Raw genomic sequence first — 1,153,433 nt, 5'->3', positions numbered from 1 at the left:
TCAAAATTAACTATTTTTTGCCAGGCATTCATTGTGGAACAAAAGTGATTTTCTCGGCGAGTTAAGCGTTTTGAGTAATTTGCCGATTGGTTTCAGAAGGGCTTGCATCAAAATTGACTATTTTCTGCCAGACATTCATTGTGTGATAAAAGTGATTTTCTCGGCGAGTTAAGCATTTTGAGTAATTTGCCGATTGGTTTCAGACGGCTTGCATTGAAATTTACTATTTTTTGCCAGACATTCATTGTGGGAAAAAAGTGATTTTCTCGGCGAGTTAAGCATTTTGAGTTATTTGCCGATAGGTTTCAGAATGGCTTGCATTGAAATTGACTATTTTTTGCCAGACATTCATTGTGGGTAAAAAGTGATTTTCTCGGCGAGTTAAGCGTTTTGAGTAATTTCCCGATTGGTTTCAGAACGGCTTGCATCAAAATTTACTATTTTTTGCCAGACATTCAGTGTGGAAAAAAGTGATCTTCCCGGCGAGTTAAGCATTTTGAGTAATTTGCCGATTGGTTTCAGAACGGCTTGCTTCAAAATTAACTATTTTTTGCCAGGCATTCATTGTGGAACAAAAGTGATTTTCTCGGCGAGTTTAGCGTTTTGAGTAATTTGCCGATTGGTTTCAGAAGGGCTTGCATCAAAATTGAGTATTTTCTGCCAGACATTCATTGTGGAAAAAAAGTGATTTTCTCGGCGAGTTAAGCATTTTGAGTTATTTGCCGATAGGTTTCAGAATGGCTTGCATTGAAATTTACTATTTTTTGCCAGACATTCATTGTGGGTAAAAAGTGATTTTCTCGGCGAGTTAAGCATTTTGAGTTATTTGCCGATTGGTTTCAGAACGGCTTGCATCAAAATTAACTATTTTTTGCCAGACATTCATTGTGGAAAAAAAGTGATTTTCCCGGCGAGTTAAGCATTTTGAGTAATTTGCCGATTGGTTTCAGAACGGCTTGCATCAAAATTTACTATTTTTTTGCCAGACATTCATTGTGGAAAAAAGTGATTTTCCCGTGGAGTTAAGCATTTTGAGTAATTTGCCGATTGGTTTCAGAACGGCTTGCTTCAAAATTAACTATTTTTTGCCAGGCACTCATTGTGGGAAAAAAGTGATTTTCTCGGCGAGTTAAGCATTTTGAGTTATTTGCCGATAGGTTTCAGAATGGCTTGCATTGAAATTGACTATTTTTTGCCAGACATTCATTGTGGGTAAAAAGTGATTTTCTCGGCGAGTTAAGCATTTTGAGTTATTTGTCGATTGGTTTCAGAATGGCTTGCATTGAATTTTCATATTTTTTCCCAGACATTCATTGTGGGAAAAAAGTGATTTTCTCGGCGAGTTAAGCATTTTGAGTAATTTGCCGATTGGTTTCAGAACAGCTTGCATCAAAATTAATTATTTTTTGCCATACATTCATTGTGTGATAAAAGTGATTTTCTCGGCGAGTGAAGCATTTTGAGTTATTTCCGATTGGTTTCAGAACGGCTTGCATCACAATTAACTATTTTTTGCCAGGCATTCATTGTGGGTAAAAAGTGATTTTCTCGGCGAGTTAAGCATTTTGAGTTATTTGCCGATTGGTTTCAGAACGGCTTGCATCAAAATTAAGTATTTTTTGTCGGACATTCAGATTTGAGAAAAAGTGATTTTCTCGGCGCGTTAAGCATTTTGAGTAATTGGCCGATTGGTTTCAGAATGGCTTGCATCACAATTAACTATTTTTTGCCAGACATTCATTGTGGAAATAAAGTGATTTTCTCGGCGAGTTAAGCATTGTGAGTTATTTGCCGATGGATTTCAGAAAGGCTTGCAACAAAATTAACTATTTTTTGCCAGACATTCATTGTGGAAAAAAGTCATTTTCCCGGCGAGTTAAGCATTTTGAGTAATTTGCCGATTGGTTTCGGAACGGCTTGCTTCAAAATTAACTTTTTTGCCAGACACTCATTGTGGAACAAAAGTGATTTTCTCGGCGAGTTAAGCGTTTTGAGTAATTTGCCGATTGGTTTCAGAATGGCTTGCATTGAAATTTACTATTTTTTGCCAGTCATTCATTGTGGAAAAAAAGTGATTTTCCCGGCGAGTTAAGCATTTTGAGTTATTTGCCGATTGGTTTCAGAACGGCTTGCATCAAAATTAACTATTTTTTGTCGGACATTCAGATTGGAGAAAAAGTGATTTTCTCGTCGCGTTCAGCATTTTGAGTAATATGCCGATTGGTTTCAGAATGGCTTGCTTCAAAATTAACTATTTTTTGCCAGACATTCATTGTGGAACAAAAGTGATTTTCACGGCGAGTTAAGCGTTTTGAGTAATTTGCCGATTGGTTTCAGAATGGCTTGCATCAAAATTAACTATTTTTTGCCAGACATTCATTCTGGGAAAAAAGTGTTTTTCCCAGCGAGTTAAGCATTTTGAGTAATTTCCCGATTGGTTTCAGAACGGCTTGCATCAAAATTTACTATTTTTTGCCAGACATTCATTGTGGAAAAAAGTGATTTTCCCGGCGAGTTAAGCATTTTTGAGTAATTTGCCGATTGGTTTCAGAACGGCTTGCTTCAAAATTAACTTTTTTTTGCCAGGCATTCATTGTGGAACAAAAGTGATTTTCTCGGCGAGTTAAGCGTTTTGAGTAATTTGCCGATTGGTTTTAGAAGGGCTTGCATCAAAATTGACTATTTTTTGCCAGACATTCATTGTGGGAAAAAAGTGATTTTCCCGGCGAGTTAAGCATTTTGAGTAATTTGCCGATTGGTTTCAGAACGGCTTGCATCAAAATTTACTATTTTTTTGCCAGACATTCATTGTGGGTAAAAAGTGATTTTCTCGCCGAGTTAAGCATTTTGAGTTATTTACCGTTTGGTTTCAGAATGGCTTGCATTGAAATTTACTATTTTTTGCCAGACATTCATTGTGGGAAAAAAGTGATTTTCCCGGCGAGTTAAGCATTTTGATAAATTTGCCGATTGGTTTCAGAACGGCTTGCATCAAAATTTACTATTTTTTGCCAGACATTCATTGTGGAAAAAAGTGATTTTCCCGGCGAGTTAAGCATTTTTGAGTAATTTGCCGATTGGTTTCAGAACGGCTTGCTTCAAAATTAACTTTTTTTTGCCAGGCATTCATTGTGGAACAAAAGTGATTTTCTCGGCGAGTTAAGCGTTTTGAGTAATTTGCCGATTGGTTTTAGAAGGGCTTGCATCAAAATTGACTATTTTTTGCCAGACATTCATTGTGGGAAAAAAGTGATTTTCCCGGCGAGTTAAGCATTTTGAGTAATTTGCCGATTGGTTTCAGAACGGCTTGCATCAAAATTTACTATTTTTTTGCCAGACATTCATTGTGGGTAAAAAGTGATTTTCTCGCCGAGTTAAGCATTTTGAGTTATTTACCGTTTGGTTTCAGAATGGCTTGCATTGAAATTTACTATTTTTTGCCAGACATTCATTGTGGGAAAAAAGTGATTTTCCCGGCGAGTTAAGCATTTTGATAAATTTGCCGATTGGTTTCAGAACGGCTTGCTTCAAAATTAACTTTTTTGCCAGACATTCATTGTGGAACAAAAGTGATTTTCTCGGCGAGCTAAGCGTTTTGAGTAATTTCCCGATTGGTTTCAGAACGGCTTGCATCAAAATTTACTATTTTTTGCCCGATATTCATTGTGGAAAAAAGTGATCTTCCCGGCGAGTTAAGCATTTTGAGTAATTTGCCGATTGGTTTCAGAACGGCTTGCTTCAAAATTAACTATTTTTTGCCAGGCATTCATTGTGGAACAAAAGTGATTTTCTCGGCGAGTTTAGCGTTTTGAGTAATTTGCCGATTGGTTTCAGAAGGGCTTGCATCAAAATTGAGTATTTTCTGCCAGACATTCATTGTGGGAAAAAAGTGATTTTCTCGGCGAGTTAAGCATTTTGAGTTATTTGCCGATAGGTTTCAGAATGGCTTGCATTGAAATTTACTATTTTGTGCCAGACATTCATTGTGGGTAAAAAGTGATTTTCTCGGCGAGTTAAGCATTTTGAGTTATTTGCCGATTGGTTTCAGAATGGCTTGCATTGAAATTTACTATTTTTTGCCAGACATTCATTGTGGGAAAAAATGACTTTCTCGGCGCGTTAAGCATTTTGAGTAATTTCCCGATTGGTTTCAGAACGGCTTGCATCAAAATTAACTATTTTTTGCCAGACATTCATTGTGGGAAAAAATGACTTTCTCGGCGCGTTAAGCATTTTGAGCAATTTCCCGATTGGTTTCAGAACGGCTTGCATCAAAATTAACTATTTTTTGCCAGACATTCATTGTGGAAAAAAAGTGATTTTCCCGGCGAGTTAAGCATTTTGAGTAATTTGCCGATTGGTTTCAGAACGGCTTGCATCAAAATTTACTATTTTTTTGCCAGACATTCATTGTGGGAAAAAGTGATTTTCCCGTGGAGTTAAGCATTTTGAGTTATTTGCCGATAGGTTTCAGAATGGCTTGCATTGAAATTTACTATTTTGTGCCAGACATTCATTGTGGGTAAAAATTAAGCATTTTGAGTAATTTGCCGATTGGTTTCAGAACGGCATGCTTCAAAATTTACTATTTTTTGCCAGGCACTCATTGTGGGAAAAAAGTGATTTTCTCGGCGAGTTAAGCATTTTGAGTTATTTGCCGATAGGTTTCAGAATGGCTTGCATTGAAATTGACTATTTTTTGCCAGACATTCATTGTGGGTAAAAAGTGATTTTCTCGGCGAGTTAAGCATTTTGAGCTATTTGCCGATTGGTTTCAGAATGGCTTGCATTGAATTTTAATATTTTTTGACAGACATTCATTGTGGGAAAAAAAGTGATTTTCTCGGCGAGTTAAGCATTTTGATTAATTTGCCGATTGGTTTCAGAACGGCTTGCATCAAAATTAATTATTTTTTGCCATACATTCATTGTGTGATAAAAGTGATTTTCTCGGCGAGTGAAGCATTTTGAGTTATTTCCGATTGGTTTCAGAACGGCTTGCATCACAATTAACTATTTTTTGCCAGGCATTCATTGTGGGTAAAAAGTGATTTTCTCGGCGAGTTAAGCATTTTGAGTTATTTGCCGATTGGTTTCAGAATGGCTTGCATTGAAATTTACTATTTTTTGCCAGACATTCATTGTGGGAAAAAATGACTTTCTCGGCGCGTTAAGCATTTTGAGTAATTTCCCGATTGGTTTCAGAACGGCTTGCATCAAAATTAACTATTTTTTGCCAGACATTCATTGTGGAAAAAAGTGATTTTCCCGGCGAGTTGAGCATTTTGAGTAATTTGCCGATTGGTTTCAGAACGGCTTGCATCAAAATTTACTATTTTTTGCCAGACATTCATTGTGGAAAAAAGTGATTTTCCCGGCGAGTTAAGCATTTTGAGTAATTTGCCGATTGGTTTCAGAACGGCTTGCTTCAAAATTAACTATTTTTTGCCAGGCATTCATTGTGGAACAAAAGTGATTTTCTCGGCGAGTTAAGCGTTTTGAGTAATTTGCCGATTGGTTTCAGAAGGGCTTGCATCAAAATTGACTATTTTTTGCCAGACATTCATTGTGGGGAAAAAAGTGATTTTCCCGGCGAGTTAAGCATTTTGAGTAATTTGCCGATTGGTTTCAGAACGGCTTGCATCAAAATTTACTATTTTTTTGCCAGACATTCATTGTGGAACAAAAGTGATTTTCTCGGCGAGTTAAGCGTTTTGAGTAATTTGCCGATTGGTTTCAGAGTGGCTTGCATTGAAATTTACTATATTTTGCCAGACATTCATTGTGGAAAAAAAGTGATTTCCCCGGCGAGTTAAGCATTTTGAGTTATTTGCCGATTGGTTTCAGAACGGCTTGCATCAAAATAAAGTATTTTTTGTCGGACATTCAGATTTGAGAAAAAGTGATTTTCTCGGCGAGTTCAGCATTTTGAGTAATTTGCCGATTGGTTTCAGAATGGCTAGCTTCAAAATTAACTATTTTTTGCCAGACATTCATTGTGGAACAAAAGTGATTTTCACGGCGAGTTCAGCGTTTTGAGTAATTTGCCGATTGTTTTCAGAATGGCTTGCATCAAAATTAACTATTTTTTGCCAGACATTCATTGTGGGAAAAATTGATTTCCTCGGTGCGTTAAGCATTTTGAGTAATTTCCCGATTGGTTTCAGAAAGGCTTGCTTCAAAATTAACTATTTTTTTGCCAGACATTCATTGTGGGAAAAAAGTGATTTTCCCGGCGAGTTAAGCATTTTGAGTAATTTGCCGATTGGTTTCAGAACGGCTTGCATCAAAATTTACTATTTTTTTGCCAGACATTCATTGTGCGTAAAAAGTGATTTTCTCGCCGAGTTAAGCATTTTGAGTTATTTACCGTTTGGTTTCAGAATGGCTTGCATTGAAATTTACTATTTTTTGCCAGACATTCATTGTGGGAAAAAAGTGATTTTCCCGGCGAGTTAAGCATTTTGATAAATTTGCCGATTGGTTTCAGAACGGCTTGCTTCAAAATTAACTTTTTTGCCAGACATTCATTGTGGAACAAAAGTGATTTTCTCGGCGAGCTAAGCGTTTTGAGTAATTTCCCGATTGGTTTCAGAACGGCTTGCATCAAAATTTACTATTTTTTGCCAGATATTCATTGTGGAAAAAAGTGATCTTCCCGGCGAGTTAAGCATTTTGAGTAATTTGCCGATTGGTTTCAGAACGGCTTGCTTCAAAATTAACTATTTTTTGCCAGGCATTCAGTGTGGAACAAAAGTGATTTTCTCGGCGAGTTTAGCGTTTTGAGTAATTTGCCGATTGGTTTCAGAAGGGCTTGCATCAAAATTGAGTATTTTCTGCCAGACATTCATTGTGGGAAAAAAGTGATTTTCTCGGCGAGTTAAGCATTTTGAGTTATTTGCCGATAGGTTTCAGAATGGCTTGCATTGAAATTTACTATTTTGTGCCAGACATTCATTGTGGGTAAAAAGTGATTTTCTCGGCGAGTTAAGCATTTTGAGTTATTTGCCGATTGGTTTCAGAATGGCTTGCATTGAAATTTACTATTTTTTGCCAGACATTCATTGTGGGAAAAAATGACTTTCTCGGCGCGTTAAGCATTTTGAGTAATTTCCCGATTGGTTTCAGAACGGCTTGCATCAAAATTAACTATTTTTTGCCAGACATTCATTGTGGGAAAAAATGACTTTCTCGGCGCGTTAAGCATTTTGAGCAATTTCCCGATTGGTTTCAGAACGGCTTGCATCAAAATTAACTATTTTTTGCCAGACATTCATTGTGGAAAAAAAGTGATTTTCCCGGCGAGTTAAGCATTTTGAGTAATTTGCCGATTGGTTTCAGAACGGCTTGCATCAAAATTTACTATTTTTTTGCCAGACATTCATTGTGGAAAAAAGTGATTTTCCCGTGGAGTTAAGCATTTTGAGTTATTTGCCGATAGGTTTCAGAATGGCTTGCATTGAAATTTACTATTTTGTGCCAGACATTCATTGTGGGTAAAAATTAAGCATTTTGAGTAATTTGCCGATTGGTTTCAGAACGGCTTGCTTCAAAATTAACTATTTTTTGCCAGGCACTCATTGTGGGAAAAAAGTGATTTTCTCGGCGAGTTAAGCATTTTGAGTTATTTGCCGATAGGTTTCAGAATGGCTTGCATTGAAATTGACTATTTTTTGCCAGACATTCATTGTGGGTAAAAAGTGATTTTCTCGGCGAGTTAAGCATTTTGAGCTATTTGCCGATTGGTTTCAGAATGGCTTGCATTGAATTTTAATATTTTTTGCCAGACATTCATTGTGGGAAAAAAAGTGATTTTCTCGGCGAGTTAAGCATTTTGATTAATTTGCCGATTGGTTTCAGAACGGCTTGCATCAAAATTATTTATTTTTTGCCATACATTCATTGTGTGATAAAAGTGATTTTCTCGGCGAGTGAAGCATTTTGAGTTATTTCCGATTGGTTTCAGAACGACTTGCATCACAATTAACTATTTTTTGCCAGGCATTCATTGTGGGTAAAAAGTGATTTTCTCGGCGAGTTAAGCATTTTGAGTTATTTGCCGATTGGTTTCAGAATGGCTTGCATTGAAATTTACTATTTTTTGCCAGACATTCATTGTGGGAAAAAATGACTTTCTCGGCGCGTTAAGCATTTTGAGTAATTTCCCGATTGGTTTCAGAACGGCTTGCATCAAAATTAACTATTTTTTGCCAGACATTCATTGTGGAAAAAAGTGATTTTCCCGGCGAGTTGAGCATTTTGAGTAATTTGCCGATTGGTTTCAGAACGGCTTGCATCAAAATTTACTATTTTTTGCCAGACATTCATTGTGGAAAAAAGTGATTTTCCCGGCGAGTTAAGCATTTTGAGTAATTTGCCGATTGGTTTCAGAACGGCTTGCTTCAAAATTAACTATTTTTTGCCAGGCATTCATTGTGGAACAAAAGTGATTTTCTCGGCGAGTTAAGCGTTTTGAGTAATTTGCCGATTGGTTTCAGAAGGGCTTGCATCAAAATTGACTATTTTTTGCCAGACATTCATTGTGGGGAAAAAAGTGATTTTCCCGGCGAGTTAAGCATTTTGAGTAATTTGCCGATTGGTTTCAGAACGGCTTGCATCAAAATTTACTATTTTTTTGCCAGACATTCATTGTGGAACAAAAGTGATTTTCTCGGCGAGTTAAGCGTTTTGAGTAATTTGCCGATTGGTTTCAGAGTGGCTTGCATTGAAATTTACTATATTTTGCCAGACATTCATTGTGGAAAAAAAGTGATTTCCCCGGCGAGTTAAGCATTTTGAGTTATTTGCCGATTGGTTTCAGAACGGCTTGCATCAAAATAAAGTATTTTTTGTCGGACATTCAGATTTGAGAAAAAGTGATTTTCTCGGCGAGTTCAGCATTTTGAGTAATTTGCCGATTGGTTTCAGAATGGCTAGCTTCAAAATTAACTATTTTTTGCCAGACATTCATTGTGGAACAAAAGTGATTTTCACGGCGAGTTCAGCGTTTTGAGTAATTTGCCGATTGTTTTCAGAATGGCTTGCATCAAAATTAACTATTTTTTGCCAGACATTCATTGTGGGAAAAATTGATTTTCTCGGTGCGTTAAGCATTTTGAGTAATTTCCCGATTGGTTTCAGAAAGGCTTGCTTCAAAATTAACTATTTTTTTGCCAACATTCATTGTGGAACTAAAGTGATTTTCTCGGCGAGTTAAGCGTTTTGCGTAATTTGCCGATTAGTTTCAGAACGGCTTGCATCAAAATTAATTATTTTTTGCCATACATTCATTGTGTGATAAAAGTGATTTTCTCGGCGAGTGAAGCATTTTGAGTTATTTCCGATTGGTTTCAGAACGGCTTGCATCACAATTAACTATTTTTTGCCAGGCATTCATTGTGGGTAAAAAGTGATTTTATCGGCGAGTTAAGCATTTTGAGTTATTTGCCGATTGGTTTCAGAATGGCTTGCATTGAAATTTACTATTTTTTGCCAGACATTCATTGTGGGAAAAAATGACTTTCTCGGCGCGTTAAGCATTTTGAGTAATTTCCCGATTGGTTTCAGAACGGCTTGCATCAAAATTAACTATTTTTTGCCAGACATTCATTGTGGAAAAAAGTGATTTTCCCGGCGAGTTGAGCATTTTGAGTAATTTGCCGATTGGTTTCAGAACGGCTTGCATCAAAATTTACTATTTTTTGCCAGACATTCATTGTGGAAAAAAGTGATTTTCCCGGCGAGTTAAGCATTTTGAGTAATTTGCCGATTGGTTTCAGAACGGCTTGCTTCAAAATTAACTATTTTTTGCCAGGCATTCATTGTGGAACAAAAGTGATTTTCTCGGCGAGTTAAGCGTTTTGAGTAATTTGCCGATTGGTTTCAGAAGGGCTTGCATCAAAATTGACTATTTTTTGCCAGACATTCATTGTGGGGAAAAAAGTGATTTTCCCGGCGAGTTAAGCATTTTGAGTAATTTGCCGATTGGTTTCAGAACGGCTTGCATCAAAATTTACGATTTTTTTGCCAGACATTCATTGTGGAACAAAAGTGATTTTCTCGGCGAGTTAAGCGTTTTGAGTAATTTGCCGATTGGTTTCAGAGTGGCTTGCATTGAAATTTACTATATTTTGCCAGACATTCATTGTGGAAAAAAAGTGATTTCCCCGGCGAGTTAAGCATTTTGAGTTATTTGCCGATTGGTTTCAGAATGGCTAGCTTCAAAATTAACTATTTTTTGCCAGACATTCATTGTGGAACAAAAGTGATTTTCACGGCGAGTTAAGCGTTTTGAGTAATTTGCCGATTGTTTTCAGAATGGCTTGCATCAAAATTAACTATTTTTTGCCAGACATTCATTGTGGGAAAAATTGATTTTCTCGGTGCGTTAAGCATTTTGAGTAATTTCCCGATTGGTTTCAGAAAGGCTTGCTTCAAAATTAACAATTTTTTTGCCAACATTCATTGTGGAACTAAAGTGATTTTCTCGGCGAGTTAAGCGTTTTGCGTAATTTGCCGATTAGTTTCAGAATGGCTTGCATTGAAATTTACTATTTTTTGCCAGACATTCATTGTGGGAAAAAAGTGATTTTCCCAGCGAGTTAAGCATTTTGAGTAATTTCCCGATTGGTTTCAGAACGGCTTGCTTCAAAATTATCTATTTTTTGCCAGACATTCATTGTGGAAAAAAGTCATTTTCCCTGCGAGTTAAGCACTTTGAGTAATTTGCCGATTGGTTTCAGAACGGCTTGCATCAAAATTAAGTATTTTTTGCCAGACATTCATTGTGGAACAAAAGTGATTTTCTCGGCGAGTTAAGCGTTTTGAGTAATTTGCCGATTGGTTTCAGAGTGGCTTGCATTGAAATTTACTATATTTTGCCAGACATTCATTGTGGAAAAAAAGTGATTTCCCCGGCGAGTTAAGCATTTTGAGTTATTTGCCGATTGGTTTCAGAACGGCTTGCATCAAAATTAAGTATTTTTTGTCGGACATTCAGATTTGAGAAAAAGTGATTTTCTCGGCGCGTTCAGCATTTTGAGTAATTTGCCGATTGGTTTCAGAATGGCTTGCTTCAAAATTAACTATTTTTTGCCAGACATTCATTGTGGAACAAAAGTGATTTTCATGGCGAGTTAAGCATTTCGAGTAATTTGCCGATTGGTTTCAGAACGGCTTGCTTCAAAATTAACTATTTTTTGCCAGGCATTCATTGTGGAACAAAAGTGATTTTCTCGGCGAGTTAAGCGTTTTGAGTAATTTGCCGATTGGTTTCAGAAGGGCTTGCATCAAAATTGACTATTTTCTGCCAGACATTCATTGTGTGATAAAAGTGATTTTCTCGGCGAGTTAAGCATTTTGAGTAATTTGCCGATTGGTTTCAGAATGGCTTGCATCACAATTAACTATTTTTTGCCAGACATTCATTGTGGAAATAAAGTGATTTTCTCGGCGAGTTAAGCATTTTGAGTTATTTGCCGATGGATTTCAGAAAGGCTTGCAACAAAATTAACTATTTTTTGCCAGACATTCATTGTGGAAAAAAGTCATTTTCCCGGCGAATTAAGCATTTTGAGTAATTTGCCGATTGGTTTCAGAACGGCTTGCTTCAAAATTAAATTTTTTGCCAGACACTCATTGTGGAACAAAAGTGATTTTCTCGGCGAGTTAAGCGTTTTGAGTAATTTGCCGATTGGTTTCAGAATGGCTTGCATTGAAATTTACTATTTTTTGCCAGTCATTCATTGTGGGAAAAAGGTGATTTTCTCGGCGAGTTAAGCATTTTGAGTTATTTGCCGATTGGTTTCAGAACGGCTTGCATCAAAATTAAGTATTTTTTGTCGGACATTCAGATTTGAGAAAAAGTGATTTTCTCGGCGCGTTCAGCATTTTGAGTAATTTGCCGATTGGTTTCAGAATGGCTAGCTTCAAAATTAACTATTTTTTGCCAGACATTCATTGTGGAACAAAAGTGATTTTCACGGCGAGTTAAGCGTTTTGAGTAATTTGCCGATTGTTTTCAGAATGGCTTGCATCAAAATTAACTCTTTTTTGCCAGACATTCATTGTGGGAAAAATTGATTTTCTCGGTGCGTTAAGCATTTTGAGTAATTTCCCGATTGGTTTCAGAAAGGCTTGCTTCAAAATTAACTATTTTTTTGCCAACATTCATTGTGGAACTAAAGTGATTTTCTCGGCGAGTTAAGCGTTTTGCGTAATTTGCCGATTAGTTTCAGAATGGCTTGCATTGAAATTTACTATTTTTTGCCAGACATTCATTGTGGGAAAAAAGTGATTTTCCCAGCGAGTTAAGCATTTTGAGTAATTTCCCGATTGGTTTCAGAACGGCTTGCTTCAAAATTAACTATTTTTTGCCAGACATTCATTGTGGAACAAAAGTGATTTTCTCGGCGAGTTAAGCGTTTTGAGTAATTTGCCGATTGGTTTCAGAGTGGCTTGCATTGAAATTTACTATATTTTGCCAGACATTCATTGTGGAAAAAAAGTGATTTCCCCGGCGAGTGAAGCATTTTGAGTTATTTGCCGATTGGTTTCAGAACGGCTTGCATCAAAATTAAGTATTTTTTGTCGGACATTCAGTTTGAGAAAAAGTGATTTTCTCGGCGCGTTCAGCATTTTGAGTAATTTGCCGATTGGTTTCAGAATGGCTTGCTTCAAAATTAACTATTTTTTGCCAGACATTCATTGTGGAACAAAAGTGATTTTCATGGCGAGTTAAGCATTTTGAGTAATTTGCCGATTGGTTTCAGAACGGCTTGCTTCAAAATTAACTATTTTTTGCCAGGCATTCATTGTGGAACAAAAGTGATTTTCTCGGCGAGTTAAGCGTTTTGAGTAATTTGCCGATTGGTTTCAGAAGGGCTTGCATCAAAATTGACTATTTTCTGCCAGACATTCATTGTGTGATAAAAGTGATTTTCTCGGCGAGTTAAGCATTTTGAGTAATTTGCCGATTGGTTTCAGAATGGCTTGCATCACAATTAACTATTTTTTGCCAGACATTCATTGTGGAAATAAAGTGATTTTCTCGGCGAGTTAAGCATTTTGAGTTATTTGCCGATGGATTTCAGAAAGGCTTGCAACAAAATTAACTATTTTTTGCCAGACATTCATTGTGGAAAAAAGTCATTTTCCCGGCGAGTTAAGCATTTTGAGTAATTTGCCGATTGGTTTCAGAACGGCTTGCTTCAAAATTAACTTTTTTGCCAGACACTCATTGTGGAACAAAAGTGATTTTCTCGGCGAGTTAAGCATTTTGAGTAATTTGCCGATTGGTTTCAGACGGCTTGCATCAAAATTTACTATATTTTGCCAGACATTCATTGTGGAAAAAAAGTGATTTTCCCGGCGAGTTAAGCATTTTGAGTTATTTGCCGATTGGTTTCAGAACGGCTTGCATCAAAATTAACTATTTTTTGTCGGACATTCAGATTGGAGAAAAAGTGATTTTCTCGGCGCGTTCAGCATTTTGAGTAATTTGCCGATTGGTTTCAGAATGGCTTGCTTCAAAATTAACTATTTTTTGCCAGACATTCATTGTGGAACAAAAGTGATTTTCACGGCGAGTTAAGCGTTTTGAGTAATTTGCCGATTGGTTTCAGAATGGCTTGCATCAAAATTAACTATTTTTTGCCAGACATTCATTCTGGGAAAAAAGTGTTTTTCCCAGCGAGTTTTTGAGTAATTTCCCGATTGGTTTCAGAACGGCTTGCATCAAAATTTACTATTTTTTGCCAGACATTCATTGTGGAAAAAAGTGATTTTCCCGGCGAGTTAAGCATTTTGAGTAATTTGCCGATTGGTTTCAGAACGGCTTGATTCAAAATTAACTATTTTTTGCCAGGCATTCATTGTGGAACAAAAGTGATTTTCTCGGCGAGTTAAGCGTTTTGAGTAATTTGCCGATTGGTTTCAGAAGGGCTTGCATCAAAATTGACTATTTTTTGCCAGACATTCATTGTGGGAAAAAAGTGATTTTCCCGGCGAGTTAAGCATTTTGAGTAATTTGCCGATTGGTTTCAGAACGGCTTGCATCAAAATTTACTATTTTTTTGCCAGACATTCATTGTGGAACAAAAGTGATTTTCTCGGCGAGTTAAGCGTTTTGAGTAATTTGCCGATTGGTTTCAGAGTGGCTTGCATTGAAATTTACTATATTTTGCCAGACATTCATTGTGGAAAAAAAGTGATTTCCCCGGCGAGTTAAGCATTTTGAGTTATTTGCCGATTGGTTTCAGAACGGCTTGCATCAAAATTAAGTATTTTTTGTCGGACATTCAGATTTGAGAAAAAGTGATTTTCTCGGCGCGTTCAGCATTTTGAGTAATTTGCCGATTGGTTTCAGAATGGCCAGCTTCAAAATTAACTATTTTTTGCCAGACATTCATTGTGGAACAAAAGTGATTTTCCCGGCGAGTTAAGCGTTTTGAGTAATTTGCCGATTGTTTTCAGAATGGCTTGCATCAAAATTAACTATTTTTTGCCAGACATTCATTGTGGGAAAAATTGATTTTCTCGGTGCGTTAAGCATTTTGAGTAATTTCCCGATTGGTTTCAGAACGGCTTGCTTCAAAATTAACTATTTTTTTGCCAACATTCATTCTGGAACTAAAGTGATTTTCTCGGCGAGTTAAGCGTTTTGCGTAATTTGCCGATTAGTTTCAGAATGGCTTGCATTGAAATTTACTATTTTTTGCCAGACATTCATTGTGGGAAAAAAGTGATTTTCCCAGCGAGTTAAGCATTTTGAGTAATTTCCCGATTGGTTTCAGAACGGCTTGCTTCAAAATTAACTATTTTTTGCCAGACATTCATTGTGGGAAAAAAGTCATTTTCCCTGCGAGTTAAGCATTTTGAGTAATTTGCCGATTGGTTTCAGAACGGCTTGCATCAAAGTTAAGTATTTTTTGCCAGACATTCATTGTGGAACAAAAGTGATTTTCTCGGCGAGTTAAGCGTTTTGAGTAATTTGCCGATTGGTTTCAGAGTGGCTTGCATTGAAATTTACTATATTTTGCCAGACATTCATTGTGGAAAAAAAGTGATTTCCCCGGCGAGTTAAGCATTTTGAGTTATTTGCCGATTGGTTTCAGAACGGCTTGCATCAAAATTAAGTATTTTTTGTCGGACATTCAGATTTGAGAAAAAGTGATTTTCTCGGCGCATTCAGCATTTTGAGTAATTTGCCGATTGGTTTCAGAATGGCTTGCTTCAAAATTAACTATTTTTTGCCAGACATTCATTGTGGAACAAAAGTGATTTTCACGGCGAGTTAAGCGTTTTGAGTAATTTGCCGATTGTTTTCAGAATGGCTTGCATCAAAATTAACTATTTTTTGCCAGACATTCATTGTGGGAAAAAAGTGATTTTCCCAGCGAGTTAAGCATTTTGAGTAATTTCCCGATTGGTTTCAGAACGGCTTGCTTCAAAATGAACTATTTTTTGCCAGACATTCATTGTGGAAAAAAGTCATTTTCCCGGCGAGTTAAGCATTTTGAGTAATTTGCCGATTGGTTTCAGAACGGCTTGCATCAAAATTGACTATTTTCTGCCAGACATTCATTGTGGGAAAAAAGTGACTTTCCCAGCGAGTTAAGCATTTTGAGTAATTTCCCGATTGGTTTCAGAACGGCTTGCTTCAAAATGAACTATTTTTTGCCAGACATTCATTGTGGAAAAAAGTCATTTTCCCGGCGAGTTAAGCATTTTGAGTAATTTGCCGATTGGTTTCAGAACGGCTTGCATCAAAATTGACTATTTTCTGCCAGACATTCATTGTGTGATAAAAGTGATTTTCTCGGCGAGTTAAGCATTTTGAGTTATTTGCCGATGGATTTCAGAACGGCTTGCAACAAAATTAACTATTTTTTGCCAGACATTCATTGTGGAAAAAAGTGATTTTCTCGCGCGTTAAGCATTTTGAGCAATTTCCGATTGGTTTCAGAACGGCTTGCTTCAATATTAACTATTTTTTGCCAGACATTCACTGTCGAACAAAAGTGATTTTCTCGGCGAGTTAAGCATTTTGAGTAATTTGCCGATTGGTTTCAGAACGGCTTGCTTTGAAATTTACTATTTTTTGCCAGACATTCATTGTGGGAAAAAAGTGATTTCCTCGGCGAGTTAAGCATTTTGAGTTATTTGCCGATTGGTTTCAGAACGGCTTGCATCAAAATTAATTATTTTTTGCCATACATTCATTGTGTGATAAAAGTGATTTTCTCGGCGAGTGAAGCATTTTGAGTTATTTGCCGATTGGTTTCAGAACGGCTTGCATCACAATTAACTATTTTTTGCCAGACATTCATTGTGGAAAAAAAAGTGATTTTCTCGGCGAGTTAAGCATTTTGAGTTATATGCCGATGGATTTCAGAACGGCTTGCATCAAAATTAACTATTTTTTGCCAGACATTCATTGTGGAAAAAAGTCATTTTCCCGGCGAGTTAAGCATTTTGAGTAATTTGCCGATTGGTTTGAGAACGGCTTGCATCAAAATTGACTATTTTCTGCCAGACATTCATTTGGAAAAAAGTGATTTTCTCGGCGAGTTAAGCATTTTGAGTTATTTGCCGATTGGTTTCAGAACGGCTTGCATCACAATTAACTATTTTTTGCCAGACATTCATTGTGGAAAAAAAGTGATTTTCTCGGCGAGTTAAGCATTTTGAGTTATTTGCCGATGGATTTCAGAACGGCTTGCAACAAAATTAACTATTTTTTGCCAGACATTCATTGTGGAAAAAAGTCATTTTCCCGGCGAGTTAAGCATTTTGAGTAATTTGCCGATTGGTTTCAGAACGGCTTGCTTCAAAATTAACTTTTTTGCCAGACACTCATTGTGGAACAAAAGTGATTTTCTCGGCGAGTTAAGCGTTTTGAGTAATTTGCCGATTGGTTTCAGAATGGCTTGCATTGTATTTTACTATTTTTTGCCAGTCATTCATTGTGGGAAAAAGGTGATTTTCTCGGCGAGTTAAGCATTTTGAGTAATTTGCCGATTGGTTTCAGACGGCTTGCATCAAAATTAAGTATTTTTTGCCAGACATTCATTGTGGAACAAAAGTGATTTTCTCGGCGAGTTAAGCGTTTTGAGTAATTTGCCGATTGGTTTCAGAGTGGCTTGCATTGAAATTTACTATAATTTGCCAGCCATTCATTGTGGCAAAAAAGTGATTTTCCCGGCGAGTTAAGCATTTTGAGTTATATGCCGATAGGTTTCAGAATGGCTTGCATTGAAATTGACTATTTTTTGCCAGACATTCATTGTGGGTAAAAAGTGATTTTCCCAGCGAGTTAAGCATTTTGAGTAATTTCCCGATTTGTTTCAGAACGGCTTGCATCAAAATTTACTACTTTGTGCCAGACATTCATTGTGGAAAAAAGTGATTTTCCCGGCGAGTTAAGCATTTTGAGTAATTTGCCGATTGGTTTCAGAACGGCTAGCTTCAAAATTAACTATTTTTTGCCAGGCATTCATTGTGGAACAAAAGTGATTTTCTCGGCGAGTTAAGCGTTTTGAGTAATTTGCCGATTGGTTTCAGAACGGCTTGCATCAAAATTTACTATTTTTTTGCCAGACGTTCATTGTGGAAAAAAGTGATTTTCCCGGGGAGTTAAGCGTTTTGAGTAATTTGCCGATTGGTTTCAGAACGGCTTGCTTCAAAATTAACTATTTTTTGCCAGGCATTCATTGTGGAACAAAAGTGATTTTCTCGGCGAGTTAAGCGTTTTGAGTAATTTGCCGATTGGTTTCAGAAGGGCTTGCATCAAAATTGACTATTTTTTTGCCAGACATTCATTGTGGAAAAAAGTGATTTTCTCGGCGCGTTCAGCATTTTGAGTAATTTGCCGATTGGTTTCAGAATGGCTAGCTTCAAAATTAACTATTTTTTGCCAGACATTCATTGTGGAACAAAAGTGATTTTCCCGGCGAGTTAAGCGTTTTGAGTAATTTGCCGATTGTTTTCAGAATGGCTTGCATCAAAATTAACTATTTTTTGCCAGACATTCATTGTGGGAAAAATTGATTTTCTCGGTGGGTTAAGCATTTTGAGTAATTTCCCGATTGGTTTCAGAACGGCTTGCTTCAAAGTTAACTATTTTTTTGCCAACATTCATTGTGGAACTAAAGTGATTTTCTCGGCGAGTTAAGCGTTTTGCGTAATTTGCCGATTAGTTTCAGAATGGCTTGCATTGAAATTTACCAATTTTTGCCAGACATTCATTGTGGGAAAAAAGTGATTTTCCCAGCGAGTTAAGCATTTTGAGTAATTTCCCGATTGGTTTCAGAACGGCTTGCTTCAAAATTAACTATTTTTTGCCAGACATTCATTGTGGAAAAAAGTCATTTTCCCTGCGAGTTAAGCATTTTGAGTAATTTGCCGATTGGTTTCAGAATGGCTAGCTTCAAAATTAACTATTTTTTGCCAGACATTCATTGTGGAACAAAAGTGATTTTCCCGGCGAGTTAAGCGTTTTGAGTAATTTGCCGATTGTTTTCAGAATGGCTTGCATCAAAATTAACTATTTTTTGCCAGACATTCATTGTGGGAAAAATTGATTTTCTCGGTGCGTTAAGCATTTTGAGTAATTTCCCGATTGGTTTCAGAACGGCTAGCTTCAAAATTAACTATTTTTTTGCCAACATTCATTGTGGAACTAAAGTGATTTTCTCGGCGAGTTAAGCGTTTTGCGTAATTTGCCGATTAGTTTCAGAATGGCTTGCATTGAAATTTACTATTTTTTGCCAGACATTCATTGTGGGAAAAAAGTGATTTTCCCAGCGAGTTAAGCATTTTGAGTAATTTCCCGATTGGTTTCAGAACGGCTTGCTTCAAAATTAACTATTTTTTGCCAGACATTCATTGTGGAAAAAAGTCATTTTCCCTGCGAGTTAAGCATTTTGAGTAATTTGCCGATTGGTTTCAGAACGGCTTGCATCAAAATTAAGTATTTTTTGCCAGACATTCATTGTGGAACAAAAGTGATTTTCTCGGCGAGTTAAGCGTTTTGAGTAATTTGCCGATTGGTTTCAGAGTGGCTTGCATTGAAATTTACTATATTTTGCCAGACACTCATTGTGGAACAAAAGTGATTTTCTCGGCGAGTTAAGCATTTTGAGTTATTTGCCGATTGGTTTCAGAACGGCTTGCATCAAAATTAAGTATTTTTTGTCGGCCATTCAGATTTGAGAAAAAGTGATTTTCTCGGCGCGTTCAGCATTTTGAGTAATTTGCCGATTGGTTTCAGAATGGCTTGCTTCAAAATTAACTATTTTTTGCCAGACATTCATTGTGGAACAAAAGTGATTTTCACGGCGAGTTAAGCGTTTTGAGTAATTTGCCGATTGGTTTCAGAATGGCTTGCATCAAAATTTACTATTTTTTGCCAGACATTCATTGTGGAAAAAAGTGATTTTCCCGGCGAGTTAAGCATTTTGAGTAATTTGCCGATTGGTTTCAGAACGGCTTGCTTCAAAATTAACTATTTTTTGCCAGGCATTCATTGTGGAACAAAAGTGATTTTCTCGGCGAGTTAAGCGTTTTGAGTAATTTGCCGATTGGTTTCAGAAGGGCTTGCATCAAAATTGACTATTTCTTGCCAGACATTCATTGTGGGAAAAAAGTGATTTTCCCGGCGAGTTAAGCATTTTGAGTAATTTGCCGATTGGTTTCAGAACGGATCGCTTCAAAATTAACTTTTTTGCCAGACACTCATTGTGGAACAAAAGTGATTTTCTCGGCGAGTTAAGCGTTTTGAGTAATTTGCCGATTGGTTTCAGAATGGCTTGCATTGTATTTTACTATTTTTTGCCAGTCATTCATTGTGGGAAAAAGGTGATTTTCTCGGCGAGTTAAGCATTTTGAGTAATTTGCCGATTGGTTTCAGACGGCTTGCATCAAAATTAAGTATTTTTTGCCAGACATTCATTGTGGAACAAAAGTGATTTTCTCGGCGAGTTAAGCGTTTTGAGTAATTTGCCGATTGGTTTCAGAGTGGCTTGCATTGAAATTTACTATAATTTGCCAGCCATTCATTGTGGCAAAAAAGTGATTTTCCCGGCGAGTTAAGCATTTTGAGTTATATGCCGATAGGTTTCAGAATGGCTTGCATTGAAATTGACTATTTTTTGCCAGACATTCATTGTGGGTAAAAAGTGATTTTCCCAGCGAGTTAAGCATTTTGAGTAATTTCCCGATTTGTTTCAGAACGGCTTGCATCAAAATTTACTACTTTGTGCCAGACATTCATTGTGGAAAAAAGTGATTTTCCCGGCGAGTTAAGCATTTTGAGTAATTTGCCGATTGGTTTCAGAACGGCTAGCTTCAAAATTAACTATTTTTTGCCAGGCATTCATTGTGGAACAAAAGTGATTTTCTCGGCGAGTTAAGCGTTTTGAGTAATTTGCCGATTGGTTTCAGAAGGGCTTGCATCAAAATTGACTATTTTTTTGCCAGACATTCATTGTGGAAAAAAGTGATTTTCTCGCGCGTTAAGCATTTTGAGAAATTTCCGATTGGTTTCAGAACGGCATGCTTCAATATTAACTATTTTTTGCCAGACATTCACTGTCGAACAAAAGTGATTTTCTCGGCGAGTTAAGCGTTTTGAGTAATTTGCCGAATGGTTTCAGAACGGCTTGCTTTGAAATTTACTATTTTTTGCCAGACATTCATTGTGGGAAAAAAGTGATTTCCTCGGCGAGTTAAACATTTTGAGTTATTTGCCGATTGGTTTCAGAACGGCTTGCATCAAAATTTACTATTTTTTTGCCAGACGTTCATTGTGGAAAAAAAGTGATTTTCCCGGCGAGTTAAGCATTTTGAGTTATATGCCGATAGGTTTCAGAATGGCTTGCATTGAAATTGACTATTTTTTGCCAGACATTCATTGTGGAACAAAAGTGATTTTCACGGCGAGTTAAGCGTTTTGAGTAATTTGCCGATTGGTTTCAGAATGGCTTGCATCAAAATTTACTATTTTTTGCCAGACATTCATTGTGGAAAAAAGTGATTTTCCCGGCGAGTTAAGCATTTTGAGTAATTTGCCGATTGGTTTCAGAACGGCTTGCTTCAAAATTAACTATTTTTTGCCAGGCATTCATTGTGGAACAAAAGTGATTTTCTCGGCGAGTTAAGCGTTTTGAGTAATTTGCCGATTGGTTTCAGAAGGGCTTGCATCAAAATTGACTATTTCTTGCCAGACATTCATTGTGGGAAAAAAGTGATTTTCCCGGCGAGTTAAGCATTTTGAGTAATTTGCCGATTGGTTTCAGAACGGATCGCTTCAAAATTAACTTTTTTGCCAGACACTCATTGTGGAACAAAAGTGATTTTCTCGGCGAGTTAAGCGTTTTGAGTAATTTGCCGATTGGTTTCAGAATGGCTTGCATTGTATTTTACTATTTTTTGCCAGTCATTCATTGTGGGAAAAAGGTGATTTTCTCGGCGAGTTAAGCATTTTGAGTAATTTGCCGATTGGTTTCAGACGGCTTGCATCAAAATTAAGTATTTTTTGCCAGACATTCATTGTGGAACAAAAGTGATTTTCTCGGCGAGTTAAGCGTTTTGAGTAATTTGCCGATTGGTTTCAGAGTGGCTTGCATTGAAATTTACTATAATTTGCCAGCCATTCATTGTGGCAAAAAAGTGATTTTCCCGGCGAGTTAAGCATTTTGAGTTATATGCCGATAGGTTTCAGAATGGCTTGCATTGAAATTGACTATTTTTTGCCAGACATTCATTGTGGGTAAAAAGTGATTTTCCCAGCGAGTTAAGCATTTTGAGTAATTTCCCGATTTGTTTCAGAACGGCTTGCATCAAAATTTACTACTTTGTGCCAGACATTCATTGTGGAAAAAAGTGATTTTCCCGGCGAGTTAAGCATTTTGAGTAATTTGCCGATTGGTTTCAGAACGGCTAGCTTCAAAATTAACTATTTTTTGCCAGGCATTCATTGTGGAACAAAAGTGATTTTCTCGGCGAGTTAAGCGTTTTGAGTAATTTGCCGATTGGTTTCAGAAGGGCTTGCATCAAAATTGACTATTTTTTTGCCAGACATTCATTGTGGAAAAAAGTGATTTTCTCGCGCGTTAAGCATTTTGAGAAATTTCCGATTGGTTTCAGAACGGCATGCTTCAATATTAACTATTTTTTGCCAGACATTCACTGTCGAACAAAAGTGATTTTCTCGGCGAGTTAAGCGTTTTGAGTAATTTGCCGAATGGTTTCAGAACGGCTTGCTTTGAAATTTACTATTTTTTGCCAGACATTCATTGTGGGAAAAAAGTGATTTCCTCGGCGAGTTAAGCATTTTGAGTTATTTGCCGATTGGTTTCAGAACGGCTTGCATCAAAATTTACTATTTTTTTGCCAGACGTTCATTGTGGAAAAAAAGTGATTTTCCCGGCGAGTTAAGCATTTTGAGTTATATGCCGATAGGTTTCAGAATGGCTTGCATTGAAATTGACTATTTTTTGCCAGACATTCATTGTGGGTAAAAAGTGATTTTCCCAGCGAGTTAAGCATTTTGAGTAATTTCCCGATTTGTTTCAGAACGGCTTGCATCAAAATTTACTACTTTGTGCCAGACATTCATTGTGGAAAAAAGTGATTTTCCCGGCGAGTTAAGCATTTTGAGTAATTTGCCGATTGGTTTCAGAACGGCTAGCTTCAAAATTAACTATTTTTTGCCAGGCATTCATTGTGGAACAAAAGTGATTTTCTCGGCGAGTTAAGCGTTTTGAGTAATTTGCCGATTGGTTTCAGAAGGGCTTGCATCAAAATTGACTATTTTTTTGCCAGACATTCATTGTGGAAAAAAGTGATTTTCTCGCGCGTTAAGCATTTTGAGAAATTTCCGATTGGTTTCAGAACGGCATGCTTCAATATTAACTATTTTTTGCCAGACATTCACTGTCGAACAAAAGTGATTTTCTCGGCGAGTTAAGCGTTTTGAGTAATTTGCCGAATGGTTTCAGAACGGCTTGCTTTGAAATTTACTATTTTTTGCCAGACATTCATTGTGGGAAAAAAGTGATTTCCTCGGCGAGTTAAGCATTTTGAGTTATTTGCCGATTGGTTTCAGAACGGCTTGCATCAAAATTTACTATTTTTTTGCCAGACGTTCATTGTGGAAAAAAGTGATTTTCCCGGGGAGTTAAGCGTTTTGAGTAATTTGCCGATTGGTTTCAGAACGGCTTGCTTCAAAATTAACTATTTTTTGCCAGGCATTCATTGTGGAACAAAAGTGATTTTCTCGGCGAGTTAAGCGTTTTGAGTAATTTGCCGATTGGTTTCAGAAGGGCTTGCATCAAAATTGACTATTTTTTTGCCAGACATTCATTGTGGAAAAAAGTGATTTTCTCGGCGCGTTCAGCATTTTGAGTAATTTGCCGATTGATTTCAGAATGGCTAGCTTCAAAATTAACTATTTTTTGCCAGACATTCATTGTGGGAAAAATTGATTTTCTCGGTGGGTTAAGCATTTTGAGTAATTTCCCGATTGGTTTCAGAACGGCTTGCTTCAAAGTTAACTATTTTTTTGCCAACATTCATTGTGGAACTAAAGTGATTTTCTCGGCGAGTTAAGCGTTTTCCGTAATTTGCCGATTAGTTTCAGAATGGCTTGCATTGAAATTTACCAATTTTTGCCAGACATTCATTGTGGGAAAAAAGTGATTTTCCCAGCGAGTTAAGCATTTTGAGTAATTTCCCGATTGGTTTCAGAACGGCTTGCTTCAAAATTAACTATTTTTTGCCAGACATTCATTGTGAAAAAAAGTCATTTTCCCTGCGAGTTAAGCATTTTGAGTAATTTGCCGATTGGTTTCAGAATGGCTAGCTTCAAAATTAACTATTTTTTGCCAGACATTCATTGTGGAACAAAAGTGATTTTCCCGGCGAGTTAAGCGTTTTGAGTAATTTGCCGATTGTTTTCAGAATGGCTTGCATCAAAATTAACTATTTTTTGCCAGACATTCATTGTGGGAAAAATTGATTTTCTCGGTGCGTTAAGCATTTTGAGTAATTTGCCGATTGGTTTCAGAACGGCTAGCTTCAAAATTAACTATTTTTTTGCCAACATTCATTGTGGAACTAAAGTGATTTTCTCGGCGAGTTAAGCGTTTTGCGTAATTTGCCGATTAGTTTCAGAATGGATTGCATTGAAATTTACTATTTTTTGCCAGACATTCATTGTGGGAAAAAAGTGATTTTCCCAGCGAGTTAAGCATTTTGAGTAATTTCCCGATTGGTTTCAGAACGGCTTGCTTCAAAATTAACTATTTTTTGCCAGACATTCATTGTGGAAAAAAGTCATTTTCCCTGCGAGTTAAGCATTTTGAGTAATTTGCCGATTGGTTTCAGAACGGCTTGCATCAAAATTAAGTATTTTTTGCCAGACATTCATTGTGGAACAAAAGTGATTTTCTCGGCGAGTTAAGCGTTTTGAGTAATTTGCCGATTGGTTTCAGAGTGGCTTGCATTGAAATTTACTATATTTTGCCAGACACTCATTGTGGAACAAAAGTGATTTTCTCGGCGAGTTAAGCATTTTGAGTTATTTGCCGATTGGTTTCAGAACGGCTTGCATCAAAATTAAGTATTTTTTATCGGCCATTCAGATTTGAGAAAAAGTGATTTTCTCGGCGCGTTCAGCATTTTGAGTAATTTGCCGATTGGTTTCAGAATGGCTTGCTTCAAAATTAACTATTTTTTGCCAGACATTCATTGTGGAACAAAAGTGATTTTCACGGCGAGTTAAGCGTTTTGAGTAATTTGCCGATTGGTTTCAGAATGGCTTGCATCAAAATTTACTATTTTTTGCCAGACATTCATTGTGGAAAAAAGTGATTTTCCCGGCGAGTTAAGCATTTTGAGTAATTTGCCGATTGGTTTCAGAACGGCTTGCTTCAAAATTAACTATTTTTTGCCAGGCATTCATTGTGGAACAAAAGTGATTTTCTCGGCGAGTTAAGCGTTTTGAGTAATTTGCCGATTGGTTTCAGAAGGGCTTGCATCAAAATTGACTATTTCTTGCCAGACATTCATTGTGGGAAAAAAGTGATTTTCCCGGCGAGTTAAGCATTTTGAGTAATTTGCCGATTGGTTTCAGAACGGATCGCTTCAAAATTAACTTTTTTGCCAGACACTCATTGTGGAACAAAAGTGATTTTCTCGGCGAGTTAAGCGTTTTGAGTAATTTGCCGATTGGTTTCAGAATGGCTTGCATTGTATTTTACTATTTTTTGCCAGTCATTCATTGTGGGAAAAAGGTGATTTTCTCGGCGAGTTAAGCATTTTGAGTAATTTGCCGATTGGTTTCAGACGGCTTGCATCAAAATTAAGTATTTTTTGCCAGACATTCATTGTGGAACAAAAGTGATTTTCTCGGCGAGTTAAGCGTTTTGAGTAATTTGCCGATTGGTTTCAGAGTGGCTTGCATTGAAATTTACTATAATTTGCCAGCCATTCATTGTGGCAAAAAAGTGATTTTCCCGGCGAGTTAAGCATTTTGAGTTATATGCCGATAGGTTTCAGAATGGCTTGCATTGAAATTGACTATTTTTTGCCAGACATTCATTGTGGGTAAAAAGTGATTTTCCCAGCGAGTTAAGCATTTTGAGTAATTTCCCGATTTGTTTCAGAACGGCTTGCATCAAAATTTACTACTTTGTGCCAGACATTCATTGTGGAAAAAAGTGATTTTCCCGGCGAGTTAAGCATTTTGAGTAATTTGCCGATTGGTTTCAGAACGGCTAGCTTCAAAATTAACTATTTTTTGCCAGGCATTCATTGTGGAACAAAAGTGATTTTCTCGGCGAGTTAAGCGTTTTCAGTAATTTGCCGATTGGTTTCAGAAGGGCTTGCATCAAAATTGACTATTTTTTTGCCAGACATTCATTGTGGAAAAAAGTGATTTTCTCGCGCGTTCAGCATTTTGAGAAATTTCCGATTGGTTTCAGAACGGCTTGCTTCAATATTAACTATTTTTTGCCAGACATTCACTGTCGAACAAAAGTGATTTTCTCGGCGAGTTAAGCGTTTTGAGTAATTTGCCGAATGGTTTCAGAACGGCTTGCTTTGAAATTTACTATTTTTTGCCAGACATTCATTGTGGGAAAAAAGTGATTTCCTCGGCGAGTTAAGCATTTTGAGTTATTTGCCGATTGGTTTCAGAACGGCTTGCATCAAAATTTACTATTTTTTTGCCAGACGTTCATTGTGGAAAAAAGTGATTTTCCCGGGGAGTTAAGCGTTTTGAGTAATTTGCCGATTGGTTTCAGAACGGCTTGCTTCAAAATTAACTATTTTTTGCCAGGCATTCATTGTGGAACAAAAGTGATTTTCTCGGCGAGTTAAGCGTTTTGAGTAATTTGCCGATTGGTTTCAGAAGGGCTTGCATCAAAATTGACTATTTTTTTGCCAGGCATTCATTGTGCAAAAAAGTGATTTTCTCGGCGCGTTCAGCATTTTGAGTAATTTGCCGATTGGTTTCAGAATGGCTAGCTTCAAAATTAACTATTTTTTGCCAGACATTCATTGTGGAACAAAAGTGATTTTCCCGGCGAGTTAAGCGTTTTGAGTAATTTGCCGATTGTTTTCAGAATGGCTTGCATCAAAATTAACTATTTTTTGCCAGACATTCATTGTGGGAAAAATTGATTTTCTCGGTGGGTTAAGCATTTTGAGTAATTTCCCGATTGGTTTCAGAACGGCTTGCTTCAAAGTTAACTATTTTTTTGCCAACATTCATTGTGGAACTAAAGTGATTTTCTCGGCGAGTTAAGCGTTTTGCGTAATTTGCCGATTAGTTTCAGAATGGCTTGCATTGAAATTTACTATTTTTTGCCAGACATTCATTGTGGGAAAAAAGTGATTTTCCCAGCGAGTTTAAGCATTTTGAGTAATTTCCCGATTGGTTTCAGAACGGCTTGCTTCAAAATTAACTATTTTTTGCCAGACATTCATTGTGGAAAAAAGTCATTTTCCCTGCGAGTTAAGCATTTTGAGTAATTTGCCGATTGGTTTCAGAATGGCTAGCTTCAAAATTAACTATTTTTTGCCAGACATTCATTGTGGAACAAAAGTGATTTTCCCGGCGAGTTAAGCGTTTTGAGTAATTTGCCGATTGTTTTCAGAATGGCTTGCATCAAAATTAACTATTTTTTGCCAGACATTCATTGTGGAAAAAAGTCATTTTCCCTGCGAGTTAAGCATTTTGAGTAATTTCCCGATTGGTTTCAGAACGGCTTGCATCAAAATTAAGTATTTTTTGCCAGACATTCATTGTGGAACAAAAGTGATTTTCTCGGCGAGTTAAGCGTTTTGAGTAATTTGCCGATTGGTTTCAGAGTGGCTTGCTTTGAAATTTACTATATTTTGCCAGACACTCATTGTGGAACAAAAGTGATTTTCTCGGCGAGTTAAGCATTTTGAGTTATTTGCCGATTGGTTTCAGAACGGCTTGCATCAAAATTAAGTATTTTTTGTCGGCCATTCAGATTTGAGAAAAAGTGATTTTCTCGGCGAGTTAAGCGTTTTGAGTAATTTGCCGATTGGTTTCAGAGTGGCTTGCTTTGAAATTTACTATATTTTGCCAGACACTCATTGTGGAACAAAAGTGATTTTCTCGGCGAGTTAAGCATTTTGAGTTATTTGCCGATTGGTTTCAGAACGGCTTGCATCAAAATTAAGTATTTTTTGTCGGCCATTCAGATTTGAGAAAAAGTGATTTTCTCGGCGCGTTCAGCATTTTGAGTAATTTGCCGATTGGTTTCAGAATGGCTTGCTTCAAAATTAACTATTTTTTGCCAGACATTCATTGTGGAACAAAAGTGATTTTCACGGCGAGTTAAGCGTTTTGAGTAATTTGCCGATTGGTTTCAGAATGGCTTGCATCAAAATTTACTATTTTTTGCCAGACATTCATTGTGGAAAAAAGTGATTTTCCCGGCGAGTTAAGCATTTTGAGTAATTTGCCGATTGGTTTCAGAACGGCTTGCTTCAAAATTAACTATTTTTTGCCAGGCATTCATTGTGGAACAAAAGTGATTTTCTCGGCGAGTTAAGCGTTTTGAGTAATTTGCCGATTGGTTTCAGAAGGGCTTGCATCAAAATTGACTATTTCTTGCCAGACATTCATTGAGGGAAAAAAGTGATTTTCCCGGCGAGTTAAGCATTTTGAGTAATTTGCCGATTGGTTTCAGAGCGGCTTGCATCAAAATTTACTATTTTTTTGCCAGACATTCATTGTGGAAAAAAGTGATTTTCTCGCGCATTTTGAGCAATTTGCCGATTGGTTTCAGAACGGCTTGCTTCAATATTAACTATATTTTGCCAGACATTCACTGTCGAACAAAAGTGATTTTCTCGGCGAGTTAAGCGTTTTGAGTAATTTGCCGATTGGTTTCAGAACGGCTTGCTTTGAAATTTACTATTTTTTGCCAGCCATTCATTGTGGGAAAAAAGTGATTTCCTCGGCGAGTTAAGCATTTTGAGTTATTTGCCGATTGGTTTCAGAACGGCTTGCATCAAAATTTACTATTTTTTTGCCAGACATTCATTGTGGAAAAAAGTGATTTTCTCGGCGAGTTAAGCATTTTGAGTTATATGCCGATAGGTTTCAGAATGGCTTGCATTGAAATTGACTATTTTTTGCCAGACATTCATTGTGGGGAAAAAGTGATTTTCCCGGCGAGTTAAGCATTTTGAGTAATTTGCCGATTGGTTTCAGAACGGCTTGCATCAAGATTTACTATTTTTTTGCCAGACATTCATTGTGGAAAAAAGTGATTTTCTCGCGCGTTAAGCATTTTGAGCAATTTCCGATTGGTTTCAGAACGGCTTGCTTCAATATTAACTATTTTTTGCCAGGCATTCACTGTCGAACAAAAGTGATTTTCTCGGCGAGTTAAGCGTTTTGAGTAATTTGCCGATTGGTTTCAGAACGGCTTGCTTTGAAATTTACTATTTTTTGCCAGACATTCATTGTGGGAAAAAAGTGATTTCCTCGGCGAGTTAAGCATTTTGAGTTATTTGCCGATTGGTTTCAGAACGGCTTGCATCAAAATTTACTATTTTTTTGCCAGGCGTTCATTGTGGAAAAAAGTGATTTTCCCGGGGAGTTAAGCGTTTTGAGTAATTTGCCGATTGGTTTCAGAACGGCTTGCATCAAAATTAATTATTTTTTGCCATACATTCATTGTGTGATAAAAGTGATTTTCTCGGCGAGTGAAGCATTTTGAGTTATTTGCCGATTGGTTTCAGAACGGCTTGCATCACAATTAACTATTTTTTGCCAGACATTCATTGTGGAAAAAAGTCATTTTCCCGGCGAGTTACGCATTTTGAGTAATTTGCCGATTGGTTTGAGAACGGCTTGCATCAAAATTGACTATTTTCTGCCAGACATTCATTTGGAAAAAAGTGATTTTCTCGGCGAGTTAAGCATTTTGAGTTATTTGCCGATTGGTTTCAGAACGGCTTGCATCACAATTAACTATTTTTTGCCAGACATTCATTGTGGAACAAAAGTGATTTTCTCGGCGAGTTAAGCATTTTGAGTTATTTGCCGATGGATTTCAGAACGGCTTGCAACAAAATTAACTATTTTTTGCCAGACATTCATTGTGGAAAAAAGTCATTTTCCCGGCGAGTTAAGCATTTTGAGTAATTTGCCGATTGGTTTCAGAACGGCTTGCTTCAAAATTAACTTTTTTGCCAGACATTCATTGTGGAACAAAAGTGATTTTCTCGGCGAGTTAAGCGTTTTGAGTAATTTGCCGATTGGTTTCAGAACGGCTTGCATCAAAATTTACTATTTTTTTGCCAGACATTCATTGTGGAAAAAAGTGATTTTCTCGGCGAGTTAAGCATTTTGAGTTATATGCCGATAGGTTTCAGAATGGCTTGCATTGAAATTGACTATTTTTTGCCAGACATTCATTGTGGGTAAAAAGTGATTTTCCCAGCGAGTTAAGCATTTTGAGTAATTTCCCGATTGGTTTCAGAACGGCTTTCATCAAAATTTACTACTTTTTTGCCAGACATTCATTGTGGAAAAAAGTGATTTTCCCGGCGAGTTAAGCATTTTGAGTAATTTGCCGATTGGTTTCAGAACGGCTTGCTTCAAAATTAACTATTTTTTGCCAGGCATTCATTGTGGAACAAAAGTGATTTTCTCGGCGAGTTAAGCGTTTTGAGTAATTTGCCGATTGGTTTCAGAAGGGCTTGCATCAAAATTGACTATTTTTTGCCAGACATTCATTGTGGGGAAAAAGTGATTTTCCCGGCGAGTTAAGCATTTTGAGTAATTTGCCGATTGGTTTCAGAACGGCTTGCATCAAGATTTACTATTTTTTTGCCAGACATTCATTGTGGAAAAAAGTGATTTTCTCGCGCGTTAAGCATTTTGAGCAATTTCCGATTGGTTTCAGAACGGCTTGCTTCAATATTAACTATTTTTTGCCAGGCATTCACTGTCGAACAAAAGTGATTTTCTCGGCGAGTTAAGCGTTTTGAGTAATTTGCCGATTGGTTTCAGAACGGCTTGCTTTGAAATTTACTATTTTTTGCCAGACATTCATTGTGGGAAAAAAGTGATTTCCTCGGCGAGTTAAGCATTTTGAGTTATTTGCCGATTGGTTTCAGAACGGCTTGCATCAAAATTTACTATTTTTTTGCCAGGCGTTCATTGTGGAAAAAAGTGATTTTCCCGGGGAGTTAAGCGTTTTGAGTAATTTGCCGATTGGTTTCAGAACGGCTTGCATCAAAATTAATTATTTTTTGCCATACATTCATTGTGTGATAAAAGTGATTTTCTCGGCGAGTGAAGCATTTTGAGTTATTTGCCGATTGGTTTCAGAACGGCTTGCATCACAATTAACTATTTTTTGCCAGACATTCATTGTGGAAAAAAGTCATTTTCCCGGCGAGTTACGCATTTTGAGTAATTTGCCGATTGGTTTGAGAACGGCTTGCATCAAAATTGACTATTTTCTGCCAGACATTCATTTGGAAAAAAGTGATTTTCTCGGCGAGTTAAGCATTTTGAGTTATTTGCCGATTGGTTTCAGAACGGCTTGCATCACAATTAACTATTTTTTGCCAGACATTCATTGTGGAACAAAAGTGATTTTCTCGGCGAGTTAAGCATTTTGAGTTATTTGCCGATGGATTTCAGAACGGCTTGCAACAAAATTAACTATTTTTTGCCAGACATTCATTGTGGAAAAAAGTCATTTTCCCGGCGAGTTAAGCATTTTGAGTAATTTGCCGATTGGTTTCAGAACGGCTTGCTTCAAAATTAACTTTTTTGCCAGACACTCATTGTGGAACAAAAGTGATTTTCTCGGCGAGTTAAGCGTTTTGAGTAATTTGCCGATTGGTTTCAGAACGGCTTGCATCAAAATTTACTATTTTTTTGCCAGACATTCATTGTGGAAAAAAGTGATTTTCTCGGCGAGTTAAGCATTTTGAGTTATATGCCGATAGGTTTCAGAATGGCTTGCATTGAAATTGACTATTTTTTGCCAGACATTCATTGTGGGTAAAAAGTGATTTTCCCAGCGAGTTAAGCATTTTGAGTAATTTCCCGATTGGTTTCAGAACGGCTTTCATCAAAATTTACTACTTTTTTGCCAGACATTCATTGTGGAAAAAAGTGATTTTCCCGGCGAGTTAAGCATTTTGAGTAATTTGCCGATTGGTTTCAGAACGGCTTGCTTCAAAATTAACTATTTTTTGCCAGGCATTCATTGTGGAACAAAAGTGATTTTCTCGGCGAGTTAAGCGTTTTGAGTAATTTGCCGATTGGTTTCAGAAGGGCTTGCATCAAAATTGACTATTTTTTGCCAGACATTCATTGTGGGGAAAAAGTGATTTTCCCGGCGAGTTAAGCATTTTGAGTAATTTGCCGATTGGTTTCAGAACGGCTTGCGTCAAGATTTACTATTTTTTTGCCAGACATTCATTGTGGAAAAAAGTGATTTTCTCGCGCGTTAAGCATTTTGAGCAATTTCCGATTGGTTTCAGAACGGCTTGCTTCAATATTAACTATTTTTTGCCAGGCATTCACTGTCGAACAAAAGTGATTTTCTCGGCGAGTTAAGCGTTTTGAGTAATTTGCCGATTGGTTTCAGAACGGCTTGCTTTGAAATTTACTATTTTTTGCCAGACATTCATTGTGGGAAAAAAGTGATTTCCTCGGCGAGTTAAGCATTTTGAGTTATTTGCCGATTGGTTTCAGAACGGCTTGCATCAAAATTAATTATTTTTTACCATACATTCATTGTGTGATAAAAGTGATTTTCTCGGCGAGTGAAGCATTTTGAGTTATTTGCCGATTGGTTTCAGAACGGCTTGCATCACAATTAACTATTTTTTGCCAGACATTCATTGTGGAAAAAAGTCATTTTCCCGGCGAGTTACGCATTTTGAGTAATTTGCCGATTGGTTTGAGAACGGCTTGCATCAAAATTGACTATTTTCTGCCAGACATTCATTTGGAAAAAAGTGATTTTCTCGGCGAGTTAAGCATTTTGAGTTATTTGCCGATTGGTTTCAGAACGGCTTGCATCACAATTAACTATTTTTTGCCAGACATTCATTGTGGAACAAAAGTGATTTTCTCGGCGAGTTAAGCATTTTGAGTTATTTGCCGATGGATTTCAGAACGGCTTGCAACAAAATTAACTATTTTTTGCCAGACATTCATTGTGGAACAAAAGTGATTTTCTCGGCGAGTGAAGCGTTTTGAGTAATTTGCCGATTGGTTTCAGAATGGCTTGCATTGTATTTTACTATTTTTTGCCAGTCATTCATTGTGGGAAAAAGGTGATTTTCTCGGCGAGTTAAGCATTTTGAGTAATTTGCCGATTGGTTTCAGACGGCTTGCATCAAAATTAAGTATTTTTTGCCAGACATTCATTGTGGAACAAAAGTGATTTTCTCGGCGAGTTAAGCGTTTTGAGTAATTTGCCGATTGGTTTCAGAGTGGCTTGCATTGAAATTTACTATAATTTGCCAGCCATTCATTGTGGCAAAAAAGTGATTTTCCCGGCGAGTTAAGCATTTTGAGTTATATGCCGATAGGTTTCAGAATGGCTTGCATTGAAATTGACTATTTTTTGCCAGACATTCATTGTGGGTAAAAAGTGATTTTCCCAGCGAGTTAAGCATTTTGAGTAATTTCCCGATTTGTTTCAGAACGGCTTGCATCAAAATTTACTACTTTGTGCCAGACATTCATTGTGGAAAAAAGTGATTTTCCCGGCGAGTTAAGCATTTTGAGTAATTTGCCGATTGGTTTCAGAACGGCTAGCTTCAAAATTAACTATTTTTTGCCAGGCATTCATTGTGGAACAAAAGTGATTTTCTCGGCGAGTTAAGCGTTTTGAGTAATTTGCCGATTGGTTTCAGAAGGGCTTGCATCAAAATTGACTATTTTTTTGCCAGACATTCATTGTGGAAAAAAGTGATTTTCTCGCGCGTTAAGCATTTTGAGAAATTTCCGATTGGTTTCAGAACGGCTTGCTTCAATATTAACTATTTTTTGCCAGACATTCACTGTCGAACAAAAGTGATTTTCTCGGCGAGTTAAGCGTTTTGAGTAATTTGCCGAATGGTTTCAGAACGGCTTGCTTTGAAATTTACTATTTTTTGCCAGACATTCATTGTGGGAAAAAAGTGATTTCCTCGGCGAGTTAAGCATTTTGTGTTATTTGCCGATTGGTTTCAGAACGGCTTGCATCAAAATTTACTATTTTTTTGCCAGACGTTCATTGTGGAAAAAAGTGATTTTCCCGGGGAGTTAAGCGTTTTGAGTAATTTGCCGATTGGTTTCAGAACGGCTTGCTTCAAAATTAACTATTTTTTGCCAGGCATTCATTGTGGAACAAAAGTGATTTTCTCGGCGAGTTAAGCGTTTTGAGTAATTTGCCGATTGGTTTCAGAAGGGCTTGCATCAAAATTGACTATTTTTTTGCCAGACATTCATTGTGGAAAAAAGTGATTTTCTCGGCGCGTTCAGCATTTTGAGTAATTTGCCGATTGGTTTCAGAATGGCTAGCTTCAAAATTAACTATTTTTTGCCAGACATTCATTGTGGAACAAAAGTGATTTTCCCGGCGAGTTAAGCGTTTTGAGTAATTTGCCGATTGTTTTCAGAATGGCTTGCATCAAAATTAACTATTTTTTGCCAGACATTCATTGTGGGAAAAATTGATTTTCTCGGTGGGTTAAGCATTTTGAGTAATTTCCCGATTGGTTTCAGAACGGCTTGCTTCAAAGTTAACTATTTTTTTGCCAACATTCATTGTGGAACTAAAGTGATTTTCTCCGCGAGTTAAGCGTTTTGCGTAATTTGCCGATTAGTTTCAGAATGGCTTGCATTGAAATTTACTATTTTTTGCCAGACATTCATTGTGGGAAAAAAGTGATTTTCCCAGCGAGTTAAGCATTTTGAGTAATTTCCCGATTGGTTTCAGAACGGCTTGCTTCAAAATTAACTATTTTTTGCCAGACATTCATTGTGGAAAAAAGTCATTTTCCCTGCGAGTTAAGCATTTTGAGTAATTTGCCGATTGGTTTCAGAATGGCTAGCTTCAAAATTAACTATTTTTTGCCAGACATTCATTGTGGAACAAAAGTGATTTTCCCGGCGAGTTAAGCGTTTTGAGTAATTTGCCGATTGTTTTCAGAATGGCTTGCATCAAAATTAACTATTTTTTGCCAGACATTCATTGTGGGAAAAATTGATTTTCTCGGTGCGTTAAGCATTTTGAGTAATTTCCCGATTGGTTTCAGAACGGCTAGCTTCAAAATTAACTATTTTTTTGCCAACATTCATTGTGGAACTAAAGTGATTTTCTCGGCGAGTTAAGCGTTTTGCGTAATTTGCCGATTAGTTTCAGAATGGCTTGCATTGAAATTTACTATTTTTTGCCAGACATTCATTGTGGGAAAAAAGTGATTTTCCCAGCGAGTTAAGCATTTTGAGTAATTTCCCGATTGGTTTCAGAACGGCTTGCTTCAAAATAAACTATTTTTTGCCAGACATTCATTGTGGAAAAAAGTCATTTTCCCTGCGAGTTAAGCATTTTGAGTAATTTGCCGATTGGTTTCAGAACGGCTTGCATCAAAATTAACTATTTTTTGCCAGACATTCATTGTGGAACAAAAGTGATTTTCACGGCGAGTTAAGCGTTTTGAGTAATTTGCCGATTAGTTTCAGAATGGCTTGCATTGAAATTTACTATTTTTTGCCAGACATTCATTGTGGGAAAAAAGTGATTTTCCCAGCGAGTTAAGCATTTTGAGTAATTTCCCGATTGGTTTCAGAACGGCTTGCTTCAAAATTAACTATTTTTTGCCAGACATTCATTGTGGAAAAAAGTCATTTTCCCTGCGAGTTAAGCATTTTGAGTAATTTGCCGATTGGTTTCAGAATGGCTAGCTTCAAAATTAACTATTTTTTGCCAGACATTCATTGTGGAACAAAAGTGATTTTCCCGGCGAGTTAAGCGTTTTGAGTAATTTGCCGATTGTTTTCAGAATGGCTTGCATCAAAATTAACTATTTTTTGCCAGACATTCATTGTGGGAAAAATTGATTTTCTCGGTGCGTTAAGCATTTTGAGTAATTTCCCGATTGGTTTCAGAACGGCTAGCTTCAAAATTAACTATTTTTTTGCCAACATTCATTGTGGAACTAAAGTGATTTTCTCGGCGAGTTAAGCGTTTTGCGTAATTTGCCGATTAGTTTCAGAATGGCTTGCATTGAAATTTACTATTTTTTGCCAGACATTCATTGTGGGAAAAAAGTGATTTTCCCAGCGAGTTAAGCATTTTGAGTAATTTCCCGATTGGTTTCAGAACGGCTTGCTTCAAAATAAACTATTTTTTGCCAGACATTCATTGTGGAAAAAAGTCATTTTCCCTGCGAGTTAAGCATTTTGAGTAATTTGCCGATTGGTTTCAGAACGGCTTGCATCAAAATTAACTATTTTTTGCCAGACATTCATTGTGGAACAAAAGTGATTTTCACGGCGAGTTAAGCGTTTTGAGTAATTTGCCGATTGGTTTCAGAATGGCTTGCATCAAAATTTACTATTTTTTGCCAGACATTCATTGTGGAAAAAAGTGATTTTCTCGGCGAGTTAAGCATTTTGAGTTATATGCCGATAGGTTTCAGAATGGCTTGCATTGAAATTGACTATTTTTTGCCAGACATTCATTGTGGGTAAAAAGTGATTTTCCCAGCGAGTTAAGCATTTTGAGTAATTTCCCGATTGGTTTCAGAACGGCTTTCATCAAAATTTACTACTTTTTGCCAGACATTCATTGTGGAAAAAAGTGATTTTCCCGGCGAGTTAAGCATTTTGAGTAATTTGCCGATTGGTTTCAGAACGGCTTGCTTCAAAATTGACTATTTTTTGCCAGGCATTCATTGTGGAACAAAAGTGATTTTCTCGGCGAGTTAAGCGTTTTGAGTAATTTGCCGATTGGTTTCAGAAGGGCTTGCATCAAAATTGACTATTTTTTGCCAGACATTCATTGTGGGGAAAAAGTGATTTTCCCGGCGAGTTAAGCATTTTGAGTAATTTGCCGATTGGTTTCAGAACGGCTTGCATCAAGATTTACTATTTTTTTGCCAGACATTCATTGTGGAAAAAAGTGATTTTCTCGCGCGTTAAGCATTTTGAGCAATTTCCGATTGGTTTCAGAACGGCTTGCTTCAATATTAACTATTTTTTGCCAGGCATTCACTGTCGAACAAAAGTGATTTTCTCGGCGAGTTAAGCGTTTTGAGTAATTTGCCGATTGGTTTCAGAACGGCTTGCTTTGAAATTTACTATTTTTCGCCAGACATTCATTGTGGGAAAAAAGTGATTTCCTCGGCGAGTTAAGCATTTTGAGTTATTTGCCGATTGGTTTCAGAACGGCTTGCATCAAAATTTACTATTTTTTTGCCAGGCGTTCATTGTGGAAAAAAGTGATTTTCCCGGGGAGTTAAGCGTTTTGAGTAATTTGCCGATTGGTTTCAGAACGGCTTGCATCACAATTAATTATTTTTTGCCAGACATTCATTGTGGAAAAAAGTCATTTTCCCGGCGAGTTAAGCATTTTGAGTAATTTGCCGATTGGTTTGAGAACGGCTTGCATCAAAATTGACTATTTTCTGCCAGACATTCATTTGGAAAAAAGTGATTTTCTCGGCGAGTTAAGCATTTTGAGTTATTTGCCGATTGGTTTCAGAACGGCTTGCATCACAATTAACTATTTTTTGCCAGACATTCATTGTGGAACAAAAGTGATTTTCTCGGCGAGTTAAGCATTTTGAGTTATTTGCCGATGGATTTCAGAACGGCTTGCAACAAAATTAACTATTTTTTGCCAGACATTCATTGTGGAAAAAAGTCATTTTCCCGGCGAGTTAAGCATTTTGAGTAATTTGCCGATTGGTTTCAGAACGGCTTGCTTCAAAATTAACTTTTTTGCCAGACACTCATTGTGGAACAAAAGTGATTTTCTCGGCGAATTAAGCGTTTTGAGTAATTTGCCAATTGGTTTCAGAATGGCTTGCATTGTATTTTACTATTTTTTGCCAGTCATTCATTGTGGGAAAAAGGTGATTTTCTCGGCGAGTTAAGCATTTTGAGTAATTTGCCGATTGGTTTCAGACGGCTTGCATCAAAATTAAGTATTTTTTGCCAGACATTCATTGTGGAACAAAAGTGATTTTCTCGGCGAGTTAAGCGTTTTGAGTAATTTCCCGATTGGTTTCAGAGTGGCTTGCATTGAAATTTACTATAATTTGCCAGCCATTCATTGTGGCAAAAAAGTGATTTTCCCGGCGAGTTAAGCATTTTGAGTTATATGCCGATAGGTTTCAGAATGGCTTGCATTGAAATTGACTATTTTTTGCCAGACATTCATTGTGGGTAAAAAGTGATTTTCCCAGCGTGTTAAGCATTTTGAGTAATTTCCCGATTTGTTTCAGAACGGCTTGCATCAAAATTTACTACTTTGTGCCAGACATTCATTGTGGAAAAAAGTGATTTTCCCGGCGAGTTAAGCATTTTGAGTAATTTGCCGATTGTTTCAGAACGGCTTGCTTAAAAATTAACTATTTTTTGCCAGGCATTCATTGTGGAACAAAAGTGATTTTCTCGGCGAGTTAAGCGTTTTGAGTAATTTGCCGATTGGTTTCAGAAGGGCTTGCATCAAAATTGACTATTTTTTTGCCATACATTCATTGTGGAAAAAAGAGATTTTCTCGCGCGTTAAGCATTTTGAGAAATTTCCGATTGGTTTCAGAACGGCTTGCTTCAATATTAACTATTTTTTGCCAGACATTCACTGTCGAACAAAAGTGATTTTCTCGGCGAGTTAAGCGTTTTGAGTAATTTGCCGAATGGTTTCAGAACGGCTTGCTTTGAAATTTACTATTTTTTGCCAGACATTCATTGTGGGAAAAAAGTGATTTTCCCGGGGAGTTAAGCGTTTTGAGTAATTTGCCGATTGGTTTCAGAACGGCTTGCTTCAAAATTAACTATTTTTTGCCAGGCATTCATTGTGGAACAAAAGTGATTTTCTCGGCGAGTTAAGCGTTTTGAGTAATTTGCCGATTGGTTTCAGAAGGGCTTGCATCAAAATTGACTATTTTTTTGCGAGACATTCATTGTGGAAAAAAGTGATTTTCTCGGCGAGTTAAGCATTTTGAGTAATTTGCCGATTGGTTTCAGAATGGCTAGCTTCAAAATTAACTATTTTTTGCCAGACTTCATTGTGGAACAAAAGTGATTTTCCCGGCGAGTTAAGCGTTTTCAGTAATTTGCCGATTGTTTTCAGAATGGCTTGCATCAAAATTAACTATTTTTTGCCAGACATTCATTGTGGGAAAAATTGATTTTCTCGGTGGGTTAAGCATTTTGAGTAATTTCCCGATTGGTTTCAGAACGGCTTGCTTCAAAATTAACTATTTTTTTGCCAACATTCATTGTGGAACTAAAGTGATTTTCTCGGCGAGTTAAGCGTTTTGCGTAATTTGCCGATTAGTTTCAGAATGGCTTGCATTGAAATTTACTATTTTTTGCCAGACATTCATTGTGGGAAAAAAAGCATTTTGAGTAATTTGCCGATTGGTTTCAGACGGCTTGCATCAAAATTAAGTATTTTTTGCCAGACATTCATTGTGGAACAAAAGTGATTTTCTCGGCGAGTTAAGCGTTTTGAGTAATTTGCCGATTCGTTTCAGAGTGGCTTGCATTGAAATTTACTATATTTTGCCAGCCATTGATTGTGGCATAAAAGTGATTTTCCCGGCGAGTTAAGCATTTTGAGTTATTTGCCGATTGGTTTCAGAACGGCTTGCTTCAAAATTAACTATTTTTTGTCGGACATTCAGATTGGAGAAAATGTGATTTTCTCGGCGCGTTCAGCATTTTGAGTAATTTGCCGATTGGTTTCAGAATGGCTTGCTTCAAAATTAACTATTTTTTGCCAGACATTCATTGTGGAACAAAAGTGATTTTCACGGCGAGTTAAGCGTTTTGAGTAATTTGCCGATTAGTTTCAGAAGGGCTTGCATCAAAATTGACTATTTTCTGCCAGACATTCATTGTGGAACAAAAGTGATTTTCTCGGCGAGTTAAGCGTTTTGAGTAATGTGCCGATTGGTTTCAGAAGGGCTTGCATCAAAATTGACTATTTTCTGCCAGACATTCATTGTGTGATAAAAGTGATTTTCTCGGCGAGTTAAGCATTTTGAGTTATTTGCCGATTGGTTTCAGAACGGCTTGCATCACAATTAACTATTTTTTGCCAGACATTCATTGTGGAAAAAAAGTGATTTTCTCGGCGAGTTAAGCATTTTGAGTTATTTGCCGATGGATTTCAGATAGGCTTGCAACAAAATTAACTATTTTTTGCCAGACATTCATTGTGGAAAAAAGTCATTTTCCCGGCGAGTTAAGCATTTTGAATAATTTGCCGATTGGTTTCAGAACGGCTTGCTTCAAAATTAACTTTTTTGCCAGACACTCATTGTGGAACAAAAGTGATTTTCTCGGCTAGTTAAGCGTTTTGAGTAATTTGCCGATTGGTTTCAGAATGGCTTGCATTGAAATTTACTATTTTTTGCCAGTCATTCATTGTGGGAAAAAGGTGATTTTCTCGGCGAGTTAAGCATTTTGAGTAATTTGCCGATTGGTTTCAGACGGCTTGCATCAAAATTTACTATATTTTGCCAGACATTCATTGTGGAAAAAAAGTGACATTCCCGGCGAGTTAAGCATTTTGAGTTATTTGCCGATTGGTTTCAGAACGGCTTGCATCAAAATTAACTATTTTTTGTCGGACATTCAGATTGGAGAAAAAGTGATTTTCTCGGCGCGTTCAGCATTTTGAGTAATTTGCCGACTGGTTTCAGAATGGCTTGCTTCAAAATTAACTATTTTTTGCCAGACATTCATTGTGGAACAAAAGTGATTTTCACGGCGAGTTAAGCGTTTTGAGTAATTTGCCGATTGGTTTCAGAAGGCCTGGCATCAAAATTAACTATTTTTTGCCAGACATTCATTCTGGGAAAAAAGTGATTTTCCCAGCGAGTTAAGCATTTTGAGTAATTTCCCGATTGGTTTCAGAACGGCTTGCATCAAAATTTACTATTTTTTGCCAGACATTCATTGTGGAAAAAAGTGATTTTCCCGGCGAGTTAAGCATTTTGAGTAATTTGCCGATTGGTTTCAGAACGGCTTGCTTCAAAATTAACTATTTTTTGCCAGGCATTCATTGTGGAACAAAAGTGATTTTCTCGGCGAGTTAAGCGTTTTGAGTAATTTGCCGATTGCTTTCAGAACGGCTTGCTTTGAAATTTACTATTTTTTGCCAGACATTCATTGTGGGGAAAAAAGTGATTCCTTTGCGAGTTAAGCATTTTGAGTTATTTGCCGATTGGTTTCAGAACGGCTTGCATCAAAATTTACTATTTTTTTGCCAGAGATTCATTGTGGAAAAAAGTGATTTTCCCGGGGAGTTAAGCGTTTTGAGTAATTTGCCGATTGTTTCAGAAGGGCTTGCATCAAAATTGACTATTTTTTGCCAGGCATTCATTGTGGAACAAAAGTGATTTTCTCGGCGAGTTAAGCGTTTTGAGTAATTTGCCGATTGGTTTCAGAAGGGCTTGCATCAAAATTTACTATTTTTTGCCAGACATTCATTGTGGGGAGAAGTGATTTTCCCGGCGAGTTAAGCATTTTCAGCAATTTCCGATTGGTTTCAGAACGGCCTGCTTCAATATTAACTATTTTTTGCCAGACATTCACTGTCGAACAAAAGTGATTGTCTCGGCGAGTTAAGCGTTTTGAGTTAAAAGCCGATAGGTTTCAGAATGGCTTGCATTGAAATTGACTATTTTTTGCCAGACATTCATTGTGGGTAAAAAGTGATTTTCTCGGCGAGTTAAGCATTTTGAGTTATTTGCCGATTGGTTTCAGAATGGCTTGCATTGAAATTTAATATTTTTTGCCAGACATTCATTGTGGGGAAAAAAGTGATTTTCTCGGCGAGTTAAGCATTTTGAGTAATTTGCCGATTGGTTTCAGAACGGCTTGCATCATAATTAATTATTTTTTGCCATACATTCATTGTGTGATAAAAGTGATTTTCTCGGCGAGTGAAGCATTTTGAGTTATTTGCCGATTGGTTTCAGAACGGCTTGCATCACAATTAACTATTTTTTGCCAGACATTCATTGTGGAAAAAAAGTGATTTTCTCGGCGAGTTAAGCATTTTGAGTTATTTGCCAATGGATTTCAGAACGGCTTGCATCAAAATTAACTATTTTTTGCCAGACATTCATTGTGGAAAAATGTCATTTTCCCGGCGAGTTAAGCATTTTGAGTAATTTGCCGATTGGTTTGAGAACGGCTTGCATCAAAATTTACTATTTTTTGCCAGACATTCATTTGGAAAAAAGTGATTTTCCCGGCGAGTTAAGCATTTTGAGTAATTTGTCGATTGGTTTCAGAACGGCTTGCTTCAAAATTAACTATTTTTTGCCAGGCATTCATTGTGCAACAAAAGGGATTTTCTCGGCGAGTTAAGCGTTTTGAGTAATTTGCCGATTGGTTTCAGAAGGGCTTGCATCAAAATTGACTATTTTCTGCAGACATTCATTGTGTGATAAAAGTGATTTTCTCGGCGAGTTAAGCATTTTGAGTTATTTGCCGATTGGTTTCAGAACGGCTTGCATCACAATTAACTATTTTTTGCCAGACATTCATTGTGGAAAAAAAGTGATTTTCTCGGCGAGTTAAGCATTTTGAGTTATTTGCCGACGGATTTCAGAACGGCTTGCAACAAAATTAACTATTTTTTGCCAGACATTCATTGTGGAAAAAAGTCATTTTCGCGGCGAGTTAAGCATTTTGAGTAATTTGGCGATTGGTTTCACAACGGCTTGCTTCAAAATTAACTTTTTTGCCAGTCACTCATTGTGGAACAAAAGTGATTTTCTCGGCGAGTTAAGCGTTTTGAGTAATTTGCCGATTGGTTTCAGAATGGCTTGCATTGTATTTTACTATTTTTTGCCAGTCATTCATTGTGGGAAAAAGGTGATTTTCTCGGCGAGTTAAGCATTTTGAGTAATTTGCCGATTGGTTTCAGACGGCTTGCATCAAAATTAACTATATTTTGCCAGACATTCATTGTGGAAAAAAAGTGATTTTCCCGGCGAGTTAAGCATTTTGAGTTATTTGCCGATTGGTTTCAGAACGGCTTGCATCCAAATTAACTATTTTTTGTCGGACATTCAGATTGGAGAAAAAGTGATTTTCTCGGCGCGTTCAGCATTTTGAGTAATTTCCCGATTGGTTTCAGAATGGCTTGCTTCAAAATTAATTATTTTTTGCCATACATTCATTGTGTGATAAAAGTGATTTTCTCGGCGAGTGAAGCATTTTGAGTTATTTGCCGATTGGTTTCAGAACGGCTTGCATCACAATTAACTATTTTTTGCCAGACATTCATTGTGGAAAAAAGTCATTTTCCCGGCGAGTTACGCATTTTGAGTAATTTGCCGATTGGTTTGAGAACGGCTTGCATCAAAATTGACTATTTTCTGCCAGACATTCATTTGGAAAAAAGTGATTTTCTCGGCGAGTTAAGCATTTTGAGTTATTTGCCGATTGGTTTCAGAACGGCTTGCATCACAATTAACTATTTTTTGCCAGACATTCATTGTGGAACAAAAGTGATTTTCTCGGCGAGTTAAGCATTTTGAGTTATTTGCCGATGGATTTCAGAACGGCTTGCAACAAAATTAACTATTTTTTGCCAGACATTCATTGTGGAAAAAAGTCATTTTCCCGGCGAGTTAAGCATTTTGAGTAATTTGCCGATTGGTTTCAGAACGGCTTGCTTCAAAATTAACTTTTTTGCCAGACACTCATTGTGGAACAAAAGTGATTTTCTCGGCGAGTTAAGCGTTTTGAGTAATTTGCCGATTGGTTTCAGAACGGCTTGCATCAAAATTTACTATTTTTTTGCCAGACATTCATTGTGGAAAAAAGTGATTTTCTCGGCGAGTTAAGCATTTTGAGTTATATGCCGATAGGTTTCAGAATGGCTTGCATTGAAATTGACTATTTTTTGCCAGACATTCATTGTGGGTAAAAAGTGATTTTCCCAGCGAGTTAAGCATTTTGAGTAATTTCCCGATTGGTTTCAGAACGGCTTTCATCAAAATTTACTACTTTTTTGCCAGACATTCATTGTGGAAAAAAGTGATTTTCCCGGCGAGTTAAGCATTTTGAGTAATTTGCCGATTGGTTTCAGAACGGCTTGCTTCAAAATTAACTATTTTTTGCCAGGCATTCATTGTGGAACAAAAGTGATTTTCTCGGCGAGTTAAGCGTTTTGAGTAATTTGCCGATTGGTTTCAGAAGGGCTTGCATCAAAATTGACTATTTTTTGCCAGACATTCATTGTGGGGAAAAAGTGATTTTCCCGGCGAGTTAAGCATTTTGAGTAATTTGCCGATTGGTTTCAGAACGGCTTGCGTCAAGATTTACTATTTTTTTGCCAGACATTCATTGTGGAAAAAAGTGATTTTCTCGCGCGTTAAGCATTTTGAGCAATTTCCGATTGGTTTCAGAACGGCTTGCTTCAATATTAACTATTTTTTGCCAGGCATTCACTGTCGAACAAAAGTGATTTTCTCGGCGAGTTAAGCGTTTTGAGTAATTTGCCGATTGGTTTCAGAACGGCTTGCTTTGAAATTTACTATTTTTTGCCAGACATTCATTGTGGGAAAAAAGTGATTTCCTCGGCGAGTTAAGCATTTTGAGTTATTTGCCGATTGGTTTCAGAACGGCTTGCATCAAAATTAATTATTTTTTGCCATACATTCATTGTGTGATAAAAGTGATTTTCTCGGCGAGTGAAGCATTTTGAGTTATTTGCCGATTGGTTTCAGAACGGCTTGCATCACAATTAACTATTTTTTGCCAGACATTCATTGTGGAAAAAAGTCATTTTCCCGGCGAGTTACGCATTTTGAGTAATTTGCCGATTGGTTTGAGAACGGCTTGCATCAAAATTGACTATTTTCTGCCAGACATTCATTTGGAAAAAAGTGATTTTCTCGGCGAGTTAAGCATTTTGAGTTATTTGCCGATTGGTTTCAGAACGGCTTGCATCACAATTAACTATTTTTTGCCAGACATTCATTGTGGAACAAAAGTGATTTTCTCGGCGAGTTAAGCATTTTGAGTTATTTGCCGATGGATTTCAGAACGGCTTGCATTGTATTTTACTATTTTTTGCCAGTCATTCATTGTGGGAAAAAGGTGATTTTCTCGGCGAGTTAAGCATTTTGAGTAATTTGCCGATTGGTTTCAGACGGCTTGCATCAAAATTAAGTATTTTTTGCCAGACATTCATTGTGGAACAAAAGTGATTTTCTCGGCGAGTTAAGCGTTTTGAGTAATTTGCCGATTGGTTTCAGAGTGGCTTGCATTGAAATTTACTATAATTTGCCAGCCATTCATTGTGGCAAAAAAGTGATTTTCCCGGCGAGTTAAGCATTTTGAGTTATATGCCGATAGGTTTCAGAATGGCTTGCATTGAAATTGACTATTTTTTGCCAGACATTCATTGTGGGTAAAAAGTGATTTTCCCAGCGAGTTAAGCATTTTGAGTAATTTCCCGATTTGTTTCAGAACGGCTTGCATCAAAATTTACTACTTTGTGCCAGACATTCATTGTGGAAAAAAGTGATTTTCCCGGCGAGTTAAGCATTTTGAGTAATTTGCCGATTGGTTTCAGAACGGCTAGCTTCAAAATTAACTATTTTTTGCCAGGCATTCATTGTGGAACAAAAGTGATTTTCTCGGCGAGTTAAGCGTTTTGAGTAATTTGCCGATTGGTTTCAGAAGGGCTTGCATCAAAATTGACTATTTTTTTGCCAGACATTCATTGTGGAAAAAAGTGATTTTCTCGCGCGTTAAGCATTTTGAGAAATTTCCGATTGGTTTCAGAACGGCTTGCTTCAATATTAACTATTTTTTGCCAGACATTCACTGTCGAACAAAAGTGATTTTCTCGGCGAGTTAAGCGTTTTGAGTAATTTGCCGAATGGTTTCAGAACGGCTTGCTTTGAAATTTACTATTTTTTGCCAGACATTCATTGTGGGAAAAAAGTGATTTCCTCGGCGAGTTAAGCATTTTGTGTTATTTGCCGATTGGTTTCAGAACGGCTTGCATCAAAATTTACTATTTTTTTGCCAGACGTTCATTGTGGAAAAAAGTGATTTTCCCGGGGAGTTAAGCGTTTTGAGTAATTTGCCGATTGGTTTCAGAACGGCTTGCTTCAAAATTAACTATTTTTTGCCAGGCATTCATTGTGGAACAAAAGTGATTTTCTCGGCGAGTTAAGCGTTTTGAGTAATTTGCCGATTGGTTTCAGAAGGGCTTGCATCAAAATTGACTATTTTTTTGCCAGACATTCATTGTGGAAAAAAGTGATTTTCTCGGCGCGTTCAGCATTTTGAGTAATTTGCCGATTGGTTTCAGAATGGCTAGCTTCAAAATTAACTATTTTTTGCCAGACATTCATTGTGGAACAAAAGTGATTTTCCCGGCGAGTTAAGCGTTTTGAGTAATTTGCCGATTGTTTTCAGAATGGCTTGCATCAAAATTAACTATTTTTTGCCAGACATTCATTGTGGGAAAAATTGATTTTCTCGGTGGGTTAAGCATTTTGAGTAATTTCCCGATTGGTTTCAGAACGGCTTGCTTCAAAGTTAACTATTTTTTTGCCAACATTCATTGTGGAACTAAAGTGATTTTCTCCGCGAGTTAAGCGTTTTGCGTAATTTGCCGATTAGTTTCAGAATGGCTTGCATTGAAATTTACTATTTTTTGCCAGACATTCATTGTGGGAAAAAAGTGATTTTCCCAGCGAGTTAAGCATTTTGAGTAATTTCCCGATTGGTTTCAGAACGGCTTGCTTCAAAATTAACTATTTTTTGCCAGACATTCATTGTGGAAAAAAGTCATTTTCCCTGCGAGTTAAGCATTTTGAGTAATTTGCCGATTGGTTTCAGAATGGCTAGCTTCAAAATTAACTATTTTTTGCCAGACATTCATTGTGGAACAAAAGTGATTTTCCCGGCGAGTTAAGCGTTTTGAGTAATTTGCCGATTGTTTTCAGAATGGCTTGCATCAAAATTAACTATTTTTTGCCGGACATTCATTGTGGGAAAAATTGATTTTCTCGGTGCGTTAAGCATTTTGAGTAATTTCCCGATTGGTTTCAGAACGGCTAGCTTCAAAATTAACTATTTTTTTGCCAACATTCATTGTGGAACTAAAGTGATTTTCTCGGCGAGTTAAGCGTTTTGCGTAATTTGCCGATTAGTTTCAGAATGGCTTGCATTGAAATTTACTATTTTTTGCCAGACATTCATTGTGGGAAAAAAGTGATTTTCCCAGCGAGTTAAGCATTTTGAGTAATTTCCCGATTGGTTTCAGAACGGCTTGCTTCAAAATAAACTATTTTTTGCCAGACATTCATTGTGGAAAAAAGTCATTTTCCCTGCGAGTTAAGCATTTTGAGTAATTTGCCGATTGGTTTCAGAACGGCTTGCATCAAAATTAACTATTTTTTGCCAGACATTCATTGTGGAACAAAAGTGATTTTCACGGCGAGTTAAGCGTTTTGAGTAATTTGCCGATTAGTTTCAGAATGGCTTGCATTGAAATTTACTATTTTTTGCCAGACATTCATTGTGGGAAAAAAGTGATTTTCCCAGCGAGTTAAGCATTTTGAGTAATTTCCCGATTGGTTTCAGAACGGCTTGCTTCAAAATTAACTATTTTTTGCCAGACATTCATTGTGGAAAAAAGTCATTTTCCCTGCGAGTTAAGCATTTTGAGTAATTTGCCGATTGGTTTCAGAATGGCTAGCTTCAAAATTAACTATTTTTTGCCAGACATTCATTGTGGAACAAAAGTGATTTTCCCGGCGAGTTAAGCGTTTTGAGTAATTTGCCGATTGTTTTCAGAATGGCTTGCATCAAAATTAACTATTTTTTGCCAGACATTCATTGTGGGAAAAATTGATTTTCTCGGTGCGTTAAGCATTTTGAGTAATTTCCCGATTGGTTTCAGAACGGCTAGCTTCAAAATTAACTATTTTTTTGCCAACATTCATTGTGGAACTAAAGTGATTTTCTCGGCGAGTTAAGCGTTTTGCGTAATTTGCCGATTAGTTTCAGAATGGCTTGCATTGAAATTTACTATTTTTTGCCAGACATTCATTGTGGGAAAAAAGTGATTTTCCCAGCGAGTTAAGCATTTTGAGTAATTTCCCGATTGGTTTCAGAACGGCTTGCTTCAAAATAAACTATTTTTTGCCAGACATTCATTGTGGAAAAAAGTCATTTTCCCTGCGAGTTAAGCATTTTGAGTAATTTGCCGATTGGTTTCAGAACGGCTTGCATCAAAATTAACTATTTTTTGCCAGACATTCATTGTGGAACAAAAGTGATTTTCCCGGCGAGTTAAGCGTTTTGAGTAATTTGCCGATTGTTTTCAGAATGGCTTGCATCAAAATTAACTATTTTTTGCCAGACATTCATTGTGGGAAAAATTGATTTTCTCGGTGGGTTAAGCATTTTGAGTAATTTCCCGATTGGTTTCAGAACGGCTTGCTTCAAAGTTAACTATTTTTTTGCCAACATTCATTGTGGAACTAAAGTGATTTTCTCCGCGAGTTAAGCGTTTTGCGTAATTTGCCGATTAGTTTCAGAATGGCTTGCATTGAAATTTACTATTTTTTGCCAGACATTCATTGTGGGAAAAAAGTGATTTTCCCAGCGAGTTAAGCATTTTGAGTAATTTCCCGATTGGTTTCAGAACGGCTTGCTTCAAAATTAACTATTTTTTGCCAGACATTCATTGTGGAAAAAAGTCATTTTCCCTGCGAGTTAAGCATTTTGAGTAATTTGCCGATTGGTTTCAGAATGGCTAGCTTCAAAATTAACTATTTTTTGCCAGACATTCATTGTGGAACAAAAGTGATTTTCCCGGCGAGTTAAGCGTTTTGAGTAATTTGCCGATTGTTTTCAGAATGGCTTGCATCAAAATTAACTATTTTTTGCCAGACATTCATTGTGGGAAAAATTGATTTTCTCGGTGCGTTAAGCATTTTGAGTAATTTCCCGATTGGTTTCAGAACGGCTAGCTTCAAAATTAACTATTTTTTTGCCAACATTCATTGTGGAACTAAAGTGATTTTCTCGGCGAGTTAAGCGTTTTGCGTAATTTGCCGATTAGTTTCAGAATGGCTTGCATTGAAATTTACTATTTTTTGCCAGACATTCATTGTGGGAAAAAAGTGATTTTCCCAGCGAGTTAAGCATTTTGAGTAATTTCCCGATTGGTTTCAGAACGGCTTGCTTCAAAATAAACTATTTTTTGCCAGACATTCATTGTGGAAAAAAGTCATTTTCCCTGCGAGTTAAGCATTTTGAGTAATTTGCCGATTGGTTTCAGAACGGCTTGCATCAAAATTAACTATTTTTTGCCAGACATTCATTGTGGAACAAAAGTGATTTTCACGGCGAGTTAAGCGTTTTGAGTAATTTGCCGATTAGTTTCAGAATGGCTTGCATTGAAATTTACTATTTTTTGCCAGACATTCATTGTGGGAAAAAAGTGATTTTCCCAGCGAGTTAAGCATTTTGAGTAATTTCCCGATTGGTTTCAGAACGGCTTGCTTCAAAATTAACTATTTTTTGCCAGACATTCATTGTGGAAAAAAGTCATTTTCCCTGCGAGTTAAGCATTTTGAGTAATTTGCCGATTGGTTTCAGAATGGCTAGCTTCAAAATTAACTATTTTTTGCCAGACATTCATTGTGGAACAAAAGTGATTTTCCCGGCGAGTTAAGCGTTTTGAGTAATTTGCCGATTGTTTTCAGAATGGCTTGCATCAAAATTAACTATTTTTTGCCAGACATTCATTGTGGGAAAAATTGATTTTCTCGGTGCGTTAAGCATTTTGAGTAATTTCCCGATTGGTTTCAGAACGGCTAGCTTCAAAATTAACTATTTTTTTGCCAACATTCATTGTGGAACTAAAGTGATTTTCTCGGCGAGTTAAGCGTTTTGCGTAATTTGCCGATTAGTTTCAGAATGGCTTGCATTGAAATTTACTATTTTTTGCCAGACATTCATTGTGGGAAAAAAGTGATTTTCCCAGCGAGTTAAGCATTTTGAGTAATTTCCCGATTGGTTTCAGAACGGCTTGCTTCAAAATAAACTATTTTTTGCCAGACATTCATTGTGGAAAAAAGTCATTTTCCCTGCGAGTTAAGCATTTTGAGTAATTTGCCGATTGGTTTCAGAACGGCTTGCATCAAAATTAACTATTTTTTGCCAGACATTCATTGTGGAACAAAAGTGATTTTCACGGCGAGTTAAGCGTTTTGAGTAATTTGCCGATTGGTTTCAGAATGGCTTGCATCAAAATTTACTATTTTTTGCCAGACATTCATTGTGGAAAAAAGTGATTTTCTCGGCGAGTTAAGCATTTTGAGTTATATGCCGATAGGTTTCAGAATGGCTTGCATTGAAATTGACTATTTTTTGCCAGACATTCATTGTGGGTAAAAAGTGATTTTCCCAGCGAGTTAAGCATTTTGAGTAATTTCCCGATTGGTTTCAGAACGGCTTTCATCAAAATTTGCTACTTTTTGCCAGACATTCATTGTGGAAAAAAGTGATTTTCCCGGCGAGTTAAGCATTTTGAGTAATTTGCCGATTGGTTTCAGAACGGCTTGCTTCAAAATTGACTATTTTTTGCCAGGCATTCATTGTGGAACAAAAGTGATTTTCTCGGCGAGTTAAGCGTTTTGAGTAATTTGCCGATTGGTTTCAGAAGGGCTTGCATCAAAATTGACTATTTTTTGCCAGACATTCATTGTGGGGAAAAAGTGATTTTCCCGGCGAGTTAAGCATTTTGAGTAATTTGCCGATTGGTTTCAGAACGGCTTGCATCAAGATTTACTATTTTTTTGCCAGACATTCATTGTGGAAAAAAGTGATTTTCTCGCGCGTTAAGCATTTTGAGCAATTTCCGATTGGTTTCAGAACGGCTTGCTTCAATATTAACTATTTTTTGCCAGGCATTCACTGTCGAACAAAAGTGATTTTCTCGGCGAGTTAAGCGTTTTGAGTAATTTGCCGATTGGTTTCAGAACGGCTTGCTTTGAAATTTACTATTTTTCGCCAGACATTCATTGTGGGAAAAAAGTGATTTCCTCGGCGAGTTAAGCATTTTGAGTTATTTGCCGATTGGTTTCAGAACGGCTTGCATCAAAATTTACTATTTTTTTGCCAGGCGTTCATTGTGGAAAAAAGTGATTTTCCCGGGGAGTTAAGCGTTTTGAGTAATTTGCCGATTGGTTTCAGAACGGCTTGCATCAAAATTAATTATTTTTTGCCATACATTCATTGTGTGATAAAAGTGATTTTCTCGGCGAGTGAAGCATTTTGAGTTATTTGCCGATTGGTTTCAGAACGGCTTGCATCACAATTAACTATTTTTTGCCAGACATTCATTGTGGAAAAAAGTCATTTTCCCGGCGAGTTAAGCATTTTGAGTAATTTGCCGATTGGTTTGAGAACGGCTTGCATCAAAATTGACTATTTTCTGCCAGACATTCATTTGGAAAAAAGTGATTTTCTCGGCGAGTTAAGCATTTTGAGTTATTTGCCGATTGGTTTCAGAACGGCTTGCATCACAATTAACTATTTTTTGCCAGACATTCATTGTGGAACAAAAGTGATTTTCTCGGCGAGTTAAGCATTTTGAGTTATTTGCCGATGGATTTCAGAACGGCTTGCAACAAAATTAACTATTTTTTGCCAGACATTCATTGTGGAAAAAAGTCATTTTCCCGGCGAGTTAAGCATTTTGAGTAATTTGCCGATTGGTTTCAGAACGGCTTGCTTCAAAATTAACTTTTTTGCCAGACACTCATTGTGGAACAAAAGTGATTTTCTCGGCGAATTAAGCGTTTTGAGTAATTTGCCAATTGGTTTCAGAATGGCTTGCATTGTATTTTACTATTTTTTGCCAGTCATTCATTGTGGGAAAAAGGTGATTTTCTCGGCGAGTTAAGCATTTTGAGTAATTTGCCGATTGGTTTCAGACGGCTTGCATCAAAATTAAGTATTTTTTGCCAGACATTCATTGTGGAACAAAAGTGATTTTCTCGGCGAGTTAAGCGTTTTGAGTAATTTGCCGATTGGTTTCAGAGTGGCTTGCATTGAAATTTACTATAATTTGCCAGCCATTCATTGTGGCAAAAAAGTGATTTTCCCGGCGAGTTAAGCATTTTGAGTTATATGCCGATAGGTTTCAGAATGGCTTGCATTGAAATTGACTATTTTTTGCCAGACATTCATTGTGGGTAAAAAGTGATTTTCCCAGCGTGTTAAGCATTTTGAGTAATTTCCCGATTTGTTTCAGAACGGCTTGCATCAAAATTTACTACTTTGTGCCAGACATTCATTGTGGAAAAAAGTGATTTTCCCGGCGAGTTAAGCATTTTGAGTAATTTGCCGATTGTTTCAGAACGGCTTGCTTAAAAATTAACTATTTTTTGCCAGGCATTCATTGTGGAACAAAAGTGATTTTCTCGGCGAGTTAAGCGTTTTGAGTAATTTGCCGATTGGTTTCAGAAGGGCTTGCATCAAAATTGACTATTTTTTTGCCATACATTCATTGTGGAAAAAAGAGATTTTCTCGCGCGTTAAGCATTTTGAGAAATTTCCGATTGGTTTCAGAACGGCTTGCTTCAATATTAACTATTTTTTGCCAGACATTCACTGTCGAACAAAAGTGATTTTCTCGGCGAGTTAAGCGTTTTGAGTAATTTGCCGAATGGTTTCAGAACGGCTTGCTTTGAAATTTACTATTTTTTGCCAGACATTCATTGTGGGAAAAAAGTGATTTTCCCGGGGAGTTAAGCGTTTTGAGTAATTTGCCGATTGGTTTCAGAACGGCTTGCTTCAAAATTAACTATTTTTTGCCAGGCATTCATTGTGGAACAAAAGTGATTTTCTCGGCGAGCTAAGCGTTTTGAGTAATTTGCCGATTGGTTTCAGAAGGGCTTGCATCAAAATTGACTATTTTTTTGCGAGACATTCATTGTGGAAAAAAGTGATTTTCTCGGCGAGTTAAGCATTTTGAGTAATTTGCCGATTGGTTTCAGAATGGCTAGCTTCAAAATTAACTATTTTTTGCCAGACTTCATTGTGGAACAAAAGTGATTTTCCCGGCGAGTTAAGCGTTTTCAGTAATTTGCCGATTGTTTTCAGAATGGCTTGCATCAAAATTAACTATTTTTTGCCAGACATTCATTGTGGGAAAAATTGATTTTCTCGGTGGGTTAAGCATTTTGAGTAATTTCCCGATTGGTTTCAGAACGGCTTGCTTCAAAATTAACTATTTTTTTGCCAACATTCATTGTGGAACTAAAGTGATTTTCTCGGCGAGTTAAGCGTTTTGCGTAATTTGCCGATTAGTTTCAGAATGGCTTGCATTGAAATTTACTATTTTTTGCCAGACATTCATTGTGGGAAAAAAAGCATTTTGAGTAATTTGCCGATTGGTTTCAGACGGCTTGCATCAAAATTAAGTATTTTTTGCCAGACATTCATTGTGGAACAAAAGTGATTTTCTCGGCGAGTTAAGCGTTTTGAGTAATTTGCCGATTCGTTTCAGAGTGGCTTGCATTGAAATTTACTATATTTTGCCAGCCATTGATTGTGGCATAAAAGTGATTTTCCCGGCGAGTTAAGCATTTTGAGTTATTTGCCGATTGGTTTCAGAACGGCTTGCTTCAAAATTAACTATTTTTTGTCGGACATTCAGATTGGAGAAAATGTGATTTTCTCGGCGCGTTCAGCATTTTGAGTAATTTGCCGATTGGTTTCAGAATGGCTTGCTTCAAAATTAACTATTTTTTGCCAGACATTCATTGTGGAACAAAAGTGATTTTCACGGCGAGTTAAGCGTTTTGAGTAATTTGCCGATTAGTTTCAGAAGGGCTTGCATCAAAATTGACTATTTTCTGCCAGACATTCATTGTGGAACAAAAGTGATTTTCTCGGCGAGTTAAGCGTTTTGAGTAATGTGCCGATTGGTTTCAGAAGGGCTTGCATCAAAATTGACTATTTTCTGCCAGACATTCATTGTGTGATAAAAGTGATTTTCTCGGCGAGTTAAGCATTTTGAGTTATTTGCCGATTGGTTTCAGAACGGCTTGCATCACAATTAACTATTTTTTGCCAGACATTCATTGTGGAAAAAAAGTGATTTTCTCGGCGAGTTAAGCATTTTGAGTTATTTGCCGATGGATTTCAGATAGGCTTGCAACAAAATTAACTATTTTTTGCCAGACATTCATTGTGGAAAAAAGTCATTTTCCCGGCGAGTTAAGCATTTTGAATAATTTGCCGATTGGTTTCAGAACGGCTTGCTTCAAAATTAACTTTTTTGCCAGACACTCATTGTGGAACAAAAGTGATTTTCTCGGCTAGTTAAGCGTTTTGAGTAATTTGCCGATTGGTTTCAGAATGGCTTGCATTGAAATTTACTATTTTTTGCCAGTCATTCATTGTGGGAAAAAGGTGATTTTCTCGGCGAGTTAAGCATTTTGAGTAATTTGCCGATTGGTTTCAGACGGCTTGCATCAAAATTTACTATATTTTGCCAGACATTCATTGTGGAAAAAAAGTGACATTCCCGGCGAGTTAAGCATTTTGAGTTATTTGCCGATTGGTTTCAGAACGGCTTGCATCAAAATTAACTATTTTTTGTCGGACATTCAGATTGGAGAAAAAGTGATTTTCTCGGCGCGTTCAGCATTTTGAGTAATTTGCCGACTGGTTTCAGAATGGCTTGCTTCAAAATTAACTATTTTTTGCCAGACATTCATTGTGGAACAAAAGTGATTTTCACGGCGAGTTAAGCGTTTTGAGTAATTTGCCGATTGGTTTCAGAAGGCCTGGCATCAAAATTAACTATTTTTTGCCAGACATTCATTCTGGGAAAAAAGTGATTTTCCCAGCGAGTTAAGCATTTTGAGTAATTTCCCGATTGGTTTCAGAACGGCTTGCATCAAAATTTACTATTTTTTGCCAGACATTCATTGTGGAAAAAAGTGATTTTCCCGGCGAGTTAAGCATTTTGAGTAATTTGCCGATTGGTTTCAGAACGGCTTGCTTCAAAATTAACTATTTTTTGCCAGGCATTCATTGTGGAACAAAAGTGATTTTCTCGGCGAGTTAAGCGTTTTGAGTAATTTGCCGATTGCTTTCAGAACGGCTTGCTTTGAAATTTACTATTTTTTGCCAGACATTCATTGTGGGGAAAAAAGTGATTCCTTTGCGAGTTAAGCATTTTGAGTTATTTGCCGATTGGTTTCAGAACGGCTTGCATCAAAATTTACTATTTTTTTGCCAGAGATTCATTGTGGAAAAAAGTGATTTTCCCGGGGAGTTAAGCGTTTTGAGTAATTTGCCGATTGTTTCAGAAGGGCTTGCATCAAAATTGACTATTTTTTGCCAGGCATTCATTGTGGAACAAAAGTGATTTTCTCGGCGAGTTAAGCGTTTTGAGTAATTTGCCGATTGGTTTCAGAAGGGCTTGCATCAAAATTTACTATTTTTTGCCAGACATTCATTGTGGGGAGAAGTGATTTTCCCGGCGAGTTAAGCATTTTCAGCAATTTCCGATTGGTTTCAGAACGGCTTGCTTCAATATTAACTATTTTTTGCCAGACATTCACTGTCGAACAAAAGTGATTGTCTCGGCGAGTTAAGCGTTTTGAGTTAAAAGCCGATAGGTTTCAGAATGGCTTGCATTGAAATTGACTATTTTTTGCCAGACATTCATTGTGGGTAAAAAGTGATTTTCTCGGCGAGTTAAGCATTTTGAGTTATTTGCCGATTGGTTTCAGAATGGCTTGCATTGAAATTTAATATTTTTTGCCAGACATTCATTGTGGGGAAAAAAGTGATTTTCTCGGCGAGTTAAGCATTTTGAGTAATTTGCCGATTGGTTTCAGAACGGCTTGCATCATAATTAATTATTTTTTGCCATACATTCATTGTGTGATAAAAGTGATTTTCTCGGCGAGTGAAGCATTTTGAGTTATTTGCCGATTGGTTTCAGAACGGCTTGCATCACAATTAACTATTTTTTGCCAGACATTCATTGTGGAAAAAAAGTGATTTTCTCGGCGAGTTAAGCATTTTGAGTTATTTGCCAATGGATTTCAGAACGGCTTGCATCAAAATTAACTATTTTTTGCCAGACATTCATTGTGGAAAAATGTCATTTTCCCGGCGAGTTAAGCATTTTGAGTAATTTGCCGATTGGTTTGAGAACGGCTTGCATCAAAATTTACTATTTTTTGCCAGACATTCATTTGGAAAAAAGTGATTTTCCCGGCGAGTTAAGCATTTTGAGTAATTTGTCGATTGGTTTCAGAACGGCTTGCTTCAAAATTAACTATTTTGTGCCAGGCATTCATTGTGCAACAAAAGGGATTTTCTCGGCGAGTTAAGCGTTTTGAGTAATTTGCCGATTGGTTTCAGAAGGGCTTGCATCAAAATTGACTATTTTCTGCAGACATTCATTGTGTGATAAAAGTGATTTTCTCGGCGAGTTAAGCATTTTGAGTTATTTGCCGATTCGTTTCAGAACGGCTTGCTTCAAAATTAACTATTTTTTGTCGGACATTCAGATTGGAGAAAAAGTGATTTTCTCGGCGCGTTCAGCATTTTGAGTAATTTGCCGATTGGTTTCAGAATGGCTTGCTTCAAAATTAACTATTTTTTGCCAGACATTCATTGTGGAACAAAAGTGATTTTCACGGCGAGTTAAGCGTTTTGAGTAATTTGCCGATTAGTTTCGGAATGGCTTGCATTGAAATTTACTATTTTTGGCCAGACATTCATTGTGGGAAAAAAGTGATTTTCCCAGCGAGTTAAGCATTTTGAGTAATTTCCCGATTGGTTTCAGAACGGCTTGCTTCAAAATTAACTATTTTTTGCCAGACATTCATTGTGTGATAAAAGTGATTTTCTCGGCGAGTTAAGCATTTTGAGTTATTTGCCGATTGGTTTCAGAACGGCTTGCTTCAAAATTAACTTTTTTGCCAGACACTCATTGTGGAACAAAAGTGATTTTCTCGGCGAGTTAAGCGTTTTGAGTAATGTGCCGATTGGTTTCAGAAGGGCTTGCATCAAAATTGACTATTTTCTGCCAGACATTCATTGTGTGATAAAAGTGATTTTCTCGGCGAGTTAAGCATTTTCAGTAATTTGCCGATTGGTTTGAGAACGGCTTGCATCAAAATTAACTATTTTTTGCCAGGCATTCATTGTGGAACAAAAGGGATTTTCTCGGCGAGTTAAGCGTTTTGAGTAATTTGCCGATTGGTTTCAGAAGGGCTTGCATCAAAGTTGACTATTTTCTGCAGACATTCATTGTGTGATAAAAGTGATTTTCTCGGCGAGTTAAGCATTTTGAGTTATTTGCCGATTGGTTTCAGAACGGCTTGCATCACAATTAACTATTTTTTGCCAGACATTCATTGTGGAAAAAAAGTGATTTTCTCGGCGAGTTAAGCATTTTGAGTTATTTGCCGACGGATTTCAGAACGGCTTGCAACAAAATTAACTATTTTTTGCCAGACATTCATTGTGGAAAAAAGTCATTTTCGCGGCGAGTTAAGCATTTTGAGTAATTTGGCGATTGGTTTCACAACGGCTTGCTTCAAAATTAACATTTTTGCCAGTCACTCATTGTGGAACAAAAGTGATTTTCTCGGCGAGTTAAGCGTTTTGAGTAATTTGCCGATTGGTTTCAGAATGGCTTGCATTGTATTTTACTATTTTTTGCCAGTCATTCATTGTGGGAAAAAGGTGATTTTCTCGGCGAGTTAAGCATTTTGAGTAATTTGCCGATTGGTTTCAGACGGCTTGCATCAAAATTAACTATATTTTGCCAGACATTCATTGTGGAAAAAAAGTGATTTTCCCGGCGAGTTAAGCATTTTGAGTTATTTGCCGATTGGTTTCAGAACGGCTTGCATCCAAATTAACTATTTTTTGTCGGACATTCAGATTGGAGAAAAAGTGATTTACTCGGCGCGTTCAGCATTTTGAGTAATTTCCCGATTGGTTTCAGAATGGCTTGCTTCAAAATTAACTATTTTTTGCCAGACACTCATTGTGGAACAAAAGTGATTTTCTCGGCTAGTTAAGCGTTTTGAGTAATTTGCCGATTGGTTTCAGAATGGCTTGCATTGAAATTTACTATATTTTGCCAGCCATTGATTATGGCATAAAAGTGATTTTCCCGGCGAGTTAAGCATTTTGAGTTATTTGCCGATTGGTTTCAGAACGGCTTGCTTCAAAATTAACTATTTTTTGTCGGACATTCAGATTGGAGAAAAAGTGATTTTCTCGTCGCGTTCAGCATTTTGAGTAATTTGCCGATTGGTTTCAGAATGGCTTGCTTCAAAATTAACTATTTTTTGCCAGACATTCATTGTGGAACAAAAGTGATTTTCACGGCGAGTTAAGCGTTTTGAGTAATTTGCCGATTAGTTTCAGAATGGCTTGCATTGAAATTTACTATTTTTTGCCAGACATTCATTGTGGGAAAAAAGTGATTTTCCCAGCGAGTTAAGCATTTTGAGTAATTTCCCGATTGGTTTCAGAACGGCTTGCTTCAAAATTAACTATTTTTTGCCAGACATTCATTGTGTGATAAAAGTGATTTTCTCGGCGAGTTAAGCATTTTGAGTTATTTGCCGATTGGTTTCAGAACGGCTTGCATCACAATTAACTATTTTTTGCCAGACATTCATTGTGGAAAAAATGTGATTTTCTCGGCGAGTTAAGCATTTTGAGTTATTTGCCGATGGATTTCAGAACGGCTTGCAACAAAATTAACTATTTTTTGCCAGACATTCATTGTGGAAAAAAGTCATTTTCCCGGCGAGTTAAGCATTTTGAGTAATTTGCCGATTGGTTTCAGAACGGCTTGCTTCAAAATTAACTTTTTTGCCAGACACTCATTGTGGAACAAAAGTGATTTTCTCGGCGAGTTAAGCGTTTTGAGTAATGTGCCGATTGGTTTCAGAAGGGCTTGCATCAAAATTGACTATTTTCTGCCAGACATTCATTGTGTGATAAAAGTGATTTTCTCGGCGAGTTAAGCATTTTGAGTTATTTGCCGATTGGTTTCAGAACGGCTTGCATCACAATTAACTATTTTTTGCCAGACATTCATTGTGGAAAAAAAGTGATTTTCTCGGCGAGTTAAGCATTTTGAGTTATTTGCCGATGGATTTCAGAACGGCTTGCAACAAAATTAACTATTTTTTGCCAGACATTCATTGTGGGAAAAAGGTGATTTTCTCGGCGAGTTAAGCATTTTGAGTAATTTGCCGATTGGTTTCAGACGGCTTGCATCAAAATTTACTATATTTTGCCAGACATTCATTGTGGAAAAAAAGTGATATTCCCGGCGAGTTAAGCATTTTGAGTTATTTGCCGATTGGTTTCAGAACGGCTTGCATCAAAATTAACTATTTTTTGTCGGACATTCAGATTGGAGAAAAAGTGATTTTCTCGGCGCGTTCAGCATTTTGAGTAATTTGCCGATTGGATTCAGAATGGCTTGCTTCAAAATTAACTATTTTTTGCCAGACATTCATTGTGGAACAAAAGTGATTTTCACGGCGAGTTAAGCGTTTTGAGTAATTTGCCGATTGGTTTCAGAAGGCCTGGCATCAAAGTTAAGTATTTTTTGCCAGACATTCATTGTGGAACAAAAGTGAGTTTCTCGGCGAGTTAAGCGTTTTGAGTAATTTGCCGATTGGTTTCAGAGTGGCTTGCATTGAAATTTACTATATTTTGCCAGACATTCATTGTGGAAAAAAAGTGATTTCCCCGGCGAGTTAAGCATTTTGAGTTATTTGCCGATTGGTTTCAGAACGGCTTGCATCAAAATTAATTATTTTTTGTCGGACATTCAGATTTGAGAAAAAGTGATTTTCTCGGCGCATTCAGCATTTTGAGTAATTTGCCGATTGGTTTCAGAATGGCTTGCTTCAAAATTAACTATTTTTTGCCAGACATTCATTGTGGAACAAAAGTGATTTTCACGGCGAGTTAAGCGTTTTGAGTAATTTGCCGATTGTTTTCAGAATGGCTTGCATCAAAATTAACTATTTTTTGCCAGACATTCATTGTGGGAAAAAAGTGACTTTCCCAGCGAGTTAAGCATTTTGAGTAATTTCCCGATTGGTTTCAGAACGGCTTGCTTCAAAATGAACTATTTTTTGCCAGACATTCATTGTGGAAAAAAGTCATTTTCCCGGCGAGTTAAGCATTTTGAGTAATTTGCCGATTGGTTTCAGAACGGCTTGCATCAAAATTGACTATTTTCTGCCAGACATTCATTGTGTGATAAAAGTGATTTTCTCGGCGAGTTAAGCATTTTGAGTTATTTGCCGATGGATTTCAGAACGGCTTGCAACAAAATTAACTATTTTTTGCCAGACATTCATTGTGGAAAAAAGTGATTTTCTCGCGCGTTAAGCATTTTGAGCAATTTCCGATTGGTTTCAGAACGGCTTGCTTCAATATTAACTATTTTTTGCCAGACATTCACTGTCGAACAAAAGTGATTTTCTCGGCGAGTTAAGCGTTTTGAGTAATTTGCCGATTGGTTTCAGAACGGCTTGCTTTGAAATTTACTATTTTTTGCCAGACATTCATTGTGGGAAAAAAGTGATTTCCTCGGCGAGTTAAGCATTTTGAGTTATTTGCCGATTGGTTTCAGAACGGCTTGCATCAAAATTTACTATTTTTTTGCCAGGCGTTCATTGTGGAAAAAAGTGATTTTCCCGGGGAGTTAAGCGTTTTGAGTAATTTGCCGATTGGTTTCAGAACGGCTTGCATCAAAATTAATTATTTTTTGCCATACATTCATTGTGTGATAAAAGTGATTTTCTCGGCGAGTGAAGCATTTTGAGTTATTTGCCGATTGGTTTCAGAACGGCTTGCATCACAATTAACTATTTTTTGCCAGACATTCATTGTGGAAAAAAAAGTGATTTTCTCGGCGAGTTAAGCATTTTGAGTTATATGCCGATGGATTTCAGAACGGCTTGCATCAAAATTAACTATTTTTTGCCAGACATTCATTGTGGAAAAAAGTCATTTTCCCGGCGAGTTAAGCATTTTGAGTAATTTGCCGATTGGTTTGAGAACGGCTTGCATCAAAATTGACTATTTTCTGCCAGACATTCATTTGGAAAAAAGTGATTTTCTCGGCGAGTTAAGCATTTTGAGTTATTTGCCGATTGGTTTCAGAACGGCTTGCATCACAATTAACTATTTTTTGCCAGACATTCATTGTGGAAAAAAAGTGATTTTCTCGGCGAGTTAAGCATTTTGAGTTATTTGCCGATGGATTTCAGAACGGCTTGCAACAAAATTAACTATTTTTTGCCAGACATTCATTGTGGAAAAAAGTCATTTTCCCGGCGAGTTAAGCATTTTGAGTAATTTGCCGATTGGTTTCAGAACGGCTTGCTTCAAAATTAACTTTTTTGCCAGACACTCATTGTGGAACAAAAGTGATTTTCTCGGCGAGTTAAGCGTTTTGAGTAATTTGCCGATTGGTTTCAGAATGGCTTGCATTGTATTTTACTATTTTTTGCCAGTCATTCATTGTGGGAAAAAGGTGATTTTCTCGGCGAGTTAAGCATTTTGAGTAATTTGCCGATTGGTTTCAGACGGCTTGCATCAAAATTAAGTATTTTTTGCCAGACATTCATTGTGGAACAAAAGTGATTTTCTCGGCGAGTTAAGCGTTTTGAGTAATTTGCCGATTGGTTTCAGAGTGGCTTGCATTGAAATTTACTATAATTTGCCAGCCATTCATTGTGGCAAAAAAGTGATTTTCCCGGCGAATTAAGCATTTTGAGTTATATGCCGATAGGTTTCAGAATGGCTTGCATTGAAATTGACTATTTTTTGCCAGACATTCATTGTGGGTAAAAAGTGATTTTCCCAGCGAGTTAAGCATTTTGAGTAATTTCCCGATTTGTTTCAGAACGGCTTGCATCAAAATTTACTACTTTGTGCCAGACATTCATTGTGGAAAAAAGTGATTTTCCCGGCGAGTTAAGCATTTTGAGTAATTTGCCGATTGGTTTCAGAACGGCTAGCTTCAAAATTAACTATTTTTTGCCAGGCATTCATTGTGGAACAAAAGTGATTTTCTCGGCGAGTTAAGCGTTTTGAGTAATTTGCCGATTGGTTTCAGAAGGGCTTGCATCAAAATTGACTATTTTTTTGCCAGACATTCATTGTGGAAAAAAGTGATTTTCTCGCGCGTTAAGCATTTTGAGAAATTTCCGATTGGTTTCAGAACGGCTTGCTTCAATATTAATTATTTTTTGCCAGACATTCACTGTCGAACTAAAGTGATTTTCTCGGCGAGTTAAGCGTTTTGCGTAATTTGCCGATTAGTTTCAGAATGGCTTGCATTGAAATTTACTATTTTTTGCCAGACATTCATTGTGGGAAAAAAGTGATTTTCCCAGCGAGTTAAGCATTTTGAGTAATTTCCCGATTGGTTTCAGAACGGCTTGCTTCAAAATTAACTATTTTTTGCCAGACATTCATTGTGGAAAAAAGTCATTTTCCCTGCGAGTTAAGCATTTTGAGTAATTTGCCGATTGGTTTCAGAATGGCTAGCTTCAAAATTAACTATTTTTTGCCAGACATTCATTGTGGAACAAAAGTGATTTTCCCGGCGAGTTAAGCGTTTTGAGTAATTTGCCGATTGTTTTCAGAATGGCTTGCATCAAAATTAACTATTTTTTGCCAGACATTCATTGTGGGAAAAATTGATTTTCTCGGTGGGTTAAGCATTTTGAGTAATTTCCCGATTGGTTTCAGAACGGCTTGCTTCAAAGTTAACTATTTTTTTGCCAACATTCATTGTGGAACTAAAGTGATTTTCTCGGCGAGTTAAGCGTTTTGCGTAATTTGCCGATTAGTTTCAGAATGGCTTGCATTGAAATTTACTATTTTTTGCCAGACATTCATTGTGGGAAAAAAGTGATTTTCCCAGCGAGTTAAGCATTTTGAGTAATTTCCCGATTGGTTTCAGAACGGCTTGCTTCAAAATTAACTATTTTTTGCCAGACATTCATTGTGGAAAAAAGTCATTTTCCCTGCGAGTTAAGCATTTTGAGTAATTTGCCGATTGGTTTCAGAATGGCTAGCTTCAAAATTAACTATTTTTTGCCAGACATTCATTGTGGAACAAAAGTGATTTTCCCGGCGAGTTAAGAGTTTTGAGTAATTTGCCGATTGTTTTCAGAATGGCTTGCATCAAAATTAACTATTTTTTGCCAGACATTCATTGTGGGAAAAATTGATTTTCTCGGTGCGTTAAGCATTTTGAGTAATTTCCCGATTGGTTTCAGAACGGCTAGCTTCAAAATTAACTATTTTTTTGCCAACATTCATTGTGGAACTAAAGTGATTTTCTCGGCGAGTTAAGCGTTTTGCGTAATTTGCCGATTAGTTTCAGAATGGCTTGCATTGAAATTTACTATTTTTTGCCAGACATTCATTGTGGGAAAAAAGTGATTTTCCCAGCGAGTTAAGCATTTTGAGTAATTTCCCGATTGGTTTCAGAACGGCTTGCTTCAAAATTAACTATTTTTTGCCAGACATTCATTGTGGAAAAAAGTCATTTTCCCTGGGAGTTAAGCATTTTGAGTAATTTGCCGATTGGTTTCAGAACGGCTTGCATCAAAATTAAGTATTTTTTGCCAGACATTCATTGTGGAACAAAAGTGATTTTCTCGGCGAGTTAAGCGTTTTGAGTAATTTGCCGATTGGTTTCAGAGTGGCTTGCATTGAAATTTACTATATTTTGCCAGACACTCATTGTGGAACAAAAGTGATTTTCTCGGCGAGTTAAGCATTTTGAGTTATTTGCCGATTGGTTTCAGAACGGCTTGCATCAAAATTAAGTATTTTTTGTCGGCCATTCAGATTTGAGAAAAAGTGATTTTCTCGGCGCGTTCAGCATTTTGAGTAATTTGCCGATTGGTTTCAGAATGGCTTGCTTCAAAATTAACTATTTTTTGCCAGACATTCATTGTGGAACAAAAGTGATTTTCACGGCGAGTTAAGCGTTTTGAGTAATTTGCCGATTGGTTTCAGAATGGCTTGCATCAAAATTTACTATTTTTTGCCAGACATTCATTGTGGAAAAAAGTGATTTTCCCGGCGAGTTAAGCATTTTGAGTAATTTGCCGATTGGTTTCAGAACGGCTTGCTTCAAAATTAACTATTTTTTGCCAGGCATTCATTGTGGAACAAAAGTGACTTTCTCGGCGAGTTAAGCGTTTTGAGTAATTTGCCGATTGGTTTCAGAAGGGCTTGCATCAAAATTGACTATTTCTTGCCAGACATTCATTGTGGGAAAAAAGTGATTTTCCCGGCGAGTTAAGCATTTTGAGTAATTTGCCGATTGGTTTCAGAACGGCTTGCTTCAAAATTAACTTTTTTGCCAGACACTCATTGTGGAACAAAAGTGATTTTCTCGGCGAGTTAAGCGTTTTGAGTAATTTGCCGATTGGTTTCAGAATGGCTTGCATTGTATTTTACTATTTTTTGCCAGTCATTCATTGTGGGAAAAAGGTGATTTTCTCGGCGAGTTAAGCATTTTGAGTAATTTGCCGATTGGTTTCAGACGGCTTGCATCAAAATTAAGTATTTTTTGGCCAGACATTCATTGTGGAACAAAAGTGATTTTCTCGGCGAGTTAAGCGTTTTGAGTAATTTGCCGATTGGTTTCAGAGTGGCTTGCATTGAAATTTACTATAATTTGCCAGCCATTCATTGTGGCAAAAAAGTGATTTTCCCGGCGAGTTAAGCATTTTGAGTTATATGCCGATAGGTTTCAGAATGGCTTGCATTGAAATTGACTATTTTTTGCCAGACATTCATTGTGGGTAAAAAGTGATTTTCCCAGCGAGTTAAGCATTTTGAGTAATTTCCCGATTTGTTTCAGAACGGCTTGCATCAAAATTTACTACTTTGTGCCAGACATTCATTGTGGAAAAAAGTGATTTTCCCGGCGAGTTAAGCATTTTGAGTAATTTGCCGATTGGTTTCAGAAGGGCTTGCATCAAAATTGACTATTTTTTTGCCAGACATTCATTGTGGAAAAAAGTGATTTTCTCGCGCGTTAAGCATTTTGAGAAATTTCCGATTGGTTTCAGAACGGCTTGCTTCAATATTAACTATTTTTTGCCAGACATTCACTGTCGAACAAAAGTGATTTTCTCGGCGAGTTAAGCGTTTTGAGTAATTTGCCGAATGGTTTCAGAACGGCTTGCTTTGAAATTTACTATTTTTTGCCAGACATTCATTGTGGGAAAAAAGTGATTTCCTCGGCGAGTTAAGCATTTTGAGTTATTTGCCGATTGGTTTCAGAACGGCTTGCATCAAAATTTACTATTTTTTTGCCAGACGTTCATTGTGGAAAAAAGTGATTTTCCCGGGGAGTTAAGCGTTTTGAGTAATTTGCCGATTGGTTTCAGAACGGCTTGCTTCAAAATTAACTATTTTTTGCCAGGCATTCATTGTGGAACAAAAGTGATTTTCTCGGCGAGTTAAGCGTTTTGAGTAATTTGCCGATTGGTTTCAGAAGGGCTTGCATCAAAATTGACTATTTTTTTGCCAGACATTCATTGTGGAAAAAAGTGATTTTCTCGGCGCGTTCAGCATTTTGAGTAATTTGCCGATTGGTTTCAGAATGGCTAGCTTCAAAATTAACTATTTTTTGCCAGACATTCATTGTGGAACAAAAGTGATTTTCCCGGCGAGTTAAGCGTTTTGAGTAATTTGCCGATTGTTTTCAGAATGGCTTGCATCAAAATTAACTATTTTTTGCCAGACATTCATTGTGGGAAAAATTGATTTTCTCGGTGCGTTAAGCATTTTGAGTAATTTCCCGATTGGTTTCAGAACGGCTAGCTTCAAAATTAACTATTTTTTTGCCAACATTCATTGTGGAACTAAAGTGATTTTCTCGGCGAGTTAAGCGTTTTGCGTAATTTGCCGATTAGTTTCAGAATGGCTTGCATTGAAATTTACTATTTTTTGCCAGACATTCATTGTGGGAAAAAAGTGATTTTCCCAGCGAGTTAAGCATTTTGAGTAATTTCCCGATTGGTTTCAGAACGGCTTGCTTCAAAATTAACTATTTTTTGCCAGACATTCATTGTGGAAAAAAGTCATTTTCCCTGCGACTTAAGCATTTTGAGTAATTTGCCGATTGGTTTCAGAACGGCTTGCATCAAAATTAAGTATTTTTTGCCAGACATTCATTGTGGAACAAAAGTGATTTTCTCGGCGAGTTAAGCGTTTTGAGTAATTTGCCGATTGGTTTCAGAGTGGCTTGCATTGAAATTTACTATATTTTGCCAGACACTCATTGTGGAACAAAAGTGATTTTCTCGGCGAGTTAAGCATTTTGAGTTATTTGCCGATTGGTTTCAGAACGGCTTGCATCAAAATTAAGTATTTTTTGTCGGCCATTCAGATTTGAGAAAAAGTGATTTTCTCGGCGCGTTCAGCATTTTGAGTAATTTGCCGATTGGTTTCAGAATGGCTTGCTTCAAAATTAACTATTTTTTGCCAGACATTCATTGTGGAACAAAAGTGATTTTCACGGCGAGTTAAGCGTTTTGAGTAATTTGCCGATTGGTTTCAGAATGGCTTGCATCAAAATTTACTATTTTTTGCCAGACATTCATTGTGGAAAAAAGTGATTTTCCCGGCGAGTTAAGCATTTTGAGTAATTTGCCGATTGGTTTCAGAACGGCTTGCTTCAAAATTAACTATTTTTTGCCAGGCATTCATTGTGGAACAAAAGTGATTTTCTCGGCGAGTAAAGCGTTTTGAGTAATTTGCCGATTGGTTTCAGAAGGGCTTGCATCAAAATTGACTATTTCTTGCCAGACATTCATTGTGGGAAAAAAGTGATTTTCCCGGCGAGTTAAGCATTTTGAGTAATTTGCCGATTGGTTTCAGAGCGGCTTGCATCAAAATTTACTATTTTTTTGCCAGACATTCATTGTGGAAAAAAGTGATTTTCTCGCGCGTTAAGCATTTTGAGCAATTTGCCGATTGGTTTCAGAACGGCTTGCTTCAATATTAACTATATTTTGCCAGACATTCACTGTCGAACAAAAGTGATTTTCTCGGCGAGTTAAGCGTTTTGAGTAATTTGCCGATTGGTTTCAGAACGGCTTGCTTTGAAATTTACTATTTTTTGCCAGACATTCATTGTGGGAAAAAAGTGATTTCCTCGGCGAGTTAAGCATTTTGAGTTATTTGCCGATTGGTTTCAGAACGGCTTGCATCAAAATTTACTATTTTTTTGCCAGACATTCATTGTGGAAAAAAGTGATTTTCTCGGCGAGTTAAGCATTTTGAGTTATATGCCGATAGGTTTCAGAATGGCTTGCATTGAAATTGACTATTTTTTGCCAGACATTCATTGTGGGTAAAAAGTGATTTTCCCAGCGAGTTAAGCATTTTGAGTAATTTCCCGATTGGTTTCAGAACGGCTTTCATCAAAATTTACTACTTTTTGCCAGACATTCATTGTGGAAAAAAGTGATTTTCCCGGCGAGTTAAGCATTTTGAGTAATTTGCCGATTGGTTTCAGAACGGCTTGCTTCAAAATTAACTATTTTTTGCCAGGCATTCATTGTGGAACAAAAGTGATTTTCTCGGCGAGTTAAGCGTTTTGAGTAATTTGCCGATTGGTTTCAGAAGGGCTTGCATCAAAATTGACTATTTTTTGCCAGACATTCATTGTGGGGAAAAAGTGATTTTCCCGGCGAGTTAAGCATTTTGAGTAATTTGCCGATTGGTTTCAGAACGGCTTGCATCAAGATTTACTATTTTTTTGCCAGACATTCATTGTGGAAAAAAGTGATTTTCTCGCGCGTTAAGCATTTTGAGCAATTTCCGATTGGTTTCAGAACGGCTTGCTTCAATATTAACTATTTTTTGCCAGGCATTCACTGTCGAACAAAAGTGATTTTCTCGGCGAGTTAAGCGTTTTGAGTAATTTGCCGATTGGTTTCAGAACGGCTTGCTTTGAAATTTACTATTTTTTGCCAGACATTCATTGTGGGAAAAAAGTGATTTCCTCGGCGAGTTAAGCATTTTGAGTTATTTGCCGATTGGTTTCAGAACGGCTTGCATCAAAATTTACTATTTTTTTGCCAGGCGTTCATTGTGGAAAAAAGTGATTTTCCCGGGGAGTTAAGCGTTTTGAGTAATTTGCCGATTGGTTTCAGAACGGCTTGCATCAAAATTAATTATTTTTTGCCATACATTCATTGTGTGATAAAAGTGATTTTCTCGGCGAGTGAAGCATTTTGCGTTATTTGCCGATTGGTTTCAGAACGGCTTGCATCACAATTAACTATTTTTTGCCAGACATTCATTGTGGAAAAAAGTCATTTTCCCGGCGAGTTAAGCATTTTGAGTAATTTGCAGATTGGTTTGAGAACGGCTTGCATCAAAATTGACTATTTTCTGCCAGACATTCATTTGGAAAAAAGTGATTTTCTCGGCGAGTTAAGCATTTTGAGTTATTTGCCGATGGATTTCAGAACGGCTTGCAACAAAATTAACTATTTTTTGCCAGACATTCATTGTGGAAAAAAGTCATTTTCCCGGCGAGTTAAGCATTTTGAGTAATTTGCAGATTGGTTTGAGAACGGCTTGCATCACAATTAACTATTTTTTGCCAGACATTCATTGTGGAACAAAAGTGATTTTCTCGGCGAGTTAAGCATTTTGAGTTATTTGCCGATGGATTTCAGAACGGCTTGCAACAAAATTAACTATTTTTTGCCAGACATTCATTGTGGAAAAAAGTCATTTTCCCGGCGAGTTAAGCATTTTGAGTAATTTGCCGATTGGTTTCAGAACGGCTTGCTTCAAAATTAACTTTTTTGCCAGACACTCATTGTGGAACAAAAGTGATTTTCTCGGCGAGTTAAGCGTTTTGAGTAATTTGCCGATTGGTTTCAGAATGGCTTGCATTGTATTTTACTATTTTTTGCCAGTCATTCATTGTGGGAAAAAGGTGATTTTCTCGGCGAGTTAAGCATTTTGAGTTATTTGCCGATTGGTTTCAGAACGGCTTGCATCAAAATTAAGTATTTTTTGTCGGCCATTCAGATTTGAGAAAAAGTGATTTTCTCGGCGCGTTCAGCATTTTGAGTAATTTGCCGATTGGTTTCAGAATGGCTTGCTTCAAAATTAACTATTTTTTGCCAGACATTCATTGTGGAACAAAAGTGATTTTCACGGCGAGTTAAGCGTTTTGAGTAATTTGACGATTGGTTTCAGAATGGCTTGCATCAAAATTTACTATTTTTTGCCAGACATTCATTGTGGAAAAAAAGTGATTTTCCCGGCGAGTTAAGCATTTTGAGTAATTTGCCGATTGGTTTCAGAACGGCTTGCTTCAAAATTAACTATTTTTTGCCAGGCATTCATTGTGGAACAAAAGTGATTTTCTCGGCGAGTTAAGCGTTTTGAGTAATTTGCCGATTGGTTTCAGAAGGGCTTGCATCAAAATTGACTATTTCTTGCCAGACATTCATTGTGGGAAAAAAGTGATTTTCCCGGCGAGTTAAGCATTTTGAGTAATTTGCCGATTGGTTTCAGAGCGGCTTGCATCAAAATTTACTATTTTTTTGCCAGACATTCATTGTGGAAAAAAGTGATTTTCTCGCGCGTTAAGCATTTTGAGCAATTTGCCGATTGGTTTCAGAACGGCTTGCTTCAATATTAACTATATTTTACCAGACATTCACTGTCGAACAAAAGTGATTTTCTCGGCGAGTTAAGCGTTTTGAGTAATTTGCCGATTGGTTTCAGAACGGCTTGCTTTGAAATTTACTATTTTTTGCCAGACATTCATTGTGGGAAAAAAGTGATTTCCTCGGCGAGTTAAGCATTTTGAGTTATTTGCCGATTGGTTTCAGAACGGCTTGCATCAAAATTTACTATTTTTTTGCCAGACATTCATTGTGGAAAAAAGTGATTTTCTCGGCGAGTTAAGCATTTTGAGTTATATGCCGATAGGTTTCAGAATGGCTTGCATTGAAATTGACTATTTTTTGCCAGACATTCATTGTGGGTAAAAAGTGATTTTCCCAGCGAGTTAAGCATTTTTAGTAATTTCCCGATTGGTTTCAGAACGGCTTTCATCAAAATGTACTACTTTTTGCCAGACATTCATTGTGGAAAAAAGTGATTTTCCCGGCGAGTTAAGCATTTTGAGTAATTTGCCGATTGGTTTCAGAACGGCTTGCTTCAAAATTAACTATTTTTTGCCAGGCATTCATTGTGGAACAAAAGTGATTTTCTCGGCGAGTTAAGCGTTTTGAGTAATTTGCCGATTGGTTTCAGAAGGGCTTGCATCAAAATTGACTATTTTTTGCCAGACATTCATTGTGGGGAAAAAGTGATTTTCCCGGCGAGTTAAGCATTTTGAGTAATTTGCCGATTGGTTTCAGAACGGCTTGCATCAAGATTTACTATTTTTTTGCCAGACATTCATTGTGGAAAAAAGTGATTTTCTCGCGCGTTAAGCATTTTGAGCAATTTCCGATTGGTTTCAGAACGGCTTGCTTCAATATTAACTATTTTTTGCCAGGCATTCACTGTCGAACAAAAGTGATTTTCTCGGCGAGTTAAGCGTTTTGAGTAATTTGCCGATTGGTTTCAGAACGGCTTGCTTTGAAATTTACTATTTTTTGCCAGACATTCATTGTGGGAAAAAAGTGATTTCCTCGGCGAGTTAAGCATTTTGAGTTATTTGCCGATTGGTTTCAGAACAGCTTGCATCAAAATTTACTATTTTTTTGCCAGGCGTTCATTGTGGAAAAAAGTGATTTTCCCGGGGAGTTAAGCGTTTTGAGTAATTTGCCGATTGGTGTCAGAACGGCTTGCATCAAAATTAATTATTTTTTGCCATACATTCATTGTGTGATAAAAGTGATTTTCTCGGCGAGTGAAGCATTTTGAGTTATTTGCCGATTGGTTTCAGAACGGCTTGCATCACAATTAACTATTTTTTGCCAGACATTCATTGTGGAAAAAAGTCATTTTCCCGGCGAGTTAAGCATTTTGAGTAATTTGCCGATTGGTTTGAGAACGGCTTGCATCAAAATTGACTATTTTCTGCCAGACATTCATTTGGAAAAAAGTGATTTTCTCGGCGAGTTAAGCATTTTGAGTTATTTGCCGATTGGTTTCAGAACGGCTTGCATCACAATTAACTATTTTTTGCCAGACATTCATTGTGGAACAAAAGTGATTTTCTCGGCGAGTTAAGCATTTTGAGTTATTTGCCGATGGATTTCAGAACGGCTTGCAACAAAATTAACTATTTTTTGCCAGGCATTCATTGTGGAAAAAAGTCATTTTCCCGGCGAGTTAAGCATTTTGAGTAATTTGCCGATTGGTTTCAGAACGGCTTGCTTCAAAATTAACTTTTTTGCCAGACACTCATTGTGGAACAAAAGTGATTTTCTCGGCGAGTTAAGCGTTTTGAGTAATTTGCCGATTGGTTTCAGAATGGCTTGCATTGTATTTTACTATTTTTTGCCAGTCATTCATTGTGGGAAAAAGGTGATTTTCTCGGCGAGTTAAGCATTTTGAGTAATTTGCCGATTGGTTTCAGACGGCTTGCATCAAAATTAAGTATTTTTTGCCAGACATTCATTGTGGAACAAAAGTGATTTTCTCGGCGAGTTAAGCGTTTTGAGTAATTTGCCGATTGGTTTCAGAGTGGCTTGCATTGAAATTTACTATAATTTGCCAGCCATTCATTGTGGCAAAAAAGTGATTTTCCCGGCGAGTTAAGCATTTTGAGTTATATGCCGATAGGTTTCAGAATGGCTTGCATTGAAATTGACTATTTTTTGCCAGACATTCATTGTCGGTAAAAAGTGATTTTCCCAGCGAGTTAAGCATTTTGAGTAATTTCCCGATTTGTTTCAGAACGGCTTGCATCAAAATTTACTACTTTGTGCCAGACATTCATTGTGGAAAAAAGTGATTTTCCCGGCGAGTTAAGCATTTTGAGTAATTTGCCGATTGGTTTCAGAACGGCTTGCTTCAAAATTAACTATTTTTTGCCAGGCATTCATTGTGGAACAAAAGTGATTTTCTCGGCGAGTTAAGCGTTTTGAGTAATTTGCCGATTGGTTTCAGAAGGGCTTGCATCAAAATTGACTATTTTTTTGCCAGACATTCATTGTGGAAAAAAGAGATTTTCTCGCGCGTTAAGCATTTTGAGAAATTTCCAATTGGTTTCAGAACGGCTTGCTTCAATATTAACTATTTTTTGCCAGACATTCACTGTCGAACAAAAGTGATTTTCTCGGCGAGTTAAGCGTTTTGAGTAATTTGCCGAATGGTTTCAGAACGGCTTGCTTTGAAATTTACTATTTTTTGCCAGACATTCATTGTGGGAAAAAAGTGATTTTCCCGGGGAGTTAAGCGTTTTGAGTAATTTGCCGATTGGTTTCAGAACGGCTTGCTTCAAAATTAACTATTATTTGCCAGGCATTCATTGTGGAACAAAAGTGATTTTCTCGGCGAGTTAAGCGTTTTGAGTAATTTGCCGATTGGTTTCAGAAGGGCTTGCATCAAAATTGACTATTTTTTTGCCAGACATTCATTGTGGAAAAAAGTGATTTTCTCGGCGCGTTCAGCATTTTGAGTAATTTGCCGATTGGTTTCAGAATGGCTAGCTTCAAAATTAACTATTTTTTGCCAGACATTCATTGTGGAACAAAAGTGATTTTCCCGGCGAGTTAAGCGTTTTCAGTAATTTGCCGATTGTTTTCAGAATGGCTTGCATCAAAATTAACTATATTTTGCCAGACATTCATTGTGGGAAAAATTGATTTTCTCGGTGGGTTAAGCATTTTGAGTAATTTCCCGATTGGTTTCAGAACGGCTTGCTTCAAAATTAACTATTTTTTTGCCAACATTCATTGTGGAACTAAAGTGATTTTCTCGGCGAGTTAAGCGTTTTGCGTAATTTGCCGATTAGTTTCAGAATGGCTTGCATTGAAATTTACTATTTTTTGCCAGACATTCATTGTGCAAAAAAAGCATTTTGAGTAATTTGCCGATTGGTTTCAGACGGCTTGCATCAAAATTAAGTATTTTTTGCCAGACATTCATTGTGGAACAAAAGTGATTTTCTCGGCGAGTTAAGCGTTTTGAGTAATTTGCCGATTGGTTTCAGAGTGGCTTGCATTGAAATTTACTATATTTTGCCAGCCATTGATTGTGGCATAAAAGTGATTTTCCCGGCGAGTTAAGCATTTTGAGTTATTTGCCGATTGGTTTCAGAACGGCTTGCTTCAAAATTAACTATTTTTTGTCGGACATTCAGATTGGAGAAAATGTGATTTTCTCGGCGCGTTCAGCATTTTGAGTAATTTGCCGAATGGTTTCAGAATGGCTTGCCTCAAAATTAACTATTTTTTGCCAGACATTCATTGTGGAACAAAAGTGATTTTCACGGCGAGTTAAGCGTTTTGAGTAATTTGCCGATTAGTTTCAGAATGGCTTGCATTGAAATTTACTATTTTTTGCCAGACATTCATTGTGGGAAAAAAGTGATCTTCCCGGCGAGTTAAGCATTTTGAGTTATTTGCCGATTGGTTTCAGAACGGCTTGCATCACAATTAACTATTTTTTGCCAGACATTCATTGTGGAAAAAAAGTGATTTTCTCGGCGAGTTAAGCATTTTGAGTTATTTGCCGATGGATTTCAGAACGGCTTGCAACAAAATTAACTATTTTTTGCCAGACATTCATTGTGGGAAAAAGGTGATTTTCTCGGCGAGTTAAGCATTTTGAGTAATTTGCCGATAGGTTTCAGACGGCTTGCATCAAAATTTACTATATTTTGCCAGACATTCATTGTGGAAAAAAAGTGATATTCCCGGCGAGTTAAGCATTTTGAGTTATTTGCCGATTGGTTTCAGAACGGCTTGCATCAAAATTAACTATTTTTTGTCGGACATTCAGATTGGAGAAAAAGTGATTTTCTCGGCGCGTTCAGCATTTTGAGTAATTTGCCGATTGGTTTCAGAATGGCTTGCTTCAAAATTATCTATTTTTTGCCAGACATTCATTGTGGAACAAAAGTGATTTTCACGGCGAGTTAAGCGTTTTGAGTAATTTGCCGATTGGTTTCAGAAGGCCTGGCATCAAAATTAACTATTTTTTGCCAGACATTCATTCTGGGAAAAAAGTGATTTTCCCAGCGAGTTAAGCATTTTGAGTAATTTCCCGATTGGTTTCAGAACGGCTTGCATCAAAATTTACTATTTTTTGCCAGACATTCATTGTGGAAAAAAGTGATTTTCCCGGCGAGTTAAGCATTTTGAGTAATTTGCCGATTGGTTTCAGAACGGCTTGCTTCAAAATTAACTATTTTTTGCCAGGCATTCATTGTGGAACAAAAGTGATTTTCTCGGCGAGTTAAGCGTTTTGAGTAATTTGCCGATTGCTTTCAGAACGGCTTGCTTTGAAATTTACTATTTTTTGCCAGACATTCATTGTGGGAAAAAAGTGATTTCCTTTGCGAGTTAAGCATTTTGAGTTATTTGCCGATTGGTTTCAGAACGGCTTGCATCAAAATTTACTATTTTTTTGGCCAGACATTCATTGTGGAAAAAAGTGATTTTCCCGGGGAGTTAAGCGTTTTGAGTAATTTGCCGATTGGTTTCAGAAGGGCTTGCATCAAAATTGACTATTTTTTGCCAGGCATTCATTGTGGAACAAAGTGATTTTCTCGGCGAGTTAAGCGTTTTGAGTAATTTGCCGATTGGTTTCAGAAGGGCTTGCATCAAAATTTACTATTTTTTGCCAGACATTCATTGTGGGGAAAAAGTGATTTTCCCGGCGAGTTAAGCATTTTGAGCAATTTCCGATTGGTTTCAGAACGGCTTGCTTCAATATTAACTATTTTTTGCCAGAGATTCACTGTCGAACAAAAGTGATTGTCTCGGCGAGTTAAGCATTTTGAGTTATTTGCCGATTGGTTTCAGAACGGCTTGCATCAAAATTTACTATTTTTTTGCCAGACATTCATTGTGGAAAAAAGTAATTTTCCCGGGGAGTTAAGCGTTTTGAGTAATTTGCCGATTGGTTTGAGAACGGCTTGCATCAAAATTGACTATTTTTTGCCAGACATTCATTGTGGGGAAAAAAGTGATTTTCTCGGCGAGTTAAGCATTTTGAGTTATATGCCGATAGGTTTCAGAATGGCTTGCATTGAAATTGACTATTTTTTGCCAGACATTCATTGTGGGTAAAAAGTGATTTTCTCGGCGAGTTAAGCATTTTGAGTTATTTGCCGATTGGTTTCAGAATGGCTTGCATTGAAATTTAATATTTTTTGCCAGACATTCATTGTGGGGAAAAAAGTGATTTTCTCGGCGAGTTAAGCATTTTGAGTAATTTGCCGATTGGTTTCAGAACGGCTTGCATCACAATTAACTATTTCTTGCCAGACATTCATTGTGGAAAAAAAGTGATTTTCTCGGCGAGTTAAGCATTTTGAGGTATTTGCCGATGGATTTCAGAACGGCTTGCAACAAAATTAACTATTTTTTGCCAGACATTCATTGTGGAAAAAAGTCATTTTCCCGGCGAGTTAAGCATTTTGAGTAATTTGCCGATTGGTTTCAGAACGGCTTGCTTCAAAATTAACTTTTTTGCCAGACACTCATTGTGGAACAAAAGTGATTTTCTCGGCGAGTTAAGCGTTTTGAGTAATGTGCCGATTGGTTTCAGAAGGGCTTGCATCAAAATTGACTATTTTCTGCCAGACATTCATTGTGTGATAAAAGTGATTTTCTCGGCGAGTTAAGCATTTTGAGTTATTTGCCGATTGGTTTCAGAACGGCTTGCATCACAATTAACTATTTTTTGCCAGACATTCATTGTGGAAAAAAAGTGATTTTCTCGGCGAGTTAAGCATTTTGAGTTATTTGCCGATGGATTTCAGATAGGCTTGCAACAAAATTAACTATTTTTTGCCAGACATTCATTGTGGAAAAAAGTCATTTTCCCGGCGAGTTAAGCATTTTGAGTAATTTGCCGATTGGTTTCAGAACGGCTTGCTTCAAAATTAACTTTTTTGCCAGACACTCATTGTGGAACAAAAGTGATTTTCTCGGCTAGTTAAGCGTTTTGAGTAATTTGCCGATTGGTTTCAGAATGGCTTGCATTGAAATTTACTATTTTTTGCCAGTCATTCATTGTGGGAAAAAGGTGATTTTCTCGGCGAGTTAAGCATTTTGAGCAATTTGCCGATTGGTTTCAGACGGCTTGCATCAAAATTTACTATATTTTGCCAGACATTCATTGTGGAAAAAAAGTGATATTCCCGGCGAGTTAAGCATTTTGAGTTATTTGCCGATTGGTTTCAGAACGGCTTGCATCAAAATTAACTATTTTTTGTCGGACATTCAGATTGGAGAAAAAGTGATTTTCTCGGCGCGTTCAGCATTTTGAGTAATTTGCCGACTGGTTTCAGAATGGCTTGCTTCAAAATTAACTATTTTTTGCCAGACATTCATTGTGGAACAAAAGTGATTTTCACGGCGAGTTAAGCGTTTTGAGTAATTTGCCGATTGGTTTCAGAAGGCCTGGCATCAAAATTAACTATTTTTTGCCAGACATTCATTCTGGGAAAAAAGTGATTTTCCCAGCGAGTTAAGCATTTTGAGTAATTTCCCGATTGGTTTCAGAACGGCTTGCATCAAAATTTACTATTTTTTGCCAGACATTCATTGTGGAAAAAAGTGATTTTCCCGGCGAGTTAAGCATTTTGAGTAATTTGCCGATTGGTTTCAGAACGGCTTGCTTCAAAATTAACTATTTTTTGCCAGGCATTCATTGTGGAACAAAAGTGATTTTCTCGGCGAGTTAAGCGTTTTGAGTAATTTGCCGATTGCTTTCAGAACGGCTTGCTTTGAAATTTACTATTTTTTGCCAGACATTCATTGTGGGGAAAAAAGTGATTCCTTTGCGAGTTAAGCATTTTGAGTTATTTGCCGATTGGTTTCAGAACGGCTTGCATCAAAATTTACTATTTTTTTGCCAGAGATTCATTGTGGAAAAAAGTGATTTTCCCGGGGAGTTAAGCGTTTTGAGTAATTTGCCGATTGGTTTCAGAAGGGCTTGCATCAAAATTGACTATTTTTTGCCAGGCATTCATTGTGGAACAAAAGTGATTTTCTCGGCGAGTTAAGCGTTTTGAGTAATTTGCCGATTGGTTTCAGAAGGGCTTGCATCAAAATTTACTATTTTTTGCCAGACATTCATTGTGGGGAAAAAGTGATTTTCCCGGCGAGTTAAGCATTTTCAGCAATTTCCGATTGGTTTCAGAACGGCTTGCTTCAATATTAACTATTTTTTGCCAGACATTCACTGTCGAACAAAAGTGATTGTCTCGGCGAGTTAAGCGTTTTGAGTAATTTGCCGATTGGTTTCAGAACGGCTTGCATCAAAATTGACTATTTTTTGCCAGACATTCATTGTGTGAAAAAAGTGATTTTCTCGGCGAGTTAAGCATTTTGAGTTAAAAGCCGATAGGTTTCAGAATGGCTTGCATTGAAATTGACTATTTTTTGCCAGACATTCATTGTGGGTAAAAAGTGATTTTCTCGGCGAGTTAAGCATTTTGAGTTATTTGCCGATTGGTTTCAGAATGGCTTGCATTGAAATTTAATATTTTTTGCCAGACATTCATTGTGGGGAAAAAAGTGATTTTCTCGGCGAGTTAAGCATTTTGAGTAATTTGCCGATTGGTTTCAGAACGGCTTGCATCATAATTAATTATTTTTTGCCATACATTCATTGTGTGATAAAAGTGATTTTCTCGGCGAGTGAAGCATTTTGAGTTATTTGCCGATTGGTTTCAGAACGGCTTGCATCACAATTAACTATTTTTTGCCAGACATTCATTGTGGAAAAAAAGTGATTTTCTCGGCGAGTTAAGCATTTTGAGTTATTTGCCAATGGATTTCAGAACGGCTTGCATCAAAATTAACTATTTTTTGCCAGACATTCATTGTGGAAAAATGTCATTTTCCCGGCGAGTTAAGCATTTTGAGTAATTTGCCGATTGGTTTGAGAACGGCTTGCATCAAAATTTACTATTTTTTGCCAGACATTCATTTGGAAAAAAGTGATTTTCCCGGCGAGTTAAGCATTTTGAGTAATTTGTCGATTGGTTTCAGAACGGCTTGCTTCAAAATTAACTATTTTTTGCCAGGCATTCATTGTGCAACAAAAGGGATTTTCTCGGCGAGTTAAGCGTTTTGAGTAATTTGCCGATTGGTTTCAGAAGGGCTTGCATCAAAATTGACTATTTTCTGCAGACATTCATTGTGTGATAAAAGTGATTTTCTCGGCGAGTTAAGCATTTTGAGTTATTTGCCGATTGGTTTCAGAACGGCTTGCATCACAATTAACTATTTTTTGCCAGACATTCATTATGGAAAAAAAGTGATTTTCTCGGCGAGTTAAGCATTTTGAGTTATTTGCCGACGGATTTCAGAACGGCTTGCAACAAAATTAACTATTTTTTGCCAGACATTCATTGTGGAAAAAAGTCATTTTCGCGGCGAGTTAAGCATTTTGATTAATTTGGCGATTGGTTTCACAACGGCTTGCTTCAAAATTAACTTTTTTGCCAGTCACTCATTGTGGAACAAAAGTGATTTTCTCGGCGAGTTAAGCGTTTTGAGTAATTTGCCGATTGGTTTCAGAATGGCTTGCATTGTATTTTACTATTTTTTGCCAGTCATTCATTGTGGGAAAAAGGTGATTTTCTCGGCGAGTTAAGCATTTTGAGTAATTTGCCGATTGGTTTCAGACGGCTTGCATCAAAATTAACTATGTTTTGCCAGACATTCATTGTGGAAAAAAGTGATTTTCCCGGCGAGTTAAGCATTTTGAGTTATTTGCCGATTGGTTTCAGAACGGCTTGCATCCAAATTAACTATTTTTTGTCGGACATTCAGATTGGAGAAAAAGTGATTTTCTCGGCGCGTTCAGCATTTTGAGTAATTTCCCGATTGGTTTCAGAATGGCTTGCTTCAAAATTAACTATTTTTTGCCAGCCATTGATTATGGCATAAAAGTGATTTTCCCGGCGAGTTAAGCATTTTGAGTTATTTGCCGATTGGTTTCAGAACGGCTTGCTTCAAAATTAACTATTTTTTTCGGACATTCAGATTGTAGAAAAAGTGATTTTCTCGGCGCGTTCAGCATTTTGAGTAATTTGCCGATTGGTTTCAGAATGGCTTGCTTCAAAATTAACTATTTTTTGCCAGACATTCATTGTGGAAAAAAAGTGATATTCCCGGCGAGTTAAGCATTTTGAGTTATTTGCCGATTGATTTCAGAACGGCTTGCATCAAAATTAACTATTTTTTGTCGGACATTCAGATTGGAGAAAAAGTGATTTTCTCGGCGCGTTCAGCATTTTGAGTAATTTGCCGATTGGTTTCAGAATGGCTTGCTTCAAAATTATCTATTTTTTGCCAGACATTCATTGTGGAACAAAAGTGATTTTCACGGCGAGTTAAGCGTTTTGAGTAATTTGCCGATTGGTTTCAGAAGGCCTGGCATCAAAATTAACTATTTTTTGCCAGACATTCATTCTGGGAAAAAAGTGATTTTCCCAGCGAGTTAAGCATTTTGAGTAATTTCCCGATTGGTTTCAGAACGGCTTGCATCAAAATTTACTATTTTTTGCCAGACATTCATTGTGGAAAAAAGTGATTTTCCCGGCGAGTTAAGCATTTTGAGTAATTTGCCGATTGGTTTCAGAACGGCTTGCTTCAAAATTAACTATTTTTTGCCAGGCATTCATTGTGGAACAAAAGTGATTTTCTCGGCGAGTTAAGCGTTTTGAGTAATTTGCCGATTGCTTTCAGAACGGCTTGCTTTGAAATTTACTATTTTTTGCCAGACATTCATTGTGGGAAAAAAGTGATTTCCTTTGCGAGTTAAGCATTTTGAGGTATTTGCCGATTGGTTTCAGAACGGCTTGCATCAAAATTTAGTATTTTTTTGGCCAGACATTCATTGTGGAAAAAAGTGATTTCCTTTGCGAGTTAAGCATTTTGAGTTATTTGCCGATTGGTTTCAGAACGGCTTGCATCAAAATTTACTATTTTTTTGGCCAGACATTCATTGTGGAAAAAAGTGATTTTCCCGGGGAGTTAAGCGTTTTGAGTAATTTGCCGATTGGTTTCAGAACGGCTTGCTTCAACATTAACTATTTTTTGCCAGAGATTCACTGTCGAACAAAAGTGATTGTCTCGGCGAGTTAAGCATTTTGAGTTATTTGCCGATTGGTTTCAGAACGGCTTGCATCAAAATTTACTATTTTTTTGCCAGACATTCATTGTGGAAAAAAGTGATTTTCCCGGGGAGTTAAGCGTTTTGAGTAATTTGCCGATTGGTTTGAGAACGGCTTGCATCAAAATTGACTATTTTTTGCCAGACATTCATTGTGGGAAAAAAGTGATTTTCTCGGCGAGTTAAGCATTTTGAGTTATATGCCGATAGGTTTCAGAATGGCTTGCATTGAAATTGACTATTTTTTGCCAGACATTCATTGTGGGTAAAAAGTGATTTTCTCGGCGAGTTAAGCATTTTGAGTTATTTGCCGATTGGTTTCAGAATGGCTTGCATTGAAATTTAATATTTTTTGCCAGACATTCATTGTGGGGAAAAAAGTGATTTTCTCGGCGAGTTAAGCATTTTGAGTAATTTGCCGATTGGTTTCAGAACGGCTTGCATCACAATTAACTATTTCTTGCCAGACATTCATTGTGGAAAAAAAGTGATTTTCTCGGCGAGTTAAGCATTTTGAGGTATTTGCCGATGGATTTCAGAACGGCTTGCAACAAAATTAACTATTTTTTGCCAGACATTCATTGTGGAAAAAAGTCATTTTCCCGGCGATTTAAGCATTTTGAGTAATTTGCCGATTGGTTTCAGAACGGCTTGCTTCAAAATTAACTTTTTTGCCAGACACTCATTGTGGAACAAAAGTGATTTTCTCGGCGAGTTAAGCGTTTTGAGTAATGTGCCGATTGGTTTCAGAAGGGCTTGCATCAAAATTGACTATTTTCTGCCAGACATTCATTGTGTGATAAAAGTGATTTTCTCGGCGAGTTAAGCATTTTGAGTTATTTGCCGATTGGTTTCAGAACGGCTTGCATCACAATTAACTATTTTTTGCCAGACATTCATTGTGGAAAAAAAGTGATTTTCTCGGCGAGTTAAGCATTTTGAGTTATTTGCCGATGGATTTCAGATAGGCTTGCAACAAAATTAACTATTTTTTGCCAGACATTCATTGTGGAAAAAAGTCATTTTCCCGGCGAGTTAAGCATTTTGAGTAATTTGCCGATTGGTTTCAGAACGGCTTGCTTCAAAATTAACTTTTTTGCCAGACACTCATTGTGGAACAAAAGTGATTTTCTCGGCTAGTTAAGCGTTTTGAGTAATTTGCCGATTGGTTTCAGAATGGCTTGCATTGAAATTTACTATTTTTTGCCAGTCATTCATTGTGGGAAAAAGGTGATTTTCTCGGCGAGTTAAGCATTTTGAGTAATTTGCCGATTGGTTTGAGAACGGCTTGCATCAAAATTTACTATTTTTTGCCAGACATTCATTTGGAAAAAAGTGATTTTCCCGGCGAGTTAAGCATTTTGAGTAATTTGTCGATTGGTTTCAGAACGGCTTGCTTCAAAATTAACTATTTTTTGCCAGGCATTCATTGTGCAACAAAAGGGATTTTCTCGGCGAGTTAAGCGTTTTGAGTAATTTGCCGATTGGTTTCAGAAGGGCTTGCATCAAAATTGACTATTTTCTGCAGACATTCATTGTGTGATAAAAGTGATTTTCTCGGCGAGTTAAGCATTTTGAGTTATTTGCCGATTGGTTTCAGAACGGCTTGCATCACAATTAACTATTTTTTGCCAGACATTCATTGTGGAAAAAAAGTGATTTTCTCGGCGAGTTAAGCATTTTGAGTTATTTGCCGACGGATTTCAGAACGGCTTGCAACAAAATTAACTATTTTTTGCCAGACATTCATTGTGGAAAAAAGTCATTTTCGCGGCGAGTTAAGCATTTTGATTAATTTGGCGATTGGTTTCACAACGGCTTGCTTCAAAATTAACTTTTTTGCCAGTCACTCATTGTGGAACAAAAGTGATTTTCTCGGCGAGTTAAGCGTTTTGAGTAATTTGCCGATTGGTTTCAGAATGGCTTGCATTGTATTTTACTATTTTTTGCCAGTCATTCATTGTGGGAAAAAGGTGATTTTCTCGGCGAGTTAAGCATTTTGAGTAATTTGCCGATTGGTTTCAGACGGCTTGCATCAAAATTAACTATATTTTGCCAGACATTCATTGTGGAAAAAAAGTGATTTTCCCGGCGAGTTAAGCATTTTGAGTTATTTGCCGATTGGTTTCAGAACGGCTTGCATCCAAATTAACTATTTTTTGTCGGACATTCAGATTGGAGAAAAAGTGATTTTCTCGGCGCGTTCAGCATTTTGAGTAATTTCCCGATTGGTTTCAGAATGGCTTGCTTCAAAATTAACTATTTTTTGCCAGCCATTGATTATGGCATAAAAGTGATTTTCCCGGCGAGTTAAGCATTTTGAGTTATTTGCCGATTGGTTTCAGAACGGCTTGCTTCAAAATTAACTTTTTTGCCAGACACTCATTGTGGAACAAAAGTGATTTTCTCGGCGAGTTAAGCGTTTTGAGTAATGTGCCGATTGGTTTCAGAAGGGCTTGCATCAAAATTGACTATTTTCTGCCAGACATTCATTGTGGAACAAAAGTGATTTTCAGGGCGAGTTAAGCGTTTTGAGTAATTTGCCGATTAGTTTCGGAATGGCTTGCATTGAAATTTACTATTTTTGGCCAGACATTCATTGTGGGAAAAAAGTGATTTTCCCAGCGAGTTAAGCCTTTTGAGTAATTTCCCGATTGGTTTCAGAACGGCTTGCTTCAAAATTAACTATTTTTTGCCAGACATTCATTGTGTGATAAAAGTGATTTTCTCGGCGAGTTAAGCATTTTGAGTTATTTGCCGATTGGTTTCAGAACGGCTTGCTTCAAAATTAACTTTTTTGCCAGACACTCATTGTGGAACAAAAGTGATTTTCTCGGCGAGTTAAGCGTTTTGAGTAATGTGCCGATTGGTTTCAGAAGGGCTTGCATCAAAATTGACTATTTTCTGCCAGACATTCATTGTGTGATAAAAGTGATTTTCTCGGCGAGTTAAGCATTTTCAGTAATTTGCCGATTGGTTTGAGAACGGCTTGCATCAAAATTTACTATTTTTTGCCAGACATTCATTTGGAAAAAAGTGATTTTCCCGGCGAGTTAAGCATTTTGAGTAATTTGTCGATTGGTTTCAGAACGGCTTGCTTCAAAATTAACTATTTTTTGCCAGGCATTCATTGTGGAACAAAAGGGATTTTCTCGGCGAGTTAAACGTTTTGAGTAATTTGCCGATTGGTTTCAGAAGGGCTTGCATCAAAATTGACTATTTTCTGCAGACATTCATTGTGTGATAAAAGTGATTTTCTCGGCGAGTTAAGCATTTTGAGTTATTTGCCGATTGGTTTCAGAACGGCTTGCATCACAATTAACTATTTTTTGCCAGACATTCATTGTGGAAAAAAAGTGATTTTCTCGGCGAGTTAAGCATTTTGAGTTATTTGCCGACGGATTTCAGAACGGCTTGCAACAAAATTAACTATTTTTTGCCAGACATTCATTGTGGAAAAAAGTCATTTTCGCGGCGAGTTAAGCATTTTGAGTAATTTGGCGATTGGTTTCACAACGGCTTGCTTCAAAATTAACATTTTTGCCAGTCACTCATTGTGGAACAAAAGTGATTTTCTCGGCGAGTTAAGCGTTTTGAGTAATTTGCCGATTGGTTTCAGAATGGCTTGCATTGTATTTTACTATTTTTTGCCAGTCATTCATTGTGGGAAAAAGGTGATTTTCTCGGCGAGTTAAGCATTTTGAGTAATTTGCCGATTGGTTTCAGACGGCTTGCATCAAAATTAACTATATTTTGCCAGACATTCATTGTGGAAAAAAAGTGATTTTCCCGGCGAGTTAAGCATTTTGAGTTATTTGCCGATTGGTTTCAGAACGGCTTGCATCCAAATTAACTATTTTTTGTCGGACATTCAGATTGGAGAAAAAGTGATTTACTCGGCGCGTTCAGCATTTTGAGTAATTTCCCGATTGGTTTAAGAATGGCTTGCTTCAAAATTAACTATTTTTTGCCAGACATTCATTGTGGAACAAAAGTGATTTTCACGGCGAGTTAAGCGTTTTGAGTAATTTGCCGATTGGTTTCAGAGTGGCTTGCATTGAAATTTACTATATTTTGCCAGCCATTGATTATGGCATAAAAGTGATTTTCCCGGGGAGTTAACCATTTTGAGTTATTTGCCGATTGGTTTCAGAACGGCTTGCTTCAAAATTAACTATTTTTTGTCGGACATTCAGATTGGAGAAAAAGTGATTTTCTCGTCGCGTTCAGCATTTTGAGTAATTTGCCGATTGGTTTCCGAATGGCTTGCTTCAAAATTAACTATTTTTTGCCAGACATTCATTGTGGAACAAAAGTGATTTTCACGGCGAGTTAAGCGTTTTGAGTAATTTGCCGATTAGTTTCAGAATGGCTTGCATTGAAATTTACTATTTTTTGCCAGACATTCATTGTGGGAAAAAAGTGATTTTCCCAGCGAGTTAAGCATTTTGAGTAATTTCCCGATTGGTTTCAGAACGGCTTGCTTCAAAATTAACTATTTTTTGCCAGACATTCATTGTGTGATAAAAGTGATTTTCTCGGCGAGTTAAGCATTTTGAGTTATTTGCCGATTGGTTTCAGAACGGCTTGCATCACAATTAACTATTTTTTGCCAGACATTCATTGTGGAAAAAAAGTGATTTTCTCGGCGAGTTAAGCATTTTGAGTTATTTGCCGATGGATTTCAGAACGGCTTGCAACAAAATTAACTATTTTTTGCCAGACATTCATTGTGGAAAAAAGTCATTTTCCCGGCGAGTTAAGCATTTTGAGTAATTTGCCGATTGGTTTCAGAACGGCTTGCTTCAAAATTAACTTTTTTGCCAGACACTCATTGTGGAACAAAAGTGATTTTCTCGGCGAGTTAAGCGTTTTGAGTAATGTGCCGATTGGTTTCAGAAGGGCTTGCATCAAAATTGACTATTTTCTGCCAGACATTCATTGTGTGATAAAAGTGATTTTCTCGGCGAGTTAAGCATTTTGAGTTATTTGCCGATTGGTTTCAGAACGGCTTGCATCACAATTAACTATTTTTTGCCAGACATTCATTGTGGAAAAAAAGTGATTTTCTCGGCGAGTTAAGCATTTTGAGTTATTTGCCGATGGATTTCAGAACGGCTTGCAACAAAATTAACTATTTTTTGCCAGACATTCATTGTGGGAAAAAGGTGATTTTCTCGGCGAGTTAAGCATTTTGAGTAATTTGCCGATTGGTTTCAGACGGCTTGCATCAAAATTTACTATATTTTGCCAGACATTCATTGTGGAAAAAAAGTGATATTCCCGGCGAGTTAAGCATTTTGAGTTATTTGCCGATTGGTTTCAGAACTGCTTTCATCAAAATTAACTATTTTTTGTCGGACATTCAGATTGGAGAAAAAGTGATTTTCTCGGCGCGTTCAGCATTTTGAGTAATTTGCCGATTGGTTTCAGAATGGCTTGCTTCAAAATTAACTATTTTTTGCCAGACATTCATTGTGGAACAAAAGTGATTTTCACGGCGAGTTAAGCGTTTTGAGTAATTTGCCGATTGGTTTCAGAAGGCCTGGCATCAAAGTTAAGTATTTTTTGCCAGACATTCATTGTGGAACAAAAGTGATTTTCTCGGCGAGTTAAGCGTTTTGAGTAATTTGCCGATTGGTTTCAGAGTGGCTTGCATTGAAATTTACTATATTTTGCCAGACATTCATTGTGGAAAAAAAGTGATTTCCCCGGCGAGTTAAGCATTTTGAGTTATTTGCCGATTGGTTTCAGAACGGCTTGCATCAAAATTAAGTATTTTTTGTCGGACATTCAGATTTGAGAAAAAAGTGATTTTCTCGGCGCATTCAGCATTTTGAGTAATTTGCCGATTGGTTTCAGAATGGCTTGCTTCAAAATTAACTATTTTTTGCCAGACATTCATTGTGGAACAAAAGTGATTTTCACGGCGAGTTAAGCGTTTTGAGTAATTTGCCGATTGTTTTCAGAATGGCTTGCATCAAAATTAACTATTTTTTGCCAGACATTCATTGTGGGAAAAAAGTGACTTTCCCAGCGAGTTAAGCATTTTGAGTAATTTCCCGATTGGTTTCAGAACGGCTTGCTTCAAAATTAACTATTTTTTGCCAGACATTCATTGTGGAACAAAAGTGATTTTCACGGCGAGTTAAGCGTTTTGAGTAATTTGCCGATTAGTTTCGGAATGGCTTGCATTGAAATTTACTATTTTTGGCCAGACATTCATTGTGGGAAAAAAGTGATTTTCCCAGCGAGTTAAGCATTTTGAGTAATTTCCCGATTGGTTTCAGAACGGCTTGCTTCAAAATTAACTATTTTTTGCCAGACATTCATTGTGTGATAAAAGTGATTTTCTCGGCAAGTTAAGCATTTTGAGTTATTTGCCGATTGGTTTCAGAACGGCTTGCTTCAAAATTAACTTTTTTGCCAGACACTCATTGTGGAACAAAAGTGATTTTCTCGGCGAGTTAAGCGTTTTGAGTAATGTGCCGATTGGTTTCAGAAGGGCTTGCATCAAAATTGACTATTTTCTGCCAGACATTCATTGTGTGATAAAAGTGATTTTCTCGGCGAGTTAAGCATTTTCAGTAATTTGCCGATTGGTTTGAGAACGGCTTGCATCAAAATTTACTATTTTTTGCCAGACATTCATTTGGAAAAAAGTGATTTTCCCGGCGAGTTAAGCATTTTGAGTAATTTGTCGATTGGTTTCAGAACGGCTTGCTTCAAAATTAACTATTTTTTGCCAGGCATTCATTGTGGAACAAAAGGGATTTTCTCGGCGAGTTAAGCGTTTTGAGTAATTTGCCGATTGGTTTCAGAAGGGCTTGCATCAAAATTGACTATTTTCTGCAGACATTCATTGTGTGATAAAAGTGATTTTCTCGGCGAGTTAAGCATTTTGAGTTATTTGCCGATTGGTTTCAGAACGGCTTGCATCACAATTAACTATTTTTTGCCAGACATTCATTGTGGAAAAAAAGTGATTTTCTCGGCGAGTTAAGCATTTTGAGTTATTTGCCGACGGATTTCAGAACGGCTTGCAACAAAATTAACTATTTTTTGCCAGACATTCATTGTGGAAAAAAGTCATTTTCGCGGCGAGTTAAGCATTTTGAGTAATTTGGCGATTGGTTTCACAACGGCTTGCTTCAAAATTAACATTTTTGCCAGTCACTCATTGTGGAACAAAAGTGATTTTCTCGGCGAGTTAAGCGTTTTGAGTAATTTGCCGATTGGTTTCAGAATGGCTTGCATTGTATTTTACTATTTTTTGCCAGTCATTCATTGTGGGAAAAAGGTGATTTTCTCGGCGAGTTAAGCATTTTGAGTAATTTGCCGATTGGTTTCAGACGGCTTGCATCAAAATTAACTATATTTTGCCAGACATTCATTGTGGAAAAAAAGTGATTTTCCCGGCGAGTTAAGCATTTTGAGTTATTTGCCGATTGGTTTCAGAACGGCTTGCATCCAAATTAACTATTTTTTGTCGGACATTCAGATTGGAGAAAAAGTGATTTACTCGGCGCGTTCAGCATTTTGAGTAATTTCCCGATTGGTTTAAGAATGGCTTGCTTCAAAATTAACTATTTTTTGCCAGACATTCATTGTGGAACAAAAGTGATTTTCACGGCGAGTTAAGCGTTTTGAGTAATTTGCCGATTGGTTTCAGAGTGGCTTGCATTGAAATTTACTATATTTTGCCAGCCATTGATTATGGCATAAAAGTGATTTTCCCGGCGAGTTAAGCATTTTGAGTTATTTGCCGATTGGTTTCAGAACGGCTTGCTTCAAAATTAACTATTTTTTGTCGGACATTCAGATTGGAGAAAAAGTGATTTTCTCGTCGCGTTCAGCATTTTGAGTAATTTGCCGATTGGTTTCAGAATGGCTTGCTTCAAAATTAACTATTTTTTGCCAGACATTCATTGTGGAACAAAAGTGATTTTCACGGCGAGTTAAGCGTTTTGAGTAATTTGCCGATTAGTTTCAGAATGGCTTGCATTGAAATTTACTATTTTTTGCCAGACATTCATTGTGGGAAAAAAGTGATTTTCCCAGCGAGTTAAGCATTTTGAGTAATTTCCCGATTGGTTTCAGAACGGCTTGCTTCAAAATTAACTATTTTTTGCCAGACATTCATTGTGTGATAAAAGTGATTTTCTCGGCGAGTTAAGCATTTTGAGTTATTTGCCGATTGGTTTCAGAACGGCTTGCATCACAATTAACTATTTTTTGCCAGACATTCATTGTGGAAAAAAAGTGATTTTCTCGGCGAGTTAAGCATTTTGAGTTATTTGCCGATGGATTTCAGAACGGCTTGCAACAAAATTAACTATTTTTTGCCAGACATTCATTGTGGAAAAAAGTCATTTTCCCGGCGAGTTAAGCATTTTGAGTAATTTGCCGATTGGTTTCAGAACGGCTTGCTTCAAAATTAACTTTTTTGCCAGACACTCATTGTGGAACAAAAGTGATTTTCTCGGCGAGTTAAGCGTTTTGAGTAATGTGCCGATTGGTTTCAGAAGGGCTTGCATCAAAATTGACTATTTTCTGCCAGACATTCATTGTGTGATAAAAGTGATTTTCTCGGCGAGTTAAGCATTTTGAGTTATTTGCCGATTGGTTTCAGAACGGCTTGCATCACAATTAACTATTTTTTGCCAGACATTCATTGTGGAAAAAAAGTGATTTTCTCGGCGAGTTAAGCATTTTGAGTTATTTGCCGATGGATTTCAGAACGGCTTGCAACAAAATTAACTATTTTTTGCCAGACATTCATTGTGGGAAAAAGGTGATTTTCTCGGCGAGTTAAGCATTTTGAGTAATTTGCCGATTGGTTTCAGACGGCTTGCATCAAAATTTACTATATTTTGCCAGACATTCATTGTGGAAAAAAAGTGATATTCCCGGCGAGTTAAGCATTTTGAGTTATTTGCCGATTGGTTTCAGAACGGCTTTCATCAAAATTAACTATTTTTTGTCGGACATTCAGATTGGAGAAAAAGTGATTTTCTCGGCGCGTTCAGCATTTTGAGTAATTTGCCGATTGGTTTCAGAATGGCTTGCTTCAAAATTATCTATTTTTTGCCAGACATTCATTGTGGAACAAAAGTGATTTTCACGGCGAGTTAAGCGTTTTGAGTAATTTGCCGATTGGTTTCAGAAGGCCTGGCATCAAAGTTAAGTATTTTTTGCCAGACATTCATTGTGGAACAAAAGTGATTTTCTCGGCGAGTTAAGCGTTTTGAGTAATTTGCCGATTGGTTTCAGAGTGGCTTGCATTGAAATTTACTATATTTTGCCAGACATTCATTGTGGAAAAAAAGTGATTTCCCCGGCGAGTTAAGCATTTTGAGTTATTTGCCGATTGGTTTCAGAACGGCTTGCATCAAAATTAAGTATTTTTTGTCGGACATTCAGATTTGAGAAAAAGTGATTTTCTCGGCGCATTCAGCATTTTGAGTAATTTGCCGATTGGTTTCAGAATGGCTTGCTTCAAAATTAACTATTTTTTGCCAGACATTCATTGTGGAACAAAAGTGATTTTCACGGCGAGTTAAGCGTTTTGAGTAATTTGCCGATTGTTTTCAGAATGGCTTGCATCAAAATTAACTATTTTTTGCCAGACATTCATTGTGGGAAAAAAGTGACTTTCCCAGCGAGTTAAGCATTTTGAGTAATTTCCCGATTGGTTTCAGAACGGCTTGCTTCAAAATTAACTATTTTTTGCCAGACATTCATTGTGGAACAAAAGTGATTTTCACGGCGAGTTAAGCGTTTTGAATAATTTGCCGATTAGTTTCGGAATGGCTTGCATTGAAATTTACTATTTTTGGCCAGACATTCATTGTGGGAAAAAAGTGATTTTCCCAGCATTTTGAGTAATTTCCCGATTGGTTTCAGAACGGCTTGCTTCAAAATTAACTATTTTTTGCCAGACATTCATTGTGTGATAAAAGTGATTTTCTCGGCGAGTTAAGCATTTTGAGTTATTTGCCGATTGGTTTCAGAACAGCTTGCTTCAAAATTAACTTTTTTGCCAGACACTCATTGTGGAACAAAAGTGATTTTCTCGGCGAGTTAAGCGTTTTGAGTAATGTGCCGATTGGTTTCAGAAGGGCTTGCATCAAAATTGACTATTTTCTGCCAGACATTCATTGTGTGATAAAAGTGATTTTCTCGGCGAGTTAAGCATTTTCAGTAATTTGCCGATTGGTTTGAGAACGGCTTGCATCAAAATTTACTATTTTTTGCCAGACATTCATTTGGAAAAAAGTGATTTTCCCGGCGAGTTAAGCATTTTGAGTAATTTGTCGATTGGTTTCAGAACGGCTTGCTTCAAAATTAACTATTTTTTGCCAGGCATTCATTGTGGAACAAAAGGGATTTTCTCGGCGAGTTAAGCGTTTTGAGTAATTTGCCGATTGGTTTCAGAAAGGCTTGCATCAAAATTGACTATTTTCTGCAGACATTCATTGTGTGATAAAAGTGATTTTCTCGGCGAGTTAAGCATTTTGAGTTATTTGCCGATTGGTTTCAGAACGGCTTGCATCACAATTAACTATTTTTTGCCAGACATTCATTGTGGAAAAAAAGTGATTTTCTCGGCGAGTTAAGCATTTTGAGTTATTTGCCGACGGATTTCAGAACGGCTTGCAACAAAATTAACTATTTTTTGCCAGACATTCATTGTGGAAAAAAGTCATTTTCGCGGCGAGTTAAGCATTTTGAGTAATTTGGCGATTGGTTTCACAACGGCTTGCTTCAAAATTAACATTTTTGCCAGTCACTCATTGTGGAACAAAAGTGATTTTCTCGGCGAGTTAAGCGTTTTGAGTAATTTGCCGATTGGTTTCAGAATGGCTTGCATTGTATTTTACTATTTTTTGCCAGTCATTCATTGTGGGAAAAAGGTGATTTTCTCGGCGAGTTAAGCATTTTGAGTAATTTGCCGATTGGTTTCAGACGGCTTGCATCAAAATTAACTATATTTTGCCAGACATTCATTGTGGAAAAAAAGTGATTTTCCCGGCGAGTTAAGCATTTTGAGTTATTTGCCGATTGGTTTCAGAACGGCTTGCATCCAAATTAACTATTTTTTGTCGGACATTCAGATTGGAGAAAAAGTGATTTACTCGGCGCGTTCAGCATTTTGAGTAATTTCCCGATTGGTTTAAGAATGGCTTGCTTCAAAATTAACTATTTTTTGCCAGACATTCATTGTGGAACAAAAGTGATTTTCACGGCGAGTTAAGCGTTTTGAGTAATTTGCCGATTGGTTTCAGAGTGGCTTGCATTGAAATTTACTATATTTTGCCAGCCATTGATTATGGCATAAAAGTGATTTTCCCGGCGAGTTAAGCATTTTGAGTTATTTGCCGATTGGTTTCAGAACGGCTTGCTTCAAAATTAACTATTTTTTGTCGGACATTCAGATTGGAGAAAAAGTGATTTTCTCGTCGCGTTCAGCATTTTGAGTAATTTGCCGATTGGTTTCAGAATGGCTTGCTTCAAAATTAACTATTTTTTGCCAGACATTCATTGTGGAACAAAAGTGATTTTCACGGCGAGTTAAGCGTTTTGAGTAATTTGCCGATTAGTTTCAGAATGGCTTGCATTGAAATTTACTATTTTTTGCCAGACATTCATTGTGGGAAAAAAGTGATTTTCCCAGCGAGTTAAGCATTTTGAGTAATTTCCCGATTGGTTTCAGAACGGCTTGCTTCAAAATTAACTATTTTTTGCCAGACATTCATTGTGTGATAAAAGTGATTTTCTCGGCGAGTTAAGCATTTTGAGTTATTTGCCGATTGGTTTCAGAACGGCTTGCATCACAATTAACTATTTTTTGCCAGACATTCATTGTGGAAAAAAAGTGATTTTCTCGGCGAGTTAAGCATTTTGAGTTATTTGCCGATGGATTTCAGAACGGCTTGCAACAAAATTAACTATTTTTTGCCAGACATTCATTGTGGAAAAAAGTCATTTTCCCGGCGAGTTAAGCATTTTGAGTAATTTGCCGATTGGTTTCAGAACGGCTTGCTTCAAAATTAACTTTTTTGCCAGACACTCATTGTGGAACAAAAGTGATTTTCTCGGCGAGTTAAGCGTTTTGAGTAATGTGCCGATTGGTTTCAGAAGGGCTTGCATCAAAATTGACTATTTTCTGCCAGACATTCATTGTGTGATAAAAGTGATTTTCTCGGCGAGTTAAGCATTTTGAGTTATTTGCCGATTGGTTTCAGAACGGCTTGCATCACAATTAACTATTTTTTGCCAGACATTCATTGTGGAAAAAAGTGATTTTCTCGGCGAGTTAAGCATTTTGAGTTATTTGCCGATGGATTTCAGAACGGCTTGCAACAAAATTAACTATTTTTTGCCAGACATTCATTGTGGGAAAAAGGTGATTTTCTCGGCGAGTTAAGCATTTTGAGTAATTTGCCGATTGGTTTCAGAAGGCCTGGCATCAAAGTTAAGTATTTTTTGCCAGACATTCATTGTGGAACAAAAGTGATTTTCTCGGCGAGTTAAGCGTTTTGAGTAATTTGCCGATTGGTTTCAGAGTGGCTTGCATCAAAATTAACTATATTTTGCCAGACATTCATTGTGGAAAAAAAATGATTTCCCCGGCGAGTTAAGCATTTTGAGTTATTTGCCGATTGGTTTCAGAACGGCTTGCATCCAAATTAACTATTTTTTGTCGGACATTCAGATTGGAGAAAAAGTGATTTACTCGGCGCGTTCAGCATTTTGAGTAATTTCCCGATTGGTTTAAGAATGGCTTGCTTCAAAATTAACTATTTTTTGCCAGACATTCATTGTGGAACAAAAGTGATTTTCACGGCGAGTTAAGCGTTTTGAGTAATTTGCCGATTGGTTTCAGAGTGGCTTGCATTGAAATTTACTATATTTTGCCAGCCATTGATTATGGCATAAAAGTGATTTTCCCGGCGAGTTAAGCATTTTGAGTTATTTGCCGATTGGTTTCAGAACGGCTTGCTTCAAAATTAACTATTTTTTGTCGGACATTCAGATTGGAGAAAAAGTGATTTTCTCGTCGCGTTCAGCATTTTGAGTAATTTGCCGATTGGTTTCAGAATGGCTTGCTTCAAAATTAACTATTTTTTGCCAGACATTCATTGTGGAACAAAAGTGATTTTCACGGCGAGTTAAGCGTTTTGAGTAATTTGCCGATTAGTTTCAGAATGGCTTGCATTGAAATTTACTATTTTTTGCCAGACATTCATTGTGGGAAAAAAGTGATTTTCCCAGCGAGTTAAGCATTTTGAGTAATTTCCCGATTGGTTTCAGAACGGCTTGCTTCAAAATTAACTATTTTTTGCCAGACATTCATTGTGTGATAAAAGTGATTTTCTCGGCGAGTTAAGCATTTTGAGTTATTTGCCGATTGGTTTCAGAACGGCTTGCATCACAATTAACTATTTTTTGCCAGACATTCATTGTGGAAAAAAAGTGATTTTCTCGGCGAGTTAAGCATTTTGAGTTATTTGCCGATGGATTTCAGAACGGCTTGCAACAAAATTAACTATTTTTTGCCAGACATTCATTGTGGAAAAAAGTCATTTTCCCGGCGAGTTAAGCATTTTGAGTAATTTGCCGATTGGTTTCAGAACGGCTTGCTTCAAAATTAACTTTTTTGCCAGACACTCATTGTGGAACAAAAGTGATTTTCTCGGCGAGTTAAGCGTTTTGAGTAATGTGCCGATTGGTTTCAGAAGGGCTTGCATCAAAATTGACTATTTTCTGCCAGACATTCATTGTGTGTTAAAAGTGATTTTCTCGGCGAGTTAAGCATTTTGAGTTATTTGCCGATTGGTTTCAGAACGGCTTGCATCACAATTAACTATTTTTTGCCAGACATTCATTGTGGAAAAAAAGTGATTTTCTCGGCGAGTTAAGCATTTTGAGTTATTTGCCGATGGATTTCAGAACGGCTTGCAACAAAATTAACTATTTTTTGCCAGACATTCATTGTGGGAAAAAGGTGATTTTCTCGGCGAGTTAAGCATTTTGAGTAATTTGCCGATTGGTTTCAGACGGCTTGCATCAAAATTTACTATATTTTGCCAGACATTCATTGTGGAAAAAAAGTGATATTCCCGGCGAGTTAAGCATTTTGAGTTATTTGCCGATTGGTTTCAGAACGGCTTTCATCAAAATTAACTATTTTTTGTCGGACATTCAGATTGGAGAAAAAGTGATTTTCTCGGCGCGTTCAGCATTTTGAGTAATTTGCCGATTGGTTTCAGAATGGCTTGCTTCAAAATTAACTATTTTTTGCCAGACATTCATTGTGGAACAAAAGTGATTTTCACGGCGAGTTAAGCGTTTTGAGTAATTTGCCGATTGGTTTCAGAAGGCCTGGCATCAAAGTTAAGTATTTTTTGCCAGACATTCATTGTGGAACAAAAGTGATTTTCTCGGCGAGTTAAGCGTTTTGAGTAGTTTGCCGATTGGTTTCAGAGTGGCTTGCATTGAAATTTACTATATTTTGCCAGACATTCATTGTGGAAAAAAAGTGATTTCCCCGGCGAGTTAAGCATTTTGAGTTATTTGCCGATTGGTTTCAGAACGGCTTGCATCAAAATTAAGTATTTTTTGTCGGACATTCAGATTTGAGAAAAAGTGATTTTCTCGGCGCATTCAGCATTTTGAGTAATTTGCCGATTGGTTTCAGAATGGCTTGCTTCAAAATTAACTATTTTTTGCCAGACATTCATTGTGGAACAAAAGTGATTTTCACGGCGAGTTAAGCGTTTTGAGTAATTTGCCGATTGTTTTCAGAATGGCTTGCATCAAAATTAACTATTTTTTGCCAGACATTCATTGTGGGAAAAAAGTGACTTTCCCAGCGAGTTAAGCATTTTGAGTAATTTCCCGATTGGTTTCAGAACGGCTTGCTTCAAAATTAACTATTTTTTGCCAGACATTCATTGTGGAACAAAAGTGATTTTCACGGCGAGTTAAGCGTTTTGAGTAATTTGCCGATTAGTTTCGGAATGGCTTGCATTGAAATTTACTATTTTTGGCCAGACATTCATTGTGGGAAAAAAGTGATTTTCCCAGCGAGTTAAGCATTTTGAGTAATTTCCCGATTGGTTTCAGAACGGCTTGCTTCAAAATTAACTATTTTTTGCCAGACATTCATTGTGTGATAAAAGTGATTTTCTCGGCGAGTTAAGCATTTTGAGTTATTTGCCGATTGGTTTCAGAACGGCTTGCTTCAAAATTAACTTTTTTGCCAGACACTCATTGTGGAACAAAAGCGATTTTCTCGGCGAGTTAAGCGTTTTGAGTAATGTGCCGATTGGTTTCAGAAGGGCTTGCATCAAAATTGACTATTTTCTGCCAGACATTCATTGTGTGATAAAAGTGATTTTCTCGGCGAGTTAAGCATTTTCAGTAATTTGCCGATTGGTTTGAGAACGGCTTGCATCAAAATTTACTATTTTTTGCCAGACATTCATTTGGAAAAAAGTGATTTTCCCGGCGAGTTAAGCATTTTGAGTAATTTGTCGATTGGTTTCAGAACGGCTTGCTTCAAAATTAACTATTTTTTGCCAGGCATTCATTGTGGAACAAAAGGGATTTTCTCGGCGAGTTAAGCGTTTTGAGTAATTTGCCGATTGGTTTCAGAAGGGCTTGCATCAAAATTGACTATTTTCTGCAGACATTCATTGTGTGATAAAAGTGATTTTCTCGGCGAGTTAAGCATTTTGAGTTATTTGCCGATTGGTTTCAGAACGGCTTGCATCACAATTAACTATTTTTTGCCAGACATTCATTGTGGAAAAAAAGTGATTTTCTCGGCGAGTTAAGCATTTTGAGTTATTTGCCGACGGATTTCAGAACGGCTTGCAACAAAATTAACTATTTTTTGCCAGACATTCATTGTGGAAAAAAGTCATTTTCGCGGCGAGTTAAGCATTTTGAGTAATTTGGCGATTGGTTTCACAACGGCTTGCTTCAAAATTAACATTTTTGCCAGTCACTCATTGTGGAACAAAAGTGATTTTCTCGGCGAGTTAAGCGTTTTGAGTAATTTGCCGATTGGTTTCAGAATGGCTTGCATTGTATTTTACTATTTTTTGCCAGTCATTCATTGTGGGAAAAAGGTGATTTTCTCGGCGAGTTAAGCATTTTGAGTAATTTGCCGATTGGTTTCAGACGGCTTGCATCAAAATTAACTATATTTTGCCAGACATTCATTGTGGAAAAAAAGTGATTTTCCCGGCGAGTTAAGCATTTTGAGTTATTTGCCGATTGGTTTCAGAACGGCTTGCATCCAAATTAACTATTTTTTGTCGGACATTCAGATTGGAGAAAAAGTGATTTACTCGGCGCGTTCAGCATTTTGAGTAATTTCCCGATTGGTTTAAGAATGGCTTGCTTCAAAATTAACTATTTTTTGCCAGACATTCATTGTGGAACAAAAGTGATTTTCACGGCGAGTTAAGCGTTTTGAGTAATTTGCCGATTGGTTTCAGAGTGGCTTGCATTGAAATTTACTATATTTTGCCAGCCATTGATTATGGCATAAAAGTGATTTTCCCGGGGAGTTAAGCATTTTGAGTTATTTGCCGATTGGTTTCAGAACGGCTTGCTTCAAAATTAACTATTTTTTGTCGGACATTCAGATTGGAGAAAAAGTGATTTTCTCGTCGCGTTCAGCATTTTGAGTAATTTGCCGATTGGTTTCAGAATGGCTTGCTTCAAAATTAACTATTTTTTGCCAGACATTCATTGTGGAACAAAAGTGATTTTCACGGCGAGTTAAGCGTTTTGAGTAATTTGCCGATTAGTTTCAGAATGGCTTGCATTGAAATTTACTATTTTTTGCCAGACATTCATTGTGGGAAAAAAGTGATTTTCCCAGCGAGTTAAGCATTTTGAGTAATTTCCCGATTGGTTTCAGAACGGCTTGCTTCAAAATTAACTATTTTTTGCCAGACATTCATTGTGTGATAAAAGTGATTTTCTCGGCGAGTTAAGCATTTTGAGTTATTTGCCGATTGGTTTCAGAACGGCTTGCATCACAATTAACTATTTTTTGCCAGACATTCATTGTGGAAAAAAAGTGATTTTCTCGGCGAGTTAAGCATTTTGAGTTATTTGCCGATGGATTTCAGAACGGCTTGCAACAAAATTAACTATTTTTTGCCAGACATTCATTGTGGAAAAAAGTCATTTTCCCGGCGAGTTAAGCATTTTGAGTAATTTGCCGATTGGTTTCAGAACGGCTTGCTTCAAAATTAACTTTTTTGCCAGACACTCATTGTGGAACAAAAGTGATTTTCTCGGCGAGTTAAGCGTTTTGAGTAATGTGCCGATTGGTTTCAGAAGGGCTTGCATCAAAATTGACTATTTTCTGCCAGACATTCATTGTGTGATAAAAGTGATTTTCTCGGCGAGTTAAGCATTTTGAGTTATTTGCCGATTGGTTTCAGAACGGCTTGCATCACAATTAACTATTTTTTGCCAGACATTCATTGTGGAAAAAAAGTGATTTTCTCGGCGAGTTAAGCATTTTGAGTTATTTGCCGATGGATTTCAGAACGGCTTGCAACAAAATTAACTATTTTTTGCCAGACATTCATTGTGGGAAAAAGGTGATTTTCTCGGCGAGTTAAGCATTTTGAGTAATTTGCCGATTGGTTTCAGACGGCTTGCATCAAAATTTACTATATTTTGCCAGACATTCATTGTGGAAAAAAAGTGATATTCCCGGCGAGTTAAGCATTTTGAGTTATTTGCCGATTGGTTTCAGAACGGCTTTCATCAAAATTAACTATTTTTTGTCGGACATTCAGATTGGAGAAAAAGTGATTTTCTCGGCGCGTTCAGCATTTTGAGTAATTTGCCGATTGGTTTCAGAATGGCTTGCTTCAAAATTAACTATTTTTTGCCAGACATTCATTGTGGAACAAAAGTGATTTTCACGGCGAGTTAAGCGTTTTGAGTAATTTGCCGATTGGTTTCAGAAGGCCTGGCATCAAAGTTAAGTATTTTTTGCCAGACATTCATTGTGGAACAAAAGTGATTTTCTCGGCGAGTTAAGCGTTTTGAGTAATTTGCCGATTGGTTTCAGAGTGGCTTGCATTGAAATTTACTATATTTTGCCAGACATTCATTGTGGAAAAAAAGTGATTTCCCCGGCGAGTTAAGCATTTTGAGTTATTTGCCGATTGGTTTCAGAACGGCTTGCATCAAAATTAAGTATTTTTTGTCGGACATTCAGATTTGAGAAAAAGTGATTTTCTCGGCGCATTCAGCATTTTGAGTAATTTGCCGATTGGTTTCAGAATGGCTTGCTTCAAAATTAACTATTTTTTGCCAGACATTCATTGTGGAACAAAAGTGATTTTCACGGCGAGTTAAGCGTTTTGAGTAATTTGCCGATTGTTTTCAGAATGGCTTGCATCAAAATTAACTATTTTTTGCCAGACATTCATTGTGGGAAAAAAGTGACTTTCCCAGCGAGTTAAGCATTTTGAGTAATTTCCCGATTGGTTTCAGAACGGCTTGCTTCAAAATTAACTATTTTTTGCCAGACATTCATTGTGGAACAAAAGTGATTTTCACGGCGAGTTAAGCGTTTTGAGTAATTTGCCGATTAGTTTCGGAATGGCTTGCATTGAAATTTACTATTTTTGGCCAGACATTCATTGTGGGAAAAAAGTGATTTTCCCAGCGAGTTAAGCATTTTGAGTAATTTCCCGATTGGTTTCAGAACGGCTTGCTTCAAAATTAACTATTTTTTGCCAGACATTCATTGTGTGATAAAAGTGATTTTCTCGGCGAGTTAAGCATTTTGAGTTATTTGCCGATTGGTTTCAGAACGGCTTGCTTCAAAATTAACTTTTTTGCCAGACACTCATTGTGGAACAAAAGTGATTTTCTCGGCGAGTTAAGCGTTTTGAGTAATGTGCCGATTGGTTTCAGAAGGGCTTGCATCAAAATTGACTATTTTCTGCCAGACATTCATTGTGTGATAAAAGTGATTTTCTCGGCGAGTTAAGCATTTTCAGTAATTTGCCGATTGGTTTGAGAACGGCTTGCATCAAAATTTACTATTTTTTGCCAGACATTCATTTGGAAAAAAGTGATTTTCCCGGCGAGTTAAGCATTTTGAGTAATTTGTCGATTGGTTTCAGAACGGCTTGCTTCAAAATTAACTATTTTTTGCCAGGCATTCATTGTGGAACAAAAGGGATTTTCTCGGCGAGTTAAGCGTTTTGAGTAATTTGCCGATTGGTTTCAGAAAGGCTTGCATCAAAATTGACTATTTTCTGCAGACATTCATTGTGTGATAAAAGTGATTTTCTCGGCGAGTTAAGCATTTTGAGTTATTTGCCGATTGGTTTCAGAACGGCTTGCATCACAATTAACTATTTTTTGCCAGACATTCATTGTGGAAAAAAAGTGATTTTCTCGGCGAGTTAAGCATTTTGAGTTATTTGCCGACGGATTTCAGAACGGCTTGCAACAAAATTAACTATTTTTTGCCAGACATTCATTGTGGAAAAAAGTCATTTTCGCGGCGAGTTAAGCATTTTGAGTAATTTGGCGATTGGTTTCACAACGGCTTGCTTCAAAATTAACATTTTTGCCAGTCACTCATTGTGGAACAAAAGTGATTTTCTCGGCGAGTTAAGCGTTTTGAGTAATGTGCCGATTGGTTTCAGAAGGGCTTGCATCAAAATTGACTATTTTCTGCCAGACATTCATTGTGTGATAAAAGTGATTTTCTCGGCGAGTTAAGCATTTTGAGTTATTTGCCGATTGGTTTCAGAACGGCTTGCATCACAATTAACTATTTTTTGCCAGACATTCATTGTGGAAAAAAAGTGATTTTCTCGGCGAGTTAAGCATTTTGAGTTATTTGCCGATGGATTTCAGAACGGCTTGCAACAAAATTAACTATTTTTTGCCAGACATTCATTGTGGGAAAAAGGTGATTTTCTCGGCGAGTTAAGCATTTTGAGTAATTTGCCGATTGGTTTCAGAAGGCCTGGCATCAAAGTTAAGTATTTTTTGCCAGACATTCATTGTGGAACAAAAGTGATTTTCTCGGCGAGTTAAGCGTTTTGAGTAATTTGCCGATTGGTTTCAGAGTGGCTTGCATCAAAATTAACTATATTTTGCCAGACATTCATTGTGGAAAAAAAATGATTTCCCCGGCGAGTTAAGCATTTTGAGTTATTTGCCGATTGGTTTCAGAACGGCTTGCATCCAAATTAACTATTTTTTGTCGGACATTCAGATTGGAGAAAAAGTGATTTACTCGGCGCGTTCAGCATTTTGAGTAATTTCCCGATTGGTTTAAGAATGGCTTGCTTCAAAATTAACTATTTTTTGCCAGACATTCATTGTGGAACAAAAGTGATTTTCACGGCGAGTTAAGCGTTTTGAGTAATTTGCCGATTGGTTTCAGAGTGGCTTGCATTGAAATTTACTATATTTTGCCAGCCATTGATTATGGCATAAAAGTGATTTTCCCGGCGAGTTAAGCATTTTGAGTTATTTGCCGATTGGTTTCAGAACGGCTTGCTTCAAAATTAACTATTTTTTGTCGGACATTCAGATTGGAGAAAAAGTGATTTTCTCGTCGCGTTCAGCATTTTGAGTAATTTGCCGATTGGTTTCAGAATGGCTTGCTTCAAAATTAACTATTTTTTGCCAGACATTCATTGTGGAACAAAAGTGATTTTCACGGCGAGTTAAGCGTTTTGAGTAATTTGCCGATTAGTTTCAGAATGGCTTGCATTGAAATTTACTATTTTTTGCCAGACATTCATTGTGGGAAAAAAGTGATTTTCCCAGCGAGTTAAGCATTTTGAGTAATTTCCCGATTGGTTTCAGAACGGCTTGCTTCAAAATTAACTATTTTTTGCCAGACATTCATTGTGTGATAAAAGTGATTTTCTCGGCGAGTTAAGCATTTTGAGTTATTTGCCGATTGGTTTCAGAACGGCTTGCATCACAATTAACTATTTTTTGCCAGACATTCATTGTGGAAAAAAAGTGATTTTCTCGGCGAGTTAAGCATTTTGAGTTATTTGCCGATGGATTTCAGAACGGCTTGCAACAAAATTAACTATTTTTTGCCAGACATTCATTGTGGAAAAAAGTCATTTTCCCGGCGAGTTAAGCATTTTGAGTAATTTGCCGATTGGTTTCAGAACGGCTTGCTTCAAAATTAACTTTTTTGCCAGACACTCATTGTGGAACAAAAGTGATTTTCTCGGCGAGTTAAGCGTTTTGAGTAATGTGCCGATTGGTTTCAGAAGGGCTTGCATCAAAATTGACTATTTTCTGCCAGACATTCATTGTGTGATAAAAGTGATTTTCTCGGCGAGTTAAGCATTTTGAGTTATTTGCCGATTGGTTTCAGAACGGCTTGCATCACAATTAACTATTTTTTGCCAGACATTCATTGTGGAAAAAAAGTGATTTTCTCGGCGAGTTAAGCATTTTGAGTTATTTGCCGATGGATTTCAGAACGGCTTGCAACAAAATTAACTATTTTTTGCCAGACATTCATTGTGGGAAAAAGGTGATTTTCTCGGCGAGTTAAGCATTTTGAGTAATTTGCCGATTGGTTTCAGACGGCTTGCATCAAAATTTACTATATTTTGCCAGACATTCATTGTGGAAAAAAAGTGATATTCCCGGCGAGTTAAGCATTTTGAGTTATTTGCCGATTGGTTTCAGAACTGCTTTCATCAAAATTAACTATTTTTTGTCGGACATTCAGATTGGAGAAAAAGTGATTTTCTCGGCGCGTTCAGCATTTTGAGTAATTTGCCGATTGGTTTCAGAATGGCTTGCTTCAAAATTAACTATTTTTTGCCAGACATTCATTGTGGAACAAAAGTGATTTTCACGGCGAGTTAAGCGTTTTGAGTAATTTGCCGATTGGTTTCAGAAGGCCTGGCATCAAAGTTAAGTATTTTTTGCCAGACATTCATTGTGGAACAAAAGTGATTTTCTCGGCGAGTTAAGCGTTTTGAGTAATTTGCCGATTGGTTTCAGAGTGGCTTGCATTGAAATTTACTATATTTTGCCAGACATTCATTGTGGAAAAAAAGTGATTTCCCCGGCGAGTTAAGCATTTTGAGTTATTTGCCGATTGGTTTCAGAACGGCTTGCATCAAAATTAAGTATTTTTTGTCGGACATTCAGATTTGAGAAAAAGTGATTTTCTCGGCGCATTCAGCATTTTGAGTAATTTGCCGATTGGTTTCAGAATGGCTTGCTTCAAAATTAACTATTTTTTGCCAGACATTCATTGTGGAACAAAAGTGATTTTCACGGCGAGTTAAGCGTTTTGAGTAATTTGCCGATTGTTTTCAGAATGGCTTGCATCAAAATTAACTATTTTTTGCCAGACATTCATTGTGGGAAAAAAGTGACTTTCCCAGCGAGTTAAGCATTTTGAGTAATTTCCCGATTGGTTTCAGAACGGCTTGCTTCAAAATTAACTATTTTTTGCCAGACATTCATTGTGGAACAAAAGTGATTTTCACGGCGAGTTAAGCGTTTTGAGTAATTTGCCGATTAGTTTCGGAATGGCTTGCATTGAAATTTACTATTTTTGGCCAGACATTCATTGTGGGAAAAAAGTGATTTTCCCAGCGAGTTAAGCATTTTGAGTAATTTCCCGATTGGTTTCAGAACGGCTTGCTTCAAAATTAACTATTTTTTGCCAGACATTCATTGTGTGATAAAAGTGATTTTCTCGGCGAGTTAAGCATTTTGAGTTATTTGCCGATTGGTTTCAGAACGGCTTGCTTCAAAATTAACTTTTTTGCCAGACACTCATTGTGGAACAAAAGTGATTTTCTCGGCGAGTTAAGCGTTTTGAGTAATGTGCCGATTGGTTTCAGAAGGGCTTGCATCAAAATTGACTATTTTCTGCCAGACATTCATTGTGTGATAAAAGTGATTTTCTCGGCGAGTTAAGCATTTTCAGTAATTTGCCGATTGGTTTGAGAACGGCTTGCATCAAAATTTACTATTTTTTGCCAGACATTCATTTGGAAAAAAGTGATTTTCCCGGCGAGTTAAGCATTTTGAGTAATTTGTCGATTGGTTTCAGAACGGCTTGCTTCAAAATTAACTATTTTTTGCCAGGCATTCATTGTGGAACAAAAGGGATTTTCTCGGCGAGTTAAGCGTTTTGAGTAATTTGCCGATTGGTTTCAGAAGGGCTTGCATCAAAATTGACTATTTTCTGCAGACATTCATTGTGTGATAAAAGTGATTTTCTCGGCGAGTTAAGCATTTTGAGTTATTTGCCGATTGGTTTCAGAACGGCTTGCATCACAATTAACTATTTTTTGCCAGACATTCATTGTGGAAAAAAAGTGATTTTCTCGGCGAGTTAAGCATTTTGAGTTATTTGCCGACGGATTTCAGAACGGCTTGCAACAAAATTAACTATTTTTTGCCAGACATTCATTGTGGAAAAAAGTCATTTTCGCGGCGAGTTAAGCATTTTGAGTAATTTGGCGATTGGTTTCACAACGGCTTGCTTCAAAATTAACATTTTTGCCAGTCACTCATTGTGGAACAAAAGTGATTTTCTCGGCGAGTTAAGCGTTTTGAGTAATTTGCCGATTGGTTTCAGAATGGCTTGCATTGTATTTTACTATTTTTTGCCAGTCATTCATTGTGGGAAAAAGGTGATTTTCTCGGCGAGTTAAGCATTTTGAGTAATTTGCCGATTGGTTTCAGACGGCTTGCATCAAAATTAACTATATTTTGCCAGACATTCATTGTGGAAAAAAAGTGATTTTCCCGGCGAGTTAAGCATTTTGAGTTATTTGCCGATTGGTTTCAGAACGGCTTGCATCCAAATTAACTATTTTTTGTCGGACATTCAGATTGGAGAAAAAGTGATTTACTCGGCGCGTTCAGCATTTTGAGTAATTTCCCGATTGGTTTAAGAATGGCTTGCTTCAAAATTAACTATTTTTTGCCAGACATTCATTGTGGAACAAAAGTGATTTTCACGGCGAGTTAAGCGTTTTGAGTAATTTGCCGATTGGTTTCAGAGTGGCTTGCATTGAAATTTACTATATTTTGCCAGCCATTGATTATGGCATAAAAGTGATTTTCCCGGGGAGTTAAGCATTTTGAGTTATTTGCCGATTGGTTTCAGAACGGCTTGCTTCAAAATTAACTATTTTTTGTCGGACATTCAGATTGGAGAAAAAGTGATTTTCTCGTCGCGTTCAGCATTTTGAGTAATTTGCCGATTGGTTTCAGAATGGCTTGCTTCAAAATTAACTATTTTTTGCCAGACATTCATTGTGGAACAAAAGTGATTTTCACGGCGAGTTAAGCGTTTTGAGTAATTTGCCGATTAGTTTCAGAATGGCTTGCATTGAAATTTACTATTTTTTGCCAGACATTCATTGTGGGAAAAAAGTGATTTTCCCAGCGAGTTAAGCATTTTGAGTAATTTCCCGATTGGTTTCAGAACGGCTTGCTTCAAAATTAACTATTTTTTGCCAGACATTCATTGTGTGATAAAAGTGATTTTCTCGGCGAGTTAAGCATTTTGAGTTATTTGCCGATTGGTTTCAGAACGGCTTGCATCACAATTAACTATTTTTTGCCAGACATTCATTGTGGAAAAAAAGTGATTTTCTCGGCGAGTTAAGCATTTTGAGTTATTTGCCGATGGATTTCAGAACGGCTTGCAACAAAATTAACTATTTTTTGCCAGACATTCATTGTGGAAAAAAGTCATTTTCCCGGCGAGTTAAGCATTTTGAGTAATTTGCCGATTGGTTTCAGAACGGCTTGCTTCAAAATTAACTTTTTTGCCAGACACTCATTGTGGAACAAAAGTGATTTTCTCGGCGAGTTAAGCGTTTTGAGTAATGTGCCGATTGGTTTCAGAAGGGCTTGCATCAAAATTGACTATTTTCTGCCAGACATTCATTGTGTGATAAAAGTGATTTTCTCGGCGAGTTAAGCATTTTGAGTTATTTGCCGATTGGTTTCAGAACGGCTTGCATCACAATTAACTATTTTTTGCCAGACATTCATTGTGGAAAAAAAGTGATTTTCTCGGCGAGTTAAGCATTTTGAGTTATTTGCCGATGGATTTCAGAACGGCTTGCAACAAAATTAACTATTTTTTGCCAGACATTCATTGTGGGAAAAAGGTGATTTTCTCGGCGAGTTAAGCATTTTGAGTAATTTGCCGATTGGTTTCAGAAGGCCTGGCATCAAAGTTAAGTATTTTTTGCCAGACATTCATTGTGGAACAAAAGTGATTTTCTCGGCGAGTTAAGCGTTTTGAGTAATTTGCCGATTGGTTTCAGAGTGGCTTGCATTGAAATTTACTATATTTTGCCAGACATTCATTGTGGAAAAAAAATGATTTCCCCGGCGAGTTAAGCATTTTGAGTTATTTGCCGATTGGTTTCAGAACGGCTTGCATCAAAATTAAGTATTTTTTGTCGGACATTCAGATTTGAGAAAAAGTGATTTTCTCGGCGCATTCAGCATTTTGAGTAATTTGCCGATTGGTTTCAGAATGGCTTGCTTCAAAATTAACTATTTTTTGCCAGACATTCATTGTGGAAAAAAGTGATTTTCCCGGGGAGTTAAGCGTTTTGAGTAATTTGCCGATTGGTTTCAGAACGGCTTGCATCAAAATTAATTATTTTTTGCCATACATTCACTGTGTGATAAAAGTGATTTTCTCGGCGAGTGAAGCATTTTGAGTTATTTGCCGATTGGTTTCAGAACGGCTTGCATCACAATTAACTATTTTTTGCCAGACATTCATTGTGGAAAAAAAAGTGATTTTCTCGGCGAGTTAAGCATTTTGAGTTATATGCCGATGGATTTCAGAACGGCTTGCATCAAAATTAACTATTTTTTGCCAGACATTCATTGTGGAAAAAAGTCATTTTCCCGGCGAGTTAAGCATTTTGAGTAATTTGCCGATTGGTTTGAGAACGGCTTGCATCAAAATTGACTATTTTCTGCCAGACATTCATTGTGGAAAAAAAGTGATTTTCTCGGCGAGTTAAGCATTTTGAGTTATTTGCCGATGGATTTCAGAACGGCTTGCAACAAAATTAACTATTTTTTGCCAGACATTCATTGTGGAAAAAAGTGATTTTCCCGGCGAGTTAAGCATTTTGAGTTATTTGCCGATTGGTTTCAGAACGGCTTGCATCCAAATTAACTATTTTTTGTCGGACATTCAGATTGGAGAAAAAGTGATTTACTCGGCGCGTTCAGCATTTTGAGTAATTTCCCGATTGGTTTAAGAATGGCTTGCTTCAAAATTAACTATTTTTTGCCAGACATTCATTGTGGAACAAAAGTGATTTTCACGGCGAGTTAAGCGTTTTGAGTAATTTGCCGATTGGTTTCAGAGTGGCTTGCATTGAAATTTACTATATTTTGCCAGCCATTGATTATGGCATAAAAGTGATTTTCCCGGCGAGTTAAGCATTTTGAGTTATTTGCCGATTGGTTTCAGAACGGCTTGCTTCAAAATTAACTATTTTTTGTCGGACATTCAGATTGGAGAAAAAGTGATTTTCTCGTCGCGTTCAGCATTTTGAGTAATTTGCCGATTGGTTTCAGAATGGCTTGCTTCAAAATTAACTATTTTTTGCCAGACATTCATTGTGGAACAAAAGTGATTTTCACGGCGAGTTAAGCGTTTTGAGTAATTTGCCGATTAGTTTCAGAATGGCTTGCATTGAAATTTACTATTTTTTGCCAGACATTCATTGTGGGAAAAAAGTGATTTTCCCAGCGAGTTAAGCATTTTGAGTAATTTCCCGATTGGTTTCAGAACGGCTTGCTTCAAAATTAACTATTTTTTGCCAGACATTCATTGTGTGATAAAAGTGATTTTCTCGGCGAGTTAAGCATTTTGAGTTATTTGCCGATTGGTTTCAGAACGGCTTGCATCACAATTAACTATTTTTTGCCAGACATTCATTGTGGAAAAAAAGTGATTTTCTCGGCGAGTTAAGCATTTTGAGTTATTTGCCGATGGATTTCAGAACGGCTTGCAACAAAATTAACTATTTTTTGCCAGACATTCATTGTGGAAAAAAGTCATTTTCCCGGCGAGTTAAGCATTTTGAGTAATTTGCCGATTGGTTTCAGAACGGCTTGCTTCAAAATTAACTTTTTTGCCAGACACTCATTGTGGAACAAAAGTGATTTTCTCGGCGAGTTAAGCGTTTTGAGTAATGTGCCGATTGGTTTCAGAAGGGCTTGCATCAAAATTGACTATTTTCTGCCAGACATTCATTGTGTGATAAAAGTGATTTTCTCGGCGAGTTAAGCATTTTGAGTTATTTGCCGATTGGTTTCAGAACGGCTTGCATCACAATTAACTATTTTTTGCCAGACATTCATTGTGGAAAAAAAGTGATTTTCTCGGCGAGTTAAGCATTTTGAGTTATTTGCCGATGGATTTCAGAACGGCTTGCAACAAAATTAACTATTTTTTGCCAGACATTCATTGTGGGAAAAAGGTGATTTTCTCGGCGAGTTAAGCATTTTGAGTAATTTGCCGATTGGTTTCAGACGGCTTGCATCAAAATTTACTATATTTTGCCAGACATTCATTGTGGAAAAAAAGTGATATTCCCGGCGAGTTAAGCATTTTGAGTTATTTGCCGATTGGTTTCAGAACGGCTTTCATCAAAATTAACTATTTTTTGTCGGACATTCAGATTGGAGAAAAAGTGATTTTCTCGGCGCGTTCAGCATTTTGAGTAATTTGCCGATTGGTTTCAGAATGGCTTGCTTCAAAATTATCTATTTTTTGCCAGACATTCATTGTGGAACAAAAGTGATTTTCACGGCGAGTTAAGCGTTTTGAGTAATTTGCCGATTGGTTTCAGAAGGCCTGGCATCAAAGTTAAGTATTTTTTGCCAGACATTCATTGTGGAACAAAAGTGATTTTCTCGGCGAGTTAAGCGTTTTGAGTAATTTGCCGATTGGTTTCAGAGTGGCTTGCATTGAACTTTACTATATTTTGCCAGACATTCATTGTGGAAAAAAAGTGATTTCCCCGGCGAGTTAAGCATTTTGAGTTATTTGCCGATTGGTTTCAGAACGGCTTGCATCAAAATTAAGTATTTTTTGTCGGACATTCAGATTTGAGAAAAAGTGATTTTCTCGGCGCATTCAGCATTTTGAGTAGTTTGCCGATTGGTTTCAGAATGGCTTGCTTCAAAATTAACTATTTTTTGCCAGACATTCATTGTGGAACAAAAGTGATTTTCACGGCGAGTTAAGCGTTTTGAGTAATTTGCCGATTGTTTTCAGAATGGCTTGCATCAAAATTAACTATTTTTTGCCAGACATTCATTGTGGGAAAAAAGTGACTTTCCCAGCGAGTTAAGCATTTTGAGTAATTTCCCGATTGGTTTCAGAACGGCTTGCTTCAAAATTAACTATTTTTTGCCAGACATTCATTGTGGAACAAAAGTGATTTTCACGGCGAGTTAAGCGTTTTGAATAATTTGCCGATTAGTTTCGGAATGGCTTGCATTGAAATTTACTATTTTTGGCCAGACATTCATTGTGGGAAAAAAGTGATTTTCCCAGCGAGTTAAGCATTTTGAGTAATTTCCCGATTGGTTTCAGAACGGCTTGCTTCAAAATTAACTATTTTTTGCCAGACATTCATTGTGTGATAAAAGTGATTTTCTCGGCGAGTTAAGCATTTTGAGTTATTTGCCGATTGGTTTCAGAACAGCTTGCTTCAAAATTAACTTTTTTGCCAGACACTCATTGTGGAACAAAAGTGATTTTCTCGGCGAGTTAAGCGTTTTGAGTAATGTGCCGATTGGTTTCAGAAGGGCTTGCATCAAAATTGACTATTTTCTGCCAGACATTCATTGTGTGATAAAAGTGATTTTCTCGGCGAGTTAAGCATTTTCAGTAATTTGCCGATTGGTTTGAGAACGGCTTGCATCAAAATTTACTATTTTTTGCCAGACATTCATTTGGAAAAAAGTGATTTTCCCGGCGAGTTAAGCATTTTGAGTAATTTGTCGATTGGTTTCAGAACGGCTTGCTTCAAAATTAACTATTTTTTGCCAGGCATTCATTGTGGAACAAAAGGGATTTTCTCGGCGAGTTAAGCGTTTTGAGTAATTTGCCGATTGGTTTCAGAAAGGCTTGCATCAAAATTGACTATTTTCTGCAGACATTCATTGTGTGATAAAAGTGATTTTCTCGGCGAGTTAAGCATTTTGAGTTATTTGCCGATTGGTTTCAGAACGGCTTGCATCACAATTAACTATTTTTTGCCAGACATTCATTGTGGAAAAAAAGTGATTTTCTCGGCGAGTTAAGCATTTTGAGTTATTTGCCGACGGATTTCAGAACGGCTTGCAACAAAATTAACTATTTTTTGCCAGACATTCATTGTGGAAAAAAGTCATTTTCGCGGCGAGTTAAGCATTTTGAGTAATTTGGCGATTGGTTTCACAACGGCTTGCTTCAAAATTAACATTTTTGCCAGTCACTCATTGTGGAACAAAAGTGATTTTCTCGGCGAGTTAAGCGTTTTGAGTAATTTGCCGATTGGTTTCAGAATGGCTTGCATTGTATTTTACTATTTTTTGCCAGTCATTCATTGTGGGAAAAAGGTGATTTTCTCGGCGAGTTAAGCATTTTGAGTAATTTGCCGATTGGTTTCAGACGGCTTGCATCAAAATTAACTATATTTTGCCAGACATTCATTGTGGAAAAAAAGTGATTTTCCCGGCGAGTTAAGCATTTTGAGTTATTTGCCGATTGGTTTCAGAACGGCTTGCATCCAAATTAACTATTTTTTGTCGGACATTCAGATTGGAGAAAAAGTGATTTACTCGGCGCGTTCAGCATTTTGAGTAATTTCCCGATTGGTTTAAGAATGGCTTGCTTCAAAATTAACTATTTTTTGCCAGACATTCATTGTGGAACAAAAGTGATTTTCACGGCGAGTTAAGCGTTTTGAGTAATTTGCCGATTGGTTTCAGAGTGGCTTGCATTGAAATTTACTATATTTTGCCAGCCATTGATTATGGCATAAAAGTGATTTTCCCGGCGAGTTAAGCATTTTGAGTTATTTGCCGATTGGTTTCAGAACGGCTTGCTTCAAAATTAACTATTTTTTGTCGGACATTCAGATTGGAGAAAAAGTGATTTTCTCGTCGCGTTCAGCATTTTGAGTAATTTGCCGATTGGTTTCAGAATGGCTTGCTTCAAAATTAACTATTTTTTGCCAGACATTCATTGTGGAACAAAAGTGATTTTCACGGCGAGTTAAGCGTTTTGAGTAATTTGCCGATTAGTTTCAGAATGGCTTGCATTGAAATTTACTATTTTTTGCCAGACATTCATTGTGGGAAAAAAGTGATTTTCCCAGCGAGTTAAGCATTTTGAGTAATTTCCCGATTGGTTTCAGAACGGCTTGCTTCAAAATTAACTATTTTTTGCCAGACATTCATTGTGTGATAAAAGTGATTTTCTCGGCGAGTTAAGCATTTTGAGTTATTTGCCGATTGGTTTCAGAACGGCTTGCATCACAATTAACTATTTTTTGCCAGACATTCATTGTGGAAAAAAAGTGATTTTCTCGGCGAGTTAAGCATTTTGAGTTATTTGCCGATGGATTTCAGAACGGCTTGCAACAAAATTAACTATTTTTTGCCAGACATTCATTGTGGAAAAAAGTCATTTTCCCGGCGAGTTAAGCATTTTGAGTAATTTGCCGATTGGTTTCAGAACGGCTTGCTTCAAAATTAACTTTTTTGCCAGACACTCATTGTGGAACAAAAGTGATTTTCTCGGCGAGTTAAGCGTTTTGAGTAATGTGCCGATTGGTTTCAGAAGGGCTTGCATCAAAATTGACTATTTTCTGCCAGACATTCATTGTGTGATAAAAGTGATTTTCTCGGCGAGTTAAGCATTTTGAGTTATTTGCCGATTGGTTTCAGAACGGCTTGCATCACAATTAACTATTTTTTGCCAGACATTCATTGTGGAAAAAAAGTGATTTTCTCGGCGAGTTAAGCATTTTGAGTTATTTGCCGATGGATTTCAGAACGGCTTGCAACAAAATTAACTATTTTTTGCCAGACATTCATTGTGGGAAAAAGGTGATTTTCTCGGCGAGTTAAGCATTTTGAGTAATTTGCCGATTGGTTTCAGAAGGCCTGGCATCAAAGTTAAGTATTTTTTGCCAGACATTCATTGTGGAACAAAAGTGATTTTCTCGGCGAGTTAAGCGTTTTGAGTAATTTGCCGATTGGTTTCAGAGTGGCTTGCATCAAAATTAACTATATTTTGCCAGACATTCATTGTGGAAAAAAAATGATTTCCCCGGCGAGTTAAGCATTTTGAGTTATTTGCCGATTGGTTTCAGAACGGCTTGCATCCAAATTAACTATTTTTTGTCGGACATTCAGATTGGAGAAAAAGTGATTTACTCGGCGCGTTCAGCATTTTGAGTAATTTCCCGATTGGTTTAAGAATGGCTTGCTTCAAAATTAACTATTTTTTGCCAGACATTCATTGTGGAACAAAAGTGATTTTCACGGCGAGTTAAGCGTTTTGAGTAATTTGCCGATTGGTTTCAGAGTGGCTTGCATTGAAATTTACTATATTTTGCCAGCCATTGATTATGGCATAAAAGTGATTTTCCCGGCGAGTTAAGCATTTTGAGTTATTTGCCGATTGGTTTCAGAACGGCTTGCTTCAAAATTAACTATTTTTTGTCGGACATTCAGATTGGAGAAAAAGTGATTTTCTCGTCGCGTTCAGCATTTTGAGTAATTTGCCGATTGGTTTCAGAATGGCTTGCTTCAAAATTAACTATTTTTTGCCAGACATTCATTGTGGAACAAAAGTGATTTTCACGGCGAGTTAAGCGTTTTGAGTAATTTGCCGATTAGTTTCAGAATGGCTTGCATTGAAATTTACTATTTTTTGCCAGACATTCATTGTGGGAAAAAAGTGATTTTCCCAGCGAGTTAAGCATTTTGAGTAATTTCCCGATTGGTTTCAGAACGGCTTGCTTCAAAATTAACTATTTTTTGCCAGACATTCATTGTGTGATAAAAGTGATTTTCTCGGCGAGTTAAGCATTTTGAGTTATTTGCCGATTGGTTTCAGAACGGCTTGCATCACAATTAACTATTTTTTGCCAGACATTCATTGTGGAAAAAAAGTGATTTTCTCGGCGAGTTAAGCATTTTGAGTTATTTGCCGATGGATTTCAGAACGGCTTGCAACAAAATTAACTATTTTTTGCCAGACATTCATTGTGGAAAAAAGTCATTTTCCCGGCGAGTTAAGCATTTTGAGTAATTTGCCGATTGGTTTCAGAACGGCTTGCTTCAAAATTAACTTTTTTGCCAGACACTCATTGTGGAACAAAAGTGATTTTCTCGGCGAGTTAAGCGTTTTGAGTAATGTGCCGATTGGTTTCAGAAGGGCTTGCATCAAAATTGACTATTTTCTGCCAGACATTCATTGTGTGTTAAAAGTGATTTTCTCGGCGAGTTAAGCATTTTGAGTTATTTGCCGATTGGTTTCAGAACGGCTTGCATCACAATTAACTATTTTTTGCCAGACATTCATTGTGGAAAAAAAGTGATTTTCTCGGCGAGTTAAGCATTTTGAGTTATTTGCCGATGGATTTCAGAACGGCTTGCAACAAAATTAACTATTTTTTGCCAGACATTCATTGTGGGAAAAAGGTGATTTTCTCGGCGAGTTAAGCATTTTGAGTAATTTGCCGATTGGTTTCAGACGGCTTGCATCAAAATTTACTATATTTTGCCAGACATTCATTGTGGAAAAAAAGTGATATTCCCGGCGAGTTAAGCATTTTGAGTTATTTGCCGATTGGTTTCAGAACGGCTTTCATCAAAATTAACTATTTTTTGTCGGACATTCAGATTGGAGAAAAAGTGATTTTCTCGGCGCGTTCAGCATTTTGAGTAATTTGCCGATTGGTTTCAGAATGGCTTGCTTCAAAATTAACTATTTTTTGCCAGACATTCATTGTGGAACAAAAGTGATTTTCACGGCGAGTTAAGCGTTTTGAGTAATTTGCCGATTGGTTTCAGAAGGCCTGGCATCAAAGTTAAGTATTTTTTGCCAGACATTCATTGTGGAACAAAAGTGATTTTCTCGGCGAGTTAAGCGTTTTGAGTAGTTTGCCGATTGGTTTCAGAGTGGCTTGCATTGAAATTTACTATATTTTGCCAGACATTCATTGTGGAAAAAAAGTGATTTCCCCGGCGAGTTAAGCATTTTGAGTTATTTGCCGATTGGTTTCAGAACGGCTTGCATCAAAATTAAGTATTTTTTGTCGGACATTCAGATTTGAGAAAAAGTGATTTTCTCGGCGCATTCAGCATTTTGAGTAATTTGCCGATTGGTTTCAGAATGGCTTGCTTCAAAATTAACTATTTTTTGCCAGACATTCATTGTGGAACAAAAGTGATTTTCACGGCGAGTTAAGCGTTTTGAGTAATTTGCCGATTGTTTTCAGAATGGCTTGCATCAAAATTAACTATTTTTTGCCAGACATTCATTGTGGGAAAAAAGTGACTTTCCCAGCGAGTTAAGCATTTTGAGTAATTTCCCGATTGGTTTCAGAACGGCTTGCTTCAAAATTAACTATTTTTTGCCAGACATTCATTGTGGAACAAAAGTGATTTTCACGGCGAGTTAAGCGTTTTGAGTAATTTGCCGATTAGTTTCGGAATGGCTTGCATTGAAATTTACTATTTTTGGCCAGACATTCATTGTGGGAAAAAAGTGATTTTCCCAGCGAGTTAAGCATTTTGAGTAATTTCCCGATTGGTTTCAGAACGGCTTGCTTCAAAATTAACTATTTTTTGCCAGACATTCATTGTGTGATAAAAGTGATTTTCTCGGCGAGTTAAGCATTTTGAGTTATTTGCCGATTGGTTTCAGAACGGCTTGCTTCAAAATTAACTTTTTTGCCAGACACTCATTGTGGAACAAAAGCGATTTTCTCGGCGAGTTAAGCGTTTTGAGTAATGTGCCGATTGGTTTCAGAAGGGCTTGCATCAAAATTGACTATTTTCTGCCAGACATTCATTGTGTGATAAAAGTGATTTTCTCGGCGAGTTAAGCATTTTCAGTAATTTGCCGATTGGTTTGAGAACGGCTTGCATCAAAATTTACTATTTTTTGCCAGACATTCATTTGGAAAAAAGTGATTTTCCCGGCGAGTTAAGCATTTTGAGTAATTTGTCGATTGGTTTCAGAACGGCTTGCTTCAAAATTAACTATTTTTTGCCAGGCATTCATTGTGGAACAAAAGGGATTTTCTCGGCGAGTTAAGCGTTTTGAGTAATTTGCCGATTGGTTTCAGAAGGGCTTGCATCAAAATTGACTATTTTCTGCAGACATTCATTGTGTGATAAAAGTGATTTTCTCGGCGAGTTAAGCATTTTGAGTTATTTGCCGATTGGTTTCAGAACGGCTTGCATCACAATTAACTATTTTTTGCCAGACATTCATTGTGGAAAAAAAGTGATTTTCTCGGCGAGTTAAGCATTTTGAGTTATTTGCCGACGGATTTCAGAACGGCTTGCAACAAAATTAACTATTTTTTGCCAGACATTCATTGTGGAAAAAAGTCATTTTCGCGGCGAGTTAAGCATTTTGAGTAATTTGGCGATTGGTTTCACAACGGCTTGCTTCAAAATTAACATTTTTGCCAGTCACTCATTGTGGAACAAAAGTGATTTTCTCGGCGAGTTAAGCGTTTTGAGTAATTTGCCGATTGGTTTCAGAATGGCTTGCATTGTATTTTACTATTTTTTGCCAGTCATTCATTGTGGGAAAAAGGTGATTTTCTCGGCGAGTTAAGCATTTTGAGTAATTTGCCGATTGGTTTCAGACGGCTTGCATCAAAATTAACTATATTTTGCCAGACATTCATTGTGGAAAAAAAGTGATTTTCCCGGCGAGTTAAGCATTTTGAGTTATTTGCCGATTGGTTTCAGAACGGCTTGCATCCAAATTAACTATTTTTTGTCGGACATTCAGATTGGAGAAAAAGTGATTTACTCGGCGCGTTCAGCATTTTGAGTAATTTCCCGATTGGTTTAAGAATGGCTTGCTTCAAAATTAACTATTTTTTGCCAGACATTCATTGTGGAACAAAAGTGATTTTCACGGCGAGTTAAGCGTTTTGAGTAATTTGCCGATTGGTTTCAGAGTGGCTTGCATTGAAATTTACTATATTTTGCCAGCCATTGATTATGGCATAAAAGTGATTTTCCCGGGGAGTTAAGCATTTTGAGTTATTTGCCGAATGGTTTCAGAACGGCTTGCTTCAAAATTAACTATTTTTTGTCGGACATTCAGATTGGAGAAAAAGTGATTTTCTCGTCGCGTTCAGCATTTTGAGTAATTTGCCGATTGGTTTCAGAATGGCTTGCTTCAAAATTAACTATTTTTTGCCAGACATTCATTGTGGAACAAAAGTGATTTTCACGGCGAGTTAAGCGTTTTGAGTAATTTGCCGATTAGTTTCAGAATGGCTTGCATTGAAATTTACTATTTTTTGCCAGACATTCATTGTGGGAAAAAAGTGATTTTCCCAGCGAGTTAAGCATTTTGAGTAATTTCCCGATTGGTTTCAGAACGGCTTGCTTCAAAATTAACTATTTTTTGCCAGACATTCATTGTGTGATAAAAGTGATTTTCTCGGCGAGTTAAGCATTTTGAGTTATTTGCCGATTGGTTTCAGAACGGCTTGCATCACAATTAACTATTTTTTGCCAGACATTCATTGTGGAAAAAAAGTGATTTTCTCGGCGAGTTAAGCATTTTGAGTTATTTGCCGATGGATTTCAGAACGGCTTGCAACAAAATTAACTATTTTTTGCCAGACATTCATTGTGGAAAAAAGTCATTTTCCCGGCGAGTTAAGCATTTTGAGTAATTTGCCGATTGGTTTCAGAACGGCTTGCTTCAAAATTAACTTTTTTGCCAGACACTCATTGTGGAACAAAAGTGATTTTCTCGGCGAGTTAAGCGTTTTGAGTAATGTGCCGATTGGTTTCAGAAGGGCTTGCATCAAAATTGACTATTTTCTGCCAGACATTCATTGTGTGATAAAAGTGATTTTCTCGGCGAGTTAAGCATTTTGAGTTATTTGCCGATTGGTTTCAGAACGGCTTGCATCACAATTAACTATTTTTTGCCAGACATTCATTGTGGAAAAAAAGTGATTTTCTCGGCGAGTTAAGCATTTTGAGTTATTTGCCGATGGATTTCAGAACGGCTTGCAACAAAATTAACTATTTTTTGCCAGACATTCATTGTGGGAAAAAGGTGATTTTCTCGGCGAGTTAAGCATTTTGAGTAATTTGCCGATTGGTTTCAGACGGCTTGCAGCAAAATTTACTATATTTTGCCAGACATTCATTGTGGAAAAAAAGTGATATTCCCGGCGAGTTAAGCATTTTGAGTTATTTGCCGATTGGTTTCAGAACGGCTTTCATCAAAATTAACTATTTTTTGTCGGACATTCAGATTGGAGAAAAAGTGATTTTCTCGGCGCGTTCAGCATTTTGAGTAATTTGCCGATTGGTTTCAGAATGGCTTGCTTCAAAATTAACTATTTTTTGCCAGACATTCATTGTGGAACAAAAGTGATTTTCACGGCGAGTTAAGCGTTTTGAGTAATTTGCCGATTGGTTTCAGAAGGCCTGGCATCAAAGTTAAGTATTTTTTGCCAGACATTCATTGTGGAACAAAAGTGATTTTCTCGGCGAGTTAAGCGTTTTGAGTAATTTGCCGATTGGTTTCAGAGTGGCTTGCATTGAAATTTACTATATTTTGCCAGACATTCATTGTGGAAAAAAAGTGATTTCCCCGGCGAGTTAAGCATTTTGAGTTATTTGCCGATTGGTTTCAGAACGGCTTGCATCAAAATTAAGTATTTTTTGTCGGACATTCAGATTTGAGAAAAAGTGATTTTCTCGGCGCATTCAGCATTTTGAGTAATTTGCCGATTGGTTTCAGAATGGCTTGCTTCAAAATTAACTATTTTTTGCCAGACATTCATTGTGGAACAAAAGTGATTTTCACGGCGAGTTAAGCGTTTTGAGTAATTTGCCGATTGTTTTCAGAATGGCTTGCATCAAAATTAACTATTTTTTGCCAGACATTCATTGTGGGAAAAAAGTGACTTTCCCAGCGAGTTAAGCATTTTGAGTAATTTCCCGATTGGTTTCAGAACGGCTTGCTTCAAAATTAACTATTTTTTGCCAGACATTCATTGTGGAACAAAAGTGATTTTCACGGCGAGTTAAGCGTTTTGAGTAATTTGCCGATTAGTTTCGGAATGGCTTGCATTGAAATTTACTATTTTTGGCCAGACATTCATTGTGGGAAAAAAGTGATTTTCCCAGCGAGTTAAGCATTTTGAGTAATTTCCCGATTGGTTTCAGAACGGCTTGCTTCAAAATTAACTATTTTTTGCCAGACATTCATTGTGTGATAAAAGTGATTTTCTCGGCGAGTTAAGCATTTTGAGTTATTTGCCGATTGGTTTCAGAACGGCTTGCTTCAAAATTAACTTTTTTGCCAGACACTCATTGTGGAACAAAAGTGATTTTCTCGGCGAGTTAAGCGTTTTGAGTAATGTGCCGATTGGTTTCAGAAGGGCTTGCATCAAAATTGACTATTTTCTGCCAGACATTCATTGTGTGATAAAAGTGATTTTCTCGGCGAGTTAAGCATTTTCAGTAATTTGCCGATTGGTTTGAGAACGGCTTGCATCAAAATTTACTATTTTTTGCCAGACATTCATTTGGAAAAAAGTGATTTTCCCGGCGAGTTAAGCATTTTGAGTAATTTGTCGATTGGTTTCAGAACGGCTTGCTTCAAAATTAACTATTTTTTGCCAGGCATTCATTGTGGAACAAAAGGGATTTTCTCGGCGAGTTAAGCGTTTTGAGTAATTTGCCGATTGGTTTCAGAAAGGCTTGCATCAAAATTGACTATTTTCTGCAGACATTCATTGTGTGATAAAAGTGATTTTCTCGGCGAGTTAAGCATTTTGAGTTATTTGCCGATTGGTTTCAGAACGGCTTGCATCACAATTAACTATTTTTTGCCAGACATTCATTGTGGAAAAAAAGTGATTTTCTCGGCGAGTTAAGCATTTTGAGTTATTTGCCGACGGATTTCAGAACGGCTTGCAACAAAATTAACTATTTTTTGCCAGACATTCATTGTGGAAAAAAGTCATTTTCGCGGCGAGTTAAGCATTTTGAGTAATTTGGCGATTGGTTTCACAACGGCTTGCTTCAAAATTAACATTTTTGCCAGTCACTCATTGTGGAACAAAAGTGATTTTCTCGGCGAGTTAAGCGTTTTGAGTAATTTGCCGATTGGTTTCAGAATGGCTTGCATTGTATTTTACTATTTTTTGCCAGTCATTCATTGTGGGAAAAAGGTGATTTTCTCGGCGAGTTAAGCATTTTGAGTAATTTGCCGATTGGTTTCAGACGGCTTGCATCAAAATTAACTATATTTTGCCAGACATTCATTGTGGAAAAAAAGTGATTTTCCCGGCGAGTTAAGCATTTTGAGTTATTTGCCGATTGGTTTCAGAACGGCTTGCATCCAAATTAACTATTTTTTGTCGGACATTCAGATTGGAGAAAAAGTGATTTACTCGGCGCGTTCAGCATTTTGAGTAATTTCCCGATTGGTTTAAGAATGGCTTGCTTCAAAATTAACTATTTTTTGCCAGACATTCATTGTGGAACAAAAGTGATTTTCACGGCGAGTTAAGCGTTTTGAGTAATTTGCCGATTGGTTTCAGAGTGGCTTGCATTGAAATTTACTATATTTTGCCAGCCATTGATTATGGCATAAAAGTGATTTTCCCGGCGAGTTAAGCATTTTGAGTTATTTGCCGATTGGTTTCAGAACGGCTTGCTTCAAAATTAACTATTTTTTGTCGGACATTCAGATTGGAGAAAAAGTGATTTTCTCGTCGCGTTCAGCATTTTGAGTAATTTGCCGATTGGTTTCAGAATGGCTTGCTTCAAAATTAACTATTTTTTGCCAGACATTCATTGTGGAACAAAAGTGATTTTCACGGCGAGTTAAGCGTTTTGAGTAATTTGCCGATTAGTTTCAGAATGGCTTGCATTGAAATTTACTATTTTTTGCCAGACATTCATTGTGGGAAAAAAGTGATTTTCCCAGCGAGTTAAGCATTTTGAGTAATTTCCCGATTGGTTTCAGAACGGCTTGCTTCAAAATTAACTATTTTTTGCCAGACATTCATTGTGTGATAAAAGTGATTTTCTCGGCGAGTTAAGCATTTTGAGTTATTTGCCGATTGGTTTCAGAACGGCTTGCATCACAATTAACTATTTTTTGCCAGACATTCATTGTGGAAAAAAAGTGATTTTCTCGGCGAGTTAAGCATTTTGAGTTATTTGCCGATGGATTTCAGAACGGCTTGCAACAAAATTAACTATTTTTTGCCAGACATTCATTGTGGAAAAAAGTCATTTTCCCGGCGAGTTAAGCATTTTGAGTAATTTGCCGATTGGTTTCAGAACGGCTTGCTTCAAAATTAACTTTTTTGCCAGACACTCATTGTGGAACAAAAGTGATTTTCTCGGCGAGTTAAGCGTTTTGAGTAATGTGCCGATTGGTTTCAGAAGGGCTTGCATCAAAATTGACTATTTTCTGCCAGACATTCATTGTGTGATAAAAGTGATTTTCTCGGCGAGTTAAGCATTTTGAGTTATTTGCCGATTGGTTTCAGAACGGCTTGCATCACAATTAACTATTTTTTGCCAGACATTCATTGTGGAAAAAAAGTGATTTTCTCGGCGAGTTAAGCATTTTGAGTTATTTGCCGATGGATTTCAGAACGGCTTGCAACAAAATTAACTATTTTTTGCCAGACATTCATTGTGGGAAAAAGGTGATTTTCTCGGCGAGTTAAGCATTTTGAGTAATTTGCCGATTGGTTTCAGAAGGCCTGGCATCAAAGTTAAGTATTTTTTGCCAGACATTCATTGTGGAACAAAAGTGATTTTCTCGGCGAGTTAAGCGTTTTGAGTAATTTGCCGATTGGTTTCAGAGTGGCTTGCATCAAAATTAACTATATTTTGCCAGACATTCATTGTGGAAAAAAAATGATTTCCCCGGCGAGTTAAGCATTTTGAGTTATTTGCCGATTGGTTTCAGAACGGCTTGCATCCAAATTAACTATTTTTTGTCGGACATTCAGATTGGAGAAAAAGTGATTTACTCGGCGCGTTCAGCATTTTGAGTAATTTCCCGATTGGTTTAAGAATGGCTTGCTTCAAAATTAACTATTTTTTGCCAGACATTCATTGTGGAACAAAAGTGATTTTCACGGCGAGTTAAGCGTTTTGAGTAATTTGCCGATTGGTTTCAGAGTGGCTTGCATTGAAATTTACTATATTTTGCCAGCCATTGATTATGGCATAAAAGTGATTTTCCCGGCGAGTTAAGCATTTTGAGTTATTTGCCGATTGGTTTCAGAACGGCTTGCTTCAAAATTAACTATTTTTTGTCGGACATTCAGATTGGAGAAAAAGTGATTTTCTCGTCGCGTTCAGCATTTTGAGTAATTTGCCGATTGGTTTCAGAATGGCTTGCTTCAAAATTAACTATTTTTTGCCAGACATTCATTGTGGAACAAAAGTGATTTTCACGGCGAGTTAAGCGTTTTGAGTAATTTGCCGATTAGTTTCAGAATGGCTTGCATTGAAATTTACTATTTTTTGCCAGACATTCATTGTGGGAAAAAAGTGATTTTCCCAGCGAGTTAAGCATTTTGAGTAATTTCCCGATTGGTTTCAGAACGGCTTGCTTCAAAATTAACTATTTTTTGCCAGACATTCATTGTGTGATAAAAGTGATTTTCTCGGCGAGTTAAGCATTTTGAGTTATTTGCCGATTGGTTTCAGAACGGCTTGCATCACAATTAACTATTTTTTGCCAGACATTCATTGTGGAAAAAAAGTGATTTTCTCGGCGAGTTAAGCATTTTGAGTTATTTGCCGATGGATTTCAGAACGGCTTGCAACAAAATTAACTATTTTTTGCCAGACATTCATTGTGGAAAAAAGTCATTTTCCCGGCGAGTTAAGCATTTTGAGTAATTTGCCGATTGGTTTCAGAACGGCTTGCTTCAAAATTAACTTTTTTGCCAGACACTCATTGTGGAACAAAAGTGATTTTCTCGGCGAGTTAAGCGTTTTGAGTAATGTGCCGATTGGTTTCAGAAGGGCTTGCATCAAAATTGACTATTTTCTGCCAGACATTCATTGTGTGATAAAAGTGATTTTCTCGGCGAGTTAAGCATTTTGAGTTATTTGCCGATTGGTTTCAGAACGGCTTGCATCACAATTAACTATTTTTTGCCAGACATTCATTGTGGAAAAAAAGTGATTTTCTCGGCGAGTTAAGCATTTTGAGTTATTTGCCGATGGATTTCAGAACGGCTTGCAACAAAATTAACTATTTTTTGCCAGACATTCATTGTGGGAAAAAGGTGATTTTCTCGGCGAGTTAAGCATTTTGAGTAATTTGCCGATTGGTTTCAGACGGCTTGCATCAAAATTTACTATATTTTGCCAGACATTCATTGTGGAAAAAAAGTGATATTCCCGGCGAGTTAAGCATTTTGAGTTATTTGCCGATTGGTTTCAGAACTGCTTTCATCAAAATTAACTATTTTTTGTCGGACATTCAGATTGGAGAAAAAGTGATTTTCTCGGCGCGTTCAGCATTTTGAGTAATTTGCCGATTGGTTTCAGAATGGCTTGCTTCAAAATTAACTATTTTTTGCCAGACATTCATTGTGGAACAAAAGTGATTTTCACGGCGAGTTAAGCGTTTTGAGTAATTTGCCGATTGGTTTCAGAAGGCCTGGCATCAAAGTTAAGTATTTTTTGCCAGACATTCATTGTGGAACAAAAGTGATTTTCTCGGCGAGTTAAGCGTTTTGAGTAATTTGCCGATTGGTTTCAGAGTGGCTTGCATTGAAATTTACTATATTTTGCCAGACATTCATTGTGGAAAAAAAGTGATTTCCCCGGCGAGTTAAGCATTTTGAGTTATTTGCCGATTGGTTTCAGAACGGCTTGCATCAAAATTAAGTATTTTTTGTCGGACATTCAGATTTGAGAAAAAGTGATTTTCTCGGCGCATTCAGCATTTTGAGTAATTTGCCGATTGGTTTCAGAATGGCTTGCTTCAAAATTAACTATTTTTTGCCAGACATTCATTGTGGAACAAAAGTGATTTTCACGGCGAGTTAAGCGTTTTGAGTAATTTGCCGATTGTTTTCAGAATGGCTTGCATCAAAATTAACTATTTTTTGCCAGACATTCATTGTGGGAAAAAAGTGACTTTCCCAGCGAGTTAAGCATTTTGAGTAATTTCCCGATTGGTTTCAGAACGGCTTGCTTCAAAATTAACTATTTTTTGCCAGACATTCATTGTGGAACAAAAGTGATTTTCACGGCGAGTTAAGCGTTTTGAGTAATTTGCCGATTAGTTTCGGAATGGCTTGCATTGAAATTTACTATTTTTGGCCAGACATTCATTGTGGGAAAAAAGTGATTTTCCCAGCGAGTTAAGCATTTTGAGTAATTTCCCGATTGGTTTCAGAACGGCTTGCTTCAAAATTAACTATTTTTTGCCAGACATTCATTGTGTGATAAAAGTGATTTTCTCGGCGAGTTAAGCATTTTGAGTTATTTGCCGATTGGTTTCAGAACGGCTTGCTTCAAAATTAACTTTTTTGCCAGACACTCATTGTGGAACAAAAGTGATTTTCTCGGCGAGTTAAGCGTTTTGAGTAATGTGCCGATTGGTTTCAGAAGGGCTTGCATCAAAATTGACTATTTTCTGCCAGACATTCATTGTGTGATAAAAGTGATTTTCTCGGCGAGTTAAGCATTTTCAGTAATTTGCCGATTGGTTTGAGAACGGCTTGCATCAAAATTTACTATTTTTTGCCAGACATTCATTTGGAAAAAAGTGATTTTCCCGGCGAGTTAAGCATTTTGAGTAATTTGTCGATTGGTTTCAGAACGGCTTGCTTCAAAATTAACTATTTTTTGCCAGGCATTCATTGTGGAACAAAAGGGATTTTCTCGGCGAGTTAAGCGTTTTGAGTAATTTGCCGATTGGTTTCAGAAGGGCTTGCATCAAAATTGACTATTTTCTGCAGACATTCATTGTGTGATAAAAGTGATTTTCTCGGCGAGTTAAGCATTTTGAGTTATTTGCCGATTGGTTTCAGAACGGCTTGCATCACAATTAACTATTTTTTGCCAGACATTCATTGTGGAAAAAAAGTGATTTTCTCGGCGAGTTAAGCATTTTGAGTTATTTGCCGACGGATTTCAGAACGGCTTGCAACAAAATTAACTATTTTTTGCCAGACATTCATTGTGGAAAAAAGTCATTTTCGCGGCGAGTTAAGCATTTTGAGTAATTTGGCGATTGGTTTCACAACGGCTTGCTTCAAAATTAACATTTTTGCCAGTCACTCATTGTGGAACAAAAGTGATTTTCTCGGCGAGTTAAGCGTTTTGAGTAATTTGCCGATTGGTTTCAGAATGGCTTGCATTGTATTTTACTATTTTTTGCCAGTCATTCATTGTGGGAAAAAGGTGATTTTCTCGGCGAGTTAAGCATTTTGAGTAATTTGCCGATTGGTTTCAGACGGCTTGCATCAAAATTAACTATATTTTGCCAGACATTCATTGTGGAAAAAAAGTGATTTTCCCGGCGAGTTAAGCATTTTGAGTTATTTGCCGATTGGTTTCAGAACGGCTTGCATCCAAATTAACTATTTTTTGTCGGACATTCAGATTGGAGAAAAAGTGATTTACTCGGCGCGTTCAGCATTTTGAGTAATTTCCCGATTGGTTTAAGAATGGCTTGCTTCAAAATTAACTATTTTTTGCCAGACATTCATTGTGGAACAAAAGTGATTTTCACGGCGAGTTAAGCGTTTTGAGTAATTTGCCGATTGGTTTCAGAGTGGCTTGCATTGAAATTTACTATATTTTGCCAGCCATTGATTATGGCATAAAAGTGATTTTCCCGGGGAGTTAAGCATTTTGAGTTATTTGCCGATTGGTTTCAGAACGGCTTGCTTCAAAATTAACTATTTTTTGTCGGACATTCAGATTGGAGAAAAAGTGATTTTCTCGTCGCGTTCAGCATTTTGAGTAATTTGCCGATTGGTTTCAGAATGGCTTGCTTCAAAATTAACTATTTTTTGCCAGACATTCATTGTGGAACAAAAGTGATTTTCACGGCGAGTTAAGCGTTTTGAGTAATTTGCCGATTAGTTTCAGAATGGCTTGCATTGAAATTTACTATTTTTTGCCAGACATTCATTGTGGGAAAAAAGTGATTTTCCCAGCGAGTTAAGCATTTTGAGTAATTTCCCGATTGGTTTCAGAACGGCTTGCTTCAAAATTAACTATTTTTTGCCAGACATTCATTGTGTGATAAAAGTGATTTTCTCGGCGAGTTAAGCATTTTGAGTTATTTGCCGATTGGTTTCAGAACGGCTTGCATCACAATTAACTATTTTTTGCCAGACATTCATTGTGGAAAAAAAGTGATTTTCTCGGCGAGTTAAGCATTTTGAGTTATTTGCCGATGGATTTCAGAACGGCTTGCAACAAAATTAACTATTTTTTGCCAGACATTCATTGTGGAAAAAAGTCATTTTCCCGGCGAGTTAAGCATTTTGAGTAATTTGCCGATTGGTTTCAGAACGGCTTGCTTCAAAATTAACTTTTTTGCCAGACACTCATTGTGGAACAAAAGTGATTTTCTCGGCGAGTTAAGCGTTTTGAGTAATGTGCCGATTGGTTTCAGAAGGGCTTGCATCAAAATTGACTATTTTCTGCCAGACATTCATTGTGTGATAAAAGTGATTTTCTCGGCGAGTTAAGCATTTTGAGTTATTTGCCGATTGGTTTCAGAACGGCTTGCATCACAATTAACTATTTTTTGCCAGACATTCATTGTGGAAAAAAAGTGATTTTCTCGGCGAGTTAAGCATTTTGAGTTATTTGCCGATGGATTTCAGAACGGCTTGCAACAAAATTAACTATTTTTTGCCAGACATTCATTGTGGGAAAAAGGTGATTTTCTCGGCGAGTTAAGCATTTTGAGTAATTTGCCGATTGGTTTCAGAAGGCCTGGCATCAAAGTTAAGTATTTTTTGCCAGACATTCATTGTGGAACAAAAGTGATTTTCTCGGCGAGTTAAGCGTTTTGAGTAATTTGCCGATTGGTTTCAGAGTGGCTTGCATTGAAATTTACTATATTTTGCCAGACATTCATTGTGGAAAAAAAATGATTTCCCCGGCGAGTTAAGCATTTTGAGTTATTTGCCGATTGGTTTCAGAACGGCTTGCATCAAAATTAAGTATTTTTTGTCGGACATTCAGATTTGAGAAAAAGTGATTTTCTCGGCGCATTCAGCATTTTGAGTAATTTGCCGATTGGTTTCAGAATGGCTTGCTTCAAAATTAACTATTTTTTGCCAGACATTCATTGTGGAAAAAAGTGATTTTCCCGGGGAGTTAAGCGTTTTGAGTAATTTGCCGATTGGTTTCAGAACGGCTTGCATCAAAATTAATTATTTTTTGCCATACATTCACTGTGTGATAAAAGTGATTTTCTCGGCGAGTGAAGCATTTTGAGTTATTTGCCGATTGGTTTCAGAACGGCTTGCATCACAATTAACTATTTTTTGCCAGACATTCATTGTGGAAAAAAAAGTGATTTTCTCGGCGAGTTAAGCATTTTGAGTTATATGCCGATGGATTTCAGAACGGCTTGCATCAAAATTAACTATTTTTTGCCAGACATTCATTGTGGAAAAAAGTCATTTTCCCGGCGAGTTAAGCATTTTGAGTAATTTGCCGATTGGTTTGAGAACGGCTTGCATCAAAATTGACTATTTTCTGCCAGACATTCATTTGGAAAAAAGTGATTTTCTCGGCGAGTTAAGCATTTTGAGTTATTTGCCGATTGGTTTCAGAACGGCTTGCATCACAATTAACTATTTTTTGCCAGACATTCATTGTGGAAAAAAAGTGATTTTCTCGACGAGTTAAGCATTTTGAGTTATTTGCCGATGGATTTCAGAACGGCTTGCAACAAAATTAACTATTTTTTGCCAGACATTCATTGTGGAAAAAAGTCATTTTCCCGGCGAGTTAAGCATTTTGAGTAATTTGCCGATTGGTTTCAGAACGGCTTGCTTCAAAATTAACTTTTTTGCCAGACACTCATTGTGGAACAAAAGTGATTTTCTCGGCGAGTTAAGCGTTTTGAGTAATTTGCCGATTGGTTTCAGAATGGCTTGCATTGTATTTTACTATTTTTTGCCAGTCATTCATTGTGGGAAAAAGGTGATTTTCTCGGCGAGTTAAGCATTTTGAGTAATTTGCCGATTGGTTTCAGACGGCTTGCATCAAAATTAAGTATTTTTTGCCAGACATTCATTGTGGAACAAAAGTGATTTTCTCGGCGAGTTAAGCGTTTTGAGTAATTTGCCGATTGGTTTCAGAGTGGCTTGCATTGAAATTTACTATAATTTGCCAGCCATTCATTGTGGCAAAAAAGTGATTTTCCCGGCGAGTTAAGCATTTTGAGTTATATGCCGATAGGTTTCAGAATGGCTTGCATTGAAATTGACTATTTTTGCCAGACATTCATTGTGGGTAAAAAGTGATTTTCCCAGCGAGTTAAGCATTTTGAGTAATTTCCCGATTTGTTTCAGAACGGCTTGCATCAAAATTTACTACTTTGTGCCAGACATTCATTGTGGAAAAAAGTGATTTTCCCGGCGAGTTAAGCATTTTGAGTAATTTGCCGATTGGTTTCAGAACGGCTAGCTTCAAAATTAACTATTTTTTGCCAGGCATTCATTGTGGAACAAAAGTGATTTTCTCGGCGAGTTAAGCGTTTTGAGTAATTTGCCGATTGGTTTCAGAAGGGCTTGCATCAAAATTGACTATTTTTTTGCCAGACATTCATTGTGGAAAAAAGTGATTTTCTCGCGCGTTAAGCATTTTGAGAAATTTCCGATTGGTTTCAGAACGGCTTGCTTCAATATTAACTATTTTTTGCCAGACATTCACTGTCGAACAAAAGTGATTTTCTCGGCGAGTTAAGCGTTTTGAGTAATTTGCCGAATGGTTTCAGAACGGCTTGCTTTGAAATTTACTATTTTTTGCCAGACATTCATTCTGGGAAAAAAGTGATTTCCTCGGCGAGTTAAGCGTTTTGAGTAATTTGCCGATTGTTTTCAGAATGGCTTGCATCAAAATTAACTATTTTTTGCCAGACATTCATTGTGGGAAAAATTGATTTTCTCGGTGCGTTAAGCATTTTGGGTAATTTCCCGATTGGTTTCAGAACGGCTAGCTTCAAAATTAACTATTTTTTTGCCAACATTCATTGTGGAACTAAAGTGATTTTCTCGGCGAGTTAAGCGTTTTGCGTAATTTGCCGATTAGTTTCAGAATGGCTTGCATTGAAATTTACTATTTTTTGCCAGACATTCATTGTGGGAAAAAAGTGATTTTCCCAGCGAGTTAAGCATTTTGAGTAATTTCCCGATTGGTTTCAGAACGGCTTGCTTCAAAATTAACTATTTTTTGCCAGACATTCATTGTGGAAAAAAGTCATTTTCCCTGCGAGTTAAGCATTTTGAGTAATTTGCCGATTGGTTTCAGAACGGCTTGCATCAAAATTAAGTATTTTTTGCCAGACATTCATTGTGGAACAAAAGTGATTTTCTCGGCGAGTTAAGCGTTTTGAGTAATTTGTCGATTGGTTTCAGAGTGGCTTGCATTGAAATTTACTATATTTTGCCAGACACTCATTGTGGAACAAAAGTGATTTTCTCGGCGAGTTAAGCATTTTGAGTTATTTGCCGATTGGTTTCAGAACGGCTTGCATCAAAATTAAGTATTTTTTGTCGGCCATTCAGATTTGAGAAAAAGTGATTTTCTCGGCGCGTTCAGCATTTTGAGTAATTTGCCGATTGGTTTCAGAATGGCTTGCTTCAAAATTAACTATTTTTTGCCAGACATTCATTGTGGAACAAAAGTGATTTTCACGGCGAGTTAAGCGTTTTGAGTAATTTGCCGATTGGTTTCAGAATGGCTTGCATCAAAATTTACTATTTTTTGCCAGACATTCATTGTGGAAAAAAGTGATTTTACCGGCGAGTTAAGCATTTTGAGTAATTTGCCGATTGGTTTCAGAACGGCTTGCTTCAAAATTAACTATTTTTTGCCAGGCATTCATTGTGGAACAAAAGTGATTTTCTCGGCGAGTTAAGCGTTTTGAGTAATTTGCCGATTGGTTTCAGAAGGGCTTGCATCAAAATTGACTATTTCTTGCCAGACATTCATTGTGGGAAAAAAGTGATTTTCCCGGCGAGTTAAGCATTTTGAGTAATTTGCCGATTGGTTTCAGAACGGCTTGCTTCAAAATTAACTTTTTTGCCAGACACTCATTGTGGAACAAAAGTGATTTTCTCGGCGAGTTAAGCGTTTTGAGTAATTTGCCGATTGGTTTCAGAATGGCTTGCATTGTATTTTACTATTTTTTGCCAGTCATTCATTGTGGGAAAAAGGTGATTTTCTCGGCGAGTTAAGCATTTTGAGTAATTTGCCGATTGGTTTCAGACGGCTTGCATCAAAATTAAGTATTTTTTGGCCAGACATTCATTGTGGAACAAAAGTGATTTTCTCGGCGAGTTAAGCGTTTTGAGTAATTTGCCGATTGGTTTCAGAGTGGCTTGCATTGAAATTTACTATAATTTGCCAGCCATTCATTGTGGCAAAAAAGTGATTTTCCCGGCGAGTTAAGCATTTTGAGTTATATGCCGATAGGTTTCAGAATGGCTTGCATTGAAATTGACTATTTTTTGCCAGACATTCATTGTGGGTAAAAAGTGATTTTCCCAGCGAGTTAAGCATTTTGAGTAATTTCCCGATTTGTTTCAGAACGGCTTGCATCAAAATTTACTACTTTGTGCCAGACATTCATTGTGGAAAAAAGTGATTTTCCCGGCGAGTTAAGCATTTTGAGTAATTTGCCGATTGGTTTCAGAACGGCTAGCTTCAAAATTAACTATTTTTTGCCAGGCATTCATTGTGGAACAAAAGTGATTTTCTCGGCGAGTTTAGCGTTTTGAGTAATTTGCCGATTGGTTTCAGAAGGGCTTGCATCAAAATTGACTATTTTTTTGCCAGACATTCATTGTGGAAAAAAGTGATTTTCTCGCGCGTTAAGCATTTTGAGAAATTTCCGATTGGTTTCAGAACGGCTTGCATCCAAATTAACTATTTTTTGTCGGACATTCAGATTGGAGAAAAAGTGATTTACTCGGCGCGTTCAGCATTTTGAGTAATTTCCCGATTGGTTTAAGAATGGCTTGCTTCAAAATTAACTATTTTTTGCCAGACATTCATTGTGGAACAAAAGTGATTTTCACGGCGAGTTAAGCGTTTTGAGTAATTTGCCGATTGGTTTCAGAGTGGCTTGCATTGAAATTTACTATATTTTGCCAGCCATTGATTATGGCATAAAAGTGATTTTCCCGGCGAGTTAAGCATTTTGAGTTATTTGCCGATTGGTTTCAGAACGGCTTGCTTCAAAATTAACTATTTTTTGTCGGACATTCAGATTGGAGAAAAAGTGATTTTCTCGTCGCGTTCAGCATTTTGAGTAATTTGCCGATTGGTTTCAGAATGGCTTGCTTCAAAATTAACTATTTTTTGCCAGACATTCATTGTGGAACAAAAGTGATTTTCACGGCGAGTTAAGCGTTTTGAGTAATTTGCCGATTAGTTTCAGAATGGCTTGCATTGAAATTTACTATTTTTTGCCAGACATTCATTGTGGGAAAAAAGTGATTTTCCCAGCGAGTTAAGCATTTTGAGTAATTTCCCGATTGGTTTCAGAACGGCTTGCTTCAAAATTAACTATTTTTTGCCAGACATTCATTGTGTGATAAAAGTGATTTTCTCGGCGAGTTAAGCATTTTGAGTTATTTGCCGATTGGTTTCAGAACGGCTTGCATCACAATTAACTATTTTTTGCCAGACATTCATTGTGGAAAAAAAGTGATTTTCTCGGCGAGTTAAGCATTTTGAGTTATTTGCCGATGGATTTCAGAACGGCTTGCAACAAAATTAACTATTTTTTGCCAGACATTCATTGTGGAAAAAAGTCATTTTCCCGGCGAGTTAAGCATTTTGAGTAATTTGCCGATTGGTTTCAGAACGGCTTGCTTCAAAATTAACTTTTTTGCCAGACACTCATTGTGGAACAAAAGTGATTTTCTCGGCGAGTTAAGCGTTTTGAGTAATGTGCCGATTGGTTTCAGAAGGGCTTGCATCAAAATTGACTATTTTCTGCCAGACATTCATTGTGTGATAAAAGTGATTTTCTCGGCGAGTTAAGCATTTTGAGTTATTTGCCGATTGGTTTCAGAACGGCTTGCATCACAATTAACTATTTTTTGCCAGACATTCATTGTGGAAAAAAAGTGATTTTCTCGGCGAGTTAAGCATTTTGAGTTATTTGCCGATGGATTTCAGAACGGCTTGCAACAAAATTAACTATTTTTTGCCAGACATTCATTGTGGGAAAAAGGTGATTTTCTCGGCGAGTTAAGCATTTTGAGTAATTTGCCGATTGGTTTCAGACGGCTTGCATCAAAATTTACTATATTTTGCCAGACATTCATTGTGGAAAAAAAGTGATATTCCCGGCGAGTTAAGCATTTTGAGTTATTTGCCGATTGGTTTCAGAACGGCTTTCATCAAAATTAACTATTTTTTGTCGGACATTCAGATTGGAGAAAAAGTGATTTTCTCGGCGCGTTCAGCATTTTGAGTAATTTGCCGATTGGTTTCAGAAGGCCTGGCATCAAAGTTAAGTATTTTTTGCCAGACATTCATTGTGGAACAAAAGTGATTTTCTCGGCGAGTTAAGCGTTTTGAGTAATTTGCCGATTGGTTTCAGAGTGGCTTGCATTGAAATTTACTATATTTTGCCAGACATTCATTGTGGAAAAAAAGTGATTTCCCCGGCGAGTTAAGCATTTTGAGTTATTTGCCGATTGGTTTCAGAACGGCTTGCATCAAAATTAAGTATTTTTTGTCGGACATTCAGATTTGAGAAAAAGTGATTTTCTCGGCGCATTCAGCATTTTGAGTAATTTGCCGATTGGTTTCAGAATGGCTTGCTTCAAAATTAACTATTTTTTGCCAGACATTCATTGTGGAACAAAAGTGATTTTCACGGCGAGTTAAGCGTTTTGAGTAATTTGCCGATTGGTTTCAGAATGGCTTGCTTCAAAATTAACTATTTTTTGCCAGACATTCATTGTGGAACAAAAGTGATTTTCACGGCGAGTTAAGCGTTTTGAGTAATTTGCCGATTAGTTTCAGAATGGCTTGCATTGAAATTTACTATTTTTTGCCAGACATTCATTGTGGGAAAAAAGTGATTTTCCCAGCGAGTTAAGCATTTTGAGTAATTTCCCGATTGGTTTCAGAACGGCTTGCTTCAAAATTAACTATTTTTTGCCAGACATTCATTGTGTGATAAAAGTGATTTTCTCGGCGAGTTAAGCATTTTGAGTTATTTGCCGATTGGTTTCAGAACGGCTTGCATCACAATTAACTATTTTTTGCCAGACATTCATTGTGGAAAAAAAGTGATTTTCTCGGCGAGTTAAGCATTTTGAGTTATTTGCCGATGGATTTCAGAACGGCTTGCAACAAAATTAACTATTTTTTACCAGACATTCATTGTGGAAAAAAGTCATTTTCCCGGCGAGTTAAGCATTTTGAGTAATTTGCCGATTGGTTTCAGAACGGCTTGCTTCAAAATTAACTTTTTTGCCAGACACTCATTGTGGAACAAAAGTGATTTTCTCGGCGAGTTAAGCGTTTTGAGTAATGTGCCGATTGGTTTCAGAAGGGCTTGCATCAAAATTGACTATTTTCTGCCAGACATTCATTGTGTGATAAAAGTGATTTTCTCGGCGAGTTAAGCATTTTGAGTTATTTGCCGATTGGTTTCAGAACGGCTTGCATCACAATTAACTATTTTTTGCCAGACATTCATTGTGGAGAAAAAGTGATTTTCTCGGCGCGTTCAGCATTTTGAGTAATTTGCCGATTGGTTTCAGAAGGCCTGGCATCAAAGTTAAGTATTTTTTGCCAGACATTCATTGTGGAACAAAAGTGATTTTCTCGGCGAGTTAAGCGTTTTGAGTAATTTGCCGATTGGTTTCAGAGTGGCTTGCATTGAAATTTACTATATTTTGCCAGACATTCATTGTGGAAAAAAAGTGATTTCCCCGGCGAGTTAAGCATTTTGAGTTATTTGCCGATTGGTTTCAGAACGGCTTGCATCAAAATTAATTATTTTTTGTCGGACATTCAGATTTGAGAAAAAGTGATTTTCTCGGCGCATTCAGCATTTTGAGTAATTTGCCGATTGGTTTCAGAATGGCTTGCTTCAAAATTAACTATTTTTTGCCAGACATTCATTGTGGAACAAAAGTGATTTTCACGGCGAGTTAAGCGTTTTGAGTAATTTGCCGATTGTTTTCAGAATGGCTTGCATCAAAATTAACTATTTTTTGCCAGACATTCATTGTGGGAAAAAAGTGACTTTCCCAGCGAGTTAAGCATTTTGAGTAATTTCCCGATTGGTTTCAGAACGGCTTGCTTCAAAATTAACTATTTTTTGCCAGACATTCATTGTGGAACAAAAGTGATTTTCACGGCGAGTTAAGCGTTTTGAGTAATTTGCCGATTAGTTTCGGAATGGCTTGCATTGAAATTTACTATTTTTGGCCAGACATTCATTGTGGGAAAAAAGTGATTTTCCCAGCGAGTTAAGCATTTTGAGTAATTTCCCGATTGGTTTCAGAACGGCTTGCTTCAAAATTAACTATTTTTTGCCAGACATTCATTGTGTGATAAAAGTGATTTTCTCGGCGAGTTAAGCATTTTGAGTTATTTGCCGATTGGTTTCAGAACGGCTTGCTTCAAAATTAACTTTTTTGCCAGACACTCATTGTGGAACAAAAGTGATTTTCTCGGCGAGTTAAGCGTTTTGAGTAATGTGCCGATTGGTTTCAGAAGGGCTTGCATCAAAATTGACTATTTTCTGCCAGACATTCATTGTGTGATAAAAGTGATTTTCTCGGCGAGTTAAGCATTTTCAGTAATTTGCCGATTGGTTTGAGAACGGCTTGCATCAAAATTTACTATTTTTTGCCAGACATTCATTTGGAAAAAAGTGATTTTCCCGGCGAGTTAAGCATTTTGAGTAATTTGTCGATTGGTTTCAGAACGGCGTGCTTCAAAATTAACTATTTTTTGCCAGGCATTCATTGTGGAACAAAAGGGATTTTCTCGGCGAGTTAAGCGTTTTGAGTAATTTGCCGATTGGTTTCAGAAGGGCTTGCATCAAAATTGACTATTTTCTGCAGACATTCATTGTGTGATAAAAGTGATTTTCTCGGCGAGTTAAGCATTTTGAGTTATTTGCCGATTGGTTTCAGAACGGCTTGCATCACAATTAACTATTTTTTGCCAGACATTCATTGTGGAAAAAAAGTGATTTTCTCGGCGAGTTAAGCATTTTGAGTTATTTGCCGACGGATTTCAGAACGGCTTGCAACAAAATTAACTATTTTTTGCCAGACATTCATTGTGGAAAAAAGTCATTTTCGCGGCGAGTTAAGCATTTTGAGTAATTTGGCGATTGGTTTCACAACGGCTTGCTTCAAAATTAACATTTTTGCCAGTCACTCATTGTGGAACAAAAGTGATTTTCTCGGCGAGTTAAGCGTTTTGAGTAATTTGCCGATTGGTTTCAGAATGGCTTGCATTGTATTTTACTATTTTTTGCCAGTCATTCATTGTGGGAAAAAGGTGATTTTCTCGGCGAGTTAAGCATTTTGAGTAATTTGCCGATTGGTTTCAGACGGCTTGCATCAAAATTAACTATATTTTGCCAGACATTCATTGTGGAAAAAAAGTGATTTTCCCGGCGAGTTAAGCATTTTGAGTTATTTGCCGATTGGTTTCAGAACGGCTTGCATCCAAATTAACTATTTTTTGTCGGACATTCAGATTGGAGAAAAAGTGATTTACTCGGCGCGTTCAGCATTTTGAGTAATTTCCCGATTGGTTTAAGAATGGCTTGCTTCAAAATTAACTATTTTTTGCCAGACATTCATCGTGGAACAAAAGTGATTTTCACGGCGAGTTAAGCGTTTTGAGTAATTTGCCGATTCGTTTCAGAGTGGCTTGCATTGAAATTTACTATATTTTGCCAGCCATTGATTATGGCATAAAAGTGATTTTCCCGGGGAGTTAAGCATTTTGAGTTATTTGCCGATTGGTTTCAGAACGGCTTGCTTCAAAATTAACTATTTTTTGTCGGACATTCAGATTGGAGAAAAAGTGATTTTCTCGTCGCGTTCAGCATTTTGAGTAATTTGCCGATTGGTTTCAGAATGGCTTGCTTCAAAATTAACTATTTTTTGCCAGACATTCATTGTGGAACAAAAGTGATTTTCACGGCGAGTTAAGCGTTTTGAGTAATTTGCCGATTAGTTTCGAATGGCTTGCATTGAAATTTACTATTTTTTGCCAGACATTCATTGTGGGAAAAAAGTGATTTTCCCAGCGAGTTAAGCATTTTGAGTAATTTCCCGATTGGTTTCAGAACGGCTTGCTTCAAAATTAACTATTTTTTGCCAGACATTCATTGTGTGATAAAAGTGATTTTCTCGGCGAGTTAAGCATTTTGAGTTATTTGCCGATTGGTTTCAGAACGGCTTGCATCACAATTAACTATTTTTTGCCAGACATTCATTGTGGAAAAAAAGTGATTTTCTCGGCGAGTTAAGCATTTTGAGTTATTTGCCGATGGATTTCAGAACGGCTTGCAACAAAATTAACTATTTTTTGCCAGACATTCATTGTGGAAAAAAGTCATTTTCCGGGCGAGTTAAGCATTTTGAGTAATTTGCCGATTGGTTTCAGAACGGCTTGCTTCAAAATTAACTTTTTTGCCAGACACTCATTGTGGAACAAAAGTGATTTTCTCGGCGAGTTAAGCGTTTTGAGTAATGTGCCGATTGGTTTCAGAAGGGCTTGCATCAAAATTGACTATTTTCTGCCAGACATTCATTGTGTGATAAAAGTGATTTTCTCGGCGAGTTAAGCTTTTTGAGTTATTTGCCGATTGGTTTCAGAACGGCTTGCATCACAATTAACTATTTTTTGCCAGACATTCATTGTGGAAAAAAAGTGATTTTCTCGGCGAGTTAAGCATTTTGAGTTATTTGCCGATGGATTTCAGAACGGCTTGCAACAAAATTAACTATTTTTTGCCAGACATTCATTGTGGGAAAAAGGTGATTTTCTCGGCGAGTTAAGCATTTTGAGTAATTTGCCGATTGGTTTCAGAAGGCCTGGCATCAAAGTTAAGTATTTTTTGCCAGACATTCATTGTGGAACAAAAGTGATTTTCTCGGCGAGTTAAGCGTTTTGACTAATTTGCCGATTGGTTTCAGAGTGGCTTGCATTGAAATTTACTATATTTTGCCAGACATTCATTGTGGAAAAAAAATGATTTCCCCGGCGAGTTAAGCATTTTGAGTTATTTGCCGATTGGTTTCAGAACGGCTTGCATCAAAATTAAGTATTTTTTGTCGGACATTCAGATTTGAGAAAAAGTGATTTTCTCGGCGCATTCAGCATTTTGAGTAATTTGCCGATTGGTTTCAGAATGGCTTGCTTCAAAATTAACTATTTTTTGCCAGACATTCATTGTGGAACAAAAGTGATTTTCACGGCGAGTTAAGCGTTTTGAGTAGTTTGCCGATTGTTTTCAGAATGGCTTGCATCAAAATTAACTATTTTTTGCCAGACATTCATTGTGGGAAAAAAGTGACTTTCCCAGCGAGTTAAGCATTTTGAGTAATTTCCCGATTGGTTTCAGAACGGCTTGCTTCAAAATGAACTATTTTTTGCCAGACATTCATTGTGGAAAAAAGTCATTTTCCCGGCGAGTTAAGCATTTTGAGTAATTTGCCGATTGGTTTCAGAACGGCTTGCATCAAAATTGACTATTTTCTGCCAGACATTCATTGTGTGATAAAAGTGATTTTCTCGGCGAGTTAAGCATTTTGAGTTATTTGCCGATGGATTTCAGAACGGCTTGCAACAAAATTAACTATTTTTTGCCAGACATTCATTGTGGAAAAAAGTGATTTTCTCGCGCGTTAAGCATTTTGAGCAATTTCCGATTGGTTTCAGAACGGCTTGCTTCAATATTAACTATTTTTTGCCAGACATTCACTGTCGAACAAAAGTGATTTTCTCGGCGAGTTAAGCGTTTTGAGTAATTTGCCGATTGGTTTCAGAACGGCTTGCTTTGAAATTTACTATTTTTTGCCAGACATTCATTGTGGGAAAAAAGTGATTTCCTCGGCGAGTTAAGCATTTTGAGTTATTTGCCGATTGGTTTCAGAACGGCTTGCATCAAAATTTACTATTTTTTTGCCAGGCGTTCATTGTGGAAAAAAGTGATTTTCCCGGGGAGTTAAGCGTTTTGAGTAATTTGCCGATTGGTTTCAGAACGGCTTGCATCAAAATTAATTATTTTTTGCCATACATTCATTGTGTGATAAAAGTGATTTTCTCGGCGAGTGAAGCATTTTGAGTTATTTGCCGATTGGTTTCAGAACGGCTTGCATCACAATTAACTATTTTTTGCCAGACATTCATTGTGGAAAAAAAAGTGATTTTCTCGGCGAGTTAAGCATTTTGAGTTATATGCCGATGGATTTCAGAACGGCTTGCATCAAAATTAACTATTTTTTGCCAGACATTCATTGTGGAAAAAAGTCATTTTCCCGGCGAGTTAAGCATTTTGAGTAATTTGCCGATTGGTTTGAGAACGGCTTGCATCAAAATTGACTATTTTCTGCCAGACATTCATTTGGAAAAAAGTGATTTTCTCGGCGAGTTAAGCATTTTGAGTTATTTGCCGATTGGTTTCAGAACGGCTTGCATCACAATTAACTATTTTTTGCCAGACATTCATTGTGGAAAAAAAGTGATTTTCTCGGCGAGTTAAGCATTTTGAGTTATTTGCCGATGGATTTCAGAACGGCTTGCAACAAAATTAACTATTTTTTGCCAGACATTCATTGTGGAAAAAAGTCATTTTCCCGGCGAGTTAAGCATTTTGAGTAATTTGCCGATTGGTTTCAGAACGGCTTGCTTCAAAATTAACTTTTTTGCCAGACACTCATTGTGGAACAAAAGTGATTTTCTCGGCGAGTTAAGCGTTTTGAGTAATTTGCCGATTGGTTTCAGAATGGCTTGCATTGTATTTTACTATTTTTTGCCAGTCATTCATTGTGGGAAAAAGGTGATTTTCTCGGCGAGTTAAGCATTTTGAGTAATTTGCCGATTGGTTTCAGACGGCTTGCATCAAAATTAAGTATTTTTTGCCAGACATTCATTGTGGAACAAAAGTGATTTTCTCGGCGAGTTAAGCGTTTTGAGTAATTTGCCGATTGGTTTCAGAGTGGCTTGCATTGAAATTTACTATAATTTGCCAGCCATTCATTGTGGCAAAAAAGTGATTTTCCCGGCGAGTTAAGCATTTTGAGTTATATGCCGATAGGTTTCAGAATGGCTTGCATTGAAATTGACTATTTTTGCCAGACATTCATTGTGGGTAAAAAGTGATTTTCCCAGCGAGTTAAGCATTTTGAGTAATTTCCCGATTTGTTTCAGAACGGCTTGCATCAAAATTTACTACTTTGTGCCAGACATTCATTGTGGAAAAAAGTGATTTTCCCGGCGAGTTAAGCATTTTGAGTAATTTGCCGATTGGTTTCAGAACGGCTAGCTTCAAAATTAACTATTTTTTGCCAGGCATTCATTGTGGAACAAAAGTGATTTTCTCGGCGAGTTAAGCGTTTTGAGTAATTTGCCGATTGGTTTCAGAAGGGCTTGCATCAAAATTGACTATTTTTTTGCCAGACATTCATTGTGGAAAAAAGTGATTTTCTCGCGCGTTAAGCATTTTGAGAAATTTCCGATTGGTTTCAGAACGGCTTGCTTCAATATTAACTATTTTTTGCCAGACATTCACTGTCGAACAAAAGTGATTTTCTCGGCGAGTTAAGCGTTTTGAGTAATTTGCCGAATGGTTTCAGAACGGCTTGCTTTGAAATTTACTATTTTTTGCCAGACATTCATTGTGGGAAAAAAGTGATTTCCTCGGCGAGTTAAGCATTTTGAGTTATTTGCCGATTGGTTTCAGAACGGCTTGCATCAAAATTTACTATTTTTTTGCCAGACGTTCATTGTGGAAAAAAGTGATTTTCCCGGGGAGTTCAGCGTTTTGAGTAATTTGCCGATTGGTTTCAGAACGGCTTGCATCAAAATTAACTATTTTTTGTCGGACATTCAGATTGGAGAAAAAGTGATTTTCTCGGCGCGTTCAGCATTTTGAGTAATTTGCCGATTGTTTTCAGAATGGCTTGCTTCAAAATTAACTATTTTTTGCCAGACATTCATTGTGGAACAAAAGTGATTTTCACGGCGAGTTAAGCGTTTTGAGTAATTTGCCGATTAGTTTCGGAATGGCTTGCATTGAAATTTACTATTTTTGGCCAGACATTCATTGTGGGAAAAAAGTGATTTTCCCAGCGAGTTAAGCATTTTGAGTAATTTCCCGATTGGTTTCAGAAGGGCTTGCATCAAAATTGACTATTTTCTGCAGACATTCATTGTGTGATAAAAGTGATTTTCTCGGCGAGTTAAGCATTTTGAGTTATTTGCCGATTGGTTTCAGAACGGCTTGCATCACAATTAACTATTTTTTGCCAGACATTCATTGTGTGATAAAAGTGATTTTCTCGGCGAGTTAAGCGTTTTGAGTAATTTGCCGATTGGTTTCAGAAGGGCTTGCATCAAAATTGACTATTTTCTGCAGACATTCATTGTATGATAAAAGTGATTTTCTCGGCGAGTTAAGCATTTTGAGTTATTTGCCGATTGGTTTCAGAACGGCTTGCATCACAATTAATTTTTTTTTGCCAGACATTCATTGTGGAAAAAAAGTGATTTTCTCGGCGAGTTAAGCATTTTGAGTTATTTGCCGACGGATTTCAGAACGGCTTGCAACAAAATTAACTATTTTTTGCCAGACATTCATTGTGGAAAAAAGTCATTTTCGCGGCGAGTTAAGCATTTTGAGTAATTTGGCGATTGGTTTCACAACGGCTTGCTTCAAAATTAACATTTTTGCCAGTCACTCATTGTGGAACAAAAGTGATTTTCTCGGCGAGTTAAGCGTTTTGAGTAATTTGCCGATTGGTTTCAGAATGGCTTGCATTGTATTTTACTATTTTTTGCCAGTCATTCATTGTGGGAAAAAGGTGATTTTCTCGGCGAGTTAAGCATTTTGAGTAATTTGCCGATTGGTTTCAGACGGCTTGCATCAAAATTAACTATATTTTGCCAGACATTCATTGTGGAAAAAAAGTGATTTTCCCGGCGAGTTAAGCATTTCGAGTTATTTGCCGATTGGTTTCAGAACGGCTTGCATCCAAATTAACTATTTTTTGTCGGACATTCAGATTGGAGAAAAAGTGATTTACTCGGCGCGTTCAGCATTTTGAGTAATTTCCCGATTGGTTTAAGAATGGCTTGCTTCAAAATTAACTATTTTTTGCCAGACATTCATTGTGGAACAAAAGTGATTTTCACGGCGAGTTAAGCGTTTTGAGTAATTTGCCGATTGGTTTCAGAGTGGCTTGCATTGAAATTTACTATATTTTGCCAGCCATTGATTATGGCATAAAAGTGATTTTCCCGGCGAGTTAAGCATTTTGAGTTATTTGCCGATTGGTTTCAGAACGGCTTGCTTCAAAATTAACTATTTTTTGCCAGACATTCATTGTGGAACAAAAGTGATTTTCACGGCGAGTTAAGCGTTTTGAGTAATTTGCCGATTGGTTTCAGAGTGGCTTGCATTGAAATTTACTATAATTTGCCAGCCATTCATTGTGGCAAAAAAGTGATTTTCCCGGCGAGTTAAGCATTTTGAGTTATATGCCGATAGGTTTCAGAATGGCTTGCATTGAAATTGACTATTTTTTGCCAGACATTCATTGTGGGTAAAAACTGATTTTCCCAGCGAGTTAAGCATTTTGAGTAATTTCCCGATTTGTTTCAGAACGGCTTGCATCAAAATTTACTACTTTGTGCCAGACATTCATTGTGGAAAAAAGTGATTTTCCCGGCGAGTTAAGCATTTTGAGTAATTTGCCGATTGGTTTCAGAACGGCTAGCTTCAAAATTAACTATTTTTTGCCAGGCATTCATTGTGGAACAAAAGTGATTTTCTCGGCGAGTTAAGCGTTTTGAGTAATTTGCCGATTGGTTTCAGAAGGGCTTGCATCAAAATTGACTATTTTTTTGCCAGACATTCATTGTGGAAAAAAGTGATTTTCTCGCGCGTTAAGCATTTTGAGAAATTTCCGATTGGTTTCAGAACGGCTTGCTTCAATATTAACTATTTTTTGCCAGACATTCACTGTCGAACAAAAGTGATTTTCTCGGCGAGTTAAGCGTTTTGAGTAATTTGCCGAATGGTTTCAGAACGGCTTGCTTTGAAATTTACTATTTTTTGCCAGACATTCATTGTGGGAAAAAAGTGATTTCCTCGGCGAGTTAAGCATTTTGAGTTATTTGCCGATTGGTTTCAGAACGGCTTGCATCAAAATGTACTATTTTTTTGCCAGACGTTCATTGTGGAAAAAAGTGATTTTCCCGGGGAGTTCAGCGTTTTGAGTAATTTGCCGATTGGTTTCAGAACGGCTTGCTTCAAAATTAACTATTTTTTGTCGGACATTCAGATTGGAGAAAAAGTGATTTTCTCGGCGCGTTCAGCATTTTGAGTAATTTGCCGATTGTTTTCAGAATGGCTTGCTTCAAAATTAACTATTTTTTGCCAGACATTCATTGTGGAACAAAAGTGATTTTCACGGCGAGTTAAGCGTTTTGAGTAATTTGCCGATTAGTTTCGGAATGGCTTGCATTGAAATTTACTATTTTTGGCCAGACATTCATTGTGGGAAAAAAGTGATTTTCCCAGCGAGTTAAGCATTTTGAGTAATTTCCCGATTGGTTTCAGAAGGGCTTGCATCAAAATTGACTATTTTCTGCAGACATTCATTGTGTGATAAAAGTGATTTTCTCGGCGAGTTAAGCATTTTGAGTTATTTGCCGATTGGTTTCAGAACGGCTTGCATCACAATTAACTATTTTTTGCCAGACATTCATTGTGTGATAAAAGTGATTTTCTCGGCGAGTTAAGCGTTTTGAGTAATTTGCCGATTGGTTTCAGAAGGGCTTGCATCAAAATTGACTATTTTCTGCAGACATTCATTGTGTGATAAAAGTGATTTTCTCGGCGAGTTAAGCATTTTGAGTTATTTGCCGATTGGTTTCAGAACGGCTTGCATCACAATTAATTTTTTTTTGCCAGACATTCATTGTGGAAAAAAAGTGATTTTCTCGGCGAGTTAAGCATTTTGAGTTATTTGCCGACGGATTTCAGAACGGCTTGCAACAAAATTAACTATTTTTTGCCAGACATTCATTGTGGAAAAAAGTCATTTTCGCGGCGAGTTAAGCATTTTGAGTAATTTGGCGATTGGTTTCACAACGGCTTGCTTCAAAATTAACATTTTTGCCAGTCACTCATTGTGGAACAAAAGTGATTTTCTCGGCGAGTTAAGCGTTTTGAGTAATTTGCCGATTGGTTTCAGAATGGCTTGCATTGTATTTTACTATTTTTTGCCAGTCATTCATTGTGGGAAAAAGGTGATTTTCTCGGCGAGTTAAGCATTTTGAGTAATTTGCCGATTGGTTTCAGACGGCTTGCATCAAAATTAACTATATTTTGCCAGACATTCATTGTGGAAAAAAAGTGATTTTCCCGGCGAGTTAAGCATTTCGAGTTATTTGCCGATTGGTTTCAGAACGGCTTGCATCCAAATTAACTATTTTTTGTCGGACATTCAGATTGGAGAAAAAGTGATTTACTCGGCGCGTTCAGCATTTTGAGTAATTTCCCGATTGGTTTAAGAATGGCTTGCTTCAAAATTAACTATTTTTTGCCAGACATTCATTGTGGAACAAAAGTGATTTTCACGGCGAGTTAAGCGTTTTGAGTAATTTGCCGATTGGTTTCAGAGTGGCTTGCATTGAAATTTACTATATTTTGCCAGCCATTGATTATGGCATAAAAGTGATTTTCCCGGCGAGTTAAGCATTTTGAGTTATTTGCCGATTGGTTTCAGAACGGCTTGCTTCAAAATTAACTATTTTTTGCCAGACATTCATTGTGGAACAAAAGTGATTTTCACGGCGAGTTAAGCGTTTTGAGTAATTTGCCGATTGGTTTCAGAGTGGCTTGCATTGAAATTTACTATAATTTGACAGCCATTCATTGTGGCAAAAAAGTGATTTTCCCGGCGAGTTAAGCATTTTGAGTTATATGCCGATAGGTTTCAGAATGGCTTGCATTGAAATTGACTATTTTTTGCCAGACATTCATTGTGGGTAAAAAGTGATTTTCCCAGCGAGTTAAGCATTTTGAGTAATTTCCCGATTTGTTTCAGAACGGCTTGCATCAAAATTTACTCCTTTGTGCCAGACATTCATTGTGGAAAAAAGTGATTTTCCCGGCGAGTTAAGCATTTTGAGTAATTTGCCGATTGGTTTCAGAACGGCTAGCTTCAAAATTAACTATTTTTTGCCAGGCATTCATTGTGGAACAAAAGTGATTTTCTCGGCGAGTTAAGCGTTTTGAGTGATTTGCCGATTGGTTTCAGAAGGGCTTGCATCAAAATTGACTATTTTTTTGCCAGACATTCATTGTGGAAAAAAGTGATTTTCTCGCGCGTTAAGCATTTTGAGAAATTTCCGATTGGTTTCAGAACGGCTTGCTTCAATATTAACTATTTTTTGCCAGACATTCACTGTCGAACAAAAGTGATTTTCTCGGCGAGTTAAGCGTTTTGAGTAATTTGCCGAATGGTTTCAGAACGGCTTGCTTTGAAATTTACTATTTTTTGCCAGACATTCATTGTGGGAAAAAAGTGATTTCCTCGGCGAGTTAAGCATTTTGAGTTATTTGCCGATTGGTTTCAGAACGGCTTGCATCAAAATTTACTATTTTTTTGCCAGACGTTCATTGTGGAAAAAAGTGATTTTCCCGGGGAGTTCAGCGTTTTGAGTAATTTGCCGATTGGTTTCAGAACGGCTTGCTTCAAAATTAACTATTTTTTGCCAGGCATTCATTGTGGAACAAAAGTGATTTTCTCGGCGAGTTAAGCGTTTTGAGTAATTTGCCGATTGGTTTCAGAAGGGCTTGCATCAAAATTGACTATTTTTTTGCCAGACATTCATTGTGGAAAAAAGTGATTTTCTCGGCGCGTTCAGCATTTTGAGTAATTTGCCGATTGGTTTCAGAATGGCTAGCTTCAAAATTAACTATTTTTTGCCAGACATTCATTGTGGAACAAAAGTGATTTTCCCGGCGAGTTAAGCGTTTTGAGTAATTTGCCGATTGTTTTCAGAATGGCTTGCATCAAAATTAACTATTTTTTGCCAGACATTCATTGTGGGAAAAATTGATTTTCTCGGTGGGTTAAGCATTTTGAGTAATTTCCCGATTGGTTTCAGAACGGCTTGCTTCAAAGTTAACTATTTTTTTGCCAACATTCATTGTGGAACTAAAGTGATTTTCTCGGCGAGTTAAGCGTTTTGCGTAATTTGCCGATTAGTTTCAGAATGGCTTGCATTGAAATTTACTATTTTTTGCCAGACATTCATTGTGGGAAAAAAGTGATTTTCCCAGCGAGTTAAGCATTTTGAGTAATTTCCCGATTGGTTTCAGAACGGCTTGCTTCAAAATTAACTATTTTTTGCCAGACATTCATTGTGGAACAAAAGTGATTTTCACGGCGAGTTAAGCGTTTTGAGTAATTTGCCGATTGGTTTCAGAGTGGCTTGCATTGAAATTTACTATAATTTGACAGCCATTCATTGTGGCAAAAAAGTGATTTTCCCGGCGAGTTAAGCATTTTGAGTTATATGCCGATAGGTTTCAGAATGGCTTGCATTGAAATTGACTATTTTTTGCCAGACATTCATTGTGGGTAAAAAGTGATTTTCCCAGCGAGTTAAGCATTTTGAGTAATTTCCCGATTTGTTTCAGAACGGCTTGCATCAAAATTTACTACTTTGTGCCAGACATTCATTGTGGAAAAAAGTGATTTTCCCGGCGAGTTAAGCATTTTGAGTAATTTGCCGATTGGTTTCAGAACGGCTAGCTTCAAAATTAACTATTTTTTGCCAGGCATTCATTGTGGAACAAAAGTGATTTTCTCGGCGAGTTAAGCGTTTTGAGTAATTTGCCGATTGGTTTCAGAAGGGCTTGCATCAAAATTGACTATTTTTTTGCCAGACATTCATTGTGGAAAAAAGTGATTTTCTCGCGCGTTAAGCATTTTGAGAAATTTCCGATTGGTTTCAGAACGGCTTGCTTCAATATTAACTATTTTTTGCCAGACATTCACTGTCGAACAAAAGTGATTTTCTCGGCGAGTTAAGCGTTTTGAGTAATTTGCCGAATGGTTTCAGAACGGCTTGCTTTGAAATTTACTATTTTTTGCCAGACATTCATTGTGGGAAAAAAGTGATTTCCTCGGCGAGTTAAGCATTTTGAGTTATTTGCCGATTGGTTTCAGAACGGCTTGCATCAAAATTTACTATTTTTTTGCCAGACGTTCATTGTGGAAAAAAGTGATTTTCCCGGGGAGTTCAGCGTTTTGAGTAATTTGCCGATTGGTTTCAGAACGGCTTGCTTCAAAATTAACTATTTTTTGCCAGGCATTCATTGTGGAACAAAAGTGATTTTCTCGGCGAGTTAAGCGTTTTGAGTAATTTGCCGATTGGTTTCAGAAGGGCTTGCATCAAAATTGACTATTTTTTTGCCAGACATTCATTGTGGAAAAAAGTGATTTTCTCGGCGCGTTCAGCATTTTGAGTAATTTGCCGATTGGTTTCAGAATGGCTAGCTTCAAAATTAACTATTTTTTGCCAGACATTCATTGTGGAACAAAAGTGATTTTCCCGGCGAGTTAAGCGTTTTGAGTAATTTGCCGATTGTTTTCAGAATGGCTTGCATCAAAATTAACTATTTTTTGCCAGACATTCATTGTGGGAAAAATTGATTTTCTCGGTGGGTTAAGCATTTTGAGTAATTTCCCGATTGGTTTCAGAACGGCTTGCTTCAAAGTTAACTATTTTTTTGCCAACATTCATTGTGGAACTAAAGTGATTTTCTCGGCGAGTTAAGCGTTTTGCGTAATTTGCCGATTAGTTTCAGAATGGCTTGCATTGAAATTTACTATTTTTTGCCAGACATTCATTGTGGGAAAAAAGTGATTTTCCCAGCGAGTTAAGCATTTTGAGTAATTTCCCGATTGGTTTCAGAACGGCTTGCTTCAAAATTAACTATTTTTTGCCAGACATTCATTGTGGAAAAAAGTCATTTTCCCTGCGAGTTAAGCATTTTGAGTAATTTGCCGATTGGTTTCAGAATGGCTAGCTTCAAAATTAACTATTTTTTGCCAGACATTCATTGTGGAACAAAAGTGATTTTCCCGGCGAGTTAAGCGTTTTGAGTAATTTGCCGATTGTTTTCAGAATGGCTTGCATCAAAATTAACTATTTTTTGCCAGACATTCATTGTGGGAAAAATTGATTTTCTCGGTGCGTTAAGCATTTTGAGTAATTTCCCGATTGGTTTCAGAACGGCTAGCTTCAAAATTAACTATTTTTTTGCCAACATTCATTGTGGAACTAAAGTGATTTTCTCGGCGAGTTAAGCGTTTTGCGTAATTTGCCGATTAGTTTCAGAATGGCTTGCATTGAAATTTACTATTTTTTGCCAGACATTCATTGTGGGAAAAAAGTGATTTTCCCAGCGAGTTAAGCATTTTGAGTAATTTCCCGATTGGTTTCAGAACGGCTTGCTTCAAAATTAACTATTTTTTGCCAGACATTCATTGTGGAAAAAAGTCATTTTCCCTGCGAGTTAAGCATTTTGTGTAATTTGCCGATTGGTTTCAGACGGCTTGCATCAAAATTAAGTATTTTTTGGCCAGACATTCATTGTGGAACAAAAGTGATTTTCTCGGCGAGTTAAGCGTTTTGAGTAATTTGCCGATTGGTTTCAGAGTGGCTTGCATTGAAATTTACTATAATTTGCCAGCCATTCATTGTGGCAAAAAAGTGATTTTCCCGGCGAGTTAAGCATTTTGAGTTATATGCCGATAGGTTTCAGAATGGCTTGCATTGAAATTGACTATTTTTTGCCAGACATTCATTGTGGGTAAAAAGTGATTTTCCCAGCGAGTTAAGCATTTTGAGTAATTTCCCGATTTGTTTCAGAACGGCTTGCATCAAAATTTACTACTTTGTGCCAGACATTCATTGTGGAAAAAAGTGATTTTCCCGGCGAGTTAAGCATTTTGAGTAATTTGCCGATTGGTTTCAGAACGGCTAGCTTCAAAATTAACTATTTTTTGCCAGGCATTCATTGTGGAACAAAAGTGATTTTCTCGGCGAGTTAAGCGTTTTGAGTAATTTGCCGATTGGTTTCAGAAGGGCTTGCATCAAAATTGACTATTTTTTTGCCAGACATTCATTGTGGAAAAAAGTGATTTTCTCGCGCGTTAAGCATTTTGAGAAATTTCCGATTGGTTTCAGAACGGCTTGCTTCAATATTAACTATTTTTTGCCAGACATTCACTGTCGAACAAAAGTGATTTTCTCGGCGAGTTAAGCGTTTTGAGTAATTTGCCGAATGGTTTCAGAACGGCTTGCTTTGAAATTTACTATTTTTTGCCAGACATTCATTGTGGGAAAAAAGTGATTTCCTCGGCGAGTTAAGCGTTTTGAGTAATTTGCCGATTGTTTTCAGAATGGCTTGCATCAAAATTAACTATTTTTTGCCAGACATTCATTGTGGGAAAAATTGATTTTCTCGGTGCGTTAAGCATTTTGGGTAATTTCCCGATTGTTTTCAGAACGGCTAGCTTCAAAATTAACTATTTTTTTGCCAACATTCATTGTGGAAAAAAGTCATTTTCCCTGCGAGTTAAGCATTTTGAGTAATTTGCCGATTGGTTTCAGAACGGCTTGCATCAAAATTAAGTATTTTTTGCCAGACATTCATTGTGGAACAAAAGTGATTTTCTCGGCGAGTTAAGCGTTTTGAGTAATTTGCCGATTGGTTTCAGAGTGGCTTGCATTGAAATTTACTATATTTTGCCAGACACTCATTGTGGAACAAAAGTGATTTTCTCGGCGAGTTAAGCATTTTGAGTTATTTGCCGATTGGTTTCAGAACGGCTTGCATCAAAATTAAGTATTTTTTGTCGGCCATTCAGATTTGAGAAAAAGTGATTTTCTCGGCGAGTTAAGCGTTTTGAGTAATTTGCCGATTGGTTTCAGAATGGCTTGCATCAAAATTTACTATTTTTTGCCAGACATTCATTGTGGAAAAAAGTGATTTTCCCGGCGAGTTAAGCATTTTGAGTAATTTGCCGATTGGTTTCAGAACGGCTTGCTTCAAAATTAACTATTTTTTGCCAGGCATTCATTGTGGAACAAAAGTGATTTTCTCGGCGAGTTAAGCGTTTTGAGTAATTTGCCGATTGGTTTCAGAAGGGCTTGCATCAAAATTGACTATTTCTTGCCAGACATTCATTGTGGGAAAAAAGTGATTTTCCCGGCGAGTTAAGCATTTTGAGTAATTTGCCGATTGGTTTCAGAACGGCTTGCTTCAAAATTAACTTTTTTGCCAGACACTCATTGTGGAACAAAAGTGATTTTCTCGGCGAGTTAAGCGTTTTGAGTAATTTGCCGATTGGTTTCAGAATGGCTTGCATTGTATTTTACTATTTTTTGCCAGTCATTCATTGTGGGAAAAAGGTGATTTTCTCGGCGAGTTAAGCATTTTGAGTAATTTGCCGATTGGTTTCAGACGGCTTGCATCAAAATTAAGTATTTTTTGGCCAGACATTCATTGTGGAACAAAAGTGATTTTCTCGGCGAGTTAAGCGTTTTGAGTAATTTGCCGATTGGTTTCAGAGTGGCTTGCATTGAAATTTACTATAATTTGCCAGCCATTCATTGTGGCAAAAAAGTGATTTTCCCGGCGAGTTAAGCATTTTGAGTTATATGCCGATAGGTTTCAGAATGGCTTGCATTGAAATTGACTATTTTTTGCCAGACATTCATTGTGGGTAAAAAGTGATTTTCCCAGCGAGTTAAGCATTTTGAGTAATTTCCCGATTTGTTTCAGAACGGCTTGCATCAAAATTTACTACTTTGTGCCAGACATTCATTGTGGAAAAAAGTGATTTTCCCGGCGAGTTAAGCATTTTGAGTAATTTGCCGATTGGTTTCAGAACGGCTAGCTTCAAAATTAACTATTTTTTGCCAGGCATTCATTGTGGAACAAAAGTGATTTTCTCGGCGAGTTTAGCGTTTTGAGTAATTTGCCGATTGGTTTCAGAAGGGCTTGCATCAAAATTGACTATTTTTTTGCCAGACATTCATTGTGGAAAAAAGTGATTTTCTCGCGCGTTAAGCATTTTGAGAAATTTCCGATTGGTTTCAGAACGGCTTGCTTCAATATTAACTATTTTTTGCCAGACATTCACTGTCGAACAAAAGTGATTTTCTCGGCGAGTTAAGCGTTTTGAGTAATTTGCCGAATGGTTTCAGAACGGCTTGCTTTGAAATTTACTATTTTTTGCCAGACATTCATTGTGGGAAAAAAGTGATTTCCTCGGCGAGTTAAGCGTTTTGAGTAATTTGCCGATTGTTTTCAGAATGGCTTGCATCAAAATTAACTATTTTTTGCCAGACATTCATTGTGGGAAAAATTGATTTTCTCGGTGCGTTAAGCATTTTGGGTAATTTCCCGATTGGTTTCAGAACGGCTAGCTTCAAAATTAACTATTTTTTTGCCAACATTCATTGTGGAACTAAAGTGATTTTCTCGGCGAGTTAAGCGTTTTGCGTAATTTGCCGATTAGTTTCAGAATGGCTTGCATTGAAATTTACTATTTTTTGCCAGACATTCATTGTGGGAAAAAAGTGATTTTCCCAGCGAGTTAAGCATTTTGAGTAATTTCCCGATTGGTTTCAGAACGGCTTGCTTCAAAATTAACTATTTTTTGCCAGACATTCATTGTGGAAAAAAGTCATTTTCCCTGCGAGTTAAGCATTTTGAGTAATTTGCCGATTGGTTTCAGAACGGCTTGCATCAAAATTAAGTATTTTTTGCCAGACATTCATTGTGGAACAAAAGTGATTTTCTCGGCGAGTTAAGCGTTTTGAGTAATTTGCCGATTGGTTTCAGAGTGGCTTGCATTGAAATTTACTATATTTTGCCAGACACTCATTGTGGAACAAAAGTGATTTTCTCGGCGAGTTAAGCATTTTGAGTTATTTGCCGATTGGTTTCAGAACGGCTTGCATCAAAATTAAGTATTTTTTGTCGGCCATTCAGATTTGAGAAAAAGTGATTTTCTCGGCGCGTTCAGCATTTTGAGTAATTTGCCGATTGGTTTCAGAATGGCTTGCTTCAAAATTAACTATTTTTTGCCAGACATTCATTGTGGAACAAAAGTGATTTTCACGGCGAGTTAAGCGTTTTGAGTAATTTGCCGATTGGTTTCAGAATGGCTTGCATCAAAATTTACTATTTTTTGCCAGACATTCATTGTGGAAAAAAGTGATTTTCCCGGCGAGTTAAGCATTTTGAGTAATTTGCCGATTGGTTTCAGAACGGCTTGCTTCAAAATTAACTATTTTTTGCCAGGCATTCATTGTGGAACAAAAGTGATTTTCTCGGCGAGTTAAGCGTTTTGAGTAATTTGCCGATTGGTTTCAGAAGGGCTTGCATCAAAATTGACTATTTCTTGCCAGACATTCATTGTGGGAAAAAAGTGATTTTCCCGGCGAGTTAAGCATTTTGAGTAATTTGCCGATTGGTTTCAGAACGGCTTGCTTCAAAATTAACTTTTTTGCCAGACACTCATTGTGGAACAAAAGTGATTTTCTCGGCGAGTTAAGCGTTTTGAGTAATTTGCCGATTGGTTTCAGAATGGCTTGCATTGTATTTTACTATTTTTTGCCAGTCATTCATTGTGGGAAAAAGGTGATTTTCTCGGCGAGTTAAGCATTTTGAGTAATTTGCCGATTGGTTTCAGACGGCTTGCATCAAAATTAAGTATTTTTTGGCCAGACATTCATTGTGGAACAAAAGTGATTTTCTCGGCGAGTTAAGCGTTTTGAGTAATTTGCCGATTGGTTTCAGAGTGGCTTGCATTGAAATTTACTATAATTTGCCAGCCATTCATTGTGGCAAAAAAGTGATTTTCCCGGCGATTTAAGCATTTTGAGTTATATGCCGATAGGTTTCAGAATGGCTTGCATTGAAATTGACTATTTTTTGCCAGACATTCATTGTGGGTAAAAAGTGATTTTCCCAGCGAGTTAAGCATTTTGAGTAATTTCCCGATTTGTTTCAGAACGGCTTGCATCAAAATTTACTACTTTGTGCCAGACATTCATTGTGGAAAAAAGTGATTTTCCCGGCGAGTTAAGCATTTTGAGTAATTTGCCGATTGGTTTCAGAACGGCTAGCTTCAAAATTAACTATTTTTTGCCAGGCATTCATTGTGGAACAAAAGTGATTTTCTCGGCGAGTTTAGCGTTTTGAGTAATTTGCCGATTGGTTTCAGAAGGGCTTGCATCAAAATTGACTATTTTTTTGCCAGACATTCATTGTGGAAAAAAGTGATTTTCTCGCGCGTTAAGCATTTTGAGAAATTTCCGATTGGTTTCAGAACGGCTTGCTTCAATATTAACTATTTTTTGCCAGACATTCACTGTCGAACAAAAGTGATTTTCTCGGCGAGTTAAGCGTTTTGAGTAATTTGCCGAATGGTTTCAGAACGGCTTGCTTTGAAATTTACTATTTTTTGCCAGACATTCATTGTGGGAAAAAAGTGATTTCCTCGGCGAGTTAAGCATTTTGAGTTATTTGCCGATTGATTTCAGAACGGCTTGCATCAAAATTTACTATTTTTTTGCCAGACGTTCATTGTGGAAAAAAGTGATTTTCCCGGGGAGTTAAGCGTTTTGAGTAATTTGCCGATTGGTTTCAGAACGGCTTGCTTCAAAATTAACTATTTTTTGCCAGGCATTCATTGTGGAACAAAAGTGATTTTCTCGGCGAGTTAAGCGTTTTGAGTAATTTGCCGATTGGTTTCAGAAGGGCTTGCATCAAAATTGACTATTTTTTTGCCAGACATTCATTGTGGAAAAAAGTGATTTTCTCGGCGCGTTCAGCATTTTGAGTAATTTGCCGATTGGTTTCAGAATGGCTAGCTTCAAAATTAACTATTTTTTGCCAGACATTCATTGTGGAACAAAAGTGATTTTCCCGGCGAGTTAAGCGTTTTGAGTAATTTGCCGATTGTTTTCAGAATGGCTTGCATCAAAATTAACTATTTTTTGCCAGACATTCATTGTGGGAAAAATTGATTTTCTCGGTGGGTTAAGCATTTTGAGTAATTTCCCGATTGGTTTCAGAACGGCTTGCTTCAAAGTTAACTATTTTTTTGCCAACATTCATTGTGGAACTAAAGTGATTTTCTCGGTGAGTTAAGCGTTTTGCGTAATTTGCCGATTAGTTTCAGAATGGCTTGCATTGAAATTTACTATTTTTTGCCAGACATTCATTGTGGGAAAAAAGTGATTTTCCCAGCGAGTTAAGCATTTTGAGTAATTTCCCGATTGGTTTCAGAACGGCTTGCTTCAAAATTAACTATTTTTTGCCAGACATTCATTGTGGAAAAAAGTCATTTTCCCTGCGAGTTAAGCATTTTGAGTAATTTGCCGATTGGTTTCAGAATGGCTAGCTTCAAAATTAACTATTTTTTGCCAGACATTCATTGTGGAACAAAAGTGATTTTCCCGGCGAGTTAAGCGTTTTGAGTAATTTGCCGATTGTTTTCAGAATGGCTTGCATCAAAATTAACTATTTTTTGCCAGACATTCATTGTGGGAAAAATTGATTTTCTCGGTGCGTTAAGCATTTTGAGTAATTTCCCGATTGGTTTCAGAACGGCTAGCTTCAAAATTAACTATTTTATTGCCAACATTCATTGTGGAACTAAAGTGATTTTCTCGGCGAGTTAAGCGTTTTGCGTAATTTGCCGATTAGTTTCAGAATGGCTTGCATTGAAATTTACTATTTTTTGCCAGACATTCATTGTGGGAAAAAAGTGATTTTCCCAGCGAGTTAAGCATTTTGAGTAATTTCCCGATTGGTTTCAGAACGGCTTGCTTCAAAATTAACTATTTTTTGCCAGACATTCATTGTGGAAAAAAGTCATTTTCCCTGCGAGTTAAGCATTTTGAGTAATTTGCCGATTGGTTTCAGAACGGCTTGCATCAAAATTAAGTATTTTTTGCCAGACATTCATTGTGGAACAAAAGTGATTTTCTCGGCGAGTTAAGCGTTTTGAGTAATTTGCCGATTGGTTTCAGAGTGGCTTGCATTGAAATTTACTATATTTTGCCAGACACTCATTGTGGAACAAAAGTGATTTTCTCGGCGAGTTAAGCATTTTGAGTTATTTGCCGATTGGTTTCAGAACGGCTTGCATCAAAATTAAGTATTTTTTGTCGGCCATTCAGATTTGAGAAAAAGTGATTTTCTCGGCGCGTTCAGCATTTTGAGTAATTTGCCGATTGGTTTCAGAATGGCTTGCTTCAAAATTAACTATTTTTTGCCAGACATTCATTGTGGAACAAAAGTGATTTTCACGGCGAGTTAAGCGTTTTGAGTAATTTGCCGATTGGTTTCAGAATGGCTTGCATCAAAATTTACTATTTTTTGCCAGACATTCATTGTGGAAAAAAGTGATTTTCCCGGCGAGTTAAGCATTTTGAGTAATTTGCCGATTGGTTTCAGAACGGCTTGCTTCAAAATTAACTATTTTTTGCCAGGCATTCATTGTGGAACAAAAGTGATTTTCTCGGCGAGTTAAGCGTTTTGAGTAATTTGCCGATTGGTTTCAGAACGGCTTGCTTTGAAATTTACTATTTTTTGCCAGACATTCATTGTGGGAAAAAAGTGATTTCCTCGGCGAGTTAAGCATTTTGAGTTATTTGCCGATTGGTTTCAGAACGGCTTGCATCAAAATTTACTATTTTTTTGCCAGACATTCATTGTGGAAAAAAGTGATTTTCTCGGCGAGTTAAGCATTTTGAGTTATATGCCGATAGGTTTCAGAATGGCTTGCATTGAAATTGACTATTTTTTGCCAGACATTCATTGTGGGTAAAAAGTGATTTTCCCAGCGAGTTAAGCATTTTGAGTAATTTCCCGATTGGTTTCAGAACGGCTTGCATCAAAATTAATTATTTTTTGCCATACATTCATTGTGTGATAAAAGTGATTTTCTCGGCGAGTGAAGCATTTTGAGTTATTTGCCGATTGGTTTCAGAACGGCTTGCATCACAATTAACTATTTTTTGCCAGACATTCATTGTGGAAAAAAGTCATTTTCCCGGCGAGTTAAGCATTTTGAGTAATTTGCCGATTGGTTTGAGAACGGCTTGCATCAAAATTGACTATTTTCTGCCAGACATTCATTTGGAAAAAAGTGATTTTCTCGGCGAGTTAAGCATTTTGAGTTATTTGCCGATTGGTTTCAGAACGGCTTGCATCACAATTAACTATTTTTTGCCAGACATTCATTGTGGAACAAAAGTGATTTTCTCGGCGAGTTAAGCATTTTGAGTTATTTGCCGATGGATTTCAGAACGGCTTGCAACAAAATTAACTATTTTTTGCCAGACATTCATTGTGGAAAAAAGTCATTTTCCCGGCGAGTTAAGCATTTTGAGTAATTTGCCGATTGGTTTCAGAACGGCTTGCTTCAAAATTAACTTTTTTGCCAGACACTCATTGTGGAACAAAAGTGATTTTCTCGGCGAGTTAAGCGTTTTGAGTAATTTGCCGATTGGTTTCAGAATGGCTTGCATTGTATTTTACTATTTTTTGCCAGTCATTCATTGTGGGAAAAAGGTGATTTTCTCGGCGAGTTAAGCATTTTGAGTAATTTGCCGATTGGTTTCAGACGGCTTGCATCAAAATTAAGTATTTTTTGCCAGACATTCATTGTGGAACAAAAGTGATTTTCTCAGCGAGTTAAGCGTTTTGAGTAATTTGCCGATTGGTTTCAGAGTGGCTTGCATTGAAATTTACTATAATTTGCCAGCCATTCATTGTGGCAAAAAAGTGATTTTCCCGGCGAGTTAAGCATTTTGAGTTATATGCCGATCGGTTTCAGAATGGCTTGCATTGAAATTGACTATTTTTTGCCAGACATTCATTGTCGGTAAAAAGTGATTTTCCCAGCGAGTTAAGCATTTTGAGTAATTTCCCGATTTGTTTCAGAACGGCTTGCTTCAAAATTAACTATTTTTTGCCAGACATTCATTGTGGAACAAAAGTGATTTTCCCCGCGAGTTAAGCGTTTTCAGTAATTTGCCGATTGTTTTCAGAATGGCTTGCATCAAAATTAACTATTTTTTGCCAGACATTCATTGTGGGAAAAATTGATTTTCTCGGTGGGTTAAGCATTTTGAGTAATTTCCCGATTGGTTTCAGAACGGCTTGCTTCAAAATTAACTATTTTTTTGCCAACATTCATTGTGGAACTAAAGTGATTTTCTCGGCGAGTTAAGCGTTTTGCGTAATTTGCCGATTAGTTTCAGAATGGCTTGCATTGAAATTTACTATTTTTTGCCAGACATTCATTGTGGGAAAAAAAGCATTTTGAGTAATTTGCCGATTGGTTTCAGACGGCTTGCATCAAAATTAAGTATTTTTTGCCAGACATTCATTGTGGAACTAAAGTGATTTTCTCGGCGAGTTAAGCGTTTTGAGTAATTTGCCGATTGGTTTCAGAGTGGCTTGCATTGAAATTTACTATATTTTGCCAGCCATTGATTGTGGCATAAAAGTGATTTTCCCGGCGAGTTAAGCATTTTGAGTTATTTGCCGATTGGTTTCAGAACGGCTTGCTTCAAAATTAACTATTTTTTGTCGGACATTCAGATTGGAGAAAAAGTGATTTTCTCGGCGCGTTCAGCATTTTGAGTAATTTGCCGATTGGTTTCAGAATGGCTTGCTTCAAAATTAACTATTTTTTGCCAGACATTCATTGTGGAACAAAAGTGATTTTCACGGCGAGTTAAGCGTTTTGAGTAATTTGCCGATTAGTTTCAGAATGGCTTGCATTGAAATTTACTATTTTTTGCCAGACATTCATTGTGGGAAAAAAGTGATCTTCCCGGCGAGTTAAGCATTTTGAGTTATTTGCCGATTGGTTTCAGAACGGCTTGCATCACAATTAACTATTTTTTGCCAGACATTCATTGTGGAAAAAAAGTGATTTTCTCGGCGAGTTAAGCATTTTGAGTTATTTGCCGATGGATTTCAGAACGGCTTGCAACAAAATTAACTATTTTTTGCCAGACATTCATTGTGGAAAAAAGTCATTTTCCCGGCGAGTTAAGCATTTTGAGTAATTTGCCGATTGGTTTCAGAACGGCTTGCTTCAAAATTAACTTTTTTGCCAGACACTCATTGTGGAACAAAAGTGATTTTCTCGGCGAGTTAAGCGTTTTGAGTAATGTGCCGATTGGTTTCAGAAGGGCTTGCATCAAAATTGACTATTTTCTGCCAGACATTCATTGTGTGATAAAAGTGATTTTCTCGGCGAGTTAAGCATTTTGAGTTATTTGCCGATTGGTTTCAGAACGGCTTGCATCACAATTAACTATTTTTTGCCAGACATTCATTGTGGAAAAAAAGTGATTTTCTCGGCGAGTTAAGCATTTTGAGTTATTTGCCGATGGATTTCAGAACGGCTTGCAACAAAATTTACTATTTTTTGCCAGACATTCATTGTGGGAAAAAGGTGATTTTCCCGGCGAGTTAAGCATTTTGAGTAATTTGCCGATTGGTTTCAGAACGGCTTGCTTCAAAATTAACTATTTTTTGCCAGGCATTCATTGTGGAACAAAAGTGATTTTCTCGGCGAGTTAAGCGTTTTGAGTAATTTGCCGATTGCTTTCAGAACGGCTTGCTTTGAAATTTACTATTTTTTGCCAGACATTCATTGTGGGAAAAAAGTGATTTTCCCGGGGAGTTAAGCGTTTTGAGTAATTTGCCGATTGGTTTCAGAACGGCTTGCTTCAAAATTAACTATTTTTTGCCAGGCATTCATTGTGGAACAAAAGTGATTTTCTCGGCGAGTTAAGCGTTTTGAGTAATTTGCCGATTGGTTTCAGAATGGCTAGCTTCAAAATTAACTATTTTTTGCCAGACATTCATTGTGGAACAAAAGTGATTTTCCCCGCGAGTTAAGCGTTTTCAGTAATTTGCCGATTGTTTTCAGAATGGCTTGCATCAAAATTAACTATTTTTTGCCAGACATTCATTGTGGGAAAAATTGATTTTCTCGGTGGGTTAAGCATTTTGAGTAATTTCCCGATTGGTTTCAGAACGGCTTGCTTCAAAATTAACTATTTTTTTGCCAACATTCATTGTGGAACTAAAGTGATTTTCTCGGCGAGTTAAGCGTTTTGCGTAATTTGCCGATTAGTTTCAGAATGGCTTGCATTGAAATTTACTATTTTTTGCCAGACATTCATTGTGGGAAAAAAAGCATTTTGAGTAATTTGCCGATTGGTTTCAGACGGCTTGCATCAAAATTAAGTATTTTTTGCCAGACATTCATTGTGGAACTAAAGTGATTTTCTCGGCGAGTTAAGCGTTTTGAGTAATTTGCCGATTGGTTTCAGAGTGGCTTGCATTGAAATTTACTATATTTTGCCAGCCATTGATTGTGGCATAAAAGTGATTTTCCCGGCGAGTTAAGCATTTTGAGTTATTTGCCGATTGGTTTCAGAACGGCTTGCTTCAAAATTAACTATTTTTTGTCGGACATTCAGATTGGAGAAAAAGTGATTTTCTCGGCGCGTTCAGCATTTTGAGTAATTTGCCGATTGGTTTCAGAATGGCTTGCTTCAAAATTAACTATTTTTTGCCAGACATTCATTGTGGAACAAAAGTGATTTTCACGGCGAGTTAAGCGTTTTGAGTAATTTGCCGATTAGTTTCAGAATGGCTTGCATTGAAATTTGCTATTTTTTGCCAGACATTCATTGTGGGAAAAAAGTGATCTTCCCGGCGAGTTAAGCATTTTGAGTTATTTGCCGATTGGTTTCAGAACGGCTTGCATCACAATTAACTATTTTTTGCCAGACATTCATTGTGGAAAAAAAGTGATTTTCTCGGCGAGTTAAGCATTTTGAGTTATTTGCCGATGGATTTCAGAACGGCTTGCAACAAAATTAACTATTTTTTGCCAGACATTCATTGTGGAAAAAAGTCATTTTCCCGGCGAGTTAAGCATTTTGAGTAATTTGCCGATTGGTTTCAGAACGGCTTGCTTCAAAATTAACTTTTTTGCCAGACACTCATTGTGGAACAAAAGTGATTTTCTCGGCGAGTTAAGCGTTTTGAGTAATGTGCCGATTGGTTTCAGAAGGGCTTGCATCAAAATTGACTATTTTCTGCCAGACATTCATTGTGTGATAAAAGTGATTTTCTCGGCGAGTTAAGCATTTTGAGTTATTTGCCGATTGGTTTCAGAACGGCTTGCATCACAATTAACTATTTTTTGCCAGACATTCATTGTGGAAAAAAAGTGATTTTCTCGGCGAGTTAAGCATTTTGAGTTATTTGCCGATGGATTTCAGAACGGCTTGCAACAAAATTTACTATTTTTTGCCAGACATTCATTGTGGGAAAAAGGTGATTTTCCCGGCGAGTTAAGCATTTTGAGTAATTTGCCGATTGGTTTCAGAACGGCTTGCTTCAAAATTAACTATTTTTTGCCAGGCATTCATTGTGGAACAAAAGTGATTTTCTCGGCGAGTTAAGCGTTTTGAGTAATTTGCCGATTGCTTTCAGAACGGCTTGCTTTGAAATTTACTATTTTTTGCCAGACATTCATTGTGGGAAAAAAGTGATTTCCTTTGCGAGTTTAGCATTTTGAGTTATTTGCCGATTGGTTTCAGAACGGCTTGCATCAAAATTTACTATTTTTTTGGCCAGACATTCATTGTGGAACAAAAGTGATTTTCACGGCGAGTTAAGCGTTTTGAGTAATTTGCCGATTGGTTTCAGAAGGCCTGGCATCAAAATTAACTATTTTTTGCCAGACATTCATTCTGGGAAAAAAGTGATTTTCCCAGCGAGTTAAGCATTTTGAGTAATTTCCCGATTGGTTTCAGAACGGCTTGCATCAAAATTTACTATTTTTTGCCAGACATTCATTGTGGAAAAAAGTGATTTTCCCGGCGAGTTAAGCATTTTGAGTAATTTGCCGATTGGTTTCAGAACGGCTTGCTTCAAAATTAACTATTTTTTGCCAGGCATTCATTGTGGAACAAAAGTGATTTTCTCGGCGAGTTAAGCGTTTTGAGTAATTTGCCGATTGCTTTCAGAACGGCTTGCTTTGAAATTTACTATTTTTTGCCAGACATTCATTGTGGGAAAAAAGTGATTTCCTTTGCGAGTTAAGCATTTTGAGTTATTTGCCGATTGGTTTCAGAACGGCTTGCATCAAAATTTACTATTTTTTTGGCCAGACATTCATTGTGGAAAAAAGTGATTTTCCCGGGGAGTTAAGCGTTTTGAGTAATTTGCCGATTGGTTTCAGAAGGGCTTGCATCAAAATTGACTATTTTTTGCCAGGCATTCATTGTGGAACAAAAGTGATTTTCTCGGCGAGTTAAGCGTTTTGAGTAATTTGCCGATTGGTTTCAGAAGGGCTTGCATCAAAATTTACTATTTTTTGCCAGACATTCATTGTGGGGAAAAAGTGATTTTCCCGGCGAGTTAAGCATTTTGAGCAATTTCCGATTGGTTTCAGAACGGCTTGCTTCAATATTAACTATTTTTTGCCAGAGATTCACTGTCGAACAAAAGTGATTGTCTCGGCGAGTTAAGCATTTTGAGTTATTTGCCGATGGATTTCAGAACGGCTTGCAACAAAATTAACTATTTTTTGCCAGACATTCATTGTGGAAAAAAGTCATTTTCCCGGCGAGTTAAGCATTTTGAGTAATTTGCCGATTGGTTTCAGAACGGCTTGCTTCAAAATTAACTTTTTTGCCAGACACTCATTGTGGAACAAAAGTGATTTTCTCGGCGAGTTAAGCGTTTTGAGTAATTTGCCGATTGGTTTCAGAATGGCTTGCATTGTATTTTACTATTTTTTGCCAGTCATTCATTGTGGGAAAAAGGTGATTTTCTCGGCGAGTTAAGCATTTTGAGTAATTTGCCGATTGGTTTCAGACGGCTTGCATCAAAATTAAGTATTTTTTGCCAGACATTCATTGTGGAACAAAAGTGATTTTCTCAGCGAGTTAAGCGTTTTGAGTAATTTGCCGATTGGTTTCAGAGTGGCTTGCATTGAAATTTACTATAATTTGCCAGCCATTCATTGTGGCAAAAAAGTGATTTTCCCGGCGAGTTAAGCATTTTGAGTTATATGCCGATCGGTTTCAGAATGGCTTGCATTGAAATTGACTATTTTTTGCCAGACATTCATTGTCGGTAAAAAGTGATTTTCCCAGCGAGTTAAGCATTTTGAGTAATTTCCCGATTTGTTTCAGAACGGCTTGCTTCAAAATTAACTATTTTTTGCCAGGCATTCATTGTGGAACAAAAGTGATTTTCTCGGCGAGTTAAGCGTTTTGAGTAATTTGCCGATTGGTTTCAGAATGGCTAGCTTCAAAATTAACTATTTTTTGCCAGACATTCATTGTGGAACAAAAGTGATTTTCCCCGCGAGTTAAGCGTTTTCAGTAATTTGCCGATTGTTTTCAGAATGGCTTGCATCAAAATTAACTATTTTTTGCCAGACATTCATTGTGGGAAAAATTGATTTTCTCGGTGGGTTAAGCATTTTGAGTAATTTCCCGATTGGTTTCAGAACGGCTTGCTTCAAAATTAACTATTTTTTTGCCAACATTCATTGTGGAACTAAAGTGATTTTCTCGGCGAGTTAAGCGTTTTGCGTAATTTGCCGATTAGTTTCAGAATGGCTTGCATTGAAATTTACTATTTTTTGCCAGACATTCATTGTGGGAAAAAAAGCATTTTGAGTAATTTGCCGATTGGTTTCAGACGGCTTGCATCAAAATTAAGTATTTTTTGCCAGACATTCATTGTGGAACTAAAGTGATTTTCTCGGCGAGTTAAGCGTTTTGAGTAATTTGCCGATTGGTTTCAGAGTGGCTTGCATTGAAATTTACTATATTTTGCCAGCCATTGATTGTGGCATAAAAGTGATTTTCCCGGCGAGTTAAGCATTTTGAGTTATTTGCCGATTGGTTTCAGAACGGCTTGCTTCAAAATTAACTATTTTTTGTCGGACATTCAGATTGGAGAAAAAGTGATTTTCTCGGCGCGTTCAGCATTTTGAGTAATTTGCCGATTGGTTTCAGAATGGCTTGCTTCAAAATTAACTATTTTTTGCCAGACATTCATTGTGGAACAAAAGTGATTTTCACGGCGAGTTAAGCGTTTTGAGTAATTTGCCGATTAGTTTCAGAATGGCTTGCATTGAAATTTGCTATTTTTTGCCAGACATTCATTGTGGGAAAAAAGTGATCTTCCCGGCGAGTTAAGCATTTTGAGTTATTTGCCGATTGGTTTCAGAACGGCTTGCATCACAATTAACTATTTTTTGCCAGACATTCATTGTGGAAAAAAAGTGATTTTCTCGGCGAGTTAAGCATTTTGAGTTATTTGCCGATGGATTTCAGAACGGCTTGCAACAAAATTAACTATTTTTTGCCAGACATTCATTGTGGAAAAAAGTCATTTTCCCGGCGAGTTAAGCATTTTGAGTAATTTGCCGATTGGTTTCAGAACGGCTTGCTTCAAAATTAACTTTTTTGCCAGACACTCATTGTGGAACAAAAGTGATTTTCTCGGCGAGTTAAGCGTTTTGAGTAATGTGCCGATTGGTTTCAGAAGGGCTTGCATCAAAATTGACTATTTTCTGCCAGACATTCATTGTGTGATAAAAGTGATTTTCTCGGCGAGTTAAGCATTTTGAGTTATTTGCCGATTGGTTTCAGAACGGCTTGCATCACAATTAACTATTTTTTGCCAGACATTCATTGTGGAAAAAAAGTGATTTTCTCGGCGAGTTAAGCATTTTGAGTTATTTGCCGATGGATTTCAGAACGGCTTGCAACAAAATTTACTATTTTTTGCCAGACATTCATTGTGGGAAAAAGGTGATTTTCCCGGCGAGTTAAGCATTTTGAGTAATTTGCCGATTGGTTTCAGAACGGCTTGCTTCAAAATTAACTATTTTTTGCCAGGCATTCATTGTGGAACAAAAGTGATTTTCTCGGCGAGTTAAGCGTTTTGAGTAATTTGCCGATTGCTTTCAGAACGGCTTGCTTTGAAATTTACTATTTTTTGCCAGACATTCATTGTGGGAAAAAAGTGATTTTCCCGGGGAGTTAAGCGTTTTGAGTAATTTGCCGATTGGTTTCAGAACGGCTTGCTTCAAAATTAACTATTTTTTGCCAGGCATTCATTGTGGAACAAAAGTGATTTTCTCGGCGAGTTAAGCGTTTTGAGTAATTTGCCGATTGGTTTCAGAATGGCTAGCTTCAAAATTAACTATTTTTTGCCAGACATTCATTGTGGAACAAAAGTGATTTTCCCCGCGAGTTAAGCGTTTTCAGTAATTTGCCGATTGTTTTCAGAATGGCTTGCATCAAAATTAACTATTTTTTGCCAGACATTCATTGTGGGAAAAATTGATTTTCTCGGTGGGTTAAGCATTTTGAGTAATTTCCCGATTGGTTTCAGAACGGCTTGCTTCAAAATTAACTATTTTTTTGCCAACATTCATTGTGGAACTAAAGTGATTTTCTCGGCGAGTTAAGCGTTTTGCGTAATTTGCCGATTAGTTTCAGAATGGCTTGCATTGAAATTTACTATTTTTTGCCAGACATTCATTGTGGGAAAAAAAGCATTTTGAGTAATTTGCCGATTGGTTTCAGACGGCTTGCATCAAAATTAAGTATTTTTTGCCAGACATTCATTGTGGAACTAAAGTGATTTTCTCGGCGAGTTAAGCGTTTTGAGTAATTTGCCGATTGGTTTCAGAGTGGCTTGCATTGAAATTTACTATATTTTGCCAGCCATTGATTGTGGCATAAAAGTGATTTTCCCGGCGAGTTAAGCATTTTGAGTTATTTGCCGATTGGTTTCAGAACGGCTTGCTTCAAAATTAACTATTTTTTGTCGGACATTCAGATTGGAGAAAAAGTGATTTTCTCGGCGCGTTCAGCATTTTGAGTAATTTGCCGATTGGTTTCAGAATGGCTTGCTTCAAAATTAACTATTTTTTGCCAGACATTCATTGTGGAACAAAAGTGATTTTCACGGCGAGTTAAGCGTTTTGAGTAATTTGCCGATTAGTTTCAGAATGGCTTGCATTGAAATTTACTATTTTTTGCCAGACATTCATTGTGGGAAAAAAGTGATCTTCCCGGCGAGTTAAGCATTTTGAGTTATTTGCCGATTGGTTTCAGAACGGCTTGCATCACAATTAACTATTTTTTGCCAGACATTCATTGTGGAAAAAAAGTGATTTTCTCGGCGAGTTAAGCATTTTGAGTTATTTGCCGATGGATTTCAGAACGGCTTGCAACAAAATTAACTATTTTTTGCCAGACATTCATTGTGGAAAAAAGTCATTTTCCCGGCGAGTTAAGCATTTTGAGTAATTTGCCGATTGGTTTCAGAACGGCTTGCTTCAAAATTAACTTTTTTGCCAGACACTCATTGTGGAACAAAAGTGATTTTCTCGGCGAGTTAAGCGTTTTGAGTAATGTGCCGATTGGTTTCAGAAGGGCTTGCATCAAAATTGACTATTTTCTGCCAGACATTCATTGTGTGATAAAAGTGATTTTCTCGGCGAGTTAAGCATTTTGAGTTATTTGCCGATTGGTTTCAGAACGGCTTGCATCACAATTAACTATTTTTTGCCAGACATTCATTGTGGAAAAAAAGTGATTTTCTCGGCGAGTTAAGCATTTTGAGTTATTTGCCGATGGATTTCAGAACGGCTTGCAACAAAATTTACTATTTTTTGCCAGACATTCATTGTGGGAAAAAGGTGATTTTCCCGGCGAGTTAAGCATTTTGAGTAATTTGCCGATTGGTTTCAGAACGGCTTGCTTCAAAATTAACTATTTTTTGCCAGGCATTCATTGTGGAACAAAAGTGATTTTCTCGGCGAGTTAAGCGTTTTGAGTAATTTGCCGATTGCTTTCAGAACGGCTTGCTTTGAAATTTACTATTTTTTGCCAGACATTCATTGTGGGAAAAAAGTGATTTCCTTTGCGAGTTTAGCATTTTGAGTTATTTGCCGATTGGTTTCAGAACGGCTTGCATCAAAATTTACTATTTTTTTGGCCAGACATTCATTGTGGAACAAAAGTGATTTTCACGGCGAGTTAAGCGTTTTGAGTAATTTGCCGATTGGTTTCAGAAGGCCTGGCATCAAAATTAACTATTTTTTGCCAGACATTCATTCTGGGAAAAAAGTGATTTTCCCAGCGAGTTAAGCATTTTGAGTAATTTCCCGATTGGTTTCAGAACGGCTTGCATCAAAATTTACTATTTTTTGCCAGACATTCATTGTGGAAAAAAGTGATTTTCCCGGCGAGTTAAGCATTTTGAGTAATTTGCCGATTGGTTTCAGAACGGCTTGCTTCAAAATTAACTATTTTTTGCCAGGCATTCATTGTGGAACAAAAGTGATTTTCTCGGCGAGTTAAGCGTTTTGAGTAATTTGCCGATTGCTTTCAGAACGGCTTGCTTTGAAATTTACTATTTTTTGCCAGACATTCATTGTGGGAAAAAAGTGATTTCCTTTGCGAGTTAAGCATTTTGAGTTATTTGCCGATTGGTTTCAGAACGGCTTGCATCAAAATTTACTATTTTTTTGGCCAGACATTCATTGTGGAAAAAAGTGATTTTCCCGGGGAGTTAAGCATTTTGAGTAATTTGCCGATTGGTTTCAGAAGGGCTTGCATCAAAATTGACTATTTTTTGCCAGGCATTCATTGTGGAACAAAAGTGATTTTCTCGGCGAGTTAAGCGTTTTGAGTAATTTGCCGATTGGTTTCAGAAGGGCTTGCATCAAAATTTACTATTTTTTGCCAGACATTCATTGTGGGGAAAAAGTGATTTTCCCGGCGAGTTAAGCATTTTGAGCAATTTCCGATTGGTTTCAGAACGGCTTGCTTCAATATTAACTATTTTTTGCCAGAGATTCACTGTCGAACAAAAGTGATTGTCTCGGCGAGTTAAGCGTTTTGAGTAATTTGCCGATTGGTTTCAGAACGGCTTGCTTTGAAATTTACTATTTTTTGCCAGACATTCATTGTGGGAAAAAAGTGATTTCCTCGGCGAGTTAAGCATTTTGAGTTATTTGCCGATTGGTTTCAGAACGGCTTGCATCAAAATTTACTATTTTTTTGCCAGACATTCATTGTGGAAAAAAGTGATTTTCCCGGGGAGTTAAGCGTTTTGAGTAATTTGCCGATTGGTTTGAGAACGGCTTGCATCAAAATTGACTATTTTTTGCCAGACATTCATTGTGGGAAAAAAGTGATTTTCTCGGCGAGTTAAGCATTTTGAGTTATATGCCGATAGGTTTCAGAATGGCTTGCATTGAAATTGACTATTTTTTGCCAGACATTCATTGTGGGTAAAAAGTGATTTTCTCGGCGAGTTAAGCATTTTGAGTTATTTGCCGATTGGTTTCAGAATGGCTTGCATTGAAATTTAATATTTTTTGCCAGACATTCATTGTGGGGAAAAAAGTGATTTTCTCGGCGAGTTAAGCATTTTGAGTAATTTGCCGATTGGTTTCAGAACGGCTTGCATCACAATTAACTATTTCTTGCCAGACATTCATTGTGGAAAAAAAGTGATTTTCTCGGCGAGTTAAGCATTTTGAGGTATTTGCCGATGGATTTCAGAACGGCTTGCAACAAAATTAACTATTTTTTGCCAGACATTCATTGTGGAAAAAAGTCATTTTCCCGGCGAGTTAAGCATTTTGAGTAATTTGCCGATTGGTTTCAGAACGGCTTGCTTCAAAATTAACTTTTTTGCCAGACACTCATTGTGGAACAAAAGTGATTTTCTCGGCGAGTTAAGCGTTTTGAGTAATGTGCCGATTGGTTTCAGAAGGGCTTGCATCAAAATTGACTATTTTCTGCCAGACATTCATTGTGTGATAAAAGTGATTTTCTCGGCGAGTTAAGCATTTTGAGTTATTTGCCGATTGGTTTCAGAACGGCTTGCATCACAATTTACTACTTTTTGCCAGACATTCATTGTGGAAAAAAGTGATTTTCCCGGCGAGTTAAGCATTTTGAGTAATTTGCCGATTGGTTTCAGAACGGCTTGCTTCAAAATTAACTATTTTTTGCCAGGCATTCATTGTGGAACAAAAGTGATTTTCTCGGCGAGTTAAGCGTTTTGAGTAATTTGCCGATTGGTTTCAGAAGGGCTTGCATCAAAATTGACTATTTTTTGCCAGACATTCATTGTGGGGAAAAAGTGATTTTCCCGGCGAGTTAAGCATTTTGAGTAATTTGCCGATTGGTTTCAGAACGGCTTGCATCAAGATTTACTATTTTTTTGCCAGACATTCATTGTGGAAAAAAGTGATTTTCTCGCGCGTTAAGCATTTTGAGCAATTTCCGATTGGTTTCAGAACGGCTTGCTTCAATATTAACTATTTTTTGCCAGGCATTCACTGTCGAACAAAAGTGATTTTCTCGGCGAGTTAAGCGTTTTGAGTAATTTGCCGATTGGTTTCAGAACGGCTTGCTTTGAAATTTACTATTTTTTGCCAGACATTCATTGTGGGAAAAAAGTGATTTCCTCGGCGAGTTAAGCATTTTGAGTTATTTGCCGATTGGTTTCAGAACGGCTTGCATCAAAATTTACTATTTTTTTGCCAGGCGTTCATTGTGGAAAAAAGTGATTTTCCCGGGGAGTTAAGCGTTTTGAGTAATTTGCCGATTGGTTTCAGAACGGCTTGCATCAAAATTAATTATTTGTTGCCATACATTCATTGTGTGATAAAAGTGATTTTCTCGGCGAGTGAAGCATTTTGAGTTATTTGCCGATTGGTTTCAGAACGGCTTGCATCACAATTAACTATTTTTTGCCAGACATTCATTGTGGAAAAAAGTCATTTTCCCGGCGAGTTAAGCATTTTGAGTAATTTGCCGATTGGTTTGAGAACGGCTTGCATCAAAATTGACTATTTTCTGCCAGACATTCATTTGGAAAAAAGTGATTTTCTCGGCGAGTTAAGCATTTTGAGTTATTTGCCGATTGGTTTCAGAACGGCTTGCATCACAATTAACTATTTTTTGCCAGACATTCATTGTGGAACAAAAGTGATTTTCTCGGCGAGTTAAGCATTTTGAGTTATTTGCCGATGGATTTCAGAACGGCTTGCAACAAAATTAACTATTTTTTGCCAGACATTCATTGTGGAAAAAAGTCATTTTCCCGGCGAGTTAAGCATTTTGAGTAATTTGCCGATTGGTTTCAGAACGGCTTGCTTCAAAATTAACTTTTTTGCCAGACACTCATTGTGGAACAAAAGTGATTTTCTCGGCGAGTTAAGCGTTTTGAGTAATTTGCCGATTGGTTTCAGAATGGCTTGCATTGTATTTTACTATTTTTTGCCAGTCATTCATTGTGGGAAAAAGGTGATTTTATCGGCGAGTTAAGCATTTTGAGTAATTTGCCGATTGGTTTCAGACGGCTTGCATCAAAATTAAGTATTTTTTGCCAGACATTCATTGTGGAACAAAAGTGATTTTCTCAGCGAGTTAAGCGTTTTGAGTAATTTGCCGATTGGTTTCAGAGTGGCTTGCATTGAAATTTACTATAATTTGCCAGCCATTCATTGTGGCAAAAAAGTGATTTTCCCGGCGAGTTAAGCATTTTGAGTTATATGCCGATAGGTTTCAGAATGGCTTGCATTGAAATTGACTATTTTTTGCCAGACATTCATTGTCGGTAAAAAGTGATTTTCCCAGCGAGTTAAGCATTTTGAGTAATTTCCCGATTTGTTTCAGAACGGCTTGCATCAAAATTTACTACTTTGTGCCAGACATTCATTGTGGAAAAAAGTGATTTTCCCGGCGAGTTAAGCATTTTGAGTAATTTGCCGATTGGTTTCAGAACGGCTTGCTTCAAAATTAACTATTTTTTGCCAGGCATTCATTGTGGAACAAAAGTGATTTTCTCGGCGAGTTAAGCGTTTTGAGTAATTTGCCGATTGGTTTCAGAAGGGCTTGCATCAAAATTGACTATTTTTTTGCCAGACATTCATTGTGGAAAAAAGAGATTTTCTCGCGCGTTAAGCATTTTGAGAAATTTCCGATTGGTTTCAGAACGGCTTGCTTCAATATTAACTATTTTTTGCCAGACATTCACTGTCGAACAAAAGTGATTTTCTCGGCGAGTTAAGCGTTTTGAGTAATTTGCCGATTGGTTTCAGAACGGCTAGCTTCAAAATTAACTATTTTTTGCCAGACATTCATTGTGGAACAAAAGTGATTTTCCCGGCGAGTTAAGCGTTTTCAGTAATTTGCCGATTGTTTTCAGAATGGCTTGCATCAAAATTAACTATTTTTTGCCAGACATTCATTGTGGGAAAAATTGATTTTCTCGGTGGGTTAAGCATTTTGAGTAATTTCCCGATTGGTTTCAGAACGGCTTGCTTCAAAATTAACTATTTTTTTGCCAACATTCATTGTGGAACTAAAGTGATTTTCTCGGCGAGTTAAGCGTTTTGCGTAATTTGCCGATTAGTTTCAGAATGGCTTGCATTGAAATTTACTATTTTTTGCCAGACATTCATTGTGGGAAAAAAAGCATTTTGAGTAATTTGCCGATTGGTTTCAGACGGCTTGCATCAAAATTAAGTATTTTTTGCCAGACATTCATTGTGGAACAAAAGTGATTTTCTCGGCGAGTTAAGCGTTTTGAGTAATTTGCCGATTGGTTTCAGAGTGGCTTGCATCAAAATTTACTATTTTTTTGCCAGGCGTTCATTGTGGAAAAAAGTGATTTTCCCGGGGAGTTAAGCGTTTTGAGTAATTTGCCGATTGGTTTCAGAACGGCTTGCTTTGAAATTTACTATTTTTTGCCAGACATTCATTGTGGGAAAAAAGTGATTTCCTCGGCGAGTTAAGCATTTTGAGTTATTTGCCGATTGGTTTCAGAACGGCTTGCATAAAAATTTACTATTTTTTTGCCAGGCGTTCATTGTGGAAAAAAGTGATTTTCCCGGGGAGTTAAGCGTTTTGAGTAATTTGCCGATTGGTTTCAGAACGGCTTGCATCAAAATTAATTATTTGTTGCCATACATTCATTGTGTGATAAAAGTGATTTTCTCGGCGAGTGAAGCATTTTGAGTTATTTGCCGATTGGTTTCAGAACGGCTTGCATCACAATTAACTAGTTTTTGCCAGACATTCATTGTGGAAAAAAGTCATTTTCCCGGCGAGTTAAGCATTTTGAGTAATTTGCCGATTGGTTTGAGAACGGCTTGCATCAAAATTGACTATTTTCTGCCAGACATTCATTTGGAAAAAAGTGATTTTCTCGGCGAGTTAAGCATTTTGAGTTATTTGCCGATTGGTTTCAGAACGGCTTGCATCACAATTAACTATTTTTTGCCAGACATTCATTGTGGAACAAAAGTGATTTTCTCGGCGAGTTAAGCATTTTGAGTTATTTGCCGATGGATTTCAGAACGGCTTGCAACAAAATTAACTATTTTTTGCCAGACATTCATTGTGGAAAAAAGTCATTTTCCCGGCGAGTTAAGCATTTTGAGTAATTTGCCGATTGGTTTCAGAACGGCTTGCTTCAAAATTAACTTTTTTGCCAGACACTCATTGTGGAACAAAAGTGATTTTCTCGGCGAGTTAAGCGTTTTGAGTAATTTGCCGATTGGTTTCAGAATGGCTTGCATTGTATTTTACTATTTTTTGCCAGTCATTCATTGTGGGAAAAAGGTGATTTTATCGGCGAGTTAAGCATTTTGAGTAATTTGCCGATTGGTTTCAGACGGCTTGCATCAAAATTAAGTATTTTTTGCCAGACATTCATTGTGGAACAAAAGTGATTTTCTCAGCGAGTTAAGCGTTTTGAGTAATTTGCCGATTGGTTTCAGAGTGGCTTGCATTGAAATTTACTATAATTTGCCAGCCATTCATTGTGGCAAAAAAGTGATTTTCCCGGCGAGTTAAGCATTTTGAGTTATATGCCGATAGGTTTCAGAATGGCTTGCATTGAAATTGACTATTTTTTGCCAGACATTCATTGTCGGTAAAAAGTGATTTTCCCAGCGAGTTAAGCATTTTGAGTAATTTCCCGATTTGTTTCAGAACGGCTTGCATCAAAATTTACTACTTTGTGCCAGACATTCATTGTGGAAAAAAGTGATTTTCCCGGCGAGTTAAGCATTTTGAGTAATTTGCCGATTGGTTTCAGAACGGCTTGCTTCAAAATTAACTATTTTTTGCCAGGCATTCATTGTGGAACAAAAGTGATTTTCTCGGCGAGTTAAGCGTTTTGAGTAATTTGCCGATTGGTTTCAGAAGGGCTTGCATCAAAATTGACTATTTTTTTGCCAGACATTCATTGTGGAAAAAAGAGATTTTCTCGCGCGTTAAGCACTTTGAGAAATTTCCGATTGGTTTCAGAACGGCTTGCTTCAATATTAACTATTTTTTGCCAGACATTCACTGTCGAACAAAAGTGATTTTCTCGGCGAGTTAAGCGTTTTGAGTAATTTGCCGATTGGTTTCAGAACGGCTTGCTTCAAAATTAACTATTTTTTGCCAGGCATTCATTGTGGAACAAAAGTGATTTTCTCGGCGAGTTAAGCGTTTTGAGTAATTTGCCGATTGGTTTCAGAATGGCTAGCTTCAAAATTAACTATTTTTTGCCAGACATTCATTGTGGAACAAAAGTGATTTTCCCGGCGAGTTAAGCGTTTTCAGTAATTTGCCGATTGTTTTCAGAATGGCTTGCATCAAAATTAACTATTTTTTGCCAGACATTCATTGTGGGAAAAATTGATTTTCTCGGTGGGTTAAGCATTTTGAGTAATTTCCCGATTGGTTTCAGAACGGCTTGCTTCAAAATTAACTATTTTTTTGCCAACATTCATTGTGGAACTAAAGTGATTTTCTCGGCGAGTTAAGCGTTTTGCGTAATTTGCCGATTAGTTTCAGAATGGCTTGCATTGAAATTTACTATTTTTTGCCAGACATTCATTGTGGGAAAAAAAGCATTTTGAGTAATTTGCCGATTGGTTTCAGACGGCTTGCATCAAAATTAAGTATTTTTTGCCAGACATTCATTGTGGAACAAAAGTGATTTTCTCGGCGAGTTAAGCGTTTTGAGTAATTTGCCGATTGGTTTCAGAGTGGCTTGCATTGAAATTTACTATATTTTGCCAGCCATTGATTGTGGCATAAAAGTGATTTTCCCGGCGAGTTAAGCATTTTGAGTTATTTGCCGATTGGTTTCAGAACGGCTTGCTTCAAAATTAACTATTTTTTGTCGGACATTCAGATTGGAGAAAATGTGATTTTCTCGGCGCGTTCAGCATTTTGAGTAATTTGCCGATTGGTTTCAGAATGGCTTGCTTCAAAATTAACTATTTTTTGCCAGACATTCATTGTGGAACAAAAGTGATTTTCACGGCGAGTTAAGCGTTTTGAGTAATTTGCCGATTAGTTTCAGAATGGCTTGCATTGAAATTTACTATTTTTTGCCAGACATTCATTGTGGGAAAAAAGTGATCTTCCCGGCGAGTTAAGCATTTTGAGTTATTTGCCGATTGGTTTCAGAACGGCTTGCATCACAATTAACTATTTTTTGCCAGACATTCATTGTGGAAAAAAAGTGATTTTCTCGGCGAGTTAAGCATTTTGAGTTATTTGCCGATGGATTTCAGAACGGCTTGCAACAAAATTAACTATTTTTTGCCAGACATTCATTGTGGAAAAAAGTCATTTTCCCGGCGAGTTAAGCATTTTGAGTAATTTGCCGATTGGTTTCAGAACGGCTTGCTTCAAAATTAACTTTTTTGCCAGACACTCATTGTGGAACAAAAGTGATTTTCTCGGCGAGTTAAGCGTTTTGAGTAATGTGCCGATTGGTTTCAGAAGGGCTTGCATCAAAATTGACTATTTTCTGCCAGACATTCATTGTGTGATAAAAGTGATTTTCTCGGCGAGTTAAGCATTTTGAGTTATTTGCCGATTGGTTTCAGAACGGCTTGCATCACAATTAACTATTTTTTGCCAGACATTCATTGTGGAAAAAAAGTGATTTTCTCGGCGAGTTAAGCATTTTGAGTTATTTGCCGATGGATTTCAGAACGGCTTGCAACAAAATTAACTATTTTTTGCCAGACATTCATTGTGGGAAAAAGGTGATTTTCTCGGCGAGTTAAGCATTTTGAGTAATTTGCCGATTGGTTTCAGACGGCTTGCATCAAAATTTACTATATTTTGCCAGACATTCATTGTGGAAAAAAAGTGATATTCCCGGCGAGTTAAGCATTTTGAGTTATTTGCCGATTGGTTTCAGAACGGCTTGCATCAAAATTAACTATTTTTTGTCGGACATTCAGATTGGAGAAAAAGTGATTTTCTCGGCGCGTTCAGCATTTTGAGTAATTTGCCGATTGGTTTCAGAATGGCTTGCTTCAAAATTATCTATTTTTTGCCAGACATTCATTGTGGAACAAAAGTGATTTTCACGGCGAGTTAAGCGTTTTGAGTAATTTGCCGATTGGTTTCAGAAGGCCTGGCATCAAAATTAACTATTTTTTGCCAGACATTCATTCTGGGAAAAAAGTGATTTTCCCAGCGAGTTAAGCATTTTGAGTAATTTCCCGATTGGTTTCAGAACGGCTTGCATCAAAATTTACTATTTTTTGCCAGACATTCATTGTGGAAAAAAGTGATTTTCCCGGCGAGTTAAGCATTTTGAGTAATTTGCCGATTGGTTTCAGAACGGCTTGCTTCAAAATTAACTATTTTTTGCCAGACATTCATTGTGGAACAAAAGTGATTTTCCCGGCGAGTTAAGCGTTTTCAGTAATTTGCCGATTGTTTTCAGAATGGCTTGCATCAAAATTAACTATTTTTTGCCAGACATTCATTGTGGGAAAAATTGATTTTCTCGGTGGGTTAAGCATTTTGAGTAATTTCCCGATTGGTTTCAGAACGGCTTGCTTCAAAATTAACTATTTTTTTGCCAACATTCATTGTGGAACTAAAGTGATTTTCTCGGCGAGTTAAGCGTTTTGCGTAATTTGCCGATTAGTTTCAGAATGGCTTGCATTGAAATTTACTATTTTTTGCCAGACATTCATTGTGGGAAAAAAAGCATTTTGAGTAATTTGCCGATTGGTTTCAGACGGCTTGCATCAAAATTAAGTATTTTTTGCCAGACATTCATTGTGGAACAAAAGTGATTTTCTCGGCGAGTTAAGCGTTTTGAGTAATTTGCCGATTGGTTTCAGAGTGGCTTGCATTGAAATTTACTATATTTTGCCAGCCATTGATTGTGGCATAAAAGTGATTTTCCCGGCGAGTTAAGCATTTTGAGTTATTTGCCGATTGGTTTCAGAACGGCTTGCTTCAAAATTAACTATTTTTTGTCGGACATTCAGATTGGAGAAAATGTGATTTTCTCGGCGCGTTCAGCATTTTGAGTAATTTGCCGATTGGTTTCAGAATGGCTTGCTTCAAAATTAACTATTTTTTGCCAGACATTCATTGTGGAACAAAAGTGATTTTCACGGCGAGTTAAGCGTTTTGAGTAATTTGCCGATTAGTTTCAGAATGGCTTGCATTGAAATTTACTATTTTTTGCCAGACATTCATTGTGGGAAAAAAGTGATCTTCCCGGCGAGTTAAGCATTTTGAGTTATTTGCCGATTGGTTTCAGAACGGCTTGCATCACAATTAACTATTTTTTGCCAGACATTCATTGTGGAAAAAAAGTGATTTTCTCGGCGAGTTAAGCATTTTGAGTTATTTGCCGATGGATTTCAGAACGGCTTGCAACAAAATTAACTATTTTTTGCCAGACATTCATTGTGGAAAAAAGTCATTTTCCCGGCGAGTTAAGCATTTTGAGTAATTTGCCGATTGGTTTCAGAACGGCTTGCTTCAAAATTAACTTTTTTGCCAGACACTCATTGTGGAACAAAAGTGATTTTCTCGGCGAGTTAAGCGTTTTGAGTAATGTGCCGATTGGTTTCAGAAGGGCTTGCATCAAAATTGACTATTTTCTGCCAGACATTCATTGTGTGATAAAAGTGATTTTCTCGGCGAGTTAAGCATTTTGAGTTATTTGCCGATTGGTTTCAGAACGGCTTGCATCAAAATTAACTATTTTTTGTCGGACATTCAGATTGGAGAAAAAGTGATTTTCTCGGCGCGTTCAGCATTTTGAGTAATTTGCCGATTGGTTTCAGAATGGCTTGCTTCAAAATTATCTATTTTTTGCCAGACATTCATTGTGGAACAAAAGTGATTTTCACGGCGAGTTAAGCGTTTTGAGTAATTTGCCGATTGGTTTCAGAAGGCCTGGCATCAAAATTAACTATTTTTTGCCAGACATTCATTCTGGGAAAAAAGTGATTTTCCCAGCGAGTTAAGCATTTTGAGTAATTTCCCGATTGGTTTCAGAACGGCTTGCATCAAAATTTACTATTTTTTGCCAGACATTCATTGTGGAAAAAAGTGATTTTCCCGGCGAGTTAAGCATTTTGAGTAATTTGCCGATTGGTTTCAGAACGGCTTGCTTCAAAATTAACTATTTTTTGCCAGACATTCATTGTGGAACAAAAGTGATTTTCCCGGCGAGTTAAGCGTTTTCAGTAATTTGCCGATTGTTTTCAGAATGGCTTGCATCAAAATTAACTATTTTTTGCCAGACATTCATTGTGGGAAAAATTGATTTTCTCGGTGGGTTAAGCATTTTGAGTAATTTCCCGATTGGTTTCAGAACGGCTTGCTTCAAAATTAACTATTTTTTTGCCAACATTCATTGTGGAACTAAAGTGATTTTCTCGGCGAGTTAAGCGTTTTGCGTAATTTGCCGATTAGTTTCAGAATGGCTTGCATTGAAATTTACTATTTTTTGCCAGACATTCATTGTGGGAAAAAAAGCATTTTGAGTAATTTGCCGATTGGTTTCAGACGGCTTGCATCAAAATTAAGTATTTTTTGCCAGACATTCATTGTGGAACAAAAGTGATTTTCTCGGCGAGTTAAGCGTTTTGAGTAATTTGCCGATTGGTTTCAGAGTGGCTTGCATTGAAATTTACTATATTTTGCCAGCCATTGATTGTGGCATAAAAGTGATTTTCCCGGCGAGTTAAGCATTTTGAGTTATTTGCCGATTGGTTTCAGAACGGCTTGCTTCAAAATTAACTATTTTTTGTCGGACATTCAGATTGGAGAAAATGTGATTTTCTCGGCGCGTTCAGCATTTTGAGTAATTTGCCGATTGGTTTCAGAATGGCTTGCTTCAAAATTAACTATTTTTTGCCAGACATTCATTGTGGAACAAAAGTGATTTTCACGGCGAGTTAAGCGTTTTGAGTAATTTGCCGATTAGTTTCAGAATGGCTTGCATTGAAATTTACTATTTTTTGCCAGACATTCATTGTGGGAAAAAAGTGATCTTCCCGGCGAGTTAAGCATTTTGAGTTATTTGCCGATTGGTTTCAGAACGGCTTGCATCACAATTAACTATTTTTTGCCAGACATTCATTGTGGAAAAAAAGTGATTTTCTCGGCGAGTTAAGCATTTTGAGTTATTTGCCGATGGATTTCAGAACGGCTTGCAACAAAATTAACTATTTTTTGCCAGACATTCATTGTGGAAAAAAGTCATTTTCCCGGCGAGTTAAGCATTTTGAGTAATTTGCCGATTGGTTTCAGAACGGCTTGCTTCAAAATTAACTTTTTTGCCAGACACTCATTGTGGAACAAAAGTGATTTTCTCGGCGAGTTAAGCGTTTTGAGTAATGTGCCGATTGGTTTCAGAAGGGCTTGCATCAAAATTGACTATTTTCTGCCAGACATTCATTGTGTGATAAAAGTGATTTTCTCGGCGAGTTAAGCATTTTGAGTTATTTGCCGATTGGTTTCAGAACGGCTTGCATCACAATTAACTATTTTTTGCCAGACATTCATTGTGGAAAAAAAGTGATTTTCTCGGCGAGTTAAGCATTTTGAGTTATTTGCCGATGGATTTCAGAACGGCTTGCAACAAAATTAACTATTTTTTGCCAGACATTCATTGTGGGAAAAAGGTGATTTTCTCGGCGAGTTAAGCATTTTGAGTAATTTGCCGATTGGTTTCAGACGGCTTGCATCAAAATTTACTATATTTTGCCAGACATTCATTGTGGAAAAAAAGTGATATTCCCGGCGAGTTAAGCATTTTGAGTTATTTGCCGATTGGTTTCAGAACGGCTTGCATCAAAATTAACTATTTTTTGTCGGACATTCAGATTGGAGAAAAAGTGATTTTCTCGGCGCGTTCAGCATTTTGAGTAATTTGCCGATTGGTTTCAGAATGGCTTGCTTCAAAATTATCTATTTTTTGCCAGACATTCATTGTGGAACAAAAGTGATTTTCACGGCGAGTTAAGCGTTTTGAGTAATTTGCCGATTGGTTTCAGAAGGCCTGGCATCAAAATTAACTATTTTTTGCCAGACATTCATTCTGGGAAAAAAGTGATTTTCCCAGCGAGTTAAGCATTTTGAGTAATTTCCCGATTGGTTTCAGAACGGCTTGCATCAAAATTTACTATTTTTTGCCAGACATTCATTGTGGAAAAAAGTGATTTTCCCGGCGAGTTAAGCATTTTGAGTAATTTGCCGATTGGTTTCAGAACGGCTTGCTTCAAAATTAACTATTTTTTGCCAGGCATTCATTGTGGAACAAAAGTGATTTTCTCGGCGAGTTAAGCGTTTTGAGTAATTTGCCGATTGCTTTCAGAACGGCTTGCTTTGAAATTTACTATTTTTTGCCAGACATTCATTGTGGGGAAAAAAGTGATTTCCTTTGCGAGTTAAGCATTTTGAGGTATTTGCCGATTGGTTTCAGAACGGCTTGCATCAAAATTTAGTATTTTTTTGGCCAGACATTCATTGTGGAAAAAAGTGATTTTCCCGGGGAGTTAAGCGTTTTGAGTAATTTGCCGATTGGTTTCAGAAGGGCTTGCATCAAAATTGACTATTTTTTGCCAGGCATTCATTGTGGAACAAAAGTGATTTTCTCGGCGAGTTAAGCGTTTTGAGTAATTTGCCGATTGGTTTCAGAAGAGCTTGCATCAAAATTTACTATTTTTTGCCAGACATTCATTGTGGGGAAAAAGTGATTTTCCCGGCGAGTTAAGCATTTTGAGCAATTTCCGATTGGTTTCAGAACGGCTTGCTTCAATATTAACTATTTTTTGCCAGAGATTCACTGTCGAACAAAAGTGATTGTCTCGGCGAGTTAAGCGTTTTGAGTAATTTGCCGATTGGTTTGAGAACGGCTTGCATCAAAATTGACTATTTTTTGCCAGACATTCATTGTGGGAAAAAAGTGATTTTCTCGGCGAGTTAAGCATTTTGAGTTATTTGCCGATAGGTTTCAGAATGGCTTGCATTGAAATTGACTATTTTTTGCCAGACATTCATTGTGGGTAAAAAGTGATTTTCTCGGCGAGTTAAGCATTTTGAGTTATTTGCCGATTGGTTTCAGAATGGCTTGCATTGAAATTTAATATTTTTTGCCAGACATTCATTGTGGGGAAAAAAGTGATTTTCTCGGCGAGTTAAGCATTTTGAGTAATTTGCCGATTGGTTTCAGAACGGCTTGCATCACAATTAACTATTTCTTGCCAGACATTCATTGTGGAAAAAAAGTGATTTTCTCGGCGAGTTAAGTTTTTTGAGGTATTTGCCGATGGATTTCAGAACGGCTTGCAACAAAATTAACTATTTTTTGCCAGACATTCATTGTGGAAAAAAGTCATTTTCCCGGCGAGTTAAGCATTTTGAGTAATTTGCCGATTGGTTTCAGAACGGCTTGCTTCAAAATTAACTTTTTTGCCAGACACTCATTGTGGAACAAAAGTGATTTTCTCGGCGAGTTAAGCGTTTTGAGTAATGTGCCGATTGGTTTCAGAAGGGCTTGCATCAAAATTGACTATTTTCTGCCAGACATTCATTGTGTGATAAAAGTGATTTTCTCGGCGAGTTAAGCATTTTGAGTTATTTGCCGATTGGTTTCAGAACGGCTTGCATCACAATTAACTATTTTTTGCCAGACATTCATTGTGGAAAAAAAGTGATTTTCTCGGCGAGTTAAGCATTTTGAGTTATTTGCCGATGGATTTCAGATAGGCTTGCAACAAAATTAACTATTTTTTGCCAGACATTCATTGTGGAAAAATGTCATTTTCCCGGCGAGTTAAGCATTTTGAGTAATTTGCCGATTGGTTTCAGAACGGCTTGCTTCAAAATTAACTTTTTTGCCAGACACTCATTGTGGAACAAAAGTGATTTTCTCGGCTAGTTAAGCGTTTTGAGTAATTTGCCGATTGGTTTCAGAATGGCTTGCATTGAAATTTACTATTTTTTGCCAGTCATTCATTGTGGGAAAAAGGTGATTTTCTCGGCGAGTTAAGCATTTTGAGTAATTTGCCGATTGGTTTCAGACGGCATGCATCAAAATTTACTATATTTTGCCAGACATTCATTGTGGAAAAAAAGTGATATTCCCGGCGAGTTAAGCATTTTGAGTTATTTGCCGATTGGTTTCAGAACGGCTTGCATCAAAATTAACTATTTTTTGTCGGACATTCAGATTGGAGAAAAAGTGATTTTCTCGGCGCGTTCAGCATTTTGAGTAATTTGCCGACTGGTTTCAGAATGGCTTGCTTCAAAATTAACTATTTTTTGCCAGACATTCATTGTGGAACAAAAGTGATTTTCACGGCGAGTTAAGCGTTTTGAGTAATTTGCCGATTGGTTTCAGAAGGCCTGGCATCAAAATTAACTATTTTTTGCCAGACATTCATTCTGGGAAAAAAGTGATTTTCCCAGCGAGTTAAGCATTTTGAGTAATTTCCCGATTGGTTTCAGAACGGCTTGCATCAAAATTTACTATTTTTTGCCAGACATTCATTGTGGAAAAAAGTGATTTTCCCGGCGAGTTAAGCATTTTGAGTAATTTGCCGATTGGTTTCAGAACGGCTTGCTTCAAAATTAACTATTTTTTGCCAGGCATTCATTGTGGAACAAAAGTGATTTTCTCGGCGAGTTAAGCGTTTTGAGTAATTTGCCGATTGCTTTCAGAACGGCTTGCTTTGAAATTTACTATTTTTTGCCAGACATTCATTGTGGGGAAAAAAGTGATTCCTTTGCGAGTTAAGCATTTTGAGTTATTTGCCGATTGGTTTCAGAACGGCTTGCATCAAAATTTACTATTTTTTTGCCAGAGATTCATTGTGGAAAAAAGTGATTTTCCCGGGGAGTTAAGCGTTTTGAGTAATTTGCCGATTGGTTTCAGAAGGGCTTGCATCAAAATTGACTATTTTTTGCCAGGCATTCATTGTGGAACAAAAGTGATTTTCTCGGCGAGTTAAGCGTTTTGAGTAATTTGCCGATTGGTTTCAGAAGGGCTTGCATCAAAATTTACTATTTTTTGCCAGACATTCATTGTGGGGAAAAAGTGATTTTCCCGGCGAGTTAAGCATTTTGAGCAATTTCGGATTGGTTTCAGAACGGCTTGCTTCAATATTAACTATTTTTTGCCAGACATTCACTGTCGAACAAAAGTGATTGTCTCGGCGAGTTAAGCGTTTTGAGTAATTTGCCGATTGGTTTCAGAACGGCTTGCATCAAAATTGACTATTTTTTGCCAGACATTCATTGTGTGAAAAAAGTGATTTTCTCGGCGAGTTAAGCATTTTGAGTTAAAAGCCGATAGGTTTCAGAATGGCTTGCATTGAAATTGACTATTTTTTGCCAGACATTCATTGTGGGTAAAAAGTGATTTTCTCGGCGAGTTAAGCATTTTGAGTTATTTGCCGATTGGTTTCAGAATGGCTTGCATTGAAATTTAATATTTTTTGCCAGACATTCATTGTGGGGAAAAAAGTGATTTTCTCGGCGAGTTAAGCATTTTGAGTAATTTGCCGATTGGTTTCAGAACGGCTTGCATCATAATTAATTATTTTTTGCCATACATTCATTGTGTGATAAAAGTGATTTTCTCGGCGAGTGAAGCATTTTGAGTTATTTGCCGATTGGTTTCAGAACGGCTTGCATCACAATTAACTATTTTTTGCCAGACATTCATTGTGGAAAAAAAGTGATTTTCTCGGCGAGTTAAGCATTTTGAGTTATTTGCCGATTGGTTTCAGAACGGCTTGCTTCAAAATTAACTATTTTTTGCCAGGCATTCATTGTGGAACAAAAGTGATTTTCTCGGCGAGTTAAGCGTTTTGAGTAATTTGCCGATTGGTTTCAGAAGGGCTTGCATCAAAATTGACTATTTTTTTGCCAGACATTCATTGTGGAAAAAAGAGATTTTCTCGCGCGTTAAGCATTTTGAGAAATTTCCGATTGGTTTCAGAACGGCTTGCTTCAATATTAACTATTTTTTGCCAGACATTCACTGTCGAACAAAAGTGATTTTCTCGGCGAGTTAAGCGTTTTGAGTAATTTGCCGATTGGTTTCAGAACGGCTAGCTTCAAAATTAACTATTTTTTGCCAGACATTCATTGTGGAACAAAAGTGATTTTCCCGGCGAGTTAAGCGTTTTCAGTAATTTGCCGATTGTTTTCAGAATGGCTTGCATCAAAATTAACTATTTTTTGCCAGACATTCATTGTGGGAAAAATTGATTTTCTCGGTGGGTTAAGCATTTTGAGTAATTTCCCGATTGGTTTCAGAACGGCTTGCTTCAAAATTAACTATTTTTTTGCCAACATTCATTGTGGAACTAAAGTGATTTTCTCGGCGAGTTAAGCGTTTTGCGTAATTTGCCGATTAGTTTCAGAATGGCTTGCATTGAAATTTACTATTTTTTGCCAGACATTCATTGTGGGAAAAAAAGCATTTTGAGTAATTTGCCGATTGGTTTCAGACGGCTTGCATCAAAATTAAGTATTTTTTGCCAGACATTCATTGTGGAACAAAAGTGATTTTCTCGGCGAGTTAAGCGTTTTGAGTAATTTGCCGATTGGTTTCAGAGTGGCTTGCATCAAAATTTACTATTTTTTTGCCAGGCGTTCATTGTGGAAAAAAGTGATTTTCCCGGGGAGTTAAGCGTTTTGAGTAATTTGCCGATTGGTTTCAGAACGGCTTGCTTTGAAATTTACTATTTTTTGCCAGACATTCATTGTGGGAAAAAAGTGATTTCCTCGGCGAGTTAAGCATTTTGAGTTATTTGCCGATTGGTTTCAGAACGGCTTGCATCAAAATTTACTATTTTTTTGCCAGGCGTTCATTGTGGAAAAAAGTGATTTTCCCGGGGAGTTAAGCGTTTTGAGTAATTTGCCGATTGGTTTCAGAACGGCTTGCATCAAAATTAATTATTTGTTGCCATACATTCATTGTGTGATAAAAGTGATTTTCTCGGCGAGTGAAGCATTTTGAGTTATTTGCCGATTGGTTTCAGAACGGCTTGCATCACAATTAACTATTTTTTGCCAGACATTCATTGTGGAAAAAAGTCATTTTCCCGGCGAGTTAAGCATTTTGAGTAATTTGCCGATTGGTTTGAGAACGGCTTGCATCAAAATTGACTATTTTCTGCCAGACATTCATTTGGAAAAAAGTGATTTTCTCGGCGAGTTAAGCATTTTGAGTTATTTGCCGATTGGTTTCAGAACGGCTTGCATCACAATTAACTATTTTTTGCCAGACATTCATTGTGGAACAAAAGTGATTTTCTCGGCGAGTTAAGCATTTTGAGTTATTTGCCGATGGATTTCAGAACGGCTTGCAACAAAATTAACTATTTTTTGCCAGACATTCATTGTGGAAAAAAGTCATTTTCCCGGCGAGTTAAGCATTTTGAGTAATTTGCCGATTGGTTTCAGAACGGCTTGCTTCAAAATTAACTTTTTTGCCAGACACTCATTGTGGAACAAAAGTGATTTTCTCGGCGAGTTAAGCGTTTTGAGTAATTTGCCGATTGGTTTCAGAATGGCTTGCATTGTATTTTACTATTTTTTGCCAGTCATTCATTGTGGGAAAAAGGTGATTTTATCGGCGAGTTAAGCATTTTGAGTAATTTGCCGATTGGTTTCAGACGGCTTGCATCAAAATTAAGTATTTTTTGCCAGACATTCATTGTGGAACAAAAGTGATTTTCTCAGCGAGTTAAGCGTTTTGAGTAATTTGCCGATTGGTTTCAGAGTGGCTTGCATTGAAATTTACTATAATTTGCCAGCCATTCATTGTGGCAAAAAAGTGATTTTCCCGGCGAGTTAAGCATTTTGAGTTATATGCCGATAGGTTTCAGAATGGCTTGCATTGAAATTGACTATTTTTTGCCAGACATTCATTGTCGGTAAAAAGTGATTTTCCCAGCGAGTTAAGCATTTTGAGTAATTTCCCGATTTGTTTCAGAACGGCTTGCATCAAAATTTACTACTTTGTGCCAGACATTCATTGTGGAAAAAAGTGATTTTCCCGGCGAGTTAAGCATTTTGAGTAATTTGCCGATTGGTTTCAGAACGGCTTGCTTCAAAATTAACTATTTTTTGCCAGGCATTCATTGTGGAACAAAAGTGATTTTCTCGGCGAGTTAAGCGTTTTGAGTAATTTGCCGATTGGTTTCAGAAGGGCTTGCATCAAAATTGACTATTTTTTTGCCAGACATTCATTGTGGAAAAAAGAGATTTTCTCGCGCGTTAAGCATTTTGAGAAATTTCCGATTGGTTTCAGAACGGCTTGCTTCAATATTAACTATTTTTTGCCAGACATTCACTGTCGAACAAAAGTGATTTTCTCGGCGAGTTAAGCGTTTTGAGTAATTTGCCGATTGGTTTCAGAACGGCTTGCTTCAAAATTAACTATTTTTTGCCAGGCATTCATTGTGGAACAAAAGTGATTTTCTCGGCGAGTTAAGCGTTTTGAGTAATTTGCCGATTGGTTTCAGAATGGCTAGCTTCAAAATTAACTATTTTTTGCCAGACATTCATTGTGGAACAAAAGTGATTTTCCCGGCGAGTTAAGCGTTTTCAGTAATTTGCCGATTGTTTTCAGAATGGCTTGCATCAAAATTAACTATTTTTTGCCAGACATTCATTGTGGGAAAAATTGATTTTCTCGGTGGGTTAAGCATTTTGAGTAATTTCCCGATTGGTTTCAGAACGGCTTGCTTCAAAATTAACTATTTTTTTGCCAACATTCATTGTGGAACTAAAGTGATTTTCTCGGCGAGTTAAGCGTTTTGCGTAATTTGCCGATTAGTTTCAGAATGGCTTGCATTGAAATTTACTATTTTTTGCCAGACATTCATTGTGGGAAAAAAAGCATTTTGAGTAATTTGCCGATTGGTTTCAGACGGCTTGCATCAAAATTAAGTATTTTTTGCCAGACATTCATTGTGGAACAAAAGTGATTTTCTCGGCGAGTTAAGCGTTTTGAGTAATTTGCCGATTGGTTTCAGAGTGGCTTGCATTGAAATTTACTATATTTTGCCAGCCATTGATTGTGGCATAAAAGTGATTTTCCCGGCGAGTTAAGCATTTTGAGTTATTTGCCGATTGGTTTCAGAACGGCTTGCTTCAAAATTAACTATTTTTTGTCGGACATTCAGATTGGAGAAAATGTGATTTTCTCGGCGCGTTCAGCATTTTGAGTAATTTGCCGATTGGTTTCAGAATGGCTTGCTTCAAAATTAACTATTTTTTGCCAGACATTCATTGTGGAACAAAAGTGATTTTCACGGCGAGTTAAGCGTTTTGAGTAATTTGCCGATTAGTTTCAGAATGGCTTGCATTGAAATTTACTATTTTTTGCCAGACATTCATTGTGGGAAAAAAGTGATCTTCCCGGCGAGTTAAGCATTTTGAGTTATTTGCCGATTGGTTTCAGAACGGCTTGCATCACAATTAACTATTTTTTGCCAGACATTCATTGTGGAAAAAAAGTGATTTTCTCGGCGAGTTAAGCATTTTGAGTTATTTGCCGATGGATTTCAGAACGGCTTGCAACAAAATTAACTATTTTTTGCCAGACATTCATTGTGGAAAAAAGTCATTTTCCCGGCGAGTTAAGCATTTTGAGTAATTTGCCGATTGGTTTCAGAACGGCTTGCTTCAAAATTAACTTTTTTGCCAGACACTCATTGTGGAACAAAAGTGATTTTCTCGGCGAGTTAAGCGTTTTGAGTAATGTGCCGATTGGTTTCAGAAGGGCTTGCATCAAAATTGACTATTTTCTGCCAGACATTCATTGTGTGATAAAAGTGATTTTCTCGGCGAGTTAAGCATTTTGAGTTATTTGCCGATTGGTTTCAGAACGGCTTGCATCACAATTAACTATTTTTTGCCAGACATTCATTGTGGAAAAAAAGTGATTTTCTCGGCGAGTTAAGCATTTTGAGTTATTTGCCGATGGATTTCAGAACGGCTTGCAACAAAATTAACTATTTTTTGCCAGACATTCATTGTGGGAAAAAGGTGATTTTCTCGGCGAGTTAAGCATTTTGAGTAATTTGCCGATTGGTTTCAGACGGCTTGCATCAAAATTTACTATATTTTGCCAGACATTCATTGTGGAAAAAAAGTGATATTCCCGGCGAGTTAAGCATTTTGAGTTATTTGCCGATTGGTTTCAGAACGGCTTGCATCAAAATTAACTATTTTTTGTCGGACATTCAGATTGGAGAAAAAGTGATTTTCTCGGCGCGTTCAGCATTTTGAGTAATTTGCCGATTGGTTTCAGAATGGCTTGCTTCAAAATTATCTATTTTTTGCCAGACATTCATTGTGGAACAAAAGTGATTTTCACGGCGAGTTAAGCGTTTTGAGTAATTTGCCGATTGGTTTCAGAAGGCCTGGCATCAAAATTAACTATTTTTTGCCAGACATTCATTCTGGGAAAAAAGTGATTTTCCCAGCGAGTTAAGCATTTTGAGTAATTTCCCGATTGGTTTCAGAACGGCTTGCATCAAAATTTACTATTTTTTGCCAGACATTCATTGTGGAAAAAAGTGATTTTCCCGGCGAGTTAAGCATTTTGAGTAATTTGCCGATTGGTTTCAGAACGGCTTGCTTCAAAATTAACTATTTTTTGCCAGACATTCATTGTGGAACAAAAGTGATTTTCCCGGCGAGTTAAGCGTTTTCAGTAATTTGCCGATTGTTTTCAGAATGGCTTGCATCAAAATTAACTATTTTTTGCCAGACATTCATTGTGGGAAAAATTGATTTTCTCGGTGGGTTAAGCATTTTGAGTAATTTCCCGATTGGTTTCAGAACGGCTTGCTTCAAAATTAACTATTTTTTTGCCAACATTCATTGTGGAACTAAAGTGATTTTCTCGGCGAGTTAAGCGTTTTGCGTAATTTGCCGATTAGTTTCAGAATGGCTTGCATTGAAATTTACTATTTTTTGCCAGACATTCATTGTGGGAAAAAAAGCATTTTGAGTAATTTGCCGATTGGTTTCAGACGGCTTGCATCAAAATTAAGTATTTTTTGCCAGACATTCATTGTGGAACAAAAGTGATTTTCTCGGCGAGTTAAGCGTTTTGAGTAATTTGCCGATTGGTTTCAGAGTGGCTTGCATTGAAATTTACTATATTTTGCCAGCCATTGATTGTGGCATAAAAGTGATTTTCCCGGCGAGTTAAGCATTTTGAGTTATTTGCCGATTGGTTTCAGAACGGCTTGCTTCAAAATTAACTATTTTTTGTCGGACATTCAGATTGGAGAAAATGTGATTTTCTCGGCGCGTTCAGCATTTTGAGTAATTTGCCGATTGGTTTCAGAATGGCTTGCTTCAAAATTAACTATTTTTTGCCAGACATTCATTGTGGAACAAAAGTGATTTTCACGGCGAGTTAAGCGTTTTGAGTAATTTGCCGATTAGTTTCAGAATGGCTTGCATTGAAATTTACTATTTTTTGCCAGACATTCATTGTGGGAAAAAAGTGATCTTCCCGGCGAGTTAAGCATTTTGAGTTATTTGCCGATTGGTTTCAGAACGGCTTGCATCACAATTAACTATTTTTTGCCAGACATTCATTGTGGAAAAAAAGTGATTTTCTCGGCGAGTTAAGCATTTTGAGTTATTTGCCGATGGATTTCAGAACGGCTTGCAACAAAATTAACTATTTTTTGCCAGACATTCATTGTGGAAAAAAGTCATTTTCCCGGCGAGTTAAGCATTTTGAGTAATTTGCCGATTGGTTTCAGAACGGCTTGCTTCAAAATTAACTTTTTTGCCAGACACTCATTGTGGAACAAAAGTGATTTTCTCGGCGAGTTAAGCGTTTTGAGTAATGTGCCGATTGGTTTCAGAAGGGCTTGCATCAAAATTGACTATTTTCTGCCAGACATTCATTGTGTGATAAAAGTGATTTTCTCGGCGAGTTAAGCATTTTGAGTTATTTGCCGATTGGTTTCAGAACGGCTTGCATCAAAATTAACTATTTTTTGTCGGACATTCAGATTGGAGAAAAAGTGATTTTCTCGGCGCGTTCAGCATTTTGAGTAATTTGCCGATTGGTTTCAGAATGGCTTGCTTCAAAATTATCTATTTTTTGCCAGACATTCATTGTGGAACAAAAGTGATTTTCACGGCGAGTTAAGCGTTTTGAGTAATTTGCCGATTGGTTTCAGAAGGCCTGGCATCAAAATTAACTATTTTTTGCCAGACATTCATTCTGGGAAAAAAGTGATTTTCCCAGCGAGTTAAGCATTTTGAGTAATTTCCCGATTGGTTTCAGAACGGCTTGCATCAAAATTTACTATTTTTTGCCAGACATTCATTGTGGAAAAAAGTGATTTTCCCGGCGAGTTAAGCATTTTGAGTAATTTGCCGATTGGTTTCAGAACGGCTTGCTTCAAAATTAACTATTTTTTGCCAGACATTCATTGTGGAACAAAAGTGATTTTCCCGGCGAGTTAAGCGTTTTCAGTAATTTGCCGATTGTTTTCAGAATGGCTTGCATCAAAATTAACTATTTTTTGCCAGACATTCATTGTGGGAAAAATTGATTTTCTCGGTGGGTTAAGCATTTTGAGTAATTTCCCGATTGGTTTCAGAACGGCTTGCTTCAAAATTAACTATTTTTTTGCCAACATTCATTGTGGAACTAAAGTGATTTTCTCGGCGAGTTAAGCGTTTTGCGTAATTTGCCGATTAGTTTCAGAATGGCTTGCATTGAAATTTACTATTTTTTGCCAGACATTCATTGTGGGAAAAAAAGCATTTTGAGTAATTTGCCGATTGGTTTCAGACGGCTTGCATCAAAATTAAGTATTTTTTGCCAGACATTCATTGTGGAACAAAAGTGATTTTCTCGGCGAGTTAAGCGTTTTGAGTAATTTGCCGATTGGTTTCAGAGTGGCTTGCATTGAAATTTACTATATTTTGCCAGCCATTGATTGTGGCATAAAAGTGATTTTCCCGGCGAGTTAAGCATTTTGAGTTATTTGCCGATTGGTTTCAGAACGGCTTGCTTCAAAATTAACTATTTTTTGTCGGACATTCAGATTGGAGAAAATGTGATTTTCTCGGCGCGTTCAGCATTTTGAGTAATTTGCCGATTGGTTTCAGAATGGCTTGCTTCAAAATTAACTATTTTTTGCCAGACATTCATTGTGGAACAAAAGTGATTTTCACGGCGAGTTAAGCGTTTTGAGTAATTTGCCGATTAGTTTCAGAATGGCTTGCATTGAAATTTACTATTTTTTGCCAGACATTCATTGTGGGAAAAAAGTGATCTTCCCGGCGAGTTAAGCATTTTGAGTTATTTGCCGATTGGTTTCAGAACGGCTTGCATCACAATTAACTATTTTTTGCCAGACATTCATTGTGGAAAAAAAGTGATTTTCTCGGCGAGTTAAGCATTTTGAGTTATTTGCCGATGGATTTCAGAACGGCTTGCAACAAAATTAACTATTTTTTGCCAGACATTCATTGTGGAAAAAAGTCATTTTCCCGGCGAGTTAAGCATTTTGAGTAATTTGCCGATTGGTTTCAGAACGGCTTGCTTCAAAATTAACTTTTTTGCCAGACACTCATTGTGGAACAAAAGTGATTTTCTCGGCGAGTTAAGCGTTTTGAGTAATGTGCCGATTGGTTTCAGAAGGGCTTGCATCAAAATTGACTATTTTCTGCCAGACATTCATTGTGTGATAAAAGTGATTTTCTCGGCGAGTTAAGCATTTTGAGTTATTTGCCGATTGGTTTCAGAACGGCTTGCATCACAATTAACTATTTTTTGCCAGACATTCATTGTGGAAAAAAAGTGATTTTCTCGGCGAGTTAAGCATTTTGAGTTATTTGCCGATGGATTTCAGAACGGCTTGCAACAAAATTAACTATTTTTTGCCAGACATTCATTGTGGGAAAAAGGTGATTTTCTCGGCGAGTTAAGCATTTTGAGTAATTTGCCGATTGGTTTCAGACGGCTTGCATCAAAATTTACTATATTTTGCCAGACATTCATTGTGGAAAAAAAGTGATATTCCCGGCGAGTTAAGCATTTTGAGTTATTTGCCGATTGGTTTCAGAACGGCTTGCATCAAAATTAACTATTTTTTGTCGGACATTCAGATTGGAGAAAAAGTGATTTTCTCGGCGCGTTCAGCATTTTGAGTAATTTGCCGATTGGTTTCAGAATGGCTTGCTTCAAAATTATCTATTTTTTGCCAGACATTCATTGTGGAACAAAAGTGATTTTCACGGCGAGTTAAGCGTTTTGAGTAATTTGCCGATTGGTTTCAGAAGGCCTGGCATCAAAATTAACTATTTTTTGCCAGACATTCATTCTGGGAAAAAAGTGATTTTCCCAGCGAGTTAAGCATTTTGAGTAATTTCCCGATTGGTTTCAGAACGGCTTGCATCAAAATTTACTATTTTTTGCCAGACATTCATTGTGGAAAAAAGTGATTTTCCCGGCGAGTTAAGCATTTTGAGTAATTTGCCGATTGGTTTCAGAACGGCTTGCTTCAAAATTAACTATTTTTTGCCAGGCATTCATTGTGGAACAAAAGTGATTTTCTCGGCGAGTTAAGCGTTTTGAGTAATTTGCCGATTGCTTTCAGAACGGCTTGCTTTGAAATTTACTATTTTTTGCCAGACATTCATTGTGGGGAAAAAAGTGATTTCCTTTGCGAGTTAAGCATTTTGAGGTATTTGCCGATTGGTTTCAGAACGGCTTGCATCAAAATTTAGTATTTTTTTGGCCAGACATTCATTGTGGAAAAAAGTGATTTTCCCGGGGAGTTAAGCGTTTTGAGTAATTTGCCGATTGGTTTCAGAAGGGCTTGCATCAAAATTGACTATTTTTTGCCAGGCATTCATTGTGGAACAAAAGTGATTTTCTCGGCGAGTTAAGCGTTTTGAGTAATTTGCCGATTGGTTTCAGAAGAGCTTGCATCAAAATTTACTATTTTTTGCCAGACATTCATTGTGGGGAAAAAGTGATTTTCCCGGCGAGTTAAGCATTTTGAGCAATTTCCGATTGGTTTCAGAACGGCTTGCTTCAATATTAACTATTTTTTGCCAGAGATTCACTGTCGAACAAAAGTGATTGTCTCGGCGAGTTAAGCGTTTTGAGTAATTTGCCGATTGGTTTGAGAACGGCTTGCATCAAAATTGACTATTTTTTGCCAGACATTCATTGTGGGAAAAAAGTGATTTTCTCGGCGAGTTAAGCATTTTGAGTTATTTGCCGATAGGTTTCAGAATGGCTTGCATTGAAATTGACTATTTTTTGCCAGACATTCATTGTGGGTAAAAAGTGATTTTCTCGGCGAGTTAAGCATTTTGAGTTATTTGCCGATTGGTTTCAGAATGGCTTGCATTGAAATTTAATATTTTTTGCCAGACATTCATTGTGGGGAAAAAAGTGATTTTCTCGGCGAGTTAAGCATTTTGAGTAATTTGCCGATTGGTTTCAGAACGGCTTGCATCACAATTAACTATTTCTTGCCAGACATTCATTGTGGAAAAAAAGTGATTTTCTCGGCGAGTTAAGTTTTTTGAGGTATTTGCCGATGGATTTCAGAACGGCTTGCAACAAAATTAACTATTTTTTGCCAGACATTCATTGTGGAAAAAAGTCATTTTCCCGGCGAGTTAAGCATTTTGAGTAATTTGCCGATTGGTTTCAGAACGGCTTGCTTCAAAATTAACTTTTTTGCCAGGCACTCATTGTGGAACAAAAGTGATTTTCTCGGCGAGTTAAGCGTTTTGAGTAATGTGCCGATTGGTTTCAGAAGGGCTTGCATCAAAATTGACTATTTTCTGCCAGACATTCATTGTGTGATAAAAGTGATTTTCTCGGCGAGTTAAGCATTTTGAGTTATTTGCCGATTGGTTTCAGAACGGCTTGCATCACAATTAACTATTTTTTGCCAGACATTCATTGTGGAAAAAAAGTGATTTTCTCGGCGAGTTAAGCATTTTGAGTTATTTGCCGATGGATTTCAGATAGGCTTGCAACAAAATTAACTATTTTTTGCCAGACATTCATTGTGGAAAAATGTCATTTTCCCGGCGAGTTAAGCATTTTGAGTAATTTGCCGATTGGTTTCAGAACGGCTTGCTTCAAAATTAACTTTTTTGCCAGACACTCATTGTGGAACAAAAGTGATTTTCTCGGCTAGTTAAGCGTTTTGAGTAATTTGCCGATTGGTTTCAGAATGGCTTGCATTGAAATTTACTATTTTTTGCCAGTCATTCATTGTGGGAAAAAGGTGATTTTCTCGGCGAGTTAAGCATTTTGAGTAATTTGCCGATTGGTTTCAGACGGCATGCATCAAAATTTACTATATTTTGCCAGACATTCATTGTGGAAAAAAAGTGATATTCCCGGCGAGTTAAGCATTTTGAGTTATTTGCCGATTGGTTTCAGAACGGCTTGCATCAAAATTAACTATTTTTTGTCGGACATTCAGATTGGAGAAAAAGTGATTTTCTCGGCGCGTTCAGCATTTTGAGTAATTTGCCGACTGGTTTCAGAATGGCTTGCTTCAAAATTAACTATTTTTTGCCAGACATTCATTGTGGAACAAAAGTGATTTTCACGGCGAGTTAAGCGTTTTGAGTAATTTGCCGATTGGTTTCAGAAGGCCTGGCATCAAAATTAACTATTTTTTGCCAGACATTCATTCTGGGAAAAAAGTGATTTTCCCAGCGAGTTAAGCATTTTGAGTAATTTCCCGATTGGTTTCAGAACGGCTTGCATCAAAATTTACTATTTTTTGCCAGACATTCATTGTGGAAAAAAGTGATTTTCCCGGCGAGTTAAGCATTTTGAGTAATTTGCCGATTGGTTTCAGAACGGCTTGCTTCAAAATTAACTATTTTTTGCCAGGCATTCATTGTGGAACAAAAGTGATTTTCTCGGCGAGTTAAGCGTTTTGAGTAATTTGCCGATTGCTTTCAGAACGGCTTGCTTTGAAATTTACTATTTTTTGCCAGACATTCATTGTGGGGAAAAAAGTGATTCCTTTGCGAGTTAAGCATTTTGAGTTATTTGCCGATTGGTTTCAGAACGGCTTGCATCAAAATTTACTATTTTTTTGCCAGAGATTCATTGTGGAAAAAAGTGATTTTCCCGGGGAGTTAAGCGTTTTGAGTAATTTGCCGATTGGTTTCAGAAGGGCTTGCATCAAAATTGACTATTTTTTGCCAGGCATTCATTGTGGAACAAAAGTGATTTTCTCGGCGAGTTAAGCGTTTTGAGTAATTTGCCGATTGGTTTCAGAAGGGCTTGCATCAAAATTTACTATTTTTTGCCAGACATTCATTGTGGGGAAAAAGTGATTTTCCCGGCGAGTTAAGCATTTTGAGCAATTTCGGATTGGTTTCAGAACGGCTTGCTTCAATATTAACTATTTTTTGCCAGACATTCACTGTCGAACAAAAGTGATTGTCTCGGCGAGTTAAGCGTTTTGAGTAATTTGCCGATTGGTTTCAGAACGGCTTGCATCAAAATTGACTATTTTTTGCCAGACATTCATTGTGTGAAAAAAGTGATTTTCTCGGCGAGTTAAGCATTTTGAGTTAAAAGCCGATAGGTTTCAGAATGGCTTGCATTGAAATTGACTATTTTTTGCCAGACATTCATTGTGGGTAAAAAGTGATTTTCTCGGCGAGTTAAGCATTTTGAGTTATTTGCCGATTGGTTTCAGAATGGCTTGCATTGAAATTTAATATTTTTTGCCAGACATTCATTGTGGGGAAAAAAGTGATTTTCTCGGCGAGTTAAGCATTTTGAGTAATTTGCCGATTGGTTTCAGAACGGCTTGCATCATAATTAATTATTTTTTGCCATACATTCATTGTGTGATAAAAGTGATTTTCTCGGCGAGTGAAGCATTTTGAGTTATTTGCCGATTGGTTTCAGAACGGCTTGCATCACAATTAACTATTTTTTGCCAGACATTCATTGTGGAAAAAAAGTGATTTTCTCGGCGAGTTAAGCATTTTGAGTTATTTGCCAATGGATTTCAGAACGGCTTGCATCAAAATTAACTATTTTTTGCCAGACATTCATTGTGGAAAAATGTCATTTTCCCGGCGAGTTAAGCATTTTGAGTAATTTGCCGATTGGTTTCAGAACGGCTTGCTTCAAAATTAACTATTTTTTGCCAGGCATTCATTGTGCAACAAAAGGGATTTTCTCGGCGAGTTAAGCGTTTTCAGTAATTTGCCGATTGGTTTCAGAAGGGCTTGCATCAAAATTGACTATTTTCTGCAGAGATTCATTGTGTGATAAAAGTGATTTTCTCGGCGAGTTAAGCATTTTGAGTTATTTGCCGATTGGTTTCAGAACGGCTTGCATCACAATTAACTATTTATTGCCAGACATTCATTGTGGGAAAAAAGTGATTTTCTCGGCGAGTTAAGCATTTTGAGTTATTTGCCGACGGATTTCAGAACGGCTTGCAACAAAATTAACTATTTTTTGCCAGACATTCATTGTGGAAAAAAGTCATTTTCGCGGCGAGTTAAGCATTTTGATTAATTTGGCGATTGGTTTCACAACGGCTTGCTTCAAAATTAACTTTTTTGCCAGTCACTCATTGTGGAACAAAAGTGATTTTCTCGGCGTGTTAAGCGTTTTGAGTAATTTGCCGATTGGTTTCAGAATGGCTTGCATTGTATTTTACTATTTTTTGCCAGTCATTCATTGTGGGAAAAAGGTGATTTTCTCGGCGAGTTAAGCATTTTGAGTAATTTGCCGATTGGTTTCAGACGGCTTGCATCAAAATTAACTATATTTTGCCAGACATTCATTGTGGAAAAAAAGTGATTTTCCCGGCGAGTTAAGTATTTTGAGTTATTTGCCGATTGGTTTCAGAACGGCTTGCATCCAAATTAACTATTTTTTGTCGGACATTCAGATTGGAGAAAAAGTGATTTTCTCGGCGCGTTCAGCATTTTGAGTAATTTCCCGATTGGTTTCAGAATGGCTTGCTTCAAAATTAACTATTTTTTGCCAGCCATTGATTATGGCATAAAAGTGATTTTCCCGGCGAGTTAAGCATTTTGAGTTATTTGCCGATTGGTTTCAGAACGGCTTGCTTCAAAATTAACTATTTTTTGTCGGACATTCAGATTGGAGAAAAAGTGATTTTCTCGGCGCGTTCAGCATTTTGAGTAATTTGCCGATTGTTTTCAGAATGGCTTGCTTCAAAATTAACTATTTTTTGCCAGACATTCATTGTGGAACAAAAGTGATTTTCACGGCGAGTTAAGCGTTTTGAGTAATTTGCCGATTAGTTTCGGAATGGCTTGCATTGAAATTTACTATTTTTGGCCAGACATTCATTGTGGGAAAAAAGTGATTTTCCCAGCGAGTTAAGCATTTTGAGTAATTTCCCGATTGGTTTCAGAACGGCTTGCTTCAAAATTAACTAATTTTTGCCAGACATTCATTGTGTGATAAAAGTGATTTTCTCGGCGAGTTAAGCATTTTGAGTTATTTGCCGATTGGTTTCAGAACGGCTTGCTTCAAAATTAACTTTTTTGCCAGACACTCATTGTGGAACAAAAGTGATTTTCTCGGCGAGTTAAGCGTTTTGAGTAATGTGCCGATTGGTTTCAGAAGGGCTTGCATCAAAATTGACTATTTTCTGCCAGACATTCATTGTGTGATAAAAGTGATTTTCTCGGCGAGTTAAGCATTTTCAGTAATTTGCCGATTGGTTTGAGAACGGCTTGCATCAAAATTTACTATTTTTTGCCAGACATTCATTTGGAAAAAAGTGATTTTCCCGGCGAGTTAAGCATTTTGAGTAATTTGTCGATTGGTTTCAGAACGGCTTGCTTCAAAATTAACTATTTTTTGCCAGGCATTCATTGTGGAACAAAAGGGATTTTCTCGGCGAGTTAAGCGTTTTGAGTAATTTGCCGATTGGTTTCAGAAGTGCTTGCATCAAAATTGACTATTTTCTGCAGACATTCATTGTGTGATAAAAGTGATTTTCTCGGCGAGTTAAGCATTTTGAGTTATTTGCCGATTGGTTTCAGAACGGCTTGCATCACAATTAACTATTTTTTGCCAGACATTCATTGTGGAAAAAAAGTGATTTTCTCGGCGAGTTAAGCATTTTGAGTTATTTGCCGACGGATTTCAGAACGGCTTGCAACAAAATTAACTATTTTTTGCCAGACATTCATTGTGGAAAAAAGTCATTTTCGCGGCGAGTTAAGCATTTTGAGTAATTTGGCGATTGGTTTCACAACGGCTTGCTTCAAAATTAACATTTTTGCCAGTCACTCATTGTGGAACAAAAGTGATTTTCTCGGCGAGTTAAGCGTTTTGAGTAATTTGCCGATTGGTTTCAGAATGGCTTGCATTGTATTTTACTATTTTTTGCCAGTCATTCATTGTGGGAAAAAGGTGATTTTCTCGGCGAGTTAAGCATTTTGAGTAATTTGCCGATTGGTTTCAGACGGCTTGCATCAAAATTAACTATATTTTGCCAGACATTCATTGTGGGAAAAAAAGTGATTTTCCCGGCGAGTTAAGCATTTTGAGTTATTTGCCGATTGGTTTCAGAACGGCTTGCATCCAAATTAACTATTTTTTGTCGGACATTCAGATTGGAGAAAAAGTGATTTACTCGGCGCGTTCAGCATTTTGAGTAATTTCCCGATTGGTTTAAGAATGGCTTGCTTCAAAATTAACTATTTTTTGCCAGACATTCATTGTGGAACAAAAGTGATTTTCACGGCGAGTTAAGCGTTTTGAGTAATTTGCCGATTGGTTTCAGAGTGGCTTGCATTGAAATTTACTATATTTTGCCAGCCATTGATTATGGCATAAAAGTGATTTTCCCGGCGAGTTAAGCATTTTGAGTTATTTGCCGATTGGTTTCAGAACGGCTTGCTTCAAAATTAACTATTTTTTGTCGGACATTCAGATTGGAGAAAAAGTGATTTTCTCGTCGCGTTCAGCATTTTGAGTAATTTGCCGATTGGTTTCAGAATGGCTTGCTTCAAAATTAACTATTTTTTGCCAGACATTCATTGTGGAACAAAAGTGATTTTCACGGCGAGTTAAGCGTTTTGAGTAATTTGCCGATTAGTTTCAGAATGGCTTGCATTGAAATTTACTATTTTTTGCCAGACATTCATTGTGGGAAAAAAGTGATTTTCCCAGCGAGTTAAGCATTTTGAGTAATTTCCCGATTGGTTTCAGAACGGCTTGCTTCAAAATTAACTATTTTTTGCCAGACATTCATTGTGTGATAAAAGTGATTTTCTCGGCGAGTTAAGCATTTTGAGTTATTTGCCGATTGGTTTCAGAACGGCTTGCATCACAATTAACTATTTTTTGCCAGACATTCATTGTGGAAAAAAAGTGATTTTCTCGGCGAGTTAAGCATTTTGAGTTATTTGCCGATGGATTTCAGAACGGCTTGCAACAAAATTAACTATTTTTTGCCAGACATTCATTGTGGAAAAAAGTCATTTTCCCGGCGAGTTAAGCATTTTGAGTAATTTGCCGATTGGTTTCAGAACGGCTTGCTTCAAAATTAACTTTTTTGCCAGACACTCATTGTGGAACAAAAGTGATTTTCTCGGCGAGTTAAGCGTTTTGAGTGATGTGCCGATTGGTTTCAGAAGGGCTTGCATCAAAATTGACTATTTTCTGCCAGACATTCATTGTGTGATAAAAGTGATTTTCTCGGCGAGTTAAGCATTTTGAGTTATTTGCCGATTGGTTTCAGAACGGCTTGCATCACAATTAACTATTTTTTGCCAGACATTCATTGTGGAAAAAAAGTGATTTTCTCGGCGAGTTAAGCATTTTGAGTTATTTGCCGATGGATTTCAGAACGGCTTGCAACAAAATTAACTATTTTTTGCCAGACATTCATTGTGGGAAAAAGGTGATTTTCTCGGCGAGTTAAGCATTTTGAGTAATTTGCCGATTGGTTTCAGACGGCTTGCATCAAAATTTACTATATTTTGCCAGACATTCATTGTGGAAAAAAAGTGATATTCCCGGCGAGTTAAGCATTTTGAGTTATTTGCCGATTGGTTTCAGAACGGCTTGCATCAAAATTAACTATTTTTTGTCGGACATTCAGATTGGAGAAAAAGTGATTTTCTCGGCGCGTTCAGCATTTTGAGTAATTTGCCGATTGGTTTCAGAATGGCTTGCTTCAAAATTAACTATTTTTTGCCAGACATTCATTGTGGAACAAAAGAGATTTTCACGGCGAGTTAAGCGTTTTGAGTAATTTGCCGATTGGTTTCAGAAGGCCTGGCATCAAAATTAACTATTTTTTGCCAGACATTCATTCTGGGAAAAAAGTGATTTTCCCAGCGAGTTAAGCATTTTGAGTAATTTCCCGATTGGTTTCAGAACGGCTTGCATCAAAATTTACTATTTTTTGCCAGACATTCATTGTCGAAAAAAGTGATTTTCCCGGCGAGTTAAGCATTTTGAGTAATTTGCCGATTGGTTTCAGAACGGCTTGCTTCAAAATTAACTATTTTTTGCCAGGCATTCATTGTGGAACAAAAGTGATTTTCTCGGCGAGTTAAGCGTTTTGAGTAATTTGCCGATTGCTTTCAGAACGGCTTGCTTTGAAATTTACTATTTTTTGCCAGGCATTCATTGTGGGAAAAAAGTGATTTCCTTTGCGAGTTAAGCATTTTGAGTTATTTGCCGATTGGTTTCAGAACGGCTTGCATCAAAATTTACTATTTTTTTGGCCAGACATTCATTGTGGAAAAAAGTGATTTTCCCGGGGAGTTAAGCGTTTTGAGTAATTTGCCGATTGGTTTCAGAAGGGCTTGCATCAAAATTGACTATTTTTTGCCAGGCATTCATTGTGGAACAAAAGTGATTTTCTCGGCGAGTTAAGCGTTTTGAGTAATTTGCCGATTGGTTTCAGAAGGGCTTGCATCAAAATTTACTATTTTTTGCCAGACATTCATTGTGGGGAAAAAGTGATTTTCCCGGCGAGTTAAGCATTTTGAGTAATTTGCCGATTGGTTTCAGACGGCTTGCATCAAAATTAACTATACTTTGCCAGACATTCATTGTGGAAAAAAAGTGATTTTCCCGGCGAGGTAAGCATTTTGAGTTATTTGCCGATTGGTTTCAGAACGGCTTGCATCCAAATTAACTATTTTTTGTCGGACATTCAGATTGGAGAAAAAGTGATTTTCTCGTCGCGTTCAGCATTTTGAGTAATTTGCCGATTGGTTTCAGAATGGCTTGCTTCAAAATTAACTATTTTTTGCCAGACATTCATTGTGGAACAAAAGTGATTTTCACGGCGAGTTAAGCGTTTTGAGTAATTTGCCGATTAGTTTCAGAATGGCTTGCATTGAAATTTACTATTTTTTGCCAGACATTCATTGTGGGAAAAAAGTGATTTTCCCAGCGAGTTAAGCATTTTGAGTAATTTCCCGATTGGTTTCAGAACGGCTTGCTTCAAAATTAACTATTTTTTGCCAGACATTCATTGTGTGATAAAAGTGATTTTCTCGGCGAGTTAAGCATTTTGAGTTATTTGCCGATTGGTTTCAGAACGGCTTGCATCACAATTAACTATTTTTTGCCAGACATTCATTGTGGAAAAAAAGTGATTTTCTCGGCGAGTTAAGCATTTTGAGTTATTTGCCGATGGATTTCAGAACGGCTTGCAACAAAATTAACTATTTTTTGCCAGACATTCATTGTGGAAAAAAGTCATTTTCCCGGCGAGTTAAGCATTTTGAGTAATTTGCCGATTGGTTTCAGAACGGCTTGCTTCAAAATTAACTTTTTTGACAGACACTCATTGTGGAACAAAAGTGATTTTCTCGGCGAGTTAAGCGTTTTGAGTAATGTGCCGATTGGTTTCAGAAGGGCTTGCATCAAAATTGACTATTTTCTGCCAGACATTCATTGTGTGATAAAAGTGATTTTCTCGGCGAGTTAAGCATTTTGAGTTATTTGCCGATTGGTTTCAGAACGGCTTGCATCACAATTAACTATTTTTTGCCAGACATTCATTGTGGAAAAAAAGTGATTTTCTCGGCGAGTTAAGCATTTTGAGTTATTTGCCGATGGATTTCAGAACGGCTTGCAACAAAAGTAACTATTTTTTGCCAGACATTCATTGTGGGAAAAAGGTGATTTTCTCGGCGAGTTAAGCATTTTGAGTAATTTGCCGATTGGTTTCAGACGGCTTGCATCAAAATTTACTATATTTTGCCAGACATTCATTGTGGAAAAAAAGTGATATTCCCGGCGAGTTAAGCATTTTGAGTTATTTGCCGATTGGTTTCAGAACGGCTTGCATCAAAATTAACTATTTTTTGTCGGACATTCAGATTGGAGAAAAAGTGATTTTCTCGGCGCGTTCAGCATTTTGAGTAATTTGCCGATTGGTTTCAGAATGGCTTGCTTCAAAATTAACTATTTTTTGCCAGACATTCATTGTGGAACAAAAGTGATTTTCACGGCGAGTTAAGCGTTTTGAGTAATTTGCCGATTGGTTTCAGAAGGCCTGGCATCAAAATTAACTATTTTTTGCCAGACATTCATTCTGGGAAAAAAGTGATTTTCCCAGCGAGTTAAGCATTTTGAGTAATTTCCCGATTGGTTTCAGAACGGCTTGCATCAAAATTTACTATTTTTTGCCAGACATTCATTGTGGAAAAAAGTGATTTTCCCGGCGAGTTAAGCATTTTGAGTAATTTGCCGATTGGTTTCAGAACGGCTTGCTTCAAAATTAACTATTTTTTGCCAGGCATTCATTGTGGAACAAAAGTGATTTTCTCGGCGAGTTAAGCGTTTTGAGTAATTTGCCGATTGCTTTCAGAACGGCTTGCTTTGAAATTTACTATTTTTTGCCAGACATTCATTGTGGGAAAAAAGTGATTTCCTTTGCGAGTTAAGCATTTTGAGTTATTTGCCGATTGGTTTCAGAACGGCTTGCATCAAAATTTACTATTTTTTTGGCCAGACATTCATTGTGGAAAAAAGTGATTTTCCCGGGGAGTTAAGCGTTTTGAGTAATTTGCCGATTGGTTTCAGAAGGGCTTGCATCAAAATTGACTATTTTTTGCCAGGCATTCATTGTGGAACAAAAGTGATTTTCTCGGCGAGTTAAGCGTTTTGAGTAATTTGCCGATTGGTTTCAGAAGGGCTTGCATCAAAATTTACTATTTTTTGCCAGACATTCATTGTGGGGAAAAAGTGATTTTCCCGGCGAGTTAAGCATTTTGAGTAATTTGCCGATTGGTTTCAGACGGCTTGCATCAAAATTAACTATACTTTGCCAGACATTCATTGTGGAAAAAAAGTGATTTTCCCGGCGAGTTAAGCATTTTGAGTTATTTGCCGATTGGTTTCAGAACGGCTTGCATCCAAATTAACTATTTTTTGTCGGACATTCAGATTGGAGAAAAAGTGATTTTCTCGGCGCGTTCAGCATTTTGAGTAATTTCCCGATTGGTTTCAGAATGGCTTGCTTCAAAATTAACTATTTTTTGCCAGCCATTGATTATGGCATAAAAGTGATTTTCCCGGCGAGTTAAGCATTTTGAGTTATTTGCCGATTGGTTTCAGAACGGCTTGCTTCAAAATTAACTATTTTTTGTCGGACATTCAGATTGGAGAAAAAGTGATTTTCTCGGCGCGTTCAGCATTTTGAGTAATTTGCCGATTGTTTTCAGAATGGCTTGCTTCAAAATTAACTATTTTTTGCCAGACATTCATTGTGGAACAAAAGTGATTTTCACGGCGAGTTAAGCGTTTTGAGTAATTTGCCGATTAGTTTCGGAATGGCTTGCATTGAAATTTACTATTTTTGGCCAGACATTCATTGTGGGAAAAAAGTGATTTTCCCAGCGAGTTAAGCATTTTGAGTAATTTCCCGATTGGTTTCAGAACGGCTTGCTTCAAAATTAACTATTTTTTGCCAGACATTCATTGTGTGATAAAAGTGATTTTCTCGGCGAGTTAAGCATTTTGAGTTATTTGCCGATTGGTTTCAGAACGGCTTGCTTCAAAATTAACTTTTTTGCCAGACACTCATTGTGGAACAAAAGTGATTTTCTCGGCGAGTTAAGCGTTTTGAGTAATGTGCCGATTGGTTTCAGAAGGGCTTGCATCAAAATTGACTATTTTCTGCCAGACATTCATTGTGTGATAAAAGTGATTTTCTCGGCGAGTTAAGCATTTTCAGTAATTTGCCGATTGGTTTGAGAACGGCTTGCATCAAAATTTACTATTTTTTGCCAGACATTCATTTGGAAAAAAGTGATTTTCCCGGCGAGTTAAGCATTTTGAGTAATTTGTAGATTGGTTTCAGAACGGCTTGCTTCAAAATTAACTATTTTTTGCCAGGCATTCATTGTGGAACAAAAGGGATTTTCTCGGCGAGTTAAGCGTTTTGAGTAATTTGCCGATTGGTTTCAGAAGGGCTTGCATCAAAATTGACTATTTTCTGCAGACATTCATTGTGTGATAAAAGTGATTTTCTCGGCGAGTTAAGCATTTTGAGTTATTTGCCGATTGGTTTCAGAACGGCTTGCATCACAATTAACTATTTTTTGCCAGACATTCATTGTGGAAAAAAAGTGATTTTCTCGGCGAGTTAAGCATTTTGAGTTATTTGCCGACGGATTTCAGAACGGCTTGCAACAAAATTAACTATTTTTTGCCAGACATTCATTGTGGAAAAAAGTCATTTTCGCGGCGAGTTAAGCATTTTGAGTAATTTGGCGATTGGTTTCACAACGGCTTGCTTCAAAATTAACATTTTTGCCAGTCACTCATTGTGGAACAAAAGTGATTTTCTCGGCGAGTTAAGCGTTTTGAGTAATTTGCCGATTGGTTTCAGAATGGCTTGCATTGTATTTTACTATTTTTTGCCAGTCATTCATTGTGGGAAAAAGGTGATTTTCTCGGCGAGTTAAGCATTTTGAGTAATTTGCCGATTGGTTTCAGACGGCTTGCATCAAAATTAACTATATTTTGCCAGACATTCATTGTGGAAAAAAAGTGATTTTCCCGGCGAGTTAAGCATTTTGAGTTATTTGCCGATTGGTTTCAGAACGGCTTGCATCCAAATTAACTATTTTTTGTCGGACATTCAGATTGGAGAAAAAGTGATTTACTCGGCGCGTTCAGCATTTTGAGTAATTTCCCGATTGGTTTAAGAATGGCTTGCTTCAAAATTAACTATTTTTTGCCAGACATTCATTGTGGAACAAAAGTGATTTTCACGGCGAGTTAAGCGTTTTGAGTAATTTGCCGATTGGTTTCAGAGTGGCTTGCATTGAAATTTACTATATTTTGCCAGCCATTGATTATGGCATAAAAGTGATTTTCCCGGCGAGTTAAGCATTTTGAGTTATTTGCCGATTGGTTTCAGAACGGCTTGCTTCAAAATTAACTATTTTTTGTCGGACATTCAGATTGGAGAAAAAGTGATTTTCTCGTCGCGTTCAGCATTTTGAGTAATTTGCCGATTGGTTTCAGAATGGCTTGCTTCAAAATTAACTATTTTTTGCCAGACATTCATTGTGGAACAAAAGTGATTTTCACGGCGAGTTAAGCGTTTTGAGTAATTTGCCGATTAGTTTCAGAATGGCTTGCATTGAAATTTACTATTTTTTGCCAGACATTCATTGTGGGAAAAAAGTGATTTTCCCAGCGAGTTAAGCATTTTGAGTAATTTCCCGATTGGTTTCAGAACGGCTTGCTTCAAAATTAACTATTTTTTGCCAGACATTCATTGTGTGATAAAAGTGATTTTCTCGGCGAGTTAAGCATTTTGAGTTATTTGCCGATTGGTTTCAGAACGGCTTGCATCACAATTAACTATTTTTTGCCAGACATTCATTGCGGAAAAAAGTGATTTTCTCGGCGAGTTAAGCATTTTGAGTTATTTGCCGATGGATTTCAGAACGGCTTGCAACAAAATTAACTATTTTTTGCCAGACATTCATTGCGGAAAAAAGTCATTTTCCCGGCGAGTTAAGCATTTTGAGTAATTTGCCGATTGGTTTCAGAACGGCTTGCTTCAAAATTAACTTTTTTGCCAGACACTCATTGTGGAACAAAAGTGATTTTCTCGGCGAGTTAAGCGTTTTGAGTAATGTGCCGATTGGTTTCAGAAGGGCTTGCATCAAAATTGACTATTTTCTGCCAGACATTCATTGTGTGATAAAAGTGATTTTCTCGGCGAGTTAAGCATTTTGAGTTATTTGCCGATTGGTTTCAGAACGGCTTGCATCACAATTAACTATTTTTTGCCAGACATTCATTGTGGAAAAAAAGTGATTTTCTCGGCGAGTTAAGCATTTTGAGTTATTTGCCGATTGGTTTCAGACGGCTTGCATCAAAATTTACTATATTTTGCCAGACATTCATTGTGGAAAAAAAGTGATATTCCCGGCGAGTTAAGCATTTTGAGTTATTTGCCGATTGGTTTCAGAACGGCTTGCATCAAAATTAACTATTTTTTGTCGGACATTCAGATTGGAGAAAAAGTGATTTTCTCGGCGCGTTCAGCATTTTGAGTAATTTGCCGATTGGTTTCAGAATGGCTTGCTTCAAAATTATCTATTTTTTGCCAGACATTCATTGTGGAACAAAAGTGATTTTCACTGCGAGTTAAGCGTTTTGAGTAATTTGCCGATTGGTTTCAGAAGGCCTGGCATCAAAATTAACTATTTTTTGCCAGACATTCATTCTGGGAAAAAAGTGATTTTCCCAGCGAGTTAAGCATTTTGAGTAATTTCCCGATTGGTTTCAGAACGGCTTGCATCAAAATTTACTATTTTTTGCCAGACATTCACTGTGGAAAAAAGTGATTTTCCCGGCGAGTTAAGCATTTTGAGTAATTTCCCGATTGGTTTCAGAACGGCTTGCTTCAAAATTAACTATTTTTTGCCAGGCATTCATTGTGGAACAAAAGTGATTTTCTCGGCGAGTTAAGCGTTTTGAGTAATTTGCCGATTGCTTTCAGAACGGCTTGCTTTGAAATTTACTATTTTTTGCCAGACATTCATTGTGGGAAAAAAGTGATTTCCTTTGCGAGTTAAGCATTTTGAGTTATTTGCCGATTGGTTTCAGAACGGCTTGCATCAAAATTTACTATTTTTTTGGCCAGACATTCATTGTGAAAAAAAGTAATTTTCCCGGGGAGTTAAGCGTTTTGAGTAATTTGCCGATTGGTTTCAGAAGGGCTTGCATCAAAATTGACTATTTTTTGCCAGGCATTCATTGTGGAACAAAAGTGATTTTCTCGGCGAGTTAAGCGTTTTGAGTAATTTGCCGATTGGTTTCAGAAGGGCTTGCATCAAAATTTACTATTTTTTGCCAGACATTCATTGTGGGGAAAAAGTGATTTTCCCGGCGAGTTAAGCATTTTGAGCAATTTCCGATTGGTTTCAGAACGGCTTGCTTCAATATTAACTATTTTTTGCCAGAGATTCACTGTCGAACAAAAGTGATTGTCTCGGCGAGTTAAGCGTTTTGAGTAATTTGCCGATTGGTTTCAGAACGGCTTGCTTTGAAATTTACTATTTTTTGCCAGACATTCATTGTGGGAAACAAGTGATTTCCTCGGCGAGTTAAGCATTTTGAGTTATTGGCCGATTGGTTTCAGAACGGCTTGCATCAAAATTTACTATTTTTTTGCCAGACATTCATTGTGGAAAAAAGTGATTTTCCCGGGTAGTTAAGCGTTTTGAGTAATTTGCCGATTGGTTTGAGAACGGCTTGCATCAAAATTGACTATTTTTTGCCAGACATTCATTGTGGGGAAAAAAGTGATTTTCTCGGCGAGTTAAGCATTTTGAGTTATATGCCGATAGGTTTCAGAAAGACTTGCATTGAAATTGACTATTTTTTGCCAGACATTCATTGTGGGTAAAAAGTGATTTTCTCGGCGAGTTAAGCATTTTGAGTTATTTGCCGATTGGTTTCAGAATGGCTTGCATTGAAATTTAATATTTTTTGCCAGACATTCATTGTGGGGAAAAAAGTGATTTTCTCGGCGAGTTAAGCATTTTGAGTAATTTGCCGATTGGTTTCAGAACTGCTTGCATCACAATTAACTATTTATTGCCAGACATTCATAGTGGAAAAAAAGTGATTTTCTCGGCGAGTTAAGCATTTTGAGCTATTTGCCGATGGATTTCAGAACGGCTTGCAACAAAATTAACTATTTTTTGCCAGACATTCATTGTGGAAAAAAGTCATTTTCCCGGCGAGTTAAGCATTTTGAGTAATTTGCCGCTTGGTTTCAGAACGGCTTGCTTCAAAATTAACTTTTTTGCCAGACACTCATTGTGGAACAAAAGTGATTTTCTCGGCGAGTTAAGCGTTTTGAGTAATGTGCCGATTGGTTTCAGAAGGGCTTGCATCAAAATTGACTATTTTCTGCCAGACATTCATTGTGTGATAAAAGTGATTTTCTCGGCGAGTTAAGCATTTTGAGTTATTTGCCGATTGGTTTCAGAACGGCTTGCATCACAATTAACTATTTTTTGCCAGACATTCATTGTGTGATAAAAGTGATTTTCTCGGCGAGTTAAGCATTTTGAGTTATTTGCCGATTGGTTTCAGAACGGCTTGCATCACAATTAACTATTTTTTGCCAGACATTCATTGTGGAAAAAAAGTGATTTTCTCGGCGAGTTAAGCATTTTGAGTTATTTGCCGATGGATTTCAGAACGGCTTGCAACAAAATTAACTATTTTTTGCCAGACATTCATTGTGGAAAAAAGTCATTTTCCCGGCGAGTTAAGCATTTTGAGTAATTTGCCGATTGGTTTCAGAACGGCTTGCTTCAAAATTAACTTTTTTGCCAGACACTCATTGTGGAACACAAGTGATTTTCTCGGCGAGTTAAGCGTTTTGAGTAATGTGCCGATTGGTTTCAGAAGGGCTTGCATCAAAATTGACTATTTTCTGCCAGACATTCATTGTGTGATAAAAGTGATTTTCTCGGCGAGTTAAGCATTTTGAGTTATTTGCCGATTGGTTTCAGAACGGCTTGCATCACAATTAACTATTTTTTGCCAGACATTCATTGTGGAAAAAAAGTGATTTTCTCGGCGAGTTAAGCATTTTGAGTTATTTGCCGATGGATTTCAGAACGGCTTGCAACAAAATTAACTATTTTTTGCCAGACATTCATTGTGGGAAAAAGGTGATTTTCTCGGCGAGTTAAGCATTTTGAGTAATTTGCCGATTGGTTTCAGACGGCTTGCATCAAAATTTACTATATTTTGCCAGACATTCATTGTGGAAAAAAAGTGATATTCCCGGCGAGTTAAGCATTTTGAGTTATTTGCCGATTGGTTTCAGAACGGCTTGCATCAAAATTACCTATTTTTTGTCGGACATTCAGATTGGAGAAAAAGTGATTTTCTCGGCGCGTTCAGCATTTTGAGTAATTTGCCGATTGGTTTCAGAATGGCTTGCTTCAAAATTATCTATTTTTTGCCAGACATTCATTGTGGAACAAAAGTGATTTTCACGGCGAGTTAAGCGTTTTGAGTAATTTGCCGATTGGTTTCAGAAGGCCTGGCATCAAAATTAACTATTTTTTGCCAGACATTCATTCTGGGAAAAAAGTGATTTTCCCAGCGAGTTAAGCATTTTGAGTAATTTCCCGATTGGTTTCAGAACGGCTTGCATCAAAATTTACTATTTTTTGCCAGACATTCATTGTGGAAAAAAGTGATTTTCCCGGCGAGTTAAGCATTTTGAGTAATTTGCCGATTGGTTTCAGAACGGCTTGCTTCAAAATTAACTATTTTTTGCCAGGCATTCATTGTGGAACAAAAGTGATTTTCTCGGCGAGTTAAGCGTTTTGAGTAATTTGCCGATTGCTTTCAGAACGGCTTGCTTTGAAATTTACTATTTTTTGCCAGACATTCATTGTGGGAAAAAAGTGATTTCCTTTGCGAGTTAAGCATTTTGAGTTATTTGCCGATTGGTTTCAGAACGGCTTGCATCAAAATTTACTATTTTTTTGGCCAGACATTCATTGTGGAAAAAAGTGATTTTCCCGGGGAGTTAAGCGTTTTGAGTAATTTGCCGATTGGTTTCAGAAGGGCTTGCATCAAAATTGACTATTTTTTGCCAGGCATTCATTGTGGAACAAAAGTGATTTTCTCGGCGAGTTAAGCGTTTTGAGTAATTTGCCGATTGGTTTCAGAAGGGCTTGCATCAAAATTTACTATTTTTTGCCAGACATTCATTGTGGGGAAAAAGTGATTTTCCCGGCGAGTTAAGCATTTTGAGCAATTTCCGATTGGTTTCAGAACGGCTTGCTTCAATATTAACTATTTTTTGCCAGAGATTCACTGTCGAACAAAAGTGATTGTCTCGGCGAGTTAAGCGTTTTGAGTAATTTGCCGATTGGTTTCAGAACGGCTTGCTTTGAAATTTACTATTTTTTGCCAGACATTCATTGTGGGAAAAAAGTGATTTCCTCGGCGAGTTAAGCATTTTGAGTTATTTGCCGATTGGTTTCAGAACGGCTTGCATCAAAATTTACTATTTTTTTGCCAGACATTCATTGTGGAAAAAAGTGATTTTCCCGGGGAGTTAAGCGTTTTGAGTAATTTGCCGATTGGTTTCAGAACGGCTTGCATCAAAATTGACTATTTTTTGCCAGACATTCATTGTGGGAAAAAAGTGATTTTCTCGGCGAGTTAAGCATTTTGAGTTATATGCCGATAGGTTTCAGAATGGCTTGCATTGAAATTGACTATTTTTTGCCAGACATTCATTGTGGGTAAAAAGTGATTTTCTCGGCGAGTAAAGCATTTTGAGTTATTTGCCGATTGGTTTCAGAATGGCTTGCATTGAAATTTAATATTTTTTGCCAGACATTCATTGTGGGGAAAAAAGTGATTTTCTCGGCGAGTTAAGCATTTTGAGTAATTTGCCGATTGGTTTCAGAACGGCTTGCATCACAATTAACTATTTCTTGCCAGACATTCATTGTGGAAAAAAAGTGATTTTCTCGGCGAGTTAAGCATTTTGAGGTATTTGCCGATGGATTTCAGAACGGCTTGCAACAAAATTAACTATTTTTTGCCAGACATTCATTGTGGAAAAAAGTCATTTTCCCGGCGAGTTAAGCATTTTGAGTAATTTGCCGATTGGTTTCAGAACGGCTTGCTTCAAAATTAACTTTTTTGCCAGACACTCATTGTGGAACAAAAGTGATTTTCTCGGCGAGTTAAGCGTTTTGAGTAATGTGCCGATTGGTTTCAGAAGGGCTTGCATCAAAATTGACTATTTTCTGCCAGACATTCATTGTGTGATAAAAGTGATTTTCTCGGCGAGTTAAGCATTTTGAGTTATTTGCCGATTGGTTTCAGAACGGCTTGCATCACAATTAACTATTTTTTGCCAGACATTCATTGTGGAAAAAAAGTGATTTTCTCGGCGAGTTAAGCATTTTGAGTTATTTGCCGATGGATTTCAGATAGGCTTGCAACAAAATTAACTATTTTTTGCCAGACATTCATTGTGGAAAAAAGTCATTTTCCCGGCGAGTTAAGCATTTTGAGTAATTTGCCGATTGGTTTCAGAACGGCTTGCTTCAAAATTAACTTTTTTGCCAGACACTCATTGTGGAACAAAAGTGATTTTCTCGGCTAGTTAAGCGTTTTGAGTAATTTGCCGATTGGTTTCAGAATGGCTTGCATTGAAATTTACTATTTTTTGCCAGTCATTCATTGTGGGAAAAAGGTGATTTTCTCGGCGAGTTAAGCATTTTGAGTAATTTGCCGATTGGTTTCAGACGGCATGCATCAAAATTTACTATATTTTGCCAGACATTCATTGTGGAAAAAAAGTGATATTCCCGGCGAGTTAAGCATTTTGAGTTATTTGCCGATTGGTTTCAGAACGGCTTGCATCAAAATTAACTATTTTTTGTCGGACATTCAGATTGGAGAAAAAGTGATTTTCTCGGCGCGTTCAGCATTTTGAGTAATTTGCCGACTGGTTTCAGAATGGCTTGCTTCAAAATTAACTATTTTTTGCCAGACATTGATTGTGGAACAAAAGTGATTTTCACGGCGAGTTAAGCGTTTTGAGTAATTTGCCGATTGGTTTCAGAAGGCCTGGCATCAAAATTAACTATTTTTTGCCAGACATTCATTCTGGGAAAAAAGTGATTTTCCCAGCGAGTTAAGCATTTTGAGTAATTTCCCGATTGGTTTCAGAACGGCTTGCATCAAAATTTACTATTTTTTGCCAGACATTCATTGTGGAAAAAAGTGATTTTCCCGGCGAGTTAAGCATTTTGAGTAATTTGCCGATTGGTTTCAGAACGGCTTGCTTCAAAATTAACTATTTTTTGCCAGGCATTCATTGTGGAACAAAAGTGATTTTCTCGGCGAGTTAAGCGTTTTGAGTAATTTGCCGATTGCTTTCAGAACGGCTTGCTTTGAAATTTACTATTTTTTGCCAGACATTCATTGTGGGGAAAAAAGTGATTCCTTTGCGAGTTAAGCATTTTGAGTTATTTGCCGATTGGTTTCAGAACGGCTTGCATCAAAATTTACTATTTTATTGCCGGAGATTCATTGTGGAAAAAAGTGATTTTCCCGGGGAGTTAAGCGTTTTGAGTAATTTGCCGATTGGTTTCAGAAGGGCTTGCATCAAAATTGACTATTTTTTGCCAGGCATTCATTGTGGAACAAAAGTGATTTTCTCGGCGAGTTAAGCGTTTTGAGTAATTTGCCGATTGGTTTCTGAAGGGCTTGCATCAAAATTTACTATTTTTTGCCAGACATTCATTGTGGGGAAAAAGTGATTTTCCCGGCGAGTTAAGCATTTTGAGCAATTTCCGATTGGTTTCAGAACGGCTTGCTTCAATATTAACTATTTTTTGCCAGACATTCACTGTCGAACAAAAGTGATTGTCTCGGCGAGTTAAGCGTTTTGAGTAATTTGCCGATTGGTTTCAGAACGGCTTGCATCAAAATTGACTATTTTTTGCCAGACATTCATTGTGTGAAAAAAGTGATTTTCTCGGCGAGTTAAGCATTTTGAGTTAAAAGCCGATAGGTTTCAGAATGGCTTGCATTGAAATTGACTATTTTTTGCCAGACATTCATTGTGGGTAAAAAGTGATTTTCTCGGCGAGTTAAGCATTTTGAGTTATTTGCCGATTGGTTTCAGAATGGCTTGCATTGAAATTTAATATTTTTTGCCAGACATTCATTGTGGGGAAAAAAGTGATTTTCTCGGCGAGTTAAGCATTTTGAGTAATTTGCCGATTGGTTTCAGAACGGCTTGCATCATAATTAATTATTTTTTGCCATACATTCATTGTGTGATAAAAGTGATTTTCTCGGCGAGTGAAGCATTTTGAGTTATTTGCCGATTGGTTTCAGAACGGCTTGCATCACAATTAACTATTTTTTGCCAGACATTCATTGTGGAAAAAAAGTGATTTTCTCGGCGAGTTAAGCATTTTGAGTTATTTGCCAATGGATTTCAGAACGGCTTGCATCAAAATTAACTATTTTTTGCCAGACATTCATTGTGGAAAAATGTCATTTTCCCGGCGAGTTAAGCATTTTGAGTAATTTGCCGATTGGTTTCAGAACGGCTTGCTTCAAAATTAACTATTTTTTGCCAGGCATTCATTGTGCAACAAAAGGGATTTTCTCGGCGAGTTAAGCGTTTTGAGTAATTTGCCGATTGGTTTCAGAAGGGCTTGCATCAAAATTGACTATTTTCTGCAGACATTCATTGTGTGATAAAAGTGATTTTCTCGGCGAGTTAAGCATTTTGAGTTATTTGCCGATTGGTTTCAGAACGGCTTGCATCACAATTAACTATTTTTTGCCAGACATTCATTGTGGAACAAAAGTGATTTTCTCGGCGAGTTAAGCGTTTTGAGTAATTTGCCGATTGCTTTCAGAACGGCTTGCTTTGAAATTTACTATTTTTTGCCAGACATTCATTGTGGGAAAAAAGTGATTTCCTTTGCGAGTTAAGCATTTTGAGTTATTTGCCGATTGGTTTCAGAACGGCTTGCATCAAAATTTACTATTTTTTTGGCCAGACATTCATTGTGGAAAAAAGTAATTTTCCCGGGGAGTTAAGCGTTTTGAGTAATTTGCCGATTGGTTTCAGAAGGGCTTGCATCAAAATTGACTATTTTTTGCCAGGCATTCATTGTGGAACAAAAGTGATTTTCTCGGCGAGTTAAGCGTTTTGAGTAATTTGCCGATTGGTTTCAGAAGGGCTTGCATCAAAATTTACTATTTTTTGCCAGACATTCATTGTGGGGAAAAAGTGATTTTCCCGGCGAGTTAAGCATTTTGAGCAATTTCCGATTGGTTTCAGAACGGCTTGCTTCAATATTAACTATTTTTTGCCAGAGATTCACTGTCGAACAAAAGTGATTGTCTCGGCGAGTTAAGCGTTTTGAGTAATTTGCCGATTGGTTTCAGAACGGCTTGCTTTGAAATTTACTATTTTTTGCCAGACATTCATTGTGGGAAACAAGTGATTTCCTCGGCGAGTTAAGCATTTTGAGTTATTGGCCGATTGGTTTCAGAACGGCTTGCATCAAAATTTACTATTTTTTTGCCAGACATTCATTGTGGAAAAAAGTGATTTTCCCGGGTAGTTAAGCGTTTTGAGTAATTTGCCGATTGGTTTGAGAACGGCTTGCATCAAAATTGACTATTTTTTGCCAGACATTCATTGTGGGGAAAAAAGTGATTTTCTCGGCGAGTTAAGCATTTTGAGTTATATGCCGATAGGTTTCAGAAAGACTTGCATTGAAATTGACTATTTTTTGCCAGACATTCATTGTGGGTAAAAAGTGATTTTCTCGGCGAGTTAAGCATTTTGAGTTATTTGCCGATTGGTTTCAGAATGGCTTGCATTGAAATTTAATATTTTTTGCCAGACATTCATTGTGGGGAAAAAAGTGATTTTCTCGGCGAGTTAAGCATTTTGAGTAATTTGCCGATTGGTTTCAGAACTGCTTGCATCACAATTAACTATTTATTGCCAGACATTCATAGTGGAAAAAAAGTGATTTTCTCGGCGAGTTAAGCATTTTGAGCTATTTGCCGATGGATTTCAGAACGGCTTGCAACAAAATTAACTATTTTTTGCCAGACATTCATTGTGGAAAAAAGTCATTTTCCCGGCGAGTTAAGCATTTTGAGTAATTTGCCGCTTGGTTTCAGAACGGCTTGCTTCAAAATTAACTTTTTTGCCAGACACTCATTGTGGAACAAAAGTGATTTTCTCGGCGAGTTAAGCGTTTTGAGTAATGTGCCGATTGGTTTCAGAAGGGCTTGCATCAAAATTGACTATTTTCTGCCAGACATTCATTGTGTGATAAAAGTGATTTTCTCGGCGAGTTAAGCATTTTGAGTTATTTGCCGATTGGTTTCAGAACGGCTTGCATCACAATTAACTATTTTTTGCCAGACATTCATTGTGTGATAAAAGTGATTTTCTCGGCGAGTTAAGCATTTTGAGTTATTTGCCGATTGGTTTCAGAACGGCTTGCATCACAATTAACTATTTTTTGCCAGACATTCATTGTGGAAAAAAAGTGATTTTCTCGGCGAGTTAAGCATTTTGAGTTATTTGCCGATGGATTTCAGAACGGCTTGCAACAAAATTAACTATTTTTTGCCAGACATTCATTGTGGAAAAAAGTCATTTTCCCGGCGAGTTAAGCATTTTGAGTAATTTGCCGATTGGTTTCAGAACGGCTTGCTTCAAAATTAACTTTTTTGCCAGACACTCATTGTGGAACACAAGTGATTTTCTCGGCGAGTTAAGCGTTTTGAGTAATGTGCCGATTGGTTTCAGAAGGGCTTGCATCAAAATTGACTATTTTCTGCCAGACATTCATTGTGTGATAAAAGTGATTTTCTCGGCGAGTTAAGCGTTTTGAGTTATTTGCCGATTGGTTTCAGAACGGCTTGCATCACAATTAACTATTTTTTGCCAGACATTCATTGTGGAAAAAAAGTGATTTTCTCGGCGAGTTAAGCATTTTGAGTTATTTGCCGATGGATTTCAGAACGGCTTGCAACAAAATTAACTATTTTTTGCCAGACATTCATTGTGGGAAAAAGGTGATTTTCTCGGCGAGTTAAGCATTTTGAGTAATTTGCCGATTGGTTTCAGACGGCTTGCATCAAAATTTACTATATTTTGCCAGACATTCATTGTGGAAAAAAAGTGATATTCCCGGCGAGTTAAGCATTTTGAGTTATTTGCCGATTGGTTTCAGAACGGCTTGCATCAAAATTACCTATTTTTTGTCGGACATTCAGATTGGAGAAAAAGTGATTTTCTCGGCGCGTTCAGCATTTTGAGTAATTTGCCGATTGGTTTCAGAATGGCTTGCTTCAAAATTATCTATTTTTTGCCAGACATTCATTGTGGAACAAAAGTGATTTTCACGGCGAGTTAAGCGTTTTGAGTAATTTGCCGATTGGTTTCAGAAGGCCTGGCATCAAAATTAACTATTTTTTGCCAGACATTCATTCTGGGAAAAAAGTGATTTTCCCAGCGAGTTAAGCATTTTGAGTAATTTCCCGATTGGTTTCAGAACGGCTTGCATCAAAATTTACTATTTTTTGCCAGACATTCATTGTGGAAAAAAGTGATTTTCCCGGCGAGTTAAGCATTTTGAGTAATTTGCCGATTGGTTTCAGAACGGCTTGCTTCAAAATTAACTATTTTTTGCCAGGCATTCATTGTGGAACAAAAGTGATTTTCTCGGCGAGTTAAGCGTTTTGAGTAATTTGCCGATTGCTTTCAGAACGGCTTGCTTTGAAATTTACTATTTTTTGCCAGACATTCATTGTGGGAAAAAAGTGATTTCCTTTGCGAGTTAAGCATTTTGAGTTATTTGCCGATTGGTTTCAGAACGGCTTGCATCAAAATTTACTATTTTTTTGGCCAGACATTCATTGTGGAAAAAAGTGATTTTCCCGGGGAGTTAAGCGTTTTGAGTAATTTGCCGATTGGTTTCAGAAGGGCTTGCATCAAAATTGACTATTTTTTGCCAGGCATTCATTGTGGAACAAAAGTGATTTTCTCGGCGAGTTAAGCGTTTTGAGTAATTTGCCGATTGGTTTCAGAAGGGCTTGCATCAAAATTTACTATTTTTTGCCAGACATTCATTGTGGGGAAAAAGTGATTTTCCCGGCGAGTTAAGCATTTTGAGCAATTTCCGATTGGTTTCAGAACGGCTTGCTTCAATATTAACTATTTTTTGCCAGAGATTCACTGTCGAACAAAAGTGATTGTCTCGGCGAGTTAAGCGTTTTGAGTAATTTGCCGATTGGTTTCAGAACGGCTTGCTTTGAAATTTACTATTTTTTGCCAGACATTCATTGTGGGAAAAAAGTGATTTCCTCGGCGAGTTAAGCATTTTGAGTTATTTGCCGATTGGTTTCAGAACGGCTTGCATCAAAATTTACTATTTTTTTGCCAGACATTCATTGTGGAAAAAAGTGATTTTCCCGGGGAGTTAAGCGTTTTGAGTAATTTGCCGATTGGTTTCAGAACGGCTTGCATCAAAATTGACTATTTTTTGCCAGACATTCATTGTGGGAAAAAAGTGATTTTCTCGGCGAGTTAAGCATTTTGAGTTATATGCCGATAGGTTTCAGAATGGCTTGCATTGAAATTGACTATTTTTTGCCAGACATTCATTGTGGGTAAAAAGTGATTTTCTCGGCGAGTAAAGCATTTTGAGTTATTTGCCGATTGGTTTCAGAATGGCTTGCATTGAAATTTAATATTTTTTGCCAGACATTCATTGTGGGGAAAAAAGTGATTTTCTCGGCGAGTTAAGCATTTTGAGTAATTTGCCGATTGGTTTCAGAACGGCTTGCATCACAATTAACTATTTCTTGCCAGACATTCATTGTGGAAAAAAAGTGATTTTCTCGGCGAGTTAAGCATTTTGAGGTATTTGCCGATGGATTTCAGAACGGCTTGCAACAAAATTAACTATTTTTTGCCAGACATTCATTGTGGAAAAAAGTCATTTTCCCGGCGAGTTAAGCATTTTGAGTAATTTGCCGATTGGTTTCAGAACGGCTTGCTTCAAAATTAACTTTTTTGCCAGACACTCATTGTGGAACAAAAGTGATTTTCTCGGCGAGTTAAGCGTTTTGAGTAATGTGCCGATTGGTTTCAGAAGGGCTTGCATCAAAATTGACTATTTTCTGCCAGACATTCATTGTGTGATAAAAGTGATTTTCTCGGCGAGTTAAGCATTTTGAGTTATTTGCCGATTGGTTTCAGAACGGCTTGCATCACAATTAACTATTTTTTGCCAGACATTCATTGTGGAAAAAAAGTGATTTTCTCGGCGAGTTAAGCATTTTGAGTTATTTGCCGATGGATTTCAGATAGGCTTGCAACAAAATTAACTATTTTTTGCCAGACATTCATTGTGGAAAAAAGTCATTTTCCCGGCGAGTTAAGCATTTTGAGTAATTTGCCGATTGGTTTCAGAACGGCTTGCTTCAAAATTAACTTTTTTGCCAGACACTCATTGTGGAACAAAAGTGATTTTCTCGGCTAGTTAAGCGTTTTGAGTAATTTGCCGATTGGTTTCAGAATGGCTTGCATTGAAATTTACTATTTTTTGCCAGTCATTCATTGTGGGAAAAAGGTGATTTTCTCGGCGAGTTAAGCATTTTGAGTAATTTGCCGATTGGTTTCAGACGGCATGCATCAAAATTTACTATATTTTGCCAGACATTCATTGTGGAAAAAAAGTGATATTCCCGGCGAGTTAAGCATTTTGAGTTATTTGCCGATTGGTTTCAGAACGGCTTGCATCAAAATTAACTATTTTTTGTCGGACATTCAGATTGGAGAAAAAGTGATTTTCTCGGCGCGTTCAGCATTTTGAGTAATTTGCCGACTGGTTTCAGAATGGCTTGCTTCAAAATTAACTATTTTTTGCCAGACATTGATTGTGGAACAAAAGTGATTTTCACGGCGAGTTAAGCGTTTTGAGTAATTTGCCGATTGGTTTCAGAAGGCCTGGCATCAAAATTAACTATTTTTTGCCAGACATTCATTCTGGGAAAAAAGTGATTTTCCCAGCGAGTTAAGCATTTTGAGTAATTTCCCGATTGGTTTCAGAACGGCTTGCATCAAAATTTACTATTTTTTGCCAGACATTCATTGTGGAAAAAAGTGATTTTCCCGGCGAGTTAAGCATTTTGAGTAATTTGCCGATTGGTTTCAGAACGGCTTGCTTCAAAATTAACTATTTTTTGCCAGGCATTCATTGTGGAACAAAAGTGATTTTCTCGGCGAGTTAAGCGTTTTGAGTAATTTGCCGATTGCTTTCAGAACGGCTTGCTTTGAAATTTACTATTTTTTGCCAGACATTCATTGTGGGGAAAAAAGTGATTCCTTTGCGAGTTAAGCATTTTGAGTAATTTGCCGCTTGGTTTCAGAACGGCTTGCTTCAAAATTAACTTTTTTGCCAGACACTCATTGTGGAACAAAAGTGATTTTCTCGGCGAGTTAAGCGTTTTGAGTAATGTGCCGATTGGTTTCAGAAGGGCTTGCATCAAAATTGACTATTTTCTGCCAGACATTCATTGTGTGATAAAAGTGATTTTCTCGGCGAGTTAAGCATTTTGAGTTATTTGCCGATTGGTTTCAGAACGGCTTGCATCACAATTAACTATTTTTTGCCAGACATTCATTGTGTGATAAAAGTGATTTTCTCGGCGAGTTAAGCATTTTGAGTTATTTGCCGATTGGTTTCAGAACGGCTTGCATCACAATTAACTATTTTTTGCCAGACATTCATTGTGGAAAAAAAGTGATTTTCTCGGCGAGTTAAGCATTTTGAGTTATTTGCCGATGGATTTCAGAACGGCTTGCAACAAAATTAACTATTTTTTGCCAGACATTCATTGTGGAAAAAAGTCATTTTCCCGGCGAGTTAAGCATTTTGAGTAATTTGCCGATTGGTTTCAGAACGGCTTGCTTCAAAATTAACTTTTTTGCCAGACACTCATTGTGGAACACAAGTGATTTTCTCGGCGAGTTAAGCGTTTTGAGTAATGTGCCGATTGGTTTCAGAAGGGCTTGCATCAAAATTGACTATTTTCTGCCAGACATTCATTGTGTGATAAAAGTGATTTTCTCGGCGAGTTAAGCGTTTTGAGTTATTTGCCGATTGGTTTCAGAACGGCTTGCATCACAATTAACTATTTTTTGCCAGACATTCATTGTGGAAAAAAAGTGATTTTCTCGGCGAGTTAAGCATTTTGAGTTATTTGCCGATGGATTTCAGAACGGCTTGCAACAAAATTAACTATTTTTTGCCAGACATTCATTGTGGGAAAAAGGTGATTTTCTCGGCGAGTTAAGCATTTTGAGTAATTTGCCGATTGGTTTCAGACGGCTTGCATCAAAATTTACTATATTTTGCCAGACATTCATTGTGGAAAAAAAGTGATATTCCCGGCGAGTTAAGCATTTTGAGTTATTTGCCGATTGGTTTCAGAACGGCTTGCATCAAAATTACCTATTTTTTGTCGGACATTCAGATTGGAGAAAAAGTGATTTTCTCGGCGCGTTCAGCATTTTGAGTAATTTGCCGATTGGTTTCAGAATGGCTTGCTTCAAAATTATCTATTTTTTGCCAGACATTCATTGTGGAACAAAAGTGATTTTCACGGCGAGTTAAGCGTTTTGAGTAATTTGCCGATTGGTTTCAGAAGGCCTGGCATCAAAATTAACTATTTTTTGCCAGACATTCATTCTGGGAAAAAAGTGATTTTCCCAGCGAGTTAAGCATTTTGAGTAATTTCCCGATTGGTTTCAGAACGGCTTGCATCAAAATTTACTATTTTTTGCCAGACATTCATTGTGGAAAAAAGTGATTTTCCCGGCGAGTTAAGCATTTTGAGTAATTTGCCGATTGGTTTCAGAACGGCTTGCTTCAAAATTAACTATTTTTTGCCAGGCATTCATTGTGGAACAAAAGTGATTTTCTCGGCGAGTTAAGCGTTTTGAGTAATTTGCCGATTGCTTTCAGAACGGCTTGCTTTGAAATTTACTATTTTTTGCCAGACATTCATTGTGGGAAAAAAGTGATTTCCTTTGCGAGTTAAGCATTTTGAGTTATTTGCCGATTGGTTTCAGAACGGCTTGCATCAAAATTTACTATTTTTTTGGCCAGACATTCATTGTGGAAAAAAGTGATTTTCCCGGGGAGTTAAGCGTTTTGAGTAATTTGCCGATTGGTTTCAGAAGGGCTTGCATCAAAATTGACTATTTTTTGCCAGGCATTCATTGTGGAACAAAAGTGATTTTCTCGGCGAGTTAAGCGTTTTGAGTAATTTGCCGATTGGTTTCAGAAGGGCTTGCATCAAAATTTACTATTTTTTGCCAGACATTCATTGTGGGGAAAAAGTGATTTTCCCGGCGAGTTAAGCATTTTGAGCAATTTCCGATTGGTTTCAGAACGGCTTGCTTCAATATTAACTATTTTTTGCCAGAGATTCACTGTCGAACAAAAGTGATTGTCTCGGCGAGTTAAGCGTTTTGAGTAATTTGCCGATTGGTTTCAGAACGGCTTGCTTTGAAATTTACTATTTTTTGCCAGACATTCATTGTGGGAAAAAAGTGATTTCCTCGGCGAGTTAAGCATTTTGAGTTATTTGCCGATTGGTTTCAGAACGGCTTGCATCAAAATTTACTATTTTTTTGCCAGACATTCATTGTGGAAAAAAGTGATTTTCCCGGGGAGTTAAGCGTTTTGAGTAATTTGCCGATTGGTTTCAGAACGGCTTGCATCAAAATTGACTATTTTTTGCCAGACATTCATTGTGGGAAAAAAGTGATTTTCTCGGCGAGTTAAGCATTTTGAGTTATATGCCGATAGGTTTCAGAATGGCTTGCATTGAAATTGACTATTTTTTGCCAGACATTCATTGTGGGTAAAAAGTGATTTTCTCGGCGAGTAAAGCATTTTGAGTTATTTGCCGATTGGTTTCAGAATGGCTTGCATTGAAATTTAATATTTTTTGCCAGACATTCATTGTGGGGAAAAAAGTGATTTTCTCGGCGAGTTAAGCATTTTGAGTAATTTGCCGATTGGTTTCAGAACGGCTTGCATCACAATTAACTATTTCTTGCCAGACATTCATTGTGGAAAAAAAGTGATTTTCTCGGCGAGTTAAGCATTTTGAGGTATTTGCCGATGGATTTCAGAACGGCTTGCAACAAAATTAACTATTTTTTGCCAGACATTCATTGTGGAAAAAAGTCATTTTCCCGGCGAGTTAAGCATTTTGAGTAATTTGCCGATTGGTTTCAGAACGGCTTGCTTCAAAATTAACTTTTTTGCCAGACACTCATTGTGGAACAAAAGTGATTTTCTCGGCGAGTTAAGCGTTTTGAGTAATGTGCCGATTGGTTTCAGAAGGGCTTGCATCAAAATTGACTATTTTCTGCCAGACATTCATTGTGTGATAAAAGTGATTTTCTCGGCGAGTTAAGCATTTTGAGTTATTTGCCGATTGGTTTCAGAACGGCTTGCATCACAATTAACTATTTTTTGCCAGACATTCATTGTGGAAAAAAAGTGATTTTCTCGGCGAGTTAAGCATTTTGAGTTATTTGCCGATGGATTTCAGATAGGCTTGCAACAAAATTAACTATTTTTTGCCAGACATTCATTGTGGAAAAAAGTCATTTTCCCGGCGAGTTAAGCATTTTGAGTAATTTGCCGATTGGTTTCAGAACGGCTTGCTTCAAAATTAACTTTTTTGCCAGACACTCATTGTGGAACAAAAGTGATTTTCTCGGCTAGTTAAGCGTTTTGAGTAATTTGCCGATTGGTTTCAGAATGGCTTGCATTGAAATTTACTATTTTTTGCCAGTCATTCATTGTGGGAAAAAGGTGATTTTCTCGGCGAGTTAAGCATTTTGAGTAATTTGCCGATTGGTTTCAGACGGCATGCATCAAAATTTACTATATTTTGCCAGACATTCATTGTGGAAAAAAAGTGATATTCCCGGCGAGTTAAGCATTTTGAGTTATTTGCCGATTGGTTTCAGAACGGCTTGCATCAAAATTAACTATTTTTTGTCGGACATTCAGATTGGAGAAAAAGTGATTTTCTCGGCGCGTTCAGCATTTTGAGTAATTTGCCGACTGGTTTCAGAATGGCTTGCTTCAAAATTAACTATTTTTTGCCAGACATTGATTGTGGAACAAAAGTGATTTTCACGGCGAGTTAAGCGTTTTGAGTAATTTGCCGATTGGTTTCAGAAGGCCTGGCATCAAAATTAACTATTTTTTGCCAGACATTCATTCTGGGAAAAAAGTGATTTTCCCAGCGAGTTAAGCATTTTGAGTAATTTCCCGATTGGTTTCAGAACGGCTTGCATCAAAATTTACTATTTTTTGCCAGACATTCATTGTGGAAAAAAGTGATTTTCCCGGCGAGTTAAGCATTTTGAGTAATTTGCCGATTGGTTTCAGAACGGCTTGCTTCAAAATTAACTATTTTTTGCCAGGCATTCATTGTGGAACAAAAGTGATTTTCTCGGCGAGTTAAGCGTTTTGAGTAATTTGCCGATTGCTTTCAGAACGGCTTGCTTTGAAATTTACTATTTTTTGCCAGACATTCATTGTGGGGAAAAAAGTGATTCCTTTGCGAGTTAAGCATTTTGAGTTATTTGCCGATTGGTTTCAGAACGGCTTGCATCAAAATTTACTATTTTATTGCCAGAGATTCATTGTGGAAAAAAGTGATTTTCCCGGGGAGTTAAGCGTTTTGAGTAATTTGCCGATTGGTTTCAGAAGGGCTTGCATCAAAATTGACTATTTTTTGCCAGGCATTCATTGTGGAACAAAAGTGATTTTCTCGGCGAGTTAAGCGTTTTGAGTAATTTGCCGATTGGTTTCAGAAGGGCTTGCATCAAAATTTACTATTTTTTGCCAGACATTCATTGTGGGGAAAAAGTGATTTTCCCGGCGAGTTAAGCATTTTGAGCAATTTCCGATTGGTTTCAGAACGGCTTGCTTCAATATTAACTATTTTTTGCCAGACATTCACTGTCGAACAAAAGTGATTGTCTCGGCGAGTTAAGCGTTTTGAGTAATTTGCCGATTGGTTTCAGAACGGCTTGCATCAAAATTGACTATTTTTTGCCACACATTCATTGTGTGAAAAAAGTGATTTTCTCGGCGAGTTAAGCATTTTGAGTTAAAAGCCGATAGGTTTCAGAATGGCTTGCATTGAAATTGACTATTTTTTGCCAGACATTCATTGTGGGTAAAAAGTGATTTTCTCGGCGAGTTAAGCATTTTGAGTTATTTGCCGATTGGTTTCAGAATGGCTTGCATTGAAATTTAATATTTTTTGCCAGACATTCATTGTGGGGAAAAAAGTGATTTTCTCGGCGAGTTAAGCATTTTGAGTAATTTGCCGATTGGTTTCAGAACGGCTTGCATCATAATTAATTATTTTTTGCCATACATTCATTGTGTGATAAAAGTGATTTTCTCGGCGAGTGAAGCATTTTGAGTTATTTGCCGATTGGTTTCAGAACGGCTTGCATCACAATTAACTATTTTTTGCCAGACATTCATTGTGGAAAAAAAGTGATTTTCTCGGCGAGTTAAGCATTTTGAGTTATTTGCCAATGGATTTCAGAACGGCTTGCATCAAAATTAACTATTTTTTGCCAGACATTCATTGTGGAAAAATGTCATTTTCCCGGCGAGTTAAGCATTTTGAGTAATTTGCCGATTGGTTTCAGAACGGCTTGCTTCAAAATTAACTATTTTTTGCCAGGCATTCATTGTGCAACAAAAGGGATTTTCTCGGCGAGTTAAGCGTTTTGAGTAATTTGCCGATTGGTTTCAGAAGGGCTTGCATCAAAATTGACTATTTTCTGCAGACATTCATTGTGTGATAAAAGTGATTTTCTCGGCGAGTTAAGCATTTTGAGTTATTTGCCGATTGGTTTCAGAACGGCTTGCATCACAATTAACTATTTTTTGCCAGACATTCATTGTGGAAAAAAAGTGATTTTCTCGGCGAGTTAAGCATTTTGAGTTATTTGCCGACGGATTTCAGAACGGCTTGCAACAAAATTAACTATTTTTTGCCAGACATTCATTGTGGAAACAAGTCATTTTCGCGGCAAGTTAAGCATTTTGATTAATTTGGCGATTGGTTTCACAACGGCTTGCTTCAAAATTAACTTTTTTGCCAGTCACTCATTGTGGAACAAAAGTGATTTTCTCGGCGTGTTAAGCGTTTTGAGTAATTTGCCGATTGGTTTCAGAATGGCTTGCATTGTATTTTACTATTTTTTGCCAGTCATTCATTGTGGGAAAAAGGTGATTTTCTCGGCGAGTTAAGCATTTTGAGTAATTTGCCGATTGGTTTCAGACGGCTTGCATCAAAATTAACTATATTTTGCCAGACATTCATTGTGGAAAAAAAGTGATTTTCCCGGCGAGTTAAGCATTTTGAGTTATTTGCCGATTGGTTTCAGAACGGCTTGCATCCAAATTAACTATTTTTTGTCGGACATTCAGATTGGAGAAAAAGTGATTTTCTCGGCGCGTTCAGCATTTTGAGTAATTTCCCGATTGGTTTCAGAATGGCTTGCTTCAAAATTAACTATTTTTTGCCAGCCATTGATTATGGCATAAAAGTGATTTTCCCGGCGAGTTAAGCATTTTGAGTTATTTGCCGATTGGTTTCAGAACGGCTTGCTTCAAAATTAACTATTTTTTGTCGGACATTCAGATTGGAGAAAAAGTGATTTTCTCGGCGCGTTCAGCATTTTGAGTAATTTGCCGATTGGTTTCACAACGGCTTGCTTCAATATTAACTTTTTTGCCAGACACTCATTGTGGAACAAAAGTGATTTTCTCGGCGAGTTAAGCGTTTTGAGTAATGTGCCGATTGGTTTCAGAAGGGCTTGCATCAAAATTGACTATTTTCTGCCAGACATTCATTGTGTGATAAAAGTGATTTTCTCGGCGAGTTAAGCATTTTGAGTTATTTGCCGATTGGTTTCAGAACGGCTTGCATCACAATTAACTATTTTTTGCCAGACATTCATTGTGGAAAAAAAGTGATTTTCTCGGCGAGTTAAGCATTTTGAGTTATTTGCCGATGGATTTCAGAACGGCTTGCAACAAAATTAACTATTTTTTGCCAGACATTCATTGTGGGAAAAAGGTGATTTTCTCGGCGAGTTAAGCATTTTGAGTAATTTGCCGATTGGTTTCAGACGGCTTGCATCAAAATTTACTATATTTTGCCAGACATTCATTGTGGAAAAAAAGTGATATTCCCGGCGAGTTAAGCATTTTGAGTTATTTGCCGATTGGTTTCAGAACGGCTTGCATCAAAATTAACTATTTTTTGTCGGACATTCAGATTGGAGAAAAAGTGATTTTCTCGGCGCGTTCAGCATTTTGAGTAATTTGCCGATTGGTTTCAGAATGGCTTGCTTCAAAATTGTCTATTTTTTGCCAGACATTCATTGTGGAACAAAAGTGATTTTCACGGCGAGTTAAGCGTTTTGAGTAATTTGCCGATTGGTTTCAGAAGGCCTGGCATCAAAATTAACTATTTTTTGCCAGACATTCATTCTGGGAAAAAAGTGATTTTCCCAGCGAGTTAAGCATTTTGAGTAATTTCCCGATTGGTTTCAGAACGGCTTGCATCAAAATTTACTATTTTTTGCCAGACATTCATTGTGGAAAAAAGTGATTTTCCCGGCGAGTTAAGCATTTTGAGTAATTTGCCGATTGGTTTCAGAACGGCTTGCTTCAAAATTAACTATTTTTTGCCAGGCATTCATTGTGGAACAAAAGTGATTTTCTCGGCGAGTTAAGCGTTTTGAGTAATTTGCCGATTGCTTTCAGAACGGCTTGCTTTGAAATTTACTATTTTTTGCCAGACATTCATTGTGGGAAAAAAGTGATTTCCTTTGCGAGTTAAGCATTTTGAGTTATTTGCCGATTGGTTTCAGAACGGCTTGCATCAAAATTTACTATTTTTTTGGCCAGACATTCATTGTGGAAAAAAGTGATTTTCCCGGGGAGTTAAGCGTTTTGAGTAATTTGCCGATTGGTTTCAGAAGGGCTTGCATCAAAATTGACTATTTTTTGCCAGGCATTCATTGTGGAACAAAAGTGATTTTCTCGGCGAGTTAAGCGTTTTGAGTAATTTGCCGATTGGTTTCAGAAGGGCTTGCATCAAAATTTACTATTTTTTGCCAGACATTCATTGTGGGGAAAAAGTGATTTTCCCGGCGAGTTAAGCATTTTGAGCAATTTCCGATTGGTTTCAGAACTGCTTGCTTCAATATTAACTATTTTTTGCCAGAGATTCACTGTCGAACAAAAGTGATTGTCTCGGCGAGTTAAGCGTTTTGAGTAATTTGCCGATTGGTTTCAGAACGGCTTGCTTTGAAATTTACTATTTTTTGCCAGACATTCATTGTGGGAAAAAAGTGATTTCCTCGGCGAGTTAAGCATTTTGAGTTATTTGCCGATTGGTTTCAGAACGGCTTGCATCAAAATTTACTATTTTTTTGCCAGACATTCATTGTGGAAAAAAGTGATTTTCCCGGGGAGTTAAGCGTTTTGAGTAATTTGCCGATTGGTTTGAGAACGGCTTGCATCAAAATTGACTATTTTTTGCAAGACATTCATTGTGGGAAAAAAGTGATTTTCTCGGCGAGTTAAGCATTTTGAGTTATATGCCGATAGGTTTCAGAATGGCTTGCATTGAAATTGACTATTTTTTGCCAGACATTCATTGTGGGTAAAAAGTGATTTTCTCGGCGAGTTAAGCATTTTTAGTTATTTGCCGATTGGTTTCAGAATGGCTTGCATTGAAATTTAATATTTTTTGCCAGACATTCATTGTGGGGAAAAAAGTGATTTTCTCGGCGAGTTAAGCATTTTGAGTAATTTGCCGATTGGTTTCAGAACGGCTTGCATCACAATTAACTATTTCTTGCCAGACATTCATTGTGGAAAAAAAGTGATTTTCTCGGCGAGTTAAGCATTTTGAGGTATTTGCCGATGGATTTCAGAACGGCTTGCAACAAAATTAACTATTTTTTGCCAGACATTCATTGTGGAAAAAAGTCATTTTCCCGGCGAGTTAAGCATTTTGAGTAATTTGCCGATTGGTTTCAGAACGGCTTGCTTCAAAATTAACTTTTTTGCCAGACACTCATTGTGGAACAAAAGTGATTTTCTCGGCGAGTTAAGCGTTTTGAGTAATGTGCCGATTGGTTTCAGAAGGGCTTGCATCAAAATTGACTATTTTCTGCCAGACATTCATTGTGTGATAAAAGTGATTTTCTCGGCGAGTTAAGCATTTTGAGTTATTTGCCGATGGATTTCAGATAGGCTTGCAACAAAATTAACTATTTTTTGCCAGACATTCATTGTGGAAAAAAGTCATTTTCCCGGCGAGTTAAGCATTTTGAGTAATTTGCCGATTGGTTTCAGAACGGCTTGCTTCAAAATTAACTTTTTTGCCAGACACTCATTGTGGAACAAAAGTGATTTTCTCGGCTAGTTAAGCGTTTTGAGTAATTTGCCGATTGGTTTCAGAATGGCTTGCATTGAAATTTACTATTTTTTGCCAGTCATTCATTGTGGGAGAAAGGTGATTTTCTCGGCGAGTTAAGCATTTTGAGTAATTTGCCGATTGGTTTCAGACGGCTTGCATCAAAATTTACTATATTTTGCCAGACATTCATTGTGGAAAAAAAGTGATATTCGCGGCGAGTTAAGCATTTTGAGTTATTTGCCGATTGGTTTCAGAACGGCTTGCATCAAAATTAACTATTTTTTGTCGGACATTCAGATTGGAGAAAAAGTGATTTTCTCGGCGCGTTCAGCATTTTGAGTAATTTGCCGACCGGTTTCAGAATGGCTTGCTTCAAAATTAACTATTTTTTGCCAGACATTCATTGTGGAACAAAAGTGATTTTCACGGCGATTTAAGCGTTTTGAGTAATTTGCCGATTGGTTTCAGAAGGCCTGGCATCAAAATTAACTATTTTTTGCCAGACATTCATTCTGGGAAAAAAGTGATTTTCCCAGCGAGTTAAGCATTTTGAGTAATTTCCCGATTGGTTTCAGAACGGCTTGCATCAAAATTTACTATTTTTTGCCAGACATTCATTGTGGAAAAAAGTGATTTTCCCGGCGAGTTAAGCATTTTGAGTAATTTGCCGATTGGTTTCAGAACGGCTTGCTTCAAAATTAACTATTTTTTGCCAGGCATTCATTGTGGAACAAAAGTGATTTTCTCGGCGAGTTAAGCGTTTTGAGTAATTTGCCGATTGCTTTCAGAACGGCTTGCTTTGAAATTTACTATTTTTTGCCAGACATTCATTGTGGGAAAAAAGTGATTTCCTTTGCGAGTTAAGCATTTTGAGTTATTTGCCGATTGGTTTCAGAACGGCTTGCATCAAAATTTACTATTTTTTTGGCCAGACATTCATTGTGGAAAAAAGTGATTTTCCCGGGGAGTTAAGCGTTTTGAGTAATTTGCCGATTGGTTTCAGAAGGGCTTGCATCAAAATTGACTATTTTTTGCCAGGCATTCATTGTGGAACAAAAGTGATTTTCTCGGCGAGTTAAGCGTTTTGAGTAATTTGCCGATTGGTTTCAGAAGGCCTGGCATCAAAATTAACTATTTTTTGCCAGACATTCATTCTGGGAAAAAAGTGATTTTCCCAGCGAGTTAAGCATTTTGAGTAATTTCCCGATTGGTTTCAGAACGGCTTGCATCAAAATTTACTATTTTTTGCCAGACATTCATTGTGGAAAAAAGTGATTTTCCCGGCGAGTTAAGCATTTTGAGTAATTTGCCGATTGCTTTCAGAACGGCTTGCTTTGAAATTTACTATTTTTTGCCAGACATTCATTGTGGGAAAAAAGTGATTTCCTTTGCGAGTTAAGCATTTTGAGTTATTTGCCGATTGGTTTCAGAACGGCTTGCATCAAAATTTACTATTTTTTTGCCAGACATTCATTGTGGAAAAAAGTGATTTTCCCGGGGAGTTAAGCGTTTTGAGTAATTTGCCGATTGGTTTGAGAACGGCTTGCATCAAAATTGACTATTTTTTGCCAGACATTCATTGTGGGAAAAAAGTGATTTTCTCGGCGAGTTAAGCATTTTGAGTTATATGCCGATAGGTTTCAGAATGGCTTGCATTGAAATTGACTATTTTTTGCCAGACATTCATTGTGGGTAAAAAGTGATTTTCTCGGCTAGTTAAGCATTTTGAGTTATTTGCCGATTGGTTTCAGAATGGCTTGCATTGAAATTTAATATTTTTTGCCAGACATTCATTGTGGGGAAAAAAGTGATTTTCTCGGCGAGTTAAGCATTTTGAGTAATTTGCCGATTGGTTTCAGAACGGCTTGCATCACAATTAACTATTTCTTGCCAGACATTCATTGTGGAAAAAAAGTGATTTTCTCGGCGAGTTAAGCATTTTGAGGTATTTGCCGATGGATTTCAGAACGGCTTGCAACAAAATTAACTATTTTTTGCCAGACATTCATTGTGGAAAAAAGTCATTTTCCCGGCGAGTTAAGCATTTTGAGTAATTTGCCGATTGGTTTCAGAACGGCTTGCTTCAAAATTAACTTTTTTGCCAGACACTCATTGTGGAACAAAAGTGATTTTCTCGGCGAGTTAAGCGTTTTGAGTAATGTGCCGATTGGTTTCAGAAGGGCTTGCATCAAAATTGACTATTTTCTGCCAGACATTCATTGTGTGATAAAAGTGATTTTCTCGGCGAGTTAAGCATTTTGAGTTATTTGCCGATTGGTTTCAGAACGGCTTGCATCACAATTAACTATTTTTTGCCAGACATTCATTGTGGAAAAAAAGTGATTTTCTCGGCGAGTAAAGCATTTTGAGTTATTTGCCGATGGATTTCAGATAGGCTTGCAACAAAATTAACTATTTTTTGCCAGACATTCATTGTGGAAAAAAGTCATTTTCCCGGCGAGTTAAGCATTTTGAGTAATTTGCCGATTGGTTTCAGAACGGCTTGCTTCAAAATTAACTTTTTTTGCCAGATACTCATTGTGGAACAAAAGTGATTTTCTCGGCTAGTTAAGCGTTTTGAGTAATTTGCCGATTGGTTTCAGAATGGCTTGCATTGAAATTTACTATTTTTTGCCAGTCATTCATTGTGGGAAAAAGGTGATTTTCTCGGCGAGTTAAGCATTTTGAGTAATTTGCCGATTGGTTTCAGACGGCTTGCATCAAAATTTACTATATTTTGCCAGACATTCATTGTGGAAAAAAAGTGATATTCCCGGCGAGTTAAGCATTTTGAGTTATTTGCCGATTGGTTTCAGAACGGCTTGCATCAAAATTAACTATTTTTTGTCGGACATTCAGATTGGAGAAAAAGTGATTTTCTCGGCGCGTTCAGCATTTTGAGTAATTTGCCGACCGGTTTCAGAATGGCTTGCTTCAAAATTAACTATTTTTTGCCAGACATTCATTGTGGAACAAAAGTGATTTTCACGGCGAGTTAAGCGTTTTGAGTAATTTGCCGATTGGTTTCAGAAGGCCTGGCATCAAAATTAACTATTTTTTGCCAGACATTCATTCTGGGAAAAAAGTGATTTTCCCAGCGAGTTAAGCATTTTGAGTAATTTCCCGATTGGTTTCAGAACGGCTTGCATCACAATTTACTATTTTTTGCCAGACATTCATTGTGGAAAAAAGTGATTTTCCCGGCGAGTTAAGCATTTTGAGTAATTTGCCGATTGGTTTCAGAACGGCTTGCTTCAAAATTAACTATTTTTTGCCAGGCAGTCATTGTGGAACAAAAGTGATTTTCTCGGCGAGTTAAGCGTTTTGAGTAATTTGCCGATTGCTTTCAGAACGGCTTGCTTTGAAATTTACTATTTTTTGCCAGACATTCATTGTGGGAAAAAAGTGATTTCCTTTGCGAGTTAAGCATTTTGAGTTATTTGCCGATTGGTTTCAGAAGGGCTTGCATCAAAATTGACTATTTTTTGCCAGGCATTCATTGTGGAACAAAAGTGATTTTCTCGGCGAGTTAAGCGTTTTGAGTAATTTGCCGATTGGTTTCAGAAGGCCTGGCATCAAAATTAACTATTTTTTGCCAGACATTCATTCTGGGAAAAAAGTGATTTTCCCAGCGAGTTAAGCATTTTGAGTAATTTCCCGATTGGTTTCAGAACGGCTTGCATCAAAATTTACTATTTTTTGCCAGACATTCATTGTGGAAAAATGTGATTTTCCCGGCGAGTTAAGCATTTTGAGTAATTTGCCGATTGCTTTCAGAACGGCTTGCTTTGAAATTTACTATTTTTTGCCAGACATTCATTGTGGGAAAAAAGTGATTTCCTTTGCGAGTTAAGCATTTTGAGTTATTTGCCGATTGGTTTCAGAACGGCTTGCATCAAAATTTACTATTTTTTTGGCCAGACATTCATTGTGGAAAAAAGTGATTTTCCCGGGGAGTTAAGCGTTTTGAGTAATTTGCCGATTGGTTTCAGAAGGGCTTGCATCAAAATTGACTATTTTTTGCCAGGCATTCATTGTGGAACAAAAGTGATTTTCTCGGCGAGTTAAGCGTTTTGAGTAATTTGCCGATTGGTTTCAGAACGGGTTGCTTCAAAATTAACTTTTTTGCCAGACACTCATTGTGGAACAAAAGTGATTTTCTCGGCGAGTTAAGCGTTTTGAGTAATGTGCCGATTGGTTTCAGAAGGGCTTGCATCAAAATTGACTATTTTCTGCCAGACATTCATTGTGTGATAAAAGTGATTTTCTCGGCGAGTTAAGCATTTTGAGTTATTTGCCGATTGGTTTCAGAACGGCTTGCATCACAATTAACTATTTTTTGCCAGACATTCATTGTGGAAAAAAAGTGATTTTCTCGGCGAGTAAAGCATTTTGAGTTATTTGCCGATGGATTTCAGATAGGCTTGCAACAAAATTAACTATTTTTTGCCAGACATTCATTGTGGAAAAAAGTCATTTTCCCGGCGAGTTAAGCATTTTGAGTAATTTGCCGATTGGTTTCAGAACGGCTTGCTTCAAAATTAACTTTTTTTGCCAGATACTCATTGTGGAACAAAAGTGATTTTCTCGGCTAGTTAAGCGTTTTGAGTAATTTGCCGATTGGTTTCAGAATGGCTTGCATTGAAATTTACTATTTTTTGCCAGTCATTCATTGTGGGAAAAAGGTGATTTTCTCGGCGAGTTAAGCATTTTGAGTAATTTGCCGATTGGTTTCAGACGGCTTGCATCAAAATTTACTATATTTTGCCAGACATTCATTGTGGAAAAAAAGTGATATTCCCGGCGAGTTAAGCATTTTGAGTTATTTGCCGATTGGTTTCAGAACGGCTTGCATCAAAATTAACTATTTTTTGTCGGACATTCAGATTGGAGAAAAAGTGATTTTCTCGGCGCGTTCAGCATTTTGAGTAATTTGCCGACTGGTTTCAGAATGGCTTGCTTCAAAATTAACTATTTTTTGCCAGACATTCATTGTGGAACAAAAGTGATTTTCTCGGCGAGTTAAGCGTTTTGAGTAATTTGCCGATTGGTTTCAGAAGGCCTGGCATCAAAATTTACTATTTTTTGCCAGACATTCATTGTGGGGAAAAAGTGATTTTCCCGGCGAGTTAAGCATTTTGAGCAATTTCCGATTGGTTTCAGAACGGCTTGCTTCAATATTAACTATTTTTTGCCAGACATTCACTGTCGAACAAAAGTGATTGTCTCGGCGAGTTAAGCGTTTTGAGTAATTTGCCGATTGGTTTCAGAACGGCTTGCTTTGAAATTTACTATTTTTTGCCAGACATTCATTGTGGGAAAAAAGTGATTTCCTCGGCGAGTTAAGCATTTTGAGTTATTTGCCGATTGGTTTCAGAACGGCTTGCATCAAAATTTACTATTTTTTTGCCAGACATTCATTGTGGAAAAAAGTGATTTTCCCGGTGAGTTAAGCGTTTTGAGTAATTTGCCGATTGGTTTGAGAACGGCTTGCATCAAAATTGACTATTTTTTGCCAGACATTCATTGTGGGAAAAAAGTGATTTTCTCGGCGAGTTAAGCATTTTGAGTTATATGCCGATAGGTTTCAGAATGGCTTGCATTGAAATTGACTATTTTTTGCCAGACATTCATTGTGGGCAAAAAGTGATTTTCTCGGCGAGTTAAGCATTTTGAGTTATTTGCCGATTGGTTTCAGAATGGCTTGCATTGAAATTTACTATTTTTTGCCAGACATTCATTGTGGGTAAAAAGTGATTTTCTCGGCGAGTTAAGCATTTTGAGTTATTTGCCGATTGGTTTCAGAATGGCTTGCATTCAAATTTAATATTTTTTGCCAGACATTCATTGTGGGGAAAAAAGTGATTTTCTCGGCGAGTTAAGCATTTTGAGTAATTTGCTGATTGGTTTCAGAATGGCTTGCATCACAATTAACTATTTTTTGCCAGACATTCATTGTGGAAAAAAAGTGATTTTCTCGGCGAGTTAAGCATTTTGAGTTATTTGCCGATGGATTTCAGAACAGCTTGCAACAAAATTAACTATTTTTTGCCAGACATTCATTGTGGAAAAAAGTCATTTTCCCGGCGAGTTAAGCATTTTGAGTAATTTGCCGATTGGTTTCAGAACGGGTTGCTTCAAAATTAACTTTTTTGCCAGACACTCATTGTGGAACAAAAGTGACTTTCTCGGCTAGTTAAGCGTTTTGAGTAATTTGCCGATTGGTTTCAGAATGGCTTGCATTGAAATTTACTATTTTTTGCAAGTCATTCATTGTGGGAAAAAGGTGATTTTCTCGGCGAGTTAAGCATTTTGAGTAATTTGCCGATTGGTTTCAGACGGCTTGCATCAAAATTTACTATATTTTGCCAGACATTCATTGTGGAAAAAAAGTGATATTCCCGGCGAGTTAAGCATTTTGGGTTATTTGCCGATTGGTTTCAGAACGGCTTGCATCAAAATTAACTATTTTTTGTCGGACATTCAGATTGTAGAAAAAGTGATTTTCTCGGCGCGTTCAGCATTTTGAGTAATTTGCCGATTGGTTTCAGAATGGCTTGCTTCAAAATTAACTATTTTTTGCCAGACATTCATTGTGGAACAAAAGTCATTTTCACGGCGAGTTAAGCGTTTTGAGTAATTTGCCGATTGCTTTCAGAACGGCTTGCTTTGAAATTTACTATTTTTTGCCAGACATTCATTGTGGGAAAAAAGTGATTTCCTTTGCGAGTTAAGCATTTTGAGTTATTTGCCGATTGGTTTCAGAACGGCTTGCATCAAAATTTACTATTTTTTTGGCCAGACATTCATTGTGGAAAAAAGTGATTTTCCCGGGGAGTTAAGCGTTTTGAGTAATTTGCCGATTGGTTTCAGAAGGGCTTGCATCAAAATTGACTATTTTTTGCCAGGCATTCATTGTGGAACAAAAGTGATTTTCTCGGCGAGTTAAGCGTTTTGAGTAATTTGCCGATTGGTTTCAGAAGGGCTTGCATCAAAATTTACTATTTTTTGCCAGACATTCATTGTGGGGAAAAAGTGATTTTGCCGGCGAGTTAAGCATTTTGAGCAATTTCCGATTGGTTTCAGAACGGCTTGCTTCAATATTAACTATTTTTTGCCAGACATTCACTGTCGAACAAAAGTGATTGTCTCGGCGAGTTAAGCGTTTTGAGTAATTTGCCGATTGGTTTCAGAACGGCTTGCTTTGAAATTTACTATTTTTTGCCAGACATTCATTGTGGGAAAAAAGTGATTTCCTCGGCGAGTTAAGCATTTTGAGTTATTTGCCGATTGGTTTCAGAACGGCTTGCATCAAAATTTACTATTTTTTTGCCAGACATTCATTGTGGAAAAAAGTGATTTTCCCGGGGAGTTAAGCGTTTTGAGTAATTTGCCGATTGGTTTGAGAACGGCTTGCATCAAAATTGACTATTTTTTGCCAGACATTCATTGTGGGAAAAAAGTGATTTTCTCGGCGAGTTAAGCATTTTGAGTAATATGCCGATAGGTTTCAGAATGGCTTGCATTGAAATTGACTATTTTTTGCCAGACATTCATTGTGGGTAAAAAGTGATTTTCTCGGCGAGTTAAGCATTTTGAGTTATTTGCCGATTGGTTTCAGAATGGCTTGCATTGAAATTTAATATTTTTTGCCAGACATTCATTGTGGGGAAAAAAGTGATTTTCTCGGCGAGTTAAGCATTTTGAGTAATTTGCCGATTGGTTTCAGAACGGCTTGCATCAAAATTAATTATTTTTTGCCATACAGTCATTGTGCGATAAAAGTGATTTTCTTGGCGAGTGAAGCATTTTGAGTTATTTGCCGATTGGTTTCAGAACGGCTTGCATCACAATTAACTATTTTTTGCCAGACATTCATTGTGGAAAAAAAGTGATTTTCTCGGCGAGTTAAGCATTTTGAGTTATTTGCCGATGGATTTCAGAACGGCTTGCATCAAAATTAACTATTTTTTGCCAGACATTCATTGTGGAAAAATGTCATTTTCCCGGCGAGTTAAGCATTTTGAGTTATTTGCCGATTGGTTTCAGAACGGCTTGCATCAAAATTAACTATTTTTTGTCGGACATTCAGATTGTAGAAAAAGTGATTTTCTCCGCGCGTTCAGCATTTTGAGTAATTTGCCGATTGGTTTCAGAATGGCTTGCTTCAAAATTAACTATTTTTTGCAAGACATTCATTGTGGAACAAAAGTGATTTTCACGGCGAGTTAAGCGTTTTGAGTAATTTGCCGATTGGTTTCAGAAGGCCTGGCATCAAAATTAACTATTTTTTGCCAGACATTCATTCTGGGAAAAAGTGATTTTCCCGGCGAGTTAAGCATTTTGAGTCATTTGCCGATTGGTTTCAGAACGGCTTGCTTCAAAATTAACTATTTTTTGCCAGGCATTCATTGTGGAACAAAAGTGATTTTCTCGGCGAGTTAAGCGTTTTGAGTAATTTGCCGACTGCTTTCAGAACGGCTTGCTTTGAAATTTACTATTTTTTGCCAGACATTCATTGTGGGAAGAAAGTGATTTCCTTTGCGAGTTAAGCATTTTCAGTTATTTGCCGATTGGTTTCAGAACGGCTTGCATCAAAATTTACTATTTTTTTGGCCAGACATTCATTGTGGAAAAAAGTGATTTTCCCGGGGAGTTAAGCGTTTTGAGTAATTTGCCGATTGGTTTCAGAAGGGCTTGCATCAAAATTGACTATTTTTTGCCAGGCATTCATTGTGGAACAAAAGTGATTTTCTCGGCGAGTTAAGCGTTTTGAATAATTTGCCGATTGGTTTCAGAAGGGCTTGCATCAAAATTTACTATTTTTTGCCAGACATTCATTGTGGGGAAAAAGTGATTTTCCCGGCGAGTTAAGCATTTTGAGCAATTTCCGATTGGTTTCAGAACGGCTTGCTTCAATATTAACTATTTTTTGCCAAACATTCACTGTCGAACAAAAGTGATTGTCTCGGCGAGTTAAGCGTTTTGAGTAATTTGCCGATTGGTTTCAGAACGGCTTGCTTTGAAATTTACTATTTTTTGCCAGACATTCATTGTGGGAAAAAAGTGATTTCCTCGGCGAGTTAAGCATTTTGAGTTATTTGCCGATTGGTTTCAGAACGGCTTGCATCAAAATTTACTATTTTTTTGCCAGACATTCATTGTGGAAAAAAGTGATTTTCCCGGTGAGTTAAGCGTTTTGAGTAATTTGCCGATTGGTTTGAGAACGGCTTGCATCAAAATTGACTATTTTTTGCCAGACATTCATTGTGGGAAAAAAGTGATTTTCTCGGCGAGTTAAGCATTTTGAGTTATATGCCGATAGGTTTCAGAATGGCTTGCATTGAAATTGACTATTTTTTGCCAGACATTCATTGTGGGCAAAAAGTGATTTTCTCGGCGAGTTAAGCATTTTGAGTTATTTGCCGATTGGTTTCAGAATGGCTTGCATTGAAATTTACTATTTTTTGCCAGACATTCATTGTGGGTAAAAAGTGATTTTCTCGGCGAGTTAAGCATTTTGAGTTATTTGCCGATTGGTTTCAGAATGGCTTGCATTCAAATTTAATATTTTTTGCCAGACATTCATTGTGGGGAAAAAAGTGATTTTCTCGGCGAGTTAAGCATTTTGAGTAATTTGCCGATTGGTTTCAGAATGGCTTGCATCACAATTAACTATTTTTTGCCAGACATTCATTGTGGAAAAAAAGTGATTTTCTCGGCGAGTTAAGCATTTTGAGTTATTTGCCGATGGATTTCAGAACAGCTTGCAACAAAATTAACTATTTTTTGCCAGACATTCATTGTGGAAAAAAGTCATTTTCCCGGCGAGTTAAGCATTTTGAGTAATTTGCCGATTGGTTTCAGAACGGCTTGCTTCAAAATTAACTTTTTTGCCAGACACTCATTGTGGAACAAAAGTGATTTTCTCGGCTAGTTAAGCGTTTTGAGTAATTTGCCGATTGGTTTCAGAATGGCTTGCATTGAAATTTACTATTTTTTGCAAGTCATTCATTGTGGGAAAAAGGTGATTTTCTCGGCGAGTTAAGCATTTTGAGTAATTTGCCGATTGGTTTCAGACGGCTTGCATCAAAATTTACTATATTTTGCCAGACATTCATTGTGGAAAAAAAGTGATATTCCCGGCGAGTTAAGCATTTTGGGTTATTTGCCGATTGGTTTCAGAACGGCTTGCATCAAAATTAACTATTTTTTGTCGGACATTCAGATTGTAGAAAAAGTGATTTTCTCGGCGCGTTCAGCATTTTGAGTAATTTGCCGACTGGTTTCAGAATGGCTTGCTTCAAAATTAACTATTTTTTGCCAGACATTCATTGTGGAACAAAAGTGATTTTCACGGCGAGTTAAGCGTTTTGAGTAATTTGCCGATTGGTTTCAGAAGGCCTGGCATCAAAATTAACTATTTTTTGCCAGACATTCATTCTGGGAAAAAAGTGATTTTCCCAGCGAGTTAAGCATTTTGAGTAATTTCCCGATTGGTTTCAGAACGGCTTGCATCAAAATTTACTATTTTTTGCCAGACATTCATTGTGGAAAAAAGTGATTTTCTCGGCGAGTTAAGCGTTTTGAGTAATTTGCCGATTGCTTTCAGAACGGCTTGCTTTGAAATTTACTATTTTTTGCCAGACATTCATTGTGGGAAAAAAGTGATTTCCTTTGCGAGTTAAGCATTTTGAGTTATTTGCCGATTGGTTTCAGAACGGCTTGCATCAAAATTTACTATTTTTTTGGCCAGACATTCATTGTGGAAAAAAGTGATTTTCCCGGGGAGTTAAGCGTTTTGAGTAATTTGCCGATTGGTTTCAGAAGGGCTTGCATCAAAATTGACTATTTTTTGCCAGGCATTCATTGTGGAACAAAAGTGATTTTCTCGGCGAGTTAAGCGTTTTGAGTAATTTGCCGATTGGTTTCAGAAGGGCTTGCATCAAAATTTACTATTTTTTGCCAGACATTCATTGTGGGGAAAAAGTGATTTTGCCGGCGAGTTAAGCATTTTGAGCAATTTCCGATTGGTTTCAGAACGGCTTGCTTCAATATTAACTATTTTTTGCCAGACATTCACTGTCGAACAAAAGTGATTGTCTCGGCGAGTTAAGCGTTTTGAGTAATTTGCCGATTGGTTTCAGAACGGCTTGCTTTGAAATTTACTATTTTTTGCCAGACATTCATTGTGGGAAAAAAGTGATTTCCTCGGCGAGTTAAGCATTTTGAGTTATTTGCCGATTGGTTTCAGAACGGCTTGCATCAAAATTTACTATTTTTTTGCCAGACATTCATTGTGGAAAAAAGTGATTTTCCCGGGGAGTTAAGCGTTTTGAGTAATTTGCCGATTGGTTTGAGAACGGCTTGCATCAAAATTGACTATTTTTTGCCAGACATTCATTGTGGGAAAAAAGTGATTTTCTCGGCGAGTTAAGCATTTTGAGTAATATGCCGATAGGTTTCAGAATGGCTTGCATTGAAATTGACTATTTTTTGCCAGAAATTCATTGTGGGTAAAAAGTGATTTTCTCGGCGAGTTAAGCATTTTGAGTTATTTGCCGATTGGTTTCAGAATGGCTTGCATTGAAATTTAATATTTTTTGCCAGACATTCATTGTGGGGAAAAAAGTGATTTTCTCGGCGAGTTAAGCATTTTGAGTAATTTGCCGATTGGTTTCAGAACGGCTTGCATCAAAATTAATTATTTTTTGCCATACAGTCATTGTGCGATAAAAGTGATTTTCTTGGCGAGTGAAGCATTTTGAGTTATTTGCCGATTGGTTTCAGAACGGCTTGCATCACAATTAACTATTTTTTGCCAGACATTCATTGTGGAAAAAAAGTGATTTTCTCGGCGAGTTAAGCATTTTGAGTTATTTGCCGATGGATTTCAGAACGGCTTGCATCAAAATTAACTATTTTTTGCCAGACATTCATTGTGGAAAAATGTCATTTTCCCGGCGAGTTAAGCATTTTGAGTAATTTGCCGATTGGTTTGAGAACGGCTTGCATCAAAATTTACTATTTTTTGCCAGTCATTCATTGTGGGAAAAAGGTGATTTTCTCGGCGAGTTAAGCATTTTGAGTAATTTGCCGATTGGTTTCAGACGGCTTGCATCAAAATTTACTATATTTTGCCAGACATTCATTGTGGAAAAAAAGTGATATTCCCGGCGAGTTAAGCATTTTGAGTTATTTGCCGATTGGTTTCAGAACGGCTTGCATCAAAATTAACTATTTTTTGTCGGACATTCAGATTGTAGAAAAAGTGATTTTCTCGGCGCGTTCAGCATTTTGAGTAATTTGCCGATTGGTTTCAGAATGGCTTGCTTCAAAATTAACTATTTTTTGCCAGACATTCATTGTGGAACAAAAGTGATTTTCACGGCGAGTTAAGCGTTTTGAGTAATTTGCCGATTGGTTTCAGAAGGCCTGGCATCAAAATTAACTATTTTTTGCCAGACATTCATTCTGGGAAAAAAGTGATTTTCCCAGCGAGTTAAGCATTTTGAGTAATTTCCCGATTGGTTTCAGAACGGCTTGCATCAAAATTTACTATTTTTTGCCAGACATTCATTGTGGAAAAAAGTGATTTTCCCGGCGAGTTAAGCATTTTGAGTAATTTGCCGATTGGTTTCAGAACGGCTTGCTTCAAAATTAACTATTTTTTGCCAGGCATTCATTGTGGAACAAAAGTGATTTTCTCGGCGAGTTAAGCGTTTTGAGTAATTTGCCGATTGCTTTCAGAACGGCTTGCTTTGAAATTTACTATTTTTTGCCAGACATTCATTGTGGGAAGAAAGTGATTTCCTTTGCGAGTTAAGCATTTTGAGTTATTTGCCGATTGGTTTCAGAACGGCTTGCATCAAAATTTACTATTTTTTTGGCCAGACATTCATTGTGGAAAAAAGTGATTTTCCCGGGGAGTTAAGCGTTTTGAGTAATTTGCCGATTGGTTTCAGAAGGGCTTGCATCAAAATTGACTATTTTTTGCCAGGCATTCATTGTGGAACAAAAGTGATTTTCTCGGCGAGTTAAGCGTTTTGAGTAATTTGCCGATTGGTTTCAGAAGGGCTTGCATCAAAATTTACTATTTTTTGCCAGACATTCATTGTGGGGAAAAAGTGACTTTCCCGGCGAGTTAAGCATTTTGAGCAATTTCCGATTGGTTTCAGAACGGCTTGGTTCAATATTAACTATTTTTTGCCAGACATTCACTGTCGAACAAAAGTGATTGTCTCTGCGAGTTAAGCGTTTTGAGTAATTTGCCGATTGGTTTCAGAACGGCTTGCTTTGAAATTTAATATTTTTTGCCAGACATTCATTGTGGGAAAAAAGTGATTTCCTCGGCGAGTTAAGCATTTTGAGTTATTTGCCGATTGGTTTCAGAACGGCTTGCATCAAAATTTACTATTTTTTTGCCAGACATTCATTGTGGAAAAAAGTGATTTTCCCGGGGAGTTAAGCGTTTTGAGTAATTTGCCGATTGGTTTGAGAACGGCTTGCATCAAAATTGACTATTTTTTGCCAGACATTCATTGTGGGAAAAAAGTGATTTTCTCGGCGAGTTAAGCATTTTGAGTTATATGCCGATAGGTTTCAGAATGGCTTGCATTGAAATTGACTATTTTTTGCCAGACATTCATTGTGGGTAAAAAGTGATTTTCTCGGCGAGTTAAGCATTTTGAGTTATTTGCCGATTGGTTTCAGAATGGCTTGCATTGAAATTTAATATTTTTTGCCAGACATTCATTGTGGGGAAAAAAGTGATTTTCTCGGCGAGTTAAGCATTTTGAGTAATTTGCCGATTGGTTTCAGAACGGCTTGCATCAAAATTAATTATTTTTTGCCATACATTCATTGTGCGATAAAAGTGATTTTCTCGGCGAGTGAAGCATTTTGAGTTATTTGCCGATTGGTTTCAGAACGGCTTGCATCACAATTAACTATTTTTTGCCAGACATTCATTGTGGAAAAAAAGTGATTTTCTCGGCGAGTTAAGCATTTTGAGTTATTTGCCGATGGATTTCAGAACGGCTTGCATCAAAATTAACTATTTTTTGCCAGACATTCATTGTGGAAAAAAGTCATTTTCCCGGCGAGTTAAGCATTTTGAGTAATTTGCCGATTGGTTTGAGAACGGCTTGCATCAAAATTTACTATTTTTTGCCAGACATTCATTTGGAAAAAAGTGATTTTCCAGGCGAGTTAAGCATTTTGAGTAATTTGCCGATTGGTTTCAGAACGGCTTGCTTCAAAATTAACTATTTTTTGCCAGGCATTCATTCTGGAACAAAAGGGATTTTCTCGGCGAGTTAAGCGTTTTGAGTAATTTGCCGATTGGTTTCAGAAGGGCTTGCATCAAAATTGACTATTTTCTGCAGACATTCATTGTGTGATAAAAGTGATTTTCTCGGCGAGGTAAGCATTTTGAGTTATTTGCCGATTGGTTTCAGAACGGCTTGCATCACAATTAACTATTTTTTGCCAGACATTCATTGTGGAAAAAAAGTGATTTTCTCGGCGAGTTAAGCATTTTGAGTTATTTGCCGACGGATTTCAGAACGGCTTGCAACAAAATTAACTATTTTTTGCCAGACATTCATTGTGGAAAAAAGTCATTTTCGCGGCGAGTTAAGCATTTTGAGTAATTTGGCGATTGGTTTCACAACGGCTTGATTCAAAATTAACTTTTTTGCCAGACACTCATTGTGGAACAAAAGTGATTTTCTCGGCGAGTTAAGCGTTTTGAGTAATTTGCCGATTGGTTTCAGAATGGCTTGCATTGTATTTTACTATTTTTTGCCAGTCTTTCATTGTGGGAAAAAGGTGATTTTCTCGGCGATTTAAGCATTTTGAGTAATTTGACGATTGGTTTCAGACGGCTTGCATCAAAATTAACTATATTTTGCCAGACATTCATTGTGGAAAAAAAGTGATTTTCCCGGCGAGTTAAGCATTTTGAGTTATTTGCCGATTGGTTTCAGAACGGCTTGCATCCAAATTAACTATTTTTTGTCGGACATTCAGATTGGAGAAAAAATGATTTCCTCGGCGCGTTCAGCATTTTGAGTAATTTTCCGATTGGTTTCAGAATGGCTTGCTTCAAAATTAACTATTTTTTGCCAGACATTCATTGTGGAACAAAAGTGATTTTCACGGCGAGTTAAGCGTTTTGAGTAATTTGCCGATTGGTTTCAGAATGGCTTGCATCAAAATTAACTATTTTTTGCCAGACATTCATTGTGGGAAAAATTGATTTTCTCGGTGCGTTAAGCATTTTGAGTAATTTCCCGATTGGTTTCAGAACGGCTTGCTTCAAAATTAACTATTTTTTTGCCAACATTCATTGTGGAACAAAAGTGATTTTCTCGGCGAGTGAAGCGTTTTGAGTAATTTGCCGATTGGTTTCAGAATGGCTTGCATTGTATTTTACTATTTTATGCCAGTCATTCATTGTGGGAAAAAGGTGATTTTCTCGGCGAGTTAAGCATTTTGAGTAATTTGCCGATTGGTTTCAGACAGCTTGCATCAAAATTAAGTATTTTTTGCCAGACATTCATTGTGGAACAAAAGTGATTTTCTCGGCGAGTTAAGCGTTTTGAGTAATTTGCCGATTGGTTTCAGAGTGGCTTGCATTGAAATTTACTATATTTTGCCAGCCATTCATTGTGGCAAAAAAGTGATTTTCCCGGCGAGTTAAGCATTTTGAGTTATTTGCCGATTGGTTTCAGAACGGCTTGCATCAAAATTAACTATTTTTTGTCGGACATTCAGATTGGAGAAAAAGTAATTTTCTCGGCGCGTTCAGCATTTTGAGTAATTTGCCGATTGGTTTCAGAATGGCTTGCTTCAAAATTAACTATTTTTTGCCAGACATTCATTGTGGAACAAAAGTGATTTTCACGGCGAGTTAAGCGTTTTGAGTAATTTGCCGATTAGTTTCAGAATGGCTTGCATTGAAATTTACTATTTTTTGCCAGCCATTCATTGTGGGAAAAAAGTGATTTTCCCAGCGAGTTAAGCATTTTGAGTAATTTCCCGATTGGTTTCAGAACGGCTTGCTTCAAAATTAACTATTTTTTGCCAGACATTCATTGTGGAAAAAAGTCATTTTCCCGGCGAGTTAAGCATTTTGAGTAATTTGCCGATTGGTTTCAGAACGGCTTGCATCAAAATTTACTATTTTTTGCCAGACATTCATTTGGAAAAAAGTGATTTTCCCGGCGAGTTAAGCATTTTGAGTAATTTGCCGATTGGTTTCAGAACGGCTTGCTTCAAAATTAACTCTTTTTTGCCAGGCATTCATTGTGGAACAAAAGTGATTTTCTCGGCGATTAAAGCGTTTTGAGTAATTTGCCGATTGGTTTCAGAAGGGCTTGCATCAAAATTGACTATTTTCTGCCAGACATTCATTGTGTGATAAAAGTGATTTTCTCGGCGAGTTAAGCATTTTGAGTTATTTGCCGATTGGTTTCAGAACGGCTTGCATCACAATTAACTATTTTTTGCCAGACATTCATTGTGGAAAAAAAGTGATTTTCTCGGCGAGTTAAGCATTTTGAGTTATTTGCCGATGGATTTCAGATAGGCTTGCAACAAAATTAACTATTTTTTGCCAGACATTCATTGTGGAAAAAAGTCATTTTCCCGGCGAGTTAAGCATTTTGAGTAATTTGCCGATTGGTTTCAGAACGGCTTGCTTCAAAATTAACTTTTTTGCCAGACACTCATTGTGGAACAAAAGTGATTTTCTCGGCGAGTTAAGCGTTTTGAGTAATGTGCCGATTGGTTTCAGAAGGGCTTGCATCAAAATTGACTATTTTCTGCCAGACATTCATTGTGTGATAAAAGTGATTTTCTCGGCGAGTTAAGCATTTTGAGTTATTTGCCGATTGGTTTCAGAACGGCTTGCATCACAATTAACTATTTTTTGCCAGACATTCATTGTGGAAAAAAAGTGATTTTCTCGGCGAGTTAAGCGTTTTGAGTAATTTGCCGATTGGTTTCAGAATGGCTTGCATTGAAATTTACTATTATTTGCCAGTCATTCATTGTGGGAAAAAGGTGATTTTCTCGGCGAGTTAAGCATTTTGAGTTATTTGCCGATTGGTTTCAGAACGGCTTGCATCACAATTAACTATTTTTTGCCAGACATTCATTGTGGAAAAAAAGTGATTTTCTCGGCGAGTTAAGCATTTTGAGTTATTTGCCGATGGATTTCAGAACGGCTTGCAACAAAATTAACTATTTTTTGCCAGACATTCATTGTGGAAAAAAGTCATTTTCCCGGCGAGTTAAGCATTTTGAGTAATTTGCCGATTGGTTTCAGAGAACGGCTTGCTTCAAAATTAACTTTTTTGCCAGACACTCATTGTGGAACAAAAGTGATTTTCTCGGCGAGTTAAGCCTTTTGAGTAATTTGCCGATTGGTTTCAGAAGGGCTTGCATCAAAATTGACTATTTTCTGCCAGACATTCATTGTGTGATAAAAGTGATTTTCTCGGCGAGTTAAGCATTTTGAGTTATTTGCCGATTGGTTTCAGAACGGCTTGCATCACAATTAACTATTTTTTGCCAGACATTCATTGTGGAAAAAAAGTGATTTTCTCGGCGAGTTAAGCATTTTGAGTTATTTGCCGATGGATTTCAGAACGGCTTGCAACAAAATTAACTATTTTTTGCCAGACATTCATTGTGGAAAAAAGTCATTTTCCCGGCGAGTTAAGCATTTTGAGTAATTTGCCGATTGGTTTCAGAACGGCTTGCTTCAAAATTAACTTTTTTGCCAGACACTCATTGTGGAACAAAAGTGATTTTCTCGGCTAGTTAAGCGTTTTGAGTAATTTGCCGATTGGTTTCAGAATGGCTTGCATTGAAATTTACTTTTTTTTGCCAGTCATTCATTGTGGGAAAAAGGTGATTTTCTCGGCGAGTTAAGCATTTTGAGTAATTTGCCGATTGGTTTCAGACGGCTTGCATCAAAATTTACTATATTTTGCCAGACATTCATTGTGGAAAAAAAGTGATATTCCCGGCGAGTTAAGCATTTTGAGTTATTTGCCGATTGGTTTCAGAACGGCTTGCATCAAAATTAACTATTTTTTGTCAGACATTCAGATTGGAGAAAAAAATGATTTTCTCGGCGCGTTCAGCATTTTGAGTAATTTGCCGATTGGTTTCAGAATGGCTTGCTCCAAAATTAACTATTTTTTGCCAGACATTCATTGTGGAACAAAAGTGATTTTCACGGCGAGTTCAGCGTTTTGAGTAATTTGCCGATTGGTTTTAGAAGGCCTGGCATCAAAATTAACTATTTTTTGCCAGACATTCATTCTGGGAAAAAAGTGATTTTCCCAGCGGGTTAAGCATTTTGAGTAATTTCCCGATTGGTTTCAGAACGGCTTGCATCAAAATTTACTATTTTTTGCCAGACATTCATTGTGGAAAAAAGTGATTTTCCCGGCGAGTTAAGCATTTTGAGTAATTTGCCGATTGGTTTCAGAACGGCTTGCTTCAAAATTAACTATTTTTTGCCAGGCATTCATTGTGGAACAAAAGTGATTTTCTCGGCGAGTTAAGCGTTTTGAGTAATTTGCCGATTGCTTTCAGAACGGCTTGCTTTGAAATTTACTATTTTTTGCCAGACATTCATTGTGGGAAAAAAGTGATTTCCTTTGCGAGTTAAGCATTTTGAGTAATTTCCCGATTGGTTTCAGAACGGCTTGCATCAAAATTTACTATTTTTTGCCAGACATTCATTGTGGAAAAAAGTGATTTTCCCGGCGAGTTAAGCATTTTGAGTAATTTGCCGATTGGTTTCAGAAGGGCTTGCATCAAAATTTACTATTTTTTGCCAGACATTCATTGTGGGGAAAAAGTGATTTTCCCGGCGAGTTAAGCATTTTGAGCAATTTCCGATTGGTTTCAGAACGGCTTGCTTCAATATTAACTATTTTTTGCCAGACATTCACTGTCGAACAAAAGTGATTGTCTCGGCGAGTTAAGCGTTTTGAGTAATTTCCCGATTGGTTTCAGAACGGCTTGCATCAAAATTGACTATTTTTTGCCAGACATTCATTGTGGGAAAAAAGTGATTTTCTCGGCGAGTTAAGCATTTTGAGTTAAAAGCCGATAGGTTTCAGAATGGCTTGCATTGAAATTGGCTATTTTTTTGCCAGACATTCATTGTGGGTAAAAAGTGATTTCCTCGGCGAGTTAAGCATTTTGAGTTATTTGCCGATTGGTTTCAGAATGGCTTGCATTGAAATTTAATATTTTTTGCCAGACATTCATTGTGGGGAAAAAAGTGATTTTCTCGGCGAGTTAAACATTTTGAGTAATTTGCCGATTGGTTTCAGACGGCTTGCATCAAAATTTACTATATTTTGCCAGACATTCATTGTGGAAAAAAAGTGATATTCCCGGCGAGTTAAGCATTTTGAGTTATTTGCCGATTGGTTTCAGAACGGCTTGCATCAAAATTAACTATTTTTTGTCAGACATTCAGATTGGAGAAAAAACTGATTTTCTCGGCGCGTTCAGCATTTTGAGTAATTTGCCGATTGGTTTCAGAATGGCTTGCTCCAAAATTAACTATTTTTTGCCAGACATTCATTGTGGAACAAAAGTGATTTTCACGGCGAGTTCAGCGTTTTGAGTAATTTGCCGATTGGTTTTAGAAGGCCTGGCATCAAAATTAACTATTTTTTGCCAGACATTCATTCTGGGAAAAAAGTGATTTTCCCAGCGGGTTAAGCATTTTGAGTAATTTCCCGATTGGTTTCAGAACGGCTTGCATCAAAATTTACTATTTTTTGCCAGACATTCATTGTGGAAAAAAGTGATTTTCCCGGCGAGTTAAGCATTTTGAGTAATTTGCCGATTGGTTTCAGAACGGCTTGCTTCAAAATTAACTATTTTTTGCCAGGCATTCATTGTGGAACAAAAGTGATTTTCTCGGCGAGTTAAGCGTTTTGAGTAATTTGCCGATTGCTTTCAGAACGGCTTGCTTTGAAATTTACTATTTTTTGCCAGACATTCATTGTGGGAAAAAAGTGATTTCCTTTGCGAGTTAAGCATTTTGAGTAATTTCCCGATTGGTTTCAGAACGGCTTGCATCAAAATTTACTATTTTTTGCCAGACATTCATTGTGGAAAAAAGTGATTTTCCCGGCGAGTTAAGCATTTTGAGTAATTTGCCGATTGGTTTCAGAAGGGCTTGCATCAAAATTTACTATTTTTTGCCAGACATTCATTGTGGGGAAAAAGTGATTTTCCCGGCGAGTTAAGCATTTTGAGCAATTTCCGATTGGTTTCAGAACGGCTTGCTTCAACATTAACTATTTTTTGCCAGACATTCACTGTCGAACAAAAGTGATTGTCTCGGCGAGTTAAGCGTTTTGAGTAATTTCCCGATTGGTTTCAGAACGGCTTGCATCAAAATTGACTATTTTTTGCCAGACATTCATTGTGGGAAAAAAGTGATTTTCTCGGCGAGTTAAGCATTTTGAGTTAAAAGCCGATAGGTTTCAGAATGGCTTGCATTGAAATTGGCTATTTTTTGCCAGACATTCATTGTGGGTAAAAAGTGATTTCCTCGGCGAGTTAAGCATTTTGAGTTATTTGCCGATTGGTTTCAGAATGGCTTGCATTGAAATTTAATATTTTTTGCCAGACATTCATTGTGGGGAAAAAAGTGATTTTCTCGGCGAGTTAAGCATTTTGAGTAATTTGCCGATTGGTTTCAGAACGGCTTGCATCAAAATTAATTATTTTTTGCCATACATTCATTGTGTGATGAAAGTGATTTTCTCGGCGAGTGAAGCATTTTGAGTTATTTGCCGATTGGTTTCAGAACGGCTTGCATCACAATTAACTATTTTTTGCCAGACATTCATTGTGGAAAAAAAGTGATTTTCTCGGCGAGTTAAGCATTTTGAGTTATTTGCCGATGGATTTCAGAACGGCTTGCATCAAAATTAACTATTTTTTGCCAGACATTCATTGTGGAAAAATGTCATTTTCCCGGCGAGTTAAGCATTTTGATTAATTTGCCGATTGGTTTGAGAACGGCTTGCATCAAAATTAACTTTTTTGCCAGACACTCATTGTGGAACAAAAGTGATTTTCTCGGCGAGTTAAGCCTTTTGAGTAATTTGCCGATTGGTTTCAGAAGGGCTTGCATCAAAATTGACTATTTTCTGCCAGACATTCATTGTGTGATAAAAGTGATTTTCTCGGCGAGTTAAGCATTTTGAGTTATTTGCCGATTGGTTTCAGAACGGCTTGCATCACAATTAACTATTTTTTGCCAGACATTCATTGTGGAAAAAAAGTGATTTTCTCGGCGAGTTAAGCATTTTGAGTTATTTGCCGATGGATTTCAGAACGGCTTGCAACAAAATTAACTATTTTTTGCCAGACATTCATTGTGGAAAAAAGTCATTTTCCCGGCGAGTTAAGCATTTTGAGTAATTTGCCGATTGGTTTCAGAACGGCTTGCTTCAAAATTAACTTTTTTGCCAGACACTCATTGTGGAACAAAAGTGATTTTCTCGGCTAGTTAAGCGTTTTGAGTAATTTGCCGATTGGTTTCAGAATGGCTTGCATTGAAATTTACTATTTTTTGCCAGTCATTCATTGTGGGAAAAAGGTGATTTTCTCGGCGAGTTAAGCATTTTGAGTAATTTGCCGATTGGTTTCAGACGGCTTGCATCAAAATTTACTATATTTTGCCAGACATTCATTGTGGGAAAAAAGTGATTTTCTCGGCGAGTTAAGCATTTTGAGTTAAAAGCCGATAGGTTTCAGAATGGCTTGCATTGAAATTGGCTATTTTTTGCCAGACATTCATTGTGGGTAAAAAGTGATTTCCTCGGCGAGTTAAGCATTTTGAGTTATTTGCCGATTGGTTTCAGAATGGCTTGCATTGAAATTTAATATTTTTTGCCAGACATTCATTGTGGGGAAAAAAGTGATTTTCTCGGCGAGTTAAGCATTTTGAGTAATTTGCCGATTGGTTTCAGAAGGGCTTGCATCAAAATTGACTATTTTCTGCCAGACATTCATTGTGTGATAAAAGTGATTTTCTCGGCGAGTTAAGCATTTTGAGTTATTTGCCGATTGGTTTCAGAACGGCTTGCATCACAATTAACTATTTTTTGCCAGACATTCATTGTGGAAAAAAAGTGATTTTCTCGGCGAGTTAAGCATTTTGAGTTATTTGCCGATGGATTTCAGAACGGCTTGCAACAAAATTAACTATTTTTTGCCAGACATTCATTGTGGAAAAAAGTCATTTTCCCGGCGAGTTAAGCATTTTGAGTAATTTGCCGATTGGTTTCAGAACGGCTTGCTTCAAAATTAACTTTTTTGCCAGACACTCATTGTGGAACAAAAGTGATTTTCTCGGCTAGTTAAGCGTTTTGAGTAAATTGCCGATTGGTTTCAGAATGGCTTGCATTGAAATTTACTATTTTTTGCCAGTCATTCATTGTGGGAAAAAGGTGATTTTCTCGGCGAGTTAAGCATTTTGAGTAATTTGCCGATTGGTTTCAGACGGCTTGCATCAAAATTTACTATATTTTGCCAGACATTCATTGTGGAAAAAAAGTGATATTCCCGGCGAGTTAAGCATTTTGAGTTATTTGCCGATTGGTTTCAGAACGGCTTGCATCAAAATTAACTATTTTTTGTCAGACATTCAGATTGGAGAAAAAGTGATTTTCTCGGCGCGTTCAGCATTTTGAGTAATTTGCCGATTGGTTTCAGAATGGCTTGCTCCAAAATTAACTATTTTTTGCCAGACATTCATTGTGGAACAAAAGTGATTTTCACGGCGAGTTCAGCGTTTTGAGTAATTTGCCGATTGGTTTTAGAAGGCCTGGCATCAAAATTAACTATTTTTTGCCAGACATTCATTCTGGGAAAAAAGTGATTTTCCCAGCGAGTTAAGCATTTTGAGTAATTTCCCGATTGGTTTCAGAACGGCTTGCATCAAAATTTACTATTTTTTGCCAGACATTCATTGTGGAAAAAAGTGATTTTCCCGGCGAGTTAAGCATTTTGAGTAATTTGCCGATTGGTTTCAGAACGGCTTGCTTCAAAATTAACTATTTTTTGCCAGGCATTCATTGTGGAACAAAAGTGATTTTCTCGGCGAGTTAAGCGTTTTGAGTAATTTGCCGATTGCTTTCAGAACGGCTTGCTTTGAAATTTACTATTTTTTGCCAGACATTCATTGTGGGAAAAAAGTGATTTCCTTTGCGAGTTAAGCATTTTGAGTTATTTGCCGATTGGTTTCAGAACGGGTTGCATCAAAATTTACTATTTTTTTGCCAGAGATTCATTGTGGAAAAAAGTGATTTTCCCGGGGAGTTAAGCGTTTTGAGTAATTTGCCGATTGGTTTCAGAAGGGCTTGCATCAAAATTTACTATTTTTTGCCAGACATTCATTGTGGGGAAAAAGTGATTTTCCCGGCGAGTTAAGCATTTTGAGCAATTTCCGATTGGTTTCAGAACGGCTTGCTTCAATATTAACTATTTTTTGCCAGACATTCACTGTCGAACAAAAGTGATTGTCTCGGCGAGTTAAGCGTTTTGAGTAATTTCCCGATTGGTTTCAGAACGGCTTGCATCAAAATTGACTATTTTTTGCCAGACATTCATTGTGGGAAAAAAGTGATTTTCTCGGCGAGTTAAGCATTTTGAGTTAAAAGCCGATAGGTTTCAGAATGGCTTGCATTGAAATTGACTATTTTTTGCCAGACATTCATTGTGGGTAAAAAGTGATTTCCTCGGCGAGTTAAGCATTTTGAGTTATTTGCCGATTGGTTTCAGAATGGCTTGCATTGAAATTTAATATTTTTTGCCAGACATTCATTGTGGGGAAAAAAGTGATTTTCTCGGCGAGTTAAGCATTTTGAGTAATTTGCCGATTGGTTTCAGAACGGCTTGCATCAAAATTAATTATTTTTTGCCATACATTCATTGTGTGATGAAAGTGATTTTCTCGGCGAGTGAAGCATTTTGAGTTATTTGCCGATTGGTTTCAGAACGGCTTGCATCACAATTAACTATTTTTTGCCAGACATTCATTGTGGAAAAAAAGTGATTTTCTCGGCGAGTTAAGCATTTTGAGTTATTTGCTGATGGATTTCAGAACGGCTTGCATCAAAATTAACTATTTTTTGCCAGACATTCATTGTGGAAAAATGTCATTTTCCCGGCGAGTTAAGCATTTTGAGTAATTTGCCGATTGGTTTGAGAACGGCTTGCATCAAAATTTACTATTTTTTGCCAGACATTCATTTGGAAAAAAGTGATTTTCCCGGCGAGTTAAGCATTTTGAGTAATTTGTCGATTGGTTTCAGAACGGCTTGCTTCAAAATTAACTATTTTTTGCCAGGCATTCATTGTGGAACAAAAGGGATTTTCTCGGCGAGTTAAGCGTTTTGAGTTATTTGCCGATTGGTTTCAGAACGGCTTGCATCACAATTAACTATTTTTTGCCAGACATTCATTGTGGAAAAAAAGTGATTTTCTCGGCGAGTTAAGCATTTTGAGTTATTTGCCGACGGATTTCAGAACGGCTTGCAACAAAATTAACTATTTTTTGCCAGACATTCATTGTGGAAAAAAGTCATTTTCGCGGCGAGTTAAGCATTTTGAGTAATTTGGCGATTGGTTTCACAACGGCTTGCTTCAAAATTAACTTTTTTGCCAGTCACTCATTGTGGAACAAAAGTGATTTTCTCGGCGAGTTAAGCGTTTTGAGTAATTTGCCGATTGGTTTCAGAATGGCTTGCATTTTATTTTACTATTTTTTGCCAGTCATTCATTGTGGGAAAAAGGTGATTTTCTCGGCGAGTTAAGCATTTTGAGTAATTTGCCGATTGGTTTCAGACGGCTTGCATCAAAATTAACAATATTTTGCCAGACATTCATTGTGGAAAAAAAGTGATTTTCCCGGCGAGTTAAGCATTTTGAGTTATTTGCCGATTGGTTTCAGAACGGCTTGCATCCAAATTAACTATTTTTGTCGGACATTCAGATTGGAGAAAAAGTGATTTTCTCGGCGCGTTCAGCATTTTGAGTAATTTCCCGATTGGTTTCAGAATGGCTTGCTTCAAAATTAACTATTTTTTGCCAGACATTCATTGTGGAACAAAAGTGATTTTCCCAGCGAGTTAAGCATTTTGAGTAATTTCCCGATTGGTTTCAGAACGGCTTGCTTCAAAATTAACTATTTTTTGCCAGACATTCATTGTGTGATAAAAGTGATTTTCTCGGCGAGTTAAGCATTTTGAGTTATTTGCCGATTGGTTTCAGAACGGCTTGCATCACAATTAACTATTTTTTGCCAGACATTCATTGTGGAAAAAAAGTGATTTTCTCGGCGAGTTAAGCATTTTGAGTTATTTGCCGATGGATTTCAGAACGGCTTGCAACAAAATTAACTATTTTTTGCCAGACATTCATTGTGGAAAAAAGTCATTTTCCCGGCGAGTTAAGCATTTTGAGTAATTTGCCGATTGGTTTCAGAACGGCTTGCTTCAAAATTAACTTTTTTGCCAGACACTCATTGTGGAACAAAAGTGATTTTCTCGGCTAGTTAAGCGTTTTGAGTAATTTGCCGATTGGTTTCAGAAGGGCTTGCATCAAAATTGACTATTTTCTGCCAGACATTCATTGTGTGATAAAAGTGATTTTCTCGGCGAGTTAAGCATTTTGAGTTATTTGCCGATTGGTTTCAGAACGGCTTGCATCACAATTAACTATTTTTTGCCAGACAATCATTGTGGAACAAAAGTGATTTTCACGGCGAGTTAAGCGTTTTGAGTAATTTGCCGATTGGTTTCAGAAGGCCTGGCATCAAAATTAACTATTTTTTGCCAGACATTCATTCTGGGCAAAAAGTGATTTTCCCAGCGAGTTAAGCATTTTGAGTAATTTCCCGATTGGTTTCAGAACGGCTTGCATCAAAATTTACTATTTTTTGCCAGACATTCATTGTGGAAAAAAGTGATTTTCCCGGCGAGTTAAGCATTTTGAGTAATTTGCCGATTGCTTTCAGAACGGCTTGCTTTGAAATTTACTATTTTTTGCCAGACATTCATTGTGGGAAAAAAGTGATTTCCTTTGCGAGTTAAGCATTTTGAGTTATTTGCCGATGGATTTCAGAACGGCTTGCAACAAAATTAACTATTTTTTGCCAGACATTCATTGTGGAAAAAAGTCATTTTCCCGGCGAGTTAAGCATTTTGAGTAATTTGCCGATTGGTTTCAGAACGGCTTGCTTCAAAATTAACTTTTTTGCCAGACACTCATTGTGGAACAAAAGTGATTTTCTCGGCTAGTTAAGCGTTTTGAGTAATTTGCCGATTGGTTTCAGAATGGCTTGCATTGAAATTTACTATTTTTTGCCAGTCATTCATTGTGCGAAAAAGGTGATTTTCTCGGCGAGTTAAGCATTTTGAGTAATTTGCCGATTGGTTTCAGACGGCTTGCATCAAAATTTACTATATTTTGCCAGACATTCATTGTGGAAAAAACGTGATATTCCCCGCGAGTTAAGCATTTTGAGTTATTTGCCGATTGGTTTCAGAACGGCTTGCATCAAAATTAACTATTTTTTGTCGGACATTCAGATTGGAGAAACAGTGATTTTCTCGGCACGTTCAGCATTTTGAGTAATTTGCCGATTGGTTTCAGAATGGCTGGCTTCAAAATTAACTATTTTTTGCCAGACAATCATTGTGGAACAAAAGTGATTTTCACGGCGAGTTAAGCGTTTTGAGTAATTTGCCGATTGGTTTCAGAAGGCCTGGCATCAAAATTAACTATTTTTTGCCAGACATTCATTCTGGGCAAAAAGTGATTTTCCCAGCGAGTTAAGCATTTTGAGTAATTTCCCGATTGGTTTCAGAACGGCTTGCATCAAAATTTACTATTTTTTGCCAGACATTCATTGTGGAAAAAAGTGATTTTCCCGGCGAGTTAAGCATTTTGAGTAATTTGCCGATTGCTTTCAGAACGGCTTGCTTTGAAATTTACTATTTTTTGCCAGACATTCATTGTGGGAAAAAAGTGATTTCCTTTGCGAGTTAAGCATTTTGAGTTATTTGCCGATGGATTTCAGAACGGCTTGCAACAAAATTAACTATTTTTTGCCAGACATTCATTGTGGAAAAAAGTCATTTTCCCGGCGAGTTAAGCATTTTGAGTAATTTGCCGATTGGTTTCAGAACGGCTTGCTTCAAAATTAACTTTTTTGCCAGACACTCATTGTGGAACAAAAGTGATTTTCTCGGCTAGTTAAGCGTTTTGAGTAATTTGCCGATTGGTTTCAGAATGGCTTGCATTGAAATTTACTATTTTTTGCCAGTCATTCATTGTGCGAAAAAGGTGATTTTCTCGGCGAGTTAAGCATTTTGAGTAATTTGCCGATTGGTTTCAGACGGCTTGCATCAAAATTTACTATATTTTGCCAGACATTCATTGTGGAAAAAACGTGATATTCCCCGCGAGTTAAGCATTTTGAGTTATTTGCCGATTGGTTTCAGAACGGCTTGCATCAAAATTAACTATTTTTTGTCGGACATTCAGATTGGAGAAACAGTGATTTTCTCGGCGCGTTCAGCATTTTGAGTAATTTGCCGATTGGTTTCAGAATGGCTGGCTTCAAAATTAACTATTTTTTGCCAGACAATCATTGTGGAACAAAAGTGATTTTCACGGCGAGTTAAGCGTTTTGAGTAATTTGCCGATTGGTTTCAGAAGGCCTGGCATCAAAATTAACTATTTTTTGCCAGACATTCATTCTGGGCAAAAAGTGATTTTCCCAGCGAGTTAAGCATTTTGAGTAATTTCCCGATTGGTTTCAGAACGGCTTGCATCAAAATTTACTATTTTTTGCCAGACATTCATTGTGGAAAAAAGTGATTTTCCCGGCGAGTTAAGCATTTTGAGTAATTTGCCGATTGCTTTCAGAACGGCTTGCTTTGAAATTTACTATTTTTTGCCAGACATTCATTGTGGGAAAAAAGTGATTTCCTTTGCGAGTTAAGCATTTTGAGTTATTTGCCGATGGATTTCAGAACGGCTTGCAACAAAATTAACTATTTTTTGCCAGACATTCATTGTGGAAAAAAGTCATTTTCCCGGCGAGTTAAGCATTTTGAGTAATTTGCCGATTGGTTTCAGAACGGCTTGCTTCAAAATTAACTTTTTTGCCAGACACTCATTGTGGAACAAAAGTGATTTTCTCGGCTAGTTAAGCGTTTTGAGTAATTTGCCGATTGGTTTCAGAATGGCTTGCATTGAAATTTACTATTTTTTGCCAGTCATTCATTGTGCGAAAAAGGTGATTTTCTCGGCGAGTTAAGCATTTTGAGTAATTTGCCGATTGGTTTCAGACGGCTTGCATCAAAATTTACTATATTTTGCCAGACATTCATTGTGGAAAAAACGTGATATTCCCCGCGAGTTAAGCATTTTGAGTTATTTGCCGATTGGTTTCAGAACGGCTTGCATCAAAATTAACTATTTTTTGTCGGACATTCAGATTGGAGAAACAGTGATTTTCTCGGCGCGTTCAGCATTTTGAGTAATTTGCCGATTGGTTTCAGAATGGCTGGCTTCAAAATTAACTATTTTTTGCCAGACAATCATTGTGGAACAAAAGTGATTTTCACGGCGAGTTAAGCGTTTTGAGTAATTTGCCGATTGGTTTCAGAAGGCCTGGCATCAAAATTAACTATTTTTTGCCAGACATTCATTCTGGGCAAAAAGTGATTTTCCCAGCGAGTTAAGCATTTTGAGTAATTTCCCGATTGGTTTCAGAACGGCTTGCATCAAAATTTACTATTTTTTGCCAGACATTCATTGTGGAAAAAAGTGATTTTCCCGGCGAGTTAAGCATTTTGAGTAATTTGCCGATTGCTTTCAGAACGGCTTGCTTTGAAATTTACTATTTTTTGCCAGACATTCATTGTGGGAAAAAAGTGATTTCCTTTGCGAGTTAAGCATTTTGAGTTATTTGCCGATGGATTTCAGAACGGCTTGCAACAAAATTAACTATTTTTTGCCAGACATTCATTGTGGAAAAAAGTCATTTTCCCGGCGAGTTAAGCATTTTGAGTAATTTGCCGATTGGTTTCAGAACGGCTTGCTTCAAAATTAACTTTTTTGCCAGACACTCATTGTGGAACAAAAGTGATTTTCTCGGCTAGTTAAGCGTTTTGAGTAATTTGCCGATTGGTTTCAGAATGGCTTGCATTGAAATTTACTATTTTTTGCCAGTCATTCATTGTGCGAAAAAGGTGATTTTCTCGGCGAGTTAAGCATTTTGAGTAATTTGCCGATTGGTTTCAGACGGCTTGCATCAAAATTTACTATATTTTGCCAGACATTCATTGTGGAAAAAACGTGATATTCCCCGCGAGTTAAGCATTTTGAGTTATTTGCCGATTGGTTTCAGAACGGCTTGCATCAAAATTAACTATTTTTTGTCGGACATTCAGATTGGAGAAACAGTGATTTTCTCGGCGCGTTCAGCATTTTGAGTAATTTGCCGATTGGTTTCAGAATGGCTGGCTTCAAAATTAACTATTTTTTGCCAGACAATCATTGTGGAACAAAAGTGATTTTCACGGCGAGTTAAGCGTTTTGAGTAATTTGCCGATTGGTTTCAGAAGGCCTGGCATCAAAATTAACTATTTTTTGCCAGACATTCATTCTGGGAAAAAAGTGATTTTCCCAGCGAGTTAAGCATTTTGAGTAATTTCCCGATTGGTTTCAGAACGGCTTGCATCAAAATTTACTATTTTTTGCCAGACATTCATTGTGGAAAAAAGTGATTTTCCCGGCGAGTTAAGCATTTTGAGTAATTTGCCGATTGCTTTCAGAACGGCTTGCTTTGAAATTTACTATTTTTTGCCAGACATTCATTGTGGGAAAAAAGTGATTTCCTTTGCGAGTTAAGCATTTTGAGTTATTTGCCGATGGATTTCAGAACGGCTTGCAACAAAATTAACTATTTTTTGCCAGACATTCATTGTGGAAAAAAGTCATTTTCCCGGCGAGTTAAGCATTTTGAGTAATTTGCCGATTGGTTTCAGAACGGCTTGCTTCAAAATTAACTTTTTTGCCAGACACTCATTGTGGAACAAAAGTGATTTTCTCGGCTAGTTAAGCGTTTTGAGTAATTTGCCGATTGGTTTCAGAATGGCTTGCATTGAAATTTACTATTTTTTGCCAGTCATTCATTGTGCGAAAAAGGTGATTTTCTCGGCGAGTTAAGCATTTTGAGTAATTTGCCGATTGGGTTCAGACGGCTTGCATCAAAATTTACTATATTTTGCCAGACATTCATTGTGGAAAAAACGTGATATTCCCCGCGAGTTAAGCATTTTGAGTTATTTGCCGATTGGTTTCAGAACGGCTTGCATCAAAATTAACTATTTTTTGTCGGACATTCAGATTGGAGAAACAGTGATTTTCTCGGCGCGTTCAGCATTTTGAGTAATTTGCCGATTGGTTTCAGAATGGCTGGCTTCAAAATTAACTATTTTTTGCCAGACAATCATTGTGGAACAAAAGTGATTTTCACGGCGAGTTAAGCGTTTTGAGTAATTTGCCGATTGGTTTCAGAAGGCCTGGCATCAAAATTAACTATTTTTTGCCAGACATTCATTCTGGGAAAAAAGTGATTTTCCCAGCGAGTTAAGCATTTTGAGTAATTTCCCGATTGGTTTCAGAACGGCTTGCATCAAAATTTACTATTTTTTGCCAGACATTCATTGTGGAAAAAAGTGATTTTCCCGGCGAGTTAAGCATTTTGAGTAATTTGCCGATTGCTTTCAGAACGGCTTGCTTTGAAATTTACTATTTTTTGCCAGACATTCATTGTGGGAAAAAAGTGATTTCCTTTGCGAGTTAAGCATTTTGAGTTATTTGCCGATGGATTTCAGAACGGCTTGCAACAAAATTAACTATTTTTTGCCAGACATTCATTGTGGAAAAAAGTCATTTTCCCGGCGAGTTAAGCATTTTGAGTAATTTGCCGATTGGTTTCAGAACGGCTTGCTTCAAAATTAACTTTTTTGCCAGACACTCATTGTGGAACAAAAGTGATTTTCTCGGCTAGTTAAGCGTTTTGAGTAATTTGCCGATTGGTTTCAGAATGGCTTGCATTGAAATTTACTATTTTTTGCCAGTCATTCATTGTGCGAAAAAGGTGATTTTCTCGGCGAGTTAAGCATTTTGAGTAATTTGCCGATTGGGTTCAGACGGCTTGCATCAAAATTTACTATATTTTGCCAGACATTCATTGTGGAAAAAACGTGATATTCCCCGCGAGTTAAGCATTTTGAGTTATTTGCCGATTGGTTTCAGAACGGCTTGCATCAAAATTAACTATTTTTTGTCGGACATTCAGATTGGAGAAACAGTGATTTTCTCGGCGCGTTCAGCATTTTGAGTAATTTGCCGATTGGTTTCAGAATGGCTGGCTTCAAAATTAACTATTTTTTGCCAGACAATCATTGTGGAACAAAAGTGATTTTCACGGCGAGTTAAGCGTTTTGAGTAATTTGCCGATTGGTTTCAGAAGGCCTGGCATCAAAATTAACTATTTTTTGCCAGACATTCATTCTGGGAAAAAAGTGATTTTCCCAGCGAGTTAAGCATTTTGAGTAATTTCCCGATTGGTTTCAGAACGGCTTGCATCAAAATTTACTATTTTTTGCCAGACATTCATTGTGGAAAAAAGTGATTTTCCCGGCGAGTTAAGCATTTTGAGTAATTTGCCGATTGCTTTCAGAACGGCTTGCTTTGAAATTTACTATTTTTTGCCAGACATTCATTGTGGGAAAAAAGTGACTTCCTTTGCGAGTTAAGCATTTTGAGTTATTTGCCGATTGGTTTCAGAACGGCTTGCATCAAAATTTACTATTTTTTTGGCCAGACATTCATTGTGGAAAAAAGTGATTTTCCCGGGGAGTTAAGCGTTTTGAGTAATTTGCCGATTGGTTTCAGAAGGGCTTGCATCAAAATTGACTATTTTTTGCCAGGCATTCATTGTGGAACAAAAGTGATTTTCTCGGCGAGTTAAGCGTTTTGAGTAATTTGCCGATTGGTTTCAGAAGGGCTTGCATCAAAATTTACTATTTTTTGCCAGACATTCATTGTGGGGAAAAAGTGATTTTCCCGGCGAGTTAAGCATTTTGAGCAATTTCCGATTGGTTTCAGAACGGCTTGCTTCAATATTAACTATTTTTTGCCAGACATTCACTGTCGAACAAAAGTGATTGTCTCGGCGAGTTAAGCGTTTTCAGTAATTTGCCGATTGGTTTCAGAACGGCTTGCTTTGAAATTTACTATTTTTTGCCAGACATTCATTGTGGGAAAAAAGTGATTTCCTCGGCGAGTTAAGCATTTTGAGTTATTTGCCGATTGGTTTCAGAACGGCTTGCATCAAAATTTACTATTTTTTTGCCAGACATTCATTGTGGAAAAAAGTGATTTTCCCGGTGAGTTAAGCGTTTTGAGTAATTTGCCGATTGGTTTGAGAACGGCTTGCATCAAAATTGACTATTTTTTGCCAGACATTCATTGTGGGAAAAAAGTGATTTTGTCGGCGAGTTAAGCATTTTGAGTTATATGCCGATAGGTTTCAGAATGGCTTGCATTGAAATTGACTATTTTTTGCCAGGCATTCATTGTGGGTAAAAAGTGATTTTCTCGGCGAGTTAAGCATTTTGAGTTATTTGCCGATTGGTTTCAGAATGGCTTGCATTGAAATTTAATATTTTTTGCCAGACATTCATTGTGGGGAAAAAAGTGATTTTCTCGGCGAGTTAAGCATTTTGAGTAATTTGCCGATTGGTTTCAGAACGGCTTGCATCAAAATTAATTATTTTTTGCCATACATTCATTGTGCGATAAAAGTGATTTTCTCGGCGAGTGAAGCATTTTGAGTTATTTGCCGATTGGTTTCAGAACGGCTTGCATCACAATTAACTATTTTTTGCCAGACATTCATTGTGGAAAAAAAGTGATTTTCTCGGCGAGTTAAGCATTTTGAGTTATTTGCCGATGGATTTCAGAACGGCTTGCATCAAAATTAACTATTTTTTGCCAGACATTCATTGTGGAAAAATGTCATTTTCCCTGCGAGTTAAGCATTTTGAGTAATTTGCCGATTGGTTTGAGAACGGCTTGCATCAAAATTTACTATTTTTTGCCAGACATTCATTTGGAAAAAAGTGATTTTCCCGGCGAGTTAAGCATTTTGAGTAATTTGCCGATTGGTTTCAGAACGGCTTGCTTCAAAATTAACTATTTTTTGCCAGGCATTCATTGTGGAAAAAAGTCATTTTCCCTGCGAGTTAAGCGTTTTGAGTAATTTGCCGATTGGTTTCAGAAGGCCTGGCATCAAAATTAACTATTTTTTGCCAGACATTCATTCTGGGAAAAAAGTGATTTTCCCAGCGAGTTAAGCATTTTGAGTAATTTCCCGATTGGTTTCAGAACGGCTTGCATCAAAATTTACTATTTTTTGCCAGACATTCATTGTGGAAAAAAGTGATTTTCCCGGCGAGTTAAGCATTTTGAGTAATTTGCCGATTGCTTTCAGAACGGCTTGCTTTGAAATTTACTATTTTTTGCCAGACATTCATTGTGGGAAAAAAGTGATTTCCTTTGCGAGTTAAGCATTTTGAGTTATTTGCCGATGGATTTCAGAACGGCTTGCAACAAAATTAACTATTTTTTGCCAGACATTCATTGTGGAAAAAAGTCATTTTCCCGGCGAGTTAAGCATTTTGAGTAATTTGCCGATTGGTTTCAGAACGGCTTGCTTCAAAATTAACTTTTTTGCCAGACACTCATTGTGGAACAAAAGTGATTTTCTCGGCTAGTTAAGCGTTTTGAGTAATTTGCCGATTGGTTTCAGAATGGCTTGCATTGAAATTTACTATTTTTTGCCAGTCATTCATTGTGCGAAAAAGGTGATTTTCTCGGCGAGTTAAGCATTTTGAGTAATTTGCCGATTGGGTTCAGACGGCTTGCATCAAAATTTACTATATTTTGCCAGACATTCATTGTGGAAAAAACGTGATATTCCCCGCGAGTTAAGCATTTTGAGTTATTTGCCGATTGGTTTCAGAACGGCTTGCATCAAAATTAACTATTTTTTGTCGGACATTCAGATTGGAGAAACAGTGATTTTCTCGGCGCGTTCAGCATTTTGAGTAATTTGCCGATTGGTTTCAGAATGGCTGGCTTCAAAATTAACTATTTTTTGCCAGACAATCATTGTGGAACAAAAGTGATTTTCACGGCGAGTTAAGCGTTTTGAGTAATTTGCCGATTGGTTTCAGAAGGCCTGGCATCAAAATTAACTATTTTTTGCCAGACATTCATTCTGGGAAAAAAGTGATTTTCCCAGCGAGTTAAGCATTTTGAGTAATTTCCCGATTGGTTTCAGAACGGCTTGCATCAAAATTTACTATTTTTTGCCAGACATTCATTGTGGAAAAAAGTGATTTTCCCGGCGAGTTAAGCATTTTGAGTAATTTGCCGATTGCTTTCAGAACGGCTTGCTTTGAAATTTACTATTTTTTGCCAGACATTCATTGTGGGAAAAAAGTGATTTCCTTTGCGAGTTAAGCATTTTGAGTTATTTGCCGATTGGTTTCAGAACGGCTTGCATCAAAATTTACTATTTTTTTGGCCAGACATTCATTGTGGAAAAAAGTGATTTTCCCGGGGAGTTAAGCGTTTTGAGTAATTTGCCGATTGGTTTCAGAAGGGCTTGCATCAAAATTGACTATTTTTTGCCAGGCATTCATTGTGGAACAAAAGTGATTTTCTCGGCGAGTTAAGCGTTTTGAGTAATTTGCCGATTGGTTTCAGAAGGGCTTGCATCAAAATTTACTATTTTTTGCCAGACATTCATTGTGGGGAAAAAGTGATTTTCCCGGCGAGTTAAGCATTTTGAGCAATTTCCGATTGGTTTCAGAACGGCTTGCTTCAATATTAACTATTTTTTGCCAGACATTCACTGTCGAACAAAAGTGATTGTCTCGGCGAGTTAAGCGTTTTCAGTAATTTGCCGATTGGTTTCAGAACGGCTTGCTTTGAAATTTACTATTTTTTGCCAGACATTCATTGTGGGAAAAAAGTGATTTCCTCGGCGAGTTAAGCATTTTGAGTTATTTGCCGATTGGTTTCAGAACGGCTTGCATCAAAATTTACTATTTTTTTGCCAGACATTCATTGTGGAAAAAAGTGATTTTCCCGGTGAGTTAAGCGTTTTGAGTAATTTGCCGATTGGTTTGAGAACGGCTTGCATCAAAATTGACTATTTTTTGCCAGACATTCATTGTGGGAAAAAAGTGATTTTGTCGGCGAGTTAAGCATTTTGAGTTATATGCCGATAGGTTTCAGAATGGCTTGCATTGAAATTGACTATTTTTTGCCAGGCATTCATTGTGGGTAAAAAGTGATTTTCTCGGCGAGTTAAGCATTTTGAGTTATTTGCCGATTGGTTTCAGAATGGCTTGCATTGAAATTTAATATTTTTTGCCAGACATTCATTGTGGGGAAAAAAGTGATTTTCTCGGCGAGTTAAGCATTTTGAGTAATTTGCCGATTGGTTTCAGAACGGCTTGCATCAAAATTAATTATTTTTTGCCATACATTCATTGTGCGATAAAAGTGATTTTCTCGGCGAGTGAAGCATTTTGAGTTATTTGCCGATTGGTTTCAGAACGGCTTGCATCACAATTAACTATTTTTTGCCAGACATTCATTGTGGAAAAAAAGTGATTTTCTCGGCGAGTTAAGCATTTTGAGTTATTTGCCGATGGATTTCAGAACGGCTTGCATCAAAATTAACTATTTTTTGCCAGACATTCATTGTGGAAAAATGTCATTTTCCCTGCGAGTTAAGCATTTTGAGTAATTTGCCGATTGGTTTGAGAACGGCTTGCATCAAAATTTACTATTTTTTGCCAGACATTCATTTGGAAAAAAGTGATTTTCCCGGCGAGTTAAGCATTTTGAGTAATTTGCCGATTGGTTTCAGAACGGCTTGCTTCAAAATTAACTATTTTTTGCCAGGCATTCATTGTGGAAAAAAGTCATTTTCCCTGCGAGTTAAGCGTTTTGAGTAATTTGCCGATTGGTTTCAGAAGGCCTGGCATCAAAATTAACTATTTTTTGCCAGACATTCATTCTGGGAAAAAAGTGATTTTCCCAGCGAGTTAAGCATTTTGAGTAATTTCCCGATTGGTTTCAGAACGGCTTGCATCAAAATTTACTATTTTTTGCCAGACATTCATTGTGGAAAAAAGTGATTTTCCCGGCGAGTTAAGCATTTTGAGTAATTTGCCGATTGCTTTCAGAACGGCTTGCTTTGAAATTTACTATTTTTTGCCAGACATTCATTGTGGGAAAAAAGTGATTTCCTTTGCGAGTTAAGCATTTTGAGTTATTTGCCGATGGATTTCAGAACGGCTTGCAACAAAATTAACTATTTTTTGCCAGACATTCATTGTGGAAAAAAGTCATTTTCCCGGCGAGTTAAGCATTTTGAGTAATTTGCCGATTGGTTTCAGAACGGCTTGCTTCAAAATTAACTTTTTTGCCAGACACTCATTGTGGAACAAAAGTGATTTTCTCGGCTAGTTAAGCGTTTTGAGTAATTTGCCGATTGGTTTCAGAATGGCTTGCATTGAAATTTACTATTTTTTGCCAGTCATTCATTGTGCGAAAAAGGTGATTTTCTCGGCGAGTTAAGCATTTTGAGTAATTTGCCGATTGGGTTCAGACGGCTTGCATCAAAATTTACTATATTTTGCCAGACATTCATTGTGGAAAAAACGTGATATTCCCCGCGAGTTAAGCATTTTGAGTTATTTGCCGATTGGTTTCAGAACGGCTTGCATCAAAATTAACTATTTTTTGTCGGACATTCAGATTGGAGAAACAGTGATTTTCTCGGCGCGGTCAGCATTTTGAGTAATTTGCCGATTGGTTTCAGAATGGCTGGCTTCAAAATTAACTATTTTTTGCCAGACAATCATTGTGGAACAAAAGTGATTTTCACGGCGAGTTAAGCGTTTTGAGTAATTTGCCGATTGGTTTCAGAAGGCCTGGCATCAAAATTAACTATTTTTTGCCAGACATTCATTCTGGGAAAAAAGTGATTTTCCCAGCGAGTTAAGCATTTTGAGTAATTTCCCGATTGGTTTCAGAACGGCTTGCATCAAAATTTACTATTTTTTGCCAGACATTCATTGTGGAAAAAAGTGATTTTCCCGGCGAGTTAAGCATTTTGAGTAATTTGCCGATTGCTTTCAGAACGGCTTGCTTTGAAATTTACTATTTTTTGCCAGACATTCATTGTGGGAAGAAAGTGATTTCCTTTGCGAGTTAAGCATTTTGAGTTATTTGCCGATGGATTTCAGAAATGCAACAAAATTAACTATTTTTTGCCAGACATTCATTGTGGAAAAAAGTCATTTTCCCGGCGAGTTAAGCATTTTGAGTAATTTGCCGATTGGTTTCAGAACGGCTTGCTTCAAAATTAACTTTTTTGCCAGACACTCATTGTGGAACAAAAGTGATTTTCTCGGCTAGTTAAGCGTTTTGAGTAATTTGCCGATTGGTTTCAGAATGGCTTGCATTGAAATTTACTATTTTTTGCCAGTCATTCATTGTGCGAAAAAGGTGATTTTCTCGGCGAGTTAAGCATTTTGAGTAATTTGCCGATTGGGTTCAGACGGCTTGCATCAAAATTTACTATATTTTGCCAGACATTCATTGTGGAAAAAACGTGATATTCCCCGCGAGTTAAGCATTTTGAGTTATTTGCCGATTGGTTTCAGAACGGCTTGCATCAAAATTAACTATTTTTTGTCGGACATTCAGATTGGAGAAACAGTGATTTTCTCGGCGCGTTCAGCATTTTGAGTAATTTGCCGATTGGTTTCAGAATGGCTGGCTTCAAAATTAACTATTTTTTGCCAGACAATCATTGTGGAACAAAAGTGATTTTCACGGCGAGTTAAGCGTTTTGAGTAATTTGCCGATTGGTTTCAGAAGGCCTGGCATCAAAATTAACTATTTTTTGCCAGACATTCATTCTGGGAAAAAAGTGATTTTCCCAGCGAGTTAAGCATTTTGAGTAATTTCCCGATTGGTTTCAGAACGGCTTGCATCAAAATTTACTATTTTTTGCCAGACATTCATTGTGGAAAAAAGTGATTTTCCCGGCGAGTTAAGCATTTTGAGTAATTTGCCGATTGCTTTCAGAACGGCTTGCTTTGAAATTTACTATTTTTTGCCAGACATTCATTGTGGGAAAAAAGTGATTTCCTTTGCGAGTTAAGCATTTTGAGTTATTTGCCGATTGGTTTCAGAACGGCTTGCATCAAAATTTACTATTTTTTTGGCCAGACATTCATTGTGGAAAAAAGTGATTTTCCCGGGGAGTTAAGCGTTTTGAGTAATTTGCCGATTGGTTTCAGAAGGGCTTGCATCAAAATTGACTATTTTTTGCCAGGCATTCATTGTGGAACAAAAGTGATTTTCTCGGCGAGTTAAGCGTTTTGAGTAATTTGCCGATTGGTTTCAGAAGGGCTTGCATCAAAATTTACTATTTTTTGCCAGACATTCATTGTGGGGAAAAAGTGATTTTCCCGGCGAGTTAAGCATTTTGAGCAATTTCCGATTGGTTTCAGAACGGCTTGCTTCAATATTAACTATTTTTTGCCAGACATTCACTGTCGAACAAAAGTGATTGTCTCGGCGAGTTAAGCGTTTTCAGTAATTTGCCGATTGGTTTCAGAACGGCTTGCTTTGAAATTTACTATTTTTTGCCAGACATTCATTGTGGGAAAAAAGTGATTTCCTTTGCGAGTTAAGCATTTTGAGTTATTTGCCGATGGATTTCAGAAATGCTTGCAACAAAATTAACTATTTTTTGCCAGACATTCATTGTGGAAAAAAGTCATTTTCCCGGCGAGTTAAGCATTTTGAGTAATTTGCCGATTGGTTTCAGAACGGCTTGCTTCAAAATTAACTTTTTTGCCAGACACTCATTGTGGAACAAAAGTGATTTTCTCGGCTAGTTAAGCGTTTTGAGTAATTTGCCGATTGGTTTCAGAATGGCTTGCATTGAAATTTACTATTTTTTGCCAGTCATTCATTGTGCGAAAAAGGTGATTTTCTCGGCGAGTTAAGCATTTTGAGTAATTTGCCGATTGGGTTCAGACGGCTTGCATCAAAATTTACTATATTTTGCCAGACATTCATTGTGGAAAAAACGTGATATTCCCCGCGAGTTAAGCATTTTGAGTTATTTGCCGATTGGTTTCAGAACGGCTTGCATCAAAATTAACTATTTTTTGTCGGACATTCAGATTGGAGAAACAGTGATTTTCTCGGCGCGTTCAGCATTTTGAGTAATTTGCCGATTGGTTTCAGAATGGCTGGCTTCAAAATTAACTATTTTTTGCCAGACAATCATTGTGGAACAAAAGTGATTTTCACGGCGAGTTAAGCGTTTTGAGTAATTTGCCGATTGGTTTCAGAAGGCCTGGCATCAAAATTAACTATTTTTTGCCAGACATTCATTCTGGGAAAAAAGTGATTTTCCCAGCGAGTTAAGCATTTTGAGTAATTTCCCGATTGGTTTCAGAACGGCTTGCATCAAAATTTACTATTTTTTGCCAGACATTCATTGTGGAAAAAAGTGATTTTCCCGGCGAGTTAAGCATTTTGAGTAATTTGCCGATTGCTTTCAGAACGGCTTGCTTTGAAATTTACTATTTTTTGCCAGACATTCATTGTGGGAAAAAAGTGATTTCCTTTGCGAGTTAAGCATTTTGAGTTATTTGCCGATTGGTTTCAGAACGGCTTGCATCAAAATTTACTATTTTTTTGGCCAGACATTCATTGTGGAAAAAAGTGATTTTCCCGGGGAGTTAAGCGTTTTGAGTAATTTGCCGATTGGTTTCAGAAGGGCTTGCATCAAAATTGACTATTTTTTGCCAGGCATTCATTGTGGAACAAAAGTGATTTTCTCGGCGAGTTAAGCGTTTTGAGTAATTTGCCGATTGGTTTCAGAAGGGCTTGCATCAAAATTTACTATTTTTTGCCAGACATTCATTGTGGGGAAAAAGTGATTTTCCCGGCGAGTTAAGCATTTTGAGCAATTTCCGATTGGTTTCAGAACGGCTTGCTTCAATATTAACTATTTTTTGCCAGACATTCACTGTCGAACAAAAGTGATTGTCTCGGCGAGTTAAGCGTTTTCAGTAATTTGCCGATTGGTTTCAGAACGGCTTGCTTTGAAATTTACTATTTTTTGCCAGACATTCATTGTGGGAAAAAAGTGATTTCCTCGGCGAGTTAAGCATTTTGAGTTATTTGCCGATTGGTTTCAGAACGGCTTGCATCAAAATTTACTATTTTTTTGCCAGACATTCATTGTGGAAAAAAGTGATTTTCCCGGTGAGTTAAGCGTTTTGAGTAATTTGCCGATTGGTTTGAGAACGGCTTGCATCAAAATTGACTATTTTTTGCCAGACATTCATTGTGGGAAAAAAGTGATTTTGTCGGCGAGTTAAGCATTTTGAGTTATATGCCGATAGGTTTCAGAATGGCTTGCATTGAAATTGACTATTTTTTGCCAGACATTCATTGTGGGTAAAAAGTGATTTTCTCGGCGAGTTAAGCATTTTGAGTTATTTGCCGATTGGTTTCAGAATGGCTTGCATTGAAATTTAATATTTTTTGCCAGACATTCATTGTGGGGAAAAAAGTGATTTTCTCGGCGAGTTAAGCATTTTGAGTAATTTGCCGATTGGTTTCAGAACGGCTTGCATCAAAATTAATTATTTTTTGCCATACATTCATTGTGCGATAAAAGTGATTTTCTCGGCGAGTGAAGCATTTTGAGTTATTTGCCGATTGGTTTCAGAACGGCTTGCATCACAATTAACTATTTTTTGCCAGACATTCATTGTGGAAAAAAAGTGATTTTCTCGGCGAGTTAAGCATTTTGAGTTATTTGCCGATGGATTTCAGAACGGCTTGCATCAAAATTAACTATTTTTTGCCAGACATTCATTGTGGAAAAATGTCATTTTCCCTGCGAGTTAAGCATTTTGAGTAATTTGCCGATTGGTTTGAGAACGGCTTGCATCAAAATTTACTATTTTTTGCCAGACATTCATTTGGAAAAAAGTGATTTTCCCGGCGAGTTAAGCATTTTGAGTAATTTGCCGATTGGTTTCAGAACGGCTTGCTTCAAAATTAACTATTTTTTGCCAGGCATTCATTGTGGAAAAAAGTCATTTTCCCTGCGAGTTAAGCGTTTTGAGTAATTTGCCGATTGGTTTCAGAAGGGCTTGCATCAAAATTGACTATTTTCTGCAGACATTCATTGTGTGATAAAAGTGATTTTCTCGGCGAGTTAAGCATTTTGAGTTATTTGCCGATGGATTTCAGAACGGCTTGCATCAAAATTAACTATTTTTTGCCAGACATTCATTGTGGAAAAATGTCATTTTCCCTGCGAGTTAAGCATTTTGAGTAATTTGCCGATTGGTTTGAGAACGGCTTGCATCAAAATTTACTATTTTTTGCCAGACATTCATTTGGAAAAAAGTGATTTTCCCGGCGAGTTAAGCATTTTGAGTAATTTGCCGATTGGTTTCAGAACGGCTTGCATCACAATTAACTATTTTTTGCCAGACATTCATTGTGGAAAAAAAGTGATTTTCTCGGCGAGTTAAGCATTTTGAGTAATTTGGCGATTGGTTTCACAACGGCTTGCTTCAAAATTAACTTTTTTGCCAGACACTCATTGTGGAACAAAAGTGATTTTCTCGGCGAGTTAAGCGTTTTGAGTAATTTGCCGATTGGTTTCAGAATGGCTTGCATTGTATTTTACTATTTTTTGCCAGTCATTCATTGTGGGAAAAAGGTGATTTTCTCGGCGAGTTAAGCATTTTGAGTAATTTGCCGATTGGTTTCAGACGGCTTGCATCAAAATTAACTATATTTTCCCAGACATTCATTGTGGAAAAAAAGTGATTTTCCCGGCGAGTTAAGCATTTTGAGTTATTTGCCGATTGGTTTCAGAACGGCTTGCATCCAAATTAACTATTTTTTGTCGGACATTCAGATTGGAGAAAAAAAAATTTTCTCGGCGCGTTCAGCATTTTGAGTAATTTTCCGATTGGTTTCAGAATGGCTTGCTTCAAAATTAACTATTTTTTGCCAGACATTCATTGTGGAACAAAAGTGATTTTCTCGGCGAGTTAAGCATTTTGAGTTATTTGCCGATGGATTTCAGAACGGCTTGCAACAAAATTAACTATTTTTTGCCAGACATTCATTGTGGAAAAAAGTCATTTTCCCGGCGAGTTAAGCATTTTGAGTAATTTGCCGATTGGTTTCAGAACGGCTTGCTTCAAAATTAACTTTTTTGCCAGACACTCATTGTGGAACAAAAGTGATTTTCTCGGCGAGTTAAGCGTTTTGAGTAATTTGCCGATTGGTTTCAGAATGGCTTGCATTGTATTTTACTATTTTATGCCAGTCATTCATTGTGGGAAAAAGGTGATTTTCTCGGTGAGTTAAGCATTTTGAGTAATTTGCCGATTGGTTTCAGACAGCTTGCATCAAAATTAAGTATTTTTTGCCAGACATTCATTGTGGAACAAAAGTGATTTTCTCGGCGAGTTAAGCGTTTTGAGTAATTTGCCGATTGGTTTCAGAGTGGCTTGCATTGAAATTTACTATATTTTGCCAGCCATTCATTGTGGCAAAAAAGTGATTTTCCCGGCGAGTTAAGCATTTTGAGTTATTTGCCGATTGGTTTCAGAACGGCTTGCATCAAAATTAACTATTTTTTGTCGGACATTCAGATTGGAGAAAAAGTGATTTTCTCGGCGCGTTCAGCATTTTGAGTAATTTGCCGATTGGTTTCAGAATGGCTTGCTTCAAAATTAACTATTTTTTGCCAGACATTCATTGTGGAACAAAAGTGATTTTCACAACGAGTTAAGCGTTTTGAGTAATTTGCCGATTAGTTTCAGAATGGCTTGCATTGAAATTTACTATTTTTTGCCAGACATTCATTGTGGGAAAAAAGTGATTTTCTCGGCGAGTTATGCATTTTGAGTTATTTGCCGATGGATTTCAGAACGGCTTGCAACAAAATTAACTATTTTTTGCCAGACATTCATTGTGGAAAAAAGTCATTTTGCCGGCGAGTTAAGCATTTTGAGTAATTTGCCGATTGCTTTCAGAACGGCTTGCTTTGAAATTTACTATTTTTTGCCAGACATTCATTGTGGGAAAAAAGTGATTTCCTTTGCGAGTTAAGCATTTTGAGTTATTTGCCGATTGGTTTCAGAACGGCTTGCATCAAAATTTACTATTTTTTTGGCCAGACATTCATTGTGGAAAAAAGTGATTTTCCCGGGGAGTTAAGCGTTTTGAGTAATTTGCCGATTGGTTTCAGAAGGGCTTGCATCAAAATTGACTATTTTTTGCCAGGCATTCATTGTGGAACAAAAGTGATTTTCTCGGCGAGTTAAGCGTTTTGAGTAATTTGCCGATTGGTTTCAGAAGGGCTTGCATCAAAATTTACTATTTTTTGCCAGACATTCATTGTGGGGAAAAAGTGATTTTCCCGGCGAGTTAAGCATTTTGAGCAATTTCCGATTGGTTTCAGAACGGCTTGCTTCAATATTAACTATTTTTTGCCAGACATTCACTGTCGAACAAAAGTGATTGTCTCGGCGAGTTAAGCGTTTTCAGTAATTTGCCGATTGGTTTCAGAACGGCTTGCTTTGAAATTTACTATTTTTTGCCAGACATTCATTGTGGGAAAAAAGTGATTTCCTCGGCGAGTTAAGCATTTTGAGTTATTTGCCGATTGGTTTCAGAACGGCTTGCATCAAAATTTACTATTTTTTTGCCAGACATTCATTGTGGAAAAAAGTGATTTTCCCGGTGAGTTAAGCGTTTTGAGTAATTTGCCGATTGGTTTGAGAACGGCTTGCATCAAAATTGACTATTTTTTGCCAGACATTCATTGTGGGAAAAAAGTGATTTTCTCGGCGAGTTAAGCATTTTGAGTTATATGCCGATAGGTTTCAGAATGGCTTGCATTGAAATTGACTATTTTTTGCCAGACATTCATTGTGGGTAAAAAGTGATTTTCTCGGCGAGTTAAGCATTTTGAGTTATTTGCCGATTGGTTTCAGAATGGCTTGCATTGAAATTTAATATTTTTTGCCAGACATTCATTGTGGGGAAAAAAGTGATTTTCTCGGCGAGTTAAGCATTTTGAGTAATTTGCCGATTGGTTTCAGAACGGCTTGCATCAAAATTAATTATTTTTTGCCATACATTCATTGTGCGATAAAAGTGATTTTCTCGGCGAGTGAAGCATTTTGAGTTATTTGCCGATTGGTTTCAGAACGGCTTGCATCACAATTAACTATTTTTTGCCAGACATTCATTGTGGAAAAAAAGTGATTTTCTCGGCGAGTTAAGCATTTTGAGTTATTTGCCGATGGATTTCAGAACGGCTTGCATCAAAATTAACTATTTTTTGCCAGACATTCATTGTGGAAAAATGTCATTTTCCCTGCGAGTTAAGCATTTTGAGTAATTTGCCGATTGGTTTGAGAACGGCTTGCATCAAAATTTACTATTTTTTGCCAGACATTCATTTGGAAAAAAGTGATTTTCCCGGCGAGTTAAGCATTTTGAGTAATTTGCCGATTGGTTTCAGAACGGCTTGCTTCAAAATTAACTATTTTTTGCCAGGCATTCATTGTGGAAAAAAGTCATTTTCCCTGCGAGTTAAGCGTTTTGAGTAATTTGCCGATTGGTTTCAGAAGGGCTTGCATCAAAATTGACTATTTTCTGCAGACATTCATTGTGTGATAAAAGTGATTTTCTCGGCGAGTTAAGCATTTTGAGTTATTTGCCGATGGATTTCAGAACGGATTGCATCAAAATTAACTATTTTTTGCCAGACATTCATTGTGGAAAAATGTCATTTTCCCTGCGAGTTAAGCATTTTGAGTAATTTGCCGATTGGTTTGAGAACGGCTTGCATCAAAATTTACTATTTTTTGCCAGACATTCATTTGGAAAAAAGTGATTTTCCCGGCGAGTTAAGCATTTTGAGTAATTTGCCGATTGGTTTCAGAATGGCTTGCATTGAAATTTACTATTTTTTGCCAGTCATTCATTGTGGGAAAATAGTGACTTTCTCGGCGAGTTAAGCATTTTGAGTAATTTGCCGATTGGTTTCAGACGGCTTGCATTGAAATTTACTATTTTTTGCCAGACATTCATTGTGGGAAAAAAGTGATTTCCTCGGCGAGTTAAGCATTTTGAGTTATTTGCCGATTGGTTTCAGAACGGCTTGCATCAAAATTTACTATTTTTTTGCCAGACATTCATTGTGGAAAAAAGTGATTTTCCCGGTGAGTTAAGCGTTTTGAGTAATTTGCCGATTGGTTTGAGAACGGCTTGCATCAAAATTGACTATTTTTTGCCAGACATTCATTGTGGGAAAAAAGTGATTTTCTCGGCGAGTTAAGCATTTTGAGTTATATGCCGATAGGTTTCAGAATGGCTTGCATTGAAATTGACTATTTTTTGCCAGACATTCATTGTGGGTAAAAAGTGATTTTCTCGGCGAGTTAAGCATTTTGAGTTATTTGCCGATTGGTTTCAGAATGGCTTGCATTGAAATTTAATATTTTTTGCCAGACATTCATTGTGGGGAAAAAAGTGATTTTCTCGGCGAGTTAAGCATTTTGAGTAATTTGCCGATTGGTTTCAGAACGGCTTGCATCAAAATTAATTATTTTTTGCCATACATTCATTGTGCGATAAAAGTGATTTTCTCGGCGAGTGAAGCATTTTGAGTTATTTGCCGATTGGTTTCAGAACGGCTTGCATCACAATTAACTATTTTTTGCCAGACATTCATTGTGGAAAAAAAGTGATTTTCTCGGCGAGTTAAGCATTTTGAGTTATTTGCCGATGGATTTCAGAACGGCTTGCATCAAAATTAACTATTTTTTGCCAGACATTCATTGTGGAAAAATGTCATTTTCCCTGCGAGTTAAGCATTTTGAGTAATTTGCCGATTGGTTTGAGAACGGCTTGCATCAAAATTTACTATTTTTTGCCAGACATTCATTTGGAAAAAAGTGATTTTCCCGGCGAGTTAAGCATTTTGAGTAATTTGCCGATTGGTTTCAGAACGGCTTGCTTCAAAATTAACTATTTTTTGCCAGGCATTCATTGTGGAAAAAAGTCATTTTCCCTGCGAGTTAAGCGTTTTGAGTAATTTGCCGATTGGTTTCAGAAGGGCTTGCATCAAAATTGACTATTTTCTGCAGACATTCATTGTGTGATAAAAGTGATTTTCTCGGCGAGTTAAGCATTTTGAGTTATTTGCCGATGGATTTCAGAACGGATTGCATCAAAATTAACTATTTTTTGCCAGACATTCATTGTGGAAAAATGTCATTTTCCCTGCGAGTTAAGCATTTTGAGTAATTTGCCGATTGGTTTGAGAACGGCTTGCATCAAAATTTACTATTTTTTGCCAGACATTCATTTGGAAAAAAGTGATTTTCCCGGCGAGTTAAGCATTTTGAGTAATTTGCCGATTGGTTTCAGAATGGCTTGCATTGAAATTTACTATTTTTTGCCAGTCATTCATTGTGGAAAAAAGTGATTTTCCCGGCGAGTTAAGCATTTTGAGTAATTTGCCGATTGGTTTCAGACGGCTTGCATCAAAATTAAGTATTTTTTGCCAGACATTCATTGTGGAACAAAAGTGATTTTCTCGGCGAGTTAAGCGTTTTGAGTAATTTGCCGATTGGTTTCAGAATGGCTTGCATTGTATTTTACTATTTTTTGCCAGTCATTCATTGTGGGAAAAAGGTGATTTTCTCGTCGAGTTAAGCATTTTGAGTAATTTGCCGATTGGTTTCAGACGGCTTGCATCAAAATTAACTATATTTTGCCAGACATTCATTGTGGAAAAAAAGTGATTTTCCCGGCGAGTTAAGCATTTTGAGTTATTTGCCGATTGGTTTCAGAACGGCTTGCATCCAAATTAACTATTTTTTGTCGGACATTCAGATTGGAGAAAAAAAAATTTTCTCGGCGCGTTCAGCATTTTGAGTAATTTTCCGATTGGTTTCAGAATGGCTTGCTTCAAAATTAACTATTTTTTGCCAGACATTCATTGTGGAACAAAAGTGATTTTCTCGGCGAGTTAAGCATTTTGAGTTATTTGCCGATGGATTTCAGAACGGCTTGCAACAAAATTAACTATTTTTTGCCAGACATTCATTGTGGAAAAAAGTCATTTTCCCGGCGAGTTAAGCATTTTGAGTAATTTGCCGATTGGTTTCAGAACGGCTTGCTTCAAAATTAACTTTTTTGCCAGACACTCATTGTGGAACAAAAGTGATTTTCTCGGCGAGTTAAGCGTTTTGAGTAATTTGCCGATTGGTTTCAGAATGGCTTGCATTGTATTTTACTATTTTATGCCAGTCATTCATTGTGGGAAAAAGGTGATTTTCTCGGTGAGTTAAGCATTTTGAGTAATTTGCCGATTGGTTTCAGACAGCTTGCATCAAAATTAAGTATTTTTTGCCAGACATTCATTGTGGAACAAAAGTGATTTTCTCGGCGAGTTAAGCGTTTTGAGTAATTTGCCGATTGGTTTCAGAGTGGCTTGCATTGAAATTTACTATATTTTGCCAGCCATTCATTGTGGCAAAAAAGTGATTTTCCCGGCGAGTTAAGCATTTTGAGTTATTTGCCGATTGGTTTCAGAACGGCTTGCATCAAAATTAACTATTTTTTGTCGGACATTCAGATTGGAGAAAAAGTGATTTTCTCGGCGCGTTCAGCATTTTGAGTAATTTGCCGATTGGTTTCAGAATGGCTTGCTTCAAAATTAACTATTTTTTGCCAGACATTCATTGTGGAACAAAAGTGATTTTCACAACGAGTTAAGCGTTTTGAGTAATTTGCCGATTAGTTTCAGAATGGCTTGCATTGAAATTTACTATTTTTTGCCAGACATTCATTGTGGGAAAAAAGTGATTTTCTCGGCGAGTTATGCATTTTGAGTTATTTGCCGATGGATTTCAGAACGGCTTGCAACAAAATTAACTATTTTTTGCCAGACATTCATTGTGGAAAAAAGTCATTTTGCCGGCGAGTTAAGCATTTTGAGTAATTTGCCGATTGGTTTCAGAAGGGCTTGCATCAAAATTGACTATTTTCTGCCAGACATTCATTGTGTGATAAAAGTGATTTTCTCGGCGAGTTAAGCATTTTGAGTTATTTGCCGATTGGTTTCAGAACGGCTTGCATCACAATTAACTATTTTTTGCCAGACATTCATTGTGGAAAAAAAGTGATTTTCTCGGCGAGTTAAGCGTTTTGAGTAATTTGCCGATTGGTTTCAGAATGGCTTGCATTGAAATTTACTATTATTTGCCAGTCATTCATTGTGGGAAAAAGGTGATTTTCTCGGCGAGTTAAGCATTTTGAGTTATTTGCCGATTGGTTTCAGAACGGCTTGCATCACAATTAACTATTTTTTGCCAGACATTCATTGTGGAAAAAAAGTGATTTTCTCGGCGAGTTAAGCATTTTGAGTTCTTTGCCGACGGATTTCAGAACGGCTTGCAACAAAATTAACTATTTTTTGCCAGACATTCATTGTGGAAAAAAGTCATTTTCGCGGCGAGTTAAGCATTTTGAGTAATTTGGCGATTGGTTTCACAACGGCTTGCTTCAAAATTAACTTTTTTGCCAGACACTCATTGTGGAACAAAAGAGATTTTCTCGGCGAGTTAAGCGTTTTGAGTAATTTGCCGATTGGTTTCAGAATGGCTTGCATTGTATTTTACTATTTTTTGCCAGTCATTCATTGTGGGAAAAAGGTGATTTTCTCGGCGAGTTAAGCATTTTGAGTAATTTGCCGATTGGTTTCAGACGGCTTGCATCAAAATTAACTATATTTTGCCAGACATTCATTGTGGAAAAAAAGTGATTTTCCCGGCGAGTTAAGCATTTTGAGTTATTTGCCGATTGGTTTCAGAACGGCTTGCTTCAAAATTAACTATTTTTTGTCGGACATTCAGATTGGAGAAAAAGTAATTTTCTCGGCGCGTTCAGCATTTTGAGTAATTTTCCGATTGGTTTCAGAATGGCTTGCTTCAAAATTAACTATTTTTTGCCAGACATTCATTGTGGAACAAAAGTGATTTTCACGGCGAGTTAAGCGTTTTGAGTAATTTGCCGATTGGTTTCAGAATGGCTTGCATCAAAATTAACTATTTTTTGCCAGACATTCATTGTGGGAAAAATTGATTTTCTCGGTGCGTTAAGCATTTTGAGTAATTTCCCGATTGGTTTCAGAACGGCTTGCTTCAAAATTAACTATTTTTTTGCCAACATTCATTGTGGAACAAAAGTGATTTTCTCGGCGAGTTAAGCATTTTGAGTTATTTGCCGATGCATTTCAGAACGGCTTGCATCAAAATTAACTATTTTTTGCCAGACATTCATTGTGGAAAAAAGTCATTTTCCCGGCGAGTTAAGCATTTTGAGTAATTTGCCGATTGGTTTGAGAACGGCTTGCATCAAAATTAACTATTTTTTGCCAGACATTCATTTGGAAAAAAGTGATTTTCCCGGCGAGTTAAGCATTTTGAGTAATTTGCCGATTGGTTTCAGAACGGCTTGCTTCAAAATTAACTATTTTTTGCCAGGCATTCATTGTGGAACAAAAGTGATTTTCTCGGCGAGTTAAGCGTTTTGAGTAATTTGCCGATTGGTTTCAGAAGGGCTTGCATCAAAATTGACTATTTTCTGCCAGACATTCATTGTGTGATAAAAGTGATTTTCTCGGCGAGTTAAGCATTTTGAGTTATTTGCCGATTGGTTTCAGAACGGCTTGCATCACAATTAACTATTTTTTGCCAGACATTCATTGTGGAAAAAAAGTGATTTTCTCGGCGAGTTCAGCATTTTGAGTTATTTGCCGATGGATTTCAGAACGGCTTGCAACAAAATTAACTATTTTTTGCCAGACATTCATTGTGGAAAAAAGTCATTTTCCCGGCGAGTTAAGCATTTTGAGTAATTTGCCGATTGGTTTCAGAACGGCTTGCTTCAAAATTAACTTTTTTGCCAGACACTCATTGTGGAACAAAAGTGATTTTCTCGGCGAGTTAAGCGTTTTGAGTAATTTGCCGATTGGTTTCAGAATGGCTTGCATTGTATTTTACTATTTTATGCCAGTCATTCATTGTGGGAAAAAGGTGATTTTCTCGGCGAGTTAAGCATTTTGAGTAATTTGCCGATTGGTTTCAGACGGTTTGCATCAAAATTAAGTATTTTTTGCCAGACATTCATTGTGGAACAAAAGTGTTTTTCTCGGCGAGTTAAGCGTTTTGAGTAATTTGCCGATTGGTTTCAGAGTGGCTTGCATTGAAATTTACTATATTTTGCCAGCCATTCATTGTGGCAAAAAAGTGATTTTCCCTGCGAGTTAAGCATTTTGAGTTATTTGCCGATTGGTTTCAGAACGGCTTGCATCAAAATTAACTATTTTTTGTCGGACATTCAGATTGGAGAAAAAGTGATTTTCTCGGCGCGTTCAGCATTTTGAGTAATTTGCCGATTGGTTTCAGAATGGCTTGCTTCAAAATTAACTATTTTTTGCCAGACATTCAGTGTGGAACAAAAGTGATTTTCACGGCGAGTTAAGCGTTTTGAGTAATTTGCCGATTAGTTTCAGAATGGCTTGCATTGAAATTTACTATTTTTTGCCAGACATTCATTGTGGGAAAAAAGTGATTTTCCCAGCGAGTTAAGCATTTTGAGTAATTTCCCGATTGGTTTCAGAACGGCTTGCTTCAAAATTAACTATTTTTTGCCAGACATTAATTGTGGAAAAAAGTCATTTTCCCGGCGAGTTAATCATTTTGAGTAATTTGCCGATTGGTTTCAGAACGGCTTGCATCAAAATTAACTATTTTTTGCCAGACATTCATTTGGAAAAAAGTGATTTTCCCGGCGAGTTAAGCATTTTGAGTAATTTGCCGATTGGTTTCAGAACGGCTTGCTTCAAAATTAACTATTTTTTGCCAGGCATTCATTGTGGAACAAAAGTGATTTTCTCGGCGAGTTAAGCGTTTTGAGTAATTTGCCGATTGGTTTCAGAAGGGCTTGCATCAAAATTGACTATTTTCTGCCAGAAATTCATTGTGTGATAAAAGTGATTTTCTCGGCGAGTTAAGCATTTTGAGTTATTTGCCGATTGGTTTCAGAACGGCTTGCATCAAAATTAACTATTTTTTGTCGGACATTCAGATTGGAGAAAAAGTGATTTTCTCGGCGCGTTAAGCATTTTGAGTAATTTGCCGATTGGTTTCAGAATGGCTTGCTTCAAAATTAACTATTTTTTGCCAGACATTCATTGTGGAACCTAAGTGATTTTCTCGGCGAGTTAAGCGTTTTGAGTAATTTGCCGATTGGTTTCAGAGTGGCTTGCATTGAAATTTACTATATTTTGCCAGCCATTCATTGTGGCAAAAAAGTGATTTTCCCGGCGAGTTAAGCGTTTTGAGTTATTTGCCGATTGGTTTCAGAACGGCTTGCATCAAAATTAACTATTTTTTGTCGGACATTCAGATTGGAGAAAAAGTGATTTTCTCGGCGCGTTCAGCATTTTGAGTAATTTGCCGATTGGTTTCAGAATGGCTTGCTTCAAAATTAACTATTTTTTGCCACACATTCATTGTGGAACAAAAGTGATTTTCACGGCGAGTTAAGCGTTTTGAGTAATTTGCCGATTAGTTTCAGAATGGCTTGCATTGAAATTTACTATTTTTTGCCAGACATTCATTGTGGGAAAAAAGTGATTTTCCCAGCGAGTTAAGCATTTTGAGTAATTTCCCGATTGGTTTCAGAACGGCTTGCTTCAAAATTAACTATTTTTTGCCAGACATTCATTGTGGAAAAAAGTCATTTTCCCGGCGAGTTAATCATTTTGAGTAATTTGCCGATTGGTTTCAGAACGGCTTGCATCAAAATTGACTATTTTTTGCCAGACATTCATTGTGGGAAAAAAGTGATTTTCTCGGCGAGTTAAGCATGTTGAGTTATTTGCCGATTGGTTTCAGAATGGCTTGCATTGAAATTTACTATTTTTTGCCAGACATTCATTGTGGGAAAAAAGTGATTTTCTCGGCGAGTTAAGCATTTTGAGTAATTTGCCGATTGGTTTCAGAACGGCTTGCATCAAAATTAACTATTTTTTGCCAGTCATTCATTGTGGGAAAATAGTGACTTTCTCGGCGAGTTAAGCATTTTGAGTAATTTGCCGATTGGTTTCAGACGGCTTGCATTGAAATTTACTATTTTTTGCCAGACATTCATTGTGGGAAAAAAGTGATTTTCTCGGCGAGTTAAGCATTTTGAGTAATTTGCCGTTTGGTTTCAGAACGGCTTGCATCAAAATTACCTATTTTTTGCCAGACATTCATTGTGGAAAAAAAGTGATTTTCTCGGCGAGTTAAGCATTTTGAGTAATTTGCCGATTGGTTTCAGAACGGCTTGCTTCAAAATTAACTTTTTTGCCAGACATTCATTGTGGAACAAAAGTGATTTTTTTCGGCGAGTTAAGCCTTTTGAGTAATTTGCCGATTGGTTTCAGAATGGCTTGCATTGAAATTTACTATTTTTTGCCAGTCATTCATTGTGGAAAAAAGTGATTTTCCCGGCGAGTTAAGCATTTTGAGTAATTTGCCGATTGGTTTCAGACGGCTTGCATCAAAATTAGGTATTTTTTGCCAGACATTCATTGTGGAACAAAAGTGATTTTCTCGGCGAGTTAAGCGTTTTGAGTAATTTGCCGATTGGTTTCAGAACGGCTTGCTTCAAAATTAACTTTTTTGCCAGACACTCATTGTGGAACAAAAGTGATTTTCTCGGCGAGTTAAGCGTTTTGAGTAATTTGCCGATTGGTTTCAGAATGGCTTGCATTGTATTTTACTATTTTATGCCAGTCATTCATTGTGGGAAAAAGGTGATTTTCTCGGCGAGTTAAGCATTTTGAGTAATTTGCCGATTGGTTTCAGACGGTTTGCATCAAAATTAAGTATTTTTTGCCAGACATTCATTGTGGAACCTAAGTGATTTTCTCGGCGAGTTAAGCGTTTTGAGTAATTTGCCGATTGGTTTCAGAGTGGCTTGCATTGAAATTTACTATATTTTGCCAGCCATTCATTGTGGCAAAAAAGTGATTTTCCCGGCGAGTTAAGCGTTTTGAGTTATTTGCCGATTGGTTTCAGAACGGCTTGCATCAAAATTAACTATTTTTTGTCGGACATTCAGATTGGAGAAAAAGTGATTTTCTCGGCGCGTTCAGCATTTTGAGTAATTTGCCGATTGGTTTCAGAATGGCTTGCTTCAAAATTAACTATTTTTTGCCAGACATTCATTGTGGAACAAAAGTGATTTTCACGGCGAGTTAAGCGTTTTGAGTAATTTGCCGATTAGTTTCAGAATGGCTTGCATTGAAATTTACTATTTTTTGCCAGACATTCATTGTGGGAAAAAAGTGATTTTCCCAGCGAGTTAAGCATTTTGAGTAATTTCCCGATTGGTTTCAGAACGGCTTGCTTCAAAATTAACTATTTTTTGCCAGACATTCATTGTGGAAAAAAGTCATTTTCCCGGCGAGTTAATCATTTTGAGTAATTTGCCGATTGGTTTCAGAGTGGCTTGCATTGAAATTTACTATATTTTGCCAGCCATTCATTGTGGCAAAAAAGTGATTTTCCCGGCGAGTTAAGCATTTTGAGTTATTTGCTGATTGGTTTCAGAACGGCTTGCATCAAAATTAACTATTTTTTGTCGGACATTCAGATTGGAGAAAAAGTGATTTTCTCGGCGCGTTCAGCATTTTGAGTAATTTGCCGATTGGTTTCAGAATGGCTTGCTTCAAAATTAACTATTTTTTGCCAGACATTCAATGTGGAACAAAAGTGATTTTCACGGCGAGTTAAGCGTTTTGAGTAATTTGCCGATTAGTTTCAGAATGGCTTGCATTGAAATTTACTATTTTTTGCCAGACATTCATTGTGGGAAAAAAGTGATTTTCCCAGCGAGTTAAGCATTTTGAGTAATTTCCCGATTGGTTTCAGAACGGCTTGCTTCAAAATTAACTATTTTTTGCCAGACATTCATTGTGGAAAAAAGTCATTTTCCCGGCGAGTTAATCATTTTGAGTAATTTGCCGATTGGTTTCAGAACGGCTTGCATCAAAATTAACTATTTTTTGCCAGACATTCATTTGGAAAAAAGTGATTTTCCCGGCGAGTTAAGCATTTTGAGTAATTTGCCGATTGGTTTCAGAACGGCTTGCTTCAAAATTAACTATTTTTTGCCAGGCATTCATTGTGGAACAAAAGTGATTTTCTCGGCGTGTTAAGCGTTTTGAGTAATTTGCCGATTGGTTTCAGAAGGGCTGGCATCAAAATTGACTATTTTGTGCCAGACATTCATTGTGTGATAAAAGTGATTTTCTCGGCGAGTTAAGCATTTTGAGTTATTTGCCGATTGGTTTCAGAACGGCTTGCATCAAAATTAACTATTTTTTGTCGGACATTCAGATTGGAGAAAAAGTGATTTTCTCGGCGCGTTCAGCATTTTGAGTAATTTGCCGATTGGTTTCAGAATGGCTTGCTTCAAAATTAACTATTTTTTGCCAGACATTCATTGTGGAACAAAAGTGATTTTCACGGCGAGTTAAGCGTTTTGAGTAATTTGCCGATTGGTTTCAGAATGGCTTGCATCAAAATTAACTATTTTTTGCCAGACATTCATTGTGGGAGAAAATGATTTTCTCGGTGCGTTAAGCATTTTGAGTAATTTGCCGATTGGTTTCAGAACGGCTTGCTTCAAAATTAACTATTTTTTTCCACACATTCATTGTGGAAAAAAGTGATTTTCACGGCGAGTTCAGCATTTTGAGTAATTTGCCGATTGGTTTCAGAACGGCTTGCATCAAAATTGACTATTTTTTGCCAGACATTCATTGTGGGAAAAAAGTGATTTTCTCGGCGAGTTAAGCATTTTGAGTAATTTGCCGATTGGTTTCAGAACGGCTTGCATCAAAATTAACTATTTTTTGCCAGTCATTCATTGTGGGAAAATAGTGACTTTCTCGGCGAGTTAAGCATTTTGAGTAATTTGCCGATTGGTTTCAGACGGCTTGCATTGAAATTTACTATTTTTTGCCAGACATTCATTGTGGGAAAAAAGTGATTTTCTCGGCGAGTTAAGCATTTTGAGTAATTTGCCGTTTGGTTTCAGAACGGCTTGCATCAAAATTACCTATTTTTTGCCAGACATTCATTGTGGAACAAAAGTGATTTTTTTCGGCGAGTTAAGCCTTTTGAGTAATTTGCCGATTGGTTTCAGAATGGCTTGCATTGAAATTTACTATTTTTTGCCAGTCATTCATTGTGGAAAAAAGTGATTTTCCCGGCGAGTTAAGCATTTTGAGTAATTTGCCGATTGGTTTCAGACGGCTTGCATCAAAATTAGGTATTTTTTGCCAGACATTCATTGTGGAACAAAAGTGATTTTCTCGGCGAGTTAAGCGTTTTGAGTAATTTGCCGATTGGTTTCAGAATGGCTTGCATTGAAATTTACTATTTTTTGCCAGTCATTCATTGTGGGAAAAAGGTGATTTTCTCGGCGAGTTAAGCGTTTTGAGTAATTTGCCGATTGGTTTCAGAACGGCTTGCATCAAAATTAACACTTTTTTGTCGGACATTCAGATTGGAGAAAAAGTGATTTTCTCGGCGCGTTAAGCATTTTGAGTAATTTGCCGATTGGTTTCAGAATGGCTTGCTTCAAAATTAACTATTTTTTGCCAGGCATTCATTGTGGAACAAAAGTGATTTATCGGCGAGTTAAGCGTTTTGAGTAATTTGCCGATTGGTTTCAGAAGGGCTTGCATCAAAATTGACTATTTTTTGCCAGACATTCATTGTGGGAAAAAAGTGATTTTCTCGGCGAGTTAAGCATGTTGAGTTATTTGCCGATTGGTTTCAGAATGGCTTGCATTGAAATTTACTATTTTTTGCCAGACATTCATTGTGGGAAAAAAGTGATTTTCTCGGCGAGTTAAGCATTTTGAGTAATTTGCCGATTGGTTTCAGAACGGCTTGCATTGAAATTTACTATTTTTTGCCAGACATTCATTGTGGGAAAAAAGTGATTTTCTCGGCGAGTTAAGCATTTTGAGTAATTTGCCGATTGGTTTCAGAACGGCTAGCATCAAAATTACCTATTTTTTGCCAGACATTCATTGTGGAAAAAAAGTGATTTTCTCGGCGAGTTAAGCATTTTGAGTTATTTGCCAATTGATTTCAGAACGGCTTGCATCAAAATTAACTATTTTTTGCCAGACATTCATTATGGAAAAAAGTCATTTTCCCGGCGAGTTAAGGATTTTGAGTAATTTGCCGATTGGTTTCAGAACGGCTTGCTTCAAAATTAACTTTTTTGCCAGACATTCATTGTGGAACAAAAGTGATTTTTTCGGAGACTTAAGCCTTTTGAGTAATTTGCCGATTGGTTTCAGAATGGCTTGCATTGAAATTTACTATTTTTTGCCAGTCATTCATTGTGGAAAAAAGTGATTTTCCCGGCGAGTTAAGCATTTTGAGTAATTTGCCGATTGGTTTCAGACGGCTTGCATCAAAATTAAGTATTTTTTGCCAGACATTCATTGTGGAACAAAAGTGATTTTCTCGGCGAGTTAAGCGTTTTGAGTAATTTGCCGATTGGTTTCAGAATGGCTTGCATTGAAATTTACTATCTTTTGCCAGTCATTCATTGTGGGAAAAAGGTGATTTTCTTGGCGCGTTAAGCATTTTGAGTAATTTGCCGATTGGTTTCAGACGGCTTGCATCAAAATTAAGTATTTTTTGCCAGACATTCATTGTGGAACAAAAGTGATTTTCTCGGCGAGTTAAGCGTTTTGAGTAATTTGCCGATTGGTTTCAGAGTGGCTTGCATTGAAATTTACTATATTTTGCCAGACATTCATTGTGGAAAAAAAGTGATTTTCCCGTCGAGTTAAGCATTTTGAGTTATTTGCCGATTGGTTTCAGAATGGCTTGCATCAAAATTAACTATTTTTTGCCAGACATTCATTGTCGGAAAAAAGTGATTTTCTCGGCGCGTTAAGCATTTTGAGTAATTTGCCGATTGGTTTCAGAATGGCTTGCTTCAAAATTAACTATTTTTTGCCAGACATTCATTGTGGAACAAAAGTGATTTTCACGGCGAGTTAAGCGTTTTGAGTAATTTGCCGATTGGTTTCAGAATGGCTTGCATCAAAATTAACTATTTTTTGCCAGACATTCATTGTGGGAAAAAATGATTTTCTCGGTGGGTTAAGCATTTTGAGTAATTTGCCTATTGGTTTCAGAACGGCTTGCTTCAAAATTAACTATTTTTTTCCACACATTCATTGTGGAAAAAAGTGATTTTCCCGGCGAGTTCAGCATTTTGAGTAATTTGCCGATTGGTTTCAGAACGGCTTGCATCAAAATTAACTATTTTTTGCCAGACATTCATTGTGGGAAAATAGTGATTTTCTCGGCGAGTTAAGCATTTTGAGTAATTTGCCGATTGGTTTCAGACGGCTTGCATTGAAATTTACTATTTTTTGCCAGACATTCATTGTCGGAAAAAAGTGATTTTCTCGGCGAGTTAAGCATTTTGAGTAATTTGCCGATTGGTTTCAGAACGGCTTGCATCAAAATTACCTATTTTTTGCCAGACATTCATTGTGGGAAAAAAGTGATTTTCTCGGCGAGTTAAGCATGTTGAGTTATTTGCCGATTGGTTTCAGAATGGCTTGCATTGAAATTTACTATTTTTTGCCAGACATTCATTGTGGGAAAAAAGTGATTTTCCCGGCGAGTTAAGCATTTTGAGTAATTTGCCGATTGGTTTCAGACGGCTTGCATCAAAATTAAGTATTTTTTGCCAGACATTCATTGTGGAACAAAAGTGATTTTCTCGGCGAGTTAAGCGTTTTGAGTAATTTGCCGATTGGTTTCAGAATGGCTTGCATTGAAATTTACAATTTTTTGCCAGTCATTCATTGTGGGAAAAAGGTGATTTTCTCGGCACGTTAAGCATTTTGAGTAATTTGCCGATTGGTTTCAGACGGCTTGCATCAAAATTAAGTATTTTTTGTCGGACATTCAGATTGGAGAAAAAGTGATTTTCTCGGCGCGTTAAGCATTTTGAGTAATTTGCCGATTGGTTTCAGAATGGCTTGCTTCAAAATTAACTATTTTTTGCCAGACATTCATTGTGGAACAAAAGTGATTTTCACGGCGATTTAAGCGTTTTGAGTAATTTGCCGATTGGTTTCAGAATGGCTTGCATCAAAATTAACTATTTTTTGCCAGACATTCATTGTGGGAAGAAATGATTTTCTCGGTGCGTTAAGCATTTTGAATAATTTCCCGATTGGTTTCAGAACGGCTTGCTTCAAAATTAACTATTTTTTTGCCAACATTCATTGTGGAACAAAAGTGATTTTCTCGGCGAGTTGAGCGTTTTGCGTAATTTGCCGATTAGTTTCAGAATGGCTTGCATTGAAATTTACTATTTTTTGCCAGACATTCATTGTGGGAAAAAAGTGATTTTCCCAGCGAGTTCAGCATTTTGAGTAATTTGCCGCTTGGTTTCAGAACGGCTTGCTTCAAAATTAACTATTTTTTTGCCAACATTCATTGTGGAACAAAAGTGATTTTCTCGGCGAGTTGAGCGTTTTGCGTAATTTGCCGATTAGTTTCAGAATGGCTTGCATCAAAATTACCTATTTTTTGCCAGACATTCATTGTGGGAAAAAAGTGATTTTCTCGGCGAGTTAAGCATGTTGAGTTATTTGCCGATTGGTTTCAGAATGGCTTGCATTGAAATTTACTATTTTTTGCCAGACATTCATTGTGGGAAAAAAGTGATTTTCTCGGCGAGTTAAGCATTTTGAGTAATTTGCCGATTGGTTTCAGAACGGCTTGCATCAAAATTAACTATGTTTTGCCAGACATTTATTGTGGGAAAATAGTGATTTTCTCGGCGAGTTAAGCATTTTGAGTAGTTTGCCGATTGGTTTCAGAACGGCTTGCATCAAAATTACCTATTTTTTGCCAGACATTCATTGTGGGGAAAAAGTGTTTTTCTCAGCGAGTTAAGCATTTTGAGTTATTTGCCAATTGATTTCAGAACGGCTTGCATCAAAATTAACTATTTTTTGCCAGACATTCATTGTGGAATAAAGTCATTTTCCCGGCGAGTTAAGCATTTTGAGTAATTTGCCGATTGGTTTCAGAACGGCTTGCTTCAAAATTAACTTTTTTGCCAGACATTCATTGTGGAACAAAAGTGATTTTTTCGGCGAGTTAAGCCTTTTGAGTAATTTGCCGATTGGTTTCAGAATGGCTTGCATTGAAATTTACTATTTTTTGCCAGTCATTCATTGTGCAAAAAAGTGATTTTCCCGGCGAGTTAAGCATTTTGAGTAATTTGCCGATTGGTTTCAGACGGCTTGCATCAAAATTAAGTATTTTTTGCCAGACATTCATTGTGGAACAAAAGTGATTTTCTCGGCGAGTTAAGCGTTTTGAGTAATTTGTCGATTGGTTTCAGAGTGGCTTGCATTGAAATTTACTATATTTTGCCAGACATTCATTGTGGAAAAAAAGTGATTTTCCCGTCGAGTTAAGCATTTTGAGTTATTTGCCGATTGGTTTCAGAACGGCTTGCATCAAAATTAACTATTTTTTGTCGGACATTCAGATTGGAGAAAAAGTGATTTTCTCGGCGCGTTAAGCATTTTGAGCAATTTGCCGATTGGTTTCAGAATGGCTTGCTTCAAAATTAACTATTTTTTGCCAGACATTCATTGTGGAACAAAAGTGATTTTCACGGCGAGTTAAGCGTTTTGAGTAATTTGCCGATTGGTTTCAGAATGGCTTGCATCAAAATTAACTATTTTTTGCCAGACATTCATTGTGGGAAGAAATGATTTTCTCGGTGCGTTAAGCATTTTGAATAATTTCCCGATTGGTTTCAGAACGGCTTGCTTCAAAATTAACTATTTTTTTGCCAACATTCATTGTGGAACAAAAGTGATTTTCTCGGCGAGTTGAGCGTTTTGCGTAATTTGCCGATTAGTTTCAGAATGGCTTGCATTGAAATTTACTATTTTTTGCCAGACATTCATTGTGGGAAAAAAGTGATTTTCCCAGCGAGTTCAGCATTTTGAGTAATTTGCCGCTTGGTTTCAGAACGGCTTGCTTCAAAATTAACTATTTTTTGCCACACATTCATTGTGGAAAAAAGTGATTTTCCCGGCGAGTTCAGCATTTTGAGTAATTTGCCGATTGGTTTCAGAACGGCTTGCTTCAAAATTAACTTTTTTGCCAGACATTCATTGTGGAACAAAAGTGATTTTTTTGGCGAGTTAAGCCTTTTGAGTAATTTGCCGATTGGTTTCAGAATGGCTTGCAATGAAATTTACTATTTTTTGCCAGTCATTCATTGTGGAAAAAAGTGATTTTCCCGGCGAGTTAAGCATTTTGAGTAATTTGTCGATTGGTTTCAGACGGCTTGCATCAAAATTAAGTATTTTTTGCCAGACATTCATTGTGGAACAAAAGTGATTTTCTCGGCGAGTTAAGCGTTTTGAGTAATTTGCCGATTGGTTTCAGAATGGCTTGCATTGAAATTTACAATTTTTTGCCAGTCATTCATTGTGGGAAAAAGGTGATTTTCTCGGCTTTCAGAAGGGCTTGCATCAAAATTGACTATTTTTTGCCAGACATTAATTGTTGGAAAAAAGTGATTTTCTCGGCGCGTTAAGCATTTTGAATCATTTGCCGATTGGTTTCAGAACGGCTTGCTTCAAAATTAACTATTTTTTGCCAGACATTCACTGTCGAACAAAAGTGATTTTCTCGGCGAGTTAAGCGTTTTGAGTAATTTGCCGATTGGTTTCAGAAGGGCTTGCATCAAAATTGACTATTTTTTGCCAGATTTTAATTGTGGGAAAAAAGTGATTTTCTCGGCGAGTTAAGCATTTTGAGTTATTTGCCGATAGGTTTCAGAATGGCTTGCATTGAAATTGACTATTTTTTGCCAGACATTAATTGTTGGAAAAAAGTGATTTTCTCGGCGCGTTAAGCATTTTGAGTCATTTGCCGATTGGTTTCAGAACGGCTTGCTTCAAAATTAACTATTTTTTGCCAGACATTCACTGTCGAACAAAAGTGATTTTCTCGGCGAGTTAAGCGTTTTGAATAATTTGCCGATTGGTTACAGAACGGCTTGCTTTGAAATTTACTATTTTTTGCCAGACATTCATTGTGGGAAAAAAGTGATTTCCTCGGCGAGTTAAGCATTTTGAGTTATTTGCCGATTGGAGGGATAGATAGATAGATAGAACGATTGATATAAAGATAGATAGAACGATAGATAAATAGATGTATACATAGATAGATAGATAGAGAGGTAGATATATAGAGTGATAGATACATAGATCGTTAGATTGATAGATAGATAGATCGATAGATAGATATATAGTTAGGTAGATTGTTGGATAGATAGATAGATAGCCAGAAGACTGGAGGATAACAGTCCCCTTGTTCAAGAAGGGGAGTAGAGACAACCCCGGTAACTATATACCAGTGAGCCTTACTTCTGTTGTAGGCAAAGTCTTGGAAAGGTTTATAAGAGATAGGATGTATAATCATCTGGAATGGAATAATTTGATTAGAGATAGTCAACACGGTTTTGTGAAGGGTAGGTCGTGCCTCACAAACCTTATTGAGTTCTTTGAGAAGGTGACCAAGCAGGTGGATGAGGGTAAAGCAGTTGATGTGGTGTATATGGAATTCAGTAAAGCATTTGATAATGTTCCCCACAGTAGGCTATTGCAAAAAATACGGGTGATTTAACAAAGAACAAAGAACAAAGAAATGTACAGCACAGGAACAGGCCCTTCGGCCCTCCAAGCCCGTGCCGACCATACTGCCCGACTAAACTACAATCTTCTACACTTCCTGGGTCCGTATCCTTCTATTCCCATCCTATTCATATATTTGTCAAGATGCCCCTTAAATGTCCCTATCGTCCCTGCCTCCACTACCTCCTCCGGTAGTGAGTTCCAGGCACCCACTACCCTCTGCGTAAAAAACTTGCCTCGTACATCTACTCTAAACTTTGCCCCTCTCACCTTAAACCTATGCCCCCTAGTAATTGACCCCTCTACCCTGGGGAAAAGCCTCTGACTATCCACTCTGTCTATGCCCCTCATAATTTTGTATACCTCTATCAGGTCTCCCCTCAACCTCCTTCGTTCCAGTGAGAACAAACCGAGTTTATTCAATCGCTCCTCATAGCTTATGCCCTCCATACCAGGCAACATTCTGGTAAATCTCTTCTGCACCCTCTCTAAAGCCTCCACATCCTTCTGGTAGTGTGGCGACCAGAATTGAACACTATACTCCAAGTGCGGCCTAACTAAGGTTCTATACAGCTGCAACATGACTTGCCAATTCTTATACTCAATGCCCCGGCCAATGAAGGCAAGCATGCCGTATGCCTTCTTGACTACCTTCTCCACCTGTGTAGCCCCTTTCAGTGATCTGTGGACCTGTACTCCTAGATCTCTTTGACTTTCAATACTCTTGAGGGTTCTACCATTCACTGTATATTCCCTACCTGCATTAGCCCTTCCAAAATGCATTACCTCACATTTGTCCAGGTTAAACTCCATCTGCCATCTCTCCGCCCAAGTCTCCAGACAATCTAAATCCTGCTGTATCCTCAGACAGTCCTCATCGCTATCCGCAATTCCACCAACCTTTGTGTCGTCTGCAAACTTACTAATCAGACCAGTTACATTTTCCTCCAAATCATTTATATATACTACAAAGAGCAAAGGTCCCAGCACTGATCCCTGTGGAACACCACTGGTCACAGCCCTCCAATTAGAAAAGCATCCCTCCATTGCTACCCTCTGCCTTCTATGGCCTAGCCAGTTCTGTATCCACCTTGCCAGTTCACCCCTGATCCCGTGTGACTTCACCTTTTGTACTAGTGAGTTTAGCAGTTTGGATCAGAAATTGGCTAGCTGGACGAAGACAAAGGGTGGTGGTTGATGGGAAATATTCAGCCTGGAGTCCAGTTACTAGTGGTGTACCACAAGGATCTGTTTTCAGGCCTCTGCTGTTTGTCATTTTTATGGGCGTAGAAGGATGGGTGAGTAAATTTGCAGATGACACTAAAGTCGGTGGAGTTGTGGACAGTGCGGAAGGATGTTACAAGTTACAGAGGGACATAGCTAGTGGATGAGTGGATGAGCAGAGAGATCTCGGTATCCATGTACATAGATCACTGAAATTTGCCACCCAGGTTGAGAGGGTTGTTAAGAAGGCGTACGGTGTGTTAGCGTTTATTGGTAGAGGGATTGAGTTTTGGAGCCATGAGGTCATGTTGCAGCTGTACAAAACTCTGGTGTGGCCGCATTTGGAGTATTGCGTGCAATTCTGGTCGCCGCATTATAGGAAGGATGTGGAAGCATTGGAAAGGGTGCAGAGGAGATTTACCAGAATGTTGCCTGGTCTGGAGGGAAGATAATATGAGGGAAGGCTGAGGGACTTGAGGCTGTTTTCGTTAGAGAGAAGAAGGTTAAGAGGTGACTTAATTGAGGCATACAAGATGATCAGAGGATTAGATAGGGTGGACAGTGAGAGCCTTTTTCCTCAGATGGTGAGGAGAGATAGATATAGGACAAATGTCAGAGGTAGGTTCTTTACTCAGAGAGTGCCCTGCCTGCAACAGTAGTGGACTCGCCAACACTAAGGGCATTCAAATGGTCATTGGATAGACATATGGACAATAAGGGAATAGTGTAGATGGGCTTTAGAGTGGTTTCACAGATCGGCACAACATCGAGGACCGAAGGGCTGTACTGCGCTGTAATGTTCTATGTTCTATGTTCCACATGGCGCCCATTTGTTGTATCAGAATCAGTGCAGGTGTAGCGCCAATTTTTCTCTCATGAAAGTCCACACATGCTCTGTGTGGCGCCAACACGTAGGGCTGGCTTCTCCAATTGATGATTGCGCATTCGGCGATCGGCCGGAGAATCAATTTTGACGCTGGAATCGGGGGCGGCGCTGATTTACCGATGCTTCGCCCCCTCAAAATCCCATGCCGTCGGGACAGCCTCAGGACGTCACCTGAGGCCCTCCCTCAATGCTCCGCCCCCAATGAGCCAAGTCCTCCCTGGCGTGGGACACGTGTCCTCACAACTTTTGGGGATCTTGCGTGGTAGCTGCGGACTGTGTCCAGCACCGCCATAGTCAGAAGGGAGCTGTTCCACTGGCAGTGAGGCTACGGTGGGGAGGGGGATACTGGTGGGGGGTGGTCCAGGGTGTGTAAGGGGGTTACAGGTGGGCGGGTTTTGGCAGGCCGGGTCCATGCAAGGCGGCCACAGGCCACCACCGTGTGCATGCGTGGCCACGGACCCGACCATTCTGCAGGGGCTTTACGCGGTGCAGCTGCTAGCCCCCCACCGGGCGGTGGATTGGTCCGGGGGTGCTGATGACTTTCTGGTCGTAAGACCAGCCGGATCCTGCAGACATAGCTGCAGAATCAGAGAATCCAGCCCTTAATCTCAGAAATGGAGAATCCAGCTCAGGGTTTTCTTCATCTATTTTGCCCACATTTTACTACTGATCAAGCGTATATAAAGTTAATGTTGATTCGACCAAATGTTTTTGTTCAGTGACTGTACTAAGTGGTGATGTCTGAAATATGTTTGTTCAATGAGTGTAATTAAAAGGAATGGTGATGTTGCCTAATTGTGCCTCTGGGACTTTGACACTTTATATAAATAATATCCTGAGAATGTTCAATAACACAACTGCCAGAACAGCAGATTGGAACAGAAAATGCATGCTCCACCCAAAGGCCTGGTTTATGCCATTTACTACACTGGCCTTGCTGTTATCGCTGTGCCAGGTAAAATATTCCAGCAGCTTCTTCCTCATTCTTATGTATGAGAGTTTAAGGGTACTTGCAACGGGTTGACAGTGTGTTTCTGGTGATGGAGGAATCAGACCCAAAACCTCTCCCGAAAATTAGAGCAAATGTGAAGTTCTTTGTGACTGAGACTGGGGTAAAACCGCCTCCAGAATGGAAAATATAAAAACTAAGGTCGATAGATTTTATTGGAAATGGGGTGAAAGGAATGAAGTGAATGGAGCCAAATGAATATCATAAGTTTTAATTGATGCTTAATTGAATGGTGCAGCAGGTTGAAGGCTCTGTTTGGATGATTCTTGCTACTAATTTCATCATCTGTGAAACAAACAGTGAACTATCGGGAAATTATGTATAAAATGTAGAAACCTCGCCCACTGTTCAAAAACAATTTTTAAATCTCCCAGGTGCAGGAGAATGTGCTCTTCCACCTTCTCAAAGTGGTTCAATGAATAGACATGTGGTTGCCGAATTGATGTTGAAACAGGGACAATATGAATTGAGAGATGTTGTGCTGAGGTAGAATGGGTTGTCATTAGTGTACATTGTGAAAATTAACATTATACCATTGGGAATGATGTTATGGAGAGTAAAATGTAGAACAAAGATAACAGGGAGGCAAGTACTTATGAAAGATGGAACCACATTTCTGAGAAAACATGTGAAAGGACTTTGGCGAGAAAATGGATCTTTACAATAGGTGGTAGTTTTCATGGATGATGGGGTCAAATGTTTCTATTTTTAGGAGATGGTGGCATGTTTAAAGGAGAGACTGACAACACCCAAGAGTAGAAGTTAGCCCATTAATAATATGGGCTGACAGAGAAAACAGGAGCGGAGATTGGTGGTCAGTTTATTGAGAAGATGATTGAAGGAACAGGAGGTGGGTTCCATGGAAAAGAATAATGTTCAGAGAGGCCATGAGATCAGTTAAGAGAGGGACACAAGAATTATGTGAGTTCGAGGCTTGGGAGCGGGTGGTTTGCCAAATGAAGAGAAGAGAAGACACAGCAATGACAGATGATCAGCTAGTTTCAGTATAGTGTTAAGGAGACCCTGAGTGAGCATTAAAACAATATTTGCAAAAGAGCATGAAGTGCAGGATCTGCTATAATTGCATGTCAAGTTAAACCAATGCTCCATTTGGGGGGGGGGGGGTTGAAGAAGGGTCAACAAGCAGCCTGGTGCATTGTATTTTTCAGGACCAGATGCTTATTGGCCCAGCTATTTGTGGCACCTGGCCCGTAACAATTAATGAATTACTTCTTCTGGGAGTGCAATATGTAACTGTTCTCTCTTTCATTCTCTCTCCTCTCCCTTCCATCTCTTGTAGTTAATTTAGTAGCGATTATAATACTCTCCCAAGGAAGATGTGGTCTCTCCAGATGTATCACTCGGTACCTGGTCTCCATGGCAGTGACTGATCTCCTGGTCATCATCACCGCAGTGCTCTTAAATCGGCTTCCTGCTATTTACTTTCCAGGTAGTTTGCTCTCCATTACTCCTGTCTGCAGTCTGAGCATTGCTTTAATTTATGCATCCAGAGACACTTCCATCTGGTTAACAGTCGCATTCACCTTTGATAGGTTTGTGGCCATTTGTTGCCAGACTCTGAAACTGAAATACTGCACTGAAAAAGTGGCAACTGTGGTCATTGGAACTGTCTGTTCACTGGGCTGTTTGATCAATATCCCTTGGTATTTTATGCATGAACCCATATACATAATTGACAACATCCCATGGTTTTGCAAACTGAGGGAAAACCGGTACACTTCACCAATATGGGCAGCATTTCATTGGATTGACCGCATTGTAACTCCTTCCGTTCCATTCTTTCTGGTTATATTTCTCAATGTTCTAACTGTTAGAAATATTCTAGCAGCCAACGGAGCCCGCAGGAGACTCCGGGTACACACCAATGGTGTGACACAGAGTGACACAGAGATGGATAACAGGAGAAAATCCATTATTTTACTCTTCACCATCTCGGGAAGTTTTATCCTGCTATGGATGATGTATGTTGCATACTTCTTTTTTGAACGATTTGTAAAAGATTATAAATTCAAAGACTTTAGCGACCCAAAATTTATTTTCCTTGAAAGTGCAAATATGCTTCAGCTGTTGAGCTGCTGCACAAACACATTTATTTATGCAGTGACTCAGACTAAATTCAGGGAACAATTAAAAAATCTACTGCAACATCCACTGCTTTGAAAAGCTGCCCTGTTGAAATCATTTAAAAAAATCATTCCAGTAATATTTTGCCTCTCTGAATAATTATAGTCTGCTTTATATTTGGAAAACAGATATTGTTCGCTTGAAGGTTATGCATGGGAGTGGAAACATTCGCCGAGTTGATACCTGCAGGAAAGATTACTATTTGGACCATCTGGGCCCCATCACCTCAGGTTGCCTGAGTGCCTCTGGGGACGGGGGGGGGGGGGGGGGGGGGGGGTGACCCGGAGCAAACCCCTTACCTCCTGGCACTGCCAGTCCTGAAGGTCCAAGCAGGGGTGGTGCCAGAAAACCAGTGTCTCAGACTCCCCCTCCTATCCCTGGCAGCGTACATTGCAGGGTACAATTGGTTACTTCTATTTCCTGGTGCTAAGCAGATTCTCCATGCCGTTTGGTCCGGATGATTTTAGTTTGTCCTGCTGGTCTGGCTCTATGTTTTTGCTATGACTTTTGTTTTGGAGCAGTAGAGCTAAGCTGAGTCTTTTTGAGACTCACACCAAGAAGAGGAGAATTCTCTCTCAAATCTGGACCTCTTTTCAGGTGCACAGAGCAGTTTGTGAGTACTCAAAGCCTGAAGACAGAGTTGGGAGAAGGGGAACTTTCCGGGTTCCTCTCCCATTAAAGGCCTCGCAAAAACTGCTGCACTGATATTCTACTTCATTGAGACAAGCTGTGGTCAGTTTTCTGAAGCTGACCATATCTCAGAAAATGAGCAGTCCTGAAGTGCATCTTTCCTGGGTAAGGCTCAGCCCAACATAGGTTAAAGTGTGTCCCCCAAAGGCCAGTCTTGGCTTGTTAATTTCTCAAAAAACCCAAAGAATAATTCTACTTCTTTCTCTTCAAATTTTGGGAGAGCCTGAAACATATCACCACGAAGTTCTGTTCTAGGACTAGGCTCCCCTCTATATTTTGGTAACTTTTCACTCATTCTCAGTGTCTTTAGCTGGAAGTCTTTTTTCTAATTCCAGCTTCCCTCATTGCCATCTCCATAGAACATTACAGCGGAGTAATGTTCGGTCCTCGATGTTGCGTCGACCTGTGAAACCACCCTAAAGCCCATCTACACTATCAGCCATATGTCTATCCAATGACCATTTGAATGCCCTTAGTGTTGGCGAGTCCAACACTAAGGGCAGGCAGGGCATTCCACGCCCTTACTACTCTCTGAGTAAAGAACCTACCTCTGACATCTATCTCCCCTCAATTTAAAGCTATGTCCCCTCGTGCTAGACATCACCATCAGAGGAAAAAGGCTCTCACTGTCCACCCTATCTAATCCTCTGATCATCTTGTATGCCTCAATTACGTCACCTTTTTCTCTCTAACGAAAACAGCCTCAAGTCCCTCAGTCTTTCCTCATAAGATCTTCCCTCCTTACCAGGCAACATTCTGGTAAATCTCCTCTGCACCCTTTCCAATGCTTCCACATCCTTCCTATAATGCACGCAATGCTTCAAATGCGGCCACACCAGAGTTTTGTACAGCTGCAACATGACCTCATGGCTCCGAAACTCAATCCCTCTACCAAAAAACGCTAACACACCGTACGCCTTCTTAACAACCCTCTCAACCTGGGTGGCAAATTTCAGGGATCTATGTACATGGAAACCCTCCCTCCTACACCAGCTGTTTAGCCACGTGTTTAGCTGCTCTATCTTCCTATTTCTAGCCTCACTGGCACGTGGCACAGGGAGTAATCCCGAGATTACAACCCTAGAGGGGTCTTTTCACTTTCTGCCTAGCTCCCTGAACTCCTGCTGCAGGACCTCATGCCCCTTCCTGCCTATCCCTTCAGGATGCCCTCTACCCGTTCGGAGACATCCTGGACCCTGGCACCAGGGAGGCAACATACCATCCTGGAGTCTCCTTCACGTCCACTGAAGCGCCTATCTGTGCCCCTGACTATAGAGTCCCCTATTACTATTACCCTTCTGAACATCAGAGCCAGCCGTGGTGCCACTGCTCTTGACTCTGCCTCCCGAATGATCCTCAGTTCATCCAGCTCCAGCTCCAGTTCCCTAATACTGTCTTTGAGGAGCTGGAGATGGGTGCACTTCCCACAGGTGAACACAGCAGGGCCACTGACGGTGTCTTTCACCTCGAACATCCTGCAGGAGGAACACTGCACTGCCCTCTCTGCCATCCCTTCCATTTATCCACTTGACAATTACAGAGAGAAAGGAAAACGCTTACCTGATTTTCACACTCCCCGCAGGTTAGAGGTTGTGGAAGGGTGGAGAGAGGAAGAAAGAAAGAAAAGCTTATCTCACCAACCCACCACTCAGTCTTTTTTTTTTTGGTTAGAGGAGGAGGATGGGTGGGAGACACTACCTGTGTAGTGTCTCGGGTTTAGCCACTGCCTGAAATATATTAGTTCTAGAAACTCACCCGACAGCAGCTTTCCACAATTCGCTCCCCGCAACAGCCAATCAGCGTCGCCGCTCTGCCGCCCTCTGCAGGACTTATTCCATACAAAAGGAAGAGACTATGTTCTGATAATCGACTATTTCTCCAACTTTCCAGAAGTGATGAGACTTCCAGATCACCTCCACGTCAGTGATAAAGGCATGTAGGGAAACTTTTGCGAGACACGGAATTCCGCAAACCGTTATGTCAGATAATGGTCCTTGCTTCGCGCGTTGGAGTGGACAGACTTCTCAAAAAGATATCATTTTAACCATGTAACCTCAAGTTCGCACTTTCCTCAGTCTCACTTAATAAGCAAGGCGAATGGATTCGTAATCCGATATTCACTAGGCTTTACTTTCATAGAGAGCCTCACCATTAAGCTCAGGGCTATCTCCGGCTCAAATGCTTTTTAATCGTGAAGTGAGAACAACGCTACCCATGATACAAAGTGCTAATCCAGATCAATCAATGTTGAACAAAATAAAGCAACACCGCAACAAGCAACGAGACTACTATGATCGACATGCGACAACACTGCAACCACTACAAACTGAAGATACAGTGAGACTTCGACATCCAGAAAGAGAATGGTCACAAACCACCAGTAATCACACAAGCAGCACCACATTCGTATGTTGTCAAAACATGGGTGTACTACTGCGACGTAATCGGAGAGACCGTTTAAAGATTCAAATTCCTCAACCTGTTTTCCCGACATTGAATTTGCATTAATCTTTGAACCAGCTGAACTTGCATACAAGTAAACCAGCTCACAGTGAGCAGAAAGACATCAAGAAATCAGCTACTCCACAGCAACTAAGAAGATCGAGTAGATGAAGAAGGAAACCAAATTGTTTAAACCTATTGGATTGGATTTGTTTAGTGTCACGTGTACCGAGGTACAGTGAAAAGTATTTTTCTGCGAGCAGCTCAACAGATCATTATGCACATGAGAAGAAAAGGGAATAAAAGAAAATACATAATAGGGCAACACAACATATACAATGTAACTACAAACGCACTGGCATCGGATGAAGCATACAGGGTGTAGTGTTAATGAAATCAGTCCATAAGAGGGTCATTTAGAGTCTGGTGACAGTATGAACATTTAACTGTGTGATTCACTAACTCTGTAAAATACATGACAAACTGCATCATTTCTTTTGTACAATTTTTTTTACTGCATATAGAAAATATGTGACACAAAAAAAGGGGGATGTAGTGATCTCTATATATGTTAATACATAAAATGTTAATGTGTAGTCAGTACAGTCAGATAATCACTAGAGGGAAGCACTAACAAGGAGGTATATAAACAACCACAATCTGTTTACCAACTCTCTTTGGATGTGTTTTAGCTGGAGGATAGACGTATAGAAAGCTCAGAGTACAAAGTATATATTTCATTGTTTATCTAAATCTACCTTGTTTAATTCAAAACCGAATATAAATATTGAAGAAAAGAACTCACAATAAATTGATTAGCTTCCCAGTAAATTATTTGTCATCACCTGGACGACTTTGAGTATTCATCATCTAAGTTAAGTTCAACTGGGCAGAAACAAATGAGTGACAAATATTATGCCTCAGTAATATAACAAGAGGTAGGGTCTTTACAAGTGATGGGTGCATGGGTGGAGTCAGAGTCATTCGGGACATTTAAGCGACTCTTGAACAGGCACCATGGACAGCAGTAAATTGAAGGGGTGTAGGTTAGGTTGATCTTAGATTAGGATAAATGGTCGGCACAACATCATGGGCTGAATGGCCTGTACTGTGCTGTACTGTTCTATGTTCACAGGTGGGGCTGGTGTCTGTAGTCTTCTAAATAGGAGTGCCATCCACAGGTCTGGCTAGGAGCCTACTTGCGCAGGCAGAGAGATTTGCCGCCATCGACGACATGGGTCCAGGCGGTGATCTTGGCAGAGAGAGAACAGAAGCATCTCCTCACAGAACTCAGGGCAAAATAGAGCTCTTCACCTGCTCAATTGATGGTCACACGTGAACATTCATCGAGTGGAGCCCCTTTTGGTTTAGATAGCTGCCTATCTTCTGTCGGTGCTCAAAGGCGACATGCATCCCGTTGATCACCCCCTGGACCCGGCCATATCGCCGATGGCAACAAACCCTGGTGGACTCGGTCCACATTGAAATGGATGCATTGTGCCGACTGGGCGTCTGGAGCCTCCATGACGGTGTGGATGTGCCTGTGCACCAAGCTCTGTGAGATCGCGGATATGTCCCCACTCAGTACCTGGAAAGAGCCTGTGGCTAGAGGTCTAGGGCAACCATTACCTTGGCGGTCACAGGGAGCAGGTATCTTCCACTCCCCCACGGTGCCTGGTGCGCCATGATTTGGCAGATAAGTCGCACTGTCCACCTGCTCAGCTGGAGTGTTCGACAGAATGTTCGGTTGACAAGTCCTCGAATGACAGGCACTGCTGGTACACACGAGGCCTCATGCGGCACATCCTTTTCATCGGCCTGTTGGGCGGATAGCTGTTCCTCTGGGGCAGGCTCCGATGCTGTGGCGTCCTCCTTCTCTTATAGCCACAGTGCATCCATGAGGGCTGCGGCGACTAGCAGGAAGGCGACCACTGCTGGTTGTATTCCAATATCCATTGTCTGCATAGAACATAGAACATACAGTGCAGGAGGCCATTTGGCCCATTGAGTCTGCACGACCCACTTAAGCCCTCACTTCCACCCTATCTGCGTAACCCAATAACCCCTCCTAACCTTTTTTGGTCACTAAGGGCAATTTATCATGGCCAATCCACCTAACCTGCACAGTCTTTGGACTGTGGGAGGAAACTGGAGCACCTAACCTGCACAGTCTTTGGACTGTGGGAGGAAACTGGAGCACCCAGAGGAAACCCATGCAGACACGGGGAGAACGTGCAGACTCCGCACAGACGGTGACCCGGCAGGGAATCGAACCTGGGACCCTGGCGCTGTAAAGCCACAGTGCTAATCACTTGTGCTACCATGCTTGCCAGTGGTATGCTCCGTGGCCCCCATCCTTAGCCCACCTATAGAGGCTACCATGGGCATTGCCATTGGGACAGCTGCGTGATGCCCCACCGGTAAGTGGTGGCTGGGTGTGGGAAGTGATAGTGGTGAGGGGTGACGGTGTGGAGGTGGGATGGGGGCACGCAATGCTTGTCTCACTCTGCGAAACCAGTGGTAGCAAGATGGCTGCCTTGCAGGTCACGGCAATGGCGGTCCATAGCTGGGTACCGCCCCAATCCCTCGGGGGTTCATCCTGCCTCATTGCCCATCCCGCCGACATCCTCCCGCACCCACAGCTCTGGCAGGGCTGACCCCAGCCAGACCGGCCAGCGTCAGTGACAGCAGCCTATGGTCACGCCTCTTCTCTCTCCCTCATCAGCCACAGTTTCACGACTTTTAAAACACAAGTGAACCTCACCATCGGTAATTCTCCCCAGCGAAGGCAGAGAATCGCAGAGGCTCCGGTGAATACCGGGTGGGGCCCGCTAATGATATGCCAGCACCGCTGTCGAGGCACTGGAGAATTGCGATTTGGGGTGAACCCGGCACCCGCCACGAATTTGGCGTCAAAACCGATTGTCTGCCCAAATTGCGTTTCTCGATTCCGGCATAGGCCGACGGAGAATCCCACTTGTGATGTTTTTGATCATGTTCAACAATTCTGAATGTTTTGTGAATTTTGTGAATTTTTTTTTCCTCACGCCCTGCTGTTTTTCTGAGGCTTCAACAATTTTTGGTTCATTTGTGAAAAGTTTTAATTTTGTGGTTAAGTAGCCCGTTGCGACATTATGGGCACAGTGCCGAGAAACATATGGCTATACAATGCAATTCACGTTGTATAAGGGGCCTGAACAGGGAACGTGCGGATGAGGCCGTTTTGTACAGTGGGGAGTTCCTCTCGTCAGAACTCCTCATTGTAGCGAGAGATCAAGATGTCATTTTTAAATGGCGTCTTGATTTCCAAGGCCCCCAAAGTGATCCCTGCCACCCCAGTCCAACCCCAACACACTTTGCAAGTGTCCCCGGCCGCCACTGCCCCAAGGCCCACTCCACGCACCCTGGCCAGATCAGGTATGGACAAAAATGCCAGCTTGGCACAACCAACCTGGTGCCATGGCAGTGCCCATGCAAGTTGGCAGTGCCACCTGGGCACGTTGGCAATGCCAGGCTGGCACCCAGATGGCACTGCCAGGGTGCCCAGGAGGCCCAGGCAGGTGGCATCAGCAGTGCCAGGGCACCACGCTGCCCAAATGGCATGCAACTGGGAGCCTCCAATCCCCTGGGAGATCTCCACGAGTGCCGTTCCATCCGGTCCTTGTTTGTGGGGAACAGTGCTGAATGGCGCTCACCTGAGATCTCTGAGGCAAAGGGGATGAATCCTAATGTCTCAGGTATCTGCACATTAGAGTGAGGCTTACTGCCAAAAAGTGATCCCGCCTACAATGGGTGGGATTTCCATCGCAACTTCTCTTGAGATCGCGGTGAATCTCGCAAAGCGTGGCGAGCCAGGTAGATTCTGGCAATGGAGTCTCTTGGTTTTCATCGGCAATAATGCGCCGCAGTGAGCTGCTTTTCCGGCGCAGCGTAGCCATTGCATCGCACCCCATATGAAGCTCAAAGAATTTTTGTGTTCACCCATAGAAATTCCTGACATTTGCATCTGAGGATCCAAATCTGGGTTAGATGATGAGTTCACAAAGCATTTGTGTTCTGAACTTGTGGAAATATGATGAAGGTCCGAAAGTTTTGTCAGCCACTTAGCATTTAATGAGCCTTTTTCACATCAACATACACCATGTGTCAGTACATGACACAGTCAAGAAACCCAATCCAGATCACCACATAATTGTGCAGTTCTTCCAGTCCATCCTCCTGATGTGGAGCTTCCATACAGTTTACATTCCAGCACCATCCATAGCAGCTGCAATCTCATACAGTCTCAAACATTTTACCTTTGTCCGAGAGAAGTCCAAATACACAAAAATCAAAGTAAGCTTTGGAGGATGACTCCCTCCTCTGTGCTGATTCCATGTCACTGCTCAGCAGAAGGGAGGGGCTTCAGGGACTGTCGTTGGGTTCCATCAGTACAGGTTGGTCATTCATCAGGTTCAGCGCTACACTCACAGTCATCCATCAGATAAGCTTCTGCCATCTCACTCGCTGTCATTGCCAAGAAATCCGACTCGCTTGCCAGTTGATGGGCTTCCAGCATCTTAACAAGAGAAGCAGAGATATGAGAAATACAACATGCACAATAACTGCCCCAACCCCATTGGTCAACTGCAGGAAGTAGGTAAGAGGCTGGTTCTTCTGACCTTAAGGAACACCTAGGTCCTAAGTTCAAAGTTCAGGACAAATGAATCAAAGATATAAAAGTAAAGTGCTGGGAACAGATATGGCAGCAATTGTGGAGCGAGTTCATAGCACAGTGGTTAGCACTGTTGCTTCACAGCATCAGGGTCCCAGGTTCGATTCCCGGCTTGGGTCACTGTCTGTGCGGAGTCTGCACGTTCTCCCTGTGCCTGTGCGGGTTTCCTCCGGGTGCTCCGGTTTCCTCCCACAAGTCCCGAAAGACATGCTGTTAGGTAATTTGGACATTCTGAATTCTTCCTCCGTGTAGCCGAACAGGCGCTGGAATGTGGCGACTAGGGGCTTTTCATTGCAGTGTAAGCCTACTTGTGACAATAAAGAACATTATTGTTAGTATACGGCTTATTTGGACACTTCAGAGTCAATGAGGGGAGTACAGGTGACTCTAGTGCCTCAGCAAAGGATAGTGAAAAAAGCTGTATTGGGGAACACTCAGGCTAATCACAATCTCATCATCAGTGACAGGGTAACCTGGAAATGTAAAGAAACTGATGAATTGGCAACACATTAACTCTACACAGCATATGGATCACACATTATACAGGTCACTGCATCTTTTAGATTGTGATGTGAGGAGTGCCAGGGGGCAAAGACATCACTCTATATTTCTACAGCTAATTTATGAAATCTTAAAACAAGTATACCGTTTTGGGTACTGTTGAGGGAGATGGCTCACCAAGGGAAAGCACCAGTAGCCAGGTCCATGGCACTGTGGCTGGCTCTGCTGCGCAGGAGGGATAGAAAAAGAGTGGCAGAGCTTTAGCGATAGGGGATTAGATTGTAAGAGTAGTAGACAGGCGTTTCTGCGGACGCAAACGAGACTCCAGGAACGTATGTTGCCTCCCGGGTGCAAGGGTTCTGAATGTCTCAGAGTGGCTGCAGGGTATTCTAAAGGGGGAGGGTGAACATCCAGCTGTCGTGGTGCCCTTAGGTACTAACGATACAGGTAAAAAACAGAATGAGGTCCTACATGCTGAATTGAGGGAGTTAGGAGCTAAACTAAAAGATAGAATCTCAAATTTCAGGATTGCTACCAGTGCCACGCCACGTGCTGGTCAGAGTAGGAATGACAGGATAGACAAAGAACAAGAACAAAGAAATGTACAGCACAGGAAGAGGGCCCTTCTGCCCTCCAAGCCCGTGCCAACCATGCTGCCCGACTAAACTACAATCTTCTACACTTCCTGGGTCCGTATGCCTCTATTCCCATCCTATTCATGTATTTGTCAAGATGCCCCTTAAATGTCACTATCGTCCCTGCTTCTACCACCTCCTCCGGTAGCGAGTTCCAGGCACCCACTACCCTCTGTGTAAAAAAACTTGCCTTGTACATCTACTCTAAACCTTGTCCCTCTCACCTCAAACCTATGCCCCCTAGTAATTCACCCCTCTACCCTGGGGGAAAAGCCTCTGACTGTCCACTCTGTCTATGCCCCTCATAATTTTGTAGACCTCTATCAGGTCGCCCCTCAACCTCCGTCGTTCCAGTGAGAACAAACCGAGTTTATTCAACCGCTCCTCATAGCTAATGCCCTCCATACCAGGCAACATTCTGGTAAATCTCTTCTCTCTCTAAAGCCTCCACATCCTTCTGGTAGTGTGGCGACCAGAATTGAACACTATACTCCCAGTGTGGCTTAACTAAGGTTCTATACAGCTGCAACATGACTTGCCAATTCTTATACACAAAGCATGCCGTATGCCTTCTTGACTACCTTCTCCACCTGTGTTGCCCCTTTCAGTGACCTGTGGACCTGTACTCCTAGATCTCTCTGACTTTCAATACTCTTGAGGGTTCTACCATTCACTGTATATTCCCTACCTGCATTAGACCTTCCAAAATGCATTACCTCACATTTGTCCAGATTAAACTCCATCTGCCATCTCTCCGTCAAGTTTCCAAACAATCTAAATCCTGCTGTATGCTCTGACAGTCCTCATCGCTACCACCAATTCCACCAACCTTTGTGTCGTCTGCAAACTTACTAATCAGACCAGTTACATTTTCCTCCAAATCATTATAGTATTACACTATAGTATTCTACCGTATTCCATGTACCTATCCAATAGCTGCTTGAAGGTCACTAATGTTTCCGACTCAACTACTTCCACAGGCAGTGCATTCCATGCCCCCACTACTCTCTGGGTAAAGAACCTACCTCTGACATCCCCTCTATATCTTCCACCATTCACCTTAAATTTATGTCCCCTTGTAATGGTTTGTTCTACCTGGGGAAAAAGTCTCTGACTGTCTACTCTATCTTTTCCCCTGATAATCTTATAAACCTCTATCAAGTCGCCCCTCATCCTTCTCCATTCTAATGAGAAAAGGCCTCGCACCCTCAACCTTTCCTCGTAAGACCTACTCTCCATTCCAGGCAACATCCTGGTAAATCTCCTTTGCACCTTTTCCAAAGCTTCCACATCCTTCCTAAAATGAGGCGACCAGAACTGTACACAGTACTCCAAATGTGGCCTTACCAAAGTTTTGTACAGCTGCATCATCACCTCACGGCTCTTAAATTCAATCCCTCTGTTAATGAACGCGAGCACACCATAGGCCTTCTTCACAGCTCTATCCACTTGAGTGGCAACTTTCAAAGATGTATGAACATAGACCCCAAGATCTCTCTGCTCCTCCACATTGCCAAGAACTCTACCGTTAACCCTGTATTCCGCATTCATATTTGTCCTTCCAAAATGGACAACCTCACACTTTTCAGGGTTAAACTCCATCTGCCACTTCTCAGCCCAGCTCTGCATCCTATCTATATCTCTTTGCAGCCGACAACAGCCCTCCTCACAACAGCCCTCCACCAATCTTCGTATCGTCTGCAAATTTACTGACCAAATTCAACTCCCTCATCCAAATCATTAATGAAAATCACAAACACCAGAGGATCCAGGCTGAATATATGCCATCCACCACCACTCTCTGACTTCTATCGGTTAGCCAGTTCGTTATCCAACTGGCCAAATGTCCCACTATCCCATGCCTCCTTACTTTCTGCATAAGCCTACCATGGGGAACCTCATCAAATGCCTTACTAAAATCCATGTACGCTATCCAAGTTGGGTGCACTTCCCGCAGGTATAGTCAGCGGGGACACCGGAGGTATCCCTCACCACCCACATCCTACAGGAGGAGCATGCACGTGACCTAGCCTCTATCCCCTCTTACCTTACAGAATATAGCTGCCCTGTGGACCAACTGGACCTCCGCCCTCCGACTCTGCTCCCAGTCAGTTGCACTCTCTGTAAACTCCAATCTCCAATCTCGCTCTTTGCGGAAATGTAGGAAACAAAATGGATACGGGCCTCCTTTGCCAATATATCCTAGGACACCTGACATTACACAGACCCTACGACCATTAAAAGATCTATTAATGATAATACATCCAGTTAGCCATTTGGCTATAGGTAATTAACCAACCATAAATGACAGAATGACACATGCCGTCCTTGACCGATAAGAGAATTTCATATATATATATATATATATATATAACGAGAAGGCATCTTAGCAGAAAATCACACCAACACATTTTCCTGCTGACCCCACTTCGGGGTGAGAGTCAGTTCTGTTCTTAAAAGCTTGTCTCGTCAGACAAAACCACGGGTGTTGTAAGTATGGTTTTGTATAACCTCTTAGAAATGTATTAAGGAATTGATAGGAGATACTTTAGGATTTTTCATGTTTCAGATATCTCATTCTATTGAGAGAAGTTAGCGCATTAACAGACAATTAAAGACTGTTATTTGATTTATATTTTAACTCTGCAATTCTGTATCTATCGGGAGTATTTTTTATAATAAAGATACTTTGATTAAAATTATACTGTGTAGACTCACTCACAAAGTCTGAAATCTTAGACACTCATTTAGGAAGTCTTAAATTACTAAGGACCAACGACGTTGGAGGTAAAGATTTAGTTATGAGTGACGAATCTGAACTTTTCCCATAAAACGTAACTGAGATCCTGTTTAACTGTCTGAGACCCGGAAAAGCATTCTCCCTTTGTGAGATCTATTCTAAGTCTCAGCAGAGAAACAGGTTTCCCTCTTTTGTGGGTTAACCTAGAGCATAGGTTATTAATGAAGTATTATCAGGTCCGGAATAACCTAAATCCTTCACACTAGCAAATAGCACTGCAGGGGCATTGGACAAAATCACGGCCAAAATGGTTGCCACACGAACGATAGAACTACAAAATAGGATGGACTTAGATTTCATGCGAGCAGGTAAAGGAGAAACTTGCGCCCTAATAGGGTCAGAGTGCTGCACCTATATACCAGATGCCTCAGAAAACGTCACAAACCTAGCTGCCCACGTCAGAAAGGAGACAGCCAAAATGCATGATGGGTCTCCACGGGGAGGTTGGGACAATTGACTGGAAGATTTGTTAAGAGGCCTGGGCAAGCCCGTATTGCAAGGCATTATCCTAATAGTGGGGCTATGCGTTTGCAACTTGGAATCACCATAAAAAATTGCTGCCGCGTGGCAACCAAGAGCACAGATCCCCTGCCCACCACAATGGCCCTCGCTGTTGAAATACCCCCAGAAGGCCTGTACCTGACTGAACTGAAAAGAATGATACCAGACTGGTGTTGTCATAAATATATGACAAAAGGAGGGATTGTGGAAACCTAAAATGACCAACTAGAGCATGATGGGAACCTGACATAAAGATTTAAAGTGGCCCAAAGAAATTGCTGCAGTTACTTCATTAATACAGTCAGCAGACAAGTTGTAAGTTGATTCCACTGTCTGGAAACTGATCGGTTTCCTGACAAGATCACCCTCCCCTTTGTATTGTGACACACACACCATTGTCTATAGCAGAGTGCGATGACATCAATTGATCACCTTGGCTTTTGTATTGCTAATATATCTATCTCTGTAGAATTACCGCAGAATGCATTGACGTCATCTGATGACTTCTCCTTTGTATCAAAATTATACCTTTGTCTTAGTCTAAGCCAACAGAAAGGCTCAGAAATTATTGATGTCACGACCTGTGGGTGATGCTTCTTTTTGGTGCATAAAGATCTGTTCATCCCTTTTGTGTGTCAGAGTGTGCTTGGCTACGACCTTGGATTGTACTGGCCACTCTCATTGCGCAAGTAAAACTTAATAAACTTAACTGTGTTGTTACCCTTTACATTTTCAGTCTAAAGTCTTACTTGGAGGTCGAAGTTTTCGACAACATCAACAGCATTATCCTTAAGAACCCTTAATGTTACCTTCTCCTGATAGACAAGTCTCCTGGCCCTGATGGAATGCATCCCAGGATGCTAAAAGAGATGGCTAGAGAAATTGCAAATGCACTAGTGATAATTTACCAAAATTCACTAGACTTTGGGGTGTTCCTGGCGGATTGGAAATTAGCGAATGTGACACCACTGTTTAAAAAAGGAGGTAGGCAGAAAGCGGGTAATTATCGGCCAGTTAGCTTAACTTCGGTACTAGGGAAGATACTGGAATTCATCATCAAGGAAGAAATAGCGAGGCATCTGGATGGAAATTAAGCCATACGCAGCATGGGTTCATAAAGGGCAGGTCGTGCCTAACTAATTTAGTAGAATTTTTTGAGGAGACATTACCAGTGCGGTAGACAATGGGGAGCCAATGGATGTGGTATATCTGGATTTCCAGAAAGCTTTTGACAAGGTGCCACACAAAAGTTTGCTGCGTAAGATAATGATGCATGGCATTAAGGGTAAAGTAGTAGCATGGATAGAGGATTGGTTAATTAATAGAAAGCAAAGAGTGGGGATTAATGGGTGTTTCTCTGGTTGGCAATCAGTAGCTAGGGCCCACAATTGTTCACAATTTACATCGATGATGTGGAGTTGGGGAACAAGTGCAATGTGCCCAAGTTTGCAGATGACACTAATATGAGTGGTAAAGCAAAAGGTTCAGAGGATACTGGAAGTCTGCAGAGGGATTTGGATAGGTTAAGTGAATGGGCTACGGTCTGGCAGATGGAATACAATGTTGACAAATGTGAGTTAATCCATTTTGGTAGGAATAACAGCAAAAGGGATTATTATTTAAATGCTGCTGTGCAGCGGGACCTGGGTGGCCTAGTGCATGAGTCGCAAAAGGTTGGTTTACAGGTGCAACAGGTGATTAAGAAGGCGAATGGAGTTTTGTCCTTCATTGCTAGAGAGATGGAATTTAAGACGAGGGAGGTTATGGTGCAACTGTGTTAGTGAGGCCACACCTGGAGTATTGTGTTCAGTCTAGGTTAATCCCAGAGTTGAGGGTGTTGGGTTACGAGGAACGGTTGAGTAGACTGGGACTGAACTCGTTGGAATTTAGAAGGATGCGGGGAGGATCTTATAGGAACATGTAAAATTATGAAGGGAAGAGATAGGATAGATGCGAGCAGGGTGTTTCCACTGGCGGGTGAAAGCAGAACTAGGGGGCATAGCCTCAGAATAAGGGGAAGTAGATTTAGGACTGAGTTTAGGAGGAACGTCTTCACCCAAAGGGTTGTGAATCTATGGAATTCCCTACCCAGTGAAGCAGTTGAGCCTCCTTTATTAAATGTTTTCAAGATAAAGATAGATAGTTTTTTGAAGAGTAAAGGGATAAAGGGTGATGGTGTTCGGGCAGGAAAGTGGAGTTAAGTCCACAAAAGATCAGCCATTGAATTGCGGAGCAGGCTTGGAGGGCCAGATGGCCTACTCCTGCTCCTAGTTCTTATGTTCTCAAAAAACTAGAGCAAGATAGTTAAACACTATTCCCTCATTAGAAATCCATGTTGGCTCTTCCTAATCAACCCACATTTTACCATTTGACTACTAATTCTATCCCAAATAATTATTTCGAAGATGTGATAAAGTGTCTGGATATGCACCTCAAGTGCTGTATCCTGCAGGCCTGCGGACCAAATGTTGAAAAGTGGGATTAGCCTGGTGACTTAGTTTTCAGCCAGTGCAAACACAATGAGCCAACTGGCCTCTTTCTATGCTGTAAACTTTCTACATTTCTAATGATAATGGGGAGGCAGTTCCCCATGACACATGTGTCAACAGATCCCCCCAAACCCCACCCTCGCCCCCACCATCTCCTCACCCCCACCCCACCCCACCCCACCGGAAACTCCCCCCCACGCGCCCCCCCCCTCCCACACTGGCCCACGGTCTAGTCATGCATCTTGTCTTGTGTCTTGCAGGACCTGCTGGGGTGGGTCCATCCAGTGCCCCCAGGCAATGTCACAGCTGGAGCCCTCCATCCGGCGAGCACCGACAACGAGAGCAGCTCAGACGGCAGCCATAAACCAAAGATTCAGGACACTCCGGAGCTCGTGTCTGAGGAGACTATCACAGCTGTCTCCAAAACCCTCCACCATCCCAGAGACACTCACCTCGGTTAGGCACTTTAGACCATAAGACCATAAGACCTAGGAGCGGAAGTAAGGCCATTCGGCCCATCGAGTCCACTCCACCATTCAATCATGGCTGATTTCAACTCCATTTACCCGCTCTCTCTCCATAGCCCTTAATTTCTCGAGAAATCAACTTTAGTCAAGAGGTTCTTGGAACACTCTCTGTTGCACACCACACAGCTGATCCAGTACAGCAGGCGGAGGTAGGAACACCCGAGGGGGCGGGTGGACGGTCAGAGGGCCCTTCTAGAGCACCCGAACTGCATCTTCAGGCTGTCACAGCATTGCTCGAGCATGCTCCTGGTCGCTGCATGGTATTGCTGTCGCGGGTCTCTGCTTCAGTCTGTGGCCTCCAGGTCAGCGTCATCAGCCACAACCGCAGCGGATAACCCCTGCCACTCAGGAGCTAGCCCCACAGATGGGGGGGGGGGGGGCATGTGTAACATGTCAGGAATCAACGGGTGTGTCAGGATGAAGGCGTCGTGCACACTGCCTGGGTATCGGGCGCAGACGCCTTTAATGCAAGAAGTATTACGGGTAAGGCATACTTGGAACTATGATGTTGTTGCCATTACAGAGACCTGGTTGAGGGAAGGGCAGGATTGGCAGCTAAACGTTTCAGGATTTAGATGTTTCAGGAGGGATAGAGGGGGATGTAAAAGGGGTGGCGGAGTTGCACTACTGGTTAGGGAGGATAGCACAGCTGTACTACGGGAGGACACCTCAGAGGACAGTGAGGCTATATGGGTAGAGATCAGGAATAAGAAGGGTGCAGTCACAATGTTGGGGATTTACTACAGGCCTCCCAACAGCCAGCGGGAGATAGAGGAGCAGATAGGTAGACAGATTTTGGAAAAGAGTAAAAACAACAGGGTTGTGGTGATGGGAGACTTCAACTTCCCCAATATTGACTGGGACTCACTTAGTGCTAGGGGCTTAGACGGGGCAGAGTTTGTAAGGAGCATCCAGGAGGGCTTCTTAAAACAGTATGTAGACAGTCCAACTAGGGAAGGGGCGGTACTGGACCTGGTATTGGGGAATGAGTCCGGCCAGGTGGTAGAAGTTTCAGTAGGGGAGCATTTCGGGAACAGTGACCACAATGCAGTAAGTTTTAAAGTACTGGTGGACAAGGATAAGAGTGGTCCTAGGGTGAATGTGCTAAATTGGGGGAAGGCTAATTATAACAATATTAGGTGGAACTGAAGAACCTAGATTGGGGGCGGATGTTTGAGGGCAAATCAACATCTGACATGTGGGAGGCTTTTAAGTGTCAGTTGAAAGGAATTCAGGACCGGCATGTTCCTGTGAGGAAGAAGGATAAATACGGCAATTTTCGGGAACCTTGGATAACGAGAGATTGTAGGCCTCGTCAAAAAGAAAAAGGAGGCATCTGTCAGGGCTAAAAGGCTGGGAACAGACGAAGCCTGTGTGGAATATAAGGAAAGTAGGAAGGAACTTAAGCAAGGAGTCAGGAGGGCTAGAAGGGGTCATGAAAAGTCATTGGCAAATAGGGTTAAGGAAAATCCCAAGGCTTTTTACATGTACATAAAAAGCAAGAGGGTAGCCAGGGAAAGGGTTGGCCCACTGAAGGATAGGCAAGGGAATCTATGTGTGGAGTCAGAGGAAATGGGCGAGGTATTAATTGAATATTTTGCATCAGTCTTCACCAAAGAGAAGGAATTGGTGGATGTTGAGTCTGGAGAAGGTGTGTAGATAGCCTGGGTCACATTGAGATCCAAAAAGACGAGGTGTTGGGCGTCTTAAAAAATATTAAGGTAGATAAGTCCCCAGGGCCTGATGGGATCTACCCCAGAATACTGAAGGAGGCTGGAGAGGAAATTGCTGAGGCCTTGACAGAAATCTTTGGATCCTCACTGTCTTCAGGTGATGTCCCGGAGGACTGGAGAATAGCCAATGTTGTTCCTCTGTTTAAGAAGGGTAGCAAGGATAATCCAGGGAACTACAGGCCGGTGAGCCCTACTTCAGTGGTAGGGAAAGTACTGGAGAGAATTCTTCGAGACAGGAACTAATTTGGAAGCAAATGGACGTATTAGTGAGAGGCAGCATGGTTTTGTGAAGGTGAGGTCGTGTCTCACTAACTTGATAGAGTTTTTCGAGGAAGTCACCAAGATGATTGATGCAGGTAGGGCAGTGGGTGTTGTCTATATGGACTTCAGTAAGGCCTTTGACAAGGTCCCTCATGGTAGACTAGTACAAAAGGCGAAGTCATATGGGATCAGGGGTGAGCTGGCAAGGTGGATACAGAATTGGCTAGGTCATAGAAGGCAGAGAGGAGCAATGGAAGGGTGCTTTTCTAATTGGAGGGCTGTGACCAGTGGTGTTCCGCAGTGATCAGTGCTGGGACCTTTGCTGTTTGTAGTATATATAAATGATTTGGAGGAAAATGTAACTGGTCTGATTAGTAAATTTGCAGACGACACAAAGGTTAGTTGAATTGCGGATAGCGATGAGGACTGTCAGAGGATACAGCAGGATTTAGATTGTTTGGAGACTTGGACGGAGAGATGGCAGATGGAGTTTAATCCGGACAAATGTGAGGTAATGCATTTTGGAAGGTCGAATGCAGGTAGGGAATACACAGTGAATGGTAGAACCCTCAAGAGTACTGAAAGTCAGAGAGATCTAGGAGTACAGGTCCACAGGTCACTGAAAGGGACAACACAGGTGGAGAAGGTAGTCAAGTATGCATACGGCATGCTTGCCTTCATTGGCCGGGGCATTGAGTCTAAAAATTGGCAAGTCATGTTGCAGCTGTATAGAACCTTAGTTAGGCCACACTTGGAGTATAGTGTTCAATTCTGGTCGTCACACTACCAGAAGGATGTGGAGGCTTTAGAGAGGGTGCAGAAGAGATTTACCAGAATGTTGGCTGGTATGGAGGGCATTAGCTATGAGGAGCGGTTGAATAAACTCGGTTTGTTCTCACTGGAACGACGGAGGTTGAGGGGCGACCTGATAGAGGTCTACAAAATTATGAGGGGCATAGACAGAGTGGACAGTCAGAGGCTTTCCCCCAGGGTGGAGGGGTCAATTACTAGGGGGCATAGGTTTAAGGTGAGAGGGGCAAGGTTTAGAGTAGATGTACGAGGCAAGTTTTTTTACACAGAGGGTAGTGGGTGCCTGGAACTCGCTACCGGAGGAGGTGGTGGAAGCAGGGACGATAGTGACATTTAAGGGGCATCTTGACAAATACATGAATAGGATGGGAATAGAGGGATACGGACCCAGGAAGTGTAGAAGATTGTAGTTTAGTCGGGCAGCATGGTCGGCACGGCTTGGAGCGCCGAAGGGCCTGTTCCTGTGCTGTACATTTCTTTGTTCTTTGTTCTTTTTGATACACAGCTGATGGTCACATATCAGCTGCGCGTTCATCAAGTGGAACTGCTTGCAGTTTGTGTCGAGCGGCCTGTCATATGCAGGTGTTCGTCTGGGGACTTGCATCCCGTCGATCACCCCCTGGACCCGGGGCATCCTGTCGTTGGCGGCGAACTCCACTGCTCGGGCATCCTGGTGGGCTCGGTCCACATTGCGCTGCCTGGGCATAAAGGGCATCCGTGACGGCGCGGATGCACCTATGCACTGAGTTCTGTTAGGTTCCCCACTCGGCACCTGGAAGGACCCCGTGGCGTAAAAGGTCAGGGCGACCATCACCTTGATGGCCATCGGGAGCGGGTGTCCTCCTCCATACACCCGTGATGTAAGGTGCACACTTTGCGTCACACATGATCTGGTAGATATATCGCACTGTCTCCTTGTTGAGCTGAATTCTTCGACGACCTGCCCTGTCCGGCAGATCCTTGAATGACAGGCACTGCCAGTACACACGAGGCCTCATGCGGTGCTCCTTTGCACATCCTCCTCCTCCTCGGCCTGTTGGGCGGTTGGCACTGCATCCTGGGATGCTTCCTCCTGTTCCTCTGGGACACGCTGTGCTGCTGCAGCTTCCTCCTCCTCCTTGAGCAGCTCCAGTTTTTACAGCCGCAGGACGTCGCCAGGGCTGTGGCAATGAGCAGGAAGACCACAACTGCTGGTTGAATTCCAATATCCATTGTCTGCAAGGGGTGAAATTGTTGGCATGATGCGTACCGCCATGTCCAACGGGCTACATCGTAGTCCCGGTTGGCACTGCGGGCTCTGCCCCCAAATGTCCACCTCCCCCTCCATCCCCGCACCCCTGCCCTGTCGGTGCCTGGTACTGTGGGGACCTTTAGCTCTGCCGCCTCTCCCTGATGCCAGGGGTTTCATCAGCTGGCACTGCCCTTGCCAGCGGTATGCTCTGTAGTCCCCGCCCGGCGCCCCCTGTAGGGGCTTAATTGGGCGTTGTCCTGGGTGGGTCGTTGATGCCCCGCCATCGGGTGGGGGGGGGAGGTATGGTGGAGTGTGGGGTGCGGGGGTGGGGGCACCCATACAGCTGGTGTCACTCTGCAGAACCAGGGGCCAAGGTGGGTGGTCAGTGGGATGCGCAACAAGATGGCTATCTTGCAGGTCGCAAAATGGTGGTTGCGCCTCTCTGTGTCTCTCCCTCCCTCATCAGCCATGACGTCAGTTTCACGATTTTTAAAAGAACAAGTGAACTGCAGAATTGGGAACTCGGCCCATCGGAAGCGGAAAATCGCAAAGACCCCGTAGAATACCAGGTCAGTCCCGCTAATTATATGCTGTACATTCTGTGCATTCTGGATCACATTGACACCGCTGGCAAGGTGACGGAGAATTGCGGTTTGGCATTAAATCAGCAGCTGCTGCGATTTTTGCGTCAGAACCTATTCTCTGCCCAATCACGTTTCCGGAATTCAACTTCAGCGAATGGAGAATCCCAGTTTATTTTCCTTTTGTGTTCCATTTCATTCAAGATTAAAGTGTTGGGATACTGAAAGTAGATTAATTGGTTTCATGACTATAACGTCATTGGACTCCGAGAAATGCCCAAATGGCCTGAGTTTGCCATTGGCATCCATGACGCTCACACCAGAGGTTGCAGCAAGTAAATAAAAAGCAGATATCTGAGATCTGCTGACAACTACACAGAGAACGACGACCTTCAGAACGTCTGACACATTGACTGATCGTTCACGTTACTAATTAGAACACAGAACATACAGTGCAGAAGGAGGCCATTCGGCCCATCGAGTCTGCACTGACCCACTTAAGCCCTCACTTCCACCCTATCCCCATAACCCAATAACCCCATCTAACCTTTTTTGGTTACCAAGGGCAATTTATCATAGCCAGTCCACCTAACCTGCACGTCTTCGGACTGTGGGAGGAAACCGGAGCACCTGGAGGAAACCCACGCAGACATGGGGAGAACATGCAGATTCCGCACAGACAGTGACCCAGCAGGGAATAGAACCTGGGACCCTGGCGCTGTAAAGCCACAGTGCTAATCACTTGTGCTACCGTGCTGCCCTCTAACATTGATTGTCAATGTTATACTGTTCAGGAATTTTTGATTTCGAGTGGGAGGAAATGTTGTGTATTCCTAGTGTTTTTAGTGTTTCTTCATAAGCAGCCTTGTAGTTGAGCAAGGACTCTTAAGAGAACGATGGCATGATGTGATCGACCATCTGCGTGGGCAAACAAGCAGTCTTGAATGCACCACAGCATCAGACACCACCTGTCTGATACCACATTTCTGGGTATGTCCTGTCCTACCGGTCCTGTGCAGACACAATAAAGGTGGTAGCAAGGTGATATACAGGAGGGAGCCCTGGGAGTCCTCAGTACCAGCTCTGTACCCCATGAAGTCTCCTGGCGTCAGGTCACACATAGGCAAGAAAATCTCCTGCTGATTTTCACATATTTCCCCCCTTAGCTGAGAAATCAGTACTCCTCCATGTTAAACACCACTTGGAGGAAGCACTGAGGGTGATAACGGTGCAAAATATACTCTGGGTAGGGGTTTTCAATGTCCTTCACCAAAAGTTGCTCGGTAGTACCACCACAGACTGAGCTGGTCGAGTCTAAAAGGACAAAGCTGCTGGGCTGGTGCAGGTGGTGAGGGAACCAACGAGAAGGAAAAACGCTCCTGGCCTCATCTTCACCAATCTGCCTGCTGCAGATGCATCTGTCCATGACAGTATTGGTAGGAGTGACCTCTGTGTGGGAACACCCCTTTGTAGTGACAAAGTCCCATTTTCACTTTGAAGATACGCTCCATCTTGATGTGCGGAACTCCCACTGTGCTAAACGGGGTGGGTTTAGATTTAGCAACTCAAAACTAAGGCACTGTGGCTGATCAGCAGAAGCAAAATTGTACTCAGCCACAACCTCATGGCCCGGAATATCCCCCACTCTACTATTACCGCCAAGCTAGGGGATCAACCCTGCTTCAATGAAGAGTGCAGGAGGGCAAGCCAGGAGTAGCACTACCGAAAAATGAGGTGTCAACCTGGTGAAGCGACAACACAGGACTACTTGCATGCCAAACAACATAAGCGGCAAGTAAGAGACAGAGCTAAACAACTCCTCAACCAACCAATGAGATCAAAGCTCTGCAGTCCTGCCACATCCAGTTGTGAATGGTGATGGTTAATTAAGCAACTCATGGAAGAGGAGGCTCCACAAATATCCCCATCCTCAATGATGGAGGTGCCCAGCAAAAGACAAGGTTGAAGCATTCGCAATCATCTTCAACCAGAAATGCCAAGTGGATGATCCATCTGGATCTCCTCCAGAGGATCCAGCATCACAGTTGTCAGTCTTCAGCCAATCTGATTCACTCCACGTGATATAAAGAAATGACTGAAGGCACTGGATACTGCAAAAGCTATGAGCCATAACAATAGCCCTGAAGACTTGTGCTCCAGAATTTGCCATGCCCCGAGCCAAGCTGTTCCAGTACAGCTACAAAACTTGCATCTATGCATAAATGTGGAAAATGTATGTCCTATGCACAAGAAATAGGATAAATCCAACTCGGCCAATCTCCACCCCATCAGTCGACTGTCAATCATCAGTAAAGTGATGGAAGGAGTCATCAACAGTGCTATGAACCGGCACTTACTCAGCAATAACCTGCTCACGGACGCTCAGTTGGGCTCCACCAGAGTCGCTCAGCTCCTGACCACATTACAGCCTTGGTTCAAACATGGACGAAAGAGCTGAATGCCAGAGATAGAACATAGAACATAGAACGATACAGCGCAGTACAGGCCCTTCAGCCCACGATGTTGCACCGACATGGGAAGTAAAAAAACAAAAGCCATCTAACCTACACTATGCCATTATCATCCATATGCTTATCCAATAAACTTTTAAATGCCCTCAATGTTGGCGAGTTCACTACTATTGCAGGTAGGGCATTCCACGGCCTCACCACTCTTTGCGTAAAGAACCTACCTCTGACCTCTGTCCTATATCTATTACCCCTCAGTTTAAGGCTATGTCCCCTCGTGCTAGCCATTTCCATCCGTGGGAGAAGGCTCTCACTGTCCACCCTACCTAACCCTCTGATCATTTTGTATGCCTCTATTAAGTATCCTCTTAACCTTCTTCTCTCCAACCAAAACAACCTCAAGTCCATCAGCCTTTCCTCATAAGACTTTCCCTCCATACCAGGCAACATCCTGGTAAATCTCCTCTGCACCCGTTCCAAAGCTTCCACGTCCTTCCTATAATGAGGTGACCAGAACTGTACGCAATACTCCAAATGCGGCCATATCAGAGTTTTGTACAGCTGCAACGTGACCTCATGACTCCGGAACTCAATCCCTCTACCAATAAAGGCGAACACACCATAGGCCTTCTTCACAACCCTATCAACCTGGGTGGCAACTTTCAGGGATCTATGTACATGGACACCGAGATCCCTCTGCTCATCCACACTTCCAAGAATTTTACCATTCGCCAAATATTCTGCATTCCTATTATTCCTTCCAAAATGAATCTCCTCACACTTCTCTACATTAAACTCCATTTGCCACCTCTCAGCCCAGCTCTGCAGCTTATCTATATCCCTCTATAACCTGCAACATCCTTCCACACTGTCGACAACACCACCGACTTTTGTGTCGTCTGCAAATTTACTCACAAACCCTTCTGCGCCCTCCTCTAGATCATTTATAAAAATGACAAACAGCAACGGCCCCAGAACAGATCCTTGTGGTACGCCACTTGTAACTGAACTCCATTCTGAACATTTCCCATCAACCACCACCCTCTGTCTTCTTTCAGCTAGCCAATTTCTGATCCACATCTCTAAATCACCCTCAATCCCCAGCCTCCGTATTTTCTGCAATAGCCTACCGTGGGAAACCGTATCAAACGCTTTACTGAAATCCATATACACCACATCAACTGCTCTACCCTCGTCTACCTGTTCAGTCACCTTCTCAAAGAACTCGATAAGGTTTGTGAGGCATGACCTACCCTTCACAAAGCCATGCTGACTATCCCTACTCATATTATTCCTATCTAGATGATTATAAATCTTGTCTCTTATAATCCCCTCCAAGACTTTACCCACAACAGACGTGAGGCTCACCGGTCTATAGTTGCCGCGGTTGTCTCTACTCCCCTTCTTGAACAAAGGGACCACATTTGCTATCCTCCAGTCCTCTGGCACTATTCCTGTATCCAATGATGACAGAAAAATCAAAGCCAAAGGCTCAGCAATCTCTTCCCTGGCTTCCCAGAGAATCCTAGGATAAATCCCATCAGGCCCCGGGGACTTATCTATTTTCAGCCTGTCCAGAATTGCCAACACCTCTTCCCTACATACCTCAATGCCATCTATTCTAATAGCCTGGGTCTCAGCATTCTCCTCCACAACATTCTCTTTTTCCTGAGTGAATACTGACGAAAAATATTCATTTAGTATCTCGCCTATCTCTTCAGACTCCACACACAAATTCCCATCCCTGTCCTTGACTGGCCCTACCCTTACCCTAGTCATTCTTTTATTCCTGACATACCTAAAGAAAGCTTTTGGGTTTTCCTTGATCCTACCTGCCAAATACTTCTCATGTCCCTTCCTTGCTCGTCTTAGCTCTCTCTTTAGATCCTTCCTCGCTAACTTGTAACTATCAAGCGCCCCAACTGAAACTTCACACCTCATCTTCACATAGGCCTCCTTCTTCCTCTTAACAAGAGATTCCACTTCTTTGGTAAACCACGGTTCCCTCGCTCAACGTCTTCCTCCCTACCTGACCGGTACGTACTTATCAAGAACACGCAGTCGCTGTTCCTTGAACAAGCTCCACATATCCAGTGTGCCCAACACTTGCAGCCTACTTCTCCAACCTACCCCTCCCAAGTCATGTCTAATGGCATCATGATTGCCCTTCCCCCAGCTATAACTCTTGCCCTGCGGGGTATACTTATCCCTTTCCATCACTAACGTAAACGTCACCGAATTGTGGTCACTGTCCCCAAAGTGCTCACCTACCTCCAAATCTAACACCTGGCCTGGTTCATTACCCAAAACCAAATCCAATGTGGCCTTGCCTCTTGTTGGCCTGTCAACATATTGTGTCAGGAAACCCTCCTGCACACATTGTACAAAAAACGACCCATCTAATAAAAGAACTATATCTTTTCCAGTCAATATTTGGAAAGTTAAAGTCTCCCATAATAACTACCCTGTTACTTTCGCTCTTTCCCAGAATCATCTTCGCCATCCTTTCCTCTACATCCCTAGAACTATTAGGAGGCCTATAGAAAACTCCCAACAGGGTGACCTCTCCTTTCCTGTTTCTAACCTCAGCCAATACTACCTCGGAAGAAGAGTCCCCATCTAGCATCCTCTCCGCCACCGTAATACTGTTCTTGGCTAGCAGCGCCACACCTCCCCCTCTTTTGCCTCCTTCTCTGAGCTTACTAAAACACCTAAACCCCGGAACCTGCAACAACCATTACTGTCCCTGCTCTATCCATGTCTCCGAAATGGCCACAACATCGAAGTCCCAGGTACCAACCCATGCTGCCAGTTCCCCTACCTTATTTTGTATACTCCTGGCATTGAAGTAGACACACTTCAAACCACCTACCTGAACACTGGCCCCCTCCTGCAAAGTCAAATTTGTGCTCCTGACCTCTATACTCTCAATCTCCCGTACCCTAAAACTACAATCCAGGTTCCCATGCCCCTACTGCATTAGTTTAAACCCCCCCAAAGAGCACTAACAAACCTCCCCCCCAGGATATTTGTGCCCCTCAGGTTCAGATGTAGACCATCCTGTCTGTAGAGGTCCCACCTGCCCCAGAAAGAGCCCCAGTTATCCAGAAATCTGAATCCCTCCCGCCTGCAACATCCCTGTAGCCACGTGTTTAATTGCTCTCTCTCCCTATTCCTCATCTCATTATCACGTGGCACGGGCAACAACCCAGAGATAACAACTCTGTTTGTTCTCGTTCTGAGCTTCCATCCTAGCTCCCTGAAAGGCTGCCTGACATCCTTGTCCCCTTTCCTACCTATGTCGTTAGTGCCAATGTGGACCACGACTTGGGGCTGCTCCCCCCTCCCCTTAAGGATCCTGAAAACACGATCCGAGACATCACGTACCCTTGCACCTGGGAGGCAACATACCAAACGTGAGTCTCTCACGCTCCCACAAAATCTCCTATCTGTGCCCCCAATTACTAATGCTCTGCTCCTCTCCCCCCTTCCCTTCTGAGCAACAGGGACAGACTCCGTGCCAGAGGCCCGTACCCCATGGCTTACCCCTGGTAAGTCGTCCCCCCCACAAGTATCCAAAGCGGTATACTTGTTTCTCAGGGGAACGACCGCAGGGGATCCCTGCACTGACTGCTTCTTCCCAGTCCCTCTTACAGTTACCCATCTATCTCCAATCTTTGGTGTAACTAATTCCCTGAAGCTGCTATCTATGACCCCCTCTGCCTCCCGAATGATCCGAAGTTCATCCAACTCCAGCTCCAGTTCCCTAACTCGGTCTTGGAGGAGCTGGAGATGGCTACACTTCCTGCAGGTAAAATCAGCAGGGACACTAACTCTCACCTCAAACATACTGCAGGAGGAACATTGCACTACCTTCCCTGCCATCCCTCTAACTTCCAACCAAGTTTTGGTTAATAAATAAATTAAAAAAATAAAAAATAATAATAATATAATATGGCACTTACCTCACACCAATGGGTCTTATTATTAGGTTAGAGGAGGAGGGCGGGTAGCAGACACTACACGTGTAATGTCTCGTGTTTCCTCTCCACCAGAATTTATTGGTTGCTGGGGGGGGAGGGAACCTTCCCAGAGGTCCGCGGGTCGAACTTCCGGTTCCCGCCTTATATTAAAAAAATAAAAAATAAAACAGAAAAGAAGAACAGAATCGGGACCAGGCAAGTGTTTTTAAATCAAAAACTTACCTCCCGACAGGCCCCTGCACTCTGCTCCCGCCGAAATTCTGAGGACTGCTCCTGTAAGGCAAGTGTTTTTAAATCAAAAACTTACCTCCCGACAGGCCCCTGCACTCTGCTCCCGCCGAAATGAGGTGAGAGTGACTGCCCTTGATATCAAGGCAGCAGTTGATTGAATGTGGCATCAAGGAGCCCGAGCAAAACTGGAGTCAATGGGAATCAGGAGGAAAACTCGACACTGGTTGGAGTCATACCTAGCACAAAGGAAGATGATTGTGGATGTTGGGGGTCAGTCATCTGAGATCCAGGGTATCACTGCAGGAGTTCCTCAGGGTAGTTAATGTCCGAAGCCCAACCATCTTTAGTTGCTTCATCAATGATCTTCCTTCCATGATATGGCCATAAGTAGGGATGTTCGCAGATGATGCACAATGTTCAACACCATTCATGATGCAGGCCAGTGCTGACAAGTGGCAAGTAACATACATGCCATAAGCAGCATGTAAATTAATCCTGAGACCCAGGACACCCCGGAGCTCGCCTCCGAGGATGACACTAACATCCCGCCACAACTGTCTCCAACACCCTCACCATCCCACAGACACTCTTCTCGGTTGGGCACGTTAGTGAAGGGGCCCCTGTGCTCTGGTACAGCAGGTGGAGATAGGAACTCCCGAGGGGGCGGACGGTCAGAGGCCTGGCCGACCCCAGGACTAGTTGCCATCCAGACGGATTGGAGGGAGCTGGACGTGGCCCTTGCGGCTAAAGGGATTAAGGGGTATGGAGAGAAAGCGGGAGTGGGATACTGAATTTGCATGATCAGCCATGATCATATTGACTAGCCATGATGTGGAGATGCCGGCATTGGACTGGGGTGAGCACAGTAAGAAGTCTTACAACACCAGGTTAAAGTCTAACTGGTTTGTTTCAAACACTAGCTTTCGGAGCACTGCCCCTGAGGAGCACTGCTTCTTCCTCAGGAGCAGTGCTCCGAAAGCTAGTGTTTGAAGCAAACCTGTTGGACTTTAACCTGGTGTTCATCATCATAGAATCCTAGAATTTACAGTGCAGAAGTAGGCCATTCGGCCCATCGAGTCTGCACCGGCTCTTGGAAAGAGCACTCTACCCAAGGTCATCACCTCCACCCTATCCCCATAACCCAGTAACCCCACCCAACACTAAGGGCAATTTTGGACACTAAGGGCAATTTATCATGGCCAATCCACCTAACCTGCACATCTTTGGACTGTGGGAGGAAACCGGAGCACCCGGAGGAAACCCACGCACACACGGGGAGGATGTGCAGACTCCGCACAGACAGTGACCCAAGCTTCATCAATGATCTTCCATAAGTAGGGATGTTCGCAGATCAAACCTGGGACCCTGGAGCTGTGAAGCAATTGTGCTATCCACAATGCTACCGTGCTGCCCCGTGTTGTAAGGCTTCTTACCATATTGAATAGGTTTAAGGTCCGTGGATAGGATGGGTATAGAGGGAGACGGTACAAGAAAGTGCTGAGGGTTTTGGCGAATGTTGGTATCATGACCGGTACAGGCTTGGAGAGCCGAAGGGCCTGTTCCTGTGCAGTATTGTTCTTTGGTCTTTCTTTGAATGGTGGTTCAGGTTCAAAGCACCGAATGGCCTATTCCTGCACCGATTTTCTGTTTCTACATTTTGGGCTTCGGGGACAGATAGTCTCATCGATTGTGGAGATGCAGTTGCAGAGCCAGGGACTGCATGAGGGGTTGTTGCCGAGCATCCAGCACCTGCAGGTGCAGGTGGAGGAGACCGACCGCTTGCAGGAGCAAGAGGTGGTGCCTGCCATGCGTGCCACTCAAGCCAACATCGCACGGGTGACATCCGAGGTGGAGACCTTGGGGGCAAGGGTTTCGACTATAGATCAACATACCCAAAGCATGGGGTACTCTGTGCAGGCGGTGGCTGATGCTCAGGGAAGGGTTGCCCTCACACAGGCAGCCATGTGCCAGAGCCACCTGGACATTGCAACATCACTCCTAAGAGTGGCCCAGTCACACCGGGCCATGGCTGATAGTGCCGGTGGAATTGTCTTGGCACTGGCCGACGTGGCACAGAGTCAGAGGAAGATGGCACAGTCACTGGCAGATGTGGCACAGACCTGGAAAGGTGGTGGCACAGTCACAGCATGATGTGGCGCAGTCCCAGACGGTAGTGGTTCACTCCAGGTGCTCCTTGGCCATGAGCATGCAGACCCTGGTTCAGGCGGCAGGAGGCCTCCAGGACTGGCAATGCCAGGTTGTGGGGGACATCAGGGGTTAGCTTCCCTTGCACTCCCATCCCGTAGAGTAGCACGGGGGCCATCAGGTACCCCGAGGTAGGAGGTGATGGAGCCCGTGCCGGTGATTCCCGCAAGGGAGGTGTCGGAAGACCGCAGCACCTCAGACTACCCCCACCTCAGGTCCCTGGCGACTCTGCAGGGCAGCGGGTAGAATAATGTGGCACGCCACCTGGGACATCTGAGTAGCATCAGGCCCATCGAGGCCCAGTTGCCTGCCAAAGGGGACACAGGTCACTGGGTGGGAATTATAGCTCTTGATATATTCACTCTTGATGTACCGTTTGGGGTCAACTTTGACGTAGCATTAGGGCCCGTAAGGCCATAAAAGTAGACATCAGTTAAGTTGGCGATAGTTCAGCGATAGCAGCTAGGCCACAAATCTGTATATATGTTTTCACATTAAACACCTGTGCATAATGCTCTCTCAGAAGGGTGTGAGGGGTGGGCTGGTCGCAGAGGGTGTGCAGGCGGAGGGTGTGCGGGTGGAGGGGGTGGTGGGCGAATGGATGGACATTTGGCATGGGCTTGGCTCAGGGACCACAGTTCAGCCAGCGCTAATTGCTCCGGTGTCCCAGCGCCCCCCACCGTCCTCACCACTGCCACCCCAGGAATTTGATGGGATCGTGTGATGGAATGGCCAGCTCGGATGTAGGGATCACCCAGGTTGACAGTGGAAAGTGCTACTGTGGGCAGACGTCAGACGTTGTCAAACAATGTGGAGCACCAGAGCCCATCGCAGAGCAGGTTGCCATCTTCCTCCATCCCATGGACCATACCCACTTTTACAGTCAATTCAGGGCCCCACCACATAGTGTGGTAGGTATGTATCACTGAGTGGGTTGCAGGCGGGTGCTGGCCGTGGAGGCGTGGGGTGGGATGCGGTGTCCGTGCCCCTGGCCAGTCCCCACCTAGTTGGTGAACCTGGAGGCAATCAGAGCGTCCTGTGCGCAAGGGGCCTTCCCCCCACCACCAAAGCCCTGGCAGGGCCCCCATCCTCAGCCAGCCTGGCCAGTGACAAGACCGGCAGCCCTCGGTCACGCCTCTACGTGTCAAAAAACAAAGAACAATACAAAGAAAAATACATCATGGGAACAGGCCTTTTGGCCCTCCAAGTCAAGATACCAACCTCGGCCAAAACCTTAAGCACTTCCTTGTGCCGTATCCTTCTATACCCATCCTATCCATGTATTTGTCAAGATGTCTTTTGAACGCTGTTAATGTATCTGCTTCCACAACCTCCCCTGGCAACGTGTTCCAGGCACTTACTACCTTCTGCGTAAAAAATCTTCCTCGCACATCTCCTTTAAACTTTGCCCTACGGACGTTAAACCTATGCCCCCTGGTGACTGACCCCTTCACCCTGGGAAAGTGTGTCTGGCAATCCACTCTATCCATGCCCCTCATAATCGTGTAGACCTCTATCAGGTCACCCCTCAACCTCTGTCTTTCCAATGAAAACAATCCGAGTCTATTCAGCCTCTCCACATAGCTAACACCCTCCAGACCAGGAAACATCCTGATAAACCTCCTCTGCACCCTCTCCAAAGCCTCCAAAACCTTCTGGCAGTGTGGCGACCAGAATTGTGTGCAATAATCCAAATGCAGCCTTACCAAGGTTCTATACAACTGTAGCATGACTTGCCAGTTTTCATACTTATACTGATAAGCACAAGAGACCCTTGCCATCGGGAATTCCCCCAGTGGAGGCAGAGAATTGCGGGGGCCCCGGAGAATACCGGTTCAGGCCCGCTAATGATATGCCAACGGCGTTTACTGTACGTGTGGAGTGGAACGCATTGACGCCACTGTTGAGGCACTGGAGAATTGCGATTTGGAGTCAAACATGATTTCAGCATCAAAACCGATTCTCTGCCCAATCGCGTTTCCTGATTCCAGCGTCGACCAACGGAGAATCCCACCCATCATCTTTCCTTCACTGTCGCTGTATAAAAATCCTGGAACTCCCTCTCTAACAGGACTGCAGGTGCACCTACACCACAGGGACTGTCGCAATTCAAGAAGGCACCACTGGCTTCTCAAGGGCAATTAGGGATGGGCAATAATTTCATGCCTAGCCAGCTAAACCCACATCCCATAAATTCATCAAAAATACAGATGGTGCAAGCTACTCACCTGACCTTGGATGTGCGAGACCTTGTCTGGTCGAGACCAACGGAGCTCCATGTTCACCAGTGAAGTCAAGCATTTCAAATTCCTCCTTGAACTCATTTTCATAGGAAACCCTGCAATGGCATGATAAGGTCAGAGTGTCAGGTTGTCAAGCAATCCCCTGTAGGGTCAGTATCCTTTAAATTACCATTTAGACAATGCAAAATCAATGCACAACATAAATTCTCTTTAAGAAACTTGACGTAGCAGCCACTATCTCACTATCTCGCAACCGAGCAACACATCTATTAGGATAATGTATTCCCGATGAACCAGCCCCAATTAGCAGCTTAAAAAGAAAGTTGGGGATGAATTCCATGTAGAGATGGAATAGTTTGAAGCTTCAGGATTTCTAAACCACAATCTGAAAATAGTGGGACAGATAAATCATTAACATTTAACACCCACACTACAATGTAGCCTCAATCTCTACATTCACAACAATACACAGGAATGGAGTAATTTCCTGAAAGGTGGAGACTATACTGCAATCCTATCACGATAAAATGCAGCCAAAGTTAAATGCACAGCTCCCTTTCTGCCAAGAACAATACCCAGCTGGAGAGCTATACGTTTATTTTGCTTTATTTTTCCATGCGATGTGGGTGTTGCTAATGAGGCCTACATTTATTACCCATTGCTAATTACCATTTAAAGATCAGTCAAAGTCAGCCACATTGCTCTGGGTCTGGAACCAAAGGGAAAATGCTGGAACCCTCAGGGATCAGTGTTGGGCCCACAATTGTTTACAATTTACCTAGATGATTTGGAGTTGGGGACCAAGTGCAATGTGTCTAAGTTTGCAGACAACACTAAGATGAGTGGTAAAGCAAAAAGTGCAGAGGATCCTGGAAGTCTGCAGAGGAATTGAAGTGAATGGGTTAGGGTCTGGCAGATGGAATACAATGTTGACAAATATGAGGTTATCCATTTTGGTAGAAAAAACAGCAAAAGGGATTATTATTTAAATTATAAAATATTTGAACATGCTGCTGTGCAGAGGGACCTGGGTGTCCTAGTGCATGAGTCGCAAAAGGTCAGTTTACAGGTGCAACAGGTGATTAAGAAGGCAAATGGAGTTTTGTCCTTCATTGCTAGAGGGATGGAATTTAAGATGAGACGCTGCAACTGTATAAGGTGTTACTGAGGCCACACCTGGAGTATGTGTTCAGTTTTGGTCTCCTTAGCTGAGAAATGACGCACTGCCGCTGGAGGGAATGCAGAGGAGATTCACTAGGTTAATCCCAGAGTTGAGGGGGTTGGATTACAAGGAGAGGTTGAGTAGACTGGGAATGTACTAGTTGGAATTTAGAAGGATCTTATAGAAACATATAAAATTATGAAGGGAATAGATAGGATAGATGTGGGCAGGTTGTTTCCACTGGCGGGTGAAAGCAGAACTAGGGGGCATAGCCTCAAAATAAGGTGAAGTAGATTTAGGACTGAGCTTAGGAGAAACTTCTTCACCCAAAGGGTTGTGAATCTATGGAATTCCTTGCCCAGTGAAACAGTTGAGGCTCCTTCACTAAATGTTTTCAAGATAAAGATAGATAGTTTTTTGAAGAATAAAGGAATAAAGGGTTATGGTGTTTGTGCGGGAAAGTGGAGCTGAGTGCACAAAAGATAAGCCATGATTTAATTGAATGGCGGAGCAGGCTCGAAGGGCCAGATGGCCTACTCCTGCTCCTAGTTCTTATGTTCTTATGTTAAAATCTAAGCAGATCTGGCAGCATCTGTAGGGAGAGAAAAGAGCTAACGTTTCGAGTCCAGATGTCCATTTGTTGCTGCCAGACCTGCTGAGATTTTCCAGCATTTTCTCTTTGGTTTCAGATTCCAGCATCCACAGTAATTTATTTTTATTGCTCTGGGTGTGGCATTCCACAGAAGCCAGACTGGGAAAGAATTGCAGATTTCCTTCCCTAAAACAGACCAGTGAAGCAGATGGCCTTTTACAACAATAACAGTTGTCATGTATGGAATAATTGAGACTAGCTGTATATCCCCCATATCCAGGATCTATTTCCCCAATATATTGATTGATTTGTGAGGGTGGGGTGTTCTATGGGATAGAGTGTGTATGTGAAGTTGGATGGGTAAGTGTGTATGAGGGTGGGGAGTTGGATGGGCTGCAGTGTGTGTGAGAGGTGGGGAGTTGGATGGAGTTCAGTGTGTGGGTGGGGAGGTGGATGGGGTGCAGTGTGTGTGTGAGGGTGGGGAGTTGGATGGGGTACAGTGTGTTTGTGTGAGTGTGGAGTTGTATGGGGTCCAGTCTGTGTGTGAGGGTGGGAATTTGGATGGGGTACAGTGTGTTTGTGTGAGTGTGGAGTTGTATGGGGTCCAGTCTGTGTGTGAGGATGGGAAGTTGGATGGAGTTCAGTGTGTGTGTGTGGTGGGGAGGTGGATGGGGTAAAGTGTGTGTGTGTGGGTGGGGGGTGGATGGGATACCGTGTGTTTGTGAGGGTGGGGTGTTGGATTGGGTACAGTGTGTGTGTGAGGGTGAGGAGGAGGATGGGGTGCAGTGTGTGTGAGAGGGTGGGGAGTTGGATGGAGTTCAGTGCGTGTGTGAGGGTGGGGGGTTGGATGGGGATCAGTGTGTGTGCGTGGGTGGGGAGATGGATGGGGTACAGTGTGTGTGTGTGGGTGGGGAGCTGGATGGGGTGCAGTGTGTGTGTGAGTGGGGAGGTGGATGGGGTACAGTGTGTGTGTGAGGGTGGGGAGTTGGATGGGGTGCAGTGTGTGTGAGAGGGTGGGGAGTTGGATGGGATACAGTGCGTGTGTGAGGGTGGGGAGTTGGATGGGGTGCAGTGTGTGTGTGAGGGTGGGGAGTTGGATGGGATACAGTGCGTGTGTGAGGGTGGGGAGTTGGATGGGGGACAATGTGTGTGTGTGGGTGGGGAGGTGGATGGGATACAGTGCGTGTGTTAGGGTGGGGAGGTGGATGGGGTGCAGTGTGTCTGTGGGTGGGGAGGTGGATAGGGTGCAGTGTGTCTGTGGGTGGGAGGTGGATGGGGTGCAGTGTGTGTCTTTGGGTGGTGAGGTGGATTACGTGCAGTGTGTCTGTGGGTGGGGAGGTGGATGGGGTGCAGTGTGTGTCTCTGGGTGGGGAGGTGGATGGGGTGCAATATGTGTCTTTGGGTGGGGAGGTGGATGGAGTGCAGTGTGTGTCTGTGGGTGGGGAGGTGGATGGGGTGCAGTGTGTGTGTGGGTGGGGAGGTGGATGGGGTACAGTGTGTCTGTGGGTGGGGAGGTGGATGGAGTGCAGTGTGTTTCTGTGGGTGGGGAGGTGGATGGGGTGCAGTGTGTCTGTGGGTGGGGAGGTGGATGGGGTGCAGTGTGTGTGTGTGGGTGGGGAGGTGGATGGGGTGCAGTGTGTGTGTGTGGGTGGGGAGGTGGATGGAGTGCAGTGTGTGTGTGTGGGTGGGGAGGTGGATGGGGTGCAGTGTGTCTGAGGGTGGGGAAGTGGATGGAGTGCAGTGTGTGTGTGGGTGGGGAGGTGGATGGGGTGCAGTGTGTGTGTGTGGGTGGGGAGGTGGATGGGGTACAGTGTGTGTCTGTGGGTGGGGAGGTGGATGGGGTGCAGTGTGTGTGTGGGTGGGGAGGTGGATGGGGTACAGTGTGTCTATGGGTGGGGAGGTGGATGAAGTGCAGTGTGTTTCTGTGGGTGGGGAGGTGGATGGGGTGCAGTGTGTCTGTGGGTGGGGAGGTGGATGGGGTGCAGTGTGTGTGTGTGGGTGGGGAGGTGGATGGGATGCAGTGTGTGTGTGTGGGTGGGGAGGTGGATGGGATGCAGTGTGTGTCTGTGGGTGGGGAGGTGGATGAGGTGCAGTGTGTGTCTGTGGGTGGGGAGGTGGATGGGGTACAGTGTGTCTGTGGGTGAGGAGGTGGATGGGGTACAGTGTGTGTGTGGGTGGGGGGGTGGATGGGGTACAGTGTGTCTGTGGGTGGGGAGCTGGATGGGGTGCAGTGTGATCTCGCCAACATTGAGGGCATTTAAAAGTTTATTGGATAAGCATATGGATGATAATGGCATAGTGTAGGTTAGATGGCTTTTGTTTCGGTGCAACATCGTGGGCCGAAGGGCCTGTACTGCGCTGTATCGTTCTATGTTCTATGTGTCTGTGGGTGGGAGGTGGATGGGGTACAGTGTGTGTGTGTGGGTGGGGAGGTGGATGGGGTGCAGTGTGTGTCTGTGGGTGGGGAGGTGGATAGGGTGCAGTTTGTGTGTGTGAGGGTGGGAGGTTGGATGGGGTGCAGTGTGTGAGTGAGGGTAGGCAGTTGGATTGGGTACAGTGTGTGTGTGTGAGGGTGAGGAGGAAGATGGGGTACAGTGTGTGTGTGTGAGGGTGGGAGGTTGGATGGGGTGCAATGTGTTATGACGGTGGGAAATTGGACGGGGCACAGTGTGATTGTGAGGGTGGGGAGTTGGATTGGATGCAGTGTGAGTGAGGGTGGGCAGTTGGATTGGGCACAGTGTGTGTGTGAGGGTGAGGAGATGGATGGTGTAGAGTGTGTGCGAGGGTGGGGACTTGGATGGGGTACAAAGTGTGTGTGTGTGTGAGGATGGGGAGTTTGCTGGGGTACAAGCTATGTGTGAGGGTGGGGTGTTGGATGGTGTACAGTCTGTGTGTGAGGGTGGGGAATTGAATGGAGTTATATGTGTGTGCGAGGATGGGGCGTTGGACAGAGTACAGAGTGTGTGTGAGGGTGGAGAGGTGGATGGTGTAGAGTGTGTGCGTGTGTGTGTGAGGGTGGAGAGTTGGATGGGGTACAGTGTTATGGGCCAGGGCTTAGAAATCTCCAAAGTATATCATGGAGTTCACCTGCCCTTCAACTGTTTATTCATTTTGGTTACGGGGAGCACAAGGGCCTGTCTTTCAGGTGTTATTCAACAGCGGCCTTAAGTACTTTTAATCAAAAACAAACTGTATTCGACAAATGCAATTAAATTTTTATAAACAAACACAGTAAACAGTTTTAATCACAGTAAACAGTGACAGTAATCTATGTATCACCCTTAATAAATTTCCCCCCTTAACTGTTCCAATAACCCATAAACCAGAAATCCCTTTTCAAAGGTATGTCCCAATGCACGGCATTCTTACTATCTTTTAAGACTTGGTATTGTCTCCCGCTCCCCGATATATACAGTCTGATCCCCCTTCTTTGGAATTCAACAAAATTGAATTCATGTAACAATCGCTGCTAATGATAAACCATGTACCTCTTTGTATGTGATGCTGCTGTTTTAAATTTTGTACTGTATACAAGTTCTTGATATTCACCAGCAGCATGAGAGTAGCTTAGATAGCGTTAGCTAGAGACCAACAGTGCGGATAAATTAAATGTTTTATAGAGACCTGATTATAGTAACCGTTAGAGATAAATTGATTTCTGAATGTATTGATGGAATATTAGGGAAATGACCCAAACAATAAGATAGAGTAGAGTAGAGTAGAGCACGGTAGCATAGTGGTTAGCAGAATTGCTTCACAGCTCCAAGGTCCCAGGTTCGATTCCCGGCTTGGGCACTGTCTGTGCGGAGTCTGCACGTTCTCCCCATGTGTGCATGGGTTTCCTCCGGGTGCTCCGGTTTCCTCCCACAGTCCAAAGATGTGCAGGTTAGGTGGATTGGCCATGCTAAATTGCCCTTAGTCCAAAATTGCCTTTAGTGTTGGGTGGGATTACTGGGTCATGGGGATAGGGTGGGGGTGTGGGCTTGGATAGGGTGCTCTTTCCAAGAGCCGGTGCAGACTCGATGGGCCGAATGGCCTCCATCTGCACTGTAAATTCTATGAAAAGAACCTTGCCTTGACCAAGGGTGACCGGGCCACCAAGGATGAACAGGGATCAATAGTGTGATCCACCACGCTTCGCATTCAGGATCAAGATGTAGCAGGAGGAACCCTACAGGAAATGAAAACAGCCATATTAGATACCATCGGGTATAACAAAGGAGATCCAGTCGAGCGCTTAAATCACTGCAGGCAAAAGAAGGGAGGACATCCAACCGCGTTTGCTGGTCGCCTATGGATTCATTTCATGGTAGTCTACGGACAATTGAATCGCGCACACCTAAATGAGGAGGACACCACTAAATGGCGGGACGCACCTTAGTCTCGCATGCCACAGATGCAGGTCAAAACTACGAGCTTGTGTAAACTACGAGCCCGCAGACCCACACACACAATGAGGTTTGGGTATTGAAACGACTTTCTAGAGCATGGGAACAAATCCTACACCTGACAGACAAATCAGGATGATATAGAAGCAAACATGCACCCAGTTAGGACTAGCCAGGACCCAGCATGGATAAACGAGGGTAGACACGAGGGACAGCGCCCCAGAGCACAGGCACCACAAGGTTGTTACAATGGTGGCCACGTAGGACATTACGCTCGCGATTGCCGACAAAACCCCCGAACCATCAACGATACCAACAACCAAACCCCCCCACTCAGGAACAATGTTAGGCCCATGCACAATGTTAGTGCCTGTTCAGATGACTTAGCGTTGAACTCCACAGATTGACGGTGTTCGGACTCCCCAACTTGGGTCTGTGACACATGCTGGGACAAATCAGGCAGACCAGTAGTTACAGGCACAGTCCAGGGATGTACAGTCTATTTTCTTTGGGACACAGGAGGATCCCGCACCACTTTGAACTCCTCCACCATGTTTCAACAAGACAAATGGCCCACCACAGACACCATCACCCTGAGTCAATTCACAGGCCGCATACAACAAGGATATATCACAGCTCCCATACCCATCCAGATAGGGAACATCAGCACCAAACACCCCAGCGTTTTAGTTGACTTCCCCCAAACCGCAGAGCACATTTTAGGCATTGACTTTATGAGCTCCCATAACCTTTTGTTTGACCCAGTAAACAAATGTGTCTGGCGAATGGCTAAAACAGCTAGGGCTCCCGCTACGCTCACAGTAGGGTATTATGAAAACAGGATTTGCTCAATAGGGAACTATTGGTTTAATCCGCAAACAATTAGTGCAGACGAGACGATTAGAGAGGACCTCAGGAATCACAAAGCTTCGTTCGCACAACACAAACATGACTGTGGGAAGATCCCAGGTACAGTAAAGATTTAATGCGCGATCCAAAGCCGCAAAAGTAATACGGTTTCCCACAGCAAGCCGAGGGTGAGATTTTGAAGGTTATTGACAGTTTTTTAGACCAAGGAGTTATTCGACCCGCAGCTTCCACAAATAATGCCCCAATTTGGCCCGTAAAGAAGCCCGATGGTTCATGGCGACTGACGATCGACTACCGAGAACTAAATAAGGTAACCCCTTCAGCAGCCCCCACTGTTGTCACGAGTCCCATGCTCAAACAGGGAGTACAGGCAAAATATTTCACAGCAATGGCTTTTGGTCCATCCCGTTAGACAGGGCCTGCCAGTATAAATTCGCATTTACGTTTCAAGGGCAGCAGTACACGTGGACATGTCTCCCACAAGGATTCCACAACTCCCAACATTTTCCACCAACAATTGGCCAACGGACTTTCTACATTTTCCCGACCCGAATGTCTGATACAATATGTAGACGATTTGCTCTTGCAAACGGACACAAAAGAGGAACACGTAGAGCCCTTATCAGAATTACTAGGCCTACTGCAATCAATCGGATGCAAGGTAAACCCCCAAAAGGCCCAGATTTTAAAGGAAAAGATATTTATTTAGGCACGATCATCACCCACGGGAAGAGAGAAATTGAGCAAAAACAAATCGAGTCCATCGTTAAATTGCCCCTGCACCAAAATGTCACTGCACTCCGGTCATTCCTCGTTTGGTAGGATATTGCAGAAATCATATTGATGATTTTGCCACCAAAGCAGCCCCAATCTCAGATCTCCTTAAAAAGAACATCCCATGGGAATGGCTTCCGCAGCACACAGATGCCATTGATGATTTAAAACGCGCCCTAGGCACAGCCCCCGCTTTACAAGTTCCAGACCCAGACTTGCCCTATGCCGTAGAAGTAGCAACCACCGACCGAACCTATCAGCGGTGCTCCTGCAAGAACGACACAATCACTTCAGATGAAGTTGAGCCTATGCCTCAAGAGTATTAGACCCCGTAGAGCAAGGATTCTCATGCTGCGAACGGCACTTGCTTGCAGTCTTTTGGGCAGTACAGTACTTTGCATACATCACAGGCCTTAACCCAGTCACGATCTTGACCGAGCACACCCCCACTCACCTATTACTAGACGGTAGATTAAAGGACCATTCAGAGCAGCTCGCTGGACATTACTGTTACATCACGGTAAAATGCACCAAGACCCACACATTTCTGGCCGATAATCTCCAATATGCAAGGACCCCACATGAGTGCCAGATCATAGCAGCCCGACACCACACAGGACCCTTTATCCCAAAGTCACTACATCCACGAACAGGCATAAGACACAGAATTCCCAAACCACAGGGGGTTCTTTAAAAATGTATGTAGACAGTTCCTCCACAATTGAAAATGGAGTTAGAATTACTGGTTGTGAAATTTACGCGGAAGACGCGCAGGGACGCCCACTAGAAGAGAACACTTTAAAATTGCCCGGCCACCTAGGTTCACAAGTAGCAGAACTCGCAGCCATGGCCTATGTAATTCAGCACCCCAACTCTTTTCCAACCCCCGCAGACATACACTCCGACAGCCTGCATGTGTGCAACAGTTTAACAGAATTCCTGCCCCTGTGGGAATCTCAAGGTTTTATTTCAGCCGGTGGAAAACCCGTACCCTCTGCCCCATTGTTAAAGCACATTCTCAAGACAGCCTCAGATTGCACATATGGTATCATTAAAGTAAGAAGCCATCATCATTCCTCCCCACCCGGGAATGTTAAGGCAGACGCCTTAGCCAAAGCAGCATCACGCCATGGTCACTTCTGACAGCCACCCGAAAGCGAACCGATACACAGTCCAGGTTTCCCAGACCAATATTGAGGATCTATCCCAAGCCCAAAAAGCAGACGACACCCTCAAACAGGTTTTAGACGGCAACTTCCCAGCCCCCTATGATAAATGCAAGGACCCACTGACTGTACAGGATGGCATAGTTTAAAAAAACGGAATTTATGTGGTCCCACCGAGATCATAAACCAGCTCATTTACCAATTTCATGACGGACATGGACATCAGGGGATAGACATTACCATTGCCCATTTAAGACCTTTGTGTTGGCAGCCCGATTTAACAACCCATTATGTTGAGAATTGCCTTATCTGTGCTCAAAACAATCCTGAACATTACTCAAAGATGGACAATTACGTCACACCTGACCTGTGAATGGCCCTTGGACAAATTTGCAAACCAATTACATTGGCCCCCTTCCCTCTTGCAGAAACGGTTTCAAGTACATGCTGGTTGTAATTGACACCTTTACTAAATGGGTAGAAGCATTTCCCTCACGGACAAACACAGCAAAGGCCACCGCTCAGATTTTGACCCAACAGATATTTACACGCTGGGGTCTCCCCGCAGCATTGAGCCAGACCAAGGCTCCCACTTCACCGGCTGAGTCATGCAAAATGTTTCAACAATTTTTGGGATCAGGCAGAAATTCCATATAGCATATCACTCCCAATTCAGTGGCATTGTCGAGAGAATGAATCGAACTCTAAAAGCGACCATTCGGAAGATGGTGCAACAGGACAATACCGCATGGGACACATCCTCCCATTTGCTCTCATGTTTATTCGGAACACCATTTCCAGTTTTCACCCCCCACACTGTCATGACCGGACGGCCCGTGAAGGGTATTGAATATTTCTTAGGCCTCAATCTGGCAAGCCCTACAGTAACCGCCCTCACCCACGAAAAGCAGTCCAACAGGTTACAGATAACATTAAAGCGGCACAACTCGCTGCAGCTGTCCGATTAGGCGCTAGAAGGAAGCAGAGTAAAGCCTGCTTTGACAAAACCGTCCACCCCGTAGAGTACACAGTCGGTCAGCAAGTAATGGTTTCACTTTACAGCCCCAGTTCTTTCCTATCCCCCAAATTTGCAGGACCCTACTCCATTTCTGACAAAGTGAGCCCCTCCGTGTACAAGATAACATACCCCAACAGCAAAACTGGTTGGTTCCACATCAACCAACTCAAAGTCTACAGATCACAATGTAGCCACTCCTACCACAACTCTCTATAAATAGGAGATAATTACGCCCATCGACAACCTAGACCGACCCCTACGCCAACCCACCCCCAGCCATGTCGGCATTTATCCCTTGTCTACACCCACAGACCCGAACTTGTCTCCGCCCACAGGTACAGACTTTCACCTTGAATTTGACTCCGACGACAGCGAGAGCCTCCCGGATTTGATTACTATCCCTGAACACTGGCGCGATCTCTCTTCCCCCAGTCACCACAGCCCCCGGAACCACGACTTAGATATCTTTGACCCCTTATATGCCCTCCCCCAGCCACCGCCACAGCCCCGCCCGACCACAGTAACTTGCCCTCCACTCCCACCGCCCCGACGCCTCATGACAAACAAGCCCCTCTTTGGCACCGCGACAACTCTTGCAGACTAGTAAGGCAAGATGATTTGGACCATCCAACGGCCCACGCGGCCAAGGCACAGAAACGGCAGACACGAGTCTGGCAACCGGGAGATTGCCTGAATGCTTGTAGTATACGAATTAAGGTTGATGGCGCAAATCATCGTGAATGACTATGATTTAGTGGCCATTACTGAAACATGGTTAAAAGATGGTCACGACTGGGAGTTAAATATCCAAGGGTATCAGACTATACGAAAGGATAGAAGGGACGGTCAGGGCGGTGGTGTAGCTTTGTTGTTTAAGGATGGCATCCAGTCAATAGTAAGGGATGATATTGGTGCTATGGAGGACAAGGTTGAATCAATTTGGGTGGAAATCAGGAATAGTAAGGCGAAAAGGTCACTGATAGGAGTAGTCTATAGGCCACCAAATAGTAACAGGATGGTAGGGCAGGCAATAAGCAAAGAAATAACGGATGCATGTAGAAATGGTACAGCGGTTATCATGGGAGATTCTTTTTAAAAAAATATATATTTTATTCAAATCTTTCGGTCAAACAAAGAAAGTACAAAATTTTCCCCTTTTACAACTTTAAAACAATATAAATAATGATGATGACCTTTTTTTTAAAGAATAAATAATATATTAACTAGACGGCAACTGCCAGCAACAAAAATAAAAACTAGCCAATATCCAAAATAATAAAGTCACAAAAACCAATATAAATAACTCATATACAAAACCCCTGAGGGCCCGGATGGGCCCTTCCCTTCCCCCCTCCCCCCCGGGTTGCTGCTGCTACCATTCCCATATCCCTTATCGTTCTGCGAGATAGTCGAGGAACGGTTGCCACCGCCTGGTGAACCCTTGAGCCGAACCTCTTAGTGCGTATTTTATCCGCTCCAGTTTTATAAACCCCGCCATGTCGTTTATCCAGGCCTCCACGCCTGGGGGTTTAGCTTCTTTCCACATAAGTAATATCCTTCGCCGGGCTACTAGGGACGCAAAGGCTAAAACATCAGCCTCTCTCGCCTCCTGCACTCCCGGCTCGTCCGCAACCCCAAATATCGCCAACCCCCAGCCTGGCTCGACCCGGACCCCCACCACCCTTGAAAGCACATTCGCCACCCCCACCCAGAACCCATGCAGTACCGGGCATGACCAAAACATGTGGGTGTGGTTCGCTGGGCTTCCCGCGCATCTCCCGCACCTATCCTCCACTCCAAAAAATCTACTTAACCTTGCTCCAGTCATGTGCGCCCTATGTAGAACCTTGAATTGTATCAGGCTGAGCCTGGCGCATGAGGACGAAGAGTTTACCCTACTTAAGGCATCGGCCCACAGCCCCTCCTCAATCTCTTCCCCTAGCTCCTCTTCCCATTTTCCCTTCAGCTCCTCCACCATCGTCTCCCCCTCGTCTCTCATTTCTCTATATATATCTGACACCCTACCATCCCCCACCCATGCCCCCAAAATCACTCTGTCCTGAATCTCTTGCGCTGGGAGCCGCGGCAATTCCCTCACCTGTTGCCTCGCAAAAGCCCTCAGTTGCATATATCGAAATGCATTCTCCGGTGGCAACCCATATTTTTCGGTCAGTGCTCTCAGACTGGAACACAAAAAGAAACTGCGGAAGGACCACCATTTTAACCGCCTGCACCCTACCCGCCAGTGACAGGGGCACCATGTCCCATCTCCTAAAGTCCTCTTCCATCTGCTCCACCAATCTTACTAAATTTAGCTTATGCAAGGTTCCCCAGTTCCTGGCCATCTGGATCCCTAGGTACTGAAAATCCCTTGTTACTCTCCTCAACGGCAAATCATCTATTCCCCTGCCCTGTTCCCCAGGGTGCATCACAAACACCCATATTCAATTTATATCCTGAAAATTCCCCAAACTCCCTGAGTGTCTGCATTATCTCGGGCATCCCCTCCACTGGGTCCGCGACATACAACAACAAATCATCCGCGTATAGTGATACCCGGTGCTCTTCTCCTCCCCTAAGTACTCCCCTCCACTTCCTAGAGCCCCTCAGCACTATGGCCAGTGGCTCAATTGCCAACGCAAACAGTAACGGGGACAGAGGACATCCCTGTCTTGTCCCTCTGTATAGACGGAAGTGGTCAGATCTCTGCCTATTTGTAGTCACACTTGCCACCGGGGCCCTGTATAGAAGCTGAACCCAACCAATAAACCCCTCTCCAAATCCAAATCTCCTCAACACTTCCCACAGGTAATCCCACTCCTCTATCAAATGCTTTCTCTGCATCCATCGCCACCACTATCTCCGCCTCCCCCTCCGGCGGGGGCATCATCATCACACCCAGCAGCCTCCGTATGTTAGTGTTCAATTGTCTCCCCTTAACAAACCCCGTTTGATCCTCGTGAACCACCCCCGGGACACAATCCTCCATCCTCGTCGCCATCAAAAGCTTGGCATCTACATTCAGGAGGGATATGCAGCGGGTCTTTGTCCCTTTTCAAGAGCAGCGATATCGTCGCCTCCGACATAGTCAGGGGCAACGTCCCCCTTTCCCTGGCCTCAGAAAAGGTTCTCGTCAGAAGCGGGCCAGCAGGTCCGCGTATTTCCTATAAAATTCCACCGGGATCCCACCCGGTCCCTGCCTGCATGCTCCCAATCCCTTTTACCACCTCCTCCACCTCAATCTGTGCTCCCAGTCCTGTCCTCTCCTGCTCCTCGACCTTCGCAAATTCCAACTGGTCTAGGAAGTGCATCATTCCCTCCTTCCCTTCCGGGGGCTGAGCCTTATACAGCCTCTCATAAAATGCCTTAAACACCCCGTTCACCCTCTCCGCTCCCCGTTCCATCTCACCCTCCTCGTCCCTAACCCCTCCAATCTCCCTCGCCGCCCCCCTCTTCCTCAGTTGTTGGGCCAGTAACCAGCTCGCCTTCGCTCCGTACTCATACTGCACTCCCTGTGCCTTCCTCCATTGTGCCTCCGCCTTGCCCGTGGTCAACAAATCAAATTCCGTGTGCAACCTTCGTCTTTCCCTGTATAGTCCTTCATCCGGAGCCACCGCATACTGCCTATCCACCCTCAAAATTTCTCTCAACAATCTCTCCCTCTCTTTGCTCTCTTGTTTCCCCTTACGGGCCCTTATGGAAATCAGTTCCCCTCTGACCACCACCTTCAGTGCTTCCCAGACCACTCCCACCTGAACCTCTCCGTCGTCATTAATCTCCAGATACCTTTCGATACATCTCCTTACCCTTACACACACACCCTCGTCCGCCAACAATGGGAATAGAAGGATACGGACCCAGGAAGTGTAGAAGATTGTAGTTTAGTCGGGCAGTATGGTCGGCACGGGCTTGGAGGGCCGAAGGGCCTGTTCCTGTGCTGTACATTTATTTGTTCTTTGTTAATCCCATATCTAATCTCCACAGTGGGTGCTGTTCCTTTTCCTCTCCTACTTCCAGATCTACCCAATGTGGGGCATGGTCCGAAATGGCTATAGCCGAGTACTCCGTCCCGGCCACCTTCGGGATCAGCGCCCTTCCCAGGACAAAGAAGTCTATCCGAGAATACACCTTATGGACATGGGAGAAGAAGGAGAACTCTTTACTCCTAGGCCTAGTAAATCTCCAGGGATCCACTCCTCCCATCTGCTCCATGAAGTCCTTAAGCACCTTGGCCGCTGCCGGCCTCCTCCCGGTCCTAGACCTGGACCGGTCCAGCCCTGGATCCAGCACCGTGTTGAAGTCTCCCCCCATTACCAACTTTCCCGCCTCCAGGTCCGGGAAACGCCCCAGCATACGCTTCATGAAGTTGGCATCATCCCAGTTCAGGGCATATACGTTCACCAGAACCACCGCCTTACCTTGCAATCTGCCACTCACCATCACGTATCTACCCCCACTGTCCGCCACTATGGTCCTCGCCTCAAACAATACCCGTTTCCCCACTAATATTGCCACCCCTCTATTTTTCGCATCCAGGCCCGAGTGAAATACCTGTCCCACCCATCCTTTTCGTAATCTGACCTGATCCGCCAGTTTCAGATGCGTCTCCTGCAGCAGGACCACATCTGCCTTTAATTTCTTTAGGTGCGCAAGTACCCTTGCTCTCTTAATCGGCACTTTCAGCCCTCTCACGTTCCCCGTGATCAACCGGGTTGGGGGGCTCTTTACCCCCCACTCCCTTTTTTAGGCCAGCTCCTCACCCGGTTCCCACGCACCCACTTGTCCCCCCAACGGTGTCCTCCCGTCCCGACCATCCCATCCCGTAGCAGCTCCCCCTTCCCCTTAACAGCAGCAATCCAGTTACCCCCCCCCCCCGCTAGATCCCCCTCTAGCGTGATTGGTCCCCCCATGTTGCTTCCAGAAGTCAGCAAAATCTGGCTGACCTCGGCTTCCCCCGTTTATCCTCAGCCTCCCATTGTGTAAGGCCCCCTCCTTCCTGCGCCCCCTTTTCCCGCCACAATTACCATAGCGCGGGAGCAAAGCCCGTGCTTCCCACTCGGCCCCACCCCTAATGGCGCAGCTCCCTCTCTCCTTCCCCCTCGGCGCCCACAGTTCACCATACCCCCCCCCCATCGAGGGGAAAGAGAAAATTTCCCCCCCCTTCCGATTCCCAGTCCCATGCAATCACACCACTGCTTTATTACAAAAGTTCTTTCTCTCTCCAGACTAGTCCAGCTTCTCCTCTTCAATGAATGTCCACGCCTCTTCTGCCGTCTCGAAGTAGTGGTGTTTCCCTTGATGTGTAACCCACAGTCTCGCCGGCTGCAGCATACCAAATTTAACTTTCTTTCTATGGAGCACCGCCTTGGCCCGATTGAAACTCGCCCTCCTTCTCGCCACCTCCGCACTCCAATCCTGGTACACGCGGATCACCGCGTTCTCCCACCTGCAGCTCAGTGTCTTTTTCGCCCATCTTAGGACCATCTCCCTGTCTTTATAGCGGTGAAACCTCACCACTATAGCTCGAGGTATTTCTCCAGCCTTCGGTCTTCTCGCAAGGACTCAATATGCTCCCTCCACTCCCAAGGGGCCCGTCGGGGCCTCCGGTCCCATTAAGGAATGAAGCATCGTGCTCACATTGGCCCCGACGTCCGCACCCTCTGCACCTTCGGGAAGACCCAAAACTCTTAGGTTCTGCCTCCTCGAGCTATTTTCCAGGGCTTCCAGCCTCTCCATACACCTCTTATGCAGTGCCTCGTGTGTCTCTGTCTTCACCACCAGGCCCTGTATTTCGTCCTCATTTTTGGCAGCCTTTGCCTTCACGCCATGAGGCTCCAATTCTTGGGTCTTCTGCGCCTCCTTTAGCCCCTCAATCGCCTGCAGCATCGGGGCCAGCACCTCCTTCTTTAGCTCCTCAACACATCTCCGAAGGAACTCTTGCTGTTCCGGGCCCCATACCAAACGGCCTCCCTCCGCCGTCATCTTGCTTCATGCTTCCCTTCCTTGCCGCTGCTCCAGAAGATCCTCTGCAATCCGGCCACTATTATCTCCTTTCTCCATGTACATCCGGGGGGATTCCCTTCTGTTTCACCGCACAATGGGTTTAGCCATCAAAAATTGCCGTTGGGGCTCCCAATAAGAGCCCAAAAGTCCGTTCAAACGGGAGCGGCCGAAACGTGCGACCTAGCTGGTCATCGCCACACCCGGAAGTCGTATCATGGGAGATTTTAATCTGCATATCGATTGGTTTAACCAGGTTGGTAAAGGCAGCCTTGAGGAGGAGTTTATAGAATGCGCCCGGGATCATTTCCTGGAACAGTATGTAATGGAACCTACAAGGGAACAAGCGGTCCTGGATCTGGTCCTGTGTAATGAGGCAGGATTGATTAATGATCTCATAGTTCGGGATCCTCTTGGAAGGAGCGACCACAATATGGTGGAATTTAAAGTACAGTTGGAGGATGACAAGGTAAAATCAAACACTAGTGTTTTGTGCTTAAACAAAGGCGATTACAATGGGATGAGAGAAGAACTAGCTAAGGTAGACTGGGAGCAAAGACTTCATGGTGAAGCAGTTGAGGAACAGTGGAGAACCTTCCGAGCGATCTTTCACAGTGTTCAGAAAAGGTTCATACCGACAAAAAAGAAAGACGGTAGAAAGGGGAAAAATCGACCTTGGATAACTAAGGAGGTGAGGGAGAGTATCAAATTGAAGGAAAAAACATACAAAGTGGCAAAAATTAGTGGGAGACTAGAAAGTCTTTAGGGGACAACAGAAAGCTACTAAAAAAGCCATAAAGAAGAGTAAGGTAGACTATGAAAGTAAACTGGCTCAGAACATAAAAGCAGATAGTAAAAGCTTCTACAAATATAGAAGACAAAAAAGAGTGGCTAAGGTAAATATTGGTCCTTTGGAAGATGAGAAGGGAGATTTAATAATAGGAGACAGGGAAATGGCTGAGGAGCTGAACAGGTTTTTGGTCAGTCTGCAACAGAGATCTAAAATATTATTCAAACAAAACAATGTTTATTCTATTAATCCAGTTAACATGTTATAAACCCACAGTAAACATCTTACCAACTACCAACACAGATAACCCCCCAAAAAGACACAGTATTCTATAGGTAGCCCTTAGTAACTTTCCTAACAACATCCATAAGCCAAAACACGTTTTAAACAGACAGTCGGTTTGAATTCTCTATAGAGAACAGTTGTCACTTTTAAATTATCAAGTGCTATAAACACCTACAGAGAGAGACCAGTATACATCAGCTTGGTTTGAATGCAGCTCTCCAACTGAAAGCGAAACTAAAACACAGAGCCAAAAAGAGCTACCAGCTCAAAACGAAAGTAAAAAGTAGAATCTCATTCATTCCAGCTCCACCCATACAGTGACATCACTGCAGCCATTTGATAAAACACACTTTTCTTAAAGGGATTCTCAAATGACACCTCCCCCCAAGAAAAAAAATAAACCATCAACTTCAAGATGGTTTCATTTTTCACCTTTTCACTATCCGTTAAGAAATATTGACAGTAAATATACTTTTTTTTTCCAAAACAAAACACGCAAACATTTATAATAACATAGTTTATTTTAGTTCTTCTTCCTCCAACTGGAATCCCTCTTGATTGACAGTCTCTTTGGACAAGAAGGTCTCTGCACGATCCATCCATTTCTCTACGCCTCGGCTTTTCTTTTTAAGGTCAGATACTTTAGTTCAATCCGATCACAGAGCCCCTTGTAATTCTCCAACACAGGAGCATTGGATATCATAGCCTTTAGGCCTTCAAATGCCTGTTGACACTCTGCTGTCCACTGAACTATGCGACATTTCTTCAGCAAGTCCGTCAGTGGAGCGACCACACTGCTAAAGTTCGGAACAAATTTCCGGTACAATTCACTAATGCCAAGAAATCGCATTACTTCCCTTTGTGTCGAGGGTATTGGAAACTCCCCAATAACTTTTGTTTTCACATCCCGTGGAACCAATCGATTCTGTCCGATTGTATGGCCAAGGAAAGTGACTTGGGCTTTCCAAATTTAATTTTGGCTAGATTTACCACCAAATCCGCTTCCTGAAGTCGATCGAATGACTCCATCAGATGCTTTAAATGTTCTTTCATGTCTGACTGAAAATTATCAGATCGTCGATGTATCCTGCACAATTGGGTAATCCTGAAACAACTTTTTTTTCCAGAACATTAGAACATTACAGCGCAATACAGGCCTTTAATGTTGCGCCAAGCTGTGAAACCAGTCTAAAGCCCATTTACACTATTCCATTGTCATCCATATGTTTATCCAATGACCATTTAAATGCCCTTAATGTTGGCGAGTCCAATACTGTTGTAGGCAGGGCATTCCACGCCTTTACTACTCTCTGAGTAAAGAACCTACCTCTGACATCTGTCCTATATCTATCTCCCCTCAATTTAAAGCTATGTCCCCTCGTGCTAGCCATCACCTCCGAGGAAAAAGGCTCTCACTGTCCACCCTATCTAATCCTCTGATCATCTTGTATGCCTCAATTAAGTCACCTCTTAACCTTCTTCTCTCTAACGAAAACAGCCTCAAGTCCCTCAGCCTTTTCTCATAAGATCTTCCCTCCATACCAGGCAGCATCTTGGTAAATCTCCTCTGCACCCTTTCCAATGCTTCCACATCCTTCCTTTAATGCGGTGACCAGAATTGCACGCAATACTCCAAATGGGGCCGCACCAGAGTTTTGTACAGCTGCAACATGACCTCATGGCTCCGAAACTCAATTCCTCTAGCAATAAAAGCTAACACACCAGATGCCATCTTCACAACCCTCTCAATTTGGGTGGCAACGTTCAGGGATCTATGTACATGGACACCGAGATCTCTCTGCTCATCCACACTACCAAGAATCTTACCATTAGCCCAGTACTCTGTATTCATGTTACTCCTTAGAAAATGAATCACCTCACACTTTTCTGCATTAAACTCCATTTGCCACTTCTCAGCCCAGCTCTGCAGCTTATCTATGCCCCTCTGTAACCTGCAACATCCGTCCGCACTGTCCACAATGACTTTAGTGTCATCTGCAAATTTACTCACCCATCCTTCTACGCCCTCCTCCAGGTCATTTATAAAAGTAACAAACAGCAGTGGCCCCAAATCAGATCTTTGTGGTACACCACAAGTAACTGAACTCCAGGCTGAACATTTCTCATCAACCACCACCCTCTGTCTTTTACAGCTAGCCAATTTCTGATCCAAACCGCAAAATCACCCTCAATCCAATACCTCCGTATTTTACGCAACAGCCTACCGTGGGGAACCTTATCAAACGCTTTACTGAAATCCATATACACCACATCAACTGCTTTACCCTCGTCCACCTGTTTGGTCACCTTCTCAAAGAACTCAACAAGGTTTGTGAGGCACGACCTACCCTTCACAAAACCGTGTTGACTATCCCTAATCAAATTATTCCTTTCTAGATGATTATAAATCCTATCTCTTATAAGCCTTTCCAAGACTTTGCCCACAACAGATGTAAGGCTCACTGGTCTATAGTTACCGGGCTTGTGTCTACTCCCCTTCTTGAACAAGGGGACAACATTTGCTATTCTCCAGTCTTCTGGTACTATTTCTGTAGACAATGACGACATAAAGTGATTCATTTTGGAAGGAATAACAGGAATACAGAGTACTGGGCTAATGGTAAGATTCTTGGTAGTGTGGATGAGCAGAGAGATCTCGGTGTCATAGAACATAGAACATAGAACAATACAGCGCAGTACAGGCCCTTCAGCCCACGATGTTGCACCGAAACAAAAGCCATCTAACCTACACTATACCATTATCATCCATATGTTTATCCAATAAACTTTTGAATGCCCTCAATGTTGGCGAGTTCACTACTGTAGCAGGTAGGGCATTCCACGGCCTCACTACTCTTTGCGTAAAGAACCTACCCCTGATCTCTGTCCTATATCTATTACCCCTCAGTTTAAGGCTATGTCCCCTCGTGCTAGCCAGGCTCTCACTGTCCACCCTATCTAACCCTCTGATCATTTTGTATGCCTCTATTAAGTCTCCTCTTAACCTTCTTCTCTCCAACGAAAACAACCTCAAGTCCATCAGCCTTTCCTCATAAGATTTTCCCTCCATACCAGGCAACATCCTGGTAAATCTCCTCTGCACCTGTTCCAAAGCGTCCACGTCCTTCCTATAATGCAGTGACCAGAACTGTACGCAATACTCCAAATGCGGCCGTACCAGAGTTCTGTACAGCTGCAACATGACCTCCTGACTCCGGAACTCAATCCCTCTACCAATAAAGGCCAACACTCCATAGGCCTTCTTCACCACCCTATCAACCTGGGTGGCAACTTTCAGGGATCTATGTACATGGACACCTAGATCCCTCTGCTCATCCACACTTTCAAGAACTTTTCCATTCGCCAAATATTCCACATTCCTGTTATTTCTTCCAAAGTGAATCACCTCACACTTCTCTACATTAAACTCCATTTGCCACCTCTCAGCCCAGCACAGCAGCTTATCTATATCCCTCTGTAACCTGCTACTTCCTTCCACACTATCGACAACACCACCGACTTTAGTATCGTCTGCAAATTTACTCACCCACCCTTCTGCGCCTTCCTCTAGGTCATTGATAAAAATGACAAACAGCAACGGCCCCAGAACAGATCCTTGTGGTACTCCACTTGTGACAGAACTCCATTCTGAACATTTCCCATCAACCACCACCCTCTGTCTTCTTTCAGCTAGCCAATTTCTGATCCACATCTCTAAATCACCCTCAATCCCCAGCCTCCGTATTTTCTGCAATAGCCTACCGTGGGGAACCTTATCCAACGCTTTGCTGAAATCCATATACACATCAACTGCTCTACCCTCGTCTACCTGTTCAGTCACCTTCTCAAAGAACTCAATAAGGTTTGTGAGGCATGACCTACCCTTCACAAAGCCATGCTGACTATCCCTGATCATATTATTCCTATCTAGATGATTATAAATCTTGTCTCTTATAATCCCCTCCAAGACTTTACCCACTACAGACGTGAGGCTCACCGATCTATAGTTGCCGGGGTTGTCTCTGCTCCCCTTTTTGAACAAAGGGACCACATTTGCTATCCTCCAGTCCTCTGGCACTATTCCTGTAGCCAATGATGACATAAAAATCAAAGCCAATGGTCCAGCAATCTCTTCCCTGGCCTCCCAGAGAATCCTAGGATAAATCCCATCAGGTCCCGGGGACTTATCTATTTTCAGCCTGTCCAGAATTGCCAACACCTCTTCCCTACGTACCTCAATGCCATCTAATCTATTTACCTGGAGCTCAGCATTCTCCTCCACAACATTATCTTTTTCTATTTGCTATTCTCCAGTCTTCTGGTACTATTTCTGTAGACAATGACGACATAAAGTGATTCATTTTGGAAGGAATAACAGGAAGACAGAGTACTGGGCTAATGGTAAGATTCTTGGTAGTGTGGATGAGCAGAGAGATCTCGGTGTCCATGTACATAGATCCCTGAAAGTTGCCACCCAAATTGAGAGGGTTGTTAAGAAAGCGTACAGTGTGTTAGCTTTTATTGGTAGAGGGATTGAGTTTCGGAGCCAAGAGGTCATGTTGCAGCTGTACAAAACTCTGATGCGGCCGCATTTGGAGTATTGCGTGCAATTCTGGTCGCCGCATTATAGGAAGGATGTGGGAGCATTGGAAAGGGTGCAGAGGAAATTTACCAGAATGTTGCCTGGTATGGAGGGAAGATCTTATGAGGGAAATTTGAGGGACTTGAGGCTGTTTTCGTCAGAGAGAAGAAGGTTAAGAGGTGACTTAATTGAGGCATACAAGATGATCAGAGGATTAGATAGGGTGGACAGTGAGAGCCTTTTTCCTCGGATGGTGATGTCTAGCACAAGGGGACATAGCTTTAAATTGAGGGGAGATAGATACAGGACAGATGTCAGAGGTAGGTCCTTTACTCCGAGGGCATGGAATGCACTGCCTGCAACAGTAGTGGACTCACCAACACTAAGGGCATTCAAATGGTCATTGCATAGACATATGGACGATAAGGGAATAGTGTAGATGGGCATTAGAGTGGTTTCACAGGTCGGAGCAACATCGAAGGCCGAAGGGCGTATACTGCGCTGTAATGTTCCATGTTCTAAAGACTCTGCAATTTCCTCCCTAACTTCCCAGAGAATCCTAGGATAAATCCCATCCGGCCCAGGGGACTTATCTATTTTCACACTTTCCAGAATTGCTAACACCTCCTCCTTATGAACTTCAAAATCTAGTGGCCTGTATCTCGGTATTCTCCTCGACAACATTGTCTTTTTCCTGTGTGAATACTGATGAAAAATATTCATTTAGCGCCTCTCCTATCTCCTGGGACTCCACACACAACTTCTCACTACTGTCCTTGACTGGCCCTACTCTTACCCTAGTCATTCTTTTATTCCTGACATACCTATAGAAAGCTTTAGGGTTTTCCTTGATCCTACCTGCCAAGGACTTCTCATGTCCCCTCCTGGCTCTTCTTAGCTCTCTCTTTAGGTCCTTCCTGGCTAACTTGTAACTCTCAAGCGCCCCAACTGAACCTTCACGTCTCATCTTTACATAAGCCTCCTTCTTCCTCTTGACAAGTGATTCAACTACTTTAGTAAACCACGGTTCCCTCACTCGACCACTTCCTCCCTGCCTGACAGGTACATACTAATCAAGGACACGTAGTAGCTGTTCCTTGAACAAGCTCCACATTTCAATTGTGCCCATCCCCTGCAGTTTCCTGCCCCATCCTATGCAACCTAGGTCTTGCCTAATCGCATCATAATTGCCTTCCTCCCAGATATAACTCTTGCCCGGCGGTATATACCTATCCCTTTCCATCGCTAAAGTAAACGTAACCGAATTGTGGTCACTATCACCGAAGTGCACACCTACCTCCAAATCTAACACCTGGCCTGGTTCATTACCCAGTACCAAATCCAGTCTGGCCTTGCCTCTTGTTGGCCGATCTACATACTGTGTCAGGAAACCCTCCTGCACACATTGGACAAAAACTGACCCATCTAAAGTACTCGAACTACAGCGTTTCCAGTCAATATTTGGAAAATTAAAGTCCCCCATAACAACTACCCTGTTGCTTTCACTCCTATCCAGAATCATCTTTGCAATCCTTTCCTCTACTGCTCTGGAACTTTTCAGAGGCCTACAGAAAACTCCCAACAGGGTGACCTCTCCTTTCCTGTTTCTAACCTCAGCCCATACTACCTCAGTAGACGAGTCCTCATCAGACGCACTTTCTGCCACCGTAATACTGTCCTTGACTAACAGTGCCACACCTCCCCCTCATTTACCACCTTCCCTGAGCTTACTGAAACATCTAAACCCTGGAACCTGCAACAACCATTTCTGTCCCTGCCCTATCCATGTCTCCAAAATGGCCACAACATCGAAGTCCCATGCTGCAAGTTCACCCACTTCATTCCAGATGCTCCTGGCATTGAAGTAGACACACTTCAAACCACCTTCCTGCCTGCCGGTACACTCCTGCGACCTTGAAACCTTACTCATGACCTCCCTCCTCTCAACCTCCTGCACACTGGAGCTACAATTCAGGTTCCCATCCTCCTGCTGAATTAGTTTAAACCCTCCCGAAGAGCATTAGCAAATTTCACCCCCCCAGGATATTGGTACCCCTCTGGTTCAAGTGTAGACGATCCCATTTGTAGAGGTCCCACCTACCCCAGAATGAGACCCAATTATCCAGGTATCTGAATTCCTCCCTCCTGCATCATCCCTGTAGCCACGTGTTCAACTGTTCTCTCTCCCTATTCCTCGTCTCGCTAGCACATGGCACGGGTAACAACCCAGAGATAATAACTCTGTTTGTTGTAGCTCTAAGATTCCACACTAGCTCCCTGAATACCTGCCTTACATCCCCGTCCCTTTACCTACCTATGTCGTTGATTAACCATTGAAATGTGGCTGGAGCATTTTCATGCCAAATGGCATAACTTTGAATTGGTATATACCATCTGGAGTCACAAAAGCTGAACTCTCCTTCACCCTTTCAGATAATGGTACCTGCCAGATACCTTTAAATAAATCCAGTTTGGAAATAAAAGCTGATTGTCCCACCTTCTCAATGCAATCCTCCAAACGTGGGGCAGGGTAAGAGTCCATTCTTGTAACTGCATTAACCTTTCTATAGTCCACACAGAACCGTTGGGTACCGTCCGGTTTCGGTACCATCACTATGGGTGAGCTCCATTGGCTGCAACTCACTTCAATTATGCCATTTTTAAGCATACTTTCAATTTCCTTGTTAACCTGTGCCAATTTTAAAGGGTTAAGTCGATATGGATGTTGTTTAATTGGAACAGCATTTCCCACATCTGCATCATGTATAGCCATTTTAGTACTACCCAACTTATATCCACAAACTTGCCCATGTGATATCAATAACTCTTTCAGGTCAGTTTGATTTTCCTCTGGAAGTAACTCAACAATTTAGCCCAATTTTTAAGACCATCCTCGTTTTCCAATTTAATTTGAGGGTTGTCAAATTCAAAGTTATCTGGATTTGGTTCCTCACTTTGAATTAGAATCATTAAAACCTCCTCCTTTTGCTCTCCTTCCCTTTCAAAGTACCTTTTAAGCATATTCACATGACACACTCGGTGAGTTTTCCTTCTGTCTGCCGTTCTTACCACATAATTCACCTCACTTAATTTCCTTTCAATCTGATAAGGTCCACAAAACCTTGCTTTTTTAAAGGTTCACCTACCACTGGTAACAATACTAAAACTTTATCTCCACTGGCAAAACTACAAACTTTTTCTTTCTTGTCCGCTGCCCGTTTCATCACATGTTGTGCAACTTTTAAATACTGTTGAGTCAATTCCCCAGCTCTATTTAATCGTTCCCTAAAATTTGACATGTAATCCAATAATGTAAGTTCTGATTTCTCACTCACCAATTTTTCCTTAATCAATTTAAGTGGTCCTCTTACCTCATGACCAAAGATTAGTTAAAAAGGATTTAATTTGGTTGACTCATTAGGTCCATCCCTAATTGCAAACAGTATGAATGGAATTCCTTTATCCCAATCCTCTGGATAATCTTGAAAATAAGCCCAAAACATTGTCTTTAAGTCTGATGCCACTTTTCTAGAGTGTTTGCTAGAGCTGTTGGGGAGAGTTTAAACGAATGTGGCAGGGGGATGGGAACCGATGAAGGAAGTTGGAAGGTAGCAAAACAGGGACAGAAACAAAAGGCAGTAAGGGGGAAAGTGTAAGGCAGAGAAGACATAGTCAAAAATCAAAAAGGGCGACAGTACAAGATACAGTGACTGAGGGGAGCTCAGTGAATAGGACCAGGAATACTAAAAGGAATAAAACTGGAAGTAAAAACATAAATGGAAAACGACGCGGCAGGTTGTTACATGAAGATATGGGTTCAACGACAAGGCAAATTAGGAGAAAAGCGAAGAGGAAAAATAACTTAGGAGAGGTTACTGATCAAGGTGTTAAGATTCAAAACAGAGGTATAAAAGCCAACATAAGTGTACTTTACCTGAATGCTCGTAGTATTCGGAATAAGGTAAATGAGTTGATGGCGCAAATCATCGTGAATGACTGTGATTTAGTGGCCATTACTGAAACATGGTTAAAGGATGGTCACGACTGGGAGTTAAATATCCGAGGGTATCAAATTATTCGGAAGGACAGAATGGATGGCAAGGGAGGTGGTGTAGCTCTGTTATTTAAGGATGACATCCGGGCAACAGTAAGGGATGACATCGGTGCTATGGAGGATAAGGTTGAATCCATTTGGGTGGAAATCAGGAATAGTAAGGTGAAAAAGTCACTGATAGGAGTAGTCTATAGGCCACCAAATAGTAACATTATGGTGGGGCAGGCAATAAACAAAGAAATAACTGATGCATGTAGAAATGGTACAGCAGTTATCATGGGGGGATTTTAATCTACATGTCGATTGGTTTAACCAGGTCGGGCAAGGCAGCCTTGAGGAGGAGTTTATAGAATGTATCCGCGATAGTTTCCTAGAACAGTATGTAATAGAAACATAGAACATAGAAAAAATACAGCACAGAACAGGCCCTTCGGCCCACGATGTTGTGCCCAAACTTTGTCATAGATTATCATTGAATTTACAGAGCAGAAGGAGGCCATTCAGCCCATTGAGTCTGCACCGGCTCTTGGAAAGAGCACCCTACCCAAAGTCAACACCTCCACCCAACACTAAGGGTAATTTTGGACACTAAGGGCAATTTATCATGGCCAATCCACCTAACCTGCACATCTTTGGACCATGGGAGGAAACCCACGCAGACACGGGGAGGATGTGCAGATTCCGCATAGACAGTGACCCAAGCCGGAATCGAACCTGGGACCCTGGAGCTGTGAAGCAATTGTGCTATCTACAATGCTACCGTGCTGCCCTTAAGAACAAATAAATCTACACTACATCATTTCACCGTAATCCATGTACCTATCCAATAGCTGCTTGAAGGTCCCTAATATGTTTCCGACTCAACTACTTCCACAGGCAGTGCATTCCATGCCCCCACTACTCTCTGGGTAAAGAACCTACCTCTGACATCCCCCCTATATCTTTCACCATTCACCTTGAATTTATGTCCCCTTGTAATGGTTTGTTCCACCCGGGGAAAAAGTCTCTGACTGTCTACTCTATCTATTCCCCTGATCATCTTATAAACCTCTATCAAGTCGCCCCTCATCCTTCTCCGTTCTATTGAGAAAAGGCCTCGCACCCTCAACCTTTCCTCGTAAGACCTAATCTCCATTCCAGGCAACATCCTGGTAAATCTCCTTTGCACCTTTTCCAAAGCTTCCACATCCTTCCTAAAATGAGGCGACCAGAACTGTACACAGTACTCCAAATGTGGCCTTACAAAAGTTTTGTACAGCTGCATCATCACCTCACGGCTCTTAAATTCTATCCCTCTGTTAATGAACGCGAGCACACCATAGGCCTTCTTCACAGCTCTATCCACTTGAGTGGCAACTTTCAAAGATATATGAACATAGACCCCAAGATCTCTCTGCTCCTCCACATTGCCAAGACCTCTACCGTTAACCCTGTATTCCGCATTCATATTTGTCCTTCCAAAATGGACAACCTCACACTTTTCAGGGTTAAACTCCATCTGCCACTTCTCAGCCCAGCTCTGCATCCTATCTATGTCACTTTGCAGCCGACAACAGCCCTCCTCACTATCCACAACTCCACCAATATTCGTATCATCTGCAAATTTACTGACCCACCCTTCAACTCCCTCATCCAAGTCATTAATGAAAATCACAAACAGCAGAGGACCCAGAACTGATCCCTGCAGTACGCCACTGGTAACTGGGATCCAGGCTGAATATTTGCCATCCACCACCACTCTCTGACTTCTATCGGTTAGCCAGTTCGTTATCCAACTGGCCATATTTCCCACTATCCCATGCCTCCTTACTTTCTGCAGAAGCCTACCATGGGGAACCTTATCAAATGCCTTACTAAAATCCATGTACACTACATCCACTGCTTTACTTTCATCCACATGCTTGGTTACCTCCTCAAAGAATTCAATGAGACTTGTAACCCAAGATCTACCCCTCACAAATCCGTGCTGACTATCCCTAATCAAGCAGTGTCTTTCCAGATGCTCAGAAATCCTATCCTTCAGTACCCTTTCCATGACTTTGCCTACCACCGAAGTAAGACTAACTGGCCTGTAATTCCCAGGGTTATCTCTAGTCCCTATTTTGAACAGGGGCACGACATTTGCCACTCTCCAATCCCCTGGTGCAACCCCTGTTGACATTGAGGATGAAAAGATCATTGCCAACGGCTCTGCAATTTCATCTCTTGCTTCCCATAGAATCCTTGGATATATCCCGTCAGGCGCGGGGGACTTGCTATCCTCAGGTTTTTCAAAATGGCCAACACATCGTCCTTCCTAACAAGTATTTCCTCGAGCTTACCAGTCTGTTTCACACTGTCCTCTCCAACAATATGGCCCCTCTCATTTGTAAATACAGAAGAAAAGTACTCGTTCAAGACCTCTCCTATCTCTTCAGACTCAATACACAATCTCCCGCGACTGTCCTTGATCGGACCTACCCTCGCTCTAGTCATTCTCATATTTCTCACATATGTGTAAAAGGCCTTGGGGTTTTCCTTGATCCTACCCGCCAAAGATTGTTCATGTTCTCTCTTAGCTCTCTTCATCCCTTTCTTCAGTTCCCTCCTGGATATCTTGTGTCCCTCCAACGCCCTGTCTGAACCTTGTTTCCTCAGCCTTACAGAAGTCTCCTATTTCCTCTTAACAAGACATTCAACCTCTCTTGTCAACCATGGTTCCCTCACTCGACCATCTCTTCCCTGCCTGACAGGGACATACATATCAAGGACACGTAGTACCTGTTCCTTGAACAAGTTCCACATTTCACTTGTGTCCTTCCCTGACAGCCTATGTTCCCAACTTATGCACTTCAATTCTTGTCTGACAACATCGTATTTACCCTTCCCCCAATTGTAAACCTTGCCCTGTTGCACGCATCTATCCCTCTCCATTACTAAAGTGAAAGTCACAGAATTGTGGTCACTATCTCCAAATTGCTCCCCCACTAACAAATCTATCACTTGCCCTGGTTCATTACCAAGTACTAAATCCAATATTGCCCCTCCTCTGGGCGGACAATCTACATACTGTGTTAGAAAAGCTTCCTGGACACACTGCACAAACACCACCCCATCCAAACTATTTGATCTAAAGAGTTTCCACTCAATGTTTGGGAAGTTAAAGTCACCCATGACTACTACCCTGTGACTTCTGCACCTTTCCAAAATCTGTTTCCCAATCTGTTCCTCCACATCTCTGCTCCTATTGGGGGGCCTATAGAAAACTCCTAACAAGGTGACTGCTCCTTTCCTATTTCTGACTTCAACCCATACTACCTCAGTAGGCTGATACTCCTTGAACTGCCTTTCTGCAGCTGTTATACTATCTCTAATTAACAATGCCATCCCCCCACCTCTTTTACCACCCTCCCTAACCTTATTGAAACATCTATAAACAGGGACCTCCAACAACCATTTCTGCCCCTCTTCTACCCAAGTTTCCGTGATGGCCACCACATCGTAGTCCCAAGTACCGATCCATGCCTTCAGTTCACCCACCTTATTCCTGATGCTTCTTGCGTTGAAGTATACACACTTCAACCCATCTCCGTGCCTGCAAGTACAATCCTTTCAGTGTTCCCTTCCCCACTGCCACATTACACGCTTTGGCGTCCTGAATATCGGCTACCTTAGTTGCTGGACTACAAATCCGGTTCACATTCCCCTGCCAAATTAGTTTAAACCCTCCCGAAGAGTACTAGAAAATCTCCCTCCCAGGATATTGGTGCCCCTCTGGTTCAGATGCAACCCGTCCTGCTTGTACAGGTACCACCTTCCCCAGAATGCGCTCCAATTACCCAAATACCTGAAGCCCCCCCTCCTACACCATTCCTGCAGCCACATGTTCAGCTGCACTCTCTCCCTATTCCTAGCCTCGCTATCACGTGGCACCGGCAACAAACCAGAGATGACAACTCTGTCTGTCCTGGCTTTTAACTTCCAGCCTAGCTCCCTAAACTCATTTATTACCTCCACACCCCTTTTCCTACCTACGTCGTTGGTACCAATGTGCACCACGACTTCTGGCTGCTCCCCCTCCCCCTTAAGGATCCTGAAGACATGATCCGAGACATCCCTCATCCTGGCACCCGGGAGGCAACGTACCTTCCGGGAGTGTCGCTCGCGACCACAGAATCTCCTATCTATTCCCCTAACCATTGAATCTCCTACAACTATTGCTTTTCTATTCTCCCCCCTTCCCTTCTGAGCCCCAGAGCCAGACTCAGTGCCAGAGACCTGGCCGCTAGGGCCTTCCCCCGGTAGGTCATCCCCCCCAACGGCATCCAAAACGGTATACTTGTTTTGAAGGGGAACGGCCACGAGGGATCCCTGCACTGTCTGCCTGTTTGTTTTTTTCCCCCTGACTGTAACCCAGCTATTCTTGTCCTGTACCTTGGGTGTGGTTACCTCCCTGTAACTCTTCTCTATCACCCCTCTGCCTCCCGGATGATCTGAAGTTCATCCATCTTCAGCTCCAGTTCCCTAACACGGTCTTTGAGGAGCTGGAGTTGGGTGCACTTCCCGCAGGTATAGTCAGCGGGTGGTATCCCTCACCACCCACATCCTACAAGAGGAGCATGCAACTGGCCTAGCCTCCATCCCCTCTTACCTTACAGAATGTAGCTGCCCTGTGGACCAACTGGATCTCCGCCCTCCAACTCTGCTCCCAGTCAGCTGCACTCTCTGTAAACTCCTGGCTCTCTTCTCACTCTTTGCGGAAATGTAGGAAACAAAATGAAAGGAGCACCTTACTCCCTCCTCACCTAACTCCCTCAGTCACCAAACTCTCACTACAGCACTCAAATGCACCAAATTCAGCACTCCCTCAGTCACCATAATCTCACTATAGCACTCAAATGCACCAAATTCAGCACTCAGTGCAAACAAAGTCTGCACTGTAGGGGATCACTTTTATACTGTGAATCTAGCCTCTGAAAACTGGCCTAATCCAATTAATTAATTAACAAGCTCCAGCTGCAAGTGCCTACAAGTAGAAGCTTTGTTTAAAGCTGATTGAAAATTCACCTTCTTCTAAACCAAACAGCAACTTTTAAGTTAATTAACTAAATAAAAGAAAGACTCGACATTAGATAAAAATGAAGCCTTATACTCCCTCAGTCACCAAACTCTCACTACAGCACTCAAATGCACCAAATTCAGCACTCAGTGCAAACTGAGTAATGGAACGTACGAGGGAACAAGCGGTCCTAGATCTGGTCCTGTGTAATGAGACAGGATTGATTCAGGATCTCATAGTTAGGGATCCTCTTGGAAGGAGTGATCACAATATGGTGGAATTTAAAATACAGATGGAGGGTGAGAAGGTACAATCAAGCACTAGTGTTTTGTGCTTAAATAAAGGAGATTACAATGGGATGAGAGAAGAACTAGCTCAGGTAGACTTGGAGCAAAGACTTTATGGTGAAACAGTTGAGGAACAGTGGAGAATCTTCCAAGTGATTTTTCACAGTGCTCAGCAAAGGTTTATACCAACAAAAAGGAAGGACGGTAAAAAAAAGGGAAAATCGATCGTGGATATCTAAGGAAATAAGGGAGAGTATCAAATTGAAGGAAAAAACATCCAAAGTAGCAAAGATCAGTGGGAGACTAGAGGACTGGGAAATCTTTAGGGGGCAACAGAAAGCTACTAAAAAATCTATGAAGAAGAGTAAGATAGATTGTGAGAGTAAACTTGCTCAGAATATAAAAACAGATAGTAAAAGTTTCTACAAATATTTAAAACAAAAAAGAGTGGCTAAGCTAAATATTGGTCCTTTAGAGGATGAGAAGGGAGATTTAATAATGGGAGATGGGGAAATGGCTGAGGAACTGAACAGGTTTTTTGGGTCGGTCTTCACAGTGGAAGACACAAATAACATGCCAGTGACTGATGGAAATGAGGCTATGACAGGTGAGGACCTTGAGAGAATTGTTATCACCAAGGAGGTAGTGATGGCAAGCTAATGGGGCTAAAGGTAGACAAGTCTCCTGGCCCTGATGGAATGCATCCCAGAGTGCTAAAAGAGATGGCTAGGGAAATTGGAAATGCACTAGTGATAATTTACCAAAATTCACTAGACTCTGGGGTGGTCCCGGTGGATTGGAAATTAGCAAATGTGACACCACTGTTTAAAAAAGGGGGTAGGCAGAAATTGGGTAATTATAGGCCAGTGAGTTTAACTTCGGTAGTCGGGAAGATGCTGGAATCTATCACCAAGGAAGAAATAACGAGGCATCTGGATGGAAAGTGGCCCATTGGGCAGACGCAGCATGGGTACATAAAGGGCAGGTCGTGCTGAACTAATTTAGTGGAATTTTTTAAGGACATTAACATTGCGGTAGATAATGGGGAGCCAATGGATGTGGTATATCTGGATTTCCAGAAAGCCTTTGACAAGGTGCCACACAAAAGGTTGCTGCATAAGATAAAGATGCATGGCATTAAGGGGAAAGTAGTAGCATGGATAGAGGATTGGTTAATTAATAGAAAGCAAAGAGTGGGGATTAATGGGTCTTTCTCTGGTTAGCAATCAGTAGCTAGTGGTGTCCCTCAGGGATCAGTGTTGGGCCCACAACTGTTCACAATTTACACAGATGATTTGGAGTTGGGGACCAAGGGCAATGTGTCCAAGTTTTTAGACGACACTAAGATGAGTGGTAAAGCAAAAAGTGCAGAGGATACTGGAAGTCTGCAGAGGGATTTGGATAGGCTACGTGAATGGGCTAGGGTCTGGCAGATGGAATACAATGTTGACAAATGTGAGGTTATCCATTTTGGTAGGAATAACAGCAAAAGGGATTATTATTTCAATGATAAAATATTAAAACATGCTGCTGTGCAGAGAGACCTGGGTGTGCTAGTGCATGAGTCGCAAACGTTGGTTTATAGGTGCAACAGGTGATTAAGAAGGCAAATGGAATTTTGTCCTTCATTGCTAGAGGGATGGAGTTTAAGACTGGAAGGTTATGCTGCAATTGTATAAGGTGTTAGTGAGGCCACACCTGGAGTATTGTGTTCAGTTTTGGTCTCCTTACTTGAGAAAGGACGTACTGGCACTGGAGGGTGTGCAGAGGAGATTCACTAGGTTAATCCCAGAGCTGAGGGTGTTTGATTACGAGGAGAGGTTGAGTAGACTGTGACTGTACTCGTTGGTATTTAGAAGGATGAGGGGGAATCTTATAGAAACATATAAGATTATGAAGGGAATAGATAGGATAGATGCGGGCAGGTTGTTTCCACTGGCGGGTGAAAGCAGAACTAGGGGACATAGCCTCAAAATAAGGGGAAGTAGTTTTAGGACCGAGTTTAGGAAGGACTTCTTCACCCAATGGGTTGTGAATCTATGGAATTCCTTGCCCAGTGAAGCAGTAGAGGCTCCTTCATTAAATGTTTTTAAGATAAAGATAGATAGTTTTTGGAAGAATAAAGGGATTAAGGATTATGGTGTTCGGGCCGGAAAGTGGAGCTGAGGCCACAAAAGATCAGCCATGATCTCATTGAATGGTGGAGCAGGCTCGAGGGGCCAGATGGCCTACTCCTGCTCCTAGTTCTTATGTTCTAACCCTCCCTGCGATTCTGGATGGTACACAGTGGATTTAAATTGTTTTATTCCTAACTTCTTTGAATAATCTTGAGGTAAAATTTGATCCTTGGTCCGATTGTATTTCTGTGGGTAGTCCATATCTAGTAAAGAATTTAAGTAACTCCTCCACAATCTTTCTTGCTGTAATATTGCGTACGGGAATGGCCTCTGGAAACCTAGTCGACACATCCATCATAGTCAAAAGATATTGATTCCCACTTTTTGTTTTAGGAAGCGGTCCTACGCAATCAATTTAGACACTTGTAAAAGGTTCTTCAAATTCTGGAATGGGTATTAAGGGCGCTGGTTTTATCACTGCTTGAGGTTTCCCTATCACTTGACATGTGTGACATGATCGACAAAATTTAACTACATCTTTATGTAGTCCAGGTCAATAAAATGATTTTGCATTTTAGCTTGAGTTTTCCTTACTCCCAAATGACCTCCCACTGGTACCTCATGTGCTCCTCGCAACACCTCATTTCTATACCCCACCGGCAATACCACTTGATGAACCTCTGCCCATTTTTCATCCACCTGCATGTGTAAAGGTCTCCATTTTCTCATCAAGACATCACTTTTACGGTAATAACATTCTGGTATACACTCAGATTCCTCCTCCGTGTATGCTTTCTGATACATCTGTTTTAGTTCTATATCTTTCTGTTGTAACTCCGCCAATTTTCCTGAACTAAAAATATCCACCTCATCCTCCACCTGATCTTGTTCTTTTCCAACCATCTGATCAAAAATTGTTTCTGAACTTCAACTTTATCTTCACTCTTTGATTCCTCCTCTTGTCTTAACCTGTGACTTTGCAATCTTGTTACGACACAATCCGGAAAAATCCCAGGATATTCATCCTTCAACACTTCAGTTGTCTGATTTTCCACTGGCTTATCAACCACAGTAGGCATCACTCCCACCTGCGATCCAGCTATATCATTACTCAAGATAAACTGTATTCCTGGACCAGATAGTATCTCTATTACTCCTACTACCACTTCACAACACTTCATTGGACTTTCCAACCTTACCTTATATAATGGAACACTACTCCTCTCACCCTGAATTCCACATATTACCACCTTTTCTGGCAACATTCCTCCCAAACTACACAACTCTCATCTCTTACCATCAAAGATTGACTAGCTCCCGTATCTCTTAAAATTGTGACTTCTTTACCTACTCCTCCTGGTACGCATGAGTAAACTTTACCCACACAAGTAAATTCTTTGAAGAGATCTGGCACCTTCTTATCAATCACCTCTTGATCAGGCTGTACAATCTTTTGCACCTCCTTCGCTTCACTTGGACTTTCCTTTACCACTTTAACAAACCCCACTGACTTATCCAGTTTTATCACATCAGCCTTCCCAGTGCTTTTCTTCAACCGCCAACACTGTGACATTACATGGCCTAGTTTATTACAGTGAAAACATTTGAAACTTTTCATTTCTCTTCAACCTCCTAGATTTCCTTTTTAACCTGAGGTACTCTCTCCTTATTATCTCCCATCAGATCTCCTTCATCTCTACCACTTGAGTAGTTCTCTTTTCCCCAGTTTCTATCCCTCACAGGTTGAAACTGATGTTGGAAACCAAGCTTTGATTTATGAACTAATTCATAATCATCTGCCATTTCTGCTGCTAACCTCACAGTTTTAACCCTCTGCTCTTCAACATGAGTTCTCACTACATCAGGAATTGAAGCTTTAAACTGCTCCAAAAGTATAATTTCTCTGAGAGTTTCGTACGTTTGGTCTATTTTCAAAGCCCTCATCCACCTATCAAAATTACTTTGTTTGATCCTTTCAAACTCCATGTATGTTTGACCAAACCTTTGTCTGTAGGCTTCAGGCACTAGTTCATATGCACCCAAGATGGATTTTTTCACCTCCTCATTCGTCCCAGATACCTCCTCTGATAGTGATGCAAACACTTCACTAGCCCTACCTACCAGCTTTGTTTGAATCAGTAATACCCACATGTCCTGTGGCCATTTCATTTGTTTAGCTACCTTCTCAAATGAAATGAAAAAGGCTTCCACCTCCTTCTCATCAAACCTTGGCAATGCTTGGACACATTTAAATCGATCCCCATGAAGCCTTTGACTATGACGCTCTTTCACTTTAACCTCATCACTATCCTCAAACTGTAAGTTTCCCTTAACATCCCCCAATTTTAACTGACTGTCATGTTTCATGGCCATTTTCTGAAGTTCAAACTCTTTCTCTTTTTCCCTTTCCTCTTTCTCCTTTTCTTTTTCTTCTCTACCTCTATCTCTCTCTTTTTCTTTTCCCTGATCTGCACCTCCCTTTCTTGTTCTTTTTGTTCTGCCAGAGCTATTCTTTCTTTTTTTCTTTCTTCTCTCTCCTTTTCTTTCATTTCGTATTCAAGCTGCTTTAATTCTTTTTCCTGTTCAAGTTGCTTGATTTGTAACTGAACTTTTGCCATTTCCAATGAGTCCGACTGTATCTCAGGCTATTTTAAGCGCTCAGCTACCACTGTAAGTACATCATCTTTTCGTATTCTGTCAGGTAATGTTAACTGCAATGTTTTTGCCAAATCTAAAAGCCTGTTTTTAGTCTTTGTTCATAAGGTATTGCGTGTGATCAACGCCACCCCCAAAAACTTCAGAGCCTCTGAAAGCGCCATTGTCCACAATACACTCCCTCCTTAAACTGGAATACCACGCCTGAAAAGCAAACACAAATATGCTCACCCCTCACTGCCTTTAAGTTCACTAAGCTAACCCAATCACGAAAGATAGCCTTTTATCCCACGAGCCCCCAATTTGTTATGGGCCAGGGTTTAGAGAACACCATTGTATATCAAGGAGTTCACTTGACCCACTACTTTTAATAGATTTTGGTTATGGGGAGCACAAGGGCCCACTTTACGGGTGTGATGCAACAGAGACCTAAAATATTCTTAATACAAAACAATGTTTATTCTATGAATCAAGTTAACATTTTATAAACCCACAGTAAACATCTTACCAACTACCAACACTGATAACCTCCCAAAAAGATACAGTACTCTATAGGTAACCCTTAGTAACTTTCCTAACAACATCCATAAGCCAAAACACTTTTTAACAAAGACAGTAGGTTTGAATTCTCTACAGAAAACAGTTATCACTTTTAAATTATCAAGTGGTCTAAACACGACTTCCGGGTGCGGCTATGCAGAGCTAGGTCGCATATTCGGCAGCTCCCGCTTGGAACGGACTTTTGGGCTCTTTTACAGGGCCCCCACGGCATTTGTTTGACATTTCCCGGTGTGGGAAGACGGCTGCAGCATTCCCCTGACAGTGTCCCCCAGGAGTGTTGTGTCTTTTGGCTACCAGACCCGGCAGAAACAGTGAAAGATTTGGCTTGAGCTGCAGCAGTAGGCGAGGGCCTCTTCCAGCATGCAGGCGGGGGAAGGGCAAGCTTAAAGCTGCAATCTGGCTTGACTCTATCAAAGGTGAATTCTAGCAGCAGAGGGAACAACTGTGAAAAGATCTACCAGGGCCATTGAAGAAGCAGGGACGAGGCTTCTGGTGGCGGCCATGGAGGAGTAGGTCGCGCATTCGGCAGCTCCCGTCTGGAGCCGACTCTCAGACCTTTTTCAGGAGTTTCCATAGACTTTTTGGGGCAGACTGGTGAAGCAAACACTGTCAACTTCTATGAAACGGACCAGAAGTGTAACGGCCAAAGGAGAGGCACTGGAGCAACGGGAGAAGCGAGGGAAAGAAAACAAAATGGCAGCGGCCAGGGACAAAGGGGAGCTGCAGGAGTTCATCAAGCGCTGCTTCGAGGAGCAGCGCGAGGAGATGCGCAAAGAGATGTTGGCGCCTATGCTTTCGGCAATTGAAGGACTCGGGATCACGCAGAAGGCCCACGAAGCTAAGATCCAGGAGGTACAGAAAAGAGTCAGTCAGAACGAGGACGAGCTCGTGGGCCTGGCGGTGAGAGTGGAGCAGAACGAGACGCTACACAAGAGGTGGGCGGGAAGACTCGAAGACCTGGAGAACAGGTCGAGGAGAAAGAATCTGTGAATCCTGGGTCTCCCTGAGGGAGTGGAGGGGGCTGATGCCGGGGCATACGCGAGCACGATGCTCGAGGCGATGATGGGCACGAAGGCCCCTTCGAGGCCGCTGGAGTTGGACGGGGCACATCGGGTGCTGGCGAAGAAGCCCCAGGCAAATGAGCCGCCAGGGGCGATGGTGGTGATGTTCCACCGGTTCACGGACAGAGAGTGGGTCCTGAGATGGGCCAAGAAGGAGCGGAGCAGTAAGTGGGACAATGCAGAGATCCGAATATACCCGGACTGGAGCACGGAGGTTGCAAAGCGGAGAGCGGGTTTCAACCGGGCCAAAGTGGCGTTGTACCGGAAAGAAGTGAAATTCGGAATGCTGCAGCCAGCGCGACTGTGGGTCACATACAAGGGCCAACACTATTACTTCGAAACACCTGAAGAGGCGTGGACCTTTGTACAAGCCGAAAAGTTGGACTCTGACTGAGGGTTTGTGAAGGTGGGGGGGGATGTTTTGGGGTTTGATGTGTGATGGTTGTTGTACATAGGGGGTCAATCACGCGCAGGAAATGTTACATGGGCTGTGGGAGAGAGACAAGGAGCTGTGCCAGAGGGGGCGGAGCGGGCTTTGGAAAGCGCGGGGAGAAGGGCGGGAAGGGGAACGAAGGAATGCATATGGATTGGGAGACTCCCACATGGGGAGGTCAATGGGACGGCGGGGGAAGCCGGGGTCAGCAGGCGTCAGCTGACTTACGGGAGTGACATGGGGGGAGCAAAAAAGCTAGACAGGGGTCTAGCGGGGGGGAAGGGAGGGGGGGAAGGGGGGGGGAAAGGGTTGCTGCTGCACTGGCCGAAAGGGAATGGGACACAGAAGATGTGGTCGGGACGGGGGTCCCCCCTGTGGGGGACTGGAGGGTGAGGGAGGCATGGACACGGGACTGGCCCAGAAAAGGAGATGGCTAGTTGGCGGGGCGTGGGGGGGGGGGGGGGCCTCCAATCCGGCTGATAACGTGGAATGTGAGGGGCCTGAATGGGGCGGTGAAGAGGGCTCGAGTGTTCGCGCACTTAAAGGGACTGAAGGCGGACGAGGCCATGCTCCAAGAGACACATCTGAAGGTGGCGGACCAGGTCAGGTTAAGAAAGGGATGGGTAGGACAGGTATTCGACTCGGGACTGGACGCGAAGAACAGAGGGGTGGCAATATTGGTGGGAAAGCGGGTGTCATTTGAGGCCAAGACTATTGTAGCGGACAATGGAGGGCGATATGTAATGGTGAGCGGTAGGCTGCAAGGGACGTGGGTGGTGTTGGTAAACGTATACGTCCCGAACTGGGATGATGCAGGATTCATGAAGCGCATGTTGGGGCGCATTCCGGACCTGGAGATAGGAGGCCTGATAATGGGAGGGGACTTCAATACAGTGTTGGATCCAGCACTGGACCGCTCCAAATCAAGGACTGGAAAGAGGCCGGCGGCGGCCAAGGTACTTAGGGGGTTTATGGATCAGATGGGGGGAGTGGACCCATGGCGGTTTGCAAGGCCGCAGGCCAGGGAATTTTCTTTCTTCTCCCATGTACACAAAGCCTACTCCCGGATAGATTTCTTTGTTCTGGGTAGGGCGCTCATCCCGAGGGTGGAGGGGACGGAGTATTCGGCTATAGCCGTTTCGGACCATGCCCCGCACTGGGTGGAACTGGAGCTGGGAGAGGAGAGGGACCAATGCCCGTTGTGGCGGCTGGATGTGGGACTGCTGGCGGACGAGGTGGTGTGTGGGAAGGTGAGGGGGTGTATCGAAAGGTACTTGGAGGCCAACGACAACGGGGAGGTGCGGGTGGGGGTGGTACGGGGGGGGGGCGTTGAAGGCGGTGATCAGGGGAGAGCTCATTTCCATTAGGGCTCATAGGGAGAAGACAGAGGGTATGGAAAGGGAGAGGTTAGTGGGGGAGATTTTGAGAGTGGACAGGAGATACGAAGAGGCCCCGGAGGAAAGATTACTTGAGGAAAGACGACGGCTCCAGACGGAGTTTGACCTGTTGACCACAGGGAAGGCGGAGGCACAGTGGAGGAAAGCGCAGGGGGCGACCTACGAGTATGGGGAAAAGGCTAGTCGGATGCTGGCACACCAGCTCCGTAAGAGGATGGCAGCGAGGGAAATGGGGGAGTCAAAGCTGGAAGGGGAGCCACGGTTCGGAGTGCAACGAAAATAAACAAGGTATTCAAGGCCTTTTATGAAGAGCTGTACAGATCCCAGCCACCAGCAGGGGAAGAGGGGATGAGTCGATTCCTAGATCAGCTGAGATTCCCGAGGGTGGAGGAGCAAGAGGTGGCTGGTTTGGGGGCACCAATTGGGTTGGAGGAGCTGAGCAAGGGTTTGGGGAGCATGCAGGCGGGGAAGGCCCCGGGACCGGACGGAATCCCGGTGGAGTTCTACAGGAAGTACGCAGACCTGTTGGCCCCGCTACTGGTGAGGACCTTTAATGAGGAGGGGACCCTGCCCCCGACAATGTCGGAAGCGACAATTTCTTTGATCCTAAAGCGGGACAAGGACCCACTGCAATGTGGATCGTACAGGCCGATCTCGCTCCTCAATGTGGATGCAAAGTTGCTGGCAAAAGTGCTGGCCACGAGGATCGAGGACTGTGTCCCGGGGGTAATCCACAAGGACCAGGCGGAATTTGTAAAGGGCAGGCAACTAAACACAAACGTGACAATGATGCCATCGGAGGAGGGAGAGGCGGAGATAGTGGGAGCTATGGACGCGGAGAAGGCCTTTGACCGAGTAGAGTGGGAGTACCTCTGGGAGGTGCTGCGTAGGTTTGGGTTCGGGGTAGGGTTCATCAATTGGGTCAAGCTCCTTTACAGAGCCCCGATGGCGAGTGTAGTGACGAACCGGCGGAGGTCGGAGTACTTTCGACTGTACCGAGGGACGAGGCAGGGGTGCCCCCTGTCCCCCCGGTTGTTCGCATTGGCGATCGAACCATTGGCCATGTCATTGAGGGAGTCTAATAAATGGAGGGGGGTGGTCCGAGGGGGAGAAGAGCATCGGGTGTCGCTATATGCGGATGACCTGTTGCTGTACGTGGGGGATCCAATGGAGGGATGGTGGAGGTCATGCAGACTCTAAGGGAGTTTGGGGAGTTTTCGGGCTATAAGCTCAATGTAGGGAAGAGTGAGCTCTTTGTATTACAGGCGGGGGACCAAGAAAGAGGGATAGGGGACCTACCGCTGAGGAGGGCGGAGGGGAGCTTTCGGTATCTGGGGATCCAGATAGCCAGGAGTTGGGGGACCCTACATAAACTGAATCTGACGAGGTTGGTGGAGCAAATGGAGGAGGATTTCAAAATATGGGACATGTTACCGCTCTCGCTGGCGGGTAGAGTGCAGTCGGTCAAAATGATAGTCCTTCCGAGGTTTCTGTTTGTGTTTCAGTGCCTTCCCATCGTGATCACTAAGGCCTTTTTTAAGAGAGTAGGCAGGAGTATTATGGGGTTTGTGTGGGCAATAAGACCCCGAGAGTAAGGAGAGGGTTCCTGGAACGCAGTAGGGACCGAGGAGGGTTGGCGCTGCCAAACCTGGGGAGCTACTACTGGGCAGCAAATGTGGCGATGATCCGCAAGTGGGTGATGGAGGGAGAGGGGGCGGCATGGAAGAGGATGGAGATGGCGTCCTGTAAAGGAACGAGCCTGGGGGCGTTGGTGACGGCACCGCTGCCGCTCTCGCCGACAAAGTATACCACGAGCCCGGTGGTGGCGGCAACGCTAAGGATCTGGGGCCAGTGGAGACGGCACCGGGGTGCAATGGGAGCATCGGTGTGGTCCCCGATCAGGGATAACCACCGGTTTGTCCCGGGGAAGAAGGGCGGAGGGGTTCCCGAGCTGGCATCGGGCGGGGATTGGAAGAATGGGGGACCTGTTCATCGACGGGACGTTTGCGAGCCGAGGGGCACTGGAGGAGAAGTTCGAGTTACCCCCGGGAAATGCCTTTAGATATATGCAGGTGAGGGCTTTTGTAAGGCGACAGGTGAGGGAATTCCCGTTGCTCCCGGCACTAGAAGTTCAAGATAGGGTGATCTCGGGTGTATGGGTCGGGGAGGGCAAGGTGTCGGAAATACACCAGGAGTTGAAAGAAGAGGGGGAAGCGCTGGTAGAAGAGTTGAAGGGTAAATGGGAGGAGGAGCTGGGGGAGGAGATAGAGGAAGATCTGTGGGCTGATGCCCTAGGTAGGGTTAATTCCTCCTCCTCGTGTGCCAGGCTCAGCCTGATACAATTTAAGGTGGTCCACAGAGCGCTCTTGACGGGGGCGAGGTTGAGTAGGTTCTTTGGGGTAGAGGACAGATGTGGAAGGTGCTCAGGGAGCCCGGCGAACCATGTCCATATGTTTTGGTCATGCCCGGCACTGGAGGGGTTCTGGAGAGGTGTGGCGGGAGCAATATCTCAGGTGGTGAAAGTCCGGGTCAAGCCAAGCTGGGGGCTAGCAATATTTGGAGTAGTGGACGAACCGGGAGTGCAGGAGGCGAAAGAGGCCGGCATTCTGGCCTTTGCGTCCCTAGTAGCCCGGAGAAGGACCTTGCTAATGTGGAAGGAGGCGAAGCCCCCCAGCCTGGAGGCCTGGATAAATGATATGGCTGGGTTCATAAAGTTGGAGAGGATTAAGTTCGCCTTGAGAGGGTCTGCGCAGGGGTTCTACAGGCGGTGGCAACCGTTCCTAGACTATCTTGCGGAGCGTTAGAGGAAGGTCGGTCAGCAGCAGCAGCAACCTTGGGGGGGGGGGGGGGGGGGGGGGGAGGGGGGGGACTGCCTGGGAGGGTGGATGAGCAAGAGATAACATGAAGGGTTGGGGAAACTGGCACGTACGGGTGAGGGCCAGTGTACAAAGCTGTGTAAATATCATTTTGCCATGTATATATCTTGCTCTGCGCGATTTCTCGTTTTTTTTTGTTAAGGTGGGGGGGGGGGGGGGGGGGGGGGTTATTGTTTGTAAGGGAGAAAAATTGTGTTAAAAAACTTTAATAAATATTTTTTTTTTAAAAAGTGGTCTAAACACCTTGTTTAACATACAGAGAGAGAGACCAGTATACATAAGCTTGGTTTGAATGCAGTTCTCCAACTGAAAGCGAAACTACAACACAGAACCAAAAAGAGCTTCCAGCTCAAAAAGAAAGTAAAAAGCAGAATCACATTCCAGCTCCACCCACACAATGACATCACTGCAGCCATTTGATAAAACACACTTTTCGTAAAGGGACTCTCACATGACACTAGAGCGATTGCAAGTATGACCATCCACTAACACGACTATCTCCTGACACACGAAGTACAGAGTCACGTGGTAGTTCTGTACTGCCACCTGCTGGGTTCCTTTCCTGGCTTGCGTCACGGTCTGTGCGGTGTCTGCACTCTAATGATCTCTGTATATCAATATACATGATCAATATATGTAATGCTGGTACAGTCAATTGACCACTGGATGTCTCACTGTCAGGACCTATTTAAATAGTTTCCCTCTTTCTGAAGGAGTGTGTATCAGGAGTGCAGAGAGAACAGACATAGGAAAGCTAGAGAGAGAAGAAGTTATTAGTTTTCAAAATATCATTTAGTTAGTTATATTTATGATTGCTCATTTGTTTTACTAGTTGAGTATTAAGTAAAAAGAACTCACAATATTATTTATATTACTCAATAAATTAGTTTATCTTTACACGAAGACTACGGCTCATTCCAACAACTCGGCTGGTTCAAAAGAGAAATATATATATTACGCAAAGTAATAACATGGCACCAGGATAAATTAGGCTTTTAAGATTGATTAGTAAAGGAAATTTGAACAAAAATAAGAAAAATCGGAATCAACTATTCGACTGGTGAAGTCATCGCAACTTCAGAATCCTCAACAAAAACATAGTTTTGATGGACCAAGTCCAAGCTCCCAGACATCTAAAGACCACTGGTAATCTCAATTTAAATTGGAAGTTGTTCAAACAACAATTTCAGCTCTATCTAGAAGCTAGTGATTTTAATGCAGCGTCTGAAGCAAGACTGACCGCTTTACTTCTGTCCCTAGCAGGACAGCAAGCAATTGAAATATGCAATTCGTTTAATTTTACTGATGGTGAAGATAAGTCAAAGTTTGAACAAGTAATTGCGAAATTTGATGACCATTGTAAAGTGCAAACTAATGAAATTCTAGAAAGATTCACATTTCGCAGATGCAGCTTGATGACTCCAGCAAGCTCCTCTGTACCTTCAACACACCTTTCAGAAGGTATTGTTTCATCAGAATGCCCTTAGGAATCATTTGTGCATTTCATTCTATAAGGTACAAATGACAGAGAATATTGAAGGTGTTCGTGTTTATGTCGATGACATAATCATCTGGTCTACAACTCCAGAAGAACACATGAGTCGTCTTCGAGAAGTGTTCAAAAGAATACACAAATTCGATTTAAAGCTGAACCAAGCTAAATGTATGTTTGCCACCTCTTCTTTGAAATTCTTAGGTGACAACATTACAGTCAATGGTATCAAGCCGGACAAAGACAAAGTACAAGCCAAAAATCAATGTAAATACCGCAAGACAAGAAAGCAGGCTTTCGCTTTCTCGGATTTGTTAACTTTCTAGGGAAGTTCATCAAGAATCTTTCCAGTAGAACAACTGCATTATGTCAGCTAATCAGAAAGAATACTGATTTCAACTGGACTCAGAGTCATACTGAAGAATGGACAGATCTGAAACAACAGTTGATCCAAGTTCCCAGCTTGTCCTTCTTTGACCCGACCAAGCCCACTAAAATTTCACCTGATGCTAGTCAGAATGGCATAGGTGCAGTTCTACTTCAACAAGACCATTTCAATAATTGGGTTCCCATTGCCGACATATCCATATCCATGACTGCGACTGAGTGTAGGTTCGCCCAGATTGAAAAGGAGTGTCTTAAACTTGTGACTGGAATTACCAAATTCCACTACTACGTTTATGGTTTACCAAGGTTTACTGTAGAAACAAACCATGGTCCACTTGCACACATCACTGAAAATAATTTAAATGAGATGACACCAAGGCTACAAGGACTTATGATGAAATTGTGCAATATGATTTTAATCTTATATACACTCTAGGTAAAGATTTAATCATAGCTGACACTCTATCCAGATCCATCAACACTGATATTCTTCAAGAGGAATCAATCAATGACATTGATTCTCACCTGCAACTTTTCAGAGGGTTACTTCCAGCCTCTGATTCAAAGCTTCAACAAATTTGCATAGAAACACAGAAAAATGTCTCTTTGACCAAAGTTATACATCATTTACAACATGGTTGGGCAAACGGTCATTGTCCACGATACCAGAGCATACAGTCTGAACTGACTATCTTGAATGGTATTTTGCCGAGACAGGATCGAATCGTCATTTCAGACAGCATGAAGTCAGAAATGCTTACTAGGCTTGACGAAGGTCATCTCGGCGTAGAGAAATGTAAATGCCGAGCCAGACAATCAATCTTATTGGCCAGGTATTAATAAAGATATTTCAGACATGATCTCATCATGTTCAACGTGTCAGACACATCAGAGGCAACAATGCAAGGAATCATTGCAACAGCATGACATTGTTACGTCACCATGGGTGAAAATAGGTATCGATCACTTTAATTTCTTTGGCAAGGATTACATGGGCTTTTCACAGTAACTTCATACCTGTGACAATAAATTATTATTATTATATTAGTCATTGACTATTATTCAAATTTTCCTGAAGTCATGAAGTTTTTTTTAAAGAACATTACAGCGCAGTACAGGCACTTCGGCCCTCGATGTTGTGCCGACCACTCTAAACCACTCTAAAGACCATCAACATTCTTCCCTTATCATCCATATGTCTATCCAATGACCATTTGAATGCCCTTAATGTTGATGAGTCCACTACTGTTGCAGGTAGGGCATTCCACGTCCTTACTACTCTGAGTAAAGAACCTACCTCTGACATCTGTCCTATATCTATCTCCCCTCAATTTAAAGCTATGTCCCCTCGTGCTAGACATCACCATCCGAGGAAAATGGCTCTCACTGTCCACCCTATCTAATCCTCTAATCATCTTGTATGCCTCAATTAAGTCACCTCTTAACCTTCTTCTCTCAAATGAAAACAGCCTCAAGTCAGCTTTCCCTCATAAGATCTTCCCTCCATACCAGGCAACATTCTGGTAAATCTCCTCTGCACCCTTTCCAATGCTTCCACATCCTTCCTATAATGCAGCGACCAGAATTGCATGCAGTACTCCAAATGTGGCCGCACCAGAGTTTTGTACAGCTGCAACATTACCTCATGGCTCCAAAACTCAATCCCTCTACCAATAAAAGCTAACACACCGTACGCCTTCTTAACAACCCTCTCAACCTGGGTGGCAAATTTCAGGGATCTATGTACATGGATTCCGAGATCTCTCTGCTCATCCACACTACCAAGAATCTTACCATTAGCCCAGTACACTGTCTTCTTGTTCTTCCTTCCAAAATGAATCACCTCACATTTTTCTGCATTAAACTCGATTTGCCACCTCTCAGCCCAGCTCTGCAGCTTATCTATGTAACTTGTAACATCCTTCCGCACTGTCCACAACTTCATCGACTTGAGTGTCATCTGCAAATTTACTCACCCATCCTTCTACGTCCTCCTCCAGGTCATTTATAAAAATGACGAACAGCAGTGGCCCCAAAACAGATCCTTGTGGTACACCACTAGTAACTGGACTCCAGTCTGAACATTTCCCATCAACCACCACCACCTCTGTCTTCTTCCAGCTAACCAATTTCTGATCCAAACTGCTAAATCACCCTGAATCCCATGCCTCTGTATTTTCTGCAACAGCCTACCATGGGGAACCTTATCAAACGCTTTACTGAAATCCATATACACCACATCAACTGCGTTACCCTCATCCAGCTGTTTGGTCACCTTCTCAAAGAACTCTATAAGGTTTGTGAGACATGACCTACCCTTCACAAAACCGTGTTGACTATCTCTAATCAAATTATTCATTTCCAGATAATTATACATCCTATGTCTTATGAACCTTACCAAGACTTTGCCCACAACAGAAGTAAGGCTCACTGGTCTATAGTTACCGGGGTTGTCTCTACTCCCCTTCTTGAACAAGGGGACAACTTTTGCTATCCTCCAGTCTTCTGGCACTATTCCTGTAGACAAAGATGACTTAAAGATCAAAGGCTCAGCAATCTCCTCCCTAGCTTCCCTGAGAATCCTCGGATAAATCCCATCCGGCCCAGGGGACCTATCTATTTTCACACTTTCCAGAATTGCAAACACCTCCTCCTTATGAACCTCAAGCCCTTCTGGTCTAGTAGACTGTACCTCAGTATTCTCCTCGACAACATTGTCTTTTTACTGTGTGAATACTGATGAAAAATATTCATTTCGCACCTCTCCTATCTCCTCGGACTCCACGCACAACTTCCCACTACTGTCATTGACTGACACTAGTCATTCTTTTATTCCTGACATATCTATAGAAAGCTTTAGGGTTATCCTTGATCCTTCCTGCCAAAGACTTCTCATGTCCCCTCCTGGCTCTTCTTAACTCTCTCTTTAGGTCCTTCCTAGCTAACTTGTAACTCTCGAGCGCCCAAACTGAACCTTCACGTCTCATCTTTACATAAGTCTCCTGCTTCCTCTTGACAAGTGTTTCAACTGCTTTAGTAAACCACAGTTCCCTCGCTCGACCACTTCCTCCCTGCCTGACAGGTACATACTTATCAAGGACACGCAGTAGCTGTTCCTTGAACAATCTCCACATTTCCGTTGTGCCCATCCCCTGCAGTTTTCCTCTCCATCCGATGCATCCTATGTCTTGCCTCATCGCATCATAATTGCCTTTCCCCAGATATAACTCTTGCCCTGCGGTGTATACCTATCCCTTTCCATCAGTATAGTAAACGTAATCGAATTGTGGTCACTATCTCCAAAGTGCTCACCTACCTCCAAATCTAACATCTGGCCTGGTTCATTACCCAGTACCCAATCCAATATGGCTTCGCCTCTCGTTGGCCTATCTACATACTGTGTGAGGAAACCCTCCTGGAGGAATGTGAGGAAACCCACATTGGACAAAAATGGACCCATCTAAAGTACTCGAACTATTGCGTTTCCAGTCAATATTTGGAAAGTTAAAATCCCCCATAACAACTACCCTGTTACTTTCACTCCTATCCAGAAACATCTTTGCAATCCTTTCCTCTACATCTCTGGAACCTTTCGGAAGCCTATAGAAAACCCCTAACAGGGTGACCTCACCTTTCCTGTTTCTAACTTCAGCCCATACTACCTCAGTAGACGGGTCCTCATCAAACGTTCTTTCTGCCACCATAATACTGTCCTTGACTAACAATGCCACCCCTCCCCCCTCTTTTACCACCTTTCCTGAGCTTACTGAAATAGCTAAACCCCGGCACTTGCAACAACCATTCCTGTCCCTGCTCTGTCCATGTCTCCGAGATGGCCACAACATCGAAGTCCCAGGTACCAACCCATGCTGCAAGTTCACCCACTTTATTCCGGATGCGCCTGGCATTGAAGTAGACACACTTTAAACCACCTTCCTGTCTGTCGGTACACTCCTGCAACTTTGAAACCTTAATCATGACCTCACTACTCTCAACCTCCTGTATACTGGAGCTACAATTCAGGTTCCCAATCCCCTGATGAACTAGTTTAAACCCTCCCGAAGAGCATTAGCAAATATCCCCCCAGGATATTGGTACCCCTCTGGTCCAGGTGTAGACCATCCCATTTGTAGAGGTCCCACCTACCCCAGAATGAGCCCCAATTATCCAGGAATCTGAAACCCTCCCTCCTGCACCATCCCTGTAGCCATGTGTTCAACTGCTCTCTCTCCCTACTCCTCGTCTCACTAGCACGTGGAACAGGTAACAACCCAGAGATAATAATTTTGTTTGTCCTCGATCTAATTTTCCACCCTAGCTCCCTGAATTCCTGCCTTACATCCCCATCCCTTTTCCTACCTATGTCGTTGGTACCTATGTGGACCACGACTTGGGGCTGCTCCCCCTCAAGGATCCCGAAAACACGATCCGAGACATCGCGGACCCTGGCACCTGGGAGGCAATACACCAACCGTGAGTCTTTCTCGTTCCCACAGAATCTCCTATCTATCCCCCTAAGTATGGAGTCTCCAATGACTAATGCTCTACTCCTCAGGGGGTTGGATAGGGTGGACAGTGAGAGCCTTCTCCCGCGGATGGATATGGCTGGCATGAGGGGACATAACTTTAAACTGAGGGGTAATAGATATAGGACAGAGGTCAGAGGTAGGTTCTTTACGCAAAGAGTAGTGAGGCCGTGGAATGCCCTACCTGCTACAGTAGTGAACTCGCCAACATTGAGGGCATTTAAAAGTTTATTGGATAAACATATGGATGATAATGGCATAGTGTAGGTTAGATGGCTTTTGTTTCGGTGCAACATCGTGGGCCGAAGGGCCTGTACTGCGCTGTATTGTTCTATGTTCTATGTTCCTCTCCTCCCTTCCCTTCTGAGAAACAGGGACAGACTCTGTGCCAGAGACCTGTATCCCATGACTTACCCCTGGTAAGTCGTTCCCCCCAACAGTATCCACAGCGGTATAATTGTTACTAAGGGGAACGACCACAGGAGATCCCTGTACGGACTGCTTCCTCCCAGCCCCTCTCACCTTCACCCATCTATCTTTATTCTTCGGAGTTACTACATCCCTGAAGCCTCTATCTATAACCACCTCTGCCTCCCGAATGATCCGAAGTTCATCCAGCTCCAGCTCCAGTTCCCTAACACGGTTTTTGAGGAGCTGGAGATGGGTGCACTTCCCACAGATGAAATCAGCAGGGACACTGGCGGCGTCCCACACAAGTTGAGTGATCTTACATCCAATACTGTAATCAAAGCATGCAGAGAAATATTTGCCAGGCATAGTATTCCTCGTACGGTCATGTCTGACAATGGCCATATTTTTGGAGTTATGAGTGGAAAGAATTTTCAACAAATTACAATTTTGACCACATCACCTCAATCCCTCATTTCCCACAGTCCAATAGGAAGGCTGAGAAAGGCCTCTACATCATACAACATTTACTGAGCAAATCAAAAGATTCACAATCTGATTTCTATGTAGCACTACTTCCTTATAGAACAAAGAAAATTACAGCACAGGAACAGGCCCTTCGGCCCTCCCAGCCTGCGCCGATCCAGATCCTTTGTCCAAACCTGTCTTCTATTTTCCAAGGATCTACTTCCCTCTGTTCCTCGCCCGTTCATGTATCTGTCTAGATGCATCTTAAATGATGCTATCGTGCCCGCCTCTACCACCTCTGCTGGCAAGGCGTTCCAGGCACCCACCACCCTCTGCGTAAAAAACTTTCCACGCACATCTCCCTTAAACTTTCCCCCTCTCACCTTGAAATCGTAACCCCTTGTAATTGACACCCCCACTCTTGGAAAAAGCTTGTTGCTATCCACCCTGTCCATACCTCTCATATTTTTGTAGACCTCAATCAGGTCCCCCCTCAACCTCTGTCGTTCCAACGAAAACAATCCTAATCTACTCAACCTTTCTTCATAGCTAGCACCCTCCATACCAGAACTGCACGCAGTATTCCAAATGTGGCCTAACCAAAGTCCTATTCAACTGTAACATGACCTGCCGACTCTTGTACTCAATACCCCGTCCGATGAAGGCAAGCATGCTGTATGCCTTCTTGACCACTCTATCGACCTGCGTTAACACCTTCAGGGTACCATGGACCTGAACTCCCAGATCTCTCTGCCCATCAATTTTCCCCAGGACTCTTCCATTGACCGTATAGTCCGCTCTTGAATTAGATCTTCCAAAATGCATCACCTCGCATTTGCCTGGATTGAACTCAATCTGCCATTTCTCTGCCCAACTCTCCAATCTATCTATATTTTGCTGTATTCTCTGACAGTCCTCCTCGCTATCTGCAACTCCACCAATCTTAGTATCATCTGCAAACTTGCTAATCAGACCACCTATACCATCGTCCAGATCATTTATGTATATCACAAATCCTGACCACGGATCCCTGTGGAACACCACTAGTCACCTTTCTCCATTTTGAGACACTCCCTTCCACCACTACTCTCTGTCTTCTGTTGTCCAGCCAGTTCTTTATCCATCTAGCTAGTACACCCTGAACTCCATACAACTTCACTTTTTCCATCAACCTGCCATGGGAAACTTTATCAAACGCCTTACTGAAGTCCATGTATATGACATCTACAGCCTTTCCCTCATCAATTAACTTTGTCACTTCCTCAAAGAAATCTATTAGGTTTGTAAGACATGGCCTTCCCTGCACAAAACCATGCTGCCTATTTTCTTCCAAATGTGAATACATCCTATCCCTCAGTATCTTCTCCAACAGTTTGTCTACCACTGACGTCAAGCTCACAGGTCTATAATTCCCTGGATTATCCCTGCTACCCTTCTTAAACAAAGGGACAACATTAGCAATTCTCCAGTCCTCCGGGACCTTACCCGTGCTCAAGGATGCTGCAAAGATATCTGTTAAGGCCCCAGCTATTTCGTCCCTCGGTTCCCTCAGGAACCTGGGATAGATCCCATCCGGACCTGGGGACTTGCCCACCTTAATGCCTTTTAGAATACCCAAAACTTCCCCCTTCCTTATGCCGACTTGACCGAGAGTATTTAAACATCCATCCCCAGCCTCAACATCCGTCATGTCCCTTTCCTTGGTGAATACCGATGCAAAGTACTCATTAAGAATCTCATCCATTTCCTCTGACTCCACGCATAAATCCCCTCTTTTGTCTTTGAGTGGGCCAATCCTTTCTCTAGTTACCCTCTTGCTCCTTATATATGAATAAAAGGCTTTGGGATTTTCCTTAACCCTGTTAGCCAAAGATATTTCATGACCCCTTTTAGCCCTCTTTATTGCGCGTTTGAGATTTGTCCTACTTTTCCGATATTCCTCCAAAGCTTCATCAGTTTTAAGTCGCCTAGATCTTGTGTATGCTTCCTTTTTCATCTTAGCTAGTCTCACAATTCCACCCGTCATCCATGGTTCCCTAATCTTGCCATTTCTATCCCTCATTTTCACAGGGACATGTCTGTCCTGCACTCTAATCAACCTTTCCTTAAAAGACTCCCACATTTCAAATGTGGATTTACCCTTAAACAGCTGCTCCCAATCCACATTCCCTAGCTCCTGCCGAATTTTGTAATTCGTGGCCTTTCCCCAATTTAGCACTCTTTCTTTAGGACCACTCTCGTCTTTGTCCATGAGTATTCTAAAACTTACGGAATTGTGATCGTTATTCCCAAAGTAATCAACGACTGAAACTTCAACCACCTGGCCGGCATCATTCCCCAATACCAGGTCCAGTATGGCCCCTTCCTGAGTTGTACTATTTACATACTGCTCTAAAAAACTCTCCTGGATGTTCCTTACAAATTCTGCTCCATCTACGCCTCCAACACTACACGAGTCCCATTCAATATTGGGGAAGTTAAAATCTCCCTTCACGACCACCCTATTGCTCCTACATATTTCTATAATCTGTCTCCATATTTGTACCTCTACTTCACGCTCGCTTTTGGGAGTCCTGTAGTAAAGTCCCAACAATGTTACTGCACCCTTCCTATTTCTTAGCTCTACCCATATTGCCTCAGTGCTCGAATCCTCCATCGTGCCCTCCTTAATCACAGCTGTGATATCATCTCTGACCAGTAATCCAACTCCTCCACCCCTTTTACCTCCCTCTCTATCCCACCTGAAGCATCTATACCCTGGGATATTTAGTTGCCAGTCTTGCCCTGCCCTCAATCAAGTTGGGCTGAGAGGTGGCAAATGGAGTTTAATGCAGAAAAGTGTGAGGTGATTCATTTTGGAAGGAATAACAGGCAGACAGAGTAGTGAGCTAATGGTAAGATTCTTGGTAGTGTGGATGAGCAGAGAGATCTCGGTGTCCATGTATATAGATCCCTGAAAGTTGCCACCCAGGTTGAGAGGGTTGTTAAGAAGGCGTACTGTGTGTTAGCTTTTATTGGTCGAGGGATTGAGTTTCGGAGCCATGATGTCATGTTGCAGCTGTACAAAACTCTGGTGCACCGCATTTGGAGTATTGCGTGCAATTCTGTTCGCCGCATCATAGGAAGGATGTGGAAGCATTGGAAAGGGTGCAGAGGAAATTTACCAGGATGTTGCCTGGTATGGAGGGAAGATCTTATGAGGAAAGGCTGAGGGACTTGAGGCTGTTTTCGTTTGAGAGAAGAAGGTTAAGAGGTGACTTAATTGAGGCATACAAGATTATCAGAGGATTTGATAGGGTGGACAGTGAGAGCCTTCTTCCTCGGATGGTGATGTCTAGCATGAGGGGACATAGCTTTAAGTTGAGGGGAGATAGATATAAGATAGATGTCAGAGGTAGGTCTTTACTCTGAGAGTAGTAAGGGCGTGCAATGCCCTGCCTGCAAGAGTAGTGGACTTGCCAACACTAAGGGCATTCAGATGGTCATTGGGTAGACATATGGACGATAAGGGAATAGTGTAGATGGGCTTTAGAGTGGTTTCACAGGTCGGCGCAACATTGAGGGCCGAAGGGCCTGTACTGCGCTGTAATGTTTTATGTTCTAAGTCTCAGTAATACCAAAAACATCATATTCCCAGGTACTAATCCAAGCCCTAAGTTCATCTGCCTTACCTGCTACACTTCTCGCTTTGAAACAAATGCACCTCAGACCACCTGTCCCTTTGCGTTCATCATCTCTTCCCTGTATACTCTTCCCCTTAGTCACATTGAGTTTATTATCTAGTACCTTACTGGCTTTAGTTGCTGCCTCTTTACTGACCTCAAAATTCCTAATCTGGTTCCCATCCCCCTGCCACATTAGTTTAAAACCTCCCCAACAGTGTTAACAAAAGCACCCCCTAGGACATTGGTTCCAGTCCTGCCCAGGTGTAGACCATCCGATTTGTAATGGTCCCACTGCCCCCAGAACCGGTTCCAATGTCCCAAAAATCTGAACCCCTCCCTCCTGCACCATCTCTCAAGCCTCGTATTCATTCTGACTATTCTTGAATTTCTACTCTAACTGTCTCGTAGCACTGGTAGCAATCCTGAGATTACTACCTTTGAGGTCCTACTTTTTAAAACTTATCTCCTAACTCCGTAAATTCTGATTGTAGGACCTCATCCCGTTTTTTACCCATATCATTGGTGCCTATATGCACCACGACAACTGGCTGTTCACCCTCCCCCTTTAGTATGTCCTGCAGCCGATCTGAGACATCCCTGACCTGTGCACCCGGAAGGCAACATACCATTCGGGAGTCTCATTTTTGACCACAGAAACGCCTGTCTACTCCCCATTACGATTGAATCCACTATGACTATAGCCCTGCCAGTCTTTTTCCCGCCCTTATGTGCAGCAGAGCCAGCCACGGTGCCATGAGCCTGGCTACTACTGCCATCCCCTGGTGAGTCATCTCCCCCAACAGTATCCAAAACGGTATACCTGTTTTGGAGTGAGATGACCGCAGGGGACATCTGCACTGCCTTCCTGCTCTTTCTCTGCCTTTTGGTGACCCATTCCCTGTCTCCCTTACCAATCCTAATCTGCAGTGTGACCAACTCACTGAACGTGTTATCCACGACCTCCTCAACATCGCGGATGCCCCAAAGTGAGTCCATCCGCAGCTCCAGAGCCATCATGCGGTCTAACAGGAGCTGCAGCTGGACATACTTCCCGCACATGAAGGAGTCAGGGGCATCGGTCGCGTCCCATAACTCCCACATTGAGCAAGAGGAGCATAACACTGGGATCTCCTGCCATTTTTACACTCCCAACAGTAAGTTTTAAAAAAAAATTTAACTCCCCTTCTCAGCAAGCACTCACTTAGCAACCACTGCGCCCCGCACGATAACACCACAGGGAAAAGAAAGACTACTTACCAGTCACAGCCAATCACTTACCTGCAGGCTGTGACGTCACGGTTCAACTTCTTTCTACTTCTATCTGCCCTCGAATCTCCCTCTTGATCTTTACTTGACTGGGATCCTTACAGTGATTGTCTTTTTTTTTTGGTTAGAGGAGGAGGTAGGGAGGGAAACACTGAAGAAGTGTTTCGGGTTTAACTGTCACTTCTTCCTCGCAACAGCCAATCAGCAGCTCAGCTCTACTGCCCTCTGCTGGATGCTTGCCTTGACTTGAACACCTAGGGTGTCTTGCTCAGGTACACTTTCTGGATGCCGTGACCGCAATGCACGGATGCAGATTTTCCCCGCAACAGCCAATCAGCAGCACCACTCTACTGCCCTCTATAGGTCATCACCTTTATCATCAAGATTATCTCCAGCTCAGATGTTATTTAACAGGAACACAAGAACAACTCTACCTCAGCTACAAATTTCTGATCCTGAACAACATCTTGCTGTGAAGAAACTTCAGCAACAACGATTGAAACAAAAACAGTATTTTGATCTACACGCAAAAGATTTGTCAACTGTAGCAGAAAATGATACTGTTCGATTCAGACTTCCTGGAGGACGTTGGTCTGACGTTGGCCTGGATGGCCATCATGTCTGAAGTTGAACAACTACAATCTAATCTGACAATCGACAAGGACATTAAAACTGCTTCATTACCTTTGAGTACAGTAAGACGTCTTACAACACCAGTTTAAAGTCCAACAGGTTTATTTCAAACACTAGCTTTTGGAGCACTGCTCCTTCCTCAGGTGAACGAAGAGGTATGTTCCAGAAACATATATATAGACAAATTCAAAGATGCAAGACAATGCTTAGAATGTGAGCATTTGCAGGTAATTAAGTCTGGATCTGCACCAGACGGAGCTCTGGACAGAGCCTGGCAGCATTACCTGCTTAGTGCCTTGTTATTTGCGTTATTTATGTTTGGGTTGTCAGTTGATGGGAAGAATATGGTTGTATTGAATGGTGAATCTGTCGGTCTGCTCTGTGACGATTCTGCCTCGTCCCCTCGAGCCTCTGATTTACTGAATTGTAATGGTCGCTGGCTCGTGATCTGATGCTGAAAGGAACCACTTCTGTCCATTGGGTAGGAATCAGCTTGTTCTCCAAATAGTCCTCCTGTTCTCTGTAAAGACAACATTTAAACCTGATTGTGAGAACAGTCACAACTGAAATGAGCCAATTATCACATACTTCCAACAAAAACTAAATCTATTCTCAAAATCTATTTCTGTTTTATTAATAATAATAATAATCTTTATTGTCACAAGTAGGCTTATATTAACAGTTATATGAAGTTACTGTGAAAAGCCCCGAGTCGCCACATTCCAGCGCCTGGTCGGGTACACAGAGGAAGAATTCAGAACGTCCAAATTACCTAGCAGCACGTCTTTATGGGACTTGTGGGAGGAAACTGGAGCACCCGGAGGAAACCAATGCAGACACAGGGAGAACATGCAGACTCCGCAAAGGCAGTGACCCAAGCTGGGAATTTGAGCCTGGGACCCTGGAGCTGTGAAGCAATAGTGCTAACCACTGTGCTACCATGCTGCCCAGCTTTTGAATTTGCTAAAGAATGCACATGACAGTGACTGCTAGAAAGAGCAAAGTCACATACTTTTACTCATTTAGATGGCCATGTAATCACTATGAACTGTTTAGTTTCATTATTACTCACTATAACTACTTGGGATTTTTCATTGATCACTTTGAATCACTGCTGCTTATTCTGAGTTATCACTGCCATATCCAAATTATCTGGCATTTCACAATGTCATGGAGTCACTCCTGATGTTATGAGGGCATCGTCATTGTCAGTCATTATTCGTCTCAGTTAGAGTGATCAGTGAGTTAGGTTGTTCGAGAGTCTTCTCTCCACTCAGGGGAGGTGTCAGAGGACTGGAGAATTGCAAATGTTATGTCCTTGTTCAAAAAAGGTTGTAAGGATAGCCCCAGCAATTACAGGCCAATCAGTTTAACATCAGTAGTGGCACGCTTCTAGAAAAAAAAGATTTGGGATAGAATTAGTAGTCACCTGGAAAAATGTGGGGCGATGAGGAAGAGCCAGCATGGATTTTGAGAGGGGAAATCATGTTTAACAACTTGCTGGAGTTTTTTGAAGAGGTAACAGAAATGGTCGATGAGGATAATGCTGGTGGGGCAGCACGGAATTTTCACCGGTTTAGTCCATACATAGACACCCCCCCACCCTCGGCCCTGGCAGGACCCCACCCCAGCCAGTGCCAGGACTGGCAGCCCATGGTCGCGCCTCTCCCTATCGTACCTCCTCTCCCTCCTTCATCAGCCACGGAGCCTGTTTCTCGATTTTTAAAAGCACAAGTGAACCTCGCCGTTCACCCCCCCCCCCCCCCCCCCCCCCCGCCCCCCCCCGCCCCCACCAGGTCTGGCAGTGCCAGGTAGCCTCAGAGGTTAGCTCACCTCGCACCCCCATCCCATGGAGTAGCCCGATGGCCATCCAGGCCAACCTGTCCCAGAAGATGGCCACCAAAGGGGACCCAGGTCATAGGACGGGAATCGCAGCAGGCCTCCTCCACTCCAGGTGTACTGCCTGGGGATCCATCTAGGCATAGCATTCGGGGCCGTAAGGCCAGACAGGTGGACACCAGTTAGGTTGATAGGGGTGCAGGGCACTGTATAGCAATAGGGGCTAGGGCACAAAGCTGTATATATATATATGTTCACATTAAACAACTGTGCACAACATTATAACCTGCCTCGGTGCTCTATCAGAAGGGTACTAAGGATGGGATGGGCTGGCCGCAGAGCGGGTGGAGGGGGGATTGGCAAACATTATTGGGTTACGGGAATAGGGTGGAAGTGAGGGCTTAAGTGGGTCGGTGCAGACCCAATGGGCCGAATGGCCTCCTTCTGCACTGTATGTTCTATGTTTGTTCTATGAACCTTTAGGGAGCAGTGACCACAATATGATAGAATTTACCCTGCAGTTTCAGAGGGAGAAGCTGGAGTCAGATGTAACGGTATTACGATTAAATAAGGGTAACCACAAAGACATGAGGGAGGAGCTGGCCAGAGTTGACTGGAAAAGGAGACTAGCAGGGAAGACAGGGGAACAGCAATGGCAGGAGTTTTTTGGGGGTTATTTGGGAGGCACAGCAGAAATTCATCCCAAGGAGGAGGAAACATGTTAAGGGCAGGGCAAGTCATCATTGGTTGACGAGGGAAGTCAAGGACAGCTTAAAAGCAAAAGAAAAAGCATACAAAGTGGCAAGGATTAGTGGGAAGCCAGAGGATTGGGAATCATTTAAAAGTGAGCAGAGGACAACTAAAAAAGCAATAAGGGGAGAGAAGATGAAATATGAGTGCAAGTTAGCAAGTAATATAAAGAAGATAAGAAGAGTTTCATTCAACATATAAAAGGTAAGAGAGAGGCAAAAATTGGACCACTGGAAAACGTGGCTGGAGAAGTAATAATAGGAAACAAAGAAATGGCAGACAAACTGAATAGTTACTTTGCATCAGTCTTTCCGTTGGAAGACACCAGTGGGATGCCAGAGCTCCAGGACAATCAGGGGGCAGAGGTGAGTGCAGTGGCCATCACTAAGGAGAAGGTTCTGGGGAAACTGAAAGTTCTGAAGGTGGATAAGTCACCTGGTCCGGATGGACTATATCCCAGGTCCTAAAAGAAATAGCTGAGGAAATTGTAGAGACATTGGTAATCATCTTACAGGAATCACTAGAGGCAGGAAGGGTCCCAGAGGACTGGAAAGTGGCTAATGTAACATCTCTGTCTACGAAGGGAGGGAGGCAGAAGACGGGATATTATAGGCCGGTTAGCCTGACTTCGGTCATTGGTAAGATTTGAGTCTGTTATGAAAGATGAGATCACAAAGTACTTGGAAGTGCATGGTAAAATAGGACAGAGTCAGCATGGCTTTGTCAAAGGGAGGTCACGTCTGACAAATCTGTTAGGAGTTCTTTGAGGAGGTAACAAGGAAGTTTGACAAAGGAGAACCAGTGAACATGATTTATTTAGATTTCCAGAAGGCCTTTGACAAAGTGCCGAGAGGAGACTGTTAAATAAGTTAAGAGCACATGGTGTTAAGGGTAAGATCCTAGCATGGATAGAGGATTGGCTGACTGGCAGAAGGCAGAGAGTGGGGATGAAGGGGCCTTTTTCAGGATGGCAGCCAGTGACTAGTGGTGTGCCTCAGGGGTCTGTGCTGGGACCACAACATTTCACAATATACATTAATGATCTGGAAACAGGAACTGAAGGCACTGTTGCTAAGTTTGCAGATAGCAAAGGCAGCACGGTAGCACAAGTGGAGAGCACTGTGGCTTCACAGCGCCAGGGTCCCAGGTTCGATTCCCCACTAGGTCACTGACTGTCTGCATGTTCTCCCCGTGTATGCGTGGGTTTCTGCCGAGTGCTCCGGTTTCCTCCCACAGTCCAAAGACGTGCAGGTTAGGTGAATTGGCCATGATAAATTGCCCTTAGTGACCAAAAGGGTTAGATGGGGTTATTTGCGCGGATGAGATGGAAGTGAGGGCTTAACTGGGTCGGTGCAGATTCGATGGACCGAACGACCTCCTTCTGCACTGTATGTTCAGGGGTTATGGAGAGAAGGCAGGAGAATGGGCATGAGAGAATATCAGCCATGATTGAATGGCGGGGTTGACCGATGGCCCGAGCGGCCTAATTCTGCTCCTATGTCTTAAGGTTGTTGAACGATGCGGAGGTCATCCTGTGGGCAAGACACACTGTCACTGTCAACCCAGGGCCTGCATCCCGTAATGAGGCAGGTTGGATTTAAGGAGGAGGTTGCAAGGGAGCGGGGTTGTGCAGGGAGGGTGTTCATGGGAGGGGATGGTCAGCGGGGAGGGCCCTGGGGTGAGATGTCCCTGCCGCTGGCCAGATCCCCTAGTCGGTTAACCTGGAGGCGATTAGAGCGTCCCATGAGCACCGGCCCAGGGACACACGGTGTGCAGCCTTCCACACCTGCCCAGGCCCCATGCCCTGCCCAGCCCCGCCCTCCTCGTCGTACAAGGACTGGCATTAATCCCCGTCCTCCAGCTCTCCGCCCCTCTGCTACGCGATGTTGTGGAGGTCGCAGCAGGCCACCTCTCAGCCAGATGTGCGCCTCAAAGAGGTCAGGAACCGTTGAGTGTGCCAGGATGAAGTATGGGTCCATGATGCGCATCTCATGGTCACACACCATCTGCACGTGAAGACAAGCCTGTCATGCGCCGGTGCTCATAGGGGGACTTGCATCCCGTAGATCATCCCCTGGACCCGGGGCATCTCGGCGATTAAGCCGATCCCCGCTGCCTGGGCATCCTGGTGGGCTCGGCTCACATTGTATTTGATACATTGTGGCGATTGGGCATATAGAGCTGCCGTAATGGCACAGATGCACCTGTGCACCGAGCTCTGTGGGATTCCAGACAGGTCCCCACTCAGCACCTGTTGTGTAAAAGTTCAGGCTGACCTTGACGGCCACCAGGAGCGGGTGTCCTCCCCCTTTCCCTCGTGGTGCCATGATTGGCAGATATGTCGCAGAGACCCCTGCTCAGCCGGAGTCTTCACTGGCATGCCTGGTCCGGCAGGTCCGCAAATGACAGGGGCTGCCGGTACTCACGAGCCCTGATGCAGCAACTCCTTCCCACTTCCTCCTCCTCCTCAGCCTTTTGGACGCTGGCTCTCCACCCTCACCAGCTACCTCCTGTTCCTCTGGGTCCTACCTGGGCAGCTCCAGCCTGTACAGCCTCAGTGCATCCCCCATGGCTGCCAGGATGAAGGCCACCATTCCTGGGTGAATTACAAAGTCCATTGTCTGCAGGGGTGAAAGTCAGACATGGTCGCATGGTGCATCCACTTGTGCCCAACCTGGTCCACTGAGCTACATGGTGGCCGATCTGCACTGCAGCCCCTGCTCACATTTCCCCTCCCGGCCCCCATCCCCAAACCCACCCCCAACCATTCCCACCGGCACTCTGTCCACCTGTCCACCGCACCCCTGGTCCCGTTGTTGCCCGGCGCCGTGGGGGCCTCTGTCCCTGGCGCCCCTCCTTGCTGCCATTGGCTTGCGCTAACCGTGCCAGCAGTATGCTCCATGGTTTTCGGCTGGCACTCTCTTGCAGGGGCTACTGTACCCATCTGCCCTTGGGTAGGCCGCTCGCTGCTTCACAGGCGGTGTCGGCCGGTTGTGGATGGTGGTTGGGGAGGCGGGGTGACGGGATTGGGGTGCAGGGAGTGGGGGAACACAATGTCGGTGGCACTCTGGACTACCAGAGGACACGGAGGGTGATGGGGTGCGCAGCAAGATGGCTGCCTTGCAGGCCACGGCAATGGCGACTGTTGCCTGGACGCCCAGGTCCTATGGTGGGTCACCCCGACCCCACGCCCATCCCCTGGCACCTCCCATCACCAGCTGCTGGCGGAGGCCCCCTCACCATCCCGGTCGTGCCTCTGATGTCCTATCTCCTCTCTCTCCCTCATCAGTCACGGCATCTGTTTCCCGATTTTCAATAACACAAGTGAATTGCGGGAATTCCCCCTGGCGCAGGCAGAGCATCGCGGTGGCCTGCTAATGATATGGAAATGGCATTTACTGTACGTGCGGCGTAGAATGCATTGACGCCGGTGTCAAAGCACTGCACCCGCCGCCCGCCACGATTTTGGCTTCACAACCGATTCTCCGTCCAATCACCTTTCCTGATTTTGGCGGCGGCTGACGGAGAATCCTGCCCAGAACTTTTTTCATCAATGGGGAGCTAAACGCAGAAAACGAGCCGGCATTTTGACAGGGTGCCCCGATCTCCAAGTGAGCTTGTGGGTCCATAGAAACCCCACCCATGGGCAATGTCACCCCACACACACACGTGCATAACCCCATACCCTGTCCCAACTGAGGACACCCTGCAATGGGGTCCCTGGGCCCCCCCTTCTTCAGGCCATTTCATGTCCCCTTACAGGCCCCGCCCCACCTCCAAGACCCCCACCCAATATCCCTACGCCGTCCTCCAGGACCCCCACCCAATACCCCCGATGTCCCAGAAGTTCCTTCTTACCTGCCCTTCACCCCGCCCACCCGCACTTCAAACCCCCCCTCCATGGTCCCCTTCCTTCCTTTCATGGGCATGGTCTCCCTCGGGCCTTGACCTTTGCCCGTGCCTCCTTGGAACCCTTATACTGCCACCCTGGCAGTGCTCCTGCTGCTTGGCACTGCCATCCATACACTTTGGCAGTGCTATGGTGGCAGTGCCAAGTTACCCACTTTTCATGGGAAGGGCCGGGGTCACCCTGCACTGTCCCTGAATACCCTGGAGCCTCCGATGGCTTGGGAGATGTACCAGTGCGGTTCCGCCTCACCCACGTTTGTGTGGACCAGTACTGAATGGCACCCGGCTGAGGACTGCCTGGGGAGGTCATTAGATGTCGGAAGGCGAGTAAACACAGAGTGAGAAGGCATTAGTAGGTTTAAGGCCTACTTAAGCGAACGCTGCTTGGTCCCGACCATTATGGACGGGTTTTTGCTCATGCCGCCTTGCGGAACTTGGGTAGATCCTGAGAGACATAGTGGCTGCCAGGAAACCCACGGGGGGCTTCACCCAGCATCTACCGGCCATGCCACGCTCCCAGTCGGGCGTGATGTGGCCAGTAGATTGCACCCACTGTATATGCTTTATCAATAGAGGCATAGAATACAAGAGTAATGTGCTGGCATGGATTGAGAATTGGTTGACAGTCAGGGAACAAAGAATGGGAATAAATGTGTCTTTTTCCGAGTGGCAGGCAGTGACTATTGGGGTACCGCAGGGTTTCAGTGTTTGGGCACAATATTTAGAAATGACCAGGATGAGAGAACCAAATGCAACATTTTCAAGTTATAGAACATAGAACATAGAACAATACAGCGCAGTACAGGCCCTTCGGCCCACGATGTTGCACCGAAACAAAAGCCATCTAACCTACTCTATGCCATTATCATCCATATGTTTATCCAATAAACTTTTAAATGCCCTCAATGTTGGCGAGTTCACTACTGTAGCAGGTAGGGCATTCCACGGCCTCACTACTCTTTGCGTAAAGAACCTACCTCTGACCTCTGTCCTATATCTATTACCCCTCAGTTTAAAGTTATGTCCCCTCGTGCCAGCCATATCCATCCGCGGGAGAAGGCCCTATCCAACCCCCTGATCATTTTGTATGCCTCTATTAAGTCTCCTCTTAACCTTCTTCTCTCCAACGAAAACAACCTCAAGTCCATCAGCCTTTACTCATAAGATTTTCCCTCCATACCAGGCAACATCCTGGTAAATCTCCTCTGCACCCGCTCCAAAGCCTCCACGTCCTTGATATAATGCGGTGACCAGAACTGTACGCAATACTCCAAATGCGGCCATACCAGAGTTCTGTACAGCTGCAACATGACCTCCCGACTCCGGAACTCAATCCCTCTACCAATAAAGGCCAACACTCCATAGGCCTTCTTCACAACCCTATCAACCTGGGTGGCAACTTTCAGGGATCTATGTACATGGACACCTAGATCCCTCTGCTCATCCACGCTTTCAAGAACTTTACCATTAGCCAAATATTCCGCATTCCTGTTATTCCTTCCAAAGTGAATCACCTCACACTTCTCTACATTAAACTCCATTTGCCACCTCTCAGCCCAGCTCTGCAGCTTATCTATATCCCTCTGTAACCTGCTACATCCTTCCACACTATCGACAACACCACCGACTTTAGTATCGTCTGCAAATTTACTCACCCACCCTTCTGCGCCTTCCTCTAGGTCATTGATAAAAATGACAAACAGCAACGGCCCCAGAACAGATCCTTGTGGTACTGCACTTGTGACTGTACTCCATTCTGAACATTTCCCATCAACCACCACCCTCTGTCTTCTTTCAGCTAGCCAATTTCTGATCCACATCTCTAAATCACCCTCAATCCCCAGCATCCGTATTTTTTGCAATAGCCTACCGTGGGGAACCTTATCAAACGCTTTGCTGAAATCCATATACACCACATCAACTGCTCTACCCTCGTCTACCTGTTCAGTCACCTTCTCAAAGAACTCAATAAGGTTTGTGAGGCATGACCTACCCTTCACAAAGCCATGCTGACTATCCCTGATCATATTATTCCTATCTAGATGATTATAAATCTTGTTCCTTATAATCCCCTCCAAGACTTTACCCACTACAGACGTGAGGCTCGCCGGTCTATAGTTGCCGGGGTTGTCTCTGCTCCCCTTTTTGAACAAAGGGACCACATTTGCTGTCCTCCAGTCCTCTGGCACTATTCCTGTAGCCAATGATGACATAAAAATCAAAGCCAAAGGTCCAGCAATCTCTTCCCTGGCCTCCCAGAGAATCCTAGGATAAATCCCATCAGGTCCCGGGGACTTATCTATTTTCAGCCTGTCCAGAATTGCCAACACCTCTTCCCTACGTACCTCAATGCCATCTATTCTATTAGCCTGGGGCTCAGCATTCTCCTCCACAACATTATCTTTTTCCTGAGTGAATACTGACGAAAAATATTCATTTAGTATCTCGCCTATCTCTTCAGACTCCACACACAATTTCCCATCCCTGTCCTTGACTGGTCCTACTCTTTCCCTAGTCATTCGCTTATTCCTGACATACCTATAGAAAGCTTTTGGGTTTTCCTTGATCCTTCCTGCCAAATACTTCTCATGTCCCCTCCTTGCTCGTCTTAGCTCTCTCTTTAGATCCTTCCTCGCTACCTTATAACTATCCATCGCCCCAACCGAAACTTCACACCTCATCTTCACATAGGCCTCCTTCTTCCTCTTAACAAGAGATTCCACTTCCTTGGTAAACCACGGTTCCCTCGCTCGACGCCTTCCTCCCTGTCTGACCGGTACATACTTATCAAGAACACGCAGTAGCTGATCCTTGAACAAGCCCCACTTATCCAGTGTGCCCAACACTTGCAGCCTACTTCTCCACCTTATCCCCCCCAAGTCACATCTAATGGCATCATAATTGCCCTTCCCCCAGCTATAACTCTTGCCCTGCGGTGTATACTTATCCCTTTCCATCATTAACGTAAACATCACCGAATTGTGGTCACTGTCCCCAAAGTGCTCTCCTACCTCCAAATCCAACACCTGGCCTGGTTCATTACCCAAAACCAAATCCAACGTGGCCTCGCCTCTTGTTGGCCTGTCAACATATTGTTTCAGGAAACCCTCCTGCACACACTGTACAAAAAACGACCCATCTATTGTACTCGAACTATATCTTTTCCAGTCAATATTTGGAAAGTTAAAGTCTCCCATAATAACTACCCTGTTACTTTCGCTCTTATCCAGAATCATCTTCGCCATCCTTTCCTCTACATCCCTAGAACTATTAGGAGGCCTATAAAAAACTCCCAACAGGGTGACCTCTCCTTTCCCGTTTCTAACTTCAGCCCATACTACCTCGGAAGAAGAGTCCCCATCTAGCATCCTCTCCGCCACCGTAATACTGCTCTTGACTAGCAGCGCCACACCTCCACCTCTTTTGCCTCCTTCTCTGAGCTTACTAAAACACCTAAACCCCGGAACCTGCAACATCCATTCCTGTCCCTGCTCTATCCATGTCAAAGAACAAAGAACAAAACAAAGAACAAAGAAATGTACAGCACAGGAACAGGCCCTTCGGCCCTCCAAGCCCGTGCCGACCATACTGCCCGACTAAACTACAATCTTCTACACTTCCTGGGTCCGTATCCTTCTATTCCCATCCTATTCATATATTTGTCAAGATGCCCCTTAAATGTCCCTATCGTCCCTGCCTCCACTACCTCCTCCGGTAGTGAGTTCCAGGCACCCACTACCCTCTGCGTAAAAAACTTGCCTCGTACATCTACTCTAAACTTTGCCCCTCTCACCTTAAACCTATGCCCCCTAGTAATTGACCCCTCTACCCTGGGGAAAAGCCTCTGACTATCCACTCTGTCTATGCCCCTCATAATTTTGTATACCTCTATCAGGTCGCCCCTCAACCTCCTTCGTTCCAGTGAGAACAAACCGAGTTTATTCAATCGCTCCTCATAGCTTATGCCCTCCATACCAGGCAACATTCTGGTAAATCTCTTCTGCACCCTCTCTAAAGCCTCCACATCCTTCTGGTAGTGTGGCGACCAGAATTGAACACTATACTCCAAGTGTGGCCTAACTAAGGTTCTATACAGCTGCAACATGACTTGCCAATTCTTATACTCAATGCCCCGGCCAATGAAGGCAAGCATGCCGTATGCCTTCTTGACTACCTTCTCCACCTGTGTAGCCCCTTTCAGTGATCTGTGGACCTGTACTCCTAGATCTCTTTGACTTTCAATACTCTTGAGGGTTCTACCATTCACTGTATATTCCCTACCTGCATTAGCCCTTCCAAAATGCATTACCTCACATTTGTCCAGGTTAAACTCCATCTGCCATCTCTCCGCCCAAGTCTCCAGACAATCTAAATCCTGCTGTATCCTCAGACAGTCCTCATCGCTATCCGCAATTCCACCAACCTTTGTGTCGTCTGCAAACTTACTAATCAGACCAGTTACATTTTCCTCCAAATCATTTATATATACTACAAAGAGCAAAGGTCCCAGCACTGATCCCTGTGGAACACCACTGGTCACAGCCCTCCAATTAGAAAAGCATCCCTCCATTGCTACCCTCTGCCTTCTATGGCCTAGCCAGTTCTGTATCCACCTTGCCAGTTCACCCCTGATCCCGTGTGACTTCACCTTTTGTACCAGTCTACCATGAGGGACCTTGTCAAAGGCCTTACTGAAGTCCATATAGACAACATCTACTGCCCTACCTGCATCAATCATCTTAGTGACCTCCTCGAAAAACTCTATCAAGTTAGTGAGACACGACCTCCCCTTCACAAAACCGTGCTGCCTCTCACTAATACGTCCATTTGCTTCCAAATGGGAGTAGATCCTGTCTCGAAGAATTCTCTCCAGTAATTTCCCTACCACTGAAGTAAGGCTCACCGGCCTGTAGTTCCCGGGATTATCCCTGCCACCCTTCTTAAACAGAGGAACAACATTGGCTATTCTCCAGTCCTCCGGGACATCCCCTGAAGACAGCGAGGATCCAAAGATTTCTGTCAAGGCCTCAGCAATTTCCTCTCCAGCCTCCTTCAGTATTCTGGGGTAGATCCCATCCGGCCCTGGGGACTTATCTACCTTAATATTTTTTAAGACACCCAACACCTCGTCTTTTTGGATCACAATGTGACCCAGGCTATCTACACCCCCTTCTCCAGACTCAACATCTACCAATTCCTTCTCTTTGGTGAATACTGATGCAAAGTATTCATTTAGTACCTCGCCCATTTCCTCTGGCTCCACACATAGATTCCCTTGCCTATCCTTCAGTGGGCCAACCCTTTCCCTGGCTACCCTCTTACTTTTTATGTAAGTGTAAAAAGCCTTGGGATTTTCCTTAACCCTATTTGCCAATGCCTTTTCATGACCCCTTCTAGCCCTCCTGACTCCTTGCTTAAGTTCCTTCCTACTTTCCTTATATGCCACACAGGCTTCGTCTGTTCCCAGCCTTTTAGCCCTGACAAATGCCTCCTTTTTCTTTTTGACGAGGCCTACAATATCACTCGTCATCCAAGGTTCCCGAAAATTGCCGTATTTATCTTTCTTCCTCACAGGAACATGCCTGTCCTGTATTCCTTTCAACTGACACTTGAAAGCCTCCCACATGTCAGATGTTGATTTGCCCTCAAACATCCGCCCCCAATCTATGTTCTTCAGTTCCCGCCTAATATTGTTATAATTAGCCTTCCCCCAATTTAGCACATTCATCCTCGGACCACTCTTATCCTTGTCCACCAGTACTTTAAAACTTACTGAATTGTGGTCACTGTTACCGAAATGCTCCCCTACTGAAACATCTACCACCTGGCCGGGCTCATTCCCCAATACCAGGTCCAGTACCGCCCCTTCCCTAGTTGGACTGTTTACATATTGTTTTAAGAAGCCCTCCTGGATGCTCCTTACAAACTCTGCCCCGTCTAAGCCCCTGGCACTAAGTGAGTCCCAGTCAATATTGGGGAAGTTGAAGTCTCCCATCACCACAACCCTGTTGTTTTTACTCTTTTCCAAAATCTGTCTACCTATCTGCTCCTCTATCTCCCGCTGGCTGTTGGGAGGCCTGTAGTATACCCCCAACATTGTGACTGCACCCTTCTTATTCCTGATCTCTACCCATATAGCCTCACTGCCCTCTGAGGTGTCCTCTCGCTGTATAGCTGTGATACTCTCCTGAACAAGTAGCGCAACTCCGCCTCCCCTTTTACATCCCCCTCTATCCCGCCTGAAACATCTAAATCCTGGAACGTTTAGCTGCCAATCCTGCCCTTCCCTCAACCAGGTCTCTGTAATGGCAACAACATCATAGTTCCAAGTAGTAATCCAAGCTCTAAGTTCATCTGCCTTACCCGTAATGCTCCTTGCATTAAAACATATGCACTTCAGGCCACCAGACCCGCTGTGTTCAGCAACTTCTCCCAGTCTGCGCTGCCTCAGAGCCACACTGTCCCTATTCCCTAGTTCTCCCTCAATGCTCTCACCTTCTGACCTATTGCTCCCGTGCCCACCCCCCTGCCATACTAGTTTAAACCCTCCCGTGTGACACTAGCAAACCTCGCGGCCAGGATATTTATGCCTCTCCGGTTTAGATGCAACCCGTCCATCTTATACAGGTCACACCTGCCCCGGAAGAGCTCCCAGTGGTCCAGATAACAGAAACCCTCCCTCCTACACCAGCTGTTTAGCCACGTGTTTGTCTGCTCTATCTTCCTATTTCTAGCCTCACTGGCACGTGGCACAGGGAGTAATCCCGAGATTACAACCCTCGAGGTCCTGTCTTTTAACTTTCTGCCTAGCTCCCTGAACTCCTGCTGCAGGACCTCATGCCCCTTCCTGCCTATGTCGTTAGTACCAATATGTACAACGACCTCTGCCTGTTTGCCCTCCCCCTTCAGGATTCCCTCTACCCGTTCGGAGACATCCTGGACCCTGGCACCAGGGAGGCAACATACCATCCTGGAGTCTCTTTCACGTCCACAGAAGCGCCTATCTGTGCCCCTGACTATAGAGTCCCCTATAACTATTACTCTTCTGCGCTTTGACCCTCCCTTCTGAACATCAGAGCCAGCCGTGGTGCCACTGCTCTGGCTGCTGCTGTTTTCCCCTGATAGGCTATCCCCCCCGACAGTATCCAAAGGGGTATATCTGTTCGAGAGGGGGACAACCACAGGGGATTCCTGCACTGACTGCCTGCCCTTTCTGGTGGTCACCCATTTCTCTGCCTGCACCTTGGGTGTGACCACACTTACATAACTGCGATCTATGACGCTTTCCGCCACCTGCATGCTCCTAAGTGCATCCAATTGCTGCTCCAACCGAACCATGCGGTCTGTGAGGAGCTGCAGTTGGGTGCACTTTCTGCAGATGAAGCCATCCGGGACACTGGAAGCCTCCCGGACCTGCCACATCTCACAGTCAGAGCACAGCACCCCTCTAACTGACATTGCGTCAATTAATTAAAATTAAAATTTGTCTTTTTTTTTTTTTAATACTTTTTTTAAATTTCAAAGTTACTGTCAACTATCTGTTTCCTAGCACTAGATTTCTAATAGAAATGCGATAGCTAACTATAATATTCTCCGATCTCTGGCTTAGATATCCTCTAAATTATAATTAAGTTATTATGTTTAATTAGATCCCAAATACTCAAAAAAATTTAGGTTAGAATCCCAACCAGCCACTCAGGTCACAGCTTTTCTGTGATGTCACTTCAGTTTCCCCCCGACACACACAATTTGAAAAACAGGTATAAAAGTAAAAATCACTTGCTTACCTTCTGAGATGTTCTCAGGTTCCCTCGCTGACAGAGACTGCTCCTCCACCTCCAATCCTTGACCTGCACAATGCTAATAATATAATAATATAATATGGCACTTACCTTACACCAATGGGTCTTATTATTAGGTTAGAGGAGGAGGGCGGGTGGGAGACACTACACGTGTAGTGTCTCGGGTTTCCTCTCCACCAGAATTTGTTGGGGGGGGGGGGGGGGGGGGCACTTGCCAGAGGTCGAACTTCCGGTTCCCGCCGAAATCCAAAGGGCTGCTCCTGTAAAGGTAAGTGCTTTTAAACTAACTACTCACCTCCCAGAAGGCCCCTGCGCACCGCTGCCGCCGAAATCCAAAGGGCTGCTCCTGCAAAGGTAAGTGCTTTTAAATTCACTACTCACCTCCAAGAAGGCCCCTGCGCACCGCTGCCGCCGAAATCCAAAGGGCTGCTCCTGCAAAGGTAAGTGCTTTTAAACTAACTACTCACCTCCAAGAAGGCCCCTGCGCACCGCTGCCGCCGAAATCCAAAGGGCTGCTCCTGCAAAGGTAAGTGCTTTTAAATTCACTACTCACCTCTCCGAAATGGCCACAACATCGAAGACCCAGGTACCAACCCATGCTGCCAGTTCCCCTACCTTGTTTCGTATACTCCTGGCATTGAAGTAGACACACTTCAAACCACCTACCTGAACACTGGCCCCCTCCTGCGACGTCAAATCTGTGTTATTCCAGGATTGAGAAAATTCAGTGACAAGGATAGATTGGAGAGGTTGGGGTTGGTCTCCTTGGAGAGAAGAATGCTAAGAGGAGATTTGATAGTGATGTTCAAAATCATGAGGGGGCTGGGCATAGTAGATGGGGAGAAACTATTCCCACTCGTAAAAGGATCAAGAACGAGAGGGCACAGATTTAAGGTGATTTGCAGAAGAAGCAAGTGAGAAAAAACTTCTCCACACAGCGAGTGGTTGGGGTCTCGGATGCACTAGCTGGAAGTGTGGTGGAGGCAGGTTAAATTGAGACAATCAAGAGGGCATTAGATGATTATCTGAGCAGAAACAATATGCAGGTGAATGGGGAAAAGGTAGAGAAATAGCTCAAAGCCATGGAGAGCCATGCAGACATGATGGGCTGTAACAATTCTGTGATTCTGTGACATGATCTGATGGAATACACAGAATCTCCGCTTGGAATGGTCCCAAGTTCCAGAAGACACCCTGGAATGCCTCACCAACATTGCAACAATGACCTACCCTGTAAATTGTTTCATCCAAGCCACTGTCCTCCATTGTTTGGTCTCCCTCCTCTTCAAGCGGCAGTTCTCCAGATACAGTTCGATGGAGATTATCACCAACCTCCTCCTTAATACTGCGCAATCCAGCCTAATATGGGAGTAGAATAAAAGGTCAAGTACCATATAAAGCTCTTCAGACATCACTTTAATCCTTTAAATCTCCCACTGAAGCTCTAGTTCACCAGCTTCTACCGAAGCCCATCATTCTAATCCCCTGGCTATTCCACAGATGCCCAGAACTCTAATCCCTTTCTCTCTCATCAAAATCCACCCTTTTTATCCTTAAAATCTTCCATTGAATCCCGTCCCACAAATCTAACTCCGAACAAATTCCTTCACTTTAAGTGCCATCTTCTATTGAGCCCTTTGTTTATATTGCCTTCTCTCTACTTTCTTACTCCTTTGAACATAAGAACATAAGAACTAGGAGCAGGAGTAGGCCATCTGGCCCCTCGAGCCTGCCCCACCATCAAATGAGATCATGGCTGATCTTTTGTGGACTCAGCTCCACTTTCCGGCCTGAACACCATAACCCTTAATCCCTTTATTCTTCAAATAACTATCTTTATCTTAAAAACATTTAATGAAGGAGCCTCTACTGCTTCACTGGGCAAGGAGTTCCATAGATTCACAACCCTTTGGGTGAAGAAGTTCCTCCTAAACTCAGTCCTAAATTTACTTCCCCTTATTTTGAGGCTATGCCCCCTAGTTCTGTTTTCACCCGCCAGTGGAAACAACCTGCCCGTATCTATCCTATCTATTCCTTTCATAATTTTATATGTTTCTATAAGATCACCCCTCATCCTTCTAAATTCCAACGAGTACAGTCCCAGTCTACTCAACCTCTCCTCGTAATCCAACCCCTTCAGCTCTGGGATTAACCTAGTGAATCTGCTCTGCACACCCTCCAGTGCCAGTACGTCCTTTCTCAAGTAAGTAGACCAAAACTGAACACAATATTCAGGTGTGGCCTCACTAACACCTTATACAATTGCAGCATACCCTCCCTCGTCTTAAACTCCATCCCTCTAGCCATGAAGGACAAAATTCCATTTGCCTTATTAATCACCTGTTGCACCTGTAAACCAACTTTTTGCGACTCATGCACTAGCACACCCAGGTCTCTCTGCACAGCAGCATGCTTTAATATTATCATTTAAATAATAATCCCTTTTGCCATTATTCCTACCAAAATGGATAACCTCACATTTGTCAACATTGTATTCCATCTGCCAGACCCTAGCCCATTCACGTAGCCTATCCAAATCCCTCTGCAGACTTCCAGTATCCTCTGCATTTTTTGCTTTACCACTCATCTTAGTGTCGTCTGCAAACTTGGACACATTGCCCTTGGTCCCCAACTCCAAACCATCTGTGTAAATTGTGAACAATTGTGGGCCCAACACTGATCCCTGAGGGACACCACTAGCTACCGATTGCCAACCATAGAAACACCCATTAATCCCCACTCTTTGCTTTCTATGAATTAACCAATCCTCTATCCATGCGACTACTTTCCCCTTAATGCCATGCATCTTTATCTTATGAAGCAACATTCTGTGTGGCACCTTGTCAAAGGCTTTCTGGAAATCCAGATATACCACATCCATTGGCTCCCGCACTGGTAATGTCCTCAAAAAATTCCACTAAACTAGTTAGGCACGACCTGCCCTTTATGAACCCATGCTGCGTCTGCCCAATGGAACAGTTTCCATCCAGATGCCTCGCTATTTCTTCCTTGATGATAGATTCCAGCATCTTCCCTACTACCGAAGTTAAGCTCACTGGCCTATAATTACCCGCTTTCTGCCTACCTCCTTTTTTAAACAGTGGTGTCACGTTTGCTAATTTCCAATCCGCCGGGACCACCCCAGAGTCTAGTGAATTTGGTAAATTATCACTTGTGCATTTGCAATCTCCCTAGCCATCTCTTTTGGCAGTCTGGGATGCATTCCATCAGGGCCAGGAGACTTGTCTACCTTTAGCCCCATTAGCTTGCCCATCACTACCTCCTTGGTGATAACAATCCTCTCAAGGTCCTCACATGTCATAGCCTCACTTCCATCAGTCACTGGCATGTTATTTGTGTCTTCCACTGTGAAGACCGACCCAAGAAACCTGTTCAGTTCCTCAGCCATTTCCTCATCTCCCATTATTAAATCTCCCTTCTCATCCTCTAAAGGACTAATATTTACCTTAGACACTCTTTTTTGTTTTATATATTTGTAGAAACTTTTACTATCTGTTTTTATATTCTGAGCAAGTTTACTCTCATAGTCTATCTTACTCTTCTTTATAGCTTTTTTAGTAGCTTTCTGTTGCCTCCTAAAGATTTCCCAGTCCTCTTGTCTCCCACTAATCTTTGCTACTTTGTATGCTTTTTCCTTCAATTTGATACTCTCCCTTATTTCCTTAGATATCCACAGTCGATTTTCCCTCGTTCTACCGTCCTTCCATTTTGTTTGTATAAACCTTTGCTGAACACTGTGAAAAATTGCTTGGAAGGTTCTCCACTGTTCCTCACTGTTTCACCATAAAGACTTTGCTCCCAGTCTACCTTAGCTAGTTCTTCTCTCATCCCATTGTAATCTCCTTTGTTTTCGCACAAAACACTAGTGTTAGATTTTATCTTCTCACCCTCCATCTGTATTTTAAATTCCACCATATTGTGATCGCTCCTTCCGAGAGGATCCTAACTATGAGATCATGAATCAATCCTGTCTCATTACACAGGACCAGATCTAGGACCACTTGTTCCCTCGTAGGTTCCATTATATACTGTTCTAGGAAACTATCATGGATACATTCTATAAACTCCTCCTCAAGGCTGCCTTGACCGACCTGGTTAAACCAATCGACATGTAGATTAAAATCCCCCATGATAACCGCTGTACCATTTCTATGTGCATCAGTTATTTCTTTGTTTATTGCCTGCCCCACCATAATGTTACTATTCCTATCAGTGACTCCTTCGCCTTACTATTCCTGATTTCTACCCAAATGGATTCAACCTTATCCTCCATAGCACCGATGTCAGCCCTTACTATTGCCCGAATGTCATCCATAAATAAGAGCTACACCACTTCCCTTACCATCCACCCTGTCCTTCCGAATAGTTTGATACCCTTGGATATTTAACTCCCAGTCGTGACCATCCTTTAACCATGTTTCAGTAATGGCCACTAAATCATAGTCATTCACGATGATTTGCACCATCACCTCATTTACCTTATTCCGAACACTATGAGCATTCAGGTAAAGTATACTTATGTTGGCTTTTTAACCTCTGTTCTGAATCTTAACACCTCGATCAGTACCCTCTCCTAAGTTATATTTCCTCTTAACTTGTCTCCTAATTTTCCTTGTCGTTGAACCCATACCTTCATGTAACAACCTGCCGCGTCGCTTACTATTAATGTTTTTACTTCCCGTTTTATTCCTTTTAGTATTCCTGGTCCTATTCACTGAGCTCCCCTCAGCCACTGTACCTTGTACTGTCGCCCTTTTTGATTTTTGACTATGGCTTCTCTGTCTTACACTTTCCCCCTTACTGCCTTTTGTTTCTGTCCCTGTTTTACTGCCTTCCAACTTCCTGCATCGGTTCCCATCCCCCTGCCACATTAGTTTAAACTCTCCCCAACAGCTCTAGCAACACCCTAGGACAACGGTTCCAGTCCAGCCCAGGTGCAGACCGTCCGGTTTGTACTGGTCCCTCCCACCTCCCCCAGAACCGGTTCCAAAGCTCCACGAACTTGAATCCCTCCGTCTTGCACCATCTCTCGAGACACACATTCATCCTATCTATCCTGACATTCCTACTCTGACTAGCTCGTGGCACTGGTAGCAATCCTGAGATTACTACCTTTGAGGTCCTACTTTTTAGTTTAACTCCTAACTCCCTGAATTCAGCTTGTAGGACCTCATCCCGTTTTTTACCTATATCGTTGGTGCCTATGTGCACCACGACAGCTGGCTGTTCACCCTCTTTCCCCCCCCCCCCCCCCACCGCCCCCCCCCCCTCCCCGCCCAAATGTCCTGCAGCCACTCTTACAGGAGTGCTCATCTGTGCAACCCATTCTGCACTTCATCCCAAGTACACATTGTCATGATCTCATGAGTTCATAAGATATTAGGGGGGTGGGCACTGGAGCAATAGGTTAGAAGATGAAAGTATTGTGGGAGAACTAGGGAATAGGGCCAGTATGGCTCTGAGGCAGAGCAGACAGGGAGATGTTGCTGAGCACATCGGGTCTGGTGGCCTGAAGTGCATATGTTTTAATGCAAGAAGTATTACGGGTAAGGCAGATGAACTTAGAGCTTGGATTAGTACTTGGAGCTATGATGTTGTTGCCATTACAGAGACCTGGTTGAGGGGAGGACAGGATTGGCAGCTAAACGTTCCAGGATTTAGATGTTTCAGGCGGGACAGAGGGGGATGTCAAAGGGGTGGCGGAGTTGTGCTATTGGTTAGGGAGAATATCACAACTGTACTACGGGAGGACACCTCACTAGGCTACATGGGTAGAGATCAGGAATAAGAAGGGTGCAGTCACAATGTTGGGGGTTTACTACAGGCCTCCCAACAGCCAGCGGGAGATAGGGGAGCAGATAGGTAGACAGATTTTGGAAAAGAGTAAAAACAACAGGGTTGTTGTGATGGGAGACTTCAACTTCCCCAATATTGACTGGGACTCACTTAATGCCAAGGGCTTAGACGGGGCAGAGTTTGTAAGGAGCATCCAGGAGGGCTTCTCAAAACAATATGTAGACAGTCCAACTCGGGAAGGGGCTGCACTGGACCTGGTATTGGGGAATGAGCCCGGCCAGGTGGTAGAAGTTTCAGTCGGAGAACATTTCGGGAACAGTGACCATAATTCAGTAAGTTTTAAAGTGCTGGTGGACAAGGATAAGAGTGGTCCTAGGGTGAATGTGCTAAATTGGGGGAAGGCTAATTGTAACAATATTAGGCGGGAACTGAAGAACCTAGATTGGGGGCGGATGTTTGAGGGTAAATCAACATCTGTCATGTGGGAGGCTTTCAAGTGTCAGTTGAAAGGAATTCAGGACCGGTATGTTCCTGTGAGGAAGAAGGATAAATACGGCAAATTTCGGGAACCTTGGATAACGAGAGATATTGTAGGCCTCGACAAAAAGAAAAAGGAGGCATTTCTCAGGGCTAGAAGGCTGGGAACAGACGAAGCCTGTGTGGAATATAAGGATAGTAGGAAGGAACTTAAGAAGGAGTCAGGAGGGCTAGAAGGGGTCACGAAAAGTCATTGGCAAATAGGGTTAAGGAAAATCCCAAGGATTTTTACACGTACATAAAAAGCAAGAGGGTAGTCAGGGAAAGGGTTGGCCCCACTGAAGGATAGGCAAGGGAATCTATGTGTGGAGCCAGAGGAAATGAGCGAGGTACTAAATGAATACTTTGCACAAGTATTCACCAAAGAGAAGGAATTGGTGGATGTTGAGTCTGGGGAAGGGTGTGTAGATAGCCTGGGTCACATTGAGATCCAAAAAGACGAGGTGTTGGGCGTCTTGAAAAATATTAAGGTAGATAAGTCCCCAGGGCCTGACGGGATCTACCCCAGAATACTGAAGGAGGCTAGAGAGGAAATTGCTGAGGCCTTGACAGAAATATTTGGATCCTCACTGTCTTCAGGTGATATCCCGGAGGACTGGAGAATAGCCAATGTTGTTCCTTTGTTTAAGAAGGGTAGCAAGGATAATCCAGGGAACTACAGGCCGGTTCGCCTTACGTCAGTGGTAGGGAAATTACTGGAGAGAATTCTTCGAGACAGGATCTAATCCCATTTGGAAGAAAATGGACGTATTAGTGAGAGGCAGCATGGTTTTGTGAAGGGGAGGCCGTGTCTCACCAACTTGATAGAGTTTTTCGAAGAGGTCACAAAGATGATTGATGCAGGTAGGGCAGTGGATATTGTCCATATGGACTTCAGTAAGGCCTTTGACAAGGTCCCTCATGGTAGACTGGTACAAAAGGTGAAGTCACATGGGATCAGGGTGGACACAGAACTGGCTAGGTCATAAAAGGCAGAGAGGAGCAATGGAAGGGTGCTTTTCTAATTGGAGGGCTGTGACTAGTGGTGTTCCACAGGGATCAGTGCTGTGACCTTTGCTGTTCGTAGTATATACAAATGATTTGGAGGAAAATGTAACTGGTCTGATTAGTAAGTTTGCAGACGACACAAAGGTTGGTGGAATTGCGGACAGCGATGAAGACTGTCAGAGGATACAGCAGAATTTAGATTGTTTGGAGACTTGGGCGGAGAGATGGCAGATGGAGTTTAGGGGTCTGTTCAAGGACCACAACTTTTCACAATATACATTAATGATCTGGGAGAAGGAACTGAAGGCATTGTTGCCAAGTTTGCAGATGATACAAAGATCTGTAGAGGGGCAAGTAGTATTGAGGAAGCAAGGGAACTGCAGAAGGTCTTGGACAGATGAGGAGAGTGGGCAGGTGGAATACAATGTGGAAAAGTGTGAGGTTATGCACTTTGGAAGGAGTAATGGAGGCATCGACTATTTTCTAAATGGGGAAATGCTTAGGAAATCAGAAGCACAAAGGGACTTGAGGGTCCTTGTTCAAGATTTTCTTTGGGTTAACGTGCAGGTTCAGTCAGCAGTTACGAAGGCAAATGAAGGTTAGCGTTCATGTCGAGAGGGCCCGAATACAAGGCCAGGCATGTACTTCTGAGGCTATATCAGGCTCTGGTCAGACCCCATTTGGAGTATTGTGTGCAGTTTTTGAGTTCAGAAGGATGAGGGAGGATTTAGTTGAAACTTACAGGATACTGCGAGGCCTGGCTAGAGTGGATGTGGAGCGGACGTTACCACTTGTAGAAAAAAAACTAGAATCAGGGGCGAAATTCTCCGACCCCCCCGCCGGGTTGGAGAATCGCCGGGGGCTGGCGTGAATCCCGCCCCTGCCGGTTGCCAAAGTCTCCGGCACCAGAGATTCGGCGGGGGCGGGAAACGCGCCGCGCCGGTTGGCGGGCCCCCCCGCTCGATTCTCCGGCCCACATGGGCCGAAGTCCCGCCGCTAAAATGCCTGTCCCGCCGGCGTAAATTAAATCACCTACCTTACCGGCGGGACAAGGTGGCGCAGGTGGGCTCCGGGGTCCTGGGGGGGGCACGGGGCGATCTGGCCCCGGGGGGGTGCCCCCATGGTGGCCTGGCCCGCGATCGGGGCCCACCGATCCGCGGGCGGGCCTGTGCCGTGGGGGCACTCTTTCCCTTCCGCCTCCACCACGGTCTCCACTATGGCAGAGGCGGAAGAGACTCCCTCCACTGCGCATGCGCGGGAATGCTGTCAGCGGCCGCTGACGCTCCCGCGCATGCGCCGCCCGGAGATGTCATTTCCGCGCCGGCTGGCGGGGCACCAAAGGCCGTTTCTGCCAGTTGGCGGGGCGGAAATTCGTCTGGCGCCGACCTAGCCCCTCAATGTTGGGGCTCGGCCCCCAAAGATGCGGAGCATTCCGCACCTTTGGGGCGGCGCAATGCCCGTCTGATTTGCGCCGTTTTGGGCGCCAGTCGGCGGACATTGCGCCGTTTCCGGATAATTTCACCCCAGAGGTCACAAATCTCAGACTAAAGGTACGATCCTTTAAATCAATCAGAGATGAGGAGGAATTTTGTCAGCCAGAGGTTGGTGAATCTGTGGAATACTTTGCTGCAGCAGGCTGTGGAGGCCAAATCATTGAGTGTCTTTAAGACAGAGATAGATAGGTTTTTGATCAATAATGGAATCAGGGGTGATGGGGGGGAAGGCAGGAGAATGGGGATGAGAAACATATCAGCCATGATTGAATGGCAGAGCAGACTCGATGGGCCAAGTGGCCTAATTCTGCTCCTATGTCTTATCTTGGATGCCGCCAAACAAAGGGAAACTTCGGATGTAGGGGCACATCCACATGCTGAATATCGCTGTCTCCGCGGGAGGAGGGCAAGGGGGGGGGGGGGGGGTCAGAAACCCCCTATTAGGATAGTCACCTGCAATGTCAGGGGACTTAACGGCCTGGTGAAAAGACAGAGTCTTCGCCCATCTGTGGGCTAATGTAATCTTCCTCCAAGAAACACACCGAGGGAAAAAGGCCAACTGAGGGCAAGAAAGAGCTGGGTAGGACAGACGTACCAAGCATGCTACGGGACGAGGACTAAGGGAGAAGCCATACTGCTTAATAAGAGGATGGCATTAACTGCAACAAAGACGGTTACTGACTCGAGGGGATGGTATGTTATGGTTAGCGGCGTCCTGGAAGGGGCACCAGTGGTGCTTGCAAATGTACACCAGGACAATGCTGACTTTAAAAAGAAAACCATGGCAGAAATCCCAGACATAGACATCCACTTACTCATTGTAGGGGGGCAAACGTCAACCGTGAACTGCACCCACAGACGCACAAATCGGGGAAACAGTGAGACATGGTGAGGGAAGTAATCGCCTTTATGGAGCCTTTATGGGCAGCACAGTAGTTACTACTGTTGCTTCACAGCACCAGGGCCCCAGGTTCAATTTGGGTCACTGTCTGTGCAAAGTCTGCACATTCTCCCAGTGTCTACGTGGGTTTCCTCCGGGCGCTCCGGTTTCCTCCCACAAATCCCGAAAGACGTGCTGTTAGGTAATTTGGACATCCTGAATTCTCCCTCAGTGTACCTGAACAGGCGCCAGAGTGTGGCAACTCGGGGCTTTTCACAGTAACTTCATTGCAGTGTTAATGTAAGCCTACTTGTGACAATAAAGATTCTTATAAAAAGATGGGGGCAGTGGACCCATGGAGTTTCACATACCCAAGTGAGTGGGACCTACTTCTTGCAGGTCCACCGGGTCTACACCAGAATCCACTTCTTTGTCATGGGAAAATCAGTGCTTCCAGGAGTGGTAGGTGCGGAATACTCTGCAAACGTAATCCCCGACCACGCTCCATACTACGTGGATGTGAGGCTGGAGACTGGCCGGATCCAACGTGCCCCCTGGAGGCTGGACTCATCCTCTCACAGAATGCCTTGGCGGTGAGGAGAGCTATCACAAGCCATCAATGGGTATATCACCTGCAACCAAATTGGGGAGGTCTTACCTCCACATTCTGGGAGGCACTGAAGGCGATGATAAATAGGGGAGATTATTGCATACAGGGGGCTCAGATAGGAAGGAGTGGGCAACTAGTTAACAGCTAACCGACTCTATACTGGAGGTGGATCAGCAGTACTCCATCCACAGCCCCGACCGTGGAACTACTGTCGGAAAGGAAGAAAACTACAAATGGTGTTTAACCTAGTCTCCACCAAGAAAGCAGTGAACCAGCTTCGCCAGACACGGGGACCTTCTATGAGCATGGAGCCAAGGTCAGCCAACTGTTGGCTCACTAGCTGAAAAAGCAGGCAGCCACAAGGGGAGTAGTATAGATAAAGGCAAACTAGTTGCAGCGCTAGACGAGATTAATGAGACTTTTGCGACTTTCTTCCAAGAGCTGTACACCTCCCAGCCCTCAGAGGGGGATTCGGGAGTTGAAGCGGTTCCTCGACGGACTGGACAAGCTGGTCGTAGGGGTGGAAGAGACAGAGTCTGGAAGCACCAGTGGAACTGGAGGAAGTCATGGAGAGAATCAACTCCATGCAGGCAGGGAAGATACCGGGGCCGCACAGGATTTCTACAAAAAAATCGCGCCAGCCCTGGCCCCGCACCCTTGGCACATCAATTAAGGCGGGGAGAGGTGGAGAGGGAGATTGTTCAGGCTAGGGACCGGGAAGGTAAGTTGGTCTCTGGTCCGGAGAAGGTGAATGGTGTGTTCATGACTTTTTATGAGAGATTGGATTGGTCGGAGCTACCAAAAGATGGGTGAGTGATGGTGGAGTTTTTGCGCGGTCAGCCTAACAAATTTCATAGAATCATAGAATTTACAGTGCCATTCAGAGGCCATTCAGCCCATCGAGTCTGCACCGGCTCTTGGAAAGAGCACCCAAGCCCAAGTCTCCACCCTATCCCCATAACCCAGTAACCCCACCCAACCTTTTTGGACACTAAGGGCAATTTATCATGGTCAATTCACCTATCCTGCACGTCTTTGGACTGTGGGAGGAAACCCACAGGGAAAATGTGCAGACTCCCCACAGACAGAGACCCAAGCCAGGAATCGAACCTGGGACCCTGGAGCTGTAAAGCAACTGTGCTAACCACTGTGCTACCGTGCTGCCCCAAAATTTGATTGAATTTTTTGAGCATGTAAGCAAGTGTATAGATGAGGGTAGTGCAGTAACAAATAGAACACAACATAGAACATTGGGCCGCCCATCGAATCTGCACCGACCCAATTAAGCCCTCACTTCCACCCTATCCCCGTAACCCAACAACATCTCCTAACCATTTTTGGTCACTAAGGGCAATTTATCATGACCAATCCACCTAACCTGCACGTCTTTGGACTGTGGGAGGAAACCGGAGCACCCGGAGGAAACCCACACAGACAAAGGGAGAATGTGCAGACTCCACTCAGACAGTGACCCAGCAGGAATCGAACCTGGGACCCTGGCGCTGTGAAGCCATAGTGCTAATCATTTGTGCTACCGTGCTGCCCCGTTGATGTAGTTTACATGGATTTCATCAAAGCCTTTGAAAATACTTTTTAAGAAGGTAAATGCACATGGGATACAGGGTGATTTGAGAAGGTGGATTCATAACTGGTTTAGCAGTAGGAGACAGGAGGTGATTATAGACGGCTGCTTTAGTATCTGAACGCCAGTGAGCAGTCGCGTATCACAGGGGTCCGTGCTGAGCCCCTATTGTTTGTCATTTATATTAATGACACAGATAATAATAATAATCACTTATTGTCACAAGACGGCTTCAATGAAGTTACTGTGAAAAGCCCCTAGTCACCACATTCTAGGGGCTGGTTTAGCACAGTGGGCTAAGTAGCTGGCTTGTAATGCAGAACAATGGCAGCAGCGCGGGTTCAATTCCCATACTGGCCTCGGTGGCGCCGGCGCCTGTTCGGGGAGGCTGGTACAGGAATTGAACCCGCGCTGCTGGCATTGTTCTGCATTGTAAACCAACTTTTAGCCCACCGTGCTAAACCAGCCCCTGGCTGGGGGTAGGATCAGAAAGTTTGCAGATGACACAAAGATTGGCCGGGTGGTTAACAATGAGGTTGAGTGTCTTAGGTTACAGGATGATATAGACGGGATGGTTAAATGGGCTGAAAAGTGGCAGGTAGAATTTAATCCTGAAAAGTGTGAGATGATACACTCTGTAAGGAGCAATTTAACAAGGAAGTATACTATGAAAGGTCTGACACTGGGAAGTTCCGAAGAACAAAGGGACCTTGGCGTGTTTAGCCATAGATCTCTGAACGCAGAAGGGCAAGTGATGAAAAAGTCATATGGGACACTCACTTTTATCAATCGGGACATAGATAACAAAAGCAGAGAGGTCATGATGGAGCTTTATAGAACTTTGGTGAAGCTGGAGTACTGTGTGCAATTCTGGTCGTCACGTTATAGGAAGGATGTAATTGCACTAGATAGGGTGCAAAGAATATTCACCAGAATGTTGCCTGGGGTGGAACAATTAAGTTGTAAAGAGAGGTTGGATAGGCTTGGGTTGTTTTCTCTGGAGCAGGGAAGACTGAGGGGTGACCTTATTGAGGTGTACAAGATTATGAAGGACTTGGACAGGGTGGATAGGGAGCAGCTGTTCCCCTTACTTGAAGGGTCGGTTACGAGGGGATACAAGTTCAAAGTGAGGGCTGGGAGGTTTAGGAGGGATTTGAGGAAAAATGTTTTTACCCAGAGAGTGGTGATGGTCTGGAATAGACTGCCTGGGACGGTGGTAGAGGCGGGATACCTCACATCCTTTAAAAAGTACCTGGATGAGTACTTGGCAGGTCATTATATCTAAGACTATGGGCTAAGTGCTGGCAATCCCCAAGTGGGATTAGGTGGGCAGGTCAGGGCATGCGCCGGTGCAGATTCTCTGGGCCGGAGGGTCTCTTCTGTCCTGTAGTATTCTGTGATTCTATCTGGAATTTCCCAAGGTGGGGGAGGAACTTCAGGAGGAATTGGAGACCCTGTTCTGTTTGGAGGAGATCCAGGGAGCGCTGAAACAGATGCAATCAGGGAAAGGACCAGGGCTGGATGGGTTCCCGGTGGGAGTTCATGGATTAGTTTGGTGCGTTGCTGATTGGCATGTTTAGAGATTCTTTGGTGCGGGGCACTCTCCTGGAGATATTGGGGCAGGCATCCATCTCGCTACTCTTGAAAATGGACAAAGAGCCAAAGAGTGTGGATCATATTGACCGATTTGTAGATACCAAATTGTTGTCCAAGACAAGAGTCACACCTCAAGTCAAACAGGGTTTGAAGGAGCACGGTAGCACAAGTGGATAGCACTGTGGCTTCACAGCACCAGGGTCCCAGGTTAGATTCCCCGCTGGGTCACTGTCTGTGCGGAGTCTGCACGTTCTCCCTGTGTCTGTGTGGGTTTCCTCCGGGTTCTCCGGTTTCCTCCCACACTCCAAAGACGTGCAGGTTAGGTGGATTGGCCATGATAAATTGCCCTTAGTGACCAAAAAGGTTAGGAGGCGTTATTGGGTTACGGGGATAGGGTGGAAGTGAGGGCTTAAGTGGGTCGGTGCAGACTCGATGGGCCGAATGGCATCCTTCTGAACTGTATGTTCTATGTTCTGTGAGCCGAAGCTGTCAGCGAACGTACGGCGATTGTTTAATGTAGTCCTTACTCCTGCAACCAGTCTGGTACCGGAGAGCATTGTATCGCTGGATGGGGATAAGGCATTTGACCGGGTAGAGTGGGGATACCTCTTTACGGTAATGAAGAAATTTGGGCTGGGTTCGGGGTTTGTGTCCTGTGTACGGCTGCTGTATGCCGTTTGTTAATGTTTGCTGTAATAATATGACCTCGGAGACCTTTCGGTAACGTTGGGGCATGAGGCAGAGATGTCCGTTGTCTTCTTTGTTGTTTGTGATACATAAAATCCCACTCAGCCCATCAAGTCTTCACCTACCCTCTGTAAGAACACCCTACCTCTGCCCAGTCCCCTGTAACCCCACCTATCCTATGTATCTTTGGACACAAAGGCCAATCCACCTAACCTGTACATCTTTGGACTGTGGGAGGAAACCTGATAACCCGGAGGAAACCCATGCAGACAAGGGGAGAAAGTGCAAACTACACACAGACAGTCACCCAAGGCCGGAATTGAACCCGGAACCTGGCGTTGTGAGGCAGCAGTGATAACTACTATACCACCGTGCCGCCCATTCGATTGAACCATTGGCTATGGCGATGAGAGCCTCGAAGGAATGGATTGGGATAGTTAGAGGGGGTTTGGAGCATAGAGTAATGACATATGCTGACAATTTGTTTTTATACATGAGGGATCCGGAGGCATCTATTGAGAAAACTGAGATATTGCGGTGATTTGGGGTTTTCCCTGGGTAGAAGCAAAATATAGGGAAGAGTGAATATTTTGTGATAGGGACATCGGGGCGGAGGAACTGGATTGAGGGAATGCCGTTTCATTGGGCAGAGGCCTGCTTCCGGTACTTAGGGGTACAGGAGGCAGAGACTGGGGACGATTATGGAAGCTGAACTGTACGAGCTTAGTGGAGAGGGTGAAGGCAGACCTGCAGAGATGGGACAGTCCCTGCTATCGCTGGCAGGCCGAGTTAGGTTGGTTCGACTGAATATATTACCTAAATTCCTATTCCTTTTCCGGTGCCTCCCACTGTTTCTGCCGAAGTCATTTTTTCAAGAAGTGTGTCCACTTATTACTGGATTTATCTGGGTGGACAAGGTCCTGAGGAATAGAAAGGTGGTGTTCTAGAGGGAGAGACAGGAGAGGGGTCTCACACTGCCAAACCTATGATACTACTATTGGACGGTTAACGTGGAAAAAGTGGTGGGGTGGCGGGGGGACCCGGGATTCCCTTTGGGTATGGATGGAAATGGAGTCAGTTAGGGAGACGAGCTTGGGAGCGGAAGTGGCGCTGACGAAATATTCCACAAATCCAGTGGGAGTGTCCGTACTTGAAATCTGGAGGCAGCTCCGGCAACATTTCGAATTGGGGGCAGCCTCACGGCTGGCTCCCCTTTGTACCAATCACCTATTTGAGCTGACAAAGCTGGATGCCACATTTAATGCATGGAAGGAAAGTGGGTTGGAGAAGGTAGGGGCCCTATTTTCAAAGGGGCGGTTCACCAGTTTAGAGGAGTTAAAGGCCAAGTAAGAGCTTGAGGATGCGGACGGGTTCAGGTAACTTCAGGTGCGGAGCGAGGTTAAGCTGTTGTTGCCGGTCTTCCCTATGGTTCAGTCGTCCATTTTGTTGGAATGGATCTTATCCTGCACAGGATCGGTGGAAAATAGTTAATACATTCTTCAGATATCTTAGAAGAATTAGGCCATTTGGCCCATCGAGTCTGCTCCGCAATTCGATCATGGCTGATCCCATCCTGGCCTTGACTCCACCATCCTGCCCGTTTTCCATAACCCTTCAACCCATTACCAATTAAAGATCTGTCTAACTCCTCCCAGCATCCACCACACTCTGGGGTAGCGAATTCCACAGATTCACAACTCTGGGAGAAGCTTCTCCTCAATTCCGTTTTAAATTTGCTATCTCCTATCCTAAGACTATGATGTTCAGAATAGACCAGCGAATAGCAGGAGAGGAGTGCAGTTCAGTTGAGGTGGTGAAGACGAAATGGGTGGAGAGGTTGGGGCCGATTCTGGAAGAAGGGGAGTGGAATGAGGCATTGAGGAGGGTGAACGCGACTTTGTCATGTGCAGGGCTGAGCCTCATTCAGTTAAAGGTAGTTTTTCAAGCGCACCTCACTAAAGCAAGGATGAGCCCCTTTTTTGAAGGGACGGAGGACAAGTGTGAGTGCTGTCCGAGAGGGCCCGCACACCATATACATATGTTCTGGTCATGCTCCAGGCTGGAGGAGCTTTGGCGGCCCTTTTTTGTCATCGATCCTGAGTGTGAAGATGGAATCCTGTCCACTGGTGGTGATTTTAGGTGTCTCCCGGAACTGAGAACGGGGCTAGGGTGAATGTCCTGGCCTTCATTTCATTGATAGCACGGAGGCGCATCCTGTTGGGCTGGAGGCTGGTACAGCCACTGAAGGCTTCAGTGTGGACTGGTGACTTGATGGAATTTCTGCACCTCGAGAAGGTCCAATACGCTGGAAGGTAACCGATGGAGGGATTCTATCGTAGAATTGGTCACTGCTAGTTATTAAGGGTTGGGGAGGTTTTCTCATTATTAGGGGGTTAGGTTGGGTAAGGAGGGATGGGAGGGTGGGAGAAAGCAGGGATGTATATTTTGTATCCTGTAAAAAAGTATTTTGTCATCTTTTGTATGAAATGTTTTTTAAAAAAATCAATAAAAATGATTTCCAAAAAACTATATATTTCAGAAAATTTGTGCAAGGTGGAGTAGGTAAGGAGATTAAGATCTGATGTGATACAGGAGCAGGTGTTAATATGTGGGATTGCGAGAGCAATAGTGTGCCACAATGTAAGGTAAGAATGGAGAGTCCATTGAAAAGTGGTGAAGTGGTAGTAGGAATAATAGAAGAAATACAATTCCCAGGGGTACAATTTAACCTAGGTAATTATATAGCTGGATCACAAGTGGGAGTGCAGCCGACTGTAGTTGAAAAACCAGTAGAGAGACTTCCGGTGGCGGCCATGGTGTGAGTGGTCGCACATTTGTTTGTGACGGTGTTTTTGGATCTTTTCCCTGATTAACGGGCAGATGTTTGCATGGCAAAAGATGCAGGAGTGCGGGAGGAAGAGTTTGTTCCACTGGTGGATGGATCCGTGGAGAAGAAGTGGTTTTAGGCGAAAGGAGCTGTTGGAGCAATAACCCTTTCCTGCGACACAGGGGAAGATGGCAGTGGGTAAGGGACCAGCCCTACCATCTCAGTGGTCTATGGAACAGCTAGTGGACATCTTGAACGAGAAGTTCACCCAACAGAGGAACGAGTCTTTGCTGACGATGGTAGATCCGCTTAAGGTGGGGATCGACCGCGTGGAGATGGGGTTGGAATCTCAAAGCCAGGCGATCCAGAAGGTGGAAGAGATGGTGGGGGAGCACGAGGAGCAGTTTGCTTCCTTGGTGGCCTAGATGGGGGTGATACGAGATACCCTGAGGCGGCTGCAGGAGAAGGTGGAGGATCGGGAGAACTGCCCCCGGACACAGAATCTGAGGATCGTGGGGCTGCCAGAGAGCATTGAGGGAGTGGACGTTGGCTCGTATATGGGCAAGTTGCTGGAGAAATTGCTGGGAGAGGAGGTCTTCAAACGACACCTAGGTGGACCGAGCGCACAGGGTGCTGATGTGGAAGCCACAGGGCAATGTGCCGCCGAGGGCGATGGTGGTGCGTTTGCACCGGTTTATGGACAAGGAGGGATCCTGAGGTGGGTCAGGCAGACGAGGCAGTGTACCTGGGAGGACAGCGAATTTCAAGTATACCAGAACCTGGGTGTGGAGTTGGCCAAGAGGAGAGTGGGTTTTAACAAGTGAAGGCTGCCCTCTTTAAGAAGAGGGTGAAATTTGGGATGCTGTACCCGGTTCTGGATGGCCTACAATGGTCGAGAATACTAGTTTGGGACACCGGAAGAAGCGATGGAGTTTGTGAGAAACAATGGACTGGCAGGAGAAGGAGGACATTGAACTTTGGAGGAGGAGTTTCTTTTTCTCTGGGGGCCATTGTCCTTTGTTCTTCTGTGGGGGTTGTTCTTGTCTCTTTCGGTCTTTGAATGTTGATGTTTCCATCAGGAGATTGTTGGTGTGGGGTGGGGGGGGGGGGGGGGGAATAAATAGGGGGTAGGATGTTAGGCACCATGGGCAGGGGCTGCCAGGCTAGCTGGGCGGGCTCATTCATGGAAGCACAACAGGGGGTAAGGCTGGACCAGGAGGGGCTATGGTTGACTGGTGGGGGAGAGGGAGAGGGGGTGCAAGGTGTCCCCTGACCAGGCTGATCACCATGCAACGTAAGAAGGCTGAATGGGCCGTCAAGAAGACCCGCGTGTTCGCGCAGATTAATGGCGGATGGGGCATTTTTACAGGAAACGCACCTGAAGATCGAGGCTCAGACTAGGTTCAGGAAAGGGTGGGTTGGTCAGGTCTTCCATTCGGGCCTGGATTTGAAGACTAGGGGCGTGGCGATCTTGATAAATAAACAGCTAGCTTTTGAAGTGGGGAACATAGTGGCGGACTCCGGGGGAGGTTTGCTATGGTGAGTGAGAAATTAGAGGGGATGCCGGTGGTGTTAGTGAATGTTTATGCCCTAAACTGGGACAATGTAGAGTTTATAATAATCTTTATTGTCACAAGTAGGCATACATACGGCATGGGGTGGATTCTTCGCCCCGCCGCGCCACATTTTTGCCCTGACCCGCCAGTGGGATTTTCCGTTATGTCGGCCGGTCAATGGGGTTTCCCATTGTGGGGCAGCCCTACTGCCGTCGGGAAATCTCGCTGGCGGAGAATCCCGCCCCACGTCTTTCAGGACTTGTGGGAGGAAACCGGAGCACCCGGAGGAAACCCATGCAGCCACAGGGAGAACGTGCAGACTCCACACAGACAGTGAGCCAAGCCGGGAATCGAACCTGGGACCCTGGAGCTGTGAAGCAACAGTGCTACCTACTGTGCTGCGAGTGCGGAGCAAGATCCCAGACCTGGACTCGCACCGGTTGATAATGGGGTGGGGGGTTTTAACATGGTCCTGGAACCAAAATTGGATCGGTCAAGTCTGAGGTTGGGGAGGGTATCAGCGGTGGCCAGGGAACTAAGGGGGTTTATGGAGCGCATGGGGGGGCAGGGCCCGTGAAGGGTTGGTCAGTCGAGAGCAAAGGAATTCTCGTTTTTCTCCCATGTGCACAGGGTGTACTCCCGAATCGACTATTTTATGTTGGGCAGGATGTTGTTGCCGGGAGTGGTCGGTTCAGAGTAGTCGGCAATTGTGGTTTCGGATCATGCGCCGCATTGGGTATTGGGTGGACTTGTAGGTGAATCGATGGGGCCCAGCGTGGAATCATACCTGGGACCCTGGCGCTGTCAAGCCACAGTGCTACCCAAACTTTTCATCGAATTTACAGTGCAGAAGGAGGCCATTCGGCCCATCGAGTCTGCACATTCTCTTGGAAAGAGCACGCTACCCAAGATCAACACCTCCACCCTGTCCCCATAACCCAGTAACCCCACCCAACACCAAGGACAATTTTGGACACTAAGGGCAATTTATCATGGCCAATCCACCTAACCTGCACATCTTTGGACTGTGGGAGGAAACCGGAGCACCCGGAGGAAACCCACGCACACATGGGGAGAACGTGCAGACTCCGGACAGACAGTGACCCAAGCCGGAATCGAACCTGGGACCCTGGAACTGTGAAGCAATTGTGCTATCCACAATGCTACCGTGCTGCCCATGAGCTGCTACCATGCCAATGCTACCGTGCTGCTTTTGTAAGAGATAAGAAACTTTTATAAGAGATTGTACGAGTTGCAGCCCCTGGCCGGGGTGGAGGGAATGAGGTGTTTTTTGGAGGGGTTCGAGTTCCCTAGGGTGGAGGAGGACCTGGTGGAGGAATTGAGAACCCCCATTGGTGGAGGTGGTGGAGGGTATGGGGGTGATGTAGGCGGGGAAGGCCCCAGGCCCAGACGGGTCCCGGTGGAATTACATAGAACATAGAACAGTACAGCACAGAACAGGCCCTTCGGCCCTCGATGTTGTGCCGAGCATTGTCCGAAACCAAGGTCAAGCTATCCCAGTCCCTGTCATTCTGGTGTGCTCCATGTGCCTATCCAATAACCACTTGAAAGTTCCGAAAGTGTCCGACTCCACTATCACAGCAGGCAGTCCATTCCACACCCTAATCACTCTGAGTAAAGAACCTACCTCGGACACCCTTCCTGTATCTCCCACCCTGAATCTTATAGTTATGCCCCCTTGTAACAGCTACATCCACCCAAGGAAATAGTCTCTGAACGTCCACTCTATCTATCCCCCTCATTATATTATAAACCTCTATTAAGTCGCCTCTCATCTTCTTCCACTCCAAAGAGAAAAGCCCTAGCTCCCTCAACCTTTTCTCATAAGACCTATCCTGCAAACCAGGCAGCATCCTGGTAAATCTCCTTTGCACACTTTCCAATGCTTTCACATCCTTCCTATAATGAGGTGACCAGAACTGCACACAATACTCCAAATGTGGTCTCACCAGGGTCATGTACAGTTGCAGCATAACCCCGCGGCTCTTAAACTCAAGCCCCCTGTTAATAAACGCGAACACAGCTTCACGGCTCTATCCACTGGAGTGGCAACCTTCAGAGATCTGTGGAAATGAACCCCAAGATCTCTCTGCTCCTCCACATTCCTCAGAACCCTGCCGTTGACCCTGTAATCCACATTCAAATTTTTTCTGCCAAAATGAATCACCTCGCACTTATCAGGGTTAAACTCCATCAGCATTTTTCGGCCCAGCTCTGCATCCTATCAATGTCTCTTTGCAGCCTACAACAGCCCTCCACCTCATCCACTACTCCACCAATCTTGGTGTCATCAGCAAATTTACTGACCCACCCTTCAGCCACCTCCTCCAAGTCATTGCTAAAAATCACAAATGATGTGTTGTGTGCTCGGGATCCGTGGAACACATACAGGCCACCAACACTTAAAATAGTGCAACACTATTTTATTAAGTCAGAAACTGTTGAACATACTTTCACTGTGGGTTAACACGATATTAGATTGAACTAAAGGCCTATGCCTTGTCCTAACCAGTCTATGCACTCAGCACATGGTGAAGATCTGTGCTGCAAGCTGTAAGCTCTGTCCTACTAAGAGGCTGCATCTCGAATGAGTGGGAACTCTGATGCCCCCTGTCTTTATAGTGCGTGTGTTCTAACTGGTGATTGGCTGCAGTGTTGTGTGTGTTGATTGGTCCCGCTGTGTGTCCATCAGTGTGTGCGCATCTGCACCATGATATACAGAGGACCCAGCGTGATCCCTGTGGTACACCGCTGATAACTGGTCTCCAGTCTGAAAATTTTACATCCACCACCACCCTCTGTCTTCTATGTGATAGCCAGTTACTTATCCAATTGGCCAAATTTCCCCCTATCCCACACCTCCTTACTTTCTTCATGAGCCGACCATGGGGAATCTTATCAAACGCCTTACTAAAATCCATGTATACGACATCAACTGCTCTACCTTCATCTACACACTTCGTTACCTCCTCAAAGAATTCAATCAAATTTGTGAGGCAAGACCTACCCTTCACAAATCCGTGTTGACTATCCCTGATTAAGCTGCATCTTTCCAAACAGCCATAAATCCTATCCTTCAGGACCTTTTCCATTATCTTCCCGACCACCAAAGAAAGACTGACTGGCCCATAATTACCAGGGTCATTCCTATTCCCTTTCTTGAACAGAGGAACAACATTCGCCACTCTCCAGTCCTCTGGCACTATCCCCGTGGACAGCGAGGACCCAAAGATCAAAGCCAAAGGCTCTGCAATCTCATCCCTTGCCTCCCAAAGAATCCTTGGGTATATCCCATCTGGCCCAGGGGACTTGTCGACCCATGCTCCCCACTACTCTTTGCCTTGGCTATAGAGCTGGTAATGGCGCTGAGAGTGTCGAGGTATTGGCGGTGATATGCAGGGAGGGGGGTGGACCATAGGGTCTCGCTGTACGCGGACGATCTGCTGCTCTACATTTCAAACCCGTTGGAAAGTATTGGGGGGATTATGGGTATATTGGAGGAGTTCGACTGGTTTTCGGGATATAAACTGCATATAGGAAGAGCGAGGTTTTCCAATTCAAGCGAGGGGGCAGGAGAAGAGGCTGGGGGAGTTGCTGTTCAGAGTAGTGGGGGCAAGCTTTCGGTATTTGGATATTCAGGTAGCATGGGGGTGGAAGCAGTTGCCAAGTTGAATCTGGCGCTGTTGGTGGAACAGATTCAGGGGGATTTCGGGAGGCGGGATGTGCTCCCGCTGTCGCTGGCAGGACTGGTGCAATTGGTAAAGATGACGGTTCTCCCGAGGTTCTTGTTTGTGTTCCAGAAGCTCCCGATCTTCATCCCGAAGGCTTTTTTTAGTAGGGTGCATGCACTGAGCTGGGGGTTTGTTTGGGTGGGCAAGGCACCACCGGTGAAAAAGATGCTGCTGGAACGGGGTCAGGGGGGGGGGGGGGGTTAGTTCACCCAAATTTGATGAATTACTATTGGACGGCGAATATAACCATGGTTGGGAGTGGGTAGTGGGGGAGGGGTTAGTATGGGAAAAGATGGAGACAGCCTCTTGTAAAGACTCGAGTTTGGGGGCAGTGTTGATGGCACCTTTACTGTTCTCGCCGGCCAGCTACCCCACAAGCCCAGTGGTTGTGGGGACAGTGGCGGCAGCTCTTGAGGCTGGAGGGGCACTGATTTGTGGGAATCATGGATTTGCTCTGAGGGATTTGATGGGGAGTTTTGGGGGTGGAAACGGACAGGGATTGAATGGTTTGGGCACCTATTCGTGGGGGGCAGCTTTCTGGGTTTAGAGGGATTGGTGGAGGAGTTTCAGTTTCCCGTCGGGAATGGGTTCTGGCATTTGCAGGTGAGGGATTTTGTCCAGAAGCAGGTACCGTCCTTTCCTCACCTGCTGCCCCAGGGGCTACAGGACAAGGTGCTATCAAAAACAGAGTAAAGTGTCGGAACTATATGAGGAGTCGATGGATTAGGAGGGAGCCCCAATAGGGTAGTGAAGGATAAATGGGGGAAAGGGTTGGGGAGGGAGATAGAGGCTGGGGTGTGAGAGGAGGCTTAAGACGGGTGAACATGTCCTCGTCTTGTGCTAGGCTTAACTTTATCCAGTACAAGGTTGTCCACAGGGCACACATGACTGTGGCCAAGGTAAGCAGGTTTTTTGAAGGGGTGGAGGATAGGTGTGGCACTATCCGGGTGGGCCAGAGAATCATGCCCACACGTTTTAGGCCTGTCCAAAGCTTGGGGGATTCTATGTTATGTTGGAGGTCTTGAAAGTAAAGGTGGTTCCAGAGTCCAGACGTAGCGATCTTTGGAGTGTCAGAAGACCCGGGAATCCAGGGGGTGAGAGAGGCCGATGTCTTGGCCTTTGCCTCCCCGGTGGCCCGGAGGCGGATCTCATTGGAATGGAGGGACTTGGGGCCGCCAAAACCGGGGATGTGGCTGAGTAACCGGGCAGAGTTTCATCAGCTGGAGAAGATAAAGTTTGCCTTGAGAAGGTCTGTGGAGGGGTTTGTCCGGAGATAGCAGTCGTTCATCGACTTCTTTGAGAACAGTCAAGATGTCAGCAGGTACAGAAAAAGGAGGTAGGGGAGTTGGGGAGTAACCATAAAACAGAACAAGTTGCAAATAATCAAACCAACTAAATACCTGACACCCCCATCATCCCACCTCCCGCTCCCCACCAAACATAAAGACACCACACAGCTACAGTAATCTATGTGTATAACACTTAATTAATTCCTCCTTAGCTGTTCCAATTCAATAACAAAATCCAATTTAACCAAAACCCCGTTTTAAGGGCCCAGCACACTGCATTCTCACTTGAATGGGACTGGTCTTTTTCTGACTCATTCTCAGCCAGCAGATTCAAACTCCTTCCGGAAAGCAAACAGTATCTTTTTAGTTACCAAGCAGTTTACTTCCAGCCACAACCTGTTTACTTCTGGTACAGGTTTTAAAATGAAAATATAGAAAGACAGGGAAAAACACTTCTTTCTCCTCGAGTCCACAGCAGTCAAACTGAACTGAAACCAAAACACCTCACAGCCACAGCCCAGCTCCACCCACAAAATTACACCACTGAAGCCATGTGATAAGGTAAAAACATTTCTTCAGGAGACACGCACACGATAAAAGGTATGGAGACTATCATCGAGACCACCTTTATGTCTGATAATATCAGGACTACTTGGACAGAACTAGTGAAAAACTTTCTGAAAGAAATGTGATTGCTGATGCCCTATCACGACTGACAGTGGACTATATTCATAATAATATAATCACTTATTGCCACAAGTAGGCTTCAATGAAGTTACAGTGAAAAGCCCCTAGTCACCACATTCCGTCGCCTGTTCGGGGAGGCCGGTACGGGAATTGAACCCGTGCTGCTGGCCTTGTTCTGCATTACAAGACAGCTGTTTAGCCCACTGTGCTAAACCAGCTGCTGTGATGTTTCATGTGACGTTTTGAGTGTTTAAAAATGAAAAAAGTCTCGTATAGAATGTGAATTGTATGTAATCTTAAGATACGTTAAAAATTGGTAAAAGGGTACACAAATTGAAGCCATCTGTGTATACTGATGGTTCATTTTCTCTCCAGGAAAGGAGAGAGATATTAGTCTATTGGGACCAAAAATTGGATAAAAGATGTAGCAGGCAATTTAAGGGTTAAACAGGCTGAGGGGAAAAAACTGCTCGCACAGAGTCAGAGGAATTAGTGGGAACTCTCAGGATGTTCAGCAAGGGTGAGTCACTCAAGATCCATTGTCCTTCGGGACACTCCTGTCTGACCTACTATTAGGCCATTACAGAATCTATGTTCTCTTTGCCTGTCAATGAGGGGTTAGTTGCATATCAATAGCATGCTTCTGTTCTTTTATATAAACAGAATGGGCAATCAAACAGCCAAGGTAACGATGATGGTTACAAGTCTGCAGAGCCCAGGAGACAAACTTTGTTTGAGGGGCGAGGTGGAGCTTCGAGAGAGAGAGAGAAAGAATCCGGTTTTAAACAGGTACAGGGAGAAGGCTTGGGAAAGTGACCGGGAGAGGTCATGAAAGTTGCCAGTCTTTGGAAAAGAGTTCTGAAAGAACTTCCCTAACAGAAGAAAAATTGCTTTGTGAATACAAGTATCATCTTTGCCTTCCCGTGTAAGTGGAATGAGAGCTGCATGTTCATTTAAAGTGTTGTTTAATGGGAAATTGTGTCTTAAAGTTAAGAAACCGCACATAATCTGTTATTGTTAGGGTTGAAGTTTAAAAGTTTAAATATTTTTTCCTTTTGCTTCAATAAAGTTTGTTTATAAAACAACAAGGCCTTCTTTCTTATGACATCACTCCTGGAACAAATCAATCTTTCCACACCGCCAGAAAACTTAGAGGTTGCAGCTCTGGTCCAGTATGTTAGCCACTGCTGAGAACTCATCAGGCATCCATAACATGTCCCACCAATGGCCCTCTGGACCTGATGCATCCCAGTGATGGCGACAAATCCTGCATCTTGGGCCTGGTCAAGGTCAAAGTGGATGTACTTGGAGGCCCGGGCATACAAAGCATCCGCCACTTTCTGGAAGTACTTGTGGGCTGATGATTGAGAGATGCCACTCAAGTCGCCACTCGAGGTCTGGAATGACCCAGTTGCATTGACGTTCAGCCTGCCATGAGCTCCACAGCCACCGGTAGGGGGTATTCCTCCTCCTCCAAGTGGTACCAGGTTCGCACGGACATGGTAGGTGTGCCGCACTGTCCTCTTTTTTCACCTGGAATCTTCAGCGTCAACGGGCCTCCTGGCCCAGTAATTCTCCAGTTCTTCAGGGGCTAGAATGACGCCGGAGTGCTGTGCGTTGCTCCGCCGCCGAAAGCCTGCCCTGCACGTGGTGGCCGTCTCCGTGCCGGCGGGGAGCAACATGTCGCTGACCGAACAGTGGGCCTGCACGGAAGGAGGTAGGCCCCCTCCAGATTGCGGCCGCCCGCCGGTCGGATGCCCCCAATCGCGGGCCTGAACCCCGTGGAGGTCCCCCCGGAGTCAGATCCCCCCAACAGGACGTCAACATCGGCTGCGGCTCCCACTGGGGACAATCGCTGCGGGGGCGATTGCCACCGATTCTCCGGTCGCCGGTGAATCGGCGGCCCGGCGTCGGAGCGGCATGGCGGGATTCTGATGTGATTTATTGTCACATGTACTGAAGTACAATGAAACGTATTTTTCTGCGGCCGAGGGAACGTACACAGTACGTACATAGTAGACAAAAGAATAATCAACAGAGAACACTGACAAATGGTACATCAACAAAGTGATTGGTTACGGTGCAGAACAAGAGGCCAAACAAAGCAAACACATGAACAAGAGCAGCATAGGACACCGTGAATAGTGTTCTTACAGGGAACAGGTCAGTCCGAAAGGGAGTCGTTGAGGAGTCTTGTAGCTGTGGGGAAGAAACTGTTCCTATGTCTGGATGTGCGAGTCTTCATACTTCTGCACCTTCTGCCTGATGGTAGGGTCTGGAAGAAGGCAATGCCTGGGTGGGAGGGGTCTCTGATAATGCTGTCTGCATTCCTGGGGCAGCGGGAGGTGTAGACAGAATCAATGTGGGGGTGGCAAGCTTGTGTGATGCGTTGGGCTGAGTTCACCACACTCTGCAGTTTCTTGCGATCTTGGACGGAGCAGTGATGACCAGGCTGTGATGCAGCCAGATAGGATGCTCTCTATTGCACATCTGTCAAAGTTTGTAAGAGTCGATGCGGACATGCAAATTTCTTCAGCTTCCGTAGGAAGTAATGACGTTGTTGGGCTTTCTTGACTGTTGCATCAACGTGAGTGGACCAGGGCAGTGTTGGTGTTGGTGACCCCAGGAACTTAAAGCTATCAACCATCTCCACTTTGGAGCCATTGATTCAGATGGGAGTGTGTGTCGTGCTACGCTTCCTGAAGTCGATGATCAGTTCCTTGGTCTTTCCAACATTTAGAAAGAGGTTGCTTTCGGTACACCATGCAACCAAGTGATTTATCTCCCTCCTGTAGTCTGATTCGTCGTTGTTTGAGATACAGCCCACCGCAGTCGTATCTTCTGCAAACTTACAGATTGAGTTGGAGTTAAATCTTGCCACACGTCATGTGTGTATAGGGAGTACAGTAGAGGACTGAGCACACATCCTTGCGGGGCTCCGGTGTTGAGGACTATTGTGGAGGAGGTGCTCTTGCCTATCCTGACAGATCGTGCGGACTGTTGGTGAGGAAGTCGAGAATCCAGCTGCACAGGGGCGGGTCAAGTCCAAGATTGCGGAGTTTGGTTATTAATCTTGTTCTGATAAAGGTGTTGAAGGCGGGCTGTATTCTATGAAAAGCAGTCTTACATAGTGTAGCCACCTGGGTTGGCCACTTCCCGACTTTAAAATGGAGATCCGCTAAGAATGCAGGGACATTCAGTCAAACGCAGGAAAACAAGCACGTGCAAAGTTTCCTGTATATCAGAACTTGCAGGAACCCAGACAGCACTGAAACTAACAACCATCTACATATTGATGAGCCTGGGAACAATTGGAAACAGTGAAGGTAAACAAAGCCAAGCCAGACTCCTCGGCGCCAGCAGGAGCCAAGACAAAGGAAGGCCAACGGACACTTAGGAACCGCCCAGCGATCAGGGAACAGCTCCAGTATTGGAGAAATCGATCCAAGTGATCAGAACTTAGTCCAATCACTTGGAACCAGGTACGGGGTCCGCCCAAAAGGGCGCGAAGCCCCTGGGGACTATAAGATAGAATCCCCAAGTTCAATTTGTCCTTCTTGGCAGAGTCTCTCAGCAGCTTGCAACAACCCTTGACCATGACCTGCCTAGTCGCTGCACCAACCAAGTAAGTCTCCAGTCAACGCACGCTACGAGATAGGCGCTCCTCGCTACCAGTCTATACCAGCTTTGAAGCCTGCAGACTCAGAATCGAACAAAAGGCCATTTGATCCCCTGACCTGGTGGGCCAGTTCCAAAGCTAAGTATAGGCCTTTTAGTGTTAGAGATAGTCTAGTAAGTAGAGTTTGTACATGAGTAGTGATTGACTGTGTATAATAAATGTGTTTTGATTTGAAACTTACTTACTGGTGTATTGAGTTATTGATCAGCACTTGAACTTGAACCTCGTGGTGATATCATAAAGATACCTGGCGACTCAGAGCAAAGGTTATAAAACAGAGCAACTTAAGAAAAGACACAACGAGCAACATTTACTGGCGACTCCTGACGAGACCCGACTTAGAAGTGGCCTAATCACTCCGGGAGAACCCAAAATTTGAATTGAGAATCCAATTGGGAACGGAAACATTCACAAGCAGTTCTGATCAATCCTCATAATTCGGAAGCGTGTTAATGCATGCGTAACTAACAGGGCTATTAGGTAAAACTGATAGATTTTGTTGCGAAAAACTGTCGGGAGTTTGTATTCCGGAAAATAGCGAACGCCGTACCCGTGTTTACAGCACCACCTTTGTACCCCTCTTTCAAAATTTAAAAAAAGAGAGCATTCAGACAGGAAAAATGGCAATGAAGGCAATGGAACGCCTCATGAGCCCTCAAGAATTCGTGGTCGCAGCGACCAGCAGCAGAGTAGGTCAGTGTCCCGTTTGGGAAGTTGAGATAAGAAGGTACCTCAAAAGGGAAGGGATGGCCCCTTTGGAGTGACTTTTGTTCAAATGAGGAAACCGGTCCCAGGAGTATAGGACATACTTGGTGGGAGAACCTGAGCGAAATCCATAAGAAGAGCTTTGGGTAAGCTCGCAAGCCGATAGCAATCGTGTCCTGTCTGGCACAATTGCGAGGCACAGCGGAGGTCGTTTGGACGCTCCGCAAAGAGATAGTAGAGAGACATCAAATGAGCAAGGTCGATGTTAGTGAGATCGAGAGAGAGAGAATGTAGAATTGAGAAGGAAGTTGGCAGCAAAGGACGGAGAGGTGGATGATGACAAGTGGGCACACCAGTTTTGTCTAGCGCATCTGAGCAGCTTCCAAACCCAAAACGATAAGGCCTATCAGGACACGCAACAACGTGCAGTCCTGGAAGAGAAGAGACAGAGAAACAGGTAGAGGCATTGCAAAGGCAGTGCAGCGATCTAAAAGCAGCCTTAAGAGCACTCCATGCTGCCACCATGGAGCACAGACAAAGCTCAGTGGATCATGCAAAATGCTGGAAGCAGATTGCGGAACTGCAGTCTTTGCTTTCAGTGCAAAAGTGCAAAATGGGTTTCAAAGCACCTTTGGATCCCAAATAGAAGAAGAAGACGGCCCTGATTGGAAAGAACTAAACGAAACCGCGCATAGATATGTTCAGGGAACAGGTGCGCAAGGAAAGCCCCAAAGGAGAAAAGCACCCCAACCCCCCCCCCCCCCCCCAGAGCAGATAGATCAGGCACCCATGAATCCACTAACTACCCACCGCACACTCACATCGGACGGAGACACGGAATTCCTTTAACCCAGACCCAATTACGGGACGCGTGCAAAAAGATCACACCGTTCCTCCCCATCTCAGACCCCCACCACTTCTTTGCTAGAGTGAAGCAGCAGGCGACCATGTACGGCCTGGATGAGCATGAGCAAGTGAAGCTCACAGTTTTAAGCTTAGACTCTTCTGTTGTAGCAGCCCTTCCCGCCCCACAGAATGTAGAGATGTACACGGCGATCCTAGACGCGATCGGTTATAACAGAGGTGACCCAGTAGAAGGCCTGAATAAGTGCAGGCAGAAGAAAACAGAGCCCCCCCCCCCCCCAGCGTTTGCTGGACGCCTGTGGATCCATTTTACTGCCGTTTGCGGAAACTTAGACAGTGCCCATTTGTCCCCAGACAACATGGCCAAATGGACCCGCACCCTTATCTCCCATGCCACAGAGGCAGGACAAAAAGCTTGAACTAATTATAACCCCTCGGAAGAAACGCACAACGAAAAGTGGGTTTTAAAAAGGTTGTCCCTCAATTCATAATGCTGAAGTGCAAAGGGACTTGGGAGTCCTAGTCCAGGATTCTCTAAAGGTAAACTTGCAGGTTGAGTCCGTAATTAAGAAAGCAAATGCAATGTTGTCATTTATCTCAAGAGGCTTGGAATATAAAAGCAGGGATGTACTTCTGAAGCTTTATAAAGCATTAGTTAGGCCCCATTTAGAATATTGTGCTCAATTTTGGGCCCCACACTTCAGCAAGGACATACTGGCACTGGAGCGGGTCCAGCGGAGATTCACATGGATGATCCCAGGAATGGTAGGCCTAACATACAATGAACATCTGAGGACCCTGGGATTATATTCATTGGAGTTTAGGAGGTTGAGGGAGATCAAATAGAAACTTACAAGATAATGAATGGCTTAGATAGGGTGGAAGTTGATAAAATTAGCAGGGGAGACTAGGACCCGGGGGCACAGCCTTAGAATAAAAGGGAGGCACTTTAGAACAGAGATGAGCAGAAATTTCTTCAGCCAGAGAGTGGTGGGTCTGTGGAATTCATTGCCACAGAGGGCGGTGGAGGCCGAGACGTTGAGTGTCTTTAAGACAGAAGTTGATAAATTCTTGATTTCTTGAGGAATTAAGGGCTATGGAGAGAGCGGGTAAATGGAGTTGAAATCAGCCATGATTGAATGGTGGAGTGGACTTGATGGGCCGAATGGCCTTACTTCCGCTCCTATGTCTTATGGTCTTATGGTCCCGTGCCTGGGAACAATCGGTCCACAACAAACCCGCGATTAGAAAACCCAAAGAACAGCAGGCAGAGGCAGATATTCAAGCAGTTAAAGCGCACCAGAACCCCGCATGGGTGAACAAAGGCATGAACAGCCCCCCACAGAAGTGTTACAACTGTGGACAATCAGGTCACTTTGCACGAGAGTGCAATGCCCCATGAAAGCCACAGAGAGCCCAGCAGGCAGGCACTCTGAATAGAAACAGGACAAAGCCCACACATAGTGTAAGCACCCGTTCAGACCAGACAGACATGGACAGAACTGACTGACGGTGTTCGGGCTCCCCCACCTGGGTCTGCGACACCCTTTGGGATAGGTCCGGCCGACCAGTCGTTGCAGCGAAAATGCGGGGGCAGCCCATCGAGTTTCTCTGGGACACAGGAGGGTCCCGCACCACAATTAATTCTTCCACTATGTTCCAAAAAGCCACGTGGCCCACTACAACCACAATCACCCTCAGCGGCTTCACAGGCCACTCACAACAGGGACACATCACAGCCCCTGTACCCATTCAAATTGGCAACATTACAACAAAACACCCCATAGTTTTGGTTGGTCTGCCCCACACAGCAGAACACATTTTGGGCATCGATTTCATGAACTCCCACAACCTGTCATTTTACCCAGTAAACCAATGTGTCTGGCAAATGACAAAGTCAGCAAGAGCCCCCGCAACGCACAGTAGGTGAGTATGCTAATAAGATTAGCGCAGTCGGCGATTTTTGGTTTGACCCGACCACAGTTCGCGCAGACAAACAGGTTAGGGCAGTTCTCCAGAAAAACAGGACTGCATTTGCAAGTCATAAACATGACTGCAGCAGGATGGCTGGTTCAGTTCAAATAACAGGACCTGACCCTAGACCCCAGAAGCAATATGGATTTCCCCAAGAGGCAAAGGGATAAATCTCAAAAGTTATTGATAGTTTATTAGAACAAGGCATACTTAGATCAGTAGTCTCTACTAATAATGCCCCGATTTGGCCAGTGAGAAAACCCGATGGATCATGGCGACTGACCATCGATTACCGGGAACTCAATAAAGTCACCCCCGCAGCAGCCCCCACGGTAGCCACAAGTCCCGAGACCATCCTCAAACAGGGACTCAACTCACGATATTTTACGGTTTTGGACATCAGTAACGGATTCTGGTCCATTCCATTGGCAAAAGCGTGCCAGTACAAATTTGCCTTCACTTTTAAAGGACAGCAGTACACATGGACATGCCTTCCACAAGGATTCCACAACTCCCCCTCCATATTCCACCGACAGCAATCAAAATTTTCTCGTCCTGAATGTCTGGTCCAGTACGTAGACGACCTATTGCTGCAGACAGGCACCAAGGCAGGGCACATTGCGCTTCTGTCCAAACTCGTGGAACTCCTACAGCGAATTGGATGTAAAGTGAATCCCAAGAAGGCCCAAATTTTTGAAAACAAAGTGGTATATTTGGGAACGATTATCATGCATGGTAAACGCGAGATTGAGCATAAAAGAATTGACTCGATTGTCAAATTACCCCTTCCCCAGAATATTTCCGCCCTCCGGTCGTTTTTAGGACTGGTTGGCTGCTGCCGAAACTATATTGACAGTTTCGCCACCAAAGCAGCACCCCTCTTGGAACTCCTAAAGAAAGGAGCCCCTTGGGAATGACTTCCGCGGCACACGGATGCTGTAGATGTTTTAAAGCGCGCACTCATTGCAGCCCCCACACTACAGGTTCCAGACACGCTTTCCCCTTATGCTATAGAGATCGCTAGCACAGATCGTACCCTTTCGGCCGTGCTCCTCCAGGAATGGCACGAACAGTTAAGACCCGTGGCTTACGCCTCCAGAGTTTTAGATCCTGTGGAGCAGGGATTTTCGGCCTGTGAAAGGCACCTGCTCGCAGTTTTCTGGGCAGTTCAATACTTTGCATATATCACCGGACTAAACCCCATCACAATCCTCACGGAACACACCCCCACCCAACTTTTACTCGATGGACGACTTAAGGACGGTACAGTAAGCCAGATCAGAGCAGCCAGATGGACCCTTCTTTTGCAGGGACGGGACGTCACTGTTAAAAGGACCAAGACTCACACTTTCCTAGCTGACAACCTTCCAGTACCAAGGCACCCCCCACGAATGTGAAATGCTCTCCCCGCACCACAACACAGGCCCCTTTATCGCGAAACCCCCCCCCCCAAAAAATAGGTAGTTCACCCCAGAGCCCCCAGCACACAGACATGTGCGCACCCTTGAGAATATATGTGGATGGTTCTTCCACTATATTAAACGAGAAGCGCATTACAGGATGCAGCATCTATGTTGAGGACGCGCATGGACGCGCCCTAGAAGAAATCTCGTTAAAACTGCCAGGACACTTAGGCGCGCAGGCGGCAGAACTAGCAGCCATTGTGTACATTGTAGATCACCCAGATTCCTTCCCCAGCCCAGCAGACATATACTCGGACAGCCTCTATGTCTGTAACAGCCTCCCAGAATTCCTACCCCTGTGGAAAGCAAGAGGATTTGTTTCCGCGGACGGAAAAGCCCTCCCTTCAGCCCCATTGCTCCGGCACATTTTGGACAAAGCACAGGACAGGATATTTGGTATTATTAAAGTATGAAGTCACCACCGTTCCTCCCCACCTGGAAATTTAAAAGCTGACGCACTGGCTAAAGCAGGTTCCAGACATGGATATTTTTGGAACCCCCCGAAAGTGCCCCAGTGAATGCAGTTTAGGTCTCACAGACTAATCGAGGATTTAGTGCAGGCCCAGAAGCAAGAGTAATCTCAGGGAGATTTTAAAAGGAAGCTTTCCAGCCCCATACGATAGGTTTAAAAATGCACTGACCACACATGATGGTGTGGTCCTAAAAGACACCCTTCATGTGGTTCCTGAACAGGACAGGAATCAGCTTATTTGTTTGTTCCATGATAGTCATGGGCATCAGGGAATTGACCCCACTACAGCCCACCTCAGGCAGCTCTGTTGGTGGCCGAATTTAAAGGAAGACGTCACGCACAATGTAGAAAATGCCTTATCTGTGCCCAAAACAATCCGGACAGATATGCGAAGAAAGCTCAGCTAAGCCACACTCGCCCCGTTAATGGCCCTTGGACGAACCTCCAGGTAGATTTTATAGGACCATTGCCCCCTTCCAGGAATGGTTACAAGTATGTCTTAGTCGTTATAGACACCTTTACGAAATGGGTAGAAGCATTCCCATCTAGAACAAACACGGCAAAGACTACAGCTAAGATTCTAACCCACCACATCTTTACGAGATGGGGACTCCCTCGCAGCATTGAATCCGACCAAGGTTCCCATTTTACGGGACGTGTCATGAAGAACGTCCTCACGATATTTGGCATTACCCAAAAATTCCACATTGCATACCACCCCCAGTCAAGTGGTATCGTGGAGCGAATGAATCGGACCCTAAAAGCAACCCTCAGGAAAATGGTCGAATAAAACAGCACCACTTGGGATTCAGTTCTCCCTTTTGCACTAATGTTTTTGCGTAACACTGTTTCGACATCCACAGGATACACCCACACACTCTCATGACCGGACGCCCCATGAAAGGCACAGGATTTTTATTAGGACTTGACTTGACCAGCCCCAAAGTGACGACCCTCACACACGAGAACGCAGTGAAACAATCAGTAGAGAATGTAAAAATGGCTCAGCTAGCAGCCGCAGTAAAATTAGGCACCAGGAAGAAACAGAGCAAGGCCTGTTTCGACAAGACAGTGCATGTGACTGAGTTTGATGTCGGACAGCAGGTCATGCTCTCCATTTACAACCCCAGCACGTTCCTGTCACCTAGGTATTCGGGTCCGTACTTCATTGCGGACAAAGTAAGCCCCTCCGTTTATAAGATTAAGTACCCCAACGGGAAGACCGCATGGTTTCATATTAACCAGCTCAAGGCATATGGCTCGCAGTCTAACCACGCACACCACGTCATGCTCGATGCAGCAGACCATGCCCCGCCCACAGCCAACGTATCCCTACCCTCCCCCAACAAGTCCACCCCATCCACAGACTCGACCTCGACTCCACCCCCGAACTCTAGATTCCGCCCGGAATGCCCACAGACAGCAGCAGCAGCGACAGCGACTGTGGCACAGACGATAGCCACAGCACGCCTCCTACTATCCCCATGCAACAGGCCCCACACCCAGCGAATCTGAACACTATTCGAGTGATCCCTTGCTGATTCCATTCCTTAACATACCACACCAAAGACCACCGCCCTCCGATGACGATCCCGACTCCACCTCCACAGAATTAGACACGACTATTTGGCACCGTGAGAATTCGTACAGGCTCATCCGAAACGACGAGATGGACCCTAAGTCACACCATGCAGCTTTAGCAACCCTCATCCATTCAAGAGTATGGCATCCGGGAGAAGATGATGACATTGAGTCTGACTCCCAAAACGAGAACCCCTTTGCGACCCTGTTCGCAACGGATAACTGAGGTGTCCAGATGAGGTTTTAAACGGAACCACTTGGGAGAAACGGTGTCCTTTCTGATGGAACCTGCACCATGTTTGTTGAATGTTTGTTCGTTAGTGTTATCATTAAGTGTGGTGTGTAAACTCGGAAAGTTTTTCACGACCCCCTTTGACGGCAAATGGCTGTTAGAGGATCTAGTTTGTCCCCAGAAACTTGTTAATGGAACAAGTTTGTCCCAGACAATAGTTCAGAGGAACTAGTTTGTCGACATAACCCGACTCATAGTTGCTCTCCTAATTTGAGAGGCAGCCACCCACGACGACCACATTCTTACCCGTTCTTGCCGGTTGCTCAGGCAATGGAGAAATGGCATTGGTCCTCGCCCTGCCCGAGGACCCCCCTCTGGTCAGCTACGCTCGGGTAGAGCACATACGGCATTGGTCACCATCCTACCCGGGGATTCCATCCAAATCTTACCCGCCGCGGCCCATACGCACCCCATTTTGGCTCGTTACCTTCAAAATTCTTTTGTTTGGTTTTGGCAACCCTTAAAGTTGCTTACCTATGCTATTTACATCCTCAAACACTGGGATGGTAAATCACAGGCTGCGAGACAGCACACAGTACGGCAGTATTTTCTTAGATGTCTAGTCCAAATATTTTTAATTTTTTTTAAATGAGGGGGGTCACACATGGTGACCAATTAGAAACGGAAATTGGCACTAAAAGACAGACATGCTAATGTACAAGATATTAAACAAGATAGTAACAAAAGCTATGCTTGATCCACAGAATTCCAGAAGCTCCAGGAAGAGAGAAGAGACGAAAAGGAAGAGAAGAGAAGAAAGAAGAGAACAATGAAGTTACCATACGTGTTTTTCGTTATCAAGTATAGGCCTTTTAGTGTTAGAGATAGTCTAGTAAGTAGAGTTTGTACATGAGTAGTGATTGACTGTGTATAATAAATGTGTTTTGATTTGAAACTTACTTACTGGTGTATTGAGTTATTGATCAGCACTTGAACTTGAACCTCGTGGTGGTATCATAAAGATACCTGGCGACTCAGAGCAAAGGTTATAAAACAGAGCAAATTAAGTAAAGACACAACGAGCAACACCGCCATATTTATAGCCATTAAAAGATAGCAACAATAGGCGTCCTTGTTGTCGAGGTGTTCGAGTGTTGATTGTAGAGCCAGGGAGATAGCATTTGCTGTGGACCGGTTGCGGTGATAGGCAAACTGCAGTGGATCGAGACGGTCTGGGAGGCTGGCAGTGATCCGTTTCATGACAAGCTGCTCGAAGCATTTCAGGATAACAGATGTTTGGTAGTCGTTGAGGCAGGCTACCTTTTTCTTAGATGTCTAGTCCAAATGTTTCCTTTTTCTTCTTTGGTACTGGTATTATGGTGGTCTTCTTGAAGGAGGTGGGGACCTTAGAACGGAGGAGCGAGGTGGTGAAGATATCTGCGAATACACTCGCCAGCTGATCTGCGCAGGCACTGAGTGCTTGCCCAGGGACTCCGTCGGGGCCCGTCGCTTTCCGCGGACTCACTTTAAAGAAGGCAGCTCTTACCTCGGAGGCTGTAATAGTGGGTATGAGTGTGTCCAGGGTTGTTGGGGCAGGTGGCACTGATACATTGGCTGACTGCTCAAAGCGGGCATAGAATTTGTTCAGATCATTGGGTAGGGATGCTCCAGTCCCAGATATTCCACCTGGCCTTGCTTTATAGCCAGTGATCCTGCCATAGTCGTCTTGAGTTAGTGTCGTTGGCCTGGAACTCTGGTTTGATGCGGTATTGTCTTTTTGCATCCCTGATGACTTTCCCTACGTCGTACCTGGATTTTTTATATAGGTCAGGGTCGTCAGACTTCAACGCCTCCATCCGGTACTTCAGCAGGGAGTGAACCTTTTGGTTGAGCCAGGGTTTCTGATTGGGGAATACCCGTATGTCTTCTTTGGTACACAGTCCTCGACACACTTACTGATGAAGTCTGTGACGGTGGTTGCGTACTCGTCCAGGTTAGCTGCCGCGGCCTTGAATATGGACCAGTCTACAGTCTCCAAGCAGTCGCGGAGGATGTCCTCAGATTCCTCGGACCAGCACTGCACGGTTTTCTTGACTGGCTCAGCACGCTTGAGTACTGTTTGTAAGCCGGAAGTAGGAATACCGACTTGTGGTCGGATTTGCCAAAGTGAGGTCGGGGAATGGACCGGTAGGCTCCTTTGTTGCTCATGTAGCAGTGGTCCAGGGTGTTTGCACCTCGAATGGAGCAGGAGATCTGTTGACGGAGTTTGGGTAGGATCTTCCTGAGCTTGGCCTGGTTGAAGTCTTCAGCCACGATTGTCAGGGCTTCGGGGTGATTTGTTTTTTGGTTGTTGATGGTGGAATGTAGTTCATCAAGTGTTTTCTTCACTTCTGCCTGGGGTGGGATGTAGACTGCTGTGATGAGTTCAGAGGTGAATTCACGTGCGAGGTAGAAGGGACGACACTTCACGGTTAGGTATTCTAGGTTTGGGGAGCAATGGAATGCTAGGGACACCACACACGAGCACAGTGTTGATCAGGAGGCAAATATTTGGACATCCCACGATCAAACTGATGTCATGTCTTCACACTTAAGACATCTAGGCAGCCACTGCATGTCCTATGACAAAGCCCAATGGCGTGTACCATATTCACCCCCCTCCCTCCTCCACCATTACTGTCCTGCCTTCTCTCGCTGGGTGACATGGAGCCAGCCCCTTAGGCTTATTATTCCCTTACCCCAAAATCAGGAGCGCCGCTCCACCAGACTGGCAGACCATTGGCTGCCAAACACTGGGGGCTTCTTCTCAATTCTCTGGTGCACAGCCTGAACAGGAAACACCTGAGAATACCTGGACAATCTAGGAGAGGTCCGCAGATGATTTTCCCAATGCTGCCTGAAGGGAAGTAAATGCGTCTTTCAAACAAAAGCTGTAAGAACACAAGAACTAGGATCAGAATAGGCCATCTGGCCCCTCGGGCCTGCTCTGCCATTCAATAAGATCATGGCTGATCTTTTTTGGACTCAGCTCCACTTTCCGGCACGAACACCATAACCCTTAATCCCTTTATTCTTCAAAAAACTATCTTTATCTTAAAAACATTTAATGAAGGAGCCTCAACTGCTTCACTGGGCAAGGAATTCCATCGATTCACAACCCTTTGGGTGAAGAAGTTCCTCCTAAACTCAGTCCTAAATCTACTTCCCCTTATTTTGAGGCTATGCCCCCTAGGTCTGCTTTTACCCGCCAGTGGAAACAACCTGCCTGCATCTATCCTATCTATTCCCTTCATAATCTTATATGTTTCTATAAGGTCCCTCCTCATCCTTCTAAATTCCAACGAGTACAGTCCCAGTCTACTCAACCTCTCCTCGTAATCCAACCCCTTCAGCTCTGGGATTAACCTAGTCAATCTCCTCTGCACACCCTCCAGCACAGTATGTCCTTTCTCAGGTAAGGAGACCAAAACTGAACACAATACTCCAGGTGTGGCCTCACTAACACCTTCTACAATTGCAGCAAAACCTCCCTAGTCTTAAACTCCATCCCTCTTGCAATGAAGGATAAAACTTCATTTGCCTTCTTAATCACCTGCTGCACCTGTAAACCAACTTTTTGCGACTCATGCACTGGCACATGCCAAGTCCCTCTGCACAGCAGCATGTTTTAATATTTTATAATTTAAATAATAATTCCTTTTGCTGTTATTCCTACCAAAATGGATAACCTCACATTTGTCAACATTGTATTACATCTGCCAGACCCTAGCCCATTCACTTAACCTATCCAAATCCCTCTGCAGACTTCCGGTATCCTCTGCACTTTTTGCTTTACCACTCATCTTAGTGTCGGCTGCAAACTTGGATACATTGCACTTGGTCGCCAACTCCAAATCATCTATGTAAATTGTGAACAATTGGGAGCCCAACACTGATCCCCGAGGGGCACCACTGGCTACTGATTGCCAACCAGAGAAACACCCATTAATCCCCACTCTTTGCTTTCCATTAATTAACCAATCCTCTATCCATGCTAATACTTTACCCTTAATGCCATGCATCTTTATCTCATGCAGCAACCTTTCGTGTGGCACCTTGTCAAAAGCTTTCTGGAAATCCAGATATACCACATCCATTGGCTTCCCGTTATCTACCGCACTGATAATGTCCTCAAAAAATTCCACTAAATTAGTCAGGCACAACCTGCCCTTTATGAACCCATGCTGCGTCTGCCTAATGGGACAATTTCCATCCAGATGCCTCGCTGTTTCATCCTTGATGATAAAGATTCCAGCATCTTCCCTACTAACGAAGTTAAGCTAACTGGCCTATCATTACCCGCTTTCTATCTACCTCCTTTTTTTAAAACAGTGGTGTCACGTTGGCTAATTTCCAATCCGCCAGGACCACCCCAGAGTCTAATGAATTTTGGTAAATTATCACTAGATCATTTGCAATTTCCCTAGCCATCTCTTTTAGCACTCTGGAATGCATTCTGGTACCAGCCTCCCCGAACAGCAGCCGGAATGTGGTGACTAGGGGCTTTTCACAGTAACTTCATTGAAGCCTACTCGTGACAATAAGCGATTTTCATTTCATTTCATTTTCATTAATTACCTTTAGCCCCATTAGCTTGCCCATCACTACCTCCTTCGTGATAACAATCCTCTCAAGGTCCTCACCTGTCATAGCCTCATTTCCATCAGTCACTGGCATGTTATTTGTGTCTTCCACTGTGAAGACCGACCCAAAAAACCTGTTCAGTTCCTCAGCCATTTCCTCATAGAACACAGAACAGTACAGGCCCTTCGGCCCACGATGTTGCACCGACATGGGAAGTCAAAAAACAAAAGCCATCTAACCTACACTATGCCATATAGTGTATGTATACTAACATACACTAAGCATCCATATGCTTATCCAATAAACGTTTATATGCCCTCAATGTTGGCGAGTTCTCTACTGTTGCAGGTAGGGCATTCCACGGCCTCACCACTCTTTACGTAAAGAACCTACCTCTGACCTCTGTCCTATATCTATTACCCCTCAGTTTAAAGCTATGTCCCCTCGTGCTAGCCATTTCCATCCACGGGAGAAGGCTCTCACTGTCCACCCTATCTAACCCCCTGATCATTTTGTATGCCTCTATTAAGTCTCCTCTTAACCTTCGTCTCTCTAACGAAAACAACCTCAAGTCCATCAGCCTCTCCTCATAAGATTTTCCCTCCATATCAGGCAACATCCTGGTAAATCTCCTCTGCACCCGTTCCAAAGCTTCCACACCCTTCCTATAATGAGGTGACCAGAACTGTACGCAATACTCCAAATGCGGCCGTACCAGAGTTTTGTACAGCTGCAACATGACCTCCTGACTCCAGAACTCAATCCCTCTACCAATACTCCATAGGCCTTCTTCACAACCCTATCAACCTGGGTGGCAACTTTCAGGGATCTATGTACATGGACACCGAGATCCCTCTGCTCATCCACACTTTCAAGAACGTTACCATTAGCCAAATATTCCGCATTCCTGTTATTCCTTCCAAAGTGAATCACCTCACTCTTCTCTACATTAAACTCCATTTGCCACCTCTCAGCCCAGCTCTGCAGCTTATCTATGTCCCTCTGTAACTTGCAACATCCTTCCGCACTGTCGACAACACCACCGACTTTAGTGTCGTCTGCAAATTTACTCACCCACCCTTCTGCGCCCTCCTCTAGGTCATTGATAAAAATGACAAACAGCAACGGCCCCAGAACAGATCCTTGTGGTACACCACTTGTAACTTAACTCCATTCTGAACATTTCCCATCAACCACCACCCTCTGTCTTCTTTCAGCTAGCCAATTTCTGATCCACATCTCTAAATCATCCTCAATCCCCAGCCTCCGTATTTTCTGCAATAGCCTACCGTGGGGAATCTTATCAAACGCTTTACTGAAATCCATATACACCACATCAACTGCTCTACCCTCGTCTACCTGTTCAGTCACTTTCTCAAAGAACTCGATAAGGTTTGTGAGGCATGACCTACCCTTCACAAAGCTATGCTGACTATCCCTAATCATATTATTCCTATCTAGATGATTATAAATCTTGTCTCTTATAATCCCTCCAAGACTTTACCCACAACAGACGTGAGGCTCACCGGTCTATAGTTGCCGGGGTTGTCTCTACTCCCTTTCTTGAACAAAGGGACCACATTTGCTATCCTCCAGTCCTTTGGCACTTTTCCTGTAGTCAATGATGACATAAAAATCAAGGCCAAAGGCTCAGCAATCTCTTCCCTGGCTTCCCAGAGAATCCTAGGATAAATCCCATCAGGCCTCGGGGACTTATCTATTTTCAGCCTGTCCAGAATTGCCAACACCTCTTCCCTACGTACCTCAATGCCATCTATTCTAATAGCCTGGGTCTCAGCATTCTCCTCCACAACATTCTATTTTTCCTGAGTGAATACTGACAAAAAATATTCATTTAGTATCTCGCCTATCTCTTCAGACTCCACACACAACTTCCCATCCCTGTCCTTGACTGGCCCTACTCTTACCCTAGTCATTCTTTTATTCCTGACATACCGATAGAAAAGCTTTTGGGTTTTCCTTGATCCTACCTGCCAAATACTTCTCATGTCCCCTCCTTGCTCGTCTTAGCTCTCTCTTTAGATCCTTCCTCGCTACCTTGTAACTATCAAGCGCCCCAACTGAAACTTCACACCTCATCTTCACATAGGCCTCCTTCTTCCTCGGAACAAGAGATTCCACTTCTTTGGTAAACCACGGTTCCCTCGCTCGACGCCTTCCTCCCTGTCTGACCGGTACGTACTTATCAAGAACACGCAGTAGCTGTTCCTTGAACAAGCTCCACATATCCAGTGTGCCCAACACTTGCAGCCTACTTCTCCAACCTATCCCCCCCAAGTCATGTCTAATGGCATCATAATTGCCCTTCCCCCAGCTATAACTCTTGCCCTGCGGGGTATACTTATCCCTTTCCATCACTAACGTAAACATCACCGAATTGTGGTCACTGTCCCCAAAGTGCTCGCCTACCTCCAAATGTAACACCTGGCCTGGTTCATTACCCAAAACCAAATCCAATGTGGCCTCTCCTCTTGTTGGCCTGTCAACATATTTTGTCAGGAAACCCTCCTGCACACATTGTACAAAAAACGACCCATCTAATGTACTCGAACTATATATTTTCCAGTCAATATTTGGAAAGTTAAAGTCTCCCATAATAACTACCCTGTTACTTTCGCTCTTATCCAGAATCATCTTCGACATCCTTTCCTCTACATCCCTAGAAGTATTTGGAGGCCTATCGAAAACTCCCAACAGGGTGACCTCTCCTTTCCTGTTTCTAACCTCAGTCCATACTACCTCGGAAGAAGAGTCCCCATCTAGCATCCTCTCCGCCACCGTAATACTGTTTTTGACTAGCAGTGCCACATCTCCCCCTCTTTTGCCTCCTTCTCTGAGCTTACTAAAACACCTAAACCCCGAAACCTGCAACAACCATCCCTGTCCCTGCTCTATCCATGTCTCCGAAATGGCCACAACATCGAAGTCCCAGGTACCAGCCCATGCTGCCAGTTCCCCTACCTTATTTCGTATACTCCTGGCATTGAAGTAGACACACTTCAAACCACCTACCTGAACACTGGCCCCCTCCTGCGAAGTCAAATCTGTACTCCTGACCTCTATACTCTCAATCTTTCGTACCCCAAAACTACAATCCAGGTTCCCATGCCCCTGCTGCATTAGTTTAAACCCCCCCAAAGAGCACTAACAAATCTGCCCCCCAGGACATTTGTGCCCCTCAGGTTCAGATGTAGACCATCCTGTCTGTAGAGGTCCCACCTTTCCCAAAAAGAGTACCAGTTATCCAGAAATCTGAATCCCTCCCGCCTGCACCATCCCTGGAGCCACGTGTTTAATTGCTCTCTCTCCCTATTCCTCATCTCATTATCACGTGGCACGGGCAACAACCCAGAGATAACAACTCTGTTTGTTCTCGTCCTGAGCTTCCATCCTAGCTCCCTGAAAGCCTGCCTGACATCCTTGTCCCCTTTCCTACCTATGTCGTTAGTGCCAATGCGGACCACGACTTGGGGCTGCTCCCCCTCCCACTTAAGGACCCGGAAAACACGATCATCTCCCATGATTAAATCTCCCTTCTCATCCTCTAAAGGACCAATATGTACCTTAGCCACTCTTTTTTGTTTGTTATATTTGTAGAAACTTTTACTATCTGTTTTTGTATTCTGAGCAAGTTTACTTTCATAATCTATCTTACTCTTCTTTATTGATTTTTTAGTAGCTTTCTGTTTCCCCACTAAAGATTTCCCAGTCCTCTCGTCTCCCACTAATCTTTGCCACTTTGTATGCTTTTTCCTTCAATTTGATACTCTCCCTGATATGGGGCTGGTTTAGCACACTGGGCTAAATCGCTGGCTTTTAAAGCAGACCAGGGCAGGCCAGCAGCACGGTTCAATTTCCGTACCAGCCTCCCCAAACAGGTGCCGGAATGTGTCGACGAGGGGCTTTTCACAGTAACTTCATTTGAAGCCTACTTGTGACAATAAGCGTTTTTCATTTCATTTTTTCATTTTCATTTCCTGAGATATAACCAGTCGATTTTCCCTCTTTCTACCGTCCTTCCTTTTTGTTGGTATAAACCTTTGCTGAGCACTGTGAAAAACAGCTTGGAAGGTTCTCCAATGTTCCTCCATAAAGTCTTTGCTCCCAGTCTACCTTAGCTAGCTCTTCTCTCATCCCATTGTAATCTCCTTTGTTTAAGCACAAAACACTAGTGTTTGATTTTACCTTCTCACCCTCCATCTGTATTTTAAATTCCACCATATTTTGATCGCTCCTTCCGAGAGGATTCCTAACAATTAATCAATCCTGTCACATTACACAGGACCAGATCTAGAACCGCTTGTTCCCTCGTAGGTTCCATTACATACTGTTCTAGGAAACTATCGCGGATACATTCTATAAACTCCTCCTCAAGGCTGCCTTGACCGATCTGGTTAAACCAATCGATATGCAGATTAAAATCCCCCATGATAACTGCTGTACCATTTTTACATGCATCCGTTATTTTTTTGTTTATCGCCTGCCCCACCATAATGGTACTATTTGGTGGCCTATAGATTACTCCTATCAGTGACTTTTTCGCCTTATTTTCCTGATTTCCACCCAAATAGATTCAACCTTATCTTCCAGAGCACCAATGTCATCCCTTACTATTGCCCGGATGTCAGTCATCCTTAAATAACAGAGCTAAACCACTCTGTCCTTCCGTATAGTTTGATACCCTTGGATATTTAACTCCCAGTCGTGACCATCCTTTAACCATGTTTCAGTAATGGCCACTAAATCACAGTCATTCACGATGATTTGCGCCATCAACTTATTCCGAATCCTACGAGCATCCAGTAAAGTACACTTATGTTGGCTTTTATACCTCGGTTTTGAATCTTAACACCTTGATCAGTAACCTCTCCTAAGTTATTTTTCCTCTTAACCTTTCTCCTAATTTGCCTTGTCGTTGAACCCATATCTTCATGTAACAACCTGCCGCATCGCTTTCCATTTATGTTTTTACTTCCCGTTTTATTCCTTTTAGTATTACTGGGCCTATTCACTGAGCTCCCCTCAGTCACTGTACCTTGTACTATCGCCCTTGTTGATTTTTGACTATGGCTTCTCTGCCTTACCCTTTCCCCCTTACTGCCTTTTGTTTCTGTCCCTGTTTTATTACCTTCCGACTTCCTGCATCGGTTTCCATCCCCCTGCCACATTAGTTTAAACACTCCCCAACCGGTCTAGCAAATAGCCCCCCTCGGATATCAGTTCCAGTCCTGCCCAGGTGTAACCAGTCCAGTTTGTGCAGGTCCCACCTCCCCCAGAACCCCGGTCCCAATGCCCCAGGAATCTGAAACCCTTCCCCTGACACCATCCCTTCACCACGTATTCATCCTATATATCCTGACATTTCTACTCTGACTAGTAAGATACTTGAGTTACCAGGTGGATAAAGACGGCTTGCACCCAGTGGAGGAAAAGGTCCAGGCCACAAAAGGAGCCTCGACTCTACAAAACACCACGGAATCGAGATCATTTCTAGGATTCCTAAATTATTACGTAAAATTTATTCCGAATTTGGCCACCCTGCTGGCACCACTTTGCTTCCCGTTAAAAAGGATCCAAAAGTCGGCTTGGGGAACTCAATAGGAGATATTCGCAGGAGTGAAGACAGCTGTCATATTCCCATTACTGGCCCACTGTGATCCTTCCCGGCCGCTCATTCTCACTTATGATGCCTCTCCATATGGCATTGAGGTGGTGATATCCAATTGATAGCACAGAGCACCCCACTGCATATGTTTCCAGAACCCTGGCAAATGCAGAACGCCGCTTTGCCCATATTGAAAAAGAAGGCTTGGCTGTGATACACGCAGTACAAAAATTCCACAAATATCTCTGGGCGACATTTTTCATTATCACAGAATAAGCCACTGCTGGGTCTTTTTATGGAGGACAAGAGGATTTCCCCCATAGCCTCTGCTCAGATTTAGCACTGGACTCTATTACTGGCGGCGTATGAATAAATATTTCAACGTCATTCAGGGGTCCAAACAACACATCCTCTTCTGTCTGCGAGTCGCCTCCAGTGGTGGACAAAGTCGTGGTGACTTTAAATTTCATGGATACTCTGTTAGTACCTCCATAGTCTCATGAACCACTCCTTAGCCAAGGAATGTAACCCGCTGCAGTCTAGAGCCCATGCCGTCCAAGATGATGATGCCGACCCAATTAAGGGGCAATTTAGTGTGGCCAATCCACTTACCCTGCACATTTTTGAGTTGTGGGGTGAGACCCACCAACACACAGGGAGAATGGCAAACTCCACATGGACAGTGTTCAGGAGCCGGGATCAAACTCGGGTCCTCAGCGCAGTGAGGCAGCAGTACCAGCCACTGCACCACCACTTTCATCCTTACCTGAAGTGCAATTTCATTCTGATTCTGGTTCTTCTTTGACGGGAGAATTCCATAATATTCTTCCTGACGCTTCTTAAACTTCCGGAAATGGTCTTGGATCAGGAATGTGGCATAGAACTTGCCAACTGTCACCTCATCATCTGAACAGAAAAAGTTTACATTCAATTATTGCCATGGAAACAACCAGATCAAAGAAAGCAAACATTCCACTGAAATAAACCCTTGAGTTCTGGCCATAATTCACTCTATAACAGAGTCTCACGCTAAACAGCATTATGAAACTAGGTCTCTGAACCAACATCTGATACATGGCACTCACCTCCAATTGGGGGGATCACTTGGTCCAGCAATTTCATACTTGTTCGTTTCCAGACTTTTTTGATAATTGCTCTCAGTTCCTCATTGGACTGTTCAAAATTCCCTTTAGACAAAAAACAGTTAACCATATATCCTTGGAACGTACCAACCAACCAATCAACTCTTAACTTATGGCTCAATAAAAGGGTTTGTGTAAACCAGTCCCTTCACCCAGTGTTCACCGCAGACACATTCATAGTACAGAAGGAGGGCATTTAGCCCACCTTGTCTGCGCCCACCAAAACAGAAACTAGTTGTTCCATTGTTTGAGAAGGGCAGCAGAAATAATCCAGGAAATTATAGGCCGAAGAGCCTTACGTCAGTGGTAGGGAAACTATTGGAAACGTTTCTTTGAGATAGAATTACTCACATTTAGAAACAATTGGACTTATTCATGATGGACAGCATGGTTTTGTGAAGGGGCGGTCGTGCCCCAGTAATTTGATCGAGTTTTTCGAGGAAGTGACAAAGATGATAGATGAGGGAAAGGCAGTAGATGTTGTATACATGGACTTCAGTAAATCCTTTGACAAGGTGCCTCATGGTAGACTGGTACAAAAGGTGAAGTCATATGGGATCAGAGGAGAGCTGACAAGTTGGATACCGGACTGGCTTGGGCACAGAAGACAGAGGGTAGCAGTAAAAGGGTGCTTTTCTGAATGGAATCACTAGCAGTGTTTCACAGGGATCAGTTCTGGGGCCTTTGGTGTTTGTGGTGGAAATAAATGATTTGGAAGAAAATGTAGCTGGTCTCCTCAGTAAGTTCGCAGCCGATATAAAAATTGTTGGAGTTGCGGATATTGAAGAGGATTATCAGAGGATACAGCAGGATATAAACTGGTTGGAGTCTTGGGTGGAGAAATAGCAGATGGAGTTTAATCTGTACAAGTGTGAGGAACTTTGGAAGGTCCAATGCATATAGGAATTACACAATAAATGGTATAACTTATGCAAGTACTGACATGTCCACCAATCACTGAAAGTGCAACGCATGTGGATATGGTGGTCAAGAAGGCATACAGCAAATTGTCCAAGTGCGGGACAGGGCAGGGAAGTTGGTGGTAGCTCCAGATCCGATTAACAAGGTCTTTAAGAAATTTTATGAGAGGTTGTACAGGACAGAACCACCTGGGGGAGGCCGGAAGATGCAGGAATTTCTAGATGGGCTGGAGTACCCGAGGTTAGGGGAGGGGGACAGGGCTACATTAGAAGGGGTGACAGTGGAGCAGGGGATAAAAGATGGGATTGGGAGGATGCAGTGGGGGAAGGTTGCAGGATGGGTTCTCGGTGGAATATTATAAAAAATTCAAAGATAAGCTGGTACCGCTGATGGTGGGGATGTTTAAGGAGGCGATAGGGAAGGGGGTGTTACCACAAACTTTGGGGCAGGCATCGGTTTCCCTGTTACTTAAGAAATATAAGGATCCGATGGAGTGTGGATCGTATAGGCCCATATCACTTTTAAACGTGGACGCAAAGATATTGGCGAAGGTACTGGCAGGTAGGCTAGAGGAGTGCCTCCCGAAGGTGATAGGTAAAGATCAGACAGGGTTTGAGAGAGGGAGGCAGCTTTTTTCTAATATTAGGAGGCATTGATCGTGGTTATGGCACCGGCGGAGGGGAAGGAATCAGATGTGATTGTGGCATTGGATGCCGAGAAAGCGTTTGACCGAGTAGAATGGGGGCATTTGATGGCAGTTCTGGAGCGGTTTGGGATTAGACCAAGATTTGTGGACTGGGTGAAGCTACTGTATAAGGAGCCGAGGGTGTGTCCCCACACTAAAAACATCAGCTCAGAATACTTTCCTCCACCGTGGGACTAGGCAGGGATGTCCTATGTCCCCCTGCTGTTTGCACTCGTGATTGAGCCATTGGCCAACGCGTTAAGACGTTCGGGGGTATGGAAAGGGTTAGTGCGGGGGGGATAGAGCACAGGGTGTCATTATATGCCAATGACTTGTTATTATATGTGTCAGAACAGAGTGTGTCAATAGAGGAATACTGGAGCTGCTTCGGGTGTTTGGGTCTTTCTCGGGGTACAAATTAAACCAAGACAAGAGTGAATATTTTGTGGTGCCTCGGCTAGGGGTGGGGGCAGGAGTTGGGGGGCAGCCATTCCATAGGGCAGGGACTCATTTCCGATACCTGGGGGTGCAGGTTGTTCGGGATTGGGGGGGGGTTCCGTAGGTACAACATTTCTAGTTTGGTGGGGAGGGTGAAAGCTGATCCGGCAAGGTGGGATGGTCTCCCTCTGTCACTGGCGGGTCGGATACAGGCAGTTAAAATGAATGTGTTGCTGCGATTCCTGTTTATTTACCAACGTCTGCCGGTTTTCCTGCCAAAGGCATTTTTTAGAGAGATTGAAGGGATGATTGCCTCGTTCATATGGGGAGGGAAGGTGGCCAGAAATAGACAGGTGCTGCTACAGAGAGGAAGGCAGGCAGGGGGTTTGGGTCTTCCGAACCTGATGCATTATTACTGGGCAGCGAATGTGGAGAAGGTACGGAGCTGGGTTAGAGGGGTTGACTCCCAATGGGTCAGAATGGAGGAGAGTTTGTGTAGGGGGTCGGATTGAAGGCACCAGCAACCGCGCTGCTCCCGGTGGCCCCGGGGAAATACTCAGGGAGTCCGGTAGTAATAGCTTTGTTAGAATTTGGAGGCAGTTTCGCCAGCACTTCAGGTTGGGGGCAGGGTCAAGGGAAATTTCGATTTGGGGGAACCATAGATTTGAGCCAGGGAAGTGGGATGGAAATTTTCAGAGATGGGAGGAGAAAGGAATTAGGACACAAAGATTTGTTTCTTGGGGGTCGGTTTGCAGGATTGAAGGAGCTGGGAGCAAAGGTGGGCTGGAGCAGGGGGAAATATTTAGATACATGCAGGGTCGAGACTTTGCCAGAAAGGAGATACAGAGCTTCCCAGTAGAGCCGGCCTCCACATTGTTGGAGGAGGTGCTGAAGACAGGGGGACTGGAGAAGGGAGTAGTGTCAGTGGTTTACGGGACTATTTTGGAAGAGGAGAAGGCGCTGGAAGGGATCAAGGCAAAGCGGGAGGAAGAGTTGGGAGAGGGTATGGAGGAGGGATTCTGGTGCGACATGCTTTGGAGGGTGAACGTCTCCACCTCATGTGCGAGGTTGGGGCTGATACAGCTGAAGGTGGTATATAGAGCATACCTTACAAGGGTGAGGATGAGCCGGCTCTTTGAGGGGGTAGAAAATGTGTGTGAACGTTGCGCGGGGGGGGGGGGGGGGGGGGGAGGGAAAGAGAGCAAGCCACGTTCATGTTTTGGTCCTGTCCAAAGCTACAGGATTACTGCAAGGAGGTGTTTAGTGTAATCTCTAAAGTGGTGCACATGAAACTGGACCCGGGCCCTTGGGAGCCATATTCGGGGTGTCGGACCAGCCGGGATTGGAAACAGGTGCGGGGACAGATGTTGTAGCCTCCGCCTCATTGATCACCTGAAGGCAGATCCTGTTAGGGTGGAGATCAACCTGTCCACCCTGTGCCCTGGCGTGGTGGGGGGACCTGCTGGAACTCTTGACTCTTGAGAAGGTAAAATTTGAACTGAGGGGAAGGATGGAGGGATTCTACAATTCATGAGCGTTATTCATCATGCACTTTCGAGAATTGGATTACATTGAACATTAGGGGAGGTGCGGCTGGGAGGGTTGGGGGAGGGTAACTGTCTGTGTTAATGGTGACTATGGGTGATTCCGGATTCCTTTTTGTCATTTGTTTATGTAAACATACGGGCTAATATCTGGGGTTTGGTTGGAGGATAGGATCGTTGTCATTGATATGGGGATTACATTTGTTACTGATTATTGGGTGTAAATTTGGAAGAAAATGTGAAAAAGGAGGGTAAAAATATAGATTTTTTTAAAAAGGCATACGGCATGCTGGCCTTTATCAGTCGGGGCAGTTAATATAAAAATTGGCAAGTCATGTTGCAGCTTTGCAGGACCTCAGTTAGACCACATTTGGAATATGGTGTACAATTCTGGTCGCCACAGACCAGAAGGATGAGGATGCTTTGGGGAGGGTACAGAAGCGGCATTCTCGGATGTTGCCTGGTATGGAGGGCATTAGCTATGTGGAGAGGTTAGATAAACTCGGTCTGTTCTCACCGGAACAACGGAGGTTGAGAGGCGACCTGATAGAGGTCTACAAGATTATGAGTATCATGGACAGAGTGGATAGTCAGATGCTCTTTCCTAGGGTAGGAGAGTCAAGTACCAGAGGATATAGGTTTAAAGTGCATGGGGAAATGTTTAGAACAGATGTGGGAGGCAAGTTTTTTTTACACAAGAGGGTGGTAAATATATGGAACGTGCTGCCTGGGGAGATGGTGGGAGCAGTTACGATAGTGGCATTTAAGGGACATCTAGACAAATATATGAATAGGGTGAGAATGGAAGGATACGGACTCCGTAAGTGCAGACGGTTTTAGTTTAGGCCGGCACCATGGTCGGCGCAGGCTTGGAGGGCCGAAGGGCCTGTTTCTGTGCTGTATTGTACTTTGTTCTAGTGCTCATTTTAATCCCACTTTCCAGAACCTGGTCCATGGCCTTGCAGGTTACGCCACTTAAGATATAAGCCAAAGTACCTTTAAATGAGTTGAACGTTTCAACCTCAACCACCAACGTAGGCAGTGAATTCCAGACACCCAGCACCCTCTGGAAGAATAAATATTTCCTCATGTCTGTGACAATTGGAAGATTTTAGTAAATCGGATTATAAGTGTTGTGGCAATTTAAGGGTTAAAAGCCTGTGGTTAGTGTGGTGTGACTGGGGAAGTCCCTCGAGAGGTAATGATTTGCTGCCTGCAGAGATACTGGGCGGGATTCTCCTCTTCTGAGACTAACGCTAACACAGAATTCGTGGACTTTCACGACAGAAAAACTGGCACCACATTTGGCCTGATTCTGCTCCTGCTAAGGGGCTCGCACATGGAACACAATCAATTCGAATGAGAAACAGTACCAGATTCGCGATTCGCACTCAAAGGCTAACAAGCTGCAGCCGCATAAACTTCACTCCCCACTCACACCATCCCAGCCAATAAGATGGCAGCAAGGAGACATCTCCCCCATCACCAGCAGGTCCTGCAAGACACAAGACAAGATGCGTGATTTGACTGCGGGCCGGGGAGTCACTGCCCCCCAGCCACTGCCACAGGCAGGGCCCCCCCATGAGCCGAGCAGACAAAGAGAGCAGCTTGGACACCAGCACTCCGCCCAGGACTCAGAAGGCCCCGGAGCTCGGGTTGGATGATGGCACAGATGCAGAGTTGGAGACCATCTTGGACACGGTAGAACAAGGCGGATGACCTTGTACCTTGGCCCGGGAAGGAGGCACCCAGCTGCCGCCATTCGCTGTGCCTGGGCGCAGGAAATAGAGGCTGTGAGTGCCGTCAGCGACAACATCCGGACGGGACAGCAGTACCGGAAAAATCTTCACGGCCTCCTCAGGGCAGACAGCGTGAGTAAGCAACACTGTACCCCTGGAACTAACCCGCGTCCCATACACCCATAACCCGACACCCCCCCACCAGGACGGTGGAACCCTGACACTGCCCCACATGCCGGTACCCATACCGGCGGCTACTGAGGCCACCAGCTACCCATCCCCTGGGCTGCATGCACCGGACTGTTGTACACTGTCTTTTTCCGTCCCCATACCCCACCCAGGAGAAGGCTGCCGGGAGAGGGATAAGAGAGGAGGGGGACCGCCTCACCGTGACCGAGCAGAGGACCCTGGACATGGTCAGCAGGCTCAGAGGAACGAGGTGGTCGCCGGGGTGGAGCTCAGCCGCGAGTGAGGAAGTGAGACCCTGCTAAATTGCGGTTCCCCGTAACACTTTTGTCAACACCCCCCCCCCCCAGCTCCCCCCCCATACCACCCTCACCTCACACCACCCACCCCTACCCACACCCACAAGCCCAGCCCCACTCCCCACCCAGGCCGGGGTCGAATCATGCATCTTGTCTTGTGTCTTGCAGGACCTGCTGGTGATGGGGCAGATCGATCACTAGCCACTGCCACAGCCTAGGGCCCCCCATGAGCCAGGCAGTGATGAAAGCAGCTTGGACACCAGCCCTCCGCCCGAGACTCAAGAGACCCCAGAGCTCGGGTTGGAGGATGACACAGATTTCCCGTCACACCTGTCTCCAACACCCTCCACCATCAGTGGACCTCAGTTGGGCACTTTAGTGAAGAGGCTACTGGGACGCTATCTGGTGCGCACCACACAGTTGACCCGGTACAGCAGGTGAAGGTAGGAGCACCCGAGTGGGTGGATGGTCGGAGGGCAGGCCGACCCGAAGAACTAGCTGCCGTCCAGACGGGTCTTGAACTTCTGGAACAAACGGTTCCATCCATGGTGGAGATGCAGTTGCAGAGCCAGGAACTACATGAGGAGTTGTCGGCGAGGATCCAGCACCTGCAGGTGCAGGTGGAGGAGTCTAACTGTGTGCAGCAGCAGGAGGTGGTGCCGACAATGCGTGCCACCCAGGCAACACCGCACGGGTGACGTCCACGGTGGAGGCATTGGGGGCGAGGGTTGGGGCAATGGATCAGCATGTCCAAGGCCTGGGGCATTCTGTACATGCGCTGGCCGAGGCCCAGGACAGAGTTCCCGCCTCACAGGTGACCATGTCCCATAGCCACCTGGAAATCGCAGCGGCGCTCCTGAGCGTGGCCCAGTCACAGCAGGCCATGGCTGGGAATGCTGGCGGAATTGCCAGGCGCTGGCCAACATGGCATAGACACAGAGGGAGGTGGTCCAGTCCCAGAGGGAGATGGCACAGTCACTGGCTGAAGTGACTCAAACCCAAAAGGTGGTGACACAGTCAATGGATGATGTGCCACAGTCCCAGACAGAGATAGTCCACTCCCTGTGTACCATGGCCGTGAGCATGCGGATCCTGGTCGAAAATAAGAGCGGGTCTCCAGCTGCCAGGTGGCAGGGTGGCTTCAGAGAATAGCTCCCCTTGCACCCTCATCCAATGGAGTAACCCGGGTGCCATTGGGCACCCCAAGGGAGGAGCTGGTGATCGGGCCCATGCCGGTGACTCCCGCAGGTGAGGTGCTGGAACACTCAGCAATTTGGACTCCCCTCCCCGTCCCCTCACCCCCTCCTGCCCCTGGCGCATTTGATGGGCAGCAGGCAGAATGGGGCAGCACCATGCCACCTGGGACACTCTGGCCCATCCAGGCTCGGTCGCCCCAGAAGACGCCCGCCAACAGGGAGTCAGATTGCAGGGCAGGAGTCACAGCAGGTCGTCTCCACTCCTGCTGTACTGTCTGGGGATCCACCTCGACGTAGCATTAGGGCCCGTAAGGCCAGGAAGTTAGGCACCAGTTTTGTTGGCAGGGGTGCAGGACACAGTTTAGTTATCGGGGCTAGGACAATAATCTGTATATATTCACATTAAACACCTGTTGCAACCGTTACAACCTGCCTCGGTGCTCTATCTGACGGGTGTGAAGGGTGAGCTGGGCTGGGCGCGTTGGGGGGGGGGGGGGGGGGGGAAGAAATGGACGGACCCTGTGGGTGGCCCGGGCACCCACCACCAACCGTCCGCACCATCGCCACCCCAGGGATCCGATGGGACCGTGTGATGGAATGGCCAGCACGCATGCAGGGATCACTCAGGTGGACGGTGGGAAGTGCTATCGTGGGCAGGATCGGACGTTGTCAAACGATGCGGAGCACCAGAGCTTATCGTAAAGCGGGTTGTCATTATCCTCCATCCCATTGATCAGACCTGGAGTTACTGCCAACAAAGGGCCCCTGCCCGTAGTATGACGGGTATGTATCACGGAGGGAGTTGCGGGAGCGGGGGGGGGGGGGTAAGGGAATGAGAGGTTGAGATGCGATGTCCTCATCTTCCATCCCATGGACCGCTACTGCCACCGCAGGGCCCCCACCCCGTAGTGTGATGGGTACGTATCTCGGAGGGAGTTACAGGCGGGGGGTGGCGAGGGCGGGAAAGAGAGGGAGTATGGGGCTGGGATATGGTTTTCGTGCCCCTGGCCAGTCCCCCCTCCTCCGTCCCACCCTGGTCGGTCAACCTGGAGTCGCTCAGAGCGTCCAGACGCGTTGCCCCTGGCGCACTTGTCATGCAGGCTCCCGTGCCTGTCTGGGCTCCATGTCCTGCCCACCCTCACCCTGCCCTGCATCCTCCTCGTCGGACGAGGCCTGGAGTTCCTCCTCCTCCTCCAACACATCACCTCTCTGCTGTGCGATGTTGTGGAGGACGCAGCAGGCTGCCACAATGCGGGCGACCCTCTCAGCATCATACTGGAGGGCCCCTCCAGACAGGTCTAGGCACCTGACCGGCATCTTCAGGAGGCTGGAGCACCGCTCGATTATGGACCTGGTTGGAGTATGGGCTTTACGACTGCAGTGGATAACACCCGTTTCCCAGGAGCCAACCCCCCAGCCAGAGTGCTCCTCGAACATGTCAGGAATCGCCGAGTGTGCCAGGCTGAAGGCGTTGTGCACACTGTCTGGGTATCGGGCACAGACGTGTATGATGCACAGCTGATGGTCACATTGATATGCTGCACATTCATCGAGTGGAACCCCTTTCGGTTTCTGTCGAGCGGCTTGTTATCCGCAGGTACCCATAGGGGGACATGCATCGGTCGATCACCCCCCTGGACCCGGGGCATCCCGTCGATCGTGGCAATCCCTGCTGCCCGGGCATCCTGGTGGGCTCGGTCGACATTGAACCGGATCAGTGGGCCTTCTGTACATGTGAGAAAAATGAGAATTCCCGATCATGTGGATGCCGGATTCTCCACGGGTCCGCTCTCCCCACTCTGCTCCACGAATATTCGAAGCACTGTCGCCATCTCTGAGAGAGCCAGAGGCCTAGGCCTTGATCGGCCCATTTTGGGTTCCAGCACACAGTTGAAGTCCCCCTCATCCGAAGACCAATCGATGTGTGTCCAGATCAGGGCTGGAGGCTAGCAAACATTTGATAAATGCAACATAGTCACGAAAAAGGCACTCGCTTATTAATCAAAATTGAGGGCAGCAGTGGTAGCACTGTAGTCTCACGGCGCCGAGGTCCAAGGTTTGATCCCGGCTCTGGGTCACGGTCAGTGTGGAGTTTGCACATTCTCCCAGTGTTTGCGTGGGTTTTGCCCCACAACCCAAAGATGTGCAAGGTAGGTGGATTGAACACGCTTAATTGGAAAAAATGAATTGGATACTCTAAATTTATAACAAAAAAAAATTAATCAAAATTGCTGCGTCTCTACCATCGAAGCCCGAGTGGAGCATGTGCCTTACCCACCCCGTCTGGAAATCTAGTCTGATCCTGCATCGCAAGTCCAAAATGATCCTAGCTGTGGATTCAGAGGATGAATGGTGAGCAGTGATGAAGGTCAACCACTGCCCCATCCAGTTCAAGCTGGACACAGGTGCCTCTGCCAACCTCCTCTCACAGGCAGACTTCAGACGCATTAAAAAGCCCCCCACGGTCCTTCCAGCTGCCTGCAAGCTCCTGGATTACAACGGGAATGCCATCACAGCACTGGGATCCTGCCATCTGCATGTATCCAACCGACACACACAAGCACGGTTATGCTTTGAAATTGTTAAACCGGACAGGGCATCCCTACTAGGGGCGCACGCCTGCAAGCAGCTCATTCAAAGGGTTTACACTACGACATCCTTCCACGTGGATCTTCAGGCCGGCATCGACGACATCCTCGCCAGTATCCAGATGTGTTTAAAGGGATGGGCACGCTGCCGTATCGATACAAGATTCTGCTACGGCCTGATGCTAAGCCAGTGGTCCACGCATCACGACAAGTCCCTCCTCCACTGAGAGAGCGCCTGAAGGCACAGCTCTTCAGAAGGATCTTCAGCAAAAAGGCATTATATCCAAGGTCACCGAACCGACTGACTGGGTCAGCTCGATGGTGTGCGTAAAGAAGCCTTCGGGGGACCTGCGCATCTGCATTGATCCTAAGGATCTCAATAAGAATATCATGCAGGAACAGTACCACATCCCGAAGCGGGAGGAACTCACGAGTGAGATGGCAGATGATGGAAGGGGTTCGCGTGTACGTGGACGTCATAATCATATTGTCCACGACCCCTGAAGAACATGTGTCCCATCTCCAGAAGGTATTCCGCCGTGTACATGCCAATGGCCTAAAGTTAAACAGGTCCAAATGTGGTTTTGGCACATCGACGCTCACGTTCCTAGGTGACCAGATCTCCCAGCATGGTGTGCGCCTGGACACAGACAAAATCAAGGCCATCAAGGCGATAAAGGTCCCAGAGGACAAAAAGGCGGTGCTGCGCTTCTTGGGTATGGTCAATTTTCTGGGCAAGTTGATTCCAAACATGGCCACACACACACAAACGGCCCTACGCAACCTGGTGAAAAACTCAACTGCTTTTGAGGCAGTTAGACTGAGTTACTAGATTTAGATTAGCAGAGTCGAACTGATTGAGAACTGTGCTAATAGTTCAATAAAACACATTGAACTCACTTTAAAGTCTGGAGCATCTTTTAATCAAAACTGCATCAAGTGGCAGCTTGTGTTATTCCAAATTACATAACACAACATCTAACACCCTCCAGACCAGGCAACATCCTGGTAAACGTGCTCTGCACCCTCTCCAAAGCCTCCACATCCTTCTGGCAGTGTGGTGACCAGAATTGTGCGCAATATTCTAAGTGCGGTCTTACTAAGGTTCTATACAACTGTAGCATGACTTGCCAGTTTTTATATTCGATGCCCCGTCCAATGAAGGAAAGCATTCCGTATGTTTTCTTGACTACCTTGCCCACTTGTGCTGCCACTTTCAAAGATCTGTGGACCTGCATGCCCCGCTCTCTCTGACTTTCTATATTCCAAAGAGTTTTGCCATTTACGGTATATTTTCCCTCTGTGCTAGACCTACCAAAATGCATTACCTCACATTTGTCTGGATTAAACTCCATTTGCCATTTCTATGCCCAAGTCTCCAACCTATTTATGTCCTGCTCTATCCTCTGACAATCCTCAACACTATCTTCCACCCCACCAACCTTGGTTTCATCCGTGAACTTACGAATCAGACCAGCTTTATTTTCCTCCAAATCGTTTATGTATACTATAAACAGAGGCCCCAGCACAGATCCCTGTGGAACACCACTAGTGACAACCTTCTATTCAGAAAAACTGCTACCTTCTTCTGTGACCGAGCCAGTTCTGTATCCACCTTACCACCTCACCTCTGATCCCATGTGACTTCATCATTTGTACCAGTCTGCCATGAGGCACCTTGTCAAAGGCTTTACTGAAGTCCATCCACCGCCCTTATCTCACCAATCATCTTTGCCACCTCCTCAAAAAACTCGATCAAGTTAGTGAGGCACGACCTCCCCTTCACAAACCATGCTGTCTATTGCTAATGAGTCCATTTGTATTCAAATGGATATAAATCCTGTCGTCGAGAGAATTCTCACCAATAATTTACCGACTACAGATGTGAGGCCCACTGGCCTATAGTTTCCAGGATTATCCCTGCTTCCTTTCTTAAACAGCAGAATGTGAGTCAAGGCCCCAGCAATTTCCTCCCTTAGTATTCTGGGGTAAATCCCATCCTGCCCAGGAACTTATCTACCCGAATATCATTTAAAAGACCCTGGGCGGGATTCTCTCACCCCGGGGCTGGGCCGGAGAATGGCCGGGACCACCGCTATCTCTCCTGAAGCATCTATATCCTCCAAAGTTCAACTGCCAATCCTGCCCTTCCTTTAATCACATTTTTGTGATAGCCACATCATAGTTCCAAGTAATAATCAGTGCTCTAAGCTTATCTGCCTTACCTGCTATACTTCTGGCATTGAAACAAATACACTTCAAACCACTGCGTTTGAACAGACAGGGTGATGCGGTTCACTTCTTTTTGTTCTCTATTTCCCCTTCAGCTATTGCACTTTCTAAGCTAGCGCTCTGGTTCCCATCCCGCTGCCATACTAGTTTAAATCCTCCAGAGTGACCCTAGCATTACACTCGCATAGTGCTTGCTTCCTATTTTGCGCCACAGTGCTCCTTGGCCCATTGCAGGACCTTCTCCTTATCTCGAAAACTATGAAACCGAATGACCAATGCACGAGGTGGCTCATTCGGTCGAGGCTTCTTACTGAGCATCTGATGGGTCCTGTCAAGTACCGTGCAGGAGAGACCACTATTTCTCGCCATCTTCCAGAACATCTGTGATGAATACTCGGTGGGATTCGGGCTCTCCATTCCCTCCGGTAATCCCACAACTCGGAGGCTCTGCCTCCGTGACCAATTTTCCAGATTGCCGACCTTCACCATCAATTTTCATCGGCCACCACTGTCAGAATATACACTCATGCACATCGTGAGGTAAAGACAGGCAGTGACAGACACCCAGGTTAGCCAATCAACATACAAGACAGAACACAACCAATCACCAGACAGAACACTAGAGGGGGGCTTCCTACTATAAAACACGAGGCATCAGCACTCCGCCTCTTTCCACTGGTGACAACTGTCGTGACAGTCAGGGTGTATGACAGTCAGACAGTTAGCACCTTCTACACCTGGCTCAGAGCTAGTTTGTTAGAGTTAGCACACTTCGAATAGTACAGTGTCAACCCACAGCAAGCTGTGTGCATTGTTACAGAAGTTCAATAAATCGTACTGAACCAACTTCTAAGTTTGGTGTCTGCTTTCCAGTCCAACTGCGTCCAGTTGCAGTCCGTGTTACCCCAGGGTTAATAACACGTCATACATCACCTTGCAAATGGTTGGCAGAAAGGGCAATGCCCTCAGTTCTTTAATGTTAAGGACGACAGTCGTCGAGCGGATCCTCCTAAAGCTAGATCGTATCGTTATTCCTCGCAGCCTCCAGAGCTTAGTGCTCAAAAAAATCCACGAGGGACACCTCGGTGTCGAGAAATGCAGGCGCAGGGCCCAGCAGGCTGTCTATTGGCCTGGAATCAACCAGGACATATCCAACATGGTCCTCAATTGTGCGACCTGCCAGCATTTCCAGCCTGCTCAGCCCAAAGAAACATCCCAGTAACACGAGATCGTGACCTCTCCGTGGTCTAAGATTGGAATCAACCTTTTCCACGCCAATGGGCGTGACTACGTGCTCATTATCGATTACTTCTCGAGTTACCCGGAAGTGGTGAAACTGTCCGACCTCACATCAAGGACGGTCATCAAGACCTGCAAGGAGACATTTGCCAGGCATGGTATTCCGCTCACTGTCATGAGTGACAACGGGCCCTGCTTCCACAGCCAAGAGTGGTCCAACTTTGCCAAGCTGTACCAGTTCAAGCACATCACCTCAAGCCCGGATTACTCGCAATCTAACGGGAAGGTCGAAAAATGCCGAGTCTGCAAGGCTGCGGACTCGGCATCTGACTTTAACCTTGCGTGCTGGCATACAGGGCAACCCCTCTGTCCACCGGTATGTCTCCAGCACAGCTCCTTATGAATCGAGACCTGCGGACGACTGTTCCGGCCATTCATTTACCAGACCTGGATCACCTCCCAGTGCTGCAAAAGGTGCAGCAACTCAGGAACCGGCAAAAGCTGACATACGATGCTTATGCTATTGATTTGCCTGTATTCTCTCCGGAAGATGCTGTTCGCATTAAGTTACCTGATGGAGGCTGGTCAAGCCCCAGCTGTGGTTGTTCGATAAGATGCTTCCAGGTTGTTAGTGGTTTGCATGGCTGACGGCTCCATCATCAGGCACAACAGAAGGGCACTACGCAAACTTGCCTGCCCACCACCGAATCTCACTTTTCCAGCTGTTGTTATGCCTTCTCCGGACACCTCGCTTCACGAGGTCACCAATCTGCCTGCAATCCCACCTGTCAAGGCGCCGTCATCCCCACCTCCACCTCTCAGGCGATCGACAAGGGTCCAACGCCAGCCCCAAAGTTTGGACTTACAGAACAATATGTACAAAAGAAATGTCTATATCTGCACGCTAGACACCTTCCATGTACATATGCACTCACTCACCATTTGCTGTAAACAGTTATATCTGTATATATGCCGTATGCTATAAGCAACCGACAATTTTAAAAAACAAAGGGGGGGGGGGGGATGTCATAATATGCACTCATGCACATCATGAGGTAAAGACAGGCAGTGACAGACACCCAGGTTAGCCAATCAACATACAGGTCAGAACACAACCAATCACCAGACAGAACACGAGAGGGGGGCCTCCTACTATAAAACACACGAGGCATCAGCACTCCGCCTCTTTCCACTGATGACAACTGTCGTGACAGTCAGGGTGTATATATCAGTTAGGACCTTCTACACATGGTTCAGAACTAGTCTGGTCTAGTTAGTTAGAGTTAACACACATAAGAGTGGTAGAGTGTCAACCCACAGCAAGCTGTGTGCATTGTTACAGAAGTTCAATAAATTGTATTGAACCAACATCTAAGTTTGGTGCCTGCTTTCCAGTCCAACTGCATCCAGTTGCAGTCCGTGTTACCCAGGGTTAATAACACAACAACCACTACCACCTTGGCCTCTAGCGACGCATGTTGGTCCTCGTGTCTCGTAAGCACCTCCTTGACACCCTTCAGAGCCTCGCCATTCTTTTTACCATCCTGACAACTTTGTCGAGCTCCACCCGAAACTGGCCCAGAGCTTCTTGATTTACATATTCTGTCCGATATCAGCAACCACTACCTCTCAAAGTATAAGTTAAACTGTTGAACTCCTTGACTAACACGACCGAAGGCATGTCTAGCTTGATCAGAGCTGCTGCTGACTGCAGCTATGCTGTCGCCCTCCGTCAAAAGCAGATCTATTTTGCGTATCCTGGTCTCGCTTCCTTTTCTTTTGGACATGGGATTGGCGTGGGCGGAACCTATTCCACTGGTCAACAATGTTTTCTGGTGACTATCACCTGAAAAGAATGGGCAAAAATGCAAAAGAAATGTGGGTCCTGACCAGAGCTACCGGACGTGCGACCTCCCTTTTACAAGTCGCAAGCCTGGAGTAGTAACGTTAAGTTGTAATTGTAAGCTGTTCACTTCGGGTGTGAAGTTAAAACCAGTTTAATATTGTGATTCAGAATAAAGTTTTGTTCTAAAAATAACCAAGCCTTATTTCTTCATGCTCACGCCTGGAGTGAATCATTTTTTCCGCAGTTGTGCAAAATAGATTAAAATATTGGGGTTTCGGTCCAGTATCCGAGCCATTGTTGGGGCCTGGTCGGAAATTGTAATATGCCCTCTCTAACCCTTCTACCAATCACCTTAAATCCCCTTAGAAATTGACCCTTGCGCGAAGGGACACAAATCTTTCCGGTGTATCCCATCAAGCCCCTCATGATTATGTGCATCGCAATTGGGTCATCCCTTAGCTTCCTGTTCTGAGGAAAACAATCCCAGCCTATCCGACCTTTCCTCATAGTTGCAATTTTCAAGCCCTGGCAACATTCTTATGAATCTCCTTTGCACTCTCTCCAGAGCAATTATGTCCTTCCTGTAATCATAGAATCATAAGAATCCCTACAGTGCAGAAAGAGGCCATTTGATCCATCAGGTGTGCACCGACCCTCTGAACCATTGAACATAGACCATACAGTGCAGAAGGAGGCCATTCGGCCCATCGAGTCTGCACCGATCCACTTAAGCCCTCACTTCCACCCTATCCCCGTAACCCAATAACCCCTCCTAACCATTTTGGTCACTAAGGGCAATTTATCATGGCCAATTCCACCTAACCTGCACATCTTTGGATTGTGGGAGGAAACCAGAGCACCCAGAGGAAACCCACACAGTCACAGGGCGAATGTGCAAACTCCACACAGAGACTCAAGACTGGAATTGAACCCGGGTCCCCGGCACGGAGAGGCAGCAGCACTAACCATCGTGCCGCCCCCAGTACATGATCAGAACTGCAGACAAAACTCCAGCTGTGATCCGAACTAGTGTTTCATACAGTTCCAGCATTACATCCCTATTTTTATATTCAGTGCCTCAACCAATAAAGGATGAAATTTAATATGTTTACTTGACCACATTGTTTGCCTGCCCTGCCATCTTCAGGGACCTGTGGATATTCACTCCAAGCTCTCTCACTTCCTTCACCCCTCTCATTTCTTCCCATTCATTGAGTTTATTAAATGTTCCTTTGCTTTTTTGCCCTCCCCAACACCTCACTTTTCCCGATTGAATTTCCATCTGCCCACTCAACTAAACCATTGATATCATTCTGGAGTCGGCAGCTATCCTCTTCACTATCAACTGCACGGCCAATTATTGTGTCATTAGCAAATTTCCCAATCATGCCCCTCACATTTAAGCCTAAATCATTAATATCCACAATAGACCGCAAGGGCCCAAACACCACGGGAAACCGCTTTCCATGCATTAAAGCATTCATCTTTGCTTCTGGTCACTGACCCAATTTTGAATCCCCTATAGCCCATGAGATTTCATTTTTCAGAACCAATGAGTAAAGGGCTAAACCCAGATAAGGATTCCCTTAAGAATGTGATCCGTATGACTAATTAGTGAGAATAAGTTTAGCCCTCGGAGATCTTTGAAGCATTCATGTAAATTACTTTTAAAAAGGCCTTTTGTCGAAATGACTTAATTTGTAAATCTGGAGTCACTTTTGTCTTGAATTTATTTGATTTCACTCCTCAATGTCTCAAGGACTTCCAATGTATAACAGAGAGTTTGTCGATTTAATTTTGTGCAAATATACCAAATGAATTCTTAAAGAAATAAAGAGTACTTTATACACCTCTTCAACCGGACTGAATGCCTTACCCATGAGCGACAGACAAGAGGAATCTTTCACCAGGGTTCCGGGTAAACACATTCCTTTTAGAATTAAGGGCAAGGCTAGTAGAAGGGTGAAACGCCGGAGGTCGTAGTACACATAGGCACTAACGCCATAGGCAGGAGGAGCGGTGAGGTCCTGCAGAAGGAGTTCAGGGAGTTAGGCAGTAAGTTAAAAAGCAGGACCTCCAGGGTTGTAATCTCAGGATTACTCCCTGTGCCAGTGAGGCTAGAAATAGGAGGATACTGCAGCAAAGCACATGGCTAAACCAGTGGTGTCGGAGGGCGGGTTTCAGATTTCTGGACCATTGGGATCTCTTCCAGGGCAGGTGGGACCTGTACAAGAAGGACGGGTTGCATCTAAACTCGAGAGGCACCAATATCCTTTGGGAGGTTTGAGAGTGGCACTCGGGAGGATTTAAACTAGTATGGCAGTGGGGTGGGAACCAGAGCGTGAGCTTAGAAGGTGTCATAACTGAAGGGGAAATGGAGAAACAAAATAAAAGATCAAAATAAAAGAGCAAAAAAGGTGACAAGCGTGAGAAGGGAGGTGATCAATGCAGGACTGAGGGTATTGTACCTTAATGTGCGCAGTATACAGAACATGGTAAATTAACTTGTTGCGCACATTGAAATTCGGCGGTATGGTGTTGTGGGCATCACAGAGGCGTGGCTGCAAGGGGATCAGGATTGGGATCTAAATATACAAGGATATGTGTCCTATCAAAGGGACAGGCAGATGGGGAAAGGGGACAGGGTTGCATTATTAGTAAGGAATGAAGTTAAATCGATAGCAAGGAGCGATATAGAATCAGATCCCAAGAAAAGGAATTTGTGGAATGTTTGAGGGATATTTGTTTGGAGCAGCTTGTGGTCGAACCCACTAGGGAACAGGCAATTCTGGATTTGGTGATGTGTCTTGAGACAGACTTGATTAGGGATCTTAAGGTGAAGGCACCCTTAGGGGGCAGTGACCACAATATGATAGAACTTACGCTGCAGTTTGAGGGGGAGAAGCTGGAATCACATGTAACGGTATCACAATTAAATAAGGGTAACTACAAAGACATGAGGTAGGAGCTGGCCAGAGCTGATTGGAAAATGAGCCTAGCAGGGCTGATATTTTCTCATCCCCATTCTCCTGCTTTCTCCCCATAACCCCTGATCCCCTTATTAATCAAGAACCTATCTATCTCTGTCTTAAATACACTCAAGTGATTTGGCCTCCACAGCCTTCTGCGGCAAAGTGTTCCACAGATTCACCACCCTCAGGCTGAAGAAATTCCTCCTCACCTGTTTTAAAGGATCGTTCCTTTCATCTGAGATGGTGTCCTCTGGTTCTAGCTTCTCCTATAAGTGGAAACATCCTCTCCATGTCCACTCTATCCAGGCCTTGCAGAATCCTGCAAGTTTCAATAAGATCCCCCCTCATCCTATTAAACTCCAACAAGTACAGACCCAGAGTCCTCAACCGTTCCTCATACGGCACGTTCTTCATGCCAGGGATCAGTCTTGTGAACCTCTTCTGGACACTTTCCAAGGCCAGCACACCCTTCCTTCGATACGGGCCCCAAAACTTCTCACAATACTCCAAATGGGGTCTGACCAGAGCCTCAGAAGTACCTCCCTGGTCTTGTATTCTAGCCCTCTTGACATGAATGCTAACATTGCATTTGCCTTCCAAACTGCAGACTGAACCTGCACGTTATCCTTAAGAGAATCGTGAACAAGGACTCCCAAGTCCCTTTGTGCTTCTGATTTCCTAAGCATTTCCCCATTTAGAAAATAGTCTATATATAAATTCCTCCTTCCAAAGTGCATAATCTCACACTTTTCCACATTGTATTTCATTTGCCACTTCATTGCCCACTTTCCTAACTTGTCCAAGTCCTTCTGCAGCCCCCTTGCTTCCTCAATACTACCTGTCCCTCCACAGATCTTTGTATAATCTGAAAACTTAGCAACAGTGCCTTCAGCTCCTTCTTCAAGATCATTAATGTATATTGTGAAAACATGTGGTCCCAGCACAGACCCCTGAGGCACACCACTAGTCACCGGTTGCCATCCTGAAAAAGAATCCTTTATCCCCACTCTCTGCCTTCTGCCAGTCAGCCAATTCTCTATCCATGCCAGGATCTTACCTTAACACCATGGGCCTTTAACTTATTTAACAGCCTCCTGTGCGTCACCTTGTCAAAGGCCTTCTGGAAATCTAAATAAATCACGTACACTGGTTCTTCTTTGTCTAACTTCCTTGTTACCTCCTCAGAGAACTCCAACAGATTTTTGAGACACGACCTCCCTTTGACAAAGCCGTGCTGACTCAGTCCTATTTTACCATGCACTTCCACATACTTCACAATCTCATCTTTAATAACAGACACTAAAATCTTACCAATGACCGAAGTCAGGCTAAACGGTCTATAATTTCCCATCTTCTGCCTTCCTCCCTTCTTAAACAGTGGTGTTACATTAGCCACTTTCCAGTCCTCTGGGACCCTTCCTGGCTCCAGTGATTCCTGAAAAATCATCACCAATGCCTCCACAATTTCCTCAGCTATCTCTTTTAGGACCCTGGGATGTAGTCCATCTGCTCTAGGTGACTTATCCACCTTAAGACCTTTCAGTTTCCCCAGAACCTTCTCCTTAGTAATGGTCACTGCACTCACCTCTGCCCCCTGGTTCTCTGGCATCCCACTGGTCTCTTCCACCGTGAAGACTGATGCAAAGTAACTATTCAGTTTGTCTGCCATTTCTTAGTTTCCTATTATTACTTCTCCAGCCACATTTTCCAGTGGTCCAATGTCTATTTCTGCCTCTCTCTTACCTTTTATATATTGAAAAAAACTCTTCCTATCTTCTTTTATATTACTTGCTAACTTGCACTCATATTTCATCTTCTCCCCCCTTATTGCTTTTTTAGTTGTCCTCTGCTCGCTTTTAAAGGCTTCCCAATCCTCTGGCTTCCCACTAATAGTCGCCACTTTGTATGCTTTATCTTTAGCTTTTATGCTGTCCTTGACATCCCTCGTAAGCCATGGGTGCCTTAGCATGTTTCCTCCTTCTTGGGATGAATTTTTGTTGTGCCTCCCAAATAACCCCCCAAAACTCCTGCCATTGCTGTTCCACTGCCTTCCCTGCTAGGTTCCTTTTCCAATCAACTCTGGCCAGCTCCCCCCTCATGTCTTTGTAGTTACCCTTCTTTAATTATAATACCGTTATCCAAGTTAGGAATTCCATTGGAATACATTCCATGATAATTTTATTCCAATTCTAAATTGAAGAAGATCTTTCAATAATCCAGGAACAGAGGATGTTCTTCTGTGATGGAAGTTTGGATATCATACAGCCTTTTTTCATTAGTGTTCATAATTCTCCTATCTGGGAGCCCCAGAATTAGGAACAAATTATAAGGCCGTACGAATATCTTCTCAAGTTATTAAAGCACACCAGACCAGTAGGATTTAATTTTGACACAGGACCACACACAATGTTATTATAAAACCCCACTGATGTTATGCGTGACAGTGTTCCAACCTGAAGCACTGTTTTCACGTGATGTATTATTTTTTGGATATTAGTGAGAAAAGTTTGCGAAATAGTGAGAACTCAAACCTTTCTTTCATTAAACAACAATAAAAGTATTTATTAAGGTCGAAGAAAGATAATGAAACACTACAAAGAACAATCTTACACATCGGCACATCAACAGTAAGCACTTAGTCCCTCAAAGACTGGAAACCCAAAAGCATCTGTTTCCCCCGTAATCATAAAGTCTACTGAGACCCCTCAGTTTCGCAACCAACAACCATAAATCGATTAGTCAAATCTGGCCAGTAACTACCACACTATATCATCTAAGTGACCAGGACTTGAGAATCATCTTCGGTTCAACAAAGAAAACAATCATTTGCACAAACTGGCTTTTTCCCTTCAGCACTTCATCTCTAGCTGATCTGTTTCCTGAGGTTGGCTGCCTCTCTCTCTTCAACACCTCATCTGTAACTAGCCTTATTCCTGGCTCACAGCACTCTGACTACTAAGTGTATCAATTACAAAGAACACCCTGTTCCCTATTCTTTCCTGTCGTTTCCTTTCTCTTAGTTGCTGCCCAGACATGGTTTACAAAATAGATGGCAGTTTGATTTAACTTGTGCAAAAAGACATTTTAATAGCATCCTACCATTTTGTTACAATGTGTGCAGTCTTCCTTGACAACCTTGCGTTGTTGGCACAACGAGGATATAGAAGGCTCAAACCTGTGTCTCAAGGTTGATGTTATATGACAGTGTAATATTTTGAACGGATTCTCAGTTCTATTTCAGACTGAGATTCTATTGGCATTTTCCTATATATTACCCCAAGTCTCATCATCAATATTCACTAATATACTTATATAGGATATTGAACTTAACATTTCATAAAAAAGAACAAAGAACAATACAGCACAGGAACAGGCCCTGCGGCCCTCCAAGTCTGCGCCGACCATGGTACTTGCCTAAACTAAAACTGTCTGCACTTCCGGAGTCCACATCCTTCCATTCTCATCCTATTCATGTATTTGTCTCGATCCCCTTAAATGCCCCTATCATACCTGCTCCCATCACCTCCCCAGGCAGTGCATTCCATATATTTACCACCCTCTGTGTAAAAAGCTTGCCTCACACATCTGTTCTAAACTTTTCCCCGCGCACTTTAAAACTATGCCCCTAGTACTAGACTCTCCTACCCTAGGAAAGAGCATCTGACTATCCACTCTGTCCATGCCACTCATAATCTTGTAGACCTCTATCAGGCCACCCCTCAACCTCCCTCATTCAAAAACTTGTTGATTATTTGCTTAGGTTCAGTGACGGTCAAGATTTCTTTGACTGGGAAGACAGAAGCAACAAGATGCATAGTTGTTTTATGAAGGATAAATTCTCTGAGTTGAAGATATTTTAAAAAGGAGTACCTTGGGATATCAGATTGTTGATGACAAGAAAGCACCATTAAACATGTCCAGCCGACAAATACCTCTATTCCTCCAGATAACGAATCCATGGTTCATAAAACCTGGTGGGAAATCTGGATTACCCTGAATGGAAGTTCATTTTGATCTCCCTTCCAGCTGACAGACCATCCTCCATGCTTTTAGACAATTATAGGATTTTCGCACTTGATAGACACAGCCTTGAAATCCCTGTAAAACAACAGGGTCTGTAAGGCGCATACAGACTGGCCTGTGTCAATGCCAAACCAAATGGAGAAGGGGTCCTCTCTGACCCAATCTCTTATGAATCTGAGAGGAGAAGCTAACTCATACATTTTAATATTTGGCATTGCATCCGCCCCCCCACCCCCCTTCACCACATGCCGCCCCGCCCCTCCCACCCCACGCAGTTTGGCCAGCTTCCAGCAAGGTTTCTTTTTGTTCCATGTAAATTAACTGAGTATCCCGTTGATTTCCTTTAACCCGTGGAAGACCAGAAGATTGGCAGCATCTGTAATAGACACAATAACCGAGACGGCACAGTCACCTTAATCCGTGCTATCCTGCCAACTATGCTATTGATCAGGAGGTCCAACAGTGCAGGTCCAACCTAATAGACGCGAGTAAAGTGGGGAGGTTTGTCCCATACAAATGTCCAAAGGAGGTGGTAACCACAGTACCTAGGTAAGTAACTCCTGAAGGGGTCCATCTAAATGGAAAATTAGCAAAGGGGACAGATCTCCCTCTAATTCCCCCAAACAGCATAGTCTCAGACTTCAGAAAATTTATTTTATAATCCGAGAAAAGGTTAAACGTACCTACCAAACAAGAATAGTGGGAACAGAAACATCCAGCTTAGATGCAATTAGCAACAGGTCATCTGCGTACAATGTAATTTTATGTTGCTTCCCTTGTCATCCAAAATCCGAGTGATCCTGTCTAATTGCCTCCGTGAGGGGTTCAATAGCCAGTGTGAACAATAACCAGGATAATGGGCAACACAGCCGAATGCCTCGCTGGAGTCAAAAATCATCAAACCTATAATTGCCAGTTATAATTACCACCTGTGGACTTTTATAAAACACTTCTATCCACTTAACCTCCCCTCCCAACCCGAACATCTGCAGCATATAAAATCAATAATTTCATTCCACACAGTCAAAAGCTTTTTCTGCATCCAAAGAAAGCACCAATCCATGAGCACTGAGTGCTGAATTTGGTGCATTTGAGTGCGATAGTGAGAGTTTGGTGACTGAGGAAGTGCTGAATTTGGTGCATTTGAGTGCTATCGTGAGAGTTTGGTGACTGAGGGAGTTAGGTGAGGAGGGAGTAAGGTGCCAACGACGTAGGTAGGAAAAGGGGTATGGACGTGATAAATGAGTTTAGGTAGTTAGGCTGGAAGTTAAAAGTCAGGACAGACAGTTGTCATCTCTGGTTTGTTGCCGGTGCCACGTGATAGCGAGGCTAGGAATAGGGAGAGAGTGCAGCTGAACGCGTGGCTGCAGGAATGGTGTAGGAGGGAGGGCTGCAGGTATTTGGATAATTGGAGCGCATTCTGGGGAAGGTGGGACCTGTACAAGCAGGACAGGTTGCATCTGAACCAGAGGGGCGCCAATATCCTGGGAGGGAGGTTTTCTAATACTCTTCGGGAGGGTTCAAACTAATTTGGCAGGGGTATGGGAACCGGATTTGTAGTCCAGCAACTAAGGTAGCCGATATTCAGGACGCCAAAGCGTGTAATGAGGCAGTGGGGAAGGGAACACTGACAAAGGAGAGTACTTGCAGGCACGGAGATGGGTTGAAGTGTGTATACTTCAACGCAAGAAGCATCAGGAATAAGGTGGGTGAACTTAGGCATGGATCGGTACTTGGGACTACGATGTGGTGGCCATCACGGAAACTTGGATGGAAAAGGGGCAGAAATGGTTGTTGGAGGTCCCTGGTTATAGATGTTTCAATAAGATTAGGGAGGGTGGTGAAAGAGGTGGGGGGTGGCATTGTTAATTAGAGATAGTATAAAAGCTGCAGAAAGGCAGTTCGAGGAGTATCAGCCTACTGAGGTAGTATGGGTTGAAGTCAGAAATAGGAAAGGAGCAGTCACCTTGTTAGGAGTTTTCTATAGGCCCCCCAATAGTAGCAGAGATGTGGAGGAACAGATTGGGAAACAGATTTTGGAAAGGTGCAGAAGTCACAGGGTAGTAGTCATGGGTGACTTCAACTTCCCAAACATTGAGTGGAAACTCTTTAGATCAAATAGTTTGGATGGGGTGGTGTTTGTGCAGTGTGTCCAGGAAGCATTTCTAACACAGTATGTAGATTGTCCGACCAGAGGAGGGGCAATATTGGATTTAGTACTTGGTAATGAACCAGGGGAAGTGATAGATTTGTTAGTGGGGGACTTCCGGTTGCGGCGATGCGGAGCTAAGCCGCACGTTTCGGCAGCTCCCGCGACAACAGACTTTCGGGCTCTCCAGAGGAGCCCCAACGGAACTTTTTTGAATTGATCCCGTGTGGGAAAGTGCAGTAAGGTCCCCCCTTACGATATATGGCCGAGATCAGCGGTGGAGCGGCGAAAAAAAGAGGCTCTGGAGCAGCGGCAAAATTGAGGGGGGAAAAGCAAGATGGCGGAGGGCAGAGAGCCAGCAGCATGGGGGCTGGACCAGCACGAGTTCCTGAAGCGCTGTGTGGAGGAGCTGAAAAAGGAGATGCTGGCGCCAATGCTGTTGGCGATCGAGGGGCTGAAGGAAACCCAGAAGACCCAGGCGGTGGAGCTTCGTGAGGTGAAAGATAAAATGAATGACAACGAGGACGAGATCCTGGGCCTGGCGGTAAAAATGGAGGCGCATGAGGCGGTGCACAGGAGGTGGGCCGAGAGAATTGAGGTCCTGGAGAACAGGTCGAGGAGGAAGAACCTCCGGATTCTGGGACTTCCCGAAGGAGTGGAGGGAGCTGATGCCGGGGTGTATGTGAGTACGATGCTCCATGCGCTGATGGGAGCGGAGGCCTCTCCGACCCCCCCTGGAGCTGGAAGGGGCTCACCGGGCCATGGCGAGGAGACCCAAGGCTGATGAGCCGTCAAGGGCGATAGTGGCAAGGTTCTATCGCTTCGCGGACAAAGAAAGTGTGCTGAGATGGGCCAAGACAAGCAGTAGATGGGAGAACGCGGTGATCCGCGTTTACCAGGATTGGTGTGCGGAGGTGGCGAGGAGGAGAGCTGGCTTCAATCGGGCCAAGGCGGTGCTGCATAAAAAAAAGAGTCAGGTTCGGCATGCTGCAGCCTGCGTGACTGTGGGTCACTTATCAGGACCGACACCATTATTTTGAAACGGCAGAAGAGGCTTGGACGTTTATTCAGATGGAAAAACTGGACTCGAACTGAGGGGATGTGGTTGTGGGGGGAGATGTTGGTTGTATATGGGGTTGTAAATATGGGTAAAGAATAATTCATGGGTGGGATGATGGATGGGGATGTGGGTAGAGTTCTGGTTCAAATTCCTAAAATTTCCCTTTTTTTTTTCTTTTCTGTAGACGAGATGATGACGATGGGGAATGTGGGCGTCGGTGCTGGAGGGAGGTGAGACTCGGGGATGAGGGAGCTGGGATAATGGCTGCAACAGGCGCTGCGCCACAGGGGGCGGGGCTGGTTCAGGAAAGCACGGGGGTGGAGGAAGGCAAGGAGGAGGAGAGACTTCCACACGGGAGAGATCAATGGAAAAGCGGGGGAAGCCGGGGTCAGCAGAAGTCAGCTGACTCTCGGAAGTAATATGGGGGAGCAAAAGAGCTAGATGTGGATCTAGCAGGGGGGGGGGGGGCGATTCCAGAGTTGCTGCTGCACTGTCCGAGGGGGAACTGAAAATGGAAGAGGTGGTCGGGGGCGGGGGTTCCCCGCCTGGGGGACTGGAGGGTGCGGGAGGCGCGAGCACGGGATTGGCCTAAGATAGGAGATGGCTAGTCGGCCGGGTGGGGGGGGGGTAACGTGGAATGTGAGAGGCCTAAATGGGCCGGTTAAGAGGGCCTGAGTGTTAGCGCACCTAAAGGGACTGAAGGCAGATGTGGCCATGCTTCAGGAGACACATCTGAAGGTGGCAGACCAGGTCAGGTTAAGGAAGGGATGGGTGGGACAGGTGTTCCATTCGGGGCTGGATGCGAAGAATAGAGGGGTGGCAATACTGGTGGGAAAGCGGGTGTCGTTTGAGGCCAAGAACATAGTAGCGGATAAGGGAGGCCGATACGTGATGGTGAGTGGTAGGTTGCAGGGGACTGAGGTGGTACTGGTGAATGTATATGCCCCGAACTGGGACGATGCTGGATTCATGAATCGGATGTTGGGGCATATTCCAGACCTGGAGGTAGGGAGCTTGATAATGGGTGGGGATTTTAACACGGTGCTGGACCCAGCATTAGATCGCTCCAGATCTAGGACGGGGAAGTGGCCAGCTGCGGCCAAGGTGCTTAGGGGGTTTATGGACCAGATGGGGGGAGTAGATCCGTGGAGATGTGCCAGGACTTTGGACAGAGAATTTTCTTTTTTCTCCCTCGTACATAAGGCCTACTCCCGGACAGATTTTTTTGTTCTGGGCAGGGCATTGATCCCGAAAGTGAAGGGAACAGAGTATTCGGCCATAGCCATATCAGACCATGCCCCGCATTGGGTGGAGTTAGAGTTGGGGGAGGAGAGGGACCAACGCCCGTTGTGGAGGTTGGATGTGGGACTGCTGGCAGACGAGGAAGTGTGCGGGTGGTGCATTGAAAGGTATCTGGAGGCCAACGACAACGGGGAGCTGCAGGTGAGAGAGTTAATCCCCATCAGGGCTCATAGGGTGAAGAGATAGGGCAGGGAAAGGGAGGTTAGTGGGGGAGATTTTAAGGGTGGACAGGAGCTATGCAGAGGCTCCTGATGGGGGACTACTCAGGGAGAGACGAAGTCTCCAGACGGAGTGCGACCTGTTGACCACAGGGAAGGCAGAGGCACAGTGGAGGAAGGCACAGGGGGCGATATGAATATGGGGAGAAGGCGAGCCGGATGCTGACACATCAGCTCCATAAGAGGATGGCAGCGAGAGAAATAGGCGGAGTCAAAGATGGCAGGGGAACTACGGTGCGGAGTGCGGGGAAAGTGAATGAGGCTTTTAAGGCCTTTTATGAGGAACTGCATAGGTCCCAGCCCCCAGGGGGAAAAGAGGGGCTGCGGCGATTCTTGGACCAATTGAGGTTCCCAAGGGAGGAGGAGCAGGAGGTGGCTGGTTTGGGGGCACCAATTGGGGTGGAGGAGCTGGTTAAAGGACTGGGGAGCATGCAGGCAGGGAAGGCCCCGGGACCGGATGGGTTGCCGGTGGAGTTTTATAGGAAGTATGTAGACCTGTTAGCCCCATTGCTGGTAAGGACCTTCAAAGAAGCAAGGGAGGGGGGGACCCTGCCCCCGACAATGTCAGAGGCGACGATCTCTTTGATCTTGAAGCGGGATAAGGACCCACTGCACTGTGGGTCGTATAGGCCAATTTCGCTCCTTAATGTAGATGCCAAGTTGCTGGCAAAAATGTTGGCCACGAGGATTGAGGACTGTGTCCCGGGGGTGATTCACGAGGACCAGACGGGATTCGTAAAGGGTAGGCAGTTAAATACTAATGTGCGAAGGCTCCTAAATGTGATAATGATGCCATCGGTGGAGGGAGAAGCAGAGATAGTGACAGCCATGGACGCGGAGAAGGCCTTTGATCGGGTAGAGTGGGAGTATCTCTGGGAAGCGTTGAGGAGGTTTGGGTTTGGGGGAGGGTTTATTAGTTGGGTTAAGCTCCTGTTATAAAGCCCCGGTGGCGAGTGTGGTCACGAACCGGCGGAGGTCGGAGTATTTCCGGCTGTATCGAGGGATGAGGCAGGGGTGCCCCCTGTCCTCTCTGCTGTTTGCATTAGCAATTGAACCTTTGGCCATGGCGTTAAGGGAGTCAAAAGAACAAAGAACAAAGAAATGTACAGCACAGGAACAGGCCCTTCGGCCCTCCAAGCCCGTGCCGACCATACTGCCCGACTAAACTACAATCTTCTACACTTCCTGGGTCCGTATCCTTCTATTCCCATCCTATTCATATATTTGTCAAGATGCCCCTTAAATGTCCCTATCGTCCCTGCCTCCACTACCTCCTCCGGTAGTGAGTTCCAGGCACCCACTACCCTCTGCGTAAAAAACTTGCCTCGTACATCTACTCTAAACTTTGCCCCTCTCACCTTAAACCTATGCCCCCTAGTAATTGACCCCTCTACCCTGGGGAAAAGCCTCTGACTATCCACTCTGTCTATGCCCCTCATAATTTTGTATACCTCTATCAGGTCGCCCCTCAACCTCCTTCGTTCCAGTGAGAACAAACCGAGTTTATTCAATCGCTCCTCATAGCTTATGCCCTCCATACCAGGCAACATTCTGGTAAATCTCTTCTGCACCCTCTCTAAAGCCTCCACATCCTTCTGGTAGTGTGGCGACCAGAATTGAACACTATACTCCAAGTGTGGCCTAACTAAGGTTCTATACAGCTGCAACATGACTTGCCAATTCTTATACTCAATGCCCCGGCCAATGAAGGCAAGCATGCCGTATGCCTTCTTGACTACCTTCTCCACCTGTGTAGCCCCTTTCAGTGATCTGTGGACCTCGGGGAAATGGAAGGGGGTGGTTCGAGGGGGAGAGGAACATAGAGTGCCACTGTACGCAGACGACCTGTTGCTGTACGTGACGGATCCAGTGGAGGGGATGGTGGAGGTAATGCAGATCCTACGGGAGTTTGGAGATTTTTCGGGCTATAAGCACAATGTGGGAAAGTGTGAGCTCTTTGTGATCCAGGGAAGAGGGATACACAAACTACCGTTGAGGAGGGCGGAAAGGAGCTTTCGATACTTGGGGATTCAGGTAGCTAGGAGCTGGGGGGCACTGCACAAACTTAATTTGACGCAGTTGGTGGAACAGATGGAGGAGGATTTTAAAAGGTGGGACATGTTGCCACTCTCGTTGGCAGGTAGGGTACAGTCGGTTAAAATGGTGGTCCTCCCGAGATTTCTTTTTGTATTCCAATGCCTCCCAATGGTGATTACTAAGGCCTTCTTTAAGAGGGTAAGCAGGAGCATTATGGGATTTGTGTGGGCGAGCAAGACCCCACGGGTAAGGAGGGGGTTCCTGGAACGCAACAGAGATAGAGGAGGGTTGGCGTTGCCGAATTTGGCTGGTTACTATTGGGCAGCCAACATGGCAATGATCCGTAAGTGGGTGATGGAGGGAGAGGGGGCGTCGTGGAAGAGGTTGGAGATGGCGTCCTGCAAGGGAACGAGCCTGGGGGCGCTGGTGACGGCACCGCTGCCGCTCTTGCCGACAAGGTACACCACGAGCCCGGTGGTGGCGGCAACGCTAAAGATCTGGGAGCAGTGGAGACGGCACAGGGGTGCGACGGGAGCCTCGGTGTGGTCCCCAATCAGAGACAACCATCGGTTTGTCCCAGGAAGGATGGACGGGGGGTTTCAGAGCTGGCATCGGGCAGGGATTAGAAGAATGGGGGACCTGTTCATTGACGGGACGTTTGCGAGCTTAGGGGCACTGGAGGAGAAGTTTGGGCTACCCCCGGGAAACGCTTTCAGGTACATGCAAGTGAGGGCGTTTGTGAGGCGGCAGGTGAGGGAATTTCCTCTACTCCCGGCACAAGGGATTCAAGATAGGGTGATTTCGGGCGTATGGGTCGGAGAGGGCAAGGTGTCGGCGATATACCAGGAGATGAAAGAAGAGGGGGAGGCTTTGGTAGAGGAGCTGAAGGGTAAAAGGGAGGAGGAGTTGGGGGAGGAGGTTGAGGAGGGGCTATGGGCTGATGCCCTAAGTAGGGTTAATTCCTCTTCCTCGTGTGCCAGGCTTAGCCTGATACAATTTAAGGTGGTTCATAGAGCGCATATGACGGGGGCGAGGCTGAGTAGGTTCTTTGGGGTAGAGGACAGATGTGGGAGGTGCTCAGGAAGCCCAGCGAACCATGTCCATATGTTTTGGTCATGCCCGGCTCTGGAGGGGTTCTGGAGGGGAGTGGCGGGAACAATATCTACGGTTGTGAAAGTCCGGGTCAAGCCAAGCTGGGGGCTAGCACTATTTGGAGTAGTGGACGAGCCGGGAGTGCAGGAGGCGAAAGAGGCCGGCATTCTGGCCTTTGCGTCCCTAGTAGCCCGGCGAAGGATCTTGCTAGTGTGGAAGGAGGCGAAGCCCCCCAGCATGGAGGCCTGGATAAATGACATGGCTGGGTTTATCAAGTTGGAAAGAATAAAGTTTGCCTTGAGGGGGTCTGCGCAGGGGTTCTACAGGCGATGGCAACCGTTCCTAGACCATCTCGCGGAGCGTTAGATGAAGGTCGGACAGCAGCAACAGCAACCGAGGGGGGGGGAGGGGGGGGGGGTTTCTCTGGGGGGCATTTGAGCAAGAAAACACATGAATGATCCGGAAACTGACCTGTACGGGAAGAATTCAATGTACAAAGTTCTGTATCTTATTGACTTGCCATGTTCATGTCTTGCCACGCGAGTTCTCTTTCTTTTCTTTTTTACGGGGGTGCGGGGGTTGTTTGTAAGGTGGAAAATATTGTTGAAAAATTCTTAATAAAAACATATTAAAAAAAAAAATAGATTTGTTAGTGGGGGAGCATTTTGGAGATAGTGACCACAATTCTGTGACTTTCACTTTAGTAATGGAGAGGGATACGTGCGTGCAACAGGGCAAGGTTTGCAATTGGGGGAAGGGTAAATACAATGTTGTCAGACAAGAATTGAAGTGCCTAAGTTGGGAACATAGGCTGTCAGGGAAGGACACAAGTGAAATGTAGAACTTATTCAAGGAACAGGTACTACGTGTCCTTGATATGTATGTCCCTGTCAGGCAGGGACATACATATCAAGTGGTCGAGTGAGGGAACCATGGTTGACAAGAGAGGTTGAACGTCTTGTTAAGAGGAAAAAGGAGACTTATGTAAGGCTGAGGAAACAAGGTTCAGACAGGGCGCTGGAGGGATACAAGATAGCCAGGAGGGAACTGAAGAATGGGATTAGGAGAGCTAAGAGAGGGCATGAACAATCTTTGGCAGGTAGGGTCAAGGAAAACTTCAAGGCCTTTTACACATGGGAGAAATATGAGAATGACAAGAGCGAGGGTCGGTCCGATCAAGGACAGTAGCGGGAGATTGTGTATTGAGTCTGAAGAGATAGGAGAGGTCTTGAACGAGTACTTTTCTTCTATATTTACAAATGAGGGGCCATATTGTTGGAGAGGACAGTGTGAAACAGACTGGTAAGCTCGAGGAAATACTTATTAGGAAGGAAGGTGTGTTGGACATTTTGATAAACTTGAGGATAGACAAGTCCCCTGGGCCTGACGGGATATATCCAAGGATTCTAAGGGAAGCAAGAGATGAAATTGCAGAGCCGTTGGCAATGATCTTTTCGTCCTCACTGTCAACAGGGGTGGTACCAGGGGATTGGAGAGTGGCGAATGTCGTGCCGCTGTTCAAAAAAGGGAATAGGGATAACCCTGGGAATTACAGGCCAGTTAGTCTTACTTCGGTGGTAGGCAAAGTCATGGAAAGGGTACTGAAGGATAGGATTTCTGAGCATCTGGAAAGACACTGCTTGATTAGGGATAGTCAGCACAGATTTGTGAGGGGTAGGTCTTGCCTTACAAATCTTATTGAATTCTTTGAGGAGGTGACCAAGCATGTGGATGAAGGTAACACAGTGGATGTAGTGTACATAGATTTTAGTAAGGCATTTGATAAGGTTCCCCATGGTAGGCTTCTGCAGAAAGTAAGGAGGCATGGGATAGTGGGAAATTTGGCCAGTTGGATAATGAACTGGCTAACCGGTAGAAGTCAGAGAGTGGTGGTGGATGGCAAATATTCAGCCTGGATCCCAGTTACCAGTGGTGTACCGCAGGGATCAGTTCTGGGTCCTCTGCAGTTTGTGATTTTCATTAATGACTTGGATGAGGGAGTTGAAGGGTGGGTCAGTAAATTTACAGACGATACGAAGATTGGTGGAGTTGTGGATAGTGAGGAGGGCTGTTGTCGGCTGCAAAGTGACATAGATAGGATGCAGAGCTGGGCTGAGAAGTGGCAGATGGAGTTTAACCCTGAAAAGTGTGAGGTTGTCCATTTTGGAAGGACAAATATGAATGCGGAATACAGGGTTCACTGTAGAGTTCTTGGCAATGTGGAGGAGCAGAGAGATCTTGGGGTCTATGTTCATACATCTTTGAAAGTTGCCACTCAAGTGGATAGAGCTGTGAAGAAAGCCTATGGTGTGCTCGCGTTTATTAGCAGAGGGATTGAATTTAAGAGCCGTGAGGTGATGATGCAGCTGTACAAAACTTTGGTAAGGCCACATTTGGAGTACTGTGTCCAGTTCTGGTCGCCTCATTTTAGGAAGGATGTGGCAGCTTTGGAAAAGGTGCAAAGGAGATTTACCAGGATTTTGCCTGGAATGGAGAGCAGGTCTTACGAGGAAAGGTTGAGGGTGCGAGGCCTTTTCTCATTAGAATGGAGAAGGATGAGGGGCGACTTGATAGAGGTTTATAAGATTATCAGGGGAAAAGATAGAGTAGACAGTCAGAGACTTTTTCCCCGGGTGGAACAAACCATTACAAGGGGACATAAATTTAAGGTGAATGGTGGAAGATGTAGGGGGGGTGTCAGAGGTAGGTTCTTTACCCAGAGAGTAGTGGGGGCATGGAATGCACTGCCTGTGGAAGTAGTTGAGTAGGAAACATTAGGGACCTTCAAGCAGCTATTGGATAGGTACATGGATTACGGTAAAATGATATAGTGTAGATTTATTTGTTCTTGAGGGCAGCACGGTAGCATTGTGGATAGCACAATTGCTTCACAGCTCCAGGGTCCCAGGTTCGATTCCCGCTTGGGTCACTGACTGTGCGGAGTCTGCACATCCTCCCCGTGTCTGCGTGGGTTTCCTCCGGGTGCTCCGGTTTCCTCCCACAGTCCAAAGATGTGGAGGTTAGGTGGATTGGCCATGATAAATTGCCCTTAGTGTCCAAAATTGCCCTTAGTGTTGGGTGGAGGTGTTGACTTTGGGTAGGGTGCTCTTTCCAAGAGCCGGTGCAGACCCAATGGGCCAAATGGCCTCCTTCTGCACTGTAAATTCAATGATAATCTATGATTAATCTAGGACAAAGGTTCGGCACAACATCGTGAGCTGAAAGGCCTGTTCTGTGCTGTATTTTTCTATGTTCTATGTTTGCCACATGTCGTTGTTTATTTGGACAATGTGTTGGTTGCGGGAACTTCGGATCAAAAGCATTTGGGCAGCACGGTAGCACAAGTGATTAGCACTGTGGTTTCACAGCGCCAGGGTCCCAGGTTTGATTCTCCGCTGGGTCACTGTCTGTGCGGAGTCTGAACATCCTCCCAGTGTCTGCGTGGGTTTCCTCCGGGTGCTCCGGTTTCCTCCCACAGTCCAAAGACATGAAGGTTAGGTGAATTGGCTATGATAAATTGCTCTTATTGTCCAAAAAGGTTAGATGGGGTTATTGGGTTACGGGGATAAGCCTCAGGCTTAGGTGAGTTGGTGCAGACTCGATGGGCCGAATGGCCTCCTTCTGCACTGTATGTTCTGTTATCTGTTATCTGGACAATCAGAAGGCTGTGTTAAAGCACTTCTTGGACGTCTGTTTACGCCGTGCAAAGTGCATTTTTCAGGTGACGGTTTGATCTCCCCCAGTTATAGGTTGGACTGCGAAGGTTTGCACCCCGTCGCGGAGAAGGTGCAGGCCCCTGCCTTCGGGAGGAGGGACCACCCACCTGCAAGGGGCACCTTGTACTGGGGAGAGTATAAAGACAGCCCTAGGCTCAAGGTCTGCACTTAGCTTTGGGAGGAGAGATCACCGGAACAGCCTTCTCATGGCTCAGGAGCTGTTCAAACAGCGCACTGGTAAGCTGATTGGTTGGTGAGTAACTGATATTAGGGACTGTGTATAAATAGCTATAACTGAAATAACTGGAAAAGATGACAGTTAGGAATCCAAGTTTAGAGAATCTTTATTCTCTATAGCAGAACCAGGAAATCAAAAGAGCTAATTAGGTGAGTACAGTTATAAATTCTATAATAAAAAGGAGCAGAGAAGTAGGAGTAAGAGCGGGAGGAGATGAGAGTTTGAAAGAGTGTGAGAAGAGAAGGATAAATACAAACACCAGTTCAGAAAGTGGCATGGGACACTAAAACAACTGATTGAGGAGTAGGTCCAGGTGAGGTTTTTTTTTTTTTCAATCTTTTAATCAAATTCATTGCTCAAAACTTAGTTGGGACTAAAAATAAATAAGTAAATTAAAAGGAGTACAGGTCCGTACTGTACAATCACAATAGAAGTGTCAACTGGAAACAAGGTCCTAGCTAATGTAAATAAGGGCCCGAGCTGATGTAATTTTTCTTTTCAGGGAGTAACTAGCTTAATCAAGAAGGACATCATGGCAGGAGACCTCAGACCTGTGATAGGCTCCTTGTGCTCAATGTGGGAAATGAGGGACACATCCAGCATCCCTGGTGACCATGTGTGCAGAAGGTATGTCCAAATGCAGCTTCCAGCTAATCAGATTTCAGAGCTGGAGCTTCAGGTGGACTCACTATGGAGCATCTGCGATGCTGAGGAAATCGTGGATAGCACGTTTAGCAAGGTGGTCACACCACAGGTGAGGATTGCACAGGCAAGATGGGAATGGGTGACCATCAGGATCAGGAATAGACTCAGGAAGGCAGTTAAGGAGTCCCCTCTGGTCATCTCCCTCTCAAACAGACATACCGCTTTGGATACTGTTGGGGGGGGGGGGGGGGGATGGTCTCTCGGGGGAAAGCAGTAGTAGCCAAAACCACAGCACCGTGGATGGCTCTGCAGCTCAGACTGGTGAGAGAAAAACAAGTGGCAAGGCTATAGTGACAGGGGATTCAATGGTTAGGGGCATAGACAGATGCTCCTGTGGTCACAAACGTGAATCAAGGATGGTATGTTGCCTCCCTGATACCAAGGTCCGGATGTCACGGAGCGGCTGCAGGGCATTCTACGGAAGGAAGGTGAACAGCCAGTGGTTGTGGTACACAATAGTCCCAATGACATACATAAACTAAAGTATGAGGGCCTGCAAGCCGAGTACAGGAAGTTAGAAGATAAACTAAAATTTAGAACCTCAAACGCAGTAATCTCAGGATTACTCCCAGTTCCATGCACTGGAGAGAGCAGGAATAGGAGGATAGATCAGATGAATGAGTGGTTGGAGAGATGGTGTAGCTGGGAGGGATTCAGATTCTTACAGCACTGAGACATGTTCTGGGGCACGTGGGACCTGTACAAACCAGGCAGGTTGCACCCAGGCAGAGCTGGGACCAATATCCTCGCTAATTCTGTTGGAAGGTATTTAAATGTGTGTGGCAGGGGGATGGGATCCCAGGAGTAGGATCAGATAAGTCAAACTCAGATCAGGAAAATGGAGGTAGAATCTGAGCTAGTGATTTCATAGAATTTACAGTGCAGAAGGAGGCCATTCGGCCCATCGAGTCTGCACCGGCTCTTGGAAAGAGCACCCTACCCAAGGTCCACACCTCCACCCTATCCCAATAACCCAGTAACCCCACCCAACACTAAGGGCAATTTTGGACACTATGGGCAATTTAGCATGGCCAATCCACCTAACCCGCATATCTTTGGACTGTGGGAGGAAACCGGAGCACCCGGAGGAAACCCACGCACACACGGGGAGGATGTGCAGACTCCGCACAGACAGTGACACAAGCCGGAATCGAACCTGGGACCCTGGTGCTGTGAAGCATTTGTGCCATCCACAATGCTACCGTGCTGATGTAGAAGATATAGTGATAGGCTTGGAATGACACGAGAAGCAAAGTTTTTAAAAGTGTCCAGCAAGACAAAATGGTGGGGTTAAATTGTTTACACTTCAATGCAAGGAGTATTACAAACAAGGTTGATAAATTCAGAGCACAGGTAGACATATGGCAGCATGAAAGATCTGTCAATCTTAATCCCATTTGCCAGCACTTGGCCCATACCCTTGAATGTTAAGACATGCCAAGTGCTCATCCAGGTACTTTTTAAGATACTAAGAGGCAATTTAGCATGGACAATCCACCTAACCTGCACATCTGTGGGAGGAAACTGGAGCACCTGGAAGAAACCCACGCAGACACGGGGGAAAAGTGCAAACTCCACACAGAGAGTTACCGAAGGCCAAAATGGAACCTGGGTTGTTGGAGATGGCAGCCATGGGCACCACTGCTGTGCATGGGTGGGCTTGGGCATGGTATTGTGCTTGGTAGGGTGGTGGCATGGTGGCCCATGCTGGCTCACCTGTGCAGCCCAGTGGACCTTCTTACGGAACTGGGTGCCGGTCCTCTTGGTGACACCTTCCAAGCTGATGGCCGCTGCCACTTCCTCCCAGGCGGTACTGGCTGACCCTTCGAGTCCCTTGGGAGAACAGGGCATCCTGTCTGCACTCCATCACGTACAATATTCGGGATCCCTGAACCATGCAACTGGTCTGTGCAGTGGCATGGCTGTGTACTGTCTGAGGTATCGGTGTAAGTGCTGCTCCCCCTTGTGACGAATGTGATATAAAATAATTGTTTGAGAGATATTAGTTACTGTAATGTAGAGATAGGCCAGTCTCATTTTGGTGAGTACACAGACAAAGGATTTCAGAACGCATGGCAAAGCAAGGAGGAGGTGTGTCCAGCTACAGAGGGGAAAAGGATGCTGGGTAATAGGGGGCCAGAGGAAGGGATTGGAAGTGAGCCAATTAGGATGTATGGCCAGGTCAGGAGGGGTATAGGATGACCTATGAGAATCGTGTATGTGAAACTTGATGCCATTTGTGTGTATCAGTAGAGATTCCTTTGTCCTACAGACTCACATGATTCCGGAGGTACAGAAAGCAAGATGTGTTTTGTACCGCTGTGAACTGAGTCAGGCTTGCAAGTCAAATAAAATAACTAATGCTGTACCTGCAAATCCATCTCGACTTTTATTGAGGCCAGACTGACGGGTAAAGAAATTTGTGTTTTGTCACTTGTTTGTGGGAAGCCGGGTGGCACGGTCCTAGTGAATCAGTCGGCGGGACATTTGCGGTGTGAAGCCCATGGGCCTCATTAAGTGGCCAAATTAACATTTGTTACCGGTGACAGCCTCGTCGGGTCGACCTTTGTGAAGCTCACGGCAGTTCCCACTCGCTATCACATTTCGAATTTTTTCCTTTAAATCGTGCCCTCTTTTTTTTCCTTTTACTTACGATTTTCACCCCTCTCATCCTCTTGTGTTTATCTGTCTTGTGTGTGTCGAGGGTGGGGGAAAATTACAGTGGGGGATTAGGAATTAGATAATAGTTAACAGTTGTGTTCGCTGCATATTTCATTCTAGTCCTTGTTATAAATAAACAGTAATACTTCCGGTGGCGGCCATGGAGTAGGAGGTCGCTTATTTGGTAGCTCCCACTTGTGGCAGACTTTTTCTCCCGACTTTTGTGGGATTTGATCGGTAAAATTGAAGGCCGGTGAAGCAGAGACGAGGAATCCACGATCAGTTTTTAAAAATTTTTTTAAAAAAATAAAAATAAATTTAGAGTACCCAATTCATTTTTTCCAATTAAGGGGCAATTTAGCTTGGCCAATCCGCCTATCCTGCACATCTTTGGGTTGTGCGGGCGAAACCCACGCAAACATGGGGAGAATGTGCAAACTCCACACGGACAGTGACCCAGAGCCGGGATTCGAACCTGGGACCTGGCGCCATGAGGCAACAGGGCTAATAACCCACTGTGCCACCGTGCTGCTCCTCCACGATCAGTTTGTGGAGACGTGGACCAGAAGTGGTCTGAAAAGAAGAAATTGCCGGGAAAAGAAGAAGGATGTGGAACCTACAGCACAGGAGAACATGGCGGAGGTACAGGAGCTGGGATTGGCGGCCCAGTGCTCAACGGAGCAGCTGTTGAAATTTATACAGGAAAGTTTTGCCAAGCAAAAGCGGGAATGTTTAGACCCGATTAAGACAGGGATTGATCGGGTGGGACAACGACTAGAAGCCCAGGGACTGGCGATCCAGAAGCTGGAAGAGAAGGTGGCTGAGCACGTGGACCAGCTAACCGCGATGGAGGCGGAGATGGGGCTGTTGAGGGACCACCAGAAAAGGCTGCAGGAGAAGGTGGAGGATCTGGAGAACAGGTCCCGCAGGCAGTATCTGAGCATCGTTGGCCTCCTGGAGGGCATTGAGGGATCAGACGCAGGGGCATACGTGGCGCACCTGTTTGAAAAGCTGCTGGACGATGGGGCGTTTGCTCGACCCTTGGAAGTGGACAGGGAGCCGCGCCTGAATGAGGCGCTGAGGGCGATGGTGGTGCGAATGCACCAGTTCCTTGATAAGGAGCAGATTTTGCGGTCGGCCAAGCAGACAGGGAGCTGCAAATGGGAAAACAACGAGCTGCGCATCTATCAGGACTTGGGCACGGAACTGGCCAAAAGAAGAGCGAGCTTTAATAGGGTAAAATCGGCCCTCTTCAAGAAGGGAGTGAATTTCGGTATGTTGTGTCCAGCTCATTTGTGGGTCACCTACGATTGTGAAGAACATTATTTTGGATCGCCGGACGAGGCGATGGACTTTGTTAAGGACAAAAGACTGGCAGGTGATTTAGGACATTGAATTTGGGGGCGAGTAATGCCGGGCCTGTGCTGTTAAATTTATTTTCGTTTTTCGCTGTACGTGGAGTGCTTTTTGTATCATTTTTGGGCTGTTGCTCAGTTTTGTATGGAGTTAACTTTGTCTACGTGTGAGCAAGGAGGGTAGTCAGCGCCCGCAATGGAGATTGGATGTAGGACTGTTAGCGGATGAGGGGGGGTGCAGAAGTGTGAGGGAGGCCATCCAGAACTATTTGGAAATAAACAAACGGGGGAAGAATCGGCAGCAATGATGTGGGAAGCGCTGAAGGCAGTGATTAAGGGGGGAGCTAATTTCGATACGGACCCGGAGGCAGGGTTATTAAAGGAGCCACGGAAGCTACAGAAGGAGTTTGGTCGGTTATAGAACATAGAACAGGACTGCACAGAACAGGCCCTTCAGCCCTCGATGTTGTGCCGAGCATTGTCCGAAACCAAGATCAAGCTATCCCACTCTCTGTCATTCTGGTGTGCTCCATGTGCCTATCCAATAACCGCTTGAAAGTTCCTTAAGTGTCCGACTCCACTATCACAGCAGGCAGTCCATTCCACACCCTAATCACTCTGAGTAAAGAACCTACCTCGGACACCCTTCCTGTATCTCCACCCTGAATCTTATAGTTATGCCCCCTTGTAACAGCTACATCCACCCAAGGAAATAGTCTCTGAACGTCCACTCTATCTATCCCCCTCATTATATTATAAACCTCTATTAAGTCGCCTCTCATCTTCTTCCACTCCAAAGAGAAAAGCCCTAGCTCCCTCAACCTTTTCTCATAAGACCTATCCTGCAAACCAGGCAGCATCCTGGTAAATCTCTTTTGCACCCTTTCCAATGCTTCCACATCCTTCCTATAATGAGGTGACAAGAACTGCACACAATACTCCAAATGTGGTTTCACCAGGGTCATGTACAGTTGCAGCATAACCCCGCGGCTCTTAAACTCAAGCCCCCTGTTAATAAACGCGAACACAGCTTCACGGCTCTATCCACTGGAGTGGCAACCTTCAGAGATCGGTGGACATGAACCCCAAGATCTCTCTGTTCCTCCACATTCCTCAGAACCCTGGCGTTGACCCTGTAATCCACATTCAAATTTTCTCTCCCAAAATGAATCACTTCGCACTTATCAGGGTTAAACTCCATCTGCCATTTTTCGGCCCAGCTCTGCATCCTATCAATGTCTCTTTGCAGCCTACAACAGGGAAGGTGGTAGAGCAGCTGAGACAGCCGAGGTGGCGATATGCGAGTCTGGAGAGAAGGCCAGCAAGATGCATGCACACCAGCTAAGGAAAAGGGAGGTGGCCAGGGAGATAGGAAGAGTGAAGGACGGAGGGGGGAATACGGTCTTGGACCCAGTAGGGGTGAACGGGGTGTTTAAAGAGTTTTATAGCCGGCTGTATGAGTCGGAACACCGGCTGGGGTGGATGGGATGAGGCAGTTTTTGGAAGGGTTGGAGTTTCTGAAGGTGGAGGAAGGGTTGGTAGAGAGGTTGGGAGCCCCGATCAGGATTGCATACATAGTAGAGGGATTGGAGGCTATGCAGTCGGGCAAGGCCCCGGGCCCGGACCGATACCGTGTGGAATTTTATAAGAGGCTTTCTGGGCTTCTGGTGAGGGCATTTAATGAGGATAGGGAATGGGGTGCCCTTCCCCCAACAATGTCGCAGGCCTCAATCTCACTGATCCTGAAGCGGGAGAAGGGCCCAGAGCTATGTGGGTCAAACAGGCCAATCTCCCTACTGAATGTTGATGCCAAACTGCTGGCTAAAATCTTGACCTCAAGGATAGAGGACTGTGCTCCGGAGGTGATGGGGGAAGACCAGACGACGTTTGTTAAAGGCAGGCAGCTAACGGCCAACATTAGAAGGCTCTTAAATGTGATCATGATGCCCTCCGAGGGGAGGGAGATGGAGGTAGAGGTCGCTATGGACGCGGAAAAACACAGACTACCTGCTCCTATATATTTCCAGCCCGTTCGGGGAGATTATGCGGATCTTAGGGGAATTTGGCCGGTTCAAGTTGAATATGGGTAAAAGTGAGGTGTTTGCGATCCAGATGAGGGGACAGGATAGGAGATTGGGGGAGCTGCCATTCAGAGTGGGGGGAGGGAGTTTCCGTTATTTGGGAATTCAGGTGGCACAGGGATGGGAGCAGTTACACAAGTTAAATTTAACCCGGCTAGTTGAACAAATGAAGGAGGACTTACGGAGGTGGGACATTTTTCCGTTGTCACTGACGGGGAGTGTACAGACCGTAAAAATGACAGTCCTCCCGAAGTTGCTGTTTGTTTTCCAGTGCCTGCCTATTTTTATGCCAAAGGCCTTTTTTAAACGATTGAATAGGGTGATCTCTGGTTTTGTGTGGGCGGGTAAAACCTCGCGAGTAAAGAAACTGCTGCTGGAGTGGAGTCGAGGGGTAGGTGGGCTGGCACTGCCGAACTTTAGTAACTACTACTGGGCGGAAAATATAGCCATGATCAGGAAGTGGGTAGTTGGGGAGGGGTCAATGTGGGAGCGAGTAGAGGCGGCAACGTGTAAGGACACTGGTAACGGCACCTCTGCCATTCTCGCCAGCCCGGTACTCCACAAGCCCGGTGGTAGTGGTGGCCCTGAGAGTCTGGGGGCAGTGGAGGAAGCATATGAGAGTGGAGGGAGCATCGGTGTGGGCTCCAATTTGTGATAATCACTGGTTTGTTCCAGGGAGGCTGGATGGGGGGGTTTCGGGGACGGCAGAGAGCAGGGATTGAGAGGATTTATTGATGGGAGCTTTCCTGTTTGGAGGATTTGGAGAAGTTTGAATTGCCGGGAGGGAATGGTTTTCTATATCTGCAGATAAAGGATTTTGTGTGAAGGCAGGTTTTGACCTTTGCGCTCTACCACCTCAGGGGATACAGGACAGGGTAGTTTCTAGGCCAGGGGAGGGGAGGGTTTTGGATATCTACAAAGAGCTTATGGAGTGGGAGGAAATTCAGATAGATGAGCTAAAGGGTAAATGGGAAGATGAGCTGGGGGTGGGGGGGGGGGGGGGTCGAGGCGGGTCTGTGGGAGGATGCTCTGAGTAGAGTCAACACGTCCTCGTCATGAGCCAGGCTCAGCCTGATACAATTCAAGGTGGTTCACCGGGCACGCATGACGGTGTGCAGGAGAGCCAGCAAGTGTGTGTGAGGTGTGCAGGAGGGCTAGCAAACCATGTCCATATGTTTTGGGCATGCCCGAAGCTTAGGGGTTACTGGCAGGGATTTGCGGATGTCATGTCCACGGTACTTAAAACAAGGGTGGCGCCGAGTCCAGAGGTGCCGATTTTTGGAGTGTCGGAAGATCCGGGAGTCCAGGGGCCGCGAGAGGCTGATGTTTTGGCCTTTGCCTCCTTGGTAGCCTGGAGAGTGATATTGTTAGTGTGGATGGACGTGAAGCCCCCAAAATCAAAGGTTTGTGTTAGCAACGTGGCTGGGTTTCTCAGACTTGAGAAAATTAAGTTTGTGAGAGGGTCAATGTTGGGGTTCGTCTGGAGGTGGCAGCTGCTTATCGACTTCTTCGGGCAAACTAACTGTTCGCAGAGGCAATAAAGCGGGGGGGGTGGTGAGAAAGGTTACATTGTGTTTAGGGTAGGCGGGATTAGTGAGAGATGTTTTTTGCACTATGTTTATATTTGTACTGTTTATTGTTTTAAAATTATAAATTCCTTAATAAAATGTTTTAAAAAAATAAATAAACAGTAATTGTGTTTAAACTTACAAACCTGGTGACTGTAATTATTGGGCAGCCACGGGCCAAAGGCTTCCGGTATTTTTCTGAGAATTATAGGTTAATTCACTTGTGTTGTGATTCCGCGTTGCTGTTTGTCATTTTTATCAATGACCTAGAGGAAGGCGCAAAAGGGTGGGTGAGCAAATTTGCAGACGACACTAAAGTCGGTGGTGTTGTCGACAGTGTGGAAGGATGTAGCAGGTTACAGAGGGACATAGATAAACTGCAGAGCTGGGCTGAGAGGTGGCAAATGGAGTTTAATGTAGAGAAGTGTGAGGTGATTCACTTTGGAAGGAATAACAGGAATGCGGAATATTTGGCTAATGGTAAAGTTCTTGGAAGTGTGGATGAGCAGAGGGATCTAGGTGTCCATGTACATAGATCCCTGAAAGTTGCCACCCAGGTTGATAGGGTTGTGAAGAAGGCCTATGGAGTGTTGGCCTTTATTGGTAGAGGGATTGAGTTCCGGAGTCAGGAGGTCATGTTGCTGCTGTACAAAACTCTGGTACGGCCGCATTTGGAGTATTGCGTACAGTTCTGGTCACCGCATTATAGGAAGGACGTGGAGGCTTTGGAGCGGGTGAAGAGGAGATTTACCAGGATGTTGCCTGGTTATGGAGGGAAAATCTTATGAGGAAAGGCTGATGGACTGGAGGTTGTTTTCGTTGGAGAGAAGAAGGTTAAGAGGAGACTTAATAGAGGCATACAAAATGATCAGGGGGTTAGATAGGGTGGACAGTCAGAGCCTTCTCCCGCGGATGGAAATGGCTGGCACGAGGGGACATAGCCTTAAACTGAGGGGTAATAGATATAGGACAGAGGTCAGAGGTAGGTTCTTTACGCAAAGAGTGGGGAGGCCGTGGAATGCCCTACCTGCAATAGTAGTGAACTCGCCAACATTGAGGGCATTTAAAAGTTTATTGGATAAGCATATGGATGATAATGGCATAGTGTAGGTTAGATGGCTTTTGTTTCGGTGCAACATCGTGGGCCGAAGGGCCTGTACTGCGCTGTATCGTTCTATGTTCTATGTCAGTGGGGCTGGAATTGACCACACACTGGACCAGGGTGTCGTGACAACACAGACGCTCACCCAAGGCCGGAATTGAACCCGGGTCTCTGGTGCTGTGAGGCACAGGGCGAACCACTGAACCATCATGCTTCTGATAATCCCGCTAACGAATAGGTCTCCTCCATGCCAAATATTTGCCCTCTACAATAATGGCTTCATTTTCTACTTCAGATAAAGTGGGCCCACAGTTCAGTATCACTTTAACTAGACCATACACGATATGGTGCGTCAGTAATCTCATCTTGTTTCACCTCCCCCTTGTTCTCAGATAAGTCTGCACTACTTTAGGGTAGCACGGTGGCGTAGTAGTTAGCACTGCTGCCTCATGGCGCCGAGGTCCCAGGTTCGATACCAGCTCTGGGTCACTGTCTGTGTGGAGTTTGCACATTCTTCCCGTGTTTGCATGGGTTTCGCCCCCCACAACTCAAAGATGTGCAGGGTAGGTGGATTGGTCACAATAAATTTCTTCTTAATTGGAACAAATTAATTGGATACTCTAAATTTATTTTTTGAAAGTCTGCACTTCTTAAAGACTGTTGATCTCTTTTAACTGAACTGCAATGGGAGCTTAACTTCTGGACCCAGCTTCATTCAAATCACCTTACCAAGCTGAAATCTAATTAACTTCATCGGGAATCCGCTTAATCAAAACAACATTCCATTAGCTCAAGTATTTTACGATGCTTTGATTGCACCCCTGGCTCCCAACCTTTCAAAACTATGATTTTATTCAAAACTTGATTGCAGCAGTCAAACAGACTTCCACCCAGGCTTTTAACCCTTAATGCACCAAATACATATATTATAATACATCTGAAATTCCTACATTCATCATACTGCCTTGCTCCATCTTCAATTCCCTATTTAGGAAGGGACATTCAGTGTGTGACCCGTTTCTCCTGTCAGTAAAAGTACTCCTACCGTCAGTTTTAATTTTGAGGGCTGTCCGAACCAATGCGAAGAGAGTAGCATTAAAGGTGACTGTGCCATCACTGTTCATGGGCATGTTCATGGAGACCAAACGCTGGAAAAGGTACAGAAAATCAAGAGATCAGGGAGTTAGCAAGGCACTGCTCAGAAACACAGACACATAGTTCAGCATAAAGCTGTCCAAGTGGATGTTAACGTTCACACAGTAGTACTGGAAGAGGAACAGTGAAGTATCCCAGTGTCCCTGACCAACATTCTACCATCAATCAGCATCATTTAAAAAAAATCAAAATCACAGGTTACCTGTTGGAAATTTGTGGGATCTTGCTGTCTGCAAACTGGTTGTTGTGATTACCCTGTGTTTTCATTTGATACCACGTTCGGAATTAACAATCTTTTCAAGGCAAATATAATTAGACGCATGGGGGAAGTAAAATTTGACTTAAAAAACTAAGGGGAGAATAAGTGTTTCGCTGAGTTATTGCCACCCAGGAACAAGAATCTCCCACCTGCTTTGCTGGAAGCAAGGGTATCTGCAGAAGTTCAACAAACCCCAGCAAAGAATACCCCTTGGCAGGAGACTGATTTGTGGTTGGGTCTGGCCAGTCAGTTTGAGGCTAAAAAGAAACCCAAGATGGCCTTCTGCTCTGCAGCCTGTGAAAAACTGTGCCTGTCCATGGCTGCCTCTCATCAGAGGAGACTGTATAAAAGACCCAGGCACCCTCTTCCCATTACAGTCAGGCTGATACGGAGGGTGTAATGCCACACCCGCCTCAATACATCTCATGGTGACCTCTGCTTTTCAGACTGGAAATGGGGATCCTCTTTCACCTCATCACTAAGATAAATGATCCACAGGTCAATACTGGATGCAGATATTTGTCCCAGAGTCCTCATGCTGCTTCACTCAGTCCAGGGATCTTTCCCAAGAATGTTTCCCATATCTCACAAAAAGGCAGACATAGCTAAGACCTATGAGGGTTCATTTCGTGACGCCTTTTAGAAAATCTTAATGGGATCAGGCAGAGTCAATATGGGTTTTGTGAAAGTGAAATCATGTTTGACCAATTTATTGGAGTTCTTGGAGGAGCAACATGTTTAAACCCTAACCTGTAGATGTGGTGTACTTGGATTTTCAAAAGACATTTGATAAGGTGCAACATCCAACTTTACTAAATAAGAGCTTATGGAGCATCAATAAAGAATTGATTACCTACCAGGAAACAGAGGGGATAAATTGGTCATTTTCAGGTTGGCAAGATGCAACAAAGGTTTCAGTGCTGGGACCTCAAATATTTACAATCTACTTCAATTACTTGGATGAAGGGACTAAATGTATGGTTGCTAATGTTATGGACCAGGGTTTAGAAAACTCCAAAGTATATTATGGAGTTCCTACAACTGTTTATTGATTTTGGTTACAATGAGCATAAGGGCCTGCCTTTCAGGTGTTATTCAATAGAGTTCTCAGGTACTTTTAATCAAAAAACAAAGCTTTATTCTAAGAATTTAGTTAACATTTGTATAAAAACACAGTAAGAAATTGTATCAATTACAAACATAAAGACCCCACACAGTTATAGTAATCTATGTATAACCCTTAATGAATTCCCTCTTAACTGTTCCAATTCAATAACAAAATGCAAGTAAAACCAGAAACATGGCATTATTTCTTAAATAGGTCTGTTGTCATTGATATTCTGCGCCCCTTTTCAAAACAGCAGATTTGAATTCCTGCCAGAAAGCAATTAGCGCTTTTAAGTTATCAAACAGTCTGGAAACAGATTTTAAAATGAAGATAGAGAAACACTTCTTTCCACCTGTGCAGTTCAAAACCAGCCCAAACTCAAAGCAAAAGTAAAACCCAGAGCCAAAACCCAGCTCCACCCAAACAATGACATCGCTGAAGCCATGTGATAAGACAAAAACATTTCAAGGGACACTCCCATGACACTAAACTTGATGATACTAAAGTGGGAGATTAAGTTGCGGAGAGGACATAAAGATCCTGCAAAGGGATACAGATAGGTTAAGTGAGTGGATGAAAATTTGGCAGATGGAGTATAATGTTAGAAAATGTGAACTTGTCCACTTTGGCAGGAAGAATAGAAAAGCAGCAAACTATTTAAATGGAGGGAGATTGAGGAACAATGAGTACAGATGGATCTGGGTGTTCGGGTACATGAATCACAAAAAGTTAATATGCAGGTACAGCAAGTGATTGGGAAGGAAAATTGAATGTAGGTGTTTATTGCAAGTGTGAAGATTGGAGAATTTTAGGAATATTGGCTTCTAAATATCAGGGCAAGTTAAGAATGAAAAGTCTGGGGGTATAGTTTGTGGCTGCAGTAGTCATGGTTTTAAAAAGGATTTTGTTTGTACAGGGCTAGGAACATTTAGCAGCCAGCAAGTGAAATTGACAAAAGGAATGATGTTTTTCAGTCTGGGCTTATGTATCGTGGTTTGCCTGGGGAAGTCACTGGGGAGTTAATGTTCTTTTACAGCCTGCAGAGCATTTTTGTTTTTTTTCCAGTTTAGAGAGAGCAGGGGTGGGATTCTCTGTCCCACCGCACCAGCTTTCTGGTGCGGCGTGTCCCCACCGACAGCGGGATTCCCCATTCTGCCAGCCGGCCAATGGGGTTTCCCATTATGGGCAGCCCCATGCTATCGGGAAATCCCGTTCATGGATGCACTGCCAGCATAAAGGAGAATCCCGCCAGCAGAGAATCCAGCCCCAGGTGATTGCTGGATGGAGATCAGGAAGTCAAAGAGACATTTTTTTTTCAGAAGCTGTGGAGAGAGACAATTTTAGAGAAAGCTGTTAGACAGACAGGGTTTTTGGAGAAAGGTTTTTGGAAGTGAAGTCTGATCTCTGATCTGGCCACCCGTGTCTTTTTAAACCACAAGTAAAAGCAGTTTTCTTTCCCAGTAGGAAAGTTTAAAACCAAGAATAATAATGTTTTAAAAGCAGAGCAGTCTTGTCTGAACACAAGGAAGACACTGAAACAACCCAGTTGAACCAGCTATTTGAAGATATCCAGCCAGAGTCTGACGGGCTTCTAACCAGAGCCAGAGTCTGTTCTGTACCCCCATGTATTCCTTTTAGCCCTGCTAAATTTAAGCTGGATTAAGAGTTGTATGTTTCTTTTCTTGTTGCTTAATGGGAAATTATGTTTAGGAGTAATTGTGAGCTATTCTTTTCCGGCTGTGAAGTTAAAAGTTTAATATTGTATTTATAATAAAGTTTTGCGTTAGAAATACCAAAGCCCTGTTTCTTTTATGCAATCACTCCTGGAGTGAATCATTCCACACCATCTTATAATTAAAACAAAATATTGGGGTTTCGGTCCTGAATCCAAGCCACTGTTGGGGTTGGGTCAATGGAATATAAAAGTAGGCATATTTTGCTATAGTTATATAGGACCTTGGTGAGACCAAAGTTAGAGTACTGTGTACTGAGAAAGGTATAATTGCATTCAAAGCACTCGAATAATTCCTTGGAAACAGCAATTATCCTATGATCAAACGACAGGCTGGGCTTTTGTCCATTGGAGTTTAGAAGAATAAGAGGTGATCTTATTGAAACTATACAGTGGAATTCCCCATCGGTGGGATCCTTGGGTCCCCCGGTATCACACCCATGCCCATGGTTTCCCGGGGGGGGGGGGGGACACAAAGGAATACACGGTTTGTGGATTGGAGAATCCCACCCATAATATCCTGAGGGGATTTTACAGGGTGGATGCTGAAAAGATGTTTCCCCTTGTAGGAGAGACTAGCACGGGATTCTCCGTTTGCCAACGCCAAAATCGCAAAACGCCATTGGGCGGGGAATAGCTTTCGATGCCAAAGTCGGGGCAGGCAAATCGGGCAAGCAAGTGAGACCCTACTGAGATGCGGTTGCACATGACACATGTGTGGGCACCCCTCCCTCACCTCACCTCCACCCTCCTCAGTCCCTCACCCCGCACCCACACTCCCTCACTGCCATCACCACCGCCCCCCCCCCCCCCCCAAACGACCTGTTTCTGGCTGCTGTTGAGTCAAGATTCAAGAGTTCTGCTCCTTTTCACAAACACGTTTATTTTCCATGAACACACTCTGTACAAAACTCTATCACCACATCACATGGTAACAAGGGCCACCTGCAGCCTCTTCACACATCAGTGATAATTATTCGATACTTAACATCAATGAGACATCTAATTCACCCACAGTCACCCTTCCTTGGAGAAAAAAAAATAATTTGGTGAAAACAAAATTACAAGAAACTCAAAAACACATGCCATTTCCCCTCTTTTCTTTTCATTTTTAGAAGGGATAAAAAACAATACAACCAGTCACAGAAACAGGCGCACTTCATCACCAATATCCAAAAGTTTCTGTGAACTAGACCCTCTTTTGGTAAAACAATCGGACAATTGATAGCTAATGTCGACTCATTTAATTTTTGCTATCTCCGCTCTGTCCAACATCTGCTTCAAACTTGAAAAGTCTATCCTTAACCTTTTCTCATTCACACTTTTTGTAGAGTGCACCTTTTCCCACAGGGATTTATTGTCAATGTGACTCAATGGGTATGTTACCCAAATCCCCCAATCCCAAAATGTCTGTCAATATCTGAGATATATAAAAGGTCATATCCACAAGGCTTAACGTCTCAGCGGCCAAAGTGCTTTTGGCCACTCTCCTTATTTTCTTTGTTCACAAGAGGGCAACATTTAACAATGTTCCCCAAAAGCAAAATTATAAAACATCCTGCGCTTGAAACCCCATCACATAATTTTGCATAGGACACATCACTATAAACTATGGCCGGGATTCTCCAATCCCGCGGCCAAGTTCTGACGAGGGCGTGAACCACTCCGGCGTCAATGGTCCTCAATTGTCCGGTATGCTCCCCTTCCTAGGGGGCTAGGTCGGCGCCAAAGTGGTCTCTGCAGCTCCGGCATGTCCGGCACGAGTTTGCGCATGGCACCACGGCCGACGTGCTTCTGCGCATGCGCGTGGGTTCCCGTCTCCGCGATGGCCCCTGGGTAATATGGCGGAGCCCTACAGGGGCTCGGCGCGGAGGAACTTAGGTCCCCACGGAACCAGCCCACCCGCTGATCGGTAGGCCCCGATCGCGGGCCAGACCACCGTGGAGGCCCCCCCCCCCCCCCCAGGGTGGGATTCCCCCGCAGTCCCACCAGATGGCCCCCACAGACACAGCTTCCAGGTCCCGCCACATGGGACCATACGTGACCCACGCCGGCGGGACTCGTCCGAACTAGGTGGGCACTCGTCCCGTCGAGGCCTGGAGAATCGGCGGGGGGGGGGGGGTTGCTTTCAACGGCCCCCGACTGGCGCTGCGGCGATCCTGCGGGTGCCTGAGAATCGGCGCCGGAGAATTGGGGGGCCGGCGTGGCGTGATTCTTGTGCCCCCCCCCCCCCCCCCCCGGGATTCTCCGACCCAGTGTGGGGTCGGAGAATCCCGGCCTATGAGTTTCAAGTGCCTGAAATCACCTAAAACCGGAACCTTAAAACACACTCCTGCATTTTTAGTTTGATCAACGCTTTATTTGCTCTCATTATGTCTTCCACTTTAGGATCATTCATTTTTGTACACAAGTCTTAAGACATCAAAACTAATGTCCAGTCTAGTCTGTCTACCAAACCAATTCAGTTGCCCAATTAAGCTTTGCAGTTGCTCTTCTTCCATCTTTGAAACCACTGCGCCTTTTTGTGAAACACAACCACGACTAATTGCTATTGGGCTGATGCTCTCCAAATAAAATTGCTGATGTAAAGTTGCCCCTAACTTAGTCTGTCCGATTTCCAGTCCAATATATTTAAAGGCACCGGAAGCCTGACTTACAACCCTAAATTCTTTCCTCAACCCAGAGATTACAATAGCTTCAAAATCACTAGTCCCACCCCACAAAAAATAATCGACATGCATCATAAAGATGCCATAAAGATTTCCTTTATAGTGCCAGTAAAACATTGCCGGATCTGCTTTCAACTGGCAGCAGCCTAACTTTAACAAAACTGATCTTACCGAAAAATACCAGACTCTAGACGCATCATTTAATCCATATACACATTTGTTCAACTTCCAGAGTGCCCCTTCTGTGTTGGCTGTGGAGGAGGGAGAAAATGTTTCTCTGGAGCTGATACTCCTGCAAAAAGGCAGCTTTTATATCTATAGACTTGCATTCCCATGCCTTTGTGGCTAATAGAGCCAGGAAGATCTTTAAAATAACCTTTCCTGCCAAAGGTGAATCTACCCTTAAATCCTGATCTTCTAAGTTTTCTTCAAATCCCCTTGCCACAAGCCTGGCCTTTGCCTTATAAGTTCCATCTGGAAGAACCTTTTCCGTGCAAATCCACCTGTGGGTTAGAGCTCTTTGTCCCCTACTTCGATGTCCGGTACTTCCACGTATACCCCAAATTCACTCCAACTATGCAGTTCATGCTGCTTGGCACCTTTGATAGCTTTTTCAACTAATTTAGTGGAAGCCACCAAAATCTCATGGGCTTCTACTCCTAGTAGTATTCGTAGTCTTACCCATGTTCCGAGACAGACCTTGACAAACTACGTCCCCTATCCCACCGGGTATCTCGTTCTGTACTGCTAGATCTTTCCCTTCTTCTGTGGGATGTCCTTTCAATAGTTCTCGACCTTTTCCTGCGAACCTGCTCACTATCCGATGTACTATCTGAACTGGCACTGCATTTCTGTGCCCTCCATTTTTGAATTTCGTGTTCCCAATCCATTTCCAACCCTCCCCTGAATGCTGTACATGCAACCAGCGTTTATACTTTCCAGTGGCCTTCCCTGCTCTACTAATAACAGTTGCATCCTGCCATTGACTAGACCCTTCGGCAAGTATGTCACTTTTGTACCAACTTTTGGCAGTTGTCCTTTTGGAAAAATGGCCTCTTCTAATTCATCAGAAGTATTGTGTTCCTCTACAGAAACCCTGCCTATATCAGTTAATTGGTCCTCATAGTTCTGTAACACGTGCGTACCAGATGACCCTGGTTCCTCATCACATCTGTCTGCTCTGTCTAAATTTGTAATCTGTACTCATTATCCTTGATGAATGTACCCTAATAGTCTGATTGTTGCAAAATAATTGCTCTTTGGGGGGGTTTAAACTAATGCAGCAGGGGCATGGGAACCTGGATTGTAGTTTTAGGGTAAGGGAGAATGAGAGTGTAGAGGTCAGGAGCACAGATTTGACGTCGCAGGAGGGGGCCAGTGTTCAGGTAGGTGGTTTGAAGTGTGTCTACTTCAATGCCAGGAGTATACGAAATAAGGTAGGGGAACTGGCAGCATGGGTTGGTACCTGGGACTTCGATGTTGTGGCCATTTCGGAGACATGGATAGAGCAGGGACAGGAATGGATGTTGCAGGTTCCGGGGTTTAGGTGTTTTAGTAAGCTCAGAGAAGGAGGCAAAAGAGGGGGAGGTGTGGCGCTGCTAGTCAAGAGCAGTATTACGGTGGCGGAGAGGATGCTAGATGGGGACTCATCTTCCGAGGTAGTATGGGCTGAGGTTAGAAACAGGAAAGGAGAGGTCACCCTGTTGGGAGTTTTCTATAGGCCTCCAAATAGTTCTAGGGATGTAGAGGAAAGGATGGCGAGGATGATCCTGGATAAGAGCGAAAGTAATAGGGTAGTTATTATGGGAGACTTTAACTTTCCAAATATTGACTGGAAAAGATATAGTTCGAGTACATTAGATGGGTCGTTTTATGTACAGTGTGTGCAGGAGGGTTTCCTGACACAGTTTGTTGACAGGCCAACAAGAGGCGAGGCCACATTGGATTTGGTTTTGGGTAATGAACCAGGCCAGGTGTTGGATTTGGAGGTAGGTGAGCACTTTGGGGACAGTGACCACAATTCGGTGACGTTTACGTTAAGGATGGAAAGGGATAAGTATACACCGCAGGGCAAGAGTTATAGCTGGGGGAAGGGAAATTATGATGCCATTAGACGTGACTTGGGGGGGGATAAGGTGGAGAAGTAGGCTGCAAGTTTTGGACACACTGGATAAGTGGAGCTTGTTCAAGGATCAGCTACTGCGTGTTCTTGATAAGTATGTACCGGTCAGGCAGGGAGGAAGGTGCCGAGCGAGGGAACCGTGGTTCACCAAAGAAGTGGAATCTCTTGTTAAGAGGAAGAAGGAGGCCTATGTGAAGATGAGGTGTGAAGTTTTAGTTGGGGCGATGGATAGTTACAAGGTAGCGAGGAAGGATCTAAAGAGAGAGCTAAGACGAGCAAGGAGGGGACATGAGAAGTATTTGGCAGGAAGGATCAAGGAAAACCCAAAAGCTTTCTATAGGTATGTCAGGAATAGGCGAATGACTAGGGACAGAGTAGGACCAGTCAAGGACAGGGATGGGAAGTTGTGTGTAGAGTCTGAAGAGATAGGCAAGATACTAAATGAATATTTTGCGTCAGTATTCACTCAGGAAAAAGATAATGTTGTGGAGGAGAATGCGGAGCTCCGGGTAAATAGATTAGATGGCATTGAGGTACGTAGGGAAGAGGTGTTGGCAATTCTGGACAGGATGAAAATAGATAAGTCCCCGGGACCTGATGGGATTTATCCTAGGATTCTCTGGGAGGCCAGGGAAGAGATTGCTGGACCATTGGCTTTGATTTTTATGTCATCATTGGATACAGGAATAGTGCCAGAGGACTGGAGGATAGCAAATGTGGTCCCTTTGTTCAAAAAGGGGAGCAGAGACAACCCCAGCAACTATAGACCGGTGAGCCTCACATCTGTAGTGGGTAAAGTCTTGGAGGGGATTATAAGAGACAAGATTTATAATCATCTAGATAGGAATAATATGATCAGGGATAGTCAACATGGCTTTGTGAAGGGTAGGTCATGCCTCACAAACCTTAGAGTTCTTTGAGAAGGTGACTGAACAGGTAGATGAGGGTAGAGCAGTTGCTGTGGTGTATATGGATTTCAGCAAAGCGTTTGATAAGGTTCCCCACGGTAGGCTATTGCAGAAAATATGGAGGCTGGGGATTGAGGGTGATTTAGAGATGTGGATCAGAAATTGGCTAGCTGAAAGAAGACAGAGGGTGGTGGTTGATGGGAAATGTTCAGAATGGAGTTCAGTTACAAGTGGAGTACCACAAGGATCTGTTCTGGGGCCGTTGCTGTTTGTCATTTTTATCAATGACCTAGAGGAAGGAGCAGAAGGGTGGGTGAGTAAATTTGCAGACGATACTAAAGTCGGTGGTGTTGTCGATAGTGTGGAAGGATGTAGCAGGTTACAGAGGGATATAGATAAGCTGCAGAGCTGGGCTGAGAGGTGGCAAATGGAGTTTAATGTAGAGAAGTGTGAGGTGATTCACTTTGGAAGGAATAACAGGAATGCGGAATATTTGGCTAATGGTAAAGTTCTTGAAAGTGTGGATGAGCAGAGGGATCTAGGTGTCCATGTACATAGATCCCTGAAAGTTGCCACCCAGGTTGATAGGGTTGTGAAGAAGGCCTATGGAGTGTTGGCCTTTATTGGTAGAGGGATTGAGTTCCGGAGTCAGGAGGTCATGTTGCAGCTGTACAGAACTCTGGTACAGCCGCATTTGGAGTATTGCGTACAGTTCTGGTCACCGCATTATAGGAAGGACGTGGAGGCTTTGGAGCGGGTGCAGAGGAGATTTACCAGGATGTTGTCTGGTATGGAGGGAAAATCTTATGAGGAAAGGCTGATGGACTTGAGCATGTTTTCGTTGGAGAGAAGAAGTTTAAGAGGAGACTTAATAGAGGCATACAAAATTATCAGGGGGTTAGATAGGGTGGACAGTGAGAGCCTTCTCCCGCTGATGGAAATGGCTGGCACGAGGGGACATAGCTTTAAACTGAGGGGTAATAGATATAGGACAGAGGTCAGAGGTAGGTTCTTTACGCAAAGAGTAGTGAGGCCGTGGAATGCCCTACCTGCTACAGTAGTGAACTCGCCAACATTGAGGGCATTTAAAAGTTTCTTGGATAAACATATGGATGATAATGGCATAGTGTAGGTTAGATGGCTTTTGTTTCGGTGCAACATCGTGGGCCGAAGGGCTTGTACTGCGCTGTATCGTTCTATGTTCTATGTTCTATGCCATCTATGCCTATGATCTTCCCTGGGCGTTTCCATTCATTACAATTGTCTCTCTTACCGTATACGATGTTCCCTTGCTGAAAAAAGGTATTTGATGGCCGTACATTATGCCTTAAAGCTCTGCGAATTCGTTCAGAGACTTCTGCTTCCGAAAAAGTTTTTCTACTGCTGTGTAATGCATTTAGATGCTCAGCAAAGGTCGAGCTAAATGTCCATTCCCAAGCTGGAGGTGGGTCATCCAAAATGGACGGAATTTTAGGATTTCTACCGAACACTAATTGATAGGCCCCAAGCATCTGCAATGAATTCTTTGCATGTACCGCCCATGCTAAAGCTGAATTTAACTTGCAATTTAGTCTATCTGACAACATTTTACAGAGCATGTCATCTATTACAGCATGGTTTCTTTCACACACAACAATACTAAATGGGCTTTCCGCAGCCTTAATCATAACTGTGATATTCACGTTTTCACACATATCCCTAAACTCATCATTAGCAAATTCTGCCCCATTGTCTGAAAGGAATTTTGCCCGTGGGCCTATTCCTGTCCCTATCTATTTTTCCACGATTGGATCCAGAATTACTCTCTTTTCTTTACTTCGTACAACAGTTGATTGACTAAATCTGGTTGCTAAATCTACAAAATACAAAATAATTATATTGTTGGCTTTATCCCAGATCTTAAGGTCCATGGCCATAATGTCGTTAAAATCCCTGGCCAAAGGTAGGGTCGTGATGGTGTACTTCTGTACTTCCTACAAACCTCATAGCGATCACTAACCTGTTCTACCAGCTGAGTAGTCTTCAGCCCTTATCCCTGCATCCTTTGATACATTTTTCAGCCTCCGAGGAGACGGATGCACAAATTGTCTCTGCAGTTTAATACAACAATCTTTTTATCAGCTAAAGACCCATTTCCAGCTGCCTTAACAGCTGCACCTGAAATATTATTTGTCAGTAATGGAATACAATAGTGTCCTGACTGTGTAAATTGTAAGTTCACCGTCTTTCCAAAAACTGTTGTCTTATCCTGTTCCATATCCAGTTTCATGTGCGCTTTCTTCATCGACGCTCTGCTCAGAAGTAAAGGTATCTCACTTGATACAACATCCGTGCTAATGAAATGATTCACTCCAGCAATCTTGCAAGGGATCACCACTCTTTTCAGCGACTTCAGAGTATTATCATCCCCAAACCTGAAACTTGTGGAACTTGCAAATTTGTTAACCTTGTTACGATTTTCAGCATTCAATGAGTCCAGGTAACATTTTAGCCAGTCAATTCCACACACAGTAGATGTGCAGCCACTGTCCAATACAGCATAATTGAAGGATTCTGCAACCAACACTCATTACCAGAGTAAACTGCTCATTAATAGGATAATGCCTTCTTTCTAGTCACTATCTTTGTCCTCTTCCGACTCTTCCATGTCATGTGTAGCTTCAAACACTCGGTGTTGGACAGTTGAAAGCATGAGACACACCGAAAAGGTTAATTTTCCTATTACCATTCTCCATGTCCCTCCTCCTGTTATAGGTTTTAAATGGGTTTCTGTCCTCATAATTTCCAGGTCCCGATCTCCTTCCATACTCTCGTAACCTGTTCGTAGCCGTACGATCTCGCCATCCTGTCAGTAGTGTATCTTCCATAGTCTGTTTTATTGCTGACTGACCCATTTTTGTCATAAGAGCCACAGGAATTGAATGTTTCCCCAGGAACTTCTTTAAGGCCTCTATCATCTGATCAAATAAGGTACCATTATCTGCAAACTTAACTCCTGTCAAAACTAGCAGCCTATCAATATTGGTCACTCTAACACAGTCCAGTAACTTAAATGCCAACACAGATTGTGGAAATTCCAGGTGGTGTTTGTGCAGCCTTTTGTATAGTCTGCTAAATTCCATTATATAGTCCTCAATAGAGATATCCTCTGTTTACCGGAATCTATCAAATTCTGACCAGGCTTCATACACACTTAAAAAGTCATCCTTTTGATAAATCTTATCCATAAAATGCAATAGAATCTCCAGACCTTCTTTTGAGTCTAACTTTTCCAATCCCAGTTCAGAAAACACTTTGCTTCGGATTTTACTCTCATAAGGTAGAAAAGTACAACAAAGAACAAACAAAGAAATGTACAGCACAGGAACAGGCCCTTCGGCCCTCCAAGCCCGCGCCGACCATGCTGCCCGACTAAACTACAATCTTCTACACTTCCTGGGTCCGTATCATAAGAACATAAGAACAATAGAGTATCCCTCTATTCCCATCCTAGTCATGTATTTGTCAAGATGCCCCTTAAATGTCACTATCGTCCCTGCTTCCACCACCTCCTCCGGTAGCGAGTTCCAGGCACCCACTACCCTCTGCGTAAAGAACCTGCCTCGTACATCTACTCTAAACCTTGCCCCTCTCACCTTAAACCTATGCCCCCTAGTAATTGACCCCTCTACCCCGGGGAAAAGCCTCTGACTAGCCACTCTGTCTCTGCCCCTCATAATTTTGTAGACCTCTATCAGGTCGCCCCTCAACCTCCTTCGTTCCAGTGAGAACAAACCGAGTTTATTCAACCGCTCCTCATAGCTAATGCCCTCCATACCAGGCAACATTCTGGTAAATCTCTTCTGCACCCTCTCTAAAGCCTCCACATCCTTCTGGTAGTGTGGCGACCAGAATTGAACACTATACTCCAAGTGTGGCCTAACTAAGGTTCTATACAGCTGCAACATGACTTGCCAATTCTTATACTCAATGCCCTGGCCAATGAAGGCAAGCATGCCGTATGCCTTCTTGACTACCTTCTCCACCTGTGTTGCCCCTTTCAGTGACCTGTACTCCTAGATCTCTTTGACTTTCAATACTCTAGAGTTCTACCATTCACTGTATATTCCATACCTGCATTAGACCTTCCAAAATGCATTACCTCACATTTGTCAGGATTAAACTCCATCTGCCATCTCTCTGCCCAAGTCTCCAAACAATCTAAATCCTGCTGTATCCTCTGACAGTCCTCATCGCTATCCGCAATTCCACCAACCTTTGTGTCGTCTGCAAACTTACTAATCAGACCAGTTACATTTTCCTCCAAATCATTTATATATACTACAAACAGCAAAGGTCCCAGCACTGATCCCTGCGGAACACTACTGGTCACAGCCCTCCAATTAGAAAAAGCACCCTTCCATTGCTACTCTCTGCCTTCTATGACCTAGCCAGTTCTGTATCCACCTTGCCAGCTCACCCCTGATCCCGTGTGACTTCACCTTTTGTACTAGTCTACCACGAGGGACCTTGTCAAAGGCCTTACTGAAGCCCATATAGACAACATCCACTGCCCTACCTGCATCAATCATCTTAGTGACCTCCTCGAAAAACTCTATCAAGTTAGTGAGACACGACCTCACCTTCACAAAACCATGCTGCCTCTCACTAATACGTCCATTTGCTTCCAAATGGGAGTAGATCCTGTCTCGAAGAATTCTCTCCAGTAATTTCCCTACCACTGAAGTAAGGCTCACCGGCCTGTAGTTCCCGGGATTATCCTTGCTACCCTTCTTAAACAGAGGAACAACATTGGCTATTCTCCAGTCCTCCGGGACATCCCCTTAAGACAGTGAGGATCTGTCAAGGCCTCAGCAATTTCCTCTCCAGCCTCCTTCAGTATTCTGGGGTAGATCCCATCAGGCCCTGGGGACTTATCTACCGTAATATTTTTTATGACACCCAACACCTCGTCTTTTTGGATCGCAATGTGACCCAGGCTATCTACACACCCTTCTCCAGACTCAACATCTACCAATTTCTTCTCTTTGGTGAATACTGATGCAAAGTATTCATTTAGTACCTCGCCCATTTCCTCTGGCTCCACACATAGATTCCCTTGCCTATCCTTCAGTGGGCCAACCCTTTCCCTGGCTACCCTCTTGCTTTTTATGTACGTGGAAAAAGCCTTGGGATTTTCCTTAACCCTATTTGCCAATGACTTTTCGTGACCCCCTTCTAGCCCTCCTGACTCCTTGCTTAAGTTCCTTCCTACTTTCCTTATATTCCACGCAGGCTTTGTCTGTTCCCAGCCTTTTAGCCCTGACAAATGCCTCCTTTTTCTTTTTGACGAGGCCTACAATATCTCTCGTTATCCAAGGTTCCCGAAAATTGCCGTATTTATCCTTCTTCCTCACAGGAACATGCCGGTCCTGAATTCCTTTCAACTGACACCTGAAAGCCTCCCACATGGCAGATGTTGATTTGCCCTCAAACATCCGCCCCCAATCTAGGTTCTTCAGTTCCCGCCTAATATTGTTATAATTAGCCTTCCCCCAATTTAGCACATTCATCCTAGGACCACTCTTATCCTTGTCCACCAGTACTTTAAAACTTACTGAATTGTGGTCACTGTTACCGAAATGCTCCCCTACTGAAACATCTACCACCTGGCCGGGCTCATTCCCCAATACCAGGTCCAGTACCGCCCCTTCCCTAGTTGGACTGTCTACATATTGTTTTAAGAAGCCCTCCTGGATGCTCCTTACAAACTCCGCCCCGTCTAAGCCCCTGGCACTAAGTGAGTCCCAGTCAATATTGGGGAAGTTGAAGTCTCCCATCACCACAACCCTGTTGTTTTGCCTTACCTTGTTTTCTCTTTACCAAGACCTCAGTCCACATAACAACTTCACTTCTCCATTGGTCGTGCAATCCTCGTTCAGAAAATAATGGCGGATAGTCATATCCGGACACCTTTATTCTCGGTTCAGCCATATATATATTTTTTTTCCCCCTCTTCACTCACTCCTTAGTTGATCTTCTAACCCTTTACATTTGCACAGCAACCATTCTCTGCTAGTATTGTCTGATTCCGGCTGCTGTTGAGTAAAGATTCAAGAGTTCTGCTCCTTTTCCCAAACACCTTTATCTGGATCACCACATCACATGGTAACAAGGACCACCTGCAGCCTCGTTACATATCAGTGTCAATTATTTGATACTTAACATCAATGAGACATCTAATTGGAATGTCTCTTAACCCATTCCTTAACACCCCCCACCCCCCACTACGATGTCTAATCATACATGACGTCTTGTGTCTTACAGGACCAGCCGGAGATGGGGCCAGCCCATTCAGTGCCCCATCCTGTGCCAGAGCTCGTGCCCCCCAGACAGCCGAGCACTGACGGGGAGAGTAGCCCGGACACCAGCCCTCCGCCCGAGACTCAGGACACTCCGGAGCTCAGATCGGAAGATGTCACTGACTTTCCGTCACAGCTGTCTTCTACACGCTCCGCCAGATTAGAGACTATCACCTCGGTTGGACACATTAGTTAGGAGCCTCCTGGGACACTATCTGGTGCACACCACACATCTCATCCAGTACAGCAGGTGGATGTAGGAGCAGCCGAGAGTCTGGACGGTCGGAGGGCAGGCCGGCCCAGGAACCAGCTGCCGGGCGTCTGGGACATCCAAACCCAGCCACAGTGCAGATGCAGTCAGAGACCCAGGCGCAGGTGGAGAGTCCATCCACGTGCAGGAGCAGGGTGCGGTGCCAGCCATGCGTGCCACCCAGACCGACAATGCACGGGTGGCGTCTGCGATGGAGGCATTGGTGGCGACGGTGTCAGATATTGGTCAGAGTGTCCAAGACCTGAGGCATTCTGTGCATGGGCTGGCCGAGACTCAATTCAGGGCTGCCCTCTCACAGGCAGTCATGTGCCAGAGCCACCTGGACATTGCAGCGGCGCCCCTCAGCATGGCCCAGTCACAGCAAGCTATTGCTGGGTAAATCGGTGGCATTACCCAGGTGCTGGCCAGCATTTCGCAGACACAGAGGGAGGTGGCCCAGTCCCAGTGGGTGATGGCGTAGTCACTGAACCAGAAGGTGGTGGCACAGTCGCAGTGTGATGTGGTGCAGTCCCAGTCGGAGATGTTCCACTCCCTGTGCTCCATGGCCGCGAGCATGCAGACCCTGATCGAGACCAGTGCAGGCCTCCAGGACTGGCATCCCCTCAGGGGATGGATCCACTCGCACCCCCGTCCAATGGAGTAGCCCGGAGGCCATCGGGCACCCCGAGAGAGGGGGAGGTGATGGGATCCATGCCGTGAGTCCCACAGGGGAGGTGCTGGAACACCCCCCCCCCCCCCCCCCCCTCTCCTGGTGCATCCAGTGGGCAGCAGGCAGAACAGGGTTGCACCAGGGTCACACCTGGAGATGTGCGCCAATGGGGACCCTTGTCGCAGGGCAGGGGTCACAACAGGCCGCCTCCACTCCTGCTGTACCGTCTGGCGAACCACCTAGGCGTAGTGTTAGGGCCCGTAAGGCCAGAAAGTTAGACACCGGTTAGGTTGGCACAGGTGCAGGGCACAGTTCAGTTATAGGGGTTAGGGCACAGACTCTATGTATTTCTTCACTCTAATCATCTGTTAACACCGCTAAATCCTGCCTCGGTGCTCTGTCTGATGGGTGTAAGGGTGGGCTGGTCCGGGCTGGCCCATGTGCCGGGGAGGGTGGCGGGGGACCAGTCCAGGCCATGTGGGTGGACCGTGCTCCCCACCCTCCCTCCCCCCGCCGTGCCCCGACCATCCCCAGCACCCACATCCTAGGGATTCGACGGGACCGTGTGATGGGCTGGTCAGCTCGCATACAGGGATCAACCAGGTGGAAGGTGCTACTGTGGGCATGAGTCAGACATTGCCATACGTGTGAAGCACTGGAGCGCATCGCAGAACAGGTTGTCATCATGCTCCATCCCATGGACCAGACCCGCTGTCACTGCAAAACCAGTGCCCCAGCCCATAGCATTGCAGGTATGTATAATGGTGGGATGCAAGGCAGTGTGTGAGGTGAGGGGGTGAGATGTGGTGTTAATGCCCCTGGTCAGCAACCCCATCCCCCTCCTAGTCGGTGAACCTGGAGGCGATCAGAGCGTCCCGTGCGCGTTGGCCCTGGCGAAAACGTTGTGTGGCCTCCCCTGCCTGCCTGGGCCCAATGTACTGCTCATCGTCCCCTCCCCCACATCCTCCTCCTCGGATGAGGCCTGCCATTCCTCCTCATCTTCCTCCTCCAGCACATCGCCCCTCTGCTGCGCGATGTTGTGGAGGATGCAGCAGGCCACCGCGATGTGGGTGACCCTCTCAGCATCATGCTGGAGGGCCCCTCCAGAGCGGTCCAGGCACCTGAAGCGCATCTTCAGGATGCTGAAGCATCGCTCGATCACACTTCTGGTCGCTGTGTGGGCATTGTTGTAGCTGTTCTCTGCGTCGGTCTCTGGCCTCTGGACAGGCGTCATCAGCCACGGCCGCAGCAGGTAACCCCTGTTTCCCAGGAGCCAACCCCTCATCCGGATGCCAGGACGAAGGAATCGTGCACACTGGCTGGATACCGGGCAAAGGGGTGAACGATGCACAGCTGACGGTCACAGACCAGCTGGATGTTCATCGACCGGTACCCCCTTTTGGTTGGTGTAGAGCGGCCTGTTATCCACAGGTGCCCGTAGGGCAATGTGCATCCTGTCTATCGCCCCCTGGACCCACGACATCCCAGCGATGGCAGCAAACCCCTGGTGGGCTCGGTCCACATGGATCTGGATGCATTGAGGTGCCTGGGCATACAGGGTCACTGTGACGGCGCCGATTCACCTGTGTGCCGAGGCCTGTGATTTCCCGGACAGGTCCCCACTCGGCGACGGGAAGGGCCCGTCACGTAGAGGTTCAGGGCAACCGTCTCCTTGACGATCACCGGGAGCAGGTGTCCTTCCCCATACCTCTGTGGTGCCAGGTGTGCCATCATCTGGCAGATGTGTCGCACTGTCTCTCTGCTCAGCCGGAGTCTCGTACGGCATGCCCAGTCTAGCATGTCCTCAAATGGCAGACGGTACCGGTACACGAGGCCTCATGGGGCGTCTCCTTGGCACCTCGTCCCCCCCCAGCCAGTCTGTGCAGCCGCCACCTGCCCCTCTGCAGCCCGTTCTTTTGCAGCCCGGGCCTCTGCTGCTGCCCGCTCTGCTGCTGGCCTGTCTGCTGCTGGCCGCTCCGCTGCTGCAGCCTCCCCCTCCTCTCCGATCGGACCCAGCTCACATGGACCGCAGGGCATTTGGAAGGGCTACGACCATGGCCTCGGCAGCCAGAATTTCAGGTTGAACGCCAAACGTCATTGTCTGCAAGGGGTGAAAGGCCAACATGTTAACCTGGAGCATACTCCCATGCCTAGCCAAGTTCCATGGGCTACACAGTGGCGCCGGTTGTCTCTCCCCCACCCCGGCACCCCTGCACCATCAGTATCCAGCGCCATGGGGGCCCCCGGTCCTGGCGCCCATCCCTGCTGCCAGGAGTACCATTGGCTGGCACTGCCCTCACTGGGGGCTGCCATGGTGTTGCCCAGGGTGGTCCACCAATGGGTGACAGCCAGTTGAGCGGGGTGTTTGGGGCGTTGGGGGGGGGGGGGGGGGGGGTGTGCTGTGGCGAGGAGGTGGGGTGCGGGGATGGGCGCATCCATACGGCCGGTGTCATTGTGTAGAACCAGGGGGTGGGATGGGTGGTCAGTGGGTGTGCAGCAAGATGGCTTCCATAATGGCGGTCGGTGCCCGGTCTCCGCCCCAGTCCTGTGGGAGGGCACTCCGACTGCCCGGCCCGTTCCCCCTCCTCCCCCGGCCCTGGGAGGGGGGCCCTCCCACTCCAGCCAGCACGGCTGGTGTCCGGGCCCACAGCCCACAGTCACTCCACGCCATTTCCTACCTCCTTTCTCTCGTTCAGCAACCACAATGCCAGGTTCACGATTTTTGAGACAACAAGTGAAACATGCCGTTGGGAACTCGGCCCATCGGAGCCGGTGAATCTCGGGGGACCGGAGAATAGAGTGTCAGGCCAGCTAATGATATGCCTACTGTACTTTTACCCCGCATGGCGAGCGCTGCATTTACGCCATTTTCGGGGTGCATCACGATTTGGTATCAAACTGGCGCCTAGCCCGATTTTGCCGTTGGAAGCTGTTCTCCGCCCAATCGCGTTTTGCGATTTCGGCATCGACAAACGGTGAATCCCGCCCAGTGTGTTCACACCAATGTAGAATTTGTGGACATTCACGACAGAAGAACTGCCACCACACCTGGACTGATTCTGCTACTGCTAAAGTGCGAGCACCAGCGCCACATGGAACACAATCGATTCTAATGAGAAACGGTGCCGGATTCGCGATTCACACTCAAAGGCTAACAGGCTGCAGCCGCATATACACACTTCATTCCCCACACACACCATCCCAGTCAACAAGATAGCAGCAGGAGAGCAGCCCTGACATTTACCAATGCCATGCTCAGACCCTCGTGGACGCGGTGGAGGAGCGGCAGATGACCTTGTAACCCAGCCCAGGAAGGAGGCTGCCGGCTCTCGTCATTCTCTGTGCCTGGGCACAGGTGGCCGAGGCTGCGCGCACACTATCCGAATCGCCCAGCAGAGCTGGAATAAATTGCACAACCTCCTCAGGGCGGTCAGGGTGAGTAGGCAGCCCCTGGCAGTAACCCGCGTCCCACACATCCGTAGCCTGACTCCCAACAGGAGTACGGCCGAACCCCACCCTGCACTAGCTACCTATCCCCGGGGCTACATGTGTCGAACTGTCTAACACTGTCGATTTTTGTCCCCCACCCCAGGAGAAAGCTGTTCACAACTGCTGTGAATGGGTGAAAACAGGAGGGGGACCGCCGAACCTGCGGTCCCTCACTGTGGCCGAGCAGAAGGCCCTGGGCGTGGTCAGCAACCCAGAGGAACGGGAAGGCTCCGAGGTGGAGCTCGACCATGGACGAGGACGTGAGACCCTGCTTAGTTGTGGTTTCCTGTGACACGTGTGCCAAACCCCCCTTAATTCCCCCACCACCCTCACCCCACACCACCCTCACGCCAATACCACCACCCTCTACTCCCACGCCCACTCTCCCCGGCCCCCGATCTAATCATGCGTCTTGTCTCGTGTCTTGCAGGAGCAGCTGCTGATGGGGCGGGTACATCTGGCGTCCCCTGTCCCCAGCCAGTGCCCGTGAGCCGAGCAGTGACACTGAGAGCAGCTTGAACACTGAGAGACTCTGTCTGAGACTCATGACACCCCGGAGCTCGGGTCAGAGGATGACCCTTCACCATCCCAGAGACACTCAACTCGATTGGCCGCTTTAGTGAAGAGGCTCCTGGGACGCTATCTAGTGCGCACTACACAGTTGACCCAGTACAGCAGGTTGAGATAGGAGCGCCCGAGGTGGTGGACGGTCGGAGGGCAATCCTATCCCAGGGACTAGCTGCCATCCAGGTGGGTCTTGAGCTTCTTAAACAAACAGTCCCATCCATAGTGGAGATGCAGACGCAGAGCCAGGAGCTACATGAAGAGTCGTCAGTGATCATCCAGCACCTGCAGGTGCAGTTGGAGGAGTCCAACCGCTTGCAGGAGCAGGAGGTGGTGCCGACAATGCGTGCCACTCAGGCCAACACCGCACGGGTGATGTCCGCGGTGGAGGCATTTGGGGCAACGGTTTTGGCCATGGATCAGTGTGTCCAGGGTCTGGGGCACCCTCACCCCACACCACCCTATACACCCTATACAGAAGTACATGCACTGGCCGAGGCTCAGGACAGAGTTGCTGCCTCACAGGTACCATGTCCCAGGGCCATCTGGAAATCGCAGAGGTGCTCCTGAGCGTGGCCCAGTCACAGCAGGCCATGGCTGGGAATGTCGGCGGTATTGCCAGGCACTGAGCAACATGGCGCAGACACAGAGGGAGGTGGCCCAGTCCCAGTGGGTGATGGCGCAGTCACTGGCTGATGTGACACAAACCATAAAGTGGTGGCACAGTCGCAGCGTGATGTGGCTGATGCACTATCAATTACCACAAAGACGAGAATAGTGGAACAATCGAGGCTTTATTGAGCAAGATGTTGTGCCTCCTGTAGCTGGAACCAGAATGGCTGCAGCACAGAAGAGCACGCACATTTATACGCCGGCTACTGGGCGGAGCCAGCAGGCAGGGATTTACCCTTATACCTCTAATATACGGGCAGTGCTGTAATACATATAACATACTACTAGTGGTCACTACCACATTGGTGGAGTCCCAGAAGGAGCTGGTCCACTCCCTGTGCTCCATGGCCGCGAGCGTGGTCGAGATCAGAGCGGGCCTCCAGGACTGGCAGCGCCAGATGGCGGGGGAGTCTCACAGGAAAGCTCCCCTCGCACCCCCGTCCCATGGAGTAGCACAAGGGCCATCATGCACCCCGAGGGACGAGAAGGTGATGGGTCCCGTGACGGTGACTTCCGCAGGGGATGTGCTGGAACATCGCAGCACCTTGGACCCCCCCTCCCTCTTGTCCCTGGTGCACTTGATGGGCAGCGGGCAGAACAGGGCGGCACCACACCACCCGAGCAGCAGCAAGGCCCATCCAGGCCCAGTCACCCCAGTAGACACCCGCCAACAGGGAGCCAGATTGCAGGGTGGGAATCACAGCAGGTCACCTCCAATCCTGCAGTACCGTCTGGGGATCCACCTAGACATAGCATTAGGGCCCATAAATCCAGGCGTTCGCACGGGTGCAGGCCACAGTTTAGCTACGGCACAAATCTGTACATATTCGTTCGCATTAAACACCTGTTGCCACCATTACAACCTGCCTCGGTGGTCTGTCTGATGGGTATGAGGGGTGGGCTGGTTTGGGCTGGCCGGCGGCGGGGCGGAAATGGGCCGACGTTGGGGTGGGGGGGGGGAGGGGGAGCGGGGAGAATGGGCGGACCCTATGGTTGCCCAGGATCCCCACCTCCCCGCCACATCTCCCCCTCCCCCCCCCCACCCGACCGTCCCTACCACCGCCACCCCAGGGATCCGATGGTACCATGTGATGGAATGGCCACTCTAGGATGGTGGAAAGTGTTACCGTGGGCAGGGGTCAGACGTCATCATACGATGCGGAGCACCAGGGCTCATCACAAAGAGAGACGAAGTGTGGGGTTGGGATGTGGTGATAATGCCCCTGGTCAGTCCCCTCCCTAGTCAGTGAACCTGGAGGCGATCAGATTGTCCTGTGCACATTGGCTCTGGCGGACATGTCGTGCGGACTCCCTGCCTGCCTGGGCCCGTGCCCTGCACACCCCCACCCGCATCCTCCTCGTCGGATGAGGCCTGGTGTGCCTCCTCCTCCTCCAACACATCACCCCTCTGCTGTCCGATGTTGTGGAGGACGCAGCAGGCCACCACAATGCAGGTGACTTTCTCAGCGTCATACTGGAGGACCCCTCCAGAGCGCTCCAGGCACCTGAAGCGCATCTTCAAGAGGCTGAAGTACCACCCGATCAGACTCCTGGTTGCTGCATGGGCTTCGTTGTAGCGGGTCTCTGCGTCGGTCGTATGGTGGTGGTCTGTCCTGTGGCCTCTGGATAGCTGGCATCAGCCACGAACGCAGTGGATAACCCGTCACCCAGAAGCAAACGCCCCCCCCCCCCCCCACCAGCTAGAGACATGTCAGAAATCGCCGACTGTGCCAGGATGAAGGCGTTGTGTATACTGCCCAGGTACCGGCACATACGTGTATGATGTGCATCTGATGGTCACATATCAGCTGCACGTTTATCAAGTGGAATCCCTTTCGGTTTGTGTAGAGCGGCCTGTTATCCATTGGTGTCCCTAGCAGCACATGCATCCCGTCGATTACCCCCTGGACCCGGGGCATTCCGTCGGAGGTGGTGAGCTCTGTTGCCCGGGCATCCTGGTGGGCTTGGTCCCCATTGAAGTGGATATATTGAGGGCCTCTGTGATGGCACGGATGCACCTGGGATATCAATGATATCCAGGACAGGTGTCCCCATCGCGTAAACATTCAGGGCGACCTTCACCTTGACGGCCACTGGGAGAGGGTGTCCTCCCCCATATCCCCATGGTGCCAGGTGCTCCATCATCTGGCAGATATGTCGTACTGTCCATCTGCTCAGCCGGAGTCTTCGATGGCATGCCCAGTCCGGCAGGTCCTCAAATGGCAGGCGGTGCCGGTACACATGAGGCCTCATGCGACACTTCCTTGGTACATCCTCCTCCTCGGCCTGTTGGGCAGCTGGCTCACCAACCTGGGCATCTCTTACCTGCCCCTCTGCTGCCTGTTCAGGCTCAGTGGGAGATAAAAGTGTCAGATGTTTGGCCTCAGCTAGGTAGAAATCAGTATGCCAGACTACTGCACCCCCCCTTGTCAACAGTTTGATGCAGATGTCGGACCTGAGAGAATGGATTTAAAGAGAGACATTTTGGAGTGAACGATGGGAGCAGAGAAATTGAGATGACCCATGACACACCATCTCAGTCAAAAAACCTCGAGATGGTGGGGGCAGACAAGTCCAGGTGGAGGGAGAATACTGGACATGGGTAAAAAGATTCACCAGGGGAAGGACGAAGTGGGCAGAGAAGCAAAGGATACCGAAAAGGTGCTCAGCCTTGTGCTGAGCTCGGAATTCATTGAGGTGGTGATATAAGGGGATGAAGCGGAGACCTTTGCTGAGGAGTCAGAGAGTGGAAAGTCAGTGAGTATCTAATATTATGAATACACAGGAAGGGGGTGTGATTCAAATAAGGGATGAGTTGGAGGGAAGACAAGGAGAGGAAGGATCTGGATCTTGGGTCCCATAAATTAGTGAAGCTTGCGATCCTTCATATCTGAAAGGAAGATAAAAGATTTTTGATTAAGTGCTGAATGAGGCGCAGGATGAAATGAAACTGTGGGTCAGCACAGCTTGAAGTTGAGTAAACTGAAGTTACTTAAAAGAGAATGAGTGTGAATGTGGCAGTGCATGATGTTGAGAGTCATTCTTAGGAAGAACAGCATTAACAGCAATTCTAGACCAGGTGAGCTACATGTTGAATTGAAGGAGAAGGAGGTTGCGGTAGAGAGAGTGACCATGGTTCTGTGCACACATTTGCTGCTCATGGGCCAGCTTGGGTTAGCTCAGGATCAGTGGGTTGAGCTCGGGTCCTGGGTAGGTGAGCTCAGGTCGGGGAGCGGGGGCGGGGGGGTGGGGGGGGGGTCGGGGAGGCAGACACTGGGGCAGCACAGGCTATGAAGACTATGTTCCTAGCCAGGGGGCGGGTGGGAGTGGAAGACAGTCTTGGGGGGGCTGCCATTGGCATAACTTTGAGAGGGTATGGTTTGGCCCTTGTAATAACCCTCAACAGGGAGTCAACAGGGAGATCCCAATTGATCTCTCTGTGGGACTCGTGGAATACGAGCATGGGGTTATGTTGCTTTTGGAGTATTGTGTGCAGTTCTGGCCACCACTTTATCAGAGGGACGTGGAAGCTTTGGAGTGTGAAGAAGGTTCCCCAGGCATCTTCCGGTTAGGCACGCTACAGCCTTCCGGCCTGATCATCGAATTCAACAACTTCAGATGATCAGCCCATTTGTTTTCATTTCATTTTAACTGTCTTTTACCATTTCTTTCTTTCTTAATATACATTTTATATTTCCCCCCCCCCCAATCTTATCCACCTTTCCTGCACCTTTCTCCTCTTTGCTTCCCCCTTCCCCTCCCCCCACACCTATAGTTCATCCTCTGATGTTAGTTTCCCTGCTGTTTGACCTTTCACATCTTTTGTCCTCTCTGGGGACTGCCATTAGCACTCTTTCCCCTTGGTTTCTGTGGCCATTAGCACCCGGTTTCCCTGAGTTTCTGTGGCTATGACTCATCTTTCATTCTCACTCCACAGTATAAATATTTCCCACTTTCTCTGTCTGTTAGCTTTGACAAAGAGTAATCGGACTCGAAACATTAGCTCTTTTCTCTCCCTACAGATGCTACCAGGCTTGCTGAGATTTTCCAGCATTTTCTCTTTCGTTTCAGATTCCAGCATCCGCAGTAATTTGCTTTTTTTCCCCAGGATGTTGCCTGGGTGTTGGCTATGAGCAGTGGTTGGATAAACTCGGATTGTTTTCACTGGAAAGCTGGATGCTGATGGGAGACCTTTTAGAGGTCTAGAAAATTATCAGAGGCAGACAGGGTGGATAGTCAGAGGCTTTTTCCAAGGGTGGAAGTGTCAATTACAAGGGGGCACAGGTTCAAAGTGAGAGGAGGAAAGTTTAAGGGAGATGTGCGGGGTAAGTTTTTCACACCAAGAGTGGTGGGTGCCTGGAATACGCTGCCAGAGGATGCAGGCACATTAGCAACATTTAAGAGGCATCTGGATGGGTACATGAATAGGGAGGAAATAGAGGGATACGGACTGAGTATGGGCAGAAGGATTTTTTTTTTAGTTATGGCATCATGATTGGCACAGGCTTGGAGGGCCAAAGGGACTGTTCCTGTGCTGTACTTTTCTTTGTCCTTTGTTCCCTGCTAGTGGGCGGAAGCCCGCCAAGCTGGAGCTTGTTACCTTGCTCTGTAAAAACCGGCTGGGACAGGGACCAACATTGTGGTAGTTCCGGTGGGGACTTATTGTGTGTCTGCTGCTGTAGCGACCGCTTTCTATGACTATAATAAATTTGTGTTTATTCACCGACAAGGGCCTCCTGGGTCTTCATAGCCCCATAAAGGGGGCATTTTCAATGAAGGGCAATAAAGTCACTAACAAATCTCACCCACCCTGAGTCTGGAATCCACAGCTCAAGGGCCTGTGCAACCTGAGGGGCCCTGATACTGGGCCAGGAAGCCTGGAAAGCTGGGCTGGGTGGCTGGGCAGCCATAACGCCTAATTAAAACAAAGCACAGGAACAGGCCTTCGGCTCTCCAAACCTGCGCCGACCATGCTGCACGTCTAACCTAAAACCGTCAACATTTCTGGGGTCCGTATCCCTCTATTCCAATCATATTCATGTATTTGTCAAGGCGACCCTTAAACGTCACTATTCCATCCTGGGAAAAAGCCTTTGACTATCCACTCTGTCCGTGCAACTTTGTAGACTTCTGTCAGGTCACTCCTCAATCTCCGTCACTGCAGTGAGAGCAAACCAAGTTTATCCAACTCTCCTCAAAGCTAATGCTCATGTTATGGGCGAGGTGTTTTCAGAACCCCAAAACGTATCATGGAGTTCAACCAACCTCTTCCCTTTAATGGATTTGTTGCTTTTCTGAGCACACGACTTGTTCCCCAGGTGTGATATTACAATTATGGACACGTGGGGCGAAATTCTCCTGAAACGGCGCGATGTCTGCCGACTGGCGCCCAAAATGGTGCCAATCAGACGGGCATCGCGCCGCCCCAAAGGTGCGGAATGCTCCGCATCTTTGGGGGCCGAGCCCCAACATTGAGGGGCTAGGCCGACGCCGGAGGAATTTCCGCCCCGCCAGCTGGCGGAAACGGCCTATGTTGCCCCGCCAGCTGGCACGGAAATGACATCTCCGGGCTACGCATGCGCGGGAGCGTCAGCGGCCACTGACAGTTTCCCGTGCATGCGCAGTGGAGGGAGTCTCTTCCGCCTCCGTCATGGTGGAGACCGTGGCGGAGGCGGAAGGGAAAGAGTGCCCCCACGGCACAGGCCCGCCCGCGGATCGTGGGTCCCGATCGCGGGCCAGGCCACCGTGGGGGCAACCCCTGGGGCCAGATCGCCCCGCGCCCCCCCCAGGACCCCGCCCACGCCGCCTTGTCCCGCTGTTCAAAACGTGTCCACGCCGGCGGGACAGGCAATTTATCGGCGGGACTTCGGCCCATCCGGGCCGGAGAATCGAGCGGGGGGGGCCCGCCAACCGGCGCGGCCCGGTTCCCGCCCCTGCCGAATATCCGGTACCGGAGACTTCGGCAACCGGCGGGGGCGGGATTCACGGCAGCCCCCGGCGATTCTCCAAGCCGGCGGGGTGTCGGAGAATGACACCCGTGGTTTTTAAACACAAAACAATGTTTATTCTATGAACTCAACTTAACTTTCTAAATAAACATTGGATCCCTTAACACCCCTCACTTCAAAGATAACCCTGAAAATAATACACCACTAAATAATCCCTCAAAATGTTCCTTCAAACATCCAAAAGGCTTCAAACCTTCAAAACAGTAACACCCCAGGTCACAGTTAATGTATATTTTCTGTTTTATGGCAGACATATATATGCTTGGTTGACTTCAGCTCCAGCACCTTGCTTTCTTCCTGCAGCTCTCTGGAAACACACAGACACACCCAAGTTGCTTTTTCAAACTGGCTTTCTCCCTTCAAGCAGATCACAGCAAACCAGAACTTCTCAAACTGGCTTTCTCCTTTTAATCAGCTCACAGCAAAATAGCTAGGCACTTTTAAACTGCTCTCAGCAAAACCAGCCAGGCACTTTTCAAAACTGAAACTTCAAAACTGCAAAACTTCAAAACTGAGCTCAGCCCCACCCACTCTCTGACATCACTGTTTTCTTAAAGGTACACTGCTTAAACATCCATGTCTTAAAGGTACTCTCACATGACACTCTCCATGCCAGGCAACATTGTGGTAAACCTCTTCTGTATCTTCTCCAAAGCCTCCACATCCTTCTGGTCGTGCGGGAGCCAGAATTGAACACTGTGGGCGTGATTCTTGGAAAGATTTCTAAGTGTGATAGCAAGCGGGAATTGCCGCGAGTTTCCCGGCGCTCGGCTGAAAGAGGCCGGCAACATTATTCAACGTTAATTGGTCTACTTAACGAGGCCGAGGGGGCTTCTCAGCACAATGAAGGCTCACCCAGCTGATTCGCCGGCCCCCCACTAACAAGGTCGAGCAGCACTTAAGCAGCACTTGCTCAGCCAACCCCAGCCAGCTCACAACAATCGTGCCAAGGAGATTTGGTGCGCTGACCTGAGAGAGAAGGCTGCGAGATGCAGTGAATGCCAGGAGGGATGTCCTGTTCCTCCGGGGTCCAGGAGGGTTAGCCATAGGGCAGTCAGTGCTGCCTGGGGCGAGGTGACGGTGGCTGTGAGCGCTGGGAGTGTGCCAGAAGGACTAGCCTCCAGTGAAGGATGAAGGTCATTGATCAAAACCAGGCAGCACGAGTAAGTAGACACCTTTGCTACCCACTCTACCATCCCATGAGACCTCTCTCACCCGCCCACCCCCACCCCCAGCATGAGAGCGTCTACCCGCCTTCCCCTTCAACCCCCCAACCCTTCCTCCACCCCCACCACCTTCAGCGTGGTATGGCATTGGGGAGAGTTATAGAACAAAGAGATCTAGGAGTACAGGTTCATAGCTCCTTGAAGGTGGAGTCGCAGGTGGACAGGGTGGTGAAGAAGGCATTCGGCATGCTTGGTTTCATTGGTCAGAACATTGAATACAGGACTTGGGACGTCTTGTTGAAGTTGTACAAGACATTGGTACGGCCACACTTGGAATACTGTGTGCAGTTCTGGTCACCCTATTATAGAAAGGATATTATTAAACTAGAAAGAGTGCAGAAAAGATTTACTAGGATGTTACCGGGACTTGATGGTTTGAGTTATAAGGAGAGGCTGGATAGACTGGGACTTTTTTCCCTGGAGCGTAGGAGGCTTAGGGGTGATCTTATAGAGGTCTATAAAATAATGAGGGGCATAGATAAGGTAGATAGTCAACATCTTTTCCCAAAGGTAGGGGAGTCTAAAACTAGAGGGTATAGGTTTAAGGTGAGAGGGGAGAGATTCAGAAGGGCCCAGAGGGGCAATTTCTTCACTCAGAGGGTAGTGAGTGTCTGGAATGGGCTGCCAGAGGTAGTAGTAGAGGCGGGTACAATTGTGTCTTTTAAAAAGCATTTAGATAGTTACATGGGTAAGATGGGTATAGAGGGTTATGGGCCAAGTGCGGGCAACTGGGACTAGCTTAATGGTAAAAACTGGGAGGCATGGACTGGTTGGGCCAAAGGGCCTGTTTCCATGCTGTAAACTTCTATGATTCTATGATTCTATGAATCACCGGGCTCCACCCAGAGGACCTGTCAAACATGAGTTTTTATTGCGTTACTGATTGACCCATCCCTCCCACTGACCACATGACCATTCTCCCGCAGGTCCTCCAGCCAAAGGCGCTGCCCCATCCCAGGCGGCACCCTCTCTAGCCTCCAAGGAGACCACCTGGGAGGAGAACTCTGAGGATGCCACCATAATAGTCGCAGGACAGCCGTCATCCCCACCTTCCACCAACGTAAATAGACACACCTCGGTGGGAAATGCTAGTGGTCAGGCATCTGGGGCACAATCTGGTGAGCACCAGACTGTTGCAGTGAATTAAACACCAAAATAAAAATAAAATATTGCGGATGGATAGAAATCTAAAATAAAAACAGGAAATGCTAGAATTACTCAGTGGGTCAGGCAGTATCTATTAAGAACAAAGAGCACTACAGCACAGGAACAGGCCCTTCAGCCCTCCAAGCCTGTACCGGTCATGATACCAACCTTTGCCAAAACCCTCAGCACTTCCTTGTGCCGTATCCCTCTCTACCCATCCTAGCCATGTGTTTATCAAGGTGGCTTTTGAACGCCGGTAATGTATCTGCTTCCACAACCTCCTCTGGTAACGTGTTCCAGGCACTCACCACCCGCTGCGTAAAAAACCTGCCTCGCAAATCTCGTCTAAACTTTGTCCCCTGGACCTTAAACCTATGCCCCCTGGTGACTGACCCCTCCACCCTGGGAAAGACTGGGAAACACTTTATCCATGCCCCTCATAACCTTGTAGACCTCTATTAGGTCGCCCCTCAACCTCAGTCTTTCGAATGAAACAGTCCAAGTTTATTAAGCCTCTCCACATAGCTAACACCCCCCAGACCAGGCAACATCCTGATAAACCTCCTCTTCACCCTCTCCAAAGCGTCCACATCTTTCTGGTAGTGTGGCGACCAGAACTGTGCACAATATTCCAAGTGCGGCCTTACCAAGGTTCTATACAACTGCAGCATGACTTGCCAGTTTTTATACTTGATGCCCAGTTTAATGAAAGCAAGTATTCCGTATGATTTCTTGACTACCTTGTCCACTTGTGTTGCCACCTTCAAAGATCTGTGTACCTGCACAGCCAGTTCTCTCTTACTTTCTATATTCCTAAGAGTTTTGCCATTTACGGTATATTTCCCCTCTGTGTTAGACCTACCAAAATGCATTACCTCACGTTTGTCCGGATCAAACCCCATTTGCCATTTCTCTGCCCAAGTCTCCAACCTATCTCTGTCCTGCTGTATATTCTGACAATCCTCAACACTATCTGCTACTCCACCAACCTTGGTGTCATCCGCTAACTTACTAATCAGACCAGCTACATTTTCCTCCACATCGTTTATGTACACTACAAACAACAGAGGCACCAGCACAGATCCCTGTGGAACACCACTAGTCACAACCTTCCATTCATAAAAACACCCTTCTACTGCTACCCTTTTCCTTCTGCGACCAAGCCAGTTCTGTATCCATCTTACCATCTCACCTCTGATCCCATGTGACTTCACCTTTTGTACCAGTCTGCCATGAGGCACTTTGCAAAGGGTTTACTGAAGTCCATGTAAACAACATCCAGCGCCCTCCCCTCATCAATCACCTTTATCACCTCCTCAAAAAACTTGATCAAGATAGTGAGGCACAACCTCCCCTTCACAAAACCATGCTGTCTATCGCTTACGGGTCCATTTGTTTCCAAATGCGTATAAATACTGTCCCTGAGAATTCTCTCCAATAATTTACCTACTATGGACATGAGGCTCACCAGCCTATAGTTTCCAGGATTATCCCTGCTACCTTTCTTAAACTGCGGTACCACATTTGTTATTCTCCATTCCTCTGGGATCTCACCTGTAGCCAATACAAATATGTCAGTCAAGGCCCCAGCAATTTTCTTCCATGCTTCCCTCAGTATTCGGGAGTAAAAACCATCCGTCCCAGGAGATTTATCTACCTTAATATCTTTTAAAAGACCCAATACCTCCTCCGAAGAGAGTGTGTCTCTTCACAACTTTTTAATTTGAACTTCAACATCTCTGTTAACAGCCCCAAAATATTTTCTGGCATTTCAGGGATTTAAGTTAATGCTTACTAAATTTTAAAAGAGCTGTTTTGATACAGTGTGTCGAGCATGTGTGACTGGATTACACTGTCCAGCAAACCTCTTATTTACCGATTGAATGAAAGGAGATCAAAGTGGCTGAATCCTACCTTACAAGCCACACGGTGTGGACAGAATTTTCCAAATCCCAGAGGGGGCTGGATACGACGGAGCAGTGTCACCACATCCAGATGTTTAATCCTCCCCCTATGGAGAATAATCAGAAAAACTATCATGTAGGTATGTATGTGTATATGGGTGTGTATATGTGTACATGTATTTTTGTGTGTGTTCAACAAACTTACTTGGCTTCAGGATCATACTCGGCCCAGATCCTCTTAAATTCATCAAGATGGTGAGGGCCCAGAATAGACCAATCACGTGTCAGGTAATCAAAGTTGTCCATAATTACAGCCACAAACAGATTAATAATCTGCAAAGAGAACAAAAGTGTATAATATACAAGCCAGGTACAGACAGTGCCAGCACAAAGCTTACTGCCCACTGTATAGAACTGAGTCCCCTCTAACTCGGGCAGCACGGTAGCCTTGTGGATAGCACAATTGCTTCACAGCTCCAGGGTCCCAGGTTCGATTCCGGCTTGGGTCACTGTCTGTGCGGAGTCTGCACATCCTCCCCGTGTGTGCGTGGGTTTCCTCCGGGTGCTCCGGTTTCCTCCCACAGTCCAAAGATGTGCGGGTTAGGTGGATTGGCCATGATAAATTGCCCTCAGTGTCCAAAATTGCCCCTCGTGTTGGGTGGTGTTACTGGGTTATGGGGATAGGGTGGCGGTGTTGACCTTGGGTAGGGTGCTCTTTCCAAGAGCCGGTGCAGACTCGATGGGCCGAATGGTCTCCTTCGGCACTGTAAATTCTATGATAATCTATGATAACTGGGGCACCTAATTCCATATACTTTGACAAATGTGAAAAAACGCACCCGAACCACTGCCCCCCCCCCCCCACCCCCCCCAATTTACTAAATCTCTCATCATAGGACATAGCCCTCATCCCAGACTAGTGAACCTTCACTATACCACTTCCAACAAAAGTACATCCTTCCTTAGAGAGAGGTACAAAAGTGTGCACATTATTCCAGATGTAGTCTCATCAAAGCCCTGTATAATTACAGCATTGCTGGCTTATTCTTGTGCTGCAATTCTCTTGCAATAAAGGCCAAAGTGCTATTTGCCGTCTTAATTGCACCTACACAGGTTTCTATGGAAGAAGTCTTACAACACCAGATTAAAGTCCAACAGGTTTGTTTCGAATCACTAGCTTTCGGAGCACTGCTCCTTCCACCTGAGGAAGGAGCTGTGCTCCGAAAGCTAGTGATTCAAAACCAACCTTTTGGACTTTAACCTGGGGCGACATTCTCCGTTATCGGCGCGATGTCCGCCTACCGGCGCCAAAAACGGCGCAAATCCCACCTGCATCACGCCGCCCCAAACGTCGCAAAGTCTCCGGCCCGGAATGGGCGAGCAGCGACGTGACGCTATCTGCGCTGGCTGACGTGGTTCACGCCGCACAGCGTGACGGCTCATAACACGCGCTGCTCCCCCCCACCCGACCAGAAGACCCGACCGGATGGCCGCCCGCCGCTCAGCCCCGAGGTTCCAGTCCCGCGATATTGAGGCGCTCCTGGATGCAGTGGAGCAGAGGAGGGAGGCCCTGTATCCCGGACACGGCCGCAGATGTCGCCCCACGCCACAGCCGCCGTCTGTGGAGGGAAGTGGCAGAGGCCGTCAGCGCTGTGGCCCTGACACCACGGACAGGCACCCAGTGCCACAAGAAGGTGAACGACCTCATCAGAGCAGCCAGGGTGAGCCTGCCCGATATCCATATCCCCCTCCCCAGATCCCCCTCCCCATATCCCCCCTCCCCCATATCCCCCCTCCCCCATATCCCCCTCCCCAGATCACCCCTCCCCCATATACCCCTCCCCCTAATCCCCCATATCCCCCTCCCCCATATCCCCCTCCCCCATATCCGCCTTCCCCCATTTCCCCAAGTGAATCCAGCCCTAACCTCAACCTCTGCAATATACGCGCAACCGATGGCGTGCATTCATATACCTGTCCCCATATCCCCCCTCCCCCATATCCCCCCTCCCCCATATCACCTGATCACTGCCTGCGTGTCTAACCATGCATGCTTCATTGTGTATCGCAGGAGCAAACATCGAGGCACCCATCCCCGCAGATGCAGACCGCCCGCATGATGCCCCTCGGAGACCACGGGAGACGGAGAGACCTGGACCCTCTGGCATGCGACGCCCGCACAATGCCTCTCGGAGACCACGGGAGACGGAGAGATCTGGAGCAACAGGGAGACGACGCCCCCGTCTCGTGCGGGTGCGGCGACGCAGGCGTGTGCCACCCAGCGACGAGAGGGGCAGCCACAGGCCCCCGTCACAGCCGAGCCACGAAACCACAACCCAGGACACCCCTACCCAGGACACCCCTACCCAGGACACCCCTACCCAGGACACCCCCACCCAGGACACCACTACCCAGGAAACTGAAATACAGGACAGTGACACAGATTGGATGGGCGGAGACGAACCGCCACCCCAAAGTGCCATGGACTCAGAGTCGGACGATGCGCAGGACACAACGCCACTGCTGTCACCAACACCCTCCACCATCGCAGAAGCACTCACCTCGGTTGGGCACTTTAGTGATGAGGCGTCTGGTACACTCACTGGTGCGCACAACACAGCCGTCCCGGTACAGCATGTGGAGGTAGGAGCAGCAGAGGGGCCGGGCAGTCGGAGGGCAGCCCGGCGCAAGCGAACATCTGCCGCCCAGATGGATCCCGGGTTCCTGGAGTTACCACACCCACCCATCGCTCCGATGCAACCACCGAACCTGAGACGAGCGAAGAGGGTGACGGCCAGCTTGCGGCGGCTGCAGTCGCAGGTGGAGGAGTCCACCCGTGTCCAGGAGCTGGCAGTGGTACCGGTCATGCGTGCCACCCAGGCCGACACCGCACGGTGGCGTCCGCGGTGGAGGCAATAGGTGCGACGGTGTCAGACAAGGGGAGCGGTTTGCGAGGCCTGGGGCTTTCCGTGCAGGCGGCGTCTGTGGCCCAGGACATGGCTGCCCTCTCACAGGAGGACATGAGCCAGCGCCAGCGGCAGATGGCAGAGGTGCTCAACGCCATGGCCCAGTCTCAGCAGGCCATGGCCCAGTCTCAGCAGGCCATGGCCCAGTCTCAGCAGGCCATCGCTGAGGGCATCGGCGCCATTGCCCATGTGCTAGCCGGCATCGCACAGTCACAGACAGGGATTGCTAACTCCCTGAGCTCCATGGCTGCAGACCTGCAGACCCTTGTCGATACCAGCACAGGCCTCCAGGACTGGCAGTGCCAGATATCGGGGGGGGCGTCGGATGGCCAGTCCGTTCGCATCCCCCACCCATGTAGAGGCCTGGGGGCCATTGGGCACCCCGAGGGAGGAGGAGGTGCTGGGGCCTGTTCCGGGTCCCATTGTAGGGGAGGTCCCAGAACACCTCAACACCTCGGGCAGGCAACCCTTCCGTCCCAGGTGCATCGGGTGGGCAACGGGCAGGACAGGCTGGCAGCTCGCCATCCCAGTCGCCCGGGCCGCAGCCTGGCCCATCTAGATCAGGACGCCCCAGGAAACGGCCGCCAAAGGGATCCCGTGTCAGAGGGCAGGAATCACAGGGGTCCACCTCCAGTTCTGCTGTACCGTCTGGGGACCCACCTAGGCATAGTCAAAGGGCTCGTAAGGCCAAACAATTAGACACTGAGTAAGTTGGCACGGGTGCAGGGCACAGATGAGTTTTAGGGGCTAGGGCACGTGCATGAACTCCTTTCGTTATTAAAGTCAATGTTACACCTACAGAAGCTGCCTTTGTTCTCTGTCCAAAGCGTGCGGGGGTGTCATGTACGTTGAGCGCAAGTGTGTGTGTGAGGGGTGGTCTTACCTCAGCCCCAGGTGAGTCTGCTCCCTTCCCCCTGGGCCGCCATCAACATCCCCCCGGGCAGAGGACGGGACGATGCGCTGCAGTGTCACAGCCGCATGCAGGGATGGTCCGGGTGGATGGTGGTACTGTGGCCATGGGTCAGACATAGTCCAACGATGTGGAGCCAGGAGCTCATCGCAGGGCGGGTTGTCATCATCCTCCATGGCCTGCAATAGACACGTGTCCACCCGCAACTGTGTGAGCCCGGCCATTGTGCTGCAGGTGGATCGGCAATGGGGGGGGGGTGGTGTGCATGCGGGTGGGGTGGGTGGGGTTGGGGAGGGGGGTGAGGGTGCTGGGTGGGTGGATGGGTGGGGGGGTGTGGGTGGTCGGGTGTTGCCATGGTGTGCGGTCTGTGGCCATACTACCCGATTCCCACGCCCATCTAGTCAGTGAAGCGGGCGTCTATCAGCCTGTCCCCTGCCCGCTGGCCCAGCCGGTAATGGTGGACAGCCACCCGCCCGTGCCTAGCCCGTCTGCCCTGCCCATTGCCCCCATCCCCCTCCTCTGGGGAGGACTGCGCCTCTTCCTGCTGCTCCTCCACTCCGCCGTCCTCTGCCTGCGGCACATCGCCCCTCTACTGGGCTATATTGTGAAGGACGCAGCACACCACAATGATGCGGCCGACCCTATCTGACCGATACTGGAGGGCGCCCCCAGAGAGGTCCAGGCACCTGAAACGCATCTTCAGCACGCCAAAGCACCTCTCTATCACTCCCCTTGTCGCTACATGGGCATCATTGTAGCGGTTCTCCGCCTCATTGCGTGGCCTCCGTATAGGCGTCATTAGCCACGATCGCAATGGGTAGCCCCTGTCGCCCAGCAACCAGCCCTTCAGCCGGGGATGGCGTCCCTTGTACATGCCGGGGATGTATGACCGCGACAACACGTATGAGTCGTGTACACTGCCCGAGTAACGGGCGCAGACGTGCAGGATCATCATGCGGTGGTCGCAGACCACCTGTATGTTCATCGAATAGGTCCCCTTCCTATTGGTGAACACGGCCCTGTTATCTGCAGGTGGCCGCACGGCGACGTGCATCCTATCAATCGCACCCTGGACCATGGGGAACCCGGCCACGGCAGAGAAGCCCACGGCCCGGGCATCTTGGCTGGCCCGGTCCACAGGGAAGCGGATGTAGCGGTGCGCAATGGCATATCGGGCGTCTGTCACTGCCCGGATGCACCGGTGCACCGATGTCTGCGATATGCCGGACAGATCCCCACTCAGTGCCTGGAATGACCCCGTTGCATAAAAGTTCAGGGCCACCGTAACCTTGACGGACACGGGGAGAGGGTGTCCCCCGCCAGTGCCATGCAGTGACAGGTGCGCCAGCATGTGGCAGATGTGTGCCACAGTTTCCCGGCTCATCCGGAGTCTCCTCCTGCATTCCCGGTCCATGAGATCCTGGTATGACAGCTGGGGCCGGTACACACGGGGCGTCCTCGGGTGCCTCCGTTGCCGTGGGGCCGCGACGTCCTCCTCCCCCTCCTCGTCCTGTTGGTCAGGTGTCTCTCCAGCCTGGTCGGCTGCCGCCTGCCCCTCTGCGGTAGCCTGCGCCGCCTCTCTGGCACGCTCCTCCTCCTCATCCAGGGCAACATGGACATTAGCGGCTGCCGCCACGGCGGCCAACATCGCTGGCTGACCGGAAAACATGACGGCCTGTGCGGAGGGGGGGGGGGGGGAAGGGAACGACGACGTGTCATCATTGCCCATACCCCCTCCTTCCCCCAGCCAGGTGGCATGGACCGCATGGGTCCGACTGTTGGAGGCTGGCACCTGGCCAGGTGGACCAACTCACTTGCCCTCGCACCCCCCTCCCCAGCACGGAACCCCGCCCCCGTCCCCCTCCCCGGCACGCACCTCCCCTCCCGTCCCCTCCCCGGCACGCACCCCCCATTCCCGTCCCCGTCCCCGGCACGGACCCCGTCCCCCCCGGCACGCACCTCCCCTCCCGTCCCCTCCCCGGCACGCACCTACCCCCCCGCCCCCTCCCCGGCATGCACCCCCCATCCCCCGTCCCCCTCCCCGGCACGGACCCCCGTCCCCGTCCCCCTCCCCGGCACGGACCCCATCCCCCCCGTCCCCCTCCCCAGCACGGACCCCGTCCCCCCGTCCCCCTCCTCGGCACGGACCCCCCACCCCGTCCCCCCCCCGGCACGGACCCCGTCCCCCGTCCCCCTCCCTGGCTCGACCCCCCCCCCATCTCCCTCCCCGGCACGGACCCCGTCCCCCTCCCTGGCAGTCATCCTCCCGTCCCCGGCACTCACCCCCCCTCCCGGCACTCCCCCGGAGCCCAGCCCACTCTTACCACCCACCCCCGCCGCACACACTCACACACAACCCTACACACACCTCTCCCCCACACATACAGACTGCGGCCACGCCATCGCCTCTCCACCGGCCAACCCCCCAGGCCGTCACCCACCTCCACGCTGGTCGGCGTCAACCTTGAGCACTGGTTGACGCCGATTGAAGGTTGGTTTGATTTACGCCGACGTGCCCATCTGGACGGGAGAATATCGGCAGCCCCGAAATCCATTGCCTCGAGCCCACCCGTGCTATTCTCCGAGACGCCCCGCCGACTTTTCTCCCTTCGGAGAATTCGGCGGGCGGCGGGGGCGGAATTCACGACGGCCCACGGTGATTCTCCGACCCGGTGGGGGGTCGGAGAATCTCGCCCCTGGTGTTGTAAGACTTCTTACTGTGCTCACCCAAGTCCAACGGCAACATCTCCACACCAGGGGTGAGATTCTCCGACCCCCCGTCGGGTCGGAGAATCGCCGGGGGCTGGCGTGAATCCCGCCCCCGCTGGTTGCCGAATTCTCCGGCACCGGATATTTGGCAGGGGCGGGAATCGCGCCGCGCCGGTTGGCGGGCCCCCCCCCGCGATTCTCCGGCCCGGATGGGCCGAAGACCCGCTGCTAGGATGCCTGTCCCGCTGGCATGCGGGACAAGACGGCGCGGGCGGGCTCCGGGGTCCTGGGGATCTAGCCCCGGGGGGTGCCCCCACGGTGGCCTGGCCCGCGATCGGGGCCCACCGATCCGCAGGCGGGCCTGTGCCGTGGGGGTACTCTTTTCATTCTGCCTTCGCCACGGTCTCCACCATGACGGAGGTGGAAGAGACTCCCTCCACTGCGCATGCGCGGGGTGCCGTGAGCGGCTGCTAACGCTCCCACGCATGCGCCGCCCGGCAATGTCATTTCCGCGCCAGCTGGCGGGGCACCTCCGCCAGCTGGCGGGGCGGAAATCAGTCCGGCGCGGGCCTAGCCCCTCAATGTTAGGGCTCGGCCCTACAAGATGCGGAGGATTCTGCACCTTTGGGCGGCGCGATGCCCGACTGATTTGCGCCGTTTTTGGCGCCGGTCGGCGGACACCGTGCCGATACCGGAGAATTTCGCTCCAGGTTTCTATGTGTAAGAGGCACTAAAGAACAGATTGGGGGATGGCAGTGTGACGAATGGAAGATTTTAAGAAATTGGGTTATAAATGTCAAGGGTTAAAAGCCTGCAAGAACATAGAACATAGAACAATACAGCGCAGTACAGGCCCTTCGGCCCACGATGTTGCACCGAAACAAAAGCCATCTAACCTACACTATGCCATTATCATCCATATGTTTATCCAATAAACTTTTAAATGCCCTCAATGTTGGCGAGTTCACTACTGTAGCAGGTAGGGCATTCCACGGCCTCACTACTCTTTGCGTAAAGAACCTACCTCTGACCTCTGTCCTATATCTATTACCCCTCAGTTTAAAGTTATGTCCCCTCGTGCCAGCCATTTCCATCCGCGGGAGAAGGCTCTCACTGTCCACCCTATCCAACCCCCTGATCATTTTGTATGCCTCTATTAAGTCTCCTCTTAACCTTCTTCTCTCCAACTAAAACAACCTCAAGTCCATCAGCCTTTCCTCATAAGATTTTCCCTCCATACCAGGCAACATCCTGGTAAATCTCCTCTGCACCCGCTCCAAAGCCTCCACGTCCTTCCTATAATGCGGTGACTAGAACTGTACGCAATACTCCAAATGCGGCCGTACCAGAGTTCTGTACAGCTGCAACATGACCTCCCGACTCCGGAACTCAATCCCTCTACCAATAAAGGCCAACACTCCATAGGCCTTCTTCACAACCCTATCAACCTGGGTGGCAACTTTCAGGGATCTATGTACATGGACACCTAGATCCCTCTGCTCATCCACACTTTCAAGAACTTTACCATTAGCCAAATATTCCGCATTCCTGTTATTCCTTCCAAAGTGAATCACCTCACACTTCTCTACATTAAACTCCATTTGCCACCTCTCAGCCCAGCTCTGCAGCTTATCTATATCCCTCTGTAACCTGCTACATCCTTCCACACTATCGACAACACCACCGACTTTAGTATCGTCTGCAAATTTACTCACCCACCCTTCTGCGCCTTCCTCTAGGTTATTGATAAAAATGACAAACAGCAACGGCCCCAGAACAGATCCTTGTGGTACTCCACTTGTGACTGTACTCCATTCTGAACATTTCCCATCAACCACCACCCTCTGTCTTCTTTCAGCTAGCCAATTTCTGATCCACATCTCGAAATCACCCTCAATCCCCAGCCTCCGTATTTTCTGCAATAGCCTACCGTGGGGAACCTTATCAAACACTTTGCTGAAATCCATATACACCACATCAACTGCTCTACCCTCATCTACCTGTTCAGTCACCTTCTCAAAGAACTCAATAAGGTTTGTGAGGCATGACCTACCCTTCACAAAGCCATGCTGACTATCCCTGATCATATTATTCCTATCTAGATGATTATAAATCTTGTCTCTTATAATCCCCTCCAAGACTTTACCCACTACAGACGTGAGGCTCACCGGTCTATAGTTGCCGGGGTTGTATCTGCTCCCCTTTTTGAACAAAGGGACCACATTTGCTGTCCTCCAGTCCTCTGGCACTATTCCTGTAGCCAATGATGACATAAAAATCAAAGCCAAAGGTCCAGCAATCTCTTCCCTGGCCTCCCAGAGAATCCTAGGATAAATCCCATCAGGTCCCGGGGACTTATCTATTTTCAGCCTGTCCAGAATTGCCAACACCTCTTCCCTACGTACCTCAATGCCATCTATTCTATTAGCCTGGGGCTCAGCATTTTCCTCCACAACATTATCTTTTTCCTGAGTGAATACTGACGAAAAATATTCATTTAGTATCTCGCCTATCTCTTCAGACTCCACACACAATTTCCCATCCCTGTCCTTGACTGGTCCTACTCTTTCCCTAGTCATTCGCTTATTCCTGACATACCTATAGAAAGCTTTTGGGTTTTCCTTGATCCTTCCTGCCAAATACTTCTCATGTACCCTCCTTGCTCGTCTTAGCTCTCTCTTTAGATCCTTCCTCGCTACCTTGTAACTATCCATCGCCCCATCTGAAACTTCACTCCTCATCTTCACATAGGCCTCCTTCTTCCTCTTAACAAGAGATTCCACTTCCTTGGTAAACCACGGTTCCCTCGCTCGACGCCTTCCTCCCTGCCTGACCGGTACATACTTATCAAGAACACGCAGTAGCTGATCCTTGAACAAGCCCCACTTATCCAGTGTGCCCAACACTTGCAGCCCACTTCTCCACCTTATCCCCCCCAAGTCACGTCTAATGGCATCATAATTGCCCTTCCCCCAGCTATAACTCTTGCCCTGCGGTGTATACTTATCCCTTTCCATCATTAACGTAAACGTCACCGAATTGTGGTCACTGTCCCCAAAGTGCTCTCCTACCTCCAAATCCAACACCTGGCCTGGTTCATTACCCAAAACCAAATCCAACGTGGCCTCGCCTCTTGTTGGCCTGTCAACATATTGTTTCAGGAAACCCTCCTGCACACACTGTACAAAAAACGACCCATCTATTGTACTCGAACTATATCTTTTCCAGTCAATATTTGGAAAGTTAAAGTCTCCCATAATAACTACCCTGTTACTTTCGCTCTTATCCAGAATCATCTTCGCCATCCTTTCCTCGACATCCCTAGAACTATTAGGAGGCCTATAAAAAAAAACTGTTTTTTATCTTTGAGGTCAATGATAGGATAAGCTAAGAGCCATTTTGTGAGAAGTTGTAGAGAGAGAAGCAAATCAAGCAAATCAGCCATTTGAAGACTTTAAGATAGAGTAAGAAAGGACTTTCATTAGAGCTAGGATTCGCTTTGTAATGCGAGTATCATTTGGAGACTTGCTTCTTTAAGCTGGATTGACAGCATTCTGTTTATTTTCTTGTTGTTTAATGGGAAATTCAATGGTAGTTTTAAGTTGTACGGATTTGTTCTTTTCGCAGTTAAAGTTAAAAAGGTTTAATATTGTCATTCACAATAAATTTTTGTTTTAAAAGATAACCATGCCCTATTTTTTCATGCAATCACTCCTGGAGAGAATCAATCTTTCCACATTGTTATTGCCCGATCGGAGGCCACGGAGTTTGTACCATTAGGTTCCCTATGGCCTCATCTGAATACGGGCCGGGATTCTACGACCCCCCTGCCGGGCCGGGGAATCGCCGCCCCCGCCGGGCTGCGTGAATCCCGCCCCCGCCGGCTGCCGAATTTTCCAGCACCGGGGTTTTGGCGGGGGAGGGAATCACGCAGCTGGCAGCGGCCTCCCTGGCGATTCTCCGGCCCACAATGGGCCAAGCGGCCGTCCGTTTTAGGCCAGACCTGCCGGCGTAAATTAGACCGGCAGGACCTGCTCTGCGGGCGGCCTACGGGGTCCTCGGGGGGATCTGGCCCCGGGGGGTGCCCCCACGGTGGCCTGGCCCGCGATCGTGGCCCACCGATCCGCGGGCGGGCCTGTGCCGTGGGGGCACTCTTTCCCTCCGCACTGACTGCTGTGGAACTCCGCCATGGCCGGTGTGGAGATTAACCCCCCTGCGCATGCGCTGGGGTGACGCCAGCACTCGCTGCGCCGGCCGGCGGAGGCCCTTCGGCGCCAGTTGGCGCGGCACCAACCCTGCTGGCACCGGCCTAGCCCCTGAAGGTGCGGAGGATTCCGCACCTTCGGGGCGGCCTGACGCCGGAGTGGTTCATGTCACTCCTCGGCGCCGGAGTGGCCCGCCCCGCCGGTTCGCGGAGAATCCCGCCCACGATCTTTCTCAATGAGGAGGGCAGAGCACAACCCTTAACCACGGGAGTCATGGGACATAAAACACAAGTCCGGGTTTGAGCCGGGCGCATGAGACCCTTTGGGGAGTGGAATGTGTAGCTGAGTAAGTCTTATTAAAGCTTTATGTTCCAATCCAACATCACTTCTGTCGAATCTAACGGGCGAAAAACACTCATCGGATGCATGGTAGGATACAAAGAAAGACATTTATTAAGACACACAACTAAACTCCCCCACCCCAAAGGGTCATCCTCCTCGACCTGCCCCCAGGCCGGAGTTTTTATATTGTGGGGCGTTACTTGTTACGTGGGAAGCTCTGCCCCCAATTATCGGGGAGTTCATACTCGTTACGAGTTAGTGGGAATCGGATGGTGCATACTTCCTTTCTTCCCAATGGGTCATAACACCCATTCCCAGCTCCAAAGTCCGGAGAAATGTCACAGCATCACAGAATAATACAGTGCAGAAGAGGCCATTTGGCCCATCGATTCTGCACCGATACATAAAAAGCACCTGACCTGCCCACCTAATCCCATTTGCCAGCACTTGGCCCATAACCTTGAATGTTATGGCTTACCAAGTGCTCATCCAGGTACTTTAAAAAAAAAAATTTAGAGTCCCCAATTCTTTTTTTTCCAATTAAGGGGCCACTTCACCTATCCTGCACGTGTTTTTGGGGTAGTGTGGGGTGGGGGGGGGGGGGGGGGGAGGGTGATGAGACCAGGTACTTTTTAAAGGATGTGAGGCAACCCACCTCCAACAGCCTCCCAGGCAGTGCATTCCAGACCATCACCACCCTCTGGGTAAAAATGTTTTTCTCAAATCCGCTCTAAACCTCCTGCCCCTCACCTTGAACTTCTGTCCCCTCATAAATGACACTTCAACAGAGGGGAATAGCTGCTCCCTATCCACCCTGTCCATGCCCCTCATAATCTCGGTCAGGTGGTCCCTCAATCTTCTCTTTTTCAGCGAAAACAACCCACGCCTATCCGACCTCTCTTCATAACTTAAATGCTCCACCTCCACCCCCGAGGCGATACCCGATCGGTGAATGACACATCCGCGGCGAGGCTGGACTGGTGGGCCTGATGTCGGAGGAGGAGCGGGTGTGGGTATCGCCGTGGATATCGATGGCCGTCATTCTACGTCATCCTGCGGCTGGACATCCACATCGGAGTCAGTGTCAGGATTCAAGAAAACGGCATTGAGCATCTCAACCTCCTGGCTGTCGATGGTTGGAGGCGAGGCTGGTTGCGGCGGAGGTTGGTGCTGGGGGATCCATGGAATCTGGACGCCAGCGGCGAGCGCTGGCAATTCTGGAGGCAGCCGCAGATATGGTCTACATGATGGGTAGATTCCCGGCCTAATGCCCGTACATAGTAAGATACCCGCCCGGTTTGGAGCAGCACGATGCCCAAGCTCCACGTGGCTAAAATCGCCAAAATTCTGGACATAGATGGAATCCCCAGGAGTAAAACCGCGGAGCAGCCTCCAATATCCCACGGCGGCTTCGGACTGCTCTTGACCCTGCTTGATTTTCTTCCTGGTGTCCAGAATGATCAAGCTTAACCGAGTCCAGAGGCATGACCCATGAATACCTCAGCCGGTGCCACCTCTGTGGTTGCATGAAGTGTGGTCCTGTAACTAAACAGAAAACAGACCAATTGGCTTTCCCAGTTTCAATTGGTCAGCTTCTTCATCACCCTCATAAATGTTTGGACTGCACGTCAGCCAGTCCATTTGAGGCCATGTTATACGAGGCGATCTTCATGTGGCAGATCCCATTCGCGGCCACGAATGTCTCGAACTCTGCACTAGTGAAAGCAGCTGTCGGACACCATGGGCGAAATTCTCCCCCAACGGCGGGATGTCCGCCGACTGGCGCCAAAGACGGCACCAATCAGACGGGCATCGCGCCGGCCCAAAGGTGCGGAATGCTCCGCATCTTTGGCGGCCTAGCCCCAACATTGAGGGGCTAGGCCGACGCCGGAGGGATTTCCGCCCCGCCAGCTGGCGGAAATGGCGTTTGTTGCCCCGCCAGCCGGCGCGGAAATGCGGCGCATGCGCGGGAGCATCAGCGGCCACTGTCAGTTTCCCGGCGCATGCGCGGGAGCGTCAGCGGCCGCTGTCAGTTTCCCGGCGCATGCGCGGGAGCGTCAGCGGCCGCTGTCAGTTTCCCGCGCATGCGCAGTGGGGAGAGTCTCTTCCGCCTCCGCCATGGTGGAGGCCGTAGCGGAGGCGGAAGGGAAAGAGTGCCCCCACGGCACAGGCCCGCCCGCGGATCGGTGGGCCCCGATCGCGGGCCAGGCCACCGTGGGGGCACCCCCCGGGGTCAGATCGCCCCGTGGCCCCCCCCAGGACCCCGGAGCCCGCCCACGCTGCCTGGTCCCGCCGGTAAATACCAGGTTTGATTTACGCCGGCGGGACAGGCAATTCCTGGGCGGGACTTCGGCCCGTCCGGGCCGGAGAATCCAGCGGGGGGTCCCGCCAACCGGCGCGGCCCGATTCCTGCCCCCGCCCAATCTCCGGTACCGGAGACTTCGGCGGGGGCGGTGGCGGGATTCACGGCGGCCAACGGCCATTCTCCGACCCGGCGGGGGGTCGGAGAATGACGCCCCTGGTGTGCTGAAGGTGTAATGCAGGCGTTCCACAGTCGCTCTTGCAGTTTTTGCCTGCATCCTGTGGACGTCGTACCACTTTGAGTGTGCGTCTTCAATGATCCCCTGAAAAGGACCGGCAAAGTCTATGTGAAGGCTAGCCATTCCCAAGGGTGCATTGGCACTGCTTGTGGAGCCTTGAGTGAGCTTTGTGCACGAGCATAGAACATAGAACATAGAACAATACAGCGCAGTACAGGCCCTTCGGCCCACGATGTTGCACCGAAACAAAAGCCATCTAACCTACACTATGCCATTATCATCCATATGTTTATCCAATAAACTTTTAAATGCCCTCAATGTTGGCGAGTTCCCTACTGTAGCAGGTAGGGCATTCCACGGCCTCACTACTCTTTGCGGAAAGAACCTACCTCTGACCTCTGTCCTATATCTATTACCCCTCAGTTTAAAGTTATGTCCCCTCGTGCCAGCCATTTCCATCCGCGGGAGAAGGCTCTCACTGTCCACCCTATCCAACCCCCTGATCATTTTGTATGCCTCTATTAAGTCTCCTCTTAACCTTCTTCTCTCCAACGAAAACAACCTCAAGTCCATCAGCCTTTCCTCATAAGATTTTCCCTCCATACCAGGCAACATCCTGGTAAATCTCCTCTGCACCCGCTCCAAAGCCTCCACGTCCTTGATATAATGCGGTGACCAGAACTGTACGCAATACTCCAAATGCGGCCGTACCAGAGTTCTGCACAGCTGCAACATGACCTCCCGACTCCGGAACTCAATCCCTCTACCAATAAAGGCCAACACTCCATAGGCCTTCTTCACCACCCTATCAACCTGGGTGGCAACTTTCAGGGATCTATGTACATGGACACCTAGATCCCTCTGCTCATCCACACTTTCAAGAACTTTACCATTAGCCAAATATTCCGCATTCCTGTTATTCCTTCCAAAGTGAATCACCTCACACTTCTCTACATTAAACTCCATTTGCCACCTCTCAGCCCAGCTCTGCAGCTTATCTATATCCCTCTGTAACCTGCTACATCCTTCCACACTATCGACAACACCACCGACTTTAGTATCGTCTGCAAATTTACTCACCCACCCTTCTGCGCCTTCCTCTAGGTCATTGATAAAAATGACAAACAGCAACGGCCCCAGAACAGATCCTTGTGGTACTCCACTTGTGACTGTACTCCATTCTGAACATTTCCCATCAACCACCACCTTCTGTCTTCTTTCAGCTAGCCAATTTCTGATCCACATCTCTAAATCACCCTCAATCCCCAGCCGTGGGAGAGCAGTGGGAGAGAGGCCACATCCAGAGTGAGACCATAGGCAGAATGAGTTTAAGCTTTAAACTTGGGAATTTGAAGCAGAGTGGGGTTTGAATTGGAAAGTCTATTCATTTTAATTTTCTACAACTTTCATTTTCTATATGTTTAGTTATCCTGTTAAAAGGGTTAATAAGGAGCTGCCCCAAACAGGGCAGCATGGTAGCATTGTGGATAGCACAATTGCTTCACAGCTCCAGGGTCCCAGGTTCGATTCCGGCTTGGGTCACTGTCTGTGTGGAGTCTGCACATCCTCCCCGTGTGTGCGTGGGTTTTCTCCGGGTGCTCCGGTTTCCTCCCACAGTCCAAAAATGTGCAGGTTAGGTGGATTGGCCATGATAAATTGCCCTTAGTGTCCAAAATTGCCCTTAGTGTTGGGTCGGGTTACTGGGTTATGGGGATAGGGTGGAGGTGTTGACCTTGGGTAGGGTGCTCTTTCCAAGAGCCGGTGCAGACTCTATGGGCCGAATGGCCTCCTTCTGCACTGTAAATTCTATGATTCTATGAAATAGCTGAGTGTCAGTTTTCTGTCATTCTCCTGAAATCTGATTAGCAGGCAAGAGGTGTTGATTACATAATTTGAACCTTTACTGGTGTGTCAGTCACCTACAAGGATAATCCAGGTAATTACAGGCTAGTGAGCCTTATATCAGTTGTAGAGAAATTATTGAAGAGGATTCTTAGAGACGGAGTTACTCCCACTTTGAAATAAGTGGCTTCCGAACAAACACCAGCCTAAATTGCTCGATAAAAGCTTGCAGCCTGGACAACGACATCACTCAGGTAGCTTACAAGGGAGCAGGGGAATACTGTCTTAACACCTCCCTGAAACAGTATCAGTATGGCACAACATATTGCAACATTACCAACAGTACATTCTGCATTAAACCAGACATACTGGCCAGAGTGGGCCTCATCCAACTGATAGACATTTACAAGAGGTGGATGTAAATGCCACTGATGAGCTCCAACAGACTCTAGGGGAGTACTATGAGGAACTCCTCAGACCTAAAACCCCTACCAGAGGAATTACACCAGATTTGAATAAAGTTGTCTACCACCCACAGAACTTTCACTAAAGTAATACAGCAGACCCAAGAGGTAAAAAGGCTATTTAAAGAAATCAAGGCCACCACCTGGTGGGATGATTTGTGGAACTGTGGCACAAACATCCAAATACATTCATTCGCCTCATATCACACCTGGCTGTATTACTGATCCTGTTTACTCTGATAGATCTTATCATCCTCAAAGTCCAACTCCACCAATGGAAAGCAAAGATTACACAGTGGAAAAATGTAGGACCCACGCTCGAATCGTGGTCCCCACTAATCCACCGAGATGGCTGGTTTAGCACAGTGGGCTAAATAGCTGGCTTGTCGTGCAGAACAATGCCAGCAGAGCGGTTCAATTCCCGTACCGGCCTCCCCGAACAAGCGCCGGAATGTGATGACTAGGGGCTTTTCACAGTCACTTCATTAAAGCCTACTTGTGACAATAAGCGATTATTATTATTATAGTATTATTTGCACGAATGTACAATTAATACCGGAATATGCCTCAGACCCGAATGTTTATTGTAATGTTTCTATGAGTAGCAGTAGAATGTTTAATTGATTGTAATTCTAAAATTAATATTGGAATGTTTGCCCTTTTGTAAATACGCAATAGGAATTCATTACAATGTAAGTGCCTGGTGCTGCTGAATGACTGGGGAATGCCTGACAAATATTGGTCCTGAATCTGTGATACATCATGCTTCGTGTCCAGGATCAAAAGGAGGGACATGTGGCTGAACGGCCGCCTAAGATGGCGTTCTGCAAAGTATAGAGGGATTGAGTTCCGGAGTCAGGAGGTCATGTTGCAGCTGTACAAAACTCTGGTACGGTCGCATTTGGAGTATTGCGTACAGTTCTGGTCACCGCATTATAGGAAGGACGGTGGTGCAGAGGAGATTTACCAGGATGTTGCCTGGTATGGAGGGAAAATCTTATGAGGAAAGGCTGATGGACTTGAGGTTGTTTTCGTTGGAGAGAAGAAGGTTAAGAGGAGACTTAATAGAGGCATACAAAATGATCAGGGGGTTAGATAGGGTGGACAGTGAGAGCCTTCTCCCGCGGATGGAAATGGCTGGCACGAGGGGACATAGCTTTAAACTGAGGGGTAATAGATATAGGACAGAGGTCAGAGGTAGGTTCTTTACGCAAAGAGTGGTGAGGCCGTGGAATGCCCTACCTGCAACAGTAGTGAACTTGCCAACATTGAGGTCATTTAAAAGTTTATTGGATAAGCATATGGATGATAATGGCATAGTGTAGGTTAGATGGCTATTGTTTCGGTGCAACATCGTGGGCCGAAGTGCCTGTACTGCGCTGTACCGTTCTATGTATAATGGGGAAATTAGCCAAGTGTAAGGACAAGCAGACTGCTGTATAAATTAATATTGATGAGCAGGCAGCAGCCTGGAATTGCAATATGCAGGAAATAGGCCATCTCCAGGTGTTCCCAGGGACAAAGAAGAACAAAGAACAATACAGCACAGGAACAGGCCGTTCTACCCTCCAAGCCTGTACATGTCATGATACCAACCTTTGCCAAAACCCTCAGCAGTATCCCTCTATACCCATCCTATCCATGTGTTGTCAAGATGCCTTTTAATGGGCAGCACGGTAGCATAGTGGTTAGCACTGTGGCTTTACAGCGGCAGGGTCCCAGGTTCGAGAGGGATAGGTGTGTGGAACAGGGTAAGGTTTACAATTGGGGGAAGGGTAAATACGATGCTGTCAGACAAGAACTGAAGTGCATAAGTTGGGAACATAGGCTGTCAGGGAAGGACACAATTGAAATGTGGAACTTGTTCAAGGAACAGATACTATGTGTCCTTGATATGTATGTCTCTGTCAGGCAGGGAAGAGATGGTCGAGTGAGGGAACCATGGTTGACAAGAGAGGTTGAATGTCTTGTTAAGAGGAAGAAGGATACTTATGTAAGGCTGAGGAAACAAGGTTCAGACACGGCGCTGGAGGGATACAAGATAGCCAGGAGGGAACTGAAGAAAGGGATTAGGAGAGCTAAGAGAGGGCATGAAAAATCTTTGGTGGGTAGGATCAAGGAAAACCCCAAATCCTTTTACACATATGTGAGAAATATGAGAATGACTAGAGCGAGGATAGGTCCGATCAAGGACAGTAGCGGGAGATTGTGTATTGAGTCTGAAGAGATAGGAGAGGTCTTGAACGAGTACTTTTCTTCCGTATTTACGAATGAGAGGGGCCATGTTGTTGGAGAGGACAGTGTGAAACAGACTGGCAAGCTTGAGGAGATACTTGTTAGGAAGAAAGATGTGTTGGGCATTTTGAAAAACTTGAGGATAGGCAAGTCCCCTGGGCCTGACGGGATATATCCAAGGATTCTATGGGAAGCAAGAGATGAAATTGCAGAGCCGTTGGCAATGATCTTTTCATCCTCACTGTCAACAGGGGTGGTACCAGGGGATTGGAGAGTGGCAAATGTCGTGTCCCTGTTCAAAAAAGGAAATCGGGATAACCCTGGGAATTACAGGTCAGTTAGTCTTACTTCGGTGGTAGGCAAAGTAACGGAAAGGGTACTGAGGGATAGGATTTCTGAGCATCTGGAAAGACATTGCTTGATTTGGGATAGTCAGCACGGATTTGTGAGGGGTAGGTCTTGCCTCACAAGTCTTACTGAATTCTTTGAGGAGGTGACCAAACACGTGGATGAAGGTAAATCAGTGGATGTAGTGTACATGGATTTTAGTAAGGCATTTGATAAGGTTCCCCATGGTAGGCTTATGCAGAAAGTAAGGAGGCATGGGATAGTGGGGAATTTGGCCAGTTGGATAACGAACTGGCTGACCGATAGAAGTCAGAGAGTGGTGGTGGCTGGCAAATATTCAGCCTGGAGCCCAGTTACCTGTGGCGTACCGCAGGGATCAGTTCTAGGTCCTCTGCTGTTATAGTGAGGAGGGCTGTTGTCGGCTGCAAAGAGATGCAGAGCTGGGCTGAGAAGTGGCACATAGAGTTTAACCCTGAAAAGTGTGAGGTTGTCCATTTTGGAAGGACAAATATGAATGCGGAATACAGGGTTAACGGTAGGGTTCAGGGCAATGTGGAGGAGCAGACAGATCTTGGGGTCTATGTTCATAGATCTTTGAAAGTTGTCACTCAAGTGGATAGAGCTGTGCAGAAGTCCTATGGTGTGCTAGCGTTCATTAGCTGAGGGATTGAATTTAAGAGCCGTGAGGTGATGATGCAGCTGTGCAAAACCTTGGTAAGGCCACATTTGGAGTCCTATGTGCAGTTCTGGTCGCCTCATTTTAGGAAGGATGTGGAAGCTTTGGAAAAGGTGCAAAGGAGATTTACCAGGATGCTGCCTGGAATGGAGAGGAGGTCTTACGAGGAAAGGTTGAGGGTGCTGGGCCTTTTCTCATTAGAACAGAGAAGGATGAGGGGTGACTTGATAGAGGTTTATAAGGTGATCAGGGGAATAGATAGACAGTCAGAGACTTTTTCCTTGGGGGTGGAACAAACCATTACAAGGGGACATAAATTTAAGGTGAATGGTGGAAGATATCTAGGGGATGTAAGAGGTAGGTTCTTTACCCAGAGAGTAGGGGGCATGGAATGCACTGCCTGTGGAAGTAGTTCAGTCGGAAACATTAGGGACCGTCAAGCGGCTATTGGATAGGTACATGCATTACGGGGGAATGCTGGGGTGGATACTGATTTGTTCTTAAGCTAGGACAAAAGTTTGGCACAACATCGTGGGCCGAAGGGCCTGTTCTGTGCTGTATTTTCTATGTTCTATGTTCTATTCAGCCTCACCAAGTAGCTAACGCCGTCCAGACCAGGCAACATCCTGGTAAACCTCCTCTGCACCTTCTCCAAAGCCTCCACATCCTTCTGGTAGAATGGCGACCAGAATTGTGCACAATATTCTAAGTGCGGCCTTACCAAGGTAATATACAACTGTAGCATGACTTGCCAGTTTTTATACTCGACGCCCCATCCATTGAAGGCAAGCATTCCGTATGAACAAAGAACAAAGAAAAGTACAGCACAGGAGGGCCCTTCGGCCCTCCAAGCCTGTGCCGACCATGCTGCCCATCTAAACTAAAATCTTCTACACTTCCTGGGTCCGTATTTCTCTATTCCCATCCTATTCATGTATTTGTCAAGGTGCCCCTTAAATGTCACTATCGTCCCTGCTTCCACCACCTCCTCCGGCAGCGAGTTCCAGGCACCCACTACCCTCTGTGTGACACGACCTCCCCTTCACAAAACCATGCTGCCTCTCGCTAATACGTCCATTTGCTTCCAAATGGGAGTAGATCCTGTCTCGAAGAATTCTCTCCAGGGTAATTTCCCTACCACTGACGTAAGGCTCACCGGCCTGTATTTCCCTGGACTGTCCTTGCTACCTTTCTTAAACAAAGGAACAACATTGGCTATTCTCCAGTCCTCCGGGACATCACCTGAAGACAGTGAGGATCCAAAGATTTCTGTCAAGGTTTCAGCAATTTCCTCTCTAGCCTCCTTCAGTATTCTGGGGTAGATCCCATCAGGCCCTGGGGACTTATCTACCTTAATATGCTTTCTTGATTAGCTTGTCCACTTGTGTTGCCACTTCAAAGATCTGTGCACCTGCATGCCCAGATTTTTCTGACTTTCCATATTCCTAAGAGTTTTGCCATTTACGGTATATTTCCCCTCTATCTTAGACCTAGCAAAATGCATTACCTCACATTTGTCAGGATTAAACGGCATTTGCCATTTCTCTGCCACGTCTCCAACCTATCTCTGTCCTGCTGTATCTTCTGTCAATCCTCAACACTATCTGCTACTCCACCAACCTTGGTGTCATCCATGAGCTTACAAATCAGACCGGCTACATTTTCCTCCAAATCGTTTATGTACACTCCAAATAACAGAGGCACAAGCACAGATCCCTGTGGAACACCACTAGTCACAACCTTCCATTCAGAAAAACACCCTTCTACTGCTACCATTAGCCTTTTGTGACCAAGCCAGTTCAGTATCCATCTTACCACCTCACCTCTGATCCCGTGTGACTTCACCTTCTGTAACAGTCTGCCATGAGGCACCTTGTCAAAACTGAAGTCCATGTAAACAACATCAATCATCTTTGTCACCTCCTGAAAAAACTCGATCAAGTTAGTGAGGCACGACCTCCCCTTCACAAAACCATGCTGTATATCGCTTACGAGGCCACTTGTCTCCAAATGCGTTTATATCCTGTCCCTGAGAATTTTCTCCAATAATTTACCTACGACCAACATAAGGTTCACCGGCCTATTGTTTCCAGGATTATTCCTGCTACCTTTCTTGAACAGTGGCACCACATTAGCTATTCTCAAGTCCTCTGGAATCTCACCTGTAGCCAATGAGGATACAAATATGTCAGTCAAGGCCACAGCAATTTCCTCCCTTGCTTCCCTCAGTATTCTGGGGGCAAATCCCATCCGGCCCAGGAGACGTATCCACCTTAATATCTTTTAAAAGACCCAATAACTTTTCGATGTTAACATGATCCAGACTGTCCACACACCCTAGCTAAGAATCATCTTCCACAAAGTCCCTTTCTTTGGTGAGCACTGATGCAAATTATTTATTTAATACCTCGCCCATTCCCTCTGGCTAAACACATAGGTTCCCCCCACTGTCCTTAAGTGGCCCAATCCTTTTCCTGGCCACCCTCTTGCTTTCTATATATGAATAAAAAAACTTTGGGATTCACCTTCATCCTACTTTCCAAGGACTTTTCATGACCCCCTCCTCGCCCTTCTAATTTCCTGCTTAAGTACCTTCCTACTTTCTTTATACTGCTCAAGGGTTTTGACTATCCCCACCCTTCTAGACCGTACAAAAGTCTCCTTTTTCTTTTTGTCGAGGTTCACAATATCTCTCGTTATCCAAGACTCCCTAAACTTCCATACTCATCCTTCGTTCTCTCAGGAACGTGACTTTCCTGAATCCTAATCAACTCTCGCTTGAAAGACTCCCACATGTCCCAACAACCGCACCCAATACAAATTCTTCAATTCCTGTCTACTATTATCGTAATTTGCCTTTCTCCAGTTTAGCACCTAACACAAGTCTTACCCTCATCCCTATGCAAAAGTACCCTAAAACGTACGGAATTGTAGTCACTACAATAGAACTGTCCAGTCAATCACGCTTGTTTATTTGACACAGCGGCACCTAAATTCCTTATTTGGAAGGACGTATATGCCCCCAACACTTGCAGGCATGGCCGTTGAGTGCCCACCCCAAAATTGTTGTGGCAGCCCCTGATTGGACTTATCGATCAGGGTGATCGAACCAATTGATTGGTGATGATCCAGGGATCGCCCAAAAGGGCACGAAACCAACATAGGATAAAGGTGGTGCACAATCTAAGAAACTCTCTCTTGGGTACTTGTCAGTCACTCAAAGTTCAGACAAGTTCAGTATTGAACTTCAGTATTCTGTCGGGTAACTTATATTGATGGCGTAACTGATTGACATTAACATTTGTGTGTGTGTGAATAAAGATTATTAATTTAATACTAAGTCGACTCGCAGCAGTTGTTTGTCCACCATATTAGGGTTAAAGACAGACTGTGCGACGCTTTAGATATATGGATTATATCGCTTCTCAGCCTTTTGGCTAAGATCAAGTGTAGATATAAGGATCACTGGGATTTCTTCTGGGGAAGGTGGAACCTGTACAAGAAGGATGGGTTGAACCTGAACTGGATGGTCACCAATATCCTGGGCAGGAGGTTTGCTAGTGCTGTTCGGGGGTTTAACTAGTGTGGCAGGGGAGTGGGAACCAGAACAGCAGGCCAGTAAGTGTAGAGACTTGGGAAAAAAGTGAGACTGAGAAAAATTGTGCAAAGTAAGAGCAGGCAAAGAAACGGTAGCAGCAGGGCTCAGCAGGACTGTAGGTCTGGAGTGCGTTTGCTTCAATGCAAGTGATTTAACAGGTAAGATAGTTGAACAAAAATCAAAGAACAAAGGACAGTACAGAACAGGAACAGGCCCTTCGGCCCTCCAAGCCTCCACCGACCATGGTACCTGCCTAAACTAAAACCGTTTGGACTTATGGAGTCCTTCCATTCCCACCCTCTTCATATATTTGTCTAGATGTCCCTTAAATGCTGCTATTGTATCCGCTCCCACCACCTCCCCAGGCAGCGCATTCCATATATTTACCACCCTGATTAAAAAACTTGCCTCGCACATCTGTCCTAAACTTTTCCCCACGGACTTTAAACCTATGTATCTCATAATCTTGTAGACCTCTATCAGACTGCCTCTCAACCTCCGTCGTTCCAGTGACAACAGACCGAGTTTATCTAACCTCTCCTCAGAGCTAATGCCCTCCATACCAGGCAACATCCTAGTAAACCGCTTCTGTACCCTCTCCAAAGCATCCACATCCTTCTGGTAGTGTGGCGACCAGAATTGTAGACAATATTCCAAATGAGGCCAAATTAAGGGCCTGTACAATTGCAACATGACTTGCCAATTTTTATATTCAATGCCTCAACCGATGAAGGCCAGCATGTATTCCTTCTTGACCACCTTATCGACATGCCTTGCCACTTCAGTGATCGGTGGACATGCATGCCCAGATCTCTCTGCCTGTCAGTACTCGCAAGAGTTCTACCATTTATTGTGTAATTCCTACATGCATTGGACCTTCCAAAGTGCATTACCTCACACTTGTCTGGATTAAACTCCATCTGCCATTTCTCCGCCCATGACTCCAACCAGTTTATATCCTGCTGTATCCTCTGACAATCCTCTTCACTATCCGCTCCTTCACCACTTTTTGTGTCGTCTGCGAACTTACGAATCAGACCAGCTACATTTTCTTCCAAATCATTTATGTACACCACGAACAACAAAAGCCCCAGAACAGATCCCTGTTGAACGCCGCTAGTCACAGCCTTCCATTCAGAAAACCACCCTTCTATTGTTACCCTCTGTCTTCTGTGCCCAAGCCAGTTCTGTATCCAACTTGCCAGCTCTCCTCTGATTACGTGACTTCACCTTTTGTACTAGTCTACCATGAGGTGCCTTGTCAAAGGCTTTACTGAAGTCCATGTATAGAACTTCTACTGCCTTTCCCTCATCTATCATCCTTGTCACTTCTGAGGGACAGGATATATCTATATTTGGAGGAAAATAGGCTAGTTAGTGACAGCAGCATGTTTTGTGCGGGGAAGGTCATGTCTCATCAACTTGATTGAGTTTTTTGAAGAGGTAACAAAGAAAATTGATGAGGGAAGGGCAGTGGATGTAGGTTATATGGACTTTAGTAAGGCATTTGACAAGGTCCCACATGGCAGACTGGTCCAAAAACTAAAATCACATGGGACTTGGGTGGGCTGACTAGATGGATACAGAACTGGCTAGGTTATAGAAGACAGAGAGTAGCGGTGGAAGTTTTTTTTCCAAAATGCAAATCTGTAGCTAGTGGTGTTCCGCAGTGATTACTGCTGGGACCTCTGTTGTTTGTAGCATACATAAATGATCTGGAGGAAAATGTGGGTGGTCTGATTAGTAAGTTTGCGGATGGCACGAAGATTGGCAGAGTTGCTAATAGTGCCAAGGATTGTCAGAGGATACATCAGGATATAGATAGATTGGAGACTTGGGCACAGAAATGACAGATGAAGTTTAATCCGGACAAATGCAAGGTGTTGCATTTTGGAGGATCAAATCTAGGTAAGAATTAAATGGCAGAACACTTAGGAACATTAACATACAGAGGGATCTGGGTGTGCAGGTCCACAGTTCCCTAAAAGTGGCAACACAGACGGCCAGGGTGATTAAGAATGCATATGGCAGACTTCCGGGTGCGGCGATGACCAGCTAAGTCGCACGTTTCGGCACCTCCCGTTTTAACGGACTTTTGGGCTCTTATCGGGAGCCCCAACGGCAATTTTCGAAGGCTAAACCCACTGTGAGGCGACATAGAAGGGAGTCCCCCTGGATGTGAATGGACAGAAGAGATAATAGTGGCCAGATTGCGGAGGATCCTCTGGAGCAGCGGCAAAGAAGGGAAGTGAGAAGCAAGATGGCGGCGGAGGGAGGCCAGTTGGTATGGGGCCTGGAACAGCAGGAGTTCCTCCGGCGATGTGTGGAGGAGCTCAAGAAGGAGGTGCTGGCGCCGATGCTGCAGGCGATTGAGGGGTTAAAGGAGGTGCAGAAGACCCAAGAGATGGAGCTCCGTGGAGTGAAGGCAAAAGCTGCCGAAAACGAGGACGAGATACAGGGCTTGGTGGTGAAGACGGAGACGCACGAGCCACTGCATAAGAGGTGTATGGAGAGACTGGAAGCCCTGGAAAACAGCTCGAGGAGGAAGAACTTAAGAATCTTGGGTCTTCCCGAAGGGGCAGAGGGAGCGGACGTTGGGGCGTATGTGAGCACGATGCTCATACACATCGAGTATTTCCTCGAGCTTACCAATCTGTTTCACACTGTCCTCTCCAACAATATGGCCCCTCTCATTTGTAAATACAGAAGAAAAGTACTCGTTCAAGACCTCTCCTATCTCTTCAGATTCAATACACAATCTCCCGCTACTGTCCTTGATCGGACCTACCCTCGCTCTAGTCATTCTCATATTTCTCACATATGTGTAAAAGGCCTTGGGGTTTTCCTTGATCCTACCCGCCAAAGATTGTTCATGCCCTCTCTTAGCTCTCCTAATCCCTTTCTTCAGTTCCCTCCTGGCTATCTTGTATCCCTCCAATGCCCTGTCTGAACCTTGTTGCCTCAGCCTTACATAAGTCACCTTTTTCCTCTTAACAAGACATTCAACCTCTCTTGTCAACCATGGTTCCCTCACTCGACCATCTCTTCCCTGCCTGACAGGGACATACATATCAAGGACACGTAGCACCTGTTCCTTGAACAAGTTCCACATTTCACTTGTGTCCTTCCCTGCCAGCCTATATTCCCAACTTATGCACTTCAATTCTTGTCTGACAACATCGTATTTACCCTTCCCCCAATTGTAAACCTTGCCCTGTTGCACGTACCTATCCCTCTCCATTACTAAAGTGAAAGTCACAGAATTGTGGTCACTATCTCCAAAATGCTCCCCCACTAACAAATCTATCACTTGCCCTGGCTCATTACCCAGTACTAAATCCAATATTGCCCCTCCTCTGGTCGGACAATCTACATACTGTGTTAGAAAAGCTTCCTGGACACACTGCACAAACACCACCCCATCCAAACTATTTGATCTAAAGAGTTTCCACTCAATATTTGGGAAGTTAAAGTCGCCCATGACTACTACCCTATGACTTCTGCACCTTTCCAAAATCTGTTTCCCAATCTGTTCCTCCACATCTCTGCTACTATTGGGGGGCCTATAGAAAACTCCTAACAAGGTGACTGCTCCTTTCCTATTTCTGACTTCAACCCATATTACCTCAATAGGGTGATACTCCTCGAACTGCCTTTCTGCAGCTGTTATACTATCTCTAATTAATAATGCCACCCCCCCACCTCTTTTACCACCCTCCCTAATCTTATTGAAACATCTATAACCAGGGACCTCCAACAACCATTTCTGCCCCTCTTCTATCCAAGTTTCCGTGATGGCCACCACTTCGTAGTCCCAAGTACCGATCCATGCCTTAAGTTCACCCACCTTATTCCTGATGCTTCTTGCGTTGAAGTATACACACTTCAACCCATCTCCGTGCCTGCAAGTACTCTCCTTTGTCAGTGTTCCCTTCCCCACTGCCTCATTACAAGCTTTGGCGTCCTGAATATCGGCTACCTTAGTTGCTGGACTACAAATCCGGTTCCCATTCCCCTGCCAAATTAGTTTAAACCCTCCCGAAGAGTACTAGAAAACCTCCCTCCCAGGATATTGGTGCCCCTCTGGTTCAGATGCAACCCGTCCTGCTTGTACAGGTTCCACCTTCCCCAGAATGCGCTCCAATTATCCAAATACCTGAAGCCCTCCCTCCTACACCATTCCTGCAGCCACGTGTTCAGCTGCACTCTCTCCCTATTCTTAGCCACGCTATCACGTGGCTCTAGGAAGTGGAGGGGGGTACAAGACAGGGATGTCCCCTGTCCCCGTTACTGTTTGCGTTGGCAATTGAGCCACTGGCCATAGCGCTGAGGGGCTCTAGGAAGTGGAGGGGGGTACTTAGAGGAGGAGAAGAGCATCGGGTGTCATTATACGTGGATGATTTGTTGTTGTATGTCGCGGACCCAGTGGAGGGGATGCCTGAGATAATGCAGACACTCAGGGAGCTTGGAGAATTTTCAGGATATAAATTGAATATGGGGAAGAGTGAACTGTTTGTGATGCACCCCGGGGAACAGGGCAGGGCAGATTTACCGTTGAGGAGGGTAACAAGGGATTTCCGGTATTTAGGGATCCAGGTGGCCAGGAACTGGGGAACCTTGCATAAGCTTAACTTGGCACGACTGGTAGTGCAGATGGAAGAGGACTTTAGGAGGAGGGACATGGCGCCCCTGCGGGCAGGGTGCAGGCGGTTAAAATGGTGGTCCTTCCGAGGTTTCATTTTGTGTTCCAGTGCCTCCCTGTACTGATTACAAAGGCCTTTTTTAAGAAGGTGGACAAGAGTATTATGAGCTTTGTGTGGGCTGGAAGGACCCCAAGAGTAAAGAGGGGGTTTCTGCAGCGCAGTAGGGACAGAGGGGGACTGGCACTGCTGAGTCTAAGTGATTATTATTGGGCCGCCAACATGTCAATGATATGTAAGTGGATGAGGGAAGGGGAAGGAGCGGCGTGGAAAAGACTGGAGGTGGCGTCCTGTAGGGGAACTAGCCTAAAAGCACTGGCGACGGTGCCGTTACCGTTCTCCCCGAAAAAATACACCACAAACCCAGTGGTGGTGGCAACTCTGAAAATTTGGGGGCAGTGGAGACGACATAAGGGAGTGACGGGTGCCTCAGTGTGGTCCCCGATAAGGAACAACCATAGGTTCGTCCCGGGAAGGATAGATTGGCAGCGAGCAGGAATTGCGAAATTGAAGGACTTGTTCTTAGACGGGACGTTCGCGAGTCTGGGAGCACTGACAGAAAAATATGGGTTGCCACCTGGGAATGCATTTCGCTATATGCAAGTGAGGGCATTTATGAGACAACAGGTGAGGGAATTTCCGCAGCTCCCGGCGCAAGAGATCCAGGACAGAGTGATTTTGGGGGCATGGGTGGGTGATGGTAGGGTGTCAGATATATATAGGGAAATGAGAGACGAGGGGGAGACGATGGTAGAGGAGCTGAAGGGAAAATGGGAGGAGGAGCTGTGGGCAGATGCCCTAAGTAGGGAAAACTCTTCGTCCTCGTGTGTCAGGCTCAGCCTGATACAATTCAAGGTTCTACACAGGGCGCATATGACTGTGCAAGGCTGAGTAGATTTTTTGGAGTGGAGGATAGGTGCGGGAGATGCGCGGGAAGCCCGGCGAACCACACCCACATGTTTTGGTCATGTCCGCTATTGCATGGGTTCTGGGTGGGTGTGGCAAAAGTGATTTCAAAGGTGGTGGGGGTCCGGGTCGAACCAGGCTGGGGGTTGGCTATATTTGGGGTTGCAGATGAGCCGGGAGTGCAGGAGGCGAGAGAGGCCGATGTTTTGGCCTTTGCGTCCCTAGTAGCCCGGCGAAGGATTCTACTTATGTGGAAAGAAGCTAAACCCCCGGGTGTGGAGGCCTGGATAAACAACATGGCAGGGTTCATAAAATTGGAGCGGATAAAGTACGCACTAAGAGGTTCGGCTCAAGGGTTCACCAGGCGGTGGCAACCGTTCCTCGACTATCTCGCAGAGCGATAAGGGAAAATAGGAAAGGTAGCAGCAGCAACCCAGGGGGGAGGGGGACACACACGACTCATTTGGGTCCTCAGGGGTTTTATGTGTGTGTTTATATATTAGTTATTTATATTAGATTTTACGAAGTTACTATTTTAGTTACTATTTCTGTTGTTTCTTATTTTGTTGTTGGCAGTTGCCGTTAGTTAGTATATTATTTATTTAAAAAACGATCAATGTATATATTATTACAAAGTTGTAAAATGGGAAATTTTTGTTTTTGTTTGATCGAAAAACTTTAATAAAATATATATTAAAAAAAAGAATGCATATGGCATGCTTACCTTCATCAGCCGGGGCACTGAGTACAGGAGTTAGGGAACCATGTTGCTGTCATAAAAAACTTGGTTCGGCCTCATTTGGAGGATTGCATGCAGTTCTGGTCATAACATTATCAGAAGGATGTGGAATCTTTGGAGAGAGTGCAAAGAAGGTTCACCAGGATGTTGCCTAGTCTCCAGGGTGTTGGTTATGAGGAGAGGTTGAATAAACTAAGATTGTTTTCACTGGAAAGATGGAGGCTGAAGGGAGACCTGATAGAGGTCTACAAAATTATGAGAGGCATAGGCAGGGTAGATAGTCAGAGGCTTTTTCCGAGGGTGGAAGTGTCAATTACAAGGGGGCACAGGTTCAAGGTGAGAGGAGGAAAGTTTAAGGGAGATGCGGGGTAAGTGTTTAACGCAGAGAGTGGTGGGTGCCTAGAATGCGCTGGCAGAGGATGTGGTGGAAGCAGGCACATTAGCAACATTTAAGATGAATCTGGATGGGTACATGAATAGGGAGGAAAGAGAGGGATATGGACTGAGTAAGGGCAGAAGTTTTTTTTTTAAGTTAGGGCATCGATACAGGCTTCGAAGGCCGAAGGGCCTGTTCTTGTGCTGTGCTTTTCTTTGTAAACAGTTTGGTTCCTAGCGCAGATCCCTGTGGTACCCCACTCGTCACTGCCTGCTAATCAGAAAAGTCCGCATTTATTCCAACTCTTTGCTTCCTGTCTGCTAATCAGTTTTCTATCCATCTCAAGATACCACCCGCAGTGCGTTAACTTTACATATTAATTTACTGGGTGAGACCTTGTTGTCAGCCTTCTGAAAGTCTAAATAAACCACATCCACTCGTTCTCTCTGGTGAACTCTACTCGTTACATAGAAAACATAGAAAGCACAAGAAATAGGTGGAATAGGCCATTCGACCCTTCGAGTCTGCCCACCATTTTTTTTTATTGTCACAAGTAGGCTTACATTAACACTGCAATGAAGTTACTGTGAAAAGCCCCTAGTCGCCACACTCCGGTGCCGGTTCGGGTACAGAGAAGGAGAATTCAGAATGTCCAATTCACCCAACAGCACGTCTTTCGGGACTTGTGGGAGGAAACCGGAGCACCCAGAGGAAATCCACACAGACACGGGGAGCACATGCAGACTCCACACAGACAGTGACCCAAGCCGGGAATCGAACCTGGGACCCTGGAACTGTGAAGCAACAGTGCTACCCACTGTGCTACCGTGCTAAAATGTGATCATGGCTGATCATGCAAATTCAGTATCCCAGTCCCGCTTTCTGTCCAAACCCCTTGTTCCCTTTAGCCTCAAGGGCCCTGCCCACCTCCCTCTTGAATATATCCAACGAACTGGCCCCAACAGCTTTCTGTGGTAGAGAATTCCACAAGTTCACAACTCTCTGAGAGAACTTCTTGTTCATCTCAGTCCTAAATGGCTTACCCCTTATCCTTAGGCTGTGACCCCTAGTTCTGCACATCTTCAACATCGGGAACATTCTTCCTGCATCGAGTCTGTCCAGTTCCATCAGGATTTTACATGTTTCTATGAAAACCCCTCTCATTTGTCTGAACTCCAGTGAGTACAACCCCAGCCGATCCAGTCTTTCTTCATACGTCTGTCCTGCCATCCTGGGAATTAGTCTGGTGAACCTTTGCTGGATACCCTCAATAGCAAGAATGCCCTTCCTCAAACTAGGAGACAAAACTGCACACAATACTCAAGGTGTAGCCTCACCAAGGCCCTGTATAACTGCAGCAAGGCATCTCTGCTCTTATACTCCAATCCTCTCGCTGTGAAGGCCAGCATGCATTAGTTTTCCTCACCGCTTGCTGTACCTGCATGCCAACATTCAGCGACTGTTCCACCATGACACTCAGGTCTCGTTGCATTTCTCCTTTTCCTAAACTGCCACCATTCAGATAATAATCTGCCTTCCTATTTTTGCTCCCAAAGTGGATAACCTCACATTTACCCACATTATATTGCATTTGCCAACTATTTGACCACTCAGCCAGCCTGTCCAAGTTCCCCTGCAGCGTCTTTACACCCTCGTCACAGCACACACTGCCACCCAGCTTAGTGTTGTCTGCAAATTTGGAGATATTGCATGCAATTCCTTTGTCCAAATTATGAATGTATATTGTGAACAGCTGGGGTTCCAACACTGAACTCTGCGGTACCCCACTAGTCACTGTCTGCCACTCTGAAAAGGACCCATTTATTCCCATTTTCTGCTTCCTGTCTGCCAACCAGTTCTCTATCCACGTCAATACTTTAGCCCCAATACCATGGGCGCGATTCTCCGACCCCCCGCCGGGTCGGAGAATCGCCGGGGGCTGGCATGAATCCCGCCCCCGCCGTGTCCCGAAGTCTCTGCCACCAGAGATTCGGCAGGAGCGGGAATCGCGCCGCACCGGTCGGCGGGGGCGGGAATCGCGCCGCGCCAGTCCCATCCCCGCTGATTCTCCAGCCCACGATGGGTCGGAGTCCCGCTGCTGGAATGCCTGTCCCGCCAGCGTGGATTAAACCACCTTTTGAACGGTGGGACAAGGCGGCGCGGGCGGGCTCCGGGGTCCTGGGGGGGGCAGGATGATCTTCCCCCCGGGGGTGCCCCCACAGTGCCCAGGCCCGCGATCGGGGCCCACCGATCCGCGGGCGGGCCTGTGCCGTGGGGGTACTATTTTTCTTCCGCCTTCGCCATGATCTTCACTATGGCGGAGGCAGAAGAGACCCCCTCCCCTGCGCATGCACAGGGATGACGTCAGCAGCTGCTGACGCTCCCGTGCATGCGTGGAACCACGTCGCCCGGCGAAGACCTTTCAGCCCCGGCTGGCGTGGCGCCAAGGCCTTTCCCGCCAGCTGGTGGAGCGGAAACCGGTCCATCGTGGGCCTAGCCCCTCAAGGTGAGGGTTTGGCCCCTAAAGGTGCGGAGACTTCTGCACCTTTGGGGCGGCCCAACGCCGGAGTGGTTCCCACCACTCCATCACGCCGGGACACCCCGCCCCGCTGGGTAGGGGAGAATCCCGCCCCATAAGATTTAATTTTGCTCACTAATCTCCTGTGTGGGACCTTGTTAGAAGCCTTTTGAAAGTCCAGACACACAACATCCACTGGTTCACCCTTGTCCACTCTACTGGTCAAATCCTCAAAACATTTCAGAAGATTTGTCAAGCATGATTTCCCTTTAGTGAATCCATGCTGACTTGTCCCCGCTTTCCAAATGCTCAGTTATTTCATCCTTAATAATTGACTCCAGCATTTTCCCCACCACCAATGTCAGGCTAACCGGTCTATAATTCCCCGATTTCCCTCTCTTTCCTTTTTTAAAAAGTGGGGATACATTAGAATCATAGAATTTACAGTGCAGAAGGAGGCCATTCGGCCCATCAAGTCTGCACCGGCTCTTGGAAAGAGCACCCCACCCAAGGTCCACACCTCCACCCTATCCCCATAACCCAGTAACCCCACCCAACACTAAGGGCAATTTTGGACACTATGGGCAATTTAGCATGGCCAATCCACCTAACCCGCACATCTTTGGACTGTGGGAGGAAACCGGAGCACCCGGAGGAAACCCACGCACACACGGGGAGGATGTGCAGACTCCGCACAGACAGTGACCCAAGCCGGAATCGAACCTGGGACCCTGGAGCTGTGAAGCATTTGTGCTATCCGCAATGCTACCGTGCTGCCCCATTAGCTACCATCCAATCCATTGGAACTCTTCCAGAGTCTATAGAATGCTGGAAAATGATCACCAATGTGTCTACATCTTCAAAGAATTCCACTCGATTTGTCAAGCATAATTTCCCTTTCATAAATCCATGCTGACTCTTTCTGATTATATCACTGCTTTCCAAATGCTGTGCTATGAAATCATTAATAATGGACTCCAGAAACTTCCCTGGTATCAATATTAGGCTCATTGGTCTATGGTTTCCTGTTTTCTCTCTACCTCCCTTTTTGAATGGTGGGCTAATATGAGCTACCCTCTAATCTGTAGGAACTAATCAAGAGTCCAAAGAATTTTGGAAAATGACCACCAATGGATCCACTATTTCGAGGGCCACTTCCTTAAGTACTCCGGTATGAAGATCATCAGGCCCAAGAGTTTTCTCCACCGTCAATCCCATTAATTTCCTCTAAACCATTTATCTACCAATACTAATTTCCGTCAGCTCCTCACTAAATCTTGTATTTCTCGGAACTTCTGGTATATTATTCATGACTCCCTTTGTGAAGACAGAAGCAAAGTACGAATTTCATTCCTCAGCCATTTCTTTGTTACCTGTTACGAATTCCCCGTTTCTGAGTGTAATGGGTCTACATTCATTTAAAAAAAAATCTTTTTCTCTTTAAATACCTATTTTTGTAAGGGCCACGAAGAATCCAGCACGAGTTTTAAGGATACAAAATAATAACGTTTATTTACTATAACAATAGAACATAACAGTAGCAGTAACTTCCCTTGCTACCTTCTCCTTCCTGCTGGTTCCTGAACTGGCCAGCTTATTTATACTAGGAGTTTCTCCGCCCCCCTTATTGGGGAAGTTCATACTCCCATAGGATTGTGGGATAGTCATTAGTCCCCAGCCAATCGTAAGTAGGCAGGTTATAACATCCCTCCCCCCCAAAGTCCAAGGAATCCACCGAAGACCCTGGCGAAGGAAGGCGTCAAACTCGTTTGGCCGCAGGCCGGACGCCATTTGCACGCGGCGCTGGATCAGGCGGCGTGTAACGAGACGGAGACCGGCGCTTCAATGATGAACGGCGCGGTTGTACATCCGCGGCCTGTGGACCCGAGGATTCCCCCTCTGATTCATCCTGTGTCTCCATCTCGGAGTCAGAGTCTGCAGCCTCTGTCATGTCAGCGTCTCTATCTCCATTCGGTCCCGTAACGACCTGCGCAGGCTTCGAGTGAGGCACCAGTGGAAGATTTTGAGGACTACCTTCCCTTGTCTCTGGTCTTTGCGGCTGTTGAAATGAGCTCCGGGGGCGGGGAATCTTTTGAGGGGATGATCTTCTGGACCGGACGTGGTCTACATGTTTTCGCTGGAGATGACCCTGGGCTTGCACTTGGTAAGATATAGGGCCCGTTTGGCGAAAGATTACACCAGGAACCCATTGGGCACCACCAGCAAAATTCCGCACGAATACTGGGTCACCGGGCGCAAACAGCCGAATCGGACGATGCCGAGACTTAAAAAATATTAAGGTAGATAAGTCCCCAGGGCCTGATGGGATCAACCCCAGAATACTGAAGGAGGCTGGAGAGGAAATTGCTGAGGCCTTGACAGAAATCTTTGGATCCTCGCTGTCTTCAGGGGATGTCCCGGAGGACTGGAGAATAGCCAATGTTGTTCCTCTGTTTAAGAAGGGTAGCAAGGATAATCCCGGGAACTACAGGCCGGTGAGCCTTACTTCAGTGGTAGGGAAATTACTGGAGAGAATTCTTCGAGACAGGATCTACTCCCATTTGGAAGCAAATGGACGTATTAGTGAGAGGCAGCACGGTTTTGTGAAGGGGAGGTCGTGTCTCACTAACTTCATAGAGTTTTTCGAGGAGGTCACTAAGATGATTCATGCAGGTAGGGCAGTAGATGTTGTCTATATGGACTTCAGTAAGGCCTTTGACAAGGTCCCTCATGGTAGACTAGTACAAAAGGTGAAGTCACACGGGATCAGGGGTGAGCTGGCAAGGTGGATACAGACCTAATACAAACACCAAAAAAAGGTGGATACAGACCTAATACAAACACCAAAAAACTGTTTGGAGGATGTGCTGCCATTGCAACCGCAAATGGCGCAACCAGTCCCGGCCCAACAGGCTGGGCCCATGGCCACGCACTACGATAAGTGGGAAACGCCCCTCCTGGCGTCAGGAATCATTGTGGTTCCTGCAATGTCCAGTGGTTCCCCCGTGTAGGTGGCCAACCTGGCCTGTGAGTCAGTTAATGTAAGGGTCTGTATACCCTGCTTGATGCGGTCGAATGTCCTCTGGGCGATCACGGAGACCGCTGCGCCAGTATCCAACTCCATCTCCAGCGGGTGGCCATTGACCCGTACTGTCACCTTAATGGGGGCCACACGGGGAGCTGCCACACAATGCAGCTGTAGGCAGTCGTTCTCCGTCTCCACGTCCTCAGGAGTGGTCGCCGCAGGTTCATCCACATGGAAGGTACGGCCTCTGGGCTGGTCCCAGTTACGGCCCCTGGGCTGGTCCCAGTTTCGGTCGGAACGACGGCGCCTCTGGCGTCCCCAGGACCGCCGTCCGCGACGGGGTCGGCGCCTACAAGTCTGACACGGACATGGCTCCTCATCCATTGGCTCTGGAGAAGGCTCCCTTCGGGGAGGAATGTCCGATGGCCACTGGCGTCGGTTCGGTCGTTGCCTCGCCCAAGGTACCGCAGGAGTGCGGGGGGACGTTTTTGGGCGGAAAGGGTTGCGCCCCAAGGCATGCACTTCCATTCCCTGTAGCTCCTGTACTCCTCGCTCTGCGCTCTCTCGGGACAAGACTATTTGTATTGCCTGTTGAAAAGTCAATGTTGACTCCGCTAACAACTTTCTCTGGGTGGCCGCATTGTTAATACCGCAAACCAAACGGTCGCGTAACATTTCTGACAAGGTCTCACCATAGTCACAGTATTCCGCAATCCCGCGTAGCCTGGATAAAAAATCGGCAAGGGATTCTCCAGGAGTCCTCTCAGCGGTATTAAACCAGTAACGCTGGACTATCGTGGACGGGGTTGGGTTAAAGTGTTGCCCCACTATATTCACAAGTTCGTCAAACGTTTTGGTGTCCGGCGCAGCTGGGTACGTAAGGCTCCTAATCACCCCAAACGTATGCGGCCCGCAGGCGGTGAGCAATATGACCACCTGGCGCTCGTTTTCAGTGATATTGTTTGCCCGGAAATAGTAACGCATCCGTTGTGTGTACTGGTTCCAGCTTTCCAGCGCAGCATCAAAAACATCCAAACGTCCGTACAGAGGCATGGTATAATAGAAAACAACTTCCAACCTGTATCCAACAAAAATCCAGGGAGGTGGCTTCAGCAGTGTAGACAGCTACTCACTTTTACCTTCGTCGCCAGTTTTGTAAGGGCCACGAAGAATCCAGCACGAGTTTTAAGGATACAAAATAATAACGTTTATTTACTATAACAATATATACATAACAGTAGCAGTAACTTCCCTTGCTACCTTCTCCTTCCTGCTGGTTCCTGAACTGGCCAGCTTATTTATACTAGGAGTTTCTCCGCCCCCCTCATTGGGGAAGTTCATACTCCCATAGGATTGTGGGATAGTCATTAGTCCCCAGCCAATCGTAAGCAGGCAGGTTATAACACCTATAGAAACTTTTACAGTCAGTTTTTATGTTCCCCGATAATCATAATAATCTTTATTATTGTCACACGTAGGCTGACATTAACACTGCAATGAAGTTACTGTGAAAATCCCCTAGTCGCCATACTCCGGCACCTGTTCGGGTACACTGAGGGAGAATTCAGAATGCCCAATTCACCTAACAAGCACGTCTTTTGGGACTTTCTGGGAGGAAACCGGAGAGCCCGGAGGAAACCCAAGCAGACACGGGGAGAACGTGCAGACTCCGCACAGGCAGTGACCCAAGCCGGGAATCGATCCTGGGACCCTAGCGCTGTGAAGCAACAGTGCTAATCACTGTACTACTGTGCCAGCTTACTTTCATATTGTATTTTCACCTTCTTAATCAATCTCTTGGTCCACTTTTGATGAATTTTAAACTGTGCCCAATCATCAGGTCCATTGTTTTTTCTTGATAAATTTGTATGCTTCTTCTTTTAATCTAATACTATCTCTAATTTCCCTTGTAAGCCATGGTTTGACCACAGTTCTCTTTCTACTCTTGCGCCAAGTAGGAATAAACAACTGATGGAGTTCGCCTATTTGTTCCTTGAATGCCTGCCATTGCCTGTAGACTGTCCTTCCTATCAGTAATGTTTCCCAGTATGTCATAGCTAACTCATGTCTCATACCACCATAGTTACCTTTATTGAGATTCAGGACCCTGGTCTCAGAATTAACTACCTTAACTAACAGTCCGCACTTTGATAAAGAATTCTAGCATATCACAACTAGATTGCCATCTAATCCTTTCTCATTGCACAATATCCATTCTGGCTTGTTCCCTTGTTGGTTCCTCAATGTATTGGTCCAGAAAACCATCCCGTATACACTGCTCTACATACAGTCCAGGCAGATCACTCCATTCATGAAAACATAGGACATCTCAAAGTTTGCAGATGATACCAAGTTGGGTGGGAGGGTGAACTGCGACGAGGATGCAGAGGTCCTCCAGCATCATCTGGACAGGTTGGGTGATTGGGAAATTCATGGCAGATGCAGTATAATTTGGCATAAATTATTAGAGCAGGGAGGTTATGTCGGAGCTGTACAGGACTTTGGTTAGGCCAGAGCTGGAGAACTGTGTTCAGTTCTGGTCATCGCACCACAGGACTTTGTGTGCGATGTGGGAGCTCAGGGACATGTCTACTGATCCTGGCTCCTTCACGTGCAAGAAGTGTGTCCAGCTGCAGCTCCTATTAAACCGCTTGATGGCTCTGGAGCTGCGGATGGACTCACTTTGGAGCATCCACAATGCTGAGGACGTTGTGGATAGCACGTTTAGCGAGTTGGTCACACCGCTGGTGAACATTACTGAGGGAGTTAGAAAATGGGTAACCAAAAGACAGAGCCAGAGTAGGAAGGCAGTGCAGGTGTCCCCTGCGGTCATCTACCTGAAAAATAGGTATACCGTTTTGGATACTGTTGAAAGAGTTGGCTCACCAAGGGGAAGGCAGCAGCAGCCAGGTTCATGGCACCATGGCTGGCTCTGCACTGCAGGAGGGAAGGAAGAAGAATGGCAGGGCTATGGTGATAGGGGACTCAATCGACAGGCGGTTCTGCGGACGCAATCGAGACTCCAGGATGGTATGTTGGCTCCCTGGTGCAAGGGTCAAGGATGTCTCGGAGCGGCCGCAGGACATTCTGGGGGGAGGGGGACAGCCAGCTGTAATGGTGTACGTAGGCACCAACGATAGAGGTAAAAAATGGGATGAGGTCCTACAGGCCGAATTCAGGGAGTTAGGAGTTAAACTAAAAAGTAGGACATCAAAGGTAGTAATTTCAGGATTGCTACCAGTGCCACGAGCTAGTCAGAGTAGGAATGTCAGGATAGATAGGATGAATGCGTGGCTTGGATATGGTGCAAGAGGGAGGGATTCAAATTCCTGGGGCATTGGAACAGGTTCTGGGGGAGGTGGGATCAAGCCGGACGGTCTGCACCTGGGCAGGACTGAAGCCGATGTCCTGGGGGGGGGGGGGGGGGGGGGGGGGAGTTTGCTAGTGCTGATGGGGAGGGTTTAAACTAATGTGGCAGCGGGATGGGAACCGATGTAGGAAGTCGGAGGGAAGTAAAACGGCGCCAGAAACAAAAAGCAGTAAGGAGGAAAGTGTAAGGCAGAGAAGCCACAGTCAAAAATCAAAAAGGGCCACAGTACAGGGAACAATGACTGAGGAGAGTTTGAAAAGGGAGGTGGTCAATGCAGGATTCAGGGTGTTGTATCTAAATGTGCGCAGTATACGGAACAAGCGCACTCAGTAAGCGTTGCGCAGGTCAAAGAGACACAGCCTGAGTGAGTGAGACACAGACAGAGTGAGAATTTGAAACTTGGCAATTTGGTGCAGTGAGGTAATTCGGTGAAGAGTGGGAGATGGTGCTTTTTTCCCGACTGTTTTGTTCTCTCTCTTTCTTCGGGCCTAGTTTCGGGAGCCGTTCGGAGGAGGAGGAGCAGTGTCTGTGTGAGTACAAAAACGGTAACTTCCCTTTTTCCACTTTAAAAAAAAAGTGACGTCAGAGGGAAGCTGTGATCTGATTGGTTGATAGCAAATCTGCCCCAAATTTCTAAAAAACACAGCTAAACTCATAAACTTAAATTAAAATAATTAATTAATTAGAGATGGCTGGTCAGGTGATGTGCTTGAGCTGCTTGATGTGGGAGCTGGCAGATCCCATTGCGAGCTGCAGCGACCACATCTGCAGTAAGTGTTGGCTGCTCGAAGCTCAGAGTTGATGAGCTGGAGTCTGAGGTTCAAACACTGAGGCACATCCAGGAGGGGGAGACTTACCTAGACACTGTGCTTCAGGAGGCAGTCACACCCGTCAGAGTAAGTAGTTTAAATCCTACCAGTGGCCAGGGACAGCAGGTTGTGACTGCAAGTCAGGCAGGTAAAGGGAACCAGCAGTCAGGAACTCAGGAGCCTCAGCCCTTGAGCCTGTCCAACAGGTACGAGGCACTTGCTCCCTGTGTGGATGGCGAACAGGGCTGCAGGAAGGATGAGTCAGCTGACCAAGGCACCATGGTTCAGCAGGCCATTCAAGGGGAGGGAGTAAATAGGCAAGTTGTAGTTGTAGGGGATTCTATTATCAGGGGGATAGATAGTATCCTTTGTGAGCAGGATAAAGAGTCCCGCATCGTCTGTTGCCTGCCCGGTGCTAGGGTGCGGGACATCTCTGACCGGCTTGAAAGGATACTGGAGAGGGAGGGGGAGGATCCAGTTGTTGTGGTCCATGTCGGTACCAATAACATCGGCAAGTCTAGGAAAGAGGACCTGTTTAGAGATTATAAAGAGCTAGGATTCAAATTAAAAAACAGGTCCTCAAGGGTCATAATCTCCGGATTACTGCCCGAGCCACGTGCAAATTGGCATAGGGAGGCAAGAATAAGGGAAGTTAACATGTGGCTGAAAGAGTGGTGTGGGAAAGAGGGGTTCTTTTTCATGGACACTGGCATCAGTTTTGGGACAGGGGGGACCTATACCGTTGGGATGGTCTCCACCTGAACCGAGCTGGGACCAGTGTTTTGGCGAAAAGAGTAAATAGGGTGGTCAATAGGACTTTAAACTAGAGATTGGGGGGGAAGGGAAAGTCAGGGAACCAAGAGGTGAAGTAATCTGTGGTAAGCGTAGCTGCTTAGCAATACAAAAAAGCACGAAAAGACAGAAATCAGGAGAGGTTACGATAGTCCCCATCTCACAAAATATGACACAGTGTATGGAAAGGCTCAGTAAACCAAGGTCCACCACACTAAGAAAACAAAAAGGGACGGTCAATAGAGAATTAAAGGTGCTATATTTAAATTCACGCAGTGTACGGAAAAAGGTAGATGAGCTTGTGGCCCAGATTGTGACTGGCCGGTATGATGTGGTAGGCATCACAGAAACGTGGTTGCAGGGGGTTCAGGACTGGCATTTAAACATCCAGGGATTCACAACCCATCGAAAAGACAGAGAGTGGGCAGAGGGGGCGGGCTTGCCTTGTTAATTAGGAATGAAAATAAATCAATAGCACTAAACGACATAGGGTCAGATGATGTGGAGTCTGTGTGGGTAGAGTTGAGGAACCACAAAGGCAAAAAAACCATAATGGGAGTTATGTACAGGCCTCCTAACAGTGGACCAGGGGCACAAAATGCACCACGAAATAGAAAGTGCATGTCAGAAAGGCAAGGTCGCAGTGATCATGGGGGACTTCAATATGCAGGTGGACTGGGTAAATAATGCTGCCAGTGGACCCAAGGAAAGGGAATTCATTGAATGTTTACAGGAGGGCTTTTTGGAACAGCTTGTGATCGAGCCCACGAGGGAACAGGCCATTCTGGACTTAGTGTTATGTAATCAGCCAGGCTTGATTAAAGATCTTAAAGTAAGGGAACACTTAGGAGGCAATGATCATAATATGGTAAAATTCAATCTGCAATTTGAAAGAAAGAAGGTAGAATCAGATGTAAAGGTGTTACAGTTAAATAAAGGTAACTACAGGGGCATGAGGGAGGAACTGACGAAAATCGACTGGGAGCAGAGCCTAGTGGGAAAGACAGGAGAACAGCAATGGCAGGAGTTTCTGGGAGTAATTGAGGACACAGTACAGAGGTTCATCCCAAAGAAAAGAAAGGTTGTCAGAGGGGGGATTTGGCAGCCATGGCTGACAAAGGAAGTTAGGGAATGCATCAAAGCAAAAGAGAAAGCCTATAATATGGCAAAGAGTAGCGGGAAGTCAGAAGATTGGGAGGGCTACAAAAACAAACAGAGGATAACAAAGAGAGAAATAAGGAAAGAGAGGATCAAATATGAAGGTAGGCTAGCTAGTAACATTAGGAATGATAGTAAAAGTTTCTTTAAATACATTAAAAACAAACGGGAGGCAAAAGTAGATATTGGGCCGCTCCAAAATGACGCTGGTAATCTAGTGATAGGAGACAAGGAAATAGCTGAGGAACTAAATAAGTACTTTGCGTCAGTCTTGACAGTAGAAGACATGAGTAATATCCCAACAATTCAGGAGAGTCAGGGGGCAGAGTTGAATATGAGCCATCACAAAGGAGAAAGTGCTAGAGAAACTAAGAGGTCTAAAAATTTATAAATCTCCGGGCCCAGGTGGGCTACATCCTAGAGTTCTAAAGGAGATTGCTGAAGAAATAGTGGAGGCATTAGTTATGATCTTTCAAAAGTCACTGGAGTCAGGGAAAGTCCCAGAGGATTGGAAAATCGCTGATGTAACCCCCCTGTTCAAGAAGGGAACAAGAAAAAAGACGGAAAATTATAGACCAATTAGCCTAACCTCGGTTGTTAGCAAGATTCTAGAATCCATCGTTAAGGATGAGATTTCTAAATTCTTGGAAGTGCAGGGTCGGATTAGGTCAAGGCAGCATGGATTTAGTAAGGGGAGGTTGTGCCTGACAAACCTGTTAGAGTTCTTTGAAGAGATAACAAATAGGTTAGACCAAGGAGAGCCAATGGATGTTATCTATCTTGACTTCCAAAAGGCCTTTGATAAGGTGCCTCACGGGAGACTGCTGAGTAAAATAAGGGCCCATGGTATTCGAGGCAAGGTACTAACATGGATTGACGATTGGCTGTCAGGCAGAGAGTTGGGGATAAAAGGTTCTTTTTCGGAATGGCAACCGGTGACGAGTGGTGTCCCGCAGGGTTCAGTGTTGGGGCCACAGCTGTTCTCTTTATATATTAACGATCTAGATGACGGGACTGGGGGCATTCTGGCTAAGTTTGCCGATGATACAAAGATAGGTGGAGGGGCAGGTAGTATGGAGGAGGTGGGGAGGCTGCAGAAAGATTTAGACAGTTTAGGAGAGTGGTCCAAGAAATGGCTGATGAAATTCAACGTGGGCAAGTGCGAGGTCTTGCACTTTGGAAAAAAGAACAGAGGCATGGACTATTTTCTAAACGGTGACAAAATTCATAATGCTGAAGTGCAAAGGGACTTGGGAGTCCTAGTCCAGGATTCTCTCAAGGTAAACTTGCAGGTTGAGTCCGTAATTAAGAAAGCAAATGCAATGTTGTCATTTATCTCAAGAGGCTTGGAGTATAAAAGCAGAGATGTACTTCTGAAGCTTTATAAAGCATTAGTTAGGCCCCATTTAGAATACTGTGAGCAATTTTGGGCCCCACATCTCAGGAAGGACATACTGGCACTGGAGCGGGTCCAGCGGAGATTCACACGGATGATCCCAGGAATGGTAGGCCTAACATACGATGAACGTCTGAGGATCCTGGGATTATGTTCATTGGAGTTTAGGAGGTTGAGGGGAGATCTAATAGAAACTTACAAGATAATGAATGGCTTAGATAGGGTGGACGCAGGGAAGTTGTTTCCATTAGCAGGGGAAACTAGGACCCGGGGGCACAGCCTTAGAATAAAAGGGAGTCACTTTAGAACAGAGATGAGGAGAAATTTCTTCAGCCAGAGAGTGGTGGGTATGTGGAATTCATTGCCACAGAGGGTGGTGGAGGCCGGGACGTTGAGTGTCTTTAAGACAGAAGTTGATAAATTCTTGATTTCTCGAGGAATTAAGGGCTATGGAGAGAGAGCGGGTAAATGGAGTTGAATTCAGCCATGATTGAATGGTGGAGTGGACTCGATGGGCCGAATGGCCTTACTTCCGCTCCTATGTCTTATGGTCTAAGGTAAATGAGCTTGTTGCGCACATTGAAATTGGCTGATACGATGTTGAGGGCATCACAGAGACGTGGCTACAAGGGGATCAGGGCTGGGATCTAAATATCCAAGGATATATGTCCTATCGAAAGGACAAGCAGATGGGCAAAGGGGGCGAGGTTGCAATGTTAGTAAGGAATGAAGTTAAATCGATAGCAAGGAGCGATATAGGATCAGAAGGCATAGAATCTCTGTGGGTGGAGTTGAGGAATTGCAAAGGTAAAAAGACCCCGATGGGAGTTATGTACAGGCCCCCTAGCAGCAGTTAGGATGTGGGGCAGAAAATAAATCAGGAGATAGAAAAGGCATGTAAAAAAGGCAGTATTACAATAATCATGGGGGACTTCAAAATGCAGGTGGACTGGGAGAATCAGGTTGGTCGTGGATCCCAAGAAATGGAATTTGTGGAATGTCTAAGTGATGGTTTTTTGGAGCAGCTTGTGACAGAGCCAACTAGGGAACAGGCAATTCTGGATTTTATGATGTGTAATGAGGCAGACTTGATTAGGGAACTTAAGGTGAAGGAACCCTTAAGGAGCAGTGCCCACAATATGGTAGAATTTACCCTGCAGTTTGAGAGGGAGAAGCTGCAATCAGATGTCACGGTATTATAATTAAATAAGGGTAACTACAAAGACATGAGGGAGTAGCTGGTCAGAGTTGATTGGAAAAGGAGCCTAGCAGGGAAGACAGTGGAAGAGCAATCGCAGGAGTTTTGGGGGTTATTAGGAAGGCACAACAGAAATTCATCCCAAGGAGGAGGAAACATGCTAAGGGGAGGACAAGGCATCCATGGCTGACAATGTATGTCAAGGACAGCATAAAGGCTAAAGAAAAAGCATACAAAGTGGCAAGGATTAGTGGGAAACCAGAAGATTGGGAAGCCTGTAAAAGCGAGCAGAGGGCAACTAAAAAAAACAATAAGGGATGAAGTAGTGTGGATGAAGTATGAGTGCAAGCTAGCTTGTAATATAAAGGAAGACAGGAAGAGATTTTTTTCAATATATAAAAGGTAAGAGAGAGACAAAAATAGACATTGGACCACTGGAAAATGTGGCTGGAAAAGTAATGATAGGAAACAAAGAAATGGCAGACGAACTGAATAGGTACTTTGCATCAGTCTTCACGGTGGAAGACACCAGTGGGATGCCAGAGATCCAGGAGAACCAGGAGGCAGAGGTGAGTGCAGTGACCATTACTAAGGAGAAGGTTCTGGGGAAACTGAAAGGTCTGAAGGTGGATAAGTCACCTGGCCCGGATGGACTACACCCCAGAGTCCTAAAAGAGATAGCTAAGGAAATTGTGATGGCATTAGTGATGATCTTTCAGGAATCACTGGAGGCAGGAATGGTCCCAGAGGACTGGAATGTGGCTAATGTAACACCACTGCTTAAGAAGGGAGAGAGGCAGAAGATGGGAAATTATAGGCTGGTTAGCCTGACTTCAGTCACAGGTAAGATTTTAGAGTCTGTTATTAAAGATGAGATCGCAAAGTACTTGGAAGTGCATGGTAAAATAGGACTGAGTCAGCACGGCTTTGTCAAAGTGGGGTCGTGTCTGACAAATCTGTGAGAGTTCTTTGAGGAGGTAACAAGGAACTTAGACAAAGTAGAACCAGTGGACGTGATTTATTTAGATTTCCAGAAGGCCTTTGACAAGGTGCCCCTTAGGAGACTTTAAATAAGTTAAAAGGCCATGGTGTTAAGGGTAAGATTCTGGCACGGATCGAGGATTGGCTGACTGGCAGAAAGCAGAGAGTGGAGATAAAGGGGTCTTTTTCAGGATGGCAGCCGGTGACTAGTGGTGTGCCTCAGGGGTCTGTGCTGGGACCACATGTTTTCACAATATACATTAATGATCTGGAAAAAGGTACTGAAGGCACTGTTGTTAAGTTTGCAGATGATACAAAGATCTGGGGCGAAATTCTCCTACCCGCCCCGCCACATTTCTGCCCCGACCGGCCGGCGGGAGTCTCCGTAACACCGGCCGGCCAATGGGGTTTCCCATTGTGGGGAAGCCCCACGCCGTCGGGAAACCCCCGGGCACCGGCAAAACGGAGACTCCTGCCGGCGGAGAATGACGCCCCTGTAGAGGGACAGGTAGTATTGAGGAAGCAAGGGGGCTGCAGAAGGACTTGGACAAGCTAGGGAAGTGGGCAATGAAGTGGCAAATGAAATACAATGTACAAAAGTGTGAGATTATGCACTTTGGAAGGAGGAATTTAGGCATAGACTATTTTCTAAATGGGGAAATGCTTTGGAAATCAGAGGCACAAAGCGACTTGGGAGTCCTTGTTCACGATTCTCTTAAGGTTAATGTACAGGTTCAGTCGGCAGTTAAGAAGGCAAATGCAATGTTAGCATCCATGTCAAGAGGGCTAGAATACAAGACCAGGGAGGTACTTCTGAGGCTGTATAAGGCTCTGGTCAGACCCCATTTGGAGTATTGTGAGCAGTTTTGGGCCCCTTATCTAAGGAAGGATGCACTGGCCTTGGAAAGGGTTCAGAGGAGGTTCACAAGAATGATCCCTGGAATGAAGAACGTCGTATGAGGCACTTTTGAGGACTCTGGGCCTGTACTCGTTGGAGTTTAGAAGGATGAGAGGAGATCTTATTGAAACTTACAAAATACTGCGAGGCCTGGATAGAGTGGACGTGGAGAGGATGTTTCCACTTGTAGGAAAAGCTAGAACTAGAGGACACCATCTCAGACTAAAGGGACGATCCTTTAAAACAGAGATGAGGAGGAATTTCTTCAGCCAGAGGGTGGTGAATCTGTGGAACTCTTTGCCGCAGAAGGCTGTGGAGGCCAATTCACTGAGTGTCTTTAAGACAGAGATAGATAGGTTCTTGATTAATAAGGGGATCAGGGGTTATAGGGAGAAGGCAGGAGAATGAGGATGAGAAAATATCAGCCATGATTGAATGGCGGAGCAGACTCGATGGACCGAGTGGCCTAATTCTGCTCCTATGTCTTATGGTCTTATAGGAAGGATGTGATTGCACTAGAGAGGGCGTAGAAGAAATTCACCAGGATGTTGCCTGAGATGGAGCATTTTAGCTATGAAGAGAGGCTGGATACATCGGGTTGTTTTCTTTGGCGCACAAAAGGCTGGGAGAGGACCTGATTGAAGTGAAGAAGATAATGAGGGAGATGGACAGGGTGGATAGAAAGCAGCTGCTCCCCCTAGTTGAAGGGTTAATAATAAGGGGACATAATTTTTAGGTTTAGAGGTGATTTGAGGGGAAAAGATTTCACCAGAGGATGGTGGGAATCTGGAATATACCGAGTTGAAGAAGGAAATCTCACAATTTTTAAAAGTACTTGGATGAGCACTTGAAATGTCAGAACATTCAAGGCTGTGGGCGCTGGGAAGTGGGATTAGTGTAGATTAGAGTTGGTCTTTTTGTCGATGCGGGCTTGATGGGCTGAAGGGCTTCTTCTGTACTGTATGATTCTATGATTCTCTTGTTATTGAATCTGCTTCCACCATTGCCTTCCAGATCATGACAACTGTGTAAAATATTTCTCCTCAACTTCCCTCTGATTCTTTGGCAATTGGTTTAATCTGTGGTTTCTAACGCTCCTTCCAGTATAAAAACGTTTCTCCTTATGTTGTCATTTTGAGAACCTCGATTAATTTCCTTGAGTCGAAAGAGAAGGATCCCAGCTTCTCCACATAACCAAATTCCTGGTACCATTCTGGTAAAGGTCTGCTGCATACTCCTTTATGCCTTGATAGCCTTCCGATGTTGGCGGGACTCCAACTGGAGTCTAACCTTGTGTTGGTGTAGAACCATAGAATTCCTAAGTGCAGAAGGAGGCCATTTGACCCATTGAGTTTGCACTGACCCTCTGAAAGAGCATCCTACCTAGATCCACACCCTCCCCACCCTAGCCCACCCTCCTCCCCCTATCCCCATAACCCCACCTAATTTACACATCTTTGGGCTGTGAGAGGAAACCGGACCACCCAAAGGAAACCCACACAGACACAGGGTGAACATGCAAACTCGTCATCAAGGCTGGAATTGAACATGGGTGAGTAAATTTGCAGATGACACTAAAGTCGGTGGAGTTGTGGACAGTGCGGAAGGATGTTACAAGTTACAGAGGGACATAGATAAGCTGCAGCGCTGGGCTGAGAGGTGGCAAGTGGAGTTTAATGTAGAAAAGTGTGAGGTGATTCATTTTGGAAGGAATAACAGGAAGACTGAGTACTGGGCTAATGGTAAGATTCTTGGCAGTGTGGATGAGCAGAGAGATCTCGGTGTCCATGTACATAGATCCCTGAAAGTTGCCACCCAGGTTGAGAGGGTTGTTAAGAAGGTGTACGGTGTGTTAGCTTTTATTGGTAGAGGGATTGAGTTTAGGAGCCATGAGGTCATGTTGCAGCTATACAACACTCTGGTGCGGCTGCATTTGGAGTATTGCGTGCAATTCTGGTCGCCGCATTATAGGAAGGATGTGGAAGCATTGGAAAGGGTGCAGAGGAGATTTACCAGAATGTTGCCTGGTATGGAGGGAAGATCTTATGAGGAAAGGCTGAGGGACTTGAGGCTGTTTTCGTTAGAGAGAAGAAGGTTAAGAGGTGACTTAATTGAGGCATACAAGATGATCAGAGGATTGGATAGGGCGGACAGTGAGAGCCCTTTTCCTCGGATGGTGGTGTCTAGCACGAGGGGACATAGCTTTACATTGAGGGGAGATAGATATAAGACAGATGTCAGAGGTAGGTTCATTACTCAGAGAGTAGTAATGGCGTGGAATGCCCTGCCTGCAACAGTCGTGGACTCGCCAACACTAAGGACATTCAAATGGTCATTGGATAGACATATGGACAATAAGGGAATCGTGTAGATGGGCTTTAGAGAGGTTCCACAGGTCGGTGCAACATCGAGGGCCGAAGGGACTGTACTGCGCTGTAATGTTCTATGTTCTATGGGTCTCTGGCGCTGTGTGGCAGCAATGTTAACAACTATGTCACCGAGTGGAAGCCTCCAATCCTCAGCTTTGCTCATACATCTTGTGATTCATGTCCATATGCTCACTGTCTGCTGTAAGTTGTTTTTATTTCTTTCAACCTTATTCTTTCGCTGGATTTTTTTGTCTGTCTCTGTGCATGTGAGAATCACAAGGCTAGTGCAGCTTTAAATAGCTTGGTGGGAAGGGTCTGCCAATCGTCGGGGATTAACAATTACCAGGAAGGCACACAGCATGTAAAAACTGATGAAGTAGAAGACAGCAAAGTTGGTTCCACAGGTATATTCTTCACCAGGTTCATAATCAGATTCAGGGTCACAGAGTTTGCCAGGTTGACAGGCCAGCATAATCTCCTGCCAAGCTTCACCTGTGGCACATCTAGAGACAGGAACACCACAGTTACCCATTGCAAGGAGCACAATTTGAGCAGTCAGGCATGGAATAACAGGTCAAGATAACAGATCAGGCTTGGGAAAGAGGTCTGGGAGAGGCAAATGCTCAGGTGGGAAGACAGACAGGTGGTGAGTAGGTAATCGGAGGGTGAGCAGGCAATTAAGGAGCAAATGGGCAGTAAGGGATGAGAGGACAGGAAGGCGATAAGTGGTCAGTTGGGGGTGAGAGGGTAGGATGATCGAGCGGGCATGGGGTGAGCGGGCAGGCGTGGGGTGAGCGGGCAGACCCTCACTCACCTGAAGAGCAGGAGCACAGCTTGTGGAAAAGTCTGAAAGTTGTTGTTTCGATTGATTTGTGCTCCATCCACATTGGCAATCTTACCAAAGACCTGGTAAACAGGAAGAGACAGCAGGAATGAGTGAGCTGACTGCTGGGAAATGTTTAGGTTTAAAGATTACTGAGCATTAACAACGAACAAGGAACAAAGAAAAGTACAGTAAGAAGTCTTATAACACCAGGTTAAAGTCCAACAGATTTGTTTCAAACGCTAGCTTTCAGAGCACTGCTCCTTCCTCAGGTGAATGAAGAGGTATGTTCCAGAAACATATACATCGACAAAGTCAAAGATTCAAGACAATGCTTTGAATGCGAGCATTTGCAGGTAATTCAGTCTTTACAGATCCAGAGATTGGGGTAACCCCAGGTTAAAGAGGTGTTAATTGTCTCAAGCCAGGACAGCTGGTAGGATTACGCAAGCCCAGGCCAGATGGTGGGGGATGAAACTTATAGCCAAGCTCCGCACACGAGTACGGCCTCAACTGGGACCTTGGATTTGTGGTAGTCACCACTGTTGTATTATATTGTATATTTGAGTATTACGTAAGGCCCCTGTACTACAGGTACGGGGGTAGATCCCTGCCTGCTGGCTCCTCCTAAGAGGCGGAGTATAAATGAGTGTGCTCTCCGAACAGCAGAACCTCGCGACCGCTTCGACAAAGGTGAAGGTCGACGGGCACGAGATATCCTGCCTTCTGGACTCCGGGAGCACTGAGAGCTTCATCCACCCCGATAAGGTAAGGCGCTGCTCCCTCGCGGTACACCCCGCTAACCAAAGAATCTTCCTGGCCTCCGGATCCCACTCCGTGGCGATCCGGGGGTACTGCATCGCCACCCTCACCGTCCAGGGCGTAGAGTTCAGCGGCTTCCGGCTCCATGTCCTCCATAACCTCTGCGCTGCCGTGCTACTCGGCCTGGACTTCCAGTGCAACCTCCAGAGCCTAACCCTGAAATTTGGCGGGCCCCTACCACCCCTTACTGTTTGCGGCCTCGCGACCGTCAAGGTCGACCCGCCTTCCCTGTTTGCAAACCTCACCCCGGATTGCAAACCCGTCGCCACCAGGAGCAGACGGTACAGCGCCAAGGACAGGACCTTCATCAGGTCTGAGGTCCAGCGGCTGCTGCGGGAAGGTATCATTGAGGCCAGCAGCAGCCCCTGGAAGCCCAAGTGGTAGTGGTGAAAACCGGGGAGAAAAACAGTATGGTCGTTGACTACAGTCAGACCATCAATCGGTACACGCAGCTCGATGCGTACCCCCTCCCAGGCATACCTGATATGGTCAATCAGATTGCACATTACCGGGTCTTCTCGACAGTGGACCTGAAATCTGCCTACCACCAGCTCCCCATCCGTAAGGCAGACCGCCCATACACTGCGTTTGAAGCAGACGGCCGCCTTTACCATTTCCTTAGAGTTCCCTTCGGCGTCACCAATGGGAGATGGACCGAATGGTTGACCGGTATGGGCTGCGGGCCACTTTCCCGCACCTGGACAACATCACCATCTGCGGCCACGACCAGCAGGACCACGACGCTAACCGTTCCAAATTTCTCCACACCGCCACACTCCCCAACCTAACTTACAACAAGGAGAAGTGTGTGTTCAGCACGAACCGATTAGCCATCCTCGGCTGTGTGGTTCAGAACAGAGATCTAGGGCCCGACCCCGGTCGCATGCGCCCCCTCATGGAACTCCCCCTCCCCCACTGCCCCAAGGCCCTCATACGATGCCTGGGGTTCTTTTCGTATTACGCCCAGTGGGTCCCAAACTATGCGGACAAGGCCCGCCCACTCATTCAATCCACCGCTTTCCCACTGACGGCCGAGGCTCACCTGGCCTTCAACTGTATCAAGGCCGACATCGCCAAGGCCGCGATGCACGCGGTCGACGAGACGCTCCCCTTCCAAGTCGAGAGCGATGCATCAGTTGTCGCTCTGGCCGCCATCCTCAACCAGGCAGGCAGGCCCGTGGCATTCTTTTCCTGCACCCCCCATGCCTCTGAAATTCGGCACTCCTCCGTCGAAATGGAGGCCCAAGTGATCGTTGAAGCTGTGCGACCTGGCGGGCAGGAGATTCACTCTCTTCACTGACCAACGGTCGGTTGCCTTCATGTTTAACAACACACAGCGGGGTAAGATCAAAATGATAAGATCTTGAGGTGGAGGATCGAGTTCTCCACCTCCAATTACGAGATTTTGTATCGCCCCGGTAAGCTCAACGAGCCCCCCCGATTGACCCCTCTACCCTGGGGGAAAGCCTCTGACTGTCATCTCTGTCTATGCCCCACCTAATTTTGTAGACCTCTTATCAGGTCGTCCCTCAACCTCCCTCGTTCCAGTGAGAACAAACCAAGCCCTCCATACCAGGTAAATCTCTTCTGCACCCTCTCTAAAGCCACCACATCCTTCTGGTAGTGCGGCGACCAGAATTGAATACTGTACTCCAAGTGTGGCCTAACTAAGGTTCTACACAGCTGCAACAAGACTTGCCAATTTTTACACTCAATGCTCCGGCCAATGAAGGCAAGCATGCCGTATGCCTTCTTGACTACCTTCTCCACCTGTGTTGCCCCTTTCAGTGACCTGTGGACCTGTACACCAAGATCTCTCTGACTGTCAATACTCTTGAGGGTTCTACCATTCACTGTATATTCCCTACCTGTATTAGACCTTCCAAAATGCATTATCTCACATTTGTCCGGATTAAACTCCATCTGCCGTCTCTCCGCCCAAGTCTCCAATCTAAATCCTGCTGTATCCTCTGACAGTCCTCATCTCTATCCGCAATTCCACCAACCTTTGAGTCATCTGCAGACTTACTAATCAGACCAGTTGCATTTTCCTCCAAATCACTTATATATACTATATATATAACAGCAAAGGTCCCAGCACTGAACCTTGCGGGACACAACTAGTAACAGCCCTCCAAACAGAAAAGCACCCATTGCTACGCTCTGCCTTCTATGACCTAGCCAGTTCTGTATCTATCTTGCCAGCTCACCTCTATGACTTGTGACTTCACCTTTTGTACCAGTCTGCCAGGAGGGACCTTGTCAAAGGCCTTACTGAAGTCCATACAGACAACATTCACTGCTCTACCTGCATCAATCATCTTTGTTGCCTTCTCGAAAAACTCGATCAAGTTAGTGAGACATGACCTCGCCTTCACAAAACCATGCTGCCTCTCGCTAATACGTCCACTTGCTTCCAAATGGGAGTAGATCCTGTCTCGAAGAAGTGTCTCCAGTAATTTCCCTATCACTGGCCTGTAGTTCCCTGGATTATCCTTGCTACCCTTCTTAAACAAAGGAACAACATTGGCTATTCTCCAGTCCTCCGGCACCTCACCTGAAGACAGTGAGGATCTGTCAAGGCCTTAGCAGTTTCCTCTCTTGCCTCCTTCAGTATTCTGGGGTAGATCCCATCAGGCCCTGGGGACTTATCCACCTTAATATTTTTCAAGACGCCCAACACCTCGTCTTTTTGGATCTCAATGTGACCCAGGCTATCTACACACCCTTCTCCAGGCTCAACATCCACCAATTCCTTCTCTTTGGTGAATACTGATGCAAAGTATTCATTTAGTACCTCACGCATTTCCTCTGGCTCTACACATAGATTCCCCTCCCCTGTCCTTCAGTGGGACAACAATTTCCCTGGCTACCCTCTTGCTTTTTATGTACGTGTAAAAAGCCTTGGGATTTTCCTTAACCCTATTTGCCAATGACTTTCCATGACCCCTTTTAGCCCTCCTGACTCTTTGCTTAAGTTCCTTCCTACTTTCCTTACATTCCACACAGGCTTCACCTGTTCCCAACTTTCTAGCCCTGGCAAATGCCTCCTTTTTCTTTTTGATGAGGCCTCCATGGTTCCATGGTTCCCAAAATTTGCCATATTTATCCTTCTTCCTCACAGTAACATGCCAGTCCTGAATTCCTTTTATCTTTCATTTGAAAACCTCCCACATGTCAAATGTTGATTTACCCTCAAACATCCGCCCCCAATCTAGGTTCTTCAGTTCCTGCCTAATATAGTTATAATTAGCCTTCCCCCAATTTAGCACATTCACCCTATGACCACCCTTATCCTTGTCCACCAGCACTTTAAAACTTACTGAATTGTGGTCACTATTCCTGAAATGCTCCCCGACTGATACTTCTACCACCTTGCCGGGCTCATTTCCCAATCCCAAGACCAGTACAACGCCTTCCCTAGTTGGATTAGCTACATATTGTTTTAAGAAGCCCTCCTGGATGCTCCTTACAAACTCTGTTCCATCCATGCCCCTCGCCCCTCAGCGAGTCCCAGTCAATATTGGGGAAGTTAGTGGGCGGGATTCTCCCGAATCCCCGCGTTGGCCCGCCGCCGGCGTATAAAACGAAGCGAACCACTCCGGCATCGGGCCGACCGGATTGGAATCTTCCGCACTTCCGGGGGCTAGGCCAGCGCTGGAGGGGTTGGCGCCTCGCCAGCCGGCGCCAAAGGGCCGGCGCAAGTTAACGCATGCGCAGAACCGCCGGCGTAGTGTAGCGCATGTGCAGGGGAGATGTCTTCTCTGCGCCAGCCATGGCGGAGCCCTACAGGGGCCGGTGCAGGAGGAAGGAGTACCCCCATACCACAGGCCCGCCCGCAGATCGGTGGGCCCCGATCGCGGGCCAGGCCACCGTGGGGACCCCCCCCCCCCCCCCCCCCCCACCGAGGTTGGATCCCCTCGCCCCCACCCGAGAACCGCACCAGCCAGCGTACCAGCCAGGTCCCGCCGTGCGGGACCATGTCCAATTCACGCTGGCGGGACTGGCCAGAAACCGACGGCCACTCGGCCCATTGGGGCCCGGGGAATTGCCGGGGGTGCCGTTACCAACGGCTCCCGACCGGCATGGCGTAATCCTCGCCCCGTCCGAAAATCGGCGCTGGAGAATACGCAGCCGGCGTCGGAGCAGCGGGATTAACGCCGCCCCCCGGGAATTCTCCGACCCAGCGGGGGACCGGAGAATCCCGCCCAAAGTCTCCCATCACAACAACCCTGTTGCTTTTACTCCTTTCCAAAATCTGTCTACTTATCTGTTCCTCTCTCTCCCTCTTGTTGAGGCCTCCCAACATTGTGACTGCACCCTTCTTATTCCTGATCTCTATCCATATAGCCTCGCTGCCCTCCGAGGTGTCCTCCCGCAGTACAGCTGTGATATCCTCCCTAACCAGTAGCGCAACTCCTCCACTGCTTTTACATCCCCCTCTATCCTGCCTGAAACATCTAAATCCTGGAACATTTAGCTGCCAATCCTGTCCTTCCCTCAACCAGATCTCTGTAATGGCAACAACATCATAGTTCCAAGTACTAATCCAAGCTCTAAGTTCATCTGCCTTACCTGTTATACTTCTTGCATTAAAACATATGCACTTCAGGCCACCAGTCCCGCTGTTTTCATAGAATTTACAGTGCAGACGGAGGCCATTCGGCCCATTGAGTCTGCACTGGCTTTTGGAAAGAGCACCCTACCCAAGGTCAACACCTCCACCTTATCCCAATAACCCAGTAACCCCACCCGACACTTAGGGCAATTTTGGACACTAAGGGCAATTTATCATGGCCAATCCACCTAACCTGCATATCTTTGGACTGCGGGAGGAAACCGGAGCACCCGGAGGAAACCCACGCATGACGAATGTGATATAAAATAGTTACTTTAGAGATATTAGTTAATGTAATGTAGAAATAAGCCACTTTGATTCTGGCAAGTAGAGACAAAGGATTTTAGACCGCATGGAAAAAAGCAGGAAGAGGTGTGTTTATGAGAGTGATGCTGAATTGATAGGGGCCGGAGAAAGGGATTGGAAGTGAGCCAATCAGAATAGATCAAACAAGTCAGGAGGGACATAGGATGACCTATGGGTGTCGAGTATGTGAAACTTGATGCCATTTGAATGTATCAGTACTGATCTCTTTGTCTGGGACATTCACTTAGTCCCGGAGCTGCAGAGAGCAACATGTTATCTGTATCACTGTGGACTAGGTAGCTTGCAAGCTGAATAAAATAACTATTGTTATACTTGCAAATCCATCTCGACTTTTATTGAGGCCAGACTGACGGATAAAGAAATTTGGGAATCAACACGCACACACGGGGAGGATGTGCAGATTCCGCACAGACAGTGGCCCAAGCTGGAATCGAATCTGGGACCCTGGATCTGTGAAGCAATTGTGCTATCCACAATGCTACCGTGCTGCCCACTAACGTTTTCAGCAACATCTCCCTGTCTGTTCTTCCTCAGAGCCATACTGGCCCTATTCCCTAGTTCTCCCTCAATTCTTTCACCTTCTGACCTATTGCTCCGGTACCCATCCCCCTGCCATACTAATTTAAAGCCTCCCTTGAGAAACTAGCAAACCTCGCGGCCAGGATATTTATGCCTCATCAGTTTAGATGCAACCCGTCCTTCTTATACAGGTCACACCTGCCCCGGAAGAGCTCCCAGTGGTCCCGATAACTGAAACCCTCCCTCCTACACCAGCTGTTTAGCCACATGTTTAGCTGCTCTATCTTCCTATTTCTAGCCTCACTGGCACGTGGCACAGAGAGTAACACTGAGATTACAACCCTTGAGGTCCTGTCTTTTAACTTTCTGCCTAGCACCTTGAACTCCTGCACCAGGACCTCATCCCCCTTCATGCCTATGTCGTTCGTACCATTATGTACCACGACCTCTGACTGTTTGCCCTTCCCCTTCAGGATGCCCACTACATTAATAGACATTCCTCAAGTTTGTACAGTAATCCTTTCCAGTGTTTTGTTCCCTGGAAGGCAGGTAATCTGTGCTGCTCAACTCAGTTACAGTAGAGGCTTTGGAAGAAGGCTCAAAGTCGTCCAGAAGGTTTGCAGAAGGTTTATTGAGCAACACAACTCAAATAACTGCGTGAGTTCTTACTTTAACTGTACTAGTAGAAAGGTTACAACTTTTCTATACACTACAACTAGGCCTGACAACACTAGCAGCCCTGAGCTAAATCTCTGCCTCTGTTCTGCTCACAGTCTAATCCACCCCATAGCCCAGAGGGCTGCTTGCTTCCCCTTTCATACATGCCAGTGCTGCCCCCTAGTGGACTTTCCATAACCCATCAGCCCCTTCTGTACATACCCATGTAAAGATCACTACATTATGGAAAACTATAGGCTGTTTAGTATGTCAATGAGTTACTCTTACCTGCATCCCGATGACAGCATAGATGAAGAACAACATCACAATAAGAAGTGCCACGTAGGGTAGAGCCTATCAGAGAACAGAAGCAAGATTGGTAAGAACTCTGACCTGAGCAACAGATCAGAAGATCATAAGAACTAGGAGCAGGAGTAGGCCATCTGGCCCATCGAGCCTGCTCCGCCATTCAATGAGATCATGGCTGATCTTTTGTGGACTCAGCTCCACTTTCCGGAACGAACACCATAACCCGTAATCCCTTTATTTTTCAAAAAACTATCTATCTTTATCTTTAAAACATTTAATGAAGGAGCCTCAACTGCTTCACTGGGCAAGGACTTCCAAAGATTCACAACCCTTTGGGTGAAGAAGTTCCTCCTAAACTCAGTCCTAAATCTACTTCCCCTTATTTTGAGGCTATGCCCCCTAGTTCTGCTTTCACCCGCCAGTGGAAACAACCTGCCCGCATCTATCCTATCTATTCCCTTCATAATTTTATATGTTTCTAGAAGATTCCCCCTCATCCTTCTAAATTCCAACCAATACAGTCCCAGTCGACTCAACCTCTCCTCGTAATCCAACCCCTTCAGCTCTGGGATTAACCTCGTGAATCTCCTCTGCACACCCTCCAGCGCCAGTACATCCTTTCTCAGGAAACGAGACCAAAACTGAACACAATACTCCAGGTGTGGCCTCACTAACACCTGATACAATTGCAACTTAACCTCCCTAGTCTTAAGCTCCATCCCTCCAGCAATGAAGGACAAAATTCCATTTGCCTTCTTAATCACCTGTTGCACCTGTAAACCAACTTTTTGCGACTCATGCACTAGCACACCCAGGTCTCTCTGCACAGCAGCATGTTTTAATATTTTATCATTTAAATAATAATCCCTTTTGCTGTTATTCATACCAAAATGGATAACCTCACATTTGTCAACATTGTATTCCATATGCCAGACCCTAGCCTGTTCACTTAACCTATCCAATTCCCTCTGCAAACCGCCAGTATCCTCTGCACTTTTTGCTTTACCACTCACCTTAATGTCGTCTGCAAACTTGGACACATTGCCCTTGGTCCCCAACTCCAAATCATCTATGTAAATGGTGAACAATTGTGGGCCCAACAATGATCCCTAAAGTTCACCACTAGCAACTGATTGCCAACCAGAGAAGCACCCATTAATGCCCACTCTTTGCTTTCTATTAATTAACAAATCCTCTATCCATGCCAGTACTTTACCCTTAATGCCATGCATCTTTATCTTATGCAGCAACCTTTTGTGTGGCACCTTGTCCATAAGACCATAAGACATAGGAGCGGAACTAAGGCCATTCGGCCCATCGAGTCCACTCCACCATTCAATCATGGCTGATTTCAACTCCATTTACCCGCTCTCTCTCCATAGCCCTTAATTCCTCGAGAAATCAAGAATTTATCAACTTCTGTCTTAAAGACACTCAACGTCCGGGCCTCCACCGCCCTCTGTGGCAATGAATTCCTCCTCATCTCTGTTCTAAAGTGACTCCCTTTTATTCGAAGGCTGTGCCCCCGGGTCCTAGTCTCCCCTGCTAATGGAAACAACTTCCCTTCGTCCACCCTATTTAAGCCATTCATTATCTTGTAAGTTTCTATTAGATCTCCCCTCAACATCCTAAACTCCAATGAATATAATCGAAGGATCCTCAGACGTTCATCGTATGTTAGGCCTACCATTCCTGGGATCATCCGTGTGAATCTCCGCTGGACCCGCTCCAATGCCAGTATGTCCTTCCTGAGATGTGGGGCCCAAAATTGCTCACAGTATTCTAAATGGGGCCTAACTAATGCTTTGTAAAGCTTCAGAAGTACATCCCTGCTTTTATATTCCAAGCCTCTTGAGATAAATGACAACATTGCATTTGCTTGCTTAATTACGGACTCAACCTGCAAGTTTACTTTTAGAGAATCCTGGACTAGGACTCCCAAGTCCCTTTGCACTTCAGCATTATGTATTTTGTCACCGTTTAGAAAATAGTCCATGCCTCTATTCTTTTTTCCAAAGTGCAAGACCTCGCACTTGCCCACGTTGAATTTCATCAGCCATTTCTTGGACCACTCTCCTAAACTGTCTAAATCTTTCTGCAGCCTCCCCACCTCCTCCATACTACCTGCCCCTCCGCCTATCTTTGTATCATCGGCAAACTTAGCCAGAATGCCCCCAGTCCCGTCATCTAGATCGTTAATATATAAAGAGAACAGCTGTGGCCCCAACACTGAACCCTGCGGGACACCACTCGTCACTGGTTGCCATTCCGAAAAAGAACCTTTTATTCCAACTCTCTGCCTTCGGCCTGACAGCCAATCATCAATCCATGTTAGTACCTTGCCTCGAATACCATGGGCCCTTATTTTATTCAGCAGTCTCCCGTGAGGCACCTTATCAAAGGCCTTTTGGAAGTCAAGATAGATAACATCCATTGGCTCTCCATGGTCTAACCTATTTGTTATCTCTTCAAAGAACTCTAACAGGTTTGTCAGGCACGACCTCCCCTTCCTAAATCCATGCTGACTTGTCCTAATCCGACCCTACACTTCCAAGAATTTAGAAATCTCATCCTTAACAATGGATTCTAGAATCTTGCCAACAACCGAGGTTAGGCGAATTGGCCTATAATTTTCCATCTTTTTTCTTGTTCCCTTCTTGAACAGGGGGGTTACAACAGCAATTTTCCTATCCTCTGGGACTTTCCCTGATTCCAGTGACTTTTGAAAGATCATAACTAACGCCTCCACTATTTCTTCAGCTATCTCCTTTAGAACTCTAGGATGTAGCCCATCAGGGCCCAGAGATTAATCAATTTTTAGACCTCTTAGTTTCTCTAGCACTTTCTCCTTTGTGATGGCTACCATATTCAACTCTGCCCCCTGACTCTCCTGAATTGTTGGGATATTATTCATGTCTTCTACTGTGAAGACTGACGCAAAGTACTTATTTAGTTCCTCAGCTATTTCCTTGTCACCCATCACTAGATTACCAGCGTCATTTTGGAGCGGCCCAATATCTACTTTTGCCTCCTGTTTGTTTTTAGTGTATTTAAAGAAACTTTTACTATCATTCCTAATGTTACTAGCTAGCCTACCTTCATATTTCATCCTCTCTTTCCTTATTTCTCTCTTTGTTATCCTCTGTTTTTTTTGTAGCCTTCCCAATCTTCTGACTTCCCACTACTCTTTGCCACATTATAGGCTTTCTCATTTGCTTTGATGCATTCCCTAACTTCCTTTGTCAGCCATGGCTGCCTAATCCCCCCTCTGATAACCTTTCTTTTCTTTGCGATGAACCTCTGTACTGTGTCCTCAATTACTCCCAGAAACTCCTGCCATTGCTGTTCGACTGTCTTTCCCACTAGGCTCTGCTCCCAGTCGATTTTCGTCAGTTCCTCCCTCATGCCCCTGTAGTTACCTTTATTTAACTGCAACACCTTTAAATCTGATTCTACCTTCTTTCTTTCAAATTGCAAATTGAATTCTACCATATTATGATCACTGCCTCCTAAGTGTTCCCTTACTTTAAGATCTTGAATCAAGTCTGGCTCATTACATAACACTAAGTCCAGAATGGCCTGTTCCCTCGTGGGCTCCATCACAAGCTGTTCCAAAAAGCCCTCCTGTAAACATTCAACGAATTCCCTTTCCTTGGGTCCACTGGCAGCATTATTTACCCAGTCCACCTGCATATTGAAGTCCTCCATGATAACTGTGACCTTGCCTTTCTGACATGCACTTTCTATTTTGTGGTGCATTTTGTGCCCCTGGTCCTGACCACTGTTAGGAGGCCTGTACATAACTCCCGGTATGGTTTTTTTGCCTTTGTGGTTCCTCAACTCTACCCACACAGAATCCACATCATCTGACCCTATGTCGTTTAGTGCTATTGATTTAATTTCATTCCTAATTAACAAGGCAACCCGCCCCCTCTGCCCACCTCTCTGTCTTTTCGCTAGGTTGTGAATCCCTAGATGTTTAAATGCCAGTCCTGAACCCCCTGCAACCACGTCTCTGTGATGCCTACCACATCATACCTGACAATCACAATCTGGGCCACAAGCTCATCTACCTTGTTTCGTACACTGCGCGCATTTAAATATAGCACCTTTAATTCTCTATTGGCCGTCCCTTTTCGTTTTCTTATTGTGGTGGACCTTGGTTTACTGAGCCTTTCCATACACTGTGTCATATTTTGTGGGATGGGGACTATCATAACCTCTCCTGAGTTCTGTCTTTTCGTGCTTTTGTGTATTCCTAATCAGCTACGCTTCCCACTGATTACTTCACCTCTTGGTTCCCTGACTTTCCCTTCCCCCACCCCAATCTCTAGTTTAAAGTCCTATTGACCACCCTATTTACTCTTTTCGCCAGAACACTGGTCCCAGCTCGGTTCAGGTGGAGACCATCCCAACGGTATAGGTCCCCCCTGTCCCAAAACTGATGCCAGTGTCCCATGAAAAGGAACCCCTCTTTCCCACACCACTCTTTCAGCCACGTGTTAACTTCCCTTAATTCTTGCCTCCCGATGCCAATTTGTACGTGGCTCGTGCAGTAATCCGGAGATTATGACCCTTGAGGACCTGTTTTTTTAATTTGAATCCTAGCTCTTTATAATCTCTAAACAGGTCCTCTTTTCTAGACTTGCCTATGTTGTTGGTACCGACATGGACCACAACAACTGGATCCTCCCCCTCCCTCTCCAGTATCCTTTCAAGCCGGTCAGAGATGTCCCGCACCCTAGCACCGGGCAGACAACATACCATGCGGGACTCTTTATCTGCTCACAAAGGATACTATCTATCCCCCTGATAATAGAATATCCTACAACTACAACTTGCCTATTTACTCCCTCCCCTTGAATGGCCTGCTGAACTATGGTGCCTTGGTCAGCATACTCATCCTTCCTGCAGCCCTGTTCGCCATCCACACAGGGAGCAAGTGCCTCATACCTGTTGGACAGAGTCAAGGGCTGAGGCTCCTGAGTTCCTGACTGCTGGTTCCCTTTACCTGCCTGACTTGCAGTCACACCCTGCTGTCCCTGGCCACTGGCAGGATTTAAACTACTTACTCTGACAGGTGTGACTGCCTCCTGAAACACAGTGTCCAGGTAAGTCTCCCCCTCCCGGATGTGCCTCAGTGTTTGAACCTCAGACTCCAGCTCATCAACTCTGAGCCGGAGCTCTTCGAGCAGCCAACACTTACTGCTGCAGCTCGCAATGGGATCTGCCAGCTCCCACATCAAGCAGCTCAAGCACATCACCTGACCAGCCATCACTAATTAATTAATTAGTTTAATTTAAGTTTACGAGTTTAGCTGTGTTTTTATTTAAATTTGGGGCAGATTTGCTATAGAATTATAGAATTTACAGTGCAGAAGGAGGCCATTCGGCCCATCGAGTCTGCACCGGCCCTTACAAAGATCAACCCATTCAAACCCACGTATGTACCCTATCCCCGCAACCCCTACTTAACCTTTTTGGACACTAAGGGCAATTTAGCATGGCCAATCCACCTATCAACCAATCAGATCACAGTTTCCCTCTGACATCACTTTTGGAAAAAAAAACTGGAAAACAGGAAGTTACCGTTACGTTTTTATACACAGAGACTGCTCCTCCTCCTCCGAACGGCTCCCAAAATTAGGCCCGAAGAAAGAGAGAGAACAAAACAGTCGGGAAAAAGCACCTTCTCCCACTCTTCACCGAATTACCTCACTGCACCAAATTACCAAATTCTCACTCTGTCTGTGTCTCACTCACTCAGGCTGTGTCTCCTTGACCAGCGCAATGCTTACTAAGTGCGCTTTCTGTCTGTCTTTTATACAGACTTTAGGATGACTCACACTAAAACTTCAAAGAGAAGAATACAACGTGTACCTTTGTGCCCCTTAACAGGCCTCAGGTGACTGCCAGATAACTGCCTCTGAGCAATTAGGGTGGGGGCAGCGTCAGCCAATCAAACACTAATCTACACTGCACTTTTAATTGAAAAACAGCACAATCAGATCAACCACTTACCTTTCCTGGTTACTTCACTGCACCAAATTACCAAATTCTCACTCTGTCTGTGTATCACTCACTCAGGCTGTGTCTCCTTGACCAGCGCAATGCTTTCTGTCAAAGGGTTTCTGGAAATCCAGATATACCACATCCATTGGCTCCCCGTTATCTACCGCACTGGTAATGTCCTCAAAAAAAGTCCACTAAATTAGTTAGGTACGACCTGCCCTTTATGAACCCATGCTGCGTTTGTCCAATGGAACAATTTCCATCCAGATGCCTCGCTATTTCTTCCTTGATGATAGATTCCAGCATCTTCCCTACTACCGAAGTTAAGCTCACTGGCCTATAATTATCCGCTTTCTGCCTACCTCCTTTTTTAAACAGTGGTGACACGTTTGCTAATTTCCAATCTGCCGGGATCACCCCAGAGTCTAGTGAATTTTGGTAAATTATCACTAGTGAATTTGCAATTTCCCTAGCCATCTCTTTTAGCACTCTGGGATGCATTCCATCAGTGCCCGAAGACTTGTCTACCTTTAGCCCCATCAGTTTGCCCATCTCTACCTCCTTAGTGATAACAATCATCTCAAGGTCCTCACCTGTCCTCATTTCTATCAGTCACTGGCATGTTATTGTGCCTTCCACTGTGAAGACCGACCCAAAAAGCCTGTTCAGTTTCTCAGCCATTTCCTCATCTCCCATTATTAAATCTCCCTTCTCATCCTCTAAAGGACCAATATTTAGCTTAGCCACTCTTTTTCGTTTTATATATTTGTAGAAACTTTTACTATCTGTTTTTATATTCTGAGCAAGTTTACTCGCATAATCTATCTTACTCTCCTTTATAGCTTTTTTAGTAGCTTTCTGTTGCCCCCTAAAGATTTCCCAGTCCTCTAGTCTCCCACTAATCTTTGCCACTTTGTATGCTTTTTCCTTCCATTTGACACTCTCCCTTATTCCTTAGATATCCACGGTCGATTTTCCCTCTTTCTACCATCCTTCCTTTTTGTTGATATAAACCTTTGCTGAGCACTGTGAAAAATCGCTTGGAAGGTTCTCCACTGTTCCTCAACTGTTTCACCATAAAGTCTTTGCTCCCAGTCTACCTTAGCTAGTTCTTCTCTTATCCCATTGTAATCTCCTTTGTTTAAGCACAAAACACTCGTGTTTGATTTTCCCTTTTCACCCTCCATCTGTATTTTAAATTCCACCATATTGCGATCGCTCCTTCCGAGAGGATCCCTAACTATGAGAACATGAATCAATCCTGTCTCATTACACAGGACCAGATCTAGGACCGCTTATTCCCTCATAGGTTCCATTACATACTGTTCTACGAAACAACCACGGATACATTCTATAAACTCCTCCTCAAGGCTGCCTGGTTAAACCAATCAACATGTAGATTAAAATCCCCCATGATAACTGCTGTACCATTTCTACATGCATCAGTTATTTCTTTCTTTATTGCCTGCCCCACCATAATGTGACTATTTGGTGGCCTACAGACTTCTCCTATCAGTGACTTTTTCACCATACTATTCCTGATTTCCACCCAAATGGATTCAACTTTATCCTCCATAGCACCGATGTCATCCCTTACTATTGCCCGGATGTCATCCTTAAATAACAGAACTACACCACCTCCCTTACCATCCACTCTGTCCTTCTGAATAGTTTGATACCCTTGGATATTTAACTCCCAGTCGTGACCATCCTTTAACCATGTTTCAGTAATGGCCACTAATCATAGTCATTCACGATAATTTGTGCCATCAACTCATTTACCTTATTCCGAATACTACGAGTATTCAGGTAAAGTCCACTTATGTTGGCTTTTATACCTCTGTTTTGAATCTTAACACCTCGATCAGTAACCTTTCCTAAGTTATTTTTCCTCTTAACTTTTCTCCTAATTTTCCTTATCGTTGAACCCATATCTTCATGTAACAACCTGCCGCGTCGCTTACCATTTATATTTTTACTTCCCGTTGTATTCCTTTTAGTATTACTGGGCCTATTCACTGAGCTCCCCTCAGTCACTGTACCTCGTACTGTCACCCTTTTTGATTTTTGACTGTGGCTTCTTTGCCTTACACTTTCCCCTTACTGCCTTTTGTTTCTGTCCCTGCTTTACTGCCTTCCAAAGTCCTGCATCGATTCCTATCCCCCTGCCACATTAGTTAAAACCCTCCCCAACAGCTCTAGCAAACACTAGGACATCGGTTCCAGTCCTGCCCAGGTGCAGACCGTCCGGTTTGTACTGGTCCCACCTGCCCCAGAACCGGTTCCAATGCCCCAGGAAGTTGAATCCCTCCCTCTTGCACCATCTCTCGAGCCACGCATTCATCCTATCGATCCTGACATTCCTACTCTGACTAGCCCGTGGTACTGGTAGCAATCCTGAGATTACTACCTTTGAGGTCCTACTTTTTAGCTTAGCTCCTAACTCCCTGAATTCAGCTTGTAGGACCTCGTCCTATTTTTTACCTATATCGTTGGTGCCTATGTGCACCACGACACCCTCCCCCCCCAGAATGACCTGCAGCCGCTCCGAGACATCCTTGACCCTTGCACCAAGGAGGCAACATACCATCCTGGAGTCTCGATTGCATCCGTAGAACCGCCTGTCTATTCCCCTTATGATTGAGTCCCCTATCACTATAGCCCTGCCATTCGTCTTCCTGCCCTGCTGCGCAGCAGAGCCAGCCACGGTGCAATGAACCTGGCTGCTGCTGCCTTCCCCTAGTGAGCCAGCTCCCTCAACAGTATCCAAAGCGGTATATCTGTTTTGCAGGGAGATGACCGCAGGGGACACCTGCACTGCCTTCCTACTCTTGCTCTGTCTTTTGGTCATCCATTTTCTATCTCCCTCAGTAATGTTCACCTGCGGTGTGACCAACCCGCTAAACGTGCTATCCACGACGTCCTCAGCATCGCGGATGCTCCAAAGTGAGTCCATACGCAGCTCCAGAGATGTCAAGCAGTCTAACAAGAGCTGCAACTGGACACACTTCTTGCACGTGAAGGAGCCAGGGACAGTGGACGTGTCCCTGAGCTCCCACATCGCACACGAGGAGCATGACACAAGTCTGGGATCTCCTGCCATGTCTTAAACCTTAGGTTAACTTATACAACTACAATTCAAAAAAAATGAAAGAAAAAATAAATAAATAAATTAGAGAATGAAAAGAAAAACTACCTACCAGTCACTTACCAGGGTTAAAAATCACCTCCTCCCCACCCTGCTTCGAGTTCCCACCTAGCTTCAAATTCCCAAATTCACTCTTTGCTGTGCCTCACTCTGGCTGTGTCTTCGCTGGCTCACTGGGAGAACTGACAGTGGGTGAAAGAATTGGTGCTGATCCAGCTCCAGTCTATCTGATAGATCACCCCCTACCTTCTCACTTATACCTCCATTCTTTCAGATAACACCCAGCCCCAATTATCATACTTCTCTCCAGCTTGGGCACAGCTTCCCCAGTTAAATCAGAAAGAGGTGATCTCTGATCTGGCAGGGATGCAAATTTTCAGGGTCTTACTATTTTAAGCCCTTTCATTTGTTGGTCTTTGTTTTCTTGCTCTGGCTTTCATTGGCTTACTGCTGATTTGCTAGATCCTGTTTGAAGCTTAGTCAATGATTGGCTCACATTGCTGGGCTCTCTTACCTGAAAGGATTTGATGAATGTCCACAACAGAGTTCTAACCCCCTCTCCTCTGCTCAGCAACTTGACCAAGCGCATCACACGAAACAGGCGGAAGAAGGAGATGGAGATACGGGAACTGTCCTCCGACTCCTGAGAAATCATCAAAAGGAAACAGATCAAAAACAAACCAGGAGTATGGCTGTTAGGGCTAGAAGTGAAAACAGCAGGGGAAGAGCAGTTAGACAATTGGGAAACTTGGGCTGGGAGACAAGGTGAGGATGGGAACCTTGAAATGAGGAACTGAGCAACTGAGGATAGAATACAGGAAGGTGGAGGCAGGAGACTGGGAGGGAATTGGGAAGGGATGTAGAAACCAGGAGAAGGTGCAGGGAAAATTTGGGTGGCCAGTGAGACTGAGGAAGGGGAGGGGGATGAATGGGAGACCATGGATGGAATGGGAGACTGAAAGGGGGGTTGCAATGGGAGACTGAGGGGTGGGGGGGGGGTGTTGGATTTGGAATTCCAGGGAAAATATTTAGATTTATATCAAATCTTGACCTCAGAAAGTGATGTCCAACAACAACAACTTGTTTTAATATAATCGGCGTTATCCAATGGCCATGCTGCACCCGAAAAGCAGCTCACTGCAGCGCGATCACGTGATCTCGTGAGATGTTGCGATTGTGGGCAGGAATCTTTTTAACAAATCTGCATATTAAAGCGAGACAGCTAGTCTCATTTTAATGTGAAAATTCCTGTGTTACTGGAGGCGTGGGATCTATCTCCTTCACCTCGGAGACCGCAAATGGGGACCGAACTGAACGGCACTTGTGGGGGTCTCTCAGGGGATCTGTGGCCCCCATGAGTGCCGGTTGGGCAGGGTGCCGGTTGGGCAGGGTGGTACCCTGGCACTGCTAGCCTGGCACCCTGACAGTCTCACCTGGGTGCCAGCTTGGCACTGCCCAGGTGACATGCCAGATGGCAGGGGCACAGTCAGGGCCAGGTTGACACAGCCAAGGTGCCAAGCTCGCATTATTTGTGTGCTGGTTCAGGGGTGCCCTGCCAAGATGTTTTCCGGGTCTGCAGGTGGACTCTCCCATAGTGCATTGGGGGTTGGGGGTCGCGTCGGGGGCCTCATAGATTATAACGCCATTTTTTAATATTGTCCAGATCTCTCACTACACTGAGAAGTTACGGCGAGCAGAGTTCCTCGGTGCAGGAAACGGGGCTATGTGCATTGGCCGTGCATTCCCCACTGAGGTCCATTATTTACTGTGAATGGCCTTGTACAGCAATGTGTTTCTTAGCACTGCAGGAAACATGTGGCTAAACGTGTTCCCAGTTAGTTGAATCACACCCATAGCCTTTAAAATGAGGTACTTTCCAGAAACAGGCAAAATCTGACATGGACCACATAAAATAACATAGGACAGATGGTTATTTGCTTGGTCAAAGGGGATCGGTTTTAAGGAACATCCTAAAGCAGTAAGGATTGGAGCATATTGGACCAAGAGGGACTACAAGGAATACAAATACAGGTTTACAATGAATGTACGGACAAGTTTGGTGACTAAGTTGCTGAGCTACAAGAACAAATAACTATTTGGGAATATGTTTGGGGTTTATGTAAATGATTTGGATATGAATGTAGGAGGGTTGATCAGTAAGTTCACGGATGATACGAAAATCGATGGGGTGGTAAATCATGAGGGAGATAGCCTTTAATTACAGGAGGATATGGCTAGGCTGGTCAGATGGACTGATCAATGGCCCAAATATAATTCAATCCGGATAAGTGTCAGGTGATGCACTTGGGCAGGACAAACAAGGCAAGGGAATGGATAATAAATGGCAAGACCCTGGGAAGCACCAAGGATTAGAGGGGCTTGGGGTGCATGTGCACTTCTCTTTTAAGGTAGCAGGGCAGGTAGATACAGTGGTAGATACAGTGGTTAAGAATGCATAGGGTATACTTGCTTTTATTAGCCAAAGCATAGAGTTTACGAGTAGAGAAGTGAGCAGCACGGTAGCACAAGTGGCTAGCACTGTGGCCTCACAGCGCCAGGGTCCCAGGTTTGATTCCCCCACTGGGTCACTGTCTATCACATTCTCCTGTGTCTGCGTGGGTTTCCTCCGGGTGCTCCGGTTTCCTCCCACAGTCCAAAGACGTGCAGGTTTGGTGGATTGGCCATGCTAAATTGCCCTTAGTGTCCAAAAAGGTTAGGAGGGGTTATTGGGTTACGGGGATAGGGTGAAAGTGAGGGCTTAAGTGGGTCGGTGCAGACTCGATGGGCCGATTGGCCTCCTTCTGTACCGTATGTTCTATGTTCAAGTTATGCTGGAACCGTATAAAATGTTGGTTAGGCCACAGCTGGAGTATTGTGTACAGTTCTGGAATCCACAATACAGGAGGGATGTGATAGCACTGGAAAGGGTGAAGAGGAGATTTACCAGGATGTTGCATGGGCTGGAACGTTTTAGCTGTGAAGAGAGTTTCGATACAACTGGGATTGTTTTCCTTGGAGCAAAGGAGACTGAGGGGGACTTGATTGTGATGTATAACACTATAAGGTGCTTAGATAAAGCAGACAGGAAGAAACTTTTCCCCTTGGTGGAGGAGTCAATGACCAGGAGGCAAAGATTTCAGGTAAGGGGCAGGAGGTTTAGAGGGGATGGGAGGAAAAACTTTTTCACCCAGAGGGCGGTGGGAGTGTGGAACATGCTGCCTGAAAGGGTGGTGGAGGCAGAGACCCTCATAATATTTAAGAATTATTTAGATGTGCACTTGTGATACCAAGTGGTGGGTCTGTGGAATTCATTGCCACAGAGGGCGGTGGAGGCCGGGACGTTGAGTGTCTTTAAGACAGAAGTTGATAAATTCTTGATTTCTCAAGGAATTAAGGGCTATGGAGAGAGAGCGGGTAAATGGAGTTGAAATCAGCCATGATTGAATGGCGGAGTGGACTCGATGGGCCGAATGGCCTTACTTCCACTCCTATTTCTTATGGTCTTATGGTCTTAAGGCATACAAGGCTTTGGGCGAAGAAATGGAAAATGGGATTAAAATATATGGTTGGTTGTTGTTGACTGGCGCAGATGCGATGGGCCGAAGGACCTTATCTGTGCTGTAGGCCTCTATGACTCTACAAGATCACACACCTGACAAAAATGGCTTGGACAGAGATTGCACCCAGGTCAGTGGGAATTATCTGATGCGCCGCATGTGGCTTCAGTGCGGTGAGAGGTACAATGATCATTTGCCGATGAACTACTTGGGTTTTTTATATTCATTGACAAGATGTGGGTGGCGTTGGCTAGGCTAGCATTTATTGCCCATCCCAAGTTGCCCTTGAGAAGGTGGTGATCAGATGCCTTCTTGAACCACCGCAGTCCTTCACCAAAGGAGAAAATGCTGGAAAATCTCAGCAGGTCTGGCAGCATCTGTAAGGAGAGAAAAGAGCTAACGTTTTGAGTCCGGAGGACCCTTTGTCAAAGCCAGATGCTGCCAGACCTGACAGCTTCTCTTTTGGTTTTGGATTCCAGCATCTGCAATAATTTGCTTTTATTACTGCAGTCCTTAAGTTGTAGGTACACCTACAGTGCTGTTGAGGAGGGAGTTCCTTGATTTTGACACAGCGGCAGTGAAGGAACAGCCAATATATTTCCAAGTCAAGATGGTGAGTAACTTGGAGGGGAACTTCCAGGCGCTGATGTTCACCAGTTACTCTTGTCCTTCTCGGGTGCCCGTTGCTCAGAAAGCTCATGGGTTTAACAGTGCATATGCCAATTGACACTGAAGCCAAGGCTGGAATAGCAGCACAATTGGTCTCAGTGCATTTCAGGGTTAAGTGCACACAGTGACATGGCATGCCTAATACCCAGGTGGGAGCATGGGGTGGACGGCAATGGAACTTCAGGGAGGCAGAGCAGTAATGATACCTTTTTAATTTTCCCTTTCAGGAGAGCAGTTACAACACTGCAGAGAATTGAAGAACGGGTGGAGAAGTGTCAAATCTTTTAGTCCTCACAAAGCATGGAAGCGATGCAGTGGAGCTGGACTGCCACCGGCCAGCTCTCTTCTCCGATCGTGGTGAGGTGGGCTTCTCGGATGAAGAGTGCAGCTGACCGATGCATGTGTGGTGGGTCTGGAAAGATAACAGGCTCCTCATCATAAATTGAAGTGTTGCGGCCGCATTGAAACTCCAATGCAGTTAGCATCATGCAAGTCTCCATTGTCTCCTCAGCCCATCTTGCCGCATAGTGACTATGATAATTGAACTGATGATCTTTTGCCTTCCTTCTGCAGACGCGCCAACCACTGGAGCTGCTGGTGACCCAGTGGACCCCACATTGAGCCCTGAGGAAAAAGTTAAATCTGCACCGGTGTCCGCGGGCAGGAGAGATTTAGGCAGGGTCTGGAGGCATTGTTGGGGGGGTAGTCCGAGGCTCGCAAGCCAGCCAAAGGATGGCACTATTTTGCAGGCCGGGTACGCATGCGGCCGGCGCCAGGTTGCACGGCGTGGCCGTCGCCGTGCGCATCGGCGGCCACGGACCCGACAATTCTTTGCCCATATCGGCAACTCAAATCGGGTGCTCTACGCTGCCTTCCTACTAGCCCCCAGCCAAATGGGGGATCGGTGGCCGTTCTGCGCTGAATTTTCAGTCGTAAAATTCCACCGTTCTGTTGCTCTTTTTAGCTCTGATTATGTCACCTTTGCTCACGAGTCGCCAGGTATCTTTCTGATAGTAAGATTGAAATCAACGGTCATTTATTATATACAACAAGTAATGTTTACACAATAATCCTACTATCTATATAATAAATCTATCACGACTGGCCAATACTTAACTTTAGGAAGAGCCCACCAGGTCAGGGAAACGAATGGCTTATCCAATCGGATCTGGCCCGCGGGATTAAAAAGGCTGTTACAGGTCGATGGCTAGGAGTCTTTATCGGATAGCGATCGCTGGATTCAAACTTACGGTTGCCGGTTGCTGTTCTTGCGAAGGTCTCGAGCAGGTGAAGAAGGGAGAGAGAGAGATATCTGAACTTGGCCCCTCACTTTATAGGGCCCAGGGGCTTCCCGCTTCCCGGGGCGGCCCTTGACCCTGAGTCCCAAGTGATTGGACTTGTTCCCAATCACTGGGTTTGATACGTCCAATTGCGAGGCGATTCCCCGATCGGGGGGTGGTCGTTCGCCTGCCTTTGTTTCGGCCACTGCAGGCGCCGACAGGTCTGGCCCGGTATTCAATTGCTAATATGTTGCAATTGTTCCCGGGGATAGCCGATTAAACTGCAGATGTCTGGGTGGATGGGCTGTTAAAAGTCCTTAGTATAACTGCAAATGTCTGGGTTGATGGGCAGTTAATAGCCCTGAGTATCGGTCTGGGCCAACTTCCCCAGAGCCGAATATGATATTCTGCCTGCAGCTGTCCGTTTGTGTCTTGTTACCTGCTTTTCCCAGCAGCCTTTCCGGTTAGCCATTTTAAATCGGGTTTTGGCCAAATTAATCGGGAAGCAGCCATTTTACGTGGCTACATACCCGCCTTGTGATCCCAACGCGAAGCGTGAAGGATCACATAAATTTTGTCCTATTCGTTCCCTGACCGGGGGGGGGGGGGGGCACCTCCTACATGGCCACTACTCTGACCCTAGCTATGCACAAAAATTTACCTAAACAATTCTTGAGGGCGCTATGTCAGGCAGGGGCATGTATCAAAAAAATAAAACTGGGAACCTCTAATTTTACCTCAATACTCTATACTCACTAAACATTGCATTATCCTATCTTCCTAAAACATACAACAACAATCACAACATTTAATATACTCTTTCCTGGCTTGGCAGTCAAGCTCAGGATCATACATTTTTTTTTAATGAAGCGTTTTGTACATCTCTTTATTTACAGTAATAACGCAAGTGAATACTCTTTATTCTTTATAGGTCGCGGGGGTCTGGGGTCTGGTCAGTTGAATATCGGGGATCGGATCCGATATACCGGGGTTCGAGCGCGGTACGCTCTCCTTTTCCATTTGGGGAGGCGCATGGTCTGTTCTGCACAGCAGAGTATGGCCAATGCTAACAGTGCCTCAATGACGTACGATAAGGAGTACCAAGTTATGAACTTGGCACACCAGGATAATGCAGCGTGGCTGGTGACTGGGCCCTCGATACTGCGGGGCAGTGAAACATTAACGGCAGGGGGGTTTGGAGTAATGGGGTCCGCGTTCCCGCGCAACCAAATGTCCAAAAAGATGTTGAGCACGATGACCTAAGTCCTCATGGTTGTCCTCTTTCTTTTCTTTTTCTGTGTTCGCTGTTTTTCTCCGGTCTTGGAGCTTCTGGAGTTCTGTAAGACAAGCATAGTATCTGTAACTACCTTGGTTTAATATCCCGTGTGTTAGTGTGTCTGTCCTTCTTGGGGCCAATTAAACCCTTATAATTGGTCACAATATGTGACTTCTCCCCCCATTTTTTTTTCAAAACAAATGTTAGGACACGGCACACTTCCCAATGGTGGACCAGTGCTAAGTTTAGCATCCAAATGTTCTCGGATGTAAATAGCATTTGGCAGCAACCCAAAGGTTGCCTAAATAAATAAAACTGTTTTTGAAAGGAAAAGGTCGAATGAGGTGCGTATGGGCCGTGACGGGTAAGATTTGGATGGAGTCCCCGGGTAGGACAGCTACCAATACCGTATGTCCCCTACCCGAGCGCTTTTGACCAACGCCAGTCCCCAGGCAGGGCGGGTCTCACGCCGTTTCTCCACTGCCTGAGCAACCGACAAGAACGGACAAAAATGTAGTCATCATGGTGGGGTTGCTGTTCTGAATCTCAGCTGAAAAGCTAGTTCCGCTGAACCTCTAATGAGAGGTGGGTGTCTGAGGCAAGTCCTCAGAGGTATCAGCCGAATGGGCGTGTGGCGGTGGTGGGTGTCTGAGGCAAGTCCTCACAGGTTTCGGCAGAATGGGCGTGTGGCCGCGGTGGGTGTCTGAGGCAAGTCCTCAGAGGTTTCAGCAGAATGGGCGTGTGGCCGCGGTGGGTGTCAGTGGGAAAAAGTTAAAAAGTTCAGGTGAATGGGTGTGTGGCGGTGAGAACATTCTCCTGTTGGACGAACAACATTAAACAAACATACAAACAATGGAAAACATTCTGCAGGTTCCATCAGGAAGGACAACACTTTTCACCAAGTGTCTCCTTTAAATCATCATGTGGACACCTCAGTTCTCTGTTGCGAACAGGGTCGCAAAGGGGTTGGCGGCTTGGGAGTCAGACCCGAGGTCGTCACCTTGTCCCGGGTGCCAAACTCTGGAGTGAATTAGGGCGGAAAGGGCTGTGTGGTGTGAGTTGGGGTTGTCCTCGTCGTTGCGGACGAGTCTGCAGGAGTTGTCGCGGTGCCAATGAGTAGGGTCGAGTTGGGTGGGGACAAAGTCGGGGTCGTCCGTGTGGTTCGGTGGTCGGTGGTGTGGTTTATTTAAGTAGGTGATGAGGAAGGGGTCACTGGAGTCGAAGTCGGAGTTGCTGGGTGTGGGACCAGAATAGTAGGGAGGCGTGCTGTGGCTGGCGTCAGAGTCACAGTCGCTGTCTGTGCTGCTGCAGTCTGTGGGCGTTCCGGGGCGGAGCGTAAAGTTTGTGGGTGGAGTCGGGGGCGAGTCCGTGTCTGGGCTGGACGTGGAGGGGGTGGGTGTGGTTTGACTGTGCTCCATAAACCTTTAGCTGGTTTATGTGAAACCATGCAGTCTTACCATTTTGGTATTTGATTTTGTATACCGACGGGCTTATTTTATCCGTAATGGAGTACGGACCCGAGTATTTCGGAGACAGAAATGTGCTGGGGTTATACACGGGCAACATCACTTGGTGTCCTATATTGTACTCCGTTGCATGTACTGCCTTAGCAAAACAGGCCTTGCTCTGTTTTCTTTTAGTGCCCAGTGTAACAGCGGCTGCTAACTGAGCCGTTTTTACATTTATAAGTAATTGTTCAACGGCTTTCTCGTGGGTGAGGGCCGGAACTTCAGGGCTGGTCAGGTCTAAACCCAACAAGTACTCTGTCCCTTTCATGGGGCGTCCGGTCATGAGGGTGTGTGGGGTGAAACCTGTGGAGGTGGAAACAGTGTTACGCAAAAACATCAGCGCAAAGGGGAGGACCGAATCCCAAGTGGTGTTGTTCTGCTGGACCATTTTTCTAAGGGTGGTTTTTAGGGTCCGATTCATGCGCTCCACTATACCACTCGACTGAGGGTGGGACGCAATGTGAAATTTTTGGGTTATGCCAAATATCGTGAGGACGTTTTCCATTACCCGTACCGTAAAGTGAGAACCTTGGTCCGACTCAATACTGCGGGGGAGTCCCCATCTTGTAAAAATGTGGTGGGTTAGGATTTTGGCTGTGGTTTTCGCGGTGTTGGTGCGGGCTGGAAATGCTTCCACCCACTTTGTAAAAGTATCTATGACCACCAGAACATATTTATAGCCATTCCTGCAAGGGGTCAATGGACCTATAAAATCGATCTGGAGGTTAGTCCAGGGGCCGTTAGCGGGTCGGGTGTGGCTGAGATGTGCCTTTTTGGCATATCTATCTGGGTTGTTCTGAGCGCAGATGAGGCAATTCTCGATGTAATGGGATACATCCTCTTTGAGATTAGGCCACCAACAAAGCTGTTTGAGGTGGGCTGCGGTGGGTTCGGTTCCCTGGTGTCCATGACCATCATGGAATAAACAGATCATTTGATTCCTATCCTGCTCAGGAACTACATAAAGGGTGTCCTTTAGCACCACACCGTCATGTGTGGTTATGGTATTTCTGTACCTCTCATCTGAGGCTGGAAACGTCCCTTTCACGATTTCAGTGAGAGCGCTATCCTGCTTCTGGGCCTCTACTAGATCTTCGATCCTAGTCTGCGCGACCTGAACTGCACTTACTGGCGCACTCACTGGGGCGCTCTCGGGGGGCTTCCAAAAGTACCCATGCCTGGATCCTGCCTTAGCCAGCGCGTCGGCTTTTACATTTCCAGGGGGGAGGAACGATGGTGGCTGCGGACTTTTATAATGCCAAAAGTCCTGTTCTTGGCTTTTTCCAGAATATGGCGGAGTAATGGGGCTGAGGGGAGGGGTTTCCCATCCGCGGAAACAAATCCTCTCGTTTCCCAGAGGGGCAGAAATTCAGTGAGGCTGTTGCAGTATGGACTGTCTGAATATATGTCTGCTGGGCTGGGGAAGGAATCTGGGTGCTCTACAATGTAAGCGATGGGCGCAAGCTCTGCTGCCTGCGCGCCTAAGTGCCCGGGAAATTTTAATGCGATTTCCTCGAGGGCGCGTCCCTGCACGTCCTCCACATAAACCCCACAACCTGTTATGCGTTGCCTATCCAGGATCGTGGAAGATCCATCCACATAAATCCTAATGGGGTCACACGTGTCCGGGTGAGGGGGGTTCTGAGATGGAGTGGCTAGTTTTCTGGGGGGTGTTTTGGCTATAATGGGGCCTGTATTATGGTGGGGCGAGATGATTTCACACTCATGGGGCGTTCCGGGGTACTGTAGATTGTCCGCTAAGTATGTGTGAGTCTTTGTCCGTTTTACTGTGATGTCCCGTCCTTGTAAGAGAAGGGTCCACCTAGCAGCGCGGATTTGGCTGACGGTACCGTCTTTAAGTCGTCCGTCTAGTAAAAGTTGGGTGGGGGTGTGCTCGGTCAAGATGGTGATGGGGTTCAGTCCGGTAATGTAGGAAAAGTACTGGACTGCCCAGAAAACTGCGAGCAGGTGCCTCTCACAGGCTGAAAATCCCTGCTCCACAGCATCTAAAATTCGGGAAGCATAAGCTACGGGTCTTAGCTGGTCGTGCCGTTCCTGCAGGAGCACGGCTGAAAGGGTGCAGTCTGTGGTCGCTACCTCTATGGCGTAAGGGGAAAGCGGGTCGGGAACTTGGAGTGCGGGGGCGGCTATGAGCGCCTGTTTTAATGATTCCACAGCCTCCGTATGCTGCGGAAGCCATTCCCAGGGGGTCCCTTTCTTTAGGAGGTCTGAGAGGGGCGCTGCCTTGCTGGTGAAACCGTCAATGTGGTTTCGGCAGTAGCCTACCAGTCCTAAAAACGACCGGAGGGCTGAAACGTGTTGGGGAAGGGGCAATTTGGCGATCGAGTCAATTCTTTTGTGCTCGATCTCGCGTTTGCCCTGAGTAATAATTGTTCCCAAATATATCACTTTTTCTTCCAATATCTGGGCCTTTTGGGGGTTTACTTTACAGCCAATATTCCGTAGTAATTCCAGGAGTTCGGACAGAAGCTCAATGTGCTCTTCCTTTGTGTCTGTCTGCAGTAGTAGATCGTCTACGTACTGTACCAGACATTCGGGGCGAGAAAAGTTTGCCAGCTGTCGGTGGAAAATGGAGGGGGAGTTGTGGAAGCCTTGTGGCAGGCATGTCCACGTGTACTGCTGCGCTCTGAAAGTGAAGGCAAATTTATACTGGCACGCCTTTGCCAATGGAATGGACCAGAACCCATTACTGACATCCAAAACCGTGAAATATCGGGCATGGAGTCCCTGTTTGAGCATGGTCTCGGGACTTATTGCAACGGTGGGGGCTGCTGCGGGGGTGACTTTATTGAGTTCCCGATAATCAATGGTCAAGCGCCATGATCCGTCGGGTTTCCGTACTGGCCAATTCGGGGCATTATTAGTTGAGGCTACCGATCTTAGGACGCCCTGTTCTAATAAGCTTTCTATGACCTTTAGGATTTCTCCCTCTGCTTCTAGGGGAAATCCGTAATGTTTTTGGGTCTTGGGTCCGGTCCGGTTATCTGTACGGAACCGGTCATCCATCCACAGTCGTGTTTGTGGGTTGCAAATGCTGCCCTGTTCTTTTGCAGGACTGCCCTAACCTGTCGGTCCGTGCTGAGTGTGGTGGGGTTGAACCAAAACTCGCCTACTGCGCTAATTTTGTTCATATAATCCCCTATATTGAGTGTTGCGGGGGCTCTAGCGGATTTCGCCATCTTCCAGACACACTGGTTGACTGGATCGAAAGAGAGGTGGTGAGAGTTCATAAAGTCGATCCCTAAAATGTGCTCTACTGTTGGGGGCAGGTCGACTAACACTACGGGGTGTTTTGTATTAATAGTTCCGATCTGTACAGGGTACAGGGGTTGTGATATGTCCCCGCTGTGAGTGGCCTGTGAAGCCGCTGAGGGTGATAGTGGCTGTGGTGGGCCACGTGTCCTTACCCAGGGTGGAGGAATTTAAGGTTGTGCGGGACCCTCCTGTGTCCCAGAGAAGCTCGATCGGCTGTCCCCTAACCTTTGCTGCGACTACGGGTCGTCCTGACCTATCCCAAAGGGTATCGCAGACCCAGCTGGGGGAGCCTGTACACCGTCAGTCCGTTCCGGTCAAGTCTGTCTGATCGGACTGGGCGCTAACGCTATGTATGGGCTCTGCCTTTTTCTTATTGAGAGTGCCTCTCTGTTGGGCTCTCTGTGGTTTTTTAGGGGCCTTGCATTCTTTAGCAAAATGTCCCAACTGTCCGCAATTGTAGCATTCTTGCGGTTTTGCTGGGGGCTGCTCTTTCCCTCGATTACCCAGGCGGGGTTGTGGAGAGTGGTTCTTACTGCCTGCACGTCTGCGGCGGCTTGGTTTTCCTCGGGGGTTCTAGCTGCTGGTTTACCGTGAGCCGCCTGTTCCCAAACGCGGGACAATCTTTTGACCACCCACTTCTCATTATGAGCCTCCTCCGAGGGGTCATAATTACTACAGGCGTTCTGTCCTGCTTCCGTGGCATGGGAGATAAGGGAGGGGGTCCATTTGGCCATATTGTCTGCGGACAAATGGGCACGGTCTACGTTGCCGAAAACGGCTTCAAAGTGAATCCACAAGCGTCCTGCGAACGCTGTGGGGTGTTCAGACTTTTTCTGTCTGCATTTATTTAGACGATCTACGGGGTCGCCCCGGTTGTACCCGATCGCATCCAGGATCGCGGTATGCATTTCTGCAAGGGTGCCTCCTCCTACATTCTGTGGGTCGGGAAGGGCTGCTGCGACCGATGGGTCTAAGCTGAGGACCGTGAGCTTTACCTGCTCCTTTTCATCCAGGCCGTACATGGTCGCCTGGTGTTTGACGGTGGCAAAGAAATGGTGTGGGTCTGAAGCGGGAGGAATGGTGCGATTTTAGCACATGCTAAAATCGCGTAATTGGGTCACTGTGAGGGGGGTGGAATATAAGACTTCCGCCTCCTCTGCTGTGGCAGTGCGGTGGGTTGTTACAGGGCTCATGGGAGCCTGTATTATCTGCTGTGTGGGGGGTGGGGGTGCTCTCCTCCTTTGGGGTTTTCCCTGCGCACATGCTCCCTGAACATATCTCTGCGCTGTCTCTTGCAGTTCTTCCCAAACAGGGCCGTCTTCCTGGTCTAAACTTTCCCCAAAGGTGTCTTGGAATCCCTTTTGGACAGAAAGCATTGCTTGCAGGTCTGCAATTTGCTTTCTGCACTTTGCATGGTCCAAGGTACTCTGCCTTTGTTCCATGGTTGCAGCGTGGAGCGCTCTCAAGGCTGCCTTGAGATCACTGCATTGTTTCTGGAGCGTCTCTACCTGCTTTTCTGTTTCTTTCTTTACCAGGACTGCACGCTGCGTGTCCTGATAAGCCTTTTCATACTGGGATTGAAAACTGCTTAAATGCGCCAGACAAGACTGGTGACCCCGTTAGGCGTCAGCCACCTCTTTGTCCTTGGCTTCTAACTGCCTTTTCAATTCCAGGTTTTCCTTTTCCACTTCGCATACATCGATTTTACTCATACGATGTATGCCCTCTATTTCTTTTCGGAGCGTCCTGACGACCTCCTCTGTGCCTCGCAATTGTGCCATGCGGGACACGATTGCCATCGGCTTGCGCGCTTTTGCTAAGCTCTTTTTATGGATCTCACTCAGGTTCTCCCACCAAGTATGCCCTATACTTCCGGGACCTGAGTCGTCATTATTACAGAAACCGCTCCACATGGGCCATCCTTTGCCCTGCAGAAATTTGCGAATTTCCACTTCCCAAATGGGACACTGTCCCACTCTAACGCTGCTGATCAATGCGACCGCAAATTCTTCGGGTTTCATGAGGCGCTGCATTGCCTGCATTGCCTACATGGCTATCTCTCTTATCTGCTCGCTACGTTCAAATTTGGAATGGGGGATAAGGTGGTGTCGTAGATGCGGGTACGGCTTGCGCTAATTTCCGAAAATACAGACTTCCGACAGTTTTGACGCAACAAAATCTATCAGTTTTACCTTATAACCCTGTTAGTTACGCATGCATACACACACTTCCGAATTGTGAATTATTAACCAGAACCGCTTGAACACTTGTGGGTTTTTTTGTTTGTTTTTGTTTCCGATTGGATTCTAATTCAAATTGTTGGGGTTCTCCCGGAGTAGTTTTCCACTTCTATGTTGGGTCCCACTGGAGTCGCCAATTATGTTGCTCTTTTTAGCCTTAGTTTATTAGCTCTGATTACGTCACCTTTGCTCACGAGTCGCCAGGTATCTTTCTGATACCGCCACGTGGTTCAAGTTCAAGTTATGATTAATAAGTCAGCCCACCGCTTAGTAAGATTGAAATCAACGGTCATTTATTATATACAACAAGTAATGTTTACACAATAATCCTACTATCTATATAATAAACCTATCACGACTGGCCAATACTTAACTTTAGGAAGAGCCCACCAGGTCAGGGAAACGAATGGCTTGTCCAATCGGATCTGGCCCGCGGGATTCAAAAGGCTGATACAGGTCGATGGCTAGGAGTCTTTATCGGATAGCGATCGCTGGATTCAAACTTACGGTTGCCGGTTGCTGTTCTTGCGAAGGTCTTGAGCAGGCGAAGAAGGGAGAGAGAGAGAGATCTGAACTTGGCTCCTCACTTTATAGGGCCCAGGGGCTTCCCGCCTCCCGGGGCGGCCCTTGACCCTGAGTCCCAAGTGATTGGACTTGTTCCCAATCACTGGGTTCGATACGTCCAATTGCGAGGTGATTCCCCGATCGGGGGGTGGTCGTTCACCTGCCTTTGTTTCGGCCACTGCAGGCGCCGACAGGTCATATTCAATTGCTAATATGTTGCAATTGTTCCCGGGGATAGCCGATTAAACTGCAGATGTCTGGGTGGATGGGCTGTTAATAGCTCTGAGTATCGATCTGGGCCAACTTCCCCAGAGCCGAACATGATATTCTGCCTGCAGCTGTCCGTTTGTGTCTTGTTACCTGCTTTTCCCAGCAGCCTTTCCGGTTAGCCATTTTAAATCGGGTTTTGGCCAAATTAATCGGGAAGCAGCCATTTTACGTGGCTACAGTTCCCACGCCAGCATCAGGACATAGCCTGAAAATCAGAGAATCCAGCCCACCATTTTTTGCCTCTCTCCAGATTCTCCGCTCCCACCCGCCACGAAATCCGTCATGGGCAGGATGGGGAAATTCCACCCAGAGAGTCACTAAAATAACATAAGAAAAAAATAACAGTAATGAAGAAACTAACTGGAGTAAAGAGTGACAAACATCTAAAAGCAGATGGTTTCCACCCCAGGGTTTTAATGGAAGTAGGTGAGAAAGGTAGATACAGTTACTATGTTTTTTCAAAGTTCTCTTGATATAGGAACCTTTGGTTTAAATTGGAAAATTGCACCTGCCGCTTTGTTTGAAAAGGCTGAATATGATCATGTCACAACAACGTTGCACACATGTCATTGATGCCAGTCACATCGTTGCCAACGAAAGAAAAGCTCTGATTCTGAGAGCAGATTTACAGAATTTTCTCTGGTTTAATTCGCTGCTTGGAAGGTTTACACTTTGCTGTACATTATTTTTCAACTGAGAACATGTTTATATGTCCTTACACTATATAGAACATAGAACATACAGTGCAGAAGGAGGCCATTCAGCCCATCGAGTCTGCACTTAAGCCCTCACTTCAACCCTGACCCCGTAATCCAATGACCCATCCTAACCTTTTTGTTGGACACTATGGGCAATTTAGCGTGGCCAATCCACCTAACCTGCACGTCTTTGGACTGTGGGAGGAAACCGGAGCACCCGGAGGAAACCCACTGTCATGCGAGAGTGCCTTTACAAACTGGATGTTTGAGCAATGTACCTTTAAGAAAACAGTGATGTCATAGAGAGGCTCAGTTCAACCATTTTGAAGTTTCAGTTCTGAAAAGTGCCTGACTGGTTTTGCTGAGAGCAGTTTAAAGAAGTGCCTGGCTGTTTTGCTGTGAGCTGATTAAAAGGAGAAAGCCAGCTTGAGACAGCAGCTTGAGAAGTTCTGGTTTGCTGTGAGTTGCTTGGAGGGAGAAAGCCAGTTGGAAAAAGCAGTTTGTGTGTGTCTGTGTGTGTCCAGAGAGCTGCAGGAAGAAAGCAAGGTGCTGGAACTGAAGTCAACCAAGCATATATATCTCTGCCATTCTACAGAAAATATATATATCCTTTAACCTGATGTGATACTGTTTAAAGGTGTTAAGTCTCTTGGAAGTTTGAAGGAACATTTTAAGGAGTTATTTACTGTTGCAATATTTTCTGAGTTATCTTTGCAGTAAGGGGTGTTAAGAGATCCAATGTTTATTTAAGATGTTAAGTTGAGTTCATGGAATAAACAGTGTTTTGTGTTTAAAAACCCACGTGTCCATAATTGTAATCCCACACCTAGGGAAAAAGCCGTGTGCTAGGAAAAGCAACAAATCCATTAAAGGGAGAGGTTGCTTGAACTTCGTGGTACATTTTGGGGTTCTGAAAACGCCTCCCATAACACCACGCAGACACGGGATGAACGTGCAGACTCCGCACAGACAGTGACCCAGCGGACACTGTCTGAATTTAATTTAATATTCAAATAAAATATAATTTTATTTGAATATTAAATGAGAATAATAGCATTGTAATTTTGCAAAAGCTGCTTGTAATGTGAATAATAGTCCTCATGAGACCCATGGGGACACCTCAATTGATCTCCCCGTGGGACTCGTGTAATAAGAGCTCTCCCACTAGTGGGTTGGGGCCTGCCCAGCTGGGACTCGTAAATTTGCCTGATAAAAGCCAGCCCGGACTGGGACCGGCACTTCCAGTAGTCCTGACGGGAGTCTTTGAGCTGTAAGTCGAGTTGCAGTCATAACTTTATTTGACTTATTAAATACTGTTTCATTTACCTTCGCTGGCTTCCTGATCTTTTACACTGGCGACAAGGAAAATGGCAGCTGTGATTCTGGACATGCTGAACGCACCAGAGTACCCCAGCATGGGAATGAGGTCAGCAGGATTTTGAAAATGGCGCTTTTCGGGAAGCTCGAGGCCTTTGACACAGGCATGGAAAATTGGGCCTAGAATACCAAACGGATGCGGTATTTCTTCCAGAAAAATGGTATTGCTGGAGATGACCGACTGGAGGTAATAACCCTGATTGCGGGGCCATGATATTCAGCGTAATCAAAAACCTCACCTATTTGGCACCCAGACTAGTGATCCTTCAACAAACTCATGGAATGTGTCGTGTATTATTACGACCCCAAGATGTCAGTATTAATGTAGAAGTACTGATTAACTAAGGACGGATGAGCCCCTGGGGAATCGGTTAAGTCATTTCTGACTTGCCTTCGCAAGTTAGCTGAACATTGCGATCTCGGCCTTTTCCTTCCAGAGATGCAAAGAGATCGTTGTGTGGAATCTACAAAATAGTGACTCAAAGAAAACGATTAGCTGAATCGCCTTGGACCTGAAAAGGGCCATAAAAATGTCACGCTCCCACGAGAATACAGAAAAGGGGTTCCAGGAGCTTTGTGGATTATGCCGGTCACAGTGTTGCTGCCTTTGTTCCGAAAAGGATAGGTACATGTCATCTGACCCAGTCACCGCCAAAACAATATCACGGTCAGATTCGATGACCAAGGGTATGGTCCGGTGGGACATCTCCACGGAGGATAATGAGGAGCACCCACAACAATGCTGCCAGCTAAACTGCATCACGGCCTCCAAAGTAGCCCCAATTAGGATAAAACTTAAAGTCATCAGTCACCCCCTGGATATGGAAACCGACACAGGTGCTGCTGTCTCCATTATCAGACAACAAACTTTTCATAAGCTCTGTATTTGCCTCTGGGATTTAGAGATATCAAGGCCCGGCTGGCAACGTATACCAGGGAACCATTGACCATCATTAGTATCACAAACATCTCGGCCACCCACAGACTTCAGTGAGTTAGGCTACCACTGGTGGTGGTGCCAAGAACCCAAACTCGGTGTTCTAGGCCACGATTGGTTACAAAGATTCTGCCTGGACTGGCAACCTGTACAAAGTCCTCATAAATGATCTGGAGGTTTTCCAGGAGGTCCTGGTAAAAATTAAGGGGGCCAGAGCAAACATTAATGTTGACCCAGAGGCCCAACTTAAATACTTCAGGGCCCGACCAGTCCCATACGCCTGATTGCAAAAGTAGACAAGGAACTGAGACAGCTAGACAGCTTGGACATCATACGGCCGGTCCAGTTTGCAGAGTGGGCAGTGCCAGTGGTCCCGGTACTGAAGCCAGACAAGTCCGCCCATTGTGTGGCGATGGACCATAGGACAGCACGGTAGCATTGTGGATAGCACAATTGCTTCACAGCTCCAGGGTCCCAGGTTCGATTCCGGCTTGGGTCACTGTCTGTGCGGAGTCTGCACATCCTCCCCGTGTGTGCGTGGGTTTCCTCCGGGTTCTCCGGTTTCCTCCCACAGTCCAAAGATGTGCAGGTTAGGTTGATTGGCCATGATAAATTGCCCCTGGTGTCCAAAATTGCCCTTAGTGTTGGGTGGGGTTACTGGGTTACGGGGATAGGGTTGAGGTTGAGGTGTTGACCTTGGGTAGGGTGCTCTTTCCAAGAGCCGATGCAGACTCGACGGGCCGAATGGCCTCCTTCTGCACTGTAAATTCTATGATATCTATAATAAGATGACAATAAACCGGGCCTCCCGCTTGGACCAGTGCCATGCCATTGCGTAGAAGATCTGTACAAAATGTTGGCCGGGGGTCACTCATGCACGAAGCTCAACGTGAGCTATGCAAACCTTCAGTTGGAGTTTATGTGGCATCCCGGAAGTACTTCACCAGCAACACCCACGGACGGTTATACGAGTACACCTGGCTTCCCTTCGGGGTGTCATCAGCATGCGTGATTTTCCAGCAGGTGATGAAAAACATCCTCCAAGGACTTCGCAGGGTGGCTGTCTACCTAGATGACGTGAATATTTCAGGGGCCACCCAGAAGGCACATCTGGGCAATTTGGAAGAGGTCTTCTGGCAGTTTTCCGACACAGGCGTTTTCCTGAAGAGGGGCAAGTGTGTGTTTCACGCGAAAGCGGTCACATACACCTTGGATACCAAGTTATTAAGGATGGGTGGAGAAAAAGTCCAGGCTATCAGGGAACCCTGACATTTCAAAAAAACAGAGCTGAAGTTGTTTTTGGGGTTTGTCAATTATTACGGAAAGTTTATCCCAAACCTGGCCATCCTGCTGGTACCCCTGCATGCACAATTGAAGACAAACCAAAAATGGGCATGTAAAGCATCACAGGAGGTGACTGCCAGAGTTAAATGGCAGTTGTCATTTAAACTATTGACGCACCATGATTTGACAAGACCACTTGTCCTCACATGTGACGACTTTCCATATGGCATCGGGGAAGTTGTCCAACTGGTGGGGTGATGGGACGGAAACCTGGCTGATGCAGAGCACCACTACATGCAAATCGAGAAGGAAGGACCGGCCATGATATACGGCATAAGGAAGTTTCACCAGTGAGTCCATGGGTGTCATTTCACGCTAATCATGGACCATAAGGCCTCTTTAAGGAAGACAAGATGATTCCACCAATATCGCCGACCAGAATCTAATGATGGGCACTGCTGTTAGAGGTTCACGAGTACACCTTTGAACATCGTCCAGGAACAAATTTGCGCATTCAGATGCCCTCACCTTGCTTGTAAGCCCCCCCCCCCCCCTCACCCCGTCCTTGCAAAAGTAAAACAGGAAAGGTGGCCAAACCATAATTTACAAGGGAAATTGGAGATTGGATCCAAGGAAGAAAAATACAAATTGGTCAAGAAAAACAATAGACCTAAGGATTGGGAGCAGTGTATAATTCAGCAAAGGAGGACCAAGGGATTATATTGCGCCAATAGCTTAGATACCAACTGTCATTTAACTCTGGCAGTCACCTCCTGTGATGCTTTATATGCCCATTTCTGGTTTGTCTTCAATTGTGCATGCAGAACGGGAAAATGGCATATGAGAGAAAGCTTGCGGGGAACATATAAACTGACTATAAAAGTTTCTATAGGTATGTGAAGAGAAAAAGATTGGTGAAGACAAATGTAGGTCCCTTATAATCAGAAACTGGGGAATTTATAATAGGGAAGAAAGAAATAGCTGACCAACTACATATATACTTTGGTCTGTCTTCACATAGGAGGATACAAATAACATGCCAGAAATGTAGGAGAACACAGGGTTTAGTGAGAGGGCGGAATTGAAGGAGATCAGTATTAGTAGAGAAATGGCAATGGGGAAATTGATGGGCTTAAATACCCATGACCCGATAAACTACATCCAGAGTACTTAAGGAAGTGGCCCTATAAACTAGTTTAAACTATGATGTGGAGATGCCGGCGTTGGACTGGGGTGAGCACAGTAAGAAGTCTTACAACACCAGGTTAAAGTCCAACAGGTCTGTTTCAAACACTAGCTTTCGGAGCACTGCTCCCTCCTCAGGTGAATGAAGAGGTATGTTCCAGAAACATATATATAGACAAATTCAAAGATGCAAGACAATGCTTAGAATGTGAGCATTTGCAGGTAATTAAGTCTGGATCTGCTCCAGACAGAGCTCCCCCCCCCCCCCCCCCCCCCCACACACACACAATCCAACTTACTTCCATTCACCCCACCTCATATGGGTCAGGCACCAAGGGCCGGACCCTGACACGTGCAACCTGGCACCTGGATGCCTTGGCACTGCTAGACTGGCACCCCTGGAAGTGCCTCTGCCAGCCTGGCAGTACCACCTTGGGTAGCACTACCTGTAGCCCAGGTACCACTACCAGCCTGGCACCGTGACAGTTCTACCCGGATACCCTGGCAATGCCCGGGCGAGGTCCAGATCACGACATCTCGCGAGGTTTGGTTGAATCTCACGAGATGTCTCACGCATCGTGAATCTCACAAGAGGCCTCTAACGAGGTTCAACGGCCTGGGCGGCCACCAAGTCAGGCACGACGAGGCCGGTAAATTGCGCCCAGAATTAACACTTATCAGTCACGATAAACATCCTGGGGGCTACCATTGATCAGAAACGTAGCTGGACCTGCCATATAGCAGGCTCTGCCTAGCCACAAGAGCAGATCAGAGGCTAGGAATCCTGCGGCTAGTAACTCACCTCCTGACTCTCCAAAGCCTATCCACCACTTGAAGGCACAAGTCAGGAATGTGATTGAATAGACTCCACTTGCCTGGTAGGTGCAGCTCCAAGAGCACTAAAGAAGCTCAACACCACCCAGGATAAAACAGCATGCTTGATCAGGACCACATCCACAAACACTCACTTCCTTCCCCATTGATGAACAAAATGCACTGCGGGAATTCATCGAGGTTCCTTCGAAAGCACCTTCCAAACTCATGACCTCTACCATCTGGAAAGACAAGGGCAGCAGATACAAGGGAACACCATCACTTGGAAGTTCACTCACCTTCCTGACTTGGAAATACATCGCCGTCCTTTCACTGTCGTTGGGTTAATGTCCTCCCAAACCACAGGGACTGCAGTGGTTTAAGAAGCCAACTCATCACCACCTTCTCAAGGGCAATTAGGGATGGACAATAAATGCTGGCCTAGCCAGTGATGCCCACATTCCGTGAACTAATACAAAAAAGCTTGACTTTAAAATTCGCATCCTGGTTTTCAAATCTCTGTGGCCTCGTTCCTCCTGGACTCTGTAATGCCCACCAGCCCCACAAGACTCTGGGATATCTGCGCTCCTTTAATTCTGGCCTCCAGAGCAACTGTTATTTATTTATCTACTATTGATGGCCATGCCTTCACTTACCTATGCCCAAGCTCTGGAATTCTCTCCCTAAACTTTTCCACCTCTCTCTTCTCTTGAAAGACACTTTGTAAATCCTATCTCTTTGACCAAGCTTTAGGTAACCTGATCTAATACGTGCTTCAGTTTTCAATTTGTTGATTATGCCTCCAAGAAGTACATTGGGACATTCATTTTGTGATGATGGAAGCTGCTGAACAAGTGTTGTTGAGTGGGACAAGTTGTATCCTGTATCGGTAATACACAGGCAATCAAGCCAGAAATCTGGGAAACCAAAACTCATGCACATGATGACTTGGGAGAATAGCGGGTTGGGCATAAAGAAAGAAAGGATCTGATGGGACAGGACAGATCGAGTTAGTGGGGTCTGTGGGACGCAAAGGCTCAGTTAGTGGACTCACATACCATGTTAATAAGTGACTGAAAAAGGTCTTCAGACCAGTTATTCCTCAACCAACCAGAGCTGGGGTTCAACGTCAGTAAATGTTTAATCGACTGAGAAAATCAACATTATCACATCTGTTTCCATCCACAATGAGTTGGTTAGAGGCCGCAGTGCTCAAAGAAGCAAAATTAAGAAGTGGATCTTGGGGCACATCTAATGTTCAGGGTACAGCATTCTGGATTCCCAGTTAGCCTGTGCAATGGAAAGATAAGGGGCGAGATTCTCCGTTTCCCGACGCCGATTTCGTAATAGGGATCAGGCAGAGAATCCATTTTTATGATGGAGTCGGGGGCGGCGCCTGTTGGGACGGCCTCAGGACGTCACTGGAAGGCTCTCCCCCGATGCTCCGCCCTCGCTAGGCCTCGTTCACGATGACGCAGGGGACGTGTGGTCCAAGCCGTGCGGGAACCCGGCGTGGCGGCTGGAGACTGTACCCAGCGGCGCCACAGTCGAGCGGGAGCTGTGCTGCTGGCTGGGGGGGGGGGGTCTTCAGCGAGGGCTGGGGGGACTGGGGAGGTGGCAAGGGAGTGTCCAGGGGGGCACTATCTGGCAAGTTGGGTCCGTCACGTTGTACGGCGTGACCGCTGCAGGTCATCGCCATGCGCATGCGCGGCCACGGACCCACCAATTCTCCGACTGTTTATTTCGTGGAGGCCGGGCGTTTTACGTGGCGTGGCTGCTAGCCCTTCACTGGTCGGAGGATCGATGACGGGGCGGAGCCGATGCTTTCCACATAAAACGCCAAGGATCCTCCGGACATAGCCTCAAGATCGGAGAATCTGACCCAGGAAATTTGGGCAAGATTTAACGGTGGAGTAGATTTGTACAGTATGAACACAAACTCACTCATTGTAGCGTGCCAGTATACTGAAAATTCACCCATTCTCACTGCTCTAGGTCTCAGCTGGGTCAAATGTGGGTTGCACGGTAGCACAGTAGTTAGCACTGTTGCTTCACAGAACCAGGGTCTCAGGTTCGATTCCCGGCTTGGGTCACTGTCTGTGTGTAGTCTGCACGTTCTCCCTGTGTCTGCGTGGGTTTCCTCCGGGTGCTCCGGTTTCCTCCCACAAGTCCCAAAAGATGTGCTGCTAGGTAATTTGGACATTCTGAATTCTCCCTCTGTGTACCCGAACAAGCGCCGGAATGTGGCGACTAGAGGCTTTTCACAGTAACTTCATTGCAGTGTTAATGCAAGCCTACTTGTCACAATAAAGATTATTATGAGATGAGAAATAGAGAAAGTTCAGAATGAGCTGTCTGCCCTTTTGTGAAATGTGACTGAATTCACATACAGCTGGATAGAGAAGAGGCCTTTCTGTCTTTACTTCCAGCTCTGAGATATTGTTGTTTGAACCATGATGCTCACATTCTTTGGTAGACTGCTATCCTATCGGCATTGAACCTCTCAAGTCTCTCATCCAACATGGACTTGGTCAGAGGCTAAAAGCTGCTGGGCTAAGGCCTTGTTACAGCTTTCTGAAGAATTATTAACTTCTTGAAAGGCTTTCACGCTGAAGTAAGAGGGGTCAATCTGTGAGTGGGTACAGCCCCCAGAGGACAGGTTGTTAGCTCAATATGTTTGCTTCTTTGAGTGTTTGTATCAGAATTGATAGTTGATTATATCACACTACAGGATGAGAGATTTACTCTGAAAACCACCCTCCAAAAGGAAGGAAATCTGAGGCACAGCACTGCACACAGCCACCCAACATGCAGCCGGATATTTACACTGGAGTCGCATCCAGAGCTCAGACAGTAGAGGCCCCCACTGGAAGCAAGAGCTGTCTGTCAAAGGAATGAAGAAGTGAGCAGAGAGCATGAGGGAGGGAGCGAGAAAAGGAGTGAGGAGGGCCAGAGAGAGAATAGAACTGAGAGATAAGGGAAGGGCAAAGAATAAGAAAGAAAGAGACGGGCAGAGTTTTAAAAAAAAAGAATTAATAGAGAAAGGGAGAGTGGGAGACACACTCAGAGAGAAACGGAGATAGAAACAGAGAGATGGATTGAAAGAGATAGCATCTAGAGAAGCCATAACACACACAGACAGCAGAATCGACATTCACTAACAACACCAATACACACAACACACACATACACCCTTCGTAGGGCATGTGACCACATTGAACACTTACCCCAGTGTGATCCAACACTTCTTGTGATCAATGAGGATTGTCTCAAACCCACTATCCTCCCCTCTGTCACCCACTGCTGAATTTGGGTAGCATTTGCAATTGACCGTCAGGACTTGGATGGCCAAGGAGAGGTTAGCACTAATAGGAGACATCTCAGACAGTAGCCCAAACCAACCCAAAGCAGCTCAAACGGCGCTACACCAGCCTGCGCAAACAAGGCCACACCAGCTCACACCAGCCCAAACCATCCCACACCAATGCAAACCATCCCAGCCTAGCACAACCTAGCTCCCACCAGCACAGACCAGCCTAAGGAAGCTCCCACCAACACAGACCAGCCTAAGGAAGCTCACACCAGCACAGACCAGCCTAAGGAAGCTCACACCAGCACAGCCCAGTCTAAGGAAGCTCACACCAGCACAGACCAGGTCACACCAGCCCAAATACATTGCTACATCAGCTCATGTCACCATTGAATAATTATGTTATCTGAAAAAGTAGTGGGCCCTGGGGCAGAACTCTATCCTTCCAACTCAGTCAGACAAAATGAGACGAAGCAAATCTCATGTAAAGTTTACTTTTCACACATGCCCCACATCAGAATTAGGGAGCTGGCATTCTGCCATTTCCAATTTTCAACAGAGAACCAGAGTCCTTCAGTTCTGCATCAATGTTCCAATGTATAAGAACATGCTTGATATTCAGGGAAAGCACTTTCTAATAACTGCAAATCCACAATCCTTGGCCTTGGGTGCCTCTCGCTGGACTCAGCCAAGGGGGCCCCTCTCTGGACTCTGCCTAGGCTGAGGGTATGCAAAATGGGAACGTCTAGAGAGACTGAACTTGGAAAGATGAAACACAAATGGGGTTGAAATGACAGACAGAGCTGATTAGAGGTCAGAGCTGACATCAACCCAGAAGGAAAGAAAAGTTCGGACCGGTATTTGTAAATCCCCGTTTTACTGATGTTTTCCCCTGAAGAAGAAACAAGGTTGTTTCCAGGTGCATCTATATTTAACAGAAAACTCTATTATTGTTCATACACTTCTACACATCTAATGACATCATGCCCAGGCACAGCAAACCAATTATATGTTGAGAAAGGCTGCAGTGAGATTTCAGCAGAGCTCTGGCTATTTGTCTCACATTTCAATCTCATTGCTGCAGCATTTCAGTAAACAGATCATTGTACTTACATTGACCTCACTGAGGATAACATCGATGATACTTCCAATGACAATCAGGAAATCAAACACATTCCAGGGATCTCCAAAATAACCCTAAACAGAATCAACAGGGTGAGTGTGAGAAAACAAGAGAGGGCAGGAGTTTGGAGCAGAGGAGAGAGAGGGGGGAGGAGAGGAGAGGTGTAGAGAAAGAGGGAGGAAAAAGAGAGAAAGACAGAGAAGAGGTGCAGGGTGTGAGAAGGAACAGAGGCTAGGAGAGGACTGAAGGGCTTGTTGGATGTTGAGCAATTTGGGACCCAACACTTTGTGTATAAAGGGTTAGAAAATGTTATTATTTAGATTATTGATGACCCTACCTCAGAGGCGGATAGTGTGAAATATTTTTGGCTGCAAAGAGTAAAACACTGAACCAATTGAATCCTCTGTAAGTCTGATTCACTTCCAACAAAGCTACACCAATTAGTCAGTCCTCTGCTACTCTCTCAATGAGGAGCGGGCAGTGAGCCCCTCCAGGATCCACCAAACCTCGGCTTGGATCTGCTGATCTCTCTATGGTTTCACTGAAGATTGCAATCTTCTCTGTCCTACTTAGAATCCAGTGATCTCTTCTGAGATGAGATGAATCTACAGGAACCACTGGCCTACTCTGTGATTCACTGATCCTGCATGGGGATCCTCAATCTCTGTATCGCAATGGCTCTCCACTGGGAACCAACAAATCCTTGAAATTGCTTGGAATTGCTGAAACTACAACATCCAGTCTCCACGTCGGCATTGCTGAGCAGTTCTGAGACAGACTGTCAAATGCGACGTAACTCACTGGATCCCAAAATGAACCCGCAGTGGAATTCTTCTGGATTAGAATCCCGAAAACACTGAGGTAAGGGGGTTGATTACAATAACTATTGACCAACTATCTAATCACAGTAGACTGTTAGACAGCAAGGTGGTGAAAGGAAAACGTTGAGGCTATTGGAGCAAACAATACAAATAAAGAAAGTATAGAGATTGTCAGGTGCCATTTCCAGCAAGGGCAATGGCAGTTCAGTCGTCAACTTGGCAGCTGAGTAAGCAAAGCTGACCACTGTGAGAGTGTAACAGGGGACTGACCACTGTGAGAGTGTAACAGGGACTGACCACTCTGAGAGTTTAACAGGGGACTGACCACTGTGAGAGTGTAACAGGGGACTGACCACTGTGAGAATGTAACAGGGACTGACCACTCTGAGAGTTTAACAGGGGACTGACAACTGTGAGAGTGTAACAAGGGACTGACCACTGTGAGAGTGTAACAGGGGACTGACCACTGTGAGAGTGTAATAAGGGACTGACCACTGTGACAGTGTAACAAGGGACTGACCACTGTGAGAGTGGAACAGGGGACTGACCACTGTGCGAGTGTAACAGGGGACTGACCACCGTGAGAGTGTAACAGGGGACTGACCACTGTGAGAGTGTAACGGGGACTGACCACTGTCAGAGTGTAACAAGGGACTGACCACTGTGAGAGTGTAACAGGGGACTGACCACTGTGAGAGTGTAACAGGGACTGACCACTGTGAGAGTGTAACAGGGGACTGACCACTGTGAGAGTGTAACAGAGGACTGACCACTGTGAGAGTGTAACAGGGGACTGACCCCTGTGAGAGTGTAACAAGGGACTGTGAGAGTGTAACAGAGGACTGACCACTGTGAGAGTGTAACAGGGGACTGACCCCTATGAGAGTGTAACAAGGGACTGACCACTGTGAGAGTGTAACAGGGGACTGACCACTGTGAGAGTGTAACAAGGGACTGACCACTGTGAGAGTGTAACAGGGGACTGACCACTGTGAGAGTGTAACAGGGGACTGACCACTGTGAGAGTGTAATAGGGGACTGACCACTGTGAGAGTGTAACAGGGACTGACCACTGTGAGAGTGTAACAGGGGACTGACCACTGTGAGAGTGTAACAGGGACTGACCACTCTGAGAGTTTAACAGGGGACTGACCACTGTGAGAGTGTAACAAGGGACTGACCACTGTGAGAGTGTAACAGGGGACTGACCACTGTGAGAGTGTAATCAGGGACTGACCACTGTGACAGTGTAACAGGGACTGACCACTGTGAGAGTGTAACAGGGGACTGACCACTGTGAGAGTGTAACAGGGACTGACCACTCTGAGAGTTTAACAGGGGACTGACCACTGTGAGAGTGTAACAAGGGACTGACCACTGTGAGAGTGTAACAGGGGACTGACCACTGTGAGAGTGTAATAAGGGACTGACCACTGTGACAGTGTAACAAGGGACTGACCACTGTGAGAGTGTAACAGAGGACTGACCACTGTGAGAGTGTAACAGGGACTGACCACTGTGAGAGTGTAACAGAGACTGACCACTGTGAGAGTGTAACAGGGGACTGACCACTGTGAGAGTGTAACAAGGGACTGACCACTGTGAGAGTGTAACAAGGGACTGACCACTGTGAGAGTGTAACAAGGGACTGACCACTGTGAGAGTGTAACAGGGGACTGACCACTGTGAGAGTGTAACAGGGACTGACCACTGTGAGAGTGTAACAGGGGACTGACCACTGTGAGAGTGTAACAGAGGACTGACCACTGTGAGAGTGTAACAGGGGACTGACCACTGTGAGAGTGTAACAGAGGACTGACCACTGTGAGAGTGTAACAGGGGACTGACCCCTGTGAGAGTGTAACAGGGGACTGACCACTGTGAGAGTGTAACAAGGGACTGACCACTGTGAGAGTGTAACAAGGGACTGACCACTGTGAGAGTGTAACAGGGGACTGACCACCATGAGAGTGTAACAGGGGACTGACCACTGTGAGAGTGAGAGTGTAACAGGGGACTGACCACTATGAGAGTGAGAGAGTAAAAGGGGACTGACCACTGTGAGAGTGTAACATGGGACTGACCACTGTGAGAGTGTAACAGGGGACTGACCACTATGAGAGTGAGGGAGTAACAGGGGACTGACCACTGTGAGAGTGTAATAGGGGACTGACCACTGTGAGAGTGTAACAGGGACTGACCGCTGTGAGAGTGTAATAGGGGACTGACCACTGTGAGAGTGTAACAGGCGACTAACCACTCTGAGAGCGTAATGGGCGACTGACCACTGTGAGAGTGTAACAGGGAACTGACCACTGTGAGAGTGTAACAGGGGACTGACCACTGTGAGAGTGAGGGGGTAACAGGGAACTGACCATTGTGAGAGTGAGGGGGTAACAGGGTGATGTACCGTCAATTACCACGAGACGAGAATGGTGGAACAATTGAGGCTTTATCGAACAAGATGTTATGCCTCCTGTAGCTGGAACAAGAATCGCTGCAGCGCAGGAGGGCACACACTTTTACACGCCGCCCGCTGGGCGGAGCCAGAAGGCAGGGATTTACCGTCGTACCAGTAATATACGGGCAGTGCCGTAATACACACAATATACCACTAGTGGTGACTACCACATTCACCCCTTCTTAAAAAAAAGTCCGGCGGGTGACAAAAACATTTGCAAATTAAGTCTGTCAGGGGTTTTGACCCTCTGCCGTGATCGCCTCAGTCCTGGTGGTGATGTGGGCGCCGACTTGGTCACCTGCGATTCCGGGAGCGTGTTGGCCTCGTCTTTGTCACCCCTGAGTGGATCCAGTGGGAGGACAGATCCTGCTGCGGTGGGGGCTGCGGTGAGGTTCGCTGGAGGGAGGGTGAGTGGCGGCGGGGTGAATGAGGCAACCGGTGGGGGGGGGGGGGGGGGGGGGGAGGAGCGGTGTCAGTTCGGGGGTCGTGGGTGGGGACCCAGCGGGTGCTAGGTCCCAGAGGGAGACTGTGTCTTGGCGCCCGTCGGGGTGTGCCACGTAGGCGTACTGCGGGTTTGCATGTAGGAGGTGGACTCTTTCGACCAAGGGGTCCGATTTGTGGCTCCGCACATGCTTCCGGAGGAAGACGGGTCCAGGAATTGTCAGCCATGTTGGGAGCGAGACCCCGGAGGTGGACTTCCTGGGGAAGGCAAACACATGTTCGTGAGGGGTCTCGTTAGTCACGGTGCAGAGGAGTCACCGGATGGAGTGGAGCTCATCGGGGAGGACCTCCTGCCAGCGGGAGACCGGGAGATCTTTAGACTGCAAGGCCAGCAGGACAGCCTTCCAGACCGTTCCGTTCTCCCTCTCCACCTGCCCGTTTCTCAGGGGGTTGTAGCTGGTCATCCTGCTCGAGGCGATGCCCTTGCTGAGCAGAAACTGACGCAGCTCATCGCTCATGAAAGAGGATCCCCGATCGCTGTGGATGTAGGTGGGGAAACCGAACAGAGTGAAGATGCTGTGCAGGGCTTTGATTACCGTGGCAGAAGTCATGTCGGGGCACGGGATGGCGAAAGGGAACCGGGAGTACTCGTCAATCACGTTGAGGAAGTACACGTTGCGGTCGGTGGAGCTCTTTGAAGTCCACGCTGAGGCGTTCAAAGGGGCGGGAGGCCTTCACCAGGTGCGCACTATCTGGCCGGTAGAAGTGCGGCTTGTACTCTGCGCAGACTTGGCAGTCTCTGGTGACGGTCCTGACCTCCTCAACGGAGTAGGGCAGGTTGCGGGCCTTGACAAAATGGAAGAACCGGGTGACCCCCGTGTGGCAGAGGTCATAGTGGAGAGCCCGGAGTCGGTCTACTTGTGCGCTGGCACATAGGGCATCAGGCGGCTCGTTGAGCGCTGGCGATACAAAATCTCACAATTATAGGTGGAGAGCTCGATCCTCCACCTCAAGGTCTTGTCATTTTTGATCTTTCCCCGCTGTGTATTATTAAACATGAAGGCAACCGACCGTTGGTCAGTGAGGAGAGTGACTCTCCTACCGGCCAGGTAATGCCTCCAATGTCGCACAGCTTCCACAATGGCTTGGGCCTCCTTTTCGACAGAGGAGTGCCGAATTTCGGAGGCATGGAGGGTGCGGAAAAAGAAGGCCACGGGTCTGCCCGCCTGGTTGAGGGTGGCGACCAGAGCTACGACCGATCTGAAAGGGGAGGGACTCGTCGACCGCGTGCATCGTGGCCTTGGTGATTGTGCCTTGATGTGGTTAAAGGCCTGGCGGGCCACAGCCATCAGGGGAAAAACTGTGGACTTAATCAGTGGGCGGGCCTTGTCTGCATAACTAGGGACCCACTGGGCGTAATAGGAGAAAAACCCCAGACATCGTTTCAGGGCCTTGGGGCAGCGGGGGAGAGGGAGTTCCAGGAGGGGGGGCATGCAGTCGGGGTTGGGCTCTAGACTCCATTTTCCACTACGTAGCCGAGGATGACTAAGCGGTTGGTGCGGAACACGCATTTCTCCTTATTGGTGAGGTTAAGGAGTTTGGAGGAATGGAGGAATTTTTGGAGGTTTGCATCTTGGTCCTGCTGATCGTGGCCTCAGATGTTGACGTTATTTAGGTACGGGAAGGTGGCCCGCAGTCCGTACCGGTCAACCATTCGGTCCATCTCTCGCTGGAAGACCGAGATCCCATTAGTGACGCCGAAGGGAACCCTAAGGAAGTGACAGAGGTGGCCATCTTCTTCGAACGCAGTGTATTGACGGTCCTCCGGGCAGATGGGAGCTGGTAGTAGGCGGACTTCAAGTCTACTGTGGAAAAGACGCGATACTGCGCAATCTGATTGACCATGTCAGATGTGCGTGGGAGGGGGTATGCGTCGAGCTGCGTGTACCGATTGATGGTCTGACTGCAGTCAATGACCATCCTGTGCTTCTCCCCAGTCTTCACTACCACTACTTGAGCTCTCCAGGGGCTATTGCTGACCTCAATGAGCCCCTCCCGCAGGAGCCGTTGGACCTCCGACCTGATGAAGGTCCTGACCTGGGCACTGTACTGTCTGCTCCTGGTGGCGACGGGTTTGCAGTCCGGGGTGAGGTTCTCAAACAGGGAAGGTGGATCAACCTTAAAGGTCGTGAGGCCGCAGACGGTGAAGGTGGGTAGGGGTTCGCCGAATTTTAAAGTCAGGCTTTGGAGATGGCACTGAAAATCGAGGCCGAGCAACAGGGCAGCGCAGAGGTGGGGGAGGACGTAGACCCAGAAGTTGCTGAACTCTATGCCCTGGACGGTGAGGGCCGTGATACAGTATCCCCGGATTTCAACAGAATGGGATCCGGAGGCCAGGGAGATTTTCTGGGTGACGGGGTGTACCGAGAGGGAGCAGCGCCTTACCGTAGTAGGGTGGATGAAACCCTCTGTGCTCCCGGAGTCAAAGAGGCAGGTCGTCTTGTGCCCATTGATCTTCACCGTCTTCGTAGCGGTCGCGAGGTTGAGACTGATCCAGGGTGATGGAGGCGAGCTGCGGAAGGTGCTGGGGAGGTGCCGGGCTGATCAGCGGTGGCGGAAGTGGCGGTGAACGGTCAGACGACCAGAGGTCCTGAGGCGCGGTCCAAAATGGCGCCCAAGATGGTGGCGCCCACGGGCCGCACGTGGCTTGCGGAAGGGAAGATGGCGGCGCCCCTGGGTCGCACATGGGGGGTGTAGAAATGCCAGGCCTGGAAACAGCGACTGACCGGGCCTGGCAAACGGAAACAAAGTGCCCTTTCTTCCCACACCAGTTGCAGGTCACTCTCCGCGCCGGGCAGCGCTGCCCGGGGTGTTTGTTTTGTCCGCAAAATAACACTTGGGCCCACCAGAGTTGGCTGGCTGCCACGCGGCGCAAGCTTGCGGTGAGCTGGAGTCGGCAGCTGGTGGGGCCCATAATGCCCACGAGGGTGCTGCGCGGTCGGGGCATAGGACTGCACGTTACGGGAGGCCACTTCTAATGAATTAGCGAGCTGGCTAGATCAAGCGTACCCTCTTCCAGTAGCCACTGGCGGACATCCGTAGACTTCATGCCCGTAACGTAAGCGTCTCTAATTAAAAGTTCGGTGTGTTGGACTGTCAAAACTGTCTGGCAGTCACAGTTCCTACCAAGGATCTGCAGGGCCTGCCAGAAATCGTTCAGAATCTCCCCCGGGAGTTGCTGTCTCGTGGCCAGGAGGTGCCTGGCGTACACTTGATTCACCGGTTTAATGTAATGTCCATTCAGGGGCGTCATCGCTTCGGAGTAGGTGGGCGCATCCCGGATGAGGGGAAAAATATCAGGGCTCACCCGTGTGTAGAGGATTTGGAGCTTCTGCGAGTCCGAGGGTTCTTCGGCGGCTGCTCTGAGGTAGCCTTCGAAGCAGGCTAGCCAGTGGTCGAAGGTGGATGTGGCATTGTCTGCTTGAGGGCTCAGCTGCAGGCGATGAGGCTTGATGAGGAGATCCATCTTTTAAAATCTTGATGTACCGTCAATTACCACGAGACGAGAATGGTGGAACAATCGAGGCTTTATTGAACAAGATGTTGTGCCTCCTGTAGCTGGAACCAGAATGGCTGCAGCGCAAGAGAGCACACCCTTTTATTACTGGTACAACGGTAAATCCCTGCCTGCTGGGCGGAGCCAGCAGGCAGGGATTTACCGTTGTACCAGTAATATACGGGCAGTGCCGTAATACACACGATATACCACTAGTGGTGACTACCACACAGGGAACTGACCACTGTGAGAGCGAGGGAGTAACAGGGAACTGACCACTGTGAGAGTGAGAGTGTAACTGTTTGTCATTTTTATAAATGACCTAGAGGAGGGCGCAGAAGGGTGGGTGAGTAAATTTGCAGACGACACTAAAGTCGGTGGTGTTGTCGACAGTGCGGAAGGATGTTGCAGGTTACAGAGGGACATAGATAAGCTGCAGAGCTGGGCTGAGAGGTGGCAAATGGAGTTTAATGTAGAGAAGTGTGAGGTGATTCACTTTGGAAGGAATAACAGGAATGCGGAATATTTGGCTAATGGTAAAGTTCTTGGAAGTGTGGATGAGCAGAGGGATCTCGGTGTCCATGTACATAGATCCCTGAAAGTTGCCACCCAGGTTGATAGGGTTGTGAAGAAGGCCTATGGAGTGTTGGCCTTTATTGGTAGAGGGATTGAGTTCCGGAGTCGGGAGGTCATGTTGCAGCTGTACAGAACTCTGGTACGGCCGCATTTGGAGTATTGCGTACAGTTCTAGTCACCGCATTATAGGAAGGACGTGGAGGCTTTGGAGCGGGTGCAGAGGAGATTTACCAGGATGTTGCCTGGTATGGAGGGAAAATCTTATGAGGAAAGGCTGATGGACTTGAGGTTGTTTTCGTTGGAGAGAAGAAGGTTAAGAGGAGACTTAATAGAGGCATACAAAATGTTCAGGGGGTTAGATAGGGTGGACAGTGAGATCCTTCTCCCGCGGATGGAAATGGCTAGCACGAGGGGACATAGCCTTAAACTGAGGGGTAATAGATATAGGACAGAGGTCAGAGGTAGGTTCTTTACGCAAAGAGTGGTGAGGCCGTGGAATGCCCTACCTGCAACAGTAGTGAACTCGCCAACATTGAGGGCATTTAAAAGTTTATTGGATAAGCATATGGATGATAATGGCATAGTGTAGGTTAGATGGCTTTTGTTTTTTGACTTCCCATGTCAGTGCAACAACGTGGGCCGAAGAGCCTGTACTGCGCTGTATCGTTCTATGTTCTATGTTCTATGTAACAGGGGACTGACCACTGTGAGAGTGTAACAGGGGACTGACCACTGTGAGGGTGAGGGGGTAACAGGGGACTGACCACTGTGAGAGTGAGGGGGTAACTGGGGACTGACCACTATGAGAGTGAGGGGTTAACAGGGGACTGACCACTGTGAGAGTGAGGGAGTAACAGGGGACTGACCACTGAGGGTGAGAGAGCAACAATGAGACACAGTCTATTACTCACCAATAACAGGCCACCTCTGAGCAGACATACAAGGGAAAAACCACAATGAACACCAGCAGCAATCAAAGCAGACCCCCTTGCCCCTCACAGGAGAAACTTGCATCTCTGTGTCACTTGAAACGAGTTACTTGGCGAGGTCCCTACCCCAGCCTGTTGTATCAGGCTCTGCTGCTGTTACCCATTCAGTGAGTGACAGAGATACAAGTAGTTAAAGACGTTTTCACCAATCCCAAGTTTAAAGCTGGAGAATTTCAAAGGAAATAACAATTCACTATCCTTTAAGAAAGGTCACAGCACATGTTCCTCAGAAGGATGGTGGGGTGGTGGAGGGCGAGTACCAAAAAGGAACAAAGTGTAAATATTAAATAAAAAGAGAGGACAGCAGTTGCTCTTTGAAGAGAGTTTGCAGCACTCGCTCCTTGAAGAGAGTTTACAGTGCTCTGCTCCTTTAAGAGAGTTCACAGCACTCACTCCTTTAAGAGATGTTTCAGCACTCTGCTCCTTTAAGAGTGGTCACAGCGCTCGTCCCTTTAAATGTTATTGAAGCAGCAGCACAAACGACATGAAGAGTCGCATGTCTGGAGATCCCACAAAAAACATCCAATCACTGAGTGGCAATGGGTGAGCGGACTCCCCAGTGTCCAATCACTGGAAGGAGCTGAGTTCCAGCACCCTGTGTTTTGTCTCCAATTGGTTGCAGTGTGATCAGGTGACGAAGCAGCGGATGACATTAGGCAGTAAGTCACCAAACCACAGCTCAGGTTCTGGCATTCCCACAGTAAGCGACATTCCCATGGCAACCGACATTGTAGTAAATAGACATTGCATGTCTCGTACTATGCAACATGTGGGAAGCCTTGGGTGCTCCTGGTGTCCTCGGCGACCACATGTGCAGGATGTGTCACCAGCTGCAGAACCTTGAGCTCTGGGTTTAGGAGCTCATGCGGTAGCTGGAGTTATGGTGGTGCATCCGCAGACGTAGAAGGGTGACCTAATGGAAACATTCAAAATTATTGTGGGCCTAGATAGGGTAGACAGGAAGACTTATTTCCCCTAGTGGAGGGATCGATTACCAGGGGGATTGATAGAAGAATTAGAGGGGACATAAGGAAAATATTTTTCACCCAGAGGGTGATGGGCATCTGGAATTCACTGCCTGGTTAAGGTTGAAACGATCAACTCAGTTAAAAGGTACCTGGATCTACAGCTAAAGTGCTGTAACCTGCAATGCTACAGACCAGATGCTGGAAAGTGGAATTTTTCTCATTTTTAGCCAGTGCAGACATGATGGGAAAGTTTTCTGCATCGTAACTTTGCTATGGTTCGATTGCACAGTAATTGCCACAATGTGCTTTATGTGCCTGTAGCCCATTAATTCACTTCAGTTAGGGTCACACTTACTTTAGCTTTGAAAGCACAGAGTTTAAAAACCATTTCCAGCGCGAAGAGTCCAGTGAAAACCACATTCAACATGTCCGACAACTGATTCATTTCATCCGACTGTTCATAGTGCTGCGGAGAGACACACAGCAAGTTCAATTCTCAATACCCTCTATGACTCCCAAGCCCACCCTCACCATCACCTGACCGGCAGCCTCACCTCCTACTTGCATACTGACCTCCAACTCCCAATCCAACTCCAACCCCAGGCTCACCCTCAATCCAAACTCTGCATCTCACCTGACTCCCACTTGCAGGCAGACCTTTGACCTAACCTCAATTTCCAACCCTCACCCGGACCCTCACACTGACCTTCACCCCACCCTACCATGGCATTCAATCCTCTCCCACCACCCTCACCCACACACACGATCGACCCACAACTTGATTCCTCACCCCAACCCCCAACCCACACACCTACTCTGACTCTCACTCTTACTCTCATCCCGATCCCGGACTTTCACCCTGACCCCGATTCCTGGCTAGGAATATAAGAACAGGATGAGGCCCTTCAGCCCATCAAGCATGGTCCGCCAGTTAATACAATCATGCCTTATCGAACACTTTGATGCCTTTCACACCCACTATCCCCATAATCCTTCAGGTTATTATTAATCAGATATCTATCAATTTCTGATTTAAACATACTCACTGACTGATCTTCGCCATCCCTCAGGGGTAGAGAATTCCAAAGATTTACAGCCCTCTGAGTAGATATTTCTCCTCATCTTGTTCCTAAGAGGCATCCACCTTATTTAGAAATTGCTACCCCAACCAAGGGAAACATGTTACCTTCATCTACCCTGTTGAATCCTTGAAGTATATTGAAGGTTTCATCGAGACCATAGAATCATAGAATCCCTATAGGCTATTCGGCCCATCAAGTCTACACCTACCAAGGCCCACAACCCCGCCGCATCACCATGACCCGATCGAACCTTTGGACATTAAGGGACAAGTTAGCACTCTCTAAATTCCAATTAACATAATCCTAACCGACTTAATCTCTCCTCATATGACAGTCGCGCCATCCCAGGAATCAGCCTGGTAAATCTTCGCTGCATTTCCCCCATAGCAAGAGCAACCTTCCTCAGATAAGTACACCAAAGCTCCACACAATACTTCAGGTCTGTCCTCACGAATGCCATATACAATTGCAGTAAAACATCCCTCTTCCTATATTTAAATCCTCTCGCTATGAAGGGCAACATATAATTTGCCTTCTTTCCTGCCTGTTGTACCTGTACTTTTACTTTCAGTGACTGATGCATGAGGACACCAAGGTCTCACTGAGTATCCAGCTCTCTCAATTTACACCCACTCAAATAATAATCTGCCTTCTTATTTTTGCTACCAAAGTGGGTAACCTCACAATTATCCATATTATACTGCATCTGCCATGCATGTGCCCACACACTCAGCCTGTCCAAATCCTGCTGAAGCATCTCTGCATCCTCTTCACAGCTCACTCTCTCACCCAACTTTAAATCATCTGAAATTTTGGAAAGAATACATTTAGTTCTCTCGTCCAAATCATTAAAGTATAATTTGAACAGCTGAGGCCCTAGCGCAACTGTTATTAGCGCAACTCTACCTCCTAAATTTGAGGAAAGCTAACTCAACCAGATTAGGCAGGATTTGGAGGCTGTTGTTTGGGAGAGGCTGTTTGAGGGTAAATCCACATTTGGAATGTGGGGTATTTTAAGGAGCAGTTGATGGGAGTGCAGGGCAGGCCTCCTGTTGGTAAAAAGGAAGGACAGGAAAGGCAGGATTCCGGAACCATGGATGACCAGGGAAATTGAGAATATTGTCAAAAAAAAAGATGCATATGTGAGGTACACGCAACTAAAAACAGATAAAGCACTTGAGGAATACAGGGAAAGTAGAAAAGAGCTCAAGCAGGGAGTTAGGAGGGCAAAAAGGGTCACGAAATGTCCTTGGCAGACAGGATTAAGGAGAATCCCAAGGCATTTTATACGTACATTAGGAACAAGAGGGTAGCTAGAGAAAAAGTTGGTCCACTCAAGGACAAAGGAGGGAAATTATGTGTAGAACCAGAGGAAGTAGGTGAGGTCCATAATGAGTATTTTGCATCGGTATTCACAAAGGAGAGGGACATGTTGATTGGTGGTGTCTCAGAGGAATGTGTAAACACTTTAAAACAGGTCGTTATTACGAGGGAGGAAGTGTTTGGTGTGTTAAAAAGCATTAAGGTAGACAAATCCCCAGGGCCAATGGGATTTATCCCAGATTTCTGAGGGAGACAAGAGATGAAATCGCTGGGCCTCTGACAGAAATCTTTGTGTCCTCATTGGCCACAGGTGAGATCCCAGAGGATTAGAGGATGGCCAATGTCATACCATTATTTAAGAAGGGTTGCAAGGATAATCCGGGTAATTATAGGCCAGTGAGCTTGACGTCAGTGATAGTGAAATTGTTGGAAAAGATTCTCAGAGATAGGATCTATGCACATTTGGAAGTGAATGACCTTATTAGCGACAGGCAGCATGGTTTTTTATGAGGGAGGTCATGTCTCACTAAGTTAATTGAATTTTTTGAAGAGGTGACAAAAATGATTCAGAGCTAAGGGTTGTCTCCATGGACTTTAGTAAAGCATTTGATAAGGTCCATCATGGCAGGTTGGTGAAAAAGATTAGATCACATGGGGTCAGGGGTGAATTAGCTGGATGGATCCAGAACTGGTTTGGCCATAGAAGACAGAGGGTAGCAGTGGAAGGGTGTTTTTTCCGAATGGAGGTCTGTAACTATTGGTGTTCCACAGGGACCTTTATAATATATATAAATGACTTGGAAGAAAACGTAGCAGGGCTGATTAGCAAGTTTGCAGATGATACTAAGATTGCACGAGTTGCGGATAGTGATGAAGATTGTCAGAGAATACAACAGGATATAGATAGGTTGCAAAATTGGGCAGACAAATGGCAGATGGAAGTTAACCCGGACAAATGCGAGGTGATGCATTTTGGGAGATCCAATTCAGGTGGGAGCTATAAAATAAATGGCAGAACCATCAGTAGCATAGAGACACAGAGAGATATGGACATGCAGATCCACAGATCCTTAAAAGTGGCAGCATAGGTGGAAATGGTGGTAAAGAAAGCATATGGCATGCTTGCCTTCACAGGACAGGGTATCAAGTATAAAAGTTCAAAAATTATGTTACAGTTATACAGAACTTTGGTTAGGCCACATTTGGAATACTGTGTCCAATTCTGGTCACCGCACTACCAGAAGGATGTGGAGGCTTTGGAGATAGTACAGAAAAGGTTTACCAGGATGTTGCCTGGTATGGAGGGTATTAGCTATGAGGAGAGATTGAATAAACTGGGATTATTCTCCCTAGGGAGACGGAGGCTGAAGGGCGACCTGATAGAAATTTATAAAATTATTAGAGGTATAGATAGGGTGGACAGTTGGAGGCTTTTTCCCAGGGCGGAAATGACAATTACAAGGGGGCACAAGTTGAATCAACTCTGGCCAGCTCCTCCCTCATGTCTTTGTAGTTACCCTTATTTAATTGCAATACCGTTACATCTGATTGCAGCTCCTCCCTCTCAAACTGCAGGGTAAATTCTATCATATTGTGGTCACTGCTCCCTAGTTCCTTCACCTTAAGTTCCCTAATCAGGTCTGCCTCATTACACATCACTAAATCCAGAATTGCCTGTTTCCTAGTAGGCTCTGTCACAAGCTGCTCGAAAAACCCCATCTCTTAGGCATTCCACAAATTCCTTTTCTTGGGATCCATTACCAACCTAATGTTGAATTGCTAATGTTGTCCCCTTTGTTTAAGAAGGGTAGCAGGGATAATCCAGGGAATTATAGACCTGTGAGCTTGACGTCAGTGGTAGGCAAACTGTTGGAGAAGATACTGAGGGATAGGATCTATTCACATTTGGAAGAAAATAGACTTATCAGTGATAGGCACCATGGTTTTGTGCAGGGAAGGTCATGTCTTAGAAACCTAATAGAATTCTTTGAGGAAGTGACAACGTTAATTGATGAGGGAAAGGCTGTAGATGTCATATACATGGACATCAGTAAGGCGTTTGATAAAGTTTCCCATGGCAGGTTGATGGAAAAAGTGAAGTCGTATGGGGTTCAGGGTGTACTAGCTAGATGGATAAAGAACTGGCTGGGCAACAGGAGACAGAGCGTAGTGGTGGAAGGGAGTATCTCAAAATGGAGAAAGGTGACTAGTGGTGTTCCACAGGGATCCGTGCTCGGACCACTGTTGTTTGTGATATACATAAATGATCTGGACAAAGGTATCGGTGGTCTGATTAGCAAGTTTGCAGATGATACTAAGATTGGTGGAGTTGCAGATAGCGAGGAGGGCTGTCAGAGAATACAGCAAAATATAGATAGATTGGAGAGTTGGGCAGAGAAATGGCAGATGGAGTTCAATCCAGGCAAATCCAGGCCAATCCCGCTTCCCCGCGGGCCCGTTCCATGAGTGCCCTCTTTACTCTTGCAGATTTACCCACCCATATAAACCTCGATATCGCCACATTCATAGTTCTGAAAAAAGCCTTTGGGACAAAAATCGGGAGACACTGAAAAAAGAAAAGCAGTCTCGGAAGGACAGTCATCTTCACCATCTGAACCCTCCCCGCCAGCGTCAGTGGGAGCATATCCCATTTACAAAAATCCCTTCTCATTTGATCCACTGCTTTGCCCAAATTTAACTTGTGAAGCTGCCCCCAATCCTTGGCCACTTGAATCCCTAGATACGTAAAACTCTTCCCAACCACTTTAAAAGGTAGTTCCTTCAGCCTCCTTTCCTGCCCCCATGCCTGAATCACGAACATCTCGCTTTTTCCCATGTTTAACTTATAGCCTGAAAATCGCCCAAATTCTCCTAATACCTCCATGATTTCGGTCATCTCCCCCCACCGGGTTCGTGATATAAAGCAGCAAATTGTCCGCATAGAGAGAGACCCTGTGTTCCACCCCCACCTCTCATTATTCCCCTCCAGGTATTCAATGTTCTCAGAGCCATTGCTCAGGGTTCTATAGCCATGGCAAACTGTAATGGGGAGAGCGGGCATTCCTGCCTTGTCCCCCGACAAGGACTAAATTATTCTGACTGAACTCGGTTAGTTCTTACATTTGCCTGGTACAGTAGCCGGACCCACTACACATATCCCTGTCCAAACCCAAACCTGCCTCAAATATCCCATAGATACTTCCACTCTACTCGGTCGAAAGCCTTCTCCGCGTCCATGGCAACTACCACCTCAGCCTCGCGCCCCTCCGCTGGCATCATAATTACATTAAAAAGCCGTCTAATGTTGGATGTCAGGTGCCTACCCTTTATAAATCCCGTCTGATCCTCCCCAATTATCTCCGGGACACAATCCTCTATTTGAGTGGCCAGGATCTTTGCCAATAATTTGGCATCTACATTCAAGAGGAAAATTGGCCTGTACGATCCACAGCTCTCCGAGATCCTTGGCTCGCTTCAGGATGAGAGAAATTGATGCCTGTGATAACGCTGGGGACAGCTCCTTGGACTCGTTGAAAGCCTTAACCAGGAGCGGCCCCAGTAACCCAGAGAACTTCTTATAAAATTCCACTGGGAACCCATCAGGTCCTGGGACTTTACCCAATTGCATCGCCCCCAGTCCATCTATCACCTCCCCAAACCCAATCGGGTTTCCTCAAGCTTCTCATTTACCTTCGGGAACTCTAGCCTCCCCAGGAATTGATTCAGGCCCTCCTCCCCATCCGGGGGTTCCGACTCGTATAGCTGGCTATAAAATTCCCGGAACACGTCATTCACCGCCCCCGGGTCCGTCACCTTCTTTCCCCTCAAATCCTTTATTTTCCCTCTTTCTCTCGCTGCCTCTTGTTTCCTCAGCTGATGTGCCAGCATCCTCCTAGTTTTCTCCCTATGCTCGTATATTGCCCCTTTTACTCTCCTCAGCTGACCCTCCGCCTTTCCTGTGGAAAGGAGCCCAAACTCCATTTGAAGTCGCTGACGCTCCTTCAGGAGCTCCTCATTTGGAGACTCCGAGTATCTCCTGTCCACCTGTAAGATTTCTCTTACCAACCTGTCCAGCTCCGACCGCTCAGTTTTATCCCTGTGGGCTCGAATCGAAATAAATTCCCCTCTAATGACCGCTTTCAGTGCCTCCCAAACCACCCCAGCTGCAGTCTCTCCTGTGTCATTGATATTTATGAACCCCCGAATGGCCTCTCACTCGCTCACAGATCTCGTCATCCGCTAACAGCCCTGTGGGCGCTGGGACATTCCCGTGTCTGCCTGTAGGCCTATCCAGTGTGGTGGATGATCTGAGACCACAATTGCTGAGTACTCAGTGTCCTCAACCCCTGCTAGCAGTGTTTTCTCCAGCACGAAGAAATCTATCCTGGAGCACGCCTAATGTACATGGGAGTAGAATGAATATTGCCTGTTCCTTGGTCTCTCAAATCTCCACGGATCCACCCCTCCCGGATGAACCCCCGCAGTTCCTTTGCCATTGCTGATAGCTTCCCCGACCTAGCACTCGACCGGTCCAACCTCGGGTCCAGGACCGTATTAAAGTCACCCCCCATGATTAGCCGGTGCGAGTCAAGGTCTGGGATCTTCCCCAGCATCTTAGTGATAAACGCGACATCATCCCAATTTGGGGCATATATATTCACCAGCACCACTGCCATTCCCTCTAGCTTCCCGCTAACCATAATAAATCTGCCTCCCGGGGTCTACCTCTATCCTCCTCACCTCGAATGTCACCTTTTTATTAATCAGGATAGCCACCCCCCCTTTTTTTAAAGTCCACCCCTGAATGAAACACTTGCCCGACCAAACTTTAATCTAATTTGGTCTCCCAGCTTCAAGTGTGTCTCCTGTAACATAGCCACGTCCGCTTTTAACTGTCTCAGGTGTGCGAACACACCAGCTCTCTTAACCGGCCCATTCAGTCCACGAACATTCCATGTAACCAGTCTGGTCGGGGGGGCTTTTGCCCCCTCCCCTGTCAGTCAACCATGACCTTTCCTCGGCCAGCTCCTAGCCCGTGTTCCACACCTCGCTTGATCCGCCCCTTGGCGGCGACTGCCATCTGATCTCCATCTCCAATCTCCTAACTGTCCCTTACCCATCCAGTTTCACTCTTTCAAACGCTCTTTTATTTCCCACCTCCACTCTCAGTCTCACTCTTTTATCCTCCTGGCTCTATTTTCACTCTCGCTCTTTCACACACTCTTGTATCCTCCCGACCTCGCTCTCAGTCACATTCTTTTATCCTCCTGGCTCTGTTTTCACTCTCGCTCTTTTTCTTTTATTCTCACAGTTCCTGCTTTCAGTCTCGCTCTTTATCTCCATGGCTCTTCTCTCAGTCTCGCTCTTTCAAAGACTCCCAGCTTTTATCCCCCCAGCTCCGTTTTCAATCTCACTATTTCACATGCTCTTTTAACCTCCGGACTTTGCTCTCAGTTTCGCTCTTTTATCCTCCTGGCTCACTCTTTCTCAGGGTCTTGTCACCTCCAGGCTCCACTCTCAGTCTCACTCTTTCTCATGCTCTTTTATAGAACATAGAACAATACAGCGCAGTACAGGCCCTTCGGCCCACGATGTTGCACCGAAACAAAAGCCATCTAACCTACACTATGCCATTATCATCCATATGTTTATCCAATAAACTTTTAAATGCCCTCAATGTTGGCGAGTTCACTACTGTAGCAGGTAGGGCATTCCACGGCCTCACTACTCTTTGCGTAAAGAACCTACCTCTGACCTCTGTCCTATATCTATTACCCTTCAGTTTAAGGCTATGTCCCCTCGTGCTAGCCATTTCCATCCGCGGGAGAAGGATCTCACTGTCCACCCTATCTAACCCCCTGATCATTTTGTATGCCTCTATTAAGTCTCCTCTTAACCTTCTCTCTAACGAAAACAACCTCAAGTCCATCAGCCTTTCCTCATAAGATTTTCCCTCCATACCAGGCAACATCCTGGTAAATCTCCTCTGCACCCGTTCCAAAGCCTCCACGTCCTTCCTATAATGCGGTGACCAGAACTGTACGCAATCAATCCTCCCAACTCCGCTGTCAATCTCGCTCTTTTGTCCTCCCAGTTCCACTCTCATTCTCTCTTACATCCTCCCGGCTCCGCTCTCATTTTCAAACTGTTTTATCCTCCCGTCTCTGCGCTCACTCGCTTTTTCACTCGCTCTTTTATCCTCTCGGCCCCGCTCTCAGCCTCACTCTTTCTCACACTCTTATTTAGAACAGAATAGAAGAACCATAGAATTCCTATGGTTCTTCTATTTCGCTCTTTAATCCTCCTGGCTCCGCTTTCATTTTCAAGCTCTTTTATCCTCCCGGCACGGCTCTCACATGCTGTTTTATCCTCCCAGTCTCACTCTTTCTGACGGTCTTTTATCAAACCAACTCCGCTCTCCGTCTCACTTATCCTCCCGGCTCCGTTTTCACTCTTGCTCTTTTACACGCTCTTTTATCCTCCCGACTCCACTCTCAGTCTCGCTGTTTTATCCTCCCAGTTCTGTCGTGTTGGGTGTTCCGCTATACAAATTAACCAACACGGTTGTAGATGGTACAACTCTGTTTTATTACTCTTGACAACAACATCTGTTAACTCATGGCTGTGGTTCGTACTTTACCCGTTAACCTGTGGACCCAGCCCTAACACTATCTTAGAGAGGCACTCAGCACATGGTGTATGTCTGAGTGGCATGCTGTGAGCTCTGTGCTCTGAGCTATCTCCTGCTGGAATGAGCGGGAACTGTGGTGTTCCCTGTTTCAGAGTGCGTGTGCTCTCACTGGTGATTGGCTGTGATGTTGCGTGTGTGTTGATTAGTCCGTTGATCTGTCCATCAGTGTGTGTGTGTGATTGCACCATGATATGTTTATATGAATATCATGACATCCCCCCTTTTTACAAGAATATGTGCCTATATGGTAATAAATATTGGTGTGTACTGAGTGCAGCTGAATATGTGTGTGCAATATCTACAACATGTACATGAGGCTAAACTATATACATAGGAAGGTGTCAGGTGCAACATAGCAACGAGGTTGTACCACAAACTGAACAAGTGCAATCATCAAATATCGAAAGAGAACTCCTGAAACGACAAAGAGAGAAACACATTAACATAGTTGCATAACAATTCAATGAGTCCAATGTGCAAACAGGCTCATAAGTCCAGCCTAGTAGGTGGGCAACGAATTCGGGTTGACCGCCTCAAGGATGGGTCAGGATCCACCGGCTGAGGAATGGGCCTGGCCACTGGCGATAGAGGAATAGGCATAGTGGCAGGAAGCTCCACAAAGTCGAAATCAGGGACAACAGGAGGGTGTGGCACCAGTGCATGATCACGTAGCGAGCGCGGAAGCGAGCACCGGTACATGATCACGTAGCGAGAGCTGATTACGCCGGCGAATGGAGCCATCAGGCATGCGAACCAGGAACGAGCGGGGAGCCACGCGGCGGTGAACTTCGTCAGTTGTCGACCAGCCACCCTCTGGTAGGTGTATGCGGACGTTGTCTCCAGGCGCCAGGGCAGGAAGATCAGTTGCCCGAGTGTCATGTGCCACCTTCTGCTGAGCACGCTGCTGTCGCATCCTTTGCAGTACTGGAGCATGGTCGGGTTTAGGAACATGACTGGACGGTACAGTGGTCCTGAGGGGGCGACCCATCAACAGCTGGGCTGGTGAGAGGCCCGTGGACAGTGGGGCCGAGCGATAGGCCAGCAGGGCTAAACAGAAGTCAGATCCGGCATCAGCAGCCTTGCAGAGGAGCCGCTTCACGATATGGACACCCTTTTCCGCCTTGCCATTTGACTAGGGATGCAGAGGGCTGGACGTCACGTGTGTGAAGCCATACGAAGTGGCAAAAGAAGACCATTCTTGGCTCGCAAAACAGGGCCCATTGTCCGACATGACGGTAAGCGGATGATTACATGCTATGATTACAGCTGATGATCTCAAGCCATGCAGGCGTATGACCTCCGGATAATTTGAAAAATAATCAATTATGATGACGTAGTCCCTGCTGAGCGCATGAAAAAGGTCCACACCCACCTTCGCCCAGGGGGACATTACCAACTCATGGGGCTGAAGCGTCTCAGGGGGTTGCGCCAGCTGAAACCTTTGGCAGGTGGGACAGTTGAGCACCATGTTGGCGATGTCGTCGCTGATGCCCGGCCAGTACACAGCTTCTTGGGCCCTCCATCTGCACTTTTCAACCCCGAGATGGCCTTCGTGTAATTGTTCGAGGACCAGCCTGTGCATGCTGTGTGGGATCACAATCCAGTCCAACTTTAGGAGGACACCGTCAATGACGGCCAGGTCGTCCTGGACATTGTAGAATTGTGGGCACTGTCCTTTGAGCCATCCTTCCGTCATGTAGCGCATCACACGTTGTAGAAGGGGGTCAGCCGCAGTCTCACGGCGAATACGGGCCAGACTTGCATCATTAGCTGGCAGATTGGCTGATGTGAAGGCCACATGCGCTTCGACCTGACAGACGAACCCCCCCCCGATTCGGGCGGTGTGCTCACTGCTCTGGACAGGGCATCCGTGATGATGAGGTCCTTTCCCGGGGTGTAGACCAGTTGGAAGTCGTACCTCCGGAGCTTGAGCAGAATGCGCTGGAGGCGAGGTGTCATCTCAATAAGGTCCTTTTGTATGATGCCGACCAGGGGGCGATGGTCGGTCTCCACAGTGAACTGAGGGAGATCATACACATAGTCATGGAATTTATCTATGCCGGTTAACAAACCTAGGCACTCCTTCTCAATCTGCGCATAGCGCTGTTCTGTGGGGGTCATGGCCCGCGAGGCATAGACGACCGGGGCCCATGATGCAGGAGTCCCGTTGCAGGAGTACCGCCCCAATACCGATCTGGCTGGCATCAGTCGCGATCTTGGTATCTCGAGCAGTGTCGAAGAATGCCAATACCGGGGCTGTGGTGAGCTTGATCTTGAGCTCCTCCCATTCCTTCTGGTGTGCGGGCAGCCACTGGAACTCCGTAGTCTTCTTCACCAGGTGGCGAAGAGCCGTTGTGTGGGAGGCTAGGTTGGGAATAAACTTCCCCAGGAAGTTAACCATCCCGAGAAAGCGTAACACTGCCTTCTTGTCTGCCGGCTGTGGCATGGCTGTAATTGCTGTCACTTTGTCTGCATCCGGACGCACCCCTGACCGGGATATGTGGTCCCCCAGAAACTTTAGCTCAGTTTGGCCAAAAGAACACTTGGCTCGGTTGAGGCGCAGGCCGTGTTCTCGTATCCGAGCAAAGACGCGCTGGAGATGACTGATGTGCTCCTGTGGTGTGGTGGGCCAGATGATGACGTCGTCAACATAGACGCGCACCCATTCGATGCCCTCCATCATCTGTTCCATGATTCGATGAAACACCTCGGATGCCGAGATGATGCCAAACAGCATCCTATTGTAGCAGTACCTGCCAAAGGGAGTGTTGAAGGTGCACAGCTTCCTGCTGGACTGATCCAGCTGAATCTGCCCAAAACCCTTTGAGGCATCAAGCTTGATAAAAATTTTAGCCCGGGCCATCTCGCGCGTGATCTCTTCCCGTTTGGTTATGGGGTAGTGTTCCCTCATGATGTTATTGTTCAGGTCTTTCGGGTCGATGCAGATCCGGAGTTCGCCAGGGGGCTTTTTTACGCACACCATGGAGCTGACCCATGGCGTGGGCTCCGTGACCCGGGAAAGCACTGCTTGGTCCTGCAGATCCTGCAGCTGCTGCTTGAGGCGGTCCTTGAGTGGTGCTGGGACTCTACGAGGTGCGTGAATGACCGGGGTGGCGTCCGATTTGAGCCGTATTCTGTAAGTGTAGGGCAGTGTGTCCATGCCCTCAAATGCCTCCTGGTTGTGGGCGAGGAGCGAGTGGAGCTGTGCCCTAAAGTCTGCATCCGGGAAATTGGACGTGCCTTCTGGAGACAGAGTGTGTACCCGCTGAACGAGGTGGAGAACCTTGCATGCCTGTGCGCCTAGCAGGGAGTCCTTCAAGGATCCAACTATCTCAAAGGACAGTGTGGCTGTGTATGCATTGTGTGTAACCTCGAGCTGGCAGGATCCCATGGCCGGGATAATATTACCGTTGTAATCGACCAACTGACAGCGGGATGGCCGAATCGGTGGTTTGACCTTCAAGGCGTAGAAGGCTGACCATGCAATGAGATTGGCGGAGGCAGCAGTGTCTAAACGGAATGTGATTGGTGATTGGTTGACCCTTACGTTGACGTTGTGAAATCATGGCGTTCGTTGCGCCACCGCGCATGCGCAGTTCGGTCCTGCGTAGAGTGCGCCTGCGCGTCACGTCCATCTGCGTCGACGTCTCTTTTGGCGCGTACAAGCGCGGGAGGCCGCGGAACCATTCATCACCCGGATGAACGCTGTGCACTGGCATCGGCTGGTGGGTCCTACTTGGGGACATCCGATTTCTGTCAATTACCACAACGCGGAATGCTTCCCGGTCGTCGGTATCACTGGTCTGTACATCGTCAGGGTATGACTCGGTGTATGGAGGCTGAATGGCCCGCACGTCCCTGCGAGGCTGGTGGAATTGGGGAGCGTTGGCAGGTTGAGCTGCTCGACAGCAGGCAGCGTAGTGGCCCATCTTGCCACAGTGGAGGCACTGTCGATTTTTTGCTGGACATTGCCGCTTTAAATGTGCGGATCCACAGTTGCCGCACGTCGTGATGTCATGGCGTTCGTTGTGCCACCGCACATGCGCAGTTCGGTCCTGCTTAGAGCGCGCCTGTGCATCACGTCCCTCTGCGTCGACGTCTCTTTTGGTGCGTACAAACGCAGGAGGCCGCGGAAAGCGCGCAAAATGGCCGCCCTCGTCCGGGCTGCGGGCCGGGAGGAACTCGATCGACTGGACCCGCTCGGCCTCGTAGGACCCCTGCTGTGCCGATTCGGCCGCCTGGAATTGAGAGTAACGGCTGGTCGCATTTTCGTGGAGGACGCAGGTTTCGATGGCGGTGGCTAGGGTAAGGCTCTTGATTTTGAGGAGCTGCTGGCGTAGGGTGCCCGAGGTGCCCCCAAAAACTATCTGGTCCTGAATCATGGAATCGGAGGTGGCCTCGTAGCCGCATGACTGCGCGAGGATAGGGAGGTGTGTCAGAAAAGATTGAAAAGGCTCATCCTTACCCTGCAGGCGCTGCTGGACGAGGTACCTCTCGAAGCTCTCATTCACTACGACACTGAAGTGTTGCTCAAGTTTTAGAAGGACCGTCTTGTACTTCGTCTTGTCCTCACCTTCCGCGAATACCAGGGAGTTGTAGATGTGGATGGCGTGTTGCCCTGCCGTGGAGAGTAGGAGGGCGATCTTCCTGGTGTCCGATGCATTCTCCCTTTCTAGGAAGAGCTGGAAGCGCTGTTTAAACAGCTTCCAGTTGACGCCGAGGTTTCCAGCGATTTGGAGCAGCTGCAGCGGGCTGATGGTCTCCATGGCGCAGGATGGCGGATCTCTGAAGGTGTGCAGGTAGGTCTCACAGTTGCTGGGTTCCAATCCTGGTACTATGTTGTGTTGGGTGTTCTGCTATACAAACGAACCAACACGGTTGTAGATGGTACAACTCTGTTTTATTACTCTTGATAACGCATGGCTGTGGTTCGTACTTTACCCGTTAACCTGGGGACCCAGCCCTAACACTATCTTAGAGAGGTACTCAGCACATGGTGTATGTCTGGCCTGCTGTGAGCTCTGTGCTCTGAGCTATGTCCTGCTGGAATGAGCGGGAACTGTGGTGTTCCCTGTTTTATAGTGCATGTGCTCTCACTAGAGATTGGCTGTGATGTGGTGTGTGTGTTGATTGGTCCGTTGATCTTTCCATCAGTGTGTGTGTGTGATTGCACCATGATATGTTTATATGAGCACAGTACGAAGTCTTACAACACCAGGTTAAAGTCCAACAGGTTTGTTTCGATGTCACTAGCTTTCGGAGCGCTGCTCCTTCCTCAGGTGAATGAAGAGGTCTGTTCCAGAAACATATATATAGACAAATTCAAAGATGCCAAACAATGCTTGGAATGTGAGCATTAGCAGGTGATTAAATCTTTCCAGATCCAGAGATGGGGTAACCCCATGTTAAAGAGGTGTGAATTGTACCAAGCCAGGACAGTTGGTAGGATTTCGCAGGCCAGATGGTGGGGGATGAATGTAATGCAACATGAATCCCAGGTCCCGGTTGAGGCCGCACTCATGTGTGCGGAACTTGGCTATAAGTTTCTGCTCGGCGATTCTGCGTTGTCGCGGGTCCTGAAGGCCGCCTTGGAGAACGTTTACCCGGGGATCAGAGGCTGAATGCCCTTGACTGCTGAAGTGTTCCCCGACTGGAAGGGAACATTCCTGCCTGGTGATTGTTGCGCGATGTCCGTTCATTCGTTGTTGCAGCGTCTGCATGGTCTCGCCAATGTACCACGCTTCGGGACATCCTTTCCTGCAGCGTATGAGGTAGACAACGTTGGCCGAGTCGCATGAGTATGTACCGCGTACCTGGTGGGTGGTGTTCTCACGTGTAATAGTGGTATCCATGTCGATGATCTGGCACGTCTTGCAGAGATTGCCATGACAGGGTTGTGTGGTGTCGTGGTCACTGTTCTGAAGACTGGGTAGTTTGCTGCAAACAATGGTTCGTTTGAGGTTGCGCGGTTGTTTGAAGGCAATTAGTGGGGGTGTGGGGATGACCTTGGCAAGATGTTCATCGTCATCAATGACGTGTTGAAGGCTGTGAAGAAGATGACGTAGTTTCTCCGCTCCGGGGAAGTACTGGACGACGAAGGGTATTCTGTCGGTTGTGTCCCATGTTTGTCTTCTGAGGAGGTCGGTCCGGTTTTTTGCTGTGGCGCGTTGGAACTGTCGATCGATGAGTCGAGTGCCATACCCCGTTCGTACGAGGGCATCTTTCAACGTCTGTAGATGTCTGTTACGCTCCTCCTCGTCTGAGCAGATCCTGTGTATACGGAGCGCTTGTCCATAGGGGATGGCTTCTTTAATGTGTTTAGGGTGAAAGCTGGAGAAGTGGAGCATCATGAGGTTATCCGTAGGTTTGCGGTAAAGCGAAGTGCTGAGGTGACCGTCCTTGATGGAGACGAGTGTGTCCAAGAATGCAACTGATTTTGGAGAGTAGTCCATGGTGAGTCTGATGGTTGGATGGAACTTATTAATGTCATCGTGTAGTCGTTTCAGTGATTCTTCGCCGTGGGTCCAAAGGAAAAAAATGTCATCGATGTATCTGGTGTATAACATCGGTTGAAGGTCCTGTGTGGTGAGTAGGTCCTGTTCAAACTTGTGCATGAAGATGTTGGCGTATTGGGGTGCGAATTTGGTCCCCATGGCTGTTCCGTGCGTCTGGATGAAGAACTTGTTGTCGAAGGTGAAGACGTTGAGATCCAGAATGAAGCGGATGAGTTGCAGAATTGCGTCTGGAGATTGGCAGTTGTCGGTGTTGAGTACTGAGGCTGTTGCAGCAATGCCGTCGTCATGGGGGATGCTGCTGTAGAGTGCCGAGATGTCCATTGTGACGAGGAATGTTCCTGGTTCAACTGGTCCATGGGTGCTGAGTTTCTGTAGGAAGTCCGTCGTGTCGCGACAGAAGCTGGGTGTACCTTGTACGATGGGTTTCAAGATGCCCTCGATGTAGCCAGAGAGGTTCTCACACAGGGTCCCATTGCCTGAAACGATAGGGCGGCCTGGTGTGTTGGCCTTATGTATTTTCGGCAGGCAGTAGAGATCTCCAATGTGGGGAGTACGTGGGATGAGAGCACGTAGGGTGCTCTGAAGATCTGGATCCAAGGTCTTGATCAGTCTGTTAAGTTGGCGGATGTGTTCCTTGGTCGGATCTGCGGGTAACTGTCTGTAATGTTCTTGGTTGTTCAGTTGTCGGTATACTTCTTTGCAGTAGTCCGCTCTGTTCAGTACGCCAGTGGCCCCCCCTTTGTCTGCTGGTTTGATGACGATGCTGTGGTTGGTCTTGAGAGCGCGGATGGCATTGCGTTGTGCTTGGGTGACGTTCGGGGCTGTCTTGTGAATGCGACTGATGAATCTGGCATTGACGCTACTCCTGACGGCTTGAGCATTCATGTCGAGTCTAAGGCAGCGGTCTTCCGGAGGGGTCCAATTCGACTCTTTCCTCTTCGGTTGCCGCAGCCTTAGACTCGACATGTATGCTCAAGCCGTCAGGAGTCGCGTCAATGCCAGATTCATCAGTCGCATTCACAAGACAGCCCCGAACGTCACCCAAGCACAACGCAATGCCATCCGCGCTCTCAAGACCAACCACAGCATCGTCATCAAACCAGCAGACAAAGGGGGGGCCACTGGCGTACTGAACAGAACGGACTACTGCAAAGAAGTATACCGACAACTGAACAACCAAGAACATTACAGACAGTTACCCGCAGATCCGACCAAGGAACACATCCGCCAACTTAACAGACTGATCAAGACCTTGGATCCAGATCTTCAGAGCACCCTACGTGCTCTCATCCCACGTACTCCCCACATTGGAGATCTCTACTGCCTGCCGAAAATACATAAGGCCAACACACCAGGCCGCCCTATCGTTTCAGGCAATGGGACCCTGTGTGAGAACCTCTCTGGCTACATCGAGGGCATCTTGAAACCCATCGTACATCGACAGAACCCCAGCTTCTGTCGCGACACGACGGACTTCCTACAGAAACTCAGCACCCATGGATCAGTTGAACCAGGAACATTCCTCGTCACAATGGACGTCTCGGCACTCTACACCAGCATCCCCCATGACGACGGCATTGCTGCAACAGCCTCAGTAGTCAACACCGACAACTGCCAATCTCCAGACGCAATTCTGCAACTCATCCGCTTCATTCTGGATCACAACGTCTTCACCTTCGACAACAAGTTCTTCATCCAGACGCACGGAACAGCCATGTGGACCAAATTCGCACCCCAATACGGCAACATCTTCATGCACAAGTTTGAACAGGACCTACTCACCACACAGGACCTTCAACCGATGTTATACACCAGATACATCGATGACACTTTTTTCCTTTGGACCCACGGCGAAGAATCACTGAAACGACTACACGATGACATTAATAAGTTCCATCCAACCATCAGACTCACCATGGACTACTCTCCAAAATCAGTTGCATTCTTGGACACACTCGTCTCCATCAAGGACGGTCACCTCAGCACTTCGCTTTACCGCAAACCTACGGATAACCTCATGATGCTCCACTTCTCCAGCTTCCACCCTAAACTCATTAAAGAAGCCATCCCCTATGGACAAGCGCTCCGTATACACAGGATCTGCTCAGACGAGGAGGAGCGTAACAGACATCTACAGACGTTGAAAGATGCCCTCGTACGAACGGGATATGGCACTCGACTCATCGATCGACAGTTCCAACGCGCCACAGCAAAAAACCGGACCGACCTCCTCAGAAGACAAACATGGGACACAACCGACAGAATACCCTTCGTCGTCCAGTACTTCCCCGGAGCGGAGAAACTACGTCATCTTCTTCACAGCCTTCAACACGTCATTGATGACGATGAACATCTTGCCAAGGTCATCCCCACACCCCCACTAATTGCCTTCAAACAACCGCGCAACCTCAAACGAACCATTGTTTGCAGCAAACTACCCAGTCTTCAGAACAGTGACCACGACACCACACAACCCTGTCATGGCAATCTCTGCAAGACGTGCCAGATCATCGACATGGATACCACTATTACACGTGAGAACACCACCCACCAGGTACGCGGTACATACTCATGCGACTCGGCCAACGTTGTCTACCTCATACGCTGCAGGAAAGGATGTCCCGAAGCGTGGTACATTGGCGAGACCATGAAGACGCTGCGACAACGAATGAACGGACATCGCGCAACAATCACCAGGCAGGAATGTTCCCTTCCAGTCGGGGAACACTTCAGCAGTCAAGGGCATTCAGCCTCTGATCTCCGGGTAAACGTTCTCCAAGGCGGCCTTCAGGACCCGCGACAACGCAGAATCGCCGAGCAGAAACTTATAGCCAAGTTCCGCACACATGAGTGCGGCCTCAACCGGGACCTGGGATTCATGTTGCATTACATTCATCCCCCACCATCTGGCCTGCGAAATCCTACCAACTGTCCTGGCTTGGTACAATTCACACCTCTTTAACATGGGGTTACCCCATCTCTGGATCTGGAAAGATTTAATCACCTGCTAATGCTCACATTCCAAGCATTGTTTGGCATCTTTGAATTTGTCTATATATGTGTTTCTGGAACAGACCTCTTCATTCACCTGAGGAAGGAGCAGCGCTCCGAAAGCTAGTGACATCGAAACAAACCTGTTGGACTTTAACCTGGTGTTGTAAGACTTCGTACTGTGCTCACCCCAGTCCAACGCCGGCATCTCCACATCATGTTTATATGAATATCACGACAAGTTCCACTCTCATTCTCGCTCTTTTATCCTCCCGGTTCCGTTCTCTTTTTTGGTCTTTCACACGCTCTTATATCCTCCCGGCTCCGCTCTCATTTTCAAACCTTTTTATCCTCCCAGTTTCGCATTCACTCTTTCACATGCTCTTTTATCTACTCAGCTCCCTCGCAGTCTCACTCTTTCTGACGCCCTTCTATCAACTTAACTCCGCTCTCCGTCTCACTCTTTTATCCGCCTGGCTCTGTTGTCACTCTCGCTCTTTGTCACGCTGTTTTATTCTCTTGGCACCCACTTTTAATCTCACTCTTTCAAACGCTATTTCAATCTCTCGGCTTCGTTCTCATTCTCGCTCTATCTCACGCTCTTTTATCCTCCCGTGTCCATTCTCATCCTCGCTTTTTTCACAATCTTTTATCCTCTGGCTCTGCTCTCATTCTCAAGTTCTTTTATCTTCCTGGCTCCGCTCTCAAAGAACAAAGAACAAAGAAAACACAGGAACAGGCCCTTCGGCCCTCCAAGCCTGCGCCGACCATGCTGCCCGTCTGAACTAAAATCTTCTACACTTCCGGGGTCCGTATCCCTCTATTCCCATCCTATTCATGTATTTGTAAAGATGCCCCTTAAACGTCACTATCGTCCCTGCTTCCACCACCTCCTCCGGCAGTGAGTTCCAGGCACCCACTACCCTTGGTCTCACTTATTTTCGTGTTCGTTTATCCTTGCGGCTCCGCTCTCACTCTCGCTCTTTCCTGCGCTTTTGTATCCTCCCGGTTCCACTCTCATTTTTGCTCTTTTAACCTCCCAGCTCCATTCTCATTCTCACTGTTTCTCACGCTCTCTTGTCCTCCCAGCTCTGCTCTCATTCTTGGTCTTTCTCTTGTTCTATTATCTCCCCGGCTCTGATCTCATTCTCACTCTTTCTTGCGCTCTTTAATCCTCCCAACTCTGCTCTCAGTCTCGGCCTTTCAAATGCTCTTTTATCCTCCCGGATTCGTCCTCATTTTTTCTCTTTAACATGCTCTTCTATCCTCCCGGCTCTGCTCTCACTCTTGCTCTGTCACGTACTCTTTTACCCTCTCGTCTCCGCTCTCAGTCTCAATCTTTCTCACACTCTTTTATCCTCTGGCTCTGCTCTAATTCTCAAGTTCTTTTATCTTCCTGGCTCCGCTCTCAAAGAACAAAGAACAAAGAAAAGTACAGCACAGGAACAGGCCCTTCGGCCCTCCAAGCCTGCGCTGACCATGTCACCTGCCTAAACTAAAACCGTAGGAACTTATAGAGTCCGTATCCTTCCATTCCCACCCTATTCATATATATGTCTAGATGCCCCTTCAATGCTGCTATCGTACCTGCTCCTACCACCTCCCCAGGCAGCGCGTTCCATATATTTACCACCCTCTATATATACTTGCCTCGCACATCAGTTCTAAATTTTTCCCCATGCACTTTAAACCTATATCCCCTAATGCTTGACTCTCCTACTCTAGGAAAGAACATCTGACTATCTACTCTGTCCATGCCACTCATAATCTTGTAGACCTCTATCAGGTTGCCTCTCAACCTCCGTCATTCCAATGAGAACCTCTCCTCATAGCTAATTCCCTCCATACCAGGCAACATCCTAGTAAACCGCTTCTGTACCCTCTCCAAAGCATCCACATCCTTCTGGTCGTGTGGCGACCAGAATTGTAGACAATATTCCAAATGAGGCCAAATTAAGGGCCTGTACAATTGCAACATGACTTGCCAATTTTTATATTCAATGACTCAACCGATGAAGGCCAGCATGTATTCCTTCTTGACCACCTTATTGACACGCCTTGCCACTTCAGTGATCAGTAGACATGCATGCCCAGCTGCAACATGACTTGCCAATTTTTATATTCAATGACTCAACCGATGAAGGCCAGCATGTATTTCTTCTTGACCACCTTATTGACACGCCTTGCCACTTCAGTCATCGGTGGACATGCATGCCCAGCTGCAACATGACTTGCCAATTTTTATATTCAATGCCCCGACCGATGAAGGCCAGCATGCTGTTTGCCTTCTTGACCACCTTATCCACATGCGTTGCCACTTTCAGTGTTCGGTGGACATGCACGCCCAGACCTCTCTGCCTGTCAATACTCGCAAGAGTTCTACCATTTATTGTGTAATTCCTACATGCATTGGACCTTCCAAAGTGCATTTCCTCACACTTGGCCGAATTAAACTCCATCTGCCATTTCTCCGCCCAAGACTCCAACCAGTTTATATCCCGCTGTATCCTCTGACAATCCTCTCCACTATCCGCAACTCCACCAATTTTTGTGTCGTCTGCGAACTTATTAATTAGCTGTTTTCACACTAATCACATGCTCTTTTAACCTCCCGGCTCCGCTCTCAGTCTCGCTCTTTTATCCTGGCTCCATTCTGACTCTCGCTCTTTCTCTCGCTCTTCTATCCTCCCAGCTCCCGCTTTCAGTCTCACTCTTGAAAATGCTCTTTTATCCTCCCGGTTCCATTCTCACTTTGGCTCTTTTATCCTCCCAGCTCCCCAGCAGGGGCTGGTTTAGCACACTGGGCTAATTCACTGGCTTTTAAAGCAGGCCAGCAGCACGGTTCAATTCCCATACCAGCCTCCCCGAACAGGCGCAGGAATGTGGCGACTAGGGGCTTTTCACAGTAACTTCATTGAAGCCTACTTGTGACAATAAGCGATTTTCATTTCATTCTCATTCTCACTGTTTCTCGCACTCTGATACACCTCTGAGTTCGAAGGCCGGTGGTTCAATTTCCACCCATAGAAGTGCTGACAAAATCCAGGCTAAGGCCAAATCCCCCGGTCTTTGGATTGTCAGAGACCCTAAAGAAGTCCTGATGCACACACAAGTCTGAAAATTGCCTTGGAAGTTTAAACTTCCAATGGGCTGATACCCGGCTACCCAGAACCAGATATCCAGACTTATTTCAGGTTTACCCAATAAATGTCAGAGTGTAACTGAACTGAGCACCAGAACTGACTCCCTAATCACTTCCAGACTCGACCCAGGAACCCCACCCCCCACGCACCCCCCTCCCCCAGACCAATCTGATCTAACAACCAACCCCTCCCGACCTGACCTGACCCAACAACCCCACGACCTGGCCCGTCCCAACAACCAAATCCCCCAACCAGACATGACCAAACAAACAAACCCCCCAACCTGACCCGGCTACCATCCTGACTACCCTGGGAATAACAACTACACCTCCTGACTGGCTATGACAATCCCAATCACCTCGAACAGCACCTAATTCCCAACCCTCCCGTAATCCCAGGCTGCCCCAACTGCACCCCTCACCACTCTTTGACCAACTGACTACCCTGCCAGACCAAGGGACTACTCCCTCTGGTCAGGCTGCCCAGTCAACCAGCCCCGAGCTGACTACTCACCCAGCTTACCCATCCACCCATGCCTACGACTTCAGTAAAAGTCTGAAGATCCAAAGTCTGAATATAGCAGCTAGTGTGGTAAAAAGGGGATATGCCTCCTCCCGTCCCCAACTCGCCTACACTCGTTAGTATACAGCGTGAGAGATGGTCCATTCCTGCTTTAGCCAGGATTGGAAGATACATACATACATAGATACAAAGAAGATTGGAGCAGGAGGAGGCCTTTTGGCCCTTCGAGCCCCATTTATCACAATCACGGCTGATCATCCAACTCTGTAGCCTAATTCTGCTTTCTCCCCATAGCCTTTGATCCCATTCTCCCCAAGTGCTATATCTAGCCGCCTCTTGAACATATTGAACACGGCTGAAACTGTGTCATATCGTCAGCCCAGCATTGCCAGAGCAGGAAATCTGTGCCTAACATGGAGGCACAGTGGTTAGCACAGCTGCCTTACAGCACCAGGGACCTGGGTTCAATTCCAGCCTTGGGTGACTGTCTGTGTGGAGTTTGCACATTTTTCCATGTCATAGATCATAGAATTTACAGTGCAGAAGGAGGCCATTCGGCCCATCGAGTCTGCACCCGCTCTTGGAAAGAGCACCCTACCCAAGCCCACACCTCCACCCTATCCCCATAACCCAGTAACCCCACCCAACACTAAGGGCAATTTTGTACACCAAGGGCAATTTAGCATGGCCAATCCACTTAACCTGCACATCTTTGGACTGTGGGAGGAAACCGGAGCACACGGAGGAAACCCACGCACACAAGGGGAGAACGTGCAGACTCCGTACAGACAGTGACCCAAGCCGGGAATCGAACCCGGGACCCTGGAGCTGTGAAGCAATTGAGCTAACCACTATGCACCCGTGCTGGTCCCATGTGTTTGCATGTGTTTCCTCGGGTGCTTCGGTTTCCTCCCACAGTCCAAAGATGTGCAGGTGAGGTGACCTTATTGCTCTGAGTGTCCAACGGTTAGATGGGGTTACGGGGATAGGGCAGGAGAGTGGGCCTAGGTAGGGTGCTCTTTTGGAGAGTCAGTACAGACTCAATGGGCTGAACGGCCTCTTTCTGCACTATAGGGATTCTCTGATGGTGGAATTGAAAGACACTGGCTCCTCAAATTCACTCAATCCTCTCCCAACCCTGAAGGTTCAACATCTCCACTCCCCAAACACATTCCCCAAACTAATTTCCAGTGCTTCGTAAACACATGGACATACAAAATATATATTGAAATGAACATACAAACCAGGAGACAAATAGAGGAGCTTGCGCAAACCCACCTGCATCCCGAGACAGATGGTGTTGAGGAGGATGAGGGCAAACATGAGGTATTCAAAATATGAGGAGGTCACCACATACCACACTTTATATTGATGTGTGTTCTTGGGAATGTATCTCATCAGGGGTCGAGCCTTGAGGGCATATTGGACACACTGACGCTGCAAAGGAGCAGGAAAAAAATTAGTTACATGGCTCAGGAAGGGACAGATCAATAAATAAACAACAGTATCCTACCATATAGAGGGGCCTGAATCTCAGGTATAGGGTGCGGAAAAGGATTGTCACACGGTTACAGGGTGTGGGTAAGGTTTGTTACTGGGGATCAGGGTGTGCGTAAGGATTGGTACCCAGGTACAGGGTTATAGCTGAGGATTGTTACTCAGGTACAGGGTGATGGATGAGTATTGTTACTTGGGTACATGGTGTGAGTGAGAATTGATACCCGGATATAGGGTGTGGGTAAGGATTGTTACTCAGTTATGGAATGAGACTGAGGATTGTTACTTGGGTATGGGATCAGCGAGACGATTGTTACTCGGGTAGGGTTGAAAGTGACGATTGTTACTTGGGTATGGGATCAGTATGAAGATTGTTACTCGGATACAGGATGAGTGTGAGGGTTGTTACTCAGATATGGGATTAGAATGAGGATTGTCAGTTGGGAATGGATTAGAGTGAGGATTGTTTCTCGGTTATGGGATTAGAGTGAGAGTTGTTACCCTGGTATGGAATGTAGTTGCGGATCATTACCTGGTTTTTGTCCAGTTCACAGTTCTTGTACTCGGCCTCTCCCTGTTCCTGGAACGTTACAATTACAAACCCCACAAAGATATTCATCATGAAGAAAGCAATGAGGATGATATAAATAATGAAGAATATTGAAATCCCCACTCGGTAGTTGTAGATGGGTCCCATGTCCTCGGTGTGAGAGTCAATGGCCTTGTACAGTAATCTGGGTGGAAGAGATGACAGTTACCTCTCCTAACCTCTCAGTTACTGTTCTGTACTATATCCAGCTCTGTCTCTCCATTAAAAAAATCCAAAGACAAGTGTCTATTGCAATGTTACAAAGAGGAAGACAGTGAGACAGCTGAGGGAACCCACCCCTTCTTGAATACAAATTTAGACCAGCAAATCCATAGTATAAATGAAATCACACCCTCACGTGTTCTTTGAGATTCAGTACCCTGGGTACTCACTGGGAACAACAAGTGTGGTGTGGTGGTACTTTCATTGGACTAGTATTTCAGTGGCTCAGGTTTAAGCACTGTGGACATGGGTTCAAATCCCACTATGGTAGCTGGTGAAATTCAAAATTGAAAATATTGTTGATTGTCATAAAAAGTAATTTGGATCACGACTTTCCTTTAGGGAAGGTAATCTGCCATCCTTACCCAGTCTGGTCTACATGTGACTCGACATCCACAGTAAAGTGGGTCACTCTGAAATGGCTGAGCAAACCATTCAGTTGCAGAAATATGGGAGGGGCAATGTCCAAGAACGAATAAAAAGTTTCAAAGAGACTCTGAGTGCCCCCTGATACTACTGTCAAACATAGAACATAGAACATAGAACAATACAGCGCAGTACAGGCCCTTCGGCCCACGATGTTGCACCGAAACAAAAGCCATCTAACCTACACTATGCCATTCAATCACAACAATCACAACAATTGAGTGCTCTTTAGACTCCATCCCCAACTCTCAGCGAGACCTCGTGCGATGTACTCACCGAGACTGCTAACAAGTGCAATCTCACTGGGATCTCCCTCTGTACTCACTGGGATCTCCCTCTGTACTCACTGAAGCCCCTCCCTCAGTACTCACTGGGGCCACCCCTCGAAGGTGGAAACAGTAAAGAGAGCCATCATTGCCGACAGGACATTGTCAAAATTGAAGTCACTGTTTATCCACATCCGGTCCTGGATTGTAAGCTGGCCTGGTTCACCATAGACAATAAACTGTCCCCTGGGAGAGAGAAGGAACGAAGAAGGGGAGGAGAGAGTGGAGAGATTGCCAGCGAGAGAGAATAGGTAAGAGAGAGTTGGGAAAGAAGGGTAAGGAGAGAAAGAGAGAGGGAGAAGTAGGAATGAGAGCAAGAGACAAAGAGAGAGAGAGAGAGTGAGAGAAGAGGTTGAGGGAAGGAGAGGGTGGAGGAGAGAGAATGAATGTAGTTTACACAGATCTCAGAATGTGAACAAAGAACAAGAACAAAGAAATGCACAGCACAGGAACAGGCCCTTCGGCCCTCCAAGCCCGTGCAGACCATGCTGCCTGACTAAACTACAATCTTCTACACTTCCTGGGTCCGTATCTCTCTATTCCCATCCTATTCATGTATTTGTCAAGATGCCCCTTAAATGTCACTATCGTCCCTGCTTCCACCACCTCCTCCGGTAGCGAGTTCCAGGCACCCACTACCCTCTGCGTAAAAAACTTGCCTCGTACATCTACTCTAAACCTTGCCCCTCTCACCTTAAACCTATGCCCCCTAGTAATTGACCCCTCTACCCCGGGGAAAAGCCTCTGACTATCCAAGTCGGACAAGTTGAGAAGGATGTTAAAAAAGCAAATGGAATTTTTGGTTTCATAATTTAGGAACTCAGGATTAAAAAAAGGAGGTCTGCTGAACCTTTACAAAAGAATGTTTCGACCTTAGCTCGAGTACTGTTTTCAATTCTCTACCATTTTTGGGAGGATGTTGCATCAGATTAAGTTTTACTGGCATGGTTCCAGAACTAAGAGAGCGAGCCAAGAAGCTGGGATTCTTTTACTCGGAGCAGAGAATGCCAAGGGATTTTTAGTCAAGGCGTTCCAAATTATGAAGGGCTTTGATAGAGTAAATAGGAGGAAAGTATTTCAAATTAAGGAGGGTCAGTAACCTCAGAACAAAGGATTAAGGTAAATGGCAAAAGTAACACTGTAATTTAAGATGCTGCTTTGCCTTCTGCTTCCCACAAGTTCAAAACAATCACACATTTAGACGCAAAATGTTCCATCAAGTGTATTTCTGTCACTTTTTCTTTTGCTGGTGGACTGATATGTTGTTGCTGAGCACTTGAATATAGTGCAGCAATAAATGTGGCACCCTGAATACTTACCTGCATATCAATAAGTTGTCAATTATTTCCAAATAATATAACAGTATAAGGGGTTAATAATTATGGTACTGTGAGGCATGAAGTATCAGTGGCATCAGTAGTCGTGTGCCAGAGACTAGAGCAGATGGAATAGTCTGTACCCAAAAGCGATGTGCCTACCTCATCCTGTCAGGCTCATCCTGTCCACAGTGTAAATATAGTAGTTTTGAATTAACCGACCTGAGTGAGATTAGAGTAACTCACAGTAAAAGGGAAACTGGGCTAGTATGGACTGGGCCATCAGGGCAGCACGGTAGCACAAGTGGATAGCACTGTGGCTTCACAGCGCCAGGGTCCCAGGTTTAATTCCCCACTGGGTCATTGTCTGTGCGGAGTCTGCACGTTCTCCCCGTGTCTGCTTGGGTTTCCTCCGGGTGCTCCGGTTTCCTCCCAGAGTCCAAAGCCCAAGGAAGTCAGTCAAATTGTTTCTCACTGACCCATAAAGGTAAGTCTGTTGTTGCAAAGTATGGGGAATTGAAACGCAAACTTAGAACATAGAACATAGAAAAATACAGCACAGAACAGGCCCTTTGGCCCACGATGTTGTACCGAACCTTTGTCCTAGATTAATCATAGATTAACATTGAATTTACAGTGCAGAAGGAGGCCATTCGGCCCTTTGAGTCTGCACTGGCTCTTGGAAAGAGCACCCTACCCAAACTCAACACTTCCACCCAACACCAAGGGCAATTTGGACATTAAGGGCAATTTATCATTGGCCAATTCACCTAACCCGCACATCTTTGGACTGTGGGAGGAAACCGGAGCACCCGGAGGAAACCCACGCAGACACGGGGAGGACGTGCAGACTCCGCACAGACAGTGACCCAAGCCGGAATCGAACCTGGGACCCTGGAGCTGTGAAGCAATTGTGCTATCCACAATGCTACCGTGCTGCCCTTGAGAACAAATAAATCTACACTATCATTTTACTGTAATCCATATACCTATCCAATAGCTGCTTGAAGGTCCCTAATGTTTCCGACTCAACTACTTCCACAGGCAGTGCATTCCATGCCCCCATTACTCTCTGGGTAAAGAATCTACCTCTGATATTCCTCCTATATCTTCCACCTTTCACCTTAAATTTATGTCCCCTTGTAATGGTTTGTTCCACCCGGGGAAAAAGTCTCTGACTGTCTACTCTATCTATTCCCCATATCATCTTATAAACCTCTATCAAGTCGCCCCTCATCCTTCTCCGTTCTAATGAGAAAAGGCCTAGCACCCTCAACCTTTCCTCGTAAGACCTACTCTCCATTCCAGGCAACATCCTGGTAAATTTTCTTTGCACCTTTTCCAAAGCTTCCACATCCTTCCTAAAATGAGGCGACCAGAACTTCTTCATGAATGCTTTGCCATCAGAACCCGCAACAAAATGCGGTCAAATTATTTATAGACAAAAGATTACCTCAAGAACTCTTGACTCCTTCAATACATTAAGGAGACCAACATAGGGAGCAAAATCAACCTCTCATCCATCAACACACTGAAGCTTCATACAAGTTTGCTGGTCATTTAGGCCAAGTGTGACAGCAACGTCTACTCAAAAGTGCACCAAAATGACCAACAGGACAGGAAATCCTGCACCAGTCTTCTTGAAGTGCTCATACTGCGGTGCAAATAAACAGCCAACACTGTCAGAGATGCAGGGGGTGCAAAGCGTTTTCAATGCAGAAAGCCAGGACACTTCAAGCAGTTCTTCAGTAAGGGAAGAATGCAGCAGAATATCTACAACACACAGATCATTTCAAACATTGGGCATAAAGAAAGAAATTACATCACAGAATTAGAGAAGTAAAGGACCATGACAAGACTTTTAGTCCATCACTTTGCAAGTTAAAGATTTTAAAATCAACATTACGCTTGATCTTTTGCAGCGAATTCCACAGGCTCACCACTCTCTGGGTGAAGAGATTTCTTCTCATCTCAGTTCTCAATGCACCACCCCATATCCTCAGATTGTGACTCTTATTTCTCGACTCCCCCATCATCGGGAACACCCTTCCTGTCTCTACCCCATCTAGTCCTGTTAGAATTTTATAGGTTTCCATGAGATCCCCCCTCATTCTTCTGAACTCCAGCAAATATAATCACAACCAACCCAATCTCTCCTCATATGTCAGTCCCGCTATCCCAAAAATCAATCTGGTAAACCTCTATTGTACTCACAAGAACATCCTTCCTCAGTTAAGACCAAAACTGCACACAATATTCCAGGTGTGGTCTCACCAAGGCCCTACATAACAGCAGCAAGACATCCCTGTGTCGTGTTGGGTGTTCCGATACACAAACGAACCAACACGGTTGTAGATGGTACAACTCTGTTTTGTCATTCTGTACAATAACAAGTGTTAACTTCTGGTTGTGGTTCGTACTTCACCAGTTGACCTGTGGACCCAGCCCTTGCACTATCTTAGAGAGGCACTCAAGCACATGGTGTATGTCTGAGTGGCAGGCTGTGAGCTCTGTGCTCTGAGCTATCTCCTGGTGGAATGAGCAGGAACTGTGGTGTTCCCTGTTTTATAGTGCGTGTGCTCTCACTGGTGATTGGCTGTGATGTTGTGTGTGTGTTGATTGGTCCATCTACATGTCCATCAGTGTGTGTGTGTGATTGCACCATGATATGTTAATATGAATATCATGACACCCCCCCTTGACTTCCGGTTGCGGCTATGCGGAGCTAAGCCGCACGATTCGGCAGCTTCCGCTATCACGGACTTTCAGGCTCGTTAGAGGAGCCCCAACGGAATCTTTTTCGAAGACAACCCGTGGGGAAGGGAAGAGAGAAGTCCCCCTTCAAAGTTTATGGACCGGACCAGAAGTGAAACGGCCAAAAAAGCGGCATTGGAGCAGCGGGAGAAGCGAGGGAAAAAAACAAAATGGCGGCGGCTGGGGACAAAGCGAAGTGCGGGCCGGAGCTGCAGGAGTTCATCAAGCGCTGCTTCGAGGAGCTGCGGAAGGAGATGCTGGCGCCTATGCTGTCGGCAATTGAAGGACTAGGGATCACCCAGAAGGCCCACGAGGTAAAGATCCAGGAGGTACAGAAAAGAGTCAGTGAGAATGAGGACGAGATCTTGGGCCTGGCGGTGAGAGTGGAGCAGCACAAGGCGCTACGCAAGAGGTGGGCAGGAAGGCTCGAAGACCTGGAGAACAGGTCGAGGAGAAAGAACCTGCGGATCCTGGGTCTCCCTGAAGGAGTGGAGGGGGCCGATGCCGGGGCATACGCGAGCACGATGCCTGGGGCGATGGTGGGCGTGGAGGCCCGTTCGATGTTGCTGGAGCTGGACGGGGCACATCGGGTGCTGGCGAGGAGGCCCAAGGCAAATGAGCCGCCAAGGGCGATGGTGGTGAGATTTCACCGGTTCACAGACAGAGGGAATGGGCCAAGAAGGAGCGGAGCAGTAAGTGGGACAATGCAGAGATCCGAATATACCCGGACTGGAGTACGGAGGTTGCAAAGCAGAGAGCGGGTTTCAACCGGGCCAAAGCGGTGTTACACCGGAAAGGAGTGAGATTTGGAATGCTGCAGCCAGCGCGACTGTGGGTCACATAAAAGGACCAACACTATTATTTCGAAACACCTGAAGAGGCGTGGACCTTCATACAAACCGAAACGTTGGACTCAAACTGAGGGTTTGTGAGGGTGGGGGGGGATGTTTGAGGTTTGATGTGTGATGGTTGTTGCATATAGGGGGTCAATCACACGCAGGAAATGTTACATGGGCTGGGGGAGAGAGACAAGGCCGCGACAGGAGCTGCGCCAGAGGGGGCGGGGTAGGCTTTGGAAAGCGCGTGTTTTTTTCCCGCGCGAGGGAATATAGGCGGGAAGGGGAATGGAGGACCGCATACTGATTGGGACACTCCCACACGGGGAGGTCAATGGGACGGCGGGGGAAGCCGGGGTCAGCAGGTGTCAGCTGACTTACGGGAGTGATATGGGGGGAGAAAAAAGCTAGACAGGGGTCTAGCGGGGGGGAGGGGAGGGGGGGAGATGGGGGGGGGGAAAGGGTTGCTACTGCACTGGCCAAAAGGGAATGGGACACAGAAGAGGTGGTCGGGGCGGGGGTCCCCCAGCTGGGGGACTGGAGGGTGAGGGTGGCGCGGACACGGGACTGGCCTAGAAAGGGAGATGGCAAGTCGGCCGGGGGGGGGGGGGGGGGGGTGAGAGCCCCTCCAATCCGGCTCATAACGTGGAACGTGAGGGGCCTGGACGGGCCGGTGAAGACCCGAGTGTTTGCGCACTTCAAAGGACTGAAGGCAGGCGTGGTCATGCTCCAACAGACACATGTGAAGGTGGCGGACCAGGTCAGGTTAAGAAAGGGATGGGTAGGACAGGTATTCCATTCGGGACTGGACGCGAAGAATAGAGGGGTGGCAATATTGGTGGGGAAGCGGGTGTCATTTGAGGCCAAGACTATCGTAGTGGATAATGGAGGGCAATATGTGATGGTGAGCGGTAGGTTGCAGGGGACGTGGGTGGTGTTGGTAAATGTATAATCCCCGAACTGGGATGATGCTGGATTCATGAAGCGCATGTTGGGGCGCATTCCGGACTTGGAGGTAGGAGGCCTGATAATGGGTGAGGACTTCAATACAGTGTTGGACCCAGCAGTGGACCGCTCCAGATCAAGGACTGGAAAGAGGCCGGCGGCGGCCAAGGTGCTTAGGGGGTTTATGGATCAGATGGGGGGAGTGGACCCATGGAGGTTTGCAAGGCCGCAGACCAGGGAATTTTCTTTTTTCTCCCATGTGCACAAAGCTTACTCCCGGATAGATTTTTTTGTTCTGGGCAGGGCGCTCATCCCGAGGGTGGAGGGGACGGAGTATTCGGCCATAGCCGTTTCGGATCACACCCCTCACTGGGTGGAACTGGAGCTGGGGGAGGAGAGGGACCAACGCCCGCTGTGGCGGCTGGATGTGGGACTGCTGGCAGATGAGGTGGTGTGTGGGAAGGTGAGGGGGTGCATCGAAAGGTACTTGGAGGCCAACGACAACGGGGAGGTGCGGGTGGGGGTGGTATGGGAGGCGTTGAAGGCGGTGATCAGGGGAGAGCTAATCTCCATCAGGACTCATAGGGAGAAGACAGAGGGCATGGAAAGGGAGGTGGGGGAGATTTTAAGAGTGGACAGGAGATACGCAGAGGCTCCGGAGGAGAGATTACTTGGGGAAAGACGACGGCTCCAGACGGAGTTTGACCTGTTGACCACAGGGAAGGCAGAGGCACAGTGGAGGAAGGCACAGGGGGCGACCTACGAGTACAGGGAAAAGGCTAGTCGGATGCTGGCACACCAGCTCCGTAACAGGATGGTAGCGAGGGAAAAAGGGGGAGTCAAAGATGGAAGGGGAGCCACGGTTCGGAGTGCGACGAAAATAACAAGGTATTCAAGGCCTTCTATGAAGAGCTGTACAGATCCCAGCCCCCAGCGGGGGAAGAGGGAATGAGACGATTCCTAGACCAACTGAGATTCCCGAGGGTGGAGGAGCAAGAGGTGGCTGGTTTGGGGGCACCAATTGGGTTGGAGGAGTTGAGCAAGGGTTTGGGGAGCATGCAGGCGGGGAAGGCCCCGGGACCGGACGGGTTCCCGGTGGAGTTCTACAGGAAGTACGTGGACCTGTTGGCCCCGCTACTAGTGAGGACCTTTAATGAGGCAAGAGAGGAGGGGACCCTGCCCCCGACAATGTCGGAAGCGACGATTTCTTTGATCCTAAAGCGGGACAAGGACCCACTGCAATGTGGATCGTACAGGCCGATCTCGCTCCTCAATGTGGATGCAAAGTTGCTGGCAAAAGTGCTGGCCACGAGGATCGAGGACTGTGTCCCGGGGGTGATCCACGAGGACCAGACGGGACTCGTAAAGGGCAGGCAATTAAACACTAATGTGCAGCGGCTCTTAAACGTGATAATGATGCCATCGGAGGAGGGAGAGGCGGAGATAGTGGCAGCTATGGACGCGGAGAAGGCCTTTGACCGAGTAGAGTGGGAGTACCTCTGGGAGGTGCTGCGTAGGTTTGGGTTCGGGGGAGGGTTTATCAGTTGGGTTAAGCTCCTTTACAGAGCCCCGGTGGCGAGTGTAGTGACGAACCAGCGGAGGTCGGAGTACTTTCGGCTGTACCGAGGGACGAGGCAGGGGTGCCCCCTGTCCCCCCTGTTGTTTGCATTGGTGATCGAACCCTTGGCCATGTCATTGAGGGAGTCTAGTAAATGGAGGGAGGTGGTCCGAGGGGGAGAAGAGCATCGGGTGTCGCTTTATGCGGATGACCTGTTGCTGTACGTGGCGGATCCAATGGAGGGGATGGTGGAGGTCATGCAGACTCTAAGGGAGTTTGGGGAGTTTTCGGGCTATAACCTCAATGTAGGGAAGAGTGAGCTCTTTGTACTACAGGCAGGGGACCAAGAAAGAGGGTTAGGGGATCTACCGCTGAGGAGGGCGGAGGGGAGCTTTTGGTATCTGGGGATCCAGATAGCCAGGAGTTGGGGGGCCCTACATAAACTGAATCTGACGAGGTTGGTGGAGCAAATGGAGGAGGACTTCAAAAGATGGGACATGTTACCGCTCTCGCTAACGGGTAGAGTGCAGTCGGTCAAAATGGTGGTCCTTCCGAGGTTTCTGTTTGTGTTTCAGTGCCTTCCCATCGTGATCACCAAGGCCTTTTTTAAGAGAGTAGGTAGGAGTTTTATGGGGTTTGTGTGGGCGAATAGGACCCCGAGGGTAAGGAGAGGGTTCCTGGAATGCAGCAGGGACCGAGGAGGCTTGGCGCTGCCAAACCTAGGGAGCTACTACTGGGCAGCAAATGTGGTGATGATCCGCAAGTGAGTGATGGAGGGAGAGGGGGCGGCATGGAAGAGGATGGAGATGGTGTCCTGTAAAGGAACGAGCCTGGGGGCATTGGTGACGGCACCGCTGCCGCTCTCGCCGACAAGATACACCACGAGCCCGGTGGTGGCGGCAACACTAAGGATCTGGGGCCAGTAGAGACGGCACAGGGGTGCAATGGGAGCCTCGGTGTGGTCCCCGATGAGGGGTAACCACCGGTTTGTCCCGGGGAGGATGGACAGGGGGTTTCAGAGCTGGCATTGGGCGGGGATTAGAAGAATGAGGGACCTGTTCATTGACGGGGCGTTTGCAAGCCTCGGGGCACTGGAGGAGAAGTTTGAGATACCCCCGGGAAATGCTTTTAGATATCTGCAGGTGAGGGCGTTTGTGAGACGACAGGTGAGGGAATTCCCGTTGCTCCCGGCACAAGAAACTCAAGATAGGGTGATCTCGGGTGTATGGGTCGGGGAGAGCAAGGTGTCGGCAATATACCAGGAGATGAAAGAAGAGGGGGAAGCGCTGGTAGAGGAGCTGAAGGGTAAATGGGAGGAGGAGCTGGGGGAGGAGATTGAGGAAGGTCTGTTGGCTGATGCCCTAGGTAGGGTTAATTCCTCCTCCTCGTGTGCCAGGCTCAGCCTGATACAATTTAAGGTGGTCCACAGAGCGCACTTGACGGGGGCAAGGTTGAGTAGGTTGAGGCCCGGCGAACCATGTCCATATGTTTTGGTCATGCCCGGCACTGGAAGGGTTCTGGAGAGGAGTGGCGGGAGCAATATCTCAGGGGGTGAAAGTCCGGGTCAAGCCAAGCTGGGGGCTAGCAATATTTGGAGTAGTGGACGAGCCGGGAGTACAGGAGGCGAAAGAGGCCGGCATTCTGGCCTTTGCGTCCCTAGTAGCCCGGCGAAGGATCTTGCTAATGTGGAAGGAGGCGAAGCCCCCCAGCGTGGAGGCTTGGATGAACGACATGGCTGGGTTCATAAAGCTGGAGAGGATTAAGTTTGCCTTGAGAGGGTCTGCGCAGGGGTTCTACAGGCGGTTCCTAGACTATCTCGCGGAGCGTTAGTGGAAGGTCAGTCAGCAGCAGCAACCTGGGGGGGGGGGGGGCGACGTCCGGGGAGGGGGGGTAATGGGGGCTTGCTTGGGAGGGTGGATGAGCAAGAGATAACATGAAGGACTGGGGAAACTGGCACGTGCGGGAGAGAGCCAGTGTACAAAGCTAAGTAACATACCATTTTACCATGTATATATCTTGCTCTGTGTGCTTTCTTGTTATTTTGTTACGGGGGTGGGGTTTGTTTGTAAGGGTGAAAAATTGTGTTAAAAAACTTTAATAAATATATATATTTTTAAAAATGACATCCCCCCTTTTCACAAGGATATGTGCCTACAAGGTAATAAATATTGTGTGTACTGAGTGCGGCTGAATATGTGTGTGCAATATTTACAACATGTACATGAGGCTAAACTATATACATAGGAAGGTATCAGGTGCAACAGAGCAACGAGGTTGTACCACAAACAAAACAAGTGCAATCATCAAATATCGAAAGAGAACTCGTGGAACGACACGTTAACATTATTGCACAACAGTTCAGTGAGTCCAATGTGCAAACAGGCTCATCAGTCCAGTCTAGTAGGTGGGCGACGAATTCGGGTTGACCGCCTCAAGGATGGGTCAGGATCCACCGGCTGAGGAATGGGCCTGGCCACGGGCGATAGAGGAATAGGCATAGTGGCAGGAAGCTCCACGAAGTCGACAGCATGGACAACAGGAGGGCGTGGCACCGGTGCATGATCACGTCGCGAGCGCGGAAGCAGCCGAAGGGCCCGCCGATTACGCCGGCGAATGGAGCCATCAGGCATGCGAACCAGGAACAAGCGGGGAGCCACGCGGCGGAGAACCTCAGCAGTTGCCGACCAGCCACCCTCTGGTAGGTGTATGCGGATGTTGTCCCCAGGCGCCAGGGCAGGAAGATCAGTTGCCCAAGTGTCATGTGCCATCTTCTGCTGAGCACGCTGCTGTCGCATCCTTTGCAGTACTGGAGCATGGTCGGGTTAAGGAACATGAATGGACGGCACAGTGGTCCTGAGGGTGCGACCCATCAACAGCTGGGCTGGTGAGAGGCCTGTCGACAGTGGGGCCGAGCGATACGCCAGCAGGGCTAAACAGAAGTCAGATCCGGCAATCAGCAGCCTTGCAGGGGAGCCGCTTCACGATATGGAAGCCCTTTTCCGCCTTGCCATTCGACTGGGGATGCAAAGGGCTGGACGTCACGTGTGTGAAGCCGTATGAAGCGGCAAAAGAAGACCATTCTTGGCTCGCAAAACAGGGCCCATTGTCCGACATGACAGTAAGCGGAATGCCATGGCGAGCGAAGGTTTCTTTACAGGCTCTGATTACAGCTGATGATGTCAAGTCGTGCAGGCATATGGCCTCCGGACAATTGCAAAAAAAGTCAATTATAATGACGTAGTCCCTGCCGAGCGCATGAAAAAGGTCCACACCCACCTTTGCTCAGGGAGACGTTACCAACTCATGAGGGTGAAGTGTCTCAGGGGGTTGCGCCGGCTGAAATCTTTGGCAAGTGGGGCAGTTGAGCACCATCTTGGCGATGTCGTCGCTGATGCCCGGCTAGTACACAGCTTCTCGGGCCCTCCGCCTGCACTTTTCAACCCCGAGATGGCCTTTGTGTAATTGTTCGAGGACAAGCCTGTGCATGCTGTGTGGGATCACAATCCGGTCCAACTTTAGGAGGACACCATCAATGACGGCCAAGTCGTCCCGGACATTGTAGAATTGTGGGCACTGCCCCTTGAGCCACCCTTCCGTCATGTGGCGCATCACACGTTGTAGAAGGGGGTCAGCCGCAGTCTCACGGCGAATGTGGGCCAGACTTGCATCAGTAGCCGGCAGATTGGCCGATGTGAAGGCTACTTGTGCGTCGACTTGACAAACGAACCCCCCCCCGATTCGGGCGGTGTGCTCACTGCTCTGGACAGGGCATCCGCGATGATGAGGTCCTTTCCCGGGGTGTAGACAAGTTGGAAGTCGTACCTCCGGAGCTTGAGCAGAATGCACTGGAGGCGAGGGGTCATCTCGTTGAGGTCCTTTTGTATGATGCCGACCCGGGGACGTTGGTCGGTCTCCACGGAGAACTGTGGAAGATCATACACATAGTCGTGGAATTTATTTTCAATCTGCGCATAGCGCTGTTCCGTGGGGGTCATGGCCCGCGAGGCATAGGCCCATGATGCAGTGTCATCCCGTTGCAGGAGTACCGCCCCAATGCCGGACTGGCTGGCATCAGTCGAGTTCTTTGTATCTCGAGTAGTGTCGAAGAACGCCAATACCGGGGCAGTGGTGAGCTTGATTTTGAGCTCCTCCCATTCCTTCTGGTGTGCGGGCAGCCACTGGAATTCCGTAGTCTTCTTTACCAGGTGGCGAAGAGCCGTTGTGTGCGAGGCAAGGTTGGGAATAAACTTTCTCAGGAAGTTGACCATCCCGAGAAAGCGTAGCACTCCCTTCTTGTCTGCCGGCAGCGGCATGGCTGTCATAGCTGCCACTTTGTCGGCATCCGGACACACCCGATGATCAGGATATGTGGTCCCCCAGAAAGTTTAGCTCAGTTTGGCCAAAAGAACACTTGGCTCGGTTGAGGCGCAGGCCGTGATCTCGTATCCGAGCAAAGACGCGCTGGAGACGACTGATGTACTCCTGTGTGGTGGACCAGATGATGACGTCGTCAACATAGACGCGCACCCCTTCGATGCCCTCCATCATCTGTTCCATGATTCGATGAAACACCTCGGATGCCGAGATGATGCCAAACGGCATCCTATTGTAGCAGTACCTGCCAAAGGGAGTGTTGAAAGTGCACAGCTTCCTGCTGGACTGATCCAGCTGAATCTGCCAAAAACCCTTTGAGGCACCCAGCTTGGTACAAATTTTAGCCCGGGCCATTTCTCTCGTGAGCTCTTCCCGTTTGGGTATGGGGTAGTGTTCCCTCATGATGTTATTGTTCAGGTCTTTCGGGTCGATGCAGATCCGGAGCTCGCCAGAGGGCTTTTTTATGCACACCATGGAGCTGACCCATGGCGTAGGCTCCGTGACCCGGGAAAGCACTCCTTGGTCCTGCAGATCCTGCAGCTGCTGCTTGAGGCGGTCCTTGAGTGGTGTTGGGACTCTACGAGGTGCGTGAATGACCGGGGTGGCGTCCGGTTTGAGCCGTATTCTGTAAGTGTAGGGCAGTGTGCCCATGCCCTCGAAAACCTTCTGGTTGTGGGCGAGGAGCGAGTGGAGCTGCGCCCTAAAGTCTGCATCTGGGAAATCGGACGTGCTTTCTGGAGACAGAATGTGTACCCGCTGAACAAGGTGGAGGATCCTAGCCTAGCAGAGATTCCTTCGAGGATCCAACTATCTCAAAAGACAGTGTGGCTGTGTATGAATTGTGTGCAACCTCGAGCTGGCAGGATCCCATGGCCGGGATAACATTACCGTTGTTAATGTGGAGCAGGATGGCCGAATCGGTGGTTTGACCTTCAAGGTGTGGAAGGCTGACCATGCAATGAGATTGGCGGAGGCACCAGCGTCTAAGCGGAATGTGATTGGTGATCGGTTGACCGTTAGGGTGGCACACTATTCGGCGCCCGGATTAACGCTGTGCACTGGCATCGGCTGGTGGGTCCTACTTGTGGACATCCGATTTCTGTCCATTACCGCAACGCGGAAGGGTTCCCGGTCATCGAAAACACCGGTCTGTACGTCGTCAGGGTGTGACTCGGTGTATGGAGGCTGAATGGCCCGCACGTCCCTGCGAGGCTGGCGGAATTGCGGAGCGTTGGCAGGTTGAGATGCTCGACAGCAGGCAGCGTAGTGGCCCATCTTGCCACAGTGGCGGCACTGTCGATTTTTTGCTGGACATTGCCGCTTTAAATGTGCGGATCCACAGTTGCCGCACGTCGTGATGTCATGGCGTTCGTTGTGCCACCGCACATGCGCAGTTCGGTCCTGCTTAGAGCGCGCCTGTGCATCACGTCCCTCTGTGTCGACGTCTCTTTTGGTGCGTACAAACGCAGGAGGCCGCGGAAAGCGCGCAAAATGGCCGCCCTCGTCCGGGCTGCGGGCCGGGAGGAACTCGATCGACTGGACCCGCTCGGCCTCGTAGGACCCCTGCCGTGCCGATTCGGCCGCCTGGAATTGAGAGTAACGGCTGGTCGCATTTTCGTGGAGGACGCAGGTTTCGATGGCGGTGGCTAGGGTAAGGCTCTTGATTTTGAGGAGCTGCTGGCGTAGGGTGCCCGAGGTGCCCCCAAAAACTATCTGGTCCTGAATCATGGAATCGGAGGTGGCCTCGTAGCCGCATGACTGCGCGAGGATAGGGAGGTGTGTCAGAAAAGATTGAAAAGGCTCATCCTTACCCTGCAGGCGCTGCTGGAAGAGGTACCTCTCGAAGCTCTCATTCACTTCGACACTGAAGTGTTGCTCAAGTTTTAGAAGGACCGTCTTGTACTTCGTCTTGTCCTCACCTTCCGCGAATACCAGGGAGTTGTAGATGTGGATGGCGTGTTGCCCTGCCGTGGAGAGTAGGAGGGCGATCTTCCTGGTGTCCGATGCATTCTCCCTTTCTAGGAAGAGCTGGAAGCGCTGTTTAAACAGCTTCCAGTTGACGCCACAGCGGAGGCATTATTGAGTTTTGGCTGGACATTGCCGCTTTAAGTGTGTGGATCCACAGTTGCCGCACGTCGTGACGTCATGGCGTTTGTTGCGCCACCGCGCATGCGCGGTGCAGTCCTGCGTAGAGCGCGCCTGCGCATCACGTCCCTCTGCGTCGATGTCCCCTCTTTTGAAGCGTACAAGGGCCTTGGAAAGCGCGCAAAATGGGCGCCCTCGTCCAGGCCGGGAGGAACTCGATCGACTGGACCCGCTCGGCCTCGTAGGACCCCTGCCGTGCCGATTCGGCCGCCTGGAATTGGGAGTACCGTGTGGTCGCATTTTCGTGGAGGACGCAGGTTTCGATGGCGGTGGCTAGGGTGAGGCGCTTTATTTTGAGGAGCTGCTGGCGTAGGGTGTCCGAGGTGATCCCAAAAACTATCTGATCCCGAATCATGGAATCGGAAGTGGCCTCATAGCCGCATGACTGCGCGAGGATACGGAGGTGTGTCATCTTTACCCTGCAGGCGCTGCTGGAAGAGGTACCTCTCGAAGCTCTCATTCACTTCGATGCTGAAGTGTTGCTCACATTTTTTGAAGGACCGTCTTGTACTTCGTCTTGTCCTCGCCTTCCGCGAATGCCAGGGTGTTGTAGATGTGGATGACGTGTTGCCCCGCTGTGGAGAGGAGGAGGGCTATCTTCCTGGTGTCCGATGCATTCTCCCTGTCTGTGGCTTCTAAGAAGGGCTGGAAGCGCTGCTTAAACAGCTTCCAGTTGACGCCGAGATTTCCAGCGATTTGGAGCGGCTGTGGCGGGCTGATGGTGTCCATGGCGCAGGATGGCGGATCTCTGACGAGGTGCAGGTAGGTCTCACAGTTGCTGGCGAGTTTCCAGTCCTGGTATCATGTCGTGTTGGGTGTTCCGATACACAAACGAACCTGGTACAACTCTGTTTTATTATTCTGTACAATAACAACTGTTAACTTCTGGCTGTGGTTCGTACTTCACCAGTTGACCTGTGGATCCAGCCCTCGCACTATTTTAGAGAGGCACTCAGCACATGGTGTATGTCTGAGTGGCAGGCTTTGAGCTCTGTGCTCTGAGCTGTCTCCTGGTGGAATGAGCGGGAACTGTGGTGTTCCCTGTTTTATGGTGCGTGTGCTCTCACTGGTGATTGGCTGTGATATTGTGTGTGTGTTGATTGGTCCGTCTACCTGTCCATTAGTGTGTGTGTGTGATTGCACCATGATATGTTAATATGGATATCATGACACCCTGCTTCTGTACTCGAATCTTCTTGCTATGAAGGCCAACATAACAATTGCCTTCTTTACCACCTGCTGCACTTGCATGCTTGCCTTAAGTGAATGGTATACAAGGAAACTCAGTTCTCATTGCCCATTCCCCTCTCTGTAGCCATTCAGATAACCTCACATCTATCCTCATTATATTGCATTTACCATGTATTTGGCCACTGTCTCAACTTGGCCAAACCACACTGAAGCAAAGAACAATACAACACAGGAACTGACCCTTCGGCCCTCCAAGCCTGTACCGGTCATGATACCAACCTTTGCCAAAACCCTCAGCACTTCTTTGTACTGTATACCTCTATCCCCATCCTATCCATGTGTTTGTCAAGATGCCTTTTGCACACCGTTAATGTATCTGCTTCCACAACCTCCCCTGGCAACGCGTTCCAGGCACTCACCACCCTCTGCGTAAAAGGACCTACCTCACACATCTCCTCTAAACTTTGCCCCAAGGACCTTAAACCTATGCCCCCTGGTGACTGACCCCTCCAACCTGGGAAAGAATGCCTGCCCATCCACTCTATCCATGCCCCTCATAATCTTGTAGACCTTCATCTGGTCACCCCTCAACCTCCGTCTTTCTAATGAAAACAATCGGAATCTGCATAGCTAACACCCTCCAGACCAGGCAACATCCTGGTAAACCTCCTCTGCACCCTCTCCAAAGCCTCCACATCCTTCTGGTAGTGTGGCGACCAGAATATTCCAAGTGTGGCCTTACCAAGGTTCTTACCTAAAGCATGACTTGTCAGTTTTTATACTCAGTGCCCCGTCCAATGAAGGCAAGTATTCCCTATGCTTTCTTGACTACCTTGTTCACTTGTGTTGCCACCTTCAAAGATCTGTGTACCTGCACACCCAGATCTCTCTGACTTTCTATATTCCTCAGAGTTTTGCCATTTACGGTATATTTCCCCTCTATGTTAGACCTACCGAAATGTATTACCTCACATTTGTCTGGATTAAACTCCATTTGCCATTTCTCTGCCAAAGTCTCCAACCTATCTATGTCCTGCTGTATCCTCTGATAATCCTCAACACTATCTGCCACTCCACCAACCTTGGTGTCATCCACAAACTTACTAATCAGACCAGCTACATTTTCCTCCAAATCGTTTATGTATACTACAAACAACAGAGACTCCAGCACAGAGTCCTGTGGAAAACCACTGGTCACAACCTTCCATTCATAAAAACACCCTTCTACTGCTACCCTTTGCCTTCTGTGACCGAGCCAGTTCTGTATCCATCTTATCACCTTTTGCGAAGTCACACTTCACCATAAGGCACCTTGCCAAAGGCTTTACTGAAGTCCATGTAAACAAAATCCACTGCCCTCCCCTCATCAATCATCTTTGTCACTGCCTTAAACAACTCGATCAGGTTAGTGAGGCATGACCTCCCCTTCATAAAACCATGCTGTCTATCGCTAATGAGTCCATTTGTTTCCAAATGGGTATAAATCCTGTCCCTGAGAATTCTCTCCAATAATTTACCTACTACTGATGTGAGGCTCACCCACCTATAGTTTCCAGGATTATCCCTGCTACCTTTCTTAAATAGCAGTACCACATTAGCTACACATGGGCTCCTGTGCCCATTTTCGAATTTTGTCCTTATTTTATATTGTCTCTCCATGTTGTTCCTCCCAAAATGCATCACCTCACACATCTCTGAATTGAACTTCATCTGCCACCTACCTTCCCATTCCACCAACTTGTCTAGGTACTTTTCAACACACTTGTCCCTTTCACAGTTTACAATACTTCCAAGTTTTATATCATCTGAAAATTGTGAAATTGCCCCCTGCACACCAAGATCTAGATAATTAATATATAATCAGGAAAAGCAAGAGTCCCAATATCGACCCTTGGCAAACACCACTACAAACCTTCCTCCGCCCGAAAAATATCAATTGGCCATTACTCTCCGCTTCTTATTATTCAGCCCATTTTGTGTGCACGTTATCCCTTTTATTGCATGAGTTATAACTTATATCACAAGTCTGTTGTGTGGCACAGTATAGAATGCCTTCTGAAAGTTCATGTACACCATATCAGCAGCATTACCCTCATCAACCTTCTCGGTTAGCTCCTCAAAGGTTTTCCAGCATGTTTGTTTAATACAATTTCTCCATGAGAAATTCATGCTGGTGCTTCCTAATCAGCCCATATTTTTCCATGTGATGACTAATTCTATCCCAAATAATTGTTTCTAGTAGTTTGCCCACTATTGATGTTAAGCTGACTGGTCTGTAATTACTGGGACTACCTTTTTTGAATGAAGGCAATTGCAATTCTCCAGTCTGCTGGCAACTTCCCCAATTATGGAAGACTGGAAGATTATGGCGATTATGGTGCCCCTGCAATTTCCATTCTCACTTCCTTCGATATCCTTCGATGCATTTCAGACAGTTCCTGTGTCTTGTATCTAACCAACACTTCCTGCTGATCAATTTTGAATCTTCCAGTAAACAATGCTATATCCCTTTGACCCCCTTGTTTGTGACCTTTCATGCAACCTTGTCAGGGACAAGTTTCCCTCCCCTTGCTATTCGCTCTGCCTTTCTCTTTCCACCTTCCTCATCTACCATCTTGCCCCCTCACCTGCCATTGAGAGCCCCCACCCTTCCTACCCCTCCTTGAACAGCCCTCCATCCCATTGTCTTCGTCAGTCAACCCCATCCCATTGTTTGGACAATGTTTTGAAACATTTTGTCTGTCCTGTGTTTCCTTTTTAATCCCTTTTTAATCCCTTCCTGCTACCTGCTTTGATTTAGTCTTCTGCTTCGCCAGGGACCCAGGTTCGATTCTGACCTTGGGGTGACTGTCTGTGTGGAGTTTGCACATCTCCCCAGATCTGCATGGATTTCCTCCGGGTGCTCCGGTTTCCTCCCACATTCCAAAGATGTGCAGGTTAGGTGGATTGGCCGTGTTAAATTGCCGCTGTGTCCATAGATTGGTTGAGGTTGCTAGGTCTAGGTAGGGTGGTCTTTTGAAGGGTTGGTGCAGACGCGATGGGCCGAATGGCCTCCTTCTGCACTGTAGGAATTCTATAATTTCACCTCTATGAATTATTGTTCAATGCACTTATGTTGGGACTCCAGGGTCCATGGGGCTGGAATTGACTGCGCATTCGCCCAGGATGTCGTAACATCATACTCCACTGCCAGACAAACTTCGAACCTTTGTTGCAGTGGCTGCATGTGCCCTGCAGCACAGTGCTGTCCAGTGGGAAGGAGGCCCCTGTACTCCAAAAAAAACCAAAAGCCGGCACGTTGGTAGAGTGGTTAGCACTGCCTCAAGCACCAGTGACCCGGGTTAAATTCTGGCCTTGGGTGACTGTCTGTGTGGAGCATGTACATTCTCCCCATGTCTGCGTCGGTTTCCTCCGGGTGCTCCGGTTTCCTCACATAGTCCAAAGATGTGCAGGTCAGATGATGTGGCCATGCAACAATTGTCCCTTAGTGTCGAGGGATGTGCAGGTTAGGGGTTATGGGAATGGGCCAGTGGTTGGGCCTAGTGGGTTGCTCTTGCAAAGGGTCAGTGCTGTCTCAATGGGCTAAATGGCCTCCTTCTGCACTGAAGGAATTGTGTGATTCCATGATTCTATGTAGCTATTGAGGCTAAAGGGATCAAGGGATATGGGGGAGGGCGGGATCAGGGTGATGATCAGCCATGATCATAATGAATAACGGAGCAAATCTGAAGGGCTTCCTTTTGCTTCTATTTTCTATGTAAGTTTCTATATGTTTGACTTGGGCTTAATTTTTCAAAAATGTTGATCTGGGGCGAAATTCTCCGTTATCGGCGCAAAGTCCGCCGACCGGCGGCAAAAACGGCGCAAATCCCACCTGCATCACGCCGCCCCAAACGTCGCAAAGTCTCCGGCCCTGAATGGGCTAGCAGCGACGTGACTCTATCCACGCTGGCTCACGTGGTTCACGCCGTGCGGCGTCATACACGCTGCATGGCGTGACGGCTCATTAAGGATGCGCTGCTCCCCCCCACCCGACCAGAACACCCGACCGGATGGCCGCCCGTCGCTCAGTCCCGAGGTACCAGTCTCGTGACATTGAGGCACTCCTGGACGCAGTGGAGCAGAGGAGGGAGGCCCTGTATCCCGGGCACGGCTGCAGAGTTGCCCCACGCCACAGCCGGCGTCTGTGGAGGGAGGTGGCAGAGGCCGTCACCACTGTGGCCCTGACACCACGGACAGGCACCCAGTGCCACAAGAAGGTGAACGACCTCATCAGAGCAGCCAAGGTGAGCCTCCCCCCCACCCGATATCCATATCCCCCCTCCCCCATATCCCTCATACCCCCCTCCCCCATATCCCCCCCTCCCCCTTATCCCCCCTCCCCCATATCCCCCTCCCCCATATCCCCCCTCCCCATATCCCCCCTCCCACATATCCCCCTCCCCCATATCCCCCCTCCCCAATATCCCCCCTCCCCATATACCCCATCCCCCATATCCCCCCTCCCCCATATCCCCATATCCTCCCTCCCCCATATCCCCCTCCCCCATATCCCCCCTCCCCTATATCCCCCTCCCCCAGATCACTGCCTGCGTGTCTAACCATGCATGCTTCATTGTGTATCGCAGGAGCAAACGTCGAGGCACCCATCCCCGCAGATGCAGACCGCCCGCATGATGACTCTCGGAGACCACAGGGGACGGAGAGGCCCGGACCCTCTGGCATGCGACGACCGCAGGATGCCCCTTGGAGACCACTGGAGATGGAGAGACCCGGACCCTCTGGCATGCGACGCCCGCAGGATGCCCCTTGGAGACCACTGGAGATGGAGAGACCCGAACCCTCTGGCATGCGACGCCCGCACGATGTCCCTCGGAGACCACTGGAGATGGAGAGACCTGGAGCAACAGGGAGACGACGCCCCCGTCTCGTGCGGGTGCGTCGACGCAGGCATGTGCCACCCAGCGACGAGAGGGGCAGCCACAGGCCCCTGTCACAGCCGAGCCACGAAACCACTACCCAGGACACCACTACCCAGGACACCACTACCCAGGACACCCCTACCCAGGACACCCCTACCCAGGAAACTGAAATACAGGACAGTGACACAGATTGGATGGGCGGAGACGAACTGCCACCCCAAAGTGCCATGGACTCAGAGTGGGACGATGCGCACGACACAACGCCACTGCTGTCACCAACACCCTCCACCATCGCAGAGACGTTCACCTCGGTTGGTCACTTTAGTGGTGAGGCGTCTGGTACACTCACTGGTGCGCACAACACAGCCGTCCCGGTACAGCAGGTGGAGGTAGGAGCAGCAGAGGGGCCGTGCGGTTGGAGGGCAGCCCAGCCCAAGCGAACATCTGCCGCCTAGATAGATCCCGGGTTCCAGGAGTTACCACACCCACCCATAGATCCGATGCAACCACCGAACCGGAGACGAGCGAAGAGGGTGACGGCCGGCTTGCGGCGGCTACAGTCGCAGGTGGAGGAGTCCAGGAGCTGGGAGTGGTGCCGGTCATGCGTGCCACCCAGGCCGACACCGCACGGGTGGCGTCCGCGGTGGAGGCAATGGGTGCGACGGTGTCAGACATGGGGAACGGTTTGCGAGGCCTGTGGCTTTCCGTGCAGGCGGCGTCTGTGGCCCAGGACATGGCTGCCCTCTCACAGGAGGCCATGAGCCAGCGCCAGCGGCAGGTGGCAGAGGCACTCAACGCCATGGCCCAGTCTCAGCAGGCCATGGCCCAGTCTCAACAGTCCATAGCCCAGTCTCTGCAGGCCATGGCCCAGTCTCAGCAGGCCATCGCTGAGGGCATCGGCGCCATTGCCCATGTGCGAGCCGGCGTCGCACAGTCACAGACAGGGTTTGCCAATCCCCTGAGCTCCATGGCTGCAAACCTGCAGATCCCTGTCGATACAAGCACGGGCCTCCAGGACTGGCAGCGCCAGATGTCGGGGGGGGCGTCGGATGGTCAGTCCGTTCGCATCACCCACCCATGTAGAGGCCTGGGGGCCATCGGGCACCCCGAGGGAGGAGGAGGTGCTGTGGTCCGTCCCAGGTCCCCCTGTAGGGGAGGTCCCGGAACACGCGGCACCTCGGACTCCCCCCCTTCTGTCCCAGGTGCATCGGGTGGGCAACGGGCAGAACAGGCTGGCAGCTTTGCCATCCCAGTCGCCCGGGCCACAGCCTGGCCCATCTAGGCCAGGACGCCCCAGGAAACGGCCGCCAAAGGGATCCCGTGTCAGAGGGCAGGAATCACAGGAGTCCACCTCCAGTTCTGCTGTACCGTCTGGGGACCCACCTAGGCATAGTCAAAGGGCCCGTAAGGCCAAACAATTAGACACTGAGTAAGTTGGCACGGGTGCAGGGCACAGATGAGTTTTAGGGGCTAGGGCACGTGCATGAACTCCTTTCGTTATTAAAGTCAATGTTACACCTACAGAAGCTGCCTTTGTGCTCTGTCCAAAGCGTGCGGGGGTGTCATGTACGTTGAGCGTAAGTGTGTGTGTGAGGGGTGGTCTTACCTCAGCCCCAGGTGAGTCTGCCCCCTTCCCCCTGGGCCGCCATCAACATCCCCCCGGGCAGAGGACGGGACCGTGCGCTGCAGTGTCACAGCCGCATGCAGGGGTGGTCCGGGTGGATGGTGGTACTGTGGCCATGGGTCAGACATAGTCCAACAATGTGGAGCCAGGAGCTCATCGCAGGGCGGGTTGTCAGCATCCTCCATGGCCTGCAATAGACACGTGTCCACCGGCAACTGTGTGAGCCCGGCTGTTGTGCCGCAGGTGGATCGGCAATGGGGGGGTGGTGTGTATGCGGGTGGGGTGGGTGGGGTTGGGGAGGGTGGTGAGGGTGCTGGGTGGGTGGATGGGTGGGGGGTGGGGGTGGTCGGCTGTTGCCATGGTGTGCGGTCTGTGGCCATACTACCCGATTCCCACGCCCATCTAGTCAGTGAAGCGGGCGGCTATCAGCCTGTCCCAACAAAGAACAAACAAAGAACAAAGAAATATACAGCACAGGAACAGGCCCTTCGGCCCTCCAAGCCCGTGCCGACCATGCTGCCCGACTAAACTACAATCTTCTATACTTCCTGGGTCCGTATCCCTCTATTCCCATCCTATTCATGTATTTGTCAAGATGCCCCTTAAATGTCACAATCGTCCCTGCTTCCACCACCTCCTCCGGTAGCGAGTTCCAGGCACCCACTACCCTCTGCGTAAAAAACTTGCCTCGTACATCTACTCTAAACCTTGCTCCTCTCACCTTAAACCTATGCCCCCTAGTAATTGACCCCTCTACCCTGGGGAAAAGCCTCTGACTATCCACTCTGTCTATGCCTCTCATAATTCTGTATACCTCTATCAGGTCTCCCCTCAACCTCCTTCGTTCCAGTGAGAACAAACCGAGTTTATTCAACCGCTCCTCATAGCTAATGCCCTCCATACCAGGCAACATTCTGGTAAATCTCTTCTGCACCCTCTCTAAAGCCGCCACATCCTTCTGGTAGTGTGGCAACCAGAATTGAACACTATATTCCAAGTGTGGCCTAACTAAGGTTCTATACAGCTGCAACATGACTTGCCAATTCTTATACTCAATGCCCCGGCCAATGAAGGCAAGCATGCCGTATGCCTTCTTGACTACCTTCTCCACCTGTGTTGCCCCTTTCAATGACCTGTGTACCTGTACTCCTAGATCTCTTGGACTTTCAATACTCTTGAGGGTTCTACCATTCACTGTATATTCCCTGCCTGCATTAGACCTTCCAAAATGCATTACCTCACATTTGTCCGGATTAAACTCCATCTGCCATCTCTCTGCCCAAGTCTCCAAACAATCTAAATCCTGCTGTATCCTCCGACAGTCCTCATCGCTATCCGCAATTCCACCAACCTTTGTGTCATCTGCAAACTTACTAATCAGACCAGTTACATTTTCCTCCAAATCATTTATACTACAAAGAGCAAAGGTCCCAGCACTGATCCCTGTGGAACACCACTGGTCACAGCCCTCCAACGAGAAAAGCATCCTTCCATTGCTACTCTCTGCCTTCTATGGCCTAGCCAGTTCTGTATCCACCTTGCCAGCTCAGCCCTGATCCCGTGTGACTTCACCTTTTGTATTAGTCTACCATGAGGGACCTTGTCAAAGGCCTTACTGAAGTCCATATAGAAAACATCCACTGCCCTACCTGCATCAATCATCTTAGTGACCTCCTCGAAAAACTCTATCAAGTTAGTGAGACACGACCTCCCCTTCACAAAACCGTGCTGCCTCTCACTAATACGTCCATTTGCTTCCAAATGGGAGTAGATGCTGTCTCGAAGAATTCTCTCCAGTAGTTTCCCTACCACTGAAGTAAGGCTCACCGGCCTGTAGTTCCCGGGATTATCCTTGCTACCCTTCTTAAACAGAGGAACAACATTGGCTATTCTCCAGTCCTCCGGGACATCCCCTGAAGACAGCGAGGATCCAAAGATTTCTGTCAAGGCCTCAGCAATTTCCTCTCCAGCCTCCTTCAGTATTCTGGGGTAGATTCCATCAGGCCCTGGGGACTTATCTACCTTAATATTTTTTGAGACACCCAACACCTCGTCTTTTTGGATCTCAATGTGACCCAGGCTATCTACACACCCTTCTCCAGACTCAACATCTACCAATTTCTTCTCATTGGTGAATACTGAGGCAAAGTATTCATTTAGTACCTCGCCCATTTCCTCTGGCTCCACACATAGATTCCCTTGCCTATCCTTCAGTGGGCCAACCCTTTCCCTGGCTACCCTCTTGCTTTTTATGTACGTGTAAAAAGCCTTGGGATTTTCCTTCACCCTATTTGCCAATGACTTTTCGTGACCCCTTCTAGCCCTCCTGACTCCTTGATTAAGTTCCTTCCTACTTTCCTTATATTCCACGCAGGCTTCGTCTGTTCCCAGCCTTTTAGCCCTGACAAATGCCTCCTTTTTCTTTTTGACGAGGCCTACAATATCTCTCGTCATCCATGGTTCCCGAAAATTGCCGTATTTATCCTTCTTCCTCACAGGAACATGCCGGTCCTGAATTCCTTTCAACTGACACTTGAAAGCCTCCCACATGTCAGATGTTGATTTGCCCTCAAACATCCGCCCCCAATCTATGTTCTTCAGTTGCCGCCTAATATTGTTATAATTAGCCTTCCCCCAATTTAGCACATTCATCCTAGGACCACTCTTATCCTTGTCCACCAGTACTTTAAAACTTACTGAATTGTGGTCACTGTTACCGAAATGCTCCCCTACTGAAACATCTACCACCTGGCCGGGCTCATTCCCCAATACCAGGTCCAGTACCGCCCCTTCCCCAGTTGGACTGTCTACATATTGTTTTAAGAAGCCCTCCTGGATGCTCCTTACAAACTCCGCCCCGTCTAAGCCCCTGGCACTAAGTGAGTCCCAGTCAATATTGGGGAAGTTGAAGTCTCCCATCACCACAACCCTGTTGTTTTTACTCTTTTCCAAAATCTGTCTACCTATCTGCTCCTCTATCTCCCGCTGGCTGTTGGGAGGCCTGTAGTAAACCCCCAACATTGTGACTGCACCCTTCTTATTCCTGATCTCTACCCATATAGCCTCACTGCCCTCTGAGGTGTCCTCTCGCAGTACAGCTGTGATGTTCTCCCGAACCAGTAGCGCAACTCCGCCTCCCCTTTTACATCCCCCTCTATCCCGGCTGAAACATCTAAATCCTGGAACTTTTAGCTGCCAATCCTGCCCTTCCCTCAACCAGGTCTCTGTAATGGCAACAACATCATAGTTCCAAGTACTAATCCAAGTTCTAAGTTCATCTGCCTTACCCGTAATACTTCTTGCATTAAAACATATGCACTTCAGGCCACCAGACCCGCAGTGTTCAGCAACTTCTCCCTGTCTGCTCTGCCTCAGAGCCACACTGTCCCTATTCCCCAGTTCTCCCTCAATGCTCTCACCTTCTGACCTATTGCTCCCATGTCCACCCCCTGCCATACTAGTTTAAACCCTCCCGTGTGACACTAGCAAACCTCGCGGCCAGGATATTTATGCCTCTCCGGTTTAGATGCAACCCGTCCTTCTTATACAGGTCACACCTGCCCCGGAAGAGCTCCCAGTGGTCCAGATAATGGAAACCCTCCCTCCTACACCAGCTGTTTAGCCACGTGTTTAGCTGCTCTATCTTCCTATTTCTAGTCTCACTGGCACGTGGCACAGGGAGTAATCCCGAGATTACAACCCTCGAGGTCCTGTCTTTTAACTTTCTGCCTAGCTCCCTGAACTCCTGCTGCAGGACCTCATGCCCCTTCCTGCCTATATCGTTAGTACCAATATGTACAACGACCTCTGCCTGTTTGCCCTCCCCCTTCAGGATGCCCTCTACCCGTTTGGAGACATCCTGGACCCTGGCACCAGGGAGGCAACATACCATCCTGGAGTCTCTTTCACTTCCACAGAAGCGCCTATCTGTGCCCCTGACTATAGAGTCCCCTATTACTATTACTCTTCTGCGCTTTGACCCTCCCTTCTGAACATCAGAGCCAGCCGTGGTGCCACTGCTCTGGCTGCTGCTGTTTTCCCCTGATAGGCTATCCACCCCGACAGTATCCAAAGGGGTATATCTGTTCGAGAGGGGACAACCACAGGGGATTCCTGCACTGACTGCCTGCCCTTTCTGGTGGTCACCCATTTCTCTGCTGCACCTTGGGTGTGACCACATTTACATAACTGCGATCTATGACGCTTTCCGCCACCTGCATGCTCCTAAGTGCATCCAATTGCTGCTCCAACCGAACCATGCGGTCTATGTGAGGAGCTCCAGTTGGGTGCACTTTCTGCAGATGAAGCCATCCGGGATGCTGGAAGCCTCCCGGACCTGCCACATCTCACAGTCAGAGCACAGCACCCCTATAACTGACATTGCGTCAATTAATTAAAATTAAAATTAAAATAACATTTTAATTTTTTAAAAAAAAATTTTTTTTTTTAAATTTCAAAGTTACTGTTAACTATCTGTTTCCTAGCACTAGATTTCTAATAGAAATGCGAAAGCTAAATAAAGTACTCTCCGATCTCTGGCTTAGATGTCCCTCTAAATTATAATTAAGTAATTATGTTTAATTAGTTACCAATGCTCAATTTTTTTAAATTTAGTGTAGAATCCCAACCAGGCACTCAGGCCACAGCTTTTCTGTGCTGTCACTTCAGTTTCCCCCCGACACACACACAATTTGAAAAAGTTACAAAAGTAAAAATGAGTAAAAATCACTCACTTACCTTCTTAGTGTGAATAATAAAATATGGTACTTACCTCACACCAATGGGTTTTATTATTAGGTTAGAGGAGGGCGGGTGGGAGACACTACACGTGTAGTGTCTCGGGTTTCCTCTCCACCAGAATTTATTGGTGAGGGTCTTCCCAGATGTCCGCGGGTCGAACTTCCTGTTCCCGCCTTAAATACTAAAATATAAAAAAAAACAGAAAAGAGGGACCGAAAAGAGTGCCCGCTAGCCCAGCCGGTAACGGTGGACAGCCACCCGCCCGTGTCTAGCCCGTCTGCCCTGACCATTGCCCCCATCCCCCTCATCTGGGGAGGACTGCGCCTCTTCCTGCTGCTCCTCCACTCCGCCCTCCACTGCCTGCGGCACATCGCCCCTCTGCTGGGCTATATTGTGCAGGACGCAGCACACCACAATGATGCGGCCGACCCTATCTGACCGATACTGGAGGGCGCCCCCAGAGAGGTCCAGGCACCTGAAACGCATCTTCAGCACGCCAAAGCACCTCTCTATCACTCCCCTTGTCGCTACATGGGCATCATTGTAGCGGTTCTCCACCTCATTGCGTGGCCTCCGTATAGGCGTCATCAGCCACGATCGCAATGGGTAGCCCCTGTTGCCCAGCAACCAGCCCCTCAGCCGGGGATGGCGTCCCTCGTACATGCCGGTGATGTATGACCGCGACAACACGTATGAGTCGTGTACACTGCCCGGGTAACGGGCGCAGACGTGCAGGATCATCATGCGGTGGTCGCAGACCACCTGTATGTTCATCGAATAGGTCCCCTTCCTATTGGTGAACACGGCTCTGTTATCTGCAGGTGGCCGCATGGCGACGTGCATCCCATCAATCGCGTCCTGGACCATGGGGAACCCAGCCACGGCAGAGAAGCCCACGGCCCGGGCATCTTGGCTGGCCCGGTCCGCCACAGGGAAGCGGGTGTAGCGATGCGCCATGGCATATAGGGCGTCTGTCACTGCCCGGATGCACCGGTGCACCGATGTCTGCGATATGCCGGACAGGTCCCCACTCGGTGCCTGGAATGACCCCGTTGCATAAAGGTTCAGGGCCACCGTAACCTTGACGGATACGGGGAGAGGGTGTCTGCCACGCGGTGACAGGTGCGCCAGCAGGTGGCAGATGTGTGCCACGGTTTCCCGGCTCATCTGGAGTCTCCTCTTGCATTCTCGGTCCGTGAGGTCCTGGTATGACTGCCAGGGCCGGTACACACAGGGCATCCTCGGGTGCCTCCGTTGCCGTGGGGCCGCGACGTCCTTCTCCCCCTCCTCGTCCTGTCGGTCAGGTGTCCCTCCAGCCTGGTCGGCTGCCGCCTGCCCCTCTCTGGCATGCTCCTCCTCCTCATCCAGGGCAACATGGACATTAGCGGCTGCCGCCACGGCGGCCAACATCGCTGGCTGATCGGAAAACATGACGGCCTGGGGGGGGTGGGGGAACGACGGCATGTCATCATTGCCCATACCCCCTCCTCCCCCTCAGCCAGGTGGCATGGACCGCATGGGTCCGACTGTTGGAGGCTGGCACCTGGCCAGGTGGACCAACTCACTTGCCCCCCCCCCACGACCCTCCCCGGCACGGACCCCGTCCCCCCATCCCCCTCCCCGGCACGGACCCCCCCCATCCCCCTCCCCGGCACGGACCCCATCCTCCTCCCCGGCACGGACCCCATCCCCCTCCCCACACATTCAGACTGCGGCCACGCCATCGCCTCTCCAGCGGCCAACCCCCCAGGCCATCACCCACCTCCACGCTGGTCGGCGTAATCCTTGAGCACTGGTTGACGCCGATTGAAAGGTGGTTTGATTTACGCCGACGTGACCCGTCATCACGTCGGCGGGACTTAGGCCCATCCGGACGGGAGAATATCGGCAGCCCCAAAATCCATTGCCTTGCGCCTACCCGTGCCATTCTCCGAGGTGTGCGGCGCCATTGACGCCCCGCCGACTTTTCTCCCTTCGGAGACTTCGGCGGGCGGCGGGGGCGGAATTCACGGCGGCCAACGGCCATTCTCCGACCCGCTGGGGGGTCGGAGAATCTCGCCCCTGGACTTTTTTTAACCGGGTTTTTACTTCTTTCTCAGCGAATAAACACATTTCTCTCCTGCCCACAAAATGATGAAGTTGACCCTTTCACTGCTGCCTTTTAGAAAGCTACTTATCTCAAATGCCTCTATGATCATCATCAGCCTCCCAATTCACCACGGGCTGGAGCTGTGCATTCATTACATTGGCCATTTCATTTTCACCTTTCATTTTTCATGTGATTCACTCAGTTCTTTTTCCCTCTCTCTCTGGCAGAAAATCAGGTTGATTTTTCTCAGCGTAATTTAATATTAAACGCATTTATATATTTGAGTCTTACACACCATGTTATGATTTCTGGTTCCTACAAATTTGAAATAATCTCACTTCTGGACTTGAAATGCTGGATAGATTGTTGCTGGACACCTGGCAGATGTGCATCTGTAAATCTGGCACTCTGGATGTATATCCGCATAACAATTAGCTTCTAGCTCTTTACAAATAGTACAACAAGAGTAAATGCCTGATGGGTTTATTGAAGCAGCTTCAATTATGACTCACAAAAGGAAATTGGATACATACTTAAAATCTATAGAATTCCTAGAGTGCAGAAGGAGGCCATTTGGCCCATCGAGTCTACACCGACCCTCTGAAAGAGCACTCTACCTAAGCCCGTTCCCCTGCCGCATCCCTGCAACCCCATACATTAATCATGACCAACCCACCAAACCTACACATGTTTGGACTATGGGAGGAAACCGGAGCACCTGGAGGAAACCCACGCAGACACGAGGAAAAAGTGCAAACTCAACACAGTCACCCAAGGCCAAGGCCAGGATTGAACCCGTATCCCTGGCGCTGTGAGGCAGCAGTACTAACCACTGTGCCACCATGCTGCCGTTAACAAGGGAAATTTACATTGGTCTGAGTTAAGAACAGGAGATTTTCACTGATTTGATAAATCTACCAGAACAGACACAATGGACTGATAAAGAACAGAAAGAGACCAAATGTTTATTCCCAGAACCTTGAACCCAGCTTCTACGCTTAACCTGAAGCCTTGGCTCTCAGGTCCCAGGTAGCCTCAGTGTCATGTTGAGGACCCCAGTCTCCAGCATTGGCTGAAACAGCAGAGCCAACTCAGGTTCTACTCACTTGCAGTCTTCTTCTGTGATTTTGGAAGGATCTGTGCAGCTGTAGAGATTCCCCTAAGTTGAAGAAATTCAAAAATTAGCAACAGAAAGAACAGTCACAATGCAGAAATTTTACTCTAGCTTCAATGTCTGACACTATTAATTTGAAATCAATTCAACGCGAAACAGTTTTCCAAGCCACACACCATTCTGGCTTGGAATTAAATTGCTATTCCTTCACTTCAACTAAATCCCAGGTCTCTCTTTCTAACAGCATCTACAGTTTACATGTACAGCAGTGCTTCAAGACCACCACCACCTTCACAACGGTAATTAGGGGTGGGCATCAAATGCTGGCCAAGACAACAATTCCCATACAAAAGTATTTAAGAAAAGAGGAAGACTCACCTGAGGAAGGAGCTGTGCTCCGAAAGCTAGTGATTTGAAACACACCTGTTGGATTTTCACCTGGTGTTGTAAGATTTCTTACTGTGCTCACCCCAGTCCAACGCCGGCATCTCCACATCATGTTTTTAAAAAGGCAGCAGAACACCAGCAACAACACCAGTTAGACATATTAAACTCATGTCCTTAGCCTCCCTCCCAGGAATAAATTCTTAACTCAATTTTTCAATAATTCCTCAACCAAGAATTTGTTGGCAAGATGTTCCAGTAATAATTCATCAAGGTCAGCGGTACGGTGGCACAGTGGTTAGCACTGCTGTTGCACAGCGCCAGGGACCTGGGTTCGATTCCAATCTTGGGTGACTGTTTTTGTGGAGTTTGCACATTCTGCGCGTATCTGCGTAGGTTTCCTCTTGGTGTTTCCATTTCCTCCCACATTCCAAACACATGCAGGTTAGGTGAATTGGCCATGCCAACAAATTGTCCCTTAGTGTCCAGGGATGTGCAAGCTAGATGGGGTTACAGGGATAGGACAGGGAGGTAGGCCGAGTTACTTTCAGAGGTCTTTCAGAGGGTCAGTGCAGACGATGTTCCAAGGTCCATAGAATCCCAACAGTGCAAGAGGAGGCCATTCGGCCCATTGAATCTGCACCCACCCTGTGAAAAAGCATCCATCTAGGCCCACACCCAGCCCAATTCCTGTAATCCCATCTAACGTTTGGACACTCAGGGGAAATTTAACGTGGTTAAATTCCCCAACCTGCACAATTCCCCAATATCTCGCTCAGTTGTGGTAATGGGGGACAGTGATTACCCCATGATTGAGTAGGACAGTAAATGGCAGCACGGTGGCGCAGTGGTTAGCACTGCTGCCTCACGATGCAGAGTTCCCGGTTCGATCCCGGATCTGGGTCACTGTCCTTGTGGAGTTTGCACATTCTGCGCATGTTTGCGTGGGTTTCGCCCCCACAACACAAAGATGCACAGGGTAGGTGGACTGGCCATCCTAAATTGCCACTTAATTGTAAAAAATTAATTGGGTACTCTAAATTTATTTTAAAAATAGAATAGGACAGTGATTGTGTTAGGGCAGAGATATGTGTCAGGAGAATTGTCTTGCTCGGTGTGTTTCTTTTTTTAAAATAACAATCTTTATTGTCACAAGTAGGCTTACATTAACACTGCAATGAAGTTACTGTGAAAATCCCCTAGTCGCCACACTCTGGCGCTTGTTGGGGTACACAGAGGGAGAAATCAGAATGTCCAAATTACCTAACAGCACGTCTTTCGGGTCTTAATTCACATTTGGTAGCAGAGGATGGTTCTCAACGAGCCTCGCCAGGAGCAGTCAGTGTAACTGACAGATCGTGTCCGGAGGCGAAGGAGGGATCGGGCCCCCAAATGTGAGTACCCTTATTACAAAGAACAAAGAAATGTACATCACAGGAACAGGCCCTTCAGACAAAGAGAGAGAGAGAGAGTGAGAGAAGAGGTTGAGGGAAGGAGAGGGTGGAGGAGAGAGAATGAATGTAGTTTACACAGATCTCAGAATGTGAACAAAGAACAAGAACAAAGAAATGCACAGCACAGGAACAGGCCCTTCGGCCCTCCAAGCCCGTGCCGACCATGCTGCCCGACTAAACTACAATCTTCTACACTTCTTGGGTCCGTATCCCTCTATTGCCATCCTATTCATGTATTTGTCAAGATGCCCCTTAAATGTCACTATCGTCCCTGCTTCCACCACCTCCTCCGGTAGCGAGTTCCAGGCACCCACTACCATCTGTGTAAAAAACATGCCTCGTACATCTACTCTAAACTTTGCCCCTCTCACCTTAAACCTATGCCCCCTAGTAATTGACCCCTCTACCCTGGGGAAAAGCCTCTGACTCTCCACTCTGTCTATGCCCCTCATAATTTTGTAGACCTCTATCAGGTCGCCCATCAACCTCCTTCGTTCCAGTGGGAACAAACCGAGTTTATTCAACCGCTCCTCACAGCTAATGCCCTCCATACCTGGCAACATTCTGGTAAATTTCTGGTCGATTTCGGCGTGAGAACAGCTGGTGAGTCAGTTTCAGCGGGAGCATTGCTGAAGTGGTTGCTGGGAGGTAAGTCAACCTTTAAAAGCACTTGTCTTTGCAGGGGCAGGCCAGTCGATTTCGGCGTGAGAACAGCTGCTGAGTCAGTTTCAGTGGGAGCATTGCGGAAGTGGTTGCTGGGAGGTAAGTCTGTCCTTTAAAAGCACTTGTCTTTGCAGGGGCAGGCCAGTCGATTTCGGCGTGAGAACAGCTGGTGAGTCAGTTTCAGCGGGAGCATTGCTGAAGTGGTTGCTGGGAGGTAAGTCAACCTTTAAAAGCACTTGTCTTTGCAGGGGCAGGCCAGTCGATTTCGGCGGGAGAACAGCTGGTGAGTCAGTTTCAGCGGGAGCATTGCGGAAGTGGTTGCTGGGAGGTAAGTCAACCTTTAAAAGCACTTGTCTTTGCAGGGGCAGGCCAGTCGATTTCGGCGTGAGAACAGCTGCTGAGTCAGTTTCAGCGGGAGCATTGCGGAAGTGGTTGCTGGGAGGTAAGTCTGTCCTTTAAAAGCACTTGTCTTTGCAGGGGCAGGCCAGTCGATTTTGGCGGGAGTGGAGCTGGCTGGTTAGTCAATTTCAGCAGGAGCTGAGAATTTTTCTTTTTTTTAAATTAGTTTTTTAGGCGGGAACAGGAAGTCGACCCGCGGACGTCTGGGAAGACCCTCACCAATAAATTCTGGTGGAGAGGAAACCCGAGACACTACACGTGTAGTGTCTCCCACCTGCCCTCCTCCTCTAACCTAATAATAAAACCCATTGGTCTGAGGTAAGTACCATATTTTATTATATTATTATTATTTTTTATAAAAATTTAATTTAGTTGTTAGCCAGATCTTGGTAGAAAGTTAGAGGAATGGCAGGGAAGGGAGTGCAATGTTCCTCCTGCAGGATGTTTGAGGTGAGGGATGCAGTTAGTGTCCCTGCTGATTTTACCTGCAGGAAGTGCTGCCATCTCCAGCTCCTCCAAGACCGAGTTAGGGAACTGGAGCTGGAGTTGGAAGAACTTCGGATCATTCGGGAGGCAGAAGGGGTCATAGATAGCAGCTTCAGCGAATTAGTTACACCAAAGATTGGAGATAGGTGGGTAACTGTAAGAGGGACTGGGAAAAAGCAGTCAGTGCAGGGATCCCCTGCGGTCGTTCCCCTGAGAAACAAGTATATCGCTTTGGATACTTGTGGGGGGGGGGGGGACTTACCAGGGGTAAGTCATGGGGTACGGGCCTCTGGCACGGAGTCTGTCCCTGTTGCTCAGAAGGGAAGGGGGGAGAGGAGCAGAGCATTAGTAATTGGGGACTCTATAGTCAGGGGCACAGATAGGAGATAGGGGAGGGGGAGCAGCCCCAAGTCGTGGTCCACATTGGCACTAACGACATAGGTAAGAAAGGGGACAAGGATGTCAGGCAGGCTTTCAGGGGGCTAGGATGGAAGCTCAGAACGAGAACAAACAGAGCTGTTATCTCTGGGTTGTTGCCCGTGCCACGTGATAATGAGATGAGGAATAGGGAGAGAGAGCAATTAAACACGTGGCTACAGGGATGGTGCAGGTGGGAGGGATTCAGATTTCTGGATAACTGGGGCTCTTTCTGGGGAAGGTGGGACCTCTACAGACAGGATGGTCTACATCTGAACCTGAGGGGCACAAATATCCTGGGGGGGAGATTTGTTAGTGCTCTTTGGGGGGGGGTTTAAACGAATGCAGCAGGGACATGGGAATCTGGATTGTAGTTTTAGGGTACGGGAGATTGAGAGTATAAAGGTCAGGAGCACAGATTTGACTTTGTTCAGGTAGGTGGTTTGAAGTGTGTCTACTTCAATGACAGGAGTATACGAAATAAGGTAGGGGAACCGGCAGCATGGGTTGGTACCTGGGATTTCGATGTTGTGGCCATTTCGGAGACATGGATAGAGCAGGGATAGGAATGGTTGTTGCAGGTTCCGGGGTTTAGGTGTTTTAGTAAGCTCAGAGAAGGAGGCAAAAGAGGGGGAGGTGTGGCGCTGCTAGTCAAGAACAGTATTACGGTGGCGGAGAGGATGCTAGATGGGGACTCTTCCTCCGAGGTAGTATGGGCTGAGGTTAGAAACAGGAAAGGAGAGGTCACCCTGTTGGGAGTTTTCTATTGGCCTCCAAATAGTTCTAGGGATGTAGAGGAAAGGATGGCGAAGATGATTCTGGATAAGAGCGAAAGTAACAGGGTAGTTATTATGGGAGACTTTAACTTTCCAAATATTGACTGGAAAAGATATAGTTCGAGTACATGAGATGGGTCGTTTTTTGTACAATGTGTGCAGGAGGGTTTCCTGACACAATATGTTGGCAGGCCAACAAGAGGCGAGGCCACATTGGATTTGGTTTTGGGTAATGAACCAGGCCAGGTGTTAGATTTGGAGGTAGGTGAGCACTTTGGGGACAGTGACCACAATTCGGTGACGTTTACGTTAGTGATGGAAAGGGATAAGTATACCCCGCAGGGCAAGAGTTATAGCTGGGGGAAGGGCAATTATGATGCCATTCGACATGACTTGGGAGGGGTAGGTTGGAGAAGTAGGCTGCAAGTGTTGGGCACACTGGATATGTGGAGCTTGTTCAAGGAACAGCGACTGCGTGTTCTTGATAAGTACGTACCAGTCAGGCAGGGAGGAAGGCGTCGAGCGAGGGAACCGTGGTTTACCAAAGAAGTGGAATCTCTTGTTAAGAGGAAGAAGGAGGCCTATGTGAAGATGAGGTGTGAAGTTTCAGTTGGGGCGATGGATAGTTGAAAGATCTAAAGAGAGAGCTAAGACGAGCAAGGAGGGGACATGAGAAGTATTTGGCAGGTAGGATCAAGGAAAACCCAAAAGCTTTCTATAGGTATGTCAGGAATAAAAGAATGACTCGGGTAAGAGTAGGGCCAGTCAAGGACAGGGATGGGAAGTTGTGTGTGGAGTCTGAAGAGATAGGCGAGATACTAAATGAATATTTTTCGTCTGTATTCACTCAGGAAAAAGATAATGTTGTGGAGGAGAATGCTGAGACCCAGGCTATTAGAATAGATGACATTGAGGTACGTAGGGAAGAGGTGTTGGCAATTCTGGACAGGCTGAAAATAGATAAGTCCCCGGGGCCCGATGGGATTTATCCTAGGATTCTCTGGGAAGCCAGGGAAGAGATTGCTGAGCCTTTGGCTTTGATTTTTCTGTCATCATTGGATACAGGAATAGTGCCAGAGGACTGGAGGATAGCAAATGTGGTCCCTTTGTTCAAGAAGGGGAGTAGAGACAACCCCGGCAACTATAGACCGGTGAGCCTCACGTCTGTTGTGGGTAAAGTCTTGGAGGGGATTATAAGAGACAAGATTTATAATCATCTAGATAGGAATAATATGATTAGGGATAGTCAGCATGGCTTTGTGAAGGGTAGGTCATGCCTCACAAACCTTATCGAGTTCTTTGAGAAGGTGACTGAACAGGTAGACGAGGGTAGAGCAGTTGATGTGGTGTATATGGATTTCAGTAAAGCGTTTGATAAGGTTCCCCACAGTAGGCTATTGCAGAAAATACGGAGGCTGGGGATTGAGGGTGATTTAGAGATGTAGATCAGAAATTGGCTCGCTGAAAGAAGACAGAGGGCGGTGGTTGATGGGAAATGTTCAGAATGGAGTTCAGTTACAAGTGGCGTACCACAAGGATATGTTCTGGGGCCGTTGCTGTTTGTCATTTTTATAAATGACCTAGAGGAGGGCGCAGAAGGGTGGGTGAGTAAATTTGCAGACAACACTAAAGTCGGTGGTGTTGTCGACAGTGCGGAAGGATGTTGCAGGTTACAGAGGGACATAGATAAGCTGCAGAGCTGGGCTGAGAGGTGGCAAATGGAGTTCAATGTAGAGAAGTGTGAGGTGATTCACTTTGGAAGGAATAACAGGAATGCGGAATATTTGGCTAATGGTAAAATTCCTGGAAGTGTAGATGAGCAGAGGGATCTCGGTGTCCATGTACATAGATCCCTGAAAGTTGCCACCCAGGTTCATAGGGTTGTGAAGAAGGCCTATGGAGGATTGGCCTTTATTGGTAGAGGGATTGAGTTCCGGAGTCATGAGGTCATGTTGCAGCTGTACAAAACTCTGGTACGGCCGCATTTGGAGTATTGCGTACAGTTCTGGTCACCTCATTATAGGAAGGACGTGGAAGCTTTGGAGCGGGTGCAGAGGAGATTTACCAGGATATTGCCCGGTATGGAGGGAAAATCCTATGAGGAAAGGCTGATGGACTTGAGGTTGTTTTCGTTAGAGAGAAGAAGGTTAAGAGGAGACTTAATAGAGGCATACAAAATGATCAGGGGGTTAGATAGGGTGGAAAGTGAGAGCCTTCTCCTGCGGATGGAAATGGCTAGCACGCGGGGACATAGCCTTAAACTGAGGGGTAATAGATATAGGACAGAGGTCAGAGGTAGGTTCTTTACGCAAAGAGTGGTGAGGCCGTGGAATGCCCTACCTGCAACAGTAGTGAACTTGCCAACATTGAGGGCATTTAAAAGTTTATTGGATAAGCATATGGATGATAATGGCATAGTGTAGGTTAGATGGCTTTTGTTTTTTGACTTCACATGTCGGTGCAACATCGTGTGCCGAAGGGCCTGTACTGCACTGTATCGTTCTATGTTCTTTGTTCTATCATCTAAATCCTGCTGTATCCTCTGACAGTCCTCATCGCTATCCGCAATTCCAACAACCTTTGTGTCGTCTGCAAACTTACTAATCAGACCAGTTACAGTTTCCTCCAAATCATTTATATATACTACAAAGAGCAAAGGTCCCAGCACTGATCCCTGTGGAACACCACTAGTCACAGCCCTCCAATTAGAAAAGCATCCTTCCATTGCTACTCTCTGCTTTCTATGACCTAGCCAGTTCTGTATCCACCTTGCCAGCTCACCCCTGATCCCGTGTGACTTCACCTTTTGTACTAGTCTACCATGAGGGACCTTGTCAAAGGCCTTACTGAAGTCCATATAGACAACATCCACTGCCCTACCTGCATCAATCATCTTTGTGACCTCCTCGAAAAACTCTATCAAGTTAGTGAGACACGACCTCTCCTTCACAAAACCGTGCTGCCTCTCACTAATACGTCCATTTGCTTCCAAATGGGAGTAGATCCTGTCTCGAAGAATTCTCTCCAGTAATTTCCCTACCACTTTGGTTTCCCCCTCCGCTGTACCGAGCGCGACCTAGTCCTACCGTCTGTTTCTGAAGAGACTCTTACGAGATCAGGTCAATCCGGCGAACCCGTTACAGTCCGGGTTAGAGGCCCGAGACAGGGTTAGAGGCCCGTAAGAGGTTAGAGTCCTCTTTGAATCAGGGTTAGAGACCCGTAAGAGGTTAGAGTCCTCTTCGAATCAGGGTTAGAGGCCCGTAAGAGGTTAGAGACCTCTTCAAATTAGGGTTAAAGGCCCGTGCGCGAGGGTTAGAGGCACTCGGCCGAAGAAAGGTGCTTGGCTGTTGATGATCCATCTGGTTGCTTGATACCTTCGCGATAAAAGGTTGCCCAAGTGACAAGTGATTGGCTCAACCAGTGTCTTGACTTGTTCGACACTCCGGGTTGACTCTTGGCTACAGCGGAGAATGGATAACTCCGTCCAAATTATAGTACTTCCTATCAGGTGCGGATGACGCCTTAAACTCCACAATAAACAGGGTTTCACCGTTGCGTACCCTGTCGGAACACTCGAACAATTGCCTAAGCCTCCTGATTGGGTAACGGGGCAGAATAACCCCGTTTAAATTCTTGATTGAATAAGCAATTTAGGATCGCCATCAAAATTTAGTAGGTAACCACAAGGATCATCCGAGGATAGGAGACAATGGGTAATACTCTGGATAGCACCTCTGATAGTGGAAGCGCGCTTCAGATTCTTTGCGAACAGTATCCGGAACATTCTAAGCACCATAGAAAAAGGCCTAGGTTTGTAAAAAAAACCATTTCTAAATCGGGACCGTGCGGACAAATGGCCGGCCTTGCCTTGACCGAGGGAGACGATGAGGATGACTCTGAAAACTGGCAATATAGGGGACGACCGACCGTTCCCCCACCACTACCACCGCCTCCACCTTACATTCAAGCCCTTTATCCACAAAAGCTTTAGCTTCAGTTTCAGAACACTGGAATGGACTATCTGACAGTGTTTGTGCAGTTAATTCCTCCCACTGAGGATTTCTTCATGATCAGATCTGTCCAAAAATCATGCGTGCTTTTGATCACCTGAATAGCAAAGTCTTTGTCCTTGAATTCACTGTTGAATGCAAACTGGTTTTCCGGTTTTCCATCAGGCACCTTGTATCGTTTGAACCAATCAACTGAGGCCTCCAGGTATCCTGGTTTCAACCGTCTCACATCATCGATATTTTTAAAACTATTTGCCTCAGGATCCTCGATGTTTATTGCAATAATTTTCCAGTCAGTTTCATTCGAATAGTTGGTCCCCTGCGTTTAGCGAATAGTTTTTTTATGCACTTATTACATTGGTATGTTATGTAAATGATGAATACGGCTACACAGGAGAATAAGATTATTCTTATTGTGGACATTCCAGTGTGTCCCAGAGAGATAAATTGGGGTGGATCAAGTTTTTTGATTTCTTTTTGGATATGTAATGCCAAATCTTTAACTTCTTTAGAGTTATTGGGGATGAAAGTGCAACATTTTGCACCAATCAGGGCGCAGGTGCCACCTTTTTCAGCTCACACATAGTCAAGTGCCATTCGATTTTGTCAAGTTTTTGACATCTTCTGAATTATACACAAAAGCTTGTTGAAAGGGTTGATTTTCTTGCAGAGACAAAAAGAGGCGTATACCTTGGAATGATGCCATTCGCATCTCTAAACTTTTAAAAAAAATATTTGTCACTCAAATGGACTGGGAGTAAAAGTTGGATTGCTGCCAAATTCCCGTTATCAAATGTCTTTGAACGATCTGTTCTTTTGGAATATAGATTTGCTTTTGATCAGAGTTGTTTTGGTTTTTTTAAAAATCAGCTTCCACATTGTTTGAAGTTTTAATTTCCAGGCTAATTCTAAACATTTATTTTAAAATATCAAACACAATAACTGATTAAACATATAGGTTTTCTGTAGATGAATTCGTCGATTCTATTAAAGAAAGCACAACTAACAAGATATGTTAATTTCTTAAAATTAATAAAGCAACATTCAGAATAATGACACTTCTCTTAAATTGACAGTTCTTGACTATCCCGCTTGCACTCAGATCCTTGCTTCTATTTACAACAGCCTCCAGTCGGCGGGTAACCTTACCCTCCAGCAGGACATTGTGGTTTACAGTTCCCACTCTGTCACGGGACTGCTCGGACAGCTCCAAACCCAACATTTAACCATGGCTCGGCAGAACAAATACGAGATTTATCTCCTGAATAATCCCAAGCTCCAATTTCGCCACTGCACCACTATCAATCCAGCAGGTTTTCTCTCCGAACCACCCTCGGAATGCTCGCAGCCGGGCCACAATTGCCTGATGCTCCTCAGAGAGGAAGCCTCCGTGCGAGATGATCTCACTGATACTCCCCTGCCTGATGTAGACTTAACTGTTTTCACCGACTGAGTGCTTCCGTCGGCGAAAGGGGGGTTAGATTATCAGGGTACGCTGTAGTTAATCAGCAGGGCGAAACCCTGGAAGCAGCAGCATTTGAAACGCTGTTCTCCGCCCAACAAGCCGAGCTATTTGCACTTATCCGAGCGTGCGTGTTAGGAGAGAATAAGAAAATAAACATTTACACAGACTCCAGATACGCATTTGGATTCACACACGACTTCGGTCAATTATGGAAGAACAGGGAATTTCTTACATCTGCAGGCACTCAGATATCCCACAAACAGTTAGTTACACAATTACTACAGGCTTTAATGCTCCCTAAACAAATAGCCGTAATATTGTGCGCTGCCCATACGACAGGCAAAACCCCGGTGGACACGGGTAATCGGCAGGCGGACCACCAAGCCAAAGAGGCTTCTCGCTTAAAAGACATGGTGGTACCAAAAATGATGAGCCAGACTAAAAGCTCTAAGGGTCAGTCTCCCTCTGAAAAGCCAATGTCGACCATCACTGACGTCATTCAGTTACAGGAGGACGCTCCTGCCTGTGTAAAAAGTCTATGGGAAGAATTGAGATGTTGTTATGATCCTGTAAACAAATTGTGGGTCACCCCGGCAGGGCAAACTTGTATGCTCGATGTATTAGCAGCCTGGGTCACCGAATGTGTTCACTTTGCAACTCATTGTGGTGCGCGAGCTACGGGTGATGTATTGCTCAAGACTTGGTGGCATCCAAGACTGCAGGACATAGTGCAAAACATTAGCAGTCGTTGCCTAGTATGTCAGCAGTATAATCCTGGAAAAGCAATACCCTGTGAAATGGGTAAAACCCCGCTACCGGACGGTCCCTTTGAGACACTCCAGATGGATTACATTGAGTTGGAAAGATGCCAATGTTATAAACATGTATTGGTTATTGTTGATGTGTTTAGTAAATGGATAGAAGCTTACCCCACTGTAGATAACAAAGCTTCCACGGTAGTAAAAGTTTTAATGCGAGAAATTGTTCCTAGATTTGGGATTCCATATCGGTTAAGCTCTGATAATGAACCTCATTTTGTGGGACAGATCAATGAGGAATTTTGTACTCAGCTGGGAATAAAACAACAATTACATTGCGCATTCCGACCCCAAGCAGCAGGAATGGTAGAAAAGGCTAATCGGACATTAAAAACGAAACTGGCAAAACTACAGGCAGAGACTGGAGCCACTTGGCTCAAATTATTGCCTATTGCCCTCTTCCAAATACGTGCAACGCCAGCTGGAAAGACACAACAGAGTCCCGCCGAAATTTTATACGGAAGACCCTTACGTACTCCTTGGATCAAGGGAAACATAAGGAAGTACAGTTTCACCATATGACCACTGAAATGGCCAACTATGTGATAGCCTTGACTAAAGTACTAAAAGACCTCCATTCACGGGTACGAGCTGCTTATGAGGAGATACCTCCCTTGTCCAGTTCTGTCACTATTAATCCGGGGGAATATGTTCTGATTCGTAATTGGGTTAGGAAAGGATTAGAACCCCGATGGGAAGGACCACACCAGGTCCTACTCACTACTCCCACTGCTGTAAAAGTGGAAGGCAGAAATGCCTGGATCCACATCCACCATTGTAAGGTTGTGAAAATGCAATAGAGAATAACCCTCTGTTTCGAGCCCTAGGGAATAACTCCGGCATCACTTAAAGGATGAAGGCCACATTTATTATCGTAACCCTGCTGGGACTTTTGGAAACGGGAGGAGAGGCCAAGCGAAGAACCTGTGGCCCCAAGGGAAGACGGACTCATCACCTCTGTCGAGGAGACACCTTACAATGCACCAGTCAAGGCTCAGGAGAAGGACCTTGGAACGCGACCCCTGCGGACGGATGTTCGGCCTACGTACAACGATGCAACCGAACCATCCTCATCAGTGGAGTGACTAAGGGCAACCTATCCTGTCATCGGGTCAACTGTAAATGGGATTATAGCTACAGAAACATTTACCCTTGGGATGCGTTGACCAAGGGAGGGTAAGGCTGCGAAAAAAAGGGAATTACATGTAAACACGTATCTGTATATGTGTTATCATATGTGTACGCAAAGGATATGAATGTTTCTGGTTGCTGGGTATGTACACATATCCCGACCCACGCTAAGGGCGGGATCCCCCTCAGACCTGTTCCGCTTAACCTGTCAGAAACAGTAGAATGGTATATTTACCAGAATGGTACTCGTCAATCCCCCAGGACTATAAGAATTGCATCTATGGTAAGACACCCAAACGGTGGGGCAGCTTCTAGTTTATCGTTTCTCCCCATATCCCCAAGACCTTGGAAAGAGGGGGGCTATTGTGGAAGCCAGGTATTTCGAATACAACTAGTATAGGTAAAAGATAGCTGTTTTAGCATAAATATTAGGCCACAGTTTTAAATACCCATTCATACAGCATAATTCACTTTTACTGAAGTCCGTTGTTCTGGCAAATGCATATTTTCAAAGACAATGTGACATTAAAACAGCACAGCTGCAAGATAATTTGACACTGCTTGTGCTAATTGTCTAGGACAGGGACTGAATACACAGCAACATGAAGGCACCATTGTTCACAATGCAGATAACAGCTGGGTCAGAAAAGCTAATGTTGCACATTGAAGATGGACGGCTTGCCATCAAATCAAATGTGGTTGAGTCTAACCCAAACCAATTAGGATTATATTGGGGTGTGATTAGATGACTTAAGACAGATATGAAAGTGTATGACTGAAAAGTTTCCGCCCGCCATTTTAGTGTTGGTGTGTTGTCTCGGGTGTTGTCTTTGATTCTGTCAGTGTGTTGTGCTGTGTTGTGCTGTGTTGTCTTTGTGTTGTCTTTCTGTTAGTTTAGTCAGTTTTGTCCTTAATAGTCTCCATTTTAGAGATGTCTTTTGGGGGTTCTGTCAGCCTGTCAGTCTACCAGTCTGTGTCAGTGATGTCAGTCTACTTTTGACTTTGAGTTTGAGTTTAGCTGAAGATTAGCTTTCTCTCTCTCTTCATGTTTCATTGCCAGACTTTGACCGTTTAAAAGTTACTTTCGAGCTGTCTGCCTAAGCAAAGAAAGATGAATGGCTTAGATAGGGTGGATGTAGGGAAGTTGTTTCCATTAGCAGGGGAGACTAGGACCTGGGGGCACAGCCTTAGAATAAAAGGGATGAGGAGAAATTTCTTCAGCCAGAGAGTGGTGGGTCTGTGGAATTCATTGCCACAGAGGGCGGTGGAGGCCGGGACGTTGAGTGTCTTTAAGACAGAAGTTGATAAATTCTTGATTTCTCGAGGAATTAAGGGCTATGGAGAGAGAGCGGGTAAATGGAGTTGAAATCAGCCATGATTGAATGGTGGAGTGGACTCGATGGGCCGAATGGCCTTACTTCCACTCCTATGTCTTATGGTCTTAAGATAATGCCTGTAATTCTCTGAAAGCTTCGAATTGTCTACGAATTGCCTTTTAAATGACTTTCAAATTGTAATCAAGCGACTACAAATAAAACAATTCTTTTTGGCACCTGAGAAGTTTTAACTGCAAATTTCTGCTGAGTTCCAGTATTCGCAAAGTGCTACTGGTAACCGAATAGCAGAGATAATATAAATTCCTTCAACTTTACACAGTCGAATAATACAAGGAATCGAACAACTTGGCATAGTCCAGAAATAGTACAAATCTTACAACTTGTCGTATTGCGTCAGGACTTGATTCATCAACTAAGCTTCCCCCAAACTTGGCGTAGTTCGACAGGTTAAGATCCCATAAATTATAGATTCCTATAATTGGCGTAGTCAGCAGCTGGGCGGGAGTACTGAACGACCTTCGGAGGCCCAGGTGACGACGGAAAGCTTTGAAGATAATCGGAGGAGGTCCGGAACCTTCGGGAAGCTTCGGAGATAGTCGGAGGAGGCCCAGAAGACAACCGGAACCCACGGCTAGACTAGAGTAAGAAATATCTTTTTCACCCATTAAAAGTCTTAAAGCCGCATCAATCAGTACTTCGACCCTTGAAAAGAACATTTTTTATAGACTGTGTTAAATAAATCAAGTGCCAGTCGTTCAGACTATCATAGACGTGACTGGAAGATTAGTCACTGCAGTAACTAAAATAAAACGGCAGTCAGTGATCAAGAAAAGTTATGGCTGATCCAAATCAAAGTGTAGATTCAGAGCCTTTAGCAGGCAGAAAATTACTCCCCACTACATCCAAGGGGGGGGGGTGCTGGAATACCAGATGTTTCTGTTGAAGATATGTTGGGGGATTTTAGATCTTTCATTCGTAGACAATTTGGACTGTCTGAAGTTGCTACAAAAATTGAATCAAAATATGATATCCCCAAAGGACAGTGGTCCCTTGATAATATCAAGAAGGCATGGGGTAAGACCACACGGTTAAACGGTGGAAGACGTATGAAATGGTCTTTTGCAGTAATGGCACAGCTCCAAAAACATCAAGAGACAATTGCAAAAATTAAATTTGATCATGAGTATAGGTCCACTAAAGACCAACTAATTGCAGTTGTTGAAGATTTGCGAGATGCAAAATCCAAACTTGAGCATTATGATGAAATTAAAACAGAATTGCAAGATGCAAAATCCAAACTTGAGCATTATGATGAAATTAAAACAGATTTGAAAGTTGCAAAATCCAAACTTGAGCATTATGATGAAATTAAGACAGATTTGCAAAATAAAACCTCTGAACTCCAGCAGTTATCTGTTCAAATCGGAGAATTTCAAAATCAAGTTTTTAAAGTGGAGTCAAAATACCAACAGTTGCAATTCAATACTGAGCAAAGTGATGATGAGTATAGGTCCACTAATAACCAATTAATTGCAGTTGTTGAAGAATTGCAAGATGCAAAATCCAAACTTGAGTATTATGACGAAATTAAAACGGATTTGCAAAACAAAACCTCTGAACTCCAGCAGTTATCTTTTCAAATAACAGAATTCCAAAATCAAGTCTTTGAAGTGGAGTCAAAATACCGACAATTGCAATTAAAAACTGAGCGAATTGAACTTGAAAATTGCAAGTTAATGAAAGAAAGATGTGTTTTAGAAAGAGATATAAACAACGTAACTGAACACTTCAAAATTTCTGTGCTGAAATTTGAACAAACAGCACAAACTCAGAAAGCAGCCCAAGCACCCCACCTAGTGGCACAATCGGCAATTGCACAGCCAAGAACAAATGTCACGAATAAATCAGTTACTTTGTCAGATGAATCAGATGAAGACAGTGTTCAAATCCAGCCCATGTCACCTGCTGCTCCAGCGGTGGCTGTTGCAGCACCTGCAGGAATATCAGCAGTAACTACAATTTCACCACCAGCACCAGGGCAAACATGTACCCTTGCTCCATTAAAATCATGTAAGTAAATACCACAATGTCTTTTCTGTGGTAGAGTAGGACACTGGATGGCAAAATGCTATCAAAAACAACGGATGGATTCGAGAGATGATAATGAAGTAGACAATGTTCACTACAATACATTTCCACCTCATGGTCAACCATGTAACACGTACCAACAAGACACACCCAGTTTGGCTTCTGGTCAGCAACACTGGCTAAGCAACTACAACCATGGTTTGCTTTTACAGTTAATCAACAACAGTATCATAATAGCCCAACTGTTTACCACATGGCTTTACAGAATCATCTCAGGCAACTGCCTGTTCGGACTTCCACCATTATCCAATATGAAGATGATGTTCTGATAACCTCCATCAATAAAGATGATCATGACAAAGACTTACGGGTGGTCTTGAACCACCTCAGTACTAACAGTCACAAAGCTATCTTTCACAAAGCACAAATTGCCCAGAAAGATGTTTACTTGGGACAGAAAATTTCCAAACGAAAAAGAGAACTTACTCAGAACAGAATGGCTGCCATCAAAGCAGCTAAAGAAACCTCAATGTATCGCTAAAAAGTTGCCAAGAACTGACAACTTAAGAAAACTGTCATTATTCTGAACGTTGCTTTATAAATTTAAAGAAATTAACATATCTTGTTAGCTGTGTTTCCTTTAACAGAATCGACAAATTCATCGACAGAAAATCAAGATACAGCACAAGATTGGTTCAGTTATATATTTAATAAGTTATTGTATTTGATATTTTAAAATAAATGTTTAAAATTAGCCTGGAAATTAAAACTTCAAACAATGTGGAAGCTGGTTTAAAAAAAAACCCAACAATCTTTGATTAAAAGCCAAAAGAACATATCGTTCAAAGAAATTTGATAACGGGAATTTGGCAGCAATCCAACTTTTACTCCCAGTCCATTTGAGTGACAAAAAAAAGTTTAAAGATGCGAATGGCATTCCAAGCTATACGCCTCTTTTTGTCTCTGCAAGAAAATTAACACTTTCAACAAGCTTTTGTGTATAATCCAGAAGATGTCAAAGACTTGACATCAATTTTGATAATCATTTTACTGTTTATTACTAGATCATATGTTCAACTTTTATTGTATAATCATTTTATTTGTATGCATTAAGTTATTATAAATTGTTTATTGCTGAATTATGTAATCATGATATCAATTTTCAATCAGTATATCAATGTTAAGATCTGTAAAATGATTAACCGTAGTATTACAAAATCGAATGGCACTTGACTATATGCTAGCTGAAAAAGGTGGCACCTGAGCCCTGATTGGTGCAGAGTGTTGCACTTTCATTCCCGATAACTCGAAAGAAGTTAAAGATTTGGCATTACATATCCAAAAAGAAATCAAAAAACTGGATCCACCCTAATTTATCTCTCTCTGGGATAAAATTTGTGGGTGGTTTGGACACACTGAAATGTCCACAATAAGAATAATCCTATTCTCCTGTGTAGCTGTATTCATCATTTACATAACATACCAATGTGATCAAATTTGATTAATTTATTAATTATAATAATTATTTTGAAATGCCTGTTGTATTTTAAGTGTCCATTTTATTGTTTAGAACTGCAATGATTCTTTGTGCTTTTACCTATCCTATCGCATTAATGATGTATTTAACCTTTTCTGATATATCTCACTTAATTTTTCGATTTATCAAAGGGCCGACTGTAGAAGCCAGGTATTTCGAATATAACTAGTATAGGTAAAAGATAGCTGTTTTAGCATAAATATTAGGCCCCAGTTTTAAATACCCATTTTATACAGCATAATTCACTTTTACTGAAGTCCGTTGTTCTGGCAAATGCATATTTTCAAAGACAGTGTGACATTAAAACAGCACAGTTGCAAGATAATTTGACACTGCTTGTGCTAATTGTCAAGGACAGGGACTGAATACACAGCAACATGAAGGCACCATTGTTCACAATGCAGATAACAGCTGGGTCAGAAAAGCTAATGTTGCACATTGAAGATGGACGGCTTGCCATCAAATCAAATGTGGTTGAGTCTAACCCAAACCAATTAGGATTATATTGGGGTGTGATTAGATGACTTAAGACAGATATGAAAGTGTATGACTGAAAAGTTTCCGCCCGCCATTTTAGTGTTGGTGTGTTGTCTCGGGTGTTGTCTTTGATTCTGTCAGTGTGTTGTGCTGTGTTGTGCTGTGTTGTCTTTGTGTTGTCTTTCTGTTAGTTTAGTCAGTTTTGTCCTTAATAGTCTCCATTTTAGAGATGTCTTTTGGGGGTTCTGACAGCCTGTCAGTCTACCAGTCTGTGTCAGTGATGTTAGTCTACTTTTGACTTTGAGTTTGAGTTTAGCTGAAGATTAGCTTTCTCTCTCTCTTCATGTTTCATTGCCAGACTTTGACCGTTTAAAAGTTACTTTCGAGCTGTCTGCCTAAGCAAAGAAAGATAATGCCTGTAATTCTCTGAAAGCTTCGAATTGTCTACGAATTGCCTTTTAAATGACTTTCAAATTGTAATCAAGTGACTACAAATAAAACAATTCTTTTTGGCACCTGAGAAGTTTTAACTGCAAATTTCTGCTGAGTTCCATTATTCGCAAAGTGATACTGATAACCAAATAGCAGAGATAATATAAATTCCTTCAACTTTACACAGTCGAATAATACAAGGAATCGAACAACTTGGCATAGTCCAGAAATAGTACAAATCTTACAACTTGTCGTATTGTGCCAGGACTTGATTCATCAACTAAGCTTCCCCCAAACTTGGCGTAGTTCGACAGGTTAAGATCCCATAAATTACAGATTCCTATAGCTATCCAATGAACACCTTTGAGATGTGGTACCAACCAAGTTATAACAAATCCCACCGCTGCCACCAAATGTGAATTTGTTTCCCTTCAGTCCGGATGAAATAATCAGTCGAACACCAAGTTTCTTAATCGTATGTTTATTCTCGGCCGGAGCTACACCACTGTATCTCGGAGAGGTACAACAGCAAGCCGGAGTCAATACATCTAACAGCAGTTTATATACCTTTTGACACTGTTTCATTTCTGAGAACAGCCCCCTAGCATTCTGTCTGTTCTTTCAGCTCAATTATAGTTATCTTTAAAGTTAGCAACCATTCCCAAGGCCGTTACTGCAATTTGTCTGGTGCAAAAGCAAAAGTGATTACAGCTTGCTACAAAAGCCTGTAGAACATAGAACATAGAACGATACAGCGCAGTACAGGCCCTTCGGCCCACGATGTTGCACCAAAACAAAAGCCATCTAACCTACACTATGCCATTATCATCCATATGTTTATCCAATAAACTTTTAAATGCCCTCAATGTTGGCGAGTTCACTACTGTAGCAGGTAGGGCATTCCACGGCCTCACTACTCTTTGCGTAAAGAACCTACCTCTGACCTCTGTCCTATATCTATTACCCCTCAGTTTAAAGTTATGTACCCTCGTGCCAGCCATTTCCATCCGCGGGAGAAGGCTCTCACTGTCCACCCTATCCAACCCCCTGATCATTTTGTATGCCTCTATTAAGTCTCCTCTTAACCTTCTTCTCTCCAACGAAAACAACCTCAAGTCCATCAGCCTTTCCTAAGATTTTCCCTCCATACCAGGCAACATCCTGGTAAATCTCCTCTGCACCCGCTCCAAAGCCTCCACGTCCTTCCTATAATGCGGTGACCAGAACTGTACGCAATACTCCAAATGCGGCCGTACCAGAGTTCTGTACAGCTGCAACATGACCTCCCGACTCCGGAACTCAATCCCTCTACCAATAAAGGCCAACACTCCATAGGCCTTCTTCACAACCCTATCAACCTGGGTGGCAACTTTCAGGGATCTATGTACATGGACACCTAGATCCCTCTGCTCATCCACACTTTCAAGAACTTTACCATTAGCCAAATATTCCGCATTCCTGTTATTCCTTCCAAAGTGAATCACCTCACACTTCTCTACATTAAACTCCATTTGCCACCTCTCAGCCCAGCTCTGCAGCTTATCTATATCCCTCTGTAACCTGCTACATCCTTCCACACTATCGACAACACCATCGACTTTAGTATCATCTGCAAATTTACTCACCCACCCTTCTGCGACTTCCTCTAGGTCATTGATAAAAATGACAAACAGCAACGGCCCCAGAACAGATCCTTGTGGTACTCCACTTGTGACTGTACTCCATTCTGAACATTTCCCATCAACCACAACCCTCTGTCTTCTTTCAGCTAGCCAATTTCTGATCCACATCTCTAAATCACCCTCAATCCCCAGCCTCCGTATTTTCTGCAATAGCCTGCCGTGGGGAACCTTATCAAACACTTTGCTGAAATCCATATACACCACATCAACTGCTCTACCCTCATCTACCTGTTCAGTCACCTTCTCAAAGAACTCAATAAGGTTTGTGAGGCATGACCTACCCTTCACAAAGCCATGCTGACTATCCCTGATCATATTATTCCTATCTAGATGATTATAAATCTTGTCTCTTATAATCCCCTCCAAGACTTTACCCACTACAGACGTGAGGCTCACCGGTCTATAGTTGTCGGGGTTGTCTCTGCTCCCCTTTTTGAACAAAGGGACCACATTTGCTGTCCTCCAGTCCTCTGGCACTATTCCTGTAGCCAATGATGACATAAAAATCAAAGCCAAAGGTCCAGCAATCTCTTCCCTGGCCTCCCAGAGAATCCTAGGATAAATCCCATCAGGTCCCGGGGACTTATCTATTTTCAGCCTGTCCAGAATTGCCAACACCTCTTCCCTACGTACCTCAATGCCATCTATTCTATTAGCCTGGGGCTCAGCATTCTCCTCCACAACATTATCTTTTTCCTGAGTGAATACTGACGAAAAATATTCATTTAGTATCTCACCTATCTCTTCAGACTCCACACACAATTTCCCATCCCTGTCCTTGACTGGTCCTACTCTTTCCTTAGTCATTCGCTTATTCCTGACATACCTATAGAAAGCTTTTGGGTTTTCCTTGATCCTTCCTGCCAAATACTTCTCATGTCCCCTCCTTGCTCGTCTTAGCTCTCTCTTTAGATCCTTCCTCGCTACCTTGTAACTATCCATCGTCCCAACCGAAACTTCACACCTCATCTTCACATAGGCCTCCTTCTTCCTCTTAACAAGAGATTCCACTTCCTTGGTAAACCACGGTTCCCTCGCTCGCCGTCTTCCTCCCTGCCTGACCGTTACATACTTACCAAGAACACGCAGTAGCTGATCCTTGAACAAGCCCCACTTATCCAGTGTGCCCAACACTTGCAGCCTACTTCTCCACCTTATCCCCCCCAAGTCACGTCTCATGGCATCATAATTGCCCTTCCCCGAGCTATAACTCTTGCCCTGCGGTGTATACTTATCCCTTTCCATCATTAACGTAAACGTCACCGAATTGTGGTCACTGTCCCCAAAGTGCTCTCCTACCTCCAAATCCAACACCTGGCCTGGTTCATTACCCAAAACCAAATCCAACGTGGCCTCGCCTCTTGTTGGCCTGTCAACATATTGTTTCAGGAAACCCTCCTGCACACACTGTACAAAAAAGACCCATCTATTGTACTCGAACTATATCTTTTCCAGTCAATATTTGGAAAGTTAAAGTCTCCCATAATAACTACCCTGTTACTTTCGTTCTTACCCAGAATCATCTTCGCCATCCTTTCCTCTACATCCCTAGAACTATTAGGAGGCCTATAAAAAACTCCCAACAGGGTGACCTCTCCTTTCCTGTTTCTAACTTCAGCCCATACTACCTCAGAAGAAGAGTCCCCATCTAGCATCCTCTCCGCCACCGTAATACTGCTCTTGACTAGCAGCGCCACACCTCCCCCTCTTTTGCCTCCTTCTCTGAGCTTACTAAAACACCTAAACCCCGGAACCTGCAACATCCATTCCTGTCCCTGCTCTATCCATGTCTCCGAAATGGCCACAACATCGAAGTCCCAGGTACCAACCCATGCTGCCGGTTCCCCTACCTTGTTTCGTATACTCCTGGCATTGAAGTAGACACACTTCAAACCACCTACCTGAACACTGGCCCCTGCGATGTCAAATCTGTGCTCCTGACCTCTATACTCTCATTCTCCCTTACCCTAAAACAACAATCCAGGTTCCCATGCCCCTGCTGCATTAGCTTAAACCCCCCCAAAGAGCACTAACAAATCTCCCCCCCAGGATATTTGTGCCCCTCAGGTTCAGATGTAGACCATCCTGTCTGTAGAGGTCCCACCTTCCCCAGACAGAGCCCCAGTTATCCAGAAATCTGAATCCCTCCCGCCTGCACCATCCCTGTAGCCACGTGTTTAAATGCTCTCTCTCCCTATTCCTCATCTTACTATCACGTGGCACGGGCAACAACCCAGAGATAACAACTCTGTTTGTTCTAGTTCTGAGCTTCCATCCTAGCTCCCTGAAAGCCTGCCTGACATCCTTGTCCCCTTTCCTACCTATGTCGTTAGTGCCAATGTGGACCACGACTTGGGGCTGCTCCCCCTAACCCCTAAGGACCCGGAAAACACGATCCGAGACATCACGTACCCTTGCACCTGGGAGGCAACATACCAAACGTGAGTCTCTCATGCTCCCACAAAATCTCCTATCTGTGCCCCTGACTATCGAGTCCCCAATTACTAATGCTCTGCTCCTCTCCTCCCTTCCCTTCTGAGCAACAGGGACAGACTCCGTGCCAGAGGCCCGTACCCCATGGCTTACCCCTGGTAAGTCGTCCCCCTCACAAGTATCCAAAGCGGTATACTTGTTTCTCAGGGGAACGACCGCAGGGGATCCCTGCACTGACTGCTTTTTCCCAGTCCCTCTTACAGTTACCCACCTATCTCCAATCTTTGGTGTAACTAATTCGCTGAAGCTGCTATCTATGACCCCTTCTGCCTCCCGAATGATCCGAAGTTCTTCCAACTCCAGCTCCAGTTCCCTAACTCGGTCTTGGAGATGGCAGCACTTCCTGCAGGTAAAATCAGCAGGGACACTAACTGCATCCCTCACCTCAAACATCCTGCAGGAGGAACATTGCACTCCCTTCCCTGCCATTCCTCCAACTTTCTACCAAGATCTGGCTAACAACTAAATTAAATTTTTTATAAAAAATAATAATAATATAATAAAATATGGTACTTACCTCTGACCAATGGGTTTTATTATTAGGTTAGAGGAGGAGGGCGGGTGGGAGACACTACACGTGTAGTGTCTCGGGTTTCCTCTCCACCAGAATTTATTGGTGAGGGTCTTCCCAGACGTCCGCGGGTCGACTTCCTGTTCCCGCCTAAAACACGAATTTAAAAAAAAAAAATTCTCAGCTCCTGCTGAAATTGACTAACCAGCCATCTCCACTCCCGCCGAAATTGACTGGCCTGCCCCTGCAAAGACAAGTGCTTTTAAAGAACAGACTTACCTAACAGCAGCCACTTCCGCACTGCTCCCGCTGAAACTGACTCACCAGCTGTTCTCACGCCGAAATCGACTGGCCTGCCCCTGCAAAGACAAGTGCTTTTTAAGGACAGACTTACCTCCCAGCAGCCACTTCCGCACTGCTCCCGCTGAAATTGACTCACCAGCTGTTCTCCCACCGAAATCGACTGGCCTGCCCCTGCAAAGACAAGTGCTTTTAAAGGACAGACTTACCTCCCAGCAGCCACTTCCGCACTGCTCCCGCTGAAACTGACTCACCAGCTGTTCTCCCGCCGAAATCGACTGGCCTGCCCCTGCAAAGACAAGTGCTTTTAAAGGACAGACTTACCTCCCAGCAGCCACTCCCGCATTGCTCCCGCTGAAACTGACTCACCAGCTGTTCTCCCACCGAATTCGACTGGCCTGCCCCTGCAAAGACAAGTGCTTTTAAAGGACAGACTTACCTCCCAGCAGCCACTTCCGCACTGCTCCCGCTGAAACTGACTCACCAGCTGTTCTCACGCCGAAATCGACTCTGACATTGACATTCCAGCACACAAAGCTCTATCTAACATTTTATTTTCTCATAAAGTTCTATTCTATCTTGAGCCAAACTCTCATTGTGGGGGGAAACTGGAGCACCCGGAGGAAACCCACGCAGTTTCAGGGAGAATGTGCAGACTCCACACAGAGAGTGACCCAAGCCGGGAATCGAACCTGGTACCCTGCGCTGTGAAGCAACAGTGCTAATCATGCCAGGCAAAGAAAGAGACATTGCGGGATCTTGCCCCGGGAAGTGCAGCGGAAAGTGTTACAATCAGGAAGTAACTCCATACTGGTGAACAAAGTATTATAAAATTTAGATTTGTTATGGAGAATGATAAAGAGCAATTGAGAATAAAAATACTTACCTGGATGAGGACTAAAATCCAGTGAATTGAGGAAAGATTTGGTCTGTGTAGCAGACAGATGCAGAGATGTAATGGCAAAATGAATAGCCTTTAAAGAGGGGGTGATTGAGTTCTCTCTAAGTCCATACCCACAAGTGGGGAAAAAGGAGAGCAACCAAATCCAGCAATCCTGAATGTAGAAAGAGCTGGGGAATAGGGTAAGGCAGAAAAGGTATGGTAGATGTCAGCTTTAGTAATAAATAAAAGTGAGAAAATGATTGAATATAAAAGTACTGAGGAGGAGAGAAAAAGGCAATAGAGACTTAAAGAGACAGTATGATAACAAATTGGTGACTAACAGGAAAAGGAAGCAAAACATTTTCTCTGGGCATATTAACAGGAAAAAGGTTTGCTAAAGGAACTGTGCGACCAGGGATTTTAAGAGGTGGGACGTGCTCCCGCTGTCGTTGGCGGGGCGGGTACAGTCTGTGAAGCTGACGGTATTCCAGAACCTTCCGATTTTTATTCCAAAGGCCTTCTTTAGGAAGATTAATGCATTGATCTTGGGGTTTGTGTGGGCGGTGAAAGCCCCACAGATGAAGAAATTGCTGCTGGAACGGTATGTGTTTTGGGGGGGGGGGGGGGGGGGGTGGTGGCGGGCGGGGGATGGCTTTGCCAAATTTGTTGAACTACTACTGGACAGCAAGTATAGCCATGGTCAGGAAGAGGTTAGTGGGGGAAGGGTCAGGGTGTAAGGACATTAACTTAGGGGTACAGTTGACAGCTCCTCTGCCGTTCTCACCGGCCATGTACTCCACAAGTCCGGTGGTGGTGGTGGCCCTGAGGGTGTGGGGACAGTGGCGGCAGCATCTTAGGCTGCAGGATGCCAAGGTTCGGGCACCTATTAACGGAATCAAAGGTTTGCTCAGGTGGGGGAAAGGAATTCTGGGGGTGGCGACGGGACCTTTTCATGGGGGGGGCAGCTTCCTGAGCTTGGAGGGACTGGTAGAGGAGTATGAGCTGCCCAGCGGGAATGGGTTCTGGTACTTACAGGTACGGGACTATGCGAGGAAACAGGTGACATCCTTTCCTGACCTGCCGCCCCTGGGGTTGCAGGTCAAGTTGGTGTCGAAAACAGGGGTTGGTGAGGGCAAGGTGTTGGAGATCTACAAGGAATTAATGGACCGAGAGGGCGCCCCGATAGAAGAAGCTAAGCGGAAACCAGGGGAAGAGCTGGGGAGGATATTGAAGGCTGGGTTATGGGAGGCGGTTCTGAGGAGGGTGAATGCATCCTCTTTGTGCGCTCGGCTTAGCTTCATTCAATTTAAAGTAGTCCACAGGGCGCATATCACGGTGTCCAGAATGAGCAGGTTTTTTGAGGGGGTGGACGATAGGTGTGGGGGAGGCATGTTTGGGTCTCTCCGAAACTGGAGGGATTTTGGCGGGGGTTCACTGACACGATGTCTGAGGAGCTGAGGGTGAAGGTTGTCATGAGTCCACAAATGACGATTTTTGCTGTGTCGGAAGAACCGGGAGTCCAGGGGATGAGAGTGGCCGAACGTTTTTGCCTTCCTGAAGACAGATCTTGTTGGAATGAAGAGACTCGGGGCTGCCGAAACCGGGAGTGTGTGTGAGCTACCTCACGGAATTCCTCAGGTTGGAAAAAATCAAGTTCGCCTTGAGAGGGCCTGTGGAGGGGTTTGCTCAGAGATGGAAACAGTTTATCGACTTCTTCAAGGATAGTTAAGAAGTCAGCAGGGGGGGGGGGGGGGGACTTTGGGGTTAAAAAGAGGGGGCAGGGTGGGTGGAGGGTAATGGCAGGGAGGGTGGGGCGTGAGGATGTTGTTTTGTATATTTATTACGTGATTTCCTGTTTGTTCTCTTTTTGGTTGTTTTTGATGTATATATATAAATGCTTTACTAAAAACATTTTTTTAAAAAGGAACTGTGCGGCCAATTAGAGATCAAAATGGAGATCTATTGCTGGAGTCAGAAGGCATAGCTGAGGTACTGAATGAGGACTTTGCATCGGTGTTTACCAACGAAGTAGACTTAGACAAAGCTATAATAAATGAGGAGACACCAGAATATTGAATGAGATGAAAATAAATAATGACAATGTAATGGAAAGGTGACTATTAGTCGATAAGTCATCCAGTCCGGGTGGGATACACTCCAGGCTGCTGAGGGAAGTTAACGATTAAAATTGGAGAAGTGCTTAACACAATCTTCCATATTCTCCTTAGATACAGAGCCGGGTCCAAAAGGAAGAAACACTTGCATTTGTATTTATTCGGACCTCCCAAAGGGATTTACTGCTAATAAAGTTTTGTTTCACGAGTCATCACAGTTACAATGCAGGAAACATGGCAACCAATTTGTGCATGACAAGTTCTAATGAACGGTGTCATGATATGCACTCATGCACATAATGAGATACAGACAGGCATTGACAGACACTCAGTAAAGCAAATGAACACACAAGACAAAACACAACCAATCACCAGGCAGAACACTAGAAGGTGGTCTCCCACTATAAAACACACGAGGCATCAACACTCTGTCTCTTTCCACTGGTGACAACTGTAGTGACAGTCAGGGTGTATATATCAGTTAGCACCTTCTACACGTGGCTCAGAGCTAATCTGGTCTAGTTAGTTATAGTAAGCACGCTTAGATTAGTAGAGTGTCAAACACATAGTGAACTGTGTGCACTGCTTAACAAGTTCAATAAAACGTATTGAACTAACATCAAAGTTTGGAGTCTACTTTCAAGTACAACTGCATCCAGTTGCAGTCCGTGTGATTAACATGACATGGTACCAGTAGTCTACTATCTCTAAGTGGTTTACCTCGAGTGATTCCGTGACGACCAGCTTTCCAGCGGCATGGAAAAGATCCAGGCCCCCCCACAGCTACGGATCTCCGGCAATCGCGGCCCCAACTGGCAGGTCTTCAAGCAAAGGTTCCTTCTCCACATTGAGGCCTCAGACCTTGAGGATGCGTCCGATGCCAGAAAAATTGTGCTGCTCCTATCAACTGCGGGGGATCAATACATCCAGATTTTTAACTCGCTTAATTTTACTGACGGCCAGGACAAGACCAAATTCAACACCGTTTTGGAGAAGTTCGACAGTCGCTGTGAAGTCGAAAAAAACGAGAGCTTTGAGTGCTATATTTTCCAGCAACGCCTTCAGGGTAAGGATGAACCTTTCCAATCCTTTCTAATTCATCTCCGTATATTAGCGCAGTCCTGCAATTAAGGTGCAACCGCTGATTCCATGATCAGGGGTCAGATCGTGTTTGGGGTGCACTCCGATTCCTTGCGGGAACAACTCCTCAAAATTAAGCACATGATCCTGCCAGTCGCCATCGAGACGTGTATAGTGCATGAGTATGCGAGAAATCGGGACTCCCATTTCAAATCGGCAGAATACAAAAAACTTGCCTCCCACGAGGCAGAGAGTGTAAGGCCATCGCCCGGATGCAGCGCCTCAGTATCGATGAAAGCGGCCATTTTGTTCGCTTTTTCCCGGGGCCCCACGCATGCGCAACATGAACGGGAGAACAAAGCGGCCGAAAACCGAACTGCGCAGGTGCGAACGTCGGCTGACCGCACTGCGCGTGTGTGACGACGCACGGAGCGTAACGATGTCAACGTGATGACGTGCCCGAACTGCGGCACCGCCCACTTAAAGCAGCAATGCCCTGCAAAAGGCAGGCGATATTTAAATTGCGGGAAGCCTGGACATTATGCCGCCTTATGCAGGTCTGCACCACCAGTCAAAGGCCAGCAATCCCAATTCCAACGCAAGCGTGTTCGATGCGGACAGCAAGGTTTAGCGGATACTGATCCTGGTAGCACTACGGATCCAGAGAACGACTGCCTGGAGTCCCCCTATCGTGTGGGCATCATAACTACATGTGAGTATGCCTCCTCAAATTCAGCAAGACGCCTATCTATCCTCAATGTGGATTCCGTGGACGAATCATACAAGTAAATCAATGCAGCATCCAGTTCAAGCTGGACACTGGTGCTTCTGCCAATCTCGACTCTCAAGCTGATTTTGACCGCATTAAAAAGCAACCCAAAATTCTTCCACCAGCCTGCCAGCTCCATCGATTATAATGGCAATGCCATAACTGCACTAGGATCTTGTCATCTACTTGTCTCCAACAAGACAATCAATGCCAAATTGCGATTCGGAATCGTCAAGCCTGATAAGGCATCCCTGCTGGGTGCCCATGCATGCAAGCTACTCAAACTCGTACAGCAAGTCCATGCCATGTCTTAAGACCATAAGACCATAAGACATAGGAGCGGAAGTAAGGCCATTCGGCCCGTCGAGTCCACTCCACCATTCAATCATGGCTGTTTTCAACTCCATTTACCCGCTCTCTCTCCATAGCCCTTAATTCCTCGAGAAATCAAGAATTTATCAACTTCTGTCTTAAAGACACTCAACGTCCCGGCCTCCACCGCCCTCTGTGGCAATGCATTCCACAGACCCACCACTCTCTGGCTGAAGACATTTCTCCTCACCTCTGTTCTAAAGTGACTCCCTTTTATTCGAAGGCTGTGTCCCCGGGTCCTAGTCTCCCCTACTAATGGAAACAACTTCCCTACGTCCACCCTATCTAAGCCATTCATTATCTTGTAAGTTTCTATTAGATCTCCCCTCAACCTCCTAACCTCAAATGAATATAATCCCAGGATCCTCAGACGTTCATCGAATGTTAGGCCTACCATTCCTGGGATCATCGTGTGAATCTCCGCTGGACCCGCTCCAGTGCCAGTATGTCCTTCCTGAGGTGTGGGGCCCAAAATTGCTCACAGTATTCTAAATGGGGCCTAACTAATGCTTTATAAAGCTTCAGAAGTACAGCCCTGCTTTTATATTCCAAGCCTCTTGAGATAAATGACAACATTGCATTTGCTTTCTTAATTACGGACTCAACCTGCAAGTTTACCTTTAGAGAATCCTGGACTAGGACTCCCAAGTCCTTTTGCACTTCAGCATTATGAATTTTGTCACCGTTTAGAAAATAGTCCATGCCTCTATTCTTTTTTCCAAAGTGCAAGACCTCGCACTTGCCCACGTTGAATTTCATCAGCCATTTCTTGGACCACGCTCCTCGACTGTCTAAATCTCCTCTTCCTCTCCCACCTCCTCCATACTACCTGCCCCTTTGCATCATTGGCAAACTTAGCCAGAATGCCCCCAGTCCCGTCATCTTGATCGTTTATATATAAAGAGAACAGCTGTGGCCCCAACACTGAACCCTGCGGGACACCACTCGTCACCGGTTGCCATTCCGAAAAATAACCTTTTATCCCAACTCTCCGCCTTCTGTCTGACAGCCAATCGTCAATCCATGTTAGTACCTTGTCTCGAATACCATGGGCCCTTATTTTACTCAGCAGTCTCCCGTGAGGCACCTTATCAAAGGCCTTTTGGAAGTCAAGATAGATAACATCCATTGGCTCTCCTTGGTCTAACCTATTTGTTATCTCTTCAAAGAACTCTAACAGGTTTGTCAGGCACGACCTCCCCTTACTAAATCCATGCTGACTTGTCCTAATCCGACCCTGCACTTCCAAGAATTTAGAAATCTCATCCTTAACAATGGATTCTAGAATCTTGCCAACAACCGAGGTTAGGCTAATTGGCCTATAATTTTCCATCTTTTTCCTTGTTCCCTTCTTGAACAGGGGGGTTACAACAGCGATTTTCCAATCCTCTGGGACTTTCCCTGACTCCAGTGACTTTTGAAAGATCATAACTAACGCCTCCACTATTTCTTCACCAATCTCCTTTAGAACTCTAGGATGCAGCCCACCTGGGCCCGGAGATTTATAAATTTTTAGACCTCTTGGTTTCTCTAGCACTTTCTCCTTTGTGTTGGCTATCATATTCAACTCTGCCCCCTGACTCTCCTGAATTGTTGGGATATTACTCATGTCTTCTACCGTGAAGACTTACGCAAAGTACTTATTTAGTTCCTCAGCTATTTCCTTGTCTCCCATCACTATATTACCAGCGTCATTTTGGAGCGGCCCAATGTCTACTTTTACTCCCGTTTGTTATTAATGTATTTAAAGAAACTTTTGCTATCATTCCTAATGTTACTGGCTAGCCTACCTTCAAATTTGATCCTCTCTTTCCTTATTTCTCTCTTTGTTATACTCTGTTTGTTTTTGTAGCATTCCCAATCTTCTGACTTCCCACTACTCTTTGACATATTATAGGCTTTCTCTTTTGCTTTGATGCATTCCCTAACTTCCTTTGTCAGCCATGGCTGCCTAATCCCCCCTCTGATAACCTTTCTTTTCTTTGGGATGAACCTCTGCACTGTGTCCTCAATTACTCCCAGAAACTCCTGCCATTGCTGTTCTACTGTCTTTCCCACTAGGCTCTGCTCCCAGTCGATTTTCGTCAGTTCCTCCCTCATGCCTCTGTAGTTACCTTTATTTAACTGTAACACCTTTACATCTGATTCTACCTTCTTTCTTTCAAATTGCAGATTGAATTCTACCATATTATGAGCACTGCCTCCTAAGTGTTCCCTTACTTTAAGATCTTGAATCAAGTCTGGCTCATTACATAACACTAAGTCCAGAATGGCCTGATCCCTCGTGGGCTCCATCACAAGCTGTTCCAAAAAGCCCTCCTGTAAACATTCAATGAATTCCCTTTCCTTGGGTCCACTGGCAGCATTATTTACCTAGTCCACCTGCATATTGAAGTCCCCCATAATCACTGTGACATTGCCTTTCTGACATGCACTTTCTATTTCGTGGTGTATTTTGTGCCCTTGGTCCTGACCACTGTTAGGAGGCCTGTACATAACTCCCATTATGGGTTTTTTGCCTTTGTGGTTCCTCAACTCTACCCACACAGACTCCACATCATCTGGCCCTATGTCGTTTAGTACTATTGATTTAATTTCATTCCTAATTAACAAGGCAAGTCTTCTTCCAATGTGGATCTTCAGGCTGACATTGATGACATCCTTGCTCACTATCCGGGTGTGTTTGATGAAATGGACACTCTGCCATACTGCTACAGGATCCTACTCGGCCTGTAATCCATGCACCATGCCGGGTGCCGGCTCCTCTGAAGGAACGTTTAAAGGCCCAACTACAGGAGCTCCAAGACCAGGGCATCATCCCCAAAGTGACGGAACCTACTGACTGGGTCAGCTCCATGGTCTGTGTGAAGAAACCCTCAGGAGAGTTGCGGATATGCATAGATCCCAAAGATCTTAACCAGAACATAAATGCTGGAACACTACCCGATCCCGAAGCGGGAGGAACTGACCAGTGAGATGGCAAACGGCAAATTCTTCACGAAGCTAGATGCATCGCATGGTTTCTGGCAGATACAACTGGATGAGTCCAGCAGGAAGCTCTGCAACAAGACCATTTGGCAGGTACTGTTATAACCATATGCCGTTCGGCATTGTCTCAGCCTCTGAAAACTTCCACAGGATCATGGAGCAGATGATGGAGGGCATTAAGAGTGTGCATGTCTGCGTAGATGATGTAATCATATGGTCCACGACCCCCGAGGAACACATATCTCGTCTCAAACAAGTCTTTTGACGTGTCCATGCAAACGGCCTCAAGCTGAACAAGGCCAAGTGCTCCCTTGGCATGTCAACCATCAAGTTCTTGGGCGACCAGATATACCAGCAGGGTGTGCGACCAGATTCGGACAAGGTCAAGGCCATTAACGCCATGAAGACCCCGGAAGACAAGAAGGCGGTACTACGCTTCCTCAGAATGGTGAACTTCTTGGGAAAATTCATTCCCAACATGGCCTTACACACCACGGCTCTCAGACATCTGGTGAAGAAGTGCACTGCATTCCAGTGGTTACCCACACATCAAGCAGAGTGGCTCGAGCTCAAAGCAAAGCTCACCACTGCTCCAGTACTAGCGTTTTTTGACCCGGACAGGGAAACAAAAATCTCCACGGACGCAAGCCAGGACTGCATTGGTGCGGTGCTCCTCCAGAGGGATGACTCCTCGTCCTGGGCTCCAGTTGCTGATGCGTCAAGGGCCATGACTCCTACTGAACAGAGGTACGCCCAAATAGAAAAAGAGTGCCTGGGCCTCATAACCGGCATTGTAAAGTTCCATGACTACTTCTAGGGTCTACCAACATTCACAGTGGAGACTGACCACAGACCCTTGGTCCATATCATTCATAAGGACTTGAATGACATGACGAAAGGGTACTGAAGGATAGGATTTCTCAGCATCTGGAAAGACACTGCTTGATTAGGGATAGTCAGCACGGATTTGTGAGGGGTAGGTCTTGCCTTACAAGTCTTATTGAATTCTTTGAGGAGGTGACCAAGCATGTGGATGAAGGTAAAGCAGTGGATGTAGTGTACATGGATTTTAGTAAGGCATTTGATAAGGTTCCCCATGGTAGGCTTCTGCAGAAAGTAAGGAGGCATGGGATAGTGGGAAATTTGGCCAGTTGGATAACGAACTGGCTAACCGATAGAAGTCAGAGAGTGGTGGTGGATGGCAAATATTCAGCCTGGATCCCAGTTACCAGTGGCGTACCGCAGGGATCAGTTCTGGGTCCTCTGCTGTTTGTGATTTTCATTAATGACTTGGATGAGGGAGTTGAAGGGTGGGTCAGTAAATTTGCAGACGATACGAAGATTGGTGGAGTTGTGGATAGTAAGGAGGGCTGTTGTCGGCTGCAAAGAGACATAGATAGGATGCAGAGCTGGGCTGAGAAGTGGCAGATGGAGTTTAACCCTGAAAAGTGTGAGGTTGTCCATTTTGGAAGGACAAATATGAATGCGGAATACAGGGTTAACGATAGAGTTCTTGGCAATGTGGAGGAGCAGAGAGATCTTGGGGTCTATGTTCATACATCTTTGAAAGTTGCCACTCAAGTGGATAGAGCTGTGAAGAAGGCCTATGGTGTGCTCGCGTTCATTAACAGAGGGATTGAATTTAAGAGCCGTGAGGTGATGATGCAGCTGTACAAAACTTTGTTAAAGCCACATTTGGAGTACTGTGTACAGTTCTGGTCGCCTCATTTTAGGAAGGATGTGGAAGCTTTGGAAAAGGTGCAAAGAAGATTTACCAGCATGGGTTGGTACCTGGGACTTCGATGTTGTGGCCATTTCGGAGACATGGATAGAGCAGGGACAGGAATGGATGTTGCAGGTTCCGGGGTTTAGGTGTTTTAGTAAGCTCAGAGAAGGAGGCAAAAGAGGGGAAGTATTAGCAGTGTGGCGCTGCTAGTCAAGAGCAGTATTACGGTGGCGGAGAGGATGCTAGATGGGGACTCTTCTTCCGAGGTAGTATGGGCTGAAGTTAGAAACAGGAAAGGAGAGGTCACCCTGTTGGGAGTTTTCTATAGGCCTCCAAATAGTTCTAGGGATGTAGAGGAAAGGATGGCGAAGATGATTCTGGATATGAGCGAAAGTAACAGGGTAGTTATTATGGGAGACTTTAACTTTCCAAATAGTGACTGGAAAAGATATAGTTCGAGTACAATAGATGGGTCGTTTTTTGTACAGTGTGTGCAGGAGGGTTTCCTGAAACAATATGTTGACAGGCCAACAAGAGGCGAGGCCACGTTGGATTTGGTTTTGGGTAATGAACCAGGTCAGGTGTTGGATTTGGAGGTAGGAGAGCACTTTGGGGACAGTGACCACAATTCGGTGACGTTTACGTTAATGATGGAAAGAGATAAGTATACACCGCAGGGCAAGAGTTATAGCTGGGGGAAGGGCAATTATGATGCCATTAGACGTGACTTGGGGGGGATAAGGTGGAGAAGTAGGCTGCAAGTGTTGGGCACACTGGATAAGTGGGGCTTGTTCAAGGATCAGCTACTGCGTGTTCTTGATAAGTATGTACCGGTCACACAGGGAGGAAGGCGTCGAGCGAGGGAACCGTGGTTTACCAAGGAAGTGGAATCTCTTGTTAAGAGGAAGAAGGAGGCCTATGTGAAGATGATGTGTGAAGTTTCAGTTGGGGCGATGGATAGTTACAAGGTAGCGAGGAAGGATCTAAAGAGAGAGCTAAGACGAGCAAGGAGGGGACATGAGAAGTATTTGGCAGGAAGGATCAAGGAAAACCCAAAAGCTTTCTATAGGTATGTCAGGAATACGCGAATGACTAGGGAATGAGTAGGACCAGTCAAGGACAGGGATGGGAAATTGTGTGTGGAGTCTGAAGAGATAGGCAAGATACTAAATGAATATTTTTCGTCAGTATTCACTCAGGAAAAAGATAATGTTGTGGGGGAGAATGCTGAGCCCCAGGCTAATAGAATAGATGGCATTGAGGTACGTAGGGAAGAGATGTTGGCAATTCTGGACAGGCTGAAAATAGATAAGTCCCCGGGACCTGATGGGATTTATCCTAGGATTCTCTGGGAGGCCAGGGAAGAGATTGCTGGACCTTTGGCTTTGATTTTTATGTCATCATTGGCTACAGGAATAGTGCCAGAGGACTGGAGGACAGCAAATGTGGTCCCTTTGTTCAAAAAGGGGAGCAGAGACAACCCCGGCAACTATAGACCGGTGAGCCTCACGTCTGTAGTGGGTAAAGTCTTGGAGGGGATTATAAGAGACAAGATTTATAATCATCTAGATAGGAATAATATGATCAGGGATAGTCAGCATGGCTTTGTGAAGGGTAGGTCATGCCTCACAAACCTTATTGAGTTCTTTGAGAAGGTGACTGAACAGGTAGACGAGGGTAGAGCAGTTGATGTGGTGTATATGGATTTCAGCAAAGCGTTTGATAAGGTTCCCCACGGTAGGCTATTGCAAAAAATACGGAGGCTGGGGATTGAGGGTGATTTAGAGATGTGGATCAGAAATTGGCTAGCTGAAAGAAGACAGAGGGTGGTGGTTGATGGGAAATGTTCAGAATGGAGTACAGTCACAAGTGGAGTACCACAAGGATCTGTTCTGGGGCCGTTGCTGTTTGTCATTTTTATCAATGACCTAGAGGAAGGCGCAGAAGGGTGGGTGAGTAAATTTGCAGACGATACTAAAGTCGGTGGTGTTGTCGATAGTGTGGAAGGATGTAGCAGGTTACAGAGGGATATAGATGAGCTGCAGAGCTGGGCTGAGAGGTGGCAAATGGAGTTTAATGTAGAGAAGTGTGAGGTGATTCACTTTGGAAGGAATAACAGGAATGCGGAATATTTGGCTAATGGTAAAGTTCTTGAAAGTGTGGATGAGCAGAGGGATCTAGGTGTCCATGTACATAGATCCCTGAAAGTTGCCACCCAGGTTGATAGGGTTGTGAAGAAGGCCTATGGAGTGTTGGCCTTTATTGGTAGAGGGATTGAGTTCCGGAGTCGGGAGGTCATGTTGCAGCTGTACAGAACTCTGGTACGGCCGCATTTGGAGTATTGCGTACAGTTCTGGTCACCGCATTATAGGAAGGACGTGGAGGCTTTGGAGCGGGTGCAGAGGAGATTTACCAGGATGTTGCCTGGTATGGAGGGAAAATCTTATGAGGAAAGGCTGATGGACTTGAGGTTGTTTTCGTTGGAGAGAAGAAGGTTAAGAGGAGACTTAATAGAGGCATACAAAATGATCAGGGGGTTGGATAGGGTGGACAGTGAGAGCCTTCTCCCGCGGATGGATATGGCTGGCACGAGGGGACATAACTTTAAACTGAGGGGTAATAGATATAGGACAGAGGTCAGAGGTAGGTTCTTTACGCAAAGAGTAGTGAGGCCGTGGAATGCCCTACCTGCTACAGTAGTGAACTCGCCAACATTGAGGGCATTTAAAAGTTTATTGGATAAACATATGGATGATAATGGCATAGTGTAGGTTAGATGGCTTTTGTTTCGGTGCAACATCGTGGGCCGAAGGGCCTGTACTGCGCTGTATTGTTCTATGTTCTATGTTGCCTGGAATGGAGAGTAGGTCTTACGAGGAAAGGTTGAGGGTGCTAGGCCTTTTCTCATTGGAACGGAGAAGGATGAGGGGCGACTTGATTGAGGTTTATAAGATGATCAGGGGAATAGATAGAGTAGACAGTCAAAGACTTTTTCCCCGGGTGGAACAAACCATTACAAGGGGACATAAATTTAAGGTGAAAGGTGGAAGATATAGGAGGGATATCAGAGGTAGGTTCTTTACCCAGAGAGTAGTGGGGGCATGGAATGCACTGCCTGTGGAAGTAGTTGAGTCGGAAACATTAGGGACCTTCAAGCAGCTATTGGATAGGTACATGGATTAAGGTAAAATGATACAGTGTAGATTTATTTGTTCTTAAGGGCAGCACGGTAGCATTGTGGATAGCACAATTGCTTCACAGCTCCAGGGTCCCAGGTTTGATTCCGGCTTGGGTCGCTGTCTGTGTGGAGTCTGCACGTCCTCCCCGTGTCTGCGTGGGTTTCCTCCGGGTGCTCCGGTTTCCTCCCACGGTCCAAAGGTGTGCAGGTTGGGTGGATTGGCCATGATAAATTGCCCTTGGTGTCCAAAATTGCCCTTGGTGTTGGGTGGAGGTGTTGAGTTTGGGTAGGGTGCTCTTTCCAAGAGCCGGTGCAGACTCAAAGGGCCGAATGGCCTCCTTCTGCACTGTAAATTCAATGATAATCTGTGATTAATCTAGGACAAAGGTTCGGCACAACATCGTGGGCCGAAGGGCCTGTTCTGTGCTGTATTTTCTATGTTCTATGTTATAGGGTCTACCAACATTCACAGTGGAGACTGACCACAGACCCTTGGTCCATATCATTCATAAGGACTTGAATGACATGACGTCCAGGCTTCAGCGCATTTTCCTTCGACTCCGAAGGTACGATTTTGAGCTAGTACACACACCAGACAAGGAGCTGATAATTGTGGATGCCCTGTCCCGCTCCTTCACCTCGCCCTGTGAACAGGTTGACTTCATCCGCCAGATTGAGGCACAGGTGCAGCAGTGTGCCAGCAACCTCCTGGCCTCAGATGAAAGAGTGATCAGCATTCGTGAAGAGACTGTCAAAGACTCTTCTGCAGCGTGTAATGCACCACCTTGCAAATGACTGGCAAAGAGGGCAATGCTCTCAGTTCTTCAATGTGAAGGACGACGTGACGGTCGTCAAGGGGATCCTCCTCAAGCTAGATCGTATTGTTATTCCTTACAGTCTGCAAGGGACACCTAGGTGTCAAAGTGTAGGCGCAGGGCCCAGCAGGCTGTCTATTGAGCTGGAATCAGCCAGGACATATCCAACATGGTCTTCAATTGTGCGACTTGCCAGCGTTTCCAACCAGCTCAAACAAAAGAAACACTCCAGCAACACGAGATCGTAAGCTCTCCGTGGTCCAAGGTGGGAATCGACCTTTTTCACGCCAATGGGTGTGACTATGTGCTCATCATAGATTACTTCTCAAATTGCCCGGAAGTTGTGAAGCTGTCTGACCTCACATCAAGGACAGTCATCAAGGCCTGCAAGGAGACATTTGCCAGGCATGGTATTCCACTCATTGTCATGAGTGACAATGGTCCCTGCTTCCACAGCCAAGAGTGGTCCAATTTCGCCAAGTCGTACCAATTCAACCACATTACCTCAAGCCCACACTACCCGCAGTCCAACGAGAAGGTTGAGAAAGGGGTCCATATAGTGAAGCGACTGCTCTGCAAGGCTGCAAACTCTGCTTCTGACTTCAACCTTGCGCTGTTGGCGTACAGGGCAACTCCTCTGTCCACCAGTATGTCACCGGCTCAACTCCTCATGAATAGAGACCTGCGGACGACTGTTCCAGCCATACACTTACCAGGCCTGGATCACCTCCCAATGCTGCAAAAGGTGCAGCAACTCAGGAACCGGCAAAAGCTGGCGTACGATGCTCATGCGACCGATTTGTCTGTGCTATCTCTGGAAGATGCTGTTCAAGAACAAACAAAGAACAAAGAAATGTACAGCACAGGAACAGGCCCTTCGGCCCTCCAAGCCCATGCCGAACATGCTGCCCGACTAAACTACAATCTTCTACACTTCCTGGGTCCGTATTCCTCTATTCCCATCCTATTCATGTATTTGTCAAGATGCCCCTTAAATGGCACTATCGTCCCTGCTTCCACCACCTCCTCCGGTAGCGAGTTCCAGGCACCCACTACCCTCTGTGTAAAAACTTGCCTCGTACATCTACTCTAAACCTTGCGCCTCGCACCTTAAACCTATGCCCCCTAGTAATTGACCCCTCTACCCTGGGGAAAAGCCTCTGACTATCCACTCTGTCTATGCCCCTCATATTTTGTAGACCTCTATCAGGTCGCCCCTCAACCTCCGTCGTTCCAGTGAGAACAAACCAAGTTTATTCAACCGCTCCTCATAGCTAATGCCCTCCATACCAGGCAACATTCTGGTAAATCTCTTCTGCACCCTCTCTAAAGTCTCCACATCCTTCTGGTAGTGTGGTGACCAGAATTGAACATTATACTCCAAGTGTGGCCTAACTAAGGTTCTATACAGCTGCAACATGACTTGCCAATTCTTATACTCAATGCCCCGGCCAATGAAGGCAAGCATGCCGTATGCCTTCTTGACTACCTTCTCCACCTGTGTTGCCCCTTTCAGTGACCTGTGGACCTGTACACCTAGATCTCTCTGACTTTCAATACTCGAGGGTTCTACCATTCACTGTATATTCCCTACCTGCATTAGACCTTCCAAAATGCATTACCTCACATTTGTCCGGATTAAACTCCATCTGCCATCTGTCCGCCCAAGTCTCCAAACAATCTAAATCCTGCTGTATCCTCTGACAGAATCGGATCGAGCTACCTGATGGAGGCTGGTCAGCTCCAGCTGTTGTTGTTTGACAGGCTGATCCCAGATCGTTTGTGGTTCGTATGGCTGATGGCTCCATTGTCAGGTGCAACAGAAGGGCACTGCGCAAAGTTGCCTGCCCACCACCAGATCACACGTTTCCATATGTTGTTATGCCTCCTCCGGACACCTCGCACCACGAGGCCACCAATCTGGCAGCAATCCCGCCTGTCAAGGCGCTGTCGTCCCCACCTCCACCTCTCAGGCGGTCGACAAGGATCAGACGCAAGCCCCAAAGATTGGACTTATAGATATTTATCTTGTAAATTTTGTTCTGTATCTGCACGCTAGATACCTCTTATGTATATATTCATCCACTCGCTTTCATCCACTCGCCATTTAATGTCAATAGTTCTACATGTAAATACAGTCGCATATGCTCCAAGCAACCAACATTTTTTTTTTATAAGGAGAGATGTCATGATATGCACTCATGCACATAATGAGATACAGACAGGCAGTGACAGACACTCAGTGCAGCCAATCAACACACAGGACAGAACACAACCAATCACCAGGCAGAACACTAGAAGGTGGTCTCCCACTATAAAACACACGAGGCATCAACACTCTGTCTCTTTCCACTGGTGACAACTGTAGTGACAGTCAGGGTGTATATATTAGTTAGCAACATCTACACGTGGCTCAGAGCTAGTCTGGTCTAGTTAGTTATAGTAAGCACGCTTAGATTAGTAGAGTGTCAAACCCACAGTGAACTGAGTGCACTGCTTATCAAGTTCAATAAAACGTATTGAACTAACATCAAAGTTTGGAGTCTACTTTCAAGTACAACTGCATCCAGTTGCAGTCCGTGTTACCCCAGGGTGATTAACACGACAAACGGCAGAGTGAAAATGACCAGATAATTTGTTTCATAACGCCTATGAAGGGATAAATATTGGATAGGGCACTGGGGAGAACATGGTTGCTCTTTTTTGAAATACTGCCATGGTATCTTTCACCCCAACCTGACAGGGCCGAAGTTTAACTTCTTATTCAACAGACACTTCAGCAACTTTCTCTCTGCAGTGCTGGGAATGTCCGCCTCAATTACATGCACAGGTTGCAGAGTGATGCTACAAACATTGGCCCAGAGGTGAGTGCGCACTAGCAGAGCTAATGGACTGGAGAATGGAAATATTACACAATGTTGGGAAAGAAGGGAGATGGATAAAGCTGGTAATTACAGACAACTCAGCTTAACCCTTTCTAAAACAATCATCTGGGAAAGGATTAACAGCCACTTGAGAGGCAGCATGGATTTGCTCAGGAAAAACTGTGTTTGATGAATTAAATTGCATTTTTTGATGCAATTTTGATGAGTGGATGAGGATATTGTAGTTGATGTGTTTAGGGAATTTCAAATGATATTTAATAAAGTTCCACATAATAGCTTCATTAGCAACATTATAAGACCATAAAAATAGGAACAGAATTAGGCCACTCGGCCCATCGAGCCTGCTCCGCCATTAATCATGGCTGATATTTTTCTCATCCCCATTCTCCTGCCTTCTCCCCATAACCCGCAATCCCCTCATTAATCAAGAATCTATCTATGTCTGTTTTAAAGACACTCAGTGATTTGGCCTCCACAGCCTTCAGCAGCAAAGAGTTCCACAGATTCACCACCCACTGGCTGAAGAAATTCCTCCTCATCTCTGTTTTAAAGGATCGTCCCTTTAGTCATCATACATTTACAGTGATGATGGACTACTCATATTATATACAGATAAAACAGCAAAACATATAACTGATAATAACTTATAACATATAGATCATAGATCATAGAAGTTACAGTGATGATGAACTACTCATATTATATGCAGATGACAGCCTACCCTCATTACAGGAGTCTGACCAGAGCCTGATACATCCTCAGACGTACGTCCCTGCTCTTGTATTCTAGCCCTGACGACATGAATGCTAACATTGCATTAGCCTTCCTAACTGCCGACTGAACCTGCACGTTAACCTGAAGAGAATCTTGAACAAGGACTCCCAAGTCCCTTTGTGCTTCTGATTTCCTAAGCATTTCCCCATTTAGAAATAGTCTAAAAATAAATTCCTCCTTCCAAAGTGCATAACTTCACACTTTTCCACATTGTATTCCATTTGCCACTTCTTTGCCCACTCTCCTGGCCTGTCAAAGTCCTTTTGCAGCCCTCCTGCTTCCTCAATACTACCTGTCCCTCTACAGATCTTTGTAACATCTGCAAACTTAGCGACAGTGCCTTCAGTTCCTTCTTCCAGATCATTAATGCGTATTGTGAAACGTTGTGGTCCCAGCACAGACCCCTGAGGCACAAGTCACCTGTGTTATGGGCCAGGGTTTAGAAAACTCCAAAGTACATCATGGAGTTCACCTGACCTACAGCTGTTTAGTAATTTTGGTTACGAGGAGCACAAGGGCCTACTTTCCAGGTTGTATTCAACAGAAGGCCTAAAGTACTTTTAAACAAAACAAATTTTATTCTAAGAATTCAGTTAACATTTCATAAACACACACAGTAAGCATTTTTTATCAACTACAAACATAAATTCCCTACACAGCTACAGTTCTCTCTCTATATTTAACCCTTAATCACTTCCCTTTCTGCTGTTTCAACTTGATAACAACATCCAATAAAACCAGGAAACCCCTTTTAACAAAAGAATAGGTTTGAATTCTTTACAGAACACAGTTATCACTTTTAAATTATCAAGTGGTCTGGACACCTTTTAACATAAAGAGAGAGAGAGAGAGAAAAAGCCTTTTTCTGAATCCAGCTTCCAACAGTGTAAACCGAAAGTAAAACTCAGAGCCTCAGCCAGCTTCCAGCTCAAAACAAAAGTAAAAGCCAGAGCCACAGCCCAACTCCACCCACATAATGACATCACTGAAGCCATTTGAGAAGACAATACATTTCTTAAAGGTACACTCCCATGACACCTGCTCCCATCCTGAAAAAGACCCCTTTATCCCCACTCTCTGCCTTCTGCCAGTCAGCCAATCCTCTATCCATGCCAGGATCTTGACCGTAACACCATGGGCTCTTAATTTATTTGACTGTCTCCTATGTGAAGATGCATTATTAGGCTTATTAGCAATAATGAAGCCAATGGGATCAAAGTGGCAGTAACAGCATGGATACAACATTGGCTAAGGGATAGAAAACAGATAAGCACTTTTAGGCGAATTATGCCCGAAAACTCAAAGGCAAATTAACCTCAATGGTAAGAAGTCGGGATCAACACCAAAGGGCCAGCAAATGGGAGCACGAGGTGTCGAAGGGACAGCAGAAGTGGCAGAAAGGGCCATGAGTAGCAGGCGGAAGAGCCGGTGGACCCGCCAGATGAGGGGGCCTAGCCATCCAAGAAAGACGGAGGCGACAACCCGAGCATCAGCGCACCACCCTCCCCACCACCTGGATACGGATGGAATACTTTCCTCATGAAGGAGCTGACCGCCAGGAAAGAGGCGATTAAGGTCAAAATCCAGGTGATGGTCAAGGTGGCAGTGACAGAGGCGATGGTCACCATACAAAAAAATGTCGAAGGGTTGGGGAAGAAGGTGGAAGCAAAGGAAAGGACGATCCACAACCAGGAATCATCACCCTGTAAGCAGAAGTTAAAAGGTTGGTGGCGGCCCATGGGAACATAAAGGGAAAGTCGGGGACCAAGAAAACATGTACCGATGACAGAACATTCGGATTGTGGGCCTGACAGAAGGTATCGAGGGCAGAGACCGACGGGCAACTTCGCCCAAATGCTGGGCAACCTAGTCGGGAGAGACAGCTTCCCCAACCCCAGAGCTGACAGAGTACACAGGTCGCTCAGGCCAAAACCCAAGGCGGGGGAACAGCCGAGGGCGGTCATCGCGAAGCTGCACCCATACCAGGATTGTGAGATCTACTGAGGTGGGCAAGACAGACTAAAGAGTACCTGGGAAGGGCACAAAATCCAAATTTACCAAGACATTGGGGCAGATCTGGCAAAACGCAAGGCGAGGACAGGGGCATGCAGGTGAGGGTGAGTCATAGGCAGAGAAGAGAAAGGGACAGTCAGTGGGCATAAGTTAGGGGCTAGACCCAGGAGGGGTGCCACCACACTAGCAGGGATAGCTAGCACAGTAGGGAAGACAGCAAAGGGGACCACGGCGCATGTCCCGGAAGGGAGGGAGCACTTGGCCGGAGGTGGGGGGTGGAGCAGGGAGGCACATAAGGGGAGTCAGGGAGAGGACAACGCCGGGAGGGGGAAGGAATGGGGTGGTGGGGGGGGGGGGGGGAGGAACAGGATGGGAAGAAAGGGTTGGCTTTTGGCTCGGCCTCGGCAGGTAAGGAACGGGTTGAGGAAACAAGATGCGAGCAGCGCTTTGGAGGGACCCAAAACAAAGGGAACGACTGGAGTGCAGGGGCACATCCACGTGGTGTACACACAGTTGGTGGCCATGTTGGGTGCCCCCTGGAGAACGGGAAACCCCGGAGCGCAGGGGCCTAACCTCATGGTGAGGATGGTGACCACGACCCCCTAACAAAGGAAAACCCTGGAGTGCAGGGGTGCGTCCACCAGCTAAGTATGGTTGATCCTGCATGACGGGGGGTCAAAAGCCCCCCCACCAAGATTATCACCTGGAACGTCAGGGGACTTAACGGCCTAGTGAAAAGATGCAGAGTCTTCGCTTATTTGAAAAGTTTGAAAGCCGACATAGTCTCCCTCAGGAGACACACCTGAGGGAGAAAGACCGACTACTGATAAGAAAGAGCTGGGTGGGTCAGACGTGCCTTTCATGCTGCGGGACAAAGGCGAGGTGAGTAGCTATACTGATTAGTAACAGGACGATGTACTCAGGGGGACGGTACGTCATGGTCAGTAGTGTCCTGGACGGGGCACCGGTAGTTCTGGTAAATGTGTACATGCCCAACTGCGACGACACATATTTCATTAGAAAGACCATGGCGGAAATCCCGGACATTGACACGAACCGACTGATAATGGGGGCAACTTCAACTGTGTACAGGACCCACTGACGGACCGATCGAGCCCCAGATCGGGGAAAAGGACAGGCATGGCGCGGGAACCGGGAGCATTCATGGAACAGATGGGGGCAGTGGACTCATGGCGGTTCATACACCCCGATGAGAAGGAATTCTCGTTCTTTTCACCGGTGCACAAAGCATGCTCACGGATAGACTTCTTTGCTGAGGAAAAATTGGGAATTCCAGGAATAGAAAGGGCAGAATATTTCATGATAGTCATCTCCAACCATGCTGCACATTACATGGACGTGGAGATTGGACATGGACCTCTTGGCCGATAAGGCCTTCTGCCAGAAAATATCACAGGCCATAGGTGAGTACGTTACTAATAACCAGAATGGGGAAGTCTACATTTACATTCTACATCTACATTCTGGGAGGCACTGAAGGCTATGATTAGGGGAGAGTTTATAGTCTACAAGCCGCGTAGAGACAGAGAAGAGAGGGCGACCAGGCAACGGTTTGACTCCATTCTGGTCAACAGAAATACTCTGAAGTCCTGACTGTAGAGCATTTGGCGGAGAGGAAAAAGGTACAAATGGACTGTGACATTATGATAAATGTACAGAGCTGTAAGGGTTAATGTTATGTCCAAATCAACCACTAGAGGGAGCTAGATGCAGAACTATATAAAGCATCAACGCTAAGCCTTCTGGGAGAGGGTGTTGAGGAGAAGGCGACAAGGCAGACTGTCGGAAAGATAGTGTGAGTGAGAGCAGATCATAGTTATTGTACTAGTGTAGAGATTAGTAAAGATGAGTGTACAAAGAACAAAGAACAAAGAACAAAGAAAATTACAGCACAGGAACAGGCCCTTCGGCGCTCCCAGCCTGCACCGATCCAGATCCTTTATCTAAACCTGTCGCCTATTATCCAAAGATCTACTTCCCTCTGTTCCCCACCTGTTCATATATCTGTCTGGATGCATCTTAAATTATGCTATCATGCCTGCCTCTACTACCTCCGCTGGCAAAGCGTTCCAGGCACCCACCACCCTCTGCGTAAAAAACATTCCACGCACATCTACCTTAAACTTTCCCCCTCTCACCTTGAAATCGTGACCCCTTGTAATTGACACCCCCACTCTTGGAAAAAGCTTGTTGCTATCCACCCTGTCCATACCTCTCATAATTTTGTAGACCTCAATCAGGTCCCCCCCTCAACCTCCATCTTTCCAATGAAAACAATCCTAATCTACTCAACCTTTCTTCATAGCTAGCACTCTCCATACCAGGCAACATCCTGGTGAACCTCCTCTGCACCCTGTCTAAAGCATCACATCCTTCTGGTAATGTGGCGACCAGAACTGCACGCAGTATTCCAAATGTGGCCTAACCAAAGTCCTATACAACTGCAGACATGACTCTTGTACTCAATACCCCGTCCGATGAAGGCAAGCGTGCTGTATGCCTTCTTGACCACTCTCTCGAACTGCGTTGCCACCTTCAGGGTACAATGCACATGAACTCCCAGATGTCTCTGTACATCAATTTTCCCCAGGACTCTTTCATTGACCGTATAGTCCGCTCTTGAATTAGATCTTCCAAAATGCATCACCTCGCATTTGCCTGGATTGAACTCCATCTGCCATTTCTCTGCCCAACTCTCTAATCTATCTATATTTTGCTGTATTCTCTGACAGTCCTCCTCGCTATCTGCAACTCCACCAATCTTAGTATCATCTGCAAACTTGCTAATCAGACTACCTATACCTTCGTCCAGATCATTTATGCATATCACAAACAACAGTGGTCCGAGCACGGATCCCTGTGGAACACCACTAGTCACCTTTCTCCATTTTGAGACACTCCCTTGAGACACTACTCTCTGTCTCCTGTTGCCCAGCCAGTTTTTTATCCATCTAGCTAGTACACCCTGAACACCATACGATTTCACTTTTTCCATCAACCTGCCATGGGAAACTTTATCAAACGCCTTACTGAAGTGCATATATATGACATCTACAGTCTTTCCCTCATCAATTAACTTTGTCACTTCCTCAAAGAATTCTATTAGGTTTGTAAGACATGACCTTCCCTGCACAAAACCATGCTGCCTATCACTGATAAGTCTATTTTCTTCCAAATGTGAATAGATCCTATCCCTCAGTATCTTCTCCAACGTCAAGCTCACAGGTCTATAATTCCCTGGATTATCCCTGCTACCCTTCTTAAACAAAGGGACAACATTAGCAATTCTCCAGTCCTCCGGGACCTCACCCGTGCTCAAGGGTGCTGCAAAGATATCTGTTAAGGCCCCAGCTATTTCGTCCCTCGCTTCCCTCAGTAACCTGGGATAGATCCCATCTGGACCAGGGGACTTGTTCACCTTAATGCCTTTTAGAATACCCAAAATTTCCCCCTTCCTTATGCCGATTTGACCTAGAGTATTTAAACATCCATCCCTAGCCTCAACATCCGTCATGTCCCTCTCCTTGGTGAATACCGATGCAAAGTATTCATTAAAAATCTCACCCATTTCCTCTGACTCCACGCATAAATTCCCTCTTTTGTCTTTGAGTGGGCCAATCCTTTCTCTAGTTACCCTCTTGCTCCTTATATGTGAATAAAAGGCTTTGGGATTTTCCTTAACCCTGTTAGCCAAAGATATTTCATGACCCCTTTTAGCCCTCTTTATTGCGTGTTTGAGATTTGTCCTACTTTCCCGATATTCCTCCAAAGCTTCATCAGTTTTCAGTCGCCTAGATCTTATGTATGCTTCCTTTTTCATCTTAACTAGCCTCACAATTCCACCGGTCATCCATGGTTCCCTAATCTTGCCATTTCTATCCCTCATTTTGACAGGGACATGTCTGTCCTGCACTCTAATCAACCTTTCCTTAAAAGACCCCCACATTTCAAATGTGGATTTACCCTTAAACAGCTGCTCCCAATCCACACTCCCTAGCTCCTGCCGAATTTTGTTGTACTTGGCCTTTCCCCAATTTAGCACTCTTCCTTTAGGACCACTCTTGTCTTTGTCCATGAGTATTCTAAAACTTACGGAATTGTGATCGCTATTCCCAAAGTAATCACTGACTGAAACTTCAACCACCTGGCCGGGATCATTCCTCAATACCAGGTCCAGTATGACCCCTTCCCGAGTTGGACTATTTACATACTGCTCTAAAAAACTCTCCTGGATGCTCCTTACAAATTCTGCTCCATCTACTCCTCCAACACTACATGAGTCCCATTCAATGTTGGGAAGTTAAAATCTCCCATCACGACCACCCTGTTGCTCCTACATTTTTCTATAATCTGTCTACATATTTGTACCTCTACTTCACGCTCGCTTTTGGTAGGCCTGTAGTAAAGTCCCAACAATGTTACTGCACCCTTCCTATTTCTTAGCTCTATCCATATAGCCACAGTGCTCGAATCCTCCATCGTGCCCTCCTTAATCACAGCTGTGACATCATCTCTGACCAGTTAAGTAACTCCTCCACCCTTTTACCTCCCTCTCTACCCCTCCTGAAGCATCTATACCCTGGGATATTTAGTTGCCAGACCTGCCCTTCCCTCAACCAAGTCTCAGTAATACCAATAACATCATATTCCCAGGTACTAATCCAAGCCCTAAGTTCATCTGCCTTACCTGCTACACTTCTCGCATTAAAACAAATGCACCTCAGACCACCTGTCCCTTTGCGTTCATCATCTCTTCCCTGTCTACTCTTCCCCTTAGTCACATTGAGTTTATTATCTAGTACCTTACTGGCTTTAGTTGCCGCCTCTTTACTGACCTCTAACTTCCTCAGCTGGTTCCCATCCCCCTGCCACATTAGTTTAAAACCTCCCCAACAGTGTTAGCAAAAGCACCCCCTAGGACATTGGTTCCAGTCCTGCCCAGGTGTAGACCATCCGATTTGTCATGGTCCCACTGCCCCCAGAACTGGTTCCAATGTCCCAAAAATCTGAACCCCTCCCTCCTGCACCATCTCTCAAGCTACGTATTCATTCTGACTATTCTTGAATTTCTACTCTGACTGTCTCGTGGCACTGGTAGCAATCCTGAGATTACTACCTTTGAGGTCCTACTTTTTAACTTATCTCCCAACTCCCTAAATACTGATTGTAGGACCTCATCCCGTTTTTTACCTATATTGTTGGTGCCTATCTGCACCACGACAACTGGCTGATCACCCTCCCCCTTCAGTATGTCCTGCAGCCGATCTGAGACATCCCTGACCCGTGCACCCGGGAGGCAACATACATTCGGGAGTTTCGTTTTCGACCACAGTCTGTCTACTCCCCTTACGATTGGATCCCCTATGACTATAGCCCTGGCAGTCTTTTTTCCACCCTTCTGTGCAGAAGAGCCAGCCACGGTGCCATGAGCCTGGCTACTACTGCCTTCCCCTGGTGAGTCATCTCCCCCAACAGTATCCAAAACGGTATACCTGTTTTGGAGGGAGATGACTGCAGGAGACACCTGCACTGCCTTCCTGCTCTTTCTCTGCCTTTTGGTCACCCATTCCCTGTCTCCCTCACCAATCCTAATCTGCGGTGTGACCAACTCAGCATCGCGGATGCTCCAAAGTGAGTCCATCCGCAGCTCCAGAGCCGTCATGCGGTCTAACAGGAGCTGCAGCTGGACACACTTCCCGCAGATGAAGGAGTCAGGGGCATCGGGCGCGTCCCTGAACTCCCACATTGAGCACGAGGAGCATAACATGGGTCTGGGATCTCCTGCCATTTTTACACTTTACCTTAACTGATTACAAATATAATAACAAATAATGAATAAGTGAAAGGAATAAAGATTTTACTTACCAATCACAATACTTACCAACACACAAAGAGTTAAATTTCACCCAGCTATGCTAATTGGAGCACTTTCCTTACTAGCCAGTCAGGTCACTGCTTTGCTGTGATGTCACTCTTCAAGGTAAGTTTTTAAAGAGGTAGACGTACCTTCCCGACAGACCCCTGGCCACTGCCCCCGCCGAAAATTTGAAGGTCGCTTCTCCATCCCGACAGACCCCTGGCCACTTCTCCGGCAGCTGTGTCTCCGCCGCTCTCCTCGCGCTCTTTCACTGTGTCTCCGCCGCTCTCCTCGCATTCTTTCACTGTGTCCCCACCGCTCTCATCGCGCTCTTTTATCCTGTGTCTCCGCCGCTCTCCTCACGCACTTTCACTGTGTCCCTGCCGCTCTCCTCGCGCTCTTTCACTGTGTCCCTGCCGCTCTCCTCGTGCTCTTTCACTGTGTCCCCGCCGCTCTCCTCGCGCTCTTTCACTGTGTCCCTGCCGCTCTTATCGCGCTCTTTTATCCTGTGTCTCCGCCGCTCTCTTTCACTGCGTCCCTGCCGCTCTCCTCGTGCTCTTTCACTGAGTCTCCGCCGCTCTCCTCGTGCTCTTTCACTGTGGCTCCACTGCTCTCCTCGCACTCTTTCACTGTGTCTCCGCCGCTCTCCTCGCGCTCTTTCACTGTGTCCCCTCTGCTCTCCTCGCGCTCTTTCACTGTGTCTCTGCCGTTCTCCTCGTGCTCTTTCACTGTGTCTCCGCCGCTCTCCTCGCGTTCCTTCACTGTGTCCCCGCCGCTCTCCTCGCACTCTTTCACTGTGTCCCTACCGCTCTCCTCGCGCTCTTTCACTGTGTCCACTCCGCTCTCCTCGCGCTCTTTCACTGTGTCTCCGTCGCTCTCCTCGCGCTCTTTCACTGTGGTCCTGCCGCTCTCCTCGCGCTCTCTCACTGTGTCCCCGCCGCTCTCCTCGACCTCTTTCACTGTGTCTCCGTCGCTCTCCTCGCGCTCTTTCACTGTGTCTCCGTCGCTCGCCTCGCGCTCTTTCACTGTGTCCCCGCCGCTCTCCTCGCGCTCTCTCACTGTGTCCCCGCCGCTCTCCTCGCGCTCTTTCACTGTGTCCCCGCCGAACCTGCAAAGACAACAACTAAAACCGCCGCAGAAAAGAGCGGAGCACAGCGTGTGACACTCGGGGCACAAGTCGGTACTAGGGAAAAGAATAGACTACGGGGGAAGTGAGGAGGGCAGACAGAGAGAACACATGTGAAAAATCTCCATGAGTAAGAAGAATAAGAAGCATATCTATATGTAAATACCAGGTGCACCATAGATTGAGGTGTTACTCCGTAAAAACTGAAAAATGGCAATAAAAGTATTTAAAAAAAAGAAAAGAGGAGGTTGTTGTCATGATATGCAGGCACACACACACACATAATGATATACAGACAAGCAGCTAATGGACAGAGAACAGGACATGACCAATAAGCAGGCAGGACACTCAGGGGTGGGATCTGACTATAAAAGACACGAGGCACTCACACTCTGCCTCTTTCCACTGATGAACATCTAGAGAGTCAGTCAAGGGTGTTGTTACAATCTCACACCTCCACCATGTGGCTAAGAGCTAGTCTGGTTCAGTCAGACAGAGTAACCACACTTAAGTTAGCAGAGAGTCGAACTCACAGAGAACTGTGCTAACTGTGCAATTAGTTCAATAAACCTGATTGAACTAACTTCTTTTTTAAAAAAAATATATATATTAAAGTTTTTTAACACAATTTTTCTCCCTCACAAACAATAACCGCCCCCCCCACTTCGTAACAAAGAAAAACGAGAAATTGTGCAGAGCAAGATATATACATGGCAAAATGATATATTTACATAGCTTTGTACACTGGCCCTCACCCGTACGTGCCAGTTTCCCCAACCCTTCATGTTATCTCTTGCTCATTCACCCTCCCAGGCAGTCCCCCCTTTCCCCGCCCCCCTCCCCCCCCCTCCCAGGACGTCCCCTCCACCCCCCACCCCCCCCCCCCCCCCACAAGGTTGCTGCTGCTGCTGACCGACCTTCCTCTAACGCTCCGCGAGATAGTCTAGGAACGGTTGCCACCGCCTGTAGAACCCCTGCGTAGACCCTCTCAAGGCGAACTTAATCCTCTCCAACTTTATGAACCCAGCCATATAATTTATCCAGGCCTCCAGGCTGGGGGCCTTCGCCTCCTTCCACATTAGCAATATCCTTCGCCGGGCTACTAGGGACGCAAAGGCCAGAATGCCGGCCCCTTTCGCCTCCTGCACTCCCGGTTCGTCCACTACTCCAAATATTGCTAGCCCCCAGCTTGGCTTGACCCGGACTTTCACCGCCTGAGATATTGCTCCCGCCACTCCTCTCCAGAACCCCTCCAGTGCCGGGCATGACCAAAACATATGGACATGGTTCGCCGGGCTCCCTGAGCACCTTCCACATCTGTCCCCTACCCCAAAGAACCTACTCAACCTTGCCCCCGTCAAGTGCGCTCTGTGGACCACCTTAAATTGTATCAGGCTGAGCCTGGCACATGAGGAGGAGGAATTAACCCTACCTAGGGCATCAGCCCACAGACCTTCCTCGATCTCCTCCCCCAGTTCCTCCTCCCATTTACCCTTCAACTCTTCTACCAGTGCTTCCCCCTCTTCTTTCAACTCCTGGTGTATTTCCGACACCTTGCCCTCCCCGACCCATACACCCAAGATCACCCTATCTTGAACTTCTTGTGCCGGGAGCAACGGGAATTCCCTCACCTGTCGCCTCACAAAAGCCCTCACCTGCATATATCTAAAGGCATTTCCCGGGGGTAATTCAAACTTCTCCTCCAGTGCCCCTAGGCTCGCAAACGTCCCGTCGATGAACAGGTCCCCCATTCTTCCAATCCCCGCCCGATGCCAGCTCTGGAACCCCCCGTCCATCTTCCCCGGGACAAACTGGTGGTTACCCCTGATCGGGGACCACACCGATGCTCCCATTGCACCCCGGTGCCGTCTCCACTGGCCCCAGATCCTTAGCGATGCCGCCACCACCGGGCTCGTGGTATACTTTGTCGGCGAGAGCGGCAGCGGTGCTGTCACCAACGCCCCCAGGCTCGTTCCTTCACAGGACGCCATCTCCATCCTCTTCCATGCCGCCCCCTCTCCCTCCATCACCCACTTGCGGATCATCGCCACATTTGCTGCCCAGTAGTAGCTCCCCAGGTTTGGCAGCGCCAGCCCTCCTCGGTCCCTACTGCGTTCCAGGAACCCTCTCCTTACTCTCGGGGTCTTATTCGCCCACACAATACTCCTGCCTACTCTCTTGAAAAAGGCCTTAGTGATCACGATGGGAAGGCACTGAAACACAAACAGAAACCTCGGAAGGACCATCATTTTGACCGACTGCACTCTACCCGCCAGCGAGAGCGGTAACATGTCCCATCTTTTGAAATCCTCTTCCATTTGCTCCACCAACCTCGTCAGATTCAGTTTATGTAGGGTCCCCCAACTCCTGGTTATCTGGATCCCCAGATACCGAAAGCTCCCCTCCGCCCTCCTCAGCGGTAGGTCCCCTATCCCTCTTTCTTGGTCCCCCGCCTGTAATACAAAGAGCTCACTCTTTCCTACATTGAGCTTATAGCCCGAAAACTCCCCAAACTCTCTTAGAGTCTGCATGACCTCCACCATCCCCTCCATTGGATCCGCCACGTACAGCAACAGGTCATCCGCATATAGCGACACCCGATGCTCTTCTCCCCCTCGGACCACCCCCCTCCATTTATTAAGACTCCCTCAATGACATGGCCAATGGTTCGATCGCCAATGCGAACAACAGGGGGGACAGGGGGCACCCCTGCCTCGTCCCTCGGTACAGTCGAATGTACTCCGACCTCCGCCGGTTCGTCACTACATTCGCCATCGGGGCTCTGTAAAGGAGCTTAACCCAATTGATAAACCCTACCCCAAACCCAAACCTACGCAGCACCTCCCAGAGATACTCCCACTCTACTCGGTCAAAGGCCTTCTCCGCGTCCATAGCTGTCACTATCTCCGCCTCTCCCTCCTCCGATGGCATCATTATCACGTTTAAGAGCCGCCGCACATTGGTGTTTAGTTGCCTGCCCTTTACAAATCCCGTCTGGTCCTCGTGGATTACCCCCGGGACACAGTCCTCGATCCTCGTGGCCAGCACTTTTGCCAGCAACTTTGCATCCACATTGAGGAGCGAGATCGGCCTGTACGATCCACATTGCAGTGGGTCCTTGTCCCGCTTTTGGATCAAATAAATTGTTGCTTCCGACATTGTCGGGGGCAGGGTCCCCTCCTCTCTTGCCTCATTAAAGGTCCTCACCAGTAGCGGGGCCAACAGGTCTGCGTACTTCCTGTAGAACTCCACCTGGAATCCATCCGGTCCCGGGGCCTTCCCCGCCTGCATGCTCCCCAAACCCTTGCTCAACTCCTCCAACCCAATTGGTGCCCCCAAACCAGCCACCTCTTGCTCCTCCACCCTCGGGAATCTCAGCTGATCTAGGAATCGTCTCATCCCCTCTTCCCCCACTGGGGGCTGGGATCTGTACAGCTCTTCGTAAAAGGCCTTGAATACCTTGTTTATTTTTGTCGCACTACGAATCGTGGCTCCCCCTCCATCTTTGACTCCCCCTATTTCCCTCGCTGCCATCCTCTTACGGAGCTGGTGTGCCAGCATCCGACTAGCCTTTTCCCCATACTCGTAGGTCACCCCCTGCGCTTTCCTCCACTGTGCCTCCGCCTTCCCTGTGGTCAACAGGTCAAACTCCGTCTGGAGTCGTCGTCTTTCCCCAAGTAATCTTTCCTCCGGGGCCACTGCGTATCTCCTGCCCACTCTCAAAATCTCTTCCACTAACCTCTCCCTTTCCATACCCTCTGTCTTCTCCCTATGAGCCCTAATGGAAATTAGCTCTCCCCTGATCACCGCCTTCAACGCCCCCCACCCGCACCTCCCCGTTGTCGTTGGCCTCCAAGTACCTTTCGATACACCCCCTCACCTTCCCACACACCACCTCGTTCGCCAGCAGTCCCACATCCAGCCGCCACAACGGGCGTTGGTCCCTCTCCTCTCCCAGCTCCAGTTCTACCCAGTGTGGGGCATGGTCCGAAACGGCTATAGCCGAATACTCAGTCCCCTCCACCTTCGGGATGAGTGCCCTACCCAGAACAAAGAAATCTATCTGGGAGTAGGCTTTGTGTACATGGGAGAAGAAAGAAAATTCCCTGACCTGCGGCCTTGCAAACCGCCATGGGTCCACTCCCCCCATCTGATCCATAAACCCCCTAAGTACCTTGGCCGCCGCCGGCCTCTTTCCAGTCCTTGATTTGGAGCAGTCCAGTGTTGGATCCAACACTGTATTGAAGTTCCCTCCCATTATCAGGCCTCCTATCTCCAGGTCCGGAATGCGCCCCAACATGCGCTTCATGAATCCTGCATCATCCCAGTTCGGGGCGTATATGTTTACCAACACCACCCACGTCCCTTGCAGCCTACCGCTCACCATTACATATCGCCCTCCATTGTCCGCTACAATAGTTTTGGCCTCAAATGACACCCGCTTTCCCACCAATATTGCCACCCCTCTATTCTTCGCGTCCAGTCCCGAGTGAAATACCTGTCCTACCCATCCCTTTCTTAACCTGACCTGGTCCGCCACCTTCAGATGTGTCTCTTGGAGCATGGCCACGTCCGCCTTCAGTCCCTTTAAGTGCGCGAACACTCGAGCTCTCTTCACCGGCCCATTCAGGCCCCTCACATTCCACGTTATCAGACGGATTGGAGGGGCTCTCACCCCCCCCCCCCCCCCCCATGCCCCGCCGACTAGCCATCTCCTTTTCTGGGTCAGTCCCGTGTCCATGCCTCCCTCACCCTCCAGTCCCCCAGAGGGGGGACCCCCGTCCCGACCACCTCTTCTGTGTCCCATTCCCTTTCGGCCAGTGCAGCAGCAACCCTTTTTCCCCCCCCCTTCCCCCCCTCCCCTCCCCCCGCTAGACCCCTGTCTAGCTTTTTTGCTCCCCCATGTCACTCCCGTAAGTCAGCTGACGCCTGCTTCCCCCGCCGTCCCATTGACCTCCCCACGTGGGAGTCTCCCAATCCATATGCATTCCTTCATTCCCCTTCCCGCCTTTCTTCCCGCGCGCGGGAAAAATCCCCGTGCTTTCCAAAGCCCGCTCCGCCCCCTCTGGCGCAGCTCCTGTCGCGGCCTTGTCTCTCTCCCCCAGCCCATGTAACATTTCCTGCGCGTAATTGACCCCCTATATACAACAACCATCACACATCAAACCCCAAAACATCCCCCCCACCCTCACAAACCCTCAGTTAGAGTCCAACTTTTCGGCTTGTACAAAGGTCCACGCCGCCTCAGGCGTTTCAAAGTAATAGTGTTGGCCCTTGTATGTGACCCACAGTCGCGCTGGCTGCAGCATTCCGAATTTCACTTCTTTCCGGTACAACGCCGCTTTGGCCCGGTTGAAACCCGCTCTCCGCTTTGCAACCTCCGTGCTCCAGTCCGGGTATATTCGGATCTCTGCATTGTCCCACTTACTGCTCCGCTCCTTCTTGGCCCATCTCAGGACGCACTCTCTGTCCGTGAACCGGTGGAACCTCACCACCAATGCCCTTGGCGGCTCATTTGCCTGGGGCTTCTTCGCCAGCACCCGATGTGCCCCGTCCAACTCCAGCGGCCTCGAAGGGGCCTTCGTGCCCATCATCGTCTCGAGCATCGTGCTCGCGTATGCCCTGGCATCAGCCCCCTCCACTCCCTCAGGGAGACCCAGGATTCGCAGATTCTTTCTCCTCGACCTGTTCTCCAGGTCTTCGAGTCTTCCCGCCCACCTCTTGTGTAGCGCCTCGTTCTGCTCCACTCTCACCGCCAGGCCCACGAGCTCATCCTCGTTGTGACTGACTCTTTTCTGTACCTCCTGGATCTTAGCTTCGTGAGCCTTTTGCGTGATCCCAAGTCCTTCAATTGCCGAAAGCATAGGCGCCAACATCTCTTTGCGCATCTCCTCGCGCTGCTCCTCGAAGCAGCGCTTGATGAACTCCTGCAGCTCCCCTTTGTCCCTGGCCGCCGCCATTTTGTTTTCTTTCCCTCGCTTCTCCCGTTGCTCCAGTGCCGCTCCTTTGGCCGTTACACTTCTGGTCCGTTTCATAGTGTTTGCTTCACCAGTCTGCCCCAAAAAGTCTATGGAAACTCCTGAAAAAGGTCTGAGACTCGGTTCCAGACGGGAGCTGCCAAATGCGCGACCTACTCCTCCATGGCCGCCACCAGAAGCCTCGTCCCCGCCTCTTCAATGGCCTTGGTAGATCCTTTCACAGTTGTTCTCTCTGCTGCTCGAATTCACCTTTGATAGAGTCAAGTCAGATTGCAGCTTTACGCCTGCCCTTCCCCCGCCTGCATGCTGGAAGAGGCCTCTGTCTATTGCTGCAGATCAAGCCAAATCCTTCACTGTTTCTGCCGGGTCTGGCAGCCAAAAGACACAACATTCCTGGGGGACACCGTCAGGGGAATGTTGCAGTCTTCTTCCCACACCGGGAAATGTCAAACAAATGCCGTGGGGGCCCTGTAAAAGATCCCAAAAGTCCGTTCCAAGCGGGAGCTGCCGAATATGCGACCTAGCTCTGCACAGCCGCACCCGGAAGTCTTGATTGAACGAACTTCAAGGTCTGGAGTATCTTTCTGATCTCAGCTGCATCCAGTTGCAGCCAGTGTTAGACCAGTGTACCTAACACGGCACTTGTATTTTAGAGTTTCATTTGTCACCAATGACCCGTTCACCAACAGTTTTTAAAGATCTCAAGCCCATCTCTTACCTTGAAAAGCTGCACCCCGAGGCAAGCAAACACAAACTGTAGGAGGGTGGTGACAATGACGATATTCCCAATGGTCTTGATGGCCACAAACACACACTGAACCACATGCTGCAAGAAAGAGCAGAGAGACAGAAGGTCAGACACTGATACTGCTACTGGGGGTAGGGGTGCTTTGGAATTAGAGCTGGCAGCACACCTTCTTTAAACAAGATGACTGCAGACAGAACTGGACAGGTCAAAGAGCCACGGCTGGACACAGAACCACCGGATGTACAGTTGAGCAGAGTGACTGGGAAAGTCGGAGGGAGGCACAGGGGCACTGGACGAGTCAAGCTGGTCACAGAGAGACTGGGAGGATCAAAGCAGGGCACAGAGGGACTGGGGGTATTGGAGCTGGGCACAGAGGGACTGGGGGTATTGGAGCTGGGCACAGAGGGACTGGGGGGGTTGGAGCTGGGCACAGAGGGACTGGGGGGGGGTTGGAGCTGGGCACAGAGGGACTGGGCGTATTGGAGCTGGGCACAGAGGGACTGGGGTTATTGGAGCTGGGCGCAGAGGGACTGGGGGGGTTGGAGCTGGGCTGAGAGGGACTGGGGGGGTTGGAGCTGGGCACAGAGGGACTGGGGGGGTTGGAGCTGGGCACAGAGGGACTGGGGGGGTTGGAGCTGGGCACAGAGGGACTGGGGGGTTGGAGCTGGGCTCAGAGAGACTGGGAGGGTGGAGCTGGGCACAGGGGGACTGGGGTGGGGTGGGCACAGAGGGAATGGGGGGGTGGAGTTGGGCACGGGGGACTGGTGGGCAGAGTTGACCATAGAGGGGTTTGGTGGGTTAGAGTTGGGCACATAGGGACTGGAGGCTGGAGCTGAGCACAGAGGGACAGGGGGTGGAGCTGGGCACAGAGGGACGGAGTGAGCACAGAAGGACAGGGGGTGGAGCTGGGCACAGGGGGGTGGGGGTGGAGCTGGCCACAGGGGGATGGGGGGGTGGAGCTGGCCACATGGGGACAGGGGTGGAGCTGGCCACAGGGGGACTGGGGTGGAGCTGGCCACAGGGGGACAGGGGTGGAGCTGGCCACAGGGGGACGGGGGCGGAGCTGGCCACAGGGGGACGGGAGTGGAGCTGGCCACAGGGGTACAGGGGCGGGGCTGGACACAGGGGGAAGGGGGGGCGGAGCTGGCCACAGAGGGCTGTGGGGACAGAGCTGGCCACAGGGGGAGGGGGTGGAGCTAGCCACAGGGGGACGAGGGGTGGAGCTGGCCACAGGGGGACGGGGGTGGAGCTGGCCGCAGGGAGACGGTGGGTGGAGCTGGTCATAGGGTGAGGGGCAGCTGGCCACAGGGGAACTGGGGGCGGGGGCGGGGCTGTGCACAGGGGGACGGGGGGTTAGAATTGGGCACATAGGGACTGGAGGCTGGAGCTGGGCAATGAGGGACTGGGTGGGTTGGAGCTTGGCACTGAGGGACTGGGTGGGATGAAGCTTGGCAATGAGGGACTGGGTGGGTTGGAGCTTGGCACTGAGGGACTTGAGGCTGGAACTGGGCACAGAGGGACTGGGGGCAGGAGCTTGGCACAGAGGGACTGGGGAGCTGGAGCTTGGCACATAGGGACAGAGGGCTGGAGCTTGGCACAGAGGGACTGGGGATCTGGAGCTTGGCACAGAGGGACTGGGGGTACTGGAGCTGGGCACAGAGGGACTGGAGGCTGGGCTGGGCACAGAGGGACTGGAGGCTGGATCAGGGCACAGAGGGACTGGGTGGGTTGGAGCTGGGCACAGAGGGACTGGAGGCTGGAGCTGGGCACAGCCAGATTGGGACAGGAGCTGTGCACAGAAAGCTCGACAAATAGGGATATCGTCCTGTTCTTTAGTTGAGAGCAATTCTTCCAAATTCTGCCTCAGAATCATCCAGTATGTAACTAGCTAGCAAAGATGTCATTCAACGTTTTTGTTTTCATCCCCTAAATTATCAATACTTCATCTATGAGTACGTCTGTGTAATTTCATGATGGGTTCATGGGTTTATTGGTTTGTAGCACAGAGTTTGAATACCTCCATACATTATTGTTCAAAGGGAAAATGTTTCTTTCGAAGTATCTTTTGTTATCTGATGTTGCACAATTGTCTGTTGTCCACTTTAGTCAAAGTGAGAACTATACAGAATTTAAAATATAGACGGGAGTGAAGGAAGGTAAAATCCAATACCAGTGTTTTGTGCTTAAACAAAGGAGACTACAATGGGATGAGGGAGGAGTTGGCGAGGATAGATTGGGAGCAAAGACTTTGTGCTGGGGCAATTGAGGAACAGTGGAGGACTTTCAAAGAGGTTTTTCACAGTGCTCAGAAAAAGTATCTACCAGTGAAAAGGAAGGACTGTCGAAAAAGTGATAATCAGCCATGGATATCTAATGAAATAAAGGAGGGTATCAAATTGAAAGAAAAGACATAACATGTGGCAAAGATTAGTAGGAAACTAGAGGATTGGGAAATCTTTAAAGGTCAACAAAAAGCCACGAAAAAAGCTATAAAGAAAATTATGATAGATTATGAGAATAATCATAATATATTTTATATTTTAATCATCTCAGAATATAAAAACAGATAGCAAAAGTTTCTACAAATATATAAAACGAAAATGAGGAGCTAAGGTAAACATTGGTCCTTTTGAGGATGAGAAGGGGGATTTACTAATGGGAAATGAGGAAATGGCTGAGGCATTGAACAGGTATTTTGTGCCGGTCCATAAGACATAGGAGTGGAAGTAAGGCCATTCGGCCCATCGAGTCCACTCCACCATTCAATCATGGCTGATTTCAACTCCATTTACCCGCTCTCTCTCCATAGCCCTTAATTCCTTGAGAAATCAAGAATTTATCAACTTCTGTCTTCAAGACACTCAACGTCCCGGCCTCCACCGCCCTCTGTGGCAATGAATTCCACAGACCCACCACTCTCTGGCTGAAGACATTTCTCCTCATCTCTGTTCTAAAGTGACTCCCTTTTATTCTAAGGCTGTGCCCCCGGGTCCTAGTCTCCCCTGCTAATGGAAACAACTTCCGTACGTCCACCCTATCTAAGCCATTTATTATCTTGTAAGTTTCTATTAGATCTCCCCTCAACCTCCTAAACCCCAATGAATATAATCCCAAGATCCTCAGACGTTCATCGTATGTTAGGCCTACCATTCCTGGGATCATCCGTGTGAATCTCCGCTGGACCCGCTCCAGTGCCAGTATGTCCTTCCTGAGGTGTGGGGCCCAAAATTGCTCACAGTATTCTAAATGGGGCCTAACTAATGCTTTATAAAGCTTCAGACGTACATCCCTGCTTTTATATTCCAAGCCTCTTGAGATGAATGACAACATTGCATTTGCTTTCTTAATTACGGACTCAACCTGCAAGTTTACCTTTAGAGAATCCTGGACTAGGACTCCCAAGTCCCTTTGCACTTCAGCATTATGAATTTTGTCACCGTTTAGAAAATAGTCCATGCCTCTATTCTTTTTTCCAAAGTGCAAGACCTCGCACTTGCCCACGTTGAATTTCATCAGCCATTTCTTGGACCACTCTCCTAAACTGTCTAAATCTTTCTGCAGCCTCCCCACCTCCTCCATACTACCTGCCCCTTCACCTATCTTTGTATCATCGGCAAACTTAGCCAGAATGCCCTCAGTCCCGTCATCTAGATCGTTAATATATAAAGAGAACACCTGTGGCCCCAGCACTGAACCCTGCGGGACACCACTCATCACTGGTTGCCATTCCGAAAAAGAACCTTTTATCCCAACTCTCTGCCTTCTGCCTGACAGCCAATCGTCAATCCATGTTAGTACCTTGCCTCGAATACCATGGGCCCTTATTTTACTCAGCAGTCTCCCGTGAGGCACCTTATCAAAGGCCTTTTGGAAGTCAAGATAGATAACATCCATTGGCTCTCCTTGGTCTAACCTATTTGTTATCTCTTCAAAGAACTCTAACAGGTTTGTCAGGCACGACCTCCCCTTACAAAATCCATGCTGCCTTGTCCTAATCCGACCCTGCACTTCCAAGAATTTAGAAATCTCATCCTTAACAATGGATTCTAGAATCTTGCCAACAACCGAGGTTAGGCTAATTGGCCTATAATTTTCCATCGTTTTCCTTGTTCCCTTCTTGAACAGGGGGGTTACAACAGCGATTTTCCAATCCTCTGGGACTTTCCCTGACTCCAGTGATTTTTGAAAGATCATAACTAACGCCTCCACTATTTCTTCAGCTATCTCCTTTAGAACTCTAGGATGTAGCCCATCTGGGCCCTGGGATTTATCAATTTTTAGACCTCTTAGTTTCTCTAGCACTTTCTCCTTTGTGATGGCTACCAAATTCAACTCTGCCCCCTGACTCTCCGGAATTGTTGGGATATTACTCATGTCTTCTACTGTGAAGACTGACGCAAAGTACTTATTCAGTTCCTCAGCTATTTCCTTGTCTCCCAACACAAAATTACCAGCGTCATTTTGGAGCGGCCCAATGTCAACTTTTCTTCAAGGTGGTAGACACAAATAACATGCCAAAAACTGTTGACAAGGAGGCTATGGCAGGTGAGGACCTAGAAACGATCATTCTCTCTAAGGAGGTACTGTTGGGCAAGCTAATGGGGATAAAGGTAGATAAGTCTGGCCCTGATGGAATGCATCCCAGGGTACGAAAAGAGGTGGCGGGGGAAATCGTGCTTCTGGTAATTTACCAAAATTCGCTGGACTCTTCTAGGGCGGTTCCGTGACGTCACTGTTTAAATAAGGAGGTAGACAAAAGGCAGGTTACTATAGGCCGGTTAGCTTAATTTCTTTAGTGGAGAAAATGCTTGAATCTATCATTAAGGAAGAAATATCAAGACATCTGGATAGAAATTATCCCATTGGGCAGACACAGCGTGGGTTCATGAAAGACAGGTCACGTTTGGCAAATTTAGGACTTCCGGTGGTGGCGATGTGCTGATCAGGTGGCTCTCCTCCTAGTCGGACCCAACACAGTAAATTTACTTGAGATTTTAGCGCAAAAAGCCGCCCAACCACAAAAGGCACCAACAGCGCGAGAAGGACAGAGCATGCATGCGAACAACAGATTGAGGAGACGGTGAGAAGGCAGAGGCAGCATCGAAGGAAAGTGGCAGGAACAACGGGAGAGCAGACTGGCGGCCCCACGAGGCAAGGCGGAATCCCAGGCGAACCAGGAGGGGGAAAGATCGGCGACCCGAACGGCGGAGCAGGAGCCGACAACGACATCCCCTCCCCACACATGCACACACATGGGACCGGATGGAGGAACGTGTTGAAAAAGGAACTGACCGCCATGAAGGAAGCGATCAGGGCCCGACAAACTATAACTCCTTGAGCTTTACCATAGTCATGGGGATAGGAACAGACAGTATGGGAAGGTATTTAATTGGGGGAGGGGAAATGATACTGCTGTTAGACAGGAGCTGAGGAGCATAAAGTGGGAACAGCTGTTCTTGGGGAAATGCACAACATTAATGCGTGGTTGTTTAAGGAGCACTTGCTGCGAGTGCTGGATAGTTTTGTCCCACTGAGATAAGGAAGGAATGGTAAGGTGAAGGAGCCTTGGATGACAAGGGAAGTGGAGTTTCTAGTCAAGATGAAGAAGGAAGCTTAAGTAAGGTTGAGGAAGCAAGGATCTGACATGGCTCTTGAGCGTTACAACGTAGCCAGGAAGGAATTCAAAAATGGACTGAGGAGAGCTAGAAGGGGGCATGAAAAAGCCCTAGCGGGAAGGATTAGGGAAAACCCAAAGACGTTCTACACTTGTGAGAAATAAGAGGATGATCAGATTGAGAGTGGGGCCGATCAGGGATAGTGGAGGGAACTTGTGCCTAGAGTCTGAGGAGATAGGGAAGGCCCTAAATGAATATTTTGCTTCAGTATTCACTAGAGAGAGGGACCTTGTTGCTCAAGAAAACAGCGTGAACCAGGTTAATAGACTCAAACAGGTTGATATTAAGAAGGAGGATGTGCTGGACATTTTGAAAAACATCCGAGTAGATAAGTCCCTGGGCCTGACGGGGTATACCCAAGGTTACTACGGGAGGCGAGGGAGGAGATTGCTGCGCCGTTGGCGATGATCTTTGTGCCCTCTCTCTCCACTGGAGTGGTACCGGATGATTGGAGGGAGGCGAATGTTGTTACCCTGTTCAAGAAAGGGAATAGGGAAATCCCTGGGAATTACAGACTGTGGTGAGCTAAATATTGGAAAGGATTCTGAGAGATAGGATTTATGATTATTTAGAAAAACATAGTTTGATTAAAGATAGTGAGCATGGCTTTGTGAGGGGCAGGTCATGCCTCACAAGCCTCATTGAATTCTTTGAGGATGTGACGAGATTGATGAAGGTCGGGCAGTGGATGTGGTGTATATGGATTTCGGTAAGGCATTTGATAAGGTTCCCCATGGTAGGCTCATTCAGAAAGTTAGGGGGCATGTGATACATTTGGCTGTCTGGATACAGAATTGGCTGGCCGAAAGAAGACAGCGAGTGGGAGTTCACAGTTCATAGAATTTATAGAATTTACAGTGCAGAAGGAGGCCATTTGGCCCATCGAGTCTGCATCGTCTCTTGGAAAGAGCACCCTACCCAACCGCACACCTCCACCCTATCCTCATAACCCAATAACCCCACCCAATACTAAGGGCAATTTTGGACACTAAGGGCAATTTAGCATGGCCAATCCGCCTAATCTGCATATTTTTGGACTGTGGGAGGAAACCGGAGCACCCGGAGGAAACCCACGCACACACCGGGAGAACGTGCAGACTCCACACAGACAGTGACCCAAGCCAGGAATCGAACCTGGAACCCTGGAGCTGTGAAGCAATTGTGCTAACCACTATGCTACCACGCTGCCCACTGGTAGCGGATGGAAAGTATTCCGCTTGAAGGTCGGTCACCAGTGGTGTCCCGCAGGGGTCTTTTCTGGGATCTCTGCTCTTTGTGGTTTTTATAAATGACTTGGATGAGGAAGTGGAAGGGTGGGCTAGTAAGTTTGCCGATGACATGAAGGTTGGGGGAGTTGTAGATCGTGTCTAGGGCTGTTACAGGTTACAACAGGACATTGACAGGATGCAGAGCTGGGCTGAGAAGTGGCAGATGGAGTTCAACCTAGATAAATGTGAAGTGATTCATTTTGGATGGTCGAATTTGAATGCTGAATACAGGGTTAAAGGCAGGATTCTTGGAAGTGTGGAGGAACAGAGGAACCTTGGGATCCACGTACATAGATCCCTCAAAGTTGCCACCCAGGTTTATAGGGTTAATAAGGCATATCGTGTGTTGGCTTTCATTAACCGGGGGATTGAGTTTAGGAGCTGCGAGGTTTTGCTGCAGCTTTATAAAACCCTAATTAGACCACACTTGGAATATTGTGCCCAGTTCTGGTCGCCTCATTATAGGAAGGATTTGGATGCTTTGGAGAGGAGAGATTGACCAGGATGCTGCCCGGACTGGAGGGCATGTCTTATGAAGAAAGGTTGAGGGAGCTAGGGCTTTTCTCACTGGAGCGAAGAAGAAAGAGAGGTGACTTGATAGAGGTGTACAAGGTGATGAGAGGCATGGATAGAGTGGATAGCCAGAGACCTTTCCCCAGGGCAGAAATGGCTGTCACGAGGAAACATAATTTTAATGTGATTGGAGGAAGGTATAGGGGAGATGTCAGAGATAGGTTCTTTACACGGAGAGTGGCGGGTGCGTGGAATGCACTGCCAGCAGAGGTGGTGGAGTCAGAGATATTAGGGACTTTTAAGTGACTCTTGGACAGGCACATGGACAGCAGTAAATTCAAGGGGTGTAGGTTAGGTTGATCTTAGATTAGGATAAACGGTCGGCACAACACCGTGGGCCAAAGGGCCTGTACTGTGGTGTACTGTTCTAATGTTCTATGTTCTGACCTGCTATCTACCGGGAAAGCAGTACACCAACTACGCCAGACACGGGGGACCTTCTATGAACACGGGGTCAAGACTGACTTCCTACTGGCTCACCAGCTGAGAAAGCTGGTAGCACAAGTGGATAGTACTGTGGCTTCACAGCGCCAGGGTTCCAGGTTCGATTCCCTGCTGGGTCACTGTATGCGCAGAGCCTGCACCGGGGGATGTGATGTATCTGGAGTTCCAGAAGGCATTCAACAAGGTGCCGCACAAAAGGCTGGTGCCTACGATAAAGGCGCATGGCATTACGGGTAATGTATTAGCATGGATGGAGGATTGGTTAACTCACAGAATGCGAATGTGGGATAAATGTTTTTCTGGTTGGCGATTGGTGGCTAGTGGATTGTCTCAGGGATCAGTGTTGGGTCCGCAATTGTTCACAATTTACATGGATGATCTGGAGTTGGGGACCAAGTGTAATGTGTCAAAGTTCGCAGATGACACTAAGATGAGTGGTCGAGCAAAGTGTGCAGAGGACACTGAAAGTCCGCAGGGGGATATAGATCGTTTAAGTGAGTGGGCAAGGGTCTGACAGATGGAGTTCAATGTTGACAAATGTGAGGTCATCCATTTTGGTAGGAACAACTACAAAATGGACTATTATTTAGATAGTCAAAAATTGCAGCATGCTGCTGTGCAGATGGACCTGGGTGTCCTTGTGCATGAATCGCAAAAAGTTGGTTTGCTGGTGCAGCAAGTAAATAAGAAGGCAAATGGAATTTTGTCCTTCATTGCTAGAAGGATGGAGTTTAACGAAATGTTTCACGAAATGTTAAAAGACAGGATCTTTTAAAAACTCTTACCTTCACAGGAACAGGCCAGTCGATTTCAGCGGGAGCGGTGGGCAAGTGATTTCTGGGAGGTAAGTGTATCCTTTAAAAACTCTTACCTTCACAGGAACAGGCCAGTCGATTTCAGCGGGAGCGGCGGGCAAGTGATTTCTGGGAGGTAAGTGTATCCTTTAAAAACTCTTACCTTCACAGGATCAGGCCAGTCGATTTCAGCGGGAGCGGTGGGCAAGTGATTTCTGGGAGGTAAGTGTATCCTTTAAAAACTCTTACCTTCACAGGAACAGGCCAGTCGATTTCAGCGGGAGCGGTGGGCAAGTGATTTCTGGGAGGTAAGTGTATCCTTTAAAAACTCTTACCTTCACAGGAACAGGCCAGTCGATTTCAGCGGGAGCGGTGGGCAAGTGATTTCTGGGAGGTAAGTGTATCCTTTAAAAACTCTTACCTTCACAGGAGCAGGCCAGTCGATTTCAGTGGGAGCGGTGGGCAAGTGATTTCTGGGAGTTAAGTGTATCCTTTAAAAACTCTGACCTTCACAGGAACAGGCCAGTCGATTTCAGCGGGAGCAGTGGGCAAGTGATTTCTGGGAGGTAAGTGTATCCTTTTAAAAAAAACACTTCTTTTCTGTTTTATTTTTTTCGACCCGCGGACTTCTGGGAAGACCCCCCCTCCCCCCCAACCAATAAATTCTGGTGGAGAGGAAACCCGAGACACTACACGTGTAGTGTCTCCCACCCGCCCTCCTCCTCTAACCTAATAATAAGACCCATTGGTGTGAGGTAAGTGCCATATTATATGATTATTGTATTATATTATTAGCATTGTGCAGGTCAAGGTTCGGAGGTGGAGGAGCAATCTCTGTCAGGGAGAGAACCTGAGAACATCTAAGACACTCAGAAGGTAAGAAGGTAAGTAAGTGATTTTTACTCATTTTTACTTTTATACCTTTTTCAAATTGTGTGTGTCGGGGGAAACTGAAGTGACATCACAGAAAAGCTGTGACCTGAGTGGCTGGTTGGGAATCTACACCTAATTAAAAAATTAAGCATTGGTAACTAATTAAACATAATTACTTAATTATAATTTAGAGGGGTATCTAAGCCAGAGATCGGAGAGTACTATATTTAACTTTCCCATTTCTATTAGAAATCTAGTGCGAGGAAACGGATAGCAGTAACTTTGAAATTAAAAAAATATATATATTTAAAAAAAAACATTTTTTAATTTTAATTAATTGACGCAATGTCAGTTAGAGGGGTGCAGTGCTCTGACTGTGAGATGTGGTAGGTCCGGGAGGCTTCCAGCGTCCCGGATGGCTTCATCTGCAGAAAGTGCACCCAACTGGAGCTCCTCACAGACCGCATGGTTCGGTTGGAGCAGCAATTGGATGCACTTAGGAGCATGCAGGTGGCGGAAAGCGTCATAGATCGCAGTTATGTAAATGTGGTCACACCCAAGGTGCAGGCAGAGAAATGGGTGACCACCAGAAAGGGCAGACAGTCAGTGCAGGAATCCCCTGTGGTTGTCCCCCTCTCGAATAGGTATACCCCTTTGGATACTGTCGGGGGGGATAGCCTATCAGGGGAAAACAGCAGCAGGCAGAGCAGTGGCACCACGGCTGGCTCTGATGTTCAGAAGGGAGGGTCAAAGCGCAGAAGAGCAATAGTAATAGGGGACTCTATAGTCAGGGGCACAGATAGGCGCTTCTGTGGACGTGAAAGAGACTCCAGGATGGTATGTTGCCTCCCTGGTGCCAGGGTCCAGGATGTCTCCGAACGGGTAGAGGGCATCCTGAAGGGGGAGGGCAAACAGGCAGAGATCGTTGTACATATTGGTACTAACGACATCGGCAGGAAGGGGCATGAGGTCCTGCAGCAGGAGTTCAGGGAGCTAGGCAGAAAGTGAAAAGACAGGACCTCTAGGGTTGTAATCTCGGGATTACTCCCTGTGCCACGTGCCAGTGAGGCTAGAAATAGGAAGATAGAGCAGCTAAACACGTGGCTAAACAGCTGGTGTAGGAGGGAGGGTTTCCGTTATCTGGACCACTGGGAGCTCTTCCGGGGCAGGTGTGACCTATATAAGAAGGACGGGTTGCATCTAAACCGGAGAGGCATAAATATCCTGGCCACGAGGTTTGCTAGTGTCACACAGGAGGGTTTAAACTAGTATGGCAGGGGGGTGGGCACGGGACCAATAGGTCAGAAGGTGAGAGCATTGAGGAAGAACTAGGGAATAGGGACAGTGGGGCTCTGAGGCAGAGCAGACTGGGAGAAGTTGCTGAACACAGCGGGTCTGGTGGCCTGAAGTGCATATGTTTTAATGCAAGAAGTATTACGGGTAAGGTAGATGAGCTTAGAGCTTGGATTAGTACTTGGAACTATGATGTTGTTGCCATTACAGAGACCTGGTTGAGGGAAGGGCAGGATTGGCAGCTAAACGTTCCAGGATTTAGATGTTTCAGGCGGGATAGAGGGGGATGTAAAAGGGGTGGCGGAGTTGGCTACTGGTGGCAACACAGGTGGAGAAGGTAGTCAAGAAGGCATACGGCATTCTTGCCTTCATTGGCCGGGGCATAAGAATTGGCAAGTCATGTTGCAGCTGTATAGAACCTTAGTTAGGCCACACTTGGAGTATAGTGTTCAATTCTGGTCGCCACACTATCAGAAGGATGTGGAGTTGCGCTACTGGTTAGGGAGAATATCACAGCTGTACTGCGGGAGGACACCTCAGAGGGCAGTGAGGCTATTTGGGTAGAGATCAGGAATAAGAAGGGTGCAGTCACAATGTTGGGGGTTTACGACAGGCCTCCCAACAGCCAGCGGGAGATAGAGGAGCAGATAGGTAGACAGATTTTGGAAAAGAGTAAAAACAACAGGGTTGTGGTGATGGGAGACTTCAACTTCCCCAATATTGACTGGGACTCACTTAGTGCCAGGGGCTTAGACAGGGCAGAGTTTGTAAGGAGCATCCAGGAGGGCTACTTAAAACAATATGTAGACAGTCCAACTAGGGAAGGGGCGGTACTGGACATGGTATTGGGGAATGAGCCCAGCCAGTTGGTAGATGTTTCAGTAGGGGAGCATTTCGGTAACAGTGACCACAATTCAGTAAGTTTTAAAGTACTGGTGGACAAGGATAAGAGTGGTCCTAGGATGAATGTGCTAAATTGGGGGAAGGCAAATGATAACAATATTAGGCGGGAACTGAAGAACATAGTTGGGGGCGGATGTTTGAGGGCAAATCAACATCTGACATGTGGGAGGCTTTCAAGTGTCAGTTGAAAGGAATTCAGGACCGGCATGTTCCTGTGAGGAAGAAGGATAAATACGGCAATTTTCAGGAACCTTGGATAACGAGAGATACTGTAGGCCTCGTCAAAAAGAAAAAGGAGGCATTTGTCAGGGCTAAAAGGCTGGGAACAGACGAAGCCTGCGTGGAATATAAGGAAAGTAGGAAGGAACTTAAGCAAGGAGTCAGGAGGGCTAGAAGGGGTCACAAAAAGTCATTGGCAAATAGGGTTAAGGAAAATCCCAAGGCTTTTTACACGTACATAAAAAGCAAGAGGGTAGCCAGGGAAAGGGTTGGCCCACTGAAGGATAGGCAAGGGAATCTATGTGTGGAGCCAGAGGAAATGGGCGAGGTACTAAATGAATACTTTGCATCAGTATTCACCAAAGAGAAGGAATTGGTAGATGTTGAGTCTGGAGAAGGGTGTGTAGATAGCCTGGGTCACATTGAGATCCAAAAAGACGAGGTGTTGGGTGTCTTAAAAAATATTAAGGTAGATAAGTCCCCAGGGCCTGATGGGATCTACCCCAGAATACTGGAGGAGGCTGGAGAGGAAATTGCTGAGGCCTTGACAGAAATCTTTGGATCCTCACTGTCTTCAGGGGATGTCCCGGAGGACTGGAGAATAGCCAATGTTGTTCCTCTGTTTAAGAAGGGTAGCAAGGATAATCCCGGGAATTACAGGCCGGTGAGCCTTGCTTCAGTGGTAGGGAAATTACTGGAGAGAATTCTTCGAGACAGGATCTACTCCCATTTGGAAGCAAATGGACGTATTAGTGAGAGGCAGCATGGTTTTGTGAAGGGGAGGTCGTGTCTCACTAACTTGATAGAGTTTTTCGAGGAGGTCACTAAGATGATTGATGCAGGTAGGGCAGTGGATGTTGTCTATATGGACTTCAGTAAGGCCTTTGACAAGGTCCCTCATGGTAGACTAGTACAAAAGGTGAAGTCACACGGGATCAGGGGGGAGCTGGCAAGGTGGATACAGAACTGGCTAGGTCATAGAAGGCAGAGAGTAGCAATGGAAGGATGCTTTTCTCATTGGAGGGCTGTGACCAGTGGTGTTCCACAGGGATCAGTGCTGGGACCTTTGCTCTTTGTAGTATATATAAATGATTTGGAGGAAAATGTAACTGGTCTGATTAGTAAGTTTGCAGACGACACAAAGGTTGGTGGAATTGCGGATAGCGATGAGGACTGTCAGAGGATACAGCAGGATTTAGATTGTTTGGAGACTTGGGCGGAGAGATGGCAGATGGAGTTTAATCCGGACAAATGTGAGGTAATGCATTTTGGAAGGTCGAATGCAGGTAGGGAATATACAGTGAATGGTAGAACCCTCAAGAGTATTGAAAGTCAAAGAGATCTAGGAGTACAGGTCCACAGGTCATTGAAAGGGGCAACACAGGTGGAGAAGGTAGTCAAGAAGGCATAGGGCATGCTTGCCTTCATTGGCCGGGGCATTGATTATAAGAATTGGCAAGTCATGTTGCAGCTGTATAGAATCTTAGTTAGGCCACACTTGGAGTATGGTGTTCAATTCTGGTCGCCACACTACCAGAAGGATGTGGAGGCTTTAGAGAGGGTGCAGAAGAGATTTACCAGAATGTTGCCTGGTATGGAGGGCATTAGCTATGAGGAGCGGTTGAATAAACTCGGTTTGTTCTCACTGGAACGAAGGAGGTTGAGGGGAGACCTGATAGAGGTCTACAAAATTATGAGGGGCATAGACAGAGTGGATAGTCAGAGGCTTTTCCCCAGGGTAGAGGGGTCAATTACTAGGGGGCATAGGTTTAAGGTGAGAGGGGCAAGGTTTAGAGTAGATGTACGAGGCAAGTTTTTTACGTAGAGGGTAGTGGGTGCCTGGAACCCGCTACCGGAGGAGGTGGTGGAAGCAGGGATGATAGTAACATTTAAGGGGCATCTTGACAAATACATGAATAGGATGGGAATAGAGGGATACGGACCCAGGAAGTGTAGAAGATTGTAGTTTAGTCGGGCAGCATGGTCAGCACGGGCTTGGAGGGCCGAAGGGCCTGTTGCTGTGCTGTACATTTCTTTGTTCTTTGTTATCTCAAGGGTTGTAATCTCGGGATTACTCTCTGTGCCACGTGCCAGTGAGGCTAGAAATAGGAAGATAGAGCAGCTAAACATGTGGCTAAACAGCTGGTGTAGGAGGGAGGGTTTCAGTTATCTGGACCACTGGGAGCTCTTCCGGGGCAGGTGTGACCTGTATAAGAAGGACGAGTTGCGTCTAAACTGGTGAGGCATAAATATCCTGGCCGCGAGGTTTGCTGGTGTCTCAAGGGAGGGTTTAAACTAGTATGGCAGGGGGGTGGATACCGGAGCAATAGATCAGAAGGTGAGAAAATTGAGGGAGAACTAGGGAATAGGGCCAGTATGGCTCTGAGGAAGGACAGACAGGGAGATGTTGTTGAAAACAGCGGGACTGGTGGCCTGAAGTGCATATGATTTAATGCAAGAAGTGTAACAGGTAAGGCAGATGACTTAGAGCTTGGATTAGTACTTGGAACTATGATGTTGTTGCCATTACAGAGACCTGGTTGAGGGAAGGACAGGATTGGCAGCTAAATGTTCCAGGATTTAGATGTTTCAGGCGGGATAAAGGGGGATGTAAAAGGGGTGGAAGAGTTGCGCTACTGGTTAGGGAGAATATCACAGCTGTACTGCGGGAGGAGACCTGAGAGGGCAGCGAGGCTATATGGGTAGAAATCAGGAATAAGAAGGGGGCAGTCACAATGTTGGGGGTTTACTGCAGGCCTCCCAGCAGCCAGCGGGAAATAGAGGAACAGATAGGTAGACAGATTTTGGAAAGGAGTAAAAGCAACAGGGTTGTTGTGATGGGAGACTTTAACTTCCCCAATATTGACTGGGACTCACTTCGTGCTATGGGCTTGGACGGGGCAGAGTTTGCAAAGAGCATCCAGGAGGTCTTCTTAAAACAATATGTAGATAGTCCAACTAGGGAAGGGGCTGTACTGGACCTGGACCTCATTGGGGAATGAGCCTGGCCAGGTGGTAGAAGTTTCAATAGGGGAGCATTTCGGCAACAGTGACCACAATTCAGTAAGTTTTAAAGTGCTGGTGGACAAGGGTAAGAGTGTCCCAAGGGTGAATATGCTAAATTGGGGGAAGGCTAATTATAACAATATTAGGTGGGAACTGAAGAACCTAGATTGGGGGCGGATGTTTGAGGATAAATCAACATCTGACATGTGGGAGGCTTTCAAATGTCAGTTGAAACAAATTCAGGTCCGGCAGTTCCTGTGAGGAAGAAGGATGAATATGGCAAATTTCAGGAAACTTGGATAACGAGAGATATTGTAGGAATCATCAAAAAGAAAAAGGAGGCATTTGTCAGGGCTAGAATGCTGGGAACAGGCGAAACCTGTATGGAATATAAGGAATATAAGGGCAGCATGGCAGAATAGTGGTTAGCACAGTTGTTTCACAGCTCCAGGGTCCCAGTTTCAATTCCCGGCTTGGGTCACCGACTGTGGGGAGTCTGCACCTTCTCCCCGTGTGTGCATGGGTTTCCTCCGGGTGCTTCGGTTTCCTCCCACAGTCCATAGATGTGCGGGTTAAGTGGATTGGCCATGCTAAATTGCTCTTAGTGACCAAAAAAAGGTTAAGTGGGTCACTGGAGTTCTCCCAGTGAGCCAGAGAAGACACAGCCAGAGTGAGACACAACCAAGAGTGAGTTTGGGAATTTGAATCTAGGTGGGAATTCAAAGCTTGGGGGGGGGGAGGAGGAGGTGCTTTTTATCCCTGTTAAGTGACTGGTAAATAGTTTTCTTTTCATAGAACATAGAACATTACAGCGCAGTACAGGCCCTTCGGCCCTCGATGTTGCGCCTACCTGTGAAACCACTCTAAAGCCCATCAACACTATTCCCTTATCGTCCATATGTCTATCCAATGACCATTTGAATACCCTTAGTCTTGGCGAGTCCACTACTGTTGCAGGCAGGGCATTCCACACCCTTACTACTCTGAGTAAAGAACCTACCTCTGACATCTGTCCTATATCTATCTCCCCTCAATTTAAAGCTATGTCCCCTTGTGCTAGGCATCACCATCCGAGGAAAAAGGCTCTCACTGTCCACCCTATCCAATCCTCTGATCATCTTGTATGCCTCAATTATGTCACCTCTTAACCTTCTTCTCTCTGGCGAAAACAGCCTCAAGTCCCTCAGCCTTTCCTCATAAGATCTTCCTTCCATACCAGGCAACATTCTGGTGAAACTCCTCTGCACCCTTTCCAATGCTTCCACATCCTTCCTATGATGCGGCGAACAGAATTGCACGCAATACTCCAAATGCGGCCGCACCAGAGTTTTGTACAGCTGCAACATGACCTCATGGTTCCGAAACTCAATCCCTCTACCAATAAAAGCTAACACACCGTACGCCTTCTTAACAACCCTCTCAGCCTGAGTGGCAACTTTCAGGGATCTATGGACATGGACACCGAGATCTCTCTGCTCATCCACACTGCCAAGAATCTTACCATTAGCCCAGTACTCTGTCTTCCTGTTATTCCTTCCAAAATGAATCACCTCACACTTTTCTGCATTAAGCTCCATTTGCCACCTCTCAGCCCAGCGCTGCAGCTTATCTATGTCCCTCTGTAACTTGTAACATCCTTCCGCATTGTCCACAACTCCACCGACTTTAGTGTCATCTGCAAATTTACTCACCCATCCTTCTACGCCCTCCTCCAGGTCATTTATAAAAATGACAAACAGCAGTGGCCCCAAAACAGATCCTTGTGGTACACCACGAGTAACTGGACTCCAGTCTGAACACTTCCCATCAACCACCACCCTTTCTCTTCTTCCAGCTAGCCAATTTCTGATCCAAACTGCTAAATCTCCCTGAATCCCGTGCTTCCGTATTTTCTGCAGTAGCCTACCGTGGGGAACGTTATCAAACGCTTTACTGAAATCCATATACACCATCCACCTGTTTGGTCACATTCTCAAAGAACTCATAAAGGTTTGTGAGGCAAGACCTACCCTTCATGAAACCGTGTTGACTATGTCTAATCAAATTATTCCTTTCCAGATGATTATACACCCTATCTCTTATAAACCTTTCCAAGATTTTGCCCACAACAGAAGTAAGGCTCACTGGTCTATAGTTACCAGGGTTGTCTCTACTCCCCTTCTTGAACAAGGGGACAACATTTGCTATCCTCCAGTCTTCTGGCACAATTCCTGGTGACAAAGATGACTTAAAGATCAAAGCCATAGGCTCAGCAATCTCCTCCCTAGCTTTCCAGAGAATCCTAGAATAAATCCCATCCGGCCCGGGAGACTTATCTATTTTCACCCTTTCCAGAATTGTTAACACCTCCTCCTTATGAACCTCAAGCCCTTCTAGTCTAGTAACCTGAATCTCAGTATTCTCCTCGACAACTTTGTCTTTTTCCTGTGTGAATACTGACGAAAAATATTAATTTAGCACCTCTCTTATCTCCTCGGACTCCAAGCACAACTTCCCACTACTGTCCTTGACTGGCCCTACTCTTACCCTCGTCATTCTTTTATTCCTGACATATCTATAGAAAGCTTTAGGGTTATCCTTGATCCTACCTGCCAAAGACTTCTCATGTCCCCTCCTGGCTCTTCGTAGCTCTCTCTTTAGGTCCTTCCTAGCTAACTTGTAACTCTTGAGCGCCCTTACTGAACCTTCATGTCTCATCTTTACATAAGCCTCCTTCTTCCTCTTGTCAAGTGTTTCGACTGCCTTAGTAAACCACGGTTCCCTTGCTCGACCACTTCCTCCCTACCTGACACGTACATACTTATCAAGGACACGCAGTAGCTGTTCCTTGAACAAGCTCCACATTTCCATTGTGCCCATCCTCTGCAGTTTTCCTCTCCATCTGATGCATCCTAAGTCTTGCCTCATCGCATCATAATTGCCTTTCCCCCAGATATAACTCTTGCCCTGCGGTATATACCTCTCCCTTTCCATCACTAAAGTAAACGTAATCGAATTGTGGTCACTATCACCAAAGTGCTCACCTACCTCCAAATCTAACAACTGTCCTGGTTCATTCCCCAGTACCAAATCCAATACGACCTCGTTGGCCTATCTACATACTGTGTCAGGAAACCTTCCTGCACACATTGGACAAAAACAGCCCCATCTAAAGTACTCGAACTGTAGCGTTTCCAGTCAATATTTGGAAAGTTAAAGTCCCCTATAACAACTACCCTGTTGCTTTCGCTCCTATCCAGAATCATCTTTGCAATCCTTTCCTCGACATCTCTGGAACTTTTCTGAGGCCTATAGAAAACCCCTAACAGGGTGATTTCTCCTTTCCTGTTTCTAACCTCAGCCCATACTACCTCAATCGACAAGTCCTCATCAAACGTCCTTTCTGCCACCGTAATACTGTCCTTGACTAACTATGCCACCCCTCCCCCTCTTTTACCCCTTTCCTTGAGCTTACTGAAATATCTTAACCCCGGCACCTGCAACAACCATTCCTGTCCCTGCTCTATCCATGTCTCCGAAATGGCCACAACATCGAAGTCCCAAGTACCAACCCATGCCGCAAGTTCACCCACCTTATTCCGGATGCTCCTGGCATTGAAGAAGACACACATTAAACTACCTTCCTGCCTGCCGGTACACTCCTGCAACTTTAAAACCTTACTCATGACTACTCTCAACCTCCTGTATACTGGAGCTACAATTCAGGTTCCCAAGCCGCTGCTGAACTAGTTTAAACCCTCCCGAAGAGCATTAGCAAATTTCCCCCCCAGGATATTGGTACCCCTCTGGTCCAGGTGTAGACCATCCCGTTTGTAGAGGTCCCACCGGCCCCAGAATGAGCCCCAATTATCCAGAAATCTGAAACCCTCCCTCCTGCACCATCCCTGTAGCCACGCGTTCAACTCCTCTCTTTCCCTATTCCTCGTCTCGCTATCACGTGGCACGGGTAACAACCCAGAGATAATAACTCTGTTTGTCCTAGATCTAAGTTTCCACCCTAGCTCCCTGAATTGCTGCCTGACATCCCTATCCCTTTTCCTACCTATGTCGTTGGTACCTATGTGGACCACGACTTGGGGCTGCTCTCCCTCCCCCTTAAGGATCCCGAAAACACGATCCGAGACATCACGCACCCTGGCACCTGGGAGGCAACACACCAGCCGCGAGTCTCTCTCGTTCCCACAGAATCTCCTATCTATCCCTCGAACTATGGAGTCTCAAATGACTAATGCTCTACTCCTCTCCCCTCTTCCCTTCTGAGCAACAGGGACAGACTCTGTGCCAGAGACCTGCACCCCATTGTCTACTTTATTTATTTTTTCTTTCGTTTTTTGGAATTGTAGTTGCATACGTTTACCTAAGGTTTAAGACATAGCAGGAGAGCCCAGACCCATGTCATGTTCCTTGTGTGCGATGTGGGAGCTCACTGTCCCTGGCTCCTTCACGTGCAAGAAGTGTGTCCCGTTGCAGCTCCTGTTAGACCGCTTGACGGCTCTGGAGCTGCGGATGGATTCACTTTGGAGCGTCCGCGATGCTGAGGACGTCGTGGATAGCACGTTTAGCGAGTTGGTCACACCGCAGGTGAAAGTTACTGAGGGAGATAGAAAATGGGTGACCAAAAGACAGAGCAAGAGTAGGAAGGCAGTGCAGGTGTCCCCTGCGGTCATCGCCCTGCAAAACAGATATATTGCTTTGGATACCGTTGAGGGAGATGGCTCACCAGGGGAAGGCAGCAGCAGCCAGGCTCATGGCACCATGGCTGACTCTACTGCGCAGTTGGGCTGGAAGAAGAATGGCAGGGCTATAGTGATAGGGTTCTCAATCGTAAGGGGAATCGACAGTCGGTTCTGCGGAGGCAATCGAGACTCCAGGATGGTATGTTGCCCCCCTGGTGCAAGGGTCAAGGATGTCTCGGAGCGGCTGCAGGACATTTTGGGGGGGGGGGGGGGGGTGAACAGCCAGCTGTCGTGCTGCACATAGGCACCAACGATAGAGGTAAAAAAACGGGACGAGGTCCTACGAGCTGAATTCAGGGAGTTAGGAGTTAAATTAAAAAGTAGGTCCTCAAAGGTAGTAATCTCAGGATTGCTACTAGTGCCATGGGCTGGTCAGAGTAGGAATGTCAGGATAGATAGGATGAATGCATCACTCGAGAGATGGTGCAAGAGGGAGGGATTCAAATTCCTGGGGCATTGGAACCGGTTCTGGGGGAGGTGGGACCAGGACAAACCAGACAGTCTGCACCTGGGCAGGACTGGAACCGATGTACTGGGGGGGGGAGGTGTTTGCTAGAGCTAATGGGGAAGGTTTAAACTACTGTGGCAGGAGGATGGGAACGATGCAGGACGTTGGAAGGTAGTAGAACAGGGACAGAAACAAAAGGCAGTAAGGCAAAGAAGCCATAGTCAAAAATCGAAAAGGGCGACAGAACACGGTCCAGTGACTGAGGGGAGCTCAATGAATAGGCGCAGTAATACTGAAAGGAATAAAAAGGGAAGTAAAAATCTTTAATGGTAAGCGACGTGGCAGGTTGTTACATGAAGATATTGGTTCAACGACAAGGAAAATTAGGAGAAAAGTTAAGAGGAAATATAACTTAGGAGAGGTTACTGATCGAGGTGTTAAGATTCAAAACAGAGGTAAAACACCCAACATAAGTGTACTTTACCTGAATGCTCGTAGTATTCGGAATAAGGTAAATGAGTTGATGGCGCAAATAACCGTGAATGACTATGATTTAGTGGCCATTACTGAAACATGATTAAAGGATGGTCACGACTGGGAGTTAAATATCCGAGGGTATCAAACTATTCGGAAGGACAGAGTGGATGGTAAGGGAGGTGGTATAGCTCTGTTATTTAAGGATGACATCCAGGCAATAGTAAGGGATGACATCGGTGCTATGGAGGATAAGGTTGAATCCAATTGGGTGGAAATCAGGAAAAGTAAGGCGAAAAAGTCACTGATAGGAGTAGTCTACAGGCCACCAAATAGTAACATTGTGGTGGGGCAGGCAATAAACAAAGAAATAACGGATGCATGTAGAAATGATACAGCAGTTATCATGCTGGATTTTAATCTACATGTCGATTGGTTTAACCAGGTCGGTCAAGGCAGCCTTGAGGAGGAGTTTATAGAATGTACCACGATAGTTTCCTAGAACAGTACGTAATGGAACCTACGAGGGAACAAGCAGTCCTAGATCTGGTCCTGTGTAATGAGACAGGATTGATTCATGATCTCATAGTTAGGGATCCTCTCGGAAGGAGCGATCACAATATGGTGGAATTTAAAATACAGATGGAGGGTGAGAAGGTAAAATCAAACACTAGTGTTTTGTGCTTAAACAAAGGAGATCACAATGGGATGAGAGAAGAACTAGCTAAGGTAGACCGGGAGCAAAGACTTTATGGTGAAACAGTTGAGGAACAGTGGAGAGCCTTCCAAGCGATTTTTCACAGCTGGGGACCAAGGGCAATGTGTCCAAGTTTGCAGACGATACAAAGATGAGTGGTAAAGCAAAAAGTGCAGAGGATACTGGAAGTCTGCAGAGGCATTTCGATAGGCTAAGTGAATGGGCTAGGATCTGGCAGATGGAATACAATGTTGACAAATGTGAGGTTATCCATTTTGGAAGGAATATCAGCAAAAGGGATTATTATTTAAATGATAAAATATCAAAACATGCTGCTGTGCAGAGAGACCTGGGTGTGCTAGTGCATGAGTCGCAAAAAGTTGGTTTACAGGTTCAACGGGTGATTAAGAAGGTGAATGGAATTTTGTCCTTCATTTCTAGAGGGAAGGAGTTTAAGACTAGGGCGGTTATGCTGCAATTGTATAAGGTGTTACTGAGGCCACACCTGGAGTATTGTGTTCAGTTTTGGTCTCCTTACTTGAGAGAGGATGTACTGGCACTGGAGGGTGTGCAGAGGAGATTCACTGGGTTAATCCCAGAGCTGAAGGGGTTGGATTACGAGGCGAGGTTGAGTAGACTGGGACTGTACTCGTTGGAATTTAGAAGGATGAGGGGGGATCTTATAGAAACATATAAAATTATGAAGTGAATAGATAGGATAGATGCGGGCAGGTTGTTTCCACAGGCAGGTGAAAGCAGAACTAGGGGGCATAGCCTCAAAATAAGGGGTAGTAGATTTAGGACTGAGTTTCGGAGGAACTTATTCACCCAAAGGGTTATGAATCTATGGAATTCCTTGCCCAGTGAAGCAGTAGAGGCTCCTTCATTAAAAGTTTTAAAGATAAAGATAGATAGTTTTTTGAAGAATAAAGGGATTAAGGGTTATGGTATTCGGGCCGGAAAGTGGAGCTGAGTCCAGAAAAGATCAGCCATGATCTCATTGAATGGCGGAGCAAGCTCGAGGGGCCAGATGGCCTACTCCTGCTCCTAGTTCTTATGTTCTTATGTACTGGGTTGTGGGAATATAGTGGAAGTGTGGGCTTGGGTAGGGTGCTCTTTCCAAGGGCCAGTGCAGACTTGATGGGCCGAATGGCCTCCTTCAGCACTGTAAATTCTATGATGAAAGTAGGAAGGAACTTAAGCAAGGGGTCAGGAGGGCTAAAAGGGATCACAAAAAGTCATTGGCAAATAGGGGTAAGGAAAATCCCAAGGCTTTTTACACGTACATAAAAAGCAAGAGGGTAGCCAGGGAAAGGGTTGGCCCACTGAAGGATAGGGGGGGAATCTATGTGTGGAGCGAGAGGAAATGGGCGAGGTACCAAATGAATACTTTGCATCAGTATTCACCAAGAAGAAGCAATTGGTGGATGTTGAGTCTGGAGAACGGCGAGTAGATAGCCTGGGTCACATTGAGATCCAAAAAGACGAGGTGTTGGGCGTCTTAAAAAATATTACGATGGATAAGTCCCCAAGGCCTGATGGGATCTACCCCATAATACTGAAGGAGGTAAGAGAGGAAATAGCTGAGGCGTTGACAGATATCTTTGGATCCTCACTGTCTTCAGGTGAAGTCCCGGAGGACTGGAGAATAGCCAATATTGTTTGTTTGTTTAAGAAGGGTAGCAAGGATAATCCAGGGAACTGCTGGCCATTGAGCCTTAGGTCAGTGGTAGGGAAATTACTGGAGAGAATTCTTCGAGATGGGATCTACTCACATTTGGAAGCGAGTGGACGTATTAGCGAGAAGCAGCACAGTTTTGTGAAGGGCAGGTCGCGTCTCACTAACTTGATCGAGTTTTTCGAGGCGATCACAAAGATGATTAATGCAGGTAGGGCAGTGGATGTTGTCTATGTGGACTTCAGTAAGGCCTTTGACAAGGTCCCTGATGGCAGACTGGTACAAAAGGTGAAGTCACATGGGATAAGAGTTGAGCTGGCAAGATGGATACAGAACTGGTAGGTCATAGAAGGCAGAGAGTAGCAACTGATTGGAGGGCTGTGACAAGTGGTGTTCCGCAGGGATCAGTGCTGGGACCTTTGCTGTTTGTTGTATATATAAATGATTTGGAGGAAAATGTAACTGGTCTGATTAGTAAGTTTGCGGACGACACAAAGGTTGGTGGAATTGCAGATAGCGGTGAAGACTGTCAGAGGACTTGCAAGACTTGCAGTGCGCTCGCCCAGTGAGCCAGAGAAGACACAGCCAGAGTGAGACACAACCAGAGTGAGTTTGGGAATTTGAATCTGGGTGGGAATTGAATCCAATCCAATCAGTAAGACGGTTCCTTTTAAATTTCAGGAGTTTAAATTAATTTAAATTAATCTAGAATTGTGCAGTGTAGGTTAACAAGGGCTGCCCCACCCACTCACATAACTGGTTGGCAGTTAAGTGTCAGTCACTTTAATCTACTTTGGTCTAAAAGCAGGTGGGGGAGGGGAGTCAACTCAGGCCAATTTAAAAAGAGCAACTTGTAACTCACTCCCAGTGAGTTCTCCCAGTGAGCCAGAGAAGACACAGCCAGAGTGAGACACAACCAAGAGTGAATTTGAGAATTTGAATCTAGGTGGGAATTGAATCCAATCCAGTCGGTAAGACTGTTCCTTTTAAATTTCAGGTGTTTAAATTTATTTAAATTAATCTACAATTGTGCAGTGTATGTTAACAAGGGCTGCCCCACCCACTCACATAACTGGTTGGCAGTTACGTGTGAGTCACTTTAATCTGCTTTGATCTAAAAGCAGTTGGGGGAGAGAAGTCAACTCAGGCCAATTTAAAAAGAGCAACTTCTAACTCACTCCCAGTGAGTTCTCCCAGTGAGTCAGAGAAGACGCAGCCAGAATGAGTTTGGGAAATTGAATCTAGGTGGGAATTCAAAACTTGGGGCGGAGGAGGTGCTTTTTACCCCTGGTAAGTGACTGGTAAGTCGTTTTTCTTTTCATTGTCTAATTTATTTGTTTTTCCTCTCGTTTTTTGGAATTGTAGTTGTATAAGTTTACCTAAGGTTTAAGACATGGCAGGAGATCACAGACCCGTGTCATGCTCCTCGTGTGCGATGTGGGAGCTCAGGGACATGTCCACTGTCCCTGGCGCCTTCACGTGGAAGAAGTGTGTCCAGTTGCAGCTCCTGTTAGACCGCTTGACAGCTCTGGAGCTGCGGATGGATTCACTTTGGAGCATCCGCGATGCTGAGGACAACGTGGATAGCACGTTTAGCGAGTTGGTCACACCGCAGGTGAAAGTTACTGAGGGAGATAGAAAATGGGTGACCAAAAGACAGAGCAAGAGTAGGAAGGCAGTGCAGGTGTCCCCTGCGGTCATCTCCCTGCAAAACAGATATACCGCTTTGGATACTGTTGAGGGAGATGGCTCACCAGGGGAAGGCAGCAGCAGTCAGGTTCATGGCACCGTGGCTGGCTCTGCTGCGCAGCTAGGCAGGAAGAAAAATGGCAGGGCTATAGTGATAGGGGACTCAATCGTAAGAGGAATAGACAGGTGGTTCCGCGGACGCAATCGAGACTCCAGGATGGTATGTTGCCTCCCTGGTGCAAGGGTCAAGGATGTCTCGGAGCAGATGCAGGACATTCTGGGGGGGGAGGGTGAACAGCCAGCTGTCGTGGTGCACATAGGCACCAACGATATAGGTAAAAAATGGGAAGAGGTCCTACAAGCTGAATTTAGGGAGTTAGGAGTTAAACTAAAAAGTAGGACCTCAAAGGTAGTAATCTCAGGATTGCTACCAGTGCCACGAGCGAGTCAGAGTAGGAATGTCAGGATAGATAGGATGAATGCGTGGCTCGAGAGATGGTGCAAGAGGGAGGGATTCAAATTCCTGGGGCATTGGCACCGTTCTGGGGAGGTGGGACCAATACAAACCGGACAGTCTGCACCTGGGCAGGACTGGAACTGATGTCCTTAGGGGGGTGTTTGCTGGAGCCGTTGGGGAGGGATTAAACTAATGTGGCAGGGGGATGGGAACCGATCCAGGAAGTTGGAAGCTAGTAAAACCGGGACAGAAACAAAAGGCAGTAAGGGGTAAAGTGTAAGGCAGAGAAGCCATAGTCAAAAATCAAAAAGGGCGACAGTACAAGGTACAGTGACTGAGGGGAGCTCAGTAGATAGGCCCAGTAATACTGAAATGAATAAAACGGGAAGTAAAAACATTAATGGTAAGCGACGTGGCAGGTTGTTACATGAAGATATGGGTTCAACGACAAGGAAAATTAGGAGAAGCGTTAAGAGGAAATATAACTTAGGAGAGGTTGATCAAGGTGTTAAGATTCAAAACAGAGGTAAAAAAACAACATAAGTGTACTTTACCTGAATGCTCGTAGTATTCGGAATAAGGTAAATGAGTTGATGGCGCAAATTATCGTGAATGACTATGATTTAGTGGCCATTACTGAAACATGGTTAAAGGATGGTCATGACTGGGAGTTAAATATCCAAGGGTATCAAACTATTCAGAAGGACAGAGTGGATGGTAAGGGAGGTGATGTAGCTCTGTTATTTAAGGATGACATCCAGGCAATAGTAAGGGATGACATCGGCGCTATGGAGGAGAAGGTTGAATCCATTTGGGTGGAAATCAGGAATAATAAGGCGAAAAAGTCACTGATAGAAGTAGTCTATAGGCCACCAAATAGTAACATTATGGTGGGGCAGGCAATAAACAAAGAAATAACAGATGCATGTAGAAATGGTACAGCAGTTATCAAGGGGGATTTTAATCTACATGTCGATTGGTTTAGCCAGGTCGGTCAAGGCAGCCTTGAGGAGGAGCTTATAGAATGTATCCGCGGTAGTTTCCTAGAACAGTATGTAATGGGATCTACGAGGGAACAAGCGATCCTAGATCTGGTCCTGTGTAATGAGACAGGATTGATTCATGATCTCATAGTTAGGGATCCTCTCGGAAGGAGCGATCACAATATGGTGGAATTTAAAATACAGATGGAGGGTGAGAAGGTAAAATCAAACACTAGTGTTTTGTGCTTAAATAAAGGAGATTACAATGGGATGAGAGAAGAGCTAGCTAAGGTAGACTGGGAGCAAAGACTTTATGGTGAAACAGTGAGGAACAGTGGAGAACCTTCCAAGCAATTTTTCACAGTGCTCAGCAAAGGTTTTCCCAACAAAAAGGAAGGACGGTAGAAAGAGGGAAAATCGACCATGGATGTCTAAGGAAATAAGGGAGATTGTCAAATTGAAGGAAAAACCATACAAAGTGGCAAAGATTAGTGGGAGACTAGAGGACTGGGAAATCTTTAAGGGGCAACAGAAAGCTACTAAAAAAGCTGTAAAGAAGAGTAAGATAGATTATGAGAGTAAACTTGCTCAGAATATAAAAACAGATTGTACAAGTTTCTACAAATATATAAAACAAAAAAGAGTGGCTAAGGTCCTTTAGAGGATGAGAAGGGAGATTTAATAATGGGAGATGAGGAAATGGCTGAGGAACTGAACAGGGTTTATGGGTCGGTCTTCACAGTGGAAGACACAAATAACATGCCAGTGACTGATAGAAATGAGGCTATGACAGTGAGGACCTTGAGAGGATTGTTATCACTAAGGAGATAGTGATGGGTAAGCTAATGGGGCTAAAGGTAGACATCTCTCCTGGCCCTGATGGAATGCATCTCAGAGTGCTAAAAGAGATGGCTAGGGAAATTGCAAATGCACTAGTGATAATTTACCAAAATTCACTAGACTCTGGGGTGGTCCCAGTGGATTGGAAATTAGCAAACGTGACACCACTGTTTAAAAAAGGAGGTAGACAAAAAGCGGGTAATTATAGGCCCGTGAGCTTAACTTCGGTAGTAGGGAAGATGCTGTAATCAATCATCAAGGAAGAAATAGCGAGGCACCTGGATGGAAATTGTCCCATTGGGCAGATGCAGCATGGGTTCATAAAGGGCAGGTCGTGCCTAACTAATTGAGTGGATTTTTTGAGGACATTACCAGTGCGGTCGATAACAGGGAGCCAATGGATGTGGTATATCTGGATTTCCAGAAAGCCTTTGACAAGGTGCCACACAAAAGGTTGCTGCATAAGATAAAGATGCATGGCATTCAGGGTAAAGTAGTAGCATGGATAGAGGATTGGTTAATTAATAGAAAGCAAAGAGTGGGGATTAATGGGTGTTTCTCTGGTTGGCAATCAGTAGCTAGTGGTGTCCCTCAGGGATCAGTGTTGGGCCCACAATTGTTCACAATTTACATAGATGATTTGGAGTTGGGGACCAAGGGCAATGTGTCCAAGTTTGCAGACGACACGAAGGTGAGTGGTAAAGCAAAAAGTGTAGAGGATACTGGAAGTCTGCAGAGGGATTTGGATAGGCTAAGTGAATGGGCTAGGGTCTGGCAGATGGAATACAATGTTGACAAATGTGAGGTGATCCATTTTGGCAGGAATAACAGCAAAAGGGAGTATTATTTAAATGATAAAATATCAAAACATGCTGCTGTGCAGAGAGACGTGGGTGTGCTAGTGCATGAGTCGCAAAACATTAGTTCACAGGTGCAACAGGTGATTAAGAAGGCGAATGGAATTTTGTCCTTCATTGCTAGAGGGATGGAGTTTAAGACTAGGGAGGTTATGCTGCAATTGTATAAGGTGTTAGTGAGGCCACACCTGGAGTATTGTGTTCAGTTTTTGTCTCCTTACTTGAGAAAGAATGTGCTGGCACTGGAGGGTGTGCAGAGGAGATTCACTAGGTTAATCCCAGAGCTGAAGGGCGTGGATTACGAGGAGAGGTTGAGTAGACTGGGACTGTACTCGTTGGAATTGAGAAGGATGAGGGGGGGATCTTATAGAACCATATAAAATTATGAAGGGAATAGATAGGATAGATGCGGGCAGGTTGTCTCCACTGGCGGGTGAAAGCACAACTAGGGGGCATAGCCCTTCTGCACTGTAAATTCTATGATCTATGATAGCCTCAAAATAAAGGGAAGTAGATTTAGCACTGAGTTTAGAAGGAACTTCTTCACCCAAAGGGTTGTGAATCTATGGAATTCCTTGCCCAGTGAAGCAGTAGAGGCTCCTTCATTAAATGTTTTTAAGATAAAGGTAGATAGTTTTTTGAAGAATAAAGGGATTAAGGGTTATGGTGTTCGGGCTGGAAAGTGGAGCTGAGTCCACAAAAGATCTGCCATGATCTCACTGAATGGCGGAGCAGGCTGAGGGGCCAGGTGGCCTACTCCTGCTCCTAGTTCTTATGTTCTTATGATTTAGATCGTTTGGAGACTTGGGCAGAGAGATGGCAGATGGCGTTTAATCCGGACAAATGTGATGTAATGCATTTTGGAAGGTCTAATACAGGTAGGGAATATACAGTGAATGGTAGAACCCTCAAGATTATTGACAGTCAGAGAGATCTAGGTGTACAGGTCCACAGGTCACTGAAAGGGGCAACACAGGTTTAGAAGGTAGTCAACATCAAACATAGAACATAGAACATACAGTGCAGAAGGTGGCCATTCGGCCCATCGAATCTGCACCAACCCACTTAAGCCCTCACTTCCACCCTAACCCCGTAACCCAAGAACCCCTCCTAACCTTTTTGGACACTAAGGCCAATTTAGCATGGCCAATCCACCTAACCTGCATGTCTTTGGACTGTGGGAGGAAACCGGAGCACCCGGTCAAGAAGGCATACGGCATGCTTGCCTTCATTGGCCGGGGCATTGAGTACAAAGATTGGCAAGTCATGTTGCAGCTGTATAGAACCTTAGTTAGGCCACACTTGGAGTGTAGTGACCAATACTGGTCGCCACATTATCAGAAGGGTGTGGAGGCTTTAGAGAGGGCGCAGAAGAGATTTACCAGGATGTTGCTGGTATGGAGGGCATTAGCTATGAAGAGAGGTTGAATAAACTTGGTTTGTTCTCACTGGAATGAAGGAGATTGAGGGGGCGACCTGATAGAGATCTACAAAATTATATGGGGCATAGACAGACTGGATAGTCAGAGACTTTTTCCCAGGGTAGAGGGGTCAATTACTAGGGGGCATAGGTTTAAGGTGCGAGGGGCAAGGTTTAGAGGAGATGTACGAGGCACGTTTTTTACACAGAGGGTAGTGGGTGCCTGGAACTCGCTACCGGAGGAGGTGGTGGAAGCAGGGACGATAGTGACATTTAAGGGGCATCTTGACAAATACATGAATAGGATGGGAATAGAGGGATACGGACCCAGGAAGTGTAGAAGATTGTAGTTTAGTCGGGCAGCATGGTCGGCACGGGCTTGGAGGGCCGAAGGGCCTGTTCCTGTGCTGTACATTTCTTTGTTCTTTGTTGTAATTTGTCCACCATAGACGGTTAAGACACACTGTGGTTTAGAAAGGGCAACCAGATTAACTAGGTTGATTTTGGGTTGAGAGGATTAGTTTATGGGGAGAGACTAAGTAGATTGGGACTATACTCATTGGAATTTTGAAGTATGAGGGGGGATCTTATAGAAACATATAAAATTGTGAAGGGAATAGATAGCATCGAAGCAAGGAGGTTGTTTCCACTGGTAGGTGAAACTAGAACTAGGGTTCATAGTCTCAAAATAAGGGGGAGCAGATTTAGGACTGAGTTGAGGAGGAAATTCTTCACCCAAAGGGTCGTGAATCTGTGGAATTCCCTGCCCAGTGAAATAGTTGAGGCTACCTCGTTAATTGTTTTTGAGACAAAGGTAGATAGATTTTTGAACAGTCAAGGAATAGAAGGTTACGGGGAGCGGGCGGTTAAGTGCAGCTGAGTCCACAAAAAGATCAGCCATGATCTCATTGAATAGCGGAGCAGGATCGAGGGGCCAGACGGCTTACTCCTGCTCCTAGTTCTTATGTAACACAAAATATCGGATTTGATGCCCACCCAAAGTAGAAATCTTACAGCAGCATTTTAGTGGGGGTGGAGCAGGACATAGAGAGACTGGGGAGAGAGATCTGGGCACAGAGAGACTGGGCAGAGAGAGTTCACCACAGAGGCAAGTGGGGGGAGAGAGCTGGGCACAGAGAGGCTGGGGAGAGAGAGCTGGGCACAGAGAGACTGGGGAGAGAGAGCTGGGCACAGAGAGACTGGGCAGTGAGTGCTGGGCACAGAGAGACTGGGCAGAGAGAGGTAGGCACAAAGAGACTGGGGCGAGAGAGCTGGGCAGAGAGAGACTGGGCAGAGAGAGCTGGACCCAGAGAGCTGGGCACAAAGAGAGCTGGGCACAGAGAGACTGGGCAGAGAGCTGGGCACAGAGAGACTGGGGAGAGGGAGCTGGGCACAGAGAGACTGGGCACAGAGAGCTGGGCACAAAGAGACTGGGCAGAGAGCTGGGCATAGAGAGACTGGGGAGAGAGAGCTGGGCATAGAAAGACTGGGGAGGGAGAGCTGGGCATAGAGAGACTGGGGAGAGAGGGATCAGCACAGAAAAACTAGTGGGGAGAGAAGCTGGGCACAGAGAGACTGGGGAGAGGGAGCTGGGCATAGAGAGACTGGGAAGAGAGAGCTGGGCACAGAGAGACTGGACAGAGAGGGCTGGGCACAGAGAGACTGGGGAGAGAGCTGGGCATAGAGAGACTGGGGAGAGAGAACTGGGCATAGAGAGACTGGAGAGAGAGGGATCAGCACAGATAAACTAGTGGGGAGAGAAGCTGGGCACAGAGAGACTGGGGAGAGAGAGCTGGGCACAGACAGACTGGGGAGAGAGAGTTCGGCACCGAGAGCTGGGCACAGAGAGACTGAGCAGAGCGAGCTGGGCACAGAGAGACTAGGGAGAGAGAGCTGGGGACAGAGAGGCAGGCCAGAGAGAGCTGGGCACAGAGAGACTGGGGAGAGAGAGCTGGGCATAGACAGACTGGGGAGAGCTGGGCCCAGAGAGACTGGGTAGAGAGAGATGGGCACAGAGAGAGCTGGGCAGAGAGAGACTGGGCAGAGAGCTGGGCACAGAGAGACTGGGGAGAGAGAGCTGGGCACAGAGAGACTGGGGAGAGAGAGACTGGGGAGAGAGAGTTGGGCACATTGAGACTGGGGGTGGAGCTGGGTACAGAGAGACTGGGGAGAGAGAGCTGGGCACAGTGAGACTGGGGAGAGAAGCTGGGCATAGGGAGACTGGGGCGAGAGAGCTGGGCATAGAGAGACTGGGGAGAGAGCTGGGCACAGAGAGACTGGGCACATAGAGACTGGGGAGAGAGAGTTGGGCACATTGAGACTGGGGGTGGAGCTGGGTACAGAGAAACTGGGGAGAGAGAGCTGGGCACAGAGAGACTGGGGGTGGAGCTGGGCACAGAGAGACTGGGGAGAGAGAGATGGGTACAGAGAGAGCTGGGCAGAGAGAGACTGGGCAGAGAGCTGGGCACAGAGAGACTGGGGGGTGGAGCTGGGCACAGAGAGACTGGGGAGAGAGAGATGGGTACAGAGGGAGCTGGGCAGAGAGAAACTGGGCAGAGAGCTGGGCACAGAGAGACTGGGGAGAGAGAGCTGGGCACAGAGAGACTGGGCACAGAGAGCTGGGCACAGAGAGACTCGGCAGAGAGCTGGGCATAGAGAGACTGAGGAGAGAGAGCTGAGCATAGAGAGACTGGGGAGAGAGAGCTGGGCACAGAGAGACTGGGGAGAGAGAGCTGGGCACAGAGAGACTGTGGAGAGAGAGTTGGGCACATTGAGACTGGGGGTGGAGCTGGGTACAGAGAGACTGGGGAGGGAGAGCTGGGCACAGAGAGACTGGGGGTGGCTGGGCACAGATAGACTGGGGGTGGAGCTGGGCACAGAGAGACTGGGGGTGGAGCTGGGCACAGAGAGACTGGGGTGGAGCTGGGCACAGAGAGACTGGGGGTGGAGCTGGGCACAGAGAGATTGGGGAGGGAGAGCTGGGCACAGAGAAACTGGACAGAGAGAGCTGGGCACAGAGAGACTGGGCATAGAGAGACTGGGGAGAGAGAGCTGGGCACAGAGAGGCTGGGGAGAGAGAGTTCGGCACCGAGAGCTGGGCACAGAGAGACTGGGCAGAATGAGCTGGACACAGAGAGACTGGGGAGAGAGAGGTGGAGACAGAGAGATTGGGGAGAGAGAGCTGGGCATAGACAGACTGGGGAGAGCTGGGCCCAGAGAGACTGGGTAGAGAGAGATGGGCACAGAGAGAGCTGGGCAGAGAGAGACTGGGCAGAGAGCTGGGCACAGAGAGACTGGGGAGAGAGAGCTGGGCACAGAGAGACTGGGCACAGAGAGCTGGGCACAGAGAGACTGGGCATAGCGAGACTGGGGAGAGAGAGCTGAGCATAGAGAGACTGGGGAGAGTGAGCTGGGCACAGAGAGACTGGGCACAGAGAGACTGGGGAGAGAGAGTTGGGCACATTGAGACTGGGGGTGGAGCTGGGCACAGAGAGACTGGGGAGAGAGAGATGGGTACAGAGAGAGCTGGGCAGAGAGAAACTGGGCAGAGAGCTGGGCACAGAGAGACTGGGGAGAGAGAGCTGGGCACAGAGAGATTGGGCACAGAGTGCTGGGCACAGAGAGACTCGGCAGAGAGCTGGGCATAGAGAGACTGGGGAGAGAGAGCTGAGCATAGAGAGACTGGGGAGAGAGAGCTGGGCACAGAGAGACTGGGGAGAGAGAGCTGGGCACAGAGAGACTGGGCACAGAGAGCTGGGCACAGAGAGACTGGGGAGAGAGAGTTGGGCACATTGAGACTGGGGGTGGAGCTGGGTACAGAGAGACTGGGGAGAGAGAGCTGGGCACAGTGAGACTGGGGAGGGAGAGCTGGGCACAGAGAGACTGGGGGTGGCTGGGCACAGAGAGACTGGGGAGAGAGAGCTGGGCACAGAGAGACTGGGGGTGGAGCTGGGTACAGAGAGACTGGGGAGAGTGAGCTGGGCACAGTGAGACTGGGGAGGGAGAGCTGGGCACAGAGAGACTGGGGGTGGCTGGGCACAGAGAGACTGGGGAGAGAGAGCTGGGCACAGAGAGACTGGGGGTGGAGCTGGGGACAGAGAGACTGGGGGTGGAGCTGGGCACAGAGAGACTGGGGGTGGAGCTGGCACAGAGAGACTGGGGTGGAGCTGGGCACGGAGACTGGTTTTGGAGCTGGGCACAGAGAGACTGGGGGTGGAGCTGGGCACAGAGAGACTGGGGTGGAGCTGGGCACGGAGAGACTGGGGCTGGAGCTGGGCACAGAGAGACTGGGGGTGGAGCTGGGCACAGAGCGGCTGGGGTTTGAGCTGGGCACAGAGAGGCTGGGGGTGCCACTGGGCACAGAGAGGCTGGGGTGGAGCTGGGCACAGAGAGGCTGGGGGTGGAGCTGGGCACAGCGAGTCTGGGGGCGGAGCTGAGCACAGAGAGAATGGGGGTGGAGCTGGGCAGAGCTGGGGGTGGAGCTAGGAACAGAGAGGCTGGGAGTGGGGCTGGGCACAGAGAGGTTGGGGTGTGGAGCTGGGTACAAAGAACAAAGAACAATACAGCACAGGAACTGTCCCTTCGGCCCTCCAAGCCTGCGCCGACCATGGTATCTGCCTAAACTAAAACCTCACCTAGGGAGTCCGTAGGGGCAGCACGGTAGCATTGTGGATAGCACAATTGCTTCACAGCTCCAGGGTCCCAGGTTCGATTCCGGCTTGGGTCACTGTCTGTTAGGAGTCTGCACATCCTCCCCGTGTGTGCGTGGGTTTCCTCCGGGTGCTCCGGTTTCCTCCCACAGTCCAAAGATGTGCAGGTTAGGTGGATTGGCCATGATAAATTGCCCTTAGTGTCCAAAATTGCCCTTAGTGTCCAAAAATTGCCCTTGGTGTTGGGTGGGGTTACTGGGTTATGGGGATAGGGCGGAGGTGTTGACCTTGGGTAAGGTGCTCTTTCTAAGAGCCGGTGCAGACTCGATGGGCCAAATGGCCTCCTTCTGCACTGTAAATTCTATGATCTATGTATCCTTCCATTCCCACCCAATTCATATATTTGACTGGATGTCCCTAAATGAGCCTATCGTACCTGCTCCCACCACATCCCCAGGCAGCGCGTTCCATATATTTACCATCCTGTGTAAAAAAACTTGCCTCGCACATCTATCCTAAACTTTTCCCCACGCACTTTAAAACTATGTCCCCTAGTACTTGACTCTCCTACCCTAGGAAAGAGCATCTGACTATCCACTCTATCTATGCCACTCATAATCTTGTAGACCTCTATCAGGTAGCCTCTCAACCTCCGTCGTTCCAATGGGAACAGGAGGTTGAGAGATAACCTAATAGAGGTACTGGGAAAATGGACAGAGAGAACTGGGCACAGAGAGACTGAGGGGTGGAGCTGGGCACAGTGAGACTGGTGGGTGGAGCTGGGCACAGAGAGAGATGGGGGGTGAAGCTGACGGCAGAGAGACTGGGGGGAACTGGGCACAACAAGACTGGGAGGGGTGGTAGGCACAGAGAGATTGGAGGAGTGGAGAGCTGGGCACAGTGACTGGGGGAGGGGGAGCTGAGCAGAGAGAGACAGGGAGAGAGAGCTGGGCACAGAATGACTGGGAGAGGGAGCTGGACACAGAAAGACTGGATGTAAGGGCCCTTCCTGTTGATTCCCTTGTTTCCTATTTCTTTTACTTTGTGGTTATCATTTGTGGTTGAAAAATAATACACAGCATTGCGGATACAGCTTTTGAACAGAAAAACTCAAACTTTTACGCACCTGAGAGAGATTGGAGGGATTTGGTTTGATTGGTTGGCTGGTGACCAATAAATTTGCAAAAGACTATTCTGTCCAACGATGTGCGGGTTAGGCGGATTGAACATTCTAAATTGCCCTTAGTGTTCAAAAAGGTTAGGAGGGGTTACTGGGTTATGGGGATAAAGGGGATAGGGTGGAGGTGTGAGGCTTAAGTGGGGTGCTCTTTCCAAGGGCCGGTGCAGACTTGATGGGCCGAATAGCCTCCTTCTGCACTGTAAATTCTATGATGACAGGCGATAATTGAGTTCAACCCGATTGGGATGGTTTTCAGAGGGTGCAGGAAGTGACAGTTGGACCTGGGCACTCAGAGAAGAAGCTGTGAGTGTCTTTCTGTCTCTCACTTTCACTCTCTCTCTTTCTCCAGAAATGCTGCCTGTTGCTGATTTCTGAATCTACGCAGAGGTTCTTGACACCTGGATGAATCTATACTGAAAACCATAACAGACTGGAAGCAAAAACTCTCGAACTGAAAGTCCAGGCAGAAGAAAGGTGTACTGGAAGACAACCATCTGAAAAAAACTCTTATCATTTTACTTTCATCATTATTTTACACCTTTCTTCCCCTCTGTGTATGTCTGTCTTGTGTGTGTGGAGGGTGGGGTTAGTTAAAGGGTGGCGGGGGGAAATTAGGATTAGGAACCTTTGAAAAAGTAGACAGCGACATTTAGGTTACAATATAAATTAAAAGGTGACATCAGGGGCGGGATTCTCCGACCCCCTGCCGGCCCGGAGAATCAGCGGTGGGGGGCGGCGTGAATCCCGCCCCCGCTGGCTGCCAAATTCTCCGGTGCCAGGGTTTTGGCGGGGGCGGGATTCGCGCACAACGGTCGGCGGCCGCTAACTGCGGCCCCCCCGGCGATTCTCCGGCCCGCAATGGGCCGAGAGCCGCCCGTTTTAGGCCGATCCCGGCGGCGTAAATTAGACCTGGTACTTCACGGCGGGACCTGGCTCTGCGGGCAGCCTCCGGGGTCCTCGGGGGGGGGGGCGCGGGGAGATTTGGCCCCGGGAGGTGCCCCCACGGTGGCCTGGCCCACGATTGGGGCCCACCGATCCGCGGGCGGTCCTGTGCCATGGGGGCACTCTTTCCCTCCGCACCGGCTGCTGTGGACCTCCGCCATGGCCAGTGCGGAGAAGAACCCCACTGCGCATGCGCTGGGATGACGCCAGCACATGCTGGCACTCCTGCCATTGCGCCAACTCACGCCGGCCGGCGGAGGCCCTTTGGCGCCGGTTGGCACGGCGCCAACCCCACCGGCGCCAGACTAGCCCCTGAAGGTGCAGAGGATTCCGCACCTTCTGGGCGGCCCAACGCCGGAGTGGTTCACACCACTCCTCGGCGCTGGGACCGCCTGCCCCGCCGGGTAGGGGAGAATCCTGCCCCAGTTTTGTAGTTGCAACAGGAAGGAAAGCTAGTCAAATTGGCAGGTGAATTAAAAATAGAGGTGCCAGCTAAAGCTGGGATAACAAAAGAAAGAGTTTTTCAAATGGAAATTGAAATGAGGAAGTTGGAATTAGAGAAAAATGAAAAAACAAAAGGGAGAGAATGCCACCTTATGGCACTAGAATTTAAAAGGGAGCTGCCAGGTGCCAGAGAGGAGCTTAACCCTAGAACGGAACCCAGTGGTGATGTGTGTCTGGAATTTGTTGCCTGAGTTGGTGATGGAGGACGAGACCTCCATTTTAAAAAGTACCTCACCTGCAACTTAATTGCTGTAAGCAATACGACTATGAACCGGGTGCAGGAACGTGGGATTAGAAAGGGCACCTGGGTGTCCATGAGCTGGTAGGGACAAGATAGGACAACTGGCCTCCCTTCTGTGCTGTAACTGTTCTGTGGTTCTATGTTTAGGTTCATGCAGGCCGTCCCAAAATTTGAAGAAACGGATGTTGTTACGACCCCCTGGGCCAGTGCGTGGTCAATTCCAGTCCCACTTGACCTGGAGTCTCAACACAAGTGAATTAACAAATAATTCTCAGAAAAAGTCTTTGGTCCTTGACCATCCAGTAATTACAGTCACCAGTATGCATAACAAGAACTACAATGAAATATGCAGGAAATACAACTGGTTAGCTAACTATTAACTTGCCCCCACCCTCTACACACACACACAAGACAGACAAACACAGAGGGGAGAGGGGTGAAAATCGTAAGTAAAAGGAAAAGGATTCTTTGTTCCAGATGGTTGTCTTTAAGCAGACCTTCCGTCAAAGTAAACTCTCACATCCAGGTCTCCGTTTGCAGCTGTAATAGTTTCAAGATAGATTATTTCATTCAGGTTCTATGCAGGTTCAGAAACACATCAGCTCACAGCCTTCTTGGAAAAAGAAAGAGAGAGACACACACAGAGAGAGGGAGAGACAGAGCCAGAGAGATAGAGAGAGAGTGTGAGAGAGAGAGAGAGACAGACAGAGACAGAAAGAGAGAGAGAGAGAGAGCGTGAGTGAGAGAGAGACAGATAGATAGAGAGAGAGACAGAGAGAGAAAGAGAGAGAGACAGAGACAAAGAGAGAGAGAGAGAGAGGCGGTTGCGGCTATGCGGAGCTAAGTCGCACGCTCGGCAGCTCCTGCTAAAAACTGACTTTTGGGCTCTTTTTAGGGCTCGTAACGGTGCTTGTTCGACGTTTCCCGGTGTGGGAAGGGGACAGCAACATTCCCCCAATAGTGTATGGATTGGACCAGGAGTGGGGCGATTAAAAATGTGGCATTGAAGCAAAGAAAGGTGCGAGGGAGGAGGACCAAGATGGCGGCGGGCGGAGACCAGGCAGTGTGGAGGCAGTGGGCGCAAGAGCAGCAGGAGCTTCTCCAGCGCTGTTTTAAGGAACTGAAAGCAGAGCTGCTGGAGCCGATGAAGGCTTCAATCGATAAGCTGCTGGAGACCCAGACGGCCCAAGGAGCGGCGATCCGGGAGGTCCGGCAGAAGGTCTCTGAGAAAGAGGACGAGATCCTGGGCCTGGCGGTGAAGGTGGAGGCGCACAAGGCGCTCCACAAGAAATGGTTTGAGGAGATGGAGAACCGGTCGAGGCGGAAAAACCTGAGGATCCTGGGTCTCCCGGAGGAGCTGGAGATATCGGACGTGGGAGCCTACGTGGTCACCATGCTGAATTTGCTGATGGGAGCGGGGGCCTTTCAGGGGTCCTTGGAGATAGAGGGGGCCCACCGAGTGCTGGCGAGGAGGCCCAAGCCCAGCGAGCCGCCGCGGGCGGTGCTGATGCAGTTCCACCGGTTTGCTGATCGAGAGTGTGTGTTAAGGTGGGCCAAGAAGGAGCGGAGCAGCAGGTGGGAGAACGCGGAGGTCCGAATCTACCAGGATTAGAGCGCGGAGGTGGCGGAGAAGAGGGCCGGTTACAACCGGGCGAAGGCAGTGCTGCACAGGAAGGGGGTGAAGTTTGGTATGCTGCAGCCGGCGCGTCTGTGGGTCACCCAAAAGGATCAACACCATTATTTCGAGTCCCCGGAGGAAGCGGGGGCCTTTGTTCAGGCCGAAAAACTGGACTCAAACTAAGGGTCGGGATGATGGGGTTGCGGTGGAGGGATGGTTGGGGATTGTTGGGTTGTGTTTCGAGGGGGGGGCGTTCTTTGTTTTTTGGGGGTTGATTGGGCATTGTATTGATTAGGTCTGCCGGGTGGGCTCGTGGGGGGGGGGGGGGTGTAGGTAAACTGCTTGGGGGGGTTGATGGTCGGTAGGGGAGATGGGGCCCCGCGGGGGGGGGGGGGGGGGGGGTGCCTGAGTTGGGGGTAGTGGGACCTGGCCTGGAAAGGGAGCTGCGTCAGGGGAGGCGGGGCCGGGCGAGTGGAAAGCGTGGGCTTTGTCCCGCATGTAGGGCTGAAGGGGCGGGGCCGGAGCTGGGAAGCGCGAGATTTTTCTCCCGCGCTGAGAGTGGAATGGATGAGATCCTGCTGGTGGGCAAGGGGGGGGGGGGGGAGGGGAAGTTCCACACTGGGGGGAGGGGTCGATGGAGCGGCGGGAGTGGCCGGGGTCAGCAGGAGTCAGCTGACTTACGGGAGTGCAATGGGGGGAGCAATACAGCTAGGGGGGACCGGGTTGCTGCTGGAATGGCCAAGGGGGAGCTGGAGCTGGTAGAGGAGGTTGGGGCGGGTGTCTGCCGCTGTGGGGAACGGATCGTGTGGGGGGCGCGGGCATGTGGCTGGCCTAGGAAGGGCTATGGTTAATCGGCGGGGGAGGGGGGTGAGTAGCCCCCTGATCCGGCTGATAACCTGGAATGTAAGGGGACTGAATGGGCCGGTCAAGCGGGCCCGGGTGTTCGTGCACCTGAAGGGGCTGAAGGCGGATGTGGCCATGCTTCAGGAGATGCACCTGAGCGTGGCGGATCAGGTAAGGTTGAGAAAGGGGTGGGTAGGGCAGGTGTTTCATTTGGGTTTGGATGCAAAAAATCGAGGTTGGCGATCTTGGTGGGGAAGAGTGTCGTTCGAAGCGTCGAGCATTGTGGCAGACAATGGCGGTAGGTATGTGATGGTAAGTGGCAAGGGGGGCAGGTGGTGTTGGTCAATGTAAATGCCCCGAATTGGGATGATGAGGGGTTCATGTGGCGACTGCTGGGCCGGATTCCGGACCTGGAGACAGGGGGCCTGATAATGGGGGGAGATTTAAACATGGTGCTGGACCCGGCATTGGATCGCTCTAGGTCTAGGACGGGCAGGAGGCCGGCGGCGGCCAAGGTGATGTGGGGGTTCATGGACCAGATGAGAGGGGTGGATCCATGGAGGTTTGCGAGGCCGGGTGCCAGGGAATTTTCATTCTTCGCCCATGTCCACAAGGCCTACTCCCGGATTGACTTTTTTGTCATGAGCAGGGCGCTGATTCCGAGCGTGGAGGATACTCGGCGATAGCCATTTCTGATCATGCTCCGCACTCGGTGGACCTCGAGTTGGGGGAGGAGAGGGACCAGCGCCCGCTGTGGTGCCTAGAGGTGGGGTTGCTGGCGGATGAGGAGGTAAGCGGGCAGGTCCGGAAGTGTATAGAGAGGTACCTGGAGGCTAATGACAATGGGGAGGTGCAAATAGGGGTGGTCTGGGAGGCGCTGAAGGAGGATGTCAGAGGAGAGCTGATCTCCATTAGGGCACACAAGGAGAGGGAGGAGAGGAGAGAGAGGGAGAGGTTGGTGGGGGAGATGGTGAGGGTGGATAGGAGGTACGCGGAGGCCCCGGAGGAGGGATTGCTTAAGGAGCGGCGTAGCCTCCAGGCTGAGTTCGATTTGTTGACCACCAGGAAGACGGAGGCGCAGTGGAGGAAGGCGCAGGGGACGGTATATGAATAAGGAGATAAGGCGAGCCGGATGCTGGCGCCCCGGCTTCGGAAGCGAGGGGCAGATAGGGAGATCGGGGGAGTTAGGGATGGAGGACGGAGCACGTTGCGAAGTGCGGTGGGTATCAATGGGGTCTTCAGGGACTTCTACGAGGAACTGTACCGGTCTAAGCCCCCACTGGAAGAGGGAGGGATGGGTCGCTTCCTGGACCGGCTGAGATTTCCGAGGGTGGAGGAGGGGCAGGTGGCGGGGTTGGGGGCGCCGGTTGGGTTGGAGGAGTTGGTCAAAGGGATAGGGAACATGCAGGCGGGGAAGGCACCGGGGCCGGATGGGTTCCCGGTTGAATTTTACAAGAAGTATGCGGACCTGCTGGGCCCGGTGTTGATAAGGACCTTCAACGAGGCAAGGGATAGGGGGGCTCCACCCCCGACGATGTCTAGAGCGCTGATTTCCCTGATCCTGAAGCGGGACAAGGATCCCCTACAGTGTGGGTCATATAGGCCGATCTCACTCTTAAATGTAGATGCAAAGTTGCTGGCAAAGATTTTGGCCATGAGGACCGTGTATGACCCGTGTGCCGCAGGTCATACACGAGGATCAGACGGGGTTCGTGAAAGGGAGGCAGTTGAATACTAATGTACGGAGGCTCTTGAATGTTATATGATGACGGCGCTGGAAGGGGAGGCGGAGATAGTGGCAGCGATGGATGCGGAGAAGGCCTTTGATAGGGTGGAGTGGGGGTACCTGTGGGAGGTGTTGAAAAGGTTCGGGGAGGGGAGGGGTTCGTCAGGTGGGTGAGGCTGCTGTATAAGGCCCCAGTGGCGAGTGTGGCCACGAACAGAAAGAGGTCAGAGTATTCTGGCTACACCGGAGGATGAGGCAGGGGTGTCCCCTGTCCCCCCTGCTCTTTGTACTGGCGATTGAACCCCTGGCCATGGTGTTGAGGAAGTCGAGGAACTGGAGGGGGCTGGTGCGGGATGGGGAGGAGCATCGGGTGTTGCTCTATGTGGATGATTTGCTGCTATGTGTGGCAGACCCGGTGGGGGGAATGCCGGAGATGATGAGGACCCTTAGGGAATTTGGAGATTTCTCCGGGTACAAGCTTAATATGGGGAAGAGCGAGTTGTTTGCAGTGCACCCGGGGGACCAGGAGAGGGGGATTGGTGAGCTCCCGCTAAAAAGGGCGGAGAGGAGTTTCAGGTACCTGGGGGTCCAGGTGGTTAGGAGCTGGGGGGCCCTACATAAGCTTAACTTCATGAGGCTAGTGGAGCAGATGGAGGAGGAGTTTAAGAGGTGGGACGTGCTGCCACTCTCCCTGGCGGGAAGGATGCAGTCAGTTAAAATGACGGTGTTCCCGAGGTTTTTGTTCCTGTTCCAATGCCTCCTCATCCTGATCCCCAGGGCCTTCTTCAGGTGGGTTAACAGGAGCGTTATGGGGTTTCTGTGGGCGCAGAAGACCCCGGGGGTGAGAAGGGTGTTCCTGGGGCGGTGCAGGGATGGGTGGGGGGTTGGCGCTGCCTAACCTCTGTGGGTATTATTGGGCCGCCAACGTGGCAATGGTGCGTAAGTGGGTGATGGAGAGGGATGAGGCGGCATGGAAGAGGCTGGAGATGGCGTCCTGTGTGGGCACGAGCCTGGAGGCTCTGGTGTCGGCGTCGCTACCGCTTCCTCCAACGAGGTATACCACGAGCTCGGTGGTGGCGGCTACCCTCAAACTTTGGGGGCAATGGAGACTTCACGGGGGGGGGCCTCGGTGTGGTTCCCGATTCTGGGGAACCGCCGATTTGTCCCGGGGAGGATGGACGGAGGGTTTCTGAGCTGGCATAGGGTAGGTATTAGGATGGGGGACCTGTTTGTGGACGGGAAGTTCGCAAGCCTGGGTGAGCTGGAGGAGAAGTTTTGGCTCCCTCCCGGGGAACACCTTCAGATATATGCAGGTAAGGGTGTTTGTTCGGCGGCAGGTGGTGGAGTTCCCACTGTTACCGCCACGCGGGGTCCAGGACAGGGTGCTGTCGGGGGTGTGGGTTGGAGAGGGGAGGATCTCGGCAACGTATCAGGTGATGCAGGAGGAGGAGGAGGCCTCGGTGGAGGAGCTAAAGGGTAAGTGGGAGGAGGAGTTGGGTGAGGAGATCGATGAGGGGATGTGGGCGGATGCCCTGGGGAGGGTGAACTCTTCCTCCTCTTGCACGAGGCTCAGCCTCATACAATTTAAGGTGCTGCATAGGGCTCACATGACCGGGGCAAGGATAAGCCGGTTCTTTGGGTGCAAGGACAGGTGTGTTAGGTGCTCAGGGAGTCCAGCATATGACACCCACATGTTCTGGGCTTGCCCGGCGTGGAGGACTTTTGGAAGGGTGTAGCGAGGACGGTGTCGAGGGTGGTAGGTTCCAGGGTCAAGCCGGGCTGGGGGCTCGCAATATTTGGGGTGGCAGAGGAGCCGGGAGTGCAGGAGGCGAAAGAGGCCGGTATTCTGGCCTTTGCGTCCCTGGTAGCCCGGCGAAGGATTCTTCTTCAGTGGAAAGATGCGAGGCTCCCAAGCGTGGAATCCTGGATCAGCGATATGACGGGGTTTATTAAATTGGAGAGGGTGAAATTCGCCTTAAGGGGGTCGGTGCAAGGGTTCTTCAGGCGGTGGCAAGCGTTCCTAGACTTCCTGGCAACGTTAGAAGATCGTCAGCAACGGCAGCAACTCAAGGGGGGGGGAGGGGGGGGGGGTTCCTTTTTCTTGAGTGGGCGTGTATTTTTGACTTTGTGTTGATGAAGGCTGTTAATTTATTATTTATGTCTATTGGGGGTTTGTTCTTTTCTTTCTGTATTTTGTTGTTGATATTTTGTGAAAATTTGAATAAAAATTATTTTTTTAAAAAGAGAGAGAGAGAAGAGTAGGTCCTTCCCCTGAACGTCAAGGAATCAAACTGAGCGTCTGGGTGTTACGACGCCCTGGGTCAGTGCGCTGTCAATTCCAGCCCCACAGTTCCCAGATCCCACCATCAGTGAATTGACCAATAAGTTGTATGTTTTCCTGAGATCTTTTGCCCTCAACTGCTCCAATGACTTACAGGTACCAGATTTGAGAGTAAAACATGAAATAAACTGTTTATTTATAAAAAAAAGAAGAGGCAAACACGTAATGGCCTCGAGGGAGATGCCAGAGGACTGGAGAACAGCTAATGTGGTCCCACTATTTAAGAAAGGTTGTAAAGATAAGCCAAGGAACTACAGATCAGTGAGTCTCACGTCAGTGGTAGGGAAACTATTGGAGAAAATTCTGAAGGAGAGGATCTATCTTCACTTGGAGAGGCAAAATTTGATCAGGAACGGTCAGCATGGCTTTGTCAGAGGGAGATCATGCCTATCAAATTTGACTGAATTTTTTGAACATGTGACCAGGTGTGCAGATGAGGGTAGTGCAGTTGTAGTTTACATGGATTTCAGGAAAGCCTTTGACAAGGTTCCACATGGGAGACGTATAAAGAAGGCAAATGCACATGGGATACAGGGTAGCTTGATAAGGTAAATTCAAAATTGGCTTGGCTGCTTTAGTGTCTGGAAGCCAGTGTCTAGTGGCGTACATATCACAGGGAATTGTGCTGGGTCCCCTATTGTTTGTCCTTTATAAAAATGACATAGATGACAATTGAACACAGAACATACCGTACAGAAGGAGGCCATTCGTCACATCGAGACTGCACCGACCCACTTAAGCCCTCACTTCCACCCTATCCCCCGTAGTCCAATAACCCCTCCTCAACGTTTTTGGTCACTAAGGGCAATTTAGCATGGCCAATCCACCAAACCTGCACGTCTTTGGACTGTGGGAGGAAACCAGAGCACCCGGAGAAAACCCACGCAGACACAGGGAGAACGTGCAGACTCCGCACAGACAGTGACCCAGCAGGGAATCGAACCTGGGACCCTGGCGCTGTGAAGCCACAGTGCTATCCACTTGTGCTACAGTGCTGCCCTAATGTCGGGGGTAGGATCAGTAAGTTTACGGATGGCCCAAAGATTGGCCGGGAGATTAACAGTGAGGTTGAGCAACTTGGGTTACAGGAATACATAGATAGGACAGCACAGTAGCACATTGGTTAGCACTATTGCTTCACAGCGGCAGGGTCCCAGGTTCAATTCCCGCTTGGCTCACTGTCTATGAGGAGTCTGCACATTCTCCCTGTGTCTGCGTGGATTTCCTCCGGGTGCTCCGGTTTCCTCCCACAAGTCCCAAAAGATGTGCTGTTAGGTAATTTGGACATTCCGAATTCTCCCTCTGTGTACCCGACCAGGCGCTGGAATGTGGCAACTAGGGGCTTTTCACAGTAACTTCATTGCAGTGTTAATGTAAGCCTACTTGTGAAAATAATAATAAAAGATTATGAGATGCCCCTTTCGGGAAGATAATCTACCATCCCTACCTGGTCTGACTTTTATATGACTCCAACAATATGCTTAAACCTTAACTGCCCCCTGAAATGTCCAAGAAAGCCCCACAGTCAGGGGCGGATCTACTATGAAACTAATGAAGCTTAAGCTTCAGAGCCCCTAATCCCGGAGGGGCCCCAGAAGTGACTTTAGTCCACATTGCTTAAAAATTTGGGGTCTACTGTATGAGAAGGGTTTTTTAAAAAATAATAATATTAATAATATAGTGTAATTCAATACAAAATAATAGTTCAAATAAAAATTAAAAGATTATTAAAGTATCATGTAGGCTAGCCGTAAATGAAAAAAGGTTCAAATTAAGGATGTTTCATTCTAAATATATTTAATATAAAATAATTGGAAATAATTTAAAACACTATTAACATTTATGACAGAAATACAAACAGTAGATGACGTGTCATAACAAAAAAAGAGGAGCCGTTGACAAGGCAATCACAATGCTAACGTGAATGTTCAACGTGATAGCACTCGTGATAGCGGTCCAGACAAGAATTTTTTTCAATAAGGATACAATATTATAATTACCCCTTGTGGTTCGATACTGCTATAATGGAAAACCCTGTGAGAGATTTTTAACATTTTTACCGATAGAAAACCATTCATCCACGACCTTGTTCAACAAAATATAACAAGTCCTGGGTGAACATAAGCTTTCACTTGAAAATATCCGTGGTCAGTCCTATGATAATGCATCTAACATGAAGGGCTCGGAGAAAGGGCTGCAAGCACTCTTTAAAAACATTAACAGGTACGCAGACTATGTACCATGTGCAGCCCATTCACTTAACCTTGTTGGAGAAAAGGCAGTGTCTACTGTACCTGAAGTTGTTCACTATTTTGGCATTTTGCAGGAGCTGTATGTTTTCTTTTCTGGATCTCCACGAAGATGGGGGATTTTAAACACACAGGGCAATCTACATTTTTCTCTAACTAGATGGTCTGCACACTATAAAGCAATCCTGGGAAATTAAAAATGGATATATGGGTATTTTACAAACTCTCAAACATATTTTTGAAGACTCAGAAGAGAAGCCTGAATGTAAATGAGATGCAAAGAATTTATACCACAAGTTGGTAAAGCTGGAATATGCTATTTTAACAGTCGTTTGGGAAGAAATGATGGAGCGTTTCAACAAGTAAGAAACTCCAAACCCCTGGTTTTGATGTATTTGAAAGTTTCTTCTGCTATCATCTTTACTTTCGTTTGTTAAAGAACTCACAGAAATTTCAGCTGATAGGATTGCACACTATGAATCAGAAGCAAAAGGTTTGTGTGAAGATATCACTTCAAGTTATTCTGATGCTTCCAAACGCTTTGTTACAAGGAAATTTTCAGATGGAACAAGTGGTATTGCTTCTTTGAGAGGAGCTGACAAATTTAGGATAAAAGTTCTATATCAACTCTATGACTGCTTGATAATCCAGTTAACGCAAGACCCATATGAGCAGATTGCGAAAAGGTTCAAGTTCCTCTCAGAATTGGTGAACAATTCTGAAATTGATGAGGACAGTATTAAACTTATAATATTGTATTACAAAGATGATATTGACCACAAATTAGTAAACGAGTGTTATCAGTTCAAAGAATATTTGCACTTTAGGAAATCCCAGAACACAGAAGAAAGCACGCCATCTAAAATGCAATGCGCAGAAGCTCTTCAGCTTATTTGTGAGCAACACCTAATTGAAGTGTTCCCCAATATTACTACTGCGCTTAAGCTGTACTTGACAATGCCTATCACGAGCTGTGAAGCAGAAAGTAATTTTTCAAAGCTATCCTTTATAAAGAACAAATTTCGGTCTACCATGACTGAAGAGCGCTTAAATTCTTTATGCATATTGTCTCTAGAAAATGACATTGCAAGGAAGCTCTCATATGACAAAACTGTGCGTGAATACGCACAGAAAAAACAAAAAAAAGAGTATTTTGTAAAATGTGCTTCATGTAGTATGTATTCTCATAGGTGTCTAAAATAAAAGATTATATTGACTGTGGTCCTTTCTATGTTTTATTTCATCATTCTATGAAGCATCATGCATGTATATAACATTTCCCTAATTTTCATCCCCCCATAACTCGAAAACTATAAGGCATAGGAAATTTTTATTCACACCAGTGACTTTGACATGTGAGATAATCCAGTACAGCAATTTTAATCAAAATCTGAGATGTAGTGGTTACATTTTTTTAAATTTGTGGTGATCTGTCGTGGAACAACCCCATTGAAGAAGATAACAGTGGTTACCCAGACCTCGTTGCTGGTTGCGAAGGGGCCCCCATAACAGTTCAAGCTTCAGGGCCCCAAAAATATAGGTCCGCCACTGCCCACAGTTTAAGGGAAATTAAGGAAAGGGCAGTAGCTGCTGACCTTGCCAGTGATACCCACAAGCCATGAAAGAATAAAGAACCTCCTTCAGTCTTACAATTCTCAGAGATATCTACTCTCCACTGCCCACCACCGATAGCGGAGTTCCCGATGTAACGGAGAATCCAGCATTGGCAAAAAAATAGGATCAACACCCTTCCAATGCACTGGTCCCCGCTGGCGGCGGCATCAAGGTTCGCACCCCGCACGAAATGTGCCGGGCACCGGATTCTGCAAGCCCATGTCCAGTCCTTTGGGCCGGGATTCACATGGACGAGTATTGGAGCAGGCATTTCCCATTGTGGCCCACGTGCAGTTGACCACGAGGTGGGCCAAGGGGTAACTCTTAGAAGGAGTTTTCCCCAAAGGCCACCCTCATCCTTACAATGCAAATCTTCAGCAGGAGTCTCTGTAATTGGAGTGGTTTCTGGCGGGGGTCTCTCTTATGAGGGTCCCAGTTGGAGGTCGGTGAGGCTGGTCGGGTCACCCTCACACTGTGGGCGAAGGGAGTGTTGACCCAGAAAGTCCTGAGTGGGGCGGCGTAATTGTATTGAGCAGGGGAAGGGGGCCAGCTGCTGGGCCTCGCCATCAGGCCGCCTGCTCAAAATGGCGGCCCGATAGAGATTCACGAGGGAATCCCTCACAATCCCCGCCATACAAAAATTTGCATGGCAAGGGATAGGGAATCACCTCTGGATTTACGCTCCCACTGTGAGTTTCCTAATTTCCGCGATAACAACCCCACACGCAGCCTGCACCTGCCGACAGGGTATCAAGCAGCACACCCAAGGTAACGGCCACTTTAGCCCCTACAGGGGGGGCCGGTTAGGGGCTGCAGCGCGTACCGCTGGCAAGGTCGATGGTACCCCTGGAATCAGGGACAGGCGCCAGGGCCAGAGGCCCCCACATTGCCGGTCACAGACAGAGCCAGGGGTGCAGGGATGTTTGATTGGGGGGGGGGTCAGAGTCCGCAGTGCCAACCGGGGCCGTCATGTAGCCTGTTGGACCAGTTTTGGCACGGGGGCATGCTACATGCTAACATGTCAGCATATCACCCCCTGTAGACAATGGTGGCCTTCCTGCTACTTGCCTCAGTCCTGGGGGATGCCCTGCGGCTGCACGAGCTGGAGCTGGCCAAGGAGGAGGAAGCTGCAGCAATGCAGTTTGGCACTGCGGAGCGTGCCGCAGAGGTACAGGAGGCAGCCGCCCAGAATGCAGAGCCGGCTGGCCCACAAGCCGAGGAGGAGGTTCGAAGGAGGCGCCGCATAAGGCCTCGTGTGTACTGGCAGCGCTTGTCATTCGAGAACCTGTCGGGGGGCATGCCGTCGAAGACTCCAGCTGAGCAGATGGACAGTGCAACACATCTGCCAGATCATGGCACATTTGGCACCGCAAAGTTTTGGGGGAAGACTCCCTCTCCCAGTGGACATCAAGGTGACGGTCGCCCTGAACCTTTACGCCATGGAGTCCTTCCAGGCGCCGAGTGGGGACCTGTCCGGGATCTCACAGATCTGTGTCACAGAGACCCTACATGCCCAGGCAGCTCAATACATCCACGTCAATGTGGACCAAGACCAACAGGATGCCTGGGTATTGGGATTCTCTGCCATTGACAGGGTGCCCCAGGTCCAGGGGATGATCGACAGGATGCATGTCCCTCCACAGGCACCTTCAGATGACATGCCACTCGACACAAACCGAAAGGGGTTCCACTCGATGAACATGTGGTTGATATGTGACCACCAGCTGCACATCATATGCCTGCACCCAATACCCGGGCTGTGTGCACAACGCCTCCATCCTGGCACACTCGGCGATTCCTGACATGTTCGAAATGCCCCCACCCGGCTGTGGGGTTGGCTCTTGGGTGACAGGGGTTATCCACTGTTAGGTAATGGGTTGAGAGACATTCCAATTAGTTGTCTCATTTATGTTAAGTATCCAATAATTGACACTGATATGTAAAGGGACATCAGGTGGCCTCTGTGTCAGGTGATGTGATGTTCGAGTTTTGTGCAGAGTCTGTTGAAGTAAATTAAAGGCGTTTGTGGAAAAGGAGCAGAACCTTTGACTCTTTATACAACAGCAGCTAAACGTATAACATACACTGTGCAGTTGTGGCTGATGACACCTATCAAGAGTGGTCGGTGGGGGGGCAACTGACCAGGGACACGGATACGAATCTCATCGGATCCGTAAAGCGGCGTAACCGGGAAGTACACGGCGCCGTATATCACCCACCTGCGGCCACTGCCAGAGGCCCGCCCCGCTATTCTTCGCCCCCGACCGGCCAAAGTCCCGACGGCATAGATAATAATAATCGCTTATTGTCACAAGTAGGCTTCACTGAAGTTATTGTGAAAAATCCCTAGTTGCCACATTCCGGCGCCTGCTCGGGGAGGCCAGTACGGGAATTGAACCCGGGCTGCTGGCATTGATCTGCATTACAACCCAGCTATTTAGCCCACTGTGCTAAACCAGCCCCAGATCTAATATGGTCCAGCAGTTTGGATACGTGCGCGGCAGCTGCGATCTCAGTCCACTGCCGCCATGTTCGGGGGCGGGCCGATCGTAGGCTAGGTGGGGCATCATACAGGCTATTATTGGCCAGGCGGTCTGGGTCGGGCACACAGCCGATTCACACGGTCCAGCTCCGCCACGGACCACGGCGCGGCCGCTGCAGGCCGCCGCCATGCGCATGTTCATGGTTTTTGAGACCACAAGTGAACCACGCCGTTGGGAACTCGGCCCATTGGAGGCAGTGAATCGCGGAGGCACCGGAGAATAGGGAGTCAGGCCTGCTAATGATATGCCTATGGTACTTAAGTGCCGTGCAGCGAGCGGCGCATTTACACTATTTTCAGGGTGCTAGGGCATCCCGTTTTGGCGTCAAACCAGCGCCTACCCCAATTTTGGAGTCGGCGGCTATTTTCCGTCCAATCGCGTTTTGAGATTTCAGCGTCGACAGACGGAGAATCCCGCGTAGTCTCAGAGATGGAGAATTCCGCCCAAAATCTCTCAAATGGTGAATTCTGGCCCTGTACTCCTCCGGTCTCTTGAGCATCCCTGATATTAGTTGCTCCACCTTTGACAGCCATTCCCTCTGCTCTCTGGGCCTTAAGTTCTGAATTCCCTCCCTAAACATCACTCCTTCGTCTAATGAAAATGCTATTAATTTTGAATATATTGTGTTGATCAATGGAAATGCTCGTGTGACTATTTTAATTAAGTTTTAACTCCACTGGTGACAAAAGTGAGCATTAAAAAACAAAGGCAAACTTTATAATTGACCCTGTACACATAGGTGATGTATGATAACACACTCATGTGTGCTCACATATGTATATGCATATCTGCAGACATATATTGACAAATTCTCATATGTATTTACACTGATATACTTATAAACACATGCATAGTTATACACATGCACTCACACTGACCCCTATGCGCGCATGTGTGCTCACAATACACATGCATTGACTCATCTACTCACACACATGCATACTTACAGGTGCGTATTAACACCTGTATTCACACACAGACGCACTAATACAAATAACCAAGCATGCACAACTCACACACAGCACACCTATCCTCACACACACACACAGCTGTACACAAACACACAAAACATGTCCTCAGGGTCTCCACATAGATGAGTATATTCAGTTTTACTCAGATGTAGTCACACAAAGGCACCGTGGCTCACCTTTAATCCCTTTGCTCTGTTAATGGCTCTCAAAGGTCTCAGCACTCGGAGGACTCGAAGAATCTTTACCACAGAGATAGCACTAGATCTGGAAAAGAAAGTTAAGGGCTGAGCTCCTTAACTGAACACTCTGCAGGATGAACTTGTAGGTGTATACATTCATTCACTCATTCATTCACAAGCATCCCAAGAAGACGACTTGCCCAGACAGATTTTTTTTTTTAAATTTGGTGCACCCAGTTCTTTTATTTTCCAATTAACACAGAGCGGGAACAGTGCAATCCATTAGATATCGTTACATTGAACGGGAGCAATGCAGTTCACTAGATGCTGTTACACTGAGAGGAACGTGCGGTTTACTAGATGTCGTTACACAGAGCGGTTCACAAGATGTGGTTACACTGAATGGAAACAGTGTGGTTCACGAGATGTCGTTACACTGAACGGAAACAGTGCGGTACACTAGACATGGTTACACTATGCGGGATCAGTACGGTACACTAGATGTTGTTACACTGCGCCGGAACTGTGCGGTTCACCAGTTGTTGTTATAGGCAGCGGGAACATTGCAGTACATTAGATGTTGGTACACTGAGTGGGAACACTGCTGTACACTAGAAGTTGTTACATTGAGCAGGAATAGTGTGGTTCACTAGATGTCGTTACACTAAACGGGAACACTACGGTTCACTGGATGTCGTTACACTGAGCGGGAACAGAGCAGTTCACTAGATGTGGTTACACTAAGCAGGAACAGTGCGGTTCACTAGATGTTGTTACACAGAGTGGGAACAGTGCGGTTCACTAGATGAGCGGGAACAATGCAGTACACCAGATGTCATTACACTGAACAGGAACAGTGGGGTTCACTAGATGTTGTTACACAGAGTGGGAACAGTGCGGTTCACTAGATGTTGTTACACAGAGTGGGAACAGTGCGGTTCACTAGATGTTGTTACACTGAGCGCGAACAGAACGATTCACTAGATGTTGTTACACTGAGCGCGAACAGTGGGGTTCACTAGATGTTGTTACACAGAGTGGGAACAGTGCGGTTCACTAGATGTTGTTACACTGAGCGCGAATAGTGGGGTTCACTAGATGTTGTTACACAGAGTGGGAACAGTGCGGTTCACTAGATGTTGTTACACTGAGCGCGAACAGTGCGGTTCACTAGATGTTGTTAAACTGAACGGGAACAGTGCGGTTCACTAGATGTTGTTACACTGAGTGGGAACAGAACGGTTCACTAGATGTTGTTACACTGAGCGCGAACAGTGCGGTTCACTAGATGTTGTTACACTGAGTGGGAACAGAACGGTTCACTAGATGTTGTTACACTGAGCGCGAACAGTGCGGTTCACTAGATGTTGTTACGCAGAGTTGGAACAGTGCGGTTCACTAGATGTCGTTACACTGAGCGCGAACAGTGCGGTTCACTAGATGTTGTTACACTGAGCGCGAACAGTGCGGTTCACTAGATGTTGTTAAACTGAACGGGAACAGTGGGGTTCACTAGATGTTGTTACACAGAGTGGGAACAGTGCGGTTCACAAGATGTTGTTACACAGAGTGGGAACAGAACGGTTCACTAGATGTCGTTACACTGAGCGCGAACAGTGCGGTTCACTAGATGTTGTTAAACTGAACGGGAACAGTGCGGTTCACGAGATGTTGTTACACTGAGTGGGAACAGAACGGTTCACTAGATGTTGTTACACTGAGCGCGAACAGTGCGGTTCACTAGATGTTGTTACACAGAGTGGGAACAGTGCGGTTCACTAGATGTTGTTACACTGAGTGGGAACAGTGCGGTTCACTAGATGTTGTTACACTGAGTGGGAACAGTGGGGTTCACTAGATGTTGTTACACTGAGCGCAAACAGTGTGATTCACTAGATGTTGTTACACTGAGCGCGAACAGTGCGGTTCACTAGATGTTGTTAAACTGAACAGGAACAGTGCGGTTCACTAGATGTTGTTACACAGAGTGGGAACAGTGCGGTTCACTAGATGTTGTTACACAGAGTGGGAACAGTGCGGTTCACTAGATGTTGTTACACTGAACGGTATCAGAGCGGTTCACAGATTTGGGAGATCGAAGGAGTGATCTCGGACCACAGCGATCATGTGGTGGCTCTGGAGGCAGAGGTGGGGCTCCTAGGGGACCTTGTAAAAAGTTGATGGCAAAGGTGGAGGAGCAGGAGAATGCCTCGAGAAGGCAGAACCTGCGAATAGTAGGCCTGTCTGAAGGAGTGGAAGGTGTGAGTGCCACGAGTTACGTCTTAAAGATGCTGGCGGGGCTGGTGGCAGAAGGGGTGCTAGATAAGGCGCCTGGGGCGGGATTCCCCAACCACCCCCCCCCCCCCCCCCCGCCGGGTAGGAAAATAGCCATTTTTTAACGAAAGAGCGCCAGAAAACTCAGAAGTATAATGGGCCAGGAACAGGCAAGTCATGTTGCAGCTGTACAGGATCTTTAGTTAGGCCTCATTTGGAATATTGTGTACAATTCTGGTCGCCACACTACCAGAAGGATGTGGGTGCTTTGGAGAGGGAATAGAAGCGGTTTACTAGGATGTTGCCTGGTATGGAGGGCATTAGCTATGAGGAGAGGTTAGATAAACTCGATCTGTTCCCACTGGAATGACGGAGGTTGAGAGACGACCTGATAGAGGTCTACAAGATTCTGAGTGGCATGGACAGATAGTCAGATACTCTTTCCTCGGGTAGGAGAGTCAAGTACAAGGGGACGTAGATTTAAAGTGCGCGGGGAAAAGTTTAGAACAGATGTGCGAGGCAAATGTTTTAGACAGAGGGTGGTAAATATACGGAATGCGCTGCCTAGGGAAGTGGTGGGAGCAGGTCCGATAGCGGCATTTAAGGGACATCTAGACAAATATATGAATAGGGTGGGAATGGAAGGATACAGACTCCGTAAGTGCAGATGGTTTTAGTTTAGCCAGGTACCATGGTCGGCGCAGGCTTGGAGGGCTGAACGGTCTGTTCCTGTGCTGTATTGTTCTTTGTTCTTTGAACTGAAACAGTTGGACGAGTCGGTTGGTCGCGACGCAGGGCAGTCTGAGGGGTAAAGTAGAGGATCAGGAGAACCGCTCAAGGAGGCAAAACCTGCGGATTATGGGCCTGCCGGAGGGGATCGAGGGCAGAGATCCCACGGTCTATGTGGCCCAGGTGCAGGGCAACCTGGTGGGGAGGGAGACTTTCCCCAACCCACCAGAAATAGACAGGGCACACCGGCCGCTGAGCCCGAAACACAAAGCCGGGGAGCAACCGAGGCAGTAATAGCCAAACTGCACCGGTTCCAGGGCCGGGAAAGAATCCTGGGCAAAAGCAGCCTTGGACAAGAATGGCATACGCTTTGGTATGCTGTGCCCAGCAAAGCTCAGAGTCACATACCAAGGCAAGGAACCCTTTTTAACAGCCCCTGCCGAGGTAGACAAGTTTGTTGTGGAATGGGAATTGGAGCAGCGACAGCAGGGGAAATGATAAAGGGCCCAAGGCAAAGAATGACCACATGGCGATAAGCCGACGCAGGGGTGGGGGAAGAAGCACTTCTCTCCCCCCCACACCAAACACACCCGGAGCGACAAGCAGCATGCCACCACCTGAGAGACCGCTTCGCACGGGAGAACGTGGCTTCGTTCGAGAGAACGAGAGCAGCGGAGAAAGGAAAGCGAAGTGGCAAGCGAGAAGAGTGCAGGGTAAGACGGGGAAAGAACGGGCAGTAACTACAGAGAGCAGGTGAGGGAAAAACAGGACAGTAACTCCTGGGAGGGTTACCACACTAGCGGGAAAGCTAGCGCCGGGAGCATGCAGCAGAGCAAGGCCACGCGGCGCATGCCCGATAGGGGGCCAACGCCAGGCCGGGGGGGGGGGGGGGGGGAGACAAAACAAGCAGCGGGGATGGGGGAGCAAATGGGGAAAAGAGCTGGGAAAAGGAGGACGGGGGGAGCATGGGAAAGGGAATATAAGGGGGGCAGCAGGGAGGGATAGGGACATAGGAAAAGAGAAAAAAACAGGAGCGGACGAATGCGGCAATATGGCTACAAACATAGAACATACAGTGCAAAAGGAGGCCATTCGGCCCATCGGGTCTGCACCGACCCACTTAAGCCCTCATCCCCGTAACCCAACAACCCCTTAAAACCTTTTTTGGTCACTAAGGGCAATTTATCATGGCCGACCTACCTAACCTGCACGTCTTTGGACTGTGGGAGGAAACCAGAGCAGCCGGAGGAAACTCACACAGACATGGGGAGAACGTGCAGACTCCGCACAGACAGTGACCCAGCAGGGAATCGAACCTGGAACCCTGGCGCTGTGAGGCCACAGTGCTAATCACTTGTGCTACCGTGCGGCCCCAACCAGGGCCACATGGTAGCACAAAGGGCCGCAACCAGGAGCCTGGAGCAAGGAAGCAATGCAAGCAACCACCTCGTACGGTCTCGGAGTGCAGGGGCCTACCCATGTGGCAGATGCACAGTTGGCAGCCATGTTGGGTGCCCCCTAACAAAGGGAAACCCCAGAGTGCAGGGGCTCGTCCAGCAGGTAAGTATGGTTAATCCCACAGGAGCGGCGGGCCAAAACCCAAAACCCGCCTACCAGGATAGTCACCTGGAACGTCAGGGGACTCAACTGCCCAGTGAAAAGATCCAGAGTCTTCACCCACCAAAGAAACATGAAAGCCGACATAATCTTCCTCCAAGAGACACACCTGAGAGAGCAGGTCCGACTGCGGGTAAGGAAGGGCTGGGTGGGACAGACCTACCATTCCTGGTATGGGACGAGGGCCAGGGGGGTGGCAATACTGATCAATAAGAGGATGATGTTTAGGGCGACGAAGACACCCAGAACCCAGGGGGACGGTACGTCATGGTCAGCGGGGCCCTAGATGGGGCACCGGTAATACTCATTAACGTGTACGCTCCCAACTGGGACGATACAAAATTTATTAAAGAGGCCATGGCGGAAATCCCCGACACAGCGACGCACCGACTGTTCATGGGGGGGTCTTTAACTGTGTACAGGATCCACAGACAGACAGGTCAAACCCCAAAGCAGGGAAGACCTCGAACATGGCAAAAGAACTCGGACGGTTTATGGAGCAGATGGGGGCGGTGGATCCTTGGAGGTTCACCCACCCAGGGGAGAAAGAGTTCTCCTTTTTCTCCCAAGTACACAACGTATATACCAGGATTGACTTCTTTGTGGTAGGGAAATCAGTGCTTCCAGGGCTGGTCAAGGCGAAATACTCTGTAATCGTAATCTCTGACCACGCTCCACATTATATGGATGTGAGGTTGGACACGGGCAAGGCCCAGGGCCCCACATGGAGGTTGGACACTGCACTACTGGCCGACAAGGTCTTCAGCGAGAATATCACAGGCCACAGCTGAATATACAAAAAAAAAATCAAAATGGGGAGGTTTCACCCTCCATGATCTGGGAGGCGCTAAAGGCCGTGATTAGAAGGGAAATTATCGCCTTCAAAACGCGATGAGACAGGGAGGAGAGAGCAGCCAGGCAGCAGCTGGTTGACTCCATACTGGAGGTATGAAATGCAAATGAAAATCGCTTATTGTCACAAGTAGGCTTCAAATGAAGTTACTGTGAAAAGCCCCTAGTTGCCACATTCCGGCACCTGTTCGGGGAGGCTGGTACAGGAATTGAACCGTGCTGCTGGCCTGCCTTGGTCTGCTTTCAAAGCCAGTGATTTAGCCCCTGTAGACGGTAAATATTCCGAGGCCCCGACCATAAAGCTCCTGGCGGAGAGGAAGGGACTTTGACCAGCTCTCATAGAATCATAGAATTTACAGTGCACAAGAGGCCATTCGGCCTATCGGGTCTGCACCGGTCCCTGGAAAGAGCACCCTGTAACTCAGTAACCCCACCTAATCTTTTTTTGGGGGCACCAAGGGCAATCTATCATGGCCAATCCACGTAACCTGCACATCTTTGGACTGTGGGGGGAAACTGGAGCACCCGGAGGAAACCCACGCAGACACGGGGAGAATGTGGAGACTCCGCACAGACAGTGACCCAAGCAGGGAATCGAACCTGAGACCCTGGAGCTGTGAAGCAATTGTGCTAACCACTGTGCTACCGTGCTGCCCCACGAGGAAAGCAGTACACCAACTCCGCCATGCACGGGGAACCCTATACGAATATGGAGACAAAGCCAGCCACCTGCTGGCACATTAGGTGAGAAAGCAGGCAGCCACTAGAGAGATCACGCAAATTAGAGACAACAAAGGCACATTAGAAACAGACCCAGACAAGGTAAACAAAATGTTTGAGGCCTTTTACCGGGGGCAGTACATCTCAGAGCCCCCACCAGGGGACTCGGGGAAGAAACAGTTCCTCGATGGACTGGACATGCCATGGGTGAGGACAGAAAAAGCGGCCTGGATGCACCGCGAGAACTGGGAGAGATCATGGAGAGTGGAAGGCGCCGGGACCAGATGGGTTCCTGGCGGACCTCGAGAAAGAATTTGCGATAGCACTGGCCCCACACCTGCGGGAGATGTTCACAGACTCGCTGGCGAGGGGCACACTGCCACCTACACCAGCACAGGCCTCAAACTCGCTAATACCTAAGAAAGACAAAGACCCAACGGAATGCGGTCATACAGACCCTTCTCCCTACTGAACGTAGATGCCAAAATATCGGCCAAGATCCTAGCCAAAAGGCTGGAGAACTGCGTACCAGAGGTGGTCGCAAAGGATCAAACGGGCTTAGTCAAAGGTAGACAGTTAACATCAAACATCAGGTACCTGCTGAATGTGATCCTGACCCCATCCGGGGAGAGAACACCTGAGATGATCATCAATGAAGGCCTTCGACAGAGTCGAGTGGAAGTACCCCACAGAGGTACTGGAGTGGCTCGGGCTCGGATCAGGGTTCACCTCCTGGTCGCACACCAGCCCTCCGTACTTGCAGCTGCACAGGCGCACCAGGCAGGGATCGACCTCACGATCGAACCACTAGCGATCAGAACAGCAAAGAACTGTAGGGGGACCCAAAGGGGAGGCAGAGAGCACAGAGTCTCATTCTACGCAGATGACCTGCGTTTGATAAGGTTCCCCACGGTAGAATACTGCAGAAAATACGGAGGCATGGGATTCAGGGTGATTTAGCAGTTTGGATCAGAAATTGGCTAGCTGGAAGAAGACAAAGGGTGGTAGTTGATGAGAAATGTTCAGACTGGAGTCCAGTTACTAGTGGTGTACCACAAGGATCTGTTTTGGGGCCACTGCTGTTTGTCATTTTTATAAATGACCTGGAGGAGGGCGTAGAAGGATGGGTGAGTAAATTTGCAGATGACACTAAAGTCGGTGGAGTTGTGGACAGTGCGGAAGGATGTTACAAGTTACAGAGGGACATAGATAAGCTGCAGCGCTGGGCTGAGAGGTGGCAAATGGAGCTTAATGCAGAAAAGTGTGAGGTGATTCATTTTGGAAGGAATAACAGGAAGACAGAGTACTGGGCTAATGGTAAGATTCTTGGCAGTGTGGATGAGCAGAGAGATCTCGGTGTTCATATACATAGATCCCTGAAAGTTGCCACCCAGGTTGAGAGGGTTGTTAAGAAGGCGTACGGTGTGTTAGCTTTTATTGGTAGAGGGATTGAGTTTAGGAGCCATGATGTCATGTTGCAGTTGTACAAAACTCTGTTGCGGCCGCATTTGGAGTATTGCGTGCAATTCTGGTCGCCGCATTATAGGAAGGATGTGGAAGCATTGGAAAGGGTGCGGAGGAGATTTACCAGAATGTTGCCTGGTATGGAGGGAAGATCTTATGAGGAAAGGCTGAGGGACATGAGGTTGTTTTCATTAGAGAGAAGAAGGTTAAGAGGTGACTTAATTGAGGCATACAAGATGATCAGAGGATTGGATAGGGTGGACAGTGAGAGCCTTTTTCCTCGGATGGTGATGTCTAGCACGAGGGACATACCTTTAAATTGAGGGGAGTTAGATATAAGACAGATGTCAGAGGTAGGCTCTTTACTCAGAGAGTAGTAAGGGTGTGGAATGCCCTGCCTGCAACAGTAGTGGACTCGCCAACACTAAGGACATTCAAATGGTCATTGGATAGACATATGGACAATAAGGGAATAGTGTAGATGGGCTTTAGAGTGGTTTCACAGGTCGGCGCAACATCGAGGGTCGAAGGGCCTGTACTGCGCTGTAATGTTCTACATCTCGGACCCACAAAGCAGCATGGAAGGAATCACTGAGCTCCTGAAAGAATTTGGTGCCTTCTCGGGCTACATCCTCAACATGAGCAAAAGCAAGATCTTCCTGCTGAACCCGCAAGGGGGAAGGGCAGCACGGGTGGGACTGCCGTTTAAACAAGCCCGACACAAACGCCGCTACCTGGGGATCCAAATCACTCAAGACTGGACCTGGATTCACAAATGGAACCTGACCAATCTGACAGAGGAAGTAAAGAAGGACCTGCAGAGATGGAACATGCTCCCACTCTCCCTCGTGGGGAGAGTGGAGACAATCAAAATGAACGTGCTGCCCAGGTACCTCTACCTACTCAGATTCATCCCAATCTATGTTCCCAAGGCCTTTTTCAATTCATTGGACAAATTAATCATGGCGTTTGTATTGTGGAGGGGGGAGAATGCTGGGATCCCAAAGAAGGTCCTACAGAAAACAATGTCCCGGGGGGGGGGGGGGTGCTAGACCTCGCAAACGTACTGTACTACCACTGGCCAGCGACAGCAGAAAGAGTATGGGATGGATAAAGGAGCCAGAAGCTGAGTGGGTGCACACGGAGGAGGTCTACTGCAGGGGGACCTCACTTAAGGCCCTCACCACGGCGGCACACCTATCCCCACCCAAAAAACACTCCAGCAGCCCAGTGTTCGTAGCCAACCTGCAGACCTGGAACCAACTATGGCAACAATTCGGCCTGACCGAAATGTCCAACAAAGCCCCCATCTGCAACAACCACAGGTTCACACCAGCGCTCACTTTTGAAGGTAGAGACAGGAAGGGGGGGACACCAACAGTCAGGGACCTGTACACTGATGGTAGGAACACAACACTGGATAAACTGATGGAGAGATTCCAACTAGCAAAGGCCAACAAACTCAGATACTTGCAGCTTAAAAACTTCCTACGGAAGGAGACAAGGATATACCCATGGACAACGGACACTACCGGACGCAGACATTCTAGGCAGAGGGAACTGTAGCAATATGTACGAACGACTGATAGAGAGGGCCGATAGAGAGGTCACGACGAGGAGAAAATGGGATGAGGGAGGATGGAGCCATGCCGGAAAATGGCAGTGTTCGGGGTATCAGACCAGCCAGATCTCATCATGGGGAGGAGGGCGGACACCCTTGCCTTTCCATCCCTGATCGCCTGCCGTAGAAACCTGCTCGGCTGGCAATCAGCAGCACTGGCTGTCCGACCAATCAGAATTTCTCCAGATGGAGAAAATCAAATTCACCATCCGAGAGTCGGATAATGGCTTCCTCAAAACATAAGAGCCATTCACTCGACTGTTCCGGGACCTGTTTGCGGCCAACAAACAAATAAACAAGTAGCTAAGAACCAGGGGAAAGTAGCCAGGACATGATAGAAGAGAGGGAAGGGAGGGAGGACTGGGGGTGGGCGGGGAGAGCAAGAGGAAGTAGCCAAACCCAGCAGGAAAGAAAGGGTAGGAGTAAAGCAGGGGTGGGAGGGGGGGGGGGGGGGGGCAGGGGTAGGGAAGGGAGGTGAGGAGGCTGGGAGGGGGGGAGGCAGGGAGGGAGGGAGCACAGGGGAAGGAGAACAACAGAGTGGAAAGCCTGAAGAGTGGAAAGAGGAGGGAACACAAACTGGGGGAAGAGTGCAGGAGATGAAAATGACCAAAACAAGAACAGCAAGGCGAAAGAGAGAAAGAAAGATCAGGAATAAGCAACGACAGATGTCTGAGCTGAGGCAAATGGACATAAACAACAACAAAAAAACGACCAAGAGATGCTAATCGCATCAGGGGCACACCCGGTTTTGGTTTGTTTGTTTTGTGTAAGAAAGACCCCTTGTTCTGCTATGTGTTATGAAATTTTTTACTTCCTGCTTTTTGTTTTTCTGTAAGTATATCATGTATAGAACCAAATAAAAATATTTTTAAAAAATGATTCCGTATTATCCTATGATTCAGTGATTCTGAGCAAAGTTGTCATTAAAAAATCAGTCATCTGGAGATTGGATCACACTTACTGAATTCCGAAAGAGATGAGTGAGACACCGACCACCAACAAGTCCAACATATTGAAATAATTCCGACAGAAGGAGCCTTTATGTAGGAAAGCACCATAAGTTGTCATCTATGAAGAGAGAGAGATTTTTTAATTCCAATTAAGGGGCCAATCCACCTACCCTGCACATCTTTGGGTTGTGGTGTGAGACCCACGCAGACACAGGGAGAATGTGCAAACTCCACACAGACAGTGACTAAGAGCCAGGATCGAACACGGGATGTCGGCCAAAATAACATAGGTTTGAGCAGTAGAGCGAGTGAGAGAGGGTGTTCAAGACAGAGAGATAAAGGTAGTGAGAATGGGGGGGTACTTGGTTTACTGAGCGAGAGAATGAGAAACTCTTAGCAACATCGAGAACACTTTCAAGAATTTCTGATTATTTTAAAACTCCATAGATACCTGGAAGCTAATCTAGAAGAAAATCTTTCTGTCCATCCTACCTGTGCAGATTCTTCAAAATCGCAGTCCTGCTTCACCACTGCCTGAATTCCTATAGGTTGCTCATTCTCCAATGCCTACTCAACTCTCTTTTTAAACTCAGTTTGCAGCAGCTTTACAGTTTGAGTATTCCACTTTGAGTCAACACATTTCCCATAACTTTCGCTCTTAATCTTTTTCCAATGATTTTGAATCTCTGCACTCCATTTACGGAAGATATTCTCTTTCAGAACAACCCACCTTGGAAGAAGTTCCCAGTCCCCCCACACTCCCTCCCCAGCATCGCTCCATCCCTGACTTCCTCCTCGGCCCCTCCCCAGAGTATGAGGCCGATCCATTCACCTAAAAGCTCAGAGTGCTACTTGTGTCATCAAAACATATTGTTTTTAAAAATCTTTTTATTGGCATTTCTCATATTTATGAACAATTGTACATATACATCATAAAATAGGCCAGGGTTTAGAGAACCCCAAAGTATATCATGGAGTTCACCAGACTCACAACTTTTAATAGATTTTTGTTATGGGGAGAACAAGGGCCCACTTTACAGGTGTGATGCAACAGAGATCTAAAGTATTTTTTAAACAAAAAAATGATTATTCTATGAATCCAGCAGAGGGCAGCAGAGCGGAGCTGCGGATTGGCTGTTGTGGGGAAAATTTGCATCAGTGCATTGCGGTCACTGTATCCAGAACATATACCTGAGCAAGACACCCTTCGTTTCAAGTGAAAGCAAGCATGGAGCAGAGGGCAGCAGAGCAGAGCTGCTGATTGGCTGTTGCTGGGGAAACTTTGCATCAGTGCATTGCGGTCGCTGTACCCAGAACGTGTACCTGAGCAAGACACCCTTCTTGTTCAAGTGAAAGCAAGCATCCAGCAGAGGGCAGCAGAGCGGACCTGCTGATTGGCTGCTGTGGGGCAAATTTGCATCAGTGCATTGCGGTCACTGTATCTAGAAGGTGGTTTGTGGAGGAGCTGTTGTCAAGTGACAGTTAAACCCCAAACACTTATTCAGTGTTTCCCACCCTACCTCCTCCTCTAACCAAAACAAAAACAATCACTGTAAGGATCCCAGCCGAGGAAAGATCAAGAGGGAGATTCGAGGGCAGGTAGAAGTAGAAAGAAGTTGAACCGTGATGTCACAGCCTGCAGGTAAGTGATTGGCTGGTGACTGGTAAGTAGTTTTTCTTTTCCCTGAGGTGTTCTCGTGCGGGGCCCAGTGGTTGCTGAGTGATTGCTGAGAAGGGGAGTAATTTTTTAAAAACTTACTGTTGGGAGTTTCCAGCTGAATCCGGTCGGAGTGAGGACAGAGTGACTGCTGGATAAGTAGTAAAGATTTAAATTGTTTGCGCAGGCCCATAACAGCTGATTGCTGTTCTGGTGCAAGGCGCAGGGGTTGCTGGTTAAGTGTTATATTTTTACCTGTATTTAAGTTGAGCGGTTCCTAAACCCTAGACACTACACTTGTAGTGTCCCCCACCCTTCCACCTCCTCTAACCTAAGGAGTAGAGTGAATAACAGGTAAGCTCTTTCTTTCTTTTTCTTGTTTTATCTAAAGGGGATGGCAGGGAAGGCAGTGCAATGTTCCTCCTGCAGAATGTTTGAGGTGAGGGACGCCGTCAGTGTCCCTGCTGATTTCACCTGTGGGAAGTGCACTCATCTCCAGCTCCTCAGAAACCACGTTAGGGAACTGGAGCTCGAGCTGGATGAACTTCGGATAATTCGGGACGCAGAGGTGGACATAGATAGTAGCTTAGGGATGTAGTTACTCCGAAGAATCAAGATAGATGGGTGACGGTGAGAGGGGCTGGGATGAAGCAGACAGTGCAGGGATCCTCTGTGGCCATTCCCGTCAGTAACAAGTATACCGCTTTGGAAACTGGTGAGGGGGATGACCTACCAGGGGTAAGCCACGGTGAACGGATCTCCAGCACTGACTCCGTCCCTGTTGCTCAGAAGGGACGGAGGGAGAGCAGGAGAATAAAGAACAAAGAACAAATAAATGTACAGCACAGGAACAGGCCCTTCGGCCCTCCAAGCCCGTGCCGACCATGCTGCCCGACTAAACTACAATCTTCTACACTTCCTGGGTCCGTATCCCTCTATTCCCATCCTATTCATGTATTTGTCAAGATGCCCCTTAAATGTCACTATCGTCCCTGCTTCCACCACCTCCTCCGGTAGCGAGTTCCAGGCACCCACTACCCTCTGTGTAAAAAAAATTGCCTCGTACATCTACTCTAAACCTTGCCCATCTCACCTTAAACCTATGCCCCCTAGTAATTGACCCCTCTACCCTGGGGAAAAGCCTCTGACTATCCACTCTGTCTCTGCCCCTCATAATTTTGTAGACCTCTATCAGGTCGCCCCTCAACCTCCGTCGTTCCAGTGAACACAAACCGAGTTTATTCAACCGCTCCTCATAGCTAATGCCCTCCATACCAGGCAACATTCTGGTAAATCTCTTCTGCACCCTCTCTAAAGCCTCCATATCCTTCTGGTAGTGTGGCGACCAGAATTGAACACTATACTCCAAGTGTGGCCTAACTAAGGTTCTATACAGCTGCAACATGACTTGCCAATTCTTATACTCAATGCCCTGGCCAATGAAGGCAAGCATGCCATATGCCTTCTTGACTACCTTCTCCACCTGTGTTGCCCCTTTCAGTGACCTGTGGACCTGTACTCCTAGATCTCTCTGACATTTAATACTCTTGAGGGTTCTACCATTCACTGTATATTCCCTACCTGCATTAGACCTTCCAAATGCATGACCTCACATTTGTCCGGATTAAACTCCATCTGCCATCTCTCCGCCCAAGTCTCCAAACAATCTAAATCCTGCAGTATCCTCTGACAGTCCTCATCGCTATCCGCAATTCCACCAACCTTTGTGTCGTCTGCAAACTTACTAATCAGACCAGTTACATTTTCCTCCAAATCATTTATATATACTACAAACAGCAAAGGTCCCAGCACTGATCCCTGCGGAACACCACTGGTCACAGCACTCCAATTAGAAAAGCATCCTTCCATTGCTACTCTCTGCCTTCTATGACCGAGCCAGTTCTGTATCCACCTTGCCATCCCACCCCTGATCCCGTGTGACTTCAACTTTTGTACTAGTCTACCATGAGGGACCTTGTTAAAGGCCTTCCTGAAGTCCAGAAAGACAACATCCACTGCCCTACCTGCATCAATCATCTTTGTGACCTCCTCGAAAAACTCTATCAAGTTAGTGAGACACGACCTCCCGTTCACAAAACCATGCTGCCTCTCACTAATACGTCCATTTGCTTCCAAATGGGAGTAGATCCTGTCTCGAAGAATTCTCTCCAGTAATTTCCCTACCACTGAAGTAAGGCTCACCGGCCTGTAGTTCCCTGGATTATCCTTGCTACCCTTCTTAAATAGAGGAACAACATTGGCTATTCTCCAGTCCTCCGGGACATCACCTGAAGACAGTGAGGATCCAAAGATTTCTGTCAAGGCCTCAGCAATTTCCTCTCCAGCCTCCTTCAGTATTCTGGGGTAGATCCCATCAGGCCCTGGGGACTTATCTACCTTAATATTTTTTAAGACGCCCAACACCTCGTCTTTTTGGATCTCAATGTGACCCAGGCTATCTACACACCCTTCTCCAGACTCAACATCTACCAATTCCTTCTCTTTGGTGAATACTGATGCAAAGTATTCATTTAGTACCTCGCCCATTTCCTCTGGCTCCACACATAGACTCCCTTGCCTATCCTTCAGTGGGCCAACCCTTTCCCTGGCTACCCTCTTGCTTTTTATGTACGTGTAAAAAGCCTTGGGACTTTCCTTAACCCTATAGTTATTGGAGACTCGATAGTTAGAGGGACAGATAGACGGTTTTGTGGCAACAAAAGAGACACACGGATGGTACATAGGTAGGAAAGGGGACAAGGATGTCAGGCAGGCTTTCAGGGAGCTAGGATGGAAGCTCAGAACGAGAACAAACAGAGTTGTTATCTCTGGGTTGTTGCCCGTGCCACGTGATACTGAGATGAGGAATAGGGAGAGAGAGCAATTAAACACATGGCTCCAGGGATGGTGAAGGCGGGAGGGATTCAGATTTCTGGATAACTGGGGCTCTTTCTGGGGAAGGTGGGACCTCTACAGACAGGATGGTCTAGATCTGAACCTGACGGGCACAAATATCCTGGGGGGGAGATTTGTTAGTGCTCTTTGGGGGGGTTTAAACTAATGCAGCAGGGGCATGGGAACCTGGATTGTAGTTTTATGGGAGATTGAGAGTATAGAGGTCAGGAGCACAGATTTGACTTTGCAGGAGGGGGCCAGTGTTCAGGTAGGTGGTTTGAAGTGTGTCTACTTCAATGCCAGGAGTATACGAAATAAGGTAGGGGAACTGGCAGCATGGGTTGGTACCTGGGACTTCGATGTTGTGGCCATTTCGGAGACATGGATAGAGCAGGGACAGGAATGGTTGTTTCAGGTTCCGGGGTTTAGGTGTTTTAGTAAGCTCAGAGAAGGAGGCAAAAGAGGGGGAGGTGTGGCGCTGCTAGTCAAGAACAGTATTACGGTGGCGGAGAGGATGCTAGATGGGGACTCTTCTTCCGAGGTCGTATGGGCTGAGGTTAGAAACAGGAAAGGAGAGGTCACCCTGTTGGGAGTTTTCTATAGGCCTCCTAATAGTTCTAGGGATGTAGAGGAAAGGATGGCGAAGATGATTCTGGATAAGAGCGAAAGTAACAGGGTAGTTATTATGGGAGACTTTAACTTTCCAAATATTGACTGGAAAAGATATAGTTTGAGTACAGGAGATGGGTCGTTTTTTGTACAACGTGTGCAGGAGGGTTTCCTGACACAATATGTTGGCAGGCCAAGAAGAAGCGAGGCCACATTGGATTTGGTTTTGGGTAATGAACCAGGCCAGGTGTTGGATTTGGAGGTAGCACTTTGGGGACAGTGACCACAATTCGGTGACATTTACGTTAGTGATGGAAAGGGATAAGTATACCCCGCAGGGCAAGAGTTATAGCTGGGGGAAGGGCAATTATGATGCCATTAGACATGACTTGGGAGGGGTAGGTTGGAGAAGTAGGCTGCAAGTGTTGGGCACACTGGGTATGTGGAGCTTGTTCAAGGAACAGCTACTGCGTGTTCTTGATAAGTACGTACCGGTGAGGCAGGGAGGAAGGCGTCGAGCGAGGGAACCGTGGTTTACCAAAGAAGTGGAATCCCTTGTTAAGAGGAAGAAGGAGGCCTATGTGAAGATGAGGTGTGAAGTTTCAGTTGGGGCGCTTGATAGTTACAAGGTAGAGAGGAAGGATCTAAAGAGAGAGCCAAGACGTGCAAGGAGGGGACATGAGAAGTATTTGGCAGGTAGGATTAAGGAAAACCCAAAAGCTTTCTATAGGTATGTCAGGAATAAAAGAATGACTAGGGTAAGAGTAGGGCCAGTCAAGGACAGGGATGGGAAGTTGTGTGTGGAGTCTGAAGAGATAGGCGAGATACTAAATGAATATTTTTCGTCAGTATTCACTCAGGAAAAAGAGAATGTTGTGGAGGAGAATGCTGAGACCCAGGCTATTAGAATAGATGGCATTGAGGTACGTAGGGAAGAGGTGTTGGCAATTCTGGACAGGCTGAAAATAGATAAGTCCCCGTGGCCTGATGGGATTTATCCTAGGATTCTCTGGGAAGCCAGGGAAGAGATTGCTGAGCCTTTGGCTTTGATTTTTATGTCATCATTGGCTACAGGAATAGTGCCAGAGGACTGGAGGATAGCAAATGTGGTCCCTTTGTTCAAGAAGGGGAGTAGAGACAACCCCGGCAACTATAGACCGGTGAGCCTCACGTCTGTTGTGGGTAAAGTCTTGGAGGGGATTATAAGAGACAAGATTTATAATCATCTAGGTAGGAATAATATGATTAGGGATAGTCAGCATGGCTTTGTGAAGGGTAGGTCATGCCTCATAAACCTTAACGAGTTCTTTGAGAAGGTGACTGAACAGGTAGACACTAGGGTAGAGCAGTTGATGTGGTGTATATGGATTTCAGTAAAGCGTTTGATAAGGTTCCCCACGGTAGACTATTGCAGAAAATACGGAGGCTGGGGATTGAGGGTGATTTAGAGATGTGGATCAGAAATTGGCTAGCTGAAAGAAGACAGAGGGTGGTGGTTGATGGGAAATGTTCAGAATGGAGTTCAGTTACAAGTGGCGTACCACAAGGATCTGTTCTGGGGCCGTTGCGGTTTGTCATTTTCATAAATGACCTAGAGGAGGGCGCAGAAGGGTGGGTGAGTAAATTTGCAGACGACACTAAAGTCGGTGGTGTTGTCGACAGTGCGGAAGGATGTTGCAGGTTACAGAGGGACATAGATATGCTGCAGAGCTGGGCTGAGAGGTGGCAAATGGAGTTTAATGTAGAGAAGTGTGAGGTGATTCACTTTGGAAGGAATAACGGGAATGCGGAATATTTGGCTAATGGTAAAATTCTTGGAAGTGCGGATGAGCAGAGGGATCTCGGTGTCCATGTACATAGATCCCTGAAAGTTGCCACCCAGGTTGACAGGTTTGTGAAGAAGGCCTATGGTGTGTTGGCCTTTATTGGTAGAGGGATTGAGTTCTGGAGTCATGAGGTCATGTTGCAGCTGTACAAAACTCTGGAACAGCCGCATTTGGAGTATTGCGTACAGTTCTGGTCACCTCATTATAGGAAGGACGTGGAATCTTTGGAACGGGTGCAGAGGAGATTTACCAGGATGTTGCCTGGTATGGAGGGAAAATCTTATGAGGAAAGGCTGATGGACTTGAGGTTGTTTTTGTTAGAGAGAAGAAGGTTAAGAGGAGACTTAATAGAGACATACAAAATGATCAGAGGGTTAGATAGGGTGGACAGTGAGAGCCTTCTCCCGCGGATGGAAATGGCTAGCACGAGGGGACATAGCCTTAAGCTGAGGGGTTTAACTGAGAGGACAGAGGTCAGAGGTAGGTTCTTTACGCAAAGAGTGGTGAGGCCGTGGAATGTCCTACCTGCCAACATTGAGGGCATTTAAAAGTTTATTGGATAAGCATATGGATGATAATGGCATAGTGTAGGTTAGATGGGTTTTGTTTTTTGACTTCCCATGTCGGTGCAACATCGTGGGCCGAAGGGCCTGTACTGCGCTGTATCGTTCTATGTTCTATGGTATGTTGCCTCCCGGGTGCCAGGGGCCGTGATGTCTCGGACCATGTTTTCAGAATCCTTATGGGGGAGGGGGAACAGTCACAAGTCGTAGTACACATCGGTAGCAACGACATAGGTAAGAGAAGGGACGGGGATTTAAAGCAGGAATTTAGGGCGCTAGGGTGGAAGCTGAGAGCCAGGACAAACCATGTTGTCATGTCTGGTTTGTTGCCGGTGCCACGTGCTAGCGAGGTGAGGAACAGGGAGAGAGTGCAGATAAAGACGTGGCTGCAGGGATGGTGTAGGAGGGAGGGTTTCAGGTACGTGGACAATTCGAGCACATTCTGGGGAAGGTGGGACCTGTACAGACAGGACGGTTTGCACCTGAACCAGAGGGGCACCAATATCCTAGGAGGGAAATTTGCTGCGGCTCTTCGGGGGGGTTTAAACAAATTTGTCAGGGGGATGGGAAAATGAGCTGTATCCAGAAGCCAATGTTGAAAATAGTGAGGTACTGAGGAGGGTATCAAGGTCGCAGGAGTGTACCTGCAGACAGAAAGGTGGGTTGAAGTGTGTCTATTTCAATGCAAGGAGCATCCGGAATAAGGTAGGTGAACTTGGAGCGTGGATTGGTACTTGGGACTACGATGTTGCGGCCATTACGGGGACATGGTAGAACAGGGACAGGAATGGTTGTTGAAAGTTCCAGGGTATAGATGTTGCAGTCAGAGTAGAGAAGGTGGTAAAAGAGGTGAAGGAGTAGCATTGTTAATCAAGGATAGTTTAAGCCTGCAGAAAGGCAGTTCGAAGGGGATCTGCCTACCGAGATAATATGGGTCGAAGTTAGAAATAGGAAAGGAGCGGTCACGTTGTTAGGAATTTTCTATAGGCCCCCAAATAGTAACAGAGATGTGGAGGAAGAAATTGCAAAACAGATTATGGATAGGTGTGGAGGTCTCAGGGTAGTTGTCATGGGTGACGTTAACTTTCCAAACATTGATTGGAACCTCTATAGATCGAACAGTTCGGATGGGGCAGTTTTTCTACAGTGTGTGCAGGAGGGTTTCCTGACACAATATGTGGATAGGCCGACAAGAGGGGGGGCCACATTGGATTTGGTACTGGGTAATGAACCGGGCCAAGTGTTAGATTTGTTTGTGGGAGAGCACTTTGGAGATAGTGACCACAATTCGGTGACTTTCACTATTGCAATGGAGAGGGATGGGGCCATACGGCAGGACAAGGTTTATAATTGGGGGAGGGGTAATTATGATGCGATTAGGCAAGAATTAGGGAGCATAAGATGGGAACAGAAACTGTCTGGGAAAGGCATAAATGAAAAGTGGAGCTTGTTCAAGGAACAAATACAGTGTGTCCTTGATAGGTATGTCCCTGTCAGGCAGGGAGGAAATGGCTGTGTGAGGGAACCATGGTTCACAAAAGAGGTTGAATGTCTTGTCAAGAGGAAAAAGGAAGCGTATGTAAGGATGAGAAAACAAGGTTCAGTTGGGTCGCTTGAGGGTTACAAGGTAGTAAGGAATGAGCTAAAAAAGGGCTTAGGAGAGCCAGGAGAGGGCATAAGAAGTCCATGGCGGGTCGGATCAAGGAAAACCCCAAGGCTTTTTACTCTTCTGTGAGAAATAAAAGAATGACCAGGGTGAGGTTAGGGCCGGTCAAGGACAGTAGCGGGAACTTGTGCATGGAGTCAGAAGAAATAGGAGAGGCGTTGAATGAATACTTTTCTTCAGTGTTCACCAAGGAGAGGGGCCATGTTTTTGAGGATGAGAGTGTGATACCGGCGGGTAGGCTGGAGGAGATAGATGTTCTGAGGAAGGATGAATTAGCAATTTTGAAAAACATTAGGGTCGACAAGTCCCCTCGGCCAGATGGGATATATCCAAGGATTCTTTGGGAGGCAAGGGATGAGATTGCAGAGCCTTTGGCTTTGATCTTTGAGTCCTCACTGTCCACGGGGTTAGTGCCAGAGGACTGGAGCGAGGCGAATGTTGTTCCTCTGTTCAAGAAAGGGAATAGGAATGACCCTGGTAATTATAGGCCGGTTAGTCTTACTTCGGTGGTCGGTAAGTTAATGGATAAGGTCCTGAAGAATAGGATTTATGACCATTTGGAAAGATGCAGCTTAATCCGGGATAGTCAACGCGGATTCTTGCCTCACAAATTTGATGGAATTCTTTGAGGAGGTAACTAAGTGTGTTGATGAAGGTAGAGCAGTTGATGTCATAAAAATGGATTTTAGTAAGGCGTTTGATAAGGTTCCCCATGGTCGGCTTCTGAAGAAAGTAAGGAGGTGTGAGATGGAGGGAAATTTGGCCAATTGGATAAGTAATTGGCTATCACATAGAAGACAGAGGGTGGTGGTGGATGGAAAATTTTCAGACTAGAGACCAGTCACCAGCGGTGTACCACAGGGATCAGTGCTGGGTCCTCTGCTATTTGTGATTTTTATCAATGACTTGGAGGAGGGGGCTGAAGGGTGGGTCAGTAAATTTGCTGATGACACCAAGATTGGTGGAGTAGTGGATGAGGTGGAGGGCTGTTGTAGGCTGCAAAGAGACATTGATAGGATGCAGAACTGGGCCGATAAATGGCAGATGGAGTTTAACCCTGATAAGTGCGAGGTGATTCATTTTGGTAGAAAAAATTTGAATGCGGATTACAGGGTCAACGGCAGGGATCTGAGGAATGTGTAGGAACAGAGAGATCTTGGGGTTCATGTCCACAGATCTCTGAAGGTTGCCACTCAATTGGATAGAGCCGTGAAGAAGGCCTATAGTATGTTAGTGTTTATTAACAGGGGGCTTGAGTTTAAGAGCTGCGGGGTTATGCTGCAACTGTACATGATCCTGGTGAGACCACATTTGGAGTATTGTGTGCAGTTCTGGTCACCTCACTACAGGAAGGATGTGGAAGCATTGGAAAGGGTGCAAAGAAGATTTACTAGGATGCTGCCTGGTTTGCAGGATAGGTCTTATGAGGAAAGATTGAGGGAGCTAGGGCTTTTCTCTTTGGAGCGGAGGAGGATGAGAGGCGACTTAATAGAGGTTTATAAGATGATGAGGGGGATGGATAGAGTAGATGTTCAGAGACTGTTTCCTCGGGTGGATGTAGCTGTTACAAGGGGGCATAACTATAAGGTTCAGGGTGGGAGATATAGGAGAGATGTCCGAGTAGGTTCTTTACTCAGAGAGTGGTTAGGGTGTGGAATGGACTGCCTGCTGTGATAGTGGAGTGGGACACTTTAGGAACTTTCAAGCAGTTATTGGATAGGCAGATGGAGCACACCAGAATGACAGGGAACGGGATAGCTTGATCTTGGTTTCAGACAATGCTCGGCCCAACATCGAGGGCCGAAGGGCCTGTTCTGTGCTGTACTGTTCTATGTTCTAAGCCAGTTAACATTTTATAAACACACAGTAAACATCTTATCAACTACCAACACTGAGATCCCCCAAAGATACAATACTCTATAGGTAACCCTTAGTAACTTTCCTAACAACATCCATGAGACAAAAACCCTTTTCAACAAAGACAGTAGGTTTTCATTCCTTACAGAAACAGGTATTACTTTGAAATCATCAAGCGATCTGGAGACATTATTCAGCATGCAGAGAGAAAGCAAAATACACCTCTTTGGTTTGAATGCAGCTCTCCAACTGAAAACGAAACTAAAACTGAGAGCCAAAAACAGCTTCCAGCTCAAAACGAAAGTAAAAAGCAGAGCCAGAGCCCAGCTCCACCCACACAATGACATCACTGCAACCATTTGAGAAGGCAAACATTTCTTAAAGTGACATTCCCATGACAATAACATTTTTCTTTATTGTACAGAGAGGTTTATTTTGTCTTTAATTTAACTTACCCTATATACATTTTGCCGCCCTCTGGATCAGTCTATACTTCATCCCCCTCTCCCTCCCCACCCAATTGCTCCCCAACCTCCCTCCCCCCCCACCTTTGCCTTCAGCTGTATTTTGCTTTTATTTTCAGGGAAAAGGGGGGGTTACCCCCTCCCACTTCTTCTCTTTTGTGGTTTCCCCACCTTCCTTCCACCTTCCCCCCTTCCCACCCCTTCCTCCCCCTCACTGTGTTGCGCAGTCCTTCGGTCCCTCATCTTGGTTTCTTTATTCTTAACTTACTCCTCATTGCTGGCCTCAAACAGGTTTTGGAACAGGCCGACAAACTGCCCTCAAGTATCCAGGAAGCATTCCTCCAACCCTCGGATGGCATAATTAATCTTCTCAGGTGGAGAAATTACGAAAGGTCAGCAAGCCAGCCTGCAGCTGAGGGTGGTGCTGCTGATCGCCAGCCGAGCAGGATTCTCCTTTGTGCGATTAGGGAAGCGAAAGCAAGGGCAACAGCCCCCTTCCCCATGTGTAGCTCTGGCTGCTCCGATACACCGTAGATTGCCACTATTGGGCATGGCTTCACCCTCACCCCCACAACCTTGTTCATTGCCTTGGAGAAGGCTGTCCAGAACCCAGCAAGTTTGGGACAAGCCCAGAACATGTGGGTGTGGTTGGCCGGGCCTCCCTGGCACCGCTCACATTTATCCTCCAGCTCACCTCCGGGAAGAACCTATTCATTCGGGTTCTGGACAGGTGTCACAGCCCTCCAATCTTTTGGCCAGAACCTTTGCAAGTATTTTCGCATCCACCTTCAGCAGTAAAATGGGTCTGTATGATCTATATTCTGTCAGGTCTTTATCTTTTTTGAAATTGTGAAATTGTGGTCTGCACTCGCATGGAGGCAGGGTGTCCCTTGCCAGTGAGTCCACGAACATGTCCCTTAGGTGTGGGTCCAGGACTGGTGCAAATTCTTTGCAGAAGTCCGCCGGGAACTCGTCGGGTCCCGTTGCCTTCCCCGCCTTCATGGAACCGATGCTCTCCATGATTTCTCCCAGGGGGAGATGAAGTATAGACTGATCCAGAGGGCGGCAAAATATATTGGTGCTTCCAGCTCCCCCCATGTGTCTTCCCCCACAACTGGTAATTCCAGTCCGTCTCGGAACTGTTTCATCCTCACGTCCCCGGTTTTGGGATACCACCGGTGTCCCCGCTGACTATACCTGCGGGAAGTGCACCCAACTTCAGCTCCTCAAAGACCGTGTTAGGGAACTGGAGCTGAAGATGGATGAACTTCAGATCATCCGGGAGGCAGAGGGGGTGATTGAGAAGAGTTACAGGGAGGTAACCACACCCAAGGTACAGGACAAGAATAGCTGGGTTACAGTCAGGGGGAAAAAAACAAACAGGCAGACAGTGCAGGGATCCCTCGTGGCCGTTCCCCTTCAAAACAAGTATACCGTTTTGGATGCTGTTGGGGGGGATGACCTATGGGGGAAGGCCCTAGCGGCCAGGTCTCTGGCACTGAGTCTGGCTCTGGGGCTCAGAAGGGAAGGGGGAGAATAGAAAAGCAATAGTTGTAGGAGATTCAATGGTTAGGGGAATAGATAGGAGATTCTGTGGTCGCGAGCGAGACTCTCGGAAGGTATGTTGCCTCCCGGGTGCCAGGGTCAGGGATGTCTCGGATCGTGTCTTCAGGATCCTTAAGGGGGAGGGGGAGCAGCCAGAAGTCACATTGGTACCAACGACATAGTTAGGAAAATGGGTGTGGAGGTAAAAAAACATGTTTAGGGAGTTAGGCTGGAAGTTAAAAGCCAGGACAGACAGACTTGTCATCTCTGGTTTGTTGCCGGTGCCACGTGATAGCGAGGCTAGGAATAGGGAGAGAGTGCAATTGAACACGTGGCTGCAGGAATGGTGTAGGAGGGAGGGCTTCAGGTATTTGGATAATTGGAGGGTATTCTGGGGAAGGTGGGACCTGTACAAGCAGGACGGGTTGCATCTGAACCAGAGGGGCACCAATATCCTGGGAGGGAGGTTTTCTAGTACTCTTCGGGAGGGTTTAAACTAATTTGTCAGGGGAATGGGAACCGGATTTGTAGTCCAGCAACTAAGGTAGCCGATATTCAGGACGCCAAAGCGTGTAATGAGGCAGTGGGGAAGGGAACACTGACAAAGAAGAGTACTTGCAGGCACGGAGATGGGTTGAAGTGTGTATACTTCAACGCAAGAAGCATCAGGAATAAGGTGGGTGAACTTAAGGCATGGATCGGTACTTGGGACTACGATGTGGTGGCCATCACGGAAACCTGGATAGAAGAGGGGCAGAAATGGTTGTTGGAGGTCCCTGTTTATAGATAGAACATAGAACATAGAACAATACAGCGCAGTACAGGCCCTTCGGCCCACGATGTTACACCGAAACAAAAGCCATCTAACCTACACTATGCCATTATCATCCATATGTTTGTCCAATAAACTTTTAAATGCCCTCAATGTTGGCGAGTTCACTACTGTAGCATGTAGGGCATTCCACGGCCTCACTACTCTTTGCATTAAGAACCTACCTCTGACCTCTGTCCTCTATGTTTCAATAAGATTAGGGAGGGTGGTAAAAGAGGTGGGGGGGGGGGGTGGCATTGTTAATTAGAGATAGTATAACTGCTGCAGAAAGGCAGTTCGAGGAGTATCACCCTAATGAGGTAGTATGGGTTGAAGTCAGAAGTCAGAAATAGGAAAGGAGCAGTCACCTTGTTGGGAGTTTTCTATAGACCCCCCAATAGTAGCAGAGATGTGGAGGAACAGATTGGGAAACAGATTTTGGAAAGGTGCAGAAGTCACAGGGTAGTAGTCATGGGTGACTTTAACTTCCCAAATATTGAGTGGAAACTCTTTAGATCAAATAGTTTTGATGGGGTGGTGTATGTGCAGTGTGTCCAGGAAGCTTTTCTAACACAGTATGTAGATTGTCCGACCAGAGGAGGGGCAATTTTGGATTTAGTACTTGGTAATGAACCAGGGCAAGTGATAGATTTGTTAGTGGGGGAGCATTTTGGAGATAGTGACCACAATTCTGTGACTTTCACTTTAGTAATGGAGAGGGATAGGTGCGTGCAACAGGGCAAGGTTTACAATTGGGGGAAGGGTAAATACGATGTTGTCAGACAAGAATTGAAGTGCATAAGTTGGGAACATAGGCTGTCAGGGAAGGACACAAGTGAAATGTGGAACTTGTTCAAGGAACAGGTACTACGTGTCCTTGATATGTATGTCCCTGTCAGGCAGGGAAGAGATGATCGAGTGAGGGAACCATGGTTGACAAGAGAGGTTGAATGTCTTGTTAAGAGGAAAAAGGAGACTTATGTAAGGCTGAGGAAACAAGGTTCAGACAGGGCATTGGAGGGGTACAAGATAGCCAGGAGGGAACTGAAGAAAGGGATTAGGAGAGCTAAGAGAGGGCATGAACAATCTTTGGCGGGTAGGATCAAGGAAAACCCCAAGGCCTTTTACACATATGTGAGAAATATGAGAATGACTAGAGTGAGAGTAGGTCCGATCAAGGACAGTAGCGGGAGATTGTGTATTGAGTCTGAAGAGATAGGAGAGGTCTTGAACGAGTACTTTTCTTCTGTATTTACAAATGAGAGGGGCGATATTGTTGGAGAGGACAGTGTGAAACAGACTGGTAAGCTCAAGGAAATACTTGTTAGGAAGGAAGATGTGTTGGGCACTTTGAAAAACTTGAGGATAGACAAGTCCCCCGGGCCTGACGGGATATATCCAAGGATTCTATGGGAAGCAAGAGATGAAATTGCAGAGCCGTTGGCAATGATCTTTTCGTCCTCACTGTCAACAGGGGTGGTACCAGGGGATTGGAGAGTGGCGAATGTCGTGCCCCTGTTCAAAAAAGGGACTAGTGATAACCCTGGGAATTACAGGCCAGTTAGTCTTACTTCGGTGGTAGGCAAAGTAATGGAAAGGGTACTGAAGGATAGGATTCCTGAGCATCTGGAAAGACACTGCTTTGTTAGGGATAGTCAGCACGGATTTGTGAGGGGTAGATCTTGCCTTACAAATCTTATTGAATTCTTTGAGGAGGTGACCAAGCATGTGGATGAAGGTAAAGCAGTGGATGTAGTGTACATGGATTTTAGTAAGGCATTTGATAAGGTTCCCCATGGTAGGCTTCTGCAGATAGTAAGGAGGCATGGGATAGTGGGAAATTTGGCCAGTTGGATAACGAACTGGCTAACCGATAGAAGTCAGAGAGGTGGTGGATGGCAAATATTCAGCCTGGATCCCAGTTACCAGTGGCGTACCGCAGGGATCAGTTCTGGGTCCTCTACTGTTTGTGATTTTCATTAATGACTTGGATGAGGGAGTTGAAGGGTGGGTCAGTAAATTTGCAGACAATACGAAGATTGGTGGAGTTGTGGATAGTAAGGAGGGCTGTTGTCGGCTGCAAAGAGACATAGATAGGATGCAGAGCTGGGCTGAGAAGTGGCAGATGGAGTTTAACCCTGAAAAGTGTGAGGTTGTCCATTTTGGAAGGACAAATATGAATGCGGAATACAGGGTTAACGGTAGATCTCTTGGCAATGTGGAGGAGCAGAGAGATCTTGGGGTCTATGTTCATACATCTTTGAAAGTTGCCACTCAAGTGGATAGAGCTGTGAAGAAGGCCTATGGTGTGCTCGCGTTCATTAACAGAGGGATTGAATTTAAGAGCCGAGAGGTGATGATGCAGCTGTACAAAACTTTGGTAAGGCCACATTTGGAGTACTGTGTACAGTTCTGGTCACCTCATTTTAGGAAGGATGTGGAAGCTTTGGAAAAGGTGCAAAGAAGATTTACCAGGATGTTACCTGGAATGGAGAGTAGGTCTGATGAGGAAAGGTTGAGGGTGCTAGGCCTTTTCTCATTAGAACGGAGAAGGATGAGGGGCGACTTGATAGAGGTTTATAAGATGATCAGGGGAATAGATAGAGTAGACAGTCAGAGACTTTTTCCCCGGGTGGAACAAACCATTACAAGGGGACATAAATTTAAGGTGAAAGGCGGAAGATATAGGAGGGATATCAGACGTAGGTTCTTTACCCAGAGAGTAGTGGGGGCATGGAATGCACTGCCTGTGGAAGTAGTTGAGTCGGAAACATTAGGGACCTTCAAGCAGCTATTGGATAGGTACATGGATTACAGTAAAATGTTATAGTGTAGATTTATTTGTTCTTAAGGGCAGCACGGTAGCATTGTGGAAAGCACAATTGCTTCACAGCTCCAGGGTCCCAGGTTCGATTCCGGCTTGGGTCACTGTCTGTGCGGAGTCTGCACGTCCTCCCCGTGTCTAAGGAGATCTAAAGAGAGAGCTAAGACGAGCAAGGAGGGGACATGAGAAGTATTTGGCAGGTAGGATCAAGGAAAACCCAAAAGCTTTCTATAGGTATGTCAGGAATAAGCGAATGACTAGGGTAAGAGTCGGACCAGTCAAGGACAGGGATGGGAAGTTGTGTGTGGAGTCTGAAGAGATAGGCGAGATACTAAATGAATATTTTTTGTCAGTATTCACTCAGGAAAAAGATAATGTTGTGGAGGAGAATGCTGAGACCCAGGCTATTAGAATAGATGGCATTGAGGTACGTAGGGAAGAGGTGTTGGCAATTCTGGACAGGCTGAAAATAGATAAGTCCCCGGGGCCTGATGGGATTTATCCTAGGATTCTCTGGGAGGTCAGGGAAGAGATTGCTGGACCTTTGGCTTTGATTTTTATGTCATCATTGGCTGCAGGAATAGTGCCAGAAGACTGGAGGATAGCAAATGTGGTCCCTTTGTTCAAAAAGGGGAGCAGAGACAACCCCGGCAACTATAGACCGGTGAGCCTCACGTCTGTAGTGGGTAAAGTCTTGGAGGGGATTATAAGAGACAAGATTTATAATCATTTAGATAGGAATAATATGATCAGGGATAGTCAGCATGGCTTTGTAAAGGTTAGGTCATGCCTCACAAACCTTATCGAGTTCTTTGAGAAGGTGACTGAACAGGTAGACGAGGGTAGAGCAGTTGATGTGGTGTATATGGATTTCAGTAAAGCGTTTGATAATGTTCCCCACGGTAGGCTATTGCAGAAAATACGGAGGCTGGGGATTGAGGGTGATTTAGAGATGTGGATCAGAAATTGGCTAGCTGAAAGAAGACAGAGGGTGGTGGTTGATGGGAAATGTTCAGAATGGAGTTCAGTTACAAGTGGCGTACCACAAGGATCTGTTCTGGGGCCGTTGCTGTTTGTCATTTTTATCAATGACCTAGAGGAAGGCGCAGAAGGGTGGGTGAGTAAATTTGCAGACGACACTAAAGTCGGTGGTGTTGTCGACAGTGTGGAAGGATGTAGCAGGTTACAGAGGGACATAGATAAGCTGCAGAGCTGGGCTGAGAGGTGGCAAATGGAGTTTAATGTAGAGAAGTGTGAGGTGATTCACTTTGGAAGGAATAACAGGAATGCGGAATATTTGGCTAATGGGAAAATTCTTGGAAGTGTGGATGAGGAGAGGGATCTAGGTGTCCATGTACATAGATCCCTGAAAGTTGCCACCCAGGTTGTTAGGGTTGTGAAGAAGGCCTATGGAGTGTTGGCCTTTATTGGTAGAGCGATTGAGTTCCGGAGTCAGGAGGTCATGTTGCAGCTGTACAAAATTCTGGTACGGCCGCATTTGGAGTATTGCGTACAGTTCTGGTCACCGCATTATAGGAAGGACATGGAGGCTTTGGAGCGGGTGCAGAGGAGATTTACCAGGATGTTGCCTGGTATGGAGGGAAAATCTTATGAGGAAAGGCTGATGGACTTGAGGTTGTTTTCGTTGGAGAGAAGAAGGTTAAGAGGAGACTTAATTGAGGCATACAAAATGATCAGGGGGTTAGATAGGGTGGACAGTGAGAGCCTTCTCCCGCGGATGGAAATGGCTGGCACGAGGGGACATAGCTTTAAACTGAGGGGTAATAGATATAGGACAAAGGTCAGAGGTAGGTTCTTTACGCAAAGAGTGGTGAGGCCGTGGAATGCCCTACCTGCAACAGTAGTGAACTCGCCAACATTGAGGGCATTTATAAGTTTATTGGATAAGCATATGGATTATAATGGCATAGTGTAGGTTAGATGGCTTTTGTTTCGGTGCAACATCGTGGGCCGAAGGGCCTGTACTGCGCTGTATCGTTCTACGTTCTATGTTCTATGTCTGCGTGGGTGTCCTCCGGGTGCTCCGGTTTCCTCCCACAGTCCAAAGATGTGCAGGGTAGGTGGATTGGCCCTGATAAATTGCCCTTAGTGTCCAAAATTGCCCTTGGTGTTGGGTGGAGGTGTTGAGTTTGGGTAGGGTGCTCTTTCCAAGAGCCGTTGCAGACTCAGGGGGCCGAATGGCCTCCTTCTGCACTGTAAATTCAATGATAATCTATGATTAATCTAGGACAAAGGTTCGGCACAACATCGTGGGCCGAAGGGCCTGTTCTGTGCTGTATTTTCTATGTTCTATGTCCCCGTTGGGGGGCTCGGAGGTGTACAGACCCAGTAGTAGGTCTCAAATGTTCGATTGACCTTTGGTTCTGTTACCAATCTGCCTCTGCTAACCTTTACCTGCACTATTTCCCTCGTGGCTGCCTGCTTTCTCAGCTGGTGAGCCAGTAGGCGGCCAGCCCTGTCTCCGTGTTCTTAGAAGTTTCCCCAGTGTCTGGCGGAGTTGGTACACTGCTTTCCTCGTGGATATCAGGGTTAATGTCCATTTGCAGTTTTTTCCTCTCCGCCAGCAGCTCTACGGTCGGGGCCTCGGAGTATTTTCTGTCGACTTCCAGAATGAAGTCCACCAGTTGTTGCTTGGCCACCCTCTTTTCCCTATCTCTGCTTGCCTTGTAGGCTATGATCTCTCCTCTAATCACGGCCCGTGGTAGTCACCACTGCTGTATTATATACTGCACTGCATACGTGGGTATTGTGGTAAGGCCCCTGTACTACAGGTACGGGGAAATGTGTGTGCTCTCCGAACTGCAGCCATTTCAGCAGCAGCTGTAGGAGGCCACACATCTCTGTGTAATAAAGCCTCGATTACTCTCTCTTCTCGTCTCGTTGTAATTGATAGTGCATCACGGCCTTCAGTGCCTTCCAAAACGTGGAGGGTGAGACCGCCCCATTTTGGTTGTTACGAACGTAGTCGCCTATGGCCCGCGATGTTTTTTGGCAGAAGGCCTTGTCAGCCAGGAGGTCCGTGTCCAGCCTCCACGTGCGGCGCTGGGCACAGCCTATCTCCAACCTCACATCCATGTAGTGTGGAGCGTGGTCAGAGATAACGATCGCGGAGTTTTCCGCTCCTGTGATCCCTGGAAGCACCGATATCCCCACTGCAAAAAAGTCGCTACGGGTGTACACCTTGTGCACTTGTGAAAAGTATGAGAATTCCTTTTCTCCTGGGTGTAGGAACCTCCATGGGTCCACTGCCCCCACCTGCTCCATTAAAGCTCCCAGTTCCCATGCCATGCCAGTCTTTTTCCCTGCTCTGGGGTCTGATTGGTCGGTCAGTGGGTCCTGCACGGAGTTAAAGTAATCAGTCCCCATAATCAGTCGGTGTGTGTCAATGTCGGGAATTTTCGCCATGATCTTCTTTATGAATTCTGTGTCGTCCCAGTTGGGAGGGTACATTTACTAGTATGACCGGTGCCCCTTCCAGGACATTGCTGACCACGACGTACCGTCCCCTTAGGTCCGTAACTGTCTTGGTTTCCGTAAACCTCGTCCTCTTGTTAATTAATATTGCTACTCCCCTATCCCTCGTCCCGTAACATGAATGGTCTGTCCCGCCCAGCCCTTCCTTACCAGCAGCCAGTCCTTCTCCCTCAGGTACATCTCTTGTAAGTAGATTATGTCTGCTTTTAGGCTTCTTAGGTGGCCGAAGATTCTGGATCTTTTCACTGGGCCGTTGAGTCCCCATACATTCCAGGTAACAATCCTGGTGGGGGGATTCTGACCCCCCCCCCCAGTCCTGCTGGATCACCCATACATACCTGGTTCTTGTACCCCTGCACTCCGGGGTTTCCCTTTGTTAGGGGACCGTCCAAAATGGCCACGGTCGCTGCTCTCACCATGAGTTCAGGCCCCAGCGCTCCGGGCTTTCCCTTTGTCCAGGGGTGCCTAACATGGCCACCAGTTATGTGTACGCCACTTGGATGCGCCCCTGCACTCCGGGGTCTCCCTTCGCTCTGATGCCCTCCCGAGTGGCTGTTTGCAGTGCCATCTTGGTTCCTTGTCCTGCTCCATGCCTGCCAAGGCCTGTGTCCATTCAGTTTCTCTACGGCAACCTTCTCTTTGCTTCTGTTTTGTTCTGCGCTGCACCCGACCCCGCTCCCCCCCCCAGCCCGTGTTCTTCCCCCCATTCTGCCCCGTTCCCCACCCACACTTTGTGCCAGGCACTCCCCCTCGCCCTCCGCTAGCCCTCCTTTCTTCCTGCCCTCTCGTGTTGGCCCTGCTCGCTAGTACGGTGGCTCCCCTCCCAGAACTTGCCCAGCTCTAGCCCTGCTTTATCTTCCTCCTACCAGCCCTTATCTCGCCCTCCCATCTGCTTTTCTCACTCTCGCTCCCCTTGCTCTGCTTCCCCTCACCACATTGAGAGAAGAAACAAGCCCGAAATCGAGGCAGCACAGTCCCGCGCAAAATAGAAAACAAACGTGTACAGTTCTTGCTATTATTAAGAGCGGTCTGTCCTGCGCTCTTTGTTCCGATTCTTCCTTTCTTTTCCGCACCCGCGCCTGTTCCTCCCCCAATTTGTTTGATTTAACAAACTCGTCAGCCTCCGCTGGGGTAGGGGCTGTTTAGCACAGGGCTAAATCGCTGGCTTTGAAAGCAGACCAAGGCAGGCCAGCAGCACGGTTCAATTCCTGTACCAGGCGCCGGAATGTGGCGACTAGGGGCTTTTCACAGTAACTTCATTTGAAGCCTACTTGTGACAATAAGCAATTTTCATTTCATTTTATTAACATACAGCTCCTTTCCCTTGAATGTTACCCAGAGTCTGGCCGGGAATAACATCGCAAATCACACCCTACTTTTGTAAAGTGCTGATTTTTCTCTGTTGAACTCAGCCCTTCTTTTTGCCAGGTCAGACACAATGTCCTGGTACACCCGTCCAATTAAGGGGGGTGGTTGGGGTGGGGGGCGGGGCAGTTTGGACTGTGTATGTTGTTGGTGACTATGTATGGGTGGATGGTGGATTCCTGAATCCTTTTCTTTGATGTCCCTCAGGGATCAGTGTTGGGCCCACAATTGTTCACAATTTATAAAGATGATTTGGAGTTGGGGACCAAGGGCAATGTGTCCAAGTTTGCAGACGACACTAAGATGAGTGGTAAAGCAAAAAGTGCAGAGGATACTGGAAGTCTGCAGAGGCAAATGGGCTAGGGTCTGGCAGATGGAATACAATGTTGACAAATGTGAGGTTATCCATTTTGGTAGGAATAACAGCAAAAGGGATTATTATTTAAATGATAAAATATTAAAACATGCTGCTGTGCAGAGAGACCTGGGTGAGCTAGTGCATGAGTCGCAAAAAGTTGGTTTACAGGTGCAACAGGTGATTAAGAAGGCAAATGGAATTTTGTCCTTCATTGCTAGAGGGATGGAGTTTAAGACTAGGGAGGTTATGCTGCAATTGTATAAGGTGTTAGTGAGGCCACACCTGCAGTACTGTGTTCAGTTTTGGTCTCCTTACTTGAGAAAGGACGTACTGGCACTGGAGGGTGTGCAGAGGAGATTCACTCAGTTAACCCCAGAGCTGAAGGGGTTGGATTACGAGGAGAGGTTGAGTAGACTGTGACTGTACTCGTTGGAATTTAGAAGGATGAGGGGGGATCTTATCAAAACATATAAAATTATGAAGGGAATAGATAGGATAGATGCGGGCAGGTTGTTTCCACTGGCGGGTGAAAGCAGAACTAGGGGGCATAGCCTCAAAATAAGGGGAAGTAGATTTAGGACTGAGTTTAGGAGGAACTTCTTCACAAAAAGGGTTGTGAATCTATGGAATTCATTGCCCAGTGAAGCAGTCGAGACTCCTTCATTAAATGTTTTTAAGATAAAGATAGATAGTTTTTTGAAGAATAAAGGGAATAAGGGTTATGGTGTTCGGGCCGGAAAGTGGAGCTGAGTCCACAAAAGATCTGCCATGATCTCATTGAATGGTGGAGCAGGCACGAGGGGCCAGATGGCCTACTCCTGCTCCTAGTTCTTATGTTCTTATGTTTGTATTTAAAATGTTGAGGGTTCTTTGGGGGTTGGTGGGAGGAGGGGATTGTTGGCCAGGGGATTAACATTGCATTTGTTACCGTTGATTGTTTGTTGGTAGGTGTAAATTTGGATGAAAATGTGAAAAAGGAGGAGAATAAAAATATTTTTTTAAAAGAAACTAGGGGAACCCTCACTTGTCTATAAACCCCGACCTGGATGCAGGTCGACGAGGGAGACTCTTCGGGGAGTGGTGACTTATTGTTTATCGAATAAACCTTTATTCCTGTTTTCAACTTGCTGTTTCATGCATGCTACACTGGCAGATTCTACACTGGCGACGAGAATAAAGTGGAGGTGCCGTTGACGCCAAGTGCAGTGCGCCAAAGCCACTTCATCTGAGCCTCAGGATGTTTCACATCAAACAGTCTAAATGCCACACATTGGAATATTTGAACCTTTTCAGGCCGGTATTGATGACAGGGGGCAATATGTGGAACGCATGCAGTTCTCTTTCCATACTAGCAGGATCATCGGGGACGAGCGGCAAACACTCGTACTGTTGATGGCTTGTGGGCGGCCTCCTTACAGCCTCCTCAAGATCCTCACCAGCCCTGACGCACCGGACTTTCGGTCATTCGCCGATTTAGCAGCCCTGGTAGGGGAACACTTTGACCCGAAACCACCGTCGATTGTCCTGCATTTCTGCATTCATACCACCACCCAGGCCAGTCCGAGCCTACCAGCGACTTCCTGGCATGCCTCAGAAAGTTGGCTGAAATATGTGAGTTTGGCGCTGCACTCAACAAGTCCTTGCGAGACCAGTTTGTATGTGGAGTCCGTGACACCGATACACAGCAAAAACGTATGGCTGTGACTGACCTGACCTTGCAGCGCACTATCGAGACAGTGACCCAAGCCGGTCATGTAATCAACCTTTGCTAAAACCCTCAGCACTTCCTAGTGCCATATCCCTCTATACCCATCCTATCCATGTATTTGTCAAGATGCCTTTTGAACGTTAGTGTATCTGCTTCCACAACCTCTCCTGGCAATGCGTTCCAGGCACTGACCACCCTCTGCGTAAAAAAACCTGCCTCACACATCTCCTCTAAACTTTGCCCTTAGGTTAGGTGGATTGGCCATGCTAAATTGCCCTTAGTGTCCAAAATTGCCTTTAGTGTTGGGTGGGGTTGCTGGGTTATGGGGATAGGGTGGAGGTGGTGACCTTGGGTAGGGTGCTCTTTCCAGGAGCCGGTGCAGACTCGATGGGCCGAATGGCCTCCTTCTGCACTGTAAATTCTATGATTCTATGCCCCATGGACCTTAAACATGTGTCCTCTGGTGACTGACCCCCTCCACCATGGGAAAGAGTGCCTGCCCATCCACTCTATCCATGCCCCTCACAATCTTGTAGACCTCTATCAGGTCATCCCTCAACCTCCATCTTTCTAATGAAATAGTCCAAGTTTATTCAGCATCTCCACATAGCTAACACCATCCAGATCAGGCAACATCCTGGTAAACCTCCTCTGCACCCTCTCCAAAGCCTCTGGTAGTTTGGCGACCAGAATTGTGCACAATATTCTAAGTGCGGCCTTACCTTACAACTGTAACATGACTTGTCAGTTTTTATTTTTGATGCCCCGCCCAATGAAGAGAAGCATTCCATATGCTTTCTTGACTACCTTGTCCACTTGTGTTGCCACCTTCACGCTCAGATAGGTCTGACTTTCCACATTCCAAAGTGTTTTGCCATTTACGGTATATTTCCCCTCGATGTTAGACCTATCAAAATGCATTACCTCATATTTGTCTGGATTAAACTCCATTTGCCATTTCTCTGCCAAAGTCTCCAACCTATCTATGTCCCGCTGTATCCTCTGACAATCCTCAACACTATCTGCTACTCCACCAACCTTGGTGTCATCCACAAACTTACTAACTAGACCAGCTACATTTTCCTCCAAGTCGTTTATGTATACTACAAAAAACAGAGGCCCAAGCACAGATCTCACTAGTCACAACCTTCCATTCAGAAAAACACCCTTCTACTGCTACCCTTTGCCTTTTGTGCCTTCAGAGGTGAGGTGGTATCGATTTTACCACCTCACCTCTGATCCTGTGTGACTTCACCTTGTGTACCAGTCTGCCATGAGGCACCATGTCAAAGTCCATTCACTGAAGTCCATGTAAACGACATCCACCGCCCTCCCCTCATCAATCATCTTTGTTACCTCCTCAAAAAAATCGATCAAGTAAGTGAGGCACAATCTCCTCTTCACAAAACCATACTGTCTATCGCTAATGAGTCTATTTGTTTCCAAATGGGTATAAATCCTGTCGCTGAGAATTCTCTCCAATAATTTATCTACTGCGGTTGTGAAGCTCACCGGCCTATAGTTTCCAGGATTGTCCCTGTTACCTTTCTTAAACAACGGTAGCACATTAGCTATTCTCCAGTCCTCTGGGATCTCACCTGTAGCCAATGAGGATACAAAGATGTCAGTCAAGGCCCCAGCAATTTCCTCCCTTGTTTCCCTCAGTATTCTGGGGTAAATCCCATCTGGCCCAGGTGACTTATCTATCTCAGTATCTTTTAAAAGACCCAATAACTCCTCCTTTTCGATGTTAACATGATCCAGATTGTCCACACACCCTACCCAAGAATCATCTTCCACAAAGTCCCTTTTCTTTGGTGAACACTGATGCAAAGTACTCAGTTAATACCTTGCCCATTTTCTCTGGCTCAACACATAACTGTCCTTAAGTGGTCCAATCCTTTCCCTGGCCACTCTCTTGCTTTTTACAGAGAAATAAAAAGCTTTGGAAGCTTTGCAAGACAGGGAAAAACCAGGGCGGGTGGCAAAATTGGAAGAGGAGTGGCAAAACTGGGAGAAGGGACAAAGCTGCGAATGGGGAAAACCTGCGATGGAGATAAAATTGAGAGAGGGGATAAAACCAGGAGTAAGTGAGCAAAACTGAGAGTGAGGGTGCAAAATTGGGAGTGAGGGGGCAAAGGTGGAAGGGGGAGGTAAAATTGAGAGCAGGGTCAAAGTTGGGACAGGGAACAAAGCTAGGATTGAGAAAAAATTGGGAGAGAGGGGGTAAATTGGGAGTGAGGGGACAAAGCTGGAGGAGGGACAAAGCTGGAGGAGGAGCAAAGCTGGAAAGGGAGCAAAGCTGGAAAGGGGGCAAAGCTGAAGAGCATGTTTTTACAAGTTAAAAAGCATTAAAGCAGTGATCAATTTGTGTATCTTTTGACTTGCAACTGGTGGGCAGGGTCAGGAGGGTTGTGACATCATTGGGGGAGGGTCCATTCGGGAACGCGGGACTCCACAAAGTGTTAGTCCCTCACTGTAAAGAACAGCAAAGGGAAACAGAGAAAGTGCTAAGATCCTTAAAAAACATTGAGAAAAAGCTCACGGGGGATATCAAGGACATGATTTTTTCATAGAATTTTTTTCATAGAATTTACAGTGCAGAAGGAGGCCATTCAGCCCATCAAGTCTGCACTGGCTCCCCGAAAGAGCACCCTACCCAAGGTCAACACCCTATCCCCATAACCCCACCCAACACTAAGGACAATTTTGGACACTAAGGGCAATTTATCATGGCCAATCCACCTAACCTGCACATCTTTGGACTGTGGGAGGAAACCGGAGCACCCGGAGGAAACCCACGCACACACGGGGAGGATGTGCAGACTCCGCACAGACAGTGACCCAAGCCGGGAATCGAACCTGGGACCCTGGAGCTGTGAAGCAATTGTGCTATCCACAATGCTACCGTGCTGCCTTGAAGAGTTTTAGAAGTGTATCTTTTAATCATACAGCACAGGAGACCATTCAACCCATTGTACCTGGTTGTTTGGTTGAGCTATCCTCTGTGCCACCGTGCAAACCCTAGAAATCTATCTATTTCCTTAAACATATTCAGTGATTTGGCCAGCACAAGATGACACGTTGGCACAGTGGTTAGCACTGGTGTCTCACAGCACCAGAATCCGGGTTAAATTCTGGCCTTGGGTGACCGTCTCTGTGGAGTTTGCACTTTCTTCCGTTGCCTGCATGGATTTTCCCTGGGTGCTCTAGTTTCCTCCCACAGTCCAAAGATGTGCAGGTTAGATGGATTGGCCATGCTAAATTGCCCCTTAGTGTTTGGTGGGATTATGGTGTTACGGGCATGGGGGTGAGGATGGGGGTGTGCTGGGGGAGGGTGCCCATAGACTCGAAGGGCTAAATAGCCTCCTTTTTTATTGCAGGAATTGTATGGTTCTAAAGTAGTGACAGAACCTTCTGTGGTAGAGAATCCCCTCTCCCAGGTTCACCACCTCTGAGTAAAAACGTTTCTCCTCATTTCACTCCTAAATGGTCCATCACGTACCCTGAGACTGTGACCCATTGTTCTACATCCCCTTCCCCCGCCAGAGGAAACAACGGGCGGGATTCTCCGGACGGCGATGGCAAAATCGTGTTCGCCGATTGGTCGGAGAATCCCCGTTTGCGCCGAATACGGAGGCATTGCCGCATTTGCGTGGTGGCTGCGGACAGTGTCTAGCACCGCCAAAGTCGGGGAGTGGAGTCGTTCTTCTGGCGGGGGGGGCTTTGGCGAGAGTGGCGAGGGGGGTTACTGGGGACATTATTTGGCAGGCCAGGTCTGCGCGTGGCTGGTTCCATGTTGCAGGCCGCGGTCGCGCGCAGGTAAAGCCAGCAGTATCCGCATGTAAAGCCATGCTGCGCGGCTGCTAGCCCCCCACCGGACAGAGGATCGGTGCAGCTGTTGCGCCATTTTTTCTGCCGTAAAACGCCACTGTTCCCATGCCGGCATCAGCACTTAATCTGCAAATCGAAGAATCCAGCCCAACACCCAGTCTGTCCAGCCCTATCAGAATTTTATATAGCCAGGAAGAGGGACGGCCGGGGAGAGGGACGGCCGGGGGGAGGGACGGCCGGGGAGAGGGACGGCCGGGGGGAGGGACGGCCGGGGGAGGGACGGCCGGGGAGAGGGACGGCCGGGGGGAGGGACGGCCGGGGGGAGGGACGGCCGGGGGGAGGGACGGCCGGGGGGAGGGACGGCCGGGGGGAGGGACGGCCGGGGGGAGGGACGGCCGGGGAGAGGGACGGCCGGGGAGAGGGACGGCAGGGGAGAGGGACGGCCGGGGAGACGGACGGCCGGGGAGACGGACGGCCGGGGAGACGGACGGCCGGGGAGACGGAAAGCCAGCCAGGGAGACGGTCAGCCAGAGAGACGGCCAGCCAGAGAGACGGCCAGCCAGGGAGACGGCCAGCCAGGGAGACGGCCAGCCAGGGAGACGGACAGCCAGGGAGACGGACAGCCAGGGAGACGGACAGCCAGGGAGACGGACAGCCAGCGAGACGGACAGCCAGCGAGACGGACAGCCAGCGAGACGGCCAGCCGGGGAGATGGACAGCCAAGGAGATGGACAGCCAGTGAGACGGACAGCCAGGAAGACGGACAGCCAGGGAGACGGACAGCCAGGGAGTCCGACAGCCAGGGAGAAGGACAGCCAGGGAGACGGACCAACATGAAACATTACCTTCAGAATAATCTCCATGGTGAAGATAGCAGTAAAAACTATGTCAAAGTAGGCAAGGATCTGGAAAGTAAATGCAAAGAGCAACATTTGGAGGATTATTCGGGAGACGGGTCAGTGAGTCTGAACATTTTGAGAATATAAGGTGGATAGAACAATACCATTAACAACAGCAGCTTTTCAGAGACAAGGAGAGCTCTTGTGACATAGAGTAAACCTCTCACCTGGTTACGGAAAGAATCGGCTCGAATGGGGTCTTCTGCAGCCAGTGAGATACTGCTTAGCAAGATAAAGAGAAGGATGAAGTTTGTAAAGGTGGTGGCATTTATAATTCTGTGGCACAATTTGCGTAATCTAGGAGAGAAGAATAAAAGGCAATTTGTCAAGAACGGACAGGTCTGTGATATCTGAGGGAGCTATTCCTGTGAAGAGCAGTTTCAGAACAGCAACGAGGAAAGTAGTTGTAGCTTTTCATGGAAACAGAAAATAGAAGCAGGAGGTGACCATTCGGCCTTTGGAGCCTGTCCTGCCATTCATTATGATCATGGCTGATCACTTAACTCAGTTACCTGTTCCTGCTTTCTCCCATATCCTTTGATCCCTTTCTATATCTAACTCCTTTGAGAAAACAATGTGTTTGTTATATATGTGGGGACATTTTTTATTTTTTTATAAATTTAGAGTACCCAATTCATTTTTTTTTACAATTAAGGGGCAATTAGCGTGGTCAATCCACCTACCCTGCATATCTTTGGGTCGAATGGGAGAATGTGCAAACTCCACACGGACAGTGACCCAGAGCCGGGATCGAACCTGGAACCTCGGCGCCGTGAGACAGCAATGCTAACCACTGCGCCACCGTGCTGCCCATATGTGGTGTTCTTGTTGTGTGCTCACTTTCAGAGCCTAGTCACGTGTACAGTTTGTGACATCATCGGCTGCTTCGCGGGCTTTGCCTCTGTCTAGGTCAAGCCTTTGTAGAGTTAACAGCTATTCAATAAGCCTGCGTTGTTATCTGACTTCAACCCCACATGCTACAACATTTGTCCTGAGAGTGCAAAGCACAACAGGATAAAAATAATACTGGCAACAAAGAATGGATTCAATTCTTGTCAAGCAAAAAGAAAGCTAAAGCTTCCCACATTGAGACAGAATCAACAGCAGCTCAGATTATTGCATCTGGCATCGGTCAGCCGACTGCACCTGGCATCAGTCAGCCGAAGGAGGAGCAGCACTTAAACTGATATTGCAGAACAAACCCCAAACAGCTCGCAGCCATGCCACCGAAAAGACCAGCTACACAATTCGGGGATGCCAACCTGGCAAGATTGTTGGACGCAGTCGAGGCCAGACACGATGCCCCCCCCCCTCCCCCCGAGGGGCTCGGAGGGTCAGCCACGGGGCAGCCAGTCATGCCTGAGGGGAAGTGGCAGCGGCCGTCAGCTCGGGAAGCATCACCAGGAGGACCAGCACCCAGTGTTGTAAGCAGATCAAAGACCTCCACCAGGCCACATGGGTGGTTGGCACCACCCCTGACCACACCCCCAACACCCCCATGACCTTGTGAATGGCAGCCCCCCACAGCCCCCCCCCCCTTCCACCCGCCCAGCACCATACCAAATGGATGGCACAGTAGCACAGTAGTTAGCATTGTTGCTTCACAACGCCAGGAAACTGAGTTCCATTCCCGACTTGGGTCACTGTCTGTTCCCCTTGTGTCTGCGCGGGTTTCCTCCGTGCTTGTTAGGTGAATTACACATTCTGAATTCTCCCTCTGTGTACCCGAACAGGCGATGGAATGAGGCGACTAGGGGATTTTCGTAGTAACTTCATTGCAGTGTTTATGTAAGCTTACTTCGTTCATCATGGCGGTGGGAGGGGTTGCGGGGGGCGATGAGGGGTATGGGTGGGGGAGTGGGCTGGTTTAGCACAGTGGGCTAAACAGCTGACATGTAATGGAGAACAAGGCCAGCAGTGCAAATTCAATTCCCGTACCGGCCTCCCCGAACAGGCGCCGGAATGTGACGATTAGGGGCTTTTCACAGTAACTTCATTGAAGCCTACACGTGACAATAAGCGGTTATTATTATTATTATGACACTAATAAAGACTATTATTAAGATTATACCGTGCCCTGGACCACCCACGTCCAGCAGTGTCGCCCACGCCAAAACCCCCACCACATCCCCCATCCTCCCCCTCCATGCTCCCCATCGATCGCCATACTCCCACTTCACCACCCATACCCCTCATCATCCCCCGCACTCCCTCCCACTGCCATGATGAACTGCTTCATTCATCATTTGTCCCTCTGTGTCTCCGCAGAAGAGGTTGGTCCACATCAGATGGGAGCGGGCCTTAATGGGTGGCAGGGCACCGAACATCAGAGTCCTCACTCCCGATGAGGAACGGGATATGAATGTCACAGGGGTGGCCAAGGGCAGTTCAGTCACCGACATAGAGGTTGGCACATGGTGCAGGTGAGAATCAACTGGCCCCACCCATGACCGGTCATACGTGAGTTGCTAATGCTATACTGACTGACTCATCGCTCCGACTTATTCATTCTCCCACAGGATCTCCATCCAATAGTGACGGCCCCTCCGGGGTGGAGAACACCTCGGAGGGGAGACCACCAGATTTGTGGCACTGCAGTCTTCCCCACTTTCCACCAGCGCAGAGACACACACCTCAGTGGGCGACAGTAGTGGTCAGGCTTCTGTGGCACATTCTGGTGAGCACCACCCAGTTGTTGATGGAGGTGGACGCAGTCGTGCTAGCAGTCGGAGGTCTGCTGGATCCCAGGATCCAGCTAAGTTCCAGTCAGATGCTGAGCCTCTGGACCAGGTTTACCCGGATACTGGTATTCAATAGGGTGCGGCCGTGATATTCAGAGGAGGATGTCAGAGACACTCCAGCAGGTCCATAAACGTTTAGAGGAGTTCCAGAGGCTATGCGCGCAGGAGATAGCGCCAGCAATGTGTGGCACCGAGGCCAACACAGTCAGGATGGTGACCGCAGTGCAGTGCCTGGAACATGACGTCAACAACATGTGTGGAGGTGTCAAAGGCATCGTCAGTCAGTGAAAGCCATGGCAGAATGCCTCAAAAGCATGTCCTAGTCACTGGGAAACGTGTCACAGTCGCACGTGGACCTTGAGGAGTTGCTGTGGCGCATGTCCCAGCATCGGCTGGGCATTGCCGAGGCACTCCAGAGCATGTCCCGGTCGCTGGGGGAGGTATTCCATTTGCAGGTGGGCATTGCCCGGGTGGTCCGCAGCATGTCCCAGTCACTGAGGAGCATCGCCAAAGGTTCGACACCATGCTGCAGATATTGGGGGGACGCAAGGGCTGGCAAATCCAGATGGCACAGGAGCAGTCAGGGCTCAATCCAGCTGCCCGCCCCTTCCCGAGATGCACTCCAGGGTCCTGTGGGCACCGACTGGGAGGATGAGGTGCTGGGTGCCAACCTGAAGCCACCTATGGAGTGGCAACGGCGGCCACCAGCTACCGAGTTCCACCCCCTGACAACGGTATATCTCGGAGTCAGCACCCTGGACAGAATGGCACGACGGGGCATGTGCTGCCAGCAATGGGCCACGGACCTACGGCCCCAGGCACACTAGATGGGGCCTGCCAGGGGCATCAAAAATCACAGGACGCGGTAGGAAGCAGGCTGCCTCCACCTCGATGTGCATCCTGAGGACACACCTAGATGTGGCGGTAGAGCACGGAAGGTCGAGGATCATCGAGAAGGCATTGTGGGGGAATGGGGGTGCGGGGGGGGGAAGGGGGCGGTGGGAAGGTGGAGCGACACCATCGGGGGCTTGGGAAAGTTGGGGACACGTATCTATAGCTTTAAAAAACGTTGCACGCGGGAAATATGACACCTCTAGTCCTTTCTTCCGCCACGCGGGCCGACCACGAATCCCCTACCCAGGCACACCACGTGCAGGTGATGGGCGTGAACGAACACTCAGCAGACAGGCAGGAGTCAGTCTATGTCATAGATTGAGGAGCACCTGCGCTCAGCTCTCAGCGGGTTATCATCACCCTTTGGCAGTGACCAACTGCCGACACAGTGACCCACAGTGACCCACTGCCGACATCACCCTGGAGTGATGTGACACAGACCTTGGGAGGGTGAGGCAGGGTGGTTGTGGGGGAGGAATGGGTGGGAAAGGGGGAGTGGAGAAGAGGAGGGGAAAGGAGAAGGAGGGGGAGAGGGGGCGGGATTCGATGATGGACGAGGCCACATCCTATGTGAAGCGGGCAAATATGAGGGCCTCCCTGGCCCTCAGAACTTGCCAGGCCCTCGCCGCTGTCGCCTCTCCAGCTGATCCTCTGGGTTCTTCACAGGCTCATCCTCCAACTATTCCTGGTCCAGCACCTTCTCGGCCTCCTCAGAGATAGCCACATGTTCCTCTCCCTCCACCTCCAGCTCGTCGCCCCTCTTCTATGCCAGGTTGTGGAGGGCACAACAGGCCACCACAAAGGAGGAGACCCTCTGGGAGGAGTACTGCAATGCAGACCACCAGAACAGACAAGCCATGAACTGCCCAATGACAGCCCGGGTGGCCACATGAGCCTCGTTGCATCGGGTCTCCGCATCGGTAACCGACGTCCGTACTGGTGACATTAGCCAGGTCCTCAGCAGGTACCACTTATACCCAAAGAGCCAACCGGCCATCCTGGAGTGGTTCTCAAAGAGGCCTGGAATGTCAGACTGCCCCAGCATGTAGCTGTCGTTCACACTCCCTGGGAAACGTGCACACATGGCGCACCTGAGCTGGGTATTCAGGGAGTGAAATCCCTGACAGCCGCAGGCAAGGTGACATGCGTGCCACCTATTAGCTCCTGGAACTGGGTGCACTTGTGGGCTGCAGCTTATGAGGTGCCACACAAGTCGCCGCTCGAGCCCTGGAATGATCTGGAGGCATAGATGTTCAGGGCCATAGTGACCTTGATAGCCCCCTGGCCTGCCAGCAGGATCACGAGGGCAGCGTCCGCAGGGTCCAAGATATCATCCATCCCGTATAAATCTGTAAGGAATTGGAGAGGGTGAGAGACTGGCGACCAACGGTGTCTTCCATCCCAGATCGTCCATTCCTTCCCATTGCCCCCACTATTCCCCACCACCCCCACATCCCCTCCATCCAACACCCCCTGCCCATGCATCCCCGGCAGCAGCGGAGGGCCAAGGTCACCAGACCCCACACCCTGTACCCCAGCACACACATTTAACGTAATCTGGATTGGGCTCGGGACCCTCCTGGCTTAACACACCCACCCTTTAGTTGCAGAGATGTCTCCGGTGCTGGGGCCCAACACCTGGGCGTTCAGATGTTGACTGCTGCGTCCGTGGTGTTGCTTCCTGCATTACGGTCAATGCTCAGGCATTACGGTCTAATTAGGATGCCATGCAATAACCCCCACATGCTACATGGCATGCCTATCCACGGGAATCCACTTGGGAGCTGTGAAGTGTTCCATATTGGCAATAGCATTCAGCTGCAGGGCCAGAGGCCTCCATGGTCAGTGAAAGTTACAGATGGTCAGTGTGACTGACTGGCAGATGTTGCCTGTAATGTGTACACACAGTCCAGGAGGTGGCATGGCAGACCCGCACGCACATAGACAGCCACCCACCCGCCCACCCCAGGGACGCCCACCCCCAGCATTGGCTGTCCACCCCGATTGAGGCTTTCCCCCAGGGGACCTCCCAGCCGCCCCCTCTCCCCCCCCCCCCCCCCCCGCCCCCCCCCCCCCCCCCGCACCAACCCACCAAGGCAGCAACCCCAGTGGCCCCTCTGTGGGTAGAGTTCAGGAATCACAAAGGTAAAAAGACCCTGATGGGAGTTATGTACAGGCCCCCGAGCAGTAGTCAGGATGTGGGGCAGAAAATAAATCAGGAGGCAGAAAAGGCATGTAAAAAAGGCAATAATCACGGGGGACTTCAATATGCAGGTGGACTGGGAAAATCAGGTTAAAGAACAAAGAACAAAGAAAATTACAGCACAGGAACAGGCCCTTCGGCCCTCCCCGCCTGCGCCGATCCAAATCCTTTATCTAAACCTGTCGCCTATTTTCCAAGGATCTACTTCCCTCTGTTCCCCGCCCGTTCATATATCTGTCTCGATGCATCTTGAATGATGCTATTGTGCCCGCCTCTACCACCTCCGCTGGCAAAGCGTTCCAGGCACCCACCGCCTTCTGCGTAAAGTTTTTTCCACATCTCACCTTGAAATCGTGACCCCTTGTAATTGACTCTTGGAAAAAGCTTGTTGCTATCCACCCTGTCCATACCTCTCATAATTTTGTAGACCTCAATCAGGTCCCCCCTCAACCTCCATCTTTCCAACGAAAACAATCCTAATCTATTCAACCTTTCTTCATAGCTAGCACCCAGACCAGGCAACATCTTGGTGAACCTCCTCTGCACCCTCTTCAAAGCACCCACATCCTTCTGGTAATGTGGCGACCAGAACTGCACGCAGTATTCCAAATGTGGCCTAACCAAATTCCGATACAACTGTAACATGACCTGCCGACTCTTGTACTCAATACCCTGTCCGATGAAGGCAAGCATGCTTTTTGCCTTCTTGACCACTCTATTGACCTGCGTTGCCACCTTCAGGGTACAATGGATCTGAACTCCCAGATCTCTCTGTACATCAATTTTCCCCAGCACTCTTCCATTGACTGTATAGTCCACTCTTGAATTAGATGTTCCAAAATGCATCACCTCTCATTTGCCTGGATTGAATTCCATCTCCCATTTCTCTGCCCAACTCTCCAATCTATCTATATTTTGCTGCATTCTCTGACAGTCCTGCTCGCTATCTGCAACTCCACCAATCTTAGTATCATCTGCAAATTTGCTATTCAGACCACCTATACCTTCGTCCAAATCATTTATGTATATCACAAACAACAGTGGTCCGAGCACGGATCCCTGTGGAACACCACTAGTCACCTTTCTCCATTTTGAGACACTCCCTTCCACCACTACTCACTGTCTCCTGTTGCCCAGCCAGTTCTTTATCCATCTAGCTAGTACACCCTGAACCCCATACGACTTCACTTTTTCCATCAACCTGCCATGGGAAACTTTATCAAAATCCTTACTGAAGTCCATGTATATGACATCTACAGCCCTTCCCACATCAATTAACGTTGTCACTTCCTCAAAGAATTCTATTAGGTTTGTAAGACATGACCTTCCCTGCACAAAACCATGCTGCCTATCACTGATTAGTCTATTTTCTTCCAAATGTGAAAAGATCCTATCCCTCAGTTTCTTCTCCAACAGTTTGCCTACAACTGACGTCAAGTTCACAGGTCTATTCTTCCCTGGATTATCCCTGGTACCCTTCTTAAACAAAGGGACAACATTAGCAATTCTCCAGTCCTCCGGGATCTCACCCGTGCTCAAGGATGCTGCAAGGATATCTGTTAAGGCCCCAGATATTTCGTCCCTCGCTTCCCTCAATAACCTGGGATAGATCCCATCCGGACCTGGGACATGTCCACCTTAATGCCTTTTAGAATACCCAAAACTTCCCCCTTCCTTATGCTGACGTGACCTAGAGTATTTAAACACCCATCCCTAGCCTCAACATCCATCCTGTCCCTCTCCTTGGTGAATAATTGTATGGAGATTGGCCTGAACTGGTGATTATTGATTTCTCGCCACAACATGGCTGGATTCTGATTACGCGAACATGAGTGGGCCAGTTAGATCGGCACCCGTCATAGTTCTCGATTTTGCCCTCTCATGCAATCTATTTCTCTAAGATGCTGTGTAGATCTGTTTTGGAATCAGTTAACATGTTCACAGCACTCCAGTTCAACTTTATCTTTTCTAGCCAAGAGCAGCTAAAGAGAGCTGGAAAACATTTTTGGACACCATTGTGCTGTGTAGATTTTCTCTGGGTGGCGGTCATTTTGTGGATCCTCCTGCCTGCTCTGAGCTGAGAAGCTTCCTTAGCAGCAAGCTCCATCGAAACGGCTATCTCTAAGGCTCTTTAAAGATTTAAATTTCATTCTGTTAACAGTCTCCGTTGTCAGGCCTCATTCCTTGGCTCACAAACCAATCTACTTCTATCATACAAGAGTTACCACCTCTCTTCTGGCATCAGTTCCGCCTACCACCCCTCATATTCCCCGCACCCCCCACAAATCACTTGCTGACACTCGCTCCCTCCCCACATCAGATCTTTGTGCTCATTCCTCAGCACCCTCTAGCATCTACCAGCGCAACCCCTTCATGTCCAGTTGCGGTGCCCACTCATGCCACCTGCTATAGCCCCTCTGATCCATCAAGCGTGCGGCTCACATTGCCCTCTCCTTGTCCCCGCAGGAGGCGATACCCTATTATAGGCGACAAGAGGGGAAGACCCAGGGGTCAGAAGGTGAGAGCATTGAGGGAGAAGTAGGGAATAGGGACAGTGTGGCTCTGAGGCAGACCAGACAGGGAGAAGTTGCTGAACACAGCGGGTCTGGTGGCCTGAAGTGCATATATTTTAATGCAAGAAGTATTACGGGTAAGGCAGATGAACTGAGAGCTTGGACTGGTGCTTGGAACTATGATGTTGTTGCCATTACAGAGACCTGTTTGAGGGAAGGGCAGGATTGGCAGCTAAACGTTCCAGGATTTAGATGTTTCAGGCGGGATAGAGGGGGATGTAAAAGGGGTGGCGGAGTTGCGCGACTGGTTAGGGAGGATATCACAGCTGTACTACGGGAGGACACCTCAGTGGGCAGTGAGGCTATATGGGTAGAGATCAGGAATAAGAAGGGTGCAGTCACAATGTTGGGGGTTTACTACAGGCCTCCCAACAGCCAGCGGGAGATAGAGGAGCAGATAGGTAGACAGATTTTGGAAAAGAGTAAAAACAACAGGGTTGTGGTGATGGGAGACTTCAACTTTCCCAATATTGACTGGGACTCACTTAGTGCCAGGGGCTTAGACGGGGCAGAGTTTGTAAGGAGCATCCAGGAGGGATTCAGAAAACAATATGTAGACAGTCCAACTAGGGAAGGGGCGGTACTGGACCTGGTATTGGGGAATGAGCCCGGCCAGGTGGTAGATGTTTCAGTAGGGGAGCATTTCGGGAACAGTGACCACAATTCAGTAAGTTTTAAAGTGCTGGTGGACAAGGATAAGAGTGGTCCTAAGGTGAATGTGCTAAATTGGGGGAAGGATAATTATAACAATATTAGGCGGGAACTGAAGAACCTAGATTGGGGGCGGATGTTTGAGGGCATATCAACATCTGACATGTGGGAGGCTTTCAAGTGTCAGTTGAAAGGAATTCAGGACCGGCATGTTCCTGTGTGGAAGAAGGATAAATACGGCAATTTACGGGAACTTTGGATAGCGAGAGATATTGTAGGCCTCATCAAAAAGGAAAAGGAGGCTAAATTTGTCAGGGCTAAAAGGCTGGGAACAGACTAAGCCTGTGTGCAATATAAGGAAAGTAGGAAGGAACTTAAGCAAGGAGTCAGGAGGGGTCACGAAAAGTCATTGGCAAATAGGGTTAAGGAAAATCCCAAGGCTTTTTACACGTACATAAAAAGCAAGAGGGTAGCCAGGGAAAGGGTTGGCCCCCTGAAGGATAGGCAAGGGAATTTATGTGTGGAGCCAGAGGAAATGGGCGAGGTACTAAATGAATACTTTGCATCAGTATTCACCAAAGAGAAGGAATTGGTAGATGTTGAGTCTGGAGAAGGGTGTGTAGATAGCCTGGGTCACATTGAGATCCAAAAAGACGAGATGTTGGGAGTCTTGAAAAATATTAAGGTAGATAAGTCCCCAGGGCCTGATGGGATCTATCCCAGAATACTGAAGGAGGCTGGAGAGGAAATTGCTGAGGCCTTGACAGAAATCTTTGGATCCTCACTGTCTCCAGGTGATGTCCTGGAGGACTGGAGAATAGCCAATGTTGTTCCTCTGTTTAAAAAGGTTAGCAAGGATAATCCAGGGAACTACAGGCCAGTGAGCCTTACTTCAGTGGTAGGGACATTACTGGAGAGAATTCTTCGATCTACTCCCATTTGGAAGCAAATGGATGTATTAGTGAGAGGCAGCATGGTTTTGTGAAGGGGAGGTCGTGTCTCACTAACTTGACAGAGTTTTTCGAGGAGGTCACAAAGATGATTGATGCAGGTAGGGCAGTGGATGTTGTCTACATGGACTTCAGTAAGGCCTTTGACAAGGTCCCTCATGGTAGACTAGTACAAAAGGTGAAGTCACACAGGATCAGGGATGAGCTGGCAAGGTGGATACAGAACTGGCTAGGTCATAGAAGGCAGAGAGTAGCAATGGAAGGATGCTTTTCTAATTGGAGGGCTGTGACCAGTGGTGTTCCGCAGGGATCAGTGCTGGGACCTTTGCTGTTTGTAGTATATATAAATGATTTGGAGGAAAATGTAACTGGTCTGATTAGTAAGTTTACAGACGACACAAAGGTTGGTGGAATTGCGGATAGCGATGAGGACTGTCAGAGGATACAGCAGGATTTAGATTGTTTGGAGACTTGGGCGGAGAGATGGCAGATGGAGTTTAATCTGGACAAATGTGAGGTAATGCATTTTGGAAGGTCTAATGCAGGTAGGGAATATACAGTGAATGGTAGAACCCTCAAGAGTATTGAAAGTCAGAGATATCTAGGTGTACAGGTCCACAGGTCACTGAAAGGGGCAACACAGGTGGAGAAGGTAGTCAAGAAGGCATACGGCATGCTTGCCTTTATTGGCCGGGGCATTGAGTAAAAGAATTGGCAAGTCATGTTGCAGCTGTATAGAACCTTAGTTAGGCCACACTTGGAGTATAGTGTTCAATTCTGGTTGCCACACTACCAGAAGGATGTGGAGGCTTTAGAGAGGGTGCACAAGAGACTTGCCAGAATGTTGCCTGGTATGGAGGGCATTAGCTATGAGGAGCGGTTGGATAAACTCGGTTTGTTCTCACTGGAACGACGGAGGTTGAGGGGCAACCTGATATAGGTCTACAAAATTATGAGGGGCATAGACAGAGTGGATAGTCAGAGGCTTTTTCCCAGGGTAGAGGGGTCAATTACTAGGCTTCAGGTGCGAGGGGCAAGGTTTAGAGTCGATGTACGAGGCAAGTTTTTTACACAGAGGGTAGTGGGTGCCTGTAACTCGCTGCCGGAGGAGGTGGTGGGAGCAGGGACGATGGTGACATTTAAGGGGCATCTTGACAAATACATGAATAGGATGGGAATAGAGGGATACGGACCCATGAAGTGTAGAAGATTTTAGTTTAGACGGGCAGCATGGTCGGCGCGGGTTTGGAGGGCCGAAGGGACTGTTCCTATGCTGTACTTTGCTTTGTTCTTTTGTTGTCCCAAAGGCTACGGGCACAGGAGATGATGCCAACAATGTGTGGCACCGAGGTCAATACTGACTGAGTGGAAAGCATGGAGCATGACGTCAGTGTCTTGAATGGTGGTGTCTATGGCATGGCTCAGTCTGTGACGACCATGGCTGACGGCCTCAGAATCATCTTGTACTCGCAGGTGAACATTACTGGGCACTGCAGAATGTGGTCCAGTCACTGAGGAGCATCGCTGAGGGTATCGACTTCATTGAGCAGACAATGGGGAGGCACCAGGACTTGCAGAGCCAGATGACGCAGAGTTCGCTGGAGCTCACTCCAGCTGCCCCTCCACCCCATGGAAACCTCCAGGGCCCTACGAGCACCACCAGGGAGGAGAAAGTACTGGAGGCCAACCCTGGGCAGAAAGGGGGGCGGTCTCCAGTTCTTACAAATCTACCCCCCCGCCCCCCCCCCGACCCCCACCTCCAGACACCGTGCACATCAAGGGCAGTGGGCAGAATAGGTGACACGGTGAAGTCAGTGACACCGTAAGTCAGCCGGGGCCCTCCGGCTCAAAGCCCTCCAGAGGACGTCCGCCAAGGGCATCAAAGGTCACAGGGTGCGAAAAGTGCCGGATATGTCCCGGGGAACACCTAGATGTAGCACTAGACGACATAAGATCAAGGCGATTGAGGAGTACTGAATGGGCACTGGAGGGCGGGGGGGGGGTGCTCACTATGTGTAGCTACAGTAAATGGTTAAGTCCAAAGATCACACTTAAAATATGTTACACGTGATACATGTGAAGCCTCTGTCACGTTAATCTTCACAGCGGGCCTGCCTGCACCTGCATCACCTGTTGCCCTCCGCTCCCCGCCCCCCCCCACCCGAGCACGGTGATCCAAGATCAAATGCCCCCGTTGCAGACCCCGTTCAGAGGATGGGTGTCAGCAAAAAAACAGGAGTCAGACTTTGGAGCTAACTGGTGGTGGTTTAACCTGAGGTTCGCCACGCCAAGGTTCCGAATGGATAGGGTGCTCTTTCCAAGAGCCGGTGCAGACTCGATGGGTCGAATGGTCTCCTTTCGCACTGTAAATTCTATGATTCTAAAATGCAGTCCAAGTAGACCACGTCAAATGCATTTTCCTCATCTACAGCATGGTCATGGGCAGCACGGTAGCACAGTGGGTAGCACTGTTGCTTCACAGCTCCAGATTCCCAGGTTCGATTCCCGGCTTGGGTCACTGTCTGTGCGTCTGCACGTTCTCCCAGTGTCTGCATGGGTTTCCTCCGGGTGCTCCGGTTTACTTCCTCAAGACCCGAAAGACGTGCTGTGAGGTAATTTGGGCATTCTGAATTCTCCCTCCATGTTCCCGAACAGGCGCCGGAATGTGGCGACTAGGGGCTTTTCACAGTAACTTCATTGCAGTGTTAATGTAAGCCTACTTGTGACAATAAAGATTATTATTATACACACCTGGTCACTTCTTCGAAAAATTTAATCAAGTTGGACAGCCATGACATTTCTTAAAAATTAATTTACAGGATGTGAGCGTCGCTGGCTAGGCCAGCATTTATTGCCCATCCCTAGTTGCCCTTCAGAAGATGGTGGTGAGTTGCCTTTTTGAGCCGCTGCAGTCCTTTAGGTGTAGGTACACCCACTGTGCTGTGGGGGAGGGTTTTCCAGGATGTTGCCCCTGCGACAGTGAAGGATCGGCGATATATCGCTGGCTTTGAAAACAGACCAAGGCAGGCCAGCAGCACGGTTCAATTCCCGTACCAGCCTCCCCGAACAGGCGCCGGAATGTGGTGACTAGGGGCTTTTCACAGTAACTTCATTTGAAGCCTACTTGTGACAATAAGCGATTTTCATTTCATTTCATTTTCACATTTCCAAGTCAGGGTGGTGAGTGACTTGGAGGGGAACCTCCAGCTGATGGGATTCCCAGGTATCTGCTGCTCTTGTCCTTCTAGATGGTAGTCGTGGTGGGTTTGGAAGACGCTGTCTAAGGAACTTTGGTAAGTTACTCAGTGCATCTTGTAGATGGTACACATGGCTGCCACTGTTCGTCGGTGGTGGAGAGATTGAATGTTTGTGGAAGGAGGAGCAATCAAGCGGGCTGCTTTGTCCTGGATGGTGTCGTGCTTCTCGAGTGTTGTTGGAGCTGCACTCAACCAGGCAAGTGGAGAGTATTCCATTAAACTCCTGACTTGTGCCTTGTAGATGGTGGACAGGCTTTAAGGGTTCAGGAGGTGAGTTACTCACCGTAGGATTCCTAGCCTTTGACCTACCCTGGTAGCCACAGTATTAATATAGCTAGTCCAGTTCAGTTTCTGATCAATGGCAATCCCCAGGATGTTGATTGTGGGGGATTCAGCGATGGTAATGCCATTGAATGTCAAGGGGCGGTGGTTGGATCCTCTATTGTAGGAGATGGTCATTGCCTGGCACTTGTGGGGAACAAATTTAACTTGCCACTTGTCAGCCCAAGCCTGGATATTGTCCAGATCTTGCTGCAATTGGACATGGACTCCTTCATTATCTGAGGAGTCGCGAATGGTGCTGAACATTGTACAGTCATCCGCAAACATCCCCACTTCTGACCTTATGGTGGAAGGGAGGTCATTGATGAAGCAGCTGAAGATGGTTGGGCCTAGGACATGATTGACCTCCAACCACCACAGCCATCTTCCGTTGTGCTAGGTATGATTCCAACCAGCCGAGAGTTTTCCCTTATTCCCATTGGCTCCAGTTTAGCTCGGGCTCATTTATGCCATACTCGGTCAAATGCTGTCTTGATATATGAAATGAAATGAAAATCGCTTATTGTCACGAGTAGGCTTCAATGAAGTTACTGTGAAAATCCCCTAGTCGCCACATTCCGGCGCCTGTTCGGGGAGGCTGGTACGGGAATTGAACCGTGCTGCTGGCCTGCCTTGGTCAGTACAGCCTGTACAGATTTTTCCCCTTTTTCACCCCCCCCTCCCCCACGGCGAACATCCCCTCAAACACGGTCACAAATATCCCCCACCTTTCCTCAAACCCCCATAACTCATACTTGATCATCTCTAAATGCAGGAAGTCGTACAGATCACCCAACCAAGCCACTACCTACTACCCCCTTTGGCGATGCCGACCGCCACTCCTGCAAAATTCACCGCCGTGCAATCAGAGAGGCGAAGACCATGACATCGGCCATCCTCCTCTCCTTGAGCACCGGCTGCTCTGAAACCCCAAATATTGCCACCAAAAGGTCCAGGTCCATCTCCTCCACTATCCTGGCTCAGACCGCGAACACTCCCGCCCAAAATCTACCCGAATTTATTTGCAACCCCAAAACATGTGCGTGTGATTTACTGGCCCCGCCCACACCTCTCACATTTCTCTGCTACTCCCTGAAAGAACCCACTCATTCTCGCCTGAGTCATATGCACCCTGTGCACCACCTTAAACTGTATCAGGCTCATCCTTGCACAAGAGGAGGTCCCGTTTACCCTATGGAGTATTCCCCAATTGATCTTCCTTCCCAACTCTGCTTCCCATTTCTCCTTGACCTTCACCACCCATTCGCCTTCCTGCTCCCCCAGCCACTTGTATATATCCCCAATTCTTCCCTCACCTTCCACATCCGGAAGCAGCAGTCGCTACAGCAGGGTGCACCCCGGCAACCTAGGGAACCCCCTCCAGATCTTTTGCGCGAAGTCCCTAAACTGCAGATACCGGAACTCACTCCCCCTCGGCTGCTCCACCCTCTCCCTTAGCTCCTCCAGACTGGCAAACCCTTCCTCCAAAAACAGATCCCTCACCTTGACCAGCCCCACTTCCCTCCACCTCCTGTATACACTATCCATCCACCTCGGGATAAACCAATGATTCTCGCACAGCGGCATTAGCGCCAACATTACTTCCACCCTAAAATGCCTCCTCAACTGATTCCATATCTTCACTGTGGACTGCACCACCGGGCTCCTTGAATACCTACTTGGAGCCATTGGTAACGCTGCCATCACCGTAGCCCTCAAACTAGACCCCTTACAAGATTCAGGCTGAAGATTGTTGAAAATGCCTCAGCCTTGTTTTTTGCACATGTGTGTTGGGCTCCTCCAGCATTGCGGATGGGGATATTTGTGGAGCCTTATCCTCCAGTGAGTAGTTTAATTGTCCACCAACATGCACGGCTGGATGTGGCAGGACTACAGAGCTTAGATCTGATGCATTTGTTGTGCAATTGCTTAGCTCTGTCTATTACTTTCTGCTTGTGCTGTTTGGCACGCAAGTCGTCCTGTGTTGCAGCTTCATCAGGTTGCTACCTCATTTTTCAGTGTGCCTGATATTGGTTCTGGCATGCTTCATTGAACCAGGGTTGATCCCCTGGCTGTATGGTAATGGTAGAATGGAGGATTTAGAACCATAGAATTTGGAGTGCAGAAGGAGGCCATTCGGCCCATCGTGTCTGCACCGTCCCTTGAAAAGAGCACACTGCTTAAGCCCCTGCCTCCAACCTATCCCCATAACCCATCAACCCCACCTAATTTTTTTTGGACACCAAGGGGCAATATAGCTTGGCCAATCCACCTAACCTGCACATCTTTGGACTGTGGGAGGAAATCGGACCACCCAGAGAAAACCCACGCAGACAGGGGGAGAAATTGAAAACTCCACACAGTCACCCGAGGCCAGAATTGAACCTGGGACCGTGGAGCTGTGAGTCAGCAGTGCTAACCACTGTGCTGTCCACCATGCCAGACCATGAGGTTGCAGATTGTGGTTGAATACAGTTCTGCTGCTGATGACCCAAAGCGCCTCATGAATGCCAGTCTTGAGTTGCAAGATCTGTTCGAAGTCTATCCCATTTAGCACGGTGGTAGTGCCAAACAACACAATTGAGCGTATCCTTAATGTGAAGACGGGACTTTGTCTCCACAAGGACTGCGCAGTGGTCATTTCTACCGATACCGTTATGGACAGATGCACCTGCAGTAGGCAGATTGGTGAGGATGAAGTCAAGTATGTTTTTCTCTCTTGTTGGTTCCTTCACCACCTCCAAGTAGTGTTCACCATGGAGTACTGATTCATAGAATTTGAATCATAGAATTTACAGCGCAGAAGGAGGCCATTCGGCCCAGCGAGTCTCCACCGGCCCTTGGAAAAAGCACCCCATTTAAGTCCATACTTCTACCCTATCCCCGTAACCCAGTAACCCCACCCAGCCTTTTTGGACACGAAGGGCAATTTAGCATGGCCAATCCACCTAACTTGTACATTTTTGGACTGTGGGAGGAAACCGGAGCACCCAGAGGAAACCCACGCAGACACGGGGAGAACGTGCAGACTCCGCACAGACAGTGACCCAAGCCGGGAATCAAACCTGGCACCCTGAAGCTCTGAAGCAACTGTGCTAACCACTGTGCTACCGTGCTGATTCATCCGCTAATGGTGACCAGTACATGGTAATCAGCAGGAGGTTTCCTTGCCCATGTTTAACCTGAAGCCACGGCTCCAGAGCTGATGTTGAGGACTCCTAGGGCAACTCCCTCCTGACTGTATACCACTGTGCTGCCACCTCTGCTGAGTCTGTCCTGGCGGTGAGACAGGACATACCAAGGAATGGTGATACTGGTGTCTGGGACATTGTCTGTGAGTATGACTATCTCAGGCTGTTGCTCAATTTGTCTGTGAGACAGCTCTCCCACCTATTGCAGGGAGGACTTTGCAGGGTCGACTGGGCTGGGTTTTCTGTTTTTTTGCCTGGTTCGACGCTCGGTGGTCCGCCCGGTTTCATTCCTTTTTTGTGTTTTTGTAGTGGTTGAATACAACTGAGTGGCTTGCTAGGCCATTTCAGAGAGCATTTAAGAGTCATCCACATTGCTGTGGGTCTGGAGTCACAAGTAGGCCACACCAGGTAAGGATGGCAGATTTCCTTTTCTAAAGGACGTTAGTGAACCAGATGGGTTTTTAAAAGAATCGACAATGGTTTCATGGTCACCTTTAGACTTTTAAGTCCAGATATATTTTTACTGAGCTTAAATTTGATCACCTGCCGTGGTGGGATTCAAACCCAGGTCTCATTATCCTGGGTCTCTGGATTACTTGTCCAGCGACAATACCATTATGTCACCGCCTCACCCCGATCGTAACAAAATCATGCTAACTGTTCTTGATTAATAGCTGCCTATCCAACTGCAGATTAATTATGTCTCTCAGAATTGCTTCCAATAGTTTCCCCACCACTGAGGTTAGACTGACTGACCTATAGTATCCTGGTTTATCCCTTCCTCCTTTCTTGAATAATGGTATAACTTTGGCTATCCTTCAATCCTCTGGCATCTCTCCTGTAGCCAGAGAGGAATTGACAATTGTTGCCAGCACCCTGCTATTTCCTTCCATGCCTCACTCTGAGGCCTGGCATACATTTTATCTGGCCCTTGAGATTTGTCTACTTTTAAGTTGCCAGACCACTCAGAACCTTTGTTAATATTTAGCTGCACTAAATACGTGGCAAAGCTGATGGTGTAGGAGGGAGAGATTTCTGGACCACTGGGATCTCTTCCGGGGCAGGTGTGATTGCACCAAAACTGGAGGGGCACCAATATTCTGGCTGGGTGTTTGCTAGAGTCACTTGGGAGGATTTAAACTAGTAGGCAGGAGGTGGGAACCAGAGCGCTAGCTTAGAAGGTGTAATAACTGGAGGGGAAATAGAGGACAAAAATAAGAGAATATCCTCTCTGCTCAAACACAGTGGTTTGAATTGTATTGTTTCAACGCCAGAAGTATAGTGGGTGAGGCAGATGAACTTACTTGGAATTATCATAATAATCTTTATTGTCACAAGTAGGCTTACTTTAACACTGCAGTGAAGTTACTGCGAAAAGCCCCTAGTTGCCACATTTTGGCGCCTCTTCGGGTACACCGAGGGAGAATTCATAATTTCCAAATGACCTAACAGGGTCTTGTGGGAGGAAACCAGAGCACCTGGAGGAAACCCACGAAGACACAGGGAGAACGTGCAGACTCCACACAGACAGTGACCCAAGCCGGGAATAGAATCTGGGACCCTGGAGCTGTGAAGCAACAGTGCTACCCACTGTGCTACCGTGCCGCCCAATTATGATGTTGTGGCTGTCACAGAAACTTGGTTAAAGGAAGGGCAGGATTGACAGCTGAACGTTGGAGGACATAGATGCTGAAGGAGAGATAGAGGGGGAGGGCGGCAAGGTGGCCTAGTGGCTAGCACAATTGCTTCATAGCTCCAAGGTCCCAGGTTCGATTCACGGCTTGGGTCACTGTCTGTGTGGAGTCTGCACGTTCTCCCCGTCTCTGCGTGGGTTTCCTCCGGGTGCTCCAGTTTCCAACCACAGTCCAAAGATGTGCAGGTTAGGTGGATTGGCCATGATAAATTGCCCTTAGTGTCCAAAAAAGGACAGGTTGGGTTACAGGGATAGGGTAGATGTGTGGCTTTAGGTAGGGTTCTCTTTCCAAGGGCCGGTGCGGCATCTGCATTGTAAATTCTATGATTCTATGTAAAAGGAGTGGGGAAGTAACATTACTGGTTAAGGAGAATATTATAGCCGTACTGCGGGAGAACACCTCGGAGGGCTCATACAATGAGGCAATCTGGGAGGAGCTCAGGAACAGGAAGGGGGCAATCACAATGTTGGGGGTTTATTTCAGGCTCCCCCAATTGCCAGCGAGAGATAGAGAAGCAGATCGGTAGAGAGGTTTTGGATATGTAACAGGGTTGTTGTGGTAGGGATGTTAATTTCCTCTCCATTGACTGGGAGTCACTTAGTGCTAGGGGCTTGGATGGGGCAGAGTTTGTAAGGTGTACCCAGGAAGGCTTTTTGATGCAATATGTAGATAGTCAAACTAGGGAACATAGAACATAGAACATTACAGCGCAGTACAGGCCCTTCAGCCCTCGATGTTGCGCCGACCTATGAAACCAATCTAAAGCCCATCTACACTATTCCCTTATCATCCATATGTTTATCCAATGACCATTTAAATGCCCTGAATGTTGGCGAGTCCACTACTGCTGCAGGCAGGGCATTCCACGCCCTTACTACTCTCTGAGTAAAGAACCTACCTCTGACATCTGTCCTATATCTATCTCCCCTCAATTTAAAGCTATGTGCCCTCGTACTAGACATTACCATCCGAGGAAAAAGGCTCTCAATCTCCACCCTATCTAATCCTCTGATCATCTTGTATGCCTCAATTAAGTCACCTCTTAACCTTCTTCTCTCTAACGAAAACAGCCTTAAGTCCCTCAGTCTTTCCTCATAAGATCTTCCCTCCATACCAGGCAACATCCTGATAAATCTCCTCTGCACCCTTTCCAATACTTCCACATCCTTCCTATAATGCGGCGACCAGAACTGCACGCAATACTCCAAATGCGGCCGCACCAGAGTTTTGTACAGCTGCAACATGACCTCATGGCTCTGAAATTCAATCCCTCTACCAATAAAAGCTAACACACCGTACGCCTTCTTAACAACCCTATCAACCTGGGTGGCAACTTTCAGGGATCTATGTACATGGACACCGAGATCTCTCTGCTCATCCACACTACCAAGAATCTTACCATTAGCCCAGTACTCTGTATTCCTGTTACTCCTTCCAAATTGAATCACCTCACACTTTTCTGCATTAAACTCCATTTGCCACCTCTCAGCCCAGCTCTGCAGCTTAACTATGTCCCTCTGTAACCTGCAACATCCTTCCGCACTGTCCACAACTCCACCGACTTTAGTGTCATCTGCAAATTTACTCACCCATCCTACGCCATCCTCCAGATCATTTATAAAAATGACAAACAGCAGTGGCCCCAAAACAGATCCTTGTGGTACACCACTAGTAATTGAATTCCAGGCTGAACATTTCCCATCAACCACCACCCTCTGCCTTCTTACAGCTAGCCAATTTCTGATCCAAACCGCTAAATCACCCTCAATCCCATGCCTCCGTATTTTCTGCAATAGCCTACCGTGGGGAACATTATCAAACGCTTTACTGAAATCCATATACACCACATCAACTGCTTTACCCTCGTCCAGCTGTTTGGTCACCTTCGCAAAGAACTCAATAAGGTTTGTGAGGCACGACCGACCCTTCACAAAACCGTGTTGACTATCCCTAATCAAATTATTCCTTTCTAGATGATTATAAATCCTATCTCGTATAAACCTTTCCAAGACTTTGCCCACAACAGAAGTAAGGCTCACTGGTCTATAGTTCCCAGGGTTGTCTCTACTCCCCTTCTTGAACAAGGGGACAACATTTGCTATTCTCCAGTCTTCTGGCACTATTCCTGTAGACAATGACGACATAAAGATCAAAGCCAAAGTCTCAGCAATCTGCTCCCTAGCTTCCCAGAGAATCCTAGTATAAATCCCATCTGGCCAAGGGGATTTATCTATTTTCACACTTTCCAGAATTGCTACCACCTCCTCCTTATGAACCTCAAGCCCTTCTAGTCTAGTAGCCTGTATCTCAGTGTTCTCCTCGACAACATTGTCTTTTTCCTGTGTGAATACTGAAGGGGCAGTACTGGATCTGGTATTGGGGAATGAGCCGGGACAGGTGGTTGAGGTTTTCTGAGGGGAACGTTTTGGGGGTAGTGACCACAATTCCGTAGGTTTTAGGGTACCCATGACAGACTGGTACAAAAGTGCCAGTGTGCCATGAGGCACCTTGTCAAAGGCTTCACTGAAGTCTATTTAAACAATATCCACCGCCCTTCCCTCATCAATAATCTTTGTCCCCTCCTCAAAAAACTCCAGTCACATAGGATCAGGGGTGAGGTGGTAAGATGGATACAGAACTGGCTCGGTCACAGAAGGCAAAGGGTAGCAGTGGAAGGGTGTTTCTCTGAATGGATGGTTGCAATTAGTGGTGTTCCACAGGGATTTGTGTGAGGCCTCTGTTGTTTGTAGTATGCATAAACGATTTGGAGGAAAATGTAGCTGGTCTAATTAGTAAGTTCGCAGATGACACCAAGGTTGGTGGAGTGGCAGATAGTATGGAGGATTGTTAGAGGATACAGCAGGGCATAGATAGGTTGGAGACTTTGGCAGAGAAATGGCAGAAGGACAAATGTGAGGTAATGCATTTTGGGAGGTCTAACAGAGAGGAAAAATATGCCGTAAACGGCAAAACCCTTAGGAATACAGAAAGTCAGAGAGATCTGTGTGTGCAGGTCCACAGATCTTTGAAGGTAGCAACACAAGTCGACAACGTAGTCAAGAAAGCATATGGAATGCTTGCCTTGAGTGGATGGGGCATCGAGTATAAAAACTGGCAAGTCATGCTCCAGTTGTATAGAACATAGAACGATACAGCGCAGTACAGGCCCTTCGACCCACGATGTTGCACCGACATGGGAAGTCAAAAAACAAAAGCCATCTAACCTACACTATGCCATTATCATCCATATGCTTATCCAATAAACTTTTAAATGACCTCAATGTTGGCGAGTTCACTACTGTTGCAGGTAGGGCATTCCACGGCCTCACCACTCTTTGCGTAAAGAACCTACCTCTGACCTCTGTCCTATATCTATTACCCCTCAGTTTAAAGCTATGTCCCCTCGTGCTAGCCATTTCCATCCGCGGGAGAAGGCTCTCACTGTCCACCCTATCTAACCCCCTGATCATTTTGTATGCCTCTATTAAGTCTCCTCTTAACCTTCTTCTCTCTAACGAAAACAACCTCAAGTCCATCAGCCTTTCCTCATAAGATTTTCCCTCCATACCAGGCAACATCCTGGTAAATCTCCTCTGCACCCGCTCCAAAGCTTCCACGTCCTTCCTATAATGCGGTGACCAGAACTGTACGCAATACTCCAAATGCGGCCGTACCAGAGTTTTGTACAGCTGCAACATGACCTCATGACTCCGGAACTCAATCCCTCTGCCAATAAAGGCCAACACTCCATAGGCCTTCTTCACAACCCTATCAACCTGGGTGGCAACTTTCAGGGATCTATGTACATGGACACCTAGATCCCTCTGCTCATCCACACTTACAAGAACTTTACCATTCGCCAAATATTCCGCATTCCTGTTATTCCTTCCAAAGTGAATCAACTCACACTTCTCTACATTAAACTTCATTTGCCAACTCTCAGCCCAACTCTGCAGCTTATCTATGTCCCTCTGTAACCTGCTACATCCTTCCGCACTGTCGACAACACCACCGACTTTAGTGTCGTCTGCAAATTTACTCACCCACCCTTCTTTGCCCTCCTCTAGGTCATTTATAAAAATGACAAACAGCAACGGCCCCAGAACAGATCCTTGTGGTACGCCACTTGTAACTGAACTCCATTCTGAACATTTCCCATCAACCACCACCCTCTGCCTTCTTTCAGCGAGCCAATTTCTGATCTACATCTCTAAATCACCCTCAATCCCCAGCCTCCGTATTTTCTGCAATAGCCTACCGTGGGGAACCTTATCAAACGCTTTACTGAAATCCATAGACACCACATCAACTGCTCTACCCTCGTCTACCTGTTCAGTCACCTTCTCAAAGAACTCGATAAGGTTTGTGAGGCATGACCTACCCTTCACAAAGCCATGCTGACTATCCCTGATCATATTGTTCCTATCTAGCTGATTATAAATCTAGTCTCTTATAATCCCCTCCAAGACTTTACCCACAACAGACGTGAGGCTCACCGGTCTATAGTTGCCGGGGTTGTCTCTACTCCCCTTCTTGAACAAAGGGACCACATTTGCTCTTCTCCAGTCCTCTGGCACTATCCCTGTGGCCAATGATGACATAAAAATCAAAGCCAAAGGCCCAGCAATCTCTTCCCTGGCTTCCCAGAGAATCCTAGGATAAATCCCATCAGGCCCCGGGGACTTATCTATTTTCAGCCTGTCCAGAATTGCCAACACCACTTCCCTACGTACCTCAATGCCATCTATTCTAATAGCCTGGGTCTCAGCATTCTCCTCCACAACATTATCTTTTACCTGAGTGAATACTGACGAAAAATATTCATTTAGTATCTCGCCTATCTCTTCAGACTCCACACACAACTTCCCATCCCTGTCCTTGACTGGCCCTACTCTTACCCTAGTCATTCTTTTATTCCTGACATACCTATAGAAAGCTTTTGGGTTTTCCTTGATCCTACCCGCCAAATACTTCTCATGTCCCCTCCTTGCTCGTCTTAGCTCTCTCTTTAGATCCTTCCTCGCTACCTTGTAACTATCCATCGCCCCAACTGAAACTTCACACCTCATCTTCACATAGGCCTCCTTCTTCCTCTTATCAAGAGATTCCACTTCTTTGGTAAACCACGGTTCCCTCACTCGACGCCTTCCTCCCTGCCTGACCGGTACGTACTTATCAAGAACACGCAGTTCCTTGAACAAGCTCCACTTATCCAGTGTGCCCAACACTTGTAGCCTACTTCTCCAACCTATCCCCCCCATGTCTAATGGCATCATAATTGCCTTCCCCCAGCTATAACTCTTGCCCTGCGGTGTATACTTATCCCTTTCCATCACTAACGTAAACGTCACCGAATTGTGGTCACTGTCCCCAAAGTGCTCTCCTACCTCCAAATCCAACACCTGGCCTGGTTCATTACCCAAAACCAAATCCAAAACCAAAACCAGGCCTCTTGTTGGCCTGTCAACATATTGTGTCAGGAAACCCTTCTGCACACATTGTACAAAAAACGACCCATCTAATGTACTCGAACTATATCTTTTCCAGTCAATATTTGGAAAGTTAAAGTCTCCCATAATAACTACTCTGTTACTTTCGCTCTTATCCAGAATCTTCTTCGCCATCCTTTCCTCTACATTTCTTAGGGCTGCATGGTAGCCTTGTGGATAGCACAATTGCTTCACAGCTCCAGGGTCCCAGGTTTGATTCCGGCTTGGGTCACTGTCTGTGCGGAGTCTGCACATCCTCCCCGTGTGTGCGTGGGTTTCCTCCGGGTGCTCCGGTTTCCTCCCACAGTCCAAAGATGAGCAGGTTAGGTGGATTGGCCATGATAAATTGCCCTTAGTGTCCAAAATTGCCCTTAGTGTTGGGTGGGGTTACTGGGCTATGGGGATAAGGTGGCGGTGTTGACCTTGGGTAGGGTGCTCTTTCCTAAGAGCCGGTGCAGACTCGATGGGCCGAATGGCCTCCTTCTGCATTGTAAATTCTATGATACTATGATCCCTAGAACTATTTGGAGGCCTATAGAAAACTCCCAACAGGGTGCCCTCTCCTTTCCTGTTTCTAACCTCAGCCCATACTACCTCAGAAGAAGAGTCCCCATCTAGCATCCTCTCCGCCACCGTAATACTGCTCTTGACTAGCAGCGCCACACCTCCCCCTCTTTTGCCTCCTTCTCTGAGCTTACTAAAACACCTAAACCCCGGAACCTGCAACATCCATTCCTGTCCCTGCTCTATCCATGTCTCCGAAATGGCCACAACATCGAAGTCCCAGGTACCAACCCATGCTGCCAGTTCCCCTACCTTATTTCGTATACTCCTGGCATTGAAGTAGACACACTTCAAACCACCTAACTGAACACTGGCCCCCCCCTGCGACGTCAAATCTGTGCTCCTGACCTCTATACTCTCATTCTTCCGTACCCTAAAACTACAATCCAGGTTCCCATGCCCCTGCTGCATTAGTTTAAACCCCCCCAAAGAGCACTAACAAATCTCCCCCCCAGGATATTTGTGCCCCTCAGGTTCAGATAATCATGGGAGGTTGAAGCATTGAGCACTAGGCCCAGTATGTAGACGCAAATTGGTCATTAAAACCCATTTGCATTTATTTACTTTGCCCCTCTGGAGCGCATTGTCGACCTTGTTCAAGCCGCCAGTGGGTGGTCAGAGCATTGTGTGGGCACCGATTTTCCCCCCAACTCCCGATTCTCCGCCCTATTGGGATAACGCATTCCGGACATCGCGGGACAAAGAATTGCATTTAGTTCCCTCATCTAAATCATTAATATATATTGTGAATAGCTGGAGTCCAAGCACTGATTCCTGCCGTACCCCACTCGTCACTGCCTGCCATTCGGAAAAAGACCCGCTTATTTCTATTCTTTGTTTCCTGTCTGCCATCTCTATCCATCTCAATACACTACCCCCACCCCATGCCCTTTAATTTTACACACTAATCTCTTAGGACTTGGCTCATCCCTCTTCACTGGATCCTCGACTTCCTGACCCATCGACCACAATCATTAAAGATAAACAACGACACCTCCACCACGATAGTCCTCAATACCGGGGCCCTGTAAGGCTGTGTACTTAACCCATTACTATATACACACATTCGACTGCGCGACAAAATTCGGCTCCAACTCTATCTACAAGTTTGCTGGTGATACGACCATAGCGAGTCGGATCTCAAACAACCATGAGTCTGAGTACAGGAGGAAGATTGGAAACCTAGTGGCATGGTGCAATGACAACAACCTCTCCTTCAATATCAGCAAAACTAAGGAGCTGGTCATCATCTTCAGAAAGCGAAGTATCGTACACGCCCATGTCTGCATCAAAGGTGCCAAAGTGATGGTTGACAGCCTTCAAATTCCTAAGTGCACACATCACCAACAATCTGTCCTGCTCCACCCACATCAATGCAACGACCAAGAAATCACAACAGTACTTTTACTTCCACAGGAAACTAAGGAAATTCGACATGCAAAAATTGACTTAGCAATTTTTATAGATGCATCATGGAAAGCATCCTATTTGGCTGCATCACAGCTTCGTATGGCAACTGCTCGACCCAAGACCGTAAGAAACTACTGAGAGTTGTGAACACAGCCCAGTCCATCTACGAACCCACCTCCCATCCACTGCCTTGGGAAAGTGGGCAGCCTAATCAAAAACCCCTCCCAGACGATTATTCTCTCTCATCCATCAAGCAGAAGATACAAAAGTCTGAGAACATGCACTAACATATTCAGAAACAGATTCTTCCCTGTTGTTACCAGACTCCTGAATGGTCCTCTTATGGACTAAACTGATCTCTCTACGCACCTTCTCTGTTGTGGCACTATACTCTGTATGCTTCACTTAATGTTGATGTATTTACATTGTGTATTTATCATATATCCTATTTTTTTCATGTACGGAACGATCTGCCTGGACTGTATGCAGAATAATTCTTTTCTATTTTTTGAGGCATTTATATATTAACACAACCGCCCCCCCCCCCCCCCCCCCGGGACATCTTAACTTTTCTCGAAGAAATCGATAACCGGTTGCCACCTCCGGGCAAATCCCTCCACAGAGCCCCTCCAGACGAATTTAATTTTCTGTAACCTGAGAAACTCTGCCAGGTCACTCACCCATGTCCCTGGCTTCGGCGGCCCCGAGTCCCTCCATTCTAACAATATCCGTCTCTGGGCTACCAGGGAGGCAAAGGCCAAGGCATCGGCCTCTCTCGCCCCCTGGACTCCCGGGTCTTCTGACACACCAAAGGTCGCCACCTCTTAACTTGGGACCACCTTCACCTTCAGGACCTCCAACATAATGTCGGCAAACCCCTTCCAGAATCCCCCAAGCTTCGGACACACCCAGAACATGTGGACATGGTTCACGGGTCCACCCGTGCACCGCCCACATCTATGCTCCACTTTTTCAAAAAACCTGCTCATCCTGGCCACAGTCATGTGTGCCCTGTGGACCACCTTAAACTGGATAAGGCACACGACAAGGATGCATTAACTTTCCTCAAGGCATCCTCCCACAACCCAGCCTCCAACTCCCTACCAAGCTCTTCCTCCCACTTACGCTTCACTACCCATATCGGGACTCCCTCCCAGTCCATCAGTTCCTTATAAATTTCCGACACCTTCCCCTCCCCTATCCCTGTTCTTGACGCCACCTTATCCTGTAACCCCTGGGGCGGCTGACAGAATAATTCTTTGACAATAAATCACAGGACAATAAATCTAAATCTAAAATCTTATGTGGAACTTTGTTGAAAGCCTAAAAGCCAAATAAACCACATCCACTGGCTCCCTCTCGTCAACTTTACTCAAAGGATTCCAGTAGATTTTTCGAGCACTATTTCTCTTTCATAAATCCACGCTGACTGACTCTGTCCAATGTTGCCACAGTTTTCAAAGTGCTCTGCAATTAAATTTTTTATAATGGACTCTATCATTACCGATGTTAGGCTGACTGGTCTATAATTCCATTTGCTCTCTACCTTCCTTTTGAAATATAGGGTTTATATTAGCACTCCAATCTGTAGGAACTGTTCCAGAGTCTATAGAATCTTGGAAAATGACCATTAATGCATCCACTATTTCTAGGGCCACTTCCTAAGTACTCTTGTTTGTAGATTAATCAGGCCCTGGGGATTTATCGGCCTTCAATCCCATCAATTTCCCCAACACCATTTCCCTACGAATACTGATTTCCATCAGTTTCTTCCTCTCACTAACCTGTGTTCCCCAACACTTCTGGCACATTATTTGTGTCCTCCTATGCGAAGACAATACAAAAGTATGTATTTAGTTGGTCAGTCATTTCTTCATTCCTGTGTTTCTGACTGTAAGGGACCTACATTTGTCTTTTTCCTTCACATACCTATAGAAGCTTTTACAGTCAGTTTTTATGTTCCCTGCAAGCTTACTCACGTACTCTATTGTCCCCTTCTTAATCAATCCTCTCTTTTGGTCCTCTCTTTTGCTGAATTCAAAACTGCTCCCAATCCTCAGGTCTGATGATTTTTCTGCATGCCTCTTCCTTGGATCTAATACTATCTCTAATTTCGCTTGTAAGCCATGGCAATTGTTGCAGTTCACCCATGCACTCTTTGAACGTTTGCCATTGCCTAGCCACCATCATCCCTTTAAGTAACGTTTCCCAAACCACATTACTTTTCATCTTTGAAGATGTTAAATAGAACAGAACGCTTAAGATCTGGGTTGCAGCTCTACCTGCCTCCTCAGATGGACATACAAAAGTATGTATATACAAAAACATGCCAGGGTACACATGAAGGGTCTATGCACCAGTCCATTCCTCCAAACTGCCGAGATACCTACTTGTTAGTTGGGCTGAAGATGAAGAAGGAACTGGCGTTGGGCATGGGAACTGCCTTCTCTTTCAACTGCAACTCAGCAAGCGGCCGTGGCCGGGGGCTCAGGGGAAACTCGGGCTCCTCCTCCTCATCGTCACCTGCAGAAGGCACAAAAAGGCTAGTGCTGAATTGGTTTCAGGCAATGTTCAAATCCTTCTATTCTCTATCAAACTTAAGTCTCCATTCCGAATACTTGTTTTTTGGATCCAGCTCGTCACTTGGAACCCATGAGCTTTTACTTGCATCATCAGTGTGCCAGGTGAGACCTTAATCAAAAATTTCTGAATTATATCTTTACATTATTTTTTTAAATTTCTCCAATTAAGGGGCAATTTAGCGTGGCCAATCCACCTACTCTGCACATCTTTTGAGTTGTGAGGTTGAGACTCACACTGCTGAAATATATCTTTACTATATAAAGTGCACCACCCTCTTTGTGACCTCCTTAAAAAATTGATTCATGTTAGTCAATACTTTATGTTTTTAAGAACCACCAAAGGCTACAAAGATGTTCACCTGAGGATCACCTGGCTTTTCTTATAGATTGAAACATTCCCCTGTCTCAAGAGGAAACAGCAAAACCTTTCCAGACTGATGTTAATGCAATGCCTTTTTCTGAAATTAATCCAAAAGGGTAATTTCAAATTGAACAGCTCATTCTGATACAAAGGCACTGGCTGTCTCAAGTTCTGAAGGTATGAAAGTCATCACATAAGGGGAGTTGACCAAGCCACCCATCTTATTTGAAAATATTAAGAGCCTGGAAGTCAGTGGTAAGCAGAACATAAATTTTAATCAAGGTCACATAAAGTCAGCCCACGGCAGCAAACTATTCACACAACACAGTCCTGTTGGGACAGACAAAATGCCGGTCCCTATTCGGGCTGGCCTTTATACTGATTTCTAATGAGCACCAGCAGGGCAGGTCTGCTCTCACTCGCGGGGAGCTCATATTCCATAAGTCCCACGGGGAGATCAATCAGTGTATGCCCTTGGGCCTTGTAGGGGTTGTCACACCCTCCCCTCCCCACACCCAAGTCCGAAAGTTCCCTCTTTGCCACAAATTGAGATGTCTTTCTGCGCCACTTCACACATGGATGTGCTTCTGCCAGCAGCTGGGATGTGTTGGGTGGCGTGTAACGGTTGGTAGACTGCCTTTTCCAAGACGATCTCCGGAGGGTTATTGCCGGGATTTCGGCCCGTACACAACATCGTCTCTCAGTGTGGACACTTCGGTGTCCATCTCTGAGCCGGAGTCATCATCATCTTGGTGGTCATGGTTTTGGACCACGGTGGGTTGCACGCCTTGGCTAAGGAGTGGGTCCCGGAGAGATGGAGGTACCAACATCGCTGGCTGGGCATCCTCTGGTGCAGACTCCCGCTTCTTCAGGTGATCAATGTGTTTGCGCAGGGTCTTCCCTTAGACAATGAACCCTGTCAGATATGGCTCTTTTTTCTCAAATATAACCCCTGGGAACTAGAGTGCACCATCTCTTAAGTTGCGGGTGCATACTGTGGCTTCTGGTTGAAAATTCTGCCTGGGATCCTGTGGTCATGATACTTGGCTGCAGCTGTACCTTTTTGCCTAGGTTTTGGAAAGTCAGGCTTAATTGGGTTCTAAGACATCAGCCGATCAGCAGCTCCACCTGTTGCAACATGCGGCATGATCATATAATGAAAAAGGAATCTTGCCAGTCGCCTGTCCAGGGAGCCTTTGCCCCTCTTGAATGTTTGGACCAGTCATTCGGCCAAGCCGTTGGATGTTGGGTGGCCCAGATACACCCGATTCCATTCATACGTGAGAATGAGGTGAACTCCTCATTTGTGAATGGGGTCTCATTATCGGTGATCAGCACTTCAGGAATTCCATGGGTGCTAAACAAGCACCTTCATTTCTTGATGTGGTGGAGGCCATCCTATGTACGTCTAGCCACTTAGAATGACAGTCCACAAGGATTACAAGTATGAAACCCACGAAAGGCCCAGCGAAGTCTACATGCAGCCTTACCCGGGGTCACCCTGGCCATTCCCAGGGGTGAAGAGAGGCCAAAGGTCGGAGCTTCTGGTGCTCTTGACATGATGGGCATCTTCGCATGATCCGCTCAATGTCCCCATTGAACCCTGGCCACTAGACATAGCTTTGCGCCAGCATCTTCAATTTTGAAGTCCTGTGCAAGTTGTGTAGTATCCAATCCTGGCTTGGCTTCAAGATGACCAAAGGAGGATGCCGTCTTCGATACTCAGTTCCTGCTGTTTTAGAGCTGTAGGGCTGTTGGGGAGGTACCCTGTACCATGCAGTAAAATATGACAATGTGGATCTTTACACATCCATGCGCGTATCTGTTCGACCCTTAGTGGACGAGCTGCAGTGCGGACAACAATCGCCTCTTTACTCCTGCGAATGCCCCCATTTCCGTAGTTCCCCAGGCCCACTTCTGGTTCGTCCTGTGAAGAGGTGCCAACAGGGTGGGTGGTCAAGGTTGAAATAAACTTTCCATAATAATTTACGAGACGCAGAAAATATCGCAATCCTGTGGCATTTTGTGGAGTCAGGGCCCCTTTTATGGCCTGAACTTTCTCCTCCACAAAGTGCAAGCTGTCTTTATCCATTCGAGAACCCAAGTATGTCACAAGCTTTTGCTTGGAAGCTACCTCAATGAAAGCACAGCAGGCAGATTGTGAATTAAAGCTTATAGCCCCAGACTGCCTGCCCTCAGGTAGAATCCGCCCAGAGTGCTGTTACTTACAAGATGGGATAGTAATGTAGACCGCTGGCATACCTGCTGACGAGCAGTGGCTGTGCTCCATCAGATTGTATTACCCCCCAGAATATCATAAGGAAATCTTACAAATTGCCCATCCAATTCTGATGACTGAACATGAGGGTAAGAGCAAAACACTGGCCAGCATAAGTAAGCACCTACAATCTAATCCTAGGATTTACAGTGCAGGAGGCCATTAGGCCCATCGAGTCTGCACTGGCTCTTGGAAAGAGCACCCCGCTTAAGCCCACACCTCCACCCGATCCCCGTAAAGCAGTAACCCCACCCAATCTAAGGGCAATTTAGCTTGGCTAATCCACATAACCTGCACATCTTTGGACTGTGGGAGGAAACCGGAGCACCCGGAGATCTCCACGTCGGGCTACGCCAAAACCGGGAAATGCGATTGGGTGGAGAATAGCCTCCAACGCCAAAACCGCGGTAGGTGCTGGTTTGATGCCAAATTGCGACTTTCCGGCACCCCGAAAATGGCGGAAATTCAACACACACTACACGGCGTTTAAACGCCGTTTGCAATTCATTAGCGGGCCCGACTCGGTATTTTCCGGGGCTTCCGCGATTCTCCACCTATGATGGCCTGAGTTCCCGATGGCGTGGTTCACTTGTGGTTTTAAAAATTGTGAACCTGGCGTGGTTGCTGATGATAGAGAGGGAGAAGAGATAGGAGACGGAGAGGAGCAACTGCAGGCTGCCGGCCTGGACACTGGCCGTGCTGGCTGGGATGGGAAGGGAGGGGTGGAGCAGAATGAGCAGCCGGGGTGACCCCCCAGGCGTCTGGGGCGGTGTCCAGGCATCGACCGCCATTACGGTGGCCATCTTGCTGTGCACCCACTGACACCCATCCCAGCTGCTGGTTCTACAGTGACACCGGCTGTATGAGTGCACCCACCCCCACCACCCGTCCCAGGCACCCCACCCTGCTGCTTGAAAAGGAGGTGGAAGCTGTAGCAGCGGAGCAAGCAGCAGAGTACTGGGCAGCAGCTGAGTAGGCTGCAGACGGGCAGTTGGCAGCCACAAAGGCTGGAGATCCAGCCACCCAACAGGTCGATGAGGAGGAGGTGCAAAGGAGGCACTGCATGAGGCCTCGTGTATACCGGCAGCGCCTGACATTCGAGGACCTGCCAGACCGGGCATGACGTCGAAGATTCCGGCTGAGCAGAGACAGTGCAACACATCTGCCAGATGTTGGCACACCTGGCACTGCGGGTGTATGGGGAAGGACATCCACTCCCGGTAACCGTCAAGGTGACAGTCACCCTAAACCTCTATGCCACGGGGTCCTTCCAGGCGCCAAGTGGGGACCTTTCCGGGATCTCACATACCTTGGTGCACAGATGCATCTGCTGTCACGGAGGCCCTTTATGCCCAGGCGGATCAATGCATCCATTTCGGTGTGGACTGAGCCCACCAGGAGCCCAGTGGGGTTCGCCACCATCGCACAGATGCTACGGGTCCAGGGGGTGATAGACGGGATGCATGTCCCCATACAGGCAACTGCGGATAACAGGCCACTCGACACAAACCAAAAGAGGTACCACTCAATGAACGTTCAGTTGGTCTGTACCCAACAATGTCTCAGAAATTCGGCATGTCTGCATCGACTCTCACAAACTTCTACAGATGTGCCACAGAGAGCATCCTATCCGGCTGCATTACAGCTTGGTATGGCAACTGCTCGGCCCAAGATCGCAAGAAACTGCAGAGTGCGGTGATCTCAGCTCAACGCATCACACAAGATTGCCACCCTCACATTGATTCTGTCTACACCTCCCGCTGCCTCAGGAAGGCAGACAGCAGAGACCCCTCACACCCAGGCATTGCCTTCTTCCAGCCCCTTCCATCAGGCAAAAGATACAGAAGTCTGAAGACCCTCTCATCCAGACATAGGAACAGCTTCTCCCCCACAGTTACTAGACTCCTCAATGACTCTCCCTCGGACTGATCTGTTCCCTGTAAGAACATTATTCTCAACGTCCTATGCTGCTCTTGCTCGTATATTTGCTTTGTTTGGCCCCTTGTTCCGCACTGTAACCAATCACTGTTTGTCGATGCACCATTTGTCAATGTACTCTGTGTGGTAGGCTGTATTAGGGGTATCGCGGTACCTAGGTGGGATGTACCTTATACCGTAGTATGAGTGGTAGAATCTGCCTGCTGGTTCCACCCAGCAGGCGGAGCATAAGAGTCTGTGTTTCACCCACAGCAGTCATTCTGTACTCCCGGAGCTGCTGGGGTAACTACGTGTTCATTAAAGCCTTCAATTGGACTACAATCTCGCTTCAGTAGTGATTGATCATGCATCACTCTGTTGATTATTCTTTTTGTCCACTATGTAGGTACTGTGTACGTTCCCTCGGCCGCAGAAAAATACTTTTCACTGTACTTCAGTACATGTGACAATAAATCAAATAAAAATCAAAATGAAAATCTAATCAGCTGCACATCGTACATGTCCGGCGCACGATACCCAGGCAGTGTGCACGGCGCCTTCATCCTGGCACACCCGGCGATCCCGGACATGTTCAACCACCCGCCGGCTGAGGGGTTGGCCCCTGGGCGACAGGAGATAATGACTGCGGCCGTGGCTGACGACATCTATCCAAAGGCCACAGACCGACACAGAGACCCGCTACAATGACGCGCATAAAACGACCAGGAGTGTGGTCGAGCAGTGCTTCAGCCTCCTGAAGATGCGCTTCAGGTGCCTGGACCGCTCTGGAGGGGCCCTCCAGTACGAGGCTGAGAGGGTTGCCGCATCGCGGCAGCATGCTCCATCCTGCATAACATGGTGCAGCAGAGGAGCAATGTGCTAGAGGAGGAGGATGAGGACGAAGGGCAGGCCTCGTCCGACGAGGAGGATGCAGGAGAGGGGGACGAAGAGCAGGACATGGGGCCCGGGTAGACACAGGAGGCCACATGACGTGTGCGCCAAGGCCAACGTGCGCGGAACGCTCTGGTTGCCTCCAACTAGGAGGGGGGTGGAGGCTGGGGCAGGCCAGGGGCACGGACACCACATCCAAACCCCCCCCCCCTCACTTCCCATCCCTCTTGCACCCCCTGTGTTATACATACCTGCAGCGCTACGAGGTTGGGGCCCTGGGTTGGCATTAATAGCGGGTCTGGTCCATGGGATAGAGGGTGATGAAAACCCACGCTGCGATGAGCTTTGGTGCTCCACTTCATATGAAAACATCTGACCCCTGCCCACGGTTGACCATCCACCTTGGTGATCCTTGTATGTGAGTTGGCCATTCCATCTCAAGGTCGCACTGAATCCCTGGGATTCGGATGGCAGGTTCCGAGGTGTTCCGACACCTCCCCTGCGGGAGACACCAGCACGTGCACCATCACCTCCTCCTCCCTCAGGGTGCCCGATAGCCGCCGGGCTACTCCATGGGGCGGCGGTGCGAGCAGAGCCATACCAAGGCCCCCCCAATGGCAGAGAACTGCCAGTTCTGGAAGTCCTCTCTGGTCTCGACCAAGGTCTGCTTGCTCGTGGCAATGGAGCACAGCGAGTGGACCATCTCCATCTGGGACAGCACCACATCACCCTGCGACTGTGCCACCACCTTCTGGGTCTGTGTCACATCAGCCAGTGACTGGGCCACCTCCTTCTGGCACTGGGGCACCTCCCTCAGTGTCTGTGCCACGCCGGCCAGCACTGGCAATGCCGCCGACGTTCCCAGCCATGGCCTGCTGTGACTGGGCCACACTGAGGAGTGCCGTTGCGATGTCCAGGCAGCTCTGGCACATGGCTGCCTGTGAGAGGGCAGCCTGTCCTGGGCCTCGGCCATTACCTGCATAGACTGCCCCAGGCCTTGGACACACAGATCCATAGCCAAAACCGTTGTCCCCAATGCCTCCATCACGGTCACCACCCGTGCAGTGTTGGCCTGGGTGGCACGCATGGCCGGCACCACCCATTGCTCCAGCACATGGTTCGACTCCTCCACCTGCGCCCGCAGGTGCTGGATGCTCGCCGACATCCTCTCTTGTGCAACCTGGCTCTCTGACTGCATCTGCACTGTGGTTGAGACTGGATGTTCCAGGAGCCTGGGACCCATCTGGGCAGCAGCTGGTTCCTGGGACCGGCCTGTCTTCCAACCGCCCGGCCCCGTGGGTGCTCCTACCTCCACCTGCTGTACCAGATCAGCTGTGTAGTGCACATTAGATAGTGTCACAGGAGCCTCTTCATTGAAGTGCCTAACTGAGGTGAGAGTATCTGGGATGGCAGAGGGTGCTGGAAACAGCTGTGATGGGAAATCAGGTGTCCTGAGTCTCGGGCAGAGGGCTAGTGTTCGGGCTGCTCTCCCCGTCAGTGCTACCGGCTCTGGATGGGGGCGGGGGACACCAGATGGACTGGCCCCATCTCTGGCAGGTCCTGCAAGACACAAGACGACATGTATGATTAGAACGCAGCTAGGGGGGGGTTTGGTGATGGATGGTGCGGGTGGTGTGAGGGTGAGGGTGGTATGAGGGTGGTGTGGGGTGAGGGGGTGCGGGGTTGAGCGAGAAAAGGGAGTGTGTGGGTAAGGGTGGTGTGGGAGTGGGGGGGGGGTGAGTGTGAGGGGAGGTCTCGAAACACATGTCATGGGGAACCGCAACTGAGTGGAGTCTCATGTCCTCGCCCGTGACTTCACTTTTGTCTCAGCCACTGGACACGTTCAGCCCTCTGCTCGGGCATGGTGATGGCCACAGGCCTGGTGGTCCCCTCCGGTCTTCTCCCGCTCCCTGCCTTCTCCTACGGTGGAACACATACAACAAAACGTTTAGACGTTCCAACAGATGCAGCCCAGGGGTGGGTAGCATGGCCAGGGCACTTGGCTATGGCAGCAGTTTGTCGGTCAGGGTGGGGATTCAGCCGTCCCTGGGGGGAGGGGGGGGCAGAGTTAGTGCCAGGGGCATGGCGCTGCCAACTCACCCTGGCCGCCCTGACGGGTCATGCAGTTTTCTGCTGCACTGGATGACGTTATCCATGGCGCTGACTGCCTCTGCCACCTGCATCCAGGCAGGGCGAACGGCAGCGCCTAATGGCCTTTCTCCCGGGCCGGGGTATAGGGTCGCCCTCCTTTCTATTGCAAGAACATCCTTCCTCAGATAAGGAGACCAAAATTGCACATATTATTCCAGGTGTGGCCTTACCAAGGCCCTGTGTAATGGCAGCAAGAAATCCCTGCTGCTGTTCTCGAATCCTCTTGCAATGCAGGCCAGCATACTGTCATGGGAATGTCACTTTAAGAAATGTTTGTCTGCTCAAGTGGCTGCAGTGATGTCAGAGTGTGGGTGGAGCTGAGCTCTTGCTCTGGAGCACCTACCCATAGTCAACACCTCCACCCAACACTAAGGGCAATTTTGGACACTAAGGGCAATTTAGAATGGCCAATCCTCCTAATGTGCACATCTTTGGACTGTATGAGGAAACCGGAGCACCCGGAGGAAACCCACGCAGACACGGGGAGGATGTGCAGACTCCACACAGACAGTGACCCAAGCCGAAATCGAACCTGGGACCCTGGAGCTATGAAGCAATTGTGCTATCCACAATGCTACCGTGCTGCCCTTAAGAACAAATAAATCTACACTACATCATTCTACCGTGATCCATGTACCTATCCAATAGCTGCTTGAAGGTCCCTAATGTTTCCGACTCAACTACTTCCACAGGCAGTGCATTCCATGCCCCCACTACTCTCTGGGTAAAGAACCTACCTCTGACATCCCCCCTATATCTTCCACCATTCACCTTAAATTTATGTCCCCTTGTAATGGTTTGTTCCACCCGGGGAAAAAGTCTCTGACTGTCTACTCTATCTATTCCCCTGATCATCCTATAAACCTCTATCAAGTCGCCCCTCATCCTTCTACGTTCTAATGAGAAAAGGCCTAGCACCCTCAACCTTTCCTCGTAAGACCTACTCTCCATTCCAGGCAACATCCTGGTAACTCTGCTTTGCACCTTTTCCAAAGCTTCCACATCCTTCCTAAAATGAGGCGACCAGAACTGTACACAGTACTCCAAATGTGGCCTTACCAAAGTTTTGTACAGCTGCATCATCACCTCATGGCTCTTAAATTCAATCCCTCTGTTAATGAACGCAAGCACACCATAGGCCTTCTTTACAGCTCTATCCACTTGAGTGGCAACTTTCAAAGATGTATGAACATAGACCCCAAGATCTCTCTGCTCCTCCACATTGCCAAGAACTCTACCGTTAACCCTGTATTCCGCATTCATATTTGTCCTTCCAAAATGGACAACCTCACACTTTTCAGGGTTAAACTCCATCTGCCACTTCTCAGCCCAGCTCTGCATCCTATCTATGTCTCTTTGCAGCCGACAACAGCCCTCCTCACTATCCACAACTCCACCAATCTTCATATCATCTGCAAATTTACTGACCCATCCTTCAACTCCCTCATCCAAGTCATTAATTAAAATCACAAACAGCAGAGGACCCAGAACTGATCCCTGCGGTATGCCACTGGTAACTGGGATCCAGGCTGAATATTTGCCATCTAGCACCACTCTCTGACTTCTATCGGTTAGCCAGTTCGTTATCCAACTGGCCAAATTTCCCACTATCCCATGCTTCCTTACTTTCTGCGGAAGTCTACCATGGGGAACCTTATCAAATGCCTTACTAAAATCCATGTACACTACATCCACTGCTTTACCTTCATCCACATGCTTGGTCACCTCCTCAAAGAATTCAATAAGACTTGGAAGGCAAGACCTACCCCGCACAAATCCGTGCTGACTATCCCTAATCAAGCAATGTCTTTCCAGATGCTCAGAAATCCTATCCTTCAGTACCCTTTCCATTACTTTGCCTACCACCGAAGTAAGACTAACTGGCCTGTAATTCCCAGGGTTATCCTTATTCCCTTTTTTGAACAGGGGCACGACATTCGCCACTCTCCAATCACCTGGTAGCACCCCTGTTGACAGTGAGGACGAAAAGATCATTGCCAACGGCTCTGCAATTTCATCTCTTGTTTCCCATAGAATCCTTGGATATATCCCGTCAGGCCCGGGGGACTTGTCTATCCTCAAGTTTTTCAAAATGCCCAACACATCTTCCTTCCTAACAAGTATTTCCTCGAGCTTACCAGTCTGTTTCACACTGTCCTCTCCAACAATATGGCCCCTCTCATTTGTACATACAGAAGAAAAGTACTCGTTCAAGACCTCTCCTATCTCTTCAGACTCCATACACAATCTCCCGCTACTGTCCTTGATCGGACCTACCCTCGCTCTAGTCATTCTCATATTTCTCACATATGTGTAGAAGGCCTTGGGGTTTTCCTTGATCCTACCCGCCAAAGATTATTCATGCCCTCTCTTAGCTCTCCTTTCTTCAGTTTCCTCCTGGCTACCTTGTATCCCTCCAACGCCCTGTCTGAACCTTGTTTCCTCAGCCTCACATAAGTCTCCTTTTCCTCTTAACAAGACATTCAACCTCTCTTGTCAACTCACTCGACCATCTCTTCCCTGCCTGAGAGGGACATACATATCAAGGACACGTAGCACCTGTTCCTTGAACAAGTTCCACATTTCACTTGTGTCCTTCCCTGACAGCCTATGTTCCAAACTTATGCACTTCAATTCTTGTCTGACAACATCGTATTTCCCCTTCCCCCAATTGTAAACCTTGCCCTGTTGCACGCACCTATCCCTCTCCATTACTAAAGTGAAAGTCACAGAATTGTGGTCACTATCTCCAAAATGCTCCCCCACTAACAGATCTATCACTTGCCCTGGTTCATTACCAAGTACTAAATCCAAAATTGCCCCTCCTCTGGTCGGACAATCTACATACTGTGTTAGAAAAGCTTCCTGGACACACTGCACAAACACCACCCCATCCAAACTATTTGATCTAAAGAGTTTCCACTCAATGTTTGGAAAGTTAAAGTCACCCATGACTACTACCCTGTGACTTCTGCACCTTTCCAAAATCAGTTTCCCAATCTGTTCCTCCACATCTCTGCTCCTATTGGGGGGCCCATAGAAAAATCCTAACAAGGTGACTGCTCCTTTCCTATTTCTGACTTCAACCCATACTGCCTCAGTAGGCAGATACTCCTCGAACTGCCTTTCTGCAGCTGTTATACTATCTCTAATTAACAATGCCACCCCCCTCACCTCTTTTACCACCCTCCCTAATCTTATTGAAACATCTATAACCAGGGACCTCCAACAACCTTTTCTGCCCCTCTTCTATCCAAGTTTCCGTGATGGCCACCACATCGTAGTCTCAAGTACCGAACCATGCCTTAAGTTCACCCACCTTATTCCTGATGCTTCTTGCGTTGAAGTATACACACTTCAACCCATCTCCGTGCCTGCAAATACTCTCCTTTGTCAGTGTTCCCTTCCCCACTGCCTCACTACACGCTTTGGCGTCCTGAATATCGGCTACCTTAGTTGCTGGACTACAAATCCGGTTCCCATTCTCCTGCCAAATTAGTTTCAACCCTCCTGAAGAGTACTAGAAAACCTCCCTCCCAGGATATTGGCGCCCCTCTGGTTCAGATACAACCCGTCCTGCTTGTACAGGTCCCACCTTCCCCAGAATGCGCTCCAATTATCCAAATACCTGAAGCCCTCCCTCCTACACCATTCCTGCAGCCACGTGTTCAACTGCACTCTCTCCCTATTCCTAGCCTCGCTATCACGTGGCACCGGCAACAAACCAGAGATGACAACTGTGTCTGTCCTGGCTTTTAACTTCCAACCTAACTCCCTAAACTCATTTATTACCTCCACACCCCTTTTCCTACCTACGTCGTTGGTACCAATGTGCACCACGACTTCTGGCTGCTCACCCTCCCACAGACCACTAAATCTCCTATCTATTCCCCTAACCATTGAATCTCCTACAACTATTGCTTTTCTATTCTCCCCCCTTCCCTTCTGAGCCCCAGAGCCAGACTCAGTGCCAGAGACCTGGGCGCTAGGGCCTTCCCCCGGTAGGTCACCCCCCCCAACAGCATCCAAAACGGTATACTTGCTTTGAAGGGGAACGGCCACGAGGGATCCCTGCACTGTCTGCCTGTTTGTTTTTTTTCCCCTGACTGTAACCCAGCTATTCTAATCCTGTACCTTGGGTGTGGTTACCTCCCTGTAACTCTTCTCTATCACCCCCGTGCCTCCCGGATGATCCGAAGTTCATCCAGCTTCAGCTCCAGTTCCCAGAAGCGTTTGGGTATGTCTGTGTTCTTTGGTTTCGTTTTAGTGTTGGAGCTGAAGCCAGCCAAAGAAGGTGTAATTTTGATCTCTCTGCAATCTAAAGACCATCTAGATCATTTGGTGAATTCAGAGTGATAACTGCTATCAGTAGAGAATTTAAACCTGATGTTTAAATCAGAGCAGCACAGTAGCACAGTGGTTAGCACAATTGCTTCATAGCTCCAGGGTCCCAGGTTCGATTCCCGGCTGGGGTCACTGTCTATGAGGAGTCTGCACGCTCTCCTCGTGTATGCGTGGGTTTCCTCCCGGTGCTCCGGTTTCCTCCCACAGTCCAAAAATGTGCAGGTTAGGTGGGTTGGCCATGCTAAATTGCCCTTAGTGTCCAAAATTGCCCTTAGTGTTGGGTGGGGTTACTGGGTTATGGGGATAGGGTAGATGTGTGGGCTTGGGTCGGGTGCTCTTTCCAAGAGCAGGTGCAGACTCGATGGGCCGAATAGCCTCCTTCTGCACTGTAACTTCTCTGATTCTATGTGCTTCTGTAAAAAGGATTTTTGTCTTATGGATGTTAAAAGGACAGTTTCAGGATTACTTAGAGTGTCGTATTCTTTGGGGGGTGAATTTGAATTGATGGTTGCTAAGATGTTCACTGTATGTTTTAAAAAGGTTAACTGAGTTGATAGAATAGACATTGTTTTGCTTTAAAAATTACATTTACATTTCTGCTGCACCACACCTGTGGAGTGGGCTGTGTGCTCCCCATACTACAATCTAGTAAATGTCATGGGTCAGGTGAACTCCATTATATACTTTGGAGTTCTCTAAACCCTGGCCCATAACAAATTGGGGGCTTGCCCGTGATAAAAGTCGATCTATTGGATTGGCTTTGTGAACTTAAAGACAGTGAGGGTGAGCATATTGTGGTTGCTTTTCAGGTGTGGTATTTCAGTTTAAGTAGGGAGTGTGTTCTGGACAATGGCTCTTTCAGAGGCTCTGAGGTGTTTGGGGGTGGTGACGGTCACAGTACCTTATGGACAGTGACTAAAAACAGGCTTTTAGAGTTGGCAAAAACATTGCAGTTAACATTACCGGACAAAATGCGAAAAGGTCAGGGAACAATGACAGTGGCTAAGCATTTAAAATTGCCTGAGATACAGTTTGACTCATTGGAAATGGCAAAAATTGAGTTACAAATTAAACAAATGGAACATGAGAAAGAATTAAAGCAGCTTGAATACGAAAGAGAGAGAGAGGAAAAAGAAAAACAGAGAGAAGAAAGGAAAACAGAATGAATAGCCCTAGCACAACAAAAAGAAAGAGAAAGGGAGATACAGATCAGGGAAAAAGATAAAGAGAGAGAGTTTGAACTTCAGAAAATGGCCTTGAAACATGACAGTCAGTTAAAATTGGTGGGCGTAAAGGGAAACGTACAGTTGGAGCATAGTGAGAAAGAGCACCATAGTCGAAGGCTTGGTGGGGATCTATTTAAATATGTTCACGCAGTGCCAAAGTTTGATGAGAAGGAGGTAGAAGCCTTTTCATTTCATTTGAAAAGTTAGCTAAACAAATGAAATGGCCACTGGACATGTGGATATTACTGATTCGAACAAAGCTGGTAGGTAGAGCTCGAGAAGTGTTTGCATCACTATTGGAGGAGGTATCTGGGACGTATGAGGAGGTGGAAAAATCCATCTTAGGTGCATATGAACTAGTGCCTGAAGCCTACAGAGAAAGGTTTAGAAATTTAAGGAAAAAATTTGGTCAAACATACATGGAATTTGAAAGGATCACACAGATTAATTTTGATAGGTGGATAAGGGCTTTGAAATTAGACCAAACGTATGATGCTCTCAGAGAAATTATATTTTTGGGGAGTTTAAAAATTCAATTCCTGATGTAGTGAGAACTCATAAGAACATATGAACTAGGAGCAGGAGCCATCTGGCCCCTCGAGCCTGCTCCGCCATTCAATGAGATCATGGCTGATCTTTTGTGGACTCAGCTCCACTTTCCGGCCCGAACACCATAACCCTTAATCCCTTTATTCTTCAAAAAACTGTCTATCTTTATCTTAAAAACATTTAATGAAGGAGCCTCTACTGCTTCACTGGGCAAGGAATTCCATAGATTCACAACCCTTTGGGTGAAGAAGTTCCTCCTAAACTCAGTCCTAAATCTACTTCCCCTTATTTTGAGGCTATGCCCCCTAGTTCTGCTTTCACCCGCCAGTGGAAACAACCTGCCCGCATCTATCCTATCTATTCCCTTCATAATTTTATATGTTTCTATAAGATCCCCCCTCAACCTTCTAAATTCCAACGAGTACAGTCCCAGTCTACTCAACCTCTCCTCGTAATCCAACCCCTTCAGCTCTGGGATTAACCTAGTGAATCTCCTCTGCACACCCTCCAGTGCCATTATGTCCTTTCTCAAGTAAGGAGACCAAAACTGAACACAATACTCCAGGTGTGACCTCGCTAACACCTTATACAACTGCAGCATAACCTCCCTAGTCTTAAACTCCATCCCTCTAGCAATGAAGGACAAAATTCAACTTGCCTTCTTAATCATCTGTTGCACCTGTAAACCAACTTTTTGTGACTCATGCACTAGCACACCCAGGTCTCTCTGCACAGCAGCATGTTTCAATATTTTATCATCTAAATAATAATCCCTTTTGCTGTTATTCCTACCAAAATGGATAACCTCACATTTGTCAACATTGCATTCGATCTGCCAGACTCTAGCCCATTCACTTAGCCTATCCAAATGCCTCTGCAGACTTCCAGTATCCTCTGCACTTTTTGCTTTACCACTCATCTTAGTGTCGTCTGCAAACTTGGACACATTGCCCTTGGTCCCCAACTCCAAATCATCTATGTAAATTGTGAACAATTGTGGGCCCAACTCTGATCCCTGAGGGACACCACTCAGGGATCCTCTGTGGAAGAGCAGAGGGTTAAAACTGCGAGGTTAGAGCAGAAATGGCAGATGATTATGAATTAGTTCATAAATCAAAGCTTGGTTTCCGACATCAGTTTCAGCCTGTGAGGGATAGAAACTAGGGTCATGAGACATTCTCAAGTGGTCGAGGCAAAGGTGATCTGATGGGAGATAATAAGGAGAGTGTACCTCAGATTAAAAAAGGAATCCAGGAGGATGGAAGAGACATGAAACATTTAAAATGTTTTCACTGTAATAAACTAGGCCATGGAAAGTCACAGTGTTGGTGGTTGAAGAAAAACACTGCGAAGGCTGATATGGTAAAACATGATAAGACAGTGGGGTTTGTTAAAGTGGTAAAGGAAAGACCAAGTGAAGCGAAGGAGGTGCAAAAGACTGTACAGCCTGATCAAAAGGTGATTGATAAGAAGGTGCCAGTTTACTTGTGTGGTTAAAGTTTACTCATGTGTATCAGGAGCAGGTAAAGCAGTCACAATTTTAAGAGATACAGGAGCTAGTCAATCTTTAATACTAAGAGATGAGGAATTATGTAGTTTGGGAGGAATATTGCCAGAAAAGATGGTAATATTGGAATTCAGGGTGAGAAGAGTAGTGTTCCATTATATCAGGTCAGGTTGGAAAGTCCAGTGAAGAGTGGTGAAGTGGTAGTCGGAGTAATAGAGAAACTATCTTGTCCAGGAATACAGTTTATCTTGGGTAATGATGTAGCTGGATCGCAGGTGGGAGTGATGCCTATTGTGGTTGATAAGCCAGTGGAAAATCAGACAACTGACGTGTTGAAGGACGAGTATCCAGGCATTTTTCTGGATTGTGTAGTAACAAGGTCACAAAGTCACAGGTTAAGACAAGAGGAGACATCAAAGCGTGAAGATAAAGTTGAAGTGGAATTATCAGAAACGATTTTTGATCAGATGGTTAAAAAAGAACAAGAACAGGTGGAGGGGGAGGCGGATATTTTTAGTTCAAGAAAATTGGCGGAGTTACAACAGAAAGATGTAGAAATAAACCGGATGTATCAGAAAGCATACACGGAAGAGTGGAGCTGAGCTCTGGCTCTGCTTTTTAGTTTAGCTTTGAGGAAAAGCTTGGGTGTGTCTGTGGTTTTTGGTTTCATTTTAGTGTTGGAGCTGCAGCCAGCCAAAGAAGGTGTAATTTCGATCTCCCTGCAATCTAAAGACTATCCCTAGATCATTTGATGAATTCAGAGTGATAACTGCTCTCAGTTGGGAATTTAAACCTGATGTGCTTCTGTAAAAAGGATTTTTGTCTTATGGATGTTAAAAGGACAGTTTAAGGATTACTTAGAGTGTTGTATTCTTTGGGGGGTGTATTTGAATTGATGGTTGCTAAGATGTTCACTGTCTATTTTAAAAAGGTTAACTGAGTTGATAGAATAAACATTGTTTTGCTTTAAAAATTACTGCTGCACCACACCTGTAGAGTGGGCCGTGTGCTCCCCATACCACAATCTTCTAAAAGCCGTGGGTCAGGTGATCTCCATGATATTCTTTGGAGTTCTCTAAACCCTGGCCCATAACAATACCACTTGCCTTCTTTACCACCTGCTGCACCTGCATGCTTACCTTCAGTGACAGGTGTACGAGGACATCCAGGTCCCATTGCACATTTCCCTCTCCAAATTTATGGTCATTCAGATAATAATCTACTTTCTCGCTATTGCTACCAAAGTGTAAACCTCACATTTATCCAAATTATACTGCATCTGCCATTCATTGGCCCATTCACTCAACTTGTCCAAATCATATTGAAGGATCTCTGCTTCCTCCTCACAGCTCAGCCTCGCACATAAACTGGTGCCATCTGCAGATTTGGAGATATTACATTTTGTTCCCTCATCTAAATCATTGATATATATTGTGAATAGCTGGGGTCCTGGCACTGATTTCTGCGCTAGACACGGTCTGCCAATTTTTAAAAAACTGGTTAATTCCTACTCATTGTTTTCTGTCTGCCAACCAGTTTTCTATCCACCTCAATACACTACCACTAATCCCATGCACTTTAATTTTCCGTGCTAATTTCTTACGCAGGACTTTGTGGAAAGCATTCTGAAAGTCCAAATAAACCGCATCCTTTGGCTCTCCCACATCAACGCTACGACATACATCCTCAAAGAATTCAAGTAGATTTGTCAAGCATGATTTCCCCTTCTTAAATCCATACTGACTCTGTCCGATCCTGCCACTGTTTTCTAAGTACTTACTCAGCTATTAAAACGTTGATAATGGATTCTAGACAGGGAGAGAAAAAGAGACAGGGAGCGAGAAAGAGACAATGAGCGAGAAAGAGACAGGGAGCTAGAAAGAGACAGAGAGCGAGAAAGAGACAAGGAGCGAGAAAGATTCAGGGAGAGAGAAAGAGACAGGGAGAGAGAAAGAGACAGGGAGAGAGAAAGGCAGGGAGCGAGAAAGAGACAGGGAGCGAGAAAGAGACAAGGAGAGAGAAAGAGACAGGGAGCGAGAAAGAGACAGGGAGAGAGAAAGAGACTGGGAGCGAGAAAGAGACAGGAAGCGAGAAAGAGACAGGGAGACAGAAAGAGACAGTGAGAGAGAAAGAGTCGGGGAGAGAGAAAGAGACATGGAAAGAGAAAGAGACAGGGTGTGAGAAAGAGACAGCGAGAGAGAAAGAGACATGGAGAGAGAAAGAGACAGGGAGAGAGAAAGAGACAGTGAGAGAGAAAGAGACAGGGAGTGAGAAAGAGGCAGGGAGTGAGAAAAAGACAGGGAGAGAGAAAGAGACGGGGAGAGAGAAAGAGACAGGGAAAGAGAAAGAGAGGGAGCGCGAAAGAGACAGGGAGCAAGAAAGAGACAGGGAACGAGAAAGAGACACGGAACGAGAAAGAGACAGGGAGAGAGAAAGAGACAGGGAGAGAGAAAGAGACATGGAGAGAGAAAGAGACAGGGAGCGAGAAAGAGACAGGAGAGAGAAAGAGACATGGAGAGAGAAAGAGACAGGGAGAGAGAAAGAGACAGAGAGAGAGAAAGAGACAGGGAGAGAGAAAGAGAGAGGGAGCGAGAAAAAGACGGAGAGAGAAAGAGACGGGGAGAGAGAAAGAGACAGGGAAAGAGAAAGAGAGGGAGCGCGAAAGAGACAGGGAGCAAGAAAGAGACAGGGAACGAGAAAGAGACAAGGAACGAGAAAGAGACAGGGAGAGAGAAAGAGACAGGGAGAGAGAAAGAGACATGGAGAGAGAAAGAGACAGGGAGCGAGAAAGAGACAGGAGAGAGAAAGAGACAGGGAGAGAGAAAGAGACAGAGAGAGAGAAAGAGACAGGGAGAGAGAAAGAGACAGGGAGCGAGAAAAAGACGGAGAGAGAAAGAGACGGGGAGAGAGAAAGAGACAGGGAGAGAGAAAGAGACAGGGAGCGCGAAAGAGACAGGGAGAGAGAAAGAGACAGGGAGAGAGAAAGAGACAGGGAAAGAGAAAGAGACAGGGAGCGAGAAAGAGACAGGGAGAGAGAAAGAGACAGGGGGAGAGAAAGAGACAGGGAGCGAGAAAGAGACAGGGAGAGAGGAGATAGGGAGCGAGAAAGACATGGAGAGAGAAAGAGACGGGGAGCGAGAAAGAGACAGGGAGAGAGAAAGAGTCGGGGAGCGAGAAAGAGACATGGAGAGAGAAAGAGACAGGGAGAGAGAAAGAGACAGGGAGAGAGAAAGAGTTGTGGAGCGAGAAAGGCAGGGAGAGAGAAAGAGACAGTGGGAAAGAAAGAGGCAGAGAGAGATAAAGAGACAGGGAGAGAGAAAGGCAGGGAGAGAGGAAGAGACAGGGAGAGAGAAAGAGCCGGGAGAGAGAACGAGACTGGGAGAGAGAAAGAGTTGAGGAGAGAGAAAGAGACAAGGAGAGAGAAAGAGACAGGGAGAAAGAAAGGCAGGGGGGTACAATCTAATGAAAAGGTTTCCAGGTATCAGTTGGCAAATTCCTTGCCGCCCTCTAACCACACTTAGGGAGGGATTCTCTGTCAAGCGACGGCAGAGCATTAGCCGAAAATCAAGACCGGCGCCTGGCACCCAACAGTGCCTCAACAGTGGCGTGAATGCATTCCATGCCATCCGCGGGCGTGGTCATGCAAATTGTACAGTCACAGTTGTGTGCATATCATTAACGGGCCTGCCCAATAGCCTTGACTTCCCACAACGCTCCGCCTCCGCCAGGCGGAAGTGACGATGTCACGGTTCACTTGTGGTATTTAAAATCAGGAAACAGGCACCATGCTGCAGAGGATGAGAGAGGAGGTAAGACATGGAGAGAGGGTGGAGAGAGACAGGTAGAGGGAGAGAGAGAAAGATGCAGAGACAGAGAGAGAGCGAGAAGAGGAGAGATGGAGATTGATGGAGAGAGATGGAGAGAGACAGAGAGAGAGAAACAGGCAAAGAGACCGACAGGAGGAGAGAGAGAGACAGTCAGGGAGGGAGAGAGGGACAGGGAGAGAGAGAGAGAGAGAGAGAGACTGGGAGAGAGTGAAAGAGAGACAGGGAGAGAAAGAGAGACATGGGGAGAGAGAGAGAAAGGCAGTGAGAGAGACACACAGAGAGAGACAAGGAGAGGGACAGGGAGAGGGAGACAGAGGGAGAGAGAGAAAGATGCAGAGAAAGAGAGAGAGCGAGAAGAGGAGAGATGGAGATTGATGGAGAGAGATGGAGAGAGAGAAACAGGCAAAGAGACCGACGGAGAGAGGGACAGGGGGAGAGAGAGAGAGAGAGACAGGGAGAGAGTGAAAGAGAGACAGGGAGAGAGTGAAAGAGAGACAGGGAGAGAGTGAAAGAGAGACAGGAAGAGAGGTAGAGAGAGAGAGAGGGAAATAATGAGACGAATGTAGGAATGTCCGATATATATTGTATCTGGTGCAGTAATGGTTAAGAGCGTGAGCTGGTATAAATATATATCTGCTGCCGTAATGGTTTTAGAAAATCCCTGTTTGAAAGACAGCCAGGCTTTGTGGCTACAAAAGGGGTAATTACAAAGAACAAAGAATAATACAGCACAGGAACAGGCTCTTCGGCCCTCCAAACCTGTGCTGATCACATGTCCTATCTAGACCAACTGTGCCTATCCAGATAAGTCTTAAAGGTTACTAACAAATCTGCCTCAACCACCTCACTTGGCAGTGCATTCCAGGCCACCACTACCCTCTGTGTAAAAGACTTGCGCCGCACATCTCCACTGAACCTTTCCCCCCTCACCTTGAACCTGTGCCCCCTTGTAATTGTCATTTCTGCCCTGGGAAAAAGCCTCCAACTGTTCACCCTATCTATACCCCGAATAATTTTTTTAACTTCTATCAGGTCGCCCCTCAGCCACCGTCTCCCTAGGGAGAACAATCCCAGTTCATTCAATCTCCCAATTAGGGCATACGGTAGCACAGTGGTTAGCACAGTTGCTTCACAGCTCCAGAGTCCCAGGTTTGATTCCAGGCTTGGGTCACTGTCTGTGTGGAGTCTGCACGTTCTCCCCGTGTCTGCGTGGGTTTCCTCTGGGTGCTCCGGTTTCCTCACACAGTCCAAAGATGTGCGGGTTAGGTGGATGGGCCACGCTAAATTGCCCTTAGTGTCCAAAAGGTGGGGTGAGGTTACTGGGTTACAGGAATAGGGTGGAGATGTGGACTTGGGTAGGGTGCTCTTTCCAAGGGCCGGTGGAGACTTGATGGGCCGAATGGCCTCCTTCTGCACTGTAAATTCTATCCTCAGAGTTAATTGGCTGGATTCTCCGCAGCCCCGCTCCAAAATCACGTTTGGGCCCCGCTCCAGTCCGGCGATTCTCCGGGACCCGAGAATCGGCGTGATCGCGGAGTACACCGCGCCGCCGGGGGACCATTGGCAGATGCCCGCTCAGGAATTCTCCGGTCCCGACCAGTTGAGTTCCCGACGGCATGGAACTAACCTGGTATTGCCGGTCAGGATGCTGGCGTAGCGGCTGCGGACTCGGTCCGCGGCCGCCCAGGTGGGGGGCAGGGTGATCGGACACCGGGGGCGTGGGGGGGGGTTAATATCCGCGCAGTCTGATCCTCGGGCACGCAGCCGATCGGGGGGCTCTAATTTCTATGTCTGCCTCCACAGCCCAAGTCCGCCATGGCGCTCGGCGCGGCCGCTGGAGGTCGCCGCCATGCGCATGTGCAGATATAAAACCTGAAGCGCGGGGGCCTGCATCCGTAGCTAAAGCTGTGTGAATTACTCTGGGACCCTGCTAGCCCCCTGCAGGGCATTGAATCAGCTCCACTTTTTCTCAGGAATCTCCAGAGTAAAACACCAGCGTTTTTACTCCGGTGTGGAGAATAGTCCCATTTTGGGAGAATCCAGCCCAATTTCCTCCATACCAGGCAGCATCCTGGTAAACCTTTTCTGTATTCTCTCCAAAGCTTCCACGTCCTTTAGTTAAAGTAAGATCATAATTAATTCAACCGTTTACCTAAATTGGGGTAATGGAGGTTTGTTTATTGGAATACGTTTCCCTGGAGGGTAGATAATGAGGGATTGTGGTTCGACTTACTAAGATGGTCTTAACCCGTTAGTAGGATAGAGATGATGAAGCACTTGTGCTCTTGACCCAACGGTAGCATGTCTGACTCCAGGATAGAGATGATGTAATTAATGGAAGGAGCCAGGCCCTGAAGCAGTCAGGTTGTGAGTTTTCAGTAAGGAACTTGCTGTGATCAGAACAGGAGCTTTTTGCCAAATGCTGCGAAGTTAAACAGTGGTTTGACACAGGCAAGAATCTGCAGGTTGTTTCCTGAAAGATCTCTCTCTCCTTCTCGTAGAGTCATTGAGTATTACAGCACAGAAAGAGGCCAATCGGCCCATCGTGTACACACCGACCATCAAGCACCTAACTATTCTAATCCCATCTCCCAGCACTTGGTCGGTAACCTAGCAGTTTCCTCAAAGCGGTTTCTCCACAACATCTCTATACAGCAAGTCTTTCTATGTTTGCTAACTGTATTTAAAAGTGGGTTTTGACTTGCAACGGGTTTGCTTGATCGGAGATAAAAAAAATATATGAGTTCGGAGTTTAGGGTGCAATCTAACAAAAAAACAGAGTCCTTTCTCGATGGGATTAGAGGGGTTGTTCCTGGCACTTGCAACATCGGGAATGACCCCACTCTGGCTTTTTTTCAGGTCCCAGTGGGAAGCAACTCCCAAGGCCGCAGTCAGTCGCATTTCCTGCATTGAGGAGCTCTGCTCGCCGGAGCTTCTCAGTGCAGGAAGAGAAAACGGCACCCCGATTTCTCAACTCCCCAAGACGATCTCCGGATGCTCCCAATGCGCCAACCCACTAATAAGGAGGTCCTCGAGCATCTCCGCATCCCACCTCACATGGGCACAAGGCACCACCAGGCTCTATACCTGGCACTGGCAAAATGCCAGCTTGGCACCTTGGCATTGCCAGGGTAGCACCCAGGTGGCAAAGGCAGGCTGGTAATTCCAACCTGGCAAGGTCTCGTGGAGATCAGGCGAGTGCATATTCGAGTGAGATTAGCTGTTCAGAATGAGCAGGAACCTGGGGCGACCCCCACCGGGTCGGAGAATCGCCGGGGGCCGGCATGAATCCCGCCCCCGCCGTGTCCTGAATTCTCCGCCACCGGAGATTCGGCGGGGGCGGGAATCGCGCCGCGCCGATCGGCGGAAATCCCCCGGCGATTCTCCGGTCCGCGATGGGCCGAAGTCCCGCCGCTGTCAATGGGCCCCGGTCGATCCGCAGGCGGGCCTGTGCTGTGGGGGCACTCTTTTCCTTCCGCCTTCGCCATGGTCTCCACTAAGGTGGAGGCGGAAGAGACCCCCTCCACTGCGCATGCGCAGGGATGACATGAGCGGCCGCTGACGCTCCCGCGCATGTGCCGCACAGCAGAGTCATTTCCGCGCTAGCTGGCGGGGAACCAAAGGCCTTTCCCGCCAGCTGGCGGGGCGGAAATCAGTCCGGCGCAGGCCTAGCCCCTCAAGGTGAGGGCTCGGCCCCCCAAGATGCGGAGAATTCCGCACCTTTGGGGCGGCGCAGATTGCGGAGAATCCCGCCCCAGATTGTGACGTCTCGCGAGATCATGTTAGATCTTGCAAGGCGTGGCAAACCCTCAGCGAGAGGGATCAATGATTTAAGCTAGGGGATGTGAGGTAAAACCTTTTCACCCAGAGGGTGGTGGGAGTCTAGAACTCCCTGTCTGAAATGGCGGTGGAGGCAAAAACCCTCATAACATTTAAGAAGTAATTAGATGTGCAGTTGTAATGCCAAAGCAAACATGGTTTTGGGCCAAATGCTGTAAAATGTGTCTGGAATAGTTCGGTGGTTGTTTTTGACTGACGTAGATGTGCTAGGCTGAAGGGCCTTTTCTATGACTATGACAGTGAGCTTGACACAGAGAGAGCGAGATACAGAGAGTGTGCGAGACGCAGAGAGCGAGCGACACGCAGGGAGAGCGAGCGAGGCGCAGGGAGAGCGAGCAGACACAGGGAGAGTGAGCGAGATGCAGGGAGAGCGAGCGAGATGCAGGGAGAGCGAGCGAGAAGCAGGGCGAGCGGGCAAGATGCAGAGAGCGCGGGCGAGATGCAGGGAGAGCGGGCGAGGCGCAGGGAGAGCGAGCAAGGTGCAGGGAGAGCGGGCGAGACTTAGGGAGAGCGGGCGAGATGCAGAGAGCGGGCGAGATCCAGGGAGAGCGGGCGAGGCGCAGAGAGAGCAAGAGAGAGTGACGCAGAGGCAGCAAGACAGAGAGGTGCATAGAGAGCAAGAGAAGGAGAGGCACAAAGAGAGTGAGAGAGACGCAGAGAGAATGAGAGGCGAACAGAGAACGCAAGAGAGAAAGCAAGAGAGATGCAGAGAGAGCGAGAGACGCAGTGAAAGTGAGACGCAGAGAGAGCGAGTGGCAGAGTGAGAGGCAGGGAAATAGAAAAGTCAGCTTTGTTTGTTAGTGGATATCGATGTCCTTGGGTCTGATGATTCTAGAGCATTTTGCCTCACTGTGAGAAGCCTCACCAGGTGCAACAACACTGGCATGTTAAACAAAGTGGAACTCAGTTGGTAGAGCTCACACCTCCGTGTCCAAATGTGTATGGGTTGAAGTCACACTCTGGAGACTTGAGGCTGAAATTCTTAGCATTGCCCTGTTGGAGCTGCATCTTTTGGATGAGATTGAAGTGAAGACCGGCTTGTATCTGAGCCCATGGCAATGTTCAAAAAGATTCCACTCCAATGTCCCTTACACAGCAGGCTTGGTGCACTGCAAGGTCTCTTTACAAATGACATGCCACTGTGCATGTGCACATCTTAAAGGGACCATTACTTGCACGTAACCTGTTTATTCCCAGCGCAACACATTCCAAGTTGCTGTATAGCTTCACATTCCATACAGCTTAGAGTGAACATCTCTCCACAAGGTCTTGGTTTTAGTTTTGGCTGTGGAAGCTTGCCATGCGCAAATATGCTGCCATGTTTCCTTACATATGAACAGTGACTTCCAAAACACTTTGGGGTGGATTCTCCGTAAGCGGGATTCTCCGTTTCGCCGGCATCGCAATCACGCCTGTGGATTTCCCGACGGCGTGGGGTGCCCACAATGGGAAACCCCATTGGCCGGGGCTGCCAAGGCGGAGGTTCCCGCTGTCAGTGGTACCAGAAAACGGGTGCGGCGGGACAGAGAATCCCGCCCTTTGTTTTTCAAATATTTTTTTTTAATTATTCCAATTAAGGGGCAATCTAGCGTGGCCAATCCACCCACCCTGCACATCTTTGGGCTGTGAGGATGAGACCCAAGCAGACACGAGGAGAATCTGCAAATTCCACATGGAAAGCAACCCAGGTCCGGGATCGACCCCGGGCCCTCAGAGCCATGGGACAGAAGTGCTAACCACCGTGCCGCCCTCCAAAACACTTTGTTAACTAGAAAGTGCTTTGGAATGTTTTGTTACAAGGTGCTATGGAAATGCAAGATCTTTCTGTGAAACCTCTTGCCTTTCGCATTGAAATGGAATCATGAGTTTATGCTGAAATTACCTGGAAAGTCGGCAGAAGGGTAAGGATCCTTTACTTCATTCACATTTGCTTCAAATTCATCCACTTTCAGCTGCAAATGTAAAACAGTGACCATGAGTAATGTAGCAACACAATTGTCACATATGCACTTATACCCAGCGTAATCTCCCCTACCACAGTGGACATGTACACAGTTGGTGCCATTCTCAACCCCAGGGTATACATACAGCAGTTAATATGTCAAAAATATAAAATAAAGATCCCACCTCATTGTCAAAGCAAAATCCATGGTCCCCATTCGATATTGTCCTCGACATCTGCAATTTGAGTACTAACCTTGGAGCCAGACCAGGTCCTCACATATTCTCGGTAGCAAGGTCGGGACGGAGGGCAGGACCAGCTGGGAGCCCCCAAAATCGTACCCCCCCCCCCCATCAAATAAACCCCCCCACCACCAAACCCCACCCAACCCCACCCCTGCACAAAAAACCCTTCCCACCAAACTGCACTCTTGCCATATCCCACACCCACCAAGCCCCACGCTGCACCAAACCCCACCTCAATCAAGCCCCACCCCAATCTAATCCCCGCCCCCATCAAACCTCACTCCCATCAAACCCTACCCCATGGACACAGACTGTTTCAGTATTTGAAGAGTTGTGAATGGTGTTGAACTATTTGCAATAATTGTCAATGTATCAGCAATTGCATTCTTTGGTAAAGACACATGATGATCATGATCTCAACTACAAATGGGCATAAAAGGAACAATTAGGGGTGCGAAATAGATTGAAATTAAACTGTTCTGAGAAGAAACCTGCTTCAGGTAAAAGACAAGCTTCAGGTTTATTGTTTCACCATATACAATTATTGGAATGAACATGGTAACAGAGGATGAACATTAAGCTTTGGTGATGGGTTGCTGGAAAACTAAGGGCTTGATTCTCTGATTTTGAGGAAGTGTCTAGTTTTACGATAAAAAAATCGGCGAGGCCCCAGCACCGACTCTCCAACTGGTGAGGGGCTAGCAAATGCGCCACGGAAAACACACGGCCTTCACGAAATAAACAGTCGGAAAATTGCTGGGTCCGTGGCCACGCATGGCGACGACCTGCAGTGGTCGCGCTGTACAACATGGCGCCGGCCACGTGCGGACCCGACCTGCCCGATAGTGCCCCCGGACACCCTGTCGCCACCCCCCACCAGTCCTCCCAGCCCTCGCCAAAGTCCCCCCAGCCAGCGGCACGGTTCCCCCCCCCCACCGACTGTGGCGGTGCTGGACACAGTACGCAGCCGCCACGCTGGGTTCCCGAAAAGTGAGAGCACGCGTGCCTCGCACCATCGGGAACTCAACCCATCGGGGACGGAGCATCAGGGGAGGGCCTTCAGGCCTGTGGCCGTCCCAACAGCATGTACCATACTCCTCGATGATGCGGTTTTGGAGATAGGGGAGCATCCTAAAACATGCGCCGCCTCCGACTCGGTCGTATAAAAGTATTCTCTGCCCGATCGGCGATTACGAAATCGGCATCGGCAAGCGGAGAATCCCGCCCAAGGTTTTTTGTCTCTATCCTCTGAAGGAAGAGATATACGCTGCTGCTGAGAAATTCAAGTTACAGGATGGCAGAGGGATGTTGCAAAATCTTAGGCTTTGATTATCCACCAGTTTTCTCATAAGCAGAGTTATATGAGCAATGGAAAACTGAAGTTAACATGTGGACACAGGTTAACTTCATTACCCTGAAGGAAGTAGGATATGGCTTTGGCCTTATCATTACCAGCAAAAGCTAAAATTAGGAGTAAAGAGTTTTCAGAGTGGAATATGAATGATTTGGACAATGAAGAGATACTGAACTTCTGTTGCAGCTTTTCGATAAATGCGACAGAAAGAAGCCTGGTCAGCCTTTGATAGATTTAAGAGAACAGATGATCAGTCCATTGAGGAAGATATCATGGACTTCGACAGGTGGTATAAGAGACTAAAGAAATATGAGCTTGACATCCTAGACATTTAAGTTACTTGATTTTGCACGCATTTAAAAAAAAAAAATTTTCATTGTGTGTGAGGCCAGCATTTATTGCCCATCCCTCGTTGTCCTTGGGCGGCACGGTAGCATAGTGACTAGCACTGCTGCTTCACAGCACCAGGGATCCGGGCTCGATTCCCAGCTTGTCTGTGCAGAGTCTGCATGTTCTCCCACTGTCTGCGTGGGTTTCCTCCGGGTGCACCGGTTTCCTACCACAAGTCCCGAAAGATGTTTATGTTAGGTGAATTGGACATTCTGAATTCTCCCTCAGTGTACCCAAACAGACGTCGTTGTGTGGCGATTCGGGGATTTTCACAGTGACGTCATTGCAGTGTCAATGTAAGCCCACTTGTGATACTAATAAAGATTATTATAAAGAAGGTGGTGGTGAGTTGCCTCCTTGAACCGCTACAGTCCTTCAGGAGTAGGTACACCCACTGTTAGGGAGGGAGTTCCGGGATGTTGCTCCAGCGACAGTAAAGGAATGGCAATATATTTCCAAGTCAAGGTGCTGAGTGACTCCAAGTGGTGGGGTTCCCAGGTTTCTGTTGCTCTTGACCTTCTAGATGGTAGTCGTCATGGGTTTGAAAGTTGAGGTCTGAGGAACCTTAGTGAGTTAGTGCAGTGCATCTTGTAGATGGTGTTGCTCTTATTAGCCTTAGTTTTATTAGCTCTAATTCTGTCACCTTTGCTCACGAGTCGCCAGGTATCTTTCTGATACCGCCACGTGGTTCAAGCACAAGTAATGATTAATAATACAGCACACCGCTGAGTAAATATTAAATCAACGATCATTTATTATATACAGCAATAAATACTTATACAATAATCCTACTTCTAGACTATTACCTACCACTAAAGGCCAATACTTAACTTTGGTGTGGCCCACCAGGTCAGGGAAATGAATGGCTTATCGAATTGGGTCTGGCTTGCGGGATTCAAAAAGGCGATAGTCTGGAACACCTATCTGGTAGTGATCGTTGGAGTAACACTTACTTGTTCTTTCGTCGAAGGGTCTCGAAGGTTGCGAGTAGGAGAAGAAGGGTCGATCTGAACTTGGCCCCTATTTTTATAGTTCCCAGGGGCTTCCCGACTCTCGGGACGGACCTTGACCCAATCAATGGGTTCGATATGCTCCAATAATGGGGCGATTCCTTGATCGGGGGGTGGTCGTTCACCTTTCTTTGTCTCGGCCACTGCTGGCGCCGAGAGGTCTGGATCGGCTTTCAATTGCTAATTTGTGGCAATTGTTCCCGGGGATAGCCGATTAAACTGCAGATGGCTGGGTTGATGTGCTGCTAATGGTTGCAGGTATCGGTCTGGGCCGACTTCCCCAGAGCCGAATACACTGTTCTGTCTGCAGCTGTCGGTTTGAGTCCTGTTGCCTGATTTTCCCATCAGCCTTTTCAGTTCGCCATTTTACATCGGGGTTTGGCCAAATTAATCGGGAATCAGCCATTTTAGGTGGCTACGATGGTACACATAGCTGATACTGTTCGTTGGTGATGGAGGGTTTGAATGTTTGTGGAAGGGGGAGCAATCAAGCAGACTGCTTTGTCCTGGATGGTGTCGAGCTTCTTGACTGTTGTTGGAGCTGCACTCATCCAGGCAAGTGGAGAGTATTCCATTACACTCCTGACTTATGCCTTGTAGTTGGTGGACAGGCTTTGGGGGTCAGGAGGTGGGTTACTCGCCGTAGGATTCCTAGCCTTTGACCTGCCCTGGTAGCCACAGTATTTATATGGCTGATCCAGTTCAGTTTCTGATCAATGGTAGCTCCGAGGATGTTGATTGTGGGGGATTCAGCAAGGGTAATGCCCTTGAATGTCAAGGAGTGATGGTTAAATCCTCTGTTTAAGAGATGGTCATTATGTGACATTGTGTGGCGGGAATGTAACTTGCCACTTGCCAGCCCAAGCCTGGATATTGTCTGGATAATGGTGATAGCGGTGTCATTGTCTGTAAGGTATGATTCAGTGAGTATGACTCTGTCAGGTTGTTGCTTGACTAGTCTGTGACACAGCTCTCCTAACTTTGGTACAAAATGTTCGTAAGAAGGATGATTTGCAGGGTCGACAGGGCTGGGTTATCATTTCTAGTGCCCTGGTCAATGCCGGGTCCGTCTGATTTCCTTTTTAGTGTTTTTGTAGCGGTTGAATACATGCTGCATTTGGACATGGACTCCTTCATTATCTGAGGATTTGCGAATGGTGCTGAACATTGTGCATCCCCACTTCTGACCTTATAATGTAAGGGAGGTCATTGATGAAGCACCTTAAGATGGTTGGGACCAGAACACTACTCTGAGGAACTCCTGCAGTGATGTCCTGAAGCTAAGATGATTGACCTCCAACCACCACAACCATCTTCCTTTGTGCCAGGTATGACTCCAACCGGAGAGTTTTCCCCCGATTCCCATTGACTCCAGTTTAGCTCGGGCTCCTTGATGTCATACTCAGTCAAATTCCTGTCTTGATATAAAGAGCAGTCGCTCTCACCTCACCTCTGGCATTCAGCTCTTTTGAACATGTTTGAACCAAGGCTGTAATGAGGTCAGGAGTTGAGTGACCCTGGCAGAACCCAAACTGAGCGTCCATGAGCACGTTATTGCTGAGTAAGTGCCGCTTGATAGCACAGTTGATGACTTCATCAGGTTGACACCTCATTTTTAATATGCCTGGTGTTGCTCGTGGCATGCTCTCCTGCACTCTTCATTGAACCAGGGTTGATCCCCGGCTTGGCGGTAATGGTAGAGTGGGGGATATGCCGAGCCATGAGGTTGCAGATTGTGGTTAAATACATTTCTGCTCATGGCCCACATTGCCTTATGGATCCCAGTCTTGAGTTGCTAGATTTATTCAAAGTCTACCCCATTTAGCACAGTGGTAGTGCCACATAACACGATGGAGGGTATCCTCAATGTGAAGATGGGACTTTGTCTCCTCAAGGATTGTGCGGTGGTCACTTCCACCGACACTGACAGGGATAGATGCATCTGCAGCAGAAAGGTTGATGAGGAGGAGATCAAGCATGTTTTTCTCTCTTGTTGGTTCCCTCAATTACTAGGGGGCATAGGTTTAAGGTGCGAGGGGCAAGGTTTAGAAGAGATGTACGAGGTAAGTTTTTTACACAGAAGGTAGCGGGTGCCTGGAACTCACTGCCGGAGGAGGTGGTGGAAGCAGGGACGATAGTGATGTTTAAGGGGCATCTTGACAAATACATGAATAGGATGGGAATAGAGGGATACGGACCTTGGAAGTGTAGAAGATTTTAGTTTAGACGGGCAGCATGGTCGGCGCAGGCTTGGAGGGCCAAAGGGCTTGTTCCTGTGCTGTACATTTCTTTGTTCTTTGTTCTCACCACCTGCAGCAGCCCCAGTCTAGCAGCTATGACCCAGCCAGCTTGGTCTGTGGTAGTAGTACTGAGCCACTCTTGGCGATGGACATTGAAGTCCCCCACCCAGAGCATATTCTGTGCTCTTGCCTGCAGAAGGACCCAGCCAGCTTGGTCTGTGGTGGTACTACTGAGCCACTCTTGGCAATGGATATTGATGTCCCCCACCCAGAGCATATTCTGTGCCCTTGCCATCCTCAGTGCTTCCTCCAAGTGGTGTTCAATATGGAGAAGTACTGATTCATCAGCTGATGGTGGTTGGTACATTGTAATCAGCAGAAGGTTTCCTTGCCCATGTTTAACCTGAAGCCATGAGACTTCATGGGGTCCAGGGTCGATGTTGAGGACTCCCAGACAACTCCCTCCTGACTGTAAATCACTGTGCCGCCACCTCTGCTGGGTCTGTCCTGCCGGTGAGACAGGAATGGTGATAGCGGTGTCATTGTCTGTAAGGTATGATTCAGTGAGTATGACTCTGTCAGGTTGTTGCTTGACTAGTCTGTGACACAGCTCTCCTAACTTTGGTACAAAATGTTCGTAAGAAGGATGATTTGCAGGGTCGACAGGGCTGGGTTATCATTTCTAGTGCCCTGGTCAATGCCGGGTCCGTCTGATTTCCTTTTTAGTGTTTTTGTAGCGGTTGAATACAACTGAGCGGCTTGCTAGGCCATTTCAGAGGCATTCACGGGTCAACCACGTTGCTGTGCGTCTGAAATCACATGGAGGCCAGACCAGGTAAGGATGGCAGATTTCCTTCCCCAAAGGACATCAGTGAACTAGCTGGGATTTTATGTATAAAAATGTCAGAAAAACAAACATCATGAACTGAAAACACAGGCCCCCAACGACGCCTGATACCAACACTCCAACACACCCCTCCTTCGTAATTTTTCTTCCCCTTATCTCCCCCCTCCTCGCCCCCCCCCAAAACCACCCTCCCCACTGACCCCTCAATTCACCCTGAAGAATGAGCAGCTTCGACCTGCGGGTGAAACCCTCCTCCGACTCCCGCAGAGCGAACTTGACCATCTCCAACTGCAGAAATTCTGCCAGCTCGCTCACCCATACCCCTCCCTTTGGTGGCTCCAAGTCCCTCCAGCACAACAATATTTGTCTCTGGGCTATCAGGGAGGCTGAGGCCAATACATTGGATTCTCTCCCCACCTGGACTTCCGGATATTCCGACACGTTGAATATCGTCATCTCCGGACTTGGGGCCACCCCCACGCCCAGAATCTTGAACATTACATCCGAGAACCCTCTCAACTGTGGACACGCCCATAACATATGGACATGATTTGCCAGAACAGCAACTCCCCTAACCCCTCTCCTGCCCTCTAGCATTAATCAGGAACACCTCGCTCTTCCTCATGTTCAATATATACCCCGAAAACTGGCCAAATTTCCCTCAAAATCTCCGTAATCCTATCAAAGTTGCCCACCGGGGGAGAGACACATAACAAAAGATCATCCAAATACAGCGAAACTCTGTTCAGCCACCACCCCCCGCACAATCCCTTTCCAACCTCTCGATGCCTCTTGGGCAGCACAGTAGCACAAGTGATTAGCACTGTGGCTTCACAGCGCCACGGTCCCAGGTTCGATTCCCTGCTGGGTCACTGTCTGTGCGGAGTCTGCACGTTCTCCCCGTGTCTGTGTGGGTTTCCTCCAGGTGCTCCGGTTTCCTTCCACAGTCCAAAGACGCGAGGGTTAGGTGGATTGGCCAGGATAAATTGTCCTTAGTGACCAAAAAAGGTTCGGAGGGATTACTGGGTTGCGGGGTGAGGGCTTAAGTGGGTCGGTGCAGACTTGATGGGCCGAATGGCCTCCTTCTGCACTGTATGTGCTATGTATCTATGTATGCCCTAAGTGCCATTATCAGCAGCTCTATCGCCAAAGCGAAAAGCAATGGGGAGAGCGGGCACGCCTGCCTTTTCCCCCGATGCAGCCCAAAGTGCTCCAAGCTCGCCTGTTCGTCCGGACATTAGCCATAGACAGCCTGTACAGCAACTAGATCCACTCCATTAACCCCGGCCAAACCCGAACCGACCCAACACCTCCAACAATACAACCACTCCTGCCTTTTCTGCATTCATTGCCGCTACTACCTTTACCTCCTGCCCCTCTGAGGACATCATAATAACATTAAGCAACCTGCGCACATTCGCTGACAACTGTCTTCCCTTCACAAATTCCATCTGATCCTCCCCTATCACCCCCGGCACACAGTCCTCTATCCACGATGCGAACAACTTTTCATCAACTTTAAGCAACGATATCCCCGTGTCTGCGTGGGTTTCCTCCGGGTGCTCCGGTTTCCTCCCACAGTCCAAAGATGTGCAGGTTAGGTGGATTGGCTATGCTAAATTGCCCTTAGTGTCCAAAATTGCCCTTAGTGCTGGGTGGGGTTTCTGTGTTATGGGGATGGGGTGGAGGTGTGGACTTGGGTAGGGTGCTCTTTCCAAGAGCCAGTGCAGACTCGATGGGCCGAATGGCCTCCTTCTGCACTGTAAATTCTATGTATCTAATATCGGGTGGTACAACCACACTACTGCGGGTCCTTATCTTTCTACAAAATCAGGGAATTGGATGCCTGCGGAAATGTGGGGGGAAGCTTCCCACTACCCTTCGCCTCATTGTACATCCTCACTAACAGGGGCCCTAACGCCATACCAAAACTCTTGCAAAATTCCACTGGGAACCGCTAGGAGGTCCGGTCAAGAGGTCAAGGGTGCTTGCGCATCTTAAAATGTGGCAAAGCTGCAGGAGACTCACTTGAGGGTGAAGGACCAGGTGAGACTTAAAAAGGGCTGGGTTAGTCAAGTGTTTCACTCTGGATTTGACGGAAGGGCTCGAGGGATAACGGTGTTGGTCAGCAAAAGGGTACGCATCCAGATGGAGAAGGTAGTGGCAGATCAGGGGGGTAGATATGTGATTGTGACAGGGGTGCTGGAGGGGAGATTAGTGGTGCTGTTAAGTGTATACAGTCCCAATTGGGACGATGTGGGATTCGCGAAGAAGGTGTTTGGGGCCATCCCCGACTTGGACACACACAAACTGATTGTGGGGGGGGACTGGAACTTGGTGCAGGAGCCAAGGTTGGACAGATCACGGCCGCGCTCGCTAGTCCCATCAGGGGGGCGAAGGCGCTGGCTGGGCTAATGATGGAAATGGGAGGGGTGGACCCTTGGAAGTTCCTGCACCCAAGGGAATGGGAGTACTCATTTTTCTCAGCAGTCCATAAGTATACTCGCAGATTGACTTCTTTGCGGTGGGGAAGGCTTTGCTGGCTGGGGTTAAGGGATCGGAATACTCGGCAATTGCAGTGTCAGATCATGCTCCGCATTGGGTGGATATGGTACTGGAGAAGGGGGTGGCGCAGAGGCCGGGGTGGAAACTGGATGTGGGGCTTTTTGGGAACCAAGTGTTCTGTGAGAAAATTCAAAAAGGTAATTAAGGAATATGTAGGTTTCAACTGTACGGGTGAGGTATCGAAGGCAGTTGTCTGGGAGGCTCTCAAGGCAGTGGTGAGGGGTGAGGTAATTTCGATTGGGAGGATGCAGTCGGGGAAGGTGGTAGGGCTGGATGGGTTTCCGGTGGAATATTATAAAAAATTCAAGGACATGCTGGAACCCCTGATGGTGGGGATGTTTGAAGGGGCGATAGGGAAGGGGTGTTGCCACAAACCTTGGGGCAGCCATCAATTTCACTGTTGCGAGAAAAGATATGGATACGATGGAGTGTGGGTCGTATAGACCCATATCACTTCTGAATGTGGACGCAAAAGTATTGGTGAAGGTACTGGCAGGTAGGCTGGAGGAGTGCCTCCCGAAGGTGATAGGTGAGGATCAGACGGGGTTCGTGAGAGGGAGGCAGCTCTTTTCGAACATTAGGAGGGTTTTGAATGTCGTTATGGCACCGACAGAAGGGAAGGAAACAGAGGTGGTTGTGGTATTGGATGCCGAGAGGCGTTTGACCGGGTAGAATGGGGGTACTTGATGGCAGTTCTGGAGCGGTTTGGGATTGGACCAAGATTTGTGAACTGGGTAAAGCTATTATATAAGGAGCCGAAGGCGAGTGTCCGCACAAACAACATCAGCTCAAGATACTTTTCTCCCCACCGTGGGACGAGGCAGGGATGTCCTATGTCCCCCCTGCTATTTGCACTTGCGATTGAGCCGTTGGCCATAGCATTAAGAAGTTCGGGAGCATGGAAAGGAATAGTGCGGGGGGGAGGAAGGGAATAGAGCATAGGGTGTCCTTATATGCCGACGACTTGCTGTTATGTGTGTCGGAACCGAGTGTGTCGATATGTGGAATATTGGAGCTACTGCAGGTTTTTGGGTCTTTCTCGGGGTACAAGCTGAACCGATAGAACCTATATGGCGCTTTCATACCCTGCCCAAATCCACCCACCCAATGTGCCCCACAATTTACACAGAACTCCACTCCAAACCTCAATGTGCTCACACTCCTCCCAGTCCATGGTTTATCATAAAGTCCATCTCCTCCTCCGGTGAGTCAAAATAAAATTCTTACTTTTGATGCATCATCCACAAGCAGGCAAGCTGCAAAACTCCGAACTTTATCCCCTCTTGTCGAGGGTGGCCTTTATCTGGTAATACCTGGCCCTCCGTTTGGCCAACTCCGCGCCAAGGTCCTGGTAAACCCGCAGCTCACTCCCTTCCCCTGGTACACCTCTTGGTCTGCTTTCCCCACCTCAAGATCTTCACCTTATGCAAGGACTGATACAGCTCCCCCACCTGTGGCCTCCTTCTCAGTGCCCTGTGCGCTCGATCCATCTTGAGGGGCCGATCAAAGGCTCCCTTTCACCATCAGATTCTCCAACATGTTCATCACATACGTGGCAGCCTTTGCACCTTCAATTAAACCATTGTCATTTGTCATAAAAACCTGCCATCCCCTTGTCTTCATGTTCAATCCCAAGGGAAATACCTGCCCCACCCATCCCTACCTCAGCCTTGTCTGATCACCCAGCTTCAGGTGCGTTTCCTGTAAAAACACAATGTCTGCCTTCAACTCCTCAACCCCACAACTCACAAATTTTGCCTCCTGCAGCCCTTCTCTAGGTCCTCCAGATTCTCTCTCAGCCTCTTTTGGCTGGTCAACACCGTTCTCATCTTCGCCACCAGCGAGGTCAGTGATCCTCATGCTCCACCACCTTTTGGATAGCCAGGCCCTGAGCCTCCTGCCTCTGCTCCACCCACTTAATCACCACCTTAAGTGGCTCCACCACCTTGGTCCTCTGAGGCCTCCTTCCCCTGCTGCTAAAATTTGCCATTGAGGAACTCCACCAGCTGCTCCGTCGACCACTGGGCGGGCATGGCTTGCTCTCAGAAATCTTCGCTGTGTCGAACCAAAAAAACATTCTTGCTCCAGTTTGATCATAGATCATAGAATTTACAGTGCAGAAGGAGGCCATTCGGCCAAGCGAGTGTGCACCGGCTCTTGGAAATAGCATCCTACTTGAGCCCACGCCTGCACCCTATCCCCGTAACCCAGTAACCACACCTCCATGTACAGATGTAGGGTAGCACAAGTGGACAGCACTGTGGCATCACAGCGCCAGGGTCCCAGGTTCGATTCCCTGTTGGGTCACTGTCTGTGCAGAGTCTGCACGTTCTCCCTGTGTTTGCGTGGGTTTCCTCCGGGTGCTCCAGTTTCCTCCCACAGTCCAGAAACGTGCAGGTTAGGTGGATTGGCCATGATAAATTGCCCTGAGTGACCAAAAAGGTTAGGAGGGGTTATTGGGTTACCAGGATAGGGTAGAAGTGAGGGCTTAAATGGGTCGGTGCAGCCTCGATTGGACCAATGGCCTCCTTCTGCACTGCATGTTCTATGTTCTAACCTCTTTGGACACGACGGGCAATTTAGCATGGCCAATCCATCTAACCTGCATATCTTTGGACTGTGGGAGGAAACCGGAGCACCCGGAGGAAACACACGCAGACACGGGGAGAACGTGCTAACTCCGCACAGACAGTGACCCAAGCTGGGAATCGAACCTTGGATCCTGGCGCTGTGAAGCAAATGTGCTAACCACTGTGCTACCGTGCTGCCCCTTCCTCATGGCACTCCTCATCCGATGAGTCATACACCAGTCCCACCACAGCTGTATTACATTCTCTAGGCACATCGTTCGGGCGGGGAATGACCAAAAAAATCCACCTTGATCGGGAGCCACCGAATGTGTGACCACTCGCTCCGTGGCCACCACCGGAAATCCGCAGCTGGGATTTTTATGACAATTGACAATGGTTTCATGGTCATCATTTGACTTTCAATTCCAGATATTTTATTGAGTTTAAATTCCACCGCCTGTTTTGCTGGGATTCGAACCCTAGTCCCCAGATCATTATCCTGGGTCTCTGGATTACTCGTCCAGTGACAATACCACTCCGCCACTGCCTGTGGAGGATTGGGCCTAGGTAGGGTGCTCTTTCAGAGGATCAGTGCAGATTCGATGGGACAAATGGCCTCCTTCTGCACTGTAGGGATTCTATGGATTCTCTGGAGGCAGACTGGCAGAAGGTTAATCATAGAATTTCTTTTCATAAAATTTACAGTGTAGAAGGAGGCCATTCGGCCCATCGAGTCTGCACCGGCTCTTGGAAAGAGCACCCTACCCAAGGTCAACACCTCCACCCTATCCCCATAACCCAGTAACCCCACTCAACACTAAGGACAATTTTGGACACTAAGGGCAATTTATCATGGCCAATCTACCTAACCTGCACATCTTTGGACTGTGGGAGGAAACCGGAGCACCCGGAGGAAACCCACGCACACACGGGGAGGATGTGCAGACTCCGCACAGACAGTGACTAAAGCCGGAATCGAACCTGGGACCCTGGAGCTGTGAAGCAATTGTGCTATCCACAATGCTACCGTGCTGCCCGCAACAGAAAGCTACTGTTATAACCTGCCTACTGACGATTGGCTGGGGACTAATGATTATCCCACAATCCTATGGGAGTATGAACTTCCCCAATGAGGGGGGCGGAGAAACTCCTACTATAAATAAGCTGGCCAGTCCAGGAAACAGGAGGAAGGAGAAGGTAGCAAGGGAAGTTACTGCTATGTATATATTGTTATAGTAAATAAACTTTATTATTTTGTATCCTTAAAACTCGTGCTGGATTCTTCGGGGCCCTTACAAAACTGGCGATGAAGGTAAAAGTGAATAGCTGTCTACACTGCTGAAGCCACCTCCCTGGATTTTGTTGGATACAGGTTGGAAGTTGTTTTCTATTATACCATGCCTCTGTACGGACGTTTGGATGTTTTTGATGCTGCGCTGGAAAGCTGGAACCAGGACACACAACGGATGCGTTACTATTTCCGGGCAAACAATATCACTGAAAACGAGCGCCAGGTGGTCATATTGCTCACCGCCTGCGGACCGCATACGTTTGGGGTGATTAGGAGCCTTACGTACCCAGCTGCACCGGACACCAAAACGTTTGACGAACTTGTGAATATAGTGGGGCAACACTTCAACCCAACCCCGTCCACGATAGTCCAGCGTTACCGGTTTAATACCGCTGAGAGGACCCCTGGAGAATCCCTTGCCGATTTTTTTATCCAGGCTACGCGGGATTGCGGAATACTGTGACTATGGTGAGGCCTTGTCAGAAATGTTACGCGACCGTTTGGTTTGCGGTATTAACAATGCGGCCACCCAGAGAAAGTTGTTAGCGGAGCCAACATTGACTTTTCAACAGGCAATACAAATAGTCTTGTCCCGAGAGAGCGCAGAGCGAGGAGTACAGGAGCTACAGGGAATGGAAGTGCATGCCTTGGGGCATGTCCGTGTCAGACTTGTAGGCGCCGACCCCGTCGCGGACGGCGGTCCTGGGGACGCCAGAGGCGCCGTCGTTCCGACCGAAACTGGGACCAGCCCAGGGGCCGTAACTGGGACCAGCCCAGAGGCCGTACCTTCCATGTGGATGAACCTGCGGCGACCACTCCTGAGGACGTGGAGACGGAGGACGACTGCCTGCAGCTGCATTGTGTGGCAGCTCCCCGTGTGGCCCGCATTAAGGTGACAGTACGGGTCAATGGCCACCCGCTGGAGATGGAGTTGGATACTGGCGCAGCGGTCTCCGTGATCGCCCAGAGGACATTCGACCGCATCAAGCAGGGTATACAGACCCTTACACTAACTGACTCACAGGCCAGGTTGGCCACCTACACGGGGGAACCACTGGACATTGCAGGAACTACAATGACCCCTGTTGTCTATGGACGCCAGGAGGGGCGTTTCCCACTTATCGTAGTGCGTGGCCATGGGCCCAGCCTGTTGGGTCGGGACTGGTTGCGCCATTTGCGGTTGCAATGGCAGCACATCCTCCAAACAGTTTCTGGAGGGTTGACTGAGGTGCTAGGACGATACCCAGAGGTATTCCAGCCTGGTCTGGGGAAAATAAAAGGGGCCGTAGCCCGTATCCAAGTTGAACCAGGAGCCACACCGCGCTATTTCCGGGCGCGCCCAGTGCCTTACGCTTTGCTCGAGAAGGTAGAAGGGGAGCTCACTCGTTTGGAGAGTTTGGGTATTATCAGGCCTGTCCGTTTTGCTGACTGGGCAGCACCAATTGTGCCAGTAATGAAGCCAGATGCCACAGTTCGCTTGTGTGGCGACTATAAACTTACAGTGAATACAGTTTCCCGACTCGACCGATACCCAATGCCTCGCATAGAGGATCTCTACGCGAAACTTGCAGGCGGACTCTCATTCACAAAATTAGATATGAGTCATGCCTACCTGCAGTTGGAGCTGGACCCTGCCTCCCGACCATATGTAACAATTAACACACACCGGGGCCTGTATGAATATACACGGTTGCCCTTTGGAGTATCCTCTGCTTGCGCAATTTTTCAACGTGTTATGGAGGGCATTTTGAGAGGTTTACCACGTGTGGCTGTCTACCTAGATGACGTGTTGATTACAGGGACGTCGGAGCAAGAGCATTTGGAAAATCTGGAGGCTGTCCTTAAACGCCTTTCGGAGGCTGGAGTCCGTCTACGTCACACAAAGTGCATATTTCAGGCAAAAGAAGTAGTCTACCTAGGTTATCGGGTGGACCGCGAGGGTCTGCACCCCGTCGCAGAGAAGGTGCGTGCAATTCAACATGCCCCCACCCCGACTGACACTTCGCATCTTCGTTCTTTTCTCGGTCTCGTAAACTATTACGGGAAGTTCCTCCCCAATCTGGCAACTACGCTGGCCCCCTTACACCTGCTGCTAAAGAAAAATCACACCTGGGTTTGCGGTCAGCCGCAAGAAACCGCTTTCCGGCGGGTAAAGCAACAATTGTCGTCGTCTGGGTTACTAACCCACTATGATCCGGGAAAGCCTTTGCTCGTCACATGTGATGCATCCCCGTATGGTATTGGGGCTGTCCTGTCCCACAAGATGGAGAACGGGGCCGAGCGACCGATAGCTTTCGCCTCCCGCACATTGACTGCAGCGGAGAAGAAGTACGCGCAGATCGAGAAGGAGGGCCTGGCAGTGGTTTTCGCGGTGAAACGCTTCCACCAGTATGTGTACGGCCGCCATTTCACTATCGTGACTGATCATAAGCCCCTGCTGGGACTCTTCAGAGAGGATAAGCCGATACCGCCCATTGCTTCTGCACGGATCCAGCGCTGGGCTTTGTTGCTTGCTGCATATGAGTATTCTCTGGAGCACAAACCAGGTACGCAGATAGCAAATGCCGACGCACTGAGCCGATTGCCTTTATCGACCGGCCGCATGTCGACCCCCACGACCGGTGAGGTGGTCGCAACCCTAAATTTTATGGACACCTTGCCTGTCACGGCATCACAGATCCGTGAGTGGACCCAGACGGAGCCAGTCCTGTCAAAGGTTCGGCACATAGTCCTGTATGGTGGGCAGCATAGACAGCTCCCAGGCGAGTTACGGGCATTTTCCTCCAAGCTGTCAGAGTTCAGCGTGGAAGACGGCATCCTCTTGTGGGGGACGCATGTGGTTGTCCCGGAAAAAGGCCAGGAGCTGATATTATCAGACTTGCACAATGGGCATCCGGGCGTGACCAAGATGAAAATGTTGGCCCGGAGTTATGTCTGGTGGCCAGGCCTCGACACCGACATTGAGAAGGTGGCCCAAAACTGCTCCATTTGCCAGGAGCATCAGAAGCTTCCGCCGGCCGCGCCCCTACATCACTGGGAATGGCCAGGGCGGCCTTGGGCACGCTTACATGCAGATTTTGCAGGCCCTTTTCAGGGATCCATGTTCCTTCTACTAATTGACGCCCAGTCCAAATGGCTGGAGGTGCATAAGATGCAGGGGACAACGTCCTGCGCAACAATTGAGAAAATGCGTTTATCATTTAGCACGCATGGCCTCCCCGAGGTGCTGGTCACGGATAATGGCACTCCATTCACGAGTGAGGAGTTTGCTAGGTTTACAAAGATGAACGGCATCCGCCATATCCGCACTGCCCCTTACCACCCGGCTTCAAATGGGTTGGCAGAGCGTGCAGTGCAAACATTCAAAAGAGGCCTAAAGAAGCAGTCTTCCGGATCAATGGACACGAGACTGGCTCGGTTTTTGTTTACGTACAGGACCACCCCCCCATACAGTGACTGGGGTAGCTCCCGCAGAACTCCTAATGGGCCGGAGACTTCGCACCCGCCTTAGTATGGTCTTCCCGGACATTGGCGCAAAAGTACGCCGCACACAAGAACGGCAGGGACCGGGATTGTCTCAGCATCGTCCGATTCGGCAGTTTGCGCCCGGTGACCCAGTATTTGTGCGGAATTTTGCTGGTGGTGCCCAATGGGTTCCTGGGGTAATCTTTCGCCAAACGGGCCCTATATCGTACCAAGTGCAAGCCCAGGGTCGTCTCCAGCGAAAACATGTAGACCACGTCCGGTCCAGAAGATCATCCCCGCAAAAGATTCCCCGCCCCCGGAGCTCAGTTCAACAGCGGCAAAGACCAGAAACAAGGGAAGGTAGTCCTTCAAATCTTCCACTGGTGCCTCACTCAAAGCCTGCGCAGGTCATGACGGGACCGAATGGGGACAGAGACGCTGACATGACGGAGGCAGCAGACTCTGACTCCGCGATGGAGACACAGGATGAATCAGAGGGGGAATCCTCGGGTCCACAGGCCGTGGATGTACAACCGCGCCGTTCATCACGGAAGCGCCGGTCTCCGTCTCGTTATACGCAGCCTGATCCAGCGCCGCGTGCAAATGGCGTCCGGCCTGCGGCCAAACGAGTTCGACGCCTCCCTTCGCCAGGGCCTACGGTGGATTCCTTGGACTTTGGGGGGGAGGGATGTTATAACCTGCCTACTGACGATTGGCTGGGGACTAATGATTATCCCACAATCCTATGGGAGTATGAACTTCCCCAATGAGGGGGGCGGAGAAACTCCTACTATAAATAAGCTGGCCAGTCCAGGAACCAGGAGGAAGGAGAAGGTAGCAAGGGAAGTTACTGCTATGTATATATTGTTATAGTAAATAAACTTTATTATTTTGTATCCTTAAAACTCGTGCTGGATTCTTCGGGGCCCTTACAAAAGCTACTAATACCGTTAAAGAATATGGAAGCTCTACATGCTTCAGGTGTGGAGATGACAACACACTAGCCTCTTCCAAAGGGTCGGCCTCCGTTGCAGGATAGCTGGGATCAGCCTTTCCATCTGTACAGATGTGGTTTCTCCCGACACACCTCTCCTGTTGAGCAGGTCTTCCATGATAAAAGCACAGTTGTCATGAAACCAGGTTGGTCAAGGCAGCCTTCAGGAGAGATTTGTAGAATGTATCCGCGATAGTTTCCTAGAACAGTATGGAATGGAACCTACAGGGGAACAAACGGTCCTAGGTCCGGTCCTGTGTAATGAGACAGGATTGATTCATGATCTCATAGTTAGGGATCCTCTCGGAAGAAGCGATCACAATATGGTGGAATTTAAAATACAGATGGAGGGTGAGAAGGTAAAATCAAACACTAGTGTTTTGTGCTTAAACAAAGGAGATTACAATGGGATGAGAGAAGAACTAGCTAAGGTAGACTGGGAGCAAAGACTTTATGATGAAACAGTTGAGGAACAGTGGAGAACCTTACAAGCAATTTTTCACAGTGCTCAGCAAAGGTTTATACCAACAAAAAGGAAGGACGGTAGAAAGAGGGAAAATCGACTGTGGATATCTAAGGAAATAAAGGAGAGTATCAAATTGAAGGACAAAACATACAAAGTGGCAAAGATTAGTGGGAGACTAGAGGACTGGGAAATCTTTAGGGAGCAACAGAAAGCTACTAAAAAAGCTTTAAAGAAGAGGAAGATAGATTATGCGAGTAAACTTGCTCAGAATATAAAAAGATAGTAAAAGTTTCTACAAATATATAAAACAAAAAAAGAGTGGAAAGGTAAATATTGGTCCTTTAGAGGATGAGAAGGGAGATTTAATAATGGGAGATAAGGAAATGGCTGAGGAACTGAACAGGGTTTTTGGGTCGGTCTTCACAGTGGAAGACACAAATAACATGCCAGTGACTGATGGAAATGAGGCTATGACAGGTGAGGACCTTGAGAGGATTGTTATCACCAAGGAGGTAGTGATGGGCAAGCTAATGGGGTTAAAGGTAGACAAGTCTCCTGGCTCTGGAATGCATCCCAAAGTGCTAAAAGAGATGGCTAGGGAAATTGCAAATGCACTAGTGATAATTTACCAAAATGCACTAGACTCTGGGGTGGTCCTGGCGGATTGGAAATTAGCAAACGTGACACCACTGTTTAAAAAAGGAGGTAGGCAGAAAGCGGGTAATTATAGGCCAGTTAGCTTAACTTCGGTAGTAGGGAAGATGCTGGAATCTATCATCAAGGAAGAAATAGCGAGGCATCTGGATGGAAATTGTCCCATTGGACAGACGCAGCATGGGTTCATAAAGGGCAGGTCGTGCCGAACTAATTTAGTGGAATTTTTTGAGAACATTAACAGTGCGGTAGATAACGGGGAGCCAATGGATGTGGTATATCTGGATTTCCAAAAAGCTTTTGACGAGGTGCCACACAAGTTTGCTGCATCAGATAAAGATGCATGGCATTAAGGGTAAAGTAGTAGCATGGATAGAAGATTGGTTAATTAATAGAAAGCAAAGAGTGGGGATTAATGGGTGTTTCTCTGGTTAGCAATCAGTAGCTAATGGTGTCCCCCAGGGATCAGTGTTGGGCCCACAATTGTTCACAATTTACATAGATGATTTGGAGTTGGGGACCAAGTGCGCTATGTCCAAGTTTGCAGACGACACTAAGATGAGTGGAAAAGCAAAAAGTGCAGATGATACCGGAAGACTGCAGAGGGATTTGGATAGGTTAAGTGAATGTAGCCCATTCTGGCAGATGGAATACCATGTTGACAAATGTGAGGTTATCCATTTTGGTAGGAATAACAGCAAAAGGGATTATTATTTAAATTATAAAATATTAAAACATGCTGCTGTGCAGAGAGACCTGGGTGTGCTAGTGCATGAGTCGCAAAAAGTTGGTTTACAGGTGCAACAGGTGATTAAGAAGGCAAATGGAGTTTTGTCCTTCATTGCTAGAGGGAAGGAGTTTAAGACTAGGGAGGTTATGCTGCAATTGTATAAGGTGTTAGTGAGGCCACACCTGGAGTATTGTGTTCAGTTTTTGTCTTATCTGAGAAAGGACGTACTGACGCTGGAGGGTGTGCAGAGGAGATTCACTAGGTTAATCCCAGAGCAGAAGGGGTTGTATTACGAGGAGAGATTGAGTAGACTGGGCCTGTACTCGTTGGAATTTAGAAGGATGCGGGGGGATCTTATAGAAACATATAAAATTATTTTAACTATGAGGAGCGGTTGAATAAACTCGGTTTGTTCTCACTGGAACGAAGGAGGTTGAGGGGCGACCTGATAGAGGTCTACAAAATTATGAGGGGCATAGACAGAGTGGATAGTCAGAGGCTTTACCCCGGGGTAGAGGGGTCAATTACTAGGGGGCATAGGTTTAAGGTGAGAGGGGCAAGGTTTAGAGTAGATGTACGAGGCAAGTTTTTTATGCAGAGGGTAGTGGGTGCCTGGAACTCGCTACCGGAGGAGGTGGTGGAAGCAGGGACGATAGTGACATTTAAGGGGCATCTTGACAAATACATGAATAGGATGGGAAGAGAGGGATACGGACCCAGGAAGTGTAGAAGATTGTAGTTTAGTTGGGCAGCATGGTCAGCACGGGCTTGGATGGCCGAAGGGCCTGTTCCTGTGCTGTACATTTCTTTGTTCTTTGTATGAAGGGAATAGATAGGATAGATGCGGGCAGGTTGGGGTTTCCACTGGTGGGTGAAAGCAGAACTAGGGGGCATTGCCTCAAAATAAGGGGAAGTAGATTTAGGACTGAGCTTAGGAGGAACTTCTTCTCCAAAGGGTTGTGAATCTATGGGATTCCTTGCCCAGTGAAGCAGTTGAGGCTACTTCATTAAATGTTTTTAAGATGGGGCTGGTTTAGCACAGTGGGTTAAATAGCTGGCTTTTAAAGCAGACCAAGGCCAGCAGCACGGGTTCAATTCCCGTACCAGCCTCCCCGAACAGGCGGGAATGTGGCGACTAGGGGCGCTTCACAGTAACTTCATTTGAAGCCTACTTGTGACAATAAGCGATTTTCATGGGGCAGCACGGTAGCATTGTGGATAGCACAATTGCTTCACAGCTCCAGGGTCCCAGGTTCGATTCCGGCTTGGGTCACTGTCTGTGCGGAGTCTGCACATCCTCCCCGTGTGTGCGTGGGTTTCTCCGGGTCTCCGGTTTCCTCCCACAGTCCAAAGATGTGCAGGTTAGGTGGATTGGCCATGATAAATTGCCCATAGTGTCCAAAACTGCCCTTAGTGTTGGGTGGGGTTACTGGGTTATGGGGATAGGGTGGAGGTGTTGACCTTGGGTAGGGTGCTCTTTCCAAGAGCCGGTGCAGACTCGATGGGCCGAATAGCCTCCTTCTGCACTGTAAGTTCTATGATAAAGATAGATAGTTTTTTGAAGAATAAAGGGATTATGGTGTTCGGGCCAGAAAGTGGAGCTGAGTCCACAAAAGATCAGCCATGATCTCATTGAATGGCGGAGCAGGCTCGAGGGGCCAGATGGCCTACTCCTGCTCCTTGTTCTTATGTACACAAGAATTATTCCAAGGTTAAAGAATTGCAGCTCTGAGGATAGATTGGAGAGGTTGGGTCTGTTTTCTTTGCAGAAAAGGAGACTGAGAGGAAACTTGATGAAGGTATTCAAGATCCTGAATGAGAAAATGTTCCCACTCAAAAGAGCATCAAGAACTAGAGAACACAGATTTAAAATAATGCGCAAAAGTGATGTGAGGAAAAGCTTTTCACCCAGAGGGTTGTTGGAGTCTGGAATGAACTTCCTGAGAGGGTGGTGAAGGCAGGTTCGATCGAGATATTCAAAAGGGAATTGGATTCTTATCTGAAAATAAATAATGCGCAAAGTTACGAGGATAAGGCAGGGGAGTGGGATTAGGTGGAACGTTCTTTCTACAAGCCAGTGCAGACTCACTGGGCCGAATGGCCTCCTTCAGCACTGTAAAGATTCTGTGACACAAAGGTAGTGATTGTTTAACTCAAAAAGCAAGTTAACTCTGACCTTGGCAGTGGTGGGAATGCCTTCAGCCTTCAACTTCGCCAGCTCAAGTTTCTTCAACAGTAGCTTCTCTTCCTCTGATCGGCCTGGGTTGGCAGCCCTGAATAATCAAAGTAGAATTCAGGATTGAACAGCAATTCAAAGCACTGGATGCACATCCAATACAGCTGCAGAGCCGGTCCTCAGTGACCAAACCGGAGGCCAGGGCTGGTCCTCAGTGACTGAGTCTGAGGCCTGGGTTGGTCCTCAGTGACCGAGCCTGAGGCCTGGGCTGGTCCTCAGTGACCGAGCCTAAGGCCTGGGCAGGTTCTCAGTGACCAAGCCTGAGGGTCTATGATTTGAGCTGTTATCTTTGTTTCTCTTTTGATAGATGCTGACAGAACTACTGAGTTTTTCCAACGTCCTCTGTTCCTGAGCTTAAGGTTTGGGCTGGTTCTCAATGATCGAGCCTGAGGCCTGGGCTGGTTCTCAGTGACCAAACTACATGGACTGGTTCTCAGTGACTCAGCCTGTGCCAGTTCTCAGGAACCGAGCCTGGACCTGCTCTCAGTTATTGAGCGTGTGGCTTGGCTCGTTACATTTTTCAAGGAGTTACACATTCTGAAATTAAATCATTTGCTGTGAATAAAATCTTGGGTGAGGGTTGTGATCTGAATTGTTCAAATGTGAAACTCATGTTGAATGAGCTGTAGCTGTTCCATGTTCAATTGCAGCATTGAACCGGCCAGTGTATCCCAGAGCTCCCTAATCTGGTGATGGCAAATTTTCCTCACGCTTTCCTCTGCCATCTCCCTTACCCATCGCTCTCCTTCTCTCTCACACTCACCTCTCCAACCTTCTCCTCTTCTTCTCCTCTGCTGCTTCTCTCTGTGCGGATGTCAGACTTTCTGCCTCTGCTAGATTGTCAACTGCGATGGCCAAGAAAACATTCAACAGAATATCTGGAAAAACTAAGCTCAGGATCCAAATGTATAGAAAAAATACACCAAATATCCAAACTCCACCTTACAAATGGGCCAAGATGCACTTTCACAGAACACAAAAGCTAATGTAAGAATTGTATAGCAGCCGCACGGCTGAAGCTTGCTCTCAAATTGTCTCTGCCTCGGAGCCTCTCTCACCATGGGGTGATTCCACTCTTGAAGTCCCGATCGGTCGCCCAGACCAGGTTTACAGAGTTAACACATCATTAAAGTCTTGTCAAGATGATTGGGGGGATAGCTTGTCCTCTTGAAGAGACCCAAGAAACGATGGAAAAGTGTCTATCATGTCAATACTGTTGGAATTTCATGATGCCAAACGTTATAAATCGTCCTTCCTTCTCGATTTGTGAGTAGTCTTTTTCGGCCTTTCAGAACTGTTGACCATCCCATGGGGCAACGCCGCACCAATATTAAATGGAGTGGTGTTGCAGTCAATATCAGTTCTTCAGGTGGTTAAAAGTATACTAACAGGTTTGAGGAATGCAGCAATTGCTTCACTCTACTGAAAGCTTCCTCTTGGGCCTTCCAAGACCAAAATGGTGTTTCTTTAACAGTGGCACAGTGGTTAGCACTGCTGCATCTCAGCTCCAGGGCCTCGGGTGACTGTCTGTGTGAAATTGGCAATTTCTCCCCGTGTCTGCGTGGGTTTCCTCCGGGTGCTCCGGTTTCCTCCCACAGTCCAAAGATATGCAGGTTAGGTAGATTGGCCATGCTAAATTGCCCTTTCGTGTAAAAAAAGGTTATGTGGGGTTACTGGGTTACGGAGATAAGGTGGAGGAGTGGGCCTAGGTAGGGTGCTCTTTCCAAGGGCCAGTGCAGACTCGATGGGCCGAATGGCCTCCTTCTGCACTGTAAAAAGAAATATCATGAATATGCAAGGGGGCCAACACCAGGGATAAGTTTGATTTAAAAAAAATGTCCATAGTAGTTTACCATCCCCAGAAACAATTTAAATTCAGTTGTGTTTGTGGGGCAGGCGCCTCCTTTATCACCTTGACCTTGTGTACCACGGGGTGTAATCCTTGTGCGTCTCCACGGTGTCCCAGATAGGTCACCTCAGTGGCTTGGCAGTGGCACCTCTTTCTTGAGGCATATTCTAGCCTCCTGAAATCTCTTTCTTAAAATAAATTTAGAGTACCCAATCAATTTTATCCAATTAAGGGGCAATTTAGCGTGGCCAATCCACCTAGCATGCCATCTTTGGGTTGTGGGGGCGAGACCCACGCAAACACGGGGAGAATGTGCAAACTCCACACGGACAGTGACCCAGAGCCGGGATCGAACCTGGGACCTCGGCGCCGTGAGGCAGCAGGGCTAATCCTGAAATCTCTTTAACATCTCTTCTAAGTTTGTTGGGTGCTCAGTCTCTGTCGATTCAGTTAAAAGGACATGGTCAAGGTAGACTAGCCCTGTAGCAAACTCTCCATTACCCTTTGGAATATTGCACATGCTGAAGTCATGCCAAAATGCAGGTCTGTATACTGTGTTTATTGTGACATACCCCCGGAAAGCATCCTCTAATTCGAGTTATTGGTACCGGTGACTCATATCCAGCTTTGTGCAAGATTGACCCCTTGCCAGCTTTGCATACTTCAATTCTTGGGATAATAATAATATTTATTGTCACAAGTAGGCTTATATTAACACTGCAATGAAGTTACTGTGAAAAGCCTCTAGTCACCACATTAGATATTATCCAGCTTGGTGGCCTGATCAATCGCTTATAATCGCTGTAAATGTGGATGGTCTTGTCTGGTTTCAATACGATGACTATAGGTGCTGGTCATTTTGAGAACTGAACTGCTGGTAAATGCCTTGTTATTCCAACCTGTTTGACTCAGTATCCACTTTCTCTCGCAAGGCATAAGGTTGCCCTGAAGAATAAGGGAGTCACCTCCCGATCCACATAAATCTTAGCTTGTAGCCCTAATTCATCACAGAAGATGAATTGTCAGCTCAGGAAGTCCCTCTTTCCACACTTGAAAAATCTCGGCCCAATTCTACTTGATTTCTTTAAGCCAATCGTGACAGTGAAGGCTTGGTCCTTCACCCATCGCTATTATCACTGGAAGCTGGGTAGACTGTTGTCCATCGTTTACAGATACCTTTTATTTCTATTATTTCTATTGTTTCTCCCGTATAAGTCTTCAACTTGGCAGAAGTTTTCTTCAAGTTCAATGGTTGGACTCCCTCTCTTCGGGAGAAAATGTATGCTCGCCCATCACAGTGGCTGATGCCCCTGTATCCACTTCCAACTTAAAGGGCTTCCCATTTACCCAGAGCGGTACAGTAATAGGGTCTATTTTGCCTGTTATTAGATTAATCAGAGTGAATATCAGAATCACTGGTGCTACGCTCTTCCACATTGTAAATTGTAACATCTTGGTTAATCGTTTACTCAGTGATCTTGACTTAGCTCTGCACTACTTTATCAAATATCCTCTTTAGTGACAATAACAACACTCAGCCTCCTTAAACTGACGATTCAGGAGTGTGGCATTCTGGTGCGTACCTTTTTTTTAAGACTGATTAAACAGGATATTCGCAGGTGTCGAGCCAAAGGCAATGTCAGTATAATTTATGCTCTGTAATGACTTCGACGAAGCTTTTGAGATTGGCCAATTGGAATGCGAGTTCCCTGATTAGTGGGTCAATCAGGGAACCTCTTCTTTGTATATAACAGGGAGTGTTGGATCCTCTGCACTCCCAGTGTAGACAGCAAGATGAATGCAGCTGGTTGTACTGCTGTTGGTTTTGTTAATAAAAGGGATTCTGGTGAAGGGACTTCTGCCTCTGTGGACTTAGTACATGCTCGTTGCCAGATGTAAAGATGCACTTTCACAGACTTCATTAGTGAACACAGAAGGTATTTATTAATAAGAATTGAACAGCAGCCGCATGGCTGCAGCTCGCTCCCAAAATGTCTCTGCCTCGGAGCCTCTCTCACCATGGGGTGATTCCACATTGTCCTGATTGGTCACCCAGGTCATGTGATCTTTACTCTGCTGTGTTGCCCTTAAAGGGACAATCACCGCCTATACAAACACCTGTTACTCATTAGGGGCGTGACTGAGACTCGGCCTACAGCCTCTCCCTGTAAACAGAGAAAACAGGAGCTGAAATCACCTCATCCAACACAAAAACCCCCATCCCTACCAATTCCACTACGCCTGTGCCCCCCCCCCCCCCAACCCTGCTTGCAGTCTGACTGTGAGATCACTCATATGAAAGGATACAGTTTCCACAGACAAACAGGATGATGAAGTAAATACAGACCAACACACCAGGAAAGGAAGGTCCTCCGTAGGCCATGATACCATCATTCATGACAGAATTCCAGTCCTCACCAGTCAATATCTGCACCAAAGACAGCACGTTACAGTTGGTTCCCCAGCACATAGGTTCATCGTCAACCATCACAGCCCTCACAAACTACCTCAGGATTATTTCCTTACCAAGCCAGCAACCCTATGGTAATGTCCAAGCAAAGAGAGCCAGGCTCCCAAGGCGAACGTCTGAACTAACACCACCAGCTCTGAATACTTCCAACTACAGAGAGGAACAAGACAAATTTAACCTGGGCAAAAGTGAGGTATTCCCAGTGAACCCAAATGGAGGAGAGGCAGAGCTGAATTTAAAATGTTTAAAATGGCCCAGAACATATTGGATTGGATTTGTTTATTGTCACGTGTACCAAGGTACAATGACAAGTATTTTTCTGCGAGCAGCTCAACAGATCATTAAGTACATGAAAAGAAAACAGAATAAAAGAAAATACATAATAGGGCAACATAAGGTACACAATATAACTACATAGACACCGACATCGGGTGAAGCATACAGGGGTGTAGTGTTAATCAGGTCAGTCCATAAGAGGGTTGTAGCACCGTCAATATGACGCGAGGCAGGTTGAGGTAATGTCAATTGAAGGCTTTATTAAGCAGAACTTTATCCCCAGCAGCGTGGTTACAGAATGCAACTGCTGAGGGAAATGGAGGGAAAAACTGGGTTCTTATACCGGCATTTCTGGGTGGAGTTCAGTAGGTGGCATATCCTATCAGGACCTGGCATCCCTCCACCAATAGCCTGTCGACACGTGGTGTACCGTATTACCCCTAATACATACCACCACAAGGGTCGTTTAGGAGTCTGGTAACAGCGGGGAAGAAGCTGTTTTTGAGTCTGTTTGTGTGTGTTCTCAGACTTTTATATCTTCTGCCCGATGGAAGAAGTTGGAAGAGTGAGTAAGCCGGGTGGGAGGGGTCTTTGATTATGCTGCCCACTTTCCCCAGGCAGCGGGAACTGTAGATGGAGTCAATGGATGTGAGGCAGGTTTGTGTGATCGACTGGGCTGTGTTAACGACTCTCTGAAGTTTCTTGCAGTCTTGGGCCGAGCAGTTGCCATACCAGGCTGTGATGCAGCCGGATAGGATGCTTTCTATGGTGCATCTGTAAAAGTGGTAAAAGTTAATGTGGACATGCCAAATTTCCTTAGTTTACTGAGGAAGTGTAGGCGCTGTTGTGTTTTCTTGGTGGTAGCGTTGATGTGGGTGGACCAGGACAGGTTTTTGGTGATGTGTACCCCTAAGAATCGGTTACCTGGGGATCCAGATAGCCAGAGACTGGACACAGATCCACAAGTGGTACCTGACCAGCCTGGTGGAGGAAGTAAAAAAGGACCTACAGAGGTGGGGCTCACTCCCACTCTCCCTGGCGGGGAGAGTGCAGACGATGAAGATGAACGTACTGCCAAGGTTCCTCTTCCTGTTTAGACCCATGCCGATCTTCATCCCCAAGGCCTTTTTCCAAAATGAAGACAGTCTAATCATGCCATTTGTGTGGGGGTTAAGAACCCGAAAATTCCCAAACCGACACTGCAAAGAAGGAAAATCAAAGGGGGCTTGGCTTTACCGAACCTACAATAATACCACTGGGCAGCAACAGCAGAAAGAGTGAGGGGTGGGTACACGGACCCAGCACAGAGTGGGTACAGATGGAGGAGACTTCCTGTAAAGGAAAGACCCTCCGGGCCTTGGCTACAGCAGCACTCCAATCCCCCTCAACAAGATACACAACAAGCCCAATGGTAGCGGCCATGCTGAGAACACAGGCCCAATTGAGTCAACACTTTGGGCTAACTAAGATGTCCCCCATGGGCCCCATCTGCGGAAATCATAAATTCCCCCCCAGCCATCCTTCAAAAGATGGAGGCGGGTCGGGGGCAGACTGACGGTCAGGGACTTTTACGTAGGGCACAGACTGGCAACACTGGGCGAACTGACGAGGAAGTGGAAATTAACAAAAGGACAGGAAATGAGACACGTCCAAATAAAGCACTTCCTATGCAAAGAGACAGTAGGGTACCCTGAGCCCCCAGAAACCACACTACTACAGGACCTGATAGGCACAAGCAGCAAGGAGAGGGTCCTATGTGGGAAAATATACGGACAGTTACTGGACAGAGCTCGGACACCACTGGACGAGACCAGACAAAAATGGGAGGACGAGCTGGGGACAGAGGTAGGGTGGGGACTCTGGAGCGAAGCACTGAGCAGGGCTAACTCCACCTCCTCCTGCACAAGGCTCAGCCTAATGCAGCTCAAAGTGGAGCACAGAGCACACCTGACCAGAACCCGAATGAGCAGATTCTTCCTGGAGGTGGAGGACAAATGTGAACGGTGTCATAGGGGCCCGGCCAACCACACGCACATGTTCTGGGCATGCCCCAAACTTGCTGGGTTCTGGACAGCCTTCTCCGAGGCAATGACCAAGGTTGTGGGGATGAGGGTGAAGCCAAGCCCAATTGTGCCAATCTTCGGGGTATCGGAGCAGCCAGAAGAGGGCCGATGCCCTTTCTTTCACTTCCCTAATCACACGCCAGAGAATCCTGCTCAGCTGGTGATCAGCAGCACCACTCACAGCTGCAGACTTGCTCGTTGACCTTTCGGAATTTCTCCACCTGGAGAAGATTAAGCCTGCCATCCGAGGGTTGGAGGAAGGCTTCCTAGATACATGGGGGCAGTTCGGCGGCCTGTTCCAAAACCTGTTCGAGGCCAGCTACGAGGAGTAAGTTAAGAATACGGGAAAGAAAGGAAGAAAAAGAGGGAAGACAGGGGGAAAAAAACAAGATAGATGAGGAGCCAAAGGACTGCGCAACCCGGGGAGAGGGGGGCGGGGGTGGCGGCAAAATGTCTGTAGGGTCAATTAAAGGAAGGACAGGATAAACCTTTCTGTACAATAAAGTAAATTAACGTGGTTCAGAAAAATGTGATGATGTACATATATACAATTGTTTATAAATATGAAAATGCAAATAAAAAGATTTCAAAAAAAGCATGATGTGGAGATGCCGGTGTTGGACTTGAGTGAGCACAGTAAGAAGTCTTACAACATCAGGTTAAAGTCCAACAGGTTTGTTTCAAATCACTAGCTTTCGAAGCACTGCTCCTTCCTCAGGTGAATGAAGAGGTAGGTTCCAGAAACATATATATAGACAAAGTCAAAGATGCAAGACAATACTTGCGTGCATTTGCAGGTAATTAAGTCTTTACAGATCCAGAGAGAGGGGTAATTCCAGATTAAAGAGGTGTGAATTCTCTCAAGCCAGGGCAGTTGGTAGGATTTCGCAAGCCCAGGCCAGATGGTGGGGGGCGAATGAAATGCATCATGAATCCAAGGCCCCGGTTGAGGCTGTACTCATGTGTGCGGAACTGGTTTCTGCTCGGCGATTCTGCGTTGTCAAAAAAACCAGATGGTGATGGATGAGGGGTGTTTTTCTGACTGGAAGCCTGTGTCCAGTGGGGTTCCACATGGATTAGTGTTGGGGCCCTTGCTCTTTGTTGTTAATATAAACAATTTAGATATGAATGTAGGAGTGTTGATCAGTAAGTTTGCAGATGATACAAAAATTGGTGGGATGGTAATTATTGAGGAGGATAGTCTTTGATTACAGGAGGATATAGGCGGGCTGGTCAAATGGGCTGATCAGTGGTAAATTAAATTGAATCTGGATAAATGTGAGGTGATGCACTTGGGAAGGACAAACAAGGCAAGGGAATACATGATGAATGGTAGGACCTTGGGAAACACCTAGGATCTTGGTGTGCATGTACACCTGTTCCTTAAGGCAGCAGAGCAGGTGAATACAGTGGTTAAGAAGGCATATGGTATACTTGCTTTTATTAGACGAGGCACAGAGTTTAAGAGCAGGGAGGTGATGCTGGAACTAGAAGGGCTGCTTTAGCACAGGGCTAAATCGCTGGCTTTGAAAGCAGACCAAGGCAAGCCAGCAGCACGGTTCAATTCCCATACCAGCCTCCCCGAACAGGCGCTGGAATGTGGTGACTAGGGGCTTTTCACAGTAACTTCATTTGAAGACTACTTGCGACAATAAGCGATTTTCATTTCATTTCATTTCAACTGTTTAAAATGTTGGTTGGGCCAAGCTAGGATATTGATCGCAGTTGTGGGATCCACATTGCAGAGGGATGTGATCACTCTGGAGAGGCTGCAGAGGATATTTAGCAAGACGTTGCTTGGGCTGGAAAGTGTTAGTTATGAATAGAGATTGGATAGACTGGGGTTGTTTTCTTTGGAGCAGAAGAGACTGATGGGGGACATGATTGAGATGTATAAAATTATGAGGAAGATAGAGTAGACAGGAAGAAACATTTCCTATTGGTGGAGGGGTCAATGACCAGAGGCATACATTTCAGGTAAGGGGCAGGAGATTTAGAGGGGATGGGAGGTTGGTGGAATACCCAGAGGTTGGTGGAATTTTGGAATCTGAATTCGCCGAACCCCGACATAATTTCTGTCTGATTCCATCTTCAAAGAAGGAAACAAAGTCCCCTTTCGAGCACATTTAGCCGCATGTTTCCTGGTACTCGCAGTGCCAAGAACTACTCAACGCGACTCGCTTTGAATAAGGAGCCTAAACATAGCCCGTTTTTTACAATGGGAGCTCCGCTCGCTGGAACTCCCATTTGTAGCGAGAGATCAGACGCCATTTTTAAATGGCGTCTTGATCTCCGAGGCGCCGCAAAGAATTCCCTCTAGCCCGAACGCAACATGGGAGGGTTCCCCAGCCAGCCCCCCACACCTATGGCGGGCAACCCTGGCCCTATCGCGCACATGCAAAAAAAGTCAGCTTGGCGCATTGGCAGTGCCAACCTGGCACCTTGGGAGTGTCAAACTGGCACTGCTGGTGCACCTGTATACTCTACCCAAAGGGCATTCAGCTGGGGGGCCTCCAATCCGCTTGGAGACTCCCATGAGTGCCGTTCCGTCTGGTCCCCGTTTGTGGAGACCAGTACCAAACATCGCCTGCACGTGGTGTGCCTGGGCAGTTGGCGCGGGGGAATCCAGGACCTCTACACCTGGAGGGCTCGGGTACAGGATTGGTGGTAGCCCGCATTGCAGAAGAAAGTGCCAGAAGTGTCATATTTCTCGGGTGCAGCACTTTCTAATGTTGTACACTTCTGTCCCCAACTGCCCCCAGCCGGCGATGTTGCACCCCACTTTCCCCACCCCGCCGAAACCGTCCCCCCACCTCTTCCCCCCCTCCCCCCACCCCCTTCCTCCCCATGCCCTCTCAGTGATCCTCAACCTGCTTAACCTTCCGAGCTCTACTGCTGTGTCTAGGTGTGTCCACAGGATGCACATCAGAGGTGGAGCCAGCCTGCTGCCTATCGTATCACGTGGCCTTCGATGCCCTGGCGGTCTTCTGGAGACGAGAGGGCCTCGGCCTACTTGCCGGCAGCACATGCCCGCGGTGCCAATCAGTTCCGGTTGCTGACTCCGAGATACGCTGTTGTCAGGGGGTTGGAAGTCGGGGGAGCTAGCGACCGCTGTCGTCACTCCATAGGGTGGCTCCTCCGGTCGGTGCCCATGGGGCCCTGGAGGTCGCCTCAGGATTGAAGGACAGCTGGATCAAGCCCGGGCTGCCCCTCCGTCTTCTGGCTCTGCCAGCATTGGCGGCTCCCCAATATCTGAAGCACGGTGCCAACGCACTCAGCAATGCTCCTCAGTAACTGGAACATGCTCTTGAGCACCCCGGCAATGCCCACCTGCAACTGGGACACCACCCCCACTGACCGGGACATGATCTGGAGTGCCTCAGCAATGTCCACCTGAGACTGGGACATGCTCCACAGCACATCATCAAGATCCACCTGGGGCTGGGACATGTCCCCAGCAACTGGGATCTGCTGTTGAGGCACTCAGCCATGACCTTCACAGACTGAGCAACGCCTTGGACATCTCCACTCATGCTGCTGACATTGTGCACCAGGCTCTCCACTGCGGTCGCAACCCTAGCAGTGTTGGCCTCAGTGCCACACATTGCTGGCACTATCTCCTGCACCCATAGCCTCTGGGACTCCTCCAATCGTCTATGGACTGGCTGGAGTGTCGCTGACATTCTCCTCTGAATATCACGGCTGCATCCTATCGACTACATGAGCTCCGGGTAAACCTGGTCCAGAGGATCAGCATCGCGGGGAGGGGGGGACCGTCACTGTCATATGGAGGTCCTGCAGGAGAATGATCATGTGGTCAGTGAGAGGGATGGATCAGGTATGGCAATAACAACACAGGTGTGACAGGTCATCCGGGTGGCGGCCGGTGGATCCTCGCCTCTGCGACATACGCCAACTTCTACATCGGTGACCGATCTGTCCTTGGCCACCCCCGCAACCTCCAGGGCCCGTTCATCATAGGAGGTGAGGGGCTGGAATCTCCGTTTGGGAGACTAAGTGCTGACACCGGCGTGGGAATAGGGGTGTTTTACGACAAGAAAAACGGTGCAACAGGTGCACCGATTCAGCGACTCTGAATGGGCTAGCACCATCACCACGTGAAACGCAACCGGTTCCATGCTAAACTGCGCAGGATTTGGCGGGTCAGTGATTCCCGCACATGAGGCTCACATGCCCCCAGGCGCATTTAAACATCCCCACACACACCGTCCCAGTCAACAAGGTGGCTGGAAAGAGAGCAGCGCCACGGTTCAGGGACGGTGAGCTGGAGACCCTCCTGGACGCCGTGGAGGAGAGGCAGATGATCCTGTACCCTGGCCCAGGAGGAAGGCGCCACGTGCCGCCGTTCGCCGTGCCTGGGCGCAGGTGGCAGAGGCAGTCAGCGCCGTGGCAACGTTGTCCGGACTGGCATGCAGTGCAGGAAGAAACTGCACGACCTCCTGAGGGCGGCTGGGGTGAGTAGGCAGCGCTGTGCACCTGGCACCAACCCCCCCCATACACCTGTAACACGCCGCCCCCTCCCTCCCGGGGACAACCGAAACCTCACCCTGCCTCACATGCCAGCACCCATGCCAGCTGCAATGGCCGGGTACCCTGGCTACTTATGCCATCATCAACCCAACCCCTGGTTTGCATGCGTCGGAATGTCCAACAGTTGTTGTTTGTGTTTGCCCCCCCCGCCCCCCCCCCCCCCCCCCCGCCCCCCACCCCCCCAGGAGAAGACTGCACACAAACGCCGGGTGCGGGACAAGATTGGAAGGGGCCCACCAGACCTGGGGCCCCTCACCATGCCCCAGCAGAGGGCACTGGACGTGGTCTGCGGCCCGGAGGAAAGTGAGGTCACCGAGGTGGAGGTCGGCGGCAGGCAAGCAAGTGAGACCCCGCTTAGATGCAGATCCCCATGACACATGTGTGGACTCCTCAACACACACCCCCCCTCACCTCTCACCCCCCTACACCCCACTCACCCCATGCACTCCCACCCCCTTCAACCCACCCCCCCACTTCCCTCACCCTCACCACCCTCACCCCCCCCCCGACCCGCTGTCTCACCATGCATGTTGTCTTTTACGGGATCCTTAAGGGGGAGGGGGAGCAGCCCCAAGTCGTGGGCCACATAGGCACCAACGACATAGATCGGAAAAGGGATAGGGACGTAAGGCAGGAATTCAGGGAGCTAGGGGGGAATCTTAAAGCTAGAACAAACAGAGTTATTATCACTGGGTTGTTACCCGTGCCACATGCTAGCGAGATGAGGAATAGGGAGAGAGAGCAATTGAACACGTGGCAGCAACCTCCCTCCTAGTCGGCGAACCAACTCGCGATGAGGGCGTTCTGTGTGCGCTGACCCTGCCGATGGCGTTGTGCGGCCTCCTGTGAATGCATGGGCCCCATGTCCCTCTCATCGTCCCCCTCCCCCGCATCCTCCACGTCGGACGAGGCCTGCCCCTTGCTCCTCATCCTCCTCCTCCAGCACATCGCTCCTCTGCTGGGTTATATTGTGGAGGATGCAGCAGGCCACCACGATGCGGGAGACGCTCTCAGCCTCGTACTGGAGGGCCCCCCTCCAGGCACCTGAAGCGCATCTTTAGGATGACGAGGCACTGCTCGACCACACGCATGGTCGCTGTAAGGGCGTCATTGTATTGGATCTACGCATCGGTCAGTGGCCTCCAGATAGGCGTCACCTGCCACGACCGCAGCGGTAACCCGTCGCCCAGGAGCCAACCCCGCAGCCAGAGAGTGGGGTTACCCCTCAGATGGGATATACCCAAGGATTCTTTGGGAGGCTTTGATCTTTGGGTCCTCGCTGTCCACGGGGATAGTGCCAGAGGACTGGAGAGTGGCGAATGTTGTTCCTCTGTTCAAGAAAGTGAATAGGAATGACCCTGGTAATTATAGGCCAGTTAGTCTTACTTCGGTGGTCGGGAAGATAATGGAAAAGGTCCTGAAGGATAGGATTTATGACCATTTGGAAAGATGCAGCTTAATCCGGGATAGTCAACACGGATTTGTGAAGGGTAGGTCTTGCCTCACAAATTTGATTGAATTCTTTGAGGCGGTAACTAAGTGTGTAGATGAAGGTAGAGCAGTTGGTGTCGTATACATGGATTTTAGTAAGGCGTTTGATAGGGTTCCCCATGGTCGGCTCATGAAGAAAGTAAGGAGGTGTGGGATAGAGGGAAATTTGGCCAATTGGATAAGTAACTGGCTATCACATAGAAGACAGAGGGTGGTGGCGGATGGAAAATTTTCAGACTGGAGACCAGTTACCAGCGGTGTACCACAGGGATCAGTGCTGGGTCCTCTGCTATTTGTGATTTTTATCAATGACTTGGAGGAGTGGGCTGAAGGGTGGGTCAGTAAATTTGCTGATGACACCAAGATTGGTGGAGTAGTGGATGAGGTGGAGGCTGTTGTAGGCTGCAAAGTGACATTGACCGAAAAATGGCAGATGGAGTTTAACCCTGATAAGTTATTGGCAAATAGGGTTAAGGAAAATCCCAAGGCTTTTTACACATACTTAAAAAGCAAGTGGGTAGCCAGGGAAAGGACTAGCCCACTGAAGGATAGGCAAGGGAATCTGTGTGGAGTCAGAGGAAATGGGTGAGGTACTAAATGAATACTTTACATCAGTATTCACCAAAGAGAAGAAATTGGTAGATGTTGAGTCTGGAGAAGGGTGTGTAGATAGCCTGGGTCACATTGAGATCCAAAAAGATGAGGTGTTGGGTGTCTTAAAAAATATTAAGGTAGATAAGTCCCCAGGGCCTGATGGGATCTACCCCAGAATACTGAAGGAGGCTGGAGAGGAAATTGCTGAGGCCTTGACAGAAATCGTTGGATCCTCACTGTCTTCAGGTGATGTCCCGGAGGACTGGAGAATAGCCAATGTTGTTCCTCTGTTTAAGAAGGATAGCAAGGATAATCCAGGGAACTACAGGCCGGTGAGCCTTACTTCAGTGGTAGGGAAATTACTGGAGAGAATTCTTCGAGACAGGATCTACTCCCATTTGGAAGCAAATGGACGTATTAGTGAGAGGCAGCATGGTTTTGTGAAGGGGAGGTCTTGTCTCATTAACTTGATAGAGTTTTTCGAGGAGGTCACTAAGATGATTGATGCAGGTAGGGCAGTGGATGTTGTCTTTCTAGACTTCAGTAAGGCCTTTGACAAGGTCCCTCATGGTAGACTAATACAAAAGGTGAAGTCACACGGGATCGGGGGGAGCTGGCAAGGTGGATACAGAACTGGCTAGGTCATAGAAGGCAGAGAGTAGCAATGGAAGGATGCTTTTCTAATTGGAGGGCTGTGACCAGTGGTGTTCCACAGGGATCAGTGCTGGGACCTTTGCTCTTTGTAGTATATACAAATGATTTGGAGGAAAATGTAACTGGTCTGATTAGTAAGTTTGCAGACGACACAAAGGTTGGTGGAATTGCGGATAGCGATGAGGACTGTCAGAGGATACAGCAGGATTTAGATTGTTTGGAGACTTGGGCGGAGAGATGGCAGATTGAGTTTAATCCGGACAAATGTGAGGTAATGCATTTTGGAAGGTCTAATGCAGGTAGGGAATATACAGTGAATGGTAGAACCCTCAAGAGTATTGAAAGTTAAAGAGATCTAGGAGTACAGGTCCACAGGTCACTGAAAGGGGCAACACAGGTGTAGAAGGTAGTCAAGAAGGCATACGGCATGCTTGCCTTCATTGGCCGGGGCATTGAGTGTAAGAATTGGCAAGTCATGTTGCAGTTATATAGAACCTTAGTTAGGCCACACTTGGGAGTACAGTGTTCAATTCTGGTCGCCACACTACCAGAAGGATGTGGAGGCTTTAGAGAGGGTGCAGAAGAGATTTACCAGAATGTTGCCTGGTATGGAAGGCATTAGCTATGAGGAGCAGTTGAATAAACTCGGTTTGTGTTCACTGGAACGAAGGAGATTGAGAGGCGACCTGATAGAGGTCTACAAAATTATGAGGGGCATAGACAGAGTGGATAGCTTTTCCCCGGGGTAGAGGGGTCAATTACTAGGGGGCATAGGTTTAAGGTGAGAGGGGCAAGGTTTAGAGTAGATGTACGAGGCATGTTTTTTACACAGAGGGTAGTGGGTGCCTGGAACTCGCTTCCGGAGGAGGTGGTGGAAGCAGGGACAATAGTGACATTTAAGGGGCATCTTGACAAATACATGAATAGGATGGGAATAGAGGGATACGGACCCAGGAAGTGTAGAAGATTGTAGTTTAGTCGGGCAGCATGGTCGGCACGGGCTTGGAGGGCCGAAGGGCCTGTTCCTGTGCTTTACATTTCTTTGTTCTTTGTTCTTTGTGATTCATTTTGGGAGAAAAAATTTGAATGCGGATTACAGGGTCAACGGCAGGGTTCTGAGGAATGTGGAGGAACAGAGAAATCTTGGGGTTCATGTCCACAGATCTCTGAAGGTTGCCACTCAAGTGGATAGAGTCGTGAAGAAGGCTTATCGTGTGTTAGCGTTTATTAACAGGGGGCTTGAGTTTAAGAGCCGCAGGGTTATGCTGCAACTATACATGACCCTGGCGAGGCCACATTTGGAGTATTGTGTGCAGTTCTGGTCACCTCATTATAGGAAGGATGTGGAAGCATTGGAAAGGGTGCGAAGGAGATTTACCAGGATGCTGCCTGGTTTGCAGGATAGGCCTTCTGAGGAAAGGTTGAGGGAGCTAGGGCTTTCCTCTTTGGAGCGGAGGAGGATGAGAGGCGACGTAACAGAAGTTAATAAGATAATGTGGGGGATAGATAGAGTGGACGTTCAGAAACTATTTCCTCGGGTCGATGTAGCTGTTACAAGGGGGCATAACTATAAGATTCAGGGTGGGAGATATAGGAGGGATGTCCGAGGTAGGTTCTTTTCTCAGAGAGTGGTGAGGGTGTGGAATGGTCTGCCTGCTGTGATAGTGGAGTCGGACACTTTAGGAACTTTCAAGCGGTTATTGGATAGGCACATGGAGCACACCAGAATGACAGAGAGTGGGATAGCTTGATCTTGGTTTCGGACAATGCTCGGCACAACATCGAGGGCCGAAGGGCCTGTTCTCTACTGTACTGTTCTATGTTAAACATGTCGAAGATCACCGAGTGTGCCAAGGTGAATAGGTCGTGCACGCTGCCCGGGTATCGGGCACAGACGTGCATGATGCGCAGCTGTTGATCGCAGACCAGCTGTATGTTCATGGAGTGAAACCCCTTCTGTTAGTGTATGTAGGGTGCCCGTGCCCGCTGGGTGACATGCATTCCGTCGATCACCCCCTGGACCGGGGCATCCCAGCAACGGCAGTGATCCCCCCCGGCCGGGAATCCTGGTGGGCGTATGTACTGGTCCCCGTGTGCATTTCGGGCATCCGTGTCGGCACGGATGCAGCTGTGCACCGAGGCCTGCGAGATCCCGGACAGGTCCCCACTCAGCGACTGTAACGATCCCATCGCATAAAAGTTCAGGGCAACCGTCACCCTGACTGGCAGATGTGTCTCACAGTCCCTCTGCTCATCCGCAGTCTCCGTCTGCATGCCCGGTCCAGCAGGTCCTCGAATGACATGCGGTTCCGGTACACTAAAGGCCCCGCCCCCATGTCCGCACCCCACCCACCCCCGCACCCCTGCCCCGTCGGTATCCGACCCTGTCGGTGTTTCCCGGTCCTGGCACCCGTCCCTGCTGCCAGGGGTACGGTCGGCTGGCACTGCTCTCACTGGGGGCTGCCTTGGGTGTGGCCCTGGGTGGTCCCCCGGTGGGGTGGCTGCCGGTTGGGTGGGGTGCTCGGGGCCGTTGGGGGGGGGGGGGGTACATTTACCCAGTCCCATGGGGGGCACACCAGCTGCTCGGCCCGCTCTACTCCTCCCCCTCCCCTGGCCCTGCCAGGGGCCCCCTCACCACAGCTAGACAGCAGCTGCAGTCACTCCACACCATTTCCTACCTCCTCTCTCTCGCTCAGCAGCCAGAATGCCATGTTCATGACTTTTATAGCCATAAGTGGGTGGCACTGTTGGACATGGATGGGCTGGGGCACGGTACTGTGCTGGGCAGGGGCGGTGCCAGGCACATGGTTGGGGGGGCACAGTTGGCGGGTGGGACATGTGCCAGGGGGCTGGTGACAACTCACCAGTGCAGCCCATTGGAGGTCGTTGATCTTGTTACGGCACTGGGTGGAAGTCCTCCTGGTGAAGATCCCCAAGCTAAGGGCCGCTGCTACTTCCTGCCAGGTGACACTGGCTGCCCCGTGGCTGACCCTCAAGCCCCTCGGGGGAACAGGGCATCCCGTCTGGTCTCGGCCACGTCCAATATTCTGGTCAGGTCCCTGAATAATGGGGCTGGTCTCCTCGGTGGCATGGCTGCGAGCTGTGTGGGGTTTGCTCTTCAGGTTCCATTTAAGTGCTGCTCCCCCTTGTTAGCAGGGAGCAGGCAGGTGCGGTCCCGGCGAATCAGTTGGCAGGACCATCATTTGCAGCGTGAAGCCCGTGTGGCCTCTTTAAGCAGACCAATTAATGTTCTATAGTGGTGACGGCCTTGCCGGGTCAGAATGCTCACGGCAGTTCATTACCACACTTAGAAACCTTTCTATTAAATCGTGCCGATAGAGTCATAGAGGTTTACAGCATGAAAACAGGCCATTCGGCCAACTTGTCCATGCCGCCCAGTTATTATCATGTTGTCAAGTTGCGTATAATTCCCAGTTCACATTTTATCCTGTATGGTTCACTCTATATGGATCACTTTTCTGTTTTATTTCTTGTTCTTGCCCCATGTGGTGTAAATACCAATCAAATGTAAATAACCAATAAAAATACTGTTTAAAAAAAACTCTGTTTCTAACTCCATTAATCTGTCGCATCTGCTGAGAATTTCCAGCATTTTCTGTTTTTATTTGAATCTATTTTGCTGGTGACTGAGGGAAAAATAACAGCTAGGACAGTGTTTTGGGATCTTCTATGTCCACCTAAGTGGACAGATAAGACCTCACTTTAATGTTTCATCGAAGATGTAGCTCGAACAATGCAGCGCTCCCTCAGTATGGCAATGTCAACCTGCACTAAGGCTCAACTCTCTGGATTAGGTCTTTCACCATGACCTTCTCCATGAATAACCACCCAAACATGCATTTATAGACAGCAATGGAGAAGGATTCATGCAACCAAATACTCACCTGAAACACACTCAGCAATGCCTGAGGAAAGTTATCAAACGTGCTCCTTCGCACAACCATGTCATCAAAGTTGTACTTGCCACCAAACAGCTGCATCCCCAACAATGAGAAGATGATGATGAAGAGGAATAGGAGAAGGAGTAAGGATGCAATGGAACGGACAGAGTTCAATAGGGAGGCAACCAGGTTACTCAAGGAGGTCCAGTACCTGAGCAAAACCAAAGGAGAGAAGGAGATTAAGGATTAAGAATTATGGGCCAAAGCACATCTATGAACAATAACTACTCTGAACACAGAGGGAAAAGGAGAACTTAAAGGTGAACCAAAGATAACACAACACACCGCCAACAAGAGTATACAATGTAGCCACTTAAAATGGCCAACTCCCAATTCAAAATGGCGAACGGCAAAGGCTGATGGAAAAGTCAGCCAACAGGACAAAAACGAGCAGCTGCAGGTTGGCTGTGTATTTACCTCGAGAAAGGCCAGACAAGATCGATACCAGCAACCATCAGCATAACAAAACACCAGCCATCTGCATACTAATGAGCAATCCCCGGGAACAATAAGCAACATTTAGACACACTAAGCAAAACCAGACTCTTCGGCGCCAGCAGAAGCCTACACAAAAGGAGGTGAACGACCACCTCAAGACCGCCCATCGATCAGGGTACCGCTCCAGCATTGGAGAAAATCTAACCAAGTGATTGGGACAAAGTCCAATCACTTGGAACCAGGTACAAGGTCCGCCCCGAAAGGCGGGAAGCCCCTGGGGACTATAAGGCTTGAGCCCCAAGTTCAAGGCGCTCTCTTCCAGCTCTCTTCACTCTTCAGCAGCCGATCGAACCTGTAAGTCTTACTTCAACGCTCGCTACGAGATAGGCACATCTAGCTATCAATCTGTACCAACTTCGAATCCCGCAGGCTCAGAACTCGAATGAAAGGCCATTTATTTCCCTGACCTGGTGGGTCAGTTCCAAGTTAAGGAGAGGCCTGTTAGTTGTAGAAGTAGCTTAGACGTAGAATTTGTGCACGAGTAGTGATTACTGTGTATAATAAATGTGCGTTGATTTAAATCTTACTAATCGGTGTATTGGACTATTGATCATTACTCGGACTTGAACCACGTGGCGGTATCATAAAGATACCTGGCGACTCAAGAGCAAAGGTGATAAAACAGAGCAATTAAACTAAGGCAAAGTTAGCAACACACCGCCAAAAGAGTATGCAACACAATGCCAACAAGAGTATATAACACACCGCCTACAAGAGTACATAGAACATTACAGCGCAGTACAGGCCCTTCGGCCCTCGATGTTGCGCCGGCCTGTGAAACCACTCTAAAGCCCATCTACACTATTCCCTTATCGTCCATATGTCTATCCAATGACCATTTGAATGCCCTTAGCGTTGGCGAGTCCACTACTGTTGCAGGCAGGGCATTCCACGCCCTTACTACTCTCTGAGTAAAGAATCTACCTCCGACATTTGTCTTATATCTATCTCCCCTCAATTTAAAGCGATGTCCCCTCGTGCAAGACATCACCATCCGAGGAAAAAGGTTCTCACTGTCCACCCTATCCAATCCTCTGATCATCTTGTATGCCTCAATTAAGTCACCTCTTAACCTTCTTCTCTCTAACGAAAACAGCCTCATGTCCCTCAGCCTTTCCTCATAAGATCTTCCCTCCATACCAGGCAACATTCTGGTAAATCTCCTCTGCACCCTTTCCAATACTTCCACATCCTTCCTATAATGCGGCGACCAGAATTGCACGCAATACTCCAAATGCGGCCGCACCAGAGTTTTGTACAACTGCAACATGACCTCATGGCTCCGAAACTCAATCCCTCTACCAATAAAAGCTATTCTTAATAACCCTCTAAACCTGAGTGGCAACTTTCAGGGATCTATGTACATGGACACCGAGATCTCTCTGCTCATCCACACTGCCAAGAATCTTACCATTAGCCCTGTACTCTGTCTTCCTGTTATTCCTTCCAAAATGAATACCCTCACACTTTTCTGCATTAAACTCCATTTGCCACCTCTCAGCCCAGCGCTGCAGCTTATCTATGTCCCTCTGTAACTTGTAACGCACTGTCCACAATGCCTTTAGTGTCATCTGCAAATTTACTCACCCATCCTTCTACGCCCTCCTCCAGGTCATTTATGAAAATGACAAACAACAGTGGCCCCAAAACAGATCCTTGTGGCACACCACTAGTCACTGGACTCCAGTCTGAACACTTCCCATCAACCACCACCCTTTGTCTTCTTCCAGCTAGCCAATTTCTGATCCAAACTGCTGAATCTCCCTGAATCCCATATTTCCATATTTTCTGCAGTAGCCTACCGTGGGGAACCTTATCAAACGCTTTACTGAAATCCATATACACCACATCAACTGCTTTACCCTCATCCACCTGTTTGGTCACCTTCTCAAAGAACTCAATAAGGTTCAACTCAATAATGGTAGGTCTACCATTCACAAAACCGTGTTGACTATCTCTAATCAAATTATTTCTTTCCAGATGATTATACACCCTATCTCTTATAAACCTTTCCAAGACTTTGCCCACAACAGAAGTAAGGCTCACTGGTCTATAGTTACCGGGGTTGACTCTACTCTCCTTCTTGAACAAGGGGACAACATTTGCTATCCTCCAGTCTTCTGGCACTATTCCTGTAGACAAAGATGACTTAAAGATCAAAGCCAAAGGCTCAGCAATCTCCTCCCTAGCTTCCCAGAGAATACTAGGATAAATCCCATCTGGCCCAGGTGACTTATCTATTTTCACACTTTCCAGAATTGTTAACACCTCCTCTTTATGAACCTCAAGCCCTTCTAGTCTAGTAGCCTGAATCTCAGTATTCTCCTCGACAACATTGTCTTTTTCCTGTGTGAATACTGATGAAAAATATTCATTTAGCACCTCTCCTATCTCTTCGGACTCCAAGCACAACTTCCCACTATTGTCCTTGACTGGCCCTACTCTTACCCTAGTCATTCTTTTATTCCTGACATATCTATAGAAAGCTTTAGGGTTATCCTTGATCCTACCTGCCAAAGAATTCTCATGTCCCCTCCTGGCTCTTGTTAGCTCTCTCTTTAGGACCTTCCTAGCTAACTTGTAACTCTCGAGCGCCCTAACTGAACCTTCATGTCTCATCTTTACATAAGCCTCCTTCTTCCTCTTGACAAGTGTTTCGACTGCTTTAGTAAACCACGGTTCCCTTGCTCGACCACTTCCTCCCTGCCTGACAGGTACATACTTATCAAGGACACGCAGTAGCTGTTCCTTGAACAAGCTCCACATTTCCATTGTGCCCACCCCCTGCAGTTTTCCTCTCCATCCGATGCATCCTAAGTCTTGCCTCATCGCATCATAATTGCCTTTCCCCCAGATATAACTCTTGCCCTGCGGTATATACCTATCCCTTTCCATCACTAAAGTAAACGTAATCGAATTGTGGTCACTATCACCAAAGTGCTCACCTACCTCCAAATCTAACACCTGTCCTGGTTCATTACCCAGTACCAAATGCAATACGGCCTCGCCTCTCGTTGGCCTATTTACATACTGTGTCAGGAAACCCTCCTGCACACATTGGACAAAAACGGACCCATCTAAAGTACTCGAACTATAGCGTTTCCAGTCAATATTTGTAAAGTTAAAGTCCCCCATAACAACTACCCTGTTGCTTTCGCTCCTATCCAGAAGTATACAACAAAACGCCAACAAGAGTATACAACACACCAGCTACAAGAGTATCCAATGTACCACCAAAGAGTTTACAATGCACCACTAACAATACACTATACAATACGCCATCAACAAGAGTATACAACACATCGTCAACAATAATACACAATACACTGCCAAATTCCCGGCTCAAAGAGTGGTGTGGGAAGAAGGGGTTTCAATTCATGAGGTACTGGCGCCAATATCCAAAATGTGGAGATTTTAATTTGGGATGGACTCCACTTGAACTGGCCTGGGATCACTGCCCTGCTGAACTGTGCAACTGAGCTTTATTGATTGATTGATTGATTTGACTTGATTTATTGTGACATGTACCGAAGTACGGTGAAAAGTATTTTGCTGCGGCCAAGGGAACGTACACAGTACGTACATAGTAGACAAAATAAGAGTAATCGACAGAGTACATTGACAAATGGTACATCGACAAACAGTGAGTGGTTACAGTGCAGAAGAAGGGGCCAAACAAAGCAAATACATGAGCAAGAGCAGCATAGAGCATTGTGAATAGTGATCTTACAGGGAACAGATCAGTCCGAGGGAGAGTCATTGAGGAATCTAGTAGCTGTGGGGAAGAAGCTGTTCCTATGTCTAGATGTGCTGGTCTTCAGACTTCTGTATCTTCTGCCTGATGGAAGGGTCTGGAAGAAGGCAAAGCCTGGGTGGAAGGGGTCTCTGATAATGCTGTCTGCCTTCCTGAGGCAGTGGGAGGTGTAGACAGAATCAATGTGCGGGTGGCAAGCTTGTGTGATGCGTTGGGCTGAGTTCACTACACTCTGCAGTTTCTTGCGATCTTGGGCCAAGATACCAGGCTGTGATGCAGCCGGATAGGATGCTCTCTATGGCACATCTGTAGACTTTTATGAAAGTCGATGCAGACATGCCGAATTTCTTTAGCTTCTGTAGGAAGTAGAGGCCTTGGTGGGCTTTCTTGACTGTGTTGTGGGTGAGGCTTTTCAGAACCCCAAAATGTATCATGGAGTTCAACCAACCTCTCCCTTTAATGGATTTGTTGCTTTTCCTAGCACAGGGCTTTTTCCCTAGGTGTGGGATTACAATTATGGACACGTGCGTTTTTAAACACAAAACACTGTTTATTCCATGAACTCAACTTAACATCTTAAATAAACTTTGGATCTCTTAACACCCCTTACTTCAAAGATAACTCAGAAAATATTGCAACAGTAAATAATTCCTTCAAATGTTTCTTCAAACTCCCAAGAGACTTAACACCTTTAAACTCACATCAGGTTACAGGATATATATATTTACTGTAGAATGGCAGAGACTGTCGCAAACTGGCTTTCTACTTTTAAACTGCTCTCAGCAAAACCAGCCAGGCACTTTTTAGCTGCACTCAGCAAAACCAAACTGCAAAACTTGCAGCTCTCTGGAAACACACAGACACTGCTTTTAAACTGAAACTAAAAACCTGCAAAACACAGGCTGCAAAATGGCTGAACTGAGCTGAGCTCCACCCACTCTATGGCATCACTGTTTTCTTAAAGGTACATTGCTTAAACATCCAGTTCTTAAAGGCACTCTCGTATGACAACTGTTACATCAACGTGGGTGCACCAGGACAAACTGTTGGTGATGGTGACCCCCAGGAACTTAAAGCTATCGACTATCTCCACTTCGGAGCCATTGATGCAGACAGGGGTGTGTGTCGTGCTACGCTTCCTGAAGTCAATGATCAGTTCCTTCCGGACCGGGCATGCAGAAGGAGACTGCGGTTGAGCAGGGAGACAGTGCGACACATCTGCCAGATGATGGCACACCTGGCACCGCGTGGGTATGAGGGAGGACACCCGCTACCGGTGGACGTCAAGGTGACAGTCATGCTGAACTTTTACGCGACGGGGTCATTCCAGTGGCCGAGTGGGGACCTGTCTGGCATCTCCCAAGCATCGGCGTAAAGGTGCATCCACCCCGTCACGGCCGCCCTGTATGCCCAGGCGGAGAAGTACATCGACTACCCTGTGGACCGCGCCCACCAGGATTCCCGGGCAACGGGATTCGCTGCCGTCGCCGGGATGCCCCGGGCCCAGGGGGTGATCGACGGGATGCATGTCGCCCTACGGCCACCAGCAGATAACAGGCCGCTGTTCACAAACAGGAAGGGGTATCACTCCATGAACATTCAGGTGGTGTTCGATCATCAGATGCACATTATGCACGTCTGCACCCGGCAGTGTGCACGGCTCATTCATACTGGCTAACTCGGTGGTCCCCGACATGTTCGAGGGACATCCCCCTCCTGACATGTTCGAGGGACACCCCCCCCACCCCCGGCTGCGGGGCTGGCTGCTGGGCGACAGGGGTTACCCGTAGCGGTCGTGGGCTGATGATGCCTATACTGAGGCCACAGACCGACGTGGAGACCCGCTGCAATGATGCCCATACAGCGACCAGGGGTGTGGTCGAGAGGTGCTTCGGGGTGCTGAAGATGCACTTCAGGTGCCTGGGCCGCTCTGGAGGTGCCTTCCAGTGTGAGACCAGGAGAGTTACCTGCATCGTGGTGCTCTGCTGCGTCCTCGACAACATGCGTAGCAGAGGGGCGATGTGCTCGAGGAGGATGAGGAGGAAGTGCAGGCCTCGTCAGTCGAGAAGGATGAGGGGGAGGGGAACAATGAGCGGAACATGGGCCCTGGCCAGGCATGGGAGGACGCACAAGGTCATCGCCAGGGCCAGTGCACACAGGACGCCCTCATCGAGACATGTTTCACAGACTAGGGGGAGGGGTGTCACTGGCCAGCGGCACGAACACCATGCCACACCACCAAACCCCCGCACCTCCCACACCATCGAACACCCTCACCTCCTACACCACCAAACCACCCGCATGCACACCCCTGTTATATATACCTGCGGCTAGGGGCGCTGGATTGGCAGTGACAGCGGGTCTGGTGTTTGGGATGGAGCTCTGCGATGAGCTCCGTGCTCCACATCGTTTGATAATGTCTGACTCATGCCCACAGTAGCACCTTTGTCATGGGTGTGTCCCTTTAAGAAATCGTTTTGTCTTATCACATGGCTTCAGTGATGCCATTGTGTGGGTGGAGCTGGGCTGTGGCTCTGAGGTGTGACTTATATTTTTGAGTTGGGAGCTGACTGTGGCTCTGAGTTTTACTTTCGCTTTGGTTTTGAACTGGTTTGTTCTGCAGAGGTTGAAAAAAGTGTCTCTCTATCTTCATTTTAAAAGCTGTTTCCAGATTAGTCATAGAGTCATAGAATTTACAGTGCAGAAGGAGGCCATTCGGCCCATCGAGTCTGCACCGGCTCTTGGAAAGAGCACCCTGCCCAAGGTCCACACCTCCACCCTATCCCCATAACCCAGTAACCCCACCCAACACTAAGGACAATTTTGGACACTAAGGGCAATTTATCATGGCCAATCCACATCTTTGGACTGTGGGAGGAAACCGGAGCACCCGGAGGAAACCCACGCACACACAGGGAGGATGTGCAGACTCCGCACAGACAGTGACCGAAGCCGGAATCGAACCTGGGACCCTGGAGCTGTGAAGCAATTGTCCACAAAAGTCCACAATGCTACCGTGCTGCCCCTTTTAAAAATTAAATCTCCTATCACCACCACCCTGTTTCTCCTACATCTTTCCATAATTTATTTACATATTTGTACCTCTATCTCACGCTCCCTGTTGGGAGGTCTGTAGTACAGCCCCAACATTGTTACCGCACCCTTCCTATTTCTGAGCTCTGCCCATATCGCCTCACTGCTCGATGACTTAAAAGAGATAACTGTTTTCTGGAAGGAATTCAAACCTGCTGTTTTGGAAAGGAAACAAGAGTATCCGTACCAAGTCTTAAAGATAGGAAGAATGCCGTGTGCTGGGCCACACCTTTCAAAAGGGGTTTCTGTTTCATGGAATCTTGTTTTTAAATTGGAACAATAAAGGGGAATTTATTAAGGGTCTTTAAATAGATTACTGCAGCTGTGTGGGGTATTTATGTTTGTCGTTGATAAAAATGCTTACTGTGTGTGTTTATAAAAATGTTAACTAAATTTGTAGATAAAGTTTATTTTTTTGATTAAAAGCGCCTAAGACCTTTGTTGAATAACACCTGAATGGCAGGCGCTTGTGCTCATTGTAACCAAAATCAATAAACAGTTGTAGGTCAGGTGAACTCCAGAATATACTTGAGAGTTTTCTAAACCCTGGCCCATAATACCTTCCACCTGGGTGATCCCTGCATGCGATCTGGCCAGTCCATCACATGGCACTGTCGAATCCCTGGGAGGGGTTGTGGGGGACGGTCAGGGCGGAGGTTGGAGGGGGGGCTACACGGTCCACCCACTGGGCTTCACTCGTCCCCCACTCCCCACTCCCACTGGCCAGCACTGACCGCCCCCACACCCATCAGATAGAGCATCAAGGCAGGTTTGAATGGTATGGACATGTGTTTATTGTGAACAAATATAGACAGCCTGTGCCCTAGCCCCTATAACTAAACTGTGCCTTGCACCCATGCCAACTTAAGCGGTGTCTAACTTTCTGGCCCGAACACTATGCCTAGGTGGTTCCCCAGATGGTACAGCAGGAGTGGAGGGGGCGTGCTGTGACTCCTGCCCTGCGACGAGGGTCTCCTTTGGCGCACGTGTCCTGGGGTGGCCCAGCCTGGATGGGCCCAGCTGCTCCTCGGGTGTCCCGGGTAGCGTGGTGCCGCCATGTTCTGCCTGCTGCCCATCAGATGCACCAGAGACAGGAGGGGGAGGAGTCCAAGGTGCTGCGTTGTTCCGACACCTCCCCTGCGGGAGTCACTGGCATGGGCCCCAGCACCTCCTCCTCCCTCGAGATGCCCGGTGGCCCCCCGGCTACTCCATGGGACGGGGGTGCAAGCTCAGCCATCCCCTGAGGCCCCTCCGTCACCTGGCGCTGCCAGTCCTGGAGGCCCTCTCTGGTATCGACAAGGGTCTGAACGTTCACGGCCATGGAGCACAGGGAGTGGCCCATCTCCGTCTGGGATTCCACCACATCACTCTGCGACTTGGCCACCACCCTGAAGGACTGTGCCAGATCAGCCAGGGCCACGTCCCTCGGGGTGTGGGCCATATCAGCCAGCGAGTGGGCCACGTCCCTCTGGGATTGGTCACCGCTCTCTGTGTCTGCACCACGCCGGCCTGCACCTGAGAAATGTCGCTGGCGCTCTCATCAATGGCCTGCTGTGACTGAGCCACGCTGAGAAGCGCCGCTACAATCTCCAGCTGGCTCTGCCACATGGTTGCTTGTGAGAGGGCAGTCCTGTCCTGGGTCTCGGCCCCCGCCTCTTCAGAATGCCCCAGGCCTTGCACATTCTGACCCATATCCGACACCATCACCCCCATTGCATCCACTGCGGACGCCACCTGTGCTGTTATGGCCTGGGTGGCACGCATGACCGGCACCACCCCTGCTTCTGCACGCAGGTGGACTCCTCCACCTGCCCCTGCAGGTGTTGGAAGCCGGCCGGCATCCCCTCCTCTAGTCTCTGGGTCTCTGACTGCATCTGCACTGTGGCTAGGACTGAATGTTCCAGGAGCCTGGGACCCGTCTGGGCGGCAGCTGGTTCCTGGGGCCGGGCTGCCCTCAGACCGTCCGGCCCCTCGGCCGCTCCTACCTCCACCTGCTGCACCGGACCGACTGTGTGGTGCGCACTGGATAGTGTCCCAGGAGCCTCTTCACTAATGTGCCCAACTGAGGTGATAGTCTCTGGAATGGTGGAGGGTGTAGGAGACAGCTGTGACGGAGTCGTCTCGGGAAGAGGACTGGTGTTCGGGCTGCTCTCCCCATTGGTGCTCTGCCGTCCGGGGGGCACCGGCTGTGGCACTGGCTGGGGGTGGGGTCTCTGGATGTACCGGGTCCATCTCTGGCAGGTCCTGTAAGACACAAGACGGCATGTATGGTTAGACAGCCGGACGGGGGTGAGGCGTGAGGGTGAGGTGCTGAGGTGAGGGGTGGGGTGAGGGGGGTGGAGGGTGGGGTGATGGGTTGGGGGAGAGGGGTTGGGGGGGGGTGAGGGGGTTTGGGGGCACACATGTGTCATAAGGATCCGTAACTAGGTAGGGGGTCTCACTTCATTGCGTGCTGCCGACCTCCACCTCGGCGACCTCCCTCTCCTCTGGGCCATTGACCATCCGCCTCTCCTCTCTGACGTCCAGCATGGTCTCCAGCTCAGTGTCACGGAATCATGGCGCTGCTCTCTTTCCAGCCATGTTGGCTGCGATGGTGTGTGTGGGGGAGAGAATCTCTTAAGTGTGGCTGCAGCTGTGCGGCAATCACGGAGCAGGCGAATCCGCCGCCCTTCCGCGTGGAAAGTGGCATTTCCTGTGACGCCCGTGTTAGCCCCTTTGGAGTGGCTGAATACTTTCACCCTATCGCGCCATTTTTGCCGTCGTGAAACTCCACAGTTTTCACGACGGCGTCAGCACTTCGTCTCAGAAATGGTGAATCCATGGTTTCGATTTATTTAGAGAATAGACTAGAAGGTAAGGCAGTAAATAACAGCGGGAAACATTTAAAGAATTTCAATAAGAATTCATTCCTTGGAGAAGCAAAATCTCAACACGAAAGATTCATCTGTGGTTTACCAAGGAAGTTAAGGATAATATTAAATTAAAAGAGTCTTATAATATTGCAAAAAATAACAGCCAGTAAGTATTAGAATTGAGAGTATTTTAGAAATGTAAAGGGAAACAAAGAAGTTGATAAATAGAAAAACAAGAATATGAGAGCAAACTAGCCAGGAATGTAAAAACAGACAGCAAGAGTATTTATAAATATAAAAAAGGATGATAGGAGCTAAAGTAAACATTGGTCTATTTGAAGCAGACGGGAGAAATTAGCCTGGGGAATGAAGAAATGGTGGAGAGACTGAACACATATTTTGTCATCACATACGTAATCACAAGTTACGTAACAAAAATAGAGGGTAACCAAGAGGCGAATAAGAGAGAAAATTTGCATATTTAATACCAACAGAGAAAAACTACTGGAGAAACTGAAGGGACTAAAATCCTGAAAACCCCTAGGATCTGATGGTCTAAACCTGAGGATTTTAAAAGCAGAGATATGATTTTCCAAAATTGACGAGATTGTAGAACAGTCCCAGCAGATTGGAAATTCCACCTACCTACAGTGCAGAAGGAGGCCATTCGGCCCTACCGAGGACCACTCTCCCACCCTATCTCCGTAACGCCACCTAACCTGCACATCTTTGGACAATAAGGGGCAATTTATCACCACCAATCCACCTAAAGTGCACATCTTTGGACTGTGGAAAGAAACCGGAGGAGACGCACACAGACATGAGGAGAATATGTAAACTCCACACAGACAACCACCCAAGGCCAAAGTTGAACCCAGGTCCCTAAGCGCTATGAGGCAGCATTGCTAACTACTGTGCCACGTGCTGTGCATGAAAGGAGAGGGAGAGAAAACCAGGATCTATAGACTGGGCTATAAAGGGGCTTTACACATGGAGACTGGGAGCATGGCTGAGTTTTTAAATTAATACTTTACATCCATCTTTACCAAAGAGGTAGATACAACCCACGACTTGGTGACAGATGAGGAAACTTTCAAAATTGATAAGGAGGAACTGTTAGAGAAACTGTTGGTACTGAAAGTTGACAAGGCACTGGGACCAGATGGGAGGCATCCAACGATATTGAAGGAAGTGAGAATGGAAATTGCAGGGGCGCTGGCCAAAATCTTCCAGTCTTCACGAGACTCAGGAGAGGTGCTAGAGGACTGGGAAATTACAAATATTACGCTCTTGTTCAAAAAATGTTGTAAATATAGTCCCAGTAATTACTGACAAGTCAGTTTAACATCAGTGGTGGGCAAGCTTCCAGAAAGAATTAATCAGGACCGAATTTGTAGTCACATGGAAAAACGTAGGTTGATTAGGAAAAGCCAGCATGGTTTCTAAAGGGGAGATCGTGTTTAACTAACTTGGTGGAATTCCTTGAGGAGGTAACAGAAAGGGTCAATGAGGTTAATGCTGTTGATGTGGTGTACATAGACATCCAGAAGGCATTCAATACAGTGCTTGTGAGAAATGTTATAGCCCATAGAATAAAAGAGACAGTCGGAAAGCAGATACAAAATTGAATGAATAATAGGAAGCAGAGTAATTATCTTTTTAAGGCTGGAGAAAGATTTGTAGTGGTGGTCCATGTGGGGATCAATGACAGAGAAAGAAAGAGAAATAAGGTCCTGCAAGCAGACCTTAGGAAGTTAGGTAGGAAATTGAAAAGCAGGACTTCAAAAGTAGTAATCTCTGGATTACACACAATAGTGAGTATAGGAACAGAGGGTTGAGCAGATGAATGTGTGGCTGGGGCAGGAGGGAAGGCTTTAGATTCCTGGGGCATTTGGACTGTTTCTGAGGGAGGTGGGACCTGTGCAAGTTGGACAAGTTACATCTGAATAGGAACGGGACCAACATCCTCATGGGAATGTTTAGAACATAGAGAACATAGAACATATAACAGTACAGCACAGTGCAGGCCCTTCAGCCCACGATGTTGTGCCGACCATTTAGCCGAATCGAAGATCAACCTAACCTACAGCCCTTCAATTTACTGCTGTCCATGCGCCTGTCTACATAGAACATACAGTGCAGAAGGAGGCCATTCGGCCCATCGAGTCTGCATCGACCCACTTAAGCCCTCACTTCCACCCGATCCCCTTAACCCAATAACCCCTCCTAACCTTTTTAGTCACGAAGAGCAATTTATCATAGCCAATCCACCTAACCTGCACGTCTTTGGACTGTGGGAGGAAACCGGAGCACGCGGAGGAAACCCACGCAGACACGTGGAGAACGTGCAGACTCCGCACAGACAGTGACCCAGCGGGGAATCAAACATGGGACTCTGGAGCTGTGAAGCCACAGTGCGATCCACTTGTGCTACCGTGCTTCCCCTAAGAGTCGCTTAAATATCCCTAATGACTCTGACTCCACCACTTCTGCTGGCAGTGCATTCCACACACCAACCACTCTCTGTGTAAAGAAACTACCATGACATCTCCCCTATACCTTCCTCCAATCACCTTAAAATTATGTCCCCTCGTGACAGCCATTTCCACCCTGGGGAAATATCTCTGGCTATCCACTCTATCCATGCCTCTCATCACCTTGTACATCTCTATCAAGTCACCTCTCTGCCTTCTTCGCTCCAGTGAGAAAAGCCTTAGCTCCCTCAACCTTTCTTCATAAGACATGCCCTCCAGTCCAGGCAGCATCCTGGTAAATCTCCTCTGTACCCTCTCTAAAGAATCCACATTCTTCCTATAATGAGGCGACCAGAACTAGACACAATATTCCAAGTGTGGTCTAACTCGGGTTTTATAAAGCTGCAGCAAAACCTCGTGGTTCTTAAACTCAATCCCCCTGTTAATGAAAGCCAACACACATACGCCTTCTTAACAAGCCTATCAACCTGGGTGGCAACTTTGAGGGATCTATGGACGTTGACCCCAAGATCCCTCTGTTCCTCCATACTTCCAAGAATCCTCCCTTTAACCCTGTATTCAGCATTCAAATTCGACCTTCCAAAATGAATCACTTCACATTTATCAAGGTTGAACTCCATCTGCCAAAAATTAGTTCAAAAGGACTGAATTTGGTTGACTCATTAGGTGCATCCCTAATTGCAAACAGTACAAATGGAATTCCTTTATCCCAATCCTCTAGATAATCTTGACAATAAGCCATCAACATTGTCTTTAATGTCTGATGCCACCTTTCTTAAGCTCTGCTATTCTGGATGGTATACAGTTGATTTAAATTGTTTTATTCCTAAGCTATCCATAATTTCTTTGAATAACCTCGAGGTAAAATTTGATCCTTGTCCCGATTGTATTTCTGTGGGAAGTCCATATCTAGTAAAGAATTTAAGTAACTCCTCCACAATCTTTTTAGCTGTAATATTATGTGTTGGAATGGCCTCTGGAAACCTAGTAGACACATCCATTATAGTCAAAAGATATTGATTCACAAATTTTGTTTGAGGAAGCGGTCCTACGCAATCAATTAGGACCTTGTAAAAGGTTCCTCAAATGCTGGAATGGGTATTTCGGGTGCTGGTTTTATCACTGCTTGAGGTTTCCCTCGCACTTGACATGTGTGACATGATTGACAAAATGTAACTACATCTTTATGTAGTGCAGGCTAATAAAAATGTTTCTGGATTTTAGCTTGAGTTTTCCTTATTCCCAAATGACCTCCCACTGGTACCTCATGTGCAACTCGCAACACCTCCTTTCTCCCCTACCGGCAATACATCTGCCCACTTTTCATCTGCCTGCATATGTAAAGGTCTCCATTTTCTCATCAAGACATCACTTTTACGGCAATAACACTCTGGTATACACTCAGATTCCTCTTCCATGTATGATTTCTGATACAACCGTTTTATTTCTACATCTTTCTGTTGTAACTCCGCCAATTTTCCTGAACTAAAAATATCCGCCTCATCCTCCACCTGTTCAGTTGTCTGATTTTCCACTGGCTTATCAACCACAGTAGGCATCACTCCCACCTGTGATCCAGCTGTATCATTACCCAAGATAAACTGTATTCCTGGCAAGATAGTTTCTCCATTACTCCTACTACCACTTCACCACTCTTCACTGGACTTTCCAACCTTACCTTATATAATGGAACACTACTCCTCTCACCCTGAATTCCACATATTACCACCTTTTCTGGCAACATTCTTCCCAAACTACATAACTCCTCATCTCTTATCATTAAAGATTGACTAGCTCCCGTATCTCTTAATATTGTGACTTCTTTACCTGCTCCTCCTGATACACATGAGTAAACTTTACCCACATAAGTAAATTCTTTAAAGAAATCTGGCACCTTCTTATCAATCACCTCTTGATCAGGCTGTACAATCTTTTGCACCTCCTTCGCTTCACTTGGGCTTTCCTTTACCACTTTAACAAACCCCACTGTCTTATCCTGTTTTACCACATCAGCCTTCCCAGTGCTTTTCTTCAACCACCAACACTGTGACTTTACATGGCCTAGTTTATTACAGTGAAAACATTTAAAATTTTTCATTTATTTTCCACCCTCCTGGATTTCTTTTTTAATCTGAGGTACACTCTCCTTATTATCTCCCATCAGATCACCTTTAGCTTTACCACTTGAGTATTTCTCATGTCCCCAGTTTCTATCCCTCACAGGCTGAAACTGATGTCGGAAACCAAGCTTTGATTTATGAACTAATTCATAATCATCTGCCATTTCTGCTGCTAATCTCGCAGTTTTAACCCTCTGCTCGTCCACATGAGTTCTCACTACATCAGGAATTGAAGTTTTCAACTCCTCCAAAGTATAATTTCTCTGAGAGCTCTAAGTTCATCTCCCTTATTCCTGACACACCTTGCATTTAAACAGACATACTTTAACCCATTCCACTGAGTGCAACTTTGCCCTACTCTTTGTTTCCTCTCTGCTAACCATTGAGGTTGTCTATCCTTCCTCACAGACTTGCTGCATACTATTTCTGCCTGTTCAACAGCTACCCTATTATCCTCTGGTCCACAGCTCTGGGGCGAAATTCTCCGGAAACGGCGCGATGTCCGTTGACTGGCGCTCAAAACGGCGCAAATCAGTCAGGCATCGCGCCGCCCCAAAGGTGCGGAATGCTCCGTACCTTGGGGGGCCGAGCCCTAACCTTCAGGGGCTAGGCCCGCGCCGGACACATTTCCGCCCTGCCAGCTGGTGGAAAAGGCATTTGGTGCCCCGCCAGCTGGTGCGGAAATTACATCTCCGGGCGGCGCATGCGCGGGAGCGTCAGCGGCCGCTGACGGCATTCCCGCACATGCGCAGTGGAGGGAGTCTCTTCCGCCTCCGCCATGGTGGAGACCATGGCGAAGGCGGAAGGGAAAGAGTGCCCCCACGGCACAGGCCCGCCCGCGGATCGGTGGGCCCCGATCGCGGGCCAGGCCACCGTGGGGGCACCCCCCGGGGCCAGATCGCCCCGCGCTCCCCCCAGGATCCCAGAGCCCGCCCATGCCGCCTTGTCCCGCCGGTAAGAGAGGTGGTTTAATCTACGCCGGCGGGACAGGCATTTTAGCGGCAGGACTTCGGCCCATCCGGGCCGGAGAATCGCGGGGGGGGGGGGGCCCGCCAACCGGCGCGGCGCGATTCCCGCCCCCGCCGAATATCCAGTGGAGAATTCGGCAACCGGCGGGTGCGGGATTCACGCCAGCCCCCGGCGGTTCTCCAACCCGGCGGGGGGTCGGAGAATCTCGCCCCTGGTTCCCATCCCCCCTGCCAAACTAGTTTAATCCTCCCGAAGAACTCCAGCAAACCTCCCACCCAGGATATTGGTGCCCCTCCAGTTTAGGTGCAATCCGTCATTCATGTACAGGTCCCACCTTCCCCAGAAGATATCCCAATGATCCACATATCTGAAGCCTTCCCTCCTGCACTAGCCCTGTAGCCACATTTGCTGGTGCTGTTCGGACGGATTAAAACTAAATTGGCAGGGAGATGGGATCCTGACAAGTAGTTCAGAGCGGAGAGAAGCCGAGATGGAATTAAGTTAAAACACCAGCAAACGAGTCTGAAAGACAGAAGTAACATAGGTTTGATAAGAAAGAAGTGAGTGTAGCAGAGCCTGAGGACAGATAGGCATGAGGGAGTCTGATATCACAAATATGACTGAGGCTTGGCTGAAAGACGGGCAGGATCAACAGCTCAACATTCCTGGGCAGAGGCTTTTCAGACGAGATATGGAAGGGGATAGAAGAGGTGTGGGTCACAATATTGATCAAGGAATCGATGAGAGAAGTGAAGAGAAATAGTATCCTGGAAGGGTTATTACATGAGATCTATGATAGAAATAAAAGACACAAAGTGGGCAAACACATTATTGGGTGTGTGCTGTATGTCCAAAAAACAGTCAGGGAAAGATAGAGGGTCAAATATGGAATGAAATTCCAACATTGAGGGCATTTAAAAGTTTATTGGATAAACATATGGATGATAATGGCATAGTGTAGGTTAGATGGTTTTTGTTTCGGTGCAACATCGTGGGCCGAAGGGCCTGTACTGCGCTGTATTGTTCTATGTTCTATGTTCTATGAAATTTCAGAAATGTGAATGAATAACAAAGCAGTAATCGTAGGGGGTTTTCACTCCCAAATATTAACTGGGACAGTCTTCATAGGTAGCGACAGAGCAAAGTTCTTAAATTGCATCCAGGAGAACTTTTTTAGCCAGTACGTGGAAAGCCCAACAAGGGGAGGTGGGGAGGGGGATAACAAGTCTAGACCTAATATTCGGAAATGGGCCCAAGCAGGCATATCAGTCAGCGAGCATTTTGGAGATAGTGACCATAATTCAATTAGATTTAGGATATTATGGAAAAGGATAAGGATGGGCCAGGAATAAAAGTTCTTAACTGGGGAAAGACAAATATTGCTAAGATAAGATACGATTTGGCCCAAGTGGACTGGGAACAGCTGCTTGCAGGTAAATCTGTGTCAGGGTAGTGGGAGGCCTTCAAGGAGGAGATAGCGTAAATATATGGCAAATGGTGGGCCCAAGACCAGAGAACCCAGGATGTCAAGGGACATAAATGTCAGGACTAAGAAAAAAAGGGAAGCTTATGGCAGATACCGAGGGCTCAATAAGGCAGAGTCCCGAGAGGAATGTAAAAAGTGCAGGAGGGAAATTAATAATGAAATTAGAAAAGTTAAGAGAGTGAATGAAAAAGCTTTGGTGAGTAGAATAAAGAAAAATATATAAAGAGCAAGAGAATAACTAGGGAAAGAGTAGGACCAATTAGGGACCATATGGATAATGTGTGTGGGGACCCGGAAGATGTGGGCACAGTCCTCAATGAATTCTTTGCATGGAAATGAATGACATAAGTGAATGAATAACGACGAGTCAGAATACAGGCAGGAGATAGAGAACCTAGTGGAGTGGTGTAGCGACAACAATCTCTCCCTCAATGCCGGCAAAACTAAAGAGCTGGTCATTGACTTCAGGAAGCAAAGTACTGTACACACCCCTGTCAGCATCAACGGGGCCGAGGTGGAGATGGTTAGCAGTTTCAAATTCCTAGGGGTGCACATCTCCAAAAATCTGTCCTGGTCCACCCACGTCGACGCTACCACCAAGAAAGCACAACAGCGCCTATACTTCCTCAGGAAACTAAGGAAATTCGGCATGTCCACATTAACCCTTACCAACTTTTACAGATGCACCATAGAAAGCATCCTATCAGGCTGCATCACAGCCTGGTATGGCAACTGCTCGGCCCAGGACCGCAAGAAACTTCAGAGAGTCGTGAACACCGCCCAGTCCATCACACGAACCTGCCTCCCATCCATTGACTCCATCTACACCTCCCGCTGCCTGGAGAAAGCGGGCAGCATAATCAAAGATCCCTCCCACCCGGCTTACTCACTCTTCCAACTTCTTCCATCGGGCAGGAGATGCAGAAGTCTGAGAACACGCACGAACAGACTCAAAAACAGCTTCTTCCCCACTGTCACCAGACTCCTAAATGACCCTCTTATGGACTGACCTCATTAACACTACACCCTGTATGCTTCATCCGATGCCAGTGCTTATGTAGTTACATTGTATATGTTGTGTTGCCCTATTGTGTATTTTCTTTTATTCCCTTTTCTTCCCATGTATTTAATGGTCTGTTGAGCTGCTCGCAGAAAAATACTTTTCACCGTACCTCGGTACACGTGACAATAAACAAATCCAATCCAAAGTGGATCAGGGTAGGGGACTGTGAAGTATCAGAGGAAATTAATATAGAGAGAGAGAGGAGGTACTCGCAGGTTTAGCAGCCTTAAAAGTGGATAAATCGACAAGTCCAGAGAAGATGTATCCCAGGCTGTTGAGGGAAGCAAGGGAAGAGGTGCCAGGGGCACTGGCAGTAATTTTCAAATCACCTCTTGCCACAGGTGAGGTGTCAGAGGACTGGACGATTGTTAACATTGTTCCATTCTCAAAAAAGACCAAGAGGTTATAGGCCAGTCAACCCCACCTAATCTTTTTGGACACTAAGGGCAATTTAGCATGGCCAGTCCACCTAACCTGCACACCTTTGGACTGTGAGAGGAAACCGGAGCCCGGAGGAAACCCACGCAGACACGGGGTGAACGTGCAGACAGTGACCCAAGCCCGGAATCGAACATGGGGCCAGTAGCTATGAAGCAACTGTGCTAACCACTGTGCTACTTGCCCTTGGCAAGTCCTTGGCAAGTCGGATTTAGGTGAATCCCAAGGCTTTTTATTCATATGTAAAAAGCAAGAGGGTGGCCAGGGAAAGGATTGGACCACTAAAGGACAGTGGGGGGAATCTATATGTTGAGCTAGAATAAATGGGTGAGGTGCTAAATGAGTACTTTGCATCAGTGTTCACCAAAGAAGAGGACTTTGTGAAGATGATTCTTGGGTCGGGTGTGTGGACAGCCTGGGTCATGTTGACATCGAAAAGGAGGTATTTGGTTATTTAAAAGATATTAAGGTGTGGGCCGGATGACATTTACCCCAGGAAACTGAGGGAAGCAAGGGAGGAAATTGCTGGGGCCTTGACTGACATCTTTGTATCCTCATTGGCTACAGGTAAGATCCCAGAGGACTGGAGAATAGCTAATGTCATACTGCTGTTTAAGAAAGGTAGCAGGGATAACCCTAGAAACCAAAGGCCGGTGAGCTTCACGTCGGTAGTATTATTGGTGAGAATTCTTAGGGACAGGATTTATACCTAACTAGAGATAAATGGTCTCATAAGCGATAGACAGCATGGTTTCATGAAGGGAGGTCGTGCCTCACTAACTTGATCAAGTTTTTTGAGGAGGTGACAAAGTTGATTGATGAGGGGAGGGCGATGGATGGTGTTTTCAGAATTTAGAATTTACAGTACAGAAGGCGGCCATTCAGCCCATCGAGTCTGCAGCGGCTCTTGGAAAGCCCACACCTCCACCCGATCACCATAACCCAGCAACCCCACCCAACACGAAGGGCAATTTTGGACACCCAGGGCAATTTAGCATGGCCAATCCACCTAACCTGCACATCTTTGGACTGTGGGAGGAAACCCACGCACACACGGGGAGAATGTGTAGACTCCGCACAGATAGTGACACAAGCCGGGAATCGAACTTGGGATCCTGGAGCAGTGAAGCAATTGTGCTAACCACTATGCTGCTGTGCTGCTCCATGGACTTTCAGTAAAGTACTGGCCCTTAGAAAGAGCACCCTACCTAAGACCACACCTCCACCCTATCCCTGTAACCCAGTAACCTCACCTAAGCTTTTTGGACACTAAGGGCAATTAAGCATGGCCAATCCACCTAATCTACACATCTTTGGACTGTGGGAGGAAAACGGAGCATCCGGATGAAGACTGTCAGCAGGATATAGATTGGTTCGAGACTAGGGCAGAGAGATAGCACACGGAGTTTCATGCGGACAAATGTGAGGTAATGCATTTCAGAAGGTCTAATACATGTGGTAAATATACAGTAAATGGAAGAACCCTTAAGACTATTGACAGGCAGAGGGACCTGGGTGTACAGGTCCACAGGTCACTGGAAGTGGCAACGCAGGTGAAGAGCTATACGGCGTCCTTGCCTTCATCGGCCGGGGCACTGAGTATAAAAATTGGCTTGTCATGCTTCCGCTGTATAGAACCTTAGTTAAGCCAAACGTGGAATATAGTGTTCAATTCTGGTCGCCACATTACCAGAAGGATGTGGCTGCGACCTGATAGAAGTCGACAAAATTATGAGGGGCATAGACAGAGTGGATAGTCAGAAGCGTTGTCCCAGGGTGGAAGAGCCATTTGCAAGGGGACATAGGTTTAAGGTGCGAATGGCAAAGTTCAGAGGGAAGTGGGTGCCTGGAACTCACTGCCGGAGGAGATGGTGAAGCAGGTACAACAGTGACATTTAAGAGGCATCTTGACAAATACATAAATAGGATGGGAATAGAGGGATATGGACCCAGGAAGTGTAGAAGGTTTTAGGTTAGACAGGCAGCATGGCTTGGAGGGCAGAAGGGCCTGTTCCTGTGCTGCACTTTTCTTTATTCTCTGTTCTTTGATTAAGACTACTAGCTTCCAGGATCAGAGTTGTATTGTTCTAACAGGGAGGCGAAAGCCATCCGGTGGTAGAAAGGCATAAGTGCTTCAACCTGAGCACCCTGTGTACAGCACCGTCTGGTAGCCGACGACGAGAACTGCACCGACCTGGAATTTTAAACCAAAACACCATCTGGTGGTCAAAGGTCGTAATTGCGCCAACGCGAGTAAACCAATTTCCCAGAGACTGCAACCACAGAGTGAAGACTCATCGCAGACCGAGCCCTTTAATCCCAGTTTTATTTTATTCCTCGCCGACCCTTACCTGGTGTCTGTCTTGTGTGTGTCTGGGACGGGATCTTGGGATTAGGTAGTCTGGTAGGCGGTTATTCTGTTATTTCCTTGCATGTTCATCTTTTCTCCTTTTTTATTCATAAATAGTTTGGTCATGTTTTACTTAGAAATCTGGTGCCTATAACTCATTGGAGCAGTCAAGGGTTAAAGATCTTCAGGAAATACAAATTATTGGTTAATTCATTTATTTGGGACTTCGGGATCTGTGGGGCTGGAATTGACCGCACACTCACCCAGGGTGTTGTAACACTACAGCCTCAACATTCCCTTTGAAATGTGAAGTCCAGAAGTGATCACAGCACTGCAGCTGAAGCCTAAACAGCAAAGGTTCAGTGTAACCTCCTCACTTTTGTAGCCTCTGCCTGTTTATCCCATATAACAGCCTTTTCAAGTTATCCTGTCAGCTCAGAGTATGTGATGTTCACCCCCAGAACTCTCTGTTCCTGCAATTACTTTTACAATTACATCCTTTTCTTGATTTTGTTCGGCTCAGTATTCCAATCACAGTCTCAGATAGAGGAAGCTGACTGTTCAATAATTAAACTCCAGGCTCGGGCCCTTTCTCCTCACCCATCCCACAGTACTTTTGGCCCAAGAAATATCATGCCCTTTAATGGTTGCTAAAATTTTTAACCATGTTTAATCTTTGCCCCTTTAATTATGTATGATGTTTGTTTTTTTCAGTGAGGCATCCCTGGATTAACTGGTTGGGTGAGTAAGTCTGCGATTCAGTGAGACTGGAGACGTGACCGTTATTTCACAAAATCACAGAATTGTTAGTTATTTGACCCACTGAGACCCATTTAGTCTGCACTGACTCTCTGAAGGAACATTCTACCTAATCTCACTCTCCTGCCTTATCCCCATTGTAAACATCCTCCTATTTAAACCCTGTATGTTCCCTGTTTTACCCTTTTATTTATTTTTTGCTTTTATAATTTTGATCCATGGACAATTAATGGACCTTGATTTTAATGCAGGCTTTGCCTTTAATTCAAGTCGGAGAATCAGTGATGACTCAGTTTGACTGACTTGGCTGGCAGCCAATGAACTGGCTCGAAATGCTGGGCTTTGTCAATAACCAGAGGTGTCTGGTTCTAACTTATTTGGAATGTTTCTCAGTGTGTTAAGGCTGGGTTTTTAGTTTTGCTGCTGGATTTGAAGCTGAAAGCGTTTGATAAGGTTCCCCACGGTAGGCTATTGCAGAAAATACGGAGGCTGGGGATTGAGGGTGATTTAGAGATGTGGATCAGAAATTGGCTAGCTGAAAGAAGTGGTTGATGGGAAATGTTCAGAATGGAGTACAGTCACAAGTGGAGTACCACAAGGATCTGTTCTGGGGCCGTTGCGGTTTGTCATTTTTATCAATGACCTAGAGGAAGGCGCAGAAGGGTGGGTGAGTAAATTTGCAGACGATACTAAAGTCGGTGGTGTTGTCGATAGTGTGGAAGGATGTAGCAGGTTACAGAGGGATATAGATAAGCTGCAGAGCTGGGCTGAGAGGTGGCAAATGGAGTTTAATGTAGAGAAGTGTGAGGTGATTCACTTTGGAAGGAATAACAGGAATGCGGAATATTTGGCTAATGGTAAAGTTCTTGAAAGTGTGGATGAGCAGAGGGATCTAGGTGTCCATGTACATAGATCCCTGAAAGTTGCCACCCAGGTTGATAGGGTTGTGAAGAAGGCCTATGGAGTGTTGGCCTTTATTGGTAGAGGGATTGAGTTCCGGAGTCGGGAGGTCATGTTGCAGCTGCACAGAACTCTGGTACGGCCGCATTTGGAGTATTGCGTACAGTTCTGGTCACCGCATTATAGGAAGGACGTGGAGGCTTTGGAGCGGGTGCAGAGGAGATTTACCAGGATGTTGCCTGGTATGGAGGGAAAATCTTATGAGGAAAGGCTGATGGACTTGAGGTTGTTTTCGTTGGAGAGAAGAAGGTTAAGAGGAGACTTAATAGAGGCATACAAAATGATCAGGGGGTTGGATAGGGTGGACAGTGAGAGCCTTCTCCCGCGGATGGAAATGGCTGGCACGAGGGGACACAACTTTAAACTGAGGGGTAATATATATAGGACAGAGGTCAGAGGTAGGTTCTTTACGCAAAGAGTAGTGAGGCCGTGGAATGCCCTACCTGCTACAGTAGTGAACTCGCCAACATTGAGGGCATTTAAAAGTTTATTGGATAAACATATGGATGATAATGGCATAGTGTAGGTTAGATGGCTTTTGTTTCGGTGCAACATCGTGGGCCGAAGGGCCTGTACTGCGCTGTATTGTTCGATGTTCTATGAAAGTAATCTCTCTCATGCGGACAAATGTGAGGTAATGCATTTCAGAAGGTCTAATACATGTGGTAAATATACAGTAAATGGAAGAACCCTTAAGACTATTGACAGGCAGAGGGACCTGGGTGTACAGGTCCACAGGTCACTGGAAGTGGCAACGCAGTACTCTATGATGAAATCTCTCTAAAAATCTAGTGTAAGAACTCTTCTCCTCCCAGCAAGGCTGGATGTCATTTTAGTGAAACTGCAAAGGATTGAGATTAAAATTCAGGCTGGAAGTTGGGTTTGATGCGAGACCAAGAGTCTTAAGAGAGAAGTAGACTCAAAGGTTGACCTTTGAGTTGAAGGCCCAGTTTAATAAATGTGAATGTGTCTCTCCAGAAGGAATACTACTGCCTGTGAATACTAAATGAATGTTTCAGCAAGAAGAGCACCATCAACTGTACACCAGTGGCTTCAATCAATCAGCATGCTGGGAGGAAAGCCTGCTACAAATAATTCATAATCTTTATGAGTGTAACAAGTAGGCATACATTAAAACTGTAATGAAGTTACTGTAAAATACCCCTTCAACATAAAAAACCAGAACTCTTATCCTTTTACCTTAATCCTTATTATTTTTACCCCTTTCCTCTCCTCTGTTTATCTAGCTTGTAGAGGGTGTGACTGAAAAAAGGGGATAGTAGGCTAGCTTGCCATTATTCCATTGTAATTACTGCATATCTCATCTTTATTTGTGTTATAAAGAAACAGTAATTGTGTTTTAGCTTACAAACCTGGTAACTGTAAATTATTGGGCAGCCAAGAGCCAAAGATTTTGGGAATTATTTTACGAATTACTAGTTAATTCACTTCTGTTGAGACTCCGGGACATGTGGAGTTACAATTGACCACACACTAGCCCAGGGTGTCATACACCATAACCTTGCACATTCTCTGTCTTTTCAGTTAGCAATCCAATTCCCTTTTGAATACGTCAATCAAACCTGAATCCAACACCCCTCAGGACATTTGTTTCAGACTCCAACCACCCTCTGGGAGAAAAAGCTTTTCTTCACATCCCTTTTATTCCTTTTACCCATTATCTTAAATCTGTGCCCTCTAGTTCTTGAAGCTCTATTGATTGGGAACAGTTTCTCACTATTTACCCTGTCCATACCCCTCAGGATCTTGAATACTTCTATCAAGTCTATTCTCAGCCTTCTTTTCTCCAGGGAAAACAGTCCCACTCTAATCTATCCTCACAGCTACAGTTCTTTACTCCTGGAATCATTCTTGTGAATCTACCCTGTACTATCTCCAATATCTTCACATCCTTCCTCAGTATGGCACCCAGAACTGGTTGACTTAGTGTTTGTTGACTTCAAACTTCCCACAAACCATACCTGGTGATTTTGAAGATCCTCAGGAGTCGGATACATCGGAGGACAGAGATTCCTAGAGGGGACATTACCCTCACTTCCACCAGAATAGTCTCCAGGATCCCAGCACACACCACAAAGCAGTCAAATCGATTAAACAGAGACACAAAGTAGGCCTGGAGGCCAAGACTGTACATCTTCAAGACCATCTCCACCGTGAACAGGGCTAACAGCACCTTGTTAGCAATGTCTACAATATGAGTAAAAAATAGAGAGGGAGAATGACCAAGGGGTTAGAGAGAGAATAACAAAGACCGACACATAGAGTGATATTAACAGAGAGAGAGAGAGAGTGGGAGCACAGCTGATATCACTAGGCTGTGCAAGTGGAAATGATGATTACCAGGGGGTGAGAGTGGGTGACTGTTATTGAGGCCAGGGATTGTGGGAAATGGATGTGACGTTTACTATTGTAAAGGGTTCTATTATCAGGATAGAACTGGGGAGAAAGTTAATGTGGGAGTGGCTGGAGGGGAAAGTATCAAACCTGCTCTTCCACCCTCTCAGGAAGTGCATTACATACTCCAGCCACCCTCCTGGTGAAAGTTATTGTCCTTCATAGCACTTCTACTCCTTTTGCGCATTATTTTAAATCTGTGCCCTTTAGTTCTTGATTTAATCTTGAGAGGGAAGAGTTTCACATTATTCACCCTGTCCATATCCCTCAGGAAAGATCTTGGGCGAGATTCTCCAACCCCCCCGCCGGGTCGGAGAATCGCCGGGGGCTGGCGTGAATCCTGCCCCCGCCGGTTGCCGAATTCTCCAGCACCGGAGATTCGGCAGGGGCGGGAATCACGCCTCGCCGGTTGGTGGCGCCCCCCCCCCCCCCGGCGATTCTCCGGCCCGGATGGGCCGAAGTCCCGCTGCTAGAATGCCTGTCCCGCTGGCGTGGATTAAACCACCTCTCTTACCGGCGGGACAAGGCGGGCTCCAGGGTCCTGGGCGCGGGGGGATCTGGCCCGGGGGGGGGGCTCCACGGTGGCCTGGCCCGCGATCGGGGCCCACCGATCCGCGGGCGGGCCTGTGCCGTGGGGGCACTCTTTCCCTTCCGCCTTCGCCACGGTCTCCACCATGGCAGAGGCAGAAGAGACCCCCTCCATTGCGCATGCGCGGGGATGCCGTGAGTGGCCAATGACGCTCCTGCGCATGCGCCGCCCGGCAATGTCATTTTCGCGCCAGCTGGCGGGGCACCAAAGGCCTTTCCCGCCAGCTGGCAGGGCGGAAGTCAGTCCGGCACGGGCCTAACCCCTCAAGGTAAGGGCTCAGCCGGTCAAGATGCGGAGTATTCCGCACCTTTGGGGCGGCGCGATGCCGGACTGATTTGCGCCGTTTTTGGCGCCGGTCGGCGGACATCATGCCGATTACGGAGAATTTCGCCCCTTGAGTGGGCCGAGGGGAGTGCTCTTTCGGAGGGTCTGTGCAGACTAGATGGACCGAATGCCCTCCTTCTGCACTGTAGGGACACAGTGATTCTATGATTCATAGAATGGTGATTGGAAGAAAAGTCGGGATGGTTGTGTGTGGGGGCGGTGTAAAATACAAAAACATTTTTATTGGCCTGGACTACATAAAGATGTAGTTAAATTTTGTCGATCATGTCACACATGTCAAGTGATAGGGAAACCTCAAGCAGTGATAAAACCAGCCCCCTCAGTACCCATACCAGCATTTGAGGAACCTTTTACAAGGGTCTTAATTGATTGCATAGGACCGTTTCCTAAAACGAAAAGTGGGAATCAATATCTTTTGACTATAATGGATGTGTCTACTAGGTTTCCAGAGGCCATTCCTGTACGTAATATTACAGCTAAAAAGACAGTGGAGGAGTTACTTGAATTCTTTACTAGATATGGACTACCCACAGAAAAACACGCGGATCAAGGATCAAATTTTACCTCAAGGTTATTCAAAGAGGTTATGGATAGCTTAGGAATAAAACAATTTAAATCAACTGCGTTCCATCCAGAATCGCAGGGAGCGTTAGAAAGGTGGCATCAGACATTAATGACAATGTTGAGGGCTTATTGTCAAGATTATCTAGAGGATTGGGATAAAGGAATTTCATTCGTACTGTTTGCAATTAGGGATGCACCTAATGAGTCAACCAAATTCAGTCCTTGTGAATTAATTTTTGGTCATGAGGTAAGAGGACTACTTAAATTGATTAAGGAAAAATTGAGCGAGAAATCGGAACTTACATTATTGGATTACGTGTCAAATTTTAGGGCACAATTAAATAGAGCAGGTGAATTGGCTAGGCAACATTTGAAAGTTGCATGAAATGTGATGAAACGGGTAGCAGACAAGAAAGAAAAAGTTTGTAGTTTTGCCAGTGGAGATAAAGTTTTAGTATTGTTACCAGTGGTAGGTGAACCTTTAAAAGCAAGGTTTTGTGGACCTTATCAGATTGAAAGGAAATTAAGTGAGGTGAATTATGTGGTAAGAACTCCAGATCGAAGGAAAACTCACCAAGTGTGTCATGTGAACATGCTTAAAAGGTACTTTGAAAGGGAAGGAGAGAAAAAGAAGGAGATTTTAATGATTCTAACTCAAAGTGACGAACCAAATCCAGATGACTTTGAGTTTGACATACCTCAAATTAAATTGGAAAACAAGGATGTTCTTAAAAATTGGATAAATTGTTGAGTTACTTCCAGAGGAAAAACGGACTGACCTGAAAGAGTTATTGATATCACATGGGCAAGTTTGTAGAGATAAATTGGGAAGTACTAAAATGGCTATACATGATGTAGATGTGGGAAATGCTGTTCCAATCAAACAACATCCATATAGGCTTTACCCTTTAAAATTGGCACAGGTTAACAAAGAGATTGAAAGAATGCTTAGAAATGGCATAATTGAAGGGGGTTGCAGCCAATGGAGCTCACGAATCGTGATGGTACCCAGTGACAAGAGAAAGGTTAATGCAGTTACAAGAACAGACTCTTATCCTATCCCACATTTGGAGGATTGCATTGAGAAAGTGGGACAATCAGCTTTTATTTCCAAACTGGATTTACTTAAAGGTTACTGGCAGGTACCTTTATCCGAAAGGGCGAAGGAGATTTCAGCTTTTGTGACTCCAGATGGTATATACCAATTCAAAGTTATGCCATTTGGCATGAAAAACGCCCCAGCCACATTTCAACGGTTAACTAACAAAGTTGTTTCAGGATTACCCAATTGTGCGGTATAGATCGACGATCTGGTAATTTTCAGCCAGACATGGACAGGACATTTAAAACATCTGATGGAGTTATTCGATCGACTTCAGGAGTCGGGTTTGGTGATAAACTGAGCCAAATGTGAATTTGGAAAAGCCCAAATCACTTTCCTTGACCATACAATCGGACAGAGTCGAATGGTCGCACGGGATGTGAAAACAAAAGTTATTGAGGAGGTTCCAATACCCTCGACACAAATGAAATAATGCGATTTCTTGGCATGAGTGGATTTGATCAACATTTGTACCAAATTTTTGTAGCGTGGCTGCTCCATTGATGGACTTGTTGAAGAAACGTCGAAAATTTCAGTGGACAGCGGAGTTTCAACAGGCAATTGAAGTCCTAAACATAGAACATAGAACATAGAACATACAGTGCAGAAGGAGGCCATTCGGCCCATCGAGTCTGCACCGACCCATTTAAGCCCTCATTTCCACCCTATCCCCGTAACCCAACAACCCTTCCTAACCGTTTTGGTCACTAAGGGCAATTTATCATGGCCAATCCACCTAACCTGCACGTCTTTGGACTGTGGGAGGAAACCGGAGCACCCGGAGGAAACCCACGCACACACGGGGAGAACGTGCAGACTCCACACAGACAGTGACCCAGCAGGGAATCGAACCCGGGACCCTGGCGCTGTGAAGCCACAGTGCTAGCCACTTGTGCTACCGTGCTGCCCATAAAAGCTGTGATACCAATGCTCCTGTGTTGGAGAATTACAAGGGACTCTGTGATCAGATTGAATTAAAGTATCTGACTTTAAAGAGAAATGCTGAGGCGTAGAGAAATGGATGGATCGTGCAGAGACCTTCTTGTCCAAAGAGACTGTCAATCGAGAAGGATTCCAGTTGGAGGAAGAAGAACAAAAATGGACTACGTTATTATTAAATGTTTGCGTGTTTTGTTTTGTTAAAAAAAAACGTATTTCATTGTTCAGTCCATAGTTCGTAAAGGAAAGTAGAAAGGTGAAAAATGAAACCATCTTAAAGTTGATGGTTTATTTTTTTTTCTTGGGGGGATGTGTCATGTGAGAGTACCTTTAAGAAATGGGTGTTTTTATAGAATAGCGATAGTGGGTGTACCTTTAAGAAATGGGTGTTTATTACTGCAGTGATGTCAGAGTGTGGGTGTAGCTGGGCTGTCTGTCGGCTTATACTTTCGCTTTGTACTTGCAGCTACCGGGTGTGTTTTCGTTTCGATTTGAGAGCTGGATAGCTGCAGGCAAGGCAAGCAGCTGTTAGGATCTCTCTCTGCAGACAACAGACTGACTTCAGCTCATTTGGGGATTTTAAAGTGGTACATGTCTCAGTAGCAAAGTTAAACCTCATGTCTTTCTGTACAAAGCGTTCTTTTTTTCTATCTTATGGATGTTGCAAGGAAAGATTAAGAGTTACTTATAGGGTACTGTGTTCTTTGGGGGATTTATTGGTGTTGATAGTTGTTAAGATGTTTACTGTGGGTTTATAAAGTGTTGACTGGTTTCATAAATAAACATTGTTTTAATTTAAAAGTACTGTAAATCTCTGTTACATCACACCTATAAGGTAGGCTCGTGTGCTCCCCATAACCACAATCTATTAAAAGTTGTGGGTCAGGTGAACTCCATGATACACATTTGGGTTCTCTAAACCCTGGCCCATAATACCACCTTAACCTTGTTGAAGCTCGCCCTCCTCTTATCCAGCTCTGAGCACCCAGGTTCTGGTATACACGGATCTCACCACCTTCCCAGGCTCAAGGCCTCGTCTGCCTGGCCCACCTCATGATACGCTCCTTATCAAAGAACCGATGCAACCCCACCACCATCAACCTCGGTGGCTCGCCCCCTTGGCTCACGCAACTTCCCAAGCAGCTTCTCAAGCATCTTCCTCACGTACGCACCAGCATCCGCTCCTTCACACCCCTCCGGCAGACCTACAATCCGAATGTTCTGTCTGCGTGATCGGTTCTCCAATTCCTCCATCTTCTCCTGCAGCCGCTTCTGCTGGTCCCGCATCAGTCCCATCTATGCTGCCACCGAGGTGGACTATTCCTAATGCTCCCCCGCCTGCTCCTTCAACTTCTGGATCACCTACCCCTGGGCTACCAGTCTCATGTCAACGCAATTAACCACCGCCTGGATCGAGTCCACCGCCCGGGCCAGGTCCTCCAAACTTTCCTTCCGTTGCTGTGTGAACTTCGTGTTCAAGAAGCTCACCAGCTGCTCCGTCGACCACAGAGTCGGAAGGGCCGACCCCTGCCCCTCCGCCACCTCCGCGTGCATTGCCAGCACCACACCCACTCCAACCAACTGATTTCCTCTTTTTCGGGCACTTCTGGTCCGCAGCTCCATAAACTAGGCGGTCAATCTCCCCTGCTCACACTCCTACACCTTTTTCCTTCACAATTCCAACTGCAAGCCGGGGAAAAGGCCACAAAAAGACCGCCACGAGCGGTAGCCATGTGCGACCAGTCACTCCATGGCCGCCACCAGAGGTCCCTCCATTGGGTTTCTTAACGCACACCATCGAGCTGACCCAATCGGTATGTTCTGCGATCTTGGAAATAATTCCAAGGTGCTGCATGTGTTCCAGTTCTTGCTTGAGACGGTCACGTAACGGAGCAGGAACTCTTCTTGGAGGGTTAAGCATTCGCTTTCAGTTGAATCTTGTATTGAACCTTCAAATACCTGAGGAAATTTAGTGAGGATGCTTTCAATATCTTTCTGCACAGGTGGAAGAGGTTTGCTGGTGTTAGAGATTCTTTTCACAAGCTGTAAATCATCACAGGCTTGTGCACCTAGTAGTGAAAATCTATTGGCTTCAACAATCTTGAACCTCAAGGATATCACAGTGTCGTTGTTTGTCACTAAGAGATAGAATGACCCTAAAGAAGTAATTGTGTTACCATTGTAGTCACGTAACTGGCAGTCAGTTTTCGGAATTTTAGGACTATGACAAAGTTGTGATAAATTATGAGTGTTTATCAAATTTGCAGAAGCTCCAGTGTCCAACTTGAACACAATCTCGGAACCATTGACTTGTAACGGTGTGTTCCATTCAGATTCCGTATTAATCGATTGTACTATTTGTGGATTGGAAGTGCGCTTCACAGTTGTGTGGAACTTCTCAATAATTCCCACAAAGAAGGAATCTTCTAGACTATCAGCATTTATATCATTATTAGTGTTGTCAATTTTGGAGGCATCTCCACTTGTATTAACACTTCGTCTATTCATGTGTGTCTTCATTAGACTTCCGGGTGCGGCGATGACCAGCTGAGTCGCACGTTTCGGCAGCTCCCGGTGAAACGGACTTTTGGGCTCTTGATAGGAGCCCCAACGGCAATTTTGACGGCTAAAAACACTGTGCGGTAAACCAGAAGGGAATCCCCCCTGGATACGGATGAAAAAAGGAGGAGAAAGTGGCCGGATTGCAGTGGATCCTTTAGAACAGCGGCAAGGAAGGCAAGCAAAAACCAAGATGGCGTCGGAAGGTGGCAGTTTAACATGGGGCCCTGAACAACAAGAGTTCTTGAAATGCTGTGTGGAAGAGCTCAAAAAGGAAATGAAGAAAGAGCTGTTGGCCCCGATACTATAGGCGATTGAAGGGCTAAAGGAGGAACAAAAGACCCAGGAGCGGGAGCTTCGGGTCGTGAAGGCAAAGGCAGCCGAGAATGAGGACGACATACAGGGCCTGGTGGTGAAGACGGAGACGCATGAGGCACATCAGAAACAATGTGTGGAAAGGTTGGAGGCACTGGAGAACAACGCAAGGAGGAACAACCTAAGGATTCTTGGTCTTCCTGAAGGTGTGGAGGGAGCGGACGTCGGGGCATATGTGAGCACGATGCTGCACTCGTTGATGGGAGCAGAGGCCCCGGCGGGTCCGTTGGGGGTGGAGGGAGCATACTGAGTGATGGCGCGAGGACCGAGAGCAGGAGAAATTCCCAGAGCCATAGTGGTGAGATTCCTCCGTTTTAAGGATAGAGAAATGGTCCTTAGATGGGCAAAGAAAACTAGGAGCAGTAAATGGGAGAACGCGGTGATCCGCGTTTATCAAGACTGGAGTGCGGAGGTGGCGAGAAGGAGGGCGAGCTTTAATCGGGCCAAGGCGGTGCTTCATAAAAAGAAGATAAAATTTGGAATGCTGCAACCGGCAAGACTGTGGGCCACATATCGAGGGAGGCACCACTACTTTGAGACGGCGGGTGAAGCGTGGACTTTTATTGTGGAAGAAAAACTGGAATGAGCGGGTTATTAAAAAGAACATTTGAACAAAGTGGTGGGGCGAATGTGGGGGGCAAAGAGGGGGGTTAAAAAGGGGGGAAAGAGGAGTTTTATGTACTAATCCTGCGATGTGGTAACTTTTCTCTCTCCCACAGGTGGTGATGGGGGGAGATGGGGAGGTGGAGGAGATGGGGCGTTGGCCATTGGGGGCGGGGCCAAGGGAGAAGCGCGGGCTTGGTTCCCGCGCTATGATAACCATGGCGGGAATAGAGAAGCAGGAAGGAGGGGGCGTCGCACGGTGCGAGCCGAGGTCACGGGGGGAAGCCGAGGTCGGCCAGAGTTTGCTGACTTCTGGGAGCAACATGGGGGGAGTAATTACGCTAGCGGGGGATCTAGCGGGGGGGGTGGGAGGGGGGAATTACTGGGTTGCTGCTGCTGGGGAGAGGGGGGAGCTGGTATGGGAGAGGATGGGCGGGGGGGGCACCACCTGGGGGAGATACAGCTGCGTGGGAACCGGGTGAGGAGCTGGAAAAAGGTGATGGCTAATCGACAAGGGGGGGGGGGGGGGTAGGAAGCCCCCCAACCCGGCTGATCACGTGGAACGTGAGAGGGCTGAACGGGCCGATAAAGAGGGCACGGGTACTCGCACACCTTAAGAAACTTAAGGCAGATGTGGTTATGTTACAGGAAACGCACCTGAAACTGATAGACCAGGTTAGGCTACGCAAAGCATGGGTGGGGCAGGTGTTCCATTCGGGGCTAGATGCGAAAAACAAGGGGGTGGCTATATTAGTGGGGAAGCGGGTAATGTTCGAGGCAAAGACTATAGTGGCGGATAACGGGGGCAGATACGTGATGGTGAGTGGCAAACTACAGGGGAAGACGGTGGTTTTGGTAAACGTATATGCCCCGAACTGGGATGATGCCAATTTTATGAGGCGGATGCTAGGACGCATTCCGGACCTAGAGATGGGAAAGCTGATAATGGGGGGAGATTTTAATACGGTGTTGGAACCAGGGCTGGATAGGTCGAAGTCCAGGACTGGAAGGAGGCCGGCAGCAGCCAAGGTACTTAAAGATTTTATGGAGCAGATGGGAGGTGTAGACCCGTGGAGATTTAGCAGACCTAGGAGTAAGGAGTTCTCGTTTTTCTCCTATGTCCATAAAGTCTACTCGCGAATAGACTTTTTTGTGCTGGGAAGGGCATTGATCCCGAAGGTGAGGGGAACGGAGTATACGGCTATAGCCATTTCGGATCACGCTCCACACTGGGTAGACTTGGAGAGAGGGGAGGAAACAGGAGGGCGCCCACCCTGGAGAATGGACATGGGACTAATGGCAGATGAGGGTGTGTGTCTAAGGGTGAGGGGGTGCATTGAAAAGTACTTGGAACTCAATGATAATGGGGAGGTCCAGGTGGGAGTGGTCTGGGAGGCGTTGAAGGCGGTGGTTAGAGGGGAGCTGATATCAATAAGGGCACATAAAGGGAAGCAGGAGAGTAAGGAACGGGAGCGGTTGCTGCAAGAACTTTTGAGGGTGGACAGACAATATGCGGAAGCACCGGAGGAGGGACTGTACAGGGAAAGGCAAAGGCTACATGTAGAATTTGACTTGCTGACTCCGGGCACTGCAGAGGCACAATGGAGGAAGGCACAGGGTGTACAGTACGAATATGGGGAGAAGGCGAGCAGGTTGCTGGCACACCAATTGAGGAAAAGGGGAGCAGCGAGGGAAATAGGGGGAGTGAGGGATGAGGAAGGAGAGATGGAGCGGGGAGCGGAGAGAGTGAATGGAGTGTTCAAGACATTTTATAAAAAATTATATGAAGCTCAACCCCCGGATGGGAGGGAGAGAATGATGGGCTTCTTGGATCGGCTGGAATTTCCCAAGGTGGAAGAGCAGGAAAGGGTGGGACTGGGAGCACAGATCGAGGTAGAAGAAGTGGTGAAAGGAATTAGGAGCATGCAGGCGGGAAAGGCCCCGGGACCGGACGGATTCCCAGTCGAATTCGATAGAAAATATGTGGACTTGCTCGCCCCGGTACTGACGAGGACCTTTAATGAGGCAAAGTAAAGGGGACAACTGCCCCCGACTATGTCTGAAGCAACGATATCGCTTCTCTTAAAGAAGGAAAAGGACCCGCTACAATGCGGGTCCTATAGACCTATTTCCCTCCTAAATGTAGATGCCAAGATCCTGGCCAAGGTAATGGCAATGAGAATAGAGGAATGTGTCCCGGGGGTGGTCCACGAGGACCAAACTGGGTTTGTGAAGGGGAGACAGCTGAACACGAATATACGGAGGTTGTTAGGGGTAATGATGATGGCCCCACCAGAGGGGGAAACGGAGATAGTAGTGGCGATGGATGCCGAGAAAGCATTTGATAGAGTGGAGTGGGATTATTTGTGGGAGGTGTTGAGGAGATTTGGTTTTGGAGAGGGGTATGTTAGATGGGTGCAGCTGTTGTATAGGGCCCCAGTGGCGAGCGTGGTCACGAATGGACGGGGATCTGCATATTTTCGGCTCCATAGAGGGACAAGGCAGGGATGCCCTCTGTCCCCATTATTGTTTGCACTGGCGATTGAGCCCCTGGCGATAGCGTTGAGGGGTTCCAAGAAGTGGAGGGGAGTACTTAGGGGAGGAGAAGAGCACCGGGTATCTTTGTATGCGGACGATTTGCTACTATACGTGGCGGACCCGGCGGAGGGGATGCCAGAAATAATGCGGATACTTGGGGAGTTTGGGGATTTTTCAGGGTATAAATTGAACATGGGGAAAAGTGAGTTGTTTGTGGTGCATCCAGGGGAGCAGAGTAGAGAAATAGAGGACCTACCGTTGAGGGAGGTAACAAGGGTCTTTCGTTACCTGGGGATCCAGATAGCTAAGAATTGGGGCACATTGCATAGGTTAAATTTAACGCGGTTGGTGGAACAGATGGAGGAGGATTTCAAGAGATGGGATATGGTATCCCTGTCACTGGCAGGGAGGGTGCAGGCGGTTAAGATGGTGGTCCTCCCGAGATTCCTCTTTGTGTTTCAGTGCCTCCCGGTGGTGATTACGAAGGCTTTTTTTAAAAGGATTGAAAAGAGCATCATGGGTTTTGTGTGGGCCGGGAAGACCCCGAGAGTGAGGAAGGGATTCTTACAGCGTAGCAGGGATAGGGGGGGGCTGGCACTACCGAGCCTAAGTGAGTATTATTGGGCCGCTAATATTTCAATGGTGAGTAAGTGGATGGGAGAGGAGGAGGGAGCGGCGTGGAAGAGATTAGAGAGGGCGTCCTATAGGGGGACTAGCCTACAGGCTATGGTGACAGCCCCATTGCCGTTCTCACCGAGGAACTACACCACAAGCCCGGTGGTGGTGGCTACATTGAAGATTTGGGGACAGTGGAGACGGCATAGGGGAAAGACTGGAGCCTTGGGGGGGTCCCCGATAAGAAACAACCATAGGTTTGCCCCGGGGGGGAATGGATGGGGGATATGGAATGTGGCAAAGAGCAGGAATAACGCAACTGAAAGATCTGTTTGTGGATGGGAAGTTCGCGAGTCTGGGAGCGCTGACCGAGAAATATGGGTTGCCCCAAGGGAATGCATTCAGGTATATGCAACTGAGGGCTTTTGCGAGGCAACAGGTGAGGGGATTCCCGCAGCTCCCGACACAAGAGGTGCAGGACAGAGTGATCTCAAAGACATGGGTGGGGGATGGTAAGGTGTCAGATATATATAGGGAAATGAGGGACGAAGGGGAGACTATGGTAGATGAACTAAAAGGGAAATGGGAAGAAGAGCTGGGGGAGGAGATCGAGGAGGGGCTGTGGGCAGATGCCCTAAGCAGGGTAAACACGTCGTCCTCGTGTGCCAGGCTAAGCCTGATTCAGTTTAAGGTATTACACAGGGCGCATATGACTGGAGCACGGCTCAGTAAATTTTTTGGGGTGGAGGATAGGTGTGCGAGGTGCTCGATAAGCCCAGCGAATCATACCCATATGTTTTGGTCATGCCCGGCACTACAGGGGTTTTGGATGGGGGTGACAAAGGTGCTTTCAAAAGTAGTGGGGGTCCCGGTCGAACCAAGCTGGGGGTTGGCTATATTTGGGGTTGCACAAGAGCCGGGAGTGCAGGAGGCGAGAGAGGCCGATGTTTTGGCCTTTGCGTCCCGAGTAGCCCGGCGCAGGATATTGCTAATGTGGAAAGAAGCCAAGTCCCCGGGGGTGGAGACCTGGATAAATGACATGGCAGGGTTTATAAAGTTAGAGCGGATTAAGTTCGTTCTAAGGGGGTCGGCTCAAGGGTTCACCAGGCGGTGGCAACCGTTCGTCGAATACCTCGCAGAAAGATAGATGGAATGGAAAAAAGGCAGCAGCAGCAGCCCAGGATGGGGGGGGGGGGGGGGGGGGGGGGGGAGGAACCAGAAGGACTCACAGGGTTGTTAATATATACTGTATAATATGTATAGGTCGTTGCTACAGATAATTATATATTGGACTGTTAAATTATATTTTTGGAGAGTGTTACTTGTGATAAGGCAGTTGCCAATTAGGGTTAGTTTTCATTTTTGTTATTTATTATTTATTCATTTTCTGTTTATAAAATAGGTCATTGTTATTTGTGTTGTTATAATATTGTGTAAAGGATGCACAATGTACTGTGTTGGTTGACCAAAAATTTTCAATAAAATATTTTATTTAAAAAAAAATGTGTGTCTTCATTAAGTTTGAAGATTTAAACTGTGTCCCTTTTAGTGCAGTTCTGCATTAAACAGCAAAGTGATTCAGTTTGCAAGAGTTGGAGCAAATATTTCCATGTGCTGGGTATTTTTATGTGGGTGGGCGTGTCCACAACATCCACACGTCATGACGTTGCTTTCGTCACACGCAAATGTTTTTTGCGCATGCGCAGAATGGTCTTCATCCAAATCGCGTAGTTTGTTGAGGTGCGCATGTGCGGGTCGAGTTTGCATTATGGTTGCCGCTCGAAACGTGCATTTTTCTGAACTGCGCCACAGATCCAACGCAGTCGGCCTCGAGGTGCATTTTCGTGCCCTTTTCTTTAATCAGAATTTCAGAGTACTGATTTTTAGATGTTTCATTCACTCGACACATTTCAATAGCATCTTCGAATTTTACATCTTTTTGCCTTAATAAACGTTCTGAGTATCTCGTCTGTGATGCCAAAAACGATTTGATCTCTGATACATAGATCCATAGATACATAGAAGATAGGAGCAGGAGGAGGCCTTTTGGCCCCTCGAGCCTCCTCCGCCATTCATCACGATCATGGCTGATCATCCAACTCAATAGCCTAATTCTGCTTTCTCCCCATAGTCTTTGATCCCATTCTCCCCAAGTGCTATACCCAGCCGCTCTTGAATATATTCAAAGTTTAGCATCAACTACTTCCTGTGGTAATGAATTCCACAGGCTCACCACTCTTTGTGTGAAGAAGAGTCTCCTTATCTCTGTCCAAAATGGTTTACCCTGCATCCTCAGGCTGTGACCCCTGGTTCAGGACACACCTATCATTAGAACATAGAGCATAGAACATAGAACATTACAGCGCAGTACAGGCCCTTCGGCCTTCGATGTTGCGCTGACCTGTGAAACCACTCAAAAGCCCATCTCCACTATTCCCTTATCGTCCATATGTCTATCCAATGACCATTTGAAAGCCCTTAGTGTTGGCGAGTCCACTACTGTTGCCGGCAGGGCATTCCACGCCCTTACTACTCTCTGAGTAAAGAACCTACCTCTGACATCTGTCTTATATCTATCTCCCCTCAATTTAAAGCTATGTCCCCTCGTGCTAGACATCACCATCCGAGGAAGAAGGCGCTCACTGTCCACCCTATCTAATCCTCTGATCATCTTGTATGCCTCAATTATGTCACCTCTTAACCTTCTTCTCTCTAACAAAAACAGCCTCAAGTCCCTCAGCCTTTCCTCATAAGATCTTCCCTCCATACGAGGCAACATTCTAGTAAATCTCCTCTGCACCCTTTCCAATGCTTCCACATCCTTCCTATAATGCGGCGACCAGAATTGCACGCAATACTCCAAATGCGGCCGCACCAGAGTTTTGTACAGCTGCAACATGACCTCATGGCTCTGAAACTCAATCCCTCTACCAATAAAAGCTAACACACGGTATGCCTTCTTAACAACCCTCTCAACCTGGGTGGCAACTTTCAGGGATCTATGTACATGGACACCGAGATCTCTCTGCTCATCCACACTGCCAAGAATCTTACCATTAGCCCAGTACTCTGTCTTCCTGTTATTCCTTCCAAAATGAATCACCTCACACTTTTCTGCATTAAACTCCATTTGCCACCTCTCAGCCCAGCGCTGCAGCTTATCTATGTCCCTCTGTAACTTGGAACATCCGTCCGCACTGTCCACAACTCCACCGACTTTAGTGTCGTCTGCAAATTTACTCACCCATCCTTCTACGCCCTCCTCCAGGTCATTTATAAAAATGACAAACAGCAGTGGTCCCAAAACAGAACCTTGTGGTACACCACTAGTAACTGGACTCCAGTCTGAACATTTCCCATCAACCATCAATCATTGGTAACATCTTCCCTGCATCTACCCGGGAGGGTTTAAACTAGTTCAGCAGGGGCTTGGGAAACTTAATTGTAGCTCCAGTATACATGAGGTTGAGAGTAGTGAGGTCATGAATAAGGTTTCAAAGATGCAGGAGTGTACCGGCAGGCAGGAAGGTGGTTTAAAGTGCGTCTTCTTCAATGCCAGGAGCATCCGGAATAAGGTGGGTGAACTTGCGGCATAGGTTGGTACCTGGGACTTCGATGTTGTGGCCATTTCGGAGACATGGATAGAGCAGGGACAGGAATGTTGAATGGTTGTTGCAGGTGCCGGGGTTTAGATAGTTCAGTAAGCTCAGGGAAGGTAGTAAAAGAGGGGGAGGGGTGGCATTGTTAGTCAAGGACAGTATTACGGTGGCAGAAAGGAAGTTTGCTGAGGACTCGTCTACTGAGGTAGTGTGGGCTGAGGTTAGGAACAGGAAAGGAGAGGTCACCCTGTTAGGGGTTTTCTATAGGTCTCCGAAAAGTTCCAGAGATGTAGAGGTAAGGATTGCAAAGATGATTCTGGATGGGAGCGAAAGCAACAGGGTAGTTGTTATGGGGGACTTTAACTTTCCAAATATTGACTGGAAACGCTATAGTTCGAGTACTTTAGATGGGTCCGTTTTTGTCCAATGTGTGCAGGAGGGTTTCCTGACACAGTATGTAGATAGGCCAACGAGAGGCGAGGCCGTATTGCATTTGGTACTGGGTAATGAACCAGGCCAGGTGTTAGATTTGGAGGTAGGTGAGCACTTTGGTGATGGTGACCACAATTCGATTACATTTACTTTAGTGATGGAAAGGGATAGGTATATAAGAAGGAGGCTTATGTAAAGATGAGATATGAAAGTTCAGTTAGGGCGCTCGAGAGTTACAAGTTAGCTAGGAAGGACCTAAAGAGAGAGCTAAGAAGAGCTAGGAGGGGACATGAGAAGTCTCTGGCAGGTAGGATCAAGGATAACCCTAAGGCTCTCTTTAGATATGTCAGGAATAAAAGAATGACTAGGGTAAGAGTAGGGCCAGTCAAGGACAGTAGTGGGAAGTTGTGCTTGGAGTCCGAGGAGATAGGAGAGGTGCTCAATGAATATTTTTGGTCAGTATTCACACAGGAAAAAGACAATGTTGTCGAGGAGAATACTGAGATTCAGGCTACTAGACTAGAAGGGCTTGAGGTTCATAAGGTGTTAGCAATTCTGGAAAGTGTGAAAATAGATAGGTCACCTGGGCTGGGTGGGATTTATCCTAGGATTCACTGGGAAGCTAGGGAGGAGATTGCTGAGCCTCTGGCTTTGATCTAAAGTCATTGTTGTCTACAGGAATAGTGCCAGAAGACCGGAGGATAGCAAATGTTGTCCCCTTGTTCAAGAAGGGGAGTAGAGATAACCCCGGTAACTATAGACCAGTGAGCCTTACTTCTGTTGTGGTAAAAATCTTGGAAAGGTTTATAATAGATAGGATGTATAATCATCTGGAAAGGACTAATTTGATTACAGATAGTCAACACGGTATTGTGAAGGGTAGGTCGTGCCTCACAAATCTTATTGAGTTCTTTGATAAGATGAGGGTAAAGCAGTTGATGTGGTGTATATGGATTTCAGTAAAGCGTTTTATAAGGTTCCCCATGGTAGGCTACTGCTGAAAATACGGAGGCATGGGATTCAGGGTGATTTAGCAGATTGGATCAGAAATTGGCTAGCTGGAAGAAGACAAAGGGTGGTGGTTGATGGGGAATGTTCAGACTGGAGTCCAGTTACTAGTGGTGGACCACAAGGATCTGTTTTGGGGCCACTGCTGTTTGTTATTTTTATAAATGACCTGGAGGAGGGCGTAGAAGGATGGGTGAGTAAATTTGCAGATGACACTAAAGTCGGTGGAGTTGTGGACAGTGCGGAAGGATGTTACAAGTTACATAGGGACATAGATAAGCTGCAGCGCTGGGCTGAGAGGTGGCAAATGGAGTTTAATGCAGGAAAGTGTGAGGTGATTTATTTTGGAAGGAGTAACAGGAAGACAGAGTACTGGGCTAATGGTAAGAATCTTGGCAGCGTGGATGAGCAGAGAGATTTCAGGGTCCATTTACATAGATCCCTGAAAGTTGCACCCAGGTTGAGAGGGTTGTTAAGAAGGCGTACGGTGTGTTAGCTTTTATTGGTAGAGGGATTGAGTTTCGGAGTCATGAGGTCATGTTGCAGCTGTACAAAACTCTGGTGCGGACGCATTTGGAGTATTGCATGCAATTCTGGTCGCCGCTTTATAGGAAGGATGTGGAAGCATTGGAAAGGGTGCAGAGGAGATTTACCAGAATGCCTGGTATGGAGGGAAGATCTTATGAGGAAAGGATGATGGACTTGAGGCTGTTTTTGTTAGAGAGAAGAATGTTAAGAGGTGACTTAATTGAGGCATACAAGATGATCAGAGGATTAGATAGGGTGGACAGTGAGAGCCTTCTTCCTCGGATGGTGATGTCTAGCACGAGGGGACATTGCTTTAAATTGAGGGGAGATAGATATAGAACAGATGTCAGAAGTAGGTTCTTTACTCAGAGAGTAGTAAGGGTGTGGAATACCCTGCCTGCAACATAAGACCATAAGACCATAAGACATAGGAGTGGAAGTAAGGCCATTCGGCCCGTCTTGTCCACTCCACCATTCAATCATGGCTGATTTCAACTCCATTTACCCGCTCTCTCTCCATAGCCCTTAATTCCTCGAGAAATCAAGAATTTATCAACTTCTGTCTTAAAGACACTCAACGGCCTCCACCGCCCTCTGTTGCAATGAATTCCACATACCCACCACTCTCTGGCTGAAGAAATTTCTCCTCATCTCTGTTCTAAAGTGACTCCCTTTTATTCTAAGGCTGTAGTGGATTCGCCAACACTAAGGGCATTCAAATGGTCATTGGATAGATATATGGACGAAAAGGGTGTAGATTGGCTTTAGAGTGGTTTCACAGGTCGGCGCAACATCGAGGGCCGAAGGGCCTGTACTGCGCTGTAAATCTATGTTCTAATCAGACCAGTTACATTTTCCTCCAAATCATTATATATACTACAAACAGCAAAGGTCCCAGCATTGAACCCTGCGGAACACCACTAGTCACAGCCCTCCAATTTGAAAAGCAAAAGACAGTCAGGGAGCTCTAGGTGTACAGGTCCACAGGTCACTGAAAGGGGCAACACAGGTGGAGAAGGTAGTCAAGCAGGCATACGGCATGCTTCCCTTCATTGGCCGGGGCATTGAGTATAATCGGCAAGTCATGTTGCAGCTGTATAGAACCTTAGTTAGGCCACACTTGGGGTATAGTGTTCAATTCTGGTCGCCACACAACCAGAAGGATGTGGAGGCTTTAGAGAGGGTGCAGAAGAGATTTACCAGGATGTTGCCTGGTATGGAGGGCATTAGCTATGAGGAGCGGTTGAATAAACTTGGTTTGTTCTCACTGGAACGACGGAGGTTGAGGGGCAACCTGATAGAGATCTACAAAATTATGAGGGGTATAGACAGAGTGGATAGTCAGAGGCTTTTTCCCAGGGTAGAGGGGTCAATTACTAGGGGGCATAGGTTTAAGGTGTGAGGGGCAAGATTTAGAGGAGATGTACGAGGCAGGTTCTTTACACAGCGGGTAGTGGGTGTCTGGAACTCGCTGCCGGAGAAGGTGGTGGAAGCAGTGACGATAGTGACATTTAAGGGGCATCTTGACAAATACATGAATAGGATGGGAATAGAACATAGAACATAGAACATAGAACAATACAGCGCAGTACAGGCCCTTCGGCCCACGATGTTGCACCGAAACAACAGCCATCAAACCTACACTATGCCATTATCATCCATATGTTTATCCAATAAACTTTTAAATGCCCTCAATGTTGGCGAGTTCACTACTGTAGCAGGTAGGGCATTCCACGGCGTCACTACTCTTTGCGTAAAGAACCTACCTCTGACCTCTGTCCTCTATCTATTACCCCTCAGTTTAAAGCTATGTCCCCTCGTGCCAGTCATTTCCATCCGTGGGAGAAGGCTCTCACTGTCCACCCTATCCAACCCCCTGATCATTTTGTATGCCTCTATTAAGTCTCCTCTTAACCTTCTTCTCTCCAACGAAAACAACCTCAAGTCCATCAACCTTTCCTCATAAGAATTTCCCTCCATACCAGGCAACATCCTGGTAAATCTCCTCTGCACCCGCTCCAAAGCCTCCACGTCCTTCCTATAATGCGGTGACCAGAACTGTACGCAAACTCCAAATGCGGCCGTACCAGAGTTCTGTACAGCTGCAACATGACCTCCTGACTCCGGAACTCAATCCCTCTGCCAATAAAGGCCAACACTCCATAGGCCTTCTTCACAACCCTATCAACCTGGGTGGCAACTTTCAGGGATCTATGTACATGGACACCTAGATCCCTCTGCTCATCCACACTTTCAAGAACTTTACCATTAGCCAAATATTCCGCATTCCTGTTATTCCTTCCAAAGTGAATCACCTCACACTTCTCTACATTAAACTCCATTTGCCACCTCTCAGCCCAGCTCTGCAGCTTATCTATATCCCTCTGTAACCTGCTACATCCTTCCACACTATCGACAACACCACCGACTTTAGTATCGTCTGCAAATTTACTCACCCACCCTTCTGCGCCTTCCTCTAGGTCATTGATAAAAATGACAAACAGCAACGGCCCCAGAACAGATCCTTGTGGTACTCCACTTGTGACTGTACTCCATTCTGAACATTTCCCATCAACCACCACCCTCTGTCTTCTTTCAGCTAGCCAATTTCTGATCCACATCTCTAAATCACCCTCAATCCCCAGCCTCCGTATTTTCTGCAATAGCCTACCGTGGGGAACCTTATCAAACGCTTTGCTGAAATCCATATACACCACATCAATTGCTCTACCCTCGTCTACCTGTTCAGTCACCTTCTCAAAGAACTCGATAAGGTTTGTGAGGCATGACCTACCCTTCACAAAGCCATGCTGACTATCCCTGATCATATTATTCCTATCTAGATGATTATAAATCTTGTCTCTTATAATCCCCTCCAAGACTTTACCCACTACAGACGTGAGGCTCACCGGTCTATAGTTGCCGGGGTTGTCTCTGCTCCCCTTTTTGAACAAAGGGACCACATTTGCTATCCTCCAGTCCTCTGGCACTATTCCTGTAGCCAATGATGACTTAAAAATCAAAGCCAAAGGTCCAGCAATCCCAGAGAATCCTAGGATAAATCCCATCAGGCACAGGGGACTTATCTATTTTCAGCCTGTCCAGAATCGCCAACACCTCTTCCCTACGTACCTCAATGCCATCTATTCTATTAGCCTGGGGCTTAGCATTCTCCTCCACAACATTATCTTTTTCCTGAGTGAATACTGACAAAAAAATATTCATTTAGTATCTCGCCTATCTCTTCACTATGAGGGATATGGATCCAGGAAGTGTAGAAGATTTTAGTTTAGACGTGCAGCATGGTCGGCACAAGCTTGGAGGGCCGAAGGGCCTGTTCCTGTGCTGTACTTTTTTTTGTTGTTAGCCGACAGCTGCCGCCCCTTCACGAACCCGGTCTGTTCCTCCCGTATCCCCCCGGCACACAATCTTCCACACGCATCGACAGCACCTTCGCCAATAGTTTTGCAACCACGTTTAACAACAAAATCGGGCGGTAGGATCCACACCGCTCTGGGTCCTTATCCTTTTTTAAAATGAGCGAGATAGAATCCTGAGACAGCGTGAGGGGAGCTTATTATACGTCTTGACTAATATGTGTCCCAATTCCAAACCAAACCTTTTATAAAGGTCTGCCGGGAACCCATCTAGGCCCGGGACCTTCCCCCACAATCCATTACCTCCCTCAACCCCATCAGCGCCCCCAACCCCTGCACCTTCCCCTCCTCCACCGTCGGGAGCTGCAGCCCGTCCAAGAACCGCCTCATACCTTCATCCTCCACTGAAGGCTCCGAAGCTGTACAAATTCTGATAAAAAGCCTTAAATACCCCATTCACCACCCCTCCCCCACCACCCCGATTCAAAAACAACCGCACTCACACTGACCGGCATCCATTCCTCCTGGTTCCTCCATCCCACCCTCTCCCATTCCCCCCATCTACCGCACCTCAAACAGGTCCCCCAACCTAAGACATAACAGGTAACCAGGGACAGAGCATAATCAATTTAACACATACAGCAATGATCAATTAAACATGGTGGATAAAACAGCAATACATAACAACTAGGAACAGGAGTAGGCCATCTGGCCCCTCGAGCCTGCTCCGCCATTCAATGAGATCATGGCTGATCTTTGTGGACGCAGCTCCACTCTCCGGCCCGTGAAGCATTGCGCTGGTCAAGGAGACACAGCCTGAGTGAGTGAGACACAGACAGAGTGAGAATTTGGTAATTTGGCGCAGTGAGGTAACCAGGAAAGGTAAGTGGTTAATCTAATTGTGCTGTTCTGCAGTTAAAAGTGCAGTGTAGAATAGTGTCTGATTAGCTGAAGCTGCCCCCACCCTAATTGCTGAGAGGCAGTTATCTGGCAATCACCTGAGGCCTGTTAAGGGGCACAAAGGTACACATTGTATTCTTCTCTTTGACGTTTTAGTGTGAGTCATCCTAAAGTCTGTATAAAAGATAGACAGAAAACGCACTTAGTAAGCATTGCGCTGGTCAAGGAGACACACCCTGAATGAGTGAGACACAGACAGAGTGAGAATTTGGAAATTTGGTGCAGTGAGGTAATTCGGTGAAGAGTGGGAGAAGGTGCTTTTTCTCGACTGTTTTGTTCTCTCTTTCTTCGGGCCTAATTTTGGGAGCCGTTCGGAGGAGGAGGAGCATTCTCTGTGAGTATAAAAACCTAACGGTAACATCCTGTTTTCCAGTTTTTTTTTCCAAAAGTGACGTCAGAGGGAAGCTGTGATAGCAAATTGATTGATAGCAAATCTGCCCCAAATTTTAAAAAAAACCACAGCTAAACTTGTAAACTTAAATTAAACTAATTAATTAATTAGTGATGGCTGGTCAGGTGATGTGCTTGAGCTGCTTGATGTGGGAGCTGGCAAATCCCACTGCGAGCTGCAGAGACCACATCTGCAGTAAGTGTTGGCTGCTCGAAGAGCTCCGGCTCAGAGTTGATGAGCTGGAGTCTGAGCTTCAAACACTGAGGCACATCGGGGAGGGGGAGACTTACCTGGACACTGTGTTTCAGGAGGCAGTTACACCTGTCAGAGTAAGTAGTTCAAATCCTGCCAGTGGCCAGGGACAGCAGGATGTCAGCAAGTCAGGCAGGTAAAGGGAACCAGCAGTCAGGAACTCAGGAGCATCAGCCCTTGACCAACAGGTATGAGGCACTTGCTCCCTGTGTGGATGGCGAACAGGGCTGCAGGAAGGATGAGTCAGCTGACCAAGGCACCATGGTTCAGCAGGCTATTCAAGGGGAGGGAGTAAATAGGCAAGTTGTAGTTGTAGGGGATTCTATTATCAGGGGGATAGATAGTATCCTTTGTGAGCAGGATAAAGAGTCCCGCATGGTATGTTGCCTGCCGGTGCTAGGGTGCGGGACATCTCTGACCGGCTTGAAAGGATACTGGAGAGGGAGGGGGAGGATCCAGTTGTTGTGGTCCATGTCGGTACCAACAACATAGGCAAGTCTAGAAAAGAGGACCTGTTTAGAGATTATAAAGAGCTAGGATTCAAATTAAAAAACAGGTCCTCAAGGGTCATAATCTCCGGATTACTGCCCGAGCCACGTGCAAATTGGCATAGGGAGGCAAGAATAAGGGAAGTTAACATGTGGCTGAAAGAGTGGTGTGGGAAAGAGGGGTTCCTTTTCATGGGACACTGGCATCAGTTTTGGGACAGGGGGGACCTATACCGTTGGGATGGTCTCCACCTGAACCGAGCTGGGACCAGTGTTCTGGTGAAAAGAGTAAATAGGGTGGTCAATAGGACTTTAAACTAGAGATTGGGGGGGAAGGGAAAGTCAGGGAACCAAGAGGTGAAGTAATCAATGGGAAGCGTAGCTGCTTAGGAATACAAAAAAGCAGAAAAAGACAGAACTCAGAAGAGGTTACGATAGTCCCCATCCCACAAAATATGACAGTGTATGGAACGGCTCAGTAAACCAAGGTCCACCACACTAAGAAAACAAAAAGGGACGGTCAATAGAGAATTAAAGGTGCTATATTTAAATGCGAGTGTACGGAACAAGGTAGATGAGCTTGTGGCCCAGATTGTGACTGGCAGGTATGATGTGGTAGGCATCACAGAGACGTGGTTGCAGGGTGTTCAGGACTGGCATTTAAACATCCAGGGATTCACAACCTATCGAAAAGACAGAGAGGTGGGCAGAGGAGGTGGGGTTGCCTTGTTAATTAGGAATGAAATTAAATCAATAGCACTAAACGACATAGGGTCAGATGATGTGGAGTCTGTGTGGGTAGAGTTGAGGAACCACAAAGGCAAAAAAACCATAATGGGAGTTATGTACAGGCCTCCTAACAGTGGTCAGGACCAGGGGCACAAAATGCACCACAAAATAGAAAGTGCATGTCAGAAAGGCAAGGTCACAGTGATCATGGGCGACTTCAATATGCAGGTGGACTGGGTAAATACTGCTGCCAGTGGACCCAAGGAAAGGGAATTAATTGAATGTTTACAGGAGGGCTTTTTGGAACAGCTTGTGATGGAGCCCACGAGGGAACAGGCCATTCTGGACTTAGTGTTATGTAATAGAACATAGAACATAGAACGATACAGCGCAGTACAGGCCCTTCGGCCCACAATGTTGCACCGAAACAAAAGCCATCTAACCTACACTATGCCATTATCATCCATATGTTTATCCAATAAACGTTTAAATGCCCTCAATGTTGGCGAGTTCACTACTGTTGCAGGTAGGGCATTCCACGGCCTCACTACTCTTTGCGTAAAGAACCTAACTCTGACCTCTGTCCTATATCTATTACCCCTCAGTTTAATGGGCCAGACTTGATTAAAGATCTTAAAGTAAGGGAACACTTAGGAGGCAGTGATCATAATATGGTAGAATTCAATCTCCAATTTGAAAAAAAGAAGGTAGAATCAGATGTAAAGGTGTTACAGTTAAATAAAGGTAACTACAGGGGCATGAGGGAGGAACTGAGGAAAATCGACTGGGAGCAGAGCCTAGTGGGAAAGACAGTAGAACAGCAATGGCAGGAGTTTCTGGGAGTAATTGAGGACACAGTACAGAGGTTCATCCCAAAGAAAAGAAAGGTTATCAGAGGGGGGATTAGGCAGCCATGGCTGACAAAGGAAGTTAGGGAATGCATCAAAGCAAAAGAGAAAGCCTATAATGTGGCAAAGAGTAGTGGGAAGTCAGAAGATTGGGAAGGCTACTAAAACAAACAGAGGATAACAAAGAGAGAAATAAGGAAAGAGAGGTTCAATTATGAAGGTAGGCTAGCCAGTAACATTAGGAATGATAGTAAAAGTTTATTTAAATACATTAAAAACAAACGGGAGGCAAAAGTAGACATTGGGCCACTCCAAAATGACGCTGGTAATCTAGTGATGGGAGACAAGGAAATAGCTGAGGAACTAAATAAGTACTTTGCGTCAGTCTTCACAATAGAAGACATGAGTAATATCCCAACAATTCAGGAGAGTCAGGGGGCAGAGTTGAATCTGGTAGCCATCACAAAGGAGAAAGTGCTAGACAAACTAAGAGGTCTAAAAATTGATAAATTTCCGGGACCAGATGGGCTACATCCTAGAGTTATAAAGAAGACAGCTGAAGAAATAGTCGAGGCGTTAGTTATGATCTTTCAAAAGTCACTGGAGTCAGGGAAAGTCCCAGAGGATTGGAAAATCGCTGTTGTAACCCCCCTGTTCAAGAAGGGAACAAGGAAAAATATGGAAAATTATAGGCCAATTAGCCTAACCTCGGTTGTTGGCAAGATTCTAGAATCCATTGTTAAGGATGAGATTTCTAAATTCTTGGAAGTGCAGAGTCGGATTAGGACAAGTCAGCATGGATTTAGTAAGGGGAGGTTGTGCCTGACAAACCTGTTAGAGTTCTTTGAAGAGATAACAAATAGGTTAGACCAAGGAGAGCCAATGGATGGCTCTCAATGACTTCCAAAAGGCCTTTGATAAGGCGCCTCACGGGAGACTGCTGAGTAAAATAAGGGCCCATGGTATTTGAGGCAAGGTACTAACATGGATTGATGATTGGCTGTCAGGCAGAAGGCAGAGAGTTGGGATAAAAGTTCTTTTTCGGAATGGCAACCGGTGTTGAGTGGTGTCCCGCAGGGTTCAGTGTTGGGGCCACAGCTGTTCTCTTTATATATTAACGATCTAGATGACGGGACTGGGGTCATTCTGGCTAAGTTTGCCGATGATATAAAGATAGGTGGAGGGGCAGGTAGTAGGAGGTGGGGAGGCTGCAGAAAGATTCAGACAGTTTAGGAGAGTGGTCCAAGAAATGGCTCATGAAATTCAACTTGGGCAAGTGCGAGGTCTTGCACTTTGGAAAAAAGAATAGAGGCATAGACTATTTTCTAAACGGTGACAAAATTCATAATGCTGAAGTGCAAAGGGACTTGGGAGTCTTAGTCCAGGATTCTCTAAAGGTAAACTTGCAGGTTGAGTCTGTAATTAAGAAAGCAAATGCAATGTTGTCATTTATCTCAAGAGGCTTGGAATATAAAAGCAGGGATGTACTTCTGAAGCTTTATAAAGCATTAGTTAGGCCCCATTTAGAATACTGTGAGCAATTTTGGGCCCCACACCTCAGGAAGGACAGACTGGCACTGGAGCGGGTCCAGCGGAGATTCACACAGATGATCCCAGGAATGGTGGGCCTAACATACGATGAATGTCTGAGGATCCTGGGATTATATTCATTGGAATTTAGGAGGTTGAGGGGAGATCGAATAGAAACTTACAAGATAATGAATGGCTTAGTGGTGGACATAGGGAAGTTGTTTCCATTCGTAGGGGAGACTAGGACCTGGGGACACAGCCTTAGAATAAAAGGGAGTCACTTTAGAACAGAGGTGAGGAGAAATTTCGTCAGCCAGAGAGTGGTGGGTCTGTGGAATTCATTGCCACAGAGGGCGGTGGAGGCCGGGACGTTGAGTGTCTTTAAGACAGAAGTTGATAAATTCTTGACTTCTCGAGGAATTAAGGGCTATGGAGAGAGAACGGGTAAATGGAGTTGAAATCAGCCATGATTGAATGGTGGAGTGGACTCGATGGGCCGAATGGCCTTACTTCCTCTCCTATGTCTTATGGTCTTATGGTACACCATATCCCCGAATCCCTTTATTCTTTAGAAAGGTATCTATCTTTTTCTTAAAAACGTTTAAAGAAGGAGCCTCAACTGCTTCACTGGGCAAGGAATTCCAGAGATTCACAACCCTTTGGGTGAAGAAGTTCCTCCTAAACTCGGTCCTAAATCTACTTCCCCTTATTTTGAGGCTATGCCCCCTAGTTCTGCTTTCCCCGACCAGTGGAAACAACCTGCCCGCGGAAACAACCTGCCCGCATCTATCCTATCTATTCCCTTCATAATTTTATATGTTTCAATAAGATCCCCCCGCATCCTTCTAAACTCCAATGAGTACAGTCTCAGTCTACTCAACCTCTCGTCATAATCTAATCCCCTCAACTCTGGGATAAACCTAGTGAATCTCCTCTGCACTCCCTCCAGTGCCAATATGTCCTTTCTCAGGTAAGGAGACCAAAGCTGAACACAATACTCCAGATGTGGCCTCACCAACACCTTATACAATTGCAGCATAACCTCCCTAGTCTTGAACTCCATCCCTCGAGCAATGAAAGACAAAACTCGATTAGCCTTCTTAATCACCTGTTGCACCTGTACACCAACTTTTTGCGACTCATTCACCAGCACACCCAGGTCCCTCTGCACAGCAGCATGTTTTAACATCTTACCGTTTCAATAATAATCCATTCTGCTGTTATTCCTCCCAAAATCGATAGCCTCACACTTGGCAACATGGAATTCCATCTGCCAGACCCTAGCCCATTCACCTAACCTATCCAAATCCTTCTGCAGACTTCCGGTATCCTCTGCACTTTTTGCTTTACCACTCATCTTAGTGTCGTCTGCAAACTTTGCCACATTGCACTTGGTCCCCAACTCCAAATCATCTATGTAAATTGTGAACAACTACGGGCCCAACACTGATCCTTGAGGGACCCAACTAGTTACAGGTTGCCAACCAGAGAAACACCCATTTATCCCCACTCTCTGCTTTCTGTTAGTTAACCAATCCTCTACCCATGCTACTACTTTACCCTCAATGCCATGCATCTTTAGTTAATGCAGCAACCTTTTGTGTGGCACCTTGTCAAAAGCTTTCTGGAAATCCAGATATATCACATCCATTGGCTCCCTGTTATCTACTGCACTGGTAACGTCCTCAAAAAATTCTACCAAATTAGTCAGACACGTTATGAACCCATGCTGCATATGCCCAATGGGACAATTTCCCTCCAGGTGCCCCGCTATTTCCTCCTTAATGATAGATTCCAGCATTTTCCCTACAACCGAAGTTAAGCTTACCGGCCTATAATTACCCGCTTTCTGCCGACCTCCTTTTTTAAACAGTGGTGTCACGTTTGCTACTTTCCAATCCTCTGGGACCACCCCAGAGTCTAGTGAATTTTGATAAATTATCACTAGTGCGTTTACAATTTCCCTAGCCATCTCTTTTAACACTCTGGGATGCATTCCACCAGGGCCAGGAGACTTCTCTACCTTTAGCCCCATTAGCTTGCCCAATACTGCCTCCTTAGTGATTACAATCATCTCAAGGTCCTCACCTATCATATCTTTATTTCCATCAGTCACTGGCATGTTATTTGTGTCTTCCACTGTGAAGACTGACCCAAAAAACCTGTTCAGCTCCTCAGCCATTTCCCCGTCTCCTATTATTAAATCTCCCTTCTCATCTTCCAAAGGACCAATATTTACCTTAGTCACACTTTTTTGTCTTGTATATTTGTAGAAGCTTTTACTATCTGCTTTTATGAGAAAGTTTACTTTCATCGTCTACCTTACTCTTCTTTATAGCTTTTTTAGTAGCTTTCTGTTGTCCCCTAAAGACTTCCCAGTCATCTAGTCTCCCACTAATTTTTGCCACTTTGTATGTTTTTTCCTTCAATTTGATACTCTCCCTTACCTCCTTAGATATCCACGGTCGATTTTTCCCCTTTCTACCGTCTTTCTTTTTTGTCGGTATGAACCTTTCCTGAACACTGTCAAAGATCGCTCAGAAGGTTCTCTACTGTTCCTCAACTGCTTCATCATGAAGTCTTTGCTCCCAGTCTACCTTAGCTAGTTCTTCTCTCATCCCATTGTAATCGCCTTTGTTTAAGCACAAAACACTAGTGTTTGATTTTACCTTGTCATCCTCCAACTGTATTTTAAATTCCACCATATTGTGGTCGCTCCTTCCAAGAGGATCCCGAACTATGAGATCATTAATCAATCCTGCGTCATTACACAGGACCAGATCTAGGACCGCTTGTTCCCTTGTAGGTTCCATTACATACTGTTCCAGGAAATTATCCCGGACACATTCTATAAACTCCTCCTCAAGACTGCCTTGACCGACCTGGTTAAACCAATCGACATGCAGATTAAAATCTCCCATGATAACCGCTGTAACATTTCTACATGCATCCGTTATTTCTTTGCTTATTGCCTGCCCTACCATCCTGTTACTATTTGGTGGCCTATAGACTACTCCTATCAGTGACCTTTTCGCCTTACTATTCCTGATTTCCACCCAAATTGATTCAACCTTGTCCTCCATAGCACCAATATCATCCCTTACTATTGCCCGGATGCCATCCTTAAACAACAAAGCTACATCACCGCCCTGACCGTCCATTCTATCCTTTCGTATAGTCTGATACCCTTGGATATTTAACTCCCAGTCGTGACCATCTTTTAACCATGTTTCAGTAATGGCCACTAAATCATAGTTATTCACGATGATTTGCGCCATCAACTCATTCACCTTATTCCGTATACTACGAGCATTCAGGTAAAGTACACTTATGCTGTTTTTTATGTCTTTGTTATGAATCCTAACACCTTGATCAGTAACTTTTCGCAAATTATTTTTCCTCTTACCCTTTCTCCTAATTTTCCTTGTCTTTGAACCCATATCTCTACATAATAACCTGTCACGTAACCTGCTGCCTTGCTCTCCATTAACCATTATACTGTCCATAGCTTTACCCTTCCCTTCCCCCCAACTTGCTAGTTTTACAAATTTTTAATTGAAATTAATTTAATTTAAATGTTTCCAAACTGCTAGTTTAGGAAACAAATAACCTGGCATAAATGCAACTCCTTCTCTCATAGGTATCTCCCAAGTCCAATGTTCTCACAAGTATTGTCTCTCATAAACCCTCTCGCCTCCTCCAGTGCATTGAAATAAAACTGCTGATTCCGGCACGTGATCCACAAACAAGCAGGATACAACACACCAACCTTCACTTTTTTCCTGAATAGGGCCGCTTTGACCCTAATAAACCCAGCCTGTCGCTTTGGCCAACTTCACTCCCAAGTCCTGATAAATATACACCGCATGGCCGCCCCAAGTGCATTCTCTCGTCTCCTTCTCCCATCGCAGAATCTTCTCTTTGTCCAAGGCCGCACCACGATCGCCCTCGGCGGCTCACCTGTCTCCAGCTTTCTCTTCAGTGACCTGTGCGCTCAAGCCACCGCAGGAGGTCGGTCAAAGACTCACTCCCCCACCAATATCTCGAACATCCTTGCCACATATTGTGTGGCCTGAATTCCCTCAATCCCTTCTGGCAGACATAAAGTCCAAGGGTTTTACTTTCTCGGGCGATTCTCCAAGTCATCCATCTTTTCTCTTAACCTCTTCTGGCCCTCCGCCACAAGCACAATTTCTGCCTCGAACAAGGCCAACTGATCCTCATGGTCAGCCACAGACTCTGCCACTTTCTGGAACAACGCATGCTGCGCCTCCAGCTTTTGCTCCACTCTCTCTCGGCTGCCCGTGTTGGCCTGACCAACCTGGCCAGATCCTCTGAGACGTCCTTCCTCTGCTGGTCAAACTTCACTGTCAGGAACTCCATCTACTGTTCTGTGGACCACTGAGGAACAACGATGTCACAGAACTCTCCATCATCATTCCGTCTGTTGCATTTCGAGAGATCTCCTAGTCTGACTGCTGCCCCTTACTTGTTACACCTCCTAGTTTGAGAGGCCCTAGACATACCCTACGAAATAGAATTCTTAGCCATTTATGCTTCAACACTTTCCACCTGCATAACTCCTCCCAAAACGGGCAAAAAGACCCAAAACAATGCCACTTAGAGCAGGAGCCACCTAATTTGCGACCACTCACACCATGGCCGCCACCGGAAGTCACCATAAGAACATAAGAACATACAAACTAGGAGCAGGAGTAGGCCATCTGGCCCCTCGAGCCTGCTCCACCATTCAATGAGATCATGGCTGATCTTTTGTGGACTCAGCTCCACTTTCCGGCCCGAATACCATAACCCTTAATCCCTTTATTCTTCAAAAAACTATCTATCTTTATCTTAAAAACATTTAATGAAGGAGCCTCTACTGCTTCACTGGGCAAGGAATTCCATAGATTCACAAGACTTTGGGTGAAGAAGTTCCTCCTAAACTCAGTCCTAAATCTACTTCCCCTTATTTTGAGGCTATGCCCCATAGTTCTGCTTTCACCCACCAGTGGAAACAACCTGCCTGCATCTAGCCTATCTATTCCCTTCATAATCTTATATGTTTCTATAAGATCCCCCCTCATCCTTCTAAATTCCAACGAGTACAGTCCCAGTCTACTCAACCTCTCCTCGTAATCCAACCCCTTCATCTCTGGGATTAACCTAGTGAATCTCCTCTGCACACCCTCCATTGCCAGTACGTCCTTTCTCAAGTAAGGAGACCAAAACTGAACACAATACTCCAGGTGTGGCCTCACTAACACCTTATACAATTGCAGCATAACCTCCCTAGTCTTAAACTCCATCCCTCTAGCAATGAAGGACAAAATTCCATTTGCCTTCTTAATCACCTGTTGCACCTGAAAACCAACTTTCTGCGACTCATGCACTAGCACACCCAGGTCTCTCTGCACAGCAGCATGTTTTAATATTTTATCATTTAAATAATAATCCCTTTTGCTGTTATTCCTACCAAAATGGATAACCGCACATTTGTCAACATTGTATTCCATCTGCCAGACCCTAGCCCATTCACTTAGCCTATCCACATCCTTCTGCAGACTTCCAGTATCCTCTGCACTTTTTGCTTTACCACTTATCTTAGTGTCGTCTGCAAACTTGGACACATTGCCCTTGGTCCCCAACTCCAAATCATCTATGTAAATTGTGAACAGTTGTGGGCCCAACACTGATCCCTGAGGGACACCACTAGCTACTGATTGCCAACCAGAGAAACACCCATTAATCCCCACTCTTTGCTTTCTATTCATTAACCAATCCTCTATCCATGCTACTACTTTCCCCTTAATGCTATGCATCTTTATCTTATGCAACAACCTTTTGTGTGGCACCTTGTCAAAGGCTTTCTGGAAATCCAGATAGACCACATCCATTGGCTCCCCGTTATCTACCGCACTGTTAATGTTCTCAAAAAATTCCACTAAATTAATTAGGCACGACCTGCCCTTTATGAACCCATGCTGCGTCTGTCCAATGGGACAATTTCCATCCAGATGCCTCGCTATTTCTTCCTTGATGATAGATTCCAGCATCTTCCCTACTACCGAAGTTAAGCTCACTGGCCTATAATTATCCACTTTCTGCCTACCTCCTTTTTTAAACAGTGGTGTCACGTTTGCTAATTTCCAATCCGCCGGGACCACCCCAGAGTCTAGTGAATTTTGGTAAATTATCACTAGTGCATTTGCAATTTCCCTAGCCATCTCTTTTAGCACTCTGGGATGCATCCCATCAGGGCCAGGAGACTTGGCTACCTTTAGCCCCATTAGCTTGCCCATCACTACCTCCTTGGTGATATCAATCCTCTCAAGGTCCTCACCTGTCACTGGCATGTTATTTGTGTCTTCCACTGTGAAGACCGACCCAAAAAACCTGTTCAGTTCCTCAGCCATTTCCTCATCTCCCATTATTAAATCTCCCTTCTCATCCTCTAAAGGACCAATATTTACCTTAGCCACTCTTTTTTGTTTTATGTATTTGTAGAAACTTTTACTATCTGTTTTTATATTCTGAGCAAGTTTACTCTCATAATCTATCTTACTCTTCTTTATAGCTTTTTTAGTAGCTTTCTGTTGCCCCCTAAAGATTTCCCAGTCCTCTAGTCTCCCACTGATCTTTGCTACTTTGTATGTTTTTTCCTTCAATTTGATACTCTCCCTTATTTCCTTAGATATCCACGGTCGATTTTCCCTCTTTTTACCGTCCTTCCTTTTTGTTGGTATAAACCTTTGCTGGGCACTGTGAAAAATCACTTGGAAGGTTCTCCACTGTTCCTCAACTGCTCCCAGTCTACCTTAGCTAGTTCTTCTCTCATCCCATTGTAATCTCCTTTGTTTAAGCACAAAACACTCGTGCTTGATTTTACCTTCTCACCCTCCATCTGTATTTTAAATTCCACCATATTGTGATCGCTCCTTCCGAGAGGATCCCTAACTATCAATCCTGTCTCATTACACAGGACCAGATCTAGGACCGCTTTTTCCCTCGTAGGTTCCATTACATACTGTTCTAGGAAACTATCATGGATACATTCTATAAACTCCTCCTCAAGGCTGCCTTGACCGACCTGGTTAAACCAATCAAAATGTAGATTAAAATCCCCCATGATAACTGCTGTACCATTTCTACATGCATCAGTTATTTCTTTGTTTATTGCCTGCCCCACCATAATGTTACTATTTGGTGGCCTATAGATTACTCCTATCAGTGACTTTTTCGCCTTACTATTCCTGATTTCCACCCAAATGGATTCAACCTTATCCTCCATAGCACCAATGTCATCCCTTACTGTTGCCCAGATGTCATCCTTAAATAACAGAGCTACACCACCTCCCTTACCATCCACTCTGTCCTTCCGAAAAGTTTGATACCCTCGGATATTTAACTCCCAGTCGTGACCATCCTTTAACCATGTTTCAGTCATGGCCACTAAATCATAGTCATTCACGATGATTTGCGCCATCAACTCATTTACCTTATTCCGAATACTACGAGCATTCAGGTAAAGTACACTTATGTAGGCTTTTTTACCTCTGTTCTTAATCTTAACACCTCGATCAGTAACCTCTCCTAAGTTATATTTCCTCTTAACCTTTCTCCTAATTTTCCTTGTGGTCGAACCCATATCTCCCTGTAACAACCTGCCGCGTCGCTTACCATTAATGTTTTCACTTCCCGTTTTATTTCTTTTAGTATTCCTGGTCCTATTCACTGAGCTCCCCTCAGTCACTGTACCTTGTACTGTCGCCCTTTTTGATTTTTGACTATGGCTTCTCTGCCTTACACTTTCCCCCTTACTGCCTTTTATTTCTGTCCCTGTTTTACTACCTTCCAACTTCCTGCATTGGTTCCCATCCCCCTGCCACATTAGTTTAAACTCTCCCCAACAGCTCTAGCAAACACCCCCCCTAGGACATCGGTTCCAGTCTGCCCAGGTGCAGACCGTCCGGTTTGTACTGGTCCCACCTCCCCCAGAATTGGTTCCAATGTCCCAGGAATTTGAATCCCTCCCTCTTGCACCATCTCTCGAGCCACGTATTCATCCTCTCTATCCTGACATTCCTACTCTGAATAGCTCGTGGCACTGGTAGCAATCCTGAGATTACTACCTTTGAGGTCCTACTTTTTAGTTTAACTCCTAGCTCCCTAAATTCAGCTTGTAGGACCTCGTCCCGTTTTTGACCTATATCGTTGGTGCCTATGTGCACCACGACAGCTGGAGTCTCGATTGCGTCCGCAGAACCGCCTGTCTATTCCCCTTACAATTGAGTCCCCTATCACTATAGCCCTGTCATTCTTCTTCCTGCCCAGCTGCGCAGCAGAGCCAGCCACGGTGCCATGAACCTGGCTGCTGCTGTCTTCCCCTGGTGAGCCATCTCCCTCAACAGTATCCAAAGCTATATATCTGTTTTGCAGGGAGATGACCGCAGAGGACACCTGCACTGCCTTCCTACTCTTGCTCTGTCTTTTGGTCACCCATTTACTATCTCCCTCAGTACCTTTCACCTGTGGTGTGACCAACTCGCTAAACGTGCTATCCACGACGTCCTCAGCATCGCGGACGCTCCAAAGTGAGTCCATCCGCAGCTCCAGAGCCGCCAAGCGGTCAAACAGGAGCTGCAACTGGACACACTTCATGCACGTGAAGGAGCCAGGGACAGTGGACGTGTCCCTAAGCTCCCACATCGCACACGTCCTTACCATGTCCTTACTAAACTGGCAAGGAGGAGGGAATCCAGTTAATTTACAGTTAGGTCTCTCCAGGTGTCTCGTTGATCGTTGCCTTACTGGTCAACCTTTTCTAAATAGCTGAAAGATGTTTCCCCGTCCCTCGGCAGGAAAGCTCATACTCCACCAGAACCACAGGGATGATAATCATTCCCACCCCATAAGTCCCTTGTGGGATATGGCAATTACCAGGGGAGGGGCTGGGTGTATATTGGGGTGTCTATTACCAGCAGAATGGGCTGGGTGAGTATTGGGGGGGTCTCCATTACCAGAGGAGCTGCTGTAGTGTATTAGGGGGGGGTTATTATTAGGGGAGGGACTGCATATCTATTGTTGGGTCTCTTATTACAAGAGGAGGGGCTGGGTATGCACTATGGGGGATCCATTACCAGAGATGGGGCAGGGTGTATATTCTTTTTTCCAAAGTGCAAGACCTCGCACTTGCCCACGTTGAATTTCATCAGCCATTTCTTGGACCACTCTCCTAAACTGTCTAAATCTTTCTGCAGCCTCCCCACCTCCTCCATACTACCTGCCCCGCCACCTACCTTTGTATCATCGGCAAACTTAGCCAGAATGCCCCCAGTCCTGTCATCTAGATCGTTAATGTATAAAGAGAACAGCTGTGGCCCCAACACTGAACCCTGCGGGACACCACTCATCACCAGTTGCCATTCCGAAAAAGAACCTTTTATCCCAACTCTCTGCCTTCTGCCTGACAGCCAATCGTCAATCCACCCTTCTTCTCCTCTCCGCACCCTTCGAGACCCTTCTGCTGACCCTCTACAACAGCCGCAAGAAACAGTAAGTCTTACTCCAATGCTCGCTACGAGATAGGCACTCCTGACTATCGACCTGTACCAGCTTTGAATCCCGCAGGCTCAGAACCCATATGAAAGGCCATTCGTTTCCCTGACCTGGTGGGCCATTTCCAAAGTTAAGTATTGACCTGTTAGTTGTAGGAAGTAGCTTCGAAGTAGAATTAAGGTATAAGTATTGATTACTGTATATAATAAATGTGCGTTGATTTAACTCTTACTAAGCGGTGTGGTGGATTATTGATCATTATTCGGACTTGAACCACGTGGCGGTATCAGAAAGATACCTGGCGACTCAAGAGCAAAGGTGATAGAACAAGAGCAATTAAACTAAGGGTAAAATGAGCAACATTTTGGCGACATCCTGGCGGGACCCGATCTAGAAGTGGAAAACCACTCCGGGAGAACCCCAGAAATTTGAATTAGAAACCCAATTGGAAACAGAAAACCACAAGTGTTCAAGCAGGCCTGGATGAGAGAGAGCATGTAAAGCTCATGGTTTTAAGTTTAGATCCGTCAGTAGCAGCAGCCCTTCCCGACCCACAGAATGTAGGAGGCACCCTTGCAGAAATGCATACCGCGATCCTGGATGCGATCGGGTATAACCGGGGTGACCCCGTAGATGGCCTCAATAAATGTAGGCAGACGAAATCTGAGCACCCCACAGCGTTCGCTGGACGCCTGTGGATTCACTTCGCAGCAGTCTTTGGAGACGAAGACCGTGCCCATTTGTCCCCAGACAACATGGCCAAATGGACCCGCACCCTTATCCCCCATGCCACAGATGCAGGACAGAAAGCCTGTACGAGTTATGATCACTCAGAGGAGGCCCATAACGAGAAGTGGGTCCCACGATTGTCCCGCGTTTGGGAGCAATCTGTTCAGAGCAAACCCACCGTTAAAAATAGCGAGGAAAAGCAGGCCGCCGCAGACATGCAGGCAGTAAAAACACACCAGAACCCCGCATGGGTAAATGAGGGAAAGAACAGCCCCCCACCAAGTCACTAGAGTGTTACAACTGCAGACAGTTGGGATATTTCGCAAAAGAGTGCAATGCCCCTAAAAAGCCACAGAGAGCCCAACAGACAGGCACTCTGATTAAGAAAAAGACGGAGCCCGTTCGGATCAGACGGACTTGACCGGAACGGACTGACGGTGTACGGGCTCCCCCAGTTCGGTCTGCGACACCCTTTGGGATAGGTCAGGACGACCAGTAGTTGCAGCGATAATTCGGGGGACAGCCTATCGAATTTCTCTGGGAGGGTCCCGCACCACCATAAATTCCTCCACCCTATTTCAAAAGGACACGTGGCCCACTACAGCCACTATCACCCTCAGCGGCTTTACAGGCCACTCACAGCAGGGACACATCACAGCCCCTGTACCCATTCAAATTGGTAACATTACCACCAAGCACCCCGTGGTTTTAGTTGACCTGCCCCACACAGCAGAACACATTCTGGGAATTGATTTCATGAATTCCCACAACCTATCATTCGATCCAGTCAATCAGTGTGTCTGGAAGATGGCGAAATCCGCAAGAGCCCCCGCAATGCTCAACATAGGCGAATATATTAACAAAATTAGCGCCGTAGCCGAATTTTGGTTCAACCCGACCACGCTTAGCACGGACAAGCAGGTTAGGGCAGCTCTGCAAAAGAACAGGGCAGCATTCGCGACCCACAAGCACGACTGTGGACGGATGACTGACTCCGTACAAGTAACAGGACCTGACCCTAGACCCCCAAAACAGTACGGGTTTCCCCAAGAGGCAGAGGGAGAAATCTCAAAAGTAATAGAGAGCTTATTAGAGCAGGGCGTACTTAGATCAGTAGCCTCCACTAATAATGCCCCGATTTGGCCAGTGAGAAAGCCCGATGGATCATGGCGACTGACCATCGATTATCGGGAACTCAACAAAGTCACCCCCGCAGCAGCCCCCACCGTAGCAACAAGTCTCGAGACCATGCTCAAGCAGGGACTCAATTCCCGCTACTTCACGGTTTTGGACATCAGTAATGGATTCTGGTCCATTCCATTGCCAAAGGCGTGCCAGTACAAATTTGCCTTCACCTTTAAAGCACAGCAGTACACGTGGACATGCCTGCCACAAGGATTCCACAAAGCCCCCTCCATTTTCCACCGACAGCTGGCATTAGCAAAATTCTCTCGCCCCGAATGTCTGGTACAGTATGTAGACGACCTACTACTGCAGACAGACACCAAGGAAGAGCACATTGAGCTTCTGTCCGAACTCGTCGAACTATTACATTCAATTGGTTGTAAAGTCAACCCCAAAAAGGCCCAGATTTTGGAAGAAAAAGTGGTATATTTGGGAACAATTATCACGCACGGTAAACGCGAGATCGAGCATAAAAGGATTGACTCGATTGCTAAATTGCCGCTTCCCCAGTACGTTTCAGCCCTCCGGTCGTTTTTAGGACTGGTTGGCTACTGCCGAAACCACATTGACGGTTTCGCCAGCAAGGCAGCACCCCTCTCAGACCTCCTAAAGGGAGCCCCCTGGGAATGGCTTCCGCAGCATACGGATGCTGTGGACTCTTTAAAACAGGCACTCATAGCAGCCCCCGCACTACAAGTTCCAGACCCGCTTTCCCCTTACGCCATAGAGGTAGCGACCACAGACCGCACCCTTTCAGCCGTGCTCCTCCAGGAACGGCACGACCAGTTAAGGCTTACGCCTCCCGACTTTTAGATGCTGTGGAGCAGGGATTTTCAGCCTGTGAGAGGCACCTGCTCGCAGTTTTCTGGGCAGTCCAGTACTTTTCATATATTACCGGACTGAACCCCATCACAATTCTGACCGAACACACCCCCACCCAACGTTTACTGGACGGACGACTCAAGGACGGTACAGTAAGCCAAATAAGAGCAGCCAGATGGACCCTTCTCTTGCAGGGACGGGAAATCACTGTAAAAAAGGACAAAGACACACACCTACTTAGCCGACAATTTACAGTATCCAGGAACCCCCCATGAATGTGAGATTATCTCTCCACACCAGAACCCTTTATCGCTAAAACACCCCCCAGAATGATAGGTAATTCAACTCAGTGCCCCCCGCACACGAACACGTGTGAGCCCATAAAGGTTTATGTGGATGGATCTTCCACAGTCTTGGATGGGAAGCGCATAACAGGTTGCGGGATCTATGTCGAGGACGCACAGGGACGCGCCCTCGAGGAAATATCGTTGAAACTACCCGGACACTTAGGCGCGCAGGCAGCAGAGCTCGCGGCCATTGCATATATAGTTGAGCACCCAGATTCCTTCCCCAGCCCAGCAGACATATACTCGGACAGCCTCTATGTCTGTAACAGCCTTACAGAATTTCTGCCCCTGTGGGAAGCAAGAGGATTTGTTTCCGCAGATGGAAAACATCTCCCTTCAGCCCCATTGCTCCGCCATATTATAGAAAAAGCCCAGAACAGGACTTTTGGGATCATCAAAGTCCGCAGCCACCATCGTTCCTCCCACCCCTGGAAATGTAAAACCCGACGCACTGGCTAAGGCAGGTTCCAGACATGGGTATTTTTGGAAACCCCCCGAAAGCGCGCCAGTGAGTGCAGTTCGGGTCACACAGACTAGAATCGAGGATCTAGTAGAGGCCCAGAAGCAGGACAGCAATCTCACGGAGATTGTAAAAGGGAAGTATCCTGCCTCCTACGAGAGGTTTAGAAATACACTGACCACACATGACGGTGTGGTGTTAAAGGACACCCTTTATGTGGTTCCTGAACAGGACAGGAACCAATTGATTTGTTTGTTCCATGACGGTTATGGACATCAGGGAATCGATCCCACTACAGCCCATCTCAAACAACTTTGTTGGTGGCCAAATTTAAAGGAAGATGTAAGCCATTACATAGAAAATTGTCTTATCTGTGTGCAGAATAACCCCGACAGATATGCCAAAAAGGCCCAACTCAGCCACACCCGACCCGTTAATGGCCCCTGGACTAACCTCCAGATTGATTTTATAGGTCCATTGCCCCCTTGCAGGAATGGCTATAAATATGTACTTGTGGTCAAAGACACATTTACAAAATGGGTGGAAGCATTTCCAGCCCGCACAAACACTGCAAAAACCACAGCCAAGATTCTAACCCACCTCATCTTTACAAGATGGGGACTCCCCCGCAGCATTGAATCGGACCAAGGTTCCCATTTTACGGGACGTGTCATGCAGAACGTCCTCACGATATTTGGTATCACCCAAAAATTCCACATAGCATACCACCCACAGTCGAGTGGTATCGTGGAGCGCATGAATCGGACACTAAAAACCACCCTCAGAAAAATGGTCCAGCAGAACAACACCTCTTGGGACTCAGTCCTCTCTTTTGCGCTGATGTTTTTGCGTAACACTATTTCTACATCCACAGGTTACACCCCACACACTCTCATGACTGGACGCCCCATGAAAGGCACAGAATACTTGTTAGGTTTAGAATTGACCAGCCCCGAAGTAACGGCCCTCACACACGAGAAAGCCGTGGAGCAATTAGTTGCAAATGTTAAAACGGCTCAGTTAGCAGCCGCAGTAGAATTGGGCACCAGAAAGAAACAGAGCAAGGCTTGTTTCGACACGACAGTGCATGCGACTGAGTATGATATCGGACAGCAAGTGATGCTTTCTGTATATAACCCCAGCACATTCCTGTCACCTAAATACTCGGGTCCGTATTCCATTGCGGATAAAGTAAGCCCTTCCGTTTATAAAATAAAGTACCCCAATAGTAAGACTGCCTGGTTTCATATAAATCAGCTGAAGGTTTATGGAACACAGTCGAACCACGCACACCACGTCATGCTTGACGCAGCAGACCACACCCCGCCCACAGCCAACGTACCCCTATCAACCCCCACCACGTCCAGCCCAGCCACGGACTCGACCTCGACTCCACCCCCGAAATCTACACTCCGCCCCGGAATGCCCACAGACTGCAGCAGCAGAGACAGCGACTGTGACTCGGATGATAGCCACAGCACGCCTCCCTACTATCCCCATGCAACCGGACCCACACCCAGCGACTCCGACTACGATCCAAGTGATCCCTTCCTGATCACTTTTCTGAACAAACCCTACCACCGACCACCGGACCACATTGACGACCCCGATTTTGTCCCCACCCAACTAGACACCAATTATTGGCACCGTGACAACTCATACCTACTAGTCCGCAACGACGAGAGCAACCCCAACTCACACCACGCAGCCCTTTCAGCCCTAATCCACTCCAGAGTTTGGCACCTGGGAGAAGAGGACGACCTTGGGTCTGACTCCCAAGCCGCCAACCCCTTTGCGACCCTGTTCGCAACCAGGTCCAGGTCGACCCTGGACATCTGAGGTGTCCAGATGATGTTTTAAAAGGAACCGCTTGGGAAAAGTGTTGTCCTTTCTAATGGAACCTGCAGAATGTTTTATGTTGCTTGTACGTTTGTCCGACAGGAGAATTTTTTTCACTGCCACACGCCTATTCAGCCGAAACCTCTGAGGCCTTGCCCTCAGAGACCCACCGTTGCCACACGCTTGTTCAGAGGAACTAGCTTTTCAGCTGATACTTGTTCGGGTATCAGACGCCCGCTCGTAACTGCCCTTCTGGTTCGAAGGATAGAACCACTACGGCAGCCCCACCACGTTGACTACATTTTTGCCCGTTCTTGTCGGTTGCTCAGGCAGTGGAGAAACGGCTTGAGACCCGCCCTGCCTGGGAACCCGTCGCTGGTCAATCACGCTCGGGTAGAGGAGATACGGCATTGGTAGCCGTCCTCGCCGGGGACTCCATCCACCTCTTTTTTTTTTAACATGTTTATTCAGAATTTTTCAACAAAAACTTTCAACCATTCAAACCGCCCCCCCCAATAACAAAAAAGAAAAAGAAAAGTCGCATAGCAAGACATAAACATATCAATTCAACATAATACAGAACTTTGTACAAAGGGTTCCTCCCGCACATATCGACTTTCCCACATGTTTATGTATTTCCTTACTCAAATGCCCCTAGGAAAAAAAAACCTTCTCCGCCCACCCTTCTACCCCCTCCCCCGACAGAGACCCCCCCCGCCCCCGGTTACTGCTGCTGCTGACCCACCTCCATCTAACGCTCCGCGAGATAGTCTAGGAACGGTTGCCACCGCCTGAAGACCCCTGCGCAGACCCTCTCAAGGCAAACTTTATCCTCTCCAGCTTAATGAACCCTGCCATATCGTTTATCCAGGCTTCCACACTGGGGGGGCTTCACTTCTTTCCACAATAGCAAGATCCTCCGCCGGGCTACCAGGGACGCAAAGGCCAGGACACCGGCCTCTTTCGCCTCCTGCACTCCCGGCTTGTCCGCCACTCCAAATAGTGCTAGCCCCCAACTTGGCTTGACCTGGACTTTCACCACCTTAGATATAATCCTCGCAACACCCCTCCAGAACCCATCCAGTGCCGGGCACGACCATAACATATGGGCGTGGTTCGCCGGGTTTCCTGAGCACCTCCCACATCTGTCCTCCACCCCAAAGAACCTACTCAGCCTCACCCCTGTCATATGCGCTCTGTGAATCACCTTAAACTGTATCAGGCTAAGCCTGGCACACGAGGAAGAGGAATTAACCCTACTCAGGGCATCAGCCCACAGACCCTCTTCAATCTCCTCCCCCAACTCCTCCTCCCATTTGCCCTTCAGCTCCTCTACCAAAGCCTCCTCCTCTTCTTTCATCTCCTGGTATATCGCCGACACCTTGCCCTCTCCGACCCATACACCCAAAATCACCCTGTCCTGAATCCCCTGTGAGCAACGGGAACTCCCTCACCTGTCGCCTCACAAACGCCCTCACTTGCATGTACCTGAAAGCATTTCCCGGGGGTAGCCCAAACTTCTCGTCCAGCGCCCCTAGGCTCGCAAACGTCCCATCGATGAACAGGTCCCCCATTCTTCTGATCCCTGCCCGATGCCAGCTCTGAAAACCCCCGTCCATCCTTCCTGGGACAAACCGATGGTTATCTCTGATCGGGGACCACACCGAGGCTCCCACCACACCCTTGTGTCGTCTCCACTGACCCAAGATCTTTAGCGTTGCCGCCACCACCGGACTCGTGGTGTACCTTGTCGGCGAGAGCGGCAGCGGTGCCGTCACCAGCGCCCTCAGGCTCGTTCCTTTGCAGGACGCCATCTCCAACCTCTTCCATGCCGCCCCCTCTCCCTTCATCACCCATTTACGGATCATCGCCTCGTTGGCTGCCCAGTAGTAGCCACCCAGATTCGGCAACGCCAGCCCTCCTCTATCTCTACTACGCTCCAGAAACCCCCTCCTTGGGGTCTTGTTCGCCCACACAAAACCCATAATGCTCCTGCCTACCCTCTTAAAAAAGGCCTTGGTGATCACAATTGGAAGGCACTGGAACGCAAAAAGAAACCTCGGGAGGACCATCATTTTAATCGACTGCACTCTGCCCGCTAGCGACAGTGGCAACATGTCACATCGTTTGAAGTCCTCCTCCATCTGCTCCACCAGCCGCGTCAAATTAAGTTTATGCAGGGCCCCCCAACTCCTAGCTATTTGGATCCCCAAGTACCGAAAGCTCCTTTCCGCCCTCCTCAACGGTAGATTGTCTATCCCTCTTCCCTGGTCCCCTGGATGCACCACAAAGAGCTCACTTTTCCCTACATTGAGCTTATAGCCCGAGAAGTCCCCAAACTCCCTTAGGATCTGCATGACCTCCACCATCCCCTCCACTGGATCCGCCACATACAGCAACAGGTCGTCTGCATACACCGACACTCGATGCTCCTCTCCCCCTCGGACCAGCCCCCTCCATTTCCTGGACTCCCTTAATGCCATGTTCAAAGGTTCAATTGCTAATGCAAACAACAGGGGGGGACAGGGGGCACCCCTGCCTCCTCCCTTGATACAGCCAAAAATACTCCGACCTCCGCCGATTCGTAACCACACTCGCCACCGGGGCTCTATATAGGAGCCTAACCCAACTGATAAACCCCTCCCCTAACCCAAACCTCCTCAACACTTCCCAGAGATACTCCCACTCTACTCGGTCAAAGGCCTTCTCCGCGTCCATGCCTGCCACTATCTCCGCCTCTCCCTCCACCGATGGCATCATTATCACGTTTAGGAGCCTCCGCACATTGGTATTTAACTGCCTGCCCTTTACAAATCCCGTCTGGTCCTCGTGAATCACCCCCGGGACACAGTCCTCTATCCTCGTAGCCAGCACTTTTGCCAGCAACCTAGCATCCACGTTAAGGAGCGAAATCGGCCTATACGACCCACATTGCAGTGGGTCCTTATCCCGCTTCAGGATCAAAGAGATCATCGCCTCAGACATTGTCGGAGGCAGGGTCCCCTCCTCTCTTGCCTCATTGAAAGTCCTCACCAGCAACGGGGCTTACAGGTCTACATACTTCCTGTAGAACTCAACCGGGAACCCATCTGGTCCCGGGGCCTTCCCCGCCTGCATGCTCCCCAGTCCCTTAATCAGCTCCTCCAACCTCATTGGCGCCCCCAAACCAGCCACCTCCTGCTCCTCCACCCTCGGGAACCTCAGTTGGTCTAGAAAACGTTGCATCCCCTCTTCCCCCGCTGGGGGCTGGGATCTGTACAGCTCCTCATAGAAGGACTTAAATGCCTCATTTACTTTCACCGCACTCCGCACCATAGTTCCCCTTCCATCCTTGACTCCACCTATCTCCCTCGCTGCCATCCTCTTACGGAGCTGATGTGCCAGCATCCGGCTCGCCTTCTCCCCATACTCATACGTCGCCCCCTGTGCTTTCCTCCACTGTGCCTCTGCCTTCCCTGTGGTCAACAGGTCAAACTCCGTCTGGAGACTTCGCCGCTCCCTGAGTCGTCCCTCTTCAGGGACTCTGCATATCTCCTGTCCACCCTTAAAATCTCCCCCACTAGCCTCTCCCTTTCCCTGCCCTCTCTCTTCTCCCTGTGAGCCCTGATGAAGATTAACTCTCCCCGACCACCGCCTTCAGCGCCTCCCATACTACCCCCACCTGCACCTCCCCATTGTCGTTGGCCTCCAAATACCTTTCAATGCACCCCCGCACCCTCCCGCACACCTCCTCATCTGCCAGTAGTCCCACATCCAGACATCACAACGGGCGTTGGTCCCTCTCCTCTCCCAACTCCAGTTCCACCCAGTGCCGGGCGTGGTCTGAGATGGCTATGGCCGAATACTCCGTTCCCTCCACTTTCGGGATCAGCGCCCTGCTCAGAACAAAAAAATCTATCCGGGAGTAGGCTTTGTGACCGTGGGAGAAAAAAGAAAATTCTCTGGCCAGAGGCCTGGCAAATCTCCACGGATCCACTCCCCCCATCTGGTCCATAAACCCCCTAAGCACCCTGGCCGCAGCCAGCCTTTTCCCGGTCCTAGATCTGGAACGATCTAATGCTGGGTCCAACACCGTGTTAAAATACCCCCCCATTATCAAGCTCCCTACCTCCAGGTCCGGAATGCGCCCCAACATCCGCTTCATAAATCCAGCATCGTCCCAGTTCGGGGCGTATACATTTACCAATACCACCCACGTCCCCTGCAACCTACCGCTCACCATCACGTACCGACCCCCATTGTCCACTACTATGTTCTTGGCCTCAAATGACACCCGCTTCCCCACCAGTATTGCCACCCCCTCTATTCTTCGCATCCAGCCCCGAATGGACTACCTGTCCGACCCATCCCTTTCTTAACCTGACCTGGTCTGCCATCTTCAAATGTGTCTCCTGAAGCATGACCACGTCTGCTTTCTGTCCCTTCAAGTGCGCGAACACTCGGGCCCTCTTAACCGGCTCATTCAGGCCCCTCACATTCCACGTTATCAGCCGGATTGGGGGGCTCCCCCCAGCCCCCCCCCCCAGCCCCCCCCCACCCCCCCCTGCCGACTAGCCATCTCCTGTTTTAGGCCAGTCCCGTGCCCGCGCCTCCCGCACCCTCCAGTCCCCCAGACGGGGAACCCCCGCCCCGACCACCTCTTCCGTTTTCAGTTCCCTCCTCGGCCAATGCAGCAGCAACCCTAATTCCCCCCCCCTCTCCCCCCCTCCCCCCGCTAGATCCAAATCTAGCTCTTTTGCTCCTCCCATAACACTTCCGTAAGTCAGCTGACACCTGCTGACCCCGGCTTCCCCCGCCTTCCCGTTGACCCCCCCCCCCCGGTGTGGAAATCCCCCCTCCTCCTTGCGCTACTCCATCCCCCCCCTCCGCCCTTTCCTAACGCGGGAAAAAGCCCCCGCTTTCCTGAGCCAGCCCCGCCCCCTGTGGCGCAGCTCCTTTTGCGGCATTATCACAATTCCCGGATCCCCAGGCCTCCCCTCCCTCCAGCCCCGGCGCCCACATTCCCCACAGTCTCCCCATCAAATCTCTTCCCCAATCCCCATCCATCGCCCCACCCGTGGAACATTCCTTACACATACTTAAAACTCTGTATACAATCGACATCCCCCCCACAACCACAGACCCTCAGTTTGAGTCCAATTTTTCTGTTTGGATAAAGGTCCAAGCCTCTTCAGGCGTTTCAAAGTAGTGGTGTAGATCCTGAAACGTGACCCACAGTCGTGCTGGCTGCAGCATTCCGAATTTCACCCTCTTCTTATGCAGCACCGCCTTGGCCCAATTGAAACTAGCTCTCCTCTTTGCCACCTCCGCGCTCCAGTCCTGGTAGACTCGGATCACCACATTCTCCCATCTACTGCTCTGCTCCTTCTTGGCCCATCTCAGGACACACTCTCTGTCCACGAAACGATGAAACCTCACCACTATCGCCCTTGGCGGTTCGTTGGCCTTGGGTCTCCTCGCCAGGACCCGGTGAGCCCCATCTAGCTCCAGGGGACTCGGAGAGGCCTCCGCACCCATCAGCGAATGGAGCATCGTGCTCACATACGGCCCGGCATCGGCCCCCTCCACCCCTTCAGGGAGACCCAGAATCCGAAGATTCTTCCTCCTCGACCTGTTCTCCAGGTCCTCGAATCTTTTGGCCCACCTCTTGTGCAGCGCCTCGTGCGCCTCCATCTTCACCGCCAGGCCCAAGATCTCGTCCTCGTTCTCGGTGGTTTTTTCCCTCACCTCTCGGATCTCTACCTCCTGGACCTTCCTTCTGGGTCTCCTTCAGCCCCTCGATCGCCGTCAGCAGTGGCGCCAGCACCTCTTTTTTAAGCTCCGCCACGCAGCGCCTGAGAAACTCCTGCTGCTCCGGCCCCCTTGCTACTCAATCTCCGCCCTCCGCCATCTTGCTTTTTCTCCCTCGTTTCTGTCGCTGCTCCAAAGCCACTTTTTTTCCAGCTCCACTTCTGGTCTCCTCCATACACTATGGAAGGGGGACCTTGCTCTCACCTTCCCACACGGGAAGTGGTCTAAAAAGTTCCGTTGGGGCTCCTCTGGAGAGCCCAAAAGTCCGTTCTAGCGGGAGCTGCCAAAATGTGCGGCTTAGCTCCGCATCGCCGCAACCGGAAGTCCACTCCATCCACCTCTTATCCATCGTGGCCCATATGCACCTCATTTGGCATTTTCATTTCAAAAAGTTTTGTTTGTTTAGGTAACCCTTAGGTTGCCGGCCATCTGCTATTTACATCCTGGAAATTTGGATGGTAAATCAGCACTGGTTCATTATTGGGAAGTGTACCGTGTCCTAAAATTTGTTTTTGAAAAAAAAATGAGGGAGTCACACACAGTGACCAATTATAAAGGGAATAATTGGCACCAAAGGACAGACACACTAGCACATCAGATATTAAACAAAGATAGTTACAGACACTATGCTTGTTTCTACAGAACTCCAGAAGCTCCAGGACCGGAGAAAACAAAGAAAGAAAAGGAACGAGAACAGCCATGAGGACTTCCTTCATATTGATCAACATACTGTTACTGAATTTTTGGTTGCGCGTGAACGCGAACCCCATGACTTCAAACCCCCCCCCCAGCCGTTAATGTTTCACTGCCCCGCAGTACCCAGAGCCCAGTCGCCAGCGCCACTACATCTTCCTGGTGTGGCAGGTTCATAACCTGGTACTCCCTGTCCTATGTGATCGAAACACTATTAGCGTTGGCGATACTCTGCTGTGTAGTGCAGACTATGCGCCTACGAAAATGGAGAAGGAGAGCCTACCGTGCTCGAACCCCGGTACATAGGATCAGATCCCCTATATTCGGTTTCGACCAGACCCCCGACCCCCGCGATCTATTATACAATAATAAAGTGCATTCACTTGCGTTTATTGTTGTTGTAAATAAAGAGATGTAAAAAAAAACAGTTTTTCATGAGCAAAAAAAATTGTATGATCCTGAGCTTGACTGCCAAGCCAGGAAAGACTGTATGAAATGCTGTGATTTTGTTGTATGATTGAGGAAGGTAGGATAATGGAATGTTTAGCGAGTGCAGTACACTAAGGATAAGTTAGAGGTTCCAAGTTTGTTGTTTTGTAATGCATGTCCCTGTCTGACATAGCCCTTAGAATTGTTAGTTAAAAATTTTTGTGCATAATAGCTATGACCATAGCGGTCAGTGGCGATGTAGGGATTCCTGTAGGGATTCCCGGTCAGGGAATGGAAAGTAACAATAATGATGTGATCCTTCACGCTTCGCGTTAGGATCACAAGGAGGATATGTAGCCATGTAAAATGGCTAACTCCCGATTAGAATGGCCAAACCCCAAATTAAAATGGAGAACATAAGAACTAGGAACAGGAGTAGGCCATCTCGCCCCTCGAGCCTGCTCCGCCATTTAATGATATCATTGCTGATCTTTGTGGACTCAGCTCCACTCTCCGGCCCGTACACCATATCCCCGAATCCCTTTATTCTTTAGAAAGGCATCTAACTTTTTCTTAAAAACGTGTAAAGAAGGAGCCTCAACTGCTTCACTGGGCAAGGAATTCCAGAGATTCACAACCCTTTGGGTGAAGACGTTCCTCCCACACTCCGTCCTCAATCTACCTCCCCTTATTTTGAGGCTATGCCCCCTAGTTCTGCTTTCCCCGACCAGTGGAAACAACCTGCCCACATCTATCCTATCTATTCCCTTCATAATTTTATATGTCTCAATAAGATCCCCCCCGCATCCTTCTAAACTCCAATGAGTACAGTCCCAGTCTACTCAACCTCTCGTCATAATCTAATCCCCTCAACTCTGGGATCAACCTAGTGAATCTCCTCTGCACTCCCTCCAGTACCAACACCCTATACAATTGCAGCATAACCTCACTAGTCTTGAACTCCATCCCTCTCGCAATGAAAGACAAAACTCGATTAGCCTTCTTAATCACCTGTTGCACCTGCACACCAACTTTTTGCGACTCGTGCACCAGCACATCCAGGTCTCTCTGCACAGCAGCATGTTTTAACATCTTACCGTTTAAATAATAATCCATTCTGCTGCTATTCCTCCCAAAATGGACAGCCTCACACTTGGCAACATTGAATTCCATCTGCCAGACCCTAGCCCATTCACCTAACCTATCCAAATCATTCTGTAGACTTCCGGTATCCTCTGCACTTTTTGCTATACCACTCATCTTAGTGTCGTCTGCAAACTTTGACACATTGCAATTGGAAGAGGCTGATGGGAAAATCAGCCAACAAGACTCAAACAGACAGCTGCAGGTAAAACAGTGTATTTGCCTCTGGGGAGGCCAGACAGAATCGATACCTGCAGCCATCAACATAACAACACACCAGCCATCTGCATATAAATTAGCAATCCCCGGGAACAATATGCTACAAATTAGACACACAAAGCCAACCCAGACTTTTCGGTGCCAGCAGGAGCTTACACAAAGAGAGGTGAATGACCACCTCGAAACCACCCATCGATAAAGGAATCGCTCCAGCATTGGAGAATATCGAACCAAGTGATTGGGACCAAGTCCAATCACTTGGAACCAGGTACAAGGTCCGCCCCGAGAGGCGGGAAGCCCCTGGGGACAATAAGAATAGGGGCCAAGTTCAAATCGACACTTCTTCTCCTCTCCGCACCCTTCGAGACCCTTCTGCTGACCCTCTACAACAGCCGCAAGAAACAGTAAGTCTTACTCCAACGCTCGCTACAAGATAGGCACTTCTGACTATCGACCTGTACCAGCCTTGAATCCCGCAGGCTCAGAACCCATACGAAAGGCCATTCGTTTCCCTGACCTGGTGGGCCATTTCCAAAGTTAAGTATTGGCCTGTTAGTTGTAGGAAGTAGCTTAGAAGTAGAATTGAGGTATAAGTATTGATTACTGTATATAATAAATGTGCGTTGATTTAACTCTTACTAAGCGGTGTGTTTGATTATTGATCATTACTCGGACTTGAACCACGTGGCGGTATCAGAAAGATACCTGGCAACTCAAGAACAAAGGTGATAGAAAAAGAGCAATTAAACTAAGGCTAAAACGAGCAACAATTGGGAGGGGTTTATAACCAGGGTAGGGACTGGGTGTGTATTGGGGGGGGTTATTGCTAGACGATGGGCTGGGTGTGTATTAAGGGTCTTATGACCAGGGGAGGGGCTGGGTATGTATTGGAGGGGGGGGGCTTATTACTAGATGATGGGCTGGGTGTGTATTGGGGGTTCTATTACCAGGGATGGGGCTGGTTATGTACTGGGAGGGACTTATTGCCAGGGGAGAGGCTGGGTGTGTATTGGGAGGGGTTTATTACCATGGATGGGGCAGGTTGTGTATTGGGAGGGGTTTATTACCAGGGGAGGGGGCTGGGTGTGTATTACATAAGGACAAGGAGCAGGAGTAGGCCATCTCACCACTCGAGCCTGCTCCAGCATTCAATGAGATCATGGCTGATCTTTTGTGGACTCAGCTCCACTTTCCGGCCCGAACACCATAACCCTTAATCCCTTTATTCTTCAAAAAACTATCTATCTTTATCTTAAAAACATTTAATGAAGGAGCCTCTGCTGCTTCACTGGGCACGGAATTCCATAGATTCACAACCCTTTGGGTAAAGAAGTTCCTCCTAAACTCAGTCCTAAATCTACTTCCCCTTATTTTGAGGCTATGCTCCCTAGTTCTGCTTTCACCCGCCAGTGGAAACAACCTGCCCGCATCTATCCTATCTATTCCCTTCATAATCTTATATGTTTCTAAGAACCCCCCTCATCCTTCTAAATTCCAACGAGTACAGTCCCAGTCTACTCAACCTCTCCTCGTAATCCAACCCCTTCAGCTCTGGGATTAACCTAGTGAATCTCCTCTGCACACTCTCCAGTGCCTGTACATCCTTTCTCAAGTAAGGAGATCAAAACTGAACACAATACTCCAGGTGTGGTCTCACTAACACCTTATACAATTGCAGCATATCCTCCCCAGTCTTAAACTCCATCCCTCTCGCAATGAAGGACAAAATTCCATTTGCCTTCTTAATCACCTGTTGCACCTGTAAACCAACTTTTTGCGACTCATGCACTAGCACACCCAGGTCTCTCTGCACAGCAGCATGTTTTCATATTTTATCATTTAAATAATAATCCCTTTTGCTGTTATTCCTCCCAAAATGGATAACCGCACATTTGTCAACATTGTATTCCATCTGCCAGACCCTAGCCCATTCACTTAGCCTATCCTAATCCATCAGCAGACTTCCAGTATCCTCTGCAATTTTTGCTTTACCACTTATCTTAGTGTCGTCTGCAAAGTTGGACACATTGCCCTTGGTCCCCAACTCCAAATCATCTATGTAAATTGTGAACAGTTGTGGGCCCAACACTGATCCCTGAGGGACACCATTAGCTACTGATAGCCAACCATAGAAACACCCATTAATCCCCACTCTTTGCTTTCTATTAATTAACCAATCCTCTATCCATGCTACTACTTTCCCCTTAATGCCATGCATCTTTATCTTATGCAGCAACCTTTTGTGTGGCACCTTGTCAAAGGCTTTCTGGAAATCCAGATATACCACATCCATTGGCTCCCCGTTATCTACCGCACTGTTAATGACCTCAAAAAATTCCACTAAATTAGTTAGGCACGACCTGCCCTTTATGAACCCATGCTGCGTCTACCCAATTGGACAATTTCCATCCAGATGCCTCGCTATTTCTTCCTTGGTGATAGATTCCAGCATCTTCCCTACTACCGAAGTTAAGCTCACTGGTCTATAATTACCCTCTTTCTGCCTACCTCCCTTTTTAAACAGTGGTGTCACGTTTGCTAATTTCCAATCCGCCGGGACCACCCCAGAGTCTAGTGAATTTTGGTAAATTATCACTAGTGCATTTGCAATTTCCCTAGCCATCTCTTTTAGCACTCTGGGATGCATTCCATCAGGTCCAGGAGACTTGTCTACCTTTAGCCCCATTAGCTTGCCCATCACTACCTCCTTGGTGATTACAATCCTCTCAAGGTCCTCACGTGTCATAGCCTCATTTCCATCAGTCACTGGCATGTTATTTGTGTCTTCCACTGTGAAGACCCACCCAAAAAACCTGTTCAGTTCCTCAGCCATTTCCTCATCTCCCATTATTAAATCTCCCTTCTCATCCTCTAAAGGACCAATATTTACCTTAGCCACCCATTTTTGTTTTATATATTTGTAGAAACATTTACTATCTGTTTATATATTCTGAGCAAGTTTACTCTCATAATCTATCTTACTCTTCTTTATAGCTTTTTTAGTAGCTTTCTGTTGTCCCCCGAAAGATTTCCCAGTCCCCTAGTCTCCCACTGATCTTTGCTACTTTGTATGTTTTTTCCTTCAATTTGATACTCTCCCTTATTTCCTTAGTGACATCTTTAGTGACATTAGCTAGTGACATCGAAACAAACCTGTTGGACTTTAACCTGGTGTTGTAAGACTTCGTACTGTGCTCACCCCAGTCCAACGCCGGCATCTCCACATCATTATTTCCTTAGATATCCACGGTCGATTTTCCCTCTTTTTACCGTCCTTCCTTTTTGTTGGTATAAACCTTTACTGAGCACTGTGAAAAATCACTCGGAAGGTTCTCCACTGTTCCTCAACTGTTTCATCATAAAGTCTTTGCTCCCAGTCTACCTTAGCTAGTTCTTCTCTCATCCCATTGTAATCTCCTTTTTTTAAGCACAAAGCACTCGTGCTTGATTTTACCTTCTCACCCTCCATCTGTATTTTAAATTCCACCATATTGTGATCGCTCCTTCCGAGAGGATCCCTAACTATCAATCCTGTCTCATTACACAGGACCAGATCTAGGACCGCTTGTTCCCTCGTAGGTTCCATTACATACTGTTCTAGGAAACTATCGCGGATACATTCTATAAACTCCTCCTCAAGGCTGCCTTGACCGACCTGGTTAAACCAATCAAAATGTAGATTAAAATCCCCCATGATAACTGCTGTACCATTTCTACATGCATCAGTTATTTCTTTGTTTATTGCCTGCCCCACCATAATGTTACTATTTGGTGGCCTATAGACTACTCCTATCAGTGACTTTTTCGCCTTACTATTCCTGATTTCCACCCAAATGGATTCAACCTTATCCTCCATAGCACCGATGTCATCCCTTACTGTAAATAATAGAGCTACACCACCTCCCTTACCATCCACTCTGTCCTTCCGATTAGTTTGATACCCTCGGATATTTAACTCCCAGTCATGACCATCCTTTAACCATGTTTCAGTAATGGCCACTAAATCATAGTCATTCACGGTGATTTGCGCCATCAACTCATTTACCTTATTCCGAATACTACGAGCATTCAGGTAAAGTACACTTATGTTGGCTTTTTTACCTGTTCTGAATCTTAACACCTCGATGAGTAACCTCTCCTAACCTCTCCTATTTCGTCTTAGCCTTTCTCCTAATTTTCCTTGTCGTTGAACCCATATCTTCATGTAACAACCTGCCGCGTCGCTTACCATTCATGTTTTCACTTCCCGTTTTATTCCTTTTAGTATTCCTGGTCCTATTCACTGAGCTCCCCTCAGTCACTGTACCTTGTACTGTCGCCCTTTTTGATTTTTGACTATGGCTTCTCTGCCTTACCCTTTCCCCCTTACTGCCTTTTGTTTCTGTCCCTGTTTTACTACCTTCCAACTTCCTATATCGGTTCCCATCCCCCTGCCACATTAGTTTAAACTCTCCCCAACAGCTCTAGCAAACACCCCCTAGGACATCGGTTCCAGTCCTGCCCCAGAACGGGTTCCAATGTCCCAGGAATTTGAATCCCTCCCTCTTGCACCATCTCTCGAGCAACGCATTCATCCTATCTATCCTGACATTCCTACTCTGTCTAGCTCGTGGCACTATCCTGAGATTACTACCTTTGAAGTCCTACTTTTTAGTTTAACTCCTAACTCCCTAAATTCAGCTTGTAGGACCTCGTCCCGTTTTTTACCGATATCGTTGGTGCCTATGTGCACCACAACAGCTGGCTGTTCACCACCCCCCCCCCCCCCCCCCAGAATGTCCTGCAGCCGCTCCGAGACATCCTTTTTGACTATGGCTTCTCTGCCTTACACTTTCCCCTTTACTGCCTTTTATTTCTGTCCCTGTTTTACTACCTTCCAACTTCCTGCATTGGTTCCCATCCCCCTGCCACATTAGTTTAAACTCTCCCCAACAGCTCTAGCAAACACCCCCCCTAGGACATCGGTTCCAGTCTGCCCAGGTGCAGACCGTCCGGTTTGTACTGGTCCCACCTCCCCCAGAATCGGTTCCAATGTCCCAGGAATTTGAATCCCTCCCTCTTGCACCATCTCTCGAGCCACGTATTCATCCTCTCTATCCTGACATTCCTACTCTGAATAGCTCGTGGCACTGGTAGCAATCCTGAGATTACTACCTTTGAGGTCCTACTTTTTAGTTTAACTCCTAGCTCCCTAAATTCAGCTTGTAGGACCTCGTCCCGTTTTTGACCTATATCGTTGGTGCCTATGTGCACCACGACAGCTGGCTGTTCACCCCCCCCCCCCAGAATGTCCTGCAGCCGCTCCGAGACATCCTTGACCCTTGCACCAGGGAGGCAACATACCATCCTGGAGTCTCGATTGCGTCCGCAGAGCCGCCTGTCTATTCCCCTTACAATTGAGTCCCCTCTCACTATAGCCGTGCCATTCTTCTTCCTGCCCAGCTGCGCAGCAGAGCCAGCCACGGTGCCATGAAGCTGGCTGCTGCTGCCTTCCCCTGGTGAGCCATCTCCCTCAACAGTATCCAAAGCGGTATATCTGTTTTGCAGGGAGATGACCGCAGAGGACACCTGCACTGCCTTCCTACTCTAGCACTTGTCTTTTGGTCACCCATTTTATATCTCCCTCAGTACCTTTCACCTGCGGTGTGACCAACTCGCTAAACGTGCTATCCACGACGTCCTCAGCATCGCGGATGCTCCAAAGTGAGTCCATCCGCAGCTCCAGAGCCGTCAAGCGGTCTAAGTGACTGACACTTAACTGCCAACCAGTTATGTGAGTGGCTGGGGCAACCCTTGTTAACCTACACTGCAGAATTCTAGCTTAATTTAAATTAATTTAAACTCCTGAAATTTAAAAGGAGCTGCCTTACTGATTTGATTCAATTCCCAGGTAGATTCAAATTCCCAAACTCACTCTTGGTTCTGTCTCACTCTGGCTGTGTCTTCTCTGGCTCACTGGGAGAATTTGGGGGATCCATTACCAGGGGAGGGACTGGGTGTGTATTGGGAGGGGTTTATTACCAGGGGAGGGACTGGGTGTGTATTAGTGGGGTTTATTACCAGGGGAGGGGCTGGGTGTGTATTAGTGGGGTTTATTAATGGAGGATGGGTTGGCTGTATATTGGGGGGGGGGGGGGGGGGTTATTACCAGGGGAGGGGCTGAGTTTGTATTGGGTGGGGTTTAATACCAGAGATGGAGCTGGGTGTATATTGGAGGGGGTCTATTACCAGAGGACGGGTTGTCTGTTTTGCGGGGGTCTCCATTAACAGGGGAGGGGCTAAGTGTGTATTGGGAGGGGTTTATTACCAGGGGCTGGGTGTGTATAGGCAGGGGTTTATTACCAGGGGAGGCGCTGGGTGTGTATTGGGAGAGGTTTATTACCAGGGCAGGGGCTGGGTGTGTATTGGGGCATCCATTACCAGGGGAGGGGCTGGGTGTGTATTGGGGCATCCATTACCAGGGGAGGGGCTGGGTACGTATTCAGAGCTGTTTATTACCAGGGGAGGGGCTGGGTGTGTATTGGGGCATCCATTACCAGGGGAGGGGCTCGGTGTGTATTCGGAGGGGTTTATTACCAGGGGAGGGGCTGGGTGCGCATTGGGGCATCCATTACCAGGGAGGGGCTGGGTATGTACTAGGAGGGGTTTATTACCAGGGGAGGGGCTGGGTGCGTATTGGGGCATCCATTACCGGGGAGGGGCTGGGTATGTACTAAGAGGGGTTTATTACCAGGGGAGGGGCTGGGTATGTACAAGGAGGGGTTTATTACCATGGGAGGGGCTGAGTGTGTATTGGGAGGGGTTTATAACCAGGGGAGTGGCTGGGTGTGTATTGGGAGGGGTTTATTACCAGGGGAGGGGCTGGGTGTGTATTGGGAGGGGTTTATAACCTGGGGAGGGGCTGAGTATGTATTGGGAGGGGTTTATTAACAGGTGAGGGGCTGGGTGTGCATTGGGGGATCCATTACCAGGGGAGAGGCTGGGTATGTATTGGGAGGGGCTTATTACCAGGGGAGGGGCTGGGTGTGTATTGTGGGCTTTATTACCAGGAGAGTGGCTGGGTGTGTATTGGGAGGGGTTTATTACCAAGGGAGGGGCTGGGTGTTTATTGGGAGGGGTTTATAGCCAGGGTAGGGACTGGGTGTGTATTAGGGGTTTTATTACCGGGGAGGGGCTGGGTATGTATTGGGGGGTGGGGTTATTACTAGATGATGGGCTGGGTGTGTATTGGGGGTTCTATTACCAGGGGAGGGACTGGGTGTGTATTGCGAGGGATTTATAACCAGGGGAGGGGCTGGGTGTGTATTGGGAGGGGTTTATAACCAGGGGAGGGACTGGGTGTGTATTAGTGGGGTTTATAATCAGGGGAGGGACTGGGTTTGTATTAGTGGGGTTTATTACCAGGGGAGGGACTGGGTGTGTATTGGGAGGGGTTTATTACCAGGGGAGGGACTGCGTGTGTATTAGTGGGATTTATTACCAGGGAAGGGATTAGGTGTGTATTTGTGGGGTTTATTACTGAAATATGGGTTGGGTGTATATTAGGGGGGGGGGTTTATTACCAGGAGAGGGGTTGAGTTTGTGTTGGGTGGAGTTTATTACCAGAGATGGGGCTGGATGTATAGTGGGGGGTGTCTATTACCAGAGGACAGGTTGTCCGTTTTACAGGGGTCTCCATTAACAGAGAAGGGGCTGGAGCTGTTTTGGAGGGGTTTCCTTTACCAGAGGAGGGTTAGGGTATGTACTGGAGGGGTCTCCATTATCAGAGGAGGGGTATGGTGTGCAGTGGAGGGGAGAGGCTGGGTGTATATTGGGAGGTCTGTTACCATTGGAGAGGCTGGGTGTGTATTGGGGGTTCTGGCATGAGGGGACATAGCTTTAAACTGAGGGGTAATAGATATAGGACAGAGGTCAGAGGTAGGTTCTTTACGCAAAGAGTAGTGAGGCCATGGAATGCCCTACCTGCAACAGTAGTGAACTCGCCAACATTGAGGGCATTTAAAAGTTTATTGGATAAACATATGGATGATAATGGCATAGTGTAGGTTAGATGGCTTTTGTTTCGGTGCAACATCGTGGGCCGAAGGGCCTGTACTGCGCTGTATCGTTCTATGTTCTATGTTACCATGGGAGAGGTTGGGTGTCTATTGCGGGGTCTGTTATCATAGGAGAGGCTGGATGTGTATTGGGGGGTCTGTTCCCATGGGAGATGCTGGGTGTGTGTTCTGTTACCATGGGAGAGGCTGGGTGTGTATTGGGGGTTCTGTTACCATTGGAGAGGCTGGGTGTGTGTTCTGTTACCATGGGAGAGGTTGGGTGTGTATGGGGGGGTCTGTTATCATAGGAGAGGCTGGATGTGTTCTGTTACCATAGGAGAGGCTGGGTGTGTATTGGGTGGTCTGTTGCCATGGGAGAGGTTGGGTGTGTATTGGGGGGTCTGTTACCAGGGGATGAGCAGAGCTTGTATTTGGGGGTTGGGGGAATGGGGTGGAGTACCTCTAATGCTCGCGATAATGCTGACTCTGGTGTTTACAAGTTCTGATCTTACCCTGAATGTTGGTCAGCCAGTCAGGTTCACGGTGGTGCTCCAATGCTATCATTAGAGTGTTGAGGAAAACCAGGAAAATCACCAACCAGTAGAAGAAGTTGGATTTCACCAATGCTCTGCACTTCCGCCTGAACATCCGATTCCACCTCTGACACCACCAACTGCAGGAAAAATTGAGAAGTAAATCCCTAGCCCAGCTCTGTTTACAGACCTAAACACCACTGAATACCCTCCATTCAACCCTCCCACCTGTGACAAGGCAGTCGGAATTTGCTGAGCTCCTCCTTCCAACACCAATTTTGGGGGCTCTGGCTGTGTCAGGAAATGGCAGGATTCTGGGTGGCATGGTGATGCAGTGGTTAGCACTGCTGCCTCACAACGCTAAGGACCGGGCTCGATCCCAACCCCGGGCCACTGTCCGTGTGGAGTTTGCACATTTTCCCCGTGTCTGCGTGGGTCTCACCCCCATAACCCAAAGATGTTCAGGGTAGGTGGATTGGCCATGCTAAATTGCCCCTTAATTGGAAAAACTAAAAAAAAATGAAATGGCCAGGATTCTGAGGCCAGGCCCCAATGGCAGTAATCACCATGAACCGGGGAAATCACGTTGTTCCACCTCCCCATAAACCATGCCTGAGTAGGCAATCCAGCACAAAGAGTCAACAACATAATGTCAACCTGCAGTTAGAATAGAATAGAATAGAATCCCTACAGTGCAGAAGGAGGCCATTCAGCCCATCGAGTTTTCACAGTCCCTTTGAATGGCCTACCCATTTCCACTCCCCATGCTAACCACTGTGCCCCGGTGTCTCCTACATAATTACTTAGTTACATACTTAGCACACCAGCTTTCCTTACCTTACCTGAAAGGCATCAAGTGAACCAATTGGATTTTTAGATCTAACAGTTACATTGACATCCCACGAGCAGAAAGACCTGCATTGATGTGGCTTCTTTCAAAATCTCAGCAAGTTCCAAATTGCCTTTCATAATTTGGTTGTACTGAATATGAGTTATGCCGAAAAAAAAATCTATCAAAGCTTATCGTCTTGCACTCATCAGAACAGAACATGCTTTAACGGAATGTAGGTGCCACTGGCTAGGTAAGAATTTGTTTCCCAGAACTACAGAACCATAGAAAAGCTACGGTGCAGAAAGAGTTCATTCAGCCCATCGTATGTGCACCGATCAACAAAGAAAAAAAAAGAAACAAGCCGCTCATTTTAATCCCACTTTCCAGCACCTTGGGCGGGATTCTCCGACACCGCCCCCCCCCCCCCCGACGGGTCAGAGAATCGCCGGGGGCTGGTGTGAATCCCGCCCCCGCCGTGTTCTGAAGTGTCTGCCACCAAAGATTCGGAGGGGGCGGGAATCGCGCCGCGCCGGTCGCGGGAATCACACCGTACCGGTCGGTGGGCCCACCCCCGCCGATTCTCCGGCCCGCGATGGGCCAAAGTCCCGCTGTTATAATGCCTGTCTGCCAGCGTGGATTAAACCACCTTTTGAACGGCGGGACAAGGCGGCACGGGCGGGCTCAAACAAAGAACAAAGAAATGTACAGCACAGGAACAGGCCCTTCGGCCCTCCAAGCCCGTGCCGACCATACTGCCCGACTAAACTACAATCTTCTACACTTCCTGGGTCCGTATCCTTCTATTCCCATCCTATTCATATATTTGTCAAGATGCCCCTTAAATGTCCCTATCGTCCCTGCCTCCACTACCTCCTCCGGTAGTGAGTTCCAGGCACCCACTACCCTCTGCGTAAAAAACTTGCCTCGTACATCTACTCTAAACTTTGCCCCTCTCACCTTAAACCTATGCCCCCTAGTAATTGACCCCTCTACCCTGGGGAAAAGCCTCTGACTATCCACTCTGTCTATGCCCCTCATAATTTTGTATACCTCTATCAGGTCGCCCCTCAACCTCCTTCGTTCCAGTGAGAACAAACCGAGTTTATTCAATCGCTCCTCATAGCTTATGCCCTCCATACCAGGCAACATTCTGGTAAATCTCTTCTGCACCCTCTCTAAAGCCTCCACATCCTTCTGGTAGTGTGGCGACCAGAATTGAACACTATACTCCAAGTGTGGCCTAACTAAGGTTCTATACAGCTGCAACATGACTTGCCAATTCTTATACTCAATGCCCCGGCCAATGAAGGCAAGCATGCCGTATGCCTTCTTGACTACCTTCTCCACCTGTGTAGCCCCTTTCAGTGATCTGTGGACCTGTACTCCTAGATCTCTTTGACTTTCAATACTCTTGAGGGTTCTACCATTCACTGTATATTCCCTACCTGCATTAGCCCTTCCAAAATGCATTACCTCACATTTGTCCAGGTTAAACTCCATCTGCCATCTCTCCGCCCAAGTCTCCAGACAATCTAAATCCTGCTGTATCCTCAGACAGTCCTCATCGCTATCCGCAATTCCACCAACCTTTGTGTCGTCTGCAAACTTACTAATCAGACCAGTTACATTTTCCTCCAAATCATTTATATATACTACAAAGAGCAAAGGTCCCAGCACTGATCCCTGTGGAACACCACTGGTCACAGCCCTCCAATTAGAAAAGCATCCCTCCATTGCTACCCTCTGCCTTCTATGGCCTAGCCAGTTCTGTATCCACCTTGCCAGTTCACCCCTGATCCCGTGTGACTTCACCTTTTGTACCAGTCTACCATGAGGGACCTTGTCAAAGGCCTTACTGAAGTCCATATAGACAACATCTACTGCCCTACCTGCATCAATCATCTTAGTGACCTCCTCGAAAAACTCTATCAAGTTAGTGAGACACGACCTCCCCTTCACAAAACCGTGCTGCCTCTCACTAATACGTCCATTTGCTTCCAAATGGGAGTAGATCCTGTCTCGAAGAATTCTCTCCAGTAATTTCCCTACCACTGAAGTAAGGCTCACCGGCCTGTAGTTCCCGGGATTATCCCTGCCACCCTTCTTAAACAGAGGAACAACATTGGCTATTCTCCAGTCCTCCGGGACATCCCCTGAAGACAACGAGGATCCAAAGATTTCTGTCAAGGCCTCAGCAATTTCCTCTCCAGCCTCCTTCAGTATTCTGGGGTAGATCCCATCCGGCCCTGGGGACTTATCTACCTTAATATTTTTTTAAGACACCCAACACCTCGTCTTTTTGGATCACAATGTGACCCAGGCTATCTACACCCCCTTCTCCAGACTCAACATCTACCAATTCCTTCTCTTTGGTGAATACTGATGCAAAGTATTCATTTAGTACCTCGCCCATTTCCTCTGGCTCCACACATAGATTCCCTTGCCTATCCTTCAGTGGGCCAACCCTTTCCCTGGCTACCCTCTTACTTTTTATGTAAGTGTAAAAAGCCTTGGGATTTTCCTTAACCCTATTTGCCAATGCCTTTTCATGACCCCTTCTAGCCCTCCTGACTCCTTGCTTAAGTTCCTTCCTACTTTCCTTATATGCCACACAGGCTTCGTCTGTTCCCAGCCTTTTAGCCCTGACAAATGCCTCCTTTTTCTTTTTGACGAGGCCTACAATATCACTCGTCATCCAAGGTTCCCGAAAATTGCCGTATTTATCTTTCTTCCTCACAGGAACATGCCTGTCCTGTATTCCTTTCAACTGACACTTGAAAGCCTCCCACATGTCAGATGTTGATTTGCCCTCAAACATCCGCCCCCAATCTATGTTCTTCAGTTCCCGCCTAATATTGTTATAATTAGCCTTCCCCCAATTTAGCACATTCATCCTCGGACCACTCTTATCCTTGTCCACCAGTACTTTAAAACTTACTGAATTGTGGTCACTGTTACCGAAATGCTCCCCTACTGAAACATCTACCACCTGGCCGGGCTCATTCCCCAATACCAGGTCCAGTACCGCCCCTTCCCTAGTTGGACTGTTTACATATTGTTTTAAGAAGCCCTCCTGGATGCTCCTTACAAACTCTGCCCCGTCTAAGCCCCTGGCACTAAGTGAGTCCCAGTCAATATTGGGGAAGTTGAAGTCTCCCATCACCACAACCCTGTTGTTTTTACTCTTTTCCAAAATCTGTCTACCTATCTGCTCCTCTATCTCCCGCTGGCTGTTGGGAGGCCTGTAGTATACCCCCAACATTGTGACTGCACCCTTCTTATTCCTGATCTCTACCCATATAGCCTCACTGCCCTCTGAGGTGTCCTCTCGCTGTATAGCTGTGATACTCTCCTGAACAAGTAGCGCAACTCCGCCTCCCCTTTTACATCCCCCTCTATCCCGCCTGAAACATCTAAATCCTGGAACGTTTAGCTGCCAATCCTGCCCTTCCCTCAACCAGGTCTCTGTAATGGCAACAACATCATAGTTCCAAGTAGTAATCCAAGCTCTAAGTTCATCTGCCTTACCCGTAATGCTCCTTGCATTAAAACATATGCACTTCAGGCCACCAGACCCGCTGTGTTCAGCAACTTCTCCCAGTCTGCGCTGCCTCAGAGCCACACTGTCCCTATTCCCTAGTTCTCCCTCAATGCTCTCACCTTCTGACCTATTGCTCCCGTGCCCACCCCCCTGCCATACTAGTTTAAACCCTCCCGTGTGACACTAGCAAACCTCGCGGCCAGGATATTTATGCCTCTCCGGTTTAGATGCAACCCGTCCATCTTATACAGGTCACACCTGCCCCGGAAGAGCTCCCAGTGGTCCAGATAACAGAAACCCTCCCTCCTACACCAGCTGTTTAGCCACGTGTTTGTCTGCTCTATCTTCCTATTTCTAGCCTCACTGGCACGTGGCACAGGGAGTAATCCCGAGATTACAACCCTCGAGGTCCTGTCTTTTAACTTTCTGCCTAGCTCCCTGAACTCCTGCTGCAGGACCTCATGCCCCTTCCTGCCTATGTCGTTAGTACCAATATGTACAACGACCTCTGCCTGTTTGCCCTCCCCCTTCAGGATTCCCTCTACCCGTTCGGAGACATCCTGGACCCTGGCACCAGGGAGGCAACATACCATCCTGGAGTCTCTTTCACGTCCACAGAAGCGCCTATCTGTGCCCCTGACTATAGAGTCCCCTATAACTATTACTCTTCTGCGCTTTGACCCTCCCTTCTGAACATCAGAGCCAGCCGTGGTGCCACTGCTCTGGCTGCTGCTGTTTTCCCCTGATAGGCTATCCCCCCCGACAGTATCCAAAGGGGTATATCTGTTCGAGAGGGGGACAACCACAGGGGATTCCTGCACTGACTGCCTGCCCTTTCTGGTGGTCACCCATTTCTCTGCCTGCACCTTGGGTGTGACCACACTTACATAACTGCGATCTATGACGCTTTCCGCCACCTGCATGCTCCTAAGTGCATCCAATTGCTGCTCCAACCGAACCATGCGGTCTGTGAGGAGCTGCAGTTGGGTGCACTTTCTGCAGATGAAGCCATCCGGGACACTGGAAGCCTCCCGGACCTGCCACATCTCACAGTCAGAGCACAGCACCCCTCTAACTGACATTGCGTCAATTAATTAAAATTAAAATTTGTCTTTTTTTTTTTTTTAATACTTTTTTTAAATTTCAAAGTTACTGTCAACTATCTGTTTCCTAGCACTAGATTTCTAATAGAAATGCGATAGCTAACTATAATATTCTCCGATCTCTGGCTTAGATATCCTCTAAATTATAATTAAGTTATTATGTTTAATTAGATCCCAAATACTCAAAAAAATTTAGGTTAGAATCCCAACCAGCCACTCAGGTCACAGCTTTTCTGTGATGTCACTTCAGTTTCCCCCGGACACACACAATTTGAAAAACAGGTATAAAAGTAAAAATCACTTGCTTACCTTCTGAGATGTTCTCAGGTTCCCTCGCTGACAGAGACTGCTCCTCCACCTCCAATCCTTGACCTGCACAATGCTAATAATATAATAATATAATATGGCACTTACCTTACACCAATGGGTCTTATTATTAGGTTAGAGGAGGAGGGCGGGTGGGAGACACTACACGTGTAGTGTCTCGGGTTTCCTCTCCACCAGAATTTGTGGGGGGGGGGGGGGGGGGGGGGGGGCACTTGCCAGAGGTCGAACTTCCGGTTCCCGCCGAAATCCAAAGGGCTGCTCCTGCAAAGGTAAGTGCTTTTAAACTAACTACTCACCTCCCAGAAGGCCCCTGCGCACCGCTGCCGCCGAAATCCAAAGGGCTGCTCCTGCAAAGGTAAGTGCTTTTAAACTAACTACTCACCTCCCAGAAGGCCCCTGCGCACCGCTGCCGCCGAAATCCAAAGGGCTGCTCCTGCAAAGGTAAGTGCTTTTAAACTAACTACTCACCTCCCAGAAGGCCCCTGCGCACCGCTGCCGCCGAAATCCAAAGGGCTGCTCCTGCAAAGGTAAGTGCTTTTAAATTCACTACTCACCTCCAAGAAGGCCCCTGCGCACCGCTGCCGCCGAAATCCAAAGGGCTGCTCCTGCAAAGGTAAGTGCTTTTAAACTAACTACTCACCTCCCAGAAGGCCCCTGCGCACCGCTGCCGCCGAAATCCAAAGGGCTGCTCCTGCAAAGGTAAGTGCTTTTAAACTAACTACTCACCTCCCAGAAGGCCCCTGCGCACCGCTGCCGCCGAAATCCAAAGGGCTGCTCCTGCAAAGGTAAGTGCTTTTAAATTCACTACTCACCTCCAAGAAGGCCCCTGCGCACCGCTGCCGCCGAAATCCAAAGGGCTGCTCCTGCAAAGGTAAGTGCTTTTAAACTAACTACTCACCTCCCAGAAGGCCCCTGCGCACCGCTGCCGCCGAAATCCAAAGGGCTGCTCCTGCAAAGGTAAGTGCTTTTAAATTCACTACTCACCTCCAAGAAGGCCCCTGCGCACCGCTGCCGCCGAAATCCAAAGGGCTGCTCCTGCAAAGGTAAGTGCTTTTAAATTCACTACTCACCTCCAAGAAGGCCCCTGCGCACCGCTGCCGCCGAAATCCAAAGGGCTGCTCCTGCAAAGGTAAGTGCTTTTAAACTAACTACTCACCTCCCAGAAGGCCCCTGCGCACCGCTGCCGCCGAAATCCAAAGGGCTGCTCCTGCAAAGGTAAGTGCTTTTAAATTCACTACTCACCTCCAAGAAGGCCCCTGCGCACCGCTGCCGCCGAAATCCAAAGGGCTGCTCCTGTAAAGGTAAGTGCTTTTAAACTAACTACTCACCTCCCAGAAGGCCCCTGCGCACCGCTGCCGCCGAAATCCAAAGGGCTGCTCCTGCAAAGGTAAGTGCTTTTAAACTAACTACTCACCTCCCAGAAGGCCCCTGCGCACCGCTGCCGCCGAAATCCAAAGGGCTGCTCCTGCAAAGGTAAGTGCTTTTAAACTAACTACTCACCTCCCAGAAGGCCCCTGCGCACCGCTGCCGCCGAAATCCAAAGGGCTGCTCCTGCAAAGGTAAGTGCTTTTAAACTAACTACTCACCTCCCAGAAGGCCCCTGCGCACCGCTGCCGCCGAAATCCAAAGGGCTGCTCCTGCAAAGGTAAGTGCTTTTAAATTCACTACTCACCTCCAAGAAGGCCCCTGCGCACCGCTGCCGCCGAAATCCAAAGGGCTGCTCCTGCAAAGGTAAGTGCTTTTAAACTAACTACTCACCTCCCAGAAGGCCCCTGCGCACCGCTGCCGCCGAAATCCAAAGGGCTGCTCCTGCAAAGGTAAGTGCTTTTAAACTAACTACTCACCTCCCAGAAGGCCCCTGCGCACCGCTGCCGCCGAAATCCAAAGGGCTGCTCCTGCAAAGGTAAGTGCTTTTAAATTCACTACTCACCTCCAAGAAGGCCCCTGCGCACCGCTGCCGCCGAAATCCAAAGGGTCCTGGGGGTGGCGTGGGGTGACCTGGCCCCGGGGGGTGCCCCCACGGTGCCCCCACGGTGGCCTGGCTCGCGATCGGGGCCCACCGATCCGCGGGCGGGCCTGTGCCGTGGGGGCACTAAGAACAAAGAACAAAGAACAAAGAAATGTACAGCACAGGAACAGGCCCTTCGGCCCTCCAAGCCTGTGCCGACCATGCTGCCCGACTAAACTACAATCTTCTACACTTCCTGGGTCCGTATCCCTCTATTCCCATCCTATTCATGTATTTGTCAAGATGCCCCTTAAATGTCACTATCGTCCCTGCTTCCACCACCTGCTCCGGTAGCGAGTCCCAGGCACCCACTACCCTCTGCGTAAAAAACTTGCCTCGTACATCTACTCTAAACCTTGCCCCTCGCACCTTAAACCTATGCCCCCTTGTAATTGACCCCTCTACCCTGGGGAAAAGCCTCTGACTATCCACTCTGTCTATGCACCTCATAATTTTGTAGACCTCTATCAGGTCTCCCCTCAACCTCCTTCGTTCCAGTGAGAACAAACCGAGTTTATTCAACCGCTCCTCATAGCTAATGCCCTCCATATCAGGCAACATTCTGGTAAATCTCTTCTGCACTCTCTCTAAAGCCTCCACATCCTTCTGGTAGTGTGGCGACCAGAATTGAACACTATACTCCAAGTGTGGCCTAACTAAGGTTCTATACAGCTGCAACATGACTTGCCAATTCTTATACTCAATGCCCCGGCCAATGAAGGCAAGCATGCCGTATGCCTTCTTGACTACCTTCTCCACCTGTGTTGCCCCTTTCAATGACCTGTGGACCTGTACTCCTAGATCTCTTTGACTTTCAATGCTCTTGAGGGTTCTACCATTCACTGTATATTCCCTACCTGCATTAGACCTTCCAAAATGCATTGCCTCACATTTGTCCGGATTAAACTCCATCTGCCATCTCTCCGCCCAAGTCTCCAAACAATCTAAATCTTGCTGTATCCTCTGACAGTCCTCATCGCTATCCGCAATTGCACCAACCTTTGTGTCGTCTGCAAACTTACTAATCAGACCAGTTACATTTTCCTCCAAATCATTTATATATACTACAAAGACCAAAGGTCCCAGCACTGATCCCTGTGGAACACCACTGGTCACAGCCCTCCAATTAGAAAAGCATCCTTCCATTGCTACTCTCTGCCTTCTATGACCTAGCCAGTTCTGTATCCACCTTGCCAGCTCACCCCTGATCCCGTGTGACTTCATCTTTTGTACTAGTCTACCATGAGGGCCCTTGTCAAAGGCCTTACTGAAGTCCATATAGACAACATCCACTGCCCTACCTGCATCAATCATCTTAGTGACCTCCTCGAAAAACTCTATCAAGTTAGTGAGACACGACCTCCCCTTCACAAAACCATGCTGCCTCTCACTAATACGTCCATTATCTTCCAAATGGGAGTAGATCCTGTCTCGAAGAATTCTCTCCAGTAATTTCCCTACCACTGAAGTAAGGCTCACCGGCCTGTAGTTCTCTGGATTATCCTTGCTACCCTGCTTAAACAAAGGAACAACATTGGCTATTCTCCAGTCCTCCGGGACATCCCCTGAAGACAGTGAGGATCCAAAGATTTCTGTCAAGGCCTCAGCAATTTCCTCTCCAGCCTCCTTCAGTATTCTGGGGTAGATCCCATCAGGCCCTGGGGACTTATCTACCTTAATATTTTTTAAGACACCCAACACCTCGTCTTTTTGGATCTCAATGTGACCCAGGCTATCTACACACCCTTCTCCAGACTCAACATCCACCAATTTCTTCTCTTTGGTAATACTGATGCGAAGTATTCATTTAGTACCTCGCCCATTTCCTCTGGCTCCACACATAGATTCCCTTGCCTCACCTTCAGTGGGCCAACCCTTTCCCTGGCTACCCTCTTGCTTTTTATGTACGTGTAAAAAGCCTTGGGATTTTCCTTAACCCTATTTGCCAACGACGTTTCATGACCCCTTCTCGCCCTCCTGACTCCTTGCTTAAGTTCCTTCCTACTTTCCTTATATTCCACGCAGGCTTCGTCTGTTCCCAGCCTTTTAGCCCTGACAAATGCCTCCTTTTTCTTTTTGACGAGGCCTACAATATCTCTCGTTCTCCAAGGTTCCCGAAAATTGCCGTATTTATCCTTCTTCCTCACAGGAACGTGCCGGTCCTGAATTCCTTTCAACTGACACTTGAAAGCCTCCCACATGTCAGATGTTGATTTGCCCTCAAACATCCGCCCCCAATCTAGGTTCTTCAGTTCCCGCCTAATATTGTTATAATTAGCCTTCCCCCAATTTAGCAGATTCATCCTAGGACCACTCTTATCCTTGTCCACCAGTACTTTAAAACTTACTGAATTGTGGTCACTGTTACCGAAATGCTCCCCTACTGAAACATCTACCACCTGGCCGGGCTCATTCCCCAATACCAGGTCCAGTACCGCCCCCTTCCCTAGTTGGACTGTTTACATATTGTTTTAAGAAGCCCTCCTGGATGCTCCTTACAAACTCCGCCCTGTCTAAGCCCCTGGCACTAAGTGAGTTCCAGTCAATATTGGGGAAGTTGAAGTCTCCCATCACCACAACCCTGTTGTTTTTACTCTTTTCCAAAATCTGTCCACCTATCTGCTCCTCTATCTCCCGCTGGCTGTTGGGAGGCCTGTAGTAAACCCCCAACATTGTGACTGCACCCTTCTTATTCCTGATCTCTACCAATATAGCCTCACTGCCCTCTGAGGTGTCCTCCCGCAGTACAGCTGTGATATTCTCCCGAACCAGTAGCGCAACTCCGCCTCCCTTTTTACATCCCCCTCTATCCCGCCTGAAACATCTAAATCCTGGAACGTTTAGCTGCCAATCCTGCCCTTCCCTCAACCAGGTCTCTGTAATGGCAACAACATCATAGTTCCAAGTACTAATCCAAGCTCTAAGTTCATCTGCTTTACCCGTAATACTTCTTGCATTAAAACATATGCACTTCAGGCCACCAGACCCGCTGTGTTCAGCAACTTCTCCCTGTCTGCTCTGCCTCAGAGCCCCACTGTCCCTATTCCCTAGTTCTCCCTCAATGCTCTCACCTTCTGACCTATTGCTCCCATGCCCACCCCCCTGCCATACTAGTTTAAACCCTCCCGTGTGACACTAGCAAACCTCGCGGCCAGGATATTTATGCCTCTCCGGTTTAGATGCAACCCGTCCTTCTTATATAGGTCACACCTGCCCCGGAAGAGCTCCCAGTGGTCCAGGTAACGGAAACCCTCCCTCCTACACCAGCTGTTTAGCCACGTGTTTAGCTGCTCTATCTTCCTATTTCTAGCCTCACTGGCACGTGGCACAGGGAGTAATCCCGAGATTACAACCCTAGAGGTCCTGTCTTTTAACTTTCTGCCTAGCTCCCTGAACTCCTGCTGCAGGGCCTCATGCCCCTTCCTGCCTATGTCGTTAGTACCAATATGTACAACGACCTCTGCCTGTTTGTCCTCCCCCTTCAGGATGCCCTCTACCCGTTCGGGGACATCCTGGACCCTGGCACCAGGGAGGCAACATACCATCCTGGAGTCTCTTTCACGTCCACAGAAGCGCCTATCTGTGCCCCTGACTATAGAGTCCCCTATTATTATTGCTCTTCTGCGCTTTGACCCTCCCTTCTGAACATCAGAGCCAGCCGTGGTGCCACTGCTCTGGCTGCTGCTGTTTTCCCCTGATAGGCTATCCCCCCCGACAGTATCCAAAGGGGTATCCCTGTTCGAGAGGGGGACAACCACAGGGGAGTCCTGCACTGACTGCCTGCCCTTTCTGGTGGTCACCCATTTCTCTGCCTGCACCTTGGGTGTGACCACATTTACATAACTGCGATCTATGACGCTTTCCGCCACTCTTTTTCTTCCGCCTTCGCCATGGTCTTCACTATGGCAGAGGAGGAAGAGACCCCCTCCCCTGCGCATGGATGACGTCAGCAGCTGCTGACGCTCCCGCGCATGTGCGGACCCGCGTCACCCGGCGAAGACCTTTCGGCATCGGCTGGCGTGGCACCAAAGGCCTTTCCCGCCAGCCGGTGGAGCGGAAACCGCTCCAGCGCAGGCCTAGCCCCTCAAGGTGAGGGTTTGGCCCCTAAAGGTGCGGAGATTTCCGCACCTTTAGGGCGGCCCGACGCTGGAGTGGTTCCCGCCACTCCATCACGCCGGGACCCCCTGCCCCGCCGGGTAGGGGAGAATCCCGCCCCTTATCTGTAACTTTGCAGGTTCCAGCACTTGAGATGCTGATCCAAGTACCTTTTGAATGAGTTGAGCATTTCAGCCTCAACCACCAATTCAGGCAGTGAACACCAGACACCCATCACTCTCTGAGTGAAAAAAATTTGCCTCATGTCCCCTCTATCCCTTCTACAAATCACCTAAATCTATGCACCCTGGTAATTGACCCCTCCACTGGGGGAAACAAGTCTTTTCTCTCTGCCCTATCTCGGCCCCTCATAATTTTGTACAAATCAATTAAGTCACCTCTTAACCTCCTCTGTTCTAAGGAAAACAAACAATCTCTCCTCATAGCTTCAATTTTTAAACCCTGGCAACATTCTTGTGAATCTCCTCTGCACTCTCTCCAGAGCAATGATGTCTTCCTGCAACATGGTGACCAGAACTATACAAACTGAATCATCTTAGAAATCAGCAAATCCGATTTCAGGCGGGGAAAATGGTGTTTATCCTGCTGACGGCAATGGTGGCTTTTTCCACCATATAGTGCAGCACTTGGTGAAGTAATTTGCAGGCAGGGTCTCACTCTGTATCACTGGTAGGTGGTACGCCAATCCCGCTTTCACTTCTGTCCTTCAATGATCTGTCCTTCAATGCACACTGCCAGCACAATGTGCCATGCACAGTGCCAGGGAGTTCACTGGGAAGTCATGGATGTCAAACCCAGGAAACATTCTGCACACAAGTTTACCGACGCTTCCCTCGAGCACCTGCTGGCATTGGAAGCCCACTGCGATGTTTGTATCCACACTCTGGGCAAAGACCAGCAACCACGCAGTGGTGGTCAGTGCCAACACCCTGCAAAAGAGAACAGCCATCAAGTTCTACAAATGGATGAATGATCTCCTCCAATCAGTCACACTTCTCATCACTCAACTCTCAAACTCTCAGACATCATACATTTCCAGGGATCCGATTCAACGCCAGCACAAAGGATACCATCACTAACTCTCCCACATGTATCATGTGGGTCATGTCCTCATCACTTCACATGTACCACTCACCATCCACAAATGCCTGGCATCCTTATCATCTGCCCTGGCTGGCATTCTGCTTATACTCTAGCCATCTGTTTCATGCAGGACAAGCTGGCACACAAGAGGGAGAGATCACAGTTGGGTGGAGGAATGTCAGACCTCAAGGTTCTCAGAGACTTCGAGGACAGAGCAATCGAATGCTCCTGTGCTGATGGCGATGTGGGCGGTGATAAAGCAAGTGAAGATTCAGTACTGCTTCATTCTTCAGACATCAATACTTTGAGTGATGTTTCCTGTTTCTCAGGCCCATGTCTTGCACTAATGAACTCTCCTTTCTTTCGTAGGATCACAGAATCACAGAATACCGCAGTGCAGAAGAGGCCCTTCAGCCCATCGAGTCTGCACCAACGCATGAACGTGTGACTCACTGGCCTGCAGTTCCCTGGCTTGTCTCCACAACCTTTCTTAATAGTGGTACCACATTAGCTGTTCTCCACATTAGCTGACTCTGGCATCTCCCCCGTGGATAGAGGAATTAAAAATTTGGGTCAGAGCACTGGCAAACTCGTCCCTTGCCTCCCACAACAACCTGGGACACCCTGGATATTTGTCCACTTTTAAGTCCGCCAATACCTCCAATACCTTGTCACTCCCTATGACAATTTGCTCAAGAACCTCACAATCTCTCTCCCCGAGTTCCATAACTACCTCCTCATTCTCTTGGGTGAAGACAGATGTGAAAACATCTGGAAAGCAGCTGAGGGGGTCCACAAGCCAGGTCCTCAACTCCAGTCCCCAACAACAGCAGGAACCATGAATTCACAGACCCAGAAATAGAAGAACCGTCACAGGACTCACCCACACCACCAGACAGACACTCCTCAGTGAGACTTAGTTCTAAAGCAGCCTGAGAATCATAATCTGGTGAGCACATCACACTATCTGATTCACAGCAGGTAGAGGCAGAAAGCTGGCACTTGGGAGATGACTGGAGGCCAGGAATATGCTGAGGCCCAGTCAGATGACAAGCCTCTGGACTCAGTCCTGCTGCAGTTGCTGAAACACCAAACGTAAACTTGGGAAAATCAGGAAGGGATATTTGCTGCACTCCTTGGATTACAAACAGTAGCAGAGTCTCTCCGCCTTCAAACCAGGTGACAGTACTGACACTCCAAAGCACCAAGTTCAAAACTGGTAGAGTAGCGGCCATTGTAGACACTTTGATCCAAGACATCTGCTGCAGGAGCTGCCCTCCATTGAAGGGACACTTTCTGGCATCCGCCAACACCAGAGTGGGATTGGGCTTTGAGCTAATTCTAGCTGCCCTTCCTCTCAAGAAAGTAGCCAACGGCCCTTGAGCACCCACAGGGAGGAGCAGCAGCTTGTACACACTCTGAGGCCATCCACCCAGGTGACTCCGGGAATGTCCCGTTCATCCAAATCCTTCCTTCCTGTGATTGCTTCAGCTCCAGCTCCACATACCAAGGAGGGTGGCGCTGCCACATAGCAGGGACCCAAAAGCAAGCCAGGGACCCCCAGGTCTCGGCCCTCGGAGGCCCACCAAGGTAATTACAGGCAACAGGGTGAGGTGGACAATAGGCTACCTGTGAATGTTGGGGATGCATCAAGGTGCAGCAGCAAGGTAAGGAAACTCAGAAAGTTGTAGTTGCACAGTGTGAATCACTTCTACATAAGGTTCACTTCTGTAAATAAACTCCAATTAACTTCACTTTTCTATGGCTCCTTGTTACGATGCGCTGTGTTCCTTTCAGTCTGAAGTGAAAACCTGATCACTGCGCAAGATAAAGTCAGGGTTCCCAGTCCAGGATTTCATCCCTCTGTTTTGTTCAACCTTCCAGGCACATTGATGGTGTTCCTTCACAGTGACTGAACACATCAGTTATGCCTGAAGCACAATGAGAATTATAGGGCGGGATTCATCCGTTTCAGAAACTAAGTGTTGATGCCGGGACACACACCCGTAAACCCCCCCCACTCCCACCCATAAGACATAGAATCAGGCCACTCGGCCCATCGAATCTGCTCCGCCATTCAATCATGGCTGATATTTTTCTCATCCCTAGTCTCCTGCCTTCTCCCCATAACCCCTGATCCCCTTATTAACCAAGAACCTGTCTATCTCTGTCTTAAAGACACTCAGTGATTTGGCCTCCACAGCCTGCTGCCGCAAAGAGTTCCACAGATTCACCACCCTCTGGCTGAAGAAATTCCTCCTCATCTCTGTTTTAAAGGATCGTCCCTTTAGTCTGAGATGGTGTCCTCTGGTTCTAGCTTTTCCTACAAGTGGAAACACCCTCTCCACGTCCACTCTATCCAGGCCTCGCAGTATCCTGTAAGTTTCAATAAGATCCCCCCTCATCCTTCTAAACTGCAATGGGTACAGACCCAGAGTCCTCAACCGTTTCTCATACGACAAGTTCTTCATTCCAGGAATCATTCTTGTGAATCTCCATTGGACCCTTTCCAAGGCCAGCACATCTTTAATTAGATACAGGGCCCCAAACTGCTCACAATACTCCAAATGGGGTCTGACCAGAGCCTTATACAGCCTCAGAAGTACATCCCTGGTCTTGTATTCTCACCCTCTTGACATGAATGCTAACATTGCATTTGCCTTCCCAACTGCCGACTGAACCTGCATGTTAACCTTAAGAGAATCGTGCATAAGGACTCCCAAAAACCTTCGTGCTTCTGATTTCCTAAGCATTTCCACATTTAGAAAATAGTCTATGCCTAAATTACTCCTTCCAAAGTGCATAACCTCACACTTTTCCACATTGTATTTCACCTGCCAATTCATTGCCCGCTCTCTTAGCCTGTCCAAATCCTTCTGCAGCCCCTTGCTTCCTCAATACCACATGTCCCACTACAGATCTTTTTATCATCTGCAAACTTAGCATCAGACCCTTCAGTCCCTTCTTCCAGACCATTAATGTATATTGTGAAAAGTTCTGTTCCCAGCACAGACCCCTGAGGCACACCACTAGTCACTGGCTGCCATTCTGAAAAAGACCCCTTTATCCCCATTCTCTGCCTTCTGCCAGTCAGCCAATCCTCTATCCATGCCAGGATCTTACCCTTAACACCGTGGGCTCTTAACTTATTTAACAATCTCCTATGCGGCACCTTGCCAAAAGCCATCTGGAAATCTAAATAAATCACGTCCACTGGTTCTCCTTTGTCTAACTTCCTTGTTACCTCCTCAAAGAACTCTAAAAGATTTGTCAGACTTGACCTCCCTTTGTCAAAGCCTGAGTCAGTCAGTCCTATTTTACCATGTACTTCCAAGTACTCCACGATCGCATCTTTAATAACAGACTCTAAAATCTTACCAATGACCGAAGTCAGGCTAACCGGCCTAGAATGTTAACCTAGAATGTCCTGTCTTCTGCCTCTGTTCCTTCTTTTTAAAAGAAAATTTGTTTTTATTCAAAATTTTTCAATAATTTTTACAAACCACTACAAAAAGAAAAACAACGAAAAGAAAACATAGCAATAAAACAGAAAACAAACAACTTAACCATTTAACAATTTAACAAAACAAGGTGGGGTATCTGCCCTTTACAAACAAAATCCATCCACCGCAAACCACCCCCCGCCCCCCCCCCCCCCCCACCTCCCCCTCCCTCCCCTACCCTCTTCCCCCCCCCCCCCCCCCCCCCCCCGCCCTCTGGTTTGCTGCTGCTGCTGACCTCCACCTAACGTTCCGCGAGAAAGTCAAGGAACGGTTGACACCGCCTGGAGAACCCCTGCAAGGACCCTCGCAAGGCAATCTTTATCCTCTCCAACCTGAGAAATCCCGCCACGTCACTGACCCAAGCCTCTATGCTTGGGGGTTTCGCGTCCCTCCACATTAACAAGAGCCTTCTCCGGGCTACCAAGGAGGCAAAGGCCAGAACTCCAGCCTCTTTCGACTCCCGCACTCCCGGATCGTCTGATACCCCAAATATCGCTATCCCCCAGCTCGGTTTACCCGAGTATCCAAGACCTTGGACATGGCCTTTGCAAAGCCTTTCCAAAATCCTGTAAGTGCCGGGCATGCCCAGAACATATGGACATGAGTTCCTGGGCTCCCTGAGCACCTCACACACCTGCCCTCCACCCCAAAGAACTTACTCTTTCTCGCCACTGTCATATGCGCCCGGTGCACCACCTTAAACTGAATCAGGCTAAGCCTGGCACAAGATGAGGAGGAATTGACCCTGCCCAGGGCGTCAGCCTACAGGCCTTCATCCAGCTCCTCACCCAGCTCCTCCTCCCACTTGCCCTTCAGCTCCTCCACCGAGGCCTCCGCCACCTCCTGCAGCTCCTGATATATTTCCGATATCGTGCCATCCCCTACCCACACGCCCGAGACCACCCTGTCCTGTATCCTCTGGGCAGTCAGCAGCGGGAATTCCCCCACCTGCTTTTTCACGAATGCCCAAACCTGTATGTACCTAAAGGGGGTACATCCCCGGGGGTAGCCCAGATTTCTCCTCCAGCGCACTCAGACTAGCAAAAGTCCCATCAATGAACAAGTCCCCCATCCTTTTGACACACGCCCTGTGCCAACTTAGGAACCCCCCCCCGTCTATTCAACCCGAACGAACCTGTGATTGTTCTGTATCGGGGCCCTGACTGAAGCCCTTGCCTCCCCCCTGTGCCGTCTCCACTGCCCCCAGATCCTCAATGTCGCCGCCTCCACCGGGCTCGTGGTGTACCGCGTTGGCGGAAGCGGCAACGGCGCTGTTATCAGTGCCCCCAAGCTAGTATCTTTACAAGACGCCGCTTCCAACCGTTTCCACGCCGCCCCCTCTCCCTCCATTACCCATTTCCGAATCATGGATATATTCGCTGCCCAGTAATAGCTGCAAAAGTTCAGCAGGGCCAACCTACCCCACTCCCGACTGCGCTCCAAGAACAGTCTCTAAACACGCGGGGTCCTGTTTGCCCAAACGAATCCCGTAATAATCCTATTTACCCGCTTGAAAAAGGACTTGGGGATGAGAATGGGAAGGCACTGGAAGACAAACAAGAACCTGGGGAGGTCCGTCCTCTTTACGGACTGCACCCTGCCCGCCAGGGAAAGCAGCAGCAGAGAACTCTTAAAGTCCTCCTCCATCCGATCCACCAGCCGCGCTAAATTGAGCTTGTGCAGGACCCCCCAGCACTTAGCCACCTGAATGCCCAAGTAGCGAAAGCTCCTCTCCACCATCTTAAGCGGTAGCCCTCCCAGTCTCTTTTCCTGGCCCCTCGCATGTATCACAAAAAGCTTGCTTTTTCCAACATTCAGCTTATACCCCGAAAAGTCTCCAAAATCCCTCAGAATCTGCATGAACCTCCCCCATCCCCTCCACCGGATCCGCAATGTACAGGAGCAGGTCATCCTCATAAAGTGAAACACAATGCTCCTCGCCCCCCCGAACCAACCCCCTCCAGTTTCTGGACTCCCTCACCGCCATGGCCAGCAGCTTGATCGCCAGGGCAAACAGCAGGGGGGACAGGGGGCACCCCTGCCTCGTCCCTTGATTTAATCTAAAGTACCCCGACCGCAGCTGGTTCGTCGACACACTCACTACCGGGGCCTGATACAACAATTTGACCCAACCTATAAATTCCTCCCCAAACCAAAATCTGCCTAACACTTCCCACAGGTACTCCCACTCCACCCGATCGAAGGCTTTCTCGGTGTCCATTGCCGCTGCCACTTCTGCATCCCCCCCCCCCCTTCCGAGGGCATCATGATCACATTCAGGAGCCTCCACACATTCGTATTCAACTGCCTGCCCTTCACAAACCTCGTCTGATCCTCATTGATCACTCCCAGGACAAGTCCTCAATCCTAGTGGCCAAAAATTTGGCCAACAGCTTGGCATCCACATTAAGGAGTGAAATCGGCCTATAGGAGCCACATTGCAACGGGTCCTTATCTCGCTTGAGGATAAGCGAGATCAGAGCCTGCAACATCGTCGAGGGAAGGTTTCCCTTTTCCGTCGCCTCATTGAAAGTCCTCAACAACAGCGGACCCAGCAGCTCCGAGAATTTCCGATCAAACTCTACCGGATACCCTTCCTCAACTGAGCCTCAGCCTTCCCCATGGTAAGCAAGTCAAACTCCGCCTGCAGGCTCCGGCGCTCCTTCAAAAACCCCTCCTCGGGGGATTCCGCATACACCTGTCCAACCTAAGTATCTCCCCCACCAATCTCTCCCTCTCCATCCTATCCCTCTTCTCTCTGTGGGCCCTGACTGAAATTAGTTCCCATCTGACAACTGCCTTCAGCGCCTCCCAGACCACACTCACCAAAACCTACCCATTATCATTGGTATCCACATAGCTTTGGATACACCTCCGAACCCGCCCACGGACCTCCTTGTCCGCCAGTAGTCCACGTCCATTCTCCACAGAGGGCGTTGGCCTCTCTCCACCCCCAGCCCCAACTCCACCCAGTGCGGGGCATGGTCCAAGATTGCAATGGCCGAATACTCCACCCCCTCCACTCTCGGGATTAGCGCCCTACTTACCACAAAAAAAATCAATCCGCAAGTACGCCTTGGGCACATGGGAGAAGGGAAACTCCTTCGCCCTTGGCCTGGCAAATCTCCACGGATCCACTCCCCCCATCTGGTACATGAACCCCCTCAGGACCTTGGCCGTTGCCGGCCTCATACCCGATCTCGACCGAGACCGATCCAGTGCCGGGTCCAGGACCGTGTTAAAGTACCTCCCCCATTACCAAGCTGCATGACCCCAGATCCGGAATCCTACTCAACATCCACTTCATGAACCCTGCATCATCCCAGTTCGGAGTGTACACATTCACTAGCACCACCCGGGCCCCCTGCAACCTGCCACTCACAATAACATATCAACCCTCTTTATCCGCCACAATACCCGCCGCCTAAAATGCCACCCGCTTGCTCAACCAAACTTGCGACCCCCCCCTGTTCTTCGCATCCAGCCCTGAATGGAAAACCTGCTCCACCCATCCTTTCCTCAGCCTGGTTTGATCCGCAATCTTCAGGTGCTTTTCTTGTAGCATGTCTGCCTTTCGCCCCTTTAAGTGCGAAAACACACGGGCCCTCTTGACCGGCCCATTCAGGCCTCTCACGTTCCATGTGATCAGCCTGGTTGGGGGGCTACAGCCCCCCCCCCCCCCCCCCACCCCCCCCGGCTGCCGACTAGCCATCTCTTTTTTTAGGCCAGCCACATGCCCGCGCCTCCCGCAGGAGGCTCCCCGTTCCGACTCTCCTCTTTAACATCGATTCCCCCTCAGTCAGCACAGCAGCATCCCAGCCACCCCCCCACCCTGGCCAAGCATCCGCTCAAACCCCCTACACCCCCCTCCCCCATTGCACACCCGTAAGTCAGCTGACTCATGCTGACCCCGGCCGCTCCGGCCTCCACCTCCAATCCCCCTGTGGGTTCCCCTTACAAGTCTCCAACCCCCCCCCCCGCCACCCTAAGTGGGGTAGAGAGAGTCCCCCCTCTACACCCCGTGTGAACAGAAAAAGAAAAGCAAAAAAAAAGTACCGTACCCTCAAACCCCCAGCTTCAGGTGCCACCCCCACCATTTCGTGGGAAAAACCGCGCTCCCTGTCTAGGCCGGCCCCACCTCCTGTGACGCAGCTCTTCCCAACTGCGACCACGCCCAAAGCCTCGAGGGCCCAGGGCAAAGGGGCCACATAAACACAAGAAATCTCGGGGAAAACCCCAACATAACACCGCCCCCTCCCCCCACTAACAACCCCCACAACGTACTGCAGTCCATTAACTCGAGTCCAGCTTCTCATTCTTAATGAAAGTCCACGCCTCGTCCGGCGTGTCGAAATAGTGGTGCCGGTCCTGATATGTAACCCACAGCTTCGCCGGTTGTAACAGCCCGAACGTCACCCCCTTTCCGTGGAGGACCGCCTTGGCCCGGTTGAATCCCGCATGCACTCCAGTCCTGATAAATACGGATCTCGGTGCTCCCCCACCTGCTGCTCTGCTCCTTCTTCGCCCATTGCAGGACACGCTCCTTGTCGGTGAAGGGGTGGAACCTTACCACCATAGCTCTTGGCAACTCGTTCGCCCTCAGCCTCCTTGCCAGGACTCTGTGCGCCCCAACCAGCTCCAGGGGCCGTGGGAAAGCCCCCGCACCCATCAGCGTACCCAGCATCGTGGTCACATACGCCCCAGCATCCGACCTCTCCACGTCTTCAGGGAGACCCAGAGTCCGCAGGTTCTGCCTCCTTGATCCATTCTCCAGGTCCTCCAGCTTCTCCTGCCATTTTTTGTGCAGCGCCTCGTGCACCCCAACTTTTTTTTTTAATTAAATATTTTATTGAAAATTTTTGGTCAACCAACACAGTACATTGTGCATCCTTTACACAATATTATAACAACACAAATAACAATGACCTATTTTATAAACAAAAAATGAATAAATAATAAATAACAAAAATGAAAACTAGCCCTAATTGGCAACTGCCTTGTCACAAGTAACACTCTCCAAAAATATAATTTAACAGTCCAATATATAATTATCTGTAGCAACGACCTATACATACTATACAGTATATATTAACAACCCTGAGAGTCCTTCTGGTTCCTCCTCCCCCACCCCGCCCCCCCCGGCGATCCTGGGCTGCTGCTGCTGCCTTCTTTTTCCCATTCCGTCTATCTTTCTGCGAGGTATTCGACAAACGGTTGCCACCGCCTAATAACCCTTGAGCCGACCCCCTTAGAACGAACTTAATCCGCTCTAGCTTTATAAACCCCGCCATGTCATTTATCCAGGTCTCCACCCCCGGGGGCTTGGCTTCTTTCCACATTAGCAATATCCTGCGCCGGGCTACTAGGGACGCAAAGGCCAAAACATCGGCCTCTCTCGCCTCCTGCACTCCCGGCTCTTGTGCAACCCCAAATATAGCCAACCCCCAGCTTGGTTCGACCCGGACTCCTACTACTTTTGAAAGCACCTTTGTCACCCCCATCCAAAACCCCTGTAGTGCCGGGCATGACCAAAACATATGGGTATGATTCGCTGGGCTTCTCGAGCACCTCGCACACCTATCCTCCACCCCAAAAAATTTACTGAGCCGTGCTCCAGTCATATGTGCCCTGTGTAATACCTTAAACTGAATCAGGCTTAGCCTGGCACACGAGGACGACGAGTTTACCCTGCTTAGGGCATCTGCCCACAGCCCCTCCTCGATCTCCTCCCCCAGCTCGTCTTCCCATTTCCCTTTTAGTTCATCTACCATAGTCTCCCCTTCGTCCCTCATTTCCCTATATATATCTGACACCTTACCATCCCCCACCCATGTCTTTGAGATCACTCTGTCCTGCACCTCTTGTGTCGAGAGCTGCGGGAATTCCCTCACCTGTTGCCTCGCAAAAGCCCTCAGTTGCATATACCTGAATGCATTCCCTTGGGGCAACCCATATTTCTCGGTCAGCGCTCCCAGACTCGCGAACTTCCCATCCACAAACAGATCTTTCAGTTGCATTATTCCTGCTCTTTGCCACATTCCATCTCCCCCATCCATTCCCCCCGGGGCAGACCTATGGCTGTTTCTTATCGGGGACCCCCCCAAGGCTCCAGTCTTTCCCCTATGCCGTCTCCACTGTCCCCAAATCTTCAGTGTAGCCACCACCACCGGGCTTGTGGTGTAGTTCCTCGGTGAGAACGGCAATGGGGCTGTCACCATAGCCTGTAGGCTAGTCCCCCTACAGGACGCCCTCTCTAATCTCTTCCACGCCGCTCCCTCCTCCTCTCCCATCCACTTACTCACCATTGAAATATTAGCGGCCCAATAATACTCACTTAGGCTCGGTAGTGCCAGCCCCCCCCTATCCCCGCTACGCTGTAAGAATCCCTTCCTCACTCTCGGGGTCTTCCCGGCCCACACAAAACCCATGATGCTCTTTTCAATCCTTTTAAAAAAAGCCTTCGTAATCACCAACGGGAGGCACTGAAACACAAAGAGGAATCTCGGGAGGACCACCATCTTAACCGCCTGCACCCTCCCTGCCATTGACAGGGATACCATATCCCATCTCTTGAAATCCTCCTCCATCTGTTCCACCAACCGCGTTAAATTTAACCTATGCAATGTGCCCCAATTCTTAGCTATCTGGATCCCCAGGTAACAAAAGTCCCTTGTTACCTTCCTCAACGGTAGGTCCTCTATTTCTCTACTCTGCTCCCCTGGATGCACCACAAACAACTCACTTTTCCCCATGTTCAATTTATACCCTGAAAAATCCCCAAACTCCCCAAGTATCCGCATTATTTCTGGCATCCCCTCCGCCAGGTCCGCCACGTATAGTAGCAAATCGTCCGCATACAAAGATACCCGGTGCTCTTCTCCTCCCCTAAGTACTCCCCTCCACTTCTTGGAACCCCTCAACGCTATCGCCAGGGGCTCAATCGCCAGTGCAAACAATAATGGGGACAGAGGGCATCCCTGCCTTGTCCCTCTATGGAGCCGAAAATAGGCAGATCCCCGTCCATTCGTGACCACGCTCGCCACTGGGGCCCTATACAACAGCTGCACCCATCTAACATACCCCTCTCCAAAACCAAATCTCCTCAACACCTCCCACAAATAATCCCACTCCACTCTATCAAATGCTTTCTCGGCATCCATCGCCACTACTATCTCCGTTTCTCCCTCTGGTGGGGCCATCATCATTACCCCTAACAACCTCCGTATATTCGTGTTCAGCTGTCTCCCCTTCACAAACCCAGTTTGGTCTCGTGGACCACCCCCGGAACACATTCCTCTATTCTCATTGCCATTACCTTGGCCAGGACCTTGGCATCTACATTTAGGAGGGAAATAGGTCTATAGGACCCGCATTGTAGCGGGTCCTTTTCCTTCTTTAAGAGAAGCGATATCGTTGCTTCAGACATAGTCGGGGGCAGTTGTCCCCTTTCCTTTGCCTCATTAAAGGTCCTCGTCAGTACCGGGGCGAGCAAGTCCACATATTTTCTATAGAATTCGACTGGGAATCCATCTGGTCCCGGGGCCTTTCCCACCTGCATGCTCCTAATTCCTTTCACCACTTCTTCTACCTCGATCTGTGCTCCCAGTCCCACCCTTTCCTGCTCTTCCACCTTGGGAAATTCCAGCCGATCCAAGAAGCCCATCATTCTCTCCCTCCCATCCGGGGGTTGAGCTTCATATAATTTTTTATAAAATGTCTTGAACACTCCATTCACTCTCTCCGCTCCCCGCTCCATCTCTCCTTCCTCATCCCTCACTCCCCCTATTTCCCTCGCTGCTCCCCTTTTCCTCAATTGGTGTGCCAGCAACCTGCTCGCCTTCTCCCCATATTCGTACTGTACACCCTGTGCCTTCCTCCATTGTGCCTCTGCAGTGCCTGTAGTCAGCAAGTCAAATTCTACATGTAGCCTTTGCCTTTCCCTGTACAGTCCCTCCTCCGGTGCTTCCGCATATTGTCTGTCCACCCTCAAAAGTTCTTGCAGCAACTGCTCCCGTTCCTTACTCTCCTGCTTCCCTTTATGTGCCCTTATTGATATCAGCTCCCCTCTAACCACCGCCTTCAACGCCTCCCAGACCACTCCCACCTGGACCTCCCCATTATCATTGAGTTCCAAGTACTTTTCAATGCACCCCCTCACCCTTAGACACACACCCTCATCTGCCATTAGTCCCATGTCCATTCTCCAGGGTGGGCGCCCTCCTGTTTCCTCCCCTATCTCCAAGTCCACCCAGTGTGGAGCGTGATCCGAAATGGCTATAGCCGTATACTCCGTTCCCCTCACCTTCGGGATCAATGCCCTACCCAGCACAAAAAAGTCTATTCGCGAGTAGACTTTATGGACATAGGAGAAAAACGAGAACTCCTTACTCCTAGGTCTGCTAAATCTCCACGGGTCTACACCTCCCATCTGCTCCATAAAATCTTTAAGTACCTTGGCTGCTGCCGGCCTCCTTCCAGTCCTGGACTTCGACCTATCCAGCCCTGGTTCCAACACCGTATTAAAATCTCCCCCCATTATCAGCTTTCCCATCTCTAGGTCCGGAATGCGTCCTAGCATCCGACTCATAAAATTGGCATCATCCCAGTTCGGGGCATATACGTTTACCAAAACCACCGTCTCCCCCTGTAGTTTGCCACTCACCATCACGTATCTGCCCCCGTTATCCGCCACTATAGTCTTTGCCTCGAACATTACCCGCTTCCCCACTAATATAGCCACCCCCCTGTTTTTCGCATCTAGCCCCGAATGGAACACCTGCCCCACCCATCCTTTGCGTAGCCTAACCTGGTCTATAAGTTTCAGGTGCGTTTCCTGTAACATAACCACATCTGCCTTAAGTTTCTTAAGGTGTGCGAGTCCCCGTGCCCTCTTTATCGGCCCGTTCAGCCCTCTCACATTCCACGTGATCAGCCGAGTTGGGGGGCTTCCTACGCCCCCCCCCCCTTGTCGATTAGCCATCACCTTTTTCCAGCTCCTCACCCGGTTCCCACGCAGCTGTATCTCCCCCAGGCGGTGCCCCCCCCGCCCATCCTCTCCCATACCAGCTCCCCCCTCTCCCCAGCAGCAGCAACCCAGTAATTCCCCCCTCCCACCCCCCCCCGCTAGATCCCCCGCTAGCGTAATTACTCCCCCCATGTTGCTCCCAGAAGTCAGCAAACTCTGGCTGACCTCGGCTTCCCCCCGTGACCGCGGCTCGCACCGTGCGACGCCCCCTCCTTCCTGCTTCTCTCTTCCCGCCATGATTATCATAGCGCGGGAACCAAGCCCGCGCTTCTCCCTTGGCCCCGCCCCCAATGGCCAACGCCCCATCTCCTCCACCTCCCCTCCTCCCCCCATCACCACCTGTGGGAGAGAGAAAAGTTACCACATCGCAGGATTAGTACATAAAACCCCTCTTTGCCCCCCACATTCGCCCCACCACTTTGTTCGAACATTCTTTTTAATAACCCGCTCATTCCAGTTTTTCTTCCACAATAAAAGTCCACGCTTCATCCGCCGTCTCAAAGTAGTGGTGCCTCCCTCGATATGTGACCCACAGTCTTGCCGGTTGCAGCATTCCAAATTTTATCTTCTTTTTATGAAGCACCGCCTTGGCCCGATTAAAGCTCGCCCTCCTTCTCGCCACCTCCGCACTCCAGTCTTGATAAACGCGGATCACCGCGTTCTCCCATTTACTGCTCCTAGTTTTCTTTGCCCATCTAAGGACCATTTCTCTATCCTTAAAACGGAGGAATCTCACCACTATGGCTCTGGGAATTTCTCCTGCTCTCGGTCCTCGCGCCATCACTCGGTATGCTCCCTCCACCTCCAACAGACCCGCCGGGGCCTCCGCTCCCATCAACGAGTGCAGCATCGTGCTCACATATGCCCCGACGTCCGCTCCCTCCACACCTTCAGGAAGACCAAGAATCCTTAGGTTGTTCCTCCTTGCGTTGTTCTCCAGTGCCTCCAACCTTTCCACACATTGTTTCTGATGTGCCTCATGCGTCTCCGTCTTCACCACCAGGCCCTGTATGTCGTCCTCATTCTCGGCTGCCTTTGCCTTCACGACCCGAAGCTCCCGCTCCTGGGTCTTTTGTTCCTCCTTTAGCCCTTCAATCGCCTATAGTATCGGGGCCAACAGCTCTTTCTTCATTTCCTTTTTGAGCTCTTCCACACAGCATTTCAAGAACTCTTGTTGTTCAGGGCCCCATGTTAAACTGCCACCTTCCGACGCCATCTTGGTTTTTGCTTGCCTTCCTTGCCGCTGTTCTAAAGGATCCACTGCAATCCGGCCACTTTCTCCTCCTTTTTTCATCCGTATCCAGGGGGGATTCCCTTCTGGTTTACCGCACAGTGTTTTTAGCCGTCAAAATTGCCGTTGGGGCTCCTATCAAGAGCCCAAAAGTCCGTTTCACCGGGAGCTGCCGAAACGTGCGACTCAGCTGGTCATCGCCGCACCCGGAAGTTCCCGTGCACCCCAACTTTAACCGCCAGGCCCAGAATCTCGTCCTCATTATCAGAGGCCTTCTGCTGCACCTCCTTGATCGCCGTCCCCTGCATCTTCTGGATCTCCACCAACCTTTCAATTGACGCTTTCATAGGGGCCAGTACCTCTGCCTTTAAATCCGCAAAGCAGTTTCTTAAAAACTCCTGCTGCTCCCGTGACCACTGGGCCCACGCTGCCTGATCCCTGCCAGCTGCCATCTTGCCTTTTCACGCCCATTCTCCTACTCCTCTCATCTCCAAGGCCACTTTTTTGACCGCCCCACTCCTGGTCCACTCCATACAGCGCTGGGGGACCCTCACTTTTTCCTTCCCACGCCAGGAATCATCGTCGAAGTGCCGCTGGAGCTCCTTAAAAGTGCCCAAAAGTCCGTTATCAGCGGGAGCTGCCGTCTGTGCGACCTACCTAGGCATAGCCGTAACCGGAAGTTCGACCCGCTCCCTTCTTCAACAGTGGTGTTACATTAGCCACTCTCCAGTCTTCTGGGATTCTCCCTGCCTCCAATGATTGCTGAAAGATCACCACCATAGAACATAGAACATGGAACGATACAGCGCAGTACAGGCCCTTCGGACCACGATGTTGCACCGACATGGGAAGTCAAAAAACAAAAGCCATCTAACCTACACTGTGGCATTATCATCCATTCTTATCCAATAAACTTTTAAATGCCCTCAATGTTGGCGAGTTCACTACTGTTGCAGGTAGGGCATTCCACGGCCTCACCATTCTTTGCGTAAAGAACCTACCTCTGACCTCTGTCCTATATCTATTACCCCTCAGTTTAAGGCTATGTCCCCTCGTGCTAGCCATTTCCATCCGCGGGAGAAGGCTCTCACTGTCCACCCTATCTAATCCCCTGATCATTTTGTGTGCCTCTATTAAGTCTCCTCTTAACCTTCTTCTCTCTAACGAAAACAACCTCAAGTCCATCAGCCTTTCCTCATAAAATTTTCCCTCCATACCAGGCAACATCCTGGTAAATCAACTCTGCACCCGCTCCAAACCTTCCACGTCCTTCCTGTAATGAGGTGACCAGAACTGTACGCAATACTCCAAATGCGGCCATACCAGAGTTTTGTACAGCTGCAACATGACCTCATGACTCCGGAACTCAATCCCTCTACCAATAAAGGCCAACACTCCATAGGCCTTCTTCACAACCCTATCAACCTGGGTGGCAACTTTCAGGGATCTATGTACATGGACACCAAGATCCCTCTGCTCATCCACACTTCCAAGAACTTTACCATTAGCCAAATATTCCGCATTCCTGTTATTCCTTCCAAAGTGAATCACCTCACACTTCTCTACATTAAACTCCATTTGCCACCTCTCAGCCCAGCTCTGCAGCTTATCTATTTCCCTCTGCAACCTGCAACATCCTTCTGCACTGTCGACAACACCACCGACTTTAGTGTCGTCTGCAAATTTACTCACCCACCCTTCTGCGCCCTCCTCTAGGTCATTTATAAAAATGACAAACAGCAACGGCCCCAGAACAGATCCTTGTGGTACGCCACTTGTAACTGAACTCCATTCTGAACATTTCCCATCAACCACCACCCTCTGTCTTCTTTCAGCTAGCCAATTTCTGATCCACATCTCTAAATCACCCTCAATCCCCAGCCTCCGTATTTTCTGCAATACTCTACCGTGGGGAACCTTATCAAACGCTTTACTGAAATCCATATACACCACATCAACTGCTCTACCCTCGTCTACCTGTTCAGTCACTTTCTCAAAGAACTCGATAAGGTTTGTGAGGCATGACTTACCCTTCACAAAGCCATGCTGACTATCCCTAATCATATTATTCCTATCTAGATGATTATAAATCTTGTCTCTTATAATCCCCTCCAAGACTTTACCCACAACAGACGTGAGGCTCACCGGTCTAGATGTTGCCGGGGTTGTCTCTACTCCCCTTCTTGCACAAAGGAACCACATTTGCTATCCTCCAGTCCTCTGGCACTATTCCTGTAGCCAATGATGACATAAAAATCAAAGCCAAAGGCTCAGCAATCCCAGAGAATCCTAGGATAAATCCCATCAGGCACAGGGGACTTATCTATTTTCAGCCTGTCCAGAATTGCCAACACCTCTTCACTACGTACCTCAATGCTAACTATTCTAATAGCCTGGGTCTCAGCATTCTCCTCCACAACATTCTCTTTTTCCTGAGTGAATACTGACGAAAAATATTCATTTAGTATCTCGCCTATCTCTTTAGACTCCACACACAACTTCCCATCCCTGTCCTTGACTGGCCCTACTCTTTCCCTAGTCATTCTTTTATTCCTGACATACCTATAGAAAGCTTTTGGGTTTTCCTTGATTCTACCTGCCAAATACTTCTCATGTCCCCTCCTTGCTCGTCTTAGCTCTCTCTTTAGATCCTTCCTCGCTACCTTGTAACTATCAAGCGCCCCAACTGAAACTTCACACCTCATCTTCACATAGGTCTCCTTCTTCCTCTTAACAAGGGATTCCACTTCTTTGGTAAACCACGGTTCCCTCGCTCTACGCCTTCCTCCCTGCCTGACCGGTACGTACTTATCAAGAACACGCAGTAGCTGTTCCTTGAACAAGCTCCCCATATCCAGCGTGCCCAACACTTGCAGCCTACTTCTCCAACCTATCCTCCCCCAAGTCATGTCTAATGGCATCATAATTGCCCTTCCCCCAGCTATAACTCTTGCCCTGCGGGGTATACTTCCCTTTCCATCACGAACGTAAACGTCACCGAATTGTGGTCACTGTCCCCAAAGTGCTCACCTACCTCCAAATCGAACACCTGGCCTGGTTCATTACCCAAAACCAAATCCAATGTGGCCTCTCCTCTTGTTGGCCTGTCAACATATTGTGTCAGGAAACCCTCCTGCACACATTGTACAAAAAACGACCCATCTAATGTACTCGAACTATATCTTTTCCAGTCAATATTTGGAAAGTTAAAGTCTCCCATAATAACTACCCTGTTACTTTCGCTCTTATCCAGAATCATCTTCGCCATCCTTTCCTCTACATCCCTAGAACTATTTGGAGGCCTATACAAAACTCCCAACAGGGTGACCTCTCCTTTCCTGTTTCTAACCTCAGCCCATACTACCTCGGAAGAAGAGTCCCCATCTAGCATCCTCTCCGCCACCGTAATACTGTTTTTGGCTAGCAGCGCCACACCTCCCCCTTTTTTGCCTCCTTCTCTGAGCTTACTAAAACACCTAAACCCCGGAACCTGCAACAACCATTCCTGTCCCTGCTCTATCCATGTCTCCGAAATGGCCACAACATCGAAGTCCCAGGTACCAACCCATGCTGCCAGTTCCCCTACCTTATTTCGTATACTCCTGGCATTGAAGTTGACACACTTCAAACCACCTACCTGAACACTGGCCCCCTCCTGCGAAGTCAAATCTGTGCCCCTGACCTCTATACTTTCAATCTCACGTACCCTAAAACTACAATCCAGGTTCCCATGCCCCTGCTGCATTAGTTTAAACCCCCCCAAAGAGCACTAGCAAATCTCCCCCCCAGGATATTTGTGCCCCTCAGGTTCAGATCTGGACCATCCTGTCTGTAGAGGTCCCACCTTCCCCAGAAAGAGTCCCAGTTATCCAGAAATCTGAATCCCTCCCACCTGCACCATCCCTGTAGCCACGTGTTTAATTGCTCTCTCTCCCTATTCCTCATCTTATTATCACGTGGCACGGGCAACAACCCAGGGATAACAACTCTGTTTGTTCTCGTTCTGAGCTTCCATCCTAGCTCCCTGAAAGCCTGCCTGACATCCTTGTCCCCTTTCCTACCTATGTCGTTAGTGCCAATGTGGACCACAACTTGGGGCTACTCCCCCTCCCCCTTAAGGACCCGGAAAACACGATCCGAGACATCACGTACCCTTGCACCTGGGAGGCAACATACCAAACATGAGTCTCTCTCGCTCCCACAAAATCTCCTATCTGTGCCCCTGACTATCGAGTCCCCAATTACTAATGCTCTCCCCCCTTCCCTTCTGAGCAACAGGGACAGACTCCGTGCCAGAGGCCCGTACCCCATGGCTTACACCTGGTAAGTCCCCCCCCCCCCCCACAAGTATCCAAAGCGGTATACTTGTTACTCAGGGGAACGACCACAGGGGATCCCTGCACTGACTGCTTCTTCCCAGTCAGTGTCAGTTAGAGGGGTGCAGTGCTCTGACTGTGAGATGTGGCAGGTCCGGGAGGCTTCCAGCGTCCCGGATGGCTTCATCTGCAGAAAGTGCACCCAACTGGAGCTCCTCACAGACCGCATGGTTCGGTTGGAGCAGCAATTGGATGCACTCAGGAGCATGCAGGTGGCGGAAAGCATCATAGATCGCAGTTATATAAATGTGGTCACACCCAAGGTGCAGGCAGAGAAATGGGTGACCACCAGAAAGGGCAGGCAGTCAGTGCAGGAATCCCCTGTGGTTGTCCCCCTCTCGAACAGGTATAGCCCTTTGGATACTGTCGGGGGGGATAGCCTATCAGGGGAAAACAGCAGCAGCCAGAGCAGTGGCACCACGGCTGGCTCTGATGTTCAGAAGGGAGGGTCAAAGCGCAGAAGAGCAATAGTAATAGGGGACTCTATAGTCAGGGGCACAGATAGGCACTTCTGTGGATGTGAAAGAGAGTCCAGGATGGTATGTTGCCTCCCTGGTGCCAGGGTCCAGGATGTCGCCGAACGGGTAGAGGGCATCCTGAAGGGGGAGGGCAAACAGGCAGAGGTCGTTGTACATATTGGTACTAACGACATAGGCAGGAAGGGGCATGAGGTCCTGCAGCAGGAGTTCAGGGAGCTAGGCAGAAAGTGAAAAGACAGGACCTCAAGGGTTGTAATCTCGGGATTACTCCCTGTGCCACGTGCCAGTGAGGCTAGAAATAGGAAGATAGAGCAGCTAAACACGTGGCTAAACAGCTGGTGTAGGAGGGAGGGTTTCCGTTATCTGGACCACTGGGAGTTCTTCCGGGGCAGGTTTCATAGATTATCATAGAATTTACAGTGCAGAAGGAGGCCATTCAGCCCATCGAGTCTGCACTGGCTCTTGGAAAAAGCACCCTACCCAAGGTCAACACTGCCACCCTATCCCCATAACCCAGTAACCCCACCCAACACTAAGGGCAATTTTGGACACTAAGGGCAATTTATCATGGCCAATCCACCTAACTGCACATCTTTTGGACTGTGGGAGGAAACCGGAGCACCCGAAGGAAACCCACGCACACACGGGGAGGATGTGCAGACTCCGCACAGACAGTGACCCAAGCCAGAATCGAACCTGGGACCCTGGAGCTGTGAAGCAATTGTGCTATCCACAAGGCTACCATGCTGCCCCACGGTGTGACCTATATAAGAAGGACGGGTTGCATCTAAACTGGAGAGGCATAAATATCCTGGCCGCGAGGTTTGCTAGTGTCACACGGGAGGGTTTAAACTAGTATGGCAGGGGGTTGGGCACGGGAGCAATAGGTCAGAAGGTGAGAGCATTGAGGGAGAACTAGGGAATAGGGACAGTGGGGCTCTGAGGCAGAGCAGACAGGGAGAAGTTGCTGAACACAGCGGGTCTGGTGGCCTGAAGTGCATATGTTTTAATGCAAGAAGTATTACGGGTAAAGCAGATGAACTTAGAGCTTGGATTAGTACTTGGAACTATGATGTTGTTGCCATTACAGAGACCTGGTTGAGGGAAGGGCAGGATTGGCAGCTAAACGTTCCAGGATTTAGATGTTTCAGGCGGGATAGAGGGGGATGTAAAAGGGGTGGGGCGGTTGCGCTACTGGTTAGGGAGAATACCACAGCTGTACTGCGGGAGGACACCTCAGAGGGCAGTGAGGCTATATGGGTAGAGATCAGGAATAAGAAGGGTACAGTCACAATGTTGGGGGTTTACTACAGGCCTCCCAACAGCCAGCGGGAGATAGAGGAGCAGATAGGTAGACAGATTTTGGAAAAGAGTAAAAACAACAGGGTTGTGGTGATGATGGGAGACTTCAACTTCCCCAGTATTGACTGGGACTCACTTAGTGCCAGGGGCTTAGACGGGGCGGAGTTTGTAAGGAGCATCCAGGAGGGCTTCTTAAAACAATATGTAGACAGTCCAACTAGGGAAGGGGTGGTACTGGACCTGGAATTGGGGAATGAACCCGGCCAGGTGGTAGATGTTTCAGTAGGGGAGCATTTCGGTGACCACAATTCAGTAAGTTTTAAAGTGCTGGTGGACAAGGATAAGAGTGGTCCTAGGATGAATGTGCTAAATTGGGGGAAGGCTAATTATAACAATATTAGGCGGGAACTGAAGAACCTAGATTGGGGGCGGATGTTTGAGGGCAAATCAACATCTGACATGTCGGAGGCTTTCAAGTGTCAGTTGAAAGGAATTCAGGACCGGCATGTTCCTGTGAGGAAGAAGGATAAATACGGCAATTTTCGGGAACCTTGGATAACGAGAGATATTGTAGGCCTCGTCAAAAAGAAAAAGGAGGCATTTGTCAGGGCTAAAAGGCTGGGAACAGACAAAGCCTGTGTGGAATATAAGGAAAGTCGGAAGGAACTTAAGCAAGGAGTCAGGAGGGCTAGAAGGGGTCACGAAACGTCATTGGCAAATAGGGTTAAGGAAAATCCCAAGGCTTTTTACACGTACATAAAAAGCAAGAGGGTAGCCAGGGAAAGGGTTGGCCCACGGAAGGATAGGCAAGGGAACCTATGTGTGGAGCCAGAGGAAATGGGCGAGGTACTAAATGAATACTTTGCATCAGTATTCACCAAAGAGAAGAAATTGGTAGATGTTGAGTCTGGAGAAGGGTGTGTAGATAGCCTGGGTCACATTGAGATCCAAAAAGACGAGGTGTTGGGTGTCTTGAAAAATATTAAGGTAAATAAGTCCCCAGGGCCTGATGGGATCTACCCCAGAATACTGAAGGAGGCTGGAGAGGAAATTGCTGAGGCCTTGACAGAAATCTTTGGATCCTCACTGTCTTCAGGTGATGTCCCGGAGGACTGGAGAATAGCCAATGTTGTTCCTTTGTTTAAGAAGGGTAGCAAGGATAATCCCGGGAACTACAGGCCGGTAAGCCTTACTTCAGTGGTAGGGAAATTACTGGAGAGAATTCTTTGAGACAGGATCTACTCCCATTTGGAAGCAAATGGACGTATTAGTGAGAGGCAGCATGGTTTTGTGAAGGGGAGGTCGTGTCTCACTAACTTGATAGAGTTTTTTGAGGAGGTCACTAAGATGATTGATGCAGGTAGGGCAGTGGATATTGTCTATATGGACTTCAGTAAGGCCTTTGACAAGGTCCCTCATGGTAGACTAGTACAAAAGGTGAAGTCACACGGGACCAGGGGTGAGCTGGCAAGGTGGATACAGAACTGGCTACGTCATAGAAGGCAGAGAGTAGCAATGGAAGGATGCTTTTCTAATTGGAGGGCTATGACCAGTGGTGTTCCACAGGGATCAGTGCTGGGACCTTTGCTGTTTGTAGTATATATAAATGATTTGGAGGAAAATATAACTGGTCTGATTAGTAAGTTTGCAGACGACACAAAGGTTGGTGGAATTGCGGATAGCGATGAGGACTGTCAGAGGATACAGCAGGATTTAGATTGTTTGGAGACTTGGGCGGAGAGATGGCAGATGGAGTTTAATCCGGACAAATGTGAGGTAATGCATTTTGGAAGGTCTAATGCAGGTAGGGAATATATAGTGAATGATAGAACCCTCAAGAGTATTGAAAGTCAAAGAGATCTAGGAGTGCAGGTCCGCAGGTCACTGAAAGGGGCAACACAGGTGGAGAAGGTAGTCAAGAAGGCATACGGCATACTTGCCTTCATTGGCCGGGGCACTGAGTATAAGAACTGGCAAGTCATGTTGCAGCTGTATAGAATCTTAGTTAGGCCACACTTGGAGTATAGTGTTCAATTCTGGTCGCCACACTACCAGAAGGATGTGGAGTGCAGAAGAGATTTACCAGAATGGATAGTCAGAGGCTTTTCCCCGGGGTAGAGGGGTCAATTACTAGGGGGCATAGGTTTAAGGTGAGAGGGGCAAGGTTTAGAGTAGATGTACGAGGCAAGTTTTTTACGCAGAGGGTAGTGGGTGCCTGGAGCTCGCTACCGGGGGACGTGGTGGTAGCAGGGACGATAGTGACATTTAAGGGACATCTTGACAAATACATGAATAGGATGGGAATAGAGGGATACGGACCCAGGAAGTGTAGAAGATTGTAGTTTAGTCGGGCAGCATGGTCGGCACGGGTTTGGAGGGCCGAAGGGCCTGTTCCTGTGCTGTACATTTCTTTGTTCTTTGTTCTATGTTGTGCGTGGAAAATTTTTTATGCAGAGGGTGGTTGGTGCCTGGAACGCTTTGCCAGCGGAGGTGGTAGAGGCGGGCACGAAAGCATTATTTAAGATGCATCTCGGGAAGGAAGGAGGAAGGGGGTCATTTCCTGGAGGAAGCACAGGCCTTTCCAATATGGGGAGCAAAAAGGGTAACAAGCAGACCCACCCCCTCTCGAAGGCCTGAAGACCAAGGGGGGAGGAGGACTTCCCCCCCACCCCACCATCAACGGGAAGAAAGCTCCAGACAAACGAGGGGGGAGTCCCAAACACACCAGGATACAGAAGGGGGTAATGAGAAATGACTCCTACCGCTAAGCGAGACTGGTCTGAAAATCGAACATTGTTGTACAAATGTAAATACTGTGCAGCTTTAAAGCCTCAGTCATGGCTATGGTGACAAGGAGGGTCCTGAGGTTGTCCGCTCAAACCGATGTAATTGTACGATATTTTATGTGTGAAACCCAGTTTTTTTCTCTTCTTTTCTTGTTTACTCTGTGACTGTTATTTGAAATATCGATAAAAATTATTTAAAAAATGAATAGAACAGAATAGAATGGAATCCCAACAGTGGAGAAGGAGGTCATTCTGCTCATCGAGTCTGCACCGATCCTCGAAAAGAGCACCCTACCCCATCCCCGCAACCCACCTAACCTGCACATCTAAGCGGGCAGCGCGGTAGCACAGTGGTTAGCACAGTTGCTTCACAGCTCTAGGGTCCCAGGTTCAATTCCCAGCTTGGGTGACTGTCTGTGCGGAGTCTGCACGTTCTCCCCGTGTTTGCGTGGGTTACCTCCGGGTGCTCCGGTTTCCTTCCAAAGTCAAAAGATGGCCAGGTTAGGTGGACTGGCCATGCTAAATTGCCCTTAGTGTCCAAAAAGGTTAAGTGGGGTTACTGGGTGGGATAGGGTGGAGGCGTGGGCTTAAATGGGGTCCTCTTTCCAAGAGCCGGTGCAGATACGATGGGCCGAATGGCCTCCTTCTGCACTGTAAATTTTGTGATTCTATAATCTTTGGACACCAAGGGGCAATTTAGCATGGGCAATCCACCTAACCTGCACACCTTTGGAATTTAATTTCCCAACTTGTTATGGTGGGATTTGAACTTATGACCTCCAGGTTCCAAGTCCAATTCTATGAACTCTACATTTCTAAGACCACAAGGTCACAAGACAATTAAATTCATTTCATCATCGGCCTTCCCTACCTCCCTGAGCTCCACAAGGCCAATATGACCAGTTGACGCTGGCCTTTCACACAGTAATTGGTCAATGCTGACTTACTTGATGCGTGACAGCAAGCTCATTCCCTCCATCTCAAGCAGTTCCTGAGAGGCCATTGAGCCACTTTCATCGGATGCTAATATCCCTGCAGAGCGGGAGACACAATCACAATATTCACACATTTAAAAGTGCCAGTCTTACTTCTCAGATGGCTATACACGTTCCTCACAAAGAAAGTCTTTGCATTTATACAGTGGCTTTCACAATTTCAGGACCTCCCAAAGCCAATGAAGTACTTCTGAAGTGAAGTCACTGTTGTAATGATGGAAACATTGCACAGTAAGATCTCACAAATAACAATCTGATAGTGAGCAGGTAATCTGAATTGGTGATGTTGATCAAGGAGTAAATATTGACCGGACATCAAGAAGAACTTCTCTGCTCTTCTTTGAAAATTACCATAGGATCATTGCACCCAACATGGGATTGTCGCTTTGGTTTAACATTTCATCCAAACGACAGCACCAACAGTGCAGCTTGCCCTCCGTACTGCACTAGGATTTCTGCTCACTCTCTGAAGTGGGACCTAGATCCGTGAGCTTTCACTCAGACATGAGAGTGCTCTTTGAAGAAGTGGAGAAAGGGTAAAGAATTATAAGTTGATGATTTTGTTTGGTGTAACTGGAGGTTCTCAGACTTTGTCACAAACCTTTAGACACTGTGTGTAATGAAGGGTGAGCTGCACTACAAACACAACAATAAGATTTCTGACAAGTAACCCAACTTTAATAATGATAATAATAATCTTTTATTGTCACAAGTATTGAGTTACTGTGAAAAGCCCCGAGTCGCCACATTCTGGCGCCTGTTCGGGTAAGCTGGTAGGGGAATTGATCCCTCGCTGCTGGCCTTGTTCTGCATTACAAACCAGCTGTCTAGCCTCCTGAGCTAAACCAGCCCTGACCTTCAGGGATAGATCACAGCTGTGGAGTACCAAATCTCCAGAATAGCATGCAGGATTCGGTTGGAAACGTCTCAGACTAGACAACTGCCTGTGGCCCCCAAGAACTCACTCAGCTTCTCACCATCTCCACGGTTGATGTGATCCAGGTCAATATCCTCAGCGTGTGTGATCCAGTTAAGGTAACCCTTCAGATCCTCATCCAGCAGCTGCTTCTCCCTGAACTTCTGGAAATCTCCCCGCGACTTGGCCTTCTCTCTCTCTCTGGAGAACTCCCTGGGTTACACACAAAAGGTCATAGGTCATTCCTCCAGAAGGGACAGGTGTTCCTTTCTGCACAACTCCCAATTAGCTTTGACTCAGTCTGAAAGTCATTGGTTTGAGTCGCACTCCAGAGGATTAGTCCATTAATTAGGCTGACATCCCCAGTGTATGATGTGGAGATGCCGGCGTTGGACTGGGGTGAGCACAGTAAGAAGTATTACAACACCAGGTTAAAGTCCAACAGGTTTGTTTCAAATCACTAGCTTTTGAAGCACTGCTCCTTCCTCAGGTGAAGTACAGTGTATTCCCAGTGTAGTACAGTCCCCCCCACCCCCTACACCCCGTGTGAACCGAGAAGGAAAACAAAACAAAGTACCGCACCCACCAGCCCCCAGCTTCAGGCACCACCCCCACCATTTCACGGGAAAAACCGTGCTCCCTGCCTGGGCCGACCCCACCTCCTGCGACGCAGCTTCTCTCAACTGCGACCTCGCCCAAAGCCCCGAGAGCCCCGGCAAAGGGGCCACAAAAACACAAGAAAACGCGGGGAAAACCCCAACAAAACACCGCCCCATTCCCCCCCCCCCCCACCACCAACAATCCCCACAACATACTGCAGTCCATTAACTCGAGTCCAACTTCTCATTCTTGATGAAAGTCCACGCCTCGTCCGGCGTGTCGAAATAGTGGTGTCGGTCCTGATACGTAACCCACAGCCTCGCCGGCTGCAACAGCCCGAACTTCACCCCCTTTCCGTGGAGAACCGCCTTGGCCCGGTTAAATCCCACACGCTTCTTGGCCAGCTCTGCACTCCAGTCCTGATAGACTGTCAGATATTTTGTGTTTTGAAACTTTTGACTGAAGGGCCAGTTTCATAAAAATAGCGAGTGTACTTTATAAGCAATTGTACGAAGAGTATCAGTTATTCCTTTTAGGTTTCACCATTTCATGGTATTTCCCTTCACTTCACAAACACCGATAATGAACTGAAATTGCCCCTTGACTGTCTGTCCTGCCAACTCGATATGGTGATGTAATAGAACTGAGATATGACGACTTCCGATTGCGGCTATGCCTAGGTAGGTCACACAGTCGGCATCTCCCGGCAAGGGGACTGGAGAAGGGGGCAGTGTCAGCGGTGTACGGAGCTATTCTGGAAGAGGATAAGGCACCACTGGAAGGGATCAAAGCAAAGTGGGAGGAAGAGCTGGGAGAGGTTATAGAGGAGGGGGTCTGGTGTGAGGTGCTCCGGAGAGTGAATGCCTCCACCTCATGTGCGACGTTGGGGCTGATACAGCTGAAGGTGGTATATAGAGCGCATCTCACGGGGGCAAGGATGAGCTGATTTTTTGAAGGAGTAGAGGATGTGTGTGAGCATTGCGGGGGGGGCCCGCGAATCACGTCCATATGTTTTGGTCCTGTCCAAAGCTAGGGGAGTACTGGAAGGAGGTGTTTAGGGTAATTTCCAAGGTGGTGCGTGTGAAACTGGACCCGGGTCCCCAGGAGGCCATATTCGGGGTGTCGGACCAGCCAGGGTTGGAAACGGGAGCGGAGGCAGATATCATAGCCTTCGCCTCGTTGATCGCCCGAAGGCGGATCCTGCTGGGATGGAGAGCAGCCTCTCCACCCAGTGCCCTGGCGTGGCGGGGGGACCTGTTGGAATACTTGACCCTTGAGAGGGTTAAGTTCGAACTGAGGGGAAGCTCGGAGGGGTTCTACAAGTCATGGGCACTATTTATTATGCACTTTCAAGAACTGGATAACATCGAACATTAGTTGTGGGGGTGGGTGGGGGTTGGGGTGTGGGGGGAAGGGGGCTGGGTAGATTAAGGGTGACTATGGGTAATCCCTGATTCCTTTTTGTCATTTGTTTATGTAAACGTGTGGGCTGAGGTTTGGGGGTTGGTGGGCGGATGGGATCGTTGTTATTATGGGGATTGACATATCTTGCTGATTATTGTTTATTGTTGATGGGTGTAAATGTGGGAGAAAATGTGAAAAAGGAGAATAAAATTTAAAATAAAAAAAAAGTGAGATACCTTTGATTCTGAGCAAACCATCGATGAAGAAAGCACACATGAAACTGGCAATGGAACAGGGTAAGGCAACAGTTTTTGGAAAGACGGTGGACTTACAATTTACACAGTCGGGACACTATTGTATTCCATTACTGACAAATAATATTTCAAGTACAGTTGTTAAGGATGTGTCAATGGCAGTTGAAAATGGGACTTTAGCTGATAAAAAGCTTGTTGTATTAAAACTGCAGAGGCAATTTGTGCATCCGTCTCCTCGGAGGCTGAAGTATTTATGAAAGGGTGCAGGGGTAAGGGATGAAGACTATGCTAAAGTGATTAGAACAGGTTAGTGATCGCTGTGAAGTTTGTAGGAAGTACAGAAGGACACCAGCACGACCAATAGTAACCTTACCTTTGGCCAGGGATTTTAACGACATTGTGACCATGGACCTTAAGATCTGGGACAAAGCCAATAATCTATTTATTTTGCATTTTGTAGATTTAGCAACCAGATTTAGTCAATCAACGATTGTACGAAGTAAAGAACAGAGAGTAATTCTGGATCAAATCGTGGGAAAATGGATAGGGACAGGAATGGGCCCACCGGCAAAATTCCTTACGGACAATGGGGGAGAATTTGCTAATGATGAGTTTAGGGATATGTGTGAAAACGTGAATATCACAGTTATGAATACGGCTGCGGAAAGCCCATTTAGTAACTGTGTGTGTGAAAGAAACTATGCGGTAATAGATATGTTCCGGAAAATTTTGTCAGATAGACCAAACTGCAAGCTAAATTCAGCTTTAGCATGGGCGGTACATGCAAAGAATTCATTGCAGATGGTTGGGGGCTTTAGACCCTATCAATTAGTGTTTTGTAGAAATCCTAAAATTCTGTCCATTTTGAATGACCAGCCTCCAGCTTGGGAAGGGACTACAATTGGTTCTGCCTTTGCTGAGCATTTAAATGCATTACATAGCGGTAGAAAAACCTTTTTAGAAGCAGAAGTCTCTGAAAGAATTCGCAGAGCTTTAAGACATAATGTACGGCCATCAAATACCGTTTTTCAGCAAGGAGACATAGTATACTATAAGAGGGACAATTGTAATGAATGGAAAGGCCCAGGGAAGATCAAAGGCATAGATGGCAAAACAATTATTTAGCAACATGGAAATCAAACTGTCAGGGTACATTCATCAAGGATAATGGGTACAGATTACAAATTTTCTAATTTAGACAGAGCAGAGAGACATGATGGGCTTTAGATTAATTTCACAGGTCGGCGCAACATCGAGGGCCGAAGGGCCTGTACTGCGCTGTAATGTTCTATGACGAGGAACCAGGGTCATCTGGTATGCACGTGTTACAGAACTATGAGGACCAGTTAACTGATAAGAGTTTCTGTAGAGGATTAGAACACTTCTGATGAATTAGAACAGGCCATTTTTCCGAAAGGACAACTGCCAAAAGTTGGTACAAAAGTGACATACTTGCCTGAAGGGTCCAGTCAATGGAAGGATGCAACTGTTATTCGTAGTGATGTGGAGATGCCGGCATTGGACTTGGGTGAGCACAGTAAGAAGTCTTACAACACCAGGTTAAAGTCCAACAGGTTTGTTTCAGATCACTAGCTTTCGGAGCACTGCTCCTTCCTCAGGTGAATGAGGAGGTATGTTCCAGAAACATATATATATAGACAAAGTCAAAGATGCAAGGATCTGTTCTGGGGCCGTTGCTGTTTGTCATTTTTATCAATGACCTAGAGGAAGGCGCAGAAGGGTGGGTGAGTAAATTGGGCAGAGGAGATTTACCAGGATGTTGCCTGGTATGGAGGGAAAATCTTATGAGGAAAGGCTGATGGACTTGAGGTTGTTTTCGTTGGAGAGAAGAAGGTTAAGAGGAGACTTAATAGAGGCATACAAAATGATCAGGGGGTTGGATAGGGTGGACAATGAGAGCCTTCTCCCGCGGATGGAAATGGCTGGCATGAGGGGACATAACTTTAAACTGAGGGGTAATAGATATAGGACAGAGATCAGAGGTAGGTTCTTTACGCAAAGAGTAGTGAGGCCGTGGAATGCCCTACCTGCTACAGTAGTGAACTCGCCAACATTGAGGGCATTTAAAAGTTTATTGGATAAACATATGGATGATAATGGCATAGTGTAGGTTAGTTGGCTTTTGTTTTGGTGCAACATCGTGGGCCGAAGGGCCTGTACTGCGCTGTATTGTTCTATGTTCTATGCAAGACAATGCTTTGAATGCGAGCATTTGCAGGTAATTAAGTCTTTACAGATCCCGAGATAGGGGTAACCCCAGGTTAAAGAGGTGCAAATTGTCTCAAGCCAGGACAGTTGGTAGGATTTCGCAAGCCCAGGCCAGATGATGGGGGATGAATGTAATGCGACTGGAAAGTATAAACATTGGTTGAATGTACAACCTTTAGGGGAGGGAGTCAAGACAATGGATTGGGAACACGAAGTTCAAAAATGGAGGGCACAGAAATGCAGTGCTTGTTCAGATAGTACATCGGATAGTGAACAGGTCCGCAGGAAAAAGTCGAGAACTATTGAAAGGACATCCCAAAGCAGAAGGGAAAGATCAAGCAGTAGCAGTACAGTACGAGATACCAGGCGGGAGAGGGGACATAGTTTATCAAGGTCTTGGAACATGAGTAAGACTACGAATACTAATAGGAGTAGAAGCCCACATGCACGTGAGATTTTAGTGGCTTCCAATAAATTAGATGAAAAGGTTATCAAAGATGCTTCCTCAACCTTCCCTTAATCTCCCTGAAAAAAGACTTTGGCAGGAAAATCGGTAGGCATTGAAAAATAAACAGGAATCGCGGCAACACATTCATTTTAACTGCCTGTACCCGACCTGCCAGTGACAGAGGAAGGCCGTCCCACCTTGCCAGATCGGCTTTCACTCTCCCCACCAAACTAGTGATGTTGTACCTGCGAAGCCTCCCCCACTCACGGGCAACCTGCACCCCCAGATACCTAAAATGAGTCCCTGCTCCACGGAATGGCAGCCCCCCCACCCCTGCCCCCACCCCCGGCCGAGACACCACAAAGTACTCACTCTTGTCCAGATTCAACTTGTACCCCTCGAAAGACCCAAATACCCGCAGTAGCTCCAATATTCCTCCTATCGACACACTCGGCACCGACACATACAGCAGCAAGTCGTCAGCATATAAGGACACCCTAGGCTCTATCCCCCCCCCACCCCGCACTATTCCTTTCCATGCTCCCGAACTTCTCAATGCGATGGCCAACGGCTCAATCGCAAGTGCAAACAGCAGGGGGGACATAGGACATCCCTGTCTCGTCCCACGGTGGAGAGAGAAATATTTCGAACTGATATTATTTGTGCGGACACTCGCCTTCGGTTCCTTATATAATAGCTTTACCCAGTTCACAAACCTTGGTCCAATCCCAAACCGCTCCAGCACTGCCATCAGGTACCCCCATTCTACCCGGTCAAACGCCTTCTCGGCGTCCAATGCCACAACTACCTCTGTTTCCTTTCTTTCCGCCGGTGCCATAACAACGTTCAAAACCCTCCTAATGTCCGAAATCTGCTGCCTCCCTTTCACGAACCCCGTCTGATCCTCCCCTATTACCTTCGGAAGGCACTCCTCCAGCCTACCCGCCAGTACCTTCGCCAACACTTTTACGTTCACATTCAGAAGTGAAATGGGCCGATACGACCCACACTCCGTCGGATCCTTATCTTTTTTTAGTAACAGGCAAATCGATGCCTGCCCCAAGGTTTGCGGCAACACCCCCTTCCCTATCGCCTCCTCAAACATCTCCACCATCAGGGGTGCCAACCGATCCTTACATTTTTTATAATATTCCACCGGAAACCCATCCGGCCCTGTCACCTTCCCCAACTGCATCCTCCCAATCGCATCCTTTATCTCCTGCTCCACTATTGCTCCTTCTAATGTAGCCCTGTCCCCCTCCCCTAGCCTCGGGTACTCCAACCCATCGAGAAATTGCTGCATCTCACGGTCTCCTCCGAGTGGCTCTGACTTGTACAACCTCTCATAAAACTCCTCAAAAACCTTGTTAATCAGCACTGGGGCCACCACCAACTTCCCTGCTGTATCTTTCACCTGAAGAATTTCCCTTGCCGCTGCCTCCCTCCGGAGCTGACCTGCTATCTCCATGTTCATAAACTGCACCCCTTGCTCGTCTCAGTTGGCGCACCGCCTTCCTGGTGGACAGTCGGTCGAAGCTCGCCTGTAGTTCCTTCCTCTTTTCCAGCTTCGCCGGGTCCCCATCCTCTGCATACCTCCTATCTACCTCCAACATCTCATCTATTACCCTCTGCCGCTCCAACCTCTCCTCCTTATCCACCCTAGCCTTAAACAAAATTACCTCACCTCTCACCACCGCCTTTAGAGCCTCCCAGACGACTGCCTTCGACACCTCACCCGTACAATTTAATTACCTTGTCGATTTTCTCACAGAATACTTGGTTCCCCAAAAGCCCCACATCCAGCTGCCCCCTTCTCTAGCACCATATCCACCCAATGTGGAGCGTGATCTGACACTGCAATTGCAGAGTATTCCGACCCCTTGACTCCAACCAGCAAAGCCTTCCCCACCACAAAAAAGTCGATCCGCGAGTATACCTTATGGACCGCTGAGAAAAACGAATACTACCGTTCCCTTGGGTGCAGGAATCTCCAAGGGTCCACCCCTCCCATTTCCACCATTAGCCCAGCCAGCGCCTTCGCCCCCCCTGATGGGACCAGTGAGCGCGGCCGTGATCTGTCCAACCTTGGCTCCTGCACCAGGTTCCAGTCCCCCCCCACAATCAGCTCATGTGTGCCTAAGTTGGGAATAGCCCCAACCACCTTCCTCGCGAATCCCACATCGTCCCAATTGGGACCGTATACACTTAACAGTGCCACTAATCTCCCTTCCAATGCCCCTGCCACAATCACATATCTACCCCCCTGATCTGCCACCACCTTCTCCATCTGGAAGCGTACCCTTTTGCTGACCAGCACCGCTACCTCTCGAGCCCTTCCATCAAATCCAGAGTGAAACACTTGGCTAACCCAGCCCTTTTTAAGTCTCACCTGGTCCTTCACCCTCAAGTGAGTCTCCTGCAGCATTGCTACATCGGCTTTCAAACTTTTAAGATGTGCAAGCACCCCTGACCTCTTGACCGGACCTCCTAGCCCTCTCACGTTCCACGTGATTATCCATACTGGGGATCTCTCACCCCCCCCACCTTTCTTATCCACCATCACCATACCACCGGGCCCTACCCCATAAGCCTGACCCGCCCTTGTCCATTGCTAACATCGAACCCCTTCTAGAGCCCCCCCTACAAAAACATCCCCCAACATCCCTCCCTCCACCCTCCTTGCTCGCCTCGTAGGCCCATTGAAGCCTGCTATCCAGGCTCCAATGTCCGCAGTCCTCCTTTCACCTCACCCCCGTTCACTAACTGACTCTAGTTAGCTAGCGCGGGTGGCTCCCCCCCGCCAATACCTCTCGCCCTCTTCCGCCCAGTCCCAGAGAAAGAAACACCAAAACAAACCCAACAATCCAACCCCTACAATTCACTAACATAACATTTAACCGTCGCAACACAGATCGCCATTAACTTGACCTCTGTAACAATGCAAAGAGAAGTAAATTTCAAATTTCAATACAAATCAGTAAAAAGAATGTTGTAATATTTGTACATTTGTACATTTTCCAGCCGCTCAAACACAGTCCACAGTCTTTCTTCCAGTTCCGCTCTTCACGTCTGTCCCAAGCCTTCTGCCCTTACGAACGCCTCAGCCACCTCCGCTGTCTCAAAATAAAAGTCTTTGGCTTTATATGTTACTCTCAACTTAGCCGGGTACACCACGCCAAATCGCACCCCCTTCTTGTACAAAGCCGCCTTCACACGCCGCTCGTCTTTTTGCCAACTCCACCGTCCAGTCCTGGTAGATCCGAACCGCAGTACCATCCCACAGCACCTCACACTTCTGCTTCGCCCAGCTTAATACTTTCTCCTTCATGCAAAACTTATGGAAGCAGATAATTACTGCCCTTGGCGGCTCGTTCACTTTGGGCTTCGGCCTTAATGACCGATGAGCTCGGTCTAGCTCGTACAGGGTGGGGTTCTCACCCTCCCCCATCAGCTCCGCCAACTTCTTAGCGAAGTATTGCGTTGGCCTTGGGCCCTCTGTCCCTTCGGGCAAGCCCACAATTCTCAAATTGTGCCACCTTGAGCGGTTTTCCAAGTCTTCCAGCTTTGCTCGGAGCCCTCTGTTAACCTCCACCACCCTCCGCAGCTCGTCCCCCATCGAGGTGACCTGGTCTCTGTGTCGTGTCACGGCCTCCTCCACCTCCTTCATCTTCTCGCCCTGCTCTCTTACCTCGGCCAATGCCTTTGCCACCTCCACCCTGATTGGGCCGATTGCCTCCTCCAACAATGACCTCACCACAACCACCATCTCTTTCCTCAGGATCTCCATGTGCCTCACCAAACGTTTTTCCAGCTCCACCACCATCACCTTGGTCATCTTCTCCACCGTAAGTAGTGCGGTCCCGCCTTGCAGTTCGGCTTCCGCCATCCTATCAACACTTTTGCTTTTGTTGTCTTCTCCTTCGGCGGCGAACCCGCGTTTCCTTGTTTCTTTGACGCTGCTTTTTGCATCTTTTAGCGGCTTATTGTTTTTTATCTTCTTTCCTTTCTCCTTTCTCCCCCTTCACCCTCCTGCCCTTCATCAATCTGACATTCTTCTTTTTTGAGAAAAAAAAACTTTTACCAAACTTCCATAAATCTTCTTTCTTTCTCCTCTACATTCACCTGGAACCAGGCTTCAACCTTCTTCTTCCTAGGTGGGAGCCATCCGACGTGGAGCACCCTCCCTACATGGCGCTCGGGCCTGCCGCCACGGCCTCTTCGTAGCTCCGCCCCCGCTGCTCCGACTTGCCGGGCCCGGCGCCTCAGCCTTCGCCGCCCGACACGCGCGCGGGGTTCTTCGCCGGCTTTTAAACCGGCCCCGCTGGCTGCTCGTGGTGGCACCAAAGGCCGACGATAGTCAGGGAGTGCGTGGGGTCTCGGGGATTTCCCCGAAATCGCCGCGAATCGCGGCCACCGGCAGGAGCTCTTTTTTTTGCGGCCGCCCTGCTCGCCCACCCCACCGGAAGTCGCAAAGGTATCTCACTTGATACAACATCCGTGCTAATGATATGATTCACTTCGGAAATATTGCAAGGGATTACCACTCTTTTCAGCGACTTCAGAGTATTATCATCCCCAAACCTGAAACTTGTGGAACTTTCAAATTCCTTAACCTTGTTACGATTTTCATCATTCAAGGAGTCCAGGTAACATTTTAACCAGTCAATTCCACACACAGTAGATGTGCAGCCACTGTCCAATACAGCACAATTGAAGGATTCTGCAACCAATACCCTCATTACCGGCGTAAAACTGCTTGTTAATAGGAAAATGGCTTCTTTCTGGTCACTATCGTTTTCCTCTTCTGACTCTTCCGTGTCATGTGTCGCTTCAAACACTCTATTATAACGTATTGGACAGTTGAAAGCATAATGGTATTGAGAGTCACATCGAAAACATCGATTTATCATACCCCGGGCATTTCTGGGGTTCATTATCCTATTGTAGGTTCTAACTGGGTTTCTATCTTCATAATTTCCGGGTCCCGATCTCCTTCTATAGTCTATGACGGGCAGCACGGTAGCACAAGTGGCTAGCACTGTGGCTTCACAGTGCCAGGGTTCCAGGTTCGATTCCCCGCTGGGTCACTGTCTGTGCGGAGTCTGCACGTTCTCCCCGTGTCTGCGTGGGTTTCCTCCAGGTGCTCCGGTGTCCTCCCACAGTCCAAAGACGTGCAGGTTAGGTGGATTGGCCATGCTAAATTGCCCTTAGTGTCCAAAAAGGTGAGGAGTTATTGGGTTACGGGGATAGGGTGGAAGTGAGGGTTTAAGTGGGTCTTGCAGTCTCGATGGGTCGAATGGCCTCCCTCTGCACTGTTTGCTCTGTGTTCTAGGAACCTGTTTGTAGCCGTACGATTTTGCCATCCTGTTAGTAGTGTATCTTCCATATTCTGCTTTATTGCAGACTGACCTATTTGCGTCATCAGAGCCATCGGAATCGAATGTTTCCCCAGAAACTTTTTAAAAGCTTCTGACATCTGATCAAATAAGATATCCTTATCCGCAAACTGAACTCCTGTCAAAACCAGGAGCCTATCCATGTTGCTCACTCTAGCACAGTCAAGTAATGAAAAGGCCAACAGACTATGGAAATTCCAGGTTGTGTTTCTGCAACCTTTTACATAGTCTGCCAAATTCCATTATATAATCTTCAACGGAGAAATCCTCTATTTTCCAGAACCTATCAAAATCCGACCATGCTTCATATGCACTTAACAAGTCATCCTTTTTATAAATCTTATCCATATAACGTAATAGAGTCTCCAGACCTTCTTCTGAGTCTAACTCTTCCAATTCCAGCTCAGAAAACACTTTGCTTCAGATTTTACTGTCATAAGATACAATGCCATACCTTATTTTCTCTTTCCCAAGGCAGTTTCCTTAGTCCACATAACTACTGCACTTCTCCATTGGTCGTACAATCTCCTTTCAGACAATAAGGGGGAGTAGTCATATCCGGCCATCTTTATCCTAGGTTCAACCATATATCTTTTTTTTCTTCTCACGCACTCCTTGGTTTGGTCTGAAAAAGTTGTATCTTTCAACCTTTCACATTTACACAGCAACCAACCTCTGCTACCATTTGTTAGACGTTTAGCTGCAGTTGTATAAAGAGTCAAAGGTCTGCTCCTTTTACAAACACCTTTATTTCACTTCAACAGACTCTGCACAAAACTCTATCATCACATCACCTGACACAAAGGCCACCAGAAGCCTCTTTACATATCCGTGTCAATTATTGGATACTTAACATAAATGAGACAACTAATTGGAATGTCTCTTAACCCATTACTTAACAAGGAGTGAGTCCAGGTTAGGGACTTTGCGCGAAAGGTTTGGAGAGGGTTCCCTAAGTTGAAGGGATACACCCTGCTGGAACGACTGCTGGTTCCGGATGTGGAAGGGGAGCGAAGAATTGTGGATACATACAAGTGGCTGCGAGGGCAGGGAGGTGAGCAGGTGGTGAAGATCAAGGACAAATGGGAAGCGGAGTTGGGAGGGGAGATCAATTGGGGAGTATGGAGTGAAGCACTGCGAAGGGTAAACGAGACCTCGTCTTGTGCAAGGATGAACCTGATAAAGTTTAAGGTGGTGCACAAGGTGCATATGACTTGGGTGAGAATGAGTGGGTTCTTTCAGGAGGTAACAGGTAAGTGTGAGATGTGTGGCCGGGGGCCAGCGAATCACACGCACATGTTTTGTAGTTGAGAAAAATTAGGAAGATTCTGGACGCGAGTGTTCGCAGTCTTAGCCAGGGTAGTGGAGGAGGAGGTGGAGCCGGACCCTTTGGTCGCGATATTTGGGGTTTCAGAGAAGCCGGAGCTCATGGAGGCCGATGTCATGGCCTTCGCCTCTCTAATTGCACGGCGGCGAATTTTGCTGGAGTGGCGGTCGGCATCGCCACCAGGGGTAGCGGCTTGGTTGGGTGACCTGTACGACTTACTGCGGTTGGAGAAGATAAAGTATGAGTTAAGGGGCCCAGCAGGGGACTTTGAGAAAAGATGGGGGATGTTTGTGACCGTGTTTGAGGAGCTGTTCGTCGCAGGGGGGTGGGATGGGTGGTGTGTGTGTGTGTGTGTGTGTGTGGCAGGGGGGGTGCGGGAGGGTGAAAAAGGGGAACAATCTGCACAGCCTGTATAGTTGATTGTTGAGAAGTATGTTTCCCGGGGTGTTTATTGGCTGTAACCTGCTTTGATACATGTTTGTAATAAATTGCATTTTTAAAAAAACCTTTGTCGATTGTTGTAAAAACCCATCTGGTCCACTAATGTTCTTTAGGGAAGGAGATCTGCTGTTCTTACCTGGTAATGATGGTAGGAACATAAGAACTAGGAGCAGAAGTAGGCCATCTGGTCCTTCGAGCCTGCTCCGCCATTCAATGCTGATCATAGCTGATCTTTCGTGGACTCAGCTTCACTATCCTGCCTGAGCACCATAACCCTTTATTCCTTCATTCTTCAAAAAACTATCTATCTTTATCTTGAAAACATTTAATGAAGGAGCCTCACCTGCTTCACTGGGCAGGGAATTCCACAGATTCACAACCCTTTGGGTGAAGCAGTTCTCCTAAGCGCAGTTCTAAGTTTACTTCCCTGTAATCAGTCCACGGAGGCAGAAGTCCAGTCACCAGAATTCCTGTTATTTACAAAACCCAACAGCTGAACAACCACGACCATTCAGTCTGCTGTCTACACCGGGAGTGCAGAGGATCTAACACTCCCTGTTATATACACAGAAAGGGGTTCCCTGATTGGGCCACTAATCAGGGAACTTGTATTCTAATTGGCCAATCTCAAAGACCTGCCCTAAGTCATTACATTCCCCTTATTTTGAGGCTATGCCCCCTAGTTCTGCTTTCACCCGCCACTGGAAACAACCTCCCCGCATCTGTCCCATCCATTCCCTTCATAATTTTATATGCTTCTCTAAGATCCCCCCGCATCCTTCTAAATTCCAACGAGTACAGTCCCAGTCTACTCAACCTCTCCTCGTAATCCAACCTCCTCAACTCTGGGATTAACCTAGTGAATCACCTCTGCACACCCTACAGCGCCAGTACGCCCTTTCTCAGGTAAGGAGACCAAAACTGAACACAATTGTTGTAACCTGCCTACTTACCATTGGCTGGGGACTAATGACAATCCCACAATCCTGTGGGAGTATGAGCTTCCCCAATGAGGGGGGGGCGGAGAAACCATTAGTAAACGCCTAGTATAAATAAAGCTGGCCAGTTTAGGAACCAGCAGGAAGGAGTGTGCAGCAAGGGAAGTTGCTGCTGCTGTTATATATATATGTTATTGTAAATAAATGTTATTACTTTGTATCCTTACAACTCGTGCTGGATTCTTCGTGGCCCTCACAAAAACAATACTCCAGGTGTGGCCTCACAAACACCTTATACAGTTGCAGCATAACCTCCCTAATCTTAAATTCCATTCCTCTCGCAATGAAAGACAAAACTCCATTCGCCTTCTTAATCACCTGTTGCACCTGTAAACCAACTTTTTGCGACTCATGCACTAGGGCACCCAGGTCCCTCTGCACAGCAGCATGTTTTAATATTTATTCATTAAAATAATAATCCCTTTTGCTGTTATTCCTACCAAAATGGATAACCACACATTTGTCAACATTGTATTCCATCTGCCAGACCCTAGCCCATTCACTTAGCCTATCCTAATCCATCAGCAGACTTCCAGTATCCTCTGCACTTTTTGCTTTACCACTCATCTTAGTGTCGTCTGCAAACTTGGACACTTTGCACTTGGTCCCCAATGTCAAATCATCTATGTAAATTGTGAACAATTGAAGGCCCAACACTGATCCCTGAGGGACACCACCAGCTACTGATTGCCAACCAGAGAAACACCCATTAATCCCCACTCTTTGCTTCCAATCAATTAACGCCATGCCTCATTATCTTATGCTGCAACCTTTTGTGTGGTACCTTGTCAAAAGCTGTCTGGAAATCCAGATATGCCACATCCAATGGCTCCCCGTTATCTACCGCACTGGTAATGTGCTGGTAAGCATGGTGTTGGACTGTGTGAGATCTTATAGGATGAGGGAATTGAGGGGAGTGAGATTAGACGGTGTGGGAGATGAAAAGATGCAGGGAACGATTAAAGAGTGTGTGGAGTGAGGGCAGCACGGTGGCACAGTGGTTAGCACTGCTGCCTCATGCCGCTGAGGACGCGGGTTCGATCCCAGCCCCGGCTCACTGTCCATGTGGAGTTTGCACATTCTCCCCGTGTCTGCGTGGGTCTCACCCTACAACGCAAAAAGATGCGCAGGGTAGGTGGATTGGTCATGCTAAATTGCCCCTTGATTGGAAAAAAAATTGGGTACACTAAATTTATATAAAAAAAGAGTGTGGGGAGTAAGGAAAGGAGAAGGGTTAGATAGGGTGATATATTAAAGGGTGTGGGGAGGGGTTGACATTGTAACTCTTGCTTTTCCTGATGTATATTAATGATCTAGATCTGGCTGTGGAGGGGACAATTTCAAAGTTTACAGTCGACACAAAGTTTGGAAGTATTGTAAACTGGAAAGAGGACAGTGTAGAACGTCAAAAGGGCATAGACAAGTTGGTGGATTCGGCAGAGAGATGGCAGATGAAGTTCAATGCGGAGAATGTGCAGTGATGCATTTTGGTAGGAAGAACATGGAGAGACAATATAAAATAAGGCGTAAAATTCTAAAAAGGGTACATGAGAAGAATGAATTGGGTGTATATGCACATAAGTACAGATGGAGAAAGCAGTTAAAGCATATAGTGTTCTCGGCTTTATTAATAGGGGCACAGAGTACAAGAGTAAGGAGGTTATGCTGAACATACACAAGACACTAGTTAGACTTCAGCTGGAATATTAAGTACAGTTCTGGGCGCCACATTATAGGAAGGATGTGAATGCATTGGAGAGTGTGAAGAAGAGGTTTACAAGAGTGAGTTCTCCCAGTGAGCCAGAGAAGACACAGCCAGAGTGAGGCACAGTGATGAGTGAGTTTGGGAATTTGAAGCTAGGTGGGTATTCGAAGCTGGGTGGGGAGGAGGTGCTTTTTATCCCTGGGGAGTGACTGGTAAGTAGTTTTTCTTTTCATTTGTATATTTAATTATTTTTTCTTCGTGTTTTGGAATTGTAGTTGTGTTTTGGTAGTTGTATAAGTTAACCTAAGGTTTAAGACATGGCAGGAGATCCCAGACCCGTGTCATGCTCCTCGTGCGCGATGTGGGAGCTCAGGGACACGTCCACTGTCCCTGGCTCCTTCACGTGCAAGAAGTATGTCCAGTTTCAGCTCCCGTTAGACCGCTTGACGGCTCTGGAGCTGTGGATGGACTCACTTTGGAGTATCCGCGATGCTGAGGACGTCGTGCATAGCCTGTTTAGTGAGTTGGTCACACCACAGGTGAAAGTTACTGAGGGAGATAGAAAATGGGTGACCAAAAGACAGAGCAAGAGTAGGAAGGCAGTGCAGGTGTCCCCTGCGGTCATCTCCTTGCAAAACAGATATACCGCTTTGGATACTGTTGAGGGAGATGGCCCACCAGAGGAAGGCAGCAGAAGCCAGATTCATGGCACCGTGGCTGGCTCTGCTGCGCAGGAGGGCAGGAAGAAGAATGGCAGGGCTATAGTGGTAGGGGACACAATCATGAGGGGAATAGACAGGCGGTTCTGCGGACGCAATCGAGACTCCAGGATGGTATGTTGACTCCCTGGTGCAATGGTCAAGGATGTATCGGAGCGGCTGCAGGACATTCTGGGGGAGGAAGGTGAACAGCCAGTTGTCGTGGTGCACATAAGCAACAACGATATAGGTTAAAAAAACAGGATAAGGTCCTACAAGCTGAATTCAGGGAGTTAGGAGTTAAACTAAAAAGTAGGACCTCAAAGGTAGTAATCTCAGGATTGCTACCAGCGCCATGAGCTAGTCAGAGTAAGAATGTCAGGATAGATAGGATGAATGCATGGCTCGAGAGATGGTGCAAGAGGAAGGGATTCACATTCCTGGGGCATTGGAACCGGTTCTGGAGGAGGTGGGACCAGTACAAACAGGACGATCTGCACCTGGGCAGGACTGGAACCAACGTCCTCCAGGGGGGGGGGGGGGTGTTGCTATAGCTGTTGGGGAGGTTTAAACTAATGTGGCAGGGAGATGGGATCCAATGTAGGAAGTCGGAGGGAAGAATAATGGGGACAGAAACAAAAAGCAGTTAGAGGGAAAGTGTAAGGCAGAAAAACCAGAGTCAAAAATCAAAAAGGGCCACGGTACAGGGTACAGTGACTGAGGAGAGTGTGAAAACAGAGGTGGCCAATGCAGGATTGAGGGTGTTGTACCTAAATGCGCGCAGTATACGGAACAAGGTAAATGAGCTTGTTGCACACATTGAAATTGGCCGGTATGATGTTGTGGGCATCACAGAGACGTGGCTGCAAGGGGATCAGGGCTGGGATCTAAATATCCAAGGATGTATGTCCTATCGAAAGGACACGCAGATGGGCAAAGGGGGCGGGGTTGCAATGTTCGTAAGGAATGAAGTTAAATCGATAGCAAGGAGTGATATAGGATTAGAAGGCATAGAATCTCTATGGGTAGAGTTGAGGAATCGCAAAGGTAAAAAGACCCTGATGGGAGTTATGTACAGGCCCCCTAGCAGTAGTCAGGATGTGGGGCAGAAAATAAATCAGAAGATAGAAAAGGCATGTAAATAAGGCAATATTACAATAATCATGGGGAACTTCAATATGCAGGTGGACTGGGAAAATCAGGTTGGTAGTGGATCCCAAGAAATGGAATTTGTGGAATGTCTAAGAGATGGTTTTTTGGAGCAGCTTGTGACAGAGCCTACTAGGGAACAGGCAATTCTGGATTTGGTGATGTGTAATGAGGCAGACTATATTAGGGAACTTAAGGTGAAGGAACCCTTAGGGAGCAGTGACCACAATATGATCGAATTTACCCTGCAGTTTGAGAGGGAGAAGCTGCAATCAGATGTAACAGTATTACAATTAAATAAGGGTAACTACAAAGACATGAGGGAGGAGCTGGCCAGAGTTGATTGGAGAAGGAGCCTAGCAGGGGAGACATTGGAACAGCAATGGCAGGAGTTTTTGGGGGTTATTAGGGAGGCACAACAGAAATTCATCCCAAGGAGGAGGAAACATGATAAGGGGAGGACAAGGCATCCATGGCTGACGAGGGATGTCAAGGACAGCATGAAGGCTAAGGAAAAAGCATACAAAGTGGTGAGAATTAGTGGGAAACGAGAGGATTGGGAAGTCTTGAAAAGCGAGCAGAGGACAACTAAAAAAGCAATAAGGCGGGAGAAGATGAAGTACGAGTGCAAGCTAGCTAGTAATATAAAGGAAGATAGGAAGAGATTTTTTCAATATATAAAAGGTAAGAGAGAGGCAAAAATAGACATTGGACCACTAGAAAATGTGGCTGGAGAAGTAATAATAGGAAACAAAGAAATGGCAGACGACCTGAATAGTTACTTTGCATCAGTCTTCATGGTTGAAGACACCAGTGGGATGCCAGAGCTCCAGGACAATCAGGGGGCAGAGGTGACTGCAGTGACCATTACTAAGGAGAAGGTTCTGGGGAAACTGAAAGGTCTGAAGGTGGATAAGTCACCTGGACCGGATGGACTACACCCCAGGGTCCTAAATGAGATAGCTGAGGAAATTGTGGAGGCATTAGTGATGGTCTTTCAGGGATCACTGGAGGCAGGAAAGGTCCCAGAGGACTGAAAGATGGCTAATGTAACACTAATGTTTAAGAAGGGAGGGAGACAGAAGACGGGAAATTATAGGCCGGTTAGCCTGACTTCAGTCATTGGTAAGATTTTAGAGTCTGTTATTAAAGATGAGATCGCGAAGCACTTGGAAGTGCATGGTAAAATAGGACTGAGTCAGCACGGTTTTGTCAAAGGGAGGTTGATTCTAACAAATCTGTTAGAGTTCTTTGAGGAGGTAACAAGCGAAAGGAGAATCAGTGGACGTGAATTATTTAGATTTCCAGTGCTGCATAGGAGACTGTTAAGTAAGTTAAAAGCCCATGGTGTTAAGAGTAAGATCCTGGCATGGATAGAGGATTGGCTGACTGGCAGAAGGCAAAGAGTGGGGTTAAAGGGTTTTTTTTCAGCATGGCTGCCGGTGACTAGTCGTGTGCCTCAGGGGTCTGTGCTGGGACCACAACGCTTTACAATATACATTAATGATCTGGAAGAAGGTACTGAAGGCACTGCTGCTAAGTTTGCAGATGATACAAAGATCTGTAGAGGAACAGGTAGTATTGCGGAAGCAAGGGGGTTGCAGAAGAACTTGGACAAGCTAGGAGAGTGGACAATGAAGTGCCAAATGAAATACAATGTGGAAAATTGTGAGGTCATGCACTTTGGAAGGAGGAATCTAGGCATAGACTATTTTCTAAGTGGAAAAATGCTTCGGAAGCAGAAGCACAAAGGGACTTGTTCATGATTCTCTTAAGGTTAATGTGCAGGTTCAGTCGGCAGTTAAGAAGGCAAATGCAATGTTAGCATTCATGTCAAGAGGGCTAGAATACAAGACCAGGGATGTACTTCTGAGGCTGCATAAGGCTCTGGTCAGACCCCATTTGTAGTATTGTGAGCAGTTTTGGGCCCCATATCTAAGGAAGGATGTGCTGGCCTTGGAAAGGGTCCAGAGGAGGTTCACAAGAATGATCCCTGGAATGAAGAACTTGTCGTATGAGGAACGTTTGAGGACTCTGGGTCTGTACTCGTTAGAGTTTAGAAGGATAAGAGGGGATCTTATTGAAACGTACAAGATAATTAGTGTCACAAGTAGGCTTACATCAACACTGCAATGAAGTTACTGTGAAAAAAAAACAGTTGCCACACTCTGGCACCTGTTCGGGGACAGAGGGAGAATTCAGAATGTCCAATTCACAAATACGCCTTTCGGGATTTGTGCGAGGAAACTGGAGGAAACTCACACAGACACGGGGAGAATGTGCAGACTTCGTACAGACAGTGACCCAAGCGGGTATCGAACCCGGGGCCCTGGCGCTGTGAAGCAATAGTGCTAACCACTGTGCTACCGTGCCACTTGGGTGGAGTATTAAAGGGAGTGGAAAGTGAGGGGGATGTGGGATAAGACTGGATGGGATATTAAAGGTTGCAGGGAGTGAGGGGCAGAGTGGGATTAGACTGGGTACGATATTAAAGGGTGCGGGGAGTGAGGGGGAAGTGGGATAAGACTGAATGGGATATTAAAGATTGCGGGGAATGAGCGACTGGGTACAATTTTAAAGGATGTGGGGAGGAAGGGGAGAGTGGGATTAGACTGGGTGGGATATTAAAGGGTGCGAGAAGTGAAAGGGAGAATGGAGTTAGACTGGGTGGGATATTAAAGGGTGTGGGGCGCGAGAGGGGACTGAGGTGAGACGAGGTGGGATATTAAAGGGTGTGGGGTGTGAGGGGGGACTGAGGTTAGACTCGGTGGGATATTAAAGGGTGTGGGGAGTGAGGGGGGGACTGAGGTTAGACTAGGTGGCTTATTTTTTAAAATAAATGTAGAGTACCCAATTCATTTTTTCCAATTAAAGGGCAATTTAGTGTGGCCAATCCACCTATCTTGCACATCTTTGGGTTGTGGGGGTGAAACCCAGGCAAACACAGACAGAATGTGCAAACTCCACACGGACAGTGACCCAGAGCCGGGATCTAACCTGGGACCTCAGCGCCGTGAGGCAGCAATGCTAACCACTGCGCCGCCAACGAGGTGGCATATTAATGGGTACTGGCAGTGAGGGGAATGGGAGTTGGTTGGGTAGTTGAAGCAGAGTGTAATTTTAGCATTGATTTTATGGGCCAAATCAGTTGCATTAGGCTCGATCTTTGGCTCCTTACTAACCCACTCAAGACACCTAGTACGAGATTGAGCACGAAGAATGAGCCCAGCAGGATGAGGCTGACAAAGTAGATCCAAGGCCATTCGTTTCCAATGGCATCATTGACCTGTAATTGAAGAAATAAGAGGGTTAACTGGCTGAAATTGTAAATTGAACGAGTGAGCTAATGGACGGAGAGGCATGATCGGGATGTTTGACAGAACCTAGCCAGAGTTGAACCGATAAACCAATAGTTAGCCGAGGGTTGGACTGGTGAACTGATAGTTAGATGAGTTAGGATGGTGTACTGGTAGTTAGCTGAGGGTTGGGCTGGTGAATAGATAAGTTAGCGAGACATTGAGCTGATGAACTGGCAGTCAGGCAGAGGTTTAGGGGAGGGGACATTTGGGGAGGGGCAGTGGGGGTAGGTTTGCAGCAAGGCAGGCCAGTAACACGGTTCAATTCCCGTACCAGCCTCCCCGAACAGGCGCCGGAATGTGGCGACTAGGGGCTTTTCACAGTAACTTTATTTGAAGCCTACTTGTGACAATAAGCGATTTTCATTTCATTTAAATTAATTTAAAGTAATCAGAAAGGGAAAAACAAAAATGAGCATTGGTCCTCCAGAGAGAGTCTGGGGAGGTAATAATAGGGAATGAAAAATGCATTGAACAGATATTCTTTCTCTCTCTTCTCCATAGAAGATACAAATAACGGGCGAAATTCTCCCGAAACGGCGCGATGTCCGCCGACTGGCGCCCAAAACGGCGCCAATCAGACGGGCATCGCGCCGCCCCAAAGGTTCGGAATGCTCCGCATGTTTGGGGGCCGAGCCCCAACATTGAGGGGCTAGGCCGACACCGGAGGAATTTCCGCCCCACCAGCTGGCGGAAACGGCCTTTGTTGCCCCGCCAGCTGGCACGGAAATGACATCCCCATGTGGCGCATGCGCGGGAGCGTCAGCGGCCGCTGACAGTTTCCCACGCATGCGCAGAGGAGGGAGTCTCTTCCGCCTCCGCCATGGTGGAGACCGTGGCGGAGGCGGAAGGGAAAGAGTGCCCCACGGCACAGGTCCGCCCACGGATTGGTGGGCCCCGATCGTGGGCCAGGCCACCGTGGGGGCACCCCCCGGGGCCAGATCGCCCCGCGCCCCCTCCAGGACCCCGGAACCCGCCCACGCCGCCTTGTCCCGCCATTCAAAAGGTGGTTTAATCCACGCCGGCGGGACAGGCAATTTATTTATCGGCGGGACTTCGGCCCATCCAGGCCGGAGAATCGAGCGGGGGGGTCCACCAACCGGCGCGGCCCGATTCCCACCCCCGCCGAATGTCCAGTACCGGAGACTTCGGCAACCGGCGGGGCCGGGATTCACGGCAGCCCCCAGCGATTCTCCAACCCGGCGGGGGGTCGGAGAATGACGCCCAACATCTCAAAAATAATTGTGAATCAAGAGTAAAAGGCAAAGAGGAACATTAAACAATTATAATTTTAAAAAGGACATGGGAACTCCAATTTATTTTCTGAAACTGGATATACACTACCCAGTAGATCCCTACCGGTTCCTTCTATGGTTGATACCTTATTGTCCAGTTTTTTACAATGGTTAATGGAGTTACCCTGCCCCTCAGCAGGGGAGCTTGTACTCTGCGAGGGCCACAGGGAAGATTATCATTCCCATTCCTTAAGTCCCTGGTGGGATATTGCAATAATCAACAGGGAAAGGGTACTGAGAAAATTATTAAAATTATAGGCTGACAAGTCCCAAGGACATGATGGAGTTCATCCTAGGGTCTTAAAGAAACTGAGATAGTGGATGCATTAATTGTAATTTTCGAAAATTCACTAGTTTGTAGATAGGTCCCATCAGATTGGAAAATAGCGAAAGTGATTCCTCTATTCAAGAAAAGGGAGGGGGGAAGACAGAAAGCAGGAAATAACAGGCCAATTAGCTTAGCATCTGTCATAGGAAAAATGCTAGAATCTATATTATTGAGGAGGTTATAGCAGGGCACTTAGAAAATTGCAATGCAATCACGTATCAGGTAAACACGGTTTTGTGAAACAAAAATTGTGTTTGACTAATTGTTGGGAGTTCTTTGAGGAAGCAACAAGCAATTCATTTAAAGGGGAAGCATTTGATGTGGAAAACTTGGATTTCCAAAAGGTATTTGAGAACGTGACACATTAAAGGTTACTGAACAAAGAAGAGTTCATGGTTCAGGGGGTAACAAATGGCATGGATGGAGGATTGATTAGCTAATAGGAAGCAGAAAGGGAATAAAAAAGTCACTTTTGAGTTCATTAAATGATAGAATTCCTACAGTGCATAAGGAGGCCTTTTAGGATATCGAGTCTGCATCGACTCTCTGAAAGAGCACCTTACTTAGGCCATCTCCCCCGTCCCATCGTTGTAATCCCACATCAGAGTTGGCAGTATATAACTAACAAAGTGCACAGGGATCAATGCTGGGACCTCACCTATTTACAATTTACATCAATGACTTGGAAGATGGGACTGAATATACAGTTGCTAAATTTACTGATGACACAAAGATAGGTAGGAGCCTATGTTGTAAAGACGATACAAGGGGCGAGATCTTCCGTGTGTTCACGCCGGCGGAATATTCCGGTCCTGCTGACGGCACACCCTCGCCGTGGATTTCCTGGCAGCGTGGGGTGGATTCAATAGGAAATCCCATTGATAACAGCGGGAGCAGAAAACCTGGCTGCCGGCCAATGGCGGGCTACCTCCCCCCACCGAGAAACACATCGTTGGGTGGGTGGGGGGGTCAGGGTAGAGAATCGCGGCCATGGAACCTGCCAAGGGGCATAGATTAATTGAGTGAGTGAAAAACTGGCAGATGGGTTTAATGTGAGAAAATGTGAACTTGTCCACTTGGGCAACAAGAATTGAAAAGCAACACATGTAAGTGAACAGAGATTGCAGAACTTTGTGGTACCGAAAGATCTAGGTGTCCTAGTACATGAATGACAAAAAGTTAGTATGTAGGTACAGCAAGTTATTTGGAAGGCAAATGGAATGTTATCATTTATTGAAAAGGGAATGGTGTAAAAGAATGGTGTATTGCTCCAGTTGGTGAGGCCACATTTAGAATACTGTGTGCAGTTTTGGTCTCCTTATTTAAGAAATGGCATAATTTTATTAGAAACAGTTTAGAGAAGGTTCACTCGACTGATTCCTGGAATGGAGGGGTTTAACTTATGTTGATAGTTTGGACAGGTTGGGCCTGTATTCATGGCGTTTAGAAGAATGAGGGGTGAACTTATTGAAACGTACAAGATGAGGGGATTTGACAGGGTGGATGCTGAAAGGGTGTTCCCCTTTGTAGGAGAGACTGGAACTACGGGACACAAGTTTAAAAATAAATGGCCTCCTGTTTAAGACGGAGATGAGGAGAATTTTGTTTTGTCTCATCAGGTCATTAGTCTATGTAACTCTTTTCCCCAGAGAGCAGTGGAGGATGGGTGATAGAATGTTGTTAAACCTGGAGTTACCTTCTTGATTGATAAGGGAGTCGAAGGTTATTGGTGGCAGACAGGAAAGTGGAGTTGAGGCCACAATCAGATCAGCCATAATCTCTTCAATAGTGGAGCAGGCTTGAGAGGCTAAATGTCCGCCTCCTGCACCTAATTTGTATGTTTGTTGGCATCTATGTTGGTCGGTCAAGTCATGCCCTGGAGTACTGGATTAATCTGAGGGAATTGTGCCAGCCTGAAGTGGTAAGGTTTGAGGTGGAGCTCTGCAATGAGGCATGGTCACACCAAGACAGCAATGCGCTGAATGTTGGGCACTGACAATACCGTGCTGGTTGTTACTTACCCAGTATAAGACATCGGTCCAGCCCTCCATGGTGATGCACTGATACACGGTTAACATTGCAAAGCCAAAGTTATCAAAGTGAGTTATGCCACTGTTGGGCCCAGGCCAGCCTGACCTGCACTCGGTGCCATTGAGGGCACAATGACGACCATGGCCTGAATGGGCACAAGGTGCTGGCCATTCATCAGCAACAATATCTGTGTTAATAGAGAGAGAGAGAGGAGGGACAGGGAGGGAAGGGAAAAGGGAGGGGGAGAGAGAGTGGAGCAAGAGAAGGGCAAGGAAGAAGGAGGGCAAAAGACAGAGACAGAAAGGATGGGAAGATGGAGTTGGGGGTAGATGGAGTGAAAGAGGGAGGAAAAGAGGGAGAGAGAAGAGAGAAGGGGGTGAAAGGTGGAGGAGGCAGTGAAGGGGTGAGAGAGGGGAGAGGTAGAAGGACAGTTGGAACCAGAGAGAGGAAATAGAGAAGGTGAGAGTGAGGGGACATAGGAGAGAGATTAGGAGAGTAAGGGGGGGGGGAAGAGTGAGAGCATGGAAAGTGATAGGAGGGGAGGGGGAGGTAGAGGGGTAAGAGTTGGGAAAGAGAGTGGGGAGTAAGTGAAGAGACAGAGGGAAGGGTGGGGATGAGAGAGGGGAAGACAAAGAGTCGGGAAAAGAGGCAGGGATACAGAGGAAAAGAGAATGGAATGGCAAGGGGAGGGGAAGAGGGAGTGAGAAAAAAAAAAACAATGAAGGAAGAGTGTTACTGAGGGAGTGGCATTGATCAAACCCACCACTGACCCATCATTCACTCCACATGTTCCCCTCAAAAGCATGTGTACTGTAGTGTGTGTGTTGCCGCCTCCCCCAATGTTTGTTGCTCAAACTTTACCTATAAGACCATAAGACATAGAAGCAGAATTAGGCCACTCGGCCCATCGAGTCAGCCCCGCCATTCGATCATGGCTGATATTTTTCACATCCTCATTCTCCTGCCTTCTTCCCATAACCCCTGATCCCCTTATTAGCCTATCTATCTCTGTTTTAAAGACACTGAGTGATTTGACCTCCACAGCCTTCTGCGGCAGAGTTCCACAGATTCATCACCCTCTGGCTGAAGAAATTCCTCCTCATCTCTGTTTTAAAGGATCGTCCCTTTAGTCTGAGATTGTGTCCTCTGCTTCTAGTTTTTCCTACAAGTGGAAACATCCTTTCCACATCCACTCCATCCAGGCCTCGCAGTATCCTTTAAGTTTCAATAAGATCCCCTCTCATCCTTCTAAACTCCCTGTGTGTATATATGAAGGCCTGTGTTCTCGCTGTCATTCTCTGTATCTATGTATCAGTGATTCAACATGTCTGCTTATATTTAGTTTTCACATTATTTGATCACCCTATCCCGGTCTGTGTTCCCACTGTAGACGTGTTCACATGGTATTCACAATGCCTCTGTGTGTTCACATTGCGTTGGGGGGAGTTATAGAACAAAGAGATCTAGGAGTACGGGTTCATAGCTCCTTGAAGGTGGAGTCGCAGGTGGACAGGGTGGTGAAGAAGGCATTCGGCATGCTTGGTTTCATTGGTCAGAACATTGAATACAGGAGTTGGGACGTCTTGTTGAAGTTGTACAAGACATTGGTACGGCCACACTTGGAATACTGTGTGCAGTTCTGGTCACCCTATTCTAGAAAGGATATTATTAAACTGGAAAGAGTGCAGAAAAGATTTACTAGGATGTTGCCGGGACTTGATGGTTTGAGTTATAAGGAGAGGCTGGATAGACTGGGACTTTTTTCCCTGGAGCGTAGGAGGCTTAGGGGTGATCTTATAGAGGTCTATAAAATAATGAGGGGCATAGATAAGGTAGATAGTCAACATCTTTTCCCAAAGGTAGGGGAGTCTAAAACTAGAGGGCATAGGTTTAAGGTGAGAGGGGAGAGATTCAGAAGGGCCCAGAGGGGCAATTTCTTCACTCAGAGGGTAGTGAGTGTCTGGAATGTGCTGCCAGAGGTAGTAGTAGAGGCGGGTACAATTGTGTCTTTTAAAAAGCATTTGGATAGTTACATGGGTAAGATGGGTATAGAGGGTTAGGGGCCAAGTGCGGGCAACTGGGACTAGCTTAATGGTAAAAACTGGGCTGCATGGACTGGTTGGGCCGAAGGGCCTGTTTCCATGCTGTAAACGTCTATGATTCTATGATTTGTATCATCTTCAAACTTTGTTTTCAGTTCAAGGTTTCACTGTCGATTCATTCAAGTCTCTTAGTTTCAGAAATGTAGCACTCACAGAGTAAGTGGAGAGAGACAGAGAGAGAACAGGGGCGAAATTCTCCTGAAACGGCGCGATGTCCGCCGACTGGCGCCCAAAACAGCGCCAATCAGACGGGCATCGCGCCGCCCCAAAGGTGCGGAATGCTCCGCATCTTTGGGGGCCGAGCCCCAACATTGAGGGGCTAGGCCGACACCGGAGGAATTTCCGCCCCGCCAGCTGGCGGAAACGGCCTTAGTTGCTTCGCCAGCTGGCGCGGAAATGACATCCCCGGGCGGCGCATGCACGGGAGCGTCAGCGGCCGCTGACAGTTTCCCACGCATGCGCAGTGGAGGGAGTCTCTTCCGCCTCCGCCATGGTGGAGACCGTGGCGGAGGCGGAAGGGAAAGAATGCCCCCACGGCACAGGCCCGCCCGCGGATCGGTGGGCCCCGGTCGCGGGCCAGGCCACCATGGGGGCACCCCCCGGGGCCAGATCGTCCCGCAGGACCACAGAGCCCGCCCACGCCACCTTGTCCCGCCGTTCAAAAGGTGGTTTAATCCACGCCGGCGGGACAGGCAATTTATCGGCGGGACTTCGGCCCACCCGGGTCGGAGAATCGAGCGGGCGGGCCCGCCAACCGACGCGGCCCGATTCCCGCCCCTGCCGAATATCCGGTGCCGGAGGCTTCGGCAACCGGCGGGGGCGGGATTCACGGCAGCCCCCGGCGATTCTCCAACCCGGCGGGGGGTCGGAGAATGACGCCCCAGGTCTTTGTGGGTCTCGGACTCAACTACTCCCTGAGGTCTCTGAGAAGCAACCCACTGGGATAGGATCCAATCACCGCCTGTTACCGGGCAGAGTACGGCCTTTTGGCAATTCATTGGCCGCCAGCCAATCAATTGAACCGAGTCCCACCCCATCTCTCTCTCTCTCTGGTGCCAAAAAGTCTGAGATCTCCTGTTTGAGCTAGCAGAGTGTACTCTTCTGTAACTTTTGAATTCCTCACTCCTCTCTGCTGCTTGACTTAAAGACACATCTCCATTAATAATCTATGGATAAAAAATTATCATGGCAAAATACCAAAAGGGGAAATAAGGGAATAAACAGGAAGGACCCGTACAGTGTGTTGTCTGACTACCTAGTGAGCAACCAAAGAGAAAATGTGTTTGATTGCCTGGCTTTGAACTTTATTAGATGCGTAACCTCAGACAACCCAACCGGACTAGGGCTTTAACCTTTCGAACACTGACAAAGAGACATTTTGTCTGTTCTGGTTTGATTACACTGTAAAATAGCTCAGCTATCCAGTCAAATATAGGGAAAATAATCAATGTAAGAACTCAGTGAAGAGCTAGGTTTTTAGAATGTCTGATTTCGGTATGATTTTGAAGCAGCTCAATTATGTGGAACAGACTTTGCAACAAATATACAGTCATCGGGCTATTTACCTGAACTCTCATGACTACTTATCTCTCAAATCTGCTTAAACTAACCCCCTACAAAGATCCCAGCACAACACAATGCCCTTGCTGGTGTTACAACGTGTTTATTAAAACAGTGTTCACACTAACCATTTGTGTTTTCACACTGTCCATGTGTATATTCACAATGTACCGGTTTACATGCACGTGCATGTGTCCACTTTGTCCGCTTGTGTGTATCCACTTTGTCCACATTCTATTCACTTTGTGTTCACGCTGCCAAATTTTGTCCGCATGCGTTCACTCGGTGTCCAATCTGTCTGCGTAAATGTGTTCACACTGTGCATGTGTTCACACTGTCCGCGTATGTGCGCGATCACACTGTGTGTGAGTGCATGTGCTCAGTGTTCCATGCTGTGCATGTATGTGCATTCATACTATGCATGTGTGTGCGTTCATACTGTGTGTGCGAGTCTGTTAACATTGTGCGTGTGTGCGCGTTCACTGTGCCTGTGTGTTCACACTGTGCGTGTGTTCACATTATGCCTGTGTGTTCACACTGTGCGTGTGTGTTCACAGTGTGCCTGTGTGTTCACACTGTGCGTGTGTGTTCACACTGTGCCTATGTGTTCACACTGTGCCTGTGTGTTCACACTGTCCGTGTGTGTGCATTCACACTGTGCCTATGTGTTCACACTGTGCATGTACTTCCTGCAGGTAATCCATATGTTTCTTTTCTGTCGATCCTGTAATGGGTTTGTCATCCAAGTAGACAGCCACCTTCGGGAGGTTCTGAAAAATGTTCTCTATCACCCGCTGCAAGATCGCCGGGACTGATGAAACTCAAACAACCTCCGATGAGTATTAATGATAGCAAACCTCCTGGAATCTGGGTGAAGCTCCCCCTGCAGATACGCATGACTCATGTCCAGCTTCGTGAAGGACCATCCTCCAGCCAATCTGGCGTATAAATCCTTTACACGTGGCATTGGGGATCGGACCAAACATGAGGCCCTGTTCACAGTGAGTCTGAACAGTCACAAAGGCAGACAATCTTGTCAGGCTTCATTACCGGCAACACAGGCTTGGCCCACTCCGCAAACTGCACCAGGCGTATGACCTACATACATAGATACTAGAAGATAGGGGCAGGAGGAGGCTTTTTGGGCCCTTTGTGCCTGCTCCACCATTCATCACGATCATGGCTGATCATCTAACTCAATAGCCTAATCCTGCTTTCTCCCCATAGCCTTTTATCCCATTCTCCTCAACTGCTATATCCAGCCACCTCTTGAATTAATTCAAAGTTTTAGCATCAACTACTTCCTGTGGTAATGAATTCCACAGGCTCACCACTCTTTGTGTGAAGAAATGTCTCCTTGGGCGAAATTCTTCGTAATCGGCGCGAGGTTTTGCACTGAGTGCTGAATTTGGTGCATTTGAGTGCGATAGTGAGAGTTTGGTGACCGGGGGAGTATAAGGCTTCATTTTTATCTAAAGTTTAGTCTTTCTTTCATTTAGTTAATTAACTTAAAAGTTGCTGTTTGGTTTAGAAGAAGGTGAATTTTCAATAAGCTTTAAACAGGCTTCTACTTGTAGGCACTTGCAGCTGGAGCTTGTTAATTAGTTAATTGGATTAGGCCAGTTTTCAGAGGCTAGATTCACAGTATAAAAGTGATCCCCTACAGTGCAGACTTTGTTTGCATTGAGTGCTGAATTTGGTGCATTTGAGTGCGATAGTGAGAGTTTGGTGACCGAGGGAGTATAAGGCTTCATTTTTATCTAAAGTTTAGTCTTTCTTTTATTTAGTTAATTAACTTAAAAGTTGCTGTTTGGTTTAGAAGAAGGTGAATTTTCAATAAGCTTTAAACAGGCTTCTACTTGTAGGCACTTGCAGCTGGAGCTTGTTAATTAGTTATTTGGATTAGGCCAGTTTTCAGAGGCTAGATTCACAGTGTAAAAGTGATCCCCTACAGTGCAGACTTTGTTTGCACTGAGTGCTGAAGTTGGTGCATTTGAGTGCGATAGTGAGAGTTTGGTGACCGAGGGAGTATAAGGCTTCATTTTTATCTAAAGTTTAGTCTTTCTTTTATTTAGTTAATTAACTTAAAAGTTGCTGTTTGGTTTAGAAGAAGGTGAATTTTCAATAAGCTTTAAACAGGCTTCTACTTGTAGGCACTTGCAGCTGGAGCTTGTTAATTAGTTAATTGGATTTGGCCAGTTTTCAGAGGCTAGATTCACAGTATAAAAGTGATCCCCTACAGTGCAGACTTTGTTTGCACTGAGTGCTGAATTTGGTGCATTTGAGTGCGATAGTGAGAGTTTGGTGACCGAGGGAGTGCTGAATTTGGTGCATTTGAGTGCGATAGTGAGAGTTTGGTGACCGAGGGAGTGCTGAATTTGGTGCATTTGAGTGCGATAGTGAGAGTTTGGTGACCGAGGGAGTGCTGAATTTGGTGCATTTGAGTGCGATAGTGAGAGTTTGGTGACCGAGGGAGTGCTGAATTTGGTGCATTTGAGTGCGATAGTGAGAGTTTGGTGACCGAGGGAGTTAGGTGAGGAGGGAGTAAGGTGCTCCTTTCATTTTGTTTCCGACATTTCCGCAAAGAGTGCAAAGAGAGCCAGGAGTTTACAGAAAGTGTAGCTGACTGGGAGCAGGGTCGGAGGGCGGAGATCTAGTTAGTCCACAGGGCAGCTATATTCTGTCAGGTAAGAGGGGATGGAGGCTAGGCCAGTTACATGCTCCTCCTGTAGGATGTGGGTGGTGAGGGATACCACCGGTGTCCCCACTGACTATACCTGCGGGAAGTGCACCCAACTTCAGCTCCTCAAAGACCGTGTTAGGGAACTGGAGCTGAAGCTGGATAAACTTCGGATCATCCGGGAGGCAGAGGGGGTGATTGAGAAGAGTTACAAGGAGGTAACCACACCCAAGGTACAGGACAAGAATAGCTGGGTTACAGTCAGGGGGAAAAAAAACAAACAGGCAGAAAGTGCAGGGATCCCTCGTGGCCGTTCCCCTTCAAAACAAGTATACCGTTTTGGATGCTGTTGGGGGGGATGACCTACCGGGGGAAGGCCCTAGCGGCCAGGTCTCTGGCACTGAGTCTGGCTCTGGGGCTCAGAAGGGAAGGGGGGAGAATAGAAAAGCAATAGTTGTAGGAGATTCAATGGTTAGGGGAATAGATAGGAGATTCTGTGGTCGCGAGCGAGACTCCCGGAAGGTATGTTGCCTCCCGGGCGCCAGGGCCAGGGATGTCTCGGATCGTGTCTTCAGGATCCTTAAGGGGGAGGGTGAGCAGCCAGAAGTCGTGGTGCACATTGGTACCAACGACATAGGTAGGAAAAGGGGTGTGGAGGTAATAAACAAGTTTAGGGAGTTAGGCTGGAAGTTAAAAGCCAGGACAGACAGAGTTGTCATCTCTGGTTTGTTGCCGGTGCCACGTGATAGCGAGGCTAGGAATAGGGAGAGAGTGCAGATGAACACGTGGCTGCAGGAATGGTGTAGGAGGGAGGGCTTCAGGTATTTGGATAATTGGAGCGCATTCTGGGGAAGGTGGGACCTGTACAAGCAGGACGGGTTGCATCTGAACCAGAGGGGCACCAATATCCTGGGAGGGAGGTTTTCTAGTACTCTTCGGGAGGGTTTAAACTAATTTGGCAGGGGAATGGGAACCGGATTTGTAGTCCAGCAACTAAGGTAGCCGATATTCAGGACGCCAAAGCGTGTAATGAGGCAGTGGGGAAGGGAACACTGACAAAGGAGAGTACTTGCAGGCACGGAGATGGGTTGAAGTGTGTATACTTCAACGCAAGAAGCATCAGGAATAAGGTGGGTGAACTTAAGGCATGGATCGGTACTTGGGACTACGATGTGGTGGCCATCACGGAAACTTGGATAGAAGAGGGGCAGAAATGGTTGTTGGAGGTCCCTGGTTATAGATGTTTCAATAATAGGGAGGGTGGTAAAAGAGGTGGGGGGGTGGCATTATTAATTAGAGATAGTATAACAGCTGCAGAAAGGCAGTTCGAGGAGTATCACCCTATTGAGGTAGTATGGGTTGAAGTCAGAAATAGGAAAGCAGCAGTCACCTTGTTAGGAGTTTTCTATAGGCCCCCCAATAGTAGCAGAGATGTGGAGGAACAGATTGGGAAACAGATTTTGGAAAGGTGCAGAAGTCATAGGGTAGTAGTCATGGGCGACTTTAACTTCCCAAATATTGAGTGGAAACTCTTCAGATCAAATAGTTTGGATGGGGTGGTGTTTGTGCAGTGTGTCCAGGAAGCTTTTCTAACACAGTATGTAGATTGTCCGACCAGAGGAGGGGCAATATTGGATTTAGTACTGGGTAATGAGCCAGGGCAAGTGATAGATTTGTTAGTGGGGGAGCATTTTGGAGATAGTGACCACAATTCTGTGACTTTCACTTTAGTAATGGAGAGGGATAGGTACGTGCAACAGGGCAAGGTTTACAATTGGGGGAAGGGTAAATACAATGTTGTCAGACAAGAATTGAAGTGCATAAGTTGGGAACATAGGCTGGCAGGGAAGGACACAAGTGGAATGTGGAACTTGTTCAAGGAACAGGTGCTACGTGTCCTTGATATGTATGTCCCTGTCAGGCAGGGAAGAGATGGTCGAGTGAGGGAACCATGGTTGACAAGAGAGGTTGAATGTCTTGTTAAGAGGAAAAAGGTGACTTATGTAAGGCTGAGGCAACAAGGTTCAGACAGGGCATTGGAGGGATACAAGATAGCCAGGAGGGAACTGAAGAAGGGGATTAGGAGAGCTAAGAGAGGGCATGAACAATCTTTGGCGGGTAGGATCAAGGAAAACCCCAAGGCCTTTTACACATATGTGAGAAATATGAGAATGACTAGAGCGAGGGTAGGTCCGATCAAGGACAGTAGCGGGAGATTGTGTATTGAGTCTGAAGAGATAGGAGAGGTCTTGAACGAGTACTTTTCTTCTGTATTCACAAATGAGAGGGGCGATATTGTTGGAGAGGACAGTGTGAAACAGATTGGTAAGCTCGAGGAAATACTTGTTAGGAAGGAAGATGTGTTGGGCATTTTGAAAAACTTGAGGATAGACAAGTCCCCCGGGCCTGATGGGATATATCCAAGGATTCTATGGGAAGCAAGAGATGAAATTGCAGAGCCGTTGGCAATGATCTTATCGTCCTCACTGTCAACAGGGGTGGTACCAGGGGATTGGAGAGTGGCGAATGTCGTGCCCCTGTTCAAAAAAGGGACTAGGGATAACCCTGGGAATTACAGGCCAGTTAGTCTTACTTCGGTGGTAGGCAAAGTAATGGAAAGGGTACTGAAGGATAGGATTTCTGAGCATCTGGAAAGACACTGCTTGATTAGGGATAGTCAGCACGGATTTGTGAGGGGTAGGTCTTGCCTTACAAATCTTATTGAATTCTTTGAGGAGGTGACCAAGCATGTGGATGAAGGTAAAGCAGTGAATGTAGTGTACATGGATTTTAGTAAGGCATTTGATAAAGTTCCCCATGGTAGGCTTATGCAGAAAGTAAGGAGGCATGGGATAGTGGGAAATTTGGCCAGTTGGATAACGAACTGGCTAACCGATAGAAGTCAGAGAGTGGTGGTGGATGGCAAATATTCAGCCTGGATCCCAGTTACCAGTGGCGTACCGCAGGGATCAGTTCTGGTTCCTCTGCTGTTTGTGATTTTCATTAATGACTTGGATGAGGGAGTTGAAGGGTGGGTCAGGAAATTTGCAGACGATACGAAGATTGGTGGAGTTGTGGATAGTAAGGAGGGCTGTTGTCGGCTGCAAAGAGACATAGATAGGATGCAGAGCTGGGCTGAGAAGTGGCAGATGGAGTTTAACCCTGAAAAGTGTGAGGTTGTCCATTTTGGAAGGACAAATATGAATGCGGAATACAGGGTTAACGGTAGAGTTCTTGGCAATGTGGAGGAGCAGAGAGATCTTGGAGTCTATGTTCATACATCTTTGAAAGTTGCCACTCAAGTGGATAGAGCTGTGAAGAAGGCCTATGGTGTGCTCGCGTTCATTAACAGAGGGATTGAATTTAAGAGCCGTGAGGTGATGATGCAGCTGTACAAAACTTTGGTAAGGCCACATTTGGAGTACTGTGTACAGTTCTGGTCGCCTCATTTTAGGAAGGATGTGGAAGCTTTGGAAAAGGTGCAAAGAAGATTTACCAGGATGTTGCCTGGAATGGAGAGTAGGTCTTACGAGGAAAGGTTGAGGGTGCTAGGCCTTTTCTCATTAGAACGGAGAAGGATGAGGGGCGACTTGATAGAGGTTTATAAGATGATCAGGGGAATAGATAGAGTAGACAGTCAGAGACTTTTTCCCCGGGTGGAACAAACCATTACAAGGGGACATAAATTTAAGGTGAAAGGTGGAAGATATAGGAGGGATATCAGAGGTAGGTTCTTTACCCAGAGAGTAGTGGGGGCATGGAATGCACTGCCTGTGGAAGTAGTTGAGTCGGAAACATTAGGGACCTTCAAGCAGCTATTGGATAGGTATATGGATTACAGTAAAATGATAGTGTAGATTTATTTGTTCTCAAGGGCAGCACGGTAGCATTGTGGATAGCACAATTGCTTCACAGCTCCAGGGTCCCAGGTTCGATTCCGGCTTGGGTCACTGTCTGTGCGGAGTCTGCACGTCCTCCCCGTGTCTGCGTGGGTTTCCTCCGGGTGCTCCGGTTTCCTCCCACAGTCCAAAGATGTGCGGGTTAGGTGAATTGGCCAATGATAAATTGCCCTTAATGTCCAAATTGCCCTTGGTGTTGGGTGGAAGTGTTGAGTTTGGGTAGGGTGCTCTTTCCAAGAGCCGGTGCAGACTCAAAGGGCCGAATGGCCTCCTTCTGCACTGTAAATTCAATGTTAATCTATGATTAATCTAGGACAAAGGTTCGGCACAACATCGTGGGCCGAAGGGCCTGTTCTGTGCTGTATTTTTCTATGTTCTATGTTCTATGTCCGCCGACCGACGCCAAAAACGGCACAAATCAGTGCAGCATCGTGCCGCCCCAAAGGTGCGGAATCCTCCGCATCTTGAGGGGCCGAGCCCTAACCTTGAGGGGCTAGGCCCACGCCGGACTTATTTCCGCCCCGCCAGCCGGCGGGAAAGGCCTTTGGTGCCCCGCCAGTTGGCACAGAAATGACATTGCCGGGCGGCGCATGCACAGGAGCGTCAGCCGCCGCTCACGGCATCCCCGTGCATGCGCAGTGGAGGGGGTCTCTTCCACCTCCGCCATAGTGGAGACCATGGCGAAGGTAGAAGGAAAAGAGTGCCCCCACGGCACAGGCCCGCCCGCGGATCGGTGGGCCCCGATCGCGGGCCAGGCCACCATGGGGGCACCCCCCGGGGCCAGATAGCCCTGCACCCCCCCCCCCAAGACCCCGGAGCCCGCCCGCGCTGCCTTGTCCCGCCGGTAAGAGAGGTGGTTTAATCCACGCCGGCAGAACAGGCATTCCAGCAGCGGGACTTCGGCCCATCCGGGGCCAACCGGCGTGGCGCGATTCCCGCCCCCCGCCGAATCTACGGTGCCGGAGAATTTGGCAACCGACGGGGGTGGGATTCACGCCAGCCCCCGGCGATTCTCCGACCCGGCGGGGGTCGGAGAATCTCGCCCCTTATCTCTGTCCAAAATGGTTTACCCTGAATCCTCAGACTGTGACCACTGGTTCTGGACACACCCATCATTGGTAACATCTTCCCTGCATCTACCCTATCTAGCCTTGTTAGAATTTTATAAGTCTCTATGAGATCCCCCCTCATTCTTCTGAACTCCAACGAGAACAATCCCAACCTGGTCAATCTCTCCTCATATGACAGTCCCGCCATCCCTGGAATCAGTCTGGTAAACCTTCACTGCACTCCCTCGAGAGCAAGAACATCCTTCCTCAGAGAAGGAGACTAAAACTGCACACAATACTCCAAGTGTAGCCTCACCACCAAAGCCCTGTACAATTGCAGCAACACATCCCTGCTTCTATACTCGAAATCTCTTGCAATGAAGGACAACATACCATTAGCCTTCTTTACCGCCTGCTGCACCTGCATGCTTGCAGGTTGCAAGCACCTTGCAGGTGCTGAAGTTGTGCGCTGACCTTCGTCAACAAAGCATATTGTACAGGCCTCACTGTGAAATATCGGGGCTGTGCCTTGGGATCCACATAGATCCGCCACATAGATCCGGGGAAGTAGTCACCATTCCCCAATGCCATATTGTAATCGCCGATAGGGTGGAGAATCCCTTCCGAAATCGGGGAAGGCTGGTTTGACGCCGGTTTTCTGTCCTCCGCCCCCTTCAAAATGGCATCATCACGTTGCGCGCCACATGCTGTTGGAACGGCATTGGCGCATCACCTGAAGGCCCTCCCCGGATGGGCTGAGTTCCTGACCACGAGGGATACCTGTGGTCTCAGCGTTCGGGAACCCGACATGGCAGATGTGGACTGTGTCCAGTGCCGCCACAGTCAGCCGGGAGTCGTGCTGCTGGCCGGGGGGGTAGGAGCTTCCGCGAGGGCTGGGGTGGAGGGTGGCCAGGACAAAGAAAAAAGAACAAAGAAATGTACAGCACAGGAACAGGCCCTTCGGCCCTCCAAGCCCGTGCCGAGCATGCTGCCCGACTAAACTACAATCTTCTACACTTCCTGGGTCCGTATCCCTCTATTCCCATCCTATTCATGTATTTGTCAAGATGCCCCTTAAATGTCCCTATCGTCCCTGCTTCCACCACCTCCTCCGGTAGCGAGTTCCAGGCACCCACTACCCTCTGCGTAAAAAACTTGCCTCGTACATCTACTCTAAACCTTGCCCCTCTGACCTTAAACCTATGCCCTCTAGTAATTGACCCCTCTACCCTGGGGAAAAGCCTCTGACTATCCACTCTGTCTATGCCCCTCATAATTTTGTATACCTCTATCAGGTCTCCCCTCAACCTCCTTCGTTCCAGTGAGAACAAACCGAGTTTATTCAACCGCTTTTCATAGCTAATGCCCTCCATACCAGGCAACGTTCTGGTAAATCTCTTATGCACCCTCTCTAAAGCCTCCACGTCCTTCTGATAATGTGGCGACCAGAATTGAACACTATACTCCAAGTGTGGCCTAACTAAGGTTCTATACAGCTGCAACATGACTTGCCAATTCTTATACTCAATGCCCCGGCCAATGAAGGCAAGCATGCCGTATGCCTTCTTGACTACCTTCTCCACCTGTGTTGCCCCTTTCAATGACCTGTGGACCTGTACTCCTAGATCTCTTTGACTTTCAATACTCTTGAGGGTTCTACCATTCACTGTATATTCCCTACCTGCATTAGACCTTCCAAAATGCATTACCTCACATTTGTCCGGATTAAACTCCATCTGCCATCTCTCCGCCCAAGTCTCCAGACAATCTAAATCCTGCTGTATCCTCCGACAGTTCTCATCGCTATCCGCAATTCCACCAACCTTTGTGTCGTCTGCAAACTTACTAATCAGACCAGTTACATTTTCCTCCAAATCATTTATATATACTACAAAGAGCAAAGGTCCCAGCACTGATCCCTGTGGAACACCACTGGTCACAGCCCTCCAATTAGAAAAGCATCCCTCCATTGCTACTCTCTGCCTTCTATGGCCTAGCCAGTTCTGTATCCACCTTGCCAGCTCACCCCTGATCCCGTGTGACTTCACCTTTTGTACTAGTCTACCATGAGGGACCTTGTCAAAGGCCTTACTGAAGTCCATATAGACAACATCTACTGCCCTACCTGCATCAATCATCTTAGTGACCTCCTCGAAAAACTCTATCAAGTTAGGAGATGACCAGATGGCCACTATTTGGCAGGTCGGGTCCGTGCAAGGCCGGCGCCATGTTTTACAACACAACAGCTGCAGGTCGTCGCTGTGAGCAAGCACAGCCACTGACCCAGCCATTCTCCAGCCGTTTATATTGTGGAAGCCAGAGTTTTACTCGGCGCGTCTGCTAGCCCCTCACCGGTCACAGGGTCGGTGAGGGTACGGCGCCGATTTTGCCGTCGTGAAACGCCACAGTTCCCACGCTGGCGTCAGCACTTGGCCTCCAAAACGGAGAATCCAGCCCCAGGCTTTGGCCTACTTTATTCGACCCAGATACTCCTGGAGCACTTCGGGGTATTTACCCAGCACATCGTATAGGCTGCCTGTGCCCATCTGAAAGACCTGTTGCCACTCAAGACGAAGAACTCGTTACCAGTCTCGCCCCAACAAATTCGGTCTTGGTCCTTGCACCACAACCAGCGGAAGTCAAACCAACTGCTGCCCGTGCATTACTGGTCCCCACTATTATCAATGGTTCGCCACTGTAGGTCACCAATTTTGCCTTTGTATCACGAAGCGGCAGCGACGAAGCGGCCGATAAGTCCAGAAGTCCACAATGGAGACGGCTGCACCAGTGTCCATTTCCATCGGCACCAGATGCCCATTGACCTGCAGCGTGACCTGGATCGGTGCAACATTTGGAGCCGTAACACAGTTGAATTGCATCAGGCAGTCCTCCTCATCCGTGGTGCCCACATGCAAGGCTCTGGTTTGTGGCAGTTGGTGTGCTCTGCGTCAACCCTGACGGCCCTGATCATCATGGGTTCTTGCGCCCACACAGTTGGCAATGAGATCAGCTCCCTCCTTCATCCTCGGGGGAAGTATCCCGCTAGTCAACGGTACTGCCCAAGATTCGTACCCTACTGGGAAATTGTCTCGGAGGCTGCCCCTTCGGGTCAGCACCATCGTGTGATGCAGAAGAAGCTTGAAAAGAAAGGCAGGCTAAACTATAGTCCCTGGACCCCTGCAGCTCTTGCACTCCTTTCTCCGTGTGTTCTCAAGATATTGATAACTCCATGGCCCGTTTCAAATCAAGGGTGTGTTCCGCCAATAGCTTCCTCTGCATGACATTGTTAATACCAAACACCAGCCAGTCCTGCAAAATCTCCAAGAGGGATGGCCCGAACCCAGTGTTCAGCCTGACATCTTAAGCGGGTCAAGAAGTTGTAACCGATTCGCCAGAGGGATTGGGGTCAAAGTGCTCTGAAACCATAGCGACCAGCTCATCAAAAGATTTGTGGTCCGATGCAGCCAGATATATCACGCTCTTTTTGCTCCAAAATGTCTGGGCCCTGCAGGTGGCCAGGAGGAGGACCTTCTGTCGGTCTTCTGCCAAAATCCCGTTTGCCTGGAAAAAATACCTCATGCGTACCACATCCAGTCTTCCAGGCCAGTGTCGAAGGCTTCCAATTTACCGAACAACAGCATCGTAAAGCTTTACAACGTCATGTCCCAAACAGCAAATCCCATTAGTCAGGCGGTTCTACGAGCGAGATCGGTGTTTCTTTTCATCCTCATTGCCAGTCTAGTAACTTGAGGAAGCTGGCGAAAATTGAACATTAATTTAGTTTAACTATATACAAAGTCCTGCATAAACAGCAGCTCGTTCCCAGTACAATCTTTGCTGGAAGGACTCGTTTCTCTGGGCCCTGCATTGGCCAGCTTTTATATCAATATATAATGAGCCCCAGGTGGGTAGCCTCCGCCCCCAATCTGGGAAGCCCATACTCCACGAGTCCCAGAGGGAGATCAATAATGGTTTCACTGTGGCCCTCGTGGGGGTTACGACAATTACTGCTTTTTATGTATTTTTATTGGATTTTTAACACTTAGTATCAAAATTTACGCAACACATGAATAAATTTTTAAAAATAGAATAAGAACATCAACAACATATATATCCCAGGTTGTCACCGCGTCTGTGAATCTGGTCTTCATAAACACGTTTACTTATATATAATGGTGTACATAGTTACAAAGAGAACATTTATTTACATTATTGATGATGGGGAGAGTCAAGTTGAAGCGTTAACTTTAGAGGTTGAGTACGATATTATGCTCCCCGGTTCTTTATGCGTAGGAGGGGCCTGTGTCTCGACTGTGTTGTGCATATATTTCGTTTTCCCGTTGGTTCTCCCCTCCCTTCCCCCCTTCTATGCCTCCCTCCCCCCTACCTTCCCCCTCCCCCTAGTTACTGATTACGAACAAGTCCTCGAAAAGGTTGGTAAAACTGTCCACGTGTCGTGGAATCTCTCCGCGGACCCCTGATTGAGAATTCTATTTTTTCTAGCTTCAGGAATGCAGCCAGATCTGAGAACCATTCAGAGGCTCTGGGTGGCGCTGCCGACATCCATCCTAGCAGAAGTCTCCACCGGTCGATCAGAGAGGCAAACGCAGGGTGATTTCCCTTTTCCCTGTGAAGAGCTCTGGATGCTCCGAAGACCCGAAGACTGCCACAAGTGTGCATTGCTCCATCTTAACCCCCACAACCCAACCCTCGAAGAAGGCTGTCCAGAACCCATTGAGCCTGGGGCAAGATCAGAACATGTGGGTGTGGTTGGCCGGGCTCCCCTGACACCGCTCGCACTTGCCCTCCACCTCCGGAAAGAATCCGCTCATCCTTTTCTTGGTTAGGTGCGTTTCATGCACCACCCTGAGCTGCACCAGGCTTAGCCTTGCGGATGAGAAGATGGAGTTGACCCTGTGCAGTGCCTCGATTCAGAGTCCTCCCCCATCTCCTTGACCAGCTCCTCCCCCCATTTCCATCACGTTTCGTCTCACGGGGTCCTGACCTTTTCTATGAGTCGTCCCTATTTGTCGCCACATTTGTCTTCCCCGAGCCAGTCCAGCCCCACCATCATGCCTAAAAGTGTGCATCCAAGTAGCTGGGGGAACGTCTTTGTCTCTTTGCAGAGAAAATCACACAGCTGCAAGTACCAAAGCTCGTTTCCTTTCAGGAGTTGGAGCTTCTCTGATAGTTCCCCCAGGGTCACTAAACTACCGTCCATGTACAGGTCCTTCACCCTCGAGACCCCTCTGTCTACCTTCCATGTCCTAAACATGGCATCAATCCTAGCCAGTGTGAACTTATGATTAATGCAAATGGAGTCCTCTATAGACATACCACCGAGTTTGAAGTGGGCCTAAACTGGTTCCGTTCTTTAATGTGGTGGCTACCACCGGGCTCCTAGAGTATATGTGCGAGGGGGCCAGGAGTGAGGCGGTGGCCAGTGCCCCGAGAGACGACCGCGTGCAGGAGGCCTCCTGCATTTGGACCCGGTCCGCTTCCACCTCCTTCAGCCACCTCCTCACCTGCTTTGCATTTGCTGCCCAGTGATAGAATAGGAGATTTAGCAGGGCCAGGGGTCCCATGTGTCACCCTCTCTGCAAGATGGCTTTCTGTACCCTTGGAACTTTTCCCACCTGGACAAAGGCCATGATTAGCTGATCAACCCTGGTGAAGAAGATTTTGGGGATGTAGATCAGGAGCGATCTGAATATGAAGAGGAACCTAGGCGTCACGTTCATCATAATCAACTGTACCTTTACCGTTAGCAAGAGCAGAAGTGAGTCCCATTTTTGTAGGTCACTCTTCACATCTTCCACCAGGCTGGAGTGGTTCCACTTCTGGAGCCTCGTCCAGTTGTGAGTTGCCTGTATCCCCAGGCTGAACTTGGTTTGGGTCACCTTAAATGGTAGTTATTCCAGAACCGCTCCTCCCTCTCGGGGGTTCACTGGGAAGATTTCCCTCTTCCCCAGATTGAGTTTGTAACCTGAGAAGGCACCAAACTCTCTCAGGCATTCCGTTATCTTTCCCATGCTGGCCAGGGGTTTCAACAGGTATAGGAGGAGGTCATCTCCATAGAGTGAAACTGTGCTGCCTGCTTCCTCTCTGAATGCCGGTCCACCACTAATGGCTGAGTTGCCAGTGCGAACAGGAGTGGGGAAAACGGACACCCCTGCCTCGTTCCCCTGTGCAGCTGAAAGTACTCGGAACTGGTGGAATTTATCTGCATGTTCGACATAGGAGTGCTGTACAGAAGTTTCACCCACGTGGTAAACCCAGCTCCAAACCCAAATCGTTCAAGCACCTCCACGAGGTACCTCCATTCTACATGACTGAAGGCTTTCTCAGCATCCAGGGAGACAATCACTTCTGGCGGGGAGCTTGGCGGCAGCCGTGGTAGCGAGATCGTGGCCCATACTCAAAGGCACTTAGTACCAAAAATGAGCCCCCACATGATTCTCGACATTACTGGCTCTCTTGCCATCTGGTTTGCCTGACTTCCGCCTTAACTGCTCATTGCTACCAAGGGGATGCTGCTTTTAAACGCTCCCTCACCACTCACTCCCAGTCAACACACAAGTATGGCAGCGCACAGATCTGCTCCTCACTTTGAGAATGGCGACCTCACACGGCTTCTTGACACTGTGGATGAGAGGCTCCTCAAGGGGATCGAAGGACCTGCATCACTGTTAGCAATGCTGCCTGAGAGGCAGTAGCAGCAGCTGTCAGTGCAGGCAGCATGACAAGCAAGACCAACGACCTCCGAAAGCTGCAAGGGTAAGTTACCACCTCTCTCCTGGCCTCAGTTGCGCCTGCCACCCCTCAAGTTCCTAGACCTCCCCCTCCCCAATCCACAAACTGACACTTCGCACCTTCCCCACAATTGATCTTTAAGCATGGTCCTCAGAATCCACTTGCACCCACCACCACAATCCCTTTGTTTCCAGGTGCACAGCCCACACATGCCACTTACTATAGACCCCACTGACCCACTGAGCGTGTGGTTCACAATACCCTCTCTGTCTCCGCAGGCGAAGCTAATCCATAATAAGCGGAAACCCAAGATGGTGGGAGGAATTCCAGAGAATCTCGTACTCATCCACTATGAGGAATGGGTACTGGAAATCATGGAGTTAACCGAGGAGAGAGCAGTCATTGACAGCGAGGTTAGCCTGCGCCAGAAGTTTGAGGGTCCACTGCCCCTTCATCAAGATGTCCTGACCCAAGTCAGTTGTTCATGTCAGAAAAGAAAATCCTTCCCTCTGACCATATGTCCATTGTCCCCCACCATCTGATGAGTCCAGGCCACCCCGAGTCATCCCCCCACTGACCCCCACTCCTTCCATCCCCGGCCACGCAAGAGACCATGTCGAAGGAGAGCTCCGAGGAGACCATCTGCGATGCATCACAGCTATCGCACGCACCTTCCACCAGCACAAAGGCACACATCTTGGTGGGCGACATGAGTGAACAGGCTCCTAGGGCACAATCTAGTGAATACCACACAGTTGCTGATACACATCAGGCGGAGGCAGAAATATCCAAGGGAGACAGAAGTCAGACGTCTGCTGGATCTCAGGACATAGCCGTGTCCCAGCCAGATGCCGAGCCTCTGAACAAGGTTCTTTCAGAGCTGATGCATAAGACCAGAAGACATAGGAGCAGAATTAGGCCACTTGACCCATCGAGTCTGCTCCGCCATTCAATCATGGCTGATAAAATTCTCATCCCCATTCTCCTGCCTTCTCTCCATAACTCCTGATCCCCTTATTAATCAAGAACCTATCTATTGCTGTCTTAAAGACACTCAGTGATTTGGCCTCCACAGCCTTCTGCGGCAAAGAATTCCACAGATTCACCACCCTTTGGCTGAAGAAATTCCTCCACATCTCTGTTTTAAAGGATCGTCCCTTTAGTCTGAGATTGTGCCTGCTTCTTCGGAGCCATGAGGTCATGTTGCAGCTGTACAAAACTCTGGTGCGGCTGCATTTGGAGTATTGCGTGCAATTCTGGTCGCCGCATTATAGGAAGGATGTGGAAGCATTGGAAAGGGTGCAGCGGAGATTTACCAGAATGTTGCCTGGTATGGAGGGAAGATCTTATGAGGAAAGGCTGAGGGACTTGAGGCTGTTTTCGTCAGAGAGAAAAAGGTTAAGAGGTGACTTAATTGAGGCATACAAGATGATCAGAGGATTGGATAGGGTGGACAGTGAGAGCCTTTTTCCTCGGAATGTGATGTCTAGCACAAGGGGACAAAGCTTTAAATTGAGGGGAGATAGATATAGGACAGATGTCAGAGGTAGGTTCTTTACTCAGAGAGTAGTAAGGGCGTGCAATGCCCTGCCTGCAACAGTAGTGGACTCGCCAACACTAAGGACATTCAAATGGTCATTGGATAGACATATGGACGATAAGGGAATAGTGTAGATGGGCTTTAGAGTGGTTTCACAGGTCGGCGCAATAGTAAGGGGAATAGATCGGCGTTTCTGTGCTCGCAAACAATACTCCAGGATGGAATGTTGCCTCCCTGGTCAAGGATGGCTCGGAGTGGTCTGATGTCCTCGGGGGAGTATTTGCTAGAGTGGTTGGGGAGGGTTTAAACTAATATGGCAGGGAGATGGGAACCTATGTAAGGAGTCAGAGGAGGAAGAAATAAGGACAAAAACAAAAAACAGAAAGGGGAATAGTAAAAGTGATCGGCAAATAAACCAAGAGCCAGATTCAAACAGGGCCACAGTCAAAAATATTGGGAGCGGGACTAGTAATGTTAAAAAGACAAGTTTCAAGGCTTTGTTACTTAACGCGCGGAGTATTCGCAAAAAGTGGATGAACTAATTGCACAAATAGATGTGAACAGGTGTGATATAGTCGGGATGACAGAGACATGGCTACAGAGTGACCAGGGATGGGAACTGAATATCCAGGGGTACTCAGTATTTAGGAAAGTCAGACTAAAAAGAAAAGGCAGTGAGGTTGCATTGCTGGTCAAAGAGGAAGTTAACACAATAGTGAGGGAGAATATTAGCTTCGACAATGCGGAACCTGTATGGGTAGAGCTGAGAAACAGCAAGGGGCAAAAAACGTTAGTGGGCAACATATATAGACCCACAAACTGCGGCGATACTGCTGGAAATGGCATTAAACACAAAATTAGAGACGCATGTAATAAAGGAACAACTATAATTATGGGTGATTTTAATCTGTATATCGATTGGGAAAATCAAATTAGCCACAATACCATGGAGGAGGAATTCCTGGAGTGTATGCGGGATGGTTTTCTGGATCAATATGTTGAGGAGCCAACTAGAGAACAGGCCATCCTCAAATTGGGTACTGTATAATGAGAATGGAATCACTGACAATCTAGTTGTGTGTGACGCTTTGGGGATGAGCGACCATAATATGATGGAATTTTTCATCAAAATTGAGAGTGAAGTAATCGAGTCGAAGACTGGGGTCCTGAATCTTAACAAAGTAAACTACGATAAAATGAAGTATAGGTTGGCTGTGATCGATTGGGGAATGTTACTTCGGGATGACAGTGGCTAGGCAATGGCAAGCATTCAAAGCATGCATGGAGGAACTGCAACAATTATTTACTCCTGTCTGGCACAAAAGTAAAATGAGAATTTTCCATGACTTACAAGGAAAATTAGGGATAGTATTTGATCCAAGGAAGTAGCATATAAATTGGTCAAGATAAACAACAGCTTTGAGAATTGGGAGCTATTTAGAATTCAGCAAAGAAGGACCAAGGAATTGATTAAGGAGGGGAAAATAGAGTACAAAAGTAAGCTTGCAAGGAACATAAAAACTGACTGGAAAAGTTTCTATCGCTCGCACCTCCACCCTATCCCCCTAACCTAGGAACCCCACCAAACCTAGCATGGCCAATCCACCTAACCTGCATATCTTTGGACTGTGGGAGAAAACCGGAGCACCCGGAGGCAACCCACGCAGACACGGGGAGAACGTGCAGACTCCGCACAGACAGTGACCCAGGGAGGGAATCGAACCTGAGACCCTGGAGCTATGAAGCAACTGTGCTAACCACTGTGCTACCGTGCCGCCCTACAGTTCACAATATATACTAATGATTTAGATAGGGAACAAAGTGCCATATCTCCAAATTTGCAGATGACACCAAGTTGGGTGGGAGGGTGAGCTGTGAGGGGTTGCAGAGATCCTTCAGTGTGATTTGGACAATTTGAGTGAGTGGGCAAATGAATGGCAGATGCTGTATAATTTGGATAAATGCGAGCTCATCCACTTTGGTAGCAAAAACAAGAAGGCAGACTATCATCTGAATGGCCAGAAATTAGGAAAGGGGAAAGTGCAACGAGAGCTGGGTATCCTCTTACACCAGTCACTGAAAGTAAGCATGCAGGTGCAGTAGCCGGTAAAGAATGCCAATGGTATGTTGGCCTTCATTACAAGAGGATTCGAGTACAGGAGCAGGGATGTCTTGCTGCAATTATACAGGGCCTTGGTGGGGCCACACCTGGAATATTGTGTGTAGTTTTGGTCTCCTTATCTGAGGAAGGATGTTCTAGAGGGAGTGCAGTAAAGGTTTACCAGATTACCAGATTAATTCCTGAGATGGCAGGACTGATGTATGAGGAGAGATTGAATCGGTATTCGCTGGAGTTCAGAAGAATGAGGGGGGATCTCATGGAAACCTATAAAAACCAGGACTGGAAAGAGTAGATGCAAGAAGGATGTTCCTGATGGTGGGTGGGTCCATAACCAGGGGGCACAGTCTGAGAATACGGGGTAGACCAGTTAGGACAGAGATGAGGAAAAGTTTCTTCACCCAGAGAGTGGTGAGCCTGTGGAATTCATTACCACCGGAAGTAGTTGAGTCCAAAACATTGTACGGTTTCAAGAAGCAGTTAGATATAGCACTCAGGGCGAAGGAGATCAAAGGATATGGGGGAAAGCAGGATTAGGCTATTGAGTTGGATGATCAGCTATGATGATAATGAATGGTGGAGCGGGCTTGAAGGGCTGAATGGCCTCCTCCAGCTCCTATTTTTTCGCTGTTGCTACTTTTGAGTCAACAATCGTTGAAGAAAGCACATATGAAACTTGACATGGAAAATGACAAGGCCATTGCATTTGGAAAAACTGCATTTACAATTTACACAGTCTGGATACTATTGTATTCTGTTAATTAACCCTAATTTTCTTGTAAAGAAATTAAAGAAGTACTGTTAGCATCAGAGAACAGGGGCGGGATTCTCCAAGGTCGGACAATCGCTGGGAAGCGGCGTGAATTCCGCCCCCGCCGGCTGCCGAATTCTCCAGCGTCGGAGATTTGGCGGGGGTGGGAATCGCGCCCTGCCGGTTGGCGGGCTCCCCCCCAGCGATTCCCCAGCCCGCGATGGGCCGAAGTCCCGCCAGCGTAAATTGGAGTAGGTCCCTTACCGGCAGGACCTGGCGGCGCGGGCGGGCTCCGGGGTCCTCGGGGGGGGGGGCGCGGGCCGATCTGGCCCCGGGGGGGTGCCCCCACCGTGGCCTGGCCTGCGATCGGGGCCCACCGACCTGCGGGCGGGCAAGTGCTGTGGGGGCACTCTATCCCTCTTCGCCGGCCGTGTAAGCCTCCGCAATGGCCGGCGCGAAGGTGAACCCCCCTGCGCATGCCCCGTGGGGATGACGTCAGCAGTCGCTGATGCTCCCGCGCATGCGCGGACCCGCACCGGCCGGCAGAGTCCCTTCGGCCCCGGCTGGCACAGCGCCAAAGGCCTTCCATGCCAGCTGGCGGGGCACAAACCACTCCGGCGCCGGCCTAGCCCCTGAAGCTGCAGAGGATTCCGCACCTTTGGGGCGGCCCGACGCCGGAATGGTTCCCACCATTCCACTGCGCTGTTTCTGCCTGCCCTGCCGATTCCCGGAGAATCCCGCCCCAGGAGCCTAGAAGACAAAAAGTTGATTGTGTTAAAGTTGCATCGGCAATTTGCCCATCCTTCTTACCAAAGATTACAAATTTTGCTGAGGGATGTGGGTATAAGACATGAAAAATGTACCAAACATATAGATAGAACAGACTGGCGATTGATGTGATATATGTAAGAAATAAAGAACACCATCGTGGCCCATCGTGAGCATGCCCTTTGCAAGAGATTCTTTTTTTTTAAATTTGGAGTACCCAATTAATTTTTTCCAATTAAGGGGCTATTTAGCGTGGCCAATCCATCTACCCTGCACATCTTTGGGTTGTGGGGGTGAAACCCACTCAAACACGGGGAGAATGTGTAAACTCCACACTGACAGTGACCCAGAGCCGGGATCAAACCTGGGATCTCGGCGCCGTGAGACAGCAATGCTAACCACTGCGCCACCGTGCTGCCCCTTTGCGAGAGATTTTAATGAAGTTGTGGCTATGGATTTAAGGTGTGGGATAAAGAAAAGAACATTTTTGTTTTATCAGACTTGGCAATGGGTTTACTCATTCAATGATTATACGTAGTAAAGAATAAAAAATAATTGTGAAACAGATCATGGAAAAATGGATAGGGACCAAACTGGGACCACTGGCAAAGTTTCTCGCTGATAATGGGGGAATTTTTTAACGATGAGTATTGGGATATGTGTGAAAACATGAACATAATAGTTATGAATGCAGCTGCAGAAAGCCCATTTAGTAATGGGGTGTGCGAGAGAAATCATGCTGTGATGGATTAAATATTTCATAAAATTTTGGCAGGTACGCCAAATTATAAATTAACGTCGCCTTTAGCATGTGCCATCCATACAAATAATTCACTACAATGATAGGTGGTGCAGTCCATATCAGTTGTTTTTTGATAGAAATCCCAAAATTCCTTCAGTCATGAATGATCCTCCTGCTTGCGAGGAACTCTGATTAGCTCTGCCTTTTCTGGGCATTTGAATGCACTGCATGAGGGTTGGAGAGCTTTCCTAAAACTGGAAATCTCAAAAAGGAGAGCATTGAGCTACAATGTACGGCCATCAGAAAGGGATTTTGGTTTTATTTGATTTTCTATTGAATTCGAACAGCAACTAAGGGGGATTCATTAAGAGTTATATACATAGATTACTGTAGTTGTTGTGTGTTTTTTCATGTTTGTAATTGTTATCAAATTATTGATAAGCGTTTTACATATGTTAAGAACAAAGAACAATACAGCATAGGAACAAGCCCTCCAAGCCTGTACCGGTCATGATACCAACCTTTGCCAAAACCCTCAGCACTTCCTTGTACTGTATCTCTCTATACCCATCCTATCCATGTGTTTGTCAAGATGCCTTTTGAAGCCGTTAGTGTATCTGCTTCCACAACCTCCCCTGGCAACACGTTCCAGGCTCTCACCACCCTCTGCGTAAACAACCTGCCTCGCACATCTCCTCTAAACTTTGCCCCACGGAGCTGAAACCTATGCCCCCTGGTGACTGACCCCTCCACCATGGGAAAGACTGCCTGCCCATCCACTCTATCCATGCCTCTCATAATCTTGTAGACCTCAATCAGGTCACCCCCTCAACCTCCGTCGTTCTAATGAAAACAGTCCGAGTCTATTCAGCCTCTCCACATAGCTAACACCCTCCAGACCTGGTATACCTCCTCTGCACCCTCTCCAAAGCCTCCACATTCTTCTGGTAGTGTGGCGACCAGAATTGTGCGCAATATTTCAAGTGCGGCCTTACCAAGGTTCTATACAACTATGGCATGACTTGCCAGTTTTTATACTCGACACCCTTTCTAATGAAAGCAAGTATTCCGTATGCTTTCTTGACTATCTTTTCTTTCTTTTTTAAACCTACAGTGCAGAAGGAGGCCATTCAGCCCATCGAGTCTGCACCGACCCACTTAAGTTCTATCCCGTAACCCAATAACCCCTTCTAACCTTTTGGACACTAAGGGCAATTTAGCTTGACCAATCCACCTAACCTGCACGTCTTTGGACTGTGGGAGGAAACCGGAGAACCCGGAGGAAACCCACACAAACACAGGGAGAACGTGCAGACTCCGCACAGACAGTGACCCAGCGGGGAATAGAACCTGGGACCCTGGCGCTGTGAAGCCACAGTGCTAGTCACTTGTGCTACCGTGCTGCCCACATCTTGTCCACTTGTGTTACCTCCTTCAAAGGTCTGTGGACCTGCCTGCCCAGATCTCTCTGACTTTCTAGTGATGGAAAGGGATAGGTATATACCGCAGGGCAAGAGTTATATCTGGGGGAAAGGCAATTATGATGCGATGAGGCAAGACTTAGGATGCATCAGATGGAGAGGAAAACTGCAGGGGATGGGCACAATGGAAATGTGGAGCTTGTTCAAGGAACACCTACTGCTTCCAACTAGGGAAGGGGAGGTACTGGAACTGGTATTGGGGAATGAGCCCGGCCAGGTGGTAGATGTTTCAGTAGGGGAGCATCTCGGGAACAGTGACCACAATTCAGTAAGTTTTAAAGTGCTGGTGGACAAGGATAAGAGTGGTCCTAGGATGAATGTGCTAAATTGGGGGAAGGCTAATTATAACAAGATTAGGCGGGAACTGAAGAACATAGATTGGGGGCGGATGTTTTAGGGCAAATCAACATCTGACATGTGGGAGGCTTTCAAGTGTCAGTTGAAAGGAATTCAGGACCGGCATGTTCCTGTGAGGAAGAAGGATAAATACGGCAATTTTCGGGAACCTTGGCTAACGAGAGATATTGTAGGCCTAGTCAAAAAGAAAAAGGAGGCATTTGTCAGGGCTAAAAGGCTGGGAACAGACGAAGCCTGTGTGGAATATAAGGAAAGTAGGAAGGAACTTAAGCAAGGAGTCAGGAGGGCTAGAAGGGGTCACGAAAAGTAATTGGCAAATAGGGTTAAGGAAAATCCCAAGGTGTTTTACACGTACATAAAAAGCAAGAGGGTAGCCAGGGAAAGGTTTGGCCCACTGAAGGATAGGCAAGGCAATCTCTGTGTGGAGCCAGAGGAAATGGGCGAGGTACTAAATGAATACTTTGCATCAGTATTCACCAAAGAGAACAGTACAAAGTCTTACAACACCAGGTTAAAGTCCAACAGGTTTGTTTCGATGTCACTAGCTTTCGGAGCGCTGCTCCTTCCTCAGGTGAATGAAGAGGTCTGTTCCAGAAACACATATATAGACAAATTCAAAGATGCCAAACAATGCTAGGAATGCGAGCATTAGCAGGTGATTAAATCTTTACAGATCCAGAGATGGGGTAACCCCAGGTTAAAGAGGTGTGAATTGTCTCAAGCCAGGACAGTTGGTAGGATTTCGCAGGCCAGATGGTGGGGGATGAATGTAATGTGACATGAATCCCAGGTCCCGGTTGAGGCCGCACTCATGTGTGCGGAACTTGGCTATAAGTTTCTGCTCGGCAATTCTGCGTTGTCGCGGGTCCTGAAGGCCGCCTTGGAGAACGCTTACCCGGAGATCAGAGGCTGAATGCCCTTGACTGCTGAAGTGTTCCCCGACTGGAAGGGAACATTCCTGCCTGGCGATTGTTGCGCGATGTCCGTTCATTCGTTGTCGCAGCGTCTGCATTGTCTCGCCAATGTACCACGCTTCGGGACATCCTTTCCTGCAGCGTATGAGGTAGACAACGTTGGCCGAGTCGCACGAGTATGTACCGCGTACCTGGTGGGTGGTGTTCTCACGTGTAATAGTGGTATCCATGTCGATGATCTGGCACGTCTTGCAGAGATTACCATGACAGGGTTGTGTGGTGTCGTGGTCACTGTTCTGAAGACTGGGTAGTTTGCTGCAAACAATGGTTCATTTGAGGTTGCGCGGTTGTTTGAAGGCAAGTAGTGGGGGTGTGGGGATGACCTTGGCAAGATGTTCATCGTCATCAATGACGTGTTGAAGGCTGTGAAGAAGATGACGTAGTTTCTCCGCTCCGGGGAAGTACTGGACGACGAAGGGTATTCTGTCGGTTGTGTCCCATGTTTGTCTTCTGAGGAGTTCGGTGCGGTTTTTCGCTGTGGCGTGTTGGAACTGTCGCTCGATTAGTCGAGTGCCATATCCCGTTCGTACGAGGGCATCTTTCAACGTCTGTAGATGTCTGTTACGCTCCTCCTCGTCTGAGCAGATCCTGTGTATACGGAGCGCTTGTCCATAGGGGATGGCTTCTTTAATGTGTTTAGGGTGGAAGCTGGAGAAGTGGAGCATCATGAGGTTATCCGTGGGTTTGCGGTAAAGCGAAGTGCTGAGGTGACCGTCCTTGATGGAGACGAGTGTGTCCAAGAATGCAACTGATTTTGGAGAGTAGTCCATGGTGAGTCTGATGGTTGGATGGAACTTATTAATGTCATTGTGTAGTCGTTTCAGTGATTCTTCGCCGTGGGTCCAAAGGAAAAAAATGTCATCGATGTATCTGGTGTATAACGACGACGCAACCTGGAAACCAAGATAGAGGCCATATTCTCAACTTGCGCTCAGGATGCAGCAGACCAGCTGCGGAACACTGCCAAACAGATGAGACAACAATACTATGCCACCTATATGCACACCAAGAACAGAAAGCTTGAGAAACTTGGCATCACCACCGGCAGCAACCAAGCCACCCCCGGTGCCACAGTAGAAAACAATACAGGGAAATCTATTGTCAACTTGTCAGACTACACCCTTCAACCAGACAAAATCGAAGTCCTCAGCAGAGGGCTTAATTTCTGCACCACCACCAAAATGGACCCCATCAGTCTCACGGCAGACACGGAGGAATTCATCAGGCGAATGAGGCTCCGGGAATTCTTCCACAGATCCCAAGAGGCCAACAGCGAACCCAAGCAGACTACCAATGAACCGGAACAGCAGACCGAGAGATCTGCGGTGCGGCAACCGAAGAGGAAAGAGTCGAATTGGACCCCTCCGGAAGGCCGCTGCCTTAGACTCGACATGTATGCTCAAGCCGTCAGGAGTCGCGTCAATGCCAGATTCATCAGTGGCATTCACAAGACAACCCCGAACGTCACCCAAGCACAACGCAATGCCATCAGCGCTCTCAAGACCAACCACAGCATCGTCATCAAACCAGCAGACAAAGGGGGGGCCACTGTCGTACTGAACAGAACGGACCACTGCAAAGAAGTATACCGACAACTGAACAACCAAGAACACTACAGACAGTTACCCGCAGATCCGACCAAGGAACACATCCGCCAACTTAACAGACTGATCAAGACCTTGGATCCAGATCTTCAGATCACCCTACGTTCTCTCATCCCACGTACTCCCCGCATTGGAGATCTCTACTGCCTCCCGAAAATACATAAGGCCAACACACCAGGCCGCCCTATCGTTTCAGGCAATGGGACCCTGTGTGAGAACCTCTCTGGCTACATCGAGGGCATCTTGAAACCCATCGTACAAAGTACACCCAGCTTCTGTCGCGACACGACGGACTTCCTACAGAAACTCAGCACCCATGAACCAGTTGAACCAGGAACATTCCTCGTCACAATGGACGTCTCGGCACTCAACACCGACAACTGCCAATCTCCAGACGCAATTCTGCAACTCATCCGCTTCATTCTGGATCACAACGTCTTCACCTTCGACAACAAGTTCTTCATTCAGACGCACGGAACAGCCATGGGGACCAAATTCGCACCCCAATACGCCAACATCTTCATGCACAAGTTTGAACAGGACCTACTCACCGCACAGGACCTTCAACCGATGTTATACACCAGATACATCGATGACATTTTTTTCCTTTGGACCCACGGCGAAGAATCACTGAAACGACTACACAATGACATTAATAAGTTCCATCCAACCATCAGACTCACCATGGACTACTCTCCAAAATCAGTTGCATTCTTGGACACACTCGTCTCCATCAAGGACGGTCACCTCAGCACTTCGCTTTACCGCAAACCCACGGATAACCTCATGATGCTCCACTTCTCCAGCTTCCACCCTAAACACATTAAAGAAGCCATCCCCTATGGACAAGCGCTCCGTATACACAGGATCTGCTCAGACGGGGAGGAGCGTAACAGACATCTACAGACGTTGAAAGATGCCCTCGTACGAACGGGGTATGGCACTCGACTCATCGATCGACAGTTCCAACGCGCCACAGCAAAAAACCGGACCGACCTCCTCAGAAGACAAACATGGGACACAACCGACAGAATACCCTTCGTCGTCCAGTACTTCCCCGGAGCGGAGAAACTACGTCATCTTCTTCACAGCCTTCAACACGTCATTGATGACGATGAACATCTTGCCAAGGTCATCCCCACACCCCCACTAATTGCCTTCAAACAACCGCGCAACCTCAAACGAACCATTGTTTGCAGCAAACTACCCAGTCTTCAGAACAGTGACCACGACACCACACAACCCTGTCATGGTAATCTCTGCAAGACGTGCCAGATCATCGACATGGATACCAATATTACATGTGAGAACACCACCCACCAGGTACGCGGTACATACTCGTGCGACTCGGCCAACGTTGTCTACCTCATACGCTGCAGGAAAGGATGTCCCGAAGCGTGGTACATTGGCGAGACAATGCAGACGCTGCGACAACGAATGAACGGACATCACGCAACAATCACCAGGCAGGAATGTTCCCTTCCAGTCGGGGAACACTTCAGCAGTCAAGGGCATTCAGCCTCTGATCTCCGGGTAAGCGTTCTCCAAGGCGGCCTTCAGGACCCGCGACAACGCAGAATCGCCGAGCAGAAACTTATAGCCAAGTTCCGCACACATGAGTGCGGCCTCAACCGGGACCTGGGATTCATGTTGCATTACATTCATCCCCCACCATCTGGCCTGCGAAATCCTACCAACTGTCCTGGCTTGGTACAATTCACACCTCTTTAACCTGGGGTTACCCCATCTCTGGATCTGTAAAGATTTAATCACCTGCTAATGCTCACATTCCAAGCATTGTTTGGCATCTTTGAATTTGTCTATATATGTGTTTCTGGAACAGACCTCTTCATTCACCTGAGGAAGGAGCAGCGCTCCGAAAGCTAGTGACATCGAAACAAACCTGTTGGACTTTAACCTGGTGTTGTAAGACTTCGTACTGTGCTCACCCCAGTCCAACGCCGGCATCTCCACATCATGGCAACCAAAAGAAGAAATTGGTAGATGTTGAGTCTGGAGAAGGGTGTGTAGATAGCCTGGGTCACATTGAGATCCAAAAAGACGAGGTGTTGGGTGTCTTAAAATATATTAAGGTAGATAAGTCCCCAGGGCCTGATGGGATCTACCCCAGGATACTGAAGGAGGCTGGAGAGGAAATTGCTGAGGCCTTGACAGAAATCTTTGGATCCTCGCTGTCTTCAGGTGATGTCCCGGAGGACTGGAGAATAGCCAATGTTGTTCCTCTGTTTAAGAAGGGTAGCAAGGATAATCCAGGGAACTACAGGCCGGTGAGCCTTATTTCAGTGGTAGAGAAATTACTGGAGAGAATTCTTCGAGACAGGGTCTACTCCCATTTGGAAGCAAATGGACGTATTAGTGAGAGGCAGCATGGTTTTGTGAAGGGGAGGGTGTGTCTCACTAACTTGATAGAGTTTTTCGAGGAGGTCACTAAGATGATTGATGCAGGTAGGGCAGTGGATGTTGTCTGTATGGACTTCAGTAAGGCCTTTGACAAGGTAGACTAGTACAAAAGGTGAAGTCACACGGGATCAGGGGTGAGCTGGCAAGGTGGATACAAAACTGGCTAGGTCATAGAAGGCAGAGAGTAGCAATGGAAGGATGCTTTTCTAATTGGAGGGCTGTGACCAGTGGTGTTCCACAGGGATCAGTGCTGGGACCTTTGCTGTTTGTAGTATATATAAATGATTTGGAGGAAAATGTAACTGGTCTGATTAGTAAGTTTGCAGACGACACAAAGGTTGGTGGAATTGCGGATAGCGATGAGGACTGTCAGAGGATACAGCAGGATTTAGATTGTTTGGAGACTTGGGCGGAGAGATGGGCAGCACGGTAGCATTGTGGATAGCACAAATGCTTCACAGCTCCAGGGTCCCAGGTTCGATTCCGGCTTGGGTCACTGTCTGTGCGGAGTCTGCACATCCTCCCCGTGTGTGCGTGGGTTTCCTCCGGGTGCTCCGGTTTCCTCCCACAGTCCAAAGATGTGCGGGTTAGGTGGATTGGCCATGCTATATTGCCCATAGTGTCCAAAATTGCCCTTAGTGTTGCGTGGGGTTACTGGGTTGTGGGGATAGGGTGGAGGTGTGGACCTTGGGTGGGGTGCTCTTTCCAAGAGCCGGTGCAGACTCGATGGGCCGAATGGCCTCCTTCTGCACTGTAAATTCTATGATTCTATGATTCTATGGCAGATGGAGTTTAATCCGGACAAATGTGAGGTAATGCATTTTGGAAGGTCTAATGCAGGGAGGGAATATACAGTGAATGGTAGAACCCTCAAGAGTATTAAAAGTCAAAGAGATCTAGGAGTACAGGTCCACAGGTCACTGAAAGGGGCAACACAGGTGGAGAAGGTAGTCAAGAAGGCATACGGCATGCTTGCCTTCATTGGCCGGGGCATTGAGTATAAGAATTGGCAAGTCATGTTGCAGCTGTATAGAACCTTAGTTAGGCCACACTTGGAGTATAGTGTTCAATTCTGGTCGCCACACTACCAGAAGGATGATGTGGAGATGCCGGCGTTGGACTGGGGTGAGCACAGTACGAAGTCTTACAACACCAGGTGAAAGTCCAACAGGTTTGTTTCGATGTCACTAGCTTTCGGAGCGCCGCTCCTTCCTTCGGTGAATGAAGAGGTACGTTCCAGAAACATATATATAGACAAATTCAAAGATGCCAAACAATGCTTGGAATGCGACCATTAGCAGGTGATTAAATCTTTACAGATCCAGAGATGGGGTAACCCCAGGTTAAAGAGGTGTGAAATGTATCAAGCCAGGACAGTTGGTAGGATTTTGCAGGCCAGATGGTGGGGATGAATGTAATGCGACATGAATCCCAGGTCCCGGTTGAGGCCGCACTCATGTGTGCGGAACTTGGCTATAAGTTTCTGCTCGGCGATTCTGCGTTGTCGCGCGTCCTGAAGGCCGCCTTGGAGAACGCTTACCCGGAGATCAGAGGCTGAATGCCCTTGACTGGTGAAGTGTTCCCCGACTGGAAGGGAACATTCCTGCCTGGTGATTGTTGCGCGATGTCCGTTCATTTGTTGTCGCAGCGTCTGCATGGTCTCGCCAATGTACCACGCTTCGGGACATCCTTTCCTGCAGCGTATGAGGTAGACAACGTTGGCCGAGTCGCACGAGTATGTACCTCGTACCTGGTGGGTGGTGTTCTCACGTATAATAGTGGTATCCATGTCGATGATCTGGCACGTCTTGCAGAGATTGCCATGGCAGGGTTGTGTGGTGTCGCGGTCACTGTTCTGAAGACTGGGTAGTTTGCTGCAAACAATGGTTTGTTTGAGGTTGCGCGGTTGTTTGAAGGCAAGTAGTGGGGGTGTGGAGATGACCTTGGCAAGATGTTCATCGTCATCAATGACGTGTTGAAGGCTGTGAAGAAGATGACGGAGTTTCTCCGCTCCGGGGAAGTACTGGACGACGAAGGGTATTCTGCCGGTTGTGTCCCATGTTTGTCTTCTGAGGAGGTCGGTGCGGTTTTTCGCTGTGGCGCGTTGGAACTGTCGATCGATGAGTCAAATGCCATATCCCGTTCGTACGAGGGCATCTTTCAACGTCTGTAGATGTCTGTTACGCTCCTCCTCGTCTGAGCAGATCCTGTGTATACGGAGAACTTGTCCATAGGGGATGGCTTCTTTAATGTGTTTAGGGTGGAAGCTGGAGAAGCGGAGCATCGTGAAGTTATCCGTGGGTTTGCGGTAAAGCAAAGTGCTGAGGTGACCATCCTTGATGGAGACGAGTGTGTCTAAGAATGCAACTGATTTTGGAGAGTAGTCCATGGTGAGTCTGATGGTTGGATGGAACTTATTAATGTCATCGTGTAGTCGTTTCAGTGATTCTTCGCCGTGGGTCCAAAGGAAAAAAATGTCATCGATGTAGCTGGTGTATGACGTTGGTTGAAGGTCCTGTGCGGTGAGTAGGTCCTGTTCAAACTTGTGCATGAAGATGTTGGCGTATTGGGGTGCGAATTTGGTCCCCGTGGCTGTTCCGTGCGTCTGGATGAAGAACTTGTTGTCGAAGGTGAAGACGTTGTGATCCAGAATGAAGAGGATGAGTTGCAGAATTGCGTCTGGAGATTGGCAGTTGTCGGTGTTGAGTACTGAGGGTGTTGCAGCAATGCCGTTGTCATGGGGGATGCTGGTGTAGAGTGCCGAGACGTCCATTGTGACGAGGAATGTTCCTGGTTCAACTGGTCCATGGTTGCTGAGTTTTTGTAGGAAGTCCGTCATGTCGCGACAGAAGCTGGGCGTATCTTGTACGATGGGTTTCAAGATGCCCTCAATGTAGCCAGAGAGGTTCTCACACAAGGTCCCATTGCCTGAAACGATAGGGCGGCCTGGTGTGTTGACCTTATGTATTTTCGGGAGGCAGTAGAGATCTCCAATGCGGGGAGTACGTGGGATGAGAGAACGTAGGGTGATCTGAAGATCTGGATCCAAGGTCTTGATCAGTCTGTTAAGTTGGCGGATGTGTTCCTTGGTCGGATCTGCGGGTAACTGTCTGTAGTGTTCTTGGTTGTTCAGTTGTCGGTATACTTCTTTGCAGTAGTCCGTTCTGTTCAGTATGACAGTGGCCCCTCCGTTGTCTGCTGGTTTGATGACGATGCTGCAGTTGGTCTTGAGAGCGCGGATGGCATTGCGTTGTGCTTGGGTGACGTTCGGGGCTGTCTTGTGAATGCGACTGATGAATCTGGCATTGACGCGACTCCTGACGGCTTGAGCATACGTGTCGAGTCTAAGGCAGCGGCCTTCCGGAGGGGTCCAATTCGACTCTTTCCTCTTCGGTTGCCGCACCGCAGATCTCTCGGTCTGCTGTTCCGGTTCATTGATAGTCTGCTTGGGTTCGCTGTTGGCCTCTTGGGGTCTGTGGAAGAATTCCCGGAGCCTCATTCGCCTGATGAATTCCTCCCTGTCTGCCGCGAGACTGATGGGGTCCATTTTGGTGGTGGTGCAGAAATTGAGCCCTCTGCTGAGGACTTCGATTTTGTCTGGTTGAAGGGTGTAGTCTGACAAGTTGACAATAGATTTCCCTGTATTGTTGTCTACTGTGGCACCGGGGGTGGCTTGGTTGCTGCCGGTGGTGATGCCAAGTTTCTCAAGCTTTCTGTTCTTGGTGTGCATATAGGTGGCATAGTATTGTTGTCTCATCTGTTTGGCGGTGTTCCGCAGCTGGTCTGCTGCATCCTGAGCGCAAGTTGAGAATATGGCCTCTCTCTTGGTTTCCAGGTTGCGTCGTCTGCTGTAGAGCTGGCGGACGAGGTGGTTGAGGAGTGTGAGAGAGGTGCGGCGGCAGAGTCTCTCAGCGTAGTCTGTGTTGTAGGTCGACTTGAGTGGGTTTGTGATCTGTAACCCTTTCGGGACCTTGTCTGCTTTCTTGCATCTTTGTAGAAACTTAATGTCAGTGTCTATATGCGCGATCTTCCTGGAGATCCTCTCCACGTTGAGCCGGCAGTTTGCGGTGTCGATGGTAGCAATGATGTGGAGATGCCGGCGTTGGACTGGGGTGAGCACAGTACAAAGTCTTACAACACCAGGTTAAAGTCCAACAGGTTTGTTTCGATGTCACTAGCTTTCGGAGCGCTGCTCCTTCCTCAGGTGAATGAAGAGGTATGTTCCAGAAACATATATATAGACAAATTCAAAGATGCCAAACAATGCTTGGAATGCGACCATTAGCAGGTGATTAAATCTTTACAGATCCAGAAACGGGGTAACCCCAGGTACCAGAAGGATGTGGAGGCTTTAGAGAGGGTGCAGAAGAGATTTACCAGAATGTTGCCTGGTATGGAGGGCATTAGCTATGAGGAGCGGTTGAATAAACTCGCTTTGTTCTCACTGGAACAAAGGAGGTTGAGGGGCGACCTGATAGAGGGCTACAAAATTATGAGGGGCAGAGACAGAGTGGATAGTCAGAGGCTTTTCCCCGGGGTAGAGGGGTCAATTACTAGGGGGCATAGGTTTAAGGTGAGAGGGGCAAGGTTTAGAGTTGATGTACGAGGCAAGTTTTTTACGCAGAGGGTAGTGGGTGCCTAGAACTCGCTACCGGAGGAGGTGGTGGAAGCAGGGACGATAGTGACATTTAAGGGGCATCTTGACAAATACATGAATAGGATGGGAATAGAGGGATACGGACCCAGGAAGTGTAGAAGATTGTAGTTTAGTCGGGCAGCATGGTCGGCACGGGCTTGGAGGGCCGAAGGGCCTGTTCCTGTGCTGTACATTTCTTTGTTCTTTGTTCTTTGCGTGTCCTTGAAAAGTATGTACCTGTCAGGCAGGGAGGAAGTGGTCGAGCAAGGGAATCATGGTTTACTAAGGCAGTCGAAACACTTGTCAAGAGGAAGAAGGAGGCTTATGTAAAGATGAGACATGAAGGTTCAGTAAGTTCGAACCTCGAGAGTTACAAGTTAGCTCGGAAGGACCTATAGCGAGAGCTAAGAAGAACCAGGAGGGAACATGAGAAGTCTTTGGCAGGTAGGATCAAGGATAACGCTAAAGCTTTCTATAGATATGTCAGGAATAAAAGAATGATGAGGGTAAGAGTAGGGCCAGTCAAGGACAGTAGTGGGAAGTTGTGTTTGGAGTCCGAGGGGATAGGAGAGGTGCTAAATGAATATTTTTCATCAGTATTCACACAGGAATAAGGCAATGTTGTCGAGGAGAATACTGAGAATCAGGCTACTAGACTAGAAGGACTTAAGGTTCAAAAGGAGGAGGTGTTAACAATTCTGGAAAGGGTGAAAATAGATAAGTCCCCTGGGCCGGATGGGATTTATCCTAGGATTCTCTGGGAAGCTAGGGAGAAGATTGCTGAGCCTTTGGCTTTGATCTTTAAGTCATCTTTGTCAACAGGAATAGTCCCAGAAGGCTGGAGGATAGCAAATGTTGTCCCCTTGTTCAAGAAGGGGAGTAGAGACAACCCCGGTAACTATGGACCAGTTAGCCTTACTTTTGTTGTGGGCAAAATCTTGGAAAGGTTTATAAGAGATAGGGTGTATAATCATCTGGAAAGGAATAATTTGATTAGACATAGTCAACACGGTTTCGTGAAGGATAGGTCGTGCCTCACAAACCTTATTGAGTTCTTTGAGAAGGTGACCAAACAGGTGGATGAGGGTAAAGTAGTTGATGTGGTGTATATGGATTTCAGTAAAGCGTTTGATAAGGTTCCCCACAGTAGGCTACTGCAGAAAATACGGAAGCATGGGATTCCGGGAGATTTAGCAGTTTGGATCAGAAATTGGCTAGCTGGAAGAAGACAAAGGGTGGTGGTTGATGGAAAGTATTCAGACTGGAGTTCAGTTACTAGTGGTGTACCACAAGGATCTGTTTTGGGGCCACTGCTGTTTGTCATTTTTATAAAGAACAAAGAACAAAGAAATGTACAGCACAGGAACAGGCCCTTCGGCCCTCCAAGCCCGTGCCGACCATGCTGCCCGACTAAACTACAATCTTCTCCACTTCCTGGGTCCGTATCCCTCTATTCCCATCCTATTCATGTATTTGTCAAGATGCCCCTTAAATGTCACTATCGTCCCTGCTTCCACCACCTCCTCCGCTAGCGTGTTCCAGGCACCCACTACCCTCTGCGTAAAAAACTTGCCTCGTACATCGACTCTAAACCTTGCCCCTCTCACCTTAAACCTATGCCCCCTAGTAATTGACCCCTCTACCCCGGGGAAAAGCCTCTGACTATCCACTCTGTCTATGCCCCTCATAGTTTTGTAGCCCTCTATCAGGTCGCCCCTCAACCTCCTTCGTTCCAGTGAGAACAAAGCGAGTTTATTCAACCGTTCCTCATAGCTAATGCCCTCCATACCAGGCAACATTCTGGTAAATCTCTTCTGCACCCTCTCTAAAGCCTCCACATCCTTCTGGTAGTGTGGCGACCAGAATTGAACACTATACTCCAAGTGTGGCCTAACTAAGGTTCTATACAGCTGCAACATGACTTGCCAATTCTTATACTCAATGCCCCGGCCAATGAAGGCAAGCATGCCGTATGCCTTCTTGACTACCTTCTCCACCTGTGTTGCCCCTTTCAGTGACCTGTGGACCTGTACTCCTAGATCTCTTTGACTTTCAATACTCTTGAGGGTTCTACCATTCACTGTATATTCCCTACCTGCATTAGACCTTCCAAAATGCATTACCTCACATTTGTCCGGATTAAACTCCATCTGCCATCTCTCCACCCAAGTCTCCAAACAATCTAAATCCTGCTGTATCCTCTGACAGTCCTCATCGCTATCCGCAATTCCACCAACCTTTGTGTCGTCTGCAAACTTATTAATCAGACCAGTTACATTTTCCTCCAAATCATTTATATATAATACAAACAGCAAAGGTCCCAGCACTGATCCCTGTGGAACACCACTAGTCACAGCCCTCCAATTAGAAAAGCATCCTTCCATTGCTACTCTCTGCTTTCTATGACCTAGCCAGTTCTGTATCCACCTTGCCAGCTCACCCCTGATCCCGTGTGACTTCACCTTTTGTACTAGTCTACCATGAGGGACCTTGTCAAAGGCCTTACTGAAGTCCATTTAGACATCATCCACTGCCCTACCTGCATCAATCATCTTAGTGACCTCCTCGAAAAACTCTATCAAGTTAATGAGACACGACCTCCCCTTCACAAAGCCATGCTGCCTCTCACTAATACGTCCATTTGCTTCCAAATGGGAGTAGATCCTGTCTCGAAGAATTCTCTCCAGTAATTTCCCTACCACTGAAGTAAGGCTCACCGGCCTGTAGTTCCCTGGATTATCCTTGCTACCCTTCTTAAACAGAGGAACAACATTGGCTATTCTCCAGTCCACCGGGACATCCCCTGAAGACAGTGAGGATCCAAGGATTTCTGTCAAGGCCTCAGCAATTTCCTCTCCAGCCTCCTTCCGTATTCTGGGGTAGATCCCATCAGGCCCTGGGGACTTATCTACCTTAATATTTTTTAAGACACCCAACGCCTCGTCTTTTTGGATCTCAATGTGACCCAGGCTATCTACACACCCTTCTCCAGACTCAACATCTCCCAATTTCTTCTCTTTGGTGAATACTGATGCAATGTATTCATTTAGTACCTCGCCCATTTCCTCTGGCTCCACACATAAATGACCTGGAGGAGGGCGTAGAAGGATGGGTGAGTAAATTTGCAGATGACACTAAAGTCGGTGGAGTTGTGGACAGTGCGGAAGGATGTTACAAGTTACAGAGGGACATAGCTAAGCTGCAGTGCTGGGCTGAGAGGTGGCAAATGGAGTTTAATGCAGAAAAGTGTGAGGTGATTCATTTTGGAAGGAATAACAGGAAGCCTTCTGGGCTCATGGTAAGATTCTTGGCAGTGTGGATGAGCAGAGAGATCTCGGTGTCCATGCACATAGATCCCTGAAAGTTGCCACTCAGGTTGAGAGGGTTGTTAAGAAGGCGGACGGTGTGTTAGCTTTTCTTGGTAGAGGGATTGAGTTTCGGAGCCATGAGGTCATGTTGCAGCTGTACAAAACTCTGGTGCGGCCGCATTTGGAGTATTGCGTGCAATTCTGGTCGCCGCATTATAGGAAGGATGTGTAAGCATTGGATAGGGTGCAGAGGAGGTTTACCAGAATGTTGCCTGGTATGGAGGGAAGATCTTATGAGGAGAGGCTGAGGGTCTTGAGCCTGTTTTCATTGGAGAGAAGAAGGTTAAGAGGTGACTTAATTGAGGCATACAAGATGATCAGCGGATTGGATAGGGCGGACAGTGAGACCCTTTTTCCTCGGATGGTGATGTCTAGCATGAGGGGACATAGCTTTAAATTGAGGGGTGATAGATATAAGACAGATGTCAGAGGTTCTTTACTCAGAGAGTAGTAAGGGTGTGGAATGCCCTGCCTGCAACAGTCGTGGACTCGCCAACACTAAGGGCATTCAAATGGTCATTGGATAGACATATGAACGATAAGGGAATAGTGTAGATGGGATTTAGAGTGGTTTCACAGGTCGGCGCAACATCGAGGGCCGAAGGGCCTGTACTGCGCTGTAATGTTCTATGTTCTATATTCCTCAGTTTTGCCATTTACGGTATATTTTCCCTGTATGTTAGACCTACTAAAATGCATTACCTCACATTTGTCTGGAATAAACTCCATTTGCCACTTCTCTGCCAAAGTCTCCAACCTATCTATGTCCTCCTGTATCCTCTGACAATTCTCAACACTATCTACCACTCCACCAACCTTAGTGTCATCCGCGAACTCCAAATTGTTTATGTACACTATAAACAAGTGGCTCAAGCATTGATCCCTGTGGAACACCACTCGTCACAACCTTCCATTCAGAAAAACACCCTTTGACTGCTACCCTTTGCCTTCTGTGACCGAGCCAGTTCTGTATCCATCTTATCACCTCACCTCTGATCCCATGTGACTTCACCTTTTGCACCAGTCTGCCATGAGGCACCTTGACAAAGGCTTTACTGAAGTCCATGTAAACAACATCCACTGCCCTCCCACCATCAATCAACTTTGTCACCTCCTACGTTCTTATAATAATATTTGTTTTGGTAAAAACGCCTTGGAAGTCTGATGAATCACATCTGAAGTGAAGGTCCTTGTGCTCATCCTAGCCAAATTCAACATAAAAGTTAAAGGTCAGGTGAGCTTCATAATACACTTTGGAGTTCCTTTTTTAAAAAATATTTTTATTCTCCTCCTTTTTCACATTTTCTCCCAAATTTGCACCCACCAACAATAAACAATAAGCAGTAACAAATATAATGTCAATCCTCATATCAACAACAACAATCCTATCCTCCCACCAACCCCCAAATAACTGCTTGAATGTTAACATAAACAAATAACAAAAGGGAATCAGGAATCACCCACAGTCACCATTAACACATACAGTCCCGCCCACCCCCAACTCATGTTCGATGTTATCCACTTTTCCAATTCTTGAAGTGCAGAATGAATAATGCCCATGAATTGCAGAACCCCTCCATCCTTCCTCTCAGTTCAAACTTAACCTTCTCAAGAGTCAAGAATTCCAACAGGTCCCCCCCACCATGCCAGGGTACAGGGTGAAGAGGTTGTTCTCCATCGAAACAGGATCCGCCTTCGGGCGATCAACGAGGCGAAGGCCACAACATCTGCCTCCGCACCCGTTTCCAACCCCGGCCAGTCATACACCCCGAATATGGCCTCCCGAGGGCCCGGGTCCAGTTTCGCGTGCACCACTTTAGAAATTACCCTAAAAACCTCCTTCCAGTAATCCTCCAGCTTTGGACAGGACCAAAGCATATGAACATGATTAGCCCCCGCCCCCCCCAGCAACGTTCACACACATCTTCTACCCTCTCAAACAGCCGGCTCATCCTCGCCCTTGTGAGGCGTGCTCTATGTACTCCCTTTAGCTGTATCAGCCCCAACCTCGCGCACGAGGTGGAGGTTTTCGCTCTCCGGAGCACCTCACACCAGAACCCCTCCTCCATACCTTCTCCCAACTCTTCCTTCCACTTTGCTTTGATCCCTTCCAGTGGTGCCTTCTCCTCTTCCAAAAAAGCCCCGTAAACCACCGACATTACCCCATTCTCCAGTTCCCCTGTCGTCAGCACCTCCTCCAGCAATGTGGAGGCCGGCTCCACCAGGAAGCTCTGTATCTCCTTCCTGGCAAAATTCCAAACCTGCATGTATCTAAACATTTCCCCCTGCTCCAGCCCATACTTCGCTCCCAGCTTGTTCAATCCTGCAAATCGACCCCCAAGAAACAAATCTTTTAGTGTCTTAATCCCCTTCTCATTTCCAAAAATTTCCGTCCCACTTCGCTGGCTCAAATCTGTGGTTCTCCAAATCGGCATTTCCCTTGACCCTGCCCCAACCCAAAGAGTTGGAAAAACTGCCTCCAAATTTTCAATGAAGCTATTATTACCGGACTCCCTGAGTATTTCACCGCGGCCATCGGGACCGATGCTATTGTTAGCGCCTTCAATCCCAATGCCCTACACAAACTCTCCTCCATTCTGACACTTTGGAGTTTCTAAGGCCTGGCCCATAACAGTATACTTACAGTTTTTGTGTGTATGTATTCACACGGTGTGTGTGTTTGCACTATGTGTGTGAGTGTTCACACTGTTTGGGTTCATACTGTGTGTGTGGGGACGCACTGGGTGTGCATGTGTCTCACACTGTTGTGTGTGTTCACACCACGTGCGTGTGTGTTCACACTGAGTGCGCGTGTGTGTTCACACTGAGTGCGCGTGTGTGTTCACACTGAGTGCATATGCGTGGGTTCACACTGTATATGTGTATTTACACTGTGTGTCTGTGTTTACACTGTGTGTGTTCATATGGTGTCTGTGTTCACACTGTGTGTGTGTTCACATTGCGCATCTGATCATACTGTGTGTTTGCACAGTGCCTGTGTGTCTGTCTTCACAATTAGTGTGTCTTCACAATGCCTGTGTGTCTTCACAATGCATGTGTCTATCTTCACAATGCGTGTGTCTATCTTCACAATGTGTGTGCCTGTCTTCACAATGCGTGTGTGTGTTCACTGTACCTGTGCCACTGTAAAAACAGGTTTTGTGCATTTTGCCCATGAACAGCTCCAATCCAATGATAGCGTAGATGATGATCATAAATAGCACCAGCAGAGCGATGTGCAGCAGTGGGACCATGGCCCTGATAATCGAGTTTAGAACCACCTGTAAACCTGAACAGAAACAGATCAATGAGTACACAGCATGGTCCAGCTCACTGTCATAGTTTTACAGCATCCAACGAGGCCCTTCGGCCCATCGTGTCCATGCCGGCCATCAAGCACCTAACTATTCTCATCCCATTTTCTAGCACTTGGTCCGTCGCCTTATATACAATGGCATTTCAAGTGCTCATTGTTAGGATATCAGCTGTCTGTCCTGTGTTCCCTTTTAATGCCGGTCCTGCTGCCTGCTCTGATTAGCATTCTTTGGGGTAGTTGCAGCAAAGTTACTGCACCCTTTGGGATTTCTGTTGAAATTGTCGTCTTTGGACAGTGGAAACTCCCCCACCTCCCCACACCCCACCCCACACACTCCACTCCCAAACATCCCACCCCCCAGTCCCAGTCTGGTGGCTGGTCCAAAACCATCCCCTTTGGGTTCTATGGCAGAATCTGTGGTGTTGTTTGCAAGCAGCCAATACCGCGGTGCATGGGGAATTTTCAGCCTTCTCCTATCCGGGCCTGTGGTTGGTGATGCCAATCAGTAACCTTCAGGAAAAAAGGCAGGTCTTCTGGAGAGTGCAATCTTTTGTTCAGTTCGGTTTAGCAGCCAGCAAGTCAGGACCCTGAGGACTCCCTCTCTCCTGGACGATTTTAAGAGACATTGGAGCCAAATCTGAAAAGACCTTCCTGTCTAAAGGAGCACAGTCAGCCATCAGAACTGTGAATGAGATCTTGAGTGTGAAAGTACAAGTTTTCCCAAAGGTCCGTAACCTTTGAAGTGTGTGTGTCAGGGACTGGGAAGAGCTGAAGAATTGAAGCTTAAAGTGGGAGCATTTGTGATAAAGCTGTCAGAGTCTCATACAGGAATGAGGTCAGTAAAAGCTGCTAATTCCGGGGTCAGAGCTGTATTGTTCTCACAAGGAGGTAAAAGTTCCACCCGGTTGTAAAAAGGCAAAGTACATCTATCTGAGCATCCTGTGTACAGCACCATCTGGTGGCAGGTGACAAGGACTGCACCGATCTGAACACCCCCGGACCTAGCTCCATCTGGTGGCTGAAGAGCAGAATTTTGGAGGAAATTAGGAGGGCTAGGAGGGGTCATGAAAAGTCCTTGGCAAGGAGGAATAAGGTGAATCCCAAAGCTTTTCATTCATATGTAAAAAGCAAAAGGGTGGCCAGGGAAAGGAGTGGACCACTTAAGGACAGTGGGGGAATCTATGTGTTGAGTCAGGAAATGGGTGAGGTACTAAATAAGTACTTTGTATCAGTGTTCGCCAAAGAAAAGGACTTTGTGGAAGATGATTCTTGGGTAGGCCCACTATACCCCCACCAACCAACCCCCACCACCCCCCCCCCACCCCATCAGATACCCACTTAAGACAGCCTCCCAGCAGAGATGACTCCCACCAGTGACCTCCTCATGAGAGCCTCTCACCCGAGACCCCCCCCCCCCTCATAACAGAACCCCCATCAGATACCCCTGCATAAGAGATCCCCACCAGAGCCACCTCTGTCACCTAACCAATTCTCAATCCATGCCTATATATCCTATGCACTTTCATTTTGCACACTAAGCTCTTCTGTGGAACTTCATCAAAAGCTTTATGCAAATACAAATACACCACATCCATTGGTTCATCTTTATCTATTTTACTAGTTACATCCTCAAAAAACATAATTTCCCTTTCATAAATCCACTTGCCCTTGTCTAATTCCATTGATGTTTTCTAAGTGTCCTGTCATCACATCCTTTATAATAGACGCTGGCATTTTCCCAGTACTGATTAACAGGTATGCAATTCCCTGTTTTCTCCCACCCTCCTTTTTTAAATAGCGGGGTTACATTTGCAACTCTCCAATCTGCTGGGACTGTTCCAGAATCGACAAAATTTTGGAACAAAATAACTCATGGCGTTGGGATAATAAATTAGCATGGCTAATTAACATGAGACAGAGAGTAGGGATAAATGGGTTATTTTCAAGTTGACAATTGTATCTAGTAGAATGTGTAAGGGTCCTTCCTGTTTGTGCCCTATTGATTCCCTACTTCCTCTATCTTTTCTTTTTGCTGTTACATTTTTGATCCATGAATAACATAGAACATAGAACATAGAACATAGAAAATACAGCACAGAACAGGCCCTTCGGCCCACGATGTTGTGCCGAACCTTTGTCCTAGATTAATCATAGATTATCATTGAATTTACAGTGCAGAAGGAGGCCATTCGGCCCTTTGAGTCTGCACCGGCTCTTGGAAAGAGCACCCTACCCAAACTCAACACCTTCACCCAACACCAAGGGCAATTTGGACATTAAGGGCAATTTATCATTGGCCAATTCACCTAACCCGCACATCTTTTGGATTGTGGGAGGAAACCGGAGCACCCGGAGGAAACCCACGCAGACACGGGGAGGACGTGCAGACTCCGCACAGTCAGTGACCCAAGCCGGAATCGAACCTGGGACCCTGGAGCTGTGAAGCAATTGTGCTATCCACAATGCTACCGTGCTGCCCCGACTAAGGGACATTTGTCTTTAAGGAAAGTGGCCAGTGCCTTTAATTCAAACCACAATCTAGAAAGGACTGTGCAGGTTTACCCTGATGATTGCAAATTGATGATAACAGTGAAGACTTGGTTTGAATAATTTGGCTGGTGACCAATGAATTATCCTAAAAGGTGTTGCTCTTCCTGGTAACAGGTGGTGTTTGGGTCAGATCTGAATGATTCAGAGACCTAAAGAGTTTTCAGTTTCGCTTTGGCAGCTAAGAGAGAAAACTTATCTTTTTCCCACTCTGTTTTCTCCAAATTTCCACCAAAAGGCCACTGTGGGAACCAACTCTCTCTGCTGTAAAGGCTGTGGCAAGCAGACGGGGTTTGTGAGAGGGAGGCAGCTCTTTTCAAACATTAGGAGAGTATTGAATGTGGGTATGGCACCGGCGAAGGGGAAGGAAACAGAGGTGGTTGTGGCATTGGACGCTGTGAAAGCATTTGACCAGGTAGAATGGGAGCACTTGATGGCAGTTCTGGAGTGGTTTGGGATTGGACCAAGATTTGGGTAAAGCTACTGTATAAGGAGCCCAGGGCGAGTGTCCGCAAAAATAACATCAGCTCAGAATGCTTTCCTCTCCACCGTGGGACTAGGCAGAGATGTCCTATGACCCCATTGTTGTTTGCACTCGCGAGTGAGCTGTTGATCATCGCGTTAAGAAGTTTGAGGGTATGGAAAGGGATAGTGCGGGAAATAAAGCTTAGGGTGTCCTTGTATGCCGATAATTTGCTGTTATAAGTGCCGAAACCGAGCGTGTCAATAAGGGGAATACTGGAGCTGCTTCGGGAGGTTGGGTCTTTCTCGGGGTACAAATTAAATCTAGAGAAGAGTGAATATTTTGCGGTGTCTCGGCCAGGGGTGGGGGCTTCCATTCGTAGGGCAGGCAATCACTTCAGATACCTTGGGGTGCAGGTTGCTCGGGATTGGGAGGGGGCTCCGTAGGTACAACATTTCTGGTTTGGTGGGGAGGGTGAAAGCTGATCTGGCAAGGTGGGATGGTCTCCCTCTGTCACTGGCGGGTCAGGTACAGGCAGTTAAAATGAACGTGTTGCCACGATTACTGTTTATTTTCCAATGCCTGACGGTTTTCCTGCCAAAGGCATTTTTTAGAGAGATTGAAGGGATGATTATCTCGTTCATATGAGGAGGGAAGGTGGCCAGAATTAGAAAGGTGCTACTACAGAGAGGAAAGCAGGCAGGGGATTTGCGTCTTCCGAAACTGATATATTATTACTGGGTGGGAAATGTGGAGAAGGTACGGAGAGTTTGTGTCGGGAGTCGGGATTGAAGGCACTAGCTACAGCGCCGATCCCGACGGCCCAGGGGAAATACTCAGGGAGTCCGGTAGTAACAGCTTCGTTGAGAATTTGGAGGCAGTTTCGCCAGCACTTCGGGTTGGGGGCAGGGTCAAGGGAAATGCCGATTCGGGGGAACCATGGATTTGAGCCAGGGAGATGGGGTGGAAATTTTCGGAGATAAGAGGAGAAAGGAATTAGGACGCTAAAAGATTTGTTTCTTGGGGGTCGGTTTGCAGGATTGAAGGAACTGGGAGCGAAGTATGGGCTGGAGCAGGGGGAAATATTTAGATATATGCAGGTTCGAGACTTTGCCAGGAAGGAGATACAGAGCTTCCCGGGTAGAGCCAGTTTTGGAAGAGGAGAAAGCACAGCTGGATGGGATCAATGCCACAACCACCTCTGTTACCTTCCCCTTCGCCGGTGCCATACCCACATTCAATACTCTCCTAATGTTTGAAAAGAGCTGCCTCCCTCTCACAAACCCCGTCTGCTTGCCACAGCCTTTACAGCAGAGAGAGTTGGTTCCCACAGTGGCCTTTTGGTGGAAATTTGGAGATACAGAGCTTCCCGGTAGAGCCTATTTTGGAAGAGGAGAAAGCACAGCTGGATGGGATCAAGGCAAAGTGGGAGGAAGAGTTGGGAGAGGGTATGGAGGATGGGTTCTGGTGTGAGGTGCTCCGGAGGGTGAACCTCGTGCGCACCTCACAAGGGTGAGGATGAGCCGGCTCTTTGAGGGGGTAAAAGATGTGTGTGAACGCTGCGGGAGGGGTCCACAAACCACGTTCATATGTTTTGATCCTGTCCAAAGCTGGAGGATAACTGGAAGGAGGTTTTTAGGGTAATCTCTAAAGTGGTGCACGTGAAACTGGACCCGGGCCCTCGGGAGGCCATATTCAGGGTGTTGGGCCACCAGCCGGATTTGGAAATGGGTGCGGAGGCAGATTTTGTAGCCTTCGCCTCATTGATTGCCCGAAGGCGGATCCTGTTGGAATGGAGATCAACCTCTCCACCGTGTGCCCTGGCATGGTGGGGGGACCTGCTGGATTCTTGACTCTTGAGAAGATCAAATTTGAACTGAGGGGAAGGATGGAGGGGTTCTACAACTCATCGCCGTTATTCATTATGCACTTTTGAGAATTGGCAGGGCGGGGGGGGGGGGGGGGGGGGGGGGGGGGGGTTGGGTGGAATGGGGGGGGGAGAAGGACTGTATGTGTTAATGGTAGGCATGGGTAATTCCTGATTCTTTTTTATTTGTTTATGTTAACATGCGGGCTGCTGTTTGGGGGTTGGTGGGAGGATGGGATTGTTGTTGTTGATATGGGGATTGACATTGCATTCGTTACTGATTATTGTTTATTGTTGGAAGGTGTAAATTTGGGAGAAAATGTGAAAAAGAAAGAGAATAAAAAGATATTTTTAAAAAAGGTAGCACAGTGGTTAGCACTGTTGCTTCACAGCGCCAAGGACCCGGGTTCGATTCCCGGTTTGAGTCACTGTCTGTGCGGAGTCTGCACATTCTTCCCGTGTCTGCGTGGGTTTCCTCCGGGTGCTCCGGTTTCCTCCTGATGTTCCCGATGGTGGGTGTGTCCAGAACTAGGGGTCACAGTCTGAGGACTCAGGGTAAACCATTTCGGACAGAGATGAGGAGACATTTCTTCACCCAAAGAGTGGTGAGGCTGTGGAATCCATTACCACAGGAAATAGTTGATGCTAAAACTTTGAATATATTCAAGAGGCGGCTAGATATAACACTTGGGGTGAATGGGAGCAAAGGTTATGGGGATAAAGCAGGATTTGGACATTGAGTTGGATGCTCAGCCATGATTGTGATAAATGGCGGAGCAGGCTCGAAAGGCCAAAAGGTCTCCTCCTGCTCCTATCTTCTATGTATCCATGTATCGATATATCTCCCACAAGTCCCGAAAGACGTGCTTGTTAGGTGAATTGGACATTCTGAATTCTCCCTCAGTGTACCCGAACAGGCACCTTAGTGTGGTGACTAGGGGCTTTTCACAGTAACTTCACTGCAGTATTAATGTAAGTCTACTTGCGACAATAAAGATTATTATAACACTCCACAAAAAAGATTTGATGTGAAGCCAGTGACCTCGACTGGAAAAGCTGTAAGATATTCAGAGTAGAATCCATAGATCTCTTCAGTGCAAAAGGATGCAATTCAGCCCATTGAGTCTACACCGACCCTCCGAAAGAGCACACCACCCAGGCCCACTCTCTCACCCCATCTCTGTAACCCCATAACCCCTGCTAATCTTTGACACTAAGGGGAAATTTAGCATGGCCATTCCACCTAACCTTCACATCTTTGGATAGTGGGGGAAAACCGGAGGAAACCCACGCAGACTCAAGAGACAATATGTAAACTCTACACCGACAGGCAGCCAATCCAGAACTGAATCCAAGTCCCTGGCACTGTGAGGCTGTGCTAAGAGGATAGTTCCCCTTATGGAATATCAGGAACGAGGGAGGACCATTTCAAATAAGGGGTCTCCCATTTAAGATGGAGATGAGGAGGAATTTCTTCTCTCCAAAGGTCGTTAATCTTTGGACTTCTCTTTTCCAGGTAGCGGTGGAGGCTGAGTCATTGAATATATTCAAGACAGCGTTAAACAGGGGCAACACGGTGGTCTGTGATTAGCACTGCTGTCACATGGTGCCGAGGACCCGGGTTTAATCCTGGCCCCGGGTCACTGTCCGTGTGGAGTTTGCACATTCTTCCCGTGTCTGCGTGGGTCTCACCCCCATAACCCAAAGATGTGCAGGGTAATTTGATTGGCCACGCTATATTGGAAAGAAAATGGAGTCAAGGGTGATGGGTTGTAGGCAGGATAGCGGAGTTAAGGCCACACCCAAAATGCTGAATGGCTTACTTTTTATTGGCAACTAAATATTCCAGGAGTTAGATGCTTCAGGCAGAAATGAAGGGAATGCAAAAGGGGTGGAGGAGTTGCATTATTGGTTAAGGAGAACATCACAGCTGTGCTGAGGGATGACACCTTGGAGGGTTCAAGCAGGGAGGCAATATGGGTAGAGCTCAGGAATAGGAAGGGTGCTGTCACAATGTTGGGGGTTTACTACAGATCCCCTAACAGCCAGCGGGAGATAGAGGAGCAGATATGCAGACAGATCTTGGAAAGATGCATAAACAATAGGGTTGTCATGGTGGGTGATTCCCTATATTGACTGGGACACACTTACTGCTGGAGCAGAATTTGAAAGGAGCATCCAGGAGGGTTTCTTGGAATAATCTGTAAATAGCCCAAATCGGGAAGGGGCCATATTAGACCTGGTCCTAGGAAATGAGCCCGGCTAGGTGACTGAAGTTTCAGTAGGAGATCATTTCGGTAACAGTGATCATAATTCTCTCAGTTTTGAGCTGCTTACGGAAAAGGACAAGAGTGGTCCTCAGGTGAAGGTGTTAGACTGGGGGAAGGCTAATTACAACAGCATTAGGCAGGATCTGGAGGGTGTTGACTGGGCGAGGCTGTTTGAGGGGAAATCAACATCCGGCATGTGGGATGTCAGTTGATTAGAATTCAGGACCGGCATGTACCTGTGAGGACGAAAGATAAGGTGGCAAGTATAGGGAACCTGGTTAACGAGGGATATTATGAACCTTGTCAAAAAGAAAAAGGAAGCATTCGTAAGGTCTAAAACGCTTCAGACAGATGAAGTCCTTGAAGAATATAAAGCAAGTAGGAAGGAACTTAAGGTAGGACTTAGGAAGGCTAAAAGGGGACATGAAATGTCATTGGCAAATAGGGTTAAGGAAAATCCAAAGGCGTTTTATACATATGTAAAGAGCACGACGGTAGCCAGAGAAAGGGTTGGTCCATTCATGGATATTGGAGGGAATCTATGTATGGAAACAGAGGAAATGGCGAGATACCAAATGAATACTTTGCCTCAGTATTCACCAAAGAGAAGGATTCAGTGGATGAGGAATATAGGGTAGAGTGTGTAGATATTCTGAGTCATGTTGATATATTAAAGAGGAGGTGTTGGGCATCTTAAAAAGCATTGAAGTAGATAAGTCTCCAGGGCCTGATGGGATCTACCCCAGATTCTGCAGGAGGCAAAGGAGGAAATTTCTGGAGCCTTGACAGTAATCTTTGTATCCTCATTGGCTACAGGTGAAGTTCCAGAGGACTGGAGAGTAGCCAATGTTGTTCCATTGTTTAAGAAGGGCAGCAGGGATAATCCAGGAAATTATAGGCTGGTGAGCCTTACATCAGTGGTAGGGAAACTATTGGAAAAGATTCTTAGAGATAGGATTTACTCATATTTGGAAACAAATGGACTTATTCGTGATGGACAGCATGGTTTTGTGAAGGGAAGGTCATGCCTCACTAATTTGATCAAATTTTTCGAGGACGTGACAAAGATGCTAGATGAGGGAAAGGTAGCAGATGTTGTATACATGGACTTCAGTAAAGACAAGGTACCTCATGGTAGATTGGCACAAAAGGTGAAGTCACATGGGATCGGAGGAGAGCTGGCAAGTTGGATACAGAACTGGTTTGGCCACTGAAGACAGAGGGCAGCAGGAGAAGGGTGCTTTTCTGAATGGAGGGCTGTGACTAGCGGCATTCCACAGGGATCAGTTCTAGGGCCTTTGTTATTCGTGGTGTATATAAATGATTTGGAAGAAAATGTAGCTGGTCTAATTAGTAAGTTCGCAGACGACACAAAAATTGGTGGAGTTGCAGATAGTGAAATGTTCAGAATGGAGTTCAGTTACAAGTGGCGTACCACAAGGATCTGTTCTGGGGCCGTTGCTGTTTGTCATTTTTGTCAATGACCTAGAGGAGGGCGCAGAAGGGTGGGTGAGTAAATTTGCAGACGATACTAAAGTCGGTGGTGTTGTCGACAGTGTGGAAGGATGTAGCAGGTTACAGAGGGATATAGATAAGCTGCAGAGCTGGGCTGAGAGGTGGCAAATGGAGTTTAATGTAGAGAAGTGTGAGGTGATTCACTTTGGAAGGAATAACATGAATGCGGACTATTTGGTGAATGGTAAAGTTCTTGGAAGTGTGGATGAGCAGAGGGATCTAGGTGTCCATGTACATAGATCCCTGAAAGTTGCCACCCAGATTGATAGGGTTGTGAAGAAGGCCTATGGAGTGTTGGCCTTTATTGGTAGAGGGATTGAGTTCTGGAGTCAGGAGGTCATGTTGCAGCTGTACAGAACTCTGGTACGGCCGCATTGGAGTATTGCGTACAGTTCTGGTCACTGCATTATAGGAAGGACGTGGAGGCTTTGGAGCGGGTGCAGAGGAGATTTACCAAGATGTTGCCTGGTATGGAGGGAAAATCTTATGAGGAAAGGCTGATGGACTTGAGGTTGTTTTCGTTGGAGGGAAGAAGGTTAAGAGGAGACTTAATAGAGGCATACAAAATGATCAGGGGGTTAGATAGGGTGGACAGTGAGAGCCTTCTCCCGCGAATGGAAATGGCTGGCACGAGGGGACATAGCTTTAAACTGAGGGGTAATAGATATAGGACAGAGGTCAGAGGTAGGTTCTTTACGCAAAGAGTAGTGAGGCCGTGGAATGCACTACCAGCAAAGGTAGTGAACTCGCCAACATTGAGGGCATTTAAAAGTTTATTGGATAAACATATGGATGATAATGGCATAGTGTAGGTTAGATGGCTCTTGTTTCGGTGCAACATCGTGGGCCGAAGGGCCTGTACTGCGCTGTATCGTTCTATGTTCTATGTTCTATGAAGAGGATTGTCAGAGGATACAGCAGCATATAAACTGATTGGAATCTTGGGCAGAGAAATGGCAAATGGAGTTTAATCCGGACAAGTGTGAGGTAATGCACATTGGAAGGTCCAATGCATGTAGGAATTACACAATAAATGGTAGAACTCTTGCGAGTACTGACAAGCAGAGAGATTTGGGCATGCATGTCCACCGATCACTGAAAGTGGCAACGCATATGGATAAGGTGGTCAAGAAGGCATTCTGGCCTTCATCGGTCGGGGCATTGAATATAAAAATTGGCAAGTCATGGTGCAGCTGTACAGGACCTTAGTTAGGCTTCATTTGGAATATTGTGCACAATTCTGGTCGCCACACACCAATAGAAGGATGTGGATGCTTTGGAGATGGTACAGAAGCGGTTTACTGGGATGTTGCCTGGTATGGAGGGCATTAGCTATGAGGAGAGGTTAGATAAAATTGGTTTGTTCTCACTGGAATGACGGAGGATGAGAGGCGACCTGCTAGAGGTCCATAAGATTATGAGTGGCATGGACAGAGTGGATAGTCAGATGCTCTTTCCAAGGGTAGGAGAGTCAAGTACTGGGGGACATAGATTTAAAGTGCATGGGGAAAAGTTTAGAACAGATGTGCGAGGCAAATGTTTTAGACAGAGGGTGGTGAATATATGGAACGCGCTGCCTGGGGAGGTGGTGGGAGCAAGTACGATAACGGCATTTAAGGGGCATCTACACGGATATATGAATAGGGTGGGAATGGAAGGATACGGACTCCTTAAGTGCATAAGATTCTAGTTTAGGCAGGTACCATGGTCGGCACAGGCTCTGAGGGCCGAAGGGCCTGTTCCTGTGCTGTATTGTTCTTTGTTCATTGTTCTTTATGTTCTTCTGATCCTTAACCTAAATAAACAGCCAGTAAAATTACTTGCTGGAATCAAAAGTGACTCTTATGTACTTACTGGGAACACCCGATACCAAACGCAGCGGTCTCAACACCCGAAATGCACGAAGGGCCTTCACATCAAAGCCTGCACTCTTTGCTGATGGGCTGAGATGTTCCAGAGCGACAGTGAAGAGTCTGCAAGGTAAGTAACATGTGGATCAGTGAGAGTCGACTCAGGTACAAGAGCCAATTCATAAGACCTAGGAGCAGAATTAGGCCACTCGGCCCATCGAGTCTGCTCCGCCATTCAATCATGGCTGATATTTTTCTCATTACCAGTCTTCTGCCTTCTCCCCATAACCCCTGATCCCCTTATTAATCAAAAACCTATCTATCTCTGTTTTAAAAACACTCAGTGATTTGGCCTCCACAGCTTTCTGTGGCAAAGAGTTCCACAGATTCACCACCCTCTGGCTGAAGAAATTCCTCCTCATCTCTGTTTTAAAGGATCGTCCCTTTAGTCTGAGATTGTGCCCTCTGCTTCCAGTTTTTCCTACAAGTGGAAAGATTCTCTCCACGTCCACTCTATCCAGGCCACACAGCATCCTGTAAGTTTCAATAAGATCCCCCCTCATCATAAAATATCATAAAGACTGACACTAAGAGTTTCTACAGATATGTGAAGAGAAAATGATTGGGAAAGTAGGCCCACTGCAGACAGAAACGGGGGAATGCATAATAACATAGAGCATAGAAAAATACAGCACAGAACAGGCCCTTCGGCCCATGATGTTGTGCCGAACCTTTGTCCTAGATTAATCATAGATTATCATAGAATTTACAGTGCAGAAGGAGACCATTCGGCCCATCGAGTCTGCACCGGCTCTTGGAAAGAGCACCCTACCCAAGGTCAACACCTCCACCCTATGAAATGAAATGAAATGAAAATCGCTTATTGTCACAAGTAGGCTTCAAATGAAGTTACTGTGAAAAGCCCCTAGTCGCCACATTCCGGTGCCTGTTCGGGTAGGCTGGTACGGGAATTGAACCGTGCTGCTGGCCTACCTTGGTCTGCTTTCAAAGCCAGCAATTTAGCTTTGTGCTAAACCAGCCCCTATCCCCATAACCCAGCAACACCACCCAACACGAGGGTCAATTTTGGACACGAAGGCCAATGCACCTAACCTGCACATCTTTGGACTGTGGGAGGAAACCGGAGCACCCGGAGGAAACCCACGCTCACACGGGGAGGATGTGCAGACTCCGCACAGTGACTCAAGCCGGAATTGAACCTGGGACCATGGAGCTGTGAAGCAATTGTGTTATCCACAATGCTACCGTGCTGCCCTTAAGAACAAATTAACCTACACTATATCATTCTACCGTGATCCATGGAACTATCCAAGAGCTACTTGAAGGTCCCTAATGTTTCCGACTAAACTACTTCCACAGGCAGTGCATTCCATGCCCCCACTACTCTCTGGGTAAAGAACCTACCTCTGACATCCTCCCTATATCTTCCACCATTCATCTTAAATTTATGTCCCCTTGTAATGGTTTGTTCTACCTGGGGAAAAAGGTCTCTGACTGTCTACTCTATCTATTCCCCTGATCATCTTATAAACCTCTATCAAGTCGCCCCTCATCCTTCTCCGTTCTAATGAGGAAAGGCCTAGCACCCTCAACCTTTCCTCGTAAAACCTACTCTCCATTCCAGGCAACATCCTGGTAAATCTCCTTTGCACCTTTTCCAAAGCTTCCACATCCTTCCTAAAATGAGGCGACCAGAACTGTACACAGTACTCCAAATGGGGCCTTACCAAGGTTTTGTACAGCTGCATCTTCACCTCACATATCTTAAATTCAATCCCTCTGTTAATGAACGCTAGCACACCATAGGCCTTTTTCACAGCTCTATCCACTTGAGTGGCAACGTTCAAAGATGTATGAACATAGACCCCAAGATCTCTCTGCTCCTCCACATTGCCAAGAACCCTACTGTTAACCATGTATTCCGCATTCATATTTGTCCTTCCAAAATGGATAACCTCACAATTTTTAGGGTTAAACTCCATCTGCCACTTCTCAGCCTAGCTCTGCATCCTATCTATGTCTCTTTGCAGCCGACAACAGCCCTCCTCACTATCCACAACTCCACCAATTTTCGTATCATCTGCAAATTTACTGACCCACCTTTCAACTCCCTCATCCAAGTCATTAATGAAATTCACAAACAGCAGAGGACCCAGAACTGATCCCTGTGGTACGCCACTGGTAACTGGGATCCAGGCTGAATATTTGCCATCCACCACCACTCTCTGACTTCTATCGGTGAGCCAGTTTGTTATCCAACTGGCCAAATTTCCCACTATCCCATGCCTCCTTACTTTCTGCATAAGCCTACCATGGGGAACCTTATCAAATGCCTTACTAAAATCCATGTACACTACATCCACTGCTTTACCTTCATCCACATGCTTGGTCACCTCCTCAAAGAATTCAATAAGACTTGGAAGGCAAGACCTACCCCTCACAAATCCGTGCTGACTATCCCTAATCAAGCAGTGTCTTTCTAGATGCTCAGAAATCCTATCCTTCAGTATCCTTTCCGTTATTTTTCCTACCACCAAAGAAAGACTAACTGGCCTGTAATTCCCAGGGTTATCCCTATTCCCTTTTTTGAACAGGGGCACGACATTCGCCACTTTCCAATCCCCTGGTACCAACCCTGTTGACAGTGAGAACGAAAAGACCATTGCCATGGGCTCTGCAATTTCATCTCTTGCTTCCCGTAGAATCCTTGGATATATCCCGTCAGGCCCGGGGGACTTGTCTATCCTCAAGTTTTTCAAAATGCCCAACACATCTTCCTTCCTAACAAGTATTTCCTCGAGCTTACCAGTCTGTTTCACACTGTCCTCTCCAACAATATGGCCCCTCTCATTTGTAAATACAGAAGAAAAGTACTCATTCAAGACCTCTCCTAACTCTTCAGACTCAATACACAATCTCCCGCTACTGTCCTTGATCGGACCAACCCTCGCTCTAGTCATTCTCATATTTTTCACATATGTGTAAAAGGCCTTGGGGTTTTCCTTGATCCTTCCCGCCAAAGATTGTTCATCCCCTCTCTTAGCTCTCCTAATCCCTTCTAATAAGGGACAAAGAAATGGCTGAGCAATTAAATACATACTTTGGTTCTGTCTTCACAAATGAGGACACAAATCAGATCCCAGAAATGTTGGAGAATGATAGGTTTAGTGAGAAGGAAGAACTGAAGGAGATCAACATTAGTAGAGAAATGGTGCTGGGAATGGTGCAAAATTAAAGCGCATGGGAAATGGGGGAAATGGTGGATAGAAAACTGGTTGGCAGAGAGGAAACAAAGAGTAGGGATTAATGGGTCCTTTTCAAATTGTCAGGCAGTAACCAGTGGGGTACCACAGGGATCGGTGCTGGGATCCCAGCTATTCACAATATATATCAATGATTTGAATGAGGGAACAAAATGTAACACCTCAAAGTTTGCAGATGATACCAAATTAGGTGGGAGTGTGAATTGTGACGAGGATGCAGAGATCCTATAGTAACATCTGGACAGGTTGGGCGAGTGGGCAAACCAATGGCAGATGCAGTATAATTTGGATAAGTGTGAGGTTATTCATTCTGGAAGCAAAAACAGGAAAATTGGGAGAGGAGAGTGTGCAGTGGGACCTGGGTGTCCATGTGCACCATTCGCTGAAGGTAAGCATGCGGTAAAGAAGGCTAATGGTATGTTACAAAGAACAAAGAACAAAGAAAAGTACAGCACAGGAACAGGCCCTTCGGCCCTCCAAGCCTGTGCCGACCATGCTGCCCGTCTAAACTAAAATCTTCTAAACTTCCTGGGTCCGTATCCCTCTATTCCCATCCTATTCATGTATTTGTCAAGATGCCCCTTAAATGTCACTATCGTCCCTGCTTCCACCACCTCCTCCGGCAGCGCGTTCCAGGCACCCACTACCCTCTGTGTAAAAAACGTGCCTCGTACATCTCCTCTAAACCTTGCCCCTAGCACCTTAAACCTATGCCCCCTAGTAATTGACCCCTCTACCCTAGGAAAAAGCCTCTAGACTATCCACTCTGTCTATGCCCCTCATAATTTTGTAGACCTCTATCAGGTCGTCCCTCAACCTCCGTCGTTCCAGTGAGAACAAACCGAGTTTATTCAACCGCTCCTCATACCTAATGCCCTCCATACCAGGCAACATTCTGGTAAATCTCTTCTGCACTCTCTCTAAAGCCTCCACATCCTTCTGGTAGTGTGGTGACCAGAATTGAACACTATCCTCCACGTGTGGCCTAACTAAGGTTCTATACAGCTGCAACATGACTTGCCAAAATGCCCCGGCCAATGAAGGCAAGCATGACGTATGCCTTCTTGACTACCTTCTCCACCTGTGTTGCCCCTTTCAGTGACCTGTGGACCCATACACCTAGATCTCTCTGACTGTCAATACTCCTGAGGGTTCTACCATTCACTGCATATTCCCTACCTGCATTAGACCTTCCAAAATGCATTACCTCACATTTGTCCGGATTAAACTCCATCTGCCATCTCTCCGCCCACGTCTCCAAACAGTCTAAATCCTGCTGTATCCTCTGATAGTCCTCATCGCTATCCGCAATTCCACCAACCTTTGTGTCGTCTGCAAACTTACTAATCAGACCAGTTACATTTTCCTCCAAATCATTTATATATACTACGAACAGCAAAGGTCCCAGCACTGATCCCTGCGGAACACCACTAGTCACAGCCCTCCAATCAGAAAAGCACCCTTCTATTGCTACTCTCTGCCTTCTATGACCTAGCCAGTTCTGTATCCATCTTGCCAGCTCACCAATGATCCCATGTGACATCACCTTTCGTACCAGTCTGCCATGAGGGACCTTGTCAAAGGCCTTACTGAAGTCCATGTAGACAACATCCACTGCCCTACCTGCATCAATCATCTACAAAGACCTCTTCGAAAAACTCTATAAAGCTAGTGAGACACGACCTCCCCTTCACAAAACCGTGCTGCCGCTCGCTAATGTCCATTTGCTTCCTGTCTCAAAGAAATTTCTCCTGTAATTTCCCTCCCACTGACTTAAGGCTCACCAGCCTGTAGTTCTCTGGATTATCCTTGCTACTCTTCTTAAACAAAGGAACAACATTGGCTATTCTCCAGTCCTCCGGAACATCACCTGAAGACAGTGAGGATCCAAAGATTTCTGTCAAGGCCTCGGCAATTTCCTCTCTAGCCTCCTTCAGTATTCTGGGGTAGATCCCACCAGGCCATGGGGACTTATCCACCTGAATATTGTTCAAGACGCCCAACGTCTTTTTGGATCTCAATGTGACCCAGGCTATCTACACACCCTTCTCCCGACTCAACATCCAACAATTCCTGCTCTTTGGTGAATACTGATGCAAAGTATTCATTTAGTACCTCGCCCATTTCCTCTGGCTGCACACATAGATTCCCTTGCCTGTCCTTCAGTGGGCCAACCCTTTCCCTGGCTACCCGCTTGCTTTTTATGTATGTGTAAAAAGCCTTGGGATTTTCCTTAACCTAATTTGCCAATGAGTTTTTGTGACGGCTTTTAGCCCTCCTGACTCCTTGCTTAAGTGATTGTTGGCCTTCATTGCAAGCAATTTCAAGTATAGAAGCAGGGATGTGTTGCTGCAATTGTACAGGGCCTTGGTGAGGCCACACTTGGAGTCTCGTGTGCAGTTTTGATCTTCTTCTCTGAGGAAGGATGTTCTTGCTCTCGAGGGAGTGCAGCAAAGGTTTACCAGACTGATTCCAGGGATGGCGGAACTGTCATATGAGGAGAGATTGACTATGTTGGAATTGTTCTCGCTGGAGTTCAGAAGAATGAGGGGGGATCTCATAGAGACTTTAAAAATTCTAACAGGACTAGACAGGGTAGATTCAGGGCAGATGGTACCAATAGAACATAGAACATAGAACAATACAGCGCAGTACAGGCCCTTCGGCCCACGATGTTGCACCGAAACAAAAGCCATCTAACCTACACTATGCCATTATCATCCATATGTTTATCCAATAAACTTTTAAATGCCCTCAATGTTGGCGAGTTCACTACTGTAGCAGGTAGGGCATTCCACGGCCTCACTACTCTTTGTGTAAAGAACCTACCTCTGACCTCTGTCCTATATCTATTACCCCTCAGTTTAAAGTTATGTCCCCTCGTGCCAGCCATATCCATCCGCGGGAGAAGGCTCTCATTGTCCACCCTATCCAACCCCCTGATCATTTTGTATGCCTCTATTAAGTCTCCTCTTAACCTTCTTCTCTCCAACGAAAACAACCTCAAGTCCATCAGCCTTTCCTCATAAGATTTTCCCTCCATACCAGGCAACATCCTGGTAAATCTCCTCTGCACCCGCTCCAAAGCCTCCACGTCCTTCCTATAATACGGTGACCAGAACTGTACGCAATACTCCAAATGCGGCCGTACCAGAGTTCTGTACAGCTGCAACATGACCTCCCGACTCCGGAACTCAATCCCTCTACCAATAAAGGCCAACACTCGATAGGCCTTCTTCACAACCCTATCAACCTGGGTGGCAACTTTCAGGGATCTATGTACATGGACACCTAGATCCCTCTGCTCATCCACACTTTCAAGAACTTTACCATTAGCCAAATATTCCGCATTCCTGTTATTCCTTCCAAAGTGAATCACCTCACACTTCTCTACATTAAACTCCATTTGCCACCTCTCAGCCCAGCTCTGCAGCTTATCTATATCCCTCTGTAACCTGCTACATCCTTCCACACTATCGACAACACCACCGACTTTAGTATCGTCTGCAAATTTACTCACCCACCCTTCTGCACCTTCCTCTAGGTCATTGATAAAAATGACAAACAGCAACGGCCCCAGAACAGATCCTTGTGGTACTCCACTTGTGACTGTACTCCATTCTGAACATTTCCCATCAACCACCACCCTCTGTCTTCTTTCAGCTAGCCAATTTCTGATCCACATCTCTAAATCACCCTCAATCCCCAGCCTCCGTATTTTTTGCAATAGCCTACCGTGGGGAACCTTATTAAAACGCTTTGCTGAAATCCATATACACCACATCAACTGCTCTACCCTCGTCTACCTGTTCAGTCACCTTCTCAAAGAACTCAATAAGGTTTGTGAGGCATGACCTACCCTTCACAAAGCCATGCTGACTATCCCTGATCATATTATTCCTATCTAGATGATTATAAATCTTGTCTCTTATAATCCCCTCCAAGACTTTACCCACTACAGACGTGAGGCTCACCGGTCTATAGTTGCCGGGGTTGTCTCTGCTCCCCTTTTTGAACAAAGGGACCACATTTGCTGTCCTCCAGTCCTCTGGCACTATTCCTGTAGCCAATGATGACATAAAAATCAAAGCCAAAGGTCCAGCAATCTCTTCCCTGGCCTCCCAGAGAATCCTAGGATAAATCCCATCAGGTCCCGGGGACTTATCTATTTTCAGCCTGTCCAGAATTGCCAACACCTCTTCCCTACGTACCTCAATGCCATCTATTCTATTAGCCTGGGGCTCAGCATTCTCCTCCACAACATTATCTTTTTCCTGAGTGAATACTGACGAAAAATATTCATTTAGTATCTCGCCTATCTCTTCAGACTCCACACACAATTTCCCATCCCTGTCCTTGACTGGTCCTACTCTTTCCCTAGTCATTCGCTTATTCCTGACATACCTATAGAAAGCTTTTGGGTTTTCCTTGATCCTTCCTGCCAAATACTTCTCATGTCCCCTCCTTGCTCGTCTTAGCTCTCTCTTTAGATCCTTCCTCGCTACCTTGTAACTATCCATCGCCCCAACCGAAACTTCACACTTCATCTTCACATAGGCCTCCTTCTTCCTCTTAACAAGAGATTCCACTTCCTTGGTAAACCACGGTTCCCTCGCTCGACGCCTTCCTCCCTGTCTGACCGGTACATACTTATCAAGAACACGCAGTAGCTGATCCTTGAACAAGCCCCACTTATCCAGTGTGCCCAACACTTGCAGCCTACTTCTCCACCTTATCCCCCCCAAGTCACGTCTAATGGCATCATAATTGCCCTTCCCCCAGCTATAACTCTTGCCCTGCAGTGTATACTTATCCCTTTCCATCATTAACGTAAACGTCACCGAATTGTGGTCACTGTCCCCAAAGTGCTCTCCTACCTCCAAATCCAACACCTGGCCTGGTTCATTACCCAAAACCAAATCCAACATGGCCTCGCCTCTTGTTGGCCTGTCAACATATTGTTTCAGGAAACCCTCCTGCACACACTGTACAAAAAACGACCCATCTATTGTACTTGAACTATATCTTTTCCAGTCAATATTTGGAAAGTTAAAGTCTCTCATAATAACTACCCTGTTACTTTCGCTCATATCCAGAATCATCTTCGCCATCCTTTCCTCTACATCCCTAGAACTATTAGGAGGCCTATAAAAAACTCCCAACAGGGTGACCTCTCCTTTCCTGTTTCTAACTTCAGCCCATACTACCTCGGAAGAAGAGTCCCCATCTAGCATCCTCTCCGCCACAGTAATACTGCTCTTGACTAGCAGCGCCACACCTCCCCCTCTTTTGCCTCCTTCTCTGAGCTTACTAAAACACCTAAACCCCGGAACCTGCAACATCCATTCCTGTCCCTGCTCTATCCATGTCTCCGAAATGGCCACAACATCGAAGTCCCAGGTACCAACCCATGCTGCCAGTTCCCCTACCTTGTTTCGTATACTCCTGGCATTGAAGTAGACACACTTCAAACCACCTACCTGAACACTGGCCCCCTCCTGCGACGTCAAATCTGTGCTCCTGACCTCTATACTCTCATTCTCCCTTACCCTAAAACTACAATCCAGGTTCCCATGCCCCTGCTGCATTAGTTTAAACCCCCCCAAAGAGCACTAACAAATCTCCCCCCCAGGATATTTGTGCCCCTCAGGTTCAGATGTAGACCATCCTGTCTGTAGAGGTCCCACCTTCCCCAGAAAGAGCCCCAGTTATCCAGAAATCTGAATCCCTCCCGCCTGCACCATCCCTGTAGCCACGTGTTTAAATGCTCTCTCTCCCTATTCCTCATCTCACTATCACGTGGCACGGGCAACAACCCAGAGATAACAACTCTGTTTGTTCTAGTTCTGAGCTTCCATCCTAGCTCCCTGAAAGCCTGCCTGACATCCTTGTCCCCTTTCCTACCTATGTCGTTAGTGCCAATGTGGACCACGACTTGGGGCTGCTCCCCCTCCCCCCTAAGGACCCGGAAAACACGATCCGAGACATCACGTACACTTGCACCTGGGAGGCAACATACCAAACGGGAGTCTCTCACGCTCCCACAAAATCTCCTATCTGTGCCCCTGACTATAGAGTCCCCAATTACTAATGCTCTGCTCCTCTCCCCCCTTCCCTTCTGAGCAACAGGGACAGACTCCGTGCCAGAGGCCCGTACCACATGGCTTACCCCTGGTAAGTCCCCCCCCCCACAAGTATCCAAAGCGGTATACTTGATTCTCAGGGGAACGACCGCAGGGGATCCCTGCACTGACTGCTTTTTCCCAGTCCCTCTTACAGTTACCCACCTATCTCCAATCTTTGGTGTAACTAATTCCCTGAAGCTGCTATCTATGACCCCTTCTGCCTCCCGAATGATCCGAAGTTCTTCCAACTCCAGCTCCAGTTCCCTAACTCGGTCTTGGAGGAGCTGGAGATGGCAGCACTTCCTGCAGGTAAAATCAGCAGGGACACTAACTGCATCCCTCACCTCAAACATCCTGCAGGAGGAACATTGCACTCCCTTCCCTGCCATTCCTCTAACTTTCTACCAAGATCTGGCTAACAACTAAATTAAATTTTTATAAAAAATAATAATAATATAATAAAATATGGTACTTACCTCAGCCCAATGGGTTTTATTATTAGGTTAAAGGAGGAGGGCGGGTGGGAGACACTACACGTGTAGTGTCTCGGGTTTCCTCTCCACCAGAATTTATTGGTGAGGGTCTTCCCAGACGTCCGCGGGTCGACTTCCTGTTCCCGCCTAAAAAACTAATTTTTAAAAAAAAAGAAAAATTCTCAGCTCCTGCTGAAATTGACTAACCAGCCAGCTCCACTCCCGCCGAAATCGACTGGCCTGCCCCTGCAAAGACAAGTGCTTTTAAAGGTTGACTTACCTCCCAGCAGCCACTTCCGCAATGCTCCCACTGAAACTGACTCACCAGCCGTTCTCCCGCCGAAATCGACTGGCCTGCCCCTGCAAAGACAAGTGCTTTTAAAGGACACACTTACCTCCCAGCAACCACCTCCGCAATGCTCCCGCTGAAACTGACTCACCAGCTGTTCTCCCGCCGAAATCGACTGGCCTGCCCCTGCAAAGACAAGTGCTTTTAAAGGACACACTTACCTCCCAGCAACCACCTCCGCAATGCTCCCGCTGAAACTGACTCACCAGCTGTTCTCACGCCGAAATCGACTGGCCTGCCCCTGCAAAGACAAGTGCTTTTAAAGGACACACTTACCTCCCAGCAACCACCTCCGCAATGCTCCCGCTGAAACTGACTCACCAGCTGTTCTCACGCCGAAATCGACTGGCCTGCCCCTGCAAAGACAAGTGCTTTTAAAGGACACACTTACCTCCCAGCAAGCACCTCCGCAATGCTCCCGCTGAAACTGACTCACCAGCTGTTCTCACGCCGAAATCGACTGGCCTGCCCCTGCAAAGACAAGTGCTTTTAAAGGTTGATGGGTGTGTCCAGGACCAGGGGTCACAGCCTGAGGATTCAGGGTAAACCATTACAGACAGAGATAAGGAGACACTTCTTCACACAAAGAGTGGTGAGCCTGTAGAATTCATTGCCACAGGAAGTTGATGCTAAAACGTTGAATATATTCAAGAGGCGGCTGGATATAGCACTTGGGGAGAATGGGATCAAAGGCTATGGGGAGAAAGCAGGATTAGGCTATTGAGTTTGATGATCAGCCATGATCTTGATGAATGGCGGAGCAGGCGCGAAGGGCCAAAAGGCCTCCTTCTGCCCCTATCTTCCATGTATCTATGTATGTACCTGTGTATCCTTCTAACTCCAACGAGTACAGACCCAGAGTCCTCAATCGTTCCTCATACGACAAGCTCTTCATTCCAGGGATCATTCATGTGAACCTTCTCTGGACCCTTTCCAAGGCCAGCACATCCTTCCTTAGATATGGGGCCCAAAACTGTCATAATACTCCAAATGGGGTCTGACCAGAGCCTTAGATAGCCTCAGAAGTACATCCCTGGTCTTGTATTCTAACCCTCTCGACATGACTGCTAACATTGCATTTGCCTTCCTAACTGCCGACTGAACCTGCACGTTAGCATTAAGAGAATCGTGAACAAGGACTGCCAAGTCCCTTTGTGCTTCTGATTTATTAAGCATCTTCCCATTTAGAAAATAGCCTATGCCTCCATTTCTCCTTCACACTTTTCAACATTGTACTCCATCTGCCACTTCTTTGCCCACTCTCCTAGCCTGTTCAAGTCCATCTGAAGCCCGCCTGCTTCCTCAATACTACCTGCCCCTCTACAGATCTTTGTATCATCTGCAAACTTAGCAACCGTGCCTTCAGTTCCTTCCTCCAGATCATTAATGTATATTGTGAAATCTGGTCCCAGCACCGATTCCTGAGGCACACCACTAGTCACTGGCTGCCATCCTGAAAAAGACCCCTTTATCCCACTCTCTGCTTTCTGCCAGTCAGCTAATCTTCTATCCATTCCAGGAACGTACCCTGAACACAATGGGCTCTTAACTTATTTAACAGTCTCCTAAGCGGGACCTTGTCAAAGGCCTTCTGGAAATCTAAATAAATCACATCCTTTGTCTAACTTCCTTGTTACCTCCTCAAAGAACAGATTTCTCAGACATGACCTCCCCTTGATGAAGCCGTGCTCACTCAGTCCTATTTTATCATGCATTTCCATGTACTCCGCGATCTCTACTTCAATAATGGACTCTAAATACTTACCAATGACCGAAGTCAGGCTAACCAGCCTATAATTTCCCGTCTTCTGCTTCCCTCTCTTCTTAAACAGTGGTGTTACATTAGCCACTTTCCAGTCGTCTGGGACCCTTCCTACCTTCAGTGATTCCTGAAAAATCATCACCAATGCCTCCACAATCTCCTCTGCTATCTCTTTTAGAACCCTGGGGTGTAGTCCATCCGGTCCAGGTGATTTATCCCCTGGGTTTCCTGGAGATCTGGCATCCCACTGGTGTCTTCCACTGTGAAGACTGATGCAAAGTAACTATTCAGTTCGTCTGCTATTTCTTTGCCTATTATTACTTCTCCAGCCACGTTTTCCAGTGGCCCAATGTCTATTTTTGCCTCTCTCTTACCTTTTATATATTCAAAAAAAAAACTCTTCCTATCTTCTTTTATATTACTAGCTACCCTGCACTCATATTTCATCTTCTCTCCCCTTATTGCTTTTTTAGTTGTCCTCTGCTCGCTTTTAAAGGATTCCCAATCCTCTGGCTTCCCACTAATCCTCGCCACTTTGCATGATTTTTCTTTTGCTTTTATGCTGTCCTTCCTTGACTTCCCTCATCAACCATGGATACCTTGTCCTCCCCTTAGCATGCTTCCTCCTCCTTGGGATGAATTTCTGTTGTGCCCCCCAAATAACCCCCCAAAACTCCTGCTATTGCTGTTCCACTGTCTTCCCTGCTTGGCTCCTTTTCCAATCAGCTCTGGCCAGCTCATGTCTTTGTAGTTACCCTTATTTAATTGTAATACCGTTACATCTAATTGCAGCTTCTCCCTCTCAAATTGCAGGGTAAATTCTATCATATTGTGGTCACTGCTCCCTAAGGGTTCTTTCTCCTTGAATTCCCTAATCAAGTCTGCCTCATTACACATCACTAAATCCAGAATTGCCTGTTCCCTAGTAGGCTCTGTCACAAGCTGCTCCAAAAAAAATCTTAGACATTCCACAAATTCCTTTTCTAGTAGTTGGGATTCACTACCAACCTGATTTTCCCAGTCCACCTGCATATTGAAGTCCCCCATAATTATTGTAATATTGCCTTTTTTATATGCCTTTTCTATCTCCTGGTTTATTTTCTGCCCCACCTCCTGACTACTGCTAGTGGGCCTGTACATAATTCCCATCAGCTCTTTTTACCTTTGCGATTCCTCAACTGTACCCACAGAGATTCAATGCCTTCTGATCCTATATCGCTCCTTGCAATTGATTTTTCATTCCTTACTGACAATGCAACACCACCCCCTTTGCCCATCTGCTTGTCCTTTTGGACACATATCCTTGTATATTTAGATCCCAGCCCTAATCCCCTTGCAGCCACGTCTCTGTGATGCCCACAACATCGTACCGGCCAATTTCCATGTGCGCAACAAGCTCAGTTACCTTGTTCCATATACTGCGCACATTTAGGTACAACACCCTCAATCCTGCATTGACCATCTCCCTTTACAGACTTGTCACCTTTTTTACTCTGCCTGAGGGTGATGTTGTTCTTTTATTTTGGTTCTCTACTTCCCCTTCAGTTATTACACCTTCTAAGCTCACATTTTGGTTCCCACCCCCCTACCATACTAGTTTAAATCCTCCCGAGTGAATTTAGCAAACCTCCCAGTCAGGATTTCAGTGTCCCTCCAGTTTAAATGCAACCCATCCTTCTTCTACAGGTCCCACCTGCCCCAGAAGAGATCCCAATGGTCCAAAAATCTGAACCCCTCCCTCCTACACCACCAGTTTAGCCACGTGTTTAGCTGCACTATCCTCCTATTTCTAGCCTCACTGGCACGTGGCACAGGGAGTAATCCTGAGATTACAACCCTAGAGGTCCTGCTTTTTAGCTTACTGCCTAATCCCCTGAACTCCTTCTGCAGGACCTCATCACTCTTCCTGCCTATGTCGTTAGTACCTATGTGTACTATGACCTCTGGCTGTTCACCCTCCCCCTTCAGGATGTCCTGTGTACGTTCAGAGACATCCTTGACCTTGGCATCAGGGAGGCATCATACCATCCTGGAGTCTCTTTCACGTCCACAGAAGCGCCTATCTGTGCCCCTATAGCTATTGCTCTCCTGCACTTTGCCCTTCCCCTGCTAAGCAACAGAGCCACTTGCCGTGTCACTGTTCTGGTTGCTGTTGCTTTCCTCTGATAGGCTATCCCTCCCAACAGTATCCAAAATGGTGTACCTATTAGAGAGGGGGACAGCCACAGGAGATTCGTGCACTGACTGGCTGCCCTTTCTAGCAGTCACCCATCTGTCTGCTTGCACCTTGGGTGTGACCACATCTCAATAACTCCTATCTATGTTGCTTTCCGCCACCTGCATGCTCCTAAGTGTATCCAACTGCTGTTCCAACTGAGGAGTTGCCATTGGTTACACTTGCTGCAGATGTAGTCGACTGGAACGCTGGAAGCATCAGGGGTCTCCCACATCTCACAGTTAGAGCACTGCAGCCCGCTGAGTGATCATAGATCATAGAATTTACAGTGCAGAAGGAGGCCATTCGGCCCATCGAGTCTGCACCGGCTCTTTGAAAGAGCACCCTACCCAAACCCACACCTCCACCCTACCACCATAACCCAGTAACCCCACCCAACTCTAAGGGTAATTTTGGACACTAAGGGCAATTTAGCACGGCCAATCCATCTAATCTGCACATCTTTGGACTGTGGGAGAAAACCGGAGCACCCGGAGGAAACCCACGCACACACGGGGAGAACGTGCAGACTCCGCACAGACAGTGACCCAAGCCGGGAATCGAACCTGGGACCCTGGAGCTGTGAAGCAATTGTGCTAATCACCATGCTACCGTGCTGCCCGTGATATTTAAGCACTAGTTAGTTAATTTAAAATAAATACTTGGAATTATTGTTAGATTGAGTTACAATTAACTATATGGCCCTGACACTAGGGTCGGAGAATCCCGGGGGTCGGCGTGAATCCCGGCCCGCCCGCCTCCGAATTCTCCCACCCCCCAAAAACTGGCGTGGCGTGAGTCGCGCTGCCCGCCTCAGAGAATGGCGGGATCCAGCGCGACTCAATGGGCCCCAGGGCCGCCCGGATTCTCCGGCCTTCGATGGGCCAAAGTCCCACCCGCCTGTAGCCAGTCCCGCCGGTGTAAATTGGAGTTGGTCTCTTACCGGCGGGACCTGGCGGCGCGGGCGGCCTCCGAGGTTATTGGGGGGCGCTGGGGGATCTGGCCCCAGGATGTGCCCCCATGGTGGCGTGGCCCGCGGTCGGGGCCCACCGATCCGCGGGCGGGCCTGTGCCGTGGGGGCACTCTATTCCTTCCGCACCGGAGGCCATGGTCATCCCCCATTCCCGGTGCGGAAGTGACTCCATGCGCATGCGCGGACCCGCGCTGGCCGGCGGAGTCCCTTCGGCCCCAGCTGGCGTGGCGCCAAGCCCTTTCCCAGCAGCCGGCGGGGCGCAAACCACTCGGGGGCGGGCCTAGCCCCTGAAGGTGCAGAGGATTCCGCACCTTTGGGGTGGCCCGACGCCGGAGTGGTTCACTCCACTCCGTCCCGCCGGGACCCCCCCTGCCCTGCCGGGTAGGGGAGAATCCCGCCCTAGGTTTTCACTGTGAAATTAAATGCTCAATACTAATCTCTGCACTCAGGTTTAGTTACTCCTCTACCGGGTTTATTGATCAGTTTTAATTAGATTTGTTTTTCATCCTCATCCTCATTGAATCTGCGCAGTTTATCTAATAGAGGGGGCAAACACTCCTCCTAGCTCTAATCCTCCCAAAATATCTCTTCCTCCTCCCCTGAGTCTCTCCCTCCTCCTCCATAATCTTTCCCTCCTCTTCCTTTGCCCCCATAATCTCTCTCTCCCTTTCCTTTCCCCCATAATCTATCCCTCCTCTCCTCCCTCCCCTTGTCATGACTCCCTCCTCCTCACCGTGCACACCTCTTTCTTCCTCCAGTTATCAGGCTGTTTAAAATGTTGCTGTTCCTCACCTCATCTTTCATTCCTCTGATTAAGGGCTGTATGATCTAAAGTGTTCCTTTATCCATCCAATAACTAGAGCACCGGCTCTTGGAAAGAGCACCCCAATTAAGCCCACACCTCCACCCTATCCCCGTAAACCTGTAACCCCACCCAACCTAAGGGCAATTTATCACGGCCAATCCACCTAGCCTGCACATCTTTGGACTGTGGGAGGAAACGGAACACAGGAGGAAACCCACTTAGAGGGCATGTGGCCCTCCCTCTTCAATGCCCAGAAAATCTATTCTTTGTCTGCAAGTTTCATGTTCCAAAATAACAATAATTTTATGTACAGGCTATATATGATTGGACAACAAAATCCAGAGCCCAGTGAAACTGGCATTACACTATTCTAAACTGTATCAGATAATAAATCTGCTGATTGATTTCCTCCTTAATATGAAAGTGTTGCAATCCCCTTCACAAAAAACTCCTCACTGCAGTTATCTGGGTGAATACTGTTATGGTCCAGGGTTTAAAAACTCCAAAGTGTATTATGGAGTTCACCTGCCCTATAACGTTTTGTTGAATTTGGCTAGGATGAGTACAAGAACCCTACCCTTCAGATGTTATTCAACAGGCGTGAGTTGGCCTTGATAGATTGGGGAGAGTTACTTAAAGGGATGACAGTGGATAGACAATGGCAAACATTCAAAGAATGCATGGGGGAACTACAGCAACTGTTCATTCCTGTCTGGCAGAAAAGCAAAGGGGGTAAGAGGGCTAATCCATGGTTTACAAAGGAAATTAGAAATAGTATACGATCCAAGGAAGAAGCATACAGATTGGCCAAGAAAAATAATAGGCCTGAGGATTGGGGGCAGTTTAGAATTCAGCAAAGAAGGACAAAGGGATTTATTAAGAAAGGGAAAGTACAGTACAAATGGAAGCTTGCAGGGAACATAAAGACTGACACTAAGAGTTTCTATAGATATGTGAAGAGAAAGAGATTGGTGAAGAGAAATGTAGGCCCCCTGCAGACAGAAACAGGGGACTGCATAATAAGGATAAAGAAATGGCTGAGAAATTGAATACATACTTTGGTTCTGCCTTCACAAAAGAGGATACAAATCAGATATCAGAAATGTTGGAGAATGAAAGGTAAGCGTTGCACTGGTCAAGGAGACACAGACAGAGTAAGAATTTGAAACTTGGTAATTTGGTGCAGTGAGGTAATTCGGTGAAGAGTTGGAGAAGGTGCTTTTTCCTTACTGTTTTGTTCTCTCTCTTTCTTCGGGCCTAATTTCGGGAGCCGTTCGGAGGAGGAACAGCAGTCTCTGTGAGTATAAAAACCTAACGGTAACTTCCTGTTTTCCAGTTTTTTCCCCCAAAAGTGACGTCAGAGGGAAGCTGTGATCTGATTGGTTGATAGCAAATCTGCCCCAAATTTTTAAAAAAACAGAGCTAAACTCGTAAACTTAAATTAAACTAATTAATTAATTAGAGATGGCTGGTCAGGTGATGTGCTGATGTGGGAGCTTGATGTGGGAGCTGGCAAATCCCATTGCGAGCTGCAGTGACCACATCTGCAGTAAATGTTGGCTGCTGGAAGAGCTCCGGCTCAGAGTTGATGAGCTGGAGCCTGAGCTTCAAACACTGAGGCACATCCGGGAGGGGGAGACTTACCTGGACACTGTGTTTCAGGAGGCAGTCACACCTGTCAGAGTAAGTAGTTTAAATCCTGCCAGTGGCCAGGGACAGCAGGGTGTGACTGCAAGTCAGGCAGGTAAAGGGAACCAGCAGTCAGGAACTCAGGAGCCTGAGCCCTTGACCCTGTCCAACAGGTATGAGGCACTTGCTCCCTGTGTGGATGGCGAACACGGCTGCAGGAAGGATGAGTCAGCTGACCAAGGCACCATGGTTCAGCAGGCCATTCAAGGGGAGGGAGTAAATAGGCAAGTTGTAGTTGTAGGGGATTCTATTATCAGGGGGATAGATAGTATCCTTTGTGAGCAGGATAAAGAGTCCCGCATGGTATGTTGCCTGCCCGGTGCTAGGGTGCGGGACTTCTCTGACCGGCTTGAAAGGATACTGGAGAGGGAGGGGGAGGATCCAGTTGTTGTGGTCCATGTCGGTACCAACAACATAGGCAAGTCTAGGAAATTATGTTTCGAGATTATAAAGAGCTAGGATTCAAATTAAAAAACAGGTCCTCAAGGGTCATAATCTCCGGATTACTGCCCGAGCCACGTGCAAATTGGCATAGGGAGGCAAGAATAAGGGAAGTTAACACGTGGCTGAAAGAGTGGTGTGGGAAAGAGGGGTTCCTTTTCATGGGACACTGGCATCAGTTTTGGGACGGGGGACCTATACCGTTGGGATGGTCTCCACCTGAACCGAGCTGGGACCAGTGTTCTGGCGAAAAGAGTAAATAGGGTGGTCAATAGGACTTTAAACTAGAGATTGGGGGGGAAGGGAAAGTCAGGGAACCAAGAGGTGAAGTAATCAGTGGGAAGCGTAGCTGCTTAGGAATACAAAAAAGCACGAAAAGACAGAACTCAGGAGAGGTTACGATAGTCCCCATCCCACAGAATATGACACAATGTATGGAAAGGCTCAGTAAACCAAGGTCCACCACACTAAGAAAACAAAAAGGGACGGTCAATAGAGAATTAAAGGTGCTATATTTAAATGCGCGCAGTGTACGGAACAAGGTAGATGAGCTTGTGGCCCAGATTGTGACTGGCAGGTATGATGTGGTAGGCATCACAGAGACGTGGATGCAGGGGGTTCAGGACTGGCATTTAAACATCCAGAGATTCACAACCTATCGAAAAGACAGAGAGGTGGGCAGAGGGGGCGGGGTTGCCTTGTTAATTAGGAATGAAATTAAATCAATAGCACTAAACAACATAGGGTCAGATGATGTGGAGTCTGTGTGGGTAGAGTTGAGGAACCACAAAGGCAAAAAAACCATAATGGGAGTTATGTACAGGCCTCCTAACAGTGGTCAGGACCAGGGGCACAAAATGCACCACGAAATAGAAAGTGCATGTCAGAAAGGCAAGGTCACAGTGATCATGGGGGGCTCCAATATGCAGGTGGACTGGGTAAATAATGCTGCCAGTGGACCCAAGGAAAGGGAATTCATTGAATGTTTACAGGAGGGCTTTTTGGAACAGCTTGTGATGGAGCCCACGAGGGAACAGGCCATTCTGGACTTAGTGTTATGTAATGAGCCAGACTTGATTAAAGATCTTAAAGTAAGGGAACACTTTGTTCAGGTTTGGGAGGGGCTTTATTGACTGGGTCAGGTTGCTGTACCAGGCTCCTGTGGCAAGTGTACGGATGAACAGGACGACTTCGGACTATTTTAGGCTGCACCGGGGGACGAGATAGGGATGCCCCCTCTCCCCACTGCTGTTTGCGCTGGCTATAGAGCCGCTGGCAATTGCTCTTGAGGGCCTCAAGGGGCTGGAAGGGGTTGGTCCGGGGGGGTGGGGGGAGGGGTGGAGCACAGAGTCTTGCTTTTGTACGTTTCGGATCCAATTGAGGGGATGGAAGAAATTATAGGGGAATTGGGCCGTTTTTCGTGATATAAGCTTAATATGAGGAAGAGCGAGATGTTTGTGGTCCAGGCGAGGAGTCAGGAGAGGCAACTGGGGGAACTGCCGTTTAGAGTGGTAGGGGACTGTTTCAGGTACCTAGGTATCCAAGTGGCGCGGGATTGGACCAGCTACATAAATTGGAACTTAGCCGGGTTGGTGGATCAGATGATTCCGGAGATGGGATGCGCTCCCGTTGTCTCTGGCGGGCAGAGTTCAAACGGTGAAAATGACAGTCCTCCCGAGATTCCTGTTTGTTTTTCAATGTCTCCCCATCTTCATCCCGCGGTCATTTTTTAAGCGGGTCAATAAAGTTATAGTGGGCTTTGTATGGGGGGGACAAGTCCCCGCGAGTGAGGAGGGTAATGCTTGAGCGGAGCCGGGGGGACGGGGGGCTGGCGCTGCCGAACTTTAGCAATTGTTACTGGGCGGCTAATATAGCCATGGTTAGGAAGTGGCTGGGGGGGGGGGGGGTCGGCATGGGTGCGTATGGAGGCGGCTTCTTGCAGGGGTACAAGTCTGGGGGCACCGGTAACTGCGCTTCTGCCGTTCCCGCCGGTGCAGTACTCCACCAGCCCCGTGGTGGTGGCGGCCTAGAGAGTCTGGGGGCAGTGGAGGAGACACGTGGGAGCAGTGGGAGCATCGGTCTGGTCCCCAATGTGCGATAATCACCGGTTTGCCCCGGGGAGGATGGACGGGGGGGTTCCGAATTTGGCGGAGAGCGGGGATTGAGAGGATGGGGAACGTGTTTTAGAGGGGAGCTTTCCGAGCATGAGGGCTCTAGAGGCGAAGTTTGCATTGGCGGGGGGAAACAAATTTCGGTATCTGCAGGTTTCTGCGTAGACAGGTACCAACCTTCCCACTCCTGCCGCTAAGGGGGATTCAGGATAGGGTGGTTTCTAGAGGATGGATAGGAGAGTGGAGCGTTTCTGACATTTATAAGGAGCTTATGGGATCAGAGGAGACGCAGACCGAGGAGCTGAAGCGAAAGTGGGAGGAGGAGCTGGGGGGAGAGACAGAGGAGGGCCTTTGGGCGGACGCGTTGAGTAGAGTCAACGCGACCACAACATGTGCCAGGCTCAGCCTGATTCAATTCAAGGTCGTGCCGACGGGCTCACATGACAGTGGCCCGGATGAGCAGATTCTTTGGGGTGGAGGAAAGGTGCGCAAAATGTACAGGACCAGCGAACCATGTCCACATGTTCTGGGCATGTTCAAAGCTGAGGGGATTTTGGCAGGGTTTGCTGATGTCATCTCCTAGGTATTAAATACAAGGGTGGCATTGAGTCCAGAGGTGGCGATTTTTGGGGTGTTGCAGTCTCGGTGGGCCGAATGGCCTCCTTCTGCACTGTAAATTCTATGTTAATGTTAATAAAGCTATGTTAATGACAGTCCTCATCACTATCCTCAATTCCACCAACCTTTGTGTCGTCTGCAAACTTACGAATCAGACCAGTTACATTTTCCTCCAAATCATTTATATATACTACGAACAGCAAAGATCCCAGAACTGATCCCTGCAGAACACCACTAGTCACAGCCCTCCAATCAGAAAAGCGCCCTTCCATTGCTACTCTCTGCCTTCTATGACCTAGCCAGTTCTGTATCCACCTTGCCAGCTCACCCCCGATCCCGTGTGACTTCACCTTTTGTACCAGTTGACCATGAGGGACCTTGTCAAAGGCCTTAATGAAGTCCATATAGACAACATCCACTGCCTTACCTGCATCAATCATCTTTATGACCTCTTCAAAAACTCTATCAAGTTAGTGAGACACGACCTCCCCTTCACAAAACCATGCTGCCTCTCACTAATACATCCATTTGCTTCCAAATGGGAGTAGATCCTGTCTCGAAGAATTCTCTCCAGTAATTTCCCTACCACTAACGTAGGGCTCACCAGCCTGTAGTTTCCTGGATTATCCTTGCTACTCTTCTTAAACAAAGGAACAACATTCGCTATTTTCCAGTCCTCCGGGACATCACCTGAAGACAGTGAGAATCCAAAGATTTCTGTCAAGGCCTCAGCAATTTCCTCTCTAGCCTCCTTCAGTATTCTGGGGTAGATCCCATTCAGCCCTGGGGACTTATCTACCTTAATATTTTTCAAGACACCCAACACCTCGTCTTTTTGGATCTCAATGTGACCCAGGCTATCTACACACCCTTCTCCAGACTCAACATCAATCAGTTCCTTCTCTTTGGTGAATACTGATGCAAAGTATTCATTTAGTACCTCGCCCATTTCCTCTGGCTCCACACATAGATTTGCTTGCCTATCCTTCAGTGGGCCAACCCTTTCCCTGGCTACCCTCTTGCTTTTTATGTATGTGTAAAAAGCCTTGGGATTTTCCTTAACCCTATTTGTCAATGACCTTTTGCGACCTCTTCTAGCCCACCTGACTTCTTGCTTAAGTTCCTTCGTACTTTCCTTATATTCCACACAGGCTTCATCTGTTCCCAGCCTTCTAGCCCTGACAAATGTCTCCTTTTTCTTTTTGACGAGGCCTACAATATCTCTTGTTATCCAAGGTTTCCAAAATTTGCAGTAATTATCCTTCTTCCACACAGGAACATGCCGGTCCTGAATTCCTTTCAACTGACATTTTAAAGCCTCCCACATGTCAGATGTTGATTTACCCTCAAACATCCTGCTCTTCCACATGAGTTCTCACTTCATCAGGAATTGAATTTTTAAGCTCCTCCAAAATTATAATTTCTCTAAGAACTTCATATTGGTCTATTTTCAAAGCCCTTATTCAACCATCACAATTACTCTGAGCCTTTCAAACTCTATGTATGTTTGACCAGGTTCTTTCCTTAAATTTCTAAATCTTTGCACCAAGGTTGGATTTTTTCACCTCCTCATATGTCCTAGATACCTCCTCTGATAGTGCAAACACTTTGTTAGCTCGACCTACCAACTTTGTTTGAATCAGTAATACCCACATGTCCTGTAGCCATTTAATTTGTTTAGTTAACTTCTCGAATGAAATAAAAAGGCTTCTCCATCCTTCTCATCAAACTTGGCAATGCTTGGACATCTTTAAATAGATCCCCACCAAACCTTCGACTATGCTGTTCTTTCTCACTATCCTCATCACTACCCTCAGACTGTACGGGTTTCTCTTTTTTTTTCATAGAATTTACAGTACAGAAGGAGGCCATTCGGCCCATCGAGTCTGCACCGGCTCTTGGAAAGAGCACCCTACCCAAAGTTAACACCTCCACCCTATCCCCATAACCCAGTAACCCCACCCAACACTAAGGGCAATTTTGGACACTAAGGGCAATTTTATCATGGCCAATCCACCTAACCTGCACATCTTTGGACTGTGGGAGGAAACCGGAGCACCCGGAGGAAACCCACGCACACACGGGGAGGACGTGCAGACTCCGCACAGACAGTGACCCAAGCCGGAATCGAACCTGGGACCCTGGAGCTGTGAAGCAATTGTGCTATCCACAAGGCTACCGTGCTGCCCCTTTACCTCCGCCAATTTTAACTGACGTTCATGTTTCATGGCCAGTTTCTGACGTTCAGTCTCTCTCTTTTCTTTTTTCCCTGATCTGTACCTCCATTTCTCTCGCATTTGTTCTGCTAGGGCTATTCGATCTTTTATATTTCCTCTCTGTCCTTTTCTTTTTCCCTGATCTGTACCTCTCTTTCTCTTGCTTTTTGTTCTGTTAGGACTATTCTTTCTTTTTCCCTCATTTCAAATTCAAGCTGCTTTAATTCTTTTTCATGATAAAACTGCTTTAATTCTTTTTCATGTTCAATTTATGATTGAATTCTTGCCATTTCCAATGATTCTGACTGTGTCTCAGGCAATTTTAAATGCTCAGCTACTGCCGCAATTACCTCTACTTTTTGTATTTTGTCAGGCAATGTTAACTGCAATGTTTTTGCCAAATCTAAAAGCCTTTTTTTAGTCTCCATTTGTAAGGTACTGCATGTGACCTTCTCCACCCCCAAAAACTTCTGAGCCTCTGAAAGAGCCATTGTCCACAACACACACCCTATTTAAGCTTGATACAACAACTGAAAAGCAAGCACAAATATGCTCACCTCTCACTGTCATTAAGTTCACTGAGCCAACCCAATCATGAAAGATAAACATTTATCCTGGACGAGCCACCAATTTTGTTATGGTCCAGGGTTTTAAAACTTCAAAGTGTATTATGGAGTTCACCTGACCTATAACTTTTTGTTGAATTTGACTAGGATGAGCACAAGATGGTGTTATTCAACAGTCTTCCTGGACATTTGAAGCAAAATAAGCTTTCTTCTAAGAACTTGGTTACAATTTATATGTTCCCGAACAGAAAGAATTTTTCTCAATTACAAACATAAAGACCCCACACAGCTACAGTAATCTATGTATAACCCTTAATGAATTCCCCCTTAACTGTTCCAATTCAAAAGCAAAATCTCATAAAACAAAAACCCCTTTTCAAGGGTGTGGCCCAGCACTCTGTATTCTCACTTGAATAAGACTGGCTTTCTGACCCCATCTCATCAACCAGTTTAAGCCCTTCAGGAAAGCAAACTATATCTTTTCAGTTACCAAAACAGCAGGCAGCTACAATCAATGTTTTTTTTTCTTGTAACAGCTCTTTAAAATGAAAATAGAGAGACGGGCCAAAACACTTCTGTTCTCTGTCTGAGTCCACAGCAGCCAAAAATGAAAGCAAAAGTAAAACTCACAGCCACAGCTCAGCTCCACCCACAAAAATGACATCACTGAAAACAAATACCTTTCTTAAAGGGACGCTCACATGACAATACAGGCTATCTGTACTGTCTGGGGAAGGTGGGAGCTGTACAAACAGGACGGTTTGGACCTGAACCAGAGGGGCACCAATATCCTGGGAGGAAAATTTGCTACGGCTCTTCGGGGCGGTTTAAACTCATTTGGCAGGGGAATGGGAAAACGAGCTGTAGTCCAGAAGCCAGTGTTGAGAGTAGTGAGGTACTGAGGTGGGTATCAAGGTCGCAGGAGTGTACCGGCAGGCAGGAGGTGGGTTGAAGTGTGTCTACTTTAATGCAAGGAGCATCCAGAATAAGGTAGGTGAACTCGGAGCGTGGATTGGTACTTGGGACTATGATGTTGTGGCCATTACGGAGACATGGTTAAAACAGGGACAGTAATGGTTGTTGGAAGTTCTGGGGTATAGATGTTTCAGTAAGAGCAGGGAAGATGGTAAAAGAGATGGAGGAGTAGCATTGTTAATCAAGGATAGTTTAACGGCTGCAGAAAGGCAGTTCGAGGGGAATCTGCCTACTGAGGTAATATGGTCTGAAGTTTGAAATAGGAAAGGAGCAGTCACATTGTTAGGTTTTTTCTATAGGCCTCCAAATAGTAATAGAGATGTGGAGGAAGAAATTGCAAAGCAGATGATGGATAGGTATGGAGGTCTCAGAGTAGTTGTCATGGGTGACGTTAACTTTCCAAATATTGATTGGAACCTCTATAGATCGAACAGTTCAGATGGGGCAGTTTTTGTACAGTGTGTGCAGGAGGGTTTCCTGACACAGTATGTGGATAGACTGACAAGAGGTGGGGCCACATTGGATTTGATACTGGGTAATGAACCGGGCCAAGTGTTAGATATGTTTGTGGGACACTTCCGGTGACGGCGGGCGGGAGGTGGCCGCACAATGGAGGGCTCCTGGTCGGCAACGGCATTTTCGGGGCTTTAAGCCCGGTCCGCGGAGGCGGCAGAAGAAGAGAGAAGGCACGGAGGAAGCACAGTGAAGACACAGGAGGAAAAAAGGAACAAAGAAAAATGTCGAGGGTGAGCAAGAAAACGGCCAGAAAAAAAACAGCTGGAGGTCCGTCGGGGAGTGGAAAGGTCACCGCGGGGTCACCAGGAAAAATGGAGGCTGGAGCACCAGGGAAGGCCGCACTGCTTACGGCTGAAGAAATAACTAAGGTGATGGCTGCGGAATTTGAAAAGCAGTTGGCGCAGATTGCGAAATGAATGGAGACGGTGAGGAAGGAGATGAGGGAGGTTTTGAGTGTGCTGGTGGAGGAGGCGGTTTCCCCGGTGAGGACGGAGCGCAGTGGCGGAGGTGCGAGAGCAAGTGGAGGCGCTGAAGGAAGTGGAGGAGACATTATTGCAGCACGGTGATCAACTTGCCTCGATGGGGAAAGAGATGCGGAAGGTGATGGATACTAACAAGGGTCTGCGAGGAAAAATGGAAGACCTGGAAAACAGATCCAGGCGACAGAATTTGAGGATTGTGGGGCTGCCCGAAGGAGTTGAAGGACCGAAGCCGTCTGAGTACTTTGCCGCGATGCTGGCAAAATTATTGGGAGAGGGGGAGGATCCCTCCCGATATGAACTGGATCGGGCTCATCGGTCGTGGAGGCCTATACCAAAGGCGAGTGAGCCGCCAAGGGCAGTGACTCTGTGCTTCCATAGGTACAGGGTGAAGGAGAAGGTCCTGAGCTGGGCCAAGCAGAAGCGGGTGGTGCAGTGGGCTGGAGCTAGTATACGTGTATACCAGGACTTTACAGTGGAGCTGACAAGGAGGCGGGCTGCCTTCAACCGGGTGAAGAGGGCACTGTACATTAGCAAGGTGCGGTGCGGCATTGTATATCCAGCGAAGCTGAGGGTGACTTACAAGCTCAGGGACTTTTATTTTGGAACGGCTGAAGCAGCGGAGGAGTTTGCGAAAGCAGAAGGACTGTGGCAGAACTGACAAATTGAGGAATGGCCATGTGCCGATGTAACCTCATGACTGTATTTTATGCCATAAGACCATAAGACATAGGAGCGGAAGTAAGGCCATTCGGCCCATCGAGTCCACTCCACCATTCAATCATGGCTGATTTCAACTCCATTTACCCGCTCTCTCTCCGTAGCCCTTAATTCCTCGAGAAATCAAGAATTTATCAACTTCTGTCTTAAAGACACTCAACGTCCTGGCCTCCACCACCCTCTGTGGCAATGAATTCCACAGACCCACCACTCTCTGGCTGAAGAAATTTCTCCTCATCTCTGTTCTAAAGTGACTCCCTTTTATTCTAAGGCTGTGCCCCTGGGTCCTAGTCTCCCCTGCTAATGGAAACAACTTCCCTACATCCACCCTATCTAAGCCATTCATTATCTTGTAAGTTTCTATTAGATCTCCCCTCAACCTCCTAAACTCCAATGAATATATTCCCAGGATCCTCAGACGTTCATCGTATGTTAGGCCTACCATTCCTGGGATCATCCGTGTGAATCTCCGCTGGACCCGCTCCAGTGCCAGTATGTCCTTCCTGAGGTGTGGGGCCCAAAATTGCTCACAGTATTCTAAATGGGGCCTAACTAATGCTTTATAAAGCTTCAGAAGTACATCCCTGCTTTTATATTCCAAGCCTCTTGAGATGAATGACAACATTGCATTTGCTTTCTTAATTACGGACTCAACCTGCAAGTTTACCTTTAGAGAATCCTGGACTAGGACTCCCAAGTCCCTTTGTACTTCAGCATTATGAATTTTGTCACCGTTTAGAAAATAGTCCATGCCTCTATTCTTTTTTCCAAAGTGCAAGACCTCGCACTTGCCCACGTTGAATTTCATCAGCCATTTCTTGGACCACTCTCCTAAACAGTCTAAATCTTTCTGCAGCCTCCCCACCTCCTCCATACTACCTGCCCCTCCACCTAGCTTTGTATCATCGGCAAACTTAGCCAGAATGCCCCCAGTCCCGTCATCTAGATCGTTAATATATAAAGAGAACAGCTGTGGCCCCAACACTGAACCCTGCGGGACACCACTCGTCACCGGTTGCCATTCCGAAAAAGAACCTTTTATCCCAACTCTCTGCCTTCTGCCTGACAGCCAATCGTCAATCCATGTTAGTACCTTGCCTCGAATACCATGGGCCCTTATTTTACTCAGCAGTCTCCCGTGAGGCACCTTATCAAAGGCCTTTTGGAAGTCAAGATAGATAACATCCATTGGCTCTCCTTGGTCTAACCTATTTGTTTCTCTTCAAAGAACTCTAACAGGTTTGTCAGGCATGACCTCCCCTTACTAAATCCATGCTGACTTGTCCTAATCTGACCCTGCACTTCCAAAAATTTAGAAATCTCATCCTTAACAATGGATTCTAGAATCTTGCCAACAACCGAGGTGAGGCTAATTGGCCTATAATTTTCCATCTTTTTCCTTGTTCCCTTCTTGAACAGGGGGGTTACAACAGCGATTTTGCAATCCTCTGGGACTTTCCCTGACTCCAGTGACTTTTGAAAGATCATAACTAACGCCTCCACTATTTCTTCAGCTAGCTCCTTTAGAACTCTAGGATGTAGTCCATCTGGGCCCGGAGATTTATCAATTTTTAGACCTCTTAGTTTCTCTAGCACTTTCTCCTTTGTGATGGCTACCATATTCAACTCTGCCTCCTGACTCTCCGGAATTGTTGGGATATTACTCATGTCTTCTACTGTGAAGACTGACGCAAAGTACTTATTTAGTTCCTCAGCTAGTTCCTTGTCTCCCATCACAAAATTACCAGCGTCATTTTGGAGCAGCCCTATGTCAACTTTTGCCTCCCGTTTGTTTTTAATGTATTTAAAGAAACTTTTACTATCATTCCTAATGTTACTGGCTAGCCTACTTTCATATTTGATCCTCTCTTTTCTTATTTCTCTCTTTGTTATCCTCTGTTTGTTTTTGTAGCCTTCCCAATCTTCTGACTTCCCACTACTCTTTGCCACATTATAGGCTTTCTCTTTTGCTTTGATGCATTCCCTAACTTCCTTTGTCAGCCATGGCTGCCTAATCCCCCCTCTGATAACCTTTCTTTTCTTTGGGATGAACCTCTGTACTGTGTCCTCAATTACTCCCAGAAACTCCTGCCATTGCTGTTCTAATGTCTTTCCCACTAGGCTCTGCTCCCAGTCGATTTTTGTCAGTTCCTCCCTCATGTCCCTGTAGTTACCTTTATTTAACTGTAACACCTTTACATCTGATTCTACCTTCTTTCTTTCAAATTGGAGATTGAATTCTACCATATTATGATCACTGCCTCCTTCCTAAGTGCTCCCTTACTTTAAGATCTTTAATCAAGTCTGGCTCATTACATAACACTAAGTCCAGAATGGCCTGTTCCCTCGTGGGCTCCATCACAAGCTGTTCCAAAAAGCCCTCCTGTAAACATTCAATGAATTCCCTTTCCTTGGGTCCACTGGCAGCATTATTTACCCAGTCCACCTGCATATTGAAGTCCCCCATGATCACTGTGACCTTGCCTTTCTGACATGCACTTTCTATTTCGTGGTGCATTTTGTGCCCCCGGTCCTGACCACTGTTAGGAGGCCTGTACATAACTCCCATTATGGTTTTTTTGCCTTTGTGGTTCCTCAACTCTACCCACACAGACTCCACATCATCTGACCCTATGTCATTTAGTGCTATTGATTTAATTTCATTCCTAATTAACAAGGCAACCCCGCCCCCTCTGCCCACCTCCCTGTCTTTTCGATAGGTTGTGAATCCCTGGATGTTTAAATGCCAGTCCTGAACCCCCTGCAACTATGTCTCTGTGATGCCTACCACATCATACCTGCCAGTCACAATCTGGGCCACAAGCTCATCTACCTTGTTCCGTACACTGCGCGCATTTAAATATAGCACCTTTAATTCTCTATTGACCGTCCCTTTTTGTTTTCTTAGTGTGGTGGACCTTGGTTTACTGAGCCTTTCCATACACTGTGTCATATTTTGTGGGATGGGGACTATCGTACCCTCTCCTGAGTTTTGTCTTTTCGTGCTTTTTTGTATTCCTAAGCAGCTACGCTTCCCATTGATTACTTCACCTCTTGGTTCCCTGACTTTCCCTTCCCCTCCAATCTTTAGTTTAAAGTCCTATTGACCACCCTATTTATTCTTTTCGCCAGAACACTGGTCCCAGCTCGGTTCAGGTGGAGACCATCCCAACGGTATAGGTCCCCCCTGTCCCAAAACTGATGCCAGTGTCCCATGAAAAGGAACCCCTCTTTCCCACACCACTCTTTCAGCCACGTGTTAACTTCCCTGATTCTTGCCTCCCTATGCCAATTTTCTTCTTTTTTGTATCACTGCGCGCGGGTGTCGAGATTAAAGGAGCCGATGTGGTATATATTTGGACAAGGGAAGGGACGGGACTTTCACTCAAAATGAGAGTTCTTTGGGGTGTAGGTGGATATGTGGGGTTTGTGTGCTAAAAGGTGATCTTTGTGCTTTCCTAGGGCCGGGCAAGTGGGAAAGGGACCCGGGCGGGGGCCTCCACGCTGGCCAGTTTAAGCCGGCCAGTGAACGGGAGTGAGGTGAGGTGAGGGGCTGCGGCCAACGGAGTCTAGCAGAACATGGTCCGAGTGGTCTAGCCGGGGTGGAAGGAACCGAGGTTGGGAGGAGGAGTTTTACAAGAGGCAATGGACAGGAGAAGCTGGAGACCTGCGGTGGGGGGGGGGGGAAGCTGTGTAAGATTAAGGGTGACTACGGGTAATCACTGATTCCTTTTTGCCATTTGTTTATGTAAACATGCGGGTTGAGGTTTGGGGGTTGGTGGGTAGATGGGATCGTTGTTATTATGGGGACTGACATATCTTGCTGATTATTGTTTATTGTTGATGGATGTAAATGTGGGAGAAAATGTGAAAAAGGAGAATTTTAAAAAAAATGTTTTTAAAAAGATATGTTTGTGGGAGAGCACTTTGGAGATAGTGACCACAATTCGGTGTCTTTCACTATTGCAATGGAGAGAGATAAGGCCATATGGCAGGGCAAGGTTTATAATTGGGAGAGGAGTAATTATGATGCGATTAGGCAAGAATTAGGGAGCATAAGATGGGAACAGAAACTGTCAGGGAAAGGCACAAATGAAAAGTGGAGCTTGTTCAAGGAACAAATACTGCGTGTCCTTGATAGGTATGTACCTGTCAGGCAGGGAGGGAATGGCCGTGTGAGGGAACCATGGTTCACAAAAGAGGTTAAATGTCTTGTCAAGAGGAAAAAGGAAGCGTATGTAAGGATGAGAAAACAAGGTTCAGTAGGGTCGCTTGAGGGTTACAAGGTAGCAAGGAATGAGCTAAAAAAAAGGGCTCAGGAGAACTAGGAGGAGGCATGAGAAGTCTTTGGCGGGTCGGATCAAGGAAAACCCCAAGGCTTTTTACTCTTCTGTGAGAAATAAAAGAATGACCAGGGTGAGGTTAGGGCCGGTCAAGGACAGTAGTGGGAACTTGTGCATGGAGTCAGAAGAAATAGGAGAGGCGTTGAATGAATACTTTTCTTCAGTGTTCACCAAGGAGAGGGGCTATGTTTTTGAGGATGAGAGTGTGATACAGGCGGGTAGGCTAGAGGAGGTAGATGTTCTGAGGGAAGATGTATTAGCAATTTTGAAAAACTTGAGGGTCAACAAGTCCCCTGGGCCAGATGGGATATATCCTAGGATTCTTTGGGAGACAACGGATGAGATTGCAGAGCCTTTGGCTTTGATCTTTGGGTCCTCACTGTCCACGGGGATAGTGCCAGAGGACTGGAGAGTGGCGAATGTTGTTCCTCTATTCAAGAAAGGGAATAGGAATGACCCTAGTAATTATAGGCCGGTTAGTCTTACTTCGGTGGTCAGTAAGTTAACGGAAAGGGTCCTGAGGGATAGGATTAACGACCATTTGGAAAGATGCAGCTTAATCCGGGATAGTCAACACGAAGGGTAAGTCTTGCCTCACAAATTTGATTGAATTCTTTGAGGAGGTTACTAAGTGTGTAGATGAAGGTAGGGCAGTTGATGTCGTATACATGGATTTCAGTAAGGCGTTTGATAAGGTTCCCCATGGTCGGCTCATGAAGAAAGTAAGGAGGTGTGGGATAGAGCGAAATTTGGCCAATTGGATAAGTCATTGGCTATCACATAGAAGACAGAGGGTGGTGGTGGATGGAAAATTTTCAGACTGGAGACCAGTTACCAGCGTTGTACCACAAGGATCAGTGCTTGGTCCTCTGTTATTTGTGATTTTTATCAATGAATTGGAGGAGTGGGCTGAAGGGTGGGTCAGTAAATTTGCTGATGACACCAAGATTGGTGGAGTAGTGGATGAGGTGGAGGGCTGTTGTAGGCTGCAAAGAGACATTGATAGGATGCAGAGCTGGGCCGAAAAATGGCAGATGGAGTTTAACCCTGATAAGTGCGAGATGATTCATTTTGGTAGAACAAATTTGAATGCGGATTACAGGGTCAACGGCAGGGTTCTGAGGAATGTGGAGGAACAGAGAGATCTTGGGGTTCAAGTCCACCTGGGAGACTAAGTAGAGGTGATGGCAGATAGGGCAGTGGAATGTTCCTCCTGCAAAGGTAAGGGAGGCCACCGGTGTCCTTGCTGACTTCACCTGCAGGAAGTGCAGCCATCTCCAGCTCCTCACAGACCGTGTTAGGGAACTGGAGATGGAGCTGGATGAACTGAGGATCATTCGGGAAGGTGAGGGGGTGATAGATAGAAGCTACAGCGACATTGTTACACCTGAGAACAAAGGTAGCTGGGTAGCAGTTAGAGGTGGGAAGAGGAGGAAGCAGTCATTGCAGGGATCCACTGTGGTTGTTCCTCTCAACAATAAGTATACCGCTTTGGATACTGTTGGGGGGGATTACCTAGCAGGGGTAGACTGCAGTATCCGGGTCTCTGGCACAAAGTCCGGCTCTGGGGCTCAGAAGGGAAGGGGGGAGATTAGGAGAGCACTAGTTACAGGGGACTCAATAGTTAGAGGTACAGACAGGCGGTTCTGTGGGCACGGGCGAGACTCTCGGTTGGTTTGTTGCCTCCCGGGTGCCAGGCTCCATGACGTCTCGGATTGTGTCTTCAGGATCCTTAAGGGGGAGGGGGAGCAGCCAGAAGTCATGGTGCACATTGGTACCAACGACGTAGGTAGGAAAAGGGGTGTGGATGTAATAAACGAGTTTAGGGAGTTAGGCTGGAAGTTAAAAGCCAGGACAGACAGAGTTGTCATCTCTGGTTTGTTGCCGGTGCCACGTGATAGCGAGGCTAGGAATAGGGAGAGAGTGCAGTTGGCTGCAGGAATGGTGTAGGAGGGAGGGCTTCAGGTATTTGGATAATTGGAGCGCATCTGGGGAAGGTGGGATCTGTACACGCAGGATGGGTTGCATCTGAACCAGAGGGGCACCAATTTCCTGGGAGGGAGGTTTTCTCGTACTCTTCGGGAGGGTTTAAACTAATTTGGTAGGGGAATGGGAACCGGATTTGTAGTCCAGCAACTAAGGTAGCCGATATTCAGGACGCCAAAGCGTGTAGTGAGGCAGTGGGGAAGGTAACACTGACAAAGGAGAGTACTTGCAGGCACGGAGATGAGTTGAAGTGTGTATACTTCAACGCAAGAAGCATCAGGAATAAGGTGGGTGAACTTAAGGCATGGATCGGTACTTGGGACTACGATGTGGTGGCTATCACGGAAACTTGGATAGAAGAGAAGCAGAAATGGTTGTTGGAGGTTCCTGGTTATAGATGTTTCAATAAGATTAGGGAGGGTGGTAAAAGAGGTGGGGGAGTGGCATTGTTAATTAGAGATAGCATAACAGCTGCAGAACAGCAGTTCGAGGAGGATCTGCCTACTGAGGTAGTATGGGTTGAAGTCAGAAATAGGAAAGGAGCAATCACCTTGTTGGGAGTTTTCTATAGGCCCCCCAATAGCAGCAGAGATGTGGAGGAACAGATTGGGAAACAAATTTTGGTAAAGGTGCAGAAGTCACAGGGTAGTAGTCATGGGTGACTTCAACTTTCCAAATATTGAGTGGAAACTCTTTAGATCAAATAGTTTGGATGGGGTGGTGTTTGTGCAGTGTGTTCAGGAAGCTTTTCTAACACAGTATGTATATTGTCCGACCAGAGGGGAGGCCATATTGGATTTGGTACTTGGTAATGAACCAGGGCAAGTGATAGATTTGTTGTGGGAGAGCATTTTGGAGATAGTGACCACAATTCTATGACTTTAACTTTAGTAATGGAGAGGGATAGGTGTGTGCAACAGGGCAAAGTTTACAATTGGGGGAAGGGCAAATACGATGCTGTCGGACTAGAACTGAAGTGCATAAGTTGGGAACATAGGCTGTCAGGGAAGGACACAATTGAAATGTGGAACTTATTCATGGAACAGATACTACGTGTCCTTGATATGTATGTCCCTGTCAGGCAGGGAAGAGATGGTCGAGTGAGGGAACCATGGTTGACAAGAGAGGTTGAATGTCTTGTTAAGAGGAAGAAGGATACATAAGTAAAGCTGAGGAAACAAGGTTCAGACAGGGTGCTGGAGGGATACAAGATAGCCAGGAAGGAATTGAAGAAAGGGATTAGGAGAGCGAAGAGAGGGTATGAAACATCTTTGGTGGGTAGGATCAAGGAAAACCCCAAGGCCCCTTACACATATGTGAGAAATATGAGAGTGATATGAGAATGCGAGGGTAGGTCCGATCAAGGACAGTAGCGGGAGATTGTGTATTGAGTCTGAAGAGATAGAAGAGGTCTTGAACGAGTACTTTTATTCAGTATTTACGAATGAGAGGGACCATATTGTTGGAGAGGACAGTGTGAAACAGACTGGTAAGCTCGAGGAGATACTTGTTAGGAAGGAAGATGTGTTGGGCATTTTGAAAAACTTGAGGATAGACAAGTCCCCCGGACCTGACGGGATATATCCAAGGATTCTATGGGAAGCAAGAGATGAAATTGCAGAGCCATTGGCAATGATATTTTTGTTCTCACTGTCAACAGGGGTGGTACCAGGGGATTGGAAAGTGGCGAATGTCGTGGCCCTGTTCAAAAAAGGGAATAGGGAAAACCCTGGGAATTACAGGCCAGTTAGCCTTACTTCGGTGGTAATGGAAAGTAATGGAAAGGGTACTGAGGGATAGGTTTACTGAGCATCTGGAAAGACATGCTTGATTAGGGACAGTCAGCACGGATTTGTGAGGGGTCGGTCTTGCCTCACAAGTCTTATTAAATTCTTTGAGGAAGTGACCAAGCACGTGGGTGAAGGTAAAGCAGTGGATGTAGTGTACATGGATTTTAGTAAGGCATTTGATAAGGTTCCCCATGGTAGGCTTATGCAGAAAGTAAGGAGGCATGGGATAGTGGGGAATTTGGCCAGTTGGATAACGAACTGGCTAACCGATAGAAGTCAGAGCGGTGGTGGATGGCAAATATTCAGCCTGGAGCCCAGTTCTATAGTGTGTTAGCATTTATTAACAGGGGGATTGAGTCTAAGAGCCGTGCGGTTATACTGCAAGTGTACAAGACCTTGATTAGACCACATTTGGAGTATTGTGTGCAGTTCTGGTCAGCACATTATTAGGAAGGATGTGGAAGCATTGGAAAGATGCAAAGGAGGTTTACCAGGATGCTGCCTAGATTGGTGGGTGGGTTTCATGAGGAAAGGTTGAGGGGAGCTAGGGCTTTTCTCATTGGAGCGAAGGAGGATGAGAGGTGACTTAATTGAGGTGCATAAGATGATGAGAGGGATAGATAGAGTGGACGTTCAGCGACTTTTTCCTTGGGTGGATGTAGTTGTTACAAGGGGGCATAACTATAAGGTTCACGGTGGAAGATATAGGAGGGATGTCAAAGGTAGGTTCTTTACTCAGAGAGTGGTTGGGGTAGTGGAGTCGGACTACCAGCTTTGGTTGTGGAGTCGGACACTTCAGGAACTTTCAAGCGGTTATTGGATAGGCATATGGAGTGCACTGGAATAATTGGGAGTAGGTTGATTTGATCTTAGTTTCAGACTCGTTTGGCACGACATCATGGGCCGAAGGGCCTGTACTGTGCTGTACAGTTCTATGTACAAGTGGCGTACCGCAGGGATCAGTTCTGGGTCCTCTGCTGTTTGTGATTTTAATTAATGACTTGGAAGAGGGAGTTGAAGGGTGGGTCAGTAAATTTGCAGACGATACGAAGATTGGTGGAGTTGTGGATAGTGAGGAGGGCTGTTGTCGACTGCGAAGAGACATAGATAGGATGCAGAGCTGGGCTGAGAAGTGGCAGATGGAGTTTAACCCTGAAAAGTGTGAGGTTGGCCATTTTGGTAGGACAAATATGAATGCGGAATACAGGGTTAACGGTAGGATACTTGGCAATGTGGAGGAGCAGAGAGATCTTGGGGTCTATGTTCATAGATCTTTGAAAGTCGCCACTCAAGTGGATAGAGCTGTGCAGAAGGCCTATGGTGTGCTCGCATTCATTTGCAGACGGATTGAATTTAAGAGCCGTGAGGTGATGATGCAGCTGTACAAAACATTGGTAAGGCCACATTTGGAGTACTGTGTGCAGTTCTGGTCGCCTCATTTTAGGGAGGATGTGGAAGTTTTGGAAAAGGTGCAAAGGGGATTTACCAGGATGTTGCCTGGAATGGACAGTAGGTCTTACGTGGAAAGGTTGAGGGTGCTAGGCCTTTTCTCATTAGAACGGAGAAGGATGAGGGGCGACTTGATAGAGGTTTATAAGATGATCAGAGGAATAGATAGAGTAGACAGTCAGAGACATTTTCCTCGGGTGGAACAAACCATTACAAGGGGAATTTAAGGTGAATGGTGGAAGATATAGGGGGGATGTCAGAGGTAGGTTCTTTACCCAGAGAGTAGTGGGGGCATGGAATGCACTGCCTGTGGAAATAGGTGTGTCGGGAACATTAGGGACCTTCAAGCAGCTATTGGATAGGTACATGGATTACGGTGGAATGCTGGGGTGCAGAATGATTTGTTCTTAATCTAGGATAAAAGTTTGGCACAACATCGTGGGCCGAAGGGCCTGTTCTGTGCTGTATTTTCTTTTTTTTTAAAATATGTTTATTCAAAGTTTTTCAATAATTTATACAAAACACTCCAAAAAGGAAAAAAAAATATACAAAAGAAAAATAGAAAGGGCAATACGCCAACATGCAAAGCAACTTAATCCTCTAACCCTTAAACGATTTAACAAATTAAGAACAAAATGGGGCAAACGCCCCTTACATAAACCAAAACAAGAATCCCCCCCCCCCGGCCCCGGATTGCTGCTGCTGTTGACCTCCACCTAACGTTCCGCGGGAAAGTCAAGGAACGGTTGCCACCACCTGGAGAACCACTGCACAGACCCTCGGAGGCAAACTTTATCCTCTCCAACCTGAGAAACCCCGCCATGTCATTGATCCAAGCCTCTACGCTTGGGGGCTTCGCGTCCCTCCACATTAACAAGATCCTTCTCCGGGCTACCAAAGAGACAAAGGCCAGAACTCCGGCCTCTTTCGACTCCTGCACTCCCGGCTTGTCTGACACCCCAAATATTGCTATCCCCCAGCTCGGTTTTACCCGAGTATCCAAGACCTTGGACATAGCCTTTGCGAAGTCCCTCCAAAACCCCGCAAGCGTCGGACACGCCCAGAACATATGGGCGTGGTTTGCTAGCCCATATGGGGTCCTCTACCCCAAAAAACTTACACATCCTCGCCCGTCAAACAAAGAACAAAGAAATGTACAGCACAGGAACAGGCCCTTCGGCCCTCCAAGCCCGTGCCGACCATACTGCCCGACTAAACTACAATCTTCTACACTTCCTGGGTCCGTATCCTTCTATTCCCATCCTATTCATATATTTGTCAAGATGCCCCTTAAATGTCCCTATCGTCCCTGCTTCCACTACCTCCTCCGGTAGCGAGTTCCAGGTACCCACTACCCTCTGCGTAAAAAACTTGCCTCGTACATCTACTCTAAACCTTGCCCCTCTCACCTTAAACCTATGCCCCCTAGTAATTGACCCCTCTACCCTGGGGAAAAGCCTCTGACTATCCACTCTGTCTATGCCCCTCATAATTTTGTATACCTCTATCAGGTCGCCCCTCAACCTCCGTCGTTCCAGTGAAAACAAACCGAGTTTATTCAATCGCTCCTCATAGCTTATGCCCTCCATACCAGGCAACATTCTGGTAAATCTCTTCTGCACCCTCTCTAAAGCCTCCACATCCTTCTGGTAGTGTGGCGACCAGAATTGAACACTATACTCCAAGTGTGGCCTAACTAAGGTTCTGTACAGCTGCAACATGACTTGCCAATTCTTATACTCAATGCCCCGGCCAATGAAGGCAAGCATGCCGTATGCCTTCTTGACTACCTTCTCCACCTGTGTTGCCCCTTTCAATGACCTGTGGACCTGTACTCCTAGATCTCTTTGACTTTCAATACTCTTGAGAGTTCTACCATTCACTGTATATTCCCTACCTGCATTAGACCTTCCAAAATGCATTACAAAATGCATTACCTCACATTAACTAACATTTGTCTGGATTAAAGTCCATCTGCCATCTCTCCGCCCAAGTCTCCAGACAATCTAAATCCTGCTGTATCCTCAGACAGTCCTCGTCGCTATCCGCAATTCCACCAACCTTTGTGTCATCTGCAAACTTACTAATCAGACCAGTTACATTTTCCTCCAAATAATTTATATATACTACAAAGAGCAAAGGTCCCAGCACTGATCCCTGTGGAACACCACTGGTCACAGCCCTCCAATTAGAAAAGCATCCCTCCATTGCTACCCTCTGCCTTCTATGGCCTAGCCAGTTCTGTATCCACCTTGCCAGTTCACCCCTGATCCCGTGTGACTTCACCTTTTGTACTAGTCTACCATGAGGGACCTTGTCAAAGGCCTTACTGAAGTCCATATAGACAACATCTACTGCCCTACCTGCATCAATCATCTTAGTGACCTCCTCGAAAAACTCTATCAAGTTAGTGAGACACGACCTCCCCTTCACAAAACCGTGCTGCCTCTCACTAATACGTCCATTTGCTTCCAAATGGGAGTAGATCCTGTCTCTAAGAATTCTCTCCAGTAATTTCCCTACCACTGAAGTAAGGCTCACCGGCCTGTAGTTCCCGGGATTATCCTTGCTACCCTTCTTAAACAGAGGAACAACATTGGCTATTCTCCAGTCCTCCGGGACATCCCCTGAAGACAGCGAGGATCCAAAGATTTCTGTCAAGGCCTCAGCAATTTCCTCTCCAGCCTCCTTCAGTATTCTGGGGTAGATCCCATCAGGCCCTGGGGACTTATCTACCTTAATATTTTTTAAGACACCCAACAATTGTCTTTTTGGATCACAATGTGACCCAGGCTATCTACACCCCCTTCTCCAGACTCAACATCTACCAATTCCTTCTCTTTGGTGAATACTGATGCAAAGTATTCATTTAGTACCTCGCCCATTTCCTCTGGCTCCACACATAGATTCCCTTGCCTATCCTTCAGTGGGCCAACCTTTTCCCTGGCTACCCTCTTGCTTTTTATGTACGTGTAAAAAGCCTTGGGATTTTCCTTAACCCTATTTGCTAATGACTTTTCGTGACCCCTTCTAGCCCTCCTGACTCCTTGCTTAAGTTCCTTCCTACTTTCCTTATATGCCACACAGGCTTCGTCTGTTCCCAGCCTCTTAGCCCTGACAAATGCCTCCTTTTTCTTTTTGACGAGGCCTACAATATCACTCGTCATCCAAGGTTCCCGAAAATTGCCGTATTTATCTTTCTTCCTCACAGGAACATGCCGGTCCTGTATTCCTTTCAACTGACACTTGAAAGCCTCCCACATGTCAGATGTTGGTTTGCCCTCAAACATCCGCCCCCAATCTATGTTCTTCAGTTCCCGCCTAATATTGTTATAATTAGCCTTCCCCCAATTTAGCACATTCATCCTCGGACCACTCTTATCCTTGTCCACCAGTACTTTAAAACTTACTGAATTGTGGTCATATGCACCGTGCACCACTTTAAACTGGATCAGGCTGAGCCTGGCGCAAGACGAGGAGGAATTAACCCCGCCCAGGGCATCAGCCCACAGGCCCTCATCCAGCTCCTCACCCAGCTCCTCCTCCCACTTGTCCTTCAGCTCCTCCAACAAGGCTTCCTCCGCCTCCTGCATCTCCTGGTATATCGCCGAGACCTTACCCTCTCCGTCCCACACGCCCAAAATCACCCTGTCCTGTATCCTCCGGGCAGGCAGCAGTGGGAATTCCCCCACTTGTCTCCTCACAAACGCCCTGACCTGCATATACCTGAAGGCATTTCCTGGGGGTAACCCAAATTTCTCCTCCAGCGCCCTCAGACTGGCAAAAGTCCCATCAATGAATAAGTCCCCCATCCTTTAAATTCCCGCCCGATGCCAACTTAGGAATCCGCCATCCATCCTGTGGTTGTTCCGTATCGGGGACCAGATTGAGGCGTCGTCTCCACTGCTCCCAGATCCTCAATGTTGCCGTCACCACCGGGCTCGTGGTGTACCGCGTCGGCGGTAGCGGCAACCCGTGTCCCCAGGCTAGTACCTACACATGACGCCGCCTCTAGTCTTTTCCACGCCGCCCCCTCTCCCTCCATTACCCATTTCCGAATCATTGCCACATTAGCTGCCCAGTAATAGCTATACAAATTTGGCAGTGCCATCCGCCCCCGCTCCCCCACTGCGCTCCAAGAACAGTCTCTTAACCCTCGGGGTCTTACTTGCCCATACAAACCCTATAATGCTCTTGCTCACTCGCTTTGAAAGCGACCTTAGGGATGAGAATAGGCAGGCACTGGAACACGAACAAGAACCTAGGGAGGACCGTCTCTTAACGCACTGCACCCTGCCCGCCAGGGAGAGTGGCAACACGTCCCATCTCTTAAAGTCCTCCTCCATCTGGTCCACCAACCGCGCCAAGTTGAGCTTATGTAGGGCCCCCCAACTCCTGGCCACCTGGATACCCAAGTACCGGAAACTCCTCTCCACCCTCTTGAGCGGCAGCTCCTCCAGCCTCTTCTCTTGAACCCTCGCATGCACCACAAAGAGCTCGCTCTTCCCAACATTAAGCTTGTATCCCGAGAAGTCTCCAAACTCCCGAAGGATCTGCATGACCTCTGCTATCCCCTCCACTGGATCCGCGATATACAAAAGCAGGTCATCCGCATATAATGAGACCCGATGCTCCTCCCCTCCCTGGACCAACCCCCTCCAGTTTCTAGACTCCCTTAGTGCCATGGCCAGCGGCTCAATTGCCAGGGCAAACAGCAGGGGGGACAGGGGACACTCCTGTCTCGTCCCACGGTACAGTCTGAAGTACTCTGACCTCAGCCGATTTGTCAATACGCTCGCCACCGGGTACAACAATTTGACCCACCCTATGAAACCCTCCCCGAACCCAAACCTACCCAGCACTTCCCACAGGTACTCCCACTCCACCCAATCGAAGGCCTTCTCCGCGTCCATTGCCGCCACCACTTCCGTCTCCCCCACTCCGAGGGCATCATGATCATATTCAGGAGCCTCCGCACATTTGCATTCAATTGCCTGCCCTTCACTAACCCCCTCTGGTCCTCGTGTATCACTCCCGGGACACAATCCTCAATCCTAGTGGCCAGGACCTTCGCCAGCAACTTAGCATTCACATTGAGGAGCGAAATCGGCCTATACGAGCCACACTGCAGCGGGTCCTTGTCCCGCTTGAGGATAAGCGAGATCAGTGCCCAAGACATCGTCGGGAGGGGAATCCCTTCCTCCTTCGCCTCGTTGAAGGTTCTCACCAGCAACGGACCCAACAGTTCCACAGACTTCCTATAGAACTCGACCGGGAACCCATCCGGCCCCGGGGCCTTGCCCGCCTGCATGCCCCCCAACCCCTTAACCAGCTCTTTCATCCCAATCGGGGCCCCCAAACCTTCGACCTGTCCCTCCTCCACCTTCGGGAACCTCAATTGGTCCAGGAACCACCGCATCCCCTCTCCCCCCTCCGGGGGTTCTGACTTGTACAGGTTCCCGTAGAAATCCCTAAAGACCTCATTTATTTTGGCTGGACTCCGCACCGTATTTCCTCCAATTTCCCTAGCCGCCTCCTTCCTACGTAGCCGATGCGCCAGCATCCGACTCGCCTTCTCCCCATACTCGTACGCTGCCCCCTGCACCTTGCTCCACTGGGCCTCAGCTTTCCCCGTAGCAATTCAAACTCCATTTGGAGGCTCCGGCGCTCCTTCAGCAGCCCCTCTTCAGGGGATTCCGCATATCTCCTATCCACCCTCACCCCCACCAATCTCTCCCTCTCCATCCTCTCCCTCTTCTCCCTGTGAGCCCTGATTGCGATTAGCTCTCCCCTGACCACCGCCTTCAGCGCCTCCCAGACCACACTCACCGCTACCTCCTCATTATCATTGGTCTCTATGTACCTTTGAATGCACCCTCGGACCCACCCACAGACCTCCTCATCCGCCAGCAGTCCCACATCCATTCGCCACAGCGGGCGCTGGCCCCTCTCCTCCCCCAACTCCAGCTCCACCCAGTGCGGGGCGTGGTCCGAAATCGCTATGGCCAAGTACTCCGTCCCCTCCACTCTTGGGATCAATGCTCTACTCTACAAAGAAGTCTATCCGTGAATAGGCCTTGTGCACATGGGAAAAGAAGAAAAACTCTCTCGCCGCTGGCCTGGCAAACCTCCAAGGGTCCACTCCCCCCATCTGATCCATAAACCCCCTCAGAACCTTGGCCGCAGCTGGCCTCCTGCCCGACCTCGACCTAGATCGATCCAGTGCCGGGTCCAGTACCGTATTGAAGTCCCCCCCCATTATCAGGTTCTCTGCCTCCAGATCCGGGATCCGGCACAGCATGCGCTTCATGAACCCTGCATCGTCCCAATTCATATACATTCACCAGCACTACCCGGGCACCCTGCAGCCTACCACTCACCATCACATAATGGCCCCCTTCATCCGCCACAATACCCACCGCCTCGAAAGTCACCCGCTTGCTCACCAGGATTGCGACCCTCATGTTCTTCGCATCCAGCCCAGAATGAAAGACCTGCCCCACCCATCCCTTCCTCAGCCTGATCTGATCCGCCACTTTCAGGTGCGTCTCCCGCAACATAGTGACGTCTGCCTTCAGTCCCTTTAAGTGCGCAAACACCCTCTTGACCGGCCCATTCAGGCCTCTCACGTTTCACGTGATCAGTCGGATCGGGAGATTACCCGCACCCCCCCTCACTGCCGAATAGCCATCTCCTTTCTTAGGCCAGCCACGTGCCCACGCCTCCCGCGCTCTCCAGCCCCCCCAGACGGGGGCTCCCCGCCCCGATTCTCCCTCTTACCTCCAGCTCCCTCTGTCAGTACAGCAGCAACCCAGATCCCCCCATTGCACTCCCATAAGTCAGCTGACTCCTGCTGACCCTGGCCGCTCCCACCTCTGCCGACGATCTCCCAATTGAATTCCCTCTCGAAGTCCCCCCCCCCCTTCCCCACTCCCCCTACGAACCAGTGCAAGCTCCCGTCCGGTACCGCCCTCCCGCATCGGGTCACGCCCCCCCTTTTGCGCGGGAAAAAGCCCGCGTTCCCTGCCTGGGCCGGCCCCGGCCCCGCCCCCGCCCCCTGTGGCACAGCTCCTTTCTCCTGCAGCCTCTCCCCGATCCCCAAAAGCCCAGGGCCTCCGGCCCCCACGCCCTCCTTCAAACACGGGGAACAGCCCCTCCCAAATCAATACACATACCCAGAAAACACACACATCAAATCAAATTGCCCCTTCCCACTCCCCAGCATCCCCATAACCTGCCACAAACCACTAATTCGAGGCCAGCTTTTCATTTTGGATGAAGGTCCACGCCTCGTCCGGCGTATCAAAATAGTGGTGTCGGTCCTGATGCGTGACCCACAGCCGCACTGGCTGCAACAGCCCAAACTTCACCCCCTTTCGATGGAGAACCGCCTTGGCCCGGTTGAATCCTGCCTCTTCTTGGCCAGCTCTGCACTCCAGTCCTGGTAGATGCGGATTTCAGCGTTCTCCCACCTGCTACTCCGCTCCTTCTTCGTCCACCTCAGTACACACTCCCTGTCGGTGAAGCGGTGGAACCTCACCACCACAGCCCTCGGCTGCTCATTCGCCCTCGGCCTCCTTGCCAGGACTCTGTGTGCCCCATCCAGCTCCAGGGGCCTCGGGAAGGCTCCCACGCCCATCAGCGTGCCCAGCATCGTAGCCACGTACGCCCCGACATCCGACCCCTCCTCGCCTTCAGGGAGACCCAGAATCCGCAGATTCTGCCTCCTCGACCTGTTTTCCAGGTCCTCGAACTTCTCCTGCCATTTTTGTGCACCGCCTCGTGCGCCTCCACTTTCACCGCCAGGCCCAGGATCTCATCCTCGTTATCAGAGGCTTTCTGCTGCACCTCCTTAATCGCCGTCCCCTGCGCCCTCTGGGTCTCCACTAGCCTCCCCATCGACGCCTTCATAGGGGCCAACATCTCTGCCTTCAACTCCGCAAAGCAGCTTTTCAGAAACACCTGCTGCTCCCAAGACCACTGAGCCCTCGCTGCCTGGTCTCCACCCGCCGCCATCTTGCTTTTCCGCACCCGCTCTCCTCTCTTTTCCAGTGCCGCTTTTTTGACCGCTCCGCTCCTGGTCCACTCCATACAGTGCTGGGGGAACCTCACTGCTGCTTTCCCACACCGGGAATAGTCATCCAAGTGCCGCTGGTGCTCCTTAAAAGGGCCCAAAAGTCCGTTCACGGCGGGAGCTGCCGAACGTGCGACCTACCCAGGCATAGCCGCAACCGGAAGTCCTGTGCTGTATTTTCTATGTTCTATGTTGCAGGTTACAGAGGGACATAGCTAAGCTGCAGAGCTGGGCTGAGAGGTGGCATATGGAGTTTAATGCATTATCACAGCAGGCAGTCCATTCCACACCCTAACCACTCTCTGAGTAAAGAACCTACCTCGGACATCCCTCCTATATCTCCCACCCTGAATCTTATAGTTATGCCCCCTTGTAACAGCTACATCCACCCGAGGAAATAGTATCTGAACGTCCACTCTATCTATCCCCCTCATTATCTTATAAACCTCTATTAAGTCGCCTCTCATCCTCCTCGGCTCCAAAGAAAAAAGCCCTAGCTCCCGCAACCTTTCCTCATAAGACCTACCCTGCAAACCAGGCAGCATCCTAGAAAATCTCCTTTGCACCCTTTCCAATGCTTCCACATCTTTCATATAATGAGGTGACCAGAACTGCACACAATACTCCAAATGATACCCTCCTCATTATCTCACTACTCTCGACACTGGCGTCTGGACTACAGCTCGTTTACCCAGCCCCCTAGTTTAAACCCCCCCGAAGAGCCGTAGCAAATTTCCCTCCCAGGATATTGGTGCCCCTCTGGTTCAGGTGCAAACCGTCCTGTCTGTACAGGTCCCACCTTCCCCAGAAGGTGCTCCAATTATCCATGTACCTGAAACCCTCCCTCCTACACCATCCCTGCAGCCACGTGTTTATTTGCACTCTCTCCCTGTTCCTCACCTCACTAGCACGTGGCACCGGCAACAAACCAGAGATGACAACACAGTTTGTCCTGGCTCTCAGCTTCCACCCTAGCTCCCTAGATTCCTGTTTTAAATCCCCGTCCCTTCTCTTACCTATGTCGTTGGTACCGATGTGTACCACGCCTTGTGACTGCTCCCCCTCCACTTTAAGGATTCTGAAAACACGGTCCGAGACGTCACGGACCCTGGCACCCGGGAGGCAACATACCATCCGTGAGTCTCTTTCGCTGCCACACAACCGTCTATCTGTCCCTCAAACTATTGAGTCCCCAATAACTATTGCCCTCCTGCTCTCCCTCCTTCCCTTCTGAGCCACAGGAACGGACTCAGTGCTGGAGATCCGTTCACCGCGGCTTACCCCTGATAAGTCGTCCCTCTCAACAGTATCCAAAATGGTATATTTGTTACTGAGGGGAACGACCACAGAGGATCCCTGCACTGACTGCTTCCTCCCAGCTCCTCTCACCGTCACCCATCTATCTTGATTCTTCGGAGTAACTACATCCCTGAAGCTACTATCTATGACCACCTCTGCCTCCCGAATGATCCGGCGTTCATCCAGCTCCAGCTCCAGTTCCCTAACGCGGTTTCTGAGGAGCTGGAGATGGGTGCACTTCCCACAGGTGAAATCAGTCCCTCACCTCAAACATTCTGCAGGAGGAACATTGCACTGCCTTCCCTGCCATCCCCTCTAGATAAAAAAAAGAAAGAAAGAGCTTACCTGTTATTCACTCTATCCCTTAGGTTAAAGGAGGTGGAAGGGTGGGGGACACTACAAGTGCAGTGTCTAGGGTTTAGAAACTGCCCAACTTAAATACAGGTAAAAATTAAACACTTAACCAGCAACCACTGCGCCCCACACAAGAACAGCAATCAGCTGTTATTTGCCTGCGCAAACAATTTAAATCTTTACTACTTACCCAGCAGTCACTCTGTCCTCACTCCGACCTGATTCAGTTGGAAAGTAAGTTTAAAAAAAAATTTACTCCCCTTCTCAGCAAGCACTCACTCAGCAACCACTGTGCCCCGCACGATAACACCTCAGGGAAAAGAAAAACTACTTACCGGCCACCAGCCAATCACTTACCTTCAGGCTGTGATGTCACGGTTCAATTTCTTTCTACTTCTACCTGCCCTCGAGTCTCTCTCTTGATCTTGAAATTGAACCGTGACATCACAGCCTGAAGGTAAGTGATTGGCTGGTGGTCAGTAAGTAGTTTTTTTTTGGTTAGAGGGGAGGGAAACACTGAAGAAGTGTTTCGGGTTTAACTGTCACTTGACAAATGTCAGAGGTAGGTTCTTTACTCAGAGAGAAGTAAGGGCGTGGAATGCCCTGCCTGCAACAGGACTCGGCAAAAGTAAGGGCATTTAAATGGTCATTGGATAAACATATAAATGATAATGGAATAGTGTAGATGGACTTTAGATTGGTTTCACAGGTCGGCGCAACAACGAGGGCCGAAGCGCCTGTGCTGTTCTATGTTCTATGATGAGAAAATGGAGGCCTTTACATAGGCAGGCGGATGAAAAGTGGGCAGAAGTTCATCAAGTAGTATTGCCGGTAGGATGTAGAAAGGAGGTGTTACGAGTTGCACACGAGGTCATTTGGGAATAAAGAAAACTCAAGGTAAAATACAAAAACATTTTTATTGGCCTGGACTACATAAAGATGTAGTTAAATTTTGTCAATCATGTCATACATGTCAAGTGATAGGGAAACCTCGGACTTCCGGTGGCGGCTATGCGGGAGTAAGTCGCACATTTGGTGACTCCCGCTCCGGTCGGACGTTTGGACCTTTTCCCCCGACTTTTTTGTGCTTTTAAGCGCTGGATTGGAAAGTAATAGCACTCAGGCACTGAATCAACAAAGAACGAAGAACAAAGAAATGTACAGCACAGGAACAGGCCCTTCGGCCCTCCAAGACCGTGCCGACCATGCTGCCCGACTAAGCTACAATCTTCTACACTTCCTGGGTCCGTATCCCTCTATTCCCATCCTATTCATGTATTTGTCAAGATGCCCCTTAAATGTCACTATCGTCCCTGCTTCGTCCACCTCCTCCGGTAGCGAGTTCCAGGCACCCACTACCCTCTGCGTAAAATACTTGCCTCGTACATCTACTCTAAACCTTGCCCCTCTCACCATAAACCTATGCCCCCTAGTAATTGACCCCTCTACCCTGGGGAAAAGCCTCTGACTTTCCACTCTGTCTATGCGCCTCATAATTTTGTAGACCTCTATCAGGTCTCCCCTCAACCTCCTTCGTTCCAGTGAGAACAAACCGAGTTTATTCAACCGCTCCTCATAGCTAATGCCCTCCATACCAGGCAACATTCTGGTAAATCTCTTCTGCACCCTCTCTAAAGCCTCCACATCCTTCTAGTAGTGTGGCGACCAGAATTGAACACCATACTCCAAGTGTGGCCTAACTAAGATTCTATACAGCTGCAACATGACTTGCCAATTCTTATAATCAATGCCCCGGCCAATGAAGGCAAGCATGCCCTATGCCTTCTTGACTACCTTCTCCACCTGTGTTGCCCCTTTCAATGACCTGTGGACCTGTACTCCTAGATCTCTTTGACTTTCAATACTCTTGAGGGTTCTACCATTCACTGTATATTCCCGACCTGCATTAGACCTTCCAAAATGCATTACCTCACATTTGTCCGGATTAAACTCCATCTGCCATCTCTCCGCCCAAGTCTCCAAACAATCTAAATCCTGCTGTATCCTCTGACAGTCCTCATCGCTATCCGCAATTCCACCAACCTTTGTGTCGTCTGCAAACTTACTAATCAGACCAGTTACATTTTCCTCCAAATCATTTATATATACTACAAAGAGCAAAGGTCCCAGCACTGATCCCTGTGGAACACCACTGGTCACAGCCCTCCAATTAGAAAAGCATCCTTCCATTGCTACTCTCTGCCTTCTATGACCTAGCCAGTTCTGTATACACCTTGCCAGCACACCCCTGATCCCGTGTGACTTCACCTTTTGTACTAGTCTACCATGAGGGACCTTGTCAAAGGCCTTACTGAAGTCCATATAGACAACATCCACTGCCCTACCTGCATCAATCATCTTAGTGACCTCCTCGAAAAACTCTATCAAGTTAGTGAGACACGACCTTCCCTTCACAAAACCGTGCTGCCTCTCACTAATACGTCCATTTGCTTCCAAATGGGAGTAGATCCTGTCTCGAAGAATTCTCTCCAGTAATTTCCCTACCACTGAAATAAGGCTCACCGGCTTGTAGTTCCCGGGATTATCCTTGCTACCCTTCTTAAACAGAGAAACAACATTGGCTATTCTCCAGTCCTCCGGCACATCCCCTGAAGACAGTGAGGATCCAAAGATTTCTGTCAAGGCCTCAGCAATTTCCTCTCCAGCCTCCTTCAGTATTCTGGGGTAGATCCCATCAGGCCCTGGGGACTTATCTACCTTAATATTTTTTAAGACACCCAACACCTCGTCTTTTTGGATCTCAATGTGACCCAGGCTATCTACACACCCTTCTCCAGACTCAACATTTACCAATTTCTTCTCTTTGGTGAATACTGATGCAAAGTATTCATTTAGTACCTCGCCCATTTCCTCTGGCTCCACACATAGATTCCCTTGCCTATCCTTCAGTGGGCCAACCCTTTCCCTGGCTACCCTCTTGTTTTTATGTACGTGTAAAAAGCCTTGGGATTTTCCTTAACCCTATTTGCCAATGACTTTTCGTGACCCCTTCTAGCCCTCCTGACTCCTTGCTTAAGTTCCTTCCTACTTTCCTTATATTCCACGCAGGCTTCGTCTGTTCCCAGCCTTTTAGCCCTGACAAATGCCTCCTTTTTCTTTTTGACGAGGCCTACAATATCTCTCGTTATCCAAGGTTCCCGAAAATTGCCGTATTTATCCTTCTTCCTCACAGGAACATGCCGGTCCTGAATTCCTTTCAACTGACACTTGAAAGCCTCCCACATGTCAGATGTTGATTTGCCCTCAAACATCCGCCCCCAATCTATGTTCTTCAGTTCCCGCCTAATATTGTTATAATTAGCCTTCCCCCAATTTAGCACATTCATCCTAGGACCACTCTTATCCTTGTCCACCAGTGCTTTAAAACTTACTGAATTGTGGTCACTGTTACCGAAATGCTCCCCTACTGAAACATCTACCACCTGGTCGGGCTCATTCCATACACAGGGGTGTATGGAACTAAGAAGTAGGAAGGATCGTAAACAGCTGAAGAAGTGGACAAGCAAGGCCAAAGGGGAAGCTGTGAGTGAAACCAATATGGCCGATGCCCAGACCCGGGCACCGCCAGCTCAGTCGACAATGGAGCACCTGTTGCAGGTTATGCAGGAGAACTTCCTGGCACTGAAAAATGATCATTTGGAACTGCTCCAGAAATCGTTTGACCGAATGGAGAAAAGGCTGGTGCCCAGGCTTAGAAGATCCAGGAGCTGGAGTAGACAGTGGAGGAGCAGGCGGACATTTAAACGGTGGCAGACGTGGAGATTCGAAGGTTGAGAGACCAACAAAAAATGCTCCTGGAAAAGCTGGAGGACCTGGAGAACAGGTCTCGCCGGCAGAATTTAAAAATCGTTGGCCTCCCGGAGGGGGCCGAGGGCTGGATGCTGCCGCATATGTGGCAGATATGTTCCAGAAGCTGCTGGGGAACGAGGTGTTCCCTCACCCGCCGGAGGTGGACAGGGCACATAGACCGCAGGTGAGGCAGGGGCGGTGAGGCGGTCCCTCACGAGTGATGGTGGTCCGGTTCCACAGGTTCCTGGATAAAGAGTGGGTTCTTCAATGGGCCAAGAGCACATGGAGCTGCAAC

At 46.0% G+C, this 1,153,433-nt stretch overlaps 1 protein-coding gene and 1 pseudogene across 12 annotated transcripts; both read right to left on the bottom strand.

The window, feature by feature from the left end:
- Window positions 1-299,790: 299,790 nt before the first annotated feature.
- On the bottom strand, window positions 299,791-1,103,835 carry LOC140393996 (voltage-dependent L-type calcium channel subunit alpha-1S-like). 12 transcript variants are annotated; one of them, XM_072480727.1, is made up of 40 exons: window positions 1,103,721-1,103,835; window positions 1,093,025-1,093,177; window positions 1,051,075-1,051,271; window positions 1,047,257-1,047,360; window positions 1,027,475-1,027,638; window positions 1,026,462-1,026,546; window positions 989,782-989,942; window positions 933,216-933,441; window positions 908,340-908,547; window positions 894,643-894,763; window positions 891,250-891,364; window positions 890,427-890,523; window positions 869,370-869,439; window positions 844,405-844,537; window positions 816,244-816,373; window positions 816,023-816,082; window positions 787,712-787,818; window positions 777,471-777,558; window positions 726,517-726,624; window positions 670,352-670,404; window positions 640,797-640,937; window positions 639,721-639,922; window positions 638,970-639,128; window positions 615,780-615,890; window positions 605,603-605,686; window positions 604,006-604,062; window positions 580,760-580,888; window positions 571,065-571,130; window positions 563,825-563,916; window positions 563,354-563,513; window positions 515,146-515,273; window positions 514,951-515,047; window positions 483,763-483,865; window positions 439,469-439,570; window positions 439,150-439,289; window positions 394,095-394,223; window positions 378,849-379,084; window positions 323,604-323,708; window positions 303,598-303,778; window positions 299,791-300,258 (listed from the first exon to the last, which is right to left on the bottom strand). In XM_072480727.1, the coding sequence occupies exons 2-40, from the start codon at window positions 1,093,140-1,093,142 to the stop codon at window positions 300,142-300,144; spliced, it is 4,884 nt and encodes a 1,627-aa protein (XP_072336828.1). In that variant the 5' UTR covers window positions 1,093,143-1,093,177; window positions 1,103,721-1,103,835; the 3' UTR covers window positions 299,791-300,141. The 12 variants fall into 12 exon arrangements, with proteins under 12 accessions (XP_072336828.1, XP_072336829.1, XP_072336836.1 ...); XM_072480728.1 differs by having other exon boundaries at window positions 1,027,487-1,027,638; XM_072480735.1 differs by lacking the exon at window positions 303,598-303,778 and having other exon boundaries at window positions 323,599-323,708.
- LOC140394538 (inorganic pyrophosphatase pseudogene) lies at window positions 678,769-681,514 on the bottom strand (annotated as a pseudogene).
- Window positions 1,103,836-1,153,433: the final 49,598 nt, after the last annotated feature.

The sequence above is a fragment of the Scyliorhinus torazame genome, chromosome 17, assembly GCF_047496885.1.
Source record: "Scyliorhinus torazame isolate Kashiwa2021f chromosome 17, sScyTor2.1, whole genome shotgun sequence".
NCBI classification, from domain to species: domain Eukaryota; kingdom Metazoa; phylum Chordata; class Chondrichthyes; order Carcharhiniformes; family Scyliorhinidae; genus Scyliorhinus; species Scyliorhinus torazame.
This window is presented reverse-complemented; position numbering and strand designations above follow the sequence as displayed.

What these genes read in the sequence shown, in the direction of transcription:
- LOC140393996 (XM_072480727.1), bottom strand. Translation starts at nt 1,093,142, where the DNA reads ATGGTCCCACTGCTGCACATCGCTCTGCTGGTGCTATTTATGATCATC. An exon ending in TGGAGATGGTGAGAAGCTGA is followed by an intron (nt 1,026,547 to 1,027,474) that starts GTGAGTTCTTGG and finishes CCCGCTCTGCAG; the next exon opens with GGATATTAGCATCCGATGAA. An exon ending in AGTGATCCCCCCAATTGGAG is followed by an intron (nt 439,290 to 439,468) that starts GTGAGTGCCATG and finishes TTTTCTGTTCAG; the next exon opens with ATGATGAGGTGACAGTTGGC.